The sequence below is a fragment of the Canis lupus genome, chromosome 30 (genome assembly GCF_003254725.2).
Source record: "Canis lupus dingo isolate Sandy chromosome 30, ASM325472v2, whole genome shotgun sequence".
NCBI lineage: Eukaryota > Metazoa > Chordata > Mammalia > Carnivora > Canidae > Canis > Canis lupus.
The window spans coordinates 19,551,152-20,704,584 of NC_064272.1; the positions used below are offsets into that span (position 1 = coordinate 19,551,152).

At 35.7% G+C, this 1,153,433-nt stretch overlaps 1 protein-coding gene, 2 long non-coding RNA genes, 2 other non-coding genes and 1 pseudogene across 7 annotated transcripts; 3 read left to right on the forward strand and 3 right to left on the reverse strand.

Moving 5' to 3' along the window:
* Positions 1–218,840: 218,840 nt before the first annotated feature.
* On the forward strand, positions 218,841–759,658 carry UNC13C (unc-13 homolog C). The gene is made up of 32 exons (XM_049104442.1): positions 218,841–221,838; positions 331,519–331,541; positions 332,126–332,190; positions 403,503–403,581; positions 404,728–404,733; positions 405,854–405,925; positions 425,993–426,212; positions 437,085–437,312; positions 438,262–438,403; positions 472,133–472,302; positions 475,639–475,754; positions 477,595–477,758; positions 494,367–494,523; positions 506,307–506,375; positions 508,012–508,101; positions 513,322–513,450; positions 558,414–558,547; positions 577,995–578,080; positions 627,756–627,882; positions 638,079–638,175; positions 638,835–638,978; positions 646,073–646,150; positions 651,023–651,100; positions 664,116–664,204; positions 669,511–669,660; positions 673,715–673,838; positions 683,180–683,236; positions 687,369–687,449; positions 699,463–699,610; positions 752,727–752,819; positions 754,323–754,482; positions 757,831–759,658. Exons 1-32 carry the CDS (start codon positions 218,847–218,849, stop codon positions 758,114–758,116), a joined length of 6,654 nt encoding a protein of 2,217 aa, XP_048960399.1. The 5' UTR covers positions 218,841–218,846; the 3' UTR covers positions 758,117–759,658.
* On the reverse strand, positions 306,993–307,335 carry LOC112675501 (transcription elongation factor A protein-like 8; annotated as a pseudogene).
* Positions 315,067–315,178, reverse strand: LOC112676230 (U6 spliceosomal RNA). Its single transcript, XR_003146399.1, has one exon. It is a non-coding gene; the product is annotated as a U6 spliceosomal RNA (small nuclear RNA).
* Positions 464,216–464,321, forward strand: LOC112676233 (U6 spliceosomal RNA). The gene has a single exon (XR_003146401.1). It is a non-coding gene; the product is annotated as a U6 spliceosomal RNA (small nuclear RNA).
* Positions 759,659–1,025,843: 266,185 nt separating the features above from the next.
* On the forward strand, positions 1,025,844–1,116,957 carry LOC112675902 (uncharacterized). 3 transcript variants are annotated; one of them, XR_007407467.1, is made up of 5 exons: positions 1,025,844–1,027,174; positions 1,060,699–1,060,763; positions 1,067,284–1,067,448; positions 1,087,226–1,087,322; positions 1,116,680–1,116,957. It is a non-coding gene; the product is annotated as an uncharacterized LOC112675902 (long non-coding RNA). The 3 variants fall into 3 exon arrangements; XR_007407465.1 differs by lacking the exon at positions 1,025,844–1,027,174 and adding an exon at positions 1,050,049–1,050,381; XR_007407466.1 differs by lacking the exons at positions 1,025,844–1,027,174; positions 1,087,226–1,087,322 and adding an exon at positions 1,050,075–1,050,381 and having other exon boundaries at positions 1,116,680–1,116,956.
* Positions 1,116,958–1,126,127: 9,170 nt separating this feature from the next.
* Positions 1,126,128–1,128,012, reverse strand: LOC125754087 (uncharacterized). The gene is made up of 3 exons (XR_007407468.1): positions 1,127,527–1,128,012; positions 1,126,842–1,126,975; positions 1,126,128–1,126,562 (listed from the first exon to the last, which is right to left on the reverse strand). It is a non-coding gene; the product is annotated as an uncharacterized LOC125754087 (long non-coding RNA).
* Positions 1,128,013–1,153,433: the final 25,421 nt, after the last annotated feature.

Below are 1,153,433 nucleotides of genomic sequence, written 5' to 3' on the forward strand. Positions count from 1 at the left end.
ACCAGCATAAAACCCTGCTTAACTGAAAATACACTGACCTCTGGATAAAACTTTCTTTTTCACTGCAAGATCATGCCACTCCGGCTCGTCCCACTTCTACTTCCTCACTTTCTGTTTTTTCAAGCATTATGTATCCCTCCCTAGAACAGAAAGGACATTTTTTTCACCTAACTTTTTTTTCTAAAGATTTTATTTGTTTATTCCCAAGAGACAGAGAGGCAGAGATGCAGGCAGAGAGTGAAGCAGACTCCATGCAGGGAGCCAGATGTGGGACTCAATCCCGGCACTCCAGGATCACACCCTGTGCCGAAGGCAGGTGCTAAACCCCTGAGCCACCCAGGTGTCCCATTTTTCACCTAACTTTTGAAAGGCTTGCCAATTTAGGGATTAAGTCACTCTCCCGTGGGTGCCTTGGTGGCTCAGTCGGTTCAGCATCTGCCTTTGGCTCAGGTCAAGATCCTGGGGTCCTGAGATTAAGCCCAGCATCCAGTTCCCTGATCAGTGGGCTGCTTCTCCCTCTGTACCTTCCCCTACGGCTCTATTTGAGATAGATCTCAAATAAATAAAATCTTAAAAAGTTTCTAAAATAAAAAATAAAGCATTCTCCCTATTGCAGTTTGTCCCTTGTAAAATCGTTTTGGATAAAGTCTCTCCAAATTTTTATTTGATCTTGCAAAATATAATTTTAATATTGTTTATGGAAAAGGGGGTCCTGAAAGTTAAAAGTGCCTTTCCTCAGGTGTCTGTCTATAAAATGGAAAAGTTGGATTAGATAGACCAAGATCATTTTTTGGCTCCAAAACTAATGAATTCAGAAGCAGAATGCCCCCCCACCCCCCAAAAAAGAAAAAAGTAAGACCATATAGAATCAGCAGGAAGAGTAAGCTGGGAGCTGGGAGCCAAACTGAAGGCTTCAAGTATTTTCTTTGGCTGGCCTGGTATTATTGCTGTTTGCGTGTTTGTTTTTAATTGAATTTGAAGTCTGATCCTCACCACTCCCTATAGTCTTCACATTTTTATTATCCGTTTGGCCACCAAAAACATTTAAATTTGAGTCCCTAGAATATTTCTGTGCCCTCACAAAAATGAGAATTACAAAATTCCCTTTCCTCTTACCACATCAATAAGGATAGCCAGGCACCGATGTCTGTTAATCTTTATACTGTACAATTCAGGTGTTTGAATTAAAGGACAAATATTTCATTTACAGTTGAAATGTGTTTCTTTGGTGATAAGATGCTATCCAATGCAACACTCTCTCCTTTTTTAAGCACTGAAAGGTTTCTACCAGATAAAATAAATTCCCTGGTGGGTATGTGATAATTTAACTTCAAATCAGAATAGATTCTCTGACATATTGTAATATGAATATGAACAGAGAGAATATGTAAAGAAATTGGTTTGGCTAATTGAGTGAAATAATCAAAAATATCTTGTGATGGCTTTAACGCATGTCTGAAACTTCTGATACTTCTTCCTTTTGATGAATCCTAATTACTCTCCCCTTGAGTTTTGGCTGTATTTAGTGACTGGCTTCTAACAAAAAACAATGTGATAGGAATGGTGGAGAGTAAATATCAAATGTACATCATAAAATGACATAATCTTCACCTTATTCTCACTGTCCCTTGAATCACAGAAGCCATCTGACATGTTGTTAGGGTATTTAAGCAACTCTATAGAAGAGTGCTATAGTCCTATGTGATTAGGACTGAAGTCTGCAAATAGTCTGAAGAGCTGAAGCCATTTTTAGAGTTGGCATTTTTATTTATTTTTTATTTTTTAAAAGATTTTATTTAATCTGAGAGAGACACAGAGAGAGGCAGAGACATAGTTAGAGGGAGAAGCAGGCTCCCTGCAGGGAGCCTGTTGTAGGACTCCATCCCAGGACCCTGGGATCATGACCTGAGCCAAAGGCAGACACCACTTAGCCACCCAGGTACCCCTAGAGTTGGCATTTTTAGATCAGGCATTTTTAGAGTTGTGTTTTTGTTTGTTTTGGTTTTTGCATTATAATGTCTTATACATCTTTCCAAACCCTTTTGATAACCTCAACTATGTGGACATTTATCTTTCTTTTTAACTATCCAGTACTTGCCTGTTTCCTATGTTTTGGAGAATCCCACGCTTCTTAAAAGGCAGAGCCTATGTCTCTTTGAAAGAGCTATGAAACCGTGCCATTGCATACTGTTTGGTTTTCCATTATACATAGGCATGGACACATGCTGTTGGCTGGGCCAGTCAGATTCAGAGGCCCAGACAAAATGTATCCTGATGTAGGAGGTGGCAGCAATGCAGCTTCTCCAAGCAGCATTCAGTGACCAATAGTAGAGGTATCAAGATCTGTGTCCGCTGTTGGTGGCAGTGATGCCTCTCTGGGAAAGTGCTGCAGTATGATTTTGGATTTTGTCTTGACTGCATAATATCTAAACTTAGTTTTTCATTTTCTGAGAGAGATCTAATATCCTTTTACAGAATCCTTTTCTGCCTGGATTACCAATTATTATTTTTCTTGCACACAATGAAAAACCCGGACTGATGCAGGCAGATACTATCTCTATTTTATAGATGAGAATGTTGAGGACCAGAGTTGTTAAATGATATGTCACTAGATAGTTTATACAGAAGCTGTATAAATAATCAATGAAACAGAATTACTAGTATAGATTGAGTTAAGCAAACATTTAAATTTAGCATTTAAAAGATAAAGGGCTTAGATACTTAAAAAAATGATTTTCTTTAAACCAGAGGAAAAGCTGGCTTTCCACCCTGACCCAACATTATAGCATTGAACCTGTAATTGCTACAAAATGACCATGCTCTTCCAAACTTCCTTGATACTGTACAGATACTTCTTACAAATGATTTTCTCTGTCCATCTTTGCTTTCCACACATTTCAATCAATTTGCTTCTTACTTTGAAACCCAGATTTACTGATGATTCCACTTTGCAGCCTCATCTGAGCCCTTAGGAAGAGGTAATTATTCTCACCCATTTTTTCATATTCTCCCAGAGTTCTGTCTCTATCCATGATAAAATTCTTATTAAGCTTGATTACCTCTCTCAACAACCCTACCCCCTCCGAACAAAAGAAAAAGAACTACTCCAGACTCTGCCCAACTAACAAAAGGCTCCTGAAAAATAAAGGCCTTAAGACAAAAAAAATCTACTTATTGAACAGGATTCCAGTGCTTTATTGCCATCAGGAATAGGAATGGTGACAGCTAGTTAGATCACCTCATGCAGGACACTAGAGACATTTTCTCAAAATAAAATTGATTCTAGAAAAAGACCTCAAGAAAATTCATATGCAAATTTCTCAAGTAAATCATTGAGTATTCATCTATGAATGTCACTACTTGACAAATCTAACCCTTATGGAGAGTGTCACTTAGATTTTAGTATCTTTACTTTTTAATGAAAAACAGAGGATCATCAGAGTTTTATAGAAAGTCTCTAACATGAAAGAGATTAAAACATGCCAATTGTAAAAGGGGAAAAGAAGAAACACAATTAAGGGAACATAATAAAATTTCAAGTGAAATATTCTCAGGAAGAGGAGGAAGTGAATCCATTAAGAAAGACTAAGATACTATATTTATTTATTTTTAAAGATCTATTTATTTATTTTAGAGAGAGAACAGAAGTGCAGGCAGAGGGAGCAGGAGAGGGAGAGAATCCTTAAGCAGACACCCTGCTGAGTGGGGAGCCTGATGCAGGCCTCCTTTCCAGGACCCTGAGATCATGACCTGAGCTGAAATCAAGAGCCAGTCAGCCGCTCAACTGACTGAACCACGCAGGTGCCCCCTAAGATACTATATTTTAAAAAGAAACAAATAGAGAATGAGGACGTTCGTTTAAATTAAAATAACACTAAAAAGTATACATTAAACATTTTTTAATTCCAATATAGTTAGATACAGTGGTATCTAATATTAGTTTCAGATGTACAATATAGTGATTCAACAATTCTATACATTATTCAGTGCTTATCACGAGAAGTGTACTCTTAATGCCTTTCACCTATCTTACCCATACCCGCACCCACCTCCCTTCTGGCCACCTCAGTTTATCCTCTATACTTTAGAATCTGTTTCTTGGTTTGTCTCTTTTTTCCTTTGTTTGTTTTGCTTCCTAAATTCCACATATGAGTGAAGTCATATGATACTTGTCTTTCTCTGACTGACTTATTTCACTGAGCATTCATTATACTCTAGCTTTATCCATGTTGTTGCAAATGGCAAGATTTCATTGTTTTATGGCTGAGTAATGTTCCATTATATATGTATTTCTATCTATAGATATATTTATGTATGTATATCTGTATCTGTATATCTATTTCTATATATCTCTACCACATCTTCTTCATCCAATCATCTATCAATGAACACTTAGACTGCTTCCATAGTTTGGCCGTTGTAAGTAATGCTGCAATAAACGTATGTGTGCATATATCTTTTTGAATTAGTATTTTTTTTTCTCTTAGGGTAAATACCCAGTATTGGAATTATTGGATCATAGGATAGTTCTGTTTTTAATTTTTTCGGGTACCTCCATCCTGTTTTCTATAATAGCTACATCAGTTTGCATTCCCACCAACAGTGTACAAGGGTTCTTTTTCTCCATAACCTTGGCAACACTTGTTGTTTCTTGTGTTTTTTATTTTAGCCATTCTGAGGTGTGAGGTGATAGCTCATTGTGGTTTTGATTTGCATTTCCCTAGTGATAAGTGATGTTGAGCATCTTTTCATGTGTCTGTTGGCCATCTGTATGTCTTTGGAGAGATGTCTGCTCATGTCTTCTGCCCATTTTTTCTTTGGATTTTTGTTGTTGTTGTTGTTGTTGTTGAGTTGTATCAGTTCTTTATATATTTTGGATACTAACCTTTAATTGAATATGTCATTTCCAAATATCTTCTCCCATTCCATTCTCCTCTCCCCCATGATGTTTTAGATGTTTTAGGTATATGGTGTCATACTTTATATCCTTTTATTTTGTGAATCCCTTGACTGATTTTTATCTATACACTTAATTTCTTGTTTTTGTGCTTTTGATTTTTCCTACTCATACTTATGGTGTCTCTTTTCTACTCGCAGAGTCCCTTTTCACATTTCTTATAGGACTGGTTTAGGGGTGTTGAATTCCTTTAACCTTGTTTCAGGGACTATTTGTCTTCCTATTCTGAGTGATAGCCTTGTTAGTCTATTCTTGGTTGTAGAATTGGTTTGTTTGTTTGTTTTTCAGCAAATATGACTTCAAATATGTCATACCACTCCTCTGGCCTTCAAAGTTACTGCTAAAAACTCAGCTGATGGCAGTATGGGGCTTCCCTTTTATGTAACTGTTTTCCCTGTTGCTCTTAAAAAATCTCTCTTTATCACTACATTTTGCCATTTTAATTATTGTGTGGCTTGATGTGGACTTCCTTGGGTTGATTTTGTCGGGGGCTGTTTGTGCCTCCTGAATGTAGATTTCTGTTTCATTCTCCAAATTCAGGAAGCTTTCAGCTATTACTTTTTCTTTTTCTTTTTTTTTTAAAGATTTTTATTTATTTATTCATAAGAGACACACATACACACAGATACAGAGAGACACAGGCAGAGGGAGAAGCAGGCCCCATGCAGGGAGCCCGACGTGGGACTTGATCCTGGAACTCCAGGATCACGCCCTGGGCCAAAGGCAGGCTCTAAACCGCTGAGCCACCCAGGGATCCCTATTACTTTTTCAAATACATTTTCTTTCCCCCTTTCTCTCTCTTTTCCTTCTGGGAACCCTATAATGCAAATGTTATTACACTTGATGGTGTCACTGAGTTACCAAGGTCTATTTTCATTTTCATTTTTTTTTCTTCCTCTTGTTCAGCTTGATGGTTTTCCATTACTTTGTCCTCCATGTCACCTATCTGTTCTTCTGCTTCCTCTAGTCTACTATTTATTCCATTTAGTATATTTTTAATTTGAGTAATTTATCTCTGAGTTGTTCTTTTTTACATTTTCTGTCTTTTTTTGGAGGTCTCACTGAAGTCTTCCCTCTTTTCTTCAGCCCTTTATGACCATTAATTTAAATTCTGTATCAGGCATATTACACGTCTCCATTTCATTTAATTGTCTTTCTGTGATTTTGTCCTCTTATCTGATTTGGAACATATTCCTCTGTCTTCTCAATGTGTCTAACTCTCTGTGTCTGTTTCTATGTATTAGAAAAGTCAGCCGTATCTCTTGCTTTTGAAAGTGGTGGCCTTATGAAGAAGATGTGCTATAGTGCCCTGTTCATCCTGGTGCTTCAGGGGTGTCCTATATGTGTGATGTGTACAGCTTGCTGTTATGTCTGACATGTTTTTGCCTTCAATCTAGTTATCTGCAATAGCTCTCTCTATATGTTGTGATTAAAGTTTAGTGCCTATGTTGTTAGTTGGCCAGTCTGAGGATACTTTGGCCATGAGTTGAATCAGACCAGGTGTTTATCAGAGATCCAGTAGTACTGTACTACATGTTTTTCTCCCTGTGTTATCTCTTGAGAAGTTTTTGTTGGTGGGCAGGGCCTATAGTCAGGCCAGATATCTTCCCCCAGACCACTGCCTGGGCCACAGTTGGACTGGTGTGTGTGGTTATCTTCCCCTCTCCCTGGGGCAAGAGTCACTTTGGTGTGGGGCTGACTCCTTCAGGGCTTCTTGCACACTGCCAGGCTTATGACACCAATTTGAATGGGCTTTGGCCAAGGATGTATTGGAGGGGACAGGTCCACTGGACAGTGCAGGGGTAGGGCATGTGGTGTTAGTAGATTTTTGCAGGTTTATTGTGGGAGGATATCTGGAGTTGCTTTAGAACACCCCTGCTACAGGGATGGAGGGGTGAGTCTGCAGTAGAGTGGGGGGATTAGGATCTTGTTGCAGGATACCTGTAAAGTCCATGCTGATCTGCTGTGGCAGGGGACCTACAGTCCCCCTTATGGAGCCTTGCTATGTTGGAGGGGCAGAGCATGCTGTTAGCAATTTAGATGGAAAATATTGACGATGAGCTTGTCCCTGTGTCTAGGTTGGGAGGTGGAAGAGGGATATAGAATTGACCAATTCCTTTATTCCTGGAGAAGTATCCTAAAGATCCTTGCCCCTCCAAGACATGCTCTGAGATTAGTAAATAAATCTTCCTATATATCCCAGGTGTTTGTCAAACTCTTTGTCAAACTGTTATCCTGTATCTTGATAGGGCTATTTATTTTACTGTCTCTTTAAGGGCAGAGACTCAGATTCCTATCACTCTCCAGCCTCTGGACAGCTAAGCCAACTGATTTTTAAAGTTCCAGTTGTTAAGCCTTACTGATTGTAAGAACTTGCAAAATTAGGCCCCTCTGGTTTCAAAGCCAAATGCTATGGGGATTAATCTTGCCTGAGGTGCTTAGTGTGAGGTCTCTCTCCTCTCTCTGTGTCTGCAAACCTCCTATGGATAGTCCCACAGCTCCAGTTAGTTCCTGAAGGCTCACCTCTGTCCTGCTTACCCTTTTTGATGTGGCCTCTTCTCTATAGTTTGTTGTAGAGAGTCTGTTCTGCCAGTCTTCAGGTTGTTTAATGGGTTATTTGCACTGCTGTGGATGTTATCTAGTTATATCCATGGACCAAGTGAGCTTAGGATCTGTCTACTCTCCCATCTTCCTCAGAAGTCCTAAAATGTATACATTTTAATAGAAAGTTTGAAAAACAAAGTTAAGTCAGTCTTTCTGAAAGTAAATGTAAAAGATAATGAAAGTGACATTGGGAATGAAAAAACAAAGCTAGGAGTTAATTCAGAAGTTCCAACATATTACCAATCATTCTGAGAAGAAAGAACAGTGAAAAATGTAGACTGAGATTGATAGATCCAAAAAATAACCAAAGAAAATCTAACAGAAATAAAGGACATATATCTTTGATGAAAAAGCCTTCTGAATGCCCAGGAAAATAAAAATAAAATCCTGTATGCAAATATTTATTGCAGCTTTATTTATAATTAAAAATAACTCAAATGTCCTCAACTAATGAATATACAAACTCTGATATAGCCATGTATGCATACATCTAGGGAAAGATGCAATATTGTAAAAATTCTCCCAAATTATAGTTTCCATGTAATCCCAATCAAATTTGCAGAAATATTCCCATACAAAATGGCAAACTGATTCAAAAAATTATATGAAACGTCAAAGGAACTAGAATTCAACAATTTTAAAAAAGAAGAACAAATTTGGAAGACTCAGGTTCATTGATTTCAAAACTTATTATCAAACTATAGTAACACACTGTACTGTAGTGGTAGTCGTGAAAGGAAAGACAGAGACATCAGTGAAGTGAAGTACAGGGTACAGAAACAGAACTGCAGATACACAGTCAACTGATTTTTTTTTCTTTTTAAGGTACAAGGCAATTAAATAGAGAAAGGATAGTCTTTTCATCAAATGGTCCTAGAACTATTGTCATCCCTGTATTAAATGAATAAATGAATGAATGAGTGAATAGATAAATAGGTAAGTGAGTGAACTTCAACCCATGCCATGCACTTTATACAAAGATTAATTCAGAAATTAGATCTAAATCTAAAACACTAAACTATAAATCTTGAAGAAAAGGTAGGGGAGAAATTTTTGCAATCTTGGATTAGGCAAAAGTTTCTAGATATGACACCAAAAGCATGATCCATAAAAAAAAAAAAAAAAAGATGGAAAAGTTGGATATCAACTTTAAGAACTTCTGGTCTCTAATGAATACTATTAAGAGAAAATAAAAGTCACAGGTTGGGAACATTTTCAAATTATGTATCTGATGGAGTTCTTGTATCTAGAATATAAAATGAACTCTCCAAACATTAATATGTAAAGTAACAACTGAATAAAAAAAGTGCCAAAAGATCTGGCCACTTTACCAGAAGAAAAAAATTTACATGTGGAAAATGAATACATGAAACATATGCTTGACAGCAATATTATTAAAGAAATGAAAATTAAGCCACCATGGGATATCTCTAAAATCCTATTAAAATAATAAAATTAAAAAAAAAAGAAATTGACATTGCTAAATGCTGGTGAAGGTACAGAGAGTGTGAAATTCTCCTCTGTTTCTGGTGGGATTGTGAAATGGTGCAGAGCTTTGGAAAATGGTTTATCAGTGTCTTAGAAAGTTATACACTTACTTTATGATGTAGCAATCTTATTCCTTGATATTCAGCAGGGTTGAGAGTTCTGCTGCCTGTGCCCAACAGCTATGACATACATCTCCACACTGCAGTCCTAAACTTGTAGTAGCTGTACTTGGCAGTGTCCACAATATACTTTAATGCTGAAATATCTAGAGTGTATTACTGTCATTTACAAGTAAACACAGCAATGGATAATAAGAATTTAGCATTTACTATTGACTTTTCACTTGCATCCTTTTACTAGATTAAAATCCCCTAAACCTAGACTACATGAGTTGAGAACTGTGGTAACACTTGGAATGGCAAAAATGTGTAGAGACTGAAACACTGGGAAGGGAAATCTGGGACTTGGAATTTTATGCAATTCAGTTAAAACTCTTAACAATTAAGGGATTTTATACATTATCAAGTCCAATATGACATTTTAACTAGGAAAATGGAAACTTTAAAATGTTAAGGGATTCACTCAAGGTTGTGCATTTGTTATGTCAGAGCTGGACTCAAATATCAACTTTAGTTCAGTGATCATTCCACCAGCTCACATCATCTCTGCAGAGATTTAGATCATACTAGTAACTTCTTGCTCATTACTCATATCAAACACGTAATGTTTGGGGGGAAAATGTGTTAGAAAAAGAAAATTGAATAGATAGCCAGTTGTCTCTCTGTGGGGAGGCTGTATATGTGTGGGTGTGTGTGCATGTACGTGCTTTTCTGAAATGGAAATTAGATTGAAGATCCTTCAGTAACTTAAAAAAGTTACAAACCTATGAAACTAGAAGGTTGAAAAAATGATGACAGATCCTTGATTATAGTAATTCCACTGAGCAACCTTTAATATAATATTTTAGATGAAAATGTAATATTTAGACAGGTTATTTTTCTAACACTTGATCTCAAGGTCAAATATATTTCTTCTTCCTGTTTTAGAAGTGCCTACATTGAAAGCAAAATGAGAAAGGACACATAAATATATTTTTATAATAGAATTCTTGATCTTAAAAAATATATATATTGAAGCAATTTGGAGTTCTTACTACAGCAGTAATCAAATTTAGTTATTTTCCATGCTCTAAGTGCTTGATACAAAAGCAGAATAATCAACTGAGACTGTGTTATAAAATGAATGACCCAGATGCAGTTTGGATTTTGCAGTCTTCTTGTGTGTTCTGCTCAGGTGTCTATATAAATGATTGTAACATTGTGTACTTAATCATCAGCAAATGGAAGTTTCCAGAAGAAGAACTGTCCCATAGATTTTAGCACAGTCTGACATGAAGGGAAGGTTCTTTCCCAGAACCTAATTATGTTAACATCCCAGAAAGGGTCAAGGAACAGAATGATCTAGAGTTAGTATCCTGGTACTATAGATGTTATTCTGAGAAAATTTATAAGTTAGTACTGAGATCCAATTTATAAAAGCAGTACCTTATGTTTGGATAGTGCTTCTTTAAGAAAATTTCATACATATGAATGTTTATGATATGTGGATAGTGCTTAAGAAACTTTAATAATATATATTTTTAATGTACCATTTTATTATATAATAGTTTTATTTATTTTTTGTTCATCTTTAATTATTTTATATGCGTATAGTTGGCATACAATATTACATTAGTTTCAGGTGTAAAACAGTGATTCCATAGCTCTATATGTTATGCTTTGCTCATCACAAATGTAGCTACCGTTACCATACAACACTAATATAATATCATTGACTATATTACGTATGCTCTGTCTTTTATTCCCTTGACTTTTTCATTCCATAGCTGGAAGCTTGTATCTCCCATTCCCCTTCACCCATTTTACCCATCCCCTCTCCTTTCCTTCTGGCAATCATCAGGACTGATTTTTTTTTTTGCTTATTCATTTGTTTTGTTTTTTAGATTCCACAAATGAGTAAAATCATATAATATTTGTCTTCCTCAGTCTGATTTATTTTACTTAGCTCAATATCCTCTAGGTCTATGCATGTTGTCACAAATGGCAAGATCTCATCCTTTTCTAACACCATACTCACAAATAAACTCAAAATGGATTAAAGACCTACATTTGAGACCTGAAACCAGAAAAGTCCTAGAAGAGAAAAAAGGCAGTAACTTCTTTGACATTGGCTGTAGCAACATTATTCTAGATATTTCCTAAGGTAAGGGAAACAAAAGCAAAAATAATGAGTACTGTATCAGACTAAAAAGCTTTTGCACAAAAGGAAACCGTCAACAAAACAAAAAGGCAACCTACTGAACAGGAGAAGATATTTATAAATGATATATCAAATCACATGTATATTTTAACTGATAAGATATAAGGAGATGTTCAAATAACAGAAAAAGGACATGACTTAGAAATCATTTGCTTTTGGCTTTGTATTGCATTTGGAAATTCTGCATGATATCATTTTGAAGTGAATTCTAGTTATCCTAAGCAATTGTTTCCTTTAGATTATCTTTCATGTCTTGGCCCCTTTAATTGAATCCACCTCAATCCATGCAAGGTACAAATTTCCTTCATTTCTTAACTTTCCGTCCTTAGAAATAATCCAGATCACTTCTGATTTGCCTATTCTCATCTGTTGATACATTCTTTCACTTTCTGTGGTTCTTTAGTCTTCTCTACTTTCACCCATTACACTCTGTTTGGTTCTAAGTTTCTCCTTCACTCTACTGTTTACTTCCCTGTCCTCACTTTTTTCCTTTAATGGCACATACCAATCTGTGATTATACATCCATTTCCTTGTTTATTTGTTTCTCCTCTTTGGGTTATTGTAAGATCCATGATGGTAGTGATTCAATCAGTTACTTTCACTACTACACATTTAGTTACCACCAGAGTGCTTAACACATATAGGTGCTTAATAAAATCTGTTGAATAATTAAATAAATAACTAAACTTATATTATTCTAGTTAATTGCTTGTAGGGATATTAAAGTTATATTCTAACTCACATCTTACAAAATAAATTATCAATGAATTAAAATTTTAACTTTAGGGACACCTGGGTGGCTCAGCAGTTGAGGGCCTGCCTTCGGCCCAGGGTATGATCCTGGAGTCCTGGAATCGAGTCCCACATTGGCTCCCTGCCTGGAGCCTGCTTCTTCTCTCTGACTGTGTCTCTGTCTCTGTCTCTCTCAGTGTCTCTCATGAATAAATAAAATGTTTAAAAATAAATAAATGTATAATTTTAACTTAATTTAAACTGCAGAATATTCTGAGTTAGATAGTAGTAAATATTTTAAAACTTTGGTGTGGCTTTTCTTTGTGATATTTCTTCCTCTTCCACCTCTTCTACTTTTTCATCTTCCCCTCCTCCTCATACTTCTTCTCTTTCTTTTTGTTCTATTTTTAGATTGGAAACCTAAAACTTATACACATTTATTGTCTTTTAAAAATACAAAAATGCTGTCAAGAAAATGAAGGTTTATTTGTATTCCATCCAATCATTTACTTCCACACCCCATACAAACCATGATAATATATTTTTTAAGATTTTATTTATTTAATCATGAGACACAGAGAGAGAGAGAGAGGCAGAGACACAGGCAGAGGGAGAAGCAGGCTCCATGCAGGGAGCCCGACGTGGGACTCGATCCCGGGTCTCCAGGATCATGCCCTGGGCTGAAGGTGGCGCTTAACCCCTGAGCCATCAGGGCTGCCCCCCATGATAATATTTTAATTTGTTTTTCATTTGAGAAAAGCAATCTGTATATGGGCCAGAAGCTGAAATCATCTACAAAAATACTGATAAATTTTACTTTGTAGAATTTAAAATCAACTATGCATCAGACCCATTATAAGCATACTTAAAAGGCAAATGACAAACTTAGAAAAATATTTTAAAGTCATGTTAAAACCATTATGATGTGTGGTAGACTAAATATGGCAGTACACTCTGTCACTTTTACATTAAAAGAGAATTTATTTCCCACTATCTTGAATATGATTCAACTCTATGATTTCCTAACAAATAGGAGGTGACACAAGTGCCACTGTACCAATTTGGACCTAAGCCTTAAGAAGAAGGCCTGGTAGCTTCTACATTTGTGTGCCTTGGAGAGTATTGAGCTTCTATGGAAACATGTAATTACTTTGCTGGAGAGATACATGAAGAGACTACCTGGAGAAGCCATGTGGAAAGGAGAGACTCTGAGATCTGATGCTACAGTGAGAGGAAGAGAGGGCCAATTTCAGAGTCTAAATGACTTTAATTTAAGACAACATCTGATGGCATCCTTGTGAAGGATCCCAAGCAAAAGTAGTAGAATTATTCTTTGGAGCCCAGTCAACCCCAAATTCAGGGCCATAATAAAATGATTGACATTTAAGGCAGCAATCAACAACTGAAATTAAATTAAGTAGCTCTTAGTCTACGTGGGCTCCTTGGGTGGTTTCTAAAGAACAGACATTTATTTCTCACAGTTCTGGAGGCTGAGATATCCAAGATCACATGGATCAATGCCAGGTGAAGACCCACTTCCTGGTTCATAAACCCTGCCCTCTAGCTGTAACCTCCCATGGTGGAAAGTGTTAGGAAGCTCTGAGAATCCTTTCTGAGTACAAATTTCATTCATGAGCTGCACCCTTATGACCTAATCATCTCCCAAAGACCATCGATTTGGGAATTAGGTTTCAATGTATGAATCTGGGAAGGAAACAAACATTCAGTCCATAGCAGTAGCTAAAAATGCTACTGAATCAAAAACCTAAAACAAGTGGTGTTGGCCTTGAGACTGGATTAGAGGCCAAAGTTGGATTGACCTCAGTGAGACTGTAAGGGGACGCCTGGGTGGCTCGGTTGAGCGTCTGCCTTTGGCTCAGGGCATGATCCCAGTCTGGGGATCAAGTCCCACATCAGTCTCCCTGGGTGGCGCATGCTTCATCTTCTGTCTATGTTTCTGCCTGTCTCTGTGTCTCTCATGACTAAATAAAATATTTTAAAAAAGGAGACTGTAATAGTTGGTTGATCATAAACTGAACTGTATCCCCACACGTAGCCCAGTGTTCAGAAAATCATATAGTTGTAAATTAATATCTGATGAATAGACAAATGAGGTCTTATAAACAAGTAAAACAAATACCCCAATTTAAAAATGGGCAAAGTGAATAAATAGACATTTTACCTAGAGCACAGATATCAGTAGATATATGAAAACTTGCTCAATTTCATTAATATTTAAAGAAATGTTAATGGGAATAGTATCCTGGCTGGGTGTTTGTTCGCCTGTCAAATTGACCAAAAATATAATGACACTAGGAAGGCATGTGCTCTTATATTTGCTAGCATGAGTGAACATTGATAAGATATTTTTGGAGGGCAGTTAGCAATATGCATTAAATGCTTCAAAAATGCATATGTTTTTTGACCCAGTAACTTAATTGTTAGAAAAACTTCCTGAAAGACTAATTAAGAATTGTACAAAGCTTTAGAAATAAAGATGATCTCAATGCAACATTTTTATCGTAATAAAAATCTATTTATGATTATTTGACTCGAGGAGATGAATTAAATTGTGGTGTAGCAAAATGATGTTGCAAAATTATATTATTGGCTTGAAAAGATGTTCATGATATATTTCCTTTTTTAAAAATATTTATTTATTTTAGAGAGAGAGAGAGAGAGAGAAAGCACAAGAAGGAGAGGGGAGGAGCAGAGGGAAAGAGAAAATCCTCAAACAGAATCCCTTCTGAGCAAGGAGCCTGACTCAGGGCTCAATCCCAGGACCCTGAGATCATAACCTAAGCTGAAGCCAAGAGTTGGCTACTCAACTGACTAAGCCACCCAGGCATCCCTCATGATACATTTCTGAGTAAAAAAAAGCAGGTCACATGATGATGGGTTTGGTATCATCCTATTGTTTAAAAAGATTATATAATTATATAAAATTATATATAATTTTAAACTTTTTCATATATATGACAGATATCATATGTCATGTATATGACATCATGTATGTGATACATATCATGATGTAAAAAAGCCTGAGAAAGCAGCCTTCGGGAGTGTTATTAGGTAAACTGCATAGTGCAAGTGAGGCAAGAGAAGCATGCAGGTATTATTCAAGGCCTTTAATTTCTAATAGAAATTTGGTTATTTTCCCAACAACAGGATGGCACCATTGTAAGATTTTAAAGCAGAGTAAAAATAAGATCTGGTTGTAAAAATTGCTATATGGAATATTTTGGAGGTGAACAAAAGAAACAACTGTAACAGTGACTGAGAACTTGGACCCCAGAACAAGAGAATCTGGAGTTGAATTCAAGTTACCTCATTTAATAGCCATATAACCTTGGGCAGTGGCCCCAGGTTTCCTCTTCTATAAAATGATGAGGATAATAGTGCTTACCTCCCAGGAAGGTTATGAGGATTAAGTAATACTGTATAAAGTGTTCAGAGTAGGACTTAGCAACTGCTGAGCTCTATATATTATTGTATGCCCCCTCCCTTTTAAAATAAGGAGACTTGCAGTAGTTAAATAACTTGCTTAAGGCTATGCAACTGTAATTTTGCAGTAGCAGTGTAGCTTCAGTTGATGATGAGGTGGAATGATCACATGTTCCCAGGTTATAGTATGGCTCACTATATCACCAATTAGTATCCCAAAGGGAGAGGACCTCTGTCGAAGATGTGATGATAAATCATGATGGTACTTGCATATACATTCTTGATTCCAAGTACATTAAGATATATAAGACATGAGTGGAGTTCTATTTTTTTGAGATAACTGTAAATATTACATATTTTTCATCAAGGTAAAAACTAAATACAAAGACAAACTACATGTTCTATATCCTGGAAGTTTTTGCTTAATCTATCTGATTAGCACCTTCCAATGGAATATGTCTGCTCTTGAAGTGGGGAGAGAAGGGATGGATCTCAAATGGGGGAAGGAAACACGGTGATGTATACTCCTTCTGTGGGATTTAATACGTCATCTGCCTAACTGTGAAGTTTATGCTTAGTCCATTGATTCATAGGCTTTGTCGTCTTCTCCTCCTCCTCCTCCTCCTCCTCCTCCTTTCTTCTTCTTCTTCTTCTCCTTCTTCTTCTTCTTCTTCTTCTTCTTCTTCTTCTTCTTCTTTCTTCTTTCTTCTTTCTTCTTCTTCTTTGGCTTTCTCTTATGTTAAAATGCATTGCTGTTGTTGATTTAGAGCTCCCTAGATAACGTTAATGAGCATCTCAAATCTCTTTGGTAACCACAAAGTGACACTGCCCAAGATGGTTTACTAACAGGTCTGGCTGCTGACAAACCTGTCAAGTGGGAAAAGTTGGGGACCCGGACCCTTCAGGAACTTTCAGCCAGTTTATTTGTTCTGGCTCTCACTTCAACTTCTTACTTCCCTGAGGGCATACTTATTCCTAACTTTCCTCCCCTAAATTTCACTTCATCAGAAAGGGCATTACGACCTAATTTATCAAATTAACCTGTGCTGATGAGTCAGTGATGCTGATGGGCTATCCCATATTGTTGTGCATTCAAATTCAACAATCAAGAAATGTTTAGGCTCTTATTATTCGCTCAATAAATATGTAGTGAACATATGTTATATTTTAGGTGCTGGGGGGGGGGGCGGTGGAAGCAATCCATAAGACCTCAGTGCTATGTTGTAGACTTCGATACCTTTTTTTCAAATAGAGAGTGTGAACACCTAGGAAGAATTTCTCCCAAGTCAACTTGATTCTAGTGCTTCTTTCTTCTTCCTTCCCTAGTACTTGCGCGCGCGCTCTCTCTCTCTCTCTCTCTCTCTCTCTCTCTCTTTCTCTTTATTTTTATTATTATTCCCCATTATGTGTCATAGGAAAGGCCAGAGGTATTGGAAGTTTTTTTGTATCCCAGTGGATTAAGGTATTTTTAGCTGGTACACTAATTGATCACTGTGCTTACTATGTTTATCTCTCTTCCTTAGAAATATTTTAATTCTCAAAACCTTATCACGATCTTCTCAATTTTAGGCTATATTTCATTATTGATTAGTTCTTCCTTCTCTACTCATTTCCAGATAATGGCTAAACCTCACTTAAGACATTAATTTGGGTCTTTCAGGGATCTAGTGTATGTGCAAGAGTCCTAAAATGTCATTTTTAAAACCCAGAATGTATTGGTGAAATTTCAGATATCCTAACAGGTCCAAATAATGAGAAAGATTCACATTCAGAAAAGGAATCCAATTGTCTGAACCTACTGAGATCTCTCCTGGAAACAAATAAAAGTAATGGTCATAAAAGTCTAGTGAACTTAGGAAGCCTCTGCTTCTTTTGTAGGATGATAGCATAGCGAAGGGTCTGGAAAGATCATAAGGCTGCAGTAGTTCTTTGCTGGGGGCAGTGCTACCACTTAGGGGTATTTTTTATGTGATCCCCAATGCCTAGGGTTGCTTCTGGCATTTAGTTTCAGGGGCCCAGAATGCCCACAGCACATTGCTTACCACAGTAGTATAAGCAACACTATTAGTTCGTTTCTTTGCCAAGGGGACAGAAACACATGGTGGAATAGTTTCCCCACGGTCATATGCCCCAGCTAGTGCCACAGCTAGAGACAGCTTGGAACTCCACTCTAGGATTTTTCTCACTAGACCAACTTTTGTATGTAACTGCTCCTCATACAGCCAAAGGAAAATTGTCCCATTCAAAATAGTTTGTCTAAAGTGTAATATTCTCATTCTCCGCAGATGTATTCCTCACATTCTAAATCCATTGTGATGACGTTCAGTGATATCTCAAAAACTACATGAGAAAATCAGTCTCATTCTATAGCAGTAACTTTTTAAAATATATATTTTTGGGGGTGGGAGGTAAGTTATGTTGTTTATCCCCTCAAAAGTGCTTTTATTAAACTTAGTCATTTACTTTTTTCTCTACTTAACCCAGAAATATGTTGACTATTTTAGGAGATCAAACCTATCTCAAATATATATAATGTGCTGTTTTTAACCACTGAAAGGGATGAACGGGTAGTTCTCATTTAACATATGGCATTCATTGCAAGTGTAGCATGTCCCAGATGTTGTGTTAGGTTCTATGGATGCAGGAGATACACTGTGAAAAGAAAAGAAAAGCATGATTCTTCCCTCAGGCATGGGAGAAGGTGAGTCAAATATAGTAGTTACAGTGACATTATGGGGTGCTATATGAATATTGAGAAAGGGCACTTAAATTCCAGTGTTGGCGGTCAGAAAAGCCTTCTAGAGGGTTGATGTCCCAGTTGAGAATTGAGGGGTAGCAGGTGATAATCAGACAAGTGGTAGTAAGGAGGTTGGGGTAAGAAGAATAGGAAATGGAAATCTAGACAAACAATAGTATCTGAAAAGTTTGAGTTAAACAGGGAAATGTGTTGCATCTGTAGAAAAGCAAATAGCTTATGTTGGCAGAAACATAGATAAGCTTCTTTGTCAGTTGAGAAATGGAATGGAAGGGGTAAAAAGGCAAAGATGAGACTGGGCAGATAAGCCAGGCCAAGGAGTTTGGGTTCTATCTTGAGGGAAATAAGTAACCATTGAATGGTTTTAAGAAGAGAATTGGTAATTGTAAAACTAGAATTTTCAATAAATCAATAGTTTTTAAAAATCAGAGCTTCAAACGATACACCCATAAGATGCAATGTATTCTGGTTGACATTCTTGTTGAAATCATCTCTGCCACTCTCATCGATGTTGTAAATGTGTTTCTGGTTCTGGAGTGAGTTTGGCACAGATCCTATCCTTCTACTCTCAGTGGCTAGTCCCTGCTCCCAACCAGTACTCCTAATTAGTGTTCATTATTGCTGGGGAGAGATGTTGTCTTAGTAAAGAATGAGGAGATGTTAGTTCAGAGTGCACAAGGACAGTGTCAAAGAGGAAGGATTGCATTATCGTACACACAACCCAATTAAATATTAATTAAAAATGCCACTTTTCCTATCATTACCAGGATTTTGTTTTTATTTATTTATTTATTTAAACATTTATTTTTTTAAAGATTTATTTATGATAGAGAGAGAGAGAGAGAGCGAGGCAGAGACACAGGAGGAGAGAGAAGCAGGCTCCGTGCCGGGAGCCCAACGCAGAACTCGATCCCGGGACTCCAGGATCACTCCCTGGGCCAAAGGCAGGCGCCAAACTGCTGAGCCACCCAGGGATCCCCCAGGTTTTTGTTTTGCAAAGATAATCTATTAAACCAAATGGTGGGAGATATATAGCATTACTTCTATCTGAATGAATGCTGAAGATGTAATTAACAATGTTTTTAAAAATGTGTTTGACAAATTACTGAAGGATAGGTAGGCAAGAATGTGTTTCACAAATTACTAAAGGTTAGGTAGGCAAGAAGTGTCCACTGTATATACATGCAACAATCACAGAGGCATTTTGAATGCTGACCAATGAATTTTTTTACAATAGTAGCACTTTATTGACATTTTTCTACATCAAATTAAAGCACCAACTTTACTCAAATGTTTACTTTGTAAGAGTTGTCAAATTTCACATACTGATATAAAAGCAAAAATTCAGTTTGAGCCTCAATAAAATGGAAGTAAAACATTCTTCAGAAGGTTGGCTATGAAAAAAAGTAATAAACATGGTAGGAGTGAAAGAATGAAGGTTTTCCCAAGATAGAAGACCCTTGTACTCATTTAAGATCAGATGGCAAGAAGACAGGTGGCAAGAGATTAAAGATACTGGAAAAAGGAAAAGAAACACGACATTTGTTTTTTTCCTGAGACAACATGAAGGAATGAAAGAAATAAAATTGAGACATGAGGACATAGAGGCAAATGGGTGAGAAACAAAATCATTGTTTGTTTACACCTTTTCTATTTTTTTTTTAAATTTTATTTATTTATTCATGAGAGACACAGAAGAGACAGGCAGAGATGTAGGCAGAGGGGAAAAGCAGGCTCCAGGCAGGAAGCTTGATGTGGGACTCGACCCTGAGACCTCGGAATCACACTCTGAGCCAAAGGCAGGTGCTCAACCGCTGAGCCACCCAGGTGTCCCACCTTCTCTATTTTCTAAAAGAATTTTATTTTGAGGCAGCTTATAATAAAGGACAAAGGAATAATAAAGTTAACTAACAGGAAAAAAAATCCCTTGAGAACTTAGAAAGCAGGAAGCAGCAAATATGATATCATGAGGTTTATTTATTTATTTTTAAAAAGATTTTATTTATTTATTCATGAGAGACAGAGAGAGAGAGAGAGAGAGAGAGAGGCAAAGACACAGGCAGAGGGAGAAGCAAGAGAGAGAGGCAAAGACACAGGCAGAGGGAGAAGCAGGCTCCGTGCAGAGAACCCAATGCAGGACTCTATCCCGGAATGCGGGGATCACACCCTGAGCCAAAGGCAGATGCTCCACCACTGAACTACCCAGGCGTCCCTAATGAGGTTTAATATAATTTGAGTGATTGAGCGTCAGATTTGGGTCTGAAGTTTTTGGCAGTTGAAGAAAAGGGAAAAAGTGATGTTTTCAGTTATTTTGCTACATAGCAAGCCACCTCACTCTAGTGACTTACAACATTACCAGTCGTTTATGATTATCTCTTATGGTTCTGTGTAAGTTGCTTATAGTTCAACAGGGACTTTTCTGGCTCTTGGTCTCTTATGCAACTGTAGTCAGTTGCTGGAGTTTGAATCATCTGAAGACTTGCACATTCACATACCTGGTGCCTGGACTGGGAAGACTCAATCAGATGGGCTGGAATAGCTAAAGCTCCTCAGGTGTCTTCATCTCTATGTGGGTTCTCTAGTATAGCTGCTTCAGGATGCTTCCAAAGGCACAAGGTCCAAAAAGAGGCAAGCAGAAGCTCTATTCCCTTTTGACCTAGCCTTGGAAGTCACTCAGCATCACTTTCTCTGCAGGTCTTTAGAAGCAAATATCTAAAGCTGATTCACGCTCATGTAGAGGGGAATTAGACTTACCTTTGTGAAGAGAGGAAATGCCAAATAAGCATTTTTATATATGCTATATAGATATAAGCATATATACTGCTATATTTTATTATAGCATGTTGTAAAACTATCACATGATGCAACAGAATTCTCGTTGTCAAAAAGGCATTAGTGTGTCAATTGTTCTTGCCAGTTGTCAGTTTGTTGTCAGTTTGTCAGTGTGTCAGTTGTCCTTGTCAGTTGTCAGTTGTCAGTTTGTTGTCAGTTTGTCAGACATAGTAAGGGAGAAGATCACCAATGGTAAGAGTAGAGATGAACAAAGAGTAATATTAAAGAGAAAGGTGTGGGTTTGGAATTTCTCTACATAGGAAGCATGTGACCCCAGCACAGTAGAGCCTTGCTTCTCAAAGCATGATCTAGGACCTGTAGCATCTGCATACATAGAGTTTGTTAGCAATGCAGAGTCTTGGCCTCTACATCAGACCTACTGAATTGGAATTGCATCTTAACAAGACCACAGGGGATTCCTTTACAGAATAAAGTTTGAAAAGCACTGCTCAAGAAATCAAGTAGAATTGTTGAGTCATGGGGAAGAACAGGTTATTTAAAAAAAAAAAAAAAAAGAACAGGTTATTCCTGTACTCACTTAGAACAGGCTATGCATCCTTCTTTATGGGACAGTAACAGAATATGAGTGGGATAAAAATACTAAATAGAAGTCATCTGAGTTTGAGAATTCCACACATTTTTGACCATTATGTTTAGGATGGATGTTAGATATCTGGGTGGAATTGAAATGGGAATAAGATCTAAATGGATTGGCAGAGGAGAGGTTAGTTATGGAGGATAAAAGCTGAAATAAGGCTGGGGAGCAGAAATGGGGAGACAGGGCAGACAACCAGCAGAGTGGTATCAAATATTAGCAAATTTCAGTCCATCATAACTGATATTTCAGACTGTGGTTTGTATTAAGAGTGAGGAGCTTGGAAAATGTAGAGATACTTGAAAAAAAATGGCTGATACCAATTCTGGGCCAGGAAATGCATAAAATATGTCTGGAATACCTTGTCATATTGAAGGACAAGGGGGTTATTAAAGACAAGTGGGTTCATATCTAATGGACACCAGAGCCAATTTGTAGTGGTTGCACTTGCCAAAGATGGGATAATATTAGCAACAAAAAGAATAATAATGATAATGGATTTAGACGCATCAAATATATTAAAATCCATTAGTTCTTAATGATACTTGCACACAAAAACTCTCATTAGTCACCTTTGAATATGAGATGGAACCAATACTTTATTCTGAAAACTGGTAAATGAAGTGAAACAATCAAGCATTTATATCACATTTCTTGTACAAATAGTATTTAAAGGTGCCAAGTAGTTAATTAGGGAAAGACTTTCTAAAAGAATTTCTGTGAATAAATATGGAAGCAATGGCAGAATTAGAATATCACCATTGAACTCCTAATGAAATAATGGATTTAGGCCATGATCATCAGTGGCTATTAAAACTATTAGGTGACTTGCTTATAGGGAGCTTTGTAATGGTGGGGCAAGCTGATAACTGCAAACCCACTGCACAGTCTTAATGTCACAAAATGAACTAGATATTATGTGTCTCCTAATGGAACTATACAACACTCTTATAAAATAGTCATGTCATAAATCTGGGCTGAATCTGATCAAGCCTCTTGCTTCCCAGAAAATATAAGAGCCAGAAGAATGTGTGAAGAGTTCCCAGAGGGAGAGAGTCAGCAAAGTTTAGAAGGTGGGAATCTACTTTCTTCAACAAATAAATTATGAAGGAAGAAAAACAGGGAAAATTTATAGATTGAAAGATATGTAAGAGATACTTTGGGTTTCAGTTCTGACAAGCAGAGAGCTAGGAAATCATCACTCTCATGCTTACAACAAGACAAAAATGCTAAAAAAAAAAAGGCCTATTAGAGAGCTGAGTTTATAGGGCAGCTGTCACCCCCAAATCTGGAGAGACAGGTGAATACAGAGAATCTTCACTGGATCAACTTACATGGAGCCCAGACCACTGGAACCATAAAAGCACCTAAGTGGTAATTGTGATGAATTCCTGAAGGCTCATTGTGGACAAGGAAAAGAGTGAGAAATTCCCATCATCCTAGGCTTAGGGTGTCCCCAAACATTTGGGGGTTTTACTTCCAGAAATTGATCAGGTTTTCTATGTATAGATCTCAGGAAAGAAACATTTTGGGTAGGAAGAGGGAAAATTAATTTTTTGAATTATGCCTATGGGAAAAGCAACCATTTGATATACTCCCAGAGTAAACTCCATAAAAAGGGTTGCCCTCCTTAATTGAAGCAAAATAAAATACTTTATCAGGCTTTCATTTGATCCAGGGGCAAGGAAATAAGCCAACATTAGTCCCTCTAGCTTTCTTTTCTCACCTAAAAGGAGAAAAAAAAAGACTAAGAAACATTTATGAAGGCCACAGCTCAGGGACATATATTTTAAAAAGACCCCTAAAAATACTAAAAGCCTGAGATATAATAATTAGATTATAGAACACTACCCCTTCCCATACCTTACCATCATATCAACAGGGCATCATATAGTAACAGTGGATTACAAGTGGGAAACCTGGAAGATACTGAATTAATTTAAGAAATTGTACTTAAAGAATCACCTCTTCCCCCCAAAAGAGAAGAGGGTAACTTAGAAGACATTAGAAGAAACCAAAGCCTTTGTCAACTACAGCTATAACAAACTTTTAGCAGATCTCTCTACTTACATTACTCACCTTTTCTTTCATGCTGTCTTCTGCTTCCACTGGACCACATCACAGATTAATCAATGAACATAGTTATTTTAAATTCCCTATCTGATATTTCTAAAATCTGTGCTATATCAGAGCCTGGTTCTAATATTTGCTTTATTTCTTCAGACTGTTCTTTTTCTTGCCTCTTAGAATGCTTTGCAATTTCTTGTTGACAGCAGGTCATGATATGCTGAAAAATGGGAATTGAAATAAACAGGCCTGTAATGTGAGGTTTTTTGTTGATCTAGCAAGGAGTGGGACTGTGCTGAAAGTAAAAATGGAAAGGAAATGTTAGAAATCAAAAACACTGAGAGAGGGATCCCTGGGTGGCGCAGCGGTTTGACGCCTGCCTTTGGCCCAGGGCGCGATCCTGGAGACCTGGGATCGAATCCCACGTCGGGCTCCCGGTGCATGGAGCCTGCTTCTCCCTCTGCCTGTGTCTCTGCCTCTCTCTCTCTCTCTCTGTGTGTGTGTGACTGTCATAAATAAATAAAAAATTTAAAAAAAAAAGAATATAAAAACACTGAGAGAAATGAAGAACACCCTTCAAGGGCTCATCAAACTGGACATAGCCAAGGAAAAGATAAGTGAGCTTGAATGGAAATTGTTAAAATTTCCCAAATTGAAATGCAAAGAAAAGAAAAAATAATGAATAAACAAAATATCCAAGAACTATAGGACAGTTACAAGTGATATAACATATGCATAATTGGAATACTAAAAGAAGAGATAGAAGAGCAAGAAATATTTGAAGTAATAGTTAAGGTTTTTTTGTTTTGTTTGTTTTTTCGTTTTTTTGTTTTTTAAATTCATGACAGGAAAACTGCTACAAATCCAGGAAACATAGAGAAAACTAAGCAGGATACACACACACACACACACACAGGACGTATCATATCAAGTGGCATAAAATCAAAGATAAGAATATTTTGAAAGAAATCAGAGGAAAACAAAATACCTTACCACTAAATAAACAATGATCAGAATTACAGTGGTATAAACCAGAAACCATATAAGCAAAAAGAGATTGGAGTAAAATATTTAGCATGGTGAATGAATAAAAACCACCAACCTCAAATACTATATTCAACAAATTTATCCTTCAAAAGTGAAAGATAAATAAGCACTTTCTTAGAAAACTAAAAGCTAAGGAAATTTATCAACAGTACATTTATTCTGCAAAAACTGTAAAAGAAGTCCTTCAGAGGAAGGGAAAATGGTATAGGCCAGAAACTTGATTCTACATGAAGAGCCAATGGATTGGAGAAGGAATAAGCGAAAGTAAAGTAATACAATGTTTTTCTTATTCTTAATTGATCTAACAATTAATTGTTCAAAATAATAAATGTAACATTAAATGATTATGGAAAACGGATAAGTAAAATGAATGAAGCAGTATTATAAGGGATGGGAGTGAGGCCTTAGGGAAACTCTTATAAAGCTACCTGTGCAACCTGTAAAGTAGCAATAGTGTTATTTGAAAAGTAAACTTAGATGAACTGTAAATGTATATATATTGAACACTGTAGGGGGGAACCACTAAAAAAAGGTACAAAAGAAACATAATTTATTTGCTGACAGAAAATGAAATCATGTGAAATGGTCAATTAAAAACACAGAAGGGAGAAAAAGATTTTAAGAAAGGAGCAAAGAACAAATGTCACGTATAGAAATCAGTTAAAAACATGATATATATTAGTTCAACTATATATAGTCGCTTTAAATGTGAATGTTCTAAATATACCAATTAAATGATAGAGACTGTTACGGTGGATAAAAGCACAAGGCCCAACTATATGTTGTCTACAAGAAATGTATTTCAATTAAAGAGACACAGATAGATTAAAGATAAAGAATGTGAAAGGACATACCATAATAACACTAATAAGAAAAAGATGGGTAGTTATTGTTAATTTCAGACAATCCTGACTTAAGAACAAGGAAAATTACTAGGAATAAAGAGGACATTACATAATGATAAATCATTCAACTCTCTAAGAAGACATAACAATACTTGACATGTTTGCTTCTTACAACAGTGCATCAAAATATATAAGGCAAAACTGATACAATTACAAGGAAATATAGACATCTATAATTAAAGTTGGAAATTTCCACATCCTTTTTTCAGTAAGTGATAGATCCAACAGGCAGAAAATCAATAAGTATATAATTGAACAAAACAGTATAATCAAATGCATCTAATTGATATTTATAGAATATTTACTCTAATAGCATTATACATATTCTCAGGCTGATTGAGAATTCACCAAAATAGGTCATGTTCTAGACCATGAAACACACTTTAAATTTTTAAACCATAGAAATCATCCAAATTATGTTGTCAGACCAAATGGAATCAAACTGAAAATCAATGAAAGCAATACAAATATAGATTAAACAACACATTTCTAAATAAATAACACATATCAAAGAAGTGTCTTAGAGATATTAAAATATTTTAAACTAAATGAAAATAAAAAATCTTATCAAAATTTGTGGGTTACAGGAAAAATAATGCTTAGAGGGAAATTTATAGCACTGAATGCACATATTTGGGAAAATAATGTACACTAAAATCAATTTAAACTTCCACTTAGGAAAGTATAGAAAGAAGAATAATATAAGTCTAATCCAAGTAGAAGATAAGAAATAATAAAAATTAAAGATGTCAAATTGAAATTATAAACAGTGGTTTAATAAAGAAAATTCTTATAAAATAAAAGCTGATTCTTTGGAAAAAGCAATAAAATTGATAAATCTCTAGCCAAACAGAGTAACCAAGAAAAAAGAGATGATGTATATTACTAATATCAGAATGAAAGAGGGGATATAACTACTGATATCATGGATATTACATGGATAGTAAACAAATATGAAGAACTCAATGCCCACAATTTTGATAACATAGATGAAATGGACCAATTACTTGAAAGGTACTGTAGAGGAGGAAAAATAATTTACTCATTTTAGATTTTCAGCTATAACAAAACACAGATTAACAAGAGAAAAGCATTTTTTCACATGTATACCTCATATTTACAGGGGAAAAACTCAGAGATGAATAGCTTGAAGTGTTTTATATAACTCTGGCTTATATAACATTTTAACCAAAGAACGATACATCTTGAGAGGAAAAGACAAAGGAATATAGTTTTAGGCTTCCAATGGTGGCAAACTATGGGAAGGTAAATTTACAGGGGAAGCTAATGGAGTAAGGTTTTTCTTCTGACTCCTCTGGTGCCATTCTGGGCTGATCAGAGTCTAGGTTCATTTTCAAAAAAGGCATATATATATATATATATATATATATATATATATATATATTCTGCCTTTAAGGAGAAAAAAAGAGCATAGAGAGAGCTTGTCTTATGCTTCTCACTTGCCTTCAGCTCAAAATAATTTCTATGTCAAAGACGCATGTTCTGATTTTCTTGAATACAAACTACCAAAATGCATACAAGGAGAAATTGATAATCTAAATAGGCCTATATTAATGAAATTGTGTCCAGAATTTATAACCTACAAAAAGGAAAGCACCAGGCCCAGTTGGTTTCACCAGTGAATTCTACCAACTATGTAAGGGAGAAATGATACATTTTCTTTTAGAAATAAGCTGCAGAAGGAATAATTTTTGGTTTATTATATAAGGCCAGCATTATCCTAATATCAGAATTACATAATGACATTACAGAAAGAAGATTGCAGACCGATATTTCTCATAAACAAAGATGTGAAAATTCTCAACAAAATGTTAGCAAATTGGATCTAACAATGTTTAAAAAGAAATTTACACCATGATTAAGCAGGATGTATTCTAGTTATACAAGGCTAGTTCAACATTCAAATATCAATTAATGCAATCTACCATATTAGCAGGCAAAGGAAGAAAAATGTTATATCAATGATGCAGAAGAAACATTTGACAAAATCTTATACCCATTCGTGATAAAACTTCTTCAACTATGGTTGAGGGAGTTTTTTTCAACTTGGTAAAAAACATCTGAAAAACCTATGATTAACATCACACTTTATTGGTGAGAAACTGAATACTTTACCCTAAAGTTAATAATAAGGCAAGCATGTCTCTTCTCACCACTCCTGTTCAACACTGTGCTGGAAGTCATAACAAGTACAATAAAAAAAGAAAAGGAAATTACTATGCAGATTAAGAGGAAGGAATAAAACAAATTGTTTTGGTTTGCAGATGATATAATAATTGTCTGCCTAAAAAGTCATAAATCGACAAAAGAATATCCCGGAACTAACTGGTTATAGCAAGGTCATATGACATAAGGCTAATACACAAAAGTCAATTGCTTTCCTATATACCAGCAACAAATAGGTGGAATTTGAAATTAAAAATGTAATAGTGTTTCCATTAGCACCAAAATAAATAAATAAATAAATAAAATTAAGTATTTGGCATACATATAATATCCAAACGAGAAAACTACAAAACTGTTATGAAAGAAATCAAAGATCTAAATAAATGGAGAGATATTTCATGTTTATGAATAAGAAGGCTTAATATTGTTAAGATGTCAGTTCTTCTCAACTTGATCTATAGATTCAATTTCATCCCAACTAAAGTTTTAGTATGTTATTTTTTGGCCATTGGCAAACTGATTCTAAAGTTTATATTGAAAGGCAGAGACCCAGAATAGCCAATACAATACTAAAGAAGCACAAAATTGGAGAACTGACACTATCCAACTTCAAGACTTATTATAAACCTACAATAATCAAGACTATGTGTAATATTAGTGAAAATATAAACAAACAGATCAATGGATGAATATAGAGAGTGAAGAAATAGACGCACACAAGTGTCAGCTGATTTTTTACAAAGGGGCAAGAGAATTCAAGAGATAAAGAGTAATCTTTTCAACAAATGTTGCTGAGACAAGTGGATATTCACATGCAAAATAATCTAGACACCTTGCATATTTCAACAAAATGGATTATAGACCTGTATGTAAAACATAAAACTAGAAAATATCTGAAAAATCTTTCTCCTCAAAACCTATCAACCTTGCCTAATCAGGATTAAACCTTAAGGTAATTTCTTTCTTTTCTTTTTTTTTTTTTAAGATTTTTTGTTTATTTATTCATGTGAGACACAGAGACAGAGAGAGGCAGAGATATAGGCAGAAGGAGAACCAGGCTCCCTGCGGAGAGCCCGATGCAGGACTTGATCCCAGGACCCTGGGATCACACCCTGAGCAGAAGGCAGATGCTTAACCACTGAGCCACCCACACATCCTGCTTAAGATAATTTCTAATAGAGGGGCATTGTACAATATACCTGACCATTACTCTTGAAAATTGGCAGAGTTAAATAAAAAAAAAAAAAAAAAAAAAAAAAAAAAAAGGGATCCCTGGGTGGTGCAGTGGTTTGGCGCCTGCCTTTGGCCCAGGGCGCGATCCTGGAGACCCGGGATCGAATCCCACATCAGGCTCCCAGTGCATGGAGCCTGCTTCTCCCTCTGCCTGTGTCTCTGCCCCTCTCTCTTTCTCTCTCTCTCTCTCTCTGTGACTATCATAAATAAATAAAAATAAATAAAAATAAATAAAAAAATAAAAAATTAAATTGGCAGAGTTGTAAAAACCAGGGAAGGCTGAGAATGTTATAGCCAAGAAGAGCAATTTTTGTTTAGTGTTGCCTTTTATTTACATGTGTTACTTCAAATAAAACTATTTCTCCTAGTGTAACTTTCTGTGTCATCCCCATTTGGACTTCCTTGACTTCATACCCAAGCTCATACTCATACTCTGTCCCCTCCGCAGTTAATAACTGACATTCCCTAAGATCTTTGATTTTCAGGCCCTCAGGTTTTGTTTTATTTTAGGGGAGGTTTTGTTTTTGTTTTTGTTTTTGTTTTGTTTCATTTTGTTTTTACTAATTCCTCTGGTCTCTCCTGTAAATGTGAGTTTAGTGGTCAGCCAACACTTCAGGTCAATATTGGTTACAATATAGGGGACTTGTTCCCTATGTGGTTCTTCCCTTCTAAGCTCTCTTCTGTAACTTTCTGTTCGCTCTTCAGACCCTGAACTCTGGCCTCCTATCCTTCAGAACAGTGAAGCTTTGGCATTCTGCTGCAATAAATTGCTGTGTAGATTGGGAATTGTCCTCAGGCAAGAAGCTACAAATTCCCCAATGTCACTAGGTACAATTCCTGTTTTGCCAGAGTAGATTTTCTTCCAGTTTCTACCTGTTTTTGATTGTTCTCCAGTATCTCCAAATGGGTTTTCTTCTTGAATAATTTTGTTCAAATTTTGAAACTTTAATCTCTGGATCATTTGGTCTATCCAAACTACTCTACCATTATCAGATCAAAGAGCCAGTCAATGAACTCCTTTTGGAAGTTCTGTCAAGTTTACCCTACTTTAAAGTGAGAACTCTGCCCTATTTTCTTGCTCATTTTTATTTCATAAGCATTTATTTAGTGCTTACTAAGTATCAGGAACTTTTCTTTTTATTTATTTATTTATTTATTTATTTATTTATTTATTTATTTATTTATTTAAATTTATGATAGTCACAGAGAGAGAGAGAGAGAGGCAAAGACACAGGCAGAGGGAGTGCAGGCTCCATGCACCAGGAGCCCGACGTGGGATTCGATCCCGGGTCTGCAGGATCGCACCCTGGGCCAAAGGCAGGCGCCCAACCGCTGTGCCACCCAGGGATCCCTCAGGAACTTTTCTAAGTTCTTTGCAAATACTCATTTATTTCTTAAGCCCTATGGACATTGCTACTGTTATTTCCATTTGCCAACAAAAAACTTAAATAAAGAGAAATTGTTACTTGCCAGTGTTTACACAGCAAGCAAATGGGGCTAATTGCTGAAGCCAGTCCACTATTTAGCCAGAGCTCATTCTTCTCTATTAAAGAAAACCAGGGCAGCCCGGGTCGCTCAGCGGTTTAGCACCGCCTTCAGCCCAGGGTGTGATCCTGGAGACTCAGGATCGAGTCCCACGTCAGGCTCCCTGCATGGAGCCTGCTTCTCCCTCTGCCTGTGTCTCTGCCTCTCTCTCTGTGTGTCTCTCATGAATAAATAAATTTTAAAAATCTTAAAAAAAAACACCAAAGGTTGATGCAGGGATTCTGAATGCCCCTCAAATCATGCCATCACGCTGCCCTTTATAATATATGGAAGTAAATAAAATAGAAGCCTATATCAAGATATCCTGATATAGGGCTGGATCTTCCGCTAATTTTACACATGACTTTGATATATCATGTCTCTTATCTCTCAGCCCCAGTTTTCTTATCTATAAAGTGGAGTGGTAGTAAATTTAACTCTAGCAGTGTGCTCCAAAACATCAGAAGACAGTGTCATCCACCTGTATATTTCCTCTTTGTCTTCAGTAGAGGAGGGAAGTGATACCAGATAGTTGTGGTTAAAAGAACTGAAAAAAACTCCCGTGTAAAAGTTTACTTTTAATTTTTTTCTGACTATGTAATACTATTCACTACAAAAAATGTAGGACATATGGAAAAGCATAAGTAGAAAAAAACCACCTAAAATACCACTGTTGTGACCATTTTTTATTCCATTTGGCTGTCTTAACTACTGGACTCCCTTCATTGTAGAGGTAGAAGGCTGGTTTCTAAACTCTCCCTTTCACCTGAGGTGAGTACACAAGACTCAGTCTCTGCCCTAGGTGGAGGTCTGAAGACACAAAAAAAGCAGAGATAGGAAAGAATCCAGATTGGTAGGAAGGCCAGCCCCAGAGTGTTAGCTCCTCGTACTTCTGAGGCAAAAATGTCAGTGACACAAGGGACACTGATAAAGGCAGCTCCTGTCCACTTTTCAGTTTAACCAGGTACTGGAATTTATTGAATGTCTTGAATCTATACATTGATGTCTTTCAGTACATTGAAGGACTTTTCACAAAATGGCTGTGGCTATGGGGACTTCGCTGAACTGGTTTTGGGATGATTTTTAACATTGCTTCTTGCTTCTTAGTTGGCTTTTTTAGCCTTATATGCTCCCCACTCTTAAAATTCAATGAACTATGTAAAATCTTTTAAAAAGAGTAACTTTTTTTGTTTAAAATGACTAGAATTTTTTTTCTATTGCTTGTCACTATAAAACTTACCTGAAGCACCCTCTTCCAGAGACAACTCCTGTTGCTATTTGGTGAATTTTGAGGGATTTTAAGGGTTAAAATTTTTTAATTAATTAATCACAATAATTTAATATATTGAAAATCAATTGATAAGGCAACTGATATTGATAAAGCCCTCTCCTGGAAACCCCAAATTACTTTACCAAGTCAGCCAGGACCTTTGTGGAAATAGTGTCAGCCTTACAGATTATACACTGAATGACTTCACTAAGGTCTTATGACCTAGCAAATACTTTCCTAGACCTTTTCCAGACTTCTGAATCATCTGGGGGAATTTGTTAAAAAGAGAACTATCTGGTCCCCAGACACGTTTCCCAGATGTAGTTTTAAATGTTTCCCAGGTAATTATGAGATCCTGATATACAATGTGTTTGGAGGACCTTTCATCCTTTAGATATCTCCACTTAAGTGTTCTTTTCCATGGATTTTGTCCCAAACTGAGTCCATCCTCTCTACATAAATATCTGCTTTGTCTCCTGGATACTCCCCCTGCCTCCCCCCTTTTTTTGTGTGAATGAGAGCTTTTAGATCTTTAAGTCAGATACCTTGGAGTCATTTTTGCCTATTGTCTTTCCTTCACATTCTACATTTTTTGGCTACTGTATTATCTGGAATGTAGCTGGAATTTCAGCTGATTTAGAACTGGATTCTAATGTGGATAGTGGTTACAGGTAGTCTTTCCCTTATCTTCTCCATCTCTAATTATTCTAATTGCCCAATTTCGATGAGTGCTGAGAACCTGATAGATGTAAGGCATGAACTCTCTCCACATTTGGAGTTCAGGCAGAATAGTTCAGGCAGAATACCAGATAGAGAATGAGAGTGCAGGCAGGGAGAGAATACCTTCAGAAAAAAAAAAATTATTCTAAGCAGAGAAATTATCGAGGATGGGCCTTTCAACTCGACAAGAGGGACTCAAGGCTGGAGTGCAAGGTTCAGGGTGCAAGGTTCAAGATAGTGACTGCCTGTGGACTCATGCCAACCCAGCCAGAGTGGTAGCAAGTGTGCTACCTGGGGAAAAATGGATGGTATGTGTCCTGGAGACCTCTCTCACTACAGCTATAGCACATCATTGCTCAGTCTACCTTGCTTTGGACATCTTGCAATTAAATACAAGACTGGAAGGGGTTGTCAGTCGGACACTCCTTCTCAGTTCATAAGGTGTTGTGGAGCTTCTGCTATACCTTAACACTGAGTGCACAGGTGGTCAGGGAAAACTGGCATATTTCTGGATTTTAGAGCAAAAGACTCTGGTGGAACATGGCACCCTGAAATGTTTACTGTTCTCACACTCAGAAATATTTTGCAAGAATGTACAGAAAAGGGGGAAAAAGGGAAGCTCTTGAGCAAGTGAGGCTTGGAGCTAGCAAGATTGGAATATGAGTTGGTATGGCTTAATCTGCCCTCACACACATATGAGGTTTGGAGGTATCCACTTTTCATAGATGTCTCTTTGATTTGTCTCCTTCTCTGTCCCCCTCATGCCACTTCCTTCTTCATTTTTCACCTGGACTACCATGCCAACATCTTACCCTGAATCCTGCAATCTGTCTTTCTCAAGTTCCAGTCCACATGCCTGCCAGATTGATTTTCTGTGGTGGAAATTTGATTATGTCACTCTTCTACTAAAAAATCTCAATGGTACGCCATTTTTCTTTGGAAAAGCATTTTATCTGCTGTAGTGACTTAGAAGATTTTTTTTTTCCTAATTTGACTTCAGTCATCTTGCATAGATCTTTGATTCACCCTTCCCATCTTGCACCTTGTGGTCTAGTCACATTTAACTGCTGGCAATTTTATGAATGGACCATGCATTTTATTTTGTGCATTTCATTATATTCCTTATCTTTAGGTCCAAGTGCTTAGTACAATGTCTGTGCATACGATAGGTACCCAATTCACTGAAAAATGAATGAACAGTACATGTTCACATGTTTTCTGAGATTGAATCAAGAGTGAAAAATTGCAAGACTCAGACATTTCCAAAAGGTGATGAAATTCAAGGTTATAATAATACTAATAATGATAGCAATACTATTACTAACACTACTGGTAATAATGAAATTTATTGAGCACTGTATCAGGAACTCTTGCCATAAGATACCTTGTAGTATCTCTTTAACCCTCACCACAATCCTGTGAGGAAAGTACTATTATATCCATTTAACAGGAAAGAAATCTGAGGCACAGTATATTTCAGTAACTTGCTTAAATTAGCCTGACCAGCAAAAGATCAGACCAAAATTTGAACACAACCAAACCGACACCAAAGCCTGCATGTTATACTACTCTGGATTATACCCTAGGTGGAGAACTCTTGTGACATGAAAGTGAAGGTCACTGGTTTTGAGAATTTTGAAGAGTTGTAATGTCAAGGTGATAAACGGAATATTGACCTGATTTTTAAAGTGCCTTTTAATTATCTTCATTCCCTTACTAGAAGGAAAACACCATTGGACAGCAGAATCTGTCTTTCATATGTCATACCTACTGCTTAGAAAGCATATATCAATAGTGGGTATTCCATAAATATTTATGGAAAGAAGTAAGGAAGAAAGGAACTACAAAGGATCTTTCAGAATTATAAAAGAACTATTTTAGGCTTTACCCTTATTTTCTCAAATGTATTTTAAGTTCCTTAAGTATATGTGACTTTCTTTTCTTTTCTCCTTAGTTATTCTGGCGTTGTGTGTAATTGGTGTTTAATAAGTAATTATTGGTTGAAGAGTGTCAGAAAAGTTAATGAAAGACTTTGAAAATGGGTACTCATTCTAGTTGTCTCTACCTTTCAATATATTTGGTTGTTATACAACACAATGAGTTATATAAAATTAATAGTAGTACAAATGATTTTGTCCATAGAAATGAAAATTAATTGTGTCTGGTGTAATGTAATTAAGTGTCAATCCATTTTATTTTGGCATTCCTTATCTGATTATACATATATGTTCTTTGAATTCTTCTTTGAATGGATTATAAGAATTTATTGGTTTTCTCAATGATTAATGAATTAAGTAATATCTTTAACACAGAATCATTTTATATCTGTATGAGTCCTAATTATACTCTCTTTTAGCAATTATCCTTTAACAAAATAAAACACACAATTTGATTTTTTTCATTCACAACCACAGTTCTCCATAGAAATGAGCATTAACACTTTGTGGTATCTCTAGATCTAATCATTCAATTATGAGGACCCACCTTGAATAGTCCTTGAATAGTTTGTGTTTGGGATCAAGCATTGCATTTATGCCCAATTGAGGCACAACTTCCTTTTTACATTTCAACTCTTTCACAACCTTTTAATTTTTATTTATTTATTCATGAGAGACACAGAGAGAGGCAGAGACACAGGCAGAGGGAGAAGTAGGCTTCCTGCAAGGACCCGATGTGCGACTGGATGTGGGGACTCGATGTGGGACTGGATCCCAGCATCACGCCCTGAGCTGAAAGCAGACGCTCAACCACTGAGCCACCCAGACTTCCCTTTCACAACTTTTTTTAAAAAATAAATTTATTTTTTATTGGTGTTCAGTTTGCCAACATATAGAATAACACCCAGTGCTCATCCCATCAAGTGCCCCACTCAGTGACCGTCACCCAGTCATCCCCACCCCCCGCCCACCTCCTCTTCCACCACCCCTAGTTTGTTTCCTAGAGTTAGGAGTCTCTCATGTTCTGTCTCCCTTTCTGATATTTCCCACTCATTTTTTCTCCTTTCCCCTTTATTCCCTTTCACTATTTTTTGTATTCCCCAAATGAATGAGAACATATAATGTTTGTCCTTCTCCAATTGACTTATTTCACTCAGCATAATACCCTCTAGTTCCATCCACGTTGAAGCAAATGATGGGTATTTGTCGTTTCTAATGGCCGAGTAATATTCCATTGTATTCATAAACCACATCTTTATCCATTCATCTTTCGATGGACACCGAGGCTCCTTCCACAGTTTGGCTATTGTGGACATTGCTGCTACAAACATCGGGGTGCAGGTGTCCCGGCGTTTCATTGCATCTGTATCTTTGGGGTAAATCCCCAGCAGTGCAATTGCTTGGTCGTAGGGCACTTTTAAAGATGTGGGGAGACAGGTAGAAATTTACGCTACCTTGCTAAACGTCTTAAGACTCTCTGTCCACCAGATGTCGCCCTTACATCTTAGGCTCCATAGAAAACAAAAGAGCTAACTTGCCTTTTATAAGTAGGTTATTTTTTAATAGCACATATATAAACCGGTGGTATTTAATTTCTTAATATAGGGGCTGAGGCAGGCAGGATTGGAAACAAAACTCAGGTCTTTTTTTTCTTAAGAGTTTGTTTATTCATGAGAGACACAGAGAGAGAAAAAGAGAGAGAGGGGGGGGGCCGAGAGAGACACAGGCTCCATGCAGGGAGCCTGACATGCAGGGAGCCTGACATGGGACTCAATCCCCGGTCTCCAGGATCACAACCTGGGCTGAAGGCGGTGCTAAACCGCTAAGCCACCAGGACTGCCCAGGTCTTGATGTTTCTCCACTGCTTACCTGACATACAATTTTCCATATAACACTGCAAATTTTTCTCTCACTACTTAGTTACGACATACCCTTTTATAAAAGTACTCTCTTAATTAAAGTATGTTTATTAACAAAAAAGTCTAAAATGCATGGTATGCATGGTTATTTTCTAGATCATGTAAGAGTCCTCTAAATTCCTGAGTGGTATTCATTTAGACATCATCCATGTTGACAGTTTTTGAGGATTATAATGAAGACTCTTCTGGATCAAACATTAGTCAGACTCTTCTGAACCATCTTTTCAACTAGGCCTTGTCTTTGTCCCATCTAGTCCATTTATAGTAAGAATCCTACAAACTTAGTTTAGTGGCAATCCCCCACCCTTGATATCTGATCATCTTGACTTGCCTTCAGCAAGAATCCTGTTATTTGGTTTAGCAAAAATCCCCCTAACCATGATGCCTCCTCTTAGAAATTTTTTATCCACTGACACCTCATTCTGCTCCTTTGCTATAAATTTCCAGTTTTCCTTGCTATTATTTGGGGTTGAGCCCAATATCTCTCCCATTTTGTTGTAGTCTTCATACCTATTACGATAGTACTAAAATATATATTTTAACAAGACTGTTTGCTCTATAATGAGAAACTAAGATTGGCCTTCCTCAACAGCCTTTTTCCATCATTTTCCAAAATTCGTATTTCAGCATTTTAATTTTTTTACATTAATTTTCTGGTTTTTCAAGGCAAATGATACAAAAGATAAACAAATACATTTATTTATTAGTGTTCATTTATTAGGAAAAAAGAAAGGCATATGGACAGAGAACCAAAATCTCCATAGCATCTAATACATGTCAGGTACTTTACATGTGTAATTTTTATGTTAAATTCTCTTGAGTTTTTTGCAATTTGCTTGAGATGTTAAAAAACCCTGTGCTATGCACAATAAGGAGTTATTGTCTGAGGATTCTTGTTGGGGGACAGTCCTAGGTATCACTCACATTTTCTTTTCATCGCCTCTGGCACTATCGTCCTCAATTTTTTTTATGTTTTTATTTAAATTATATGTAGTTAACATGCAGTATAATATTAGTATCAAATGTATGGTTTAATGATCCAACACTTACATATAACATCCAGTGCTCCTGAATTCTTGATCTTACTTGTATTTTTCTTTCTATGATTATCCTTCTCTATGGTCTCTAAAGACCCAGTATGGAACACAAAACATTTTCTTTTATTTCCCTTCAAACGCCAGTCATAAAGAGATTCAGAAAGTTTAAGAATTTGCTTAAAATACAGTGATAGAGCAAATATATCTTCAATGTTGTCTGCCTTCAAAACCAGAGCTATCTCTATTCACTTTTCTTTCTGAAATATTTGCCAACTTGATATGGTGGGCAGGAAACTAATAACATAAAATTGAGTTGACTTATTGTGAGATAGGAAACCATATGAATATATATTACTAGACTGCACGCCCAGCATGGAGCCCCACATGGGGCTTGAACTTAAGATTTTGAGATCAAGACCTGAGTGGAGATCAAGAGTCAGACACAACCAACTGAACTACCCAAGCACCTCATATAAATTTGTATTTCAAAGGGAAACTTCTTTTGTTTAAAGCAGTGATTGCCATTTCAGTATCCATTAATTGATGTGGTTATTCTTACTATAGGTTTTGTAATAGTTAATTGTATATGAAATAATCTAACATTCAAACATGTGCAAAGTAACTCGGTAGTCCCGCAATTCCCTAAGAATCGGTCACCTTTCTACCAATGACTATACCAGAATGGGCCACTAGGTGTCATTCTGGCACAGAAATTATCTAAAAAGGCCCTCAGAAAACCTGTGAGCTCACTTTTCAAGATAGAAAGATGCTTTATTTTGACGCTTTTGTGTCCATTCAGCCCTGGATATCCATCTGCCCTAGGGAAAGATTAAAATTATTTCACTGAAGTAAAATTATTTTACTGTCAAAAGAATTGTAATAGATAGCTTTTGATATTCAAAGTAGGGTTATTCCTAATAGATTTAATAATAAAGAAAAATCTCTTTTGGAGTAGTAACAAAAAAGACAATATACTAGGGAATAAACCTAACAAGAATGTGCAAAACCCATATGAGAAAATCTTCATAGCAGTCTTGAAAGACACAATAGACTTGAGCAAATTAAAAGGCATCCTTTCTTTATGAGTAGGATGTGTCAATAACATGTAGATGTCAGTTCTCTTCAAGTTAGCACTTATATTTAATGCTATCCCAATTGAAATACCACAAGTATTTCTGGAGCAAGAGAAATTGATTCTAAGTTTCATATAAGAAAATAAGCTTGCAAGAATAGTTGTGAAAGCCTGTTTAAATAAAACGAGTCAAAAAAAGATGAGGGATCTAGCCCCATCAGATGTTAAAACATGCTATAAGGCCTCTGTAATTGAAACATCATGGTATTGGTGAATAATAGAGGCTAGTGGAGAGAATATCAAATCCATAAATATACCAAAGTATATATAGATGTATATTATATAATACACGTGGCAGCTCAAATCCCTGAGTGAAAGATGGGCTTTTAAATAAATTACAGTGTGGCAGTGTAAAAGTCATTGGGTCACCATATATCATATGAAGAATGAACTCCAAATGAATCAAAGGTATCAATGTAAAAATATCGCTTAAACTAGAAGGAAAGAATAAGTTAGAGTAAAATATAAGAAAAAAACTACCCTAAAGAATTTTACCCTGAAGTGCTTATCTATTAATATGAAATAAAATATACACATGGTTATTTGTTCCAGCATTACTTCTAAGCACAAAAGATTAGAAAGAACTTTAATGTCCATCATAAGAGAGTTACTAAAAAAGTAGGGCACATCTACACAACAGAGTTATTTGTGATGAAAAGATAAAATGAGGAAGACATCTAGAAATGGAAAATCTCTGATATGGAGTATATCCAGACATATTTTTAAGTTGGGAAAAGAAGTATAAAGAATATATATAGCATACCAACTGTTGTATAAGAAAGAAGGGGATATAAAGATAAATACACCTATTTTTTTGTAAAAAGGAGGAGGAGGAAAAGGAGGAGAAATTATACAGGAATTATAAACTAGAAACTCTTTTAAAAAATGGTTACCTAAATGGGAAGAGTGGGAACATGATGGCAATGAAACTTATCTTTGTTTCCTTTTTTTTTTTTTTTTAATTATAGTTTAGGCCTGTGACCAAATTTTTGCAAAACAATTGATCTAGACTCAAAAAATATTAACGTCATAAACGACAAAAACAGTTGGGGAACTATTCTAGCATAAAGGAAACTAAAGAACTTTTTTTTTTAAGTGCATGAATTATAAAGAAAGGCTGTGCACTTTTGATGTGTGCACTTCAATGAAACTTTCAAAGTTGTCAGTTCTTTATGATGCCTCCAGAGAATACTGTGAAAGAGCATGAGTAACCTTCCTATGTCCCACCTCATTTTGCTGATATTTTTGAGTAGTCATCAGTTCTGTATTAGCATTAGAAGACATAGAAAATAATCCTCCAGTATGAAAAGAAAAAAAGCTTGCTGTTGCTGTAAGATGTCACATGTCCTCTTTTCAAATTTGATCTCAAATCTCTGGAATTCAGTAGATTAACCTAGTTTTTAGAAGGCAGGTTGTTTCATTTAAACATAAAAATCATGTTGAAATCATTGCTTAAATTGAGAAAAGAAGAGGTCTCTGGGTTTTAGGAAACAACACATTTAGTTACTTTAATTAAAGCACCTGTGAAAATTTTTGAGTTTCCTCAAGTGAAAAAATATATTTCTGTGTAAAAGTTGGAAGTGAAAACCTATTACTGCAAAATAATTTGAGCCTATATTATTTGTTTGTTAAGCTACAGATAGTATTACCTGATATTTTTGCCTATGACTTGAGGTAAGACTAAGCTTGTAAGATGATATTTGTGAAAGAAAATTGCTATTTTAGGAGAGTATGAGAAATCAATGTATTAAGTACTGCTACACAATCCTGCATCATCATAAGATAGATCATTTTCAGTTATCTAGTCCATCAAATTAAATTTAAGAAAAATTTTGTTCTTTATTAGTCATATTAGGATCCAAAAATGAAAAGCATAAATCCATTGAAGAGTTCAAATTATATATTAATATTTATTGTGGTAAATTTCAACATGTACACAAGTAAAAGGAATGATAAGATGAATAATAATTTTAATCCCATATCTAATCTTGTTTTATTTATACTGACCTCTGTGTCCCTCCTCTGAATTATTTTGAAGCAAATCACAGGCCTCAAATCATTTTAAGATTATATTATATATATACATATATATATATATATTGCACTCAATATATATATATATATATTGCACTCAATATATATATATATCATTAGGATCTCTATAGCTATTCCTGTTATTATAAAATGGGTACATCTAAGATATTAGCATTAGTAGACCTAAAACACAGAATGATACATTGTGTTTCTATAGATTTTTATTAAACTGTACTAGTACCTTGTGGCATATGTCACATGAACTTGACAGCTTTGCATAACCTATTTTTTTTAAATGAGATCATTTTCTATAACAACAAATATAATTTGTTTTATTGTATAATAAAACATCAATTTTGGGACATCTGCAATAGTTTTATGAACAAATAGTTTACAAATGATAAATGTATGGTAATACAAAGTCATGCATGAGTAAAGGATCCGTTCAAAATACAAGATAGATGATTGAATTTTAACGCAATGAATATGAAAAGTTCAGTGACATGGCTTCATACTCCACATTGCAACTAGCCTAAAATACTGCCATCTATTGAGATTTGATACAGTGTCAAAGTATAGTAGAATATTTATAATTATCTGAAAGACAATTAAAATGCTGCTCCCTCTTCCAGCTACATATCTGTGTGAGGCCAGATTTTCTTTTTATACTTCAGCCAAAACAGCATATTAAAACAGATCAAATGCAGAAGCAGATGTGAGAATTTAATTGTCTTCTGTTAAGCCTGATATTAAAGAGTTTTCAAAATTGTAAAACAATGTCACAATGTTTTTATTTACTATTTTTTTTAAAATAAAGGTAATTAAAAAGATTTTTCAATGTTAAAATGTATTATTATTGTTACTTTAATATAAATAAGTATTTTTAAACTCAATTTATTTCCTTAATAAGGTAAATATTGATAGTTATAACTCATATCAACAAAAATTCTTTGTGGTCGGTCCTCCATTAGTTTTAGGTGTAAAGGATTCTTGAGACCAAAAAGATTTAGAATTACTTATCTAGGTTATCTCTCATTTGAGAGAATGGAAAGAAATGGATATAGGCATACTTTATTTCATTTTGCTTTGCAGATAATTGCACTTTTTACAGATGGAAGGTTTTTGGAAACTCTCCATTGAGTAAGTCTGTCGGTGCCACTTTTCCAACAGCATTTGTTCACATTGCATCTCTCGGTCACATTTTGGTAGGTCACCTAATATTTCACACTTTTTCATTATTATATTTGTTATGATAATCTGTGATCAGAAATCTATTATACTTGATTTAAAGCACAATGAGCCATGCCCATGTAAGATGGAGAACTTAATCAACAAATGTTTGTGTTCTGACTGTTCTATCAACTGGCTGTTTCCCTGTCTCTCTCCCCCTCCTCTGGCATCCTTCTTCCCTGAGACACAACAATATTGAAATTGGGCCAGTTGATAATCCTACAATGCCCTCCAAGTATTCAAGTGAAAGAAGAGCTACATGACTCTCACTTTAAATTACAGGCTAGAAATGGTGAAGCTTAGCAAGGAAGGAATGTTGAAAGTTGAGATAGGCCAAAAGTTGGTCCTTAGCATCAGTTTGGCAAGTTGTGAATGCAAAGGAAAAGTTCTTTTTTTTTTTTAAATTTTTATTTATTTATGATAGTCACAGAGAGAGAGAGAGAGAGAGAGAGAGAGAGAGGCAGAGACATAGGCAGAGGGAGAAGCAGGCTCCATGCACCGGGAGACCGACGTGGGATTCGATCCCGGGTCTCCAGGATCGCGCCCTGGTCTAAAGGCAGGCACTAAACCGCTACGCCACACAGGGATCCCAAAGGAAAAGTTTTTGAAGGAAATTACAAGTGCTACTCCAATGAACCCACAAATGATAAGCCAAACAGCTTTGTTGTTAATAGAAAGTTTTAGCCATGTGGCTAGATTAAACAAGCCACATATCCTCTTAAGCCAAAGCCTAATTCAGAGCAAAGTCCTAACTGTCCTCAATTTTATGAAAACTGAGGGAAGTGAGGTGAGAAGAAAAGTTTGAAGCTAGAAGAAATTGGTTTAGGAGTTTTAAGAAAAGAAACCCTCTCCATAATATAAACGTGCAAGAAGAAGCAGCGAGTGCTGATGTAGCAAGTTATCCAGGAGATCTAGCTAAGATAAATAATGAAGGTGGCCACACTAAACAACAGATTTTCAATGTAGCTGAAACATATTTATATTGGAAGAAGATGCCATCTGGGACTTCCGTAGCTGGAGAGAAGTCAATGCCTGGCTTTAAGGCTTCCGAGGACAGGCTGACTCTTTTGTTAGGGGCTAATGCAACTGGTGACTTTTAGTTGAATCAATGCTTATTAACCATTCTGCTAAATCTACTTTACTTGTGCTCTATGAATGGAACAACCAAACCTGGATGACAACACATGTGATTTACTAAATATTTTAAGCCCACTGTTGTCACCTACTGCACAGAAAAAATACATATATTTATTTCAAAATATTACTGCTCACTGATACTGCATCTGGTCACCCAAGAGCTCTGATGAACTGCACAATGAGATTAATATTTTCTAACATCCCTGCAGACCATGGATCATGTAAAAATTTTGACTTCGAAGCCTCATTATTTAAGGAATACATATCATAAAGCTATAGCTGCCATAGATGGCAATTCCTTTGGTGGATCTTGGCAAAGTGAACTTAAAACTTTCTAGAAAATATTCACTGTTCTAGATGTCATTAGGAACATTTATGATTCATGAGAAGAGGTAGAAATATCACATGAACAGGAGTTTGGAAGAAGTTGATTGTAACCTTTATGAATGACTTTGAAAGGGGTCAAGACTTCAGTGGAGGAAGTAATGACAGATTTGGTGGAAATAGCAAGAGAACTCAAATTACAAATGGAGCCTGAAGATGTGACCAAATTGCTGCAAGGTTATGATAAAATTTTAACGGATAAGGAGCTATTTTTTATGGCTGAACAAGAAAGTGGTTTCTTGACATGGCACTAACTCCTGGTGAAGATGTTGTGAAGATTGTTGAAAAGATAACAAAGGATTTAGAATATTACATAAACTTAGTTGATAAGGTAACATCAGGGTTTGAAGGAATTGATTCCAATTTTGAAAGAAATTCTACTGCGGGTAAAATGTTATCAAACAGCACCTTATGCTACAGAGAAATTGTTCATAAAAGGAAGAGCCAATCTACACAGTCAACTTTATTGTTGCCTTACTTTAAGAAATTGCTACAGCCATCCTGTTCTTCAGCAACTACTACCCTAATCAGTCAACAACCATCAACACGGAGGCAGGACCTTCCAGCAGCCAAACGATTACGACTTTCTAAAAGCTCATGTATTTTCAAATATGACTCTGTTCTTTTTTTTAATTTTTCTAGTTTTTATTTAAATTCAAGTTACTTAACATACAGTGTAATATTAGTTTCAGGTATATAATTTAATGATTCTTCACTTATATACAATACCCAGTGCTCATCACAACAGGTGTCCTTTTTAATACCCATCACACATTTAACCCATTCCCCCCACCCTCCTCTCCTCGGGCAATTCTCAGTTCATTTTCTGTAGTTAAGACTCTGCTTTCTGGTTTGTCTCTCTTGTTTTCCCCTTATGTTCACTTGTTTTGTTTCTTAGATTCCACATATCAGGGGAATTGTATGGTATTTGTCTTTCTCTGACTTATTTTGCTTAGCATAATACTCTCTAGCCATTTTCACGTCTTTGCAAATGACAAGATTTAATTCTTTTTTATGGCTGAGTAAAATATATATATATATATATATATATATATATATATATATATCATATCTTCTTTATCCATCTGTTGATGAACATCTGGGCTCTTTCCATAATTTGGGTATTGTTGATAATGCTGTAAACATCAGGATGTGTGTATTTCTTTGAATCAGTATTTTTGTATCCTTTGGGTAAATATCTAGTAGTGCCACTGTTGGATCATAGGGTAGTTATATTTTTTATCTTTTTGAGGAACCTCCATCCTATTTTCCAGAGTGGCTGTACCAGTTTGCACTCTTGATTTAAAATAAATCCTGTTTGGGCAGCGCCTGAGTGGCTCAGTTGGTTAAGCATCCAACTCTTGATTTTGGCTCAGGTCATGTGATCTCAGGCTTATGAGATCAAGCCCTACCTCAGGCTGTATGCTAGGTATGGAGACTGCTTAAGACTCTCTCCCTCCCTATTTATCCCCCCCGCCAAAAAAAAAAAAAAAAAATCCTGTTTCAAGTAGGAATTCAATTTGGTTGACTGCGTTTTGGGGCCAGGAGAATAAATAGAAGACCCAGATAGAACTTTAGTTTTATTTCCATCCATTCCTTGCCATAATTTATGGGCTACAGATTGAATTTGACCTGCCTTGGAATATTTTTTTTTTCATTCCTCCCATTAGGAAGATCTACTGACTCTTGTTCAAGATGGTTACTTATTAAAAAACATTCTCCTTCATAACTTGGACACAAAGAAACCTTTAAATTTTAAATTCCTACTCACAGCTTAGTGTTTTGGACTCCCTTCTCATCATAATCAGAAAAACACATAGAATGTGAAAGGAAAACAAAATGACTGAAACAGTCATCATAATCAGAAAAACACATAGAATGTGAAAGGAAAACAAAATGACTGAAACAGTCATAGATGGAATTAGAAATCATCCATTTAGGAATTAAGACATTTCTACTTGGAATTAAGACATTCCTACTTGTTACTATTAATGAACACAAAATTAATTAAAGATGCAAGAGTTTCTTGGGGGACCTGGGTGGCTCAGTGGTTGAGGGTCTACCTTTGGCTTACATTGTGATCCTAGGATCCTGGGATCGAGTCTAGCATCAAGCTCCCCATGAGGAGCTTGATTCTCCCTCTGCCTATGTTTCTGCCTCTCTATGTGTGTCTCTCAGGAATAAACAAATGAAATCTTTTTTTTTTAAAAGATGCAAGGTTCTCTTCTCAGTGAGACTCTTTGGAATTGCAGCTGCCTTATTCTGTTTGGTTAGCCTGTTGCTTACTCAGCAAATGAAACACAGAAATTACTTAATTCCTATTTGTTTTTTTTTTTTTTCTATTTGTTTAATTGTAGAATAAAATTGACTTTAAGGTGTACTTTTCCTCTAATTTAAAAGCCTTTTTATGCTATATAATTTATCTCATTATATAGCATAGATACTAACTACCAAGTTACATAATGTATAATTTTGAAAAAAATAATAAGGTCAGGATTGATGCATTGAAAATCCAAAGAGTCTCCTTGTACATAATTTACGTTTTCTAACAGTTTTTAATCCCCCCTTATTATTTGGTAAGAATAGGAGAATTTTTGTTATTAATTTTAATTAAGGGAGATGGTTAATTTAAGTGGTGAATGGGTATTGTTGGGGAAATATAAATACAATCTCCTCTAACCTAGAAATCCTCTTCACAAAGTTAGCTTAAAATGAAGACACTTTACTATTGAATAAGCATTAAAACAGTGTGGTGTGCATGTTAGTTGATCAGCTAAGAGACTGCAAAGACAGAAACCTATCCTCTACCCACTTTTATATAGTCATGCAGACGCAACCCATTATATACATGTTCTCAAGATAAACAATAACTAGTCCTCAAGTAGGGGGACTTGACAGCGCAATTTGTTATACACAGTTTCCTAACCTTACTTAGAAATTGGGGTGACCGTCTGTGCTACCTAATTAGTCTTATCCAGAGGAAAACCAAACTTTTCATGTCTTTATGACTAGAGATAGTTTTTGCAATGTGGAGCAAGTGCGCAGGGAAGTTACTCTTCCACAGAAACTGAGAAATAGTGGTGCTATCTTCCTTGATTTTTACATTTTGAACAGATGGCTCCATGTCCTGGAGAAAACATTCCTAGATCATAAAGCCAACAAAATGTTGATCTAGTCTTTAAAGGAATTTATATACGTTTCAAAGTAAATAGTACTTAAAGTTATAATTTTTCTGAAGTAAAATGCTCAAAGAAAAAGGAGTTTAGGGAAATATCTTCCTTTGTTTTCAACAGAGAATTAAGCCTTTTAGTTTTCATTTGTATTTGTCCCTATAGTACCTACTGTCTGGTTACTTCATGCCGATGTTTATGGCAGGTGAGTGGGGTGGTGAAGAGAAGGAAGTAGCACTACTCTCACTACTCTCATCTCTTTCATACCCTGTTTTGTTTGCCTTTGCTTGTTTGTCTTTTTTTCTCATGTTTCTGAATGTTAAACTTGGCACTTGTTGGCTAAGCCATGACTTGAAGTGACTACAGCTCTGCCAGTGAAAAAGATACCATTAAATTTGTTCCTCAAGATCCTGGCATGCTGACACATCTGGAAATAGCTTTCTCAACTTCCTCTTCCTTGATCTCAGGCTCAGAACCCCCCAAATTAACCTGTGGTTAATAAATGCCAGGTTAGTAAATAAAGGGATTAAATTGTCTTTTTAGCCATTATCCAAATTATTTCTCTTTTTTTCCTCCTTTTACAAAATCATTTTTGTGTTTCTTATTTAAAAATTTTTTTGCATTGCAGGTATGAGCCACTAAAATACATGGTTCAGATAATCATGTTAGTCAATGTGTCTAAAAAGCTTTCTTCTCTTCCTCTTGTGATTTGTGCTCACCTGGTTTTCCTCCTGTGTCACTAGTAACTTCTTGGTCTCCTTACAGGCTAGTCTTCCTCTCCTTGACACCCAAAGGAATGAGAGCATCTGAATAGAGTCAAACATTCTCTCTTTCTTCTTTATTATGTCATAGGTGGTTTCTTCTCGTCCCATAGATTTAATACCATCTGATATTGATGAATCTAAGTTTATATCTCCAGCTCTTATATCTCCTATTAGTTTTATATCCAGTAGCTTACTTGAATACTCAACTAAATAGCTGAAAAGCAACCCATACTTTACACATAGAAGTAGAATCTTTTTTTCTTTAAGATTTTAAAAGATTTTTATATATTCATGAGAGACACAAAGAGAGGCAGAGACATAGGCAGAGAGAGAAGCAGGCTCCCTGCAGGGAGTCATATGCAGGACTCGATCCCAGGATCCTGAGATCATGACCTGAGCTAAAGGCACACACTCAACCACTGACCTACCCATTTTGCTCCCTAGAAGTAGAATCTTGATGTCTTCCCAGTTTTACCCTTCCTCCAGTCTTAAATCAATAAATGACACCATTATTTATTCAATTGGTCAAGAAAAACACAAAACAAAGCAAACACCTAAGAGTCATTCCACTGACTTACATGGTTTATCATAAATTCAGTTAATTCTACTTCTAAAATGTATTTCAGGGCAGCCCTGGTGGCTTAGCAGTTTAGTGCCGTCGTTAGCCCAGGGCGTGATCCTGGAGACACGGGATCCAGTTCCACGTCAGGCTCCCTGCATGGAGCCTGCTTCTCCCTCTGCCTGTGTCTCTGCCTCTCTTTCTCACTGTGTCTCTCACAAATAAATCAATAAAATCGTAAATAAATAAATAAATAAATAAATAAATAATAAAGTATTTCATATCACCTTCCTCTCTGAATTCTTATGGCAATCAACCCCAGTCCACATACCATCTTTTCTCAGGAGAGAATGAAAAACTACCTTTCAATCAGTTTCTCAGCTTTCACTGTTTAACCTCTTTCCTCATATATTAACCACCATGATATTTTGAATGTGAATCTTATTACTTTGATAATTTTATCACAAACTTTTAAGAGCTTTCTATTCACTTAAATTAATTCATTTTTAAAAGTTTTTATTTAAATACAGTGTTATAATAGTTTTGTGTGTGCAATACAGTGATTTGACACTTCCATACTATACTTGCTGCTCACCACAATAAATGCACTCCTTAATCCCTATCACCTATTTAATTTACAGCCCCAATCCATTCCCCTCTGATAGCCATCAGTTTGTTCTCAGTAGTTAAGTGTCTGTTTCTTAGTTTGCCTCTCCCTTTTTTTCCCGCCTTTTCCTTTGGCATTCAGAGAAAGACAAATACCATATGATTTTACTCATGTGGAATTTAAGAAACAAAAAAAACTAAAATTCTTCAGTGGAATATTCTTACTTTTTATTCAAGTATCCCTAGGTATTTAAAAGTGGACAACTAAGAGTAAATATTGGAGAAAATTTACTTGCTTTAAAAATGTAAAAATTAGAAAAGGTTACATAATTCTAAATATATTTAACTACTCAGTTATTAAATCCAACAAGCAAAATTACTTTGTAAAATCATCCCTTGGTGAGATAACACATGGCGATTTTCTTCAACTGGATCATATTTATGTGGGTTGTAGCATTTTTTTACAACTAGAATAAGATAGGATTCAAGATTCAACATTAGTTCTATTCTTATTGTATACTTTAGGACTTTTTTGCATAGCTAAATTTTGATTGTATAGGCATTCAGATGCACCTTCATAAGTGTGATAGATAGATGTACCCCTAAGAATTATTGTATATGGCTACATTTCATTTCATGTAATTTCATTTCATGGTTAAAATTATTCATTTATAATTATGTATTTGATGGAACAAGTGCATCCCATCAACATCTGAGAGGGAGGAATCCATCCTAATTGACCAAAGGTGGTTTACTATAGTTCAGAACATGTAATTTGAGAACATTTTGTTCTACACCCAGACTTAAATGAATATTATGAGTGCAATTTAATCAACTCTCTACAAATTAACAGCAGAAAGAAGAGACAGTATTAGTCATTATTAAGTGTGTGCTTGCAAAATGTGTACTATTTACCAGAGAGTTTGTAACATTCTTGTTAATTTAAATCTAATAAATGAATCGCAAGAATATATAAAATACTGGATAAGTGGCTGAGTGACAACAAGCAGGAGGCTTTCAACCGAGTAAAGTAAGTATGGCTTTGTAGTACTCAGTGATATTTTGGCAAAAGTTAATAAGTTATATATTTTTCAACTCTGAATAAATATTAAAATAATTTTTTAAACTGCTATCTTATTTCCAATGTATGTATATTTTTCTTCATAATATGATGTTTATTGAAAGTAAACTCAAAATATCTTTGACTTTGGGGTGCCTGGGTGACTCAGTCAGTTAAGTGTTCCACTCTTGGTTTCAGCTGAGGTTATAATCTCAGGGCTATGGAATCAGCTCGTTGCTCAGCTTGGAGTCAGCTTGAGTTTCTCTCTCCCTTTGCCCCTCCCCTTCCTCTCATTCTCTCTGGCTCTCTGCCTCTCTCTCTAAAATAAATAAATACAACTTAAAAAAAAATCTTTGACCTCCTCTTTAAGATCATGCAAAACATGCAGCCGAGACACTGGATGGTAGCAGTATATAATATCACTTTGGCTGTATTACCAGACTCACCCAAAATTATGGTCTTTCTTAGACCTGGATCTAAACTGATTCTTGTGTAAAAATGGAACTTACAGTCACTGATTCTGCCTGTATATATCATATACATATTTCAGTATACTCCTTTCTCTGTGGAATTCTTTCCAAAAAGGCTTATCGTTATTGAGTTTCAATTGATATCACAATGTCTTGTTTAATTTTTCCTACTTAAAGATTGATATTTTTTCAGAAAAAATGTAACATTTAAAAATCCATACTTTTTAAATGATAAATTTTCCCTGGAAAAATATTAAAATTAAAATAGAATTGGTTAATGATTTTAAAAAGATAAAGTGGCTTAACCATTATTATTTTTTCCAAATCACATACTTCATGGGACTGTAGTTTTCTTTTTCTAGCTTAATTCTTTTGAAAATTGTGATTTAGGCTGCAGATGTAGTCACAGCAGGCTATCTTTCCAAGGTATGGGTCATTCTATCAGGACATATGCGGTTGCCTGTTCTTTAAAAACAGTCTCAGCAAGAAATAGGCAATGGAATTTTATTTATGCAAGGCAGAATTCTATAAAACAGGTTGTAATTTAAGGATATATTTTGTACATCACCTTTAATTTGGTATATTGATCTTTTAATACTATTTTATTTTTCCATATGACAAACAAGAAATATGGATAACCTTAATTTTATTTCATTGTTAAAGTAAAGCATGCTTATTGTATAAAAAGAGGGGAAACCAAAGGAATAAAATACCACATTTTTGACAATATGTATGGTAGGAACCAGCTTTTAGTGTCTAATTGGCTATCAGGTTCAAATCCAACTGTGTCACCAACTAACTATATGATGCTGGGAGTGTTACTTTACTTGTCTGTGCCTCAGTTTCTTTATTTGTAAAATAAAGATGATGTTAACAGAACTGAGCTTTAGAGTTGCCGTGAAATGAAATGAGCCATTCAGATAAACCATCTGATTCTAGTTATTCAGTATTAGATAACATCGTCCTAGACGGCCACTTTTGATGATTTGCTATTATGCTTTTTTCTCATGTCTTTTCAACATTTGTTATAATAATAATAATAATAATAAATGTATGTGTATATGTATATCCTGCTTTTCATTAGAAATTAATTTTGAATAATTTTTATAACTATAAAATTATTACACACTCTTTGTGGTAAAAAATACATATAACACATTGACTCGAATATTGTTCTGATCATGGGAGCCATTTAAAATGCTTTTTCTAAAGTATCTTAGAACGCTGATATAAACAGCCCTCCTCATCTGTGAGAAAGCATAATATAACTGAAAATTAGATGCTTGTCTCAAGGGAAATTAAACATCCTTCCCCACAATGTCTTCAGAGGGCTCTTATAATGGGGTCCTTATGCTGGCTGCCTTAGTGATAGATATGTGACTAGAGCCACTGTCTCCAAGGGAAACAGTCCCATTTACTACTCATCACCAGTTGCTATCTTGTTTCACTCAGGACAGAGTTCCCAGGTGACTCCTTCATCAGGAAAGTAGCTCTAACATTTTGGGGAACCGAAATACCAGACGATTCCTACCTTACTCAGCTCAGGTGCTATAACAAAATACCACAGGCTGGGTGGCTTAAACAACAGAAATTTACTTTTCAGATTTCTAGGGCCTGGAAGTCTAAGATCAAGATTATGACAGATTTGGTTTGTGGTAAGAATTCTCTTCTTGACTGGCAGATGGCTACCTTTTTCTTCACATGGTAAAGAAATAGAGACAGAGAAGCAGAGGGACCCAGAGAGCTATCACTTCCTCTTTTTAAAAGACTATCCTCCTATCTGATTAGGGCTCCACCATTATGATCTTGTTTAATCTTAATTGCCCCCTAAAAACCTTATCTCCAAATATAGTTATATTGGGGGTTAGGGCTTCGGTGTATGAACTTTGGGAGGACAGCAATTCAGTTCATTGTAGCTCCCATCTACTGTGCAGGTGAAGTGGAATTCAGGGAATGTCAGTCCTACACCCTGGATGAGTGCATTTTCCTTGCCCTATCATGTGACAGAAAAGGACTTTCTCTGTTTTATTTACTATCTATCATCATCATGAAAACATTTAATGAACATCTTCCTGTGTGTTAGGAAGCACACAGTGTGCTTTGTCCTGGAGCTTGAATTGTTTTTCAGAAAATCTATTGCCTCTATTTGCAAACTCATGATATGTTTGAAGACTCTTGATGACTTTTACTTCATCCATTTGGCCAAACTTACCTCTCATATATTCCAGTATGAACCACTCACTGTACTTCATTTCTTCATTCTACAAATGCTTCTGAGTATTAATCACATGCAGGGTATGTTGTAGGCATTGTGGATACAGAGGCAATGTAAACTAAGTTTCTGCTTTCAAGGATTTTAAAGCTAGTATGGGGTTCAGAAAATGAACAAACAAAATAACATGCTATCAGTTAGTAACCCTTATTGTGAAGAAATAATAATAGGCAGATAGAGAGCAATTTAGGTGAATATGTGTGCTATTTTGGATAAGGTGGTTACGGAAGTTTTCTTGGATCATGAGGTCTTTGAATAGGGACTTGAGAAATTGAGGGAAGAAGTTGTGTGACTATTTAAGGAAAGGACATTTCAGGCAGAGGGTAGAGCAAGTGCAAAGCTGTTGAAGTGGTAACATGCTTGAGGTATTTGCAAAATAGTAGCTGACCAAAGGGGATGAGTGAAGTAAACTAGGGAAAAGAAAGATTGAGAAATTTAATTGAAGAGATAGCCAAGCACCAGAGCATGCAGTATTGGGGGTAGGGCATGATAAGTCTTTTGAGTTTCAAGTAGGTAGGAAACCCTTTGAGTAGAGGAGGAAGGCTCATGACTGTTGAGAATAGGAAGTGGCAGGCAAGTGTGGAGAGAAGTGGTATTCTTGGTTTAGCAGTCGTCCAGTCTAGAAGACCTATCTCTACCACACTGGTATGCATCACTGTATTCCTGTTTCCTCATCTTTACTCTGATATCCTTATTCAGCATCATTCCACTTCTTTCCACTTACTCAGTCCTTTGTGATCCTTAGCTCATCTCATTGACTGATTTAATTCATGTTCAACATGTTTTATATTTTATTTAATTATTGCAGGTGACTTCACATCTTTCAAATACTTTAACATTCTCGGTTTCTGCCAACTAAATCCGTTCTTTTGACGATGTAAATTTGTATTATTCTATCTTACTAAAGTAATGTTTTTCTTACTTGGAGATTTCTGACTCCAAAGTCTTATCTAAATGGAATGTGCAAGGGAATCCAGAAAAATAAGCTTCTGGGCTGCCACAAAAGATACCCCAAATCCATGCCCTAAAGTCGCATGTTTTCCTCTTACAATTTCATCTCCACAAATGACCATCAGACGAGATATGTAATAAATGTCCATAGCACATGGTGACAGGAGGTTTCCCTCTTTTTCTGTTTTTAGGAATCCCACTTATTATCCCACTGAGTGTAAAGGAGAATTTGTTTTTCCTTAGCTAACAGTATAGACCATTCAGCTCCCTCAGCATGATGTAGGATAAAGTCAGACCCATGTATCTAAACCACTACATCAGTAGGAAGTAGTGTGGATACCCAAAGGAACTGAATAGGACATTTTTCCCAGAAGAAGGAAGGATGTACCTGACATTTTTTAAAGTTTAGAAATGAGGTATCCTAGGAGAGCTATAGTTTACAAATTCAAAAGCATTTCTAACTCTTCAGTGTTCTATTATTCTCCTCCACTCCCATTTCTTTCCACTATCTACCTTGCACTTTATTTAACTCATTTCCATCTCTCTACCTGGGGGAAAAGAGAATAGACTTTGCATATCAGTCTATGTAATCAGTTTGTTATTTAAGAACTAGAGAGAAATTCCTGGAAATAGTGAAAAAATAGACAAAATACTTAGAAGTGTCTCAGGAATTCCTGCTAAAACATCAGTCTTTGTAATGGCAACTGCATAATACATTAATTTCAGTTTAGCATCTATTTTTTATGTTGAATAGTTGCTATCTGAATTAATCAAGAATAATAAGCTGAGCTGGCCCTGAAAATAATGAGCAGTGTCTAAACAACTGTGGCATAGGTTTTCAATGAATGTCTCTTGAAGTGAATTCCATTTCAATACTGATCTGTCCCATTAAATGAATTATATAAATCCTGAGAAAGACAACTTACATATCCAGCTCATAATTATCACAGCTGTGAAACATAGGAAGGCCCTTGGTAGATTCCTTAAAGAGAGTGAAATGAATGTTATATTCAAGTTTCCAAGAGGCTCCTCTAAACAAAAGATTCATGGCTGCCGTACTCAGTTTTGAAGGGGATAAAACCACTTTATTGATGTTATAAAAATCTAGTAGAATCAGAAAGAAGAAAAGGGAAATCTGTATGTAGATGAGGGCAATAGTAAGTGGTAAAGAAGAATAAGATAATTTCATCAAATCGGGTACTTACATCCAGCTTCACTATCTGAGGAAGCCCCAGGGAGACAGCCAGGTTAGAATCCTCATGCAGAGGCCTGTGCATCCCCCCCCACTCAGGTGAAGCATCTAACTGACCATGCCCAAGGGCCATATTTATAGGGCAAATAACAGGATATGAAGCTAAACATTTGTTTGCTTATGTGCAGTTTGGAGCAAGCTGCATTTCTGTTATCATGTCTCATATATTCAAGCCTGGGCTAGGTGGGCTTGCCTACCCTCCCAGATTCCATTCTGGGTGGCCAGCTGAACCTGGAGCCAGAAGGGATGCAAGACAAAACTTATAGCTCTTAGCGTCCAGACAAGAAGGGCCAATTCTGACTTGGAGCCCAGCTGATGTCAACTAAACAGGCTGCCAAGGTCACTTATGCAGCACAAGTCTCACAAACAACATTCTTTTTTTTTTTTTTTTTTTTTTTTTTTTTTACAAACAACATTCTTTAACCAGCCTGTGTAGGTGCAGGTCTGGGTGGTCGGTTATGCAGGACAAATAACAGAAACCTCCATCCATACAATACAGAGGCCCCTGAGCTTAAAGAGATCTGGCTTGAAACTTGCTACTACCAGTTATCAGTTGCATGAGGCATATTTTTTCTAAGTATTTTCTTATCTATACAATGGTAATAATGATTGATACCTCTCTTAGACTTTTACAAGAGAGATCCCTGGCCTGGGCCCCACCCCAGACCTTATCTGACTATGACCCTCCACAGGTGTGAAGAGTTAACAGGGCCAAAGAGCTGTGTCTACCCAAAGGCTGCAGTGCCCCAATTCTGCCCCACGGCCCAGCTTTGAGTATTGAGGCCTCCAGAATTTCAAGCTTGTGGAGCTCAAAGCCTGCCTGAGATGACCAAGGAGGGGTTGCTTCAGAGGTGGAAGAGGTATGGATGGAGCTTGTATGTTCTACTGGGGATCCATAATGTGCATTTTAGGCATCCTGTGCAGGGTAAGTGGAGCCTGAGGCAAGAAAAGAGGAGTGTACCTGGCATGGGTACCCTAGAGTAAAAAACCCCAAGGAGTAAAGAGAGTATGAAAATGGAACCTGGAATTCTAGGTAGTTTTGAAGCATATTTTTTAAGGTAGGGGATAGACTATATTGTATTTAGCATATTGTTAGCTTGATTCATTATTATTTTTAAAGATTATTTGTAATTTGAGAATTACAGATTCACATGAAGATGTAAGAAATAATACAGAGGGATCTCTTGTATGCTTTGCCTAGTTTCCTCCAAAGGTGACATTTGGCAAAACATAGCATAATATCATAACCAAGATATTGACATTTATACAATCCAAAGATCGATTTGCCTCATTTTACTTGTACTCATTGTTATGTATGTGTGTATTAAGTTCTGTACATTCTATCACCTACATAGGTGTATTTGCTATCACAGTCAAGACACTTCTCCTATCACAAGGACTCCTTGTGGATTTATTATTTTTAAATATACAGACAGGTAGACTGTCCCATCAAATGAAGGGAAGTAGTATTAAAAGTAAATGTTTGGACTAAATTAAGAGTAAAGTAAAAGATCAGAATGGAGAATACTTTTGAAAGGAAAAATGCTTCCTGAGACAAAATGCTACTGTGAACCCTGTCATTTTTTTCTCCCACCTACATTCAGAGATGGGATTGTAGGAAGATTGTACTTGAAACTGCTGCCTCTGGGCAGCCTGGGTGGCTCAGTGGTTTAGTGCCGCCTTCAGCCCAGGGCATGATCCTGGAGACCCACGTCAGGCTCCCTGCATGAAGCCTGCTTCTCCTTTGGCCTGTGTCTCTGTCTCTGTCTCTGTCTCTCTCTCTCTCTCTCTTTCTCTCTCTGTGTCTCTCATGAATAAATAAATAAAATCTTTTAAAAAACTGCTGCCTCTGATTCTTAGGACAGGCTGTTTGTCCATTCCTTATTGCTCAACACCCCACATCTGTAAATTGTTTGCTCAACAATCTTTTTATTCTTTATTGTTCAATACTCTGCATCCATGAACACAGGAAAGCTGACACTATAACCCTCATATTTCAGCAAAGCTCTTGGGCTTCCTAGGAACTCTGATTTCCAGTTTATTTTATTATTTTTTGTATATATTTTTTTATTGGAGTTCGATATGCCAACACATAGCATAACACCCAGTGCTCATCCTGTCAAGTGTCCCCCTCTGTGCCTGTCACCCAGTCACTCCAACCCCCTGCCCACCTCCCTTTCCACCACCCCTTGTTTGTTTCCCAGAGTTCGGTATCTCTCATGTTCTGTCACCCTCACTGATATTTCCTACTCATTTCCTCTCCTTTCCTCTTTATTCCCTTTCACTATTTTTTATATTCCCCAAATGAATGAGACCATATAATGTTTGTCCTTCTCCAGTTGACCTACTTCACTCAGCATCATACCCTCCAGTTCCATCCACATTGAAGCAAATGGTGGGTATTTGTCATTTCTGATGGCTGAGTAATATTCCATTACGTACATAGACCACATCTTTTTTATCCATTCCTCTTTCAGTGGACACCGACGCTCCTTCCACAATTTGTCCATAGAGTTTTTAGAAGAGTTGAGGACCATCCTGCTAATCTTATAAGGATTTATAAACTTCTCAGGCCTACATTCTACCTGAATATAGGCTTTTAAGGCAACTCATAAAGCATAACTAATAAGGCTAACTCATGTTCTACTGGGGCTATTAAACAAGGCAGAAAGGAATTTTATTACCTGTTAATAGTGAGAGTTACTGTTGAAAAGTTTAGAAAAGGAGAAAACACTGTGAGAGGAAGAGCTAAAAGGTAAGACCCTCATGGAACATAATCAAGTGAAAAGAACTGGACTTAGATTATGTCAGGACTCAGGTTTGGAATAGTTCAACCCTTGAACTCCTTGTACCTTGTCCCAGATGTTCTGTGGTCTATCCTGAAATCCCTGTGATGGTTGGCAGGAGCTCCCCTCCACGAGATACAACTTGTTGGATAGCTGACAGGCTGGCTCATTCTTCAAGCTCTTCTTTTCCAGTCCTTTGGCTTCTAAGTCTACATTTTCAGCGTTGGTTGACTTCTAGCAGAAGCCAAGACCTAATCTGGGAATTAAGTCAGAACCCAGGGCATCCAAAAGGCAAAAATTGGCTGTGAAAATAAATTTAGTGTTTCCCTGGGGACTCCAGTATGTTAACAATGTTATAGAAAGAACCTGTTATTTATTTTGGGGTCTGAAGTTTTATACATACACACACACAAGTTTATATATATATGAAGTAAAAGAAGTTTAGGAAAGATAATTTCTTTTTTTTTTTTAGAAAGATAATTTCTGATCTTCTAGAGAAGGAGCTCAATAGATAATGTCTAAAATTATGAAATCAAGAAGTAGCAGCACTGTGAGTTATAAATAGGGCCTCCCTTATGGTATGTAGGCTTATAGGATAATACTTTCACGGTGCCTTTTTATAATATAAATAATTCAATTTAATATATGTGATAAAGTTCATGGGCCCATGTGAGATATCCAGATTTGATTAATTGCAGATGTAGAGAAAAGAAGAGGTATTTACATTTAACATTGTATTTTGTCAACTGTGACATACTTGCCTAATTTCCTATCTCCCCAAACCCCTAAGAAAAAAGATAGCAATGCTGTTACTACTCATAATCCATTATTTTTTCAGAATATGTTTGTATTGAAATAATATAGATCATGCTTTATAGTTCCCTAATTCTACTTATTTGATGCTGGTTAAACCATTACTTTCTGCGAATGCTGGTTTCCAATGACTGTGAAAAGTTGCTAGTGTGTTACATTGATAGTGATCACAAATGCAGGTCTTACCTAAAGGACACAGGAGTATGTAAATGAAAAGTAATTTTATGGTTTTGTTAAAATTACAATTCAGAATTTTATAAGGTAAATGTGTAACAACATCCTTCCAACTGTCTTCCCTGAAATGCTTTAAACTGTAATGCCTTTGTTCCTCAGATGTGACCTATTTTTATGTTGGCCACATCTCTACTTTCTATCTACCATCACAAGTAAAAGGTAAATAAGGGGAGTTTCATGGAGGAAGAAGAATAGTCCCATTCATAAAAGGACTGACTGCCTGTCTCTTGTCTATCACAGCTTATGTCTGATCCTGGGGCATGATATCTCTTCACCCATTAGAGGCAATTAGAGAAAATTGGTATGGGGGGCTATTGGAATTATGGAGCAATAGTGTCAAGGACTCTGGAGGAGATGGTGCAGCACTCCTGCAGGACTTCCTGACAGTGGACACTACCAGTGGCAAGGGGCATACAGGCTAAAGAATTCCTGCCATCACTACCAACACTACACACCCCACATTTGGATGCTATAGACCTGAGGTGGTAGGATAATCAGAAGATGGATAGGTGAGATCCCTAGAACAGGCCTATATATGTGGCTCTAGGCCAAGGGCCAACAGTGCAAAGTTGGTAGTTCAGGGTCTGAACTCATCCTGTATCTGATATAAATGAAAAGCAAGTAAGCACCATCTTGATTCATCAAATCTTATAAGATCCCAAGAAAGAAATACTTGTGTTGTCCAGCAGGAGTGATCTGATGTTAGGCTGCTGTCCTAGAAGTAGATCCATGCCTGTTCTAGTGGTGGTAGTGGTCTGAAACATGAAGTCAAATGCAAGAAGAAACAAAGAATTTAAGTATTCTTTATTTCTGATTTATACTTAGAGAAGAGCTAGGGAGGAAGAAAGGTAGAGTCAAGGGATTACTGTGAGCAGGAACAAGATGGCGGAAGAGGAGGGTCTCCAAATCACCTGTCTCCACCAAACTACCTAGAAAACCTTCAAATTATCCTGAAAATCTATGAATTCGGCCTGAGATTTAAAGAGAGACCAGCTGGAATGCAACAGTGAGAAGAGTTCGCGCTTCTATCAAGGTAGGAAGACGGGGAAAAAGAAGTAAAGAAACAAAGGCCTCCAAGGGGGAGGGGCCCCGCGAGGAGCCGGGCTGAGGCCGGGGCGAGTGTCCCCAGGACAGGAGAGCCCCGTCCCGGAGACGCAGGAGCTGCACCGACCTTCCCGGGCGGAAAGGGGCTCGCAGGGGGTTGGAGCAGGAACCAGGAGGGCGAGGATGCCCTCGGGCTCCCGGGGACACTAACAGACACCTGCCCCCCGGGAGATGAGCCGAGCTCCCTAAGGGCTGCAGCGCGCACGGCGGGACCCGGCGGGACCCGGAGCAGCTGAAGGGGCTCGGGCGGCGGCTCCGCGGAGGGGGCTGCGCGGCCCGGGAGCGCGAATCCACCAGCGCAGGCTCCGGAGCACAGGGCGCCGGGACACAGCCCAGGATCCCGCCTCCCCCGGGACAGGCAGAGGCCGGGAGGGCCCAGGACAGCGAGGACGCTCCTGCCCCAGCTGAGCACATCAGCGGCCCCGCCCCGGAGCCTCCAGGCCCTGCAGACGCAGAGCTCCGGAGTTCCTGCGGGGGCTGAATCCAAGTTTCCAGAGCTGCCCCGCCACTGGGGCTGTTCCTCCTGCGGCCTCACGGGGTAAACAACCCCCACCGAGCCCTGCACCAGGCAGGGGCACAGCAGCTCCCCCAACTGCTAACACCTGAAAATCAGCACAACAGGCCCCTCCCCCAGAACACCAGCTAGACGGACAAATTCCAGGGGAAATCAAAGGACTTAAAGTACACAGAATCAGAAGATACTCCCCGGTGGTTCTTTTTTTGTTTGTTTGTTTTTGTTTTTGTTTTGCTTTTTGATTTGTTTCCTTCCCCCACCCCCTTTTTTTTCTCCTTTCTTTTTCTTTCTCTTTTTCTTCTTCTTCTTTTTTTTTTTTTTTCGTTTTTTTTTCTTTTTCTTCCCTTTTTTTTTCTCTTTCTCTTTTCTTTCCTTCTTTCTCTCCTCTCTTTTTCTCTTTTTCCCAATACAACTTGCTTTTGGCCACTCTGCACTGAGCAAAATGACTAGAAGGAAAACCTCACCTCAAAAGAAAGAATCAGAAACAGTCCTCTCTCCCACAGAGTTACAAAATCTGGATTACAATTCAATGTCAGAAAGCCAATTCAGAAGCACTATTATACAGCTACTGGTGGCTCTAGAAAAAAGTATAAAGGACTCAAGAGACTTCATGACTGCAGAATTTAGAGCTAATCAGGCAGAAATTAAAAATCAATTGAATGAGATGCAATCCAAACTAGAAGTCCTAACGACGAGGGTTAACGAGGTGGAAGAACGAGTGAGTGACCTAGAAGACAAGTTGATAGCAAAGAGGGAAACTGAGGAAAAAAGAGACAAACAATTAAAAGACCATGAAGATAGATTAAGGGAAATAAACGACAGCCTGAGGAAGAAAAACCTACGTTTAATTGGGGTTCCCGAGGGCGCCGAAAGGGACAGAGGGCCAGAATATGTATTTGAACAAATTCTAGCTGAAAACTTTCCTAATCTGGGAAGGGAAACAGGCATTCAGATCCAGGAAATAGAGAGATCCCCCCCTAAAATCAATAAAAACCGTTCAACACCTCGACATTTAATTGTGAAGCTTGCAAATTCCAAAGATAAGGAGAAGATCCTTAAAGCAGCAAGAGACAAGAAATCCCTGACTTTTATGGGGAGGAGTATTAGGGTAACAGCAGACCTCTCCACAGAGACCTGGCAGGCCAGAAAGGGCTGGCAGGATATATTCAGGGTCCTAAATGAGAAGAACATGCAACCAAGAATACTTTATCCAGCAAGGCTCTCATTCAAAATGGAAGGAGAGATAAAGAGCTTCCAAGACAGGCAGCAACTAAAAGAATATGTGACCTCCAAACCAGCTCTGCAAGAAATTTTAAGGGGGCCTCTTAAAATTCCCCTTTAAGAAGAAGTTCAGTGGAACAGTCCACAAAAACAAAGACTGAATAGATATCATGATGACACTAAACTCATATCTCTCAATAGTAACTCTGAATGTGAACGGGCTTAATGACCCCATCAAAAGGCGCAGGGTTTCAGACTGGATAAAAAAGCAGGACCCATCTATTTGCTGTCTACAAGAGACTCATTTTAGACAGAAGGACACCTACAGCCTGAAAATAAAAGGTTGGAGAACCATTTACCATTCGAATGGTCCTCAAAAGAAAGCAGGGGTAGCCATCCTTATATCAGATAAACTAAAATTTACCCCAAAGACTGTAGTGAGAGATGAAGAGGGACACTATATCATACTTAAAGGATCTATTCAACAAGAGGACTTAACAATCCTCAATATATATGCTCCGAATGTGGGAGCTGCCAAATATATAAATCAATTATTAACCAAAGTGAAGAAATACTTAGATAATAATACACTTATACTTGGTGACTTCAATCTAGCTCTTTCTATACTCGATAGGTCTTCTAAGCAAAACATCTCCAAAGAAACGAGAGCTTTAAATGATACACTGGACCAGATGGATTTCACAGATATCTACAGAACTTTACATCCAAACTCAACTGAATACACATTCTTCTCAAGCGCACATGGAACTTTCTCCAGAATAGATCAAGGGATTACTGTATTTCAGAACAAATCTTTTACTAGTATATTACTTTTTAAGTTCTACATGTATTACTTCCAAAAATAAAAAATTAAAAAGAATATATAAAAACAAAACAAATTTGAGTTATAGTATGGAGGCTTTTTTATAACCTGCCTTTTCTGTCTAATGACATATCTCAAACATTTCCCCATATATAAAATTATAATTTTATAAATTTATAAATTTATAAATTATAAAATGTGACTTGATTAAATCATAATCTACCACACAGATGTGCCATAACTGACTTAATAGTTTTCTTACTTTGGATTTTTAAATGATTTCCAGTTTATCATTGTGGAATGGAAATCAGCAAGAATTCAGCACTTCCACATTCAGTGTCAGATGGACTTGCTAAAAATGACTTTTCATTCTGTCTATTGCTTCCAGACCTTGCTGTTTCTGGAAACTTGTTGTATCAAACCTCTCCCCTTTTTCCATTAAGTGCATAGATCTTATCATACAGCGATGTAGTTAAGAGGGTGGCTGCAGCAAGGCCAGGTGGGCCTGGGTTCAAATCATAAACCTCCCATTTTTCAGCTCTCAAAGACTCAGTTATCTTATATTTAAAATAGGATTACCATAAGGATTGCATGAAACACTATATCTAAACTTTTGGAGCTACTTAGTTGATAATAAACTTTTGGAGCTATTTATTGCAGTTGATAATAGTATCATTTATTGACTCTTCCTTGACACCTATTTATTGAGTGTTTTTAATGTGGCAGGCATTGTGATAGATGCTGAAGATGCTAAAGTTGCAAAGATGGGAGAAATAAGCAAGCCCTGGCCTGTGGCTTTACAGTGTTACATTATAGAAAATTACCAAAACATCATGTTTTAAAATTTTCAAAATTGGGGAAGCCTGGGTGGTTCAGTGGTTGAACGCCTTTGGCTCAGGGCATCATCCTGGGGTTGGGGCTCGAGTCCTGCATTAGGCTTCTTGCATGGAGCCTGCTTCTCCCTCTGCCTATGTCTCTGTCCCCTAGCCCCGCCCCCCGTGTCTCTCATGAATAACTAAATAAAATCTTTAAAAATTTTTTTCAAAATTGCAGCTATGCCAAATGCCAAGAGAGAGACCTTGTGCAACAAGTACCTGTCAGAGGAGATTTGATATAATCAGAGAAGGACCTTGTGTTCTCACAGAGGTATTACTTTGCCCTGTGATTCTGGACAAGAATAGAGGGCTGCAGGAAGATTGGCATCCATGAGAAGATAGCATTTGGTCTAAGATTTCCTTTTTTTTTTTTTTTTTATTTGGTCTTCACTCACATATGAACTGAAACTCTATGAATGTGACTTTGCAATGAAGCACTGTAGGCTGGGACCAGCAGGACATGTCATCAACTCTTTCTTGCCCTTGGTGCATGCCCTCTGGTCATCTTTCCTTTTTACAGCATCTATGCTTTCATAGTTTTTTCACATGCCTCCACAATGGACCATTGTAATGTGCTTCTTTGACAATGGTCTGTTGTCTTCCAGCTTCTTTACTGTGCCACCCTAGCAATCTTTGTATCACCAGGGCTTAGCAGGATACCTGACACACAATAGTTCCTCACAATATGCAAAGCAGGTTGATGTTAATATATTTCAGGGCAGGACAGACAATACGTGCCTAGGAAGATATAGGGAGGAAAGAAGGGACTTCTGGTGCATGATTATACTAGAGCCCTAAGACAATTAAGTGTGAAAAGGAGTGAAAGGTAAATATCAAGAGGCAGCTGCTAGAAAGGGTTCAGTGGAAAAGATGGGAAGGGAATTCCAAATAGGAAGATATGAGGTACATAGGGAAGAAAGGACAGGCTACATTGTCTACCATAGGAGTATCAACTTATGACTGTGCCAGAACCAGGGAGAGGCTGAGGAAAGGCTGTTAGGTAGATCAGTAGAAGATGGCACTGGGAAAGTAGTTGGAGCTGAGTTCTGAAATACCTTCTGTCATTAATATTAGAAACAAATTTTTACATACAGGCTGGAAAAAAGCAGAGAGCTTTAAAAAGAATTTAAGTAGTGCTAATTATCTGACAGCACAGAAAAATAACACAGAGCAAAACAAATCCTCCCCGCTGTGACTAGCATGCTTAAGGATCTTGAACTTCACACGACCCTCAGGAACTGAAACTTCCAGGATCTAATATCCTTGTTCTTGACCTTGCAATTCCAGAGTTAATATCATCTTCAGTGTATGAAGGTAAAGAGATCTTTAGACTTGAAGAATATTGCATCTTATTTTTTTTTAATTTGTGGTTAATTTTTCTATCTTTATTTTTAAAACATGTAGACAATAAGATTTTTTAACTTGATGAGTAAATTCCTCATTTTTAACATATTTCTTCAATACACCAAGAACTTAGAAAGCTTATTTGTATAAACTTTCAAATTTATGCAAGAAAGTAAGAAATCTGTTACTGGAATAAATAGGGGTTTAATATGCTTGATTCCATTGCATGGTCTGTGGTGTTATGTGAACATATTCCTGTGCCTTTAACTGTGGATCCCAAGAACTCACTTCATTACCTGTCGTCCTAATTTCTTGAAATACACATTTGTGTTTATATTGGCTGCTAACTACCTAATTCTTGTCCCTTCTCTGAGGATTCAGAATTCAAGACCTCGAACAGAACAGGTTAAACCAACCAGTAGACAGTCATAGAGATTTTGCCATCAAACATTCTAATTTGGTTCAAGTCTGCAAAAACAAACAAATGAACGAATGAACAAACTAGCGAACGAAAGAAAGAAAGAAAGAAAGAAAGAAAGAAAGAAAGAAAGAAAGAAGAAGAAGGAAGGAAGGAAGGAAAGAAAGAAAGAAAGAAAAAAAGAAAGAAAAAGAAAAAGAAAGAAAGAAAGAAAGAAAGAAAGAAAGAAAGAAAGAAAGAAAGAAAGAAAAAGAAAGAAGGAAGGAAGGAAGGAAGGAAGGAAGGAAGGAAGGAAGGAAGGAAGGAAGGAAGGACAGAAGAAAGAAAAAGAAAGAAAGAAAAGAAAGAAAAGAAAAGAAAAGAAAAAAGATTAAATCAGTCCTAAAAACAAGTCACAACTCAAATTAGGATTATTTGACAAAGGTTTATTTATGAGGGCCTAATTACAAAAGTTCAAAGGACTGAAAGTCATATAAGAATTTCTAAGAGTCAAGTAAGTCCTTTAATGCCCAGCTTTGCATATCATTGTCTATTTGGAACATAAAATGCAATGAACCACTATGCATCTATCAATTATCTTACATACAATTAGAATGAATTAAGGAACAGAAAATTAAGGAAACCTGTCATAGCAGTCAGAATGTGTTGAAACAAATCATGATTCTTTAGTTTAGAGTATTTTGCCTTAAGTGGGAGCACAGTTCTGGAGAAAAGTAGCAAGCTCTTCCTGTTTACATGCACACCTGTCTGCTGTTGCTGGAACATACCGATGACATCTTCATTCTCCCTTTCCAGCTCAGCTCTGTGTCTGCTTTATTTTTTTTTTTTTAAGATTTTATTTATTTGAGAGAAAGAGAGAGAGCACACGCGGGGGTGGGGGCACAGAGGGAGAAGCAGACTGCCCACTGAGCAGGGAGCCTGATATGGACTCCATCCCAGGACCCCGAGATCATGACCTGAGCTAAAGGCAGATGCTTACCCGACTGAGCCACCCAGGTGCCCCATGTCTGCTTTATTGATTGGCTGCCCACCAAACCAAGAGTTGATCTGCCTTATTGAAAAACCCAAGTGTTCACAATATGTTTTCATATTTACTGAGTTTACTAAGTGGTATTAACATTTTAATCTTAACCAGCACTATATAGTGCCTGCCCTGGCATTTCAAGTTAACTTCATTCTTGTTCTCAGTCCTGACACTGGGCTTTTCATCCACTAAAGTGAATGCTATAATTTTGGCTGCCTTGTTTTAAAAAGAAGTGCCATGTAGCACAGACTAGCACACAGTGAAGATTAGGAGACAGTGGGAGAGGGAGGCGACAATCTCTTCTGAAAGTTTTAATGTTTTGTTTTTGTAAAAGTAAATTTACATGTCTGGTGTTACTGGCTTTTGTTTAAAATGTGAGGTAAGGATCTGATTTCACTTTTTTTAAATGAAAATTTTCCCTAGCATCATTTATTGAATAGTCCACACTTTCCCCACTGATTTGCAATGTCACTTTATTAGAGATCACTTTTCTTTGTATGTGCTGGTGAGATTCTGAGCTCTGGATTGTGTTCTACTGGTTGTTTTATTTCTAAATCAGTGCATTCCTATCAACTCTCTAAACTAATTTGGCTTAGTAAACTTTGCTATTTTGTTAGGTGATGTTTCCTCCTTTAATCATCAGATTTTTGCAGTATTTTTGTATTCTAAAAAAATACTAAATTGGCTTATAATTTTCCCTGAAAAAATAGTTTTAGGAAGTTTTCATCGCAGTTTTACATAAATTTATAGGCCAGTTTGGAAAGATCAATATCCTTAAATATTATCTTCCTATTATAAGCATGATATATCTATTCATCAATCTCTTCTTTAATACTTAACAAAAATTTTACAATTTTTTTTATAATTTTTTTAAATTTTTATTTATTTATGATAGTCACAGAGAGAGAGAGAGAGAGAGAGGCAGAGACATAGGCAGAGGGAGAAGCAGGCTCCATGCACCGGGAGCCCGATGTGGGATTCGATCCTGGGTCTCCAGAATCGCGCCCTGGGCCAAAGGCAGGCGCCAAACTGCTGCGCCACCCAGGGATCCCAAAATTTTACAATTTTCTTCATAAAATTGTCACACATATTCATTCATTTGCTTATTTTTTTTAGAAGGCTTACTTTTCAAGTCAACAAATTTACTAGCATAAATGTGTCATTCATGATTTTAAAGATGTGTTGCTTTTTAAAAAAATCATTACTAGTGATGTTTACTGTAGGTTTTTTTAGCTATGTTTTTATCAAGTTAAGTAAAATTCCCTTTTAGACTTAATTTTTAATATGAATAGATGTTAAATGTTATTGAATTCTCTAATCTGTTGAGATGGCTATATGGTTTTCTTTATCAGGTAAAAAATTATGCTAATAATTGATTTTCTAATATTAAACTATTCTAACATTTCTAATATACATTTAAGTTAATTATTATGAACCATTTTAATATATTTATGTTTATCTTGACATTTTATTTCAGATATATGTATTATTTTGTAAGAGACATTATCCTAAACTTTTTCATTCTCATACTGTTCTTATCTGATTTTAAGTCAAGATTTTGCTATTCTCATAAAAAATTTAATAAAGATTTGCTCATTCTTTGTCCTTTGGAAAAGTTTATAAAATCATTTGAACATTCGATATAAATTACTAGTAAGTAATTTTATAGGAAATTTAAAATTTGTCTAAGTTTTCAAAATCATTGGCATAGTAATTAGAAACATCTTGTTATCTTCTAAATGTGATTATATCTCTGCTCTGATCTTTTTGGATTCCAAATATTTGATATGTGTCCACTTTTTTCATGATTTTAAAATATGTGTATGAGATATGTATATGCATGTCTATATGGGCATGTATACATGTGTACATGTATACTTGTATGGTTTCTGTGTGGTTGGATGTGTGTTCTACTGTGAACAACCTGGCTTCCAACAATACCACATTTACTTGATTCTATAATACATCTAAAGTGATATTAGAACTGCTTCACTATACTCTCTAGTGACAATTTTTATTAGTAAGAATACTTTTCTTCTTTTTTTTTTAAGATTTTATTTATTTATTCCTGAGAGACACAGAGAGGCAGAGACATAGGTAGAGGGAGAAGCAGGCTCCCTGCAGGAAGCCTGATGCTGGACTCAATTCTGGAACTCTGGGATCATGCCCTGAGCCTAATACAGAAGCTTAATTGCTGAGCCACCCAGGCATCCCAAATACTTTGGTTCTTAAAGATGGTTATGTCTGCAGGTGACTGGGTGGCTCAGTAGGTTAAGTGTCTGCCTTCTCTGCATTGGGCTTCCTGCTCAATGGGGAGTGTGTTTCTCCTTCTCCCTCTGCTCCTCCCTGCCTCTGCTCCCTCTCTCCCTCTCAAATAAATAAATGGAATCCTAAGACAAAGATGATTTTGTCTGACAAAATATAGCTTTGCCAACTTTAATACTTTTTCTGCACCCTTTCAGTGTCTTTTTTTTTTTTTTAATTTTTATTTGTTTATGATAGTCACAGAGAGAGAGAGAGGCAGAGACACAGGCAGAGGGAGAAGCAGGCTCCATGCACCGGGAGCCCGATGTGGGATTCGATCCCGGGTCTCCAGGATCACGCCCTGGGCCAAAGGCAGGCGCCAAACCGCTGCGCCACCCAGGGATCCCCCCTTTCAGTGTCTTTATGTTTTAGCTTTGACTCCCATAAACAGCTTGTGAATTGTGTTATCTACTGTGACAATCTCTGTTTTGAATCTGTTATTTTAGCTCATTTGCATTTATTAAGATTATTGTATTTGGACTTATTTCTAATATCTTATATGGTGCTTATGGTGCTTCTTATTTATTCTTTTTTTTTCCCCTATTTCTCCCTCTCCTATTTCAACTTCATTGAACTGATATTCTTTGCTCTTCTTGTTTGGAAGTTACATATATTATTTTTTGTTTTTTTTTTAGAGGTTGCTAGCCAAATTTTTATATATATATATATATATATATATATATATATATACACACTTTAATAATGTCTAATATTAATTAATAACTCTGCATGAGATCTTGAGAACACTTAACTCTAATCAGCTTCTCATTTTATTTTTTTTTAAAGATTTTATTTATTTGTTCATGAGAGACACAGAGAGAGAGAGAGGCAGAGACACAGGCAGAGGGAGAAGCAGGCTCCATGCAGGGAGCCCGACGTGGGACTCGATCCTGGGTCTCCAGGATCACACCCTGGGCTGAAGGTGGCGCTAAACCGCTGTGCCACCAGGACCTCACTCAGCTTTTCATTTTAAAGTGTTATTGCTAGCGAGTAGTTTATTTCTGTCCTGTCTTCTGTTTCTTCCCATCTATTAAGACTCATATCTCTAGTTTATGAAAATTTCAAGTATTTCCTTTGATTATTACTTGCAACCAAATGAACTTTTAAAAGATGAAAGAGCAGTCTGTCCAAGTTCACAATTGGGTGTCTCTGCTAAGGTCCCACTCCCTCAACACTAGGTAAAAACCAGTAATTTATATTATTATTTCTATTATTAGGCATACAGAATTATTTTGAATAATGAAATTATATTCAGAGGAAAAAATGCGTGTTCAATATTTTAGCTATAAGGATACCAACTATATTCATGAAAACTCTTCCTCTTATTCTAAAGTTCAGAGAATTCTCTCATTAGAATTTCAGTTCTACCAAAGAGAGATGATGTGCTGAACTAAGTAATTTATTGATAGCTTGTTGTGAAGTAATTTAGCAGTATTCTGTGGAAAGCCGTAAAGTGAGATCTGCTTTTAACCAGGTGAACTCTAGATCTACAGTCATACTGAAAAAAGCCTGGAATAGAAACTTGTTAGACTTGAACAGACATAACACAAGGTAATAGGCACCAAAGGTGGATCCTGAGGACAGGGTTCAAAATGGTGATGAGCAGCAAATGGTTAACATAACCTCATCTTCCCTGATGTCTAGGTCTTAAGCACTTGTGTGATTCTTCCATTAGCATGTATGGGTCCCTTTTGGCTATGAATCAAGGCATTGAGGAAGTGTTAGTGTGAGCCCTCAAAGCTGGGATGGGAGGGAAAGAGGAACAAATTTGAATAAGCAGGAGCTGTAATCTGTGAGCAGAGTAGTGTAGAGGGCATAGCCTGGCCCAGCAAAACATATTTCTGGATGCCAATCTTCCAGTGCAGTATTCTTAAGTGTCAGATTCAGAGGGTGAGTCCAGGCTCAAGCCATCAGAAGTGTGCAAGAAGTCCAGGAGCTCAGGTGTTGGTGAAAACAAAGTACAGATGGTCTCACAAACAATGATGGTTTGTGTTCCTTTGCCTTTTTTGACCACCTAGTGCATGCCAAGCAATTCATATATATTATCTCTAATGTTCTGAGGAATTCATATATATTATCTCTAATGTTCTGAGGAAAATTGGGATATTTCCAATACCTATTCTACATGAAGAAACTGACATTAAAAGACATTAAGAGACTTGATCATTTTACATCTATCCATCAGAAGAACTAGGATTTTTTTTTTTTTTTTTAGAACTAGAGTTTAAATACTAGTTTATTTCACTCCAGAGTCCGCTTTTCCACTACCCTCCACCATGTCTCAATGAAATGAACTCCTGTTCTTTTCACCTGGGTCTTGACAGTTCCAATCATAGATTAGACTGAAAAATACACATTTTTCTTTTTTTAAAATATATTGTGGATGGATTTTCTTTTTCTACACTCATTTCACATCCTGTTTCTCAAGACATTTTTATTATGCATAAATCTGGAGGCAATTAATAGACACCTAAAAAGTGAGGTCAAAATATAAGATAGCTTAGAACCAATGTGTGGGAAGACTACCTACTGTATTCAATTTAAAAAAAAAAAGTTAATAGCACATGTGATAAATAGGTACTTTCCACAAGATGTGCTAGGAATAGGTTTGTGATTTTGGTTTGGGGAAAATTATTTTCCTAATAAGATCCGTGGTCTTATTTAATGGAAACAAGTGCTGGAAGATTGTCACAGTTCTTATGTAGATTTGCACCACTTGCCAGAGAGAGTAAATAAGATTGTCACTGCAGCTGATTAATTTTCAGGACAAAATTTGCATCTCCTCTCTTCAGGGATATTGTTGCCATGGTGATGTTATGACATCAAGCTTTGCAAAGCTTACTTATATAGACTTTGGCCTGTGCTGCATAGGAAGAATTTCTGGACCATTCGGTGAAATTTTTTGTATATGTTAAAGATAGGGTAAGGGTAGAGAAATGTCCATTAAGATGTGGACTCAGTGACTATTGTAATACCTTTTTCTATTTTGATATCCATTGTAGTATTCTGAACATCAAATAAGTGAGAATATCAAACTATATACTTGTCTTTGCATAAACTTAAGCTTCCAGTAAGGTGTTTTCTTTTATACTCTGGAAAATGTCATCTTATTTGTAGGAGAATTGGAATCATTGTACACTGGAAAAAGTATTGAGTTTAGGGTAGGAGATGGAAATTAAAGTCTAATATTACTTTTTACATGTGACTTCTAATTTAATCCCCCTGAATTTTGTTTTGTTCATTTACAAAGTGTGAATAATTTTTGTTGTTGAAAAGATAAAAAACCACTTTCCAGGTATAAAGTATCATCATAGGTGAATTTTCTGACAACACATCACCCTGATTTACTGTTAGGAAATCTATTCTTAATGTATGATGTTCAGATGAAGCTGACAATTTCCACAGCCCTTGATGAGATTGTGACTCAGAACTGGCCAATTAATAGTACTAATATACTTGATCATAGTAAATGGCTCAGGATGGACTCATGACAGAAGCCAAGCCGTTGAAAATCCTTCTTGAAACTTCTGTTTGCTCTATCAAAAGAACTATGCTCTGTTTCAGACATAATTGCTTAGCTGGATATAAGCCTGAGTTAATAGATATCTCTGTTACCAGTTGGAGATACTCGGTCTAAAAATTAAGTTGACATAGAAAAACAGCTGAGAGAGAAGATGACGCATTTTGACCAGTTGAACCCAATAACATCTGCTCCTTAACTTAAAAAAAAATATTTTATTTATTCATTTTAGAGAGAGACAGAGAGAGTACAAACAGGGAGAGAGGCAAAGGGAGAGGGAGAAGCAGACTCCCTGCTGTGCTGGGAGCCTGACATGGGGCTTGATCTCAGCCCCTAGAGATCATGACCTTGAGCTGAAGGCAGAGGCTTAACCATCTGAGCAACTCAGGCACTCCTGCTATTTAACTTTTCAAAAATTATGTGAAGTGACTTATTGTTTAAGCCAATTTGAATTGAGTTTCTCTTGCTTGAAACTGAAGAAATTCTGAATACTAGAATCATCAATCTACTCATACATATATACAGGTTATTTTTAATTAAAAATTTTGCTAAACACCTAGAATTTTGCTCATAACTAAAATGATCAGAGATCAGCCATTTCTGACTTTGATGTCCTATCCCTTTAGATGTTTCTCAGTTGATTTTTTTTATTTTTGCTATTTTAATATTTCTAGTTTAGAGAAATGAATTGGGTCAGTTATTTGGTAAGTATGGCTTTTCTCTCTCTCTTTTTTTTTTTTTTTTTTTGCTGTGTTTTTTGGATTTCACTGATTTTTTTTTTTCAATAAGTAATGAAACAAAGAGACTATGATATTGTTCATGGAGAGACCAATGGGTGGGAAGAGGAAAACTGGTATCAGTTTTTTTTTTCCATATCCATATATGGAGAAAAAAGAGACCACAAAGGAGAATGAAAATGAAGCCAAAGCATATATTCTCAGAGTCAAGAGAGTCAATGAAAAATTTCAGGAATAAGTTAAAATTTCAGGAATAAGTTAAAAGTCATTTAAATACAACACAGGGTCTCAATAATGTGAGCTGAAAAATTTCCCTTGGGATTAGCATTTAGGAAATTATTAGTAACAAGAGCAATTCCATAAGATTTGTTGAAGACTGTATTTCAGTGAAGTGAGAAATGAGTGGATATCAAAAATTGGAAGTTGAAAGCAGAGATCACTACTGAAAAATCATGGATAGAAAGAGGAGAGAAATCTGATAGCATTAGGAGCAAAACATAGGACCAGGGAGAATTTAAAATCTTTTCAAAATGGAAGACCCTGAGCCTACTTATGCTGATAGGCTAAGAACAAACTAGTTTAAAGATGTGGTATATATAAAAAAGGAGAATTGACAAAGGTAGGCCCCTGCTGAGGGAAAAAATCAATGAACACTAGAGCATATGTATATGTGTTGGCCTAGAACAGGAAAGACATCACTTCTAAAATCAGAAGAAAGAAGGCAAAAGTGTTTGTCAATGCACACAAGTGTGTTGACTAGGAATCAAAAACTGAACGAAGTCAACACTGATAATTTAAATTTTCTTTGTGGAGTAGAAGGCAAGTTATATGTGAGACAGGAAAGTTTTGCCACTATAAAATAAAAATAGCTGGCCTTTTGTTAAAGGTGGCAAGATAGGTTTTATTCAGGCTACTGCAGTAGGGGAGAGACTTCAATGTTAACTGAACTCATCTCTGCTAATACAAAAGATGGAGGCTTTTTAAAGGCTGGAGTATCCTAAAATAAAAGTGCTGAAAGGTATAGGTTGGGGTGGGGGAGGTTGATCTGCATGATTAAGCCAGCTGTGTTTTTTCTTGATGATTGCATCTCAAAATCATGGCTCTCAAGTCTTTGGAAAGACATTCCTGGGTTATAGAAGATAATCTCAAAAGGATAGAGAAAAGATTTACAATTGCAAATTTTCTAAAGTAAATGCTTTAAGGAAAAGGAGGTCAGGAGCCCATAGTCCTGGTTTGGCTAGAATAAACAGTAAATTATTTTGGTAGCATTGGTCGTTCTTAGGCATTTTGAGGAGACTGGGGTCATCATCCTAGGAACATGGCTGAGTTAGACGTCTTGCTAGAGTTTGGCCAAGAGGAATGTTAGTCACCATATTGGTGTTTGACTTTTTCAAGATCATACTGATTTGGATCATTCAGGTGTGAATACATGTGATGAAATAGTGACTCTGAAAAATAAGGTTTAAGCAATTTCAGAGAAAGCTCTCTAAACTGATCATATAAAAATTGATGAGAGAATGTTCAGTTTAGAGCAGTGTGGAGAACTGAAACAGAAAAATAGGTTAAAAAATACACAACTACAAAACTACCATTATTAAAGAAGGGACAATGAAGCAGAGCTAGAAGACAGGCACACCCCTCCCACTTTGCCTGTAACCTTCAACAATGTCTTGTAATATAGAGTTTTTTTTTTTTAATTATCAGAGCATATTAATTCCTCATACACTTAATGTTCTGATCATTCATGAGATTTATTGAATGCTTACTATATGCCAAGGACTGGTCTGGCGATGAAAAGCTCAATATAATTGTAACTGTTTATTAATTATATTTATATTCATGCTTAATATCACTGTCAGTAAATTGTATGTGATTCAGTCCATGAAGTGATAAAGTTCTATTAATGAATCTTATAAGGGACTCTTTTTTTTGGTTTGTTTACTTGTATTTTATTTAGTGTTAAAGTAACTAATGAATCCATGATATTAGTGATAACACAAACTTAGTTTGAGGGATCCCTGGGTGGCGCAGCGGTTTGGCGCCTGCCTTTGGCCCAGGGCGCGATCCTGGAGACCCGGGATCGAATCCCACATCAGGCTCCCGGTGCATGGAGCCTGCTTCTCCCTCTGCCTATGTCTCTGCCTCTCTCTCTCTGTCTCTCTGTGACTATCATAAATAAATAAAAATTAAAAAAAAAAAAAAAAAAAAACAAACTTAGTTTGAATTTTAACAATCTTTGAACTTGAGCAAGTTAACATATTTACAAAAAGAGAGATTTAGTATTTACCTTATATAATTGTGTGGAAATTAAATGAAATAGTATTTTAGGTTGCTAAAATACTGAATAGCCAGGCATATTCATATATTAATATGTTGATATTGATAGTTACTTGCTTTAAACTGCTTTTAGGAAGTTTTAAAGAATGACCTTTTTTTTTTTTTTTTTTTTTTTTTGGTAAATGTACAGCATGTGCTGTATGGAATAGGTGGTACCAAAAAAAAAAAAAACAAAAACAAAACAAAAAGGAATACGTGGTACCTTATATTCTTTACATCCTAATCCAATTTATTTTCAGAAATAATGTTTCTAGGGATTCTAAGTTCTTTTAGGGAGAGCCTTTAGTTATGCTTGATAATATATAATAACCAGGCTATGAAAGAGAGTCAGAAATATCTCAGAACATCTTCTCAGGAGAGCAAGGCTCAGTGACTGTGAATATGTGAGCTAGCTCCAGAGAAGTCCAATCTCATAGGGTAGGCTTAACTATAGAGCTGAGGGTTGAGAATAGTAATACTGGAAAGACCTAGGCAGAGCCATGGTCCTAGCCTATGGAGACTTGAGTGCAATATTGGGCCATGATATGAGGACCAAAGTAAATGCCCAAGAAAGGTGTACTTGGACCCAAAGTCAAAAAAAAAAAAAAAAAAAAAAATGGCTGAAGAGACCTCATGCTAAAACATTTTATTTTATTTTTTTTTTATTTTATTTTTTTTGCTAAAACATTTTAATTGCTTCATTTTCTAGTCACCAAGTTCAAGATTGATCTTAGAATTTGGAGCAGAGATGGATTTGTGGGATTTTAACTTTTCAGCTGTTATCAATTTGTGTCAAGAACTATGGAACATGTCAAATGACCTTGGCTCGCAAAAAAAGAGAAAGATCATAGAGCAAGAACTAGGCAAAGGATTTCATTGGCTAATTTTCTACATTTTTCCCTGGAGGCATGAATAGAGAAATTGACTTAAAGACTGGTACCCGATAGTACAAATGGAAAAGATGAAATGGTAAGGTTAAACATGGATCATGTGGTAAGGTTAACATGTGTTGTCTTTACCTACTCAGTACCTTTCTGGTATTCCTAATCCATGTAGTTTGAGTGAATCTGAACCTCCAGTGAAAGAAGTAAAGATGTAATCAAAAGATCAAAGGTGGACCAATTGAAACACTTCATAGCCTTAAAGTGATTGATGGAGTATGGGCACATCACATTTCATCTAGGTTGTCATATTAATAGTCATAATGCTATTTATAATTTATCAGTCTTTTGGTGTCTGTAGGATCTCTAGTGATATTCTCTCATTTCATTCTTGATGGTAATTTGTGTTCTCTTTCCCAATCTCTCTCTCTGTCTCTGTTGTCCCTTTCTCTCTCCCTGCTTATCCTCTCACCTCCATTCCTTTTTTCTTTTTTTTAATATATTTTTTTAAATTTTTATTTATTTATGATAGTCACACACACAGACAGAGAGAGAGGCAGAGACATAGGCAGAGGGAGAAGCAGGCTCCATGCACTGGGAGCTCGACGTGGGATTCGATCCCGGGTCTCCAGGATCGCGCCCTGGGCCAAAGGCAGGCACCAAACCGCTGCGCCACCCAGGGATCCTCATTCCTTTTTTCTTAATCAGTCTTGTAAGAGGTTTTTAACCATCTTTTGGATTGATTTCCTCTATTATATTCCTTGTTTCTGTTTCATTGGCTCTGTTCTTATGTTTATTCTTTTCTTCTAATTGCCTTGAGTTTAATTTGTTCTTTTACTAATTTCTTCAAGTAGAAGCTTAAGTTACTATTTTCAGTCTACAGCTATGCCCCCTCATATTATCTTGGGCTTTAATTTTCATTTGTTTAAAATATTTTCTTCTGGTACTTCTTTGTGATTGAAAGTGGAAACCAAGTTACCTGTTTTCTGGGTACTTAATGGTGAAATAGAGAAAAGAATATTGTATATATCTGAGTAAATTGTTGGAAAACTCATTGGATCTAAAGGAGTCTTTTTGAGAGAGGGAAGTAAACCATAAAAAAACTCTTAAGGATAGAGAACAAACTGGTTGATGGAGGGAGGTAGGTGGGAGATGGGCTAAGTGGGTCATAGATATTAAGGAAGGCATGCATTATGATGAGAACTGGGTATTATATATAAGTGACGGATCACTAAATTCTACTTCTGAGACCAATATTACACTATATGTTAACTAGAATTTAAATTAAAAATTGAAAAAATAAATAAAGGGCAATCTTTTAATACCTGATTTGCCGTACAATCCATTGGGTTAGCATATAAGGGAAAGGTAAAAATATTTGATTAAGATGAACACATATACCTAGCACATCCAGGCTCATGAACCTTGAATTCTTGAACCTTATATGTTGTGATTTGGCTTATGCCTCCAGCTTCCTCGGACATGTGTATTTGGTAGGAGCTACTTGCCAGGAGTCGCTTCCATAGAATTTATCCCTCATCATGGTCATGCAGCAGGGGATTTTGAATTACAGCAATTTAAAGTTTTATTAAACCAAGTAATTTTGAATTTTAGATGGGAGCCTTTAAACTGAGAAACACCTTTGAGCCCTAAATGATTTACTTTGATGTTGCTTTTATAGTTACTGTCATAGGCAATGTTGTTAAGAGGAATTTGAACTAATCTGAATTGAAGCTAGAATGGAGGGTGAAACAGCTTGGTGGGAGGCTAGAGCCCAGGTTATGGATTTTTAAAAATCAGGAGCAGTGATAAGAAGGAAGGAAGAGGGAAAGGATAAGGGAGGAGGAGGTATTTGAGAAAGAAAACTCCCAAATATTGAATGTTGTGTTTCTGTGATGTAAATACCTCCAATATCTCAAATCCTTAGTAGAGATTGCTAGACACAAAAGTAAACGAATGAGTAAATTTTGAGGAAACTAAGGGAGAGTGTTGATTTCCACATCTGCATTGGCACCAAGCAGAACATAAATAGCATGCATGAGGTGGAAACTGAGCTAAAATTAGGAGTAGAAGCTTCGAGTCAGATTTGGGAATATAAAGTCCTGGGAATTTTCAGAAATCTGAAAGAAGGTATTAAACTTTTCAAACTCCATGGAAGAGCTATCTAGCAAAATATTATTGTAGACTTATAGAGCAGAATGACCCTAAGTGGCCTCTGTGTTAACCTCAGGCCCTCTGCTGCCAAACACCAGTAATACTCTGTCACTGAGCATCTATTATTAACCTACTGCTGCTGGCAATGGCAGTCTGCTGGGGGAAAACTATGCAGAGTAAACGTTCCATTTCTTTCTCAGATTTTGGCAGAGGATTAAGAGGAAAATTATGTGGAAAAATGAAACTATTTCATTAAAATGTTATATGATAAACCAGCTTTTCGAGGTGATACATTATTAGGCTGAAAGTACATGACATGAAGGTTTTCTTCAACCTATTTAAAATTGTGAATGCAAAGTTATTTTTAAAACAACTTAGTCACCCAGAATTTATTTTATTCCCAAAGGCAGTTCACAAATTAAGATTTACACTTAACATGCTGCTTTCTTAATTTGGAACATGTTAATATAAGAAAATGACACACATTATTTTGGGACTTCTAACTTAGTTCTTGCAGAAATGCTGTTTTTATGCTTTATATGAGTGTTATATATCATATTTTCTTGTTTAATGTCTTCATTTTTGATATGTACATCTGTAATATTGGTAGTTATATAGATATTAGATGAGGCAATATATTTTCTAGTATCTTATCAATCAGAACTCTTATAGCATGTTTACACAGTGAAAATTAAAGATAATAATATAAATAAAATATGTGATTTGAATCATTTACTTAAGAATATTATTAAGTTATGCTTGAATTCATCTTAGTATTTTGATATGACTGATAAAATTTTCAATGGTTAAAAAAACAACACAGTTGTATATCTTCCATTGTCTTATTTTTTTCTCATAATGAAATTTGGAAACAGTTTCAGAAAAATAATGCTTGTCTGTGGTATAATGACTGATACACTGCCTCTTAAATTGTACAAGTGTATATATGCATAGATCTGATATTCATGATTTATTTGTATCCTCAAAAGAATTGATGTATTAGTTTGAATAAGTACCCACCCGGGCTCAGTCAGAGTTTACGATTCAAACTGTAATTTTATGCTGTAGATATATTTTATTTAAGATTGAAATATTATAAGAAGTTCTTATATGCATTTAGAAATTTCTGTTGGTAATGTTTAATATTTGAAGTCTGCTAAATTTAAATATTGAAAATTATTAACTGATTTTTTCTTTTTCTTTGTATTCTATAAATGAGTATATACTACTCACAGAACAATAAAGCCAGTTACCATGCATTCACCAACACAGTTAATAAGCACAGAAAAGCAACAACAACAACAAAAGAATTTTAGTCAGTCTTTATACTATTTTAATGTTATTTTAAGAATTTGAACATTTAGAGGTGCCTGGGTGGCTCAGTCAGTTAAGTGTCTGACTCCTAATCTCAGCTCATCATGATCTCAGGGTCATGAATTAAAGCTCCAGATTGGGCTCCACACTGGGTGTGGGAACCTACCTAAAAAAAAAAAAAAAAAAAAAAAGAATATTTAAACATTTAATAAGGTTATGTCATATAAATTAATTTGTAGTTATTGATTTCATTTGCCAAATTAATTATTTTATTTTTTTCTTTTTTCAATTCAAACTTAATATCACTCTGACTGCCTCACAAAATCAAATTGCAAACACGAATAGATGTTCTGAGCTGGTTGTTTCCAGATTTTTAAATTTCACAGACTAGTGAAATTAAAAAGAAAACAAATGAAGAGATTGGCTCAAGTTTGTTAGTATTTCCTATTGCCAGTGACAGTATTAAACAAAAGAAAACAAAATTATTTATAATTACCATTATTTCATGAGAGAGAGTATATACAAACAGCCCCCCCTAAAAAGGAACAAAAAGTACAGTTATAATCCTCATACAGAAGTTGTCTTTGAGAGTAGTTCATAAAACAAATTCTGTCACATATTTATTTTTCATTTTTCATGCTATGAACTTCTAACCTCATATTCAGAAAAGTATCTAAATAGGTATCAAGGAAACATTTCTCGGCTATTACCCAAAACTGCTTTATCTCCCTGGCCAGATTCTTGGCTCCAGACTTCATTCCTGATACCTGTTTGTGTTGTTTTCTATTGCATAATGACTGACTTTTAATTTCTACTTCTGGCTTTGACGACGTATGCCTTCTGTAAATGTTTTGGGCTATGCACATTCCCTTGGTTTTATCATTCTCTGCTGCTTTGTGGTAAGAAAGCCCTGTGCTAGGCTCCTGCCCTTTGGAATTCCCATCGTAGCTGTGATAGCCTCAGCTTTGATAAAAAAGTCAGATATATTTTCCCAACCTAAATCCAATTTCAGTTCTGTTAGTTATAGCAGCACGGTGCTTCTTCTCTTCCTGGATATTAATTATTCCTTGTTGCCAAACAAGGAAAATAAGGAAACATTTAAAATAAGAACATACTTTGTTCAATTGTATAATATAGTTATCTTAAACTTTGAAAATGTATGTTTTTTTAAATAAATATTATTATTTTTCTTTTTATAGAGGGGTTGAGAGAGAAGATAGGAAGAGAGAGAGGGAGAGAGAGAGAATCTAAAGCAGGCTCCCTGTCTATGAGCTCAGTGTGGGGCTCAATCACATGAACTTGAGTGAGCTGAAACTAAGAGTCAGAGCTTAACCAACTAAGCCACCCAGGTGCCCCTATAATGTTTTTTGTTTGTTTGTTTTTAAACACAATTTACTGAGGTGAGATTCACATGACGATATGTTTTAAATGATATTTTAAAGGTTGTTTGTATGACCTGAAATTTTCAAAATGTCAAAATAAAGAAGGGCGTTTTGAGGATTATTCAGCAGGTAACTTAGAGGTCATGTTCCACCATTCCACACATAATGCAGAGTAATGATGTCCAAATTAAATGGTCATCCAACCTGTATTTGGACACTTCTAGTCAGGGAGAGGTCATTGCCATGTAAGTTAACTTTCTGTTTTTGGGCGTCATCATTGGAAATTTCTTGCTTAGAATGACCTGAAATCTGCAATTCTGAATCTGTTTTCTAATAATAGCCCTTCAGCTATTTACAGATAGTTATTATCAATTCCCTCATGGGGCTTTGCTTCTCTAGGTTAAATATTCTTAATCCTTTCAACCATTCACTTTTCATACAGTGTATTTTTTGGACCTTAATCTTTTAGACTGATTTTTTTTTAAATAAATTAACCGTTTTCAAAGTGTTTTGATTCATGTCAGCTCTTAGAGCTGGTCACCACATTCCTGAAGAAAATCTTACAAAACAGATCATGGTTGACTATTTCTTTTGGATCACTTGGATAAAAGTACCCCTATTAACACAGTATAAGACTGGGTTAGATCTTCAAAAGTGTTCACATGGATTTTGTAATAAAAAATATCCCTAGATTTAATCTTTGCTACTGAAATAAGTTCTTTCTATCCATTTTTTGTTTGAATTTCTGAACCAAAATGTAAGACTTCAGATTTGTCTTTGTTAAAATTAACATTGCGAATACATTTTAGTACTCACTGTAAGATGGAGACACTTTATTTAAGTAAATATCACATTAAATCTTATTTTTATTATTTAAAATTATGTATTTCTCCATTTCCTCCTATTTGCACATTCAGCTAAGTTTTTTAAAAAACAAATATGCGTCAGTGATAAACAACATGATGAATCTGCTCAAGGACTCTATATTTGAGACTCCTCATCAAGTTTTACTCTGTCATTAATTCACATTTATTGGATATAGTTTTCTAAAAGCCATGAATACAATTAAATATATTTATAAATATATTTTCTTGTATATTTTATTATTCAGCCCATGTTTTATTCAAGGATATAATTGGAAACTTTATTGTTTACTTTCTAAAGGATAATAGTATCTGAATAGCCATCTCAAACAGAAAAATGACTCAGTTCAATAATTTTACACATATTAGTTTCGTTTTCTAGAAGTTCATTGAACTTTTTTTTCTATTAAAGTGAAAATATAGGAGCACCTGGATGGCATAGTCAGTTAAGTGGCCAACTCTTGGTTTTGACTCAGGGCATCTCAGGGTCATGAAATGGAGCCCCACATAGGGCTCTATGCTCAGTGGGGATTCTGCTTAAGACTTTCTCCCCCTCTGGAAACCCCCTACACTTTATCTTTCTCCTTTGTAAATAAATAAATCTTTAAAAAATAAAATAAAGATACAGAGTCTTTATAAGAAATATATTTGTTAGCATTGATCCTTTAGAAAGGGGAGCCAGAGGTAGCAATTAAACTGTTGCTTCCTAAAGAGGTACAATATATGTATGGTAAGAGAGAGGAAATAAAAGAAGTGAGGCAAGGAGAGATGTGGAACAGAGTGAGTGGAACAGAGGCAGTAGGCTGCTCAGTGGGCATGTTTGCTTAACATTCAGCACTTCCCAGAAGATTTTAAGGAGGAATCCCACCGTAGATTAGTCCATGGAAGAGAGTTAAAAGGGGGAAATAGATCTTCCTCACTTTGTGCTGCCTCCTGCTTTGCATCAGTCAAGGTTCACTCACATTAACTCTCCCTAACTTACCAGCTCAGCTATCTTGTCCTGCCAGTGTTGTTCTCAGCTGGTACATCTGTGCCTGCCAGTACACATTAAATTAGATACATTAGTCTACTCAGGCCACCCACCATAGACTGGGTGGCCTAAACAACTGATTTCTCATAGTTCTGGAGGCTGGGAAGTCCAGGATTGGAGTCCAACATGGTCAGGTTCTGGTGAGAGGTCTCCTGCTGACATACAGATAGCTACTTTCTTCCTGTATCCTCACATGGCAGAGAGAGACAGACAGCTCTTTGATGTCTTTTCTTATAAGGGTACTAATCCTATCATGAAGATCCCACCCTCAGGGCTTCAATGTATGGATTTTTATGGAACACAATTCAGTCTATAGCACTTACTCCCTAAAATTAATGTCCTTCTTACACAAAAAATAAATTCACTCCATCCCAACAGCCCCAGTACTTAAAAAAAATTTTTTTTTGTTTATTTATTTGAGAGAGAGCGTACAAGCAGAGGGAGAGGAAGAGGTTGAGCAGGGAGCCCACCCCCAACATGAGGCTTGATCCCAGGACCCTGGGATCATGACCTAAGCCAAAGGCAGATGCTTAACTGACTGAGCCACCCAGGTGCCCCAGCACCAAAAAATTTAACTCATTCTACCATCAAGTCTAAAGTCTAGAGTCCAAAGTCTTATCTAAACATCCTTGAAAGCAGATATGGGTGAGATTCAAGATTCATCCTAAGAAAAAATTCTTTTCTACCTGTGAAAGTACAGGTTCCAAAATACAGTGCTTCTAAAATACAGTGGTATTCCCATTCCAAAAGGTAGAAATGGGAAGGTAGAAAGGGGTGACAAGTCACAAGCAAGTCTAAAACCTAGCAAGGCAAACAAATTATATTAGGTCTCCAGGTAGGAGAAAAATCTTCTGATTTGATGCTCTGTACTCTGCATCCACTAGAGTGGCAGCACACCCACCACACCATCACCACCATGACCCTTTGGGGCAACCCTGTCCCTTTTAGTCAATAATGGATAGGAAACAATAGAAATAAAACACATTGTATTTATGTAAATTAATATAATCTTTCTAGGGAATAACTTCATGATGCAAATCCAAAGCCATAAAATTTTGCTATCCTTTGGAACAGGGATTGCAAGTCTAGCTAATTATGATAATAATATTTCTATAGTTACACAAAATACTTCAATAACAAGAATGTTTATCACAATTTGTATATTACGTTTTAAAGATTTTATTATTTATTTATTTTTTTGAAAGAGAGAGCATGTGAGCAGGGAGGGGTGGCGAAGGGCAGGGAAAAGGAGAGAGAATCTTAAGCAGACTCCTCACTGAGTATGGAGCCTGATACAGGGCTCCATCCCATGACCATGAGATCATGACCTGAGCCGAAACCAAGAGTTGTTTGCTCAACGGACTGAGCCACCTAGGCTCACAATTTGTATATTATAATGAAACTTGTGGAAACCCCAAATGTCAACAGAGATTGATGTAGTTACTCAATAGCCCTATATGCAGACAAAGAAATGACCATTAACATCTTACTCAGACCATTTAATGTCATATAAGAAATCCAAGGTATAATAAATAGATGAAGCAGGTTACCAAATAGCATGTGGATTTTAGATGCCACAGCCATGTACCTTCACCTTCACTATTTCAGTGTATGCATGCTATACTTCCAGTTGCCAGCATCTACTTCTGTTTACCTGAGGGTTTTTTTGATTCATGTGCTTAGCAGGCTGGAAGTGCTAAAGAATACTGCTCCTGGGTGGGCACTCACCCAGTAATCGATGAGATTCATGTATGGACAAGAACAGTCTTCTGTATTGACTCCCAGAGTTCCTCATTGGCATCAGCTACAGGGATCCACGGCGATTACTTCCCAGTTAATGTACCCTCTATTGGCTGCTTTCTTTTCCCTGTCTCACTTTTCTACTCTTCTACTTGTGTTTCCTGAGGTCATTTCTCAAGTGAACTATTAGCACTTGAATCCTTGTCTCAAGGTCTTCTAGGGATATTCAACCTAAAATACCAATTCAAATAATTTCAGTGAAAAATTATGTGTGTGTGTGTGTGTGTGTGTTTGTGTGTATATCTGATTGCAAATAATATACATTGAATTAACAATATTGGTTATTACTGGGGATGGTGAGATTATAGATGGATATTTTCTTCCTTTTTATCTAGTTAAATTATCTTTAATGAACCTGGAAGAAGCAAAAAGTAATAAAAGTTATTTTAAACAGGAAAAAACAACAAATGCGTTTTCTCTCATTCACTCTTTCTTAATCCCATTCTCATTTCAGTCCCTTCAAAGGAAAGCTACTTAATATGAATTCCATTGATTTATAGTGCAAGGACTTATTGTGTAATTATATAATGGCTTTTAGTCAAAGGAATATTAAATGTAATAGGCCTCAGGCAGTTCCTGTAGCAAGTGAATTTCAATTTTAAGCTTTCAATATTCTCTCTGCCTTGGCCACATTTTTAAATATTTCAGAGCTAAGAAATTCTGTTTTCCACCAGAAGAGGATTGACCTGTATAAATGAATAGTGTTTTCAGAATTGTAGGTATAGATATGCCTGAAAAATACCCTCTTCCTCGATTGTGTTATTTTAAAATAATCCTGATTCTTTTTAGATGAAAAGGTATCAGACCTTAGAACTTCAGAAATGTCCATTTCCATAAAGCTTAAAGATCAATTGTTTGTTTATCATGCAATTCTATTTGTAGGGTTGGAGAGAAAAGTAAATTCTTTAGACAAATGAGTAGTGTAGTGAGTGATAAATGACATTGAACCAAGAGTTAAGAGACCTGCATTCATAGCCTTGGACCAGCTAGTAACCTGTTTGTTCAGCTGTGGATTTGATAAACTTTAAACAGAGAGAAAAGGATGTGCAAATTAGAGAAATGAGTTAGTGTCTGTTGGGAACAGACAAGTTACATAAGTAAAGTGATCTATTTGGGACCATTTTTTAAATGTTTGTTAAGATATGAGTACTGAGAAATATTTTTTACCCTAAGAAAAGCAGTGGTTTCAGTTGTGACTGATAAATGTAAATTCACTTGGCCTGAGTTATGGGAACTGTGATCTGTGGTTAATTGTATTACTTTGCTAGCACTGCCATAATATCATGAAGTGGGTGGCTTAAACAATAGAAACTATTTTCTTTTAATACGGCAGGTGGAAGTCCAAGATCAAGACTTCTGCAGGTGTGGTTTCTCCTGAGGCCTCTCTCCTAGTCTTGCAGATGGCCCATCTTCTCATTAGGTGCTCTCATGGCCTTTCCTTTGGGGATACACACCTGGTATCTCTTCTTGTAAGGACACGAGTCCTACTGGATTAGAACCCTTCTCTAAGAGACTCATTTTAACTTCATCATCTTTTTAAAGTCCTTATCTCCAAATAGGGCTACATTCTGAGGTACTAATGGTTGGGACTTCAACTTTTGAATTTGGGGGGATACGATTAGGTGTAAAACAGTGATGTAGGTAGGAAGATGTAAGAATGATGAAGGCTCAGATTTTGGGACCCCTGAACTCCCTAATTTAATGATATATCAAAATCTGCTTTGAATCTCCAGCTATATTTTTCTTGATATAGCTTTGAAAATCTGTTTTTAAAATATATTTCTATTTATCTCTTTTGTTTCATTTGAATTATAAATATAGAAAATTGCTCGAAGTTGAAGTTGGCTTCACTTAAAAGTAAGCTGATCATGAAACATTCATATGCAAAAAATTGATTACATATTAAGGCTAAAGAAAAATGCTAATAATTCCCTAAAGTGGAATTCCTGAAACTACAGAAATAGAACAGGAAATCAGTGACTAAAATATGACAAAAACAAAACAAACAAAGTAAAGGAAGATAGTAAAATAACCACAATGAAATTATGTTTTTTAAATATTTTGTTTATTTATTTATTTGAGAGAGAGAGGGAGCGGGAGTGGGAGAAGAGGGACAAGCAGTCTCCTGCTGAATGCAGAGCTTGATGCAGGGATCCATCCCATGACCTGAACCAAAATCAAAAATTGGGTGCTTAACTGACTGAGCCACCCTGGTGCCCTGAAATCATTTTTAAAAATGAACTCTATGGGATCCCTGGGTGGCTCAGTGGTTTGGTGCCTGCCTTTGGCACAAGGCACGATCCTGGAGTCCCGGGATCGAGTCCCACATCGGTCTCCCGGCATGGAGCCTGCTTCTCCCTCCTCCTGTATCTCTGCCTCTCTCTCTCTCTCTCTCTCTCTCTCTCTATGTTTATCATTAATTAAAAAAAATTAAAAATGAACTCTTCTAAAGACTCAGCCTAAAGAGGAAAGTAAAAAACCTATGTGGTAGACAAGGGTAGTAATAAAACTTTTCAATTATTCTTCTTCAGTTCTCTGAAATTATGATGTCATTAAATATTATAATGTTATTAAATCACAAATTAATGTTTATAAATAAATAGCAGTAAAAAATAAAACATCAGAACTTCATATTTTTTGAAAGCAAAAAAATTCCAAAATGTGTATTCTATACATTCCAATTTAGAAGTAAGGTAAGTTGCAATACTAAAGAAATAGGAATAAAGGAATTAATGACTACAAGAGCATAAATTAATGAAATAGAAAGGAAAATATTAGTCTGCAGAGCTATTTCTTTTTTCTTTTTTTCAGAGCTATTTCTTTAAAAAGATCATCTAGACAACACAAATAAATATGCAACATAAATTATGAGGAGGTACTTTCTCAACTAATGAAGACATTTAACCATTTTAAATGAATACTGACTAGACATTTATATCAAAAAATTTGAAAGTATAGATCAAATGAATAACTTTCCTGTAAAAATTAGTAATTTGGGCTCAAGAATAGTTGGAAATTCTTTTTTTTTCTTTTTTTTTTAGTTGGAAATTATAACTAAAAGAACTATGAAGAATAGTTAGAAATTATAAATCTCGCCCTCTTTACCCCCAACCCGTAGGTATTAGATCCAAATGTTTGAGCAGTAAGTCCAATCCCATTTTAAGGCACAAAAAATTGAGATAAAGTTATTGCAAAACTTAAAGATAAACAAATTAGTAATTCATATTGTGTAAATGTAATGTTAACTACTTTCAAATAAGTTGGAGGATAACATCGAAAGAGAAGTTTGCAGACTTATCCCATATGTGAACTTAGAAACAAAAATATTAAAAATAGCCATCTAATACAGCCTAGTACGCTATTAAAACAACACTGTGGCATGCTTCAGAAATACAAAGATGGCTTAGCATTTGGAAATCTATTGAAGTAGTTCACTACATCAATAATTAGGAGAGAGAGTATATAATAGATGCTAGAAAGCCTATCTGATGAAGTTTAACATCCATTTCTAAGCAACATCTTTAGTAACTTGGAAATCAAAGGGAATGTGCTTAATTTTAATGTTATTTTTTAATCAGTAGTAAAGAGTAGAAATCATACTCATTGATAAATAAGAGGATTTTCTATAAATTTACGAAAAAGACACGGATGCCCACTCATTACTGTTATTTACCATCAGACTAAAGATCAAAGGACACGAATAGACAGTTACAGAAGAAGACATGTAAATGAACAATAAACAATAAACCTGAGAAAACATGCTCATCTGTAGTAATAGTAGGAATAAAAACTAAAACTACAATAAGATATAATTTTCACTTATCAGATAAAACAGTAATAATGCTTGATTTTGATACAGTTGCTCTTATGTAAGCCTTCTTATGTTCCTTCCTTTCTTAGTGCCCCCACTTCTCTGAGGATTAACCAAGATCACTTTACAATTACTCTTTACTAATTCCCAAACCTCAAGGCATCCACTGAAAGTCAATGGTTTTCTCTTCTGGAAAAAAAAAAAAAAAAAAAAAAAAAGGGATCCCTGGGTGGCGCAGTGGTTTGGCGCCTGCCTTTGGCCCAGGGCGCGATCCTGGAGACCAGGGATCGAATCCCACATCAGGCTCCCGGTGCATGGAGCCTGCTTCTCCCTCTGCCTGTGTCTCTGCCCCCCCCCCTCTCTCTCTCTGACTATCATAAGTAAAAAAATAAAAAATAAATTAAAAAAAATTAAAAAAAAATGCAGACAGCAAAGATCTGAGTAGTTGAGGGAGGGGCGGGATGGAGTGGGGAGAGAGCTTTGGTCCTGTGGATGGTGGTGGTTTTTTTCTAAATTGTCTAAGAATAAATACACCTTGCCACTGTGAGGATTTATTTCCTCCCTGCCCATTAACATAACTTGAATCCTGCTTCCTGTAAAATAATAACCCTTATGTTATAAAGGTGGAGGCTTTTCTTCCTTGTTCAAGGTTATATTACAAACCTTTATCTCATTAATCTATCTATGAATAGAAAATGGCCAACTTGCTGCTCTCTAATCCCCAGAAATCTCCATTGACCACCTGACTGGATTTGCAATAGGCAGGGAAAGGTGGAGGACATTTCAATGCACTCTCACCTCACTAGCAATTGGAGAAAATAATATATTACATGATGGGACTGATCAACAAAAAATGCAGCCAGAGGCCATTTGGACTGGTAGTCTAAGGTTCTTAATAACAAAAGGACTAATTTAAATGAAGAAAGGAAGTATAAAGATTCATCCAAGCCTCTGAGTTATCCTTCCTGGATCTGGATACTGAATGCTGGACTTGTGTTGTTAACTGTGCTGCAGGGGTCAGAAGAAGGATGCTCAGGGAAACCGTATAGCTTGTGCATCCTGCCCCCTCAGGGTTCTTCTCTCTGCCTGATGTACAAGGTATTCTTGCTTGGGAAGGTGTTTTGTCCACAAAAAGTCATATATCTTTTGTTATTGAAACCACAGGTAGTTAGGATTGTTGATTTTTGCTTTTGGCCAAACCATAAAGAGCTAAAAATGACCCATATAGTCTGGAGGGATGAAAATAAGATAAATTCTGAGTTACAGACTCAATTCCATTATTCAGGGATGTAAAAAAAAGTGAGGTTTTCCATAGAGACTTCACTGAGAGCTAGATTTAATAACAAGCATTATCATCAGGACAGAAAGCTATCTGATAGCTCACCAAATTGGATCAGAGAGAGATCCTGGATCAGAGTTAGGGTTTGAAAAGTAGAAATCTTTATGCCAGTGGATAGTTCCTGCAGTCACAGAGGACTACCACATGGGGGCGGCAAACCTTTGTAATCATGAAGTGCCCAGCACCACTCGGAAGTTGGGAGTCTCAAGTGAGATCACATACCTCAGTCATGGGCTACCAAAAAGCAATTGTTCATACACTGGTATAAACATGCATGATTTGTGTGTGTGTGTGTGTGTGTGTGTGTGTGTGTGAGGATATTTTCTGAGTTGGAGAAAATCATTAATATTTTCCTCCATGATGTTGTGTATTGCTTTGTAAAAAGACAAATTCATAGAGACTCTGTCGTGAACTTACTCATTTTTATCTCAATATTAGAATATATTTCCCCCTCCCCTGAAAACAGTTCATTTAGCATATGTGGGAGTTCCTATAGCTTTGTTACAGATATGTTACCTGATTCTCTCAATATCCTTGTTATATGGAGATCAAATCTTTTGAGTTCTTCATTATCTTTATATAACATAGTTTTGTCCAAATCCTTTTCCTTCAGTAAAACATTGGAGATATTTTGTGTCTTAAATTCACCAAGGCTCACCCACAAGAAATTATTTTTTCCTACTTTCTTCTTCATTTTAGCAGTTATTTTCTATCTTTACAACATTGACATACACTGAATATTGTTGGCTGCTAACTGTCCCCTGATAATGCACCTCCCCTTTTTTATAGTGACATAACTCTTACATTTCAGCTGTACATGCTGTTCCTTTTCACCTTTCTTTCTTCTTTTTTTCCCATTAGCTGAAATGGGGATGTCATGGGCCTTGTGCATGAGTGCATCACCTCACTGATAGCAGAACAATGAGATGGAGGAGCCCTTGGCCATCCACGCTGTTAGGACTGTTTACACCTGAATCTAAAAAAAATGCATTCTATTGTATTTAAATCACCATGGTTTGGGAGCTTCTTTTCTAGCAAGTGTGCCTATATCCTAACTAATGCCAGCCTCTGATACATGCCAGGTGATAATGGAACACATTGTGTGCATTATCATATTTAATCTTCATAACTACTCTATAAGGCAGTTCTTATCATTATTGCCATTTTACAAATGAGTGCCTCAAGGGACAGGGACTTAGGAAGTTTGGCCAAAATCATACAGCTAATAATGTGGGAGAACTAAAGCCTCTGCTCTGAACCACCATGCCATGCAGATACTCCAGGATGACTCCATCCTTTCCCTCATTTCTCACATGTAATTAAGACTAAGGGCTGCAAATCACTCTTGATACTAGTGTTGGAATCTATTCCTTTCTTCTCAGCTCCACCATCACAAGCCATTTTGAGTCTTCCCAGGTCGTTTCCCCGTTGCCAATCATATTCTCCTTAATTCATTCTCATTTAACTTCCAAAGTCATCTGCCCCCCAAATAGAATCAACTGGTTGAATTCCTTGTCAAATCCTTTTACAAAGGCCTTCATTTATGATATGGCTTCTGAAATGTCTTTTTTTTTTTTACTACTATGTCTTTTTTAAAAATTTTATATAAATTTTAGTTAACAGTGCAATATTGGTTTCAGGAGTAGAATTTAGTGATTCATTGCTTACACACCAAATAAACATACAACACCCAGTGCTCATCATAACAAGTGCTCTCCTTAATACCCATCATCCATTGAGTCCATCCTCCACCTACCTACTTCCATCATCCCTTAGTTTGTTCTCTATCCCTAAGATTCTCTCATGGTGGTTTGTTTCCCTCTTCCCTTTCCCCTCTCCTTCCCATATGTTCATCTGTTTTGTTTCTTAAATTCTACAAACTGGTGAAATCATATGGTATTTTTTTTCCAATTGACTTACTTCACTTAGCACAATATGTTCTAGCTCTATCCATGTCATTGCAAATGGCAAGACTTCATTCTTTTTGATTAATAATCCTGGAATGTCTTTTTGACTTCCTTATTTTTGCCCCACTTCCTCTGCCATCCCCCACCCCCTCCTTTCTCTAGTACCTATTGATCTAATTGACTTTCCATGCTCATGCCATGTTCAGCCATATTTATTCTTGCCTTAGAGCTCTTGCATGTGCTTGAAATATTAATTCTTGATTCCCCCTGACTGATTCCCTCTTCTGCCTCAGGTTCAGTTTATGTCTGAATTTTAGAAAGTATTCTCTGATTCTTTGAGTCTGCACTGGCTAACCACTTCCATAACAACCTCTGGTCATTTGTATCAGATATAACGCTTTGCCTTATGTCTTTGATGCATTCCTGACAGGCCTAGGAACTCTTTGAGGGCAAATTGATTTTGTTTATTGCTATATCCAATTGAGATCACAGTACCTTACACAAAATGGGCCTTTAATAAATATATTTTGAATGATTGAATAAATGGATGAAATTGGGAGATGGCAGCATTATGTCCATGAGTCTCCCTCGATCTGAGCCTGTGGCCTTGGTTCAGGTTTGAAATTGTGAATTCTGGAAGTTGGAAACATTGATTTTGTGTGATTTCCCCTTCACCTAGCATCTTGACTAAAGCAAGCACTTAAAATGGCCTACTCCAACATCAACCTATTAGGTTGGGAGAGTGAATATTATGAAAGTAAGTGCTTATGCTTTAACTTTTCAACTTGTAATTATGCATCCCCTAACCCACCAAAAAATACATGAAGGGAAATATTCTCTGCTTTTGGTTTCTGGAGCTGGTGGTGTTGGAAATGTCCATCCAGTGGACATATGTGAAGTGGATGAAGCCAAAAGAACCCACAGAGAGCTACTATTAGGATGTGCTACAGTGATCTCTGATCTAGGCTTCAGGAAATCTGGCTCATTGTTCATGTTTCTGAACTCACAGTCAAATGTCCTAGAGAGCAGTGTGTCTTCTTTATTTCTGCATTAGCATTCATTATGTTCCACCATACTACACCATACTAGGCCTGCCTCGACCCTGAAGGCTTTGGATTGAGGAGGTGGCAAGAAGATGTTGGTAAGATGGCTGGAAGGTCAATGTTATGTCAGGGTAGAGATTTTTCAAACAAACAAGTCATTGGGGGGGGGGGGGGCTTGAGTTTTGGGAAAAAAAGGTAATGTGATTGAAATTGCACTTTGAGATGGTGGGTCTGGCAGTGGTGTGTGAGATTGAGCAAAAAGATGTGGGGTTCAAGAAATCAAGATTCCATGTGTTCCCATGAAGCCTATGGTATAGGTAGTTCTACCTCTCCAGCAGTCCTTGTGGTCTATGTCACAGTTAGGCCCTGTCCTCTATTTCCTATTGTCTTCTGTTGCAGCATTCTTTACTCAAGCACTGGCGATCTGGGGTTGTGTCTTGTATCTCTCAAATACCTGAGTATAGAATGTGTGTTCCAAAATGTCTTTGTTTTGTGCTAGTCCAACGTAATGACCTTTGATGCTAAATAATCTTTCCTGTTCAATATAAAATATCTTTCTTTTTCAAGTCTGACATATATATGATCTGAATTATTCATGATTGTGTAAGCTCATGTTGCATTTTGAAGTCTAATATGCAGAGACATTTTGACATAATGTGGTCTAAACTCACTCATTAATACATTGGAGTCTTCTCCTAATTCAGTGGAAAGTTAAAACCTATAACCTCAAGTCCCAAAACTTCTGTTGAGTCTCAGGCAGGCACGTTCTCATTTGAGTTCTTCTCAAAATCAAACCTTCCTATTTCAATACTGTAATTAAAAATGAAGGCTTGGGGGCACCTGGGTACCTCAGTGGCTTAAACATCTGTGTTTGGCTCAAGTAATGATCTCAGGGTCCTGGGATCAAGGCCCATATCCTGCTCCCTGCTCAGCGGGGAGTCTGCTTTTTCCTCTCCCTCTGCCCCTCCCCCTCACTCATGCACTCTCTCTCTCTCTCAAATAAATAAATAAAATCTTTATTTAAAAAATGGAGGTCCAAAGGACTGACTCAGTGGTATGCTGATCTTTGTTGGATGCTGGACAGGACTCATAGTATAGCTGCCCCATGTTATCTACCACACTGTAAAACTAGAATGTTATGATATTAAGAAAATGCTGTCGACATAAATTGGTTTCTTCTATAAAAAGATTCAAGTCTCATAATGTTCACACAATACCTGCTCTTGGACACCAAATAAGAAGCACAGGAACTGCTGTCAGGGCCAGGTTTTATTTTTGTTTGTTTGTTTGTTTTTCCAAATGGCTTTTATTTTTATTATTTTTATTATTTTTAAAGATTTTATTTATTCGTGAGAGGCACAGAGAGAGAGAGAGAGAGAGAAGCAGAGACACTGGCAGAGGGAGAAGCAGGCGCCATGCAGGGAGCCTGACACGGGACTCAATCCTCGGTCTCCAGGATCATGCCTTGGGCGGAAGGCAGCGCTAAACCGCTGAGCCACCGGGGTTGCCCATCAAATGGCTTTTATAACACTATCTTGGACAAGTTTCTCCAGGTTTATGTTTTTCATAAAGTATGAGCAACAAAGTTATAATTTCCTATTTACCTCTGTTCTTTTTATCCTAGAAGTATTTTTATTGTATCTTTAGACGTTTTGTAATTATAGAAACAATATGCTAATTGTAAAAAACAAAACAACAGAGGTGAATAGGATAGAGTAGGCTTCCTGTGATTCCTGTCCTGAGAGACAACCACTGCCAACTGTTTCCTTTTTTGATGTCAAATAGGATAGGCAGCTAGATAAGTGGGATTCTTTGTCCTTAGACCAGAAGAGTAAATAATGGTGTTTCTGTAAGTCCAACTATGGCATAGTTTTCAGGAATCATTGAGGCAATTTATTTAATATTTGGATTTTATCTTGCTCTAAGGTCCAACAAATTCCATGGAAGATGTTTCTTACTCCATGACTGTGGAAGGATGACTCACTGACTAGAGTTTAGATCTGTTAAACTCCTCTGTGCAATAATTTAAATCAGTGGTTGAATAAGCCTGATGGATAACTTGCTGGATCCTAGAGATTCTGGAAGTAGTTTCCGTGGATAATTTAGGAAGTAGTCAGGATACGATCCTTCTGGGATAACATAGCAACATGCCAAAAGTCCAGCTTAAAAAAGTCATTTTAAGATAATTATCCAACTTAGATGAATCATGCAAATGTTTCAGTGATCCACAGGTAGTTTGTAGCAGAGCTAGAAAGAGTCCTGTTCTCCTTTTACCTTACTCTTTCAAATATTTCCTGTGCCATCAATCTCTTCAATCCAGTGGAGTTCTGAAATCATTTAAGTAAAAAATAACTTTTGTGTAAGTGTCCTGTTGCATTGCTGAACACCTACTACTGTTTTGTTCATGGAATCAGCCAATAAATGAGCCTCTGGAGCAATTTATTTATGCAAACTGTTTGGTATCTGGAGGAGTGATATTCTTTCAAAAATTTATAATGTTATGAGCCCTTTAACTTTGATTTTAAAATAATTTTTGCTTTTGAACAATTAAATCAAATCTGGAGATGGTTCTCATTGAAAAGCATTGCCTCCAAACTCTATAAAGAAGTTATGTCTTGTACATTTTGATTGCCTTATATGTTGAAAACTAACAAAACAAAACAAAACAAAAAATCCTTCCATGATTTTAAATAGGTTTCATCTTTCTAATTTTTTAAAAAATTATTTTTTAAAATTCTAGTATGATTAACATAGTGTTAATTTCAGGTGTGCAGTATAGTGATTCAACAAATCTGTACATTACTCATTGCTCATCATGAGGAGTGTGCTCTAATCCCCTTCCCCTATTTTACCCAACCCCTATCTACCTCTCCTCTAGTAAGCATGTTTGTTCTCATACTTAAGAAAGCATTTATTGTCTCTTTTTTTCTTTGTTTGCTTGTTTTGTTTCTTAAATTCCACATATGAGTGAAATCCTATGGTATTTGTCTTTCTCTGTTATTGCACTTAGCACTGCATCCATGTTGTTGCAAATGGCAAGATTTCATTCTTTTTTTTATGACTAATATTCTTTTGTACATATCTATATCACATTTTCTTTATCCACTCATCTATAGATGGACACTTAAGTTGCTTCCATGTCTTGGCTAGTATAAATAATGCTATAATAAACATAGGGGTGCTTATAACTTTTCAAATTAGAGTTTTTGTTTTCTTTGGTAAAACTCAGTAATGGTATTACTAGGTTATAGGGTGGTTCTATTCTTAACTTTTTGAGGAACCTCCATGAGGTTTTCCACTGGCTGTATCAGTCTGCATTCCCACCAGCAGTGCACCAGGGTTCCTTTGTCTCCACATCCTTGCCAACACGTGTTGTTTCTTGTGGTTTTGATCTTAGCTATTCTGACAGGGGTGAGATGATATCTCACTGTTGTTTTGACTTTCATTTCTCTGATGAGTGATGTTGAACATCTTTTCATGGGTCTGTTGGACTTCTGTGTGTCTTCTTTGGAGAAATGACTGTTCATGTCCTCTGTCCATTATTAATTGGAGTAATTTTTATTAAAATAATGTGGGGAAATATCATATATGTTAATGGTTACTTATAGACTCCCTGAATAGATCAGGAGCTTTGCCCTTGTAGCTCTTTAAAGTATACCTGTGACTTTATTGAAGTAAATTCTGATTTTTTAAATTAAAAACATATATTCAGGTTATATAATCTAATGTATAAAGTATGACAAAAATTTTAAATTTCTTATGCTGTGTATGTAATTTTTCTTTTTCATTTGTTTTTAGACAGCACATTTTATCAAGGATGACTGGCATTTTTGCTTAAACTGTGCAGTTACTCTATAAAACTCTGTGGGTAAATAGGACAAATACTGTGCTCATTTTACAGATGGGAAGGTGACCGACCCTTCAATATGAAATTTCTAGAAAGATGTGAGGTTGGAACTAAAATTCAGCTTCCTCTGAGACAGACATTTTCCAGTATTCTCTCTGCTGTACTTTTTTTGTTTGTTTGGTTTTGCTTGTCTTTTTTTAGTTTTGGTATAGTAACTCAAGAAAATAATCAGGAGCAAAGTCAAGAACAAAAAGAGTCTACAAATGTCATAATGAGAGTTCTGGATGAATGGCATTTTTACTCAGATCTGAGAATTAGAAAGCTGGCCGAAAAATTGTATTTATAAAGATTGAATAAACTAGATGGCAAATCAATATTCCTTCAGAATAAACTTTATTGGCCAATTACTTAAATTTCAAAGAAGTTAATTAGTATTGCAGGAGCACCTTTGCAACTGTTTTCTGAAGAACTGAAGAAATAGTCTCATAATGTTGGAACTGCATGTTTGGTTTTCAGAGAACATTGTGAGCAGTACTTTAGAGTCCACCTGCAGGTCAGTATTTTGGTGACAGCATAAAAGGGCTTTAGCCTCAGGAAGCTTCCGTGAGGTCAATTAGGGGTTCTTCTGGGACCAAATCCTGATCTAGGATTAGGATAACCCACTCTGCTCCTGAAATGAGATTTCTAACAGGAATTAAACACAGCTTCTTCTTCCTCTCTTTTAAAAGCAAGCAGCTTTGTCATCCTTCTCTTACTGAAATCATCACAAAAAAGAGTTTTGGGAATTTTCCATTTATGACATTGCAGCAGACTACACAAAATCAGATGTAGGCAATTGCTCACTGTCCCCTCCCAACACCAATGCTTCTTACTCCCTTTAGAGATTACCAAGTGTGTTTTAGGATAACAATGGCTTAGCTATAATGTTCATGAATAAAACAAGGAGCCTGTGAGTGAGAGTCTGAATTTGGAAAGTAATAAAGAAACATATCAAGAGAGAAACGAGACTTGGGGCGGAATCAGAAGCAGAATATAGAAGAAGCAATCTTTCTTCTGTATAGCCGCCAGTAATGTTGGCCCTGTCAGATGCATCACAGCTTTTACGTCACACTGCCACATAGTCTGTCAAAATACAGGGAGAGCTGTATTAACTTCTCTAAGCCAGTTGGAGACATAGTGTCTGTGCATGCAAATTTACAACTAATTGGTTTTGTTTTGCTCTGTGCAGGGGAAGGAGTGATACTTATTAAGTGTCTCTGTTCTTTTAAGCCTCAAAGTAGCCAGGCCAATTGGAGAGATTTCTGCTTACCCAAGTCTCCATCATTAGGGAATGTTAGAGTTGAAAATCGCATCCAAGCCTGTGCCAGTGTACTGCATCCCTATCCCATGGCCATAGTGGTCATTTTAAATATTTGAAAATTACAAAGTTTCATCTTATACTGGGAACACAACTTCTGATTTGAAGACATTTGAAATGGAATTCATGTAAATTTTGAAGATATTTTGCTCAGCCATCCATCACTTCCAGCCACTTTAAACCAGATTAGCATGAATGAGAAATAATATAGAATGTCCTTTAGAGGATGGATAGGGGTTGCCGAATTCTTCATCCTCTTCCCTGGTCACAGTTTAATTATCCAGCAGTGGGCATCTGACTCAAGCCACCAAACTGAGCTTTTAACCAGCTGATTAGAACCTCTGTAGTCAGTTTTCCTGGTCATGGAGATTGTGAGATTTGAAAGTTGATTTTGTCCCTTGCAATCAGAGTTCTGATCAATACATTCATTTGTTTGGAGAGTATTCAGAAGGCTATGTTCTCAAAAGCCTTTCAGTAGCTTCCAATAAGTGAATTATTATTCCTACATTCATTAGATAAAATCATAAAGGGCCTTGTTAAAATACAAATATTATTGAGAAGGACTGCACATCAAGCCTCTAGCCTCTGTGATTTCTTTAACACATGCGATCTTTCTGATTATTCAGCAGCCTCCTCAAGTCTTTTTTTTTTTTTTTTTTTCCTCCTCAAGTCTTAATAGAAAAGTTAGCACAGGTCATTTTCAAAGGGAAAGAAAGACCAGAAACAAACATCATAGGAGGTAGGGAAAAGACACCTTTGGTGTGAAGATGCCCAGAATGTGCATAATGGTGGGAATTTAACCTCTGTTAAATGAGTATAAATAGTATTTAACTCTGAGAGTTATATGAAATTAATTGGAATAATGCATTTTAAGATATTGAATAAGGCGCCGACTCCTTACTTTATGTTCATCAAATGTCAGCTATTGCTATTAGAATAAAATATTAAATACTTAATTGAATATGTTTTTAATTTATGAAGTACTTAAAAATCTTCCATTATCTCATAGTTATTTTATTTTTATTATACAGTTCTCTATAAAAATAGAGTATTATATTTCAGATTTGCAAGTCTGGAAAGTATTTTTTTCTATAGTACTTTTGTTTATGATAGTTTTGTATATATATAAGGTTATCATACTATAACTTATTATTCCTGTGACCCAGAGTCATTACTTCTATCTCTGTTCATGTATTTGTGTAGAATTAATTTTATAATATATCAAACTTATTATATATATCATGAAAGGGAATTGGAATTATTCATATTGACAAGCTATGATGATTTGTATGGCCCTTTGAGAAAAGACATATCAACACTTTTTTTTTTTTCCACATTTCTACACTTTTTCAGCATTTAAGAATCTAACAGTTAGGGGATCCCTGGGTGGCGCAGCAGTTTGACGCCTGCCTTTGGCCCAGGGCTCAATCCTGGAGACGTGGGATCGAGTCCCACGTTGGGCTCCCGGTGCATGGAGCCTGCTTCTCCCTCTGCCTGTGTCTCTGCCTCTCTCTCTCTCTCTCTCTCTCTGTGTGACTATCATAAATAAATAAATAAGTAAATAAATAAATAAATAAATAAATAAATAAATAAATAAATTAAGAATCTAACAGTTAAGTGAAGCATGATTACATTTGTTAAAAATGGATTTGGTGATGGTGGGCCACTCTTTTCCTTAATTTCCTAAAATTTTGTCTAATCAATATGTCTGAGAAACAGTTTCGGTGGAGAGGTCCTGATTCCAGATTATATATTGGTTGATCTTTACAAAATTGTTAGGCATTAAATGGTTTGAACACTCTATTCTCTACTGATATTATTGTTATTAATTATTATTATTATTTTAGTAGACAACTCTGGTTCTTTTGTTTCATTACCCAGAGAATCTGGGAAGAGCTATGTATCTTTAGCATCTTAGAAAACCTATATTATAGGAAAATATGTAGTGGAGAGCCAGCAATTGACTTTCTTTTAACTTAAAGTGACATAAATTTATTATCTTACCATAAGTGGATGCCAGCCTTAGAAAAGGGTAAGGTAGCTGGTGTGGTTCTGGGTTGTAGGCTATAAATCTGGGAGACTCAAAAATGAGCAATTTGTTTCTTTTCACTTCTGACATTAAATATTGTTGCTGTTTGGTTATTTTTCCTTGGTGTCAATCATAACCTGCAAGGGCCGACAAGTAGAGCATATTTCTCAGTTTTTTGGGTGGAGTTACAAGCAGAACTCTTAAAAGATAACTGTCTTTTTTGCATGAGATTCAAGAGTTTAATTTTCTTAAACCAAAAAGAGAGAACCAAATGCCAGTTTGGCTCTATCAAATGCCCTTTCATAAGCTGTTGGTAATACAATTAAATGCATAAATGACAGAGATGATAGATACAGGTTCTGTTATTGCTATTTCATGCAGACAGAGTATGTTTCCCCAAGATTAGATTTTTATGACGATTTTTTTTAGTCATAATACAGAACTGTTATTTGTTAAAGAAGTTCTATTTGTTTTTAGCTGTTGGTGAAATCTCAAAGGAAAAATTTCCAGCTCCATTTTACTTTTAAGAAGTACATAAACCTGAAGAGTAAATTTTTTTCTTTCAAAATAGGTTTTGTTTTGACTTTAAAAGCCTCAGACTTTCACAAAGCATTGTAATGTTTGGAATAAGCATAGAAAATATTTCAGGGTATTGGTATTTTTTTTTAGGGTATTGGTATTTATCTTCTTTCATAATTCTGGGCAAAAATTCCTAGGGTAAATTAGAAGATAGACTTTTTCACTTTCTCTCTACTATTTCCAGTTTTCCAGGTTGCCTTGATGCTGAAGTTTGGGGGAAATGCTTCAGGTCCAAAGCATAGCCAAGTCTAGGTGTGCACAAGACCAGTCGATAACCTCATTATTGTTATTGTGTTTAACACAAGAGATGCACACAGTGCTTCAGGCTGGAAGAGATTGTCCAAATCAACTCTATAATCCTATCATTTTTCAAATGGGAAACTGAGGCCCATGGAGATAAAGGGACCTGTCAAGTTTCAGCTGATCAGCTAGTGTCAGTGTTTGGATCCAGGTGAACTGACACTCCGCTTAGCAATTTTTTCTCAGTAATTTCCCACGATTCTTTTAAAATTCACTCTTGATTTGCTTCTGTTCCATTCCATCCAACTGGTCCCTGATCTTGACCTGGCTGCTGTCTGAACTTCAATCCTGCTCTCTGGCTGTATTTGTCTAAGATTTCCCCACTAGGAATCTTGGCATTCTCTCAGTGTTTCGAACTTAGACTTACTCATCCAGAGGTTTTAGTTCTTCCCGCAGGCTTTGTGAAGGACTCTTCTTCACCTCTTGGCCTCGACTACCTCTGCTGCTGCTGTTCCATACCACCACAGCTTTTTCATGTCCTGCTTCCTGTCAGGCATTGTGCTTGGCAATTTATAAAACAAGTTCATGTACTTATTTTATAAAGCTCATTAAGGTGGATATTTTATCACCTTGCAGTTGAGGAACCAAAGCTCAGGAATCAAATCACATCTGCATCACCTTACAGTTGTTGTGCAGACTGAGCAGACTGAGATTAAAACCCACGAATGTCCAAATCCCATTTTCTTCCCATGACACCTCTCAGTTCCAGTCTGAAATGCTTAAAGCTCAGATCTTGAGTAACAAATTGTCGTAAACTGCCCTGCCTGGAAGACTCTGGCTCCCATTAATTTGTTCTGTGAAACATCTTTAACTATGTACTGACTCATGAACCTTCTCTGTGTGGGCTTGTCTGATGGTAAGACTCCCCAGCTTTCTGATCTTAGAGCTCTGTTTTTCCATATTCTGTCTTGTTATAGGTTCTGGATGTGGGAATGGGAACAGTTTAATGTCACTCTAATGGCTGAAAGGGTAACTTCCTGATTGAAACTCCAGCTGAAAACAGACCCTCCAAATGGCAAGATCATAGAGTACCCTGATATGTTTGATAGAACACTACTGAACATTTCCACCTGCTTCTCTTCCTCCCACTTCTGCAATTTAAGGAACACATTCACTATCATGGTCAGAAAGGGACTGTAGCAGGATCGATTCCAACAGCTGCCAAAAGACGTGAGCTGCCTTAGCAATTTATATCTAGTTTGCCCTTCCTTGTTGCAGTTCCTTAGATTTAAAGATACTTAGAAGGCCCTCATGTGATAGCCTTACATTAAGTATTTCCTGGTAGGATACCTCACTGCAGGAATGGAAAGGAGGGGGAAATATTCACTGAGTGCTTATTATGCACATAAAGATTTGTTAGAAATTTTCACATGTATTACCTCAACTGATCCCCACAATAAGTAGTACATGAGGTATGGAATTTATTCTCATTTTAGAGAGAGTTTAAATGGCTTATTTGAGATCACATGATTAGAAATGAGTACGACTGGCACTTGAATCTAGGTGAGACTGACTTTATGTATATTACCAGTCTATCCCTAAATACTCCAAAAGTCAGGTCCCCATCATCCTATCTACCATTACTCACCCTATGTGGATTAGATAGGGACCATGATCTCAGTAGTCCTAACAAGAATCTTCACTAATCTTTGAAATTTTTGTCTCCATTTACACAGAAACTAAATTACAAATCTAAAGTTTTCATTTTCCCTACACCATTCAGTGACTAGACCGTTTTTGGTGAAGAATGATATTTCTTGTTGCTATGTGCCCCTGGGAGGTATGGGAGGGTGACACTTTTTCTGCCTTGGCAAAGTTTCCCAGCACATCCTTCCACCTGGTGGCTTGATAAAAAACCAAGGTAATATCTGTTTTATCTATGTGTTGAGTCACTAATGGAGAAAAATCCACTTGACTAGAGTAGCTAATTCTTCTTTTTCTGGATTGATAGCTGCAAACCTGAACTTGGAAAGAAAGTGAATCCATTTTTAACCACTATAACATTCACTTGTGTTTTTTTTTTCTTTCTTTCTTTTTCTTTCTTCTTTCTTTCTTTCTTTCTTTCTTTCTTTCTTTCTTTCTTTTCTTTTCTTTTCTTTTCTTTCTTTTCTTTCTTTCTCCTTGTCTCTCCTGCTTTCATCTCCTCTGGCTAGCTCTTTACCCAACTCAGCAACACCTTAGGCCCACACATGGTAATATGCACTGACTCTGACTCTTCTTTTTAAAAGACATTCTTTCCTACGAAGCTGAAGATAATTTATTTTATTTTTATAATTCAGGTCACCTATCTAAACTTGAATTTCTTTTTTTCTGAAAAATGAGGGGATTAAGCTGGAAATATTTTAGGATTCAATATATTTGCCAAAATGGTTAAAATGAATGAATCTTAATGAGCATTTTAAAATTTATCCTGTATGAGGAAAGTTTTAGCAGTGGGCCTTACCAGCCACAGATGACTTCCTCTATCGAGTGCTGTGAGGCAGAGATTTGTGACTGTTTCTCTGCAGTTCTGTCGGTACAGAGCCTCCTTCTTTCCACCTCCTCCCCATGGACATCCCATTCTCTCTACAGTCGTCTTATTTGTTTCTCAGTCATTCACCAGTGCTCTCTGCCTCTGCCTTAAGGGCTTTACCAAAGGCAGGGTATTTGTCCCTAGATTTCCCTTGACACCCCAATTAAGTTTGTTCCTGTCCATACTTGTTACAAATTTCATCAGACCACATTCAGTTCAACAAATGTTTGTCCAGTGCCAATCATGTGCAAGCCTGTGATGGTTGTTTGCATTCTAGGGGTACAACCTCACCAAGGAGCAAGTTTTATAGAAAGAAGAACCTAGAGTCCCTTTTGAAATACTTGTATTTTTTTCAATATTCAAATACAAAATGATTTAAGAAATAAGCTTTTTTCTATAAGAATCTTGATAAGATAAGATATGTATGACATGTTACTTACACAGTTTAAGGTTTCCAAAAGGGAGATATAATATACTTATCTACTGGGTTCTATATCTTACACATTGTTTTCAAGAGTATCCATGTCTTACTCATGAGCATAAGAATTTTAAAAGCCTCCACTTTGTGTTTAAGGAATTTGATAAGTTATGGGAAAAATGGGATCAGATAATTCTGGTTACTTATGAATTATGAATGTATTTATCAATATATTTTATTTCCACTAAAATGAAATAGTAAAGGCAGCCTATTAAAGAAAAAGAAAGTCAATAATAGTTTATATATCTTAAATTAGTAGTAATGGATAATATACTATTCCTTGCTTAAAGAAACTCATTTTAGGATTTTACCCCTCCAAATTTTAATGAGATACTTATTAATTTATTTAGTGTTTTTGTGTATTATGTGGGCTTATCCTCCCAAATTGGTATTTGTTCCAAAAGAAATTGGATTGGAAGTGTTAACTTGTACCTTTCAGGTCTGCACAGTGATTGGAGAAACACACAGTAATTAATGAATGAGATGAAACAAATACAGCATCAGGGATTCTTCAGCATAGCTAAGGAAACATTTCTCAACCCTAATAGATTATTCCTCTTATTCTTTTTATGACCACTTTAGGCCAAAGCACATTCTAGAAGCTCCTCTTCCATAAGACCTCTCTTTTTCTACTGAAAGACCCTTAAATACAGCTTTAAAGCTTGGTGTTACTTTCCCTCTGATTTCTTTGTTAATCTTTGGAATTATTATAGCTCCTTCACCCCTCCAATTGGATGTTACTTCTTACATGAAAACATTCCTGAGCTTGGAAATTTGGAAATTTCCTTTTTTGGAATCCCACTCATTCTAACTTCTGGTACAATTACTTTGGTAGTTGTCTTATTCATCTTCATTATATTGTAAGCTTGTCAAACTCTATATTCCCTCATCTTTGTTTACCCAGCAGCATCTATCTGGGAACCTGTTGAGAGTGGCTACTCAACAAACATTGGCTGAAATGAATTATTGAGTTACTGTTTGGTACCATTGTGTAAGCAGTGGAAAGCTAATATTTATTGTTCAGAAAAGAATGACCAAAGCATGCCCTTTGTCTAATGTGTGATTGTTTCTTTTCAACTTTATACTGTATTAGATTGAACCATATTAATTTGTCATTTTGTAGTTCAAAATTGGCAAAAGTTGAAAATATTGACAATTTCATATACTTCAGTTTATATCATTAATTTATTTTCAAATGTTTCACAGGCAGTGATATAATTTTTGAGTACTTGGATAACAACCATTAATTTTTCAGATTCTAAGGAGATTTTTATAGTATAGAATCTAATTTTGTAAGGATTCAAACTATCTGAATACTCTCCATTTTTTTCCTTTAGTTTTTTTTTCCCCAAACAAGCTCAGTTTCTTTATAGTGATTAACATAATTCTCAAAATTTCAGAAGCATTTGGAATTTTAAGTAAATAGAATGGAATTTTACGTGAACTCATTGTCATTCAGTTATTTTTTCCCTTTTTTGCCTATAATAGAGATTTATTTGGAAAAAAATTATATGGGTATCAGACTTTTGTGGCTATCCAGCTCAACATACAATCTCTGTTAGCAGTCTGAAGATCCATATATCAAAAACTGAACTCATGACCTGCTCCTCCCCAAAACCTTTCTCATGTCAACTAAGAGCAACTTCATCATTCAAAATGAGCAGACCAAAAAGCATGGGATCACCACTGGGTCCTCTTGTTTTCATAATGATCAGAAACTCCCTTGTGATTCTACCTTCACTTCCACTTCTCCCCACCGTGGCTCACCCACCATTATTTCTTATCTGCTACAACTACAGTGACCTCCAAAAGCCTCTCCTTGCTTCAATCCTTTTTATGTTCTTGAAAACTAGTCAAAGTAACACTTTTAAAACATGAGTCAGATCATGTTACTCGTCTGCTGAAAACCTTACTATGGTTCTCCATTTCACTCAGAGAGAAGGCCAGAATCCTTGCAATGATCTGTGAGGCTTTACATGATCTGCCTCCTCCTCCTAAAACCACCCCCAGTCCTGCCCCATCACCTCTTTGACCTTCTTTCCTCTCTCATTCTGACTCAGCCACTTAGCCTTCTTATTTTTACTTGAACATGCCGAGCACTCTCATACTAAGAACAAAAATCCAAACAAGTGCACAGCACATAAGGAAAACATCATTTTGGCTTCTCTGATGGCCAGTGTAAGAATATATGTTTATTTTTGTCTATGCTTGAAGTGCTTCACCTGGAACATTAAGTTTCTTAATTTATGAAGTTAGTGTTCCCTAAGGACATTATGAGTAATACTCAGAAATGCATTGCTTTTAAAATTTTTATAGTAATGACCAACAATTTGTTCATAATAACTATGTTTAATTATTAGTACATCTTCCAATTAAGGTAGACAAATGCATTTCTTGATTAAAAATTTTCATTTATAGCATAAAAGATTTGGTTATGTTTATTTTTTGTTAAAAAAAACAATCTCTATTAGGCTTGAGCAAGATTTTTATACCTAAGTTAGAAATATCACTAGTGACTAAAATACTTGGTAAAAAAATTTTGAATTTATAAATAAAATTTGTCAGTAAACACATCTAATTCTATATCTTTTTAAAATATTTAGATGAGTTGGTATTTTGTAGGCTTCAAGAAACTGTGAAGATCTAATGATTTTTGAGAAAAGTGAAAATATAGGCATTAATCTTATTTAAATGTAGGCCATACATGCCAAGATTTTAAAATTACAACAACAGCAAAAAAGTTTGCATATTGATTTAAATGTATCCCGAGTAAGGTTTAAGAACCCCATTTATGAATTGTACTGAGAAAAATAATGAAATTTGATAAATCTCACACGGTACAAAGCCCTCTATCATAAGTAAATGATCAGTTTCTGGTTTTAACTTTGACATATAAAAAGCTTGGAAGTCATCAATCAATACTCACAAGAAAAAACACAGTGAAAATAAATGACTATTCTTCAATCCATCAGATAATTTAGTTTATAGGGTAAACTGCGCTTTGAAATCTGGGGAAAAAAGAAAATCACAGAAGCAATCACTTACCTGGAGCAGAAGTCACTAGAACCATAAACTTGTATCTTGCCAGTCTCTCCTGGTAATGATCCAAGAAAATCCTCTTGTTTCTGGCAGAGTGAGGGAAAAAGTAACCATTATGAAATATGCCCAGAGGTAAGAAACACTTGTGAAGGTCACAGCACAAGGACACAGGCCCATTAAAAGTCTGAGATTGAATCATAAGATTACAGAAAACCTTTCCTCTCCAACACCTTACCAATATAATAGCAGTGGATTACAGCTGAGAGCTGCAAGATGCAGATGCTGTTTAAGAAGTTCTTAGAGAAACAAAACCAACAGAAGAGACAAAAAAAAATCACCAGAGGAAACAGAGGCTTCTGACACCTGTAGCAACATTAAACACAGACCAACTCCTATCCAGATTAACTGAAACATCATTGTCTTTGTCTTCTTAGTTAGAAACTACCATAACAAAAATAATTTACACTGAGTGGTTTAAATAACAAAAGTTGATTTCCACTCACAGTTCTGAAGGCTGGGAAGTCTAAGATCAGAGTGCCAGCATGGTTCATGGGCAGTTTCTGTTAAGAGTTCTTTTCTTGGCTTGCAGAGGGCTCCCTTATTGCTATATCTTCATATGGCCTTTCTTCTGTGTGTGTGCAGAAGGTGGGGGTAGGGGGACAGAGAGAGAAGATGGGTAAGAGGGAGAGAAAGAGAGATCTCATCTTACAAAGACACCAAGCCTCATTCCTATCAGATTAAGACATTACCCTATGACCTCATTTAACATTATCTCTCTAAAGCCCCTAGTCCAAAGTAGAGTCAGATTGGAGATTAGAGTTTCAACATATAAATCGTGGGGGTCACAACTTAGTACAAAGCAATCACGATAAAGGCACTTTTATATTTTATCCTATTACCCAATGCATTATGTCTGATATTCAACAAAAAACTTCAAGGCATACTAAAAGACAGGAAACCTTACAGACTGAAAAGACAAAGCAAGTATCAAAACCAAACTCAAATTCAACACAGATTTTGGAATTATCAAATAGGAAATTTGAAATAACTATGAATAATATGTCAAAGGTTCTAATGGAAAAAATAAACAATACAGAAGAATAGGTGGGTAATGTAAGCAGAAAAGTGGGAATTCTAAGAAAGAACCAAAAGGAAATGCTAGAAATTAAGAGCTGTAAAGGAAATTCAGAATGTCTTTAATGGGTTCATCGGTAAACTAGACAAGATCAAGGAAAGAATCAGTGATCTTGAAGATATGTGAATAGAAACTGACAGAACTAAGATGAAAAGAAAAAGAAAAGCCCAGAACAGAGTATCCAAGAGCTGAGAACAAGAGTCTAAATGCAACAAAAGATGTTCCCATTGCTCTTATGGCTTAGGAAACTCCAAAGATTTTGGAAGCTGTGAGCCAGAAAACATGGACAAGGACCAAAATATACAAATCACAATATCATAAAAAATATACAGATTGAGGAGGAAGAAATAAAACTGTTTTTTTTTGACAAGATTGTTTATGAAGAACCTCACACAGTTAAAAAACCAAACCTTCCTTGAATAAGTATCACAATATCACAGGATACAAGGTTGATATACAAAAGCCAATTGTTTTTATATATGCCAGCAGTGAATAATTGCATTTTTAAGTTAAAAACATACTGTTTATATTAGCACCAAAAAAATTGACATACATAGCTATATATCTAACACAATGTGTAAAGGATCTATATGTGGAAGAAATTCAAAATTCTCATGTAAGAAATCTAAGAAGAGCCAAGTAAATGGATAGATTTTTTTATTTTCAGGTATAGGAAGACTCAATGTTGTTCAGATGTCAGTTCTTCCCAACATGATCTATAGATTCAGCACAATCCCAATCAAAATCCCACAAGCTATTTTGTGGACATTGACAAACTAATACTAAAGTTTTTATGAAAGGCGAAAAGCTCGGAATAGCCAACAGAAGACTAAGGAGAATGAAGTAGGAGGACTGATATTAACCGACTTTAAGACTTCCTATAGAGCTACAGTAATCAAGACAGTGTAGTACTGGGAAAACAATAGGCACAAAGATCAATAGAAGACAATATATGAGAAAATTTGGGTGACCTTGAGCTTGGTGCTGAGTTTTTAGATACTTCACCAAAAATACAATCCATGAAAGAGATATTAATAAGTTCTACATTACTAAAATTAAGAACTTGTGCTCTGTGAGAAGACACTATTAACAAATTGAAATAATAAGTCACAGACTAGGATAAAATATTCGTTAGACATAGATCTTATGAAGTTGTATCCAAAATATACAAAGAATTTCTAAAACTCAAAATAATAATTGAAGAAACTCCACACTTAAAGATCTAAAAAGATCTCAATAGACATCTCACCAAAGAAGATACACAGATAGTAAATAAGCATACAAAAAGACTATCAACATCATTTAGTATTTGGAATTATAAATTAAAACAACAGTGAGATGTCACTAAACACATATTAAAGTGGCTAAGTTCCCAAAACTTATGCTAGCAAGGATCGAGACAAACAGGAACTCTCATTCATTGTCAGTAGGAATACAAATTGGGGGATCCCTGGGTGGCGCAGTGGTTTGGCGCCTGCCTTTGGCCCAGGGAGCGATCCTGGAGACCCGGGATCGAATCCCACGTCAGGCTCCCGGTGCATGGAGCCTGCTTCTTCTCCCTCTGCCTATGTCTCTGCCTCTCTCTCTCTCTCTCTCTCTCTGTATGACTATCATAAATCAATTAAAAAAAATAAAAATAAAAATAAAAAAATTAAAAAAAGGAATACAAATTGGTACACCTACTTTAGAAGACAGGCAGTTTCTTACAAAGCTAAACATAGTCTTACCATATGACCCAGTAATTGTGCTTCTAGGTACTTATCCAACTGATTTGAAAACTTATAGCCACGCAAAAGCCTACAGCAAATGTTTATAGCACCTTTATTATTAAACATGAAAAAATGAAAATAATCAAGATACCCTTCAATTAAGTGAATGGATGAAGAAATTCTGTTACATCTGTGCAATAAAAATTGATAAACTATCAAGCCATGAAAAGATGTATATAAACCTATAATGCAATTCTAAGTGAAATAAGCTAATTGTAACAGATTATATATTGTAAGGTTCCAATTATACGACATTCTGAAAAGGAAAAGCTGTAGACAAAAAGATCAGTGGCTGCCAAGAGTTCAGGAAGAGAGAGAGAGAGGGAGGGATGAATAGGTGAAGTTAGATTTTTTTAAGGCATAAAACTATTCATGTGTGATGCTATAATAGTGGAGTCATGAGATCATGCATCTGTCAAAACCTATAGACCTTTATAACACAAAGAGTACACCTTAATATATAAGTAATTTATTTTTATTAAAAATCATTTAGAAAGTTATGGGATTCCAGGAAGCAATGTGGACTGTGACAAAAGAATAGAAATGTACCATAAATGTATGAAACAATCTCTCTGATGGGGATGAGAGGAAAGGTGCTGATACAAGTAAATTTGGAAGTTAGTGGAGTCTAACACCAAATACACAAAGAAAAGCACATAAGAACTGTAGTCTCATTAATAAAGGTTTTTTCCATCAAATGCAGGTTAACAAATATGATATTGCTCTACCTGTAAATTGCAATTGAATGATTATATGAATAAATGATGGGTGGGGGGAGGCAAGTTTCTCACTGTTGGGTTGACAATTTATAGATAATTAAGGAGAGGAGGCTAGAATGATCTATATGATAATGGATAAGAGTTGGAAACATAAGTAAGAATTCATGTTTAAATGGTTATGTATAGATGTATTTCTAGATCTGCATATATACATTTATCTCCTTGCCCTGTCAGCAGAGAGGGCCTGAAAACAGAAAAAAACAAACAAACAAACAAACAAAAATACAGCCTAGCACTAATGAGTGCATCTAATACCCAGTTGTGATTTCTAATACCAGCCAGGTAGGAATACTTGATATTTTCTAATACCAAAGCTCCTTAGAGAAATAGCTATTCCTAGGGGAAAAATATATTCAAGATGAGGTTGGAGCTCATCTTTGTAAGGGTGGGGAGACAAATCTCTCATGCAGAAATTTTATTAATTTATGAATACATGTCATTCTAAAGAGGCAGTGTAATTCCTTAAGAATGGCTATGTATAGTAGTCACATTCTCTCAAAGAATACAGTATCTTAAGTGAGGGAGGAGTGACTATACAGTGAAGAAAACTAAAAAACATTATTTGAGCCAGATGATCAAGGTCAGCATCACCAGTCATAAACCAGGTTGATAGGATGTACCATTGGTATGATGTGATGAAATTGACACTGTACCTCAGATTTTCCTCCCCAAACCCATAACTCTAGTCTAATCATGAGAAAAACATCAGAAAAATTGCAATATGGAAACTCTTTGTACTATCTTCTCAATTTTCTAAATCTAAAACTCTTCTAAACTGTTCTAAATCAAGTTTGCTTAAAACTTGACTACAGGGGCACCTGGGTGGCTCAGCGGGTGAGCATCTGCCTTTGGCTTAGGGCGTGATCCTGGGGCCCTGGGATTGAGTCCTGCATCAGGCTCCCCAGAGGGAGTCTGCTTCTCCCTCTGCCTATTTCTGCCTCTCTCTGTGTCTCTAATGAATAAATAAACAAAATCTCAAAAATAAAATAAAATAAAAATAAATAAAGCTTGACTACATTAAAAAATGCCCAATATTATCTATATCCTTGTAATTCTTTATTCTTTAATATGTTTATTTTCACTATTTTCTGCAGTTTTACATTAATAATGATAATGCTTCCAAATTAAGTATGTATGAATGAACCTCTTCATGAATAAAGCTTTTTCTTTTTTTAAAATTTCTTTTTCTTTCTTTCTTTCTTTCTTTCTTTCTTTCTTTCTTTCTTTCTTTGTCTTTCTTTCTTTTTCTTTCTTTCTTTCTTTCTTTCTTTCTTTCTTTCTCTCTCTCTCTCTCTCTCTCTCTCTCTCTCTCAGAGAAAGAGGAGGGAGAGGGGCAAAGGGAGAGGAGAGGAGAAAGAGAATCTTAAGCAGGGGGCATTGTGGGGCTTGAGCTCAGGATCCTGAGATGATAACCTGAGCCGAAACCAAGAGTTGGATGCTTGACAGACTCAGCCATCCAAGTGCCCCAAAGCTTTTCTCTATTATTAGGATTATTTCTTTAAAGTATTTTTTTAGAAGTGAAATGATCAAGTTAATAGGTAATGGTCTTCATCTTTTGAAAGATATGTTGTAGAAATTTTAGGCTTGATATGATACCATTTAAATCTTAAATGAAGTAATTGAATATTCATAAATTGACAAAATAAAAATATTTTCTGTAAAATGTATTTTGGAATGCTTCTATAAACATAATTAAAATATATCCCAGCCTAAATAAGCTGTATATCTAACTAGTAATACCTATAATCCCTTGTAGATGAGTTTTGTTTTCTCCAGATGTCTGTGAGATTAGAATGTGTTCAGATAGCTGAAGAATGAATACTGCTCTTTGTGTTTTTTAGGAGTTTCTTGGGAGTTACAGATGAGAAGGATTTACCCATCTCAGGATTCATTATACCATTAATATTTCCACTAGGTTTATAATGTCTACTCCTAATTCTTAAAAGGTTTGAGAAATTACTGTCTTTTGATAAGAATTAATTTGAATTGCCAATGTAATGTACTTCTGTGGAGTTCCAAGAATAGCACTTTTCCATTCATCTACAAAATATATTGGAGTATCTTATAAAGTTGTAGATTGAAGAACACATAAATCTCATCGCTCCATTTTGTGTTTAATTTTTAACTTACTTGTGATAAAAGTGAGAAATATGACAAACTTGACAAAGTGACAAACTTAAGTGACAGTCTAGATATACTAGTCAGTTGTGTTTTAGTCTTTCATTGTATTTTCTGCCCCTGGATGCCGCCGAGTAAGCATCATTAAAGTCTCCTCTCCCACCGCTGTCATATCTAAGTCAGAGTCTCCCAAAGAGCCTGAGCAGCTGTGGAGGCTCTTCATCGGAGGTTTGAGCTTCGAAAAAACCGATGAGAGTCTGGGGGAGCCATTTTGAGCAATGGGGAACGCTTATGGACTGTGTGGTAATGAGAGACCCAAACACCAAGCACTCCAGAGGCTTTGGGTTCCTCATATTCGCCACCGTGTAGGAGGTGGATGCAGCCATGAACGCAAGGCCACACAAGGTGGATGGAAGAGTTGTGGAACCAAAGAGGGCTGTCTCACGAGAAGATTCTCAAAGACCTGGTGCCCACTTAACTGTGAAAAAGATTTTTGTTGGTGGCATTAAAGAAGACACTGAAGGGATCCCTGGGTGGCGCAGCAGTTTAGCACCTGCCTTTGGCCCAGGGCGCGATCCTGGAGACCCGGGATCGAATCCCACGTCAGGCTCCCGGTGCATGGAGCCTGCTTCTTCTCCCTCTGCCTATGTCTCTGCCTCTCTCTCTCTCTCTCTCTCTCTGTATGACTATCATAAATCAATTAAAAAAAATAAAAATAAAAATAAAAAAATTAAAAAAAGGAATACAAATTGGTACACCTACTTTAGAAGACAGGCAGTTTCTTACAAAGCTAAACATAGTCTTACCATATGACCCAGTAATTGTGCTTCTAGGTACTTATCCAACTGATTTGAAAACTTATAGCCACGCAAAAGCCTACAGCAAATGTTTATAGCACCTTTATTATTAAACATGAAAAAATGAAAATAATCAAGATACCCTTCAATTAAGTGAATGGATGAAGAAATTCTGTTACATCTGTGCAATAAAAATTGATAAACTATCAAGCCATGAAAAGATGTATATAAACCTATAATGCAATTCTAAGTGAAATAAGCTAATTGTAACAGATTATATATTGTAAGGTTCCAATTATACGACATTCTGAAAAGGAAAAGCTGTAGACAAAAAGATCAGTGGCTGCCAAGAGTTCAGGAAGAGAGAGAGAGAGGGAGGGATGAATAGGTGAAGTTAGATTTTTTTAAGGCATAAAACTATTCATGTGTGATGCTATAATAGTGGAGTCATGAGATCATGCATCTGTCAAAACCTATAGACCTTTATAACACAAAGAGTACACCTTAATATATAAGTAATTTATTTTTATTAAAAATCATTTAGAAAGTTATGGGATTCCAGGAAGCAATGTGGACTGTGACAAAAGAATAGAAATGTACCATAAATGTATGAAACAATCTCTCTGATGGGGATGAGAGGAAAGGTGCTGATACAAGTAAATTTGGAAGTTAGTGGAGTCTAACACCAAATACACAAAGAAAAGCACATAAGAACTGTAGTCTCATTAATAAAGGTTTTTTCCATCAAATGCAGGTTAACAAATATGATATTGCTCTACCTGTAAATTGCAATTGAATGATTATATGAATAAATGATGGGTGGGGGGAGGCAAGTTTCTCACTGTTGGGTTGACAATTTATAGATAATTAAGGAGAGGAGGCTAGAATGATCTATATGATAATGGATAAGAGTTGGAAACATAAGTAAGAATTCATGTTTAAATGGTTATGTATAGATGTATTTCTAGATCTGCATATATACATTTATCTCCTTGCCCTGTCAGCAGAGAGGGCCTGAAAACAGAAAAAAACAAACAAACAAACAAACAAAAATACAGCCTAGCACTAATGAGTGCATCTAATACCCAGTTGTGATTTCTAATACCAGCCAGGTAGGAATACTTGATATTTTCTAATACCAAAGCTCCTTAGAGAAATAGCTATTCCTAGGGGAAAAATATATTCAAGATGAGGTTGGAGCTCATCTTTGTAAGGGTGGGGAGACAAATCTCTCATGCAGAAATTTTATTAATTTATGAATACATGTCATTCTAAAGAGGCAGTGTAATTCCTTAAGAATGGCTATGTATAGTAGTCACATTCTCTCAAAGAATACAGTATCTTAAGTGAGGGAGGAGTGACTATACAGTGAAGAAAACTAAAAAACATTATTTGAGCCAGATGATCAAGGTCAGCATCACCAGTCATAAACCAGGTTGATAGGATGTACCATTGGTATGATGTGATGAAATTGACACTGTACCTCAGATTTTCCTCCCCAAACCCATAACTCTAGTCTAATCATGAGAAAAACATCAGAAAAATTGCAATATGGAAACTCTTTGTACTATCTTCTCAATTTTCTAAATCTAAAACTCTTCTAAACTGTTCTAAATCAAGTTTGCTTAAAACTTGACTACAGGGGCACCTGGGTGGCTCAGCGGGTGAGCATCTGCCTTTGGCTTAGGGCGTGATCCTGGGGCCCTGGGATTGAGTCCTGCATCAGGCTCCCCAGAGGGAGTCTGCTTCTCCCTCTGCCTATTTCTGCCTCTCTCTGTGTCTCTAATGAATAAATAAACAAAATCTCAAAAATAAAATAAAATAAAAATAAATAAAGCTTGACTACATTAAAAAATGCCCAATATTATCTATATCCTTGTAATTCTTTATTCTTTAATATGTTTATTTTCACTATTTTCTGCAGTTTTACATTAATAATGATAATGCTTCCAAATTAAGTATGTATGAATGAACCTCTTCATGAATAAAGCTTTTTCTTTTTTTAAAATTTCTTTTTCTTTCTTTCTTTCTTTCTTTCTTTCTTTCTTTCTTTCTTTGTCTTTCTTTCTTTTTCTTTCTTTCTTTCTTTCTTTCTTTCTTTCTTTCTTTCTTTCTCTCTCTCTCTCTCTCTCTCTCTCTCTCTCTCAGAGAAAGAGGAGGGAGAGGGGCAAAGGGAGAGGAGAGGAGAAAGAGAATCTTAAGCAGGGGGCATTGTGGGGCTTGAGCTCAGGATCCTGAGATGATAACCTGAGCCGAAACCAAGAGTTGGATGCTTGACAGACTCAGCCATCCAAGTGCCCCAAAGCTTTTCTCTATTATTAGGATTATTTCTTTAAAGTATTTTTTTAGAAGTGAAATGATCAAGTTAATAGGTAATGGTCTTCATCTTTTGAAAGATATGTTGTAGAAATTTTAGGCTTGATATGATACCATTTAAATCTTAAATGAAGTAATTGAATATTCATAAATTGACAAAATAAAAATATTTTCTGTAAAATGTATTTTGGAATGCTTCTATAAACATAATTAAAATATATCCCAGCCTAAATAAGCTGTATATCTAACTAGTAATACCTATAATCCCTTGTAGATGAGTTTTGTTTTCTCCAGATGTCTGTGAGATTAGAATGTGTTCAGATAGCTGAAGAATGAATACTGCTCTTTGTGTTTTTTAGGAGTTTCTTGGGAGTTACAGATGAGAAGGATTTACCCATCTCAGGATTCATTATACCATTAATATTTCCACTAGGTTTATAATGTCTACTCCTAATTCTTAAAAGGTTTGAGAAATTACTGTCTTTTGATAAGAATTAATTTGAATTGCCAATGTAATGTACTTCTGTGGAGTTCCAAGAATAGCACTTTTCCATTCATCTACAAAATATATTGGAGTATCTTATAAAGTTGTAGATTGAAGAACACATAAATCTCATCGCTCCATTTTGTGTTTAATTTTTAACTTACTTGTGATAAAAGTGAGAAATATGACAAACTTGACAAAGTGACAAACTTAAGTGACAGTCTAGATATACTAGTCAGTTGTGTTTTAGTCTTTCATTGTATTTTCTGCCCCTGGATGCCGCCGAGTAAGCATCATTAAAGTCTCCTCTCCCACCGCTGTCATATCTAAGTCAGAGTCTCCCAAAGAGCCTGAGCAGCTGTGGAGGCTCTTCATCGGAGGTTTGAGCTTCGAAAAAACCGATGAGAGTCTGGGGGAGCCATTTTGAGCAATGGGGAACGCTTATGGACTGTGTGGTAATGAGAGACCCAAACACCAAGCACTCCAGAGGCTTTGGGTTCCTCATATTCGCCACCGTGTAGGAGGTGGATGCAGCCATGAACGCAAGGCCACACAAGGTGGATGGAAGAGTTGTGGAACCAAAGAGGGCTGTCTCACGAGAAGATTCTCAAAGACCTGGTGCCCACTTAACTGTGAAAAAGATTTTTGTTGGTGGCATTAAAGAAGACACTGAAGGGATCCCTGGGTGGCGCAGCAGTTTAGCACCTGCCTTTGGCCCAGGGCGCGATCCTGGAGACCCGGGATCGAATCCCACGTTGGGCTCCCGGTGCATGGGGCCTGCTTCTCCCTCTGCCTGTGTCTCTGCCTCTCTCTCTCTCTGTGACTATCATAAATTAAAAAAAAAAAAAAAAGACACTGAAGAACATCATCTAAGAGATTATTTTGAACAGTATGGGAAAATTGAAGTGATTGAGATCATGACTGACCGAGGGAATGGCAAAAAGAGAGGTTTTGCTTTTGTGACATTTGATGACCATGACTCTGTAGACAAGGTTGTCATTCAAAAATACCATACTGTGAATGGTCACAACTAGTAAGTAAGGAAAGCCCTACCGAAGCAAGAGATGACTAGTGCTTCATCTAGCCAAAAAGGCCGAAGTGGTTCTAGAAACTTTGGTGGTGGTCATGGAGGTGGTTTTGGTGGGAATGACAACTTTGGTCATGGAGGGAACTTCAGTGGTCGAGGTGGCTTCGGTGGCGGTCGAGGTGGTGGTGGATATAGTGGCAGTGGGGATGGCTATAACGGATTTGGTAATGATGGAAGCAACTTTTGAGGTGGCGGAAGCTATAACGATTTTGGCAATTACAACAATCAATCCTCAAATTTTGGACCCATGAAAGGAGGAAATTTTGGAGGCAGAAGCTCTGGCCCCTGTGGTGGTGGAGGCCAATACTTTGCCAAACCATGAAACCAAGGTGGCTATGGCAGTTCCAGCAGCAGCAGCAGCTATGGCAGTGGCAGAAAGTTTTAATTATTGCCAGGAAACAAAGCTTAGCAGGAGAGGAGAGCCAGAGAAGTGACAGGGAAGCTACAGGTTACAACAGATTTGTGAAATCAGCCAAACACAGTGGTGGCAGGGCCTAGCTGCTACAAAGAAAACAAGTTTTAGACAATATTCATGTGTATGGGCAAAAAAACTCAAGGACTACTCAAGGAAACTTGAGGACTGTATTTGTGACTAATTGTGTAACAGGTTATTTTAGTTTCTGTTCTGTGGAAAGTGTAAAGCATTCCAACAAAGGGTTTTAATGTAGATATTTTTTTTTGCACCCATGCTGTTGATTGCTAAATGTAATAGTCTGATCATGGTGCTGAATAAATGTGTCTTTAAAAAAAAAATCTTTCATTGTAGTTTTAACATTTACTCTTAAGTTGGTTGCTACTTTGCTCTTCTGGTTCAGGTTAGTGGAAGGTTTCTCTGATCTTTCATGGATTGTTCTTTTTCCAAAAGTATCATTTGTAAATACTTTTGTATGAATCAATATTTTACTCTTAATGCTGGATACCAGTATGAATATTGTTATTGAAATATTCAATATTATTATTGCTATAATAATACTTTGGATGCTGAAGTAGACATATATTTAGACTCTAAGCATTATGGCATACTACTAGCTAACTCAACTTCTACTCAACCCTTCTTCCTTAAATGAACCAGATTCAGGGCAACTGAATATTTTTAGCAGAAACAGTCAACTGAAAAAATATTCATGTTTCCCAGCCTCCCTAAAGATGCAAGGGGTTTCTGGTGGGGATTTCTAGGGAAGTCACTTTCCTAATGCAGACACTATTCTGTGTTCCTTCTTTCCTTGCTACCCCTGGAACATGAATGTGAGACAGCTCTTTTTGCACGAATGGCCATGAACGTAACATTAAAAATACCCAGGACCCTAGTGAAATCATTAAACTACTCCACCAGTCCTAAATTGCCTTCCTCCTGTCTTCTTACTAAATGAGAAAAATAAACTTCATTTGGGGGAGCCAAATAGTTAATTTATTTGGGACTTACTTTGTCACATACAATTACTTAAAAACTATGAAGATTACTGATGGAGTCCAGCTTCCTCATCTTGCAGAGAAAGTAACTAAGCCTAACTCTCCTCCTTTACTTTGTAACACCCTATTCCAACTTTCTTCTTCTTCATGTTGTCTAAAATCAGCTGAAATTATATATTTATTTGCTGCCTGTCTTCCATACTAGAATGTAAGTTCCATGAGGTTAAGAATTAGTTCTTTCTTGTTCATTGCTATATCCTTAGCACCTGGAACAGCATTTCAGACAGCAGAGACATTCAGTGTTCACTGAATAAGTGAATCAGTGAGACCTCAGAGGGGTTCAGTGACTAGATCAAGAAGGTGATTGAAATAGGAATTAAAATCCAATCTCCTGATAACCAGTTAAGTGATCCCTCATTATACTACTTGATGCTGTCTTAAGTCCTTGGATAGCAATGATAATTCAGTACACAAAATTAAACAGCAACACATTACAATTCTATTGAATCTACTCTTTATCTTATCAAACGTTTGTAGCATCATCTCTTCAGACTTGTCCATCATATAATGCTATTATTGCCACTTTTCCTGAATAGCCTTGACTAGAAGCTATCTCTTCAAGGGCTTTATACACAGATCCCTTCCTTGGAAAATCACAAAGCATGTTAGCATATTAAAGATCCTGATATCTATTATAATAAAAAAGTCCACTTAACTTTACCTTAACACTTTGCAAATTTATTTTCCTTTAGAATGACCTCCCTATCTTCATTTTGTGGCTAATCTCTACTAAAAGTTTTGAGGAATTAATGTTACATTTTAAAAAACTGTGGGTCTTGACCACTGTAGTTCAGGACCCCAAACAATCAAATTTTAAATTTCTCCTCTTTCTCCTTATTTTCGACATCCAATCTATTAATAAGTCCTATGAGTACTTCTTCCAAAATATATTCAAACGTGACAGCTTGAAACCACCTGCAACTGATAAATCCTGATCTAAGCCACTTTTATTTTTTTCTGGACTATTTTCTGTTGGCCTTCTTATGGATCTCTTGAGTCCATTGTCCTCTCATGTTCCATTCTTCATATAACCAAAGCAGTCTTTCCAAAGGTTAATCCTGCTGCTTAAAGCTCTTCAGTGGCTTCATAGGTCAGTGACAAAAATATTGACATCCTTATTATGGCTAGCAAGTCCCTACATAAGCTGGTTCCTACTTATCTCTGACTATACCTCCTATCCTTTTTTTTAAAAAAAAATTTATTTATTTATTCATGAGAAACACATACAGAGAGAGGCAGAAACACAGGCAAAGGGAGAAGTAGGCTGTGGGGAGCCTGATGCGGGACTTGATCCCAGGATCCTGAGATCACGCCCTGAGTCGAAGGCAGATGCTCCATCCCTGAGCCACCACCCAGGAGCCCCCACATATCCTATCGTAATGTTAATACTGGCTACTATATTTCTGCAACCTTGTGTTTGTTTGTTTGTTTTTTCTTTCTTTCTTTTCTTTTCTTTTTTTTTCTTTTTTTTTTTTTCTTTTTTGTCCCTTAAACATACCATACTCATTTCCTCATGGGATCTTTCCACTTCTTCCTCTGACTGTGATATCTTCTCATGTACAATCTTATGGTCATCACTGAAGACTCAAGTCAGTGTCACTTCTCAGAGAAGTCTCCTCTGGTCACATTAACTTCAGTAGGATCCTGTACACACAAATCACTCTATTCTGTAGCACTGCTGTGCCTACTTATAAACATGTACACTATCTGTGTATGTCTGCTGGAATATATCTTTGAGGTCAAGGAATTTGATTATTACATATCCCCAGTGCCTAACAGAGAGCCTCTCATAACAAGTGTTCTATAAGAACTTGTTGACTGTGAATAAATATGTATTGGTACAAACACCTAGTTATTATCTTTGTCTCTAATCTCTTCCTACAAAAAAACATTCCTTCCAAATTAAGTTTCTTGAAACATCGACTTGTATTCAAGAGCACAAATAGTTTCCTCAAAGATTAAAGTCCCAAATTCCTCTTCATTAATTTCAAAGTACTAATTTTCTTAACCCATTTTTCTTTCTTTTTTTTTTTAATTTTTTTTATTTATTTATGATAGTCACAGAGAGAGAGAAAGAAGCAGAGACACAGGCAGAGGGAGAAGCAGGCTCCATGCACCGGGAGCCCGACGTGGGATTCGATCCCGGGTCTCCAGGATCGCGCCCTGGGCCAAAGGCAGGCGCCAAACCGCTGCGCCACCCAGGGATCCCTCTTAACCCATTTTTCTTATGTGAAGTTTTTAATCACTCTTTCCCAAAATGAACCTCTGCTCTAACACTAATTCCCTGAGAAAGTTTCTCTCCAGTCTCTTAACTTTACTATTCCTCTCCCAATAGGGATTCTCACTCAATTTCACACAGTTCAACTTCTCTTCTTCAAACAAACATTAGTCCAGCCTATAAAAAGCTCTTCTTTTTCTGCTGTGTGTTTTGTACTGCTGTATATTTCTGCTATATTGTTTTTTATATTGTCATGAGGTTAGTATAGTATGTCCTTATCCTATTTTATTTATGTGTGGGTAATCCCCTGAAAGTAAAGACTAATATTACAATGCCCCCTTCATCTTCTAATACAGTATTCTACAGATAGTACATGTATTTGATTCCAGTTTCACTAGACATGGGTGACAAAAAAAAAAGTTATTTGCTGTAAACACTTACTGTAAAATAACTAAAATATAATAAAATAATAATATAAATATAATTTATATTTGTAAAGCAAGGATGATGAACAAAAAGCAACTGACATTTAATTTTATTGTCAGGGAAACAAGGGAATATGGCGGTGAGGATTATGGATAACTGCAGTCACATAATTCACCTGAGGAGGGCAGCCATAGCACATGTCCAGGGGCCTATTACTGTATTAAAATGGAGGCCCAGTGTTCATTGAACTTCTGTTTTACTTTTTTTCAAGAAGAACCAGAAATGCATATCTTTTATGTTAAATCATGCAATTTTTAAATGTTCAACATATCTGAGGCCCAAATCTGCAATCTTTATTTTGAACTTTTGCAACGCTGACTTAGAAAATGTCCAGTGTTGTTAATTAATTGAATTACAGGAGTGTGCATTTTATTTTATCCACTTTGTCATTTCTATTTTCACTTAGAAACTATTCTTTTTTTTTTCTCCTCTCCAACATTAATCTTAACAATTTACCCAAAGATTTAAAAGAAATATTTGGGGGTTGCCTGGGTGGCTCAGATGGTTAAGCGTCTGCCTTTCGCTCAGATCATGATCCCAAAGTCCTGGAATGGAGCCCCACCTCTGGCTCCCTGCTCATTAGGGAATCTGCTTCTCTGGCCCTTGCTCATGTGCATGTGCACATTCTCTCTCTCTCAAGTGAATAAATAAAATCTTTTTAAAAAAGAAATATTTGGTATGTGCTTTCTGTTGATGGCAGTAATATACATCTCTGTAGAAAACTTGGAAAATACTAAAAAATATTTACAAAAATGTAAGAATAATTCTATATATTGCTATCATTTTATATATTTTCTTTCTATATTTAGTCTATGATATATTTAGTTACCATAATAAAGTCATTAGATTTACTTTTCATGAAAGAAATTCTCCATGAAATTAAAAATTCTTGATAAGCATTATTTAAATGTCTACATAGATTTGGATTGCATGGACATACCATGATTAATTAATTTAATTAATAAAATTTGATTTATTTGTTTATAATTAATTAAAATTATTTAATTTACTTATAGAGCCATGTCTCTATCATTGGACAATTAGGCTCTTTCCAATTCTTTCCCCATAATGAGTAATTTTGCAGTGAACATTTTTGTACATAAACTGTCTATATTTTGAATTATTAGAAATAAAGTCAGTAGAATCAGAATCAAGTATATAAATATTTTTGAGGCCAAATAGATTTCCAAAAACACTTTGCCATACTGCCAGCAATTTGAGAGTGTATATTTTACTGTATCCAGAACATTTGGATAATCTCATTAAAAAAAAACAAACTTAAGGTAATTGATGATTCTGTCTCTACCTTCTCATTTCTTCTCTTTTGCTACTAATTTTAGCATATGACCTTTACTTCTATTTGAAAAGAAAATTGAAGATTCTTATCCCTCTACCTGTAGTTACATATTCATTCTTATTCCTTTCCACTTGCTTCAATAAAATAAATTAGGCTAATAACTTCCACTTGTGCTGTAGCACTCATGTCTTTCTATGTCCTCCAAGACCATGCATTCACAGCTATACCCCTGCCTTCAGTGTCTTCAATATTTTCCTCTCTTGGGTTCTTTCCTCATAACTTATAACAATACTTGAATTTGGTTTATTAAAAAAGCCTTTCTTCATCCTAGTTTCCTCTTCTAGTTGCACTCTTATTTCTCTTCTTTCTTTTACAACCAAGTTTCTTTACATGGTCTTAATTCCCTACCTTTAATTTCTCCACTTCTAACATTACATTTTTCTGAGCACCAATGTCCTTACTTTTCTGGAACAAGTCTTGCTCAGATCACCAGTGATCTACTATATGTAAATCCCATCTAGGTGTACTTTTCTACAGCTAAGGGACAGACCAATCAAAGGAAGTTGCAGCTGAATTTTGACCTCAACAAGATGGCCAGTTGTGGCCAAGGATTGGCAGAAATGGCAGAGAAAGAAGACTGATATGGTCAGAAAGTGCACTGAAGAAAGTAATAATGTTATCAGCTAGTGACTATGAACCACAAGGACCTAACATGAGTAGTTTGGGGCAGCAGAAACCTAATATATTAGCAGAAGGACTAATTAGGGAGAGAAGAGACCACTGTAATACCACATAGGGGAGAAGAAAATAGCTGAGATTAACAAGTTTGACTTATCCATTCATTTATTTAATTAACTCATATTAAATACTTTGTACATGCCAAACAGGGAATATAGTTTTCAAGGGGTAGGTAATTCATTGTTGATATCAGCAGAAGCAAGAAATGTGTAGTTATAGAGGCTGATGCAGAAACAGTTTGGTTACTGGTCTTCAGGGGACTTAGTCACTGCATAGTGACTGTGGCATAAATGGTTCCCAGTATCATCAGCAACAGAGAAGGTAACTGAAACTCATTTTGGAATAATATAAGGTATGGAAGAAGGAAATAATGATGTTAATGGAAATAAGGGGTCATAGGAGAGAGAGGGGGAAAATCAGAAGCAGTGGACATTTCAAAGGTGGTAGTGATAGGTTAGAATGCTGAGACATTTATTCTAATAAAACTTCCTTTGGAAAATGCCAATGGAAATTACAGCCGATCCGAAGTTTTATTCTCTTAAAAATAAAGACAAATAATGTTGAGACAATCATTTGTTTGCTTTAAAAGTATTCTCTTAATACAGGGGATAAGGTCTTCATAAAATATTCAAATAAGTAATGTTGATATATAGATACTAGTTTCCAATTTGGAGCTGTAAAGCTAATACAGACTGCATGACATCAGATCAACTCAGAATTCAAGATTTCTTTGACCCCAACAGATGTAACACATTAGAATATCCTAGTGTAAATACAGGAATCCAGACATATTGTTCTACATCACAAGATTTCTTGATGGAGCCTATCGAAATAAATCAGAAGCACATCCATCAAATGTCACTTGAAATATTTCAGAGTATAATCTCTCAAGAGAAAATAATTTCCATTCTAATTAAGTTTCCTGAATTTGAAATCCAGCCAGAGCAAGACAAATCTGATCAGAGTCTTCTTCATTAATTTAACATTTGTGTTGATATCTCCAAGTGGAACTGGATGGCCACAAGGCTGACCAGATGATTTTGCCTTCTTTCAATCCCATTGCCTCCAGCTAAATCAAGAGAGTGGCAATTCTCACCAATCTCCAAGCTATCCACAATGATCAGACTGGGTACACTGCTCTCCAGTAGCTTTTTTCTGTAGCCTGATAGTAGGCTTATGGAAGCAGGCAGTAGGCATGATCTGGTATTGGCAAACTGGAAGTTGAAGGGCTGTTTGAAGTCTAGGTCAGGCAGGAAGTCATATGTGCAGCCTAATTGGCTGTGAATGAGAAGGGATTTAGTGACTGAAGACCTCTCTGAGAGCTGCTTTGGTGATTAGGGGGTAGTGAAAAAGTTAGATGATGAAGTTTCAGTCTGAGGTAGGGAATGCTTAGTATTTAGACTTGGAAGCACCTAAGAAAGGAAAGATAATGTGAAATAGAGATGACCTTGTACAGTGACATAAAAGGTCAAAAAAACCTTTGAAACTCACTGGGTCTTTAACATGGGTATCCACATATCTAATGATTCTTAATTGATTGGCTAACTGATTGATTGGTCTGCTTGGCCAAATTCAAGCTTCAGAATTATTATTTTAAATCTTGAAGGTTCAATAAGAAGACCTTTGGGGCAAATTGAACTTTTCCTGCTGAGATGGTGGACCATGCTTTGTTCCGTTTCCAGTTTGAAATAGTGCCATATTTATCAAATAATACTTTTAGGTATCATTTGAGGAATTTGTGGGATCTTCACTTTTCTTATTTATAAATGATGAAACCTTTAATATATCCAAAAGAATTTATACAAATAAATGCACATTTTAAGGCATTTAATTTGGAATATAAATACAATGAAAAATCTTTTTTTAAAGATTTTATTTATTTATCCATGAGAGACAGAGAGAGAGAGAGAGAGAGAGAGAGAGAGAGGCAGAGACACAGGCAGAGGGAGAAGCAGGCTCCATGCAGGAGCCTGATATGGGACTTGATCCCAGAATCCCAGGATCACACCTGGGGCCAAAGGCAGGTGCTAAACCGCTGAGCCATGCAGGCATCCCTACAATGAAAAATCTAATTTTAATTTTTATCCATATGAACTATCACCTTACAATGTATAAACACAAGAATATATCTTCATGTAAATATTTTCAATAAAAATGAACAAAACCATTCTTTCACTGTTTGCTGGATTACTCTAATAACTCTAAATTATTTTTTTGCCTTCAGGTCATTAAGCATATTACCACATTAATTTCACAAAGTAACATTCTAATTTACAGAATTTAAAATGTATTCACAAAATAGGTTACTCTGAACTTTATAGGAGAATCTTAAAATCCTGAAATCTTATTCTAAAAGCAAATGTTCTTCTCACCTACCTCAAATCAGATCATTGAGAAAAGACTCTATGTTTTCTTGGTAATGGGCATAAATTTTGGAATCAGCTTATAATTGGGTTTATACCCTAGATCTACTTATTAGTTATGATACATTGGGCACATTACTTAACCTTTATGATGCCTCATTTTGATCAGGGGAAGAGTAGTTTTATAATAGTAATTCCAACCTATAAGATAAGTGTTGCTGCGAGAATTAGTGAAATCAAGAAAACATTAAAATAGCAACTTACCTAGTAAGTGTTAGATATTCTTATAAAAATATCTCAAAAGGAAATAGATATTCCCAGGACCTTAGAACTGAAGTATGCCTAGAGTGGAAGCCATAACAGAAATTATTCATATTTGTTGGACAATGAATGAATGGTACATGGAATTCCCGGCTTCAGGGTAGAGATTTAAAAAATAGAGGCATACTGCTACCCTGGACACATTAAGCAGATTGAAATTGCAAATACTCTAATAAATATAAGTATCCATTGTCCCCAGCTCTTGCTAGAGTGAAATGTCTAGAGCTTGGGAGAGCCCTAGGAGACCATTTAAAGTCTCTATAATGGAGTTCTTTGAATAGTCCTATTACCACCCCTGGTGTGTCAATCCAACAAGGACCATTTACATTGCTCTATCTAAATTTCCACAAAATTCTGATGTTCAACATTGACTTTATCAACACCTGGTTAGGGCAGCCCCGGTGGCCCAGCGGTTTAGTGCTGCCTGCAGCCCAGGGCATGATCCTGGAGACCCGGGATCGAATCCCACGTCAGGCTCTCTGCATGGAGCCTGCTTCTCCATCTGCCTGTGTCTCTGCCTCTCTCTCTCTCTCTCTCTGCATCTCTATGAATAAATAAATAAAATCTTTAAAAAAAAACACCTGATTAGCTGGAATATGATGATTCTTCTGGTAAGTATTCTCCATTCTTCTAGTAATGAAGTCTTCCCTTCTTCTTGGCATGTAGATGGACTAGTCAGTCAAGATGTCCCATTCTTCTCCCGCCAAGAGATCAATGAGGATCCCCTGGAGAAGCTTGTAGTTCTGACTTAGTTATGTATAAAAACCTAAAGCATCAATGTAGAGCCCTCTGGAATTTGGTATGGTTGGAACCTGAGTGAAATGAGTTGCTGCTGCAATTACTAGCATTATGCTGGCCAGTGCAAAGGAGAGGGATTCCTTCTCCCTGCTATCTAGCCTCACCTCATGGTTGTTCCCTAGTGTGCCAACCTCAGAGGGGAGTGGCTCCAAGGCAATGACACTAGGGACTGTGGAGAGTCCAGGCCAACTCTGCTAAAAGTTGTTCAATTCTGGGCCTGAGCCCTGGGGCCCAGGTCAGCTCAGTTCACCAATCAGTGCTCCAGAGGCACTTTTCACAAAATCACTCTACCTAATTAGGCAAGATATTTTGCAAGCTGAAAAATCTGTGGGGATATTGCTTTTTTCGAACACATTGGGGAGATAATCAGTGTGTGTGTGTGTGTGTGTGTGTGTGTGTAGTAACACCTTGCTTTCCTCCTAAGCCAAATCAACTCACCCATGACAGATGTCATAAGTTCTATCTGAAAGCTCCATCTATCTACTTCCCACAAAACAGCTACCCTTCTTTATGGAGACTTTTCTGAGTATCTTTAGCATAACACCACTTAAATTTACTTATAACTGTGAATTTAGAGGTATACCATCTTTATGTTAGAGTACTAGAGTTTATCACAGTAAGAATTTGAAACATTGAAAGTATTTAATAAACCTAATGGATCCTGACTTCAACTTATTCTGTAAAAATAATTTTGAGAACATTCTTGGTATCAGTCTCTATGCTGAAATTAGGGCCAGCAGGGTGACTGGGCAGAGTGAGTGATTAATAGAGTAGTGTTTCTACCCTAAGGAGATCAGACTCAAGCAAGGAATCCAACCCATGCATGATTAGCTATAATACAGAGGACACCCTTTAATGCTCACTTAATCCTACTGGGTTTTAAAAGAGGAATACAATAACTGTGCTGTAGAGAAGACAGTGTCTTGGGTATTATAAAGGCCTAAGGAGAAATTTGAGATGAATGCAAACTCTATCTTAAATTCTAGTAGATTAAATGAAAATTAGGGAAAAAACAACTGTATATTTATCAAACATCTGGAGAGGAAATAATTCTATATGCCAAGTTAAAAAAAAAGCAGATGATAAATAAAAACATTTACAAACGGAACTACTTAACATGATTTTTAAAATGTTCAACTGTATGAAACATTTTAAACCACCAAAGTAAAAATACAGACTACAAGACTGAGAAAATAATTTAGCAATTATGATCAACAAAGAATTAACAATTTTTATATGTAAAGTGTTTATAAACAAAAAGTCACAAAGGCTTCAAAAGACATATGGACAAAGGATTTAAGTGGATATTTAATAAATAATGGAATACAATTAATAACCAACTATTGGAAAATCATGTTCAACTTCACTAGCAATAAATGTAAAAATTAGGGATCCCTGGGTGGCGCGGTGGTTTGGCGCCTGCCTTTGGCCCAGGGCGTGATCCTGGAGACCCGGGATCGAATCCCACGTCCGGCTCCCGGTGCATGGAGCCTGCTTCTCCCTCTGCCTGTGTCTCTGCCTCTCTCTCTCTCTCTCTGTGTGACTATCATAAATAACTAAAAAAAAAAAAAAAAAAAAAATTAAATCACAAAGTTATATCACATTTTGCTGATTACAGCAAACGTTTTAAAAGAATATACATCAGTAGTGTCACACTATAGTATATTAAATATTTGTTAATGAATAAAGAGATAAGTTAGTGAATATTAGGGGGAATATAAGATACAAGTTATTTTGTACTATGATTGAATCTATCCATGTGAACAAAGGTACATATGTGAAAAAATACAGTTGGAATGCTCTTCATTGTTCTTTATCCCAGTTTTCTAAGTTGTAAAATGGAGAAAAAGGAGTGTATTACTTACAATATTCTTTCCTTCTTTATTTATTTATTTATTTATTTATTTATTTATTTATTTATTTATTATTTACTTATTTATTTTAAATTTTTATTTATTTATGATAGCCACAGAGAGAGAAAGAAAGAGGCAGAGACATAGGCAGAGGGAGAAGCAGGCTCCATGCACCAGGAGCCCGACGTGGGATTCGATCCCGGGTCTCCAGGATCGCGCCCTGGGCCAAAGGCCCGCGCCAAACTGCTGCGCCACCCAGGGATCCCTCCTTATTTATTTTCATAAGTTTTATTTCCCTCCCAAATTTCTATTATGATATGAATAATGCTTTTGAAGTGCAAGTCTGTAAAATAAGGCTTCAAAGTAAACAAAACAAAACCAAAATAGAAACACAAAAAAAACCAACTTATTTTAAATATAGATTATTGTACAAGAGGGAGCAGTATAGCAGGGTAGTCTGAGATCAGGACTAGTCACAGTTCAGGGAATGGTAATGGAAGAGCTGGCAGCTAGGGCCAGGGACCACCAAGACAGCTTAGGGCATTAGCTGTGCCTAGGTTTGGAGAGCCGATTAGGGGGAGCTAGTTCTAAGAATATGACCCAACTCAGGATTGGTGGCAAAACATTCAGGTCAGTTGAGGGTGGTACAATGTTATTTATCTGAGAAGGATGTCCTGAACAATGAGATTCCTACTTGTGATCTCAATCTACCATAGCTGCATTTTCCATGAAAAAATTTGAATCTCCAATGAAGTTTTTTTTCTGCACTTGAATCTAAAGAGTAGGCTGTCCTGGAATGGAAGCACTTGGCAGGGGTTTAAGGGGTGTGGGGTGTGTGTGGAGGGGGAAGAGCCCTGGGGAAGTCACCACAGAAAGAATAGGAAAAGTCATGGCTTGGAAGGTAAGACTGAGAAGAGCTGGGGAGTAGAGCTGCCTGCATTGTACAATACACCAAAACTATGCAGTGCTGTGAGCAGTGTGCTCCTGTTTCAGAATTACTGGAGCTGCTTTCTAAAAGTACAGTTTACTGTAGCCCCAATAGTTTATTTTTGCTTTTGTTTCCCTGGCCTGAGGAGCCATATCTAGAAAAATGTTGCTATGACTGCTGTCAGAGAAATTACTGCTTATGTTCTCTTTTTTTAAATTGAGTGTTATGGTTTTAGGTCTCATATTTAGGTCTTAATCCATTTTGAGTTTGATTCTGTGTATTGTGTAAAAGGGGCCTCGTTTTATTCTGTTGCAAGTAGCTGCCCAGTTTTCCCAGCACCATTTACCGAAGAGACTGTCTTTTCCCAATTGTATATTCTTATTTTTAAAAGATTTTATTTATTTATTCGAGAGAGAGAGAGAGAGAGAGGCAGAGACACAGGCAGAGGGAGAAGCAGGCTCCACGCAGGGAGCCCGACATGGGACTCAATCCCGGGACTCCAGGATTATGCTTTGGGCCAAAGGCAAGTGTTAATCTGCTGAGCCACCCAGGGATCCCCCCAATTTATATTCCTAGCTCCTTTATCACAGACCATTTAAGCATAGAGGAAAAAGGTACCCTTGTGCTCTGTTGGTACAGCTGGAAAACAGTATGGAGGTTCCTCAAAAAATTAAAATTGAAATGACATATGATCCAGTAATTCCACTACTGGGTATTTACTCAAAGAAAACAAACATGCTAATTAGAAATGATATATGCACTTCTTTGTTTATTGCAACATTATTTATAATAGCCAAGACATGGAAACAAACCAAGTGTCCATTTACAGATGAATGGAAAAAGAAGAGGTGGTACATATAATAAAGAAGAGGTGGTAATCTGTGTATAATAGAAGTTTGGTTCTTTTTACTTTGTTTTTTTTTTTTAATATTTTATTTACTTATTCATGAGACACAGAGAGAGAGAGAGAGGCAGAGACACAGGCAGAGAAGCAGGCTCCATGCAGGGAGACTGACGTGGGACTCGATCCAGGGTCTCCAGGATCACACCCTGGGCTGAAGGCGGTGCTAAACTGCTGAGCCACCCAGGCTGCCCGGTTTTTTGTTTTCTGTTTTTTTTTTTTTTTTTACTTTGAAGTTATACACACACACACACATACACAATATTACTCAGCCATAAAGAAAGATAAGATTTTGACATTTGTGTCAACATGGATAGACCTAGAGAATATTATGCTAAGTGAAATAAGTTAGACAAAGAAAGACAAATGCCATATGATTTCACTTATATGTAGATTCTAAAAAAAAAAAAAAGAATGAACAAACAGAATAACAGATTCAGACCTATAAATACAGAGAACAAACTGATGATTGCCAGGCATGGAGGAGAATGAGGAGGTTGGGCACAATAGGTGAAGGGGAGTGGAGATTACAGGCTTGCAGTTATAGAGTGAGTAAGTCACAGGAATAAAAGGTACAGCACAGAAAATACAGTCAGTGATATTGTGATAGTGTTGCATGGTGACAGATGGTAGCTACACTTGTGGTGAGCACAGCATAAGGTATAGAGTTGTTGAATCACGATATTGTACACCTGAAACATTTGTGTGTCAATTATACTCAAGAAACAGAAAAAAAGGAAAGAAAAGAGAATCTAAATAAGTTAAAAAAAAAAAAAAGCAGATAGGGAGTCTCATCCAGAATCATTGAATCCTAGTCCAAAGATAGGCAATTTATGCATCTTCTCAACATGATTCTCATGCACTTTAAAGTTTGAGAACCTTTCAAACATCAGCATATTTAAGAAACATCAGGAGGATTATAAAGAAACTATGCACTGCTGGATCCCATCCTAGTGATTCTTAGGCACTGTGCCTGGGGTACTGTCAAGTTATCTGGATCTGCATTTTTTTAGCAAGCATCTTGGGCCTTTGAGGCAGGTGATTCACATATTGGATTTAAGGTGACGGGCACTGAGGGGGGCACTTCATGGGATGAGCACTGGGTGTTATTCTATATTTTGGCAAATTGAGCACCAATAAAAAATAAATTTATAAAAAAGAAAGGAAACAATGTTACACAGGCTCTTTGGAAAAAGCTAAAAAATGGCAGGAAAAAAAAAAAAGAAGCACATGACCTGACTTTGATTAGATAAATATTAAGCAGAGCATCAGAATGTCATCCTAGTCTTTGTTTGATACTCTAGTCCTGGTGAATTCAATATTTACACATAATATGAAGACTTTGCAAGAAAATCTTGTCCTTTCTTATTCTCACACCATCATTACTGGTTATCATGCAGGTTGTGAGCATGCAAAGGGGGTGACTTCTGTAAGTTCACTTCTTGAATGTGAGAAGTGATTTCACCTAATTGAGCCTCCTGAAATTCTTTCACTGGTGGCTGTGGCTAATCCCTGAGGTAGATGTAGTCAGGCCCACGGCACCCAACACCCCCTTCCATCTGGCTATGCCTATAAGACTGGAGATGGGAATAAAGTGGGAAGGCACTAGGCTCCCAGAGATTTCAATAAATACAAGGGGGAAGGAAAAGAAGAAAGCAAAGAGAAAGTTGAGTTCTCTTACTGTCTCAGGAGGGAACTTGTACAAATGAGTATACCAGTTCTTAGATATAAGTGTACCTCAATTGTCATTTGTTTGAAGGCACGCTTGATGTTGATGGAGATTCAGGACAACCAGCATCCCAAGACTCTTACAAGGAAAACTAGGTTTAAAGCAGCATAACAAAGTGGTAATTCAGACTATGGTGAGAAATGTGACACACAAGGTATGGAGGCCTCTTCACTCCTTAACACACATAGAAGTTCATACACATTTTAGTTCTGTTATTCTTTAGAAGATAGGAAAGCACCCTGGGTAAGATACAAAGCAGAACCAGCTTTTTCAGCTTAGAATAATAGGATTGGGTGCTGTGTAAAGTTTTTTGGCCACTTCCCTGACTATATTGGAGAATTTTATTTTTAAATGATTTGCTAGCTACTTTCATTGATTTTGCTTGAGAAATAGTTGTGTTCTGTTTTAGTTTTTCATTTGATTACCATTTCCTTTTTGGCCCCCTGCCCATCTTAGAGGGAAGAGAAAGAATGGCGGTGTTTTTGTAAAATATGGTTTCATTTCACAGGTTTCAGGGGAGTAAGAACTTAGAGGGGGGCTTGGGTATGCTGGTAGTAGTAGGATCAAAAGAAGAGAACCCAGAAGGAGATGTGAGGCTAGGAGAAAAAGTTGGGGATACTTTGTATAAGAAAAGCTCCCCCATGGGGATCCCTGGGTGGCTCAGGGGTTTAGCGCCTGCCTTTGGTCCAAGGCCTGATTCTGGAGTCCCAGAATCCAGTCCCACATCTGGCTCCCTGCATGGGGCCTGCTTCTCCCTCTGCCTCTCTCTCTCTCTCTCTCTCTCTCTCTCTCTCGTCTATCATAAATAAATAAATAAAATCTTAAAGAAAGAAAAGAAAAGAAAAAAAAGAAAAGAAAAGAAAAGCTCCTCTTGCATCCAGCCAGAGGGAGGCTCCTGCCAGAATTCTAGTTGCTGACAAGTTGGATGGCTTTTAAATTCTGTTTTAATGAGGTCAATTGATTATCTACTTTCAATCCTAATTCATGTTTTTCTGCTTGTTTTTGCTTCAGAAAGCCCTTCAATTGCTGTTGTCACAGGTCACACGAATTAATAGCCTTTTGGGTTGAGGCTGAGGTGAAAAGAGTCTCTCAACCTTCAACCTTTCATAGCTGGTAAATGATCTTCCATCTCCCTCAGAGGAGCATTGGTCTGTGACACTGATGTTTTTGTCCCTGTTTGGTGAGTCTTTGCTGTGTCGGGTCCCTGCTGTGACAGCTGAGTCCATGCTGAGCAGATAGACTGTCCCGGTCCTCGCAGTTCTCACAGCTGCTATTACACGCCGTCTGGGGTGCTGGAGATGGCACACTCCCATTGCCTGGTGACGGCTGGACCCACAGGGACTAGCAAACTGGCTGTTTTCCAAACCCAACACTAGTAGTAAAGGAAGGATCGTCAGCTAGATGCTCCTTCCCGCAAGTGCCTGTCATCGGAGAGCCTCTGGCCCACGTACCATGGAATTTATTTGGTAGTATTAATTATGCACTTGTGAATTTGGGACATTATATAATGCTTTAGAGTACTTTTAGAAAAGATGGGGACACAAGGGATTTTCCTACGGTCACAATCACGGTACGTATGCTTCCCTGACTCTGCAGGAGGGAGAAGTGAACAATGGGATGTCTTCTCTTCTCCAAATTTAGTTTGCTTCTTATGAGATGTGGAGGTATAAGCAGCTCTATAATTCATGTGAATTTAACCATATAGAATTGAAGCAGGCATTTTCTAGCTTGACATTTTTTTTTCTTGAAGTTTTGCAAATCTCTCATTTTCATGATAGCATAGTGTAGTGGTTAAATGTGTGAGCTCTGGGTTCTGTTCCTGGCTTGGATACTCACTGGCTCTGTGACCTTGCATTGGTTATGTAAGCATTATGGTATCTCAATTCCTTTTGTTAAAAAGTGGGGGTTAATAATAATGCCTTATCTGCAGAGTTGTGAGGGTGAAATGGAGTAGAATGGTTGGCATACGCAGAGACCTGTCTGGCGCATCACAAACATACCAGCATGCCTACCAGAAGAGAGTGTTTTCCTAGGAGACTGTGCATGCCTCAGTGAACCAGTGCTGTTAGGGTACAGCCTCCCAGGTAGGATAATGAATTAACTCCCTGACTGGAATCAGAGAGGGATTCTCAAAGGATGGATCCTTGTAGCTGCTTGGGTGCTGATTTCTAAACAAAATTTAAATAAGCTCATCTACATTCCAGGCTGGCACATAGCCATCACCAATACCATCATGTGAGTGGAGGCACACTGGAATATTCCAAGAAGCTGACAGAATCTTCTGTTGGAATGGTGTTAATTTCAGATTCTAGCCAAGTAGACTTAATAGTTGTAAATCTCAGAGTTTCTGAGAGGAAGACTGGATGTCTGTGAGTACTTAGTCTACTCAAAGGCATAACCCAGTTGTCCTTTATACTGGAAAATATGCTACATATAACAAGATACAGTATTCTCAAGTATTTAAAGTTTTGGTAAAAAAGATTCTACAGCAAGCCTGAGTATTACTATATATATATATATATATATATATATATATATATATATATATATACTTTTAAATGATTATCTTGATACAAATAGTACTTTAAAAAATAAAGTTTTTCATTTTAATCTTACCACCCTTATTATATGGTTGTATATGACAGTCTTATATCACATTGCTTTTCTTTTCCATGTTCTTTTTAAATCTTTATACCTAAACATATGCTTTGTATATATTATACAGTATAATATATAATTTTGTGTTTCATTCTTATTTAGTCCTGCTGAACATTTTTTTCCTTTTGTAATAAAATCCTTAAAGTATTAATTTTAATGTATAGATAGCATTCTGCTGGATAAGTGCATCATGTTTTATTATTATCTTCTTGTTGGATATGAAGGTTATTTTTGTATTATTGTTAAGATAACCCTAGAGCATATTACTTTGTGCATAACCTCCTTCCTTTTCTTTGGGATTTTTTTTTTCTATCTATCAATTTACAAAGTAATAACAGTGCATGATTATTAGCTGGATTGTCTTATTATTTTTTTTAAGATTTTATTTATTCATGAGAGACAGAGAGAGAAAGACAGACAGAGAGAGAGAGAGAGAGATTGAGAAAGGTAGAGGCAGAGGGAGAAGTAGGCTCCCTGCTCTAATGCGAGACTTGATCCCAGAACCTCAGATCATGACCTGAGCCAAAGGCAGACACTCAGCCTCTTAGCCACCCAAGGACCCCTAGATTGTCTTATTCTCATAAACTATTAGCTTATTTGTATATAAGATTCTTTCAGAATAGACCTCAGACATTAAGTTGAAGCATGTAAATGAGAATGGTTGGAGTCTTCTCCAGGAGAGAACCATTTGTTAACTCTCAAAAAAAAAAAAAAAAAAAAAAAAAGTATTTTACATGTTCCAGGTACTCTGTTAGGCTCTGAGGATATTATGAGCAAAAAAATATGGTCTTTGTCCTCTTAGACATTGCATCTAGTGAGAGAGTCATCTTTAATTAAATAATGCAAAAATAAATCACACTTCTAACAAATAGCTGCAACAATAAAATGTGTATATGCTGTGAGGGATTTATTATGGAGAAGAACTAAGGCAAGGACTCAGGGTAATTGTCTGAAGAAGTAATATTTGAGCTTTGTTGTGAAAGATGAACAGAAACTAAATTAAGGGGCCAGGGTGTTTTCTAGGTAGTGGGAAGAACATTTGAACCAGCCCTGTGGCAGGAGGGAAAAAGATCATTGGAGATGGGAAATGCTATGCCAGGGTAGCTGGAGCACAGATACTGAGGTGTCTTCCATTTTCTGGGACAAGAAACCGCATTGCTCTAAAATATTTACTCTGAGTGAGAATGGGTGAATGGATTGATTGCTTTTATTACTTTTTTATTCCACAAACTTCTCATTGCTACTGTAAAAACTGGCTCTAATATTGGTAAAAGCCTTCAAAATTGCTTGGTGTTCTCCATATTCTTATTAAAAATAATATTTCATTTATAATATATCAGAAAAGGTTGTTATATTATTTATATAGTTTAAGAAAGGAAATTTAGATTTGTGATTTTATGTTGATAAAAAGCGTTTCATTTTTTAATGGACTTCTGAGCCAAGCCAAGCAAATATAAATATTCTGGTTGACATTAAAGTTGGCTAAATCTCTGTAGAGATAATATATTGCATGTGAAAGGAAGTCAAATTGCTTAAATATCTATTTATTATTCTCATAGCTCTCCAATCTAATAACTTCTTCAGTGGTGTATCAACTTTCTAAATGTCAGAACAAATATGGCTATTTATGACTTAATCTTTCTCTGAGCTATAAAAGACTCAAAATGCCTGCACTTTCACTCTGGCATATAGGCAGTGATGGGTGGAATTTGTAGTGCTTTGAGTCCATACAGATGGATAGATACGAATAATGGCATGCTATGGCCACCTTCTATCCTCTCGGCACTTTACCTTTTCTAAAGAATTTTAATATCCCTTATTGTATTAAAAATCCAGTTTTAGAATCAGAATGGACTTTAAGATTTTGTCTAAAGGTGATTTTAACAGAAAAGGCAACAGGCTTAGAGAACTATGTTCAAACTGAAGCTCTGTGATCTACCAGATAAGTGGCTTTGGGCAAGTCATGTAAACTCCCTGTAATGCAGTCTCCTCCTTTCTACACTGGTATTAACTAGTACCAAATATGTGAGATTGGACTGAGTAATAATTGAGGTCATAAATGAGAAAGATTCCCAGGAGATTTTTAACCTATATAAATACTTTTAGCAATACAACACTTGGTCACACCCAAACTAATATAGACAAACATACAAGTATATGGTTTCTAGCCAAGTACTACTGACTCGATTTTACAGATGATGAGATGGAATCAGATAGGGACAAGCTGCTTCTTCAAGAGACTTATCAAGAATGAAGCACAACAAAATGCAGGTCTCCTGACTCTCGGTCTATAATATTTACCTCCATTCTCCTTCACCTTTGGAATTTCTTTCCCTGCCCCATTTGGAGATTTATTCCTTTTCATATTAGGCAGAAAATAAATAACAACATCTATGGGTTTTATTAACATGACCCTCTGACCTCAAACTACTACTGTGATGTCTTACAAAAGACATCTCTGACCATAAGCTAATGGCTTACAGTGACAGAGAATGCAATATTGCAGAAAGAAACCAAGCTGGACATTGCAGTGAGTAACTGTATGATTTTTAAATAAGATGCTTAACCTTTCTATGCCTCATCAGAAAAAAAAGATATTGTACTGGGATAGAGCTATGAACTTTCTGCCCTTAATATTTGTAGAGTCTATGCATAGAAGTAATAATTAAAGTGACCATTACTTACCAGAGAAGTTATCAGCAGTGAAATGCTTGAGGTGCATTTCTGTAGTTAGTATTTACTAAGCCATTCTATACATTGTTCTAGAGGTTTCTTCTATTAAAGTATTTCAACACTAGGCTGGTGAGGACTTCCCATGAGAACTGATGTATTCACTTTGTATTTATATGTTTGTGAACCACAATAAGAATAAAATAGTGTCTTTTCTACTCCTTGATTACTGAAATACTACTTAACATACAAGAACCAGATCAAATGACAATTTTTATGATGCCTTTCCATTCACCCAAGTGGAAACATTGACACTCAAAAACACGTGGTTATACCACCCAGCAGGAAGCAGTGTGATTGTTTGTATGTCTGTCTCCTATGTGGGACTGATATATTTTCAGAATCTAGTCTAGAGCCTGGCACATAATAGATGCTTGATAATCATTTACTAGATAGAAGACTCCAGAAAAATTTAGTAAGTCTACACGTGTCTGTCACTGAGTGTACTAAACAGAACACATTTTAGATTATTCTAGGTTATCTTCATTGTGTATTTGATACTATGTGGTGTTTATGGCAAAAACAAAAATGAAGAGGGTTGTGACAATTCAAGTATACAACCCTGAAGAGTTACAGAAATTGCCCCTGTGACCCTTGATTGATACTTAGAAGTGACTGTAAAACGCTTATAGAGGTTCTACTTACAGAGCTCACATGTTGATTTGTTTTCTGGTGGAAACTATTAAAAGGTGGAACTTCAGAGAGTAGCATGTGATTGGAAAGAGATAAGCACACAGAAAACCTGGAGCATATTGAGGGAGAGTGTGGTTCTTCCTTGAAGTGGAAATACCACCCTGAAAATCTCTTGGTTTTTAAGTGCACCACAGCTGCTTCTCAGGAACACTCCAGCCATGGCTACCAGATTTGTAGAACTAATGCTAGAGTTACTTTGCAGCAGCAGACTAGCAACCAGTTGTACTTTGGGTGCTGGATGGATTATTCTATATAACAGTAAAATTTATTCAGGAGAGGTAGTATGGTGCGATTCAGTGCCAATAGACTGGATTTGTATCCAATTCTGCCATTTACCAGCTGGATGACCTTGCAGAAGCCCTGTCTTCTGTTTGAGACTCAGCTTCTCTTTGTCAAAGGTATTAATGACCCTTTTCTTTCTCTTTCATAGAATTGTTGTGAAACTCAATTTAGAAAATTAAAAAATTAGTGTTTGGAAAAATAGAAGATGTTATTATTTACCTCTTCAGTTTATATTTTACTTTCATGAATTAAGAAAATAATGACAGACTCCACTGTATTATTAGCTTGTGACTAGGGGTAAATTTTAGCTTGGGACAATTTGGGCAATTACACTGGTTTATGATCTTGTGCAAATTTAGATGACTTTGGTTTGCCATGCATACAGGTTTTTAGTCAGAAAATTAAAAAGCAAGAGATCTCCTTTCCTAATCCCAAGAAAGCCTTTGTTTCTTTTGACTAAATCATAGGCTGTTGAACACTGAATTATCTGAATATACCACAATCAAAATTTGTGCAAAATGTTTTTAAACACAAATAAACACTGTTGATTTCAAAAATTAGTGTTTCCCCTTGAAGATGGAATGTTTATAAGCTGTGTTGATGGTATACAGCTATATGTGTTTGCTGGCCTGCTTATAACTAAGAATCCCAAGGTGAGATGGGAATTAGCTATCAAGAGAAAATTGTGCTTTCACAGCTGTTCTAGACCAAATATTGAATCAGAGTATTGTTTCAGTCAGTGGTTTTTATAAAGAGAAAGTAGCACTTCGTTTCATGGAGAATGTCCCAGAACAAAGAGAATTTGTTTGCATTATTCTGCTTTTTCAATGGAGGGGATAAATGTCACTCAGTGATTCGATTGGGTATTCATGGACTTTTATAGCAATTACATTAGATTCTTATTTCAGATAGTTTCTCAAAGGGTAGAAATTTTTCTAAAAAAATAAAATAGACCATGTTGTATTATATCTATAATTTTTTGTAATGTAAAAACACTGTAGTTTATGAAGAGGAGACAAAAACAAGGTACTTTTGTTTGGGGCCTGTCAAGATTTCAAACCCCAAATGGTCTGTTTGGCAATACAGCCTCTCTTCCCCAAGGGAAAGGCTTGCTTTCTCTGTGGCAATTAGCATTTGCCACACACCTGAAATTGGAAGGCCTTCAGAGGTGAAGAAAAAAGTGTAAGAGCTTTAGTCGTGTAAGAGCTTTAGTATAAAGCCCCTTAGTCAAGCAAGACAGAAGGGTTTTTGCATTTTAAATTCTGGCTTTTCTTAAACTCTTTGGAAAGGTAGGCTAGCCTAGCCCTCTTGTTTAGATTTTAAACATACAGTTCTCCTGGTAAAATTGTAGGGCCTGGGAGTCTGGCTGCCTCATTTAATTTGTAGTGTCAGGAGAAACAATCCCCAGTGAAAATGTAAACACAAGACTATTATTTACCAGTGACACTGGCTCTGAGCCTAATCTTCAGGTGTCTCCAAAGCTATTTTTTAAAGAAAGATCTTCCTTGTTTAGATCTGATGAAAAATTTCCATGCCTGACCAGATGCTTTGTTTTTGTGACCATTCCTGTCTGGTTCTGTAATATATGAAATGACATTGCAGACGAGGCTTCCTTATCTGGTTTCAAGGACTTGGTGCCCTTGGATAAGACACATAGATTTTGCTATCATCCTCATGTGAACACGAAGGAATTTACAAGACATATTTGTGAGAAATGAATGCATTTGGCTAAGAACAACACTATTCTTGTTGATTAAAACACAATAGTTTAGTTTTCTCTTTGTGAATCTCACATTAAAACAGAGGTATTTTGTGAAGAAGGTATAGGGGATGGTATCATTAATTTCCCAGTGTAACTAGTACAAAATGATCAAGTAAAAGGTAGAATCTGATTGTAAGGGGTGGTGGCGGGGGAAACATATTTGAAATTATAAGCCCTGGATGGCTAATGGCTGCATGATCCCAGGGAACCCACATAACTCCTGAGACCTCAGTTTTATCAGCATATCAGCAGTAAAATTTGCATATATTTTGCCTTTTATTGTGTGGTTCAAAATAATATATTGTGTCCCAAAGTGCTTCATGAATATTAGAGTGGTAAGATATTACTACTACTACTACTGCTACTACTGCTACTATTAATATTGTTTAAATCAAGATTCAATTGAGTAAATTTGAAGATCTAGGTGGCTTTATTAAATAATTGGGCAGCTTTCCATCTAGCAAGTAGAGGGGAACTTGCAGGAATTGTACAAAATGGCAGGTTTTTATAAGAAGGAGGGTGAGGTAAGAACTTTATTAGCAAAAGGAAAGGATTTTTCCAGGCAAAGTTGCTTTCCAAAGGGAAAGGAAAGGATCTTATCATGCAGATTATCTCATCTTTCTTTGAGGGATGGAGAGAGCCTGTATGGCAGATGACTTCACTGGAACTATTAAAACTGCATTTCTGGGGAGATTGAAACCCCAATTAGATTACACATTAAGTCCGTTTGGGGACTTTGCCTATGTGGTTCCATTCTGGGCCTGTGGTTGTTGTCGTCGTCGTCTTCGTCTTCTTCTTCTTCTTCTTCATCGTCGCCATCATCGTCATTGTCTTCCTCTTTTTTTTTTTCTTGTCTAGATCAACCAAACTGACTCCACAAAGTCACTCTTACATATAGTAGGTGCTCACTAAACTCAATTCATGTGGATGACACTGCTTTGGGAAAGTATTCTTAGAAGCAATGAATCAATGTCTAGATTATCAATACATTGTGGGCAGGAGCCATCTATTCTATCTTAGACCTTATATTTTTTAATAAGCCTTGCACAAAGCAGGGATGCTGCATTCTTTTGTTTTTTTTTACACATTTTTTATATTTCATTTTTGTTATTGAGTTGTAATTAACATATTATGTTCTATTAATTTCAGATATACAACATACTGATTCAGCAGTTCTATATACTACTCAGTGCTCACCACAGTCAGTATAGTCATCTGTCACCATTCGTTATTAGATTATTATTGATTATATTCCCTAAGGTACACTTTTCATCTCTGACTTATTACATGGCTGGAACTTTGTATCTCTTAATACCCTTTATCTATTTCACTCATCCTCCATCCACCTTCCCTTTGGAAACCATCAGTTTGTTCTTTGTATTTATGAGTTAGTTTGTTTTGTTTATTTAGATTCAACATATAAGTGAAGTCATATGGTATTTGCCTTTCTCTATCTGACTTATGTTCCATAGTATAAGACCCTCTAAGTCCATCTATGTTGTTGTAAATGGTAAGATCTCATTTGTTTTTTATGGCTGAGTAATATTACATTGTGTGTGTGTGTGTGTGTGTGTGTGTGTGTGTGTGTATGTATCTTCTTTATTCATTCATCTATCAATGGACACAGGTTGTTTCTATATCTTGGCTATTGTAAATAATACTGCAGTAAACATAGGGGTGCACGTATCTTTTCAAATCAGGGTTCTGATTTTCTTTGAGCAAACACCTAGTAGTGGAATTACTGAATTGTATGGTATTTCTACTTCTCATTTTTTAAGTAACTTCCATACTGTTTTCCCTATATTCCCACCAACAGTGCACCATAGTTCCCTTTTCTCCACATCTTCACCAACGCTTATTATTTATTGTCTTTTTTATTTTAGCCATTATGACAGATATAAAGTGTTATCTCCCTATGGTTTGATTTGATTTCCCTGATGATTAACGATATTGAGCATCATGCATCTGTTGGCCATCTGTATGTGTTCTTTGGAAAAATGTCTATTCTAATTCTCATCTATTTTTAGTCAGAGTGTTTGTTTTTGTTTTGTTTGGTTTGGTCTTGGGTTGTGTAGGTTCTTTATATATTTTAGATATGATCCCCTTATCAGATATATCATTTGCAAATATCTTCTGCCTTCTTATTTTGATGATGGTTTCCTTTACTGGGCAAAAGATTTTCTTTTTAGTATAGTCCTAATAGTTTATTTTTGTTTCTATTTCACTTGCCTGAGGAGACATACCTAAAACATTGCTAAGGGCAATGTCTAAGAGATTACTACCTTTGTTTTCTTTGAGGAATTTTATGGTTTCAGGTCTCACATTTAGGTTTTTATCCATTTTGAGCTTATTTTTGTGTGTGGTATAGGAAAGTGGTCCAGTTTCATTCTTTTGCATGTAGCTGCCTAGTTTTCCCAGTAGTGTGGTTTTTCTTTTTAACAATACTATTGGGAGAGGAAGGAGAGAGCCTAAGAAAATAAATAGAAACATTTGTTTTATCCTATATTCTGTCATAGATATTGTGCTATTCATTACAGATATAAGAACACATGATACAGTCTTTGACCTGGAAGTATAAGCCTGGTAGGAGATGTAGGTTTGTCAAAAATATAACCGTAAGCAGTGTGGTAAATGAAATAGTTGAGAAACCTATTGTATCCCAGAATAAAATTAAAGGAAGTGAGTAGTTTGGCTTGACTGAGTGTAGAAGAACTTCCAAAGGAAAAAGACATCTAATTGTTTGATGCTTCAAGGATTGGTAAGATTTTACTCTTCTCCCATGCAGAAGAGGGCACTTCAGAAAGAAGGGCATGGAAGAATGAAATATCAAGGCAAGTGCAGGAATCTGCCAGTAACTTGCTATGCCTGGCATTCTGCCCTTCTTTGGGATAAATGGAGTGAGCTGAGGCTAGACAGGTTAGCAGGTGGCACATATGGAAGGTTACTTTCCCAGAATAAGACTTTCCTCTGGGAAAAGGTTTTAGGCAGACAAGTGGCATCCATTTATTTAGCAGATACTTACATTGAACTTTCTACAGGCACTGTTCTAAAAGCTTTATAAATGTTCATTCATTTCATCTTCCTAACAATCAGGTGAAGTAGATGTTTTTATTTCCATTTAACTCTGGGGTAAGTGAGCATAAACAGGTTAAGTAGCATTCCCAAGATGACATAGTTTGAGTGATGGAACCAAAATTCCTCCCAGCCTCTGGAGTCCACATTCTTGACCACTCCACTATTCTACCACTCTGGATTAGTTACATGTTTTAGAAAGATCACCCTGGCTACTGGGCAGGGAATGGATTGGAGAGGAAGCAGAGATATAGGTAGGGAGACCAGATGGGTACAGATGCAAAGTCCAGGCACGAAATGATGTATTAGCGAGGTATGAGGGAGGAAATGGATGGGTTCAAAGAATGTGTTTGGAAGAAGATTTGATAGTAATTAATCTGGGCTGACTTTGGAATATAAAGTAGTTAAGAATCTCAGGTTTGGGGATAGGTAGTAATTAAGTTAACAAGACGGGAAGTTTTGGATTAAGAATAATTGTTTATATGGATCTTAAAGCAGCTATGGAATATGCAGGTGGTCAAATACAGAAGGCAGATGGTTATACAGAGCTGGAATTCAAACGGAAGTTCTAAGTCTGAAATTTAGATTTGGAAGTCATCACTGGAAACTGTAGGTACATACATGATTGCCCAGGGAAATTATAAACAGATCCCTCCTGATTTGATCTGGCTTGGAGATGTAGATATTTAAGTTTGCCCTTTTTGGTATGAAGTAAGAAGAGCAAAGGGTTTGAATAGGACTCTAGGGAGAGCCAGCCATCATGATCTCTTTAAGAATGATTGAGTGAGCAAATTATATTAGTGTATTCTGCCAACTATTATTATTATTTTTTAAGGATTTTATTTATTTATTCATGAGAGACACACAGAGGGAGAGAGAGGCAGAAGCACAGGCAGAGGGAAGAAGCAAGCTCCATGCAGGGAGCCCGATGTAGGACTCGATCCCAGGTCTCCAGGATCACGCCCTGGGCTGAAGGTGGTGCTAAACTGCTGAGCCACCCAGGTGTCCCTGCCAGCTATTTAAAATAGGCTATTTGAAATGTTCAACTAGAATTTAACAACTATAGAAATAATAATTTATAAAAAAAGGAGGAATAAAACATGGGTACATGTTGGGCCAGAGGTAGTAGAATATTTGGCTATTCAAAAGGATTTTGTTTGGATTCCCTTGGGAAGACACTACTTTTAGCTTTGTTAGGAGGAAGTATCACTGTAGGCTCTCGCAGTTGGAATTTATAACATAGGGTAATTTATGGTGAACAGCTTTCCAGAGACTGGCTAGGCAACATTCCCGGAAGCACTGTTGCTTTCACAGAGTACTGGCAGGTCTAATTTACTATTTTACCCATTGTATCCTAATGTACAAAAGATAATTTATGGCAGTGGAAGAGTCAATTTCAGAGGTGGGCCGTGCCCTTTCTTGTCTCTTTGGGAAGACTTTATATTGATATTCAGCCAAAAGAAAGAGATGAAGATTACATCATGGCAGGAGTCATTGAAGAAAAAGATCATAATTAGTGTTCACTAAGATGTTTTATACAGAATTTACCTTATTGTGCCAGGTTATTTTGAAATGCTATTAAGTAAAATGATGTTGCCAGAGACTTGATGAATGTATCTACCCTAAGTAGTTTTAATACTGAAATTTAGAGTGATTAGAAAAAAATATAATATTTAGATATGTAGTTAACCATATAAAGGATCAGCTTAGACCTAAAGGATTTTTTTAGGTGCATGTAGTGGGGACAGGCTACATTAAATTTGGGCTTTGAGCTTGTGCTGACTACTTAAATATGAGCAGAATTTTATGAGTAAAACTTCTGAGTATTCGAATATTTCAAGTTTAGTGAATTTGTTTATAAGCACTTTAGGGACAGATTGTCTCCATTATAATAAAAGTCATGTTGTCTGGCACTGGACCCACTGAAAAGTTATAGAACCAGCATTTTCCAAGTGTGGCTCTTTATTCTTGAAAATGGTTTCAACACTACAGTTAAACGAAACAGAGGAGAGTTTCTATGAAAACAGGGAGAAGTGGAATGTCATTGATTTTAGTTACCTAATACTATGGAACAAGATACTCAAAGGAGGGAATTAAAACAATGGTTTCTTTAAGATTTAGCAAAATTCTCCAGTGAAACAATATGGGTACACCTGCAGTGTTTTCCCAGAGATTGGTATATTTCATTAAAGCTGTCAAATTTATAGTGAAAAGTTAATCAAAGTGTACTCTAACTACTCTTTACTCTTTTGATGTCTGTAGAGTCTATGATGATAGCCCCTGTTTTTTTTCCTAATGTTGGTAATTTATGTCTTCTCTCTTTTTTTAGTTTGTCAGTCTTACTTGAGATTTGCCAATTTTACTGATTTTTTAAAGAACAAACACTTCATCTCACTGATTTTTCTCTATTGTTTTCCTGTTTTCGATTTTATTGATTCTACTCTTCTCTTTACTATTTCCATATTTCTGCTGTGGGCTTATTCTAGGTTCATGAAGTGAGAGCGTAAATGATTGATTTGAGCCTTCTTTTTGATTATATGCATTTACTGCTTTAAATTACTTTCTCAACACTACTATAGTGTTTTTACTTAGTTCTATGTACTTTTTAAATTTCCTTTGAGATTTCTTCTGTGACCCACTAACTATTTTTCTAAATAAATGGTTTATTTATTTAGAATATGGTTTAAATTCTAAATAAATAAACATGTGGTTTAGTCTCCCAGTGTTTGGAAAATTTCCTGTTATCTTTCTGTTTTTGATTTCTAGCTGTGATTTATTGTGGATGGAAAATATATGTGTTTTCTACTGTTATTGGAGGATTGTTCTTCAAATGTCAACCAAGTTTTGTTGGTTGGTGCTATCGTTGAATTCTTCTTATCTTTGCTCTATTACCTAGTTGCTCTATTCGTTGTTGATAGAGGATTGATGAAAGTTTGCAACTAAAAATGTGAATTTGTCTACCTTTGCTTTCAATTTTATCAGTTGTGTGACATATTATGCAGATCTGTATTTGATGTAAGTACATTTAGTATTCCTGGTGGATTGACCCTTTTATCTCTCCTTGTAATCTCTCTTTCAGTGTGTGATAATTTTCATTGCTCTAAAGTCAATAGTCTTATCTGATACTAATATAGTCACTCCTGCTTTCTCTTAATGTTTAAACATTAAACTATCGTTATCCTTTTACTTTCAACATGACTATATTGTTATATTTGAAGTGAATTTCTTATAGATAGCATATAATAGGATCATGCTTTACTATACTCTGTCAATATCTGTCTTCCAATCGATATATTTAGATGATTTACATTTAATATAATTATTTGTATTTAAGTATAATAAATATAAACTGGCTTATCCTAAGATGGCTCCAGGCTTTCTAATTGTTGCTGTTGTTTCTTTAAGTCATAAAAAAATATTTATTTTATTATTTTGAAAATTTACTTCGTTTGGCTCAATTTTTAAAAAGTTTTTAGTAGAAAGCTTAACAGGTTGTAATAAAAGTTCTAATTTGGTATATTTGGATTGTGGGCAAATAAATGGAATAGCAATATTTTCTCTATTTTTGCAAATAGAGAAATATTTGCAAATGTAAATAGAAAAGTTCTTCCCTATATTTGCAAATGTAAATAGAAAAGTTGGTCCCAAACCTCCAGTGATAAGTTATGCACAGTCAATAACAATCCATATGGCCTGCTGTGGAAACTTTAATTTATGCTCTGATGAGTTTAGGATTTGAAAAAAAAAAAAAGAAAAAAAAAGCAGTAATGAAGTAGATTCAGGATTTTAAACTCTAAGCTCCATTAAAGCAGAGTTGTGTATTTTTTGTTCACCACTTTATACTTAAAGCCTAGTATAGTAGGTGCCATAGAAAACATGTGATTAATGTTTGTCAAATGAATGAATTGACAAATGAAATAGAGAACTGATTTATTAATCCTCAGCTCAAGAATAGTCCTCAATTGTTAGAATATCCTTTCTTGAGTTTTATTTTATTTTTTAAATTTTATTTAATTCTAGTATAGTTCACATACATGTTATATTAGTTTCAGGTATACAACATAGTTAGATCAATAATTTTATACATTACTCAGTGCTTACCATGATAAGTGTACTCTTAACACCCTTCACCTACTTCACCATGTCTTCACCTACCTCCCATCTGGTAACCATCAGTTTGTTTTCTATAGTTGAGTGTTTTTTTATTTGTCTCATATTTTCTTTGTTCATTTGTTTTGTTTCTTAAATTTCACATTTTTCTCCATATCCTCACCAACACTTGTTTCTTGTATTTTTTATTTTAGCAACATACTGACAGACGTGAGGTGATAGCTTATTATAGTTTTGATCTACATTTCCCTGATAATGAGTGATGTTGAACATCTTTTCATGTGTCTGTTGGCCGTCTGTATGTGTTCTTTGGAGAAATGTTTGTCCATGTCTTCAGTCCTTTTAAAAATTGGATTACTTGTTTTTAGGTGTTGAGTTGTATAAGTTCTTTATATATTTTGGATACTAACACTTTATTGGGTGTTTCATTTGCAAATGTCTTCTTCCATTCAGTAGATTGTCTTTTAGTTTTGTTGATTGTTTCCCTAACCATGCAGGTGCTTTTTATTTTGATTTAGTCCCAATAGTTTATTTTTACCTTTATTTACCTTGCCTTAGGGGACATATCTAGAAAAATGTTGCTCTATCCAATGTCAGAGAAATTACTGCCTGCACTTTCCTATGGCATGTTTATGATTTCAGGTCTCATATTTAGGTCTTTAATCCATTTTTGGAGTGGTGCATGCCCCTGTAGGGGCTGCTTGCACATTGACTGGCTTGTGGCACTGCTTGGATGGGCCCTGGCCAAGGGCATTTTGGAGAATTTGTCTACAGGAGACCTCAGGAATGAATGCACAGTGCCAGCAATGTCCTTGCTGGTCTGCTTTGAGAGGGAATCTGTAGCCATCTGAGAAAATTCCTACAGAGGCCTGGCAGGGTTGGAGGGGTTGGATCTGCAGAACGGTATGGGGGTGGGATGCACTGTTAGCAAGCTGTTGGAGGGTGTTGGTATTGAGATGGTTCCCACTCTTATCTGTGTATCTAGGCTGGGGAGCATGGGAGGGAAATGGTGCCAGCTAGGTCTTTGGTTCTTAGAGGAGTCTCCTGTAGAATCTTTCCCCTCTAGCATGCACTCTGAGACAAGTAAATAAATATCCTTCCCATATACCCCAGGCATTTTTTTTAAACTGCTATTTCTATGCTGTATCTCAGTAGGGCTATTTATTGTGCTGTCCTCTTTAAAGGATGGGACTCCACTCTCTTAGCTCTCTCAGGGCTGAGCCCACCGATTTTTAAAGTTCCAAGTGTTAAGCCTCGCTGACTTTTAGGCCTCTGGTTTTCAAAGCCAAATGTTATGTGGATTCATCTTCCCCATGTGGGTTCCCTGTGCCTGAGATGCCTGGTGGGATTTGCTGCTCTCCTCTCTCTGTACTCCTGGGTCCTTTCCCCTTATGGTTGGTCTCTTGGGTGTCTTTGGCTCTGGGTTGCATCTTTGCCTTTCCTACTCTCTTTGATGTGGCCTCTTTTCTTTTTAGCTTTGAAGAATCTGTTCTCCCAGACTCGCATCATTTTCTGATTTTTTACACCGATATGGGGTATTAGTTGTACCCAAAGGACAAAGTGAGTTTTAGGATCCTCCTTTTCTGCCATCTTCCCAGGAAATCTGGACTATCCTTTCTTTCATCTTCTCCTGTCCACACCAAATCCCCATCCTCAAAGACATAGCATAAAGTCTAAGTTTTTCACAATATTTCCTGAATCCTCTTTCCAACAGAAGTAGTCTCTCTCTTTCTTTAAATTCTACAGTACTTATAATGACACTGATCACTTTATGTCTCTTTTGAGAGATGTGTCTTAATATCTCTACAGCTCTTTATTTCCTGAAAGGGGCATCTGTGTCTCCTCAATCTTGTCACCACAGCCCTTAATATAGTGTTTTGTACTTATTAGAGGCCTTTTTTGAATGTCTACTGCAAAAGGCTGAGTACATGAGGTGGTTGTTGCTCTTGTCTGGGAGTCCTTCAATGATGATTGTGAAGGATTGGCAAGGTTAGAAGATGACCCTTCAGTCTTCACTGCAGAGAAACAGATGGGCAGAAAAAAACATCTAGAATCAAAACTCATTCATGGTGTCAAAATGGCTTTGTTTTTAGAACTGTATTATGACAAATTTTGGAAAGTAACCATATCTTTTGAATAAAAAGCTTAACTTTGTCAACAGTATTGATTTGCTATGTAATTCAGTAGTGAAAATAGGTGACTATATTCTAAAGGTAAATGAGTAAGAAGTGAAAATAACAAAAAGAGTAGACTAAGGGTATAGTTCAAAACTAAGATCTTGATTTAAAATATTCCCCATCTCAAAAACTACCCAGATAAGAACTACTTAGACTTTCTAACTTAATAATTTCTGTTGTTTACTCTTTTTAGTTTTTTTAAAGTGCCAGTTCACTGAATATTATTTTTTGAAGGTGGTTCTCATGGAGACTTAGAAGACAGAAGGAAAAAAAAGATACTGCTTTCAGACAAAAGTGCTCTATTGAGAAAGCTTTCCCACAAGAAGGAGCTTTCATAAGTGTCAAAGACCAACAGAAATTTACTTATTACATTCTAGCAGCGAAGGACCCTTGTGCTCTTACATTAAAAATAAAGGAAGGAAACTAGAAATGACTTTAGAAAGATGTGTAGGAATTAGGTGAAAAAATAGACTTTCAAGTAGAGGAAATGGGGTGAGCTAAGCCACATCGTGGATTCAGAGTATGATGTATAGAGGAGCTTAGCATGAACTAAAGACAGGGAAATAGTAAAAAATAAGACTAGACATAGCCAGAGCCTTAGATATTATGCTTAAGAGCTTGGGATTTATTCTTTATGTGGGATAAGCTGCTAAAGGTATTTCCCGTTAATCTATTCACAACTATTTATCATACTTGGTGCTATTTTAGGCATTGGGGTGATGGCATTGGGCAAGACACAGTGCCTTTCCTCAAGGGATATATGGTTGAGGGATAAAGAAAAATAGATAGAAAATTGAAATATAACAAATGCTTTATATTTGTCTGAATTAGAGAGGCTTGGCACCTTTTAAGGAGTTAGGGATATTTTAGATTGCTTACTCTTGGTGCCATTTGGAGATGGCTTTAGGTGGACAAAGTGTGAGATGCATATGTTATTTAGGTAAAATACCTACTGCTATTAGCAGATATTTAGTTATTGTCCTAGGCCATTTCCTACTTATTAGAAGGGAGATTGGCTTCTTTTTTTTTCTTTTTTTTAATGCACTTGACAGGAGTTATTTATTGAGGTACCAGGAAATCCATGTGGTTTTTGTTTTTGTTTTTTTTTTGTTTGTTTGTTTGTTTGTTTGTTTTTTTGGTTTTGTGTTGTGTTTGTTTTTTTAAGAGAGAAATAAGAAAGAAAGCTGCAGATCATTTAAAGTGATTTGTGGAGAATAATTTCTCAAAGATGTGTTTTATTATTTTCTGGAATACGTAGTCATTTTTCCCGATAGTACTCTTTATAGACCTTCATTAGTATTTACTGCAGTACTGTAATACATCTTCTCATAACATATACCAGGGTTGGAGGTTTGTGAACATTCAAGGACTCTGAATTGAGTCCTAAGCAGATCACCTGTAATGTCAAAGAGATACGTTTTTCAAAGCATCATCCCAGTACTATTTAAGGGGTATGAAAAAAAAACGCAGATTCTTGGAGCTCGCTCCAGACTTAATCAGATTTTATTAGGAGGGCTTGAGAATTTACATTTTAAATATAGTTCTCAGAAAATTCTTAGGCATAGCTGAAGTTTGAGAATCATTTAATAAAGGCAATAAAATGTTGATTATGAGCTGATATTCAAGCACTTACTCTCTTTAAGTGAAGAAGGTATATTATGATAAATTTGGGTTTACCTAAAATTATGTTTCATCTTAAAAATCTCCACTATCTATTTTTTGCCATTTTTCATATTTTTGGAACTGCTATCCTCAATATCAGAAACACATGTAGGAAAAAGATAACTGTTAATACACAGGAATTCTTTCTAAAAAAATCTGTTACACTCTTTTTTTACCTTAGTATATTATATCAGTACGTATGAGGAGGACATATTAGGCCCAGGTAGGCAACTGAAAATCATCTCTGTGGCAGATTATAAATTGAAAATATAAGATCATCTTAACTGGGTTGATGATCAGGTACTGAGAGACCATGAATTATATTTATGAATTTGTTTTCACAACAGCCATGCAAAGTAGATTTTAATTCCATTTTATAGACAGGTAATTGATACTTTGAGAGGTCAAGTGATTTTCCCAGAGAATATCTTTATTGTTGTTGTTTTTATTTCATTTTATTAAATAAGTCGAAATTTTTCCATTTTGCTTTTTTCCTTTGCCTGTTTAAAAAAGTATCACCAATGACAAAAATAGAAGCTAACAAATATTTTTGCCTCTGTAGGATTTGATGTTTAAGAGCTAATTTGATACCAGCCTTTTCTCATATAAATCTGCAGTATCCTAAAATTGTAGTAATTTCTCATCTTTGGCAATAGAAGATAATAGTTGGGAAATCAAAAGTTTCAGCTGATAGTCTAGGTTTTTATGTTTCAATCTGGATTACAGTTAACTGAGCATTGTTCTGAATGCTTCTGTAACATAGGAAACTGATGGGAGAAGGTCATATCTCATTCTATACTTGGGACCTAAGACAGCAACTGAATAGCAGCCAGTGATTATGTATTTTTCTCTTAGCTGAGAGAGCAAACTCAAGATTAGCATTAGGCTACAACACTTTGTTATGCTTAGCTGAGGCATGTTTGTATTCAAAGAGACTTCTAGAAAACCAGCAAAGGTAAGAATATTCCCTTTGTAAACATATTCTCAGAAGTTTTAGTTTTTAATGTAATGACATTTTTGATATATTGCAAAAAGAAGTATAATAATTTGATGGAAAGACCCCTGGAATTTACTCCAATCTTGAATACTCATGGTGAGAAGAATATGGGAAGATTTTTCTCTGATCTTTCCTAAACTATAAAATATGGGCAGTGGATTGGATAATTTCTAAAGTCTCTTTTGTGAAGAGAAACTCTATATAATGATGGTTTATATATGTCTGTAACAATGTAAAAATATCTTTCTTTTCTCTAAATCCCAGTTCAACTCTCTGTAACTCAATAAACTGATATTAATGGATGACTTGGCACAAGAAATGTCCTGTCAAGGTATTGACATACAAGCTGAATTGGGAGGAATGTATTCCAACTTGGCTCAGGTCAATGTTTTACTCTGATTTCACATCTGTCTTATCTATAAAAGCTGTCTATGGTATTTGACACTGTACTGTGAATAATCAAGCAATTTTTGTTGATGCCCACTAATTAGGTTGACCATTATCCAAGTTTGACAGGGAGAGACCTTGTTTAACTCTACTATAGATTCATTAAAACCTATCAATGATTGTAGTGACCCATTTTCACTTTCAAAATTATCCTGGTTTGAGTGACAAGTTATGTGGTCACCCTTTTCCTCACAACATCTTTCTAAAGTCTGTATTGGTCTCTTGTATTGGTAGCTGGCTTTAAGAGATTAAGGATTTGCTTAAACTAATAAGAAGTAGAGCCAGGTTGAGAATTCAGTTCTGTCTGATGCCAAAACTAATGTCTTTAACCACTGTCCTTCAAGGATTACTTTTCCTACCAAATGCCAGGACATATTACTTAAAACATAATGCAGAAAATGTTATTACATCCTCATTTTTCTTTCTTTAAGTGCAAATAACCTTCACTCCTGGAACATTTTTCCTTATATTAAATCCATCTTGTTGCAAGTTCAAATGATTCCTTTGGCTGGAAGAGCTCTACACCAGCTGGACATGAGGATTTTGTATTTGTTCAAGATGTATTTATCCCTTAAGTCTCAATAAATTGAAAACTTCAGCTGCAAAGAATAAAGGATAAAAATCACACATGATGATATTCTCTTTGGGTCTCATATCCACTGTAGGACCATGTGGGAGCTTCAGCAATGTTGAGGGTTGTATTGTTAGGCCAAGGTGATATTTTTTTTTTTTAATTTTTATTTATTTATGATAGCCACACACACAGAGAGAGAGAGAGAGGCAGAGACACAGGCAGAGGGAGAAGCAGGCTCCATGCACCGGGAGCCCGATGTGGGATTCGATCCCGGGTCTCCAGGATCGTGCCCTGGGCCAAAGGCAGGCGCCAAACCACTGCGCCACCCAGGGATCCCCCAAGGTGATATTTTGAAGGCAAATGATAGAGTAAACCATTCCTTGAGTAGTCATTGTCCTGAAAAGACAAGAATAACCTTTCCTAGAGTGTAAGGATTCTGACCTTGGATGCGTGGCCTATAGAAGCATGGTAGTGCCCTAAAGTTGTGCAGATTTGAAACAAAGCAGGAGCTCCGTAAGGTGATTAAGAAGTAAATTTGGTAATGGTGATTAAGATGAAGATGATGGTGTTACTTGTTAGGACATATTTTTATTTTGTTCACATAAAAAATGAAGTAAGAAAAAAAAAAGAAAAAAATGAAGTAAGTTGTATGAATTTATAACTCACTTGCCCAATGGCACACAGAAATAAATAAGCTAGATCTAGAACTCAGGACTTCTAACTAAGTCATTGTGCATTCATATTCTCTTCCCTCATCAATCTACCTCCCCACTCATCAATTTATTTTATACCGTGATTTTTTATCAAATATTTATTGAATACCAACTTAGTGCTAGGCTTATGCTAGGCTAGTGGTTCTAAATGTTGATGCCACTTTAACACTCTTTTAAAAGTACTGATTTCTGCCTGGCTGACAACTTAGAAATGCTGATTTAATTGGTGGGCTCTAACCTGGGCATTGGGATTGTTAAAAGCTTCACAGATAATTCTAATGTGTAACCAAATTGGGAATCCACTGTGAAAGGCACTTGGTTAGGAGCTAGGAATAAATGACCTGGGCAAGCTGACACTCTTTCAAAAAATGCGCATTTACAGAGAAGCCGTTAAACACAGGCACCAAGATGTTCATAATATTCAGAGCATATGTAATAAAAAGTTGTGAAATTTTACAATCTCTTAGAATGTCATTTTTGTTTTTGTTTTGAGAAGTTTGGTGAAGAACATAGCAAAATGAAAATCAGATTGCTAAAGTGCCTTGTATTTATTTGAAGTGCAAAATGTGAAATGTGTTACTCTATGTTTAAAACATTAAGTAAAATAGATATGAATAAAGCAAATTGTTACTGAATTAACACCTCATAACAGCTGCTCTCAAGGGGTAATTTAGACTTCTTTTTATATTGTGTTTCAGACTTTGATGTGATGAGAGGATTTTGAAATGCATTTTGAGAGTTCTTCTTTTCCTCAGGTTCACATGGTTAAATGATCAGAGATTACATTTTATTTCTATGTGGAAAACCTCTATTAATTTGATACAAAGAAGGCACTCTTAAATCCTGAGGGAAATGAGAAATTGATGGCTTTCCTTCTAAGAACATGATGGTAGTCAGGAGGTAGGTTGTGCATGCTCTAGGGCTTCCCCTTAGAAGGGCCTGAAAAGTCAAGGCACATTAGCAATGAATCTCTAGCTTCTGTCCAGCTCAACCCTGAGGAATCTTTAGACTCTGGCATATTTCTGGAGTAGCAATATTTTGGCATCACCCAAGAGTATCATAGGACAAGGAAAAATGAAGATTCTTCTTTTTGGACTTGGTTAAATCTTAAAAAGTTTAGTCTAAAAATGAATGCATTACAAATTGGGGGCAGTTGTTCTGGCAGGGACTGGGGGCAATGACTCAGAGTCAGAACAAATACATAGATACAATCTATGTGTCCCATAGCATTTGTAATTACACTTGCTAACACATTAGTTATTGAGTTTGCTTGTGGAATTTTAGGATTGAAAGGGATATGGGAAGATCTTAGGGTTTTCTGGTTTTTTGCCAAATTGCCTTGAAGCTGAATGATAGATTTCCCCATCACAAATCTCTCCTTGCTCTTATATCCGCTGGAAGCAGTATCAGAACAGAATCCAGAACTTCTGGTTAACTAGCCAGCATCTGCAATATGCAATTGAGTGTGAACAGACATGTGTTGTGACTCTAAGGGGACACACAATAGTTAGGAAAGTATACGTGACTCTGATCTTCAAACAGAAGCAGCAGAGGAAGGGGAAACTCTTCTTTTGCCCACCATTGTTTCTTTTCTTTCTCATTCATCATTTATTACCAATTGTTTAAAGAGCCTAAATTTCTTGTAGTGAAGGGTTGTAGGAAGAATAACTACACTGTGTCTGTCGTTTTATATATGCCATCTCATTTAACTCAAGTAACCTGTCAGAAGCTATCATCATCATTTCCTTACCCAGTCTAGGCAAGGTGTTTCTCTGCTGCATTATCATATATACTCTATGTCTAAATCTGTATTGACACAACGTTTTAATTGTCTATTTATCTCACTAGACTGTGTTTCTTGAGGGTAAATGCAGTGTTTCTCTTTGAACTATAGCTGCTTAGTATAGTAATTTCAAGTAATAGGTGTTTAGATACTTAGAAATTTATTGTAAATTAGTGACTAATATTGGCAAAGGAAGTATTAATGTAATAAATAAAGAAAACTAAAGTCCACAACATTTCAAAAGTAGTTTGCACAATGTTACACACAGGTATAAATTGACCAACCTGGTATTTTTAGATGAGGTTATGAAATCCAGAATTAGGTGTCACCATACATTTTCACAACTTGCTATTGATTGAACCTACTGGATATTGTCTTATAACTTTAATGAAGTGAAATTTATGCTTCAAGTGGAAGTTATGAGTTACATTGTTTGTTATAGAAATATAATCTTATTTTATTAATTATTTTAAAAATTTATTTTAGAGAGAGAGAAAGCGTGAGAGGGGGAGGGACAGAGGGGGAGAGAGAGAGAGAGAGAGAGAGAGAGAGAGAAGTAGACTCTCCACTGAGTGTGGAGCCCAACATGAGTTTTGATCTCAGGACTCTGAGATCATGACGTGAGCCTGAATCAAGAGTCAGCCACTTAACCAACTGAACCAGAGAGATGTCCCCAGAAATATAACTTTAAATGGCTCCTAGGACAAGTTTATGAAAGAATGGTCAGGTTTCTACTCAATGTTTTGGTTTATTTTTAAGGGATAAGGCATTCTCACTTTCTCAAACTTAAGGAAGAAAATTTATAAAAACTACAAAATGCTATGGCTAAGTTTATATTTCAAAAAATTACAATAAGTAACCTTTCTACCCTTACATGGAGTGTCAGTGTATTATCATTTTGTTACTTGAAGCCTCACATAACATATGGTGATACCAAAGTCAAGGTAAAAGGTCAATGCTATAGTCAAAAGGATCAAGAAATCAGCGTACTTTCATGTTCTACTTATAATCCTAAAATGAGCTGGCTAGGACATTTTGAAATTCAACTTCCTGGGATCCCTGGGTGGCGCAGCAGTTTAGCACCTACCTTTGGCCCAGGGCGCGATCCTGGAGACCCGGGATCGAATCCCACGTCGGGCTTCCGGTGCATGGAGCCTGCTTCTCCCTCTGCCTATGTCTCTGCCTCTCTCTCTCTCTCTCTCTCTGTGTGACTATCATAAATAAATAAAAATTAAAAAAAAAATTCAACTTCTTGATTCTACTTCTGGCATTTTGGCAAATATATACAGAGAATTAAAGCATATAGGTTCAGTCACAGAGGCAACAAAATATAGTACCATTGAATGCAAGGTAATTGGGGATCCCTGGGTGGCTCAGTGGTTTGGCTCCTGCCTTTGGCCCAGAGCGCGATCCTGGAGTCCCTGGATTGAGTCCCGCATTGGCCCCGGCATGGAGCCTGCTTCTCCCTCCTCCTGTGTCTCTGCCTCTCTCTCGATCATAAATAAATAAATAAATAAATCTTTAAAAAAATGCAAGGTAGTTTCAGGTGGATATATATTTTGAGTGTTAATTATCTAGATAATATCTTCAAGTATCTACAATATATCTCCTGTGTAGACAGAGACTCTCAACTGCTCTCCAAAGACTTATTTTTATACAATGGGATTAAAGTTATGATTTTTTTCTAAGAGTAATATATATCAAACCTAGCAAAAAAGTCATTATGGGAAAAGAGAAAGCTAGAAATAATCTTTAATACTGAACATGCTGAATTAAGGAATACAAAATTATAAGAGACAAGGTTAGTAAGATACATGATTTTTCAGTTGCTGTATTCCTGTTATTTCATTAGAACGAAAGGAACTACGAAATGAGAAAAATTGAAACTGCTCCAACTAAAATGATGTGGGTAATTAGAGCAATCTACGTTTGGCTGAAATACAATCAAAGTGACAGGGCTGCTGAAATTCCATCACCAAAACATTAAAATACAGTTAGAGTATTCTCTACAGAAATTAGGGGCAGTCATGATGTGGTGGGGTATAAGTAGATGGTGGCAGAAGCTCAAGAATACATGGAAGGTGTAGTGCATGGAGAGAGAGAGAGAGAGAGAAGTAGTTGGTACTAAAAATCCTGAGGCTTTATACATGGAGAGTCGGCTAGGTGGTAGGTGGTCTGGCACTATCACAACCACCTACCTGCCCCATCCTGCTGCCTCTTCATGCTGGTCATTTTAATCAGATTTCTTCCATTTAAGAATATTAAGGGATGGAATGTTCACACAGAAAATGCATGCTTATTGCCTACAACATGTAGGCACTAGGCTAGGTGCTCAGAATGCTCAGTGATCAAAAACAGACATACACCATCTTGCTCCAGATTCCTCTTCTTAGCTATCATCTTAGTGATCTTGTCTTAGATGGGATTTGTCTACAAGGCAAAAACTAAAGAAGGTTAGGCTTTAGCAACAGGATGTTATTGAAATGATAGGTCTTAGAATTTAAGCTGTATAATTTGGCAACTGACAAAAAGGGAAAATTTGTGGATTGGGATAAAATTGGAGGCTCAAAGGGATGGGTAGCTTACTGAGTTTGCAGATTGGTCACATTGGGAGGAGTTGAACAAGAAAACTGATTGAAGCTTTGAGCATAAAATCATTGTGGAGGAAGTATGGATGATAAAAATGTCATATGGTCCAGGGGATGGATAGTAGAAGTAGAATGGAGGAAAAGATCATCAGAGTTGGACAGGTCATAGAGTGAGCAGCAGCATTGTTGGCCGGGTTATTCATGGGACTGATAAAGTTACATTGCATAGTGTGATTGTTGCATGTGTATATGTAAAACATGGACACCCTTCACCTCTGTTTGTAAAGTAGTTCAGGAACTGCTGGGTACTACCCATAAAGCTCAAAATACTCTGATATTGCCTTCACAGGAATATTTTATCACTAAAATAAGTGCCAAAGTATATATACTATTAGTATATATATATATTCATTATGACAACACTTACTCTGAAATTCTAATGTATGCAAAGTGGGGATTTACAGAAATGAGACTGTTCTCAAAGTTGTGTTTTTTTTTTAAAGATTCTATTTATTTATTCGTGAGAGACACAGAGGGAGAGAGAGGCAGAGACACGGACAGAGAGAGAAGCAGGCTTGCTGTGGGGAGCCTATGCGGGACTCGGTCCTAGGACCCTGGGATCATGACCTGAGCCAAAGGCCAATACTCAACCACTGAACCACCCAGGTGCCCCTCAAAGTTGTGTTTTTAAAGAGAGTAGTTCTGTTCTTTATTAATACTTTATTTATTAAACTTTAAATATAATTTAAAAAATCCTCACAACACTATGAATATACTAAATGTTGTGCAGTGTAAATTTGTTATATGTATGGTACTACAATTTAAAAAATCCTTCCCACTCCAAGCAAATTTTTATTTTATAGTTCAATGATTCTGACACTTAATATAAATACCAATTCTTTTCTGTGGTTATTGTTCAACATTCAATTACAGAATATTAAATGAGTAAGGAAAAAAGAACTTGACCTTGTTTTAAATTTGGTTTAAGTCAGCACATTTATTGAGCTTCCACTGTTTCCACATGCCAGAAACAGTGCTAAGCCTTGTGTGGAAGGCAGCAGCAAACACCCAATAGTCCCTGGAGCTCATAGTCTAGTGGGAAAGAAAGAAGCGTCAATAAGCAGATCTCGCAGGAAAGAAACTACAGTCAAAGATTACAACATGGGCTCAAGCAGTTTGTGCTGGTGGGTGGAGAAGGAGGAGACTGAGGGTGATCTTGCTCTTCATTTTCAGAGCACTTACAAAGCAGTAGTCCTGGTACTGCTAAGTTAGGTTTCCCAAATAAATTAGTTGATGCATGACGATTTACTGCTGCTTAAAGAGAACTGATGTGCTGTGTATAATTTTTGTAGAAGGTTTGTCATTCAATCTCCTTTCATCATCCTAACATTAACAATGTTTAATGGATTGGGGTTAGTTTCTAGAGTCAGAACCACTTCACTATTGGACAGTTCTTACAGATATATCACAATGTCTTTTCCCCCAAAAGTTCACTCTAAATTTCAAATGCACTCAGCCTCAGGGTTCCACATGACTGCTTAATTTAGAATTTTTTGTCTCCTTGTTTTCTTCGCTGCCAAGATCAGAGTGAAATGAATGCCTGTGTTCACTGTTCTCACCTGTTCCTAAAGCTTTTGTGTGGCCTTACCTTCAGAGACTGAGCTAATAATCGGGAAATCAGAATGCTAATGCATATGCTCAACTTACTGATGAAAAAAGAGCTCTTGACTTGTTTAAAGTTGTCTGATCTTTTGATGAGTTTTAAGACTGGGTTTTTGATCCTCATCACAGGCTCCTCTTGTTGCCCCTGGCTTATATCTTCTTTCTTACCCAGTGGTTTTCATGCTGGTGGCCATCTTCATTTGACCCACCTTTATCTAGTAGCTTCCCCATAGTTTTGTAGGGTCGAGGATATGCTTTTGGATTTCAGGGCTCAAACAAAGATTTTCTAACCTAGTGTGATAAATTATCATATGTGGTGTTACTTGAGAGGGGTTTCATGGCTATGCTTTGTAGGTTAAGCCTCACAATGGAAAACTCCCTGGATAAGCATTGTCTACTCCCACCACTCACCTTTAATTTTTTTTTTTTTTTTTTTTTTTACATCTTATACTTACAGAGAACATTGAGATCACTCCTTTGCCCTGGCTAACTGCAGAAACTAAGGAGGTGAGCTATCCCTAAGTAGTATCCCTAAGTATCCATTTTCACCCATTTCATGTAGTTATTAAAGGGCCATTTGCATTTGAGTAGAATTAGATCTGGGTTGACATCTCCACTCTGCCATTTGCATTTTATTTTATTATTTTTTTAATAATAAATTTATTTTTTATTGGTGTTCAATTTGCCAACATACAGAATAATACCCAGTGCTCATCCCGTCAAGTGCCCCCCTCAGTGCCCGTCACCCATTTACCCCCACCCCCTGCCCTCCTCCTGTTCCACCACCCCTAGTTCGTTTCCCAGAGTTAGGAGTCTTCATGTTCTGTCTCCCTTTCTGATATTTCCTACCCATGTCTTCTCCCTTCCTTTCTATTCCCTTTCACTATTATTTATATTCCCCAAATGAATGAGACCATATAATGTTTGTCCTTCTCCGATTGACTTATTTCACTCAGCATAATACCCTCCAGTTCCATCCACGTTAAAGCAAATGATGGGTATTTGTCGTTTCTAATAGCTGAGTAATATTCCATTGTATACACAAACCACATCTTCTTTATCCCTTCATCTTTCGTTGGACACCGAGGCTCCTTCCACAGTTTGGCTACTGTGGACATTGCTGCTATAAACATCAGGGTGCAGGTGTCCCAGCGTTTCATTGCATCTGCATCTTTGGGGTAAATCCCCAGCAGTGCAATTGCTGGGTCATAGGGCAGGTCTATTTTTAACTCTTTGAGGAATCTCCACACAATTTTCCAGAGTGGCTGCACCAGTTCACAGTCCCACCAACAGTGTAAGAGGGTTCCCTTTTCTCCGCATCCTCTCCAACATTTGTGGTTTCCTGCCTTGTTAATTTTCCCCATTCTCACTGGTGTGAGGTGGTATCTCATTGTGGTTTTGATTTGTACTTCCCTGATGGCAAGTGATGCGGAACATTTTCTCATGTGCATGTTGGCCATGTCTATGTCTTCGTCTGTGAGATTTCTCTTCATGTCTTTTGCCCATTTCATGATTGGATTGTTTGTTTCTTTGGTGTTGAGTTTAATAAGTTCCTTATAGATCTTGGAAACTAGCCCTTTATCTGATACGTCATTTGCAAATATCTTCTCCTATTCTATAGGTTGTCTTTTAGTTTTGTTGACTGTATCCTTTGCTGTGTAAAAGCTTCTTATCTTGATGAAGTCCCAATTTTTGCTTTTGTTTCTTTTGCCTTCGTGGATGTATCTTGCAAGAAGTTACTGTGGCTGAGTTCAAAAAGGGTGTTGCCTGTGTTCTCCTCTAGGATTTTGATGGAATCTTGTCTCACATTTAGATCTTTCATCCATTTTGAGTTTATCTTTGTGTATGGTGCAAGAGAGTGGTCTAGTTTCATTCTTCTGCATGTGGATGTCCAATTTTCCCAACACCATTTATTGAAGAGACTGTCTTTCTTCCAGTGAATAGTCTTTTCTCCTTTGTTGAATATTAGTTGACCATAAAGTTGAGAGTCCACTTCTGGATTCTCTAGTCTGTTCCATTGATCTATGTGTCTGTTTTTGTGCCAGTACCACACTGTCTTGATGACCACAGCTTTGTAGTACAACCTGAAATCTGGCATTGTGATGCCCCCAGATATGGTTTTCTTTTTTAAAATTCCCCTGGCTATTCGGGGTCTTTTCTGATTCCACACAAATCTTAAAATAATTTGTTCTAACTCTCTGAAGAAAGTCCATGGTATTTTGATAAGGATTGCATTAAACGTGTAAATTGCCCTGGGTAACATTGACATTTTCACAATATTAATTCTGCCAATCCATGAGCATGGAATATTTTTCCATCTCTTTGTGTCTTCCTCAATTTCTTTCAGAAGTGTTCTATAGTTTTTAGGGTATAGATCCTTTACCTCTTTGGTTAAGTTTATTCCTAGGTATCTTATGCTTTTGGGTGCAATTGTAAATGGGATGGAGTCCTTAATTTCTCTTTCTTCAGTCTCATTGTTAGTGTATAGAAATGCCACTGATTTCTGGGCATTGATTTTGTATCCTGCCACGCTGCCAAATTGCTGTATGAGTTCTAGCAATCTTGGGGTGGAGGCTTTTGGGTTTTCTATGTAGAGTATCATGTCATCGGCGAAGAGGGAGAATTTGACTTCTTCTTTGCCAATTTGAATGCCTTTAATGTCTTTTTGTTGTCTGATTGCTGAGGCTAGGACTTCCAGTACTATGTTGAATAGCAGTGGTGAGAGTGGACATCCCTGTCTTGTTCCTGATCTTAGGGGAAAGGCTCCCAGTGCTTCTCCATTGAGAATGATATTTGCCGTGGGCTTTTCATAGATGGCTTTTAAGATGTTGAGGAATGTTCCCTCTATCCCTACACTCTGAAGAGTTTTGATCAGGAATGGATGCTATATTTTGTCAAATGCTTTCTCTGCATCTAATGAGAGGATCATATGGTTCTTGGTTTTTCTCTTGCTGATATGATGAATCACATTGATTGTTTTATGAGTGTTGAACCAGCCTTATGTCCCGGGGATAAATCCTACTTGGTCATGGTGAATAATTTTCTTAATGTACTGTTGGATCCTATTGGCTAGTATCTTGTTGAGAATTTTTGCATCCATGTTCATCAGGGATATTGGTCTGTAATTCTTCTTTTTGGTGGGGTCTTTGTCTGGTTTTGGAATTAAGGTGATGCTGGCCTCATAGAACGAATTTGGAAGTATTCCATCTCTTTCTATCTTTCCAAACAGCTTTAGTAGAATAGGTATGGTTTCTTCTTTAAACGTTTGATAGAATTCCCCAGGGAAGCCATCTGGCCCTGGACTTCTGTGTCTTGGGAGGTTTTTGATGACTGCTTCAATTTCCTCCCTGGTTATTGGCCTGTTCAGGTTTTCTATTTCTTCCTGTTCCAGTTTTGGTAGTTTGTGGCTTTCCAGGAATGTGTCCATTTCTTCTAGATTGCCTAATTTATTGGTGTATAGCTGTTCATAATATGTTTTGCCATTTGCATTTTAGCAGATAACTAACTAAATAAATAATAAATAATAAGTCTTAGATTTTTGTATTGTTTTTGTTTTTGTTTTGCCTGTATAATGAGGTAAAAACTACCTTAGAGGGTAGTTGTAAGAACTGTATAAGATTCTATGGTATGCTACCATGTGTGGAGCCTACCACATTATATCTCTTCCCTCTAAATGGTAGCTTGGGTTTTACAGGGTTACAGGAATGGCACCAGAGTGTCCATATTCTTTTGTGTTCAAAGTTTGACTATCTTAGTCCACTAGTGTACCATTTAAGAAAAGCTTTTGTACGTAAGAGGCCTGAGAGCTAAACACTGGATGTAAAAATAAACTGTGACAAAAATGAAACTCTTGAAATTACCATGAACATGTATCCATTCAGTGTGAAATAAGAATGTGGTTTGGAAATGACTCTGATTGCTAGCTCAATAGTAATTAACCACTTAACAATTCAGATCCCAAAGTAGATTAATTATAGGTAATGGACATAACTTGTCCAGTTTTATCATTTTAATAGTCAACCCTTTCATATCTATTTTAGCTAATCCTAATGGCAAATCATCTGTCCAAATTCTATGTAATATGTACTCTCACCCTTTGCGCAGCCAACTTCTCACCCTCTTTCCAACTTTGCACATCCTATTTTTCTTCCCCACACATCTGAGTTTTCGTTAGTGTTTTCAGTGTATTCTTCCCAGCTTTACTGAGATATTGCACATAACACATGTAAATTTAAGGTATACAACATGAAGATTTGATACACACTGATAATGTAAACCTTATTACCACAATAGGTTAGTTAACACCTCCATCTTCTCATATAATGACCATTTGAGTGTACGTGTGTGTATGTGGTGATAGCATTTAAGATCTACTCTCTTAACAACTTTCAATATATAATACAGCACTATTAATTATAGTCACCAGAACTTAGTTATCTTATAGTTGGAAGTTTGTACCCTTTGACCAATACCTCCACATTTTCCTCACCCCTAGCCCCCAGCAACCATCATTCTCTCTATTTCTAAGGTCAGCTTTTTAAGTTTCCACATGTAAGTGATATTTCCTAGTTTTATGGAGTATAGAACATGCAGAGAAAGCAATACAGATGTTTTAAAATCATTTAAAATCTTAAAAAAATCATTTAAAACAATTATTTAAAATCATTAAAACTTTAGTGATGGGTACATTAAAAATTACAGAAAAAAGTTCAGAAGTGTGTGTGTGTGTGTGTGTGTGTCTTTTATCTAATTGTACAGATCTTCTCCCTTTTCCTTATCCCTGAGGCTTTGTTACAGCCAGCAGTCACTAAACAATTCCCTGGAGCTCTCTGGGGTGCTCCAGACAAAGGAGCATGGCTCAGCAAAGGGATGCAGGTCCCTGCCAAGTCCTGCCCACTCACCCAACACCTGGCCATGAATCCTCTGAGGCTTTGGTTCTATTCTTTGTGCCCCAGTGGAGTCTTCTGCTCTGGCAGGTATCGCCTCTGAATCATTTGCCCTCAGTACATTGACCTGTTTGCTAAGAGTTGCTATAGTTCTATCTCTTTTGTCTGAGAAACACTGTCCTCACTTCTTCATAATGAAGGATGAATACATAAATGAACATGGGGATGCTTTTATCACTAGGGCCTCCGGGAAATAGCACACAGTTGTTAAGAACACGTTTAGAAACTGCATTTGAATCCTGATTTTGATACTGTGTGATCTCCCTAAGCCTTCATTTCCCTAATAGTAAAACAGAGAAAAAAATGAGGTTATTGGAAGTATTAAATTGGTTAATGTATGCAAGTTGCCTAACATAAGAAACCATTTTTATAATTGGGTAATGTTATAACAAAATATTATAGCACCTGTTATAACAAAACCAGTGTTTCTGAAAATCTTATCACTAGCCTATTCACTGCAAACATATGAGATAATGTTCCTTATACAAATATGCACTGTAGCAGAATAAACTGTATTTCCAATGATGTATCATCAAGAGGAGTCTACAGATTAATCTCAAAGTGTCAAGAATTTGGGGTAAGAAGGCACAAAAATTATAAACTCATCTTTTACTCTTCATTTATTCCTCTTTCTTATTTTCAATGCCTTCACTTATTTCTTCACTTTTGTTTTTATTATCACCCTTGAGGAGTAATCTTTGATTCCTGCTTGCATTTTGTCTAAATTCTGGTATCTATCTAATATCTTGCAACGCTAAGCATTTTGCTGGATTAAGAAATATTTTCCATAGTAACAACTTTAATGAAGAGATCAGACAAATGTATGGATCATTCATTATATGAGAAATGAAACAGGAAGCTCAGATTGAAAGTTACTAATTTGCTAATCCTTTTTTTAGATGTTGCTCTTTAAAAATGCTTATGGTATTTAAGCAAATATTTTAATATATTCATCATTTTATTATAAATATATGATTTAATTCAAGTGTGTGATTTGATATTTTAAATTTTATTTTACAGTGTATTTGTGTGATTACATTCTGAGCCCATCTCAATTTTTTGTAGATCACATGTCTGATGGATTCTCTTAGCTCCAGTGGAGACCTTAGCAAACTTAGTGACCATTATCTGTTACAAGAAGCAGACAAACTCATAAGATGCTGACTGCTCCATTTCTGGGTTTTAGCATTCATCAGGTAACTCTTGGAAAAAGAATACTGCATTATTAAAGAGAGGAGAGGAATGGATTGGAGCAAGGTTTTTAGTGTCTTTTTTTTTTTTTTTCTACAGACATAAAATGAAATCACAGAGGTGAGCTTCTGCTCTAATTAATTCTTCCCTTGGTTAGAATAGCAGCCTTCTCTTCTCCACTGCCCTCATCAGAACTACCTGAAGGGAATAGCTAATAAGAGTTCATCTGCCATCTTTTGTAAATGACAAAATTCTGACTGCCTAGAAATCATGGGTAGCAAGTTATCACCATCTGCAAAAAAAGTCATAATAAAGCCTTTTGTGTAGTTCTTACCACCACATGATTTTTCACAGTGGCCTCTGGAGATGAGAAGGCTGATGTTGCTGTCCTAATTCTAAGCTGACAGAAACTAAGTTATGTTTTAAAAATCTTACAGAAGGGTTCTAGTATGCCTTTGAAACAAAAATTAGGTACACCAGCAGGGGGCGAGCATTAGCCATGAGAAAGGCTCAGATGTAACCATCGATAGAGACAAACACTCCCCTATATACACTCACACACTTGTACTTGATTATTTGGGGGCTTTTAAAACCTCAAAATTCATATTATATTTCCTCTGTTATCAATGAAGACCCTCAACTGATTTCTTTATAGTGTACTAAAATTATACCCAGATTTTGCTGTAAAAATGCTTCCGGTTTTGGGGAAGACAGCCTTGCATAACAAGATGCACCCAGCTTTGAGATAAATCAAACCTGTTTATGTTTGATCCTCTGGGAGCTGTGTGACCTGAAGCAAATTCTGTGACTTCTCTGAGCTTCAGTTTCCTCATTAGAGAAATAGGATTGATAAGGGTATTTCCCCTCTTGTGCTGTTGATATACGTATATGAAATAATACATGTAAAGGATTTAACTCTATCAGCCATGTGGTAAAATCCTGGTATTATATATCATCAGCAATGAGTACAGATTCTGGGAAAGAGTAGACACACAAAAATAGGAATAATACCCATTGAGAAGCCCTGCTAAGAGTAGATTTGGAAAGGCTTATTACAGGATGAGTCAGCAGAACTGAAGGACAGACCAAATGCTCAAGAAGTGTGATATATATTTCAGTTAGCAGAGGTGAATCTACATAGGAGTATGGAGCAAATGACTAAAGTTCACGGTTCACAAACCTAAAATGACTAAGAAATTGTGAGGGGAATTGAGTGCTGCACATGGAAATGGAAATAAAACAGCCTGGATGGTTTTATATCTAGAAACATAATTTACAGTTAAGCAATTGTGTCGGGACAGAGGGATTTTCTGCATCTATTTTAGCACCCCAGCCCTTTCTGGCAGGATTCGGGGAAGAACATATCTTTTCGAGTTTGGCAAATCACAAACAGGCCCATCTGTTGTGGAAGGAAATAGTCTTTACCCATTGCTCTTTTATAGTTTGGAGTCTTGTCAGATGAAAGATGGGAGCTTGGGAACCAAAAATGGGTTACAATCACAGGAAATAAAATCAGAAAGGACCAACATGTTTATGAAGTTGAATGAGCCCTGAGAAGTCTCCCAGGAAAGACCATATCTACCTCTTCATCCTGAACTATGTATTCAGGGAACCACTAAATCAAACAGCTTGATAAAAAGAGTTTGGAAACAAATTGACAATTTTGCAGGGACGTTCATTTCCTTGCTGAAAAGAGAAATTGAAAAGAGTTAATCTGTCTTCCTAAATCCTGAACACTCTGTAGAAGTAGTATTTTAAGACTAAGAATTATATTTAGTGCAAACACTATATTTTTGCAGCTATTTTACAGAGCTATCCCAATGGTATATATGAAAAGTAGATAAAAATGACCTTTCTTCAAATAATTACTGAGTATCATTCCGTATTTCTCTACATTCTGAGACCTGTAATGTATCTCACTCAGGCAAAATAAATTCTGAAGTGATGCTTAAGTATTCTTCTGAGATATTTAAATACACATCTAAATAAAACAGGTCTGAGTACTTACCTGAGCTAGAAATTATAGATGATATATATAGGAAATGTCATTTTTTTTCTCGAACACTAATGTTTTAGAAATAACAACTCATCTAGGGTTAGCCGGTTAGCCTGTGGTGAAGACTTGACAAGCAACAAATTTACCACCCTTTGGGTCCTCAGGGGCTCTGACAGAAATCAGTATCACTGACAGGAACATAGCTTAAAACCACATTGTCAGCCACAATCATACACATGTGTTACATGCTAAGGTGATTTCTGAATTTCCATACTTTCTGTGGAGGTAGCACCTTGGAAAAAAGACTCCCCACCCCCACAGAGGATTAGGTCTTTTTTTTTTTTTTCCTTATGAAATTTATTGGTTAAAGAAAACCACTGAAGGGTTACTTGTTTTATAGAGTTTTTACCTTCCGGATTTTGTTGATCTAATCCCTGTGGGATAGTTAACACATTCTATGATTTATATATCCTATAGATCAGTACTTGAACCTATTGGCTTGATTAGGCTCAGGTTCAATCATCTTTGGTAGGATTATTTCATAAGTGGTTGCATATACCTTTCCATAAGAAGACACATGGTATCTGATTGTGTCTCTTTTGTGATGTTAACAATTGATGGTCGATACTACCAATTTTTTATACCATATCCCCATTCATTTTGATTATCTGAAGTTCTTTTATAGTGCATTTTTCAGGGTAAGATCACAAGAATAATATCTGGAGTTTTTATATGTTGAAAGCTTTATATGTGTTTATAATGTTTTATATGTTTTTATATGTTTGTACTTCAAAATACAGGATTATATTATTTTCAGGTGTATAATATAGTGATTCATCAGTTCTATACATTACTCAGTGATCATCACAATAAACATACTTTGACTTGCCTTCACCTGTTTCATTCATTCCCCCCACCCACCTCCCCTCATAACCAGTTTGTTTTCTGTACCTAAGAGTCTGTTTTTGGTTTTTGTTTTCTTTCTTTGTTCATTTGTTTCTTAAATTCAACATATGAATGAAATCATAAGGTATTTGTCTTTCTTGAATTATTGTGCTTATAGTATTATACCTTCTGGATCCATTTACATTGTTGCAAATGCAAGATTTCATCCTTTTTATAGTTCAGTAATATTCTATTCTACACATACACACACACACACACACCACTTCTTCTATCAGTAGACACCTGGGTTGCTTCCATAATTCGGCTATTATAAATAATGCTATAATACACATAGGGGTGCATATATCTTTTTGAAAGAATATTTTCATATTCTTTAGGTAAATACTTAATTGTGGAATTACTGGACCATATGATAATTATATTCTTAATTTACTGTGGAATCTCCATCCCGTTTTCCACAGTGGCTGCATCAACTTTCATTCCCACCAACAGTCACTAGAGTTCCTTTTTCTTCATATCCTCACCAACACTTGTTCCTGTTTTTTTGATTTTAGCCATTCTGACAACCTTGCTGCCATTCTCATTGTGATTTTGATTGGCATTTCCTTAATGATTAAGGCTCAGGAGCCCTTTTCATGAACCTATTGGCCATCTGTATGTCTTTTTGGAGAAATGTCTATTCATGCCTTCTGTTCATTTTTAATTGGATTATTTGTTTTTTTGTATATGTTGAGTTGTGTAAATTCTTTATATAGTTTGAATATTAACCCCTTATTTTCTCTCATTGGTAAGTTGCTTTTTGTTGAAGTTTTTGTTTTGTTTTGTTTGTTTTTTTGCTGTGCAAAAGCTTTTTATTTTGGAGTAGTCCCAATAGTTTAAATTTACTTTTGTTTCCCTTGCCCAACGAGACATATCTAGAAAAAAAATGCTTCTATGGCTAATGTCAAAAAGATTAAGATCCATGTTTTCTTCTTGGGATTTTATGATTTCAGGTCCATATTTATATCTTTAATCAATTGTTATTTTATTTTCTGTATGGTGTAAGGAAGTGGTTCTGTCTCATTCTTTTGCATGTAGCTGTTCCATTTTCCCAACATCATTTGTTGAAGAGACTGTCTTTTTTCCAATTGTGTAGACAAATTACCAAAAATTTGTCTCCTTTTTCATAGATTAACTATTTAAATGTGGGTGTATTTCTGGGCTCTCTATTCTGTTCTATTGATGTGTCTATTTTTGTGCCAGTACCCCACTGTTTTGATTACCATAGATTTGTGGTATATTTTGAAATATGGGATTATGATACCTCCAATTTTGTCTTTTTCAAGATGCTTTGGCTCTTCAGGGACTTATGTGGTGCCATACAAATTTTATAATTATTTGTTCTAGTTCTGTGAGAAATGCTTTTGGTATTTGTTTTGGGAGTGCACTAAATCTTTGGATAGTATGCTTTGGATAGTATGACATTTTAACAGTATTTTTTCTCCCAATTTGTGTGTATGGAATATTTCCATTGTTTATGTTGTCTTCAATTTCTTTTATCGAGAACTTTGTATTCATTATTCTTCAAAATGTTTTTATATGAATATCAAAATCATGGCTTTTATTTTCATTCCTTAAGTATTGTAAATTTGTTAGTCCATTACTTTCTGACAAATGTGTCAGAAATTCTAAAAACAATCTTTTTTTTTCCCCTTATAAGTAACATGGTCATTTTGTCTGGATGTGCAAATTATTTACTACGATATCTGCTGGTATTGATTTTTATGGATTAATTTTTCCAGGTATGCAATATGCCCCCACTAAACCACATATTTCAATTTTTTGTTGCTTTAAATTTGAAGAATTTTTCCTTCATTTAAATTTTTACTCTTTTTTTTCTTCAGGTACTCCTATTACATGTATATTATATTTTCTTTGCCTAGCTTTTAGTTTTAATTTATCTTGCATTATCTTTACTATTTTATACCTTTTTACTTAGAAAAAATAAAAATTGCATTTCGTTTAAAATAATTTCAGTCGTGTTTATGCACTTAATGTTGTTTCATTTCTGAAATAATTTTGCTTTATGTTGTGCCCAAGATCGCGAATCCGAGAAACCACCAAGGAGCCGACACCGATGCAATCACAGAGGGTTTATTTACAAGCTCGAGTCTCGGCCCAAGTATACCCGCCGCAGCGGAGCAGGGACTTGGACCCTGACGCTAAGAGGCTTAGCAACTTTATAGGGGCCAGTGGCCAATGGGATACGCAGAAAGTTGCACAGTCATGCTGGTCTGCTGAGCTGGATTTCCGGTTAGGGTGTGTCCTGGTCTTTGATTAGGGCGGGGCAGTGCCCTAAGTAATAAGCAGGTCAGCACGAGGCGGGTGTAGCCCAAAATAGAGTCCGTCCTGCTCTGCTTGTTCAGGGGTAGGGGCTTTGTTCAATTTCCTGGGTCCCACGCTTTATTTCTAACTTTTTCTGACTTTTAACCTTATTTATGGTTTTTCTAATTATAATTTATGCTACTCTTTCATATATTGTATCATTATCTTAAATTTTTTTAACTTCTTTGAAATGTTAGCTTACTGCTTTTTTATTTAGTGTATTTATTTATTTTTAGGTTACTTTTAAAAATCTGTTTTGTGGGGTTGTTTTCATGTCATAGTTTTACTCTCTAGAGGTATGTTCTGCTTCATATACATATTTTTAAAAAATTTTGTTTTGTAACAACTTGGGGAATTGTATTTATTTTATTCTCACTGTTTTCACAAAATTAGTTTTCAAGAACATAGATTTTTGCAATCATTGTGAGTTGAAGTATGCAATTGCTGTTCTCAAATAATTGACTGTTTTTGAGAAAGTGCCTTAAGTAAGTTCATTTTTGGGTTCTCCTCTAAACAGGGCTTTTTTTGTTTGTTTGTTTGTTTGTTTGTTTGTTTTTAATTCATGAGAGAACATAGAGGCAGAGACATAGCCAGAGGTAGAAGCTGGCTCCCTGAAGGGAGCCCTATGCAGGACTCCATCCCATGACCCCTGGATTCATGCCCAGAGCCCAAAGCACTCAACTATTGAGCCACCCAGGTGCCCTTGTTCTCAGATCTTTTGTGTGTTGCTTCCTTCTCTCTCTGCTCATACAATAGCTGATACTAGGTGCATCTTATAAGCTGTTAATATTTTGGGATGAATATATTTTGTCAACTGTTTTTCTTTGCTGGCTGTTTGTAGGATTTTGGTTTTGCTCTCCAGTTACTCTGTTTTCAGTGCTATTCTCCTGAACTAATCTCGAAGGACAGCTCATCATAAAGATTAAGGTGGAGGTAGGAGGGGAAGGAGAAACATAAATTATATTAAATTCTTTTACTTTGCCTTTCTTGAAGATAAATAATTATTTTTGGCACAAGTCAGTTTTTTGATACTGGTTTTGTGGTTTCATGTATATAGTAATATATGGGGCAATATCAATTGTGAGGAGTTATTTAAAGAAAATCTATCATAGATCAGCAGATTCTATAAAGTATTTGTTCTTAGATAGGTAACTTCATTTTTTTTCCCGTAACCTCCATATCTCAAAATATTTTACATATTTAACTTGGAGAAACTTCTGAGGATGAATAAACATACTTGGATTTTTATTTGTGCGTGCATTCTGTGAACAATGGGGAATGTATCTAATGGTAAAATGGGATTGTTTTCATGGCTTTGGAAACTTGGCTTTGGATACTAAGAGGAAAAATATCCTTACACTCTGGGCCAGGGACGAATGTGACCAATTCACTGAATATCAGAAGGTTATTTAGAGAGGAGTTAAGAGATATTATACCATATTATAAAAGTTCATTTCTCTAGGCAGCCCTGGTGGGTTCTGATTATTCCTGTGAGAACTGGTTCCTCAACTAATTTTAAAATTTAGCTCGTAGTTGCCTTTAGTGAATTAGGCAGGGGCCCCTGATATTGAAAGGCTTCTATCAATCTAAGAGTAAGACTCCAGTAAGAACTGGAAACTTGGAAGATATCAGGATAAGGAAGAACCTAAGGCATACAGTGTGAGCATGCAGAAATGCTCAGGACATTAAGTGACAAAGGAAAGAAAGTTTCAGTATAATCACTGAAACTCTGTGTGAGAAGCTTTTGGTATCAAAGCCTGTTAACTAACAATAGCTTGTGAAAGCCATTGATATCAAGAAGAAGCACCAGAAACAATGTTGGGCTAAGGAAACATCTTAAGACCCAAAGTCTCATAAGGTCCCATATTTGAGTTTCTCTATAAGAAAAGCAGAGTCAGTCTTGTTTTTGTATGTAATCTGGGATTGGAAGAAGATCTGAATTTCTTATCTTTTTGAGCTTTATAGTAAGAAGCAAAAACTGGTGGCCAATAAGTAAAGAACTCATAGATTTTTGTTTTGTTTTGTTTTGTTTTGTTTGCATTTTGTTTTTACATGAAGATTATTTTAAGAATTGCAAGAATTTACACAAAGTTCCAGATTTCTGGTTTATTTTGAAAAACAAGCAGACTTTATTGTTTGGTGCTCCTATCATTAGGCAGCTATCCCTTTTATACAGGTCTTGTACTTTGTGGTGTCCTATAGTCCCCATATGTTTGAATTTTGTCACACTTAACTGACTCAAACCAGTCAAACCAATGACATGAACTTCTTGACAGTTTTAAGTATTTGTGTTTGCAACCTGTGTCTTGAAGGAGAAAGAGAATATATATTCCAAATACTTGGATTGAGTTTGCCATCCAGAAGCTCTGGAGTTGTAGAGATCTCAGATTATTATAGTAGAAGATACAGCCAAGGCGAAATGTCTGCAAGTTGATAAAGAGGAAGTGAAGAAGAGTCAGAGCAGAACAACTGATCATTGGAAACAAGCCTAAAAGAGATGACAGTAGGGAGAGAGAGCACCTGAGAAATCTGAGGCACCTTAGCCCCTGTTTCTGCTTTTGAGGAGCTTAAGTTGGAGGCAGTTCCAGCATTCTGTTCTTTACTTCGAGCAAGAACTTGATAAACTAATTTCTGAATGTTAATATGTAGTTTTACATAATATCCCCTTCACTTAGCAGTATTTTTGAAAAATTGCAAAAACCCATAACAAAATTTATCTTCATCATTTTGAAGTATATAGTTCGGTAATGTTAAGTATATTCATATTGTTATACAACAGATATTAGAACTTTATCTCATGAAACCGAAACCCCATATCCATTGAATATCTTCTTACTTCCCTTCCTCCAGCCTCTGGCAATCACCATTCTAATATTTTACAATTTTTCAAAGTAATTTGGCTACTTTAGTTAATTCATATAAGTGGCGTTTTACAGTATTTGTCTTTTTATGACTGGCTTACCTCACTTAACATAATGTCCTCTGGTTTATCCATTTCATAGCATGTGACAGGATTTCTTCACTTTTTAAGGTTGAATGGTATTCTATTGTATGTGTATACTACATTTCCTTTATCTCTTTCCGTTGATGGGCTTTGGGGTTGCTTCTACCTCTTGGCTATTATGAAAAATACTGCAATGAACACGGGTTCACAAATATACTTTTGAGATCTTGCTTTCAATTATTTTGGATTTATATCAATTTATATCCAGAAGTGAGATTGCTGAGTTATATGGTAATTCTATTTTAATTTTTTTGAGAAAACTGCATAGTGGCTGCACCATTGTACATTCCTACCAATGGTGCAGAAGAGTTACAGTTTGTCCGTATCCCCATTAATGTTTGTTATTATTTCTTTTTGGCTAATGGCCGTCCTAATGTAAGGTGATGTTTCATTGTGGCTTTACTTTGCATCTCTCTAATGATTAGTGACACTGAGTATATTTTTATATGTTTGCCATTTGTATGTGTTTCACATATTTGCCATTTTTATACGTTGGCCATGTTTTTTTAAAGATTTTATTTATTTATTCATGAGAGAGAGAAAGAGAGAGAGATAGAGGCAGAGACACAGGCAGAGGGAGAAGCAGGCTCCATCAGGGAGCCCAACATGGGACTCGATCCTGGGTCACCAGGATCGCTCCCTGGGCTGAAGGTGGCGCTAAACCACTGAGCCACCAGGGCTACCCAATATGTTGGCCATTTGTATATCTTCTTAGAAAAGTGCCTTTTCAAGTACTTTGCCCAATTTAAATGGAGTTATTTGTTTTTCATTGCTGAGTTGTAGGAATTCTATATATATTCTGAATATTAACCCTCTATCAGATAAAGACATAGACCAATGGAATAGAATAGAGAGGTCAGAAGCAAACTCACATATATGGTCAAATGACAAGTGACAAGTGCCAACAGTGCCAGGACACAGGAGAAACAACAGTCTCTTCAACAAATGGTCTAGGAAAACTAGATAACACGTGTAAAAGAGTGAAACTGGACATTTACCATACAACATATACAAAAATTAACTAAAAATGGATTAAAGGTCTTAAACATGAAACCTAAAATTCTAAAATTCCTAGAAGAAAACATAGAGGGAAAACTTCAAAACTTTGGATTTGGCAATGCTTTCTTGAATATAACACCTAAAGCACGGGCAACAAAAAAAAAAAGACCATGAAACTACATCAGACTTAAAAACATCTGGACATCAAAATAAACAAAAGTGAAAAGGCAACATACAGAATGGTAGAAAGTATTTGCAGGTAGCTGTATTTTTAATATTGGATGATCTATTAGTGAAGAAAGGGTCTCTACTAGCTGCTGGAATTACAGGTGTTGTTAAGAGGATAATGCTTTTAAGCAGACTACCTTTCTGGAATTCTTTTAAAATGCTTATTTTGTTTCAAGGTATATACTTGGGAACTGGCAAAAAGTTCATCTGCATGAAGAAAATTTTTATTATCTCTCTTTTAATTCTTATATGATACTATCAGATACTGCTTTTGTCTACCACTTCCAGAGGTGCCGTCCATAAAAAAATGAACAATGATAATGATGATAACAGTAATGACTCTGATACTCAGTCAAGCCCTTTGTATTTTTCATGTACTTAATTTTTAAAACAAATACATGAATGGGTAGGTGGTCTTTATATCACCTCTTTTTATAGATGTCCCATAAATCAAAATTACCAACTGTACCTAAGCGCTATGATGTCAGAATTACTCTAAAAAGACTATGAGTTCATTGCTTTCATTTTCTCTTCCTCCAAGTGACATACTTGATTGATTTACAACATAGCCTTGGTTACTTACCAGAATCTTTCCTCAATAGAATATCCAGAGTAACCAGAGAGTTGCTGAAGAAGCAATTAAAAAAGGGCAAAGACATGGAAAGTGAAGAGCTCTAAAGACCAACTTGATGTAGTTCACTGTTGACCTAGAGCCAACACTTCTGTTGATAGTTACCAGAGGGTCTTTCTCCTTGGCTACAAACCAGAAAGCATGGTTTTGGTTTTGCCTTTTCCCTTCTAGGCTCTGCAGAGGGTGTAGATGTGCTTTCTGGAGAAATACAACTAGGAAACAGCAGAATATGAAATGCCATGAAAAAGAAGAATATTATATCCAGTACTATTAAATAAAGTGTTCTAAGTGAATCTTTTTTTGATACAAGAATCTTTGACTATTTCAAAGAAATATGTTGTTGAATTGCTTCATGGTTTGTATATATCCTAGACAGTTATTAATTTAGGTGGAAAAGATCATTAGTATGAATCATGGATCATTGCTTATAACCAGAAACTGGGAAATTAAAATCACTTTAATACCCAATATGGGTTTAAGACTGTTAGACAAAGGACATATCTTCATGAATTTTGAATCTGTGCAGTTTCTGGTCAATAATGATACTCATCCAGTCATCATGGATCTTCTATTGAGGTCATTTTCATTGCTCTTGGAATCATCAGCACATACTGAATAACTCCCAAAATACTGGCAAGTAATATTGTGATTCATAATTAGACTCCTTAATTTTCATGAGAAGAAAAGAAATCATTGCTGTTCTTGGAAGGAAGGGGAATCTAAAAATCATTTGGTTATCACTGTGTACATAAATATTTTATCTGAGACATTTCTTCTAATGTTGGGCAAGATAAGTTCTATTTATATATGAACTTTATTATCAAGCATATAAAAGGTCTAGTGGGCATACAATGTTTAGCAAGCAAATATAAGCCATTAAAATCATTTTTGCTTTTGTCAAACTCGGTTGAAATATGCATATGAGAATCCAGAAAAGATACAAAAGGAAAAATGGAAAATTATTGAACACATAGCACACATAAACACAGGAAACTGAGGCTCAAGGAGTTTACGTAACTGGTATATGACCATATAGAGAAAAACCAGTAAAGCTATGAATCAAAGGTAGGGTCTTTGGCATTATTTGGTATTGATATTTCAAAAAAAATTCTTAGTAAAAATAAGAATTCCACTGAAAAGTCAGCAGGATGAATGGGGGTCAGGTTAGTAATAGTAGGAAATAATGACAATAATACCTGGTAAAAAATTTGATAATTATTCATTATTACTAGATAATGGTTATTGAGTACCTAGTACATGTTCAAGAATATACTAAAATGCTTTACACAGACTTTGTCATTTGATTCACTAGCAAGAGGATAAATAAGAATTAGTTTATACTGTTTTACAGATGAAGTAACTATGGCTTAGAGCATTTACCAAAGATAGATATTTCATGCTAGGACAAAGCTTGGAAACCAGGCACCTGCTTTCCGAGGCTAGGCTTTTCAGTCCTGTGTTGTATCTTTAAATCATAGTTCCCTGAATGAAGAAAAGTTGAAAGAATAAGGGAATGGAAATCATTTTGCTTGATACTATCCAAATGTTGTGTCTTTCTAGCAATTAGAACCCCTTTAAAAAAACTCTTCATCTGATGATTTGCTTGAGTACAGTGCTGACATGAGTTTTACAGAAGCAAAGAAGAAAATAACAGAATGGAGGTTTATAGATGCTTTACAACAAACAGCATTCAACATCGCCTGATGGTTACCCAAAGTCAACCCAAGTAGACATATTCTAAAAGAGCATCTGCTTAAGTAATTTACTCTTTATTAAAATTTTTAAAAGATTACAAATTTTGACATTGATTATGATGTTTAACTAAATACCTGTCAGCTATGTGGTGGAACCAGTTTTAAAGTAAAAGTTGAATGCCTGATTTCTCATTTACTTTCCACCACTTATTAGTTCTGTATAGTCAAGTAAGTCATGCAGCCTTTTGGAGGCTCTGGTTTATCATTATAGTAGGGAGCAGTCACAAGACCATTATAATATCTTGCAGGTTTTTAAAGATAAATATCAAATGAGAAAAGATATTTAAAAACACTTTGTAAGAGGGTTAAATTTTAGACAGTATTATTGTGTTACTGGCTTACCACTGTTGGAATATGTAGTTAGGTGGTTTGTTCTGGCACACATTTGTGAGACAGCTGGTGAGAACCAAGGGTGCCATTTGGACCAAGAAAAGAAACAAAGCTAATTGGCTACACAGGACTCAACCCATGTCCTATCATTAGCTCTGTGCTCTACTAACTAAACACACTGTTTCTCAACCTACCTTTCATGAGTCTGGCTTTCAGCTGGGCATTGGTGATATAAAGATGAATGAACTATGGTCTCTGTCCTCAAGGACATCACAGTCTAGCACAGAAAGGCTTAGGTAAATGAGTAAATTAATAGTTAAAATACCTTATACTAAGCTAATACTACCATAGAGGTTTATCAAAGTGCTAAGATCACACAGAGAAGAGAATTATCAGTACTGGCTAGGAGAGTGTGACATTCTCCTCTTGTTCCTAAATTTGTTGAACCCAAAGCTTTTACATCTTTTTTTTAAAGTTTTATTTTAATTCTAGTTAGTTAACTTACAGCATTATATTAATTTTAGGTGTACAATATACTGATTCAACGATTCCATACATCACCCAATGCTCATCATGACAAGTGCACTTCTTAATCCCCATCAGCTATTTCACCCATCCTCTCATTCCCCTCCCCTCTGGTAATTATCATTTTGTTCTCTATAGTTAGGAGTCTTTTTCTTGTTTTGTCTCTCTTTTTTCTCTTTGCTCATTTGCTTGTTTCTTAAATTCCACAAGTGAAATGAAATGGTATTTGTCTTTCTCTGATAGTTGAATAATATCCCTAAAAACAAATATATCTATATCTATATCTATATCTATATCTATATCTATATCTATATTTATTTATTTATTTATTTATTTATTTATTTATAACAGCTTTATCTGTTCATTAATCACCAGATGCTTGTGCTGCTTCCATATCCTGGCTATTGTAAATAATGCTGCTATCAACATAGGGGTGCATGTATCCCTTTGAATTAGTAAACCTTTTACATTTTAAGACACTTAAGTGTACTTAAATCCACAAGCTGTAGAATAATCCATATAATTTCTCATTTGGAAATTCTAACAGTATTTTTTTTTTTTTTTACAGTGAACATTTATTATTAGCTGAATGTTTGTGCTTTAGGGTTTCTCAGGTGGTTTCATTCAGCATGTCAGCAGGGGCTGTCATCCTCTCAAAGCTTGAATGTGGGTAGAAAGTCAGCTTCTAAAATGTCTTTTTCACATGATTGTTGGAGGAAGTCTCAGTTCCTATCTGTCTAAGAAGAGGGGACCTTAGTTACTTGCTCTGTGGGCCAAAGAGAAAGCTGCAGTACCTTGTATGACCTAGTCTCCAAAGCTACACACTGTTACTTCCTTTCAAAGCTATGATTTTTACATGACTCATAATTTAATGGAAAACTTTAGAACAGAGCTTAGTGTATGCTTTACTATTATGAAATCAACATTTTGCAAATCCTTCCAGATTCCATATGATAGTTTATTCCCAAATATGTGTTCCCCAATATATTATTCAGTTACACAAAGCTAGAAACAACAACTTGCTATCTTTGATGTAATCATGTTTTTGTTTTTGATTATCTTGACAATAATTCATTTTACCAATTCATTTAAATGGATACTGGGAGCCAATGATTGTTCAGCTTTGTTTTTTTTGTTTTTTTGTTTTTTTTAAATGTGAGATCCAATGATTGGTTGCCAATTCCCTAAAATAAAGAGCAAGGTTTTCTAGACAGTTAAAAATACAATTCAATACATGTAAGGTTCAATAACTGCTTTTTCATAAATTTTTATATTGCTTAAAGCCAAATGCATAGGCAGTAACAATTATACAAGAACATTCCTTTTGCTTGATCTTTTTGGTTTAGTTAGGCTTTACTACCAATAAAAAAAGACCAGTGACCCAGACATCTTGCTCTTCTCCCACCTGAATCAATGAGACGAATAATCTGGCCCACCTTATGTCTTGGGATATGGGAGCTAAATGTACCCTAGAGGTTTATTCCCCCTTGAAATTATGCTGAAAGATTTAAAGGAGAAATTGTCTTATTGTCTTAATCAATCTGTAAGTAAGTACGTATCTCTAGTGGTATAAGTATATAAATGGAAATCACGCATTTTCTATCGTGTGTTGTTTTACGTTACTAATTTAAGAATTAGAAAAGTTCTTTGGAAAAAGGGAATGTGTCTTATTGATAAGAATGTGTAGAAATCTAACCAATTGCTGTATTCATATGGTTGTGATCATATGTTATTCAGATCAGGTACTTAGCAGGTGAAAACTACCCGTCAAGAGCCATGGAAATTTTGTTAGGGATTTTGGTGTCCCTGCAGGTCAATAAAGTCATAAAGCTCTGTCACTCTCTCCAGTAGTGACATATTTCATTAGCAGCTGGTGTCCCTCAGATACATGATTCCTGCCACTTTCATAGATGTAAATAGTTTCTATTTTGAAATATATACCCAGAATACTGATGATTATAGCTAAGCAGTGCATTTATCAGAACACACATGTTGACTTTGGAGTATTCATGAAACATTTCTTCTTAAAAAGTTTGATGATCACTACCTCTGTTATTTCCTCAGTGAGAGTATTTGAATTAGACCAATACTCACACACTTCTTTTCGTCACAGTACATACACGTTCTGAGAATCACACAGTAATAGGATCACTTTATTTGTATTTCATTCTATAGGTTTTAACATTTAAACCACTGACATTATATCCTAATTTACTGAGGACTCCTCTGTATTGCCCTGTTCTGGGTGCTGGGGGCTCTCAGCTGAGCATAGCTTCAGCACTTTGTTCTGGGCATTGCACACTAAAAAAAGAAGAACAAGCCCTGTAAATAGGTGTTCTTCCCTCTGTGTATTGAAGGGCATTCTTCAAAACAGTGTACTGGCTAGCCTGAATTTTTTCTGTATAAAAAGTCAAGTTTTGCCCTATCATCTACTTTTAGGTCTGACAGTTTTCCTATGCTACTCTTGAGTGCTTACAGCCGGGGGCAGCAGAGGTTTGTCCTGCTTACCACTCTGGTGCTGTTGAAGGCAGGGATAGCACTGCCCCAGTGTGAACCCCTGATGCAGCTCATTAGAACTTGAGCAGCTGTTCAAGTCCATTAACAGTCACTTGAGCAGCAGGTTGAGGAAACTGTGCTGCTGGGAGCTCAAGGTGGGGCTGAGAGCCGGGAATGGGTGGGTGGGGTGTGCTCAGCTATTGGCACCTGGCACATATATTGTGTTAAATTGGGGACAATTATTTTTAATCATAGAGGTGATTATTTATTGGTTGTCACATACAGTAGGTGGAATGTGTTTTGTCACAAGTTTTTACCTAAAATGCTGTATCAGGCTTAGCTGTTCACTTTGCTGTCAGCTATTATATAGTGAATGTTTAGGTAAGGTAGAGTCAATTCTAAAGTTGGTCAAGGCACATTCATCCTTTCATGTACTGAAAAATGTCACACAAATCTATGCATATGTTTCTTCTACTGTTTGATCTCAACTAATAATAGTTGATTCTTCTTCAGTCCTGGAAATATCCGTCTATTTTCTAAAAGATGAGGAAAAGTAGGTAGAAGAAAGCCAACAGACCAGATGCAGCCTAAAATCTATAAATTATTCCAGGACTTGAGCTTCTTTAAGGCTCTATTTTAAGATCCAGTACTTTTTTTGTTTGTTTCAACAGGAGGGTTAGAGGAAAGAAAATGCTTTATTGATAGAAAGTGGGAGCTGTTACTCCCTCCACCTCCTCGACTCAGCAAAACTAAAAAAGCAAGCCCATCCAACTCCTAGTCAGATCTTTAGAACATTAACATCAAATGGAAAGACATTGTTTCTAAGTGAGAAGCAAAACCTTTTTATCACAGTAAGTTTGTCACCATTTCCTACTTTGATTTGTGGATGTGTCTTTAATTTTAAATTTATTTATTTATTATTTATTTATTTTTATTTTTTTAAGAATCACCTTCAAATGGCTTTCCACACGTTAAAAAGAAGAAAACCATCCGGGATGAGATACCAGCCTCTCTTCCCTCTCTATACGGGGTCCTGTTAGCTGCCTCTCAGTGGCTATTTGGGAATTATACTGTGTGCAGTGTACTTTTCATGATTCCAAGCACAGCCAACTGCATGTAAACCAGTAATTATTAAATGATCCGTGTTATCAAAGAGGTTGCAAACAGGGCGGCTAGTAGAAGCCGTACAATGGTCTCCGAGGTCATCCCTCGGCGATAAAGAAAAAAAAAAAAAAGGCTGAGGAGCTCGGGCATCCAGGCGTTTCCGCCAGCGATGGAGCTGCGTCCCCCAGTTAGTTGTCAGTGCGGTGGTGACGCGGGCCACACCTGGCAGCGGCCACGGTGCACCTCCCGCGAGCAGGGGCGGCGGGGCCCAGCCCGGAGGCGCTGCTCGGTGCAGCAGGAGGGGCGGCCGCGCAGGGAGCAGAGCGAGGCCGGGGATCGCGGCGTCCGTGCTGCATTCCCCGAAGCCGCCGCCGCCGCCGCCGCCGTGGCCCGCGCTCTGTGAAGTTCCCTGCGCGCACTCAGCCGCGATGCTCCTCACCCTCAATTATTGATGAACCCCGGCGCTCGTCGACGCAAGGGAGACAACCCACTTTGCTTTCTTAGAGACAGTGATGAGGAATGAGCTGCCGAAGGAATTTGGCAAGGAGGGGAGCGAGAGGCAGTTTCACGCCAAGCCGCTAAGTTGTAGGGTTGCTTTGGAGGCTGCTGCCTGGGGAGCACCGTAGAACTGACAAGAACAGACCCCGTTGCAGACCAAAGGCATGCCTGGTTGCACTTGAGGCACATCCCTGGGATGCAGCCTCCTCTCCTGCTCGAACTATTTGTGGCTGAATAAAAGAAAGGAGACTGGAAACGGAATTCCAAGTGGTATTCCTGAAAGGAAAACCCATACTCTCCAAAAGGAGGGAAGAAACAGCCCAGCTGGTGTGTACATTTTTTTTTTTTTTTTTTTAAGGAGAATCCCTCAGGTATGTTCTCTTTTCCCTGTATGCGCTGCCCCATCTGCATGTGATTTCGTGTCTGTATTTTCTTGCTTCTTTTTGTTTGCACTTTGAATCACAACCATGGGGCTTCTCCCAATGTAGTAGATGGCATTTGTAAATGCTCAGCTCTTGGATGTTTATAATGTGGGTGGCTCTGTGTAGGATCATGGACTTCTCAATCACTGCTTTATTTTAAATACAGAATGATAAATGATTGCTTAGTTTCCACTCAACTTTCAGGGGAATATCGGCTTAGGGACAAACAAGGCTTGGATAAAAGGCTGGGATATTTCCTAATCCCTTGGGCTTTCCGGGGCAAAATTAGAGCCAAAACAGAAAAGTTGAGGGCTTCTAAGAAGGGGTTAAAAGCCAAAATGCCATAGACTAGCACTATGCCATTCAAGTGTTTTTCCAGCTCAGCATCAGTCTGGAGCAAATTGAGGTTTACTAGTGGTTCTGCATCTCGAGCTCTTGATCAGTCCTTCAAGATGAAGATCCTGCAGATTTGCTTTCAAGAGATGAATTGCTTCAATTGTGCACTTGGTTCTGTTTTACAATGGTTCTATGGTGCTGAAGGAGGCAGTCTAAAAAATTCCTTTTGCTCCAACAGCTCGAGTAAACCCTAACTTCTGCAATTACATCATCGATATACTTGTATAATAAAGAGAAAGACAGATATGGCAACAATAGTAATGTTGGCTGCCTTTAGTGCCTTAGGCTGAAATGACAAAGCTTACAGTCAATTTTCCTCATTAGGCTTTAAAGACAAAAAGGAAAGAGGTGGGTGGATAGCACACATAAAATGAGTTTTTGGAAATACTCTGCATTTCTTAAAAGCTAAGAATAGAAGTTTATTTTCAAATTAATAGTAAATGTGCTTTTAAAAATCTTGCTGTCTTTTACACTTCAATACATTACTTTAATAAAGTGGGTACAATTGGGAATAAATTACACATACATGTTTTTAAATTCAATGAGCTTTACTGGAGGGGAGAAATAAGAGAATGAGAAAGTTTGCTGCTTTTTTATATATATCAAAATACAGATTTTTAAAGTATAAACACAAAGAGTTAATGCCAAAGCTCTAGAACCTGACTTTAAATTATCGTTGGTACTATTTTCTTATGATTTAAAAGTCCAGATGGAGTAGAAGTAAATGAAATTTAAATTGTAATTTATTCATGCTCTAAAGTAAATCACCATCCTGCTCTTTTAAGACTAAAACCTCATTTTTACCAAACGTTAGTGACCCAGAGCACTAAATTGGGCCATACAAAAAAAAAAAAAAAAGGGTAAATCAGGTGTTTCAAAATTCCACACATTACTATGATAACAACAATATCAAATATTTTAAGTAACTATAAGCAATTCCTGGGCGAGAAGAGTAATTCAGAAGATGGGCAAAAAGTTGAGTTTGCATTTTTTAGCAGAGTGTGGAAAAAAATGGTGTATTTTTTCTATGTTGACATGTTACGTGAAAAGTGTTACAATATCTGTAGATGAAACACCATAATAAGGACACCACAGTTATTTTACTGAATCCATTAAATGATCAATTTTCAAACTGTTGAATAAACTGATGATAATTTAAAAGACTATTTGAAACTCTCATAATTGAAGTTGCCTGTTTAGACCACAATGGAATTCTGCTAAGAGTGTAACTTCAGTAGAATTGTGAACTTGGATTCGAAGGTAAAAGAGCAGATATGGGTTTATTTCCTAGCATGATTATTTGTTATCAGGCTTCCATTATAGAGATTTGGAAAGTTATTCCAGAAATTGTCATCACCATGTGCACATGTTAAATATGAGATAAACATCTTAGATAAGCCTAGAAAATTCACTTACCACGTATTTTTTTAATTAACACGGTAAACTGTTTCTCTTCCTTGGCCATATAACACTTTTCTAGCTAGTCTTTAAATATGAAGCAGTGAAGTGTATGATACACAGAACTACTTATTTAAGAACCCATGGATCATGGTAAACAGGTGACAACTGTGGTGATTCCCCTTTCAAAGACAAATTATACGATGTGTGTGTGTGAGTATGTGAGTGTGTGTGTGTATGTGTATGTAAAAGTCAGTTGAGAAAGGAATGTCCTTTGTATCTTTTCTGATTTAGGGCAAATCTGTGATTTTGAATATCAGTAAACTTTTGGTATAATACTGTCTTTTTCCCAATGCTTCATGCACTTTCAGTTCTATTGCCGTATGCAGCTAATGTAATGTTAAGTCCCTACCATAAGTTTTCTGAGACGTTATGCCACCTGTACATTGTCTTCCAGTTTTAATACCATCAGCTTTTTTTGTTCTTCATTCTTTCCATCCCACCCATAGTCTTTACTATGGAAGAACTTTCCCCAGAATTTTTGAAACACGAGAATCATGTTCTTACATGAGAAAAATACTCCTGCTTTTCACCTGGAATTTTTTGGAATTTTAAATACACGCCAAATTTGTTTCTAAAACACACTCTTACATATAAAAAGCCACTTTCTCACTGGTTTATATCTAATATCAACTTATTTGATAATACCTTTAAGATAATATCACATAAGCAATAATTGCAAAGTCAAGAAATTAAATTTGCATCATTTGTTGTAATTTTTATTATTACAAATACTTTCTGGATCTTAAGTGTCCTCTGCTTATGGCTAAGCTCCAGTTTCCTTCCAGCTTAAAAAGGGGATATTTATTAATAGCCCTCTCAATTTGTAATTTTGAGTGTGCAGAAGACCGAGTGCTCAGTTCTATGGTCTCTGTAGAGGTAATGGATGCCACAGCAGTGTTTGCACTGTTTGTAGTATTTGAAGGCATAGGTGGTCTTCTAACCTCTGTATCAATAGTCCTCCAGAGGAGAAGTAGAAATGAAGACACATTGAATCATTTCTCCTTCTCTTGTGAAAATGGCTGTGATCCAAGAGGCATAAATGTTTCCCGTCTCTTGCATATCCTCATTATGTAGTTTAGCCTCAGCATATAGAAAATACTATAATTTGATGTGGGAAATATTTTATATTATTTGTCCTGCGTTAGTGAGTTAAAGTATTTTGTGGAAATAAATAATGGTTAGCAAGATATAAACTTAAAATTATGAATAACACTCAGGGTTTGGAAAGTGTTTTAAAAAGTGATCAGAGAATATGGATTTTCCTCTAAAATATTTTCTTGTCTCCCTTAGAGTTTTACAACTTCACCTTCAGCCTGTCTCTATTCTCAACAGCCAGTCTCCCTGAGTCCATGTCCTGTGTTCAAGGTAAGATATGCTTTTTTCCCTGAGTATTCTGGTTTTTGAGAAGCTAAGTGCAATGTGTCTTCTTGAGAAACAAAAAAAAATATTTTGAACGAAAATACTTTGCTTCATGTGTTTCATAATTTGAAATAACATAACCCAGAAGTAGCTTTTCCAGGCACATTAAACCTAAGGGGAAAAAAAAAGCAAAAGAGTAGTTTTCAAATAGGGGTGATGATTTCTGTTTTATAGATGGAAGAACTGAAGACTTGGGCACAATCACTGAGGTATGTTTCTGAGCGGGGACAATGTTGAAACACTGGAGACAGAAGGGCCATGTTTTAAATCATGTCATTGTTAAGAGGCACATAGCTAAAAACATTTTTTAAAAAAACTTTAAATAATTGCTTTATTTGTGAGTACCATTTAGTAAAAATTGCCAGTCAGATAAAAATAGAGAATTAATGCATGCATTCTAACCAGAGTCCCATGCTTTTTTGTTGTCTAGTAGAAAATACTATAGTTAGTTGAATCCTGGTTCATTCTCCAACTGGCTGGATAAACTGGGGCTGTCGTTTTCTAAGCATTAATTTTCTCATCTGTGAAAAACTTTGATGCTCATGAAGACATAGTTCTTAGACTCAGAAATTCTATAAAATATACATATGCAGACTCCATGGAGTTTGACTCTATTTGAAATGTAGCTATAGAATTACTTGATTCTGGTTTGCGTATCCTGAGGCTAGCGATTTATAAATATCAATTCCTGCCTGACAAACTGAAGAAGCAGTGTTGATACTTTTAGGACTTTTACAAAATTTGTCAACTTGTTTTCCTTCTCATACAAGGCAATGATAAGTATTGGCTTGATCATATTCCATGAAACTGTATATTTTGTATACAAAATATAAAACATTTGCTGCAACTTTGATAGATGTTAAAGTGCTGTCATTTTGTTACAAGAAACAAATGGTATTCAGGTACTTAGTTGCTCACTTTATTAGCATCATTCGTAGAATAATTTTATTGAGACTTAGCTTTTAAAAATAAAGTGTATGTGCATACTCAGTCATTTGAGTGGATTTGTTCTCTCTTCTTTCAGCTGTCTTCCCCTCTGGATGGGCACACTTGTAAAAATATGCTAGAAAGGGATTTCAGGGCCGTCTCATGACTGAAGGGACAAACTTAACTAGGGAAAGTATTTCATTTTTAATTTCAAAGAAGGTTGATTGACAAGAGGCCAAATCTGGAGATTAACTTCCAATATATAAAAAATTAAAATTTAATTCTAGTTACTTCTTGGAAAATAATTGACAGGATTAGAAGATTATGCTAAATACCCAGTGAATCATCATAGTGTTAGTGGATAGTAGGTGAAGAATGGCTTTTAAAAAAAAATAGTAAAAAAATAAATAAAAAATAAAAAAAATAAAAAAAATAAAAAAAAATAGTAAATAAGACATAAATGAAGCTTGATAAATATAAAAAATTATACTAAATGCATATATCAGTTTCTGTTTTCCTCTATTTAGTTTAGCCTTGAGTAGGAGCATTCTTTTGATTCTCTGTCTACTCTTTGTCCTGGTGAACTGGATTTCTTCCGTGGCCTATAATACCTCATAAAGGGGATTTACATTATATGTTTCATCAAAGTGGAGAGATTCAACCTTCTAGTTTCTCCCAAACTGCTTCTTTTCCTGATCTCCCGTCTTCCAGGCTCAAATCTTAAGACATTTGCACTGCCTTGTTCTTCCTCATGACACATATTCAATGACTAAATCTTGTTTTCTCTTTCATACATCATTTCCAGCCATGCCTTCCTTCCTCCTCCTATTGTACCACCTTAACTCAAGTTCTTATCTCTTTATGAGTAAAATACTACTTCAAGCTTCCAATTGTTCTATCTTTATGAACCTCTCCTCTGAGCATCTGCTCTACATACTATTGCCAGATTCATTGTCCTAAAAAATGCCTTGATCATGGCACATGACATTTTCATTTCAAAAACTTTCAAGGGCACCACACTGTATATAAAATCCTAAATTACTTAGGGTGGAAAAAAAATAAAACAACTGTTTTACAACCAGGTTCCGGACTGCCTTTCCAGTTTTACTTTCTTTCAGTTACTTACCCAATCTCTGACCCAATTAAACAGATTATTCACAGTTTCCAAATGCTGAAATTTTATACAATACTGTAGTACTGAATTATTTGAAGAGTTCATTTGCTAATGTATCATAGACTTTCTTATGAGATTCCTCTTTTTGTCTTGACCTATAGTTTAAACATTTATTATTCCACATAATGTTAAAAAATGTCTTAGCAAATCTCTAAACAAGTATGTGATCTGAATAAACTTTGGCAAGTTACTCAAAATTTCTACGTCTTAACTTCTCAGTCATAAAATAATGGCACCATAATGAGCATTGCTTCAAAGAGTTTTATGAGAATTAAGCAAAATAATACAAAGTACCTAAGGAATACTCGCTATCATTAATCATAGTTATTTATGTTCCTATTCCTCACTACTTTATGTATAGAAGGTGAGTGCTCAGTAAATGTTTACTTTTATATTTAATGTGAAATCTATAATATTATTGGGTATTAGAGGAAAGACTACTAAGGAACGGAGGGAGACCAGTATACAAAGTAAGAAATAACAAAAAAGAAAAAATGTCAGAATGAAAAACATTAGATGCTACTGTGACGTAAGACAGTAATTACCTTAGCAAGAGCATTCAGAACAAATTAGAATAGCTTTGAACACCCTATTTTTAATGAAATTAAGGGCCTTGAAATTCCAATATTCTCATGTGTGTTTTTCATAGAATTATGAAGCAACAAATCTTAATGACTTTTAGTATTACTGCCGATAGGGGTTTTGTGAAGAGTACTACTGCAAAACGCTTCTGGGAACAAGCAGAGAGATTATAGTATGACCAGTGATCCCTGATTTATTCTAATTTTTCAGAGCTCTGACTTCAGGAGGCCCCCAACAGCTCTATAGCAAATGTCAGGATCTAGTGCCCATGTACCTCATGAATAGAACCACTAAAAGGTAGAAGTATAGCTTCAAGAAAGGTGGAAGATAAATAATTAATAACAGAGAAGATTCCTGCCTGCTTTTACCTAAGTCAGAACCATGTCGCTCTCATTATAGATCCATGTCAATTTGGTCTGGTGTACATCTTCCTGTTCTTTGATATTTCTAGTAACAATATTTTCCTCATTAGCTCTGGGTCTCATATCCTCCCCACCTTTGATCCAAATCTTCCCCAATAATCTAGAATGTGGTCTGTGACTCCCCTATTTTACTACTGCAGCACATCCCACTTGTGTAAAAACTTTATTAGTTTTTATCACCCTGATTTCTGCTTTGTGTTTCTAGTTTCCAAAGGATCCAGCAATAGCCACAATTATGGAATGAAATCCAGGGAATTTCCAATGGTATTTTTTAGTTTTTGAAAGGAATTCTTAGAGCATCTGTTTATTCTGACACAGGAGGAAATATGGCTAATTACAATCAGGTGCTTTCACCTGCAATATTTCATTTTGGAGGAAAATTTCCCAAAAAAGAGTGAATGAGGAGTCTGAGCAAAAACTGCCTTAATTCTTTGGATGTGCTTAAAATCTTTAAATTTCTCAGTAACAATAGTAAGGAAAGAGACTGCCTATTAGGGGCAAAGTATGGTCAACTCTAGAAACAATTGACTTGAGCCTAGCTTTGTAAGTATTCTTTGTGAGTTTCTGTGTTCCTTGTTAACTTTTTCTTAATGTACTTGACACTATAAGCCTTGATGAGTTTCTCTTAGTTGGTTCCAGTTGTCTGCACTTCAGGCCCTACCTGAAAGATGCTATTTGCTGATTGTTGTGTTTAGAATTTAGAGCTTCGTTCCACGAGAATGAAGATGTTTCTTAGTTTGTGGAAAACTGTAAAAGTTCATAAGATGTGACATAAATTTCAAATGTCAAATCAGGATTATAAAATTCTAGATAATGGTTTTAAAAAAATAACAGGAGCACCAAAAAGGTACATATCATAGTAATTATAGTTTCTGGATGTCGGGTTTTCAACTATTTTTCAGTGAATCTACATATTGTCTCCGTTTTTATTGTGAACTCAATTTCTGAGTTTGGTTATCTGAAACTTGTAAGACAATTTACTGTACTGCTTAATACTAGTTGGAAATGGACCAAAAAGTAAAGCCTTTTTCATATTTTTATGCAAAGATGTTTGTTACTACATATCTGTAAATATTAATGAATGAGAAAACCAAGCAATTTGAAAATCTTATGGAGAGATACTATGAACTTCTATTTATCATACATTAAAACATTAGTGAATAATTAACTAATTTGTGCCAGTAACTTTGAAACAAGAATAAATGCAATAGATATTTGTTGGTGGTGATATTACTTAAAGATTAAGATGTCATCTTGTGTCTACAGTACTATATAGTGATAAATATTCTTTACAGCAGCTTAGAAGATTTCCAAGGCTTCCCCTTAGCACTTTTCACATTGTAACATATTAAGTTATGTTCAGCATAATTGATCTTTATTTAATACTTTCTAATTATTTTGGAAGTAGGTATTTGGGATAACTTTTCACATTGTAACATATTATGTTCAGCATAATTGATCTTTATTTAATACTTTCTAATTATTTTGGAAGTAGGTATTTGGGATAAATAGGCATTTCATATTTAGTTAAATAACACAATGTTAATGATGAGAGGTGGCTGGGTAATTAGAATTCTATTTATTTGTTTTGAGGCATAGTAGAAATGACCTTTGGAAAGTAAGTTAATTCTTATATGGATTGATTGTTAGCATTAAGGGAAATACTCTGTACTGAGATCACAGACTGGCTCCTAACACATCATATTGTAAGACCAATTGTAAGGCAAACAATTGGTCATTAAGAGGAATAGAAAAGGAATTAATGTTATGCAAAATCCATCTCTCTTTCCAGAAGAGCAATTCAAAGCCAGAATCCTACTGATGGGAAACTTGGATATCAGCTCTATGCATGAAAGATAGTACATTGTTAATATTTCTGAATATTAGCAGGTTTATATTAATTACATTTTGTTTAGTTCACTACTGAAATTCATCTGAGGGTCCTGAGGCCTCAACAGATGGGTACATACAGTGGGGCTGAAGTGTCACAAACAATAAGAGAAAGTCAAGCTTGGATTTGAAATATGTCTGCAAAATTCATGTTTCAGAAATCCCAGCATGCCAAAATGATTGTGTTTATATTTTCTGTTCTTGCTGTATGCCTTAGGCTGCCTGAGGGACATCTCCTGTACCTTTCTGACTGAGAAGTGTATATCCTGCTTTTGAGCTGCTGCCTTTGTCCTAATTAGATGAGCTATAAAACATTTGGAGTCTAGGGGATTCCTTCTGGGTTAATTACAGAGCTGTAAGCAGCTTTTGCAGAAGAAGAAAAGCAAATTCAATTTTAGACAAGATGTGTCCGTGTGGCGTTAATGTGTGGTTGTCTGTGCAGAGGCCAAAAGGTTTGGCTTTTTGGATGCCTGTCTCCCTCACCACTTAATCTGGTCTTAACTGGTAGTGCCTGTACCTGTCTTCTTTTTTATTCTTCACTAGATTATGAGTTCTGTGAGAGCAAGATGTATGCTATTGTTCTCACTGCCAAAGTGGTAGAATGCTCACATATATTTTATTAGTTGAAGAGAAAAAACCCTGGTGAATTAAAATTATTCTGATGGTTACAATACAACAATTTCCTGTGTTTTACATTATTAATAGCAAAATATAATGCTTAAAAGAGTTTTTATTGATATTTAAAGAAGAGGGGACAATGTAGACTATGATTATTGGTAGACAGAATATTCCAGGCAGAGGGAATACTTGCGGGGCAAAAGGAATTAACAAAATTGTGAATGGAGAGCAGGAAGCTGTTTTTGTTGATATTTAAGACACTTTGGGGGACTTGGCTAGGATCTATAAAAAGAATGAGGAGGGAAGCCCTGGTGGCTTAGCGTTTTAGCACCTGCCTTTGGCCCCGGGTGTGATCCTGGGATCAAGTCCCACATCAGGCTCCCTGCATGGAGCCTGCTTCTCCCTCTGCCTGTGTCTCTGCCTCTCTCTCCTTCTGTGTCTCTCATGAATAAGTAAATAAAATCTTTAAAAAGAAAAGAATGAGGAAATGAATACAAAAGGGACTTGCCACCAAAAGGTCTTACATCTACTGGGAGAGGGAAACATGCACACAAATTATTATATAAGATGTGGATTAAGGGGGAGGGGTTGACAAAGTAGTGAACGTGAGCTAAATAGGAACTATAAATTGAAGGAATGAATTATAAAATTCCACACTGAGATAATTATGGTCTGGGGAAGTGGAAATGAAAGCACACTCTCTTTAAGTAAAGAGGTAAAGATATGTCTTGGGGGAGCAGAGAATATATAGTGAGGAGTAGGACTGTTGATAAGTCTGAATTTTACAGTGTAGGCATCAATAAGTCACTTTTTGATGGAAATAGTTGGAAAGAAAATACTGTTGTTTATTGAAATTGCTTGCTTAAGTAACTTTCTCTGTTTATATTGATCTTACAGAGAGCAATTGGGGATACCATTGCATCCCCCAAACTTGGTGTAAGTCACAATACCTAGCTGGTGCTCAATAAATATTTTTTGAGTGCATGAATAAAATATTTATAAATCCATACTGTCAGTATTTTTTTAAGTTTTTGAATTCAAATTCAAATTTATGGCTAGTTAGATTCCTCCTGAATATATCTGCCACTTTTTCATCTTCTCTGGTAACCAATTCTTTGCAGATCACTGTGGAGGTGCCAGGGCTACACAGAATTGTCTTTCAAAGGTGAGGCTTATAGCTTTATTAGGGAAAGAAGATGCAGACACATAACATGCTTGGTGTAAGTGAGAACGTTACAGAGTAAATTGAGCTGTTCCTCTAATGTCAGCATATAGTTCAATATTTTCTATGTTAAATAAATACTTCCCTTCCAAATTGTGATCAGATATTTCTCACCTGAACACTATGGCTCAATTTGCATTTGTCAATGGAGGCAAGGTTATGTAACCTCAATTACACTCTTGGAAAACTGTCAACAAATTCTGATTAATAAGTACTGCTTAATTGTTAAAAAAAAAATATTAAGCAATCTTTCTTGGTTTCTGCCTGAAATAATAGCCTGGGAGAAAATTCAGAGATAAAAATAGAAAAAAAAAAAAACAAAACAAAACAAAGAAAGAAACAAGACATTAGTTCAGACAATTCTAAAAGGCAGGACAAAGGTCTTAAATTAAAACTGCAAATCCTTATGCCATTAAATCTACAGGTTTTTTTCTTTGGCTAGTATAGGATCTTGTGTTTTGCTTACCATGCCATGTTGAACCTGTTTCTTGTACTATTATAAACACAGCCAAATACAAACCAGAGGGAAGATTATTTCTGATTATGTGTCTAGGTATTTCTTAATTTATACACCATCTGTGTTTGCAAAATATCTGCAAGCTAATATCAATGTTAAATTCTCTAGAGAACTGGCTTTTTATTTTTGTGAAATTTGCTAAATACTTTTATAAAGCAAGTGTCACCCCATTGAGCTCCCTATTTTTTGAATGTAAACATACTTATCCTGATTCATAATTGATTTTTTAAACAATAGACAATATGGTCATTCTGTCTTCCACAGTTAAAAAGACCTGTCCTCGGTGCTGACATGTAACACTGCAATAACTCTGCATCTCAATTTCAGCAGAGATCTCTGGCACTGTTGTAAAATGGAAATTAGAGGAAGAATTGGGCAGAGAAGTCTAAGATTATATTCTTGTTTCTTTTAGTGATTCTGCCTATGATTCCTAATTAGGATAATGAGGTAGGAATTATTTCAATGGGGAAGAACTCATAAAGGGAGAATAGGCCAGCTTGTCCAAAAGGTAAATAAGCCATGAAAAATATGAGTATATGAGTACTTGTTTTCTCACCTTAACCCAATTTCCCATCCTGAGGGGGGTGTGTGTGTGTGTGTGTGTGTGTGTGTGTGTAGATTCTTCTTCCTATTAAAACACACCTGTTTTGTGTCTCATCCCCTTACTTTTTTGGAACTCTTCAAATTATTCCAAACATGCAGATACTTATTCCACCTATCCACAAGGTCATCTATGAAAAAGAGAACATTAAATAAAGAAAAAAACAATTACAACACTTTCAAGAGAATACAGCAAATGATTAGGAAGATTAAATGAAGAACAATAGAGTAGGGAACTGTCTTGTTTTCCTGCTGGCCAAACAACTGGTGATGCAATTCTAGCTTCAATTTTCTTACTAATATCTATGTATAAAGGACATATTAGAGTCATGACTAAGTGTTATATGATAAAGTTTTTAAATCTTTTATTTTTTAAAAGTTTTAGTAGCAGTAGATGCAAATATTTTTCCTACTTCATACTCCCTTCCAAAAATTATAAATTTTCTTTAGTTTCCTTTTTATTGTGTAAGTAGATTTAATTTTTACTACTAGTAAAGTTTGAACCTGTAGAGAAGGAAAAAATCATTTCATGGAAAATACACTAGATATGTAAGAAGTAGGAAAATAGTTTTTGTTTATTTGGTAAGATTTCAGGGCCATGAAGTTCTTACGTCTGGAAATAAGAACAAAAATAGCTATTTTTCTCCCCCCCTCTCAGAATACTGATGCTTTAATTGGTACTCTAACATTCTTCCAAAAATCCCAGAAAAGTAAATAAGTTAGGCTTCACTGGTTATTAATATCTATAGTCATCAGGTTCTTTCCTGAAAGTTGCAGTAGATAAGGTAACACCTGAGTAAGTGGACACTTGAGGCAGAGAAAGGAATCATTAGGTGGAACAGAAATAGTGAACAGAGAGGAGGCCAGGTTGTGGGGAACAAAATTCATTTACTTCACGGACTTTGTATTTATAAGGGTTAGGTATTTCTGTGCCCCTCACCTTCAAGACTCAGAGCAAATAGCTAAGAGCACTAGTAGATGCTAGGAAACCTTCGATTTGTAGCTAGAAGTTTGAGTCTCATGACTCCTTTCACTTTCTGTGTTCATCCTCCCAACCCCACTCTCTTCTGGGAACTATCACCTTGTTTTTTGTATCTGTAAGTTTAGTTTTGTCTCTTCATTCGTTTTGGTTTTTAGATTCCATGTAAAAGTGAAATCGCGTAGTATTTGTCTAATATATTTCACTTAGCATACTACTCTCTAGGTCCATCCATGTGATTGCAAATGGCAAGATTTCATTCTTTTCTAATGGCTGAGTCATATTCCATTGTGCACACTGACATATCTTTATCCATTCATCCAATGATGAACACTTAGCTTCTTTCCACATCTTGGCTATTGTAAATAATATGATAAAGATAGGGATACATTTTTAAAAATTACTGTTTCTCTCTCTGTTTCTCTCTCTCTCTCTCTCTCTCACAAGTACTCAGAAGTGGATCTGCTAGACCATATGGTAGTTCTATTGTTAATTTTTTTATTATCACCATATTGTTTTCCATAGTGGCTATATCAGTTCACACTCCTACCAACAGTGTGCAAGGGTCCTCTTTTTCCATGTCCCCACCAACATTTGTTATTTCTTGTTTTTGTGATGATAGCCATTCTAACAAGAGTGGGGTGATATCTCATTGTAGTTTTGATTTGTATTGCCCTGATTATCAGTGATATTGAACATTTTTTCTTCTTTTTAGTTTTAAGATTTTATTTGAGAGAGAGAGAGAGAGAGAACTAGAGTAAGAGAGAGCACAAGCAGTAGGGAGGGACAGAATGGAGAGGAAGAAGCTGAATCCCCACTGACCAGGGAGGCTCATGTGGGGCTCAATCTCAGGAACCCAGGATCATGACCTGAGCCTAAGGCAGATGCATAACTGACTGAGCCACTCAGGTGAACTAATGAACATCTTTCATGTGACTATTGGCCATCGGTAGGTCTTCTTTGGAAAAAAAGCCTGTTCCTGTTATCTACTTATTTTTTAAAACTCAAATTGCTATTTTTGCTATAGAATTTAATGAGTTTTTAAATATAGTTTGAGTATTACTCTTTTGTCAGATATATGATTGGAAAATATATTCTCCCATTCAGTAGGTTATCTTTTCATTTTGTTGATGTCTTTCTTTGCTGTATAGAAGCATTTTAGTTTGATGTAGTCCCACTTCTTTATTTTTACTTTTGTTGTCAGATCCAAATATTATATTCATCAGCAAGGCCAATGTCAAGTAGCTTACGTCCCATGTTTTCTTCTAGGTGTTTTATAACTTTAGGTCTTACATTCAAATCTTTAATAATTTTGAAATAATTTTTGTGTGTGGTATAAGATAGTGGTCTAGTTTCAGTCTTTTATATGTGGCTGTTCAGTTTTCCCAACACCATTTATTGAAGAGACTGTCCTTTTCCAGTTGTATATTTTTGCCTTTTTTTGTTGTAAACTAGTTAATCATATATATGTGTGTTTATTTCTGGGCTCTCTGTTCTGATTCACTGATTTTATACATGTCTGATTTTATATTGCTGACAACTATTGCTTTTTAATATAGTTTAAATAGAGATCATGATGCAGCTTTGTATCTTTATCAAAACTGCTTTGGCTATTTGGGGTCTTTTGTGGTTCCCTACAAATTTTAGGATTGCTCTATGAAAGATACCACTGGAATTCTGATAGGGATTGCATTAAATCTGTATTTTTCTTGGATAATATAGACATTTTAGTAATATTAATTATTCAAAACCATGAAAATATAGTATCTTTCTATTTATTTGTGGCTTCTTCAATTTCTTTAATCAGTGACTTTTAGTTTTCAGGGTACAGGCCTTTGACCTCTTTGCTTAAGTTTTTTCCTAGGTAGTTTATTCTTTTTGATGTAAATATAAATGAAATTGTTTTCTTGATTTCTCTTTGTAATAGTTTGTTACTAGTACATAGTTACACAACTGTATATTGATTTTTTTACCCTGCTATTTTCCTGAATTTATTTATTCTAACAGTTTTGGGGGTGTGTGTGTATGTGTGTGTGTTGTGTGTGTGTCATCCTCAGAGTTTTCCTTACATAAAATAATGTCATTCACAAAGTTGACAATTTTATTTCTTCCTTTTCAATTTGGACTTTTTTTCCTTGCCTAATTGCTCTGGCAATGGCTTCTAATACTATGTTGAATAAAAGTGGGAAAAGTGGGAATCCTTGTCTTGTTTCTATTATTCTTGTTATTATGTTGAGGTATATGCTATCTACATTTACTTAGCTAAGAATTGTTACCATAGGGACACCTGAGTGGCTAAGCGGTTGGGCATCTCCCTTCAGCTCAGGGTGTGATCCCAGGTCTAGGGATCGAGTTCCACATCAGACTCCCTGCAAGGAGCCTGCTTCTCCCTCTGCCTATGTCTCTGCCTCTCTCTCCCTCTCTCTCTTTTTGTCTCTCATGAATAAATAAATAAAATCTTAAAAAAAGAATTGTCACCATAAATGGATGTAGAATTTTCTCAAATGTTTTTTATGCATATACTGAGATGATCATATAATTTTTATCCTTCATTTTGTTAATGTGGTATATTATGTTGATTGATTTGCAGATACTGAATCATCCTTGCATCTCTAGAATCTTACTTGGTCATAGTATATGATCCCTTTAATGTATAGTTGACTTCAATTTGCTAATATTTTGTTGAGATTTTTCATCTATGTTCATCATGGATATTGTCCTGTAATTTTTTTGAGTTTGTGATGTGCTTGTTTACTTTTGATATTAGACTAATGCTGTCTTTGTAAAATGAGTTTGAAAATGTTTTTTTCTCTTCAATTTTCTTGAATTTTGAGGAGGATAGATATTAAAGTGTTTGGTAGAATTCACCAGTAAAACCATTTTGTCTCCTTACTAGTATTGGTCTATTCAAACTTTCCATTTCTTCCTGATTGTCTTAGAATATTATATGATCGTAAGAATCTATGTATTTCTTCTAGGATGTCCAACTTTTTGGCATATAATTGTTCATAGTTTCTTAAATGATCCTTTGTATTTCTGTGGTATCAGTTGTAACTTCTCTTTCCTGATTTTATTTTTTGAGCCCTTCCTCTCTTTTTTGTTGGTGAGACTAGCCAAACATTTGTCAATTTTCCTTGTCTTTCCAAAGAACCAGCTCTTAGTTTCATTGATCTTTTCTATTGTGTTTTATTTTATTTATTTCTACTCTGGTCTTTATTATTTATTTCCTTCTACTAACTATGGGCTTTTTCTGTCCTTATTTGTATAGTCCCCTTAGGTGTAAAGTTAGGTTGTTTGAAACTTTTCTAGTATTTTTGAGGTAGGCCTATATTGTTATGACCTTCCCTCTTAGATCATTTTTTTGTTGCATTTTATAGATTTTAGTATGTTGTATATCCATTTTCATTTGTATCTAGGTATTTTTTTAAATTTCCTTTGTTTTTGTTATTGACTCAATGGGTTGTTCAATAGCATGCTGTTTAACCTCCACATATTTAGGATATTTCCAGTTTTATTCCTGTAATTGATTTCAACATGTACCTTTATGATCCAGAAAGATGCTTGATATGATTTCAGTCTTCTTAAATTTATTGAAACTTGTTTTGTATCCTAATATGTGATCTATCCTAGAGAATATTTCATGGCCACTTAAGAATATGAATTCTGTTGCTTTTGGATGAAGTCTTCTGTACATATCTATTAAGTCTATCTTATCTATCTCATCTAAAGTGTTATTTAAGGCCAATATTTCTTTTTTGAATTTTGTCTGGATGATATGTCCATTGATGTAAATGGGGTGTTAAAGACCCCTAATCTCTTTAGGTCTTGAAATTTGCTTTATATAGTTAGGTGTTTTTATGTTGGGTGCATATATATTTACAAATGTTATATCTTCTTGTTCAATTGATTTTTTAATAATTATGTAATACCCAATGTCCATCTTTGTCTCTTACTACAGTCTATATTTTGTCTAATATGAGGTATAGCTACACCAGGTTTCTTTTCATTTTTACTGGCATGAAATACCTTTTTCTATCCCTTCACTTTTAGTCTGTGTGTGTCCTTACATCTGAAATGAGTTTCTATAGGCAGCATATAAATGAGCCTTTTTAAAAATCCATGCAGCCACTCTGTCTTTTGATCAGAGAATTTAGTCCATTTACATTTAAAGTAAAAGTAGGGATCCCTGGGTGGCGCAGCGGTTTGGCGCCTGCCTTTGGCCCAGGGCGCGATCCTGGAGACCCGGGATCGAATCCCACGTCGGGCTCCTGGTGCGTGGAGCCTGCTTCTCCCTCTGCCTGTCTCTGCCACTCTCTCTCACTGTGTGCCTATCATAAATAAATAAGAAAAAATTTTAAAAAAAGTAAAAGTAATAATTGATAGGTATATACTTATTGTCATTGTGTTAATTGTTTTCTGTCTGTTTTTGTAGTGTCTCTTTGTTCCTTTTTTCTTATTCTCTTAAAGTTTGATGATTTTCTTTAGATTTAGAGTCCTTTCTCATTTTCTATTGTGAATCTACTAAAGGATTTTGCCTTGTGGTTCACATATAGCATCCTATATGTATAACAGTTGATTTCAAGTTGACTACAACTTGAGTTTGAATGCACTCTAAAACTCTCCATTTTTAATCCTTTCCCATGGCTTATGTTTTAGATGTCACATTCTATGTCTTTTATTTTATGTATCCTTTACTAATTATTGTAGCTTTAGTTAATATTATTACTTTTATCTTTTAACCTTCATATCAGCTTTATATTTTAGTATATGTGCTGCCAAGGTGACCACTCATACTAGCTTTATAAATGATTAATTCACTATCTTTACTATAAATTTATATTTACTAGTGAGATTTATTTTTTTACTTTTGTACATTTTCTTATCATTAATTAGTGCCATCACTTCAGCTTAAAGAAGTCCTCTAACACTTCTACTAAGGCTAGTTTAATGTGACAAATTCCTTTAACTTTTGTTTGTCTGGAAACTTTATTTCCCTTTTAATTCTAAATGATATCTTGCTGAGTAGAGCATTCTTAGTTGGCAGGGCGTTTTTTTTTTTTTTTTTTCCCTTCTACACTTTAAATATATTGTGCCTCTCTCTTCTAGCCTACAAAGTTTGTGCTGAAAATTCTGCTAATGGTCTTATGGGACTTTCTTTCTATATAACAAGATTTTTTTCTCTCTTATTGCTTTTAATAATCTCTTCTTGCCTTTAAGTTTTGACATGTTAATTATAATGTGTTGTGTGTCTCTGTTTTCTGTCTTACTGCAACTCTCTGGGCTTTCTGGATCTGGATGTATTTTTTCTTCCCCAGGTTAGGGAAGTTTTCAGCAAAAATTTCTTCAAGTAAGATTTCTATCCTTTTTGCTTTCTCTTCCCCTGAGAATCAAATGATGAGAATGTTAGTTCACTTGATGTTTTATAAGTTCCTTAAGCTATCTTTTTTTTTCATTATTTTTTTCTCTTTTTTGCTCTGATTATGTGTGTTCCACTGTGCCGTCTTTAAGTTGACTTATCCTTTTTTCTCCTTCATCTAATTTACTATTGAACACTTCCATTGTATTTTTCAGGACAGTCATTATTGTTTAGCTCTGTAAGTTCTGTTTGGTACTTTCTTGTATTGTGTATGTCTTTGTTGAATTTACTGTATTCATCCGTTCTCCCAAATTTAACAAGCATCTTTCATTGCCAGTACTTTGAATCCTTTATCAGGTAGATTACCTCTCTGTATTTCATTAAGATCTTTTTCTGAGGTTTTATTGTTTTTGTTTGTTTAGAACATATTCCTCTATTTCTTCAGTTTGCTAGGCTCTCTGTGTTTCTTTGTATTAGCAAAACATCTACCTTAAGAATAGTTTCTGAAATTCTGTACAATATACCTATAGTCTGAATTTCTATGCAATATGTCTTTTCGATAGAATATTTACTAGATTTATATTTAGTATATTTAATAATATATTTAAATGTATATACAGGCAGTTTAAATTCAAATAATTTTTCCCTGGTATAAGTATGTACTTTTTACATTTTGCAGATTGTCTGTATAATATAGTGATATAAGGTGAAGGCTTTTGGTATTTTATATCCTGTGTTCAAATGTAGGCACTACCACTTCCTGCAATTATGGTGTTAAGAATGGTGCTTAATTGTGCCATAGTTTTCTCCTATCTGCAATTGGGATAGTATAATACTTTTTTTTGATGACTGTTGTCATGATTAAATGAGATAATTAAAAAAAATATTCAGCATAGTGCTGGGACACAGAGCAGACAAATATTAAATGGCAAGTACTACATTATTCTGTGTTACTCATTAACTTTTGATATACTGTGCTGTTTATGATATATTGTGAAAATAAAGATCATATATTTTGTAGATGTTGAGTCACATAACCTAAAGGTCAAAACTAGGGCATTTTCAGGGACAGTATGGAAAAGTTGTGAACTGGTGTTTCACAAATATTCCCTTCAGTTGAGGGCCATTCCCAAAACTTGGCTCGGGGGACTAAGTACCTTGGTCTTGAAGGTATCCATCCTGGCATCCATTATAGTCTGCTCTGGGTATCACTCAAATCCACTGGCTTCAAATGACAGATTAACATCATTTGGAATAGTTGTCTTTTCTCTTTTTGTGGAGAAACTTAAATGAAGCTTACTGGAATAACTAGAGCACTTTTAATTGCACTACTCTCAAGACCACAACACATTATCTTCTTCTGTACCTTCCATTATATATCTCTCCTTCCCATAGCTAGCACCTCTGTTTATCTAGTCTAGATAGTTTAACTGGTGGGGTGACTGAGATTATAATCCCTAAAGGGTCTGAGTCCTTTGTCATTTTACCATGCTTATTCACTTACCATCAAATTGGGCAGGGGATTATGAGGAGTTTCCTTAGTGAGTTTTCTTGGTGCCATACATATTCTTCCTTGTCCCCATAGTGTAATTTCAGCCCTACACTCTCCTAATGATCAGAGTCAGTTCTTCCTGCCATAAATTAGAGTGACCAGTTGGCAACCATATTTTAAGACTCATGGTACTTTCACTGTGTTCTCATAGAAACAGTCTTCCTCTGGGACTAGGTGCTCTTGTAACCATAGAGAATAAAATTGTAGGGATAGGAAGTACAAATACTCCAAGTGGGATATTGAAAATTATAATAAGTAGGACCACTACTTGGTTCCCAGACACATCTATTATGTCTACTGGGGACAGAATACCATGTGATGATCATAGATTTAGTACATATACTACATTCTGAAGTATGATGTTCCATCCTATTAAGGTGTCCCATCCTATCAAGGTATCATTTCTAAGATGGCACTTCAAATATTTCTTCAAAGGCTATGTTTAAATTTTATTAGCCTATGCATAGTCATGAGCCCACTGCTGCATATCCAGTATATGAAGTAATCCTCTTGATCTAGGATGAGATTGTGTGGGTAGGAAAGGCAAATTGATATCTGGAATTGTGTTGATTTCAGTTGAAATAAAGATTCCCCTTTATAGAGTCGAAATTTAATGTAATCAATTGTTACCAAGTGGCTTATTGATCTTAAAAGGTGTATTAGGTGCTCAGCATTGTTCTCTGTTCCTGGCAGGTTGAACACTCAGCAGCAGCAGTACCTAAATCAACATAGATAATAACAACCCCTGCTGAATCCATGCATTATCTCTATTTCAGCTACAATTGGCCAAATCATTCTCTTTATGTGGTTATTTATTGCTTCTTTCATGCAGATGCACTCTGGTGGGCATCAATGTACAAAATAAGTTTTCATACTTTATGTCCTTTTCCTTAAACTATCTCCATGCTCTTTCCTGGTCCTTTTTGACTTTGATATTCCAATTTTTCTTTTTGCAGGTTCCTGAGAAATTACCCAAGTGATATTCACAATTGCTGGTGAGTCCACATATATTCTTACTGTGGGCCACTTCTCTTTCCACACAAAATGGGTGATCAGATAAATGACCTAAAATTCTGCCCATTGGGAGGATTTTCCTTCACTGCTGTCACTCAGTGCCATGACGGTGTAGCAATAGTCCATTTTCCTGGACTTCCCACATATTGAGACCCCCACATGCTGAGACAACCCATCCATACACTAAGGTCAGATTGTTTTCTTCTTCCCTTACTTGTCCTTATGAGATATCTTACAATAAGTAGAGGCATTGGTGTAATAGTAGTAGATGACAAAGATCTATACTATACTCATGAAACTTACTTGTGCCCTGTGACACTGTTCGTGCCTGATAATCCCAGGTATACCATTTCCATTTTATAGTGGATTACTACTGGGTCCATCCCATCTTATGATTTGATGAGTCCAAAAGAACTAAGCTCATGATAAGTAGTTCTGGCAGCATGGTCAGTTGATGCCACATATTCAAGTGCTCTGCATGTATTTGGGCCCAGTTGTAGATTGGAGAATAATTTTTTGCATAGTGCATAGGTCTCCATTGCAGATGGTATGAACTTTCTCCAGAATCAGGGAGTGAATATTGTGATTCTCCTATTGCGTCTGACCATAATTCCACAAAGTGACTTTTTTTTTTTAACCACAGATATCTCTGTCCATAGTGTCTGAACCATGTCAGACTTTGATATTACCAGCATATGGACTATAGGAATATGTTGCTTCCAGAACCCACCAAGGCCACTACATTTTGAGGCAATAGTTTATTTTTTATTTTGGAAAGAATGTCTGGGTATCCTCTAAACCACTTACTCTGAAAAACTGCATTGTTGTGGACTTCTGAATTATCATAGGATTAATTTTCTCTAGAGCTCATATGTCTTATTCAGGCCTTCTTGTTCACCTTCTTGCCACTTTTTGCTCTCTGATCCAATTAACAGGCTATCATCAATGTAGTGATATTCTTCTGAATACTCAGATGGTATAGGTCTCAGTGGGGGAATTAACACAATCCCTGGGCAAGACTATATATTCTTGTCTGCCCCACTTGAATGTGATCTGCTTCTGAACTATTTTCCTGATATGTATAAAGAAGAATGACCTTGCCAGTTTAATGACCATATGCCATGTATCTGATGCTGTATTAATCTGCTCCAGCAAAAATATCACATCTGTGAACCAACTGCAATTGGGCTGGCCTACCTAGTTGAGTTTATGGTAGTCAACTTTCATCTTCTAGGATCTCTTTGGCTTTTGTAGGAGCAAACCTGGTAAATGAAAGGAGATAAATATAAGTATGATGGACACCATGACTCTGCATCACTCAAATCTTTATGTGTAGTACTGATCTCTGCATTCCCCAGAGTATGATAATGTTTTTTATCAACTTTCTTGGCCTTCTCTACTATGATAGCTCTTATCCCAAAGGACCAACTAATCAATGTGGAATTTCTGCCAACTACCACATATATTCATTCCAATTATACATTTAAAGATTGAAGAAATTATTAGTGGGTGAGTTTACAGACTCAATGGATCACTGAGAATCATATCTGAACAAAGACTATATTTAGTATATATTCTCCTAATGCCCTTACTCTAAAAGAAGGATATAGTGGTGTTCAGGTCACTTAGTATCAGTGTCAACTCAGACTTATGTTTCACAGTCCTCAGAATGTCTCTTCCCTAGAATATGATTATACAGGTAGGTCCCTTTGGTGAAGGTCTATGAGAAATCTTGAGAAATAATTACCATATTTATTTGTTATGATTTAGTGAGGTCCAAACTTCATTGAGACCTGGTACCTCCTTCAGTCAATAGGTTCTGGATTGGAGTATTGGCTCAGGTTCAAAAACTGGGTAGGAGATATATCTTTTTATTGGTGAGGCCTCAATCTCCTGATTATCTAGCCAATGTTTCTTTGGCTTTTCTAAATTAAACATTATCTGTGGAAGAGTGTACATCTAATTTTACCTCTAGGAACTGCATTATACTAGTTATTTCTTCAGCTCTAAGTTGCCTCATGGTTGCCATTCCTAACATTGCAACTTATTGTGATAATTGTACCTACTATGTTTCTGATAGTTAAATGCTACCACTTAACTTTATTTGTTCTGCAATTCTATCATTGCCATTATTATTAGAGCCTAGTTCTATAAATCCCTTGCCTATAGAGTGCAGTCATCACTGAGATGTTCAGTGATGCCTCTGAGAAACTTACAGTTGAATGATGTATCCTCCCATGCAACATTTTTGGCTGATGAGTTTTCTGGCTTTATGTAGTATATCCACTCTAGAACATCCAGTTCTCTGAGACTTATTATCCCTTTCTCTACTGTTTGCCATATTATTTCTACTTAGTGCAGACTATAATTTTTTCCAAGCTTATAAGAACCACTGTAGTTCTGTGTTACACTGTCCTCTTCCCTGTGAGGTGATAAATTCAGTGTCATAGGAGAGTGCTTCCATAGCAATACATTCTTCCTTATTTAACTTTTTATACCATTCCATTGATCTAGTACTGACAGATTCTAGTTAATAAGTACTCTCTCAGTTCCTATGAGTACATATGAGGGCATAAATGTTGGTGAGGTCTCACAGTTCTTCAACATCTAGTCTCTTTCCTCTCTTAACAGATCCCACATTTACTCAGCTGAATTATGTCATGACTTTAGCCTAGTTATCGATCTGAAGGTTATGAGAGTATTTGTAGTAGGTCTTGATGGAGAGTGCAGATTTTCCTGCAAGTTAGAGACCTCTGCATTGTCTTCAAGCAATGATGGAACACAAGCTGCTAATAGGGAGTGGGCCAGTTTTGCAGTCTTGGAGAGTCCAAGAGAATATAAAGATTCAAGAGTTTCAAGTGAATTGACTCAGAAGTCCCCATCTCATGACTCACAGTCCCATTTTTTTCCTAATTAAGGCCTTGACTTGGAATAGCCAACCTGCCTAAGTTGAGAATTAAAACTTCTCTGGAACTCTGCCACTCTTATGATTTATTCCTGGGTCTGGTGTTCAGCTTTTTCTGTATCTGCTGCAAAAGGTGAGAATTTATTTATCTGATGACATGGACATCGTTGTATTTACATTTAGCCCTACATTGGTGATTAATCATGTTTAACTTTTGATTATGTTTCTTTACTGCATCCAGAGGCCCTCACATCAGCTGTCCTATTCCATTGCTTCCTCTACTTAACCTCTCAAATATCTTGAGATATTGCACGTATGAATTCATTTCCTTCTGCAGGTATCACACCGCAGTCTACCACTAGTGAATATTTTAACAATTGCACTGCTACAGTATGCCACAGGCTATCAGTTTTCCATATAGCATTAGTCATTAGATTCTCATTGCCAGTCCAACAGAGAAAAATCTGGATAAATATGTCAGTTAGAATCACTTCTTCATTGTTTCCTTGGTTCCAACTTTAGTTAATCAGATTCCCTGGGGAATAGACTATGAAAAAGATATATATGCAGAACTCTTTTTGGATTTGTAAGAATGAGAAGCTGAACTGTAATATATTTGTGACAGAGGCTGTAGCTAATTCCACAGGAAGCTCTGATGCTGGAATGGCACCTGTAGTACAGCACAGGGGCTAGGTATTTTAACACTCACATCAATTAGTCATTGATTATGGGTTGCACTAGAGGAGAGGCAATAACTCCTTGGCCATAGGCCATTCTCAGGGAGTGACTGAATCACATGCCTTTGGCAATGCACACAATACTCTTGGCAGTTGAGAGAATAAGTGATTTAGTCCTGAAGGGGGTATCTCTGTGGTATATCACAACTGTGCCATGCTTATCTTTTCATTAGTTCTGAGAGTAGATTCAGATGGGAGGCTGGAGTGCAAATATTATGATTGTGATTACATTGATTTTAATTTCAAAGGTATACAGAGGGTGTATGTTCTCTGGGATACCTTTTTATGTCCTTTCTCTGAAGGCATAGAAGTTTACTTGGAAGGCTTTCTCATTGATTATTTTTTAAATTATTTTTTATTTATATTTCTTTTTAAATTTTTTTTAAACATCTTTTTTTAAAAGATCTTATTTATCTGTTCATGAGAGACATAGAGAGAGAGGCAGAGACACAGACAGGGGGAGAAGTAGGCTCCATGCAGAGAGTGTGACACGGGACTCTATCCCAGGTCACCAGGGCAAAGGCAGCGCTAAACTGCTGAGCCACCTAGGCTACCCACATGTTTTAGTTTTAAACTGAAGAGACTTTACATGTACAATTTAGTAATCCATAATAAAAAGTATAAGACATTTTTAAAGAAATCCCTTGATATTTTGAGTTCTTTATTGGTGGCATCTATTATCTATTATTATATAGAACATGCTCTATCTAAAAATCTAAAGCATGTCTTGCTCTTAGTAATTTTTTTTTTTTTTTTTAGTAATTTTGAAATAATTTCTTTATGGCTTTTCTTAAAAGCCACCTTGTGATACAGGAAAAGGATAAAAGTGCAGGTCTGTTTAGTGAGAAACTAAATTTATTTTAGTTTAAGTGCCACACCCATTTTGCTTGCATGCTTTGAAGCATAAGTAATTGATTTTCACCTAAGAGTTAGAATCAAATGAAGTTCCATTGTGTCAAGAAAATTGCACTGCATCTAATACTCTAAAAGGGAAAGGAGCAAGGATATTAATTATGAAAGCATCTAAGTTTTGGTCTGTTGCCATGTTGTGCCATTTGTTAAAATTTAAAATTCTCACTTTTACTACAGAACAAAGTTGCATCTAGAGTTATGCACAATTGCTGAGATGAGAACGGCTAGGAAGTCTTATCAATAGTCAAGTATGAAAGTCTCTGGTGAAGATTAAGTGAATTATGTTTTTTTAATGTGTATAGTATAATAACTGGAATATATTAGGACCTATAAAAATACTTAAGTTTTTGTGAATTCTTGTTTTCTAAAAGAAGATATATTGACCTAACATGAACACTGATGAGGGCCTGACCAAGATGCTGGCCCTGGAATGTGGAAAGGAGTTATGGAGAATGACAGAAATTATAAAGTTAAGGACCATAAGATCTAGAACTGGCTAGAAGTTTGGGACAAAGAAAGAGAGGAATTAAAGGCCCTGAAGCTCTAGTCTGTATAACTAAGAGAATGTTGATTTTGTTAATTAGTACTGTATGAAAAATTTAGATAATATAGTTTATGGATAAAGATGAACTGGAAAATATTAAACCCAAGATGTTAATGGTCATTCAGACCGCACTGGCCAACACATAACTAGGAATTAATGCAAAGAGGAGAAGCTAGATGCAGATATATTAATTTGGTAGTTAGAAGAAAGAGGAATAAAAATCCGAAAAGAGAAAGAAAGGCCAGTGAAGGACTTCATTCAGGTTTCTTTGTAAAGGAGAACACTTACTGAAGCTGATATTTCATCATACCTTAGACAAAACTCATAATGGCCCCAGACCTAGGCACAGAGAACAGTCAGAAACACAGGTATTTTCTCCCTCTGTGGCCATATGTTTTCTCATTTCTGCATTCTTTCTTTCTTTCTTTTTTCGTTTTTTAAATAAGTCTTCATTGCTCATTTTTTCACAAGCTTTAGAAGTTGACTGCTCAGGTCACCACTTTAAGTCACTTCCTCGTTGAAATGACTAAAACCATCTGACAAACTTGAGGTTCCAATGCTCAATTCCCAAGAGAGGCCCTGATTGGCCTGTTTCTATCATGTGATAACTGATCAAAATAGCTATGTCCAGAGAGAGACCAGTTGGCCATGATGTCATGTAAATACATAGAATGATTTAAAGAAAGGCCAAGTGGCTAATGGCTTCAGATTCAGAAGATAGTTGTAGAAGATTTACATCTTATACAATCATTTATGCCCAATAAAAGAGAATTTTAGTAGAGTTCTGGGACTGGAACCAGATAGCCAAGAAGTTGAAGATGAATGTACTCCAGAAGTAGAGACCACAAGTCTCCTCTATTCTTTGGAAGACATTGGTGGAAGGTGCAGTAGCATGAGGAGGTAACAACATTAATTCTGATCTTTTTAAATTTGAGCCATTTTTTTCTCTATAAAATGACATATCATTTTGTTTTTTAATTTGCACTTTTATGATAATTAATGCTATTGAACAAATTCCATATGCTTATTGGCCAGTTAGAAATAAATCTGAAAGTGTCACTAATTACTAATCCGTTATACTACTTTTAAAGATGTGCTCTTGGCATTAGAATGCATTTTTGGATAGGTCAAAAGTAATAAAACCAAGCAAAATGAGCTGGCAGCACCTAATCATCTATGAAAAACATTTTGTGAACAGATTTTTATTGAGACACTTAAGGTATAGAGATCTTTAGATTTCATTAATTAGACAAGTGGACATCTAATCAATGTACCAGTTAGCGTAAGACATAGTTTTGGCTGAAATACTTAATTGTATAGAGAGTTCTTGTAGAAACACAGTAATATCTTACAAAATTGAACCTTATTCTTTCAATGGGTGATAATTATTTCATCTAGGAAAGTATTAAATTTGTATTAAGAGGAGGATAACTCTTTTCCTCTTCTACTCTACAAACATTTAGGTTAACTTCTATTCATGGTTGAGCAGATTAATAATAATAAATTATTTATTTTATTTCTAATGAAAATTAATTAACTAGCTATTAAATATCAGGCATTTGATATATTCCATTAGGGGAAACATGCAAAAATGAGGGATTATATTACCTCATGATATGTGCTTAATACATGTAATGCAATGTAGAAGAAGTGTACGTGTATTTCAGAGAATGTATCCATGATGTCCAAATAAGCCCATGACACAGCTGGAGGAACACATTAACTCCTGCCTGGGCCATCAGGGAGACCTCTACAGGGCTGTATTGCCTTACCTGGACATAGACTCCAGCTACCCAAGTAAGAAATTCAAGACACTCTACCTGTCTTCATGAGTTTTGGTTTAAATAACCTTTTGTTAGGGCAGCCCCGGTGGCCCAGCGGTTTAGCACTGCCTTCAGCTGGGGGTGTGATCCTGGAGACCCGGGATCTAGTCCCATGTTGGGATCCCTGCATTGGAGCCTGCTTCTCCCTCTGCCTGTGTCTCTGCCTCTCTCTCTCTGTATCCGTCATGAATGAATAAAATATTTTTAAAAAATAACATTTTGTTAGAATAAGGAAGGGAGTGAATAAAAAGAATATTAATAAAACCAAACAATGCCTCCCACCAAGAAATATTATAGATGTGTCATTTTTTTAAAATAAATGTGTCATTATCACATTATCCCACACATCTTGCAAACATTCCAATGAAATAGGTCATATTATTTGTGGTCCATACATGAGACACATTAAGTTTCTGTGGTCCAAATCCCGTTTTCTGAAATGTTAAAATGTATGTCTTAGAACTAATAAAGTACAATAAAACCATTGTGAGTTTCTTAGAGTATGCAACATTTTAAGAGAATTAACTTTTAGCTAGGTAGAATAGTGCAAATTTTTATCTTCCTCACAAACCTTTAGAACTAGTGTGATTCTTACTTTACCTTGAAAAAATATTGGGCCATCTGCATTAGTTAAATGAACACAGGAGAAAGGTGATGTTACTATGGAGTTTTCTTGGCTGCCCTACAGTTGGGCAAAGAGTAGAAGAGGGAAAAAATGTCTGCTCAGATGAAAATCTTATTTTTACTTATTAATAACAATAATATGTTGAATACTTCTGATATTCCAAGAGCTGCCCTGAATTTTATTTAATTCTTACAGCAACATGAGGATGAGGTACCATTATCTCATTTGTCAGATACAGAAACTGAGAAACAGAGAGGTTTCACTGAATTTATTGTGCCTGGCTGGTGTGTGGCAGAGCCATGACTCGGAGAAAGCTATCTGACCAAAGCCTCCACCCTATGCTCTTTTCCTAAAGTAGTGAATGGTGTATGTTGGAACTCAGCTGGGCACCAAGTAAAATATACCCCTTACTCACCAAGGACAGAGGTGTGCCCTGATAGAATTGATGGAACCCTGCTTGGACAATGTGATGTGATATGTTTTGGAACTATGCAGAAATTGTTGAAATTTTAGCCCTATTGCTTGAGTAACTGTTGAGTAAATGACTTAGGATCTCTGAGTCTTGTTTTTTGTTTCTGTTTTGTTTTGTTTTTTAAATGAGAGTAAAAGGGGCACCTGGGTGGCTCAGTGGTTGAGCATCTGCCTTTGGCTCAGGTCATGATCCTGGGGTTCTGGGATTTAGTCTCACATCGGGCTCCCCACGGGAAGTTTGCTTCTCCCTCTGTCTATGCTTCTACCTCTCTTTGTGTCTCTCATGAATAAATAAAACATATTTTAAAAAATGGTAATATTTTACCTTGTGAGGTTATTTTGAGGACAAAGTATTTTAGCATATTGAAGACCAAGTAGACCTTGCCAAAAACTGTTTGGAAAGCACAGGTGTGTGTGTGTGTGTGTGTGTGTGTGTGTGTGTGTGTGTGAGGTGGTTTGTCTTACAGGAATCTGGGACCCTGCCTAGGCATAGGCCCCTAGGATGATAATGTATACATTCAACCTAGTGGGACAGAGATGTGCAAAACATTAGAAGTAGTAGTAGCTTTTTTCCAGAAAGGGTATTCCTCTTCAGTGACCTTACCTTTATTCAGCTAAATCTCTAGGAAAAATTCCAACCATGTAAAAATTGCTCACAAGATTTTCTTTTAGACATCAAGGGATTTCCAGTTCCAAAAAAATTGCAGACATTACCTGCAGAAATCAAGGTAAATGTCAAATTATTTAGGATACAGTTAGATTATCATATCAGAGAACATTGGGCACAGTAGGAAGGTGCCAAACCCTTGGATGAGATTGCTTAAGGAGGCAGCATAGTGTAGGGAGAGAAAAACAAACAAAACAAAATGTAAAAAACAGTGGTGAAATCAGGGCAGGAGACCTGCATTTTTGTGTGAACTCAGGCTAGTGTTTTGACCTTTCTGGGTTTTCATTTTATGCTGTGCCCAATTTGAGGATTAGTGTGTCTGTAGCTGTATTTCCCAAGCCCTAGGGTCCTGTAGAGAGGCTATAATGGCTGTAGCTCATGTGGAAGCATCAGGTAATGTGGGATTCCAGCTGTATTCCTTTAAGTCAACCCAAGGAACTCTGCTTTATTAATTTTATCACTGAGTTTCCACATCTAACTTTGTTTGGAAAAAAAAAAAAAGGATGGATTTTAAGGATAAAACAAAAACGCATAACTTGGTGCCGGGATGATAGCATTCCAAGTTGCTCATCTATAAGCCAGGGCACCTATGCTCCACTGTCTTTGCATGTAAATGGGCAGAAGTTGCAAAGACTGAAATAGACATAGTTTTTATCCTTAAGCAGTGTAGCTGGGAATAGGGCAAGGCCATGGGCAAATAGTGAATCAGCAAAGCTTATTGTAGGTTTCTCAGTCTCTCCTTTCTGACCTGCCCTCGTATTTGTCTCCTTTGGTAGTGATTCTTTCCATACTCAAGCTTTTCTGTGTTCTCTCTCTTTGTGATCTGCCTCCTATTCTTGAGGAATATTCACATAATCCCTTTATACCAAGATACAGAATGACTGATAAGCCTTAAAACATACAGTGAATTTTGATACATAAATAACCATAAAGTGGTGAGATTTTTCATTTCAGCAAGAACCAAAATCTTAAATAAAGGGAGTAAAGCACTAATAGTAGTAGAAACTGGTATAGACTCTTCTTGAGGGACAGTTCTTCCTTAAGCATAGTACATAGAAAACCACCTTTTTCTCTAAGGTTGGTCCTTATGGGCTTAACAGTACAGCATAGTGTTTTTTAATAAGGACTCTGAAGCCAGTCAGTTTGGTTTACAATTCTAGCTATGTAACTTCCTAGCTGGGTGGCTTTGGGCTAGCTAGCTACTCAGGTTCCCAGTTTCTCAGTTTCTTCATCTGTAAAATGGGGATTAATAACAGTATCTATTGCAGAGCTAACAATCAAACATGAATGTAGTAATTTAGACAAAGCACTCAAGACAGAGTATGACATAAAATAAGCATTTAAAATGGAAAACATGTAAAAGAGCTATGTGATGAATAGAGGATAATTAAAGACTAAATATCATGGTTCAGATTATAAAAATTACGTGAAAAAGAGATGTTAAGAGAAAGTTTTGTGGAAAAGATTAGTCTTGATCTATCCTTTAAATGATTGAGATCAGTATAGCTGGACGGCATTCTAGGCAGGGTGAAGAATAAGCTTAGTGATCCATGGAACCATAAAGTGGCCTAGTGTAAAGGATATGTCGTAGTCTGTAGTAGGAGACTAAGAAGAAAAAAAAAGTATTTAGGGAAGTGTGCATGGAAATCAGTTCAGAGCATGGTTTCGATTGGTGAGGTATATTACTCTAGAGGTCAGTAAGCTATTGCAATATTACTTGTCTTAAGTAAGGAGAATGTACATTGTTATAATGAAGGAACCAAGTTTTGGTTGCAGGCAATTACTTTAGCAAGAGACTTACCATCATTAAATGTGAACTGCAGGTAATAACTTTACTAGGCTACCATGCAGATCATGTGAGTTGATACACACAAAAGTACTTTATGGATTCCAAAGCTCTTATAGAATTATCAGTACTAGAGATCATCATTTACTCCTAAAGTGGCAGTAATGGGAGTGAGTAAAAAATGTAGATGGGTTATAGTTGGATGAAGAAATTCACAAAATATCTACTTACCAAGAATAAAGAAGACACAATTCATTTGACCTTCATTCTTGGGAAATGGACTTTTCTGTTTATTTTGTAAAGGTTATTTATTAGCTTAGGATAAGCCTCTTAATCACTTTCTGGCTTGATCATTTTTGTTGAAAGAATTTTGATACATAAATAACCAGTTCACCTACTTTAGTGCATTTAGTAAGAAACATAAAATTGTTTATTGATCTGAAAATGCTTTAACTTAATTCTGGTAAGGATTTAGCAATAAATTACTGTTTAAAGGTTCATTAGCTCTTTTAGCCCAGTGGGGCACCCAGCTTTATAGTGATATTAAATAGCTCTCTTACAAAATGATTTTAACATACCTGCAAAAATTATCTTACTTCCCATTCAACCCTAATAACTGTTTCAGAGTTTATACACTTGCAGTCCAACTCTGGGGTTGGAGTCAGGTTGTGTTTCTTGTTAATTCCATGACCGGTCAAATTTCCTAAAAACTTGGAAGTGTGGGATCCCTGGGTGGTGCAGTGGTTTGGCGCCTGCCTTTGGCCCAGGGCGCGATCCTGGAGACCTGGGATCGAATCCCACGTCGGGCTCCCGGTGCATGGAGCCTGCTTCTCCCTCTGCCTGTGTCTCTGCCTCTCTCTCTCTCTCTGTGTGACTATCATAAATAATAAATAAAAATTAAAAAAAAAACCTTGAAAGTGCAGCTTTTTAATCTGGAAAATAATAGTACATATTTTACACAATTATGGGAATGAAATGAAATGAGGTAAATTTTAGAAAACTACACACATGTGGTGCTTGGCACATAGTAACAATTAAATACTATTACTAGCCTTTCCATAACAACATAGTTTAGTTTTTTAATCTTTCTCAGATCTTCTCAAACCCCTTAATTTTACCCCCAAACTTTATTACCAACATAAATGTGTGGCTATGTTATTAATACAGGCAACACAAATGATGGGTACCTGTAATATTTTGAATAGAAGTAATTGAGAATCATATGATGATATCTTGATCTCTCTCCATGTCCTTGACCCCCCTTCCTCATAAATGGAACTTCTCAACCTAAGTCTCAAAATTTGTCACATTCTGTTACCATTTTGCCCATCCAGGTTCCTCTCCCTCTTCCTCCAGGTGGATGTTTCTCCCTCTTTGGACAGAATATTAATGTTTGTGATATATGCCTTCTGCTCAGACTGCTTCTCTTTCTCTGGATTGTTTAAGGCTCAGCTACCTCAGGCTCCTTGGGTCTCTTTTGTTTATCTGTTAACTCATGGACTTATTATATGTCTATTCATGCATTTGTTTAGATACTTACTCATTCGTCCAACAAACATCATGGGTCTACTATGTAATAAGCAAAATAGATATTTAAGGTTAAAAAAAAAAAAAAACACATGGCCTTAGCTCTCCAAGAGTTCACAGCCCTATTTGAGAGATAGAGACATAGGTCGCATATTTTAAATAGTTACTGTAAGAATTACCACAACAAAGATACATTTAAGGCTTATGGGAGCATACAGGAAGAAGTGCAAACTTTGAGGAGGTCAAACAGGTTGATGTTGATCTCTGCTGGAGCTAGGATATATAGATATTCTAGAAATGTTCATGAGAGAGATATGTGGAGGTAGAGGAAAGGAGAGAGGATTGGACACAATGAACAAGATGGAAAAAGACACATTGGTGAGGCAACAGTATGGTACTCAGAAAACTTACTACCTCAGTGTGACTGGGGCAGACGTGCTTGTGGGAGTGACAAAGAATGCACCTGCTAAAACTTTCAATGTTTTTAGTAGGAGGATTTATATCTTTTACTAATTTTAGAGAGTAGTATTTGAGAAAAGGGACAAGTTAGAGTCAGGAAGACCATCTAGAGTACAGTGGTAATAGTTTGGTTGAGAAATTATGGAGTTCAGAACTAAGGTATTACTAGCTGAATGAGGTGACACATTTACATCAGTGTGGACACGTGCAAGGTAGAATGACTCCTAGGTATATGTCCTAAGGAAGTGGATAATTATGATAATAAGTGAGATTACTACTTCAAGAAAATGACTAGGTTAGATGGAGTTTAATTTTGGGCAACCAAGTGAAGATATTTAGTAAGTGGCTGAAATGGAGACCAATTCTTTTTTATTTAAAATTAGTTTAAAATAAGTATATATTTGTGAAACCATCACCACAGTCCATGCCATAAACATATCCATCATCTCCAAAGGTTTCCACCCACCTTTTTAAATTACTATTTTGTGATATGAACACTTAACATAAGATCTACCCTCTTGGCAAACATTTTAAGTATACAATACAATATAATTAACTATTGGCACTATGCTATATAGCTGATCTCTAAGATTTATTCATCCTGCATAACTGGAACTTTGCACCCGTAGGTCAATTCTTCAGTAAACATTTATTGAGAGTTTATCATGTATGCTGAGACAATATATAGCTTTTACCCTTAAAAAGAACATAGTGAGTGGAGAAAGGAACGAGATTGTAATATAGAAGAGTTCTAATTGCCTATGAACTGAGTTGTGGGAGAGGATGGCAAAGAGAGAGAAAAAAGCTTAGTTTGTATGGTTGGTGAAGTCTTCACAGGACAAATGATTCTGGAGTTTAAATACAATTGCCACAGACAGAGTGGTGAGATACAAATGATATTCTAGGTAGAGACCAGAAAAGCTACCGAGGTATGAAAGAGCATAGACCCCTTAGTGAACAGCAAGTCACTCTGTGTGGCTGGAATATAGAGCAAATGAGTTTGTAGGTTCAACAGTGGACACATGCCCTTGGGTTCATATTTTTTGAGACAGGACTTCACTTCAGTTTGAACTTTCCTGCTCAAAAATTGTCCAATAATTATTGCTTAGAACAATAGTTCTGAACAAATAATGCAGGTCAGGAAATGTAGAACAATTTCATGAAATATCAGAGGCATTGACAAAATTGTTGCTCTCATTTAAACAAGAAGTATTTGTTTTGAGGTTTGATAGACTCAGGATCTTAGAACAGGATAATCTCAGGATTAGTTTATTGTGTGAACAGTTTATTGTGTGAAAATCCTTTCCTTACTGTCACTTAACTTTCCAAAGTCTTCTCTCCAGAAGGAGAGGTTGTGTAGGGGTACAATAAATATTTTAAATTTAATTCAGGAGTCAATTTCTTGATATTTATGTTAGTAGAAAACAGGTCCTGGCTTGTAATTATAAATGAATACCAACTTGTTTTACATAAGAGGAATTAGATTCTAACAGTTTATGAAACCCAAAGACAAGGACTTCTGTCTCTTTCTCTTCTCCATCTTTATGTTTCCCCTTCTCATTTACATTGCCCTGTTTCTTGTGAAGTTTGGCTCCTGGCCAGAGCATGTTTTCTCCCAAGTCCCTGCAGAATGTGAGTGAAGTAAAGATGGCAGATTTCCAATTAGAGGGAGCTTATCAAGAGTCAGCCAGCTCCTAAAACCATATGCAGTTTCTGATGTTACTCTTTAAAGAATTGCCTAGATTATTTACCTATCTAAATATATAGCTCAATGTTAGCAAAGGCTTTCGGCTGTTACCATTATTCTGTGGTATCTTTCAACTGTAAAATAGTTAAGTTCAATTGAATTTTATTTCAATACGTACGACATACAAAGCATGGTGATGGTGAACCAGGAAAATGGATGTAAACTTTCTCTCTTCCTTTTCTGTTTTCCTCTTCTGCTATTTCATGTAATTCAAGATAGTAACCATCATATAGATTAGGTGCTGGTGTGTCACATGTGTTATAAAATATGAAATGATTGGATGAATTATATCTGACCAGTTTTTGATTATCTGTAGATATATCTTATTTGTAGCAAAATTTCCCTTTGTAATTTGGTACTCAACCTCCAGTCATAATTCTACCCTGGGGACGCGTTCCCTGTCATCTGTCACAGGGCTGTACCACTTAATTGGATGGCTCAACTCTTTCAAGTCATGTCCTCTCAAAACTTAGATATATTATCTGAATTTTCAAATATATTTTCTCTTGATATTTATTTCATTATATGAAATATTTCTCAGTTGGATGACTTTATTTATTTAAGAAATTTCCAGTCATTGAATATCTAGGAAAGTAAAACGTTATTTGAATAAGAAAAGGTCTTAAATACATGAATAATATTAATTTGATAAGTTTTAAATGCCTAGGATAGGGAGAAAATTTAATTTTAGATGCTTATGTTTGTATAAAAAATGTACTTTTAGGAAAGGAAAGAAAGTGGAAATGATAATATTGTGTAGTCAATGTAGCTTCTAAATTTGCCTATTATCTTACATAGCCTTTCCTAAATAACCATTATTACCTACTATTTCAGTTCATATATTCAGTTTAGTTGTGTCCACCCATAAATGATTTAGGAAGACAAATATAATTTAAACATAGTAATGGGTACAGATTTGCTTTATAGTTACTTTAAAAGTAACTGTACTGAAATTCAGATATTCCGCTGCCCCTTCTATAATTTGCCACACACTGTGTATCTCGAATACTTCAGAAAAATGTTAGAAATAGGATAAATCTAGAATTGATTTCTGATACTCATTTTAACCTTCCTTTCTTTTAGATACTCTGTGAAGTTATGTGGAAATGAGAGAGATTCATGGAACCTCTTCTCCAGGAGAGAATGTCTTTCATAAATGGAGCTTTGCTTCTGGTTTTCACAGGACATTGACACTGCAGCAGAGCCCCTCCTGCTATTTTCAGTAATTCACAGAACATCTGAACAGAGATGCTCGCCTTGGATTTACAGATTTTCATCCTGAAACCTTGTTTACTTCCTTCAGGCAGAAAAGTATGTACTAATTACTCTCCATGGTGGCTAATCTTTTCAAGAGCCTGATCTTACCTTACATACATAAGCTTTGCAAAGGAATGTTTACAAAGAAATTGGGAAATACAACCAAAAAAAAGGAAAATCGTCAGCAGAAAAAGGATCAAGATTTTCCTACTGCTGGCCAGACCAAAACCCCCAAATTTTCTAATACCTTAAAAAGCACTGTAAAGAAGATAGCAAAGTGTTCATCTACACGCAACTTATCCACTGAAGAGGAAGAGGCTAATAGAGAATTTTCCCTCTCACCAACATTCAGTTACCGAGTAGCTATTGCCAATGGCCTACAAAAGAATATTAATCTAACCAACAGTGATAATGAGGATCTGCCTCAAGAATTATCTTCAATTGAGAGTTCCTATACAGAATCACTCAATGAACTAAGGAGTAGTGCAGAAAACCAGGCACAATCAACACACACAATGCCAGTTAGACGCAATAGAAAGAGTTCAAGCAGCCTGGCCCCCTCTGAGGGCAGCTCTGATGGAGAACGCACTCTACATAGCTTAAAACTAGGAGCATTACGAAAACTGAGAAAATGGAAAAAGAGTCAGGAGTGTGTCTCATCAGATTCAGAGTTGAGCACAATGAAGAAAACCTGGGGAATTAGAAGTAAATCTTTGGACAGAACTGCACGAAACCCAAAGACAAATGCTCTGGAGCCAGGATTCAGTTCCTCTGGCTGCATTAGCCAAACACATGATGTCATGGAAATGATCTTTAAGGAACTTCAGGGTATAAGTCAGATTGAAACAGAACTTTGTGAACTACGAGGACATGTCAATGCTCTCAAGCATTCCATCAATGAGATCTCCAGCAGTGTGGAGGTCGTACAGAGTGAAATTGAACAGTTACGCACAGGGTTTGTCCAGTCTCGGAGGGAAACCAGAGACATCCATGATTATATTAAACATTTAGGTCATATGGGTAGCAAGGCAAGCCTGAGATTTCTAAATGTGCCTGAAGAAAGATTTGAATACGTTGAAAGTGTGGTATACCAAATTCTAATAGATAAAATGGGCTTTTTGGATGCACCAAATGCTATTAAAATTGAATTTGCTCAAAGGATAGGACACCAGAGGGACTGCCCAAATGCAAAGCCTCGACCCATACTTGTGTACTTTGAAACCCCTCAGCAACGGGACTCTGTCTTAAAAAAATCATACAAACTCAAAGGAACAGGAATTGGAATCTCAACAGATATTCTTACTCATGACATAAGAGAAAGAAAAGAGAGAGGGATACCATCCTCCCAGACATATGAAAGCATGGATATAAAGCTGTCTACTCCAGAGCCCAGAAGCAGGAAGAATAACTGGCAGTCACCGGATGACAGTGATGGAGAGCTGGAATCTGACCTCAATAGAAACAGTTATGCTGTGCTTTCCAAGTCAGAGTTTCCAACAAAAGGAAGTACTTCCAAGTCATGTTCAAAATCACACAATGCTAGAGCCAAGAATAAAACTGCTAGTAGCAGCAGAATTTCAAATAAATCTGATTATGATAAAATTTCCTCACGATTGCCAGAATCAGATAATTTGGAAAAACAAACTACAACCAATTATGCAGATGCTACACCCCTCTGGCATTCACAGAGTGATTTTTTCACTGCTAAACTTAGTCGTTCTGAATCAGATTTTTCCAAACTGTGTCAGTCTTACTCAGAGGATTTTTCAGAAAATCAGTTTTTCAGTAGAACTAATGGAAGCTCCCTCCTGTCATCTTCAGACCGGGAACTTTGGCAGAGGAAACAGGAAGGAACACCCACCTTGTATGACAGTTTGCAGGATCAACATTTGAATGAGGTTGTTCAGGGTGTCCAAGGGCAGAGTGAAATTGAGAACACAGAAACTGTGGAGAGTGGAATGAGTAATGGCATGGTGTGCGCATCTGGTGACCAAAGTCATTACAGTGATTCTCAGCTCTCTTTACATGAGGATGTTTCTCCATGGAAGGATTGGAATCAAGTAGAAGAAAAAGCTGACTTAGGTTTAGATTCATCCACCCAGGAAGCTTTTGACTATGACACAAACAGCCTATCTGATACACAACTAGACGTTTATAATAAAGACCTAGAAGACTTGGGAAAGTGCCACAGTGACCTTCAGGATGACTCTGAGAGCTATGATTTCACCCAAGATGACAACTCATCTCCATGCCCTGGGTTGGATAATGAACCACAAGGCCAGTGGGTTGGCCAATATGATTCTTATCAGGAAGCTAATTCTAATGAGCTGTACCAAAATCAAAACCAATTGCCCATAAGGTACCGAAGTCAAAGTGAATTGCAAAGTGATGACTCAGAGGATGCCCCACCCAAATCTTGGCATAGTCGATTAAGCATTGACCTTTCTGATAAGGCTTTCAGCTTCCCAAAATTTGGATCTACATTACAAAGGGCTAAATCAGCCTTGGAAGTGGTATGGAACAAAAGTACACAGAGTCTCAGTGGATATGAAGACAGTGGCTCTTCCTTAATGGGGAGATTTCGGACATTATCTCAATCAACTGCAAATGAATCAAGTACCACGCTTGACTCTGATGTCTACACAGAGCCTTTTTATTACAAAGCAGAGGATGAGGAGGACTATAGTGAACCAGTGGCTGATAATGAGACAGATTATGTTGAAGTGATGGAACAAGTCCTCGCTAAATTAGAAAACAGGACTAGTCTAACTGAAACAGATGAACAAATGCAGGTATATGATCACCCTTCATATGAAACACCCTATGAAACCCCACAAGATGAGGGTTATGATGGGCAGGGAGATGATGTGGTCAGTGAAGGGGGATTGGAACCATTAAATGAAACATCAGCTGAAATGGAAATAAAAGAAGATGAAAACCAAAACATCCCTGAACAGCCAGCGGAAATTACAAAGCCAAAGAGAATCCGTCCCTCTTTCAAAGAAGCAGCTTTAAAAGCCTATAAGCAGCAAATGGCAGAATTGGAAGAGAAGATCCTGGCTGGAGGTACTCATGTTTTCATGCTACATTTTGAGATAGTTGTGTTTTAACATTGGGTGGTGATTCTTTGGAGCATGTTCTGTGTTGACTTTTGGGAGAAAGAATGTATTTGCACAAAATTTTCATGTTTATTTTGAGAAGGGTGTTGTTTTACTCTGCTGCTCCAACAAGTTGGGCTTGATAATTTAAAATCAAAGTGTTTTCAAATAGTACATACTAAAATGAGGTGTGGATCAAGATTTCTCTGTTAGCATTGGTACTAACCCCATTTCATATTAACCAACTTTGTTGCATCCATTATGAAAAAAAAAGGTGAGTAAAGTCAAAGAGCAGCCTGGGATTGTTCCTTGGTTCTCCTAGGTTTATAGGGATGAGGAAATGTTGTAGTTAATCTTAAAGAATTAGATAGCATGGATCTCCCAGACTTACCACTTCCTTTACCATCAAATCTATAGTTTGGAGCTTGCCAGTAGGAAGAGGTGGGTCTGCACAACCAACCCTAACCAGTCCCATAAAAGAGCATTACCTCCTTCACTGCTTATTGACGCAGCTGAGGGAGTATAATAGAGCCCAAACCCTAGGCCATGTCTGAATGGTCATGAGTCACTCTTTGAGTAAGAGTCAATATTGAGTAGAGTCAGCTTCCCCTCTAAAGAGTGGAATTCTCTTCCCCCTTATGGAAATGAAAAGAGTAGTTTATTTACAATTTTATTTGATTTTCTCAGGGAACAATTTTGGATCATACACTTGTAAAAATGAGCCACTATAAATAAAAACATTTTTTTTACTTTTTATTTTTAATTGAACTTCACCCACACTTACCCCAATCCCTTACCATTTATTTTATTTGCATTCTTATCACTTTACATCCCTGGGATAGTTTGATATTATCTCAGTTGTAATGAATTATGTATTTTACAGTTTTCCTTATTTATGGCACTGTAATCTTTAAAGTATTTGCATAATATCTCATAAAGGTATATATATTTGTGTGATCAACTGGTACTTGCCATTATGAAATAATATAACAATTTCTGAAGGCAGCAGCTGATTATATCATTTTGTCCTGAACAGAATTGTGATAATACACTACTCCATACTGGTCGTTTTCTCATTGATGGGGTGGATTCTTGAATAGTCAGAAAACTTTATTGTTAAACTGTTTCAGGACCTAAGGCAGTTGGAATAACAAGATTGTCTGCTCTAAAAAAACCCAAAAAAGCAAAATAACCTCTGTCTATATAAAACAACACACCTTATGTAATTAAAGAACAACCTAAATCAAAGGGATCTTGGGTGCGTTGGCTGTGACTTTGTTATTATTTTCAGGAGGCAATTTTCAACTATATTTAAAACCGATGTGAAAGTGCAGAGTAGTCAAAATTTTATGGAAATAATAATTCATATTGGAATAATAACTATCTTATTTAAGAGTGATGTTTAATAGTTAAATATCCTTATTACTGAAACTCAGTTAATGTTTCTGGGATAAAGACCAGCAGTTTGGCATTGTATTTTTATTTGCATTTTATTTGTATTTTATTATTTTTATTTGTATTTTATTTGTATTTTATTTGCTGTGGGCAAATAAAATACAGAGGGCATAGTAAGACTAACCAGTATGTGTGCATGTGTGTCTGTTCTGATGCAATAGATGTTTCAATGCCAAGTAGTTAAAGAATCTGAAATATTAGGCAGCATTATAAAAATTACAAAAAAGTATCTTCATTAACTTTTAAAAATTTCAAATTAGTGTCTACAAAATAGATTACCATTAGTATTGACCCTTCGAGTAGTTAACAACCTTAGTAACAAACAGTGACACTTAATCTTAGAGAACAGAAATACACTTAGTTGACTACACATTACCAATTTAAGAATCCTAAAATAGGTAAAACAATGTTGTATCATGTACCTGACATACTAGCCCTGGCTAATCAGGACCTCGACCCCTTCCATCATCTTGGAACTAGGCTTGTTATCCTTGAGCCAGCTTTGAATGGAATCTGTTGGGGATCATCTATCTAAAGGAAATCAGACACACATCTTTAAGATGCTCTCTGGTTGCTTGAAAGGACCAGATTGACTACCCAGGAGGCCGCAGTAGCCTAGATTTTAAAGGCCATCTTTTCTCCCTTTGGCAGGAGCCAGGCAGTTGTCTCCCTCCTGTGCTACCAATATGCCTCAGGAGGAAGGGCAGCCAAAGAAGGGCATTTTCAGGCCCCTTCACTGCTCAGAGCATCCCAATGAGGTGCCAATTGTCATGATGGATTTTGTGCCTATGGCCATCTGCTTTCTGGGCTTTGGGCAGATGCCAATAGATTTTCCTCTCCGTGACTACCTAGTCAGCATTAGGTTGCAGTGCTGTCTTTTCTCCATTACTAATCTGGCAAGATTAGACTGTAGAGCTCTTGCTGTAAAACTCCATGGGATGCTGTTTCCCTGATAGAGCTTTATGGAATTTTAATCTCACAAATGTAAATTATTTCAACTTTTGTCTTCAGGGTCCTTGTAAAGAGGAATTTTAAAGACCCTAGTGTTTATACATATAAATATTTGATCATAATGTTCTTGAGAGCCTTCACCTTGAATAGCATGCTGGTGGGAAAGAGATTTTAGAACATGTGTAGCCAGAAACTTCAGGAGGTCATTTTCTTCCCTTGTTGCTGAACCCTGCTGAGTGGTGCCCTTTGTGTAGCTGGCCTGAACTCCACACCCTGATAGCGACTCCGATCCCCCACTTCTAGCCCTGTACCACCCGTCAACTGGAATTAACTGTTGTCTCTTCTGAATTCCCAGATACTTGCCTCTTATGGCATAATCTCAGTTTGTGCACATTTCTCATTTTCTCTTCTAAACTGTAATCTGGAGATGAGAGGTTTGTCTTTTTAATTCTTTCATTTGTACTATCCCCAGATCAGTGCTTTATACAGAATTGGCACTGAGTTAATGTGTTGAATTAAAGCCTGAATTAAGGGAAACAGGATAATAAATAAAAAAACACAACAAGCCTCAAAGTCAAATCAAAATCTAAACTGTGGCCTTAATTGCTAAGACTATGACTTTATCTTTTGAGAGTTCAGAAGTATGGTGAGAAATAAAAATCATCATTATTATTATATTAATTTTTTTAATTTGATTATAGTTGACATACATTCTTACATTGTTTTCAGGTGTACAACATAATGATTTGACAAGTCTATACATTATGCTATGCTTACCACAAGTATAAATACCATCTGTCACCATACAGTGCTATTACAGTACCGTTAACTATGTTCCCTATGCTGTGCCTTTTATTTCCATGACTTACTTATTCCATAACTGAAAGCTGATATCTCCCACTCCCCTTCACCCATTTTATCTAACTCTCTCTGCTCTTGTGAACATCAGTTTGTTCTCTGTATTTGTAGGTCTGATCTGCTTTTTGTTTGTGTATTCATTTTTTTTAGATTCCCCTTATCAGTGGAATCCTATGGTATTTGTCTTTCTCATTCTGACTTATTTCACTGATTTATTTCTTCATTCTTTTTCATTGTCACAAATGGCAAGATCTCATCATTTTTTATGGCTGTCTAGTATTTGTGTGTGTGTGTTTGTGTGTGTGCACATGCCCACAAATCCCCCACATTTTCCTTATCCATAGATTGCTTCTATATTTTGACTATTATAAATAATGTTACAATAAGCAGAGGGGTGTATTTATCTTTTTGAATTCTTATTGAGCACTACTATATACCAGATACTGTCCAAGCAGTTTATCTGTTTTTATTTTTTTCTTAAAATACCACTATGAATTTGATTCCATTATTATTCCATTTTACCAGTGAGGAAACCAAGCTGCAGAAAACTTGCATAATTTACTCCGTGTCATACAGATAGTAAGGGTTGGATTTAGAGTTAAGCAGATGGTTATTTTGGTTAGAAAAGCTATATGCTTACTCACTTCAGAGATTGTTTATTCATGTTTTAAGGTGGAAAAACATGATGAATAAGGGATAGCATTAGCCACAGGTTTATTACAACTAAAATTTTCATTAAAAAACAGTAATCATATGAAAGGCACTGAAGTTTTGATATAAAATAGTTCATTCTCAGTTTTTCTGCTTCAAGTCTCCAGTACATATTATAAATCAAGGCTTGTCGAGCTCAATAAATACAGTATAATAGCAGCTTGAAGGATGATGTATTTGAAGTCTGAGTATACTTGATCTGGAATTAAGAGGCTAACAGCAATTTGAAGTAAATTTTCTTTAGCAGAACAAATCTTGTTCTGTTTTGAAATGTCTCCCAGTCTGTGGATTCTGAAAGAGTCTATGACATCTGTAATTAGCATAATAAATGATATTTCTACCATGGTGTGCATTTTGTTTTCTGATAGTGGTAGAACTTTGTGGAAATATTTTGGCTTCAAAAATATGAAATTGAATGTAAAATATTTTCCTAATGTTGAGATTTTATTACATTAGACCAGTGGTTTCTAGTCTGGCCAATTATTAGAATAATCTGGGGACTTTTTGTAGTACTTGTTGTATCCAACAAGAATTGCTGTAAAATTATTAATTATTAGGATCTGGTCACTAAATGTGTTGATTTTGTGCTTCTGTATTGGGGCCTATGGATATTTATCCAAAACTGTAGGTGCTATTGATGGATTATGTGTACCCTTATAAATAACACCACACACACACACACAAAATAAAATAAAATCCAGAAAATTCCAAAGTGAAAAGTAAAATTAACAGCTTTCTTCAGAGAAAGATAATTTGTTCCTGACACTCTATAAACACACATACCTCCCTTTTCTTTTTAAGTTTAACTGTAAATGGTATTACATTTCATATATTCATGTTCTGCACCTTGCTTTTTTTACATGAAAATATATGTTATACAATAATATAATATGTAATAATAATATAATATGTATTTCATGAATATATATATTTGAAAGATCTTATTATGCTGTTACCTGCTATATTATTTTCAGTAACACAGAGATTTCCACTATAGTTATTGCATAATTTATTGAGTTGGTGCCCTATCATTGAACAGTGAAGTTTCTTATAAACTCACAAAAAAATGCAGACTTACTAGCTGTCTTTGAGCAAATGAGATAACATGTACAATTTGCTACATGTGAAAATTACTTGGTTAATAATGGACTTCCTCCAGCTTTGGAGAGTTAGGAACTCAGGAATTCTAGGTCAATTCATAGCACCTATTATAATTGTAAATTTATGTTTATGTATATAATTATTTGATTAATGTAGATTTCTGCTACTGCACTAGCTGGTAGAGTCAATGAGTGGATTTTTCTTTCTGTTGCTATTATAATGCTAGAACCTAGGTCAGTGGCTAAGAGTAAATAATAAATATTTGTTTACTAGATAAATATACACTAGCCTATGTTGCTGGACTACCTAGTTTCACATATGGTGGATAACTCATAAAATTCAAATACACTTCAGTGTTTTTTTTTTCAATCAAAAGGGCATTTTAAAATTATGTATATTTTAACATAATATAATAGGCAAAGCATGATTAAGAATGAAAGCATTACTTCTCCTCCTTTTGCTTAATCACATCTGTGAGAAGGCTAGCTATTCTATGATGCTATAACCTATACATCTACATAAACTTAGTTGAATTTACTCAAATTCCAGGCTTAATGTTTAAGAAGAATAAATATTACAACTAAGTTTTGGGGCTCTTCGGGCCCAAATCTATCAAGAGGTGCCTCTCAAACTTTAGGGTCCAGGTCAGGAGGGATGGGGTCTGCCTTTTTAATATTCCCCATAGGTACTTTTAGTGCAGGTGATCATCAGAACACATTTAAAGAGTGATACTAAACACTATGTAGCAAATATTTCATGTGCCCACACAAATATTTCACCTTCTCTTCTTTTCAGATTAGAAGAGATAGAATCGGCATAAGAAAGCACAGGAACAATTTTCTTTTTTCAAAAAAAGATTTTATTTATTTATTCATGAGAGACACAGAGAGAGAGGCAAGAGACACAGGCAGAGGGAGAAGCAGGCTCCATGCAGGGAGCCTGATGTGGGACTCAATCCCAGATCCTGGGATCACACCCTGAGCTGAAGGCAGACGCTCAACCACTGAGCCAGCCAGGAATCCAAGGAATAATTTTCATAACTTAAAAACAGATATAGAATGATTTCCTAGTTCTTCAGAGCAGTAGGTTATTATATTTATAAAAAGATTTTGGTACCATCTATACATTAAAGCATAGGAAAGTAATAGATATATTCCTTGAAAGGTGTGTGTAAACTGTAAGTTTTAGAAATCATCTATTTCGAAAGTTCTAGGAGATTTTGCTGTAGAAACCATTCAATGCATATTTTATCTACAGATAAATTACCATCATCCTACATGTCCCACATTGTATCTATTTTTGCAAGTTTGAGGTTTGTTTATTATTATTTTAGTAGTAATAGTAGTAGTAGTAATAGTAGTAGTAGTAGATCTTTACTCAAAGTAAGCATAGCAGTACTGATCATAGTAGAGAGCAACCCGTTTGTAAAATGTTCCATCAAAAAGTTATGCATAGCGATAAACTTTTAGTTTAGTATTTTTTGCTTTTTTAGTAATTTAGGATTACCTATAATATAAAGTGGTTGTTTTGGTTTTTGAAATAAACTATGATCTAGAAAGGAGACTTGTGAAGAGTGAAGTGGGCAAGGGCCCCTAGAAGCAGCAGAATCAGCTGGCATCTCTACTTCTTGCTAGACCTAAAGCCCAAATGCACAAGGGGAAATTCTTCTGCATCTTTCTAGAATACAGGACTGGGAACTCAAAGAACATTTGAGGAGGGAGACATAATGGTGGTGTATATAAGATTAGTTCCAAATGGAGCTGAAAGTTTTCTTTTGTTTTTCTTTTCCTTTGTTCCTTTTCTTCTGTTTGTTTTTTAGCTTTTGGTTTTATTATTATTTATTTATTTTTAAAAAGATTTTATTTATTTATACATGAGAGACACAGAGAGAGAGAGAGAGAGGCAGAGACACAGGCAGAGGGAGAAGCAGGCTCCTCACAGGGAGCCTGATGCGGGACTCGATCCCTGCACCCCAGGATCACACCCTGAGCTGAAGGCAGATGCTGAGCCGCTGAGCCACCCAGGCGTCCCTTATTTTTAGTTTCTTTTTTTTTTTTTTTGTAAATTTTTATTTATTTATGATAGTCACACACACAGAGAGAGAGAGAGAGAGGCAGAGACACAGGCAGAGGGAGAAGCAGGCTCCATGCACCGGGAGCCCGACGTGGGATCGATCCCGAGTCTCCAGGATCGCGCCCTGGGCCAAAGGCAGGCGCTAAACCGCTGCGCCACCCAGGGATCCCTTATTTTTAGTTTCTTAAGTGAAGCTGAAGGTTTCAAAGTATATTTGGTGTGAGATAGAACTAAGAGAAAATTAACCAATACATACTTAATATCTTCCTAACAAATTCAATTCTAGAAGTTTTAAGGACATACCTAATTCTCGCTACAATCTTGGGAAGATTTTATATATATTCACATGCTATTATCTATCTATCTATCTATCTATCTATCTATCTATCTATCTATCTAATCTCCACACTTTAAAAAATGAGATGACTGAAAGAGAAGCAAAACCAGGTCTAGGTCATACAGCTAATAAGAATGTTGATGGAATCCGATGTATATCTGACAGAATCAAAGTCTGATGGTATTTCTGTGACATCCCATTACATTTGTGGGAAATTCTTAGGAAAGGGCATGGCCCATGTGCTTCTTGGTCAGCCAGTTTTGTGTTTTTGTGTTAGGTGCTATAGTAGTGATATCTGTTAACACAAAATGAGTAATAATGATCTGGGGTAAGAGGTAGTATCACATTTTTAAGAAGTTTAGAAATCTAGAAGGGTGACCCTTGTCATATTAAAAGACTTTATTAGGGGTAAAGAGGTGCTAATAACTAGTTTTTGCGGAATGAAACCATTCTATAGGAGGTATGGAAGAAATACACAAGGATACACAAAGGCCATTTATTAATAGGAATAATAAAAATATGGAGTTCAAAGATTTTGTTTAATTATGATTATTAATGGCTCCCAAACTACATACCTGGAATGCTTATCTTTGTGAAGAAGCTAAAAATGGAACACATTTTTCAAGAAAATATTAACTGACAATGAAAAATGGTGATTTCCAGATTGTATTAGGAGACTGCAGTACAAATTTCTGAATTCCAGAGATTCAAGAGTGTTATGTCAAAATCTCAGCTAAATAGGTTTTTCTTTGTTTCTGCTGATGTCATTGTCCATGTTCTTCCTGCAAGTTCAAAATGAGAGAGATATTCTACAGAAATTGTTACTCAATTGTGAGCTTTCTACATGGAATGAAATAAATTCTGAGCCTGATGTAAGACACAGTAATGTATAGCCTAATCAGTTGTTATGGATTAGATTAAAATGGGAAATACCAGGACCTAGAATAGATGTACCCATTGAGGTAATTCAGGATCTGAAGCTCAGGAGCAAGTGAGGGGAGAAGTCCAATGTGGCAGAGAAAATCTGCCACCTAGAGATAATATTTTGGATAATGGGTGACTACTGAACATCATCTGGGAGTCTAACTCTGGGTGTCAGTTAAGGAGGTAGAGAACTGCTAGGAGCAAAGAGTATTGAGGACTGAGTGAGGTGGGCAGGAAGTCGCTTTTTGCTGATAGGGCCTTGGTTACTTGGTTAGGGACTAAGGACTAGGGTGTTGGGAGGGCTTTAAACATCCCAGAATGTGCACTCTTAAGAGAAAAGCAAATCCCAGAGGGACCTATATACTAGACAAGTTATTAAGAAGTGACCTACTTACCTGAACGAGGGTTCAAAGTCAGGAATGAGTCTCTAAAATAGATTACAAAATAGAAAAAGCTTTATTTTCTCTGCTGGCATCCAAAGACTGAGTCTGATTTGTAGGCAGAATGACTTGAGGCTGAGTCCCAGGTTCCTGGGATACCCTGACCCCAAATAGAACTATTCTTCATGTTTAAGTTATTAACTTAAGTTGCCTCCATAGACTCTAAGTTCAGATAGAACTACATGCATTAACAGACTTTTTTTTTAAGATTTTTATTTATTTATTCATGAGAGACACACAGAGAGAGAGAGAGAGAGAGAGAGAGAGAGAGAGAGAAGCAGAGGGAAAAGCAGGCTCCATGCAGGCAGCCTGATGTGGGCCTTGATCCCGAGACTCCAGGGTCACGCCCTGGGCCGAAGGCAGGTGCTAAACTGCTGAGCCACCCAGGGATCCCCTATTAACGGACTTCTTATGTCTTATTTCAATTTATAGCATGCTGCTGCTTCTCCTTTTTAAAGGAAAATATGTTACAGAATCTTGTCAACTACTTCATTCATCAAACTTGGTTCATGCTGGCTCTCAGCTAATCCTCGAAATAAAAGAAATCTTAAAAAAAAAAAAAGAAATCTTCAGAGGATAAAGTAGCTACCATTTAGCAGATTCAAACAACTGTGCTGTGACTCTGTAGGCAATCCCAAAGGGTCCTAAAAATATATTAAGCAATGCCATTTTATAGGAATGTATCTTTCTCTACTCCTCTAACAATCCTTACTGTCCTCAACTTACCCTCACTTTTTCCCCAGGTCAAGGATGGTTACTACTTTAAAAAGGGTAGTACTTATTTTGAAGTATGTAATTTGATGTTTTTGTGGGTATATTTTTAAAATGTAGTATCGATACACACAAGCACACAAGTAAGTTTTCTTAAGAACCCTATAAGGTAGGTAGTTTAATAATGGATAACATTTATTGAGTTCTTTGCTGTGTCCCAGACACTATTCTAGATATTTTATGCTGTAGTCATGTAACCCTCAAAATAACCATATTAGATGGGTACTATTATCTCCATTTTATAAATGAGAAGCAGACATAAGTAAGGGGAGGAAAAAAAAAAGTAGCAGAACCAGAATTTAGAATGAACTGTTTCTCTTCCAGATTCTGTGTGTTTACCTACTGCAGCCTAGTTTAGGATTTTGGAAATTAAATGTTGGTATTCAACCAAATAAGATGGAGACCTGAGGTGATAAAATGTTGATTTACCTGACAGCACTGACTTGTCAGCAGACCTGTAATTACAAACTGTTCTCTCAGATCATAGGCTAGCACCCAAGCTACCTGGATCATTCTCCCATTTAACATAATATTATTACCAGCAACATGATTATCCAAGTGTCATTTCTGTGTAACTTGTGATAAAAGGAATTGTTGACTGCATGTAACAGTGGCAACAATAAATGACATTGAAAATGATCTTATTTCTCAGAGATGTAATTTAAGCTGCTTCTCTTCTTAATGCCTTTTCGGATACTTAGTGATGTCTTGTGAAAAGTCCAGGATTTTAGCCATCTAATTCTGTTCTTTAGTGATTATAATTAAAGATACACACACTCTCGGGCAGCCCCGGTGGCTCAGCAGTTTAGCGCCACCTTTGGCCTGGTTTGTGATCCTGGAGAGCCGGGATCCAGTCCTGCATTGGGCTCCCTTCAGGGAGCGGGCTTCTCCCTCTGCTTGTATCTCTGCCTGTCTCTCTCTCTCTCTCCCCCTGTCTTTCATAATAAATAAATAAATAAATAAATAAATAAATAAACCTTTAAAAAAAAAGATACACACACTCTCATGGGCAGACACACAACACAGAAAATGTGAATTCACTGAATGCTTGGTGTGGTATTTACTTTCTGAGGGAAACCAATAGGAAATTCCCAAGTTGGTCAGCATTCCTTTTGGCTTCTCTAAACACATAAAGCAATTTTAATATTTTTAAAAGTTAGCTATCACATATATTTAATCCTTATAGAACATCAGTGAGATAGATTATAGCCAACCTCCTTAAGTCTCTAACCTCAAGGTAATTAGCAGTAGTTATATAGTTATATAGCAAGTGATGGGACCAGGTATCAACCTAGGACTTCTGTATCCTTCTTTTGTGCTCTTTGTACAACAAAACTTTCTTAGCTAATTGTGTGGGTTGTGCTTCTTTCTCCTGGATGTTAGAGCATCTGATCTATAAAAACCTCTGGGGTTATGTCAAGGTATTTCTCTGCCAGTTCTTAAAGTTGGTTATTGTCAGATTTTAGAATGCAAAAAAAATCACCTGGGAGTACTCAGTTAAAAAATGTGAATTATTTGATCCAATTTCTGTTGATTCCAATTCAGGAAGATCCTGAATTGAGAAATGCTTACTGGCTAATAGTTAACAGATCCTAAGTGCTCTCCGGCCTTCATTCTTTCTTAAGTGATTTCATTTGCTTCTTTGTACTTGAGTTCATATCTGTATGCTAATGGTCCTAAATCAGTGTCTGTGGGCTAACCCTCCAAGACTAGTCCACTATACACATTAATTCTATCATCACTTCACCTGCTAGTGAATTAATTCTTCAGTAAATATCAAATTGCCTGGCTGGGCATTGGGATAAAGTGGTGGCAAATCTTTGTCAAGTGGGTGAGGTGAATTTAAATTAAAAAAATTACAGTAATATATCATTTTGCTAAGAGAGCATATTCTAGTTTTGAGGTTAGCAAAGACTTCCTATAGTAAATGATATTTGATCTGAGAACTGAAGATTATACTGAACTAAGCTAAGAGGATAGAAAAAGAGCATTCCAGGCAGAGAAGATAGCATGGACCAGGGTCCTATGGCAGAAGACAGCTTGATATGTTTGAGGAACCTCAAGAAAGCCAGGTGTGGCTGACATACATTAAGCAAGTCAAATAATGAAGTGACACAAAACTGGTATAATAATCAGAGACCAGATTTTTCTAAATCTTGTGGATCACTTAGGCATTTTGTTGTGTTTTCTCTTAGTAACCATGGAAAGCCATGAAAGGGATTGCTAAATGAATATAGGACTTCCATTGAACAGGATCTCTCTCAAGCCTCATGCCTAGCACTGAACTCTTTTCTTCTTCTGTGTCCTAATGTTGCTTCTTCTCCTGGGTTTCCTATCTCAGTAAATGACACCATGATCCTCTTGTTTGCTCACCATGATCCTCTTGTTTGGCTCCTTCCTTGTCACTCTATAGTGGACATTTGCTTATTTTCTAACCCATAATAATCTGAATTTCATTCCTATTGGTATTCCTGAGTATGTGAGCCCTTAGAGGGAAGGAGTGCCCTTTATCTTACTGCAGAAACTGAAGGGAGCTGGAACTTCCTTCTCCCCATGCCTGGCAGTCTTGGCTTGAGCACATACATGACTGAGAACTGGCTGATGGGAAACTTCTGCCAAGGACTTTGAGTTTGAATCCATCATTTCACAAGCCCTGGCATTTTTTTTTTAAGATTTTATTTATTTATTTATTTATTTATTTAAGAGAGCATGTGTGCACGAGAGAGAGAGAGAGAGAGAGAGAGAGGGCGAGCACAAGCAAGGAGGAGGGGAAGAGGGAGAGGGAGAAGCAGACTCCCCACTGAGCAGGGAGCCCAATGTGGGACTCAATCCCAGGACTCTGGGATCATGACCTGTGCCAAAGGCAGACACCTAACCGACTAAGCCAACCAGGTGCCCCAAGCCCTGACATTTTTGCCACATGATTATCTCTCAAATACAGTTCTCTTATCTCCATTGTCTCTACCCTCGTTCTAGCAACTGCCATCTCTTGTGTGGACTATGTTAGAGCTTCCTAACTAGTCTTTCTGTCTCTTTGTCCTGTTACCCCTTGCCGTCCCTCAATCTGTCATCTCTCTGCATCCAAAGATACATATAAATCTGCAAAACTACAAAAAGAAGTAATTGTAGTTACTTTTAGGATGAAGTCCAAACAAACAGTAAACCCATTGTATTGGAGATGCCTGTTTGCTTACTGTTCTCCTCACACGAGGTTATAAGCTCACAGGAAGTAGAGGCTGTGCGGTGTACCCTGGCATTTCTTAGGATGCCTACCATGACCAGCAGTGAAAAGCAGAATATTGTGGTTAGGAGCATGATCTCTGGAGTCAGCCTGCAATTGTGCAATCTTAACCAAGTTGTTTAATTTTTCTGTGATTCACTTTACTTACTGAGAAAATGAAGAGATCATAAGAGTATCTTTGTGAGAATAAAACAAAAATAAGATGGACTTTCAGCTGAACCAATAGGTAATCAGTAGGGAGCCAATCTACCTAAGAAGCATAAAGACTTCTTTCTATGATCTTAAATAATTTCTAAGAAACATGAGCCCAAAGCCAAATGCTACAATTACCTTCCTATATATTTTTTAACTGAACTAAAATTACCATCCAGCATGCATTTTGGGAAGTGATCAATTATGTGATTATTTTTGTGGTTTGAATCCTTGAAAGACTCTGGGCACAAGCTGCTCCACACAGTATTAATAGCTAGTTATTGATGTTTTCATGAAACACAAAAACATGCAACTGCCTGAACTCCCTGGCTTGTTAACTGTTTTGCCTTAGGGCAGCTTCAACATAGAGAACTAAGTAAGTCCATCAACATTTATTGAGTGCTTAGAAGTGTGATGAGCTCAAAATTAGGACTCTGGGAGGAGAGAAAACAGGATGCAAAGACATAGATTCTTTCCTTGATGAGGTTACAGTCTTGTTTAGATCACTTAAGCATTATTTCTTGAGATAACTATTGTGAGAAGTCTTGTGGCTTATAACTAAATATTACATCATTAATTGTTCATTCACAAAACAAACAAACAAACAAAAAAAACACAACAACTGAATAGCATGTACCTGAATGTATACTGTCAGGGTCACCATAGCAGAGTCGACACAGAAAAGATAATTTATAAATAGATGACTAATGACAATTACTTTTTAGTTAGTAATTATTATTTAATTCATAGCCGTTAATTATTACTATTAATAAGCTTGAGGATAAAAAGGAGTCATAACATTCAAAATAATAACTGACATTTATCCAACCCAAAGTATGTATTAGAGGTAAACACTTTGTATATGCTTACTCAACTGAAGCACTTGAGAGGTGCAGCAGATGTCTCTGGAATTTCATGTCACCCTCCTGAGACTTCCTCTGATTTCAGCTGTGGCTGTGGTGGACCATCCTGTGGAAGCTCAGTTTCATCCTTCACTGATAACCTACCACCTCAGCAGGTGCCTTCATTCTTTCGGATTTCTGCTTTGAAATCTCCCTGACATTCAGGGATTCCCTTAGGCACCCTCAACAAGGGTGTTTGGTGGTTCTTAGGTATATGCAGCAGACTTCTGCTCTGTAGGAGACCACACCTCTGGAGGTCCCGAGTGGAGCCCCTATTGTCTGCAATAAAGCACCCTTAAGTTGGTGTTTCCTCCTCCTCTGCATCATTCTCCCTGTTCCTCATTCCTGCTTCTAGATCACCTCCCAAAGAAACTTCCTATCCTCAAAAAAAAAAAAAAAAAAGAAGAAAAGAAAGAAAAGAAAAAAGAAACTTCCTATCCTCATGTCTTTGCCCCAGCCTCTGCTGGGGAATCCAAACCAAGAAGTGAGGCTAAGGCTATATTCTCATTTTATCAATGGGACGACAAAGCCTTGGACCATTGAGCTGAGTGTCACTTACCTAGCTGACTCACCTTAAGCAGAACCAGTGTTTGAATATCTTTTCTTAATTATTACACCCCTCCTCTTGTGAACAATAAAAAGGTACTTGCAAAAAAGATAAAAATGCCTAGGTTGCAGGGACCTTTGATCTCAGGAAGTGAGGTGAATTGGGTTAGAAATTTTTGTTAGTGACAGTAGTAAGTGAGCAAAAACACTTCTGTATCATTGAAAAATATCATGGCAAAATTGTGTAGAAGTCAGTGGGGCTTCCATCATCCTCTTTCCCCCTGCCTCCCCACCTTCCCACCCCAATCTCCTGGGCTGCCGTGTGGTGTCTTCTGATGATTAAATGTCCTGTGGACACCTGCTCTCTGCTTCATCCTCTCTTGCCTTCTCAACATTCCTTTGTACAATGACTCTGATTTTTATTATTATTGATTTTTGGTTAATAAGCTGCACCTCCTGGGAGTGTTTGCATTTTTAAGCCTTTTCTCTTCTGTTACACAATGCCAAATTTGATGAAGGCATTTTGGGCCATGGCAAATAGGTTGGGTATAGTTTTTGGATAGCAGAGCTTGTCCAGATATCCTGAAATCATACCATTTTAGCAATGAAGCACACAAAAGGCTAGGCTTGAGTGGAATCATCTTTGAACAATTTGAAGGTTCTACATTTTGAGGTAGAAGGACTGATCAAAAGAAATGGAAAGAAACAGCAATCTTTCTAGCCACTTACTTGGGAGGGACACAAATGTATGCATTTGCCTGTGTGAATATGCATGTGTGCATGATGACCTAAATGCAGGTCTCTGGACACATGATGTTCATTGATGACTTCTATAGACAATGTAGAAATAAAGATCAAATATAGTAAAACTCTGATCTGGCTGCATAAAATTAACCATGATCATAGTCAAATATGTTCTCAGCCTCCTATGGTCACATTATTTTTAAAACAAATTTTTAAGCAAAACTAATATTTTGATGTCACTCATGAACTTTGTCATAAATGTTGCTTGTTACAACACTAAATTTTTACATGGGTGCTTGACACTTATGGCCTCCTGCTTGGGTAACTCATTTTCTGCTCACAACTTAAACAGATAGTGAAGTATTAATTAGAGGGATTTCCTTCTCTTATGGAAAAGACTCTATATGTCTTAAAGCCTAAGGAAGAGTTACATCAAATTTATAGTTCAGGATCTGATGATTGCTTTGTGCTTAGTATTATTGGGTTATGATGTAATCATTTATTTCTGTAGTTGGATTCTGTTGGTGGCTTTGATTACCCTGGCATTGTTCAATGTGAGTGTAAGTGATTTAGAAAGAAGTAGTTTGGGGAAAGGGAGTCATTCCCATGTCAAGGTAAATCAAATCATGTTGATAAGAAAACAGTTTGATTACAAGACTGAATAAACATGAGGAATGCTTGAACAAGCCTAGAAGAGAACTCTTCAGAGAAACTTCGTCCACCTTGTTGTCCTTCCCCATTGCATTGGGGGATGATGACTCAAGTTTGAAGTGGAAATTCCTTTCAGAGAATTGTTTGTCATATTCCCTGTGCCACAAGGTATCTGAAGTTTTGACAACTCATGCTCACTCTTTTTAAAGTCAACAGCAGAGCAGCCTGGGTGGCTCAGTGGTTTAGCGTCACCTTCGGCCCAGGGTGTGATCCTGGAGGCCCGGGATCGAGTCTGAAGTCTGGGCTCCCTGCATGGAGCCTGCTTCTCCCTCTGGCTGTGTCTCTGCCTCTCTCTTTCTGTGTCTCTCATTAATTAATAAATAAAATCTTTAAAAAAATAAAGTCAATAGCAGGAAACAAAAGAAGGCATGTGGATTTAATGTGGCATTTCTTAGACTCATGGGTTTCTAGGCTATTAGGAACCTTTTAAATCATTTAGGCTAGTTCTGTCATTTAACAGTTGAGGGAAATGAGGGTCTAGAGGTCAAGTGGGGTTTTTTGTTTGTTTTGTTTTATTTTTGTCCAAGTTCACGCAGTAGTTGCGCTCAAAAATTTATTAGAAACCGATTCTCCTAAAAAAAAAAAAAAAAAAAAAAAGAAACCAATTCTCCTGATACAGTCGATGTAAAACTGTATGCGGCATTGCAATAGAAGGATGCTGCTAATCAGATAGCTGCTTCCTTAATGATAACATAGATGCAATTAATGACTAATCGCTTCAGAGTCCACTACCTAATTTGTAGAAATACAAATAAATGCAAAATACTCAATGCACTTCTATTTACCAATATTGGAATGAAAATCTGAAAATACAAAAAAATAAAAATATAAGTAAATGTTAAAACATTTTTGAATGAAGTTAGAGAAACATTACTTTTGATACCTCTTAATTCCTAATTTTCTCTATCACGTGATAAAAATGATTCTTTCGGTTAACTTTCTAACTTTATATTGTTGTCATTGAATTTTAGGGCTGAAATGGCTGCAATGGGTCTTGTAAATTTTGAGTACATTGTTCACAAGCCCAGATGTGTGCCAACATCACTTGCATGTATTTTACATACAAAGGTTCCAGGGTCACACTCCTGAGGATTCTGAGTTAGTAGGTCTGGAGAAGGACCTGGGGATTTGTATTGCCACTAGGATTCCTTAAGTTTCTGAAGACCAGCCAGGTTGGAGAGCTAACCCAATCCCCTTGTTTCATATATGTAAAAAGCTTAAAACTCAGATATTAATATGCCTGGGTCTTTTTTGGGGGGATGGAGGGTCAGCGCATTGAGTGATGAGAGAGGGAGCACATTCTTTAGAAAGCTGATCCAAGTTTCAACTTCATGAAAGCTCTCACACTGAGCTGCTTGAGCACATATAACCTATATTTCCTTTTACTGTTTATTTTTGCAGTCTAGAAAAAGCATCTAAAAGGAATGAGCTCTTTAGTAAAATCCCTTATTATATACAATACAATGTCATCAGAGGGTCATTGAATTAGTTCCACTCTTCGGGAAGAGTGAGAGGGAGAGAGAGGCGAAGGGAGAGAGAAATTTAAATAGTGCCAATGATGCTTCTTGCCAATTCATTCAAAGAGCTTTTGACCCTGAGTGGACTTCTCTGGTTTGCTCTCTGCCCAGGAATCTGACCTCTGCCTACTGTATCCAGTCTCCTTTGCCAGCAGGCTTCTGGTTGGGTTTGCAGGAGGTCAGATGGAAGAAGGGAAAGGAGGTCAGGATATCTCTTCTCTCTTTCTGCTTCAGTGCCTTAGCTCTGGCTAGCTGTATCTCCCGTGTTCATGGCTCTGTTGGCCACCATAGCAGTTCTCCCCGAGTACTGGTCACACTTGGTCCTAAGCTAAACCCCAGACACAGTAAGCATTTCCCACAATATCTAGACTCTAAGACCTTATCATCCTCTTTTTGTTCCCTTAACCTAGCTCTCATTCTGTGATTGGTCCTTTTATTCTTCATTTGAATCACTGGCATTAATTCTGTTTCCCACAGGCACTTAGATTAATAAAAGAAGGGAAAAAAATAAAAATAAAAGAAGGGAATAGAATTGTTTAGTCATTCTAAAGTTCCTTTATAGTGCCAATATCTCCTTGAAGAAAAAAATGATTTATCTTTAAGAATACAATGATGTGAAATTCTCCTTTGCAAAACTACTTGATTTGCATTGCATATTATTATACATTTTTATCATTTTTGAATACGTATTTTTAAAATATTTTATTTATTTATTTGAGAGAGAGCATGGGAAGGAGAGGGAGAAGCAGGCTCCCTGCTGAGCAGAGATCCCTATGCAATGTGTGATGGGGGGCTTGATCCTAGGACCCTGGGATCATTACCTGAGGTAAGGCAGATGCTTAAGTGACTCAGCCACCCAGGTACTCCTTGAATACATAGTAATGCACAAATTTGTTGATGGAAAAGTATACAAACTGTACTTTGTGGACTATTTAAGATGTTTTCAAAGGTAATTTGATGACAGAGGCTTTCCTTCTTAGATCCTGATTTAAGAACTGCCTTCCATGGTTGAGTGCAACTTCACTGTCCATATCATAACAAAATTTAAAGCTGGAAGGGAGATCATAGAGCAAGAGAACCAAGGTAGAAAAAAAAATCAATTTATCTAACTCCATAAACTACACTTCTGTGTTCCAGAAGTCTGAAACAAACCCTTCAAAATACCCTAAAGGGGAGTATAAATTGGTATAACCACTTTCAAGGACAATTTGGCAATATCTACCAGAGTACCAAATAAACATATCCTTCCTTTCATTGTTTTTCCCTTTTATGAATAATGCTTTGGATATGTAAGACTTCATCTCAGCATTGTCCTATGTAATACAGCATATAACCTAGACATCCATTGTCAGATGTAACTTAGTATACAAACTAAATATTCAGTGTCATGAAACACAGTGTATAGGTTAAAACTCCATCAAAGGAGACTTGTTAAAAATGTATAATGTATTCAGACAATGGATGAGTCTCCGGACCTTGTAAAGAATGAGAAGTATCTTGATGTTTGAGGTATATTAACATGGAAAAAACTCCAAGATGCAGACAGCATGTTATGTCACCCTGCTTGTGAAATATGTCCTTTTTTTCTTTTTAAAATCATAAGCATGTATTATTTGTATAATAAAACAAACCATATGCCATGGTGATGATGATGATAACTTAGAGACACTTACTGCTAATTAACTGACTTCATAGTGACTAATTATCTCCAATTAAGAGATACCCCTTCAAATTCTACTCCCTTATTCCAAACACTTTCAATCTAAAATGCATTGCTGGGTATCTATACCTTTGTCATCTGAGAAGGGACTTAAGCTCTGACTTCATTTACAAAGAAATTCCTGTTTGGACCATCACTTGGGAATGTGGAAGCTGATTTCTGCAGGGTGATGAGAAAGTTTTTATCATCCAAAATGTCAGCATCACAAATGAGATAGGAGAGTGTTATGCCAGGAAGTGGGGAGAGTCCGGGACCACTGGACAGGATTCCAAAAGCCCGAGCAACCCATAGAGAGGTTTCACATAGAGGAAGGGTGTTAAGTCAAAGAGAGCACAGTTTATATTCTTTTTTTTTAATAATAATTATTATTTTTTTAAATTTTATTTATTTATGATAGTCACACACACAGAGAGAGAGAGAGACAGGCAGAGGGAGAAGCAGGCTCCATGCACCGGGAGCCTGACGTGGGATTCGATCCCGGGTCTCCAGGATCGCGCCCAGGGCCAAAGGCAGGCGCCAAACTGCTGCACCACCCAGGGATCCTGACAGTTTATATTCTTAGATGAAGACATCAGCTGCCAGAAAGAGATGGAATAAGATGACTATGTAGTCATAAATTCCTTTATCTTATAAAGGCAGTTTGGGTAGTAATACTTCAGCGATTTTGTAGGCTGGCCATCTGGGACTTGAGGTTGTGAAGAATTATTGCCATGCTAGGGACTTGCAAGCCAAGTTGAAAGGTTTGCCTCCAGACCACAGTCTCTTTCCTTTCCAGAACATGTCTCTACCTATCTTCAACCTTTTATTCATTCCCAAAGAAACTTCGAACAGTAAGCATTTGTCTCTAAATGCTAAGTAGAACCCTTTCAGGGGAAGGCATGGGAATGTCTTTTATAAATTGGACAACCATCTTTTAAAGTGGACACTACATTAAAAAACAGGCCAAACTAATTTCTAATGTGAGAAGTCAGGTTAGTGGTTGCTCTACCCAATAGACAATCTGCTACTATATTTCAAATGTATGTAGATGCTAACATAATTAATACATTATAAACTCATTTCAATGTGTAATTGAATTAAAAGTTGCTATTGCTACAATCAATAGATGCTAAAAAAGGGAAATAAATATTATTGACATTTTCTGATTGCTTACTCAATGGCAAGCATTGTCATTATCTTTTTAGTTGTATATTGAGATAAATATATGTGTGTATATATGTGTGTGTGTGTGTATATATATATATATTCATTTGCACAATGATCCAATGAGGAAAATACAATTATTACTTTCATTATATAACTGAGGAAGGCAGAGAATAGAGAGTTTAAACTACTTGCCTAGAGCACATTATGCAGAAACTCTGAGTGAAACACTTTGGTCTTTTTGACCACAAAACACTTTTATCCACTTCACTGCAGTGTCCAAAAGTACAACTACTATTGAAAGCGAAACCTGAAAAATTATGTGAATGCTAAAAAGAGCAACCAGTACTCAAAATAGCTGGAAAAGGTGATGTTAAACTCAAACCAGCTATTTTTCTTTCAAGAGCATCAGGCTTGGGATGCTTTTAAATGGATAGCACAGAGAGTACTAGGACAGGTCTCTGCTAAATGTTAGCTCCTTTGGTTAGCCGAGCAATATAAAATATATCACGTTTAGCCTTCACACCAGGCTCAATTTCTTAGCGGTTCTGCCTTTCATGTGGGCAGAGTGGTCTGCTTCCAGTATGTAAAGTAAGGGCAGAAGGTTCATTAGTTTAGTGATTCTCTTTACTGTACCCAGGATCCTCTGATCTGAATCATTGGAGTTTTTCCAAGTTTGTGCAGTCATAGAAATTTAGAGGTAAAAGAATTTTGAAAGTTCTTCATTTTGTTCTGGTGTAACACCTCACATTACCACTTGGAAAAGTATTTTGGGGGCGTACATCCAGCAATTTGTTTCACTTGTGGTTTTTTGTGTGTCCTGTTAATTTTTTTTCCCAAAAAACCTCATATACATTTATTATATGCAATTTGACAAATGCAAGAGCATCTATTCTTTTACCCCAAAATAGGAAATATAAGTAAGCCAGTTTTGTGTGCATGTGTATGTCTCTGTGTGTTTGAGGACAACTTTTGAGCAAGAAAATCCTATTTACATACATTGTTTTAGAATTAATATTCAATTCATTAGTTATAATAAAAAAACAGTTTTTCTTGTGCTTTTGAATTCAACCTGTGTATCTTATTCTATTTATAGATAAAGTAAAATTTTAAAAATCACTTATTAGAATCAAAGAGATTTTTGAATTAATGTTATCTTCCGTTTACAAATGAGGTTAACTATATAACTGTAAATGTTTAAAATTGCACTTATACATTAAAATAGTTAGTGCACTGGGTGTTATACTATATGCTGACAAATCGAACTCCAATAGAAAAATATACATATTAAAAGATAATTAAAAATAAATAAATAAATATAAAACAGTTTTATCTTTGAGCATTTTAATAGCCTAACATATAGAACCTTCCCAAGTGACTAAGTAGTTCTTTAATATATAATAAGTTAAACTTATAAATAAGGTGAGTATTAGTTCTCTTACACATCCCAACAATGTTTAGAAACTTAACTAAAGGGACACCTGGGTGCCTGAGTTGGTTGAGTCAGACTCTTGGTTTTGCCTCAGGTCATGATCTTGGGGTTCTGGGCTGTGAGCCCAGCATGGAGTCCACTTTTCCTTCTCCCTATTCTCTGCTCCCACTCACATTCTGCCGCTCACTCTCCTTGTCTCTGTCTCTGTCATAAATAAATAAATAAATAAATAAATAAATAAATAAATATTTAAAAAAGGAAACTTATTAAATTCTCTTTGAATAACTAAGATCACAAGTCCAAAATTAATTATGTTTAAATTTAGAATCCTAAGTCTTATATATATATAAGCTTAATAAATGCTTTTAAATGTTTCTGATAGTTTACTAAATACAGATTGTTTCCATTTTTACAAAATCATTTTCCTAAACTTAACACTTTTTTCTAATTATAGATTTATCATCTCCATGCTAAATTCTCAACATTACTGTTTAAGGCCAGTTGAGATTACAAATCAGTGGGCAGTTTGGGACCTGGATGCAATATCTCATCTCCCTGTGTTCCTTACCTACACACTGACCTGCTTGTTATAGTTGCTATAACAACAGAGACTACAGGTCCTTTAGAGGACATTGTCATCTCCTGGGGTTCAGACTATTGTTATGTAATATTCCTGTCTCCTCCTATTGAGCTCATTTATAATTCTCTTCATGGCTTGCTTAGGTTTCATACTTGCTTGATTCTCTTAACACATTTTAATGTTTTCCCTAGCTCAAAACATTTTTGCTTTGTATGCCATCGAATATTTCGCACACATATGTAATACATTTGAAATCTCATTTAACTTTATTGCTCTTTTATATTGTTGAAATTTTGTATTCTTAAAAATATTGTTCCTGTGGCAAAGCCACAATGAGACAGAATAGCATGGCATTGGATACTGTATGTCCTTCTAGTCTTCGGCTCCACAGAAATAACACTGAAGTCTAGCTAATGACAGTAAGAAAAAATAATCATCACCTAGAATCCCTCTGCACAGTCACGGCTACTGTTGACTTTGAGCTCATTGCCTTTCAGTATTTGTATGGTTTAAGTGTTTCAGGGCTCAGTTCTTAGGCTCTTTTTATGCCCCTGCTTACACTTGCCTTTTAAGCATCCCATTCAGTTCACGGATTTTAAATGCCACATATATGCTGATGACAGCCTCTTTTATGTCTCTGACTACAGAGCCCTTTCCCAAACTCTAGACTGTTATAATCCAACCTTTATTTGACTATTAGAATCAAACTAAAGTCTAGTCTAGAATCTAACTTCTTCTCACATAGCCACTGCCAGCCATCCTTACCCCCTACTGTGTGCCTCCATCATCTCTGCCCTGGGTTACTACTGTGGCCTCCAAACTGACCTCATTGCTTCTGCCTTTGACCCTCACTAGTAGCCAGGATGAGGCTATTAATCTTAGAGTATGTCAGATATCATCCTCTGCTAAAAACTCTACAATGACCCCTCAATGTATTGTGGGTCAGAGCCAATACCCTTACAGTGGCCCTATATCATCTTTTCCCATTACCTATCCAAACTCTTTCCCTGCTGCTGAGCCCCTCACTTACTCTGCTTCAGCCACACTGGATTCTTTCTCTAGTTCACCTGGGGCACTCCAGTATAGGCTTGTCTTCTCAGTCCTTAAGACAAAGTGAATGCAGTGAGGTTTTTTTTTTGTTTTGTTTGTTTTGTTTTGTTTTGTTTAGTTTTTAATGGTGCCAAGTTAACACTGTGAAAGAGAAGAAATAAGTCAGAGATGAGAAGGAAGCCAATAAAGGGTGTGCCTCTGTTGTGGTCAAGTGGATCCAGCTGTTCTGAATAACTTTAGAATCTCACTACTTCATGCATGGACTGTGAATCAGCAGCATTGGTATCACCCAGGAGTTTGTTAAAATGAAAATCTCAGACTCTACTCCAGACCTACTGGATCAGTGTCTGCATCTGGACAAGGACTCCAGGTGACAAATATGTCCTAACTGATGTCTGAGAAATGCTGCTTTAGGAACTAATGTAGAACATGCCTCAGAGTTATCCCACTGAAGGGCAGGGAATCAGGGGGTGTTTGTTTATTGGCTCCTCGGTTGTCATTGGTCGAGTCCTGATTTCAGAGCCATTAATTTCCAGACTCATGTGCTGACTGAACCTGCTACTGAGACTTTGTGCTAGTTGTGCTGTGAGCCTGAAATGCTCTTCCTTCAGGTATTCACTTGGCTAACTCTTCTACCTCCTCTAAGTTTTTGCTCATATCTTACTTTCAGTGAGGCTTTCCTCTATTAATTTTGTGACCTGCATGCACCAACCTGGAATTCCATTTTTTGTTGGTCTGTTCTCCCCTTTAAAAAATAATCCAAAAAATTCAATTGTACTTATCCTTCTAATTCACTGTATAATCCATTTACTTGCTGTATTCAATGTTTGCCTGCTCCACTAGAAAGTTAGCTTCACCACAGCAGGGAATTTTTTTTGCTGGTTTATTTGAAGAAATAAATTTCTGTATTTTTAAATATAAATAAGATAGTATTAGACATAAATTTTACATTCTGCATTTTGTTGGGCATTATATCATAAATCTCGTATTGTGAAAACTCTTAATAAATGTCATTTTTATTGGCTGTCAAATATTCCATTGCTTCTATAAATCATAATTAAACATTCTTTTTTGTTGTTTTGTTTTGTTTTTAATTTAAACATTCTTATAATAGTTGGCATTTAGGTTGTTTCCTATATTCTTTGACTAATTATATATAATGCTTTCATGAGTTTCTCTGTGTATAAGTCTGTTTCATAAGAAATACTATTTCTTTCTAATGGATTCTTAAAGATCAGAATATTGAGACAAAGGCTAAAAATAACTGTGAAGACTTTTGATAAATACATACAAAATTAACCTCTAATCAGCAATGAATGAATGTATATGAATTGCATATCGTTTCCATCAACCTGAAGCAGCATAGTATAGTGGTTAAGAGCATGTGTCTGGAGATAAACTGGCTTGGCTTGAATATCACTTGATCTTAGCCAAAAGGCTGAGAAGCGATTGAATATCAATCATAAGCTAGTTCTCTGACTTATGACAAGTTGTGCGACTTTGGACAAGTTACTTAACTTATCTGTGCCTCACTTTCTTTACTTGTTAAGTGGGAATGATAAAAACAATATTATTTACCAAATAAGGTTGTTGTGAAAGTGAAATTACTTAGTATAGGTAACACATGTGGATGAGAAGCTGATACACGTAAGGACTATGTAGTCATCACCTAGGGTTGTATTTAACCCCTTTTAAATTGGGTAAGTGAATCAACGGTACTTTGCTTTTGCTTTATTTCCATTTTGAGGTTGCATCCTGAAGAAGTTGAAAATTTCTTTTTATATTTGGCATTTATATTTTTTGAGAATTTTGTGTTTTCCTACTGTTTTCTAATGAGTTTACATAGTAAAGATATTATTCTGTTATATTTGGGGCAAATATTTTAATAACTAAATAACTAAATAAAATAAATATTTAATAACTAAATATTTTAATAACAAATATTTTAATAACTATTTTAATAACTAAACATAACTGTTTGTTTATGTTTGATACCTATAAATTATATATCTTAATATATATGGTAATATGTTAATATCTCCATATCTTCATTTTTAAGTGTAGAAGATTTTCCTCATTCAGAAATCAGAGAGATGTTTGCTTACATTTTAGATTTTATTTGTATCATTATTGGTTTATTTTTGATTCTTTTATCTTCCTAAAATGCATTTCAGTGTTTTTTAGGAACTAAATTCTCACTTGGTTTTTATTTCCAAATTAGTCTACTATTTCTGAGGAAGTTGAATAAGAGCAGAAAAGAAATTGGGCCAATTCTCTAATTCTGGCACAAGAAGCTGTGGTGACTTGAACTTTCATAGGAGAGCTCTCAACATTTTCAGAGGAGTTCCCCGCCTGCTTCTTGGAGTTACTATGCAAAATTTCCCATAACATGCTAACTAGCAGTGGGATTAACTATGCCTTTCTCATAGTTGAGAAGGTAGTGCCCAGCGAGTTTTAACTTGAGGGTATGTTCTGGAAGAGTCTATGGAACAGGCATTCTCAAATGCATATAAAACATCTGGGATCATATGAATAATTTGATGTCATCAGTCAAAGGAGGCCGTTGCTGGGCACAGTTCTGGGTAATGGACTATTTCCAACACTTCATCCCTATTGATGCTTGTCTGTTTGGGGAGTGTAGTGTTGTCACTGGTGAAAGAGATTATTGGTAAGATTTATGGAGACTTAAATGTTTCAAAAACCTAGTTCTTTACTTTTCAATTTAGCATGACAAAAGTTGGGGCTTGCCATTATAGGAAATCTCAATACTACAGAACCAGGCTTCTGAGCCCTAGATCCAAATAATTGCTAGAAAAAGTTTTCTTATTTTCCGGAACTTTCACTATTGATAGGAAAAGATTAATGAAAATACATTGGAACTTATTGATAAATAATGAATTTATCACTGAAAATTCAAGTCTGTAGGTAAAGCCTTAACCATGATTTTTACCAGTGACATATGAGGGTGCCTATTTTGTAAGAGCCTCAGCATCAGGGTGTGTTGTCAAGCATATTTTTTGCCAATCCATAGGTATGACATATTTCATGGTCATTTTAATTTGCATCTCAATGTCATTTAAATTTGTATTTCTCTTATTGTGAATAAATACAAACAGCTTTTCACATATTTAAGTGTCATCTACCTTTCTGTTTTTGTAAAGTCCCTAGTCATACTTTTTGTCTTTTTTCTTTTGCCTTCAGTCTTTAAGGGCATTCCTTATGTTGATTTTTAGTTCTTTAGCTGTGCTTTAGGTTGCAAATATTTTCTTTCAGTTTTCTAATTTTTTAAAATTTTGCTTATTGTGCTTTTGTTTACTGTCAGGATTTCACACTTCTTCAAGTTTATCAATCTTTTATTGTATCTGGATTTCAATCATGTTAGAAAAGATTTCCTCATGCCCAGATTCTAAAGGAATAGACTCATATTTTCTTCTGGTAGTTTTATGATTTCATGCATTCCATTTATATTTTGGATCCATTAGTGTTTATTCTGGTGTGTGGTATAAGGAAGTGATCCAATTTCATCATTTTTCAATGTCTATTTAGTGTCTAATTACTAATTATTTAAGAGTGTATATGTATTTTTACTTAGTGGATTAGTTTAGCATACTATACCAAACTTTTATATATATTGGGACTCCCCTGACCCCCCTACTGTTTAGTCTATGTGCTGTATCACAGTTTGTCAATCATCGAGGCTTTGGCTTATATTTTGGTCCCTGGAAAGGTTTGTTGCTGACCAGGTAGCTGTGTACTCCATGGTTTGACTTTTTCTGGCTTTCTTTTCTATTTCTACCTTTTTTTTCATAAGGACTTTAAAGCCAGCTTGTTGTCAATCAACAATATATGTCAAAAAAAAATAAAATAAAAAAAAACAATATATGTCAAGAGATGATAAATGACATGTTAATGGTGGTGTGATTACTATACAAAAAGAAAGGATGCTTTTCTGTTTGTTAAAGTCTATTTTAGATTTTTATATTTAAATAGTTACATGTTAAAAGTTCATTTTATGGGTTATTTCCTTTCTTGGATTGTAAAGATTATGTTCTACCACCACTTCCTGCCTTTTTGTTTTCTTTTCTTTCCTTTTTTTTTTCTTTTTGTTTGCTTTCACTTACCATCTAGGACAATGTCTTCAATATAATTGCTTAATCAATATTATAGTTATCCAGTGACAGAAACAGGATGCTCAGTGAAGTGGTTACTGTCTAAATAAAAGGATACAGAAAATGAAATTTTGGAACCAATTGACTCTTAAAATCTTGCATCTGGGGACTGGACTGTGTGTTAGAAATTTCTGAATGGGATGCCTGGGTGGCTCAGTGGCTAAGTGTCTGTCTTAGGCTCAGGTCCTGATCCCACGGTCCTGGGATCAAGTCCCACTTCCGGCTCCCTGCGGGGAGCCTGCTTCTCCCTCTGCCTGTGCCTCTGCCTCTCTCTGTGCGTCTCTCATGAATAAATAAATAAAATCTTTTTAAAAAGAAATTTCTGACTGATCAGTACAAAAATACAAATATGAACCCCACAGGAACATTTAGCTTGAGTATTACATCCTTTATAAAGCTTTCAGAAGCATGTGCTTTCCTGTCCACCTATGATTTTATGGCTCCCTTCTCTGCACCTCCACTTACCTTATAGATATTTCCCTGAGAGTTCCCGCCCACTCTTTTACTCTTGTCAGTCACTCTCTGAAATTGTAAGCTTCTGGATGCCAATGACCATGACTGATATGTCTCTATATTTCCTATCACAATGCTTGTCTTAGGACTGGACCTATTATATATTTAATTGTGTGATTTGGTGTAGAGTTTTGTAAATAGACTTAAACATTATTAATCTAAGAGTTTGTGTTTTAAAAGTTCTTTTACTTTTGCAGAATCAAGAAGCTTAGTCATTAAACTGGATGTTTAGCATCCACTCTTTAAAATTTAAATATGGATTCAAATTTGACAGATCCAAATTTGACAGATTTTCTTTGCTCCTTAATAACTTTCCATTGATACTCTGCCAGTTTTACAATGTTCTAAGTAAAGTATTTTCAGTCATAAAGGCATATCACAATATCAATTATTTATTTCAAATATGTATTTTCCTTTTATAGGCTGCCAACTAGATGAGTGTCCAAATGAGATTTTCATGAAGATATTTATTTTTTGGTTTTCATTTTATCTTGTTGGCTCTTAATGAATGCTAGGCATAAACTCAATTAACTTCTGCACAATTGACTTTTATTTTTCTTTAATGCTCATGATGTCTCCTGCCCAGTGATTTGGATCAACTCTTGCAACATCTGAACCAACTGTGGCCTGTACTGTTTGATCAAAATCACTGGATTGTTTTATTTATTTTCATGTTTTATAACTACAGTCTACAGATAAATGGGAATTATTTTAGGGGTACAGTTTGCTTTTGCTATGTTCTACATTACAAGAATCACTATCCCTACAAAAACAAAATGCCTTGATTAAATTCATTAAAATAGGATACCATCTCATTGATTTATTATAACAAAATATTCATGCCGTGCTTCTAAGTTGATTAAAACATATCATTGGTAGTATGTGAACAAAAGACAAATGGAAAAATTGCATTTCTGTATATTTGGGTTTCCTTGAACACTAAATTAGCTTCTTAGGAGTTCATCCTTACCAACTTGATTATTATATTTTGTCCTTTTTTGTCATTTCTCTGGTATAGTTATGCCTTACCAACTTGATTATTATATTTTGTCCTTTTTTGTCATTTCTCTGGTATAGTTATGCCAAACTAACCATTCAATTACACTTTGGTAAGTGTTTTCTTTGGGGAAATATTATTTCTTAAGATTTTATTTCTTGCATGTACATCTTTTGATATGTACTGCTACAAAACACACAAGTACTATTGTTGTAGTGATGACTGAGATTTATTTGGTGTTTTAAGCTGATCAACTGAGGTATTTTAGTCTGTAATCATGTCTAGACAAAATGCAAATGTGAGTATTTGATTTTTTTTCTTACTGTCAGTAAACATTTGGAAAGTACTAAGCATAGTTCTCTGAGTTAATTGTTTTATGGAACATCTTTGTATTAGATGGTGTTTCATTTTTCCGGATGAACTTATTCCTACATACATTTTATAGGGAAACATTGATAGAGTCAATCAAATAACAGTATGGGACAGAATTAAGGTGACACTAATAGAAATTGAAAGGATATGAAACAGAAATATTTGCTTTGCTTCCAGGAAGTACAATTTATAATTGACACCAAGGCATTTTAGGGCAACTAAATGATGGAAGAGGTGAAATCTACAAAATAATTGTAGGAGAGGTGTGGGTGCTCTCCTCGCCCCACTGGATACCTTTCATCAGCTTCTGAGGACCTCTAGATGGGATTTCTTTGGTTGAAGGAGCATATATGGTCCATCCAAGGACAAACTAGAAATGTTAGGGAGTTTGTATCTTGGGAGCAGCCCTTCACTAATGTCTAGAGGGAGTTGGCACCTATGTCCCCCCCACTTCTGTGTACTTTGGTGGGACAACTCTGAGGTGTGCTCTATACCATTGTCTGGAGTTCCCAGCAGTTTTGAAACCCAGTTCCCCCTGGGGCTAGCTCTTCTGTGTTGGCTTTTTTCCTTTCCCTTTCTCACTTTCCCAGCCCTCTGCCACTGCTTTCTAGGATTGCCCACCAAATAAACTGCTGGCACTAACAGCCTACTTCAGGGTCTGATTTTGAGAGAACTCAATCTAAAATGGTGACTGATGACTGTGTTCCCTTGGAATCCAGGTTGCTGGAAGAAAAATAATACTCTACCAAGTACACTTTGGTTGTATAAACAGAGGAAACTCTTTCTGCTCTAAGAACATTGCTTACCTTTATCCTAGACAAGAGATTTTTCCCTCACTAATTGGACCACTGCTCAATTTCCCTTAATACCAGGATCTCTCTCTAGTAAAGCTGGGTTGAAGCCCAAAGATCAGCCTAAAGGCCTCTGGGAAAGTATACAGTTCTCTACATCTATGTCCAGATCTTGCAATCCCACCTCCTTTATTAGTGGAATGATACAGTAAGCCCCTTAGACATGCATAAATGAGAAAAAAATAAGAGGAGGAAGGTAGTGAAGAAGAAAAAGAGTGAAGAAGAAAAGAGTGTATGAGTGCCCCAACATGGGGACAAGAGAATGTAAAAGAATTTCATTCCACAAAACTTTTCATGCACAGTCACCTTGTTCAGTATAAATACAGCCTAGATATGAGTCTGAAATGCCTTTGTCCCACCCAGACATACTGAGAAATTCTGGAAATCCCTAGCAATCTGTGTTTTTTGTTTTGCTTTATTTTTTGCAATCTGTGTTTTAACAAGCCCTTCAGGTGATTCTGATACACCATAAAATTTGAGGAGTACTTTTTATTAACTATGACAACTACAAATATTGGGAACTGAGACCAAGGAGGTCCTGCTGTAGTTTGGTATAAGGCTAGACATCCCAGTAGTTCTACTCCAATCCCCGTTAAAAGAGACAAGATTATAATTAGGAAAGCTCACTCATCCCAATTCAGGAAGTTAGTGAGTAGGAGAGAAGGAATACATGTGTACACACACAAAACACACACACACACACACATACACATTTATTCCTATCAGGGAAAGGTATGGAGAATTGTGGTGGAGATGGATGAAGAGGGAATGTGCAGTTTTTGGTTTTTCCTTTCCTAGAAAAGAGAGAATGATGCCTTCCTATCCCAAAATATCTCCACTGAAATTTCACCAATTAGAGTTAATAAGAAAACATTCCTGAGTGGGTTAAAGAGTATATGGGAAAATGATTAGTCATAAACTTAATGTGAATTAGCTTAATTAGCTTTCATTCTAATTTGGCTGAGATGCCTAAAGAAGATGAGAGTTTTGATTTAGGGGAAAGGTAATTTCAAAACAAGACATACATGAAGATGAGTAGGAGGTATAGTCCTTCATAAGGGGGAGGAAAGGTGATGGGGAAGGATTTAGATAGGGGCCTTGTTGATTTTGCAGAGGGCACCCAGAGGGAGGAGGAAAGTATTGAAGTATTTACTAAAGCAAATACTACCTGTTTCATAATTTCATTTCTCACTTTTTTTTTAGATTCTTCTAGGGAGGCATCAGTTTCAGTCAAGGATGGGTGCTTTATTTTTTGTTCTTTGTTTTGCTTTTTAAAAATATCCCTACTAACTTTCCCATCACTCATTTCATTTTACTGGATTCAAGAGACAAGAGTGTATGGAAGCAAATTCATATTTTTCTGGCAGGAGCATAGATGAAAAACATCAGAGGAAGCTCTCTCATGAATGAATTCCAGGTACCTAGTAAATGCTACAAGAATGACTTGATCTTTACAAAATGACCACTCTTCGTATTAAGTATATGGAAGAAATTCTATGCTTCCACTGAGTTCTACATTTTGTGGTGTGTGTGTGTGTGTGTGTGTGTGTGCAGAAAAATGCTAATGGGACCCACCATAGGTAACAGGAATACCAAGATAAAGGGCATCTTCTCTTTTCTCTGTCATCAAGGAGAAGGGGAAAGTGATAACAGACAAATAACTGTACTACAATCTGAAAATAAAGGATTTTAGGAGGAGCAACAGGCAATAGGAGTTTAATAGAAAGAATGATCATTGTTGCCTTCTGTGAATTCCTGAGATCTAATCCAGAGCCAGGTGCAAAAGGAGCTAGATGGAAAGGATGTGATAGCTTTTATGTCTAACTTCTCGCCATCTCCCTGCCTCAGTTTCCCTCCTTCCTTTAGATTCTTAAGATATATGACCTTTTGTGTCTAACTTTAGTGAAATTGCTCTCACAATAGATTCTTAGCCTACAAAGGTAAGGGACAGAGAATTATTTAGGTATACTACCTCATGGTCCTAGGGCTATTTCATAGTGACAGAGAACCATGGCTTCATGGTCTACCCATAATTTCATTTCTGTTATTTCCACCTATAAGTAGACTTACTGATTCTGCATTAATGTGGTCAATTTGTTGCTAACAAGATTTTAAAGAAAAGATCACATCCTTGAAACCTCAATAAAATGTCCATAGTTCATTTAAGGAGACAGTGGTGAGTCTTTTTCTCCTCACTTTAGAGTTCAGTGTAGGGGGCTGGCAGGTCAATGCCTCAACTTTCCATTGTGCTGTGCTTAGTTGAGATCAGTAGAGAATGGATTAGTATTGAAACTGCATAGTATCATTCAATATGCAGGTGGGAATAGTGAAACAAATTCAGTGTGGCTGATTTCCCAAGAGATGATGCTAACATGAACCAGAAGCTTATTCAGAGGAATTAAATGGAAATCTTCCAAATACATATTTACTCACATCCTTCACTTCCCTCTCTTATTTCCTGTGCTTCTTGCTCCTCTGCACTCAGTTTATCAGCAGGAATCACCACCTAAAGATCTTGTTAGGAGCAGTTAAATAGGAACAACCAGAGGTACTGTTTAATTTACCTTTAGGAAACAGGCTGTAACTGAAGTGTCCCAATCTCTTTGGATGTGCTTGCCAGAACCTTAGAGGTTTTAATTTGCTGTTTTAGACCATCACCAGGCTACAAAGCTTTCATTGAAGAAAGTCTTATCTTTAGGTCTCAAAATTGGAGAGGGGTAAGAATATTTGAGAATTGAAATATGTAAATAAATTCATTCTGCAGGGATTTCTAGCTGACTAATACTTTTATATTAGAAAACAGCTGAGGTTTAGGATGCATTCACTCCAATTTTATACTACCTTTGAAATTCTGAGCTAATATTTAGGCCTCCAAATTAGATGTGCAAACCACAGTGTCTTTCTCCACGTGCTGGACCTATTGCAGTATACATGTCAACTGACCTGGCTATACAGGAGCTCACCTTCTAGCCTGGATCAGAGACCTAAACACCGGGTACAGTCAGGAAAATCCTTAGGGGCTCTTCTCCCTGTTGGTGGCCTACCTAACAAAGAAGCCAGCTCGAAGATATGTTCTACAACTCTCACTAGTCCTCTACTGTTTCTGCCTTTGATTTTTTTCAATAGTCTTGACCTAGGTTCTCAACACCACACTCTGTTTTGCTTGTTCTGCATTACATGATTTATGCTGCCAACCCTCACTGTTCACCATTTCTTCATTGCTCCCTTTAGATCTAAGACTTTTTTTCTGTAAAGATGAGCAAAGCTAGGATGACTCAGAATATTGGTTTTGAGTGAGCCTTTTCCTCAATGTCTGGTTAATGCTGGTAAGCTGCTATAACAAACAGTGCCAAAATTTGAATGGCTTTACATAAAGGTTTTTTTCTTGTTCAAATGAGAATTTAATACAGTTTAGAAGGGTATATTCCAAGTTGGACACAGGCATCTGGCAGTATTTTAGGGTGGCTTCACCATCTTGGAGTCCTTTGCAGTTAGTGAAGTAAAATAAAGGGTTCTTAGGAGTAACTTTTAGGAGTTAGTCTGTTAATCTCAAGGCCCCAATTTAATTGCAAATGAGACTAGGAAATGTGCTCTTTCTATGTGCCTAGGAAGAGAAAATCAATCAACATCAACTACTCTCTACCACACCTGTCACTGAATGATTTATTGACTTCCAATAAGGGAAACCATATTAAGTGATTGTAATACCAGCCAAAGGGACAAAAAGCAAACACAGTTTGAAATTATTTTCCCTTGAATGATTAATTAACCATACCCACAAATTTTACTCTCTATTTGCATAAACACCCATGTAAATTTCTGAAGATCTGAATTTCCTTATCTCTAACTTTAATGCTACTTAAGTCCATCTCAAGCATATAGAAAAAAGGGCCAAAAAAAAAAACCCTTAACCCAGTCAGCAAATCCAACCCCAGAGCAGCTTTGGGAATACTTTATTCCACTTTTTAAGGTTAGTGTCAGTAAAAGATACTCACAGATCATCTAATTTAATAAGTAAGTAGTTGTAGATTTATGAACGTTTTATGTAAGACTTTTCTGTCTCCTGTCACAATGGACAACAGCCTAGTATATAATAGGTACTAGATGAAAGTTCATTTCTTTCCCTTCATCATTTAATGAATCTGAGTTAGTCTTGTAATCCTTTCCTAGCGGCATTGGGACTTATATTTATTTAGAATCAGTTTATCTTGTACCACAAATTCAAATGTTTTTTCTAGGTTTGGAAGATCCTGTTCAAATGCAATGTTATCTGCACACTTACTATGTTAAATACTCACAGAGAGGTGCTGTGAGCCAGTGATCTCATTCAGCCTCCTGACTTCAGACCCACCACAGAACTCTCAGCAGAAACAGAGGCCTACTGCACTGAGATTTGAGATTTTGAGGGGATCACTCTCTAAACCTTCATTTCCAGGAAGATGTTGACCAAATTAACAGGTTATTTTTTTCCTCTGAAAAGTGAAAACCAGAAATGAGGCCAATGGGGATATTTGAACACTGAAAATTAAGGAACGGTAAAAGAAGTCCTAGACCTGTTAGGGTCAGGACATCCAACAAGTTTTGTCCAGCATAGTATTCCAGAAGGCAGATCCTTTCCCACAGAAATATCTAAGTTTGATCTCTGGAATCTAGGCATTAATATTAAAGAGGAATATAGAACTTTGCATTCAGTTATTTTAAAGCTACAAAGAATAGATATTGCCATGCTAATTCAAGGTGTTACCATACTCATTCCATTGAATGCTTGCTTATGCTTATGTTAACAGTCTTTTTTTTTTTAGTTTCAGAGTTTTTGTTTTTTTTCAGTTTCAGAGGTGATGTCCATCATCCAATTATCCCTTTGCTTCCCTCTAGCAACCCTCAGTTTGTTTTGTAGAGTTCAGTGTCTCTTATGGTTTGCCTCCCTCTCAATTTTCATCTTATTTTATTTTTCTTTCCCTTCCTCTATGTTCATTTGTTTTGTTTCTTAAATTGTAAATATAGGTGAAATCATATGATATTTGTCTATCTCTGCCTGACTTATTTTGTTTAGCAAATGGCAAGATTTCATTCTTGTTGATGGTTAATATTCCATTTTGTGTGTGTGTATATATATATATATACATATGTGTACATATATATGTATATATATACACACACACACACACACATATGTCACATCTTCTTTATCCATTCATCTGTCGATGGATATTGGGCTCTTTCCATATTTTGGCTATTGTGGGCATTTCTGCTATAAACATTAGGGTGCAGGTGCCCCTTTGAGTCACTATGTTTGTATCCTTTGGATAAATATCTAGCAGTGCAATTGCTGGGTTGGAGGGTAGCTCTATTTTTGACTTTTTTCTTTTAAGATTTTATTTATTTGAGAGAGAGAAAGCACAAGCAGGATGGAGGTATAGAGGGAGAGGGAGGAGCAGGCTCCCCACTGAGCAGAGAGCCCAATGTGGGGCTTCATCCCAGCACCCCAGGATCATGACCTGAGTGGAAGGCAGACACTTAACTGACTGAGCCACACAGGTGTCCCTGTTTTTAAATTTTGAGGAACCTCCGTTCTGTTTTCCAGAGTGGCTACACCAGTTTGCATTCCTATCAACAGTGTAAGAAGGTTCCCCTTTCTCTGCTCTTCACCAACATCTGTTGTTTCCTGAATTATTCATTATAGCCATCCTGACTGGTGCAAAGTTGTATCTCATTGGTATTGATTTGTATTTCCCTGATGTCCAGTGATATTGAACATTTTTTTCATGTGTCTGTTGATCATTTGTATGTCTGCTTTTGGAGAAATGTCCCCTCATGTCTTCTGCCCATTGCTTGACTGGATTTTTGTTTTTTGGGTGTTGAGTTTGGTAAGTTCTTTATAGATCTTGGATACTAGCCCTTTATCTGGTTAGACATTTGCAAATATCGTCTCTCATTCGGTAGGTTGCCTTTTAATTTAGTTGACTGTTTACTTTCCAAGAGCTTTTTATCTTGATGAAGTCTCAATAGCTTATTTTTGCTTTTGTTTCTTTTGCCTTTGGAGATGTGTTTGTTTGTTTGTTTGTTTGTTTGTTTATTGTGGGGGGTATGTGGTTAGCAAGAAGTTGCTGCAGCCAGGACCATAGAGGTTGCTGCTTGCATTCTCCTCTAGCATTTTGATGGATTCCTGTCTCACATTTAGGTCTTTCATCCATTTTGAGTTTATTTTTGGGTATGGTGTAAGAAAGTGGTCCAGTTTCATTCTTCTGTATGTGGCTGTCCAGTTTTCCCAACACTATTTGTTGAAGAAACTGTCTTTTTTCCATTGGATATTCTTCCCTGCTTTGTTGAAGATGAGTTGACCACAGAGTTAAGGGTCCATTTCTGGGTTCTCTATTCTGTTCCATTGATCAATGTGTCTGTTTTTAGGCCAGTACCATACTGTCTTTATGATCACAGCTTGGCTTGAAGTCCAGAACTGTGATGCCTCCAGCTTTGGTTTTCTTTCTCAACATTACTTTGTCTATTCGGGGTCTTTTCTGGTTCCATACAATTTTGAGATTATTTATTCCAACTGTGAAAAATGCTGATGGATTTTGATAGAGATTGCATTGAGTGTGTAGATTGTATAGAAAAGACATTTTAACAATATTTGTTCTTCCAATCCATGATCATGCATGGAATGTTTTTCCATTTATTTGTATATTTGTCAATTTCTTTCTGAGTACAGATCCTTAACCTCTTTGGTTAGATTTATTCCTAGGCATCTTATGTATTTTGTGCAATTATAAATGGGATTATTTCCTTGATTTCTTTCTTCTACCTCACTGTTAGTGTTAATGAATTCTGTGCATTGATTGTATATCTTGCCATTTTGCTGAACCTGTATGAGTTCTAGCAATTTTTGGTTTGAGTCTTTGGGGTTTTCTACATAGAGTATCATATCATCTGCAAAGAGTGAAATTTTGACTTATTTGACAATTTAGATGCCTTTATTTCTTTTTGTTGTTTGATTGCTGAGGCTAGGACTTCTAGTACTGTGTTGAACAACAGTGGTGAGAGTGGACATCTCTGTTGCGTTCCTGACCTGAGGGGAAAAAGCTTTCATTTTCCCCATTGAGGATGATACTCGCTGTGTTTTTTTCATATGGGACTTTTATGATATTGAGGCATGTTCCTTCTTTCCCAAAACTGTGTAGAGTGGTTATCAAGAAAGGATGCTGTATTTTGCCAAATGCTTGCTCTACATCTATTGAGAGAATCATATGATTCTTGTCCTTTCTTAAAGATATTTTTTTAATTTTTATTTATTTATGATAGTCACAGAGAGAGAGAGAGAGAGAGAGAGGCAGAGACACAGGCAGAGGGAGAAGCAGGCTCCATGCACCGGGAGCCCGATGTGGGATTCAATCCCGGGTCTCCAGGATCGCGCCCCGGGCCAAAGGCAGGCGCCAAACCTGCTGTGCCACCCAGGGATCCCATTGTCCTTTCTTTTATTAACGTGGTATATCACATTGATTGATTTGTGGATATTGAACCACCCCTGCAGCCCAGGAATAAATCCCACTTGGTTGTGGTGGAAAATCCTTCTAATGTAGTGTTTGATCCTATTAGTTAGTATATTGGTGAGAATTTTTGTATCCATGTTCATCAGGAATATTGGCTTATAATTCTCCTATTTGGTGGGGTCTTTGGTTTGGGGATCAAAGTAATGGTGGCCTAAGAATGAGTTTGGAAGTTTTCCTTCTATTTCTGTTTTAGAAACAATTTCATAAGAATAGATATTAATTCTTTAAATGTTTTGTAGAATTCCACTGGGAGGCCATCCAGCCCTGAACTCTTATTTGTTGGGAAATTTTTGATTACTGATTCAATTTCTTTGCTGGTTATGGGTTTGTTTAGGTTTTCTATTTCTTCCTGTTTCCATTTTGGTGTTTATAAGTTTCTAGGAATGCATCCATTTCTTCTAGATTGCCTAATATGTTGGCATATAATTGTTCATAATATCCTCTTATAATTGTTTGGTGATCACAGCATACATTGGTATATCTTTGGTGTTGGTTGTGATCTCTCTTTCATTTGTAATTTTTTTTTATTTGGGTCCTTTCTCTTTTCTTTTTGATAAGTCTGGCTAGGGGTTAATCAATCTTATTAATTCTTTTTTTTAAAGATTTATTTATTTATTATTATTTATTTATTTATGATAGACACAGAGAGAGAGAGAGAGAGGCAGAGACACAGGAGGAGGGAGAAGCAGGCTCCATGCGGGGAGCCCGATGCGGGACTCGATCCTGGGACTCCAGGATCAGTGCCCTGGGCCAAAAGCAGGCACTAAACCGCTGAGTCACCCAGGGATCCCCCAATCTTATTAATTCTTTTAGATAACCAGCTTCTAGTTTTGTTGATCTGTTCTAGTGTTGTGGGTTTTTTAAAATTTCTCCTCTAATCTTTAATATTTCTCTTCTCCTGCTGTATTTAGCCTCTATTTGTGTTCTTTTTCCAGCTCCTTTAGGTATAAGGTTAGGTTGTATATTTGAGACTTTTCTTATTTCTTAGGAAAGGCCTGATTTCTATGTACTTCCCTCTTAGGATGGCCTTTGGTGCTTCTCAAAGGTTCTGAACTGTTGTGCTTTTCATTTTCATTTGCTTCCATGTATTTTTAAAGTTTATCTTTACATTCCTGGTTGACTCATTCATTCTTTAGTAGGATGCTCTTTAACCTCCATATATTTGTGTTCCTTCCAAATTTTTTCTTGTAATTCAGTTCAAGTTTTAAAGCATTATGGTCTGAAAATATGCATGGTATGATCTCAATCTTTTTGTACTGGTTGAGACCTAATTTGTGACCCAGTATATGATCTAATGTGGAGAATGTTCCTGTGCACTCGAGAAAAAGTGTGTTCTGTTGCTGTGGATGAAATGTTCTGAATATGTCTGTTAAGTCTGCCTGGTCCACTGTCATTCAAAGCTGTTGTTTCTGTGCTGACCTTCTGCTTAGGTGATCTGTCCATTGCTCTGAGTAGGGTGTTAAAATACCCTACTATTGTTGTATGATTATCAGCGTGTTTCTTTAATTTTATTATTAACTGGCTTATATATTTGGCTGCTCACAAGTTAAAGGCATAAACATTTACAACTATTAGGTCTTCTTGTTGGATAGACCCTTTTATTATGATATAGTGTCATCCTTCATCTCTTATTACAGACTTTAGTTTAAAATCTAGCTTGTCTGATATAAGGATTGCTACTCCAGCTTTCTTTTGATATCCATTTGTCATGATAAATGGTTCTCCACTTGTCACTTTCAATCTGAGTATGTCTTTGGGTCTAGAAATAGTCTCTTGCAGACAATATATTGATGGGTCTCATTTTTTTGAATTCAGTCTGATACCTATGTCTTTTGATTGGAGCATTTAGTTGATTTACATTCAGAGTAGTTATTGAAAGATATGGATTTAGTGCCATAGGTACAGGTAATAACCTGTAAAGTCACTGTTTCTGTAGATTGTCTCTGTTCCTTTCTGGTCTTTGTTACTTCTGTGCTCTTCCTACATTCAAAGGATCCCATTTAATATCTCTTACAGGGCTGGTTTAGTGTTCACAAATTCCTTTAGTTTTTGTTTGTCATGGAAACTCTATCTCTCCTACTCTGAATGACATCCATGCTGGGCGAAGTATTCTTGGTGGCATATTTTTCCCATTTAGCACATTGAATATATAATGCCAGTCCCTTCTGGCCTTCCAAGTCTCTGTGGACAGGTCTGCTGCCAGCCTTATGTTTCTTTTTCCCTTGTTGTTTAAGGTCTTGAGCTGTTTTCATGATTTTCTCTTTATCTCTGAAATTTGCAAGCTTCAGTATTATATGTGAAGGTATTGACCTATTTTTATTGATTTTGAACTGGCTTTTCTGTGCCTTCTGGACTTGAATGTCTGGTTCCTTCCCCAGATTAGGGAAGTTCTCAGCTATAATTTGCTCAAATAAACCTTCTGCCCACCCCACCTTCTCCTTCTTCTGGATCCTCTATTATCTGGATATTATTTCACTTTATAACATTTCGAAGTGTTCAAAGTGTCCCTTTGTGTTTAGTAGCTGTCTTTCTCTCTTTTTTTCAGCTTCTTTATTTTCCATCACTTTGTCTTTTCTATCACTGACTCTCTCTTCTGTCTCATTTATACTTGCTATTAAAGCCTCCATTTGTGCCTGCATCTCAGTAATAGCATTTTTAATTTTGGCCTGATTCTATTTTAGTTCTGTTATTTCTGTGGTAAGGGATTTTCTAGTGTCTTCTATGCTTTTGTGAAGCCCAGCTTGTATCTTTAAAATTGTTTTAAATGCTGGTTCTGGGATTCCTGGGTGGCTCAGCAGTTGAGCCTCTGCCTTTGGCCCAGGGCATGATCCTGGAGTCCTGGGATCGAGTCCCACATTGGGCTCCCTGCATGGAGCCTGCTTCTCCCCTTGCCTATGTCTCTGCCTCTCTGTCTCTGTCTCTCATGAATAAATAAATAAAATCTTTTGAAAAAATTAATTCTGGTTCAGATATCTTACTATATCCATATTGATTAAATCATTGGCAGTTAATATTACCTTTGTTATTTATTTTGGGGTAAAGTTCTCTGTCTCATCATTATGTCCAGAAAAGAATAGAAGAGGGAGAAAAGACAACAATAACAACAACAGAAAAAAAATATAAGAAAAAAAAAATGAGCAAGAAACAAAACAGGAAAGTAGGCCCTGGGTGTATTTGATTTGTTTGTTAAAAGAAAATAGGTCCTAAAATAGGAAAGAAGGAAATACACACACACACACACACACACACACATATACACACACACACACAAAAAAAAATAGAATAAAATAATATACCTCCTCTTCTGGAGGAGAGGCTTGTTGCACTGATTTGCTGGCACCTTTGTATTTGTGGAAATGCACCTTCCTTGCCAGGGCCCTGGGCTCAGGTTAAGTGGCTGGAATTGCACTATGGGTGCTGTTTTGCTCCATGAAGCCTTTTAGCACCGATGGGTGGGAGGAAAATGGCGGTGCCCTGCTCTCTAGCCCCAGAGAAGGGGGTGCCCCTACTCTTCAGTGAGCCCTCACAGAAAAGCAGTCAATCACTTTTGCCTCCTTGGTTTCCATCCAAACTGTGTTCACCCAGCCTGTGATGCAGCATTTTGATCTCAGGCATGCAACTGAGTTTCAAGTCCCCAAATTTTATGGACTCCTGCAGTGTGCACCCATTCTACTTCTCTCAGGGAAAGGAGGGTGTTTAACCTGCTGAGAAAGTGATCACAACATTATGCCAAAGTTCATGGTTTATGGCAACCCAGAGCTGAGAGCCCAGTCCTGGGCTCACTGATTGCCTTTGGCTTCCCCACTCTGAATGATGGGAACTCTGCTACACTTGGGCATTCCCATTCTTTCTGTGACGTCTGGGATCCTGAGACCACTCTGTCCCACCTGGGACTCTGCCCCACTTCACCACCTGAGCACCTTTAAGCCAGGGACATCCCACACTATAGCAGACTTCTAAAAATTCTGATTTTTGAGCTCCACTATTTATAATACTTTGTGGTAGTCTGCTTAAGCCAGCTCTCTCCTGACTGCCCTATCCTTCAATATATAACCCTGGATTCAAGTCTCTGCACCTCCTACCTTCCAATAAGTGGTTGTTTTTCTATTTGTAGAATTGCAGCATTTCTTTTTTCAGATCTCTGATTGATTTCACAGGTGTTCAGAATGATTTGATAACTATCCAGCTGAATTTCAGGGACCAAACTTAGGGTCTCCTTTGTCTTTTTTTTTTTTTTAAGATGTATTTATTTATTTGATTGGGAGAGAGAGTGAGATGGGGGGAGAGAGAGAGAGAATGTACACATGAGTGGGGGAGGGGCAGAGGAAGAGGAAGAGAGTGAATCTCAAGCAGACTCCCCAGCTAAACGTGAAGCCTGACTCTGGGCTCAATTCCACAACCCCATGAGATCACAGCCTGAGCTGAAATCATGAGTCAGATACTTAACTGACTGAGCCACCTAGACGCCCCTCTTTTGACAGACTTTTTAAGCTTATAGTCCTGGCTGATGCTGATATTTCTCAAGGTAAATGAGTTTCTAAGATTATTAAGACAGTAATTCTTCCCTATACCCTTGTTTAATTCAATTTGATGACTGTTCTCTTAATTGTGGCTGAGTATTCCTAAAAGTAATATTGTCTCAAGTAATTACTTTTACCTCAAGGAAAATTGGAGTGTCTTCACATAAACATTATTGAATATTTATGTCAATGCCATATTTAAAATGCCTTTCCATCATATACTTCTGAAAGAACAAGTATATCTGTTAGGTTGTCTTTAGGGCAACACACTCCACACCTAATTTTGGATTCTCTATTCTCAGATTTAATTAATGTGTTATAAAATTGTTAAATATTTGACTTTCTTCAATTGTTTAAAAAAATTGTCCTTTCTCCCAGAGTAGGAGAATTCATTATTTCGGTCAATAAGTCATGCTGTGACAAGTAATGTTTGGGCCAATGAGGACTTGTTTGAATATTATATTAGGAAATAGCCATAAACCATGTATACAAAATGAGAAAAAGAGAAACTGAACTTTTATACTTTTGACAGATATGTCTTTATGAAAGTTGATAGAAATTGCACAATGAATTCAATGTTTATATATGTCTGGAAATACTAGGGGATAATCACGCTTATCTCTGACCTTGGGTAATTCATAAGCCCTTGCACTACTGCTTTTCCTTGATGAGAATGACAATGCTTCCTACACCCAACAGGCGGAGCACTGTGAGACAATAAAATTAATACACATAAAAATACATCTGTCAAAGTACCCTGCAGTTTGACTCTTTTCTCAAATTAAGGAATTGGAGTAATGCTGCCATGTGAAATACAGGATATTCAGTTAAATTGCATGTAAAGAACATATAATCAATGCTTGCTAAATCTGCTATCCCTAGATTGAGGTTCTTGTGAAGCTGCAAAAGGCAGTCTCTGTTATTTTCCAAGAGGAAGATAAGTTTTCTATCCCTTCCTGTTACCTACGTTGGTGACTGATATTCTAGTGGGGGGCTTTGAGGAGCTCATTTGGGCAGTCTTAAGGAAAGCCTTGATAAGCCATTTTGAATGTAGCAGTGGTGCAACATGAATAATTCAATAGCCACGACTGTTTGAGAGATTTTGGCAAATGGCTCATAGATATTTTGAATTTGAAGTTCAACTAAAAATCATCTAATATGCTCTGGTTAGAGGCGAAGACTCCAGCCCAAAGTGGTGAAGTGATTGCTTCCCTTCATCTGGTAGCCAGAGGGAGGACCACAGCTAAAACTCCTTTCTCCTGACTCCCGGGCCAGTGTTTTTCCCACTCCGACATGCTGTTTCTAAGGGCTAAATTCAGACACCTATCTGTTTTTGTGAATAAAGTTTTATTTGGAACACCACCGTGACCATTTTACATATTGTTTGTGGCTTCTCTCGCTTTGCTATGGCAGAACTGAGTAGCTGTGACAGAAACTGTGTGGCCAGCAAAACTTGTTATATTTATCATCTGGCTCTTGACAAGAAGTCTGTTGAGAGTTGCTGGAGAAAGTATTGTCTTCAGCACAGGGTTTTAAAGATATAACTGGGTTTGCTCTTCTGATTATCACAGGCCAATCATACTAAGTGTATGATTTTCTTTTTAGAAATGACAAAGCATAAGCTGCACATAGCATGAGTGAATACATGAATTACTTTATCTGGAGTAGTGACTGAATTTCAGTAAGGTGCTCTAGGATTATCAGAACTGAAATGTTTTTCCCCTACAGTTTTGGTCTCGTAATTTATGGGCAAATGATTAGTGAATTAATAACATTGAGAGGTCATTGTGCACAAGGTGTTAGGTCTGTTTTAGGCATTCTAAAATAAGGCACACTACATGAGTTTTGTCTTCAAGATGACATGTAAAAAAATGTACTAGTCTTACACTATAATTCTATCACATCTTAACTAATTCCTGGAACACACTGGGATATACTGTATCTGCATGCAAAGTTGGGTGCTTACACATTGAAGTAACCTGTGTATCTGTAAGACCAGACTAGGGGACAAGAGGAAGAAGCACTAAGGAAGCTGATGTTGTCTCAGCTTTGTTCCTCTCAATATGACAGTTCATCACGGGAAAGAGCAAGTTCCCCTTCACTTGTAAGCATGTAAGCAGCTCCAGGATGACCATCAAGAAGTTAAAGAGATAAGAGCTGGAATAAGTGGCTATTAAAACCCTTTCTGTGTTGAGATTCTGTGGTTAACAGCCCATGACATTTTAGGAGTCCTGTTTATGGTCTCCTTTCTATCAGTTACTGGCAATCTTTGTTCATGCAGCCCATGTTGATAGACATTAATAACATCACAGATGTGTCTATGAATACTGAACCACAGCACATGCTTTCCTAATGAGACTATTTTACAAATTTATTACTTACTGCAAAAATAATGCTGGAGACCAAATCCTTGACTAAACTATCTGATGCATATATTGAAAATCACATGTGGCTTTATGCTTTGCCAATTTTGCCTCAAACTTTTTTTTTTGTTGTTGAAACTGTGAATATCTTCTTGTCACAGGACTTGCACTTGCAGAAGTATTTTGATTGCTTTCATAGAAAAAATGATTTTTCAGGGCAACTCAGAAAATCATCGCTGATTTGAAATCACACAGATAACACTGTGAAGTTAGATCACGTCTTGAGCTACCATGAAGGGTATCTAACCCTTGGGGATTCCACAGCAATTGTTAGACTTGATTTTCTGTTGATGATGAAGAACTATATGAGGGGTAGTCTTCAGTCTTCTGTAAGAATCTTTTCCTTTCCTTGGCCACATAAGCAAGAGAATTGATAGTAATGGACATCTGTTCCATGCTGCATACTTTATACAATATTTCATTGAACCCACAGAAGTGTCATTAACCTTCCAACTTACAAATGAGGAAATTGATTCTCAGATAAATGATGTGATAAGCTCAAGGTCATATAGCTTGAGGCAGAGATGCTGGCATTCTGGCTCAGGGTGGCTAGGTTCCAAAGCCCCTGTTAGGTAATTTTACCAGTGTCTCCCACTAGCAGTGGGAATCTAAGTATCTCAGACTTGGAGCTGTTCTGATTTAGCCTTAGCTATTTATAGCCTGTTTTAACATCAATCCAAATGTTTTAATTAAGTCCTTGCTGTGTTCAAGGCACTGTGCCAGTTGTTACAGAAATTCAGAGATATATTGCCACCCTCAAGGACCCTCAAGGATCTTATAATCTAGTTAAGAATAAAAGACATGATAATATGAAAAGATAACAAAAATGGAAGGCAACCCATGCTAACAGCTGACTAAGTGGAATGTGTAAATTTTTATAGGATTAGAGATAGATGGGTCACTTCCAGCTGCAGGTACAAGCATAAGAGAAAGGACTTGGGATTGTCAATGTAGGAAAAGGCATTACTACAGCTCATCCATCAGTTGAGGCTTGCAGCATGGAAATCACATTTAGTCTACAGATCTGTTTTGTTGGATTGCATTTTTTTTTCACTTGAGGTCAGTTCATATAAAAATCTGATTTGGGGGGTTTTCTGAAGAGATTTTTAGGAAAATCTGAGTCATGCATGTTCTCGTAGCAAAGATTGAGCCTGTATTTCCCAATTTGCTGCCCCTCTGCCCTCCCAGAAGCTATTGCTACTCTGCTTTTCCCATAGCATGTCTTATCTGGCCTGATGAGCATGTAAGTTTATAACTGCTGGTCAAGATGAGGAAACTGAGACCCAGGAAGTGTGAAATAAGTTTCCTAAGTTCTCAAGTAATTAGTAACAGGATTGATTTGCCTCAAAGACTCCTGACTATTAATCTAGTTTTCCTCTTAGGAGACCACACTATCATTTATGAGAATCAGTTCATACTTTCAGAGAGAATATGGATTTGGAAGAGGTATACTGTTCATTCTCAAACATCTGTGGACCACATATGTTTAGAAAATCAGAATATTTTAAACGTTTAGGAACAACTTCAGCTAGGTCTGAGGCTATAGCCTAAATTAAACAAAGTAATACTTCTGCCATGAAACGTATAAGTATTAACTTTAAGTGGGACAAATAAAAATTTTGCACAACTACATGTCAATTCAGGTCAGGTTTTGCTATCAAATCAGTTCAGGTCAGATTTTATTTATTTTTTTTTCTATTTCTAAACACTTAGGATTTTAGAATTACAGATATGAGCTTATGCAATAGTTGTTTTAGTACTCTTATATTTATTGTATCAGTTTTCTTGTCTATGAAATGGGGATGATAATAGTTCCTACTTTAAGATAGACTTAACATATGTAAAGAACAGTGCCTGAAACATAGTTAGATATATATAAGTAATGGTTATTACTACTATTTTTAAATCAGTATTTCTGTTTAAAACATTTTTTATCATAAATCAGACTCTTGGTTTATTTTTCTATAACCACCTGGTAAGTGTCCACTTTTAAGCACACCAAGGCACTCTGTACAGTCAATTCTGAATGGTTTACCCTGAACAGGAAGAAGCGATCCATGGACAAGATGTGGCCTTGTGCCTCTTTGTAGGTCCCATGACTTAAGTATGTTTTTTATGCTTCAAAATGGATGAAAACAAGGGCTCCTGAGTGGCTCACTTGGTTGAGCGTGAGACTCTTGGTTTCAGCTCAGGTCGGATTTCAGGGTTGTGAGATTGAGCCCCGTGTTGGGTTCTGTGCTCAGCATGGAGTTTGCTTGTGTGTCTCTCTTCCTCTCCCTTTGCTTCTTCCCGATGTACACTGTCTTTCTAAAATAAATAAAATAAATCTATATAAAAAAAAATGAATGAAAACAGGGGCTCCTGGAAGACTCAGTTGGCTAAGTGTCCAACTCTTGGTTTCAACTCTGATCATGATTTCTGAGTTATGAGACTGAGTCCTGCATTGGGCTACTTGAGATTCCCTCTCTCCCTCTCCCCCTCCCCATCCTTGCATGCTGTCTTTCTCCAAAATAAATAAATTAATAAAAAAATTAAAAATAAAATGGATGAAAATAAAAATCAAAAGAACAATATTTTGTAACATGTGAAAGTTATATAAAATTCAAATTTCAGTGTATATGTATAAGATTTAATAGAAACACAGCCAAACTCATTTATTTTCATGTTTTTTATAGCTGTTATAATGGCAGAGTTGAGTAGCTGCATCAGAGACCATATGTCCTGCAAAGCCTAAAATATTTATAATACTACAGATTACAGAACAAGTTGGCCAACCTTTGCTCTGACCTATTCCTGATCACACATTCTCCGTTGCTTGCAGTTTCTCTGGCTACTGACTTGGTTGCTCTTCTTCTATATCTTGCCCTGCTAAGCAAACCCATATCACTGTGCCTGCTTACATAAGATGACCTGGGACTTGCTTTAATTATGATTTGAGGTATCTTTCTTCCCTTTTACAGAATTTGACCCTCATCTTTCTTCCCTTATCACTTCTATCCTGAAATTTCTGTTCTGGGATAATGTAGTCTGCAATTTCAGTTGTTATTTCAAGCATGTCAAAATCCAAGCCCAGAAAAATCCTGGTAGATCCCTTTTTGAATATCTGTACTCCCCACACTAGATATTTTGCCCCCTAGTCTATGTGTAGAAAAAAAAATTGATGGTAAATGCAAATCCAGGGCAACCTGAAATCTCCATCAGAATGGTTAGAAAAACCCTGGTAACACTTGAGGCTGTACTTTACACCCATCTCTTAAATGGAGTCAATAGAGCATGAGAAAGGGAAAATTGTGCCTGCCACCCAAACAGTTTGGGTGTTTGCCATGTCACTATTACATGAGTCTTGATTTGCATAGACAACACAAAGTCTTTTTATTCTCCCTGTCTTTTGAACCAATACATTTTCTTTTTTCATACTGCAGTGATTTTAATGGAAAGTTCAGTTTGGGGGTAGGCAGTGGTAAATTGAGAAGAGATTTGAATCTAGGAACTCTTAACAAGAGAGCTTTGTCCTCATTTCTTTTGGGTAATGTGCACTTCCAAGTCTTTCAGGCTGATATGTATAAAAGAACATTCTACTACTTGTAGGTGTAATTATATAACTGAATAATGAATTTACTAACTAAACCTTAAATGCTTGCCAACAATTTAAATTGCAGTAGATCTACAGCCTTTACCTATTCACAGTTCTTTAAGAATTGGTCACTTCAAAGGATTGTCTTTTTGGGGATGTAAGTTTTTAGTATCATCTGTACTGTATAGTTGGAGTCAGGCAGACCTCTGTTCCAACATTTATTAGTGGCCAGAAACTCAATTTCCTCATCTGTCAATGCCTTAATGCCTCACAGAGTAATGAAAGGCTTATGGGTAGGCATAAACTGCTTTGCCTAGCATCTCAGATTTAGTCAGTTTTCCATAAATGATAGGTACTACTATTGAGAGTATTGAGCAACCATTGTGGACTGTCAGACCGGCCAATTGTACTATAATTTATTATTTCAAATAACTCATGGGTAATTAATCACTTAAAAGAAGCATTATTGTATATTATTGGTTGTATCATCATTCATGATTTCAGTGTGCACATATCTAAAACCATTCCCTGTATAACTACTATCTCCGGATATAATATTGTCAGATAACAATTTCCAAACATTGGAAACATAAACATGTAAATTATAATTATTTTTTAAATCTAAAAACTGAAGAGGAACTTAGAAACCGTCTAGTTAATCGTCTTCATATTATAGATGAGAGTGTTTAGTAATTCTCTCAAAGTCACACGGTTAGTTCATGGCAGAGCTTGGTTCAGAGTATAGTCTTCTAAGGTACTTCTTTGTGCTTCTTCACTCAGATTCTTGCATTTAATTTCATTTCCTTAAATGCTTCCTCCTCTTTCATTTATTATGTAGAAAAATATTTATTTATTTATTTATTTTAAAATATTTTATTTATTTATTCATGAGAGATGCAGAGAGAGAGCCAGAGACACAGGCAGAGGGAGAAGCAGGCTCCATGCAGGGAGCCCGATGTGGGACTTGGGATCACGTCCTGAGCCGAAGGCATATGCTTAACTGCTGAACCACACAGGTGTCCCAGTGTAGAAAATATTTAGATAAATTATTTTTTCAATGTTTATACCTGCCTGGAAAATGCCACATTTATTGAGTCATAGAAATATAAGTTGTTCAGTTTTCTACCAGGTGCCCAAGAGGCTGACAGAGTAAAGGGAAAGTCTCTATTTTTAATTCATAATGAGTTTGCTTCAACATCAGGAAACTATGAGTTGCAATAGTGATCATTTCCTCCCAGTTGAACACATACTAAATGCACACATAACTGTAACTTTACTGCCATGTTCTTAGGTCAAATCTATGTGAGGATATTTTAGGTCAAATCTATGTGAGGATATTTTTTGCTATGAAGTAGGGGTGTAGAGGAAAGAGATGTTTATAGCTGAAAAATATTTCTGCTTGCTTTCTACAAACATTGAACTTATGATTAGAGTGATTTACATAAGTGATTATAAAAGCTAACTTTGCATCATGATCTTTACAAATTATTTTATTTTATTTATTTATTTATTTATTTATTTTTAAATGTATGATAGTCACAGAGAGAGACAGAGAGAGGCAGAGACACAGGCAGAGGGAGAAGCAGGCTCCATGCACCGGAAGCCCGATGTGGGATTCAATCCCGGGTCTTCAGGATTGCGCCCTGGGCCAAAGGCAGGCGCTAAACCTGCTGCGCCACCCAGGGATCCCACAAATTATCTTAATATATGTTTGTAATGTGTAGAATGGACATTTTATCCCTAGATGTATGCATAAGAAAAAACATCTGAGAGATGAATGATTTATCAAGGTCACATGACCAGTCAGGGTTAAACCAGGTGTCAGATTTTGGTCTTTAGGCAGTAAGTCTAGGGTCATCCTGAAAAGACCACGAGTCTTTTTCTACCTGTATTCATGCATCTTAGCCTTGGTGATAAAGGAAAAGAAAGAACAAGAAAACTCCCCAACATGAAGAGGCTATTTCTTACTGAATACATTGCTTAGAGATATTAAATATACATTCTTAAAACATTATTAAACGTTTTCTTTCTTATGATATATTTTAATTGTATTCTTATTTGCAAATTATATTTCTTCACCAAGATTTAATCTTAAAATATCAGTTTAGTAATTGACACAAATATTACTGCCTTATTGGTTCCATTGTATCTTATTAAATTTAATAGCAATAATTACAAGTCAACTTGCTAAATAAGAAATTATTACCTGGTCTTATAATTTTATTCTTTCATCACCTTTTTTTTCTTAGTTTATATTTATTCCATTATTCTATTCCTTTTAGTTAGATGGATCTAAGTTCCTCATTTGTAGCAGAATGAGTGGGCTTTCCATCTCTCAAATATCCCTTTTACTATCACATTTTATGGATTCATGAATCGTCCTTCTAACTCAGGAACAATGAATGTGGATGGAGGCATATCCATTTTCCTTTTTTCTTAAATTAAATATTTCATTTTAACTATTGATTTCTGGCTTTATAGATTTCCAACCTCATGTCTAAATTTTTTTCCACCTAATTTCCTACTTTCAGGGGTCCTGGGTCTGAACCTGCCCCTCTACTGCCATTGTCATCTTTCAGACATGTGGTCTTGGATGTGTTATTTAACTTCTCTGAACTTTATTTTTCTTATTAGTAAAAGACCGTTAATAATATCCACTTCAAGGGACCCTGGGTGGCAGAATGGGTTGGGCATCTGACTCTTGGTTTCAGCTTAGGTCATGATCTCAGGGTCATGAGATCAAGCCCTACATGGAGCTCCCCACCCACCAGGGAGTCTGCTTCTGTCCTTCTACCTCTCCATCTTCCTCAGCCCCTCCCCCAACTTGCACACACACGGGTGTGCTCATGAGTGTGAGTGTTCTCTCTCTAAAATAAATTAATAAATCTTTTAAAAAACCTACTTCAAATATATATAATATATATTAAATATGATAGTATTCATAACAACATATACATGAGTACAGGAGTACTACAGCATATTAAGGTCATATACTAAAGAATCTATTATCTTCTTTTTTGGAAGGAATCTCCCCTCATACACATGAGATGCTAATGCCATTTAATCACTCTTTTTTTGTTACTTAAAATCAGGATCTTTAGGTTTTAATATCACATTTGCAAGAATTAAGAAAGATGATGCTTTATTTGGGATTCAAAAACAATGGTATTTTTGAATAATAACAGAACATGATTATTATTTAGGGATAATTTTGATATGTGAAAGGTATACCCTATTATAGATTAATTTATTAAAAGTTGATTTTTTATAAAGCTAAACAGTTTGCCTAAATTATTATTATAAATAGACTCTTGGGTGTCAGTTATGGAGATTTCTACTGCCCTTATTGGTGGATTAATAATTTGTATTAATTCTCTTTATGAGCACAAATAAAAAATCTGGGCAAAATTATTTAAATACATTAGAGAACCAGGTATTAGAGGTTTACAGGGCTAAGATCCCAGGGAGACAAAAATCCATAGAAATGTGCTCAAAATTTGGGGTTATTTTCTCATGGCACATTTGTTGATTTCAGAGGAATCAGCCCAAGGTGAGGTTTAACTGCACTGTTGCCAGTGGAATACAAAAATTGTAGTTTAGTGTCTTACCACTAGAGCCGCTGATATAGGTCTTCAGCCTAGTCGGTTGAGATCTCTCAGAATTTGGCTCAGGACAGACTTCCAAGGTGCTTTCAATCATCTCAATCAGTGACTTTGGATTAAGAAGATTCTGGATTGCCTGTGCCTGAATGCCTAGCAAAAACAAAAATATTCTCTAAAAGAAGATATACCATCCTTGGCCTCAAATTATTTCTACTTTTTTTTTCTAAATGCAATATTTAACACACAATAAAAAATAACCAGGCACATGAGGAAACAAGACAATATGAACCAATATGTGAAAAAAAATCAACAAAATAAAACATACTCTTTGTAATTTCAGATATTAGAGTTATTAGACATAGATATAGGAATGTTTTTATTGTCAAGAAAATAAAAGGCAAGATTGAGAACTGGAGTATAACAAAGCAACAAATAATATTGAAAAGGGACCAAGTGAAAAATCTAGAATTAAAAATACATGAAATAAGTCAGGTTTTATCTATCAAAGTTAAAAGGCTTGTACCCTATGACCTCATAATTCTGATGTTAGATGTGCCTAAGTACATTTAAGGGCTTAGACATGAATAAGAATATTCAGAACAGTATTACTTGTAATAGCTTCAAACTGGAAGCAACCCAATGTTCACCAACAGTAGAATGAATAAATTATGATATAGTCATACAGTGAAACATTGTACATTTGTGATTCTCAACAGGGTACAGTTTGGACCCCTGTTTAGCAATGTCCAGGAATATTTTTGGCTATGACAACCAAGTATGGGGGAGAATGCCACTGACACTTGGTTAATAGAGGCCAGGGATGCTGCTAAATATCCTACAATGCACAGAATAACTCCTCAGAGCAAAGAATCATCTGGCCCAAGATGCCAGTAGTGCCAAGGTTAAGAAACTTGTTTTATGGTGATAAAATGAGAGAAAAGCAACTATACAAACAACTGGGATGAAATTCATAAACATAATTTCGAGAGGAAAAAAAGGCCAATCTCAAAAGGATACATATGATTTCATTTATAGAGTTAAAAAAATAATCTAAATTATATGATTTAGGATTAACAGCTCATGTAGTAAAACAAGAAAAGTAAGTGAGTAGTATAGAAGTCTGGATGCTAGTTACCTTTCAGCTAGTAATTTAGACAGGGCACAAGATAAGTTGCAAGAGTACTGGCAATGTTGTTTCCTGACCTGTGTGAAGAGATACATTGGTATTTACACCATGACATATTTTCATTCCATATTTTATTTCATGCAGTACACTTTTCTGTCTGCATAATTAGAAATGCTTAGAAAGAAAATAAATATTATGAAATTATTTTGGAGAGCTTTGGAGAGTAGTTTAGAACTCTCTCTTTTCTTTTTTTTTTTTTTTTGTTCTTGTTTTTGTTTTTGCATCCCAAATGAAAAGTTTTTGCACAGCAAAACCATTAACAAAACAAAAAGGCAACCTACTGAATGAAAGAAGCTATTTGCAAATAATAAACCTAATAAGGGGTTAATATCCAAAATCTGTGAAGAACTTACATAACTCAGCACCAGGAAGAACAAAAATCCAATTTAAAAAATGGGCAGAGGACCTGAATAAATGTTTTTTTGTTTTTTTTTTAAAGACATATAAATGGCTAACAGACGTAAAAAGATGCTCAGCATCACTAATGATCAGGGAAATGCAAATCAAAACCACAACGAGATGTCTCATTACACTTGTGAAAATGGCTAGAATCAAAAAGAAAAGAAATAAGTGTTGGTGAAGATTTGGAGACAAAGACAACTTCATGCACTGTTCATCCAAATAAGATGTTTTGTCTTAATGGACAAAAAAATGTCCAAAAAACATTTGTTAAAGAGATTCATGTCTAAGATTCTCAGAAATGACACTTCTTATCTCCTTGAGGGTCATATAGCATAACCCAAAATTTCTCAGGAAAGTGATAAAATCAAGGTTTCTAGGCCACTCAAAATGTAAATCAGAGGGCCTGGAGATGAGTGGATTTGATACACCTCTATCAAAAGAACATAAATCTCTTCTTAGTTGTTGTATTTGTTTTGTAACCTCTCTAAAAGGAGAGTTCAAATGAGAGAAAGTGAGGTTAAAAACATACAAAAAAGGAATCACAAATCTGTTTAAATGCAGCAGTATGCTGTCATGGTAATTGTCTTCTTTGTTGTAGGTTTGAAACATTACCATTGACTTCACTTGTACCACAGGAGCTGCTAATTTTCTGCCTCGGTGCTTGTCAGTTGCTGGAAGCACTATTTCCTTTTCTCCTAGCAACGTAAATTGAACTTACCTGATTCAGACAAGTGTCCTTCACCTCCTCTGATATATTTTTCTTATTGCTCCCATTTCAAGCACTATTTTTATAAATTCTGTACCAGACAGTAGAGCAGGTTTGAAGTCTGGTTATCTCTGTGCTAAATATTGTAATGTTAATTCTAACTTCTGGAGGTGGATCATTTGTCTTAGCATGTGCTATGCTCCGGGGAAAGAGGAAGAAATCATATATTTTTTAATAGAATCAAAGAATCTTGCATTTTAGAGAACCCATGGAAATCCTCTAGTTCATCAGATATGACAGGTGGATTTCTAGCTTGTACCTGAACACTGCTGGTGTCAGGGAGCTCATTATCTTATGAAAGTCTCTCTTAGCATTTTTGCAAAGCTCTATTTACGAGATAGTTATCTTCTGTATTAAGTTGAAATATACAGCCATGAATTTTCCACTCCATTCTTATCCCCTTTCTTCTATCCTAATTATAACATTCGTGATAATTTTAATATCTATTTTTCTCAGTAATGAACATATGCTAATTAGTGTATACAGATTGTCAAAGATTCCCTCAAATCTACAGCTGTACAGGCCACAGACTTAAATTTGATGACTTAAATTCACCGCAAGTGAATTTCCTGTGCTCAACTACTTCAGTTACCACTGAGAGAGATGCCTACAGAGCAGTTGCTTTAGGCAGAGCCCTGTCTAGGCACAAGGGAGAGTCATTATAGATTAGCCCCAGCACCTAAGAAGCTGAATTGAAAAGAACTTTCTATTTCATATTCTTCAAGCTCATTTTCTCAAGGGCCCAAATCCCTCATCTGTACCCAGGGACTTTCCTGACTGGGGAAATTCTCACATAATTTCTGAATATAATCTATTCTGGAACTTGGATATTGAGAGGGAAGGAACTTAGAGATAATTTCCAATGGTATTTATAATAAAACTAGTCAAAATGTAGATGAAATGGAAAGAATGTAATTTGATTAATTTAAAATTGCATCCAATATTTAAGAATACATCTATTGTTCTAAAGACACTACTAAAATGTATATAGATGAAATTCATGTAGCTTAGGAATCCAGAATATTACATCTCATGATTTTAAAATGGTCTTAAAATGGGCTTCTACGGATTTGTCCTTAATGCATGCACACACATGCACACGTACACGCACACACACATACACACACACACACAGCATCACTTAAGAAGCAGATGTAAACTTTTTCTTTTTCTTTTTTTTAGATGTAAACTTTTTCTTGTTTTCTTTATTCAATCCCTAAAATTTTCTACTTCCTTGCCCCTAATTCTTAGGATCTAAGCCCGGGATCACCTTCCATCCCTATCCTTACCTGTTTCCCCAACCTTCAGTTTGAAGGAAGTCAGTCTTTGACTCTGGAAAAGTTAGGCAGTGAAAAAAAGGGGCATGTGATTTTGACTGCAGAGGGGGTTAGCATTCTTAGATGGCACCAGTCAAAATGTAAGTGTGGATGAGGTTCCAAACAATAAATGCTCTTAAGTGGACAGGATGCTGTGCTGATTGATTGGAATTTGATTTTTTTTCTCACAAAACACTTTTGTTGTTGTTTTGTGCTGTTGTTGATACTGTTGTTGTTTTAATCAGAGCTCAGCTACAAACAGGTTTACCTACTCCTACACTTTAGCTCATACCAGCGCTTGCTGCTTCTTTTCTCCAAAATATTCTTTTAAGGTTAAATTTGACAAAAGCGTTAGGATCATGGGTTGAGAGGAAATAAATTTCCTCAGTTTTTCTTTTACTTTTTTTTTTAGAGATTTTTTTATTTTAAAGAGAGAGAAAGAGAAGGAGAGCAAATAGGGGGAGGAGCAGAAGGAGAGGAAAGAGAGAATCCCAAGCAGACTGTGAGTGTGGAGCTTGAGGCCAGGCTTGATTCTGGGACCCATAAGCCAAAACTGAGTCAGAGGCTTAACCAGCTGAGCCACCCAGGCACCCCTCTCTTTAACTCTTTAATTTCTAAGCATACAGATAGAGTGGAGACAATGTCATGTACAGTTTGACTCAGCACTCATATTCCAAGTAATAAATGAGGATTTAAACATTTTCTGCTTTTATCATGAGCAATTTACTCACCATTCCTTCAGTGCTGGAGGGAAGAGAAGAAGGAACTAATTTCATACCAGTGAAAAGGAGAAAATTCAACATTGCCCTCACCCGGCTTTGGGGCCAGATAGCTAGAATGAAACATCACAGAAGTTCCAGAAAGCGGATGCTGGGTTTGCAGTATGCTTGCATTGTATACCACATCTTCATGCCCTCCAGCCTTCTCAGCAGCATTGTTCCACCCTTCTATGCTTCATCAAAATGCCTGCCTTTGCTATGTCCTTTCTGCTCCTGTAGGAGTGGGGCTTTCACAGGCAGTTGGACTTCTAAATGCAGTGCTTCAGTTCTGAGTGGAATGTAGGAGAGGGAACATGGAGCACAGCAAAGCCCTGACCCGTATTACTGGGAAGGGCTTTGGCCCAGACACAAACAGCCTGGGGCTCACATGTGTCTCCTTTGCTGATGTACAGGAGAGGTCTGACATTGGTTAAAGTTCTTTCTCTGAGGGTATATATCACCTGCAAATGTCAAGTGATAATTTTGTGCTAGCCAAAGGGAATCAGCTCACTGAAAATAGAACCAGTTCAGGATGGCAGGGCAAGAATACATTCTAGATGGGCCTTCTCTTGGGGCTTTGTATGCCATTATGAAAGATTTCTTTAGATACGGTTTTGAAAAAATGATTTGTCATTTGTCAGTTGTCAGTTAGGATGCTGCCATTTCTGTAGAAAAAAAAAAATGTTGTCAAAAAGGCTTATGGATGAAGGGACTAGAAGCTCTGTCTACCCAACACTAAGTGCCCTATTTAAAATAAGCAAATGCTTTTATAGAACTTTATATAATAAGCATGCTTCTAAATGCTTTTTAATTTTGATTATGATTCTCATAGCATTCTTACAAGATATTAACCCCAGTTTACCCAAGATAGACTTAGAGAAATTGTGACCATCCATGTTTAGAAAGTTGTAGAGTTGGGCGTCAGACCCATACACTCTGGCCCAAGTTCATGCTCTTAACAAATTAGTCACTATTTGGCCAGGCATCGAGAAGTTGATTCTGCACACTTCCAAATATTGAAATGTTTGAAAAATTCTGAAGGATAGGAGCTATAGCCTCCTTTTTTCCATTTGGATATTGATAGTCTACAGAGATGGTGGGTGACACAGCTTTTGAAAGCTCCCTGTGGAGAGGCTCTCAGCCTGGAAGCGTGCATCATGGGGTAAAGCCACCTGGGGCTTAGGCAGGTGCACCAACTCTGGGAAGCATTAACATGGTTCTGGCCCTCCATGATGGACAGCGTGCTATGTAACTGGCACATGTGTGTAGGGACCTGGCACATATTGGTAGGTAGACTGGTAGGTACTCAGGATTTGGAGCCTATGAGCAGCGGGTGTGAGAATGCTGCTGGTGCTTGGTTAGCCTCTATTCCATCAGCTTTAACAGTCATCCCCGAATGCCCGAAAATCACACAGCTTCCACAAAGGCCAGTAGGGCTTACCCCAGAAGCCTCGACAGCCCTTCTCACTGGGGCTTTTCTGACTTCCTCTGACTCACTCTGAACTCTTGCTTTGTGCTACTGGTTTGATCTCGCCTCTGTATTTCAGTTTGGAATGTGCACTTGTCCCTCCTGCTCTTAGAATTTCCTTCTTCCCTAAATGGCCCTCCCGTCTCTCTAGCTCTTCTTAGCTTGTACTGTCTCAGGTAAAATCTCTTCCTAGTTCTGTCCTTGTACTGCCTCAATACCATTTCTTTCTTGACTATTTTTTCCATTTATTCTTCCAGATGAATTTCAGAGTCTTTTCATAGGTTCTAAATAATCCATTCCAATTTATATTGGAGCTGCTTTAAACTTACAGGTTAATTTGGGAAGAGTTGTTATATTTGTAATGGTTAATCCTCTTATCTCTACCATTCTGCATTTTTACATTTATTTGAGGCTTATTTTCTATCACTGTATAAATCTTTGTAGCTTTTAAATGTAGTTCCTCTGTATCTATTGATATCTTTATTTCTATAGGTTTTATATTTTTATTGCTCTTATAAATGGGGAATTTTTTTCAGTATTTCTTCTGGTATCTTCAGTATTTTTTCTGGATATTACTGGTATATAGAGAATCTATCAATGTCTGCATATTTGTAATTTGCCCTCTTTCTGAAACTTTCTATTTACCTTAAATTTTTTCAGTGGGTAGACTTTTCAGGAGGCATAATTTCATTGTGTTTCTGTTGAAAAACACTTGAGATGTTCCATTTGCCCTGGTTTCTTCTACTAGCATTTTCCTCTTGAGATTATTCTTTAATTTTTAGGGTTCCCATCATTGGCAAACCTTGTTTATTATACATCCAGCTATGTTTCTTTCCTTATCTATCAGAAATTTTATATCAATATTGGCTTATATTGGATGCAAACTTACTGTGCCTCTGAGATGTAGGAATTTGGATGTGGAGCCTCTCTCTTAGAAGCTGGGAGGGGCGTTGCTGTGTCTTTTAAATTTCTTCCTATCACATTTCCATCCTTTGAGGCCTTGACTGTGATTTGCTAGCCTCACTGGCAAGACTTGAGATCCCAGAAACCTCCCCTGAGGTTGTACAGTTTAGGATGCTACCTGAACAAATGATTGAGAGATTACAGGATATGATAACATGAATTCAGGTATTTAACATCATTTATGCTTATTGTAAACCTCTATAATCTTTGAAATTAAGGACTATTACTGGGCTGATGGAGTCACAAAACACATTCATTCAAAAATATTTATAGTTCCTGCTGTAATTTTAAAAATTATAATAATGATAGTGATAAATTAGTAACATTTTATAATAGCTGTATCTGGTACTATCTAAATCTTTACATACATTCTTCCATTTGTGCTCACACCAACACTGAGGTAGTGTTATAATTCCTCTTTTAAACTGTCTTGAAGAGTTTTACTAACTTGCTTAAGGAAACACATTTAGTATTGGAGCCAAGATTTGAACCTAGAAAAATCCTTCTCTAAATTACCAAGAACATTGCTAGTTGCTGGTGATATAAAGAAGTTGAGAAATGCTGAAATTCTTCAATATATTTAGAAGTCTACTGGGGAGAAGTGCCTAGGTGGCTCAGTTGGTTAAGCATCTGACTCTTGATTTCAGCTTAGGTCATGATCTCAGGGTCATAGCATCCAGCCTTATATAGGGCTCTGAGCTCGGCAGGGAGTCTTTTTGAGATTCTCCCTCTCTCTCAGCCCCTCTCTGCTGTGCTTTCTCTCTCTAAAATAAATAAATCAATAATTTAAAAAATAAGTGTTTTGGGGAGATAAATATTTAAATAATATATAACATGTAAAATGTAAATATGCTGCAAATGGAAGTATATATAAGATGTAATGGGATTATAGAGAGGATATTTACCTATAATATCATCATGGATTTATTAGTACAGATTTTGACATTACTTCATTGGAAACCTCAATAAAAATAGCTTTTAAATTTCCAGTTACTCTAGGAGAAACAGGAAAATTTGTTCTTTGCTTAGAGTGTAAATATCTGACAATGTCTTCCTCTCTGAGAAAGATGAAATGATCTTGGAAGAACCCCCCTAGCTTCTGAGATTACAGTGTCCAGGCTCCTTTTTGCCTGTAATCATTCATGCTGCATGACAGTCAGTTCCTTAGGAGTCTGTTCTTATTGGGCATCTCTTCTTGATTACCAGTGTACTCCAAATTATATTTATGCTGCCATTATTCATCCCTAAAGCTATGTTTACAGGATGCTAAAAATTGTGACTAAAATGTTTTTTAAAAATATGTCAATCTTGGCTATTTTGACAATACCATCAAAGGCAGTTTCCAAACAAATAGTTGAGTCAGTAAAATATGACTTCTTATTGCATAGATAAAATGAGTTAATATTTCACTTTCCCCAGAGCCTTTTAGTTTTATGTTCATTTATGTAGATATGGCTAAAGGGTTATACTCGTGTTTGCTTTGTATCAGTTTTCTTACCTTTTTTTTTTTTTTTTTTTTTTTTTGCTTTTGTGTGAAGGTGTAATTTGATGATTAGCACCTAATAAAAAGCATGGGTCATAACCTTCGCCAAGCTGTATATTAGTGATGCTTTTTTAAAATAAACAGTTTAATAAGAGCATCTTTTGTTTTTAAGTGAGTTTTTATGCTGAGATATTGTTCATATCTGTAAATAATTATCAGATGCTACAGAGGTTACTGCAGTGACCTGACTTAGCTTGATCTGAGAGTCCTTGGAAATCCATACTTAATTTATTCCTGATATAATTTAGATATCTTCTGGACTCAGTGTGACTGCCTCTTGCTGTTGTTGAGTATATGCCCATATTAATAAAACCTTTTCAATTCTGATGAAGAGGAATAGTCACATTCAGCTTTATAAATACATTGTCCAAGAGTGGTTCAATAACAACTTCTGAAAATATGACATTATGAGCCATGGTTCATCCTCAGAATGCTGTTTTCTCAGTTCAACTTCTCATGGCAAAACAAAGTAAATAAATTAAAAATCTGCATAACTACTCTATGAGTTATGAGAATCTACCTCCCTGATCTCTGTGAGGACCTTAATTGACCTACAGCCCCAGCTGCTGTGCTCTGAAATTCATTCTGCATTTCTGCTGAGGCCAAGCTTCCTGTTGGCTATGCCAGCCAATGACAGGGCAGGGCAGAGATGCAAAGGCAGACCTGCATCCTGAGTGACATAGGACTCCTCTGACTGGTGACTTTGATGTAAGGACTCTCCAACATCTCTGCCGAGTTCTCAGAACTACACTGCTATCTAAGACACTTCCACCCAAACTTCCTTTTCTCTCTCCTTCATTCACGGTCAGGGTCAGTTCTGCATCTCCACCTGACAGCAATCTCAACTTCTCCTCTTTCCTTCTTTATTTTCCCTAACAAATGTTGCTCCTAATAAATCTTTATGTAGCTAATCAATCTTATCTTGACACCTGTTTCCCAGAGGACCCGATTAACATCATCACCTTGAGTGAGGGTAGCATCAAGGCTTAATTTTCAGGCTGATAGAACTCATTAGTTTGCATGTTGTATCATGCTTTGAGGTGACTGTGTAAGTATGTCCTCCAAATCCCACTCTTGACCATTCTAACCTTTCTTGCACACTAGAGGAGCATTTTCTGCTCCATATTACTAAATTAGTGTTAAGAAACCTTCCCTGCTTTTGGGGTCCCACTTTAGAATGTGGGAATAGTTGGCATCTATTCAATAGACTGATGGTACCAGTAACATCTACACGTGTAAGCTTGTAAGAATGTTGAATCTCAAATCCTACCTCAGGCCTGCTGAATCAGAATATGCATTTTAATCTGGTCCCCAGGTGATTTATACTTAGAGTAACTTTTGAGAAGCACTAGCCTAGACTCCTCAGCTGAAACAGAGGTAAGAAGTTTCCTATTTTACCATTCTGCTACAACTGCAGTTATGATTTATTCAACAAATATTTATTGACCTCTATTAGGTACCGGACATATTCAAAAGGCTTCATTAGAGTCCTGAAAGGAAGGTGAAACATGCTTATACATAAAATGCAAAGAATCAGATTAAAGTGCTAAGAGAATAATACAATTCCACACAATTTTAGAGGAGGACAGATTACATTTTGGCTGGAGATTCTGAAATTCTCCAGATTCTCAGTTGACTTGAGCCTTGAAAGATACATAGCACTTGATCACATGGAGTTGAGACATTGTGGAGAGATTAAATAAAGGCACAGAGGGGTAAATCGTAGGAAAATGCACAGAGACTAGCTGCATTTGACTGGAAGAGAGAGTATGGGAAAGCATACTGGGACCACGCTAAGGAAGATAGAGAGGAGCCTTGAATGCTGAGTTGGAGTTTATACTTCATTTAGAAATGAAGTGAAGGTGTTACTCTTGTGGTATAGAAAATTATTTTCCTTAGCTTCTACTCTCTTCAGCAGCTACTAGTGTGTTAGAGGAATAGCTTAAAGCTTTAATTCAGTTCCACACATCAAGAAATCCTCTGCAACACCATCTGAGCATCCTATAATTCAATTAAATTCGACACATCAGATCCCACAAGGTGAGGGCTCAGTCCTACAAGACTGATCCCACATCAGATACCATTTGTAATTCCCAGGTCATCGCCTGTACTTCTGACAGCCTAGCTGTATATTGAAGCTCCCACACCATTTCCTTGGGTTCAATAATTTGCTAAAACGGCTCACAGAACTTAGGGAAACATGTTTACTGGTTTATTATAAGGGATATAACGAAGAATGTGAATGAACAGCCAGATGTCCCAGAGATAATGGAACCTTCTTCTTCTGTGTCCTCATACTATTGTGGTTATAGCTCTACTCTAACATTGCATTTATTCTACAAATGTTTATGAAAGACCCAGTATACATGTAGCTGGCTAAGATAGTCACTGCCCCTTCCTTGAAGAAGATCACTTTGCATAATTGTTTTTAGTATCTCTCTTAAAATGATTTTTATGTATACTATTTGTTTTTCTTCATTTTCATTTTAACAACATAGCTTAAAGTTCTTCCTTTTACAGGAGATATAAATCTACCTTAATTTTTTTTACCAATGTGTAAGAAAATTTGTTATTTTAATGAGGAACTTGGAATAAATATAACAAAGAATATTTAAAAAAAAAAAAAACAAAGAATATTTTGAGATGCTGACAAATTACGATGTCTGGTATTTTGTGTAGCTTGATGTCTTTCATAAACTTTTTCATTTTTTCCTTCTATAACTTGTAAAGGAATCTTGGGCCTAAAGTAATGCATTGCTCTCTGGGCAGAAAATCTTGGAGGCCCAGAAATTTAAATAGCTCATTTATTCTCATTGCAGATTCTAGGAGTAGACCTATTGGCCTCAAGTCTATCCGCAGTTCATCTGGTGGTTGATCTGCCTGTCTATCCTTCTTGGTCTACTAAGGATTTGAAGTAGTTGATTGTATCTAGCAATGAGACTGATAGTCATAGATGACTGACAAACCATTTCTAGGAGGAGCTCATCAAAATAACATTAAAATCGTTGTTGGAAGAACTTGCTTGCAAAATGAGTGTTGTGAAGGGACCAACACTTATTAATATGTAGAGACAGAAATTTTAATAATAAGTGAGTCTCTCTCCTATAGAACTACATTTCATATATGCTAAATGGCTATGAAAGACTTTCTACTGTCTTGGTTTAAATTTGCACCATCTATTTTGTAACAATGTAGTTGAATGTGTTTTTACCAGTACAGAGGTCAGTAATGATGCTTGACAGATTCAGTGGTCTCAGCCAAGTGGAGTGGATAAGGAAGGTCCTTCTAGGGAGAGCTGGATCAAGTGACTCCTTCTACCTATATTTCTATCTTCTCAACTTCCTAGAACTGCAAGAAACACCAAATCCCCGGTCTTGCATATGCCTCCATGTTCTTTCCAAGGATAAAGATCTTACATGTTTATTTCACATGGGTGTCTTTCGGTGGATTATAAAGAAAAGAATGGTATGTTAGCATACAATAGGTACAGATGTCATAAAAAATTATACTTTTCCAATTCATATCACAGCAGGCAAATAATGTACACTGTTGAACCTTTCCATAGGCCCATTGTAAAAACTCACTTCATTAGGAAACATCTGTAACCAAGAAATTTGGTGTTTTATTTTTTGATAATTTGCAAGTAATTATCTTCCTAATACAGATTTCCATCTTCATCAAATGCCAGTGAATCTCTAAAGGACATTTATGACAATCCCACAGCTAACATCATACTCAGTGGTGAAAACCAGAAAACTTCCTCTCAGATCAGGAATAAAACAAGGACACCCATTCTCAATACTTATATTCAACATAGTATTAGAAATCCTGGTCAGAGCAATTGGGCAAAGAAAAGAAATAAGAGGCTACAAATCAGAAATGAACAAGTAAAATTGTGTTCATTTGCAGATGACATGATATTATATATAAAAAACCCTGAAGACTCCACCAAAAATATGTTTAAACTACTAAACAAATTCAGTAAAGTTGCAGGATGCAAAATCAACATACAAAAATGAATTTTGTCTCTATATACTAGTAACAAATTATTTAAAAATTAAGAAAAAAATCATTTTACAATAGCATTAATAAGAATAAAATAGAAATAAATTTATCCAAAAAAATGAAAGATCTATATACTGAAAACTATAAAACCTTGATGAAAAAAAATGAAGAATACACAAATAAATGAAAGTATATTCCATGTTGATGAGATAGAAGAATTCTTATTGTTAAAATGTCCAAACTACCCAAATAACTAACAGACTCAATGCAATCCCTATCAAAATTTCAATGGCATTTTTCACAGAAATAGAAAAAAATCCCTTAAATTTATATAGAACCACAGAAGATACTGAATAGCTGAAGTAATCTTGATGAGAATAATAAAGCTGGAGGCATCAGAGTTCCAGGTTTAAATTATATTACAAAGCTGTAGTGATCAAAACAGAATTGTACTGGCATATAAACAGACACATAGACCAATGCAGCAGAACAGAGGTCTCAGTATTCTTTTGCTATCCCCTGTTCCTGAACCCAAATACTAAATATTGGTGCCTTTTAGGACTCAGATGTGGGTACTCTTCTTCATTTATACTCTCTCCCTATATGATTTTATTTGATCTTATGGTTTTCTTTAAATACAGTTTTGTTTTTGTTTCTTATTGAAACCTTAATTTATACATTTAGCCAAGATCTTCACTATAACCTTCATACTTGTGTATCCAGTTGTCTAGATAGCAAATGTTTCACTGACTTCTCAAACTGAACATTCCAAAAAACTCAAAATCAAAATCTCTCTAAACTTGAAAATTCATCAGCAGTCACATTAACATTATTTCAAACTTTTTTCACTTATCACTTTCTTCCTCACTACCATCTGATCCATGCCATCATCTCTTTGTGGGGCTGTCTATCTTTTAAACTGAACTTCCTGATTTTACTTTTGTCCACCCCTCTCATCACCTGCCCCAGCCCATTTTTCTACACAGCAAGAGGAATAACCTAAAAATATATTTATAATGATGTGACATATGATGCACATAGAGTGAAATGTGTGAAAATTAAGTATATACCCAAATAATTAGCATCTAAATTAAAAATAGAACATTATTAGCACCTCAAATGCTGATATTTTTTGTTAAATTCACCTGTTTACTTTTTTGGTAATTTTTAATTCTAGGATTTCATTTGATTTGTTTTATATAGGTTTATGTTATATTATGAAATTCTTCATCTCATCATGTATTTCTTTCAACATATTTATCATGTTTTAAAAAACAGTCTGTCTTGAGAACCCCGATGTCTGGATAACCTGTTGATTTCTTCCCATTGTTTTTTGTTCTTTTTATAGTTATTTGGTCCTGTCTCCTGGAATGCTTGGTTGTTTTTGATTGAATCATTGTTACTATGTATGAAAGACTGTACAGGTTCTAGATGATCTTATCATTGTCTACCAATAATTCATTTTTCTTACAGGATACATTAAAGTAGGTTCAGGTCATTTTGCTCTATTAGAAATTGGTCTATTTTCATTTTTACTCTACTCCTAAGAATAGATTTCTTCAGGGATTTCAGTAGAAAACCTACAGCTCTTAGCAGTTGTATTCGTAACTTTGGGCTGTTATAGCAAATTACCATAGACCGGGTGATTAAACAACAAACATTTATTTTTCATGTTTCAGAAAGATGAAAATCCAAGATCAAGGCACTGGGAGATTTGGTATCTGGGAAGGGTGGCTGTTTCCTGGTTCACGGGTGGCTTTTTTTGTTTGTTTGTTTGGTTTTTGGTTTTTGTTTTTTGCTATATATCTACCTGTTGGAGAGCAGAAAGCAGGAGCAAGCTGTTTCTTGACTCTTATAAGGACATTGATGCCATACATAGGGCTTCATCTTTATGATCTCATCTAATCCTAACTGCCTTCCCAAGACTACTCCTAATATCAGCACATTGGGGAATAGGGTTTAACATAGGAACGTTGAGGAAACACACACAGCAGTGTTCCCTTCCTTTGAAGGTTCCTGGATTTTAATTTTTATCTACCCAGAACCACAGAAATAGTGAAACATCTGCTTAGCTTTTTAGTCTCTTTGCTGCTTTCTGTTTGGTTTCTTGGTGTCTCGCCCACAAATGTGCAACTTAGAAATTGACAAATACCTGTAGGGGAAATTGCATAAAGAATTTTGGGCTTCCTATAATGTTTCTCCTTCTGTCTGGAATCTTTTTCCCTTGAATCCCAATATTTTGGTCATTACCTAATGCCTTCATATAGTTCTTCTTTTTTAAAACCCAAATTTTATATTTGTTCCTGGTGGGAGGGTTAATCTAATATTAGCTACTCTGTCATAGGCAGAGATAACACTTTCCTCTGGTTTAAATGTAGAAGTCAGAGCACATCACTCATTTGCTTTAAAGTTTCCAACAACTGTCCATTGCACTTAGTATAATCAGTACAGGTCCATACCATGACATTTTTTCCAGGACTAAAATTAATTTTGAAACTAGAGAATACTTCCTTCATGTTACATGTATGGAAACTGAGGTTTGTATAGGTTAAATATGCTTGGCTGGTAGTATAGGGGAAAACTAGAAACCCAGTTTCCTGGTTCATAATTACTTACTATTTTTGCCATCCTTCTTTGCTATGTTGTTGTATTAGAATAGAGGTTTTTTCCCCCTTTGATCTGTTCTCTGAGTGAGAATCCCCATTTTTTATTATTGTAATTCATAAATATTTTTAAAGCAGAACAACATATATTTTTCCTAAATAGAGTAAAACTAAATTAACATAACTAAAATCTTATTTGTAATTCTAATATATAGACAAGTAAAGTGGAGTTAATTCAGATTGAGTGCAGGTGCCACATGGATTCCTTGCCATCTGGTCTTCCTCATTCTCTTGCCCACAAGTCCACTTCTCAGTAACTAGTGAACTAAGGAACAGAATTTGAAAAATCCTGGTAGAGTGAGTCAATTAAATTATTGAACCATCTGCCTTTGCTTAGTAATTTTGCATTACAGAATTTTTGTGCATATTTATCTCTTCTGATGCCCATTGCATTCTGGGTGAGGTGTCTAAGACATGGAATTTTAGTATGTCCCTTTAATAGGTGAGAAAATCAAGACTGAGTTCAAACAAATTTCTGTAAATTATGAAAATAAAGAAATGAATGAAGTGACATGAAAGTATTATGGCTTTGAGTACAGTATTCTTCCTTCCACATATAAGTGCAATGCATATCAGCTTTTACCAGACCCTTCCTAAATAATTACCTGGAAACTAGAGGCCAAGTCTAAGAGAGTTTATGGTACAGTATTTTTATTAAAATTCAGTTTTCCGACTTTTGAAGAAGATGTCAAAGGGTGTCCAGAAGCACCTTGAGAACGTCGTGTTTTGGCTGGAGGATTTTCAAGTTGAAAACTTCAGTATTATTGTGGAACTTGTTCTTGTACATCACTCTCATGATGCATAGTCATTACTTGCCTGCTTGCTTCCCCTTACCTCTTGAATCATATCGGGACACCTGTGAATATACTGCCATAAAGAAAGACTCTAACCTTTGGTGAGTGCAAGAGCAAAACAAATTATTTTTTAAAAATTACAATAAATGCAATTTCATTTCTTTATTATTGGAAAGAATGAAGCAACATTGTTTTTATTAAAAGAAGACATAATGTATGTGGGAAATCCTACAAAATTGATTTAAAATAATTTAACAAACTAATAAGCAAATATAGCAAGATCTCAGGATACAAGGCCAACACACAAAAATCAATTTTATTTCTGTATTCTAGAAACAAATAATTAGAAAATTAACTCTAGGGACACCTGAGTGGCTCAGTGGTTGAGTGTCTGCCTTCGGCTCAGGGCACAATCTCTGGTCTGGGGATCAAGTGCCACATCAGGCTTCCTGTGAGGAGCCTGCTTCTTGTTTGCCTGTGCCTCTGCCTCTCTCTCTGTGTGTCTCTCATGAATAAATAAATAAATAAATTTTAATTAACTAATTTATTTATTTATTCATGAGAGACAGAGAGAGAGAGAGGCAGAGACACAGGAGAAGGGAGAAGCAGGCTCCATGCCAGGAGCCTGACATGGGACTCAATCCCTGGTCTCCAGGTTCATGCCACAGGCTGAAGGCAGGCACTAAATTGCTGAGCCACCCAGGGATCCCCAATAAAATCTTTAAAAAAAGGAAAATGAACTTTAAAAACATGTATAATACTATTAAAATATAATATCTTGGAATTCATTTTTAATTTAATTTTTTAAATACAGGTACTTTTATTATATTTTGTTTTATTTTACTTTACCTATTTGAGTATAGTTGACATACAATGCTACATAAAGAACACATACAGCTCAACACCAAGAAAACAAGCCATCTGGGCAGGAAGACTGAATAGACATTTTTCCAAAAAATGCATACAGCTGGCTAACAGACACACAAAAAGATGCTCAACATCACTAGTTACCCGGGAAATGTAAATTAAAACCACGATGAGATATCCCCTTAAAATTGTCAGAATGGCTATCATAAAAAATAAAAGAGATAATAAGTGCTAATGAGGATGTGGAGAAAAAGAAACTCCTGTACACTGTTGATGGGAATGCAAATTGGTATAGCCACAATGGAATACAGTATTGAGGTTCCTCAAAAAATTAAAAATGGAAATACCAAATGATCCAATAATTCTACTCCTGAGTATTTGCCAAAAGAAAATTAAGACATTAATTTGAAAAGATAAATGTACCATGTGTTTTTTCTGCATTATTTACAATATAGAAGCAACCCAAGTATTCATTGATATATGAATGGATAAAGAATAGTGATAGAATATTACATAGTCATAAAAAGGATGAAAGCTTGCCATTGTTGGCAACATGAATGGACCTTCAGGGTATTATGCTAAGTGAAATAAGTCAGAGAAAAACAAATACATTAGATTTTACTCAGATGTGGAATCTAAAGTATAAATTAATAAATAAAAAGGAGAATCAGCTCTATAAAGAAAGAGAACAAACTGATAGTTACCAGAAAGGTGAAGGGTTGAGGGGATGGGCAAATGAGTAAAAGGGAGTGGGAAATACAGGCTTCCAGTTATGGAATGAATAAGTCATAGGAATAAAAGGTACAACATAGGGCATATAGTGAATTATATTGTAATAGTGCTAGTGTCACCATAATGGTGACCGATGGTAGCTACCCTCATGGTGAACATAGCATAGAGTTGCTGTGAGCATATAGAATTGTTGAGTTAGAAACTATGTTACATACCTGTAATATTGTGTGTCAGCTATAATAAATATGTGTTCTGTGTATATCTGATATTTTCTACTTTCTCAGCTTGGAGTATTAAATAAAAGCACATCATTTTAAATGTTTAAATTAAACACTTGATTGTCCATTCTACTCTAAAGAAAAATGTCTTTCCTTCTTTACATCTCTCTTCTCTGCTCTCTTCATGTGCTTAAAACAAGAATCACGGGAGTGTTCATTCAGTCCTGGTGATTCTTGCCTCATAGAAGGGAAATAAAGAAAATCTGGTTAGTTCTCCTAAAGAGCAGTATTCTCTGCTGCTGTTGTTGCCATAGCCCTTATGTCACTATTGGAGACAAGAGATCCCTTGGCCAGATGCAGTACTAGAATCTTGCTGGAAGATTCTTTATCTTGCTGGAAGATGGCTTCAGCAGATCAATACTCCTAGCCATGGCACCTGTTGTTCTGGAAAGAAGGCAAATCCTGTGCTCTGTGACTGAAGTTCATGGTCTGGCAGTTTCTCAGGGTACCAGTCTGAGAAAGATCTTTCCATCAGTGTTTTGTTTAGCAGTGATTATTTCATGCCCATCACAGACCTGGGGTCCAACCATGATGGCTATTTAATGACTCACTTGTACATACACTAATATAACACATTCACACAGTGACACACACATGCAATTGTACAGTCTCTCTCTCTCTCTCTCTCTCTCTCTCTCTCTCACACACACACACACACACACACACACACACACTTACCCTGACACACACTTTTCCCTAGGGATGCAGCAGGGTGACTGAGCATAACCCACTTTTATCAACTTAAAATTTAAGCCTTTCAAACCTGAAATCTTATCTTGTTGGACCCAAAGCAAACTCTATTTCCTGATCAAAGTGAATAATATTTCTTTCAAGAAAAAAACATATCTGTGCTTATTGTATAGAACATCATATAGTTTTGTATGTATTTATTATTTTATTTAAAAACAAAATAACATTTTTATAGATTAAAAATACTCAGGGGCATTAAGGGATATTGCCCAAGGGCATGCCACTTTTATAAGACAAACCTCTCCCTCTTTCTTATATATACTCCAATTTGGGGTTCTTTAATTTAAAAATATTATAAATTATTCTAATGTAAAAATTATTCATACATAAAATGTAAAAGAAGAATGTAATGAGTATCCACACACCTACGATCCAGTTTATTTTATTTTATTTTTTTTAATTTTTATTTATTTATGATAGTCACAGAGAGAGAGAGAGGCGCAGAGACACAGGCAGAGGGAGAAGCAGGCTCCATGCACCGGGAGCCCGATGTGGGATTCGATCCCGGGTCTCCAGGATCGCGCCCTGGGCCAAAGGCAGGCGCCAAACCGCTGCGCCACCCAGGGATCCCTACGATCCAGTTTAAATAATAAAATACTGCAGATAGAATTGAAGCCTGTGTGTGTCTCCATCCATCCACTTTCATCTCCCTTCCTGGTAAGCAACCATTATTCTCTATTTAATACTTATCTTTTTCTTATATTTCTTTAATTTTTACTGCTTATGTATGTATTCTACAAACATTCTTGTACATGTCTCCATAGAAGAAATCCTCTAAGGGATATATGAAAGAATGTGACTGTTCAGTCATGGAAATTCACATCTTCAATCTAACCTGATATTGTCAAATCACATCCTAAAGTTTAACCCAGTTACACTTCACTGGAAGCATATAAAACTGCATAAGTAGATGCCAACTTTTTAAATAGTTCTCTTATGCCAGTCTGATGGAATACTTAATTCACATATTTTGTCCTTTTTGTAATAGACTATTTGTTTTATCTATGAGTTGCAGAAATTTGTATTATACTTTGGATTATACTTCGGATTATAATCCTTCATCATTTAAATTAGCTAATTATATCTTTTCTTACTCTGACATTTCTTTCCACTTTTTGGGGGTGACTTTTGTTAAGTTTTGCATTTACTGTAGTATAATTTAACATTTTCTTCCTTTACGAGATGTAGTAGGGCCATATCATCCCTTAAATTTTCTTCTAAAAGTTTTAGAATTTTAATTTTTTTTTTTAGAATTTTAATTTTTATAAGTCCCTAATTTTTATAAACTTTTAAAGGAATAACATCAAATGGAAATCCAATTTTATTTTTTATATATGTATATAATTGTCTCAGCATAAGTTATTCAATCTTCCATTCTTTCCTTATTGATTTGTGATGCTATTCTGTCTTAAACCATGTATGTTTATACGGGTTCTGTTGAAGGCTCTCTCTTCTGTTCCACTGGGGTTATTTGTCTCTGAAACAAATCCACAATCTTACTTTATCTTAACTATTACATGAAGTAATATTTATTATAGTTTTTGGTTTTTGTTGGATATTTTTAACCCTTTGCTCTTATGTAAAAATGTGAGAATCTGTTCAAATTCAATGAAAAAGACTATGGATATTTTGATCATCATATTATTTCCATCACTCTGTATTGCCCTTTTTCTGCAATAAAATCCTTCATTCTTTTTATCTATTTTGTATCCAATTTAAGATAATATGATTTTGGTCTCCTTGAGGAGGTCCATTTTGGATCTAGATTTGTGTGTGCATGTGTGCACCCGTGTGTGTGTGTGTGTGTGTGTGTGTGTATGTGTGTGTGTGTGTTGGGGGCTAATATATCCAGTAAGTGATAGAGCCTCAGATATTTGCCTTAAGAAGCAGGGTGTGGGTTTCAGAATTTAGGTAACTAAAAATGACCCTCCCATCAGCACTTTAGAATTAACTAAAAAGCCAAAGACATAATTCTATTTCAGTGGCTAAATATCAGAAGGTTAAGTTACATACTAAGAACTATTATCCTCTTAGTATCATTCATACTCCATCTTTGCTGCAGTAGCACACAGTGGGATGCTATTGAAAGAACACTGACTTTATAATTACTTGCATCTTCTTCAGACACAGACTTTGCCACTTACAGGTTGATGGGGAATCACCTATTTGAGCTTTTGTTTCTTATCTGTAAATGAAGATAATACCACACAGCTTACAAGGTCTAGGTAAAAATAAATGAGATAGTAACCATGAAATGCTGTCTCCTATTTCGTAGGTGTATAATAAAACATTAATTTCCTTCCACTTTAGAAGAACTCAATTCAGGATATTGTACCCAAATCTTTGCTGAGAAACAAGAAGAAACATTATTTTCAGGTGATTTAACTACCTCAACTACCTGTTGAGGTAATGACAGTAGTGGTTCAATTAATTTTTAGTGGCTAAAGGATGATTTCTTTTACATTATGTAAAAATTTTAGGTGAAATTAAAAAGACTTTGGAATAAGAGAGTTCTCTCTTAGAATCCTGACTTCACTCTTTTACTAGGTATGTGATCTTAGGAGAACTCAGGTTTCTTATTAAAGATATTGAGAGGGATGCCTGGGTGGTTCGGCAGTTGAACATCTGCCTTTGGTTCAGGGTGTGATCCTGGAGTCCTGGGATTGAGTCCTGCATCAGGCTCCCTGCGTGGAGACTGCTTCTGCCTCTGCCTACGTTTCTCCCTCCCTCTCTCTCTCTCTCTCTCTCTGTGTCTCTCATGACTAAATAAATAAATAAAATCTTTTAAAAAAGATATTGAGATAATTTCCTTAAGGTCTTTATAAAAATTAAAGAATTTTTTTGAAAAGTACGTTCAACTCTGCACTGCATTGTCTGCTAGAGTAAGTGCTTAATAATTAGTAGCTGCTATTTTTATCATTTTATGAGACTGAGCTTTCAAATGCATTGACATGGAGGAAGAACTTCTAAATCTTCCTGCCTGCTTGAGAACAATCTCATTGAGATATGTGCCAATAAACAATAACTCATTTTTTGCTTTGTAATAAATTGAGCCCTAATACCTGAAATTTTTCATTGTACCTTCAACAGAGTCATCATTCAATAAATACACATAGGACAATGGGATAATGGAAAATAGGTATTTGTTTATCTCAATTATTGCTGTCAGAGGTATTGACAAATTATAATCTTATCAGGACACCTGAAAAGATTAGCAAATAAATCATTAATAAAACACTTTCAGCTCTGGGTTTCTAGTGGCATAGAACAAAGGAAAAGGGATCCTGGACCTCCTCAGGGTTAAATTGGAGGGAAATTTTTATGAACGAGCACCATTAAAAGAAAGTCAAGAAAGGACAGGTACACATTTTCATAATCTCTTCCACAAAGAATCAAAAGGATTTAAATTTTTTTTAAATCTGCCACAAATATTCCCTTTTGGCAAAGCACAAGAAACATGAAGAAAGCTATATCAAAGAACACCATAAGCAAATTGAACAACACAAATGAGCAATTTTTTGTAAGTTTATTGTATTATATTTTGTATTTAAGTGGAGTATGTGGTGATTGGAGGAAGACTATAAACAATATAATTGGTAGTGTTTTTTTCGCCAAAACGCAGCTTTTAGATCTTTCTTTCTTCTGTGTTAGGTATTCCAGGACCCGTAAATATTGCCAATAGCTCTTCTCCCTTGTGCTCCCCACCCCCTACCCCACGCACACGTGTGCATACACTTGTAGCCTGATGCCCTGTTGATGACTGGGGCTCCCACTCCCAATCTTCCCTGTGCCAGGCCAGATCTCAGTTTGCTCGCTCCCACTTGAGACCCTGCCTCTGCCTTCCCCTGCTCCGTCTTCTGCGCTTTAGCATCCAGGCATTGCAAGCTAGAGCTATGGCCCTCCAGCCCAAGCACCTGTGGATAACTGGGCTGATGAGGAAAGCTCTAGAAATCCGCGAGGAAGCATGAGTGGATGGAGAAACTAAAACCGTGGGAGGCCCTGAGGAGGTAGGTGAGAATGGGCTCTGAGACCTTAGGGAAGTCTTAGGGAGAGAGGAAGTGGAGGCTGGGGGTGGGGGGAGCTGAGGAGCCTAGATGAGCACAGAGGAGGTGGGGAGCTGGCTACCAGACAGGGACAGAAGGGAGTCTGTTGTCACAAGAGGTTCTCTGAGGAAGACTTGGCCACTCCCCGAGGCCAGCAGGCCACTCACTCCGCCAGCTCTGGAGGGAGCATGAAAGCCCCTTCTTTCTACCTGCGTACCCCAAATGACCCTCAAGTATCTAAGTGACTAAACTTGGTTCCCTCTGAAGGCTGGGCTCCCCAGAAGTGGTGAGGTTCAAGGGCGATGGGACTCGCCCCCCACCTGCATTTGCTGATGACTGAAATCTTAATTTAAGCAAATAAGACCTTCCACTTCCATATGCAGAAGACTGAAATTATAGCACAAGGGACAAAAGATCCCTGACCCCAAGCATATTCATAGTAACTTGTGACTGAAATAAGATCTATTCCAACACTGACAGAGGTGCAGAAAAGGGACATGTCCTCTAGTGACATGAGATGAGACACTGTGGTCCTAAAAGACCCATATCCCCAGTCTGGCCAATTTCTCCTAGGCTCTGTTTCCCCAAAATCAACCTCAGAGTCAGAGAAACAGCTGGGGCAGAGTTCCTGGTGTGAGCAATGGTGGTGGTGTTAGCTGCAGTATGGACCACTCAATGATTTCAGCTGCCTGAAATCTCACTTGAGGCTTCTGTATAGACGTATTTCACAAATCTCTGTGCTGCAAAATATTCCCAAGTATTGAGTTCCTCAGAAAATAATATTCATGGCCATGAACTCAGAAAATATGTCCCAAAAGGGACAGGCATAAAAATGAAGCCTTTAATTACATTGGTTCTGTAATTAAATATAACACTATTTTTCTGAGTCTACCGAATCTTTTCCAGAATGACCCTTTTTCCCTCTGATGCAACCTCTTCATCTTCTCGGCTTCCCCTGCCAGCTCTGTGGGGATGGCCTCATCCTGAACCCTGTTGGCCAGGTTATGGGGACTTGGAAATCTCTTCAACTGGTGGAACACAGATTTTTTTTTCCAGCCCCTTTAAAATGGTCATGTACATACATACAACCATGGTCAGAACAGTGACTCAGCCACTGAAAATATTTTTGTTCCGTGACAAATGTGTCTGAAAGCTGTCTAATTGTTCCCTCTCTTCCTAATTAGGACACTGGCATGTGCTGGAAAACAGAGTGCAATCAACCCATTCTAGAGTCCCTTATATTTATAGTGTTTTTAATTCTCTTTAATATATTTTCATGTTATTGTCTTATTTTATTCAATTCTAGTAGAGTAGCACAGGTGTCATTTTCCTTAGATAGATAAAAAGTAAAACAAAACTATATAGCAAGGGTTTATTTTTGGTCATAGAGTAAATTAGCAGACTTGAATCTAAAAGTGAGGTCAGCCTCTTTGGATGGTCCTCTGACCCAAGATAGATACAATTTCAAAACTTTGTGTCTAGACCTGCTGAACTCACCTGAATCTCACTACTTCTGACCTACAGGTGATTTTTGGAGACACTCCCTGGCCTATCAGGAGTATCAGAGAGCCAGTAGAATGGGTGCAGATAGACTAGCTGCAGTCTGTCTATCTCTGAACCTGGGGTTAATGGGCAGTAGGAACTAATCAAATTTGCACTTTCTCATATAACCATTTTGGGTTCTCAATCTGGTACTTGTAATAAACAGTATTTTCAAAATAACTTAAGTATCAGCAATGGATAAAGTTTTCTAAAGAAATGTGACAACTAATTAGAAATCTAATGTATCCAGGTGCTTTTGGCTTAGAATACCACTCTTCATAGGACGCTTGCTAAAGGTTCTTTAGCGAGGGTGGCTATGTTTTGTTTTGTCCCTCAGACCTTATTCTGTGTCTTGATCAATTATTTTCTGTCATCCTCTGTACTAGGTATGTATGTATGTATGTATGGGAAAGCAAAAAGGTTGGGTGTGTATATGTAAATTTTTATCAATATATCCAGAGTCTGGTTATTCCATTACAGAGGCTACAAAACTTACTATTTTTTTCTTCTCCACTCTATCCTGAAAGATTTTTATCTCAGATCATTGACTCTGCTGCTTATATCAAGCAGCAAGTTCAAGAAAAGAGAAGCTGTTTGTCTTTCAAGAAATGTTATAGTTTAGGTGGTAAAGATCTGGCTCCCGCAGAGCCCAGAGAAGAAGATCTAAGAAAGAAAACAGTCCTGTATTTCTGGCATTTTCTGGCTGCCCAAAGCATCCCTCTACAGCTGACATTGATAAAATTTCATCAGAGGCATTGGTCAGACTGCAGGTTTTTTTTTTTTTTTTTAAAGCTATAGGAGTCATATTAGCATTTAAGATATGTCTTTTTTTATGCAGAATATGTGGTGTATATTATCTCTGTTTTGCATGTTATATTACTATAAACTCATGCAGGCCCCAAAATAAAATTTAAAATGTAGTTTGACATTCCTGACAGACCCAAATATTTTTTAACAAAAAAGCATTTTGTAGTCGAATGCTCTACCCACGAGCTATACCCCCAGGCATCAAAAAAGCATTTTGAATAAAAAGATACTTCCCATTCTTGCATAGAGTGACTCAAAATAATAAAGATTTCATCTTCCCTCAGTTGATATATTTGAATTTTTATTTAAAATTTTTTTGATATATAATTGACATATAACACTGTGTAAGCAGTATGGCATAATAACTTGGCTTTCATATAAAGTGAAATGATTACCAAAAAATTAGTTAACATCCAGTATTTCATATATGTACCAAAAAACTCCTCAGGATTTCCTCTTAAAGATTTTCATATAAACCATACACTGGTGTTAACTATAGTCATCGTATATTACCTCCCTTGTACTTATTAAAACAAAGTTTTGACCACCTTCATCCATATGTCTTCTGTAGTGGCTGTATCAATTTATTTTCCTACCCACAGGTAATAAGGGTACATTTTCCTCCCTGTCCTCACCAGTGTTGGCTATCACTTATCTTTTTGAGAACTATTCTAACACTATGTGAGTTGATACTTCATTATGATTTTTGATTTGCATTTCCCTGGTGATTAGCGATATTGAGCACCTCTTCATGTACTTGTTAGCCATTTGTATATCTTCTTGGGAAAAATGTTTTTCCTTTTCTCTTACTAACACTAGTTATTTACTGTCTTTTTTGATAATAGCCATTGTAACAGGTTTGAGGTGATGTCTCATGTGGTTTTGATTTGCATTTTCCTGGTGATAAGTGATGTTAAGAATCATCATGTGTCTGTGGCTGTCTGTTGGTCTTTAAAGGAATGATGGGCACTTGGGTGGTTCAGTGGTTGAGCCTTTGGTTCAGGTCATGATCCTGGGGTCCTGGTACAGTCCTACATCAGGCTTCCTGCAGGAAGCCTGCTTCTCCCTCTGCCTATGTCTTTCCTCCCTCAGTATGTGTCTCATGAATAAATAAATAAAATCTTAAATGACTATTTAGGTCTTCTGCCCAATTTTAATTGGGTAGTTTGTGGGAGGTTTCGCTATCATGTTGTGTGCATTCTTTATATCACTGTATGTTCTTCTTTTGTCAAAGATTAACTGACTATATAAACATGGATTTCTTTCTGGGCTTTCTATTTTGTTCTATTGATCTATGTCTCTCTGTGTCACTACCATACTGTTTTGATTACTGTATTTTGTATTAGAGTTTGACATCTTCAGCTTTGTTCCACTTTCTAAAGATATCTTTGCCCTTCAGGGCTTGTTATGGTTTTATACAAATATTAGGATTATTCTAGTTCTTTGATAAATCCCATTGGTATTTTGATAGGAAATGTATGAATCTGTAGATTGCTTTTGGGTAGTATGGACATTTTAATGATATTGTTTGAGTCCATGAACATGGTATAACTTAGTGTTTATTTGTGTTGTTTTCAATGTCTTTCATCACTATCTCATAGTTTTCAAGCCATAGGTCTTTAACCTCTGTATTTAAGTTTATTTCTAGGTATTTTGATGCAATTGTAAATATGATTGTTCTCTTAATTTCTCTTCTACTTCATTATTGATGGAAATGTAACAGATCTCTGTGTATTAATTTTGTATCCTGGTATTTCACTGAGCTCATTTATTCTAACAGTCTTTTTGATGGAATCTCCAGGGTTTTCTGTATCTAGTGTCATGCCATCTGCAAATAGTAACAGTTATATTCCCCCCCCCCCCCAATTTGGATGCCTTTTCTTCTTCTTGTCTAATTTCTATGACTAGGACTTCTATTACTATGTTGAATAACAGTGGTAAGAGTGAACATCCTTGTCTTGTTCCTGATCTTACAGAAAAACTTTCAGCTGTTCACTGTTGGTTATGACAATAGCTATGATTTTGTCATATATGGTCTTTAATGTTTGAAGTGTGTTCCTGCTGTACCATCTTGAGAGGTTTTATCATAAATGAAGGTTAAATTTTATCAAATTCATTTTTTGCATCTGTTGACAGGGTTAATGATTTTAATCCTCCTCTTTGTTAATCCGGTATATCATATTGATTGACTTGCAGATAGTGAACCATCCTTGTATCCCTGGAATAAATCCTACTTGATTGTGGTGTATGATCTTTTTAATGTATTTTTCAATTTGGTTTGCTAATATCTTGTTCAGGATTTTTACATTGGTGTTCATCAGGGGATATTGGCCTGCAATTTTCTTTATTTTGTTTTGCTTGCTCTTTCTTTCTTCTTTCTTTCTTTCTTTCTTTCTTTCTTTCTTTCTTTCTTTCTTTCATTCATTCATTCATTTATTTGGTGTCTTTATCTACTTTTGTTACCAGGGTAATGCTGATCTCATAGAATGAGTTTAGAAGCATCACTTCCTCTTGAACTTTTTAAAATAGTTTAAGAAGCATATGCATTAAATCTTTCAAAGTTTAAAACTTACCTATGAAGCCATCTGGTCCTGGACTTTGGGGAGTTTTTGGATTGATGATTCAATTTCATTACTAATCATTCTATTCCAATTTTCTGTTGTTTATTCAGTCTTGAAAGATTGTATGTTTCTAGGAATTATTCACTTTTGGGTTGTCTCATTGGTTGACATATCATTGTAGTAATATCTTACTACCCTGTGCATTTCTGTGGTATCAGTTTTGACTTTTTTATATTTCTTATTTTATTTGGAACCTCCCTTATTTTGATGAGTTTGGGTAAAAGTTTGTTCATTTTGTTTTCAGAAAAAAAGCAGCTTTTAGTTTCAATGATCTTTTCAATTTTTGTCCTTTATTTCTGCTCTGATCTTTACTTTTTTCTACTAACTTTGGATTTTGTTACTTCTGATTTCAGTCTTCAATTTATTGAGACAGATTTTGTGGCCTAACATGTGATCTGTCCTGGAGAATGCCCGGTGTGCACTTGAAAGAATGTGTTGTGTGTTGTTCTTAGATGGAATGCTCTGTATATATTAAATCTATCTAGTCTGCTGTGTCATTTAAGGCTGCTGTTTTGTTTTTTTGTTTTGTTTTTATTTATTTATTTTTTACAGATTTTTCTGCCTGGATGATCATTACTTCCATTAATGAAAGTGGAGTGTTTAAAGTCCCCTTACTATTTTATACTGTCCATTTCTCTTTATAGCAATATTTTCTTTATGTATTTAGATGCCCCAGTGTTGTGTATATAGATAATTATCTATATGTTAAATCTTCTAGGATTGATTTATCATTAGGTAATGCCCTTTTTTGTTTCTTGGTAGTATTTGTTTTAAAGTCTATTCTGTCATGTGTATTACTGTCTCAGCTTTTTTTTGTTTGTTTCTTTTTCTATTGCTTTATCTTCTTTCTGTATGTGTCTTTATATCTGAAGTGAGTCTCTTGTAAGCAGCATATAAATGAGTCTTTTTAAAATTCAACCGCCCTATGTTTTTTGAGGGGAGCATTTAGTCCATTTCCATTTAAAGTAGTTATTAATAGATACATACTTATTGCCATTTTGTTGCGTTCTGATTGTTTTTGTAGTTATGTTTCTTTCCTGTTCTCTTCCCTTAGAATTTGGTGATTTAGTGTTCTATCTATATTCCTTTATTTATATTTTTGTGTGTGTATATCTATTACCGGTATATTTGGTTTGTGGTCATTATGAGGTTTATATATAATATCCTATATATAGCAGTCTATTTTAGGTTGATGGTTGTGTAAGTCCAAGTGCATTTTAAAAGCACCACATTTTTATTCCCCCTCCCTCCACCATGGTTTATATTTTTGATATCCTGTTTTAGATGTTATTTTGTTATTTTGTGTATCACTTAACTAATTGCCATAGGTCTAAATGATTTTTACTACTTTTGTTTTCTAACCTTCATAGTAGCTTTGTTCGTGATTGGTCTACTATATTTAACATATGCTCATCTTTACTAGTGATACTTCTTTTTTTCATAATTTTCTAATATCTAATTATGATCTTTTTTTTCCTGTTTAAAGGAGTATATTTAACATTTGTTGAGGCTGAATTGGCGTTGATGAAATTGTAGCTTTTCTTTGAGAAACTCTTTCATCCCTCCATTTAATTCTGATAACCTTGACAGATTTAGTACCTTTGGTTGACAGTTTTCTTTCTTGTGCTCTTGCTCTCTGGCACTTTGCACCTTTTCTTGAAAATAAGAAATTATTATTTCAGAGAGCAAGCAGGGGAAGGGACAGAGGTATAAGCAGGCTCCTCACTCAGTGGGGAGCATGATTTGATCCCAGGAGCCTGAGATCATGACCTGAGCTGAAGTCAGACACTTGACTAAGTCACCCAGGTGGCCCACTACTTTGCACTTTTTTTTAAGATTTTTTAAAAATTTATTTATTCACGATAGACATAGAGAGAGAGAGGCAGAGATACAGGCAGAGATACAGGCAGAGGGAGAAGTAGGCTCCATGCGGGGAGCCTGACGCAGGACTCAAACCCAGGACTCCAAGGATCGTGCCCTGGGCCAAAGGCAGGCGCCAAACTGCTGAGCCACCCAGGGATCCCCTACTTTGTACTTTTAATATATCCTACCACTCTCTTCTGGCCTGTAAACTTTCTGCTAAAATATCACCTGAGAATCTTATGGTAGTTCCCTTGTATATTATAACTAGTTTTTTTCTTGGTTGCTTTTAATATTTTCTCTTTAACTATTGGCACATTGATTATAATGTGCCTTGCTATAGGTCTCTTTTGGGTTCATCTTATTTTGGACTCTGCTTTCTAGGCTTGGGTGTCTGTTTCCTTCATCAGGTTATGGAATTTTTAAAAAGATTTTACTTATTTGAGAGCAAGAGAGTGTGAGGGAGCACAAGCAGGGGAGAGAGAGAGGGAGAAGCAAACTCCCTACTGAGCAGGGAGCCTAATGTCGGGCTCAATCCCAAGACCCTAGGATCATGACGTGAGCCAAAAGCAGATGCTTAACTGCTGATGACTGAGCCACCCAGGTGCCCTAGGTAAGGGAATTTTTCAGCTATTTTTTCAGATAGGCTTTTAACCCCTTGCTATTTTTCTTCCCTTTTTGAAACCTCTATAAATTTAATGTTATGTTATCCAGAGTTCCCTTAAAATACCCTCATAAAAGTTTTTAGCTGTTCTTATAGCTTTTAGCTTATTTGTTGATTTCTGCTGTTGCCTTGAAGATTGCCAATCTGATCTGCTATTGATTCCCTCTAGGACATTGTATAGTTATTGTATTTTATAGCCCTTACTGGTTCTTTTTTATATTTTCTGTCTTTGTTGAAGTTCTCACTATATTGGTACATTCTTGAGTTCATTGAGCATCTTTATGACCATTACTTTGAACTATTTATATGGTATGCCCATCTCCATTTCATTTTGTTCTTTTCTTAGATTTTTCTTTTATTCTTTTATTTGGGCATATTCCTCATTGTGCCTAATTCTCTTTCTGTGATTTAGGGAGATAAATTAGATGCCCCAGGCTTGAAGGACTGGCTTTATGCAGAAGGTATCCTATGGGGCCCAGTAGTACAAATCCACCTGCTTACCTGAGCCAGGACCTCAGGATTGTCCCCTGTGTGACCTGTGTACACTCTTCTATTGTGGCTGGTTCATGATTGATAGGGAATCTGGTATGCAGAGCTGTTTTCTGGCATGGCTGTCTGCAAGGTCTAGCCATAACTGTGGCCATGCTTGTGAGCAGAACTGACAACTGGCCCATCTAGCTGAGAGACCTGGCTGAAACTATGTAGGCATACTGAACAGCTTGCCATGAGATGTGGCTGTGACTTTGATAGGTGTTTTATAGTGTGGTGCTGGCTCCGCAGGATGATGGTGCTTGGGATGGGCTTTGGTGGCAGCTAAGGCTATCTACCAGGAGCACTAGAGTGGGGAGCCACTTAGGAGGGTCTCTGGTTCTGGTTGAGGATGCCTGCCAAGAGTGCTGGGGAAGGGGGCTGCTTGGAAGGGGCTTTGGTGCTGGGTAAATGGTGCTAGCACAGTAGATGGCAAGTGTCAAAAATGTTGCTCACCAGTGCTAGGCCAGCTAGATAAAAGGGGAGTGGGGCGGAAGAAGATGCCTGCCAGTGCTTCTGTCCCTGAAGATTATTCCAACATATCACTATCCTGGCATATACCCTAAAATTAGTCAATGGATCTTCTTCAGATGTATCCAAGGTACTTTTCAAAATGCTGCCTGTGTACTGGGACTCAGAGCAAGTGGAATTGTATGCACATTTCATAAGAGTGGAGTCTCCATTTCCTACTGCCTTCTAGCTCTCCTGAACAAAATCTCAACTGGTTTTCAAGATAGACTTTATAGATGTTTGCCTTACAGTGCCTCTCCAGAGGGCCTTGAAGACCAATTTAGACCTTGGGACTCTTCTTCTTCAGGGAGGCCCTCGTCCTTGTGTGTTGTCACACCAGAGGTGTGGGTCCTAGCAAAACTGTCTTTGCCTCTTCTACTCATCTCAATGTGGCTTTTTCTTTATATCCTTAATTGGTTTGAATCAATTCCTCTAGAATTTGTTCTCAGAGATGGTTCTACATGTCATTGTAGGTTATGTCCCTGTGAGCTCAGGATCCCCCCACACAATCTTGATTTTTTTTTTTTTTGTCCATTTTTAAATTGATTGCTTTTTGCTATTGAGTTGTAGGAGTTCTTTATAAAGTTTGGGTATTAACCCTTATTGTATACATTGTTTGCAAATATTTCCACATAGGTTTTCTTTTCATTTTGTTTGTAGTTTCTTTTTGATGTGCAAAAGTTTTTAGTTTGATATACTTGTACTTTTTGTTATTTTGTTACTTGTGCTCTGGGTGTCCTATCCAAAAAAAGCCTTTTAGACCAGTGTCCAGAAGATTTTTTTCTTCAGTTTTCTTTTAGTTTTATGGGTTTTGAGTTCACATTTAAGTCTTTAATCCATTTTGAGTTTATTTTTTTGTGGGTGCTTTAAGATAGTGGTCTAGTTTCATTGTTTTAGATGCAAATATCCCATTTTCCCAGCACCATTTATTGAAGAGACTCTTTTCTCCATTAAGTACTCTTGGCTTTCTTCTTATATATTGTCAACTAATATTTACCATATATGCATGGGTTTATTCCTGGGCTTTTGATTCTGTTCTATTAGTCTATTTGTCTGTTTTTATGCTACCACTATACTATTTTGATTACTCTAGCTTTATAATAGTAGCCTGAAATCATCTTTCTCAGGATTGTGTTGGTTATTTGGGGTCTTTTATGGTTACGTATGATTTTGGTTGTTTTTTATACTTCTGAAAAAAAATCTTAAAAGCAGCTAGAGCGTAAAAGACATTAGGAAACCCCAATCAAAGAAATGTTCAAGGAAGTATTTTAGGAAACAGCAAAATCATACCAGAGAGAAATAGAAATCTACACAAAAGGAATGAAGAGTGATGGAAATATTGACTACATGGGAAACATGTAAGATGTTGCCTCTGCATATAAAATCTTTAAATCTATTAGGGAAATAAAACATCTTGGTTAACCAATTTATAACTCAACAAAGTTGTACTAATTTATCATTAAAATAACATATTCAGAGAATGTATTTTATTTTTTTTCTCTGAAATGTCAGTTTTATTCCTCTGGCTAAGAGATCCAGAGATAACTTGAGGTTTACATTTTTTTTTTTTTTTTAAATAGTTCTTCCATCAAGAGTTTAGGTGCCTCCATTGCGGTAATAAGCTGATAGCAAATTATTTGACTCTTATAAAGCCTTAATTTTGTGTATGTGTGTGACACATATTCATGAAAAAATCCATATAAGTGAAAGGAACTCGCATGACACAGAAATAAGCACTTAAGTTTTTGACACATATACACATATGTGTATATGTACCCACGATTTGAGATTTAATCCTACATATGTGAGCTGATACTAAATATACTGCTTTGCAGCCTGTTATGTTTTACTTTGCAACATAGAATGAATATAATTTCATGCATATGTGTGTGAAACTTTCCAATTGAAAAACTCTCAAAGAATGTGTCAAAATACAGTATCTGATGAGATTCTGATAATGAGGAAACTCCCTAAGATATAATTTCACCAGATGATTAAAAGTAAAATGAAAGTCAAAGATAAACCAGAAAATACTAACAGAAAGAAAGCAAGAGCCAGATTTTAATATCAGACCAAGAAAAAAAAAAATTCAAAGCCTAAAGCACACAGGATAAGGATGACTGCATGAATGTCTTTGTTTCTACTGCATCATCACAAACTTATTTCTTTTTTCTCTTCACTAAGCCTTTCTAACTCCTCTCTACCTCTTATCATTTCTTCAGCTCAAATGCCTCATGAGAATGTCCTCTTATAACCCCTGATCAGATCTGGTCAGCCCTCTTAAGAATTCCTTCTGATTCTGAGCTTACACCTTCTTTGGAAGGTTGAGAATTTCTTTCTGCCTCCTGTGGTACCTCTTCCAAAGGGCAGTCTCCCTCAGCTTTGAGCATATTCTGTGGTTTTCCTTCATTTTCTTCAAAAGACTTTTGCATGTTGTGTATTTTTCTGTTATTTCGTTTGAATAAATTAATCCTGTAGCGATCCAGGGGATTTTTCCTCCCTCATCCTTCACTTGATTTATGTCATGTACAAAAGATCAAGAGTCCTGAAAGGATCTAGGGCACTTTTCTTTTTCTCCAGCACTATGGAGCTCAAGAATGTATTGTATTAATCCATGATCTAAAAGACATGTAATGGAATTAGACTAGACCTTATTTTCTCTCTTTTAATAACTTAATTTCACAGAAATCTCTCAAAAGTATCTTGGCTTTCATATACCACAATAATGGTTTATAATGCTGTCCCTTGGTTCTCAATATTAATTAGTATCTAATAGTTTTTATAGTAGATAAGCATTAAACTCAACATATTTCTCCTCTACTCACCTTTCCATTGCTGTATATTTCACATTTTAATTAAAATAGTTCTCACTTATGTTTATCATGATATGAATATAGTTTTTACTACAAACCCAAGAGAATTCTATTAAGTTTATTTACTTGAACATCTTTCATTTTACTTAGAATTATCAATTGCTTTATTCATTCATTTGCTTAAACTTTTATGTCCCAATCATTTCTTCCCTATAGGTACCATTATACCTATAAGACAACTATCAGTATTATTGGTCCTGGGCTTATTGCTCTGGAACCCTGGTCCATCACTTTTCCTAGGATTTCCATTGGCAACCATCCTAGGAATTCCCTTTACTCTCATATGCTGCCTGGATTCGATCTCTTTTAGGAATTAGTTCTTTGTAATCATGGAGATCAATAACTTCCTGAGAAGGAATCCATATGACAGTCACTTTTTAAAATTTTTTTTTGGGGGGGTGGGGGGCAGTGGGAAGGAGGGAATATATTCATATTTGGAAATGTTTTTGTCTGTAGTAACTTTTGTTTCCCCTAAAGTTCTTGAATTGATTTATTTTCCACAAATTTTGTTCCTTTCTGTGGAATTGTTTTAACTTGAGAGTGGACATGTAGGATTGGTCTCTAAATTTATCTTTTTGTTGCCCTTTTCTTCCTGTTCTGACTTCTGGGAAATTTTTCTCACCTATATTTCTCAACACATTAACTGAATAGCTTTTAAGAGGCATTGCCTACTTTTGTGGCTGTAGAAGTAGATTGAGTAAGCAGTCTGATAGTTCAATAGTTCATATTAGGATTTTATTTAACTTTGCTGTTTTTATCTCATGCTCACTATTTTCCTGGAGTTTTGGAGTCCATACCTCTCAGATTTAATCTCTCATGAGAATAAACCTTGTGTCTCCTTCCTGAAACAGTGACAGTTTAACTGTGTATGGTGGTGAATGGGACCTATTGTATTCAGATAGTAAATCATCCTCTTGCTTTCAGCTCCTTTCTCTTGGCATAGTCCTTGCTGCCCTTCCGCACTCCTGCTCCCAACACTTTTCAGTCTGGAATCTGTGAAGCATTCTTCAGAATAAGTTTACTGTCCACTTTAGGTTCTTTCATGTTGCTTCCTTGATTCTGAAGGTTTTGTTTTTATTTTTTAAATATATATATATATTTTTATTCATGAGAGACACAGAGAAAGAGGCAGAGACACAGACAGAAGGAGAAGTAGGCTCCCTGCAGGGAGCCTGGGACCCTGGGATCACACCCTGAGCCAAAGGCAGACATTCAACCACTGAGCCACCCAGGCATCCCTATTCTGAAGTTTTTATATATTTTAATCTTTTATTATCACCTATGTGACAAAAAGGAGAAGAGATACATGCTTTTGGATGATTCATTTTTAAACATAAGTTTAATGTATCGTAAAGCCCCCACATGGGTAAGGAATAGTAAGTTTTAAATTAAACACCCCCTACTACAAACAACAAAAGACACTTCTATCAGTTTGTGATGAAAATTCAAAGGGAAGAAAATCATACTATTTCAGAAATCATGGAAATCTGAACTATGGCAGTGATAGGATTAGGTAGAAGAGTGTGAATATGAGAGGGATTTAGGAGATGGTTCAACCAAATTTAGTGACAAGCTGAATTGGAGGTGAATGGAATGAATAGAATAGAAAGTTGAGGGTGACTTCAGAGCTTTGACTTCATGACCGGATAGAAGCCATTACTATCCTTTTCTCAAAGAGAATGCAGGAATAAGATTAGCAGAACAATAGTTTACTTCTATTTTAAAATTTACTGAATATGAGATGCCTGGGGCTCACCCAAGTAGCGATGATCACCAAGTAGATACTTTGTTCTTAAATGCAATAATGACAGCAAGTACTAGGTACTAGGTACTTCATGATATAGTTGTAATGAGCTATAATAATTCTATTTGTTGATATAGCAGTATTTTCAGATCCCTTGGCTCAGCAGATATAAGTAATGTAGTGAATCCATCTCAGAATCATTTGCCTTCATTTGAAATGAGAAAGAATTATAAGACCTCTGAGATTCATGTTTATAGCATTAGGAGATAATATATAGAGAGCAGAATCTGAAGCCTAGAATTTGGGTTTATCAGAGTGGATAATTTCCTTTCTTATAAAAATGAATTATTACTGGTCCTCCAATCATCTGGAAGTGAATAAATATTAAAACAAGAACTCTGAATACCCCCCTAGGACCACCTAAACTCTTCTAACCTCTAAATATATCAAGTAAAAATATTTTCAGGTTTGCTGCTGATGTGTTTAAGATTTGAAAGCTTAACAGAATGGCTTGTGATGGGCTTGCTTAGAAGAAAAGTAGCATGTAAGCATCTTGTTGCACATCCTTTTTCTCTTATTTTCTTTAGTTTCAGCAAAAAAGTCATCCTTTTATCCTTTCAAATAAAGTTATTCTTTGCTGTTTTATATGTCTTCATATATTTTTACCCAACAAATTTGTTTTTCCAGTCATTCTTTTCTTCCATTCATCCTCTGACAAGACATTTTATAGATAACCACCATATGACTCAGGGTTAGTCTGGCCAGAATATCAAATCAGCATGTGTATTGTTGGTTTGCAACCCTCTTGGGAGCTATCCCAATTTGGAATTGGCCCCTGTACTCAGGGCAGGGGAGATTAAAGATAGAGACAGGCCATTCCAGGTTGGTAGGTGAGAGTTGTCTTGTGTTTATTCAGATTTCATTAGCACATCACTATCTCAAAATTATGACCTTGGAGTAGCCTCTGGGAGCAGGAAAGGTAAGTGGAATCCACACTCTAAGGACAGGGAAGAATGTGAGGGGCCTCTAAATGCCCTTGTCCAGTTCACAGGTGAGACAGCTTTCATGTCTTTTTAATGACATTCCCCAACATGTGTTTAATGGCAATTAGAGCAGTGAAAGTTGAATCAAGGGTGATACTGACAGTAGCAGGCAAGACAGAAAAGACAGAAAAAGCGTTTTCCTTGCTTTTTTTCATCATAAATGTTACTATACTGTATAATGAAAGATACTTTAAGAATGATGTTGCAGGGATCCCTGGGTGGCGCAGCGGTTTAGCGCCTGCCTTTGGCCCAGGGTGCGATCCTGGAGACCCGGGATCGAATCCCATATTGGGCTCCTGGTGCATGGAGCCTGCTTCTCCCTCTGCCTATGTCTCCGCCTCTCTCTCTCTCTCTCTCTCTCTCAATGTGTGACTATCATAAATAAATAAAAATTTTAAAAAAAAGAATGATGTTGCATTCCTAGAAAAATGAATTCTCCGTAGCAGCTTCACAGATTAGTAGACATAGAAATCAATTGACCATGTTGAAATTAGTTTTTTAATAAACAATATCAAAGTTAGCCAATCTATTACTAAAATACTTATTTTCATTGATAGAAAATTGACTATTTTTATTTTCTTTGTTTTATATATTTCCCATATCAATTAAATGCCAACCCATGTTCTGACTTCCTGATTTTTTTTCAAATATTAATTTGTTTTAGAGGGGGGGAGAGAGAGAGAGAGAGAGAGAGAATGAATGAGTAGGACTAGGGGCAGAAGGAAAGAATCGCAGACTCCACTCTTAAGCATGGAGCCCAACGTGGGTCACCATCCCACAACCCTGAGATCATGCCTCAGCTGAAATCAAGAGTTGGACGATTAACCTATTGAGCTACCCAGGCATCCAACTTTTTTATTTTACTTTTTTTTTTGAAATAGCAGTCATTGAATAGAATAAGGCTGAAAAGGACTATCTGGTACAAGGATAGGGGGTAGGTTATAACAAAAGAGAACTTGTATTTTAAATGATAATCATTCAAATAACAATATAAACCTTTCCAAATCGGTTAAACCCAGTTTCTGACACACTTGCCATACTTTCATGTATGGCTTGATATATACAAGTATGTGCCAGGCATGGAGTTAGAATGTAGAGTTGGTTATAAAGATAATCACTGGTTCCCATTTTTGAAGGAGCTCACAATCTGCAGAGAGGTAATAAAATAAGGCAGTCTTTAAAATTTATGGTATTAATCTGACTTTGGAACCCACTGATAACTAGAAGAGAATTGGCTTTCAATGGCACTGCTCTCCTACAGAATGAGAACTCAGCTATTAGTTTAAAGGGTATTAGACTGATATACAACACTTATGGAAGTACTTTTCTCAAACTTCTATATTAAATAGCGTTATTCCCATTACTTTCAAGTGCTTTTGCCATCTACTTTTAAGGAAACGTGAGAATTGTTTAGACCATCTCTTAAGGCCTCTTTATTTTCATTCTAGAATTACATAAAAAGAGCAATGCATAATTTGAAATGAAACTTCTCATTAGAAGATTTGAATTGAATCTTGAGAGGATTGAAATTTTAATCTTTTATACTGAGATACTGAGAACTAGTATAAGCAAAAGAAAGAATGATGTTTCTGTGACTCTGTGTGCTCTACTACACTTTATAAAACAGTAAAACATACTTCAGAAAATTTTTTCAAGAGTATTTTGGTTTTGATTCTGTAAAAAGTTTTTGAAGTTTTTCTGTTAGTTCTACAAAAAAATGTTTTTAAATCTTTTAAAATCTCAATGTAGGTAAAGAAAAAAATAGTATGTAGTAGATGTGATGTCAAGTTTCAAATTTCCTCTCCCAACCCCCAAAGAGTATAGATTTTCCTCCAAAACTGGGTAAGAATTATTGATGATCAAAGGAGAGGGGCTTGTCTTTCACTTACTTGTAACTTGATGTTTCTCTCCATTTCTATTATTTTGACTAAAGACTAGGGGCAATAGATTAAAGCTGTAAAAATATATGGTTATTTGGATTTCTCTCCATGGTTTGACTCCGTGATTACAGGAGAAGAGTCTACAATTGGGAATATTACAAAGTCAAGCAACTCTGTAGACAGCAGATTCAGAAGAGGAAGCAAATTCAGAAGAGGAAGCATTCCATGTGGCTGTTTGATACTGGGGTGGTTTACTTTTATATATTTGGCTGGGAGGAAATCTGATATATGGAATGAGAGAGTCAGAACCTGGCATGGGTCCAGACTTTCAGTTCATTTCCTGTCTTTTCCACCTGTTTATGGGGCTACCCCAACCACCTTTTCTGTCTTCTGTACCCCTGCATTGACAGATGTTTCCTAGGATTAGAAATCTTTTCCGTATATTGCTGTCTCAGCCTCCAACTAAAGGTTTACAAAATTGAGAGTTAAAAATATCAACTTCTTTGCCAGGGGAGACAAAATTTTTACAAACTATATACTCTGACTAATAATTTTATAATTAATCTCCATTCAGAATTCTCCAGATCCCCTTAGCTCTGTGTATACAGACACTCCTTGGTAAGAGGTAGAACCATGAGATAATGTGGATTGTAACTCGCAGGGGTGGGGATGGAAATACTATGGGTGAGTATTCCCTCTCCTGCCAAATCTGTTCAGACAGATTGTGAAAACAGTTTCCTATCAAAGTCCCTCTACTTTATGGCTGCACCATCTTCCCTAGGCATTAGCAACGAAGAAGAGATCTATTTTAAACATCATCTCTAAGTATGGTTGCAGGTATTCTAAAGTAGAATTATTAGTAGATAATTCTGAATTTTGGAAATTCTAAGAGACAATTTTCAAAAATTCTATATCAGGATGAGTAGGAAAAAATGTCATTATTCTGTTAGGTGGAATGAGATCTGAATGCAAAATCAACTTCTGTGTTTTTAGGGTATATCCTGGGAAGTGAAATTGCTGTCCATGTTTGGAAGACTTGTAGCGAAGATATTACAGGAATAAAATAATGCATTTTGTGGTAATTGGTTTCAAAATGATTAAAAGTGGCTTTCGCTCATTAGAAAACGTGTAATATTATTTGAACATTACAGCTCTAGCCATATGACATCTTTTGTGAGAATTAATGATTATTAGTTTTTCAGACCATTAAGCAGAGCCTGGAGCAAAGATCAAAGTTGTTTTGTTGTGAATTTTCTTCCTCATGAACTTTGGTGCCTAATATAATTATCCGTTTTTGTGATTTCCTTGAAGAGAACTTATTAGTTTCATGAATGACTTCCATTAGAGGTTACCTAGCTAATGACAGGGTTGGAAAGCTTGACTTCTTCTTCCTTCTTCAACTTCATACTAGACTAAACAATTGCTTCCTCAAAGCTCACACCCCATTGCACGTTCTTTAACACATAATGCTTATTTACAGGGTTACACTAGGTTAAATGAATCCAAGAGTTGAGGAGGACTCATTCTTCTCACTGAGAGAGCAGGGAGCGATGCACGCTGCCTAATTTGAGGGAGCAAATTCTATCTTCTCCTTCTCCCTGAATTTATACCACAGTTGCTGTGTTGGTACATTAACATAATTATCACTTCATTTTGACTTGACACTTGGAAAAGCACCCTCCTTGTTTATATGTTATGATGAGCTCCCATGTACCTTCCTGAGCAGTTTCCCATTGCACCGAGAATTCTCTAAATATCAAATCAGTTAAACATAGAAGAGTTATGTGACCTTACTAGAAAATGGCTCATTATGTTCTTAAAAAAATAAAATTAATGACTAAACTTAGGGGTTTTCATCCTCCTTCTTAAGAGCACTGCTTTCAGAAACACAGCCTTCAGACCCAGTTATAAAGCAGATAAAGTCAGAACCTCTGCACTTGAATCAGAGGTAGTGGGTGCAGAGTCCTAGCTGCCAAGCCCTTCCTCACCCAGTGAAGCTCTCTTAGGAGCTCTAGGGCTTCTCAGAACACAATTTTGAAGCCCACTAGGCAACATGATCTCTAGAAGCCTTTGTGTTCTGAGATACTAGGATTCCAACAAGCCATTTTTGTTTGCATGCTATTTGCTCTATACTCTGCAGTCCCGTGTGCAACTTTTTTTTTTTTTAAAGTTTATTTATTTATTCATGAAAACACAGAGAGAGAGAGAGAGGGGCAGAGACACAGGTAGAGGGAGAAACAGGCTCCTTGCAGGAAGCTCAATGTGGGACTCGATCCCGGGACTCTGGGATCAGGCCCTGAGCCGAAGGCAGACAGACGTTCAACCGTTGAGCCACCCAGGCGTCCCTGTCCCGTGTGTAATGGATGGGATATCATGAAAGTATGATAAGATTTGGTAACCAGAGAAACCAAAGAATATCTGATGGCTCAAGGAGCCAGTCACTGGAGGCAGAGAGGAATGTTTTTTCTTAGTAAATAGATGCGAAAGGAGCTACTGCTCTTCTTTTAAAGGTTATTTTGCTCTCTGGTCTTTTCTTCCTTTCTTAGGGACAATCACTATAAAAAAAAAATCTCCTGTATATATTCTTCTAGGATATACTATAATTTTCCAGAAATAATTATCCATAAATCTAGAAATGATGCCATGCTAGATAATTCTGTCATCCTTGTGCAGGGGCCATGCTAGTTTTCTCTGTATCATTCCAACTTTAGTCTATGTGCTGCCAAAATGAGCATTCCATACTAGATAATTCTGCAACTTGCTTTTTAAACTCAATGTTATATTAAAAACTACTAGCATTGATGTCTATTTGTCTAACTAATTTATTTAAATACATTTTACCATACAAATATATCAAAATTATTCCCTATCAATAGGAAAAATATGGTAGAGTATTCCGTTACAAATAATGTTGTAGTAAACATCTTTTTATGTGTAATCTGCTATATAAGTGTAAGATTCTCTTCATTTTTTTATAATAAATTTATTTTTTATTGGTGTTCAATTTACCAACATACAGAATATCACCCAGTGCTCATCCCATCAAGTGCCCCCCTCAGTGCCCGTCACCCATTCACCCCCACCCCCCGCCCTCCTCCCCTTCTACCACCCCTAGTTCGTTTCCCAGAGTTAGGAGTCCTCATGTTCTGACTCCCTTTCTGATATTTCCCACACGTTTCTTCTCCCTTCCCTTATATTCCCTTTCACTATTATTTATATTCCCCAAATGAATGAGAACATACAATATTTGTCCTTCTCCAATTGACTTACTTCACTCAGCATAATACCCTCCAGTTCCATCCACGTTGAAGCAAATGGTGGGTATTTGTCGTTTCTAATGGCTGAGGAATATTCCATTGTATACATAGACCACATCTTCTTTATCCATTCATCTTTCGATGGACACCGAGGCTCCTTCCACAGTTTGGCTGTTGTGGACATTGCTGCTATAAACATCGGGGTGCAGGTGTCTCGGCGTTTCATTGCATCTGAAATAAGATTCTCTTCATGTTACATACCTAACAAATTTGTTGAGCAATTGGGTGAGCAAATTTCCACCTTACTAGAAACTGCAATTTCATTTTCAAAAGTGGCCCTATAAATTTTTAACAGTTCTTCATGGAGTTTCCATCCATAACAACCTGACAGTCTCAGATATTTCTTTTTTTTTTTTTTTTCCGTTTCAGTGGTTGTGAAATAAAATATCGGTGCTTAATATTAACTTTCACAATCCCCATAGTCAAACAGTTTGATCACCTTTTCCTTTGTTAATTTCCTCTTAGGAAATGCACTTAAACATGCAATTTATTTTTCTGTTTTTCTTCAAATTCTTTTTATGGAGGCTAAGCTAATCCTCTCTTGTATGTTGCAAATACATTTTCCTGCTCTCTCTCTTTACTTCTGATGTGATATATTTGTCATTCCTATTCTTGATAATTTGTGCTTTGGATCTTATGGCAATTTATACATAGAACATATATCTATATCTATGTAGATATAACATATTCTATATATATTTGAAGTTTGTCCACATTTAGGTTTTAATGTACTATGTTTAGATTTTTTTCAGGGTGGCTTTTTAAAAATTTTAATTCTTTAAATTCAATTTAATTAACATATGCTATATTACTAGTTTCAGAGGTAGGATTTAGTGATTCATTACTTTGCATATAACACCTTTTGCTCATTACTTCAAGTGCCCCCTTAATGCCCATCACCCAGTTACCACATTCCCCCCACACCGTCCTCTCCAGTAACCCTCAGTTTGTTTCCTAGAGTTGAGTCTCTTATGATTTGCCTCACTCTATTTTCCTTATTTTACCTTCTCCTCCCCTATGTTCATCTGTTTTATTTCTTAAATCCATATAAGAGTGAAATAATACAGTATTTGTCTTTCTCTAACTTATTTTGCTTAGCATAATACCCTCTTGTTCCATCCATGCCATTGCAAATGGTAGGATTTCATTCTTTTTGATGACTAAGTAGTATTCCAGTGTGGGTGTAGGTGTCTGTATAAACTTGCATCTTCTTTATCTATTTAACGGTTGATGGACATCTGAGATCTTTCCATATTTTGATACCATGTTTAAATTTTTAAGAAATAACTGTTTTCCAATGTGACTGTAGCATTTTACATTCTCAGGGTAAGCAAGTTTGAGTTGCTTCACATAGTTATCAGCACTGTTTTATGTCTTTAATTTCAACCATTCCACAGTATATATCATAGTATCTAAAGTAGTAAATTTTATTTCCCAAATGATGACATGACAAGCTTCTTTTTTGTCCTTTTTGGCCATTTATGCATTTTTCTTTTGTGAAGTGTCCAAATTTTTTTGTTCAACTTTGAGTTGGATTGTCTACTTAGTATTTTAGATGAAATTTTATAAATGTATACATAAATTTCATATTTTAATGTTTTAATTTTGTACCTATTTTATTTTTTATGGTGTCTTTAAAGAACAGAACTTTTAACTTTTGGTTAAATATAACTAATTTTAAAAAATTTTTTAACTGCTTAATTAAAAAAAATATATACATTAACAGGATATTGAAAGGATAATATAAAGATCACATATACCCTTCCCTCCATTCCCCCCAATGGTTACATGATATATAATTGGAGTACAATAAAGACTAGTAATTTGTACACAATTTGTACAATGTGTACACATAATTGTCATTTCATGTAGACTGTCTAACCATAGCTACAGTCCAAATACAGAACTATGCCATCATGCTTTGTGCTATCATTGTGTAATCATTGTGTAGTCTCTCATCTATCTCTCCCATGCTTAACCTTGCATAACCTCTGGGAGCCACTAATCTGTTTTTCATATGTATAATTTTATAACAATGGAATTGTATCTGTCATCTGGATATTGGCTATTTTTCCACTAAAAATAATGCCCTTGGGATATAAATTGCTGTGTATATCAGCTTATTTTTACTGTTGATTAGTATTCCTTGAGAGGGATATATCACAGTTTAGCTGTTCCCCTATTGAGGGACACCTTTGTTGTTTCTAGTTTGATGCTATTAAAATCTGTTAATAAAAGTCATTTGTAATTTTTTATGTGGATGTGTTATTTTTCCAGGCTGAATTGTAGATGTATATTTAATTTTATATGAAATTGTCAAACTCTTTGAGAATTATTGTATTTTACATTTGCACTAACCATGTATGAGAGCCAGTTTCTCTGAAGCCTTTCTAGCACTTAGTATTATCAATGTTTTTGCTATTTAGCTCTTCTAATAGGTACATAGAAACATTTCATTATGGCTCTAATTTGCACTTCCTGAATATCTAGTGACATTAATCATCTTTTCATGGACTTGTCATTCATATGTTCTCTTCAGTAAAATGTCTCTACATCTCTTGCCCATTTTTTGATTTTGTGTATGAATGTTGTTGCTGTTGAGTTTTGAGAGTTCTTTATATATTGTAGATACCACTCCTTCCTTCAATATGTGGTTTGCAAATATTTTCTTCCAGTGTATAGCTTTTATTTACATCCTTTTTACATGAGCTTTCAAAGAGTAGAGTTTTTTAAGACAAGATCACTGGCTTTTCATTTTTTTGTATCATGCTTTTAATGTCATGATTAATAACTCAAGTTTTATGTCTTGAAGACTTCCTGAGTTAAGATTTTTATAATTTTTATTTCATATTTAAATATAATTCATTTTAAGATAATTTTTGCATTAGAATGTGAGGTTTAGGTTGAGGGTGTGCTTCTGCTTATAAATATTCAGTTGCTTTGAGCATCATTTAAAAGTCTATCATCCACTGAGTTGCTTTTGCATCCTTATAAAAAAATGAGTTGTGTAGGTCTTTATCTGGGTTCTCTATTTTGTTGCATTTGTCGATGTTTTATTCTATCTACTGATATCACAGTCTTGGTTATTAGAACTATAAAATTATGAAAAAAAAAAAAAAAGGGATCCCTGGATGGCTCAGTGGTTTAGCACCTGCCTTTGGCCCAGGGCGCGATCCTGGAGTCTGGGGATCGAGTCCCACGTTGGGCTCCCAGCATGGAGCCTGCTTCTCCCTCCTCCTGTGTCTCTGCCTCTCCCTCTCTCTCTATCATGAATAAATAAATAAATAAAGATTTAAATATATATATATAAATTAATTAAAGATTTAAATATATATATTTAAAGATTATATATAATTTGGAGAAAATCAACATTTTGGTATCTCAAGGGTCTCAGTTCATGAACATGGCATAACTTTGCATGTATTAATATTTTCTTTGATTATTCTCATCACTGTAGGGTGCGGATTTAAGTAACCTAAAATAATTGTGAATTTGTCTACTTTTCAGTTACATTAGCTTTTGTTTCACAGGCTTTGCAGCTCTGCATTTGGTTCATACTCATTTTGAATTGTTATGTCTTCCTGGTGGATTCACCTTTATATCCTTATACAATGTGTCTCTTTATTAGTTTTCTTTTGTTCTGAAGTCCACATTATCAGTTATTTAGCTACTACTATTTTCTTTTGATTGTATAGTATCTTTTTCCATTTGTTTATTTTTAATCTGCCTATATCATTACATTTAAATTGAATTCCTCAGCATATAGGTAGGTCATGATGTTTTGTTTTTATCCATTCCATTAAGTCTTTTTATTTGATATATTTAGACCATATACATTTCATGCAATTATTGATAAGGCTTAAATCTGCCACTTTATTCTTTGTCTTCTGTTTGTATTTTCTAGTTTTTATCTTTTCTGCATTTCTATAGATTATTGTACATTGTAAGTTTTTCAATATGTCTCTTTGTATAACTTTTGTAGTGGCTACTCTAAGTATTGCATTATGTATTTTTTTATTGCCTCCTTAAAAAATGTCAAAACTAATAGTTTTTTTTTTTTTTTTTTGTAAAATCTTGAAGGTGAAAGATCTGTTACAGGTTCACTGGACTAAACTCAAGGTAACAGTACAGCTATGTATTCCCTTCTGGAGGCTTAGGGAAGAATAGGTTTTGAAGATTTTTCCAGCTTTTAGTTACACTCAGATTTTTTGGCTCATAGACATTTTCCCTGTCTTCAAAACCAGCAGCTGTGTGTTGAGCATTTTTAAAAAGATTTATTTATTACTTGAGAGGAGGGACAGAAGGAGAATCCAGTAAGACCCCCTGCTGAACACGGAGCATGACCCAGGACTCAATCCCAAGACCCTGAAATCAAAACAAGCTGAAACCAAGATTTGGATGCTCAACTGACTGAGCCACCCACGCACCACTGTGTGGTGAGCTTTTTAATATTACACTACTCTGACCTCACTTTTCTACCTTCCTCTTCCACTTTGAGGTCCTTCTGGACCCACCAGATACCCTGGATAATAAATAATCCAATATTAAGTCAGCTGATAAGGAAACTTAGTTCTATCAGCAACTTTAATTTCCTTTTCCATGTTAAATAAATTATTGAGGTTCCAAGTATATAGCATGGTTGTCTCTGGGGGCCATTAACTTGCCCACTATGCATTACATATACATAATTTGTCAAAGTTGGCTGGGGTATACATTTTACCAGTTCAAATGAAGTACAGAAACCTTATCTACCACTATATTCCTTTATTCTCTCACATTTAAAGTCAAATTGTCTTAAATATGTCCTCTCTATATATATTGAGAACCACATTACATAGTGTTAAACTTATTGTTTCAACCATCAAACATAATGTAGAGAACTCAGGAGGAAAAGGAAAGGATACTGTCTACACCCATAGTTTTGCTCTTATCATTCATTCTCTTTTCTTGATGTTTCAGGATTCCTTCTTTTTCCATTTCCTTTCTGTTTAGAAAAAAAAATTTTAGCCAATCATTTAAAGTAAGTTAACTGATTATAAAGTCTCATAGTTTTCCCTCATTTGAGTATGTCTTGATTGCCTCTTCATTCCTAAGGATGTATTTGCACTGAATATGGAATCTTGGGTTGATCATTTTCTTCTTTCAGCACTTAAAAAGTGTTACGTCATCTCTTTCTGCCTCTTTGGTTCTGATAGGAATTCCATTCTCATTCAAATTGTTTCTCCCTTATAGATAATGTGCCATTTCTCTTACTACTTCAACATTTTTTTTTCTTTTAGTTTTCAGGAGTTTATGATGTGTCTTGACATGAATTTTTCTGTTTGTCCTGTTTATGGTTTATCAGCTTATTCTTCAGATTTGTGTTTTAATTTTTGCCAAACTTGGATAATTTAGTCATTTTTTGTTGGATACACTTCCAGCTCTGTTATAGACTGAATGTGCTGTCCCCAAATTCAAATATTGAAATGCTAACTTCTAATGTGATTGAATTTGAACATGGAAACTTTGATAATTAGTTAGGTTTAGATGAGGTCATGAGGGTAGGGCCCAATGGTGGGATCAGTTTATCAGAATAGGAAGAGAGACCAGAGCTCAGTATGTCATGTGAGGACACAGTGAGAAGGTAGATCTCTGCAACCCAGGAAGAGAACCTTTACCAAGAATCAAATCTGTTAGTAACTTGATCTTGGACTTTCCACTCTCCAGGACTGTAAGAAGTAAATACCTGTTGCTTAAGCTACTCAGTCAATGATATTTTGTTAAAGCATTTTGCATAGACCGAGAATTCTATTCTTTTTTTCCTGTCTTTCTAGGACTCCAATGAGATTAATATTATATTTTTAAATATTTTTATCATAATCTCACATGTTCCTAACACTTTTTTATGGGATCTGTAGTTCAGACTATGTAATTTCTACTGTTTTATATTTCAAGTTCACTGATTTTTCTCTCTAGTGGCTGTTGAGTCCATCCACTTGGGAATATTTCAGTCACTATATTTTTTATTTCTAAAATTTCTATTTGCTTTTCCTATCTTCAGTTTGAGAGTGTCTACTCCTTGCGGGATCCCTGGGTGGCTCAGTGGTTTGGTGCCTGCCTTCGGCCCAGGGCATGATCCTGGAGTCCCGGGATGGAGTCCCGCATTGGGCTCCCTGCATGGAGCCTACTTCCTCCTCTGCCTGTGTCTCTGCCTCTCTCTCTGTGTGTCTCTCATGAATAAATAATAAAAATCTTTAGAAAAACAGAGTGTCTATTCCTTCAGTAATACTTCCTATTCATTGGTTCCAGGTGTATTTATAATTGTTGAAAAAAAAAATTTTGGCTGCTTTAAAATCCTTGTCAGATCTAACATCTGGATTATCACATTGGCATCTGTTGTCTTCCTCATTCAGTTTAAAGTCCCTGGTATGACAAATGATTTTAATATGGACATTTTGAGTATCATGTTATAAGACTGGATCTCAAGTCTTGTATTTTATTTTGTCTGACAGTGCTCCAGTGCTTGAATGAAGACTCATTTTTTTCAAGGTGGAGATGGAAATTTAGGTTTTTGTTTTTTTTTTCCCCTTGGTTTCCATAGATACCCAGGAGGAGGAATTTTGTGTTATTGCTGTAGGCATGACTGGAAGTTGAGGCTTCCCTCTGGGTCTCTGCTTATACCACCCTAGCTTAGAAGGGAACAGGTGCCTAATTGCTGCTTCCTGTGTCGCCACCAATCACATTGAGGGGGTGATTTTGTTAGAGCTGAGTAGTGATAAAAGTCCTGACTTGCCACTAGGCCTTTTCTAATACCATTCCTGTAAGAAGGGAAAGGGAATCTCATTATTACTTCTGTAGGGGAAAAGTTCAGGCTGTGTGATTTACAACTCCCTACTTGGCCTTCTCTGACAGCACTCCAGCCTATATGGGGGACTGAAGTACCTCATTACAGTCTGGCAAGGGGAAAAGTCTAGTCACTCCTTTTGACCTTCACCGCTGGGAGTAGAAAACAGTGGCCACAGGGTTTTGTGTGTTTGACTTTTGGCTAGAGTGGGTTAATTATTATCTAAGGTTTCTGTCTTAGTGGCCTGTCCCTTCTTGTTTCTCCTGCTAAAGAGTTTTCCTTGGAGCCTTTCCTTGTCTGCACCATTGAGATCTCTGGGTTGCAGTTCAGGATATTTGAGGCAAACAGAAAACCCAAAAAACTCACCACTGTATTATACTTTGAGTTCAAAGTTACTAGCCAGTATGCCATCTCTCCAACTTTCAGAACTTTATATGTGTTTATTTTATATATTATGTCCAAAGTTTTTAGGTGTATTTAATTAGAGTAATAGGGAGAGTAAATACATCCTTTTTTTTTCCCCTGGAAGCAAAAATCTGATATATTTTTACATTGATAAAGCAATATTTTATTTTGGGAATAAACCCGACTTGGATAAGTGTACTCACACTACATCAAATGCAAAAATTTTCTTTAGGAATTTGCTTATGAGCCCTCCTATATGATGCTATCTAATCTTAGTTTGTACTATCATTTTCTGATTTTAATAATAAGCTTATACTAGCCTTAGAAAATGTACCTCTTTTTGCATTCTGTGTGTTCACTTTACTTCTATAGTCAAATTTGTGTTATTGATATTATTTACTTGATAAAACTTTAAAAAATTATCTAGTGTTCTTATGATTTTCCTACTGGATAAAGTTCCTTAGTAATAGCTTTAGTTTTTTCTATTTTTGTAAAATATTATTTTTAGAAATTATATTTTTAATATTTTTGGAAAATTATCTTTAAGTATTAGCATTAATTGACATAAAGATATTTATAGCATACCTGTAACTTTTTAAAAAATTCACAGCATCTTCAGTTTTATCTTCTTTACATAATGATATTGTTCATACGTACATTCCCTCTTTTTAACCAGTCGTCATAAAGCATTATACTTCACCCTCCTCCCCTGTAGCCACCATCAGTTTGTTCTCTGCATTTATAGGTCTGATTTTGCTTTTTGTTCATTTCTTCTGTTTTTTAGATTCTATGTATGAGTGAAACCATATGGTATTGGTCTTTCTCAGTTTGAGTTATTTCACTTAGCATTATGCCCGCTAGATCCATTTATGTTGTCACAAATGGCAAGATCTCATCCTTTTTATGGCTGAGTAATATTCCATTATATATATAAAATAATATATAATATACATATTATATATATGTAATGACTGGGTATATAGTTTATTTTATAGCTGAGTAATATTCCATTATATATATAAAATAAGTTATATATATTATATATAATAAATTTAATCTTTTCCAATTTATGAATCTATGGACACTTTAGTTGCTTCCATACCTTGGCTATTTTAAGTTATGCTGTAATAAAAACAGAAGGGTGCATATATATTTTTTAAATTGGTGTTTTTCATTTTTTTGGGTAAATACCCAGAAGTAGAATTATTGAACCCACATGGTATTTCTATTTATAATTTTTTGAGGAACTTCTATACTTCTTGCCCTAATGACTGTACCAATTTACATGCCTTACCAACAGTGTAGAAGGATTCTTTTTCTTCATACCTTCACCGACATTTGTTATTTCTTATCTCTTTGGTTCTAGGATAAAAAAAAAAAAATTCTACCTTAGATCAGTGGAACAGAATAGGTTTACTTCTGGTTCTCTGTTTATACAGTCAATCTATTGCAAAGGAAGCAAGAATACACAATGGGAAAAAGTCTCTTCAACAAATGGTGTTGGGAAAACTGGACAGCTGCATACAAATGAATGAAACTGGACCACTTTCTTATACCACACACAAAATGAACTCAAGATGGACTAAAGACCAAAATGTGAGACCTGAAACCATAAAACTCCTAGAAGGAAACACAGGCAGTAATTCTTTTATATCAGCCATAGCAGCATTTTTCTAGAGATGTCTTAAGACAAGGAAAACAAAAGCAAAAATAAACTGTTGGAACTACATCAAAATAAAAAGCTTTTGCACAGAAAAGGAAACCATCAATAAAAAAGGCAACCTAAATGGGAGAAAATATTTGCAAATAATATACCAAATAAGGGGTTCATATCCAGACTATATAAATAACTCCTACAACTCAATACTGAAAAAGTCCCAAATAATCTGATTAAAAAATGAGCATAGGACCTGAGTAGATATTTCTCCAAAAAAGACCTAGATGACCAAGAGACACATGAAGAGCTGCTCACCATCACTCATCACCAGAGAAATGCAAATTAAAACCACAATTAGATATCACCTAACATTTCTCAAACTTATTTTTTCAGAAAATAATTTTACATAATTATTTTGCATCTTTACTATCCTGATTTTTACTATTAATTTATTCTATGATTCTTGAGTTGAATTGTGATATAGAGGAGCCAGAGAGCAGAATCTTTGTGTATCATCTTATTCTGCCTTATTGTCCAGAGGACTGGCCTAGATTTTTAAAAACAAAATAAAATTCATGTTACATGTCAGTCTTGTTTGAAAATAGTCTGTGGTTCTACACTATAATTAGAGTATAATTTAAATTCCTTAATGGAATCTATCAAGATTTTTATGCAATAAACTCTATTCATCTATATTTTATTTCATATAATTCTTTAGTGTCACGCTCTCATGTTTCAGTTCCTAATACTCTATACTGTTTCAAGCTTCGGTGCCTTTGCAAATTTTTTTCCTCTAAGAATGGCTCATTGAACTGACAAATGCCCATTCATAAATCATTGCCCCCATGAATTGTTTACAAACCCAGTGTCCTCTCTGGCTGCAGAGTTAAGAGATCTTTTCTCTATGCTCCCATATCAACTTGTTCATATCTTTCATATATCTTTATTGTATAGTCATTGTTTTGCAATTTTCCATGTTACCTCTCCCAGCCCATAATTGAACAAAAAAGTATGAGATATGGGCATTAATATCTCACTCAGCACCCAACTCCTTATGTCCAGAATTCCAACAGAAATGTGAGCCAGCCTGGCAAGATCTATTGAATACTGAGAGCCTCACGAGAAAGTTGACAAGATTGAATAAAACAACAGGTAAAATACTATGCAAAATACCTAACATGTAGTAGGTACTCTGTAAAGGTCAATGGCAATTCAAAAACCCTCTGATTATAATACAGGCTTTTCTCTAGTTTGTTTTCAGCTCCCATCTCATGACTTTCAGGCATAGTACACATGCCTTAAAAGTCAAATGTATTTTGATATGCTGGAAAATAAAGCAAACCTATTTCCTAAGTGTATAGTGAACAATATTATCACTAGTGGGAGATTTATATTATCCTACTAGAGAGCAAAGAAAGGCATTAGAGCAATGAAGTTTAAGGAAATTCCTAAGCTAGATTGGCCTCCAGATATCAAATTCTTTATAAACTTTGAGAACTCTTCCATCTAAATTGTCTTTGAAAACTGTTATAGCAAGGTTAAAATACCAAGAGAGGAAACACAATACAACAATCTTTACTTTTATCTTAGATTATGAGATAATTATATCTCAAATTTCAGTGGTAGGTATTAAAATTTTGGGTGGTAACTAGTGAGTAAATAATTCTCATTACACTGAAAATTACATCTGGAGGAACACAATTACAGAATTCAGAGCTAGAAACTTTAGATATATGCTGGCCAAACCCTCTTACTTCACTTACATAGGAGGAAAAACTGAGTGCTCAGGAGGTCATGTGTTGCTGTAAGTCACATTCAGAATTCCTTCCTGAGGATGTTCACATGAGTAACATTGATTTTAATACTCAAGATACACACTTATTAAGCGTATAAGAATATATATATCTTTTCAGGTCCCTAAGCAGCATGGTTGAATAGAATGATATTCACCTAGTAAATATTTTATAAGTTAAAAAATTTTTAAACACTTTATGGAATTTTGAGACATTAAAAAAATGTACAAAACCTTCACTTTAATCCTATTTATAGAGGAGGTTTCACTATAAAGTAGATGGATGCATTGTGATCTTATATTAAGGACATTAAGTCACTGAACTGCAAAATGACCTTGCACAATGATAGGACTTTTGAGACAAGGGGCATTGGGAACAGCCTTATAAGGAGCATCCAGCATGTAATTACAGAGGTTTGTTTGTTTGTAATTATAGAGGCTTAATCAGAATTTGACTAAGCAAAAAGAACTACTTGTAGAACAACAGGCAATTTGTCAGGGAACAAAGCCATTGTGAATGTGTGTGTGTATATGTACTGGTTATCAGTATATGATAAGTTTATGATGTATATTAAACCTATATTTGTAAATATATGAGTATTTTTTACATTTTTGTATAATATTTAAGTGTGTTTATATTAATGGTCACAAATTATTGAATCAAGGTCATATAATATAATTTTCAACATATATTTCTATACTTGATCATATATGTTTTTCCAGGGGTTTTGTGTGTATGTGTGTGAATAATGAAAGTGCAGATCTTTACACGTTATTTTTTTCATGACTTATATTAGTTTGCTAGATCTGATATAACAAAGTACCATAAACCAAGTGAGTTAGGGCAATAGAAACCTTGTCAGTTCTGGAAGCTAGATGGTCTGAGATCAAGGTAGGCTGAGAGGGCAATGCTCCCCTCTGAAATTTCTAGGGGAAAGATCTGTTCAGGCCTCTCTCCTAGCATCTGGTAGATATCCTTGGCTGTGGCAGTGGAGCTGCAGTCTTCAGATGGCATTTTTCTTGTGTAGTACATCTGTTTTCAAAGGTCTCCTTTTTATAGACAGTCATACTGGACTGGGAACCACCCTACTCCAGTATGACCTTATCTAAACTGCAATGACTCTATTTCCAAAGAAGGCTATATTCTGAGATTAGGACCTCAGCATGTGAATTTTGGGGAATATAATTCAATCTGTAACAAAAAAATATTCTGAGCATCAACTTCAAAAGAATATTTCTCATCAAAACAGTATGCTAGACATCATTAAAAAATTTTCTAAAAATTTAATTAGTTTTCACTGCCATCAATCATGCATCAGAGTGTCAGATTAATGACACCCTCAACAGTATTTGGTATTATTTTAATATTATTAAAATGTGATTATCCTGATTTTTACTAATTTTGTAATCTGATGAGGCATAGTTTTAATAAATAGTATCATTTTTTCATGCTTATTTACCATTGTTGCACTCTATTTGTGAGTTACCTAGTCACATTCTTGACCAATTTTGGGGAGGTATTAGGGTCATTTTTTTTTTTTTTGAGACCTGTAAGAGTTCTTTACATACTGAACATATTAATGTGCTTTTAGCAAATACGTTTCATTTTCTTTTTGTTTTTATATACAAATTACTACATGGGTATAACAAACTTAATAAACTTTACCTCTATCTATAAATGTATCCTCTTATTCCATAGAGTTAATAAATATTCCTTCATATTTTTACTTGTTTTTCTTTACATTTGATTATTTAGTATATCTGCAAAGTTATGGGCTATGTGTGAGATGAGGATGTAAATAAATATTACAGATACTTGAATTTTGTTCTAAGCATAATTTATAGACCAGTATGTCTCTTTGTATTTGATAATAATCCATCCTTCCTTATTTGTTAAATTCTTAAGTACAAGGGTTTGTTACTTGGCTAATTTTGTTGAATTTATCTTTCGATCTATTTTGCCAGGACAATAATGTTCATTAGTATAGATTTTTAATATTCTTACAAGCTTCCCTCATAATTCTCCTTTTAAAAGGTCTTAGATCTTTTGACTTATTAATCCAGTTATACTTGAAGTGTTCTTTATCCTGCAACAACTTGCCATTAGGATTTTAACTATTAAATCTATAAATATGTTATAAAATAATTTTCCCTGGGATGCCTGGGTGGCTCAGCAGTTGAGCATCTGCCTTTGGCTCAGGGCATGATCCTGGAGTTCTGGGATTGAGTCCCATATCGGGCTTCCTGCATGGAGCCTGCTTCTCTCTGCCTGTGTCTCTGCCTCTTTCTTTATCTCTCGCTAATAAATAAATAAAATCTTTATAAAAAATAAAATAAGTAAAATAATTTTCCCTGTACAAGAAGATGAAATAAATTTCATTTGGATTTTTAGATACTTCCATAAAGTGTTGTAGCTTATTTAAAACTGTTCACTCAATGTTCAGCAAAAATGTATTGTTCGTCTGCTATATTTCAGAAATGTAGTAGAACTTAGAAAAAGGAGATTGAAGATAGATAAAATCAAGGAGCTTTTATCTGGACTGCAGATGAAGAAACTGACAAAAGATGAGGATTAACTGGGAGGAATGTAGTGTGCAGGGCTCATGCATGCAAGCCATGAATCCCTGAGAGATTACAGGTTTCCAGGAGAGGGGGTTATGCTTTGAGTGAAAATTTGGATTTTGGAGTCTGATAGATAGCTAGATGAAGAAGGGGAACACTTGTTTTAAGGGAATGGAACTGAAAATTCAAAGGCACCCAGATTTCAAGGAGTACACCACGAAGATGAAATGGCAAGAACTGAATTGTGATCAAAGTGTAGAATGTGAATGAAGACTCATGAGCCTGCAGTAGATATAGATCTGTTTGTTCTCTTGTGGGCACTGGGAAGCATTAATGTATTTTATCCAGGGAAGGGGAGTGGTGTGATTTTACCTGTGTTTAGAAAGGTTTACAGGGGGACAGTATAGCAGGTAGACAAGAAAGGAGTAGGAGTGAACAAAAATATTTGTTGATAATTAATAAAAATATTTATTCAGTTAAGGAATGAATGAAACATTGAATAATGAATGAAAAAGTTGAAATGTATTAGATTTAGCAGCTGAAAAGTTGTTGACTTTAAGATTACCTTTACTCAGTGGAATGGTTGATATAGAATCTAATTATTAATAGTGTCAAAGTAATGCATATTTGAAATCCAATTCATGCCAGTGTTTTTCAAGCTGGTTATTGTGATTTTGTAGAAAATTATTGTTTTTTGTTTAGTTTATAAATTGCATTATATCCTCACTTCTACCTATTTTATTAACCTTAATAGTTTTGCAGGTGATTTGTCTTTTGAGTATAAAATTATAATGCCTGAAAAGAACAGCTTTGGGTCCTGTTTTCTAAAATTTATATTGTTTATTTTTGCTTCATTTGGTCTGCCTTAATCTATTGATCACAATTTCAGGAAATACATTAAAATGTTGGTTGTAAACATTTTTGTTTTGCTTTGAGTAGTAATGGGAATGCCCTAGTATTTCACACTGAAATTTATGTTTCTGGAGGTAACATTTTTTTTAAGATATTAAAATCAAGATTCATTCCAGCTAATTTAAATATGTTTAAAAATTATTTAGGGGGTTTTGAAATTTTATCAAATACTTTTTGGTACCTATTAAAATGTAGGTGCATATTGTCTGACCAATTGGTATCTCAAATTATTCTATGATTTTAAATTATGCTTGTGACAATCTTGATGGATATGATATATTCTTAATTAATGCTGAATTTTCTATGTTGCATACAGTACCTTAAAATTTTTATGACCAAAACAAGATTGTTTTTTATTACTTAAAATTTTATTCTGTTTTCTATTACTCTGTAATTTTGTTCAAAGTCTTAACTCTGAGATACCGTGAAGTATCTAAAATTTGCCAAAAATAGTTACAGTAATTAATCAAGCCATACTTAATGAGTCAAAAAACCAATACATTTCACATTTTTATCAATAAAGGTTGCCATTGAGCCTACAGACCTAGATAAATCTTTATATTGCTTGGGCTCATCCATAAAAATAAAAGGTTTTGAGAATGAACCCCAAGGTCATTTTAACTCTAGCTGTCTGACAACTTGAATTCATAGAGTAGTCCTTCCAGCTTTATACTAATAGGCAAAATGGAATTAATAAGTTTAAAAGCAATACTACTATGTAAGGTAGAAATGGACCATGCCATGAGGACCCTGGCAGATTCAGACCTGGGTTAAAAAAAAAAAATCCATTGTTCATCATTGTTTATCTTGATTCAAGAGCAGTTGAAACTGAGATGTTTACCCTGTGATGTATCTTAAATTGCACTGGAGAACTGCGGACCAGTAACTTGCTTTCTGTTTTGTTCAACTTACCTGAAATATGGGATGTAAAAAGCAACAGATGGAGGATGAGGGGCCCTGGAATTTCCCATTTCTGCCAAGCTTTGTGATCTAAGTCATTTAACTTCTTTCAGGCATCAGATATTTTGTTTTTGTTTTTTGTTTTTTATTTGTAAAGCAGAATATATTTGATTAATCTTTTAGCTCATGAGTTCTATGACAAGCCATAAATAAATAATCCCTTAATAAAACATGCTAAATGTATATAGTCACCTGAGGTTTACTTTGACACGTATCCATCTCAGTTGATTTTTTGAAGAGTGTTTAGAGGCCAATAAGCAAAGTATTCATGACCTTTTTGTAGAGTTGGGTCTAGACTTCAGACTCCAGAAAATTTAGTGTTTGCCCCATGTGCTTACTAAGTGCCAGAGCCCCAGCTGGGTCTTAGGACTTCTGATTCTTCAACTGTGTTCTTTTCTTTATATGACACATTATCTTTCATTAAGCTCTTTAATCACCCTTTGATACTTTTCAAGCATTTCACTATATTTTCCAGCTCTTTAAATTATGAGGACCAACTATCCCCCTTCCCTTGGGGTTCAGCCTTGAAATTCTGTTTATTGATGATTTTTAACAATGAAAATAGTAACACTTTGTGTATATGTTTAAATGATTTCTTAAAGTACTCCATCTAACATTTATTCCTTCTTTTCCTGATTCTCTTTCAGATAGCAGTTCTGTGGATGAAAAGGTTTTAAATCATACTTTTTCTTTTCTCCTGAGGGATCTTGTCTCTTGTACATGTTTGTTTGTGACATATTAGACCTGTTTGGGTTCCTCTGTTTTAGTTGTGAAATGTGCATGTTATCCCAGCTTTCCATTCTTTGGTTGTCCTTTAAGTGTGCCCCCAATATGTTGCATTTATGAAGAGGTTATACTTTGCCAGCTGCGCTTCCTTTAGCTTACTCTTGCCTACGTAGGGGTCGGCTACGGTCAAACTCAGCATCTGTTCTTAAGTCTGGCTAATCATGATCTCCCTGACTGATTCATGATGTTCACTGCACATAGCAAGTTTTAAGGGCAAATAGTATTGGGAATGATATATTTTCCTGGACTGTGCCAGTGCTTTTGTTTAAATGCTGACGGCTAATTTCAAAACCTCCACTCACAAAAACATATAGTAGCTTTGACTTGGAGCTGACCCTGCTTAGCATCTGTCATCCTGGGTGTTACATGTCTAGTGCAGTTGACTTGTGTCCCAAATTCACGTGTATGTAGCTATAGTATGCTAAAAGCCTGTTGTTTTTCTTGTTTTTTTCTTGTTTTTCACTTCAGGCTCGAATAGTAAGTGGCAGTGATTTGGATGCTTCCAAATTCTCTGGACTCCAGACGATTGGTGGGTGAGTACATTCATAATCTTTTTAATTCATTCCATTCATCAATGGTATTTGGCTGTGCTCTCACCATACACATTTTGAATGCAGGATGCTGCATGATATAATTAACTAGGCTTACTGTTGCTTTTTTTTTTTTTTTTAGAAAAAGTAGCTTTTATAGTTTTTTATAAATGTAATGTATAATTGCATGTGCATGTATATAATTATGCTTACATGTATTTGTATACAAAAAAGTCAAAATCACCTAAATGAATCAGTTAAGATTGTCATTCTGTATACAAATACACATAATTTTTCATAAATGAGTTCACATTAATACAATTAATACTATCTTTTGATCTGCTAATTTGCAGTTGATAAAATGTACATGAATGTTTTTCTATCTTCCTAAGTCACTGAATGTAAACTTCATTACTTTGTATTGCTATTTAATGGTTAGATGAAAGTATTTAAAATTTAATCACAAAATAATGTATGAATCATATCTTGCCTGTAAAATACTCAAAACGCAAAGGATCTCACTTAATGCCTATAATTACATGTTGGTATGAGTTTGGCATGTATGCTCATAGGCCTTTCTGTGTCACTTGCATACATGTCTATGTTCCCATAGAATAAGTAGTTGTATTGTCTATCTTTACCATAAACTGGGCCATTCTACATACAAATAAATAAGCACTAATTTAGTAATGACATTGTAGTAAGTATTATCACAGTTATTTCTTATATAATGACTGATCCGATCCTTAAAATGGCCCTCTGATGTAAGTACTAACTTGACCTTCATTTTACAAATTAAGGAAATGTTATATGAAACAGTTTTAAAAAAACCTTTCCCTTCATACAGCTAGTAAGTGGCAAAATCAGTATCCAAACTCAGCTAGTCTGGTTCTAGAATCTGTGACCTTTCTCAATAGGCTATCCTGCCTCTGCAACTTGTGTTTTTTTTTTGTTTTTTTTTTTTTTGTTTTTTTTCTCTTTGCCATTTAGCAACATGCCCTAGAAAACTTTCCACTTCATTTTTTCTAAGTGAAGTAAATATTTTAAACATTTATAGAAAATTTATTTATCTTCTGTTAATGGATTTTCAAGAATATTTCTAGGTACCAGTATTACAAATGGTACTATAGCAAACATAATAGATTTTTAAAGTGAAATTGTCAACCAGAGCTTATGCACAGTATAGACATACACAAAGATAGATAAGTTTTCTAAGTGTTGACATTTGAACACTTGTATACAATATAAATAGAAGCAACATTTAGATAATGTATTAGGTATTATTTAGACAAAGAAATAGTTTTACAGTTATGTTTTATAATACTCTCACTATTTGAAAATCTTGTGTTAAATACATCCACATGTTACTTTAAATTAAACATATAAATTTTCAAATTTTAAGTATGGGCCTCCTGGAAAATAATATACACCATTTTTGGTTTGATATTTTTCAAATAAAAGCTTGATTTTTGTCAAATAACTCATATCTTCATTACTTTTATATCTGTAAACTCTTCAATGTTCTTAAAATACGTGAAGAACTACTCACATCCCTACTATAATGTGAACTTAGAAAATAATTAGATTGGATTCCAATTTTATTATGAAAATATGTGTGTCATGATCTTGGATTTATCTCAGTTTATAATCTGAGAGTTCCTGCAACTCCTCCCCATGGCATCCAATACTTAATAACAACTTGTTTTCCTATTCAAAGCAGCATAGTTAATCTACAACCATGTATTAAGTGCAAGCTGTGTAAAATGGTTAGATAGATTATCCTTGCATTTTGAACAAATCCCTTCCATTTCACTTTTCCAGAAACTTCTTTTCAAAGAGACTTTTGCATTATGATGGTATGGGAAAGGGGTGATAATTTTCAATCAAGAGAATATGCCATTATCTGAATGCTTATTTCCTCTTGAAGAAACAGAAGGGTACATTTAAATATAGCCTTCAGTTACAACCTCTTTAGCAAGATTTACTTATTTTACTTTTCTGTAAATATTTTACATTTCCAATAACATTTTACTTTTTCTATAAGTATTTTAAAACATATTGTTATAGAATGAAACATTACTATAAATCTAAATATTTTAACTTCTCTTGTCCTGGAAAACAGATTGGAGCAGATTTTCAGAATGGAGTCACCACTTCATGACAGTTCTCCATCCCTGACTTCTCTATCTTCAACATTTCTAGCTAGTTTAGAGCCAAACCATATCAATCCTTCCCTCCCCCTTCTTAAGTGTCAATGAAGGAATAATCTATACACACTGAGACCAGATAATATAGTTAACAGTGCTCCTGTGATTTCTACTCCTCTCTCTGTAGAGTCTCTTGTAAGTGTTGCTAGAAAACACATAGCAAACTTATTTTTCTCATCTCTCAAAAAAATTCAGGCAGACTCTGAAAAGAAAATGGGAGAGAGAAAAGATCAGAACAAAGGAAGGGAGAAAGCTAGAAAAAATATATACTTCAGTGATAGTATTTAACATTTTATTTCTCCCAGTTGTTTTACAAGAATTTGGTCACTATTTTCATATTTGTAAGCTAAGAGTCCTACCAGAAGCACACACCAAGATATTAGAAGTATAAGAGCTTTTTCAGAGGAGATATCTCTGAGATAAATGGAGAGAGAGCACAAGTAGATGAGAGAAGCCTTAGGACCATGACATGGGTCTGACATCTGTAGGAGGAGAGAGATAAGGAAGGAGAACTAGGCATTAAAAGCCTTACACTGACCAATGAGGCTACAAGGAAGTGCCAGACCAATGGGAAACCCTTGGCTTACTGTTAGAAGAGTCCCACATTGTGCAAATGTGACCATCTGTATTACTTCTGCCATGCTGAGTTATTGGTTTGGGTCATCTTGATGAGTGTGGCATTGGGGTGAATACTGCAGTGGATTCTGTGAAAATGTGGTGGTTGAAGATTGTCATCCAACTATACCTTTCGCAGAAAGGTTTAATTTAAAGATTTTTTATTTCTTCATGAGAGACACAGAGAGAGGCAGAGACATAGATAGAGGGAAAAACAGGCTCCCTGTGAGGACCCTGATGTGGGAATCAATCCAGGTTCCCGGGATTACGCCCTGAGCAGAAGGCAGATGCTCAACCACTGCACACCCAGGTGTCCCCCTCAGAGGGGTTTTAAATGACACATGCCCATAGCTACCTAACTTCTGATAAGTGAATTTGGTGAAACTACTTTAATAAATGATAGTGAATGAAGTCATGCCAGTACTTTCTACAAATATGAATCACTTTTTAAAATCAGAATGACCTTCCCTTGGTTCGATTGCATATAACTTAAGTTCCCCCTTGACTAAACATCTAGTTAGTTCCTTTGGTTGCATGATGAGAAGCATTTCGAGGCTTTTGTATATTCTTTCTAGTCTTAAGGTGTACTAGCTTTGTCTGCACTAGAATTCAGGGAAGTCCACAAAACAGTGGTGAGAATAAGGAGAAAGATAGTTTGGGAGAGGAGATTCTTATTTTCTCTAGTTCTCTAAATTCTCTACATGATAGCTCTCCTGGAAATAAGTTCCTTAAGCTTATGTGAAGGAAGGTTTATTCTCTGTCATGGTTCTGAATGAGGCTGCCACTGCTTTCTTAATCCCAGGAATCTGGTGGTGACTTGGCAACCACTACCAGGATTATTGAACCTTGGCAGGAAATAGGTGCTATTGAGAGAGGTGAGAAAAAGAGATTGTTGAGCAGGACACTGAGAGACAGCCAAATAGAAAAAGAGAAGCTTCCATTTTGACCTAACTCTTAAATAGGTACAATTACAGAAAAAAGAAGAAAAAAAGTGTATGTGTATGTGTGTGTATATGTATATGTGTGTATACATGTACATATATAAAAATTTTTGCTGAAATTTTCAAGGAAGTTCAATTATTGACATAAATGAATAATGTGGTGAATATGAGCAAGCAGTTGTCAGCTAGAGTTTTAAATAATTCCTTTGCTTTTAAATTTACCTTGATTAAAATAGTGATTTTTTTTGTTGTTACTGTTATAAAACCTGACATGAGTTAGGTTGCACGATATGTGGATATAGGTGGTTTAATATACTTCTGATATTTGTCAGGCTTCTAACATTGCTTTTGTACTTCTCTCTAAAGTTGAAAAGGTTGTATACTATCCGGATGCCCTATTTTCCACTCCCGGCCTTGACATTCATATTTGGCCAATGCCTAAAATCATTTAAGTTGGTAGCTAAGGTTGTTCTTACTCTTCAGAAGCTCTTAACTCCTCTTTTCTCATTCTCCTTCTCTTGGGTAGCTGAGAATTTTTTGCTTAATTTTTCCTACCTAGCCTATAAATGAAATTCTCTCTTATCCCCTCATTTAACTTCCTTACTTTTAAGGAAAGCCCCAGGAATTCTCTTACCTAGACGATGGCTGTTTCCACTTCTACAATCCCTTCCTTGGGTCAGTGGTTCGTGCTACACAAATACACCTGTATGCTCTGAACCAAGTGTGCCAAGTATTAAGAAAATGACAGACCCCATGTAAGTGTGTTTCAGTAACAATGGGAGGCTACTCTTTGAAGAGAAATGGAAGCCTTTGTCTTTTACTTTTCAGTTAGCTGTTTTTTTGTAAGAGTTCCTTTCCTTTCAGTGGATTTTGTATAGAAGGAGTTCTTATAGATTTAAGTAAAAATGAATTTGGATTAGAACTTATTAATTATTATAAGAGCTAGCAGATGCGGACAGCTCTGCATTCCTAATTCATTATTGGATAGCAATTCAAATCACCATTCCCATAATTTTTCAACTTATTTTTACTTATATTGCCATTAATCTAGTTTTAATCCTCAATCCCTTTTACCTAGGTGAATGCAAACTGATCTTCCTTCATTAATTCTTCCACATTAAGTTCAATCTATACACTGTCAAAGATTAATCTCCTCAAAGCACAGTCATTTCTACTTAAATGTGTTTAATGGTTCCTCAGTTCTGCAGTATAAAGTATGGATCTTTCTGTATGGCTTTGAATATATTGATTTCTATTTCTCTATATAATAAGGAATTATTATCTCCCCTTTCTGTTCACATTTGTGTCATTCTTATGGTACATATGAGTTTAAATTGCATAAATTAACAAAATTTTAATCTTCCAACTTGATTTTAAACTCTTTAAAGGCTTAGGGTTGGTCTTTTTCACTTAGATTTTCTTCCACAAAGTATATAATAGTGCCTTGCCCATATGAGGACCTCACTTCTAAATTAATCTTGTCTTGGATTTGGCAGTCTCTTAGATGAGTTACTTTCTTAAAAGATTATTTCTTTTCTTTTTATTTTTTTTAAAGATTATTTCTTAAAAGATTCAGATCTGCTACATTTTAGGAAAAATGATAATCCTGAAGCTATCATGGATTCATGGTAAGTCCTACATGAGAAGTACGGAGAGTACTAAAAACAGCTGGTCCTACCCCTCCCCCCAAACTCTGTGTTACTAAATCCCTACAGAAAAAAGAAAAACACAAAAACAAAAACAAAACAAGGGACTTTTCTCAAACTAGATTTAACCCCAGTTAATCAGAAAGCTACTTTGCTTTTCATCTTGAATCCCCGTTTCTCTATTTGGGAGAAGCTTGTGAAGGTTGGGTTGAACGAATCCATAAAAATACTACTCTAATTATGCTTAGATATAAAATTTGCCCCTTTATTCTCCCATCTGAAAACCTTAGCACTTTAGAACACCCTAGATATAAAATCACACTGGATTAAAGATTTCCTTTAATAAGTTCCATTACTCCAAGAAGGAGACCATTTGTAATTAATAATTGAATGACCCTTTTTACCTTGCTCTTTATAAAAGTAATAAAGTGAGTTGTCTTGCTTAATCCATTAAAGGTTGAATGAAACCTGGCATCTCTTAGCTAATGTCAGATGCAGTCATGCTCCAGGGAGTTAAATGAGCCAGAAAAGAATCTCACGCAAAGCTAGGGGAAGTCTCAACCCTACCATGGACTCTTGATATTACCAGGCCCACTAGGCCCCAGCATTCTGCCTGCAGTCATCCTACTGGGCAGACACATTATATCCTTTATACCAAGGTTTGGCCTAAACAAAGAACCTCTTAATTGGGAAAGCTGACAACAATAAGGCAACCAACTTTCTAAAACCCATGTATTAAGAGCTGGTTACTAAGCTTCCATTAGCTTCCTTGCCCTCTTCTCCCCTTAACTACCTGGCCAAAAAAAAAAGCTTATCTAATTTTGGCTTACTACAGGCAATCAGTTCTCTAGTTCAGGGTCAGCTAAATGCTTCCCAAGGCTCTCTTAGAAATTACCCAGGAACAACTTAGTATCTTTTTTATTTAGAAAATCATGGAGTGATTAGAGTATATCATGACACTAGTCACAAAGGCCTGCTGTAAGCCTGAACTCCTTCAATGTGTGGACCCTACAAGACCACAGCCATGACCCTGTGGGAACCATGGAAAACACATTTTGGCATGGGATCTATGGAAGTAAGATTGAAGTTACTGCCATCTAAGTCAGCTTTATAAACTTCATAGTGTTTGTGGAGTGGATTATAAACCATTTTCTATAGGCATATTGTTTTCCTACACAGACATGGCAAAGTACTTACAGTACTCAATCAAAGGATTAAGAAAATGAAGCTATTAAGCTCAGGCAAGTAATAGCTTACAGTTGACAAAGTTAGAGATTGACACATTATCATCATCTCATATTCAGGCCTGAGTTTGTAGACTAAAAACACAGAAAGAACCTGTAAGTATTACCCACAGTCAATCCAGGGATATTCTAGAAGATCCCCAGTTCCAATCCCCAATGATAGTGTTGAACAGTCTGTCCACCTTTATACATCTACAAGAAACCTGATTTATACCATTATAGAAGCCTTATTCTGTGCTTAGATGGCTGGCCATAGAAAATCCATTTTTATTTTTGTTACTTAATACTTAAGGATTAAAAAATATATTCAGTAACATCCTGGAATGCAGTCAAGGGCAACTCCAAATTTTACTCATTGTATAAAGGCCTCTCTTTTATTCTTAGAGATAGATTTGTGTTTTAGATTCAGAGAATGTATACAACCCCTCTTATGTATCAACCCAAGATACGAATAATGTTTTCATTTCAGGTAAGGAAACCACAGCCACTATCAACTCTGAAAATTTTCCTTTAGCTATTTCCTTGCACTGGAGCTTTCCATAATTGTGCACTGCATTTGTTGGTTCCTCAGAAAAGGCTGGCTTTTCCATGACTAGCAGTTGAAAAATACACCTAACACCTGCCTTTCTTTAGTTTCTAAGATCACTAACTCTACTTCATAGTACCTGAGACATACTTTAAAGGAATCCCAAATCATACATTTTCCAAAGATTAGTATTTGTTAATGTCACCTTAGTTTTAGTGATAGAGGTTGTGTCCTATATCCAGCCCCCGAGGCCACATGTTTTCTCAGTTGGAAAAGTAAGGCAACCAACATAAGTTTAAGCGTGGTACTACTTCTACCTTCTCACCTTTGTGACCCTTACTCAAGTTTTTTTTTCACCATTCTGGGATCTATCTCAAAAAGAAAACATCTCTCAAGCTAGTGCTTGTAATAATATCTCTGTATTCTGAACATCATGGGAGGACCCATCTATTTAATCAAGCAGCTGCTGAGGACAATCTGATCTCAGAAAAATAAATTTCCTAGTTATGAAATTTGAGAACATATTTGTTAAGGGGGGAAAAAGGCTTTGTAGAAGTACATTTTTCTAAAGCCTTCTCTGTGTTCAATTTGCTTATTGAACATTTGCATGTTACTTATTTCCTGTTCTTTCAAACAGATCTTTAATTATGATGTCTAAGTCTCTGTCTTGGCTTAAATTTATTAATCAGTGTATCTTTAGGGATATACCATACAGAACCAAGTTTAATCCTCTAATGCTTTCCAGATAGTTTGTCTTTGAGGAGTAGCAAATTAAAATCACTGATAGATCCTTTACAAAGAGAATATTCAAGTAGTCAGTCTTAAAATAGTGCCAGGTCAGTAACTATGGGAAATATTTGTTACACTGAGCAGAATAATCACTTGTGTTAGAAAGGTTAGATTACTTATGTACTCACCAGTTTTAGTAAAAAAAAAAAAAAAATGCTGTAAATAATCCTGTTAGATAAAGATGGCAATTTTATAATGAATATCATCATTCCTAAGCCTGCTAATTCTTTCCACAATGTAATTAATATGGCTATTGAGTATATTGAACATACATAAAACACCTTAAGAAAAGAGGAGCACTGACTGTATTGCTTTTCCAAGGAAAGCATATTTTGAGTGTGTTTTTAAGTATTTTATAAATGAATACCATATTCCATAAAGATAGATGTTTCCTATCATAGGCAGACTATATAGTACAATAGAACAATAATCACTGCCAGCAAAATTGGTATTTTTCCATAACCTTATAATTACTGAAAATAACAGGTTTTAGAGGTGCCTGAGGGGCTCAGTTAGTTAAGCATCCAATTCTTGATTGATTTCTGCTCAGGACATGATCTCAGGGTGGTGAGATCAAGCCATGTGTGGGGCTCCAGCTGGGTGTGGAGCCTGCCTAAGATTTTCTCTCCCCCTTCCACTGCCCTTCAGGTTTGTTTAATCTGCAGTTCTTTATTAAATACAAAATAGCCTGCTGCCAGAACCATGCCACAATTCTCCGTTATTGACTTTTAGACTTCCTTAGCATTTAGAAACAGTGTAGGGTATAGAGTAAAAAGAAACATTTCAATATCATTTTAAAAATGGGATACGTTCTCATTTCCCAAATTTCCCATCAAATTCATAATTATTATAAATACATAATAACTAATACCTTTTGAAATGTTATATAACAGGCCCACATCTAAGTATTATTTGTGCATTACCTCCTTTAATCCTCATCACGATGTTTTGAGGTAAATGTCATTCCATTTTTCAGGTAACGTAAGTGAGGTGTTTTTTTTTTTTGATATAAAATCTTAATATGATTAGAGAAATCCCAACATTATTCATTATATAAGTAACAGCACTACTGTAGGATACAGTACACTAAAGGAAAAGAAACAATGTGAACTTGGAATAAATTATTTCATGTAAGCTAACTCCTTCAAAATGAAGGTGGAAGCAGAATGGGGGGTAGTGGAGAGGACAGAGGGAACCAAACAGGAGGAAGAATGGGGGGTGGGGAGGGATGTCAGATAGGATGTAAAAAATTATTCCTAGCATAAAAAATACAGAACTAGGATGCAGATCTGGGGACTGCTGTTTCAACTATTTTCCAGTACTAAGAGGCTCGAGACCGCTCTGGAGAGAGAAGAATGGCAGGTCTACTTTAGGACCAACTTCCTAAACCATTATTGTTTCCAGGTTAATTTAGAAAGCATATATTTTACCTTAGAATCTGTGACTTGGTTATTTGCCTTTTGCTTTAAAACGTTAGGGGTAAAATAATGAAAAAACTACAAAATCATACAATAACTAATGTAATAACAGAAAAATATATAGTGGCATTAAATATGGCCAAACAGTGGCATTAAATATGGCCAAACAGTGACTGTCAGAGCTGAGATGTGAACTGGGTCTACTTGACTTCAGAGCTTGCTGCTTCACTGTTAGATCAAATTAATAAATTTGCAAATAAATTATACTTATTTCTGCTTTAGTTTTTTTTTAAATTAAATATTCTATTTTCAACTAAATGTCTCATTATGTATTGGTCTCATAAGATTTCTAAGTAGACATATCAATTAAATATTGTAGATCTATTTCTACCTAGATCCCAGAAAGGCATTTGCTAAGGATTTTCAGAATAACCCCTCAACAATGACCCAGATGAATTAATAATGAATTGAATGATTAGACCCAAAGTATGATAATTAATGAATAATTTCGTATCCAGGTAGGCTCTTATGGAATGCTTCAGGAATCACCTGCAGACAGACTACTTTCAATTGAGATGGAAATATGAAGGATTTGATTATACACTTTGGAGGTAATATAAAACTAGTGTTTTAGATGATGTAATTAATATCCAAAAGATCTTAACATAATACAACAATCTGAATATAACAAGAAGTATAAATAGTGTACCAGTCAGGTTATGCTAGGTTAAAATATAGTAACATTTACCAAATCTCTGCATATTAATCAAATAAAGGTTTGTCACTCCTGCTACAATCTTAATGCATATAAATACACAGGAGAAGGATGCACTTTCCTCTTCATGGTCTCTTGGGGTACCAGACTGGCAGAGGTTTGTTTCAATACATGCTTTCATGAGTGTGCTGCAGAGGAACTAGAATATGGCAAGCGGGGCTCAAATTCTAAAAACTTAACTTATAGATGTGATCTACCTCCCTTCTGCCTATATTGCAGTGGACAAAGCAAATAACAGGGCAGTAACTAGGTTTGAAGGGAAGATTGAAGTGCAATTCCACCATTTCTGGAATGCTTTCTGTCTGAGAGCAGAAAAGAACTGGAATGTTCTTTTAGTCTGTAGAAGAAAGGAAAATATGTAACGTCAACACATGAAAAGATTTAAATATCCATTGTGTCTGGTGACGGATCAAGTAAGATTGTGTTCATAGTGCAGTGGTCTGGCAAGGAAAACAGCCTTAGAGTGCACAAAGTGCCACATCCAGAGTAGAGGCAAGATCTGCTGTTTATAGAGCCTGCTACTTCTCAGGACCTCTCTACTTGATTCAGGACACAACAGAGGAACAGATGCAGACAAAAGAGAAAGCTTGCAGATCAAACAAGCAGACTGAAAAGAGATCTTAAATCATACCATAGGAGAAACCACCAGAGAATCAGGGATGCCACATCTGGAGGAGAGAAGGTTCATGTGAGAGCGTGTTAGAGGTCTTCAAATATTGAGGAGTGTAGGTGTGGAAAAGGGATTAAATTGTCTTGAGCTTCCCACAGGGCAAAATATAGCAGACAGACTTCTGCTCAGTATGAGGAGAAATTTCCAAAGTGAGAGCTGCCTTTGTGAAAACTAAGTTCCTCATTTCTAGAGCTATTTAAATAGCTTCTGTGATTACTTGTTAGAAACGTTGTAAAGGGAAATTTAAATATCAGATGCCTGATTTTTTAAAGCTTCTTCCAATCTCAAGATTCTATTATATCTTATACTAATATTATATCCCAACATGATCCCTGTATCAGATGAATGTTGCTATGTAACAAATCACCCCTAAAACTCAGTGGCTTAAAACAATGAATCCCTGGATTTTCTCTGCATTCACTTAAACAAGTGTGGTCAGCTGGATAGGGGCTGCCTCTCATATGTCTGTGAGTATCTGGCTATTGTCTGGGCAATAGAAGGGATTGGACTATCTGCTACTCATTGTCCTGCTGACAAGACCAAGTTTGTTTATATGAGTGGCAAGATTCTAGGGAAACAAGTGGAAGAACACAAGGCCACTTGAAGCCAAAGCTGGAACTGACAACCATCCATTTATCTACATTTTATTGTCCAAAGCAAGTGACAAATCCATATTCAAGGAACATGGACATGGACCCTGACTCTTCAAGGGAAGAGTGAAGAACCAAGGCCATGTTTTTTATGATCAACTGTAAGCATATGTACCTATAATTAAATGTTTTTCAAAATTACTTATTTCTCATAATTTGAAGAATATAGAATGTTAGTTCATATATTTACCTCCACTTATGACATCCTCTGTATGTGGAATGATAGAAAAATAGCAATTGCTGTGAAAGCATCAGAATCTCATTTTGGGCATTTACCCAATTATCTCATCTACAGTACAGGGGTGAATTACTTTCTCTCAGATAAAGTTCTCCAAAAATTTAAGAAAGGAAGATATTCCTGATTTGGAGTTTTCAAGGCAGATTTTATGGAGAAGATAACATTGAATTCAAATTTGAAGTTAAATTGTTATAGGTGCATATGGAAAAGAAAAGGCAGAGCAGTATAAAAATTTGAATAGTTTCACAGGCAAGAAAATACATTGGAGAATAATGTGTCAGAGTATATCAAGGAGTGCAATAGAAGGTATAGTTGGACAAGTTGAAACTTTGAATTTCTGACTAAAGGTATTAAACATACTAATCTTTTGAATGTTGTATCTATAATTTTGAATACCTGCATCTTGTGAAAATGAATCAGGTGTTCTGGAAACATAGTGCCTGAAAAATAACAATTAGATAATGACAACAAGAAAAGAAGCTGTGAATTTCTATTCAAAAGATAGTATACTTTTCATTAATTAGAGCAGAGTTATCTGCCAAAAGTATAAAAAACTTAATTTTTAGATAGACATTAGTCTCCATAAGCAAGTGCACTCAGGCATAGCAGACATCTCTTTTGCTCTGAGTACTTCTACATAACTCTGTCAACCATAATAAACATCACTGTAACTCTAGCTCATTATATTGGTGTTCAGGCTCTAAGGTTGCAGGTAGGAAAGGCCAAAGCATGAGATTGGTAGAAGCCATCACTAGACAGATGACACCATCTGCCAGATAAGGTTTACTTATAAATATCCCTTCAGGAAACTGTACTCCAAGTGATTGTTCCAGACTCAGAGTGGCAACTACAGAAACTCAGCTTTTTGAAGATTTCCCAAGTTTAATAAGAAGGTGCATCTATTTTTTATCAAGTCTGGGAAGTACCAAAGCTCTAGAGTGAATGAAACCATGGGTTGGCATACCACAGAGTACCCTGAGTCTGAGCTGAGACTCAGATTTGTCCAATGTGATGAGATCTGTAAAAACTCTTCCCAGTGTATATATTTGTCTCCAGTTTATGCAGAATCTGAAGAGAGTACGTGGACAGTATCACAGTTGGGGTTTAGATTAAGACCTATTTTGTGAAAGACTGGGTTAGCAGTCATGAAATTGATGGACCACAGAATTCAGGAAGAACATGGAGTTTCTGTGAGAAGTCTTATGACAGGGAGAAGAGAACCTGACATGACAATTCAGACTCAGTAAGATCTTGAACATCCGGGGAAAGGAATTCTGGCGTGTGTGTGTGTGTGTGTGTGTGTGTGTGTGTGTATTTGTATCATGTCGTATAAGTAACTTTTAAGGAGAAACAAACTATGATATTGAGCTGTTTCTTTGGGAAGCAGTTCTGAAATCCCTCCTTGCCAATTGGGTGCAAACAACTCAAAGGGTACCAATTAGATACAAATCACTAAGTAAGGGCAGATAACATCTTCACTTCTTCCACTTGGTTATTGGGACCTAATGAAGGGAATATTCTAGATAATCTCTGAAAAAACGACTTTCCTCTTCCTTGGGATATTATTTCATTAGCATAATTTATCCTTTTTAAGTAAAACACCAGTGTGAGAGAATCAGGAGCCAGGGGAGGCATTTAAATAGCAAGTTAAAAATAAATATATTTTTGTACAATGTTACATATAAGTGGAAGTTATATATGATATATACCAGAAACCAGACAATTGAAAGCCTTTTGGAGTATTGACAGAAGGAAAGCATAGGGGACTACTTTATCAGTATAATTGATGTCTTTAGCTTTAGGCATCTTCAACTTGGAGAAAATATAGAATGGATGGTCAAACAGAAATGCTGGGTGGACCACTAGAAGTGAGGGGCTAGACCTTGGATGACAGTTTAACACTGGCCCAGATTTTTGAGATTTAACTCCATGCAAGTGCTAGCTAGATAGAAATGGCACAGGAAGGGAGACTATAGAAACCTAGGTTAAATGTTAAGAAAAAAAGGATGTTGATAAGCCCTCATAACAAAGCATACACCTTCTTTCTTCCCTATATCAAGTAGCACAAACTTAAGGTAACTGCTTGTGTCTTAAAAACTGTGGCAAGCTATTGATCGATCACTCTAGTATATCCTTAAATTATTAACACTTGTGTTCCAAGACTAACTTAAAGATCTGGAGTCATTCATTCTCTTTTTTGCTTTAGAAATGGAATTCTTGAGCTTTGAATCTGGCGTATGATTCTGATGTCTAAAATTAAATCCTAGCTAAATAGCTATTCAGCAGTATAACCACATGCAAGTTGCCAAATTTCTATAAAACCATTTTTCACCAGTATCAGGGAAAAAGTCCAATTTCTGCCTCATTCTGTTGTATTAAATGAATCAACATAGACATTTCACACAATGTATAGTTCAGTGTTTGTTACAAGCTGGTCACTAATTATTCCCTGTTTTCAAACGTGTTTTCATATTTATATCTCTGATAGTTTTTTAATAGTTTAGATTTTAAAGACCAAGCTATATTTCCACGAGAATTTAAGTGCTCACATCAGTGAAAACCCTTTGTAATGTGAAAAATACCCAGATCGGCACATTCAAATGGGACTAGGGTGCATCTGTCTAAGATAAGCTAAGAAAAGCCAATGTGGGTAACAGGACAACCCCACAACTAAAAGAACTCAGCTGGTCCACACTCAATGGCTTGTTATAAATAGCTCTTTGGTTTATATTTAATCTCTGTGTCATTCTATAAATTGAATAATAAACAAGAGTAAATAATCTGGCCAATTTGGGCACAGGATGGAAATCTAGGCTAGCATTAGTCATAAAGCCATAATTTGCTACCTGGCACATGTGCCTGGTTGAATGGTGGTACAAGGCTTTCTGAGGTCAATGGTTTTGTCAAGGGAAACTGCAACTGGGAGATTTAATTATTTATGAATATTTCAGTGAACTGGGAGAATTAATAACACTACCACAGTTTCTCTTACAGTGGTACTAAACATCTCAATATTTTTAGAAATTCAGAGTTTTCTTTGTTTTGGTATTTTTATGTTTTGTTTTATATTTGATACAGTAGGCTTTTTGTAAATTAGCAAGCAAATTGCTTTTTCTAAGCAACTCCATGTCCCTGCCATAGATGGATTTGTGATTTTGCTAAAGCACAGATTTTATGTTGTTGGTCATCTAAAATTCTCATTTCCATTCTGCTTTGCCCTCTAGTTATTAGGAAATTACATATGATAGAATCATTTTGTATAAGTAAATCTCTATGTGTGAGTGTGTATATGAGAGAGAATGGAAGTATCTACTGCTCGAGAGGTTTTGTTTTGTTTTGTTTTGTTTTCTCATTTAGCAGATTACAACCTATAATTCTAAAAGGGCTAAGGTGATCTCAGACAAGTGGCTTGAATATAATCCTTGTTAATTTCATTAGGAAGATAAAGACACATCCATTTTTCTGTTGGTTCATTCTGGGCCTCATCCCCTCTAGTGGCATAATTTAGGGACCCAACACCCTTGATTTATGCCATTATGTAATAATGGGTGAACTAACCAAAAGACATTTAGAGAGATCACCTGGGCCAGCCTTTGTGATCAGAGAGAGATATTTGAACTGTTGTGTCTCCATGCTAATAGATAGCCTAGCAAGAATATTTCAAGACCTCTCTCCCTTTAAAACATTCTGATATTTTACCACCTTCACTATCTGATTAAGGGTCTTTTTTGTCAAAACCAGAGTCCTTTTAAATCAGTTTTCTCATGTCCTTTAAACTTTTTATTTTATTTTTAAAATATTTTATTTGAGGTAGACTGAGAGAGCAGGGGGAAGAAGCAGGGGGAGAAGGAGAAGCAGACTCCCCACTGAGCAGGGATCCTGATGCAAGACTCAGTCCCTAACTCCAGGATCATGACCTGAACTAAAGGCAGACACCCCTCCTCTGACCTTTTAGACCACTTCCAGAATACTGATATTTTCTGGGTTATTAGTGAGCAAGTTCTCTTGGGAGTCTCTGGACTCAAGAATCTTTCATCATGCCTTTCCATTGCATCTAAAGCAAAGCAGTTAATATTCTGTTTAACATGTTTTTTAGTTTCCACTTGATTTATCAGCTCTCTAATCTTGTATAGAGCTGTGTTTTAAAAATTCTCAGTTTAAAATAATCCCTAAATAATCCTTTTTCAAATCCTACCAGCTAAAGTATAAAGAGAAAATCTAGAGAAAACATATGTTGAACAATCCAAATCATTGAGTTTAGTTTTAACTTTCCAAACAATGTTCCCTAATCAGGTGAGAGACGAGACCTTTTGATAAAGTAAAATTATGCCATATTTTGGGATTTTCTTGTTTTTCTCTGTCTCCCTATATAAATATATATTATGATATATAATAAAATAACAGCCCTGCAAATATCTCCACATCTTAATCCCTAAAATCTGTGAATATATTACTTCATTTGGGCAAAAGGAATACAGTGGTTGTGATTAAATCAGGATCTTGAAGTGGGGAGATTATTCTGAGTTATCTATAATTATGTAATTATAAGAGTTTTTATAAGAGAAGCAGGAGGGTTAGAGAAAGAGATGCGACAATGGACAGGAAACAAAGGTCTGAGTGATGCAGTGATAGGACCAGAAACCAAGGAATGCAGGTAGCTTCAGCCCCAGAGGCTGGAAAAGGCAAGGAAATGGATTTTCCCCTAAAGTCACCAGTAGGAACATAGCCTGCTGAAACCTTTATTTTATGACTTCTTACCAGAATGTTAAGATAATAAACTTGTGTTACTTTAAGCCACTAAATTCGTGGTACTTCGTTATAGCAGCCAATAGGAAACTAACTCTCTCTCTCTCTCTGTATGTGTATGTGTATATATATATATATGTGTATGTGTGTGTGTGTGTGTGTGTGTGTGTATATATATATATGTGTGTGTGTGTGTGTGTGTATATATATATATATATATATATATATATATATATATAAAATAAACTAATGGGTCTAAATCACCTTTAAACCTTGCTACCAGAGCACTTTGCATCTTCTGGAACACTTACTGGTCTTTTCCGTTGGTCATTTACTCTGTGGCCTTGAACTATGCCTCAATTTCCTTATCTGTAAGGTGGTCATTAAGAATTGAGACAATGAGATAAAAAATAGCAATATCTGGCGCATAGTGCTTATTGCAGTTTAGTTTTTAACACTCTTCCAGAAATATTCTTTTTTTTTTTTTAAGATTTTATTTATTTATTCATGAGAGACAGAGAGAGGCAGAGACACAGACAGAGGGAGAAGCAGGCTCCATGCAGGGAGCCTGACATGGGACTCCATCCCGGATCTCCCGGATCAGGCCCTGGGCTGAAGGTGGCGCTAAACCGCTGAGCCACCTGGGCTGCCCCTTCCAGAAATATTCTAAATACATGCATGTAATTATTGTTATACATTTAAGTGCAAATAGTTTTTAAATATTACACTAGACACGATCACATTCTTGTTGAAAACCCTAAATAGGGAAGCATCTGTATTTTTAACTTCTAGCTTTCATATGTCCTATAACAAAAGTCTATCACTGCCCCTATTAACATTAGATGGAGAGAATTTTTTTCAGTCATTTTGTTCTTGGACAGCTCAGGCTGTGGCTTGCTTTCTGTGCTTGTTCATTTTTGAGGTAGTTTATGAATTCTATAACCCCAACATGTCTGTTAAATAGAAGCGTGAGTGCCAAAACATGAAGAACTTCAGGAAGTAGAGTTCTAGGATTAAACTGAAAATGAAAGAGAAAATTATACAAAATATTGAAATATTATATGAAATAAAATGGCAAGCCAAATACTTGAAGGATGTGGATAAGTCTTGCAACACATAGCAGTGCGTATGCAATCAACATTGATTGAGAATCAATAAAAATGATTAGTGAAATGGAAAAATATTAAAAGATGTGGCTGGAATGTTTATGTCAATTTGGTCACCCATTAACCGAATGTTAATTTAGAAGAAGTTGAAGCATAGTAGAGTCCTGCTGACGAAACAGATGTTGGCCATAGGTTGGATAGGCTAATGGCCCATCCACAGAGGCACAACATCAAAATGAAAGATGATAAGGAAGCTGTTGCAGGTAACTTAGCTATTGAAGTAGAACTTGTCAGAGATCATCCAAGGAGGTGGGCATTTGCTTAAAACTTTTAAACATAGATGAAAACTGTCTCTTTTAAAAAGCCTGAGAAAATGTTTAGAAGACTATGTCTGGTTAAACAGCTTTTTCACCCTGCTTATTTTTAAATTCCAGTCTAGTTAGCATGCAGTGTTATATTAGTTTCAAATGTACAACATAATGATTCTGCAGTTGTGTACATTGCTCAGTGATCATCAAGGTAAGTGGATTCTTAACCTCCTTCATCTATTTCACCCATCCCCATCCACCTCCCTTTGGCAACCACCAGTTTGTTCTGTAGTTAAGAGTCTTGTGTGTTTTTGTTTTTGTTTTGGGGTGGGGTTTTTTTTTTTTTTTGGTCTTTTTTCTTTGTATGTTTTGCTTCTTAAATTCCACATTTGAGTGAAACTATATGGTATTTATCTTTCTCTGACTGAACTTATTGCACTTAGCATTAAATAGTTTTAATGAATTAATTCTCAAGCCGTTTTGGTGAAAATACATGTCATGAGCATAAGCTTAAATTTCTCTTAGTCATTTTTCATTTATATTACTGGAATTACAAATAACTTTTCAGAACCCAACTTCTTCCTAAGTATGGGATTTTCTCTGTGTAGAAAAGCTATTGATTTTTTAGCATTTTGCCTATTACTGGCCATCTTACCGAGCTCTCTTGTCAATTTTGATAGTTGCTCAATTGACTACTTCTCTTTCCAGAGTCATTCTCTGTAAATAATGGCATCCCATTCCACTTAGTATTAAAGTGCAATATGCTGAACGGTGACTGTAAGCCCCAGGGTGCCTCCTCATTCTGTCTGCTGCCCCTCTTTTCTTCTGTCACTCCACTGCCCACCATTCTGGCCTGTTTTATTTCCTTGAATGTGATGATTCTATTTCCAAGGGTTGGGGCTTTAAGCTTGCTGTTCTCATTACCTTAAGTGCTCTCTGACATTTCCTATACCTCTCTTCACCACCTCCTGTCCATATCTTAGATCTCTGCTTCTGGTACCATTCTTCCAAAAAGCATTCCCCTGCCCTATAGTTTATATTAGGTCACCCTGTTCTCTCTCATAGTGGCAGTGCTTTTCCTTCAAGGAATATTTCACAGTTTATGAATCTCTATCTTTTATGTGATGTGTTTGATGTCTATCTCCTCTCCCACAAGGTTGTAAGCCTCATATCAGCAAGGAAGGTTTTTTGTTTTGTTTTGTGTTTTGCCAGTCACTATACTCCTACACCAGGCAGGGTACATGTTATATGTTAGAAGCTCTATAGATACTGTTTAAAAATTGGATGCTATCAAAATGGGTTCCTGTTTCAGATAAGGCCTTGCTCTCACCTATCTGTTTAGAAAGAAAGAAGAAAAGCTTGTCACTAACATAATATGCATGTCTGATAGTGACTTAATAGATTTATACTTGAGAAGCAGTTGTATTTGAGAAGTATACAACATGTTAATGGAGAGTTTTTCTAACGATAGAATTCTCAGACATAAAGCTATGGGTGCTAAAAGAAGAAAAATAGGAAAAACAAAATCATTTAGCTCATAGCCACACACACAAGTGACTGTTCCAAGTTCACATTTGGCAAAAGGTAAGATCTCCTGATATATAAACAGTAGAGAGGGAGTAGAAATATATGAAAGAATATGATCTATATACTTTGGGGTATTAAAAATGCTGTTGACATCATATGTGGTACTGAGAGATTGTTTTTAGAATAAATACATGGGTAAGGGTTTTTTAAATTGCCTTTTACCTTACAATGTCATATTTTTCTGAGAAAGAGCCATTTTATTTGAAGTTACAGAATTTTATGTGTTCTAACATACATCCTGTACATTAAGTTCTTTGGACTTTAGAGGTGATGCTTGGAAGTCTCAGTACTCTGCTAGAGGGATCTCTGCAAACAGTACTCCACAGGTGAGCCTTTTTTGCTAGGCATTTTTTTTTTCTTTTTGACAACAAGACACTTCAGGAATCCCCCTTCTTTCCCTTCTTTCACAGATATCTAATGAGTAAACAAGCCTAAGGATCTAAGCCACTATTTTAATCAGGGTCTGAGAAGGAAGCAGACAATATTGCAAAACAGGATAGTTGAAGAGATTTGTTTATAGAAGAGACTGCTTAGAAAGTGTGGATAGAGGAATACCACAAGGATGAGCATATACATTATATATGATAGTACAAACCCATTTGAAGTGTACAACTCAAAGAATTCTGTCAAATGGACACATACTTGTGTAACCAATTCAAAAATGTAGAATATCTCCATCATTGCAAAACATTATCTCCTGTCCTGTTATAATTGATCCCTAACCCTAAGCTGTGGGCAATCACTGAGCAACTTTTACTATGGATGAATTGTACCTGATATATATATATATATATATATATATATATATATATATATATATATATAGAGAGAGAGAGAGAGAGAGAGAGAGAGAGAGAGAGAGAGAGAAGTCAAAGTACTCTAGCTTCTTTGGACTCTAGCTTCTTTGGCTCGTGATAATGTTGTTGACTCTATCAGCAGTTATTTCTTTTTATTGCTGAGTAGTATTTTTTTAAGCTATTCTAGGTCCTTTGAATTTCCATTTCTACAAATCCTACTTAAAAATGTCTGCTGGAATTAAGCAGCATTTAAATCCTACTTAAAATGTCTGCTTCTTAAGATATTGAATCTCTTGATCAGTTGCTGGTTGGTTGTCAGCTTAAAAATAATGGGGGATCCCTGGGTGGCTCAGTGGTTTAGCACCTACCTTCAGCCCAGGGCATGATCCCAGGGTCCCAGGATCGAGCCCCATGTTGGGCTCCCTGCATGGAGCCTGCTTCTCCTTCTGCCTGTGTCTCTGCCTCTCTCTCTCTGTCTCTGTCTCTCTCTGTCTCTCTCCCTGTGTCTCTCATGGATAAGTAAATAAAATCTTAAAAAAAAAAAATAATGAGCGTTCTCATCAAAGGACATGAAATATCTCTCCATTTAGGCTTTCTTAATTTCTCTTTGTATTTATTTATTATTTGTAATTTGTAGTGTATGGGTTGTGCAAGTATTTGTTAAACTCATTTCTAAGCATTTGATGGTTTTGAATGCTATTATAAATTGTACTTTAGAAAATTTTACTTTCTAAATTTTTGTTTCTCAGAATTAAGAGATTGAATTTATTTTTGAAATACTGATTTTATATTCTGTGACCTTGTCAGCATCATTAGTTTTTATATCTATAGCTTGCTTAGGATTTTCTATGTATACAACCTTGCTGTTTATATAAATAGTTTTATGCTTCCTTTCCATATAAGGCTGTTGCATAGAGGATAAGGAAATACTATTTCTATTTTTGTGACCTTATTTTGGATATCTGGGTTATTATATTTAAAAATAATAAGAAAATAAATTATTGCAACATGAAATACAATTACATCTTCTCCAGGAATATGGGCGATTCTACTACTAGAATCACCTAGTAGTGGCTTATTTATCTAATCAACTCTCATTTATTTGCATATAGATTATTCATAGAAAAGTCTTTTAATTTTTAATCAGATCCCTTCTATTTTAATTCATATCAAAATTCAGCAAATGGTTTGGTTCATGTGTGCTATAACCATATTCTCTAATGTATAATGACAAGAAATAAAACTAAAACACTGAGATTAAAACCAACTTGCACTTATAACAAACCAACTTCTTAAATAAACTATAATTCCACCTTAGTCTCAAATTCTTAAAGCAAAGTGAAGCCTGAACCATACATTAATTCCATAATTATTTTTGGACCTTGGTCTCAAGGAGCAAATAGACTAATAGAGGAGATGGACTCACAAACAACTAATGAAAGTAGCTTTAATAAAAGAGCAGACCTAAGAAGGGGCAGGAGGGAGGGCTATATTCCAAAAGTGGTAATAAAGATGTGCTCTTGTGAGCTGGGTCTAGAGGAATGAATGGGGATTTCCACAGACTAGAGGAAAATTTTTCAATGCCAGAAACATAGGATTTTTAAAGAGAGAAGGTATAAACAGACACAGTGAATCTGGGAAACTACAGGAATTTCAGCATGGAGATAATAAAGTGAATATGTGCATGCACAAATACAAGGTGGGGGTGTAGGTGAGTCTACATTGTGAATGGTGTACCATGCTTAGGAGCATGGGTTTTATACAGAAAGCTTTTTAAAACTCATGTTTTAGAATTTACACAGATTGAATTGTTTCTAAGCATGAAGAGAGGGAAAGCAGTTAGAATGCTGTTGTAAAATGGGTAAGGGAAAAACCAAAATGAGGGTCTAAAAAAAAAAGTAGCAGTGAGAATAGAGAAGAGGATAAATTCTCTACTTATTTAGAGAGAGCATGGGGCAAAGCTAGGTTTAAATTCCATGTGGCAATAGATGAAGAAAGGAAGAGAACAATTAACATATATTTAGAAGGGTTTCAGCAACTACTGTCAAAATCATATACCCTAGAACTCCCATGCCTTACTCAAGGACAGTGGATCAAAATCGTGATTTAAATACAGAGATCTTTATAATAGCAGAAAAGATAGCTAGGTCTCTGCAGGTTTCTGTGTATACCACATCCTACAGTGCCTATAGGATGTCACTAATTCATCAGTTCTATGAGATAAATATTATCACCCACATTTTAAAAGGAGTTTCTCAGAGAGATTAGTTATCTACCCAAAATCACTCACCCAGTAGACAACAGAACCCAAATGGGAACCCAGCTCTGTTGAAATTCATGTAATTCACAGGACTCAAAAAGAGATTAAGTGGTATGAGAATTGAGTGCAGGACGGAAATAACAACTGTGTTGGATTTATAATGTTAGAAATAAAATGATGCCTTGATATCATTTGATTTTTGGTTTTGTCCTCTGATATTTTCCGTGAGTATAATCCATCACCCCAAACTTGATCTAGAATCTTGTTATGAAGTCAATAATATAAACCTTTATTCCTAAAGGCTATATAGGTTTATAAGGTGGCCACATGTAAGACTTATGAGGGATATTATTAACTAGTATGATTTGAACATTATTAATAGTATACCCCATTCACTTTCAGAAGAATTTCCAATTTGGGTGTTATATTTTATAGTTACCCTAAAAAGTTTATTTTTAAGACTTAGAAATTTGGCTGTCCATCATTATTTAATAATGTGACTTGTAAGAGGTTTAACACAGATTTCCTCAAGGTGGTTTGAATTTTAAGTAAAGTCAGGCTATTTCCCCAAATTTAAGATTTAATGTAATTTTCCATAATCTTATATCTCATAGCTAATAAACTTCCTGCTGTGGTACAACTAAATTATTGAATGAATGCAAAATTGATAAATCTCTTTAGACTTCAGGGTGCAATTTAAATTGCATTTACTTTTAATAACTTAATTCCAACAAGTGTTCATTTAGGAGTTTGGCTCCGTATGGGGCTCCTACTGCTGTAATTTTGAGGGATTTCAATTATGCAGAATTGTTCTTGTCACTTTGTAAGTTTGTAAAGGTAAGGCAAGCTTATTCAGGGAAGCTTAATTCCTATGATAACTGGGCCATGCTATACAAATTTATCAGAAACTGATTTATTCTGGAAAATTGGAATATATACTTATAATTAAACTACTTAGGTCATTTACTTTCTCACATCGTGAGATATAAAATAGTCAAAAGATGGAATAGAAAACAAAATGAGTAAAATGAGGTGGCTGGTCTGGATTTTATTGTTAAATACAGTAGTCATTAGCCACAAATGAGTATCAAACATTTGAAATATTAGTCCAAATAGAGATGTGCTAGAAGTATAAAATATATTCAATTTCAAATAATTGGTATGATAAAAATGCAAAATCTTATTAATATCTATATTATGTGTTAAATATAATACATTGTGTTAATTAAATACATTTTTACTTTATTAATACAGCTTTTACATTGTACTCCTGTTGAACAATGCTAAGGTCTAAAGATAAGGTCATTAGCTTTTGTGAAAGCTTGGTTAATTATCTCTGCCACATGAGGGGTAGAGGTGAGATTTTAATGATTTCTGGGGATAAAGGAATGTTGTGATCTTTCCTTGCCAAACATCCCTCTTTATTCCCCTCTCTATTTACAATATTAAAGCAATTATAGGAATTAAGTTCTATTGTAGAAAGAACTGCCTGGTACCCAGTAACCCCCAATGCAGACCTTTCAGTGAAAAAGCTCAATTAGGGAACATTGCTGAGGCCTTGCTGTTAAAATGAGGCAACATAACAACAGTGATAATTAACATTTATAGTATAGGAGGACTATCCTAAGAGTTTGAATAGATCAAATCATTTTTTTAATCCTCACAGTAACCCTACAAGAGAACAATGAGCATCTCCATTTTACAGTGGTATAAAATGAGGCACAGGGAGGTTAAATAAATTGCCCAAGCTTATCAAATAGTTTCAGAGTTAAAGATATGAATCCACAATGTCTGACTCCCAAATCTGGTCTCTTAACCTCCATACTGTATTTTGTCCCAAGGCCAAATGTGAAATTTTAGGGCTATACTGAGGCCAGACTTCAAAGAGTCCATGAGAAAAACAGGAGGAATTGTGCCACTTGTTCCAGAAAGCTGGACCTAGCTGAATTAATCCAGCAAGCTATATGAAAGAAAATTGGGAATTTATTAGAACATGGATTCTTGGCTTTTAGTACATTTTGACTATGCCCATTGGTACACATAAATGTTTTAAATTTTAACCAGTCTAAGCAGGTTAGTAGCATCTCTTCCTAAAGTGAAATGGTGGACATGGCCTTGGGGGAGGGGGAGTGTATAACAGAAGAAATATCCTGATGTTTTAAAGGGGGAAAACAGTCTCCTTTCCTTACATTCTTCCACTCCTTTTTCTCTCAATCCAGTGGGCTGAAGTCTAAGTTTACAGTTACTAAGGGTGTCCAACTCTCACATTTAGAAGACTACTTTCCCAATATATACTCTAGCTCTACTACATCCTAATAAACCAGTGTGATTCATTATACTGAGTTAACTTCACGGCCATTTTGTACTGTAGACCAACAATTCATTCATATCAATAATTCTCAACTATGTTATCTGACTATATTATTAATCAGAGTATAACACAGAAAAGACTGAATGATAACCTGACTACAAATCCTAAAAGTGCAGCAATATAAAAATATCCCACATTTGACTAGTATAAACTCTTATTATTAAATTCTATCAGAGAGTAAAATAAAAACTAATTTTCTTCATAGAAACTGAATTCTCCAAATTATTAAAATTTAAAATTCTTTGATTTTCTTTTTTATATTTTTCACTGGTCACATGATATGCAGTCTGAGAGGCTTTAATACAATCTTGATTCCTTGCTTCAGGATCAGTAGTCCAGGATATTGTTCATGGGAATAGGTGAGCTACTTTTAGCATCTCTAGAATGCAGTTAACCCAGGGCTCTATCCTTCCAGAGTCCCACTTGTTCAAAGCACTAATGAGTCAACCGGACATAAAGCCTGTCCTTTATGGACACCACCAGCTCCAAACGCACACAATTCAGAACCCATTATTTTCTCTGAAGTAACAGCACTTCTTAACCAAATGTATATTCCTCTGTTGTTGTCGTTGTTGTTGTTGTTGTTGTTGTTTTCTAGTTAAGCAGTTTGGGTATATACACAGAAAAAGCAGATGATAATAGTCCCAGTGGTCTTGATTTTGGTTTCACTAATAACAATCATCCAAGGTTCACACACTCTGAATTTAAATTCATTCAGAAGAAATCTCACATGAGATTAAATTTTCCAAATATTTAAAAATCCTTTTGCCAAGATCAAGCCTATTGACACCACATTCTTCTACGTATACTTTTCAAGTTGTGAATCTAGTGAGAAGCAGGCTTATCTGTGCCTTTATCTTCACTTACCTCCTTAACACTCCGGGATTTGGCTGACTTTCATTATTCTAATGGGGCCAAAATATTTCCTTTCTACAACTTGGTTTTTTGGGGGTTTTTTTGTTTGTTTGTTTTTTGTTTTTTTGTTTGTTTTTGTTTTTTGTTTTTTGTTTTTTGTTTTTGTTTTTTTTGGTTTTTGGGGTTTGTTTCGCAGCAGAAATTATCTTACCTTGGAAAAGCATGCTATTGATCATCCCTAAACGAGAAATCAAACTAAAGGAGGAAAAAAACTTCAAAACAAGCACAAAAGTAATAGAATCTCTAATCAGTCTAACATCAATAGCTACATCATATTTACCCTACTCGTGCTCATAAGATAACCAAAGATTTGTAGTTTTGAAATGAGTTTCCTTTGGTGAGTCTCTTCTATGCATCTATTAGCAGCTGTTGTCTTAAGTAGCTTAACTTAGAGCCTGATTGTCTCAATAAGACTTAGCTCCAAATGCTGGCTTATCATGTGAACTATCAAAACTCCTCCTTTTTTATTTTGTTTTAAAATTATTTTCGATGGCAAATGATCAATAATCTTTTTAGGGGGGAGGAGGGGAGAATCTCATGGTGTTCAGATCTCACAACCCTGAGATCATGACCTGAGCCAAAATCAAGAGTTGGAGACTTAAACGACTGAGCCAACCAGGTGCCCCAGTGACGAGTAATCTTTGAAGTTCCTAAACCTCATCTCTCCATCAGCTTCTTTATGAGGAATTCCAAGTTTTCAATACAAACAAAATAGTACTTAGTATCTAATTAGTGTTTGATACCTTAATGTAGGATTCTCCTGAAAATCTGATACAAAGCCTGTAGCTTAGGACAGAGACCTAAGTGCATCTCATCTTCCTTGTAAAGTCTGAGTAAAAATATCAAAATCCTACTATTACTGGCTTCAGACAGGTTGGGCATTTAACTGAAGAGGAGATGATAGCACCAGCTGGGTAGGACTTGAGTTTACCAAACCATCCACTTTCTTGAAGTAGAAGTTTAGGGGGAGAGCCGAGAACAGAGGCAGAGGGAGAAGAGAAGGAAAAATAAGATCATTACCTAAGTGTATAACCACTACATGGAAGCCATATTTTAGTGTGAAATGATACTAGTCTGTTATAAATAGTGCCAACCTGACATCTGGAATTTGACCAATTAGAATAAGATTCTATCCTCTTGTGAAAAACTGAGGATAGAGTTGAACAGAGAAAAGGTTAGAAGAAAATAGGCAGCTCGTTCTCCCAAACCCTGCTGTGGTCCAAGTACTGTTACCATTTCACAAAATGTACAGAAGCTGAGAGTATGGGACACCTGGGTGGCTCAGCAGTTGAGCGTCTGCCTTCAGCTCAGGATGTGATCCCGGAGTTCTGGGATTGAGTCCCATATCAGGCTCCTCACAGGGAGCCTGCTTCTCCCTTTGCCTATGTCTCTGCCTCTTTGTGTGTATCATGAATAAATAAATAAAATCTTTTTTTTTTTTTAAGAAGCTGAGAGCAAGGATTTAGAAAATGCTATTACTCCAACAATCAAATCCATCATCAGCAGACTCATCTGATTAAATAGGGGTAGAAATTGTGTGGTGTGAACTGCATAGTGGTCTATCATGGATAGAAATTTTAAAGGTGAAATCCTGCCCTTCATCATAGTTTGTTTGAAAAGCACTACTACGGAACATATTTTTAGTGCCTAAAACATGTTTGCCATGTAAGGGATTTCTCTTCCCCCACTCCTTAGACAAAATATCTGCCCTTTAGATTCAGTGTAGATGTCCATTCAGTACTTAGATTTTGTTTAATATCCTTTGTATTTCAACCCCATAGAATCATAGGTCAATCCTGTCATAAATCAATCCTAGATCATCCTGAAAAGAATCGGAAAGGACAGGCAATCCAGCTTCTTTTTCAGCCACAATCTTTGAAGTTGTAGATTTTTTTCCTCTTAACTTTTCTGATCGTTCTTTCCAATGATGTATAAGAAAGCGTTCTCCACTTTTTAGTAGATTTCTAAATCACAGAGTGGAACAGTGCCTTCTGGAAGATAAGAGCCAATTCCAGTGAAGGCATTTGGGTTATTATCTTTCATTAAAGAAACTATATGCCATTTCACTTGGGTTGTCTGTTCTGGCTTTCTGCCTCAATCTTTGTAAGTTTTGAGATCTGGCTTACCTTGGCCTTATAACCTACAATTACCTTTTTATAGAACTTCTATTTAGCTTTTATAATAATGTTTCTATAAATATTGCATATCAAAAAATGCAGTCGGATCAATTGTTGAGAGACTTAAGCCCTTTAAAAAGTTCTTAGGGAGAAAATTAAAATAATAATAATTTATATCCATAATAAGACCAGAGAATTTAAAAAGTTAAGCCTATAGATCTTTCATAAATTTAACATTTAATGATAGATTTAATTTAAATAGATTTAATATTTAATATTCAAATAGGACCTTAAAAGCACAAATATAATATGGGTTTAATATTTCAGGACTAAGATATCAGATCTAAAATTAAATTTTTGATTTACCACACAGTCATGATTTCCACCTTGTTCTATGAAGCAAAAAGAGGGACAGGTGTATAGGAGATGTTTTACAGTGCTATAAAAGAAGCATAGATGCTACCAATAACAAAATCAAGTAAAGGTGAAGAAAGGTTAATATTCTCTATCAAGTGAACACCAGTAGCGTTGAGACTGATATTACCTAACTCTGTTTAGGCAGTTAAATTAGGTAGGTGATTGAGTTGCCTAACAATTCATGTCCCAGATAATCAAAGGCATTTGGAAGGGTGATCTTAAAAAGTATATCTAGAAATAGGGACACATATTTTAGGAATGCACTACTCACTCATCTAAGGGTTAACACAAAAAATTGCTTCTATAAAGTTACTATTCTGTAAAATCCTGCCACTACAAGCCTAACCACCAACGGTAATAAAAAATTGATAGTTATGGTAATAGTTATCAGAGGCACTGCAGGTAGAGACTGAGATAATGACACCAGTCGTTTGGGTTCTTTAATATGTGAACAGGCTCTTTATAATTCAGGGTTTCATAAGTGCATGCTCTCTGCCACATACACAAATGGACCATGATGACTTCCCATACTCTGGGAAAGGACTATATGCTGCAACTTCTATTAATATAAACAGATATGTAGTAAACACATACAGATAAAACTAGATTTAAGTTATGGCATGGGCCAACAATCTGTCCTTACTAAAAGGCCAAAGACAGACCACCCACAAATTCAGAGGAAAAGCAGAATAAAACAAGCAGACCCTTATTTTCCCCACTTTTGTTCCTGTATGTACTATCCTCTATAAATTTGTTTCCTGATGATTTAACTTAGAAATAAGTTTTTATCTAGGCATCATGTGGAATGATATATTATTAAATAAATCTTGGGAATAGTGTTGCCCACCCCATACCACACAGTCTCCTGAGTTATGGGGTATTTTATTGGCCAGAGGTCCTGGGTAGAGTTTACTTAGAGGGTCTTATACTTCTATTTCTTCGGCTTCTTGATAGATAGGTGGCAAAAGTGGAGGTTTCTCCTTTAGGAAAGCTTAAAGACCATTTACATATCTCTATCTCGTGAGCCTGTGAAAATATAAATGCAGTCTTCCTTTGAAAACACTTCCCTTTTATCTTGCAAAATTCAGACATGCAGAAGCATTTTTTTTATAGTCAGGATAAATTAATATTTAAGCTTTTATATTATAGAGTTGATTGTATGACAGATTATGCAAACAACATCCATTTTTTAAGAATCTCTCATAGGAAATTCAATTACTGTATTTTCATCCTCTTCTTGAGTTAGTAAAGTATAATAGCCGTGTTAGTTCATTCCCAAGAAAATAATTTATTATAACAGATAAAATCCCATTTCATTCATTATATGTAGGTAGGATTATTTTTTTTTTTTTTGTAGGTAGGATTATTAAACATTCTCTTCTTTTTTTGCCATTTTTTAAAATAGTTGGTGGCCTGTGAACCTGTTGAGATTTATAATGCTGAAATTTTTGCTTATGCCATTATTCTTTTTGCAGACTATTTTGGCAAAGTACATATACTTTACTTTTCTTCATCTTTCCTGTTAATTTCTGCCATATATTGTTTTTAAAGAGTTCATTCTTATTTGAGAGAGATCATGAGCAGGGGGAAGGGCAATTAGAAAAGCAGACTCCCCACTGAGCAGGGAAGTTCACTTAGAGGGTCACTTTGAGTGAACTCCCAGGACCCAGGATCATGACCTGAGCCAAAGGCAGATGCTTAACCAACTGAGCCACCCAGGTGCCCTCTACCATATATATATTTTAAGATTTATTTTACAGAGAGGGAGAGAGAGTGTGTGAGGGGAAAGGTCAGAGGGACAGGGAGAAAAGAATTCTAAGCTGACTCCATGCTGAGTGAGGAGCCCTATGCAGGGCTAGATCTCACAACTCTGAGATCATGACTTGAGCCAAAATCAAGAGTCAGACACTCAGGATCCCTGGGTGGCGCAGCGGTTTAGCACCTGCCTTTGGCCCAGGGTGTGATCCTGGAGACCCGGGATCGAATCTCACATCGGGCTCCAGGTGCATGGAGCCTGCTTCTCCCTCTGCCTATGTCTCTGCCTCTCTCTCTCTGTGACTATCATAAATAAATTAATTAATTAAAAAAAAAATAAAAAGAGTCAGACACTCAACCAACTGAGCCATCCAGGTACCCCTACCACTATTTTTTGTTTTCTTTAAGCAGAAAAAATATACTGATTTTCAGCTATGGCAAGCCAATTAATGTGGTCATCAGACATGGTTTTCAAGCTATAGAATACTGTATTAAATAGCTCATTGGAAATAAATTGAATTTCTAAAGCCATTTAAAACGTCTATTTTGTTCAAAGTGGAATTTAGAAACCTCTTTGGGGAGACAGAGGCTCCTTTCTCACCATAGCTTTTCTCTCCCCAAGTCAGGATAGGTTTGATAAGCATCTAAAGCAACTCAGAAATAGATTAGGGTGCTGGATTTAAGGTATCCCCAAATTTCAAAACAAAAGGTATCTGCAAATACAGAGGAGACTAACTCTTTAGAGACTTAAATCACCTGTGTTTAATAAGTAGTTCCTAAAAAGAGAGATCTGTGGAAACAAAGAGGATTACATAAACAAAAAATCCAAGAGAGATGGACAAGCCTTTCTAAGGTGCAAAGTTGAACACCTGTTGTTTTCTTTCCTGAGAGTAATTACCAGTTCTCAGTATGAGTTAAGGATCAGGCTGTGCTCACATAAAGAAAGTAAAATTAGCAAATTCTACATAGAACTTGAACAACATGTTAGAAATTCTAGAGACCCTAAAATTCTACCTGTTTTTCCTATGGCCTATTTGCTGAATTTAGGGCCACATTGAAGGCAAGAGGTTTTATAGAGGTGTCTAACATTTTCCCATAGTTTCACAAAATTGCGGAAACAAAGTTCCACTTGAAGACTAGGTCTGACTCCAACATACAGTTTGTCTTCTTAAGATGTTTATCAAATTTGAAGGCAACAATGGAGTGGAAGGCCAAACAGCAAAACTCAAAACCTACAAAGGCTGACTGAATCTATCTTAGTGTTTTAAGGATAAGATTGTAGAAACCTGTTTATCTCTTGGGCAATACCCTGGGAAAATGAAAGAATCAGAAATAAACAAATTCTTGTTAAAAAAAACAACCTCGGGCAGCCTGGGTGGCTCAGCACCGCCATGGTTTAGCACCGCCTTCAGCCCAGAGCCTGATCCTGAAGACCCGGGATCGAGTCCCACGTCAGGCTCCCTGCATGAAGCCTGCTTCTCCCTCTGCCTGTGTCTCTGCCTCTCTCTCTCTCTCTCTCTCTCTCTCTCTCTCTCTGTATCTCATGAATAAATAAATAAAATCTTAAAAAAAAAGAAACACCAACCTAGCCAATAACCCACCTCAATCCATGATTGAGTGGAAGCAATTAACCACCCTTCCAACCCTCTCTCACTTACAGAAGAAAAAGGGAACTCTATCCACGACAAAATATACACATGCACACCCACCCCAACCAGAGCCTTTATGCTTCCTTTATATGTAATATACACATAAAATAAAAAATTATTAGACATGTGAATAGGCAGGAAAATGTAACAAATAACAAAAATTAAGCAGACCAATAAACAATACAATATCATATTGAGGAAATACAGACTTTCAAATAACTACTTTCAATTTATTAAAGAATAAAAAATATATATAAAAGAATAGAAGAAAAGGTACATAAACATGTGACTAGATGGTAAATTTCACTAGAAAATTGAAATATGTAAAAATGAAACCAGTTGACATCTTAGGAGATACACAGAATAATAAATCATCAGATGGGTTTATAAATGGAGAGGCATGGAGAAGATGCTATTATAAGGGTGGTCAAAGATAAGCTGATTGAAAAGATCTAAATGAAACTGAGGGGAAAAAAATAAAACCATAAGAAAAATGTAAGCTACAGTGAGAAGCTTTATTTGCAATTGGAATCTCAGAAGAAGAGAGATGTTCAATCTGTGGAAAATCAATATTGAAAAAAGAAAATAACCACAGTATTTCCAAAAAATGATAAATGGCATCTAATCACAAAATCCAAAAGCACCAAAGTAGGTAGTTAAATAGAGAATCTCACCGAAGTACATTGTAGTCCAATTGTTCAATACCAAAGAAAAGAATAATTCTTTAAAGCAGTCAGATACATTATTTTAAAAGAGAAGCAATAAGATTTAAAGTTGATTTTTCAACAGAAACCATGGACACTAGAAGAAATTAAAATGACATCTTTAAGTGCAACATTTGATGTGTTTTAAATGTCAACCTAGAATTGTATTCTGTAGAACTATATAAGCAAGAAAAATATCCTTTAACAAAAACTAAAAGAATTAAGCATACTTTTATTTCAACAAATACAAAGTATAAAGAACTTTAGAAAGAAAGAAAAATAATTCCAAATCAAAGCATGGACACTTAGAAAAGACTAGAGAGCACCAGAAAGTGAAAATATGTACAAAAACATAAAAGGTAAATAAAATACCATGTTTGGTCTACAACATATGTAATAATAAGTGCCACATATACTGTGTAAATAAGGTTAAAATATTTTTTCCTTATAGTTCAAAACATAAAATTACTAATTGTTAGTAAGTTATAATTGTTGTAAGTTGACTTTATTAAAGATACAATATTAAGATATAGAATAACCACTAAAATAATATACAACACATAGAAGCTAATAAGGAGAAAAACAGAGTAACAAACACTTCATCCAAAAGAAGGTAAAAAAGGTAGACTAAAGGAACAAAAGAGAGATGACAGTGAGTACCACATATTAATACATCTTATAAAAATATCAACGTGAAGTTTATTTTATAAATACACTTAAATGAAAAAAAGTAAGTTTTATTTAAAGAAAAATAATAAAAGTGGTACAGGGGTGCTTTGGGTGGCTCTGTCAGTTAAGTGTCTGACTTCGGCTGAGGTCATGACCTTGGGGTCCTGGGATCCACCCCTGTGATGGGCTCCCCACTCAACAGGGAGTCTGCTTGTCCTTCTGCCCCTACCCTCACTTGTGTTTTTTCTCTCTCCTCCTCTCTCACTCTCAAATAAATAAATAAAATCTTTAAAAAAAAAAAGTGGTACTGATTGTATGTAGATGTTAGAAATCTGGAAAATATCAGCATTAAATATTATAGAGAGCTAAGGAGGCTACTTTCTGAATTTAGGCAAACTGGATCCAGTACTAACTATGCTATTTACTATTTGTATAGCCAGTAGATAGCAAGTTGTCTTAACATAACTTTTAAATACTTTTCTTTAATATTTATGGTTTTTAAGTCATCTTTTTCCTGAGGAAATGTGTACTACTATTTTACTTACCTACATATTTACATAAGAAATGACAAGGGGTTACTGAGGGCCAATGGATATGCTAAAAATTAGAAATATATCTACATAGAGGATTTATGCAATTGAGGGAATAAGTTATTGAAATGACATTCTGGAGAATATGAACCACGACTTGAAATTCAGTCATTCGCGCAATGAATATTTATTGAGCACCTGATGTATACTAGTTTTTGTCACAGGCACAAGACATAATGAGATGGTAAAACATTTTAGTCTTTTTCTGGTGGAAAACCATCACTCCAGACAGTGATAAGTATGGGAAAACAAATGTCCCACATTGAGGAGGGACACAAAGAGAAGAAATGATTTTGTTAGAGCAACACATGGAAGTTGTCACAAAGGACTAGGCACATTAGCTGTTTTTTAAATTAACTGAGTTCAGTTGATGAAGGGATATTTAACCAGTCTTGGAAAAAAATTGCAAGTAGGCTTTTAACTTTAAAAAAGTATAAACATTCTCTTAAAATATATGATATTTTTTCTGCATTATAGTCTATGAAATACAGACCAGGCTTTTCCATCACAAAGTGTGATATTTGATTTATTTGGTTTCTTTTGTCTTGTTTCTTAAGTAAAAGATGCTAATAAGAAAGTTAACAAGAAAGCAAGTCAAGGTGTTTTCCTATGGGGACTTTTTAAACATTTCTCTATTTGATTCAGTATGCATTTGCTTTGTGGCTTAAATTTCTTTCATTGGAAGTAGATGGAGAAAATAAATTCTGTTATATACTTGACACTTGAAAAATTATGTCTTAAGCTGCAGAATAATTGTGTGGGATCAGTCAAGTAGAGCAATACTAAAATATTCTCTCCTCAATTATGCGCTGTATTTTAGGATTCTAAAAACAAATTTATCTCCTAACTTTATATTATACAATATAACTTTTCTCAAGGCAAATAACTTATGATTCTTATAACTGAGAACAAATTCACACCCACTGTGGGGAAAAAATTTATTTTAAATTAGTAGTAAGGATGGATCAATACTATCTCAATGTAAGAACAACTTACTACCTTCGGGCTTTTGGAGAAAATATTATGTGGTTGAGAAAAGAGTGTGTCTTTGACTTAAAAATTACTTAATGTGCATTGTACTTACTAAACTATTGTAATATATAGCACATACACAAATAGCTGACATAGTATTTATGTATTTAAGATATATACATAAAAGAATATATAACCTTGTGAGGATAGTTTTCAGATTAAAACAAAATTCTAATTATCTTTTGGATCTGTTTCTCTCCATTACCACTCCTCTACTCTACCTAGACTTCAATCAGTGTCTTCTATGTGGCATCCCTGAGTCCATTCTTGCCTCACACTCAGATGGTTCCCTTACCATGGCTAGAGTGGACTTTTCAAAATGCCATTGTGAACAGGTCATTCTCCTCTTTAAAATTCCTTACTGACTTTCCATTGCCCTTAAAGATCAAAACCATCTATAAAATGGCCTTACACTTTACCAAAATTCTATAGTCCTGCTCTTTGCATTCCAGTCACACTGAATTTTCAGTTTCTAAAATATGTCTAGCCCCCTCTACCATGGTATTTTGTGTCTGATGCCCCCTTTGGGAAGAATAGCCTGTTTTTCTCTCTGCACAGTTAATTCCTATTCATCCCTCAAATCCCAGTCAGCATGTCCTCAAGGAGAGCCTTTCTGGCATCTGTGATAAGATTTTCTTCAATAATAATTTCTAACAGCACCATGTATGTCTCTTTTACATCACTTAGCCAGCTGTATTTGTCCCTTTATCAGCATAATGATTTGATAAATCTCTCTCCACTACATAGTGACGGCCACAAAGATGCAGACTTTGTGTTTCTATCTTCCACTAGTTCCCCAAGATCTGGTCAGAGTTCCTGATACATAGTAGGACTCAATAAACAACTGATTAATGTTCTTAAATTATTTAAACCAAGTAGAAAGTCATTATGATGGAAGTCCATTCCAGTGGTATAAAAAGACATACACTGATCTTATTTTGGATAAAATTGAAATTTAATTTTCCAGTGGTGATGTATAGAAAAGCAAAATACTTATGGAGCTTTTATCTCATTCATGTACTGGAAAAGGGAAAATAGGAATTCTGTAAGAAGGGATTTTATTTATCATTGTCAAAAGCTATGCAAATTTAATAGAAGAATTGAATAAAATGATCTTATGATGATGATGGAATACAGTCAACTACATTTATTTGGAATTCATTCTGTGAGTGGAATCTACTAAACTGTTCTCAAGAATTTGTTCACTTCTCACAAGTGCAACTGTGAATGAATCAGGTTGCCTTCCTCCATAGCTTATGCTCTTAATGATACTACTGCTTTCCTGTAGCAATTTTATGTATATGATATTATCCATCTTTTGTTAAGCATCTCTTATGTCTCAGGCACTCTGCTGAGGGCTTTGTGTACATGATCTTACTTGAACCTCATTGCCAGATAGGTATGAATTATCATCCCTATTTATTAGATGTCCTCTTTGTGTAGTTATATGTATTGGAAATTTTAAAATTGACTATCCTAAATTAGGGAAATTACTAATGCTAAACTATCACTGCCTTTTCCAAATAGGAGCCTTTATCAGGAAGAATTGAAAGTTCACTCTTCCATTGTTAGAGTTTACAAATTTTCCAGCAGCAGACATAAACTTACATAATACTATTTTGATAAAACTGTATTAAAGATCAGGAGTGTTGTTGATTTGTAACTTGGTTTGGGCTAAATGATATTCCCCCAAAATCAGTCATTCCTAGAAAATTTAGAGATTTCTCTACCAAAATATTTGTATATCAGGGGTATTCCATTGACTAGTATGAATACTGGTCATCTACTCTTTATATATTAAAAGCTCATTTTCCTTTGCCTGCAGATCAGGGTGTAGAATCAGGATAGAATGTATAAAAGTGACTCAGGAAAATTTCTTTTCTCCTAACCCAGAAAATAAACATTCCCTCAGCACACAAGGCAGAAAGAAGTTGGAAGATGTGGGTGTTCAGCTTGCCTGTTCATATTCTGTTTAGAATTTCTTTTTTTGTAAAGTGAGCTCTCTGATGTTACCATTTTAAAAAATTCAATTTATTTTAATAGCAATTTCAAGAAAAACAGTGCCATCATAGCACCAGTAGCCTACTGAATCTTTTATAACTATTAGGAAAATGAGCTCCATAAGTAGTGACTACTTCAATAGAAGTTATTAGGAAATTTTAAGAGTATCTTAGGGTGTGTGGAGCTGTGTCAACAGAGGCAGAATGAAGAAGACAATTGAAGCAATATTCTAGATAATTTGAGCAAATAGAAGCAAGATAATTAAGAAAAAATTGAATTATTGAACTCAGAGGGCTTCTTGGTGACAAGTCAATATTGCAGCAAAGGTTATAAGACCATGTGCAAATGGAGTTTTGAATGCCATCCATGGCTGCCTTGTAACATCATTATTATTTTTTGATGCCACTGGATACCCATTTCAGTAAAGAAAAATCCTACTTAGAAAAGAAATGGTACTACAAAGAAAGAATTGGCTTAGATAATTTGGGAAAAAATCATAAATGTGTTGTGACATTTCAGATAACTATTTTTTGTTCTCATTGTTAAGTTTTTGCATTTGCAAGAAGGTTTTAAGGGACAGAACTGATACCAAAATTCTATGAAAATGTCCAGTGTTTCCTCCTTAAAGTTGTAGAGTAATGTATAAGGCCAATAAGGCTAAGGTTCCCAGTATTCAGGCCCCTGCAGTTGGCTAAAACAACTACCTTTATGAATATATATTTATATAAATAGAAATACATTAACCAACCATATGCATTAATATTATTACGCTCTGCAATAGACTGAATATTTGTGTCCTCCCACTCCTCCAAATTTGTATGTTGAAACCTTATCCCCATTGTGAGGGTATGTGAAAGTGGTGATTTAGAGAGAGGATTAGATCCTGAGGGCAGAGCCCTCCTAATGCCATTAGTGCCCTTATTGAGCCCAAAGAGAACTCCCACCATGTGGGATAACAGCAACAACTTGACTGTGTATGAACTCAGAATCTGCTAGTGCCTTGATCTTGGACTTAACCAACCTCCAGAACTATGAGAAAGAAATTTCTGTTGTCTGTAAGCCACTCAGCAGCCCAACCTCACTAAAATACCTCCATTGCAATGATAAACTTCTGCATAACAACTAAGTCCCCAAGCCAAGTTTCCAACTTAAAACCTACCAACTTGAAAGCTTTTGCTTTAAAAAAAGAAAAAGTCTACTTAAAAAATAGTCAATACACATACACAAAAATTCAAATGGCAGCGAAAGTACATAGCAATAAGGACATCTCTTAAACCCCTACTCCTGGCCACCTGTTCCTTTTCCTTGGAGACAGCCACAGTTACTCATTTACTTATGTATCCTTCTAGTGATCATCTTCTTTTATGTATACCATTATGTGTGTGAAACTTATGGTAAAATACCATATAAGATATCCTGCACATTTTTTAACTTTAAATATCATAGAGGTTCTTCCATACTAATAGATATAGGGCTGCCTTAAATTTTCTAGAAGCCATGTAGTAGTCCATTCTATGATGTATATTATCCGTGAAGGATGTTTAGGCTGTTTCCAGTTTTTATTACTTAAAATGCTGCAAAGATTTATTTTAATATATGCCATTGAGTAATTCTGCTTTTGGTGTATCTTTATGCATGTAATAGTGTTAAATTCTGCTTTTTGACTTAGTGTTATACTATCAAAACCATTTATATTTATTGATTTTTAGCTGGCCTAGTTTCATCTTTTATCATTTTATGTTTTCTCTCTTTGTAACCTATGATTTCTTTCTTTTGGCAGTCTGTTTATATATTTCTTTAGTAATCTGTTAATTTTACATTTTGGGGGTATAATGATATATAATGTTACATTGGTTTCAGGCATGCAACTTAGTGATTTGACAAGTTTATAAGTTCTGTGATGTTCACAAGTATAACTACCATCTGTCTCATTACATCATTATTACAATATCATTGACTGTATTCCTTATGTTCTTTTTATTCCTCTGATCTACTTATTATATAAGTGGAGGCCTGTATCTACCACTCTCCTTCACACATTGGTTTGCTGTTTGTATTTATAGTTCTGATTCTACTTTTTCTCTATACATTTTTTAAAGCTTCAATTTAAGAATGGAATCATATGGTGTTTGTCTTTCTCAGTCTGACTTATTTCATTTGGCATTATACCTTCTAAGTTCATCCATGTTGTCTCAAGTGGCACAATGTCAGCCTTTTTAAGGCTGTGTAATAGTCCATCATGTATATACACCACATTTTCGCTATCCATCTATTGGTGGACACTTGGGCTGGTTCCATGTCTTGGCAATTATAAATAATGCTGCAGTAAACATAGGAGTGCATATATCTTTTCAAGTTAGTGTTTTTGTTTTCTCTGGGTAAAGACTCAGTAGTAGAATTACTGGATCATATGGTGTTTCTACTTTTAACTTTTTGAGGAACCACCATACTGTTTTCCACAGTGGCTGTACCAGTTTACATTCCTACCAACAGTGCCCAAGGGTTCCTTTTTCTCCACATCCTTGCTAAGACTTGTTGTTTCTTGTAAGTTTATCTTTTTAATCTGTAATTGGTCCTCTAGTTTTTGAAATACCATTATCTATGTATTTCTTATGATAAACAATGATAGAGTAGCTTAAATCCCATTAGTTTAAATGTAATTTTATTATTTATTTCTTAAAATATACTTCTGAACTTGTACTTTAAATGTTAGCCTTGCCCAAGATTATAAAAATAAAGAGTTCAGCTAACTTAAACCACTTCTCTCCTTCTGTTTCCCTTCCCCTTGCAACTTTTGTCAGTTATATCCTTCTGTATCATCAGGGATTATATTTACATTCTCTTTTGCAATTTCAATGCTTATTCCTATTGTAGTTGACTTTGTGTAACAGTTAAAATGACCCCGTGCTCCTTCCTATTCCTTTTGCCATCATTTCTCCATTCACTTCTTGGTTCATTAAGATTCATCTCCTACTATTTCCATGAAGAGCTCGTAATTTAACTGTTTTCTCTGAATTCTCAACATTTAAAGACAATTGGCTTGTTGCCTTCATAACTGAACAATAATTTAACTGGTTTATTAATCAGAACTAGGTGTAGGAAACAAAAATCACCAGGAGTATTGTAAATATTCTTCAGAAATGTCTTGCAAACAATTCAGAATTCATTCAACAGTAGAGTTATCACCTCTGAGGCAACCACTGCAAATGCTGAATTTGATCCATAAACCTATTGCTGTCACTGAGGGTTTAGGAAGCCAGAATTAAGAAGTTGCCAGTGTTGGGGCTCAGTCAGTTAAGCACTGGACCCTTGGTTTCAGTTCAGGGTGGCGAGATCCAGTTGCACGTTGGGCTCAGTGCTGGGCGGGCAGTATGCTTGAAGATTCTCTCCCTCTTCTTCTGCCCCTCCCCCCCCAAGCACTTCTTTCTCTCTCTCTCTGTCTCTCTCTCTCTCTCTCTCTTTCTCCCCGCCCCAGTAAATAAATCTTGAAAAAAAGTTTCCATTGCTGTTTAATATTATCACACCTCCCTTTGAAACTGGAAACCTGAAGAATGAAAAATGTAATGTTGCACAGAAAAAGCTGTAGCCATGCTTGATGAAAAGAGATAGGGAATAAACCCTGCCATACTTATGCCTTCTAAATCTCACTTGAGTGAATATCATTGATGGATCCTAATTTAATGTCCATCTCTGCTTGTGAATCTGGGAAATGGAGATTTACTTCACTCATTGACAATCCTGGAATTACATACTAAACAGAAGATGGTATGAAGATCAAATTAACCAACAATATCAAACAGTTCCCAATATCAGGGTGATAAAACATTTTGGGGTCATATTTTCTTTTCTTGAGAAACTTATAGACAATTATATGTTCTGAATGCTGCTGTGAAGGAATCTAGGGATAACTACTTTTCCCCCTTTATCTGTATGTTAGTATCTTTGCCTATTTACTCCAAGAATTCTTCAGAGTTCAGTAATTTAAAAAAATATTTATGTTATTTAAATAATATTCCGAGGTTTTTGAAATTAGGAACATAATGCACTTTCAATGTATTTTGAAGCTTCACTTATTTCTGAAATATTTTAATCTATTTTAAAATATATAATGTTGTTATTTAATCCTTTACCTTTGGAGCATTGACTATGCATGGATAGGATCTCTCCTTATTGTTCCTCCTATCTATCTTTTTATAGACTTTTAAAAAGATTTTTATTTATTTATTTGAGAAAGAAGAGAGAGCAGGAGGAGAGAGAACCTGAAGCAGACTTCACTGAGCACCAAGTCCAGCACAGGGCTCAGTCCCATGACCTTGAGATCATGACATGAGCCAAAATCAAGAGTTGGATGCTTCACTGATGGAACCACCCAGATGTCCCTCTTTCTATTATTTTTTTAATTTTATTTATTTATTCATGAGAGACACACACACACAGAGGGGCAGAGGCATAGGTAGAGGGAGAAGCAGGCTCCCCACGGGGAACCCGATGCATCACCCTGGGATCACGCCCTGAGCCGAAGGCAGACTCAACCACTGAGCCACCGAGCATCCCTCTATTATTTTTTATACTGAATTTATTTCCTACATAATTTGGTCACTCTCAATCTTATCCTCTTTGTCTCTTTTCAGGAGTGTCTGTTCTCATTTTAATCTAGTCCTTGATTAGGTGACTAATGTTTTTACTTCCACTTTTTAGTACTGTCTTCTAATGATTTGTCTCTAGCTGCTATACCTGTATGTTCTTTGAACTTTTGTATGTTTCCTGTGAAATCTCATTTTACAGAAGCAATTGTTTCATTATATTTCTTAAATTATCTCTTACATGCAGTTCTTATTTCTTCAGGGGAAATCTTGTATACCTTGGTAGCATTCTTTCCTGGCATATTGTTTTCCTGTTCCTTTTCCTGTTCCTTTTTACTATATTTATATAGTATCTTTGTGTCAATCCTCTGTTTTCTCTTACTGTTGTTATTGTTATTCAGTTATTTTTAAAAAGATCTGAGTTCTTCTTGAATCTTTTACCAGTAGAGATGCGTCTCACAGGGAAATGGATTCTACATGATTTAAAGTGGCACCTGGTAACACAGAACTGGGTATGCATGATTTCTTTTAGCTTTGACCTCACTCCCAACAACTGAGGCTAAAAGCTCCCTGACTACTCACACTGTAGCCTTCTTCACTTTATTTCTCATTATTACATCTGGATAATTCCTCTTTTTGACTTTACCACCATATAGCATGCAGGATGTATCTTTTTTTCACCATTACAGTGGATTATTTGCTTTCTTATTTGGAGTGGGATGTCTGTTTTTGCTTATTGTGTTCTGAGAGCTTTAGCCATAGAACTACTCTTTTAGCTCCTTTCTGTACGTTACTTGACCTTCACTGCATTTGGCAGATCTTTCTCATATACTGTGATCTGGATTACAAATATCTTCTGGTTTTATCTAAGATCAAATTTGCTTCTCCTTCTTTCTCTCATTAATTTCAGAGGAAAGGGGGAAAGAGGCAGTGCTATTTCCTTATTTCTTTATCCACTTTCAAGATAGAAACCCGTGCAACTCAAAGCTCATATTTTCAATTCCTTTGCTGCACTACATGCTCCACAACTATTTTTCTAAATACTCTATCATCTTACATTCTTTCTAAATACTCTATCATCTTACATTCATGATCATTAAAATTGGGGATCCAGGTATTTACACATTGTTTTCTTCTCCTTTATAAAGTACTAAATGAGGTGACATTTAATATATGGCAAGTGAGAAAGAAGTTAAGGTTTGGGGCTTTTAGGCTTTTTAGAATCTTCACATGCCTCTTTGGGAATCAGAAATTCGGCTTCAGTATGCATGGTCCCTAATGACTACATGATTTGCTATCATGATAACCTACACTTCATGACTCTATTCTCTATAAAGTCAAGTATATAAGGCACACATTTCCTACCATTACCCAGTACATGTAGACAACTACTCATAGAGGAAATCACCCTTTGTTTCAAAGCTTACCCTTTTTATTTTTATTTTTTCCTGTAGCCCATCACTTCTCACTATCCCTCTTCCTTTTCCCCAATTACTACTTATATATTTTTAAGATTTTATTTATTTATTCATGAGAAACACATAGACATAGGAAGAGGGATAAGCAGGCTCCATTCAGGGAGCCTGATGTAGGACTCAATCCCAGGACCCTGGGGTCACAACCTAAGCCAAAGGCAGATGCTCAACTATTCAGCCACCAAGGTGCCCCTTCCCCATCTGCTTCTATCCCAGAAGCTTCCATCTATGTTGAGGTAACTTTTTAATGTTTTCTCCCATATCAAATACCAAAATATACCTGTACTCACATCTTCTGACCTTTAAATCTACACTGCCATTTTTATTTTACTGTTTACAAATAAACAGTTAAAAGCTAGGCAACCTAGTGGTGTCTATCTTTATTTCCATTTTGGTGATAAGGGAACTGAAGTAGGAAGAGGTAAAGTGACCTAGCCTTAACTCAATATAAGGCTTTATCTCTTTTTAAAAAATATTTTATTGATTCATTTATTTTAGAGAGATTGAGAGAGAGCGTGCATGAGTGGGAGGAGGGGCAGAGAGAAAGGAAGAGGCAGAGAATCTTAAGCAGACTTCATGCTGAGCATGGAGCCCAACATTGGCCTTGGTTTCATGACCCTGAAATTATGATCTAAGCAGAAACCAAGAGTTGGATGCTTCACCAACTGAACCACCCAGGGGTCGCTCAATATAAGGCTTCATCCTAAGGAAAGTTCATTCTAAGGAAAGAAAATCTTTCCATGAAGATTACTCTATTACCTGTATAATATCATTTCCTAAATGTGCATATCTGACTTGATTTTTCCTTTCCACTTAGGTCTCTTTTATGTTTAGTGAATTAAAAATGAAGATTTTTTTAAAAGAAGATTTTACTTATTTAGAGAGCACACAAGCAGAAAAGTGGAAGAGGGAAAAGGAGAGAGAATCTCAAGCAGACTCTGTGCTGAACGCAGAGCCTGATATGGGGCTAAGTCTCATGACTTTGAGATAATGCCCCAAGCCAAAATCAATAGTCAGGTGCTTAACTGACTGAGCCACCCTGGTGTCCCCCAAATGAATTTTATTATACAAATGAAAGTTAAATATTTAAAAATATATTATTTTTTCTTCTTTATTTCATACAAAAATAGTTTTTAGTTTTTCTCTAAAAGTTACTATCCTGCTTACTTGTTTCCTAAGTCTTAAAACTCTGATAATACTGTTAAACTCTTCCATCTTTGCTACATGACAGTATAAATTCTCTGAATGGTCTATCTTCGTTTAAATCCAGTTTAATAATGTAATTCACCATAGACTTCTGCTAGGCTTCATATTTTGTATTTACTAAGTCTAAACATATTTTTATACAAGGGTTATGTATATGTGAACAATGTATTATATCAGTTCCTTGCTCAGAAGTTACAGTTATTCTCTACTAAACGTAGGAGAATATTTCATTCATTCATTCATCCAAAAACAGTTATTTACCTCCTACAATGCTTCATGCATGGTTTTAGGCTCTGATGTAGCTGTCACAAGACAAAATCTCATGTTCATGGAACTTTAATGTACAGGGAGAATTAAATACATAAATCAGGAACTAACAGATGATGCTATATGCCACGGAGGAAATAAAACAAGATAACATGCTAGAGAGTGCCAGGGTAACCTGTTGCATTGTTTTTCAATATAACCTGTGAATTAATACCTGGATAATGAGATTTAGAGCCTTAAAGGCCCTAGCAAAGAGAACAGAGGTGAGATGAGACTAGGCAAATAGGGGAATAGAACAAGAAATAATGGGGTCCAAATATAGTAAATCAAGAGAAAGAATGTTTGAAGATGAGTTTGGAAAGGCAGACTAGATCACTGAGGGTTAGACTAGAACATACACAGTATGGGCTTTATTCTAAGTTTAATGCAAAGCCTTAAGGAGATTTTAATTAGGGAATCTGATACGAGTAGTGATCACTGTGGCAGCTCTGTGTAGAACAGTTAAGAGATTGTACAATAACCCACACTAGAGGGAAAGATGGTTTAAAGTAATGATAGATGTAACTGATCATATTTTGAAGATTCTTTAAGTTTATCCATCAAGTCCTGCTTCATGAAGCTCACTTCATGTTTTCCCTGACATGCCCTTAGTTTTCATCCTTATGCAGAGGGATGGTTTATATCTTATGATAATGACATCATCTTCCACTGGTTGAGTATTTTTTTTTATTTCAAAATTCTTTGGCATTTTTCGTGGCAAGAATAATATTGATCCATAATTTTTAAAAGATTTTATTTATTTATTCATGAGAGACACAAAGAGAAAGAGGCACAGGCAGAGAGAGAAGCAGGTTCCTTGCAGGGAGCCTGGTGCAGGACTCTATCCCAGATCCTGGAATCATGTCCTGAGAAAGGTAGAAGCTCAACCATTGAGCCACCCAGGAGTCCCATATTCACCCATAATTTAATCATAACCTTTTTAGTGTTGAAAGATAGAAACTTTAAAATTGAAACTTTTAGATTATCATTTATAATGAAGAATGAGGCTTTAATGTACTTTTCTATGTTGACTGCCATGTAGAATTTTGTAATTTTGCGCAGTTCTATGGATTAAAATGAAAGAATGAAAAACTCCTTTGAATTCAAATAGTTTGAAAGCTTGTTTGTGAAAATACAATGTAAAGTCTGGGTAAAATGCCATGAGGTACATTTACCACTGTATTGGGAGGGAATCAGGTATAAGGTGTGGAACAGGATACTGCCTAGGAACAGAAGCCATCCACACACTCCCACATTTTGGAGAAAGGACATTCCTGCTTAGTAAACCTCAAATTAGCCCCATTGGCATGCTTGTCTACACACACAGCTGAGGCCTCTGAGTCGGTTTCTGTTCATGAGATTAGGTAGAAAAAAAAAGTAACTTCAGAAACTGGACACATTTATTGAGACAAAGGATAAAAGAAGAAACTATCATACAAAATCTTCAGTGAAAGACAAACAGGAAATGATGATAGAATTCATAGTTTAATGTTCCTCTACATGTAATCTGCTATCCTTAAGCCAAAGATTGTGATTCACTGCTGGCATTCCATGTAGAGAATATTGAGTTCAGTTAGTATATCAGGATTTTTGTGTGTGTTTATGATTTTTTGATTCTTCCCTCAAAATCTCTGATAGTGAACATATAAAGAAAGTAGAATTTCAATCTTAATTATTCTCCTATTGTTAACTACTCCATAAACAACTCTGCTGGAAAAAAGAAAAAGCCTGTGCCCCTAGTAGGAGGCAAGTTTATATTCTACATTACTATTTAAATATAAGTCTAGCTGGCAGACAAAATGTAGGTGCAAAGAATAGTCATTTGATAATTTTTACAGTGCAAACAAATACTACCATTCCAGGCTACCATTCCACTGTAGCTTTGATACTGACCCAGTGCATAATAAATGACAATGATTTTGAAGAGAGCCACGGGCATACTAATTCATTTGCTGAATATTATTGAGTAGCCAACTTTCACTTTTTTCTTTTTTAAAAAGATTTTATTTATTTATTAGAGAGCACATGAGGGGGAGGGGCAAAAGGAGAAACAGAAGCAGAATCCCCTCTGACCAGGGAGCCCAACATGGGGCTCAGTCCCAGGACCCTGGGATCATGACCTGAGTGAAGGCAGACACTTAACCAACTGAGCCACCCGGGCACCCCCAACTTTGCACTTTTTGATCAAAGAATATTGGAAGGAGGATAGAAGTAGCCCCTGTGTACCACAGATAGACCAATAGAAAGAGCATTAATATGACAAAGATTCACAAGTACAAAGTTTGTCAACTTTACATAATCTAAGCTCCTCTGATTATTCAAAATCTTCTACTCCTTGCTCTTCAGTCTCCATACTCTTAGAAAATCAATTTATCATTCTATTTGTATTTTCTTTTCAGGGATGTTTATCAATATTGTTTTAAGTGACAAAGTATGAGAAGGTTTCAGGAAAGTAAAGCCAAAGGATGTAGTGCTGATGACCATAGAGAGTTTCTACTTGCTGCAGTTGGCTAAAATTGCCCACATTAGCCTGTTGCTCTATAATAAACTGAAGTTGACTATTTTTTCTTATAAAGGAGATATCATTTTTGCTATATTAAAATATAGTCAATGACATCCTCTAAGACCCATTTCATATCACTTTCTGAAATTTTCCCCTTACTCTTTTCTCCCAAACACATTCTAGAACATTGTCCAGAATTCCCATCCCATAAAAACTCTCATCTTAACATACAGGGTTTTTTTCTCAATTATAAAAGATATATAGTGGGGGAAAGATGATCTCTTTAATAAATAGTTCTGGAAAACCTGGACAGCCACCTACAAAAGAATGAAACTGGACCGCCATCTTATACTATACACACAAATAAGTTTAATGGATTCAGGACCTAAATGTGAGACCTAAAACCATAAAAATCCTGAAGAGAACATAGGCAGTAATTTATTTGACATCAGCCATAGCACTGTTTTTCTAGATATATCTCCTAAGACAAGAAAAACAAAAGCAAAAACAAACTGTTAGGACTAATATCCAAATAAAAAGCTTTTGCTCAGCAAAGGAAACCATCAACAAAACACAAAGGCAACCTACTGGATAGAAGGAGATACTTGTAAATGATATACCTGATAAGGGGTTAATATCCATAATATATAGAACTCTTACAATTCAACAAAAAAATCAATTAAAAAATGAACAAACAAAAGTTGTAGAAGGGGATGTGGGTGGGGGGAGAGGGTAACTAGATGACAGGCATTAAGAAGGGCACATGATGAGATGAACACTGGGTGTTATACTATATGCTGGCAAATTGAATTTAAATAAAATAAAAATACATAAATAAAAATTGGCAGAGGACCCGAATAGGTATTTTTCCAAAGAACGCATACAGATGGCCATCAGATACATTAAAAGATGCTCAACATTCAGGGAAATGCAAATCAAAGCCACAATGAGCTATCACCTCACACCTATTAGAATGGCTAGAATCAAAAGACAAGAAATAGCAAGGGTTGGCAAGGATGTAGAGAAAAAGGAATCCTCGTGCACTATTGATGGGAATATAAATTTGTATAGCCACTGAGGAAAACAGTATGAATGTTCCTCAAAAACTTACAAATAAAAATGCCGGGATCCCTGGGTGGCGCAGCGGTTTGGCGCCTGCCTTTGGCCCAGGGCGTGATCCTGGAGACCCGGGATCGAATCCCACATCAGGCTCCCGGTGCATGGAGCCTGCTTCTCCCTCTGCCTGTGTCTCTGCCCCTCTCTCTCTCTCTGTGACTATCATAAATAAATAAAAATTAAAAAAAAAAATAAAAATAAAAATGCCATATGATCCAGTAATTCCACAGCTGGGTATATTTACCCAAGGAAAACAAAAACAGTAATTTAAAAACATACATATACAGCCCTATGTTTATTGCAGCATTATTTACAATATCTAAGATGTGGAAGTAGACCATGTGTCCATCAATAGATAAATGGATAAAAAAGTTGTGGTACATACACACACACACACACACACACACACAATGGGATACTATTCAGCCATAAAAAAAATGAGATCTTGCCATTTACAACAACATGGATGGCCCTAGAGGGTATTACACTAAGTGCAATAAGTCAGGAGCTGAATTAATTTAAAATAAGCTATAGAGTTTGCATACCACTGCTTCATCTTATTTTGTCTAATTACTAATGACACCTTGTAGATACATATGCTCTCCTTCTTTCGTAAGTACTACATGGTCATACCCATCTTCTTTGTTTCATCCCAAATTCACCAATTCTATGAATATGTTCCTATAGTCATTCAAGCAAATTATATTTGAAGGTTAGAAAGCTCTCCTGTAAATAAGATAGGGTTTTTCTTTCTCTTCACTAAAGGTATAATACATACTCATTTCCTAAATAAAAGATAAAAGTCAACCTCTTAAATATATGGCTGTGCTTACAAGAAAGCAAGGAAAATCCTCATAATGACCTGATAGTGCAAATCCAGACAGATAAGCAATAATAAAGTATCACCTATCCTGGAGGCATCTGCTAATCTCAGAAGACTAGATTTTTAAATTTAGCCATATGCAGGCAACAAGAAAACAGGACCAAGGACCTCGAAAAACGAATTTTTGTAGTAGAGCTTCCTACAAAAAGCAGACCTTAGGAAGGTCCCACCCTGTATTCATTTTTACAGATAATAAAAAAAGAGGAAAAACTCTCCCTTATTTATGGAGCTAGAATAACCTTGATAAGCAATTCAGACCAGTCAAATAAGCAAGAAAGTTACAGGCCATGTTCACTTACGTGTGTAGATTGAAATCACTAGAGGCAATATTTAATAGCATCCAGTAATGTATAAAAGGATGACATATCATGGCTGAGTTAGGTTTATCCCAGGAATGAAAGTATGATTTAACAGTAGGTAATCTATTTTATCTGAGCTGATTAAAAGAGAAAAATTACATGACCATTTCAACAGATGGTGAAAAATCATTCAGTAAGATTCAAAACACATTAGTGGTTTTTGAAAAAAAAAAAATCTTAGTGCATTAGAAAAAGAAATGTCCTAACCTAAGGAATTTATATAACAACGTCATGCCTAATAGTAAAAAAATTTCACTTTAAGACCAGGAATGAGAAAACATCTATTTTACTATCTCTATTCAGAACTGTTTTAGGGTTTCTAAACAGCACCATAAGAAAAGCAAAAGAAATAAAAGCTGTAACGTTTGAACATAGAAAACAAAACTTTCATTATTTGCAGATTATACTCTCTCTCTCTCTCTCCCCCCCCTTTTAAAACTAAAATTTCAAACAGATTATTAGCTTTAATAAGCCAGTTTAGAAAGAATACCAGAAAATCTTGATAAACAAAATTGCATTTCTCTATTTACCACGTTAATAAGAGTGCAAGGACTATAGGAACACTCTAGTGGGTAGGTGTGCCATTTTTGGAGAAATACAAAACTTAATTGAGAACATTTCAAAATGTATAAATAAATGGAGAGATATGCAACATTTATGGACAGGATTCCTCAATGTAAAGATAATGAACTCTCAGTAAACTGATCTATAGGTTCAATATAATTAAAATCTCAATAGGTTTTTAAATTTAATTGAAAAGACCTAAAACTTTTATGGAAGACAAAGGAAAAAATAGCTAACACAATTTTTTAAGGAAATGAACAAGGAAGAGGCACTTACCTTCCAGATAAATAACTTATTTTTAAATTCTTGCACTGTTGGGGATTTACCCCAAAGATACAGATGCAATGAAACGCTGCGACACCTGCACCCCAATGTTTCTAGCAGCAATGTCCACAATAGCCAAACTGTGAAAGGAGCCTTGGTGTGCATCGAAAGATGAATGGATAAAGGAGATGTGGTCTATGTATACAATGGAATATTACTCAGCCATTAGAAATGACAAATACCCACCATTTGCTTCAACGTGGATGGAACTGGAGGGTATTATGCTGAGTTAAGTAAGTCAATCGGAGAAGGACAAACATTATATGTTCTCATTCATTTGGGGAATATAAATAATAGTGAAAGGGAATATAAGGGAAGGGAGAAGAAATGTGTGGGAAATATTAGAAAGGGAGACAGAACATAAAGACTCCTAACTCTGGGAAACGAACTAGGGGTGGTGGAAGGGGAGGAGGGTGGGGGTTGGGGGTGACTGGGTGCCGGGCACTGAGGGGGGCACTTGACGGGATGAGCACTGGGTGTTATTCTGTATGTTGGTAAATTGAACACCAATAAAAAATAAATTTATTAAAAAAATTCTAGTAATTAAAACAGTAGTGTTGAGGAAAGCAAAGGAATTTCTAAAACCTCAGAATAATTGCTCTGGAAGAAGAGAATACAACTTAGGAGAGTTGAATAATACTGGAAATATTTATTTGAACTGAGTAGTAAATCTAAGAATGTTTATATCACATATATGTCACATTATTACACAAATAAGTTATTTCATCTTAAAACAAGTAACATATAAAATTTTATTTCTTTTAAAGATTTTATTTATTTGACAGCGAGCATAAGCAGGGGGAGCAGCAGGCAGAGGGAGAGGGAGAAGCAGGCTCTCTGCTGAGCAAGGAGTCTTATGTGGGGCTCCATCCCAGCGCCCTGGGATCATGGCCTGAGCCAAAGGCAGATGCTTAACACACTGAGCCACCCAGGAGCCCCTGAAATAATTTTAATCCTAAAATAGGCCTTATTTTTTTAATATTTTCTCTGAATTCTTCAATCTTAGAAATGGTAGATATTAGAAGTGATAGTTCCTAAATCTGATTCATCAGAGTATTGAAGGACTTTTTACAACATAGATGTCATTGTTCTCTGTAGATGTCTCTCTCTCTCTCTCTCTCCCCCCCCCTCCCCTCTCCCCTCTCCCCTCTCCCCACTTTTGTTACAAAGGCATTTAGTTTATTCTCATCAGTATCCATAGATCTCTTAATCAGAGAGATTAAGAGAAACCTAAACCTTGGGTCAGGAGAATATGGTAAAAGCAGTGATGATTGGTAGTGGAATACTCTTAAACATCTACTTCCATTTTTTTAATTCTGTAGATTATGATGATGATCAACCACTGAATGGAACTATGTTTTTTAATTTATCCTCTCCCACCAAAGTAATATTTTTTCTACACTATCGTACTAGACAGTCAAAATGTCTCCGCTTGTTTATTTCTGTTGGTAAGGAAATCTTTAAGCAATTCTTCCAAGAACATTTTCCATTTTCCCTGTGGATCAGGATAGAGGGCCAGGAGGATCCTGCAGACATGTGATTCTTTCTCACTGGTTAGGGAACCCCAAACAAAGGGTGCTAGCAGTTTTATTGACCTTGAGGTATGTTTAGGTGAGGAGGCAAGAGAGACACATTAGGAGTGGAAAAGCACTGAATACTGGGTCAGAATGGGGAAGAGTGTCTTCTGGGTTTGTCTTTCCAACCCCCATTCTCCTGAGAGTGTGTTGTGGGGTACAGCAACACAGGGAGACAGTATATGGTGGAATCATCAAAATTGGATCACCAGTGAGATGACAAAGAATTAAGTCACTTGAAATTACAGCTGTGCATCTGAGAATTTATGACTGATGAAGGATTAAACTATGCATATCTAAGGAAAGTTCTAGCAAAACTATTAATTTCTTATTTGATGAATCATGGTAAAATTTTTTATGGTATAATTTTAGATCAAGTATTTACTCTCATCTAAGATAACAAAATATAAAACAAGGATATTAAAGTATTAATGCATAACAAATCAGATTTGTAGTAAATGATCAATTTTTAAGGGCACCAATTTTCCTGACGTTCTACTCTTTACCAAAATTTTAAAAATCACCTTTCTAAAAATATTTATAGATGGTTTTTCTGTTTTTGGTTTGGTGGGGTTTTTTGTTTTGTTTCGTTTTATATATTTTGTTTGTTTTTTAAAGATTTTATTTATTCATGAGAGAGAGAGAGAGGCAGAGACACAAGCAGAGGAGGAGCAGGCTCCATGAAGGGAGCCTGATGTGGGACTCGATTCCAGGACTCCAGGATTATGCTCTAGGCCAAAGGCAAGCACTAAACTGCTGAGCCACCCAGGGATCCCTGTTTGCTTTTTATCCTGTAATAGTATCTCTCCTTCTCATTGCACTATTCATTTACCACCCACTTGCCGTGCCTAAATCAATCTTCATAAGATTCCTACGCCTCATTCTCAACTTAAGTGTCTATTTACATGAATAGAAGTTTCCATAATAGCAAAAGGATTTTTTTCATTGGAAAAAAATATTCTGAACTCAGTTCTACTTTTTTAAGCAGTTCAGAGCAACCTAACATTCCCTTTTTTCCACCCAAGTTTTTATTTAAATTCTAGTTAACATATATGGTAAAATTGGTTTCATATGTAGAATATAGTAAGTCATCACTTTTGTATACCACCCAGTGCTCATCAAAACAGGTGTCTTCCCTAATGCCCACCACCCATTTTTAGTCCATTCCCTGCCTACCTCCCTCCACCAGCATCCCTTTAAAAAATATATATATTTACTTGACAGAGAGAGCACATGCAGAGGGAGTGGGAGCAGGAGAGGCAGAAAGACTCCTCACTGAGCAGGGAGCCCAATGTGAGGATGGATCTCAGGGCCCAGGGTCATGACCTTAGCCAAAGGCAGACGCTTAACCAACTGAGCCACCCAAGTGCCCCTCTATCAGTATTCTTCACAGAAAATGGTTCACAAATTAGATTATTGTCTCTGGTTAGAGACAGCTATTAAAGTATGGGGCATGAATCAATGTCCACAATATTTAAGGACTCTCTCACTTTGCTTCTACTTCCTAAGGTAAATCAGATCATCCTCACAGTTGGACAGTAAATGAGGAGCAGGTGAAGGAAATGTTGTCAGGATGCTGTCTAGATCAGACAGTAAATTGTGTTAAAGGTATTTGTGGCACTTTTTAGCAAGTGTAATGTAAAAATGGGAACCTCGTGGCGCTTCTAATAGATGAAGTGATTATAAGTAGTCAACTCTTACTGTGGTCAAATGATCACAATATGGAAAATTACAACAAAGTGAAATTGCAAAGCAAGAGCTCTTGGCTTATGAAATTGCTCTGGCAACACAGTTCATGAGTGTCAGAAGTCTATAATGTGGTGACCTCCAGTTATGTTTATAACTCGCAACATATAAAGCATTATGCTGGTATTGTTAAAATATAACCCACTTCCAGTGGGAAATAAAACTTAAGGTCTCTGAAGTAGCAAGAATAATGCGGGCCTTCAATAGAAGTTTTGACTAAAATTCTGCATTGCACAGTATTAGAGGAAGCATTCTTACACAGGGCAGTGACCCAATTTATGATAGCAGTGACTTTGGTAGTGGTGATGATGGTGATGATAATGATTAGAGAAGAAGGACAGGATTGGAGCAGGAGAGAGAAGAATTAGGGGAGGGAGAGAGGGAAAGAAATTATCGAAATAGAGATATGCCCTCTGGAATTGTAGAATTATCCAAATATGTGAGGGAATGGGATAACCCATATAAATTAATTACCTAGATAACTGAAGTGCCCATTAAAGATGCCTAAATAATTTATTACAATAATTTTGATGTTTCTTTCTAAAATGTAATACATACATTTCTCCCTTCTTAAAACATTCAGAACCTATTTGTCTTTTCTTAAAATGGCTCTGGTTTTTATAATGAATATTGATCACTGATGTGGTAGGTAGGAAGATTGGATTTGAAACCAAACTTCCTGGGTTTTAACTCAGCTATGTAATTATTAGTAGTATGATTTTGAAGGAAGATACTTAATATCCCTGTATTTCAGTATGCTGACTTCTAAAATAAATATTTTCATCTCACAGATTTATTGTATAGATTGAATGAGTTAATGTGTGGAAAGTACTGTAACAGTGTCTGGCAATAGTGAGAGCTCAAAAGATAACATTGAACAGTTAATTGCTGTTTACTAATTTATTCCCATAATATATATTGAGCGATTATGTGCCAAGCATCATTCAAACCACATGGAAACAAAAGAAAGATTTGTTCTCTTTGTGAAGTTTGAATTCTGGTAGGGATGACAGGTAATAATAAACACAACTAAGATATACAATGCATAAGATGGTCATAAGAATTCTAGAAATAGAAAAAAAGTAGAGCAGGATGAAGGAGATTGAAAGTGCTGAAGTGGGGGATGAGTTTTCGAGGGGCAATAGGGACAGGACACAGGTTATAGTCTGCATAGAGCAGTAGAGTGGGTAAGGTTAAGTAAGTCTTATTGAGAAGAAGAGATTTGTTGTTTTTTAAAGATTTTACTCATTTATTTATGAGAGACACAGAGAGAGGGAGAAGCAGGCTCCCTGTGGGGAGCCTGGTATGGAATTCAGTCCCAGGACCTTGGGATCATGACCCGAGCTGACGGCACTTAACCACTGAGCCACCCAGGTGCCCTGAGAAGAAGAGATTTAAACAATAATCTATATATAATAGTTCTAAACTATAATATCTTTGAGTTCATGTATATATTTTTTCATGGAAAAAATAAAATCACATCTTGATTCTTGTGTATTATTTTAGCCCCAATATATTTGTGCTTACCAGTGTTTGTCTACATGGTCACACCAAAATGGAGCAAGAACTCTTGCTTTGTGTGTTTCAAAGTCTCCAAGAGAGAGTCTTTATGCAAGGTGAATCCATGGTTAGCTATGCAAGTTCTTGGACTTTGAACACCTTGTCCTTGTCTTCCTCATGGCTCAGGGGTCCCATGCTAAAAGCGAATGCCCTTGGGATACTGAACATTGGTCTTAAGCCTTTGTCTTCAACACCTCTGCCTTGTCCTATTCCATTCTGAATGTTAGACCTATGGAGAAATAAGTGCCTGAGAAGGAAGAGCTTCAGGGTTGAATTGGAGGTACAGTGGGGTAAATGTCCCAGAAACCCAAAGAAGAAAAGAAGATATTTGCTAATTCTCCCATTTGTGGTTCCTTACTTACTTTAGTTGAAATCTGATAGGACATTATAAACAATTGGGAGCCCCAGCTCTACACTCCAATTATAAACTATCCTAAATGCTCCAGAGAGAGTATAGAGTCTGGCACATGTTAATCAATGTGCTTGTTTTATTAAAAGTATGTATAAGACATCGTGTTTCCAAACTACTTGACTAATATTTGAAGCAATTTCCTGCTACTTAGGAGCTGTATTAATTTTGAATAAATTATTTATCTTCTCTGAACCCCAATTTTCTCTTCTATAAAATAGAAATAGTAATTTCTACTTGACAAGTTACTGTATTATAAAGAATACTTATAAAGAGCCTAGTGTACTACCTGACATATAATTGATATTCAACAAATTGATGGAATGTTTAATATCATTTATTTTATTAAGCAAGAAAAACTTACAAAACTGTATTTCTTTTCTGTCTAGCAAAATATGTTAATTTTTCTAATCAGTGATTTATTGAAAGTCATTTCTATCTTGGTTCTTTAAATTAGTTATTTTGTCACTAATTGGATGATTAATGCTCTTATCTAACAACATGATCATGATTAAGTGTCGTGTGGCATAAGATACGTATTCTTTTTATAATGAAATGCAATGCTATACCATAAATTTCTTCATGATGAGAAATTCAAACATTTATATTACAAATATTTGCCCTTTTAAACTACTCGATATAGTTTTATATATTTTGGTTATATTAAATTCAGTGCTTTACACTGAATTACATGTGTTCATACATCATCACATATCTCAACAAAGTTTACATGCATCTTTAAGGCAAAGAATAAACTTATCATGTGTCCTCCATGTTAGAAACTGTAAGTGTCTAATACTTTACCCTACTTACTAGCTGACAAAATAGGTTACCACATTTTCATAGATGCTGGCAGAAGACAGGAGACCACTAGGTCAGAAACAGGTCGTTATTATTCAAGACACAGGTAGTATGAGCTTTGTGTCTGCATCAGTTTCTATTGCCTGTTAGGCCCCAAGGGAACACTGTGGAGATGGACGTAGGTAGATGCAAGGTACACAGTGGATTTGCATCCATTTTTGAGCTCAGGAAACCCCAATGTTTTGAAAGCAAACCAAGTCAAATTTTGCCCCAGAGGGAGACATTACATTTATTTTACTGAAGAATCATCTCTCAACACTGCACAGCAGTTAGTAGTCTAGATATATGTTAAGGAGCTCAATAAATGTTAAGGTGAATTAAGTTGACCAGAGAATCATGAAGTCATTGCTGCAAATTACATGACTATTTATGTTTATTCTTTACTGACTTACTGTTCAATTGAATTTCTAAGGAAGATATTAAGAACTCAATCGTTTGTACAAAGATGATATAGATAGATACTAAGGATCCATACCAACCAAAAATAGAGATGAATGGGAACAAAGGAGTTCAGTTAGTGAAGTGACAAAGTATAGGAGCCTCTTACTGGGAATATTAGCAAGAGTAGTGATTAGTGATAGGCCGGTAAATGTTTTACAGCTGGCTCTCCATTAAAAATAACAACAAAAAACAAAAACCCCAAAACTAATTTATACTGTTTGCCTATTTTCCTGGTCTAAGTTATTCTGTCATGGCCAATTTCAAGCTATCAATGTGACATCTCTGAATGTGGAATTCAGAAAAGATGTGCACAGTCTGCTCCTCAGAATCATGAGACTAGCTCCAGTGCACCACTGTTTACATTGGACAAAATGGCAGTAATAGTACCAGTAATAAATGCCCATTCTGCCAACTCCCACTCTTTGTCAGTTTTCTCTCTCAATTTACAAGGGATTATAGTGCAATGCTAGTGGGACTTCTGGGATATACCATATTGCCATATTTAGTCTTAGTTGCCTTTACTAGAAAAAATAAAAGGGGATGAGTTTGCATGGCAGATCCTTCACCTATAAACAAGCAGGACTCAGGTATGGTTGCAACCTTAGCTCCCATCCTCTGCAACATTATTATCAGTAACAAAATCCTACTCTTCCCTCATACATTACCCCTAGGTTATAAAGTTAAGAGCCAGTCAATTACTTTTCACTGGCTTACTCTTATGACCCATTTATTTTATATGGCGTCCTACATATCATTGGCCCAAATGCTTTAGCTTGCATAGGGAGGCAAAATAACCAACTTATGATAATAGGAACTAATATAGTCTGTGACTAGCTCTTGCTAACTGGTAAAAGGTTGCTACCTTTGTTCTGTTATTGTATTGCTTCATTTTACAAACAAACTTGACATGTATTCTCTTTCTCTCATTTCCCATGGTGAAATAAAGACAATAAGGTAGGTAAGTAGCTAAGATCTCACTGTGCCAAACATCAGAGGAGAGATCTACGTGATAGGCAAATGTCAGGCAGGCATGCACCCAAAGGAAAAATTCAGGTAGATCTTTGTGTCATTTTTGTATTAATGACCATATCAGAAACATACCCATTTTCAAGTAACTATACTTATACACCACTGGCCAGATGATTCTTGTGCAAATCCAGAGAATCATGCAGTCACTGAAAGCCAGCTCTATATCAACATGCCTTGAGAGATTGCTGACTTTTCATATAAGATGCTCCTCATAGCAGTCGAGCGGAATAAACAAGGTCTTTCCTCTCTCTACTTCCCAGTCACAGCCAGATCCCCAAAATCTGCATAGTTTGGTTCCTTCCTTCGCCCTTCCATTCTAATTAGAATTATGTTTGTTTGTTTTAAATACCGTGTTTCTAGAAAACTAGTTTGACAGTCTGCTAGCAGAGTTGATTGCACATTAAGCTAAACATAGATGGATTTGTCTTTGTCTAAACAACTGTAATTATCTTTTGGTTGTGTGTGTGTATTTTTAAAGCTTCATTTCAACTACAGTAACTGTACCTGAAATTGCAAGGCATTTCCATTAGTAACAAACAATACTTATTCTCTGTTTAACCTCTGATTGTATTGAGGAGGCAAAATGTTCCTATATTAATAGTAAGAACAACATTTTGGATTACATAAATGATCTGTTCTTCAATTTTCAGAAAAGCGTACCTGTTAGCGTAATCATCTTTGTTTCAAATCCTGAGACAGATGAAAAGTCTAGAACAATTTTAAAATTTCTAATTACTCAAGATTCTAAATGCATGTGTATATTTGCTCCTGCAAGGAGTGCCTAAAAAATAACTGAAAGGAGTTCTTCCAATCATTAATTTTCCTTTTATTTACTAAGTAATATGTTTACCAATACTAATAAGTGTCAAGTCCTACACTAAACACTAGAGATTAAAAATAAATTGTATAGGGAGACCTGGATGGCTCAGTGGTTTAACCCCTGCCTTCGGCTGAGGGCATGATCCTGGAGTCCCGGGATAGAGTCTCTCGTCAGGCTCCCTGCATGTAGCCTGCTTCTCCCTCTGCCTGTGTCTCTGCCTTTCTCTCTCTGTTTCTTTCATGAATAAATAAAATTAAAAAGAATAAATTATATATAGTTCCTACTTCGAGGATTCTATAATCTAGGGGAAAGTCCAATATAGGCAAATAATTATAACACAGTGCTTAATGTGCATTATAAATAGAATAAATTGAGTATGATGGTAGCATGGTCAAATTGGTCCCAGGCTATTCTAAAAGTTAAAGATCATGCAGTTGAGTTAAAAACTTTGTTAGCTTCTGATCATTTGCACAACACTGGGCAGTCACTCCTCTGAATATCTTCATGGGTTGCAGAGAAATGATTTGCAGCAGATGCCCAGATAAGGGAAGCCACTTGTTAACTTGCTCAGCATAACCAGTAGTTGTGCTTAAAGCTTTCAGAGGTATGAAAACATTCTCTAGTTCAATGGCACCAGAAGTCAGCCTGCCATAGGACTTGAGTTCCTATAGCCAGGGAGTCAGAGCACATATGGAACTGCTGAGGGAGAGAAGGAATGGACTGGGAATCAGTGGTTAAGAAAAATTTCCTTAAAAAAAATATAGTCAGCATTACAATATTATTATATTCTATCACTGCATGTTTAATTCAGTTGAAATCCCTTCAACACCTACCCCCTTGGTTGGCGATTCATCAAAAACAGTGGTATATGTATTTATTGTTTTTCAAAAATTAGATTTTAATTCTGCCTTAATTCTGTAAATTCCTTAAAATAACAGGAAAACCATGGAATAATATAATATACAACCAGGGCTTGACTCAGTGGTTTTGTTTTTGTTGTTGTTGTTGGTTTTCCGGTTTTTTTTTTTTTTTTTTTTTTTTTTTTTGACTCTGGTTTTGTCTGTGAGTGGGATACTTTCTGAGATGCACAGAGCATGAGTTTTTTTGTTTTTTTGTTTTTTGTTTTTTTTCTATCCTTCATTCTTTATCCTTTGAGGTGAGTTGGGTTTCAAGGCCTTTCTTGGTACTACCTATTGAAGCTAGACAATAGGGTTGAATGTTTCTCTATTCTCAGCTAAAGGCTGGGTCATGCTTTGTGTTTCTGTTAGCATTGCATAAGGAAATGGTTTAAAAGGACACAAAACATTGTCTAATAATAAGAAGGGCCTGAGTTACAAGAGGCAACCAGCAGATGACATTAGTCTCTGCTATCGGGGACTATGAATTTTCAATAGTAATAGGAGAAGGATTGTGCAAAATTTCAGGGGATTAACCATGCAGCCTATGTATAAAGAACAATGTAATTAAAAGGAATCTAGAATTTCAGCTTTGATAAACGTAGCTTCTTTGCTATTGGATATTTGATTCTATTTAATGGCATCTAAGTAAAGTATATTAAGAAGTTGATCTTTCATGACTATAGTTTAGAAACTATGTATAGATGGATGCTGAGATTTTCCAGAGAGATTTTACTAAGAAAATTAGCTTCAAAACAAGGAGTATTAATATGCACAATGTCATATTTATTACAGCTTTGGGCCACGGAAGCATGGTTTTGGAGTTTAAAAACTAACACTCTAAATTGAGACCCTTTGTAGCATGAGTTTTAATTAAATGGAAATTTTTTCCTAACAATAATAGCTGCTGAACTATTAGAAAGTTTGGGGTTGGGGGATCCCTGGGTGGCGCAGCGGTTTAGCGCCTGCCTTTGGCCCCGGGGCGTGATCCTGGAGACCCAGGATCGAATCCCACGTCGGGCTCCCGGTGCATGGAGCCTGCTTCTCCCTCTGCCTCTCTCTCTCTCTCTCTCTCTGTGACTATCATAAATAAATAAAAATTTAAAAAAAAAAAAAAAAGAAAGAAAGTTTGGGGTTGAATTTTTTACTTCCTGGTCTGTAGCCTGTCATAATATCTGAGGTTAATTTAGCTGCAGCGAATACTGTGGAAGAAGAAAGATTTTTGTTTTGTTACAGGGAATTGTAAGTCTTAAGAAAGGCTATATTGTCCACTTGATAAACAATCTGTGAAGGAAATGAGCCCTAGAAGGTACATCTGTAATTGAGTTGTTAGAAGTTAGTCCCCAACACCTACATTTGTTCCCTCAAGCCTAAACTCCAGGGGAATGTTTTAACAGCTGTATTTTACGTTTTCACTTCTGCAACTCATTGTAATAAGACCTGGGACCATTTGATTATTTTTGCTATGGAAAAAAAAAATTATTAATCACTGGAAGTACAAAATGTCACACCAGGATAGTAAACCTTTCACTTCTCATTTTTCTCTTTAAAAAGTTAAAAATGGCATGAGCTTAAAAAAATAATGCAAAGATAAATAATGAAGTAGTCAGCTCTTCTGAAAACTATGTTTCAAAGGAACAAGGGTTTGAAAGAAAGAGCCTGCTTATAGTGGTAAAGAGCATTATGGAGCATTAAGAGGTCAAATGCCTAGGAAAGAAGAAAGTAATTTAGTGGAATACAAAGGCTCTCTTTGACAACTAGGCTATTTGCTCTTTAAAATATTATAGAGGTTTGAATTGGGAATTCTACTGGAGTTCATAAAGTCAAATGAAGGGGTTGGAAAAAAAAAAGTGGTGAAACCTCAGTCAAGACCTTCATTAAGGAATCCATTAAAGAACCTAGGATAACTTCAACAGTCTTTTTATACCATCTCTGTCTCCTTTACCCGTCCTCTAATCCATCAGGAGCAGCACTGCCCTACTGGTTTTACAACATTCTTTGGTCATGTTAGCCTCATGGCCCAGGGCTACGAGCAAGGAGATGGGGAAATTGGTCATTACAGAGTCCATGAGAAGAATTCTGGGCCTAACAATAAAATTTACAACAAAATTGTGATCCAGATATAAAGAAAGGTGCAAATGAGTAGAGGAGGTGAGGATGATAGAAAAGAGAGAGGGATGAGAAAGAAAATGGACCAGGACAGCTGAGTGACTCAGTGATTGAGCATGTGCCTTCCGCTCAGGGTATGATCCTGGAGTTCCCAGATGAGTCCCAAGTCGGGCTCCCTGCAGGGAGCCTGCTTTTCCCTCTGCCTATGTCTCTGCCTCTCTCTCTTTCTCTCTGTGTTTTTCATGAATAAATAAATAAATCTTTTTAAAAAAAGAGAAAGAAAATGGACCAAACTTGATACCTCTTGGATATTAGATGCAAAGAAGGAAGGATTGCTGTGAGGGTCTGGAACCCTGAGTGTTTCTAGCTTCCTGCCAACCATCTGGGTATCCTATATAAGCATTTGTATTCTTTGATGCTTGGTTTCCACATCCCTAAGGTACAAGAGTGTGGGAATATGTCTTTTTTTTTTTTTTTTTTTTTTTTTTTTTTTAGGTTGCTTTGAGTCTTAAAATTTGGATTAGCCATTATTTAGGATTTTAAACCTCTGTGACTGGCCAAATGGTAAGAATATAAAAAAACAGTGAAATCAAAAAAAGACATCCAAAAAAATTTGCTGGGATAATAATTGTTTCTAAAATGGATGTGTTGGCTTAAAAGTGATGACAGGTTTGTGGAAATATTCAAGAACATTTAAAACCTATCTATTGATACCCACTGTGTTCCAGGCACTCAGTAGAATAAACATGATGCTTGCCTACTTCAGTGGAATCACTTTGTATACAAATTTACTGCCTGAACTAGAGAAAGAGCAGAAGAATGAAAGCAGGCTGGTGAAAGAGATAGCACTTAAAAATGATAGGGAATTCAACATGCCAATTCATTTTCTTGATATATGCCAGCATGAGCAAGATGGAAGAGATGAATATTCTGTACCCTGTTTCTCATTTTCCTCTTCTCAAATGTTAACAGTATCATCTCACTGTATGTAATTTCATATATTTGTCATACAACCGTGTCCTCTAAACTCAAGCCAGTTATTTCATCTCTGCTCAACCAAAGAATTAGTGATAACTCCAAGGCAGGAGGAAATATGGCTGCAGTGGTTTTATTGAGAGACATGTTGGTGTCGAACATCATTCCCTCCAAAGAGTCCATCAAGGGTAGTTTAGAGGACTGTATGTGATTTCCAGTAAAGACAAACATTCTACTTTATGGCCACAGTTAAGAGAATCCAGGAAGCAATGAAGATGGAGAAGTCTGGAATGATTAGTACTAAGGAGCTTTATGCTTTCAGTTTTATTTCCATTTTGAGACAAGGCTTGGAAAATTGAGAAGATAAAAGCAGTGTTTTTCAAAGATTAGAGTTTAAAAACTAAAAAGAACTTGGGGCATCTGTGAGACCCTTGTCTGACAGAAAGCTGAATAGCTGGGACCAGTAATGTAGATAAGCATGAGACGAGAAATAATCTCAGGCAACACGTATCATCATCAGAGCTGAGGTGCTAAACAGAACGGAATCAGCAGAAGAAAGAAGTCTAGACCAAAACTGAGTCCAAAGAGAAGGTTAATAGAGCTCAGAGTAAAGCATAGAGTAAAATCACAACTTTGGCTGTCTGCCCTTCTTTTTCTTTAATTCTTCAAATAGACAGCTACCTAAAATTTCATGTCTGCCAGAAACTGTGCTACTAATTTGTTCCTTAGTTTGGAAGACTATAAATAGCCCTAGGGCAGCAGTGAGGCAGGGTATATTTGATCAACTTCAATAATGCCACTGTCTACACAAGCCTATAATAAATTAATTACTACCAATAATACATAAACCATTTAAATATATTATCTCGAAGCTCCCAAAAACACTGCATGGAGGATAATTACTCCATTTTCCATATGAAATCACTGAGATTAATAAAGGTCAAAAAAATATTTACTGGTCTAGTAGTGAGGCTCTCGTGTCCTTCCTGTGACAAAGCCCCTGACTGCTAACTCACTTCACTGTGAGGTCATTGACTTTCTTCCCAGTCTTCTAGCTTTGGTCTTGCTCTTTCTACTATTTCAAAGATAAGAATCTTAATTTTTAAGCCAAGACAATGTTTTATTTAATGTCTAATCTCTGTGGTGTCAAGGCCTATTCACTTGAACCTTTAATTTTTATTTTTCCCTGCTACATGCCAGAGTTGACTCTGGGGAGGTAGGCATGAGTAAGATTTGTCATATTTTGGTAACATATATCCTAGCAGGGACAGCCATGTAAACAAATAAAGAGATACAGTTTTACAGAGGTTATGACAAAACTTAGAACAACTGTTCTCAAAAGTTTTTCTGATTTGCACCTATGTTGAGAGCAGCATTATGTACAATAGCCAAATTACAGAAGCAGCCAAAGTGTCCGTCGATAGATGAATGGATAAAGAAAATGTATATATATATATATATAAATATATATATTTATATATATACACACACACACACACACACACTAGAATATTATCTCGGCACAAAAAGAGTGAAATCTTGCCATTTGCAATAATATGAATGGAGCTAGAAAGTTACAAGAAGTAAAATAAGCCAGTCAGAGAAAGACAGATACCATATGATCTCACTCAGATGTGGAATTTAAGAAACTAAAATAAGCAAAGGAAAAATAAAAAAGACGTAAGCCAAAAAACGCAGAATCCTAAGTATAGAGAACAAATTAGTGGTTCCCAGAGGGGAGGTGGGTGAGGGATGTGTGAAATCAGTGAAAGGAATTAAAAGTACACTTACCTTGATGAGCACTGAGTAATACATGGAACTTGCATTACTGTATTGTACACATGAAACAAAACTAATATAACACTATATATTAACTACACTGGAATTAAAAAATTTTAAAAGGTTTTTTTTCTGCTCCAGTTCAACTTAAAAGTATGCTATCTCTGTTAGTAACAAATATTTCCCTTTGAATCCACCGAGCTGCTGATAAGCCCACCAAAGAGGCCAGGAGCCATGATTTCCCTCTCTCCTGCTCCACTAACTCCCCAGCTCCTCCCCCCAAGGATTCCTGATGTTGAGCTTACATAGAGGTGCAGTTATTTGAGATGGGGAGGAGGTACCTTAAAAGGCCATGAGTGTCACACTCAAATTTTACTTAAGAGAGATAACTGTGAGCCTGTGCCACTCAGCAAGGAGGCCAGTACCAGTAGAGGAAATAGCGAAGTAGAAACAGATGAGCGGGGGCGGGGGAAGAAACAGATGAGCCGAGAACCAGTGTGAGGTCCCTGGGAATCTACAAAGGCATTCAGAATGACTGGAATGAGAAAGTAGAGGGAGAAGTTAGAGGAGATAAGACCAAAGGGGCAATCAGACCTTACTAAATTGGAAAGGAATTTGTTCTATATCTTGTAAGCAATAAGAGATGTTGAATATGAAAATGATTTCTTTAGATTTGTATTTTAGAAAAAAAAAACTGTTGGCAATTAAAAAAAAAAAGGGCTGGCAAAAAAAATCTAAGAGATTAGCTAAAATAGTAAGGCCTGGAATAGAGCACTATCAATGTGGGGGTTCAGAAAGGAGATGCTGACTGAAAGTGCTATATTTTATCAATTCTACAACATATGTTTTTATGAATTATATATCAAGATGCATTTAATCAATGGTGTCTTAAAAACATTGGTAACCAAGCAGCAATTATAAGAGTTTCATTGTCTATACATTTATAAGCTTGGTTAAAATTGTCCTGGGAGAGTGTTGTAATTTTGTTGTTATTGCTGATGTTATAGGGTGGACAATTGCATTTTCTTAACATTCTAGTCCAGAAGAAAATTAGGATGATTTGAGGAAGGGTAGGAGTCCTGTTTATCAACTTTGAAGCTTTTGGTGAGGTTGAAAACTGACCAACATGAGTATCTGCAGCAGAGCTGCCTACTTCTTGGAATAAAAGAAATAATAATGAAGCACTATTTTAATGCTATATCACTGTTGCTCTTGATGGCTTAAAAGACAGTAATTTGGGCAAAGTCCAAGACATTGACAATTCTGGGTTGAAAAGTAATTCTAAGAAGCTGGACTCTAAATGAGAAACTTAAGGAATAACAATTTATTTTGTTGATATTTTTCTTTTCACATACAGAAAAATATGATTGATATGACAAATCTATGCCATAGAGGAAGTAAGTTAAAGGGAGCTTTTTGAATAAATACATAATTTAAATTCTACTTGCTAAAAAAGCAGTGTCAGAGATTAATTTGACTCCCCCCCATATAAATATATAATACTGTATCTTACAACATATTGTGTGTTAATTGTGATGAAATATAGAATAAAAAAATCTTTAGGAATTGGTGATTAATTGGATGTGGGGAGTGAATCATCCACTTAACAGACACAAATACTCATTCAGTGTTGACAATAATAAAAAGGTGAAAGAAAAAAAAAAGAGAATATCCTGAATAATATATCCTAGTAAGGAGCAGTGAGTTATTAAAGGTTATAATGATCATCAGGAAAATTGTTAAAATATGTGTAAAATATAGAACAGCAAAAAAAAAAAAAAAGGCAAAGTAAATTACTGTATGTTTACCATTAAGTAACTAAATAAATACAGAGCTGTTTTTAAGTCTGAGAGAGAAGGCAGCTGTATTACAGGAGAGGGATTTAAAATGATTCATTATTAATCTTTTACATTGCCTTAGCGTTCCATAATGCTAAAAAAGATTAATTACATAGCCTTGCTCAATAATTGTCTTTGAAACAGAAATAAACAGAAGTGCTGTGATTTGTTTCTTTAGGCTTATAGTCTTCAATTAATTTAACAACTCCTTTGCATATAAAGAGTCTACTAATTTTCTGATTTCTAATGGATATAAGCTAGTCTATGAATATTGCCAATTAACCATCAACCACCCCCTTGTGGAAACAGCACAACTTTATCCCATAATCAGAAAGTCCTACCTTTGGAAAATCTGTTTGATAGTTTCCACATGATATTCTTGGTGCCTTTTCAGTTCTTTTTCAATCAATATATATTCAGTATGTTATCAGACCAATTTTGAATTAAGATAATTATTAATATATATAAAAATCAGCTCTTACCTTTTCTACCTTAGATATCAGATTCTTTAACAATTATAGAATATATATCCCTTAGATAATTTGTATTGTTTGTTCTGTAACAAGAGGGATAACTGAATCTGAGTCAACGTATACAGCAATATACTTTCATATCTCCAATTTTGTTAAACTTGGTAAACTCTTTATTTACACAAAGAACTAAGAAAACTGTGAAAAATATTGACTATGTAATATAAAACAAATACTGAATTAGAATGCATCACAATTCATGAAATTTAATCCTTTTTTTTTTTTTTTTTTTTTTTTTAGTTTTATTGTTTGTTTAAGTAGGCTCCATGCCCAGCATGGAGCACAACATAGTACTTGAACTCAAAACCCTGAGACCAAGACCTGGGCTGAGATCAAGAGTCAGATGCTTAGGGGCATCTGGGTGTCTCAGTCCATTAAGCATCTGCCTTCAGCTCTGGTCATGATCCTGGAATCCTAAGATGATCCCCATGTCGTGTTGGGCTCCCTGTGTAACAGGGAGTCTGCTTCTCCCTCTGCTCCTCCCCCTGTTCATGTTCTCTCTATCATTCTCTTCAAATAAACGAATAACATGTTAAAAGAAAGAAAAAAAAACTAATGCTTAATGGACTGAACTACTGAGACACCCCCATTTTCTCAACTTTATATGGTGATTGACTCTCCTGATATATCCGTAGACCTGATATTTTCATTCCATTTGTAATTCCTATAGTCTAAAAGCCTCCGGAATAGTTGAAGAGGGGAACATTGGGACTATTTTGTACAATAATACAGGGTTTCTGATATGAGGATAATACTGTCTTGAAATATAGTGAAAACAGTTAAAATAGTAGTAACAACTCTAGATCAACTGGGATAGACCTTTTATATCTTCCTAAAAAAAAAAAAAAAAAGCATATGCATGTGTGCATGTATGTGTATATATACATATAAGGAATGTGAGCTTTAGGGTAACAATGTCCTTCAGTTGAACTCAAACTCTGTCATAGATTTCTAGGCCTGGATAAGCTGATGAACTTTTGTTTCATTAAAAATGAAATAAGATTAATTGTAAGCCTCAGTTCATATTAATTTTTTTTTAATTTTTATTTATTTATGATAATCAGAGAGAGAGAGAGAGAGAGGCAGAGAGAGGCAGAGACACAGGCAGAGGGAGAAGCAGGCTCCATGCACCGGGAGCCTGACGTGGGATTCGATCCCGGGTCTCCAGGATCGCGCCCTGGGCTAAAGGCAGGCGCCAAACCGCTGCGCCACCCAGGGATCCCCCTCAGTTCATATTATTGCTGTAAATATGGATGATCCAATCATGGAAGCAGTAGTAGGAAATGATAAGTCCTAGAGCTTGGGTTCAAATCCAGAGACTGCTATCTATGATTTAGACAGTAATTGTGGGAATGATCTAAACAACCCTTTCATCCATTTCCTCCTCAAATAAGTATACCTATACTTTATTGATTTTTTTGAGAATAAAATGAGAAATATATGTAAAAGTTGGCTATAAATGTTAGCATTACATCTGGCTCCTGGTAAACACCACATAAATATTAAATATTGTTACCTAGTTTGCAGTTTATGGTTAGCAACAGCTTTTAGTCACATCAGCTATTCTGAAAGGGGCTGAAATCAGACTGCTTCTTCCCTAAAATCAGATCTCACTTTCAGAGTTTGTCTGTGGTTGCCTGTCTTGATGACTCCCCCGGAGCTCTTCACCATTGAGGCTAGGTATTTTCTAGATTTTAACTGATCTCTTTGAACTTGACTTCTTGCCTAGAAAGTCAGTGATTTATTTATATATTGATACTTCTAGTCTTCACCATTTTTAAATTAATATCTCCCATATGTCTCTTGGTTAGGAACACCTTGAATAAATATTACAAAAATGTTTTACATTTGTATAGAGCTTTATAGTGTTTACCATGCACTTCTCCACTCTTGAGGTAAGGCCATTAGGCAAACCATTTCTTTCTCTCTTTTTTTTTTTTTTTCTAAGACTCAGATTTGCAATAAAAGTTTTACTATTACTTGATGCATAAGGAAATGCAGGTATATGTTTATACAAATGTCTTATAGTAATAACGTAAAGATAAAACTAAGGAAACACAACATGATTTTGAGCACTTTTAAGGCTGTAAAGATTAAGAAAACATTTTTATTGCATTTCAGTTTTACAAATTACAAAATATGGGTTTGATGAAATTAATGACAAACTCAGGACAGAGATAAATTTTGGATTTGTGTCTTCTAAGTTGGGCTCATTATTTTATAATGCTGAGGTTTGGCCTGGGTCCTTGGCTATCTCTGTTCTGATGAGACAAGCAAAGGAGTGACATATAAGACCCAAGAAAATAAGTGTGTGTGACTGATTCCTGAATTTGTGAGTATATAAGTTTGCTCAAAATTCTAGGTGCTCTTGGGAATTTGAATTTAATTCTGTGAGAAGGAAAACAAATCATTTAGTGAGGAAAAGCACACAGCCCACCTATATATTAGATTTTGTAGTTTGTAAATCACTTTCTCAATCATTATCACACTTGAATGTTTATCTTTACATAGTTATTAAAGTCACATTGTTTAGCAGTCAAGACATTTCAGAACACTAGAAGGCAGCTAGTTAGTATGACTGCCATGTAGTGTGGTAGAAAAACATTAATTACACTTTATGTCATTATTAATTCTCTTCACAGGGGGCAGAAAATAGAAACTACTTAGATTCAGAGCCTTAGATTGGAGTAAATGAAACTCAAAAGATTCTTCTAGAAATGTACTTACACAACCCTTTTCCCATGAATTTGATGTTTGGAATATGACTGAGTGAAGCATTTATTACTGAAATTGATTCTCACTCTCCTTTTTATTTTTTTAAATAAGATTTTGTTTGTTCATTTATGAGATATGGAGAAAGAGGGAGGCAGAGGGAGAAGCAGGCTCCCCACGGAGCAGGGAACCCGATGCAGGACTCAATCCGAGGACTCTGGGATCATGACCTGAGCCACAGGCAGAAACTTAACCAACGGAGCCACCCAGATACCCAATCCTCACTTTCAAACATATAAGTTACAACATTAATATTTATCAACAATCTATCCTTATTAATATTTTGTTTTTATTATTATTTCACATGAGTTGTATGAGTGAATTATTTCAAGATGATCAAGCTAGTGATTGATACAACTAGAAGTATTAGAGTTAAGACTATGGCTACTAAGAAACATCCAATAAGGAAAAATGTTCCCTTTATTAAGCTAAGTAGCAGGAGAAAAGAGGCCATCTCTGTGTCAGAGAAAAACTGGCCTGTGAGATGCTGACAACATATTCTCGGCTGTTGCAGTCTGCTGTAGCAGAGGTGCCTAGAGAACACTCAGGCCTCTCAGTTGAGTGTACCTGCTGAAAAAAGTTGACTCTAAGCTAAAGTTAAGCAGGAGTTTTGTAGGTCGAGTGAGCGTAGGAGAAGCGGTCATCAGTGACTTGAGCATCTTTTTAGTTGTATAACCAAACCTACCTTAGATGGAACAAAAATCAAATTCAATGTATTAAACTCATTTTAATATAGATGAATCTATTTTAAGATTATTTTAAATTGCAAAAATGGCAATGCTTAGTATAAAAAAACATTGACTATTACCAAATTTAGAACAGTGAGAATCTTCCCTTTTTCTTCTACCCATTATCACTCCATAAAGGTAACTCTAGTTATCAATTTAATGAATATCTTTCTAGATATTTTCTGTGCATATATAAACACATGCACATTGTATATTAAACTTACCAATATGCAAACTTGCTTTTCTCACTTAATGCATTGTGAATGTTTTTCATCTATTCACATACGTATTTAATTCATTCACTTTAATTATTATGATCTTCCCATTGGACAATATAACTCATTCAATAAACATTTAGGTTACCTAGCTTTTATTGCTATTATAAAAAGAAATATTGGGGTGCCTGGGTGGCTCAGTTAAGCATCTGCCTTCAGCTCAGGTCATGATCCCAGGGTCCTGGGTTTTAACCCCCCATGGAGCCCCCACATCCATTAGGCTCCCTGCCTAGCAGGGAGTCCTCTTCTCCCTCTTCCTCTGCCTGCCACTCCCCCTGTTTGTGCTCTCGATGTCAAATAAATTAATAAAGACTCTTAAAAATGTCATAGCGAATATCCTTGTACAAGAAATTAATCTCTTGTTGCCATTTCTCCTTAGAATAAGTTCAGGTAGGTAAAAATTCTGGTATAAGGATTACTACAAATATTTTAAATGCAGCTTTGGCTCTTTGAGATACCACTTTGGGGTTTAAATGCGAAGAGGCAACACATCCAAAAAAGAATGATATTTTTACAAATACATGTTTTTTTGTTTTGTTTCGTTTTGTTTTTACCGTTGCAGATCAAACTTCCACCATTAATGGTTTAGTTCTATTTCTTCCTGGAGATACAAAACTTCATATAACAATTCTATCTTCTCCGTGATAATGACAGGAAAACTGTGTGTCAAACCAGCCCAGGTATATTTTGAAGTTTCAGTGTATAGAACTATGTAGGAATACAAGTGATCACTTTGGTAACTAGTTTTTCGCCTCTTCACTGGGTAAGGTCCTAGAGGCTTGAATCTTTCCTATTGTGAACCAGTTGAAATGGTATACATTTAATCTTTTTCACAGCGTTTTTCCATGAGCAGGAGATTTTTTTTCTTAAAGTCTGGTTTCCATTGAAATCATTCCTGTTTTTCCTTTTAGGGCTGGACGAGGACTTTACGGAATTGACAGTATGCCAGATCTCCGCAGGAAGAAAACTTTGCCTATTGTACGAGATGTGGTAAGTCACTCCTGGTTAATTCTCTTTGATTGCATGTGTCACCTTTTTCTTCATTAGATGTCATTTTGGCCTTCATATTAAGTGCCTTGCCTGTATTTCATAGAATAAAATATATAAGAAACTGGATTATACCAAGTATTGCACTTATCATTTCTTTAAAATCTATTAGATGAATGAAATAACTGTAACCTGACAACTTTTTTTTTTTTTTAAAGTGTTCTCCCCTCTACCAAAGTCCCTGTGGGGCTTGAACTTATGACCCCAAACCAAGAGTTGCAGGCCCTACTGACCACCCAGACAGGCACCCCTTAACAGCATTTTATGTTGTTGAAATTACAAACAGTTAAAACCCCAAAAAAGTCACACATCTCACACAGCATGCCAAGTGAGCTGCTGCATTTGGGCTTTGATGTGTACAATGTTGCAAATGACCACAAGTTTAATACAGGCTTTGAGTCTTGATCTGAACTTCCTCACCTTAAAGCAGTGAATTTTCTACTTTAAAAAGCAGCACATAATATTAACCAATTATTTATTAAGATCTAATTACATTTTTTTTTATCTAATTACATTAAAAAGTGATTCAACTATCTTGTGGCTCCCAAGTTATCAAAACCTTTATGAAGCCTACACATAACTTTCAGTAACTCAAAATCTCCTATAACAAAATATGCTGGGGACCACCTACAGATAAAAAGAATTGATAGTGGTCTGCATTAGGTTATAAAAATAAATAGCCTATCAGCATGAAACAAAGTGTTTTCTATTATCTAAATTGTCTTCACATTTTTTTCTGGAGGCATATTCTTAGTAGTTTATGACATGAAAATATGTTTTATCTAAGAGAAATAGAAATTTCCCTTTCAGCAACAATGTACACAGTTTTTTATATCAGCAATTTTTAATTTTACAATGGAAACTGTCATCTGAAAACCATCATGGTGGTTTTAAATTAGGAAAGTTAAAACCTTGATTGGAAAGATCTTATACTGAAAAGCATGACATGTCTGAACAGCTCATATTTCTGCCATTGTAAAGTGACATTATTTTAAAGTGTTAGGTTTATTTTAACATCATTTTGCTCTTTTCTCACCTTTCTTATGTCTAATTATTTACATTTTGTTTCCTCTGACTTGGAATCTTCAGGCCATGGTAAGTGTAATATTTTCCATATTTCTCAGTATTTACTGCACTTACTCTTGAGATAAAAGAGGGCAAGATGGGGAAATAAAAAGAAAATAAGTATAAGGAATAAGAAATTTGGGTTCTCCAGGAATTTACAATCTAGTTCAGTTCTGAAAGATACACCAAATTATATATACAACAGATGCTGATAGACTAAAATAGAATTCAGATATAATTTTAAGGATAATAGGTGTCAGAGTTGGAAGATCATCTTGGATGAGTCCTTGGAGGTAAGCCCTCGAAAGGTTTACATAGTAGAGATGGAGATGGGTGGACATTGACTTTCTCAGAATAGTGCTGAATTTTTATCTGAGTTTATGGCTTTGTAGCTCCAAAAAGAAACATTGAAGCCTGAGTACATAATTCTACTATGACTTCCCTTTGCTCCTAATGGGATAACATATTGAGCATTCCCATATAAAACTTCTGATTTCCAAAGTTCTCTACAGCACTGCTGAGTGCATTAAAGCACATACATTTCAGGTGGGAGCAATGTAATGGTTCTATTTTATAGTAGGGAAACTAAAGGGACTTGACTTTTAATTAATCACCTAAATTATCAGTGTTGAGATTGGAAAACCAATCTGGCTATAATGGTTTTCATCTATAAAACGAATACTTAGAAAAATAACCTGGTTAGATATGAAAAAATATTCTGAGGAACTGTGAACAACTCAAAGATCATCTAACATGACTTTTGTATCAGTGACATCGCACAGACCATCTGGCTCTGTACCAGTGGCTATGTTTTATAAAGGAATGCTCATATGTTTTTCCTTGGGGAAAAGCAAAGTTATAGAAGCCTCTTGCTAGCCTAGAAACCCACGGGTGATCATTTTGCCTTGCTGAGCCTCAGTTTTGTCATCTGCAAAATGTAGGGATTGGGATACATGGGGACTTTTTTCATTTTTGATGTTCTATGATTCCACATTTTGGATGAACTAGCTGACTACTGAAAATAGCCGATCCCTATTGACTAAAGAAAAACTAATTATAGTTTGCATTCTTACATTTTCATGTGCTGCTGAGCAATATATTCATGGCAGCCACCTCACATGCCAGTAACTCCTAATTCTGTTAATTTTAGACTTTGGCTGCCCGGAAATCTGGACTCTCCGTGGCTATGGTGATTAGGACATCACTAAACAATGAGGAACTGGTAGGTGCAGAGTCAATGACTACGTATTGTTCATAGTCCAGGGGAAAATGATTCTGCTTAAGCCACTCAGTTGTAATATTGATTCCGAAGTTCCAGAAATAACTAGGAATATGGGGAAAGTATGACGTCAACAAATTTCCTCAGGGCCTTAGTTTCACTATCATACAGATTCTCCTCTGCTGATCAAATATGCATGTGCCTATCCATTTTTATAAATGCTATTCCATCCTCACACAGTTTATCTGTAATTCCCCCCCCTGAAAAAAATCTTACTACCTTTTTTTTGTATGGTTCAAGTTTTGCCTCCTTTATGAGGCTGTCCCAAACATTTTCCTCCTCTTCTGACTGAATATTTTGTTTCCTCCTCTGGGCTTTTGTAGCATTTAATCATGACCTCTATAGTGTAATATGGCAAGAATGAAGGTTGCTTGGGGTGAGTTGCATCTGTACGCTAAACTAGCATTGTTATATCTAGCAAGTTATCTAACTTCCTTGAGTCTGATTTTCCTTCATCTGTAAAGTGAGATAATAAGAAAAATTATTAAGGGAGTGGAAATGTGTTTAACACTTGGCATAGCTTAGAGTATAGTAAAAAAAAAAAAACGCAAGTTGCTGGTTTTATTATTTTTGTAAGCTATTTTATTATTTTGCATAAATCTTTCCTTTATTTTTTTGGATATTTTTTATTGGAGTTTGATTTGCCAACATATAGCATATCACCCAGTGGTCATCCCGTCAAGTGCCCTCCTCAGTGCTCGTCACCCAGTCACCCCAACCGCCCACCCACCTCCCCTTCCACTACCCCTTGTTCATTTCCCAGAGTTAGGAGTCTCTTGTGTTCTGTTACCCTCACTGATATTTCTCACTCATTTTCTCCCCTTTCCCCTTTAATCCCTTTCACTATTTTTTATATTCCCCAAATGAATGAGAACATATAATGTTTGTCCTTCTCCGATTGACTTATTTCACTCAGCATAATACCCTCCAGTTCCATCCACATTGAAGCAAATGGTGGGTATTCGTCATTTCTATGGCTGAGTAATATTCCATTGTATACACAGACCACATCTTCTTTATCCATTCATCTTTCGATGGACACTGAGGCTCCTTCCACAGTTTGGCTATTGTGGACATTGCTGCTATAAACATTGGGGTGCAGGTGTCCCGGCATTTCACTGCATCTGTATCTTTGGGGTAAACCCCCAGCAGTGCAATTGCTGGGTCGTAGGGCAGGTCTATTTTTAACTCTTTGAGGAATCTCCACTCAGTTTTCCAGAGTGGCTGCAGTTCACATTCCCACCAACAGTGCAAGAGGGTTCCCCTTTCTCCACATCCTCTCCAACATTTGTTGTCTCCTGTCTTGTTAATGTTCCCCATTCCCACTGGTGTGAGGTGGTATCTCATTGTGGTTTTGATTTGTATTTCCCTGATGGCCAGTGATGCGGAGCATTTTCTCATGTGCTTGTTGGCCATGTCTATGTCTTCTTTGGTGAAATTTCTGTTCATGTCTTTTGCCCATTTAATGATTGGATTGTTTGTTTCTTTGCTGTTGAGTTTAATAAGTTCTTTGGATACTAGCCCTTTATCTGATATGTCATTTGCAAATATCTTCTCCCATTCTATAGATTGTCTTTTAGTTTTGTTGACTGTTTCTTTTGCTGTGCAGAAGCTTTTAATCTTGATTAAGTTCCAATAGTTCATTTTTGCTTTTGTTTCCCTTGCCTTCATAGGTCTATCTTGCAAGATGTTGATGTGGCCAAGTTCAGAAATGGTGTTACCTGTCTTTTCCTCTAGGATTTTGATGGATTCTTGTCTCACATTTAGATCTTTCATCCATTTTGAGTTTATCTTTGTGTAGGGTGTAAGAGAATGGTCTAGTTTCATTCTTCTGCATGTAGATGTCCAATTTTCCCAGCACCATTTATTGAAGATACTGTCCTTTTTCCAGCAGATAGTCTTTCCTGCTTTGTCGAATATTAATCGACCATAGAGTTGAGGGCCCATTTCTGGGTTCTCTATTGTGTTCCTTTGATCTATGTGTCTGTTTTTGTGCCAGTCCCACACTGTCTTGATGACCACAGCTTTGTAGTACAACCTGAAATCTGGCATTGTGATGCCCCCAGCTCTGGTTTTCTTTTTCAATATTCCCCTGGCTATTCGGGGTCTTTTCTGATTCCACACAAATCTTAAAATGATTTGTTCCAACTCTCTGAAGAAAGTCCATGGTATTTTGATAGGGATTGCATTGAATGTGTAAATTTCCCTGGGAGCATTGACATTTTCACAATATTAATTCTTCCAATCCATAGGCATGGAATATTTTTCCATCTCTTTGTGTCTTCCTCAATTTCTTTCAGAAGTGTTCTGTAGTTTTTAGGGTGTAGATCCTTTACCTCTTTTTTTTAATTTTTATTTATTTATGATAGTCACACACACAGAGAGAGAGAGAGAGAGAGAGAGGCAGAGACACAGGCAGAGGGAGAAGCAGGCTCCATGGACCGGGAGCCCAACATGGGATTTGATCCCAGGTCTCCAGGATCGTGCCCTGGGCCAAAGGCAGGCGCCAAACCGCTGCACCACCCAAGGATCCCTCCTTTACCTCTTTGTAAACCTTTCCTTTAGATGCTAATATTCTTAAGGGTAGCACTGCATCTTTGTTGTTCCTGTGAAATACTTTGATCCCTATTGCTTAGTATGAGGTCTGGCATGAAGTAGATACTTTGTAAATTCTTGTTGAATGAAAGACCCAACATGATTAGAAAATACAAGTAGGCTGCAAATATCTAGGTCAGGGATTCTTAAATTTGGCTCATTAGAATCACCTGTGGGAGCTTTAAACCATGCAGATGCCTGGGTCTCACTCCCAGTGATTCTGATTTAATTGGCTTCAGATGTGGTCTGGGTATAAGGGGTTTTTAAAAAACTATCCGGCAATTCTGATGTGCAGTGGATGTTGTGACCGGGTAACTCCTTCCTGCCCAGCCAGTCTACTGTAGTTTGGATATAAGAAAAATTAAACATCCTCTGGTGTAAGAGAAAGCACCATATTGCTTGCTGAATCTTGAAGTATCTAGTCTTTTGTTTTTGAAGGGGTAATCAAGATTGAGGGTTTTTATCATTAAACTCATATTATTCCTTCTTTCAAAAAAATTTAAAATATGGTATTTGGTCTGAAGTACAAATTTTTATTCCTATGAAAAGTTTATAGGAAAGAGATAGAAATTAGAAGAGCTACTCCACTCTCTGAGGCCCTGAATGGGGAGCACACCCTCACTTTATGGTTAAATTAGTTATTGATTTACTTTTCATCCACTTAAAAATACATTGTATTTCTTCAGTTTCAGAAGACCTATGTAAAAGACTTTTCTGTATGTGTGTTGGGTGGATGAAAGGAGTCCATCAGCTCCCTCTCAAATTCCTAAAGCCCATTTCCCTGGGGCCCATGTCTCAAAAAGTAAATGAAATATGACTTCTACACAACAGGTGTATCAAATGTCACCCTTGACAAGCTGTCACATTAAGTCATTACATGGGCAACTAACATAAATGCTGAAGCAAATAATTTCCACTTTACCATGCTGTAAGTCTTCCTAGGCACCCTCAATGTGAAAGCATGAAATATGTGTCTTTACCTGAAGGAAAACAGCTTGGCCATGTGGAAAATATCAAACAGTAACACATCTGTTTTAATTAAAGAGATGTATGGTAAAAAGTTCAGTCAGCTCTTCCAAGGCAGGAAAGGGCTCTAAAGTCTGATGTAAGGTGACAGTGGGTTAGCCAGAACCACCCCCGTTGACACTCTGTGAGCCGTGGGTGAAGCACTGCCATGTGCCCCCATCCATCACCAATTCTATTTCACCCACAGGGAGCTATTGGGGCTGATCAGAAATCTCAGTCTAAAAAGCCCTTAAGGACCATAATTGCTGAACATTTCTATCTGGCCTAGTAACACAAGAAAGAATAATAATCTGGTGTCCATAGATCACAATAGTAGTGTGCCTGACACTATATTATCCAGTTTTGTGCTTGATTTCATAAAGTGATAGTTTCCTAGGTATAGCCCCAACAGTGGGGCAATCCAAGTAAAACCATTCAATAAGTCAAATATTAATTGAGTGTCTACTATGTGTCAGGCATTGTCTCAGATTCTGGAAATGAGACAGTGAACAACTAGCTATAAATCCCTGCCATCATGAGGCTTATAATAGAGTGAGTGGGGAGCTGAAACACTGTGTTCTGCACTCCTATTGCTACAGGTCATAATGAAGGCTTCCAACAGGTGAGAGTATTTAAATTGACAGTGCCAAATGAGGATTTTTGGAAACTCAAGTAAAGTGAGGAACCCCCAAACCTGAAAGGGATTCTAGAATGCTGTGTATCTGTCTAGTTAATTTGTATCTTACTGTGGCTGGGGGGCTGATCTAAAGGCTTACTTCCAGAAAGTGTCAATTCTCAGTCAAGCTTGCTTTATCCAGGAGAGAAGAGGCCCGCCTTCTAATACTAAAGGCCTGATGAAAGGGATTTACAATAATTATGCATGGGAATAATTTGATCAGACCCGGGCCCTGTCCCTAGCATAATACTAGAAAGGTGACATGGAAACAGGTCAGAACATCTGTCTGGTGCCTAGGGTCAGTCAGGATGCTGCTGGCTCACCATACACCTCTTAACCTTGGACTTCTCCTCAAGAACAGGAACTATTTCAAACCACGTGATGTAATTGAAGTGATATGGCCTGAATTTGAATTTCAGCTCTACCTCTTACTCCTTCCAGGACTCGATACTTTTTGCCTCCCTGAGACTTCTTCATCTCATCTGTATAAGGAAGGTAGTCGTACTTATCTCACAGTTTGTGGGAATTAAAAAGAAAATTGCCTCACCAGGCAGAGCAGGTGGCTGTCTGGGAAGTGGGGAAGAGAGCCGCAATGAGGTATCCAGAGTATATGCTGAATCCAGTGCCTCTGGGTCACCTTTGCAGCGGAGAGTCAGATTCCAGTGTGCACTGATATGGGACTCCATCTAATCACAAATTTAAATAATTTTCTCTTGTTTACAAGTATTGTTATTGGTCCTACTTCTATTTTGCTTCAAGAGCAGTCTTGTCTTCAAGAGCACAGATAGATATATGTCCAGCTCCACTATTTACTAGTTGGGGGAACTTGGACCAGTTACTGAAACTCTCTTGACCTTGATTTTCTTACATGTTTGCTAATTATATAAGATTTTGCATTGGTGGCCTATGGTTTACTGTCTTTGAGCAATCTTGGCATCAATAAACTAGCTTTGTAAAATAAGTTGGGAAGCTGTCCTTTTTATCACTTTTCTGGAATATTTTGTATAAAGTTAAAGTTGTTTCTCTGCCTTGAAGGATGGGCAAACTTGCCTCTAACCCCATCTTGTGGGAGCACCTGGGTGGCTTAGTTGGTTAAGTGTTTGCCTTCAGCTTGTATATTATCCTAGAAGTTCGAGCCCCATGTTGGGTTCCCTGCTCATTGGGGAGCCTGCTTCTCCCTTGCCCTCTGCCTGCCTCTCCCCCTGCTTGTGCTCTCTCTGTGTCAAATAAATAAAATCTTAAAAAATAAATAAAAAGAAAAAATAAAACTGTCTTGTAATTTTTTTCAGAGTAGTTGTTTGACTACCTTCAAATTTAGTGTAATAATCACATCCATGTTCTTTAAATACTTGTTCTTGAGTCAATTTTGATAATTCATATTTTTCTCCAGAACATTGTTTTTTTTCCTAAAATTTCATTAAATTGTTTATATAATTATACAGTTTATAAATTTTGCTGTTTTCGCCTGATTTGTACTTTTTCTTCTTCTTTTTTTTTAAATCAGTACTTCAAGAGATTTCTCTGGTGTTTTTGACTTCATATTGTTTGTTTTCTATTTTATTTCTTTTCTTATTTAGACTCATCTTCTGCCATCTTTGTATTCACCATGAAGCTACTTTTCTAACATTCTGAGTTGAATATTCTGAGTTTTAAAAATTTTTATTATTATTGCATACACAGAAAAGAATACTTACAACATAAGAAACTGTTATCCATAAAAGCTTTAGAAAGAGAAAAATATTTAATAAGTGACGTTATTATTTTGACTCTTCAATTTAGAGTGTTTATTCTCTCAAAGACAAACCAAATGAACTTTATTATTGTTACTACATTGTATTCAGAGGACATATATTGTATATTCAGTGATTAGCATTTAATGGACTAATTTGTGGCTTAGTTGATTATCAGTTTTGTAGATACCCCATATGAGCTTTTTTTGTTGGGTACATGTTTTGGGACTTCTGTATTCCTGATAAATTGTTTCTTTCAACTTTGCTAATAATCCTATTAATTTCTTAAATGCTTTTTACTTAAAATAGTTTCTCTATACTACTAATACTCCTCTACCAAATTGATATAATCACTATTTCCGTGATAGAACTTTCTCTAGCTCCTTCTGTAAGTCTTAATGTGTTTTATGTGTATCTCACATAGCTTTTCTTTCTTTTTTCTTTCTTTTTTTTTTTTTTTCCTCCCAGAGAGGGAAAGAAGGTGTGAAGGGCAGAGGAAGAGGGACAGAGAGAATCTCAAGCAGGCTCCACACCCAGCACAGAGCTCAACTTGGGGCTATATCTCACATAGCTGACCTGAGCATCAGCTACTTAACCAACTGAGCCATCCAGGCACCCTGTGTATATCATGTAGCTTAATTTTATTTATTTTTAAGATTTTATTTAATTATTTGTGAGAGAGATCTTGCAGGAGCAGGGGGAGAGGCAGTAGGAGAGGGAGAAGCAAGTTCCCCACTGAGCAGGGAGTCCAATGTAGGACTTTATCCCAGACCCTGGGATCATGACCTGATTGGAAGGCAGACATTTAACCAACTGAGCCACCCAGGTGCTCTCCATATAGCTTAGTTTTAAATTCAGTCTGAGAATTTGCCTTTCTACAGGTGAATTTAGTCAACTTATACTTACCATAATATATTTGAGCTTAGCTCTATTACTTTTTAAAAATATACTGTGTTTTCTTTTTACTTTCTTTTCCAAGTTTCATTTGTGAAGATTGACTTGTGTTTTCCCTCTTCTTCAACAAATGGATTAAAATGCTCTAGACCGTTTATTTTAATATAGTGGATGTTTCCTAAATGTTTAATGAAAATACGACTTCTTTTATTGAAGTATAATTAACACAGTGTTATATTAGTTTCAGGGGTATAACATTAATTTGGCAATTCTATGCATTGCTTGGGGTTTACCATGGTAAGTGTAGTCACCATCTGTTCCTATACAATGTTATTACAATATTATTGAATATATTCCCTATGCTGTATTTTTCATCTCTGATTTATTTTATAACTGAAAGTTTTTATTTCTTAATACCCTTTATCTGTTTCACTCATTTCCCCCCCACCTCCATTTAGGCAATCACCAGTTTATTGTCTTTAAGTCTTATTTGTATATTCACCTGTTTTTCATTGTTTTTATTTTTTAAAATTTTTATTTAAATTCTAGTTAACATACAGTATTATACTAGTTTCAGATGTACAATACACAGATTCAACACTCCCATACCATACCTGGTGCTTATCATGTCATGTGCCCTCCTTCATCCCCATCACCTATCCCACCCATTCTACCTACCTCCGTTCTGGTCACCATAAGATTTTTCTTTATAATTAAGGGTCTGTTTCTTGTTTGCCTCTCTCTCTTGTTCCTTTGCTTGTTTGTTTAATTTCTTAAATTGCACATATGCATGAAATCATACGCTTTTTGTCTTTCTCTGACTTAATTCACTTACCATAAGCTGTTTAAGTCCATTCTTTTATCACAAATGGCTAGATCTCATTCTTTTTTATGGACAAGTAATATTCCACTGTGCATGTGTGCCTCTGTGTGTATACCACTCCTTCTTTGTCCATTCATCTATCGATGGACACCTGTGTTGCTTTCATATCTTGACTATTATAAAGAATGCAGCAATAAATATAAGGGTACATATAAAATTTTCAAATTAATGTGTTCATTTTCGTTGGGTAAATATTCTCTAGTAGAATTACTGGATTGTATGGTTCTTCTATTTTTAATTTTTTGAGGAACCTCCATACTGTTTTCCACAGTGGTTGTAGAACTTACATTCCCACCAACCGTGCATGGTGATTCCCTTTCTCCACATCCTCACCCATACTTGTTATCTTATTTTTGATATTCATCATTCGGATTGGTGTGAAGTGATATCTCATTGTGGTTTAGATTAGTATTTACCTGATGGATAGTGTTATTGGACATCTTTTCATGTGTCTGTTGGCCATCTGTATGTTTTCTTTGGAAAAATGTCTATATAGATCCAATTATTTTTTAACTGGATTGCTTATTTTTGGTGTTGAATTATATAAGTTCTTCATCTATTTTGGACATTAATCCCATATCAGATATATCATTTGCAAATATATTCTCCCATTCAGTGAGTTGTCATTATGTTTTGTTGATAGTTTTCTTTGCTGTGCAAAACCTTTTTATTTTGGTATCGTCCCAATAATTTATTTTTGCTTTTGTTTCTTTTGCCTCAGGAGACATATCCAGAAACATGTTAAGTTCATGCCTTATCTTTTCTTTCAGGAGGCTTATGGTTTCAAGTGTGACATCTAGGTCTTTAATCATGTTTTAAAAGATTTTCTTTATTTATTCATGAGAGAGAGAGAGAGAGAGGCAGAGACACAGGCAGAGGGAGAAGCAGGCTCCATGCAGGGAGCCTGATGTGGGACTCGATCCCGGGTCTCCAGGAACATGCCCTGAGCTGAAGGCGGCGCTAAACTGCTGAGCCACCAGGGCTGCCCGGTATGTAATCATTTTGAGTTTGTGTGTTTGGTATATTAAAAAGTAGTTCACTTTTTCCATCATCATTTACTGAAGAGATTTTCTCTTCCATTGGATATTCTTACCCCTTATGTCGTATTAATTGACTATACTGGTGTGGGTTTATCTTAGGTCTCTCTATCCTGTTCTATTGATCTCTGTCTAGTGTTGTGCCATTACCATACTGTTTTGATTACTACAGTTTTGTAGTATATCTTAAAGTGTAGGCTTCTGATACCTCCAGCTTTATTCTTTCTCAAGATTGCTTTGGCTATTTGAGGTCTTTTGTAGTTCCATACAAATTTTAGGATTATTTGTTCTAGTTCTGTGAAGAATGCTATCACTATTTTGATAGGGATTACACTGAACCTGTAGTTTGCTTTGGGAAGTGTGGACATTTTAACAATATTCTTATAACATATGAGCATGGATGCACCTTTCTACTTCTGTCATCTTCAATTTCTCTGAACAACATAGTTTTTAGAATATAGTTTTTTTACTTTCTTGATTAAATTTATTCTTAGGTATTTTATTATTTTTGGTTCAATTGTAAATGAGTTGTTTTCTTAATTTCTCTTTTTAACTGCTTCATTGTCAGTGTATAGAAACACAACAAACTTGTGTTTATTAATTTTGTGTCCTATAACTTTCACCAAATTATCAGTGCTAATAGTTGTTTTGGTGGAGACATTAGGGTTTTCTATATGCAGTATCATGGTATCTATAAATAGTGACAGCCTTACTTCTTCCTTACCAATTTGGATGCTTTTTATTTTTGTGTGTGTGTCTGATTGCTGCAGCTAGAATTTCCAGTACTATGTTGAATCAAAGTGCCAAGATTGGACATCCTTGTCTTGTTCCTGCTCTTAGACGAAAAGCTTTCAGCTTTCCACCATTGAGTATGATGTTAGCTGTGAGTTTTTCATATATGGCCTTTATTATGTTGAGGTATGTTCCCTCTAAACCTACTTTGTTAAAAGGTATTTTTTTATCGTGAATGGGTTTTGTGTTTTATCAAATGCTTTTCCTACATCTATTGAGATGATTATATATATGTATATATATATGTAATTATATATAAATATATATATATATAAAATTCTCTTGTTAATGTGATGTATTACATTGATTTGTGAATATTAAACCACCCTTATGTCCCTGGAATAAGTCATATTTGGCCATTTAACCATGGAGCATGATTTTTTTTTAAATTTTCATTTATTTATGATAGTCACACAGAGAGAGAGAGAGGCAGAGACACAGGCAGAGGGAGAAGCAGGCTCCATGCACCGGGAGCCCGACGTGGGACTTGATCCCGGGTCTCCAGGATCGCGCCCTGGGCCAAAGGCAGGCGCCAAACCACTGTGCCACCCAGGGATCCCATGGAGCATGATTTTTAAAAAATGTGCTAATTTCTAAAATTTGTTGACGATATTTGCATCTGTGTTCATTGAAGATGCTGGCCTGCAATTTTCTTTTTTGTAGTATCTTTGTCTTCAGACTTTAAAGCTAGTAATTCTGTCCTAAAAAATTATCTACAAATGTTTAATGTCTCATTACTACCCTCAATCCCCATATTAAGTAAAAGGCAAGTCTAAATGTCACATCTGAGAATAGCCTGAAAACCTCAAGTTTGTAGCCCATGGAGTTTAATTGGATCCCAAAGACAACCTTTGGGTTTCCATCAAATCAGCTTTCACGTTTCTGACAGTAAGCTCCTTTCCCCCTAACACCCCTACCCCTGCCCAACTGGAGAATCTATTTCTTTTGGGCTCTTTTACATATTAAAATATTTTTTCCAACACTTCTCTAGTAGACTATATCAACTTAGTCGGCCATGTTGCCAGATCAGTTTTCCAATGTGTAAAATAAATATATCAATACTGCTAGAGTACTTTTGGGGACATCAGTGAGATAACAAATGGAAAGATGTAAGGTGATATGACTTGGTTTTGATTTGCATTTCTTTGATGATTGGTAATAGTGAATATCTTTTCATTTGCCTTTTTAGCCATACCTATGTCTTTTGTTGGAAACTGTGTATTCAGGTCTTCTGCCCATTTTTAAATCAGGTTGTTTGTTTTCTAGCTTTTGAGTTTTATGAGTTCATGATATATTTTGCATATTAGTCTCTTATCAGATATATGATTTTCAAATATATTCTTCCATTCAGCAGGTTGTATTTTCATTTTGTTGATGGTTTCCCTTACTCTGCAGCAGCTTTTTAGTTTAATGTAGTCCCACTTACTTATTTATTGCTTTTGTTGCCTCTTCTTTTTGTGTCAAATCCAGAAAAAAAAAAAAAAAAAAATCATCGCCATGACCAGTGTCAAGGAACTTACCACCTATGTTTTCTTCTAGGAGTCTGATTCACTTCTTATTATTCAAGTCTTTAATTAATTTCTTATTAATTTTTTGTGAGGTCCATTTGATTCTTTTGCATGTAGCTGTTCAGTTTCCCTAACATATTTCTTGAAAAGACACTGTCCTTTTCCCATTGTATATCTTTAATTCCTTTATCATAATTTATTAGTCATATGTGTGTGGTTTTATTTCTGAATTCTATTTTGTTATATTGATCTATGTGTCTGTTTCTTTTTTTTTTTTATTTTTTTTTTATTTTTTTTTATGTGTCTGTTTCTATGCAGTAAATACTGTTGTGATTGTTATTATTTTTTAATAAATTTTTATTTATGATAGTCACAGGGAGAGAGAGAGAGAGAGAGAGAGAGAGAGAGAGGCAGAGACACAGGCAGAGGGAGAAGCAGGCTCCACACACTGGGAGCCCGACATGGGATTCGATCCCGGGTCTCCAGGATCGCGCCCTGGGCCAAAGGCAGGCGCCAAACCACTGTGCCACCCAGGGATCTCCTGTTGTGATTATTATATCTTTGAAATAAAGTTTGAAATCAGGGAGTGTAATGCCTGCAGTTTTTGTTTTAAGATTGCATTGTCTATTTGGAATTTTGTGGTTCCATGAAAATTTTAAGATTGGTTATTGTATTTTTGTGAAAATTGCCTTTGGAATTTTCATAGGGAATGCACTGAGTCTATATGTGGTTTTGGGTAGTTTGAGCATTTTAATGATACTCTTATAACTTGTGAGCATGGCATATCTTTTATTGTGTCTTCTCTAATTTCTTTCATTAATATCTTAAACTTTTCAGTGTATAGATCTTTCATCTCATTAGTTAAATTTGTCCCTAGGTTTTTATTCTTTTTTGATGTGTGTAAATTAAATTTCTTAATTTCTCTGATAATTTGTTATTCATGTGTAGAAATGTACCACATCTTTGTGTATTGATGCTATATCATGAAAATTTACTAAGTTTATTTTATTCTGTTTTTTTTTTTTTTTTTTTTTTTTTTTTGGTGGAGTCTTTAGAGCTGTATAAACATATTTTCATTTAAAGTTTGAATTGGAGTAAAAGCGGCACATATAGTACATGACAAATCTACCCTAATTTGTTTCCAGAACATATTTTCTGTCATAACAAGTATATCCTATATTGTACTCTTCTTGAATTATTGAATCATCATCTTTATCATTTTCACTCTCTTTATTTGGACTTACTGAGTAAGTTACTTAGGTCAGTGATAATTAGTGTTGGTTAACAAACAGTATAAGTAAAAACAAAGTACTTACACTTTTCCAAAGATAGGCATATAATTTTTGGTCTCTCTTGACATTTTCAGATACAAAACTTTACCTGAATAACTTTATCTTTTACAGCCATTCTCATGTGATGATTATTCTCATGAGTAAATTGGACCTGAAACTGAGCAATTTTTTTATGATTTACTTATTTTAGACAGAGAGAGCATGAGTGGTGAGGGGAGAAGACTGGGGTGGGAAAAAGAGAGAGAGAGAGAGAAGCAGACTCCCCCACTGAACAGAGAGCCCAATCCAGGGCTCAATCTCACAAGATCATGACCTGAGCTGAAATCAAGAATCAGAATCAAATGGTAAACCGAGTTGCTCAGGTGCCCTAAAATTAAGCTGTTTTATACTTAAGAACTTATTATACCATTGTTCTGTCTTCATGTTTATAACAAATTTCAAAGGTCACATTATACCTGATCTTTGTTCTGCAAATCTTTCTGGTGCTTATGTCTACAAATTGTGTGAAATTGTACTTACAGGATAGCAAATAGATTTTTTAAAAATGTATTATTTATTTCTTTAGAGACACAGTACATGAGGATAGGGAGGGGCATAGAAAGAAGGGAGAGAGAGAATCCCAAGGAGACTCTGTGCTGAGCTAAGAGTCTGACACAGGGCTCAGTCTCACAACCCTGAGCTCATGAGCTGAACTGAAACCAAGACTCAAAGCTGAACCAACTAAGCCACCCAGGCACCCCTAGGTTTTATTTTTTTCCTAAAAAACACATATCAAGGTACATGAAAAATGCTTCAAAACAAGAAGCATATTTTTTTTGTAATTACCAAAATGTGGGGTTTTTCTTTTATTATAGGAAAGTCATAGTTTACATACTCCCATGAGGAAAACTCACAGGATGATGAGAAAAATAGAACTTCATTAGTTGTATCACTGGTTAAATAGTAGAGAAAAAAGAGAAAAGGCATGGCAAATGGAGGCAGACATGCTTTGTTCCTATAGTATTAACAGTTGATTGATTGGAATATTGATGGTCTAAAAATACTAGTCATCACCTTTGGCAGGAAGCCTGATTGCTTTATTTCTTGGGTTCATTTTAATTTTCTCTTATAGTTATGAATAGAGAAGGCATTTCATTTTTTTCTGTGTCCTAATTGTTCAAAAAGTGACATATTAGAGCATTTTACCTTAGATTCCAATTTCCTAGAGGAGGAATTTTAAACAAAATAATTGTTTAGGATATGAACATCTTCCCTTTTGTAATCTAGAAACTGTACATGGCTAAAGAGGCTTATCAGAGTCAAAGCATTCCTTACCCTCATTTCTTGTTTTTTTTAAATAAATTTATTTTTTATTGGTGTTCAATTTACCAACATATAGAATAACACCCAGTGCTCATCCCGTCAACTCCCCATCACCCAGTCACCAGTGCCCCTCACCCAGTCACCCCCACCCCCCGCCTACCTCCCCCTCAGTGGCCATCACCCAGTCACCCCCCTCAGTGACCATCACCCAGTCACCCCCACCCCCCGCCCACCTCCCCTTCCACCACCCCTAGTTCATTTCCCAGAGTTAGGAGTCTTTCATGTTCTGTCTCCCTTTCTGATATTTCCCATTCATTTTTTCTCCTTTCCCCTTTATTACCTTTCACTATTTTTTATATTCCCCAAATGAATGAGAATGTTTGTCCTTCTCTGATTGACTTACTTCACTCAGCATAATACCCTCCAGTTCCATCCACGTTGAAGCATTTGTCGTTTCTAATGGCTGAGTAATATTCCATTGTATACATAAACCACATCTTCTTTATCCATTCATCTTTCGATGGACACCGAGGCTCCTTCCACAGTTTGGCTTGTGGACATTGCTGCTATAAACATCGGGGTACAGGTGTCCCGGCGTTTCATTGCATTTGTTTCTTTGGGGTAAATCCCCAGCAGTGCAATTGCTGGGTTGTAGAGCAGATCTATTTTTAACTCTTTGAGGAACCTCCACACAGTTTTCCAGAGTGGCTGCACCAGTTACATCCCCACCAACAGTGCAGGAGGTTTCCCTTTTCTCTGAATCCTCTCCAACATTTGTGGTTTCCTGCCTTGTTAATTTTCCCCATTCTCACTGGTGTGAGATGGTATCTCATTGTGGTTTTGATTTGTATTTCCCTGATGGCCAGTGATGCGGAGCATTTTCTCATGTGCTTGTTGGCCATGTCTATGTTTTCCTCTGTGAGATTTCTGTTCATGTCTTTTGCCCATTTCATGATTGGATTGTTTGTTTCTTTGGTGTTGAGTTTAATTAGTTCTTTATAGATCTCGGAAACTAGCCCTTTATCTGATACGTCATTTGCAAATATCTTCTCCCATTCTGTAGATTGTCTTTTAGTTTTGTTGACTGTATCTTTTGCTGTGCAAAAGCTTCTTATCTTGATAAAGTCCCAATAGTTCATTTTTGCTTTTGTTTCTCTTGCCTTCATGGATGTATCTTGGAAGAAGTTACTGTGGCCAAGTTCAAAAAGGGTGTTGCCTGTGTTCTCCTCTAAGAGTTTGATGGAATCTTGACTCACATTTAGATCTTTCATCCATTTTGAGTTTATCTTTGTGTATGATGCAAGAGAGTCTTACCCTCGTTTCTACAAATAAAACAGTATCTCCACAAAATTAAAATTGCCTTTTTTCTGCAGTCACTTCACTAATATAAAACTGATGTTTATCAGTTTTATTCCTAATTGTGCTAAGTCTTACGTTCCGTCTATAAATAGAAAAAATCCTGAAAGAACACAAATCAAAACATGACTTTGAAAAATTAAACTGAGTAACTTTATAAAAAAATGTTAGTGCTTTTCCTGTTTTATAAATTATTTTTACAGTGAGCATGCATTTCATTATAATCAGAAAATACATACTAGAGAGGAAAGTGACATATAAGATTGGTTTTCTTGTTTGCTTTGTTTTGTTTTTATTTAGACTGAGGAAAAGCCAGGATTAATGTTTGCCAATGAGAATCATTTTACTTTGCAAGTCACTTCCATAAAGTGTTGAGCATGATTTAGAAAAGCTTTATGATTCTTAAAAGAGGGAAGAAAAAGATAGAACATATATACACATCTATAAATACCAGTATCATTTGTCTTCTGAGATGTATAAACAGGAAGCTCCTATACAGTGTGAAATGCAACTTTATCTATAGCTACTAAAAGGGTATTAAAAAAATAAGAATACATTTTAGAAAGTACTCTGTGTTTGTTGGGGAGATTTGGAAATTTTAGAAACCTTAAAAATAGATTATCAGTAATTCTTCCATATTGCTGAATATATTCTGTCCTTGAGTGCTAATACCAGTAGATGAGGGCTCTATTTTTTCTTGGGACCACCTTCTTGATCTGTCTGGCTTCTGGTTTACCTAGGCCAGAGATTCTCTCTGGATAACACACCCAGTCCCATCCTTTCATATCAGAAAGGATCATATTAACTGTAATGTTATCTTTCTAGTAAAAACTACTACATATATATATAAATATATATACATATATATATTCAATACATATATATATGTATATATTCAATCCAACTCCTAACTGTGAGTTAGATTCCCATTTTCCATGATTCCCATTTTCCATTTTAATGACTAATTTGGGGGTTTCTCCTTATTTTCTTCCACTTTGTTTTATTCTATGCTCCTTAACCTGTCTTTTTTGACTTATTCCACAAAACTCAACTCTTGGCCTCTCTTAAAATCTTGTTTAATCTGGTCTTGTTTTGTTGCTAAGAAAGTACCTTATTTTCTCAGGATGCAGTATTTTCCCAAGAAAATACTTTCCTAACTATTTACTTCCTGAGCTTCTAAACTGACCATCCTTGCATCTTATACTTTGCTTCAGTAAGAAAAGTTGCCATATGTCATTTATTTTTTAATGACTTACGTATGTATGTATGTATGTATGTATTTATTTGAGAGAGAGAGAGGATGTACAAGTGTGAGGAGGGGCAGAAAGAGGATCCTCAAGCAGACTCCCCACTGAGTATGGAGCCCAACCCTGGGCTCAATCTCACAATCCATAAGATCACAAACTGAGCTGAAACCAAGAGTCAGACGTTTAACTGAGCTACCCAGACATCCTTCCGTATCTCATTTTTTTTAATGTTCAGCTTTGATAGACAATGCTCATATCTCAAAAATCACAAATGAAAAAGATGTAAATTATCATTTCCCGAAGACTGTAGATATATACCCTCTAGTGAACTATCCAAGTTTTTCCCATCTTCTTTAGCTTTTAAATGTTAGATTTATTTTAATACCCCACTCAGTTGATTCTCAGTGTGCTATCTAGTAAATTTTCCATGTTTCCTCCTTTTTAAAAAAAAGTAACTTCACTCTCTTTTTATAAAATGGATCATAGCTCTTTAAACCCAACCAAACAAAACATTTCAATGAAAACTTCTTAGCTGTCTGTTCAGAACTCTTTTTTTTTCTCTAGCATGTTGAATTTTTTAGGAACTATTTCTTATATTTATTACTTCTACTATAACATAAGGATTTAGAAGCCAACTAAATATCACTTGAATTCAATAAAAAGAAAATATACACATAGGGAGTTAGAGAAAATGTATGAATTGTTTACTTAATCCTGAAATATGTGGATAAATTCATATTCAAACAACTCTTTCCCTACCCTGCTTTCTAAATTGATATATATTTTACTCTTCTTGGGTTCATTAACCAGTTCTTCTCAACTAGTGTTCTATTGGGTTAGAATACAAACAACAAATTACCTGATGTAATTACAAATATAACTAAATTCTCTACTTATTTATTTTTTGTCTAAACAAAAATGCTATATTACACACTCCCAGATACACACACACATGCCTCAGCCCAGCTAGGACAGGAAACTGTCTATGGATGGCTGACCGAAAATCTATTATGCCAAGAATTGTTGACTTAATGGTATGACTTTAATGGTATTGAAGATATCCACTCTGCTAAGCAATACAGAGGAAGGAAAGATGAATAATAAATAGTTTTAATTCTAAAAGAACTCTTAACAGTCTTTTTTTTTTTTAAGATTTATTTATTTATTCATGAGAGACAGAGAGAGAGAGAGAGAGAGAGAGAGAGGAGAGACACAGGCAGAGGGAAAAGCAGGCTCCGTGCAGGGAGCCCGATGTGGGACTCGATCCAGGGACTCCAGGATCATGCCCTGGGCTGAAAGCAGTGCTAAACCGCTAAGCCACCCGGGCTGCCCTCTTAACAGTTTTTTGCAAGATGTCTTCATTATGAAATGAAGCTAAAAGATTTACTTGGCTTTGGCTATATTTATTGGAGAGGATGGATTCAATTGTTTGTATAAACCTTAATATGGGGGTCTCCCACTTGAATAATTCCTGTATTTGATCATATTGCTGCTCTGTAGACTCACATGAAGTATTAAAAACTTTGACCAGGGGATCCCTGGGTGGCTCAGCGGTTTGGCGCCTGCCTTTGGCCCAGGGCATGATCCAGTCCCGTGTTGGGCTCCTGGCATGGAGCCTGCTTCTCCCTCTGCCTGTGTCTCTGCCTCTCTCTCTCTCTCTCTCTCTCTCTCTCTCTATGTCTATCATGAGCGAATGAATGAATGAATGAATGAATAAATAAATAAATAAATAAATAATAATAAATAAATATCTTAAAAAAAAAAACTTTGACCAGATATTCATGTAATAGCAAGGCTGTATCTTGCTGTTTAAAAGTTTAAAAAAATTGTAGTGTAGCTTAACTCCCTGCAGGGAATCTTCCAGTACCATTACCAAACATATTCTGGGAAAACATGTGGTGAGAGGAATGTACTAATAAAGGGAAATATGCTGTTACCATACTGTGGAATTGAAAAATTGTGAAAAGTTGGTCTTCAACATTGTGAAGATACTCTGAAATGAGATTTAAGATATTCAGAAATGAGATTTAAGGATTATTAATGCAAAATATAATTGTTTTATGTAAATGCTAAGCTCCTACAGGATTTGTGTAAATATTCATTAATTTTGAATATTGTATGAAATATCTGTAACTGTAATTTCAGAGTGATGGTCTTTCTTTCAAGAAATCATATGCAGGCACACCTGGGTGGCTCAGTAGTTAAGTGTTTGACTTCAGCTTAAGTCATGATCTCAGGGTCCTGGAATTAAGTCTCATGTAGGGCTTCACATTCTGTAGGGAGTCCGCTTCTTGTCCTCTCAGTCTACCCCTCCCCCAGATCATGTTCTCTCTCAAATAAATAAAATCTTTAAAAAAAGATAAAAAAGAAGTCACCTACATAGTTTGATTTGAAAAGCACAGAAAAGGACTCATCCAGACAAGTCTCTTTCCTATAAACCTACAGTGGGTTCTGGAAAATCCACTGTGAGTGCTAATACTTAGTATTTATTTACTATTTTGAAGTCTATGGAATAGGTTCATTACCATCACAATTTGACCTTCAAAATAATACTACAGGTAAGTAGGTAGGTAGGTAGGTAGACGACAGCAAAGCTTAGAGACCGGAAGTTTCTGTGGACTATAAGACGCCTCAGTGGCAGAACATTGACTCCACAAAATATGTGTTATACCCCTACTATGTGTCAGGGACAATAATAGCCACTGTGAGACACTAAAGAAGAGAAATATGGAACATTGGCCGTAAATATGGCCTGAAGAAACCCATATTAAATGTCATGTGATTGGTCCAATGCTAGGGAACTCAGGTCTTCTGGTTACTCATTCAGTGAATTTTTCTACCCGACCAGTGGCTTATCATTGAAAGTGAACTACAAAACTTCCATGAACTACAAAAATTTATCTCCCTTTAAAATATTACCATTACCTTGGCCACATTTAGCCTTTACCTACTACTAGTGATCCCTTCTGAATTAGTTGATGAGCTCCTGCCTAAAGGAAGCAATGAAAGCAGTCCTCTGCAGAAGGAATTGTAGAATGAGCATATTTTGGAGCTGGGAAGGGTTCAAGTGTCAGGGAGGGTACAGAGTTAGGAAAGAGAGGCCCTAGTAGGATACAAGAGAGGATGGGGATATTTCTGGAGGGTTAGGGTCAGCCTTGAGAATAGTTTCCATCTACTTTACAATTTTACCAAGAACCAGTTTAGACCAAGGAGATGTGTGTGTGTGTGTGTATTTCTGCATGTATGTGTGTGTATATGCATACACATTTTTTAAATTAATGTTCCCTAAACACCATTATCAAGTCATAGACTAGGTTAAGCTCTAATGACTGATAAAGCAATGAGCAAGATTTTCATGATCCTTGGCCTCATAAGAGTCTACAGTATAGGGATGTGGACATTATCAAGTAATTAGAGCTTGTTGCTACTCTGAAAGAAGGTTGCATAACAGTGGAACCCAGTCTGGTCTGGAAGGTTAGCAAGTTCTTTTGTTCAAATGAGTGAATTGGGCCCTAGAATGCTGAGAGAAGAATAAGTGAGCAGAATGACTGTGCTTACTATCATTACTTAAGTCAGTAATTAAGAGGCTCTTTCAAAATAGCATTTTCAGGGAAAAGTGATAACATAGTTTTATGCTGAAATTCTCCAAATCCACTGACTTGGCTGGCATTGTAATTTATTTCATCTTTACAGAAAATACATGTCTTCAAGAAGACCTTACAGGCACTGATCTACCCCATGTCCTCCACCACCCCCCACAATTTTGAAGTCTGGACGGCAACAACACCCACCTACTGTTATGAGTGTGAAGGGCTCCTGTGGGGCATTGCCCGGCAAGGCATGAAGTGTTTGGAGTGTGGAGTGAAGTGCCATGAAAAGTGTCAGGATCTCTTAAATGCTGACTGTTTGCAGAGTGAGTACCTGTTTGGGCTAAAGATATATAAGCAGAGCCTGCCTTATCCTACATGTTTTCGGATTAGACCTCTTCAGTTCCTTCTGGTTTTCAGTAATTCCAACCCCTCACCCCTCCTATTGCACAAAGATTCACATATCACCCATGAAGTCATCTCCTTGATGATGTGTTCCCACGGTGTGGGGCTCTGACTTAGATTCCTCAGAATAAGCAATGACATGCTCACCAAGTAGAAAGCTTGAAAGTGACTTTTGAACTGTTTGGTCACTTCTGTCTCATAATAGCCCTGTGTGGAAGTGGGAATGTGGAAAGTCATGTTCCTCAAACAAGGACTAATGCTTAAGGCACACCCTTGTGATTACAGCAATCTGAATTCCTTCCCAAGCTTATTTGGTGTCTGCCTGACAGAGTCATATTCTTGGAATTGGGACGTTTTGTGTTTGAATATCAAAGACACATCTAACTTACCAGATATGTGACCTTGGATAAGTTTTTTAACTTCTCAGGGCTTCATTTTTCTCCACCAAATGAACAGGAATAATAAAATTTACCTCAGAGGGTTATGGGGAAGACTAAATGAAATAGTCTCTGCTAAAAGTCTGGCACATAGTAGATGCTCAATGAATATTAATAGCTTCCCCATCTTTTTACTTCTGAATAGGTACATGTCACTTCGACCTTTGTGACAAGTTATCTTAAATTTTCCATTTCCAAAAAACTTCTTTATACTGCTTCTTTAGATTAGGTCCAAAAATGCCAAAAAACATCACAGTCTAAAATACATATTATTGACTTTTCACTGCTGCATTGATTTGGTTGTGGCTGTGACCCTTAAATTACTTTAAAAAAAAAAAAAAGCCAAAGAAATCTATTTAAACAGGGACTTTCATTTGCAAATCCTTCTTTTCACATGTAAACATTGTCCCTTCTGTTTATTGTTTATATGAATACAGTGAATGCATAACATCCATGGGTTGCATAAAATTGAGGAGGATCAGAGGAAAATGTCAAAATAAAGATTAAATCAGAAATGCTGTCAGCTGGTTTTGTAGTAAATCATACACGTTTTCTCTACTTTATTAATATTCTCCCTACACCATCAGATCAGAAGGAGGCTATTAATGGTAATAAATGCGTTTTTTTTTTCAAAATAGGTAGTGTCTCTTCTCTAAAAAATAAAAAATATATTCAGGAATAACTGCTTAGGAGGAAGGGGGATTGACTGAATACTACTCAGCTAATTTACATAATCTCATAATCCAATTAGATTCAGTCTATTTATTTAAAAAATGAATTGTAAACAGGTAGTGACATTTGAAAAAACAAGAAAAAATATTGCCATCTAGAAACAAATGGCTTGAATCCATTAAGGAAAAAAAATGATGTAGATTATATTTTAGAAATGAGCTGATTCTTCTCTGTGTTTTAGAGACTAAAGATGTCACACTTTCATTCAACTTTAGAAACATTTTTATAGTATCTATTTCTGTTTCTTAAGATACGTTGATGGATGTTGGTTGAATTAAGCAACTTTTTTGAGGTTTTTCATTAAAATCCACATGTAAACTGAAAGAATCAAAAATTGTTGAGAAAAATGAGGATGGGTATGAATGCCCCAGGAAGGGAATATATTCTTTAGTAATACCTCCTTATTGTTTTCCTAAAATCCACACTTGTGTTGAACAGAAAGAGGCTTTGCAAGTGTATGAATTTAACTTCACTTTCCACAATAACTATCAATAAAATTTGAAATTGTCCCTACAGAATCAATGACATTTCCTTAAGAAATTTCTCTTCCCATTGACTTCAGCAAGAAGTTTGCAATGGTGACACACCTTGTATAAAATACTTCCACATATGCCTATATTAGAAGAAAAGGAGAGCATAAAAATAGGAAATCAGAATTGGAAGGTATAGCTAATTCAGCCAGCCTCCTGTAAAAATGAGGAGGTTCTATGATTTTTTTTCTCAAAATTGTCACTCTTTGTTTGAACACCTCTAGGAAAATGAATGCAACAATTCATCATTAGAAAATGACAGTGTGTAAATTACAATTTGAACCAAGCCCTGCCTCCTGGTAACTTCTATTCTTTGAACTTCTATCCTGGGGAAAATATTAATAAATGGACTTCCTTTGTGTATTAGGTTTTACTAATACTTGTCTTTTTCAAATAATAGTCTTCAGGTTTTTAGAACCCTTATTATTTTACTAATCTTTTTCTGAAGACCTTGCTGTCTGTCATCATATAAACACATACACTCAGAATAAAAACAAAAAATATATATACTTTACATGTGGTCTGACCCTTGATCCATGCCAAAGAGAGTAGGTAAAGTTACTTAAAGTCAGTTTGAGTTTTGCATATCGCTCCTGTCAAATCTTGGGACTGTGATCTATATACACTAGTAGTCAAGTGGGATTAGATCAGGTAATTGAAAACCCTGCTCATGAATCCAGTAATCCCTCACAGGTGCAGAGATTCCTAGAAATGTCAAATAAGTTCCCCCGAACTACTGCACCTCAGGTCCTGGCGAGGCAATTTTACTTGGTGCTGGTTCCTATGCTTTGCTGCCTTCTTGGCCCAAAGCTGCAAGCCATGTGGTATGGCAGATAGAAACAGAGACCAAAGAGAAGCAGATCAATCCTTGAGAAAAAAGACCTGATTTATTCTTCCTCTCTCAGTTTCAAGCCAGTGTCAGTGGCCAGAGTCCACCTGTTGTTTCTTTAATAACTCATGAGTGGCCTGCTGTTTCAAAAAGGCATTTCATTTTTGTTTTGGAAACAACATTTGGTGGTGAAAGAATTGAACTATTGCTACTGGAGGAGCAGCTGGTGACCCTAAGTGAAGTTAATATATAACCTGTAAGGAATTTGCCATGACAATTACAGTGATAGTTTTAAACTGATAACAAAAAAATATGTATGTTGCCTGGGTTGAAGTTGTGTGCAGACTGAGACATAAGTAGAAGAGAGATCACATGTAAAGTATTTTTCTTGATTATCTTTTTGAAGTAGAAAAGAGACAACTTTAAAAATTGGAAAAATATACAAATAATCATGGTACCTAATCTATTGGCTTATACTTCCTTACACATTTCCAAGGAAAAAAATCCCAGAATTCCACTGAATACGCATTCTGCCTACTTTTAATTCTTAACTGGAAATTTTAATTACCTCCTTAAGGATAGAAAGTATTTGCCAAAAGTTCAGAAAAGTAGCATCTTGTGAGCTGTTCTCTTGATCTGTGTGTTTCCTACTGACATGTGTTCTATTAGCCATTACAAATTCACAGCATTAACAAAATTTGGCTAGAGTATTCCTATCTACAAACTACATACTGATTCTCTTACTTTTGTATTTCTGTTACCACATTTTGCAACTGTGATATCTTAAGATGGTCAGTTATTTGTGTATATTAATTAGCTACTGTGGGTAGGAGCTTTCAGAGCTCAAGAAAAAGTAACCAGTATTCCCTGGACTCAGACATATTTTCTAAAACTGAGATGAACAGATGTGAACACATATCTTGGACTCTTTGAACATTCTACTCTTTTAACAATGATTACACGAGATAATACTTCTATAATAAGTACTCAAGAAGCTTAGAAGTAGGATTCTGTATATCCACTGCTCTAGGATGGAGGTTGTCCTCTTCATTTCTCCAGAATTTAGCACACGTTGTAGCATAGTTAGTTGCTTAATAATTATTGCTTATGCAACAAACGAGGGCATGAGAATTGCAGTTAGAAATAGCATGTTATAGTTTAAAGATCATTTTTTGTGGAATCACAGACTTTTAGGGGAGCCTTTGAGATCAAGGAATTGGGGAACCCAATCTACTGATTTTACTGAGTTCACATAATCTAGTTTCTTGTCAAAAAGAATCAAGTGGATAATATAGATAGGGTTAGAACTGAGGTCTCTGAACTCCCAGTCTAGTGTTCTGTCCTAATTTATAAAGAAACATGCAAAGTTTATAAGGGAAAACATGGAAAGTTGATTAATTTTACTGTGCTTTTCCACCCTCCCATGAGTACCCCTGACTTTTAGGCAAACTATGCTGCCCAGATGTTGGCCACACATTATGATAACTCAAAGCCTGTCCTCTGTGGTCAACCCATCAAGTTTGGAGTATATCCCTATTACAACTTACCTACTGCATTGACTTTTCTTTTTTTCTTTTTTTCTTTTTTTTTTTTTTTTTATGATAGTCACAGAGAGAGAGAGAGGCAGAGACACAGGCAGAGGGAGAAGCAGGCTCCATGCACTGGGAGCCTGACATGGGACTCGATCCCGGGTCTCCAGGATCGCACCCTGGGCCAAAGGCAGGCGCTAAACTGCTGCGCCACCCAGAGATCCCCTGCATTGGCTTTTCAACAACACTAAAGAGAAAGTCATCTAATAAATTAATTTGGGTAAAAGTGGAATTAATAATTACTGTAATGCAATGATCATTTTCTTAACCTCAAGGAATAAACTAATAACAGAGCATCTTCAGGTTTGAGATAGGCTGCTATAGGGGAACGAAAATGGTGAGTATGCCTTACATGATGCGATACAGATATTCAACATAAATAAGCAATGGATATATATAGATATATATCTAGATTTCATAGTCCTCAGTTACTTGAGAAAGATCTGGTTTCTAATACTGCTGCTACTGGAATTTTTCAAAACCTGAGCATCGTTTCTACATACATGAAAAGTTAATGATAATTATTAATGCCCCTCAGTTAAAGCCACCAAAAACACATTCATAGTTTTATTTTATTTGAATTCAATTAATTAATATAAAATGTATTATTAGTTTCAGAGGTAGAGGTCAGTGATTTATCAGTTGTAAATAACACATGGCTCATTACGCCACGTGTCCTCCTTAATGTCCATCACCCAGTTACCCCATCCCCTCACCCACATACCCTTCAGCAACCTATAGTTGTTTGGAAGTGAGGACAATTTGTGTAGGTTAAAAAAATCTTATCTACCAGGAGGACATATAAGAGTGAGAGTAATATCTGTACTTAGCAAAGTAACAGTAGTCACTAATTCATTTTGTATTTTCTGGTTTGTATAGTGACCTTGTTTTCAAGTTTATTCATGTTCAAGAGGAGAACAGCATAGCCTAGCTATGAATGCCAGGCTAGCTTCTGATAACACTATGAACTAGTTGTTCAGCCAACTTCCATTCAGAGGCTACTTTAGAAAGAGAAATAGAAAGAAAACTTGTTTAAAATTCTGTTTTCTTTTTTCTCATTTTTTTAAAGACATGAAAAAAAAACTTGTGAAAAGTGGTAAGAACAAAAAATATCTTTCCTCTTTCCATCTCTCCCTTATTTTTTTTTCCTTACATAGTAAAGATGCTTTTGGAGTTGAGCACTGTGTTTTCCTTTGTTGAAATTAGTTTTTCCCCTAAGCTACATAACTTTTGACTCTTAAATAATTGGGAAATCTCAAGGAAGTTAATATCTAAATAATGCTCATTTGATGTAATAGCTTTGACATACAATTTTGAGAGTGCATTCCTGACTTTGTCTTCTTTTAATATGCAAATATTTCTGAACTTGTTCTCAAAGTTTGTATTTATCAATAATGGTGTGATTGGATATGGTAGAGGTAAGCGAGGTGGGGAAGAAAGGCTGATTTTTGTTTTTGGACCCATGCTCAACAGAAGTAAAACTACTCCATAGAAAGTGGCGGTTCCTTGAAAGGCGGGGGGAGGGGGGGAGGTGCGGGGGGGCTCTCTGCCCACATTCTCCCAGTCTGTGAGGAGTAACCTATGAGAATAGGAGATGATGCTATGCTAGGTCTGTGATCCTCCAGTTATCCTTCTATTAATAGTCAATTCTTTGTTGTATTCCCCAAATTGTGTAGAGTATGTAGCTTTGCTTGTATAAAGGAAAGGAGACAAGTGGTTTGAAGACTGGAGGAGTTGTCCATCTGCTCCTTGGAGAGATTGGAGGCATGTTAAAAGAAGAGGATTGTCTTGGCTGTAAAACAACTGAAGGAAAAATTGTAGAAAATACCAGCTCCATGCCCATCTATAAGATTTCATGAGAAAGACAGAGGCACCAAGAGCAGGCTGACCAATAAGTTTTTACAGGGAAAGGTGAAAAAGCAATAAAGTCTCTTAGACTAGAGACTCCTAGTGAGATACATGCCACAGTATCAGACCTGCATGTTTTCCATGCATATTAACCATTTACCTCCTCTGGGTTCACCAGCCTCAAATGCAGACAAAAATTTATGGATATGAAGCAAAAAATATAATAGTTTCTTCCAATTTCTTTTTTTTTTAATTTTTATTTATTTATGATAGTCACAGAGAGAGAGAGAGAGAGCAGAGACACAGGCAGAGGGAGAAGCAGGCTCCATGCACCGGGAGCCCAACGTGGGATTCGATCCTGGGTCTCCAGGATCGCGCCCTGGGCCAAAGGCAGGCGCCAAACCGCTGCGCCACCCAGGGATCCCTCTTCCAATTTCTTTGAGCTTTATTTTCTTAAATCTTCAAGTGTTTCATTGGCTCCCATCTAGCAAGTACATACAGAGCATTAAGCGCAAGGCAGACATTGAATGCGGCACTGTTCCATGGGGAGAGCTTTTAAGGAGTTGCTTTATAAGTCAAGTAATCATAAAGCTAAAATCCCAAATTCCATGTTAGTATAAAATTCTTTAATACATGCTTGTATCTTCACCTTGTGACCTCTGGACCTTATACTTGCTCAATTACTAGTATTGAAACTTTTATACGAAACTTATTTAATTCTTACAATGACTCTGTTAAGAAAGATACTATTATTTCCTTTTGTTTTTCAGACGAGAGAATTAAGGTTTACAGAGACCAAGTAGCCTAATTTCAGATGGTTAGTAAGTGGCAAGTTAGGATTCACAAAGGACTGTCTCCTTGTCATATAAGCAAAGCATCATGAGCCACTATGTTCCTTTGCCTTACTTAAGAGTTATTTTCTTGATGTATTTATTCCATTTATATTTGGACTTATGCCCTTTTTTTGTGCTGACTATAAGTGCATGAAGTATTATATAGGCCAACTAGTTTCTGCTTTCTAATGATGGACCCAGCCTTTGTTTTCTGAAAATTCCAAACCTGAAGCCAAGTTCCCAGAATATTTTGTCTTTTCATAAGATTCCACAACATGCATATCATTTTACATTGAATTTAGTTTTGTTTTATTCCAGCATCATGGCCTTAGGGTGAGAGCTTTCACAAAGTTCCTAACACATAAAATTGAATCCAGAGCCAAACTAAACACTCAAATATGGCAATCATTTTATTTTAGGTTTTTCCCAAGAAATATTTTATCTTCTCTATTTGTTGAATGCATTCTGTTTTCTAAACAGCATGCTTGACACTTGGAACACACATTTGATTAAGGTTGGCCTTCCAGGCTAGCAATGGACGTACAGGCAGCCAGGCCAGAGGTGATGGATAAATGTTTAAGAATTTTGCAAGGCAGTTACTTAGAATCAGCCATGTTAGAGGTATTTACACCATAGAAATCTGCTAATATTACAGGTCAGGTTTGATTTTGTTGTTGTTGCTGTTTCTTTGTTTTAGTAGGGGAAGGGAGAAAATATGACCACTGAGTTAGGGAAGCGTCTATTCCTGTTAAGGAAGAGATAAGATATTATGCTCAGAATGGAGGTTTAATGGGGTGAAGTAAGTGACTTGAAGAAAGTAGAAATGTTTTGGAATAGCTCTTGAGAAAAAATTGGAAAGAGGAGCGATTGGGACCAAGAGAGACTGTTGCAGCTGTTAGATGTGCACAGATAATAATCTGAAAGAAACACTAAAATTGTAAATTGCCATGAAAGGTGGTAAAATTGGGAATTTCACATGAAATATATGTGTTTTGGGTAATTATAGAGAAAGTGAGGGTTCTGATTAAGTGGCTATCCCATTAAATTATGTAGAAGGGAACCATGTTGGATAAGTTTGCCTCTGCTTAAGGATGAATTCTCTTGTACCTCTTGCAAAGAAGAATTTTGTTTTGCACAATTGTATCATTTGATCTGTCAATTAAGTATTTTTAAAAGTAACAATGATGCATTCCATTTGGATAATGTATTACATTTTACAAAGTGCTTTCATTGTACATTATCTCTTTTGATCTCATTTACTGTTGATCCCTGGTTGACATATTACTCACTGTATTTCAGTGAAACTACTAGACCTTCTGTCATACACTTTGAAGGAAGAGTCATATAAATGCAAATTTAAGTTTATCTCTGTTGACTTTGAGATAAACAGGCCAAGCTTGAAGGAAAATAATAAACCCAAAGAGTTGGAAATTCATGGCAAATTGCAGCTACCTCAAAAATGTTTTCATCAGAAAAATCAGATGAGATATGTGGGTTCAATAAACAATAGGCAGTGGAAAGTGCTCGTAGATTGGTGTCTCTGTATCTCCTACATGGAATTAAGTTAAATAATTTCCCTCAGATCAAAACATGTAAAAGTAGAATTTTTTAAATGCCTCATATCTTTTCCTAGAAATAACAGATAAAAGATTTAAACATAAACCTCTGTTAACTTGCTCTCCCCAGAATAGTGGTTTCACAGTTGATGGGTTGTCTGTTGTTCACAAATTAGTTTTCTACTCCAACATCAAGAGCATTGGTGAAGGATTTCACAGCTGATTGTCAAGCATTCCTAATTGATTCTTTTAAAAAATTCAAGAGGCGGTTGTTAAGTACAGAGATTGGATTCCTTTAGTTAAAAAAAAAAAATTCTTAACACCAAATTTAGATTAAAAATTTCTTGATATTTAAATCACACCTTTGAATTTGGTGTGATTGCTTGAAAGAACATTTTTATGTGGGTGGTGGTCATCTGGCTCCTCCTGAATCTAGAAAAATAATCCAAAATACATGTAATTTTCAAGGACTTTAACACTTTCTTCTCTAGCTTTTGGGAGCATTAATAGCAAAACAGTAATATTTACTTAGAAATTTGGGAGAGAGTTGCATTTTATGGCACTTCTCACTGACTGAATGTTCATTCTTAGGATGGCTGTCAAATACCAGACTTTTGGGGGCACTTTGAATTTTGAATCAAATTTTTCAAGTTACCACTGTTTGTTCTTTCTTTTTAATGAACATTTCAGTACTTGAAGTAAAACTCTTTGGTAGCTGGAACTATTCAATGTAGCCTAAGCTAGTTTTACTGTATAAAAATTATGCACTGTGCAGTTAAACCATTGTTGATAAATTACAGACATGCTTAATTGTTTAAGGATATGCAATTTACAAATGTGTAGCTGTTCTACGGTCTGTTTTAACAGATGACTAGGGCATTTAGAATATCCTTTCAAATTAACTCAAATGTAATGCATTCATTTTTAGTATTCTCTTAAATGTGACTTAAGGCCTCAAAGCTTTGTTCTGTTTTGTTTTTGTTAAGATAAAGACAGGGAATCTGCTCTTTTTACCATTAGTATACTCATCCCTTTAACTTCCTCTAATTGCACCTTGGTTATTATGAATGAATTTTTTTCCACTTAGGAAACAAATGCTATACTTTCAAATAAATCAAGATTTTCACTAAAGTACTACTGTTGAATTGAATATGAATTTATTATAAAGAAAGCTAACAGCTGACCTTTTGCTCTTTTTCTTAGCTTCTTTGCTTAAATTGCACTTAACATTCAAAGACTTAGATTCAGAGAACGTTACTGAGGCTTTCCTTTGTGGTAGAAATCATGCAGATAAATTATCTTTTTAATATCTGAACATTCTACCAGATATTAGAATGCCTATTTAGAAATATATTTCAAAAAATCCTAAGTTGGAATATTTACAGTCATGTGGATAAAAATTGGAACTGTTACTAGCCATGAACATGAGTTTTGTTTTTTATTCTGAAACTACATCTCATTTGTTCGGCACCAAAACCTATTTCGTATCAGCAGTGTCAGTTCTTGCAGCACTGGTACATGGGGTTTTGCTTTCTCATTTCAAACTAACTAAGAAGCCATGAGAGTTGGAATCATGGTTCAATGTCAGCTTGTTGTATAAACATTGCATAGCCCTGAAGCCACACAGAGCACTGAAAATATCTGGCTGGTAGTTACAGAAGGTGAGGGATCCAGGAATGGACTTTTAGTAATCTCTCACTGCCAAAAGGATTTGCATTATGAACAAAAATACCCAGAAAGTTGAGACCAGTCATAAAAAAAATTAATTTAATTTAAAAATCCTGGAAATCAAAAAGGATTTTGAGTAGAAAGAACTTAGCCTATTGAAAACTATGGCCATATCACAAAATGAGAGTTCAGGTCACGTGTTTAGATTAGCGGTCATCTAGCACAGTGGTTTCCAAATCCTTTTTTTAAATAGCAGAATCACTTAAATTCTAAGTAAATGTATAACAGAAAGTGTTGGTATTTATTTCACAAGAAGAATTTAAGCACTTAAATGATAAATTCCATCATTAAAAATAATTAAGCACTTTGAACACCGGTATTCGAAATACTGTTTTGGGGGGGACATTTGCCATATATATCCTATTTTTTAATTTTGTTTTGCATGTGGTATATACCATATTTGAGTGCATTCGTTTTGTTTTTGGAAATTCAAGCCACTATATTTGCACAATACTTGATTTAACCAAATAATACAACTGAAAAAACTGGGAATCATGGAAGTCCATTTACTTGCCATTAACACAAAGGCTGGTTCGGAATCTCAGCCTAGATATTTTGTCCAGCAACATTTATGTTCCATGAACAAGGTACCCTGACTCCTCAGAATGAAAGCATTTATTCATTCTCCTATTCCTTCTTTTTCTCCCTTTCTTGAGCTGTCAAAAACTAACTTTATATGCATTGATGTCACCATTGATTTTTCCATTATAGGAGCAGCAGAAAAGAGTTCTAAGCATGGTGCCGAAGACAAGACTCAGACCATTATTACAGCTATGAAAGAAAGAATGAAGATTAGGGAGAAAAACAGGCCAGAGGTATTTGAAGTAATTCAGGAAATGTTTCAGATTTCTAAAGAAGATTTTGTGCAGTACACAAAAGCGGCCAAGCAGAGTGTACTAGATGGGACATCTAAGTGGTCAGCCAAAATAACCATTACAGGTAAAAATAGTTGCCTTTAAAATTTTGATTCCACATTGAGATTTTTATGTCTTAGAAATCACTGCTAATAATAATGATTATAGGTAAAATAAGTACAATTCTTAAATCTGGTCAATATTGACAAGAAGTATAGTTGGTACTTCAAATTTCTAAAATATATACTAGATAATTGAAGTAATTTCAGTCTGTTTGTTGTTCTAATTGAAAGCTCTTCTAGAGGAAGAAGTTCTCTTTTACAATATACTCATCAATACCCTGAAGTTTACGGGAGATTAGTTTTGAGCTGCCTGCCACTGATAAATTACAAGAGTAGTCACAAATCTCTTTAGTCAGTTTTTCTTAATGAGAAAACACATCATTTTACTTAATCCTTGATCAATATTCCCCAGACATTTGATTCTTGAGTCAGGACAATTTGAGCTTAGTGATGTCTAATAATATGTACCTCTGGAATTGCTTATTACAACAGCAAGTGCACATATGTGTGTTAATGTTTACCAAGCCTCTTAACTTACTCATATGGTACTTACAAGAAAAAATAAAGATGCATTTTTTTTAACTAGGTTGAGTTGATGAACAGTAACAGCAAACTCATCAATAGAAATTTTAAATCATAGACCTCTGATTGTGTTGGATAACTTTTTTGCATATTGTATGTGCATCTTTATTTCTCTATAATGTAAACAGTAATACGTATATAAGTATGTAGCTAGTATGTGTATAGAAGTGTATGTATATAGCTACTACTTATTATAGGTGAAAGCAAATATTCAAGGAATGTTTTAATATTCAGTGTTTTCATTCTTTCATTAAATATTTTTAAGTCCTAATATTCATGACAATAAAAGCAAACCATGGGTGAAAAGTATTAGAAAATCTGTCTTTCATTATTGCTTTTTTTGTTTGAGGAAATATTTATATTAAAAATGTCTATTTTCATTTACTTCAGTGGTTTCAGCACAAGGTTTACAAGCAAAAGACAAAACAGGGTCAAGTGACCCATATGTTACTGTTCAAGTAGGAAAGAACAAAAGAAGAACTAAAACCATTTTTGGAAACTTGAACCCAGTATGGGATGAGAAGTTTTATTTGTAAGTATATAATGTGAAACTATAACAAGTATTGATATATGTGGGAATAAATTTAAGACAGGCATGCAAAATATAGAAGCAATAATTATCTCCTATTTAATACTATCTAAGCAGAAATTATGAAAAGTGAAATTAATGTTATAAAGACACTTAATATTCATATTTACTATTCTTTATCTTTGGAAGCAAGTGAATAAAAAGAATGTTTCAAACAAAAGGTGGCATGGTTGGGGTGACTTTACAGGAGAAAAAAGATTAAAAATACTATCTGTAATTTCAGTTGACCCAACATAACTTGGAATTTACTGGCTTGATTCAGTAATATCTTAACATCTGAAGATTTAGGACTAAAGACAGTAGAAAGATTTTGGGCATCACCTGGCCCATCACACCCAAACCATGATGAAATGGTTGATGATAACTTTTACAACCTCTCATTTCTTGAGAATTTATTTCTTTTTAAACCTCTTATATTTTGTACCGAACAGCAAGAAATTATTTTTCTGGCATAGGTTCTTTTCTTCCTAGAGACCTAAGAAGCCTTCCAATTAGCATTTGATAGAAATGAAAATTCCTAACCCTGAGTGCTTTCTTTTTCTTCCCTCCTTTCTATACCAATGGTGTAAACAAGGATCTTGTTAACATGCCCAAGAGAGCAAACCCAACACATAAGGCTTGTTTGGGAATGTAGGCAACAGTGAGTAAGAAATATAGAGCTTTGTATATATGGGCTGATGAAAGGAGTATTCAGAAATAGGTCTGGGAAATCAGTTGGGACCAAATAATGGGATACCATAGAATGAGTTTGGCTAGTTCCTGCCTTTACGCTGATGGAAGATACTATTTTAACATTTTTGTTTGTTTGTTTGTTAACAGAAGTCAAGAAATCAATTGATGGTCATAAATTCAAATTTCTAAAGCAGTCAAATAAATGAATCAAGAAGGTTAAGGGTAACAGAAAAGGACAGGACTATGGCAAGCTTAGAGCAAGTGACTCTTGGAAAAATAAAGCTTCCATGGCCACATAATTATGCAGATGCAATGCAGCTAGAGCTCCCAGTTTCTCAGGAGAAGATAGAAGTTTGAAAATTTAAAATCAGGCTTATTGAAGTAAAATTGACAAAATGTAAGTCAATTTTAGTTAATAGATAAAACTTAATAGATAGTATTAAGTTTTGGCCTGCAGATACCTCCATGAAGCCATCACCACTGACAATATAATGAACATATCCCTAACCTTGTATTGCGCTTAACTCTCTCCAAAATGAGACAATCACTGATTGCCTTTATGATGCTGTAGAATACTTTTCATTTTGCATTTTGAAGATTTTAATATAAATAGAGCATGCAGTATGCATTCTTCTTTTGTGTCGTTTGATTCATTCAGTGTAATTATTTTGAAATCTATCCATGTAACAGGACTTAGCATTAGATCATTTCTTTTTATTGCTAGGTAGCATTTCATTGTAATAAAATATATTTTTAAAGGTTTTATTAATTTATTCATGAGAGACACAGAGAGGCAGAGACATAGGCAGAGGGAAAAGCAGCCTCCCTGTGAGGAGCCCAATGTGGGACTTGATTCCAGGACCACAGGATTACATCCTGAGCCAAAGACAGATGCTCAAACACTGAGCCACTCAGGCATCCCTCATTGTAATAAAATATTAAAGTTTGTTTATGCATTCACCTTTTGAGGGATATTTGTTTGTTTCTAGTTTTTAACTATTAAAAAAATAAAGCTGTTTGAAAATGTGTAAACATATGTTATGAATAGATTTAATTTTTAAGATAATTTTTCTGACGCCAGTGTATAAAAGTTCCAGTCTTCTTATCCTCCTAACACTTTGTAAGTTGTCTTTTAAGTTTGTGTAATTCTTACATATGTGTAGTGTAGTGGTTTTATTTTGCATTTCTCTGATGATTAATGGTTTCAAGAATCTTTCATGCACTGTCCATGTATCTTTTTTAGTTAAGTGTTTATTTTGCCCATTTTTATTGTTTTTGTGTTTTGTATTTATATAAGTTTTTATAGTTTTATATTTTACATTCAGGTCATCTTACATTTTTGAGGTAATTTTTAATATGGTAGAAGAAGTTATAGACCTAAGTTTATTATTTTGCATACGGATATCAGTGGTTCCTGCACCATTTTTTGAAAGCACTATCCTTTCTTTACTACAAAATTGCATTTGCACCTTTAGTAAAATTGAGCTATCCATATGGATGTTGATCAGTCTATTTCTAGATTGCTCTAATTATCTATTTATCAATATGTGTGCCAATACCACACAGTCAGGATTACTGCAATTTTACATTATTATCAGTCTTAAAATTAGATTTAGTCTCTCAACTTTTTTTTTCAGTTATTTTGTCTATTTAGAACCTTTGAATTATTTCCAAATGAATTTTAGAATCTGCTATCATTTTTCACACAAAAAGAAACCTGATACAGTTTTGATTGTCCTATTGCCCTGGCTAAGATTTCTAATATGATACCAAGTAGAAGTGATAGAAGCACACATCCTTGGCCTTATTCTGTCTTAGATGGAACACATTCCTTTCTTGATTAACTATGGAATGAGCTGTAGGCTTTTGGTAGATGCCATTTATCCAGTTGAGACCGTCATCTTTTATTTCCAGTATGTGCAGTTTTGATCAGAAACAGATGTTGTAGTTTGTCTAGTGCTTTTACTGCATTTTTTAGATGATTGTATGATTCTGAATGTTATTTTTAATTACTTTGAAGATATTTCTCCATCATATCTGTGTTTACCTGTTTTTCTTGCATCGTTTCTCTCATCTGTCACTCTGTGCAGGTCTTTTTCCTTCCTAGTTGCTATTAAGACGATGTTTTCTTTATCAGTTGCACAGTACGACTATGTTGTACCATGACGAGGTTTTCTTTGTGCTTCTTGTGTGTCGGATTTATTGAATCAATTGGGTCTGTGAGTCTGCAGTTTTCTTCAAATTTGGAAACATTTTGGCTATTTCCCTAAATATTCTTTCTCCTTTTACCTTTTGGAGCTCCCACTAATACATATATTAGACCTTCTGAGTTGTTCCACAACCCACTGATGGTATGTTTATTTATTTTTATTATTATTATTATTATTTTTTAATTTTTATTTATGATAGTCACACACAGAGAGAGAGAGAGGCAGAGACACAGGCAGAGGGAGAAGCAGGCTCCATGCACTGGGAGCCCGACGTGGGACTCGATCCCAGGTCTCCAGGATCATGCCCTGGGCCAAAGGCAGGCACCAAACCGCTGCGCCACCCAGGGACCCTTTATTTTTATTATTTATCTCTCTCTTTCCTTTTTTTCTGTGTTTCACTTTGGATTATTTCTATTGGTATGTGTTTCAATCCATTTACCTTTTCCTCTGTCATGTCTAATGTGTTTTTAATCCAAGATAATGTATTTTTTATCTCAGATGTTTCAGTTTCCATCTCAGGAAATTCAAGTTAGGTCTTTGTATCTTCTGTGTCTCTACTTAACATTTTTTTTAAATTAAGACTTCATTTTCTTAGAGAAGTTTTAAGTTCACACAGAAATCGAGGGGAAGGTGTAGTGATTTCCTCAGCACTTTCCAACCTCCCACATATCCATAGCCTCCCGTTATTACTAACATCTCCCCCCACCACTATAGCGGTATGTTGTTTTTATAATTGATAAACCTACACTGACATTATCACCCAAAGACCATGTTTAATTATGGTTACTGTTGGTGGTTTATATTTTATGGGTATGGACAAATAATGATATATGTCCATCATTATGGTATCCTACAGAGTATTTTGCCTTAAAAATCATATATTACACCTATTCATTCCCGCTTCTCCCTGAATCTCTGACAACCACTGATCTTTCTATTGTCTCTGTAGTTTTGTCTTTTGAAGAACATCATACCGTTGGAATTATACAGTGTATAACCTTTTCATTTTGGCTTTTTTCCTTAGTAATATGCATTAAGTTTCTTCCTTGTCTTTTATCTGGCTTGATAGTTCATTTCTTTTTAGTACTGAATAATGTTCTGTTGTCTAGATATGTCACAGTTTATTTATCTATTGACCTACTGAAGAACATCTTAGTTGCTTCCAAGTTTTGGCAATTAAGCATAAAGCTGCTATAAACATCCATATGCAAGTTTTTGTGTGAACATAAATTTTCAATTTCTTTGGGTAAATGCCAAGAAACATAATTGCTGAATTGTATGGTAAAAGTTTATTTTGCTTTGTAAGAAACTGTCAAACTGTCTTTTAAAGCGGCTGTACCACTTTGAGTTCCCCCTAGCAATGAATGAGAATTCCTGTTGCTCTGAATCCTCTTTAGCATTTGGTATTGTCTGTGTTCTAGATTTTGACCATTCTAAGAGGTGCGTAGTGGTGTATTGTTTTAATTGGCATTTCCCTGAAGACATTTGATGTGTAGCGTCTTTTCAAATACTCAATAGCCGTCTGTATGTCTTCTTCAGTGAGGTTTTCAAGAAGAATTTTTTTAGAAGGTTTTTTTTTTCTTGTTGAGTTGCAAGTCTTTTGAATGTTTTGGATAACAGTCCTTTATTACTGTGCCTTTTGAAAATGTATTCTCCCCATCTGTGACTTGTCTTCTTATTCCCTTGACACTTTCTCTACCTTGCTTTTTGGACACATGCAAAACTTGTAACTGTTTTGATGTCCTTGACTGCCAATTCTAATATCTGGGTCACTTTTGACTGATAAGTTTTTCTCTTCGTTATGTGTCATATTTTCCTGCTGCTTCACATGCCTGGTATTTTATACTGGATGCCAGACATTGCAAATATCACCTGATTAGTTGACGGGTATTATTAGCATCCTATAAACATTATTGATCATTGCTCTGAAACATAGTTAAATTACATGGAAACAGTTTGGTTTTTGGATTTTGGATGTTGCTTTTAGGATTTGTTGAGTGGAAATGAAATAGTGCTCAGCTTCGCACTGATTCTTCCTCAACACCGAAGCAAGATCTGCTGTGTATTATTCTGCCTTCTGACTCACAAATGATACATTTTTCAGGTCTTCCAGGTAGAAGCAAGCACGATTTCTGGTCTTTGTGAGCACAGAGCACTTCTGAATCTAATCCTTTTGATGCATCTTCACCAGGTCTTGAGGCGTTTCAGTGTGTGCGCTTACCATGACTCGCTTGCTTGCTCAAGAGGAACCCTCTGCAGATTGTCAAAGTTTTCCTTCTGTTCAGTTATCTTCTTTTTGACATTATGCCTTTGGCCTTTAGCTGCCTGGGTCTTCCTGGATTTTGGCTCTGTCTTACCATCCAGAGTCCAGTGGACTCCACCTGAATTCCTTTTCCTTGGACAGTGGCCCGGAAACTACCTCAAGGCAGTTAGCTGAAGTAATCATAATGCTCACCTTGTTTTTTGTTTGTTTGTTTGTTTGTTTGTTTGTTTCCCTGGGATCAGTGTCCTTCCTTGACAGACCTCCAGTATACTAAAAGCATATACTTTGCTCACTTCGAGATTTTTCATGTGGGAGGATATTTCCAGTCCATTATTGTCTGTGGACTACAATTAGAAAGTCTGAAAAATCTGAATGTAATAAAATGAAATAAAACAATATGAGAACCATACAAGGTATGTCAAGCAACATCCAGCTTCTAGAGATGTTTGATCCATAGGTTGCCAGTTACTTGTGTTTAGATAAAACATCCATCCAAAGGGACACAGTAGCAGAAATACTTTAAAATTTTAATCCTGTAAAGGGTTCCTTTGAGAAATCAGCTGAATAATGAGAAGTGTATGTATGTGAGGAAACCACCCACGAACAAGGTAGGGGCCACCCAAAAGATCTAGGTATGACAGTACCTGGGGCTCATCTAGGTCACAAATAGTATTTATTCCCACCAAACAAGATAGAAAGCCTTATAATTATTAGGACAAGTACACAAGAGTATAGTGGAATGGATGGCTAAAATAGGGATTATCTGTATTTTGGGGCAGTTTTCATATAATTTACCATATGCCTCTGTTTTTCTTTTGACAGCAGACATTATCTACAATGGCAATGACAATATATCTATTTTTTAAGTAACACTGTTTTCAAGGAAAAAGAAATTCAAATTCAAACCCATTGTGCTCTGCTGTTCATGTAAAATATATATATATAATTTGCATAATTTTTGCACAATATTTTTTACTTACTGACAAAATATGTGTGACTGTTAAGTTACACTCAACATATTTTCTATTTATCCCCTCTAGAATACCAAAAACAAATGCCTAAATTTTAACAGTAACTCTTTTTGTTGTCAGTTTCTAGAACTCTGATTCCATTCTTAATATTGAGATTCTACATCACTGGTTCCAGAAATACTATTTTGAATCTACCTTGAATGCTTTCATTTTACCATGAAATGGCATGAGAATTGAGAATTTATCTTCTTTTATAAGGATTTTTCTTTGCAGGAGAAAATGAGTTCATGGTGAATTTATGTGCAGATTTTGAAAAATGCATACATGTCATACATGAACTCACCCGTGCCTCCCACTACCTTGACAGTTCTGCCCTGTGAGCTGGAGTGTAAAACAGTATCCTGACATTCTGAAAATAAGTTATATTATTAATAGTATAACTATAGTTTGCATTTTGGTGAATTAAATTCTGATCTTTAGTTTTTCCAATATGAAAAATTGGGATAATGATGCATACTTCACACGATTGTTATATTGAGATAATATATATAGATTTCATAGTACTTGGTAAGCATTAAAAATGGGAGAATTATTATTAGCATTAGTAACATGATGACATCCTTTGTGGTAAGATTTAGGACTTTACAGAAAACATGGTGGTGATGTTTTCATGTTAAAAAAAAGTTCTAATCTGAATAGTGAGGTCAAGAAAAGACTAATGAACAAAGATGCTCTAATAGGAAAGTATTACTGAAATAAGAATTACAGAACTGAAATTGGCACAGGATCTGAGAGATTGCGTTATTCAACTCCTTCATTTTACTGATAAAACACTTGAATCTCAGGTAGGTTGTAGGAGAGCTGAGACTATAAAGCATCCCCTATTCTGAAGCCACAAAGAAGATGCAAATAAAAATAAAGAAGGATTTTTTTTCCAACACCTAAAATATCATCTTAGAAAAAATGCTGTGACCTGAACAAAGCAGGCAGTTGCAAAGCTATAAGATGAAAATTCAAATGAAATATTTAAAAATTTTTGAAAGCCTAATAATCACCCCATTAATGGCAATTTGATATCCTCAAAAGATTAATGCTAAGTCATTTCACTTTTAATTTTACCTCTCTTAACATAAGTTAAAAAAAAAAAAAAAGAAAACCTTTGACATTTTCATCTTCAAAAGACCAAGATGTTGTGTGATTTTAAGAATGGGGCACTCTGGAGAGTGTTTGCCAAGAACAAAGATGTGACCATTTGCGCTCTGGCAGAAATATGGGTTAAGAGGGGTTGTAAACACACATAACTTTTAAAGCATCATATGTGTATTAATTAAGGTATATGAAAGTGCTTTGAAATGATAAAGTATTAAATAAATCTAAGGTACTTGTTATTTTTGATCCTAGTAAATTATATATTTGATCATTTCATAATTATGACATTTGATTTTATTTTCCTATGCTATAGTTAATGAAATGGTTATCATAAACCATTGCCTCAGGAGGAAAAGGAGTAAATTTCTTCCAGTGAGTTTTAGAGAGAAAATAGCAATATAGTCTGTCTATTTGAATGAGAAATTTTGGAGCTAGGAAGTTTACATTTATATGATGTAGATACTATTCTTTCTAGAAGACCATATAGTTGATGGTACTTTGTTTTTGCTAACTTATGAAATAAAACCTTCATGCTGATTCTCTCCTAGAGGGAATCTGGTAGGCATGCATTATTTCTTTATTTTTTTTAAGATTTACTTAAATTCCAATTAGTTAATATACAGCATAGTATTAGTTTCAGGTGTACAGCATAGTGATTCAATACTTCTATGTGATGCCTAGTATTCATCATAGCAATTGCCTTCCTTAATCCCTATCACCTGTTTTACCCATCCCCCCCATCCATCTCCCCTCTAGTAACCATCAGTTTGTTCTCTGTAGTTAAGAGTCTGTTTCTTGGTTTGCCTCTCTTGCTCTCTCCCTTTGTTCATTTGTTTCATTTCTTAAATCTCACATACGAGTGAAATCATGGTATCTGTCTTTTCTCTGACTGATTTATTTTGCTTAGTGTAATACTCTCGCTCCATCCATGTCATTGTAAATGGCAAGATTTCATTCTTTTTTGTGGCTGAGTAATATTTCAGTCTACTATGTGTATGTATATGTATACATCTTCTTTATCCATTCACTAGTCAATGGACCGTTGGGCTATTTCCATAATTCAGCGATTGTAGATAATGCTTCTAAATATCAGGGTACATGTACCCTTTTGAGTTAGTACTGTTGTATTCTTTTGGTAAATACCTAGTAGTGCTATTGCTGGATCGTAGGATAATTGTGTTTTTAACTTTTTGAGGAACCTCCATACTATTTTCCAGAATGGTTTTACTAGTTTGTATTCCCAACAGGGCAAGAGGGTGTCCCTCTGTTAATTATATTTTTAATTTGCATTAAAGAATTATTTTAATAACAAAGGCTAGTCAATGCAATACCTATAAGAGTACAGACATACTCTCATTTATTTATGGTGGTATTGAATAGCCACAGCAGTGGTGTTTAAACACCTTACTTATGTAATTGACTGGACAACCACCTCCACTTGCTTTGTGGGTATCAATTAAATTCTACCCACATTTCCTGAGGGCCCATTTTATGCAAATCCCTGTACTTACAAAGTCCATGGAAAGTACTGACTTGAAGAGCGACTTCACATTATACTAATAAGCTTTTTGGCCTACTAGTTTATAAACTTAAGTTCCATTACTTTTCTGGATTGACATGTTTTTTGACCTCCAGAAAACCTTTTAGCCTCTGTGAATCTGTCTCACAGTGGGCAGTGCAGGGAAAATAATTACTCTCCACTTTGACTCAATAAAATTTTTATTAAGTGGCAGTATACATGCAAACTCTTAACATATAAGCACCAGAAACTTGTAAAATTGTTGTTTATAGAAACATAATTGCATTGGCCCTTTCGAAGAATGTTGCCCATGTTTAATTCACAGCTAACCAAATGCATGGCACACACAGAGCCAGGCCCATGGCTCTCGACCATGCTGTGTGCTGTTCAGCCTAGGACTGAGCACGAATTAAGCATAAACTAAACTCTATAGGAGATAGCTTATTTAAATACTGTAACTAAATTCTAATATCTCCTAGTGTAGCAGATTAATATTTTAAAATGACAGCCTGAATGTAATCAAGTGATTTGATTTATTGCCTAGATTACTAGCATAGGCCTTTTCTGGGTTACATGGAAAGGAAGTATTTCCTCAGTTGTCTGAGCTAGATTACAAGGATGGTATTAGCATCAGAAAGTCATTTGTCAGGAAGATTGTTCCACAATTGTCTAGAGCAAGGAGTTTAGTCACACTTTGTGGGGTTAGAATATGTTTACTAATCATTGTCTACATTATGAATATGCCTGGCAATGGGGAGATATAATAACCAATACAGCCTTTCACTTAGTAAATGAGATTGAGCCATTATACATCCCCACACAGCAGAACCAGTAGAATAGAAGAAATTTACTTTATCACTGCTTCATCCCAGAAAAAAAAGCTGTCTTATTACAAGGAGAGGAAGGGTATATGGAAGGAGGTCTGGGCTGAATTAACTAAACTTATGGCCCCCAAAGAGAATTGATTGCCAGTAAACAAATCGTAAAATTTCAGATCAGCACATATCCTAGGAGATGGCATTGTGATGTTCCATAGGCCAAGCTACGGAAGGCCTTTTACTTAGTTTCAAAGTGAGAATTAAATAAAATTTAAATAAAACTCCCAAATTTTGAGGGAGCAGTTAGATTACAAACAGCAAACCTTTGGGGCAATGAGAACTATTCTGTAAGGATGCCACTTGGTGGGAAGAAAAAAAACAAACACATTTAAACTGGACCATGGAAAAGGGATTTTTACGTGGACACAGAAAGTCCTTGCAAGAATCCAAGAAAAAGTAAATAAGAACTCTAAAATGGCAGAAATTAGGCCCTGTCATTCCTCTCTATTTTTCTCTGACAGTTTGTTCATCTGTATCTGTTTTTCCCTTTCTCTCGTTCTTATTTCTCCTCTCCCTCTCTTTCTCCTATCATTTGATCTCTCCTGCCCTCCTTCCTAGTGCTCTTTCTTCTTCCCTCTCTCCTCCATACTCTGGTTTGATTCCTGATCATTACTAGTAACTTTGCATATCACTAGTCCCCATGTGGCCCATAATAGATAGCCTCAGTCCTGTGACCATATGTCTTTCAACTCTAGCATCACAGATTTCTGCCAGGAAGATTCTCTGAATTTTAACCTGTTCTTCCAGTTCATCCTTATAAAGTACCAGGCAGGCTGTGATAAGAACACCTTACACCTATACCCATCAGTTGTGCTTTGTGTGAGAAAAGGAGAGGAGGGAAATCCTGGTGGTCTTCTGGTGACTTATTTGACCCTATAGGTCAAAGCAGTTGTCTCTGAGTGGAATATATCTAGTCAAGGCACTAAAATGATCTGGATCTGTCCAGCATTCTCAAGACACAAATCTTAAAATTCTAAACAGCCTCTGTTTGGTTCATCCTCCCACCTCTTGGGTATACCACATGTGTGGACAACCATTTCAAAGGCAGGAAAAGGAGATCAATATGCTAGTCCTATATCTAGCCAAACTGGAATTTTACAGATCTCCAGTGACCCAGAAAAATAAAGTGTAAAATCCAATTTTCTGGCCTTTTTTTTTTTTAGTACTAGTTCTATCTTTAGAATAATAATTCATTTGGCAAATATTTATTTGTGAGACAGTCTTCTATGTGCTACAGACACTGAGGTAATTATGAAAGATGATTGCTTCCCTTTACAGAGCTGTGGGGGTTTTTGTTTTCTGATTTTTCCTAATTGTAGTAGAAATGTTGCTTGAGGCTTCTATCATCAGCTGGGGAGGGAGATCCAATCCCCAGAAATTAGGAGAGGGAGGGGCAGTTCAGCTTGGTGCTGCCATCTTGGCTGGGCTTGACAATAGGATAGCTATTTATTTCTATATAGAGGGTGTTTAAAGCATATAACATTTGCATGATGAGCAAAAGAAGTTCTAGATAGGCAAGTGCCTTATTGAAGAAATATAAATGTCTAGGAAGGAAAGTCTAAAACCCAAATAATTGCAAATATCATAATTATAGGCACTGATATTTGTGTGACTATTTATAGTACCTCAATTCCGATCACATGTATTATACTTCACAGTGCTTCACAAAGCATTGTTGCTGTCATTGACAGATGAGAAAGTTCAAGCTCAGGGAGGTCAACAGATTGTTTCTAAAGAATTCATCCAACAAATAAAGCAAAGAAGCAGGACTAATTTTTTCTATTGGCACAGTAAAGGCTCTTTCCACACAAATTCACCCACTAGTGCCACTTGTTCAAACCAACCACCCAAAGAGAACCATGGCAAAGTCAGTACAAAACAACCCCACTTGAGAAAAAGGTTAAATGGAGGCAAGAAGCTATTGAAAATAAACAACTGACCTTCAGCTTCTAGAAATGAAACATACGATATGTAAAACAAAAAGTACACTAGTTAGGAGTGACAACAGATTAGATATTGCAGAAGAAAAGATAATTAAAGATATAATATTAGAAAAATATGAAATGTAGATAATTTTTTAAAAAAGAATACAGACCACTTCAAGCATGTAATTGAAGTCTTATAAAGGAGAAAAATGAAGGATGAGTACAGAAAAAATATAAAATATTTGAGCAGATAATAGCCTTTTTTTGCAAGTTTTATCAAAATTAGAAACCCACAGACTCAAGAAGCTTTAACTTCAAGCATAAGAAAGTGGAAAAAATGACACCAAGGTACATCATCATCATGCTCAAAACCGAGGAAGAAGAGAAGGTTGTGAAAGCTTTAAGAGAAAAAGGAACAATATATACAGAGTAAAACAAGATGGCTGCAGACTTTCATAAGAAATGATATTAGCAATAATATAGTTGGACAACTTCTTTAAATTGTTGAAACAAAAACTGTCAGACTAGAATTCTATACTTAGGGGAAATACTTTCAAAATTTAAGGCAACAAAATAATTTTTAACAAATTAATTTTTAAGGCAAAAAGATGCTTTTTCATACATAAGTTGAAAGAATTCCTTTCCTTCTGAACTGCAGTATAAGAAATGTCAATGAAAGTCTCTTAAACAGAAGAAAAGTGATACCAGAGGAAAATGTAGATTTATATAAATGAATAAAAAGAAATGAAGAACATTGGCGATACTACTATCTACATTAACAAATAAAATAAACTATTATTTTGATTTATTTCAAAGATTACTCAATATTTTAAACACAATAACAACTAGTCCTTATGTAATAACTAAAAAAAAAGTAACAATTGCAGAAAGGTCTGGAGGACAGTCCTGGAAATATACTGTTGTAAGGTTCTTATACTGTGCACAAAGGAAATGATATTGTTTGTAGATTATGACAGTTTAAAGCTGTGTACTATAAAAAAGATGTGTACTATAAACACTAATCACTAAAAACAAAAATATCATAGCAACAAAATAGATAAATTTTAATTATTAAAAAATACTCAATAAATCCAAAACAGAAAAAAAGATAAAGGAGGTTTAAAAAAACAAACAGGGAAATTAAATAATAGCAAGATGATAGATTAAAACCTAAACACATCAATAATCACATTCAATGTAGAAAGTCTAATACCAGGTTTAAAAGGCAGAGATGATCATATTGAACAAAAATACAAGATCCAACAATATCCAGCCTACAAGAAATAAGAAGACACAAGTAGGTCTATTACTTATAGGTCTGCTACTTAGAACACTTCACCAAGAACAACAGGGCTCCCATTAATTAATTTGAGGTGCACACAAAACATTTGCATTGACGGCAAAATAACATATGAAAGCATATTCAGTGTCATTAATCATTTAGGAAGGCAAAACTACAATGAAACACCATTCCATAATTAGTAGGATAAGTTATTTGTCTCTTTTTTCTTCTCTGCATTTTTTTCTTGTACCAATCATTATATCTGATATACTTTGAATTATATCTCATTTTGTTATTTCAGTAGTTGCTTTAGGATAGTATTGTATATATCATAAAATTATCACAGTCAACTTATCAGTGATATTATACTTCACACATAGTATTAAAACTTCTGGTTGTCCCCTTTAGACTTTTATGCTTTTATTGCCAGGTATTGGCAAGGAACACTATGGCAGGTTAAGAATATAAGCTGGTAAAACCACTTCAGAAACCTGCTGGTCTCTTAAAAAGAAAATATGTGCCTATATGAAGATATATAACAGATTGCTTTGCAATAGATAAAGACTGAGCACCCAAATGTTCATCAGTATGTAAATAGATAGGCAGGTTCTGGCATATGGATAGTACTACTCAGTAGTAGAAAGAAATGAAATATTGGTATGTACAACATGAGTAGATCTTAAGCTAAGTGAAGGAATATATAGTTTACGTCTTAAACTAAGTGAAGCTAAGTGAAGGAAGTATATAGTTTACGTCCATTTATATAAAATTATAGAAAAAGAAAATAACAAACTAACAGTAAACTAAAAATGTAATATATCAGATCAGTGGTTGCCTGGGGAATGAGAAAGGGAAAGGATAAGAGGAAGTGATTGCAAAAAGTCCAAGTAAACTTTGGGAGGTGATTGATAGGTTAATTATATTGATTGTGGTGGTGCTTACATGGATGAATATGTGTGCTCAGACCTGGTAAATTACACATTTTAAATATATGCAGTTATTTATATGCCAGTTATACCTCAATAAACTAAGTAAAACGTCATTGAAAAAAGTTGATTTCCTCACTCTATTAACGGTACTACATTAATTATGCGTTTACACTTATAAACTCGTGATACAGAATTGCTTTTATAAGATGACGATGTTGGTGATGACAACCACAGCAGTGGTGTTGTCCATGACCTCTATCATTACCACCCCTTGTGTTCTGTCAGTATTACAATGTTCTACACATTTAATAGCATTAAAATTCTAAAGAAACTCAATGTCATAGACATTTCTAACTTCACATTTGCAGCCAAAAAAATGAGTCTCAGACTTTCCTAAAGTTATAGGTTTGGTATAAACCCTAGCCTCTGCCACATTCTTTAAGTACTTGACTCTAACTAGAGTCTGCTGGAGGGGCTCATTAGTACGTAATAGTGTTGTAAATTTTTCATTGCCTATTGATTTGTATATATAATAAGGCGTTACTCAAAAGAATGTGACATCTACCTTCACTGATGTTTTTTTGCCCCAGTAGTTACACAACATTTTAGGTGTCTTTTGTTTTATTCCATAATGATTTTCATGTCTTTTATGTACATTAGTGTTGTACTAAGTTTTGAGCTTTTTGAGGGAGAGAACCTCCTAAAATAATGTTCGGTAAAAAGTTAGCGTAGAACTATATTTAATAATTATTTTTTAAAATTTGTAAAGTTAATTTCTACCAGTGAAAATGTCTTTTATAAACTTTATTTTTCATTTCCACTATTGTTTAGCCCGGTTTCTCCCTTCTTTCTATTCCTTCAATGACATTTTTTTCTCCAAGAAATTCCAACAACAGATCTTTCTTTTCTGTGTATGCTACTAGAGCATCATTTGGTGAACTCAAACATTTATTTTTTATTAGCATCTGTAGTATCTGTTTTCCTGCCTGATGAAAGTTCTATAGATGCCTTTAGTCTTCATGATAGGCTTGTGGGTTTTTTTTTTTCAGTTATATTTCTACCTGAAAAACTTTGCTTCTTTTGATTAGAATTGGACCTGAAGGGACAAAAAGGACAAAATGTATTTTGATTTGGTTAAAGCACTAAAATAAGCAGTAAATGTAACCTCTTGAGCATTTTTATTATGATAAGATTGTGTCATCCTTTTTCACTTTGTCCACATAGTACTAAGGATAAAACTCAGGTCAAATCAATCAAATTTAGTAGATCTTGAAGATCTCTCTGGCTTCCTCAATTTCATTATTAAATTATTTGGTATTTAATTTGCCCTCCCATACCATTTGTCAGTATCTTGATTAATAATCTGGCAAGTTTTTGTGAATGCACTAGTTGTCATTGTTCTAATGTAATGGAATTTCATTCTTTTTTTTTAAGATTTTATTTATTTGAGAAAAAGAGCGAGAGAGAGAGAGCGCACGAGTGGGGGGGAGGGGCAGAGGGAGAGAGAGAAGCAGGTGCCACACTGAGCAAGGAGCCTAACCCTGGGATCATGACCTGAGCTGAAGACGGACCCTTAACTGACTGAGCCACCCAGGTGCTCCTCTAATGGAATGTCTTGTACTTGCCAAGTACAAACTAGGACACAGACAAAACTTGGTTATATAAAATTGGTTATTAGTAGGTTGAGTCATATGAAATTGCTGATATTCAACTCTGCTGACCTATAGAAATGGCAACTTCATATGATTCAATTTAAAATAATATTTTCCATTAAAATTTTACCTGAATGATCAATCTTAACTTTTTATCTGGTCGATAGTGGTTGTTTTGTACTTTTTCTGCTAATCTAAATTATGTGCACAGTTGATCAAATTGAGTTGTTTTATATTTATTACTCAGACTTTGGAAAGTTTGAAAACAGTCAGATGCTTGGCTCAATTTTTCTTCTAGCTTTTTGTAATTACATAAATTCCACTTAGTTTCAAGACACTTGAGTTTTCATTTTAGTGATAAAGGTTAGCTAGTGTAGATGCCAAAATATCGTGGATGCTGTCAGGTGTTTTGTTTGTGCAATAGCATGGTATTTTATTTTTCTTTTTGGATTTCATCTCTTGACATTTTCTGTATTATCCAGCTCAAAAGGGTTCCAGAGAGGACTGCAGTATAATCAATGTTAGTATTTATGAATTCTTAAACCTGGTTACTCCATTCCAGATAATTGATTGAAGCTTAGATTTAAGTAGAAAAGTTAATTGGAATGTAAGATTTCCTAACATCTCTTCTCTTTTTTAACAATTCCTTGGTGATCACTGCAAAAGTCTTCCATAAGCTGTGCTGTATTGCTGATATTTGGAATGAGAGGTCTGTTAGCTAGTATCATTTACCTTTATGATTGTTATTACTACCTGAGGATAGTGTTCAGATAAAGTCTGATCAGACAGTTGTTGTAACTGCAACATGTTACTGACATTTTCATCATTGCTTTAAAGTTTTTTGGGAGTACAGCAACTCTTCTCTTCTAGCAAAGAGTAAGGGAGAATCTAAGAGAAAGGCAAGTTAGGTGCCATAGAAACTATGATGACTGATTCTGTTATCTTCCCAGAGATAAATTCTGGCTATTTAGTTGAATCCTTTTTCTCTGTCCAGAAGTAGTCATAAGCTCTTAAGGGATTTCTTCAATATGCAGGAGGGAGGGGGAGATAAGGTGGGTGTAGAAAAAGACACTTTTTATTAGTTCTTTGTCTTTGTCTTTTTCTTCCTTTTCAGATGGACTAGTATGGGAAGGAGGAATGCAATGCACAAATACTGTATATACACATTTCATTTAATGTATAATATAAATATGCTCCTTAAAGTCAATATAATATAAAAAGGTAGGTTTCACCTATCTGATTAGCAAAGATTTAAAAGTGACGATACTCAGCGTTTGTGAGAGTATAGAAAGAGTTACAAGTGTAAACACATACATGCTTTCTGGAGGATATTTTAGTAATACAGGAGTGATTTATGTGTATCTATATGCAGATGTGTATGTGATTAATATACACACCTTCCAACCTAGAAAATGCACTCTTAATAATTTGTCAGACTAAACTATTTTTTACAAGTTCATGAAAATATACATACAAAGTGTTCTGTGTAGTGCAGTAACAGTAGACGAGAAACTACGTAAATGCCCATATACTATCTATAGGGGTGCATAAACTGAATAGATTAGGGCACATCCATATAATGCAGTATATCACATCACTAAAAAGAATGCAATCATGTGTGTATGTCTAGATGTACATGATATATTAAGTTTGAGAGTCAAGATGCCAAATGGTATGTATAGTATAATCCCACGTTTGTAACAATTCAAGTTAGATACACTTATATAGAGAAAATAATGTGCCAGATCTTTTAAAAGTAAACACTAATAGTAAATAATGTTTGCATTAAAATACTGACAATGACATTTAATAAGTAATATACTGAATACAAATATATAATAACATGAATTGTGTTCATTGCAGTGAAAATTGGTAAAGGGGTACTCAATCTTTTCTTAAAAGTCTGTAAAGCATCTATCTACTTATAAAGAATGACTATAGAGGGGATCCCTGGGTGGCTCAGCGGTTTAGCGCCTGCCTTTGGCCCAGGGCGCGATCCTGGAGTCCTGGGATCGAGTCCCACATCGGGCTCCTGGCATGGAGCCTGCTTCTCCCTCCTCCTGTGTCTCTGCCTCTCTCTCTCTGTCTCTCTCTCTATGTCTATCATGAATAAATGAATAAAATCTTTAAAAAAAAAAGAATGACTATAGAATATTAGTGATGATAAAAATGGTTCATATTTATAAAGCACTATTATTTTTTCCAAAGTATTTTTTCTTTTTTTTCAAAGTATTTTTATATCATAATTTTCTTTACAAATCATTCATTGTGCTACCTAGTATAAAAATGTTTATCACTTCTTTTCCTGAAGTAAGAAAGTTGGATAACACTTAGAAAAATGCTTTTAGCATAAGAGTTTTAACTCTCAAGATGCAAATGCTAGGCCTCTCAGAGAAGATCAAAGAAGTTCTGAAAGGAGTAAGAATGAGAACCACAGAAGTACTTCTAGCTAAGTATGTAGTTTTACATATGTCTCTATGGTACTTTCTAACCTAAGTTTGGCATAAGTGCTGGCCTGTTTGCTCTTCCATTTATTCCCTGACGTTTACTCTGTATCTCAGGGCATTAAACTCCAAAGGTTACATTTCCCAGATGTTCTTGCTCACTAGGTTTAGATGTGAGAAGGCTCTTGGATAAGATCAGAGGTGGGAGGACAGGAGAAGCCTACTATTTTTTTTTTTTTTTACTTCTCTCTCTGCCTTGGACAGCACCACCATTATTTGAGCCTCCTCCATGATTCAAGCTCCTTTTGGATGGGACCCCCTCTCTGTAGTCCCTGTTCCTATCTGTCCTTTCCTATTGTGTAGCAGTGGCATCCTTGTCAGTGAACCTTTCTACACAGCTGGCGGGAATGCAAAATAGTGCAGCCACTATGGAAAACAGTATGGATTTTTCTTAACAAATTGAGAATAGAACTACCATACGATCCAGCAATCCCACTTCTGGGTATTTACCTTAAAATAAAAAATTGAAATCAGAATCTCAAAGATGTTATTAGAACTCTCATGTTCATTGTAGCATTTTGGTAGTAGCCAGGCTGTGGAAAGAACCTAAATGTCCATCAATAGGTGAATGAACAAAGGTGTAATATATACATGATGGAATATCATTCAAACTTATAAAAGAAGAAAATTTTGCAATATGTACCAACATGGATGAACTTTGAGAACATTATGCAAAGTGAAATAAGTTAGTTACACAAAGACATTGTTTGATTCCACTTAAATGAGGTATCCAAAGTAGTCAAATTCATAGAATCACACCCTAGAATGGTAGTTTCCAGGAGCTAGGAAGAGGAGGACTTGGCAAATTACTAAACAAGAGGCACAAGGTTTCAATTAAGCAAGAGAAATAAATTCTAGACATCTCTTCCACAACATTACACCTATAGACAACAATAGTATATACCATATGCTTAAAAATTTGTTACGGGTGTAAAACAAATTACAGAGCTACAGTAATGAAAATAGTATGACAGTGTCATAAAGACATATAGATTAACAGAATAGAGAGCCCCCAAATAAAACCTCACCTAAAACAGTATTTTTCTTTTTTTAAATTTTTAAAGATTAATTAATTAATTAATTAATTAATTTATCTATGATAGACATAGAGAGAGAGAGGGGGGCAGAGACACAGGAGGAGGGAGAAGCAGGCTCCATGCCGGGAGCCTGATGTGGGACTCGATCCCGGGACTCCAGGATTGCGCCCCGGGCCAAAGGCAGGTACTAAACCGCTGTGTGACCCAGGGATCCCTAAAACAGGAATTTTAATAATTGAATGAAATTTTATCACATTAGCATACATCAATTAATCAATTTCCTGTTTTGATAACTAGACTAAAATTTTTACTGTTTCCTGTATCTGCAGTAACTTGTTCTTTACTGTTAAAGGCAAATGATATTTATGTTTGAGTGATAAAGCTAGCTACATTAGTTAGCTATAATTAAAAACCTACTAAATGCCCACTACCCTTCTAAATGTTACATATGTAATCATTTTTAAAAGATAATTATTGCAATTCTAACTTTATAGATTTGAAATAGAGACTAAATGTAACTGCATAACTTGCCCAAAGTCATGCTGCTAGTAAGTGGCTCAAATAAAATTTGAATCAGGCAGATATTTTCCAAGCCTGTTCTATTACTCCATCATACCTGGTACACCTTACCCTTGAAAGTAAAATGAAAAGCATAGCTTTGGGACACCTGAGTGGCTCAGTCAGTTAAGTGTCTGGCTTCAGCTTAGGTCATGATCTCAGGGTTCTGGGATTGAGCCCTGTATCTGGCTCCCTGCTCAGCTTCTCCCTCTCCTTCTGCCCCTCTCCAACCTGTTTGTGCTTTCTTTCGGTCAAACAAAAAAGTCATTTTTTAAAAAGAAAAGAAAATGGCATAACTTCAATGAATCACAGATCTTGACTCTTAATACTTAAATTTTACTTTAGAGGTCATTGGCATACAACTTTTTTATTTCATGGACAAGTTTAAGAAGAAAAAAAATGCATGTCACCACTTAAAGTCTGACTTGGGAAAATAATGTCTTTATTCAAATGTCAAATAAATGTCAAACACACCAAATAGACTATTTCTCACTTCAAACAACTGGTTCAATTTCAGTTACCTAATTATACCATTAATTGGAACATGCATTTTTGTTACTATTTAATGAACAACAAAAAGAAGAGTGTGATTACTCTTATCTATAATATTTATTATTTTTTTATTTAAGTGTAGTTGACATGCAATGTTACATTAATTTCAGGGGTACGACATAGTGATTCAACAACTCTATATGTTATGCTATGCCCACCAGAAGTGTGGCTACCATCTGTCATCATACAATGCTATTACAATAGTATTGTACTGTACCTTTTGTTCCCGTGACTTCTTCATTCCATAACTGAAGCCTTAAACTCCCACTCCTCTTCCTCATTTGCTCGTCTTCCCGCACCCCTTTCCTCTAGCAGCCATCAGATCTCCGTATTTACATATCTGATTCTTGTTTGTTTATTCATTTGTTTTTTAGATTCCACATATGAGTAAAACCATATGGTATTTGTTTTCCTCAGTCCAATTTATTTCACTTAGCATAATACCCTCTACATCCATACATGTTATCTCAAATGGCATGATCTCATCCTTTTGTAGGACTATGTAATATTCCAGTGTTTGTGTGCGTGTGTGTGTGTGTGTACGTCTATATCTTCTTTTCCATTCGTCTATCATTGAATACTTAGGTTGTTTCCATATCTTGGCTATTATAAATAATGCTTCAGTGAACACAGGGGTACATATAGTTTTTTGAATTACTGTTTGTTTTCCTTGTGTACATACCCAGTAGTGGAATTATTGTATCATATGGTATTTCTATCTCTTATTTTTTGAGGAACCTACATACTGTTTTCCACAGTAGATGTACCAGTTTACATTCCCACCAACAGTACACAGGGTTCCTTTTTCTTCCATATCCTTGCCAACGCAAAATAGAAAGCTTTTGCATAGCAAAAGAAACTATCAACAAAAGCAACCTACTGATTGGGAGAAGATATTTGCACATAATATATCTGATAAGGGCTTATATCCAATATAAAGAATTTATAAACCTCTACACCAAAAAACTCCCACATGTTAAAAAAAAAAGTAAGCAGACTACTTGAATGGACAATTTTCCAAAGATGATCTGAAAATGGCCAACAGACACACAAGAAAGGTACTCAACATCCCTAATCATCAGGGAAATATAAATCAAAACCACAATGAGATATAGCTTGAACCTGTCAGAATGGCAAATCAAAAAGATAAGAAATAAGTATCGGTAAGAACATAGAGAGAAGAATGATGTGATATTTCCTTTATTTTTTTAATAAGCAATATTGAATATCTACTTGCTATAGGTACTAGGGATTGAAAAATGAAAAACAATAAAAACAAAACCAACTCCCAGGGAAGTTTCATTCAGAGGTGATATTTTATCTGGGTCTTGAAAGGCAGGTAAATGTTCATTTGGTGGAGGAGTAGGGAAAAGAAATCCTTGTCCTAAGAAACACAATGAAGAATGTGTCAGAGTTGAAAAAATATATGGTCAAATAAATGGTGAATAGAAACCACACACATCTTGCATACATGCTCTTACACACCTTATGCATATCTCCTGTTTTTGAGAGAGCCATTTGATCCTCCAGTTTTCTACCTGCTATTTTTATTTGAAATATATCTGAGATATAACACCATATGAGTTTAAGGTGTACAAAACCTCAATTTGATACCTTTATATATTGTAATATTACTATTGTGCCTCTATCATATCACGTAATTATTTCTTTTTTTGTGGTGGGAATAATTAAGATCTAGTCTCTCAGCATATTAGATGATTATTATAATCTTATCTATATTCACCATGCTGTGCATTAGCTCTGCAGGCCTTATATATCTACTAAGTGCAAGTGTTTGCCCTTAAACAAAACCTGTCCTGTTCTCTCAGCTCTAGCTTCTGATAGTCACCATTTTACTCTCTTTTTACTAGTTTGGTTTTGTAGACTCCACATATAAGTGATACTGTATAGATCTCCTAATCTCTGTCTTTGGAAGTGGTCTCTCATTTCACAGTAAAATGGACACTGACGTATTTGTCGAAAGGTTTTTTACCTTTATTATTTTAACATCATTAATTTTGATTAATGCTAATTTTAATACTATTTAATAATTCTTAAGATGGCTATTAAAATAATTCTGCACATTACTTTCTGTGAAGAAAATACTAGATATAAAGATAAAATATAAGACTTTGAGGTATTCATAATCTAATTGGGGGGCTTGAAGGCAGGGCAGGCAAACATGTCTGTCTTACAAGGAATTGCTTTGCCCTTTGGTTCTCTGATCTGTTACAGTACAAAGTCTTCTTTCAGCCAGCCCTTAAATGCCAGTGCCTGAATTCCTCCTCACCTCCTGTCCTTTTTCAAAAGTGCCACTAAGAATATAATTGATACCTTGTTCTTGTTTTTACCATCTTCTTTGTCATTAATTTATAATTGCCCAATTACTATAAAGGAAAACCTCGAGAAAACCTAATAGTGAAATACTGGGGACTGTGTTTTTTTTTTTTTTTTATCCTGATACCCAAAACTAAATTGTCCTTAAAAATACAGGTGGGAATAGTTGCTGTGCACTGTCCCTGGGTTTTGAACTTAGAGTTTGTTCATCTGCTGTAATAGAATTCAAAGGTGAATAGGGGGATCCCTGGGTGGCGCAGCGGTTTAGCGCCTGCCTTTGGCCCAGGGCGCGATCCTGGAGATCCGGGATCGAATCCCACGTCAGGCTCCGGTGCATGGAGCCTGCTTCTCCCTCTGCCTGTGTCTCTGCCTCTCTCTCTCTCTCACTGTGTGCCTATCATAAATAAATAAAAAAAAAAATTAAAAAAAAAAAAAAAAAAAAAGGTGAATAGGGTTGGGATCTTAATTCAGGAACAAATGAAACATCAATATGGCAAAGGAAGTAGGTTACATAATTCATAATAAATCACTAAAAGGAAATGTGAACACTGAGTGTCTCGCAGTATTTCCATTTGATGGGTCAGAGTTTAAGGAATTAAGCTGTAACTAGAGAATTTAATTACTGTTTAAAAAGCTGCTGCTACTGCTTTGCCTGAGGATGGTTCTTACCGGTGTCTGGCTGCTGATTTTCTTAGTCAATATTCTGACTTGAAGCCTGAGTTGAAATGGGATTATTTACAATTACCTCAAATACACGTTTGAGGTTGTAACATAAACATGAAGAATAAAATAGCAAATCTTTACTAATTCTGTCACCTACATTTCAGTATATATCCTTATAGCTTGTTTCAATGCGTGCATACACACACACACGCGCGCGCATTTATTCATGTGTTTTTAATCACTCAATGTTAACCAAACCCAGTATGATACTATTTAAAATTTGGAATTCTCATTTGTTTCACTTAAAATGTGTGGCTACAATTTTATATAATTTTAATAGACATTTTTTGGTAAAGATTTTATTGATTCATTCATAGAGAGAGGCAGAGGCATAGACGGAGGGAGAAGCAGGCTCCCTGAAGGAGCCTGATGCGAGACTTGATCCCAGAGCCCCAGGATCACTACCTGAGCCAAAGGCAGACACCACCTAGGTGCTTAGATGTGATTTTTAATATAACATCACTTCCTTTTGGCTTTAATTCCTGACAGAGTTGCCCCGTAAGATGTATTTTACTTCATAAGATCTCAGTATAGGTGCAGTTTTCATTCTTCAACAACTGTTAATATGCTACATTAGTAATGACTTCCCATCAGAGTATGATTACTTGGGTAAGGGCTTCTTTCTCTCCATCGCATTCTGGCTTTATGGACTTTATGAATTTATGGGCATCTTTCAATGTAAAGCAATTTTTCTCAGAATGGGTTGAACTCTGATAACTTGGGTAAGGTGTGGGTTTTATTTTGTTTTGTTTTCTTGTTTTGTGTTTTTGCTTTAATCATTGGAGATAGTAAATTGTAAATCCAAAAATATTTGCGTTGAGACCATTTGCAAAGTTGGAATAAATAATTATAAAGAAATTAGTCATTTGGATGGCTGCCAAAAAGAAATTGGCCAAATAGTAATTGGTTCTATAGAGATTACAGTTCCTATGAATTAAAGACAAAACACAGACACGCACAAAAATCCTGAGTCCTTTAGGGAAGGCAAATGTTCTCCTTTAATTTGGGAAGAAATAAGATATTTTATTTCTTCTCTTATTTCTATGGAAACAAAACCTATCTTTAACAGTAAAAAAACATAAAATTAGACACATGAACCACTCTCTAAGAGGGGAATTATTTTTACGTACAGGAAAACTAGAATGCAAATGGTTCTAACAATATTTATTTATCAAGAGTTCATGCAGTAAAATATCTTATTCTCTACTGTTAAAAAAAAAAAAGAAGCCGGGTTCACAAACTGGTAAACTAACCCAGAAGTCTTGGTTAGCTAACTTAACCAAGTTGAATATGATCTAGGAGAGGAAGATTTAATGGGACTATGTTTTTTCTATTGTACATGACAGATTTTTTTCTTATATATGAGGATATTTCTCTTGCTGTCAAATTTTGTTTCCTATGTGAACCTATCATTTCCCACCTGAAATGCAAAACTTTGTTTTTTAATAAAACTCAGGGTTTATGAAACATGTTAAATAGTTAAGTGACATAAAACGCAGGAAGTATAAAAAGAGTAATAGCTCATAAATTAAACATTTTAAATTATTTTATATACAATCAAGCAAAATGAATTTCATAGTTTATTATTTTCCTACTTGGTTTTATTAGAATTTCATTCACTTTCACATTAAGACGTATTTCTTTATTAATAAAAAGCAGTTTACTTCTTCAACAAGAATTCCAGGTATAAGAATTCCGGTATAAGCTAGTACAGTAACTGAATTATTCCATCAAAGAACAGAGCTTTTCTGTTCTAATTTTCCTGTTTTAATGTCTTTAGTGAAAGCTGTCTTCTATCCTTATTGCAGAGAGATAAAAGAGGAAAACATAAGAGATAAGACTAGAAGACTTTGGCTTATATATTTTATCAGCAGAATTATGTCAAGTGGTCATGTTCAGTTACACGGAAGGCTGAAATACTGCCTAAAAGTAGAAAAGGAAAAGGAGAGGTTGAAAGATTGTTGAGGGAATACATTTACAGTGTCTGCTACCTTCCACCTCATTGACTATTCAACATTTTATACAACCTTCCTATCTCTATATTTAATTTAAATAAAATTAATTCATCCTCTCTGGTCCCAGGTAGGCCATTCCAAAACTTTTTCCAGTTACTGCATTTAGCAGTAACTAATCATTTTAGTCCATGATTTTTGGATAGTCTCTCCATCAGCTCCAGGTTTGGTTCTTTGTGATCTTGGGACTCTAAATTAAAGACAGGTTGTCATCTTCCCAAATTCCCAATGTATTATTATGACGAGTGAAGAAGATAGGGTAACAGCAATTTAAAAGCCTCATTCAGTAATCAGGTAAGTGGGAAAGACATGACCATTATTGGTACATTAGTAAATATAGACTCCAACTAGACAGGTATACTCAGGACTTTCTGATCCTAGCAGCAGGAGTCACAGTGACTTGGCTAATCAATCTGCAGGCCCTTGTACTTTCCAGATGAATTTCTTCTCTCCATTTTCCTCCAGGTACTGGGTTCAATGTCTGGGGAGACCTTCCTTGCCCAATTTGTCAGTGCCCTCACTCTAAGCAGATTCTCTGGAAAGTGAAAGCAAATGAAAGAGGGCTCTAAAAATAATTAAAAGGTACTCACTTTGCAGGACCTATAGTAAAATCAGAACAATACAGAGAATATTAGCATGACGCCTGCATGAGAATGACCTACAAATTAGTGAAGCATTCCTTATAAGATGATGATGACAAGAAGAAGCATTAAGAATAAGACATTTAGGGGTGCCTGGGTGGCTCAGCTGGTAAGCATCAACTCTTGATTTCAGCTCATCATAATCTCAAGGTTGCAAGATTGAGGCCTGCATCGGGCACACATGCTGGGCCTGGAGTCAGCTTGGGATTCTCTCTCTCTTCCCTCTGCCGACCACCTACCTCTTAGGTAGGGGGAGGGAGCATTAGTACAGCTGTGGCAAGCCTGAGGTACATTTGACAATACTGTTCCCTGGAAAATTTACCAAGATTCCAGGAATTGGGCTTTAAGACAATTTTATGAATAACCATATAAGCCTGAAAACTTTCTCTACTGCTGGATCCTCGGTTCTTATTTCTTTCTTTTGACCTGATGGTTGCTGCCTCAGCTTCTGCAAAATAGTAAGCATGCTAATAGGCTAGAATGAATGCCACACCCCCCGATCTCATCTTTGCCATTGAAATGCCTTCATTGTCACTCAGAGACTTCCTGAAGGAAAGTGTTTGAAAAACCCAGGGACAACAATTACCTTTTTGAAGTTGCCCTTAGAAATCCTTGCTTGTTACATGTATATTACACTTTTGTATACAGAGGCAGCTGGCTTTTCTCAACCTTGCAGGGTTCCAAATAATCATATCCTCAGTCAATTTATATCACAGGACACAAGCAGAGTGAGCTTCTTTGGGCATAGCTGTGCTCCCTTGCATGTCTGCTTACAGACTGTCTGGATTTAGTTTGAGTGCATCTCCACTGCAGTGCATTTTTGAAAGCAGCAAAACATAATAAACACATGGAAACATTCTAAATTTTATTCCAGTCATTCACATAATAAAGCTTTGCTTGGCAAGTGCTCAGAGTTCCAAGGTATAGCAAGCAACAGTGTGACCAACTGTTCTGCTATCGCACTTAGAAATGAACTGGCTTTCTAGCCTGAGGTCATTAAATCTTGGCTTTCTGCCCCCATCATGTCCTCCATAGTCAGTTCCACATAAGCCCTGCTATCGAAGCTCCTTTGTTGCTTCAAAGTTATGACATTTGTTAAAATCCTTAGTTCCAAATGAACTAGAGTTCACTCTAATTAGTTGGTACAGAAAAAGATTATTTCATACACTGTTAGTTGCTTAAGACTTTTTGGAGAGGTCAGAGTGCCTGCCCTTGAAGCCTCTGTAGAGAAACAATGTCCAATTATATCACAGGGTTTCTTTAGAGCAAACAACATTGCCATCATTAATCAATACTTTTGCTACTCAAGACTAAATAGCAGACACTCTGCATCAAAATACTAAAGGCTCCTCCACCACTGTTGCCAAAAGAGCAAATTCTCAGAATAGAACTGCTGCTTCACTTTGTTGAATTTTGAGTTCAGATCTTGCTTGAATGCAAGTCAAATCTCTGGGCCGTCACTACAAAGGAATAGGGGAATGTGAGCTATCTAGCTTCAGTCTTGAAAAGATGAGGAACATAAGGAGGAATATAGTCAAAATGGAAGGAGGTGTTCATAGATGCTGAGCATCCATATGTGATGATTCTTCACCACACTGTCTTGAACTAATTTTCTGGTTTTATATGCATTGCAAAATCCTCATGTCATTTCCAGTATTTGCAATACTAGTCCCATTACTGTCTTTACTCTGCAAAGATAAAAATATGTTTCTGACAGCTTAAACCTGATACATAATAGCAAACATTGTCTATTTTTAAATATTCCTTACAAAAAGCTCTTTGGGAAAGATAAAGTAAGAACTGGCATATCTTTATGAGAAAAAAAAGAACCGATGTTAGTAATGTAAGATGTTAATAATAGAGGAATCTGGCTGGGGGACCTATAGGGACTCTTATGTCTTTACAATGTCTCTCTAACTCTATACTATCTAACTCTATAATTATTCTAAATTTAAAAATTTATTTAAGAAATGAAAAAATAGAATCAATGAGAAATAGAGATATTCAAATTCCTTTCAGTAAAATCACAAGAACATTATTGATTATATTTGTTCTAAATCCATTAATATCACATACACTTAATTTTGACATTAAAAAAGGAAGAGTATGCTTGGTTGAATTATAGAACCTCACAAAGTCTTGATCTTGTCTATATGTTAATGGGTGCTCAAAAAATAACTGCTAAGTGGGTGAATTAGTAGATAGGTATATGGGTGAAGAAATGAACTCTTGATGGCATAACCAAAAATATAAACCAAATTAATTAAAAAAATAATGGAAATGTGAGCAGGTATTTGGAAGGTTTACTTCCATCTGGTACAAAGGAGTCATTTCTAATAGGAATTTGAAAAGAGTTATTACAGTATTGTCTCACTCTCCATTTGACATATGTATATACATACACATAGAAACACAATGTGTATGTGAACATATACATTTATGAATTACAAGGAAAGGTTATACATGTATCCATATATTATATATACAAACACATATATATGTTATTACTGTCTTGTGTGGATTATTATTTGTGTGTATGTGTGTGTGTATGTATATATGTGTGTGTATATATATACACACATAAGTTCCACCTTAAATTTATAACAAAAACTAGGGCCTCAAATATTCCTAAAAACTAGACAGGATGTTTTGATTTTATTAAATAATAGATTCTAGAAATATTTACCAATCTTTATTATCTAGAGTTTGCTATTTATTGCACCTGTTATTTGCAAGTAAAAATTACATCACATATCTGTCTCCTAGGACCTACATGAACTCTGGTGATTTATCAAAAGGTGACAAAAAAAGGATTAATTTCTGATTTTGTGTTATTTTGCATTTTAAGTTTATGGCAATGCTAACTATTTTTATTGATATTCTAAGTTTTTCAATTTTCTAAGAATAATGCAAATGGGCTGGGAGATGGTTTTTTGTTTCAATGCTGATTTCTTTTTTTTTTTTTTTGATTTCTTTTTTTCTTTTTGACAGCAAATAAATTAAAATCTAAGCAATTTTAAATAAAATTTTGGGTTAAATACCAAGCATCTCTCTACCTCAATATCCTCACTACTTTAATTTCAGGTGTGTTTTCTTTGGAATTCTGAGTTAGATAGGAGACAGTTGTGCTGTCATTTATTCTAATTGCTCTCCTTGGCTGAAAGTGGTTTTGTTTGCTGTGATGGACACAGTGTCATAGATTATTTTTCCTTCCCCACTATTTCTACCACATTTTAATAATAAAATAGCTATCAATTGAAAGAAAATTGGAGAAAATTGGAGAATTTATTTGATATACATGATATTTCTAAGAATGATAACATTATTTTTCCTTCAAATATAATAAAGAGAATTTTATTTTGGCAAAACTTTGCAGATTTTTAAATAAATATTTTTTGAATACTAGATGCATGCCAGAAATTGCGTTAAGAATAGAGATATTAACAAACTTAGATCTTCACTTCAAGAATAACTTATGTAATGAGGACATTATATTAATGACTACTATAGATCAAATGCTTAAGTGTGTGTCACTGTACTAACTGCTGTAAGATATTATTTCACTAAATTTCTATAAATATCTTCTAAGACAGGTAACATTAACCCCATTTTATAGATAAAGAAGCCAAGATTCAAAGAGGCTAAGTCAGGTAGAAGTAGTTAGTAGTTCTCAACCCTATTAGACCTAATGACCCCCTTTATATAAAGTAATTCATGATAACTTTTTTATGCTGAAACAATATGTAATTTCATCTATTAATATGATTTCAAAATAATCAGCACAATGTTCCAACTATAACATAAAGAAAAATGGGATGTTTTATTATTTTATTATTATTTTTAAAAGATTTTATTTATTTTTTTCATGAGAGACACAGAGAGAGAGAGGCAGAGACACAGGCAGAGGGAGAAGCAGGCTCCATGCAGGGATCCTGACGTGGGACTCCATCCCATGTCTCCAGGCTCATGCCCTGGGCTGAAGGCGGCGCTAAACCACTGAGCCACCCAGGCGTCCCTGACATATATTTTAACATAAAAGAGTAAACAACTACCCTGGGATACATAATTTAGTAGTTACATGCTTTCATCTATTGGTAGAATTAACATATATGTGATTCTCAACTGCAAACTGATACGAATACTTAGATTCAAATACTTGGAGTGATTATTTTGACATTGGTAGTATAATCTCTCAAAGTGAAAAACAGCTCTTAGTAAAGTTCTGAACAGCAACAACAACCAAAGTTTCCTTTGATTAGTTATTTAGATATTAGCTATTTTCTAAGAAACTTCAATATCTTAAAATACGCAAAAGAGTTAATGTTTTTATGTAAAAAAAAAAAGTCTCAAACTGAATTTTCAATGCATTTTGCATTGTTATTAATGCCTTCGCATCATTTCAAATCAGGTAGGCTGTCTAGTAGATGGTAGGTGTCCAAATCCCTGGCCTACCTCACCTAATGTCACTAGTGCCTCTAAATGTTTATAAGAACAAAAAATAAAAGTAATTTTTTAAAAATCCCACAAATTGCCAAAGCACTCTATGTAGAAAGCTCTTGCATTGCATAGAAATAGTGGGGCTTTAATTTTCACATTGTCATGTCATATTGCAAACCTTATTCTTAAATGTGCTGTATTATTCTTGTCTTATAGGTTAATGGGAGAGAGAGAACTCTGTCAATAGTTCTTAAGTATTTTTTATGCCATGAATTCATTTGGCAATCTGGTGAGAACCATGGACACTTTTCAAAATCATATATTTGTAAATGCCTAAAATAAAATATGTAGAATTGACAGTAAAATCAATTATTTTGAAGAATATTTTTAGTACAGTGATAGTTACAAATATTACAACTTTCATAACAATGATAATAATACATATAAATATCTTAGTATTAGTGGTGACAAAATCTTCCAGGTACTCATAATACAGCAGGTTGTTTATTGTTTATATTCATAATTGAAGGAAAATTAAAATGAAGTTATTTTATTATTTTTTCCTTTTTTCAAGTTTTTACTTAAATTCCAGTTAACATACAATGTAATACTAGTTTCAGGTGTAGAATTTAGTGATTCATCAGTTGCATATAACACCCAGTGCTCATCCCAACAAGTACCTTCCCTTAATGCCCATCTCCCATTTAGCCCATCTGCCCCACTTCCTTCCAACAACCCTCAGGTGGTTTTCTGTAGTTCAGAGTCTCTTATAGTTTGCCTCCTTCTGTGTTTTTATCTTATTACATTTTTCCTTCCTTTCCCCTACATTCATCTGTTTTGTTTCTTAAATTCCACATGTGAGTAAAACCGTATGGTATCTTTCTTTCTGACTTAATTCACTTAGCAAGATATCCTCTAGTTCCATCCACATCATCACAAATGGCAAGATTTCATTCTTTTTGATAGATGAATAATATTCCATTGTGTGTGTATATATATATATATATATATATATACACACACACACACACTATGTATATAGTATCAGTATATATAAGTATCATTATATATATATATATATACTCACACACCACATATATATATACGTACACACTCTATATATATATATAGTATTAGTATATATCAGTATCATTATATATATATACTCACCACATTTTTTTTTCACATTTCTTTATCCATGTATCTCATGATAGACATCTGGGCTTTTTCCATATTTTGGCTATTGTGGACATTGCTGCTATAAACACTGAGGTGTGTGCACCCCTTCAAATCACTGTGTTTGTATCCTTTGGATAAATAGCTAGTAGTGCATTTTCTGGGTTGAAGGGTATCTCTCTTTTTAACTTTTTGAGGAACCTCCATACTCTTTCCCAGAGTAAACTGCACCAGTTTAATTTCCCACTAGCAGTGTAAGAGGATTCCCATTTCTCCGCATCCTTGCCAACATCTGTTGTTTCTTCTGTAGTTCATTTTAGACTTTTTTGACTGGTGTGAGATGGTATCTCATTGTGGTTTTAATTTGTATTTCCCTGATGCCAAGTGATATTGAGCATTTTTTCATGTGTCTGTTGGCCATTTGTATGTCATCTTTGAAGAAGCTTCTGTTCATGTCTTCTGCCCATTTCTTAACTGGACTATTTTGGAGGGAGGGGATTACATTTAAGTTCTTTATAGATTTTGGATACTAGCCCTTTATATGATATGTCATTTTCGAATATCTTCTCCCATTCCATAGATTGCCTATTAGTTTTGTTGATTGTTTCCTTTGCTGTGCAAAAGCTTTTTATCCTAATGAAGTCCCAGTAGTTCATTTTTGCTTTTGTTTCCCTTGCCTCTGGAGACATGTCTAGTGAGAAGTTGCTGTAGGTGAGGTTAAAGGGGTTGTTCCTTGTTCTCTTCTAGGATTTTGATGGATTCCCGTTTCACATTTAGGTCTTTCATCCATTTTGAATTTTTTTGGCATGTATGTATGGTGTAAGAAAGAGGTCCAGTTTCATTCTTCTGCATATGCAATTGCTGGATCATAGGGTAGTTCTATTTTTAACTTTTGGAGGAACCTCCACACTGTTTCCCAGAGTGGCTGCATGAGTTTGCATTCCTGCTAGTAGTGTAAGAGGGTTCCCCTCTCTCTGCATCCTCACCAACATCTGTTGTTAATTTTAGCCATTTGAACTGGTGTAAGGTGATATATCATCGTAGTTTTTATTTTTATTTCCTTAATTATAAGTGATGTCGAACATCTTTTTTTGTGTGCGTCTGTTAGCTATCTTTATGGCTTCTTTGGAAAAATGTTCATGTCTTCTGCCCATTTAACTGGATTATTTGGTTTTGGGGTATTGGGTTTTACAAGTTCTTTATATATTTTGGATGTTCTGAATTCATCCACTGACCCCATGTTGAAGATCCTTATACTAGAGTGAATGAATGTTCAGAGCAAATTAGAGCTCATCATTGATCTTCCTAACTGTCTCAATAGCTACAAAAAAAAAAAAAAAAGTTAGAACAGGCGATGACCCGATGCTTAAAGAATGATTGATTAGCATGCAGAGAAGCATGGAGCAGAATGTATACAAAAGCCACAGGGTCGGGAAACACCATAATAGGTGTGGGCAATGCTAACATAGTATGTGTGGCTTCAACAAGAGTAGGTGGAGAAAACTTGAAAATGAAAAATAAATTAATGCGTGCAGTTTATTCTTAAAAACAGAAGGATTTTGTTCGGGCAGCCTGTGTGGCTCAGCGGTTTAGCACCACCTTCCTCCCAGGGTGTAATCCTGGAGACCTGGGATCAAGTCCCATGTCGGATCCCCTGCATGGAGCCTGCTTTTCCCTCTCCCTGTGTTTCTGCCCCCACCACCCTGTCTCTCATGAATAAATAAAATCTTTTTTTTAAAAAAGGATTTTGTTCTAATTCTAATTGATTTAACAGTATCTTACATACTTACTGAGATTTTTAGTTTATTAAGTACTAGCACATAACTGCATTATCTTTTACACTCTGTGACATCCATAGCAATAAAATTAGCTTTATGTTTATGGTGCAGTATTTTCTGAGCATGGCTACGTTGCTCTAGATAACCATTGCAAATAGGAAATATATCAAAGAGAAAATACACTAAAGATTTTTGACCCATATTTGATTATATACAGTTCAGTAAAAGGAAATATGAAGGAATAGGGTGTGGTTATCCCTTATTAACATTGCTTAACTAACACAACATTTTTCAATATCCCTGACACCTGTAACATCCTATAGATAGAAAGGATCAGTGGGAACTCTCATTGATTAGATAGTATACTATGCCTTTCTGGGTTAGACAGATTTAGAATAAGTTGCTAACACCAAATGCCATTTAGAGCAGTTACCAATGGTTGTTAACTTATCCACATTTACTTTCAGTGAATGCCACAACTCCACAGATCGTATCAAAGTTAGAGTGTGGGATGAAGATGATGACATTAAATCCAGAGTCAAGCAACATTTCAAAAAGGAGTCAGATGATTTTTTGGGACAAACGATTGTAGAAGTGAGGACCCTGAGTGGAGAGATGGATGTCTGGTACAACCTAGGTGACTATTTTTAAATTTACTTGAAAAATAGTTAAATAAAATTTCAGAATATCTGTGGCCTTTGTTGTATTACCATATAAGTCAAAATAATGTCTTTCTACAACATTCTGCTGAAATAGTTATTCAAACTCAGTATTATTGAAAGATGTTGGTAAATTTGAGATGAAAAGAGAAAGCCTTTCAAAAATCAACTGGGTGTCTTTTAGGAGAAAAATACCCCATTCTTTGTATAGTTTCAAAAACTTTGCCAAATGTATAGGAAAAAAATAACATATGACTTTATGCTCTTTGACATATTTCCTTTTGGTCCATTAATGAAATTTTAGCAATAAAGGAAAAGTTTATTTTGAATATCTTTTGAATGATGATATAAAAGTAGGATTTAGGTGCCAAAGCCATATATATGTGGACTTACGTTTATTCTGGTGATAAAGATATTGAGAATATCTTTAGTTGGCATGACTTTTTAAATGAAATTTTATTATGAAATCAAGAATTAAATAAGTTTTATTCTGACTTTTACAGTAATTGAAAAATAATCTAGAATCTTCAGTGCTGATTTAATAATAGTAAATATATATGGATCAGTTCAGTTTCTTTTTCTTTTTTTTCAGCTCAGTTTCTATAGACATGACCCAAAACATCTTCTTAAAAATGTATTTGCGAGTAGTTGATATACAATGTTCCTTTAGTTTCAGGTGTACAACGTAGTGATCAAATCTCTATGTTAAGCTATGGTCACACAGGTATAACTACCATCCATCACCATGCAACACTATTACAATATTTTTTACTATATTCCCTATGCTGTACTTTTTATTCCCGTGACTTATTCCATAACTGAAAGCCTGTTTCTCACACTCCCCTTCACCTATTTTGCCCATTCCTCCAACCCCATTCACTCATATGTGGAATCTAAAATACAAAACAAATAAGTAAACAAAAACCAGAATCAGATCTATAAATACAGAGAGCAAACTGATAATTGCCAAATTCTTTTAGTCATGTCATCTGAAATGTTTTAATTAAATTCTAAGGGCCAATTGTAAATCATGAAAGTGTTTACCCAGTCCCAGGATTACGAAGAGTTTCCATTTTAGGATATCAATATAATGTAGCAAATTAAAAAATGCTTTTGGCTTTTTGAAAACCCACATACTTCAAATAATGTATTTGACAAAGTAAACGGATAAAGTCACAGAATTAATGAAACTCTAAATTATACAGTAATTTGAACAAAGGAAAGATATATAATTTACTTAGAAACAAATGATTCAAACTACACTGAGAACCCAATATCAAAATATATTTTAAAGAAATTTTCCTTAAAGAAAATTGGGGCCTCTACATTATTGATGCAATTTTTAGTTCAGTTATAGTGATCATTCTCCTGTATCTTGTTTATACTATGAGACAACTTTCTATATGAAAACAGAGATGTTAGGTAAGAGTAAATTTCAGACCATTAGCTCTGTGCAATATCATAAATTGTGTTTAAAGTGGGTTACTTACAGACTTTTTTTTGTAGTAGTAGTATGTTAGCATGTCCTTGAATCAAGGCAGTTAGAATTCAAAACAGAAATTCCTTAAAACATTCTTTTGACAAAAGAACAATTCTTTTGATGTTCTTTGCTTCCTGACAAATGTTTTTTGATGTGAGTATATTCAGTTTGCCAAGAAGATTGAATGAGCTATTAGTAAAATCAGTACAAATCAGCTATTCAGCTCTTATGCTGAAATGATCCTTCCATTATGGGGAGGAAAATATGATGCAACAGGACGGGGAAATATTTCCCTGCTCACCAACAGTTTTTATGTTTGCACTCTCTTTGCTGATATTGGGAGTTTTAGGGGAAAGAAGAGAGAAGGAGGGAGACTGGGAAGGACCAGTTTTAGATTTGCATAAAATCCCTCAGTAGGTTAAACCCATATAGATACCATATTTGTACTCTTTTTATAGTGTTTTGTCCTTCATCACATAGAATTCATTCCACCATACAGAGGAGGACTTGGCCAAAAGCTCTGGTCATCTAAGTGAGGCCTGTGTCCCATAGATCTATGGGGATGATGATAGTTAAAATCAAAGAACCAGTAATGCTCCCTGGGACTTTGGACAGAGATCTGTGACAAGAAGATCCCAGGACTTGCTTTTTTTTTTTTTTTTTTCTGGCCCCAGCAGAGAACTTTAATATTTTTTGGGAATCAACTATCTCCCAGCCAATAGGAGAAACTCTCAGGATCCTGGCACTCCTCAGGGGATAATCTTAGAACATAATGACTATCAAATATTAACATGAAGAATCAGCAGACATTCCACAAGAAGAAAGCAGACTTCATGATTTAACTGCATCTTTTATGACTATAAATACAGTTATACTTAGAAGAGGGTCAATAAGTTTTTACCACCTTCTCTGTCACTCTACCTCCTTGTGTTTTTTTTTTTTTTTTTTTTTTTTTTTTTTATTTATTTATGATAGTCACAGAGAGAGAGAGAGAGGCAGAGACACAGGCAGAGGGAGAAGCAGGCTCCATGCACCGGGAGCCCGACGTGGGATTCGATCCCGGGTCTCCAGGATCGCGCCCTGGGCCAAAGGCAGGCGCCAAACCGCTGCGCCACCCAGGGATCCCCTTCCTTGTGTTTTATTTGTGAAATGGGTCAGGTTGCTTCTTTATTTCATCTATGAAGCAGATATCAAATGTGAGTCCCCTATGTACATTCAAATTCTAGGGACTTAGTGATTATGCTTTTTTTTCTTTTAAAACTACTTATTAGTTCATACTGAACACACATATACATTATTTGATTGAATTGACTACATATTGATTTTGTCCAAATATACAGTTAATTCAACACATTAGTAAACCCAGGCCATAGACTGTAGGTCTTTAAGAATCACTGGTAAAGAAAACTATGAACAATTTTTGTTGTTATCATTGTTAGAGCTTTGACTCCTCTTTTCAAGCATAGAAAGAGAAGTGAAAGCTTTTAGATAAAATAGTTTTCTGGGTAATTGTATTTTTAAGTTATCTTTCTTTTAATTGCCTGAGCAATTTCATTGATAAACTGATCAAGTACACAGAAATTTGTATCAGAATGGCAAGGTCTCCTGATGAAGCTTTTTCATTTGAAGTATCTGTAATGCAATTTGAGGATTAGTGACATAATAGGCACATTATTTTAAATTGTGTTTACCAGGGTCTTAATGGCTAGTTAATAATCAAACCTGATCTAGAAAAGTGGCTTTTAGCAATGTAAGCCTTTTTTAAAGCTTTTGAGAAATTCTATAAGAAATATGGTATTTTCAAAAATGACCAATTACTTTTTTGTTTTATCAGAGAAACGGACAGATAAGTCAGCTGTGTCTGGAGCCATTAGATTGAAAATCAATGTGGAAATAAAAGGAGAGGAGAAGGTTGCCCCATATCATATACAATATACATGTTTACATGAGGTAAGTGAATTGAATTGTATTAATAATAAAATCTAGAAAAGAAATAGGTCTTTATGGATCATACAACAAGCTTTTGGTTTAGAAGTATAATTGAATTAGGTTTGTAGAGTTGTTCCTAGAGTTCTGATCCTGTAATATAGCATGTGATATCATACAGCCTATGTATTACTCTCTGAAGAGTGAGCAGATGTCTTCTACTGAGAGTCAGAACAGACACGTGAGGCAGGTATTAACAAAAATGGCAATAAGATGATGATGAATAAGTAGACTGAGGAGGAAGAAAAACATCAAAGGCATTTGTTAAAAAAATAAGCCATGACAAATATTTTGGAAGCATTAAACATATAGTATGTTAGTAATGCAGGAACGTATCCAAATATTATTTTTGAGAACAGTGAGTTAGTGTTCAGATTTTATTGAAGATATAGTTGGGAGTATTAGAAATACAAAAATGTTGATATTGCATCAATGTTTTTTGGTAGCCAGTGTAAAAGCAATGATTGCTTTTTTTTTCTTTTTCTAGAGTAACAAAGAGCTTCATACATACTGAACCATCCTCCATTTTAATTACTGATTCCACAAACATGTTGGGAATGGAGAGTATCAAAATGTCCTTACTACCAAGGATAGTAGAGAATGTATTCACCCCAAAAGTAGGGCTTGGTTGGCTTAGTGTTTGAGACTACCCAATTTGAATCCAAAGGGCAGATTCACCTCAGTGTAGATATACTGAGAAATATAATCTTGGGTTTCTATTGAATGCTTTGCATCTCAGAGCTTAGAGTTGTCCACAAAGCCTTTCTCTTTGATACAAATGACACTTGTCGCATGTATCAGAAAATATGAAGTAAAGCTGAAGAATGTACCTTTCCCCATGTTCAGAGAGGTAAAGAAGAAAGTATCTTCCCAAAATAGAAAAAGATAACAGAGAATATTTGCTCTTTGCATGCAATTTTCCCTAAATGTATCTATGAAAATGTATATGTGGAATTATTTGCACTTCCATTTTACTAAAGGGGGAAAGGGGAACAGTATTTAAATCATATATACATTGCACATAATTAGATATAGGACCTAGACTTAATTTCCTGACTCCAATTTAGCCAGTGATATTATTCCTTTAGAAAAGGTCGTTCAGTTTTCAAATCAGTGAACTCCCTGAGCTGGCGAGATGGAGAGCCAACTCTGGTCTTTCAGTTTGGGCAGAAAATATTTGGGATCAGAGGAACAGCATTATTCTTTGCTTTTTAGAATCCTTTTCTGCTAGTCCAAGAACCAAAAAGAATAAAACCTGAGAAAGGACCCAGGCTGCATCCATGTAGCAGTTCCCAAACTTGTTATTTCCCAATACTTCCCAATATTCCTAAACAAGAAATTGTATGTAGTGATTTTTATTTCATTACAAACTTCTCATTCACTTGTAATCTCAATTCATTGTCCCGACTTCTACCATTTCACAGTCAAAGCCCTTTACACACTAAAATTCTGTATTAACATAGCTAAAAACACATTACTCATCCAGGGCCCTATAATTTTCTCTGAGCCCATGAGTGCAAAAATGTTCTAGCATGTAGAAATGCAAAAACTTCCTACTACAATGAATTGATAAATATGAAACATTTGAATCATTGATTCTTTGTATGCCTAGGCAGAAATAAAACCAATTTGCATAAATATGAGGTGAGTTAGAATAAAAACCCAATATATTCCTATTGCTTCTATATGCTGATGAAACATTAGATGCAATCACAATGCAAATATAAATTACCGAGAGTTACATTTACATATTTCTGGCCTATTCTGAGGAATTACTGAACAATTGAAAACCACTTACTTTTAGAATCTGTTCCATTACTTGACTGAAGTGAAGTCTAATGGTGGAGTGAAAATCCCAGAGGTCAAAGGGGAGGAAGCCTGGAAAGTTTTCTTTGATGATGCTTCCCAAGAAATAGTTGATGAATTTGCCATGCGTTACGGGATTGAATCCATTTATCAAGCTATGACGTAAGTACTCTAGAACATGTACATATTCAAAAATCTCTGTTGAAATCTAAAGAAAATGTAAGAAAAGCATTCATCTCCATTCTTCTAATTCAAATGAAATTTTAATTATAAAGTCAGTTACATATGAATGAACCTATTTATTCTGGCTACTCTCTCACACAGCTCTAAAGTGTTAAGGATTTGACAATTCACTACTACCATCTTCCCCAACCTTACTTTGTTCTTAGAGTGTTCTCTATTGGGAAACAGTGTTAGCAATACCTTGGAACTTAAAATTGCAAAATCTCTATCCTACCTACCCCAAACCTACTGAGTCAGAAATTCTCAAAGTGGGTCCCAGTGATCTGTGTTTTAATCAGTCCTCCCGATGGGTCTCATAAACTCTAAAGTTTGAGAACCAATGCCCTACTTGATATCTGAGAAAACTAAAACCTGATGATTGAAGTGCACTGCCCAACTTCACAGTCTGTTAATGTCAGAGATATATCCAAAGCTATTACAGTGTCTTGACCCAAACCATAGGATATATTCTTCCTTTCTATATTTCTATCAGTGCTGCTAATTCAGCAAAACTAAGATTTATTGAGAACATACATTCTGCAGTAAATGTAGTTCTTTTTTTTTTTTAAGATTTTATTTATTTATTCATGAGAGACACACAGAGAGAGGCAGAGGCACAGGCAGAGGGAGAAGCAGGCTCCATGCAGGGAGCCTGCCATGGGACTCGATCCTAGGTCTCCGGGATCATGCCCTGGGCCGAAGGCGTAGACGCTCAACTGCTGAGCCACCCAGGTGCCCCAGTAAATGTGGTTCTATAGAAGTGACTATACAGACCTTTACTGAGGAGTTTCAGTAAGGGTTTAGAATTGGAGAATTGGGTTGTACCTTGCCCACAGTATACTGTTTGAAACCTAGTCTAAGTGTATAAATGCATACTGTTCAGTTATATACCATATATAATATGTAAACTACTTATGTATATATATTAGAAAACTGTACTTTCATATTAATGATCGGATCATATTTTCATGTCAATCAAAGATGCAGACCCAGATCATGAGTCATTTGCAACCATCTGAATGATGGATGTGGATTGGACCAAAATCAATGCTCTTCTTCCAAGTTTACTGTTCTTAGCATTTAATCACTAGTTATAATTCTAGAGCAGAATATGTAAGACTACATTTAGATTTTTTTATGAATTGTATGCTTTTTTGGTTGACAGTGTCCTAAATCTAAATAATAAAGACTTAGAGATTATAGAGGTAAAAAGAAAGTTAGAGGTCATGTAGTTGAACCTCTCTCCAAATCAGAAACCCTATTGCTGCATCCATTACTGTGGTCATCATCCCTCTGCTTATTTGCATGCAGCAACAGCATATTGCTTTTCAGGCAACCTATTTTGTAATTGGACAGCCATAATGGAGTCTGTGACTTTGTCATCTCCCCTGTCCCATGTCAATGGCTATAATTCAGACTACCTAGTATCAGATTTGAGCACAGTAAAAATGCAACTATGATTAACAGTCTAAAATAAATGAACTATTCTGTGAGAAGGAAGCTATGTTAAAAACGACAACAACCAAACAACAGCAACAAGAAGACTGCTTCTGGAAATAGTGCCAATAAAAGAAATGATCAAGTTAAATTTATCCCAAAATATCTCTATGAGCTGATGTCACATTACTTCTTTGCCATGCTTCCTATATTCTGAGAAGCATAATCATGTTAATATAGAAAAAGGATTAACTGTATGACAGTTTAAAAGAGAAGAATCATCCTTCATTCATTTATCACTTGTATTTTTCTCTTGCCTTTAACCTAAGTAAACAGTAACAATAAAATACTTTTGGATACTTCCTTGGTATCAAGTGACCTGCATGTGAACTCATAATTACAAAGGGCCTTACAATAAGTATTTTTAGCTTTGTGGGGCCTATAGTCTCTGACACAACTGCTCATCCTGCACTCCAAGTGCAAAAACAGCCATAGGTATTAAGTAAACAAATGGGCATGGCTATATACTGACAAAAACAAAAGCAAAAACAAAAGCAACACACATACAAAAACAATAGGCTGGGCTTGGCTAAGGCCTTAGATGGCTAACTTTTGGTCTAAAGAATGAGAGCAAGGCAGATAGGCATAAGAGGGGAAAATGTCTTCTATCTTGGTGATAAATTGAGAAATGCACTTTGATGATGACAAAATGCAGTAGATTATGTAGTTGACCCATTGAGGGTCTACTTCTAGATTATAGTTTTTTGTTGTTGTTGTTTTTTTTTTTTTTTTTTTTTTTTTACGTACTGTAAACGTATTTCTTCTCTTATGATTTTCTCAGATTTTCTCTAGCTTATTCTAAGGGCACATATACATCAAACACACAAAATGTGTGTTTATGACTATTGATATGACTGGTAAATAAGGCTCCCAGTCAATTGTAGGCTTGTGGTTAAGTTTTTTAGAGTCAAAAGTTATATGTGGATTTTTGACTTCTGTGCAGGAGTCAGTGACTCTAAGCCCTGTATTGTTCAAGGACCAACTATATCATATCTACTTCTGGTTATCATATCTACTTCTGGTTATTTGATTTTATATTGATATTTTTATTTGTTAAATATTTCTTTCAGCTTTTGAGTACTGACCGAGATGGCCTTAACATTTCCCTCAACTTGATAAAACTTTACAGACTCTTTCTTGCCTCTAGGCCCCTAACCTCCCTCTCACCTTGACCCTTACAGAATCCAGAAGGGTTAAACCCAGAGGTCCCTGACCTCCCTTTTCTTATAGCATTTACTTTAGAAAACTTGTAATGGTAAATTCTTTGAATTATAAATTTTTCAAAAGCCTCTTGTCAGTTTTACAACCCAGGAGTAGCTTTCTCAAGGACCTGGGAGGCATCTCTCTCAAATACAATAATCAAGGAGGAGTATAGGCCCCTGGTCCCAGTCTCTGTAGGTGGGGCGGGGTAGGGGTTAGGAGCCTAACTTGGACAGGTGCCTTTCTCCAAGTTGTAATACTATTTCAGGGTATGAGTACAAGAGAAAATGTATCTTTTCTTTGGTTAACGTCAATTAGCAAACACAGGTAACTAGGATTCTCCCAACTCCAGTTCTTAAAACCTCCACTTCATCCCCCTTCCAATTCAGCACTTAAAAATATCCCCATCTGTCATTTCAGTGGAGTTGAGTTTGGACTGAATTCTGATTTCTCTTCCCTATTGCACACCCTTGAATAAAATTTTTCTGGCCTATTTCATGATGTCCAGTGCAATTTTGTTTTGATAGTACGAGTTTTAGCATCTCACCAGAATAAAAAATATTTCTGTTGTTTGACAGTTGGATAACTCCTAAAAAAAATTTGACTACAAACATAAATATGATCTCTTCATTTATTATTATTATTTTTTTAAAATTTTTATTTATTTATGATAGTCACAGAGAGAGAAAGAGAGAGAGGCAGAGACATAGGCAGAGGGAGAAGCAGGCTCCATGCACCGGGAGCCTGATGTGGGATTCGATCCCAGGTCTCCAGGATCACGCCCTGGGCCAAAGGCAGGAGCCAAACCGCTGCGCCACCCAGGGATCCCTCTTCATTTATTATTAATTGATGATCATTAGTTATTGAAACAGTTTTTATAGAAAACTATGCGCATACTCATTTTATATCAAAATGCAAATATTATAATTACACCTGTAATCTAGTTTGAGAGAGATAATAGACTGGTGTTACTTAGAGAGGTGCTTGAATTCAGTTCAAAGATTTCAAATTGCTATCTTGAATACAATAGCTATATGTTTATTACTGCCTTATAAAAAATTCTAGGTGCATGATAGAAACTCTATACATATTTTTAATTGAGTGAATCAGAAGTAGAAGCTCTTTATTCTCAACTTCTCCTGGCACATTTCTTCATGTCAGAAGTTCGCAATTGCCAGGGCTCCTGGGTGGCTGTCAGTGAAATGTCCTACTCTTGGTTTTAGCTCAGGTCATAGTCTCTGGGTCTTAATCCAGCCCAGCATAGGACTCCACATTCAGCGGAGAGTCTGCTTGGGATTCTCTCTCTCCTTCTCCCACCCCTCATTCACACACATTCTCTCCCTCAATCTCTCTCTCCCTCAAATAAATAAATCTTAAAAAAAAAAAGTTCACAATTGCCAAAAGCATAAAAAATGGAACTTGAAAGATTAAGCTGGTGTAGGTATCTATTTTACCTTGTAAGTGTTTTAAAGCATACCATATTGATTATTTATAATAATTTGGAGAAATTTCAGAGTACTGACATTCTTCTGTTAGGTGTTGAAATATAACTTTCAGAGATTTTTTTTCTACCATACTTTCCAATTGATCGTCCTGTAATTGAATTATAATATGACTCCTATTGCTGACCAATGAATAACATAATTTTTAAAAAAGAGTTTATGAATAACCAACTATATCTTCAAATTTTAGTTGGTTGCCTGTTGAATCAGTAGTATTTACCTGTTATCTTGAAACTTTGCTTCAGGGGATGGAGAAAACTAACCAAGCAATAACAACAAAACCTAGAACTACACATGTCAAACTTACCTCAGAAGTATTTCCCTTAATTTTAAAAACACAAGGATTAGGGAACTAAGCTTCAAAGAAGAAACAGATATCCTGTCTACCTAGTAAGGACATTTGCAAATTTGGGAAAGGACAAAACTGCTTAATTTCTGTGGGCTTTCCTAGATACGATTTGATCAAAAAAAAAAAATCAAAGCTCAGTTTCTTTTGATATTTAAAGACTCCTTTTGCTTAGCCAAATCCCCAGGTAACCTTATAATCTTCCTGTTTTTAGTAGAGATTGCCTGGTTTCTTTTAAGCATACTCCCATTTCTTTGAAGATGGATTTGGAGCAGATGGATTTGGGAACTGTGTATTAAGCCAGAGAGTCTGGATGTACATTATTAAATTTTCTTCTTGTGTATTTCTCATCATAAGAAGGAGGCTGAATCTATTCTGCTGGTAAATAATCTGAACATTAATACTGAACTTCCCAGTCCTCTAAGGTACCTCCTGCTTATTACAAGTGCTCTCTCCTTTTTACCACAAAACATTTTCTGTGAGGGTACAATTTATTAGCCCTATTTGTTGCATTAAAAAATGTACTTTTTGTTTGGGAACATTCATGAGAAAGGCGATCACAGTTTTCCTATTTGGACAAGCGATTGATCAAGGACCAGGAGGATTTGTTCCCACATGGTAAATTCAACCATCCATCTAAAAAAAAAAAAAAAAAAAGGTAATTTTCTGATATACTGACAGTAGTAATGAAAGTGTTTCCTTTCCAAAGAAGTTCATCATTTTATATATTTTGCATCATGATGCTGAGCATAGAGTCTGTTGTTAAGTTTTTTTAGTAACTAGATGGAAATGAGACCGCCAAGGCAAGCGAGGGTCCAAGAACAGATTTTATTGCAGGCACCCTCGGGCGAGGTTCCACGACTCACGGGGGAAAGAGAGTGAGTCGAGGAAGTCGCGCCAAGACAAGGTGGTAGGGGGTTTACATAACGTTGTAAGGCAGAACGGTTTCCTATTGGTTGGCTCATATGCAAAGGAAGGATTGCAATCCAACCAGTCAGAGTGACCCTCACTATGCAAAGGAAGGATTGCAATTCGACCAAAGGTGACTTCCTCCTCTGGGGTTTGAAGGGCATTGGGTTCGGTTGGGGAAGTCCAAAGGAGAAGTGTAAGGGTCTGCTCAAGCTGTCAGCAGGTCATTGGTCCATTGGCGTCCCAAGTGGAGGTGGTGACAGGAACCTCAGCCATTTTGGCGTATCCACCATCTTGAGGAGTTTCCCTTCCCGCCTGGCCCCAACATCTATGTTCATCATAAGAATTTTGGGAGTCCTTCTATGCAAAAATATACACTCTTAAAAATGTTCTGACATACCTACCATTCACCCCTAAACACGTGCAGGGAATTCCATGTCAGCATCAGGGATTAAATTGTCCTTTGGAGGTAATTTCTGTCAAACAAATATATTTTAACTGGGTGTTTAATGAGTCTTTCATTTATTATAAAATGAAACCCCAGGAGTCTTACCAAGTCTAAGATTTTGTTAGACTATGGTCATGCATCCGTAATACCAAATGAGAAAAGCATTAAGTCAGTACTTTTCACCTTGGTGTCCTTAACAACCTTTACTTTGGTACTGGCGCTCTCAATTGAATTTATATTTGAACTAGAACTATGGGGATACAGTTTATTTTAAAGGCACTAGTCTATGCTTGAATCATGATCCTGCTTTCTGAGGAGAGTGCTGCTTAATTGATGAATGAATCACTCATTCCTGCAAGAAATATTTATTGAGGACCTCCCATGTGCCAAGGAGTTTTCTAGGCACTAAGGGATACATTACCAAAGAAGAAGGCAAGATCTGGTGTTTCAGGGAGTCCCTATTCCAGAAGATACAATTCATTTATTTGATAGACATTCTGAGTATTTAAGTATGAGGACTTATACAGGGCTTTGGGATACAGCAGTAGAAGATACCTCTTGCTTCAGTGAGCTAATCGAGATCACAGAGGAAGAAGAAATAACAAAAAGACAGCATAATCGAGATATACATGGGTACTGTAAGAGCACAGACATAAAGCGACCAAACCCAGACATAGATGAGGAGAGGTGTCAGAGAAAGCTAATGGTCAGCCTAAGGGTCCCAGCCTTACCTGTTCTTCAACTTCCACCATTCCTCCAAACCTTGTGCGTTTCATTACTTTCCTGTCTCCCACCGCTGCCTTCACATTCAAAGCCTCTACAGCTGAGTTCAAGTAATCCATAGCATCCGTGAAAAATTATGATGCTTTTTGCCAAAAGTGGATCCTTAAATGTTTGACCCTTTTAGGTGACAAGCATGTGTGCCATCACTGAAATGCATGCTACTTTGAATTCTAGGGAGCAAACGTAATAAATGCTATTTTAGTGTATTTCTACCATTTGGAATACGGATAATCTTTCCTTTCATCTTGTATGGTTTCTCTGCCATCTCCAAAGGTTCTAAAAACTATTGTCATCTTTATGGTACTTCTTTCCAATCATTTATTTTTATTAAGAAAAAAAATGATCTTGAAATCTTTTAAATCAAAGGCATTTTAATCCCTTGAAAACCACAAGATGATGTGATTCCAGAGTGTCACTGAAAAGGCAGATGAGTTAGGTGATTGTCCTTCCCCTCCCCCTCCACATTGATGTCTACAAAACAATAGCAAGTAAGCTGAATCCAGATGTATTATTTGAAATACATGTGACTCCCCAACATTTTGCCAATAATCTTTGAGAATTAATGGTTGATAATATTGTAGCAATTGCTTTAGCTGAAAACATGCCAGTAACTGTGTCATTATTGGCAATTTAAGCATCATCATTTTTAAGTCTGTTACTCTAACTTTTCCCACAAAGCTGAAATTCCATTTGTTAAATTGGTTTGACACTAACCCCATTTTCTTCAAAAAGTAGTCAGGTGATTTAAACATTATTAATCCATTGTTTTCAATTGTGTCTGTGTGGGAAATGTTAGCAGTTTCAGAGATTACAATAGCACTTTTCGACCTATTTTATTTGAAGGTGTACTTTTTGAAGGAATTGTTTGCAACAAAGATCTATTCAGTCACTTTAAATTGCTAAATGTACTTTAAATCCTGTTTTCCCTCTCCCTCCTAGAACAATATAAGTAGCACTGAAACTACAGCCTTTAAAAGGAATTGATTTTCAAGGAGATGGTTAGAAGCAAGAAACTTTGTCTTGGCAATTACCACACATAAAGTGAGAGGGAGGTGCTTTGCAAATTGAAGAATGTGTAGAAACCTGTTAGCTAAAAACTCCCAAAGAGCAAAGGATGCCTGCAGATGACTCCCTGTTCCCTGCTTTCTGGACATCCCTATTAACCAGGGGCTCCAGTAGAATCAAATGTTGATGGTGAGAGGAAGTAATGTTTATGGCTGGACACAACCTGTTATCTGTATTCAGAAACGCGTAGCACATTAAAGCTTGGAAGGGTTAGATCTCTTCACTTCAAAGATGGAGAAACTGAATCTAAGAGTGATAAAATTACTTTTCTAAGATCACAGAACAGGATTAGAGTGAATTATGCCTATGCCATGGCACCTGTAACTCTAAATTAGCCACCCAGAATTCTCCATCTACCCCACATACCTAAAAAAAATTTGTTTACCATATTTTCAAGGCTTCCAAGAAATATAGCCACTAATCCTGATTAAAACTTCTCCTTCTTTGAAATTTCTCTTTTTTTCCCTTTTCCTCTTTCCATCATCTAAGAAATGTGTACATTAATGCATACTATTATCTTGATTATACTGACTGCCTAATCATTTATCATTTAGGTTAAAAGTTAACGTGAAATGGCAAGTTCAAAGTAGACTATTGTTTGGTACCAGAGGTACCATGTGTACCTCTTGTGTACCATGATCCTAGTCACAGTTTCTAGAAAAGGACAGGTAGGGACTCCTGGATGACTCAGTTGGTTTAGTTGATTAGTTGGTTTAGTTGATTTCTGCTCAGGTCATGATCTCAGAGTTGTAATACTGAGGCCCACTTCTGCTTCTGTGCTGGGTGTGGAGTCCACTTAAGATATTCATTATCTCTCTCCCTCCTTCTCTCCCCTTCTCTCCCCTTCTTCCTCCCTCCCTCCCCCCTTCCACTCTCCTCCCTTCTTAAAAGAAAAAAAAAGAAAAAGAAAAAAGAAGACCGGTATTTTTACCAATCAGGGAAGAGGTTAAATTCATAAGAGTGACCTGGAAATTCTGAATTTCAGTGTTTTATTTTTAAAATTAATATCAAATGCTTAAACTTTTTTCCCCAAATGCCTAAACTTTTAATTTTATTATTACAACTCCTGATTAATTCCCCAGTCACTAATTTTAAGAAGATCATTTTAATGTAAGTTCTAAGAGGGCGCATCATTGTATCTTAAATTTTTAGACATATTGAGACATGTTCAATTAATTCTGGTCAATTAAGGAAATCATTTTTATGACTTGAATCTATATACCTTTTTCAAAGGTATAGGTAACAAACAATGAAACTTTTATTGCTTACAATTTTAATTATTTCCTAAGAAAAATGCCATTGTAAGGCTAATTTGATATCACAACTGATATAAAGGCCTAATGGAATGAAAAGTATCATTAAGTGACCTGCCAGGTTTTTCTCATTGTCCTTCTTTGGTTTCCACAACTTCACTATTCTCATCCCTGTTTTGCCTTAGAAATTATAAGTGAAAAATCATTCCATTAATACCGTCAAAATTAAGTCTCAATATATTTTTGTTAAGTGAATTCAAAGTGGTATATATTTTATATTAATTGTATAGTAAATTTTTTGCAACTTTGCATTAACCAGAAACTGGTAAGGTCTATGATAAACTTTGAAAGTAAAAACATTTTGTGGGTGATTCATTATTGACTTCTTTTATAAAAATCTTGTTTAATGATGTTTTAAAGAATAATATAGTTTATATACTTTTACATTATGTAGTACTTTAAAGTTACTTCTTTAGAAAAAAAAACATGAAGAAATTTTGTCTTTAGTCAAAGAGAAATTTTAAAGGATGTTAGATTACTTTGTTTCATGCTGAATGTTACAAAGAGACTTGTAAAATCAACAATAGGGCGAAAGTTGAATCAACATTTAAAATCTGTTTTATATAGATTTTTCTATATTAGGATAGATTAGGATAATAAAGCATGCTAATGGTAAATTATTTTAAAAATACAAAATGTATTTTCTAAATAACAAAAATCTCTAGCCCTACATGGAGATAACTTTGTGACCTTTTTAGTTAATAAGTATTTCCTGCCAGATTTTTGGTTGTTTCTGCTTTATACCTACATGTGCATGTGTGTGCATGCAAGTGTGTATGTTAAAATAATATGTAAAGATGTTTACATCTTAATTGTTTGGCAACTTACAGGGTTCCTTTGAATCAGTATTTGTTGACCACCTGGGTTAATTATCAGCATTCACCTGAAGACCTTAATCTGAAATCTGAGCCTCTAAAAGTGTTCCACTCTTTCCCATGACTTTATTTAAATACAGCTTTCCTTTAGATTGGAGAAAGATACTTAACCTGCTTCTATTGATGGGTTTTCCAAATATAAGAGCTGGATTCCGCCTCCTCCCCTCCCCCGCCCATCTAATCTAAACTAGCTGTGAATTCTTATCTTGCTGGATATCCCCAGGATATACTGTTGCCAGTGTTCTTTCTGCCCTTTTTTTTCTAACTAGCTTCAAATCCCATTGCCTATTCCATTGCTGTCTTACAATCTTGAGAGTTATATACCCTTTAATAGATAGTGAGTTGGTGCGGGAAATAAGAGACAGCTCTTTACTGTCTTGAGAAGCCATTAGTGTGGATTAGGAAAGTGGCTGACAGCCTTACTGGCCAGCAGCCTAGGTCCCAATCTCAGATATAGCGTAAAAAGTGTGATGTTGCTAGAAATATCTCCCCATTTCCTCTCTAGTCAGGTTAATATTTTAGGAGCTAAAACACTAGTCAGCCACTGAACATCTCTCAATCTAGCAGGCTGCCCTAAAATTAGGCAAAGTCCTCCTGGATACTGGGAAATCTTTGACTAGTACTCTAATTTCAAATGCTTTTATGACTTGACATTCTTTTTTGTTTTTCCTGGATATGTCCAGGAAGTTTTGAGTGGAAGTTTTGAGTGAGTGAATCATATGTAGCTACCTACCTTTAATAATACCCAAGAAATCAGGGCAGCCCGGGTGGCTCTGCGGTTTAGCACCGCCTTCAGCCCAGGGCCTGATCCTGGAGACCAGAGATCGAGTCCCACTTCAGGCTCCCTGCATGGAGCCTGTTTCTCCTTCTGCCTGTGTCTCTGCTTCAATCTCTCTCATGAATAAATAAATAAAATATTTAAAAATAATATTAATACCCAAGAAATCATCTCAATTAAATTTAAATCAGAAAGCAAAATATTGTCTATCCTCTAAGATGAATATATGCCTAATGCTCTAGAAAATTTAAAATATACAGCGGTTATAAGCAGAATGTTATTAACCTTCAAAGTTATTGTTATCATTACTATTAACTGCTATGCACTTCAACAAATGTTTATAAAGCAACTATATGTTTTGATAAACTGCCACACTCAAGGTATCCAACCACATGCCCTGTATACTCTAACTCAACATAAATACCGTTGGCTCACATTGTTTTGTTTTCATTAATAAACATTGGTCAACTCCTGTGTGGAAGAAAATACTATGCTACTGGAAGGCTGAATAAGATAATAACCAAGCATGAACTAAACACATGCTGAAGGAAGCAGATGCATGTATAAGTAATACACAACACTGTAGAGAAGAGGAGGATAAGTTAAGTGAAATATAGAGAGATGGTTTTGAACGTAAATTGCCTGAACTCCAATCCTGAATCACCTTACTTGCTCTGTGACTTTAAGAAAGAAAAACTATTAGGGGGTGCCTGGGTGGCTCAGTCATTTGAGTGTCTGACTCTTGATTTTGGCTCAGGTCATGATCTCAGGGTCATAAGATCGAGCTCCATGTCCTGCTCTGTGCTCAGCGAGGAGTCTGCTAGGGATTCTCTCTCTCCCTCTTCCACTGTCCTTGTGTCCCTGCATTTCTTCTCTCTCAATCTCTTTCTCTCCCTAATAGAAATAAATCTTCTATTTATTCCTTTTAAGGAAAAAAAAATAGAAAAGAAAAAATGTTTAATTACAGCAAGCAGGGAGGGAGTCAGACTTCAAAGCACTAACAAAACAAAGCAAAAACATAACATACCTAAGATGACCTAGTTTCCATGGAATTCTTGTGCTGTTCTTGGTGGGACACTAAACTGGTGTTCATATTTTAAGAGGTCATAATAAATTTTCAGATATAACATGAGTAAAATCAAGTTCAAGATTGTTTTGTTAGAAACTTTAGGTTTCAGAAAAATATTTGAGGTTTTTTTTTTTAATCTTGGAGCTCAAAAACAGTGTGATTCTGTGAGTTTTAGATTATCTCAAGATGCGTGTGAGTTTTAGACTATCTCAAGATTATTTTCTCCTTCTGACTGTGGTGTGTGAAGTGCTTAGTCATTTTGGAAGCAAGGCAGAAGTGTCATTTTTTGCTCCTATATCTTCCCAAATTGTTTTTTCCTGCTTCCAATACCTACTCATTTCAACTTATCTTTATACCACTTCAGAGTCATCTTCCCAAATTTTTCTGATAATGTCAGTCCCCTCTGCAAGAATCTCCACAACTTCATATAGTCCATGTGAGAATGTGGAAACTCCTTAGCTTGTGACCAACAGAATCTGGCCTTGACCAGCACTTTACCTGGGTGGCCCCCAGCACCTCCTCACTTTTCATCCTGTTTCCTCTTCATGCAAACTCCTGTCATTCCACTAACATCTTGTGAAGGTCACAGTGATGTGTGTTTGTCAAGTCTAACAGTTTGTTTTCTGTCCTCCTAAGATTTTCTCACTGCACCCAACAACATCAATCACCCTTTATGTACAAATCTCCCATTCTCATGGTTTCTCTGATTCCAGTAGCCTGCCTTTCCTTTTACCCATCTGGCTTTTTTTTTTTTTTTTTTTTCCATTTGGCCTCAGTCATAGAATTCACTCTTTTTTTTTTTTCTTTCACTAGTCCCTTGCATATTGGTGTTTCCAGGTTCCACACCCTGGCATTTCTCTTTTCTGGCTACATAATCTTCCTGGACGATGTTATCCTTCCTCCTGGTTTTGACTGACTCTGACATGTTGGTGACCCCCACATCTAAGTGTCCAGTTCAGATATCCAGTAACCTGGCAGACATTCCTATGTAAAAGCTCTGCAAGCTACCTTGGGTTCAACCCAACCGAACACATGATCCCTACCTCATAATTTCTTTCTCCTTTTTAGGTCCTAGCTCATTTGGCAAAGGTACCAGTTACCCAAACTGAAACCTTGGAACTTAACCATTTCTCTTCCCGACTTCTCATTCCTCACCAGTCACCAAGTCCTGGCAGTTTCTCTTCTCTCAGTGTTTTCAAATTCATTCCCTCCTCCATATTTCTGTAGTCACTGCCCTAGTTCAGACACCCACCATCTCTTCCCTAGATAGCCTCCTAACTGGACTCTCCAGTCTCACCTTCTTTCAAACCATCCTTCTAAAGTCTGCTCCCCACCAAGTTAATCTATTTAAAATTCAACTCTGTTGATGGTACTTTCTATCCATATAAACAGCTAGAGTTCCTTGAAGATATATATATTTTTTTCCTACATTGACTCTTAAGATTTTGGGTTTTGTTTGAAAATAATCTGATCTACAATATAGGTCCAATTTGCCTAACATATTTCATGAGACTCTCCTACACACTCTCTAACCCTGTCTTTGGTCTGACCAAGCATAGAATATTCTCTGGGAAATCTGGGCTCTACCAACCTAAAATTGCTAGGGTTCACTGTACACAATATTTTATTTTCCACATTGTGCCTTGGTTTTTATTATTCTATTCCCCAGAATACATCTTTTACCTATTGGTGACAATAAGCCCTGTGCTTGGTTTGGCTATTTCTGAGTCATGCATCAACCCTTAACACAGCCCTGCTTTGAGATCCATCAGGGCACAATATGCACACTCTAACTTACTCTTCCTTGGCACTCTGTTTGGCTTTTCTTTCTCATAACTTTTGTATAACTGTATTACATTTCTTCTGTGACTGATTCTCCCATTAGTCTGTAAATAGATTCATTACTAAACACCTAATGCCTAACATAGTATCTCACATTTAGACATGTTAAATAAATATTTATTGAACCAAAATCTAGCGACACTAAACTCTTGACTCTTCCATGGCCATTACATGAACTCTAATCCTCAAGACCTTGACTCAGACATTTCCCTCTGATTTCTCCTCTGTGGGCTTATTATTAGCAGATTCAAATCAGCCTTTGAACCTGTGTCCTCCAGACCTCCTAACTTCCTCTAGCCAATGGACACCTTTGTAATAGCACTTTCTCTTACATGGGAAAATTAGTGTTTAATGTGTGTCCTCTTAGAGTATGCATATTTTATACCAGGAACATTAAATCAAGTCTAGATTCCTGCCATGAAAAATAGTTCCAGAGAGATAGCAAAAATGTAGTTATTGCAAGGAGAGTACTCTAGCCAGATGTGTTTAATATAAAAATGGATGAAAAGTTTAAAAAAAAAAAAAAGACACTACAGTGAATTCTAATTCTGTTTCTAATCAGTTCTAATAAGAGAAAGTATTATAATCTTACCATTTAGCTATAAATTGAAATTGTTTTCTGAAGAAAACTTTAAAGTATAAAAACCAGGGGTGCCTAGGTGGCTCAGTCAGTTAAGCATCTGCCTTTGGCTCAAGTCCAGATCCCAGTGTCCTGGGATGGAGCACCATGTCAGGTTCCCTGCTTAAGAGGGAGCCTGCTTCTCCCTCTCCCACTGCCTACAGCTCTGCTTGCTTGTACTCTTTCTCTCCTTCTCTCTGTAAAATAAATAAGACCTTTAAATAAAAAATAAAGCATACAACCCAGTTTATTTTACTGTTTTTCTAATTTTATGAATATGTATTAACATTAATGATAAGTACATAGCAAGGATTGCATTAAACTAGGTAACTCAAATTATGTCTCTCATTCTGGTTTTAAAACATTGCTTTGGGGCCCCCAAAGCCACAATTTCATAGGGCATTTTCATCATTAAAACATTAGCTTGCCAACTCAAAGTGTAAAAGAGGCAAAACTTGCTTGTTTATATCCCCAGCCTTCCCACACTACGTTCATTTTCTCCTCAGATGGCCTATAAGCGGTGAACAGTGTTCAATAATTGCATCATCTTCATTATAAAACTTTCAGTTTCACCTACAGACTTTACATGATAAGCCCCTTCAGAATCTGTATTATGTTTCTCCATGATTTCTACTCAAAGTCCCTGCTAAACTGTTACCGCCCTTGTTGGGCACCAAAAATCAGAAGATGGCAGCTACTAAATTTACTATGTAACTTGGGGGCACTAGGGAGACATGGATCATTTTTTAAAAACCAAGAGCAAGATTAGTCATCCTGTTGACCTCCAGTATCCCTTTAAATATATAATGCATGCTCAGGATAATAAACTTCTGGTCTTTGGGTTTCTTACCACTTTATTTTGACAACTAATGTTTCTATATCCCTTGTTCCCCCTAGGTATGTATATTTTCCTTGTGCCATCCCCTGAACCATTGCATTTAGGTATTGCGTATTCCATAACTCTTAACCTCTAACACGGATCTAACAAATTTCATTATTTGTGAATTGCAAAAAAAAAAAAAAAGAAAAAAAGAAATCTAGTGTTAGTTTTTAAATTTCTATATCTTTATATTATTTGTGATATTCTTAATAGATATTATAATTAATTTAGTGTATAATGAAGTCAAAATAGATATCATTTACCTAAAAGAAGCAATCAGTTATAATGTCTTTCTAGGGTTAAATAGCAAAACCTCATGTAAACTCCCATGGCATGCTTTGTTATTCGTAATCCTCAGAGATCCATGTTTAAAAGTTTAACCTACTTTTATCAGCGAGTATCCTGACAAGCTACATGAATGGCCTGGCTGAGTTCTAAGACAAGCCACCATTTCCAGGACCATAATCCATTTCTTTTGAGGTGTCATTCAGGGCATTTATTTATGTTTGTACAATCTGTGTTTGAGTTCAAGAATACAGAATTCAGATATGCCTAAGTGGAGGATAAATTACTGATGTTTAAGAGCAAAATAGGATCAGATTACATACTGAAAATGTCTTTCCTCCCTGAGTATTTTATCTTTTCACTTTTATCGTAAGCTGTGCTTTCAATTTTCAAGTCTTTTGTTATAGTTCAAATGAAACAGGTTTTCTTGAGAGAAGTAACAGAACTTGAACGCTGGATGCTTCTGATGTCTGTGAATGATACTATTATTCAGGGTTTAAAAGAAATGGTCTTTAAGCATAAAGCTGGCATAATTCAATCTGTCCTCACTATTCATCTGTTTGCTTTTATTAAATCCTGATTGTAGCAAAATGCTAGGAAAACAAAATTGCTTACGGAAACTATTTTTATGACAAACGTCCAGAAACTGGACTCCAGTCAGATGTTAAGTTCACTTGTTCAGTACATGTACAATGAAAGGAGAGCCTCCTGCTGCATCAGTGTGATAGGAATGCAAGAATGAAAGGGCATTCTGGTTGAAATATGGCATTTCAGGAACTGACTAAGTGACAGCCTGGTTACTGGAGAAGGGGGGACTCCTGTGTAATTGCTTTCCAACAGTGCTGGATTCCACTGGAAATTGCACTTAAGGTGTGTACACACAACACTCCCCTGGTTGAAAGGAGTTATGTGCTCATCCCTGTGACAAATCACAGGTTGTAATTAAACCACTTCACCTTTGTGAATGAGAAATTTTTAAAAGCTGAGATTGCTTTCTTTTCACTTAGTAGAGATTGTGGGAGTTTTCTCTATTTTTTATAGATGTAGTTGGGAATTAATTGCTGACATTAGAAGGTATGTTGTTATATGAATTAATTGGTTTATGTTTTGAAAGTGCTTTATGGTTTTGTCTTATAGGCACTTTTCATGTCTGTCTTCTAAATACATGTGCCCTGGTGTCCCTGCTGTCATGAGCACCTTGTTGGCGAATATAAATGCTTTCTATGCTCACACAACAGTTTCAACGAATGTACAGGTTTCTGCCTCAGATCGATTTGCCGCTACCAACTTTGGTGTAAGTATTTTCGGACTTTCAAATTTCTACTAGCTTATGGAGGTTAGACTTTGGATTCTAGGTATTCTTGGAATTTTATCTGCAGGAGGCACATCTTGAGGAATATCTTTTAGTATAATGGGCAAAAGCTCAAAGTTCATTGGAAACATATCCTGTAAAATAACTTCGACAATCAATAGACATCTTCATTGAATTAAATCTCCCTATCTGGAATAACCTCTTCCAATGAGGAAATACATAAATATTGTGAAAGAGTACTGGGATTTCATAGGACTTTATGTATGCAGATTTAGGATTTGCCATTTCAGATGCTATTCACTGATAAAAGGGGGTTTGGTAGTTCTCTGGAGTCTATTAGACTCCATTTCTACCTACTATTGGCTTTTACTGGTATTGATAGATACCAGCATATCTTCTAAGTGAAACATAGTAGGTGTATAAACAGTCTAAGAACTATTTGTACCTAATTAAGAACATCCACCTGAAATATTCAAATGCATCAAGGATGTGTTGAAAAGTAGAAATGCATGTATCCCAAGGAAATTCAAGTATTTAGCTGATGTACCTGTCAATGTAGCTCATTCTCTGTAAGCCTCATTAAATTGAAATTGCCAAGACCAGAAATAGGATAGAAATTAATAGTAACTGGCTGGTAAAATGGTGAAGATCTAAGTTAAGACAAAATTAGTGAAGATGGAGAAGGAAGGACAAACTGTAGAGCTTTTCATGGCATAGATTCAACAATACGTAGTGTTTTTGAGGATGTGGACAGTTGAGGAAAAAGAAAGCTGTCTGGATAGATTCCCAAGATTTTGACTAGGGCACCTGGTAGGCAGTAGCTCTGTTTAATAATCCTATGAGACAGGTATTTTTATTCTCGTGTGTGTGTGTATATACATGAAACTAAGATCCATTGTAGGAAAATAATTTCATGACAACATAGTTATTTTCCACTGTACTTCCAAATTCGTTCCCTGAATAGATTTTTGTTATTGATTATGTTGTTAGAAATTAAATTTTGGGTTATGTGTCATAGAATAGAAACAAAAGAGACTTGGCAAAAAAAGTATGTGAAGCCAGGAGACAGGGGAAATATGCTGTTGTGTATCCTCTTTCTCTCTCCTTTTCATCTAAAAGAAAATGCACGTGAGGCATGTGAATTGAGTTGGAATGAATCAAAGGAAAAAGTAATTGTTATTTAATGACAAATAGAATTAAGTACTAGTACAAGAAAACACTATCTGGGTTAGGAGTCATGGGATTTGGGTTTGTATTCAAATTTAGCAAGGCAGTCCTGTCATTCGAGCCTCGGTTCTCAATCTGTTCAATGAAGATAACAACTACCTGTCTAATGTGTTTCTCAAACTGAAGATGAAAAGCAAATGAGGTAAAATGTATGTAAGCCAATTTGTAAAAGTTGAAAATGCTCCACAAATATCAGATTTGAGGATTTCATCTCTCCTGCCCTACCTCCAGTACAAATAGCGTACCACAGATACTTCTCTTAGACACATTGAGTCTTATAAGAGCCAGGACCAAAGAACATTCCCTGGCCAGCTCAACAAAATACTACTATAACCAATAACAGACCATCAGAACAGTTTTGTTTTAAAAACCTCATCGTGATAACATGATTGTCTTGAGATTTTACCTATAACATACAGCACTCAGTGCTATGAAATTGTTTTGCTTTTAATATTTGCCTGGGCATCTTGTAGAGAATGATCCAACCTTATGGAACACTGAGCTTCATAGCTCTGAAAAAGAATATGTGTCTATATGATTAATATCCATCATAAAAGCTACCTGGAAGAAAATGAGATAGAACTTCATGCTGGCCCAAAGAAAGAAACCAAATTGATTACACTACTTTGCAGGGACAACATGATTATAAAAAAGTTTATTTTGTAAATCAAATAACTTACTGTAGAAGATAGCCAAAACAAGAATTTTTTTCCTCAAACTACAATTTGATAAATTGATGATTTAGTATATAAATGTGACTGTATTATTCTTTACCTACTGAAAGTAATGTTCTTTGCTCAGTCAGATATATCTAAGTATAATGTCTCCCATCTCCAATTTAGGGCCTAGGGTTCTTAGTTACCTGAAATCTGAATTTGACCTGTTGCTTCTGACTCCAGAATGCCATTATATTGGCCCTTCTTTATCCTTCTCAAGGATGTAACCCAGACATTTTGAGTATCCAACTTTTCTTACGAGGATTGTAAACAAACACATATTTTAGAAAAGAAAACCATCACTCTTACAGTTCAGACATTTTTGTGTACAATTGTAATTTCTACTCATGATTTAAATGTAAAAAGGCTTCAAAAATGATGTGAGAAGGACAGAATACTTGTTGCGAAGAAGCATAACAAACCTTGCAGAGGAAAATGGTTAGAGAAATTGGATGAAAATGATAATAGTGTTGTATTATGAAAGACAAAGGAAAGCTATTTCAAAAAAAAGGAATCTATATGACACTGTCAGCTGTTGCAAAAAGTTCAAGTAAGATGGGGAAATACTTATCGGGAAATTGGAGGTAATTATTTAGTGAAGCAGTTGACATAGACACCTAATTTCATTGGGTCCTTTAGTGAATGCCATAGATGAATAGTTGTGTAAATTAGGTTCATTTATTCACTAAAATATAATGCAATCACTAAAAATCATGTTTTTAAAGAAAAGTTTATAAAGTTGAGCACTGTCCATGATATAATTATAAGTGAAAAAAAATACAAAATTCTATAAGCAATCTAATTCCAACATTAAAAACAACACATACAACTGGTTTAGAAATAAGACTTGGAGGGAATGTGCCAAGATGCCAATGATACAGCCACCTGGTGGGATGACAGCTCATATTTTGTTGTTTTGCTTTGTATTCATCTTTATACTGAAATTATAAAACTTTCCTATATTAATTTTGTAATAAACATGTGAATCAAAGGGTGAATATGGCTGAGGAAACAGACTATTCTTTTAAGGAACTTGAATGAAATGGGAAAGATTGGTCAAGGGAAGATTTTGCCATGAAAATATTTTTACTGGCTGGTTGGGTAGGAACTTTTTTTAATTTAATAAGGTAAATTGAAACATGTTTATAGATTATCAGGAAAGGGATTAGTTGTGAGAGTAAAGTTACAGATTTATCAGATGGAGAGTAGGTGATACAGTGAAATCCCAGAAGAGAAGGAAGAAAAAATAGTCAAGAGATAAAAGGCGGGACATTCTTCAGAATAAGAAAGGACAAATTCCCTTCTGAAATTTCAGGAATAGTGTAAGTGTCCTTGTGGAGAATGCTGACCTTTTGATATAGGAGTGAAAAGCTGGGGGATCACACCTCGTTTCTCTAATCTTCTCTGTGGTTGTCTACAAGGATAGTAAATGCTCATCTACAAGACAGGTGCTGTGATACAGATGCAGGAGGTGAAGGAGGTTGTGAAAGGTTTAGATAAGTTACCAAAGGGAATAGGAAGAGAAATACTTCAGGGTCATGTCAGAGGATTCCTAATAAAGCTGAAGGTCTCCTCTGATGTTGAGAAGCATAAATTTACTCTCATGACAATGCTCGTGGGTCTGAGCTTTTCTCAGAATTTTTTTTAGCATTCTGATGCTCATGTAACAGATATTGGCAGATGACTGGATTGACTCTAGGTTGAAATTTCATAGAAAAAAAGGAATGAAAGGGTGAATGAATTCGTATATAGACGAGGCTGGCGAGAGAGAATAGTTGAAGTGATTGACCATGGGGTCTAGGTTTGAGAAGTTGCACCAGGGGAGACAGACAAAGGATTTGGGTAGGAACATTATACATTTCAGTTAGAATTTCAAAGGGGAAGTCTTGGGTCCAAGATGTAGCTCTGAAAGTAGATTGTTGAAAATTGAGTATAAAACAGTTATAGTTTACTTAAACCTACTCACAGGCAGTGACTGCTGAATTTTCAAGAATATTCAAGTTAGTTGTTGAACATAGCCATCCTTGAAGCCAGAAGAAGTATTGAGAATACTAATATCATGGAAACTGGCAAATGCTAAAAATCAAGGCATTTTTCTTTTGAAGACATGACTTAGCATACCATTGAGTGTAAAGGTTGTTTGGAGTCAAGAAGATTAAAGAACTTTTTTTGAAAAAAAAAAAAAATCCCCTTGGGTATGGAAAACACCATGAGTAGATCAAGGGTTGGAAAGGAAGGAAACTCCATGAATTGGGACTCAATATCTTAACTTTAAAGAAAAGTCTTTAGAAAATTTATCTAGTGAATTATATTAGAACATAAATATACAAATTATTAGTAAATAAATTATTAGTAAAATTCATATTTATCTAGTTCATTTTTTTATAACATGTATACCCTCTTTGCCTCAGCCAGTGTTGGGCAAAAATAAATAAGCTAATATTTCATTGCCATTATATATGTAATATATATATATATATATATATATATATATTTGTCCACTTGTTCATTCAATATGGATTCATGCAATTCCTCATGTAAGGCACCATGGCAGATAGCGGAGGGATTGAAAGATATGTGTTGACCTCTACTCTATGAAATTTATGTTCTTTTTTATATAAAAAGATTTTCTTTATTTATTCATGAGAGAGGCAGAGACATAGGCAGAGGGAGAAGCAGGTTCCCTGCGGAAGCCCAATGCAGGACTCGATCCCATGACCCCAGGATCACAACCTAAGCCAATGGTAGATGGTCAATCACTGAGCCACCTAGGTGCCCCTGAAATTTATGTTCTGATGGGATGATCAAATAACCATATGTAACAATAACCAAAACTCACAATATGATTAGTGTCAAAGGAGGTTATACTTATAAATTTGCTTTGAGATTGAAAAGGAGCAAGAGATTGATTCTTTTCAGGGATTCATGAAAGTTTGACAAAGGAAATAGGGCTTTAAGGGATGAGTAGTATTTTCCAAGGTCTAGGAAATAGTATGGAAACTACCTTAGATCTGGAAAAACATTTGAGTAAAGTCAAAATAAGATACAAAGTAAGTCCAAAGTGTGTGGAAGGTAGCCTGCCTACTGAGTAGGGCAAATAAAATAAAAGATGTTAGTATAAGAAGAATCTGTGCTCTATTGGATTGATACTGGATTGTTAAGGGCCTTTAAACCCTACTAAGATGTTTGGACATCATTCATGAAGTGTAGGGTATAATCTGATAGAATCTTTGATTTAGAAAGAAAACTCGGTATAGGAAATGTTGCAGAGAGAAAAGAGAGAATATGTATCAGACACAGTTCAGTTGTAATAGAAACCATCCTAGAAACTTTAAGGAGAAAAGGATTCAGCACAGGGGATTAGGTACTTATAATATCACTTGAAGGACTGGAGGAAGATTCTCATGTAATAATTCTCAAAATATCACAGTGAAACTGATTTGAACCTAAAGCTTACTTACAGTCAGGAAGGTGAGGAATCAGAAGTCCGCTTCAACTGCTAATGCAGCTATCTTTTTGAAATCACAAAACTGATGACCAGAGAACGGGAAATGAATGTTTCCAGGACTTGACTTAGCAGCAGGAGGAAACGGAGAAGCAAAAAGTGGGCCTCAATCTCTTTTCTGCTTTCCAAATGTAGCAGCATACATGCATCTAAGAGGCAGAAACTAAGGTAACTGCATAAACCTATCTGCAAAGGAGTTTGGCAAATATGGTGCTTAGTTTTCCAGTCTCAGACTATAGGTAGCCACACTGAAGAAAGGAGGAGTTAGTAAACCAGTTCTGTTTTGAGCACAGGTGGTCTAGATGGAAATTAGTGATAGGGTTGATATGCTAGTCTTGACAGGGCAAAGTGGGACAGGGGCTTAGAGAAAATGAAGTTGATGTGGCAAAGGAGAAAATGGATGTGGGAAACATTTTAGAAGAGATTGTTTCTTTTATGACTTGACAAATGATTAGTTCTGGGAAGAGATAGATCTAGGTTTTATGCTTCCTAGACCTTATATAATTCAATGAGACTTTTTTTTTTTAAAGATATTATTTATTTGGGCAGCCCTGGTGGCGCAGTGGTTTGGCGCCGCCTGCAGCCTGGGGTGTGATCCTGGAGACCCGGGATCGAGTCCCGCATCGGGCTCCCTGTATGGAGCCTGCTTCTCCCTCTGCCTGTGTCTGCCTCTCTCTCTCTCTGTGTCTATGAATAAATAAATAAAATCTTAAAAAAAAAAGATTTTTGTTTTTAATTTAACAGGGGGGGAAAAAAGCACAAACGAGGGAGTAGGAGAAAGGGAAACAGACTCCCCACTGAACAGGGTGCGATGAGGGGCTTGACTTGAAGCTTGGGGCTTGATCCCAGGACCCTGGGATTATGACCTGAGCTGAAGACAGATGCTTAACCAACTGAGCCATTCAGGGGCCCCTGATGAGACTTTTATTAAGAAGAATGCAAATTATCAATAAAAAAGTAATATTAATTTTTAAATTATTTTTTAAAGATTTTATTTATTTATTCATGAGAGACAGAGACAGAGAAAGAGGGACCGAGACACAGGCAGAGGGAGAAGCAGGCTCCATGCAGGAAGCCTGATGTGGGACTTGATCCCGGGTCTCCAGGATCACGCCCTGGGCTGAAGGTGGCGCTAAACCTCTGAGCCACCCGGGTTGCCCATAATATTCATTTCTAATAAAAAATGAATCCCAGTGAATTATAAATTACTATGACACCAAAAACATTACAAATTTCACAAAAACAATATAATATTTTCATTAATTAGCTTTCTGATACATCTCTTTAAAAGTTTTTCTAGAGTTTTTGACTGCAGGTTCATTGATCATTTCTTCATATAGTGAAAATCCTGAAATATATTTTTTTATTGAAGAAAGGTAATCCAGTCTTTAGAAGAGTTGATCATACTTTTTTTTAGTTGATCAAACTTTTTAATTTGATATTTTAGAGAAGTTTCCATTAACTTCACAATTCATTGACAATGCCACACATTTTAATGATTTCCATCAAGTTTCAGAAAACATTTATTATGTTTCTTTCATATGCGATGTCGAAACAAAAATTGTACCCAGGAGAGTTAAACAGGCAATGAAAACTTAATTTGAGGGTGCACCTGGGTGGTTCAGTGGTTGCCAAAGCATTTGTGTTTGGCTCAGGTCCTGATCCCAGAGTTCTGGGATTGGGTCTCTGCATAGGGCTCCCCATAGGAAGCCAGCTTCTCTCTTTGCCTGTGTTTCTGCCTCTGTCTCTTATGAAGAAATAAAATCTTACAAAAAAAGAAAAAGAAAGAAAGAAAGGAAAGAAAGAGAGAGAGAGAGAGAGAGAACTTAATTTGAGGCTATTGCCAGAGCGGGAGAGGCTAGGGTTCACCCTGAGCTCAGCTATACTAAGACAAATGTTGAGTTTTTAAGGGCTGGAATAAGCTGGAAAAAAAAAAAAAAAAAAAAAAGCTGGGCAGCCCGGGTGGCTTAGCGGTTTAGCGCCGCCTTCAGCCCAGGGCCTGATCCTGGAGACTCAGGATCCAGTCCCAAGTCCCAAGTCCCACGTCGTCGGGTTCCCTGCATGGAGCCTGCTTCTCCCTCTGCCTGTGTCTCTGCCTCTCTCTCTCTCTCTCTGTGTCTCTCATGAATAAATAAATAAAATCTTTTTTTTTTTTTAAAGCTGAGGATATTAAGGGGAAGGTTAAGTGGCATGTGACCAGCATTAACTTTTCGATGGGTATGCAAATATCTTTTTCTGTGATGAGGCTGTCTGTGTTTACTACTTGACACATACCAAAATTAGTCTCCTACATTCCCCACAGAGGCTGGGACAAGCCTGTCCCTTTGATAGCTCCCAAATACTTAAGGAAGACATTCCTGGGTTGTAAAGCAACCTGGCAAGAGGCTTTTTAAAAGATTTACATTTCAAAAAAAGATTTACATTTCAAAGGGACAGAGAAAGAATTTACAGTTTTTTAGAGAGAATGCTCTAAAAATTAAAAAAAAAAAAAAAAAGATTCGGGTCTAGAGTCAGGGAGAAACCTGTTTAAAGTTTAGTCAAACTGAGAGAAATATTGAGGCTCTCTTGGTCACTGGACAGTATCATCTCAGGGCTTTTCTAGCTTGCCTATGAAGTGACTCCTTAAATACTCCTTTAATTGATCACATTTATTAGTTTGTCACTGATACCATCATTGTAGTGAATTTTATTATTTTATGATACCTGCTGATATCAGTATTAATCTCAACTCCACAAGAAATGTAAACATATTTTCAATATGTTCCCATGATTAAATTTTCAAAAAAATATCGAGGTAGGTTATGTATTATTTCTATTTGAAATGCTCTGTTCTTTTTAATGAATTGCTACTTTTGATGATACTATCTGGAAAAGTTCTTACAATTAGGTAGTCCAAGTCAGAATATTTTCAATCCTATTTTTACAAAGTTTACGAAAACCTGAGATCATGCGAACACATAGCTAGGGCTCCTCCTAGGGAAGCTGAAGCATCATCATCAGCTTCGAATTAAATCACTCCCTGCTTCTGGAGTTGAGATACTGAGAAACAAAGAAATGGAAGAGAGAAGTCAAGGGTGATGCACGGTTTTTACGTCCCTTCCTTATAAGAGCTTTCCCTTCTACAGTTCCCAGGATCCCGGGGCAATATGTTGACATTTCTTGTTGATTTGAATCCACTTGTGGAGTAGCAACTGCCTACCTCTACTCAAAATCTCCCCTGTGCCCTTGGGCCAAAACCAACCCACTAGTTGGTTTTGTATGGGTCCAGGACGTGAGAATGGTTTCCACATTTTAAATGATTAAAAAATATCAAAAGAAGACTATGATTTTACGACACATGAAAATTACAAGAATTTCAAATTTCACTGTTCAGTGGGCACCTGGGTGGCCCAGTTGGTTAAGTGCCTGCCTTGGGCTGAGGTCATGATCCTAGGACCTGACATGAGTCCCTAGAGCTCTCTGCTCAGAGGGGATCCTCCTTCTCCCTCTCCCTTTGCCCTTCCTCCTTCTTATGCACACATGCTCTCTCTCTCAGATAAATAAAATCTTTAAAAAATTCCCTTGTCCAGTAAACACAATTTTATTGGGGAATAGCCATTCCCATTTGTATATATATGGTCTATGGGAGCTACTGTGTTTCAGTGGTGGAGTTTAATGGTTGTGACAGGACAGGTGACAGGCTGAAAATATTTACTATCTGGCTCTTTACAGTTTTCTGACCCCTGGTCTAGAGTTATTCTTATCAACTAATTAAACCTAAGTTTTTGATAACTGATAGCAGTTGGTATTATGATTGATGTGGCCTGCTACCAAATACTAGGTATGTGTAGACCTTACCTGACATGGAGAGCTGAGTGACATAGTGGTTTCAGATGTTGTGGACACACCCCCTCAGGAGAATCATTTTTTAATCACCCACTCTTTTGTTATTCTTCAAATCACACCATGCAAGAAATAGGCCTCCTCAGCTCTGGCAAAGGCAATCTCACTCTAGTTAAATAGAAATACGATAAATAAAATTAAATTTCAAGCTGTCCTGCTGTTTAAAGAATCTCTATGAAAATTCAATCAGTAGCACACTTTTAATTTCACATCATCTGATAGTGTCTGGGATTTAGCGACAACAAGCCTGGTGGTATTCTCCACAGTGTTCTGTGTTCCTTGAATGTAAATTTTCCAGCTGGGTGCTGAAGACTTCGGTGGGAAGCCCACATGTGTGATCCCTATCAGTCAGAATTCTGTTTGGCTGCATGAAACAAACTAAACAAACTTAAGTAAATCATATTTTTTTCCCCATGTAACTCAAGTCCAAAGGTAATAAGGAATTCAGAGCTAGTGTAGCTGCTAAGGATTGTAATTTTTTGAAAGGGGTAGGCAGACAATGCTAAAGGGAGGGGGGATGGCTCCCAACTCCCTGCTCCACTGGGTATAATTGCTTGTTTCGCTTTTCATCTGGGAGTCACAGGACTGTTTTACCTTCTTTTGTCTGATCTGAATTTCAGGTGGGAGAAAGGAGAAAAACACAGAGCAGATGGAGAGAAAGCCTGACAAAGAATTATATAGCAAACACGTTAATACAATGGTGTTTGCCAAAGTCTCTTTTAGAATCTTTTCAAATAATAATTCATTCATAATATGTTCTCTGAGTCCATCCCCTTTATAAACTCTGTATATCTCACTAGCCTAAATCATACTGCATGGCCATTCCTAGAGAAAAAAGGTTTGGGAAGGTAGGTATTTCATAATGGACACATTTGTCTCCTAAGGTTCTATTAATAAGGAAGAATGGGAAAATGGATATCAAGTAGAGAACCAGAACAGTCAGTCCCAGTATATAAGAAGGCCAGTGATTTAGGCATTAGCATGGATGACTAGGGTCATGGCAGCTGTCTTGATGATTTGTACCAATCACAGAGGTCAGATGAAGCATCCCAAGACATGAACATGTTAACTTTTACAATCATTGAATGATTAACTGTACCATGGCCTACACTGATGATGGTAGTGGCTCTTAAATTTTTCTGCTTCGATTGAGAGCTACTGATCCAGGTGGTTGCAGGATGGGCGTTAATAAAAGGACAGAATAGTTCACCTTCTTCCCCTAGGAAAGAACGGTGAAGTGTGGGAAAGAAAAAAATCTAAGACCTTCAACTCATCTGTATTTTTCAATAGCTTTACTGGAGAGTCTTCTCTGCCTAGCAAGACGGCAAGCATGTTGAAGGCAAGGTACATTTCTTGGGCTCTGTCATTGCCCCTGCAGGGCTTTAACACAAAGGTAATATCAAGCTTTATTGTATGACATATAAACCTGAAAAAGGCAGTTTATTCAGAAAATTGGAGTTTCAACTTAGGAACAATTCATCAACTCCTGTTAATATTCAGCTCACTTCATCAAAATAAGTGACTTCAAGGGATGAGTTATAACCCCATAAATCCACCTTGTTCATGAAAGTATTAGGAAAAGGTTACTTTGGCCAATATCTTCCAAAGTGCACTTTGTTATTTACAGAATAGTAATGCAGGCAGAGAGACCTTACTGTTACTTACTTCCACTTCCCTATCTTTTTTTTCATTTTTGATTAGACTCCAAATGGAGGATTGTCTACCTATAAAGTTTGTGTGACTTGGATGTTTTCATCTTATCTAATTTATTTACTTTATTAATCAACACAACTTCATCCTTATAAGCAAACATCTTATGAAGAGGTCACCCAACACTGATACAACCTCAGAGGAAAGCATCAATTTTTTTTGGTTTGATATTTTATACTTTTTTTAAAAACACTGAATCATGAACAACATTAAAGGTGATCGATATTTTCAGAGTATGAAGTTTGTACTTGTTACCAAAAGGAAAATGCTTTTTGAAATTGTTCTTGATGAGAACAATAGCAATTCCCACTTGCTTAGGTAGAAGAAATTTAAAAAACAATACTTTATTTCTGGGGAGGTACTGTGGTGTGGGGATAGTAAGAGGGGTAGGCCACGTTTTTTCTTGCTGACTCATATTGTTGTGAATTAGTACAGTGGAAATTCAGTTTTCTGGACTCTTTCTGCACTCCACAACTTTCTGGATATTTTCTTATTTGTCACAGAGAGGCCCTGTGGCTTATTGTGAAAAGCCTGGATTTGATGTCCAAGAGATCTGCATTTAAATCATTGTTATGTCACGTACTAGCTCTATCATCTTAGATAATCATTGACATCTTTGAACCTTCTTTCTATAAAATGAGGACAATAACTCAAAGATTTGTTGTGAGGATACATTTAGAATGGCCATTTATTTCCATTGTTCTACTTTGTGCTTGTTTATACAGAGGGAAAAATTCATAAAACTACTGGACCAGTTGCATAACTCTTTAAGGATTGACCTGTCAAAGTATAGGGTATGTACAAAATTATCTGCCTGAAGGTAAAATATCATGTTTGTCTGAGATGCTTTCCTGTCATATTGTAGAAAATCATCCTCTGTATAATGGAAAAGTAAAAATATTGATCTTGGGAACTAAGGTTCTGTCACACTGGAAAAAGTCCCCTAAGTAAGCAAGCTGATGCCCCTTGTTCAGGGACCTTGCCCCAAATAAGCCTACAATAGTAACATATGTCTCTGTGTGTATATGTGTGTGTGTGTGTGTGTGTGTGTGTGTGTGTGTAGCTTTAATTTTATAATTATAATGACTATCAGATTGAGTCACAATGAACTAATCCATGAAGTAGACATGTGACAGAGTCCTCATTCTGAAAGCTCACCCCTTGATACTGAGACATCCTACTGATATTTCCCTAGCTTTTAAGATACCTACTTGGACTCACTGCTTAATTCACTCTTTCTAGATCAGTACAATGTGATCTTTTGTAGCTGTCCAAACTTGTTGTCAACTCTTCTGTACTTCACCTCCAGGTGAAATACACACACACACAAATATATCCATATATACTGTGTTTGTAAATACACATATGATTTTAGTTACAAAAAATCTTAGTTACAAACCATTTAAAGTTTTATTTACAAAAGAATCTGTAGCAATAACTGTTGCATTCTTTAGCAATTTTTTCTAAACATCATTCCATATCTGCACATATGTATATCTTCTGCATTCATGTTTTAGTTCATTTTGATGGATATCTGAATTTCATATTTCTGTAAATTATGATACCACGTTTTGTCAAATTCACCCTTCCTGTTGGAACTGGGGCCAACACTGGTAGAAGGTAACTGCTACACAGGCAATGAGAAAGGTATATGAGATCCAAAAGGGCCTGGAAGCCACCTCATTTATCATCATTTGGATACCTTAACTCTATGTGAGTTCATGAATATCTAAAAGTTACCTATGGTTTTTCTGATTGCTCTTTAAAAAGTCAATTTGAAAACACGTAAAAATGAGAAATTTCTCAATGTTAAAATTATTCCTTAGATCAAACATTTTCATAATTATATCTTCCCTTTACTTCAAAATTCTGAACATTTTTATTTTTATATCACATTTCCACCAAATCTCACCAACAGACTTTTTTTGAAATCCATAGTACTTCCAGGAGAAACTCTGCAGTGTAGTCTTATTTTTCTTTAAACTTTTAAAAGTTTCGTTGTAACTAGAAGTAAATGTAGCACATGTAAAAGTTCCCAAAGTTTTACTTTTGGAAAAAATTACCCATCTTGAGAAAATTATAAAAAAAATATTTCCAAATACATGTTGTCCCCTCCACTTTTAGCTGCAAAACTACAATATGAACAAAGTTGAATAATAACTATGCATGAATGATATTATTTTGTATATTTTTATTGCACTGTGGAAATAAATAGAAAGATATGGCTTTCTAAGACTAAAGATAATTTTCCAATTGTTTACTTTTTATAATGTTTTATGATAAAATATTTTAAGAATGCTATAGGGATATTTTTGTAATTTTACATAGTTCACTTCCCATTTTCTTTCCCAGATGGTTAGTCTTAGTTTATTTTCCCATTACAAGTTTAAGGCTGATAATTTACCCATTTTCTATTTCTTAATTAACCAGGAAAACTTTCCTGCCAGCAATACTGAAAGACTGCAAGACCTGAAATCAACTGTTGACCTGCTAACAAGTATCACCTTTTTTAGGATGAAGGTACCTCATTTTATTTGTCGCTATCCTGGTGTGTCATAACACACTCATTCCCCATTAAAGTCATCTCTTGATCACTACCATTCAACCCTAGCAATTATGCTGTGATTCCTTTTGCAGTGCTAAATCATGTGTGAAAAGGGATTATCCTAAACACCTAAAATATTCTGATATGTTTGGCTCAAATGTAGTTTTAAATTAAATCCATCTTACATAAACATAGCACTTACTAAAATAAAAAAGTCCCTAAGAATGCTAAATGGAAATGAGTTTACTTCTTATTTTAGTTTAACTCAGATGTCTTGCTGACTTTTTCATCCCAAGAGAGTAGCTGGTTCTTTTAAGTTTGCCCCAGTTGTGGCAACTCTCATTTTCAGCCCTGGAACTGTCTTTATAGGAATAGATTAGATTGCTTAAACTATAAGTATAACTAACTATTCTCTACCAAACTGTGCAGGCACTTCTTTTTAGATAGATCTACTCTGCTGCAACAGCAAGCTCTCTGCAATCATAATTTGGCTAGCGGGACAATTCATGTAAAGTGTCTCCTAAAACTACCTGTCAGACTATGGGCTAAAAACATTTTGCTCTTTGAAAGAAAGTTTTATGATGTTTATTCAGAAAATTTCTGTACAGAAAAAAAATAAAATTTTCAGTTGCCCATGGTTGTTTTCCCTAGAAGCACTAAAAATGGTACTATATGAGAGAGAGAGAGAAAGAGAGAGACAGAGAGAAAACAAAACCATACTGTATCAGCAATCATTTGGATTTTTTAAAGTTCAAATAAAATTCATTTGGCTTCAAATCACAGCCACATTGAGTGACTGGGATAAATGGAATTTATGTCCATTCTGGTATCTTGGCAGCAGCTGTTGGAACAGTGTGCAGAGAATGATTGTTAGCCTCCAACCAGGCTCAGAGGGAAAGGTTACTTTATTGACAGGTGATACCCGCCATCCACACTGAAGTGGGGAAATGGAAGTGAGGGTAAGGGGTGCCTTTATAAGTGCCACATATCTGCCATTCCTCAGTCATCAGTCTTGTAGTGTTAAGAAACAAAGTCTCAAACTTCTAGCACATCCTCCACCCTCCTCACTACCAGCTGAGTACTTTGCTTCCTATTGCACTGAAAAAACAAAAACCAAAAACCAAAACCAAAAACACAAAACAAAACAGGAGCAAGGTCTGGAGAGCTTCCTCAAGCTCAGACCACATGCTCCTGCTACCCACCCCACGTATCTACTTACCTGCATCTGTGTCCATATACTCTTCCTTGTTTTTTAGTACTATTGATTAGCTGTCTGTTCTCCTAGAAAAGGCCACCAATTCCACCTGTGCAATTGATTTCATCCCCTCCTAAGTACTAAAACTCTGTTGCATCAGTCCTCCCCACTCTCTTCAATGATGGACTCTACTTCCTTCTCCAAGGAACTCCAAGGAACTCCTTCTCCGCTACTATACCCTAATTCCTCTTTTCCTTTTTTTTTTCCTTTTTTTTTTTTTTGACATTTTGTTTATTTATTTATTTGTGAGAGAGAGAGAGAGAGAACACAAGCAGGGAGGAGGGACAAAGGAAGAAGGAGAAGCCAAACTCCCCACTTAGCAGAACGCCCAATCTGAGTCTCAATCCCAGGACTCTGGGATCATGACCTTGGCCAAAGGCAGACACTTTGCCAACTGAACCACCCAAGTGCCCCCTCTTTTCCTTTAATACCAAAGCCCTTCAAAATCATCCTCTTCATGTTTTCTTCCCAATTTCTATTCTCTCAGTATCTTTTGAACAAGTTTCTCCTCCCATTTTTTTTTTCTTTTCCCATTACAGACAGTAAAATCTGTTCCTTTGTTGTACAGATCTGTTAGTTTTGGTAAATGTGTAGTTGTGTAACCACCACTACAGCCAGCTGATAAAACAGTGCCATAGTTCTCCAGAATTCCCTATTGCTGCCCCTTTACACTCAAATCTTTGCCCACAGTGTTTGGTGACCACTGATCTGTTGTTGTCTCCCTATAGTTTTGCCTTTTCCTTTTTTTAAAAAAATATTTTATTTAAATTCAGTTGCCAACATAGAGTATAACACCCCATGCTCATCTCATCAAGTTAGTTTTGCCTTTTCCAGAATATCATGTAAATGAAATAATATGCTTTATAGCATGACACATGGGCTATTCATCCATCTTGTTGAGTGTATCAACTGTTTATTCTTTTTTGTTGCTGGGTAATAATTCTCGGTTATGTATACACAACAGGTATTTGAATTGTCCCTTAGCTGGGGTTATAAACAATACTGTTACAAATATTTACATACATATTATTAGTGTAAACATAAGCTTTTACTTGCCTTGAAGGGAAGTTCCTGGATCATTTGATAAATGTATGATTAACTTTACAAGTAATGGCAAATTATTTTTTCAAAGCAGTTGTACAGTTTTGTATTCCTAGCAGCAATGCACAAGAGTTCCAATTGCTCTACATCATCTGGTGAAACCCTTGATATTTTCTGTGGTTGAAATTATTATTACTATTTTTTAGCCATTCTAATAGTGAAGTATCCTATTATGGTCTTAATTTTATTTCTCAATTAATAGTGATCATCCTTTTTTAAAAAAGATTTTATTTATTCATTCATGAGAGACAGAGAGAGAGACGCAGAGACATAAGCAGAGGGAGAAGCAGGTTCCCCATAGAGAGCCCAATACGGGACTCGATTCCAAAATCCCAGGATCGCGCCCTGGGCAAGACAGACACTTAACTGTTGAACCACCCAGGCGTCCCATGATCATCCTTTCTTGGGCTGATTTGCCATCTGAATTTCTTTAATGAATAATCTGTTGGAATGTTTTGCTCATTTTTATGTGTTTTGGATTTTTTTTGTTTGTTTGTTTTTGTTTGTTTTTGTTTTTGAGTATTAAGAGTTCTTTGGGGCACCCAGCTGATTCAGTTGGAAGGGCATGTGACTCCATCTTGGTGCCATGAATTCAAGCCCCACGTTTTACAGATTACTAAAAATAATGTTTTAAGACTTTAGAAATAGACTGTAAAAATAACTATTCTTTAAGCTAATCATTTCTACATCTATATCTCTATATATAGTCTGGATACAAGATTTTCATCAGATACTTTATTTGTTAGCATTTTCTCCCTATCTGCTTTGTCTTTTAATTTTCAAATAGTACATTTGTATAGCAAAGGTGCATAATTTTGATGTTTACTTTGTCAGTTTTTTTATTTGTAGATGGTGCTTCTGGCTAAATGAAGGTCACAAAGAGATTTTCCTGTGCTTCTTCTAAAAGTTTTATTTTATCTTATATGTTTAGTCCTGTGTTTTGAGAGGTTTTGTTGGTTTTTTTTGTTTTGTTTTCTAGTGTGGTATGAGGTATGGGTCAAAGATAGCTTTTTTCCTTTGATTATCCTTTATTCATTGAATTAACTTTGCATCATTATTAAAAATAAATCACTTGTCCATATTGTTTGAGTCTATTTCTGGACTGCATACTGTTCAGTTGTCTATACTTTCACCATTAACATACTCCCTTGATTACTATAGCCTTATAGCAAATCTTTTTTTTAAGGATTTTTATTAAGACTTTATTTATTCATGATAGACAGAGAGAGAGAGACAGAGGCAGAGACACAGACAGAGAGAAGCAGGCTTCATGCAGGGAGCCCGACGTGGGTCTCGATCCCAGGTCTCCAGGATCAAGCCCTGGGCTGAAGGCGGCGCTAAACCGCTGAGCCACCCGGGCTGCCCCCTTATAGCAAATATTAAAATTAGATCTTAAAATCTTAAAATCAGATAGAGCAGATCTTAAGAACATCCTTCTTTTTCAGAATTATTTAGGTGTTATTAGTTCTTGCTGGGATGTTGATTGGGATTGGATTAAATCTAAAGATTCATCTGGAGAGAACTGAAATTTTAACAATATTAATCTTCAAAATCACCTGGAATGTTGAACTCACTCCAGTCAAACTTTTACTCCATCATTTTTCCAAGAATGATCTTATCAAAATCGCCAATGACCATTGTTTGTGAATTCTAGTGGTCACCTATCAATCCTTATCCTATAATGTTCAGTATCAATATATTTCATCAATCAGGAGACCCTTTCTTCTCTGGATTTCCCAGACACCGTTGTTTAGTTTTTCCTTCTTTAAGCTAATCATTTCTACATTTTTATCTCTAGCCCCGGACATCTGCATGAGTCTAGACTCATATCCAAATGTCTACTTGAAATCTACTTCTATGCATAGCCACCTGATCAATCTTAACCGACCTGAAACTGAGTTTACCAGTTTCCTGTGCACAGCTTTGCTCATTTCAATTGACCTACCTCCACTGTACCAGTTACTTAGGCTGACACCATGGGGTCCTAACCGATCTCTTTTTTTCACATCATCCAATCTGTTAGCAGATTCTGTTCGCTCTTCCTTCTCAAATTAGACATAATATGATTTATTTTAACAGCCCCTAGCTTACTTAACAACATAGAGCAAGCACTATATTGACTGAATTATTGTGCTATTCTCATCACTGGTCTTTCTACTTTTTTCATAGCCCACCTTAAGTAGCTGAAGGGAACCTTTCAAAAGATAGTTCAGTTAGGTCACTTTGCTCTTCTGCTGAGACAGTCCAGTTCCTTCCCACCTTAATCAAAGCTAAGGTTTGTAAAATAGTCTAGATATAGATAGTTTCCCTGGTTCCATCCTCTTACTTCTCTGAATTCACCTACTATTGTATTCTCTGTGTTCATTTTATTCCACTGAAACACTTTCCATCCCTTCTTCTCTGCTTTACTTTTCTTTTTAATGTGCATCATCAATATAATATATTTTACTGATTTATTTTGTTATATACTAGAATTTAGGTCCATGAGGAAAGGGATTTTTTTATTTCTTTTATTCATTGCAATTGCAATATAATAATGGTCAGACATACAGTAGATGATAAATAATTGTTGAATTATTAAATAGTATGAGTGGATGAATAATGTTGTAATTGGTCACTCTCAGTGTTTCCATTTGAATATTTACAACTATGATGATTTTCACTGAGTTGTCATATCAAGAAGATAAAGTAAGTATTTATACACTTAAAACATTGCTAAGACCACAATTTCACTGAACATAGAAAAATCAACCAAAAACATTTATTGAGGTTGTTTAAGTTATTTATACTGGATTGCAATCTTCTCTTTTTGAATTTAAGAAAATAATTTGTTTGTCAGGTTCTGGAGCTGCAAAGCCCCCCAAAGGCCAGCATGGTGGTGAAGGACTGTGTTAGAGCGTGCCTGGATTCTACATACAAGTATATTTTTGACAATTGTCATGAACTCTATTCCCAGCTGATAGATCCGGTAAGAAAAGATACATTCTCCTTTCTGTTTCTAATGCCTGTTTCTTTAAGTTTAGAATGACACTAAATGGTAAAATACGTCCAATGAATTTCACATTAAATGTGGGATTTGAGAATTACCAATATCTTTTCTTCACATATGAACATAACTTTCATTTACATGAAACAATTCAGTCCTTAAAATAACTTTGTGTGGTAAAGGTAGATACTGTTGTGTTTTTTTTCTTTTGGGTTTTTTTGTTTTGTTTTGTTTTGTTTTGTTACATTTTTCAGATGAGTGAGTTTCAGAACAATAAGTGATTTGCTAAAAGTCTCAAAGTGATCAACTGGCAGACTTGGGACTGTTCAGAATTTAGGATTCCAACTTGACTCTTATGTTCTTCCTCTAACTCATAACTGCCTCCCTTCTCGTTTTGTCTCATAAACATGATAGATGGGGGAATATTTGTGTAACAGGATGGTAAAATCATTATATGTAAAAATTTATTAAGGAATATTTCAAAAATGCAGGAGAAAATACAGAAAACAAACCAAATATACATGCAATTACCACCCATATCACCCAATGTTAGCATTTAGTAATATTTGTTCTGTTATTTACTGTCTAAAGGCATTAAATGTTACAAAGTGGCATTTCCTTTTGTGCTTTTTCCAAATGCAATTTTCCTCCTTCCTCTTCCCTCAAAGATAAACACTGAGAGCGGTCCATTTGAACATATTTTCACATATGCTCAATAAACACTACAGTTTTATTTTCCGTGAATTTCCTATTAAACCTCTGCTGATTTTTCTATGGGCTTGTCTTTTATTTATTAATTTGTAAACAAACTCTAAACTATGTTCTGGACACTAATCCTTTTCGGTTATGTGATTTCGTAAACATTATTTCCCTCTTTATGTGTAATATGTCTTTTTATTGCATTGAAGTTTTATAATATATGCTATGATTTATGCATTGCCATCATTCCTGTAAAACTGGTGTTTGGGGATGGCTCTTTAATATGTATCTATTGCCTATCCACTTTCCTGAAGAAAACAGTCACTCTACTTGATGCTGAAAACTACACAATTGCCTCTGGAATTTCTTGGTTACTTGAGTGGGGCAGATTCTAGATAGTATATATTAGATGAAAGCAACTTGGATTCTTTAAAGTTAGGTTTCAAGCTGGGCTTCCTACAGTAGTAAAACTTTCTGACTTCCTTAGCCTAGTAGGAGAAAAAAAATCAAAGCTGGAGTTTATCATTGTATAAAAAATAATGTATAACCACATAATTGCTTATAACGTTAGCTTATTATTCCTGCTAGATGTGCTCATGTTTAGAAACTTAGTTCTCTTGGATTCCCAATGATTAAATTGTCTCTCAACTTTGCTCTTCTATTGGGTGGCTTTCTAATTGCTTCCTATTGTCTTTTCTCTATCTTTCTCTTGTAAGGCTCTTCAACTCTTTTACATTTCAACATCATTGTCTTTATTTTAGCCTAAAGGTAAAATTGAAACTTGCAGTTATACTAGATATGTTATCCACACATAACTTCATAATCAATCTTACCAAACCTTACCAGCCCCAGTTTCTTACTCCTTGTAACTCCAAACCCACTGTCCCTCTCATGAACCCTAAATTCTGTTATTTTCATGAATTGGTCATCTTCTTTTTATATTCATGTATTTATTTGTCCTGTTCTATATGCCTAAAATCTTCCTCTCCCATTCTCTGCCTTCATCAAAATTCAGCTTAAATATGACCTACGGTTCTACTAATTCACACCCAGTGAATGAACCAAATCACCAGAATGGCATACCTTATTTAACTACTACTAATAATTGATAAATAACATAAACAGTTTTATTTTTACAAGAGACATAGAAATATGGGCAGGTCCCAGAAAGGAAGCATGCCCTTAACAAAAAGTAAATGAAGTGTCACATCAAAATGAATCTAGCATAGCTTAATATTTCCTGATTTGGCTTTAAAAAGAAAGATATTTATATAGTTTGCCAACCAGTTGGTTTTATTTTTACATAGAGAGATCTATACAGATTATATAAGAAATCTTGTCAACATGGGAAAATGGAATATTTGGAGGTAAGCTTTCCATCTAAGAAAAAAACTTTTCCGTAAACATTGTTATTCTTTGAAGTTCTAAAGGAAGCACCTATTGGATCTGACTAATTTAGAACACTAATATTCTAAAGCCCTTCTGAACCCATCTCACAAGTTTTAATGGTAAAGGTACATCTCCCATCAGTGGACTGCAGTGCTCTCCTCCTGGGAGTTCAAGACCTTTTACCTCATACCACATGTCTAAATCGTCCTCAAGTTCTGATAACTTTATCTTCAAACCTTATCTTCACAATATATCAGGATTCTAACCACTTTTTAGCAGCCCCATGCTTCCATCCTGAGCTGAGCCCCCACCATTGCTCATTTGGGTTACTATATAATTTCTTTGTAGAGATAATGCTTACACCCTACCATCCAAGTCTAGTCTCAGTAGAGCAGCAAGAAGAATCCTTTTTTTAAAAAATAAGTCAGTTCATGTCCCTCTATTGCATAGAATGTTCTAAGTCCCTTCTTTTCAGTCAAAATCAAGTCCTCACAGCTGCCTCTAAGATGCAAAATTGGCCCATATTACACCTTCCACTCCACTTACTCTTACTTTGTCCTTTGCACATTTCATTGTGTAAATGAAAAGCCAAATAAGAATTTACCCACAGGAACAATGTGAATGCCTGGATCATAGTACGTGCTCAAAAAAGAATGTGTTGAGTGAATTGAATACATGAATAACAATAATTTTTCTCAAACAGTACAATAATAATTTATAGGTATTTTTGGCCTCTTACAAGAAAGAGAAAGGAGTGCTCTATTCTGTAGTAGACACTCAAGTGATTGCCTAAAGCCTCTTGGAGTTGTGCTGGTTCATGCCACAGGGCCCGGGATGGTGAGATATGAGAGAAATTGATGAATGCCATATCCTATCCCTGTGCTTGAAAACATCCCACAATATCCTCCAGCTCTCTCTCCTTTGCCACAGTAATCTGAAAGTACACACATTTTAGATGGTATAGCTACCAGGTAGGGGAGGGCTATCCAGCCAGCTTTACTTTGGATATTTAAGAAATAATCCATTACTGCATTAACTCATTGAGATTTGAAGATTATTTGTTACCAAAGCATAACTTAGCTTTTTTTGACTAATAGACTTTTGAATCAGTTTCCAACCTGCCACCTAAACTATCTATTTAAAATATATCCATGTTTTTGTTACTGTCCTATCTATGAATCTATAATCTCCATTCACTTATGGGATTAAATCCAAACGGTTTGCCATTTATCCAAAGGCCCTCCAGGATCTGAGCTCTGTCTTTCCTTAATTCAACCTCATTTCACCTCATGTTTTTTTATTCAACTCGCTAAACTCCTGATGACTTAGTCTGTTCTCTTTACCTACCTAGAGTTGTTTAACCTCCCCAAAACCCCTTCATGGCTAACTCTAGCTTGTTTGGCTGAAAGTTTTTAGAGCCTCTCCTAGGTAAATTACATGTTCCTGCTCTCTGCTTTCATCATATCCTGGCACGTTCGCATCAGTGCACTTATCAGGCTGAATTTAGTATGCACAAAATAATGTAATACCTGTTTGGCCTGTCTTCCCCACTAGGCTATGAATTTCATCTTTGTAGCTCCAGTATTCAAGGCTGTGCCTGACAAAGAGTAGGGTTGATAATTAATAAAAAAAAAAAAACTTTATAAAAACAGCGTTATGTTAGTTAGCTATTTATAGACTCTTTTGGTGATTCCGCTTCAAAAACTATGGTCAAGAACATGGTCTCTGATGTCAGAACTATTGAGTTAAAATCCTAGCTTTCTTAATTATTATTTTTTTGTAGCCTTAGATGCACCACTGACCCTCTTCGTGCCTTAGTTTCTCCATCAAGACATATTTTTAATATTCATACTACTTTTATCTGAGTTCTCTTTAGAAGAAATAATGCCTAAAACCAAAAAAAAAGAAAAAAAAAACAAGAATTTCAGGGTTGTTAGACATAGTATAATCCTGATTATTTAAATGTGGAAGCACACTTTCTTTCTCTAAAGAGGTTTTGGATAACCAGATGAAAATAATGCTTGGAATAAAAATGGAAAATAGATTTAAGGGAAAAGTCAAAGCAGCTACAGTTAGAAGAACAAGATAGAAGTGCGCTCTCCAGAGGCTGGTTGCACACTCAAGGAATAGGCTTCACCTTGGCTGAATCACTGAGTTTTGTTGTCATTCAGCTTAGCCTAAGAACTCAAATATGGCATTGTAGACATAGATGGTTTATCTCTTATATAAAGACACATGAGATAATCTATAAATTCGCCCAGTGTTCTAGATATATTTCTTTGAGTTTAAGAATCTTCTCATAAGTTTTTTATTAGCTTTTTGAGTAGTTTTCTAAATTAGCTGTTTGTATCTTGTGCCTATTTTTTAAATAGAATTTTTGTGTTTTTCTGGTTAATATTCTGGAGTTTCTTAGTCCTTTGTCAGCTTTTGACATTGCAAAGATTTTTTCCATAATCTGTGATCTTTATCTTTGTCACAGTGTACACTTACAAGAAAGTCTCAATTTTAATATACTTAAGTGGATATTTTTCTATTTAAATTTGAAAGTTGGAGTTTTAAAATGTTCTACCCATCCCACAAATATAGGACCTCCTTATATGGACTTTAATAAATGGGTGTTTTCTTGCTTGGTGATATGATTATTAAAATCATTGAGTTAATTTTCCCTGCTGTTGTTTCATGATCCTAAGGCAGCCTTCAGATTACAGATTGTCTTGTATATAGATGTTCTTCCAGGAAAGGATAAGCCAAGAATTCTCAAGTCTGAAAAAAACATTGTGAAATCTGTTTGAAATGTTTGTATTTTATTGAAAAAAAAAAAAAACCCTATCATTTTTCCCCCTGAAGTGAGCTTAGACTTACATTAGTGCCTAATATATAATAGTACTGAATGAATAGCTACCTACCTAGCTAGCTACCTACCTTCCACTTACTACCTACTTTCCTATTTTTGAAAAAAATCACATAGAGATGGTCTCCAGCTTATGATGGTTCAACTTACGATTTCTTGACTTTACAATGATGTGAAAGTGACAGGCATTCAGTAGAAACTGTACTTGAAATTTTGAATTTTGATCTTTTCCTGAACTAGCAATATGTGGTATGATCCTCTCTCATGATGCTGGGCAGTGGCAGTGAGCCACAGCAATTTCACCCACACGATCACAAGGGTAAACAGCTGATTGAATCATTCTGTACCCATACAACCATTCTATTTTTCACTTTCAGTACATTATTCCATAAATTTCATGAGACATTGAATACTTTATTATAAAATCTTCATGTTAGATGCTTTTGCCTAATTGTATGCTAATGTGAGTGTTCTGAGTATATTTAAGGTAGGCTATGCTAAGCTGAGACATATGGTTGGTTAGGTGTGTTAAATGATTTTTTACTTATATATTCAGTTTATGATGAGTTTATTGGGACATAATCCCATCATAAATGTATGAAAAAATGTATATATGATTCGAGTTCCTTTGTTTCTCTCCCAAATCAAAGTACCCTGCCTCTTGCTTCTGAGGCATCTCTGTTATAAATTTGACACTAGCTTTCTGATACATTTTTGTGTACAATTAATATATATGTCTATTACCCATTTTGTAGTACCATCAGTCTCTCATATGGTACAATCCTATGGTTAAATGTGCTAACTCCAGAACTAGACCGCCTAAATGTTATTTGTTAAGAATTCTGCAATTTTTAAAGCTCAATATTACTTTCTGAGAACTGTCTATGCTGATACATTTAGAAACAGTTTCTTATTTTTTTACAGCTACCTAGCATATAAATGTACAATGTACATATCAATTTTAGTGTTTCACTCTTATAAACAATAGTGCAATGACTATTTCTGTGATGAAAATTACATTTGTAACTTGCAGTCTGTGGTCTTAAAGAACAGGAACATGCTCTTCTTTTTTTTTTTTTAAGATTTTATTTATTTATTCATGAGAGAGACAGAGAGATAGAGAGGCAAAGACACAGGCAGAGGGAGAAGCAGGCTCCACGCAGGGAGCCCATCGTGGGGCTCGATCCTGGATCTCCATGATCACGCCCTGGGCTGAAGGCGGCACTAAACCACTGAGCCACCCGGGCTGCCCAAGGAACATGCCCTTCTTTACTTGTCCAGTTTTACTAAGAAAATGTAAACTTCATTGTAAGACATCTGGCACTATGTGGTCAAAAGCAGTCTCTTTTTTCATGTATTAAAATGTCCTTTTATTTGTCTGATTTCCAGTGTACACATTGAGTTTATGGAGAACAAAAAAATCTGTCTTATTTAGTATTGAATCTACAGCACATAACACTATGTGTTACACAGAGTAGCAGAAATCAACAAAAACTTGTTTATTTGATAGACCATGTATACAAAAACGACTGTTTGTATGTATGCAGCATGTAATAAGTATCCTGCTATTTATTTAAAAGTTGTGACCAAGATATCTTCTGAAAACTCCTTGGGACAGAGAATACCCTCCAAGAATACTTTAAACTGGGAACTTACATGAACTTAAAGGTATCAAATTTCAAAAAGTCTAGCCTTGAGCTCTAAGTATATACTTTTCCAATTAGTTTCACCAAAGAAGTTGCTTTAGTTATGTTTTTTTAGTTTTGTTGTGTTGCTTTTGTTTTAGCCCTAACCAATTCTAAATAACTCAGTAATAAAAGGCAAGTTAAAAATAAAATATAACTTTGAAAATTTCAAATAGAAAAATTCTAATTCTTTAACTTTTAATTTGAGATATTACTTAAATAGCGATTATTAAGGAGCTGGCTAGAAAATATCCCTGGCTTTTCTTAAGTTTTATTGTTGTTTTGTTTTGTTTCAAAGTGATGGACTTTTCTTATGCTATCAGTAGCATTAGTTTAGGGAATGCTGTTCATTCTGCACATTAAGTGCCTTTTCACTACCTTATGTAATTATTGTATTAGCACTAGGTCTAACTGGCTACACATTTAAAATCTAATTTTCTTTTAAAGTTTGTTGTAAAACATGTAGGAGAAAAGTTATGAATATGAAATTTATTCTTAAATGCCAACTTCATTAGTAATATACAAATTCTTATAAAAAATAATTGCTCAAAATGAATTATTGACATATTTGATGTATTGATTAGGAAGAAACATGAAAATTCAAAGCCTAAAACATTATTAGACCGTTGTTCTCATTAATATGTATTTCAGTTTTTCTAACAAAGTAAAATAAATTAAGTCACAAATGAAAACTTAATGAATTCTAAATAATAGAATATGTTGTGACAATGAAACCAGTATAATCTTGATTCTAAAAAAATGGATTATGACAATGCATGCAAGGGAAGTGATAAATCCATTGTATTTAATAAATACTGATGAAAAGTTTTCAAAATAAAATATCAAGTGGCATATTTAAAATACAAGCAGACCAAGAAATTTGATCCCAGACATGAAAGGATGGTTCAACATTAAAAAAAAAAAAACTATCAATATAATTCACTATAGCACTTAACTAAAAGAAAAATATTATATATTTATTCAAAATAAGCAGAAAAAGCATATGTTGAAATTTGATGCCTCCTTCTTATTTAAAAAATGCTCAGAAAACTAGGATGGAACAGAATTTTTTTATTTGGTTAAAGTTACATTAAAAAAAATACCTATAGCTAACGTTAAAAGTTAAACAAATGAAGTTTAGGTGCATATATTTCAGAAATATGGATAATTATCCTATTAATACTGCTATATATCATAATATTTGAAGAAATAAGAGAATAAGTATTAGGAAAAGAAAAAACTGTTACAATTTATGGATGATATGACTATATATGTAGAAAACTAACAGTCTCCCTGAGCTATTAGTTCACATAAGAAGAAATCTCATTAAACAAATACAAAAACACAGAAAAATGTTTACACCAGAAATTGTACACATACTGTTAGGGAAAGGAACAGTGGTTAGTATAGAGTGTTAAGAAAATCATATGAAGACTCATATGAAGATAGGGGAAAATAGAACTGGATTCTCATAAAACACTATATACAATGTGTACTCCAAAGGATGAAAGAGATGAGTGTAAATGTAAAAATAGTGATAGTATAGGAAAATACCTTTCTAGTGCAGGATAAGAAAGATTTCTTAAAACTCCAAAACACAAACTGTATGTATGTATGTATAATTAACATGCAGTCTTATATCAGTTTAAGGTGTACAACATTATATTCAACTCTGTATATTACTCAGTCCTCAGAACAATAAGTATAGTCACCATCTGCCACCATTAAATGTTATTACAATATTATTATCACCGCTGGCAACCACCATTTTGTTCTTTGCATTGGAGTCTTTCTGTTTGCTTTATTTTGTTTAGATTTGACATATAAATAAAATTATATGGTATTTTTCTTATTCTGTCTTATGTACTTAGCATAATGTCTTCTAGGAACATACATGCTGTCAAAAATGGCAAGACCTCATTCAGTTTTTTATGACGACTATTCCACCAAATATATGTACTACACATTTTTTGTACTATACATTCTATATCAATTCTTTTATCACTGGACACTTGAATTACTTTCATATCTTACATAATGTAAATAATTCTATAATAAACATTCTTCAATAAACATTGAAAATATATCTTTTCAAAGTTCTATTTTCATTTTTCAGGGTATAAATATGCTGTAGTGGAATTACTGATCATATGGCATATCTATTTTTAATTTTTTGTGGAATCTCCATACTGTTTTCCACAGTGGTTGTACTTGTATTCCTGCAAAGGCAAACCAAATTCTCAGGGATTCCCTTCCTCCACTTCCTTGCCAACACTTGTTTCTTGTCTTTTTGATGTTAACCATGTCACTGGTGAGAAGTGATATCTCATTGTGCTTTTGATTTGCATTTCCCTGATGATCAGTGATGTCATGTGTCTGTTAGCCATTGTGTATCTTCTTTGGAAAAATGACTACTCAGCACCTCTGCCCATTTTTTAATTGGATTTTTTGTTCTTTTGGTGTTAGGTTTACATGTTCTTCATACATTTTGGATAGTAACCCCTTATCAGAAAAATCAATTGCAAATATCTTCTCCCATTCAGTATGTTGACTTTTTGTTCTGTAGATGATTTCCTTCATTGTGCAAAAGCTTATTATTTTGGTGTAACCTAAATAGTTCATTGCTTTTGTGTCCCTTGCCTCAGGAGACATATCCATAAATACGTTGCTAAAGCTGATGTTCTCAAGATTACTCCCTCTGTTTTCTTTGAAGTGTTTTATGATTTCAAGTCTCACATTTAGGTATTTAATCTTGAATTTGTTTTTGTGAACAGTGGAAGAAAGTGGTCCAGTTTCATTTTTTTGTATGTAACTGTCCATTTTTTCCATCACTATTTACTGAGAGACTCTCTTTTCCCCATTGTGTATTCTTGTCTCCTTTTTCATAAATTAATTGACTGTGTAGGTGTGGATCTAATTTGGGGCTCTCTATCCAATTCTATTGATCTATGTATCTTTTGTTTGTGCCAGGGCTACATTATTTTGATTACTGTAACTTTATGTATAACCTGAACTCTGGAATTTTGATATTTCCAGATTTATTCTTCTTTCTCAAGATGCTTTCCTGTTTCAGGTCTTCTGTGGTTCTACACAAATTTTAGTATTATTTGTTCCAGTTCTGTGAAAAATGCTGTTGGTATTTAGATAGGGATTGCATTTAATTTAAAGATTGATTTGAGTAGGGGCATTTTAACAATATTAATTCTTCCAGTCCATGAACATGGAATATCTTTAAATTTGTGCCATCTTCAATTTCTTTCACTCATGTCTTATATTTTATAGAGTACAGGTCTTTCACCTTCATGGTTAAATTTATCCCTAACTGTTTTATTTGGGGGGGGGGCAGTTGTAAATGAGATTATTTTCTTAATTTCTATCTCTGCTACTTAATAATTAGTATATAGAAATGCAGATTTCTGTATATTAACTTTATATTCTAAAACTCTCCTGAATTCATTGACCATTTCTAATAGTTTTGTTTTGGTGTAGTCTTTAGGGCTTTCTATATATAGTATCATGTCATCTGAAAATAATGAAAATTTTATCTTCACTGCCAATTTTGATGCCTTTTATTTCTTTTTCTTATCTGATTGCTGCAGCTAGGACTTCCTGTACTGTGTTGAATAAAAGTGGTAAGAGTGGACACGCTTGTCTTATTACTGATTTTAGAGGAAAAGCTTTCTTTTCTTTCTTTCTTTTTCTTTTTTTTTTTTTTTTGCTATTGAGTATGATACCAGCTGCGGGTTTTTCATATATGGCCTTTATTTTCTTGATATATGTTACTTCTAAATCTACTTTGTTGAGTTTTTTCATGAATGAATGTTGTATCTTGTCAAATGCTTTTTCTGCATCTATTGAGATGACTGGGTTCTTTTTTCAGTTCCTCTTGTTAATGTGATGTGTCACATTGATTTGCAAATACTGAACCATTTTTACATCTCAGGAATAAATCTCACTTGATTGTGGTGAATGATTTTTTAAAATATATTGTTGGATTCAGTTTGCTAATATGTTGTTGGGAATTTTTGCATCTAAGTTCATCAGAGAAGTTGGACTGTAGTTTCTTTTTTTTCTTTTTTTGTAATGTCTTTGGTTTTTGTGTCAGGGTAATACTGGCCTGATGTGATTTGGATATTTCTTCCTCTACCCTTTTTTGGAATAAGAAATTATTAAGAAGAATAGTTTGAGAAAAAGTAATATTGACTCTTCTTTAAATGTTTGATGTAAATCTCCTGTGAAGCCATGTGATCTTGAACTTCAGCTTTGGGGATTGATTGAATTTCACTGCTGTTCTGTTCAAAATTTCTATTTCTTCCTGATTCAGTTTTTGGAAGTTATATGTTTCTAGAAATTTACATTTTCATATGTCTGTTAACCATCTTTATGCTTCTTTGGAGGAATGTCTGTTCTTCTACCCTTTTTAATTGGAGTGTGTGTGTGTGTGTAGTTGTATTAATTCTTTATATGCTTTGGATAATAGCCCCTAATCAGACATGTCATCTACAAATATCTTCTCCCATTTAGTATGTTGTCTTTTAGTGTTATTGATAATTTCCTTTGCTGTGCAGAAGCCTTTTGTTTTGATATAGTCCCAAAAGCTTATTTTTTGCTTTTATTTCCTTTGCCTCAGAGTCCTATCTAGAAAAATGTTGCTACTGCTGATGTCAGAGATATTAGTGTGTTCTCTTCTAGGAATTTTAGTTTCAGGTCTCACATTTAGGTCTTTAATCCACTTGGAGTTTATTTTTGTGTATAAGAGAGTGGCTCAGGATCATTCTTTTGCATGTAGCTGTCCAGTTTTCTCAACACCATTTGTTGAAGAGACTGTCCTTTTAGCATTGGATATTCTTTCCTGCTTTATCAAAGATTACTGACCATAAAGCCACAGGTTTTTTTCAGGCTTTCAATCATGTCCTATTGATCTATTTATTTTTGTGTCAGTACCACATTGTTCCAATTACTACAGCTTTGTAATAAAACTTGAAATTGGGAATTGTGACCTCCAGCTTTGTTTTTCTATTTCAAGATTGTTTTAACTATTCAAAGTCATTTGTCATTCTATACAAATTTGGGGATTATTTGTCCTGCTTCTGTGAAAAATGCTTTTGGTATTTTGATAGGGATTAAATCTGTAGTTTGCTCTAGGTAGTATGGACATTTTAAGAGTATTTGTTCTTCCAATACATGAGCATAGACTATCTTTCCATTTATTTGTATCATCTTCAATTTCTTTCATCACTGTTGTATAGTATTCAGAGTAGAGGTCTTTTACCTCCTTAGTATATTCCTTGGTATTTTATTATTTTTGGTGTAATTGCAAATGGTATTTCTTAATTTCTATTTCTGTTGTTTCATCATTAGTGTGTAGAAATGCAATGGACTTCTGTACATTGATTTTGTATTCTGTGACCTTAATGAAATAATTTATCAGTTCTAGTACTTTTTGGTGGAGTCTTTAGGATTTTCAATATACAGTATCATGTAATCTTCAATTAGTGAAAGTTTCACTTCTTCTTTACTAATTTAGATATATTTTATTCCTTTCTCTTGTCTAATTGCTGTGCTAGGACTTCCAGTACTATGTTGATTAAGAGTTGTGAGAGTGGACACCTCGTTCCTGATTTAGTGGGAAAGCTTTCAGTTTTCACCATTAGGTATGATGTTAGCTGTGGATTTTTCATATATGGTCTTTATTATTATATTGTAGTATATTCCCTCTGAAATTTCTTTTTTATTTAGGACAGTCACAGAGAGAGAGAGAGAGAGAGAGAGAGAGAGAATGGCAGAGACATAGGCAGAGGGAGAAGCAGGCTCCATGCACTGGGAGCCCGATGTGGGATTCGATCCTGGGTCTCCAGGATCGCGCCCTGGGCCAAAGGCAGGCGCTAAACCGCTGCGCCACCCAGGGATCCCTAAAAATGTTTTGTTAAGGTTTTTTTTTTTTTTATCATGAATGGATGCTATATTTTGTCACCTGCTTTTTCTGTATCTACCGAAATGACCATATGGTTCTTATCCTTTCTCTTGTTGATGTATCAGATTGATTGATTTACAAATATTGAACCAATTTTGCATCCTGGGAATAAATTCCATTTGATTGTGGTGAATGGGTTTTCTAATGTGTTGTTGGATTCAGTTTGGTAATATCTTGTTGAAGATTTCTGCATCTATGTTCATCAGATATCTTGGCTCATAGTTCTCTTTTTTATAGTGTCTTTATCTGGTTTTGGTATCAGGGTAATGTAGGGCTCATAGAATGAACTTGGAAGCTTTTCTTCCTCTTCTCTTTTTGGAATAATTTCAGAAGAATCAGTATTAACTGTTCTGTAAATGTTTGGTAGAATTCTCCTGTGAAGCCATCTTGTCGTGAACTTTTATTTCTTGGGAGTTTTTTGATGACGGACTCAATCTCATTGCTGGCAATTTTGTGTGTTCAAATTTTCTATTTCTCCCTGATTTGGTAGATATATGTTTCTGGGAATTTGGCCATTTCTTCTAGTTTGGCCTATTTGTTGGCATGTCAAGTTTTACAGTATTCTCTTATATTCCTTTGCATTTCTGTGGTCTTGGTTGTTATTTCTCCTCTTTCATTTCCGATTTTGTTTATTTGAATGCTCCCTCTTTTTTTAAATTCTAGCTAAAGATTTATCAATTTTGTTGATCTTTTCTAAAAAGTTACTCCTGGTTTCATTAATTTGCTCTAATGTTTTTTAGTGTTTATTTCATTTATTTCTGCTCTAATCTTTATTATTTCCATCCTTCTACTGGTTTGGATTTTGTTTGTCCTTTTTCTAGCTCCTTTAGGTGTAAGGTTAGGTTGTTTGAGATTTTTATTGTTTCTTGGGACAGGCTTGCATTGCTATAAAGAACCACTTTTGCTTTGTCCTAAAAATTTGGAACAATGTATTTCCATTTTCTTTTGTCTCTATGTGTTTTTATATTTCCTCCATTTTCTTGGTTTGCCCATTGTTGTTTATTAGCATGTTGCTTAGCCTCCATGTGTCAGTGTTTTTCCCAGCTTTTTCTTAAAATTTGTTTCTAGTTTCATACTGTTGTAGTCAGAAAATATACTTGACATGATGTCAGTCTTATTAACCTTACTGAGACTTTTTTTGTGGATTTAAAATGATCTATAGTGGAGAATATTTCATGTGCACTTCAAAAGAATGTGTATTACTCTATTTTTGAAGAATGATCAGTATATATCTGTCCTATCCTGTCTAATATGTCACTCGAATCCACTGTTTCCTTGTTGATTTTCTGTCTGGATGATCCGTTGATGTAAAATGGGTATTAGTTGTTGTTTTCAGTTTCTCCCTTTAGTAGTGCCTTGTTTTAGGTGCTTTAATGTTGGGGACATAGATATTTACAATTGTTATATCCTCTTGTTGGATTGATCCCTTTATCATTTTGTCATGCCCTCCTTTGTCTCTTGGTATAGTCATCATTTTAAAGTCTGTTTTGTCTGATACAGGTTTACAAACCCAAGCTTCTTTCTTTCTTTCTTTCTTTCTTTCTTTCTTTCTTTCTTTCTTTCTTTCTTTCTTTCTTTCTTTTTTTTTTTTTTCTCAACTTCCATGTTTAGGGTATATCTTTTCTCAAAATCCCTTCACTTTCAGTCTGTATGTGCCTTGGGTCTGAAGTGAGTGTCTTGTAGGCAGAATATAAATAGGTCTTGGTTTTTTATCCTTTCTGGATAAAGGGTCTTTGATTGAATTGTTTTGATTGAAGTATTTAGTTAATTTATATTTAAAGCAATTATTAATAGATATATACATATTGACATTTTGTCACTTGTTTTCTGGGTTTTTGTTCCTTTCTTTTTCTCTTACTCTCCTCCATTATGATTTAATGCCTTTTTAAGTAATATGCATGGATTTCTTTCTCTTTATTCTTTGTATCTATCATAGGTTTTTGATTTGTGGTTACAGTTAGGTTCCTATATAGCATCTTATATGTATAGCAGTCTCTATTAAATTGATGGTTGCTTAAATTCTAAAACATTCTAAAAGTACTATATTTTTATTACCCCCTCCACGTTTTATGTGTGTGATATCATATTTTACCTATTTTAATTTTGTTTATTTTTTGACTAATTTTTGCTGATATAATTGATTTTCCTGGTTTTGTGTATTAACCTCTATACTGGCTTTATTTTAATTTTTTAAGATTTATTAATTTATTTAAGAGACTGAGTGGGGAGAGGGGGGCTAAAGTAGATGGAGAGAGACTCTTAAACAAACTCTCTGCTGAGCACAGAGTCTGACGCTAGGCTTGATCTCAAAACCCTGAGCTGAAATCAAGAGTTGGATGTTAACCAACTGAGCCACCCAGGTACCCTATACTGGCTTTATAAGTGATTGATCTACTTACTACCTTTACTATAGGTTTGCTTTTACCTGTGTTTTTTTTTTTTTTTCATAATTTTATTTCTAGTTGTGGCCTTTTGTACCTCTTAAATAATTTCCTTTACATTTCTTATAAGGCTAGTTTAGCAGTGAAGAACTCCTTTAATTTTTATTTTTCCTGTTCTGAGTAATAAACTTACTGAGTATTCTAGATTGTAGATTTTTTTTCCTTTCAGCACTTTGAAAATATAATGCTACTCTCTTTGTGCCTGTAGAATTTATTCTGAAAAATCAGCTGATCACTTTATGGGCTATTTCCCTTGGTGTTACTGTTTTTTACTTGCTGCTTTTAAAATTCTATCTTTGTCATTACACTTTGCTACTTCAGTTCTTATGTGTCTGAGCATGGATCTCCTTGGGTTAATCTTATTAGAATCTCTCTGTGCTTCCTAGATGTAGATATCTGTTTTCTTTCTCTGAATAGGGAAGTTTTCAGCTATTATTTCTTCAAATTTGCACCCTTCTTCTCTTTTTCTTCTAGGATCCCTATAATACAATGTTATTACACTTGATAATGTCTGAGTCCCTTAGCCTAATCTTATTTCTTTTTTTAACCTATCCTTATTTCTTATAATTTTTTCCACTCACTGTTCAGCTTGATTGCTTTCCATTGTTCTGTCTTCCAGATTACTGATTCTTTCTTCTGTATCTTCTAATCTGTTGATTTCCTCTAGTGTATGTTTTATTTTAGCTATTGAATTCTTCAGCTCCAGTTGTTTATTTTCTATCTTTTCTTTGAAGTTTTCAAAGAGTTCATTGTTTTCTTAAGTTGAGTAAGTATCTTTATGACCATTACTCTGAATTCATTTCAGGCATACTGCTTATTTCTGTTTCATTTAGCACTTTTACTATGATTTTGTCTTGTTTCATTCAGGACATACTCCTCTGTCTCTTCTTTTGTCTAACTGTGTTTCTATGTATTAGGTATGACAGCTACATCCCCAGTCTTGAAATAGTGCCGTTGAATAGAAGAGGTTCTGTGGTGCCCTTTAGCAGAATCCCCCAATTTTTAAAGATTCTTTAGTTAACTTCATGCTGGTTTTCAAAGGTAAATGTTTTGGGACTCATCTTCCCAGTGTGGGTCCCCAGTGCCAGGAGTGCTTATATGTGGCCTGATTCCCTCACTTCTCCTTGCTGATGTTGTTTCTCTCATTTGTGATTAGTCATGCTGAGGGTTTGGTTCCCAATTAAGTCTCTGCCTCTTCCCTTTCAGTGTGGCTTTCTCACTATTAGTAGTTATAGGACATCTGTTCTGTCTTAGGACATTTTCAGAGTTAGTGACATAAATATAACTGTTACCTTAGTGTGTTCATGGGTCAAAGTGAGCTTAGGATACTCTTATTCTATCATCGTCCCTGAGCCCTTCCTGTGTTCTAAATATTTTTTTCTTTTTGAGAAGTATCTAGATAAAATGTGGAAGAGCTATATAGTATGTAAGAAATTTGTTTAAAGGCTATTCTCGCAGAATAGTATATATTATTTTTTATGGCTTAGACTCCTCTTTCCTAACTTCCCAGGATTTATAGAAGTCTTTATATTTTAGAGAAAGTTAGGAAGATGTTAGTGACATTACTGAATCATTAGTAAAATATTAAAAACAAGATCATTGAGGAGACAATATAGTGGAACAAATTGTAAACCATTAGAGTAGAAATCTTGTCTCTCTTGCTCACCAATGAATTCTTCATATATGGTATAGCATTCATACACAATAGGCATTCCAAGAATATTGGGTATAATAGCAATGATTTTTGTTCATAATACATGAATATTAATATTATATGGCTTTTGTTTCAATTTGTGATTTTACTACTTAGCAAAGAAATTACTCATTAGCCTCACATTTTCATCTCTAAAACAAATGTGATATTTTTCCTTTCTAGTCCAGAAACTAACAAATTTTGATTAATATATATTTATGAATGAATGAGTGACTTTTGAGTCCTTAAAATAAAAAAAAGATATATTTAAAAGGACCTCAACAAATTAGGAAAAGAAAGAAAAAATTCATTCACAAAAATAGAGTAGTTAAAATTTGTTGAATTCTTATCATGTACTGAATATGGATACTGTTAGAGTAAGAAAAGGAACAGTAAGCAAGACAGACACAGCTATCATCCTCGTGGGACTCACAGTGTAGCCCCAGAGACAAACATTAAAAAAATAATCACAGATATAACTGAAATAGTGTTAAGTGCTAGGAAGGAAAAGGTGCTATTAGAATAAAGAGGAAGGACCATCTTAATCTTTGATGTAGGGAAGAATAGAACATAGAATAATAGGATTTCTGTTTGAAATCCATTGTGGAAATCCTTTCTGATGGTATTAATTCTGAAAGTATGTTTTCAGAAAGACCAGGGAAATGTTACAAAACAAACAACAAACAAACCAATAAATGAAACATTCTCTTACCAGTATTTAGAACTGTGGTATGGTAGGCAGTACCTGGAATACTAAAAGAAGTTTTGGTTTTTTGAAGAAAAGAGGTAAAGTAAATCTACCTCAGTTGTGCTTCAGTTACCTGCCTCTATGTAACTGTCTTAACTAGATCACGAGTTACTCAGATTTTGCCTAAACTAATAATTGGTTCTCTGGCCTCATTTTACTCAGCCTCTCAGTAGGATTTGTAACTGTTGACCACTTCTTCTTCCCTGAAATAACTTTATTTTCTAAGCATTTGCCATCTTTATCTGGTGTTCTCCAACCTTACTGACTGCTCACTTTTGGACTTTTCTAGCAATCTGTCTCCCCTACCAGACCTTTAAATGTTGGAATATCCAGGGCTCTGTTCTTGGTTGTTCCCCTAACTACACTTAGTGATTTAGTCTAGTGCTTCAAACAAGGTAGTCTCATAAAAATCCTGGGAAGACATCAACCTATTGGAAAATGGGTAGGGGTGGTATCTGGGGCAGGATATAGGAGCGAGATCCTCTTTTTTTTTTTTTTTTTTTCCATTTCTGGGAACAGCCCTCACAAATTTAGAAGAAGATTAAGTAGTCCTGCCTGTTTCTTTTTTTTTTTTTTTTTTTTTAAATTTTTTTATTTATTTATGATAGTCACAGAGAGAGAGAGAGGCAGAGACACAGGCAGAGGGAGAAGCAGGCTCCATGCACTGGGAGCCCGACGTGGGAATCGATCCCGGGTCTCCAGGATCGCGCCCTGGGCCAAAGGCAGGCGCCAAACCGCTGCGCCACCCAGGGATCCCGTCCTGCCTGTTTCATGTCAATAAATATGTTCCATTTTGTCAAGCAGGGGACCTTTATCTTAAGAAAAGATAAAGTTTTGAAGTCAGATGCATCTGGATTCAAATAGACTCTCTTCCCACTGCACCCACCCACCAGCACCACCAGTTAACTAGAAAGATATTAAATCATGGACAAATAATTAATTTCTCTAACCCTCGGTTTCTTAATTTGGTAAAAGGGATAACTAGAATTACCTTGTAAGATTGCAGTGCAAATTAGATTAATTCATATTTGTGAAACAGCCTACTTTCAGATATTCAGAAGGTCCTCCTTTTCTTTAACATTTGGCTTGTTTTGTGCTAAATTCACTGGTGGGGCAGCAGTTTGTGCTACAGGACCATGAAGTAAAACAAATTCTTTTTTGTTAATTGCCTCTTATAGTAATTCTATTAGCCCAATAAGGAAGAAAGGGATTATAATACACGAGATACACAGTTTTTTGGACCCATTAGGCTTACCCTGAAATGTATATACTGTTTCTCTCTGCTCACAAAGCATCTTTCAGGTATTTGAAAGCACTGAAATATGCTCTGTAATTAAATGTGGTGTTGGAACCCCATCTAAATTGCAAGCTGGAAATGTACTTCACTATCCTTTCCTTCTTTGGGTGGTGTTAGCTGCTGATGTAGGTTTCTATCAGAGCTGGTTATAGGATGAAAACTGTTCGAGTTAAAGAAGCATTCTCAACTCAAGGAAAATCCCAATGCTGCTGTTACTCACAGAAAACAACTAAAAGATCAATAACCAAATATTCTGTATAATATACAACTTAGAATAAAAAATATATGGGAATTGTTGACTCCAGTATCAAAGGAGGCAACAGTTGAATATATCTTAGGGGCACCTGGGTGGCTCAGTCAGTCAAGTGTCTGATTCTTGGTTTCAGTTCAGATCATGATCTCAGGGTCATGGGATTGAGCCCCATGTGGCACTCCAAGCTCAACAGGGAATCTGATTGAGATTCTCTCTCTCCCTCTTCTTCTGCCTTTCCCCCACCTCTCTCTTTCTCTCTAAAGATAAACAAATAAATCATTACGAAATTATTTTCACCATTATTCAACCAAGGAAACATGTTTGATTATTTCTAAATTGATGTTGATTTCTGATTTCATTTTGCTTTTCATCCAAATTGTATGTATTTTTATTCATACATTGACTACATACACTCATTGACTATATAACTGAAAAGGTGTTTTTTTTAAAAAAAGTATATAAAAAAATAATTATCTGCTTACCCTGTCCCTAAGTATCCTATTCACCGCTTACCCTCCCTAGAAGTAAACAATTTGTCATTTTCTTATATATCGTTTCAAGGATATTATATTCACATAGCATATATGCCTTCCAGATAAACATATAGTTATTGATGTATATATACGGATACACACATGCACATACATATGCATCATCCACTTTTTTACACAAATAGTAGCATGCTGTACTCTTCTGTACTTTGTTTCACTGAACAATATTATTTATCTTTGAGATGGCTTTATATCAATCCATTAAATATTCACATTTTTTTATTTGCACAGAATTCCATTAAATGGATATTTCATAATTTATGTAGTCTGTCCCACTGGTTGAAATCTGTCCCACTGGTTATATTATTATAAACAATACTGGAAAAGAACCTTAGATATAAGGTAATTATGTCTTTGTAATTTGTAAAAGTACATCCATTGGATAAAAAAGTTCAAGAGGTATAATTGATAGAACAAAAGACATATAGATTTGTAATTTTAATAGACAAGGGAAGATTATTGTCCAAAGAGGTTCTATTAATTTTCAGTTTCTCTAGCAATATATAAATGTGCCTTTTCCCTACATCTCAATAATATACTGTTCTACTAAAGTTGTTTTCATCATTTTTTCCCTTGATTTGATAAACAAAAAATAATCACTAAGGAGTTTCCATTTAAATTTGTCTTATACTGATGAATTTAAACACTTTCCATATGTTAAAGAAACCAATTCATGGCCTGATCATTTTGTTAATTTTTTTATTGGTCTGTGGAATTTTGATCTGTAGGATATCATTCTGTATTAAGGAAATTGGACCTTTGTCTTGATAAAGGTTACAAACATAATTTTTGTCCTATCAACTTCTTTGATTTTATTTATAGCAGTTTTTTCTCTGTGTGTATTTTTTTAATTACATTGTCAGTTGTTTCAGTTTATAGCTTCTAGAGTTTGTGTCATACTGAGAAATACCTTCCTTACTTTGGGATTATTTTAAAAATCTGATCTTGTCTTTTTATCTATAATTTTTATGTTTTTTTTATGTTTAAACGTGTGCCTCATTGGGAATTTGTTTTGATGTAAGGTGTCATGGAAGCATTGCTTTAAAGTAATGTTTTACAGCAACTTGGAAATAAAAAGTATAAATTATAGTACAGAATCAAATCAACCAATAGTGTTTTACTTCATATTCCATTTCTTTCTAAAATACAGCCTGGAGTACTATAAAAAACAAAAGCAAAAACAAAACACCTTGTTTTCTTAGAGCATCTAATAGGCTTTCTGTTGTTTTTGTGAAATAGTAAATGTGAATAGAGCTGTTAAACTCAGCCTTAGAAATAATTTTTTTTTTTACTTCCATGCTAACCTCATTACCTGATATTCTTAAAAAAAAAAAAAAGGCAACGAAAAAGCCCAACCCCCAAGCCCTAATATTTACCATTTTTTAATTACTACATAATTCCTTAAAGCTTTTTGTACACTACTAAATATTTTAAAAGACAAAGCAGAAATTAAAATAGGTTTCCTCAAGTCCATATTTTTTTAAAAAAATTGAAGCCTACGAAGTAGGCTTTAAACAAAGTAATGTTTAAAAATAAATTAGCAGATGTAAACTTTTTTTTAATGATTTTATTTATTTGAGAGAGAGAGAGCATGAGCCAGAGGAGGGGCAGGGGGAAGGGGAAGAGACAGAAGCAGAAGCTGACTCCCCGCTGAGCAGGCGGCCCAAGGCTGGGCTCCATCTCAGGACCCTGGGAGCCTAACCTCAGCTAAAGGCAGATGCTTAACAGGCTGAGCCACCAGGCACCCCTGCAGTTGTAAACTCTTTAGGAGAAAATGACTTAGGGAGTAAATGAGAAATCTGGGTGTGGGGGGTGGGGGTGGAGGTAGGGTTGGGGAGGGAATACAAACAAACTGAAACAAATGCTTTAATGCTTTCAGTAAACTATTCTGTGGTTTTTCCATATAAATTGTCCTTGTTCTTGGAAACACATTTTTTAAAAAACACATTTTGCCCTTTCTTAAAAACACATTTTGTCTTTTAAAAATAATTTTAGTCTTCTCAGTTATTATTAGAAGCCATCTGGGCTTGTCTATGCTAGTTATGGTTTTGTTCAAAGATATCTGACTCTTAGTTTTAAAAAAATCAAGGGTATTCTGTATTTAATCAATGTGCAATCTAGATTATTCTTATAATCTACTTAAATGTTGAAGATTTTACCATGTGAAAAAATAGTGGTAATAGTGGTAGATGTGGAAATACTAGAAAATCTGGTGAATGTGGAGCTGGGGAAGCCCCAAAGATAATTTTTTTTCTTACCTCACCATTATCTCTATATGTAAGGTAGTTTAAGTCCTCTAAATCTGCCAATCCATGCAATAAAAACTTGTGTATAAGGCATTAGGATGTGCCAAGATAAATATCTCAAAGCCTTGCTTTCAAAGTTTATCTTCTTCTTTCTTTCTCTTATTTATTTGAGAGAGAGAGAGAGAGAGAGAATGAATGAGCGCGTGCACCTGCACACAGGGATGTGCATATGCCAGGGTTGGGGGAGCAGGGGGTTGAAGGATGGAAAGAATCTTAAACTCCATGCTCAGCATGGAGCTGACATGGAGCTCGATCTCACAACCCTGAATTATGACCTGAGCTGAAAGCAAGAGTCAGACATTTAACCTATGGAGCCACCCAGGTGTCTTTCAAAGTTTATTTTCTACTACACAGTTAACAGAGTCATAGACTTGTAGCAACAACATCACCTGGGAACTTAGAAATGTACATCAGAGCCCTCCCATACCCACATGCACAAAGGAGCTACTCGATCAGAAATTCTGAGGGTGGGTGAAGCAATCTGTATTTTAATCGTCAGGTGATTCTGATACATACTCTGGTTTGAGAAATTCACTGATCTACCTCAAAACTCAAAGTAAAGTGTAATTACCATATGCATGGAAAGGACTGTAAGAAAGAAAAGATGAGATGTTTTATGAACACATAGGAGGCTCCAAAAATGCCCTGCTGGGAGTAAGAAGGTATCAAGGGAGACTTTGAGGAAGGAGCAACTTTAAAGAACCCATATAAAGAATAAGAAAGAATGTAAAGAATAAGAAAGAATATAAAGAATAAATAAGAGCTAAGCAAGCTGGGTGTATTAGGAAAAAGAAGAATGGGGTATGGTGAGGGACAGAAGACAAGAGAGATCATTAGAAAATTCAGGAGGACCCCACATATAGTAAACCTTAAAGGCTTAGGGGTTGTTTGATCCCTCCCAGACCGAAGGCTTGACCAACCGTGACCAGCTACAGTGCCAAACTGGTTGAGAGGCTTAATCACAAATCTTTTAAGACTAATAATAGTGAAAGTAGAACTGCTGAAATCAGATAAGACTGAAGGGAAAAGCAGATGCCTTGTAAGCTAAGGAGTTTAGATTTATTCTGAAGGAAATGTAGTGCTTCTACAGATATTAATTAGAAACATGGCATGATCAGATTTGTGTTTTATAAAGATGGGTCTGGCTGCAGAATAGAGAATTAATTGGAGGGGTGACACTGGAAGCAAGGAGAGCAGCTAGTAGGCTATTTCGGTAATCTAGCTAAGTTAATTTCCTAATAGAATCAGACTTGTTCTTGCTAAAATAACTTATTTTCAAAAATATACCCTAGATCTTCAGTGTATGTCGATTAAGAATAATGCGGATGGAAAGATTAAAATCTTATCTTTTAAATAAAGGCTTCCAACTTGGGGATCCTGGATAAATATAGGTGTTTATAAAAAGTAAGGGGAAATGAAGTGCATTTTCAGTGTAGTAAGAAGTCCAATAGGAATCATACATTTGTATAAAGGCAAATTAAAAATTTATATTTCTTCCCTTTTGGCTGTAGTTACGTCAACTCAGTATATTCTGGTCCCTAAATGCTGATTAGAAACTCCAGCTTGATCTCACATATCACTGGAGAACAAAAACATGAGAAAAAGCTTTTTGCTTAACTGATAGGGTATGAAAGAAGAAGTGATAAGATTCATGGGAGAAAACTAAATACATGTATCTTGATATTTAAAGATTATAAACCATGACATTATGCATTTGGTATAGCTGGACTCAAGTGAGTTAGGTGACTCCTCAAGTGTTAGACAGAAAACTGACCTGAAATGAAAAGAAATTAAAATTAAGTTGCATGAAAATGCTTCAGTATTTGAGATAAAAATCACCTTTTATTTGTAAGTAATTACACTCAGAGACACTATGAGAGGGAAAGGCATCAGCTTCCATGAAAGCCCTGTGGTCTTGGTATTTGAGTAAGGCCTGAATGCAGTGTTCATGTCACTCAAGCATGGGGAGCCTGCTGAGTTTTAATGCCATTTTGTTTGCATTCAGATTCCATTCCTCTCATCTTCTGAGTGGCAGGTGCTTTTGTAATCTGATTGAGCTGATGACAGTTTGTACTTTTAGTGCTGGACAGTATGAATTCAATTTAGTCACTTCTTTTATGGGAGCAAACTGATACGAAACTAAATAAAAAGTCTAAAACTTTTATGGAAAATAGATGTATCAGATCCAAGGTTCACCTCAAGGCATTAGAAATGTAATGCAGTACTGATTGTACTTACTGTGTTCCTCATTAAATGACTCAATGGACCTTATTTAATGTAATTTGTGTCTAGAAAGTGCTGGTAACACACTTATCTAGTGATTGATTCTCACTGGTCCGCAGCTGTGTGCACTAAGAAACCATAAATGAGTTTAATAGTAGCAAACCAGAACTGCTTTTGGTTGGATGCAAGAACAGTCTAACCACAATGCAGACTACTACAGTTCCACGCACTGTCGCTGACACCAGCACCATCTCTGGAGCAGTAGTTCTGATTGAATTGCAAAGAATCTAGCCACTTGAGATGGTGCAGCCCCTTCATTTGAAATTTGACTATTTCCTTTTTTTTATTTTTTATTTTTTTTTGCCCAGCAGAGGAGATCCCATCCAGAGAGTTAAACTCTTCCCCGTGAGAGTTGCAGAACCAGCTCCCAGCCCTGGGCTTTTTTAATGACCCACCCAGTCCTTCCCTAGCCCGCTCTGCTCCTGACTTCACTGAACGCAGTGACCTGACTGAGCTCCTTCCCTCTGCACCCTTCTTCCTCCTTTGGTTGGTTCCCCTCCAGAAGTTAAGCTTACTGTGCCCACCAGAAGTCTCTGCCTCATTTTCATAATATCTTTGGGGAAGGGCAGTTCTCTGGGCACTGCTCATAGGCCCTGCACTATTGAAGTAGTTTTTCTTTTTATTTGCTCAAATTTCTTTCTTTCTTTCTTTCTCTTCTTTCTTTCTTTCTTTCTTTCTTTCTTTCTTTCTTTCTTTCTTTCTTTCTTTCTTCTTCTCTTCTTTCTCTCTCTCTCTTTTTTCTTTTTCTTTCTTTCTTTCTTTCTTTCTTTCTTTCTTTCTTTCTTTCATCTCTTTTTTATTTTATTATTTTTTTATTGGAGTTTAATTTGCCAACATATAGCATAATACCCAGTGCTCATCCCATCAAGTGCCCCCCTCAGTGCCCGTTACCCAGTCACCCCATCAGTCTGCCCACCTCTCTCTATTTCTTTCTTCTTTCTTTCTTTCTTTCTTTCTTTCTTTCTTTCTTTCTTTCTTTCTTTCTTTCTTTCTTTCTTTTCTTCTTTCTTTCTTTCTTCTTTCCTTTCTTTCTTTCTTTATTTCTTTCTTCCTTCTTTCTTTTCTTTCTTTCTTATTTATTTTATTTTATTTTATTATTTTATTATTATTTTATTTATCTCACAGAGAGAGAGCACATGCAGGGGGAGTGGCAGGCAGAGGGAGAAGGAGAAGCAAGCTCCTGCTGAGCAGGGAGACCAATGCAGATCTCCATCCCAGGACTCTGGGATCATGATCTGAGCTGAAGGCAGACACCTAATGACTGAGCCACCCTGGCTCCTCAAATTTGTTTCTCACATTTGCAAGATATCCTTTGCATTACATAGGAGTTTGAGATAACCTGCAAGTCCATATTGATTTAGGATTTTGCATGTGTTAGCTGTAAGTAGTGGGAGACTCAGGCTTTATGATAGAAGAGTATCTTTCTGGTCGGTACTCAGGTCACAAATTTCTGAGGTTTCCATCTGTCTTCTTGCTCACACTTGACTCCCAGATGCTGTCCCATTGATGCGAACACTACAAAATATTCTTTAGAACTTCTTCAGTTACACTGTTTTCTGAAGGCTTAGTACTTGGACTACTCATCTTATTCAGGTGTAAAAATATCATATATTTTTATAAAGAAAAAAAATGAACCAGTTTCAGTTCTGCATTTGGAAGACATTTAGAATTGTGTTAACTTTTCTCACCTTTAAAGCACTGTATGTCAAAGTGTTCCAGGAGGATTTAACTAGTTGTTCCATTTTATTTTCTATTTTTATTAATGGCTCCCTTTGAGATCAAACATTTCTCCCTCATATACAAAGACCTCACTTTTAATTTAGAAGCATCTTTTAATTATGATTTATTCTGTTATTGAGAATTAGTTATTAATATTTTGTCTACATATAATTTTGTTGATGCATTTTCTACCTGCTATACAGCAGATTTTGTTCCATAACATGGCAAAATGTTAGAAAGAGGCTGACAGCTTAGGGTACTTATATTTAGCCCTTCCAGATTTCCCTTATGGCTTTACAGATGTGGATTTTAATCCTGCTTTGTATTTTCTCTGAGATTTATTCCCTAGCTGCAAGTTAGATCCCTGGGATAAAAAGCATTCTGGTCTAAAAACATTTCATTATATTTTACTTATGTGCACATGGACATGCACACAAACACACACATATCCTTCTCTACATGGTACCTGTCGTGTTTTTGTTGTTCTTTTTGATAGCTTGGCTCTACATGGTTTGTGTGCTAGAATTATAAATTTATCTGTTAATTGGTATGAAAATGATTAACTGTTTGACCCAGGATACTGGCAGTAATTCTAATTCTATTTTGCTGGAAGAAACAAGTTCGACACATTGTTCAGAAGAGGAAGTCTCTCGGTGATGACTCTGTTAAACATCATCTCAAAAACGGATGGTATTTTATTGTGGCATAGTGCCTGAGCACTCACAAATATTTTACAGAAAATCCATAGAAGATATTTTTCTTCATTTGTCTGAAAAATGGCTACTCTGTCTTTAAGACGTATTTGGACAGCCCTCTATTATATGGGTAAAATACATTCAGCTATCCTAGGGCTGCAAGGCACTGAAGTTAACCATAAAACAGAATAGGACTCCATTCCCTAAGACTCACTTAGACCAAGAATTACTGCATTCTAACACTGCTGTTATCTCATAGGAAAACGGTATGTCATTGAACCTCAGCTGCTAAAAATGACCTTAGAATTCATGGAATTTAATTATGCATGAGATCAACTATAAGTAACATAAAAATCACTTATTAACTACAGCTATTGATAGTGAATATTTATATTAAAATTATTTCTTAGAGGTTATCAGAACAGAAATTACCAACAAGACATAAGAAAGCATACCAACTCCCTAACACCTTACATTCAAAGCAAACCAAACAGATCCTCTCATACTGGTTCACATTTTCTTCCTGCTTGCCTTTTTAAAAATACAGCTTTCCTGCTACTATCTTCACATTTTCCAGCTCTACCTTCCCCCCCCCCCCAGTCTGAATTCCTACTTGAGAATTTGTTCTACTTCATATTCTTCTTCTTCTTTTTTTTTTTTTTTTTGCAAGTCTTAACTCACCTATTATACCATAGCACCTTTGAAGGAAGGATTTGCATCTGATGATTCATCTCTGAGAATCCTTTCCTTTCTCTTCCTCTGCCTACGCACACACAGCACAGTGCTCTATAGTTGTTATCTGCTCACTAAATACTGGTAGAATGAATGAATTCAAAATAAATATTTAAAAGTTTCTCAAGGGAAAATGCAAATTACCCAACAAATTATAGCTATTGTGGCCAGAGCCATTGAAGAACCAAAATTTAATTTTATTTAAATTGAAATAGCCATATTTGACTAGCGGCTTCCGTGTTGAAAGAACAGCTCTGAAACTGAGAGCAACTGTTGAAATCCACACTGTTTACAACACTTCATTTGGGCCAGGACCTGGCTGTACTAGGATGAGATCCCCTGGATTGTGCAAGTGTAGGGCTGACTCTTCATTTCGTACTCAAGGCTTTTCTCACCTTTGTGCCAGACATGCATTTCCGGGGCTATTAACAAGAGTTTCTTACCATTGACACATTGCCTTATATTGTTGAATCTCCATTAAGCCACAGATGGCACTAGGGCATCATTACTTGAAACTCTGATTGCTTGAAACTCATTATTTGAGAAGAATACCATGTATAAAATGGTTATTGTTCACTGATCTAAGAAATGTCCTTTACTGTTCTAGGAATCAAGACGTGTTTGCTTTTACTTTACTCCTGTCCCTTGGTAGCTTCTTCACTATCAGATCCTCCTTATATAATCAAATCAAATGTAGTCTCTTCTGTGAACTGATACTTGGTGCTTTGTGTATTTACTTCTCCTGATAAAATTACATTTGAACAGTGGGTAAGCCATGTTACCTGAACAAGTTATTTAACTTTCCTAAGCCTCAATTCCTCTTCCAACACCTCCCCTCAAAACATAATAATGCTAGCAACTAATTCAGATTATTTTCTTTAAAACTCTTTAATGAGTGCTTGCTGTATACATGGTATTTGCATTCAATGCAGATCATTCTTACAGCAGGGGAGATTTGGCTTTTTTTTATACAAAATAGCTCTATGTCAGTAATTACACAAGCAGTTGTGATAAGTGTCTGTCATGATTACAAAGTTCCTGTTTTAGAATCTGAAACAGGGCAGGCTGGGTGGTTCAGCGGTTTAGTGCCACCTTCAACCCAGGACCTGATCCTGGAGACCTGGGATCGAGTCCCATGTCCGGCTCCCTTCATGGAGCCTGCTTCTCCCTCTGCTTGTGTCTCTGCCTCTCTCTCTCTCTGTGTCTCTCATGAATAAATGAATAAAATCTTAAAAAAAAAAGAATCTGAAACAACAGGCATTTGATAAACAGTACTTTTTAATATTATTCTTTCTATTATTATTAAGCCTGAGAGTCCAGAGAGTGTTTTAGTATAATATTACTGTGCTAAACAACTATAGATTTATTTCACTGTAGTTTGTTAATTAAAAGCAAACAAACAAAAACAAAACCAGAATCCTCCATTTACCATTAGAATCATCTCTTTCATGGAGCTCTTGGGTGACTCAGTGGTTGAGCATCTGGCTTTGGCTCAGGGCATGATACTGGGGTCCTGGGATCGAGTCCTGCATCAAGCTCACTGCAGGGAGCCTACTTCTCCTTCTGACTATATCTCTGTGACTCTCATGAATACATAAGTAAAATATTAAAAAGAATCATCTCCTTCATGAAACATGATTTGCTCAAATATACTTTACAAGGCCCGATCAGAGCTACAAATGAAGAAAAAACGAGTTTTGTCTAATCACCGCAAGTGATAAAGTTGCACACCATTGTGTTTTTACATCCACAAGTAAATTACATAAATAGACTGTGTGGGTTAAAGGATTGGTAACCAAAGAAAAGTTAAATTTTGAATGTTGGTGTCCACCAGCTGAATGGTAGGGTATTGCCTTTTTATTTCATTTTAATGTTGGTAGTTGCAAACTGCAATAATTTGAGGTGAGGTTAATTTGGAGATTTTTCTCCCTTGACAGAAATAATGACTTTGCTGAACCCTTTCTTTTCTTTACTTGCTTATTGCAATCCTGCATAACAGCCACATTTACAACTAAATTGGTAATTGACTATTTGGATCACTGTTCCCTATGCAACACTAAATCCGTAAGTAATGATTCAGGCATTAATAAGAAGCCATATAATTTAAAAATGCACCACCAATTTTATGTTTACCCAATGAATTGATAAATCCAGAAGGAAATACTAGATGGGTGCTATCAGCTGTAAAATTAAAGATAGGATATGAAAAAAGTATAGTATCCTTTTGGTTATTTGCAGATGAATTATCTAGTTTGAAAGATTCTTAGATTTCCCTATTCTATTTTTTGCTAATGAAAATTTCACTGATTTATTATTTCACTAATGCGTGGATAAACAATGAAGAAAAGTGACCCTCAGATCAGTCAACTTGGATGCCTAAAAGGGGAGATAAAGGGGAGAATCAAAGGGATATGGGAGGGATCCCTGGGTGGCGCAGCAGTTTGGCGCCTGCCTTTGGCCCAGGGCGCGATCCTGGAGACCCGGGATCGAATCCCACGTCGGGCTCCCGGTGCATGGAGCCTGCTTCTCCCTCTGCCTGTGTCTCTGCCTCTCTCTCTCTCTCTCTGTGACTATCATAAATAAATAAAAATTTTTTAAAAAAAGGGATATGGGAATCTTGGGTTGGAAGCTTTTGGGTTTTCTATGTAGAGTATCATGTCATCGGCGAAGAGGGAGAATTTGACTTCTTCTTTGCCAATTTGAATGCCTTTAATGTCTTTTTGTTGTCTGATTGCTGAGGCTAGGACTTCCAGTACTATGTTGAATAGCAGTGGTGAGAGTGGACATCCCTGTCTTGTTCCTGATCTTAGGGGAAAGGCTCCCAGTGCTTCCCCATTGAGAATGATATTTGCTGTGGGCTTTTTGTAGATGGCTTTTAAGATGTTGAGGAATGTTCCCTCTATCCCTATACTCTGAAGAGTTTTGATCAGGAATGGATGCTGTATTATGTCAAATGCTTTCTCTGCATCTAATGAGAGGATCATATGGTTCTTGGTTTTTCTCTTGCTGAATCACATTGACGGGCACTGAGGGGGGCACTTGACGGGATGAGGACTGGGTGTTATTCTGTATGTTGGCAAATTGAACATTTCACCAATAAAAAATAAATTTATTATAAAAAAAGGGATATGGGAGCTGTCTGTTCTTTCCCTCTTAACATAACGCTGTTTTATAAAGAAAAATGAGAGTTGGAATCTCTGGTTAGTCAGAGATCCTCAGTGTTGACTGCATACTCTCCCTGTGGTTTTCAGGATGATAAGAAATAATAGACAACATTTGTTACTTATGGACTCATTGATTTTACCGAATATCATTGTTGAGTCTTTCTATGCCATTATCGTTGGTGTGTTCTGGCACTGCTGTAGAGCTAACACTTGGCATTTCTATAAACTTAATATTTATTTAGTGCTTTCATTAACTACTCTCATCTCCTTCTATGCACAAATGGGGGAAAAAAACAGTAGGAGATGGAAGTCAACTGATATCCAGTCTTTTTACTGACCCCATTTAGTATGGCCATTAAACATTGAGAAATAATCAACTTTAGACAAGCAACACCCTAATGATTGTCTGTTTTTGCTAAGTATGACATAAATTTTGGAAACTTGAATTACCCTCAAGCAATTTAATACATGACATATAATCAATAAATTCCTTATAAGGAAATGTAGGCATTTAGGCTTACAGATAAAGTTTGCTTACTTGCACTAAGCCTAGAGAAAAAATAGCATTTAAAATCTTTAAGGCTCCTTTCAATTCTACCACTCTGATTATGAGCAGTCTGGCAGTTACATTATATCATGACAGTATCTGCAGGTACCTCAGTGCTAATTCTCAAATTACCTGAACCTGCATCTTGACTTTCAGTCTACTTTCGACAAAACAGGAATTTGGTGTTCATTCTAATATCTAAACTGACATCTTGTCATCTTTTAATTTATAGATTTCAGTTTACAAGGCAGCACTCCAAAGACTACTTACAGCTTCCTAGCTTTTGGTGCCTAGTAAGAGTTTTTCACCTTAGTAGTTGGCTAAGGTATAAACACCTAAATTTCTCATAAGTAGCATAAGAAATCTAAAAATTTTTTGAAACCCACTGATAGAAGTTTAAAAAAACAAATACCAGTCTTCATTTAAATGTGAATCTTCACTAATCAGTAACCTTTTAATTTGGAAGGATTATCAAGCAGGAAATGTATATAATAGATGCTTAGGTCAAGTGAAATATATGCACTACTCATCAGTCTTGTCATCAACATGGCACCTTTTTAAGTTCTAAGTTGAATAAATATATCCAACTCATCTCAAAACTTTTTGATGCTCTGAAGCTTATTAGTAGTTCTTAGGTAGCTAGTCTGTTATGGATAAGACATCTTATAGAAAGTTTTAATGTGATGTTATTAAATTATAGGCCTTACATTTTTGTTTGATGCCCCTAATCTTATTTCCATGGGCGATTATTGGATTCTCAGGATTAACTTGTGGTTTTGCTACAGCTATATTTAAAAGAAGAGTCCTTAATAATGGTAATGTGTCATATTAGTGGGTTTTATCTTACTTACACTTGTTCTCTAGTAATAATAACCTCCTTTCTTTTAGAGCCCAGATTACTTTTTATTTTTTTAGAGGTTTCTTTTCTTTTCTTTTCTTTTCTTTTCTTTTCTTTTTTTTTGAGAGAGAGAGAGAGGATGAGTGGGGAAGGGGGTAGAGAGAGAGGAAAGCAGACTCCCTGCTGAGTAGGGAGCCCTATAATTCAGGGCCAATCCCAGGACCCTGAGATCATGACTTGAGCTGAGGGCAGATGCTTAACCAACTGAGCCACCTAGGCAACCCCAGATTACTTTTAAAATTCTAATTTTGAAGGGTGCCTGGGTAGCTCAGTGGTTGAGCATCTGCCTTTGGCTCAGGTCATGATCCCAGGGTCCTTGAATCGAGTCCCATATCGGGCTTCCCACAGGGAGAAGCAGCGGCCTGCTTCTTCCTCTGCCTATGTCTCTGTCTCTCTCTCTCTCTCTCTCTCTCTCTGTTTCTCATGAATAAATAAATAAAATCTTAAAAAAAATAAATTCTTGTTTTGAAAAATGTCCTAAGGAAAATCTTAAAAAAATAAATTCTTGTTTTGAAAAATGTCCTAAGGAAAAAGTGTAAACACTTATGCTTTAAAAAATAATACTGAAATGAACACTTAAGTACTAATAACCAAGATTTAGAAAGGCAACATCTGGTTCCTCAGAAATAACCAGTTTAATGAACCTTATGCTAGTGATCCTTTTGCTTTTCATTATAGTTTTACCATGTATAAACATTTATTTAAATTACTTACTATTTAATTTTATTTGTTTTTAAATTGATATAAGTGGAATCATACTGAATGTGTTCTTCTGTGTCATGATCTTTTTGTCCTAAGCATTATGTGTTTGAGATTCATATGTGGTGCTATATGTAATAGTTTGTTTTAGGTTGAGTCCTCTGGACACAAGATTTTGAGGTGGAGAATTACAAGCCCAAGTTTCACTTTAGAGTGTTTTAAAGCAGTGCTGTCCAATAGAACTTAATGTAAATAAAGTGGAGAGTTGGGTTATTTTCAGTTTGGGGAAGTGTGAATATTGTAAACAATATTTCTGTATGCATTTCTGTATATGTCTCCTGGTGAATGAATGGAACAGTGTCTCCAGGATATATCCAATAAGCAGAATTACTGGGAGTTAGAAAATGTGTATAGCTGACTTCACAAAATAATGTCAATCCATGTTCTAAAATGCTTATATAGTTTACAGATTACAACTCTTCTTCAATATCTCAGTTGTGTCAACTGAGAGGCTTACTCAGAATATTCAACCATTCATTGGACAAACTTGGGCTTTTTAATATCATCCTCTTTCTCACTCCGGGTAAAGTGTTAAAATAACTTTTACCCTGCAGCGGTTAGCAGGATTCTAAAACAGCTCTCAGTGAGTCATGCTTCTATATAATGCTTTTCCCTAAAGTGTGGGGAGAACCTCTGACTTACTTCTAGTAAACAGAATATGACAAAACAAAACCAAAAACAAACCAAAAACAAACGTTTAAACCCATGATTAGATTAGATTACATGGTAAAGACAAAGGACTTTTACAGATTAATTAAGGTCCCTAATCAGTTTGACTATGAATTAATGAAAAGAGAGATTAAACTGAGTAGTATTGACTTAATCCGGTGACTGTTTAAGAGGAAACTTGAACCTTTATTGAGGTCAGAGATACTGTCCTATTTGTCTTGAAATAATCAAGTTTCTCTGGATTCTATAGGCACAAATAAATTAATTCTTCCAACAATCACATAGACTTGCCATCCCTGGCTAGCACCTTGATTACAGCCTGGTGGGACATGGAGCAGAGTGCCCAATAATGCCAAGCCTGGATGCCGGACCCATAGAAGCTGTGAGACAATAAATGTCTATATAAAACTACTAAAAATGTGGTAATTTTCAGAAAGCAACAGAAAATAAATACACCTGCTTAGCAGCAAAGTTTCTGTTTATTTCTATTACAGCATCTTATTTCCTCCATCTATTTCATTTTCTTGGGTCTTTTCCTATTTGGAGTGAGAGACTTTATTATTTCTATATTTAGGAGAATTTTTAATCCATTGAAAAAAGAGACACTGAGGTCAACTGGGTGGCTCAGTGGTTAAGCATCTGCCTACTTGGGATGACTTATCTCTGCTCCATATAGCATTAACCAAAGTGGCTCAGGGTTGAGGTGCCCACTTCCAAGATGGCTCACACACATGACTAGAAAGTTGGTAACAATTGTCATCTGAAAGCTTAATTGAAGGTGATATCTTCGAAGCTGAGTTTAGGTCCATGTGGGCCTCTCCAAGGATTCATTATATTTGTCTCAAGTGCAAATTGTACTCACTCCCAACACCTTACAAAATTCTTGTCCTATTACAGTTTCAGGCTCATACTTGAGGTTCAGGATCACTCTAAATCATGTCCAGATGGAGATGAAGCTCCATGGGTCCCATTTCTGAAATATGATTCCTCTTGATCTAAATATCTGGAAACTACAGAGTCAAATTGTTAGCTCCTCCCACATAACCAATATATAGTGGTGAGATAGAAATATTATAATTGAAACAGATGATTCTATTCAAAAATAGGAGACACACGATAGTCACTTGTCCATAAAAATTCTAAAATCTAGCTGGGAACATGTTGTCAGTTCTTAATTGCAGCTGAGTCCTGCTCTCTAGGAATTATTTTCTGTGACTCATGGCTCCATTTGCTGGGCTTTTAGCCTTGCCCTTAGGTCATTTACCCTGTTCCATAAGAAACAGCTCCTTGTTACAACTGAGTAGCCTTCTAGTCGGCTTCCTGCCCATAGAAGTTTGGAGAGTCAAGGTCATCTTTTCATTTTATACTGACTTAATTCCTTTCTGTCCAAACTGATATAATTTATTTTGAGTATCTGCAGGCATTCCGTTAGACAAAAACAGTACTCATGTTTCTTACTGAGACAGACTTCTTTACCGTGGATGGAAAATCATAGGATATAGGACAATGCACTTAAGGTTCTTAGAAGTCTATCTAGTTGAAAGGTACTGCAAGGCAGAAGAAACTATGAGATTATTAAGAGCTTTCTTTTTTTTTTTTTCTAGCAGAAAAATTCAAAGAGGAACTTCTTAAGATTCTTAGGAACTCTATTAGGTATATTTTAAATATTCAGAAAGCTCATAAAGAAAACCTGCTCTGGACCTAGAGATCTTGCGTGATCTTAGAGTCATACCAGTAAAGCACTCTGGATTTGATAAGTTCCCTGAAGCGATTTCCCACATTTAAAGCCTTACCTCCTGAAAAAACTAAGGATGAGAAAGCTTTACTTTTGAACCCAGGAAGTCCTAGTTTCTCTATATTTCCTATAAATTTTGCTCGGAAAATGTGTGTGTGTGTGTGTGTTTTTAGCTCCCTTCTCTCTCCACCTATATCTTATTCTATCCACATGGCTATAAGAAATTACTTGCCATTTCATTATGCTGCTAAATCCACCAGCTCACATTATATTTTCTACTTTCTGTATTTATTGTAGGTGACAATGTTGACAAATTTTCCCCACTAAATATCAAGAGTCATCTTTTACCTGACCTAAAATAATGATTTCTTCACTTGTTCACTATCCTTCAAGTTCTCACTGACAAATCCTCTGATTTCATTAATTACCTTCTTGAAACCCTTCTAGCTTTTGCCTGCCACCAGTCAGTCCCATATCATTGCTGCATGTTTTAAGTTTGTATTACATGAATGCCCCACTTCCAGTAACAAATTCTGTTCTAATTGTCTATTGTTGAATTTTAACCTACCTCAAAACTTAATGGTTTAAGATAGAAACGATAGCTTACTTTGCTCACATATATGCAATTTGAGCAGGGTTGAGTGGTGAAGTCTCATTTCTGCTCTATGTGGCTTCAGCTGATGTGGTTTGACCAGAGTTGGAAGGTCTGCTTCTGACATGATTACTCACATGGCTAGCATGTTGTGTTGGCTGTCAGCTGGAACCTTTACCAGATCCTTTGGTTGGTTTTTTTCCCATATGGACCTCTCCACAAGGCTACTTGGGCATTTTCAGTTTAGTGGTTGGATTTTAAGAGCAGATGGTCCAAGAGACAGGAATTGGAAATTGCCAATTTCTTAACTCCTCAGCCTGAAAACTGACGTAGGTCACTTCTGTCATATTCTGTTGGTCAGAGTCACCCATATTCAAGGGAAGGAAATATAAACACACCTTTTAATGGAAAGATTATCAAAGAATTTAAAGTCATACTTAATTTTCCACAGTAATGTAGCTGTTTACTCAAGGAAAAGGAAAACGGATTTGGGAAACAGCTATCCAGTTTCTGACATATTTATTCCAGCCATTTAAAATAGTATCTATATAGCACCTGGTTGTCTTTGTTGGTTAAGCATCCAGTTCTTGATTTCGACTCAGATCATGATCTGAGGGTGGTGAGATTGAGCTCCATATCTGACTCCATGCTGAGTGTGGAGCCTGCTTAAGATTCATTCATTCTCTCTCCCTCTCTCCCTCTCCCCTCCACTCTTTGCACTCTAAAAATTTATAAAAGGGATGCTTGGGTAGCTCAGTCAGTTAAGCATCTAATTTAGGTCATCATCTCAGGGTTTGGGGATGGAGCCCTGTCTCAAGCTCCATGCTCAGCAGGGAATCCCTTTGAGAATTCTTCCCCCCCCCCCCCCCGGCCCACCCCCAACTCAGGCTTGCAGACACATATGCAGTCTCTCAAATCTTTAAAAAAATAATTAAAAATTAAAAAAATTAAAATTAAACAGTACCCATATGTTCAGGAGTTATGAAGTTATAGTTACACAAGATGAATTAAGTTCTAGATACCTGCTGTACAACACAGTGCCTATAGTTAACAATACAGTGTCATTTAAAAATGTATTAAGAGGGTAGATTTCATGGTAAGTGTCTTATAAGTAGGACAAGGGGAGAAAGCAAAGAGACAAATTTGGAGGGTGATGGATAGGTTTATTACCTTGTTTATCCAAGGTATATATCCAAACTTAACAAACTGTATACATTAAGTATATGCAATTTTTATTTATTAATTTATACTTCAATAAAACTAAAAATGGTAACCATGTATTTTTAAATTAAGATCATATCAAGTGCTTAAAACTTATGGGTCATGTTTTCTTCTCTATAAATTTAGTTGCAGGCATATAATCATAGAAAATATATTAAAGAGAAACTCAACATGTGGTCAATTTTTAGGTACAGTGTAGACAAGGGATTTCCTATTTGCCTCTTAACATCTGGGAGTTTATAACATTTGGAGAGATGGGCAGCCTGGGTGGCTCAGTGGTTTAGCGCAGCCTTCAGCCCAAAGCCTGATCCTGGAGACCTGGGATCCAGTCCCATGTCAGGCTCCCTGCGTGGAGCCTGCTTCTCCCTCTGCCTATGTCTCTGCCTCTCTCTCTATCTCTAATAAATAATAAAATAAAATCTTAAAAAAAATAACATTTGGAGAGATCTGATACTTAGAAAATTTTTCCTTATACTGTACTAAAGTCTTCTGTATTGAAAATTTTACTCATAGGTACTAGTTTCTTCTTGACCACAAGACAAATTTATCTTTTAATCTCTTCTTATAACAAAGCCCATCATGTATTTGAAGTCAGCGATCATGGTACTCCTGAGTTTGATTTAAGCACTGCTAAATTTTTTTTAAGGTGTAGTATCTTAAATGGAAAATAAATGCCAGTTACACGGTAACCTACTAAATTTTTCATTTTTGTTCTAAGTTTAATTTATATAAAGAGAAAAGGGCAAAATTATTAGTTTAGTCACTGAAATAGTTTTATATTTAAGAAACTTTCTTAAATATAAACTTTCTTTTTTTTTTTTTTTTTTTTTTTTTTTTTTTTTTTTTTTTTTTTTTTTTTTTATAAACTTTCTTAAATATAACTCTCTTGGGATTCTTTTTTTTTTTTTTAAGATTTTATTTACTTATTCATGAGACACAGAGAGAAAGGGAGAGAGAGAGAGAGAGAGAGAGAGAGAGAGAGGCAAAAACACAGGCAGAAGGAGAAGCAGGCTCCATGCAGGGAGCTTGATGTGGGACTCAATCCCAGGACTCCAGAATCATGCCCTGGGCCAAAGGCAGGTGTTAAACTGCTGAGCCACCCAGGGATCCCTCTCTTGGGATTCTAATAAGAATTTTATCAATTGGTAGACCATATGCCATATGCCATAAATTTAATTAAAGGCAAGTATTCAATAAGAGGACAGAAACAAATATCCTCTAATTGAAGATATTGTACTTATATACTTGCTAGAATTATCAGAAACAGAGGATTTGGCATATATAATCCTATTTCAGTATTAGAAATCTGAAGTTGAAAAAAATCATTTTCCAAATTGTGCAAGTTAATGTTAAGCTGAGAACAAAATGAAGATTTCTGATTCTGTGTTCAATGATTACTTATTCGATTACACCATGCTGTTAAGTAATTTGTATATTTAAATCTACATTCAGAATTATCACAATTTATAGTTATGTATAGATCATTTAACCATGTACAGTCTATTCAGATTCAAGGAACCATTTAGTACTGTGAAAAGCCACTAAGAATGTCCAAACAGTTTGAAATGTCATTTTGGCAATCTAAGTATCAAGATATCTAGGAGTAACTGAAGCTGAAAGGACCCAGTAAAGATTCTTTAAATATTTTTGCTGTAGCAGAAATGAATTATTCTAATATATGCAATTTTTTCTCTCTAACTATATTAGCATATTTTTAATTTTCCATAATTACTCTTATTTAATAATTATTCTTATTTACTTTATTACTCTTATTTTAATAATTATTTATTTATTACTGGTTTAATTTTTATTTGCAATTAGCAATATATATTATTTGAATAGAACAGTAATTTCCTAATGACTGTTAATTTAAAAAATAATGTTTTACAAAGAGATCTAACATAGGAGTTTATTAACACTTGGAAGAGGCATCACATAAATATCCAGAAAAACATTCCATCTCCTCTTAAAATTAAGGAACTGTGTGTAGTTGAAAATTTCTCAGATGAAGGTGAAACAGAAGTCTTTTTAAATTATGACAAAACACAAAATCTAGCAAATCCATGGCTGATATTGGTATCTAGGAAGAACTATATCACTCTTCTTCCTTTAAAAAATGTCTATTTTTACCTGACTTAATTATGAGTCAGGACTCATGTTCTGACTCTTCCTATGAATATGAGGATTTCAGGAGAGCAGAGCTGTATGTGTAAGTCCAGATTTCTAAGTCGTATCTCCATTTACCCTGATTTCGTAGGTCTGCAACAGAGGCTCTCAAGTGAAATGTATTTCTCATAAGCAACCTGGGTAATTCTGATGTGCGTGATATATGGGCCAGACTTAGGAAAGCATTGGTCAGTGGCTGCTTTGAGTATAGTTCCAAATTTCACTCCTTAATGTGTAACTTTTAGATTCTCAGTGTTGCCATTCACATTGCCTGGAGGCACTTTTGCTATGGATTTAAAAAGTCAATTGTATAACATATCACGGAATCAATATATGAACTCTGCCCCAGCTGTCCCAGAAAGACAAAGATGGCACAGCTTTATTTGCATTGAAAGATTAGAATTTTATGATACATGGTATGGCCAGAATACTAAGGGTTATTCATCAAATGTGTGATCAAAATCCAGTTCATTCATTCCTGACCCCCCTGAATCTCTCCCATTTATATCCAAAGTTAAGTGACTAACTATATGCCAGTAAAATTCAGTGGGACAAGAAGGCATCTCTGACAGTGGCATCAAGAATCATAGTGGAAAAAACTTTTTTTAAAAAGACTTTATTTATTCATTCATGAGAGAGAGAGGCAGAGAGGCAGAGAGGCAGGCAGAGAGGCAGGCAGAGGGAGAAGCAGGCTCCATGCAGGGAGCCCAACATGGGACTCGATCCTGGGTCTCCAGGATCCCACCCTGGGCTGAAGGCAGCGCCAAACCACTGAGTCACCAGGGCTGCCTGAGAAAACTTTTAAAGCAGATAGATCAAAGGTGTTGAACTTGTAAAACAATCTAAGTAAATGATGAACTGAACTTTGCCAGAGGCAAAAAAGAGCAATAGTAATGGGAAGTGTTGATACCACCTTCAAAAGGATGCCCCATTTATATATAAGGAAACTTAGATCATCAATTAAAATTATTAATGTTTCCACTTAGCAGTGGCTCTCAAACTTTTTAATTAAAGTAAATGTCATAAGCCCTATTAATTAGTAGCTTAATTTGTTTCTTTATGACTTAGGAAACAAAATCCAGCTCTAACTTGAATAATTTTTAACTTGAGGAGAAGGGAGGTAGAGCAAAAGAGGTTCTCTTGAGAGCATGAAATTTTCAAGGTCTGGGTGTTCTGACTTTTAGGACCTTATGTGACTTTGGATGGGCCACTTTAAACCATAGCAGCCATAGTTTTCTCATCAGTAGAACGCATAAATTACAGTAATTGTCCGTAGCCTTTTCAGCACTGTAATGGGATCAGGGAAGAAAGTAAAGATGTATAATGACTTGAGGGGTGGAGTATCTATGTGCTCTTGGCAAAAGTTGAAAGAAGTGAAACAAAAAAGATTTGCATTTACTTATGCCTTTCTGTTTTTCTTCTTCCTTCCTCTGGACCAAACTAAATATTTGTTCCAGCACTTCAACCACTCCTGTCAAACATTTAAATCTCTTTAGCTTTTACTGTACTTTAGTAGCAAATCCAACACCATTTCCTTCACTTCTAAATCCACTCCTGGAGAAAACTCATTATCCAGAGTAGTGACCACTGTAAGCTCAGGGGCCTACTCTCAACAAAGCTTCCAAGCTCTCTGGTCATGTCAATGTGGGTCCAGTTTAGGCTGTCTGTCATTCTTTGTGGGATTTGCTTCAAATCTTTACTACTTACTCCTCTCTCAGGATAGAAACTCGTAGCTATTCTTTTTCACCATCAGCAAGACATCTCCAAGACTCCATTGCGTGACTCAGAAGAACCCATGTTCTTCATTTATTTGAGACCAATTCTCCCATGTGCACTCTGGATCCATTCTCTCCCATTTCAACTGTCTCCCCCATTTATGTCTCTGTTTCATAAAATTGTATTATTTTCTTTATTCATATTTTCCCCAATGTCTTGCCTCTGGCCATATATTCTCCCTCTCTTTGAGTAATCTTATTTACTCCATAATTTCAACTACCACTTATATCCTGGAATTCTTCTAGTTACATCAGCAGTCCAGAATGTTGCTTTGAACTCCAGACTTATCTATGTAATTACCTTCTGGATTGTTCCACTTGATTTCTCTCTCTCTCTTCTTTCTTACCACTTAGGCAATGAGTTCTATCACTTCACTTATTAACCATTGCATAAGTATTTTCATGAGCCTATCAATTTTCCTTATTAACTATTTCATTAGTTTAACTTCAATTAAACTTCCTGCTACTGCCAAATCATTTAAAACAAAAATGTAATTAAGTGGTCTCATGTTTGAAATCCTCTAATGGTCCTCATCAAATATAGTTTAGATGTTAATTCCTTGATGAGATACACAATTTAATAAAGGATTTGACTCCTGCATCTATCTCTGTAGCCTTTTGTTTTCCAAAGCAAGTTCAGAGGAAGATTATTTTGTGGAAAGTTGTGCATGATGGGATACAGGGAATAGGAAGGGAATGGAGGGCTTTGTCAAGTCCAAATACATTTGAGAAACCACTGCTCCTTTTTTTACTCTCAGAGTAGTGGTTTTCAAACTAGTCCCTGAGCTAGTAGCACCAACATTATTAGGTCCTTCATTATATATGCCAATTTTCAGGCCTCACTCTAGACCTGGTCAATCAGGCCCTCTGATAGGGACTGCCAGTGTGCTATCCAGCAAGCCTTCCTAACAATGCTGCTAAACACTAAAATTTGAGAACCACCATCTTAGAGAATCACAGTGCGCATTAGTATATTACTCCAGGAATCTAGAAATAACCTGTTTAACTTTGTTTTAAGCAAACATTCTCTCAATTTGTTTGAGCATGGACTGTGTGTGTGTATGTGTGTGTGTGTGTAAATAATACTAATATCCACTAGAACCAATCATAGAGAAATACACATTGTCAAAAGTTTGTAGGCTCACAATGCTAGTAGTAATTCCCCGGTTATGTATCTGTTGTGTACTTTTGCATTTCAGTATCCCCTTGCTTTACTAAATTCCTTCTTCCAACCTTTCTCTGGCCAACTCTTTAGAGGAAATGTTTCAAAATTATGTACTTATTAAACAAATACATGGAATGCTGCACATTTTATAACAGACTTAGAAATGTTGCTTAAGTCCCATGTTAACATGAAGATGGCATCTGTTATTTTGATACTTATTTTTTCATGTAATGGTTTTCTCTTTATGGAATATCTTCATATTTTCTCATTTGATATTATAAAGGTGTAGTGCATATCTGCTCAGCTTGTCTGTAAAAACTTTTCTGTATTGAAATATCCTTTATAAACATGACCATTGAAAACTTTCTCTGGCTGATCCTACAGCCCGGCAACTTTTACGCATTCAAAAATTCTCTCCTGTTACACTCTCACAGCTTTTCTAGTCCCTTTCTTCAATAATGTATTAAGGAAATAGTGTTTCGTCACTGTAATTCTAATGACCATAATGAAAATCGATCTGCTAAGTTATAGTTTTATAAACTGAATTCCCATTTGTTCATTGTCATTAATCATGATGTATTAAACTTATAGAGTATAAGCATAAATTATAAGGTATATTTTTATTATGATAAATATTAATTTGTAAGGGTTTCAGTAAATATTAGTGTACTTATGACTAGCTTCCTATATTTCTACTACCATTATCTTAATTTTTCTGACCATAAGATCAAATGCCCTAAGACTTCAAAGATATTAATAAAGTGTTGCTTACAAAAATATTAATCTTTAAGAAATCTGGTATGTGTTTAAATATTCATGATTGTATCCCATCCTTTTAAGTATGCAAGCTATTGAAGTGCACTATTAAATTAGGGAAAACTCGATTTATTATGATGTCATGTGGTATGTAAAAACTTAATGATTCAACATCCAGTTTGGTTTATTCTGGGGCAACATACAGAACTTGATGAAAAATGGTACCATCTACAATCCTCCAATGCCATAAAAAAGAGTAATGAAAGTAGAATTTGTGACAACTAAGGGATTTTGGAATTAATACGTATTCAATTACTTTGTTCTCTCCTTCTTTCCATATTACTTTTTGCAGATGACAATAAGTGACTCTGATGCTAGACATGTCATCTAGAATCATTTGCTTTCATTTAATCTCATTACTTGAAATAAGTTAGACACATAATTTGGCTGTATATATGTCATGATGGTTAATGACAGTTTTAATCAAGTTCAGATACATTTGAGAAACAAATGCTGTGGCCATCAGAACTAATTTTATTTACAACCTTTATAATATACCAGGTTTTCCTGATTTCTAAATACATCATAGAGGAAGGAATCTATTGAACTTAAGATAATAAGTAAATAATCACATTATTGTGGCAATAATAAAATCTTGTTCACCAAAGAAAGATAAATTTAAACTGAAAATGTAACTTGAAAGTAGGCAAAGCTGGATACTTGTAAGCCTGTATTGCTGCCTAATTTTCTTCTTGAAGATCTTCTGATGTGCCTTGATATACCTTAGGAATAAAAAGAGGAAACCTACCAAGAAGTTTCAAGTGGTTCTTCAGGACCACATATACAAGGTTCCTAAGAACCTCTGGAGAGTGGTAATCTGAAATAATTTGTGCCAGCCACTATTTTTGGACTAATTTAGCTCTCCAACACTTAATATCTATTGTATTTTGAACATAAAGGTAAATTAGCACTTGGAAGCACCCTAGGAAAATACATGTCCCTAAAGGTATGTTATAGTCTGTGTATGAAGGTTTCTAATAGTAAGTGGATTCAATATAAGGCTATGTTTTAACTGTAACGCGGTGACGACTCACTCAGATCAGGTTACATGTCTTAGCATTAGAAGATATGTATGCAACCATTCTGCAGAGGGTGGCTGGTCTTTGGAGGAGACATCATTGGAAATGGCAATAATTTGGGCCAAATAAAATCTAATCCACCTTTTCTACCAGAAAACCCATGAATTTCCTGAGCCACAAACTGAAGTTTTCAGATATCCTGGACCTATAAGCTTATAAATCATTTGGCAAAAATAATGATGGGAGCCATATGCTTCCTACCTATTTGTATACTTGAATGAAAATTGTTTCTGCCTTTATCTTTTTTTGCCTAATTGTTTATAAAGTAAATGTAAAGGAAGTGCTCTAAGAAGAATACCCACCAAACAAAAGAATTGTATGTATTGAGTATGATGTTGATCTGTGAAACATACAAGATCCTTATTGTACTCTGTTCATCTCAATGTAAACTTAGATTATCCTGGACTATACTCTCAGAGTGAAAGCTGGAGAATTCATGAAACATAATAATCAAGGATTCAAATATGATTTAAATACACATACACACACAAGAAAGATAGGTAACTTTTAGTTAACTAGATGCATTTGTGGTCTAGGCCATTCTTGGAACATTTATATACTGTAGAATTTAGCGATAGACTTTGTAACCAGGCAGTCTTGAGTTCTGCCCACTTACCATAAATGTGACTGTGGACAAAATATTTAGGCAAGATAAATTATAAACACGCACACACTCATTAGGCAGGCTAAATTATAAACACATACACGCACACACACACACATCTTGTACACACAGAATTCAACCTCCCTCCAAAGGGATAATTTCTACAATAATTCCTAAGATCATCAACTGCAATTAAGAAAGAGCAACTTCCAACTCAAAATCAAAGGATGTAGAAATGAAAGCCGGGCTTGGCCATTGTGACTTTATATTATGGAATGTCATTCAATGAAGAAAGGAAACCTGAATTTAATAGCGTTGGCTCACATGATGTAAGAATGTTTCCATAACCATTTTTCTTTGATCCTTCCATTTCACAGTGACAAACTAAAGTCATACCATTTAATCTTTTCTTTTACATGTTGTGTGACCTTGTGAGCAGAGTAAGAAACATGACATTCCTCGAGACGATCAGGGACCAACCACCAAGAATTTGGATTTTTGGCCCCAACTTATTACACTGATGGTCACTATTATTGATGAGGATAAAACTGCCTACACACCTGTCCTGAATCAGTAAGTACACTGTCTTGGAAATGAATGGATTTTATTCCATTAAAGTTATGAAAACATAAAGTATTTGAAGCATGATTTATCCTCTCATGGTTTATACTTTCATTGGAAAAGTTTGTTTTCCAAAATTAAGTTATGTAAAGCAGCATTTTTCTACTTTCATCAGTAAATATCAATTTAATGGTGTTATGATTTTTTAGTTTAAGCCCCATTGAGTGAGATTGTTTGGGTATAGAGACAAATATTTCCCCAAATTTATTTTTATTTGATGTAGAGTTTCTTCTTTGGTTCCTTTCATAACTATCTCCTGTCTCAAAAAAAAAAAAAAAAAAAAAAAAAAAAACACTCTAAAAAACTATCCCATTGCATTTCCCCTAAAACTAAGAAGAATGTTGAAAGGTTAGTATTGAACATATTTCTTTGTGACTTTGTAATAATAAAGATTTGTCAAGAGAAAACCTGCTTTCAAAATAGTTCTATACCATGTATTTATTACGATATTTAATGGAATGAATCAATTTCTCAAATAACAATGTAACCCTGTGCCTCCATGCATATAATTTACAATTTATGAGCAGATAGACAAGTGGATGAATTAAAATTCATAGCTATTCTAGAATAACAGATTATAGAAGAGTCTAAAATTATTAATCTATTAAAATGCCACTTGCTAGGAGACCTTGGGCACATTATCTAATTACCCTGGGTCTCGGTTTCCTCCTAGATTTCTAGATAATATCCAAGACCCAGTCCAACTTTAGTGTTGCATGTTTAGGATTTATTTTATGCCCACATGTTGAGGGCTCTACAGCAAACACAAAATAACATCTGAATCTGCCAACCAGGCGCTTGCAATGTGATTAATAGAGCATCCTGACATATTGGTAATACCTGAAATACTCTGGGCAACAGGGATAGCAGATAGCAGATAGCAGACAAACCATGTAGTAAAGTGTGAAGTAGACTCAGACTTACTATAGAAAACTGATTTTATTAATTCTCTATAATGGTCAAGACAGGGTCAAATAGCTTACTTCGAATCCAATTGTAATTTCAATTACAGAAGGAATAAATTTAAGATCCCCAAATTTTCATCCTTGCCTTGCTTCTTAACCATTGATTTTCACCTGCCTCCAGTTCCTAATTGTGGAGAAATTGGTCCTCTTTGGTATGCAACCATGATAGCATCATTAGGTTTATGTTTATACTTTCTTCTCCCTTTCCCTGTTATACTCACCCAATATGCCTGAAGACCAGTGTCTCCTGATGACCATCTATGGAGACTGTGCTGTTTTATTTTTCTTCTGATAGCTTAGGATCATATCTTCTCTTTTACTTTTTTACTATTTTTAAAGGTTTTAAGTATGTATGTAGAGAAAGTGAGAGAAAGCACAAGCAGGGGAAGGGGCAGTGGAAAGGGGAGTGAGAATCTCAGGGAGACTTCTCCCTGAGCTTTGAGCCCCATGTCAGGCTCAGTCCTATGACCCTGAGATCATGACCTGGGCTGAAATCAAGACTCAGATGCTTAACTGACTGAGCCACCCAGCTGCCTTTCTCTTTTAATATATGCAAATTCACTGTTCATTCTGGTCAGCTTTATGGAACATATATGTTTTCTCTATTTTTTTTAAATATTTTATTTATTTATTCATGAGAAACACAGAAAGAGTGGCAGAGACACAGGCAGAGGAGGAAACTGGCTTCCTTTGGGAGCGTGATGCAGGACTTGATCCCAGACCCCAGGGTCATTCCCTGAGCCAAAGGCAGACACTCAACCATTGAACGACCTAGGTGTCCCCCTTCATTTTTTTAAAGATTTTATTTATTAGAAAGATAGAGAGATAGTGAGCAGAGGTCGGGGAGAGGAAGAAGCAGGCTCCCTGCTCAGCAGGAAGGGCTTGATCCCAGGACTCTGGGATCATGACCTGAGCTGAAGGCAGACTCTCAACCAACTGAGCCACCCAGGGGCCCCTCTTTCATTCTTTGAACCTTCTTTAAGACAGAAGAGATTCCCTAAAGATAAGGAGATCCATACTTACTTTGTGCCCTTGAGCTGGGTTAGGCCATTTGGTAAATGACTATTGAATGAAAACAAACATCTTAAAAAAGCTAATTAAAAGTTATATGACAAGATTTTATTTTAATCAAAGAAATTCTTTACATTTACCAAATATCAGAAATCCAGGTATAACTAGTAAAAGATACATCATAAAATCATGGAATCAATTAAAGTTTACCAGAATTATTTTTAGTCATATTCTTTGAAACATATACAAAGATTTTATTTGACTTTTTGGAAATACATTAAAAGAAATGGAGAAAATACATTTAGTTATGGCAGAAATAAAATTTAAGGGATCCCTGGGTGGCGCAGCAGTTTGGCGCCTGCCTTTGGCCCAGGGCGCGATCCTGGAGACTCGGGATCGAATCCCACGTCGGGCTCCCGGTGCGTGGAGCCCGCTTCTCCCTCTGCCTGTGTCTCTGCCTCTCTCTCTCCCTCTGTGACTATCATGAATAAATAAATAAAATCTTTAAAAAAAAAAAAAAAAAAGAAATAAAATTTAAATTATGAACTAAATTAAGTCTACTAAGTATAAAAAAGAACAGTGAGGGATCCCTAGGTGGCGCAGCGGTTTGGCGCCTGCCTTCGGCCTAGGGCGCGATCCTGGAGACCCGGGATCGAATCCCACGTCGGGCTCCCGGTGCATGGAGCCTGCTTCTCCCTCTGCCTGTGTCTCTGCCTCTCTCTCTCTCTCTCTCTGTGACTATCATAAATAAATAAAAATTAAAAAAAAAAAAAAAGAACAGTGAGACAAGGAAAAGAATATGTTTGTTTTGTTTTTTATTTTTGTTTTTAATGCCAGAGTTTAGAGTCTTTTTTTTTTAAATATATATATGAAAACCAAACCCTAAAAAAGTCTTGAATGCCTTCCCTGTATTTGGAATCTATGTTTTATGATTGTATTTGCTCAGATTTTGAGGATGTTTTAAAGACTTATTCAAATTTTATGACAATTTATAATAATTATAGAAGGAAGAATTAAGAAGAGGGTTTTGTTATACTAATATATATCCAGGCATATATATTGGTTGAATGAATGAAGAAATTAAAGTAAACCTGTATATGTAATTGACATTTGTTCTTTCTATTCCGACTTCATTTTAAATTGGTGCCCTAGATTATTTAAGCAATATTTATTCATATATTAAAAATTTTACAAAGTAGCTTTCTAGATGCTAATAGAAAATTCACTATTTTATTGAAATTGAAAACCATTAATTAAAGTATTTTCAGATCTTTAGGTGTGGTTCTCTCTCCTTTCTTAACATTTATTGTAGTATAATTGAATACAATAAAACTACAAATTTGAATTATACAATTTGATTAGTTTTGACATACGTATCTAGCTGCAAAACCCTCACCACAATCAAGATAATGAAGTTATTTATCACCCTAGTAAGTTTCCATGTGCCTTTTGTAACCTACCGCAGGCAACCATTGCTCTGCCTTCTTGATACTGTGAATTAGTTTAGAAATTTTACCCCTTTGTAAAAGAGTCATATGTACATTTTTTTTTTGTCAGACTTCTTTCACTCATTACCACTATTCTGAGATTCAAACAGGTTGTTGTGCATAGCAATACTTTGTCTCTTTTTATTTCTGAGTAATATTCCACTGTAAGATATACCCCAAAGTGTCCATCCATTTGTCTTTTAGGATTAGGGTTAGGGTCACAATTTGTTATTGTTTTTCTAAATTAGGTTTTTTGTGAATATTTGTTTATAAGTTTCTGCATAGACATATTCTTTCCTTTGGGTCATGTGGTAGGTACATGATTAGTATTTCTTAAAATTGCCAAACTACTTTCCGAAGTGGTTGTGCATTGCCAAAACTTAGTATGGTTAGAATTTTAATTTTAGCCATTCAAATAGGTATGAATAGTGGCATCTCAGTGTGGTTTTAATTTGCATTTTCCTAAATGCTGATATCAACCATCATTTCATGTGCTTAATTACAATCTATGTATCTTTGATGAAGTATCACAGATACTCTTTAAAATCTTTCTGCCATTTCCAAGTTGGGATGTTTATCTTTTTATTAGTGAGCTATAATGGCTCTTTATATATACTAAATAATTGTCCATTGTCAGATATAAATGTTGCAATATTTTCTCCTAGGTTGTGACTCTCCATTTTTTACTAGTATCTTTTGAAGAACTTTTTAAAAAAAATTGATGGAGTAGTCTAATTCTTTGATTTATAATTTGAGCTTTTTGTATCCTATTTAAGAAATCTTTTTAACAATCATGTCAACTTTTAATAACTTTTTTCTTCTAGATGTCCTATATGGAGGTCTAAGATTCATTTCAAGTTATTCTTTGTGTGTAGTATGATATAGAGTTTAAGATTCTTTTTTTTTAAGATTTTATTTATTTATTCATGAGAGACACAGAGAGAGGCAGAGACACAGGCAGAGGGAGAAAGGCTTCATGCAGGGAGGGACTAGATCCCGGGACTCCAGGATCACGCCTTGAGCCAAAGACAGATGCTTAACTGCTGAGCCACCCTGGCATCCCTAGAGTTTAAGATTCTTTGGGATTTTCTTTTGTGTGCTTATCTTTCCAGCTCCACTTGTTAGAAAAATTATTCTTTCTCCATTGAATTAATTTGGGAACTTTGTCAAAAAATCAATTAACTATACTTATTAGAGTCTAGTTCTGTACTCTGTTTCATTGCTTTATTGATCTGTATATCTCTCAGTTTAGGGATGATGAACTTTTTCAGCTTTTGTTTATCTGGAAAACTCTATCTCTTTCAATTCTGAAGGACAGTTTTGCCAACTAGAGTACTCTTGGTTGGCAGTTACATTTTTTTTTCCTTTCAGCATTTTGGATATATCATCTCACTCCCTTCTAGGCCACAGAGTTTCCTCTGAAAATCCACAATAGTCTTATGGGGGTACCCCTGTGTGTAACAAGTTATTTTCTCTTCTGTCTGTTAAGATTCTCTTTAATTTTTTCTCTTTCTTGAAGTTCTCACTTTGTTCATGTGTTGATCTCTTGACCTCAGTGAGCATCTTTACAACCATTATTTCGAATTCTCTGTTGGGTAAATCTCTTACCTCCATTTCATTAAAATCAGTTCCTGGTGATTTAACTTATTTTTTGTGTGCTTGTTTATTACATATTCCCCTGTTTCTTCATTTTCCTTTGCTCTCTGTGTTGGTTTCTCCACATTTGATAAAACAGCCACCTTTCTCAGTCTTGACAGACTGGTTTCATCAGTCATGCCAGCTTGAGCTCCAGGTTGTCTTTCAAACATTTATGATTGTCCAAGCCACCAGCTTTGTCTTTGTGTCTCCCGTAGTTGTAGTTGAGAGTTTGTTAAGATTTGGCAATATCCCAAAAGAAGGGTGGGGATAGCAGTCAGCACCTAGATACAGGCTAATGAGAAGCCAGTCCCTTAGGCAACCACTGAGAAAATATGCAGTTAAGCCCCTTCCAGGGAGAAACTGAAAAATGGACGTTTTTGCCCATTTCCTCTGCACTGAGCCCTGGTGTATAGCCATGGATTTGGGGGAGGCAGGGGGAGTTCCTGCACCTGTTGAAAAGCTGGTGCTTTATTTGTTATAGTCTTGTGGGACTCATGAATGCAAAACCCATTGGCTATCAGATGTAGATTATCTGGGGACCCATCCCTGGGTAACAGCCATAAATTGGGATACCAAATATGCAGTAAAATCCTTTCAGGGAAATACTGGCAATTTGTTTTTGTTTTTGAAGCAATCCAGAGGGAGAACATGGGAGAAGTGCCCACCAGTTCCACCAAGCTTTGAGAAAGATCTCAGCCAGCTCCTGGATGCATGCTAAATTAACAGCCAGACCCTCAGGCTCATAAAGTATACAGTCAAGCCCTTTCCAGAAGACTGAGAGATGGGCATTTTTGCCTTTTCTTTTGGGCTGAGCCTTGAAAGGATAGCCATAGGGAGTGCTCACAAGACCTTTAACAACTGCTTCTTTATTTGCTATAATCCTGTGAGTCTTGAGGATTCAAGCCCCCAATTGGCTTTCAGAGCTAGGTGTTTTGAGGACTCCTCCCTCAGGTGGGAGTCTTAAAAGTTGGAGAACTAGGTGTACAGTCCAAACTCTTTGCTCCTCAGAGAGAAGATGGCAGTTGGGGGTTTCCTCTTGATTGTATGGTGTTGTGTCATGAGTGGAGTTTATGACAAGACCATGTCGCAGTCTTTCCTACCCATTTTGATATGGCTCTTTTCTCATTCACCGGATGTGTAGGAGTCACTAAGATACTTTCCAGGTTTCTCTCAGAGGAAATTGCTCCATGTGTAGTTGTACACTCAGTCATCCATGGGTAAAGGGAAGTTCAGGATCTTCCTCTGTTGCCATCTTGGCCCTCTCAAACATACTTGTTCTCAACTGAGCATCGGAGTTTGTGTTTTTCAGAGAATTTTTACATTTAATCTAAGCAGTCAAATTTGCAATCGTATATTGCTCATGACATTTCCTTATTATCTTTTTAATGTCTACAAAACCAAAAGTCATTTCCCCCCTCATTCTTAATATTGCTATTTTGTATCTTTTCTCTTTTTTACTGGCTAGACAGTTATGAATTTTAATTAGTCTCTGAAAAAAAGATTTTGGTTTTATTAAATTCCTATATTGTTTTTAGTTTCAAAGTAAATTTGTTTCTTTATTATATTCTTTCTTTTGTGAGGGAGATAACTGGTAAGTAGCTACAGCAGTGAACCAGTGAAGAGATATGAGGGCCCTGTATAAAATGATGGAAAGGTAGGATCAGATTTGAGAAATATTAAGGAAATTAGGTATCTTTTGGACTAATTGCATTGAGTGGAGTGTTAAGAAAGAATGCAGAGCCTATGAAGATGATGTATTTATGGGGCACCATTAATTGAGTTAATAAATTCAGATGAAAGTATCTATTTAAGGAAGTACATAGTGAATTATATTTGGGTATGTGGAGATTTGGCTATCTGTCATTTCCATGAATTAAAAGAATTAGGCAGCTGTGTACTTAGATGTGAAAATCCTTTAGATTGTCATCCAGTAAATGTACAATGTGGGGGGGATTTACTATATGTATTGAAAAGTAAGGAATATTATTTATTTTTAATTATTCATAAAATTTTACTCCCAATTTATTTAAAGTATTGTGACTTTACACGTCATTTTGTTTTTATAATGCTCCCCAAAATATAAGCCAAAATATGTTTCCTCTATTCTGTGATCCTATGTGTTTTTATTTTCTTTTCTGTGATTTTTTTAGCTTCCTTCAAAAGCATACATATATTGAAGGTTGAGGTTTTTTTCTATATTAAGAGTATATATCAGGACCTAATGTGTTGAGTAGAAAATGGACTGGTTTACAAAGATCTATTTGATATGCAAGGATAAAGGATGCTGCTTTTATTTTCCCAAGGCTGTGGGATGAACTAGAACATTATTTGCGAATTATTATTATTTTTAAAATTTTTATTTATTTATGATAGAGAGAGAGAGAGAGAGAGACATAGGCAGAGGGAGAAGCAGGCTCCATGCACCGGGAGCCCGACGTAGGATTCGATCCCAGGTCTCCAGGATCGCACCCTGGGCCAAAGGCAGGCGCCAAACCGCTGCGCCACCCAGGGATCCCTATTTTCAAATTATTTTAAAAATTGAATATTTGCTGTAATATATTTATCATAAATATTTATTTTTAAGCTACTTTAAACAAGGACTTGCATCTTGTTCTTTCTGTTTTGGAGTTAATGCTGTTCAAAATATTAAAGCTGTTGATTTATTTGTTTGCACTGTGGCTTCCATTTGCAGTAACATGGATGAACCTTGTGGGTATTAGGTTAAGTGAAAAAAGGCAGACTATGAAAAGCAAATACCATTGATTCCACTCATAAGTAGAATCTTAAAAAGAAAGAATAAACAAAAAGCAGAATCAGACTTATAAATACAAAGGAAAAAAACTGATTTTGCTAGAGAGGAGGAGGATAAGGGAAATAGGCAAAATGGCTGAAGAGAGTGAGAATTACAAGCTTCTAGTATCAGAATGAATAAGTCGTGAGAATGAAAGGCACAGCACAGAGAATATAGTCAATATTTTAATAGCATTGTGTGGTGACAGATGGTAGCTACACTTGTGGTGAACGTAGCGTAACATATAGAGATATTGAATCACTGTGTTGTACATCTGAAACTAATGTGTCAACTATATTCAAAAAAATTTTAATAATAAGTTTAAAAGGTCTTCCAAAAATGTTCATCATTCTAAAAAGTAGAGAGGCTATATAATGCAGCCTTATATCCATCACTCACTTTGAAAAATTACTAAGATTTTGTCATATTTTCTTCATATATACCTTGAGCTTTTTTTTGTTTGCTTAGTTATTGTCCACATCAAGATCTCAGATATTACATTATTTCATCTCTACATACTGCAGTATTCATCTCTACAATTGATGGCTATTTTCTTGCATATCACAATGTCATTATCACAACCAGAAACATTACCAGTGTTGTCATGGCATTGTGTACTCTGTTCCACAATTAAATACTATTTTTTTAAGTGCCTTCTTACATTTGTTTTAATCAGGTCCAAATAAGGCTCACAGACTATATTTGGTAATTATGTAGCATAACTCTTTTATTCTAGTTCAGCTCTCTTTTCTTTTATCCATGCCACTGACTTTTTTTTTTTTAAAGATTTTTTATTTATTTATTAGAGACACAGAAAGAGAGAGAGGCAGAGACACAGGCTGAGGGAGAAGCAGTCTCCATGCAGGGAGCCTAATGCGGGACTCGATCCCAGGACTCCAGGATCACGCCTTGGGCTGAAGGCTGCGCTAAACTGCTTGAGCCACCCAGGCATCCTGTCACTGACTTCTTATAGAAGCCATGTTCATTGTCCTTTAGAATGGTGCACTTTCTGAATTTTTTTGCCTCTTTGTTATATTTAACTTGTTCCTCAATTTATGATACTCCCCATATTTGAACATGAGCTCCAAAAGCTCTTTCAGGTTCCTTTTATTTATCTTTTTCAAGATATCAAATAGGTGGCTCTGTGTACTTCATGCTCCATGAAGTCAAGGATCACATTAAGTCTGGTTGTTGCCTCTGTGGTGATGTGATGCTAAGATTAGGCAGTGCTGGCAACCTCATCCCTCCACTCCAAAGTTCTGTATTCATTTCTCCTCTAATACTTTTATGTATTTATAATAATTTCAAAATCAGTAATTCCATTAAGGACTACAAAATTGTGGTTTTATATTACTCCTTCAATATTTATTAGTTAGATTTTTTCTGTAAAGAAGAACTTCCCTTTATCAACTAGGGCTACTTACTCGATTATCCTGAAATAGAATAAGGACAGAAAACATAGGGTATTTTTTAATTTTTTTCTTTTAGCTTGAAGATTTTTATTCCATTTTTTATTTCTTGTTCTATTTACTTTTATTACTTTTCATTAACATTCTCATTTACATTTAACAAATACATATTAAATACTCAATATATGTCAGGCACTAGGCAGAGTTGGAGCCCTGAAGGTTTAATTGGAAAAGAGATATGTGCAAAATTAAACACTGGTCTTCATTGGTTAATCATTGTGCCTGCCACATCACAAGTCATTCTGGAATTAAATTCTTCCCTGCATAGCCCCTTGTTGAGATAACCTAATGAGAAAAACTTGGTTTGTTTTCTGGAGCTAGGCTAAGAAATTCAGAGAATGAGACAGTTGACAAGGAGAATAGACATTGAAAGGTTACAGTTTGGGGAATAAGTGTAGTAAGTGATCTAAAATTAGGAATAAATCTAAATGACATATAAACAGACGACAGGAGATAAACAACATGTAAGGGGAATAAGGCAATTGTCAGTGAAAGAGGAAAAAGGATACTTGGAAAGAAAAGCAGCAATTATAAGAGTAACAGAGTCATGGTATTCGTGGATTTCTTGAGTGAGGATCTCATCTTTGGTCATGTACTGCACTCCTCTGACTGCCTTCAACTCTGAAGGAGATACTTGTCCATGGTTCTATGAGGACTGACTCTACTAGTCATTGTTCTATCTGTTAAACTGAGTTCACCTTTCCTTGGGTTTCAATAAATATGGCAATGCAGTTTATCTTATTTCTCTTTTATGCAAATTATGATTACAAAAATTACCTGTTAATTATTTCCAGTTAACTTGAGTCTCTGATTCTTATAACCAAAGTAGCATAACATGGAATGACACATGTATTCCACTGTAGGCACAGTTAGGTTGCTGCTGAAGTGTAAAGCAGTGCTTCAATTTGAATTGTCAGAAAATGAGCGAACAATTTAGTTCCTATAAGGAATTTATTTCCTATAAGGAATCAGCTCTGCAAAGCTGGGGTTTACAGTGTGGAGAATAGATATAAGAAAATCCAAAAATCTGAGCTAAAAGTATCTGACTAAAGGTACAAAAGAAGCTATTTTGAAAGTTTTTATTCATGCTAATTACAGTCAGTTTGAATTTTAAAACAGATCAGGTGTTGCTCTGCAAATTCCCCAAACCATATATTATCTGAGAAGATTAAGAATAGTTTTCTAAAAGTAAAATGGTTTTCTAAGTAAAAATGCTTACTACGAGTTGTACTAATTCAATCACTTGTGAAGATTTCAATTTTCTATCACTCTGCATGCACATCATAAAGAAAAGGTTCATCTTGGATTTCAAAGGTTTATTATGCTTACCAGATAATTTAGTTTCTATATGTTCTAAATATTACCATTATCATGTAGGGAACTACAGGGAATTAAATGGAGCCAGGTGCTATAATAAGCATTTTTACAGTTTAACGATTGAGTTAATCCTAAACTAATTTCCAATGATATCAGTACTATTATCATCCCCAAATTGTGGATGATAGAAACTAAAGCCCCACAGAGGCTAAGTAACTTTCTAGATCACACAACTAGTAAGTGGCAGAACCAGAATCTCAATGACTCTTTGAATTAACAACAGGATTAATTGTAAAGTAAAAATCCCATGAGGAAAATGATGGGTATTAATCCCTCAGTTCAACCCAAACATTTCTGATGTTTTCATGATTAATCTAGATCTGGGCACAATAAACCTGTATCAATAATGACTCACAAAAACTTTGAAGTGCAACATATGCCACATGGCACCAATTGCAGTTGTACATAAACCAATAAAAAAGTATACACAATGTGTTATTTATCAGAGGAAAATGTTAATAAATAGTGTGTACTTACTAGCACCCTAAGGAGAAACTATGAAATTTTCCCCCCTCAATTCACTGCTTAAAAGAACTTTGCTTCCTGAACAATTGAGATAGATAAAAATGATCAATTTTTCACTGTGGATTAGGTGCCAGAAATGTTAGAACTGAGGTCCACATTTAATACCTATAGAACCTAACAGCATACATTTCTATGTCTAATCTCATTTTATTTTTATAGCTTCATTTTTCCTTTCTCTACTTTCAAGGCAAATCACACTTTACTAATCTTGTAAACTGTCTTAATATTTTTGAATGAGATAAATACATGATAAGTAAACAAAAAAGGACTGTGTTTTAAGTATTCAGAGAAAAAGATGGCTTGAGTGGTTTAGTGGTCTAATATTTTTTGAGACAGAGGAGCCATGAGAAATTAGAAAAGTTTTGTTGTCTTTCAGTCTGATTTACACATTTCAAAATTTGGGAGGTGAAACTTAAAACATAGGGCCATTATCAGGATTTGAGGAGATACTGTATACAAAGTGGTTAGCCTGGAGCCTGGCATTGCGTAGATGCTCCATAGATGTGAATCTCTGTTCTACTGCCTCAAGCTTCCTGCCCTACAATGCAAATATGTGGAGTTGCTCTTCTCCAGGTCTCTAACCTGGAGGTACCAGGGGAGCTTGAGGAACAATTATCTGGACTCAGTAAATTCCATTTATTACTCCCCACCACCCCACACATATACACACACACATAGCCCAAGGTTGTAGGTCATTTCTGGCCATTTTCACCACCTCTCTGCTGAGAGGTGGCATTTTCATTGCTTTACAAAATGTTAATAGTTAACCTAGATCTAACTTTACTTTTCATATTTAAATGAAATATGTATTTAAAGATCTTAGTTCATTAAAATAATGCCTTAGGTTGTAAATGTAAATAAAGAGAAAAAAGATAAAAGGGTAATTGGGTTTTAACAGTGTTGGTGATCTATTTGGTTTTGGTACAGGAGAATTTAAGTACAAAAGGAAAAACTTTCCTTTCCTTCCTGTCACCCAAGGAAATGTTCAATTAGATGAGTTTGCTCTCTGAATACTTAAGCTGACTTTGATCCTTAACTGCAATATTCTGATATGTTTTAGATTCCCTTTAATACAACTTTAACTTGTAAGGCTAGTTGATAATTTACTGGTAAAGTCCTGCTCAATTAAGTTCATTCCTCTTGGCTGTTCCTTCTCTTCATAATGATGGCCATTAATTGCACTAATGTATGCCAAGTATTCTTAAATGGAGAACATATTAACAAAAGCTGATTTTTTTAAATAATGTGAAAAGAGCGCAGCAAAGTAAATGTCTCATGAATTCTGACAGTGATAATGAAGTTTCAGTTGCATGTATGACATGCAGTAACAGAACCATTGCTTACTCATTTGTAACAAAGAATACTTTTCTTCAAAGACAACCTTTGCATATCAAAATAAGAATTCGCATTTAATGGAGTCTAATCTTGTCTGTTGTGACTAATGAATCGGTATTATCAAATTTGGCAGTAGTAGATTGTTTTTCTTATTTCACTAAGAGATTTGCAGATAATAAATTGGGTTATTAAATTACATCTCATGGGATTCAAGATTTAAAACATTTATGTTTTTTATTAATTGCTACAAATTAAAAACAGGAGACATTCTAATAATGTTGGAATAGATCAGCTGTTTCATTAAGCCTCCTTTTAGAAATGATAGACTAAGTTAAGTTATAACTGCTTTGAAAATGAAGATGTGGAGCTATATATTAGAGAATTTAATTTGTGTACAGCAAAACCTCACAAATTCAGATCAGTATGAGGAGAGCCAACTATATTTTTAAAATATGAATAATGAAATATGAAAGGGTAATATGTCATATGTGTGTTTGTTTTAACTTTTAAGTATATATAATACTTGGGAAGTTAGGGAATGGTTGTGGAAGTCAAAACCTCTTCCAAACTACTTGTTTCAGAGTTTGGAATTTGTGATTAGCATATAAATCATTAGAGTCTACTGGTGATTTCTGAAGTTTGTGAAACCAGTTTACTCCTGTGAGTACTAAGAATTTCCCTCCGCAATCAAGTTTATTGCTGTTAATCTTATTAGCAACTTGTTTTTTTTCTGGAGACTAAAAACTAGCAAATTCAAATGTAAACTTCCATTTGGTTTCTTTTTTTTTTTTCCATTTGGTTTCTATGATAATTTTGTTCACATTAGAAATCAACGGAACTTAAATAGTGTTTTCATCTGTTTCATTTATAGTTAAAATTTTATTATCAGCAAACCTTTATTGAGTGCTCACCATATGCCAGTGGCCATACAGAGTATTTTTTTTTTAAAGATTTGTTTATTTATGATAGAGAGAGAGAGAGAGGCGCAGAGACACAGGAGGAGGGAGAGGCAGGCTCCATGCTGGGAGCCTGATGTGTGGGACTCGATCCTGGGACTCTAGGATCATGCCCTGGGCAAAGGCAGATGCTCAACTGCTGAGCCACTCAGGCTTCCCTAGGACACATTTCTTAATCTCTAATGTTCTTGAATCTAAAATGAATATCATCAGAGTTACCTTTATATCTCTTCTAAGTATAAAAAAAGAAAGAAAGAAGAGAAACATCATTAAATATTTTCTGCTTTATTGGAGAGATCATGAACTCTGGGAAAATAGCTCAGTGCTGAAATTCTGAGCACCAATCACTTACTTGTCAAATGAGAATATTAATAATCAAATACAGATTTGTGAGAAATAAAAATTTTAAAAATATATACTTGGTAGAATTCCTATTGATTTTATTTCAAAAGAGAAGTGATTTTAAAAATTTTGTGGTAAAAAATATATGTGTATATATATATATATAATTCTGTGGTTATAAAAAATATCTTATTCAGCTTCACAGAGCCATAAGGCAGAAAATAAAAGTTCTTATGTTTATGCATCATTTTTGTAAAGAAAATAAAAAAATATAAGAACCCACCTCACTTAAGCCTTATACATTTTCAGTAGTTGGGTATATTTTTTTCTAGCTCATGTTGTCTGTACATATAAGCATTAAGATTGATTTAATGTTTATTAAGCACATATTAAATATATATAAATTATATTTGTTTTGCAATATATTGATCGTATTATGTATACTTACTTGTAATTTGCTTTGTTATGTAACACTGCCTGATAGGCATCTTTTTGTGTCAATACAAGTAAATCTATCCTGTTCTTTTTGATAGTTGCATATTATTCTGTGATTTCATATAACATCAGGATGATGTAGCCCAGAGAGGGGACTCCTGGGATACAGGACAGAAGGGAATGGGAGTAACAAGGTATTGGAATTGCATGAGCATTGGAAGCCCATAGAGTGTCATTAGAAGACCTTTAAAAAACAGGCTCGAAGTCCTAATTTTTTTTTTACCATATATTTTTTTAATTTGTATTTATTTATGATAGTCACAGAGAGAGAGAGAGAAAGAGAGAGAGGTAGAGACATAGGCAGAGAAGGAGCAGGCTCCATGCACCGGGAGCCCGACGTGGGATTTGATCCCGGGTCTCCAGGATCACGCCCCGGGCCAAAGGCAGGTGCTAAACCGCTGCGCCACCCAGGGATCCCTTTTTTTTTTTTTACCATATTTTAATGTTTTCTAATCTCAAATTTTTTCAGTTAAAAATGTTCACTATTTTATGAAAATTTCATTATTATAAAGGTTTAAATATCTCTTTTCCTATGTTTTTTAAGCTTTTGTGTTCCTCTTTTTAAAGCAACCATTCATTCCATTAGCCATTTTTTCTAATATTCATCTTTTTCCTGTTGATTTGTAACAGTTTCTTTTATATTAATACAATCCCTTTGCTTTTTATATATATTGTATATGTTTTCCTAGTGTGTTGTTTTTATTTTAAATGGTGGCTTGGTTTGGTTTAGGTTTTGCCATGTTGAAGATTTAATACTAGTGATAAGATCCTTTAACCCACAGTTTTTCAGGAATGAAAATTACACTTGACATTGATGGATTATGCAACTGAGAAAGTCTTGAGATAAACAGCTAATTTTTAGATTTCTTGTTTTGAAGTAATCTCATTAAAGCATCCATATTAAAGGAAAAAATATTTTAGGATACGTTTGGAGTCTTTTTTTTTCTGGTAATTACAACCATTAACTGGGTTACAGAGCTTATCTCTTCCATCAATTGATATTTTTTTTATCTCAGTGAATTTCTTATGATATACACATGTGTTTACTAGGAAAGCATGTTGGATATGTGATGACCCTCTCCCTCAGAAGCATTAACTAGTTTAGAAATTGATGAAATAAAAACCACATAGTTATATAACTAATCAGCATTAAGATATAAAATATGTTTATTACCCCAAAAGTTTCTTCATACTCCTTTATAATCAACTGTTCTTCACACAAGCCACTGGCAACTGCTGATATATTTTCTGCTGCTTTTTGTCTTTTCAATGTATTGGAATCATGGTACGTAGGCTTTCAAATCCAATTTCTTTCATTCAGCATTATTCATTGAGTACTCATCTGCATTGTTACATGTATTGATATTTTATCCCTTTTTATTGCTTGTTAAATTACATTCTGTGAATCTATGAATCTACTCCTGCTGATTTATCCATTCATCAGTTGAAGGACATTGATGTTTGCAGTTTTTGGTGATTAAGAATTAAGCAACATGTACAATTTTTGCTATAAATATAGTTTCATTTCTCTTGGATAAATACCTAGGGGGGACTGCTGGTTAAATGTAAGTTTAACTTTATAAGAAATTGCCAAATTGCTTTCCAGTCTGATTCTAACATTTTCTCAGCCAAAAATGTATGAGCACTCTAGCTCTCTGCAACCTTGCTAGCCCTTGGTATTGTCAGGATTTGTTTTGTTTCATTTTGTTTTTAAGCTGTTCTAGTAGACGTATAGTGGTATCACATTATAGTTTTAATTTGAAAGTACCTAATGGTAATGTTGAACACATTTTCACATGCTTATTTTTCATCTAATTATCTTCCTTGCTGAAGTGTCATTCAGATTCTTTGCCCGCTTTTGAATTTGGTAATTTTTTTTGTTATAGAGATTAGGGAATAATTTATATATCCTCGGTAAAATTCCTTTATCAGATATGTGTTTTGCAAGCTGTTTGCTCCTATACCATTGCTTATGTTATCATTTTCTCAACAGTACTTTTGAAAAACAGATTTTAATTTTCATAAGGTCCAGTTTATCAGTATTTTATAATTTGAACTTTTTTGCATCACATCTAAGCAACCATTGCCTAATACAAAATCATAAAGATTTGCTACCATGTTTTGTTTTAGAAGGTTTTATAGTTTAAGGTTTTATATTTAGGTATGTAATCCATTTTGAGTTAATTTTTATATTTTGTAAAGTATGGGTCAATGTCTATTTTTTTGCGTATGATTACCAAATTAGTCTAGGATAATTTGTTGAAAGCTACCATTTCCCCCATTAAATCAGTGGGACATCTTACTGAAAATTAACTAACCTTGAATTTGAAGATGCATCATCTTAATTACTATATCTTATAGTAAGCTATGAACACAGGTGATGTAATGCTTTAGCTTTTTTTTTCTTTTAACAACACTTTTCTTCATCTTTTGCTTTACCATGTAAATTTTAGAATCACTTTGTCAGGTTCCACCAAAAAAGAATCCTACTGAAATTCTGATTGAGATTCATTGAATCTTTAAATCAACTAGGGAAAATTTGACATACTAAGAATACTGAGTATATCCATTCACAAGTACAATATATTTTTTTTTCATTTATTTAGGGTTTTTTTTGGTATCTCTCAGTACTTTGTAGTTTGCTTCATATAAATCTTGTACATATTTTCTCAGATTTATACCTAAGTATTTTATAGCTTCTGGTGCTATTATGAATGATACTATTATTTAAATTTCAAACTCCAATGGTTCATTGCTAGTGTATAGAAATACAATTATTTTGTATATTGACTTCATATTCCATGACCCTGCTGGACCAAGTTAGTGGCTTAATTTTTAGTTTTTAGGTTTTTTTTTTTTCCCTGAGGATTCCCTACATAAATAATTGTCTGCAAATAGAATTTTATTCCTTCTTTTGCTATCTATATGCCCCGTCTTATTTGTTTTTCTTGTCTTTTCTTAATCTCTAGGAATGCCAGTATAATGTCTAATAGGAGTAGTGATATAAATATAACTACTATGATCCCGGACTTAGTATGAGACCATTAAGTATAATGTTAGTTGTAGGTTTTTGTACATTCTCTTTGTAAGGTTGACTACCCTCTAACTTCTAGTTTTCAGAGTTTTTATTTGTTTGTTTATCATGAATGAATGTTAAGCTTTGTCAGATACTTATTCTGTGCCTACTGAGATGACAACAAGTTTTTCTCTTTTTGTCCATTAATACAATAAATTACACTGCTTCATTTTTGAATGTTGAACCAACATTGCATTTTTGGGATAACTCTCTCTTGATCATGATGTATAATCCTTTTTATATATTGTAGGATCTTATTTGCCATTTTTATTGAGGAATTTTTCAACTATTTTTATGAGAGATATTATTCAGTTTTCTTTTTACATAATGTCTGTGTTTTTCTAATATCAGATCATTATAAAGTGACTTAATATGTTCTTTATTCCTGATTTAAAAATTAAAATAACCAATTTCCTCCTTTTATGAGCTTAAAGCCCTCTCGTTATGTTCTATCACTTATAATTTTGTTGCTACATAATTGTTACATAAAAATTAATATGCTACATATTGTGTGATATTAGTGGCTATCCACAATGAAAACTGTTGAAATAAATTGCTTGCCTAAGGTTATTTTTATATCCATAGAGTAAACTTTAATATTGAAAACTAATTTGCATATATTCGGGTTATATTAATTTTCCCATCATAGAAAGTATTCTGAGTTTAAATACTTGATAAATGTACAGATTCTGCATTTAAGCTTTGAAATATCAATTGACATTATTAGACAAATTGATGGCAGTTGGTAAGGGATATCTGATGAAACACTTGCTTTCAGTGAAAAGTTGGGCTAGAATAGTTTTTTTCTGTGTCAGTGTTTTGTTTTTCTTACTTGAGGTCATATTGAGGTCCTGTTAATTAGGCAACACTTCCTACTGCATTCAGAATTGTATTACTCTTTTTTTGATTTAAACTCAAAAATATAAAAGAATGTGAGAGCTATTTTTGTTTCTTAACATATTTTAGTATATATTATTTTTTGTATATATGTATATATTAAATATTTGTTAGAACAGAAAATGCTTTCAGTCTTAACATAAAGTTAAGACAACCCTCTGCCATCAAAATGCTTCAGTTGTTCTTTCTGAGGATTTAGATTCCTTAAAAATGTGGAACTGGTACAGTTCTGAAAGTCCTAAATTTATTGTGTGTAAAAGTAAGGCTGATTCATGTTTTTCAAAATGTATCACCGGAGTGATAGATAACCTGTAGCAATGTTTTTGGTTATTGGCATGTGGTATTTTCAGTATAATGAAAAGACTTAGTCATTGTATCCATTGGGTTTATATTACTAGGAGACTTATCCTAAGACTGAAAACACATACAAACAGAATGCATATTTAGTAGCAGTAGGAATCTTAATCCTAAAGTTTATTTGATCTAAAACACAGACATGCTCGGGATTTCTCGAGTCTTGATTAATGGGTCCTCAGTGGGCCATTTTACCAGGGCAGTGAGGAGCCTTCTCAAAAAGTTTATTTTAAGCAAATAAAGAATGGAAGCACTCAAGTGTGCTTTAAGGAAAATGGCTAACAGATGAATGTAAGGTGTTGTTTTGGGTATTACCTGGTGTCTGGTACTCAGAGTATTATGCTCTATCTTCAAAATTGAGATATATGAAAATAGAGTGCTTGGTAAAACTAAAGGGACTCTTTAGAACAAATGCATAGCCTAAGACATCCATCAGAAGCCCCAGGTATCACTACTTCAGATTCATGTTAGGGTATCTATTTTCCCAGCACCAAATAACTGTGTTTATTTCCACACTCTGGTACGTAGCTTTTCCTCTACCTGTGAAAGTCTATGAAGAAAAATCTAATAAATAAAAGTATGAACTATATAACAATTACTGTGGCATATATGTCAAGCGACATATTTCATTTTTTAGGCACATTTCTCATTTTGATGTACTAATATATATGTTTGTTTTAGATTTCCTCAAGAACTGAACATGGGAAAAATAAGTGCTGAAATTATGTGGACCCTTTTTGCTCAAGATATGAAATATGCACTGGAAGGTAATTATAAATATCCATATGTCTTAGAACACGTGTTTTAGGTAAATTGTGATTTTTTTGTTCTTGATTTTAAATGTAAAGAATTGATGCATTAAAATGCTGTGATTAATTCTAAAATTTATTTCCACATTGTAGGCAAATAGACGTCTCTGAGTATATAAAAGCCCTAAAAAACATACATGTTTAATCAAATCATCTAAGTTGCACGATCATAAGTATTTCACTCATAGTATAATACTCAGATGTATGCGTACCATATGGCAGTTCATTTACCAAAGCAAGCCATATTGAAGCGTGAGTAACTAATATTAGTCCAGAAATTTGTCTACATAGAGTTGAAAATTGTATCCATGGCTATGAAAGTTAAAATCTGACCAAAGTTTTCAAAAAGACAATGGCAAGGCTCTTTGCCAGAAACTTTGTTCTCAATAAGTCCAAATCTCATCAGGGAAATAGAGATCTTAAAATAGAACTCTAGGGGCACCTGGGTTGCTCAGTAGATTAATTTTATAACTCTTTTGGTTTGGGCTCAGGTCATGATCTCAGGGTGGTGAGATCCAGCCCCCTATCCAGAGTGGTCAGCTGTGCACTCCGCATGGGGTCTGCATGGGATTCTTTCCCCATTCCTCTCACTCCCTTTGGGCTCCTCTCCCTGCTCACATGCATGCATGCATGTGAGTGCACACATTCTCTCTCTCTCTCCAAATAAATAAATAAATAAATATATACACATATGCATATATACATATGTATATATATTTAAGATATATATCTTAAATAAATAATCTTTAAAAAATAAAATAGAATTCTAAGTTAAAATATTTTGTCAAATATCCTTTGAGCTCTCACATTGTTTAGCGTTAGAGAAGCAGAAGCCAGCCTAGGTTTCCTGTCCTCTAGCAACTTACAGTCTAGAGGAAAACTTTCTTTCCATTTGTTCAACAATATATATTGAGCCCCTAAATGCTAAATATCCATCCTTGTACTCAGGGTGGAGGATAGAGCAGTGAACAAGATGTCCATGGTCCCTGCCCTCAACAAAATTATGGAGGGAAGCCACAGTTGATATGAGGTGATTGAGGTTAATGATAATAGAATGTCTGGAGGAAAAGCATCTAACTCAGATTTGGGACAGGAGGACAATGCAGACTTTCTAGAGGAACTTCCTCTGAAAAAGTGTTATTATTCTGACAAAGATCTGAAGTACAAGTAGGAGTTAGTTCTGGGAAGAGATGAGCAAGAAGCATCTTTGTGCTGTCCTGGCAGAGGACAGAGCATTGGCGATTAGAGTGAGCACAAGGTACATTTGAGAAAAGTGCAGGCAGTCCTGTGAGCAAGAGGTAGCAAGAAGAGAGGCTGGAGAAATTGTCAGGGACCAGCATGCAGGACCTGGTGGGCCATGGTGAGGAGTTTGACTCTCTGCTAAGAAAACAAGAAACAGGGATGCCTGGGTGGCTCAGTGGTTGAGAGCTTGCCTTTGGCCCAGGGCGTGATCCTGGAGACCCAGGATCGAGTCCCACATCGGGGTCCTTGCATGGAGCCTGCTTCTCTCTCTGCATGTGTCTCTGCCTCTCTCCCTCTCTGTGTCTCTCCTGAATAAATAAATAAAATCTTAAAAAAAAAAAAAAAGAAAACAAGAAACAGTAAAGGGATTTCAGAGGTACATATCTTGTTCAGATTTGCAACTTAGAATAAGCATTTTGACTGTAATATGAAAATAGATTAATAGGTAAGACTGGTTCAGAGTTCGTGCTCATTGTATCACTGTTTTGTTTGTTTGTTTTACCGTTGCTAAAATGTAAACATCATGTATCAACCCCATTCTCTTTGGTTTTTTTTTTTTTTGCCTCCCACCAACCACATCCTTTCACACCACTCTGCTTCAGTTCTCTCTCTGAAATCTAGGAGACTCTTAAGTCAAATGGCAAGCACCAGTACACTAGGCCAATACGTTTCTTCAACTAGCATGTGCTCCCTTGGTTCTATTCCTTACACTCCCCCATCCTTCTCAAATGTCTTTCTGGCATCTCAAACTTTATAAAATCGACAAAGAATTCTTAATTTCCCCTGTCAAAACCCACTTCTTCCTCCTGCACATATTGCAGTACTGACGTGACCATTTATTCAGTTGCTCAAGTCAAACATGTATGGTTTTTGTGGATTCCTTTCTTTTCCACATCACATTTCTAAGTTCTTTGGGCTTTCCCACCAGCTGCCTTATTTCCTTGACTTCTCTTCCCAGCAGTCTTCAGCAGTAGCCATGTGGGGCTCAGTTTAGTGTCATTTCTTCTCAGGATCCAAAGTCACTGCCAGGAAAAACCTTATTACTTTAATCGGTTGTATAGCAAGCAATTACTATCTTTTATTTGTGTCTGTGAGTGTACATTTTATTGCTTCTGAACAGTCTGTCTTCTTCACCACAACGTAATTTTTTTGCCTATAGTGATACCTACAAAATAGGAAAGTAGTACAGTAACTCCTTGTTAAATAAAGACTTTACTGGGGAATCCTAGCTCATTGGAGTAGGAAGCAGAGGAGGAGAGACTTCCACTTGTGATCTTTTACTGTGTGATGTTGAGAACATTCCAAGAAGTCAGCAACTTTGTGTGTCATCACTCTGACCTGTAACGTGAAACATTCACATTGGATCAGAGGGGTGGGCAATGGACAGGGAGACTCCTGCCCACATTTTGGAAGAATCTGATTATTTTAAACCATTCCAAGGTGGCACTACTTTCCAGTACACATTTTATTTAGGCAAGTCCTCTCTTTGCTCATGTAGAAACATTTGTGTAACTAATGGATGTTTTATCTTACATTTATGTTACATTTACTTTTAAAAATAAGTAGTTACTTTAGAAAATTAAACATAGTATTTCTGTTAAGGAATTTAACCTCAAAAATTCAATATTTGTTCAAAACATCAAGGAAAATAGGAATGCTACAGATAAAGTGTCTATAACTTTGATTAGATGCTTACTGATTATAGATTAAAAATTTTGTATAAGCAGAGTATCCCAAAATGCTGAGATTGTATCATCAAAAATCAGATCCAAGATCAAGAGTTAATAATCTTGCAATTACCTTAGCTTTTTTTTGAGACAAGAGTCTCCTTTATAAATTTTATTTTTTAAATAGCAGTTTAATTAATTAATTAATTAATTTTAAATAGCAGTTTTAGTAATAAGTAATTCATATACCATACAGTTCAACCAACTTAAAGTGTACAACTCAATAGTTATTACATTTGCACATTCACACAGATTTTCAAGAAGGCATGATAAATATAGAAAGGGAGTAACATGGATTGCAGTTTATGATTTACGCATCTACTTCTTACACCAGAAGAGAAGACTTTTGAGTTCAAAGATTGTTTTCCTTCATCTTTGTACTTATTGAACCGTAATAGAAACTCACTATGTGTTTGTTTACTTGAAGTGAATTGCAAATGGGACAATCCTATAGATGGCACCTTGGAGACAAGGATAGAATACCTGCCATGTTCAAACTAAACATTTGTGGAATTGCAAGTTGGGAAGCAACAAGATATCTGAGTCTGGGAAACCTAACTTCAGAAAGCTTTATCATGCTCTGCAACCTTGGGCAATTATGCTCCTTCAAACCTTGATTTTCTTTTCTATGAAAAAGGCCATAGGAGTCCCCAGGTTGGTGAGAGGATTGCACAATATGTTAAATGTACTTTTCAAACAAAAGCACTATGCTAATGGGATGAGACTATCACTGTTTTTATATAAAGAGGAAAAGATCTGTCAAATTCTCAAAGCAGTCTCCTTCAGGGGTCATTTAAGGTTTAAACCCCTAGGAGAGTATTCATGTGAATCTACTCACTTTCTCTCCCTTCTTTCTTTTCAGTATTTCAGTCTAATAGGTGGCCTCAAGAAAGGTACTCTACCCTTTTAAAAAATGTGGCATGAATAATAATTACTAGAGAAAATGAGGACTAAGAATGCCTCATAGGTAGAGAGCATATACTTAAAACACTTATCTGGAAGGCTCTTTTGCACATTGATAGTAATGTCTGACTCTTCCTATTTGCCTTCTAGAACATTGTTAATATTGACTATGGAGTAATGCTTTGGACTGTTGATCTAGAAAGATTCTGTTATTACATAATTTGGGCTACATAGTTCGTCTTGTGACTAAAGTAACAGCCCAACTTGTGAAAGGCTGTGATGAAGTCAGGTCAGCAGAGAGGAGCCAGTTAGAACTTCAGGACTTGTAGCTCTTTGGAGCTTTTTGCTCTACTTCATGAACTTCATGAACTGCTATAAAAGAAGTAATCTAATTTAAAATGAAACAGCTTTTCCCAAACTTTACTCAATCTGTATGCGCCAACTTATTTTGTTAACATTTGACATTGGCCACCTTACAAGTGTGATAGTAATTCATTTGATCACATGGTGATAACTTACTGAATAAAACCAGCATAAATTTTACAAATTAAAAGAAGATGTACTTTATGTGGAAAAGGGAGCACAGGAAGGGAGAAAAATGTGAAACAAAGTTGGTTTATGGAATTTTTTCTAAATAATTATTCTAAAAACTCTTGTAGTCTTTACTCTGGCAGGTACAAATGTAGGCTTTGCAGTAATTTAGACCAAGGTCTGAGTTCAGTCTTTGCTACTTTCCATTAACTTCTTGGCTCTTATTTTGTACAATTTATTAAACTCAACAAGCCTTACTTTCCACATGTATTAACAAGGGACAAAAATACCTACCTTATAAATTATTGTAAGGAGAAATAATAAGACAGAGAGAGATGGGTGTGAACGGGGATGATATCCTAGCACATAATAAATACTCAACAAATATTAGCCATTATGACAGATTTGAAGATTATAATTTAGTAAACAAGAACTTGGAAATGATTTATAATACCACCAAAATGTCTAGATGCCTATAAGTGACTAAAATGTTTAATTGGTTATTCCAGTTGACTGCAGACATTGAGCTTGTCATCTTGATATCCACAGAATTTGGTTGCCTGCCAATTCTCAAATCAGGACAGTCCTGTTCAGGGCACTTGATTGTGTAACATATGTCTGTGTCTTCAAAGTCTTCATTATGAGCAAACCCTGCTAGGCCTCAAGATAGCAGCCAGATGGTAGACTGGGTCCACAAGAATTCAGGTGGTTTCTAATTAATAGTTCTGTAAGAGTGTTTGGGATTCTTTTAAACACTGATTCTTAAATTGGGATTTGTGGCTGATCTTCAAGTCCTATCCTGAAATGGCATCCACATTGAGGAAGGGGTGGGATGGGAGACAGGTGTCTAAGGCATTTGTCACATTCTTAAATGAATCTTTGAATAGAAAAACAGTCAGTGAAAATCAATTGGTGAAAAATTAGTTTTACTTTAATCACTTAGACCAAGATAAAATTAATTACAATATGTAACACACAATTGTCTTTCACCTAGCATTAGTAAAGTCTCCCATATCAGTGCTCCTCAAGCTTTAGTTTCCCCACTTGTCTCCTGGTAATCTTGCTAAAACATGGATTGAATAGATTTTGGGGGGAGATAGTATACTTTTAATTTTTAAGAAAATCCGAGATGATACCAGGCAGCTGGTTGGTGCACCACCTACTGAGTATAGCAAGGCTTCAATGCTGTTGTTGAAGTAACATGATATTCTGAACAGTTTGCCTTTTTATGACTGATCTTTGTTGTCTGCTATTTAGTTATCATGTTGGACCTCACCAATAGAAGAAAATTCTCAGACTGCTTTTGTAGTTTTTCAACATACCATCATCCTAGTAAACACATCTATGGCCATTAATTTTTCTTCACACTTTCCCTGTGCTATCTAATCTTAACTTATAATTCAAATATTTTTATATTAAATATCTTTGAGTGTTCTTCACTCTCTTCATATTTATTGTTTAGGTCTTCTCTCAAAGAAGTATGATCTCTCTCTATTGCTCGTCACCCAAATGCAGGTGTCAGGCCACCCTGATGTTTAAGAACATTGTTCTTGAAGTTGTAACCACAAAGAAAATGAGAACACGAGGGCGTGATTACCTCTTCACCCATCTTATTGACTACCTTGCCTACACCAACAGAATTGACTTATTGCCCCATCAATTTCTCTAGCGTCATTTAAAGTATTCTCATACTTAATGTCTTTCTGATCTATCTCATACTTGGTCTAGCTCAAATTATTTCACACTTGTCATCTTTCTGGTCTACTGGTCAGCAAATTGCTGATTTTCAAGTCTGCCCTCACAAATCACTAGTTGTAAATTGATTTCAGTCCTCATTTTTTAGTAAACAAGAGTAGTTTTTTACTAATTTCTACAATGAACAAAAACTCCCATGAGTAACAGGAATGTTGGTGTTTCTTAACAAGAAGGGATGGCAGGTGGCTTTCCCTCACCCTAATATGAATTACCAGTATTCCAGAAACAGACAACTTTTCAGTGATTCAAAGAAGTAGTACAGTATATATTTGTGAAAGTATTAGCTTTTAATGGATAATGTCTTGTACCTGAAAATAAAATTTCTATCCTGTATTTCATATGACTAATAAGTTATTTTCCTATTCTAAAAGCTGTTAAGATTTAGGTACTCTGACAATGACTACTGGAATACCACAGAGACAGTTAAACAGTGCTTGAGGACACTTTTACTTTCCTTATATTATAAAATAGCATAGTAATCATTCTAGGTACCTAAACTAAATATTGGGAAGTCATGGTCGACTTCTTTCTTTCCTCAGCATCCAATTAGCAAATATATAGTATAAGCTCTCTATCTAAATTCTCCTCCATAATTTTCTGTTTCTTACTATTGTCCTTGTTTGGACATACATCTTTCCTGCTACCTTCATCGATAGGGTTCTTCCTTTGTATATGTTTCCTTGACCACTGGATAAAATCCAAATTTCTTAGCATAGCCTGGACTGGTACCTTACTCTCCTTTCTGTATCTAATTTTAGTCCTAGTGTTTAGTACCTTCCCCATACATAGACTATATGCTCTAGCTTATTCCAACTATTTGACATTTCTCTGAAATCTCTTATAAGTTTCTGTCTCAGGGCAATGTGCATAATGCCCCCGTCACTGCTCAAGCTTTTCTCTACTTGCTATCCCTAGCAAAGACTCATGTATTCTTCAAAGTTTAATTCAAAGTTCTTACATTAAGTTTTTCCTGAGATTCTCGGAGAGAAATAAGTACTTCGTCCCTATTCTCCCATAATACTTTCTATTATAACATTTGTTCTTCTGTTACACTTCACAAATCTATCATTCACTATACCTTGAACTCTTACTCAACTTTGTTCAAATCTCTCAGCTCTTCCCTTTCTTTGACACTTAATACAAATGCTCTGAACCAATGAATGCATATATAAATATATACCTATGTTTACATACAGGCAAAAGAATAGCTATGTTTCATTCCCATTTTTTAGTATGTGTGCTGCTGAAGCGAGCACAATATATGTTTAATTCCCAAATGTTCATTTCCAGCCACAATTCAGTATAATCACACAAATCTGATGCAATCACTTACACAAAGGAGAACATTTCCCAAAAATTATTTTCACCACATGTTGTGGTTTTAGCAGTTCTACGAAGTATTTAATAATTATAAATGTGAAAAAAGCCCTAAATACTTCATTTACCTACAGAAATTCAGTATATGTATGTGTGTGTATTGCCCATGCATGTGTTTGAATGTTAAGGGAAGATTGTATGTTTGCAATGACATTCAAGCTATACTTCCATGATAAATTGTAAAATATTTCTTGCAGTCATACTCTGTTTATTAGCCCCACCTTCATTTTTGTGACATCTTCCTAATTTTGGAATTCCAAATCTAGATTAACAGACAACAAATGAAAAAACTACAACAAATGATCACTAATTCTTGATGTTCATTACTGCAAAGACACAGTTCTATTCATTTAAATTTTCAGTGGCAGTTCACATGACTCACCCCAAAACAGAGATTGGATTTTTGGATTAATATATCAGTTTAGATGGAGCAGTTTGAGATATCATGTGTTATATTTGCCCTTCAATTCCCCTAAATAAAGGCAAGAACAAAATACATTATATTTTATGTTTTTCTCCACTCCCCCAAATAAGGGCAAGAACAAAGTGTATTTATTGATATTTAAGTTCTGGATTCACTAGGGAAGTTGTTCTCAAAATATGGGGCCCAGCAGTCTGTTTTTTAAATAAGACCTCTAGGTGATTCTGATGCATGCTACAGTTTGAGACTATCATTTTTTTTTATTTATGAGAAAGAAGAATAGGAGAAAAATTAAAATAATAGTAAAAAGGAGAAGAGAATTAAAAAAAAAATAATTCTCAAGGAAGTGGAAGGAGAAAGTCCAAGTCAAATTCATTAGCTAAAACTCAATAGGAGAAAAGTGACATGGAAGATATGGATAATTTAGCCAAGAAGGCATAGCAAAATGAACCTCTATTATAAACAAATGAAAAACTTGCTTATTTTGTTTAATCTCCTATCCAAAAGAAAAATAGAAACATATTACATTCATGGCAAGCCTTTCTTCTTTCTTCTCTTTCTTTCTTTCTTTCTTTCTTTCTTTCTTTCTTTCTTTCTTTCTTTCTTTCTTTCTTCTTTCTTTCTTCTTTCTTTCTTTCTTTCTTTCTTTCTTTCTTTCTTTCTTTCTTTCTTTCTTTCTTTCACTTGGAGTCATATTCCAATAAGAGCAAATAAATTTCCTCTAATATTTACATCTTTATTACTTTGCATAGAACAAAACTCAGTGCATTTTGAAATAGTTCATGCTTTCAGGAAACACATTACAATTAAAAGTTGAGAGGAGTGGGAATGGGAAATAAATCCTTCTTACAAGGTAAGCTGGGAGTAGCCACGTGGGCACAAATATAAAAGGAAATAAAATGGAAACTGGAAATGTTCTTATAATCCCTTTGCTTTTACCTTCTAAATGTAGTATTTCTCAGACATTTTGGAATTATCCCCTATCAATGTTCAAATGACCTAAACTGGGAAGCAAGGAGCCCCTTTCACACCTACAGTAAATGCATTTCAGTTTCCTCTTCTCTGGTTAGCACCCTCTCCCCCAACGATTAAGTTGTAACTACGTGTTTTGTATTTCTGGAGAAGACCGAGAGTGTAAACTGTATGTGTAATTAATCTAGAACATGCTGACTGAAATATTTAGCTTCAAAATAACAAGAAAGAAAAATAGGCATTCAGGAGTGTTTGTAATGCTATTATTCATCTTAATCTTTAACCGTCTACTAACTTGCCTTATAATCTCTTTCAGTAAAAGGTAATTAAAATATGTTGACCTGAGTAATATACTGAGTTCCTTTGATAGAAATGAGTATTAGAGTAAAACCTAATTAAATGGTCCACCACTTTCTCTGGGTTCCTAATTCTCCAACTCAAAAAGTAATCACATAGCAAAAACAGGTCTAAAGTAACTTAGACTGTGGTGTGGCCTCACCACAGTGGATTCATTTGCCAAATGCACCCCACGTGTGCTCTGAAATTAAGTTCAGTAGCTGTTAAGTCTGTCTTTTAACTTTAGTAAAATCCTGGGTAAATGGAAATGATTCCCCAAAAGCCCAGTGACTGTTTTTTATTTTTTAGAATGAACAGATGGAACATCACCAGTTCAGGTATTTTAAATTGTTACATAGCCATATGTAAGTAGCAATAAGGATCTCTCTCTACCCAGATGCAGGCTCCAATAAGAAAATTCTAGTAGTATTTCACTTAATCCTGTTATTTACTTGGTATTGAAATAAAGAACAGTCATCCACACTAACAATTCAGGGGTTCAAAGGGCAACCTGAGCTTTATCACATTTTTCTTACCGTAGTATTTGAATTTAAATTTTTTGCTGACTCAATTCAGGGTCTTGTCATGAGCATAGCTGCCCTCTAGCTGTTCAGATTGGTACAAGTTGACTCTTCTGATTTATTTCTTTTTTTAACTTCTGAATGTAAGTCCTCAGAAAAAATATAAGGCAAAACACTGGGTTCTCTTTCCCTCATAGAGCACTACTACTTCACTAGCTAATCATTTATTTATATATTAGATGAGTATAAAGAATAAAATGATCAGATCACCTGCAATAGCACCAAAATAGCAAAAGGGAAACTTTCAGGCAGTTATCTAAAAAATATAAAGCTTAGGATTAGTACATCAGTTATCTATTGCTGTGTAACAAATTGTCTTAAAACTGTGTATTAAGCCCCAAAGTGTTTTAATATATATCCATGATTGAATACCACTACTCTTAATGTTAATTAAATTTTGATGGCCTTTGAGAATCTGATGAAATAGGCAGGCTCTATTAGCAAAAGATTCATGTAGCATATACCTACAAAATGTGCATATTTCCTTCCAGGAAAGAGTATATAAGTATATAAGTACCCCATTCGCAGACTTCCTCTGGCAACCTATGAACCTTTGCTTTGCTAGAGTACTGGTTTTCCTTGGATCAGCATCACTACCATTACCTGGGAGGGAAGTTGTTAGAAATGCAAACTCTCATGTCCCACCTAGACCTACTAAGTCAGAAACTCTAAGAAGAGGGTTCAGCAATCCCAGCTTTAACAAGACCTCAAAATGAAACCAATATGTGCTAAAGTTTGAGAACCACTGCTCTAGAAGGCTGGTGTCTAGAAGCATTTGATCAACTAGTGACTGACCCAGGTTCACGGTTCTGGATAGATATCTCACTGTTCTTGTTTCATCATCATTTGAGTAGAAATTCTCTTTTGTTAAAACTTAATTCTTTGGGGAAAAAATGATCACTAAAATAAACCTGATCACTGGTATTCATTCAGGTATTCATTAAACCAAAATATATGCCATTTATTCAATAGATATACACTGAATGCTTGCTCTGTGTCAGGCATGCAAGGCTTGATATAACACACAAAATATGCAAGAGTCCTGACCACTGCCTCAAGGAACTTTTTTTTTAGGAATTTTTTACAGTAAGGAAATAATTACCCAAATAAATATATAATTAGAAAATTTAACCAGTGCTGTGAATGAAACATGTGCCTATGAGACATCTTGAATATACAGGTTAAAAATAAATGTCTAGGACTAAAACCTTGCTAATCAAATCCTATTCCTATCCTGTCCTTTCCCATTTCAGCAGAGGATGCCACCATCGTGTAGTGTTTGGACATCATCTTGGATTCCTTTCTCTTATTCTACCACCATCTCCAAACATACAAAATACACAAATTTGTAAATAAATGATAGCTGTTCTAGTTCCAAAACCTCTCTACCTCTCTACCTTTCTCCATCTCTACTACCTCCAACTAGTTGTAGCCACACACACACTTTTGCTTTGATAGCTGTAATAGCTCCCTAAATGGTTTACACACTTTCATTATGCTCATAGCTTCCAGACTGACCTGCACAAACTTAAAGATTTTGTTTTTAGGGACACCTGGGTGGCTCAGTGGTTGAGCATCTGCCTTTGGCTCAGGGTGTGATCCCGGAGTCCTGGGATAGAGTCCCATCTCGAGCTTCCTGCATGGAGCCTGCTTCTCCCTCTGCCTGTATCTCTGCCTTTCTCTCTCCTTCTCTCTGTGCCTCTCATGAATAAGTAGATAAAATCTTTTAAGAAAGAGATTGTATTTTTATTTATTTATTCGTGAGAGACACAGAATGAGAGGCCAGACATAGGCAGAGGGAGAAGCAGGCTCCCTGTGGGGAGCCTAATGGGACTATCCCAGGACTCTGGGGTCACACCCTGAGCCAAAGGCAGATGCTCAACCACTGAGCCACCCAGGTATCCCACAAACTTAAATTAGATCAAGGCATTCTCTGGCATATAAAAGCTTCCCAAATCTGCCCCTTTCAATAGACCAAAATCCATTTTTTTAATCATGGTTTCTAATGCACTATGTAATCTACCCATCCCTTCAACTTCATTTATTTACATTCTTCTCACTTATCTCTAGCCACACTGTCTTCATACCTAGACCTCAACTGGGCCACATTTTTTTAAACATCAGAACATTCATGCTTGTTCTTCCACCTATAAAGCTCTTTCCTACTCTCTATATGACAGGGTCTTTCCCATCATACAGATCTTACTTCCCATATCATCTCTTTTCATAACCAGTCCTGACCATCCTGTCTCTCACTACATTTCTACAAATCATCCCTATTTCCCCTGCAACACCTACTGTATCTAAATTTAGCCTAGTTATTTATTCATATGTTTACTAATTTTTTCTCTTTGTCCTATAGCACTGTTTGTAAGTGTTTGGGTCATAGTCCAAAGTAAAAACTACATTTTTGCAGTGACACAGTATACATACACACATACACACACACACACACACACACACACACATACAGATACACAAAAGTTTCATGAAATGTGGATTCTTAACAGGAATAGAGGTGAAAAACTCTAAAAATTTCTTATTCTATTTTTTCAATTCCATATATATTATATATAATTATATATAATATTTTATATATTTCATTCAAAAATATAAGTGTATAGAATGTTTATATATAAGCATTTATTTGAATTCTAGTTATAATTCTCTAAATTGATTTCATTACCTACTGATGATTTGGGGCCAGCAGTTTAAAAACACTGCTCTTAAAATAAGCCCGAAGGAGTCAGAAATTTTAATCCCATTTACACTTGTATCCTCATTACTAGGCCATGGTGGATAATCAAATAATAATAATCTTTCAATCATTTAATAATACTTTGTGCAGTAAGTCTTAGGTCCCACAAAAGAATGTCAGATATATTTTCTAATTCGTGAATTTTCATTTGCCAATAGAGCATATATGAAATCTCACCTATACTGTTAGGGAATTTGACACAACTTGGGGCTGACCTTCGTGTACTGAGTTCTCTTAAATATCTATAATGAGAATGATTTATTTAGGCATCAACTTTTTTTCCCCTTAAGACTATTTAAGATATTCCTAGCCAGGGATCCCTGGGTGGCGCAGCGGTTTGGCGCCTGCCTTTGGCCCAGGGCACGATCCTGGAGACCCGGGATCGAATCCCACGTCGGGCTCCCGGTGCATGGAGCCTGCTTCTCCCTCTGCCTGTGTCTCTGCCTCTCTCTCTCTCTCTGTGTGTGACTATCATAAATAAGTAAAAAATTAAAAAAAAAGATATTCCTAGCCAATTATGACACCTCTTGGGCAAAATATTTGAATGGAGCACTTGAATGTGGAAGTCTGTAGTAGGTCATAATTACCAGGAGGAAAATGTAGTAAGAATACAATCAAGAAAATAGAGTTGGCATTTGCAGAAAACAAAGCAATACTTTTGTATATGTCAGTATCATAAATGGTAAATTATTTACTTATATGAAAAATCTATATTTAGCTCTTTAATTTTTGTCTTCCTACTATAAACCTTTTAGCCATATCTCATCTGCAGGAGGTGAAAAAAAGAAAAGCAAAGAAGTGATAAAATCTTGATTAGATTTTCCTTCCTTATTAGTAGCATTTGAGAATAAAAAGCTTAGAGAAATAAAAGTAATTGTTAAAAACTACTTTAGAAAAACCCAATTCTGGGGCATCTGGGTGGCTCAGTCAGTTGTGTCTGACTTCAGCTCAGGTCATGATCTCAGGGTCCTGGGATCAAGCCCTGCATTGGGCTCTCTGTTCAGTGGGGAGTCTGCTTCTCCCTGTCCCTCTCTCTCACATAAATAAATAAAATCTTTAAAAAAAAAAAAAAAGAAAGGAAAAAGAAAAGCTCAACTCAAACAGGCAATATAAATACTTAAATATCATGCTCTTAGATGCTGATTTCTGACTTGCTGCCCCTGGTAGGTATTAAAGTAGACAAAATGTTTTAAGAGTGAATGAACATTATTTAAACTGCTTGACTGGGATCCCTGGGTGGCGCAGTGGTTTAGCGCCTGCCTTTGGCCCAGGGCGCGATCCTGGAGATCCAGGATCGAATCCCACGTCAGGCTCCCAGTGCATGGAGCCTGCTTCTCCCTCTGTCTGTGTCTCTGCCTCTCTCTCTCTCACTGTGTGCCTACCATAAATAAATAAAAAAAAAAAATTTAAACTGCTTGACTTTAACTGTAGAACTTATAAATTTAACCTTATAATTAAATCAATATAAATCAATCACAAGTGCAGCCATGCAGGCACATATACAGAGGGAACCAAAAAATGTAAATATCTGTAACTTTTTGGTAATATTTTGGCCAGGAATCTGTCTTGTTTGGAGATTGCAATACTCAGTAAGTGAAAACGTTTTGGCAGGAAAGAAAATCTGCAAAGTAGATGATAATTGGTATAAAATCAGGTTTCTAAAAACTTTCCTATTAAGGAGCCCTAAAAACTCTGCTTTGCCATGTTTTTATTTGTAGATCTTCTAGAGAAATCTCTGAAGACATGATCTCCTGTGGATTCTTTTTGGGTGATGGCCAATCATATAGACTATAAGTAATATGTATAGATGTGACCTGGTTTTAACTCGAGGAGAAAGGGAAGGGCTCTGGCTAAAACCCCTTTATTCTTTTTTTTTTTTTTATGGTTTAAGGTTTGTTTGTTTGTTTTTGGAGAGAGAAAAAGAGAGTCCATGCAAGTGGGAGGAAGGGCAGAGGGAGAGGGAGTCAAATTCTCAAGCAGACTCCCCAGAGTGTGGACCCCTACACAAGGCTCCATCCCATCACCCATGAGATCATGACCTGAGCTGAAACCAAAAGTTGGACATTCAACTGATTTGAGCCACCCAGGCACCCCAAGCCCCCTTTTTTTAAACCAGAGCTTTGGAAGCATGTCACACAACCTGTGCATATATTTTACTGTATTAAGAGACTACCTGTGAGTGGCTTGATGATGGTGTAAGCTCAGACTCATTTCAGTCCCATAACAATATTCAAGATAGCAAAAAGAGATGAATTAAGAGGCAATAAGAGGGCATTTTTAGAAGCTTAGTTGGAAAGGAAGACAGAGATTATACCTGATGACAGTCTGATGCTGGAGAAACAGAGCTGGTTAGAGCATGGGGGCAATTTGGAGAGAGAACAGAAATATCTAATGAGGAAAGTATACATTCTGCTGTGCTTTATAGTAATCCTCTCCTCCATCTTCCCAAAAGACTTCAATGTGTTGTAAGCTACTTACCATCAGAAGGGTTCTTTAGGAATTCTCTAAAATGCTAATCCTCACTTCAAAGTAGTTCCAATAGAGCTGAGTCTGACAAGCTACACATGCCATGTGCTACAGGAAAACACAGCCTTTTATCTCCCAGCAGGAACCACTTTATCATATAACAGAGTGTGAATGGCATTCTTTTATTATACATTAACATAATATATTATTTATTTCAAATTATAATACAATACTTTAAATAAGTTTATTTTTTTATGAAAACCGTAAATTATCTCTAAGCTTCAGTACCATCACTACAATGAACAAAAACTTCATTGAGGCACATCTGACAACTCACTGTGTAGATGGCAATGTGCCACAACACCAAGGCCAAAATTCACTGCTCTGGCTTAGAGGAATATGAAGGCAGAAAGTTAAAAGAAAAAAAAAAAAAAAAGCTGGGCACAAGGTAATAGGGTGGAGGTATGTGTAAAGATTCTACAGATGCAGAGAGGTAACCAGTCGTAAGTAGTTTGTAAGCAGGAAACTCCCAGTATAGGAGAATCACAATTCAAGCATAAAGCCTAAGTCAAATCCCGGGCTCCATGTAAGAAAAACTTACAGGTACCAGTAGGCGTGAGAAATAGTATTAACAGACCCAAATGCAAACAAGGACTCCAATACTTGGTTATTCTTTTCTCAATGATTGTAGTCTCTCTTACTGATACTATTTAGAAAAGTTTCTGCATCTCTTGAGAAGTTAATGTAGATCAATTGCCTTCACATTTGCTCTATGGGATACTAGGTTGAAACTTCAGAGACTACTTTGTGGTCTGTGTTAATAAAGGCAGTTGTGTAGGTCAGAAGTCTAATGTGAATGTCTAGGCACAATTATGGTATTGGCAAGACTGCCTTTTTTTCTGGAGGCTCTAGGGGAAAATCCATTTCTGTGACTTTTAGAAGCTTCCTGATTTTAGAAGCTTCCCACATTTCTTGGCTTATGGCCACCTTCCATCTTGAAAGTCAGCAATATGTATTCAAGTCTGTCTCACACCCAATCACTCTGACACTGACTCTTCTCCTTCCTTTTCCACATTTAAGTACCCTGGCAATTACATTAGGCCTATCTTTAAGTCCAAGATAATTTCCTTGCCTTAAGGTCAGCTTATTAAGAGACTTAATTCTAACTACAAACTCATTTTTGTTTGCCATATAACAGAACATATAGGTTCTGAGGATTAGGATATGAATATTTTTCCCATTTGAGGAGAGTATGGAATTATTTTGCTGAACACAGTAATCTGGGCATGGCTCAATTGGGTCCTCTGACTTTGGAGTCTCTTACAAGGCTGATATCCAGGTATCATTCAAGACTGTGGTCACATCTGAAGGTTCTACTCTGCTTCCACACTCTTTCATGTAGTAGTTGGCAGAATTTAGTTTTTCAGAAGTTATTACACTGATGGCCTAACTACTTTCTTGGCAGTTGGCCAGTGACCATTTTTAGTTCCTGGCCAGGTGGGCCTCTCCAACACGACCTCTTTCTTCATCAAAGTGTGGAAGCCAAGAAAGCCATAAAGAGAGGTTGTTACGGATTGAAATTCATAATCTCTTATAACCCAATCACAAAAGTGATATATCTCATAACTTTCATTGTAGTCTACTTACAAAGTAAATAAATCACTAGCTTTAGTCTAGAGTCAAAGAGAAGGGATTACCCAATTGTGTGAATATCAGAATGTGGGGATGTCTTGGGGTTGTTTTAGAGGATGTCTTCCACTTAATAGCAAAGAACACTAGCTTTACTCAGATGGAGTATAAAAACTGTCACCACTACTTACTATCCTTATGACATTGAACAGTTGTCATGTCAACTCTGTTCATCAACTTACTTAACTAAGAAATTATATCATTGTGAAGATTGAATGGATGTTATAAGCAAAGTGGTTAGACAGTTGCTTGGCACTTAGGAATAACTACTTGATGAATATTAGCTTTGGTGATGATTAGTCTTCATTTAAACAGAGGGTTCAATGTGAAACATGAGTTGTTTAGATATATTATAAAGCCTTATGTAAATTAAGAATCTATATATTTCTTTAATGACCTAAAAACTCATTTTTTCTCCTAGTAAAATCTAGAGAAAATATGGAATATAAGATTTTATTTAACACCAGAGGATATTACAGAATAATTTATTCTTTCTCCGTTGAAATAGTATTATTTTTTTATTGAAAAAAGTAATTATAGGGGATCCCTGGGTGGCTCAGTGGTTTGGCGCAGCCTTTGGCCCAGGGCGTGATCCTGGAGACCCGGGATCAAGTCCCATGTTAGGCTCCCTGCATGGAGCCTGCTTCTCCCTCTGCCTGTCTCTCTCTCTCTCTTTCTCTCTCTCTCTCTCTGTGTCTCTGTCATGAATAAATAAATAAAATCTTTAAAAAAAAAGAAAAAAGTAATTATAGAAATTTGGAAGATATAAAGAAACACAGAAAAAAAAATTAAAGTCACTCAGTCCTATTATTCAGAAATTCTATGTATAAACATGTAAATAGAGTACATATATACACATTTATGTATAGTTTCACAAATTTGTCATATGAAAACTTTCTTTAATTTTTATATTACAACTAACCAAAATACTTTTGTTAAAGATTTCATTTATTTATTCATGAGAGACACAGAGAAAGAGACAGAGACATAGGCAGAAGGAGAAGCAGGCTCCATGCAGGAAGCCTGGCATGGGACTCGATCCCAGGTCTCCAGGATCGCACCCTGGGCTGAAGGCAGTGCTAAACCACTGAGCCACCTGGGCTGCCCTCAAAATTCTTTTTATGTGAAAATATCCTATTACTTTATTTTTTAGGTGTTTTGTTTTGTTTTTGTTTTTGTTTTTACAATGTCATCCCTGATCTTGGTTATTTGCAGGATATATCTGCAAATATCATTAGAAAGTGTACATGGTTATATATTTTAAGCCCTTGCATGTCTGAAGATATCTCCATGTTGAACTTCAATGACAACTTCACCCAGTATGTAATTCTTGGGTCATACTTTGTTTTCTTTCAGAACTCTATAGACATTTCTCTATTAGCTCATGGTGTTCAGGGTTATCGTAAAGGAATGTAAGACCAGAATAGTTTTTTTTTTTCTTTGCAAACAATCTGTTGTGTTTTGTTTTAGCCTAGATGCTTATGATTTTAAACATTTATTTCCAAGTTTGAAAATATGTTGAAGGGTTGCTTTCATTGTTAATTTTGCCTGGTATTCAACAAGATCTTAAATTTCTTTACTTAGTTATTTCTTCAATTCTGAAAACATCGTTCTATTGTCTCTTTGCTTTGAATTGACAAAAATCAAATCACATCACTCTTAAGACTCATAACCCTCCTCACACTCAGAATGAAATCTCAAGCCCTTACCCTGGACATAAGGCTCTACACAGTTGCTGGTAGCTTCTCTCTGAACTCATCTCTGTCCACCCTCAGCTGGTTCCTTCTCCTCAGCCATTCTGACCCCCTCGCCCTTCCCAATTATATCAAATAGATCTCTCCCTCAGGTTCTCTGCATGTACTATTCCTTCTGCCTGCAGTGCTTTTATCCTCAATATCCACTTCAGGTATCTGAAAAGGAAGTCCTTGCCACTTATAAAACAGGAAAACAGAACCACTTCCAATATATCACATAAACATGATTGTTTGTTTATTGCCCATTTCCCCTGTGGAATATAAGCTTCATGAGACCAGGGACTCCTCTGTTTTTTTTGCTGCTATAAATCTAGCATCTACAAAATTACCTTGGCACATGGATGCTAAGTACTTAACAAATGTATGTTTTATGAATTATTCCTCAATTTAGTTTCTTGGCATTCTGTCTATGCCAGATCTAAAGTGGACAGAAGCAAGCATATTTGCAGGATCCTCAGGCAGTGTATTCTTTTAGCCCTGTGTGTGGTTCCCAAAAGATTGATGGAGCCCAAGTACACCCTTACTACTCCATAGGTCTCTTGCCTCTTGTCCCACCTCTTCTGGGTTGTGTGGTTAATCAATCAAGTATTGATGGGTTGCTACCTCTCTGTTAACAATTGTTACCTCATATGCCTCCTTCCTTTCACTTAGTCCCATATTTCTCAAGTCTTGTATAATTTCTTAAAATTTCTGGCATATGAATACTATCATTCCCTGAAGTCTATCATTCCCTGGAGTCCCTGAAAGTTTTCAAAAGCAATGAAATGAAATAAGGGTCAAAATGCTTTAGTATATTTATAGTGTTGTACAACCATCCTCATGATTTAGAACATTTTCATAATTGCAAAAAAGAAAGCTCATGCTCTTGGCAGTGATTCACCTTCCCCAACCCACTTTGGATTGTACACATTGAATAGATGAACTCTGTGCAGTGTGAATTGTATCTCAATGAAGTTGCACTAAAAAGTGATTTTTAAAAATATTTTAATTAAATTCAGTTTGCCAACATATAGTATAACACCCAGTGCTCATCCCATCAAGTGCCCTCCTTAGTGCCTATCACCCAATTACCCCAGCCCCTTACCCTTCTCCCCTTCTGCAACCCTTTGTTTGTTTCCCAGAGTTAGGAGTCTCTCATGATTTGTCTTCCACTCTAATTAAAAAGTGATTTATAAACGAGAGTATTATGTAAATGTTTTTAATTCTGATGATGAGAAAAAGCATAGGAAAGTCTCTGAGGGTAACTGGTTAAAGCCTTATTCCTTTATAAGCTTCTTATATGTTCCATCCTTTCCCTTTAAAAAAAGGCAATGGTTTATAGCTTTAACACATTGTCCATTATTTCTCTCAAATCATAACACTTCTTTCTTATGCATCATAATAGGTGGTTCCATGTAAGCAAATATGGAAACATAGAATTATATTTAGGCTTAACACATTAATTATACTTAGTAATTTCTCCATTATTTCTTTCTCAAATTCATTCACATAGACATATAAATTTCCTTTACTAATAGATATATTATTTATAAATATTTATTCACTTTCAATTTCATTAGTTTTTTCCTGAGTTGAATTTTACTCAAGTTCATTAATTTCAGATTTTATCATATACTAAATATTATACTTCAGGAAAATTGATATTGAAACTTTGAAGTCAATGTACTGACAGTGTTGCCATTTTGCTATTCTTGTAATTTATTTCTATTTGACTAAGGAGAAATAGGTCATGTGACTTTAAAAGTAAGGATCAGGGATGCCTGGGTGGCTCAGTGGTTGAGCATCTGCCATCAGCTCAGGGCATGATCCCAGGGTGCTGGGATCGAGTCCTGTATTGGGTTCCCTGTGGGGAGCCTGCTTCTCCCTCTGCCTGTGTGTCTACCTCTCTGTGTCTCTCATGAATAAATAAATAAAATCTTTAAAAAATAAATAAAAGTTAAGGATCAGAAAATGAAAAGTAATAAAGTTCTGTATTAAATGTATGAGATTTGATTTAGATAGTAAAAATGAAATTTTAATGGCATTTTTTATAGTTAAAGGCGTATGATATACTGAGACGTATACTTGTGTAATGAAATACTTTATTATAATAAGGCTATTTGGGAGTATGAATCTATGAACAAATGTGTAATTGACTACCACTTTTTAGAGATACTTCATATTCAGGCATATCTTTAACCATAAAACAATCTCTAACAGCATATTGAAATATTTGATAAGGGAAAGTCTCAGATTTCATACTCACTTTTCTTGTAAACAAGGAAAAATAAACTACCTGTTTACCCTCCTAAATTATGATGTATCAACTCTTACTCCACTTAGGGTGAGAAAGCATTATTACATGCAGTTTTAGAATCTTCAAATTATGGTAATGTCATATATTTTGGTTGCTACTTGATAACCAGATCCAACTGGCATCAGCTACTATATGTGTTAAAATATAAAGCAGTCCTAAAATCATATTACTAGTCTTTAAATGCTTCTTTCTTATTGAATACTGCTTTTCACATATACGTTTCAACATTTTAAAATGTGCTACTTGCTCATACTCATTAGAGTATTATACTTCTCAATATTCTATAAGGTAAATCAGTATTAAATATTAATAGAAATTAAGATCAACAGAGGTTAAATGACTTATCAACTTGTCAAATCATATTTTCTATGCCATAGCTTTTAAAAGAGTTCTCTTGCTTAAATTTATGCTAATTGAATAAGATTGTTTGCATGGGAATTTGAATCACACTTTCTTTCCACTAATGGATGAGAGACCTCATGAGATCAATAACTACACTAAATACTATCTCAGGAAATTTGAAGAAGCAGAATGAGCCTGCTGGGTAATGGAGGTCTTTCATTCATTTATTCCCATGAGATGTTCTGGAATTTGGCAACTATGTTCAATAGCTGATGTAACCAACGGAACAGTTGGTATGTGGGTTTGGGCAGATTTTGCCTAATTTGTGAACTGTCTTCCCCTGGGAAATTTCAGAGATCATGAACCATGTTGCAAATTATCTTCAGAGAAAACCTGGGCAGAAGATGATAACACCCAAAGCAGTAACATTAACATTTTTGTTTCCCATTGCTGTTGCACACAAAGTAATTTGTTAACTCACTGCTCAGGAAGGTACATTCAGAATAATTATTGCTAATGGAGTACTGGATTTGAGGATTTATTTTGGTGAATGTTTGTTTTTGCTAAATTACATATTCAAGAAAAGTAATGTATAAAGCTGACTACATTCAGCTTTGCACAATGAGAATTTCCTGGGATAATTAAAATTTTTTAATCTGAAATCTCCTTAAATGTTGTGTCTTCATATTGAGGAACGTATCCAATACTTTTCCTTTTCTTTATAGCAGTCTCAGAACTTATTCCCTTTTTCTATAACATCTATTTCAAATGTGTAATAGAGAATCGAATATGCAATGTCACATCTTGTCGGCACATGCCACTATTTTAAAATGTATATCCATCTGGCTTTATTTATTTTAAACTTTAAAGTTTGGCAAAATGAATTTTGATTGTTTCACCATTCTTGTAAGGTTCACATTCTGTAAAACACATCTTCTTAAAACATGTGCTGTAATCTTATGTAATATGAATTGATTGCAACTAAGCAAGTGCTTTCTGAAGACTGTTGGCTTTATGCAAATAACTTTCTTAGCATTTTATGGAATTCAGAATATCCTATAGTTGTGTTGACTATTTCCTCTAACAAAAATAACAAGACACATGGTCTGACAACTAAGAGAGTATTTTCATATAATGTAGAACAACATATTTGGACTGAAACAATCTCAGAGAACCCAGACTATATAATCTCCATAGCTATAATACTGGAAGTATCAAGTGGTCATTCTGTAAGGTCATTTTTAAAAGTCTACTATAAAAATATTCTTAAGATGTGACCTGCCATTTGTATTTAAGTGCATTCTATAGTCCACAAAAAAATGTTACCCATTTATTCTACCACTTTATAAGCTAATATTTCAATGTCTATCCTATATCAGGCACTGCATTAAGTATTTGAGACCAAAAAGAAAGTCTGTGCCCTGCCCTTATGGAGGTCATAATCTTGTTAAGAAGGTAGATATTTATCAAATATTCATGCTTATTTAAGTAAAAGTAACTGTAGTATTGATACTGGAGAGCTTGGCTCTTATCTCACGGAGTCAAAGAATGAATCTCTTGGACAACACAGAGTGAGCAAAGCAATAGAATTTTATTAAGCAGAGATACAGAGAAAGCTCTCAAAAGTGAGAGGGGTTCCTACAGGGTTGCCACTGAGGGCTTTTATGGTCTGTCTTTTATAGGAGACTGGGGTGGGGGGGACTTGGTAAATTTCTTGTCAATATCAGGGTAGATTTGTAAATATCACATCTATATTTAGAACAAACATGCTGGACTTGTAACTATCATAATAACAAAGAAGATGTTCTTGTAAATATCATGGGCCCAAATAAGGTATTCCATTCTCTCTGGTTAATACCTCCTTCAAAATATTTCTCTACATCTGGGATTTCTGTGAGCCGAGTCAGGTAGCCCATGGCCTTGAGTTCTTGTGCTATCTTGGTTAGAGCAGGGACTATTGATAACACCTTAATTTCATATTTCTGTGATTACATAGTAGCCATTAAAGGAGGATACTCCCTAACATTTTGGAGCTAGGGAGCCAGGTTCATTTTTTCTATTTTTTTTTACTGTCTTATCTCTGTTTTCTTGGGATGGGTAAGAGCCTGACTCTGGGTCCTTTACCTTATCTGGCTAGCCCTGTCTGCCCCTACTCGTTCCTACAACAATATCTTCTCTAAAGGATGAGTATATTGTACTATAAGAACATTTGAGGGCAGCAGGGGTGGCTCAGCGGTTTAGTGCAGCCTTCAGCCCAGGGCGTGATCCTGGAGTCCCAAGATCGAGTCCCACATCAGGCTCCCTGCATGGAGCCTGCTTCTCCCTCTGCCTGTGTCTCTGCCTCTCTCTCTCTGTCTCTCATGAATAAATAAATAAAATCTAAAAAACAAAACATTTGAAAGGAGCATTTTATTTTGTGAGGTAATTTGGAAATTTGTTCCCCTAAGGAAGTGGTTTACACACTGAGATCTCAAGAACAAACAGGAGTTAACCAGTTGAAAAGGGATGGGAAGAGTGTGGTAATGAAAAAAATTTGAGCCAGTAAATATATAGCAAAATATTTCCTTTAAAATACTGCTTATAAATACTACCACTGACCCTGTAAGTTGATAGCTTCTGAAATTTAAAATTTACATTTCTCTGTTGATAGCAATGGGAGTACTTGGTTTATGCGCATATACATTCACCAATTTGTCATGTCTGGTAACAAATCTGCTTTTTCCCATTGTAAAATTAGCCTCCCTTTGGGTAATTGCTCTCATTGGTTACCACTTAGCCTCAGATATTTGTGTGTGTGTGTGCTGGCAAGTCCCCAAAAAGTTCCAAAAGAGGAAATGTATGTCCATCTTTAGCTATTTGATTATGTGTATGGTATTTTAGTCACGAAATAATTTCCAGCTGGCAAGCCTGGCATACATATTCAACAGCAAGCATCTAAATATTGTTGTTGCATCTATTACATAAGCTGCAAAGAAACTCAACAGATGCTCCAAAATTTATAAAACTTGTAATTCTCAAAACATTTGGTGTTTCTATCATAAAGTCTGAGTCTTATTTATGACTGATCTGATTGTTCACATAACAACCCTTCCTTCCCCCAAATCTATATAGTTTATTTTCTGGACTCTCATGTGTTCTCTTTCTTTAGAATTAGGCCATCTTCCCAGAAGTCAGGCCAAGGGAGAAGTTGAATGATAGGGAAGCTTTTATAAAGAGAACCACGCCAATTAGAATTTAAGACATATCAGAGGGAGGTTGGTTAGTGCAATTCTGCTTTCCTGCAAACAAGAGCAATGGTAACAAGGAACATCAGATAATTGTTCAAGGTCACACAGGTGGTGAGAACACAGCTGAAGGATAGGAGCCCCTTCTCTAGCCTCTGTCTCATATAGTTTGTATTATACATTTTATAGGCTAATGTTTCAAATCAACTTTTGAGACTCATGAAATTAAAAATAGTTTTTGACTAAGCTACTTATAGGCAGCTCAAGGAATTGCTACAGTTTTGGCTATATGATGAAAGTGATTACTTCTGTGTCCTTACATTCCTTATATTTGTTGACTAAAATTCATAAATTTATCTAGTTAGCTGGGTGTGTGTGTTCATAAATGGAAATATGGTAGACTAAATTTTAAGCAATCACCAGTTTAGTCCCTTAACAAAATATTTGATGGGGTTTACTCTTAAAGAAGGCCTATAGACATTCCTAGGGGAAAACAAAAACAAAAAGAAAGACCCTTCATTATTGGCTCAACCCAAGTCAGTTTTTCAGGTCAAATCACCTGGCCAGCAGTTAGATGAGTTAAATTCTAAGCTGTACAGAGTTTATGACTAAATCTTTACAAATTCAAAATGATTCCCCAAGTGTATCTCCTAAGGGTCATGGTTCTTCTACTGAAAGATGGATGAAAGGGGATGGCAATAAAAAGGATGCTCGTTTGTTTGTTTCTCTTTTAGTAGAAAATGCCATATCTACAAAATAATTGTATTTTAAACATCTTGTTCTCTTATTTCTGTAGCTTTGTGTAAAAATGTAAGTTTAATGTGGCTTACCTCTCTACTCTAGTCAACATAAGGAGTCCTCTTTCTAAGTTCCTGGTTTCATATGACTAGAATCTTCTCAACTCTAAAATGATATATAGAAAATATTTTAATGCTTATGTCCTTGCCTTAAAGACACAAAATCTCTGATTTGCTACCTAGGTACAATCTCTCAATCTATCTTTTCAACTGCCTTGATCTATATATCTGTGAGTTGCAATTAGACTCTCTTGAAGATGGGTGGTAAGGAATATCTTTAAAATCCCAAAAGCACATCAAGAATTTATCCTTTTTTCTAAGGCTGTTTTTCCTGCATTCCCTATTCTTGACAGGATTGCTTTGAGCCCAGTAACACGAGTAATAGTTCAGGTCAGACTAGGTTCTTCATCTCCCTTACTTCACACTTGGGTAGTCAAAGCTTTGTCAGCTTTCATTATAAGTATCTCCTTTCCCCCTTTCTACACACACACCCTTATGACTACCCTAGTTCTTGATAACATCATTTTCCCCACCGATTGCTTCCAAGGTACTAGGTTCTCAAATTGCCTCTCTCCTGTTACATGAGATCTTTCTAATTTTAAACATGATATATATAAACTATATATATATACACATGTATATACACATATATATATAAAAACTATATATATATATTTATAGTTAATAGGTTTGAGTATAGTTAACACAGGATGTTATATTAGTTTTAGGTGACAACATAGATTCAACAAGTTAATGCATTATGCTCTGCTCACCACAAGTACAGCTACCATCTGTCCCATTACATCACTATTACAATATAATTGACTATATGTCTTTTATTCCCATGACATTCATTCCAAAACTGGAAGACTGGATCTCCCGCTCCCCTTTACCCATTTTTGCCTAAACCCCTATCTCCCTTCTCTCTGGCAACCATTAGTTTGTTCTCTGGATTTTTAGGCCTGATTCTGCTTTTTGTCTGTTTATTCATTTGTTGTTGCTGTTTAGATTCTACTTTGGAATGAAATCATGTGACATTTGTCTTGTTCTGTCTTATTTCACTTAGCACAATACCCTCTATTATTCATATTGTCTCAAATGATATGATCTCATCCTTTTATATGACTGTGTAAGATTCCCTTATATAGGTGTGCATGTGTGTGTATACACACACCACATCTTCCTTATCCATTCATCTTTTGATAGGCATTTGAGTTGCTTCCATAATGTAGCTATTGTCAATAATGCTGCAGTAAATATAGGGGTTCATATATTTTTTTCAAATTAGTGCTTTCACTTTTTAAAAATATTTTTATTTAAATTCTAGTTAGTTAACTTATAGTGTAATACTGGTTTTAGGAGAATTTAGTGATTCATCACTTACATATAACACCCAGTGCTCAAAAGGAATGCCCTCCTTAATATCCATCACCCATTTAGCCAATACCCCTCCCACCTCCCCTCCAGCCACCCTCAGTTTGTTCTCTATGATTGAGTCCCTTATGGTTTGCTTCCCTCTCTTTTTTTCCTTCCCTTGTGTCCATCTGTTTTGTTCCTTAAATTCCACATGTGAATGAAATCATATGGTATTTTTCTTTCTCTCACTTATTTTGCTTAACAAATTACACTCTAGCCGCATCCACATTATTGGAAATGATAAGATTTCATTCTTTTTAATGGCTGAGTAATATTCCAGTGTGTTGTGTGTGTACGTATACACACATACAAACATGACATCTTCTTTATTTATTCATCAGTCATTGGACATTTGGGCTCTGTACATAATTTGGCCATTGTTGATAATGTTGCTATAAACATCACGGGGCATGTGTCCCTTCAAATTAGTATTTTTGTATCCTTTGGGTAACTACCTAAGAGTGCAATTGCTGGGTCATAGGGTAGTTCTATTTTTATCATTTTGAGGAATTTGTTTCCCGGAGGGGCTGCACCAGTTTGTATTCCCACTAACCAACATCTGTTGTTTTCTGTGTTGTTAATTTTAGCCATTCTAACAGGTATGAGGGGGTATTTCATTGTGATTTTAATTTATAGTTCCCTGATGATAAGTGATGTTGAGCATCTTTTCATGTGTCTGTTGGCCATCTGTATGTCTTCTTTAGAAAAATGCGTATTTAGGTTGTCCATTTTTTATTGATATTGTGTGTGTGTGTGTTAAGTTATATAAATTTTTCGTATATTTTGGATATTAAACCCTTATCAGGTATATCATTTGCAAATGTCTTCTATTAAGTAGATTGCCTTTTTGTTTTGTTGATTGTTACTTTTGCTATACAAAAGCTTTTTATTTTGGTGTGGTCCTAATTACTTTTCCCTTACATTTAAGTCTTTAGTCTATTTTGATTTATTTTTGTGTAAGTTATGAGTAAGTTGTCCAGTTTCATTATTTTGCATGTAGCTGTCTAGTTTTCCCAACACATTTATTGAAGAGACTGTCTTTTTCTGATTCCTGCTTCCTTTGCCATAGATTGATTATATAAGAGTGGGTTTATTTACAAACTATTTTGTTACATTGATGTCTGTGTCTATTTTTGTGCCAGTATCATAGTGGTTTGATTAATACAGCTTTGTAGTATATTTTAAAATCTGGGATTGTGATACCTCCAGTTTGCTCTTCTTAATTCTCAAGATAGCTTTTTCTATTCGAGGTTTTTTGTGGTTTCTTAAAAATTTTAGGATTATTTTTTCTAGTTCTGTGAAAAATGCTGTTGGTGTTTTAATAAGAATTACGCTAATGTGTATATTGCTTTGGGTAGTATAGATATCATAATGATATGAACTATTACTGTCCATAAACATGGTGTATCTTTCCATTTATTTGTTTTGTCTTTAATTTCTTTCTTCAATGTTTTATACTTTTCAGAGTATAGGTGTTTCATTTCCTTGGTTAAATTTATTCCTAGGTATCTTATTCTTTTTTGGTACAATTATAAATGGCATTCTTTTATTAAATTCTCTTTCTGTTACTTTGTTATCAGTGTATAGAAATGCAACAAACTCCTCTATATTTATTTTGTGTCCTGAAATTTAGTGAAATCATTTATTAGTTATGATAGTTTCTTGTGGGGCACCTGGGTGGCTTAGTAGTTGAGAGTCTGCCTTTGACTCAGGTCATGGTCTCTGGGTCCTAGGATCAATTCCCACATCAGGCTCTCCACAGGGAGCCTACCTCTCCCTATGCTTATGTCTCTGCCTCTCTCCCTGTGAGTCTCTTATGATTAAATAAATAAAATCTTTTTAAAAATCTTTTTGTGGAGGCTTTAGGGGTGTTTATAATATCATGTTATCTGCAAATAGTGACAGTTATACTTCTTCCTCACCAATTTAGATGCCTTTTATTTCTTACTCTTGTCTGATTGCAACAGCTAGATCTCCCAGTACTATGTTGAATAAAAGTAGTGAGAGTAGACATTCTTGTTTTGTTCCTGATCTAAGAAAATCCTTTAGTTTTTCACCACTGAGTATGATATATAAGCTGTGGGTTTTAATGTGTGGTCTTTTTGATGTTGATGTATGTTCCTTCAAAACAAATTTTGTTGAAATTTATTAATATAAAAAGATGTATATTGTAAAATGTATTTTCTGGATCCATTGAGATGATCATATGGTTTTTACCCATTTTGTTAATATGATGTATCACATGGATTAATTTGTGAGTATTGAACCATCCTTGTACCCCTAGAATAAGTCTTACCTGATCATGGTTAAAAATCCTTTTAACATATTGTTGGATTCAGTTTACTAATATTTTGTTAAGGATTTTTACATCTACCTTTATCTAAGATATTGGAACATAGTTCTTTTTATATAGTATCTTTATCTGGTTTGGTATCAGGGTAATGGTGGCCTCATAGGATAAATTTGGAAATTTATTTTTCTATTTTTGGGATAGTTTATGATGAAGAGGTATTCACTCTTCTTAAATGCTTGGTAGAATTCACCTGTGAAGCCACCTGGTCCTGGACTTTTGTTTGTTGGAAATTTTTATTACTGGTTGAATTTTGTTACTAGTAATTAGTCTATTCATATTGCCTATTATAATTTGATTCAGTTGGCAGTTTTTCTAGGAATTTATCCATTTTTTCTAGTTCTTTCAACATGTTGGCATGTAATTTTTCATAATATTCTCATAATTCTTTGTTATTCACATGGTGTCAGTTGTTATTTCTTCTCTTCTGTTTCTGATTTTATTTATTTGAAGCTTTTCTCTTTTTTTCTGGTGAGCCTAGCTAGAGTTTGATTAATTTTATCTTTTTAAAGAACCAGTTCTTGATTTCATCAATCATTTCTATTGTTTTTCAGTTTCTATTTTATTTATTTCCACTCTCATGTTTATTTTTATAAGATTTTATTTATTCATGAGAGAGGCAGAGACACAAGCAAAGGGAAAAGCAGGCTCCATGCAGGGAGCCCAATGTGGGACTCAAGCGTGTGACTCCAGGATCACGCCCTGGGCTGAAGGCAGGCACTAAACCACTGAGCCACCCAGGTGTCCCAGCTCTCATGTTTATTATCTCCTTCCTTTTACTAGCTTTCTGCTTTGCTTGTTCTTCTTTTTTCTAGTTCCTTTTGGTGTAAGGTTAGGTAGTTTATATGCAATTTTTGTTGTTTCTTGAGGTAGGCTTGTATTGCTATAAACTTCTCTCTTGGAACACTTTTGCTGTGTCCCATAGATTTTGATCTGTTGTGTTTTAATTTTTATTTGTCTCCATATGTTTTTAAATTTCCTCCTTGAGGGATCCCTGGGTGGTGCAGCGGTTTAGCGCCTGCCTTTGGCCCGGGGCATGATCCTGGAGACCCGGGATCGAATCCCATGTTGGGCTCCCGGTGCATGGAGCCTTCTTCTCCCTCTGCCTGTGTCTCTGCTTCTCTCTCTCTCTGTGTGTGACTATCATAAATAAATAAAAAAATTAAAAAAAAATTTCCTCCTTGATTTCTCTGTTGACCCACTGGTCTACAATTCCATATTTTACAGCTACATATGCATATAAGATTTCATACAATTACAATAACAGCATAGGGCAGCCCCGGTGGCACAGCAGTTTAGCGCCGCCTGCAGCCCAGGGCGTGATCCTAGAGACCCTGGATGGAGTCCTATGTCAGGCTCTCTGCATGGAGCCTGCTTCTCCCTCTGCCTGTCTCTCTGCCTCTCTCTCTCTCTCTCTCTGCATTTTTATGAATAAATAAATAAAATCTTTAAAAAAAACAATACAGCATAGATACAGTTCTGTATTTTTCATATTTTTTTATTTTGGCATATTCATACAGAATTTCAGCATTGTTTTAATAATCACATAATAATCTACCAAATCCACTAGCCTCAGCTTTTAAACCAACCCTCTCTTTTGGGACAATCAGTTCTTAGCATTCTTCAAAGTATTATGAATAATGCTGCAATGGAAATATTCTTGTATTATGCCTTTTCCTTATTTTGTTTATGTCCTTGTGGCACATTAGCAGTAGAATTACTGAGTCAAAGCTGATTATGTCTCTAAATTTTATTGCCAAATTATGTCAAAAAATTTTTAATAGTGGACACTGTCACCAGTGGTGGGTGGATGTTCTTGTTTCAGTATATCTTTGACACCATAGAATGTTGTGATGGTTTTAAGTTTGTTATTATACTAGTTGTAAAATTGTGCCTCATTGTCAGTTTACACTTTCAATTTTTTTCATAACTAAGGAGTTGAACTTTTAAAAATATGTTCATTGACTAATTTTACTCATGTATATTTGATTCTTGTCCTTTCCCTTTAAATCTTGGTCTTTTATTCAATGAATCCTGTTTGAATTTTTATATCTAAATGGCTTCTTTATAAAATATAACTGTTAATTTTAAAACAATAATGCATATTTTTTCTTAAGGTGTTTTCCATATAAGTTACATTATTTTGTTGTAAGAGTTTATTATATAATCTTTCTAATTTCTTTTCACTTTGGTGTTATCTAGCAAAATATTTAGCTGATCTTTAATTTGATTTTTTAATTCCTTAATCTCTTTGCTCTTTATTTTAGTAGCAAAAATCCATTTAAAACTAGGAAAATGTCGTATGTTTCTTTATGATTATGGGAATAATTCAGTTGGACAGAGAAAAAAAATGATAAAGCAGAATAAATAAAGCACAGTTGCAACAGCCAAGTCTTTGAGTGGGAGAAATTAAGTACGATTCAGTTCTCTGTGGACTGGTTAGCTCAAATAGTAGTATGGGTAATTTAGACAAGAGGCAAAGTATAAGGCTTTAGAAAAGGCAGTTTGCTAAAGGTAGCAGGGGAAATATGGAATCTAAGTGATCAATTGAGAGTGAGGAGAGGAAAGAGGTTCTTGGATTTGTGTGAAAAGAGAAGAACACTAGTATGAAATAATATCAGAGCATAGGAGACAAAGCACTTAGTAAAATGTAGAGATCACTGTCAGTACTAAGGGCCCTTCTGAACTTTGTTGCAGTCTCTTAAGATAACAATAAACAGCACAGTTGCATTTTTTCCTGTCATACTGGATCACTAGGATAATGGCACAAATAGATAGGTAATTGGATTTATCCCAGTTAGGCCTTTACCAGGTGAGTATGACACAGACAAGGAGAGGCCAAGTAGTTGAGGGTATATGTAAAAGAGACCATCAACTCTCTGTTAGATAAGGACATAGTAAAGTTATGAAGGTGGTCATTTATAGAGAAAATGTGGGGCTTAGTGTATGCAAGAGGGAGTGAGATGAGGTAGTAGTGAAAGAGTAGGAGGATTTTGTAAGAGGAGAGTGCTTGAAATTGAGATTTCGGAGGGAATGTCATTGCTGGTAATGACATGACCTAGGGTAAGACCATGGAAAGCATGGATGTGATTTAGGGTTGGCGAGTCCATTGAAGAAGTGTAGCTTAGAGGCTCATAACCAGGGCACTAAATAGGGCATCTAAATAGTTATTGAGATCATGAAAAATGAGCACAGGGGTGATGATAAGGGGAGAGAAGTAGTGGGCTAAGGAATGTAGGTCCAATATTGGTAGTAATTTTCAATACCTTCATATCATTAAAGATTCCCATTAATGAGATTTAAAAGTGTTTTGTTCCCCATATCTTGTCAATACCAGTTTTGCAATATCCTTAACCCTTATCACTCTCCTAGGTGAAAAAGAATTCTCAAAGTTGGATTGTCATTGACTAATGATGAGTACAACTGATCATAGTTTTCCATATAGTCAGCTTGCATTGCCTTTTCCATTCGTGACCTTTTCCCATTTTTCTGAGCTATTTTTTTTGTTAGCTATTCAAAATAGATCTTCCTATAATAGAGAAACTCCCTCTGAGCTATCAACTGCCTTGCAAGTGTTTTCCAATTATTTTTATATTGATATTTTAGTGAAGTATTAATAATTTTCCATTCTCAAAAACAAATGTAATTATAATTAATGTATATATTTACTAATTAACTGATTGTAGGTAAAGCATCAAGTTGAGGTACTCCTTTATTTGGATTTCATAATTATTGTTTTTTCTTCTAGAGGAAGAAAACTCATATGAGTGAAACATAGTTTTGAAATATCTATAGTGACTGTATTCAGCACAGGGGAATGGACGTACCTTATCAAAATTTTATTTGACTAGCTTAGGTTCTCAATAGCAAACATACAAATCTTATAAGGTAGTACTGCTTCAGATAAATTTGTTGGCTTTTTCAGTATAAAATAAAGGTAAATCAATGTAATGCTAAGAGTTATACAATTTTATTGACTATTTTCCTGACTGATGAAAAGATATTAAAGACTCACAAATGGAGCTCTTTTTAAAAATAAATAACTTCAGAGGTATCCACACATTGATTTTCTCTATATTTTAGAACATTTGCAATAATGTGCTTTACTAAAATTTTCATTTATTGTCTGGCTTCAAGGATAATGGAAACTGACTTGCTATACAGAATTTTTCTTTGTGTTAAATTGGTAATACATATCTGATAGCAGCATTCAGTATCATGTAATTTCAATATACATTGATGCTGTTACCTGCTTTTGTGATTTGTCTGTGAAGTACTTCAACTCGATAGAAGCAATACATGAAATAAAAGGAGACAACTAAGGAGATAATAAAGACAATAGGGGGACACCTGGGTGACTCAGTGGTTGAGTGTCTGCCTTGGGCTCAGGGCATGATCCCAGAATTCCCCTGGGATCCATCAGGCTCTCCTTGAGTAGCCTACTTCTCCCTCTACTTTTGTCTCTGCCCCTATCTCTGTTTCTCTCATGAATAAATAAATAAAATCTTAAGAAAAAAGACAAAAGGGTAAATTCTTAGATTTACCCGAAATGTAAGGATACAACTTAGTACCCTTGTTCTTAGTACAACTCTCAAAGGAGTTGTACTATTTTGTGACTGTATTTATCATTGAATTATCCTATTTATGCTGTCATCAAGTATACATCAGAAGATAATTTGTTCTATGTTATGGCATACATACTTTATTTAGCCAATCCTTTGGCCCTTGATTGATTCATTTATTCAAAACTCTTTGAGCTCCTACTCTTTGCAAACACTGATTTACACATGTTGACATGTTCAATATAGGGCTCTCAGCATTATAGCTTGTTTAGGGTAAGAGTTAATAAAAAAAACACAAGGAGCCATTAACATGACTCCCCAGATGAGTAAGAAGTCAGTACGGAATAGTGCTAGCAGGTGATAACTTCAAATATGTGCAATTGGCATCCTGAAAAAGAGACAATAAAACAAAGAAATAGAATTTATATTGAAAGCTATAATAAAAGAAGATTTTATGGAAAGAAAAGGACTTCAGGGTATGTATTGAGAAGGCCCACCTGATACTAGAAAAATCAACCTGGAGCTGTCAACTCTGAAACAGATCCTGGTAAAATTATTAGATTTTAAAGATAAAAAAAGTATCCAGAGGGATCTAGGCACAAAGAACAAATGAAAAGGGAAAAAATTGGTTATCACAAGATGCCTCAAGGAATATATAAATATGGCAACATTAATAAAGCAGTATTTTGAAGAATCTCAAGAGAAGGAACTATAAACCAAGTATTTTATATCCATGAGCTCTTTATGAGTAATTTACTAGTAAAGGAGCTTTATCCATCAAGAGATAACAGAAAAAAACTCTAAAGAATTTATGGTGAGCACTTAATGATTAAAATGTAGAGCTAAGATTAAAAGTTGACCAAGAGAGAACCAAGGGAAAGACAAAATATAAATGTTACATGTTATGACAAAGAATAATATACAAATGATATACACATGATCACATATTAGACCACATAAAAGCATTAGAAATTCCATATGGTAGAAATATGAAAAAACACTCTGATCAAACTCAATTAACAGTGAAGAAAGAAGAAATGAAGAAAAAAAAAAAAAAAGAAGAAATGAAGAAATTAATAATGAAATAAGATCCCAACTTAAAGAAATATCTATTCTTGGATGAAAGAAGAAATAAAAACTCAAATTACAGAATTTAGAAAAAAACAATGATAATAAAAATACAACATGGATTTACAGGCTATATTTTCTGCACTGATCAGAGGAAAATACATTGTTCCAAACACTTAGATCAATAAAAATATAAAATGGAAAATAAAGGAGTTGTATTCTCAACTTTAACATCTAGAAGAAAAACCGCAAAGTAAACCAAAAGAGTAATAAGTATGAAGATAATAAAGATAAAAACAAATAAATGAGGTAGAAAATGAAAAGACAATAAATAAAAATTCTAGGTTTTGAAATATTAGAATAGCTTCCAGCTAAATTAATAAAAAGAGGATAAAGCATAATTATATCAAATAAGAAATTATAAGTGAAAAATAGCCACTGAAAATTTCTTGAAAAAGAAATTTTAAAAATTCAGAAGAGACTACTGTGCAAAAACTATATACAAGTAAATTTGAAAAATTAAATGAAATTGATAATTTCCTAGAGCAGTGCACTATGTCAGGTTTCTCTGTTTATTCTGTGCAAACAGATCTATTTAAGCTTTTCCTTTTTTTAAGGGTCAGATTCTACATATTGATGATGAAGCATTAAATTAAATACTAGCAGACAAATTCCAAAGCCATATTGCAAAAGTAATTCATCATGGTCAGATAGAATTTAGTACAACAGTGAAAGGCACACGATCTGAATGTTCGAAGCTATCAAATTTTGTATGTTGAAACCTCATGCCTAACATGATGGTGTTTGAGGTGGGGCTTTGGGTTGGTAATTAGGTCATGAGGGTGGAGTTCTAGTGATTGTGATTATGACCCTTATAATAAAAAGGGGAAAAAAATAAAAACCACTAAGAAACCGCCTTGTTCCTTCAATCCTTCAAAAGGATACAAAAAAAATCAGCGGTCTGCAAACCAGAAAGGCCTTCACCAGAGCATGACCATGTTGGTGTCTTGATTTTGGATTTCCCAGCCTCCAGAACTGTGAGAAATGTTGTTGTTTATATAATATCTATATGATCACTCTGAACAGACCAAGACAAAGGCTAATTAATATTAGGAAACCTATTAATATCATATAACATATTAATAGATACAGAAGGAAAAAGCATAGCATATGATAATCTCCACAGATACTAAAAAAGAACATGACAAAAATATATATATTGTTGAAAAAATAGTCAAGAAAATAGAATTTTATGGACTTTTTAAAACATATTTCATAAAAAACCCATATGTATGTTTATGTGTGAATATATTAAATATATGGAATATATGATATAAATGTGAATTAGAGACATAATGAAATTTTGGCAAAATGAGTAAAGAATATATAAAAGTCCACTGTACTATTTGTGCAACTTTTCTGTTAATTTTTGTATTATTTTTTAAGGATTTTAATTATTTGAAAGAAAGAAAGTGAGAACGAGCAGTGGGGTGGGGCAGAGGAAAAGGGCTCAATGCCAGGATCAGAAGGTCATTACTGAGCTGAAAGCAGGCATCCAACCAACTGAGCTACCCAGGTGCCCTGTAATTTTTGTGTACATCAAAGTAAAATATTACAAATTTCATTATTTCTGAGTAATGGAGATAAAGAATGTACTGAACAGCGTCATTTCCTGCCACCATCATATCTAGTTCATGCTTTTAATCCTTTTTAACCAAGTTAACAGTCTTTCAACCAAGTTAACCAAGTTCTAACTTCTAACCAAGTCTAACCAAGTTAACAGTCTTCTCTCATGGTCATGTTTCTTACAACCACAATAACTATTACTGCAATCTTGGAGTCCTGAGTGTCCATTATGATGGGTCATGCGAGAACTCTTTACTAGTATTTTTAACTTTCAGGTGGTAATTCTGTTAATGTTAAGTTCTAAAGAGGGGAAATATGCCAAGGTATTTGTGTCTTTCACACTAGTCTAGTGTGACATCATGCAATTGACATCATGCAATTTCGTTTTCATAAATCTTCAAGTACATGAAGTACTTTAAATCATGAACCATTTTCTAAAGGATGGAGTTTATTTTTACTAAGTAAACATTTTATTGAACTATAGGATACATAAAGTACATAAAACATAAGTCTTCAGCTGGATAAATTTTCACATGCTGAATTTACCTGTTGACCTCGGAAGCCCCTGTTGTCTCCTTTCCACTCAATACCTAATCCCTCTAATAAAGTTACTCATTACTTTGACTTCTAAAACCATATAATAGTTCTGCTTGTTTTAGAACTTTATTTAGATCGAATCATTGGGCATATTCTGTTTTGTGTGCTAAGCATTCTTTTTGGGAGGAGATTTTACACATAAAAATGTTTGATGCATGCTTTTGCATCCAATTATAGTTCATTCCTGTTATTCTGTTCCAATGAACAAATAAGCAACTATTTATGCATTTTACTGTTGACATATATTTGCATAGCTTCTTATTTTAGGCTATTAAGAATTATGCTACTATGAGTGTTTTTTCAGTGAACGTATATACATATATGTGTCATGGATCTACCCAAGGAGTGAACTTACTAGGTGTGTATATGGTCAGTTTAGTAGATACTGCAAAACAGTTTTCGAAAGTGATTATGCTAGTTACCTCTCCCACTAACAGTGTATAAAAGGTTTCATTTATTCCACATCTTCACCAACTTGGAATTGTCTTTTTCTTTCTAGCCATTTTAGTAGGTATGTAATAGTGGTTAATTAAAATTATGGTTTAATTTCTGCTTTCCTGATAAATAATAAAGTGAACTGTCTTCTCATAGGCTTATTGGGCATTTAGATATTTTTTATGAACTATCTTTTCGATATTTTGCCCCATGTTTTCATTGAGTTGCCTGACATTTTCTTAATATTTAAATTTTTTATATATTATAGATATTACTCTTGTTGCATATTTGTATTGCAAATATTTTCTCTTAGTCTATGGCTTTCTTACTCTTAATATCTTTAGATAAATAGAAATTCTTAATTGTAACCACAATTTATGATAACTTCCTTTCTTGTTAGTGCTGTTTTTGTCCTATTAAGTAATCTTTGTCTACCCAAGATTGTGAAAAATAATCCCCCATGTTTTCTTCTCAAAGAAAATTGTTTTACCTTTACATTTTAGATCTACAGTCCATTTGAAACTCATTTTATGTGTGTGCACCAAACCACCCTTAAGTTGTGACATAATGGAAAGAGCTTAGACTCTGAAGTCAGATCTAAAAAATAATAACAGTAATATATAAAGTGCATGCCCAATAATAGACAAAGCATAGTTTCTTGGAATTATTTTAAATGATGATGCAAATATAGTTTTATTGGCATGGAAAATGTTGAGTGAAAGGAATGGGTTATATAACAAAGTGTTTACACAAATTGTATACATAATTCATAAAGCATCATCTTGGAGGGTATACAGTCATAGTTTAATAGCAAACCTGTGAATCATGGTATTTCTGATACTCTTCATTTCTTCTTTGAATTTTCCTGTACTGTTTGAATTATTTTTAAATGAACATGTATCTTTATTTCCAAAATAAACATGAAAAATTATTCTTATTAAAATACAAAAAAATACAATACAATACAAATAAGTATTTAGAGGAAGAGAATCATCCAGAGATAACCACAATAATCTTTTAGATCTGTCCATTCTACCTTTTCCTTGGCATAGGTAGGTGGTGGCTCTTTCTTTTTAGGCTTCTGAGGCCTATATACGTCTAACCTGACAGAGAGGCTTTGACATAGGAACTCCTGTGTCCAGTAGATAGATATATTTCTATATATAATTAAAAATAAGGATTCATGATAAAATGTATGGTTTTTAAGCTTTATCCCCATGTTGTTAGGAAAGAAGGAACCAATTATTCCGCATCATTGTGTGTTTATTAGTGGTACCAGATGGCTTAGGCTGTATGTGCTTTGCCTCCCTGTCAAAAATAAGACTGAATATATAATTCTTTAATACTTGGCAGGTTTTTCTCTCATGACTCTGTAGATGTTTTGTTATCACATAGCTTCTGCTGAATGGAAGAGACACAGCCAGCCTGTTGTAACTGTATATGTTTGTTTTTCTCTTTAGAAACCTGTAAGATTTTTTTCTTTATTTTGTCCTTCAGCCATTTTGGCAAATGTGTCTATTCACTAATATTCATTAATATCTAGATTATGAGGATCTTTTCACTAGTGGAGAATTCCTTAACTTCATACTTACTTTCCTCTCTCCCTTTCACATTGCAAAATAATTTTCTTTAATTTTCCCTTTTATTATTCTGTTCAACTTGTTTACTTTTTTATATTATGTTGGGTCTCTAGAATTAGAAGTCTCTCTGATTTCCATTTCAATCATTCATTCTCTAATTTTCTGCTCTAAGAATCATCCTGCATTCTGGAAGATTTTATTAAGCTATTCCTCAAATTACCCATTTGTTTTCCTACATTTTCTATTTTGCTCTTACTATTTCTAGTTGTATTTTTAAATCAGGTGTTTGTTTTTGAAAATGTAAGATTTATATGGTTAAAATAATCCATATAAAAGAATATTCTGTGAAAAGTTCCCTTTCATACCAGACCAGTCTTCTTCCCCAAAGATGATTAAAATTTTCATTTTCTTGTGTATTTCTAGAAATATTCTAAGCCTACACATGTATATATATATATACATATCTTATTCTTTTTTCACTCAATTGGTAATATATATCCATACTTTCCCACACCTTACTATTTTATTTAGCAATACAATTTGGGGCTCATACTATGTAAACATATTTAGATTTAGTTCATTTTTTGCTATAATTTTATTGTTTTCAGTGGAATGAATATATAAAACATATTTCTTCCTATATCAATAAATATTTTAACTATTTTTAATGTTTTGCTAAGAGAAATACCTGCAAACCCATACTTTTTTGTTTGCATGTACACATATATTTGTAAGTAGAATTCTAAAAAATGGAATTGCCAGAAAAGCCCATGTATTTAAAATTTCAACATGTATTGCCAATTTTGCCCCAAAGGCAAAACTTCATATATTTTGTATATTGTGTTTATATATATATATATATATATATATATAAATTTATATGTTTTGTATTTTTTGCAAACTGCTTGATAAATATAATCTCATTAAATTTTTATTTAAGTATGAATGAAATTATGCATTTTCTACATTTGAAGAGTAATGTCTTTTTTGAGAATTATCAAATAAATTAATTTGTTTAAAGATTTTATTTATTAATTCATGAGAGCCACACAGAGAGAGAGAGAGAGAGAGAGAGAGAGGCAGAGACACAGGCAGAGGGAGAAGCAGGCTCCATGCAGGGAGCTCGATGCAGGACTCGATCCCGGGTCTCCAGGATCACACCCTGGGCTTAAGGCAGTGCTAAACTGCTGAGCCACCTGGGCTGCCCATCAAATAAATTATTAATAAAGTTTTAAAAAGTCACCACCAATAATAAAATGAAAACTAATCAAATATTTAGAACATTTTAACCACTTTTATCTAAAATAAAACTTAACTGAAGCTGTTTGTTCTCCTGTGTTCATGAGGTATAAATTAGCTATATATTCTTTATAAATAATAAAGAGATCATGGTAACTCAGAAAGGTGAGGGGAAAAAATAGCTTAGTTGAAATCTATGAAAAAGAAAATCCCTACTCTTTAGTTTTGCATATTGATAGAAACTGATAGAAATCAATTTTATCCTAAAAAAGAATCCCAACTACAAGTTATAAGTAATGATAAAATGTACAGGAACTCTAAAAAATAAAATACATGAATATCCAAGTCTTTTAATAAAAAGCAATGATAATTCATTAAATTTCTGAGAATTACATGAAACTGATTATTTGTGAGTGGCTTATAGGAGCTATGTACGTGGGAGGAAAATCGTTTATATTTCATGGATAATTCCTAATTTAAAAATTTATTGACATAAATAGAGCCTTTTATTTTAATACAGATAATTGGACCTTTTAAGACACATCACTAACTCTTCCCCCCATGAGAAGCTATAAAGTGGCAAACTTATAGACCAAGTCCAATGTTGAGCAGGTTCTCTAACAGTCTGATTCATGAATTATTCTATTCTCGGAAAGACTGAGGAGAAAATGAGGGAATAGACAAAGCAAAAGAACCAGATACAATCTTCACATTATTTTATCCATCAGTGTGTCCATCTATCCATCCATCCATCCATCCATCCATCCATCCATCCATCCATAGTTCTAAGCACACAAGGTAGTACAGGGAAATCAAAATTTTTAACAAGTTGGCATATCTGTTCCTGGAGAGTTTATCTAGGAAGGGAAGAGGTCACAGGCATGGTTATGTGATGTTAAAACAGACAACCAGGATCCCTGGGTGGCTCAGCGGTTTGGCATGTGCCTTTGGCCCAGGGTGTGATCCTGGAGTCCCGGGATTGAGTCCTACATCGGGCTCCCTGAATGCAGCCTGCTTCTCTCTCTGCCTGTGTCTCTGTCTCTCTCTCTCTCATAAATAAAATTTTGTTTAAAAAAAGGAAAGACAGACAACCAAGATTAGACCCCATGCCTCACCACTTCCACCAGAATCATCACTGTTACCACCCACTCATTGCTTGTTCGACTTCAGTAGCCTCCTCTATACCCTCCTGCTGTCTCTAGACAGCCACCAAAATGTATTTTACAAATGCAAATTAGACCAGAATCCTCCAGTGTTATTGCATAACTCTTAGGAGAAGAGGTCCTTATTATAGGCTACAAGATCCTGACTTGGCCTTGGCTTTTCTCTGAAATCAGCTCTCACCATTCTCACTCACTCACTCTGCTTTAGCCACACTAGCCTTCTTGCATCTCTTTGAGCTTGTCAACCACACTCTTTTGTTTGAAAGCCCCTTCAGTTATGTGAACTGTTCTTCCAAGAGATAGATTCCTGGTTTGATCTCTGACTTCGTTCAGTTCTGCTGTCATGTCACATTACTAGAGATCGTCCCTGAGCACCTTATTGAAAGAGGCACTCAGCTCATGTGCTCCCTTGCCTTGAATTATTTTTTTCCAGAACACTCTACTTCATATTATATTGGATGTTTTTTCATTGTCTTTCTCTCCTCTCTATATTATAAATTCCAAGATGGCAGAAATACTCTGTTTTCTTCTTTGCTGTACTCTCAGTATATAGAATAGTACCTGTTTCATAGTAGATAATAGATATATGTTGCATAAATAAATGAAATCCACATTTCAGATCTCAGCTTTCTCATGAAAACACTCTATACTAAATCTCTTGCTGGGGCTCTGATTAAAAATACAATATAAATCTGGTTTGGGTTTCTTTTTTTATCACTTTGCTCCATGACTTGTCAACTCCAGTAGCTTTTTGAAGTACGAAAAATTTTATTGTTTTGTTCCAGCCTTTTGGTGATCTCTGATTTTGATTACCTTTTCTCATCTCATCCCATTTTTCCCCTTACAACCATTCATCTCTAGATTCCTACCATCAGATTATGTAGTCTTGCCTTCATACTGCTTCCTGATTTTCCAAGGTCATGAAATTATATGTTCTTCCTTCTGGGTGTTATGGAAGCATAGCTTCACATTCTGAGTTGGATGTAAAACACTTCACAGATGTAGAAATTGATATTACAGATGGGGATGATACAGGAGGAAATGTTGATGCTGTGGTATTTAAATTCGGCAAAGAAAATTTTAAAGTAAAAAAAAAGATAATCAAATTGCACAGCTCATTTGTGAATGAATTTTTTATCCTGAAGTAGAGAAAGTTCAAGTTTGGATGACATTGACAGGGTTTCAGGAAGTTTGGGTTTCACTAGAAAAAACTAGTCTTATTTTAGGTTTGTGGGTTGATCTATGTCTAAATTCTAAGACAATGTGTCAGATAGTGTGTCTATGAAGTATGTCTGATTCTATATCATTCCTGATTTAATGAACCCAGAGAGCCTAGATTCATTCTGGGATTCTGCTGAGAGATTGGTTACATTTATGAATAGAACTGTCAGCTACTCCTCTCAAGGGTAAAACTGCTCCTAGTATTAGTTGTGGTGGCCATGGAGTAAGATAACATTTTACTAGTTTTTGTTGGATTTTCTTTTTCCTTTCCTAGTGTTTTGCTAAGGCTAAGTTATCAGATACGTGTCATGAAAGAAACTGACATTTTTTCTTACCCTACAAAAATTAATATTTGTTTGTATATAGTCTTTGAATCTAAGAAAGTTGATTATAATAATTTACTATTATGCATAATCTTTTCTCTTGTTGGCTTATTTTCATCCCTGGGCTTCCAGGGTCCAAATCACATTGGTCCAAATTACTTTTTGCCAACATATTATATATTTTCTTTCATTTTTATTTTATTATTCCAAACTTTTTAATACCATAGCTTGCTCTGATAGCCAGAATTTTAGATAATTTCTCCCTCCAAAGATGTGCTGATATTACATGGCCTTTATAGAGCTGCATAAACTCTAAAGATAACCATAAATTCATATTAAGCCATGTACTTAGAAGTAAAAAAGTATAACTTATAGTTTTCCATTTTATTTTTATTTTTTTAAGATATGCTTTTTTTTTTTTTTAGATTTTTATTTATTTACTCATGAGAGACACACACACAGAGAGGCAGAGGCACAGGCAGAGGGAGAAGCAGGCTCCATGCAGGAAGCCTGACGTGGGACTCGATCCCGGGTCTCCAGGATCAGGCCCTGGGCTGAAGGCAGCACTAAACCACTGAGCCACCCGGGCTGCCCATAGTTTTCCATTTTAAATACATGTTTCTATGTCTATGATATATAAAAGTTTGATACATACTTTATCATGTATGTTTATACATGTTTATGTATATGTTTATATATGTTTATACATGGTTTAGAACCAAAGGTTCTGAATGATGTAGTTTTAGATTTGTCAGCACACAATATCTCACAAAACATCATGTCATTGGGCCCCTAATAACTGGTTTATTATTTGATATTCCTTCCAGAGTTTCCGTATCATCACCTCTTAAGGTAGAGTGTCAAATATTCAGAGGGATGTTTAGGATAGGTCTAAAATACTGTATTGCTACCAACTACAGGACAAAACAGCATTTATGCAATAAAACCATGTATACATAAAAACCCATGCATAAACACTTTCAGGAAAAGAATATATTCTTTTCACATAAATGCTAGTAAATACCACCTAAAGAAAAACAGGCATATACTTTCAATTTGCCAAGATTTTTTTTTTTTAAGTAGGCTCCATGCCCAGCGTGGAGCCCAGTGCAGGGCTTAAAGTCATGACCCTGGGATCAACACTTTAGCTGAGATCATGAGGTCAGACACTTAACTGGCTGAGCCACCCAGGCACCCTGCCAAGCTCCTTCTTTGTACACTTTTAGCAAAGCATTTTTATACTCGTAGTAAAATATTCATATTTATCATTGAAATTCAAATATTAAATATTATACAAAATTATTGTACTGCAGTTTGGAAAACTAATTAAATGTTTTCTTTGTAAATGTAATGAGCTAGTTAAATCTTTGTTGCCAAAATTAAAATGTAGGAGGATTGATGGCTAAATAAATTCTAAGTCATTTACATTCTATGAGATAAATGCAACTTTGTCACCATGGTCTACCACTAAGCAGAGGATAATTTAATAGAATTAAAGATAATTTGAAGAATATTTTTGAATTTGATATAATCTTTTAACATTGATATTTGGTAGGTGGTAGTTAAGATGGTAATTGTAGTTTATTTGAGATGTCTCCTTATAATATATAATCACACATTATGGGAGGAATATATAAAGACACAAAAACAGGCATATGGATTTTGGGACAATAACAGCTCACTTTTTATAGAATCATTTAAGTGGTAATAATAACTACTCAAAATATAGCTGAGAGCCCACAAGTATGAAATAAGACTGGCAGAAAAGTAAAAAGTGGTATTAATCTATCTGCAAAGGCTTTGTATTTTACTCCTATGATTTTTCCTCTCTCAGAGTCTATTTATCATTTTCTGAACATAACAAGTTTGATTAACTGATTTGCTATGTGATGGTGAATCAAGTCACAGTGGGATCTGCAAGAGGTAGTATTGCTGGCATAGTCCACAAAGCAAGGGGGATGCCTGAATACACATACCTGTGTATACAAAGATATGTATATACATACATAAAAGAAACAGGAACTTAGAAAGCAGAGTGGTATGGAGCTTAATTAGCAGGTGTGTCTCAATCTTTGAAAACCTTTCAGTGATGCAAGAGAAAACAATCCCATGTAGCATAATTCTATAATATACAATTTAACAAAGTATCAATTTATTCATTTCTTACTTGTATAAATCAAAGTGGGTGTTTCTGACTGGGCAATCCTCTTCTGAGAATTGGCTCAGGGACCCAGGTCTCTATCCACTAGTAGGTCTGTGATTCCCTAGAGTCTTAAAATTCTGACTAAATCTTCTGCATCTGGCCAGCAAACATGGGAATAGAGGGTTATTTCACATTAAGTGTTTCAGAGAGAGACTGAAAATGGCATACATTGCTTTGGTCTGAAATTTAGTTGTAGGGCAGGCCTATTACAAGAAAAGTTGGAAAATGTGGTCTAGTTGTGTGCCTAGGAGAGAAAGGACATTGGTAACCAGTTAATTCCACCACAAATACTGAGGTTTATGATGATTACAAGTCACTGCTAAAAAAAAAGTTTAAATTATAATTAATACTTGCAACTTAAAAAGAGACATCACAGATGGGCCTTATACAGGAGCATACTCCTTCCAATTCTGTTTGTATTTTCCTCAAGATCAAACCTATGTCACCAACTATAATTCAATAAACTGAAAACCTCTTGTTGTATCAGCTGAAGTGCATAATGCATGTAAAGATGGCAGTTATTCTTATTGAACTGGCAAAATATGAAAACAGATGGTACTGGTCTCCTGTTTCTGTCCACAGACAGCAGTATATATCAGTTGATAGTGCATGAGAAATATAGGACTTCAAGGGATGGAAACAAATTCATATGGGTGTGAAAGCAATTCTATAAGGATGGAACTAATAGTAATCTTCTAAGTTTATTTTCTGCAAAAGAGGCTGATAAAATCCTAATATGCAATCTATCCTATCAGATACATTCTTAGGAACTAGAACGGATGGTCTCTGAACTAGAGCAATACCAGATTTCATTTTACAAAAGGGTAATTGGTATTCTTTCTGTCTCCTTTCCCAGACTGATCCAACATGGAGATACTTGGAAAGTGGGGAAGAAGGGAGAGTAGCATGGGCACTGTGTAGCTACAGAAAATTAGACATATAGAGGTGATTCTTCCCTGGAACTGTGGGAACAACAGGAATGAGAGGAACATAGAAATGCAGGGAGCTTGCAGAGTCCAGGAAAATGAATTTGGCATGATCTGTGTGTTCTGAGCAGAACATCCAAATAGGGAGGGAAGAAAGACTTTTGTAATCATGAAGAGGGAAGTGTACATGGATTATGCAAATAAGCTGAAGGTTTTACCTGAAGAACTGACTGGGACACTGCTCACAGCTGGCTTTTGCCTGCTTTGCAAAGTATAGAGATGACTTCATCATAAGGAGCAAAGATGGGTAAATGTTTTATTTTTATGGTATGACATAAATTCAAGGTTCACTCTAGCTCACAACTAAAACATGTAAAAACGTGAGTAGAGAGAAGGAAAAACAAAACCAAAGTCTTATTTGGAGACACACAATTTCATAAAAGAGACACACATATATTACATAGTATTTCTTTAAAGTAAAAATAAAAAACCTTTTATATGATATGTGTCTTTTGACTCAAATTCCTCTTTGGGCACTGAGCCACTACTCACAAATCATTTCTCTGTTGCTCACCTAAGGCACAAAGTTGGGGCTACATTCATCTCCTCCAGGAAATACCATCCTCCTGTGCATATCAAATCGTGCCATTGGCCGTGTTGTATTAAATGTACTATCATATGTCACCCTTCCTACGCTCTGTGTACTTCATCTTTATATCCACAGTGACTCCCACATGACCTAGCACAAGATAAATGTTCAGTGAACATTTTTGGTGTGAGCTGGAAACTGGGTTATCCTTAATGTGCAAACACTCTTGGAAGAGGTAACATATCACCTCAGACTCACCCCCAACATTTGCAAAGTCAAGAGCACAAATGGAGGACCACATACTATAGACCTAAATATTTATAATTTCTAAATCAAGCTAACAAACTGTTACATAAAACGTAGTTCTATCTTTCTACCTTAACAAATAAATGTGCTTTTATATTGATGAGATTTTAAAAATGTGCAATAGTTCTTTTTTAATATGCTGAAAGCTGGCAAAATATCAAAGATAATACAATTTAATTACCAATATGTATATTTAGGTGTCCTGGGTGGCAGTGTTTAGGTTTTCAAAGTAAAGATATGCATGTCATAAATTATTATATTTTTCTTTCTGACAATGCATATTTTTCTTTATTTCAGTGTGGTTACAAACTATGCAGTTATAATAAAATATTTTAAATGTTTTGCATTCTATTTACAATCATGCCATATAATACAACCTTCCCCAAGTTACATGATGTCTGTTCTCTTTTTTTTCCTGGTTTAAAAATTTTAAGTGTACCTTGTCATTGAACTTTTTTCTATTGCTTTTAAGCATTATTTTTTCTCTTCTGAGGTCCACTTATAGTTTACACACCTTCTTAATCCTTAAAGGATTGAAAATTAAAATGTTATTCAAAATTGACATGATTTGAATAAAGATGTAATTTAAACTATAAATACAAAAAATTAAATTGATTTGTGTCTTTTTTATATAGTTCACATATAGTTTACAGAAAGTTATTTTCTTCTAAGATATTTAAAAATATTTGTTAAAATGGGGACAAATTCAACTAGCCTCTCAGATTTTTATATAAATCATTTAAATAAAGCTACAGTTTAATGAGTTAGAATTCATAAATTGAAATTTCAAAAATAAAACTAATAAAATAATAACTAATAAAACTAATCCTAGAATTCAGTAGGTATCTAGTTGGCAAGGAATATTAGGCTTCATGTATATTACATCTAGAACTATACTTATATAAACTTTGAGAGCAATATGAATCACTTAGTATTCAAAATATTCCCCAACCAGCAAGTGCACCTGCCTTGCATGCTGCATTGATTCATGAGTGCCTTCCAAAGCATAAATTGAAACCAAATAAGATGGGTGCTTATTAAAACTTGAAAATAATACTTTTATGCAATAAATTATTGCATTTATGCCATCTAGAAAAAGAACCTGGTGAGTTAGTTTGCCCTTTCTCTTAGTTAAATGCTTCCATAGCTCAAATTTCTTCCCATACTCCAAAGCAGTATCTATTTCTGTTGTTAGCAACAGCAGTCTGCAAACCTAAGTAGCATTTAGACACAGTCACCTTTTGTTTTTAGGATACAGAATGAAAGATGGTCCAGAGTGTTTCTGTGGGGCTTACAGGGTGTTAATCATAAGAGCAGGTGGCGTTAGTCACAAGAGCAGATGTTTAGGGTTCTGATTTACTCTGCCAGCACCAAGAGTGAGATCCCAAGTGACAGAGGAATCTACAATCTATTTAATTTTTGAGTTTGAATTTGTGATGAGTCGAGCCCTCTTAGTGTATAGGTCCTAGGGCAAGGGTCTTTTCCTTCTGGGTTTCTGGGTAGTATTGAATTACTTTCCATATTTATCAAATAAATGTCTCCTCTTAAGGTGTGGAGGGATACTAGACATCTAAGGAGAGGGGTAGGGGAAAACTAACATTAAAAGAGAGGATGAAAGCAATGAATTTGGAGGGAGTTGAAGCAAAACATCACCTAGTTCATGATTTTGTTTGGGAGTTTGGTCTAGAAGTACTAGTTTATTCTTGTTTCTGTGTATATAAGTGTCTTTCTCTCTCTGCTCTACAAATTGTGTTGAATTAATCATTGTTTAGATACTTTGAAAATGTTTGATTTGGGGTTGCGTTCCCTCTTGTGTTTATCATTGGGATTTAAGTCCCTGTATAGTCAGGTTTTGGAAAGCAAAGATGCCCTCAATTTGTTTTTAACAATTTAATTGCTTCAGTGAGTATTTTCAGCCTGGAATATAAAATAGAGGATATTTCTACTATAAATCAAAGCCCTTGGCTTTGATCTTTAAAAAAGATCCACAGGCCTCAACCAGAACTTCTTAGAGGACACTTCAACATAAATATAGTCTGGGATATTTGCGGTTTGGTTCTGTCTGTGCTTATGGCATAGAATTGACAAAGATGTTAATATTGGGGACGGTGGAGGAGCAGAGATAAATATGTTCAGTAATATTATTACTTGCCTCTGTTCCCAGTTACTATATATCCAGATTAAAGGGGGGGGGAAGAAACAATTTTAAGCCACACTTTCTAAGAGAGAGGAAAAAATGTCACATATTAGGAAATCCTACTAAAGAAGTGTCTCAAAAGCCATAGGGTGCAAAATAATTTTAGCTGTACTTAAAAGGGGAAGAAGAAATCACCTGGCTTAGAATTCAGATATATCTCCTTTCCTTTTCAACTCTTAACTCTTTAAGTGTCAAATATCCAGGCCAGAAATATGACCTACTATTTCATATTTCTGATATTTATCAAGGATTATTTCCTCTAGTTTGATTCATGTTTTATCCATTCTTATAGGTGTAATTCTTTCTTGAACTTCGTTAGCAATAGGCTAAAAGTAGCCAAAATATAAAGGTTTGAAAATAAATAGAAAATTTTCAGCATATTATCACTCTTTACATGAGAATTCTCACCCTTTTCAGTAAGGCACATTAGAACGTTCAAGTTACTGCCCATTACTGCTTGATCTGTTCTACACAGGACCTATGATACTTTCTGGATTGGATTTTGTAAAATTTCAGGTCTGCCTTTAACAATTCACTTTGCTTTTACCTGGAACACACCATTCTCTTCCTTTTTAAAATACGACTGATAAAAGTAGATTGGGATACAGCAGCATTGTTGGCAAACCAAACTTTATTAAATGTTTGATTTTATCTGTTATAGAACATGAGAAGCAGCGGTTATGCAAGAGTACCGATTATATGAATTTGCATTTCAAAGTGAAATGGTTTTATAATGAATATGTGCGAGAACTTCCTGCCTTCAAGGATGCTGTTCCTGAATACTCCCTGTAAGTAGTGATTTTCACCCCCAAGTTTTCAGTTCAGAGTCCTGTAAAAATTATACCTGAATTATGCAGCCTTAAAATCTCTTCTCCTAGTCTTTGCTTGAATGCAGACATTTCTATTATAAAATTAATATTATAATACTTGCATTTCCTTGGGACTATATTTAATTGAACTGTGTTACATTTTCAACTGTTCTTACTTAGATATTCAACTCAAAGAATAAAGAATACAAAACAGGATATGGTTCACATAATGAATTTATCTTCTGTGAAAATGCTTGAACTCAGATTTTCTTGAGAAAATGAGAATATTTATATACTGAGCTTTATAATCAGATTTTCCCTTTAATCCAAACAAAAAATATCTTAGAAATTCATATTTCTAGGGACGCCTGGGTGGCTTAGCGGTTAAGCGTCTGTCAGGGCGTGATCCTGGAGTCCCAGGATTGAGTCCCACTTCGGGCTCCCTACATGGAGCCTGCTTCTCCCTCTGCCTGTGTCTCTGCCCCCCTCTCTCTGCGTCTCTAATGAATAAATAAATAAAATATTAAAAAAAAAGAAATTCATATTTCTAAAATAGAAGTCATCATTAAACAGGTAACATTTTCATAAACATGTCTGTGTCAAATACATTTCTAAGCACGCAGACTTGTAATACTCTGCATCTGACATTTATTAGAATTCTATTTAATTCTGTTGAGGAGGGTCTTCCATATGCCAGGCATTGTTACAAATGCTATAGGACAGTAGAGAATAAGATAAAGACCTCACCCTTAAAGAAGCTTATACTTGATGAGATACTGATAAGTACAAAAATGATGATAAAGCAAGGCAAAATTAAATAAGTCCCAATCCAGGAAGCAAAAGCAAAGTGCAGTGGGTTTTCATAGAAGAGAGATATTCATTACCCCTATTTGGGGACTCTACATAATCTTATGGATGGAGTAGCATTGATGTAGACTTTGAAAATTTGGTCAGTTTATGGCAAGAAAAGCATTTAGATTGAGAGGAAAGTTATGGGCATTATTACGGAAGTAGGAATATATGGACTATGGTCCATGGGAAATGTCATTATAGTGGGGTATAGGGTATGTTTACAAAATGAGCAAGTAGGAAAAGTAGTTTTGAACTAGATTATTATAAATAAATGCTATGAGGCTTGCCCAAACTTCATGAGGCATTGTAGGCATTGGAAGAGGCAGAGAATGGGCAACAGAAAAGAGATGTAGAAGACAGTAATATTATGGTGACATTAGAACTTCCCTTTAATATGACTCTTCCTGTAGAAGTTTACAAGATGCAGTGGGATACTGCAACCAGTTAAAAGTCTCTACATGTCAGAGAGTGACGGTAGTCAGAATGTTAAGGCTGAGTATATGTGGGAGAGAAATTTCAAAGATAAAATTCACATAATTTTTTAACTGATACATATAGGATAAAATAAAGAGGAAAGAATTAATGATGAGGCATATGTGCCTGAGAAGCTTGTAATATTGACTTGGAATAGGGAAGGGAAAAAAAGATGCTATTAGCTAGACTTCTGCTTTGACTCTAGACTAACTACTCTAACTAAAATCAGACTGACATGCCCACCAAACACCAATAGGAAACCTGAATAAAATTAAACAACATCAGAGAGCAATAAAGGCAAGCAAGAATTGATGAACTATGGTCCCTGAGAAAAGAGAACTGCATTGAGGTGAATCCTGTACTTGCTGTATTTTTTTTTCTTCATCCTCCCTGCTCCCATGCATTTGTTAATTTGCAATGCAGGTCATTGTGACCAGAGAACAGTAGCTTAGTTTATAGCAATCTCCATGGAGTAGAGAAATAAACGTTGCTATTTCAGTACTATAAAGGCTGCTTGGACTTGTATTACCAAAGTCCTAGAGAAATGGGAACCACAGAAAAGTAAGCACAGCACCTTGCTTTCAGTTTTCTCCCTGAGGTATGTTCTGATTCCTCATCTGCGCATTTATGAGACTGAGGAAGAAGCAGGCAAGTATAGAAAGCAGGTACTAAGAGATCAAAACTTAAGTAAACATTTCAACAGACTTCCAATGCTTGGGAGACAAGAATTTTGAGGTGAAGTCTTCCTAAGGAACAAGATTTCCCAGACTTTCAGGTGAGATCCTTTAGGGCTCTGCCCTAGAAATAAGAGCTAGAAATAGCCCAGACTAAAACTTAGCCTTGTCTACATTATGATTATCACCCTGTAAAAAAGGAAAAATGTGGATTTTTTCTAGAGAAAATGATTAAATGTTTCATATTTTTTCATAGGACATGTATGATATTCAACAAAAAAAATTAAAGACTGCCAGGCAACAGGACCAAATGACTAAAATCCAAGAGAAAAAATAGATATTAGACTTATTAGACATAGACTTTGATCTAAACTTTAAAATGTAAGAGAATTTCCACAGAAAAATAGGATGTATAAGGAAAAATAAAATAAAACTATAGAACTGAAAAAGGATATAATTAGGAATATAATAAATCACCTTAATGACAGATTATACATAGCAGAAGAGGGGATGAAAGAAATGGAAGCAAATTTAGAGAATATATCCACATAAAAACAGAGGGAGAAACTAAAAAAAATGCAAAATATAGAAGAGAGAATCAAACAAGGGATATATGGGACAAACTGTAAAGGTCTAGCATGCAAAGAATTAAGTCCCAGAAAAGGAGAAGAGAGAAGGAATAGTACCAGAGCAATGTTTGATAAGATACTACATGTGGATTTTGCAAAATGATTGGAAAACATGAAGCCCACAGATCAAGAATTTCTATAAACCCTGCAGGCTATTGAAATGTGAGGAAAACTATCTGTCATTACATCATAAAAGATTGCTTAAAACCAGAAAAGAATATAAAAAATCTTTCCATTTATTGGAGTCAAGGAAGATAAGACACTTTACTCTCCAAGGAGCTGCAATAATCCTCTTGGATGATTGTTCAATTGGAGTGACTGACACCAGATACACCGCCATGACATCTTTTAAGTACTGAAAGAAAACACCTAACAACTTAGAATTCTAGAAGCATCAAAAACATCCTTTTAAAACAAGGTGAAATAAGTATATTTATATAACTGATAAGCTGAAAAAAAATTTCAGTAGACCTTCACCAAAAATATATAAGCCATGCTGCAGCTAGAAGGAAAATGACTGAAGATAAAAATTCAGTAATGTAGTAAATAATACAATGCATTAGAAAAAGCAAACAAAGACGGATAATTAAAAATGCATTAACTATTTAGAATAAAAAATCTGTAGAAGAAAGTAATACATAGAATTAAAATATAAGACAACAGTAGCATAAAAACATATATATAATTTATAGAGTTATATAATTATAACTCTATAATTCTACTTGGAGATTATACTTTTTTTCAGCAACTGAAGAATCAGACAAAATCAATAAAAATACAGAAGTTTCAACAACATGAATAACACACTTAAAGATATTTATCTATCTGTATCTGGTCACCCAGAGGTTCCATAATTTTTTGTGGGAATTGTTTATACACACACACATACCTGTCTACAATTTATGACCAACAATGATAAAACACACATTGTTATCATGTACACATTGTACATATACCAAAATAGACTACTTGCTGAACCATAAAACAGGTCTAATGGATTTTAAAAGATTGAAATATATACTATATGTTCTTAGACCACTGTGGAATTAAGCTAGAAACCAACTCCAGAAGATAAGTAGAAAATGAGCAGATAGGCAAATTAAACAGAATGTTCTAATTCCTAAGTAAAAAAGAAATCAGTGTAAATTACAAAATATTTTGAACTAAGTGATAATATAGCATATTGAAACTTGTGGATTGCAGCTAAATTACCTTTTACATGTAGCTGTATAGTTCTCCTAACACCATTTATTTGAGAGGCTGTCTTTTCTCCATTGTATACTTTTGCCTCCTTTGTCATGGATCAAGTTAATGTATAAACATGGGTTTATTTCTAGACTCTCTACTCTGTTCTGTTGATCTGTGTGTTTTGTGTGTGTTTGTGTGTGTGCATGCCAAAACCACATTGTTTTGATTTCTATAGCTTTGTAGGATAGTTATAAATTGAAAAGAGTGATACCTAAAGCTTTGTTCTTATTTCTTCAGATGCTTCAGCCATTTGGGCTCTTTTGTGATTCCATAGAATTTTCAGGATTATTTGCTCTAGTCTTTAAAAAATAACATTGGAATTTTGATAGATATTTCACTGAATCTGTAGATTGCTTTGGGTAATATAGACATTTTAACCACCTCAATCTTCAAATCCACAAACATGGTATATAGGTATATATTTCCACTTATTTGTATCACCTTCAGTTTCTTTGATCATTGTATTATTTTCAGAGTACAGTTCTTTTGCCTTCTTGGCTAAATTTATTCCTAGGTATTTTTTGATGCAATTGCAATAAAAAAAAAACTTCGTTATGTCATAGAAGATTGCTTAAAACCAGAAAACAATATAAAAAATCTTTCCACTTATTGGAGCCAAGGAAGGTAAGACCCTTTATTCTCCAAGGAGCTCCAATAATACTCTTGGATGATTGTTCAGTCGGAGTGACGGACACCAGATACACCACAATGACATCTTTTAAGTGCTGAAAGAAACACCGACAACTTAGAATTCTATAAGCGTAGAATTCTAGTTTCCCCTTAGTTTATTACAGTGGTTTCTCTTTCTGATAGTTCATTTTTAGTGTGTAAAAGGGATACTTGATATGGTTTTAGTCTTCTTCAATTTACTAAGACTTGTTCTGTGGCCTAACATGTGCTCTACCCTGAAAAATATTTATATGTGCTTTAAAAGAATGTGTATTCTTCTGCTTTTGGATGGAGTGTTGTGTATATTAATTCCTTTGTTCTATGATGCTGTTCAAGGCCTGTGTTTACTGATTTTCTCTCTAGATGATCATTCCATTGATGTAAGTGAAGTGTTAAAGGTCCCTACTATTATTGTATTACCATGAATTTCTCCTTTGTCTATTAAAATTTGCTTTATGTATTTCGGTGCTTCTGTGTTGGGTACATAGCTATTTACAAGTATTATATCCCCTTGTTGGATTGAATCCTTTATCATAATGTAATGCCCTTTCTATCTTGTTACAGCCTTTCTTTTAAAGCTGATTTTGTCTAAGTATTGCTACTACAACTTTATTTTTGTTTCTCTTTGCAAGGAATAGATTTTTCTTCAGTTTCAGTTTATTTGTATCTCTAGATCTGAAGTGTATCTATCATAGGCAGCATGTGTGTGTGTGTGTGTATATATATATACACACACACACACACACACACGACCTGTTCTTGATTTTGTTTTTTTATCCATTTAACCACCCTCTTGCCTTTTGACTGGAGCATTAAGTCCATTTACATTTAAGGTAACCATTGATAGATATGTACTTCTTGCCATTTTATGGTTGTTTTCTTTTCAACCATTTTATTTTTGTTTTTGTAGTTTTTCTCTGTTTCTTACACAATTCTCGGGTGATTTGGTGACATTCCTTAGAGTTATGTTTGTATTTCTTTCTCTTTAATTTAGATATTTGGCCTGTGGTTACCACAAAGTTCATATACAATATCCTATGTATATAGCAATCTATTTTTTTATAGCAATCTATTTTAAGTTGATAGTTGCTTAGGTTCAAGCATGTTCTAAAAGAACTATATTTTTACTCTTCCCTTAATTTTTTGTTTTTGACATCATACTTTACATGTCATTGTTTTGTGTAACCTTTGACTAATTATTGTAGGTCTAAATGATTTCACTATTGTCTTTTAACCTTCATTCTACCTATGTAGACGATTGAAGCCACACCTTTTACCACTACCAGTGAGATCTTTTTTCTTTTATTATTTTCTTGTTTGTTACTTATAGCTTTTTTATGTTTAAAGAAGTTCCTTTAACATTTCTTGTAAAGCCAGTTTGTTGTCAGTGAACTCCTTTCACTTTTGCTTGTTTGGGAAATCCTTATGCTTCATTCAGTTCTGAGTGATAATCTTGCCATGTATAGTATTCTTGGTTGTAATTGTTTTTCCCTTCAGCACTAGAATATATTGTGCCACTATTTCTGGCATGTGGGTTTTCTGCTGAAAAATCAGCTGATAGTCTTGTTGGGTTTTGCTTGTACTTAAGTAGTTGTTTTTTCTTTCTGCTTTAAGAATTGCTATCTTTAACTCTGGACACTTGAAATATAATGTTTGTTGGTGTGGCTCTCTTTGGATTCACCTTTTTAAAAAAATATTTTATTTATTTATTCATGAGAGACACAGGCAGAGGGAGAAACAGGCTCCATGCAGGGATCCCAATGCAGGACTTAATCCTGGGACTCCAGAATCATACCCTGGGCCGAAGGCAGGCACTAAACTGCTGAACCACCCAGGGATTTCCTGTACTCATCTTTTTGGAGATTCTGTGTGATTCCTGGACTTGGAGGTCTGTTTCCTTTACCAGGTTAGGGATATTTTTAGCCATTATTTTTTCAAATAGGTTTTCTGACCCTTCTATCTTTTCTCCTTCTGTGACCATTATAATGTGGATGTTAGTATGCTTGAGGTCCTAGGGGGTCCCTTAAACTATCCTTATTTATTTATTTATTTATTTATTTATTTATTTATTTATTGGAGATTGATTGATTGATTTTAGAAAGAGAGAGCACATGCAAGGGGAGGGTAGAGGGATAGATAGAACCTCAAGCAGACTCTGTGCTGACTGAGCACAGAATGTGATGCAAGACTTGATCTCACAATCCTGAGATCATGAACTGAGCCAAAACCAATAGTCAGACACTCAACTGACTAAGCAAACCCTGGCACCCCCACTGTCCTCATTTTTTAATTTCTTTCTCTTTTTGATGTTTGGTTTGGATGATTTCCACCACCATGTCTTCCAGATCACTGATCCATTCTTCTATATCATCTAATGTTCTGTTGATTTTCTGTAGTCCAGTTTTTTTTTTTTAAGATTTTATTTATTTATTCATGAGAGACAGTGACAGAGAGAGAGAATGGCAGAGGCAGAGGCAAAGAGAAGCAGGCTCCCCATTGAGCAGGGAGCCCAACACAGGATATGATCCCAGTACTCTGAGATCATGACTTGAGCCCAAAGCAGATGCTTAGCTGATTAGTCACCCAGGGACCCCACAGTTTTCATTTTAGTTATTGTAGTCTTCAATTCTGATTGATTCTTTGGAATATTTTCTTTCATTGTTGAAGTTCTCAAAGTATTCATCCATTCTTCACCTGAGTTCAGTAGGCACCTTTATGCCCATTTCTTTGAACTGTTTATCTGGTAAGTCACTTATTTTCATTTCATCTAGTTCTTTTTGGGGGGTTTTGTCTTCTGTATTTATGTGATATTTTTTGACATATTCTTGTCTCCTCCTTTTGTCTCTTTGTGTTTGGTTTTATGTATTAAATAGATCAGCTAATTCTCCTGGTCTTGAAGGAGTTTTATGCAGAAAGTATGCTGTGGGGCCTGGTCATCTGCCAGGTGCCCCAAGGGTTTCCTCTGCGTGGGCTGTATGCACCCTCCTGTTGTGGCTAGAGGTTGTTGTTGTAGTTTTTATTGTGTTTTTTGGTACACAATTGCTTGTGTAGGGGGCTGTCCCTTGGCAAGCTGTCTGCTAGGCCCCACTACAACTGCTATGGGCATGCTGGTGAGTGGGGTTGACTCTGCCCTGTGTGGCCAAGGGACCTGGATTTGACTGCTTCAGGGGTGCTGGTGTGCAGAGTTGGCCCTTGCATGGTTACAAGGCCCAAGGGAGGTCAGGTCTCTGGTTGGATAACTGTAAGGCCTGTTTGTCTGTGAGTTCTGGCTGCAACTGTCACAGGGACTCTATTGGACAGGCATATCCCTAGTCCTCAGAAGCATTGCTTGCAGGAGCCCCACTGCTGGTCACCATGTATGGTGGAGCAGGAGATCGATCAGGAAGGGGCCCCACTACTGGCTGAGATCTCCAGCCTTGCGTGGCAGTGTGGGAAGCTACTTGAGAGGAGGGTCAGGGCAGGGGATTGGTTGGGAGAGTCTGCAGGGAAATGCCAGAGTGGGGCAATTGGTGCTAGTATAGTAAATGGAGAGAGTCAGAAAGGGTGCCCAACTAAATAAAAGGGAAGTAAAAAGAACATGGTTTCTACCAGGCTTCTTTTCCCAGAGAATGTTCCAACAGATCCCTGCCCTTGTATCACATGCTGTAAAATTAGTCAATGGATCTCCTTCACAGGTAACTCAGATGCATTTCAAACTGCTGCCTCCATGCTGGGATGCAAAATGAGTGAGATTGAGTGCATGTCCTTTAAGAGTGGAGTTTCCATTTTCTGTTGCACTCTGGCTCTCCTGGTTATAAGCCCTGTCGGTTTCCAAAGACAGATGCTGTGGGCAATCATCTTCCTGGTGCAGGTTCTCTGAGCTATGGAGCCCAATGTGGGTCTCAGACCCCTTATTACCCAGGAAAGGCCTCTACGCTGGTGGGTCATTGCAGTGGAGGGTACTGGTCCTGACGAGACCACCTCTCCACCTATCTTAACTGTCTGCATGTGGCTTTATCTTTATATCTTTAGTTGTATAAGATCTGTTCTGTTAGTCTTCACTTCATTCTCTGAGATAATTCTGTATATAATTGTATATTTTGGTATGTCTATGAGAGGACAAAAGCTCAAGATCTTCCTACTCTGCCATCTTGGTCTCCTCTCTAAACATTATGTTTATAGAGTGATTCAGTAGGTTAAGTGTCTGCCTTCAGCTCAGGTCATGAGCCCATGGTCCTGGGATCAAGCCCTGCATCAAGAAGCTCCTGCTCTCCCTCTGCTTGCTTCTCCCCCTGCTTATGCTCTCTCTTTCTGTCAAATAAATAAATACAATCTTTGGGGGGAAAAAGAAGCTATAGGACAACTAATAGAATTTAAAAAGTAAATATAGGGGCTCCTGGGTGGCTCAGTTGGTTAGGTGCCTGACTTTTGATTTTGTCTCAGGACATGATCTCAGGGTCATGAGATGGAGCCCTGGGTTGGGCTCCAAGCTAGGGGTGGAGCCTGCTTAATATTCTCTCTTTGCCCCTCCCTTTCTCACATGCTTTCTCTCTCTCTTTCTCACAAAAAAATGAATATGATAAGTCTGTATAAAAATTAAATGTCTATGTAGTAGCCACAACCAATTACAAAATTATACACAAACCTTAGCATTTAAATAGAATTAAACTATGAGAAACAAATGGTGATGAAAGATGTGCAAGCCCTCTACTCAGGCAACTATAAAATGTTACTAAGAGAAATTTACGATGAATTAAAATAAAATAGACAGTGTTCCTAAAAAGATGCATTATTGAAAAGATAGTAATTCTCCTCCCGTTGACCTATAGATTTAATGCAATCTCAAAAATTCCAGCAGATATTTTTGTTCAAATTGACAAATTCACTCAAAAAAATTTAAATAGAAATGCAAAGGGCTAAGAATAGCAAAGGTAATCTTGAATCTTGAAGTGGAGAAAAAAAAAAAAACCCTGGAGAGCTGCATTATTAGTTATCAGGACTCGTTTAAAAGATACAGCTATTAAAAGAATGTGTTGTTAGTGCATGACAAACAGACCAATAGGACAAAGTAGTCTGGAGACAAATCCATATATACCATTGCTTGATTTGTACCAAAGATGCCAATTGGAGGCTGTGGGGGAAAGGATGCTCTTCTGAATAAATGGTGCTATACAGTTGTACCTCCACATGGAAAAAAGAACTTTGAAACTTAGACCATTCTCAAAACCCAATTGCAGATGGATTGTAGATCGTAACAAGCCAGAGGTAAGCACCCAGGATCATTTACAGGAGATGATCAGTATGGATGGAAGCCCAGCAATAAAGTACTAAAAAGTGAGAGAATGGCATGATAGGGAGCAGCACACAAGATCTATATTTTATAGGATTTTGAATTGCTGTGGGGATTGGGTACTAAGCATATTTAAAATAGCATGGGAGGCGCCAAAAAAGAGATGGACACTGAAAGTAAATAATCAGGGATGTATTTGATGAAGTAAAGCTAAAGGTCTCTGAGGAAGCAGAACTGCCCAAAAGGGAATGAAAAGAGATTTCTGGTCCTGAATTCTCTCATATAAGAAAAGAGCAACATTCACTGCTAATTATATGCAAATTATATCCTTTATAGTATGTAACATTATTAATTTTTTAGGTGGTTTGAGCCTTTTGTCATGCAGTGGCTGGATGAAAATGAAGATGTATCAATGGAGTTCCTTCATGGAGCACTGGGAAGAGACAAAAAAGATGGAGTGAGTTTAAATTACTTTAAGACTGCTTATTGTCAAGATTCAGTCATGCTACTCACTTTTAAGATAATGGGAATTGTTAGGCTCATTATTATTAATTAAGGTTTATTTTAATCCTCTAATGACCAAAATAAATGTAAAACACAACTTTACAGGACTGATAGGAACTCAAGGGAATTGTTTAAATTAGCAACAAAAAAATCAATCACCTTCTTGCTCTAAGATTCCTTCACCTCTTGAACTGATCAGAGTCTAAAAGTTCGGTAGACTTCTGCAAAACTCCCTTGTCCTGAAATCTTTCCAGGATTTCGAGATTGGGAGCAGACCCCATCCAGATCCCTCTAGAACAACTTAAACATGTTGAGCCACAATATCTTTCTAAACCATCCTCATATCTGTGGGAAATGGGAAATAAAAAGAACCAGACCCTGAAGGTAGCAATGGAGAAACCAATTAATAGCAGCCTGCCCCATGATATTAGTTCTAATACATTTTCCAGAAAAGGATATGAATGATTTTGAGATGGGTAAGCATTTTATTAAATGAGAAGGCACACATGAAATAAGGGTACATGTTAGAGATCGAGTGATTTATGTGAAATGACTCTTTCTCCACACTCCCTCTAATGTGCTTTTGGATGGTTTTGCCTTCTCTCCCCTCAGTTCCAGCAGACATCTGATCATGCCCTCTTCTCTTGTTCTGTGGTTGATGTCTTTGCTCAGCTTAACCAGAGCTTTGAGATTATTAAGAAACTAGAATGCCCTAATCCTGAAGCATTATCTCACTTAATGAGAAGATTTGCAAAGGTAAGTTAAAGGAAACAAATCCTTTCTTGTCTGGGATTGTGGCATGTTGTTATTTTCTTTCACAGAGCCTAACTAATGTTGTTTGTAGTTTTCTCTGACACCAGTACCCCAATTTCATTTAAAATTCTTGTACCAATAGGTTTGGTTTCCAGGTTTGTCATCTTTCTTTCTGCCCTTCTTGTTTCTTAAAATGGATTTATCATTCTTTAAAAACCTATCTGTTATTCACATTGGTGACTCAGTCGTTTGTAACTGAAGAGACTAACTACTACGGGTGGCAAAATTATTTATTTCAGATGAAAATAAGCCTTGGCATTTCCTATTTAAATTGCAGGTATTCTTAACACACAGTATACTACAATGAAAAGTATATTAGAATTGGAGTAATGAAAACAGAGTTCTGATTTCAAATCAGCCAATAACGATAGTATGAGTCTGAGCAGTTCATTTCATTTTTATGAAATGTAGTTTTCTTAGTTGACAGATTGATTTTGATCAACCAGATTACATTCTTAAGATCTCTTCCCCCTCTAAAAGTCTAAAAAGGCTTTCAAAGTACTTACTGCTTTGCCAAAAGTTTCAAGGGAAATACAAGAATTAAAAGACGTAGTCCCTGCCCTTCAAATCTTAAAATAAAAAACCTCCTATAATAATCAAGGCCGCAGCACATGAACTAGTTAGAAAAGAGCATGAAGAAGGATACAATTTGGACTCAAGCATAGTGGGATCTACAGTTAAGTTGGGCACGAGGAAAACCAATGAGGGCTGAAATAGACAAAGATTTCACAAGAAAAGCAGACCTCAGTCAGCCTAAAAAGCCGTAGTTTAAAAAGTATCCTAAGCCTTGGGGGTAGCAGGAATAAAAGGAGAGGTAAAACAGAGCTTGACATGTGAAGAGTAAGGCGAAGCAATATTTTGGAGAAAAATAAAACAAAACCCAACCAAAAACAAAAATGTGCAGTGGGAAAGTAAAGATAGGTCTAGATCTTGCAGAGCCCTGCTGTCTGGAGTATGAAGTTTAGACTTAATCTTCTGAACAACCTAAGTAACACTGGACATCTTCTGAACAACCTAAGTAACACTGAAATGGATTGTTTAAACAATCCATTTAAACAGGGTAGTGGCATGACAAACGCAGTAATGTAGGGGAAGTGACTGGCATGGTCCTCTGTCTGACTGCCCTATGATTGAGTATGGCTCGATGGTTTGGATGATGGTGGAGGTCTCCACTGTTCATCCAACAGATACTTACTCATTACCTCACTCACACACTTTACTAGCCACTTTGAGAGATGTAGCCATGAATAGGCATTTTCTCTGACCTCATAAAAGCTTATAATGGGAGTGCCAAATCTATGACAAAGTCCAATGCTATAAATGTCATCTCAGAAGTGAAAAGATACACAATACATATAACCTTTAACATGTTAAAAAATAAGGAAATGCCAAAACTCAGTTAAGTTGTATATTAATTTTCTAGGGCTGCCATAATTAAATATTACCAGAAAATGGTGGCTTAAAAAGTAGAAATATATTTTTTCACAGTTCTGGAGGCTAGATGTCTGAGATCAAGATATTGGCAGATTTAATTTCTCCTGAGGCTTCTCCCCTTGGCTTAAGGATGGCAGCCTTCGAACTGGGTTTTTACACGGTTCTTCCTCTGTGTATATGCTCCCCTGGTGTTTCTGTGCATGCCCAAATTGGCTTTTCTTATAAAGTCAGTTTACTCAGGGAGGCACTTCAAGGGGATCTGGGATCATTCCAGGGAGGAAGCCCTGAGCTGTTACAAGCTGTTACTGTTTTGTTCAAGTCTTGATATACCAAGGTTGCGAATAGGGCTGGGAGGTGCCTGGCTGGAGTTTAGTCAAGGAGAGAGTCTTTGTCACCCTCTATCATTCTGTGACTCGAATTCTAGACTGAGAGATCCTAAAGAAGAGAGAGCATAGGATTAGTAGAGAGCTGATGGAACTACAGTTGGAAAGTTAGGTCCTCTATGAAGAACAGGCAAAGTGGCCAGACATCTTTAACAGAAAATTAGGAGCCATAATTTAAAAAAAAACAATAAAAAGGCTGAAAAAAAATGAGGAGCCAATGAAGCTTTAAGGTACATAAAGTGTCGGCCTAAACCATATTCTTAGTTTACTATCAAATTTTTTGAACTCTAGTCTTTACATGTTAATTAGGAAAACAAAAGTAACCTCCCACTTTTAAAGTTAATAGCTAAAAATCATTGATTTTGATAATCTCCAGAGGGAACTTTCTTGGTAGCAGCTGATTTCAACTTCCCAATGTGGTGAATCCTGCAAGTAAGCTCTGCAGGAGAATTATTCTAAAAAATTCTCTTTTCTTGACAAGCAGCTGTGTTTTGGGTGACGGCCAAGAGAACAATGAAATGGGGTCATTAGGGATACTGTTGAAGAAAGTGTGTCACATGCTATTCTTGGAACTCTGTGGAACTCATGGAAGCAGGGTCATAGGAGAAATCAGTAATCTCAGAGTTAATATATTTAGTAACATACTATTTTAATTGTGAACGATATTAGAAAGGTAACTAGAATTCACCCTCAGGGTAGTCAGGTAGCAGGTTATGTAAGGTGGAGGCAGGGAAGCACCGAGAAAGCAGGAAAGCTGCCCTGGGCTGGAGGTGCTGGGCTCCAGGTCACCCTCCCCTCCTTGGCAGTATGGACCTTGCTGTAGCTGTGAAGCTGGACCCTGCCATGTTTAGACTGCCGGAAGTGTAAGCAAGTGGGCTGGAGGAAATTATAAACAGGTGGGAGGATGCAATAAGGCTTATGTCAGAATCACACTCAGGAAAGCACATTCCTTGAAGTGTGGAGAAAAGAACTAGGCTCCACATGTCATTAAGGGAATGTAAGCTTTTATTGGCACACACACACAAAAATGTTAAATACCTAAAATATTTTTAATCCATGTAAATTCAATACTACCCAATTATTATCACAAGGAAATAATGTAAGGAAAAAACGTGTTTTCTGGGGAAGCAGAAACTGGCAATTTACAATGAAAGACAAATTCTATTTTGTCAGGATGGTTTTTAAAAATCATAAAAATAAATATAGGACTTTGTGGTTAATATCATTAGCCATTTCACAGTAACTTCAGACTATTAGAATTTGTTTTGTTTCATCAGATGTGACCATTAGTCTTAAAAACCCTATCCTTCTTGGGATTGGGATCCTTATAACAGAGTATTGAAATCATATTCTTTTCCTGGGACTTATATTGATTTATATTGATTTGTCTCTCAGAGAAAAGACATAATTAATGATATCTGCAAACATTTGGGAAGAGTTAGCATTCTAAAGTGGGACTTAAAGGGATGATTTGTTTTTACTAAAGCGTATATAAGGCTGAATATATCAAACAAATCTTCACATTTCATAGCTGTGAGAGGTGAGGAGTGCACATGGGTAGTGAATATTTCTATGGCTATACTGCTGCTTTTGTTAAGTATGAGTAGTTTAAATAAAAAAGTGATATAAAGTAGTGATACCTTCATTAATTATTAAAAACAAACCAACAATATTAATGGAGTCCTGGCTATGAATCTGTTTTTTGTTTTGTTTTGTTTTGTTTTGTTTATTAAGTGTCCAGGGACTGGAGATACTATGGTGAATGAGATACACATATTTCTTGTTCTTTGAGAACATAATCCTAATTTGCAAAAGCATAGATGCTTAATTGAACATTGCTATGTGCTAATCACTTTACATATATTGTCTTACTTATTCTTCACTACAATCCCATAACATAAATACTGTTATTTTTCCTAATTATTCAAATGATGAAACAATCTTAGAAAGTTTCAATAACTCAAAGAAAGCACTCAAATAACTCAAATGAAATGCTTTTAATCACTAAGTTATACTCCCTTCCCAGTCTGGTGTCCTCACAAATCACTTAGTAAGTCGAAGAGCAGAATCTCAACATTTATTTTTACTCTTTGAGCCAAGCCTAGGCAACTAAGGGGGATTCTATCTTCTGCGTGGGTTAAAATACAGTGCTAGAAAGCTCCTAAGTGACATTTCTAATGTCACTTAACAGATACTACATTTCTTATCCTCCATGTATTCACTAATACTAAATATTTCAATGAATAGCATGGGGCTGAAAAGATGGATTTTTGAACTGGGGTTCTTATCTTACTGATTGCAAGAGTCATACCCTAGAGGGACCTAGTATTGACAGGATATTTAATCCACATCCAATAGCGTGGCATTAGCTCAGGAGATCATACTGACTGATTGATAGCTATCGCACTCAGTAACAAGAGTAGCCACACACCTCATGAGAGTAGACTGAGGATGGGAGATATTTTGGTCATCCTGCTTGATCTTTTAAATGCAGAGAATCCTTGGTTTCAAGGCCATAATCCTGTTTGAATTTTATTTAAAATGGAGCTCTTTGAATGGTAGTTCCTTTGCTGCATCCATAAATGAATCATCAGTACCTCATGACTCTCTCTTCATAAAACTCTACTTTGTTATAGAACATGATGCAAACAGCTTCTGTCAGGCTCTGGCCTCTCTCTGTGTGCTGTCCCCACTTCTTAAGCCCAAGAGTCCCACAGACATACGTTAGCTAGGTCCACACACTCAGGAAATTCTATCTTCCAGGCTTTGCTAGCTAATTCTTCCATCAACAAGTTCTCTCTGAAGAGTTAACCTCCCCCCTGCTGTGTATTAGTTAGGACTGTGGTTTTCAAACTTTAGCTTGCATCAGAATCATCTTGAAGCTTTCACCAAAATTGCTGTCAGCAGACCTGGGTTAGGACCAGAGAATTTGAACTTCCAAGAAGTTCCTAGGTGATGTACTAGGGGCTATCATGTGTACTAGGTAATGCTTATGATGCAGTTGGAGATGTGTCTTAGGCAGGTATGTCTCAAGTAACTGCTTGCTAGTATTAAAGAACTAATGTCCAATAGGGTTTGACTTTGTTGAATAAATTAAAGTGAAATTGAGTTGCCCTTAAAGTGTAAGTGCACACTTTCATTCAGGTATACTTTGTACATTAGTAGAGACATGGGTGGTCTTAGAGCCATTGTATCCACAAAACTTACGAGCACAAGGCCTTAAACCATATCCTACATGACTGAGCTCTTAACCTTACCCACAACTCATAACCACTTCCTAACCATTGGCATTTGTAGGTTAGTGGATGTGAGATCCTAAAATGTGTTAATTGTTCTCCAGCAGAAATTCAACAGACTAGGGTTTTCCTGTGAAATACAATCAACTCTTGGGCCTTGGGGCATACCTTGAGAATAATCAGAAGTGAATGTCTGGATTCCCCTCCCCAGACTTTATCTGAGGCAAGTTATAATCTCTTAGTTATAACAAGCTCCTAAATCAGACTTTGCTTTGTTTTTGTTTTTATAACAAAGTGAAATGATTCTTTGAGTTTACACTGTAAACTGAAAGTCGTGCTCATATGTACAAGTGAATTGGTACTTTTTAGGTAAGTCCCTAAGTAATTTCCAGCATTATATCTGAAGCCAAATTTGAACAGCTGCATTTGGAAGATATTTCAGTCTGATCAGCCATCTGTTTTCTAGATTTACTGGTCTTCTGCTTGATAAGATTTGGATTTTCCAAGGCCAACTTTCTATTTAAACCGATGCATATTACCACCATACTTTGTACTTCCACAAAATATCAGTTTTCTTTCTGCATTTTATCCCTACTTTCAGGTTTTCCCTTTGATCTTAAATGTCTTTGAAACAAGTTCATAGTTAGATTTGGTGAATTCAGGTTTGTTGGTTAAGAAGCTAAAGGAGAGATGTTTAGAGTGTCTCCTCAGTTGATCTGAGCCACAAAGAAAATTCAGATGAATATGTTATACAAAAAAGGGATACGAATTTTTTGTCCTAGCTTTTCTGTGAAAAGAGATAGTCTTTATCTACAGCTATTGTTGTTTTCTGTCTTCTGAGAAAATCATATCTGCATTTGGCTTATGATAATTCAAGCTATGTAAGTAAAAGTAGTAGGATAAAAATTCATCAACATATCTTTAAGTAGTTGAAATTAAATTTAATAAAATGTATTTGTTTTTCCTAATTTTACATAATTAATGGAAGCAGAAGGCATCCTTTAGCTCAGAAATAGTAAATGGAGAAGGAAAAATATAGAATTAGGATGAAGAGGACAGAACAAAGGCAAAAATTAGGAAAAATATTTTTAGATAATAATGCACCAGTAACTAATTTAGTAAATTAAAGGTAAATGTATTGAGACAGTATGATACAACAAAAGTCTTAGGGATGGTCTTTGATATTAATAAGGTTCCTTATCATAGAAAATTACTGAAAATATTTCTTACTAAGGAATATATACAGGAATGCTCTGACACTACTTATAATTCTACAAGGTATTTAGAAACACTGTAAATAGTTGAGAAATGGGATCCCTGGGTGGCTCAGTGGTTTAGCGCCTGCCTTTGGCCCAGGGCATGATCCTGGAAACCCAGGATTGAGTCCTGTGTCAGGCTCCCTGCATGGAGCCTGCTTCCCCCTCTGCCTGTGTCTCTGCCTCTCCCTCTCTCTCTCTCTCTCTCTTTCTCTCATGAATAAATAAATAAAATCTAAAAAAAAAAAAGAGAAAGTTGAGAAAGTTACCACCACATATATATGTGTGGTGAGGATGAGAGGAGAGTAGGAACTAGAAACCGTGAAATAGGAGTCAAAGCATAAGATTAGTTGTCTGGGGGGCAGGGGGAGCATTAGTATCATTAAGTAGTAAGTATGTAAGCATAGAGGAGGTTGCCACAAAATCACATATCTTCTGAGTGTTTGGTAAAGTTTGAAATAAAAAAAAGTTGTATGATGGGGCAGATATGTTCAAAGGGAATTAATTCATGTGGAATATCTCACATGTACTCAGAAATATTACAAATTGTCATCTAAACATAATAGTTTGAGATCCTTCTTTTGGCAAGGGTACAGATTTAATCACTGCATCTGGCCCCCTTTTAGCTGAATAAAACATGAAAAGTTTTCCCGGATTAGCATTAAACTGGCTAGTGTGTGTAAAACTGGATACATTTAACTGGATACATTTCACATTTTTTCCTCTAGACTATCAATAAAGTACTGCTTCAGTATGCTGCGATTGTATCGAGTGACTTCAGTTCATATTGTGATAAAGAAAATGTGGTAAGTAAAACTGTCTCTGCTTTCAAGTATTCTTCAGCTGAGATCCACTTTTTTAAATGAATAAGTAAGTAAGAGAATTGTTTTTCTTTCTGTTTTCAAGGAAAATAGGGAATAGGTATTTAAAGAAATTATTTGAATACTTCTCTAGGTATCCTGACCTAGTTACAATATAGAATTCAGAGGAAGGTTGAGAGCATTTCAGCCAACTTGTGGTTTTCCATGATGATAAGAAACAAGACTCACATAAACAATTAACAACCCACATAATCATAAGACATTGAAGCTGAGATCTAGGAATTAAAGCTTGTTTATGTTAACACCAATAGCATAGTTTGGACACTGGTACAAAGTGAGCACAATTTATCCTTCAGTTTTCAAATAAATTAAAATAGTTAATGCAAGAAAAAGTGCTGGTTTCAACTTTAATTCATTAACTTAGCCTTTTACCTTTTGGATGATTAAGAAAATCTTTATAAAATTCAAGCCAGCATTGGAACTTAAGGCACAAAGAGAAATAAGATATACTGATTATACTCCAAATCACTTTAGTTTTAGTCTCTGGTGGAAGGTGAGATCTTTCCTATTTACCAAATGTATTATTAGGAGAAATACATTGGTAACATTAAGGAATTTTTTTAAAACGCTGAAAAAATATATTACAGAAATTAGTACTAGATTGTTAAAGAGGATAATCAGTTTTCTCCTCTTAAAAAATTAGTTCCCACGATCAGGCAAGTCTAAAAGAGAACTCTCACTGAAACCTCATTGACCTCTTGCTAACAGCTCATTAATATAAGTCAGACTTAATGGTTCTCAAGGGTCTCAGAAGATGCTTCTTTCCCTTCAATTAATATGCTGCCTAGAAATTTTATTACAACTCCCAGGTATCTCAGCAGTGATTTTTAACTGCTGCTGATTATACTCTAATAGGCAAGATAGAATACTTATTTACTGAAAGCATGTATTTTCAATTAAATTTATAATACATTTGCAAAGTATTATGTTGAAAATCAAAACAGCACCAGATAATTTCAGGAAAAATTCTGACCACACTAGGATAGCCAACGTGAAAAAATTGTAAAGGCAGCTATGAATTACCAAGGATAATTCTTGTCATTCAGAAAAGAAAATCAGCCTTAAAAAGACCCCCGCAGACTTTCACTGATATGTTATACATTACATTAACTATACATTAGCATTTTACAGTTTATTTTTATTTTTTAAAACATTAAAAAATGTTTTAAAAATGTTTTTAAAAATATAAGTTAACATTCTACATTTTATTTTTAAAACATTGGAGAAAAATTGTAAATCAATGCTCATAATTAATAAACAATATATTATTCTTTGTATTTTGTTTGTGTGTTTTATACTTTTCCAAATAAAGAAAGAAAACACCCTTGCAAATATTACAGCTCAGGAACTTCTCCTCAGTAGTTTTCTTTCCTAGTTCTTAATATCTTAATGAGTCGTAGACTCTCACTCAAATGCCAAGCATTGTTTCAGCTTTTCCATGAGAGAATAACAATTAACAGCTTAGTTTATGCTTTTAGCTGAGATAAACTGAAGAGATTGTTTTGTACATTTATTTAACTACTATTGATTTCTTTCAGTATCAAGAACATTAAAAGTTTTTTTCTCAGTATATCTATGGCCAATATACTTATTACATATGCAAATTGATCTATAAACCTTTAGAGAGAGACATCCTGTAAGAGATAAACATAACTTTGCTTTCCTAGGGGTCAGAATTACAGATGACAGTTAAAATATCTGTGAAAGAATGATTATTATTTTCTGTGATGTTTCACATAGAAAATGGATCACAAGTTTTTTAATCCCTTTTTCCCATACTCCAAAATATAGCAAAGAAACATATATAAATCAGAATTACTTGATTTTGAATACTTAAAAAAATATTTTTCAACTCAGAAACTGACTTTGTCATGGAGAAATAACCCTAGTCCCAACAGAACTAATTTTCATATTCATTATAGTTTCAGTTCCTAACTTTTTTCCAGATTTAGATCAGATGAAATGTATCATGATATTTTTAGGGAAAAAGCCAAATTATATACAAATAAAAAGATGACAACTTCCACATAGGTTATTTTATCTACCAAAACTCATCAACAAATGATACTTCTAGGGGATCCCTGGGTGGCTCAGCAGTTTAGCGCCTGCATTCGGCCCAGGGTGTGATCCTGGAGTCCCGGGATGGAGTCCCACATTGGCTCCCTGCATGGAGCCTGCTTCTCCCTCTGCCTGTGTCTCTTCTCTCTCTCTCTCTCTCTCTGTGTCTCTCATGAATAAGTAAATAAAATCTTAAAAAAAAATTCTCACAATCCTCCCACGTGAGTACCATTAAAAAAAATACTTCTAAATTAAGTTAATGTTCTCTTTACTGTGTGTGCTATTTGTTTTGTTTTCAATGACTATAGAAGTGCTTAAAATAAAAGCCATTTCCAGATTAGGTTTAAGGTAGATTCATGTAATTCAGTCTTCAGTAGTAGTTTGATAAATTGATATTTCAACATTTCAAAGGCAGAGAAAACTTAATGAAAGAAGAGAGTCTTGTGTTTATTTTTACCTCTCTCTGGATAACTGAATCTCTCTCTCTCTCTTTTTTTTTTTTTTAAATATGTAGCCTTACCTGGAGTCCATAGCAATCCATGCCAAGTGAGCTCATAGTTCATTTTGTTTCTTAGTTCTTATTTTCCATTGGAAATAGTCATATTAAAAGGGCTTGGAAGTTGGTGTTTATACAGTTGGTACTATAGTACTGTTACATGTGCCAAAAAAGATAAACTTAATATCCAATAATAATAGAAGAGTCTACCTAGCTAACTTAGAGCCAGGGTTACAGAGTGATACCACCTTTTACCCATGACTCGTCCTGCCTCTCATTAAGAGTCATGGTCTTCCTTTGACCTTCATTTTCTCTCTGGTAAGTTGTCAAATTCAAGCTAAATCATCCCCATCTCTGATGGAAAAAAGAAAAGAAGAAGAAGAAAGAAAAGAAAAAAGAAAAGAAAAATGAAAAGAAAAGAAAAGAAAAGAAAGAGCAACCAAGTGAGAGAAAGGGAGCAAGATAGGAAGGAAGGAAGCAAGAGGAGGAAGGGAGGGAGGAAGGAAAGAAGAAAAACCCCAATGACCCAGCCCCTAGTGAGGGTTCAGTTTGTTGCCTTTGGGTCAAGATGCTAAATGCCTAGAGAGTCTTGACCATATGTACCTTGGAAAGGATAAGCCCTGATCAAGGGGCTCTCAGTCACAGCTGGGGATCACAGTCATTAGTGGAATATTGGGTTCAGCTACCTGAACAATATCTATGGCAGATGTATCTCAGGTATCTGTGTTAGAGAAATAAAATATTTATGCGACCAGAATCAAAGAAATGGAATCCAAGTTTAAAATTGTATTCATAAATCGAACTTAGGATGTGGTCACTTTAAGAATCAAGTAGGAAGTTTTTCAAAGGTCAGTAATGTGGTTAAAGTAATAATAAAATCTTTCCACTGATGAGTGCTAACACCTCTCTGATGCCTTGTAAACCCTCTCTATGCCTCTCTAATTCATTATTGGCTCATCTCCCAGAAACTTGGAAGATATATCCATTTTCCTTTCACTATTTTCCTCCTCCAAATCAACTGGCTTTTTGGAATCAGAATACAACAAATATTATTCTGTAACTATTCTCAATTCTATTTTCCAATTATAAATTACTATTATTCTAAGTCCACATCTAGTCCTGTCACAGAGCTTTCCATCTCTATGCTATTGTTCTATTTCTGCCTCCTTGGAAACACTGAGTCAAAAAACATTTTTAAACATGTATTCTGTGGAAGGCTCTGTGCAGTACTCTTGGGAGTAAGACAAAGCAGAAGACATAGCACATATGGTGTATTTAAGGTCAGTGGGTGAGATAGTGAAAAGCAATATAAATGTAAAGCTAAATAAATGTCAAGTGAGTACAGAAGAATATAGACCAGGAAAGAGAAAGCTCAAACCTGGAATGATGGATATGATTCAGATAGGCAAAGAGGTTCAAGTGAAGAGGCCACACGCCAAGCCAAGTCAGCATCAAGAAAGCCCAGGTGTTTTGGAGAGAATAAGCTGCTTAAAGGGGAAAGTTACTTATAGTGCAGTAGACAGAGTAGACAGAGATGGGAAGGGAAAACTAGTTTGGAGCCAGATAATTAAACATCTTGAATACCAGTGTGCAAACTTTATCTATAGCCAAAGAGAATACATTAAAGGTGTCTTCCCCCTGCCTTGTATTTTTATTTTTATTTTTTAAAAGACTTTATTTATTTAAGAAAAAGTGTGTGTGCACAAGCAGGGGTGGGGATAGAGGGAGAGGGAGAAGCACACTCCCCCAATGAGCAAGGAGCCCCATGAGGGACTTAATGCCAGGACCCTGAGATCATGACCTGAGGCAAAGGCAGATGCTCAACCAGTGAGCCACCCAGGTATCCCCCACCCCCTTAGTATTTTTAAAATTCAGATGGTGTTTTGGTTTTTTAAATGGTGAAATAGTGGAAAAGTTAAACCATTATCTTTTTCTTAAAGTGTATCTTTAAAAACAGAATTTGGCTCAATGTTAAGAATAAAAGAAATATTAGTAGTAAGTCCCAATGATTTATTGTCTGGGTTTATTATTAAATTGCATTCCCCAAAGTGGTAATATTTCCCTCTTCCGTTCTTAACTCTTAGAAAGTATAATGAAAATAACAGAATTATTTTGTTTGCCAAATATAATAGGACTTCAGTGATAGTTGTATACTTACCACATTTAAGGTATACTCATTCAATAATTTAATGTATGAAGGATTCTCACACCACCTTTTTTGTTGTTGTTTGCTTAATTTAAAGCCCTGTATATTGATGAACAATATTCAGCAATTGCGGGTCCAACTGGAAAAAATGTTTGAATCCATGGGAGGAAAAGAGGTGAGTATATTTTTATGCCTGCATTTGCAAAATGTCTACTTAGAGATTATTAGCAGCATATCTTTTTGCTATGGAAAGTGTCATAATTAAGTTTTTTACATGGGTTAACTAAAGAACAGAAAGTGATATTATTCTAAAATACCATTAACAACTAAGGTGATCATTAACCACAACAAAATACTGATAGTAAATGCATCAGAAGTGTGAATGTGAGGAGGGAGATGGTCAGTAGCCTTTTGTAGTGTGTATCATCATATATACACAAATATATATATGCTAATGATCTATAAAGTTCTACAAACTACAGATTTTTTTTCACCATATTACACAGTGTCAAGTTGATATCAACATTTTTGTTCTGAAATGTGCTTTGTGGCACTAGCAGTTTTTGAGGTATCAGTGGTTTATTATTCACATCTGAAACTCTGTCAAAATGTGTTGCGTGCTGTGTCTGTAATGTGTTGTGTCTTTGTCCAACATCTTTGACTTGCAATTCCCCGAGAAGAAGAAGGAAGGAGAAAGATTCTTTTATGAGGTTTGTGTTAGTAAGCATTTTATCCTTTACCTGGCTGTTTCCTCCAAACCTAAAGACCATTGCACTTCTTATTTATTCTCATTTGCTTGTTTGAATCAGGCAAACAGTGAAATATTAGCTGTGCACCTGCCTCCTGCTCTTGCCACAGTATTTCACAAACCAACATGAGCATCCAGGGACCTGGGGACTGGAGTCAGTGCCAGAGGGAACGTCACATGGCTGGCACCCTCCCACCCCCATCCTTCCCTAAAACAACCCCAAGGGCAGCAGGGATGTAGAAATATTTCTGTTAAAGATTTTAGTTACAGTGTTCCTTACTGTGGTAAGTGTATGAGATGTATGTAAAGCCAGGTCGGATTTCAAAGCAAAGATCCCTTTTATTTGTAAATTTACAAGGCTGCAAAATTTTTTTTTTTTTTAATACCTGACTTCTTCACATGGGATGTTGCTTTGCTGTTAACTCCAAGGAGACATTCATACGTTTCCCTTCCTACAATGTCTTTTTTGCTCTTAGAGCCTCAGTCTTTTGAAAACGAAACCTATTTAGTATCCTACAAACGGGAAACACTAGGATAGGTGTTGAAGGTGCAACACTTCAAAACGAACTTTCATGAGCTGTGCTTCCACTGCAGTATCAGTTTATTTTGTCTAAAATAAGGCTCCATTCCCTATGGTGTGTCAGTGGTTTTTGCACAGTATAAGGGCATAAATCTCCTTTCGAATTCTTTTGCTGAATTAGGGGAGCACTGGCAATTGGGGATCATGTTGGAGAGTCCCTTTTTAATTTTAGTGATGTTTTATATTCAGACTTTAAGTGCACTTACTGTTTGAAGAGCCATGAAGATATCATAATTTCTTGTGGGAGATTTTGCCTCCTTTTGCTGAATTTTAAAGACCACAAATCATGTAAGGATAAAGTTATATTTTAAATGCCATATTTTCAGAAATTTATCCTAATGCTACTTCTGTTTCCTTACTATTCCATGGTTAGACTCTAATGTGAGTAATATGTTGCTGAGCTGAATATCAATAAGACAAATCTGACCTTCATTAAAGGAACCTGTGTGTGCCAAGCCACTCAACTAACCAAAAATGTTGTGGGGCATCTTGTTACCCAATAGGAATGGATTCTTTACCTTGCATAAAATTGTCAGTTTGAAATGTGTGGAATTCACATTATAATTTAGTTACAGTTCAATAGCTAAATCATAGAACTTCTTTCTGGAGAAAGTAATGAAGAAATACTGACATGGATGCCTTCTCCCCTTATGATTCTTGCAGGATCAGTTGCTAAATTCCTTCTACATAATTTAAAGGGAAAACTCAATTCAATCAATGCAATGAATGTCCAGTTTCTAACAATGTAATTTGTTAGGGGACAGCATGGACCCTAGCTCCTTTCTTTCCCTGCTTTTGAATCTTCTACATCCCTTCCCTCTTTATCATCTTTTGATATTCTGTTTCCTTTCTATGCACAGTTTCTTTTATCTGATTATTTTCTACTTTTGCCTCATCATGTGTTATCAGAAAAGTGTTTGGCAGGCCCAGTCAGCCCTGGCATGGGGATTGATGAAACAGCAGGAGGAAGCAAGACCTGAACCCAAGTCTGGGTGTCTCAGTCAGCCTCCATAGAGAAAGAACTGTGATTAATAGAGATTTATGTTAGAGTTGCTACATTCACCTTCCTCCAGGCCCCAGAATCTCAAAATAATAGGCTGAGCCTTTCCAATCCAGTTATGTATGTATGACACTATCTATGTGAGTTCCCTAACTTGAGGCTTTTATAAAGATGAAAAAGCATTTTATTGAGAATGACAGAATTTACCCTTTGACATGAGAAGTTTATAGGGACTTAATGCAGGCATGTGCGATGGTCTTTAAAGGGAGTGTAGAAGAACCAGTTCTTCTCTCCCAATGGAACAGGCTATAAAACCTTGACTGGTATTGTTGAGGAAAGCTTCCCAGTCTAGTTCTTCAGTTTCTTATATTTTTGTCCCCTATCACCTGTGCTAGGATATGCACTTCTTGCTACAAAAATTTAATTAGCAAATGATTAATTGCTTGAGTACTTGCTCCAAATAGTTTTTGATGCTATGTATTTATCAGTTGGCTCCTAACAGCAGCATGGCTTGCCTCTCATACTGTCTGCAGAGTGCTGACCACTTGCAGGCCGGTTGCATGATGCTGTAGCTCTCTGCTGCTTGAACCCACCACTGTTGGGCCAGCTGTTCTCTCCTTATAGGATCAGCCTCTTTTCCCTCTGGAAACAGAAATAATTTTTAAAGCCTTTTCTTTAGGTGGAAAAAAAAAAAAACAACCTACTCTCTTTCTGGAGTCCAAGTTAGCCTAACACTTTGACAGTCCAGGGATGATGCTGTTTGCCCTCAATGGCTTCAATAAAAAACAGTGTTTGAGCAGACACTGTTACTAACTGCATGCACAATATCCTGGAAACCATCTGGGCACTTCTTCTTCTTCTTTTTCTTAATCTAGCACCTATTTAGAAAGAAAAGGGAAGATCAAATCACTAAGTATCTTCTCCTATATTGTGACTTTCCAACATAATTCGTTGCATAAAAATTAAGAGCATGTTTTGGCATAACAACACTCTGATTACTATAAAGAATATAAAAAATATAATAAGTCACACAAGCCATGAAGCAAACATAACCTTAGAAATTAAGGCCAGAGTCTGTGTTGGAAAAAAAGCATCTCATGTGATTTTTCATGTGCATATTGTTTTGGGATACACTAAAATAGATAAAGTAGCCAATCCACAGTATGGGTTGACTTGTGCTAGAAGTTAAAATATGTGCACCTCTATCCCCATACTGCATTACTGTTCCCCTTATGACAAAGTAGCAACAAGGTGATTGTCAGGATGCCAGGTAATAATTTTCATCATTAGTGAATGATCATTTTATCATCCTAAAACAGCTCAAATACCTCAAAAGTGAAACAGATATACTTTGGCTTACATTATTTCAATAGTTTGTTAAATTCAGTATAACTTAGTATGATTCAGTGTAAAACATTGCAAACAAATATATACACTGTATTCATTTTTTCATAAAAATGTATTACTACAGCCTATGAAAAGGACTCAGTTGCATTTCCTTGATCTGCAATCTAATTTATACAAGTACATGAAAAAGAAAATCAGATAATCCAAAATTTAATTTCATTTCAGGAAGTCATGAGATACTGGTTATGAAGCTCTGGAGAGTTTGTAGTAATTTATTTAAAAGAATTCTGACTGTGCTGTGTAAGCAGAAGAGGCATTACTCCTTCATAATATTGCATTGGTACAAACATCCTGAATAGTAGAATCCATAATTATCAATAACTCTGCTAACTTACTGACAGTACTCCAGATGCTAAAAGTTAACCATCATTAAGACATTGAGGGGAAATGGAGGCATTTGTTTGCTTAGCTAAATTCTCATATTCTGCTGGCCACAAAGCAAACTAATTAGATATAATGGTAATATTATTTTTATTGGTACATCTCAAAAAGAATTGAATCTTGACTGATTTCATTGTCGTAAACTTTCCTGAACAGGGCTGACCAAGAATTCTGGAAAATAACCTCATCTATCCTAAATATGTGTATATTTTAATGAGTAGAAGAGCATTGTCTATATCCTCTTTTCATTTTTTAATGTTGAATTTGAAGAGTTAGAAACTGCATCTGACCCAAAAGTGTACACATGTAACTGATTGAAATTCACTGTAAAACCTTTTAGCTGTAAGGACTTAGTCTTCAGCTAAGCAAATCCTTACCAGAGAGAACAGAAGTTGACCCCTATTATATTTTACTTAGCATTATCCTTTTAACTTTATACTTGCTGGCAACAGGGGATTGAAGAACACTTGTTTAAAGGAAATAATACTTTATGCTAGTAGTTCTCGAACTTCGGTATGCATCAGAACTACCTGGGTAGCTGATTAAAACACACATTGCTGAATTCCATCCCTAGACTTTTTGGTCTTGGGAAGGGCCTGATGATTTGCATTCTGAACAAATTCCCAGCTGATACTGATCAACTGCTCAAGAGACCACATTCTGAGGGTTACCCCTCTTTGCTTTTAGGACAGCAACTAGGTAATTAGGATATGTCTCAGAATGCCCCTTTGTCTTATCTGTGCAACACGTTTAACCAATCTGCTTGATATGTTTTAATCTGGAGAACACAAAGGATTCAATGTGTTTTAATGGACTTTGAGACAGCATGCTGTAGTACAGGCAAATGTACTATTGTATTACGGAATGTAGTAATCCAGAAATATAGGTGACCAATTTCTAGTGATAAATATTTTTTTAACATTCTAGACTTTATGCTTGTGTTTTATGTATAATTTTATCAAAAGGTTGTGGTGGTGTATGGAAGCTGAGCTTTATGTTCAGGTTTCTGATCTGTCTTCACCTTTTCTTTTTAATGTACATAGAGATATAACTCACAAGTTAATACATTAATGAGAATCAATCTCTTTTTCAGCAATCACAAAGTATAAAATATTAGATGTCTTAGATAATAAAATAGACAATTTAAACTAGTTATATCTTCCTTTTAGTTCTAAAATTGTTTCTGAAGGCAATTTGCAGTTTTTTTCTATTTAATAGAAGAGTCTATTGTTGCCAGTTATATTTACTGGATCTGTAGAGCAGCAGGCATTGAGTTAGGAGGTTTATTAATGGAGTCAGAACAATTAAAGTAATAAGGTTTGGGAATGGAACCCCCCCAACACTTTCTAAATTTGAAAATATCTCTTAAATGAAAGTTGTAATTGTTATGTCTCACCCTGCAACAATTGAAAACATAAACTGAAACCTCTAGCTTTTTAATGTGTAAATAGAGCTTAAAGGTGGGATGTCATTTGGATGAATTCAGTAGAAGCAAGCAGCTATTTTTAGATATGGCAGTAGATAACAAGGAGAACTGAATGTTTGAGGCAGTGGCCTTTCATTTTGGCAGCATGCAGCTCTTGCAGGGTTTCTTTTTCCTCTGAGCCATCTCTACAATTATAGTTAACAAATCGGACTTAGTATAAAATCGAAAGAATAATGAAGCCCAGTCGGGAAAATTGCATTGAGGTAATTTAATAAATATGATTATGAATTTAGCGCTAACACCACAGAAAGCTCAGCTAAGTGCTAAGCTTGTGAAATTAAGAAAAGGTGCTAGCTAGGAGGCTGAGAAGTTTCTGAGCGGGTGACCCAGGTCAGGATGAAATAAAGACTCAAGCAGGTGCTGCTGGTCAACTACATTGCCTGGAGCATTCCCAGGAGATCACAGGGTCACTCTTGTGCCATCAAGTCTCTTTTGAAACTAACCTTTCTCTGAACCTTACAAAAACTTGAGAGAATACAAGCCACAGCCAGGAGGGAGGAAAAAAAGAATTTAACTACCATTTTCCATAATAGATCTATTTTACTGTTTTGTGATCCTCCTCGATTGTTTATGCCTGCCTTCACAAACCATAAATCAATGTAACCAGGCAAACTTCTCTAATCCAGCCTGACTCCTTCTTCTACTTGATTGAGGAGCCTGCAGGCATCTCATGCAAATGGCTCACTGATAAATTATGTCCCCATGGATTAATGTTCAACAGGTACTTAGTTCAGCTTATTGAACAGACTATATTCACATCACCCAGCAGTAGATGGATGCAGTAGTGTGAACAGCAGAGTTGGAAAGACAGACTGAGACAGGGCATAAAGGCAATTTTTACAGAATAAATTCTGAATTAAATTATGTGCCTTGTTTCTTCTCCTTAATCCTACTCTGTTAGTTTCATGGTTAGTCAGTCAACAGATGGAGCTAAATAAGCCCAAATTTCCTTCTCAGTCAAGATATTGAACTTATTTTTTAATGAAGATTTTCAGATGAGACTTTCCTTAAAAAAATAACTTCTTAGCTGCTTCTCCATCCTCATGTGTCCCCCAGATATGTCAGGGAGCATGGCACATGGTCTAGGCCTTGGTTTTCCCACTTTTAAGAAAGAGGAAATGGTACTGTATGATTTCTGAAGTTCATTCTAATTCCAAAACTCTGGTTATAAGGACAACAACCTTGTTAGCAATCCAGAGAGTAAAGGTCTAGTCTATGTGTTGTAGGTGAGAAGGAAAAAAACCTGTTTAAAGTAAGAGGAAAGATGTCATGTCACTCATATAAGGTTTGAAGGTATAATTTTTTTAAAAGTACAGAGAAGAAAAGCCCTTTCCCCCCCTTTCAGTTGTCTAGGCTGAAGAACGGAACTTAACATATCTCAAAGGCATTTTAGTTGATTTGAAGCACAATGACAGTTGGATTTACTGCATACTCTCCTTAATTAGGATGAGAGACAGCTGCTGATGTTCAGCTTTTGAAGCCAGAAGTTAGAAGCATGAATTTATATAACTGATACTTGAGCATAACAGTTCATGCAAATCCGAACGGCATAAAGAAAGTGTCATAGTCTGTCTCTTAAAATGGTTTTGTGAATTGTTAGGGAAGGTCTCTTCAAGAGGACTAAAACAGGAAACAAATGACAGGGTAGCATTGGTGGAGCTAGGACGGATTTTTATTTTTGTAATGCAGAAGACCTATATGTTTTTAAATTTCAGACAACATATCACAGTACCCATGTTGGATGCCATAGCTGCACAAAGTGAATTAGGGCATTTCAAGGAGAGCAATTTCCTACTGGATTCACTAGGGAATGTTCAGTGATTTCTCAATCATATATTTTAAGTTGAGCTAGCCATTTTAGGATGGATAAATTTTGGTTAAATAGAAGGTTGGAGAGAAGTGATATTTAAAAAACAAAACAAACAAACAAAAGAATAGCCCAGATAAGCTTACCATAAATTACTTGAAGCATTTCCCTTGTTGAAAACCAACTAGCAGGGTCAGTAAGTTTAGCCTTTATTAAAACAACTTTAGGAATGGCAGGAGAATAAAATAGAAGAGGGAATAAGAACACAACTTTGAGATGCTTGCATTATAGTCTAAATGAAAATAATTCTGCATCCGAAATTGAAGAGGATAGGACAGATGGAGAAAATATTTCAGAGATATTATCAATCATATTTGGTATCCAAGTAAATGGATAGAATCCAAGGTAGAAGGCAAAGAGGAGTCAAAGATGATTTTCATATTTCTGCCTTAAGCAACTGTATGCTAGCAATCAAGTCAGGGATATAAAGATGAGCAGGTAATAAGTTCACTTTTTGATATGTTGACATTTAGATCATCCAAGTAGAAAAGGCCAATAGGCACATTATGAGAATATAAATATAGGCATATTATGAGAATATAGACATGATGCTCAGGCATCTTGTTAAAGCTATAGATATTGATTCAGGGGGTCATTAGTGTAGGGGTGGGAGTTAAAGACATAGGCATGGATGTGATTGCTCAAGAAGATAGGATAGAGTGAAAAAAAGATGAGGAAGAGAAAAATGGACATCAATTAAGATCTAAGGAGTATACAGAGGAAGGGAAGTCAGCAAATGAGACAGATGATAGGCAGAAAAATAGGAGAGCTAGGAGAAGGTAGTCTCTGGAGAAAGCAACAGTGAATGCAGGATGAGTATGTTGAATAAAGTTATTGGAGATCACATTTAAGAAATCACTGCTGATCTATATGTGAACATTTCCGTGGAGTACCCAGAGCAGCAACTATACTAGAGGTGATGCATATTTAAGAAATGAGGTAATAATTCTTACTTTTATGTTGTAAATAGTTTGATGGTCAAGAAAAGAAAAAAATATTAGCATGATGGTGATGAGAAGATAGTACCAAATACTTGGACTTTTTTTCTTCCATTTGTTCCATTTTTTTAAACAAAATGTTGTTTGAGCACATATATAGGATGGGGTAAAGAAGATAATGATGGAGAGACAGAAGACAGAAAGGGATATTTGATGGAACAAAATCTAAAAGAAGCAACCAAGTTGAACAATGCTTTTCTTAGAAATGAGACTTTCTTTTTTCATAGAAAGAGTTATGAAATTTACATTTATTAGAGGATTTTTTCTGCAAAAATCTTCAAGGTATGAAATCCACCAGTCTAACAATCAAATATTGGACCCTGTGTAGATGAGGACCACAGAATAATCATCCTCCCCAATTGGCACTTACTCAGCTAAGCAAATAATGGAACTTTAATACTGATGAGCTGAACAGGAGGAAAAATAGCCTAGTAGACTGAAAAGAACAGAAAAGAAATTAGATAGTAATAAACAATGGAGAAAAAGAATAAAACACAAAATTTCTTCCCATGAAGCCTTTATTTTTCAAGAGTAGGTATTGAGCTCTTGAAAGGGTTTAAATGCCACCTTCAACTGACTCTATCTCCAGCAAGTGCCTGATAGTTGGGTTAACAATTGCCATTTTAAAAGGGTGAAATAACATGTACTCCCTTCACATCCCTTAGGGAAAGAATCTATTGCTGGTGAAAAATGAAAAAACAAACAAAACATACAGAGTGGGTATGGTAACCATATTTTTGGAACCAAACGAATATCAGGGCATAATCTGACATGGTCTGACAATGAGATAAAAATTTGAAATCATGACTAAGTTTGTAACTCCAGAATATATGGTTGCTAAGGAATGAGAGATTTCAAATGCAGAAGTATTCTATTAATAGTCAATGCAAATTATCACTCCAAGGAGAAGGAGGACTCTGCATATCAGGATTTCCTTTGAGGGAAAATTTTCATGCTTCTTTCTGCCCTCACCTCCTGCCTCAAATACTTAGTAAATGCCTAGGCATGCGGCAGTAGACACCCAGAATGGACAGCTAGGTAAGATAGATTTCAGTGGAACAGACAGATTAAAAGGAGAACAATTTAAAGAGAGAGTTTTATAGACCCTTGCAGTAAATAGCACAATTAGTACAAGCTCCTAACTGTGTGGGGCCAGAAACATGGGGAGGGGGGAGAATTGAGGTGATAAGTAAATTGTCTTTTAAAGGAAAAGTAGAAGTGGGCCTTAAGGAAGAAGAACTTAAAAGATAACTTGCATGCTAGCTATCTCTTCCAGACAGGTTATTTATATTATCACAGCTCAGTGGTGTAAAATATCACAGTGGTGTAAAAAGTCCAGATGGTACCTATGTATGACTATGGTTCATTCTGATCATTAGAACCACACTTTGCCAGCCTTGATTTTGGAATTCTAAAACCTTTCATGGAGTGTGGGTAAGATCAGTTTTGAAAGCTTTACCATAAATTCAGAATTTGACTCTGTATTCTTAAATTTTTCTCTATCTATGGAGCCATTTATTGTTTATTTTTTGCCAGCCAAGTTGCTTAGGTACACATGATAATTCAGTTTCCAATTAGAATAAATTTATTAACTGTGACTTTTGAATGCTTCATTTCTTTCTTTTTTTGTTTTTAATAATAACAATACAAAAATGCAAGTTATTTTTGATATTTGATGTCATATCGATGTTAGAACAGGCTAAATTTTAAATCTTGGGGGGAAAAATTCACAACTGATATATTTCCTTAAGGCCCACTTCTACTTTTCCTTTAAAAGACAATTTTCCTGTCATCTATTACCTTTTCAAAGTAGCCAATAATTTTTAAGATGTACTATTGGTAATTTAAGCAATAAAGGCTGAAAGCCCAAGTTGTTATTCCATATAAACTTGAGGAAGTTTGTGGTAGTAAAGAAAATTTCTTCAATATGGGCACATAAAAAAATGCAGAACTCAAGAAATGGTTAATTTTCTGCCTAAAGGGATTGTCTTAAAGCTGGATGAATATGATATTTATGATAATTATTATTAAAAAGACTGGTAATTGAGCCTCATAATTACTGTTTCTGTTTTAATGGCATGATTTGGATCAGATAAACATCAAGTACTTAAACTAAACCTTTTCTTCTTTTGCCTGGTTACATGACAGAGGCATTTGTCTGCACCCACTTAGAAATTTAAGCTTCCGTCAGGAAATGAAAACTGTCATCCAATATTTAAATTGCTATAGATTTGACAGTTTCATTTATTCAAGCAACAGCCAATTATTTGATAAGAAATTTCCATTCACAAAATACCAAAGGTGGACTAAAATAATTTTTGAGAAAATAGCATAATTTTATCCAACTGACCTATCTAACCACTGTATATGACTTTAAAGTCATTATCTTAGCAGGTGAAAAAAACTTCAATATGTATAACAAACTAATATGAAGACAAAAATACACATTTTAAATAAGAAGCAACCCCATTTCCTGAAGAAAATTCTCCTCTCACTGCCATTTCCTGGGAAGTGGCAGGTGTGTAGGTAGGGAACTACCACCTATCACCCCAAGTGGCTTATCAAAGAGTGGGGAGCCTGAAGAAAACCAGAGAGGGGCTTCTTTATCATTGCCATTCCCCAGCCATCTTATCCAAATGAAATCAGGTTAAAATTGGTATTAGGTCGATGGCAAAAATATAATAGAAAAATTCAGCCTGCATGGTTCCCTAAGATTTGGACAGGCAATTCACAAATATTTTCTTGGTTAAAGTTTGAGGAGTTGTGGTTTATTAGGATATTTGCACTTTAATGCCTATTAGTGTCTTTTTAAAAAAATAAGTAATTGTCTTTCTGAATCATTGCTTTATAATCAGCTATAGTTTAATGGAACTCTCAGAAAGCATGAGACTCAAGGATATTCCATTTTTCCAACTCCTAGAGAAATTTATATTTGCTATACTAGCTCATGTGTCTGTGGGTAAGAGCCATGAGCCTGTCTGTTGATAGGGACAGAAAAAAGATAAAGTCTGGAAGAATTACATTGGCTCTATAGAAGGGCAGCAAAAACTAATGCTGAAACCACCAGAATTTGAGTCAAAGTTAACATCAAGGATTGATCTAATATCAATAGTCAGATATACCAAATGAAATTTATTTCCATTCAAGTACTTTTAGTCATGTTAATACAAGCCAGAGCTACCCAGCATGTTGAGATATATATATATTTCTCTCTAACAATTTCTTAGTACTGGAAAATGCTCTTGAAACATTATAGTACTTAATGGCGAGGACTCCTGACTCCCAGGAGTTTAAATTGATATTGATATTGGATCCTGTATTTTCTGGTGTCTTTCTTGGGTTCTCCTTTTTACACTAAGTTCTCCTTTAATTTGTTTTACTCCCAAAAGTTACTTTTATCCTATTCCTGCTTTTCAATAGTAGATCAGCTTGTGTAAGAATTATAGATACTAATGGCAGGAAACTAATTTCTAAAGATTCAAAGGAAGGTTGACTTAAATTTCAGAGAATATTCTAGATTACATGAATTCCTATCAACTTGAGGCAGTATATCTATTACAAGTCATTCTTTTCTGAAAATTGGCTTGCAAAAAACATAATGAACAGAGTAAGTTTCAAAAATGCTAATAAAGCTTGTGTTGACCCTGAACTTTAATTACAGAAAATATTGTGTCATATAATAGGTTGATGTATTTGTTTATGTTTATGTATAGTATAGATTTTATGGTAATAGTTAACATTTTCAGAAATACAACCAAATAAAAAGAATAGTTGACTTTTAAAGTTTGCATTGGAGGCAGCCTGGGTGGCTCAGTGGTTTAGCACCACCTTCAGCCCAGGGAGTGATCCTGGAGACCCAGAATCGAGTCCTGCGTTGGGCTTCCTGCATGGGGCCTGCTTCTCCCTCTGCCTGTGTCTCTCTGCTTCTCTCTCTATATATATATCTCTCATGAATAAATAAATAAAATATTTAATAAATAAATAAAGCTTGCATTGGAAAAGCAAACTTTGAATATAAGTTATCTTAATTTAATTATTTTTCTTTTGACCCAAATTTGGTCAGTAGCTTAACTTCAATTTATAAATATTTGAATACTTAAAGAAAAATGAAAATAAGATCATAAACATTGGATCTTGAACTCTGAGCTGCAAAATGGCATCTAGGAAGAAAAGTCAGGCCTATCACCTCATAGAAACATTGGAGTGCTTGGATAAATTATTTTCCCTATTCTTTTAATTCCACAATTAGAAAAAGATAAAAATACCTTCAAATAGGCTACAATGCATTACTCAAAATTAATTTATCTTACTGATTTGAATTTTCAATAGGCTTGTTTATTTACAGGGATATTAAAGATTGAAATTTTGAAGCAACATACATATTCAACTAATGTATAACATGATATATTTTTGAGGTTATAAAGTTACCATGTTCTGGAGATTATCTTGTCATGCCTTGAATCCCATTGCTGTAACCAACAAAGGCTTTGCTACCTAGCTCTTATTTCTATGCATGCCATGCATTTCAATCAATTTTTTCATATATATTTAGAATTTCCTAGATTTTGCACTTGAAGTCAGAGGTTATAAAAAAGGAAAAGAAAGAGGATGTGTGTGTTGTGTTGTTTGAAGTTTGCCTTATAACAAGCAAATTGCCTGTAAGAGAAACAAAAACATGCTTTCTCAGAACTCCAAAGTAATATTGTTTATGGTCTCTCTGCAGCTAGACCCTGAAGCTAGTACTATTCTAAAAGAACTTCAAGTTAAACTCAATGGGGTTCTGGATGAGCTCAGCATCACTTATGGTGAAAGGTAAGTGGCCTAAGTAGTTATTATCAAACTGTGTTAGGTTTCAGCTACTAGTAATCATACTTCCAAGCTGTTTCTCTCCTCTTACTGGCTAAATCCATTTAACTTCAAGAATCAATTCAAGCATTATCTCCTCTCAACAGTTATTCAGGACTCAACAATTGAACAGTGGTGTCTTGCTACATGTTTCCCAGAACCTTGTATAATCCTTCTTTGGGTAGCATGTTAAACAGTATGCTTTCAGTTCTGGTTTACTTGCCTATCTCCAGTAAGCCATGCATTCCTGGTAGAAACCACATATCTCATCCCTACTTGAAATTCTGGTGTTTAGAGCTCAGCAATTTGCTGTTGAAAGAATGGAGGGTGGGAGAAAGGCAAGGAGAAAATCTTTACATACAAAAGAAGACTGAGGTGCATGTATGCCATTTATATCAATGTAGTTGCACTTTCAAATAACTGAATCCAACCCCATAACCTAATTAAGTCAGGATTCTAGATTTTAGGGTTTAGAATTTTTAATTACCCCATGAAATAGTAATGGCAAATTTTTCCCCCTATTTAAAAAAAATAAATTAACTCTATTTGTCTATAGTGTGGCTCTAAAGAAAGAACAATTCATCCTAGATAAACTTCACTTTGGTCCTATAGGAAAAGGTCATTATATCCTTATCAAATGTTAAAATAGAAAATCAAACACATCTTTGAAGAGGTTCATTAACTTCATACAGAATTTGCTTTAAATATTGGTTCAATAAATGTTGATTTATTGTGTTCAGTTCTCAAATGACCCTATAAAAATCACTCTATTGGCTAATATCTTGTTTAGAATTTCTGCTTCCATGTTCATCAGGGATATTGGTCTATAATTCTCCTTTTTGGTAGGGTCTTTGTCTGGTTTTGGAATTAAGGTGATGCTGGCCTCATAGAATGAGTTTGGAAGTATTCCATCCCTTTCTATCTTTTGGAACAGCTTTAGTAGAATAGGTATTGTTTCTTCTTTAAATGTTTGATAGAGTTCCCCTTGGAAACCATCTGGCCCTGGACTCTTGTGTTTTGATAAAAATCACTCTAATGGTGAAGACTAGGTATCCCTTTGGACCCCACTCATCGCTTACTTTTGGATTTTGGAAAGATACATAATAAACATTCATTGATTAAATATGATAATTTTATATCAGACTGAAAAGAAAAAGACACTAAAAGGGTCATATATTTTTTTCAAATATAGCAATGATGCAAAGTAAAGTCCCATATTGCCCTTCTCTTTATTTTCATGATTATGTTCATTGTCTTTATACAGCCCATATTCACAGCTCAGGTGCTGATCAAGAGATAGCCTTGCTGTATTGAGCGCAGGGTGATTGCTCTGCCTTCTGTTTTGTGTTGTTAGCTGACCTGGATGATTCTGCTTATTTGGCCTAGATGTTAGTAAGCAACTTGGGGATTCTGTTTACCTGGAGTTGGAGATGTAGACAATGTCCCAGAGACGTCAGGCCTCATCGGCTCTGACTTGAGTGACACTTAGTTGATGGGGACCTTCAGTCAGCCATATTAGGCTTAATGCAGGCTTCATTGTAGTTGTGAATTAATATGTGGTTAGCAAAGACCATTGCCTTCAGCTGGGAAGGAAAAAGAATATTTAGCAAAATCAGGTAAAATAAAATGGTGTCAGGGAGAGCAAGGGGTGTTCAGGGCCTTATAGGAAATAAGATGAGTAAACAGGTTAGAAATCAGAATAGGAAGATAAAAAGTACATTAAAATTACTTTCTGTACTACAGCCAATTCATCCTTATGAATAAATACTTTTTAAATTTTGTTTTGTTCTGTTTTGTTTGATGGAGGGGGTAGAATTCAGTTTATGAAGACTATAATATAAATTATAATTTTAAAAATGTGAGCAAACTTTAGTTATGAAATAAAGAGTGATGTTCTTAGAAGGGCACTGGAAGTATTTTGTTCATATGAAGCCAGCTATTTTAACCTAGATATTGAAACTCCTGGTTATCTGGTACCATTTCTTCTTAATTTTTTTTAAATATAGGGAAGAATTCACTATTTTGTGCACTTAGGGCTAGGATTATTAGAATAAACAACTCACATGTCATGCTTTTCTTATAAAAAGAATGATTATTATATATCTGTTGGTTTGAATTTATTTCTCACATGGTCAACCAGATCATATACACTGGTGGGTGGGGAGCCTATAATGATCAGGGTGACCATGCTGTGAAGTCAAACTGGATCATTTTAATCTGAATGTACCCTCTTTAAGAGTCTTAATTAGCAGTTTAGAGGTTTAAAATTAAGTGTGTAATTAATTGTCCCAAATCTATTTTATCTGGTGTTATTAAAACCCACAATTAAATAATTCTAGTATATGGAGCTGGTAGGATGATTATACATCACAGTAAAGGCGGCTCAGAGCCAAATCACACATCTGAAGTCCCGGTTCATAGGTTCTTGACATGCTCGCAGGGAACCCACTCATGACCGAAACAAAGTGATATCATTTCAGTGATAGCTCAAAGATGTTCTTACATGTTTCAAAACTTGTTCTGCTTAGATTTCTCCTTACATTTTGGACTTTGGCTCTTGGTTTACTGCATTCCTTTTAATGATGCCTTTGGTACCAGTGACTAGCTGGATTGAGTAAAGAATTCAGGAACATTTCCTGGGAATTCTCCTGTTAGTATTTGGCTTCATGAGTACTCACAAAATCCATCATTATTAACTGGTGCCTTGTTTTTTCACGCTGATTACTATAGACTTCTCTAACCAAAAAATGGATAGAGAAAAAACATTTGGGGCAAATTTACCAAAAAAAAATCAATAGAAAAAAAATCAATAGAAACAAAAAATTTTAGGTGAAATGCAGGTGTTGGTTCACCCTGGATCAATGCTAAGATAAAATGTCATTATCTCTGACACATTGCTAACCCTTCCTCCACATGCTTGATCTCACACACCTGGCTTCTGGTGGGAGTTCACCACATGGATCTATTGTGGGAGAACTCACTTAAACATTGTAACCTGACTATCATACCTCTTTGCTCCATCTATCTCCACCTTGGTACACTGATTTGAGAACCATGCAAAAGTAAGTAGCTATTTCAAAGGTAGTTATTACTATAGTCAGCAGGATCAGTCAGCCAGTGGTAATCAACTAGTTCAAACTTTCCAACATTATTTACCTTTCTTTTCTATTGCCCCAAGTATACCACCTCTACCCTCACTAAATACACACACCACCATCTTCATCACTTAACTTTCTCACCTTCTCCACCATGTACACCACTACCTTCCTCCATAACCACTACCTGACAAAAGTCCAAAGACAGGTCTAGCCAGATAAAAGCCATTTGTTCACACATCTGAATTCCTTTGGACTTGAGTCTGAAAGAGACACATAGTATTTTCAATATTTGTAGAATGCATGCATGCATTGATTACATACTCTTATTCTTTCTATGTAATTAATAATGGAAGCATTATATAGTAAAAATTTCTAAACTTCTCTATAAAATTTTAGGACTTGGTACAGTTGGATACCTTTCAAATAATATGGACCCTATAACCTTTGTGTGTGGAGGAAGAAGAGGAAAGGGACAGACTTGATTGCAATACTTTTAAGATGGTCTCTTTCCTTCTAATCATCACCATACCGGTGACAGGACCATTTTCCAAGATTTCATTTAATCCCATTCTCCTAAATGTTTTCATCTTGCCTGCTTCTATATCTGTTATAATTACTCTTCTTGTTGGAAATGTGAAAATGACAGACAAAATAGAAGAATGGTGGTGATGATGAGTCTCCGTTACTTAAATGTCTTATTTTGTGCCATTTACTTTAATAAGGGATATAAAGAATGAAAAATAATGCTAAAGATTACTCTTCACAGACTTCTTTAAGTTCTTAGAGTGGTGAGGTAATAGAAGTGGGTGTAAGGAGGAGGGTCCTTGATACAGTCAACAAATTTTTTTTTTGAGCCATCTTTTTCTGCTCTGGTTCCATGGTGTGGGTATATAACACCAAAAAAAAAAAAAAAAAAAAAAAAAAGGTCCCTGCCCTCATGAAGCTTAAATTCTATTTGGAGCAACAGGGAATAAACAAATAAAAAGTATGTAGTGTATGAAATAATAGTAATAATATACATATGTAAAATATTATTGTAATTAAGAAAAAAAGAACTGCAAGGTAATGGAGAATGATAGAAATGTCATTTCAGGTTAGTGTTCAAAAAGACTTCTCAAAGGACCTCACATTTGGCATATTCCTGAAATAAGTTAGGTCAAGAGACCCATGAGAAATTTCATGGGGGAGGGAACATAGCAGTAGCCATGAGAGAAGAGTGTCCTCAGAGACTTCTAAAAACACTAAGGTTTAGGATACTTAATAAATAATTGTTAATGAATATTGGGTAGGAGAGAAATTCATTTGACTTCTAAGTGGAAAAGTTTCATAGGAATAGAGAGAAAAAAAAAAGGAATGGAGAACACATTAGAAATCAGGTCAAAAAAAAAAAAAAAAAAGAAATCAGGTCTGCTGATGTGTATTGGAATTACCAGTATACTGATCATGTAAAAGCCATGAAATGAGATACAATTGCCAAAAAAAAAAAAAAAAAGCTATATTTGATGGAGAAATGGAGTAATCCAAGGATCAAGCATAGATGATTACAATGTAGGATTGCCAGATATGATATAGGATATACACAATTAAATTTGGATTTCAGATAAACAATGGGTGTATTTAGTATACATATGTCTGAAATACTGCATGGAGCATACTTGTACTAAAAAATGATTCACTCTCTGAAATTGAAATTACCTGGGTATCCTGTCTTTTTATTTGCTAAGTCTGGCCACCCTACTCCAATTGTTAGAGGTAAGGTAATTGAGAAAGGAGCATAGGCATTGAGGTTAGGGGAAAGCCAAGAGGGTGTGGAGTCCGAGATGCCAAGTGACGAAGGTGTACCCACATGTCAAGAGTCCTTCAAGTACAGTCATTACTCCAAACAATGCTCAGAAGAACTCTCAGCTATTACTGTGAGATATGGGGCCAAATGAACCCCCACTCAAATTAATTTAACCTGAAGAGTGTTACTTTTATCTGCTTTATGTAAATGGGTCCCAAATAAGCTTTCATTGCAACAAAATTTTTTGCAGCTGAACAAGAAGTTTGAAGACTAATGAGCAAGGGAATTCACACCATTTGAAACAGATCAGACTCCTCAGAGTTGAATTAAACAGACACAGACAAAGGAGTCATAAAGGCTTTTATTTCAGAATTAATATTCCTTATTTTTAGTTTCCAGCTTATCATTGAAGAGTGTATAAAACAGATGAGTTTTGAACTAAACCAAATGAGAACAAATGGAAATATTGCATCTAATAAAAACAGTGCAGCAATGGATGCAGAGATTGTACTAAGACCTCTCATGGACTTCTTGGACAAAACGTAAGTTTTCCACTTGGTTTTCTCTTTAACCATTGCCCTAAATTTGATTGATATGGGTTTAAGGGAAAAAATTGTTTTCCTCTACATAGGACAGCTTTAAAAAAGGCTTCTATGGAAGTACATTAATTTCACTAAAAAGGAAAAGACTTTCAGTTCATTACCAGATGTAAACAAAAGCAGGGATGGCTTTATGCAGGAAAGAAAAAATGGAGAAGAAATAAATCTTCGTAACTAAGGAGTTTGGTGTTCTGAGGGGAAAGAGCATTAAGATTTTATGCTCCTCAGATCAGACATTGTTTTGCCTCCTCTTGTATACCTAAAAAGCCTGGGTTGAGTCTAGAATGTCTGATTTCATGTCAGAAACCTGAAGAAGAGAATAACACAAATATGACTGGAATTAATTCAGCTCAGAGGCAAGTAGACTGCTGCCTGACCCAACCTTCAATAATTTATTGAGCACCTAACTTTATCAAACTTTATTCTAGGCACTAGGTAGTGATGAAAAAGAGTCAAAATCCCTGACTCCATGGAAATGATGGTCTCATTTTGATGGGAGTTGAAGTCTTTGTGACTAAGACAGTGTTCTTAACTAAAAAGTCTTATTTTTAAAAACATTTATTTATTTATTTTAAGATTTTATTTATTTATTCATAGAGACACACACAGAGAGGAGAGAGAGAGAGAGAGAGAGAGAGAGAGAGAGAGAGAGGCAGAGACACAGGCAGAGGGAGAAGCAGGCTCCATGCAGGGAGCCTGATGTGGGACTCCATCCCCGGGCTTCAGGACCATGCCCTGGACTGAAGGTGGCGCTAAACCGCTGAGCCACCCGGGCTGCCCAGAGGTCTTGGTTTTTAATGCTCCTGCTAAATCCCTACTCTTACTAGTTCTAGTTTTATAAGTTTGGAGTAGAGTCAAAGCAACTATATTTTAAAATGTGTCTACATTTATCTAAAACAACCAGAGACATGATGTCTTAAATAGTGATATTTAACATCAAACTGAAGGTAGAAAAGTAAAAAATATTTCTGAATGCCTATCAAGGGACCAGTGTTATGCCTGGTCGTTTGCATATGTTTACCCCATTTCATATTGCTGCAGCAAATTAATTAATACCAAAGAGACCAAGATAAATAAGGCCACAATACCTTTCTTTAAAGAAAGAATTAGTAGGGAGGAACTCCTTCTATATAACTTATATTTTAATTCCATTTCCCTTTCCTTAAAATCTTATCACATAAGCAAGACTAATGTCCTTATCACTTTAATATTTGATAGACAAATTAAATCTTATTTTCTGTTCTTTATGAGGAAATATCTAGGAGATAGTTTAGCAGGAGGGAGGTAGGCAAGTGATGTAGAAGAAAGAAGAAAGGGAAGAAAGACAGAAAGCCTTCTTCATTTCTTTAGTTTCTTAATGTAGACTTTTACATTCTAATTTCCTACACAATCCCTTGATGTTTTATCATATAGATGGCTCTTTTCCGTGGCCAATATGGAATCAATCACATAAACACACCACCATTCTGTCATGAGTGTGGTAGTTAATGGAGAGCAGGACAAAGCAGTCTTAATTCTCTTAAACCTCCTACTGGAATGCCTTCTGGCTTTAGACCTCTAACCAGCAGTTTGAAGATATGTCATTTATCATTAGCAAAACTTTTAATATATATATATACTGTATAAAGTATATAAAAGTGTATAAATATATATATATATATACTGTAACCAAATGTTGTAGAATATACAGAAAGTTCTAAGTTATCCTAATACTGTTAACTACTAGCTGACAGAACTTGAATCCATTTCACCATCTGCAAAATGGGGCCAATACATAAAGTTGGTGGAATGTACTTTTCAGCACACTTCAATTATTTTATTGTCTTGATTTTATACTTAGAATTATACATCATTATATCATCTTCTATATATTTTTTTCTAATTCCTACTAGAAAAGGACAGTATATAAGGATACAAACAAAAACCAGAAGCTTTAAAAATTTGTGAAAGTTTAAAATTTTTGGAAAGAGATAAGAGGTATATGAAGAGTTGCAGAAATTCTCAGAGCTAATAAAAAATGTGTAACCATAAAGCCATTTGTTTGGGGAGATTTTTAAAAGTCAGGTATTCTGTTCTCAGGGAGCCAACAGGTTAGACAGGAAAAATAAGGTACACAAACACAAAGGGTATAAATTAATAATTCCTTATTCAGACCATCAGTAGAAATTCCATTTGGGTTAGATCTTTCAAGATGGATAGGACTTAGAGGTATGGAAGTGAAGGATAGGCATTCAAGGGAGGGAGAACAGCTGATATAGTTTACATGAAAATGTGACCAACTGTAAGACAGTAAATGTCTATTGCCAACTTGTATACACGGCATTTTAAAAATTGTCTGGTTAATTGGTCTGTGGTCAACCAATCTAGATAATTCAGTTTCCAAAATATAGGCTTTTCAGCTTGCATTCATTATAAAGTTGGTTAACTGACTAAATTAAGGAAGCAGTTGCTAGATCTCCTGTTTGTTCATTTAAAATGAACAATAGAGGGTTGGAAGTCTTCAAGGTAGCTATGAGGAAATCCCCTTAGAAGTAGTGTTATGTTATAAATGTATAGACTCTCTAAATAAAACATCTTATTTCTTTATGTTTCATTTTCTTCACCAAGACCTCACCACTCTAAAAAACGAAGTGTAAACTCTCTTCCCAGCTGGCAGAAATCCCATGCAGAGCTGCAAACATCAAGAATTTTATACCTATTCATTAGTTTCCAGTCTAAGTAGAGTTAGTTGGCATGCCAAGTATGTGGGCTAACCATATATACAAGGTCAATTCTTAAACCCAAACCTTTTGAAAATGGAAATAACACATCTGTTATAAAACTGGCATATTTGTTTTGTCTCAAAGTATCCTATGAATGTCTCCAAGGTTAGGTACTGTCATTCTGCCATGACCATCTGCTGGTTTCTTCCCTGTGTCTGTATCATGAATGCTACCCTCCAACAATGGTTTCCAAAAGAGTAGGGCTACAGATTCCATAGCTGTGCACAGAGGCTCCAATTTTCCTCTTCATGCAAAGGTTTTCTAATGTATTTTCATATATTAGGTATCTGCATATAGTAGTGTTAGGAGAAATAATTCTACATAAATGTGCATTTGGGAAATCTGCAGACAAGGTTTTCAAACTAAGGTGATTTAAATAATAGATGTTATCATCATTCTGTCCATGAGAAGAATTTGTAAGAAATACAAATCTAAACCTATTAACGTTGGTAAATTTGGGATCTTCCAAAACTGAACTTAGAGAAACAAAACAGATTGGTAGTTGCCAGAGGTGGGGGAGGAGGGATAATGGGTAAAAGTGGTCAAAAGATACAAACTTCCAGTTATAAGTAAGTCTTATGAATGTAATGTACAGTACAATGACAATAGGTAACAATATTTTATTCTACATTTAAAAATTGCAGAGGTTATAATAGATCTTACAAAAAATGTTAACTCTCTGAGGTAATGGATGTTAACTAACATTGTGGCAATTTTGCAATGTATATACATATCAAATCATTATGGTATACACCGTAAACTTACACAATGTCATACGTTTATTGCATCTCAGTAAAACTGAAAAATAAATAAAGTTGGTAAATATTGGTTTTTGAGTAAAATTATAGGTGTCTTTGTTATGTTGGAGCAGTACCAGGTAGCAATAATAGTTTGTTTCTTTGGTATTTGGCCTGCGTCATGAACGTGAGGCATGTTGTAAAAATAAGAATGTGGATGAAAATCATGGACTTTGGGGGACTTGATGTTAACTTAGGCAACAATTTAAGGGAAAAGATATCCTGATTTCATTTTCTACCAAGTATATATTATCTAATATATATGTTGAAATACATTTTTGATATTTTTTCAGTAAATAAAATTTAGCACTTGAAAATTATAAAGGCCTATTCATATGTTTAAATCTCAGTGTTAAAAACATGAATTTCTGATGAATAAAATAATTTGATACTTTGAAATGAGACTTACAAGTGATTATATGTTTTGTTTTATTTCAGATTAAGTCTTTCAGCAAAAATCTGTGAGAAAACAGTTCTGAAGCGAGTTTTGAAGGAGTTATGGAAGCTAGTTCTTAACAAAATAGAAAAACAAATTGTTCTCCCTCCTCTGACAGATCAAACAGTAAGTATTTGAAACCATGATTTGATTATACTTTTTGTTTTATGATTTAAGTATAGTTGACATACAACATTAAATTAGTTTCAGTTGAACAACAGTGATTTGACATTGTTACCATACAAGGTTATTAAAATATTATTAATTGTATTCCCTATGCTATACTTATCATCTCCATGACTTATTTCATTACGGGAAGTTTGTACCTCTTAACCACCTTCACCTATTTTGCCCTTCTCCCACCCACCTCCCTTTTGGCAAACACCACTTTGTTTTCTGTATTTATGAGTCTGTTTGTTTTTCTGTTTATTTGATTTGGATTTAGATTCCACCTATGAGTGAAATCTCCTAGTATTTGTCCTTCTCTGACTTAATACCCACAAGATCTATCCGTGTTGTCACAGATGGCAAGATCTCATTCTTTTTATGACTGAATAATATTACATTGTGTGTACACACACACACACACACACTACATCTTTCTGATCCATTCATCTATTGGTGGACACTTGGGCTGCTTCCATATCTTGGCTATTATAAATAATGCTGCAATAAACATAGAGGTGCATTTATCTTTTTGACTTAGTGCTTTCATATTCTTTGGGTAAATACTCAGCAGTAAAATTACTGAATCAAATGATATATCTATTTTTAATTTTTTGAAGAACATCCATACTGTTTTCCATAGTGGTCCCACCAATTTACATTCCCAACAAGGAAAATCAAGTGCATAAGGGTTCCCTTTTCTCCACATTCTCACCAATATTTGTTACTTCTTGTATTTTTTATTCTAGCCATTGTGACTAGAGTGAGGTGATATTTCATCCTGGTTTTAATTTGCATTTTCCTGATGATTAGTGATGTTGAGCATCTTTTCATCTGTCTGTTGGTTGTCTGTCTTCTTTGGAAAAATGTCTATTCAGGTCTTTTGACCACTTTTTAATCAGATTATGCAGGGTTATTTTGTTGTTGTTGTTTTGAGGATTTTTGGTATTAAACTGTGTAAGTTCTTCATGTATTTTAGATATTAACTTCTTATCAGATATATTTGCAAATAGCTTCTCCCATTCATTAGGTTGCCTTTGCATTTTGTTGATTTGTATTGCTGTGGAAAAGCTTTTTATTATAGTATAGTCCCAGTAGTTTATATTTGTTTTGTTTACCTTGCCTAAAGAGACAGATCTTTAAAAAATAAAATAATATAAAATAGACAGATCCATAAATATGTTGCTAAGGCCGTTGCCCAAAAGATTACTTCCTGTTGTCTTCTAGGGACTTTATGGATTAAGGTCTCACACTTAGGATTTAATCCATTTTGAGTTTACTTTTTTCAAAGATTTCATTATTTATTTGAGAGAGAGTGTGTGTGCATACAAGTTAGGGGAGGGGCAAAGAGAGAGAGACAAGAAGACTCATCATTGAGCAGGGAGCCTAACATGGGGCTCCATCCCAGGACCCTGGAATCATGACCTGAGCTGAAGGCAGATACTTAATCCACTGAGCCACCCAGGTACCCCATTTTGAGTTTATTTTTGTTTATGGTGTAAGACAGTGGTCCATTTTCATTCTTTTGCTTGTGGCTATCTAGTGTTCCTATCTTTTCTTGCAAAGCAAGGTCTTCCAAAACTGTGTTGAATAAAAGTGGTGAAAGTAGACATTCTTCTCTTGTTCCGGATTGTAAAGGAAAAGCTTTTATTTTTTCCCCATTGAGTGTGGTATTAGCTGTGGGTTTTTCATATATGGCCTTTATTATGTTGTATTTTGTCAAATGCATTTTCTGCAGCTATTGAGATGATCACATGGTTTCTATCCTTCCCCCTTATAATGTGATGTATCAGTCAATTGATTTGCAAATAATGAAAACTTCCTTGCATCCCTGGAATAAATTCTACTTGATTGTGGAGATTTTTTTTAAAGATTTATTTATTTATTTGAGAAGGAGAGGGAAAGAATCTCAAGCAGACTCCCCACTGAGCATGGAGCCCAGTGTGGGCCTCAATCTCATGACCCTGAGATTATGATCTGAACTAAAACTAAGAGTCATACGTTTAACCAGCTAACTATGTGATTTTTTGATTTTTCAAATATATGGTTGAATTCAGTTTGCTAATGTTTAGCTGAGGATTTTTATGTCCATATTCATCAGGGATATTTGGTCCTTTTTTTTTTTTTTTTTGAGTGTCTTTATCTGGTTTTAGTATCAGGGTAATGCTGGCCTCTTAGAATGAATTTGAAAGTTTTCTTTCCTCTTTTATTTTTTGGAATAGTTTGAGAAGAATAGATATTACCTCTTCTTTATTTTTTGTTAGTATTTTTTATTTATTTATTTGAGAGAGAGCATGAGCAGGGGGGAGGAGCAGAGGAAGAGGAAGAAACAGACTGCTCCCCGCTGAGCAGGGAGCCTGATGTGGGGCTCAATCTCAGGACCCCAAGATCATGACCTGAGCCGAAGGCAGACGCTTAACCAAATGAGCCACCCAGGCACTCTAACTCTAATTTAAATGTTTGTTGAATTCCTTTGTGAAGATATCCAATTCTGGACTTTCAATTGTTGGGAGTTTTCTTGATACTGATTCAATTTCATTACTAGTCTGTTCATTACTTGGTCTATTCAAATTTTCTTTTTTTTTTTTTTAAGATTTTATTTATTTATTCATAAGAGACACAGAGAGAAGCAGAGACATAGGCAGAGGGAGAAGCAGGCTCCATGCAGGGAGCCTGACGTGGGACTTGATCCCGGGTCTCCAGGATCATGCCCTGGACTGAAGGCAGTTCTAAACCGCTGAGCCACCCAGGCTGCCCAAGTCTATTCAAATTTTCTATTTCCTCCTGATTCAGTTTTAGAAAATTGAATGTTTCTAAGAATTTATCCATTTTTTTCTAGGTTGTTCAATTTGTGGGCAAATAATGTTTCACAGTATTCTCATAATCCTTTGTATTTCTGTAGTGTCTGTTATTTTTCTTTCTTCACTTCTGATTTTGAGTCCTTTTTCTTGATGAGTCTGGCTAAAGGTTTATCAATTTTGCTTATCTTTTTAAGGAACTAGTTTTTGGTTTTAATGATTGTTTCTATTTTTTAGATTCTATTTCATTTATTTCTACTCTGATATTTATTATTTCATTCCTACTAACTTTTGGCTTTGTTCTTTTTCTAGTTCCTTCAAGTGTAATAGTATATCATTTATTTGAGATTATCCTTGTTTCTTGATGTAGGTTTGTATTGCTATAAACCTAGAACTGCTTTTGTTGTGTTCCAAAGATTTTGGACTGTTGTATTTCCCTTTTCATTTGTTTCCATGTATTTTTAAACCTCTTCTTTGATTTCTCTGTTGGCACATTGTTGTTAATTAGCATGCTTTTAGCTTTCATGGGATTTTTTTCATTTTTGTCCATAGTAATTAATTTCTAGTTTCATACTACTGTAGTTTGAAAAGTTGCTTAATAATGATATCAGTCTTCTTAAATTTATCGAGACTGGGTTTGTGGCCTACCATGTGATCTATCTGTCCTGGAGAATATTCCATATGTACTTGGAAAAATATATATATATATTCTGCTGTTTTGAAATGGAATGTTCTATATATATCAGTTAAATATATATGGTCTAATGGGTTCTTCAAAGCCACTGTATCCTTTGATTTGCTGGCTGGATAATTTATCTATTTATGTAAGTGGGCTATGCAAATTCCCTATTATTATTGCATTACTGTTAATTTCTTTATGTCTGTTAATGTTTGCTTTATATGTTTACATGCTCCTATGTTGGATGCATGGATATATACAAGTGTTATACCTTCTTGTTGGATTGATCTTTTTGTCTTTATGTAATGCCTTCCTTTCACTCTTGCTGCAATCTTTGTTTAAGACTCCATTCCATCTGATAAAAGTATTGCTACTCGAAATTGTTGCTTCTGTTTGCATGGAATATCTTTTTTTTTTTTTTTCATCCTTTCTCTTTCAAGCTTTATGTGTCTTTAGGTCTGGAGTGAGTCTCTGCAGTGAGTCTCTTGAGATATCTTGTATATTTGATTGGAGTATTGAGTCCATTTACTTCTAAAGTAAAGTAATTATTGAGAGGTATATCCTTTTGTCATTTGGCTGTTTTCTGGTTGTCTTTGTAGTTCTTCTTTGTTCCTTTCTTCTTTTGCTCTCTTGTGGTTCAATGGCTTTCTTTAGTGTAATGCTTGAATTTCCTTTTATTATTTGTATATCTTATACGTTTTAATTTGTGGTTATCATTGGGTTCATATATAACATCCTATATATATATAGCAATTGTTAAGTTGGTGGTCACTCAAATTTGAACACATTCTAAAAGCATTAAATTTTAATTCCACCTCCACATTTTTGTTTATGATGTCATATTTTAAACCTTTTTATTTTGTGTATCCCTTGACCAATTTTGGTAGATATGACTGATTTTGCTATATTTGTGTTTTAACCCCCATACTGGTTTTATAGGTGATTAATCTACTACCTTTACTATAGTTTTGCTATTACCTGTGAATTTTTTTCCTTTCATAATTTTCTTCTAGGTATGCCTTCCACTTACATAATTTAACATGTCTTCAACATTTCAATATTTCTTGTAAGGCTGGTTTTGTGGTGATAAACTCCTTTAACTTTTGTTTGCTGGGGAAACTCTCTCTCTTTCATTCCAAATGATAACTTATCAGATAGAATATTTTTCTTTTTTTTTAATTTTTATTTATTTATGATAGTCACAGAGAGAGAGAGAGAGAGGGAGAGACATAGGCAGAAGGAGAGCAGGCTCCATGCACCGGGAGCCCGATGTGGGATTCGATCCCGGGTCTCCAGGATCGCGCCCTGGGCCAAAGGCAGGCGCCAAACCGCTGCGCCACCCAGGGATCCCAATAGAATATTTTTCATTGTAGGTTTTTTTCTTTCAGCCTACAGTTGCCATGGAAAAATCAGCTGATATCCTTATAGTGTTTCCCTTGTATGTAACTGTTCTCTTTCCTCATGATGCCTTTTAAGATTCTCTCTTGGGACTCCTGGGTGGCTCAGTGGTTGAGCATCTGCCTTTGGCATAGAGTATGATCCCACAGTCCCGGGATGAAATCCCACTTGGGCTTCCTGCCTGGAGCCTGCTTCACTCTCTGCCTGTGTCTCTGCCTCTCTCTGTGTGTCCCTCATGAATAAATAAATAAAATATTAAGGGATCCTTGGGTGGCGCAGCAGTTTGGCGCCTGCCTTTGGCCCAGGGCACGATCCTGGAGACCCCGGATCAAATCCCATGTCAGGCTCCCGGTGCATGGAGCCTGCTTCTCCCTCTGTCTATGTCTCTGCCTCTCTCTCTCTCTCTGTGACTATCATAAATAAATTAAAAAAATAAAAAAATAGGATTCTCTCTTTACATTTTGCCATTTTAATTATGTGTCATTGTGTGAACTTCCTTGGTTTCATCTTGTTAGGTAGGGCCTTCTGTGTTTCCTAGACCTGGATGTCTGTTTTCTTCCCCAAATTAGGAAATTTTTCAACCCCTTTACCTCTCTTTTCTCTTTCTGGCATGCCTAAAATTCAAATGTTATTACTCTTGATGATGTTATTGTCCGGTATTACTTTATGCTGTTCAGCCTGGATGCTTTCCGTGACACCATCTACCAGATTGCTAATCCATTCTTCTGATGTATTTTTCATTTCAGTTATTGTATTCTTCAGCTCTGACTGGTTCTTTCTTATATTTTCTATTTCGTTTTTGAAGTCCTCATTGAGTTCAGTTACTCGTTTCTCAAATCTGGTGAGAATCTTTATGACCATTAGTTTGAACATTTTTTAGGCATATGAATAATTAGTTTAGAGCTTTTTCTGTGATGTTCTCTTATTCTTTCATTTGGGACATATGTTTTTGTCTCCTCATTCTGTCTAACTCTGTGCTTGTTTTTATGTAGTAACTAGGTCAACTCTACTTCCTGGTCTTGACAGTAGTGCCTTTGTATAGAAGAATTTCCACGGTACCCTGTAGCACAGTCTCTTCTGATCACCAGAACCAGACGCTTCAGGGTTGTTCCCTATGTGGGCAGTATGTGCCCTTCTGTTGTGGCTGAGCTGTGACTGCCATGAGCTCAACTGTTTGGTGTGGCCAACACTCAGCCTAGCTGTCTACAGTTGGATTCAGCTGCTTGCACATCAGAGGGCAGCTGTTGCTCCCTGTGCAGCCATTTAGAGGCCTAGTTGCAGGAAATATGAGCATGCTGATATGTGGGGTAATCTCCTATTCTGAGGGCAAGAGTCAACCTAGAGAGGCACTGGGCCAGGGCATGCATTGCTGGCAGTGTAGATAGAGAATGTTAGTATTGACTCTCACAAGTGTCGGCTATTCAGTCTGGGGAGGGCAAGAAAAATTGCACCTGACAGCACTTTTGTTTCCAGAGAACTCTCCTGCAGATTGCTGACCTTCTGGCACTCTAAAATTAGCCAATCAATCTTCACATAAAACCCTGGGCACTTTTCAAACTACTGCTTCTGTGGTTCTGGCCAAGTTATTTGGCTTGCTGCTCTGTAAGAGCAAGGGCTTGGTTTCCTATCACTCTCCAGCTTGCCTAGGGTTAACCTTTGCTAATTTTCAAAGCCAGATATTATGGGAACTTCTCTTCCCAATGTGGGTATCAAGGGCCAGGAGTGCCCAGTGTAGGGTCCAATCCCCTCACTTCTCTGGTCTGTGATGTCCCTCCTATTTGTAGTGAGTCACACCAGGTGTTTGGTTCCTAGTTGTTTCTCTACCCTTCTATTCTTTTTGATATGTACTTCTCTCCATAAAACGGAAGATCTGTCCTGCCAGTCTTCAGGTTGTTTACAAAGTTAGTTATGTAGATGTAGTTGTTTCCTTGGTGTGTCCATGGAATGAGGTGATCTTAGGATCCTCATGTTTCATCTTGTCCCTCTCTCCCTTGATTATACTTTCAGTAACCCATCTAATTATACTTCGTTTAAGTGAGTGACTCTCATCCAGCCAAATTAATGATTAAATCAATTTTGAGAAAAAGTCTTTGGTAAACACTATCTAAATAATCATTCAAATGACATTTTTCTATACAAATGAGTTTTGAATAATGTCAACAGTCAAAATTCACACTTCCTTAACATTCAGAACTTCATTTTTTGAAAAAAGTATGAAAGTTTTCAACTTACAGCATTATCTGCTCTATACACATAATTTTTAAATTTATTTTTACTGTGAAACCCCAGAGAAATAAATTTAGGGTAAAATACCATCACTGTGGTTTTTTTTTTTTTTTTCCTAAAACATTACAGCTCAAGAAGATAAATCCAAAACTATTTGGAATATTTTTCTCCTTCCCATTTTACTTTCTTTTTTTTTTTTTCTTTTTTTCCATTTTACTTTCATCTATTACCTTCCCACTTGGAGTTAAGAGAGGAGACACCTTAACGTCACGTCCTTTGAATCCACTGAATCATACACAGTGAAATAAAAAAGAACCAGAATGATCACTGGGCAGCAGAGTTAGAGAATGGTCAAGTCCTATGTCTCAGGTCATATCCTGAGACAAAATAATAGAAAAAAAAAATAGATAACCTTAGCATGCACCTATTATGAAGCAACTTTTTTTTTCTGTGCTTAAGGAAGGCAAGTTGATGCAAATAATGAATAATTATGAACTAACCTGTTTTGACACCATTAATCATGTATACTCAATCTATATGTACCCAATGAAATTATATAGAAAATGTATTCTTATAAAGTATTCCAAGATGCTATGATTCATATCTTTTGATTTCCTGCCAGCAACTGATAAAATTCTTTATAACCTCTATATATGGAAAGCCAAATTATATATAAAAACATGCATGCATACTTTATTCTGCTACAATACATATGCATTTCTATAACACTGTTAGCTATCATGTAATTGGTAAACAGGGGAATGATGCCAGTAAAATCTGGAAGTTGAGTTGGTTTATGTATAAATTTTCCTAGGTGGGAGGCTCTGAAATGTAATATAAGACTATAAAAGAAAGAGCACTCAGTTACTACTACATAGGGGTGAAAGGCACACTTGTACATAGTTTTTCTATCCAAAGAGATGAAGCTTGTATGGCACTCACACAGGACAGGCTACTCACCTCCCTGGGCTGAGCATTCCCCTTACTGTATGGGAATTGCCACAACCCATATTTGTATTCTGTTGTTTTGTTGTTGTTTGTTTGGATTGTTTATTATTTTGCATTTTTAATACCCCTTGTGGCACCAACTGGCCTCCCTGAGTTCCTTGTGTGCTATACAAGCTGTCTCCCAAAGTAGCACTTACTGTGTTTGATCATTGGTTATAAAATTGCATGAGCTTTGACTGTGCTGCCCACTGCTATTTTCCCCATGAGCCCTATTATTTCTAGAGCACAATTTTGGAGATTGAGGTTTTCAAAAATACATACATCATGCTATAGCAGAAACTATTTGTAACATTTCATTTTTTCTATAAGGTCTTCCCTAGGAAAGCTTACTATAACATCAATTTTTCTCTAGCATTGAGTTCTTAAAGTATGAAGCAATATCTGTCATTCATACATTTATTCACTCACTATGTGTTCTTTGAGATTCTGGTATGTGGTGGGCACCACAGTGGGGATAAAAATAAGAGCAAATTAGACGCTGTTTTCATAAACTTTGTAGTCCTTCATTTCCCAATAAATTCATAGCATCCACTAAAAAATGAAGATTATTATTCCAGGATAGTTGATTTTCCCTCCTGAGAAAATATTCTAGGGTACTAATGAACTTAGTACCAAAGTTAGTTCTTTCCTGCCATTTTACCAATAGACATACCTCTAGTTTTTCATTCTAGTAGTGCTTTGGATGGTTTATTCCTCTGTTTTTCAAACTTTTCCCAGGACCTTGGAGTTCTAGAAAGAGCATCTAGCTGAGGGAAGAGTTAAGAGGGCAGACTCTGATAGACTGGGAAGCATCTGAGGAATAGCAGCTTCACCTGCCTCAGCTCTGTTTCTTGAAAGTTTGCATAGATTTATTTGGGGGCCAAGTGGAGTGAGGGAACTGCCCTTACTAAAAATAAATAATAAATATTAAGGATCATTGATTTAATCCATATGCTACATTAAAGTGGTTACATTAGTAGTAACCCATGCATTAACTCAGACTTAAAACTTTCTGGAGTGGGATGCCTATGAGGACAATTGCCAGCAGTACTAGGTATCTTTGACCTAATCTGTAAAACAGACTAATTAAGTGTGTATGGCATAAAAGTCACAAATATAAGAAGGGAAGTAAAGCAAATTTTCTATTGACTACGTTTCTACTGTTACTGAAATTCTAAGGACTGACTATTCTCTCTTCTTTTCTGTGTCTCTAGGGACCTCAGATGATTTTCATAGCAGCTAAAGATCTTGGACAATTATCCAAATTGAAGGTAATAAGAATAAAGAGAGTATTTACTGTCTGTGAAATGTAATGAGCTAACTACAGCTCTACAAGAAACCATCCTTTTACAAGTGATGGTAGCTATTGAGGCAGGATCAAGAAATATCTCACAATCTGCTTTAAGGATGTATCGGGTCAGGCAGGGTCTCAATTTTCTAATATTTTCCAATTGGGAGGGAAACTGTAAAATTTTTATTTGTGTTACAGCTTTCAGGATTACTGCTTTGGGGTAAATTAGATAACATTTTCTTTCAAATATTAAACACACTTTGTATGGATAAAGGCAAAATGGAGTGCTTCATAGAAATCTAGTAAAGTCTAGAGAAATCTTAAAGGCAAGCAAGCTAGTATGGAAAAATGAAACTCATCAAAGCAGACCTTGAGCTTGTCAATATATTCAAGCATATATAAATGAGGATTTCCTGACTAAATAACCCTACCCTTTATTATTGCAGTTGTGCAGGGAACCTCATTTTCTGTCCTTCTAGAATAGGTTAAAGTACATATTGTGCTGCTTTGACTTTTTCACTTTGAATAATGCCCTTCACATTCTTCCATTCTGTTGCATATGGGTGGATTTCCTTCTGCTTAAGAGCCAAATAAGATTACCACATTTTCTTCTCCCATTCATTCATCAATGGATAACTTACAGGCCAACATTATGCCTATAGTAGAAATATGTGTTGTTTTAGTTCCATTTCTATCTTTTAGGATATAATGTGTATCATGGGGATGAGTTCCAGACACAAACCCTGTGGTTCAAATTCTACCTCATTTGCTTCCAACTGTGTGTCGTTGGCCAAAGTATTTAAACTTTTTAATTTTCAGATTTGGCACTTGCAAAGTACAGAAAATTTTAACACTTGGCTTATAGGATTGTTGTGAGGATAAATGAGATAATGCATACATTATCTTTGCATGATGATTGCGAAGAGTATGTCACCTCCCACTCACAGAAGCTGGCAGCTCAGAGTTAGGTATCACTGGGATTGTTTTGTGTGTATAATACAGGGGAAGAATAATCTATTTGGCTGCATAATTACTTACTGAGATAAAACAGGTGTCATATATTATCCCCTTGCTCAGAAAAAAAAATTTAAAAGCCAATAATCCATTTAAAAGATATCACCTAAAATTGCTTCTCACAGGTATTATGTTAATAGTTTGGAGGAAAGGTAAAAGGTAGATGTTACTTCCACACTATTGTTTTGGATCTTAGATCTTAATCCCTTCCTTTACTCCCTCTTATTATTTTCCTGGGAATTCTACTATGGAGTTATCGAGGGTTGAAATTTCTCATACAAAACCATGAAGGTGAAAGCATAGTATCTCATTACAAAGAAATGGCCCTGGTCATGCTTCTAGTATCTGTGTGATATTAGGAAACACACTCCACCTCCCATAGCTTCAGTTTCCTGAGTTGGAAGTTATATCAGCCAGACTGTTTTCAGTTCCAAGTGATGGAAAGCATAACATAAGCAAGGAAGGAATTTATTGCTACATGAAATTTTATTGTCCTAGATGACTCTGCTTTCTGTCACTACTTGATTAGGAACCCAAAGGAATGTAATGGAACCCAACTCTGTTCCTTCCTTGTTTGATGTACGGCTATAACAAGCCTACCTTCCTATTTGTAAGATGGTCGTCTCTGTTCTATATCTAATATCCTTTGAACTTGAAATATTGTAGAAAAGAATACCCAACTTGATGTGAGAAATTCCAGCAAATCCCACCAGCACATCTTGGGCTCTGATAATGTTATCACCCCTCCAAAGCTAACTGCTGACAGAGGCTTAACTCATATATCAACCTCTGATCTGGGAATGCTCTGCCTAAAACTTATGAATTCTGAGTGGGATAGAGAGAGCTCCCGAGGGGACATATGTATATATGCGAGGTGGGAAAAATCAGAGTTCACATGAAACATAACACCGTAGGTCCCTTTGCAATTTCCAAACTTCTCCAAGACTGTAAAAAACTAAAAACAAATTATTAATAAAATGTCCTAAAAGGATTATTATTACTCGAATTACAGAACAATAAGGCCTCTACAATATTATGCAAAATTAAAACTCTGGCCATAATAAAGAACTTCAAATTTTACAAAACTGTTATATTTTACTAAAATGTCACTTTTATTTTTATTTTTATTTTATTAAACACTGGGTCTTTGCAATTTTTATATATTAGCATGAAAGCAGATTTGGATATATTCAGAAATCTTATATGGAAATACTAACAAATTATTTCAGATAACGCAGAGTCAGACAATGAGGGAAATTATTTCTCTGCATTTGGTTACAAGTTAGGATTAATCCATTAAAGAAATATTTATTCAGCTATATGACATTACTTCATGCTCTGGAACTTCATAATGTAGATATATTATGTATGCCCAACTTATTACTATTTAATGGGATCAGATTTATTTGGCATATTTTTTGAAAAAATAAATTTTCATGGACAGGTGATGCAATATCAAAACCAATTAGTGTTAGTATAAGTGACTGCAAGTTTACTGCAAGCAAGCAGTGACTCATTGTCAGTCTTTTTCAGAGACTTCATTCTTTGAAAGAGCTATTTTTAAATCTCAAAAAATTATCTCTTGCAAAAATTATATTTTTCTATGACATAGAAAGGGTTGAAGCCAGAGAAATGTGTACTTACTTACCCTAAAACATTTCCACCTATAATTTAGTAAACATTTCCCATTACTGTTTGTTTGAGTTTCAATGGGTAGTTAATATTCTTATTTTTTTAAATGTTAAATGGACATGCTTGTGTTGAAAAACTCTGTATCAGACAAAGATGTAGTGACATACGGGAGTATATATCATGGATCCATGGAGCATTGTATACCATTTTTTCAAAAATATTCAAAGAAGTATGATTTCATTCAAATGTATTGAATGCTACAACATAATGCTAAAAGAAACATAATTCATTTACCAAAAATATACTGAAGGCCTAGGTTATAATTGCCAAGATAGGTAACTGGAAGACTGGAAACACGAGTAAGACTTAGATGGAGATTATCTTCAGGAAATCATGGCATCTACCAAATAAGAATAAGAAAGGGCTATAACAGGCAAGCCACTGGAGATTGCACAGTTTGTGCACTGCACAAAAAGTGCCTGGCTAAGGGAGCAAATGACCACTGAAATAGAGCCCATGTGCCACCTGCCAAGCCATATGAATTGATGCAGAGCTGTGCCCTGTAGAAAAAGAGGCACCTATTATTACCAAGGAAAGGCACTGATTGATCCATTAGTCAAGCCTTGGGTTCTCAGAGCTCTGTCCATCCACATGGGTTTTCCTCTAATTCACATAATGGACCTATAGTAGTCAGCTTCAGTTAAGCTTCAGAACATAAGTCTTTCTTTTACTGAACAACATATCACAATTACCTAGGACAGCTCAGGCATGTAATAAGCACTCAATAAATATCTGTTGAATGTTGGCATAGTGGCAGCACTGGGAAACTGTCAACTTTGGAGGGTAGGGAGGTCAGGAATTTTTTTTAAATTTCTCTTGGATTTCTTTTTGCTTTATGGTTGTCTTCAACCATTTTCCTAAAGAAGTTTTGAATGAGGGACTGAGACAGTCCATAGTGAACAATGAGGAAAATCTGTAAATATGGAAATTGGCTTTAAAATATTGAAAAATTTTAAAATATTGAAAATCTGCAGAGCCAAAACGAGTGAACTCCTGGGGACTTTTCTTCATAAGAACTAAACATTAAGGAGATCCAAGAAAGAAAATAAACTGGGGTCATTGGAATAGACTTTATCAACAGTAATTGAAAGGGACTAAAATTCACCTCCTAAATCCTTGTCATGATTGATCTTCCTCACTGTGACAGAACATAAGGTGAAAAAGCTTTGACACATATTTCAAGGTTTCTCTCTTTTTTTTCCTAACGTAAACTTGTAAGTGAAAAGTAAAGCCACATGTGAATCAAAGTTCAGCATTTCTTCTTTTTGGAAAAGGGGATATTTATTAAATATATGACAAAATAATCTCAAGTGTGTCCATGTGGGGATTATGCAGATTCTGTTTGAAAATAATTGTTAAATGAATGAAGTGGTTAATTTATAAGTAACTGTTAATATGTTCTCTAGGAGCACATGATTCGGGACGATGCCAAGAGTCTAACACCAAGACAGTGTGCTGTAATGGAGGTGGTCCTGGCTACCATCAAGGTAAGTTACAGTACTGATATGCATCCAGAGTCCTCTGTGTACCCTCAGAGAAAAGGTGCCCCATAGATACAGAGGAAAGTTGTATGGGCATATTCCCAGAGTGTGTCAGATTGAGCCTGCACTATCTCCCATATTATCCATGCTAGTTCTGTCCTTATACTTGATTCCTTTGTCTGTCTCTAAAAAATGTGTGTGAAACCTATGTTGTAACATGTGTTTTCAAAGAAAGACATGTACCTTCCCTCCACCCAAAGTCCAATTAAATAGATGCTTCAAGGAGGTTTGGGGTTAACAATTTCTTTTTATGTTTTCTATGCTTGTTGAAATGGCTTTTAAAAGATCAATCTTCTCCTCTCTCTTAGTAAATGCAATAATTTAATTTTCTGCTGAAAACCCAAAGGCATTGTGTTGTGCGCATCATTTTTTCATAGCCAAAGGTTGACCACAAGTTATTGTGGTGTGGGCTAAATATGGACAGACCTAAAATGTAACTTAGAAGTTGTTTCCATATAATTCCTACATGTATTTCATTTTATATTTCATTTCATATACATGCTTTTTGTATTTTTATGTGAAAGCTTATTAAAGAGTGAAAGTTAATTTATCATCTAAATTTAAACCATGTCCATTGCCTGCACACTTCACTGGACGAAGCCTCTCTTACCTAGCGTGCATGAACAGTATAGCAAAAAACTGCTAGCTGCCACGAGCCATTTTCAGAGCACAGAATTGTCTTACAGGATAGAAACAGACACTACAATGGTATTCATTAAAATAGACTTTTAAAACAACTGGGCACCTTCGCAAAATTGTTACCTCAGAGCTTTTGTTTTATACTTTCAGCATTTAATCAGAGGCCATCTTTTCTTGCTTCAGTGTCTGAGACTGCAAAATGAAAGTTGTGAGGTGGGAATTTTGTGACACCTGGTGAAAACTAGAGAGTGTGGATTTAGTCAGTGAGACTATAGCAATGGAGCTTCTAAAGCTGCAGCTAGAGTGTTATCTGCAAGTTTGGAAATTTTGCATAATCATATTGAGGGAAGAAAGGAGAAAACATAAAAAACAAAACAAAACAAACAAACAAAAAAACAGGGCAGCCGGGATGGCTCAGCGGTTTAGCACTGCCTCCGGCCCAGGGCCTGATCCTGGAGTCCTGGGATCGAGTCCCATGTCAGGCTCCCTGCATGGAGCCTGCTTCTCCCTCTCTCTCTGTGTATGTTTCTCATGAATAAATAAATAATTTTTTTTAAAGAAAAGATTGACTTTTGGAGTTCCAGCAGAACAAATGGCTATAAATGAGGAAATGCTAGTATAAAAAATAAGAACTTTGGAGTGTACCATAGAGAGGAAAAAAAAAAAAAGTAAGATTTTTAGAATCTGAATGCAGCCCTTCATGGATTTTATTAAGTTGATGCATGACTTTAAGAGAGGAAGGAAAATGTATTCTGTGAAAAGAGAATGGCATTCAGACCTGGATCCTGTCCCCAACACCAACATTTCTCATCTTCTTGGTTGGGACACATGATCACCATCTAGTTAGCCCAATGTCTGGGACATTTCTGATCTCCAACCAAATTCCCCTCTTTTACATCTTGACAGTTCAACTAACCTGTCTTCCTATACAGGTCATCTGGAATGATCTTTTAATTCAGTCTCAGACACTTCTACTAACTGGTACCTAAGATCCAGTAAATGGGTCCATTTCATTATCTTGTTCCTCCAGGATTCGGGTCTGACCCTGTTAGTAATTGGCAGAGGTCCTCCTGAACCTCAGAGTCTAAGGTCAGGTCTCCACATGCTGTGCCTGTTATGAGACTTTTTATCCCTGTGGTCTGCCAAACTGCCAAGACATGCATCTGGGTGTTCATTTTTGTGGCTCTGTCATCAGTTTGCCAAACCTGGGACTTACTTTACCTTATCTGATTCTGAGATTTGCCCCAACTGATTGTCCTACCAAGCACTAATTCTGATGTTGACTACAAAGGAAGTCAGGAAACAGAGGAATACTATTTAAAAGAATTGTAGCCCCAACAGCTACAAGGTCTGCTTGGAATCCAGCAGAGGGAACCCTGTAATGCAGGCAGAGCTCTCATGAGAAAGATGTTCTTATGCAGAAGTGCCAGATGCTACCCAGGCTCACTCACAAAGGCTGCCAAAGACAGGATCCTGGTTCCTCTTTAACTCAGTTGAGGCAAATAGGATGGAAGTAAAAAGTGGAGGAGAATGCTATAGAGTTTATAGACTGAAATAGTGCTTTACATTCTTTCAAATATCATCTATGTATGTACATTGCCTCACCTGATGCTTATAAACATCTGGCTATTATTAGGTACGTCAAGAGTGATCATTCACATTTCACAACAGAGGCTGACAGGTTTAAATTACTGTCAAAGGCTAGAGAGTTGCTAGTAATTGTCAGAGCTGAGAAAGGACTCTAAAATCACTGTCCCTACTTTTATGTCACATTATTTCACTAATTGTTAAAGTGTTGGTAAAATGCAGCAGGCCAAAATGGACAATATTTCTTCAGAGGGATTAGTTATTTCTAGATTAAAATACCAGATTTCAATTATTTAGATAATTTTCTAAAGATGATTTAAAATCGGGATGCCTGGGTGGCTCAGTGGTTAAGCATCTGCCTTTGGCTCGGGGTATGATCCTGGAGTCCTGGAATCAAGCCCCGCATCAGGCTCCCTGCATGGAGCCTGCTTCTCCCTCTGCCTATGTCTCTGCCTCTCTTTCTCTGTGTGTCTCTCATGAATAAATAAATAAAATCTTTTTTAAAAAAGATGATTTAAAAACATCCAACCCCTACACAAGTATTGATGAAAATAGTAACTCTCTTAAATACTAAAATTTTAATTGGACTGGACTATTTTGTCATATCAGTCCCATGTGGTTTCAAGTGTAAGTTAAAAGGGTAGACTATGGCACAAGTGTTAGAAATTATAGTGATCTGCTACAACTAGCATGAGTGGCTTTTGACACATTTCATTCATTTATCTGCCAACAAGCAACCATATCAATAGTATTTGAAAATGAAAATATAACAGTGACAGCTTTGAGGCAGATAGCCAAAAATTTAATCAGTATGTGTCAGTTAATAGGCCAGTAGGGAAACCCTAGTTCTTGTTCAGCTTTTGAGTCTCAGACCCATGTCCCAGGAAGAAGTTGGACTGCTATGGGTTCCCTGAAATGTGAGTTTCTTTCAGAGAAAAACAGGAGACCTTTCTCCAACAACAGGTACTCTTGACCTGAGCATGAATCACAACTTAAGGAAATTCTTAAGTCTTGAGTAGTCCTCAGGTTATTTTCTAATGAAGCTTGAAAATTGAAAAACCTAGGAAAAAAGCTTGCTGATATTATTTTCGCCCAGCCTTCCAAATTGCCCTGGAATACTTGTTTGGACCCAAACATGATATTCTACAATGTTTGTTGCAAATGTCTGACATCGTATAGGGACAATATAGAGATTTCCCTAAAAACAATAACCATGTGAATTAGGGACCTTCTAGAAATCAGAATTGCTTTGTATAAAGAAGATAATTTGGACTATGAATGTATATCTATTCAAATATAGCTTTGGAGTTTACTTATTGCTTATTTAATCTTAAACAACACCATTTCTGATCATTTGGATTCCAGAAAAATAACAAGATATGTGATGTTATGCCTCTAAGGCTCTTACCCTGACTGAGGTCCTACCCTATCCTGCTATCCATTATTCATGAAGCAATTTTGGTGGCTGCTTCTTAGCATCTTTTTTTTTATTATTATAAGTATAGTTTTTGCATTATTTAAAATTCAGCTGCTTATGAGAAGAGCAAAATAACTTACCTAGTTTGGAATATTGCATTTTGAAAATAATTACTTGAGAGCTTACTTATATGTAGAAAATAGAGTGAGCAATGAAGAGGTGGCTGAAGAGAAGAGCAATCTTGCTCTAGAAGTATGAACTTAGACCTCTACAACTGATAAAATAAGAGGTGTGGACAAAGTCCTGGGGAGTGCAGAGAGGGTGATTATATATATATTCTCTGTGTCTAGGGGAAAGCTTCCTGGAGAGGAGAGTTTTGGGGTTTAGAGGCTGACATGGGGGAAAGCATGGAAGAAAGTCATTTTAAGGCCATAGAGAAAAGTCTGAGTGAAATGCGAGAAGGGGTGGGTCAGTCTGAAAACTTCAAGTAGTGTACTGCAGGAGGAACAGATCATGACTGGTTGAGTATTGTAAGGAACAAAAGAGAAACATTGTGTTGGAGCCAAAATGCTGACACTTACTTACACTGAGGTCAAAGGGAGAGAGAGAGAATAGCATATCTTTATCTGATATGTGTAAAAAGAGGACTTCAGTTGTGGTAGAAAATAATTTATAAAAATTTTATCAAATAATTCCTTTAAAAAAAAGTAGTAAACCTTAGTTGTTAAAGGCAAATTATATCTAAGTTTGCAAAGTGAATTGTCTGCATGGATTTTTCCAAAAATATGATAAAGATATTGGAAGGAAAAAAAATGTGATGATGGGAAATTGCTACCAAAATAGTACATGAAACCAAGAAGAAAATTCTTCCTGCAAACTTGTAAAGAAACATTAGCATGTTCCCATCAGTCAGTAAAAATAGATTGCAAAAGTTCTTCAAATATATGACAAATTTAAAGAATTAGAGGAATTTAGAATTTTTATTGGGATTATAAAAAGAATGGCTTGCTAAGCATGCAGACAATATTTATCCTGATTTTTAATTTGGCAGTACTATTTTTTTTCTCACAAATCACAACCAGGTCTGAAGTGCTTTAATTTTTGTAGTTTTATGAAGAATATAATAAACAGAACAAAATCTCTGGTTGTTCTTCAAGATAAAGAAAATGATACTTATACATAGATCTTTCAGCCTCCATTCAGATGTAATAATAGCTTCCCTCACCATCCACCCTTACGTTACTAAATCTGGTGTATCATTATATTAGGGTGTAAGCCTCTGCAAATATCAGAATATATATTTAAATTCAGATGTAAACAAAATATTTGGAACCACATGGGGAATTATACCACTGGCAATGATTACAGTATCAGGATAGTAAGTGATTAAGAGAGAAAGAAACTAGAATGTGTAAATCACTGTCCACTCCTATGGGAATAATAGGGCTTAAGGAATTAACGTCTGAAAATTAAATGTAAAACAATTAAAGCAGCTCCTGTCATACAGAAAGCTCTTAATAAATGTAATTATCAAATCACCTGAAAACTAGTTTATTTTTGAATGAGCTTCTTTCTACTCTTAAACCCACGATCCCACATATTCTAGTGCAGTCAGGTTTTCCCCCAACTCCTTCCCTAATCTCTTGATTCTCTCTCAGTGAAGCTAATGATTAAATCTGACTCTGCTCCAAGCAATAGTCAAAGTCCTTATGGCTTTGCCCTCTGGCCTTCTGGTTTTCTGTGCTCAGCATTCTTTCTCTATAAGGACACAAATGCCATAGGATTCTTGACTGCTCCTTGAGACTCTCCTCTGGGAAGCAGTGCTGTTTTGTTTTTGTTTTTCCAAGGAGTTTCTAGTGCAGATTAAAATATGAAAAAGACACATTAAAATTAAATAATTATATATGTTAACTTACAAAAAAAAACAGTGTAAGATATGTAACGGGCTACAGATGCCAATTAAGGGGCACAAATAAAAAGTGGTAAAGATTCAGAAGAGGGAACAATCAGTGTGAGTTTGAGGAATCAGGGAAAGCTAGAAGAATGTTCTTGAAGGACGGATGGGAATTCACAGGATGGATAGGAAAGACAATAGTTTTTCTTGAAGGAAGATTCAGTACTTGAACATAATCAAGGGAAAAGAACTTAAGAACTTCATGGAAAGGCACAAGACCAGAGGGCTGGGAGTCAATGATGAAACTATTCCCTGATGGTCTGGGTTTAACTGGAGGTTTGGACAATGAAGCCATGTAAAATGAAGCTTCAGAAAGTGTTTGAATTGAAAATATGGAGATCCTTTTGCAACCTCAGTGTATTCTATAACAGAAGAACCATTGATGATTTTGTAAATATGTGGCATACTAAAACTGCCATGTTAGCCATGGAAATCTTACAGAAATGTGCAAAATGTATGGAATAGTTCAAGATTTAGTCACAGAGATCAGTTACAGTAGTTCAATGCATAGTATGATGAGGGCTATCATTAGGATGGTAGCTTTAGGAATAGAAGGAAAGCTGGATATTAATGACACAAGAAGGGGAGCCTCACTGGAATTAGCAACCCAAAGTGGGGCACGGGTGAGGTGACTCTGAGTTTTCAACCGAGAGGTTGGAAAAGCATGGTTTCACTGAGAAAAACAGCAACTCAAGCAGGAGGGCTGTTTTTCACTGCCACAATGAAGTTAGATATGGTGGCAGGAGCATAGAAATAAATAGCTAGTAAATTGCTGGAGACAAGGACTGTGCTTAGGAAACAAAGCAGGGCTCAAGTCTGGGCGGTTATTCTGCCAATTAAGCATATCTTCTCACAAGGAGAATCCCACAGTTCACAAAGCTCTTCCAGATTGAATAATTCATCTCATGATTACAATACCAGAGTCAGGCAGGGTGGATGTTTCTGCTCCTGTTCTGCAAATGAATGGATCTATACTCTCTGAAGTTTCATAATCTATGCACAGATCACATTGCATAGAGGAAAGAGAATGAATAAAGTAAAAAGGAGAGAGTTGAAGGGGGGCAAAAGATTCCAAAATATCATAATTCGAAACATAAGCCAACCACTCCCTTTTCCTGCTCATATAGAAGGACATCATCTACAATGTTGTTGGCCTATAGTCTACTTAATGATGGCCAGTTATGGGACCTTACTATCTCACAAGTAGCAGCTTCAATTTTTAAGATGTACTTATTATTGGAAAAGTTGTCTATCTTTATATCAAACTAGTATCTGTTTCCCTGGTACTTTTAGTTCTGCATTGGTTCTTCTGTCCTTTGAAAATATAATTCTACTTCCTTTTCCACATGATAGCCTTTCATACATTGAAGAAAGCTATCATGCCTCCCCAATTTATCCATGGCCTTTTATTGAATGACATGCCTTCTAGACCTTACAAAATCCTAGCCCTCTACCTTTGGATGCCCTTTACTTTTTCATATTACTTATAAACGACGAAGCCTAGGATTAAATTTGTAATGACCATAATATTTCGCCTATGTTCTAATTGTCAGAGAATGTTGTTGCTCTATCACACTCTTCATCTTGATCTGTCTACGTATATTGATACATGATCAGAATTCAGTATCTTTGGTAGCTGCCCAGTCATGTTATTAAATCATGTTAAATCTGAGAATAAAATGAAGCTTTATGGATTTTAAATTTTTTACTGATATTAAGCCAGTAACACATTCTGTACTTTGCAGTAAACTTTTTATCATAAATATAGGTCTTTTCCCTTTTTTTTTTTTTTTTTGTCATCCCATCCTGTAAATGTGGACCTGTGATTTCAGGCTGCCCAGATCTTTTCTGAAGCCACATTCTGGCATTCAAAGTAATAACATCAAGCTTTGGCTCAACTCTACATTTTAAAAACATGCTTTCTGCCTTTGTCCAAGACATGGTGAACATATCAGCCTGGACAGGGCTCAAGGTAGAGAGAATAACATCCAGTTCACCTCCTTATCCTTCACGGCTGTGAACCGCCAATTTGTCTGCAGTTCTCATAAAAACCCCTTTCTTGAAAGAAAATGGCTAGTCCTAACTTATTTTGCTAATTGCTGTCTGCTAATTTGTATTAATCTAAGTAAACATCAGAATAAATTAAACTGGAGCTTCTCTGCTATCAGCAGCGGAACAACATGAAACTGATTCTCAATTTGTTGTTGTTGTTGTTGTTGTTTAGAACCAATGGGGAAAAACACTTTTTATATTCATGAGGGAATCTAGAAGGCTATAAAATCCCATATATACAAATTCTTCTCTAGCGTATAATCCCCCTGACTGAATGCTTACTATAATCAAGAGAAATCAACTAGGCTATACTGAGCTGTGGATAGTGGGGTTTGTTTAATAGCTAAGACATTCTCTCCTACACACTAGCTTCCTGTTTATATCCTTCAAACCTAAGCCTCAGCAAAATACAAATTCTACTCTTGTGTTTCTTTTAGGGTCTCTTGTAGAGTCAAAACTGAATGTGAAATCTCCGAATGCCAAGATCTATGCAGTAATTGCAGCCCCCTTTCTTATTATCTGTGCCAGTGAAATAAATAGACCCATGTTCCAAGAGTGGTCACCCAGGTTCTGAACACTGTGTGAAAAGGGTTCCATTAAATAACATTTTCATCAAGTTTGCATTTGCATGCATAGAAGTTTCCTCTGCTCTGTTATAGGCCTGTGTTATTTATCTGTGCTTAGTGAATGGAAGCTAGTTCTTTCTTAGGATCTTGCAACTTATTTTCTCTCTGAAAATTGCTAACTTCTGTCCAGGGTTTGTCTTGCAACGTCTCCTAGTATACAATGCACTCAAAAGACAAAAAGCATCATTTCCTTACACATCTTCTGTTCACTTATGATCCTGCTAGAGCCTTTAGAAGAATGACTCATAATAACCGATGGCTACAAAGGAGAAAGTCAAGTCAGTTCAGTATCATAAACAAAAACTCCTCTAGGGGGCCTTTAGGCTTTTCCCAGGAACAGACTCATTCATTGTTTATTTTTTCACCTCATGTTAGTTCTCCATGTCCCAGAGGCCTACAAAATAATACTCTTGAGAGTAAAAACATGTCCGTCTATACAATTATGAGGGTTCAAGAATAAATACACCATCTAGGCCTTCAGAGCCTGATTCTAATTCTCTTCTTCCATGAAGCCTTCTAGAGCCTTAGAAATATCTCCATTCTTAATCAAGTCTAGTCACCTTATTCCCTCCTAGGGTTTCCTAAATCATATCTCATGGAACACTTCAGTCCCCTGAGTGTAATAGATGTCATATGTGATAGGTGTCCTGAAGCCAAATAATTTTATCTTTTAAGCCAAATAATTTTTTTAAAAAGTATGTTAATGAAAGGTGAAGCTGACTTCTTTCCCAGTCAGTGGGTCCCAGTGCCTTTCACATGTTAATGAACCTTGTGAATCTTTAGAGGTACAAAGTCATCTCAACTTCTCCAGACCCTCTACTTCCTAGAGGCAATTTCTAGTTCCCAGACTCCATAAGTTTAGTGATGAGAACAGAGTTACGTAGCAAACAGTGTATTTTAAACTATACCAAGGCACTGTATTATGAGAACTACGACTTCAATTCTTCTTGAGTTGAGACTCCCACAGTTTCCCGTGGTTACATAAATGGGGCTGTCCTCTTTCTCTGTACCACAGATGATCTAGCGGCTGATGAATTTAAAAATGGCAGTGCTAAAAAACGGATAAACGCCAAAGATGACACCTTGTTGGAAGCCTTTACTGACTCCTTTCCCACTAGAAATGTTTGCCGCCCCCATTATCTGTATTTTCAAACTGTTTTTCTGATACCTGCAACATTATTGGAATCATTCATTGACATTTTGGTTACATATCCTACTAGATTATAATTCTTTGAGAACAACCTCTGCACCTCTTTGGCTTCATGTCTTTGGCATTCAGCACAAGGTCTGGTTTACAATGCAGATTTAATAAATATTTGTTAAGGGACAGGGGCAGAGTTAACAGGCAGGAAGGCAGACCCCACCACTGATGCTGTTAGTGTAAGCCCATAGTTCTATCCTCACAAACTGCCCAGTAAAATCTGTGCCCATCCACGTGGATGTGGTCACCATGGTGCTTTATATACACCATTAAAGAACAGTTTTTAAAACAGAGTCGAATTGTGACATTCACACAGTTATAAAACTTGTCAAAAATGTTATTTAACTCATCAATGAATGAGGATACCACGAAGGTATTACAACTAGCTTATAGGAGAACTCCAAGAACCACAGAGAAGGATAAGCAATAGGAAAACTGAAATCAACTTACAAATAGAAGCAAAAAGAATCTACCCACAAAAAGATAATGAGTTGCATCCCACCAAAAATAGTTTGCATTTCTGTGGACAAGAGTCATTTACATGATTATCCACTTTCTATCATTTATAGTTTTAAAATAGCTCAAAGACAATTTAAAACAAAGATAACCCAGGCAGACACACTAGACATAACACCTACTCATGTTTTTTGTCCCTTTCAAAATCTGTTGCAGTTTTTCCTAACAACTCTCCATAGTCCTGAAAGATAGCAAAACGTTTTTCTTGTATTTCTTTTTATCATAATCTTCTAGCACTTTTGCTCAGGTTTGACAAGAATGAGGCTTGTCTGAAAATGTTGAGAAGCAAAATGTGTTCCCACACATGCCCAGGGATCGTGCCTATTTCTGATTCAGTTTACCCCCCTGCTACACTATACAGTGAGGGTGAGTTATTTCATCTTATGGCTCCTTGGTTCATTACATAAACAGACCTCTAGGGAGCCCTCTTCCTTCCCTCGTAGGGGTGAACTTTTCTCTCTCAGTACATCCATTTCATATGCTTCATAGTTTCACCTTAAATATCTTATCATGTTTCCTGAAGTCAGGAGCTATCACATTTTTGGATCCATCAAGGCACCTGAAACAATTCTGGACTCACCATCGTAAATAACTACTTTCTGCATATGAAAGTATTTTAACATTTTTTTGGAAGATCAAGGTATAGGGACAATTTTAAGTATTATATCTCATCATCTCTTAAAAAGGAACAGACTTTTGCCATTTTTCTATGCCTCCTTATCATAAACAGATTGCTTTCGGCACAGCATGTGTTCAAAATGTACCTAGCTGGAATCAGTTAAGGCACTTTTAAGGGTGTTTCTTCAGATTCTATCCCCATTGCCTACTTTCTCTGGCTTATGCCCTGAATCTTCTCTACTTCACACTCTGAAAGTGCATCAGCTACCTAGAAATGCCCAGAATATTTTTCTGCATCTCCCCTTGAATTAGGGAGAAAACTGAAATATTTATGAGTTTTCAATTCATTGAATTGTTTTACCTCAAAACTTTTAATGAGTGTGATAAAGAGATGACACATAGCCAGTCAGGAGAGTGCATCAGAATCATTAGTTGAGCTTTCTCAAAATATGTCATTCTGTGAGAATCCTAGACCACAGGTTGCAGTGAGCGTATAGTTTAGTACTGTCAGTACCAGGAGAGAGGGAGAACCATTTGTCTAACCTTAAAAGTACACTGTAAATATGTGATCATCTATAAATAATTGGGAAAAAGTATCTTTTGTTCTGTTACCTATTTGTATATATTTTGCCTTCCAAGTGATGTCTGTACATAATACAGCATGAAAAGTGCTAACAACCCTCAATGACTGTATTTATTACTAAAGAGCATGTATCTTCCTTAGTAGCTTAGCTATAGATATTGTAATATTTTGATTGCATTTATCAGATACAAGGTTCATGGGATGTTGCATTTTCAAAGACCACTCTGCATCCTTGGTTTGGGCTATATCTGCACTATTGTGTGTTTAAAGTGGGGAACATGGAACAGTGGGCACCTGGCCTAGTATCTGGACAATACGTGACCAGGTACTACCTTCCTTGTGAAATTTTGACAGCCCTGGATATATATATATATTTTTTTTTATGTTCTGGAAATAAGCCAATAACCAATTGTTGACAATTGTTACCTAAACCTGTCATTCTGTAAGCCTTCCGACCCCTGCATCTTCGTGATCCCATATGCTTATGAGAGGAAAAAACTTAAGCTTTAGGGAGCTGGGGTCTGTGATGTAAAGCATCAATTCAGAGATAGTGGAGGGACCTGAATTATAGGTTTATGACTTAGTAATAGGAAACTGTAGGACTATCCCTTTTCACTATTTCACATTGATCATATTGTATTATCCCATTTAAGCATCACTATTACAGCAATAAAATCCTTCCTTCAGTACTTCTTTATGAATCCTTCTGCTTACATTATTATTATTATTATTATTATTATTATTATTTATTATTTTTTTTTTTTAGCAATACTTTCATGCCGGAGGAAATGGCCTGAAAAAGAATTTCTTGGAGAAAAGCCCAGATCTTCAGTCTCTGAGATATGCTCTTGGTCTTTATACCCAAACTACTGATGCCTTGATAAAGAAATTCATAGACACTCAGACCTCACAGAGTAAGTAACACATTGGATGTGAGAATAGAGTAAGCTTCACACAACTAAAATTTGATGTAAGATTATTAAAAATATTATTAATAATTTTTACAAAAAATTAAGTCATAAATAAGAATTGATTATGAGCAATAGAAAATTATCAAAGTGTTTAGCCCTCATGAATTACAATTTTATAAATAACTTCTATAACATTAAGATATGCTTAATACTCAAGCTGTATAGAGTGGTTGACTCTTGGTGATTCTAACTTCAAAAACCTAGTCTTGAATGTCCACAGTTGTGATAGTCTCTCTTCAATTCAGTAGATGGATGTAGTGTTTGCTGCTCTTGGTAATTTCCAAAGTATGATGATAATTCCCCAAATCTTGACTTTAAATATAAAATCTCCTGCTTTGGTATTTCCAGAAGGGAAATCTCATTTTACATGAAAGAAATTATAACTTTTACTTTGAAATGGACCAAAAGACAAGCATTTTATTGGAAACTCTGATCTGTTCCATGTGGCAAACTTCCCATCTCATATGCTTTTAGGATATTACTGGTAAGCAGCCTGTCTTTCAAGTTGCTTTGTGATTTATCATATTTTGGTAATTATATGCATTTAAGATCCAGCATTTCTGAAAGATTATTGAAAATGTCAGTATGAGTCACAAAGAGCCAAATGCAAGCTCAAACTCTAGAACATAATAAATTGTGCCACAGAAATAATAAAAATGAATATGAGAATACTGTCTTCATTCATGAGGAATCCTCAGAAAAGAAAGCATACAGATTTTTTTTGTTCCTGGGATACAAATGCTCCAGACTTGTCTGTGTTTCTTCATGGATATTTGAACTTTTCTAACTACATCAAAGGTAGGTGCTTTGCCTTAATACCAAGGTATGTACTAGGTAGGTCCTTCACCTGTCTTTAACACTGTGGTCTCTGAGAGTTCCCAAGTAAATGCTACAAATATTCCTTTCAATGTGCTGTGCTAACCCAGGTTACATCTTGGGATAATTCGAGAAAGGAAAAAAAGAGTTGAGCTCATGAGGGGTTGTCAAGAGATACAGAAATATTCAAAACATTACTTACTTGAATCCATCATCCCTCAAGATGTTCCAGACTTTAAAATATGAATATAATTCAAATACATCATATAGAGTTGCAGTTCTATTCCCAGAAATTTGAGTGTATGAAACCTTTGGTTTACTTTTATAGGTATACATGAATGTGTGTATACATACTCATATGCACACAGCCCATCTTCTAGCATAGATGTCACAGCGCACAAAATATGTATGTTATCAATCTTGGTGTGAGCATAAATGGGAAAACAGTTGGTATTTACTAAAGTAGAGGATTTGCCTTCCCCATGACCTAGCAATTCAACTCCTAGGTGCAAATCCAAAAGAAACGTGTGTGCATGTGTACCAGAAGACACATATAACAAAAGTCACAGGAAAAAAAAATGTCCATTAACAGCTGAACAGTAAAATAAATTGTGGCATATTCATATAATGAAATCCTATTTACCTATAAACCTACACAGCTACAGTTACACACAACATGGATGAATCAGAACAAACAAAATGTTCAATAAAAGCAACCAGATACTACAGAATATATATTGAATGATTAAATTTGTAAAAATTCCAAAAGCTAAACTGTAGTGTTTAGGGATACACAGTAAAACACCACCACACAGCAAGGAAAGGATTTCTGTGAAGTAAAGAGAGCAGCTCTCTCTGGGGAGTAGGAACTAAGGACTTCTGAGGGGCTGGCAGTTGGCTGTATCTTGACCTGGTGGTGGTTACCCAGATGTTCTCTATATGATATCTGACCAACATTTCACTTTTTATGTGCTTAAAAACTGTTACAGGAATAAAAGGGTTTTTTAAAAAAATTACATCAAAATCAAAAACAAAATTGTATATCTTAATTCAACTTTATCTTTTTTAAAAAAGATTTATTTATTTATTCCTGAGAGACACAGAGAGAAGCTGAGACATAAACAAAGGGAGAAGTAGGCTCCCCTCAGGAGCCCATGGTGAGACTTGATCCCGGATCCCAGGATCATGCCCTGAGCTGAAGACAGATGTTCAACTGCTGAGCCACCCAGTCATCCCTTAATTCAATTTTGTCTTAAATAGATTTTATAAGTATAGTATAATCTACTGTGTCTTGCTCACTTCTTTCCTTCCTATCTCTTTTTTCCTTTTATCCTTTCTCTCCCATTTTCACCTTCATTTCCTTCTTCTTTGTCTTGGAATAAATTTAGATGTCATCTTTCTCTAGTAATAAAAAAGAAGAAAAAACTGCTAGAGATTGAGTCCCATTAGAAATTTATGAACCACAGAGTTCAAATGAGAACTATCAATTTGGAAAAACACTGTCTTCTCTTTCTATTCCAAAGATTGGAAAATAAGCCGATCCAAAATGGATATAGAACTATTAAGTCCTCAAGTGAAACTGATAGTTCATTTTATAAGAATAGCATGTTTATTATTCTAGCAATGAACTACAGTAGTGAAGCACCAGCTTATTCTGTATTCACTTTATAAATATTTCCTGAATATCACCTCTGAATGAAGTTTCATGCATTGAAGCATATATTCAAAACTGAACATGATGTTATATATACCAGTTGCTCTAACATGGCAATTTTCCAGCAGGGTAGTTTGGCTCCCTAAGGACATTTGACAATATCTGGAGAGTTTTGGTTGTCTTGCTGGTATCTAGTGAGTGGAGGCCAGGGAAGTTGCTAAATATGGTGCACAGAAAAGCTTTCTACAACAAAAATTCATCTATCTCACAATGGCAGTAATATTGAGGCTGAAAAGTGAGAAATATTGTAATGTAGGTCATGTCAGAAGGGGGAAGAAGGAGCACCTGGGTGACCCAGTGGTTAAGTGTCTGCGTTTGACTCGGGTAATGATCCCAGGGTCCTGGGATTGAGCCCCACATTAGGCTCTCTGCTTAGCAGGGAGCCTGCTTCTCCTTCCCCCTCTGCCTGCTATTCCCTCAGTTTGTGCGCTCTCTCTCTCTCTCTCTCTTTCTCTCTCTCTCTCTGTCAAACAAATGAAATATTTTAAAAAATAAGAGGGAAAAATTTTAACATGAGAAGACAGGAAAGGCAGAAAGGCCAGTGAGTAAACTGAGTCATGAGGTGGTAGAAAGAGGAAGGTATTCTGGATATAAAAACTGTCCAGCAAAATATCTACCTGTGCTGTTAATTTAAAAATCCCACTATGTTGGGATGCCCAGGTGGCTCAGTGGTTTAGTGCCTGCCTTCAGCCCAGGGCCTGATCCTGGAGTCCTGGGATCCAGTCCCACGTCGGGGTCCCTTAATGGAGCGTGCTTCTCCCTCTGCCTGTCTCTGCCTCTCTTTCTCTCTCTCTGTGGTCTCTCAGGAATAAATAAAATCTTTAAAAAAATTTTTAAATAAAAAAATAAAAATGTCAAGAACACCCATGGTTCATTTTTATTAGTAAAAAAAAATATTTTGCTTTTATTTATTTTTTTTAATTTTTTATTTATTTATGATAGTCACACACACAGAGAGAGAGAGAGGCAGAGACACAGGCAGAGGGAGAAGCAGGCTCCATGCACCGGGAGCCTGACATGGGATTCGATCCCGGGTCTCCAGGATCGCGCCCTGGGCCAAAGGCAGGCGCCAAACCGCTGGGCCACCCAGGGATTCCCAATATTTTGCTTTTAAAACAAAATTCATATCACTACCAATTTTTGATCAATATATATAGTTGAAAATGCCTTAGATTTCTCTGTACCATTAACATATACAGAAATATTGTAATAGGTTTGTGTAATAATCAGAACAGAACAGAATTTCTAATAATATTAGAAACTATTTTAATATTTGTAATAGTACCTATTCTTCCTCTTACAGTTGATACAGTGGTTTAGATTGGGTAGTTAGCTTAAAAAATTCTATTTTTGCTGCTGTTGTTTTTTAGGGATATATTACTTACAGTTTTAGAAGCTGGTACAAAATTCTCTCCTTGCATCTTGATTACAGTAGTAAGAAAAACTTTTCTAAGAACTATTTCATTATATCAAGGGCTCTTTGAATATTTCATGCAGTACCAGACAGTGAAAAATGTATAAAAGTTTAACATATTAAGCAGAATTTTTTTCAATGGATAATACAATTTGGAATGAGGCACAGCATGATTAATTGCTGAGCTACTCTGTGTCATATTCTGTTTCCTTATCTAAGCTTTTATAAGAGCTTGAGAAACCTGAATCTCAAAAACTTTACAGACAAAAGGATATTTATGTCTAAGTTACAACTGGCTCATAAAGAAAAAATTAAATCTAATGACTATGTGAATTAAAATATATGAAATATTTTATTCTATGATCTGTCCTATTAACATTTTATAAGCAACATGTTTGAGACCCTGCTTATTTAAAAAATCAGATCCTTTTGATCATTTTAATGACCTGCTTCCTGCAAAAGTAGAGTATAATGTATTTAAATCTGAAATGGAAATCAGATCGCTACTGATTCACATTTGGAATCTGTGAATATGCTTCAATATATACATTATGTATAAGGCATTAATTATCTCTAATTAGGTTTTACAGACTATGGAAGTTATGTCCATAAGTAGAAAAGAAACTCTTCTGAAATGGCTCATTGTAGAAAGGATCTTATCAGAAATGTAGAACTTAACATTAATAATATTTACTTCACAAAATAAGTGGTTTCAGAATAAAGAAATGACTTACTGGGGGCAGCCTGGGTGGCTTAGCAGTTTAGTGCCACCTTTGGCCCAGGGCCTGATCCTGGGGACCCAGGATCGAGTCCCATGTCGGGCTCCCTGCATGGAGCCTGCCTCTCCCTCTGCCTGCCTCTCTCTCTCTCTCTCTCTCTCTCTCTCTCTGTCTCTCGTGAATAAATAAAATCTTTAACAACAAGAAAAAAGAAAAAAAAAAAAGAAATGACTTACTGGATGTCACCTGTGGGTGAAAACACCAAGAGATAGCCTCAGCTTACATGGGGAAGTAACATTAAAATCCACTTGGCCATCTTCAATTTAATACTGCTTGGAAAGCACAGTCAGAGATGGTTTCTCATTTTAGCTGACAAGCCTTTCAGAGGTAGCCAGAGATCTGGAATCCCATCTAAAAGATTTATGCAACTGTTTTATCCCAGAGACAGTGGAATTCAACTAGCTAGTGCTGCCTTCCAAGAGGAGATGTTAGCATGTTTTAGTAGTGCAGGGGAAAAAATGAGAATGTATGACACTTGGCTCTTCAGATGTTATAGTTGGTCTGATAACATTCAAAGCTGGATGAGGCTCTTCAGCCCAGCTGTACACAAATAACTTTAATAGGAATGGTGATGTGATATGGTTCTGAGTATGCTGAATCCTTTCCCAAAGTAGAAATGGCAAATGTCAGGTAAGGTCACTATAATGCTGAGCAATATTATGTAGCCAGTAAGTTGTCTACCACTATATAGTTATTTCCAAGAATTCTCTGAAGCCAGTAACATTTAAGAAATAGGGTCACAAGTAAGGACACATGGGTGGCTCAGTGGTTGAGCATCTGCCTTCAGCTCAGGGTGTGATCCTGGGGTCCTGGGATCTAGTCCCACATTAGGCTCCCTATGGGGAGACTGCTTCTCCCTCTGCCTATGTCTCTGCCTCTCTCTGTGTCTCTCATGAATAAATAAATAAAATCTTCAAAAGAAAAAGAAATGGAGTCACAAGTAGATTAAAAAACTTGAAGTCCTGTAGATAAGAGGCAGAAATGATGCGCTTCCCACTATCTCATACTTAATCAGAAAAGAAATCAGAATATATATTACTTTCTAGAGTCCATGCTTTCTTCTCTCTAGTTTTAAATAACTGAGTTTACTTCAGGCTTCTTCCTTTTAATTTAAGTATGACTAAATCTCCCTTCTCTACAGGAAATAATATTTTTTTCATATCCACAACCAACTGTTGCCAAACTTCTAACTTCTTCCTTTGCTTGCCAGTTTGTCCTCATTCTGGTTGCAATTACCGGGCATGCTCAATGTCCAGAACCCCTTTTATTTATTTTATTTTATTTTTTTAAATATTTATTTATTTATTCATAGAGACATAGCGAGAGCGAGAGAGAGGCAGAGACACAGGCAGAGGGAGAAGCAGGCCCCATGCAGGGAACCCCATGCTGGACTCGATCCCGGGTCTTCAGGATCATACCCCGGGCTGCAGGCGGCGCTAAACCACAGTGCCACCAGGGCTGCCCCAGAACCCCTTTTAAATATTAATTGGAAGTAATTACATTGGAAAAATTCAAGTTGAATATAAGAAAATGCATACAGCTTTCAGAAATCCCTTTCCAATATAGCCTGATTTCATTCCTCTAGAATTTACTGTGTCTGGGTGTAGGATATTGTGGCTTTGAATTAACTTCCCTATTCTAATCTTCAATGCCCTTGTTCCCCATCCATAAGAAATATCATTTTTAACACTCCCTAGCACACTGAGTCATATCATGATTGCTAGTTTATATTTCTATCCCAGTGTAAGCTGTAGGAGGACAGAGACCTTGCTTACTCATCCTTAAAAATCTATGTGCTTAAACAATGCTAGATACAAAATAGATGCTCAGTGAATTTCAGAACATTGAATGGTAGAAAATTAAATGCAGGAAATTAAAAAATATGTAATATGATATAGTCCTCATATACAAACCTTTCAACAAACTTTTACTAAAAGAATGTTCACAGCCCTGTGCTAGACATTGCAGAGTACCCAAAGTTTGTGTGCAGGTATGTGTGTCCCCACTTAGGAAAAAAGCTTACAGTTTTATGGCTGATACTGTTCAATAGTTTTCATACAAAGTAAAAGGTACTAAGTGTCCCTAGAGATATACAAAGTGAGGTGTAAAGTTAGATGGAGAGAATAGAATTACTAATTTTCATTAAAGTATTGAAATCATGTTTTATTTAATCCATTTCATAAAACTCAAAAGCAACCAGGAAAAAAATATCAAAATATGACTGCTTTTAGTTTAGGCCAGTAACAGATTCACATATGCTTTCATATATTGATTCATTTTTAGGAGGATTTACATCTCACCCTTTGTGCTAGATGCTCAATGAACTGCAATGAGAGGCTGAGCTAAATGTTTTCCATTTGCCCCTCCAAATATACCCTATTCTTCCCAGAAGGCTGGGTTCTACAGGTTACAGCTATGAACTTTCTTACTCCTTGTTTCCCATTGGGTCAGCCAATAGGGAGCTCCTCTAAAGCTCCATAGGAGAAAGAGTTAAGCCAAATATTCATTCTCCAGGCTCCCTTTGGGCATGGTCTGTTCAGGCTGTGTTCTTTCAAAGTAACTTTCCTTAGAGAATTCTGTTCTAGATCCCAGTAGCTACTTCTGTCCCTCATATTTTATGGACTATTGGTGTTAAAAGCTCCACTACTCTTGTCTTCTCTAAATTCCCACCTAAACCTTCATAAACACTTTCTTAAACTATCCAAAATTACTGTTTGCTATTGATGCTTTGGCTGATACAAAGGCAAAATTTCATGGCTTTGCTAGGTTTTTCTTTTATGGTGACTCTCCTTTGGGTCATCAAAGATTAATACATTAAAATAATTCTCTTTAGAGACAAAATATCACATTTCGATGACTGAGCTGTCTAGAATGAAAAAAAAATAGCATATTAGTTTTTCATCCCCAGGAATATTTCCATTACACTCTGGCCAGGGCATCAGAGTCCCAGATCTCTATTTCTCAAAATGCAATTTATCTTGCCCAGCATCTCAACTTTTCTGGAAACCTGATGTCAAATTGAGACAAGTGGGAGTCATTGGTAAAATAATTTGCAAAATTAGAGAGCTCTCACAGTTCAGAATAAGCAGGTATTTGTTGTAAGTCTTGCAATGGGGAAATTGTTATTCTTAGTGCACTAATAATTTATGTATTTGTACATCAGAACAGATGAACTTTCATTGTTTCTTCATTTGTTTTTTTTTAACATGAATAGTTGAAAGATATTGTCCTCATAATACTCATATAAAATCAACAACTGTGTTTGTGTGGTCCATCTTTTCATTTCTGTTAGGTGAGAACCAGATCTCATTCCAAGGCCATGAAGAATATCAGTAGTATTAGAACCTTGTTTTCTAACATTAAGTGTTCTCTGTTACTTGCCTTTCAAAGGCCTATATTTTTTAAAATGAATCTGGTAGTAATGTATATTTTTCTAAAATTAAACAATTAACCTTTTTTTTGTTTTGCTATGTGAAGCAAAACACTTGACATTTGGCATTACATTCAAAAATTTAAATAATAAGTACTCACACTTGGAGTTTACTACAGATTTTAGGCATCTTCAAATACCTTTTTCTCACTTGTGTCTCAGAACAATGCTGCAAAGCCAAACAGAGATCTTCAAATTATTGGTCTGATATTCCACAGTGCCTCTGGGTATTCTTTTGAGACATTCATTTTGCCCAAGAGCAATAGATGATGCCACTGAGATGATTTGAGCAAGGGGGCAATGTGAAAAGTACAATGTTTTTCTGACATCTCAGAAAAAAGACTAAAGGGAGATAAGAAGGAAGCAGACAGACAATTTGGAAGCTGGGCTGAACAGTGATGGAGAGATACAAGTAGATTCACAATGTAGTTCAGCAGTACAATGGGCATGGGCTAGTGAAAGAAACCTTGTTAAATTAGTAAAGATTTAGGATAATAAATTTCTTTTTTAAGATTCCAAAATAAAGCAGCATTTACTTCTGTGTGGTAAAATTATGGTGGACTTTTTTCCTACCTGCTTATAATTTTCTGCACTTTTAAATTGTCCAAAAATGTCCCAGTATTTCTTTTTGAATCATATGAAGAACTACTAAAACTCAACACCAAAAACTAATAATCCTATTAAAAAATAGAAGACATGAATAGACATTTTCCTAAAGAAGACATACAGATGGCTAACAGACACATGAAAAGATGCTCAACATCACTCATCATCAGGGAAATGCAAATCAAACTGCAATAAGATACCACCTCACACCTGTCAGAATGGCTAAAATCAACGTAAGAACCAACAGGTGTTGTCAAGGATGTGGATAAAGGGGAACCCTCTTGCACCCATTGGTGGGAATGCAAATGATGTAGCCACTCTGAAAAACAGTATGGAGTTTCCTCAAAAAAATTAAAAATAGAACTACCCTTTGATCTAGCACTCACACTACTAGGTATTTACCCAAAGAAAGCAAAAAGTACTAATTCAGAGGGATACATGCACTCCAGTGTTTATAGCTGTGTTATCTACAGTAGCCAAATTATGGCAACAGTCAAGTGCCCATCAACTGATGAACATATAGAAGATGTGGTATATACTATATATATATATATATATATATATATACACACACACAATATATATATATACATACACACACACACACACACACACACACACACACACACAATGGAATGTTAGGCACCAAAAAGAATTAGATCTTTCCATTTGCAATCACATGGATGGAGCTAGAGAGGATTATGCTATAGGAAATGTCAGTCAGAGAAAGACAATTATCATATGATTTCATTCATAAGTGGAATTTAAGAGACCAAACAAAGGGAAGAAATAGGCAAACCACAAAACAGACATTTAACTCTAGAGAATAAGCTGATGTTTACCCTAGGGGTGGTGGGTGCAGGGATGAGTAAAATAGGTGATGAGGATTAAGGAGTGCACTTGTGATGAGGTCCAGGTGTTGTATGGAAGTGTTAAATCACCATATTGTACACCTGAAACTAATATTACACTGTGTTAACTGGAATTTAAATAAAAACTTAAAAGAAATATGAAGAACTATGTAAAGTAAATTAGTTTAATTGAATTCCAAAGCATAATTAACCCAAGGTGGTAGATTTTGAAGTCTATCAGGGCCTTGGATTGAAATCTGTGTGCTAAAATAAACAGCCCATTTAAACTTCCTCCTCAGGTTTCAAAAGATCTCAAAATAGCTCTGGGGATAGGATAATTAGAGTGGGAACTATACACACACACACACACACACACATACACACACAAGCACCTTACATTTACATACATATAAATGTTATATGTGTATATGCAATTGAATAATTTATAAAACTTATTTAATGAAGAAATTTATCAGAGTAATTGTGTAATGCATTGATTAAAATCAAGCAAATGCTAAGCCAATGATAAAACAGGTATTTTTTTCCTTTTTTTAATAAAACGGGTATTTTCAAAATAATCTAACACTTTATTATAGGTAACTATGATATTTTTCAATGTATTTTGTTATTGCTATTATTTTTGTTTAAGGTCTGATTGGAAAGTAAAACAGAAGTTAGAATTAGTTGGGAAGTTTATGGAAATGCTGACAAACTAAGATGTCAGAAAAACATTTTACAAATCACCGAGTCAAAAAAACAAAATGCAATACAATATCTCTGTACCAAGCCATAACGTCTGTTTTTTATTTACTGATAACAGGTTTTGTGACCAATGGGATCAGTGGCATTAATAGAAAAACCACAGACTATTGCCTCACAAGCTCCATATGCCCTTTATAACTAACTTCTGAGAAAAGATGTGGGATATTATCTTCTTCAGTTACCCCTTGGTACTAGAAATTAAGCCTGTTATTAAGTATTTGGTTTAGCTTAGAAAAAGAAATATGAACTGTGTTATATGGCATGGAAATAGTGACTAAATTCTAAAGGTTGGAGGTCAAGCTTGTATGAACCTCTGGCATATAGTGCTCTCATTCATGGAGAAAAGCGGACAAAGAACTGAGAGGTTGATTAAGACAGGAGTAACCATGCAGTCACAGCCCAAGCATCTCCTTTGCCTCTGCTTGGCTACATGACCTTAGGATCAATCACTTAATCTAAGTCTGTTTTCCCATCTGGAAAATGGCTAGCATAGTAATTCCTAAGTCCATTGGGTTGCTGGGAGGATCACAGATGGAAATACATATGAAACAGTGCACAGCAAACTCTCAACGAATGTCAATTCTTACTGCATCATCATCATTATTAGATGTTCTGTCTAGAAAGTACTGCTTTCTTCTCCAGACATGAACAAGAACTCTTTAAATGCAGCAATGTAAAGAAACCAATAAACACATTTCCCTGTGAACTGCAGCTTTGCATTACCAAGAGGCTCACAGAGGGTTAGAAAAACCTATGGACACAGACACCTGAAGGAAACACACCTGCAGTTCCTATGAACTTCTCCATATATGCCATGATTGCCGAATAATAATACATCTCACTCTTGCCATGGCAAAGCACTATGCTGCATGTGAGACATGGGAAAAAGTATCTATCCTGAGGAAAGCTTACAGTGAAGCTATAACAACTACATAAAGGGAAAAATAATCATACAAGTTAGTTTATGCTAAATATCCGGTAGATCTAAAGGCAAAGTACTAGGGGCTTTTAGAGGAGGGAGAAATTACTGTGGGCAGGAGAGCTGAGAGGCTTCAGAGAAGAAGCATGGCCCAAAATATAAGTATTTTTTTCTATAAGTATGGGCTTTTAAGGATGTCTAAATTTTGAGTATAGGAAGGAGAGGAAAGCATGTCAGCAAGGCACGCAAGCCAGGTTGGCAAGGAGACCCATCAGGAGGACTGCAGAAATGCTTCTCAAAGTATAGTTCCTGAAGCAGCAGCATCAGGATCTCCTGCTGTGTCCGTAAGCTCAGACCAGTGTAACAGAATACCATGGACTAGGTGGCATAAACAACAGCAATTTATTTTCATACAGTTCTGGAGGCTGAAGGCATTGACTGTTTCAGTTTCTGGTGACAGCCTTCTTACCTGCCTTACAAATGGCTGCCATCTCATGGTGTCCTCCCCTGGTAGAGAGGAAGTCTCTGGTGCCTGTTCTTAAAAGGACATGTCCAAAAAAACAAACAAACAAACAAAAAAGGACATGTCGTATCAGGTCAGGACCCCACTCATTTGACTTTAATTACTTCCTCAGAGGCCCTGTCTCCAAACAGAGTCACACTGGAAATTAGGGCTTCAATAAATGAAAATTGAGAGGGAGAGGCATAAGCAGTTTATCCATTATACTTGAGAATTTATTCATAATGCAAAATTTTAGGCCTCATCCCAAGACCTACTAAGTTAGAAACTCCAGGAGTAGGATCCAAAAATCTGTGTTTTAACCAGCCCTCTAGGTGACATTAAGAACTACCAGAGTAGGGATCCCTGGGTGGCGCAGCGGTTTAGCTCCTGCCTTTGGCCCAGGGCGCGATCCTGGAGACCCGGGATCGAATCCCACATCGGGCTCCCGGTGCATGGAGCCTGCTTCTCCCTCTGCCTGTGTCTCTGCCTCTCTTTCTCTCTCTCTCTCTGTATGACTATCATAAATAAATAAAAAATTAAAAAAAAAAAAAGAACTACCAGAGTAAAGAGTCTGTAGGGAGGAGTAAATGAAGGAGAGATGAAAGAAGTTGGCTGTGATCAGAACTTGGAGAGCTTTGAATGTCAGGCCCAGGAGTGTGGAGATTGATCTGCAGGCAATGGGAGGTACAAAAGGAGTGGAAGTCAAACAGGTTAATTTAAAATGCTCCTGCTATGCTAATTTTGCATAGGAAGGAAGGAAGGAAGGAAGGAAGGAAGGAAGGAAGGAAGGAAGGAAGGAAGGAAGGAAGTCTTTAGAAAAACAGTTTTGCATTTTAAATACTTACAATCTAAATATAGCAATAGCAGAAATAGATGAAGGATGAATATGAGAAGTATCGTGAAGGAAGAATCTGTAGGTTATTATAAGATAAAGCAAGCAAAGGACAAAGAGTGGTAAACTTAGGTAATGCAGATCTGAGCCACCTACCAGTGACCAAAATGTGGAAGTGTAGATGGATAGCTATTTTGAGACATATGATAAATGCATTTGTATTTATTTCTATAAGTATTTTTTTCTATAAGTATTAATAATAGAACATAAGGTGGCTATATTCACTGGGAATATGGAAAATATCTTCCATGGGAAGATGGAAAATATGAAGAGATCAGTCAGTTCTGAAACTACATTCAGGAGGTAATTATTGAATCTAGGAAAGTGGGTGCAAGCTCTGAGAAAAGACATGCAGTAAAGGAGAATGAGCAAAGTCACAATATAAGCCACCATTCAAAAGAAGGAATGTCCTGGAAATACAGGGTGAATACCAGAGCAGGGTAAATATCAATACCATTTAAACACGGTCTACTAAATCCCCAAAAGGTCTCTGAGTCTGAGCACTTCCAAAGGGATATATTTGTACCTTATTGTGAGTCCTCTGGGTAAACATTATGTTCGTGAATGGGGCCAACTAGAAAAATGTGAATTATGTCTGTCACCACTTTTAGCCTGACCCATTGTTAAATAGATAATGGCCATCAGCACCATCTGAAGTACCTAAGATGGTAGCTATTTATATGTAATTAAGAAACATGTCCCTTCATGAAAGATCTTCATGCTAAAAACTGTAAGACACTAATAAAAGAAATTGAAGATGACACACATAAATGGAAGGATATCTCATGTTCATGGATTGGAAGAATCGATATTGTTAAAATGCCAATACTACCAAAAGCCATCTTAAAATTCAATGCAATCTCTATCAAGATACCAGTAGCATTTTTATAAAGTAGAAAAAACAGTCCTAAAATTTATATGGAACCCCAAGAGACTCTGAATAGTCAAAGAAATCCTGGGCAAGAACAAAACAGAAGGCTTTGCACTCCCTGATTTCAAGCTTATACTATAAAACTATACTAACTGAAACAGTGCTGGCATAGAAACAGACATATAGACCAATGCAACAGAATCAAGAGCCCAGAAATGAATCCAAGTGTACAATGCCAATTAATGTTTGACAAGAAAGCCAAAAAAAATCAATGGAGAAAAGACAGTCTCTTCAATAAACGAGGCTAGGATAATTGGATATTCACCTGTAAAAAAATGAAAGTGGAGCCCCTTCTTACACAACTCAAAAATTAATTCAAAATCTATTTAAGACTTAACTGTAAAACCTGAAACCATGAAACACTTAGAAGAAAACATAGGAATAAAACTTGATGTGGACATTGAAAATAATTATGATACCTAAAGCACAAGCAACAAAATAAAAATAAGTGGGACTACATCAAATTAGCTTCTGTACAGCAAAAGAAACCATCAATGAAATGAAATGACAACTTATGGAATGGGCAAAAAGTATTTGCAAACCATGTATCTGATAAGAGGTTAATATCCAAAATATATAAAGAACTCACACAAACAGCAAAATAAAACAAAAATAAATAAAAACTAGACAAAGGACTTGAACAAACATATTTCCAAAGACAATAAGGCCAACAGATACATGAAAAAGATGCTCGACATCGTTAGGGAAAGGCAAATTCAAGTACAATGAATACTAGAATGGCCATCATCAAGAAGACAAAAGGTAACAAATGTTGGTGTAGATGTGGAGAAAAGAGAACCTTTGTGTACTCTTTGTGGGAATGTAAAGTGCTACAGCCACTATGGAAAACAGGAGGATACTCAAAAAATTAAAAATAGAAAAACCATGTGATCCAGCGATCTCACTTCTGGGAATATATCCAAAGAAAACAAAAGTTGAAGTTGAAAAGATATATATACACCCCCAGGTTCATAGCAGCATTATTAACAATAGGCAAGCCATGGAAACAACCTAAGTGTCTATCCATGGATGAATGGGTAAAGAATTTATGAACGCAATGGAATGTTATTCAGCCATAAAAAAGATGAGGAAATACTCAGATTTGCAACAACATGGATAGATCTTGAAGGCATTATGCTGTGTCAAAGAAGTCAGGGAAAGACAAATACTGTATGATCTACTTATATGGGGAATTTAGGATGACCAAAACTCATGGAAAAAGAGATCAGACTTGTGGTTATCAGAGGCTGGTAGGGTCAAAGGCACAAATTTCCAGTTATAAGTACTAGGGATGTAAAGCACATGATGACTATAGCTAACACTGCTGTAGAATATTTAAGAAAGGTGTTAAGAGAGTAGATCCTAAGAGTTCTCATCACAAAAAAAATGTGTTGTTTTTTTTTTTTTTTCATTTTTTTCTACTTCACATTGTATCTATCTGAGGTTATGGCTGTTAGCTAAACCTATTGCAGTATCTTTTCACAATATATATAAATCAAGCCATCATGCTGTACACCTTAAACTTACAGTGTTCTATGTTAAGTATCTCTCAATAAAAGGAAGGGGAGAAATGTGTCACCTCATTTAGGGTTTCTATAACCACAAACTTGTAGTTCCTAAACTTTAATGCATATCAGAATCACCTGTGGAGGGAAGCCCAACTAGATCAGCATTTTAGCTCTGCCTTCAGCCCAGGGCGTGACCCTGGAGACGCAGGATTGAGTCCCACGTCGGGCTCCCTGCGTGGAGCCTGCTTCTTCCTCTGCCTAGGTCTCTGCCTCTCTCTTTGTCTCTCTCTCTCTTTCTCTTTGTGTTTTCATGAATAAATAAATTTTTAAAAATCTAAAAAAAAAAAAAAAATCACCTGTGGACTCCATTGAGCATAGCTGATTCATTAGGGCTGGGGTGTATGGAGTCAGAATTTACATTTATGGCAAATTCCTGGGAGTTACCAGTGCTGCTGGTCCAGGAACCCCACTTGGTGAACCACAATTAAGCCATACACAGGGATACTCCCTATAATTATAGCTCCCTATAAGAGCTACCTATAGCTAATTCATGGTGTTGACTATAAACTATAATTGCAGGCATTGTGTGTGTGTGTGTGGGGGGGGGTAATGTATTTCTAGGCTGAAACCTCTAGATAAAATGAATACTTGAGAAGCATTCGATCAGAGTACAAAGTCAATAAAAATGTTCTCTTCCAAATGAGAGTATGTTTTTACAGCCTTCTAGGAAGATCTTCATGTAGGCTGCACCAAAACCAAACAAAACTGAAAGCTAAAATGAAGGAAGCCCTTTATGAAACAAAAACAAATCCACTTTCACACTTGCCAAAGTTAATGTTTGGGTCTATGTATTTTCCTCAGGTTTTTCCCTGGATTTTAGCTTCCGGTTAAAAGGACATTTGCCTTTTTAACATACAAAAGACCTAAATATTCGATTCCTGCCTGCTATTCCAAACAAAGGGAGTATCTTTTATTACTTTTGGTTTAGTTTTTGTTCACAAATAATGTTATGTAAGTGATTTAAAGACAGTTTCTGTGGGAAGGCTTAGCTGTTTACATGTATGTTTACAATGTAAAATTTTATGATTTTGAACACATTAGATTCATTTTAGCTCTAAACTGCATTGCTGTTTTGTAGTTTGCAGTTATGCCTCGTTTCATTTTATTTTCCACTTGAAGTCATTTCATTCCCTTGGTTTACAAACACCTTAAAATCTCTTTAACTGAAAAGGCAAGGTAACTTAATAGAGCATCCCCCTCAGTAATAACAACCCCCAAGGTAGAACCAAATTAAACAGAGCAAAACTATAAGTAACATGTCCTACATCATTAAAAAAAGGAAAGAAAGTGCTGTTGTGGAAAGGCAGCAAAGACACTGTCAAGAAATTCAAGAGAAGGGAAGAATAGTGAAATGCCCAGGGAATGGAAAAGGAAGTCATTTTTTCTTTTCTTTTGGAGTAAGACAATTTGGAAATTAGCAGGTGAGTGTTACAGCTATTTAAATGGTAAGGTTAGTGAATTCTAGGCAAACATGGTCTAAATGTCTGTCCATTATATAAAGCACACCCATGTATTCCACTTGATCTTGATCTATAGGAGGAACATGAGATTATGCCCATTTTCAGATGGAAAGAGGCTTCAGGATAACATTGGTGACTTACAAGAGTTACATCAATAAGGTTGCAACTGGGCTCAAATCTAAATTCTTCCAAATACAAACACAGGACATTTTCCACTAACCAATACTCAGAGAAGGCTAATTTTCCAAACACTTTGAGTGATTCTATGGACATGTGAATTGGAATAAAACCAATTTTGGTCTACAGTCATTATTCTTTGTCATCAGCCTGCCACTGGTTATCTGGTATGAGTAGCAGAATTAAGATATAATAAAGTCTAATAGAACCTCTTATTCTTTGTGTGGATATGATAGTAACAGAGATAGGAAACTAAGGATGTTAATTCAACAGATGTTTATATCTTTCTTCGTATTTGCCCTGGCATTGGGGAATGTTTGAGAAATATAGCTGAAAACAGCATTTTCTCCCGATCTTTGGAAAGAGAGGAACTGCAAAAGTGGATGTGTAAAAGTAGAAATATATATATATATATAAGTTAGAGATAAAACTAGGTTGTACAGACTATTCAAGACATCAATCAGTACTAATTTACCAGCACCCAGTCATTCATTCCTTAATTCACTTATTTGTTCACTCAAAACTTTGTCATTCATAGATTCATTTTACACACTAGCATGGCTAGAAGTTACCCAGATAATGTGTTTCCTTCCAGAAATCATTTACTACCATTATAGGTTTTATAAGACTACTGATTGGGACTCAAACTTATATTTCAATTTCAGACTGTTGTGTCATGTGGATTTGACATAAATATCTATGAAGTGACGTGGCAGGTTGTCAGATGGCAGATGTCTCCTACCCGATACAATTCAAAATCCCATGAAACATTTATAGAGCCTGATGCTTCCTTCAGGCTCAGAGTCTGCTATGGGAAACAGAATTCTACATCCCTTCCTAATTCTTAAAAATAAATAAATAATTAAAACCACCACACAAGTAATACAACTTACTCAAAATGGTATAAAAGGCAATCTAGACAGAGTATGGATTTACAATATTTTTAAAGATTATGTAGTTTTACAACTTACACATTTAAGTAGTAATTGACAACTAAAGAGTTTGGCATTATTCCTCAAGGCCTCTATACCACCCCTTTTCTCAATCTATAGGCACTGATATTAGGGTAAGGTTCACCCTTAGAAGTAATAATACCTGGACCCTGCCCTCAGACAACCAAGCTTGGAAGGAGGGTATGTAAAGGCAAGATGATACTAAGCCTCCTCCATAAAGTTTCCCATTTCCTACTTCTCTACCTGCACAACACCTGTATATGCAATTGAAGACATCTTTTTACTTTAGTCAGGTAAAAGAATAGACAACTTCATGTAAAATATTAATATATTTAATAATAAAATCTTAAAAGGAGAGTCCAATTGGACATATTTTCATGACGGAGTTACCATTTTTCTTTAAGGAAATAAAAAGAGATGATTCATTGTTAATTTGTTATACTAAGTTTCAGAAGACAATAAAATTGGTCCTGGTACTGACTGTGGGTGACACACTTTAGTCTCAGGAAAATAGATTGTGTACCAATTCCTGGATCAGGCAGGATCAAAGGGTAGAAAGTGGAGATCCCTAGGTATGATGGTTTATCCAATAGCCCTGGAATCCAAAGAATTATCTGCTCTTTAAATACAAAGGAAATCCTAATCCATTTTAAATTTATTTTTTTCAAATAAATTGAATTTTCATTTATAAATATGGTCATATTATTGATTTCTTCAGGTCTTGACTGCTACTTATTAAATATGTAACATTAGGTAAGCTATTTGCTTCTCTATACCTCAATTCTTTCATCTGTAAAATGAAGATAAATAGTACTCCCAAATGTGCATGGGGAGAAGATTAAATAAATATATGTAAAACTCTTAAAACAATGCCTAGTAACCTAGTAAGTACTTTGTAACCAGATTCTTAAATATGAAATTAGTGATATTTTATTGTTTTTGTTTAAAAAAAGGTAATATAACCACTCTTCACCTCTTATTCTGCTATGAAAACTATGTGGAAATGCATTTCCAATCATTCAAGCTAAGAGTGGTTTTAGTGATGTAGGCATATAACATTTTTCTCCAGCAATAATTTAAAATTCTTGACAGTTTCTATTTGATTCATTCTTTGGCTCATTTGAACAGACTCACTTTTTGAATGACTTGATATTGTACAGGAATGTAGCCAAATAATTGAAAAATTATCTCTTACTCATTTTATTAATCACTCGATCTCTTGAAAAATAAAGCTAAATGAAGTAGCTGATTTCCTCACAGTATAATAAATGTTAAGTGTGAAAATGACTAAAAACTTTCAATGAAAATAATTCCTTCACTAGCAGTTATAACTGTCTGTTTAGGTTTTGGGTTGAATGTTTTGACTGAATTAACAAGTAATTTTGGTCAAACATCCAACATGACTTAAGTCTAGCTGAATTGGACTGGAGTTGAGCTGCTTAGTCTAAAAGTTAAAATATGTATAAGTTCTATTTTTACATATTATATTTACCAAAAAGTTATGTTTTTAATGGCATATGAGATATGAGATACTGGCTGGAGGAGAAAACCTCCTCCACCTTCAGGACCCAGGTTCCTCTGTTAGAAAGATACACAGTGCCTCCAGGCCACAGTTGCTGCTGGGTAAGGCTTTCCACACTAACAGGGTTTGTTTTAGCCCAGGGCTTGGAGTCCTCTGACCCCAAGATGAATCTGGGGGAAGATGTATGGAAGGAGAGGGAGAATTATTAAGCCTAGAGAATCATCTCGTCACTGGGGCATTGTAGAAGGAGGCCAGCGAGTACCAGTTGTATGAAATGTAATAATTACAACGAAAAATTGGACTTTGATCTTCTCAGAACTGATAACTTATTGCCTAACACATAACTCAAAATATTATTTGATTAAATAAATTAGTGTATCAGTATTAAGACATTATATCAGAGATATCACAGGGGGTATGAACATTAAAGATATCAAGGAATGGTTTAGTAAAGTTTTCTTAAAAGACTTCAATTTATGCTGATTTAGCCCAAAAACTGTAAAAATTGAGTCCATTTCTGTTGATTTGATATAAATTTTACTATATTTCCTCATTTTTCCTCTCTACTTTTAGAAAGATTTGGCTGCTCCCATGTCAGACACTATTTTTTATTTTTTTAAAGATTTTATTTATTTATTCATGAGAGACACACAGAGAGAGAGAGAGGCAGAGACACAGGCAGAGGGAGAAGCAGGCTCCATGCAGGGAGCCTGATGTGGGACTCGATCCTGAGACTCCAAGATCACACCCCAGGCGAAAGGCAGGTGCTAAACTGCTGAGCCACCCAGGGATCCCCGGACACTACTTTAAACATCAAAATTCAGCTCCTAAAGTTTATGTCAAAACATTCATACAGCATTTGTCATGAAACAAGCACCCAGTAAATGTTTTTAGTGAGGCCAGCCTTTGAGAGGATGCCCATATGTATGTCCACATATATGCATAAGTTATTAGGCTGTTATGCTAAATAGAATGGCAGAGTCATTCTACTTAAGAGCTACCAGGGGGATGCCTGGGTGGCTCAGTGGTTGAGCGCCTGCCTTCAGGTCAGGGCGTGATCCTGGAGTCCCTGGATCAAGTCCCACATCAGCCTTCCTGCATGGAGCCTGCTTCTCCCTCTGCCTATGTCTCTGCCTCTCTCTCTGTCTCTCTCATGAATAAATAAATAAAATCTTGAAAAAAAAAAAAAAGAGCTACCAGGTAAAGAAGAGCTCATTGTTTCCCAGTTGTTCTTGTGGGTGATATAGAGAATATAAGGGGGAAAGTACAGAACTACAATATAGGCTCTGTGGTCAAACTCATTTAGGGGCAGCTTAAAATTGGAAGTTACAGTTTCTCCTAATTTTTAATTTTCTAATGTGCCCTGTTAGGAGGACATGGTATAAGATATTTCCACATATATTTATGGAAATCTCATATTTGAAAGACCCTTTTGGTGTAGGTGATTCCATAATGCCATGTATAAGTATTGATTAGTCTAAAACATATGCATGTACTCATGAGCTTGAAGTAGGAGTTGGTTTCCTTCAAAAGTGACAGTAGGGGCATTTGCCTATTTGTTCACTTCTGTACCCCTGGTGCCTGGTGCTCAATAAATATTTAATGCATTAAAATAATCAGCAATTGTGATATTGCCAAAACAAAAACCAAAAAACCCCAAATAGTCTGTTCTACTGTTCTTCTCACCTTCCCACTTCTTCCTAATTAATCCCCTCATAATAATGATCAGACCTTACATAAAAGCAGATTTTATTTATTTTTTAAAGCAGATTTTAGAGTTTATCAAATATATCTGTATTCTTGATCCTATTTATCATGACAGAAACACAGGTAGAGAAATATTATCATTTTCATCTTATTAGAAAGGTTAGACTCACTCAAAGTCCCATCATTACTAACTATGACACAAATCCCTCTTTAAAGATTCCACGTCCAGGACTTTCTCTCCTAAACATGATCATTTATGCCAGCCTCAGAGATACAATCAAGAAAAGATAAAGCCCAAGAAGTTTCCTGTGCATTTGACTTCTTTTGCTCTGACTTGATATCTTTTATAAATCTGTGATGTAATTTATATTTCCTCAGTATCTCCTTGCAAACATTGTTACTATTCTTATTTATAATAGTATAAAACATGAGAATCTTTCCTCTAATTCTGCTAATGGTCCAAATTTTGAAAAATAAGATTCTCCAATGATATTTGACCTCTGTGGATCCAGGATCCTGGAAGAACCTCAAGAGAGCAATTGTTCCTACAGTAGTCAAATGTTTAAACCATCTAAAAACATGGTTGTCTACACTGCTTTTTTAAAATCTCCTTTAGGTAGTCAGTGTTTAATCACTTATACAGTAAGGACTTCCTCCCCACATCTAGTCAAGTTCTCTAGGCATGTGTTAACTCTATTTCATTTATGTTTCTACCTTCTGTGGAAATGAAGCACGTCTTATATTTTCTTCCTGTTACCTAAGTACTAAAGAAAAATACTGTTTTCCTCTCACTCTTCTTTCTTTCCTGCCTCTCCCCAACCATTGCAAGTAAACCTGGAGAGAAGAATAATTATCTACACTATTTAAAAATTAGAGACCTTGAAAAGATTAACTTTCTCTCCTGCTTTTAATATGATTATTTTTGTTTTTAAAAAGAGATTGCAAAAAAAAAAAAAAGAGAGATTGCATAGGTGTAACTCAGCAAGCACATGATCATTTATTAACTCCTCCTTCTACTAAGTGCTTTAGCCACAAAGAACAATCGGTACCATTCCTACTCCAAAGTAGTCCTGATCTAAGTCGCCAGAGCATAACAGGTAAGTATGGGACTATAAAAGTGTCATTTCAAAGCAGCACATATTAGTGTGGGAACATAGCAAGTTTTGGACTGTTCCTTGATCTGGTTAGAGTGAAATCTTTATGAATCCCCAAAGAATATAGTTGTTATCCATGCAATACTATGCAATAAAGCAAAGTCTAGGGAGGGATTTCATAGAAGACTATAATATAGAGAAGAAAAAGGGATCTTCTGTGGACCTAAAATGGTATCACCAAAGGCAAAGGGGGTAGAAACAAGCAGGCTATGTTCAGGACAAGAGGCAGTAGGCCAGATAGGCTGAGATAGAAGCTCTACTTTGAGAATAAGATGAGCTGAGGTAGATGAGGCTAGATCATAGGAGGCCTTTTAGATTTCTTTGTCCATATAGTACTTTCACATTGCTGAATGAATAGTAATTGTAACCTCTGAATACTCACTACAATTCACTTTTTTGGTGCCTAATTTTTTTTCACATGTTTATTGATAAATAACATTTCTGAGTTATGGAACATCCTTCTCACCTAATTGGGTTTTTATTTTCTTATTATACAAAAGAAGTATTTGTTTTTCTAAAAAAATATTATTTTAAACTTTAAGATATTCCATAGTTAGATCATTATTCATTCTTGGGACTAATGCAAGCTAAGTGTTTAATGAACCAAGTACTGCACTAGATGTTGGTGACACAGCATGAATTCTTCAGCCCCTACTCTCAGGTAATCTACAGTCTAATGGGTTAGGTTAGATTAGAATGAACTACTGCTTTCTTCCCAGCAATTGATTCTTCAGTTCCAAAAAACACTTGGCATGTCATGCAAGGGATAGGAGTAAAATCAGTCAAATAAGTAACAAACATATTTTGATTATTTCAATGTGAAGAACCCTGCTAGATGCTACAGGGAAGCTAAAGAGCAGTGTAACAGGGTTTCTAACATCAAGGAGAAGAAAAACTCCTGGGGGAATTGACCACAAACAAAATTGCTGGACAGTCCACAAGAGGCCTATCAGAGCATTACAGGACAGAAAGAAAAGACAAATAGTAGGCAGAGTGGTGTTGCAACTGTCTGATTGATACCAGTGTCTTCTACAGGCAGCTCATAAAAACTAACTTTGACTTTCACTGACTTGGTCAACAGGAAAATGTATTTAAGTTTTAATAATCACAGAGAGAATGAGACTTCCCATTTCATTCTGGGAGCATGGTTGGACAACCAAAACATTTATCTCACTTCCCTCCTACCTCCACACCCTAAAGGAGTTTTGTCAGTGCTGCTGAATTTAACAATAGGCAGAAGGAAATAAAATCATCCAGGTATCAGCCTTAGGCCTCCACCATTCATCAAAGACCCTGATCTCCTTCTAAATAGAGAAGTGGGAGTAGAAAAAGGCAAGGAAAGACTAAGGCTGAGAATGACCTGGTCTTTAAAAATTATTGCATTGATTTCTAGTCCTCCCTCCCACTGCCCCTTCTGAGAAAAACAAGAGGACTGACTTGCACCCTTTCCCCATCTCTGTCCTCCTATGACCAAATAGCCGCCATCTCCACCCCCTTGTATTTCTGCCCTCTTCACTAGCATCTTTTTTTTTTTTTTTTTTTTTTTTTATCATCTTCCTTCACTGGTTCACTCTGGCTTACCCTCAATAGGAAACCCTTTTTCCATCAATTAACAGCTATTGAGAAGAGATCAGCTTCTTACTCCCTCAGAGGAACAAGAAAGCATACAAAGGAAGCAATTCTATAAATGGTTTCCATGGAGTTTTGCAACCTGAAGGTATAGGCGATAATTTTATTTTTGAAACACCTTATTATTTAATTATCATAATAGCTCTTTAACACACTACTCAGAGTAATAAACACAATTGTTTCTAGTTTCCATGCAAATAGATTAATTTCACTGGACTGAAAGGGAGAAGGTTAAAATGCAGGTTAAGAGTAGGAAGGGAATGCTACTACCCCTAGCCAACCTCATAGAAATGAGACAGCATCATTCTAACGTCAAGTAGGTAGAGTATTTTAATATTTTTATTTTTAGAATTATTATCAATGGATTTTACAGTTTTTAAGTATTTTTTTGTTTACCTTTTTACTATAAAAGAGATACAGAGAACTGCATTAAATAATGGAAGGACAGTATCAAGGTCAACAAAGAGAATTTGCCAGCCACTGCAGAGGCTTCTCCATGTGCCCTATCCCAACTATACCCCCATCCTCCTTCCAAAGGTAACCACTGTCCTTATTTTTATAATCGCTCCTTTGCATGTCTTTATAGTTTTATACCCAAGACTACCTTTAGACAGAGTTTCATCTTGTCGTTCTTTTTAAGATGATGGCTTTTAAGTCCCTTTAATTTATAAGTTCCTCTTCGATCTCTTTCGTGTCTTTACAATTTATCATTTGAAGAACATGGGTTGCCTGATTGTAGAATCTTCCAGTCTGAATTTTCCTGATTGAGGATGCAGACTGTGATTCAGCATATCCTTCTATGTTCCTGCAAATTGGCCACTGGGTCCAGAGGCTTGTCTGGACTTGAGTTCCATTTCTTAGGTCAAAGGACCAGTGAATTAGGGTGGAGAGTGCATAGGGGTAGGTTGCTCCTGACCTTTGGTCCTTACTCTGTTCCTCATGCACTCACCTGTTCTTGGATTGAGAAATCCCCTTCAAATTCAAGCTGCTATCTCAAGTTGGCCCTGAGGACTTCCCATAAGGACCTGTTGGCTGTGTTGGGGTTCTCTGGTTCTTAAGTCTGTCAGATGTTCCCACACTTCTTCAGTTACACAGAGGCTTCATGGCTGTTTGTGATGCCTCCTGCATCCATCCTTACATTTCAGGGTTCATAGGGCTACCTTGGCATCTGTTTCATGGCAACTGTTTTTCTTAGGTTTTTGGTTTCAGCTCTTAGGTCTTTTGTGGATTTAGGAAGTCCCCAAAACTAGGCTGCCACTTTCTCAACCACCTTCTCTGAATTCTCTTTTTGTTTTATCATAGTGACTATATTTTTGAAGGAATAGATTCTTGAATTTTTAATGAGAAAAATAGTTCATATTCAGAGAGTCACTTTGCTGGCAACTTTGAAAGAACATGCCTATTCTATATATTGAGAGATGCTTTTCTGGTTGTTTATCATTCCACAGTTAAATTGTTGCCAATAGCATTGTTCTCTTTCTTAGCTATATACAGAAAGTCACATATTCCAGTCCAGATCTATGGTCAATGCCACTCCAAACTCCTTCATACATGGATGGTAAAGATACAAAGAAATTTTCTGTTTAAACAGACCTTGTTGAAACTTCACTCCTGAATATGACTTTTTTCTACCTGACTTCCTGAACATAGCATTTCCATTGTCTTTATTACCAAATTTAAGTGCTTATCCCCCACTTATTCTAAACTTTGATCTCCTCTTGCCACAGAGCTTCATACCCAGGTTTCTAGACCTTTGATCTACTTCTGATGACTTAATCCTCAGCTTATTGATCTGAGACCTGGAGCCTTGCCCATCTCTTTATGAAGTTGGCTTTTTCTTAATCCTGTACTGGACTGGCTGGCCCCCATTGTCTTTAATGTCCTGGCATTGTATATGCCATATTGTATATTATAGTGTTGTCTGATTTTTTTCTAAAAACATTATATAACACCCTCATGCATCACCAGACATCTCTAAAGGTATAAATCTTAAAGAAATGCATAGTTTCCCATCATATAGATGGGCTACACTGTATTTAACCATGTGTCTAAAACTTGTAGTAGGATATTTTCAAATTTTTTCCAATAAATTGAATTAAAAGTTTGAAATTGCATTAATTCTTAAACCAGAAAAAAAGTCATGGTGGTAGCACCTCCAAGTTTTTTAGGTGCAGATTTGCTGGCAGACACTTTATTTTGAAGGGGCTAGTAGAAAAAAAAAAATGAAGGGGCTAGTAGAAGTCTTTGGAATCACTACTATCTCTATCCTTTAGGGATTCCCCTGACTCTCCAATTCCCTGGAAGAAGCTCTAATTCTAAATCTTGATTCCAGAAAATAAAAAGCCACTCCTGTGAGAGCAGACTTCTTTCTGATCTTTCATCTCAAAAATCCCTCCTTATTTCTGGACATTCAACATGTCCTAACAGTGCCAGCACAGGCAGTCTCATGGCAGCAGTGTCTTGGAGGACATTGAGTTGCTGCATACAGACATTATTGTTTTTGAGAGGTCATTGAAAAAGAATGCCATTATAATAAAATAATAAATATCAAACAAAATAGAGACTTTACCATGCCTTAAGAAAAAGTAAAGGCTAAAGCCTAATAAATGATCCAAACCTAAGACCTACTTAAATCTGAAACAGCTTTCTTCTCTATGTTGATGACTAATGTCTTCATCTCCAAAAGATGCTGCATCAGTAGGGAAACTTGTCAGGGTTTTTCTTCCCAGCCGGGGTGAGGACTCACTGCCTGAGACACAGACCACAGCACCTGCTGGGTAGTGAAGCTGGAAGGAGAGGCCATCAGTGGGAAACTCACAGAGACCCAAGGAAGGGTCAAACGATCCATATCCAGTGCTTGTCAGCAAGGCATCATCTTCCATGCTTAGTCTGGATCAGATCGCTGAGATCTAATAGGGCTGTTATTAGGAAAAGGGCAGCTAAATGGTGCAGAATAAGATCACTGAAATTGGACTTTGATGTTCACCTTCTGAACCAGGTACTACATGAAGCTTTCCCTTTTGAGACAGTTCACCCCTACTCTAAGTGTCCCCTTGTGTGCTTCCCCAAGTTCCCTATCTTTCTTAATGTGCACAAATCTCACTAGCTTGTGATTAACTACTTTTCCTCTCCTTGAGCCTGTGAGCTCCTACAAAGGTTTGTGTTTCTCACTTGGGAGCAACTATATCTATAGTTCCCAAACTTGGCAGAACCAAAACCACCTACAGAACTTTTACAAAAAACATAAATGCTGGAGCTGCACCCCAGAGATTCTATTGTCTTGGAATAGAGTCTATATATTTTTAAAAGTTCTCAGATGTTTCTAACGTACAGCACAATGGGTGGGAATCATGAACTAACTACTTTTAGTGCCTGACATATATGTTTCATGAATGCCTGAATGAGTAAATGAATGACTCAATGCTAGTTTCAATCAAATAAAATGCAGCTAGAACAGGGTAGGAATTGGCCAGACCCATGTAACTCCAAGACTTAAATACTGTGCAAATAAAATACTTTACATGCTCCTCTTTCTCCTGATTAAGGGGCAAAATTCAAGAGTATTTCTGCTGTGTGTAAACATTATTCATGGACACTGGCTCATTATTGCCTGAAACTGCTGGTAACAAGTTTTTGACAATAAGGGGCATAAACCAGACCTGGTTGCCATACCTTAAGCTAAGAGTGGACTCTCTTCTTTGGGAAGCAAAGTGTATCTGCCTGTAAGACCACTGCATGTTTGTTGCAGGGCTACCTGTTTCTCCTGTTGTGAAAACATTTTATTTTACTATAAAATATGAGCACATTTATTAAGCAAATATATTCCATTGTTATTTGGCATTATAACAGAAAGTGTGGTCTTCCCAGACCACAGATTTCATTTCTCTGATTCTCTCTCTTTCACACCATGTGGTTGAATAATCTTCCTTTCAGCACAAATCCAAGCAAGGACCTAAGGCTTACAATTTTATTCAGAATGAGAATATGATATGACAAACCTTATAAAGTTTTGCAAGTGTTCACGAGATATTATAATTTGAAAGAGTTTGTTTACAAATTTAAGAATGCATGTATTCCATGTTCTGTCAATAGAGCATGTCAAAGGTTGTATGTCACTCAAATATTACAATAGGAATTACCATGGGATATACTGTAGGAATCTTATGAACCATTTGTAGTTTCCTCATGGGAACCTAGGGAGTCAAACTTTGTCATTTTGTCAGCTTTAATTTTTTTTTTTAACAAGGCAAACTTTAACTACTCAAATGCCTCTAGACCTAGAGTTCTGAATGTGTATACTTTTGAAGAGACTGTACTTTAGAGAAAATGTTAGCCACTAGCATTTACTGAGAATTTATTATGTGCTAGGCACTCCACAAAATGTTTTACATTTTTCAATCTTTACAATAACACTATGAAATAAATGCTAATATTATCCCATTTTTTTTCAGATGAGGAACCAAGAATAGAGAGGTTAAAGATCTGCTCAAAATCACACCCTAAGTTAGGAGCTGGCTTGTTCTGGCATCTAATTCCAGAGCTTGTACTTTCTCTGTGTTCCATTACTGAGCCCCTACCAAGTTCATGGCATTGGGAGAGGCACAGGAGTTATACAGAGGAATGAATTTAAGTATCTTTTCCTTAGGAAGTTTATAGTTTACTGAATTGGAAATACAAGCAGTTTGTAGTTTGTATTCAAGTAGCTATAAACAAAGTAAAAAAATATTAAGAGCTTTAAAAGAATTGCAAATGAAGTATCAGAAAAGAAACTTTCTTGGTAGAGGGATCAGGGAGGGCTTCATGTGGAAGATGGCATTTGACGTCAGCTTCAGATCCTAGATGGATGGATGCATGGATGGATTGATTTTTAGGGCAGTGGTGTCCAGTTTTATGGCAAATTCTACATTATGAAGGCAACTAGTAATTGGCTCTGAAGGAAGTCTAATCCTAAATATTTTTTTAAATTTTTATTTATTTATGATAGTCACAGAGAGAGAGAGAGAGAGAGAGAGAGAGAGGCAGAGACATAGGCAGAGGGAGAAGCAGGCTCCATGCACCGAGAGCCCAATGTGGGATTCGATCCCGGGTCTCCAGGATCGCGCCCTGGGCCAAAGGCAGGCGCTAAACCGCTGCGCCACCCAGGGATCCCTAATCCTAAATATTTTAAACAAAAGTGGGAATTAATTATAAGAATGCTAGCAAGTCTCAAGTTAGAACCAAGCCACAGGGCACAGGGAGGTACTGGGCCATGGAAATGACTAGAAGCCAGTACTTAAACTCCTTCAGAACAGTTTCTTCTCTGTGTTTCTCCATACATGCTTGCCCTTTATCAGAGTCAGATTTAATATTTTATTTAGAAATAAAAATAAGCTTTAATGTTGTACCCAACCTGGGAGTTCCTCAGCATTGTTGGAACTTACAGTTTTCAGAGTGATATACTTGTACGAATACAGTTTAGGGTATCTCTAAAGCTCTTTGTTCCTGATACCTTCAGACAAAAAGTTGATTTTGTATTTTTATGTATCTTTCCTTCAAAACTTAAAATCCCCTTAAAAATATGCATTCTTTCTTCATTCTTTAGAGAAAAAAAAATCTCTTCACTTGTCAGATGAAATTCAAGGTTTTGGAAGAAAATAACATTACCAAAGAATTCTGCTTAAATCTAAGGCTTAATAGGGATGCCTGGGTGGCTCAATGGTTCAGAGTCTGCCTTTGGTTTAGGTCATGATCCCGGGGTCCTGGGATCGAGTCCCACATTGGGCTAACCACGGGAAGCCTGCCTCTTCCTCAGCCTATGTCTCTGCCTCTCTCGGATTCTTTATAAAAAAAAAAAAAAAGTTCTGGGGTGCCTGGGTGGCTCAGCCAGTTAAGTGCCTGCCTTCAGCTCAGGTCATGATCCCAGGATCCTGTGATTGAACTCCATACGTATTGGGCTCCTTGCTCAGCAGAGAGTCTGCTTCTCCCTCTCCTCTGCCTCCTGCTACCCTGCTTGTGCAAAATGAGGTAACACTGACTAAACTCACTGTCTAACATATTAGGTGCTTATAAATGTTAATTTTTTATGTTCTTTCATTTTAATTTGGGTTAAATGATCTGTTTACTTTTTGTTTTAAAAACTCATTTAGAGCAAAAATTGAGTCGCAAATATCTGGAATACATTGATTTGATTTTAGCTTTAGATTTAAGCAGAATTATTAAGTCTTAGATTTAAAAAAAATCGGATCATGACCTGAGCCAAAGGCAGATGCTCAACCATTAAGCCACCCAGGGATTCCCAGGACTTTGCTTTTTAAAAAGATTTTATGTATTAGAAAACATGAGTGGGCGGTGGCGGGGGTGGGGTGCGGTGGAGGGTAGAGGGAGAGGGAGAAGCAAGCTCCCTGCTGAGCAGGGAGCCCAACATGGGACTCCATCCCAGGACCCTAGGATCAGAACCTGAGCCAAAGGCAGATGCTTAACCACCTGAACCACCCAGGTGCCCTTCAAATATAGTTATTTAAGTATATATTTTATTCCAGTTATCTGAAGGTGGAGAATGCAATGGTTCATTCCATGGACTATTCCCCCCCATGACACCTAGTAGGGTAGGAGGTTTTAATAAATTAATTACCAAATGAAGAAATTATTTTTAAAATCCGTATTGTAACTCAGCTTTTACACATTCCAGATTTCCAAGTTCAAAGTCATATTCAGTACTGTGTAATGATGAATAAGCAAAAAAAAAAAAAAAAAAGAAAAGCCTAGAAGAAAAGGAATCACAGTGAGTGGGGGGATTCTTCAATTAAATTCCTTATGTTCACTGTATCTGTTGAGAAGTGGAACCCTAAGTATTCTCTTACTTCTATTTTGACAAATGCTATTTATTTCTGTCCTTTAAAGTTCCTTCTATCTTGTTTGTTATGTTATCCTTGCTGCATTACATTAGATTAGACCAGTTCCTGATGGAAAGGTCAGAGTCATGCATTACCAAGTCCTGTTGCCTTTTCTGCAAAGGAGTTAATTTGTGTACACCCGCCTCCTGCAGAGTAGCTGCTCCAATGTGGTAGTGAAGTCTAATTCTGCTCTTTCAACACTAAACTCTAGTTCTTCAGTTTTTTGGCCTGCAGTATAGTCTTTATTAAATGAACCCTCAGCCTGTGACCTATTATTGGTAACCTATGGTCATTTGTTGGATATTTCTATTATCCCTTACAAAACTGATTTTTAATGGCTTTTACTGCTGCTTGAGAATATTCTGCTGGGTGAGCATTCTTGACTGATTACCCAAAGGAAGTGAGCTCTGTGTTCTGCTGTCATCCAGGTATCTATTACTGGATCACTGCAAACACGGGTCCATCTACTCATCAATGCATATTACTAATTTTCCTCTCAACGCCATTCAATTACTTGCTCACAGCTGCATTCAGCAATTTGTTCAAGATATCTGCTTGGCAGGAGTGGATAACATCCTGGTCAATATGACAGCCACATCAGTAAAGCGTGTACTCTCATTGTTAAGGACAGCACAGGACTCTAAGTCAGTGAACCAAACTCATCATCTACATTTTCCTACTCTACATTTCTGGTTCTTTTTATATATGGAAACATTTTAATTAACAAGTGATAGATGCTTACTAAAATAAAATCAGATAATTTGAAAGTGCATGATTGAAGAGCTAATACACTTCACTAATTCCATCCCTGTTATGGACACTTTTATGTTCATTCACCAGATATTTGATCATGCACATATAAAACTTATATTCTTCTTTCTTCCTCCCATGTAATTGGATAGCATGCATACTTTTAGGCTATTTGATTTTTCATACATATATTTTCATAATTTATACAGATTTCTTTCACTCTTTTAGTGTGGATTCCTATTTCATAATATAAAATATATGATGATTATACTCCTCATTTTACTACTTATGCATCTAATTTTTTGACCATTGTAAAAATGTTGCCATTAACATCTTTAGTCATACGTGTCTTTGAATATTTATGCAAGTATTTATGTTTGACAGATTCATAGAAGAATAGAAATTGAAGATTTCTTCAATAGAAAAAAAAAGAAATTGCTAGGTCAAAGGAGATGACCGGCATAATATTTTAAGAAACAACCACAGTAATTGGAAAGACTTTCTATATGCAGGTGATAATGCATTTAATCTTTGTAACATTTGAATGAGGCAAGTACAGATATTATTTCTGTTTTATGAATGAAGTAATTGAAGCACAGAGAGACTAAGTAACTTGCCCAAGGTCACCCAGCTTATATGTGGTGGAGTCTGCCTTCAAGTCCATGCAGCATGGCCCAGAGACTGAGCTCCTATCTTCTATGCACACTGCCTCGTAACAGAATCACATCATCAAAACTTACCAATTAACATTTTTTGCCTTCAAAAATCCTACCTGCTTTGTCAATAGCAGATATTTAATCAAACATTTTAGACAATTATTTTTTAAATTTAATATTGAAGCTACTTTAATATTGGTGCAAGACACAATAAATTTTGATTGGCAGGAGAAAATATAGGAATACATCATTATCAGTTGCCAAAATGGGTGATATGAATAAGAGTGCAGAAGTGGCCCAAATGACAATAAATAACATAGACTGGAGTGACTGGGCAAGCCATGGAGGGATGGCAGAGCTTAGAGGGGACAGGATGTGAATATATGGAATAAAGGCTTGTGAAAAGGGATATTGCTAATTGTAGTAAGAGATAAATTTGATTATAATTAATGGAGATAGGACTTCTAAAGCCAAAGGTTACTTAAGGAATTTGGAATTTCCTGTAAAAGCAAAAGGAGCCTTGGTTTTCAGAGGAGAAGTGTAACAGGATGGAATTTGTATCCTGGGAAGCTTAGTCCTGCTAAGTTATACAAAATGCAATAGAATTACATGAAAGCAAGGTGACTTGGAAGGTGACATAGCTATCTAGATGTGGTGAGAAGGGCCTAAACTAACAGAGTAGCATGTTGAAGCAGAGATTGAATCGAATAAACTATGTAAAGAATAACAGACAAGATTTAAGGATGCCTGGGTGGCTTAGCAGTTGAGCGTGTGCCTTTGGCTCAAGTCGTAATCCTGGGGTCCTCGGATTGAGTCCTGAATCAGGCTTCCTGCAGGGAGCCTGTGTCTCCCTCTGCCTGTGTCTCTGCCTCTCTCTGTCTCTCTCATAAATAAATAAATAAAATCTTAAAAAAATAAAAAAAGACATGATTTAGTTATTAGGATCAGCAAATAAAGCGTGTGGGTAAGTCCTATGGAGTTTTCAATGATTTGAGCTTAGATGGCAGGAAGAATGGTGTTATTAAGGTTGGAAATGGAGGGATGCCTGGGTGGCTCAGTTAAGCATCAGCCTTCAGCTCAGATTGTAATTTCAGGGTCCTGGGATCAAGACCTGTGTTGGGCTCCCGGCTCAGCAGGAAGTCTGCTTCTCCCTCTCCCTCTGCACTTCATCCCTGCTTGTAATCTCTCTCATTCTGCAATCTCTCTCTCAAATAAATAAATAAAATCTTAAACAAAGTTAGAAATGAAGAGTTGTCAACTGGAGGAGGTGTGGGAACACCATAAGTTAATTTTGGGACTTGATGAGGTTAAGTGAAGGAGAAAACATCAAGCAGGAGATCCATTAGACAATTGGGAAAAGGAGTTCAGCTGAAAGATCAGACTTGGAAATTAATGTGATGAAAATTAGAGTAGAAACTAGATAGCTAAGTATTAGGATGAGAGGAGAGAGCCAAGGGATGATATGGAGAGCGACACACAACAAAGAGCTGAAAGAAAAAGGAGGCTACAAAGATGACTGAGACAGAGTAAGCCAGAGAAGTAAGTAGTGAACCAAGAAAGTAGACAGCAAAGAAGGCCAAGGGGGAAAGGACTGTAAGAGGGCAGCCAACCATATCAAGGCCAAAGACAGCAAAGAGCAAAGGACTGGGAAAAATACATGTCTGGTTAATAAAGACATCATTGAAACTCTCAAAATTTCTGTGGAATTATGCTGCAAGCTGAGATGATAGCAAACTAAGAGAAATAAGTGAGCAAATATAGATAAGACAGCCAAGAAATTTGAGAATCAAATATGAGAAATAAGATAGCATCTAAAGAACTCAGAAGGCCAGTATAAAGGCTGGTTGAGTTTTTAAAATATACTTATAGGAATCCTGAAAGATTCAGTTATTTATAATCTCTGTCAAACTCTTCTGTAAATATATGGATGTATTATTTCAAACCTCTATAATAGGGAATTTAAGATTCCTATTTATTGGCAAGCTTTGTGTTTTAACCAATATTAAGTCAAAATCCCTTGATAGGAGTTTTAAAGCCTTGTTTTAACTAGTTTTATTTTATTTGGATTATAAAGGTAACATATGCATATTAGAAAACAATAGAAAATATAGATCAGCATAAAAAAAGGAAAGGTTACTTAGAAACTATTAAACTTTTGATATTCATCTTATATTTCTTAGAAATACTTCAGAAGCTTTATATACATTTCTGTATCCTTTCCATATAATATTTCAAACTAAATATTTTACATTGTATTATCGGCTTTTTATCAATGTCATACTCCTAGCCAATCACATAGAGATTTCATAATTTGCTTTTTCCCCAATTACAAAATACTTAAATTTATTTCTCAATTTTCAATTAATATTTTAAACATTTAACATACTCATGTAAAGTTTTTTGCATATTTAGACTTACATTTTGGATAGAATTCCATTATGAAAATACTAAGCCCAAAGCTGTGAATATCTAGAAAGCATGTAATACCCAAGTATTTTTCCAATGATAGTTTGTTCTAACTTCCATTTCCATCAAAAGCAATTAGAATTTTAGATTTTTCACTACATCTCTAGCACTAGGTTGTTGTATTTAACATATTTGCTAATTCAATAGCTAATACTAGATATTTCAGTGCTCATTAACTTGATTATTAAAAAGTTAAATATTTTCAAGGTGCTTGGGTGGCACCATATCCGTTGATATCTGATTTTGGCTCAGGTCATGATTTCAGGGTCCTGGGACTGCATCTCCTACTGGGCTCCACACTCAGCAGGGAATCTGCTTCTCCTTCTCCCTCTGCCCCTCTCCCGACTCCTGCTATTTCTCTAATAAATAAAATATATATTTTTTAAAAAGTCAAACATTTTCATTATTAACTAGTTGAATTTCTCTTTGTGAATTGTCTGGTTATGACCTATATTCAGTTATTTCTTGGCATCTTAGAGTTATTTATTTATTTACTGGCATCTCATAGTTTATGAATTTGTATGATTGCTTTATAAATTAAGGAGAATAACTCTCTGTAACATTGTTGCAACCTTTTCTCAGTTGATTACTTGCCTATGATGTCTTTTGACCTACAAATTATTTTTCATGTGTTTTCACTTGTGATTTTAAGTCCAAGGAGTCTTTCCCCAAGCAAATATCAACTAAAAACTTGTCTATGTTATATTCTTCTTTTAGTTTGATTTTTCAATTTTGACTTTTTTAATATATTAGAACTTGTCTTTGGTGTATGATATATCAGTATGATATCATACTGATGTATGTTTAATATATCATAAATTGTCTTTGGTGTATGACATATCAGTATGATATCATACTGAGGTATGATATACAGTGATGATGTAAATTAAAATTCTTCCCCCAGTAGTAGCCAATTTTTCACCAATTATTGAGTCTCTTCCCCTTTCCCACTAATGGTCCCTTTGCCATCAATATCTTAATTATACTGGAATTTTGTTTCTGGACCTCTTATCCTATTCTGTTTGACCATTTACAGTCCAGAATTAGACCAATTTAATTACTGTTGCTTAATAAGATGTTTTAATATTTTATAAGAAAAAATTTTCATCTTTCTTTTTTAATATGTTATTTCACTTAATAAGTTGTGGTAAGATCTTAATTCCCTTTAATAAGTTCTGCTTTTAATAAGTCCCTAGTTTCTGTTAGAAACGCATTTTTTAATGGGCTTTGGATCCTGTAAAAAATGTATTTTAAAAGCCTTTGGGATTCTGATTAGAATTGAAGTAAATCGGGATCCCTGGGTGGCGCAGCGGTTTGGCGCCTGCCTTTGGCCCAGGGCGCAATCCTGGAGACCTGGGATCGAATCCCACGTCGGGCTCCCGGTGCATGGAGCCTGCTTCTCTCTCTGCCTGTGTCTCTGCCTCTCTCTCTCTCTGTGTGACTATCATAAGTAAATAAAAATTAAAAAAAAAAAAAAAAAGAATTGAAGTAAATCTATAAGTAAATATTCAAATAAGTGATGTTCTGAATGTATTTTATCTTAACGTTAGAGATATATTTTTCTTTTATTTATAATTATCCTTTTATGCTTGAATCAAATTTCATGGTTTTATCGCATTTTAATTAGGTTTATTTCAGGGAATATATGTTACACACACACAACGTATACATACATCTATTTTGCTGCTTTGATATATTGTCATCCAAAATCATGTAACTATTTTTTTTATGATTTTTATCTCTCATCAAGGTAATTCAAGAAACTCTCTTAAAGCAAATACTTTTTTAATTATGTTAGTTTTTTTTACAAGCATAGTGCTGCAAAAAATAAAATTGTTGCCATTTCTAAGAGCCAAACTCTACTTTAAATTTTTAAATCATCACCTTCATATAAATTTTCAGACCACTGATTTTATACTGTCCCTATTTATTTATTTATTTAAAGATTTTATTTATTTATTCATGAGAGACAGAGAGAGGCAGAGAGAGAAGCAGGCTCCATGCAGAGAGCCCAATGTGGGACTCGATTCCAGGTCTCCAGGACCACACCCCGGGCCAAAGGCGGTGCTAAACAACTGAGCCACTTGGGCTGCCCAACCCAATTTTTAAAAAAGGCTTCTAATAATTAACATGTGGGTACAGTATTGGTTATTGTTTTAAAAGAAATATACTTTAACACATTCAGAAACCAATGCCTAAAACCTGAATTATTTAAGTTTCTATCATGAATGGGCACTAAAATTTATCAAAGGTTTTTATTTAGAATTTATGAGTTAATTTTTTAGTTATGATTAAAATGAACTGTATTTGGTGAAAGGGTTGCATTTTATCAATATCAATATCGCATTTAGCTTTTATCATTATATGTACAAACTAGTTTGGTGGGGTTCTCTTTACATACCTTCCTCTATATTTTAAGATTTTATTTATTTATTTGTTAGAGAACAGAGAGGCAGAGACATAGGCAGAGGGAGAAGCAGGCTCCTCACAGAGAGCCCTATGTGGGACTCAATCCTGGGACCGTGGGATCACCACCTGAGATGAAGGCAGATGTGCAACCACTGAGCTACCCAGGTGTCCCTCTTTATATACTTTCCATGTTAAGTTTTTGTCTCAAGGTTATAGACACATAAAATTAATTAGGGAGATTATGTTCTTCTCTACTCAAAAACAGAATTGAAAAAGAAAAGAAAAACCTTACAAGCAGACATTATTTACATAGAAGGCATAAGCAAATCTGTAAACTACTAGAATAAGTAGTTTTAACAGGATAGCTCCTTACAAAATAAACATACAACTGCAATAGTATTTCTTTGCACAATGAATAGCCAATTAGACAATGAAAAAGAAAAAATCATTTAAAATGACAAAAACAAAATACCTACAAGTAAATTTAGCAAAATATGTATTAAACCTCGAAGGAAAAGTTGAAATTTTGTTCAAAGTAAAACATAAATGAATAAGTGAATAAACGGAGAAGTACCATGCTCATGGACTGCTCAACATCATCATCAAGGTCCCAATAAATCTATAAGTTCAATGCTGATCAAAATCTCAACAGGAGACAAAAAAATGGCTATTGAAGCTATTGATATTTTGTTGCTTCATTTGCTACAGTAAAATATTGGCAACAACCTAAATAATCATTAATGGGGAGTACATGAATGAATAATGATCTATTCATAAAATGATACAGAGATTATAAATGAATGAACTATAGCAACATTTATTAAACCTCTAAATTGAGTGAAGTAAAGCAAGGTATAAAATTATACTCAGAGTACTTTATAAGTATCTTTAAATGTATTAAATAATACATATAAGATTTATAAATGCATATTTATGGATTGATCAATACAAGTATAAAACATTTAAGGAATAAGCTCTAAGTCCATGATAATGGAGAATGAGGACAGGGAGAAGTATTCTTGGGATCTCAACTGTTTTTATAATACTTTATCTCTTATTTAAAAGCTGCAAAGTCAAAAGAGAGATGTAAATCATGATAAAACTCCAAGGTTTTATATATATATATATATATATATATATATATATATATATATATATATAAAATCATTTATAATTATTCCTTAGAACCTCAAACTTGCACTTTAAGCATTATTCTTAACCTTTTTAAAATTTTTGTAAATATGTATATTTGGCAAAAATTTATTGAGTACCTCCCATGTATTGGGCATTATGTTAGGCACTAAATATCTGTGACCAGGACAAAAATCATTTCCTCACAGAGTTTATATTTTGGTGGGCAAGACAAACTAGAAGCACATAAATAATGTAATGCAACATTAAAGGAGTGCTGTAACAAAGTGAGGGGAGGTAAAAAGTCTATCACAATTTCCTAGTGTTCTAGCTGTTTTACCAATGAAAGCAGTTCCCCAGAGAGACTTGATGGGGAGTGGTTGTTAACTAATTAGCATGTTGCTCTGTTTATTTCTTATATTTAATAATTTTCATGTTTTTCCTTTTATGAATCCTCACCCAGGTGAACTTCAGACCTAGTTTTGTAGACTTTCTCTATAATTTTAAGTGTTTCTTCCCAGGACTTGTCTCTTTTTAAAAATTTTTTAAGATTTTATTTATTTGTTCATGAGAAACACAGAGAGGCAGAGACAGGCAGAGGGAGAAGCAGTCTTTCCACGGGGAGCCTGATGCAGGACTCCATTCCAGGACCCAGGGATCATAACCTGAACCAAAGGCAGACTCTCAACCACTGAGACACCCAGGTGCCCCCACCCCAGGATTTTTCTTTTTATTCTTCTTTCATTATTGCTTGTGTCTTGTCATTTTAACACAATATTAAATAGAACTTGCCAATTCGACAAACCCAAACTCGCAAAATCTTTATAATTAAGAAACTTCCATGAGCATCTTTAAGCTCCAAACTACAAAGCATATTTTGCACTCCATCTATTCACAGAATTGTTTTTAACTATTCAAAATCATGATTTTCCTGCAAAGATGGCAACTGGTCTCTGTAGCTATTATATTACAAGAAAGTACTTCTCTATATTAGAAGCCAGGCATAGATCAATACCCATTTAGTTTGAAAAGGAAAATCTCCAGTGAGTGTGTCCATAATTTCATTTCACCACTGATTCACTTACCCAATATTCCAACATTAGAACCAAGAGAACAAAGCTTTCAAAGTTACATTCCCATTACATAGTTCATCCCTTCTTAATACCTGCCTTCCTGTTCAATCCATACAGCATCCAAATTCCTACTCTTCTACCTCTTTATGGAGCTTCTTCATTGTGTCAGGCACAGAGGCAGGCACTGTGAATATAAAACTAAGAAGACTATGCCTGCCCTCATAAACTCAAATCTAATTAATAAGGGATATGTATCCATTTGATACTCACCTGGCAGTTACAATAAAATACATTGTCATATTTAAATGGCACCAGTGCTCATTGCCATGCTTTATACAACACAACTTCTTTAGTCTCCTCTGGGGGTAAAAAAAAAAAAAAAAATATATATATATATATATATATATATAATATAAACATATATGTATAATATAAACATTAAAAATTTTTTTTAGCTCTTGAATTTTTGGAAATTACTTTGTTTCTTTCATGGATGAGAAATAACTTGGCTGCATTTAAAATTCTAAGATCATAGAATCTCTCCCTCATAACTTTGTAGGCATTGTTCCATTTCCTTCTGAATTTTATTTTGTGAGAAAATTATAGACCAGCTGAAATTGTATTTTGCTTTTCTTTTTGGATATATTCCTTCTTCCTTTACTTCCTCCTTTCTTACCCTCTTTACTCCCCTCTTCCTTTCTTCTCTTCTTCACCTAAATATATGTATATATTTTATTATTTATATAAAATATTTATATATGTTATTATATATAAGGATAATTTTGTGCCTTATTAATTTTTCCAAAACAAACTAAATTATTTAAAAATTCAGAATTCATAGCTCAAAATATTTGCTTATAGTGTACATTTATTATGGCTCCATTTTTTATTCTGATTTCTTCAGGAACATCGTTTCTAGGAATAGGCTTTCTCCCTTGAATCCTTGAGATATTGTTATTCTTTTCTTGTGCTGTAGATTTTGTTTTTCAGAAGCCCTGTATTTACTCATCCTCAAGGAAGATGATCTATTCAGACAATACTTTGAGGTAAATTGGTAAGATAAACAGTTACTTCTCAACAGTCTTTGGTGACTGATAGATCCAATCATTTGAAGTGAGGGGTGCATAGCCCCAAGCCTGACTTTGCTCATCTGAACTAGCTAGGCTCCTACTACTATGTTTACTGACTTCAGTGACAAGAAGAAAAAACGTGTTCTGAAACTCTCCTCCCTCAAAATGCATCATTCCCTAGTCTCTTCCTATCAATAATGAGTTAACTGGTGTGAATACATGCTGCCATGTGGAAATTATCCATCTCCTCCTTTTCCCTCATAGGCACTCTTGTTTGTTAGTAATTGTAGTGCATGAATAGACTTTGGAAGAGAGATTTTTGACAGGTCACGTGAAACAGCTAATGACTGACTTCATTAGAAATAGGTCTCAGATACTAGTAAGTGTTTAAAGTCAGCGTTGAAGTTGAAAATTTTCTGATTTTTTTAAGTACTGAATTTCCAGGTAAGAAAAAACAGCAGTGACTGACCATATTCACATCCTACCAACCTCAGTTTTTTTTTTTTTTTTTTTTTGATGGTCTGTCCCATCAGGTGGATTTTAAAAGCCTTTTCAGAGGCAAGATAGCTTGTCAGTTGAAAGAGACCATAACTGAAAATAAGGAAACCTACCAATGATATTAATTTGTTTAAGACATTTAGCTTCCAATAAGAGATTGGTCAAATAGTTTCCAAGGCCCTGTTTAGTTCTAAAATACTTTCATTCTGAAAACTATATTTTTCAATCCTAAACTACTTCAAATTAAGATAACTAAACTTTCCAGTACAATTCTAAAAGGATATCCAATTAGCACAGTGACTTAATTCAAAGATTTGACACATCTTAAATCTTATTAATCACTAATTTCGCAGCAACACTATGAAGGATGTTTCATGGCATGCTATAGCCATGAAAACTCAGTGATGTAAAATAGCAATCTATTTCAGTCCATAAAGTGGTGTGTGTGTTTGTGTGTGTTTAATAGGATACTACTCAGCCATCAAAAAGAATGAAATCTTGCCATTTGCAATAACATGGACAGAACCAATGCTAAGCAAAATAAGTCAGAAAAAGACAAATATCATATGATTTCATTCATATGCGGAATTAAAGAAACAAAAATGATGAACATAGGGGAAGAGAAGGAAACATAAAATAAAAACAGAGAGGGAGGCAAACCATAAGAGACTCTTAACTATAGAGAACAAACTGAGGATTGCTGGAGGGGAGGGGAGGTGAGGAATCCAGTAAATGTGTGATGGGCATTAAGGAAGGCACTTGTTGGGATGAGCACTGAGTATTACATGTAAGTGATGAATCACTGTATTCTACTCCTGAAACTAATGCTATCCTATATGTTAACTAACATGAATTATGAAAAATTTGCAAGAAATAAAAGATATTTCAATCAGTAGTAAGTTTAGGACTAAAGCACAGAGATCTAAGAAACCATATTTTTCCAGGAGGCAAAATTAATTTAAACATATATTTGAGTGATAACTGTGGTGTTTATGTTTAATATAAAAAGTTGCAAATGCGGGGATCCCTGGGTGGCTCAATGGTTTGGCGCCTGCCTTTGGCCCAGGGCGCCGTCCTGGAGTCCCAGGATCAAGTCCTGCATGGGGATCCCAGCGTGGAGCCTGCTTCTCCCTCTGCCTGTGTCTCTGCCTCGCTCTCTTTCTCTCTCTTTCTATCATGAATAAATATGTCTTTTTAAAAAAGTTGCAAATGCAAGCTAAGTGTTATCACATAAAAACATAATCTTAAGGTATCCAGATGCTCTCTATGTAGTACGATGTTTATCTTTGATTTCAGATCTTTTTTCCATTTTAGTTCAGCAAGATTTTAAATGCCAAAAAAGAAAATAAAACACCAAGATGGAGTTTGCTTTTTCCTCTTTGATGTGAAAGTGGGAGCTGGGAGAAAAGCTATTTAATTAGCATCACTGCATGGTATATACTGTATCTTCTATACCAGAGATCCAAGATCAGGCCCCAGCTTTTCCCTTTAGTGACTTGGACAGGTAACATTTAGGCCCCAGTCTCACCATCTGCAAAATGTACACATTCCTTTTTCTAATATCAAAGCAAGATCTCATAATTAAAGCACTTAGCACAATGCCTGCCACACATAAGTGGTCAAAAATTGTAACCATTCATGACTACCGTGAGTTCCTTCAAATATGTATTAAATAGTTGGAGATAATGAGCAAAGAACAGGTGAGAATCAGGAGGAAAGCACAAGAAGGTCTATAAGAGGAGGAAAAGAGTTCAAGTCAATAAGACACTTCCTGGTTTATTCTACCTACAATCTTTGATGATGTCTAACAACTTAGAGAACTTAATGGAGGTAGGTTACTCCCACTTGGAGTTGTAGATCTTCCAGCTATGATTTTCAACTGTGACATTGCCAGAATGGTTGTCTCGCATGAAGCCATGCCTACTTTTAGAGGGTCCCAGCAAAGATCCATGGAACCAGATTCAAATCCCCTTGTCAGAGGCTTAAGCAGTCTGGCTAAAATGTAGGAGTTACTGGAGAAGTTGTAATAGTTTTCATCTGATATTTTACAGAATGCTTATTGAGGTCTTAAGGGTAATTACCAACTTGAAACATTACATGAATAATCATTACTAAATGTTTATAATATTATTCCCTCACAGAGTGTGCTAAAATTATGGAGGATGAGAAACTAACTCTATTAGTGTGCTTATATAATGGTATATCATAATCTGATAGTAATCAGGATCTATTATCCTCAAAAGCTGCTCTTCTAAAAAGGACTTAAAATAAAGCAATCAGTTCTTTCATCCTGCACCATTTGCCAATGTTTATTCACATAAGCAGTTCTCATTCCTGAAGGAGAAAGTTTGGTAAGCCTCGGCTACTAACGTTGGTGACAAAAGACACATTTCAGAGGCCCAGGTGTTGATTTGAGACACAACTATCTAATTCCAATGGATTTTGAATAAAAAAGATTATATAACAGGCATAGCCTCTGATTAAATTTTCATTCCGTTTTACAAAAATTGATAAATGCATTAAAAAGCACCATATTAGGTGATTTTCATATTCTGTTCCATGGGAAGTGGAATCTCTTATATGTTGCCTTTCTCTTTTGGGAAATAACTGCCTGATCGATATATATTTTCTTCAAATGCTTTTGTTCAATTCCTTTTTTTTTTTTAATTTTTTTTTTTTTTTTTTTTTTTTACCCTGGGATAGGCAATGAACAGATTCCACCATGTACAAAGGCTGGTAATCCGATTCAAAGCTATAGCCAACCAAACCTGCTAGATGGGAGGAAAAATATCTAACACAGTATAACACACATGTATCTAACTCACATCTGACTTAAGTAAGCAGCTTCCATAGTTTCAGCACCTGCAAAAGTAGTAAATGAATCAACTCAGATATATGTACCCAGTGCTCACTTTGCACAGTAATGCAGAGTAAAAATAACCAAGCAAACCACAATTGTACAAAGGCAATTTTGCTAAGTAATAGGAAAAAAAGTAGGATTTTTTTCTCTTGGAAACATTGTCAAAAGAAACAAGGCCTTTTATTGTCAGTTATAAATCTATAGGCAAATAAATAGAACATTTAATACATTGTAATTGGAAATACTAAAAACATTGAAAATTAAAGTGTTTAATTTCTTTTTAAAATCGTATCAAGAGTAGTTTGAATAGTACTTGCCTTTTTCTTATCATGTAACTATAAAGGGCAAACATCTTTTGTATGCCTTGATGGAATGTCATCCTCCTTCCAAAGTTTGGGTCAATTACTGGCATTTTCTCCTTTCTCCTTTCAATATCATAACATATCTCAAGGTTTCTTAAATGTGAAGATTTTCCTCCAATGTCACCTCTGCTAGGACATCTTCATCTTCTTCTTCATCTATTGCCAATCAGTTCACTTCTATGGAGGTCCCCAGCTATTCTTTAGTCTCTCCATTTGTAGGAGTGTCAAATTCCCAAGCTCAGTAATCATGTCAATTAACTCATTTACATTCCATGCAAATTCCACTCTAATCTTATCACTTGTTTCTTTGCTGCACTTGCATTTTTGCTGGTCAGTTCCTTCTTTTGATCATCCATGTTTGAAAATGTTACATCGGTTTATCAATGGGAAACAAGGCATCAACACAACTACACACTTCACTGTGTGTAAACCGAACAGATGGATACCAACAGACTTTGAAAGAAGCAATGTAGTTGATCACTAATGATATATCTGTTACTACAAGTAGTGATTTGTGGACTAAAAATCTAGTAGCAAAGTTTGTACTTTGTGGAACCATACACATAGTACACCATTGTAACTGAAATCTAAACCTGTCTGTTGGGACACAGGCGTTACTTAACTAAACTGTGGAAGATGAAATCTGGGCATATCACACCATGTAAAGTAAGGACTGCTTGCACATTGAACCAATGAATTGGTCATTTAGTATCTATCAAAGAATATGTGTATTATATAATTGGATATAAAATTATGAATTATTAATGTTTCTCGTCATTATAAAATGTAGTTAGGAAGAAAAAAATCTCCGTAATTAACTATGATACCAGCCATAACGTGGCTACCACGGAGTGGTGTAAACACTTACCATGCTAGCAGGACCTGGAGTTGGCAATTGCAAATAGCATGACTATTAAAGCAATAATGGCTATGATAAATGCTTTTAAACTACTCCCTAATTCTACTTGTTTAGGGTTGTAACACATTAAGAAGTCAGTTCTCAAGGCTATGCTTGAGTTGATTGAGCAGTAAATTTCACATTTTGTGTTAGGGAAATGTGTATCTTTAGAGTCTAGTAAATGTATCCACTCAGGCAATTTCACAAAAGTGTTCAAGCACTGCTGAGTACATAAGTATAATTTTTAATGTTTTTCTTTTCCCATTGCAACTGTCTGTATCTCTTTAGGAAACACACATACTCCTACATACACAGACAGCAGGTACATGTAGAAGACTGCAAAAAAGCAATTTGTAAAAGGGGAAAACATGTATCTGTGCATTTAAACAATAGCTTTTAAATGGTTTTAGGCAAGTCTCTTAAGCTGTTATTTGTTTTAAAAGAGTGTAAAATTTTTCCTCCAATGTAAGGGCAGCAAACAAATCCACAGTTTCCTAACTAGAGTTTTATATTTTCTACCATAAAAATCTCTCAAATTCTGTAACAACACAATTAAAAACTTTAACCTGGTGATTAGAAACGCAAATGAAGAAGTGACATCTCCAAGTGAGTGTCCTGATGGAAGGCTCTTCTCAGTTATAAACACATCAAATCAATTACTTGCCTGGCCATCATTTCATGATGTTTACTCTGGGCAGAACCCAGCCACTGCTATATCACTGCTCCTAGAATACATATAGGACAATCCAGACAAGTTTTAACCACAAACCCAAGCACTGAACAAGCTCTGATCCTTAGTAAAATAACAATGACAAATATGCAACCTGGATGCATTTTCACTTCACTTAGAGGCCTTTTCCCATCAACTGTGATTTCAACAAAAACAAAACAATACTGTTAATCAAGAAGACTCATTTTACCAGATACTTGATTAATAAAAGATTTTACATTATAAAGGAGGAGTTTTCTCTATTAGACATTTGAGGGCTCTAAAAATCTGCCATCTCTATTCTACACAACCCAGAAAGTCTTAGTGAAGAAAGTAGAATTCCAAGGTTTTGAGCAGAACATCCATCATTCTGAAGTTATCTTCTTACAGTCTTTGATCTAGATAACCATAATGTCCATAGTATTTTTCATAATTTTTATATGTGGGCATTATGCATGAATCTTCAAGGAATTTAATAACTTTTAAATATTCCCTTATTAAGAATTGAATTATTATCATAATAAACTTGGAACCATTTCCTAGCAGTCATTAAATGCAAGACTCAAAATACTCTGCATATTTTTAAATTATCTCTTTTTACCCTCACCACAGTGCTGCCAAGTAGGTGGTTTTATCCCTACTTTAAAAATAAGAAAGGATGCCTGGATGGCTCAGCGGTTAAGCATCTGATTTAGGCTCAGGGTGTGATCCTGGAGTTCCGAGATCGAGTCCCACATCAGGCTCCCTGCATGGAGCCTTCTCCTCTCTCTGCCTGTGTCTCTGCCTCTCTCTCTCTCTCTCTCTCTCTCTCTGTGTGTGTGTGTGTGTCTCTCATGAATAAATAAATAAAATCTTTAAAGAAAATAAAACAAATAAAAATAAGAATATGAATATTCATAGAGTTTTAATTATGTTAGTGAGTAACTGAGAACATCTTCATAATCAAAGCAGAATGAGTCCATTGTCCAGGATTTTCAGTATTTGACAAAATCAAGAATATAGTTGCAGATTATTTATAGGATAAAAAATGTAAGTATTTTTATAGTAGAGGTATCTGGACAGGGCTTCATAGGTTAACCAAGAAAAGATGTTCCCAAAACGTGGTTTGTCTTGGAAAACATGAAGAAAGTTTTTAAGAATTAGGCTAATGAAAACATCATGGACCAACAACACACATGAAGTAAAAGGTCTTCGGAAGCATTCTAGGAAAGTGCTGGATTTTAGGACTTCATTCATGGTACAGTGAGAGGCAAGTGTTCCCAGAAGAGAATGGAGTGATGAGAATGATCCATCTTTTACACAAATGAGAGGAATTATTTAGAAATAAATCTGACTCTGCCATTCATAGCCAAAAACTTAAGAAACTACTAAGAAACTCTGGGATAATGTCTAAACACTTCTAAATAGCATTTAAGATGCCAAGATTTTCTTAATGGTTTCCTCTTGCTACTCTCTCATCTGTGCTCCATCCATAGGGAACTACTTCCAGTTTCCAGGATGTACCATTCTGTCTGATGAATGTACACTCACACTATTTCCTTGACCTCCTTTGTCTCAAAGATGAACTCCAACTCAGCCTTGAAGAGTCCCCTTAAGGATTTTCTTTTCTGTGAAATCCATAACAATTGCTAAGAATTCATATCTATATTTTAAGCCCTGCTCCTCCCCCGAGACTGTCTCATTGTTCCACAAAACAGTGTATTGGGAAAATACTAGAAGCATTTTCATTAAACTTTTGAGCAAATCAGAAACATGAATTCTGTTAACTGAAGTCCTAGCAGGTACATTTCCCAGATGGCACACTTCAAATTAAGATTATTTGGAAAGGATTTAATAAAGAAACTATGTGGAAAGTATGGACAGGGAATATAAGGAAACTAGAAGGAATAGTGAACTATTGACCTGTTGACCATAACAAGGGAGGAAGAAGCAACTAGAACCTGGAAAAATACTGTCACTAGTGAGAGCTGCTTGAAGGAAATTATGATGTTTGGTTGCAAGATTTGGTCAGCACAAGGTAAGCCCATAGGAAGAAGACTAAAGAAAGAAATACCTGACCTGATGCTCTTCCTTCCTTCTAATCTCTTGCCAGGGCTTCCCTTTGGCTAGACCCAAATAGACACTAGTGTATACAAGACAACACTAAAATTATAGATAGCCTCTGGGGACAGAAGGCAGAGTGGAGAAGAAAATGAACTTAGCCAAATGGAGGATAACAAGCACATCTACTTTAAATACTGTCATGTAATGTAGAAGTACAAGTCAATAAAATTAGCCAAGGCAAACGAGAAGTATAAAAACTGTAAAGGAAAAGTGAAATGTTTAATTAATTAAAGATGATTATGTATGTGCAACACTCAGAAGAATTAGGTGCAAATCTTTCATTAAAAAATTCAGTTGGTGGGGGCTCCTGGGTGGCTCAGACAGTTAAGCATCAGATTCTCGATTTCAGCTCAGGTCATGATCTCAGGGTCGTGGGAAAAGCCTCATGTTGGCGGGGCTTGGGCATGGAGCCTGCTTAAGATCCTCTCTCTCCTTCTCCAGTTACTCCTCCACCCTCCTTTCTTTCTCTTGCTCTCTCTCAAAAAATCCAACTGGATGGATAAAAATATTCATACACAATCATCACTCCCCTTCCTATTATCAATATAATGGAAGAAGTGGTCCCGTTTAAAATACGATAAAATACCTGGGATAAGCTTTTAAAAATATGCCACATTCTGGAACACCTGCGTGATGCAGTCAATTAAGCAATTGACTCATCATCATGAGATCAAGCCCCACATTGGGCTCTGTGCCCAGGAAGAACTCCACTTGAGACACTCTCTCTCTCTCTCTCTGTCTCTCTCTCTTTCACTCTCTCTCTTTCTCCCACTCATGTTCTCTTTCTCTCTAAAATAAATAAATAGGGACGCTTGAGTAGCTCAGCGGTTGAGAGTCTGCCTTTGGCTCAGGGCATGATCCTGGAGGCCCAGGATCCAGTCCTACATTGGGCTCCCTGCATGGAGCCTACTTCCCCCTCTGCCTGTGTCTCTGCCTCTCTCTCTCTCTCTCTCTCTCTCTCTCTGTCTCTCTCTCTCTCTGTGTCTCATGAATAAATAAATAAAATCTTAATAAAATAAATAAAATTTAAAATAAATATTTTAAAGGTCTTTAAAAATATGTCATTCACATAAAGAAAAATATAAAACATAATTGAAGTATATAAAAGACAACTTGTATAATAGGAAGACATATTATATTCTTGAATAGGAAGACTTTGTACCAATTTAGTGATGACATAAAACTATCCTATTTTCCAAAAAAAAAAGTTCTCGCCTTTGCTTGTGACCACACTTTGTGTTGCACAGATGCCTCCGTTACTGATTTCACAGTCCACATCTGTACTGTATTAGTTACTTGCACCATTAGAAAGTTATTCAGATTTTTAAGACCTGTTGTTGCTCACATTAATCATTTATTAGATTCAAAGCTCTCCTTATTTCCCCAGAAGGTGAAAATGGTGATGCTAGCAGTAGGAAGGATAGGAGAAGGAAGGTGTGGGCTTTTCTTGCCTTATCTTTCTTCTCCTGGTGGTAGTTTTTATGTTATGGAGGAGAAAGCAAAGAGAAGGAAAAGACTATTTCAGCTTCAGTGGTGATCATTTGTAGTCATTGTTTATTTAAGGGATCATTGTTAATGGTTAATGCTATAGGCTGTTCCAGTTCGTTCTCTTTGGGGAAGCAGATGCTTGCTAGACATGACTGGCTGGTGTGAGACTTATTTCCAAATAGTCACTCAAGGCATTAATGGATTCTTCCAAAGCTTCAGACTTGCCCTCTTATTCCTGATGCACCTCACCTGTTTCATCACTCCACATTCCTCTGAGGTGCCTGCACCTTTGCCCCATCTATGACAATTCCTGACAAGGCCAAAGCCCACAACCACATCTTCCCTTTCTTGTCCCCAACTCTGGCACTTCAAAACCATTCAGAAACCATTTCTCATCTTCAAGCAGCCATGGATTTAAGGAGGTAGTCCTGGCATACTCTGTGGCTGGTTGTCCCCTAATTGGCTCAGGTCTTATTGTCTGCTAAGTAAACAACTAATTCAAACCTGAAATTACCATCTTGCTGGTATTTCTAAGGATTAGGAGTATATCTCTTGGATTTTTCTTCCCTTTACCTCAGGTTTAAGAAAAAAGAAAAGAAAAGAGAAAAAGCATTTCCTATCCTCCCTTCACTTTCTATCTTTCAAACCTTTTATCATCAAATGACTGGGATTGGGCAGGGGGGTCCTTGTGGTGAACTGGCTCTTAGCAGGTCTTGCTGAGAGGTTCTGACCCAGATCAGTGATTTCCTGAAGGTAGAAATTGGGAACCTTTTATTTTCAGCTTTGGCCATTAGTCATTTAGTCATTCAAAAAAATAAGATTTTTGTTAGTCTCATATATTGCATATAAATTGTTAAGATCTCTGTGGGAAAGCTCACGGAAGAACAAATAGTGTTAAAATATGCATACTACACAAAGTAATCTATAGATTTAATGCAATGTCTATCAAAATACTAATAGCATTTATCACAGAACTAGAACAAATAAACCTAAAATTTCTATGGAACCACAAAAGACCCTGAATAGCCAAAGCAATCTTGAAAAGGAAGAACAAAACTGGAAGTATCACAATCCCAGATTTCAAGATATGACTACAAAGCCAGCATAATCAAAACAGGATGGTACTGGCATAATAATAGACAAACAGATCAATGGAACAGAATAGAAAACCCAGACATAGGGAAGAATATTCCATTGGGAAAAGTCTCTTCAACAAATAATGTTGGGAAAACTGGACAGCTACATAGAAAAGAATGAAACTGGACCACTTTATTACACCATACACAGAAATGAACTCAAAATGTATTAAAGACCTAAATATGAGGCCTGAAATCATAAAAATCCTAGAAAATATTACAGGCAGTAATTTTTCTGACATGACCATAGCATTTTTTTCCAAATATGTCTCCTGATGCTAGGGAAACAAGAAAAAATAAACTATTGGGACTACATCATAATAAAAAATTCTTCACAGTGAATGAAACAATCAACAAAATGCAAAGGCACCCTACTTAATGGGAGAAGATATTTATAAATGACATATCTTATAAAGGGTTAGTATCCAAAATATGTAAAGAATTTACACAAGTCAACACTAAAAAACCAAAAAAAATAAAAACAAATAATCCAATTTAAAAATGGCCAGAAGATATGAGCAGACATTTCTCAAAAAAATACATACAGATGGGCAATAGACACATGGAAAGATGCTCAACATCACTCATCATCAGGGAAATATACATCAAAACCACAATGAGATATTACTTCACACCTGTCAGAGTGGCTAAAATTAAAAACACAAGAAGCAACAAGTGTTAGCAAATATGTGAAGAAAAAGGAGCCTGTGCACTGTTGGTAGGGATTCAAACTGATTCAGCCAACCTGGAAAGCAATATTGAGGTTTCTAAAAAAAGTTAAAAATAGAACTACTCTTAAAAAAAAAAAAATAGAACTACCCTATGTTACAGTAATTGCATTACTGGGTATTTACCAAAAAAATGCGAGCACAGTAATTCAAAGAGATCATTCACCCTGATGTTCATAGCAGCATTATTTACAATAGCCAAGTTATGGAAGAAGCCCAAGCGTCTATCAACTGATGAATGGATAAAGAAGATATAGTATGTATATACAAGGAATATTGCTTAGCCACAAAAAAGAATGAGATCTTGCCATTTGCAACAACTTGGATGGATCTAGAGGGTATAATGGTAAATGGGATAAGTCAATCAGAGAAAGACAAACACTATATGGTTTTACTCATATGTAGAATTTATGAAATAGAACAAATGAACAAAGAAAAAAAGAAACAAACTGAAAAATGAACTTTTAACTACAGGAGAACAGAGTGATGGCTACCAGAGGGGATGAGGGGAGTTGGGTGAAATAGGTGAAGGGGATTAAAAGTACACTTATGATGTAGTGTAGTGTAGTGAGCAGTGTAGTAGTATTGATGAAGCACTATATTGTATACTTGAAACTAATATAATCCTATATGTTAATTAAACTGGAATTTTAAAAACTTTTAAATAAAAGAAGTAAGAATCATCTTTTAAAAATCTCTATGGGACAAAATTAAAATTCCACCTACATTTCATAAGTAAATTTTACTTCCTGAAATTATACTATAAACTTGTAAATATGAGTAATAAGCACTCATTATAGTTTGTTCATAATAGCAAAAGTTTGAAAACCAAAATATGGTTAAATAAATTATGGTATATTCATATAATGGAATAAATGCCAAACATTATTTTAACTCGTTTTAAATATTTTAATGTTTTAACTATTTATAAACATCTCGGGCAGCCCCAGTGGCGCAGCGGTTTAGTGCTGCCTGCAGCCTGGGGTGTGATCCTGGAGGCCTGGGATCGAGTCCCACGTCGGGCTTCCTGTATGGAGCCTGCTTCTCCTCTGCCTGTGTCTCTGCCTCTCTCTCTCTCTCTGTCTCTATGAATAAATAAAATATTTTTTTAAAACCTCAGTGATTCATTTCATGCAAGTATTTATTGAACATTTGTTTGTAGTTAGTGCTGTGATAGACCAGGCTATCTTAAAGAAAAAGGGATAGCTTTATACAGAGTGAAATGGAATGATTATTATAATATAGTTTTGGGTGAAAAGATAAAAGGTAAAGGATAGTTAGAACATATGCTCCTATTTGTAGAAAAAAATATGAATGTTGATAGATGTTAATACATGTGTATATATTAAGAGATTGGTGTTATTATTCCTATGTTTCAAATAAGAAAATAAACTTGAAAATATGACAAGATCTAATCAGAGAATGGTGTAACTATGATTTGAATTTAAATGTATTTAACCCCAAACCACAGGCACTTTCCAAAACAGTATGTTAACCCTTGACTAAACTTTACCAGGGGAGAGTTGACTATGCCTTTTTATGACATCAGTAGACCTTGTAAATATACATTATAGAACTTATCACACTGTATTTCAGCAATTCATAGGCTGGTCTCTCTTGGCCTACTGTGGGCTTCATGAAAGGAGATATTCTACAGAACCATCTCTGTGGCCCCAGTGCTTTGATATAGTGCATTTAGAAAAACTCTTTTATGAATGAAAGGCAATAGCACACCTTTGCACATAAGCAATTAATAGAACTTAATTAAGCACCTAGTAAGGCAACTGCAAGTTCTTTTCACCATACTACTACTAACAGGGTGTCTTATGAGCCCTGGGACCATACGAAATTTTCGTTCAGTGGACTAAATGATTATACCAAGGCCTAAAACCTGCGTAGCAAATTTAAGTTAGTGAACATTTATCAATACCTATTATATGCTATTGATGAAAAGAACCATTCACTTCCATGAACTCACCTTAAAGTCCCTTATGCAGAAAATGTACATGTCTATTATTAAAGCAGCCTGAAAGTTTGAGCCAGTAAATGTCTGCTTATTTGCAGGTCGCCCCTCCAAAGATTCAGTGGGTCAGATCTCCGTTCATGTGGACATCACTGCTATCCCAGGAACTGGAGAGCATAAAGTCACTGTAAAAGGTATATATCAAGTCCAGATAGATCAAACGGCCTCCTAGACTTTAAGCCTGAGCAATAATATAAAAAAGTAATTGTTTCTTAGATCTGTTTTGTTAAATGTTTAATTATTTTAGAATATGCTCATATTTTTTTCATGAAACCAGAACTTTTTATCTAAAACTGAAAAAAAAAATCAATGGCACAGATATTTAACCTATATTATCTGAAATATCCAATTGGTTTAAATACATTGGTGATTACATTTCAAAACAATATAGTTTGAACATTTTCTCTCATTGATGCTAGGATATACATTGAACGTTAGTGCTATGGTTGGCTCCGTTACTTCTCAAATTTTGTATGTTAAGTCAGTATGTTCTTACTATTCACATTATCTACCTACCTACATATTTACTTCCTTTCTATGTGATTTTCAACAACTGGCTTGATTTTTTTGTTTGTTTGTTTTTAATGACTAGTTCAATCTATTGGTTTTAGATTACAAAAAAACCCTCTCAATGCTGCGGGCATTTTGAAGGTGAAATTTAATGGTTAAGTTCTATATTAACTATTTTAATTATATTTTTAACATTATCAAAGGATGAGAAAAAGTGTACATATGAGCATGTGCATTTATGGGGATCCCTGGGTGGCTCAGTGGTTTAGTGCCTGCCTTCGGCCCAGGGCATGATCCGGGAGGCCAGGGATCAAGTCCTGTGTTGGGCTCCCTGCATGGGGTCTGCTTCTCCCTCTGCCTCTCTCTCTCTCTCTCTCAGTCTCTCTCTCTCTCATCAATGAGAGAAATGAAATAAAATGAATGAAATAAAATCTTTTAAAAAAAGAATGTACATTTAAAAATTCTTTATGATGCCTGAAATTAGGAAACAGCCATAATATTTAACATGAAGTGACTAGTTAAATATAGGATAGAATATCTGTAAAGTAGAATATTTGCAATTGGAAAATATATAATGAAGTAGAAAGATAACCATGATGGACTTCAAAAACATAACTGTTTATCATAACTATGATATATTGATCGCCATTCTATATATAAAGTAATTAAATATTGAAAGTATACATACCAGAATATTGTCATTTCCCCTGATAAAATTATAGATTTTATCTTAATCTATTTTCTGTATATTTTCTAGGTATTTCATGATGAATATATCTTCATTTTTTATATGAAAATATCACATTTTTACTTAAACAAGGATAACTTTTTATCAGTAACAAATGTCATTTCAGTTACAGCTAACTCACCACATCAATGTCACACAGCTTAGAACTGAAAGCCTATTCAAGTATGCATTCCAAGGCGTAAACTGTTTTTTTCTTCAAGGATATTCTTTTTTTAATCAATGGAGTTAGGATGCTATCTGGGGCAAATTATGGCTTCATAAATCATTTTTAAAAAATTAACTCTAAAAATATAATTAACTCTAAGGACCAAAGGGAAGGCTATGATTTCACATATTTGTTTGCTAACTCTCTGTATTCCTTTCCGTCTCTGGTTTTTAGTGATTGCTATCAATGACCTACACTGGCAGACCACTGCAATGTTCCGGCCGTTTGTGGAAGTTTGTATACTGGGACCCAACCTTGGAGACAAGAAGAGAAAACAAGGCACAAAGACAAAAAGCAACACATGGTCACCAAAGTACAATGAAACATTCCAGTTGTAAGTCATGACCCGATTCACCTACTCAACCAGGTCATAGCTACTGTACAGCTTAAATTTACTGAGGGGTTCACGGTAGGAATGGCACTGGGCTTTGCTAAGGAAAGCAAAACCTATAGATTGAAGTATTCCTGTTCATCCCTGATCCCAGGCAAATTAAGACAGCTATGTTTTTAGTTCCTTTCCATTGTTCAAGAGCTGTTCAGTGCCTACCATACATCAGACATCATTATTTGGTACATATAACAGAAGGTCTCTGCTCTCACAGAAGTTACTTTCTAGAAATGAGGAACATCAAAATCGCAAACAAAAATTTATCATAGGATAGTACTATACAGAGAATTAAAATAGGCTGATGGAATAGATTATTTGATTGGCTGCTTAGACTGGGTGCTCAGAAAAGCCTCTCTGAGCATGTGACTTTTAAATTGAAATCTAAAGAGGAAAGAAAAAAAGAACCAGTAATGCATGGAAAACAGTTGAGAGCATCTCAGACCAAGAAAAATGGCTAATGCAGAGACTAAGGCAGGAGCATACTTGGCGTATTTAAGAAATATTATGTAGTGGACAAGAGAGTGAGATGAAATGAATTGAAGAAGTAGCCAGAGTATGGATACAAAGTAGAGGTGCACAGAATTTTGCAGTCAGGGTCAAGGAGACAAGGTTACATTCGAAGTTCAATAGAAGGCCTTGAAGAATTTTCAGATAAGAACATGAATGATCTAATGTATATCCTTAAATGATTATTCTATTTGCTGTATAAAAAATTATAGGAAAACAAGAGCCAACATGTAAAGATAAGTTAGAAGTCTATTGCAGTGGCCAGGCAAGAGATAATACTGACTCACAGAGGATTGTAGGGAAATAGAAATAAATACTAAAGATGGAAAGAAGTGGAAAGGATTCTAGATATGTACTGGAAGTAGATTCTATAGAACTTGCAATCAATGACTGTAGCACATGAAAGAAAGAATATTTAAGTTAGGCATCTAGAAAACACTTAATTTAGGATATTTCAGGACAGATTTACTTACAAAGGAATTTACTAGGATGTGAGACTTGAAGGACTATATGCAATAGTGATGTAAACTGGAGCTGGTAGTGGTTAGGCTATTACCCCTACTGTGCATGTAGGAGAAGAAAATGAGTTACTAAAATTGAGGGGAAAAAACTTCATGTGTCATCAGTCACCTCAAAAAGAGCAGTGGCCTTCCATGGAGGGAAACATTATTATAAGGGCAGCATCACACACAAGAAGCCAGAGAAATAGACTCTGACCTCATTCTCATCATTACTTCTGACTTTCTGAAAGTGCTCCCTGTTGACCAAAACCAACTGGAAGACACGGTATGAAGAATTTAATTGATTACAGTCCTTCCAGGTCCATATTCTATTGCAAAGTATGAGGAGAATGATGAAAAGTATATCCATTTGAGGCAAATGGAAGTTGTCTGGCACTGATGAAATCAAAGATGGCCTCTAGGTTTCTGGCATAAGCAATTGGGTATATAGTGATTTCCTGAGGTTGGGGGAATTGGGACAAAAGAGGAGATCAAAGATTGTTCTAAATCTATTGATTTGGAAATGTCTAAGTTACATTCCAGAAGGGATATCAAATATAGAGTTAGATCTAACTTGAGAATTATCTGCATATAGATGTAATTGCATAAATCTAGATGAGCTGAATTGGGGGTAGAGAAGAAAAGACGACCCAGGATCAAGCCTTTGGGGTTTAGACATGCACACACACTTAGCTTACCAAAACAGTTTTCTCACTGGTTTGGTTCTTTGCTTGTTGGTTTTGCATTCTTATTTTCCCAGAGACTTTTCAGCACACTAAGTTCTGAATACTAAACTCTGTTACCACTCATTAAAACTTAACCATCCTACCAAATCTCTTAAAATGGCTGTAATAGATTAACATATTCATAATCCATGCTAATAAACCAGCTCACAAGATTCCATGTATCTGTCCTCTAAATTACACACAAAAAAAATTGATCCAGTTAAAATGTCTTCTAAAAGTTTCTAGGAATTACTTGAATCATGCAAAATTCAGATATAATACTGTGAGGTACAAAGACCAAGCATGATTCTGGGAAAAGGAAGCATTTTGATGCATTTTATTTTTTTAAGATTTTTTAATTTATTTATTCATGAGAGACAGACTGAGAGAGAGAGAGAGAGAGGCAGGCAGAGGAAGAAGCAGGCTCCATGCAGGGAGCCCGACGTGGGACTCGATCCCAGGACTCCAGGATCATGCCCTGGGCTGAAGGCAGGCGCTAAACCACTGAGCCACCCAGGGATCCCCTTGATGCATTTTAATTCACAAGATCTGGCTCCTATTATATTTTGCTGTTCTGTTCTTACCCATCATGCTTCCATCTTCTTTCACATTATCTCAGGTTGTCTCTAAAATAAGTAAGTACACACTTCAGTTATCAGTGTTGCCCAGAAACAAAATGTGACTGCAAAATGTTTGATCTAAAAATGTCACTTAGAAAAGGAAGGGATTTTGAAGCTTGTACTGCTGAGGAACAGATGTGCATTCATTAGAAAGTCAAGGATATCTGAGGATGAAGTAAAATAAGGGGCAGGAGAGGATTATTCTCAGTGTTGACCTCTCAGCCTTCTTCATTATACTCAGTTCTGCACTGCCAGGTTGTTGTTAGTAGAGGCCATCCTCAGCCCCACACTTGACAGGTGTCTAACTGTTGCCATCAGAAAGAATCGGCATTGAAGCACCACACTCTACTGGAACTGATTCACTCTGGGGATTTGTATCTAATTTGGCATTTTTGAATAGTCTTGTTGTCTGTGTTAGCTTGATAGTCTGTAGTGTGTATTCCCTCGAGAAAAAGGCTCCTAGATTTAATAGCATATCCAAGAGTCTGAGATAAAGAAAAGAGTATGTAATAATTGATGTTGAAATGGCATAGAAATTCTTGCAAGAACTACCCCTTGCCTTGGCCTAGCCCCCACAATTCCTGCCAAACCCATCTCACCCCTATATCAGTGGGAAGACCACACCTCCAAGAAGTGTAACATATTTTAATTAAAGTTTCTATTAGTATGCTTAATATCAAGACAGTAAAGCATATTCAGATTGATTTCCTATTTCTTTCTAGGCAAAGACATTTTTAAATTAGATTGCTAAGTAATATCTATATAAAAACAACTTAAATAAAATGTGAATGATATTTGCATCAGAGCTAAAATACATCATACTCCATTTTGCCAAATAACATTCTGAGTAATGTAGAAACATTTTAACAGTATTTTAGAACCATATTGATCCCTAGGTGAAGTAAAAGTTTTGCTCAAAATTCTTATTTTTAATCCACACAGCATTCTGGGTAATGAAAACCGGCCAGGGGCCTATGAACTTCATCTCTCAGTTAAAGATTACTGCTTTGCCAGAGAAGATAGAATTATCGGAATGACAGTAATTCAACTACAGAACATAGCAGACAAGGGAAGCTATGGAGCATGGTATCCCCTTCTGAAAAATGTCTCTATGGATGAAACTGGCTTGACGATCCTTAGAATACTCTCTCAGAGGACCGGCGATGACGTGGCTAAAGAATTCGTAAGACTGAAATCTGAGACGAGATCTGCCGAAGAGAGCGCTTGAAACAAATACTGCAAGATATCATCTTTGACAATTCATAAATTCCGACTACTGCATGCGTGTGCAAATACATGGGAATGTTTAGTTCACCACGTGTCAGTGTTTGCCAGTAATCCAGTACAATGTCGACAAAGTATGTGGAAAACCTCCTGAACTTTTATACCAGTTCTGGTCTTTGGGAAATAAATGTTCCATGAAGTGCCAAAATTATGATGTAAAGTGAAATATCCAGAGTATCTTTTAAAATGTTTCATTTCATTACCAACTTCTCATCCTTTAAACATACTAAAATATACAATTCTTTTGGTTTATCCATTGTCTTTGTTAAATTAGCTTATATTGCTCATAGATCAGAAAGCATTTGTTACCAATTCTGTTTTATTTAGACTTACCTCATTGTAGATGTCATACAAATAACCTTTTCTATCATAACTAGAAATACAGTCACTTCTAGAAAGTGTTTGTAATTTTATAGTTGCAGATCTATTGTGATGATTTTTGCATACAAATTAAAATAGAAAAGGTGGGAAATATTTTATGCCGACCAGTTTCCAACCTTTCTGAAATATCACTGTGAAGAAATGCTATTAAAGCAAACTTATACAAAGCAATGCTAAATAGAGTTTGTTAACAATGTTTGATATATTGACAAAACTTTGTTCTTTAAAACTGCCAAGGTCACATCACATTTGTAAAAAAAAAAAGATAAGTTGATACATTTACCATCTAGCATTATGTCTTACCTTTACCAAATTTCATTCTTTAGAAAGTCATAGGATTAAGGGTTTAGAGACGCAGTGGAAGGTTTGTTTCTTCAAATTACCTATAATAAGTAACTCTACTGTTAGGGTTTTCCCTCTGACAGTTATGACTATCTCCTTATTTACTTAGCACTTCAATCAGTTAAATGTTTTTTTTTTTTCTTTTTAAAAATATTCAATGATTTACACTGAATGCAGCATTACTATATATTGCACTGGAGCAAAAAGACATGTCTTCATCTATTTAGTGAAAAATGTAAAATAAGATCTGAAGAAACTGCTTATTATTTTGTAATTTATATTATTTATAAGCCCCAAATGCATCAGATACAATAGAAAAACAAGTTAATACAGCTTGGTACATTAAAATATAACTAGATTGGATTTTGAATATGAAGTAGTTTATGAATATTTGCATTTTCTGTATTTTTATGGTTTGATTTTTTAGAGTCTGTAATCTAAATACTTGGCTGTAGAGCAGTACCTTGTAATTGTAACTTATGGTCATAACTGTTAGTGGACAACGTACACATACAGAAACAAGAACCTGTCGCAATGATTATGTTTTGTGAACAAGCTGGTCTGCTATGTTAAGGACAGATATGACTAGTATCATGACTCTCAGAATCATTTTGCTACTGGGTGTGAAAACAGACCAGTGAGATCCACAAATTCATGTTAAATTGTTAGGCAATTGCTTTGTTAATGACTTCTCCAAACGCATAGTACAATGCTATCCTCTGGCATATGCATTAATAAATGGATGTATATTGAACCCATGCAACACTGTTGTATTTTCTGCCTTTTTAATTTATACAGCCGAATTCATTACTTAGGAATAAAAACCCCAGACTCTTTTTTACTGGACAGAACACTTTTTACATTATTTGGTTCTAATGTCTCATTAAAACTGGAGAAGATTTTTTCAGGCATTGTGTTCATGGAAACAGCTACCCATTACAAGATAATGACATTGAACATAAGGAAGAACTTCCATATCCACCTCTATGTCCCTGAATACTGTTCAGCCCCAAGAGGGAAATACAACATTTAACAGATAAACAGGCAATAGTCTTTAATTCTAGATTCATCTTATAATTGAATCAGAACACTGACTTAGGCTCTATAGGAGCACATTGTCATCAAGCATGCTACAGTTGAAGAACTGGCAGTTTGGGTTCACATTGATCACTTCAAAAAATTATGAGCTAAGCGTTTTTTTTCCAGCATTTACTTAGATCTATTCTCCCTTTTTTTTTTTAATACCATAGTATACAACATATATCAAATGCTAATAGTGGCATTGTGAATCGAGTCTATTAATATTGAAAAATACAGGTAATAACTTAGAAATAGTTCTAAATTCTGCAGGCTTTGTTGTTTCTCCCAAAACACAAGTCTTTCTGTTATCTCCAAAACAGAGCCTATTATGTTTATATACCCAAATTAGTAATCACGCAGTTCACAGCTACCACTGTCAACTGTAGGATCCATTAAAATGTATGGTAACTTAGCTTATTCTAGATAAGATGCACAAAGACAAAGCTCTGTTATTCATCTACAGATAAACCTCACATAAGAAGTTCTTAAAAAAAAAACACACACACACATGAAAATCAAATTTGGTTAAAATGAAGTACTTAAAACCATAGCAGAGCACTTACTATTTAAAGGTACTCTGATGAATGATCATTTATGTAATCAGATGTCCCCATCACAACCTGTTCCAATTCATCTATTTCTAGGATAATTTATATATTGAATTTCCCTTAAATGAGGCACATTTATAAATGACAATTCTGGCTTAATGTTTTTCATTTGGCTTTTTTAAAAAAATGCTTGAAGTAAGCTTTACTTTCTCCTTTTAATTTCTCTAACTATATAAAGATGACTGCACTACCTTTTTCATGAAATAATAGAATAACTTCAATCTTTACATTTGAATAATAAAAAATAATCATTTATAAGGAGTCAGAAACTATCTGTGTAGGGATAGCCGATTCCCACATACCCCTGCAGAATTCTTGGACACAGGGAGGAGACTGCCTTCCCTGGCATTACCTGTGCTTACATTCAATCCAGCCCTTTGAAACAGCTGGCCCTTGCTCCCTGACTTCCATCCCTCCAAGGATTGGTGATCTCTCTGGTTGAGGCTTCTGTATTTTTTTTTATCAAAAACTAAGATATATGGCTACAGGAGAATAAATTTCAATTTGTGAATATCACATTAGATATATTTTAAATTGTCCTTTTTTCCCACATCATTATAACTTTGAAATCAGGATATATTTTATAAACTTTGGCACATTATAGTTTGATGTTTCTCTCCTTAATAGTATATTAAAAATAGTTCATATTGCAATGAATCACTTCTTAGTATATTTACAAAGACTTATAAATGTAGAAAACATAATGGTTAGCTATCTATTTAACACATTATATATCTTAAATTACATATACTCTGTGGGTATACATTTGTGTTTTGACAGATTCATAGAATCGTGTTTGTTGAATATTTTTACATGTATATTCAGGAGCTATATTGATACCTGGTTCTCTTTTCCTGTATTTCTTATGTCTTATTTTGGTATCAGGATATTTATGGCCTCCTAAAATGTACTGGGACTTGTTCCCTACATTTCTACTTTCTGGGAGAGATTATTTAGAAGTTATTTAAATGCCCCCTTAAAATTTGGTACAATTCAACTCTGAAAACATGTGGACCTAGATTTCTTCTTCGTTGAGAGGTTTGAAACACCAAATTCAACTACCTTAATAAACATAAAACTATTAAAGGTATCTATTTCTCCTTCAGTGAGTTTAAATTTGTGTCTTTTAAGGAATGGCTCCCTTTCATTGCCTTGATCAAATTTATGAACATTAAGTTTCTGTAGTATTCCTTAATTATCCTTTAATACCTGTAGGATCTGTGCTGATTTTCCCTCTTAATTTTATATTGATATTTTATATTTTGCTTCTATTTATTGGTCAATCTAGCTAAGGACTTAACCTAGTTCATTCATCTTTTAAAACAACTAGCTTTGATTTCATTGATTTTTTTAAAATTTTTCTGCTTTGAATTTCAATGTCTTCTGTATTATTTTCTTATCTCTGCTGATGAGGTCTTTTCTACTTCTAATTTACTAAATTGGGAGCTTAGATTGATTTGATACCCTTTGTCTTTTAAAATTTAGGCATTAATGCCACAAATTTTCTTTTAAGCAAGGCTTTAGCTTTATTTCCCAAATTTGGTATGTTGTATTTTATTTTTATTAAGTTAAAAATATTTTCTAATTTCCCCATAGCATCTTCTTTGATGCATGAGTTACATATTAAATGTCTTATTATATGTCCAAATACTTGGGAAATTTTTCAAGTATTCTTCTGTTACTCATTCTAGTTTGATTCCATTATAGTAAAAAATATATGCTTTTATGATTTAACTTTTTACAGTTTAGTATGATTTATTTTATGACCCAAGATATGCATGGTGAGTGTTCTATATGCACAGGGAAAGAGTGTATTTTGCTGCTGTTGGTAAGAAGTTCTACAAACAAGTCAAATTTGTTGGTAGTGTTCTTCAAATCTTCAATATTTTACTGATTCTTCGCCTCTTTGTTCTATCAATTACTGTGAGAAAGATGAAATCTTCAAATATAATTGAGTCTATTTATCTTTTCATTTCTGTTTTGCTCTGTATATTTTGAAATTCTGTTGTTAGGTATATACACATTGAGGAATGTGAGGTTATCTTGGTGAATTAACTGTTACCACTATATGATGGTGTCACTCTTTTTTCCTGGTTATTTCCCATAATCTAAATCTATAATAACTTATATTAGCATAGCTTTCTTTTAATTAGTGTTTAAGTGGTATGCTTTTTTCCCTTTGTTTTTCTTTTAAACAATCTCACAATCTTTAAAGTATGACACTTGTAGATAGCACATATCTGCATCATTTTTTAATCCAGTTTGACAATCTCTACTTAATTATTGTACTTACCATTTTACAAAGGTAATTAATTGGATTTTTTTTATGGCCAAAAACCTGAACTGAGAAAGCTAAAAGGAAAAGACTCATGATGCATTGGTCTTTTGCTTCCTTTACAGAAAGGCAGTTAGGCTACAAGTTTGAAAGATTATATATATTCAAGCTGTAAACGCATCTTACTGTTACATCTGGAAAAAAGATATGATAGATCATAACCTTTAAGAACTGAGAGGAATAGTGTAGATCATTTTATCAAAATTCTTCATTTAGAGTAAGCAACTGAGAATATGAGAGATGTAATGACTAGCCTAATATCAGCCTAATATCCTAGTCTAAGAGAAACCTGAAACACAGAAGAGCTAATTTTCCTAAAGCTATTTTCCCTATCCCACTCCAGTACACTGTCTGAGGCACTTCTTATGACTGAGATTAGTCCTCAAGTGGTGGCCTTCATAAAGCAAAAGAATTAACTTGGTCCAAATTATGTTTATAGATCAAGGTGGTATCTAAATTAATTACATATTCTTTTACCTATGATATTAGATTTTTGAGTAGTCTATCTTTAAAATGGAGCATTATAGAATCATACGGTATTTCTAGATTTAATTTTTTGAGGAACCTCCTGGATTTTTTTTTGAAGATTTATTTATTTTATTAGAGAGAGTGAGCCAAGTGTGTGAGCATGCACAGGAGGAGGGGCAGAAGGAAAGGGAAGAGAGAAGCAGACTCCCCCCTGAGCTTGGAGCACTACATGGGGCTCATCTCATGACCATAAGATCATGACCTGAGCCAAAATTAAGATTTAGGTCCTTAAACAACTGAGCCACCCAGGTGCCTCCTGTTATTCACAGTGGCTGCACCAACTTACATTCCCTTCAACAGTGCACAGGGCTACTTTTTCTTCACATTATCATGAGCACTTGTCCTTTCTTGTTTTTTTATGTTAGCCATTCTGACAGGTGTCAGGTGATACCTATTGTTATTTTGATTTGTATTTTCCTAATGATTAGTGATGTTGAGCACTTTTTCATGTGTCTATTTGCCGTCTATATGCCTTCTTTGGAAAAATATCTCTTAAGATCTCATCCCTATTTTTAATTGGATTGTTTCTTTGATGAGTTGTATAAGATCTTTATGTATATTAATTCCTTATTATATATATATCATTTGCAAATATCTTCTTCCATTCAGAAGATTGTTTTTTCATTTTGTTGATGATTTCCTTTACTGTATAAAAGCTATTTATTTTGGTGTAGTCACAACAGTTTAGTTTTATTTTTGTTTCCCTTGCCTCTTGAGCCATGTCTAGAAAAAATGTTGCTACGGCCAATGTCAGAGAAATTGTTACATATGTTCTAATAGTTTTATGGTTTAAGGTCTCACATTTAGCTCTTTAATCCATTTTGGGTTTATTTTTATGTATGGTACAAGAAAGTGGTCCTGTTTCATTCTTTTTCCATGTAGCTATACAGTTTTCCCAGCACCATTTGAAGAGACTGTCTTGTCACAGATTAACTGTCCATATAAGCATGGGTTTATTTCTGCGCCCTCTATTTTTTTCCAATGATCTATTTGTCTATTTTTGTGCCAGTACCATATTGTTTACTACAGCTTTGTAGTATATCTTGAAATCTGGAATTGTGATACCTCTGTCTTTGTTCTTCTATTGAGTATTTAGCCAAAGAAAATGAAAACACTAATTTGAAAAGATACATGCACCCCTATGTTTATTGCAGCATTATATACAATAGCCAAGATATTGAAGCAGCCCAACTATCCATCGATAGATGAGTGGATAAAGATGTGGTATACATGCGCACACATACAGACACACACACACACAAATATTACTTATCCATAAAAACATATTTCTTGCCATTTGCAACAACATGTATAGACCTAGAGTGTAGTATGCTAATTAAAATACATCAGATAGATGAAATCATATGTCTTTTCCTTCTCAGTGTGTGGAATCCAAAAAAAATCCCAAAACAAACAAAAAGTAGAATCAGAGAACAAACATGGTTGTCAGAGGGAAGTGGGGGTGAGGAAACGGGGTAAATGAGTGAAGGGGAGTTGGAGACACAGACTTCCAGTTATGGAATGAATAAGTCATGGGAATAAAAGGTACAGCACAGAGAATATAGGCAGTGGTATTAGAATCGCTTTGTGTAAAGAAAAAAAAAAAAGAATCGCTTTGTGTGGTGACAGATGGCAGCTACACTTGTGATGGGTATAGCATAACATATAGAATCATTATGTTGTATACTTGAAACTAATATAACACTGTGTATTAACTATACTCTAAAAAAAATTGGCATTGTAGGAAGAAAATAAAATATGCATAAGATGCAAAAAACAGCATACATTGTAATGATGATGGCAACAAAGAGAGGTAAATAATGAGAGAAAATACTGCATTTGGAGTAGGATAATCCTCTGTTTGTAGAGAGCTGTCTTGTGCATTGTAGGATGTTTAGCAGCATCCATAGCCTCTACCCTAGGTCAATATAATTATGATCTTCACCTTAGAAACTGGCAAGAACCACCCAGCACTCTGAAGGCTAGTTTAATACTGTTAAACCAGGTATAAACAGGTTAGCTTCATGACAAATCTCTCTTCTGTCCCCCACCCTTCTAAACTCCCAGGGCTTAAAAATTGCAACCTAAACAAACTGGTTCCCGCCAGTGTTACTTCTGAGAGTTCAGAGATAAACCTCTCACAACCAAAAGTTTCTTGTTGGGGCACTGCCCTGTAGAACTTGGTAACAGTGACTCTTTAGTGCCAAAGATTGTCCTGGGGCTCATCTCTCCCTTCTTTAACACACAGGGAGGCACTGAGTATGTTTTGTTAGAGTTTATCTTCTACAATAATTTGCAGGAAAAAATATTCCATTTAAAGTTCTAGTGATTATAGTTTTTTTCCCCAAATAGTCAAGAAATTTGACACATTTATTTCTTGGGGATTTTGTTTTGTCTGTTGATTGGTTTGGTTTATTTTTCAGTCTACTGATCTTTCTTAGACTGCCATTTTTTGTTTTGTTTTGTTTGTTTTCCTGGAGCGATGAGCCCTGTTATTTAAAATATGAAAATTTTCAAGGTCAAAATAATTTTATGCTATCATTATAATCCTGTTTAATCAAATACTTGAATTTGCTATGTCAACATTTCTCCCACAAGTGGTTCATTATGTTATTCAACTCTTCTTTGTGGTTTATTGGCCTCAATACCTGATAACTAATCACTGCCATTAGTTGAGTGATAGAATATGCCAGCCACTATTCTAAACACTTTAAATGCATCAACTTATTTAACCTTCACAATATCATTATGAGATTGGTATTATAATGACCATTGTAAAATTAAGAAAATTGTGGCTTAGAAAGACTAAGTAAATTGTCCTATGTCATGAAAGAATGTTTTCAGGAAATCAAGATTTAAACTCAATCCAATCCCAATTTAAATTAAAGGCAAAAGAAAATCTCTAAGAACAAAGAGGAACAATGATATAAGTACCATGAACATTCACCTAACAGTACAGATATATATCAAAATATATTTAAGCAACAACCTACAAACCAAGAAAAAAACCAGAAAATACAGTTTGAAAATTTAATGGTACCATCCCAGAAATTCATAAACCCTCCAAAATAGTCTTAGATATCAATGATATCAACAATGTAATTAGTGAGTCCATGCTATTAAATACATATAGAGAATTCTATATCATACAAGTGGGAAATATAAATTGCTCTTCAGCAGAAGCAGAACATTTGGGAAAATAGCTAATAGGCTACAAAGGCAAACTCAATACATTCTAAAGGATCAATAATACATGGACTGTGTTCATTAACCATAAAATAAAGCTATAAATTAATAACAAAAAGAGAGCTACAAATTATATATTTGAAAACTAGTGTATTATCAAATAACCTGATTATGGAAGAAAGAAGAACAAGGAATATTTGAAGCTGAATTATCATAAAAACATATGTCAGAGTGTGTGTGAAAGCAATATGTAAGAGTAATTCTATAGCCCTAAATGCATTTATTTTAAAAACAAGAAATGATATTACTTGTTGGATTTAAGTATCCAACCCAAGAAGTTGAAATATAAGTAGGAGAGTAGTCCAAAGATGCAACAAAGAACAAAGTACTAAAATTAAGGTTTAAAAAATTAGAGACCTCAGAGGTTTCCTGCAAAAGAAAATCCCTATAGTTTAACAAAATCAAAACCTAGGATGCCTGAGTGGCTCACTGGTTGAGCATCTGCCTTTAGCTCAGGGCATGATCCAGGAGTCCTGGGATTGAGTCCCTCATCTGGATCCTTGTGGGAGCCTGCTTCTCCCTCTGCCTATGTCTCTGTCTCTCTCTGTGTGTCTCTCATGAATAAATAAATAAAATCTTAAAAAAATCAAAACCTAGTTCCCGGAGACGATTTATATGATAGATAAATCTTTGACCAGACTAACCAAGAAAAACAAGAGAGGAGATATTGCTGGGTGAAATATAGAATGAAAAGAGGAACTATGGACACAATAGAAATATGGTAATAATAAAGGGAATAATAAAAATAATCTAATGGATAAATGAAATGGATAAATTCCTAGAAAAAATATAAAATGCTAAAACTGGCTGAAACATATATAAAACCTCAAACTCTTAAGCATTTAAAAATTTTGAAAAATTTATCAAATTTACCTCCTAAAAATTCCAGTGAGTGGTAAACTGGTATAGGCACTTGAAAAAGTAAGTGGTCCACTCCATGGGCTTTATATCCCAAAGAAGCTCTCACACAGGTCTAAATATATAAGACTAATTATATGAACATGCCACACAGGGATAGAGTGTAAAACACATTATGTTTTTTTTTTAAGTATGAAACAAAATCTAGAACTTGTTATTTATATTAATAAAGAAACCTCATGCGGTTAATTAAAAATACATATTTTAAAATGGCACATGTGAAAAAAACAAAAAAAATATCTTGAGATGGTTGCAATTCAGAGGATTAGGGTCCATTATGGCAATGGAGACTAGAGATTAAGTAAACTTTAAAAATCTTTTAGAAAGTATTTGGGAAAAACTTTAAAGATTCTTCTTTCTAACCATATATTTCTATTTGAATCACCATACATACTCTAGATATCAGATTTCCACTAAAAGGAAAATCGCATTATACTAGTGTTTCAATTTTAGGATTACTGTTCCTGAAAAAAAATTTTAATTTTGGTATAATGCTATTACTCTTATATCTGAAAATAGTTTTGTTCTCAAATATTAATCAATTCTAAGCAACATAAATGCTAATGACTTCCTTTACTACATTGTCATTATTTTGGAAAATTTTCAAATGTCACAAAAGTCTATTACCGGAGTTCATAACTTATTCACCTATTCCCACTGTTTCTCTCTCATGGACCCCTCCTTACAATGTGGAAAAGTCTAGGCACACAATTAAATCATTGCTATTGTTGCAGTTCTTATTGTCACCACAGCTAGCATGTCAGAGATCAGTATTATTACTTATATATTACTTTTAAATTTATTTTTAATTAAATGTCACTAAAGAAATTGGGTATTTTTTATTGTTGTTGTTTATGAAATGGTAATACATTTAGTTTGGGAGGCTAAACTATTGTTGTTCTGATCTCTATTTCATTTATTTCCACTCTACTCTTTAGTACTTTCCTTGTGCTAATTTTGGGTTTAGCCAAAGCAGCTATGAAAAGGAACAAAACTAAAATCACCACATTTCATAATTTCAAACCCCACTACCAGAGGATAGCAATTAAAACAGTATGATAGTGTATAAAAATCATCATATAAATCAATGGAACAGAATAGAGAGTTAAAGCCCTGCATATGTGGTCAATTAATAATTGATGACAAAAAAGTCAAGAACAGTCAATATAGAAAAAAGAGTCTCTTCAACAAATGGTTGCTGAAAAAAACCTGAAGAAACACATACAGAAAAATGACATTGGACCTTTATCTTACACTGATTGCAAAAATTAACTTAAAATGGATCAAAGACCAGACATAAACCTGGGATCATAAAATTCCCAGAAGAAAATGTAGGAAGAAGCTCCTTGAAATTGATCTTAACATTGATTTTTTTGGATAGGACACCATAACACAAATCAACAAAATTAAAAATCAACAAAAAGGACTGTATCTAATGTAAAACCTTCTGCACTGCAAAAGAAATACTCAAAAAAAAAAAAAAAAAAAAAGAAAAGCCAACATACTGAATGGGAGAAAGTATTTGCAAAAAATACATAAGATAAGGGGTTAACAACCAAAATATATAAAGTACTCATACAACTCAATAAAAAAATTCCAATTTAAAAATATGCAGAGAAATTAAATAGATATTTTTCTAAATGAGATATCCAAATGGCCAACAGATACATAAAAGTGTTCAGTATTACCATCATCAGTGAAATGTAAATCAAAACCACAATGACATAACCACCTCACACTACTTAGAATAGCTATCCTCAAAAAGACAAGAGATAACAAGTGTTGGCAAGGATGTGGAGAAAAGGGAATCTTTGTGAATTATTGTTGTGAATGTAATTAGTACATCCACTATGGAAAACAATGTGCAAGTACTTCAAAAGTTAAAAAGAGAACTACCATATGACCCAGCAATTCCACTTTTGGGTATATACTCAAGGGATGTGAAAATAAGATGTTGAAGAAAGATACGCACTCCCATGTTTACTATAGCATTATTCACAATAACCCAGATAAGTAAACAGCTTAAATTCCCAATGACAGTTGAACAGATACAGCAGATATGTGTGCACGTGTGCGTATGCAGTGTGTGTGTGTATAAAACACACATACATACACACATACACACACACACACACAATGGAGTATTATTCAGCCATGAGCAAGACGGAATCCCTGCCATTTGCAATAACATGGATGGACCTTGTGGAAATTATGCTAGGTGAGATAAGTCAGAGAAAAACAAATACTATATGATATCACTTATATTTGATGTAGAATCTAAAAAATGCTAAAGTCATAAAAATAGAGAAAAATGGTGGTTAATAGGAGCTGGTGAATGGGGAAATAAGAGAAATATTGTTTAAGGGTACAAACTTACTAGTAGGTAAGTATATTCTGGAGATTTAATGCACAGTATATTGATTATAGACAACAATATTGTATTATAAACACCAAACTTATTGAGAGACTAGATCTAATTCTCACCACAAAAAAGAAATGATAATTATGTGATAGAAGTACTAACTGATGCTATAATGACAATCATAATGCAATATATGGATGTCTCAAATCAACATGTTATACACCTTAAACTTACGCAATGTTATCTGTCAAATATATCTCAATTAAAAATATTATATGAGTAAATCCAAGACACAAGAATAAAGACTGAAACCAAACACGGTTGAAATTTAAAAAGATATTGACACACCAAATAGAATGGAAAATAATAACCAGCTTAATAATGTCCTTAACTAGAAATAATTGATAAGTCACTCTTAAAAATCTGTAAATATTATAAATAGTGCACATATTTTCTCAAGCCTATAGAGAACATTTAAAAATATTAATCAAATAATCTGCCACGAGGAGAATATTATTAACTAGGTAGGAAGGGAGGAGAAAGGAAGGAAGGAAGGAAGGAAGGAAGGAAGGAAGGAAGGAAGGAAGGAAGGAAGGAAGGAAGGAAGGAAGGAAGAAAGAAAGAAAGAAAGAAGAAAGAAAGAAAGAAAGAAAGAAAGAAAGAAAGAAAGAAAGGAAAGAAAGAAAGAAAGAAAGAAAGAAAGAAAGAAAGAAAGAAAGAAGAAAGAAAGAAAGAAAGAAAGAAAGAAAGAAAGAAAGAAAGAAAGAAAGAAAGAAAGACAGGCTCACACTAAAAGGTAGTAAAATATTTAATAAAGTTAACTCATCTTCAGCAAAGTTAAAGATGAAAATCTAGGCAAAATTGAGAATTAAAAAGGTACTTTTTTTAAAAAAGGAAAACATTACAAAGACAAAATTTTAAGAAATGTATAACCCCATGCTAATAAAATTAGTGTGAATAAAATGTCCACTTCTGTGGCAAACTTTCATTTACTAAATATATTAGTCGGTAAATAATGCTTCAGTAGCAAATAATTTGTTTCAGTAGCAAATCATCTCAGTGGTTCAAAAGGATAAAGATTGGGCAGCCCCAGGGGGCTCAGTGGTTTAGTGCCACCATTAGCCCAGGGCATGATCCTGTAGATCCTGGATCGAGTCCCACGTCAGCCTCCCTGCGTGGAGCCTGCTTCTCTCTCTCTCTCTCTCTCTCTCTCTCGAATAAATTTTTAAAAATCTTAAAAAAAAAAAAAAAAAGATAAAGATTTCTTACTCACGGCAAACCCAATGTGGGTAGGTTGGTTGACTCCAGTGTAGGTTTTCTTCGACTGTGACTTTGACATTCTTCCTCTACTTCAGTCATCTAGACAAAAGAGAAGATAACCATGAAAATCAGTTGATAGCCATGAAATCAGAAGATAACCATGAAAATCATATGGACCATTTTAAAGCAGTCATGGACGTTACATACATCGTTTCCACATACACATTCCACTGGCCTCACTGCAAGGGAGGATGAACAAGGGAGGCTCAGGCATGCTGTGTTGCCTAAAAGAAACCCAGCATTACTGAGCATGTAGCCAATTTCTGCCAAATCAATATTGACTTAAAATGAATCGAGAAAGATGGTTGAGCTGCAACTATGAATGACATTGATATTATTATAAAAGAATCTTGTCCCCAAAAGTTCTGAAGGAATTTGGTTTTATTGATGAGTTCACTGAAATGTTCAAGAAGCAGTTCATCTCTGTACCCTACAAAATATTACAAAGTTTTTATAAAGGAAACTACTGAGAAAAAAATTTTTGGAAACTATTCAATTTAGTTTATGAAGCTCACTGATTTCCACTGTGATCAACATATTGTCTCATCTATCTCATCTGCAAAGTAGGGATAATAATATTCCCAATGGTAAAGTTATTGAGAAGACTAAATGAATTATGTAAAATGGCACAGAGTAAAAAAAAATATGTTCCTATTATTATGATATAAGTAAATAATACATCAATCTCCATCTTAGGTAAAATTTCAAGTGTAAGTAAAATTATTGCAAGCTGAAGTATATAGCATTTTAAGAAAATTATCAGAATAAATTTATTCTAGGACTGCAAATATCTAACATTAGGAAATCCATAAATTAGATGTTTCACTGATACACAAAATTAAAATCATCTCATTAGATGCTACAAACTGAAATTTGACAAATATGCTAGATAAAACTTTAAAGACAATAAGGAGTAAATCAAGAGCTCCCATCACAAGAAACTATACCCTTTTTTTTAAGATTTTATTTATTTATTCATGACAGACATAGAGAGAGAGAGAGAGAGAGAGAGAGAGGCAGAGACACAGGCAGAGGGAGAAGCAGGCTCCATGCAGGGAGCCTGATGTGGGACTCGATCCCAGGTCTCCAGGATCACACTCTGGGCTGAAGGCAGCACTAAATCGCTGGGCTACTGGGGCTGCCCGAAAGTACCATTTTAAAATGAGAGAAAAGACAAAATTTCTTTGCAGCACTATTTAACATTTTTTTAATTTTAAAAGAATTTAATAATGCATGAATCAAAGAAGAAAAGCAAGCTCTCTACTTCACTCATAAAAATTATTGAAAGAGCAGATTTACAAATAATGATTTTGTTGTTTTATATGCCACCAAAATTGATGACTAGAAGTATTATATGAAAACATGGGCCAATTTCCGGTCTCCTGGGTGGCTCAGTGGTTGAGCACCTGCCTTAGGCTCGGGGCATGATCCCGCATCAGGCTCCTTGCAGGGAGCCTGCTTCTCCCTCTTGCTCTCTCTCTCTCTCTTTCTCTCCCTCTCTCTCTCCCTCTCTATGTCTGTGTGTGTCTCTCATGAATAAATAAATAAAACCTATTAAAAAAGGAGACAATTTGAAGAATCTAATAGGAAAGCAAGATATAAAATTATATTTCAAAGAGCTATAGAAAAGGAATACTCATACATTTAAAAGAATTTCTTTCTAGAACCATAATTTTGAAATCCAAGTAGTTTTTCAATATTTATAACAAAAACTGAACTACTTTTCAAATACCCACAGAGCTAATCACTTTGGAATTAATAGCAATAGCTAACATCGTATCACATTTACAAAACATCTTTTTCACTTACAGTATACTGCTTATTCCGCAGAGGGGTTTTTTCCCCCAAGTTATTTAAATTCTAGTTAGTTAACACACACTATATATATTAGTTTTAGCTGTAGAATTTAGTGATTAATCACTTATTCCTCACAGAGTGGTTTTTAAAGGTAACAAAGCCCATTAGCAGCAATGCTCGGGATTAGACCCCCATCTCCATATGTTTGTCACAGAAAGATCTAGTTGCCTGCCCATATTCCTTCTCCCCTTTTTCCTCACTAAGATAGGGGAAGAAAAGACATTATTTCAAAGTGGCCTATCAAAACAGGATATTTCTCAGTTTCTCTTGTAGCTGCAGGTAGGTAAACGATGCCCTTCTATTCTGCTTTGTATCTGCTTCAGAATACTGATTTAATGGTTAAAGATGTAGCAGCCATCCTGGAGCACAAGGCAACCTTTAGGTCCCAATTCATGTTCTAAGCCTGGAAATCTGATGACTGTGGAGACACTACACTGATGCCCAGAGAGCAATCTTAGACTCCACTGACATGAAGAAAAATAGTCCATTAGATGTTTAAGTCACTGTTTAGATAGAGTAGGACCTAATTCTAACTGATACATGCTATTTCCTCTATACCACAGGGGAGACAATAAAATTTCTGTATAGGACAAAAATATTTTAAAATATTTAAAGCAACCTTAATCACCTTAGTCCTATACCTAACCTTCAGTGTTTGAAGAAGAGTTTTATCTCTTAAAAATACCTATGGGAAAAAAATTAAACTGTATCTGATCATAAGCTTATGAGACATTCTTCTTTTGGCACCATCACTTTAAGTGAGAAACTATATAAAATAAAGAAGAAAATTTCCAGTGGTGCACATTTATCATACTCATACCTTCAATTACTGCTTAGCCCCAAGTCACCAAATACATTTTATCAGCATAGACCATGCCTGTGGACCATGATCATCTCACCCAAATGCTTACTGATATGTCAACACACATGTCTGAAGTAGTAAACTCAATATTGCCAAAGCTAATTTCAAAAGCTTCCTTTCAAACCTGGCTGCCTTAACTCTTTCCTATAACAGTGATCATCTTCTGTGGAGTTACACCAGCCATAATTTAGGGGTCAACTTAAAGGGATCTAACTTCCCACACTAAATTCATGACTGAGTATTTTCTGTTTAAGTTCCTAAATAGCTCTCAAATTGGCGTACCTTTTCTTTTTCTTCACTGCACTGAGGTCTACACATCTGTCATAGCTCTTATATTCTATTACCACAGCCTCCAAATCGTTCTACCTGAATCCATTTTGGCCTCTCCTTTAATCTGTTTGGATCCAGAGTAACTTTTTAAAAATTGACCTCATCATGCCAGTCCTTTGCTTAAAACAATATAATGGTTTCCCATTGTCTTATGATAAAGATCAAAATCAATTACAATCTAAAAGAATCTATTTTTCCTCTAGTACTTCTTCAACAATATATTCGATGCTCCAGGTTCTCTGAACTTCTTTCATTTTATTTATAATTTAAATATAGTTGACATACAATATATTAGTTTCAGATGTGCAACCTACTGATTTGACAGTTCTATACATTACTCAGTGCTCACCATAATAAGTGTAGCCACCATCTGTCAGTATGTATTATAATACTATTCACTAAGTTCCCTATGCTGTATTTTTCAACCCCACATCTTCTTTTATAACTGTAAGGTTGTACATCCTAAACCCCTTTACCTATTTCCCCATTCTCCTGCCCAGCTCCCCTCTGACAATCACCAGTTTGTCCTCTGTATTTATGAGTCTGTTGGTTTTTTGTTTGCTCATTTGATTTTAAGATTCCACAGATAGGTGACATTAAATTATATTTGTCTTTCTCTAACTTATGTCACTTAGCATGATATTCTCTAGGTCCATCATTATTGTCCCAAATGGCAACATCTCATCTTTTTTATGGCTGAGTAATATCCCATTGTGTGTATTTATATATAACTTCTTTATCCATTCATCTATCAATAATACTTAGGTTGCCCCCATTTCTTGGCTATTATAAATAATACTAATAAACATAGAGGTGGATATCAAATTAGTGTTTTCATTTCCCTTGGGCAAATACCCATAAATGGAATTACTGGACCATATGGTACTTTCTTTTAAATTTTTTGGAGAACTTCCATACTGTTTTCCATAGTGGCTGCACCAATCTGTATTCCCACCAACAGTGCACAAAGGATGATTTTCTCTACATCCTCACTACCACGTGGTATTTCTTGTTTCTTAATACTAGGCATGTGATATCTCATTGTGGTTTTGATTTGCATTTCCCTGGTGATTAGTGATGTTGAGCATCTTTTCAAGTGTCTGTTGGCCATCTGTATGTTTTTGGAAAAATGTCTATTCAGGTTCTGTGCCCTTTTTAAAATCAGATTATGTGGGCTTTTTGGTGTTGAGTTATAGGAGTTCCTTATATATTTTGGATATTAATCATTATCAGATATATTACTTGGGAATTCATTCAGTAGGTTTTTCATTTATCAATGAGATAAAAGACCTACACTCTGAAAACTATAACACAATGATGTAAGAAATTGAAGATGACACAAACAAATGGAAAGACATAAGATACTCATGGATTGGAAGAATATTGTAAAATACTCATACTGCCCAAAGCAGTCTACAAATTCAAAGCAGTCTCTATCAAAGTACCAATAGTATTTTTCACACAACTCAAACAAAACATTCTAAAATTTATATGGAATCACAAAAGATCACAAATAACCAACACAAACTTTAGAAAAAGGAACAAAGCTGGAGCTATCACAATCCCAGATTTCAAGATACACTAAAAACTATAGTACTCAAAACAGTATGGTAGTGGCACAAAAATAGACACATAGATCATTAAAATAGAATTGAGAGACCAGAAATAAACTCATGATTATATAGCCCACTAGTTTATGACAAAAGAGGCAAAAATATACAATGAGGAAAAAACAGTCTCTCCAATAAATGGTGTTAGGTAAACTGGACAGCTACATGCAAAAGAATAAAACTGGGCCACTTTCTTAGACTATACACAAAAACAAACTCAAGATGGATTAAAGACCTAAATGTAATACCTGAAACTACACAACTTTTAAAAGAAAACAAAAGCAGTAATCTCTTGGACGTCAACCTTAGCAACATTTTTCTGAATATTTCTCTCCAGGTAAGGACAACAAAAATAAAAACAAACAATTGGGACTACATCAACTAAAAAGTTTTCACACAGCAAAAGAAACTATCAACAAAAAAAGGGGGGGGGAACCTACTAAATGAGAGAAAATATTTGCAAATGATATATCCAATAAGAGGTTAAAACCTGACCTTCTTTATTCACTGAATATACCCTCTGTGTTCCCCCTCTCGGCTCTTCCCTTTGTCTGGGATTTCTTTCCTTGCCACTCTTTTTACTCCACATTTCTTCCCTATTTCTTCCCTATTTTTTTGTTCAGCCTTGAGATCTTTTCTAATATTCTTTACCAAAGAACTCATCTGATAAAATAGTTTCCTTATATCTCATTGTATCATTTTTTAAAAATTTCTGGTTATCTGATAATTTTATGGTATCTCATTATGTCATATAATTTTCTCCACAGCAATAAATGGCAGTTATTATTTGTGTGATTATTTGGTTAATATTTCTGCCCTCAAAATACACATTAGATGCTATGAAAACATGAATTATATTTGTTATACTCACCATTGCATTCTTATGCAGTACTTGATACTGAATAGGTGTTGATAAAGATGCATATGTGGAGGAAGATATAGATAGTAAATACTCTAAAATATTAGTTATGAGTGATAGGGTTATGATACTTTCCATATTTTACTCTTCTGTGTTTCTCATTTCCTAAAACTAGTATTAATAATTTTTAAAGGTACTTTTTAAAAAATCTTAAAAAACAGATAAATTATTCTGCCAAGTAGGTAATAATTCTTAATTAAACCAATAACATTCTTTTTCCTTGGTAGTGGTGGTTTTCGTGAAGACTAAAGTTTTCATGGAATAAATGACCAGAATAGTCCACAAAAATTTATTTTCCCAGGTTAAAAATCATCTGTTAGCCTAGTCTTGAGATGGAAATAGAGAACCCTAAGTTTCCTTAAGCAAGTCATCAGTATCTACGCATGTCCCATAAATTCATCTTCATCCAACATCACCATTAAAAAAAAAAAGAAAAAAGAAAAAGGACTCAGAAATAAGAGGACCATAACAATGCTTTAATACGGTAATAGTGAGATTTCAAGACCTTGTCTGATTATACAGTTCAATGCCCCCTTACTTAACCCTGTCTCAATGCTTATTTTACATGAAACTTTCTTTTAAAGTCAAACAGCCTTGTCTTTTTTAATGTATGGGGCTCCTGTGCTAAGATTTTGTTGCTGATTTTGACCTTTGCTTTTCTATTCTGATCCTTTGTCTTACTCTCTGCACTGTGGTCTTGCCATAAAAAGCACCTATCCTAGATACTCAGGAAATGCTTTTTAAACACTTATTAGCACAATATTCCATCATTCACTTAAGAGGAATAAAAAAAAATCCTAGAAAAGTGCTTAATTTTCCTCTGTGTCCATAATCGCTGTGAGGATTTTCACCATTTGTGATTCTTATTAAACATGATGAGAGTTACAGGAAATGTTATAATGCCCAATAATTACATAAATCCTGGTGAAGAAAACTAATTGATTCAAAAACCCTCTACCTTTTTGAATCTTGTATGTGTTGTTTTAATTGTTTGTTGTTTTAATTGTTTAATTGTTGTGTTTAACACACAATCTTTTGTTTCTAAAATTAGATAAAGTCCTACCACTTGTTGGTATTTTAAAAACTGGACAAAACATCTCAAATTACATACTTTGTCAGAAGGGATAAAGATTTATGTTAGGCTGGTCTTTTTGTTGTCACTGTTTTGTGTTTGATTTTAGTGATTTTGAGGTGCTAGATACTAAATTAGTTGTGTCCTGAAACATAAATCTATATAAATACTTCTCTTTGCTTTTGCAGGGTCCATTACTCCTTAATGGTTTGGGATTCCCTCCTATTGACAAAATCTAAGAGGAACAGGGAAGAACTTTGGCAAAATGCAGATTCCTCCCAGATCCTCCCTCAGCATTATCTGTATAACCTTGAATAACTGTTTTACCTCTGAATTTCAACTTCCACTTTTGTAAACAGAGAATAATTGCCTCATGAGTTTGTTTTGAGAATTGATTAGAAAAAAATACACATCATGCCCCAGCACAAAATAGGCACTCAATAAATAATAGCTTCCTTCCCCATTTTTCAGAAACTACATTACACTCTCTGAATAGCATTTAAATAAAGAATTTTATGAGGTGTTTAACCAGAGATTTCAACAAGTTTCTGGTTTTTGTTTTATGAAAAACTGTTTGGGCTCATCATCTAATAAATTTTTCATTGAATAAATACAAACATACCTTTATTTTCATGTTGGAAATATGAGGTCTTTTTTGTTGATTTTTTAATGGCTCCTAGTGCTGATCAATGTGTGGCTCTGGTGTATTTTCCACGTATCATTATTACTTAGAGGAGAAGTTACACTGAAATTTGACACTATGCAAGGAAGAGAATATAAAGTTGTAAGATAGGTGTCTTTTATCAAAGATTACTTTTTCTGGATTCTGATTGCTTAGTGAAGACACTTTATTTAGAAGACAGAATCACTTATATTTCTCACTAAACAGCTAACTTCCTATCAGCATTTATACCTCTCTGATGGGTGAGGAATTCCACATATCCTCACCAAGTAAACACACTGCCTCCTTTGAAACATATACAACCTGGGTGATTTAAGAGATTTACAGCAAGCGCTCTTTAAACCTTTCCTCCCACTTCAAGAAAGTCCTCCATCACTATTAATGAACCTAATGACGCTTCAGATTCACCAATTCCTCCAATTTCCTGGAGGGCATAGTCACACTAAGTGTTTCAAGGAGCTCTTCTCCTTCAGGCAGTTTCTGGCACTGTCAGCTGTCACCTGAAGCCACAACTCACATATTTTTTAATAAAAGAAAAAGAAAGCTTTCAGGGAGCAAAATGCCTTTCAAATGCTCTGATGATAATGTAAACATCTCTCTGAACTGATAAAACAAAATGTCCAAGTAGGGATTGACGTCAAGCATTATCCTCTGCCTAGAACACCCTTGCCTTCATCCTTTCTCATCCAGCTAGCTCCTCTGTCTAGCCTTCCCTTAAGTCCAGAAGTCACATTTTAATGAGAATGTATCTCTCTTTGCACCCCCTTTCCTGAAACACAGATGCTCCCTTCCTATCCTATGCACCTGTTTACTTATCTCTTTCCACAATAAAACCTTTACTTCTGCATCCTGAAAGCTTGAGAGCCTGAAGCTTCTTAAATGTATGAGCAAACAATTTATGCAACAAACCAGAAACCTGCTCACCTATATCTACATAGAGGACAGAACTCAGTCCCAGAGATTCACACTTGCCCTTGTCTATAGCATCCAGAAGTGACCTGACAAATGTCCTCTCCCTGAGAAATGTCCTAAGACTATTTGGCAGCCAGTTACACAAAACTCTAATATGAGTCATATGTTTCAAGTTTTATCTCTTTATTACATCCACGATTCTTTAGCCAAGTCTAGTTCATTCTAATCCCTCGCTGCCAATTTAGTAACATTTTGATTCCAAGTGTGTGACCTATAGTCCTTGAGGATGATTTCTCTCACCAGAGTGAGAAGTCTGAGAGCTAAGGAGACCTTTGGCATCTGAAGTCCAGTTGGAGTGAGGGAGTAAGTGGGAGATAAAGAAAACCAACATACCTGCCTACCTACCTTCCTTCCTTCCTTCCCTCTCCCCCCACTTCACCTCATCCTTCCCTCCTCGCCCCCCTTCCTTTCTCCTTCCCCCTTCCCTCCCTCTGCACTCCACTTCCATTCTTCCTTCTCTTCTTTCTTCCTTCTCTCGCTCCCTTCCTTCCTTCTTAGCTAGCTGCAAGTAGGCTGTCCAGTATGTGGTCTGTATTGGGTATAATAACGCATACTCCATGGACTAGCCACTTCCCCAATAACACCTTATTTATCATATTGATGTTTAATCTCCAAATCACAATAACTATCTTATTGATGAGCAAATCTATCTAATAAATACAATGGGGTACATGGTACATATTATGACTTTGGTAATATATGAACTATTGTTTTCTCTTTTTATTAATAGCTTTGAAGTTTGCCTTGTCTTTTCAAGTCACATTCTCATTACTTTTAGCTTAGAATATGATAATAGTACTACAATGGTCTCCACAGATTATGATTTCCATTCCATCCTGAGAGACCACCTATAACCCCATGTCAAAATTCTTTGTTCGCAATTCAGTCATGGTAAAAATCTGGCACTACCTTGGTCAAAAGTTCATTTTTTTAAACACATTTATTGTTTGCTTTAACCAGGCTGATCTCATTGTTCTCCCACTATCTGTAAGTCATGATGCATTGCCCTCCTTCTGAGCCTTTGTTCAAAGTGCTATCTCGGCTGGTAGCATCATCTGTCTTTATTTATTTGGATCAAGTTTCCACCCACTTGGCTTAACCTGATCCAGCCATGTTCAGTCTAAGTGTACTGATTCCATAGTGGTAGTAACCAGGATGAAGTTAGAACATTCAGAGAAGCTGCAACAGAGCTTAGAAAATGTTCTCTATGCACAAAGGACATTGGTAGGTTTGCCTGTCATGAGTTTGTAAACTCATTTTGGCATTCCAAGAGAGAAGTCAAACTTACTCCCTCACACAACAGTTTCAATCTATATACTGCATTCTCATCTAACAGGCACAATTCCTGCCAAAGGGCAAAATTCTCAATGTCTAAAACAAATGCAGAACAAATATTATGAATCTAGATAACCTGATAGGAATGGGTTTGAGAGGAGCCAATGTCGTTAGGACAGGTGGATACTACAAACGTATGAGGCAGCCCTGCTTCTGTGAACTGGCAGCTGCCAACTGTGGAGTCAGAATAAACGCAGGGGAGCCCACCTTTCCCTTGAAAGTGTGTCCAGGAAACCACATTCAGCTGATTAATGTAATGTTCTCCACCCAATAAATAATACATTATTTGGCAGTGAGTTTCATTTATAAATCTAATAGGAGTCAGAAATCTGGAGGATTTTATTTCTTTATTATGTCCATGACATTTTTGTTCTGGCCATGCTTCTTAGAAGCTATAAACCTTGGGTGAGATATTTACTTTCTCCCTGAATCAATTTTACTTTCACCTCTGAATTGAAACATGTGATAATGGGACACAGTCCCCTCAGGGGCAAAAATGTTATTCCTTCTCTTAGATTGTTACATCAACCAGTATCAACTCTACGAAATCATATCCGATCACAAATCATGATGGAAGCTCTCTACACGTCATACCTTTCCAAAGACTACCTCCATCACCTGGAATGAATGACAAAGTTAACTAGTCTGCCTAGTAAAGATGTTTCATAGTATTCTACTTTCACTCACTATAAAGACATGATCTTTTTTTTTTTTTTTTTAATTTTTTTTTTCTTAATTTTTATTTATTTATGATAGTCACACACAGAGAGAGAGAGAGAGGCAGAGACACAGGCAGAGGGAGAAGCAGGCTCCATGCACCGGGAACCCGATGTGGGATTCGATCCCTGGTCTCCGGGATCGCGCCCTGGGCCAAAGGCAGGCGCCAAACCGCTGCGCCACCCAGGGATCCCTAAAGACATGATCTTAACATTACATTCATGTATAAAATAGGTGACTTTAGTCTTATTTTTTGAGACATAGCTAACAGTTTTAAAGTATTATTTTTTATTTTTATGGTAAACCATGCTAACCACCTGACCTCCCCACAAAGACAAAACAAAACAAAAAACAAATTTAAAAACTGCATGATGAATTTTTTTACTCTTACCAGTGCACTTGCTGGTATACTGAAATTCTGTTTTTCTTGTCTCCAAAGCTCTTAAGCCTACATTTTTTCTATTTTGAAAACTTACAACTCCAATAATCTTCCAGCAACATCTTGAATGACTATTCTACTTTGAGAGTATGAAGTTAAATGCCCAATTATAAGAGTTAATCCTAATGAGAAATGGAAGTTCTGGATCATAACCTAGGAAAGCCAAAATTTTGCAAGGTTTTGTCTACATCTTAAACCAATGCATTTCCATGACAAACAGTGGTAAGGGAAGTCCTGACAGCCTGGACCAACATAATGTAAGTTAGAAACCATTTTATCTGCAAGAATCAGTCCTAAATTTTGACTAGTGAATTCTAAAAAGTAAATGCATTTCCCATCATCTTCAGAAATATCCCTCTGCCTCTAGAAACAGATATTCAGAGTCCAATTCATGATAGAAAGCAACCTTAGTATAGTCCTCTATAACACATTTTTCACCTTTTCACACAGCTACTGAAATAAGTTAATGTTCCTATCTTGATGGATTATTTGCTACAGAAAGGGCACAATGTAGATTGATCTACATAAAGCATATCATGTTTGTGGCATTGAACTGTTCATTTTCCTTCTTTTATTATAATTGTTGTTTTAAATAACACCCACCAACCATTGAATTGTAGCTGACATTTTGTGTCATGGTGCTAAAAATTCAAGGGAAATAAGAGATCATCTTTACTGAGTGCATACAGTATACAAAGTGTTAGATGCATTATTGTATTGAAATTGAAAAGCAAATCTATAATCAGTATTAGTTATGTTTTATAGATAATTCATTCTTTCACTTATCAGATACTGGTGTGTTTTTGATGTGAGAGGCATCATTCTAGACTCTACATCAGTGAACTAGACAGATAAGAACCACTCACCTGGGCAAGTGTTACATTTTTAGGTTTATTTTATTTTACTTTAGTGGTCTCTACACCCAACTTGGGGCTCAAACTCATGACCCAGAGATCAAGAGTGGCATGCTCTTCCAACTGAGACAGTCAGGTGCACTGGATTTTACACTCTAGTGTGGCATAATGCAAATATTGAAACTCAGAAGTGCCATGCAACCCAGGATAATTAAGATTTTAACAGTGTTTTTTTGTTTGTTTGTTTGTTTGTTTGTTTGTTTTTTAACCATGGGTCAATGAAGTGCTTGGGTAGCTCAGTCAATTAAACCTTCAACACTTGATTTCTGCTCAGGTCATGATCTCAGGTCATGACACTGAGCCCTGTGGAGGGATCCATGCTGGATGGAGCCTGCTTAAGATTCTCTTTCTGCCCCACCTCAAAAAAAAAAAAAAAAAAAGTGTGGGTCCATTAATATCTGTTTTAATGTCCCAGAGTATGATTGCTTAAAGGTGGAAAATACTGGATTCATTTCTAAATCTTGAGAGGTGGGTAGGTCCCAGGAATTTGCATTTTTAAAAAAGAACCTTTGTTTCCTTATCCACAGAGATGTTTCAAAGCCATGAGCAAATAATGGAAGGCATTTAGAGTCATGCTTATGTCCATCTAGATTTCTATCTCAAAGCAACAAAAAGCATAAGTATATAAAATACATGTAGAAAGATGTTTAGAGCAGCATAGTTTGTGACAGAAAAGACCAAAACAAATCAAATGCTCATTAATGAGCAAATGGTTGAATAAATTGTGGTTCATGCATACTGTAAAATACTCTGTAGCCACGAGAAGCAATTTCACACACACACACACACCACACATTAGGAAGATGTTCACTTTTTACTGTTAAATTAAAAAGTTGCTGAATACTACATAAAGTATGATTACCTATTAACCTACTATGTAGACAAATTATATATATGTGTATGTTTCTATAGACATAGGAAAGAATATATAGTGAACCATTAATGGTGTTTACATCATCAAGGAAAACAGAAAGGGCAAAATTATCATTTTTTATTTGCATACTTTATTTCTTAATTGTAATAAGCACACACCATTTTAATTTATTTTTTAAGATTTTATTTATTTGTTCATGAGAGGCATAGAGAGAGAGAGAGAAATAGACACAGGCAGAGGGAGAAGCAGGCTCCATGCCGGGAGCCTGACGCAGGACTCCATCCCGGGTCTCCAGGATCACGCCCTGGGCCGAAGGCAGGCGCTAAACCACTGAGCCACCCAGGGATCCCACACACACCATTTTTATAGTAAAAACAGATAAAGAATAGTTCTGCAAAGAAAAATATTTAAAATATGGATGCAAAAACAATTACGTCGCAGTAAAATCCTCCTTTTAGTAGGAGGGCAAATTTTGATTGACATAGATAGATACCAAAAAAAAGTCTTGAATCATAGGTGAGAAGCACAAATGTATCCAAAAGATTTCAGGCATCAGGAACATATGAGCAAAGAAGACTAAATAACTGGTCTGTAAGACTCATAGAAATCTTATAAAGGAACTCCACCTAGTTATTTAAAGTTATTTGTATCTCTTCGCATCATGAAAATATGCCCTGCTTTTTTTTACTGTTCCAAACTCCCTTAAAAAAAAAAAAAAACCTATAAATTGTAAAGTAAACTTTGTTAATCAGCAAAATCCATCATGACTGCAAAAACTTTATTTTCTTGGAAGGGTAAAGTGTTTCTCAGTTTAAAAGAAAAATCTATGTTTTGCCATAGTGTGGTTTGTTCCCTAGACATATTAAGGGTACAGTATGATGAGTTTCAACAAATGTATACAGTCAATGTGACAAGACCACAAAAAAAAGATATAAAACCCTACCATCAACCCAAAAAGTTACCTTTTACTCATCTCTCTTGTCAATCCTGCCATTCCTGCCTCTGGTCTCAAGTCCATTTATATCCTCTATATTTTTAAAAGATTTTTATTTATTTATTCATGAGAGACAGAGAGAGAGAGAGAGAGAGGCAGAGACACGGGCAGAGGGAGAAGCAGGCTCCACGCAGGGAGCCTGACGTGGGACTGCATCCTAGGTCTCCAGGATCACACCCCCCAGCTGCAGGTGTGCTAAACTGCTGAACTACCCAGCCTGCCCTATATCCTCTATTTACCTATCAATTAGATTTGCCTTTGTTAGAATTTTATAGAGCTGGAATATATAGTATGCAACTTGACTGTAACTTATTGACTGTATTCATTCAACTCAGTATTTTTTGACATTAACCCACATTTTTGAATATATCCATACTTTGCTCATTTTCATTGAGTAGTTATTCCACCAAATGGAACTTATGTGTCCTTTTACTTGCTGATAACACTTAAATTGCCTCCAGTTTTTGACTACCGTAAGTCATGATGCCATGAATAAGAAGGTCCACATTTTGAATAGTTGCATATTTCCTCTCTCTTGAATAAATCCCTAAAAATGGAATTACTAGAGTTTATGGTGAATGTACATTTATTTAATTGTACTAAAAATTTCCAGAATCTTTTCCAAACTTGTTGCTTTGTCATTTGTCACATGTTTATTTGACACTTTCAAAAATAGGACACCTGGGTGGCTCAGTGGTTGAGTGTCTGCCTTTGGCTCAAGCCATGATTCTGGGGTCCTGGGACTGAGTCTCACATCAGGCTCCCTGCAGGGAATTTGTCTCTCCCTCTACCTATGTCTCTGCCTCTCTCTGTGTGTCTCTCATGAATAAATAAAATCTTAAAAGATAAAAATTAAAAAAATAAAAACAGTATATGAGCATTCCAGTTGTTCCATATCCCTTCCAAAACTTATTAGTATCAGTATTTCTAGTTTTACCCCTTCTAAAGTGTGTGTAGTCATAGGATATTGAAGACTTAATTTGTTTTTCCTAATAGTAAGTGATAGTGAGCATACTTACATGTGTGTATTAGCCATTTGTATATCCCAACATGTGAAAGATCTTTTCAAATATGTTGCCCTTTTTTAACTGGTTGTCTTATTAATGGGGTATACACACACACACATACTCAATTTCATCCTAGTGTTCTCTGTTATGCCTATCCATTTTCTCAGTTATTTTTTGAGGAGCAAAAGTTTTATTCAGACTAGTCCAATTATCACCTTTTTCTTTCATAATTCATGTTTTGCATCCTGAAAGATCTTTTATGCCAAGGTTAAAAAGATTCTATTACTTTTATCCTACGCTTTCTTTGACAAGTTTTATCATTTTAACTTTTATATTTAAGCCTTTGATACATTTTGAATTATTTTTGGTGTATAGATTAAGAATTGAGATACTTTTGAAACGTGTATCTGTTTCTGGACTTTCTATTATGTTTCTGATAAAGTAGTCAGTTAGCCAGACACAAGCAGGGAACAGGTGTTTTCCAACTGTTAAGGGTAGAAACCAAGTTTCAAATAGCCAGGAAAAACCCTGGAGAACCCTGGAGAACAAGTTCTCCCCTAAGACTTCTGCCCTAAGGTAAGCTATAGCTTCATTATAATATAATTACATTGTGGTTTTGAACCCCCTTGCCTGGGATAGCTGCCAGGCCAGTTCTGATAAGGACCAAAAACCACCTCCCACCCTGTAGGGGGAGATCCTTAGATAATGGGAGGCACCCCCATTCAGAGACCCCTATGGCTCTGACCCACAACCCTTGCAAGCAGTAAAGGGAAATAGGATCCTGACCTCCCGTGCTGTTTGCCACCTCTGGACTTTGATCTCCCACCTTAAGACTGTACTTTGACTTTAACTGCTGTTAAACTTTTGTTTACTTAAGAAGTTGTCTCTGACATCTTTCTCTACCTAACTCAAAACCAGAGGTAGAGGTAGGGGGAAGGAGAGGAATGGGACATGCTGATGTTTCTATTTTGTTTTGTTTATTCTTATGCTAAATTTACACTATCTTGATTAATATGACTATATAAATCCTTAAAATCAAGTATATGTCTTCCAACTTTGTTTTTCTCTTTAGAGATGATTTAGAATATTCTAATTCCCTTGTATTTTCTCTTTATATTTTCATGTAAGTTTCAGGAGCAGCTCAATTTCTACAAAAAAAAGACTACAAGTTTTCTAACTGGCATCGTGAATCTGGAAAGTATTAAAGGAGGAGAACTAACATCTCAAGAGCACTGAATCTTCTGATTTATGAACATTTATGTAAGTCGTTAATTTCAACAATGTTTGTAGCTTTCAGGATATAAGTCAAACACATATTTTGTTAAATGCATCCCTAATTATTTCTTGTTTTTTGTTGACACTTTAAATGGTAATTTTTTAAAATTTTATTTTCTAATTGTTCTTTGCTAAAATATAGAAATACAATTTTTATATAGTAACTTGCATCCTACATTAAACTTACATCATGAATTTTATCTTTTGTTTTCATTTTAATTCAGTTCAAAATATTTTCAATTTACCTCATGTTTTCTTTCTTGCCCTGATGGGTTATTCAGAAATACATTAATTTTCAAATATGTATTATCTTTCTCAAGTCTATGTTTGCACACTGCCCAGTACTTGAGGGCTCAATTCTCTCAGGCTGCAAGCCAATATTTAGGGATATATAGAGGCTGAGGTCCCTAAATTCCATTTCTAACAGCATTTACTGAAAGCTGCTAGAATTCTAGGGTTTCACCAAGCCACTCTTTCTTCCATCCTCAACTGCTTTAGAAAAAATGTCACAGCAGGAAACAGCTCGCTCAAAAGGGAGGATTGCAGAGTTGAATAAAGAGACTATTCACACAGGTAGACACAGGATAGGGAAACCACAAAAGATGAGGAAACATCTTGAGGCAAACAAGAGCAGAAAGAAACAAAGGGAATGGTTACTTGGAATGGAAAGTAAAAGAAAGGGCCATCTGACAGGAACTTCAGTGTCAAGCAGAGAGATACAGGAAGAGCTCCAAAAAATAAACACTCCAACTTCTTTTTCTTCCCATCCTCCAATCTCCTTTTGATTCCTCCCATTGGCCATTCAACCCAAAAGCTGAAAGGCAAAAGAGCCTGATTTAGATAATACTTGGAGGTCAACCTTCTAGCACACAGAGCAAGATAGGGCTGGAGAGTAAAACCTGAGGCAGAGTGAGAATATTCCGGAATGACAGCACACTGTGAATTCCCATACAGCAAGTTCCAGTTCTTTTTTTTTTTTCCTTTTTTTTTTTAAGTTCCAGTTCTTAACAGTGAAGTCACCAGCTTTGAAAGGACAAAATAAGATCACTTCCACAGATATGTCTTCTCTATGACAGAACCCACAAACAAAAGATACTGTTTCCCCAAACACTAAAAACATCTATTTCTCCTGCCCAGCTTTGTTCTCAGAGCCCTGTTGAACCTGGCTGATTGACACACAGATCTGAAATGTAATCCTAAATGCCATTTACTCTTCTTTTCAAAGCTGCCTAGCTCTGGTCTGTAGAGCTATTAACTCACTCCGGTTTCACTAAAGAAACAAATAAATGCCAGAAGATAGCCAAACTTCTAAAAAACAGTTTCATAACTATATACAAGTGTTTTTCAGGATATCAGGAAACCATGATTGAACAGGTCAGTGGACATCTGGCCTTGAGGATAGCTTTCTGTATGCTCCAAATGGAGAGTTTTCAGGCAGCTGCTAGCACATACTCAGGAAATACTGGTCTGTGGTCATAGCACCCCCTTAGGATCATCTTATCATTGACTACTCTAGTATTATGTCGAATCCATCTGTCTACTGACAATTAAATTCCTGTCTGGGAGCCACTGAGCAATTGTGCAATGAGAAGAGGTATACTTGTAACTACCGTAAATCAAGTTTTTTCCAGTAATTGGTGTTGATCAACCATGACTTTTCTTTAAGATAGATGGGTATTAATTGACTACCAGGAGTCAATCTAGCTATATCTTGAGGCAGTCTCTTTTCAAATATTTCATTATTCCTATTGACTTCAGCAATTTTTGAAAAAAAAAAATAAGTATTGGGGATTTGCAAGGTATTTTCTTTCTAGCTATCAACATCATTTACTGGGATGGAAGACTGTGTGATTATTTTACAGGCTACTATAAACACAGAGGCTGGGAAATCTTTTAGAAGACTGAGATATTTTCTCACCCTAGCAATAATTGCTCCTGTTTGAGGACCACCTACCATATGCCAGAAACTATGCTCAGTTTTTAGGCACTTTATATTATGAATGCTGATGACAAAGGCATGAAATAAACAGCATTATCATCTTTCATCAGATGGGATTAAGATGCAGGTCAGCCTGATTCTGACACCCATATTCCTATCTGCCCTGATATTGGTTTACCTAGCAAAACATCTGAGAAAGTACCAATCTCTTAGCCCCACGAGACTGGATTAGCTGTGCATAATCCAGCTAATTATGGATTATGTAGGTTGTAACACACCAGCCATATATTAGGTATGGTTATTCTCTTCTTACGGCAAAGCCTTAATTAATTTTCCTGATTCTCAGGACTCACTAAGAGTGGTGAACTCACAGTAAGAACTGAATTTTTTAAATCTGTCTTTGAGGGATTCCTTGTGTTTTCTTTGGTCATTTTGGGAACATCATCATCATGAATGTCCCCAACAGCTGTCAGCCACTTAGCTAGGAGGAAACAGGACCGAGGGTTGCTCAAGGTGCAGAGAGATGATACTATATCATTTTTCTCTCAATGCATTTCCTTTCAGTAAGAAATACTAAAGTACAAGGAAAGTCAGTTTCTAGGTGACTGACTAAACCTTTGTAGAACAAGCATGAAGTTCAGAATGAAGTTAAATTGAAATGCTAATTTAAGAGCTGGACTATTTACAACGAGAGTAAGAAACTCTACTTGTATCAGACACTGTTAACTAGATCCTCAAGGATCTCAGGACTTAATGTGTGAGCAAACTAAAAAAATAGTCATTGACAACAATGGTCTTGTAAATTTACAGACTATGTGCTGGTATAATTCTCCATGCCTCAAAGAATGCAGTACTGAATCAATTCCTGAATATAATTTTAAAATTAATAAAAAAGTCACTCTATACTTTGTATATCATTTTAATGATAATCAATCATCCTTTAATGATAAAGAATCATCCTAGAAGCCAGTAGCTTTCCAGAAATCTCTAAGTTAGAATGCTCTGGAGTTCATGTCAGATCCAGTATTTACTGGATCAAGAGATAGCAGGGAGAAGAGAATGACAAATCCATAATTTCAGTTAAAATGCACAAAAAACACACAGAAAGATAGACTAATTTCCACTATTTCAGAAACTCCTTTAGGAAAGCATCATCCATATCAGGGCTAGTTTCCTGGCCACTGACAAACTTGAATAAGTTAGAATCCCCCCAAACAACGTTCTATGGCTAGCTTTTAGACACCACTAAAACTGCCAGTAATAGTAAAAAATCTCTTTCAAGACAAACATTACAGAAATACACTTAGATGGGCTGGGCCAGAACATTCCACAGTGCTGTCTAAGAAACAGAAATGAAAAGAGGCCCAGGATCCAGGGTAGAGATCAATAGTGCCAGGTCACCAGGACTGGACCATTACAGTGCTTAAAATATCTTCACCATATTCCGACATTAACATTTAATGTAACATATGGGTAAATATATTACTTTTTAAAGTCTGGACTGGGAGGGCAGACTGCTCAGCTCTTCTCCCAGACTATCAGTGACAACAAAGAGAACTTAACCTTTTTCAGTCCATTTCACTCAGATTTTGTCCCTCATCCTAAACAAATAAGTAAACCTGCAAATAGCAGAGCTAGAATTCACATACCAGTCTGACTCCAAAATCTAAGTTATTAAGTATCATGCTCTGCTGCTTCTACTGAGTTTATTGGAAAAACATGTGTTTGGTATAAATTTGAGTTTTCATCCCTGTTCTTATTCATAATTCCCCTAAAAAAGACAATTTGTGGACATGAATGGGAATTTAATATTTCAATGTATTTGGGAGCCATTCCTGCAAATAAACAGAAGCATTTTGAGTCATTTAAAAAACATAAGGAATGATACAAACCTGTTCATCAACTCTTAGTCACACAACGGTAAGGGTTGTTAATTGTTGACAAAAAGCAGTAGTTACTTTCAGTACAAAATAAAATAGAAAAATCTCGAGGAGTCTGGTAGAGGGAAACAGTGTGTCACTTAGTTATCCCAAGGTCACTTAAATATTCAATTACAGAATTGGAATTCAAATATAGGTTTGTCTTATTTTCAAGTCTGTTCTAAAATTCTGAATAAGCCATTAATTTAACTTGTTTCTATAACAGCTTAACTGACATGTCAGTATATCATTACAAATTGTTAATGCCTAATTTATATTCTAAAGAATTATAAAAACTCAATTTTATCTAAAATGTATATGTATATTACATAGCAGAATAAAGGAATATTAGATCTACAAGTCACATCCTCAGAAGATAGAGAAGTATCAACAATTTAAAATTTCAAGGGCCTCTTATTGCAATGTCCAAATCTTAATTGTGAATGCAAGTGTTATAATAACATTGAGTACAATCAAACAGAAAAACTTTGAGTATGACCCTTAGCGTATTCTATACTCAGTATGTAATTTTATATTCTCAAAGCATTATAGAGTTGACAGGGCATAGATTTGCTGACAGCTTTTCAATAGCACCTGTTAATTGATATAGAACATTCAATCCAACCTTTCCTAGGCCTATGACAGCCTTTTGTGCACAGAAGTGTGGCAAGAACAATGTCCTATACAACATGTAAAATCGAAGTTGGGATTTTTTTTAAGATTTTTATTATTTACTTGAGTGAGTGAGAGAGAGAGAGAGAGAGAGAAGAGAGAGAGAGAGAGAGAGAGAGTGCACAAGCTCGAGGGAGGGCAGGCAGAGAGGGAGAAAGAAGCAGACTCCCCACTGAATAGAGACCCCACACACATGGGGCTCCGTCCCAGGACCCCGAGACCATGACCTAGGGAGAAGGCAGATGCTTAACCAAACTGAGCCACCCAGGCTCCCGCTAAGTTCGGATTTTTGACACTTGACATAAATGCATAGTAGTCACTCTGTGATCTATTTAGTTAAGCTATAAATCATGTACTATCAAAGAAGATAAAGCTCTAAAGAAAAATAGGCATCAGGATCTTCTTCTCCTGCTTTTTTGCTATATGGGTTAAAATGGAAATGGGAGACAAATCCACTTGAGAAACAAGAAATACTACATTATTTTACTTATAAGATCATCATGCAATTTCTCCTTTCTAAGATAGATTCTCACTGCATAGTGAGGGTCATGTAGAAACAAACAAATAAGCAATATACTTTAATTTTTCTTGTGTTATTGTACCCCTAAATCCTAAGAGCAGCTGGTTAATTGGAAGAATGATTCTAATACATGGAGAACCCAAGCCTGTTATCTACAGATGAAGTTGGGAATCAGAGATGAAGTGCTATACCACTGATGACAGAAACAGGACTGAGATCTTTACCTTTGAATTCTGAATCAAATTTACAAATTGTATCTTTCCAAAAGAAGGCCTTTTAATATTTAGAGAAATTAATTTTTTAGCTGAAATTATTTTTTAAACATTTTATTGATTTATTCATGAGAGATACAGAGAGAGGCAGAGAAACAGGAAACAGGCTGAGAGCCTGATGCCTGACTACTCAATCTAGGAACCCCCAGGATCATGCCCTGAGCTGAAGGCAGACACTCAACCTGAGCCACCCAGGCATCCCTGTAGCTGAAATTATTAATTGAAGAAATACTTATGAAGCATTTAGAATGTGTGAGGCAAGATCCTAAATACTGGGAAAATTGGTGTTAATAAGACACACAATCCCTGCCCTCATGGCTCTCTGACTCTAACGAAAAGACAATTTAAAATAATGTTTTAAAGTTTTTATTTATTTATTTATTTATTTATTTATTTATTTATTTATTTGAGGGAGAGAGAGAGAGAGACAAAGACAGTGAGAGAGAGCAGGAGCAGGGGTGGAGAGAGGGAGAAGCAGGCTCCCCTTTGAGCCAGGAGCCTGACTCAGGGCTCAATCCCAGGACCCTAGGATCATTACCTGAGCTGTTGGCACACACTTAACCAAATGAGCCACCCAGGCACCCCTAAAATAATTTAATTAAAAAATAAATCTCCAAAAAATATACATAACCCTAAAATATAAGAAGTACTACAAAGAAAAACAATAGGACTTAATGCAAATGAATAGCAAGGCAGAGTTCTAGATATTATTTAGATAAAGTGATCAGAGAAAAAAAATCTCTGTAATTATGACATTTAAATAGAAATGCAAGGAATATATAGTCTTCTTAGTACATCTGCTCTAACTATTTTTCTCTAGTGCAAAAAGTCAGTAGTAGAGTGTGAGGGGAAAGTCCATTTTGCCAGAGTTTGTGGGAAAATATAGGAGCCTTATTACATAGGGCTATGTAGGATGTAACAGAGAAACTATATTTGCGGGCACCTGGGTGGGTCAATTGGTTAAGTGTCTGCCTTCAGCTCAGATCATGATCACAGAGTCCTAGGATTGAGCCCCACATCAAGTTCCCTGATCAGTGGGGAGTCTGCTTTTCTCCTTCCCCTTCTACCCCCCTCAGTCTCAAATAAATAAATAAATCTTTTTTTTAAAGTTCATTTAAATATAGAAATTAGATTTTATTCTAAGTATAATGATAAGTCATCTAAGAGGAATAACATGAACAGGAAAATTATTTAAAATATATTAATAAATTCAATAAGCTTTTTCATAAGATCAATACAGGAATGTATTTCTAGACAGCAACAAAGAACAATTAGGGAAAAAAAAAAAGATGATTTTGCAGGGGAAGATACTGAGTTTCAATTCTGGAAATAACAGGCTCAGTTAGTAGACCAAAAACCTTGCTGGAAACAATTAGAAACCTGGGGATATGTATTACAAGAATGATGTTTAACAGCAGTAGAAAGCTTCCAAGTTAGGGGGGATCCCTTGGTGGCTCAGCGGTTTAGCGCCTGCCTTTGGCCCAGGGCACGATCCTGGAGTCCTGGGATTGAGTACCACGTCGGGCTCCCGGCGTGGAGCCTGCTTCTCCCTCCTGTGTCTCTGCTTCTCTCTCTCTCTCTCATAAATAAATAAATCTTTAAAAAAATAAATAAAAATTAAAAAAAAAGAAAGAAAAGAAAAGAAAAGAAAAGAAAAGAAAAGAAAAGAAAAGAAAAGAAAGAAAAGAAAAGAAAAGCTTCTAAATTAGGGAGGAATCATGAGGCCAAGACCTGAAAGAGTACATGATCAGGGCAGTGAGCCAGCATTTGCAGCAATTTTTCTTCTCAAGGCCATTATTGATTTGAGAAACATCAGCTAAGGTACAGAGCTTACAGATTTCCTGGACTGTGTGGATAAAGACTGAAAATCATGGTTGGATAAGGGTAAGCTCCAGCAAGTTCCCCAAGGCTACATTTAGTGTAAAGAGGGTAAACCACCCCCATACCAGAATCATTCTATTCCCTGATTGGATTATGATAATCTCTAGCTGGCTCCAAGGAAGAAGAGTGACTCCAGATTATAAAAAGATTAACCAGGGCTTCAAATTACTTTGATAATTTTTCCTAAACAATGTTTAGCACACAATAAGAAATAACTAAGCCTATGCAATACATGGGGTAATCTAAAACAAAACAAAAACAGTAAATTGACTAAAAGGGAAATTAAGGGAATGGTATTATTAAAATTCAAATTTTAAAATAACAAGCAATATTATTATCAAGGAATTCTATGACCAAATTGAGATTCTTCTTAACAGAAATGCAAACTCTTAAAAAGAAACTAAATACAAATCTGGAAATGAAAGATACATGAATAAAAGAAAAAGAACTGAATGAATTCGATATTTATAGAGAGATAAATGTTGAATGAAATACAAAACTGAAGATCATTCAAGAGGAGATAGAATGAGAAATATAGAAAATAAGATGCTATATATTAAATGTTTTTAAAATACCCAATTCTATCATTTTAAATTGGAATCACAGAAGGAACTGAAGAAAATATTATTTGGAGAAATATTGCCTATGAATTTTTCAAATTTATGAATGGCACCAAGCCACAGATTCAAGATGTATTGTGAATCTCAGTAAGGATAAAGACAAAGAAATTCATCTCTTGGTAAACCTCCAGAAAATCAAGGACAAAGTTTTTTTTTTTTTTTAAATAGACTCCAGGCACCCCAAGATTTCTTAAAGGCAGTAAGATAAAAGAGAGAATCCTCAAAATGGAAGGAAGAAATGAAGGAAGGAATGAAAAAAAATGTAGATGTGACTTACTAACTTTTGATAGAAACAATGGAATCCAGAAAGCATTCTATTGATTTAAAAAGAAAATGTTGAGGGGCAGCTGGGTGGCTCAGTTGGTTACTTGTCTGACTTTGGCTCAGGGTCATGATCCCAGGGTCCTGCGATTGAGCCCAGAGTCAGGCTCCCTGCTCCATGGGGAGTGTGCTTCTCCCTCTCCCTCTGCTTGTGTGGGTGCTCTCCCTCTCTCTCTCTCAATCTCTGTCAAATAAATAAATAAATAAATCTTAAAAAAAAGGTAATGTTGAAAAAAGCCTGACAAACTAGACTTCTATACTGATTAAAAATTTCATTCAACAATGAAGGGAGAATTAAAGACATTTCCCCAAAAATAAGAGTATGTCACCAGCAGATGTGAATTAAAAGGAGTGACAGTATAAAGAAAATCACATTAAATCAAAGGCCACAGATACAGGATAGAAAAATAATGAAGAGAATAAGTACTGATTGCAAAAATTGATATTAATGTCCAGTATGAATCATATTTAATGAAAATTAAAATGAAGAACATTGATATATAACGTGAGGTATAAACTAAGTACTCTAAATTGTTTGCATTGTCCACAGAAAAAGTTTTCATCTATGTTAGATTTTAATGAAATAATGATGTAAGGTAATCACTCAAAGAATAGAAAACAGATAATTATTTAGCTATAAGAGAAAGGGAAATACATTTTTGTAAAAGAATATGAAAGAAGACAAAAAAGTAAAGGAACGTTATATAATCATTATTATATTAAGTGTAAATGAAGTAAATGTTCCAATGAAATTTTTTCTAAAACTTCTCTCCAGGTTCTAATTGTTGCCTGAGGCTGAGGATGAAAGAAAGGGACACAGAGGTACATTTTGGGTGTGATGGAATTTGTTCTGTATCTTGGTTCCGATGATGGTTATACAGATGTATACATTTGTCAAAACTTTTTTAAATGTATACTTAAAATGCACACTATTGTTACAATAATATGTTTATATTTTAAAAAATTAAAAAGATAGTGATGCCAGCTTGAATGGATTTCCATTGGCCAAATATGCAAAAATTTGAGCACTAAAATGATTAATAATAATTAATAGTGGATTACAACATACTGTTAAAATGGAAATATCTAAGTTCATACTGTATAAATAAATGAATAAATAAGCAGAATGAAGGAGATCTCTTCTTTCAGGCAAAATATTAACTAAAGTGAAGAAGGAATAATACAAATAGAAAGTCACTATTCAGAACCAATACAGTGGTCACTAATTCAGTCAGGAATCATCTATAAATGCTATGGCTAGTGGGTGTGGCTGTTTGATACGGAACCAGATACTGATGCAGTCCCAGAGTATTTACCACCAAATATGGGTCAATTACAAAAGCAGGACAGTGACATTATTGTGAAGCTCCCTGGCAGAGACCAATATGCCAGGTGATCAAGGTTAACTCTACAGTGTTGAGACAAAAGTCTCTGAACCTGATATATTTGAAAAGAGCTCAGCATGATTTTTATCATAGTTCTGCTAATAACACATGACCTGAGAATGGTCATGCAGAAACCTACCTTCCTTCTTTGAGTGACATCTTAACAGACTGAGAGACCAGTGTTCTGTAAAATTCTCAAGTTATGAAAAACAAACAGCAAAGAACTGTTCAAAGGAAATTGAAGTAAACTAAAATCTGAGCAGGATACTGGATTAAATCAAGGATCACACAAAAAAGCAAATACTGTTGGGACAGTTGGTGTGATTTAAATGGGGTCTGTGAGTTAGATGCTGCCCATGCATTAATGATGATTTCCTATTTGAGTAATTGTATCGTGCTTATGAGAAAGAATAGGGGAAACAGAAAATGGAATATTCCAGGGTGATGAGGCAATATGTTTACAATTTGCTTTTAAGTGGGTCAGAAAATAACCGATTATGAGCATAAAATATTGTATGCATGTACAGATATATACTGTATGGAGAGCAATAGAGAGAAAGGGATTATAAATGATGAAGCGTAAGTGGTAAAATATTAACAATGAGGCCATCTGTGTGAAGGGAATATGGGAGTATAGAGTTTCTCTCTCTCTCTCTCTCTCTCTCTTTTTTTTTTTTACCATTATTGCAACTATAAGTTTGAAGATATTTCAAGATAAATTCTGAAATATGTAATGACGATTATCTCTATATATTAATGGAGTGATCTTCATGATATATTTAAGTGAAAATGTGTAGGTATAGTGTGCCTTATTTTTAGGAAAAAATATTAATATTATTTTTTTGCAGTTATTATATGTACAATTTGAAATAAGGGAAATAATTATGCTAGTGAAGATACATATTTTTTAAATTAAGTAAAAACCTGTATTTTTAATCCTGAATTATTATATCAACATTAACTCACAATTTATTTTAAAAAAAAACAGATTTTCTAGTACTGCCCCCTGAACTGGCCTAGATATAATGACAACCCAGGAGCAATGGACATCAGGATTGCCCAGATTATAGTCTCTAAAAAACAATCCACCAGAACCAAAGATCCTTGGAAAAACCACTAATTCCAGATCTTGGGCATGGAACATACAAAGTAAATGTGGTACATATTTTTATGCAAGAAAGAAAGAAAAATATCACAGAGTACTTATTGGGCTAGTGTCAAAAGGACACCAAAGAAATCTTGAAAAAAACACAGTGACTAAAAGAAAAACTAAGCATCAGAAAGAATAAGGACTATAATTGATTGAAACATCAAATATATTTGCTAAAATCCATGATTTTATGATGATACTTTATAAAACACAACTATTAGTTCCCCTTGGAGATTTCCAAGATGTCAGCAAGTTCTGAAAGCTGGAAAGTTCAAGGACAAAATTAAACATTGATTCTGCCTTTCTGTATGAACTATATTTTAGGTTAAACAAATACTTCTTACATCACTACACTGTTTAACCTGTGTAACTTTCTTCCTCTCTTCCTTGTTCTCCATCTATAAATAAGGACAGTGATGCCATCTCATAGAGTTATTAAGAACATTAATTAACACGTAATATATGCAAAGCATTAGTCCAGAGGATTATCTTCTCTGCGAAGAGATTTTTATACTCCTTAAAAACAATTAACCTTTTATGAACCTCTTTTGTATTTGCTAGTTCATTAGTTTAAACTTTATTGGCTCAAAGGCCTACTATAAATCAAGGACTGTGTTAGCGTTGCAATATGAAGATCAAGACATGCTCCCTGACCTCAGATAACTTTTAATCTAGTGAAACAACTACCAAGAAGATAATCAAGACCGAACAGACATTTTCTGCCTGGTTTAGATTTCAGGAGCCTGCAGGTGGTTCTTTACCATGCTTATTATACTATAAAAATAAAATAGGAGGACAGCAAAAATCTCAGTACTAAATTACCAAAAAGATAATGACAGAAGAACTATATTGACAACAAAACTACAGAGGTAATAGATTTAATATAAGTCAGATTCCTGGGTAACAATGGTAGGTGGGTATGCCTGTATTTCCATTTTAGCTGGCTGGACAACACCAGGCACCATTAAGCTATTCAGGTCACGTTAACCACATAGGACAATGGGGCAAAGAGTGAAAACTAATGAAGACAAATAGCATTTGAAATGGCAAAATCTAATTCCAGGTAAGCTGCCCTAGAGATGACAGCTGAAATTCACTCATACCCCAATACTACACCCAACAACGACTCATTATATGCATGAAATGAGATGAGAATCAATGACCCAGAGTGTGTGCATGCCTATTGGGAATCTTCCACAAGCAGGTGACAAGCTGCATGCAAAAATCTATTCCACCCTGGGTAGAAAGATTTCTATTGTTTAAAAAAGAAAAGAAAAGAAAACCACACACACACACACACACACACACACACAGATTAGGGTAGCAGCCACTTGAAATATTGTGTAATGGTGGTAGGAAATGATTTAATGTTTCAGTGTTACCTATTATAACCAGTTGTGGGTTCATTTTTTTTATTTTTAATTACATAACTTTTCTGCAAGTACTACCAATAAACACTGGAAAGAAAGCAAAATAAAAGAAAGCAAAAACAGTGAATGCATGAACTTGCAGAAAAACCTTTAAAGATGCCAAAATTGGTTCATTAAATTATTAACTTTTGTAGTGTTTGTGCCCAGAAAATTCGAGGCCACATCTATGGTGACAAAATTGATTTCTTTGGGCAAAATTGATTTAAAAATAATTTCTCAGACCAGTGCTTCCCCATAATAGAGAAAGACACATCACAAGACACAGAAGAAATGGGAATGTTCATACAGAACTACATTACTGGAGGCAATTGACCAGGTAGCAGTGTTGTCCGCATCCTGCCCAGTTGACCCAAGAACTACAGAAGTAAAAATCTAGATGCCCCTTAATAGATTCACTATACACCTTTTGCCTTGTGCCTAGGGTTTTCAAACAGTACTGCAGACAGCCTTATGGGTTCTGAGATGAGGACAGAGGGATCTATTTACGTAGTCCTCCACATTCTTTTTTTTTTTTTTTCTTTTTAAGATTTTGTTTATTCATGAGAGAGACACAAAGAGAGAGGCAGAGAGACAGGCAGAGAAACAAGCAGAGGGAGAAGCAGGCTCCATGCAGGGAGCCCAATGCAGGACTTGATCCCAGACCCCAGGATCACACCCTGAGCCAAAGACAGACGCCACTCAGGCGTCCCAGTCCTCCACATTCTAACCCCAGAACATCTCCCCTTTTTCCTGCTTTGTTAAAGAAATTTTTTCCACAGGGAAAAAATAAGTTATTTGGAAAATTACTTGTTTGGTTCTAGAGCCACTGACATTGAATTGAAAAATACAAGTGAGCTTGGAGAGTAGACAGCTTATTATAGCAATGTTTCTTAATCCTGTCTGTATATCAAAATCGCCAGCAGAGGTTTTAAAAAACACAGAGCCCTGGGCCTTACATCAGTGATTCTAAATCATTCATGGTGTGTCTCAGGCATTTAAAATTGTTTAAAACCTCCCCCCCAGTAGTTCTTGCATTTAGCCAAATTTGAGAAACATTGAATTAGACAGACATACTGGCCAGTCAGAAAAGGTCCTATATTAAGATAAGATTCAGTTGAAACCCAGATATGCTTGTCAGATGCAAGAACTTTGTGGGGGCTCTAATTTTCTTATTCATAAGACAACAGCAGTCACACTTGCAGGTTTTGATGTTTTTTCCAAACCAAGTTCTACCTGGAAAAAAGCCAAAATCAGTCAGTGATAACAAAATCTGGAGGCAAGAGTAGGAGAAAAGAGCCTTACCTTTTCTTTTTCTTTCTTAAGAAGACAGAAAAACTGAGTGCAAAAAGAAAAAAAATATTGTTGAGAATTGGGTGTTCTGAGACTTCTTATCTGTTCCTTCTTCCCATTCCCTCAGACATTCATTAGTGAAAGTCAAGGAATCAGGGTCAGTCAAAAATGGAAACTAATAGAAAAGACAGTACAAAGCTGGAGACCTTAAAAAAGAGAGAGAGAAAATGAAAGTCAAGAGAGGCATGGGAGAGAAAATCTACAACAAAGATGTAGCTTGCCAGATTTGTTTCCTAGAAACCTAGAATTTCTGGCAAAAAAAAAAAAAATTATAATTATAATTATACAAGTAACAGAAAGAAAATCTAAAATTTCTGTAAGAGGAGAAAAACTAGCTGCGATACTAGGTACAAAGGATACATACTTACAGCAATTTTTCAGTTGGAAAGCATCTGAAGCATGCATTGGCTGAAATCATAATACTGACCATTTAATGAACATTCTCTGTGGACCAAGATGTTGTATTAGATGTTTTACATACATTATCTGCATTATGTGTATGTGTTTATCAATGTCCTTTACATATACTATCTTGAGTTTTATTATTTCAGTATCCTGCAAAGTTTTGTTTGCATTATACAAAATAAGAAATTGAAGGCTGAGGAAACTATATATCAAGGCCTCATAATCAGAACACAAAATGGAAGTGAGTCGAATTGCATTCTGTCTGCCTCAAACATCTGATGTCTTTACAACACATAAGAATGTTTAGGAATTGGAGCTTTTGTCAAAATTTTTGGGTCAGTGGTAAATACCCTATCATTTTGGGAACTGTAGCAATAGGAAGAAAAAGCCCAAAGAGGTATTTTTATTCTTTTTGAAATAAAAATTTTATTGTAAAAGCAATAAAAAAAATTATGTAAGAAAAATGCGAGTAAAAGCTGTCAGGTTTGGATCTAGGAAAACAAATATGGAATAATATTGTGGCAGTAAAAGAAGTGATAAGCCCATGTCAGTTTTTTTTCACTTAGGGTCAGAAAAAGATAAGAGAAGCCACATTTTGTGAATCAAGAAATTAATTGAGGATACTATGTAAAATAAAAACATCACTGATTTTTTAAAACAAGCTCACTACTATTCTCATTGTAGAGAAAAAAGCAGGGATAAAATTGTGTAATTTGTATTTTAGAAAAGTACTAGCCTGTTCAAGTTGCCGAAGAACATGCAATGGAAAAGTTGGGAGGAAGATACACATGTTCAGAGCTATGAACACAGGATGGAAAAGAACAAACAGAGCAAGTGAAATTTGCTCCAATAAGTTCAGGACAATCTTCTGTGAGAAAGGAAAATCTCAAGAGGACACTTCAGAAAGAGATGAGAGAAATTAAAAATGGTGACTGGTTTATGGCATTGGATTGGGGAGAAGAAGGAAGACAGGTAATTTCAGTAGGAAAATGAAGATTACCTGGTGCAGAAAGGGAGAAAATTAGTTTCAGAAGAAAAGAGGGACCGATAATTCCTTTAGAAAAAAATTGAATAATTGACAATACAAAGGAACTTGCTGAGAGCAATGGAAATGCTTTCCTTTTATCATGAATGTTGTGGTGGCTATATAACTACATATACGCGGTTATAACTATATATATAGTTATATATAGTTATATTTATAATGTTATAGTTATATAGTTATATATAGCATATATGTGGTTGGCTCAGGTCATGATTCTGGGGTCCTCGGATCAAGTCCTGCATCAGGCTTCCACAGAGAGCCTGCTTCTCCCTCTGCCTAAGTCTCTGCCTCTGTGTGTCTCTCACGAATAAATAAAATCTTAAAAAAAACCTATCTACTTACAATTAGAGAATTTTAATATATGTAAATTATACATCTAGAAAGTAGACTGTGAAATCAATTAGGGATGAAAGTGGATGAGGATGCCTGAGTGGCTCAGTGGTTGAGCATCTGCCTTTGGCTCAGGGCATGATCCTGAGGTCCAGGGTTCAAGTCCTGCATCAGGTTCCCCATAGGGAGCTTGCTTCTCCCTCTGCCTATGTCTCTGCCTCTCTCCGTGTGTCTCTCATAAATAAATCAAATATTTTTTTAAAAAAAAGGAATGAAAGTGGATGGAAAGTATTCAGAGAAAAATCCTCAAAACATGAGAAAAACAGACCATTGCATCTGTGCTGCAAGATTCATAAGGACAACATCCAGGATAAAACCAAGAAACAGATGAGGTAGCACTGGTGGAATGAGAAGGGGAGATTCTTCAAGGATAGAAAACCTTGAAGGACTAAAATCCTTACAAAGGGGGAAAACAGGCAGAGTGATTTTTCTCTTTTCTACCAAAAAGTCTTATTATGCTAATACATGGGCCCTGCCACATATCAACTAGCAAACGCAGCAGGCCATTTGGGGTACTTCACACTAGTGCCCACAGAAAGACTATGGTGAAGCTTGATTTTTCACTTACTATCAATGGTCAGTGAATAAACAACAAACAAAGGACACAAAGTTAGAAGGTTATTATTTGTCTAATTCTTCCAGAAAAGAAAAAAAAATGAATTGAAAATATAATATATTCCTACCTAGTACAAGATATCTTGCAGTTGGACCAGGAGAGAGTTCAAAAAAAGGAGAAAAGACCAAAGTAACCATGTGGGAATCCAAATATGACAAATATTTATATAAATTCAAAGAAATGGAACATATTTACTCAAAAACAAAGTGATCCAGTAATTCTGAGCATATGAAAATAAGCATGGGCAGGGGAAAAATGGATTAGAAAAATACTAATTTTTCTAAACATGTAGTGACAATGATTCCTTTTTTTTTCCTTTTCACTGAAAGTAGAGAAATTTTGCAGAGAGATATACTCCACATCTGAAGTAAAATTTAAAACATGAAGAGTTAAAACCTAAGAAAAACTAAATTAAAGGAGAAAACTCAGACGCTTTATGGAAGTAAATATTTACACATCTCCACCCATTTAACAGATCACACACATACAGAATTTAAAAAATGGGAAACTAGAGAAGATAGGTTAGAACATTCTTAATGAACAGAGTCATGGCATGTAAAAGAATGCAGTTGGACAAAAATACATGCTGTACTTAGCAAAACTTTACAATGACAAAGAAAAGTGGTAGCTGCTATGAAGGAACAGAAAATAGCTGATCGTTTGATCTTTAGGGAGAAAAAATCATAGAATACCAATGAGGGAAGTGAAAGGACATATTTAAAAGTTGTCAATCTAATAGATGATTTCCTATTGAGGATTTTGCAAAATAATCTTCACCTAAAAGGCTGTGGATGTTTTGATATGATAGCATCTCTATGTATCCCTAACTTGAATATTGGGGGGAAAAAACCTAAAGTGAGAGTAAAAAGGTTGTTCCAGTATTCCATTGAATTCCATTGAAATTCATGGAATTTCAAGATCATTTCATGGGAAATATCGAGCAAAATTAAGAACAGTATAAATATGCATAATAAATGGGGATATCCAGGTACAGCCAATCCAGTCCTAGCTCCTGTAGTGGACGTTTCTCTGGAAATAACCAAAATATATAAAATATCTGTCAGAGAAATTGACAAAAAAAGAAATGTAAGGATAAAACTCAAAACTACAAAAATGGGTGAAAGGTAAATACAATTGAATTGAAGAAGCAAAATAAGTAAAGCCCCAAAATATTATTTATTGTCTTTTGTGGCAGGAAAGAAATGGAATTAAGGGAAGTATATTCATGGGTAATTTACTAGCTGATGGAAAATGACCATATTAACCTGGCAAACTTTTATTCCTCTATACCAGTTTTCGACAGTGCCTGCCAATAGAGTCCCTAATAACCCTATGGAAAAACAAGGTCCACCTGACCAGAGGTTCTCATGTATCTGTAAGTAGAGAAAAAGACAAGCTGAGCAAAATCCGTGCAGAGGAGTTCAATGTTTTTGTATGAAAAAAAAAGCAGAGGATGATATCAGTTGTAGATCTCGCTCCAGATTCTACTAGCCGGTTTTGAAAGACTAGAAGAACTATTTTTCACACAAGGGGAAACACCCAACCTAAGAATATAACACACAAAAAGTGAAAAAGACATGGTTGAGGACACAACCTGAGGATTTAGAGAGATAGCAAAGACTATATAAAGAAATCTTGGAGGAGTGCCCTTACCGAGATGGTAACAGCAGTCATTCTTGATTTCAATTCTCTTCAAAGGAGGAACAACTAACTACTGCTCATGAGTAAGATCCCACTGACAGAACCAGAGAATATGAGTGTGATGCTGAAGTGCCCCTGCACCTCAAAGACCAAGACAGACTGCAGTAGGAGGGTAATTGTAACAGCCACACACAATGACTGCTTCGTCCCTCACCCATGCCAGTGCCGAGAGACCTGGGCCTCTGGTTCCTCCACTGACAAGAGAGAACCTAGGAGAAACAAGCAGTTCCTCCTCCCAGCACTGTGTGTCACTTTGAAGTAACCTCCGGTTGGATTGCACCCCACAGGGACTTCACAGGAATCTGTAGGGCCCAGCCACTGGGAATCTGTGATGGAGAAGGGAGGAGGGGCTTACACAGCATACCTGGGTGTTGGCAGACTGAATTCACACCTGCAGTGCCCAGGTAGAAATCCCAACCAGCAGTTTGGCTCATCTGCAGAACCAAGTTAGGGATGTACTCTGACCAGGAAACTTGGCAGGTTGTAGATCTGTCTGATTTGGATTCCTAAATGAAGAATTGTGCTGGTCCTGGAGCCTGGCTAGCCCACACCCAGCTGAGGAGCTGAGCCACCCTGGAGAGTATCTTCTGGTCATATCTGACTAGTGGACTGGCAAAAACACTTGGAAGCTGTGCGGCCCACTGGAATGAGGGCCAGGAGAAGGGCAGGCAGAGATGAGAGTTTGCAGACTAAAGTCAGAGACCTGTTTGGCCACAGAACTTGGGGTGTTGGTCAGTTTGAAATAAAACAACAGAACTTACTGGCTTTGTATGCTCCTCCCACTGTGCCCAGGCAGAGAAACTAATTCATAGCCCCACTTATTGGTGAATACAGCCTCTAGTTGGCCAGAGGATTCAACTAGATCACATGGAAAGCTACACAGCCCATCTAACAGACTTACTTACAGTGGCAATTAAACAGAGAACACAACCTGTGATTTCCCCCATCTGCACAGCAAAGCTGATGGCCTTGCCTGATCAAGGAATTCAGGGCACATATTTGCCTGATTTGGGTTCCCAAACAAAAATCTGTATAGGGTTCTGTCCTACTGCCTTGCCAGGGTAGGTAAGCTAATTCATAGCCCCATCTGCTACTGAATATGGTACCTAGTCCTGACCATCTAGAGAATCCAGGTATTTGTGAAGTCATCCTATGGCCTCACTTGGGTAGGGGATCAAACCAGCAGTTATATTCACATCTTAGCTATTGGAACAACCACCTATCCCCAACCTCAGAGCTTGAACAGTTAGCTCACTCCAAAATAGACCACAGTAGTAGGCAACATCTGCCCAAGACCATTACCAGAAGACGTAGCCAGAAACTCAAACTGAGCTGATTGGTGAAGATTTTTCTCTGCCAAAGGAAACCTGTTTAGTCTAGGGGAGAAGTTCTATTAGCTAAATATGCAGATATTAACATAAGGAATAAAAGATTAAAAAATATGACACTACCAAAGGAAACTAATAAAGCTCCAATAACTGACCCTAAAGATATGTCCATGCATGTGCTATCAAAGAATTCAGAACAATTGACTTAAAGAAGTTTAGTGAAATACAAGAAAGAACAGATAATTATTTTTTAAAGATTTTATTTATTCATTCATGAGAGACACACAGAGAAAGGTAGAGACACAGGTAGAGGGAGAAGCAGGCTCCATGCAAGGAGCCTCAATCCCAGAACCCCAGGATCATGACCTGAGCTGAAGGCAGATGCTCAACCACTAAGCCACCCAGATGCCCCAAGAACAGACAATTAAACAAAATTAGGAAAAGTCCAACAAGGAGATAGCAACCAGCAAAAAATATATGCATAGGTAAATACTCAAATGAATAAATGAAACAAATCCTAGAGATGAAAAATATAATAACTGAACTGAAGAATTCAATAGAGTTCAAAAGTAGACAAGAAGTCTCAAACAATAACCTTACACCCAAAGGAACAGAAAAAGAAAGCCCAAAGTAAGTAGAAGGAAGGCAATAGAAAGCAGAAATAAATGAAATGGAGACTAAATAAATAGAACTGATCAGTGAAGCCAAGAATAGCTATTTATTTGAAAAAAAAAAGACAAAATTGATAAACCTTTAAGATGGATTAATCAAAACGAGAGGGGGAGAGAGAGAGAGAGAGAGAGAGAGAGGACTCAAAATCAGAAATGAAAGAGGATAAATAACAACTGACACCACAGAAACACAAAGGATTGTAAAAGAATACTATGAAAAGTTATATGCCAATAAGTTGGACAACCAAGAAAAAATGGATTACTTCTAGAAACATATAACCTTCCAAGACTGAATCAAAAAGAAATAGAACATTTGTACAGACCAATTACTAGCAATGAAATGAAACCAATGATTGAAAATTTTATTACAAACAAAAGTCCAGGACGACATGGCTTCACAGGTGAATGCTGCCAAACATTTAAAGAAAAGTTAATTTCTATTCTCCCTAAACTACTCCAAAGAGTAAAAGAGGAAGGAAACCTTCAGCAAATTCATTCTATGAAGCCCGCATTACCCTGATATGAAAATCAGATAAGGACACTACAAGAAAGAAAGAAAGAAAGAAAGAAAGAAAGAAAGAAAGAAAGAAAGGAAGGAAGGAAGGAAGGAAGGAAGGAAGGAAGGAAGGAAGGAAGGAAGGAAGGAAGGAAGGAAGGAAGGAAGGAAGAAAACCAAAGGCCAATATCTGATGAATAGAGATACAAAAGTCCTCAACAAAACAACAAACCAAATCCAACAATACATTAAAAAAATTATTCATTATGATCAAGTGGGATTTGTTCCTAAGATGCAAGAATGGCTCAATATTTGAAAATCAATCAATATGAAAAATCACTTCAACAAGAATAAAAATCATATTTTTTAATAGATGCAGAAAAAGCGTTTGACAAAGTACAACAACCATTCATAAAAGAAATCCTCAACAAAGTAGATTTAAAGGGAACATGCCTCAACATAATAAAGGCTATATGTGAAAACCCACAACTAAGGGTATATACAAAAAATCCATATCCTAAATAAGGAAAAGTTGAGAGATTTTTTTCTATGGTTAGGGATGTTCACTTTAACACTGTTACCCTTAATGTAGTACTGGAGTTCCTAGCCACAGCAATGGGACAACAAAAAGAATAAAAGGCATCCAAATCAGCAAGGAAGAAGTCAAGTTTCCACTATTTGCCAATGATAAGATATTATATGTAGAAAACCCTAAAGACTCCATCAAAAACTACTAGAACTCATAAAAAAGTTCAGTAAAGTTGCAGGATGCAAAATCAATGTATAGAAAACTGTTGCATTTCTGTATACTAACAATGAAGCAGAAGAGATTAAGAAAACAGTCCAAAAACAATAAGATACCTAAAAATAAATCTAACCAAAGAGGTAAAAGGCCTCTACTCTGAAAACTGTAAAATGTTACTAAAAGAAATTAAAGATGACACAAAGATATGGAAAGACACTTCATGCTCATGGATTTGAAGAACAAATCTTGTGAAAATGTCTATACTTTTATATTTAATGCAATCCCTATCCAAATACTAAGAGTATTTCTCACAGAACTAGAACAAGCAATCCTAATATTTCTATGGAACCACAAAAGACCCCAAACAGGCATAGGAAACCTTTAAAAAGAAAAAGCAAAGCAGGAGGCATCACAATTCTAGACTTCAAGTTATATTACAAAGCAGTAGTCATCAAAACAGCATGGTACTGGCACAAAAATAGACACACAGATCAACGGAACAAAATAGAAAACTCCTAAGCGAACCCACAACTATATACTCAATCATTGACAAAGCAGGAAAGAATATCCAATGGGAAAAAGTCTCTTTAACAAATAATTTTGGGAAAACTGGACAGCAGCATGCAAAAGAATGAAACTGGATGACTTTCTTACACCATACATAAAAATAAACTCAAAACCTGAAACCATAAAAATCCTAGAAGAGACCACAGGCAGTAATTTCTCTGACATCAAAAATAGCAACATTTTTCTAGATAGGTCTCCTAAGGTAAGGGAAACAAAAGCAAAAATAAACTAGTGGGACTACATCAAAACAAAAAAGCTTCTGCACAGTGAAAACCAAAAGGTAACCTATGGAATGGGAGAAGATATTTGCAAATGACCTGTTTAATAAAGAGTTAGTATCAAAAATATAAAAGAACTTAGAGGGACACCTGGGTGGCTCAGCGGTTTAGCGCTGCCTTCATCTCAGGGTGTGATCCTGGAGTCCTGGGATCGAGTCTCACATCGGGCTCCCTGCATGGAACCCACTTCTCCCTCTGCCTACGTCTCTGCCTCTCTCTCTCATGAATAAATAAATAAAATCTTTTTAAAAAAAAGGACTTAGAAAATTCAACACACCCAAAACAAATAATTCAAATAAAAAATAGTTGGAGGACCTGAATAGACATTTTCCCAAAGAAGACATACAGATGGCTAACAGACACATGAAAGGATGCTCAACATCACTGATCATCAGGGAAATTCAAATTAAAATTATAATGAGATATCATCTCATATCTGTCAAAATGGCTAAAATCAATAACACAAAGGCTAACAGACATTGGCAAGAATGTGGAGAAAGGGAAACCCTCTTGTACTATTGGTGGGAATACAAACTAGTGCAGCCAGTGTGGAAAACAGCATGGAGTTTTCTCAGAAAGTTAAAAATAGAACACCTTACAATCCAGCAATCATGCTACAGGGTATTTACCCAAAGAATATAAAAATACTAATTACATCCTGATGTTTATAGCAGCATTATCTTCAATAGCCAAATTATGGAAATAACCCAAGTGTTCATCAACTGATGAATGGATAAAGAACAATGGATTATTATTCAGTCATTAAAAAAAGAATGAAATCTTGCCATTTACAACCACATGAATGGAGCTAGAGAGTATTATGCTAAGGGAAATTAGTCTGTAGGAGAAAGATAAATACCAGATGATTTCACTCATTGTAGAATTTAAGAAACTAAACAAATGAGAAAAAGGACCCCCCCCCCCAAAAAAAAGAGGAAGGGGAAACCAAGAAACAGACTCTTAACTATAGATAACAAATTGATGGCTATCAGAATGGAGGTGGGTGGGGGGGACAAGTTAAATAGGTGATAAGGATTAAGGAGGGCACTTGGAATGAGCACCAAGTGTTGTATGGAAGTGTTGAATCACTATATTATACACCAGAAACTAATATTACACTGTATGTTATCCAACCAGAATTTAGGCAAAAACCAAAAAAAATATATATATATATTGTTATGAATACACTTAACCAAGGAGTTGAAAGTTCTCTACTGGGTAAACTGCAAGAGATTGATGAAAGAAATAAAAACAAATACATAAATAGGAAGGTATCTGTGTTCATTTCTTTGGAAGAATATTGTTAAAATGTCAATACTACCAAAAGTCATCTATAGATTCAATGTGATTCCTATAAAGGTTTCAGTGGCATTTTTGCAGTAGAAAACACACTCATAAAATTTATATGGAACAACAAAAGACCCCAAGTAGCCAAAGAAATCCTGAGAAAAAAGGAAAAAGGTAGGAGGCATTATATTTCCTGATTTTGAGCTACTATAAAGCTGTAATAATCAAAACAGTATGGTATTGGCAAAACAAACAAACAGATGGATGAATGGAACAGAATCAAGAGCCCAGAAATAAACATGAGCATATATAGTCAACTAATATTTTACAAGGGAGTCAAAAATACACAATGGAGAAAATACAGTCTTCAGTAGATGGTGCTGGTATCATTAGATATTTTATGCAGAAGAACAAATTTGGACTCTTGTCTTATAAGGCTCACAGAACTTAAAATAAATTGAAAATTTAAATGTAAGACCTGAAACCACAGAAGTCTTAGAAGAAAACATAGGAATAAAATACTTGACATGGGTCTTAGTCATTTTTCTTCTATGTGACACCTAAAGCACAAGCAAAAAATAAGAAATAAACAAGTGGGACTTTGGCACCTGGCTGGCTCAGTCGGTTGAGCATCTGCCTTCAGCTTGAGTCATAATCTCAGGGATCAAGTCCTACATAGGCTCCCTTCTCAATGAAGAGTCTGCTTCTCCCTCCCCCTCTTTGTGTGTTCTCTCTCTCTCTTTCTCACTCTCTCCCTCTCTTAAATACATAAATTGTTAAAAAAAAAAAAAAAAGTAGGACTACATCCAACCTAAAAGCTTCTGTACAGCAAAAGAAACAATCAACAAAGTAAAATGCCAACCTGTGGAATGGAAAAAATGTTTGTAAATTATGTATCTGATAAGGGGTTAATATCTAAAATACATAAAGAACTCATACAACTTAATAACTAAAAACCTCCAAATAATCTACCTAAAAACTGGGCAGATAAATGAATAGACATTTTTCCAAAGAAGATACATAAAAGCCAACAGATCCATGAAAAGGTATTCAACATCACTAGTCATTAGGAAAATGCAAATTAAAACTAGGGGTGCCTGGGTGGCTCAGGTGGTTAGGTGTCTGCCTTCAGCTCAATTCATGATTCATGGTCCTGGGATCAAGCCACACATAGGGTTCCTTGCTCAGCTGGGAGCCTGCTTCTCCCTCTTCCTCTACCTGCTGTGTGCTCTTGTGAATGCACTTTCTTTCTGTCTCTATGTGTGTCAAATAGATAAAATGAAAATAAATATAGATAAAATAAAAATAAATAAAACTGCAATGAGGTGTTACCTCATTCCTTTGGAATGCCAATAATTAAAAAGACAAAAAATAAAAAATGATGGGATGGATGTAGAGAAAAGGAAACTTTTGTGCACTGTTGGTGGGATTGTAAATTAGTACAGCCACTATGAAAAACAGTATGAAGTATCCTCAAGATATTTATTTAAAATAAAGTAGCATATGATCAGGAATTCTACTTCTGGGAATATATCCAAAGCAAACAAAAATATTAAAAGCAACAAAATTCTAACAAAAAGATCTGCAGCATCACATTCATAGAAACATTGTTTCCAATAGCCAAGGCATGGAAACAACTTCCTTGTCCATTAATGGATGTGGAAGTTCTGACACACACACATCGGAATAGAATTCAGACATAAAAAATGAGGAAATCTGCCATTTGCAAAAATACAGGCAGACCCTGAAGGCATTATAGTAAGTGAAAAAAGTCAGACTGAGAAAGACAAATGCTGTATGATACCACTTATGTGTGGAATCTAAAAAACAAAAACAAAAACCAACTCATAGAAAACGATCAGACTTGTGATTACCAGAGGCTATTGGTGGAAGGAAGGAAAATGGAAGAAGATGGTAAAAGATACAAACTTCCTGTTTTAAGATAAGTAAATACTAGGGATGCCGTGCACAACAACAAGATAACTATAGTTAATGCTTCTGATAAGAAAAAAAATGTAAAAAAAGATGTCCTTCTAAGTTTATATGAATAATGCCTAGGATAGATGATTTTTTTTTTTAGGATAGCTGATGTTTATACAAAGGTAAATCTGTTCTTTTTTAAAATGCACTTTCCTCTACTACCCAAATTTATTTTTTAAATTGTATTTATTTATTTGACAGAGAGAGAGAGCGCACAAGCAGGCAGAGTGCACCCAGAGGCAGAGGCAGAGGAAGAGGCAGGCTTCCTGCTGAGCAGGGAGCTCAATGTGAGGCTCCATCTTAGGCCCCTGGGATCATGACCTGAGTCAAAGAAGACACTTAACTGAACCACCCAGGTGCCCCCACTATTACCTGATTTAATAGTGAAAATAAATGAACATTTAATAGTGAAAATAAATGTACATAATCTGCTTTCCTAAAAAAATATCCTCAGACTGAAATATGCATTGTTGTTTGAGGAAATGTGATATCCAACATATTATGAAGAGGTAATATCTAAAATTACAAATAATTAAATGTACATTTCTGTGACATTAGATGCTTTCTTCTTTTTTTTAAGATTTTATTTATTCATGAGAGACACAGAGAAAACGAGAGGCACAGATAACAGGCAGAGGGAGAAGCAGGCTTCATGCAGGAGCCTGATGTGGGAGTCAATCCCGAGTGTCCAGAATCAGCCTTGGGCGGAAGGCAGACGCTAAACCACTGAACCACCCAGGGAAACCCAGATGCTTTCTTTATGTCTATTATTACTTCACTATTGTTAAGATACGGAAGTTAATTTCTAAAATGATGCCCTTTAAAAAAAAAAAAACTCCAAATTAAAGTTCTATAGAAAAGTTGACAGTATATCTTGAGTTCTCATCACAAGGAGAAAATTTTTTTACATTTCTTCTTTTATTTTTTTAAATATTTTATTTATTCATGAGAGACAGAGAGAGAGGCAGAGACACAGGCAGAGGGAGAAGCAGGCTCCACGCAGGGAGCCTCACGTGGGACTCGATTCCCCGGTCTCCAGGATCAGGCCCTTGGCTGAAGGCGGTGCTAAACCGCTGAGCCACCTGGGCTGCCCCATTCTTTTATTTTTATTACCATTTATATGGTAACGGATGTCAGCTGAACATATTATGGTAATCATTTGATAAGATATGTAAATCAAACCATTATCTGTATGTCTTAAGTTTATACTGTATATATTGTTTCTCATAAAACTGGGGAAAAAAATCTCACAAGAGGTTTTCACCACTCCTAAAATAAACATTGATTTCTTTGACTTGGCCATAGAAATATGTTTCTAATTACGTCTTCTCTGGCAAAGGAGACAAAAACGAAATTAAACTATTGGGACTACATAAAAATAAAAACCTTTTGCACAGTGAAAGAAACTGTCAACAAAAGACAACCTACTGGATAGTAGAATGTATTTGTAAATGATATACCCAATAAAGAGTTAATATCCAAAATATATTAAACATAAATTTATAACTCAACTACAAAATGGGCAGAGGACCTGAATGAATAGAGATTTTTTCCAAAAGACATACAGATGGCCAATAGATGAGAAGATGATCAACATTACCAGTTATCAGGGAAATACAAATCAAAACCACAATGAGTTATCATCTACACTGGTCAGAAAGGCTAACATCTAAAACACAAGAGATAACAAGCATCAGTGAAGATGTGGAGATAAAGGAACCCTTGGGTGTTGTTGGCAAGAATGCAAGCTTGTCCAATCACTGTGGAAAACAGTATGGAAGTTCCTCAAAACACTAGAGTATAATTATCATATGGTCTAGTGATTCCTCCTACTGGGTATTTACTCAAAGAATATGAAAACTCTAATTCCAAAAGATATATGTACTCTTGTGTTTATTGCAGCATTATTTACAATAGCTGAGGTATGGAAGCACCCAAGTGTCCATCTGTAGCTGAATGGATAAGGAAGACGTGGTGTGTGTGTGTGTGTGTATACATATATATATATGTATACACACACACACACACACACACAATGGAATATTATAATGCCAGTGAAATAATTGAAAGACAAATGCCTTATGATTTCATTAGTAGGTGGAATTTAAGAAACAAAACAAATGAAACAAAAAAGGCAACAAATGATAAAACAGACTGAAATACAGAGAATAAACTGGTGGTTGCTGGAGGGGTGGCAGGTGGAGGGATGGGTGAAATATATGCATGGGATTAAAAGTGTACTTATCTTGATGAGCACTGAGAAATTTACACAATTATTACAGTGTTCTTAGGAGCTAAAGGAAATTTAAAAGATAGTTCAGAGCAGATAGGTCACATGGAGTATATTGCTTTGAAAATTCTAGCTAAAACAAGAACAAAGCTCTGAGGTTTCAAGATGAGAAGAGAGAACATCTAGAAGAGAACAGAGTGGAGGAGATGGAATACCTAAGCACTAAGGCTCTAAAGACATCAGACTTAAAGATAAATCTGCTGACACTACAAGAGAGAAAAAAAAATACCCAACTCTAAATAATGATAAAAAGCATATGGGAGATTCTAACTTAAGTTTAGTTGATATTTAAAATATCACAATAATTAAAATCCCATGAGAGAGAATTGTCAGAATGTATCACTCTTAACACTCAAAGGAATTAGACATATATATAATGTGTATGTGTAGAGGCCTCGTATAACATTCAGGATCATAAGTCAATAGGCAAACACGTGGGGTCAGGTATCAGAATATCTAGCCTACAAAACTTTGTTCGGTTCACTGCTGTACCTTTAGAGTCTAGATAAATACCTCAGTCTGAATAAGTATTTAATGAAGGAGTAAATGAACTTACTTTTCCTAGTGACAGTGTTAGTAATAAAAGATGTCATGTTCTTTAACAACAAAAAATCACCAGGTTGACAAGTTAGCAATAGGAATGCAAAATAATAGAAATATAAAAGAAATCACTAGAGAAGAAACCATGAAGCTAAGAAACATTACCCCAAAGAAACTAACATAACTGAAGGAAAAAAATCAGCATTTTGAGAGCACTGACTTTATCAGAATCCAAAAGGCAATGTTTATGAGAACTTTGAGACAAGAGAATTATAAGGAACATACGCATGTGTAGTACTATGAAATAACTTTATTGATTATTCAGTGTACCACCTCTTGAAACACTGGATTCTCTGGAATGATCAGAGAAGTTTGTCCAGCAAATGATAAGCTGGTGAGATGTTGTGGCAAGACTACAAGAAGTAGTTTTGAAAGATAATGGGTTGTTAGGTAGCTCTATGTTGCCTTCCAATCCTTATTCTAAGGTTCTATTCTTAAATGTAAGTATACTCTTTTTTTATTAAAACAGAAAAAAAAAGATATGAAAGAATAAATTTGAGACCTCTCTGCATTGCGCTGAGTTGATTTCTACTGAAAAGAAGGTTGATGTTTACTTGTTTTAATGCTAAGACTTTTTTTTAATCTTTATTTTTTTTAAAGATATCATTTATTTATTCATGAGAGACACAGAGAGAGAGGCAGAGACACAGGCAGAGGGAGAAGCAGGCTCCATGCAAGGAGCCTGATGTGAGATTCAAACCTGGAAATCCAGGATCACGCCCTGAGCCAAAGGCAGGCACTCCCCTGTTGAGCCACCCAGGGATCCCTAATGCTAAGACTTTTTAAAGAGGATGAAAGAAGAGTACATAGGGTGACTACATATGAATAAACAATGTTGAATCCATTGTTTTTAGAAAGGGCAGTAAATTTGAATATTCAAGTTGCCTTTACTCACGTATCAGTTGTAAGTATGAGTTACACATATATTTTGGTTAGCTGTTTTTATCCCAAATTCCTATTCCTGTAGGAATGTGTTTATATGGACTAGGGCATAGCAGTTAAAAAGCCTGTTAGCTATTGATCCCTTATTTTTGTTTCAATTCCTAATTAACATTAGCTTTCTTGGGGGCAGTATGAAAGACATTTGTTATCTGCAAAGCAGAGCAAAGGAACACTTGAAGAAAAGTAGTAATTAAGGGAGTTAGGACATCAAAACAGAAACTCTACCACTGAAATTTTTCCTAGAATTCTAGTTGGAACCAGCCCATAGATGAATATTGATATTAGGACCAGTTTGGAAGACAATATTCCTAGATTCCTAAATTCCACATAGTCTTTGCAATTTAGGTTATTCACATTCACAATTCCAGAACAGTGTATCATTATCCCATTCTGTTTTATTTCTCTTTTTTGTCTTTCATTTATTGTAGGTAGGATAGATTCAACTATGGAGAGAGTACCTAATGATAGGAACTAACATTTCTTAAATATCCATTACTTGTCAGTCTTTGGGATAGAGTCATGCATATATAGAATTTTTTTAAAGATTTTATTTATTTATTCATGGGAGATACAGAGAGAGAGGCAGAGACAGGCAGAGGGAGAAGCAGGCTCTCTGCGGGGAGCAGATGTGGGACTTGTTCCCAGAACCTCAGAATCAGGATCTGAGCCAAAGGCAGATGCTCAACCACTGAGCCACCCAGGTGCCCCAATACAATTTTTTTTAAACCCTGCCTGACAAACCCTACATAACCTGGATCCTACCTCTCTATCCTACTATCCCATTCCACTTGCCTTCTCTCCCACTTTGTTTCTGTCTGTGGCTTTCCTTTTGCTCAAAAAACTAAGCCCATTCCACTTTAGAGCCTCATACTTGCTGCTTCCTGTGCCTAGAATGCTCTTCTCTTATGACCTTCATAAGGCTTATTTTTTTTAATGCTATTCAGTTTCAAGTCAAAAGTCACCTACTCTTTTATACTGACTGCTCAGTGCAATAAAAGCTCTCATTTGACCCATTAATCTCTATTCTTGTCCTGCTTTACTTTTCTTCAAGGCACTTATTACTACCTGAACTTATTTTTTTTCTTACAAAATGATGCCATTTCTCTTACAAAGTAATTATCACTCAAAGTGGTTGTTTCCCAATGCCACCTGACAGTGACAAAACTATGGTTTCCACCTAGTATTGTCTGGCTACAAGTGCTTTTTTTAAAAAGATTTTATTTACTTATTCATGAGAGACACAGAGAGAGAGAGGCAGAGACAGGTAGAGAGAGAAGTATGTGGGACTGATGTGGGACTCAGTCCCGGGACTCAAGGATCACGCCCTGGGCCAAAGGCAGGCACTAAACCGGTGAGCCATCCAGGCATCCCCCAAGTGCAAGCTTTTAAATTCACCATAATAGGGATCCCTGGGTGGCACAGCGGTTTGGGGCCTGCCTTTGGCCCAGGGCGTGATCCTGGAGACCCGGGATTGAGTCCCACGTCGGGCTCCCAGTGCATGGAGCCTGCTTCTCCCTCTGCCTGTGTCCCTGCCTCTCTCTCTCTCTCTCTGTGTGACTATCATAAAAAAATAAAAATAAATTCACCATAATACCCAGTCACATTATATCTTCTGGCTCATTCTTTTCTAAGTAACATGAGAATGTGCATAAGGGCTCAAAGTACCCAAATTGAGACTACTCATTCAGCTTTTATTGTATAAATACCTAAAACCAGGAATAAGGAAAATTGAATAGCTATACTTTCTTCTTTTTAACGTGAATGGACCAGAGGTTTCTAATAGAAAACTGCAAGAGACAAGATTCTTTCCCTAATAACAAAAATCTGAAAAATCTCCAAAATCATAAATTTTCTTGAGCTTGTCACAGAGCTGAGGTTTCAGAACTATCCATTGAAATGAATTTCAGGGCAGCCTGGGTGGCTCAGCGGTTTAGCACCGCCTTCAGCCCAGGGCGTGATCCTGGGGATCCTGGATCGGGCTCCCTGCATGGAGCCTGCTTCTCCTTCTGCCTGTGTCTCTGCCTCTTTCTCTTTGTGCTCCCTGCATGGAGCCTGCTTCTCCCTCTGCCTGTGTCTCTGCCTCTTTCTCTTTGTGTGTCTCTCATGAATAAATAAAATCTTTTTTTAAAAAAATGAAATGAGTTCCAAAAAGAGAGATTATACACCTGAACTATTTAACTTTTCATAAAACATAGTCGAGAAAGAGGATCAGCAAGATAACTTCAGGTGACTTTTTATCAAAACGAGTTTGAACTGCACAGGTCCACTCATACATGGATATTTTTTAAACAATATATTGGCAATTTTGGGGGGAAATTTTCAACAATTTGAAAAAATCTGTGGATAAACCACATAGCCTCTCAACGCTAGAAAATTTTAAAAGTATTCTTATAAGAATACAGTATATAATACATATGACAAAGATAGATGTTAATCAGCTTTATGTTTTGGTAAGGCATCCAGTCAACAGTAGGCCACTAGTAGTTAAGTCCTGGGGTAGTCTAAAGTTATACATGGAGTTTTAACTGTGGGGATGTCAGTGCCCTTAACCCCTACATTGTTCGAGTCAACTGTAATTAATTCTTCAAGGCTACTTATTAGTGTGACAGTTCGTGATCCCTGGGAATGCAGACACAACGGAAGCCTGTATTCACTCACAAGCTCTTTTCTCTAAGTCTCCATCAAGTACTCACAAAAAAAAAAAAAAAAAAAAAAATGGGATCAGAGCAGGAGATCCAAATGGGTCCCCTCAGTAGCATAAAGGGATAAGTGTGCCCATTCTCTGAAACATTCTCCTGTGAAACAAAAGCCTTAAGCCACAGGAGATGATTAGGAAATCATACTGTCCTTAACAGAGAGAGAGAGAGAGAGAGAGAGAGAGAGAGAGAGAGAATAATGGCAAAGGTTGTTCACTACTGAGGGAGAAGCAGAATATAGGGAAAGATATCCATTAGGGCCCAGATATGGAAAGAGCAGGAACATTGAGAAAAACTATAGGGTCCCCCAAGGCCAAGTGCAGGTAGCAGTAGCCCACTGTTAGAAGACTGTGGCTCATTAAATCCAAGTACAACAACAAAATTCAAACCCAACTCATCAACAGACTGGATATACTTAACTCCCTACACCAATAATCTAATGGAAGAAGTGGGCCAATTTTCAGTCATAAACGCTACTTACCTCAGTCTACCATTCTTTTACACTATGCTTGGCATTCATTTGAAAAGTATGAGACCCACAAAAGGCTAAAATAAGAACAACCCAATGACCACTGAAAAAGTATTCAATGGAACTAGATCCAGAGAGGACTCAGAAGTTGGAAATTTCAGATAAAAAAGTTAAAAATATCTATGATGAATATGTTAAACTAATTAGAAAGGGTGGGCAGTATACATGAGCAAATGGGAAATCTCATCAAAGAGAATAAGCCTATGGAAAAAAAAAACAGTAAAATAAAATGCTGAAATGTGAATAGACTTTAATTTTACCAACCTGTTCCTCATTCTTTTTATGAAGCAGGAATCTGTTTAAATTTTGTCATATTTATGTATTTTAAGATTATTCTACTTAATTGCCAATATGATACGAACTAGAGGAGGGTTTGCTTGACTTTAATTTTACTAACCTGTTTCTCATGCTTTTCATAAAATGTCAATAGATTCTACAAGTATAGTATGTATTACTTTTCAATTTTCCTTCACAAACAAAATGATAATGCTATGTATGCATGCTTCAGTTTTTACCTATCTTTAAATATACACAATAAATGTCATGTCCTCAATTTAGACTTAACAAACTTTTAAAAACCATTGCATTCACGTCTGATATTGCTGTTTATCTCAGCCACCATCAGAAGTCCAGGATCCTCCAACTCCTCCATCATGTGGATTCTAATCCTGTCCATATTTTACATATTTTGGAAAGACTCGCATACCCTCCATACTCCTTCCTGAGACCGAAACAGATCAAGTTTTGGCTCAGCTACTTACTCTTTATGTGGATTTGAATGAGGTAATGTGCCTTTATGGACTTAATTTTTTTAATGAAAAATGTAATTACCAGTTCACAAGTCGTTAAAGTTATAAATACTATATGACATGTACATAGAAGACCCAACAAATGGTGGCTATCATCACTATAATTAAGCACTTATGTTCATAGTTCTCATATACCTGAAGGTGGGAAATTACTTGATCTGGTGTCTGTAGGGCAGGTTTGTCATGAAAATCAGAACCAAATGCTTCTTGATCCATGTCAGCATAATCAGAAAAGTCATATCAGGCTTCTGGACCCAAGTTTCCTCAAATATAAAATAACCAAGTCAGATAACCTCCAAGGTCTCTTGATATCCTAAAATTGTATGATTCTTAGACAAGTCCTAAAATTGTGATTTTTAGATAAGGCTAAGGAGGTTATTTTGCTTTGTCAATCAAACAAATTATTATCTCTATTATGATTTAATATATAGTATGATCAGGAGTTAGGCTAAAATCTGCTGTGAATCTGTAAATGAGTAAGTGATACAGTTATGGAAACACATGGGATTCAGTTGTACTCATTGTATCTAATAGCAGGCAACTATATTTTCTTCTGTCTTTTTTGCTTAAATTTCTATTTCTGTGTATTTTTTTTTTGTTATGTGAATTTGTATTTTTTTCTTTATAAAAGCACATAAAGGGGCATCTGGGTGACCCTGCAGTTGAGAATCAGCCCTTGGCTTGGGTCTGATCCCAGGGTCCTGGGATCAAGTCCTGTATCAGGCTCCCCAAAGGGAGCCTGCTTCTCCCTCTGCCTCTGTCTCTGCCTCTCTCTGTAGTCATTAGAGAATGAATAAATAAAATCATTTTAAATAAGTATTTAAATAACTGTAGTCATTGAGCAATCATCACCTAACAGACCTCTGAATCTCCACTAATGTTTTTCAGCCATAAAACTATTTTCTAGATTAAACCAAATAATCCTGTAGCATCTGGCTTTATTCTTAAATTACATGTGGCAAGATTAATGAAACTGAAGCAAATCACACATTGGATTAACATGAAACATTTGATGTTGCCATCAAAAAGGTTTGCTGATTATTATAAATTTGCAAATTACTCTAAGCAAGATATTCCAGAGGGTTGGTGTCAGAACATTCAGGTTTTTTATAGTTGCATCATTATGGCTACCGAAGCTATCCAAGAACTCTCAACTAATATCTCTTTGGATTTCATGATAATTGAAGAAAAGGTAACACAGGAAAAGTCGAAAATTATTTTTGCCATAAAGACTTTCTTTTCTCTAAGATAATAAACATCAAAATATTTGAAAATAATTGGATTTTAGGATAAAATTTTTATATTCAAATGTCATATAAGAACAGTTTCATAAAGGAAAATAATTTGATATTAAAACAGTAAAACTTCCTCCTACTCAAAAAAAGTTCTAAGCCTCAGTAATTTTTAAAATACAGCAAACTGTTTTGTAATGTAGAAAAGAAGGTCAAGGAATATTTATTTGAAAGTCAAATAACTTGAAAGTGAGAAGAGAATTCATTGTTTTTCAAAATAAAGTATTTTAGGCCATTTTCCTCTTAGTTTAAGGGACCTAATAGACAATGCAGTAGCTTCCAATTTATACCAGGATAATATAATCAATATGCTGAATAATTTCATAGATGCAATTAGAAATCACATAAATTAAAAGAGGTCATGTTTTTCACAGACTACAAAATTTTAGAATGTAGTTGTAAGAGGACCACCTCAACGTTTTGCTCATTTATGCATTTACTGATTTGTCTTGTGTCAGGACCCATCTAGTCCCCTTAAACAGGGAGTTCTGAGACACCAATTCTTGTTTGCACTTTTTGATTCCCTAAGAGCCTAACTATATGTTTTCTACTTATGAGAGTAGGAATCAAACAATTTAATAATAGGTTAGCATATTATTATATTTTAAGCAATTATGTTTTGTAAACCATGAGAGGAAAACAGTTGATCCAGGGATTCTTGAATAGTTCTATGTTCTACATTATGGTTCTACAGTTAACAGAATTAACTTCCCTAAATTAAGAGAAAAGTTATAAGTAATGGTCCACGATCTAGAATTTCTGAGAATAGAAATGAGATAGTTGATAATCTTTTGAAAGTGAGTTCAATATTTCAAAAAAAGCCTAACAGAAAGAGTGTCAAATTATAATATGTACTTGGTAGATGAAAAAACTTCTTAGCATAGATTCCTATTATGAGAAACACTAAAATCTATCATCTAAAGTTAAAAACAAATATTCTGAGACATCTAGAAAATATCTAGACAGGGAAATTAAGGTCAAGGAAATACATGATTTTTTCCGTTCCATATCCTTCTCCTTTTTCATTTTTTCTGTAGCCTTTTACTTCCCTCCTTTCTATTTTCCTTCCTCCTATTCTCCTTTATTTTTTTGCTTTCTCTCTAGCTCTACTAGCTAAAAATCAACCATCCATTTTGGATCACTGACAGACCCTGCATGAAAACTGTACCCTTGAATCTCTTACTACAAGCAAACTAATAGCCAATTACTCTGCTTCTAATAGCCCACAGGAATACATAGCAGACTCAAAGCAAAGAATGATGCTTTCACTTATAAGTTCACTTTTCTATCAGAGATTTTATAGTCTAAACAAACAAGTGACTCTTCAAAAAAAAAAATCATATCTCTATTGGCTTGATCCATTTCTACACAGCCTAATAGCCTGAGTGAAAGTCTTTCACTTAGACTATGCAAGAATGCAGCCCTACATTTATCTAAAAGCAACTAGATTAACCCAATAGGCTAATAGGAAACAAAGGAATAACAACAAGAAAAAGCTCAGAGTTCCTCAATTACTATGTTCTTTTATGATTAGCTTCTGGTCCTGTCCATGGTTAAGTTCAGGTCATGGGTATCACCACATGGTCCTATTATGCATCCACATTTCACTTCACTTACCGCTCATTAAATAAAATATACCAGTCATGACATGATGCTATGACATCCCCAAAGAAACTACGTAGTATTTACCAGTCAGAGTAAATCTAGGAAGTGATTAATGATACTGTGGCAAAATCCAGCTGTTCCAATGAGTATATTGCTCAATTCCTTCAGATTATTCTCAAAGAAACTTAGGTCTGCTCAGAAAATGGGTCAGACCTCTTCTCCTGGGCTTGAAGAGGATACCCTAATACTTTGCTATGCGATTGGTTCCCCCCCCCCAAAAAAAATAGTTCGAAGGTTTCACAATCTGTTGAGTGAATATTCAATGCACATGTAAAAACCAATACATCGAAAGACAGTGGTCTTATTTTGGGTAATTCTGAGACATTTTGGAAATTCACTGTTTAAACTGCCTAGTCTTATTAAGTGAAGTTACCTTAATTTTTAGGTAGTAAGTGACAGACATTTTTTGCAAGCTAGGCAGTCATCTTGTCCAAATTCTCATTTTCTTTTGACTATGTTTTTCTGTGCTGCTTCATGAATGACTAAGTTACTTGCTCACCCAATCCAAGTAGAACTTATTACATCACAATTTTTGGGTTGTTTTTTTGGTTTTTTGTTTTGTTTTGTTTTGTTTTGAAATAGGATTTCATTGTTCAAATTCAATTTATGTGATGTCAGCAGATAGTTCTAATAGGTAAATACAAGCCAGTAATCTATATAAATTAGAAAGCTTTCCCACGCATTCTAATTTCAGAAAACAAATTATCAGCATGAATCCTGAGTACTCTGTATTTTTCCCTCTTATTAACTTTGCCCTTGGCTCTCTCATATATTCTCATTTTGACCAGTAATGTTTTGTCACTTTGTTGCTCACAAAGCACATTTATCTTATCCTGTTCTTCTTACAAAACTGCCTATGTCTACTCAAAGCAATAAATGTGAAAATGTGAACGGTAACAAAAAGTACATCATCTTTGCTATCAATAATTTATGGAAATGTTTAAATCCATGATTTTTCAAACCTCCCAACTCTAATGTGCCATCCAGCACTTAGCATAGAGTCTTGCTCATCTTGCTCTTCTATTTCTACATGGTACAAGATGAATAGTCTACCTTCTTTCACTGTCTTATTAGTCATCACAGAGGTTTGTGCTTTCACCTATATAGTCCTAGCACATATTCAGGCCATTGATATAAAGTGCCTAAGCAAGTATGGAATAGTTGGAAACAAATACTTCTAGAGTTCATATACATAAAGGACCAAGGACCCTCATGGGGAAAAAAAAAACAAATCAATCCTAAGAAAGGAAAGCTAATGTACACACATTTAATCAAGTACAATGAACTAGATTGAGGAAATTCTGATTACCCTACTATTTGAACATGATCTTCCAAAAACCAAATACAATGATGCAATTAAACATGTTTTGGTTTCTAGACTCCTGAAGCTTATGTGGTAGGTGGTTACTTAGAACTAAAGGGTAAACAAACAATTATACACCAATCAATTATAATTTTGCCAGGTTTTACAACTAGAAGCATGATATCCTTAAAACCTGCTATTTCTTTTCATAAGATTAATTTATTTCCTCAATAAATATTGTGTGAGCACCTATTTAAGTTCAGTTTCTGTGTTGTTATAGTCCTCAAGCAAAGAAAAATACAAAATTGCTTCACATGAAAACATGACCACCTTCTCTTCCTTTATCTTTTGATGTCTCAGTGATGATACCAGTATGTAGAAACAGCTCCAACAGCAGTGCCATTTGCAGTGAGAATATGCAGCTTCAGTGTCCTCATTTAGATACCAGCTCTCTGGACACTGAGCCAAGACAACCTTGGCTGACAGATAACAGAATCAACTACTTTAGGCTTTGATAAAGTACTTTGGAAGGGCATCAGTGTCATGGAGGAATAGTCACTGTGAAATCTAAGAAACCAGGAATTAAGGAAAATGGCTATGGTTAGGAAGTAGACATAAAGCTTTACTTTCTAGGGGGCTACCTTTTTTTTTTTTTTTTTTTTTTTTTTTTAAGAGAAGACTCAATCTTATACTAAGTATGTGGGCCCAAACAGAAAGTATACAGTTTTATATACGGATTCATTTTTATATCCTGTCTGGTCTGACAGAGGCAACATAAAATATAGAAAACATCCACACATGGATTATAAAAGCATAGTTAGTAAAATAAGGTTGATTTTGTTTAGGGAATAATTCCTATGCACGGAAGCAAATATGCCTTCTCGTAATGTAAAGATCTACAATAACATCACAGCCAAAATGACAGATCTTGGAACAAGGACTTTCCTACAAATTACTCACTCTCCTCCTCTTAAAGGATACTCTTAACTGGCAAGAAATATATAGTTATTTGTCTCCTGAGAGCTCTGTGCTTGAGAAATATGTAGGTACGTTATAAAACTGTATGATCTTATATGTGGATATTTGAAAAAAAAAAATGAACTCACAGAAAGCAGAAATTAGATAGATGGTTACCTAGGCAGGAGGTGGGGATGGGTAAGTGATTGAAGGTGGTCCAAAGATATCAACTTCTAGCTATAAGATAAATAAATTTGGGGGAGGAACATCAGCATAGTGACTTGTTAACAATACTATATCATATGTTTGAAAGTTGCTAAGAGAATAGATTCTGAAAGTTCTCAAGAGAAACACTTTAACCCTATGAGATGATAGTTAACATTGCAATAATTTCACAAGGTACAAATATAACATGTGTGTACAACCTAAACTTATACAATGCTATGTCAATTTTACCTCAGTAAAACTGGGGGAAAAGAGAAGTTAATTACCAAAATAAACAAATAAAATGAGGACCAAACCAACAGCTTTAGGAACCTCAAGATTCAGAACCAGACTCACTGGAGTTCAATGCATTTGCTGCTGGTCTTTCCCACCAAGAAGTTGTCAAGACCTGGCAAGTACAAAATTGGGTTATCTCATACACTAGCAGATGGAAAAGATACGCTGGAGCATAAGAAAATATTAGAGTTTTATTTTTTACAGTTACAGTTATACTTGTATAAAAATAAACATAAATTTCATTTAATATATGAACCAATACTCACATCTGTATGTCAGCATATTTCCAGCATTGTGGCACCCTGAAGTGGAAGAGGAATTTCCTCCACACGGAATAGACGAGAGTGCACCTTACTCATGTGCTTACTTTCAATATGTTGTAACATATTCTGTTATATGTAAAGTTGGTCAAATGGACCTTCTGTGTATATTGTTTTTATTTGTTCAAACTAACTCTGACAAAAAGAAAAGTAACTTTAAAAAACTTTTGGAAAAATAATCATTTGAGCAAGACACAAAAGCAGAATCAACACTTTTCACATTCTAAATATGAGATCTTTGTCAGCTTTGAGATTAAAAATATTAAATCACATCCTTCCAAAAGTATGCTCCAGAAACTTGGACTCATCAAGATTCTAAATATATATCTAAGTCTACATCCACCATTGTTACCAGAGAACTTTATCTTAAGTATACATTGAGATCATACCTAATGATGGATGAAGTCAACATTACACTGGAAAATACATTTGACTCTGGATACAAATATATATGTTACAGCAAGTCATGTGGTTCTTAATCCAAGGTATGACAAATTCCATGAAATGTAACAATAAGATTTCAAAAGCCTCTTTTGAAATTTATTATTTCATATTATAAGTTTAAAAAAAATGAAGGGGACATGGCTTTGGAGCAGCACTTGATCTACCTGAAGCAATATAAGTGTCCAAAATGATATACTGAATACAATATAGTAACTAAAATGCATTTCTACCAGCTAATGCTTTCAGAGAATGCAACGATACATCATTGAAATTTTGAAAAAACAACCATTAGAGTAGATTACCTATTATAGGAGGTTTGTTACACAGTTGGATGAAAGAACAGATGATTCAGATGATTCTAACACTCAGCATATGATATTTGCTGGGTTTCATTTCAATAATGCATCAGGAACTATTTATTTCATGAGACACTAAATGAAAGGATACACACATTATCTAATAGTATCTATATTCTTTTAAAATAAATACAAATCTCTAAGGGAGAAACACAGAGTAGAATTTCTTGTTTGTTTGTTTGTTTGTTTGTTTGCAGAAGTAGAATTTCTGATGGAGTTGTACTTTGACCAGAATCTTTAAATAATATATATAGATAATTCAGATTCATCCCATTATTCATCTGTTCATTTATTCCAAGGCAATATTATGTTCTTTTACTGCATATGCAAGCAATTACACCAAAAAGGTAAGAGCCAAAAAATGTACAAAGCACTAAAGGATGTCATGATGTTACTGTGTAAGAATTAGAATTTTAAAATATAGTTGAATCTTTAAAATATCTCATGAGATGAAGAGAATGCATTTAAGTTTTATATACACGGAATTTTGCCCATGAAAAAGCACTTAGATCTATAAAACTTAGAAATGAGTTATCCATTCATCTCTCAAAGAGAACTAGTAGTCCTTAACCCTCTTTATGATCAATTTTCCCAAGCCGACTTTTTAAAGTACATACACATTTAATTTATTCCTTCAAGATAAATATATTTAATGAGAGAAGTAGTACCTTTTATTTTTATTTTTTAAAGAAGGTCATATTTCAGCAAGAATATTTTAGGAAATGATGTTTGGAAAATTTCCTAGGATCCTGTCATTTTGATACCAAGCATAATCTAAGTATATGAACTATTTTGAAATTTGCTGTATCACTTTAAAAATTCAGAAATGGAATACTCTAACCTGATTTCAAATCTTTCAGAAAGCTTTAGTGAATTCCAGGCTAGCTTGTTAAAAAATATAAAAAGGAAGCACCTTCTGATTATTTTGTGATAGTAACTGATTGGCAGAGAAGATGGAAACTTTATACATAAGTTGAAAATATTTGCATAATATATAATTCAAAGTTGAAATATGGAGGTTCGTGGTTAAAAGGTCTCTCCTACCAGTGTACAATGAGAATTTCGAAGACTATTGGTCTGTAGAAACAAATGGTTTATTATCTCTTTCTCAGGAGATCACCTGTCATTGCATTTAGTTTGGTTTCCTACTCTATTTCATTAAATGCTACTAGTATTTATTTTATCTAAGTAGTATTAAAGATATAACAAACATCTGACCTCATTTTCACCATACTAATGATAGTAGTACTAATTATATAACAAACATCTGTACCTCATTTTCCATATGATGGAAAAGAATGATTTCCATCATACCTAAATTTCATAATTCTTCCAAGAATCAAATAATATTATGAAAAAAAATAATATTATGGATATGAAATGCCTGTGTACATGGTAAAGTGTGATACAAATATGAAATATTCATAGATTGCCCTTATCTATTTATCTTAAATTGGATTGTGTTTCCGAATACCATGAGGTTCCCTGAGATTTCACATCCTTATTTTTTTTCTTAATAGTTGGCAAACAAGTATTTACTCCTAGGAAGTAGACTCTTACTTATTTCCCTTGATCACAAATGTTAGTACAAGTAGGTATGGATGCTAGAAGTTTTTAGATCCTCAGAAAATTAGGAATCCTGCTGACTAATGACAAGAAAGGAAGAAGCACCCTCATCACTACACATTTTCCATTCTGACATTACTTTCTCCTGATCTCCTTTCAAAATCCTCACCAGAGTAATGCAAGTAATATTGCTTCTCCAATAGGATTTAACAAGGCAAATACTCAATTTGCACTCAAATATAAACCTGAATGTGCTTGGATAAATTTATCTAACAAATAATCAAACATAATGAGTATAAATCCCAAATCCATGATGGCATAGGGAAAAATAAACAAGATTTGTCATAATATCCTTTCACATCCACTCATCACAACTGGATGACTGCATGACTGTTGGCAAATTATCTAACAATACTACAATGCCCAGTATTTGGCAAATACTTTAAAAATATGCTATGTGTTAGTGTTATTACTGCAACAGTGATTAAAAAAAAACTCTCAACTTCAGTTTTACCACATTGACAAAAAGGAAAGAGAATAATACCTGCTACATCCAGTTCCCAGAACTTTTCCAAGAATCAAATAAAATTGTGCATATGAAATTTCCTCAAGGAACTGTAGTATGTTTAGACTACATAAAACTAAACATGGGTAGCCCAGTGGCTCAGCAGTTTAGCTCTGCCTTCAGCCCAGGGCATGATCCTGGAGACCCAGGATCGAGTCCCACACCCTGCATGGAGCCTGCTTCTCCCTTTGCCTGTGTCTCTGCCCCTGCCCCCTCTCTGTCTTTCATGAATAAATAAATAAAATCTTTTAAAAAAAACCTAAACATCACTGTTTTTTTTTTTTTTGCATTATAAGCTAAATGGAACAATTATAATTTTAGTAACTTGGCTACAAGGAACTTTATACAAGTTAATATATTTACATATCCATTAACCATATACAGTCTCAAAATATTGGATGAGATAAGTAGGAGAATCCTTGAGAGTTTTTATTCCCAAGTGTATCGATGGATAAACTGAAGCTGTGAGCTGATGACAGATCCACAAAGAAAAGCCAGTTTTCTGATCCTAGTGCAAAGTGTCCCCCCCCACCACCACCACACTAACTTCCACAAAGTTTCTACAGCTACTTCTCTGCAGATTTATAACAACCTATTAAGACTCTGTAAGTGTGCATAATTCAAGAAATACATTTGCTTAATTCTCTACCCATAATTACAGTAGATGAAACTTCTTCCCCTGGCTCATTTAAGTTATGATTCATGAGGCCTGTTGTAGGCTGACCATTTAGGTAGAAAATGTTTTAAGGCACGTCATTAGCAATAAGAAATTCCCATCAATAGTGAAGCCATAGAAAAATTTCAAGTGACTAGGGAATATGTATAATTTATGTACCATTTGTTACATAATATAATGAATTCATGTATATGTTTTATTCACTTTGAAATGTAAAACATATGGCTCCATTTGCTCATATCTGCTCATTCTTTTCTCATCTGTAAGTTGAATGGATCAAATAAAATTATGTCTAGTATCATTTTTTCCCAAATCATCCATAAATAAAATTGAAAGTATTTTTATGTAGTCAATCTTAATAAATTTAAAAATCAAAATGTATTATTTCTGATACTATGTGATTCTTATCAATAATTAAGAAAATACAGAGAAAAATAAATCCTGTTATAGTCCTACACACAGAGAAATAAAAGCTATTAAAATTTGTTGTAACATAGGGGAAGGGAAGGAAAAAATAAGATGAAAACTGAAAAGGAGGCAAACAATAAGAGACACTGAACTCTAGGAAACAAACATTGCTGAAGGGAGGGTGGGGGGAAGGGATAATTGGGTTATGGGCATTAAAGAGGGCACTTGATATAATGAGCACTGGGTATTATATGCATCTGATGAATCACTAAATTCTACCTCTGAAACTAATTTTTAAAAGTAATACTTTACATTATTTCATTTTTCATTCTAATTCAAAGTATTAATAAAAGAATGTTGAAAGCTTTATTAACAATTTTTATAAGTTTTGAAGAGAAAACAAAGATTCAAGCACAAAGCAAAAATTTTATAACACTAAAAATAACACTATTTTGAGCTGTCCTAAAAAAATAAAGGGGGGTTATCTGTGACACTAATACTCTCATTTGACATAAGTATAAGGATGTAGCTGGCCCTCAAAAAGACTAAATCAGCACTTATAAACTATTAGGATCTCAGGTGATCTTCAACTTCCATCTTTTGTCTCTGCATAGCTGTTTCATTACTCTTACATCAGCTTTTTCTCTTTATAGGTTCATTAAATAGTGTAAGGTGATTCCATAACAACAACAAAATTTTCATATAACATATATTTAAGACATCAAATCTTGGTCCAAGGCCTGAATCTTAGTTCTGGTTCTAAATGCAGAAAGAAGCACTCTGTATCAGTCAGTGTCCCAACAGAAAACAGAAGGCTTACCTAGCTGTTATTTTTCAGCAGAATTTAATTAAGGGCATATTCATAGTGGTGGAGAAAAAAAATAAAGAACCAATAAAGGAGAAGGCACCCAAGATCTGGCAACAGAGGGAGATATTTATCACACCTAGAGTTGAGAGGCCAGAGAGAGGGAGTTTTGGGGGGTAGGATTTTCCAAAAAGAGCCATAGTTAAAGATAGACACAACCACTGTAATTACCATAGTGATGAGGAAGAAAGAGAGTAAGGAACTTGGCTACAAGGAACTTTATACAAGTTAATATATTTACATATCCATTAACCATGTACAGTCTCAAAATATAGGGGGGGAGAAATATTCAGGCTACTGTCCTCCATACTCCAAACCCAACTGGAAGCCAAAAACCAAGGAGCCAGTAATATAGTCTGGAGGGGCTGGCCACATGGGCTAGAGCAGGGCAGAGGAGGATGAAGAAGGAAAGAATTGTGGGGTATGGAGAATAGGAGTTGGGGGAAAGGCGAAGAAAAAAGCCTAGTTAGTATACACTCCAAGTGATCCACCTGGCTTGGATTCCTTACTTTCTCATTAAATCAGTTATCACCAATAGGTTAAATCATTAAAGAGTGACTTAAGAGTATCTTTATAACATCCTGCACTTATTCTTTGTATGTATATAGTTCTTACCATCATTACTTTTTAAAGTCTCCATCTCACTATGCAAGTTCCCTTAGGGCAATCACCATATTCTTTCTTTTCATTACGGTATCTCCCTTGAGTTTAGTATCAACCTCCAGTGAGCATTCAACAAATATTTGGAAATGAATGAAAATTTTTAGCAAAATTGTTCTTTTGTGTAACAGGCTCAGAATTCAATTCATTCAATTATTTTTTGTAACTTTACAATTTTATATTTGGAAAAAATTTAAAAATACAGAAAAGTTACAATAATAAGACAATAATTCCTGTATACCATTTACACAGATTCACCTAATGATAACATTTGCTTCATTTACTTTATTATTTGTGCATTTGTGCTCTGGGTATATCTATTTTTTACTAAGCCATTTGAAATTAAGTTACATATATTGTGATGCTTTGCCTCTAAATAAATAAACATGCGTTTCTTAAGAATAGGGATTTTAAATGACCACAGCACAGTTCAGTTAGTTTAATGTTCTTAGAATAATTTATCATTCAGATTCCAATTTTGTCCTTTGACACGTTATCCCCCTCCAGTAAAGAATGCAGTCTAGGGTCAGGCATTGCATTCAATTTTCATGCTTCAGTCTCTATTAGTTTGAAACATTTCCACAGCCACTACTATTTGTATGAAGGTTATGAAGAGGTAAAACTAATCTATGATGGTAGAAATAAGCTTTCAGAGATTTTTTCCCCACATATTACTATTTCCCTATTCTTTTCTCTTTCTGATATTTTAATTTCACATATTCACTTTTAACTATATTATGTATGTCTCATTTTTTTTTTATTTTTCATGGCCAGATAAAAACATTTATACTTTTTCTTTTGATTTAACTTCTATTTTACTAATTCTCTCTTCAGTTGCATCTAATCTACAGTTAAAACAATTAAGTTATTACTTTCAGTTATATTTTCAGTTCTAGAATTTTTATTTGTTCCTTATCATCTTTGATTTATACAAAATTTCCACCTAAACTCTTCATTTAATCTTCTAGTTTCTTGAACATATTAATCAAAATAATCAAGCTTCTGTCAAAAACTTCATTATCTAGAGTCTGTTTGAATTACCAATTTTGACTTACAGATTTCAATATCTTGTCATTGTCTTATGTGATATTTTTTAACTTGTTTTATTTATTTGAGAGAGAATGAGTGTGAGAGAGAGCGAGAGAGCTGGGGGAGAGAGGCAGGAGAGGAGACTCCCTGCTGATAATGGAGCTAGACCTGGGGCTCCAACGCAGAACCCTGGGATCATGACTAGAGCCAAAGACAGACATTTAACCAACTGAGCCACCCAGGCACCCATTATTTGATTATTCTTTATTGAGTTCTGTACATTGTAATGAAGTGGTAGAGATACCTAAAACTCTATGTTATGTTATTTTCTTCCAGAGAGAATTTACTTTTTTTAGAGATCCCATAATTGCAAATAATGTTACTTCAATTGGGAATTGAAAATATTTGAATGTGGGCTACAATCCCACATTTGAATGGCTACAATCCCATGAAAGGTGAACTATTACTAGTTTACCATTAACTATATTTATTATATAGCATTTCAAATTTTCAGAAGTCTGAGATATTTGCCAAAGACCAATCTTTTTCAAACCCTAAACTCTAATTTCTGCTTTGCTTTGGGCCTATCTTTACCATGTTTTTTATTGTCATCTGATTTTTTCTCAGTAAAATAATAAATCACTTCTGCTGCCTATTAGAACCACATTTATCAAAAAACCTCTATGTCTGTCAATGTCCTATCTCCACTCCCTAAAGCATGGTAATTGAGTAATTCTTTTTTTTATAAAAAAAAAATTAATTTTTTGTTTGAGAGAGAGAGCACACAAGCACGAGGGGAGGAGCAGATGGAGAGAGAGAAACTCAAGCAGTCTCTGCACTCAGGACCTGAGTCAAACCAAGAGTCAGATGCTTAATTGACTGTGCCAACCAGGTGCCCTGGAAATCGAATAATCAAATATTTCTTATTCTATTTACTTTGCATGTTGCAGAATAAAGGCAAATTATCAATCTACTATTCGTAACATAAGAGATGTAAGAGATAGTATTTAGAAACTTTATTACTACAATGTAATAGGTGAGAATAAGGACCAGTTAGTGATATGTAATTTTTCTTTTCAATATTTTAACTGATAAAGTGCAGTTTCATAAATGAAAGGTTTTTTTTGTTTTTGTTTTTGTTTTTGTTTTTCTAATTTTCCCTTGAACAGAAAAAACAATCATCAGGGACACAGAAAAGTTTTGCTTAATTTTCTCTTGCTGTTATTTTTTCCACACTCAATTGAACTAAAAATTCTTAAAATTGGGAAGGATATGTTATTATTATTGCTTTAATCATCATCATAATTACATTCTTCATCATCATCAATTCAGAGAATTTTAAATACACAACACAATCTGGCCATTAGATTATATAAGCAAAATCCATTTTTAGAAAAATTACACACAAAACAAAAACTAATTGCAGCTTACATGATTCATTTAACTTAGCACCCACCTCACTGTCTTCAGTGCTAATATGAAGTTAATTCATGGCATTCAATTTATTCACTGAATAGTTATTAGGTACCTACTATGTGCCACAGGCAATTCTGTGTACTGAGTGTATAGTGGGGAACCCAAAGTTGCAGCCTTTATGGAATCCACATTCTTGGTAAGAGAGCCAGACAATGAATAAGTACAAAGGTAAATACAGAGTATATTTTATCAGATAATAAAATGACAAAGGCATTGGAGAAAAATAAGGTAAAAGGGATTCAGAGGAATGAGTAAGGAGGGAGTTTGTCTTGTTATCAGAATGAAAAAGTGACATTTGAAAAAAAACTTGAAAGGATTAAGAGAGCTCTGCAGATATCTGGAGGAAGACCATTCAAAGCAGAGAAAAGGCAAGTGCCAAGATTCCTGAGATAGAAGCATGCCTGTATTATCAGGGAACAGCATAGAAGCCAGGATATATATGATCGAAATAAGGTTAGAATAGAAAAAGAATGCAGCCATAATGTTTAGGACCTTGGGGATTATTATAAAGACCTGGAGTTTGAAGTATGGGAGCCAGAGAGGAATTTTAAGCAGAGAAGTGATATGATCTGACTTACGCTGTTAAAGGACTACTCAGATTTACATGTCAAAACTAAATAGCAGGGTGGGAGCAGAGGGAGAAGGAAACCAAAAGACCAGTTATGAGGCTACTGCAATAGTCCAGCTACAAAAATAGGATGGTTCCTGAATTGGGGTGTTGGTCTAATAATGGTAAGATTTGGTCAGGTTCAAAATGTTTTTTTTTTTTTTTTTTTTGAAAATACACGAAGAGCTTTTGCTGACAAATGGAACATGGGATGATGGATGACTTCGCAGTTTTTGCCTTAGGCAAGTGGAAAGATGAAAATATCATCAACTAAAATGTGAAAAACAGGGCAGAATAAAATTTTGTATGGTGTGGCTGAGTTTGTATTAACAAATGATATGATAAATTTTAATAGCTATTAGCACATCTGCTGAGAGATGTTGAAGATATAAAGTAGATGAATCTGTATTCTGGGAAAAGGGAGAGAGATAAATCTATAACTCATCAGCTGACTGGTAGTAATTAAAATCTTTATACTAGATCAGTGCACCTAGTTAGTGAGCATGAAAACACAAGAGACTGCACCCTGGAATAGTTCAATATTCCAAGGGCTTATAAATGAGAGAAAAGCTAACTGAAAATTAACTGCCAGTGACATAGGAAAACCAGAGGTTGGTCTCCAGAAAGACAAGAGATAGATTTTTAAAATAAAATGAAGCAGTTAAGTGATTAAATCATGCTGATAAATTAGTTAAGACAAGGGCTAGAAATTGACCATTGGGTTTAACAACATAGTAATACCTTAAGACTTTCATAGAGTGGTAGAGATAAGGCCCAATTAAAGTGAATTCAAGCAAGAATGGAAACAAAAAGACTACACATACTGAGACATCAAGTATAGGCAATACTATTGAATTTTGCTAAAAGAAGCTCAGAGAAATAGGAGAAGAACTGAGGAGGAAAGTAAAGTTGAGAAAATTTTAAGTTTAATTGAGAATTACTGCTTATCTGAACAAATCAGTGAAGGGGGAAATGGATGATGCATGACAGAGAGGCAGGTCAATGACTGGAGTCATGTCCTCGGAAGGAGATGGAATCCAGTGTAAAAGCAAAGGGGTTGGCCTTCAAAAGAGGCACAGACGTTTCACTAGTAACAAGAACAAAAGCAATATATGTGGACCTAGAAGCAGTCAACATTGTTTCAGTTATGTGGAATAGAAAGAGAACTGAACTTAGCCAGGCTTGAGAATATTCTGGAAACATAATTTAGGAAGAAAGAGGCCATGAAGATTCGTACTAGGAGTTATGATAATGATAGATTATGAACATATGTGAAAGTCAAAGATATGAGGACAAAACGTATTGTATATCTGAGTTGAAATCACTATCTGAAAACACATCAGGATCCTGTAGTAAGTATTTCTCCAAGTGTAGTCCCTGGACCTGTGAGTTTGTGAGAAATACTAATTTTAGGACCCCATCCCAAACCTACGGAGTCAGAAACTCTGGGGTTAGCATCCAGCAATCTGTCTTAACAAGCCTTCTAGGTGATTCTGTTGTAGGCTCGTATCTGAGAACCCCTGATCTAAAATAAGTAGGGATAGGGTATCAGATTACTGAGAGCATGTAAGGAACAGGATAACTACCTATCATTCCAGATTCTTTAAATTCTGACTCATATGACAATGTGTGTGTGTGTGTGTGTGTGTGTGTGTGTGTGTGTATGTTTAGGTATTTGAGAATCTGGTGAGTACGAGTATGCGGGTGTAGGGATTTAGTACTAGCTACAGCTCGCTCCCTCATTCTAAGTACTTTCAGAATTACTAACTTCAGGATTTACTGAAGACTGCTGTGAAAGTCCAACAATTTTGAAACATTCATTTTACAATCTGGCCATTGTAAGAATTTATTTAGATATTTGCACAACTGTCATCCTTATGTTCTAGCCTAATAAATACATAAAGAAACAACAACTCTTACTATCTGGAACATTAAAGTTTTCATTTGCATGACAAAATATGTAACTTATAGGTGTCTTGCACATTATGAGGCTCTCAATTTTACTAGAAACCAGACTTTGCTGAATGTGACAGTATCATCGTGGGGCTGTAAGACAAGAAAACTGACATGACATTAATCTCTGACTCTATATAGGGAGCATCTTGTTATAAAAGACGTTCTTATTGCCACAGAGCTATTGCTAGGGGCAGTTAAATCTCTGACACAGCCAGTTAATCTCGTCTTTTTCAGTGAGTATTTTTTAATATTATATGAGTAACTGAATTTCATGAAAAACAGATTTTCCAAAAATTATAAGCTGAATTTCTTTCACCTATCTCCACACTTTGCAATATAAATAGAGACCATTATAAAACCACTCATTGGTCCAATACTTTTCCTCTAGCCCTAAGGGAATAATGAAAAACTAAATTTACTAGGAAAGTTGTTGTTTGAGGAAAAGTTTTTGCATCCTTTACTCATTTTGTGAGGCAGGGATGGTGAAAGCTGATGGCAGTGAAAAGCAATTAACCTCTTATATTTCTCTGCTTCTGCTAACTTTTTTTCCAGCCACTTTACAACTGCCATATCATATGTATTATCATCACATGATTTGGAAAATTTAGAGAGGTATAGTATCTCCATTTTATAGAGGAAGAAACTAAGGACCCTAAAAGTTTAACAAATAGGCATGGATAATGCTATATGTTGGGTTTAAAACTTCGATTATAACTCAGTCTATTGATTGTTACCTCTCTGACATTGCTCCAATTCTCACCCAAGCTTCTGAGTGTGTCTAGATATAGTACAGTGCCATTCTACTCAACAAACAGGTGATGATCTAGACCAAAATTCTCAAATAGTTCAGGGACAACTCTAAGATGTTATTAGTTTTTCACTTGCATTCATTCATTTGTGCACAGTGAGGTTCTCCAGAGCTCCATGATATATGGTGTGGCAACAGACTGAATACAGAAGCAGATAGGGAAATCCAGCTTTCTTCTATTAGGCTGTCATTAAAGAGATCTGTAAAACTTTAAAAAATAAAATAAAATAGCCTATCTCTTCACCAAAATAGTTGTTTCTGAAATTTTCAGGAAATTATGTTGATATATAATGTCATCATTGTTTCAAAATGAATAAATATCTCTAAAACCTCTTAGTATAATTTCTAATACAATAAATATAATCTACATTTTAAAAAGTTGTAAGAAAAGTGGTCTAAGATGGTGATGCAGAAAGACCCTGAATTCAGGATGCCTGGGTAGCTCAGTGGTTAAGCGTCTGCCTTTGGCTCATGTTGTGATCCCAGGTTCTGGGGATCCTGCATCAGGCTCCCTGCAGGGAGACTGCTTCTCTCTCTCTGCCTATGTCTCTGCCTCTTTCTCTGTGTCTCTCATGAATAAATATTTTTTTAAAAAAGACCCTGAATTCAACCCCTGCCATGGGCACACTAAACTTATACCCACAAATAGAGCAATTCCTTCTGAAGAAGAGCTGAAGTCTGACTGAACAGCTTCTGTACAACAAATGCTACAGCAACCACAGAGAGAAGGGAAGCAGAGATGGAGACATGGTGATAGTAGGAACCTCAAACTTAAATTTGTGATTTGAAGTAGGGAGGGCTATTACTATGGGGCCCTTGCACAGGCTCACTCACCACAGACCACAGGGGGGAAAAACAGCAATTTTAAGGGCAATTAGACTATATCTGAAGGAAATCTGCTTACTAAACCTAGCGAATCCCCCAAACATTCAGGGAACTGCTAGAATGCTTTTCAGGGTTGGAGGCACTAGTGATTGTAATTTTTTTTATGTTGCATCTCCACATTGATGTGTGGACAGAAGTAGGGTCCAGGTACTCCAGCTAACATCCTCGGAATGTCCAGTGCACCCTGGGCCCCTATCCCATGCCAGCTCTAGCTGCTCCTGCAAGGCACCCCTAGCAAAATGTGCTCTAAGATTCTCTGGGCCAGGCCTACACCAATTCCAGCCATGCCATCAATGTAGCCCCAGTGCACCATGATCCAGGATACCCCTACCTATGCACACTCTAGTTTCAGCCATGGTGGTTCCAACGGTTCCAACACAGCACAGCCAGGGACTACCTGCTGCAGCCAACCTTCCAAACTTGCCATGTAGATTCACTTTACACAGTAGATTCTCCCACAAAGGGCCCCTTTTTCAAGACTGGGTGAGACAGCTGTTCTGCCTCCTTCATAAAAACAAATACAGAGAGTCAAACAAAATGAAGAGACAAAGGAATAACATTCAAAGGAAAAAATCTAAAACCCCACGGGGAAAAAATCCCTAATGTAACAAATAAATAATATACCAGATAAAAAGATCAAAGTAACAGTCATTAAAAATACTCACTAAACTTGGGAGAAGAATGGAATAACAGTGAAAACTTCAAAAAAGACTTAGAAAATATAAGCAAAAAAAAAAAAAAAAAAAAAAAGATAATAACCAAAATGAAAAAAATACACTAGAGGGAATAAGCAGCAAAATAAATTATATAGAACAAGTCAGCAACCTGGAAGGTAAAACAGTGGAAAATACCAAATCCAAACAACAAAAAGAAAAAAGACCTTTAAAAAAAAATGAGGACAGGGCAGCCCTGATGGCTCAGCGGTTTGGCGCTGCCTTCAGTCCAGGGTGTGATCCCGGAGACCCCAGATTGAGTCCCACATCGGGCTCCCTGCGTGGAGCCTGCTTCTCCCTCTGCCTGTGTCTCTGCCCACCACCCCCTCTCATTCTCTCTCTCTCTCTCTCTATGAATAAATAAATAAAATCTTTTAAAAAAATGAGGACAATGTAAGAGGCTTCTGGAACAATATCAAGCATACTAACATTCTAATAATATATGTCCCAAACAAGACATACACAAAATGATCCACACCAAGACATATGATTAAAATGGCAAAAGTTAAAGATAAAAAGCAAATATTGAAGGCAGCAAGAGAAAAACAGTCACACAAAAGAAAAACTCCATACAATCATCAGCATATTTTTCAGGAGAAACTTTACAGGTCAGAAGTGAGTGGAAAATATATTTAAAATGTTGGAAAGAGCCAGCCTGGGTGGCTCAGTGGTTTAATGCCAACTTCAGTCCAGGTCGTGATCCTGGAGACCCAGGATCGAGTCCCACATCAGGCTCCCTGCATGGAGCCTGCTTCTCCCTCTGTCTGTGTCTCTGCCTCTCTCTCTCATGAATAAATAAATAAAATCTTAAAAAAGAATATTCTTAAAATAGCCAAACTTCTTAAAGCAATCTATAGATTGAACAAAATCCCCATCAAAAAAGCAATACATTTTCATAGAACAAAAAATCCTAAAAGTTGTATTGAACTATAAAAGATACTGAATAGTCAAAGCAATTATAAGAAAGAACAAAGCTAGAGGTACCATGCTCTGATTTCAAACTATACTACAAAGCTAAAGTAATTAAAACTGTATTGTATTGGCACAGAGACATATATGTAAATCACTGGAATAGAATAGGGAGCCCAGGGGTACCTGGGTAGCTCAGTGGTTGAGTGTCTGCCTTCAGCTCAGGTTGTGATCCCAGGGTCCTTGGATCGAATACCACATTGGGTTCCCTGCTTCTCCCTCTGCCTATGTCTCTGCCTCTCTCTCTCTGTGTCTCTCATGAAAAATAAATAAAATATTTTTTAAAAAAAGAATAGGGAGCCCAAATATAAACCCACACATAAACAGTCAATTCACCTATGGCAAAGGAGGTAAGACTATACAAATGGGAAAAAGTTTCTTCAATAGTAAGAACAGGGAAAACTGGACAGTGACATGCAAAAGAATGAAACAGGACAACTATCTTATACCACACACAAAAATAAACGTAAGCCCTCAAATCATAAAACTTCTCAAAGAAAACATAAGGTCATAAATTCTTTGACATCAATCTTAGTAATCTGTCTTTGGACCAGTCTTCTCAGGCAAGGACAAAAAAGGCTAAAATAACAAATGAGATCACATAAAAAGCTTTTGCATTGCAAAAGAAGCTATAACAAGACAAAAGGCAGCCTAACTAGATAGAAGATACTTGTAAATCATACACGTAATGAGAGGTTAATATACAAAACATGAAAAACTTTCACATCTTAATATCAATGAAACATTTCAATAAATTAATAAAAAATGGGTAGAAGACATGAATAGATTTTTCCAAATACATACATCTGTACATTAAAAGATACTGAGGGGATCCCTGGGTGGCGCAGCGGTTTAGCGCCTGCCTTTGGCCCAGGGTGCAATCCTGGAGACCCGGGATCGAGTCCCACATCGGGCTCCTGGTGCATGGAGCCTGCTTCTCCCTCTGCCTGTGTCTCTGCCTCTCTCCTCTCTCTCTCTCTGTGTGTGACTATCATAAATAAATAAAAATTAAAAAAAAAAGATACTGAGCATCACTGGTCATCAGAGAAATGCAAAATCACAGTGAGTTATCACCTCACACCTGTCAGATTGGCTATCACCAAAATGACAATCAATAAGATGTGTTGGTGAGGATGTGAAGAAAAGAGAACCCTTGTACACTGTGAGAATGAAAATGGCTGTAGGCACTGTGAAAAACAGAATGGAGTTTCCTCCCAAAATAAAAAAAATAGAACTACTATACCATCCAGCAGTTCTGCTGCTTTTGGGTATATATCTGCAGAAAATGAAAAAAAAAAAACAGTTTGAAAAAATATATACATACCTATGTTCATTGCAGCGTTATTTACAATAGCCAAGATGCAAGTAACTCAAGTGTCCAACAGGTGAACAAATAAAGAATAGGTGGTATATATATATACAAGGAAAATTACTCAGCTAAAAATTATAACATGGATGGACCTAAAGGGCATTATGCTAATTGAAATAAGTCAGAGAAAGACAAATACTGTATCATTTCACTTGTATGTGGAATCTAAAAAAAAAAACAAAAAACAAAAAAAACCAAAATAAATGAATAATCAAGACAAAGCAGACACAGACTCATAAGTACAGGAAACAAATTGTTGGTTCCCAGAGTGGGGAGGAATTGGGAGATGGCAGAAATAGGTGAAGGGGGTTAGGAGGTACAAACATCCAGTTATAAGATAAACGAGTCATGGGGATGTAATGTACAGCAGGGGAAATACAGTCAATAATATTGTAATAACTTTGACAGGTTGTAACTAAACTTATTATCAGGATTATTTCATAATATATAAAATCATTCTAATCAAATCATTAGGATGTACACTTGAAACTAAGAGGATACTTTTGTCAATTATACTTCAATAAAACATTCATAAAATAAAAATTTATTTGGGGTCCTCGATTAATTTTAAGAGTACAAAGGAGGCCTGAAACAAAATTTTGAGAACTGCAAGGCTAAAGCAAATAAACTTCCATGTATTAATCATGTTCTTTATTTACTCATATTCATTCTGTCTTCATTCTTCATTCGTTCTTGTATTCTATATTCAATAATTGTTTGAGACCTATGTTGTGCAATACCAGATACACAGTGATGAACAGAATAAATCATTATTTCCAGTGGGTGTATAAAACATCAGTACATAATACATGTTTATTACAAACTTTGATACATTTTTTAAAGAAAAAGAACAGGGTGCTATGAGCTAGAATAAAGGAGTGAGGGAAGTACAGATTAGAAAGGATAAAGAGAAATCATCATAAAATAAATGAAAGAAAAGAGACCTGACAGAGGAAACACATTTTTAAGATCTTCAGTAACTTAAGTGTAAACAGGTGGCTGGAGTATAACAAGCCAAGGAGAGGCTAGAAAAGAAGCCATTGGAAAATGGGGCAGAGGGAATATCTTACAGATATTGTATGTCATAACAAAAACTTTTTATTTTATTCTGTAAGTAATAGGAGATTCTTTAAATGTCAAACAATGAAGTGGCACAATCTGTGTTCAAATGGCAATACTAATTAAAATGTAAACATATTGGATGGGAAGAAGGATATTTATCAAAGTTAACCAATAGAAATAGAATTGGAGAAATTAGGAAATCTAGTGGAAAATTGAACAGTAGTCCTACTATTATCTACAGGGGATATAATTCCAAGATCCCCAGTGATTGCCTGAAATCATGGATCATACAAAACCGTATATATCCCATGTTGCTCTATACATACATACCTATGATAAAATTTAATTTATAAGTTAGGCACATTATGAGATTGGCAATAATAATAACATAGACCAATTGCTATAATAACAATAGTATTAATAACATAGATCAATTATTCTAATATATACTGTAATAAAAGTTATATGAAAATTCTCTCTCTCCCTCCCTCAAAATATCCTTTTATACTGTATGTAATTACCATTCTTCTTGTGATGATGTGAAATGATAAAATGCCCAAATGATCAGATGAAATGAGGTGAATGACACAAACATTGTGACATAGCATTGGGTTGTCAACCTTCTGAGGATGCATCAAAAGGACAATCATCTGCTTCTAGACTGTAGTTGACCATGCATAACTGAAACTACAGAAATCAAAACCAAAAAAGGTAAGGGGATACTATTATGCAATACCAAAACCGTACAGAGAAACAAATTATTTGTGGCCTCTATAAATTGGCCTTGTATGAGAACAAATTTAACACTTATCACTTAGGCTACTCTCTCTGCCTTTCATCCAGGAAAATTGTACCTGCTTATACATTTATATTTATATATTTAAAAGTTCACTTCAACTTCCATGTGAGAAGAGAATGGGGCTCAGGGACCAAAGATGGACAGATTCATTGAGAGGATATTATAATTTTCAAAGAGAAAGATGGTGGTAAGCTGGATAAAATGGCGATGGTGAAAATGGGAGGAATGTGTAACTGAAATAAGAAGTAGATTAAAAAAATAAAAAAAGAAGTAGATAAAAAAATTAATGGATTTTTTTGGGTGTAACCCATTGTGAAGGGTGAATAAGGGTAGAAATAAAAAAAATTACTCCTGGAATTCTGGTTTGTGCAGCTGAGAAAATGTTGATTTCATTCACTGAGATGAGAAAAACAAGGAAAACATGCTGAATAGTAGAGAAGAAAATTAAGACTTTGGGATATCTCAGGTTTAACTTGCTTATAAGACATCTCAGGGGCAAATGTCATTCAGGCAGTTGGGTAAAAATGTATGGATCATATAGGCAAGGTTTAGAGTGAAATACATGATATATTGTAACACTTATCTTTTTTTTTTTTTCTAAGTAGTTTCCATGTCTCGCATGGAGCCCAACTTGGGGCTTGAACTCATGACTCTGAGACCGTGAGTCAGATGTTTAACTGACTGAGACACTCAAGCACCCCTACAATACTTACAATTGTAATATCTTGGAGTTTTATAGCCTCCAAAGACCTAACCATGAATTTTCCTGCTCTTGCCAGATATGGCCCCTATCCAGCAGTAATGGCTTCTCAACTAGCTAGTTTCCCCATCATTTACACAAGCTGCACCTCACTTGGTATTCAACCTAAGAGGTTTTACTTCTCTGACAGCCTGCAGAATTATTCAAATAAATCAATCACATCAACCTATGGGAAGCCTGCGGTACCCTCTCACAGCCCCTGCTAGTTTACTCCATTCTCTTCTGCAACACCCATGTGGCCTTGCATGATCTCCAGTGCCTTTATTCATCAAAGTATAAATATACTTGACTAATTAACAGTTGCCAACCTCTTCCGTCCAGTGTTTAAAGCTACTGAGATAGATAAAGTCATGCAGGCAGAAAGTTTAAAGATGACAGAGTGCATAGCAATAAGTACAGTGATGATCCAGCAAGAAAAGCAGAGAAGTAGGTTGAGAGATAAGATGGAAACCAGTAAAACGCAGAGTCCTGAAAGCCAAGGAAAGAATATTTCTAGAAGAGAACAAAAAATCACTTTTAAGCCTAGCATAAATTTTAGAAGATAAAAATACATTAATGGATATACAATATAAAAAGAAGCAAACTTCACAAGAACACCAAGTGTTAGTGCACTGAGTGGAAAAAAAAAAGTGTAGGGATTCTGTGTGTGATTAAAGTTAAGTTGATATCTACTTAAAATAGATGGTTGTAACTGCAAGTTATTTTATGCAAACCTCAAGCTAACTGCAGAAAAAAACAACCTGTAATAAATACAGAAAAGAATCAAAGCAAGTCACTAAGAAATTCTAAAATAATGAAGACAGCAATAGAGGAAGAGAGAAAAGTACAGCACAACAGACCAAATGATTAATAAAATGGCAATAGTAAGTCCTCACCTATCAATAATTATTTTAAGTATAAATGGATTAAGTGTCCCAATCAAAATGCATAGAGTGACTGAATTTTAGTTTTAAATTAAATGAGTTTAGAAACTCATTTTATTTTTAAGAACACATAGACAGAAAGCAAAGGAATGAAAAAGATATTCCATGTAAATAGTAACAAAAAGAAGCCTGGCATGGCTATAATTCTACAAGACAAAATATACTTAATGTCAAAAACTATCTCTAGGGACCAAAATAGGTCAATATATAATGATAAAAGGCCCAATTCAACAGGGAGATATAATTAATAACTATATATGCATCTAATATCACAGCACCTGAACGTATAAAATAATAATTCAAAATAATCTGAAAGGAGAAACTGACAATACAACAATAGGAAAGGACTTCAATACCAACTCTCAATAATGGATACAAATTTAGACAGAAAATCATAAAGAAAGAGCTGACTTGAACAACACTGTAGATCAAATGGATCTCAACAGACATAGGCAGAACTTTCCATCCAATGGAATATACATTCTTCTCAAGAGCTCAAGAAACACCTCCAAAACAGATGACATGATAATTCATTACAAGTCATAACAAATTTAAGAATATCAAAATTATTGTAAGCATCTTTTCCAGCCATAATGGAATGAATCAAAGTATCAGTAACACTAAGAAAATGGGAAAATTCACATATATGTGGGAACTAAACAACACTAGAACCATTGGATAAAAGAAATCAAAATGAACTTTTAAAAGTATCTTGAGACAAGCAAAAATGAAATCACGACATAAAACTTGAAATGTAGTAAAGAGTACTGAGAGAATTTTATAGTGATAAATGCCTATATTAAAAATGAAGAAAGAACCCAAATAACAATGTCACTAAACTGTATCAAAGAATGAGGAAAAGAACACACTAAACTCAGAGTTAGCAGAAGGAAAGAAATAATAAAGTTTAGAGCAGAAGTAAATCAAATAGAGACAAGAAAAACTATAGAGAAACATCAATAACACTGAGAGTTGGTTTTGTGAAAAGATAAACAAGACTAACAAATCTTTAGCTAGTCTAAGGAAAAAAAGTCTCAAACAATATCATAAATGAAATAGAAGACACTATAACAGCTGTCTCATAAATATATTATGAAAAACTATGTGCCAATAAATTAAGTAACTAGAAAAAAATGGGCAAATTCCTAAAAAGATACAACCTACCAAAACTGAATCAAGAGGAAATAGAAAGCCTGAACAAACTAATAACAAACAGGGATATATTGACTCAGTAATCAAAAACCTTTCAAGGAAAACAAACTCAGGGCCTGGTGGCTCCATGGGTAAATTCTACCAAACATTCAAAGAAGAATAGTTATTCTTTTAAGCACTTACAAAAAAAAATTTATCCCAGGGATTTATTCTAGGGATGGAAGTGAGATTTATTCTATGGGTGGAAGAATGATTCAACATACAAAAATCAATGTGATACATCAAATGAACAAAATGAAAGAAATCACCTAATTATCTCAATAGATGCTAAAAGAGCATTTGACAAATTTCACCATCATTCATTATAAAACCTATAAACAAAATAGGTGCAGAAGAAATTTAACAAAATGAAGGCACTTATGGAAAGCCCACAGCCAACATCATAATCAATAGGAAACAACTGCAAGCTTTCCCTTTAGTACAACTCTTGCCACTGTAAGTAGCATTATGTAGTACTATGTATACTATTAGTACCAGAGCAATTAGAAAAAAAGAAAGGACATCCAGATAAGAAAGAAGTAAAATTATGTTTTTGCATACAACCTGACCATATATGTAGAAAACCCTAACGACTCAACTAAAAAACAAAACAAAACAAAACAAAAACAAAACAAAACAAAAAAACCTTTTAGAATAGCCTAATTCAGTAAAATTGAAGGATGCAAAAGGAACATCCAAAAGCTAATCACATTTCTATATACAACCAACAAACTATCCAAAAAGAAAACTAAGAAAATAATTTCATTAATGATAGCAAAAAACAATAAAATATCTAGGTATAAACTTAACCAAAGAGATAAAAGACTTGTACTTCAACAGTTATAAACATTTGATGAAGGGAATTAAAGGAGGCACAGATATATGGAATATATTCATAAACAGGAAGAATATTAAAATGTCCATTCTATGCAAAGTTATCTACGGACTCAATGCAATTCATATCAAAACTCCAATGGCATTATTTACAGAAATGGTAAAAGTAATGCTAAAATTCATATGCAACTACATGGACCCCAAAAAGCCAAGGTCATCTTAAGAAAGAACAAAACTAGGGGCATCATACTTCCTGATTACAAAGGTACTGCAATCAAAACGGTATGATAGTAGCATAAATACAGATATATAGACGAAAGAACAGAAATAAAGAGCCCAGAAATAAACTCAGGTATAAAGAGGCAACTGATCTTTGACAAGGTGCAATACAAAATGAGGAAAGGATAGTATCTTCAATATACGGTGCTGGAAAACTGGATATTTACATGACAAATGAAATTGGATTCTTATCAAAATCAAAAATTGGCTCCTTATGCAAAAATTAATGGAAAATGGATCAAAAATTTAAATATAAGACCTAAATTGGAAAACTACAAAAGATAAAACATAGGGAAGAAGCACCTTGACATAAGTCTAGGCAACATTTGTTTTTGGCAAAGCACTGTTAATGTGCATTGTTTTTTTTATTAAAGTATAGCTAACATAATATTATATTACTTTCAAGTGTGTAACATACTGATCCAATGATTCTTATACATTACCTAGTACTTACTACATACATTAAGTAGAGTCACCACCTGTCACCATGTTATTACAATATATTGACTATATTCCCTGTGCTGTACTTTTCAACCCCATGACTTATTTATTTTACAACTGAAATTGTACTTTTTAATCCCCTTCACCTATCTTACTTATCTCTCAAACCACCCCCTCTCTCTGGCAACAACCAATTTCTTCTCTGTATTTAAGAGCCAGATTTTATTTATTTGCTTTGTTTTTTAGATTCCTCACATAAGTAAAATCATATGGTATTTATCTTTCTCCAACTTATTTCACTTAACATAATACCCTTTGTCCACCTATTGTCACAAATGTCAAGATATCATTCTTTTTCATGGCTGAGTATATTTCCACATTGTGTGAGCATGTGTGTATGTATGTGTACACATCTTCTTTATCTGGAGTTATTACCTCATACTGGTCAGAATGGCTAATATCAAAAAGACAAGAAATAACCAGTGTTGGTGAGGATATGGAGGGAAAACAACCCTCATGCACTGCTGGTGGGAATGTACGTTAGTATAACCACTTTGACAAATAGTACGGAGGTTCCTCAAAAAAATAAAAATCAAAGTACCATATGGCCTAGTAATTCCACTACTGAGGATTTACCACCCCCAAAACCCACAAAAACACTAATTCAAAAAAATACAAGCACCCCTATGTTTATTGCAGCATTAGTGACAGTAGCCAAGATATGGAAGCAACCCAAGGTGTCCATCAATATATGAGCAATAATTTTTTGAACATATCAAGAACATAAACAGAAAAAACAAAAATAGGCCAGTGAGATTTCAACAAACTAAGAATCTCCTGCACAACAACAGCAAAACAATCAACAAAACAAAAAGGTCATCTATGTGAGGCACCTGGATGGCTCAGTCAGTTAAGCATCCAACTTTTGATTTCACCTCAGGTCATGATCTCAGGGCTGTGAGATGCAGCCTTGCATTGGGCTCTGCACTGAGCAGGGAGGCTGCTTCTCTCCTTTTCCCTCTCCTCTCTCTCTCTTTCTCAAATAAATAAATCTTTTTTTAAAAGGTAATCTACCCAATGGGCAGAATCTTTTATCTGTTAAGAGGTTAATATCCAAAATACATAAGGAATTCATAAATCTCAATAGCAAAAAAGAAAATTTTTCATTCAAAAATAGGTGAAGAACCTGAATAGACGTTTCTTAAACAAAGACCTATAAATGGCTAACAAGCACATGAAAAAGTGCTCAACATCACTAATCATTAGGGAAATGAAAATGAAAATCAAAGAAGTTATCACCTAGTGCCTATTAATATGGCTATTATCAAAAAGCAAAAAGTAAGTATTGGCAAGGATGTAAAGGGAACCTCTGTGCAGTGTTGGTGGGCTATAAATTTGTATAGCCATTGTGAAAAACAATATGGAAGTCCCTCTGCAAATTAAAAACAGAACTACTATATAATCTAGAAATGCCACTTCTGGGTATATGTCAAAATGAAATGAAATCACCATCTCAAAGAAATATCTGCACCTCCATGTTCATTGCAGCATTTTTCACAATAGCCAAGATATAGAAACAATTTAAATGCCCATCAATGGATAAATGAATAAAGAAGATGTGACCCATGTGTACACATACACACACACAGGAATATTATTCAGCCTTCACAAAGAAATAAATCCTACCACACAAATGAACTTGGAGGACATTATGCAAATGAAATAAGCTAGACACAAAAAAGATAATGCAGTATGATTTTACTCACATATAGAATCTAAAATAGTCAAATCATCATAGAAGCAGAGGGTAGAACAGTGATTGCTAGGGGCTGAGGTAGAGATAATTGGAAGCTGTTGGGAAAAGCACACGAAGTTTTGGCTTTCCAAACAGAATCAGGGCAGCCGGGTGGCTCAGCGGTTTAGCACCTGCCTTCAGCCCAGGGCGTGATCCTGGAGACTCGGGATCGAGTCCCGCGTCGAGCTCCCTGCATGGAGCCTGCTTCTCCCTCTGCCTGTGCCTGTGCCTCTTTTCTCTCTCTCTCTGTGTCTCTCATGAATGAATAAATAAAATCTTAAAAAAAAAACAGAATCAATTCTGACGGTCTAAAGTACAGTAAAGGGACTATAATTAACAATACCATACTATATATTTGGAATTTGCTAAGAGGATAGATGTTAAATATTCTCATGAGACCTTAAAAAGTAACTATGTGAGGGGATGTATATGTTAATCAGCATGATTATGGCGATGATTTCATAATGTATATGTACATTAAAAACATCTTTGCTCATTTTAAGTATATCAGTTTTGTAAAAAAAGTCATATTTGGCATATTACTTGGCTATATTTGGCAATATGGAAGTCATTGGTGAATAAGAAATCTGGAATAAAAGAGCTTATTTGAATTCCAGTAGGAATAACCCAATAAGAAAAAATGTTGATAATTCCAGAGAAAGAAAGGATAGAAAAGAGAGGTCCTTAAAAGGCAAGGTAGAGTAGAGCACAACTGTAGAGAATGGTCTTTGAAAAGAAGAACTCACCATCCTTGTGATTGTAAGAAATAAAAAAGTGAGCATAAATCCTGATATTTTCAAGATTTGGTATTAGAAGAAAAGGTTCTTTTCTGATGCTTCTATTTTCCCATTGAAGTACAGGCAAGTACAACTGAGAATAGGAGTTTGAGGAGAGAAATAGTAAAAGGAGTTAATGTGGAGAAGAGAGAGAGCCCACTTGAAAATCATGGTAAAATTTGATAGTTTGTGATTTTCAATTAAATCAGTTCTTAACTGTATGTAAATCAGAAACATGACAATAATGGCTACAATTTTATAAACTTATTTCACATGCATCATCTTTTTAATTTAAACCTTACAACAACCTTATGATGTTGAGATAATTTCCCCCACTTATATTAAAGAAATTGAAGCTCAGAAAGCTGCTGTAATTCATCAGTCTAGTAAGCGACAAGGTGCTGAAATAAATTTAATTTTATTCAATCTAAGTTAAATCCAATGTACTGTTATCCATGTTTCTAAAATATGAGTAATGCTGACACACTTTACAGGAAGCAATTCTCATGGACTCCTAGCATTAACTGCAATTATTTTTTATTTTATTTAAATATGTACAAATGTAAAAATGAGAATAAACTCTATATTTATGGCTCTTATACAACTAAAAACCATACAAAATTTACAAATTTGCAACAAAACTATAAGACCAAGAAAATTCCAAATGCCAACATTATTTTAAAATGATATTTGTTAAAAATGGATTCATTTATAATAGATTAAAAAGAAAAATATTTTTGTGTAATATGTTTCACTTGTTAATCTTTATTTTTAACATAAACTATCATTTGAGTTGCCATCATTTTTTCTAATAATGGACTTATTTCTAACTGCTAATCATTATTTTTACAGGGCACTTAAAATACAATACTGAACAATATTAAGGAAAGTATCTTCATTGTGCATTTACTACACTTACAGCTAATGCACATTCTAAGATGATACTTATAAAGGTGATATATTTTTATAGTTTTTAGACATGATTCTGATTAGCTGTACCTAGATACAGCTTCATGAACTATCCAGTTCAAATTACACAGTTATTCCAACTACTGTGCTATGAAGTCACTTGGTCTACTCTTCACTTCAGAAGATTTATAAACTAAAATACTAATAAATGCAGGCATTAAAATTGTGTGAAAATATCTTTTATAAGGTAGTTATTCAAATTATCTAAAAGTTGTGGTATTAACCCATTTCTCTCATCCCAGCTCAACTCTATAATCCTCCCCCTACCAACACAGTCACTACACCTTTTTGAAGTAGGTGGTCAGCTCTGTGCTTGTTACTGTTAAAAAAAAAAAAAAAAAAAAAGCAACTAACATTCGACTGAAAGAATACAGAGTTCCTGTAGACTAACAGCAACTTATTAAATCTAATTTTTTTATCCATCATTCCACTACCACAGAAAGAAAGAGCAAATTACCCACAAACCACGTCAAGTATAAGCTGGAGAGACAAAGCATACAATACAACCCAATATACACATAAGTAAGGCAAATATATGAAAGTAGAAGAGACAACTTTGACTCCCCACACAGGAGTAGACAGTCAGGTAGAGACTGTACAGAATGGAGGATAGATAGTAAGGGCCAAACAGTGGGAGAATACAGATAAAAATAATGCCTGGGGAGTCACAGTGAATGGAGAAAATCATTGATAGCAAGTCTGAGTCTGTGGATCAGAGCATTAGTTCCTAGGAAATCAAAAGGACAGTGATTCAAACTGTGGGACTGAAGGTAGAAATCTTAGTGAGAAATGTTTAAGGCTTATAAAGAAGAAATAAGCAGTGGAAATATGGGACATACAGGAATAAAAGACAATCACAAAATCAGAAGATACATCACCTCCTTTTTACTCCCCCCACCAAAACAAAATCTACTAAAAATCATTCAGCCTTAACAGAAGAGGATGCTCTTAACTAAGACATGAAGGAAACCTCCAAAATTTCAGAGTAATAGAATCATCTGTTACTGCCAATCCAGGAAAATTCAGACATTTAAAATAAATGACATTATGGTAGATGCCATCTTACAAAGCTATTATAAAAAAATTACAATAAGAACATTTTAGCTGATAAAATCTCCCCTCAAATAAGTAAATACAAAAGAAAGAAAGGCTGAAATACAATCTCTCAAGCTGAATTAAATATTTTTAGACAAGAATTTCTGGACATTAAAAAGAGGTCAATATCAAATATTTAAATCTCTGAATGTAAAAGGACAAGAAAAGCTATAAAATGAGAATTAACTCAGAAAAGAAATTGAAAGCACAAAACATATCAAAAATGACTAAATTTATTTATTTTTTTGAATTTTTTAAATTATTTATTTATTTATGATAGTCACAGAGAGAGAGAGAGAGAGAGAGAGGCAGAGACACAGGCAGAGGGAGAAGCAGGTTCCATGCACCGGGAGCCCGATGTGGGATTCGATGCCGGGTCTCCAGGATCGTGCCCTGGGCCAAAGACAGGCGCTAAACTGCTGAGCCACCCAGGGATCCCAAAAATGACTAAATTTAAATAATTTTCTCAACAGAGTAAGTATAACTTAAAATACAATAAAGGAGAATTGTAGAGATAAAAATATCCAAGAGAATTAAAATAAGATAAAGTGGTAAAAAAAAAGACTATAGAAATGTTGCTATAGATTAGCAAAGCTCCAACAAATTACTGGAGTTCTTGAAGGCAAAAAAAAAAAAAAAGAAAGAAAGAAAAAAGAAACAGAATACTTAAAAACATAATCCAAGAACTTTGCAGATATATTAGAAAATCCAAATCTACATATTAAAAGCATCTTTAAAACTGAATTTTGCCCAACTTTATTAAGATATAATTGAAAAATAACATTCTGTAAGTTTAAGGTGTACAAGGTGTTAATTTGATACACTTCTATATTGCAATATGATTGCCACCACAATGTTAGCTAACACTCCTATCAATGTCACGTAATTATCATTTCTTTTTTGTGGTAAAAACATTTAAGATCCTCTATCTTAGCAGCCTTCAACTATATAATATAGCATTGTTATCTATAATCACAATTATGTGCTTAGATCCTCAGAACATATTCATCTTCTAACTGGTAGTATATATGTTTTGATCTACATCTCCTCATTTCCCTCACCCACCAGTCAGGTAACCACCATTCTACTTAGTTTCTAGTTTGTTTCTGAGTTCAGCTTTTTTAGATTCCACATATAATTGATATCATACAATGTTTGTCTTTCTGTGTCTGACCTGCTTCACTTATTATTTTCTAGTACCATCCGTGTCATTGCAAATGGCAGGATTTCCTTCTTTCTACTGGCTGAAAAACATTCTATTGTATGTATATAGAATGCATCATCTTTATCCATTTATTCATCCATTGAAAGACACTTAGATTGTTGCCATGCCTTAACTATTGTGAATAATGCATAGAGTACAGATATCTATTTAAGATTCTATTTTAATCTCATCGGATATATACACAAAAGTGAGATGGATTGCTAAGTCATATGTTTCTTTTTAATCTTTTGAGGAACCTCCATACTGTCTTCCATATTGGTTTCATCAATTTACACTCCCACCAAAAGTGCAGAATGATTCCCTTTTCTCCACATCCACACCAAAAACTTGTTCTCTCTTGTCGTTTTGAAGATAGCCATTCTAACAGTTGTGAGGTGTTATCTCATCGTGGTTTTGATTTGCATTTCTCAGATGATTAATGATCTCAAACACTGTTTAACATACTTGTTGGCCATTTGGGTATCTTCCTTGGAAAAATGTCTATGCAGGTCCTCTGCCCTTCTTTTAATCAAATTGTTTGTTACGATTTGTATGGGGTCTTAATATATTTTGTATATTAATCCCTTATCCAATAAATGGTTTGCAAGTATTCTTTCTCATTTGGTAGGCTTTTTACTTTTTTGGTTTCTTTTGCTGTGCAGAAGCTTTTTAGTTTGATGTTGTCCCACTTATTTCTGTCTTTGTTGCTTATGCTTTGGGGATCATCCAAAAATTTGTTGCCAAGACTTATATCAAGGAGACTTTTCCCTATGCTTTCCTCTAAGAGTTTTACAGTTTCAAGTCTTACATTTAAGCCTTTAATTCATTTCTATTAATTTTTGTAAGCAGTGTAAGGTAAGGGACTGAATTTAATTCTGCATGTGGATATACAGTTTTCCAATTATCATTGGTTGAAGAGACTAACTTTACCTCATTTTGAGTATTCTTGGAACCCTTGTCAAATATGATGGTTATTTCTGGGCTCTCAGTTCTGTTCCATTGGCCAACGTGTGTATTTTTATCCCAGTGCCATACCATTTTTTTAAGCTTTTATTTAAATTCAATTTAATTAACAAATAATGTATTATTAGTTTCAGAGGTAGAATTTAGTGGTTCACCAGTTGCGTATAACAACCAGGGCTCATTACATCACAAGCCCTCTGAAATGTTCATCATCCAGTTATCCTTCCCCACCTCCCCTCCAGCAACCCTCAGTTTGTTTCCTATAGTTAAGAGTCTCTTATGGCTGTTTTGATTACTATAGCTTTGTAATAAGGCTTGAACTCAAGTATGATGCTTTCTGCCCTGTTTTTTTCAGGACTGCTTTAGATATTTGGAGTCTTATGATTCCATACTAATTTTAGGCTTATTTTTCCCTATTTCTGTGAAAAATGACATTGGAATTTTGATGGTGATTGTATTCAATCTGTACATTGCTTTAGGTATTATGAACATCTTAATATTTGTTCTCCTGAACCATAAACGTGGGATTTTTCTTCATTTGCTTATGTCTCCCTCCATTTTTTTTAAGATTTGTTTATTTATTCATGAGAGACAGACAGAGAGAGAGAGAAGCAGAGACATAAGCAGAAGGAGACACAGGCTCCATGCAGGGAGCCTGATGTGGGACTCAATCCTGGATCCCGGGATCATGACCTCAGCTGAAGGTAGGTGCCCAACAGCTGAGCCACCCAGGAGTCCCACCCCTCCATTTTTAAAAACCAGAGTCTTGTAGTTGTAGTATAGGATTTTACCTCATTGGTTAAATTTATTTCTAAGTATTTTATTATTTTTAATGCTGTCACAAATAGGGTTGTTTTGTCTATTTATTTTACAAATATTTTGTTGTTACCATATAAAAATGAAACTGACTTTGAATTCTATTAATTTATATCCTTCAACTTTACTAAATTAATTGATTAGATTCAATAGATTTTTTTGTCTTGTCTTTAAAGTTTTCTACACATCACATAATTTGCAAATACAGATAATTTTACTTTTCCTTTCTGATTTGGATACATTTATTGCTTATTTCTTGGGTGATTGCTCTAGCTAGAATTTCATTATATTGAAAAATAGTGGTGAGAATGAGCAATCTGTCTTGTTCCTGGTGATAGAGGAAAAGCTTTAAACCTTTCACCATTGAATATAATGTCAGCTGTAGGCTGACAGTCATATACGACCTGTATTATGGTGAGGTCCATTCCCTCTATACTAAGTTTGTTGAGAGTTCTAATCGTGAAAGTACGTCATATTTTGTCAAATGCTTTTGTAAATTTTTAATATGATCACATGATTTTTAGCTTTTGTTCTTTTAATGTGATATATCACATTGAGTTTTATGTATTGAAACACAACTGCATCCCAGTGATAAATCCTACTTGATCATGATGTATGATTTTTTTAATATGCTGTTGAATTTGGTTTACTATGCTTTGGCTAGAACCAAATTTTTTATTTAAAGTTTACATAAAGCTTCATTTAAATAAGTATAGCCTGATACCTATCCTAAAAGAATGTACCAAAAAAATACAGATTCACCACAAGAATATCCTTTCAAAACTCCTATATGAAGCATTAACAAATGGAATCCAGCAACAAATTTTAAAAGAATGAACATTCTATTAATGTCAGTGTTTTTTTAACAAAAAAATAATGCATTACTATAATTCATCATATTGAATTCTAAGGTGAAAAATCCTATTATGTCCATAGATGCTGAAAAGCCTTTAGCAAAGTCAACACCTTTGTGAACTTAAAGTAAGAATTGGTAAATACTTCCTTTTTTTTTTTTTTTTTGGTAAATACTTCCTTAACATGATAAAATAAACATATCTCAATTCCAAGCCAGAATCATACTTCATAAGGAAATGTCAGAGGCATTTTAGTTATGGTCAGAAACAAGGCAAAAATGCAACCAAACAAAAAATACAAGTAGAAATGTAAGAATAGGAAATGGAGAAATAAACTATATCCATCTGCATGTTATATAATAGTATTTCAGTTCAACAGAGCAAATGTATATCCAAAAAATACAGAGTTAAAAATTCAGAATAGGATATAAAACTAAGATATAAAAGTTAATAATCTATATATACCTACAATAACCAGCTAGAAGAAATGAAAGAAAAAAATCCACTTACAATGCATCAAAAATGATTATAATACTTAAGAACAAACCTAAGAAGAAATATGCAAACCTATGGTGAAGAAAACTTCCAAACCTTTATGAATTTCTTGTTCTTTAAAAGGATTGCTGAATACCACAGCAAAGCATTTTTATGGCATTTCTGCTTAAGCTAGTATATAAATGTAAGGCAATCCCCCCCCCAAAAAAAAAACCTGTTTTTATTTAGAATCAGATAAGTTAATTCCAAAGTTATAAGGATAAACACGTAATAATAGGTAGGAAAACACTTAAGGAAAAGGACCAACTGTGGAGACTGGTCATGCAAGATATTAAACAAGCAGAAACCCTCTATAATTAACACAGATGAATGGATAAGGAAAATGAGTGTATACATACATTAGAATATTACACATCCATAAAGATGCAATTGTACCATTTCAGACATGGATGGACCTAGAGGGTATTATGCTAAGTGAAATAAGTCAGACTGATAAAGACAAATGCCATATGATTCCACTCATAAGTGGAATCTACCAAAAAAACAAAAAACAAAAACAAAAACAAAAAAAAACAAGGCAGAATCAGACCTATAAATACAGGGAACAAAGTGATGGTTGCCAGAGGGAAGGGATGTGACTAGTGGGCAAAATCGATGAAGGAGAGAGGCAGATACAGGCTTCTAGGTACAGGATGAGTAAGTCGTAGGAATAAAAGGCACAACACAAGGAATATAGTCAATGATATTATAATGTGATATAATGGGACAGAAGGTAGCTACAGTTGTGGTGAATGCTGCATAATGTATAAACTTGTCAAAATTAGTAAGTTGTACACTGAAACTATTATAGCTTGTGTGTCAACTATACTCTAAAAAAATGTGAGATTTACATATGGAAAGAATAAAGAAACAAAATAGTTCTATTCACATATGGTTAATATATAAGAAAATCTAGTAGATTACAAGAAGTAATATATAAGAAAATCTAGTAGATTACAAGAAGTACTTTCACAAATCATCAAGGAAAAGTTAGTTTTGGGGTTAACTGGATAACCATTTCCAAAACGATAAAATTGGATCCATACCCCATACCATAAACAAGAGTCAACTCCAAATAGGTCATAGACCTAAAGGTAAAAAATTTGAAATCTTAAAAGTAGAAGAAAATGTAGTTGGTTTCTTTATATCTTTAGATACAAAGAATCCAGCTGCAATAAGAAATAAATATTGATAAATATAACCTACTTAATGGGTCAAATATTGGAAATTATATATATAAAAAGGGATTAATACCCAAAATAAATATTTTTAAAACTCCTACAACTCAAAAAAATCTAAAAAATTTGAGGATCTGAGCAAACATTTTTCCAAAGAAGACCAACAGATGGCCAACAGGTACATGAAAAGTAGCTGAACATCACTAAACTAATCATCAGGGAAATGCAAATCAAAGCCACAATGATACATTTCTTCATATTTGTTAGAATGGCTATTATCAAAAACAGAAGAGGTGTTAGTGAGGATGTGTAGAGATACATATGTGTAATGCTATTATGCATGGAAAAGGAAAATAAAAATTAAAATGTGTGCATGTATGCATGCATTCATACACATTTGCATGCACTTTAGCTATTTTTGCAAATAAAAGAAACAGGAATGATAAACCAAACATAATGAAAATGATTACTTGTGAGATGAGAAAATGAAAGAGAAATAAGTGAAAGGGATAGTGCTAAGAATAAGACTTCTCTGTGTCTCATTGTTTGATTTTGAGCTATGTAAATAGTTTCCATTTATGAAAGTAAAATTAAGGGATGTCTGGGTGACTCAGTGGTTAAGCTTTTGCTGGCTGGCTCAGGGCGTGATCCCAGGGACCCTGGGATTGAATCCTACATAGGCTGCCTGCAGGGAGACTGCTTCTTTTATTAAATTTTTTTTTTTTTTTTTTAATGATAGTCACAGAGAGAGAGAGAGAGAGAGGCAGAGATACAGGCAGAGGAAGAAGCAGGCTCCATGCACCGGAAGCCCGATGTGGGATTCGATCCCGGGTCTCCAGGATCGCGCCCTGGGCCAAAGGCAGGCACCAAACCGCTGCGCCACCCAGGGATCCCAGGGAGACTGCTTCTATCCCTGCCTGTGTCTCTGCCTCTCTATATATATCTTTCATGAATAAATAAATAAAATATTTTAAAAATAAATAAATAAAAGTAAAATTAAGTTTGAAAAGAAGACAAACACTAAAATTAAACAGAAACAACAAGGACAAACATTATATGTTCTCATTCATTTGGGGAATATAAATAATAGTGAAAGGGAATATAAGGGAAGGGAGAAGAAATGTGTGGGAAATATCAGAAAAGAAGACAGAACATAAAGACTCCTAACTCTGGGAAACGAACTAGGGGTGGTGGAAGGGGAGGAGGGTGGGGGGTGGGAGTGGATGGGTGATGGGCACTGAAGGGGGCACTTGACGGAATGAGCACTGGGTGTTATTCTGTATGTTGGTAAATTGAACACCAATAAAAATAAATTTATTATATTAAAAAAAACAGAAACAACAGTAACTTTACCCTAGCTATCCATTAATTTGACAACCACACAAAAATAATTCAAATAACAGTACTCTGATGGGAAACCTTAAGTAAGGTATCTTGTAATAGCTATAAAGAAATATTGAAATTTATTTTGTAGTTTTGTTGTTACTGGAGATAGTAATTCTGAAACTAGTTCGTATATACTTTAGGATACAGCAAATGATGTTGTTGAGAATCAAAATTTTTAATATGGAAAAACAACAACTTTGGAATGAGGGAAGATGAGAAATCTCACACACACACACACACACACACACACACACACACACACACACACACACAAACTTCCTAGCTCTGTTACCTGGAAGTACACAAAGGCAAGGGCACATTTGGAGAAATAAGCACATGTAGTTCCTAGAGCTAGAGTTCTAAGTACCAATATCACTAAAATGAGAGTGGGTTCCTTGGAGAAATGTTCTTCCCAGGTCTGAGTAGCAAAAGGACAAAGAAGCACCCCACAAAGAAGGAGGTGGTCCAAGAGTAAAGGAGCTGTTGCTTCTATTGGACAAATTGGGAAAATGTAAGCATCAAAAAGAATCGCCATCATAATGAATTATATTACATTAAAGAAAGAATCCATGAGTCTATAATAACATGCACACACACATACACACACACGGAGGGAATGGAAAGCTCTTTAAAATCTGAAACAAAGTTCATCAAATTATTGCCCATAGTCCAAATCCTGTTGCATCTTTTTTTTCCACACTCCTTGAGCTAAGGATATTTTTTACATTTTTGGAGAAAAGAATAAACTATGCAACAGAGACCATATGTGACCCTCAGAGCCTATTATATTTACTCTCCGGCTCTTTACAGAAAAAAAATTGTGACTAACTTTCCCCCAAAACAACAGTGATTGCGATTATTTTCTAGAAACTTCGTAAAAAGTGCCACATTTGGCAGTACAAATGAGTTTGAGTGTAATAGCCCAGAGATTTCTATATAGTTGAATGTCTAAAATGGTAAAATATGCCACTGTGGTGGTTACAGTGGCTTATGTTTTCATAGTAATTCAAATGAACTCCTATTTTTGATAGTAAATGTCATTTAATAGTGTACTTGCCATTTGAGCCTCCCTGCAAAATCAGTGCAGAGGAGAAAACAATTTTTAATGTAATCTTGATTTTACCTCATATACTGTACATTCCAAAAACTCTAAACTTTTTAAAGATTATAGATACACTACCAAACATATCACCTTGAAATTGTATAAGGTTGAACTTCATACAAATGAATAAATATAATCTCATAAAAATACAAAAAAAAATGTGGCTAGCACATCTAGAAAAATGATTAAATAATTACCATTTTCAACCACCAATGTAATGCAAGATTCTTGCAAAAACTTAAACCAAAATCCATAAGCTAAAAGGTTGCTGAAAAAAGAAAAGATATTCATAAACTTTCCAGTTATTATTCACCAGATTTTTATTAATTACAAAGGTGGAAAGCTATGTTTAAAATAAAAACATCACATGTAGCTTCACCAATATTGGGACAAACTAACATCATGAACTTCCTGATGTAATGCAATGGGAAATATGTAATATCTGGCTCAGGCATTTTAACCATAATCAAATCCAAAGGAAACAATCAGACAAATCCAGTTTGAGGAACGCTCCACAAGACAATTGGTTTGAACTCTTCAAAAATGTCACTGTTTTAGAAGACAAAAATAGAGAGAGAGAGGGAGAGAGAGAAGGCATGGCATGAGCTATATTTTAAAGATATTATAAATGTAGTAAGAAAATCCAATGTAGGATTTCTGATATATATGAGGACAATTGGAGTCACTTAAATTTAGACTATATGTTATTAAATATTAATTATCAATGGCAAATGCCTTTTCTGTGATTATTGTTATAGCATATAGGAGAATGTCCTTGTTCTTAGGAAAAACACCTCAAATCTTTGGAGCATAGTGTTCTCATGTTTGCAGCTTACTTTCAAATAAAGCAACCCACTGAAGTGTGTGTGTGTGTATGTTCGTGTATGTGTATAGGGAAGGAGAAAGAGATAGAAACACCAGAAAATGTTAATAATAGTGAACATAGGCATGAGGAGCTATGTATCCTTATCATACTACCTTTTCAACTTTTCTGTGGATTCAAAGTTTTATTAAAAGTTGGGAAATTTTAAAAGACATTTGGTTTTTTTTTTTTTTTTTAGAGTAAACATGTCTTCAAATCTATCTGCTGCAATTTTCTTCATACAGTTCCTTAAGTCTTTCATATCATCTGGTTGTCTTATGACTAAAATAAACCCAGACACACATACACAATAAGCTATCTATGTAAACACAAAATACAATTTTTCCATTCAACAGAAGAGACCCTGCCATCACTTAACTTACGGTGATTTTCTTCTAAATTGTTATTCTCCTAATGTAATGTAACCAATTATTGCCTGTGTCAGCATCTACTAACAGGGAGGGAAACAAAAAGAATTTATGGCCAATTACACTACGGAAAGTTTTTGTACTCCTAATAATAATAATACATCAAACATTAATAAGATATAGAAGGTATTTTTTCATGATTTGCAAGACAGGAAATCACATTATCTCCTTCTATTACATGATTAAATATCACAGGAAACATACATTCAGGTTTATAGTTCTAATAGACAAGTATAGAAGGTATATAAACAACCCTGTGATCCTTCATCATTACAATCAACCTAAGCTGATAAGGAGAAAAAAAAATGACACATATAGAAAGATGCGCTCACCTAACTGGCACAAGGCCCACATTATAGTGTCAGCTCTGCTTTTAAATAGCTCTATATTTTTTAGCAAATCACTTCTGCAAGTTTTAGTTTTACCATAAAATGAGGCACCTGAATGGAATTAAGATTATTGGAACTATACAAGCAAGAGCTATTTATTCTTTCAGGACTTGGAGGGAAAAAGAGGCAATTTAAAATAATCATAGGAAATAAAAACTCAATCTGAAATATATATTATTCATTAGAACCCAAAGGAACAGAGAGGGGAGGAGGCCAGGATACATGTGAAACTGATGAGCCTGAAGAAAGTCAGTCACTCCCTTCTAGACAATGGGACTTCACTCTGTGGAGTAGTTCACTTAGCCAGAAGGCCAGCCTGTAGAAGGGAGGTGGCCAGAAGAAGGGTGGTAATTAGATTGGGACAGCAAGGCAGCCACTGACTGCTTATTGTCTGATATGACCTTTCTACCCAGGGCCAAAACAATTATTATATATTTCATGCGGTTAAATTTTTTATTATGAGATCTAGAAAAAACATTTTACAATCAGGTAGAAAGAGAGATTATAAAATCCCTCACAAAGGGAAGATGAGTAAACTCTAAAGAATTCAAGTCAGAAATATCCAAACACTGTGAAATTGGAGTTTTAAGGAAACTGTTCCTAAACTTCTCAGGACATGGATGCTCCCAGCTGAGGTACTGATTAATTCTAATACGGTAAGACCACGAGAGTAAGTAGAATGCTTGAAAAATGGATTATCTGATTAACTGCAAGTTAATTTGGAAAACTGTCAGTCTTTTACCACTGCACTATTCAAAGTAGTTTGTTTGTTTGTTTTTTTAAGTTACATTGGCAAATTTTCTTTCCTAAATAGAACAGTCTCTGAACATTACTGGATCTTGCTTGGATGATTGTAGGTCCTGTGGTACCTCTAAGTCATTATTTTAAACACCATTACCAGCCTAGGATTGAGGGATGTGCTCACATTGGACTGAAACAATGTAGGATTCATACATCTGTGGAAGATGCTTTTTTGGAGGAAAATAAATAAATATAAACCATTTCTTACTCTTTGCCTCCACTTCATGAAGTCTGTGTGTGGCAAAAAAAAAAAAAATAATTGAGGAATTGGGGTTTCTGATTAGTTCAGGTTCATGTGTTTATTTAATCACACTCTTACTGGATTTTCCTTTAAATCAAAGTGAATCAAATTAAGATCCACATCCCTTGTAGTAAGACTTCAGTCTTTCAACAAGTGATTAGAGAAATGTATCTTTGCCCATACACTTTCAAGGAAGTTCCTGAAGCTTATAACTGACAGGTTATTTTTTAAAGTACAAGAATTTGGAAACAAATTCAACTCACGTTCTAACTTGAGTTAGACATAGTTGGCAGACATAGTGTTTTAAATTCTAATTCTCCTACAGGGCAAATCTAGATTGAAGTTTAGGACTAATAAAGTATATTATTTGCACTGGGAAATTTTATTCATCAACAGAGTTTTGATACACAATGGCAGGTTCTGATTAAGATATTTATGCTCTAAGGAGCTATTTCCAGCATTCGTCCATTGGATTATTTGTACACAGAGCAGCGTCCACCATGTTTGAAAGACAGTGACATCAATTCCAGTAATGAAAAAAAAAAAACTTTAAACATAGAAACATTAACAGAATGAGGATAAATTGTTTCTGAATTAGTATCTAACTTTGAGTCTTTTACAGAGAGAAGGTGCCTACTTACACCAATTCTTTGTTAAAAAAAATTAAAAAACAGCATATAAAAATGGGTAACTGCAAAAAGCAGACCCCATGTCTCTGAGATGCATTATAGAAATACTGCCCATGGGGATTTGGGACCAGCATTCTTAAAGCAGAAAAGTGGTTTAAAATTCTTAAGGTTATTCCTTGATGCAATTAACAAAAGAAGTTTAAGCCTTTAGCTTTCTTAAAAAACAATTCCACATGTTCAAGCCTGACTTGTTGGTACTATGGCAGGAATGGAGACATGCATGAACCAAATTGCATATAATCTCATTCAACAAGAAATACCTAGCTACTGCCACTGCCAAATGACGTGCCAAAGACCAATAATGAGCCTTGCTGCAGCACTATCCCATGGAGACTCAATGGTTACTTGATGGTCACCTAGCTAAAAAGGAATCTTTCTGCCCCCAGAAGGCACTGTAATTAGTTTTGACAAGAAGTAGTACATGTTCTAGATAAAACTTCATAAGCACCACTACTACCAAAGGGCTTACAGGACATTTGATCTACTGGCAGGCACCCCACACACGCTAAGCTCAGACCAAGAAACTCACTTTACACTGAAGGAAATAAGGCATACATGGCCACTGGTCCTTACTTCACTACCCAGAAGCTGTTGGGTTAATAGCAGGGCAAAGCTTTGTGACAAAGCTGTAGGTGCTGCTGAGGCCTCAGATGAGAGGCAGTATCCTACCAGCATGGGGCACCATCCTACAGAACACTAAATCAGTGATTGTAAGATGTATTATCCTCCAAAGAAAGAACATATGTGTTTCAGAACAAGGCACAGAAACAATCCTCTTCACCATCACCATTGGTGACCCACTTGGGTAACATGTGCTTTTCATTCCCAAAATTCTGGGCTTTGCAGATTTAGAGAGAACATTTCCACCAGAAGATATAGCAAAAGTCCCATTAGGCATTCAATATGGCTGTTACCTGGTGTCCAGGGCTTGAAAGAAAGAAAGAAAGAAAGAAAGAAAGAAAGAAAGAAAGAAAGAAAGAAAGAAAAGAACAATGAACAGAAGGATCACCATCCTGATAAAGTTAGTTGACCTCATCATCAGAAGGAGGTTGAGCTGCTGGAAGTGAGGAACATGTTTAGCACTCAAGTGACTGCCTGAACTTAATATTCTCTCCACCCCGAAATTTTTTTTCACCCCACAATTTTGATAAGAAATCCATAATTGGCACAGCCAGTCTGAGCAAGGTATGGTAGACAGGGACTGGAGCCCTCAATAACAAAGGTCTGGATCACCTACAAGAAAGCCTCCTCAAGCAGCAGAAGAACTAACACAGGGTAATGGATGTAAATGGATCATAAAGGAATCTAACCTCAAGCCTAGCTATAGCAGCAGGGGATGCCATTTCCCCCACTGACCTTTCTCTTATAAGTTTTCCCCCAGAACAAGGCCCAACAGAGTCCTGAAGGAACTCATGGAATTAATGTATCACCATACAATTCTTTGCCTATCAATTATTCTGATATCTGTTGCCATCATCATTCCTAGTTCATAAAGGGAACCTATGGCATCCTATATTCACATGATTTATTGAAACAGTTATTAGTGAGGAGCCAAGCAAAACCCTTGGAATTAGATTTTTAATAAAACTCAAACTTTCAGTCCTTATAAGAAGGTCATGAGGAACCAGGAGCTCATGAGAATATAGAAAGACTATACATCTAAAGACTGAACTCTCTGAATTAATAGCAGAGACAAGAGCCATGGCAAATTACTCCAACCCTGATAGTATCCTTCACTGGCCTGGTGCTAAATGGGGACTAGAATTGGAGGAGAGTTATCAACTGCCATAGAAAGTATATTAACAAATCTATAGGTAGTCTTCATATCTGCATTTTTAAAAGTACTCTTTGGGATCTAGGCTGGAGAGACATCCATAGCCTTGAGTTTATCATTTATACCAAATACTAAGAGGTTAATCAAGTGTCTTAATACTACAAAAAAAAAAAAAAAAAGAAAGAAAAAGAAAAAAAAAGTCCCTTTAGGACTAAAGAACCTATTTTCCTAGCTGAGTAAGGCCACAATTTAGTAGAGCTTCCCACCTCCACCTTCCCTAGTGAGTCTCTACCCAAGGACTGATTTTAACAGGGGCACAAAGCCCAGCCTCACTCCCCAAAATGGAATAACTCTGAAAGGGCTAAACCAGCTTCACAGCTGAGTCCTTGCCTTAAAAGCATAACAGCCCAATTTCTTCCTATGCCCTAATCATGCTTCCTTTCCTTCTCGCTACAGGTATTGATCCCAAGACTACTTCCCAACAAACTTCCTGCACACTGATTTCCATCTGAGAATCTTTGTCCTTGGGTAAACAGGCTGCAAAAATAACTTTGCCCTAGGGAAACTAGGTAAACTTGTGTACCCCCACCAGACTAAATTAAGACAGTTAATCTCACCATTTTACTAGGCCATGTGTATTTTTCTGTATCCTTGCAATATTTTTTTCTTTCTTTTATTAAGGTCTTTCAAAAATCAAAGCAGAATTTCCTCTCAGATGTATTAATTTTCTAACAAAAGCTGCATTATCCAAGATTATTTTTTAAATATTCCTTGATTCCACCAACAGAGGAATATATTTAAGATATATAAAGAAAGGGGATGAACAGGACAAAAGAATCTGATTATGACATAGAATATTTGGGTCTTTGTGGCAGAGAAATTCCTGGCAAATTTATTGTGCATGATTGGCACATAACCTTAAACTGATCAAATATATCAGAAACCAAGTGACTTTCATATTAGCAGATTGTAATACTATTTGCTAGCCCTACTCTTGTGCTTTTCCCTCCCTGTCTTTGCTCATTTCTCCATCTCTGAAATGTGTTTCAAGCCTGAAATCCCAGTAACTGTGCTCTTCTACTTGTCATTGTTTATCTCTGAAACCTGTTTATCACCTGGGACTTGCCAGACTCCTTCTATTAGTTATGTACTGACAGGAAGCGTCCCCTGCCTAGACCTGTACTATTCAGCAGTGTCCAGTGTCTACCTTAGACACCTTGTCCTGGCCAAATATATTTCTTAATTACAACACATAGGAATCACAACTTACTCCTGGGTTAGGTCCTAACATCAATCTATAAAGCAAAACTATATCATCAATATTACCCTTTAAAATCCAATAAGAGGGATTCCTGGGTGGCGCAGCGGTTTGGCGCCTGCCTTTGGCCCAGGGCGCGATCCTGGAGACCCGGGATCGAATCCCACATCGGGCTCCCAGTGTATGGAGCCTGCTTCTCCCTCTGCCTATGTCTCTGCCCCTCTCTCTCTCTCTCTCTCTCTGTGACTTTCATTAAAAAATAAATAAATAAGTAAATAAATAAATAAATAAATAAAAAATAAATAAAATCCAATAAGAATAAAAAAATACATAATAAATGCATCATTGCTGTTTTTTAATTCTAGCATTTGAGCCAATCACACTGAAGTGTTTGGCTTTCTTTTAAAAGGAGACATTGCCCCTTTAAAATAATACCATATTTAAAGACTAAAGTTCCAATCAATTTAGAAAATGCTAACATCATAACAGGAATAGACACTTGAGACCCACTGAAGGAAAGGCCATTCCTGCTCTTGGAGAAAAATCACTGGTGTATTGACTTGCAAAATGTAAATGCTTATTTTTCCTTGCTCTTTGTTGTTGGTTTGTTTGTTTCTATCACTATATATACTTCTAATTGTTGTAAATTAAATGTGTGCATACAATATGACTCAATGGATTTGGCAAGGACAGGATCACCATGAAATCAACTCACCCTAGCAGCTATCCAGCCCTCACCCATGTACTATGTTGCTGAAACTCCATCTCTGGCTTTGTTTCACATGACTGTTTCAACTCTTCCAGATTATTTTAATTTACCAACACCCACCCAATAATTTCCACACATGTATGCAATTTCAATCTAACTTTGGTCCATGGCTGGTGTTCCATTTTGCTATTCTACATAAACATGGATCTCCAAAGGAGCCTCAGACCCATTTAACTACTGGATTATTACACGGAAGAGAAAAATGAACACTGAATTCACAAATGTGTTAGCTTTTTACAGATCAGACCAACCATAGTAGTGAAGTCTCACCATCTATGTCGGTTCATTAAAGTTAAAACCAAATCTGTCCCTGGGGGCAGACTCTAAACATGAAAGAAATTAACACAGTGGCATTAATGCAATCACAATGTCAATAATTTATAACATGAGGAAAAGAATTGGCAAACTACACTTTAACTAGGTGGATTCCTCTAACATTACTTATGTGATATTTAAAATTTTTTTCACGGGATCCCTGGGTGGCGCAGCGGTTTGGCGCCTGCCTTTGGCCTAGGGCGCGATCCTGGAGACCCGGGATCGAATCCCACGTCGGGCTCCCGGTGCATGGAGCCTGCTTCTCCCTCTGCCTGTGTCTCTGCCTCTCTCTCTCTCTCTCTGTGACTATCATGAATAAATAAAATCTTTAAAAAAAAAATAAATAAAATAAAATAAAATTTTTTTCACTAATCAATCTGGGAAAGATGGTTTTAATAAACTGTAATAAAATACATAATAGCACCATCCTTTCTTCTCAAGCAATATTTTTTCCCTATCCTGTTGGACATTAGTAGAAATATCTCTGGGGGGTGAGGGGGGGCTGTATTTATGCCCTCCAAATTTAGCAAGCTGTATAATTGTAAATCATAATGTCTCAATGTTACCAAATGAAAGAACAAATTACACAGTAAACAAGTGGGTATCTGAAAACATTACTGGGTATTTATGAATTTCACATATGCTTCAAAGTTGCAATAAATAGTGAGGTAGAGAGTAGTTTATTAATTCAAAGTATGTTCAATTCAGGAGCACTGTTGGATAATTTCAGGGGGTATATAGTTCTAAAGATGCAAAATCATGTTACATTTGTGGAAAATTAAAAGTAAAGGCCCTAATAGCATTCAAGATTTAAAAGGAAGGTTTGTTGTTTTGTTTTGTTTTGTTTTGTTTTCTATCATTTGTTTTATGGTAGGCCTCAATTCAGTTTTGTCTTTTTTTTTTTTTAAGCAACAGTTATAATGATAAATCTAGCTTTAAAAGGCATAAGACAGATTCAATCCTTTGGCATTTGAAGTCATCCTGATTCTCTAACAAATTGGATATTTGAGGAGGAATGCTTCTAAGTTTTATAGACCACCAGGCTGCTCTGTTATAAAAACAAAAACAAACCACTAAACTTACACTGTTATTGCCCATTGCGGTGTACTCCCTCATGTGATAGTCTATCTGATCACTTGAAGTCAATCAAGATAGACATTATCCCAATTTTATAGTTGAGGAAATAAATGCTAGGGAGGCTTGGACTTGCTGTTGCTGGAAAGCCTCCAATGTTATCTTCAGTTTTTATAACATCACACTTTTGCAACAGTTGGAATGAAGAGAGCATGTTCTGTTAATGTTTGCATCCCTGGGGCACAGAGTAGACAGCCAGCAATTTTAGGTACATTTGATAAATGAATGATGGGTGACATGGCCCAGTGCCAAATTGCTGGGCTGTATGGGTATGGGATGACATGGCTACTCTTCGACAGGGAGTAGATGTTTTCAGCTCAATTCAGTGGCACTTGAGCTCCCAAGCTCTGATCAACTTTAAATGAGCCCTAAAACATGAACATCTAAGGGACCCAGTTGTAAGCCTTTTAAAAAATGTCTGTCCAATTCTACTGAGAAACCTATAGGGAATGTATCCTAGAAGTCCAGGCAAAATTCAGAGGAAAAAATACCCTATAATTTGGGTGGACATAATTACCAAGTCAAAAAATAATCTGCCTATGAACCAACCACTTCAGTCTCTAGCATTTCTAAAACTAAGCCACTGGGTGTCAGCTATATGCAAAACCAATTTTTGAAGAGTGAAATTTTTAAAAAATCAGCCACTAAACAACCCAAACCTGGAACTGAATTGAAGCTTAACCCATTCAGATGTGTTGTTTTGTTCATAAGTAACTGCAGAAATATTTAGGAATTAGGAGGATTTCTAGGTTCGCATAAGGTGCATTCAATAATATGGGTCTCATTAAAATGCTTCTGATTTTTTTCTCCACATATATTCAGTAAAATGTATTATGATGCAAATACTCGATAATTCAGCAGAAATACTTTTCTCCAGTTACAGTGAATTTAAGCGATATTTAAATGCCATCTAAAACAGAGTGGGCTGACTGCCAATTGCCTGCCTCGTGACATGCATCACAACTTCTGATCACATAGATCAGAAGGATGTGTAATTTTTCCTGCTCACTTCTATAACATGCATTCTAGTTACTTCTGTGAACCAGGAACAAGTAGAGAGGTGTAATGTGCTAAAAACTCTCAGAAAAACAAAGCACAGCTAAGGCAGATGGCCAGAAGAGTTGAAGCTACAAAATTGCCTGCTTGCTGTCAGAGGCTAGGAGCTTTTTCTTTCTCATCAGTATCAGCCTGTTTTCCTGACAGGTGGAGGAGGGCATTTGGGGGTAAATCACACACAGGTTAGTATAGAAGGAATGAGCTATCACTCCAGAAAAGTTTTCCAATTGGTATGAAATTAAAAAGTAAGAAGATCCATCAAGGCAAAGACCACATATGCAGTAATGATAATAAATGCCTATCAATGTCCTCATCATCACCTACTCAACTTGTCACTATGTACAAACAACAGGTTCAAGTACTTTGGACTCACCCTCACAAGATCTCTGAGCCAGGTACTCTTACGAAGTTAATTTCACAGATGAGAAAATCAGGACCTGAAGAAGTTTTAAATAAGTGGTCCAAGGTTACTACGCTAGTAACATCAGAGATTCCTCTTATTCCTTAGCCCCGGTCTCCCCAAATAAGCAGAGTAGAAATGAGAATTGCTTTTAAATGAGTACATGAGTAACATTTGGATAAGGGGATAAAATGATATAAGAATAAGAAAAAAAGAACATATTAAGGAGAAAACAAGTCAGATGTGTAGTATAATTAGGAGACCAATAAGGTTAGTGGAGCGTTAAGTATTAAGGAATGCTGGGAGGGAGGCAAACTGAACATTTACTGGAGACAAATTAGTCAAAAGTATTTGAATACTAGGCTAAACCTGGGACAATTTGAATCCATTGACCATTTTTGATCAAGGAGTCCATGCTTCATTAGATAATCCTGTGCTTATTTTTGGAAAAATAATCATGCAGACTCACGGATGTATCTTGCAAGAAGTTGCTGTGGCCGAGTTCAAAAAGGGTGTTGCCTGTGTTCTCCTCTAGGATTTTGATGGAATCTTGTCTCACATTTAGATCTTTCATCCATTTTGAGTGTATCTTTGTGTATGGTGTAAGAGAATAGTCTAGTTTCATTCTTCTGCATGTGGATGTCCAATTTTCCCAGCACCATTTATTGAAGAGACTGTCTTTCTTCCAGTGGATAGTCTTTCCTGCTTTGTCAAATATTAGCTGGCCATAATGTTGAGGGTCCATTTCTGGATTCTCTGTTGAGGGTCCATTTCTGGATTCTCTATTCTGTTCCATTGATCTGTATGTCTGTTTTTGTGCCAGTACCACACCGTCTTGATGACCAGTTTTGTAGTACAACCTGAAATCTGGCATTGTGATGCCCCCAGCTATGGTTTTCTTTTTTAATATTCCCCTGGCTATTCAGGGTCTTTTCTGATTCCACACAAATCTTAAGATGATTTGTTCCAACTCTCTGAAGAAAGTCCATGGTATTTTGATTAAATGTGTAAATTGCCCTGGGTAACATTGACATTTTCACAATATTAATTCTTCCAATCCATGAGCATGGAATATTTTTCCATCTCTTGTGTCTTCCTCAATTTCTTTTCAGTTCTGTAGTTTTTAGGGTATAGATCCTTTACCTCTTTAGTTAGGTTTATTCCTAGGTATCTTATGCTTTTGGTTGCAATTGTAAATGGGATTGACTCCTTAATTTCTCTTTCTTCAGTCTCATTGTTAGGACTCACAGAAATTTAGACCTAAAATGAATCTTAGAGATCATTTGGTTAAATATCTTTAATTTAGGGATTAGGCACTGAGAGGTGGGCTGAGGATCCCTGCTATCTGTTCCAGAATTAATTTAAAAATAAAGATAAGTGAACACCTTCTATGTAGCTGAGCAAAGAAATAAGCAATAGCTACATTTTGAACATTATCCTTTTAATCACTGTTGAGACATTTTGTTCCCTGGGAATCTGTGATCTTCTAAAATAAGTCCCTACTTTTTTGGTAGGAAATTTATAAATATCTACATTGAGTGAGGAGCAATTATTTTAACTGATAACAGCCAGAGAGAACATGAAAGTCATGCTCCCCTCCATCCCCCCCCCACCACACCCCATGAGACAGTCCAGTGCCCCAAGAAGCCCAGAAGGCCACTTTTCCACTTCTGCTTGCTGACATTCTATGGCTTTCTGGCTAATATCACAAAGCTTTCTGGACAAGGAGCACAGAGAATACAGACAGGAACATGACCTGAGTCACCTAACACAGGGAATTACTTCCCTGCACAGCTCTTCTCTGACACCGTATTTTCTTAGTCATCACTTACATCCTATCACCATCCCCTTTCTAGCTTCTGACCACTGACTTCTGGAATTTCCAGTGACATGATACTGCAATAGGTACTTACACTTACAGAGGCTGCCAAAAACAGTCTCTGAGAATAGAATTTTGGTTTCATGTTTGGTATTTAGGCTGGGAAGGCAAATTCATCCTTGAAGGCCCTGCTAAATCCTCCCATCTTCCAGGAAGACTTATCCTCCTTCAGACTCCTTCAAACACAGAAATTTTATTTCTAAAAAAGGCCCCAAATAGGAAAACCATGATTGACAAGTTCAAGTTTTCCTACACAGTAGTTCAGAAAAGGATAAATGAGAAAAATGGCATTGAATACATGCATCACACATGTAAGACCAACAGATAATAAAGATATATAAATAAGAACTCTGAAGGCTATCTAATTTCAAAACAAGATAGATGGATTTTATGTTTCACCTTAAGACCTTTAAGAAATATTGTAAAAAATGTTAATATCTCCTAAAGTATGTTCTTCTGACTAATTTTGGTTCTTTTGAAAGCATTTGAAACAGTTACTTACTGGTTTTTAGTGAATACTGTATTGCATTTTTGAAAGCTTCTAGAAGTACATTCTCAAAGTCCTCCTCCCCAAAAATATATGTAACTATGTGTGATGGATGTTTAAGGCTAGACTTAGTATGATGATCATTTCATGATATACACAAATGTCAAATCATTATTTGGTAGACTTGTGACTAATGTTGTATCTCCATTATTTTTAAAATAAACAAGTAGTCTTTTGCATGAGCATTTCTCTTGTTTTGTTTCACCGAAAGAAATGTTATTGTTGTCACTATTTGATTTCTTCATCAGTTAACTCTGTGCCTTAGATTATGTTTAGCTGATTTGTATTTATATATGGAATGGGTAGACATTTCCCAGTGGACCACCCCACAGTGAGCATCCAAGGCCAAAGAATGATTGTTATATATGTGTTCACATGCACTCAGTTAAACACAGCTTATGTAAAACAGAGATGTTTATTTTTAAAAAAGATTAGAAAAGAGTTATTACAGCCAACTCCACCTCTAACTCTCTTGTCATTTACCCCCACCTTCCTTCTAGTTCAAGTCTATCAGTGTTGAACATGTAGTGTCTCATGGTTTACCATTTCTTCATATAAACTAATTTCTTCTTCTTTTTAAGAAAGATTTTATTTATTTGAGAGAGAGCAACAGGGAAAGAGAGAACAAGTCGAGGTAGGGAGGGACAAAGAGAGAGAGAAGCAGACTCTCTGCTGAGCAAGGAGCCAAACGTGGGGTTCCCTCCCAGGACCCAGGACCTTGGGATCATGACCTGAGCCTAAGGCAGGTAGGCTTTTCTTTAAGTCTTCATCTTAGAATCACTCTTTCTCCACAAGTAAAATTTATCACAGCATTATGCAAGGGCTATTTTGACTTAGTGACTTTTTTGCATATGGTTTCTTATTTCTTACAAAAACTATTTTAAAAAGAACTTAAAGTCTCATAATTCAAACATGCAACAATATGTTTACAATCTGATTGATTCCACTCTTGGAAATTTATCCCCAAAACCAAAAGATATGTGGCATTTTTAGGCCTTAAGTATTAATAATAGCAACTTTTAAAAGGAACACAATGTCCAGTAATTGACTGGTTAACTAAGTTATAATATAGCTGTATGATATAGTAATACATGCAATGTTCATTACAATGTCAAAGATCAAAGACAAAAAGCTATGTACATTATGATGTAAACTTGATATGTTTATATGTGGACATATACAAACAGCTAAAATGTGTATCACTAAATGATGGGCTTATACATGCTTTTTATCTTTACTCTTTATGTGAGATATACATACATGTTGTTTATACACATTTATACATATACTTATGTAGATACATATACAAGTGCATATGTGTATACACACATACACATATATATATAATTTGTACCAGAGTACTCATCAAAATTTTACTTTAAAGCAAGATAAAGGGGCAGCCCAGGGGGCTCAGCAGTTTAGCGCCTCCTTCAGCCCAGGGTGTGATCCTGGAGACCCAGGATCGAGTCCCATGTCGGGCTCCCTGCATGGAGGCTGCTTCTCCCTCTGCCTGTGTCTCTGCCTGTCTCTCTCTCTCTCTCTGTGTGTGTGTCTCTCACGAATAAATAAATAAAATCTTTTTTTTTTAAAATAAAATCTTAAAAAAAAATAAAGCAAGGAAAATAGAACTTACGTTACTATTTATGTATAACCCAGCAATTCTACTTCTAGATATGTGTCTAAGGGAAATAAAAACATAGATCCACACAAAAACTTATTCACAAATAGTTGCAGCAGTATTGTTCATAATGGCCAAAAGGGGGAAATAAGCCACATGTCCATCTGACAAATTAACAAACAAAATGTGACATCTATATAATGGAATATTTTCTGGCCATAAAAAGGAATGGAGTGCTGACACATACCACAGCATAGATAGACCCTGAAAACATTAGCCAAACAAAAGGAGCCACCAATCAGAAACACCATGTATTATTCTATTTATATTAAATATCAAGAATATAGTCATATATAGACAAAAACTATATTAGCGGCTACGTAGGGCTGGGAGTGATAGAGACTGAAGGGTAGCAATAGATATGTGTTCTTTTTGAGGTGACAAAAATTAAAATTGATGTAGTGACAGATGCCTATATCCATGAATGTACTAAAACTCATTGCATTGTATATTTTAAATGGGTGGATTATATGATATGTGAATTAGCTCTCAAAACAGTTTTTAAAAAATAGCACTTGCACTACTAACAGTTTTGTTTCCTTTGATAACAACTTTTGTCTACTTTCAGAAGAGTATTTCAGAGAAAAAAAAATCACAAAAACTAGGAACTTAATTGGCACAAAACAAGTATGCACCCCTTGATTTGTAAAAACTATGGAATCCCAAATCTCAATGCAGAGGCTACAAGCTGATGTATTATGTACTCTGTGTGTGAATATATTTATTTTAGCAGCACTTGCCTGGGGAAATCTAGATCCCCTTTTCCCCTAACAAATATGTATTTAGTCTGAGCTGTTGGTATTCCACAGGTCGGGTGTGAGTTTCCAAGAAGAAATGGATGTTACATTGTCAAATATCCGACATTATGAAATGAGTAAATCTTCCTCAGACAAAAGGAGAGGAGACTTGCTTCACTCTCTAGCATCTAGGAAATATGCTTCTGGGTATCCATGGTATTAGGTAGTAGATATTATTCATTGATGAAGCTGAGGTGTTCCTGACCACTAGGCAGGAACTCTGGGGTTGGGTTTGTATCTGAGCACAAAGAGAAGCTAGTGCTAACAGCAGTGAAATACAGTCCCCCTACTTTGCTCTAGGTATCAACAACCATTCACTAAAATTTTATGACATACCACAGCCTCAGCCGACATAGGATTTGGAGAAATTAAAGGACCCGTGTCCATCTTGTGAGTGAATTGATAAAGAATAATATAACCCAGAAAAGCCCTTGGAGATGGTAAAAGGTGACCAGAAAATCCCAGGGATTTGAAACAAAAAAATGGCACAAAACTATAAAATAATTTCCAAATATAACCAAAGAGTAGATTCACAGTACGTATGTTTTGGGAATTCCCAGAGATTTCTTGGACAGAGGAATGGACTTCCGCCTGTGACCCAAAGGAAAAGGTCTGAAATCACCATGACATAGGTATTTAAAAAGAAGTGTTCAAATATTAAAGTTATATAACACAAAAACAAATTTCCTACACAGAAATATTAATTAGAATTATATATGAACTGTAAAGATTTTCTCTTTTCTTATTCATAGTTTATGCTTTCTAAGTTTTTCAGTATGAATTTTTATAAAAGTATAAATTGCTCTCATAATTATAAGTTATTTTTTAAAATTTTCTATATTTAAAGTACACAGCATGGTATTTTGATGTACATATACATAGTAAAATGATTACTATAATCAAGATAATTAAACTTTTCATCTCGGACAATTACCAGTCTTAGGGAGCTGAGTGTGATAAGGGGCCTCCGAAATCTACTTTCTTAGCAAACTTCCAATAAGCAATACATTCTTATTAACTATAGTCACCATGTCATACATTAAATTTCTAGACTTATTAATTCTACCTAACTGCAAACTTCATACCCTTTAAACATCTCCCCATTCCACTTACCTCCTCTTCCCTGGCAACCACCATTGTACTTTCTGCTTTTATGTATTTAACTTTTTGAGATTTTGCAAGTAAAATTATGCAGTATTTTTATTTCTATGCCTCGATTATTTCCCTTAACACAAGATCTCCAATTTCATTCATATTGTTGCAAATGACAAAATCTTCATTTTCAAGGGTGAAAAATTTTCCACTATGTGTGTATGTAGTATGTTTGTGTGTCTGTATGCACACATATTTCTTTATTCACTCAATCCATCAATAGACTAAATTGTTTTCCCATCTTGGGTATTGTGAATAATACTGTAGTAAATATAGAAGTACAAATACCTATTTGGGGCACTGATTTTATTTTCTTTTGGTATATACCCAGAAGAGAGACTGCTGGATTATATGGTAGTTCTGTTTTTAATTTTTTGAGAAACCTACACACTGTTTTCCATAATGTCTGTACCAGTTTACATTCCTACCAACAGGGCATAAAGTTGTTCCCTTTCTCCACATCCTGAGCAATACTTTTATCTTTTTTATAATAACAATCCTGACAAGTATAATGGTACACTTAAAAATCTGGGACACCTGGGCGGCTCGGAGGTTGAGTCTCTGCCTTTGACTCAGGGTGTGATAGAGTCCCGCATTGGGCTCCCTGCATGGAGCCTGCTTCTCCCTCTGTCTCTGCCTCTCTCTGTGTCTCTCATGAATAAATGAATAAAATATTTTTTTAAAAATCATATACTTTTGTAACATATAACTGTAGATATTAAATTTAAATATATAATTAGCCCCAAGGTCAGAGAATAAATAAAATAACCCACTTAAATTTTGGTAAAGTTTAACATTTAGAAGATTCATGTTTATATTGAGAATAAACCTGTCCTAGGTCTAAATCTATAATCTGTAGTTTTTCCCAAACTAGTCAATAAGCCCTACTGCATTTGAAAACAAAAATATCCTTCCTGAACCACTCTACTTCAAACGAATACTTCATTTTTTTCAGATACTCCTCAGATGATATGGGTTAGAGTTCCTTCATTCAGAAGTGATACTAAAATCATTTAACATGGTATGGCACGGATACTGGCCAATCAAAACCAGAAGCCTATTAATCAGAAAACATGCAGATCTATCAGAACACATGCCAAGCAATCAGAATGGACAGAGGTGAGTGCTATAACAGGGTCCTGGAAGCCCCCCTCCTCTGCCAGGCATAATATCATCAATTGTTAAATCCAGGAGATTCACAGAAGGGGCAGAAGGCTTGAGGTAGCAACTAATAACCAATGTGTATGAAAGTATCTGAGTTCTTCAACTTGGATAACCACAACAACGCACAGTGGCTCATTATCAATACTGCCATCATCTCACTTCCTTCTGATGTTTTCTAGGGTCTTCTAGGTTCATTTCAAATATTGTAACAACAAATAAACAATAAATATTTTAACAAAGTTATGATTAAAGTGATAGCTAGCTTTGAAGAAAGGAAAAAGGTGTGGCGAAAGTGGCCATTAAGGATGATGTCATTGAGAAATATGCTGACTCAATTTTACAACTGGAAAATTTCAGACTTTGGAGACTTCCAGTGTCTCTAAAGGTGGGAGGTGGGAGAGGCATCACTGTGAAAATGAGTAATTATTTGGCAGTCTGTACAAGAGCAATTGGACTCCATGTTACCTTCCCTGACCCTATGCAACCAAACGATTTATTATTTGTTTAGTCTCTCCCAGAAGAGGACTTATTTGCTCTCTGGAGAAATAGACTCCAAGTATCTTAGAATCTGGGATCAGTGAAGCACAGTAAATATCGGGATGAGGTACCATACCAGAAACAGGAAGATCTAGTTAAAGTACTAGATCTAAAGCTTCCACACATTCCCAAATTCTGAAATACTCAGTGATAAGCCTTTGGAAGGTTAGTCTCTAAAGAAAATGTTGGTGGGAAAATAAAATGTTACAAACTACTTTGTGAAATCATTTGACAATTTCCTTTAAAAATCAAATATACATATATTGGATCCAGCCATTCTGTTCCTGGGTCCCAAAAGAAAAGCAGCACATGTTCATAAAAAGACTTTTTGTGAATGTTCATAGCAACTTTATCTGTAGTAGCCAAAAACTGGTAACAACCTGAATGTCCCTCAAGAAGTAACAGAGCAACTGTAGCATATCTATACAATGGACTCAGTAACAGTAAGAAATGAACTATTGGTACATGCAACATAGATGAGTATCAATAATTATGCTGGGTTGGAAAAAGTCTACACAAAAAGGGAGTACATTGAGAATAAACCTGGGCAGGGAACAATGGAGAATCCCAGCTAAGGATTACAGAGGGCCATGAATAAACTTTGGAAGGTGATAGATATGTTCACGATCTTTGATACACAGACATCACAAATGTGTATGTATCTAAAACATTAAATTGTGCATTTTAAACACACACATTTATCATACATTTTAAGTACACACAGTATTATATCAGCTATAACTCAAAAAATATAGCTAAAATAAATAAGAGTGAAAAGACAAGGGTCCTCCTAGACCTTTGCATCTTTAAAATTTGGATAATTCTTTTTAATCATCATAGACTTAAATTGTCCTCTTTAAATTATTTGTGAATGAGATGATGATATTGAGGTCATTGGCATTGTTATATTTAAATTTAATTATTACAGAAATCATTTTTAGAGATATTACTAAACTTTGAAACATCAAAATATAAAATTTGAAAGTACAGAAATGAGTTTTGCCTCTATTATTTAGATAATTATAGAGCATGATAATGGTTATGTCCTAAAGTATTTACCCTCATTTAAATGTTTTGATTCTTTTTATGAAGAGGGAAATCTAAATTTGATGTATTTGTTTTGTGTCTGATTTAAAGTAAACACAGGTGTATAGTATTTGATATATCAGTTAATCATTTCTGCTGGAGGATGCAAAGGTAATTTTTATACATTCATTTGGAGAAGGTTGAAAACATCCCTGTGGATGCAGCATAATTCAGCTCTTTTACTACTTTATCAATTTCATTTTGAATAATTTATCATTGTTTGAATTGTACATCATCTTTACCATATGCCTAGTATGCTTCTATTCTTTTTTATATGCTCTCTAGAGTCATAATTTAACCTAGAGTTTAGTGCTAGTTGTATATTACAAAAGGCTATTGAAACACTGATGCCCAGACCTAATTTGCAGAGATTCTGATGTAATTGTTTCAGGCAAGACCCTGGTATAAAGATTTTTAAAAAGACTGCAGGTGATTCTCATGTGCAGCCAAGACCTACTGACTTAACACCCTTATATGCCAGTGTTTCTTAAACTTGTTTGAATATAACAACATTCCAACGAGGTATTTTTTTTTTCTTTAAAGACACTGCAGAAGTACTCTCTAGCCAGTGCTAGAACAAGACTAGCCACAAGCAGGAAGAAAAATTTTTGCAAAACACATCTGATAAAGTATTGTTATCCAAAATATACAAAGAACTCTTAAAACTCAACAATAAGAAAATCAACCCAGTTAAAAAAAAAAGGCCAAAGACCTTAACAGATGCCTCACCAAAGGTATATAAATGGTAAATAAGTATATGAAAAGATGTTCCACATCAATATCTTTGGGGAAGTATAGATGCAAACAAGCAGATACAACTACACACCAATTAGAATGGCCAACATCTAGAACATTATCAACACCAAACGTCTGGGGATATGAAGCAATCGGAACTCTCATTGCTAGTGCGAATGCAAAATTGGCACAGCTACGTAGGAAAACATTTTGGTCATTTCTTAGAAAACAACATACACTTAGCATAGGATCCAATAGTCACATTCCTTTGTATTTACCCAAAGGAGTTTAAAACTTATATCCACACAAAAATCTGCAAACAGTTGTTTAGAGAAGCTTTATTCATAATTGTTGAAACTTGGAAACAATCAAGATGTCCTTCAGTAAATAAATGAATAAACTGGTATATCAAGATGATGGAATCTTACCAGTGCTGAAAATAAATGAATTATTAAGCCATAAAAAGACATGGAAGAACCTTGAAAGCCTATGACTAAGTGAAAGATGTCAATCTGAAAAGGCTACATACTGTGTGATTCCACTCATAGGACAGTCCAGAAAAGGAAGAACTATGGAAACAGTAAAAAGTGCCATGGTTGCCAAGAGTTATGGGAGAGGGAGAGATGAACTGGAAGAGCACAAAGGATTTTTAAAGGGCACTGAAATTAGTCTGTATGTTATAGCAATAGATACGTGTCACTATACATTTTTTTCTAAACCCATAGAATGCAGTATTCCAGGAGTGAACTGTAATGTCAACTGTGGGCTTTGTGTGACAATGAAATATTAATGTAGGTTCCTCAGTTGTAACAAATTCACTACAGTGGAGACTTGATAATGAGGAAGGCTGTGTGTGTGTGCTGGGGCAGGGGGCATATGGGAAATCCCTATGCCTTCCACTCAGTTTGCTATGAATCCAAAACTGCTCTAAAAAAATAAAGTTTATTTTTTAAAAAATCTTAATTCCTGAATTCCAAAGTCTCAAGGCAGACTTCCAGGACTAAGAGCTCCAGGGAAAGAAGAAGGATCAAGAGGCCCAGTGTTGTGCCCAAGATTGCAATCTGAGAAACCACCAAGGAGCCAACACCGATGCAAGCGCACGAGGGTTTATTAGCAAGCCCGAGCTTGGGTCCAAGTATACCCGACACAGCAAAGCAGGGACTTGGACCCTGAGGTGGGTTACAGCTGGGTGTTTTTGTAGGCTGGTCTAGGGGATTTTCAGAAGGGGTGGAGGAATTTCTCAAGTTCTGTTTACATTTTGATATGGGGCTTTCAAGGGCATTGAGGTCTGCTCTCATTCTAATATGGGACTTTCTACCATGGGCTGGGCTCTGTTGTCTTTCTGATATGGGATTCCCTGCCGAGGACATTCTGCAGTTTTTCCTGTAAAATTCAGCTCTTATTCACAGGGGCCTAAGATGGCTGTACTTGTGCTAATGCTAAACTTTAAGTGGGATGGCCTTAATTTTTCTCGGCCTCCACACCCAGAATGAGAAACATGATTTTACTCTAATACTCCAGGGGACATAATAAGAGGTCTCAGAAAAAAAGTAAATAAACATGCATTGGGGACTTGAATCTCCTAACTCATCATCCCCACCTCAAATGCATCACTTAGTTTGTAATTTTACTGGCTAAATGTCTTCAAAATACCTCTACTTATTTCCATCACTCCTCATTGTCTCTTCAGTCAAAGCTCCTCATACAAGGGTCAATGCTACTGTGACAGCCTCCCATGGGAGTTTTATCTTCCAGTCTTGACTCACTCTAAAACTAGAACCAAAGTTATTGTTTGGAACATCAATCTTATCATATCACTTGGGTCTTACAATATTTCCCACAGCTTCTAGGACAAATACAAACATTTGACACAGCCTCAAACCCTTTGTCGTCTGACTTCTGCTTTCTTTTCCAGCCTTGCCCTAGGCTTACCCTCCTCCTTCACCTCTGGCCTTAAATAGCTTCCTTTCAAGTCTTTCCATCCTGGGTTAAATCCCCTCTTGCCACAGGCCATTTACAGAGGCTGAGCCCTCTGCCTGGAATGCTCTTCTACTCTGACTGTATCTAGTTAATTCCTATGCATTTGTCAGACTCCTGGCAACAGTCAAGTCCCAGCATTTCTCTAAACCAAAGCCAATCTCTCAACTTCAAGCTTTCTTAGTCCCATCCACAGCTACTTCCTAGAACTTACCATGATTGTAACATCACATTTCTGTGTTGATGTCATTGTTGTTTTCCTCCCTCCCCAACACTCTTGACAATGAACACAACGGGGGCAAGACATTACTTTTGCTCTCTGAGACCAGACTGCCTGGGTTCAAACTTAAATGATTTTGTGACTTTAGGCAAGTTATTTGTCCTTTCATGCCTCTGTTTACTCCTCTGTAAAATAAGGTCCATACTAGTACCTACCTCACTGGGTTGGTTTGATTATTAAATTTATACTCAGAATGTCAGAATGCTAGAATAGGGTGTTTTTTGTTTTTTGGGTTTTTGTGTGTGCTGTTGTTGTTGTTGTTGTTTTTGCATTATTACTACACACATCTCTTGGCACCACACCTAGTTGTGGTGGACAGAACAGTGGCCCCGAATCTCAGGCACCTGTGAATATATTACTTCACAGAAGGTAGAAAAGGCAGAAGGAGCTTCTGACAATTAAGTTCCAGACTTGCAGATGGGAAGATTATTTTGTACCTGTCCAGGTGGGCCCAATCTAACCACATGACTCATCAAAAACAGGAATAAACCAGTGAAGTCATGGAGGAAGGAGGAGAGATTCCTTGTGTGAGAGACACTCAACCTGCCATTCCTGCCTTTGAAGATGGAAGAAGGGGGCCATCCGCCTAGGAATACAGGTGCTTCTAGAAGCTGGGGACAGCCTCCAGATGATACCCAGCAAAGAAATGGTAACTGAGTCCTACAACTGCAAATAAATGAATTCTGAAAACAACCTAAATAAATCAGCAGAGAATGGAGTCTCTCCTAGAACTTGCAGAGAGGAACAAAACTTACCGACATCTTGATTTTAGCCCATGAGACTGTTCTAGGCTTCTGAACTACTAAGCCATAAGATAATGTTTCTTCTGTTTGAAGCCACTAAGTTTGCAGTAATTTGTAATGACAGCATTTGGAAACTAACACACAGGCACACAGTAGATAGTAATAATATTAAGATTTTTGAAAATCCCTAATTGTGCTGAAATATTGGAAATGTAAAATATTTTACGTATTATTTCATTTAATTCTCACCGATACTTTGTGAATTGATGTTAAGGTACCCATTTTTAAAAGAGATTTAGTTATTTAAGAGAGAGCATGTGTGCGAGGAGGGGAAAGAGAGATAATCTCCAGCAGATTCCCCACTGAGTGAGGAGCCCAATGTGGGGCTTAATCCTAGCACTCTAAGATCATGACCTCAGGTGAAACCAAGAGTTGGATGCCCAGCTGAATGAGCCACCCAGGTGCCCCAGCTTCTCTATTTTTGGGAAGACATAAATAAGGCTAAAAGTATTTTATCAAAAGTCACCCAGCTTTTCGTCCTGAAATTTCTGTCTCCAAAGCTGAAATTTTCTTCTACCACACTGCATATCTACTCACCAAAAATATCAATTCATATACTGTTTTTGAGTTTGTAAATCACTTTGTATTTACATTATCTCCTCAGTCTGTCTCCTTGTTAATCTAAAATCATTGAGCTCTGCAGAATGAAGGAAAATGTATTTTATAAAATATGTGCTACATGGGTACCGGGGCTGCTCAGTCCATTGTCCCAGCTCAGCTCAGGACATGATCCCAAGACCCTGGGACTAAGCCCTGCATCATGCTCTCTGCTCAGCAAGGAGTCTGCTTCCCCTTCTCTCTCAAACAAAATCTTCAAAAAAATGAAATATGTACTACAAAGCTAAAAATAGCTTATGTAACAGCAACAACTAAAATTCACTAAACACTTACTATATGCCTGGTATCATTCTAAACACCCTATATATGTAACTCATTTAGCCCCAATACCAGTTTGACAGCAATTACTGCAATTTACTCTCCACTGTGATTTTTTTTTTTTTTTTTTTTTTTGCTTAAGAGCAGTTGCTTTTTGCAGATTTGTAGTCATGTTAAGCTAAGCCTTTGATATCATTATGGCAGAATTAGTCAAGTATTTGTATTGTTATCAAGCTTTTCAGATCAGCAATGTAACATACCTAATACAAAGTTAGCAGACTTTTTCAATTTTATCTTGTCTCTTTTCCTTTATGAGAATTGTGACTTTTTAAAAACACAACTTATATTTGAATAATAAAGTGAGATATGTTTAAGTGGTAACAGATGTCTTTAGAAGAGATATGTTGTCCAGATGTAAGGCTCCCTGGAAAGACATTAAAATTGTAAATGTTTAATCACAACTTAAGGTGTTAATTGACACAGCAAAGAATTCTTCCAAGCAAAAATGTTTTTGTTACTTTGCACTTGCATATTAAAATAGCAAGTAGCAGAGAAAATGAACACATAATTTTTTATTGGTATGCATTTAAGCGATATAAAATTATACAAGCTCTTTTAATATTCTCATACTGCTATCCTTTGATTTTGTTATTTTTAACGTATTACCTATGAACTTAGGAGCATTTTTACCATTAAATTTTAAATGAATTATTTCCATATGTGTACATATAATCACCCTAAAAATCTGCACATCTTATTTAGAGTGAAGACAAGAGTTATCAACATTGACTATCAAAAAAAATGTGCTTTACTTGAAATATTTTCTGCCAATAGTCTTTATCCCAATTATTTGACATTCAGTAACACTCAATTCCTCCTCTTTTTCACAAACCTTTTTTGTTCCTGGCTTCCTTTACCTAACTGGACTATTCTTTTCTGTACTTGACAAATCAGAACTCGGTGTTCTTAATCCAACTTGAATGCTGTGTTGTCGGGGGAAATGTCCAGGTACTTACCACATTTATCTGTTTATTTTTCTCTGCCAAGTAAGCAGCTAGAAGTCAGGGACCAAGAATCAGTCACTTCTGAATCCCCAGAATCTGCAGTTCTTGTGTATACACAGTATATACTTAACACAAACATTGGTCAAGTAAGTGCTTTGTGGAAGAATTAAAGTGCATAAATGTATTTATTGATTCATACTTTCATTCTTTCAATAGAAATGTACCAAGTGCTTCTCAGATGCCAAGCAATTCATGGTTTACTAAAGATACCATGAAGATAATGGTAAGGCCTTGATCTTAGGAGGTGGTTGGTCTTGGGAAACCCTATGAAATCATCACGCAGTATGACAGGTTCCTTAATGGAGGTTTACTGTTGTTTACTGGGAAAAGGAGTTTATTTAAATAAAACTGACTCTTTCCTATTAAATAACCTGGGGGAGGGTGCTTGTCCCCCCAATCTCAGGTCTTTATCTGTAATGTGTCAAAAATAAAACTACACACACACACAGTTTTATGTATTTCTCATTATATGTATGTGTGTGTAAATATAGTACTAAAAACAAAACTTAACATGCTTTAGAGATTCCATGAAGCATAAAAGATGACATTATAAGATGAACAAGAGCATCCATCCATCTCTACCATTGCTCACATCCAGCAGTAATCATGGACATCATTACAAGTGGTGTTACTGGCTGAATTTTTGAGACCTCATTAGTAGTATAAATACTTTTTATCATAAATTAGTACTATGCATTTGTTAAAGAAAATTAGGGCAATTTGTAGTGCAACTCTAATGTTTTGATATCAAAAAGATTAACCCAACTAAAAGTTGCTCTTTTGAAAAAGTAAAAGTGACAAACCTTTAGCTAGACTAACCAAGGAAAAAAAGAGTAGACCCTAATCAACAAAATTATAAATGAAAAAAGAAACATTACAAGTGGTACCACAGAAATACAAAGATTAAGAGACTACCTGAACAACTACATGCCAACAAACTAGATAACTAGAAGAAATGGAAAAATTCTTAGAGACATGCAAACTACCAAGACAATCAGGAAGAAATGGAAAATCTGAACAGACCAATCATTAATAATTAGATTGAATTGGTAATCAGAAATTTCTCAACAAAGACAGCCCAGGAACAGATGGCTTCATGAGTGCATTTTATCAAAAAAATTAATGCCAATCCTTTTCAAAGTCTTCCAAAAGATCAAAGAGGAAGGAACACTCTCAAAATGAGTGTTTTACTCATTTTACAGGCAACTGTAATCTTGATACCAAAGCCAGAGAAGTACACTATCAGAAAAGAAAAACTACAGGTTAATATCCTTGATGAATACAGATGCCAAAATTCTCAATAAAATACCAGCAAATCAAATTCAACAGCCCATCAAAGGGATTGTTTTTCTTGACCAAGTAGGATTTCTCCCTGGAGTATAATTGATGGTTCAATATTCACAAACCAATCAGCGTGATGCATCACATTAAAAGAATAGAAGGAAAAAAAAATCATGATCTCAACAGATGCAGGAAGGCATTTGACATATTTCAACATTTTTTATTATTAAAAACTCTTAACAAATTAGATATAGAAGGAATGTACCTAAGTATAATAAAAGCCATATACTAAAGCCCACAGGTAACATCAAACTCAGTGGTCAAAGTTTGAAGATATTTTCTCTAAAATCAGGAAAAAGACAAGGGTGCCACTCACCACACCTTTTCAAGAAAAAAGTTATACCTCATTTTATTGGGCTTACTTTATTGCACTTTGCCAATGTTGCCTTTTTATGAATTGAAAGTTTGTGGTAAGTCTATGTCAAGCAACTATATAAAAGCCATTTTTCCAACAGCATTTGCTCACATTCTGTCACTGTGACATTTTGATAATTCTTGCAGTGTTTCAAACTTTTTCATTATTATTATATTTGCTATGGTGATCTGTGATCAATGACTACAATCTGCTGAAAAAAAAATCAAATGATGGTGAACATTTTTTAGCAATTAAGTTTAGTAAATATGTACACTGTAATTTTATTTTATTTTTTTAAAGATTTTATTTTTATTTGTTCGTGAGAGACACACACAGAGAGAGAGGCAGAGACACAGGCAGAGAGAGAAGCAGGCTCCATTCAGGGATCCTGATGCAGGACTTGATCCTAGGTCCCCAGGATCAGGGCCTGGGCTGAAGGTGGTGTTAAACCGCTAAGCCACCCAGGCTGCCCTCTACACTGTAATTTTAGATTTAATGCTATTATTGGACATCTAATAAGCTACAGTACTGTGCACTGTGAAACAGAGAGAAAATCACTGCATTCACTTTATTGCAACACTTACTTTATTGTAGTGGTCTGGAATTAGACACACAATATCTCTGAAGTATGCCTGTAACGGAAGTCCTTGACATAGCCATCAGGCAAGAAAAAGAAATAAAAGGTGTCAGAATTGGAAAGGAACAAGTAAAATTATCTCTAGTTGAGGATGACATGATTTTATATATAGACAATCCTAAAGATGTCCCCAAAATGTGTTAAATCTAAACAAAGAATTCAGTAAAGTTCTATGATTGAAAATTTACATACAAAAGTCAGTCATGTTTCCATCCACTAACCATGAGTTATCTGAAAAAAGAAATAAGAAAAACAATCCCATCTACAACTGAATCAAAGATAATACTTAAGAATAAATTTTACCAACAAGGTCAAAGGTCTCTACACTGAAAATTACAAGACACTGATGAAAGAAATTGAAGAGACACAACTAAAGTGTTCATGAACCAAAAAATTAATATTGTTAAAATGCCAATAGCATGAGAAGACAATGAAATCCCTATCAAAATTCCAAAACATTGTCTACAGAAAAAAAATCCTAAAATGTATATGGAACCACCTAAAACCCCAATAGCCAAAGCAATCTTGAAGAGCAGGAGGCATCACAATTCCTGATCTCCATCTGTATTATAAGTTATAGTAATCAAAATGGTATGATATTGTTATAAAACAGACCAATGGAATATGATTGAAAGCCCAGAAATAAACCAAAGTATATATGTCAAGCTAATGTTTGATGAGTGTACCAATAATACTCAATGGAGAAAAAATAGTCTCTTCAATAAATGGTGTTGGAAAATTAGATATTCACAAGTAAAAATTACTAAAATCAACTTAAAATAGATTAAGGTTTTAAATGTAATACCTAACACCATAAAACTCCTAGGGGAAAAAAAAATTCCTTGATATGGATCTCAACAATGATTTCTTGGGTATGACACCTAAAGCACAAACAACAAATCAAAAATAAATAAGTGGGACTACAAACTAAAAGCTTTCTGCCCAGAAAAAGATAGTCAACAAAATATTTTTTAAAAACCTAGAAAATGAGGGATCCCTGGGTGGCGCAGCGGTTTGGCGCCTGCCTTTGGCCAGGGGCACGATCCTGGAGACCTGGGATCGAATCCCACATCGGGCTCCCGGTGCATGGAGCCTGCTTCTCCCTCTGCCTGCGTCTCTGTGCCTCTCTCTCTCTCTCTCTCTCTCTGACCATCATAAATAAATAAAAATAAAAAAATAAAAATAAATAAAAAATAAAAACCTAGAAAATGAGAAAAAAATTTGTAAGCTATATATCTGATAAATATAAAATATAAAAAATATATAAGGAATTCACACAACTCAATAGCAAAAACAATAATAACATTAATATTTTTCCAAGGAAGATACGTGAATGGCCAAAAAGTACCTAAAAAGACCTTTCACATCACCAATCATTAGGTAAATGAATATCAAGAAAACATTATTATCTCACACCTATAACCATCAAAATACAAGAGATAATAAATGATAGATAAGACATGGAGAGAAGGGAACCCTTGTGCACTGTTGTTGGGAATGTAAGTTAGTACAGCCACTGGGGAAAACATTATGGAGGATCCTCAAAAAATTAAAAATAGAACTACAATATGAGCCAGTAATTCTACTTCTGTATATATCTGAACCTAAAGTTCTTATCATAAAGAAATAATATACATAAAGAAGAAAATATATATGTATATTTTCAATGTATTTTTTCATTCTATATATATACATATATATATACACATACATTCTATATATTTCATTTTATATATATATACACACACACACACACACCCATAATTTTTCTCATATACATGCAAGGATGGATGTTAACTAATCATGATAATCATTTCTCAGTGTATGTGAGACAAATCACTATACTGTACAACACAGTATTGTTTGTCAATTATACTTCAGTAAAACTGGGAGTAAAAAAAAAACTGGGGGTAAAAAGAATGCCTTTTATCCTTTTATCCTTTTTTTTTTTTTAAAAAAGATTTATTTATTTACTCATAAGAGACACAGAGAGAGAGAGAGAGAGAGAGGCAGAAACACAGGCAGAGGGAGAAGCAGGCTCCATGCAGGGAGCCCGACGTGGGACTCCTCCAGGATTAGGCCCTCGGCTGAAGGCGGCGCTAAACCGCTGAGCCACCCAGGCTGCCCATTATCCTTGATTATTGAAATTTCACAAATAAGAGCAATCATGGGCTAGGAATTTGCTGGACCTTTGCAATGTGAAAATTCCATCCTTTTGTTCTGGAAAATATCTACCATTATTTCTTTGATATTTTCATTCTCAACATTTTCTCTGACCTTCCTTTCTGAATCTCTTATCAGGTGAATGTCTGACTGCCTAAATTCGTTAAAATATTTCCTATTTTTTACCTATTAACCACATCACTTTACATCCAACTAGTCAGTAGATACACTATTTTCCCACATGTCCCCACTGAATTTCTATATTTTAGAGTTTATATTTTTAATTTTCAAGAGCCCTGTCTGGTCCTCTAACTATTCCTTCTATATAGAATAGTACTTATATCTCATTGAAGATAAGATGCTCCTTCAGTGCATATTTAATTATATGATTTAATTATATGATTCAACGTTTTTTGCCTGAGCTTTTCTTTTTTCCTACATTTTTTTCCCTCCACTACTGTTTACTTGATGTGATTTCTTACTTTCAGATTAAAGGCTTGTCTAATATGCCATGGACTAAAAAGCTGATTGGGAAATCTACAATGGGGTGGGTAGAACTTTTAGACTAGTCTTAAATATGCGATAAGGGTAATTCTCACTGGGAATATATACACAAACATCAATTTGTGTATTTGCTTTAGAAAAGGATCTCCAGAAAAGAATCCATCCAGTCCTCTGTAAGAGGAGGGGATGAAGAGAGAAGAGAGTCAATTAAAATATATAAAAGCCACTACATCCAAGGAACCAATCAAAAGAGCCACAGCTGGAAGGGCTGGAGCAGCTTCTGCTGCTGTGCAAGCTGTTCTCCCTTTAGTTGTCAAGAACAGGAGAGGAGCCACATCAGCAAGATGGGGGAAGATCATACCAGTGTCTCTTAGCCATTAGTCATGTAAACAAACATGACTGCTGGAATTCTGGAGATGGGTAGAAGATATGGCCCCAGGGTTTCCCAGTCAGTATGCAGACCCAATCCTATTTTCAGCATGTCATCTAGCTGCCTCTCCTCTGCCCCCAGTATTTCAAGGCTTTGCTGCTCAGAAAATAAATCTCCATCCAGTCTCCCATGGGAGTTGGAGGAGGGAATAGGTAAAACTATGTGGGTTGGAGGGTAGGGTTTTAACCTCCTATTGCCTTATATAGATTTTCTTATGATCCCAATAACTTGTCTCCACATTCCTGAATGTAAACGATCTTACTTCTGGTTAGCATGTTCATGGCTGTCAACCCTACAGGAATTTATAATTGACTTTCCTCATCTCTGTCTTCACTTACTATGATGCAAGCTTATAGGTATCAGCTTCTTTTCGTCAGGTATTTTTGCTCCTGTTTCTTATTCTGCTTATTCTTTGAAATGATTTTTAAGAAAATAGAGGGGCAGAAACTACTTTACTTCACTCTTGAAACCAGTACCCCTGTCTGAGTACCCTAAATAGACCCTGTCATAGAACTTTCCTCTCTTTACCTGGCACTAGAGTTTATGCCTATATGTTGTTTCTTTTACTAGACCTCATGTTTCTAAGAAGAGGCTATCTGAATCTCCTTCGGCACATAACACAGTGACATATACCAGGTCCTCAGTGTTTGTGAACTACATGCATATCATTAGATAATCAAAAGAGGTTTTTTCCCCCTAATTTACTTTTTTTCTGTAAATTGTTTTTCTGTAAGGTATACAGGCTTAACTGTTTCCAATTTTTCTGGGATTTAAAAAGTATTTGACTAACATTTGCTTGATTCTAGCAGGAGAATACAAAAAGAAAAGAGACACAAGACTGAGCAAAAGCACCATCAGTGCCCTCAAGGAAATAATGATCCTTAAGGAGTTTTAAGGCTCACAATTATAGAACTAGAGAAGACCAGAAAACAGTATTAGTGAAACACTACATATTTTTCTTTTTTTTCCATATTTTTCAATAATATAACTGCAAAGATACAGTGGTCAGAACCTAGAATTTTCTAACAGATTCATAATTTCAGTTGTCTGCCTCTTTATCATAGACCCATCTCCTTTGCCAACTAATTCAAACATTTCCCAAAACTGGCCGTCCACTTAGAATTTTTCAATAATGATGTTTAGGAGTTAAGTTTTCTGAAGAAACCAGAATACATTTTCACTCTTCACTCCTTGGAATAATCATCATCTGTTTGACATCTTCATTAGATCGCATTATTTATGACTTTATAAATGCTTCCTCCTATTCCAAATTGTTCTGAATTACCATCATTAATACATCAATAAATCATGTCTATAACTCAAAAATTCTCCACAGGTATTTATTAATGGCAGGTGATTTGCTAAAGAGCCAAAAATTCAGAAATTCATGGAAGATTTAATTGTTTTCCTAAAGCTTTGAGAAAGTTACTATGTTGGTTTTAAGATTCCTTTCAGATTCAGTTTCTTGTGATTAGGCAGACATATAGACACATACACATGCATTACATATATGTGGTGTGTACATTACATGTACAAACTACATGTGACATGTGTACTGTGTGCTACATGTGTGCATTGTATATGTGAATGATGGCCATTCAACTACTTTTGAATTACTTTTATTCCTTGTAATAATTTCAGTTTATCAATTTTGAATGAACTATCAATTTTGAATGTGTCTGATATTTAAATAAATGATCTCCTTTTATTGAAAAGAGTGGTAGGTAATTTATAGAGAAATGACAGATGGACATAGACAAATTTATTAAATCTTACTGTGTAAGATCTTAGCCTCTGGAAGCAGATAGACTTGAAGTTGAATCTCAGCACTATTACTTGCTAAGTATGTAATGTTTGAAAAATCAATTTTTGGTTCTAGGCTTTAATATTACCATCTGTAAATTGAGCATGATAACATTTGCCACCAAAAGATGCTGTATTAAATGATATAATGCATATTAAGTACATAATTCTGGCACATAGTAAGTGCTCAGTAAATGTTAACTCCTTAATCAAAACTATCAAATGTTCCAAAATCCAGATCTTCATGCAAGTTTTAGATGCTCAAGGCATAGATCCCTTTTTTCCTCTATTTATCACTGATCTAAAAGGCTGAAAATGTGTCAAATATTTTTATCAGATATAAAGTGGTCTGAACTATATGTAGCATAATCTCCAATTACTCTCCCAGTAACTCTAAATTCTACCAGTCTTCCCCAAATATGTCATTATATGCTGTGCTTTCAGCTCTTTTTAAATGTTCTGACACAAATTTACTTCCCCTCTTTCTTCTCACCTGTAGAAATACAAATCTTTCAAGAGATATCTCAGATACTTCCTCCTTGGTTAACCCTCTCTATCACCTAAAAAGCAGAATATATCACTCCCTCTCTGATTCCACCAAAGCTCTTGTAAATGCCTTTAACTGCTGTATATTTCAGAGTTATTTGTTCACATATTAGTCTCTCTGGCTGGTCCATGAGTTTGCTGAAGGTAGGTACAAAGTCTTAGTTATCTCTACACTGCTGATACATGGCCTGACATCAAACAAGAAAGGAGGAAATTCTGAATAACTGAACAAAATATAATATATTATAAAATGACTCCATTTCATAGATGAAAATGGTGTTAGGGAAGCTATCTTACAATGTGATATCACTAGACAGATATACCACTTAAGAATAGGTTCAATTTATGCAATAGAAACCCCCCCAAAAAAGTGGCTTAAAATATCTGGAGTTGCTTCTCTTATGATCCAAGTCCACATTTAGGCACTCTAGTGCCAGTGTGGCAGTCATTGTCATCAAAAGTTAGGTTCCTTTAAACTCTGAGGGAAAAAAAAAAACAAAAATGCTGAGCTACACCATCTCTTGTATTCTTGATTTAGAATGGAAGCTAGTGTCCCAGTCATCACTTCGTCATTCTATCATATTACAGCAGAGGAAGAGAAAAAGATGAAGGGCATACCACTCTCAAGACAACATCTTAGAAATACTACATAGCACTTTGGCTTATTAGTTAGAACTTAGTCACATGACCACACATTCTGAAGTGTTGATCAATAGTAATCAGGCATTTCCTGTCTCGGTTCTGATACATACACATACACACTATATATATATATATATATATATATATATATATATATCAGTGAATGCATATTAGGAGCATTCAGCAGTCTCTATCCCAACAAGTAATCAGAGAACAACTCAACTACTTCTCTGCATGTTAGTTTATTATAGCATGAAGAGGTTGGACCAGGAGATCTCTAAGATCCTTTGTAATTCTTTCTTATTTGTCTATTTCTGTGAAAAAAAAATTAGAGCCACAGATAGTAGACATCAAGTGTAATACTTTTGGTCTGTGGCTTGGTGATTATTTTAATCCCCCAAATCTGTATCTAAAACAGTTCCAGTGCCAAAAAGAACAAGAAAACATGAACAACAGTGGGAATAAACCTGTCTTGGATGAAAAAAATATATATTTGAAGAAAAACACTTAGGGGCCTCTGGGTGTCTCGGTTGGTTAAGCACCTGCTTTCAGCTCAGGTCATGATCCCAGGGTCCTGGGATTGAGCACTATGTTTGCCTCCTGCTCAGTGGGGAATCTGCTTCTCCCTCCTCCTCTGCCCCTTCCTCCAAGCTTATGCTCTCTCTTTCTCTCTCAAATAAATAAATACAATTTAAAAAAAAAAAGAAAAACCTTTAAAGACATTTTTGTAATAGTAAAGACATGCCTAAGCCTGTGTCAGCAATGGGTATTTTGCGGATTAGCCCCCTCATTATCTCCCATCACCCCAAGACCCTCAAATTAAATGCATCATTGATAAGGACCATTGAGGTTTCCTCAATCCTGTACTGAGCATGAATAAAAATAATTATAGGTATTTATTTTTATTTATCTGTATCATTAAAAGCAGTCTGCTTGCAAAACAATCATAGGTTTAGGAAAAGTTCCCAACCTTCCTGAGACTCCACCACTGCCACTGCTACCACTCTAGATGGCCAAAGCCCTACCCCCATAGAAATTCTGCAAGCAGAATAGTTTTAAACTTGAGGAGTAGGAAACTCATTGGTATTGCCAAAGCTCAAGTCATTATAAAACAAAGAATTTTTGTAGCTGTCATGAACTTTCAGCCACTTGCTGCTGCCAATCCAACATTAAAAAGACTCTTCATATCTCCAAATTTAAACACTGGTCAAAATATCAATCTGAGGTGTCTCTGTGAAATCACAAGCACATACCAGTGAATGCTCTGAGCTTGTAGCTCATCTCTTAATGCCAATTTACTGCTAAAAAAAAAAAGTGAACCCATGTGAGACCATTATTTTTGTCGTTTTATCTACTTAAATGTTATCTCCATTTCAGAACAATCCAATTAGATTTCAAGTTTTGTCACATGAACACTCATCAGAAAGTTTTGAGCTCCTTTCATAACTACTATGCCTCTCACACTGCTGTCCTTATAAATTATTGATAATATAGAATTGTTTCTTTTTCCATTATTCAGCTTTAACTGGTTATAAGAAATTTAAGTGTTATTCATTGATAAAAATTTTTCTGTGTCAGCACTCAGATTGAAGACAAGACATTCCTCCAGTACAGTCAACCCCTTATAAATCTACTAGTTTAATCTCATGCCATGTCCCTAGAATCTATAAAACCATTACTATTAATATGTCTGTAAGGAGAAGAGAGGTCATAAAGTGACCTATTCCACTTCTCAGAAAGGATTTCAGCCTGAAATGGGCTAAAATAGCCCAAGGACCTGGTGTTTTATTTTGCCAGCAGCTAAACCAGCAAAAAAAATTGGGACAGTTTTGAGTTTGGGTCTAATACTAATGAAAAATAAATAGATTATACTTGTGTACGAATTGCCAAATGGAACCAACTGTACCTATTGTCCCTTGGAGGATGATACCAATGCATTTTGCTGCCATACTGGGAACAAATAGCTCACTCCATCTTCAACTAGTATGCTTTCTTTTCTAGTGAGGAAAGTTTAATCACTATAACTTGTATTACCCCCAGATTCTCATAAACCTCCTTTCAGACTACAATCTTGTCCCAAATACTGCATTCTTCATAGAAAATCATTCACAAGATTCCTATAATGTTTAATTATATCCAAAATTTTCATTCATTATGCCCATTTTTTTGTACTTTGAGATTTGTATTTAGCACCTACATAATAGATTGTGTTAAATATACTTTAAATGCATGCTAAGCCCCTCAAAAAGAAAAATCTCCAAAAGACAAAAACAAAGAAAAATACCTGTCAGAGATGTACTCCTTACTCACACCTGTCATAATGGCTGAAATTAACAATACAGGAAACAGGTGTTGGCAAGGATGTAGAGTAAGGGGAGCCCTCTTGCATTGTTGTTGGAAAGCAAAGTGGTGCAGCAACTCTGGAAATAAGTATGGAGGTTCATCAAAAGGTTAAAAATAGAACTACCCCACAACCCAGCAATTGTACTACTAGGTATTTACCCTAAGATTACAAAAATACTGATTTGGAGGTATACATGCTCCCTGATATTTATAGCAGCATTATCAACAATAGCCAAATTATGGAAATTGCCTAAGTGTCTATCAAATGATGAATGGAGGGAATCCCTGGTTGGCTCAGCGGTTTAGCACCTGCCTTCCGCCCAGGGCGTGATCCCAGAGGCCAGGGATTGAGTCCCACACCTCAGGCTTCAGCATGGAGCCTGCTTCTCCCTCTGCCTGTGTCTCTGCTCCACCGCCCCCACCCCCCGTTTCCCTCTCCCTCTCTCGAATAAATAAATAAAATCTTTAAAAAATGATGAAAGGATAAGATGCGGTGTGTGTGTGTGTGTGTATATATATATATATATATATATATATATATATGAAATGGAATATTACTCAGCCGTAACAAGGAATGAAATCCTACTACTTGCAATGATGTGGATTGAGCTACAGAGTATAATGCTAAGCAAACTAAGTCAGAGAAAGACAAATACCATATGATTTCACTTATATGTGGAATTTAAGAAACAAAACACATTAACATAGAGGCAAACCATAAAACAGACTCTTAACCATAGAGAACAAACTGAAGGTTGTTGGAAGGGAAGTGGGAAGGGGGATGGCTTACATGGATAATGGACATTAAGGAGCCTTGTGATGAGCAGTAAGTGATGCAATCAGTACAAGTGATGTAAGTGATCAGTCACTGAATTCTATACTTGAAACTAATTACACTGTATGTTAACTAACTGGAATTTAAATAAAAACTTGCAAAAGGGGGAAAAAAGGTAGAGAACAGGAACATAGGCATGGGTTTGTCAAAGTGTAGTACATGTAGGGGAAAGGTGCTTAAATCTGGCCCACACTTAGAGTCAAGACCCTTAAAGGGACAACATCATCAAGGAAGGCTAGAACAAAATCCACCTGCCTACAGTAATTGGAAACATGTTGTTCTCTGCTAACATTTTTTTGTGTAAAGTAACAGCAATAAATGTGGTATCTTCTGGAGCTCTTGGGTGGCTCAGTGGCCAACACTTGGTTTCATCTCCAGTCATGATCTCAATGTCCTGAGATCAAGCCCTGCATAGGGCTCCAAGTGGGGAGTCTGCTTCCTCTCTCTCTCTCTCTCTCTGCCTCACCTGCTCCTTCCCCTACTTGCTCTCTAAATCTTTTTTTTTAAAGTGGTATCCTCTGACAATTTGTAAACATAGACCTCCCTTCACATTGATATGCAATCCAAATATACAACATCTACACAGTAGGGAGAAGTTTTACTCAAAAAATTAAAGTGGTCCAAAGAATGTCTTAGAAGGTGTCAGAGGAAAAAAATCACATAACCTACAAGGAACTAAAATTAGATTGACTGCAAACTTCACAAAACTGAGCAAAAATTGTACTACACAAAATTAAATAAAGGAAGACATTATCCAAAACAAGTGAAATAGATAACAGATCATTATTAGAATGCACTCCACACTCAACTCTGTTAAAATAAAATGTGGGAGTTTTTGGAACTGGGATGGTAGGATTATTGACCATCTGTGTTTGCTAACTGGCTTTACACCAAAGGAAAATAAACTTTATATGTTATCTTTATTATAGGAGGCAATTTTGTAGCTTGGAGAAAGGTACTCTTGAAATCAGGTTCCTACCCTCCCAGAGGACAGCTTTCTTTTTCTTTTTCTTTTTCTTTTTCTTTTTCTTTTCTTTTCTTTCTTTTTTTTTTTTTTTTGTTTATTTGTAGCTGACACATGATAGTACATTAGTTTCAGGTATACAACATAGGGATTCAACTTCTCTATACATTATGCTATGCTCACAAGGGTAGCTACCATCTGTCACAATACAATACTATTGTAATATCATTCACTATCTTCCCTATGCTGTCCCTTTTATTCTCATAACTTATAACTTATTCATCCCATAACTGGAAGCCTGTATTTATTTCCCACTCCCCTACATCCCTTCCTTCTGGGAAACATTAGTTTGTTCTCTGTATTTATAGGTCTGATTTTGCTTTTCTTTATTCACTCATTTCTTTTTGTTTGTTTGATTCCACATATGACTGAGATCAGGGTATTTATTTATCTTTCTCAGTCTAGCTTATTTCACTTAGCATTATACTCTTACTCTCTAGGTGCAGTTATGTTGTTATAAATGGCAAGATCTCATCCTTTTTATGGCTGTGTAATATTCCACTACATCTTTCTTAGCCATTCATCTATTGATGGTTAAATTGCTTCCATATCTTGGTGATTACATTTCAAAGGAATGGCTCCCAGGTACTTGAGAAAGATACCCTAATCTGTAAAACTGGCATATGTCTTTTAAAAGATTTGCATCTCAAAAAGACAGAGAAAGAATTTACAATTACGGTTGACCCTTGAACAATATGAGTTTGAACTGCATGGGTCCTCTTACATGCAGATTTTTTTCAATCAATATATTGGAAAAATTTTTGGAGATTTCAGACAATTTGAAAAAAAATCATATAAACAGCGTAACCCTGAAATATCCAAAAATTTTTAAAAAGTTAGATATGCCACAAATGCATAAAATATATGTAGTCTATTTTATTATTAACTATCATAAATATATATAAATCTATTACACAAAGTTAAAATTTATCAAAACTATTTTTTGAAACCATACATGCCACTATTTGCAGTCAACAGAAATGTAAACAAATGTAAAGATGCAGTATTAAATTAAAACTGCATAAAATTAATTGTACCATTGAACAATAGGGTTTGAACTGCTTGGGTCCACTTATATGCAGACTTTTTATAGTACTGTAAATGTATTTCTCTTATGATTTAATAAACTTTTCTCTGTTACTTTATTATAAGAATACAGTATATACTACATATGACATACAAAATACATGTGAATTGACTGTGTTAGCAGTAAGGCTTCTAGTCAACAGGTTAATAGCAATTAAGTTTACTGTGATGAGACTCAAAAGTTAAATGCAGATTTTCAAGTGCATGGGAATTGGTGCCCCAACCCCCATGTTGTTCACGGGTCAACTGTATAAGTCTTCTAAAACAAATGCTATAAGGAAAAATTGGTAAAAACCTAGAGTTGGGAAAAATACTGAGTGAAGTTTAGTAAAATTGAAGCCATCTAAGCCAAGGATTATAGGTAAAACTGATAAATCCACCTTCATTGTGTGAGATTTAACATCTCTCCATAACTGATAGAGCAAAGAGGCAAATATTAAAAATAAGTAATCTAAGTAAGAGAGTTAGGATTGTGATTTATTAGAAATAAGCACATCAATTAGAGAAGGCACATTCTTTATAAAGACACATACGATAATTATAGATATAGATTACGTTGTAGACCATAAAGCAAGAAATTTCAAAGTCAATATTACACAAAATGCTTTCACAAAGCAATTATATTAGAAAACCAAAATATTTATTGTTTTGGATAACAATACTTTTGAGAATCTATTACTTCTCAATCTCTCTTGTTTGTCAAGCACCTTCTTGTGAAGAGAGGGAGAGGGAAGATTTGATAATGATGCTGAGATTTCTATTAAATAACTGGATAAATGGGAACCAATTATCCAAGATTCCTTTACTCATTTAAGAAGTTTTATTTTAGGGGTACTGGGTGGCTTAGTTAAACATCTGCCTTCAGCCGAGGTTATGATCTCAGGGTCCTGGGGTCGAGGCCCACATTGAGCTCCCTGCTCAGAAGGGAGTCTGCTTCTCCTTCTGTCCCTCTCTCAGCTTATGCTCTCTCTCAAATAAGTAAATAAAATATTTCTTTTAAAGTTTTATTTTAGTCCTCTATTGCTCCTGGTGTATAACATTCAGAATCTTTCTACTCTAAACTGTTATTTTAGCAATGTCTATCTAACTGAACCCTTGAAATACAACTAATCCCTGTCCTACACTACAATAAAAGTTGATTCTTAATGAAGGCATCTATCTCCTGTCCCATACCCACACCCTCAGGTCACCATCAGAAATAAGTATAATTATTTCCTTCACCAAGGAGTGCCCATCAGGGGGACCTGGGAGGCTCAGGGGTTGAGAGTCTATCTTTGGCTCAGGTCATGATCCCGGGGTCCTGGGATCAAGTCCCTCATCAGGCTCTCGGCAGGGAACTTGATTCTTTCTCTGCCTATGTCTCTGCCTCTTTCTGTGTCTCTCATGAATTAAATAAATAAAATCTTTTTTTTAAAGGAGTGCCAATCAGATTCTTCAATTTTCACAAAAATATTTGACATCAGAATCATCTGGATTTTGCTTCAATTACCAGTACACAATGTCTATATGTATTAGAAGCTTTTCTCTTATACTAATTATCTTTAAATTACTGTCAAATGCACATATCCTTCCCCTTATCCTCCTGGGTCACAGCTAACTATATTTCTGAACCTCCCTTCAAGTCACCAGTAGCCAGATGACTAAGTGCTACCCAATGAAATGCATTCAAATGTGATAAAAACTTGATGTGGCCCATAACTTTGCTACAAATTTTCCTTCTCTTTCCACCCTCTGGGTAAATGGAAACAAGTTCAAAGATCAGGAGAAAGCAGAGCCACATTTCTTCCTAATATTACTACCAAATACATTGCCTACTATGCTGCTCAATGTGTACTACATGCCAATTTAGAATTTAGGAGCAGACAAAATCATGTCTCATCTAAAGAATTAGTATACTTCCATCAATCAGACCAACTCTCATGCTTACCTCTCTTTATTTTATTGCCAAGAAATTCAGAGATAAATGCAAGACTGATTTTTCATTGTTACTTAACCATTTAACATTATTTTAAGCTGTACTAATAGGCTTTTTAAGAATCTGCTTCAATTTCTTTTGGAATTGGATTAAAATAGAGTATTATGAGTGACATGAATACTATTCAGTTTATGCCTTTGTTTACGTAGTTCCCCACAACTGAAATGTCCTTTTCCCTGTCTTTGTTGAATTCTACTCAATCTTCTGGAGTCAACAAATACCACTTCTTTTATAAAGCTATCCCCCATGACTCAGGCTTGCTTTGTCCTCCCCTTCCTTTCTGATCTCTTAATTCATTTTCTGTCTGTAAAAATGTGTTACTGACTATACAAATGTTCCCCTACAGCCCCATTTAAGATAAAAATAATCATAATCTCACCTTGCACAATAGAACTGTGCTTCTAGCATTCCATAAAAAATAAATAATCCTATGGGCACATTACACCATTTTTTTCCACCATGCATCTATAGCCCACAAAAGGAACCACAAGTTCTTGCCACACAGTTTAGTCAGCTGACAGACCATTTTCATTCCAACTGTTACATTCTAATTCTCATATTCAAAAGAAAAACTTCAGGGATCCCTGGCTGGCTCAGCGGTTTGGCCCAGGGCACGATCCTGGAGTCCCGGGATCGAGTCCCACGTCGGGCTCCAGGCATGGAGCCTGCTTCTCCCTCCTCCTATGTCTCTCTGTCTCTCTCTGTCTCTGTCTCTGTCATAAATAAATAAATAAATCTTTAAAAAAAAAACAACAAAAAAAGAAAAACTTCTAGAGATCTGGTGCCAAGTACTATGCCATTGTTAGGTCTTTCCAAATCCTAGGTAAAATGCTGGGCTTAAAGTATGTTCTGAAATAGCTGACAGTAATTCACAGATTGAGACATAAACTGGCCTAGATAGAATAACTCAGGAGTGGCTAAAACCAAAGCCCCAGAAATTTAATTCCTATCCAGCAGTCACTGTGCCTCAAGCCTTAAAACTGTAAAATCCTGGCTCAACTTCCTCTGTTTCATCTCAGAAGCTCTTCATCGCAGAAAGCAAGGCATAGTAAAGGAGAATGAGTTCTGGAGCCCTGGCAGAAAAATGTTTGCATTTTGGCTCTATTCAGCTCTCTGATGTGGGTTATGTTCCCTAATCTTATGTAACCTTAGCTTTCTCTTCTCTAAGATGGGAATGATAATTACTAGCCTAAAAAAGTTGTATGAGGAGCAAATAAGATATTTCCTGCAAAGCATACTGTACAATGCCTTGCACTAAGAGTCATTCAATATTTTCACTTGTCCCTTCTATAGAAATCTACTTCCCATTATCTTCACTCCCTGCTTTGCCCTTCTGTTCCCATGTTTATACACATTCAAAAGCAGTTTCAACATTTTGGGGCTACCTGTCCTATCATTATCCACTTGCAGTTAGAATCTCATAGACTATGAACCCTTACAAATTTGAAAACTTTACAACATATCAAATCAAATTTTATCCCAGATTTTTAAGTGTTATGAAAATAAGGAAATGACAAGAAATCTTTCCTTGAATGTAACCAATATAGGTCTGCATCTATGCTTGTCTCAACATAACTAACTGGACAATAGGTAAAAAGTCAAGAGCCCTTTGAAAGACCTCAAAGCTCTCCAGCTCAGTGAAAATTTCTTACCTTCATTCTGAAACCTACAGCAAAACCAAAAGGAGAGGGAAAATAGCCATGGAAATAAATCTTATAAAACCATTATTAAGGGTGTTACAACTCATCATTTGTCATCTGTTGAACTAGCCACCTTTGGCATAGGATCACTAATTCCTTGCACTCTCTCCCAGATGGTCTTTTGAAGTCTCTTACCTCTTAAAACTAATATGTATCTTGAATATTTGTATGCAACGATACTGATTTTCACTGTGCCTATTGTTTACTGTTCTCAAATTCAAAACTTTATACATACATTTTCAAATATGTAATTATTTTATGTTTTAAATTATTTTAAATGCTGTCAGTCTGTATGAAATACTTCTGTGTTAAGTGGGTTAGATACAGACTCCTAAAGAGCTGATATAAGTTAAAAGCCAAAGTTTATTTGCACTTTTTTTTAAAGATTTTATTTATTTATTCATGAGAGACACAGAAAAAGAGAGAGAGAGAGGCAGAGACACAGGCAGAAGGAGAACCAGGCTCCATGCAGGGAGCCTGACATGGGACTCGATCCTTGGTCTCCAGGATCACACCCTGGGCTGAAGGCTGAGCCACCTGGGCTGCCCTATTTGCACTTTTAAAGTTGGAAGTACTACTTCAAAATATAGATTTATAATTCTTGGAACATTATTGATAGAATGGTAAAAAGTTTATGGAAAGAATATGTCTTCAAAGTATCTTTCTTTTTCTTAAAGATTTTATATATTTTTTCATGAGAGACACAAAGAGAGAGAGACAGATACATAGGCAGAGGGAGAAGCAGACTCCCTGCGGGAGCCTGACATGGACTGGATCCCAGGATCCTGGGATCATGCCCTGAGCTGCAGGCAGACGGTCAACCACTGAGCCACCCACATGCCCCTCAAGGTATCTTTCTAAGATTCATGTTTCAAATCCATTTTTTTAATGAACTATACTGAGTCTTCACACATGTAATTTTACTGAGTCAAAAGAAATATACACAGTTTAAGTACAATTTCCAGTCCCAAGTAGGACTTGGCAGTTGAGACAGTATTATTAATGAAATATAAGGCCAGAGTGGGCTACCTAAGTACAGAAGGCCTCAAAATCAGTCTTTTCATATCCATTTAGTCAGGAGAGATTTTGGCTTCCAGGCAGAAAAACAAAAAAGGTAAGGATGTTAGTTACAATGAGGATTAGAGCAAAAATTATGACAAATATAAGTGGAGAACAGAAGGTTATGGGGTTGAGTGCTTAAAAATCTCTAGCCTGTTTTAAGTTACTTTGTCCTCAGGCCGCTCCCATATCCTTACCTCTTTAAACTTACTGTCAAGGTGGTGGAGGGGGGGCATTTCTCTAAGGCTCTGTTTAGTAGTTTCCTCTCTGTAGCCTATTTGCCTATTACTTTTCTCCCTTCACAAGTAGGCAGGCAATGTTTGCCAACAAAATGGTTCTTGTGTTTCTCCTGTCAGATTTGGCCAGTAGGGTAAAAGGTCTAACCCATACTCAGATCCAAACTTGCTACCAAAGGATCAACCTGCTGGCTGAATATGAAGAATCTTGAGAGAATAATTAATATACTGAGGAAGAGAATATATGGGAACTCTCAAATACTTCTTTGGTCAATTTTACTCTGATTTCAAAACTGCTCTTAAAGTCCATTAAAAAAAATTAATAGGACTCAAAAGTAGCAGCAACTCTGAAAGTACTAACAAGTAAGAAGAATCTCACTTGTTCAGACCTGAGTGAATAAATAAGTTTTTGGTAGCTGTGGTCATGAGTAGTGCCTAACTGGTTATAACAACAAGAGTCCTATGTATCTTCTACAATCTAAAACCAAATATGACATAATAAATACAATATATTTTCTCCTATCCCTAGTGACTCATCATTTGCAATATTTCCACCTACTCCTTAGTTTCCACTTAATATATGGAGGCAAGAAAATGTGGTGATTCTAAATAGCCAATGGATCAAAAATGAATTAAAAAAGGAAGTCAGGAAATATCTTGATATAAACAAAAATGGAAACATAGCATACTCAAATTTTTATGGGATACAGCAAAAGTAATTCTATAGTTAGGTTTATAACATCTATATTAAGAAAAGAGCAAGATATCAAATAAACAACTTAACTTTACACCTCAGGGAACTAGAAAAGACAAAAAAATTAAACCCAAAGTTAGAAAGAAGGAAATGAATATCAGAGCAGAAATAAATGAAATAGAGATGAAATATATAACAGATCGATGAAACTAAGAGCTGTATTTTGAGTAGTTACACAAAAATGATGTTTTTAGTGAAACAAAATTAACAAAATGTTCGACATTAGATATAAAAGACATTACAAATAGTAAGATATACCAAGGATCATAAGAAACTAATACAAATTATTAATGCCAAAAAATTGGACAACCTGGAAGAAATGAATAAGTTCCTAGAAACAGTCATGACAGATGGCTTCACTACTGAATTTTACCAAATATTTAAATAACAATGAACACCAATCCTACTCAAACATTTGAAAAAAAAAAAAAACAAAAAACAAAACTGAAATGCATGGAGTGCTTTCCAATTTGACAATGTCAGCATTATACTGATACCAAAGCCAGAATAGAACACTAGACAAAATGAAAATTATAGGCCAATATCCTTGATGAATACCCATACAGAAGTCTCAATAAAACATTAGCAAACTGTATTCAACAACACATTAAAAGGATCATACTATCCTCAACATACACAAAATCAGTGTGACACACCAGATATTTCAACATACACAAAATCAGGGTGATGATATACCACATTACAAAATGAAAGATAAAAATCATATAATTGGGCACCTGGGTGGCTCAGTTGGTTAAGTATCTACCTTCAGTCAGGTCATGATTCTAGGGTCCTGGGACTGAACCCCACATCAGTCTTGCTCAGTGGGGAGCCTGCTTTTCCCCCTCCCTCTGCCTGCTGCTCCCCCTGCTTGTGCTCTGTCAAATAAATAAATAAATAAAATCTTAAAAAAAAAAGCCATATGATCATTTCAATAGATGCATAAAAAGCACTTGACAAAACTCAACATCCTTTTGTGGTAAAAACTCCTAACAAGTTAGGTATAGATGGAACGTACTTCAACATACTAAAGTCCATATATGACAAGTCTGCATTTAACAGCATACTCAACAGTGGAAAAGCTGAAGGCTTTTATCCTAAGAATGGGGGGGGGGGGCAGCAGCGAGGGGGGGCAGAATGCCCACTCTCACCATTTTTATTCAATATACTGCTATAAATCCTAACCAGAGGAATCAAGCAAAAAAAGAAATAAAGTTCACCCAAATTGGAAAGGAATAAGTAAAACTGTCTCTAATTGCAGATAGCATGAACTTATAAATGTGTATCAATAGATAAATGGATAAAGATATGGCATACAACACATAAGCACACACACACACACACACACAATGGACTACACATTCATAAAAAAAAAAAAAAGATGAGATCTTGTCTTTTGTGACATCATAGATGGACCTAGAGGGTATTATGCTAAATGATATAAAGTCAGACTGAGAAAGATAAATACCATATGATTTCACTCAATATGTGAAATCTAAATAAATTAAAATAAAATAAAATAAAATGAATAAGAATAAACAAGCAGAATCAGACCTATAAATACGGAGAATAAACTGATAGTTGACAGAGGGAAGGGGCATTGGAAATAGGTGAAGTGAGTGAAAGGGAGTGGGAGATACAGACTTCCAGTTATGAATAAATAAGTCATAATAATAAATGGTACAGCATAAGGAATATAGTCGATGATACTGTAATAGCACTGTATAGTGACAGGTGGTAGCCAGATTTATGGTGAGCACAGCATAGTGGAATCACTATGTTGTACACCTGAAAATAAGGTAACATTGTGAATCAACTATACTCAAAAAATTTAAAAACTCTCAAGACTCTATCAAATAATTAATACATGAGATCAGTAAAGGTGCAGAATACAAAGTCAAACTACAAAAATAAATTATCTCTATATACCAGTAACAAATTATTAGAAAAAAAATAAGAAAAAGATTCCACTTACAATAGCATCAAAAAGAATAAAATACCTCGGAATAAATTTAACCAAAGAGATAAAAGGTCTGTATGCTGAAAACTACATGACATTAATGAGAGAATTTGAAGATAAAAATATATGGAAAAATATTCTGTGTTTATGTGTTGGAAGAATCAAGATTGTTAAGAAGGCCATATTCTCCGAAGCATTCTACTTAGTGCAATTTCTATAAAAACTCCAATGGTATTTTTTACAGATATAAAAGAAATAATCTAGCATTTGTATGAAACCACAAGAGATCCCGAAAAGTCAAAGCAATCTTAAAAAAGATCAAAAGGTAAAGGCACCACTCCCTCATTTCAAACTATATTACTAAGCTATAGTTATTAAAACAGCATGGGTGTTGGCATTAAAAAAAAAAGACACATAAATCAATGGAGACGAGAGAATCTAGAAATAAACCCAAGCATATGTAGTCAATTACTTTTCAACCAAGTCACCCAAACTATACAGTTGGGATAGGATAGTCTCTTCAATAACTGGTACAGGAAGAAAAGGATATACACATGCAGAGGAATAAAACTGGACCATTATCTTACACCACACAAAAATAAACGTGAAGACCTTTATCTTTAAGACCTGAAACCAAAAAGTCCTATAAGAAAACTTTGGGGATAAGCTCCTTGACACCAGTCTCAGTGATTTTTTGTGTTTGAAACTAAAACCAAAAACAGTAAAAGCCAAAATAAATAGGTGGTACTATATTAAACTGAAAAGCTTCCACACAGGAGAGGAAACCATCAACAACACTAAAAAAAAAAAAAAAAAACACCTACTGATTGGCAGAAGATATTTGCAAATTACATATCTGATAAAGGGTGAGTACACAAATGTGTAAAGGACATTTACACAACCCCACACCAAAATCATCACCATCATCATCCAATTAACATACAAGCAGAGGACATGAAGAGACATTTCTCCAAAAAAGACATGGATCACCAAGAGACACATGAAAAAATGCTCAACATAACTGATCATTAGGGAAATGCAATTCAAAACTACAAAGAGTTACCACCTCACACCTGTTAGATTAACTAAGATCAAAATATAAGAAACAGGGATCCCTGGGTGGCGCAGCGGTTTGGCGCCTGCCTTTGGCCCAGGGCGCGATCCTGGAGACCCGGGATCGAATCCCACATCGGGCTCCCGGTGCATGGAGCCTGCTTCTCCCTCTGCCTATGTCTCTGCCTCTCTCTCTCTCTCTCTCTCTCTCTCTCTGTGACTATCATAAATAAATAAAAATTAAAAAAAAATAAATAAATAAAAATTTAAAAAAAAAAAAAAAAAAAAAAATATAAGAAACAACAGGTGTTAGTGAGCATGTGATAAAAAAAAAAAAAAAACCCTAGTGCACTGCTAATGGGAATGCAAATTCATGCAGCCACTGTGGAAGACAGTGTGGAGGTGCCTAAAAAAATTAAAAATAAAATTACCACATAAACCCAGTAATTCCACTACTGGACATTTACCCAGAGAATATGAAAACACTAATTCAAAAAGATACATTCATCACTATGTTTATTGTAGCATTACTTACAATAGTCAAATTATGGAAGCAACTCAAGTGTCCATCAATGGATGAGTGGATAAAGCAGCAGTGGTATACACACACACCACTTTTTATATTTATATATTACTATAAATATCAATATATTAATTGTTATATAAGCATATAATTATATAATAATATATTAATACATAATTATTATACTTAATATATTAATATAATTATATATTTATATTTATATAAATACATATTTATATAAATACATACACACAATGGAATATTAGCCATAATGAAAAATGAAATCTTGCCAGTTGCAACAACCTGGATGGATCTAGAGGGTATAATGCTAAGTAAAGAAGTCAGGGGAAGACAAATACCATATTATTTCACTCACATGTAGAATTTTAAAAATAAAACAAAGAAAAAAGAGAAACCAAAAAATAAGTCCTCTGTAGAGAACAAATTGTTACAGGATGGGGTGGAATGGGTGGAAATATGTAAAGAAGATTAAGAGTACACTCATGATGAGCACTGAGAAATGTAGAGAATTGTTAAATCGCTACCTGAAACTAATGTTTTTGTGGTTTTTTAATAATAAATTTATTTTTTATTGGTGTTCAATTTACCAACATACAGAATAACACCCAGTGCTCATCCCATCAAGTGCCCCCCTCAGTGCCTGTCATCCCTTCACCCCCACCCCCTGCCCTTCTCCCCTTCACCACCCCTAGTTCGTTTCCCAGAGTTAGGAGTCTTTATGTTCTGTCTACCCTTTCTGATATTTCCCACACATTTCTTCTCCCTTCCCTTATATTCCCTTTCACTATTATTTATATTCCCCAAATGAATGAGACCATATAATGTTTGTCCTTCTCCGATTGACTTACTTCACTCAGCATAATACCCTCCAGTTCCATCCAGGTTGAAGCAAATGGTGATGCTATATGTTCATTGTACTGGAATTCACACACACACACACACACACACACACACACACAGAAATTTCTAAAACTCAATGGCAAAGTAAACCTAAAAGCCCAGTTCTAAATTGGGTAAAGCACCTTAAGAAGACCTACAAATTTCTCAAAAGAAGACCTACAACTGACCAAAATATATATATGAAAAGATACTCAAAATCATTGACCATCAGACAAATGCCAATCAAAACCACAATAAAATAAAATCATACTTGTTAGGATGTCTGGTATAAAAAAGACAAGAAATAACATACTAGGCGAGGATGAAGAGAAAATGGAACCCGTACAAGTGTACAAACTGTTGGTGGGAATGGAAACTGATATAGACACAATGAAATATAATATGAAGAATTCTCAAGAAATTCAAAATGGAAGTACCATCTGGTTCAGCAATCCACTTCTAGGAATACATATAAAGGAAACTAAACCACTACCTTGACATTTCTGTATTCTCATCTTCATTTCAGTATTTTCCATGATAGCCAAGATACAAGAAAAAGTATCCATAGATGGATGAATGGACCAAGAAAACGTGGTTTATACATACTTGCGTATGTGTATGTACACAATAAAATGTTAGCCTCAAAAAAGAAGGAAATCCTTCCATTTGCAGTAACATGGATGAAACTGGTAGGCAATATGCTAAATGAAATAAGCCAGATAGGAAAAGAAATACTCTATTTTTCGCACACACAAAAGTAACTATGTGAAGTGATGTATGTGCTAATTAACTGGATGGTGGAAATCCTTTCACTATATATATATATATATATATATATATATATATATATATCTCAAATCATGTTATACATTTTAAATATAATTTTGTAAATTCTATCACAATTAATCTGGAGCGAAATCATGTGGGGTAAACTGGGGGAGATTCTATTCCATCTTTGTTAAAATAAATACTCTTACCCAATTCAGAATATCTAGGAGTGACTGACCTAAGATCCCTTCTTTTATACACTGTAGAAACCAGAGTATTTCCCCATCCAGATCCATTAACCATAAAGATTGAGCAGTGCTTGTAAATATAATGTCTGTTACTAGACATAGGTCAGTGAACAAGTTATGGTCTATATGCCCCAAAAGCTCACCCACCACCTACCAGGAGAAACAGAAGACATTCACAAATAACCATAGTACAAGACGAAAAATGACATGTACTGATGAAAAGGGGGAAAACATAATATAGGTGTCTTGAGAAGGAGGGGAAATTTTTGCTAAAGACCAAGAACTACTTCATGGATACAATGAACTTAAGAAAATACTTAAATATCAGGGTATTGTTGACAATTATGTCTGTCTTCAATTTCCCACACTGAGAAAGAATCCTATATCCCTGCTCTTTTGAATTCAGAAAGATCTGTGTGACTTGCTTTGCCACAGATTGAATTGGAAGTGCTACTTGCCTTGAATATTTCCCTTTGGTGCTTGGGACACCTACAGATGTCCGAATAGAGGCTATTATATCAGCCATCACATTTTAGGATGATGTCCACTGAGGCTTCTCTTTCCCTTCTGGCTATTCCCTAAGCTACTGCCAAGGCCATCAAGCCAGAAGAGAGAATTTTCCAAGACCACAGCTCAAGCAAAGTGAATTTTCCCCTCATTTTCACTCTCCTTACTAACAGCCCATGTTTACTACCCTCATTTTGCCAACATTTTCTCCCTGTCAGGACTGGGCTTGCCAAGTTCAGTCTTATGCAGACCCTACTCCCAACCTGCAGCCAAGGAGGCTCCCTGCTCACTGAATAAGAACGATGTAGAACTAGCAGAGAAATAACCTTTCTTGTCATAAACCACTGAGATTTGGAGACTACTGATGACTGCAGCATAATTTATTCTATTCTAGCTGATGCAGCAGGATTTGAATATGCAGCAGGAAAGAGATTACAAATAAATGGGGAGAATTCTGAAACTCTGCAAACATTTATGAAAAAGACCAATAGTTCAAAACTTATCACTTAAGGTATATAAAGTGAAGCCTGCTGTGTTTGAAACTAAACTTGAAGAAAATTTGCAAGTTCTTATACCCGGCGATATTTATTCCTAGCTCAAGTAATTTTTTTTCCTCAAATTTTCTTTGATTTCTCTACCTGCTTTTATTTAATCTAACACAAAAAAATTGACTCAATATTATTCCCTCATCTCCAGGTGACATTTAAAGATTGAATTAAATCCAGCAAACTGTGATTTATGTGGCTCTGATAAACCATGACATTTCCCAAATGAGTCTATAAAAAATGCATAGATGATAGATCTAATGTGCTAGGGGTATGATGATGATTTCTGCACTAAAGAAATACATAAATTCTTACTTTTAAATTGTCATTATATACCTATGTCTTCTTGATTTAGAGAGTAAAATGAATATATTATAAGAGAAGTGCTGCTGTTTGAAATTTACAAACTTTTCTCTGATCTGGTAAGAAATCTTTGGACAGGTAACGAGGCTCTTATAGCCATTTTCTCATCTTGTAATGGAAATACATGAAATTTACCATTATTTTACACTACTTTTATTGTAATGGAATTGCCACATATAGCCTAAAGCTATCATTCTCCTTTACTTTATAATAGATAAAATATATCTTTCATTCATATAGACTGTTACTAGTCACAAAGGGCTTTCACGTATATAAGCTCATTTAATTCTATTAACAATTCAGAATAGCATCATTATACTATGAAGATAATTTGTTAATAGCATCATTAACAAATGAGGATAGTGAGTTTCAAAGAAGTTGAGATTTTACTATGAATTGTATTCATCACAAATTTAAGTCAAAGAATTATACAAAATGGAGCAAAAACTTAAACCCCAAAATTCTGGCTCCAAGTTTTCCAGTGGGCTTCGTACCTTTTATACTGCACCTTGAACCCTCTTTCACCATGGATATCTTATTAAATGGTGCCTTGCTCTCCAGCCATGTTTTCTGCTTGTGCATCAGCCTATACTGACTCCTTTGGTCTTGCTCCCAGTTGCAGAGACTTCACTGTGCTTCAGATCTGTGTTTTAATATCTCAGAAGTTCTCGTTGGCTCCTGAACTCGTTTTTCATGAGGCAATGTCAAACCTGGCTTTTCCTCCCCTCACTCATGGCCTTGGCTTCTCAGGTAACCCCAAGCCCCAAATGCTACTCTTTGCCAAGAATTCAGCATCCTTCTTCTTTTACCATTTTATATATTCTTTTCATGCTTATATGTGTATTGCTGGCTCTTACACAAAACTGTTCTATCATACATTTTTAATATTTCATCATGTTCTATGAAATAATTCACACTTTAAATCCCAACCAGGACTCATATATATAGATACATATCTAGATGATAGATAGATAGATAGATAGATAGATAGATAGATTGATTGATTGATTCATATTTTTCCCATCTAAATGCATTGAAATTTCTATCTTTTCTTTCTAGGTCATACACACATACTGGTCACGGTAACACAGCTGCAGCCAACAACCACCTGTACTATAGGCAAGTCCCCAGCTCAACAGCAGATGTTAATACAAGGCAACAACTATAAACACCCCCTAGAGTTAAAAAATAAAGCACAATTCAGGAACAACTTGCATAAGGGGACATCAACACACTATGCCTAACAAATACAATTCTTGACAAGATACATCCCAGGCAGAACAGAAGGCAAAAGATTTGCTACAATTTATGTGGTAAATTGAAAGAAGCACACAGCAATGTAGCAATTCAATTTTTGCTAGTCAAGTTATAGTAGTCACTATCCCTGGCCCTCATCTAGGATTTAATAAGAAAATGATTTTTAAATGGTCACAATGTTCTATAAATCTGGTGGGAAAATTCAGACTGAGATGATCTGGCAAAAATGAACCTAAAGCTTTCCCAACTTGTAAAATATTACAAGAGCCAGTGCCTTTTGCTCTATTAGAGAACTTTTTGTTGTTGTTGTTCAAATATATAATCCTAAAATGACCAAGATCATGACTTCACTTCTCTCATTCTCCATAGGGTCAAGCACAATGCCAGACGCTTAGATCATGGCATGGTCAAAGACTCTTGGACTGGAAATCAAACTATAGACTATCTGCTCCAACCCTTCCCCAGACTGTTTTTAATTTTTTAATTTTTTTTTTAATTTTCCCAATCTCCACGAGTACAGAAGACGGTGTTGAAAAAGAGAATATCTTTGTTGGAGCCAGCAGGTTAACCTGGGGAATTGCTCATTGCAACAAAAAATGGGAAAAACGAAGGTGAAACAAACTGAAAGGAAAATTAGACCTGTTATTCCTATGGGCCACTGGCTTTTTTTTTTTTTTTAATCAAATCATGACAAGCCTCTTGACATTGATTCTCCCAATATCAGAAACATTTACTGTGATGAATTCAGCAGCCTACCTAACAGTGAAAGCCTGGTTGGTTTCATGAATGTCCATTAGACAATATATACCACTTTTGAGCCAAGAGCTAGTGACAGCAGATCATGTGATTTTTTTTACTAATTTCTATTACATTCCTCATCTTTAGGAAGAAGAAAAAGCTTCCTGACACAATCACCCATATGGATAGCTGTACTCTCCTCACAAACTTTTCATGAAGTTATTAATCCCAGCTCTCAATTATCTTTAGAAACTATAAAACAAATGTTAAGAAGTCAGAACATTTTCCATTGATCATATATGAGATCCTACCAGCACCTACCCACAATGTCTGTTCTTCCTCCATATTCCTGCTTCTTCCCAAGCCACTGCCATCCTCTGTTACTAAGGTGTAAAGCCTTTACGTTATTACTGAATTTTCATTTTCCTAGCCCCCAAAATGTAGTCAATTGACCGCATCTTAGTTGCAATTCCAAAATGTTTTTCATATTCACTCTGCCCTCCCCACTTCTGCTATCACTCTTCTATGTATCCCATAATTTATCTTGCCTAGATCATTGAAATAAAGTCTTATTTTTTCTCCCTACTTAATCTCTCTTTCTTCAATCCAACTTTTTTGGAATAATCTTCTCCAAGTACATGTCACAGCTCTGCTCAAAGCTTAGAAATCTTTTTTACTGCAAAATAAAGTCCAATTTCCCATAGCCTAGCATTAGAGTGCCATTGGCCTATATTTCAAAATTACGCTGTCCATAAAATACTATTTGTGGACTTAATTAACTGATAGCTAATTTTGTCACCTTGGCTGGGTCACTGTGTCCACATATTTGGTCAAACATTATTCTAGATGTTTCAGTGAAGATATTTTTTACATGACATTAACATTCAAGTCAATAGACTTTGAGTCAAGTAGATATTCTTATTTTTCTTAAGAGATTTATTTATTTGAGAGAAAGAGAGCACAAGCAGGAGAGGCAGAGAGAGGGAAAGAAAATGTCAAGCAGACCCCATGCTCAGCACAGAGCCCAACGCACGGCTGAAGCTCACGACCATGAGATCATGACCTGTGTGGAAACTAAGAATCAGATGTTTAACTGAATGAGCCATCCAGGCTCCCCAAGTAATTATTTTTTATAATGTGGATGGTCTCATTCAATCAGTTGAAGGCCTTAGGAGAATAAAGACTGACCTCCCCAGAGTAAGAGAAATTCTGCCAGCAGACTGCCTTTGAACCTCAGCTGCAATATTAGTTCCTGCCTAGGTCCCCAGCCTGCCAGCTTATCCTGTATATTTTGTTTTTTTTTTGTTTTTGTTTTTTTTTTTTAAAGTGATCTTTAACAGCAATTTTTTTTTAATTTATTTATGATAGTCACACAGAAAGAGAGAGAGAGAGAGGCAGAGACATAGGCAGAGGGAGAAGCAGGCTCCATGCACCTGGGAGCCCGACGTGGGATTCGATCCCGAGTCTCCAGGATCGCGCCCTGGGCCAAAGGCAGGCGCAAACTTCTGCGCCACCCAGGGATCCCTTATCCTGTATATTTTGAACTTGGCAGCCCCACAACTGTGCAAGCCAATTCCTTAAAAATCTCTTTCTCTGAATCCGCTACTACCACCCCCTAACACATTGGTTCTACTTTATTTAGGTAACTGTTTGGTTATAAATGATGAGACCACCACCTATAAGCATAGTTCATCTGTGAAAGGTTTGGACAGTGAGTTAAGTTGCTCTACATGTTAATTTGAAATGTGGAGTTGTGCTTTGTTATCTAAATGAGGGACTTAAGAACCTTTAGATCTGTTTGTCTAAATGAACATAGCAATGGCAGATCTAGGATTAGAACATGACTCCTATGCCATGCTGAATTCAGAAATCTGAGGATCAGACTAAACATGGAAAAGGAGGTAAAATATCAATGAAAAACAAAGAGTAGAGATCAAAAATAAAGCTCAACCAAGCAGAGTCTTGGAGAAGAGAATTATCTGCTAAGTGAAGAAGTTCACTCTAGAATAGAAGAGGAATTCACCTCTGAAATAAGAGAGAAAGAACTCAGAGGTGGAAAGGAAAGCAGCATGCTGAAACATTTTGAGGTAGAGAGAAGGGAAATTGAAGTATCATATTAAATTGCTTCATCTTCTCAGGAGAGTGGAAGTCTTAGAATGAGGAAGAAGTAGTCTTCAGATTCAGAACCTCAGTGTAAAACCTGGCTTTACCACTTGCTATTTGTGCAACCGAGAAAACTTTCTTCACTGTACTGAAGCAAAATATGGCATGTAGAAATAAATAAATGAAGGTTTGTTACCATTGGTGGTGGTGTGATGAAGCTCTAGTCTGAAAGACTGATTTAACAAAGCATTTATGTAATGCTTTCTATGCATCAAGCACTATTCAACAAGCTTTACAAATATTATCCTACTGAATCATAGCAACTCTATCAAGTAGATATGATTATTATATTCCATTTTACTAATGAGTTAATTGGGGCCAGAGAGGTTACGAATTGTTCTGAAGGTAATAGGTTGTATATTAATTAAGTAAAGAGGTTTTTCACTAGACATGCTGGAAGCCAACTATCTGTATCCTCAACTAGAGACTTACCAGATTTAGGCAGTTAATTGTACACTCACTGGTAAGCAAATTGGGGCCAGAGAGGTCAAATATCTCTCTTAATAAAAAATAACAAAATTAAAGATATTAAATAAATTATAATATTGTCTCTAAAATGCTCTCTAGAAGTCCAAATACATGGAAGGATTTCATATTTTCAACATTCTGTGAAGAGAAATCATCTTATACTAGTAATTCTATTGTTTAATTTTTAGCAGTTATGTAAGTTTACAGAAATTTATAGTATGTAAAAATAGAGGTCCTCTGTTTTTGCTTACCTGTAAGACAATGAAATTTATATTTTAGGATAAAGTATATGCTCAAAATATCTTCCAAGTGTGACACCAGTGTTTTGGTTTACCTATATATAGAGAGAGGGATACAAACAGGGATCTAAAAATGTTTTAGAATTTGAGATTTACACTTGCAATGATTATAAATACTGATTTTTTTACTCCACTTTAAGTGATATAAGTACTTCCACATACGCATATTCTACTATCATTCATCCCATGATGAGAGCAGTCATGTGACATAGTAGGAAGAATAGAGCTTTGTAATCAGGGAGATTGGGTTTTAATATTTCCTCTTACTGGTGCTATCTGCTTATAATGTTGAGAAACTAAGTACTTCGTTGCTAAATTTTCTGAACTCTAAGAATGAGAAAAGGCAACTACATCAGATTCTGTATAATTATAACATTGTGTAAAAATTTCCAGCACCATGCCTGGCTTGTTTTAGGAAAAAGAGTAAACCACAATCTACTGGGAGCTGAGTTTTCCTGGTCAACTCTACTTTGTGTCTAGAATTTTAAAACATCAACTGACTCAATAAAATGCCCAAGAGAATACACAGTGATAATAAAGACATTCACATTGTTCTTGTCTTGTGATGGAAATATTGGATCCGAAAATTTTACTACTCATGAAAAAGTGTCCATTTCACACTGACTTTATGTATCATGGCTTGACATCTTTAAATATCTCTACTTCAGACTGAAACTAAAATTCAGTTTTGTTCAGAATAATAGCTGGAGAAAATAGTGGAGTAGAAGGATTCTGAGTTCACGTCATCCCACAGACACACTGATACAACAACTACTACATCTATTCAACCAACTCTGAAAACAACCTGAAGACTGGCAGAACAGATCTTCCATAGTTAGTTGTAGAAAAAAGGCCAAATTAAAAAGTGTAGGAGAGGTAGAGATCCTGTTGCAAAATAATGCCCCAGCATGACTCACCACAAACAAGAAGGACATCACAAGTACAAAGGAATGAGGGAACCAGACCCCACATTAGGTGACCCCAGCCCTGGGAATCCATACAGGGAAGAAGAGTTCCCATAATGTTTGGCTTTGAATTGCCCTACGACACAGCAATTGCACTGCTGGGTATTTACCCCAAAGATACTGATGCAGTGAAACGCTGGAACACCTGCACCCCAATGTTTATAGCAGCAATGTCCACAATAGCCAAACTGTGGAAAGAGCCTCAGTGTCCATCAAAAGATGAATGGATAAAGAAGATGTGGTCTATGTATACAATGGAATATTACTCAGCCATTAGAAATGACAAATACCCACCATTTGCTTCCACGTGGATGGAACTGGAGGGTGTTATGCTGAGTGAAGTCAGTCAGTCGGGAAAGGACAAACATTATATGGTCTCATTCATTTGGGGAATATAAAAAAAATAGTGAAAGGGAATAAAGGGGAAAGGAGAGAAAATGAGTGAAAAGATCAGTGAGGATGACAGAACATGAGAGACTCCTAACTCTGGGAAACGAACAAGGGGTGGTGGAAGGGGAGGTGGGCAGGGGGTGGGGGTGACTGGGTGATGGGCACTGAGGGGGGCACTTGATGGGATGAGCACTGGGTGTTATTTTATATATTGGCAAATTGAACACCAATAAAAATAAATTTATTTTAAAAAAAACGAACAAGGGGTAGTGGAAAGGGAGGTAGGCGAGGGGTTGGGGTGACTCGGTGACAGGAACTGAGGGAGGCACTTGATGGGATTAGCACTGAGTGGTATGCTATATGTTGGCAAATTGAACTTCAATAAAAAAATAAAAAAGAAAAAATATTAAAAAAATAAAAAGAAAAAAAGAAAAAAAAATTAGTGGGACTTAACTCTGGGAGGTTTGAACTCTAGGAGAGCTTCAGGGCAATAGGAAACCAAGCCTCCACGTTTAAAGTTCCATCAAGCTCATTTACTCAGTCCAAGGCACAGCATACAAGCAGCAGTTTAAAAAGCACCTGGGGTATAAATTAAGGCGATGTATTGACTAATCTTAGAACATGTGCTGGCAGACCAAGGATGTACAGGATGTCTCCAGAAACAAAAGTGCTGAATGGTGTCATTTTTGTCTGCCCTTCCCCAACCCAGATAAAGGGACACTTGCAGGAGCCATTTATAACACCCTCTGTCAACCTTGGCAGCACCACACACTCAACCCTAGTATTCCCTTGCAAACTCAACCACATCCCAACTGCCTTAATAGGCATCCTTTCAGAGTGGCTTCCACCTGCCCACAACCCTTATGCAACCCTGGTTGATATTGACAGTACTCCAAAGTTACTCCTGTCCTGGGGAGGTGGATGGAGTTACCTCACAAACCACACATCCACATTTCCTGCAGTTGGACCTCTTAGGGATACAGGCCTACCTAAAGAAACAAGAAAAATCATAAACAATTTAATTTTATATCTAAAACAGTAAAAAACGAACAAACAATACCCAAAATAATAATTAGAGAAGAAATAAAAAGTAGAAAAGATCAATGAGACCAAGAGCTGATTATGTGAAAAGATCAAGAAAACTGATGAACTTTTAAGCCAGACTCATGAAGGAAAAAAAAAAAAAAAAAAAGAATTCAAATAAATAAAATCATAAATGAAAGAGGAGAAATAACAAGCAACACCACAAAAATATGGAGGATTATAAGAGAATACTGTAGAAAATTATAATGCCAATATATTGGATAAATGGATAAACCCTAGAAGCATAAAATCTTCTAAAATTAAATCAGGAAGAAATAAAAATCTGAAAAGAATGATCACTAATAACAAAATTGAATCCATAATTAAAAACAAAAAAACTCCCAACAAACAAAAGTCCAGGACCAGATGGCTTCATAGATAAATTCTAACAAATGCTTAAGGTATTAAAACCTATTATTCTAGAAAGAGAGAAAGAAAGAGAAAGAAAAAGGGGAGGGAAGGGAAGAAAAGAGGAAAGGAAGGGAAGGGAAGGAAAGGAAAGGATCCAAATTCATTCTAGTAAGCCAGCATTACCCTAATGCCAAAATCAGATAAAGACACTATAAGAAAATTACAGGCCAGTATGTCTGATGGACATAAACACAAAAATCCTCCAGAAAATATAAGCAAATTAAACACAATGTTAAAATGATCATTCACCATGATCAAGGGGAATTTATTCCAGGTATGTAGGGTGATTCAGTATTTGAAAATCAATATGACATATCACATTAGTGAGAAAAAGGATAAAAACCATATGATCATCTCAATATGTGAAGAAAAGACATTTGGCAGAGTAAAACAACCATTCATAATAAAACTCTCAAAAGAAAGGTTTTGAGGAAACATACTTCAACAGAATAAAGGCTGTATATGAAAAACCCACAGCTAACATCATAATCAATGATAACAAACTTGAGAACTTTCCCCCTAAAATCAGGAACAAGACAAGGATGTACACTTGTACCACTTTTATTCAGCATAGTGCTGGAAGTCCTGGCCAGAGCAATCAGACAACAACAACAACAAAATGAAAGGCATTCAAATCAGCAAGAAGACCTAAAACTTTCACTATTTGCAGATGACATGATATTTTATAAAAGAATCCCTAAAGATTTCACCAGAACTGATGAATAAATCCAATAAGATTCTAGGATGTAAATACCCAGAAATCTGTTGCATTTCTACACAAAATCATAAAGTAGCAGAAAGAAGAATTAAGAAAACCATCCCATTTACTCTTGCACCAAAAGTGAAATACCTAGCAATGAAGTTAACCAAAGAGGTGAAAGACTTATACTCTGAAAACTATAAAACACTGATTAAATAAATTGAAACTGAAGTTAACACAAATATAAATATTCCATGCTCAGGAATTGGGATAACCAATATTGTTAAAATGTCCATTCTATCCAAAACAATCTACACATTTAAAGTGATCCCTATCAAAACACGATGTTTTTCATAGAACTAGAATAATCCCAGAATTTATATAGAATCATCAAAGACTCTAAATACCCAAAGCAATCTTGAAAAAGAAAAGTAAACCTAGAGGCATCATAATCTCTGATTTTAAGATAAACTACAAAGCTGTAGTAATCAAAATAGTATGGTAGTGACACAAAAATACACATAGATCAATGAAACAGAATTGATAATCTCAGAAATAAACTCATGATTATATGATCAATTAATGCTCAACAATGGAGGTAAGAATATGCAATGAGGAAAAGACAGTCTCTTCAACAAATAGTGTTGGGAAAACTGGACAGCTATATGAGAAGGAATGAACCTGTACCATTTTCTTACACCATACACAAAAATAAATTAAATGGATTAAAGACCTAAATGTGAGACTTAAAACCATAAAAATCCTATAAAAGAATACAAGCAGTAATTTATCTGGCATCAGCCATAGCAACATTCTTCTTGTTGTCTCCTAAAGCAAAGGATGCAAAAGTAAAAATAAACTATTGGGACTACATCAAAATAAAAAGCTTCTGCACAGCAAAGAAAACAATCATCAATCAAAAAGACAACCTAGTGAATAGGAGAAGATACTTGCAAATGACATATCTGCTAAAAGGTTAGTAGCTAAAATATATAAATAACTTACAAAACCCAACACCAAAAAAACAAAAAACAAAAAACAAAAACAAGTCACACCAAATAACTCAATTAAAAAAATGGGCCAAGAATTTGAATAGAGATTTCTCCAAAGAAATACAGATGACCAAGAAAAACATGAAAAGATGTTCAATATCACTTATCATCAGGGAAATATAAATCAAAACCACAATGAGGGATCCTTGGGTGGCGCAGCGGTTTGGCGCCTGTCTTTGGCCCAGGCCGCGATCCTGGAGACCCGGGATCGAATCCCACATCGGGCTTCCGGTGCATGGAGCCTGCTTCTCCCTCTGCCTGTGTCTCTGCCTCTCTCTCTTTCTCTCTCTGTGACTATCATAAATAAATAAAAATTTAAAAAAAAAAAACAAAACAAAACCACAATGAGATATCACCTAATACCTGTCAGAATGGCTAAAATAAAAAATACAGGAAACAAAATGTTTTGGCAAGGATGCCAAGGAAAAAAGAACCCTGGTGTACTGCTAGTGGGCATGCAAACTGATGCAGCCACTATGGAAAACAGCATGGGGTTTCTCAAAAAATTAAAAATAGAGGGCACCTAGTAGCTTAGTTGGTTAAGCAGCCAACTCTGTTTTGCCTCAGGTTGTGAGATCAAGTGCCTTCTAAGGCTCTGAGCTTATTGTGGAGTCTGCTTGAGATTTTCGCTCTCCCTTTTCCCTTCCCACTCTTATGCATGTGTACACACACTCTCTCTCTGAAATAAATAAATCTTAAAAAAAAACCCACTAAAGATAGAATTACTCTATGATCCAGTAATTCCAGTACTAGGTATTTACCCAAAGAATACAAAAACACTAATTACTAATTCAAAAAGATATATGCACCCCTCTGTTTACTGCAGCATTACTTAAAATAGTCAAATTATGGAAGCAACCCAAGTGTCCATTGATGGATGAATGAATAAAGAAATGATACACACACAAAGACACTAGAATATCAGTCAGCCATGAGAAAGAATGAAACCTTGCCATTTGCAGCCATATGGCTGGATCTAGAAGATATAATGCTAAGTGAAATACAAATACTATATGGATTTCAAATACTAAGAGAAAGACAAATACTATATGATTTCATTCATATGTGGAATTTAGCAAAACAAATGAACAAGATAAAAGAGACAAAAAATAGACTAAGTACAAAGAATAAACTGGTGGTTGCCAGCAGGGAGGCAGGTAGGGGGATGGGTAAAATAGATGAAGGGGATTAAGAATATACTTATCTTGATGAGTACTGAGAAATGTATAGAATTGTTTAATCACCACATTGGACACCTGAATCTAATATAACGTTGTATGTTAACTACATTGTAATTAAAAATTTTTAAAGATTTTTAAAAAATAAAAAAAGCAAAAATACAAAAAAAAAAAAAAAAGATATGCCATCCTCATGGATTGGAATATTATTAAAATGGCCATACTACCAAAAGCAATGTACAGATTCAATGTAATCCCTACCAAAATACCAACAGTATTTTTCACAGAACAAGTATAAATCAGCCTAAAATTTATATAGAACCACAGAAGACCTTGAATAACCAAAATAATTTGGCTATTTGGTTTTTTGCTACCCACAAAAAAAATGAAACTAAACCAGTTTCTTACACCAAACTCCTGAAACAAGTCATAGGCAGTAGTCTCCCTGTCATTGATCTTAGTGACATCTTGTGGATCTGACTCTAAAAGCATGGGAAGCAAAAGCAAAAATACACAAATATGATTACAGCAAACTAAAAAGCTTCTGCAAAGAAAACTGTAATCAAAATGAAAAAGGATTCTACTAAACAAGATATTTGCAAATCATAGATCTATAAGGGTTAGTATCCAAAATATAGAAAGAAAAAAATATAAATAACCCATACAATTCAACAACAAAATTACAAATAATCTAATTAAAAATGGGCAGAGAATCTGAACAGACATTTCTCCAAAGAAGACATACAGACGGAAATAGGCACATGAAAAGATGGTCATCATCACTAATTCTTAGGGAAATGCAAATCAGAACCACAATGAGATATCATATAAAACTTATTAGAATGGCTATTATCAAAAAGACAAGAAAAAAAAAAAACAAGAAATAAGAAGCACTGTAGAGGATGGAGAAAGGGAACCCTCGCACACTATTAGCAAGATCATCAGTGGGTGCAGCCACTATGGAAAACAATATGGAGGCTTCTCAAAAAATTAAAAATAGAACTACCTTATGACCCCGCTATTCTATTTCTGGGTATTTATCTGAAGAGTACAAAAATTAAGTAAAAAAAAAAAAGTATAATTTGAAAATATATATGCAGCCCTATGTTCATTGTAGCATTATTTACAACAGCCAAGATATGGAAATAACCTAATCACCCATCAATAGATAAAATGTGGTATAATTTATCTAATGGAATCCTTGTCAGTCAATAAAAAAAGAAGTCTTGCCATTGAGATAGCATAGATAGAGCTTGAAGGTATTATGCTAAGTGAAATACATCAAATGAAGAGAGACAAATACTGTATATCAATTGTATGGAATCTAAGAACATAAAACAAACCAAAAATAAAACTATAAATACAGAGAACATACTACTGGTTACCAGAAGGAAAAGGGGTTAGAAGACGAGTAAAATGGGGTTAACTTTATGGTGATGGATGATAGCTAGAGTAGTGACAGGGATAGCTTTCTAGTGTATACAGTTGTTAAATTACAAATGGGTGCACCTGAAACATAATTTTTAAAAGGAGTTTCTACATATTTTGTTATCTCAAACATCAAAAATACTTTGGTGTCTGTGGCCAGGGTGGGACCTGTATCAACAACTGCCACAAAATAAATTCCTTGAACAATTAAAAGAGACTATATTTTAAAGGCACCTAAGTTGCATATTATGTGCAGCAATACTATATGAGTTTATAAGTATATTAATGAATCAAAAAAATTCTAACAAGAAAGAGCAAAAGGAATTTAATTTCATTTTAGCCATTATCACTAAATTAAGACATGTAAAGCAACATTTCTTTTAGTTTGCTATTTTAATTGTTTTAATTTAGTAAACTCATAAAACCAGAATGATAAGGATTTTTGTAAGTTTGTTCATTTGGATCTGACCTTTTTTTCCCCCTAATCCCTGTAGTCTTTTTAACCAGCTTTGCTCCTACCTGAAGAGTTTTCAATACAACCCACAGGGGCAGGACCATGTTGGACTTAAAAAGATGCTGAGGCCAAAGTTTCTGACTTGTAACTAATGTGATGCAGTTTTTAATCTTAAGGGAAAAAATTTAAATTCTTTTTAATTCTATAGAGAAAAGATATTCACCAGGGTCACCCAATAACATTTTACATGCCACTCTTCTTGAAGAATAAAGTTTAAAAAAACTATACTAGAATTCCTTTCTATTTATGGTTGTCCACAATTTCAAATCCAGGGGTTTTTTGTTTGTTTGTTTTTGTTTTTGTGTTGTTGTTTTGTTTTTGTTTTTGTTTTTACCAACAAAGTGGCTCTGGCTTGATAAAAGGAAACCTATACATGTAGTCTTATGATCTAAGCTCAAAACTTAAGTCTACTTTTTTAGCTGTATGTATCCAGGGCACATTCTCCAAGCTTTCTCCAACTTTTTTTTTCCTTTAGTAGAGTTTTCTTTGTATCAAATATAAAACATTAAAACGTGACAATTATATAATTAACATATAAAAATATGGCTAGAGATGTTAAATAAGTGAGATGTGTGCTCTCCCATTCTCCCCACCCCCCAATATCTGAACAGACTGAAGAGATAATGAAAAAAAACGAGTCTAGGAAAATTCAAGATGAAATAAAGTGTAATCATAGATAAAGGAGGCTACTTTCTTTTCCTTCCTTCCTCTCATATTTAAATCACAAGCTTGAAGACAGAAAGTGTTTAAGAGGTTAGGAAATGTGAAGAGCTTAGAAGAGATGGCTTTTATTCACTTCCCTTCCCACTCTTGAGCCTCTCACTACCTATCTCCCTCCACTTTCTGCCCCCTACACCTAGGCTTCCTCTACATCCCTTCTTTTCCTTCCCTCCCTTTCTCTTTGGACAGAGATGGTCTTCTGTTTCAAACCATTTATCTCTGGAGAGTTAAGAAGATTCAGGGTTGGGATCAGAAGAAGGAAAAGAAGGAGCTTGCTTATTGGAGCCTTCTCCAGGCTGCAGGGAGAGGTAGATTTCGGAATCCGTGAGGGCTCAATTGTACTTCAAACAGAACAGAATTTAACACAGTGAAATTCAATCACTGATAAATTTTATAAATGCTGGAGAAACATAAGTTAGGGAAGTAAGTTCACTCTTCCCAGAAATTGGGAAACTGTGAGAAGCTTCAGCTAAAGCACAACTATCCACAACCCCCAAACTAGAGGTATATTGCAAGTCATGGAGCCGAAGGAAGCCATTTCTACCACCACTACAGGTACCCTCTTGGTCTGCATCCACCACAGCCAGAGAAGTAATGTCTACTTCCTGTCTTCCAAACCTCACACCAGTCTCTCTTTTTACCAGCCTGGCAAATATAGTTCTCAGGCTTGCCACACTGTGATAGAAGAGAGACTATGAAAGGAAGAGCATGATATTAAGGGCCAAGAAACAATAGCTGACATAATCCCACATTAAGCCACATTTCACTATCTTTCTGGTTATTTGTTTTTCTTTTTTTCTTTTCAGCTTACCTAAAAAGATAATGAAGTCAGAAAATCAATGCAAAAACATCTACAGCTTGGCTAGAGTGTCTCTCCATATCATGTATCTCAGGAACCTGCACATAGCAGAGAAAATACAGGAAGACCTAAACCGTGCTACACACCATTGTTAAGAATTTAACATCACGTAGCAGTTTAGTCCCATTCCTGTGTGGCTAATAAGAAAGCTCATTGTAAATGTCATCGCTCTTGAGGAAACAAAGGGGTATACTCCACTTTGTCTTAATTAGCTTTGAATCCCTAACGCCTATCATAGTTCTTGTAACCTAGTAATTGTACAATGTTTCCTGATTAAGCCTCAGGACTATGGTCCACTGGAGCTTTTGAAGTAACACTTAGCCCTGAATATAGTGCCTAGCATTTAATGAAGCAGCCTATCACCACATAGCCTTTAAGTTACATTACCTTGCTCATCTGTCTATTCCACTATTCAGTGCCAGAGTGATCTTTTTGCAATATTAGATCATCTCTCTCTCTCTCTGCTAACAGCTCTCAAGTGACTCCCCATCTCTCTCAGAGCAAAGTTCTAAGTCTTTACAATAGTTCCCCTGTTACCTCTGACACATCTATTTTTCCCAGATGCTCACAACCCTCTAACCATATTGGCTGCTTGCTGTTCTTTTTTTAAAGATGTGTTTGTTTGTTTGTTTGTTTGTTTGTTTGAGTGAGTGAGAGAGAAAGCCCACATGCATTAAAGTGTGCACATGGGTAGCAGGAAAGTGCAGGAAGAGAGGGAGAAGCAGACTCCCTGACACTGGGCTCAATCCCAGGACCCCAGGATCATGACGTGAACTGAAAGCAGACACCCAGCAGACTGAGCCACCCAGGGACCCCTCCTGCTGGTCTTTGTAACATGATGGCTTTTTGGATCTATCAACTTGATGAGACTATAGCCCCCAGTTATTCAAACAAACACTCATCTAGGCACTGTTGTAAAGGGATTTCATAGACACAGTTAAAATTTCCAGTTGTTTGATCTTAAAAAGATTATCCTTGATAATCTGGTTAGCATGATTTCATCAGAAGGATTTAAAAGCAGGGCTATGGCTTTCCTGAATGAAAATTTCCACTTGTGCACAATAGCTTTGGCCCAATGACCATAGTTTGAATATCTGCTCTACAGTTTTGTACTCGCTTAAGCCAACCCCCATGATCACATCACCCAATTCCTTATAATAAATATGTGGGCATGTATGTGTGTTTGCATGCCTCTTACCGGTTCTGCTTCTCTAGTTGAACCCTCACTGATACAGATACCAACCACTTTCTCACCTCAAAAGCCATTAATACTTCCCTCTGTCTGAAACCCTCTTCCCCTAGATGGACCCAGGACTGCTTACTCTCTTACTTTCTTCCAATCTTTCCTCAAGTAGTATTTTCTCAGAGAGACTCTCTCAGGCCACTAAAACTGTAACACCTGCACCTTGATACTCCCTATCCCCATTCCCAGCTTAATTTTTCTCCATAGAATCATGTGACATAGTCTCTTTTTTTTTTTTTACTTTTTATCTTCCTCTAGTAGAATCAAAGCTCCACAGAGATAGAATTTTGTCTTATTTTCACTGCTATCCCCAATACCTGAACATAGTAGATGCTCAGCAAATATACTAAATAAATAGTGAATGAGCTTACCACTATATATTTATTACTCCAGGTAATAGAAATGATCTTTTGTCCTCATTTTCCAATTAGCTCTATAATTCCTATGGTAAGACTTAAGTCCAGCCCCAAACTCTAACCTATGTGGTTGGGCTCTCTCACCTCTGCCACTTGTCAATGCCCTATCCAAGGGACATATCCTATCCCAAATACAGTTTTGGATCCTTTCACCAGTGGATAGATTTTTCCACAAAAATGTCACCACATACTTCCACCACTTCTGAGTTCATTTACCTATTGGACCTTCCTCATGACAATGTTTGCCCAAGCAACGACTAAATTTTCTGATCAATGGATTGTCGTGGGCTACAAAGATGCTCTAATAGAGACAGATACTTTTATCTTCCCTATGCTATGCTAGTTATTACTTCTTTCTCACGGATGTCTGAGAAGTCAACATGCTTTAGTTTTAGTACATTATGAAATGTCTGATATTTTTAGGATTTTATGATGGCCGAATATATCTAGGAATAGGGACTTTTACCTATATGATACAGTTTAATTCACTTTTAAAAAACTAGATACAGGGATCCCTGGGTGGCGCTGCGGTTTAGCGCCTGCCTTTGGCCCAGGGCACGATCCTGGAGACTCGGGATCGAATCCCACATCGGGCTCCCTGCATGGAGCCTGCTTCTCCCTCTGCCTGTGTCTCTGCCTCTCTCTCTCTCTCTCTGTGTGACTTTCATGAATAAATAAAAATTTATTTTAAAAAAAAAAAAACTAGATACAGGGATCCCTGGGTGGCGCAGCGGTTTAGCACCTGCCTTTGGCCCAGGGCACGATCCTGGAGACTCGGGATCGAATCCCACGTCGGGCTCCCTCTGCATGGAGCCTGCTTCTCCCTCTGCCTGTGTCTCTGCCTCTCTCTCTCTCACTGTGTGCCTATCATAAATAAATAAAATAAATAAATAAATAAAATAAAATAAAATAAAATAAAATAAAATAAAATAAAATAAAAAACTAGATACAGACTAGTTTTGTTCCCACACATACTGACAGAGCACGGAAAATACTATTTGCTTTATATCCTGTGGTTATGTAGCTTTTAGTAGAGTCTGAGAGCCAATTCAACATTGACACCTGACATTTTAAGTCAAACTTCTCCTAGAAAACCTAGAAATGATTTATCCTCTTTACTGATTAATATACAAACAAAAACAACCAGTTGAAAATTAATACCTAAAAGAAAGGACCTCACAGCACGAGTATTTAAAGTAATATCAAATTCTTATGCATCTCTCTAGAATTCTTTTATTCAACAATTGTTTAAAAATAGGTCAAATCGAGATTCACTGATTCAACTTATTAAATACAAAGACATTTAATTATTTCTTAGAGACAGGTGGATGATATAGTTGATAACTCTCTTTATGTCCTCTTCCCTCATATTCTATTTTTATATGTGCTAATAGAAATTCACAGGAATTTTACATATCTGAAACCGGGTTGAACTATGCGTATTTGTTTCTAATTCACTGTTATAATGGTGAATATAGTCATATTGACAAATACGTATAAGGGAAGACAGTGTCTTAAACATATCCCAGAGCAAAAGAACCATAATGAAATATATCAGTGAATTTTATTTTATCAAAATAGAAAACTTCAAAATCTACTACAAAGTTTTTAAAAATGAGAAGCTGGAAGAAGACATTTGCAATATAGATAACGTACAAACTATTTCAATGAGTTTTTAAAAGCCTTCAACTTAAAAGACAAAGATAATAACCAAATATTTAAAATGGGCAAAGATAAAAACAGGAAACCCATAGAAGAACCCAAATGACTATTAAACATCAGTTTGGCAAAAATTACAAAGACTGGTAATACTGAGTTGTGGCAAAAATTCAAAGAAATACAGATTATCTTTTTTTGTTAAAGGAGTATAAATGAAGACAATTTGTCAGTATCTATTAGTATTCTAAATGTACCTTTGTTTTGACCCAGAAATTCTAATTTTTTATCTATACATTTGGACATGTTTGCCAAGAAACCTCATTACAGTATTATTTGTAATGACTAAGGAAAAAAATATCTATCAAAAGGGAATGGTTAAATAAACTATCATTCACACACCCTATACACTCAGTATTCTCCAATAAAAAGATCTAGAATCTTTTAATTAAAAAAAAACAAAATCAAATTGCAGAAAAATTGATATGTTGTGATTCCATTTGTACTTAAATACACAAGACAGTATTTGTTTTTCTATGTTTTAAATATAGAAAAGACACAGAGATTGAGGGGATGGAGTGGTCAAAAGGAATGCTCATTTTATCTATTCTAAGTGAAATGTGCATAGTGACATAAAAATCATGCATCACTTTTCTAATTAAAAACTTTCTACAAGTCATTAAAAAATAATATAAAAAATCACAGACATAAACTATTCTCACACTAACCAGTTAGAAAAATGTGTTTGATTCTCATATTTCATTCTCTCAGTGCCCAGTCATCTCCCAATTAACAGTCCAGCTTATGGGTAACTTCATTCACAAAGCCTTTTCTGGCTGACCCCTAATCAGAGATATTTGGTTCTCAAATCCATTTTCATTCCTCTAATGTATTATTTACCCATTGAATTATATAAAAATTGACTTATTTCTTCATCTTTCCCAAAACAATGAGCCTTCCAAGGGCAAGAATTTTTTTTTTAATTTTAAGATATATTTATTTATTCCGAGAGAATGTACACACCTGCAAGCTAGAGGATTGGCAGAAGGAGAGGGGGAATACCAAGCTGAGCAAGGAACCCAATGCAGGGTTTGACCTATGACCTGAGCCAAAATTAAGAGTCAGATGCTTAACTGACTCAGCCATCCAGGCCCCTCCAAAGGCAAGATATCTTAAACCATCATCTCTAATATGAGGTCTGATCCATAAATAAAATAAATGAAGTCAGTATTTAGATCTTTATTTCACTGAAATTTAAGTAGAAGCCACCCTCATCATCATCCTTTCATACTCCTAACAAGACTTTTGACTCAAATCTTCTCTTCCTATTTCTCAAATTCACTCACCTTTTAAGCTTTAATACCCCCAGACCTAAGTAGGTCTTATTTCCTATTCTTTGCTTTCTACTTCATTGCATCGTATCTTCTTTATCTTGCTGGAGCCAAACAGAGTATTATTCGATAAGGTAGAAAGAGAGTGAGGAGGTAAAGACAACAAATAAGTCCTATGAATATTTGAATCTCCCAAATCTGTTATAGTGTCTATCACATGGTAAGTGCTTAGTGAAAGAATGAATGATAAATGACAATAGTGAACCTAAAGTAATTACAGACCTAAAGTCACTACAGTTACCACATTCCCAAAAAAGTCCTCCCTGACCCTAAGCTCACACCAACAGTCTAAAACTTTGCTTTCTGTAATGAGCTGACAGTTCCTCTTCCTGTTTAATATGTCACAACTTACATGGACTAAAATAAATGTACATTATAGAGAAACCACCCAGACTCTCACTGAAAAACTTACTTTCACTTTATGTACAATATAAGCAGTACCACATAGTAATAAAAAGTGAGTCTCAAAAAAAAAAAAAAAAAGTGAGTCTCAGAGTCAGACATTTGACTGAATCTTGGCTTCTCCACTTACTAATTGTGTCAGCTTCTTTGAAGGGAACTATCTGCTCACTATGCCTTCTTTTTATCATTTGGGAAAAAATGAGAATTAAGAGCATTTATCTCCAGAATTGTGCAATAGTACAGCCAAAATGACTACCATAGAACCTGACACCTGTTTGAGACACTATTGTTCTCATTCTTTCTGGATTTTCTGCCTCACAGCAGAACATTAGAAGAAAAGGAGGATAAATATGTAAGAAATCAAAGACTAAGGATAAAGTTTCCAGAATTGATAACATCTGTTTATCTATGGGCCTTTTGTGTAGATCGATGATGTAAATCAATACCCCCTTGAAGTGTTGAGAGAATTACAACTAGGTCAAATACTACTGATCACTTTAATGTCCAGGATAAAATAACCAGGATTCTGTTTACAGTATTTTAAAAAGCAGGAAAATATATGTGATAGGTTTTTTAAATATGTATTTGAGTGACTATTATAATAATTCCTCTTAGGAAGAGACTTCTACACATGAAGACATTAGTATTATTGGATGAGAGTCTACTGTAATGATATTTTAACCCCACAATCCTTCATATTAAACTAAGCTGAAGTTTTATTGTAATTCCTATAGGATATTTAAATTTAAGTTCCACCTCTGTTTTGATTTTCCATTTACATACCTTTTTCATAGCTTTAAGATATAATTGATATACAATAAAAAACTACTTATTTAATGCAAATAATTTGATGAGTTTAACATATGTTTATACTTATGACACTATCACTATAATCTAATGAATATTTCCATCACCTCAAAAAAAAAAAAAAAAAAAAGCAAAGACTATCTCCAAATAAGGTCACATTCTTGTGTACTGGGTGTTAGGACCCCAAAATATGAATTGGTTGGGGGCAAGGAGACACAATTCAACCCATAATACAGGTGAAAACCACCTTAAAGGGAGACCAGCAACCCAGGGGTTTAAAACATACACTTAAGAAAGGATGGGAATGACATCTTTCTATTTAAGACACAGAATTAATGTGAAAGGGCTGGTTCAGACAAAAACATTCATGAGCATAATACAGAAAAACACAGATTGAGCTCAAAAATAGATATTCCTTCAACAGAACTAGTAACTACCTTGAGGAGGAAAAATTATGTTTTGGTCCTTTGCATCTTTCGTGTCTCTGAAAAGGCATAGTGCAATATTCATAATGTAATAATGCTTTGCTTGAAGGAAGTGCTTCTAATTGAAACCTTTAGGGAAAGAAAATATGGAATAGATTCTTACCTTCCTTATTTTTTAAGAAGTACTTAATAAGGATTCTAAAGTTTAGTCTATTGAGGAAAAGAGTTTGTTCTTAATTGAACTGTTATTGTGGGTCACTCATCTATCATTCACTTGCCATTGGTCACTAACAGACTAGGCAAGATCTCCAAGAGTCACACTTAAAAACAATCTGATGTTTTTCAATATTCCAATCACTGTTTCTAAGAGCTAATATTAAGAAATCATGTACATTAAGCAATTTATGTGTACTAAGCATTCTATAAGTAAAGCAAGGCCATTTGTAGCCTCTTCTACCTTAAGCCAATCTTCAGCCTATGCTTTAGGTTCAATTTTCCTTTGTTTCTGAGGGTATGTTCACTATTGATTTTCTTTTGTTAAACCTCCAGGTTTAGAGGTAGTATTCATGATTCCCAATTGATGGCACATTTTCATCACTGACCTATGCATAATCTCCATTTATTTGTCTCCTCTCATCACATTACCATTTTCCATCCTTCGCCCCATGAGCAACGATTGCATTTTATTTTAACATTACTCTTCATATGTTCTGTTAGTCAAAGTTCTTCTGGAAAACAGGAGAGAGATTTTAGAGGTCTGGGTCATGCAATTGTGGAGGCTCACAAGGCTGAGATCAGTAAGCAGGCCGGCAGCCTGGTAATTCAGGTAAGAGCTGATGTAGTTTCGAGTATAAAATCTATAGACGAAACTTAGGCTTTCATGTTTCAGTTCTGAGGAAGAATTGGCTTTTTTCTTCAGGAAATCTATCTTTGCTCTTAAGTCCAACTAATTGGATGAGGCCACCCAACATCATGCAGGATAACCTGCTTTACCTCCCCATTAACAGATTTTAAGTAGTAGTCACTTCCACAAATACCTCCACAAAAACATCCAGACTAGTGTTTTGACCTAACAACTGGATACCATAGCCAAGTTAGCACAAAGTTAACCATGACATATAGGTTCCACAAAAAGACTGTCACTGTTGTCATATATTTTTTTTAATTTATGTGAATATTTTGTTAACCCTTCATATTCAGAGTGTAGTCCATCAGCAGGCACATCAGCATCACCTATGATTTATTTAATTTTTTTATAAATATTTTATTTATTTATTCATGAGAGACAGAGACATAGACATGGGGAGAAGTAGGCTTCCTGTGGAGAGCCTGATGTGGGACTCCATCCCAGGACCCTGGGATCATGACCTGAGCCAAAGGCAGACACTCAGCCATTGTGCCACCCAGGTGCCGCACTTGTGAATTATATATAAACATACGATCTCATGTCCATCCCAGACCTACTGAATCAGAAATATAAACAGTAAATTAACAGTAAAACTGCATTCTAATAGGAGACATCACCTTTATTTCCCACCTACCTCACAGAAATATTGAGAAGACAATAAAAAGACTATATGCAAAAGAATATGTATTCTATGATTCCATTTATAGGAACTTCAGAAAGAGTCAAAAATCAATGTGTAATATTTAAGGTGGTACCTATCTGTCATGCTAATGAGTAATGGAATTAGAAAGTGATCAGAAACAATTACATTGAAGGTTTGGGGCAGAGGGAGCTGATACTCTAGACCCAAGCAGTGATAATATCAGTATTTTTATTAATACATTAGACTGGACATTTAAGTTTTGTGCACTTTTCAGTATATGTTTTATTTTACAATGAGAGTTTAAAGGACTGAATGGAATAGTATGTACAATGCCAAAACATTCAGTAAATGCTACACCCACAAATCTCCCAAATATACTCTGCCTGGGTTAGAGTGGTTGAGCTTTAAGAATTTTTCTTGATTATGTTTAAATGTTAACATCCAAGTTTTATATTAATAAGTGTAGAAAACTTCAATTGGTAAACAGAGCAGCTTAAGTAATATTTTAATATAAAAAAAGGCAAGCCTGGGAAAAAGAGGTAAAGGACTAAATTTCTCTCAACAAGAGCACAATTCAGAAGGGTGAGCTGGCAGCTTAGGAAGTCAGAAGGTTTCAAGGAAAAAATAAAACGTCTACAAGAGGATTGATATCCCCAGGACCTGGGATGGGCAAAAGATCCCTTCCTACTAGTGGAAAGATGAATTAAGGTTTCAGACAGTGTCTAATATTCAATTTTAATTTGTTGTCTGTTAACCAGACAAGCTTGTTATCTGATTATGTATTAACCAATGTTGTGCATTAGCCAGTGATCCCACCAACCAACATTTCATTAAAATTTAGCCAGATATGATAGCTTATGATAATTGGTACCATAAGGAAATGAAGGAATAAACACAATGCTTAACATGACAAAAAAAAAAAAAAAAAACAGAAAAAGGATAGTAGTTATAGAAGAAACAGAGATCAAGAATTCCCTGGATGGAGCAGATCAGAGAAAAAGATGACAGGGGCGGGGGTTGGCGAGGGGGGGGGAACACCCTGAAGCTCCTTGAGTCTCTTGGGCCGAAATCTGGATTTCCCACAAAATGTGGGATGGGGGCTGGGGTTACTCTAGTCAAATATTTTAAGAAACAGTAATCGTAGCAGTCTGAGGACTTGAAGGTACCAGGAAATGGGCACTCTGTCACCCCTGCCTTATTAGTATTTGGCATGAGAATATAAAGTTTTTACCAAAAGCCTTACACAGGCTTCAATTAAGCATATAAATGAAGGTCATTTCAAAAAAAGACTGTGGGATTCTGAAATTAGGAGCTCTTAACACAATGACTCAAAATTAAAGATCTCCATAGTGTACTATAGTTACTCAATAGTTCTATGTATTCCCAAGGAAATATTTAGAAATTCCCAATGAAATTTCCACTCTATCTTGACAGTTCACTCATAATAATCCATATTTGATGTTGTGGAAAAGTAAATAACTCAAATTTTAATTTAAAGAATATACAAATTATCTTGGTCCCAAAGAAAAAATATCTAAAAAGCAATTTAGTGGTCTTTAAAATCCCAGGTTAAGGGCTTTCTGTTTAAGTAAGAAAACAAAGAACAAAACTGTATGTCTAGTTAAATACAAAATTGAGAAATGTCATCCATGATGCCCATCCACAATACTCATATGTGGAATTTAAGAAACCAGACAAAGAAAAAAGAGACAATCCAAAAACAACAACTTACATGGAACAAACTCGTCATTGCTGAAAGGAAGATGGGGGTAGGGGTTTGGGTGAAATAGTTCAAGGATATTCAGAGTACACTTATCATATTGAACATTAACTAAATGTGTAGAATTGTTGAATTATTATATTTTGCACTGAAACTAATCTAACACCATGTATTAATTTACTTGAATTTAAAAATTAATTGGAGGGGTGCCTGGGTGGCTCAGTCAGTTAAGTGTCTGCCTTTGGTTAGGGTCAAGATCTCAGGGTCCTGACATGGAGCCCTGCATCAGGATCCCTGCTCCAGAAGGAGTCTGTTGCTCCCTCTGCCCCTCCTTCCCTACTCATGTGCTCTCTCTCAAATAAATAAAATCTTTAAAAAAATAAAATAAAAATTAATTGGAAGATATTTTCATAGAGAAAAAAAGTCAACAAAGATAGCAACTGAATTAAAAGTATTGAAATAATTACCTCCTTAAAATAGTTCAACATATTCATAACAGCTGTGGAACAAACGATAAAGGGAAGAGCAAGAAAAAAAAATATCACATGCCAAGGCCAAAATAAGGTGGGAGAGAAAACTAAAACCATTATGGAGAGATGAACATCACATTAGAAAAAACATATGGCAGAAAAATATTAAAGACAGGATAAGAGAAATGAGAAAAATAGGTAAAATGGAATGGCAATTCAAAATAAAGAAAATAAGAAATGTAAATACAAAGTAGTTTCAATACCTAAATTTTTTCCCTAAGATAATTGTAATGACAGTTCAGGAAAAATGCACACACAAATAGGTGTAGATATATAAGCAACTGTGTATTTCAGATTGTGATGAAGCAGCACTTTTTAAAATCGCAAACTATTTTGGTTGGTACTTTTATTTAAAATAACAACAATGTCATTACCATGACAAAAGGCTGTAAAAATACCTAATTGCTTACTCTTGTCCTCTGTATCTCATGGACAAACAATTCATGAAACAGCACGAGTCTACAAACCACTCTTTGATGATCTGATTTACATATAGCTGACGAAATGCCCAGAATGCAGCACAAAGACTGAAAACATGAAGAATAACAAAACAAAGAACAAAAAAACAAAAACAAAAACAACCTTAAGAAATAATGGTGGACAGAATACAGACAGACTACTACTACGTTTGTGAAAGAGAATCCAGTATATATGGGGATTATGTGAAGAAATAGTCCCTGAAAAAAATTTCAGCATTTGGGGACACATATGAATCTTCTGATAAAAATCACAAATCTGGGATCCCTGGGTGGCGCAGCGTTGTGGCGCCTGCCTTTGGCCCGGGGCGCGATCCTGGAGACCCGGGATCGAGTCCCACGTCAGGCTCCCGGTGCATGGAGCCTGCTTCTCCCTCTGCCTGTGTCTCTGCCTCTCTCTCTCTCTCTCTCTATCTGTGACTATCATAAATAAATAAAATAAATAAATAAATAAATAAATAAATAAATAAATAATTACAAATCTAAAGCCAAATGAAAAACAAGAAATGTATACTTAGGTATATCAGAGTGAAAAATCAGAGCACCAAAGACAAAAGAGAATATCATAAAAGCAAGCAGATATAAGGATAACTGACCTATGAAAGATCCATAATTATACTGATAAAAATATAAAATACTGTAGAGTGCCTTTAAAAAAGAAAGTGGTATCTTCAAAGGCATTGAAAGAAAAATACAATTAACTGCAAATTCTATAACTACCTTAAGTAGTAACATTATCAAAATTAAGATTTTTCAGACAAAAGCTAAGAGTTTAACATATTATTACTAAAGGCATTACTAAATATGTGTTTTTAAAAACACAAATTATTCAACACCAAAGAACTGAAATGAAAAAGAATAGTGAACAAAAATGTTCTAAATTTGTCAGTAAATGTAAACATCAACTGTATGCAAAAATAATAGTAAAAATGGGAAATAAAAGGAAAACAAGCTACAATTTAAATATTAGCCAAAATCATGCCAATCTTTTCTCTTTGACAGTTTAAAGTTTGCAGTTCTATTTTGTACATGTGCAAACAGATGAAATGTTTTATTTAGATTATTTCTAACAACCATTGGAAACTAATCAATAAGTAATGCAGAGGGTAGAGAGCAACACAGGTCATTCCAATAATAATCTATACTATTCATGGATATGTTCTAGAAAATGACATCAATTTCAGTTATTTAAGGCAATTGCAAATGAACAACAGTAAACACATACTGTAATTTGTAAGCATAAGTACTAGAGGTATATGCATTGGCTTTCTTGCTTTAGGTTGTTAAATTTTTTTTTTTTTTAGCTTTTTATTTTGAAATTATTTCAAACTTGGAAAGTTTCAAAATGCAAAGCATTTCCATTTACCTTTCACCAGCATTCTCCATTGTTAACACTTTACTACTTTTATATCTTTCCCTCTGAACACTTTTTTCTGAACTAAGAGTAAATGACAGATATGAAGCCCTTTGTTCATACAATTACAGTGTGCATTTCTTAAGTATGAAGATATTATCTTACCTAATTCCTGTGTGATTACTAAAATGAAGAATCTACATTATATAAAAAAAGGATCTACATTATAACTTTATATAATCTTGCCATCTTTATTCAAATTTTGATGATAGTCACAGTAACATTCTTTTAAGTCACTTAATGGAAAAGAAAAAACCTGGTGCAAGATCACACATAGCATTTAGTTGATATGTCTCTTTGGTGTCTTTAATCTTGAATAGTTTGTCTTTTGCATTCATGATCTTGATATCCCTAAAAATAACTTTTGAAAATAAAGGACACTGATGTTTGTAGGCCAATTAGTTTAGAGAATGTCCTTCAGTTTAGATTTGTTTGATGTTTGCTGGTGATTATATTCAGGTTATGCATGTTTTGTTACAACTGAGGTTACACTGTGTCTCTCTCAATGCCTATCAGGAGCTACATAATATCAATTTGTCCCATTCCTGCTCATAATAATTTTGGTCATTTGATTACAGTTTTATCTGCCAGGTTTCACCTTTGCAAAGTTACCATTTTTCCCTTTGTAATATTATAGAGGTGTAATTTGTGAAAATCACTTTTAACATCACTTGATTTTTCTTGATTCAATTAATCCCTGGTAATAATAACCTGTATTAAGATTTTGCTGAAAGGAAAAATTTCTCCCTCATTTCCTTTTTTTTTTGTTGTTGTTGTTGTTTTCATTTCATCAATGTTGCCTCACATATTTTTATTTTACCTAATAGGATATGGTCCATTACAAATTATGAATTATTTTGACGCCTGAGTTAATTCTCCTTAATTCATTTAGCAACTCCTTGCTTTTGCTGGAGATGTTTTAGGCTTGTTTTGCCTCAGTCCTGAAATCAGCTATGTCTGCAAGGAGAAATGATTCTTTTTACTGGAGAATGATATTTAGAAACCAAGACCTGTTGATAATGTGTTCACTGCCACTGATGTGTCCTTGCTTCTAGGACATCTCAACAAGAAGAGTTAGGCAATAAATATACACATACATACACATACATGAACAAATACAAAAGCTCATGCTACAAATTCATACTGAAAGCTCTACTTCTAATACATCAACTATTTATCCAAATCCTCCTTTCTGAATTTATAACTTCCTTCCTCCAAAATGAGAAATCTGGTGCATAGTAACAAATATACTTAACTCATTTGCTCATTCTTAAAATGCAGAGGAAGTAGTTTTAGAATCTAATCTGTATGACTGAAAAAATAAAATTACTACACAGAGTTCAGTCTGTGAGTATCATTTCTTTTGTCATTAGCCTGAGAATATGCAGTCAAAAGACTGTTCAAACTTAGTCTTTCAGTTACTCATTTGGAGTATAATTAGGGGTGACCATTTTTATTTATAACCATTAAGAAAAATCCTTCCCATATCCTTATAGAAGTCTTATTTTGTTGCTTTTTTTTTTTTGTCTGTAAGACATTAACATGTTCTAATCTAATGCACATGTTCTTCTTTCTTTAAAATCCTCCTCCATTATTGCCTAACTTTGTTTCTTCTGAGAAGTCTAACTCAAGTATAATTCTCTTGGCCTTGTAAGTTACTTGATTAACATGATTTCAAAGTTAAAAATTATACAAAAAGATATTCTAAAAGAAGTAATGCCCCCTTTCCCTCTTTTCCATGCCATCCCATTCATCCACTGCAGGCAACCAACTTTATTAATTTTTATTTTTTCCTTCCTTAGACTCTTTGTTGCAAAAAAATAAGTAGATAAGACTTTCAGGGAAGATGCTGGAATAGGAGGACTCAAGATTCACCTCATCCCACAGATATAACTAGATAACACTCACAGTATAAATGACCCAGAAAATAACCCAAATACTGGCAGAATAAACTCCACAACTAAATGTGAAGAAGAATTCACATCTATGTGTAGATGAAAACTAAAGGGACTCATGAGACTGTCCCTGGGAGGGAGGGACACCTCACGCATGCAGAAGGGAGAGCAACAGAACCCCCAGAGACCCTACACAGGGAAGACAAATCCCCATAATATTTTGCTTTGAGAACCAGAGGAGCCAAATTCTGTGAGTTCTTAAACCAGCAGTACTCAAAATCTATAATTAAAAAAAAAAAATCAGTGGACTCTGCTCTAGGAGCACCTAGAGGGAAGAAGAAATGGAGTTCCTACCCTTAAAGAGAGCACAACATCCCCTGGAAATACAGTGTAGAAGTGGGACTTTAAGAGGTTCCTGGGGCACTGCAGGAAGGGAGGTTATTTACTAATACCATAGTTTGCTCCAGAAGGTACAGCAATCACTGGAAATTCCACCAGGAACAAAAAAGCTGGCAGATGACATCTCCCTACCCCAGACCCAGCATAAACACATGGCCACCTGCAGGACTCACTTTCTAACACCACTACCCAGCAGCACCATGCCCTGCATGCACTTATACAGACCTATACCTCTGGATATTACCTCAGTTCAGGTACTGCAGGCCTCCTCTACAGAGAAGGCGGGTGGGGTTACACAAATCTTGCTAGCACCACTGCCCTGCTGTGATGTGCTTGCAGGGATCCACAGCTCCCCAGCGAGGCCCACCTCAGCCCTGGTGCTGCAGGGTTCCTCCCACAAAGGACCAGGAGTGCAAAAAGCTTGCTAACACTTCCCTACTTCCCCCACCCATTGCTGTGCTTCTGTGCTGAGGGCTACCTCAGTCCTAGTGCTGCAGAGCCCCTCCTGAAGAGGACTAGCTGCTGGCAAAGTATGCTAGCACTGCTCCTATACTGTACCACCCCTGCCACTCTGTTTCATTGAATCTCCCCTCTCCAATACGCACTTGGCCAGCATCCATAAAGAGTGGTACTTCAGGCCTAGCAGCATACAAAGAATCCCTACGGTGGCCTGCACCACTCCAAAGTGACTCCTGCCCTGGAGAGAGGGAAAGATAAACCATATATACCAGTCAGAAGGAGACCTAGCAGTGGGCTGTAGGCAAATCACTGCTCTGCCTACCAATCAAATCTTCTCAGGGTCAACTCAGGGAAAGTGCCCTTCAGTTTGATACTATGGCATCTCTGACAAGTACATGGTAGGACTCGACTCAAGCCCAAGGCATCCCTAGACTAGCCAACTAGAAGCACAGGGATCAAACACTGCCACAACACACAAAAGTCATTGTAGATGACTTAAGGAAAAAAGCAGCTCAATCACAACATCAGGGCACTTGAATCACATGTAGGAGAAACTCCAGAAGCACTGGATTATGGTAAACAGGGGATGCTGCACTGCAGGGCACTTCAAAACCTCTTCTTCACAAGGCCTCTACTTTTGAGTGTAGGATCTGTAGCTATCTTTCCTAACATGTAGAAACAGACACAGCAAGTTAGACAAAAATGAGAAGACAGAGGAATACACCCCAAATGAAAGGGCAGGACAAAAATCACAAGAGACCTAAGAGAAATGGAGGTAATATGCCAGATAGAGAATTTAATGATCATAAAGATACTCACTGGACTAGAGAAAGTGGAAGACATCAGTGAGACCCTTAATGAGATTTTAAAAAAAAATCAGATAAACAACACAATAAATTAAATTTGAAAGTACACTAGATGGAATAAATAGAAGACTAGATGAAGTAAAATAATGAATAAGTGACCTGGAGTACAGAATAATGGAAAGTAATCAAGCTGAGCAGGTGAGAAAAATAATCACGCAAAATGAGAATAGACTTAGGGAACTCAGGGACACCACCAAGCATATTAACATTCACAGTACAGGGATCCTGGAAGAAGAGAGTGAAAAGGGGGCAGAAAATTTATTTGAAGAAATAATAGCTGAAAACTTCCCCATTATGGGGAAGGATACAGAAATCCAGATCCAGGAGTCACAGAGATCTCACAACAAAATCACACAAGGAGGACCACGCCAAGACACATAGTAATTAGATGGCAAAAAGTACTAATAAAGAGAATTTTAAAAGTAACAAGAGAAAAGAAAAGTTCATACAATGGAAACCCCATAAGGCTAACAGTGGATTTTCTAGCAGAAATTTCAAAGGCCAGAAGAGAGTGTTATGATATATTCAAATCTGCAGCCCAAAATATTCTATCCAGCAAGACTATCATTCAGAATAGGGGATAAAGAGTTTCCAAGAAAAACAAAAGCTAAAGGTATTCATGATCACTAAACCAGTCCTCCAAGAAATGTTCAAGAGGACTCTAAATGGAAAGGAAAGACCATGAATAAGCAAGAATAAGGAAAGTAGGAAGCATGAAAGCAGTAAAAATAAGTATATTTGTAAAAATCAGTCAAGAGATTGGTAAAGAAAAAGATGAAAGTGTGGGATCATATATACAAATAAAACCAGGCGAGGAGTAAAGAATGGGTTCACTCAGGTGGCCACCAACTTAATATAAACTGCTATATATAGATGATCTTATATACAAGCTGAATAGTAACCACAAATCAAAAACCAGTAACAGATATGCAAAAAATAAATAAATAAAATAAAGAGAGAGAGCAAGGAGTCCAAGTATATCATTAAAGAAAGCCAACTAATCATGAGAGAAGAGAGCAAGAAAGAAATGGAAACTACAAAAAATACCATAGAGTAACAAAATGGCAATAAATACATATCAATAATTACTTTCAATGTAAATGGACTACGTGCTTCAATCAAAAGTCACTGTGTCACAAAATGGATAAAAACAAGACCCTTGTATATATGCTGTCTACAAAGGATTCATTTCAGACATAAAGACACCTACATATTAAAGTGAAGGGATAGAGAAGAGTCTATCATGTGAATGCATGTGAAAAGTAAACAGAGGTAGCAATGCTTGTATCAGACAAACATTAAAACAAAAATCTTAACAAAAGACAAAGGAGGACACTATATAATCATTCAAGGGATGAATCCAATAAGAAGATATAACAATAGTAAATATTTATGCACCAAAATGGAAACACCTAAATATTGCAAGCAGTTAATAATAAACTTAAAAGAAATAATTGACAGTAACACAAAAATAGGGGACTGTAACACCTCACTGACATCAATATACAGATCATCAAAATAGAAAATCAACAAGAAAACAGTGGCTTTGAGGGAAACATTGGACCACATGGATTTAACATATATATTCAGAACATTCTATCCTAAAACAGCAGAATACACATTCTTTTTAAGCATATATGGAACCTTCTCCAGAATAGATCACATATGAAGTCACCAAACAAGTCTCAACAACTTCAAAAAGATTGAAGTCACACCACACATCTTTTTGGACAACACTCGTATGAAATTGGAAATTAACCACAAGAAAAAATCTGCAGAGTGCAAACCCATGGAGGTTAAATAACATACTATTCGACTATGAATTGTTAAACCAAAAAATCAAAGAGGAAATGAATGACAAATGTAAAAGAAAATACAATGGTCTAGAAACTCTGGGATGCAGCAAGAGCAGTTTGAAGAGGAGCATTTATAACAATACACAAAAAAGCACAAAAAATCTCAAATGACCTAAATTTACATCTAAAGCATCTAGGAAAAGAACAAAACCCAAAACCTGTAGAAGAAAATAAGATTAGAACAGAAACTTAGAAAATTTAAAAAAGAAAAAGGAAAATTGACCAGCTCAAAGAAACCAGGATCTGGTTCTTTGAAAAGATCAACGAAGTTAATAAACATATATCCAGACACATCAAGAAAGAGAATTAAAATACAATCAAAAATGAAAGAAGAGAAATAACCTCTAACAGCACGGAAATACAAAGGATTATGAGTAGATTATTAAAAATTATATGCGAATATATTGAACAACCAAGAAGAAATGGAAAATTCCTAGAAACATATAACCTCCCAAAATTGAATCAGGAATAAAAAATTTGAACAGACTGATTTCTAACAATGAAATTAAATAATTAAATCAGTAATTAAAAAAAAAAAAAAAACCTTCCAAGAAATAAAAGTCCAGGACCAGATGATTTACAGGTGAATCAGTAGTAACTCTTCTTTAAATATTTGGTAGAATTCTTCTCAAACTAGTCAAAAAAATAGAAATGGAAGGAAAACTTCCAATTCATTGTACGAGGTATGCATTACCTTGATACCAAAACCAGATAAAGATACTACAAAAATAAAAAAAAGAAAGAAAGAAAGAAAGAAAGAAAGAAAGAAAGAAAGAAAGAAAAGAAAAGAAAAGAAAAGAAAAGAAAAGAAAAGAAAAGAAAAGAAAGAAAGAAAAGAAAAGAAAAGAAATCTAAAGGTCAATATCTCTGATCAAAACAGATGCAAAAGTCTTCAACAAAATGTTAGCAAACCAAAACCAACAATACATGTAAAATATCACAATGATCAAGTGGCATTTATTCCTGGGATACAAGACTGGCTCAATATTCACAAATCAATAAATCAAACAGTAATACATCATTGCAGTAAGAGAAAGGATAAAAACCATATGATCATTTCAATAGATGCAGAAAAAGCATTTGACAAAATACAAAACACATTTCATATATTCACATATATGAAAAACCCACAGCAGACATCATACTCAATGGTGAAAAACTGATAGCTTTCCCCCTAAGGTCAGGAGCAAGAGAAGGAGGTCCATTCTCATCACTTTTATTCACATTAGTACTGGTAGTTCTAGTTACAGTAATCAGACAACAAAAAGGAATAAAAGGCATCGAGATTGAAGGCATCCAGATTACTAATGAAGCAGTGTCAAACTTTCACTATTTGAAGATGACGTGATACCCTAGGTAGAAAAACCAAAGATCACCAAAAAAAACTACTAGAATTGACCAATGAATTCAGTAAGGTTGCAGGATACAAAATTAATGTACAGAAATCCATTGCATTCCTATATACTGATAATGAATCCACAAAAAGAAGTTAAGCAAACCCACTTATAATTGCACAAATAATAAAATATGTAAGAATAAGCTTACCCAAGGAGATGAAAGACCTATAATGTAGTAACTATAAAAACTGATGAAAGAAAACAAAGATGACACAAATGGAAATACATTCTACGCTCATGGATTAGAATAGTTATTGTTAAATTGTCCATACTACCCAAAGCAATCTACAGATGTAATGCAATCCCTATCAAAATGCCAACAGCATTTTTGACAGAACTAGAACAATCTGAAAATTTGAATGAAACTACAAAAGATCTTAAATAGCCAAAACAATCTTGAAAAGTAAAAACAAAACTAGAAGTATAACAATTCCTGATTTCAAGTTATAACACAAAGTTTTAGTAATCACAACAGTTTAATACTAGCACCAAATTGACACGTAGATTAATGGAACAAAATAAAAGCCTAGAAACAAACCCAGGATTATGTGGTCAATTAATCTTCAAAAAAGAGGCAAACATAAACAAGGGGAAAAAAGACAAACTTTTCAACAAATGGTGCTGGGAAAACTGGACATCTATGTGAAAAAGATGAACTTAGATCACTTTCTTAAACCTTACACAAAAATAAACTCAAAATAGATTAAAGAACTAAAAGTGAGACCTGAAACCATGAAAACTCCAGAAGAGAGCACAGGCAGTAATGTCTCTGACATCAGCTATAGCAACATTTTTCTAGATATTTCTCTTGAGGCAAGGGAAATACAAGCAAAAATAAACTATTCAGACTACATCAATATAAAAAGTTTCTGCACAGCACCATAAATAATCAACAAAACTGAAAACTGACCTGCTGAATGAGAGAAGGTATTTGTGAATGGCCTAAAAGAGTTAGTATCCAAAATATATAAAGAGCTTATACAACTCAACACCAAGAAAACAAATTATCAAATTAAAAATAGACAGAAGGGGGTGGCCCGGATGGCTCAGTGATTTAGCGCCGCCTTCAGCCCAGGGTGTGATCCTGGAGTCCTGGGATCTAGTCCCACATCAGGCTCCCTGCATTGAACCTGCTTCTTCCTCTGCCTGTGTCTCTGCCTCTCTCTCTGTGTGTGTGTCTCTCTCATTAATAAATAAATACAATATTAGAAAATAAAAATAAAAATAGGCAGAAGATATAGACATTTCTCCAAAGACATACAGACATGCAAAAAGATGTTCATCACTCAAAATCGGAGAAATGCACAGCTATTAAAATGGCTAGAATAAAAAACACAAGAAAAAAAGTATTAGCAAAGATGTAGAGAAAAAGAAACCCTCATGCACTATTTAGTGTAAATGCAAACTGGTGCAGCCACTATGGAAAACAGTGAACTACCTTACAATTCAGTAATCACACTACACATAGAGTACAAAAACACTAATTTAGAAGGATACACACACCTTATTTATTGCAGCACTTTTTACAACAGTCAAGTTATGGAAGAAGCCCACGTGCTGTTGATAGATTGATAAAGTGGCATATGCCACATATATGATGGAATATAATTTGGTTATAAAGAAGAATGAAATCTTGCCATTTACAACAACCTAGAGAGTAAAATGCTAAGCAAAGTAAGTCAGAGAAAGACAAATACCATATGATTTCACTCATATGTAGAATTTAAGAAACAAAACAAATGAACAAAGAGGGTAAAGGAGAGAGAGAGAGATAGAGAGAAACCAGGAAACAGACTCTTAACTATAGAGAACAAACTAATGGTTTCCAGAGGAGAGATGGGTAGGGGATGAGTAAAAAAGGTGATGAGAATTAGAGTACATTTATCATGAGCACTGAGTAATATATTGAATTGATGAATCACTACATTGTGCACCTGAAACTAATAAAACATTATCTGTTAACCATACTGGAATTAAAATTTAAAAAGTCTATGCATACATACTCTCCATTTTCTCTTCTGTCTTAGACAAAAGTCAGCATTTTAGATGTACTTTTTTCATTCTGTTTCACCTAACAACACATCTTGGAAATCATTCTAAGTTTATGGGAATTTTTCTCATTCTGTTCACACTCCTGTGATACTGTGGTTTGTTAATGTACTATAGATTATTAAACCATTCTCCTCTTTGTAGATATTTACATTGTTCCTAATATTTTTCAATTACACATAATGTTGCAATTAACACTTGTGCAGATGTGTCATGCATTTACTACTGTGGGACTATCTTTGGATAGTTTAATGCAAGCAGGATTGCTTTAATCAAATGACACATACATAGCTTTCTTAAATATTGTCAAATTGTGCCTCATAAGAGTATAAATTTTTATTTCCATCAGCAATGTATCAGTGGGCTTGTTTTTCTAGTTGCTTTCTAGTCTTGATACTTGTAAAATCGATTTAACACTTCTTTTTCTTGTCTCTTGAAAATGCTGCTCCATTATCCCCTTGCTTCATTTATTGCTTCTGAGAAGTTTAATGTAAGTTTATCATTTTCCCAGGAGACCTTAAGCATATATCTCAGTCGTTAAAGTCTAACGAGTTTACTAGCATAGGCCTTAGAATTGATTATTCATGATGAATTTTCCAAGGTTACATTGTAGAGCCTTTCTATAGGTAGAGAAGGTTCTTTGATTTATACTTTTATTTCATTGTTTTATTTTACTGTTTCTTGGATTCCAATTATACATATGTTAGAACTCTTTTGCCTTGCTACCATTTCCAGCACTTTCTGATATATTTCATTTCTTTACTTCACTTATATTCTGTTGGCTTTTTTGGCTGGCTTTATTAAATTTAAATTTTCATTTATATCAGTTCTTAGGCACTTATAATTTAGCCATTTACAATGTTTTCATTATTTTATTTATTGAGTATAATTCTTATACCTTAATTACTACCTATTTCTGTTCTTAATCTTTGAATTTCTGAAGATGTATTATTTCACATGTCCATTTGGGATATTTAATTCACTTTGGTATATTATACTTGAGTTTCATGATTGGTTTTGTGAGAAATTTATCATCAGCCCACAAGTTTTGATTCTCTGCTTGTGTCTCTGCATTACATGAACAAATCTAGCATTGGAGGTGATTTACAAAGTGCCTTAGTTCAAGAATGCCTTCCTCCACTTTTTCAACATGTGGCTATTTTGAGAGATCAGGGACAAAGATTTTTTGTCCTTTCATTTTTTAGTTTTGTAAGTATTCTAAAATTTCCCTCTATTGCTTTTTTGTTTTTGCTTTTAACACTCAGTTTCCAAAGGGTGACTTATCCATTTTTAATTTTCCTCTTTCCTAAAGAATTTCCCTTTCTAAGACTTCTTCCTAAAGCCCTGCATATAGTTTTAAGTTTTAGAGTACATTTATCATGAGCACTGAGTAATATATTGAATTGATAAATCACTACATTGTGCACCTGAAACTAACAAAGTTTTAAGTCCCTTATTTATGTTAGTGCCCTAAACTCTCAGGACTGTTTCATGCCCTCTGAAGTTTTAATGCCCTCTGTATTCCAGGTATTCTGAAGGAATGAGATTTCTGTGATTTTTACTTTATCTTTGTATTGATCCATATAACTATGGAAAGTTGGGGAGAGGTATATGTAGTGAAATTCAGATTTCAACAGCTGCCATTACCTTGGCTACCCCTGCAATGACTTTTGAAAAGTGTGACCAGAAATTTTTATAATAATATACTACTTACAGTATCTGCTTTTATAAGATTTTACAATACATATAAACTTAGAGGTTGAAGGAAAGCCTATAGAAATCCCATCATCTAGAATTTTCTGTTGTTTTCACTTATTTAAACAATAGTAGGTATAAAAGAAAAAAAAAACTACCTCTGGTATTAGCATACAGAGGTCAACATTTTTCATGTTAGGATTTTACATATTTTTTAAAGATTTTATTTATTTATTCATGAGAGAGAGACAGAGAGAGAGAATGCATGCTGGTGAAAGCTTTTCTCGGGTCTTATCTGAAAGTCTTAATTTTTTTCACCTTCATTTAAAAATAACAGTTTTTTATTGAATATGGAAATTTAAGTATATGGTTGCTGTTTCTCCCTTAGCACCTTAAAAATATTTCATTATTTTCTTGCTGGAAGGGCTTTTTTTTTGAAATGTGATATTGTTTATTATTCATTAGGTATTCCACCCTATGTTGCTTTTATAGTTTTCTCTTTATCATTGATTTTCATCAATTTGATTATTATATGCTTTAGTGGTGGTTCTTGTGAATCCTGAGTTTTATTGAGCTTCCCGAATCTGTGAGTTTATAGTTCTCATTAAATTTAGAAAAATTTGACCATTATTAAATTGTTTCCCCTCCTTCCTTCTGGGGCTCCAGTTACATACATATTACTTTGCTTAATATGTTCTCACAGGTCATTGAGTCTCCATTATTTTTTCAGTCTTATTTTTCTCTGTGACTCCTTTTGGGTAATTTCTATTACTATATTTTCAAGTTTATGGATATTTTCTTCTGTAATCTTCAATATTTTATCTAAATCTAATAAAATTTTTCATGTATTGTAATTTTCATTTCTAGTTCATTTTGGGGGGGGTTGCATATCTTCCATTTCTTATCATATTTGTTTTCTACTAAATCCATTCTCATCATTTAGTCACATATTCTCATGGTACTTTATACTTTGTATAATATCCAGCACTATTTAAATTACTGTACTTAAAAATCTTTATTGATAGATTGTTAGGGTCATGGGGACTGTGACCAATACTTGGTCTTGTTCATTCAGATACTCTTAGAATTTAGCAGCCTCAAGAAGAGTTTAAATTCAGTAAATATTCATTGAATGAAAGAATCAGTGAATGAATGATTTTAAAGACATCTTATTTTCTATTCCTCAAGTCCTATGCCCAACATCACATGGAAACTTTATGTCATAAAGCTGCCAGAAGACCCAAGAAATAAAGTCCAAGGATGAATAAATGATTCATGGGAAGATATTTGATGCTCATGGATTGGAAGAACAAATATTGTGAAAATGTCTATGCTACACAGAGCAATTTACATATTCAAACAATCCGTATCAAAATACCATGGACTTTCTTCACAGAGCCAGCACAAATAATCCTAAGATTTGTATGGAACCAAAAAAGACCCTGAATAGGCAGAGGAATGTTGAAAAAGAAAACCAAATATGGGGGCATCACAATGCCTGACTTCAAGCTGCATTACAAAGCTGTGATCATCAAGACAGCATGGTACTGGCAAAAAACACAGATAGATCAATGGAACAGAATAAAGAACCCAGAAATGGACCCTCAGCTCTATAGTCAACTCATCTTCAACAAAGTGGGAAAGAATATCCAATGGAAAAAAAGACAGCCACTTCAATAAAATGGTATTGGAAAATTGGACAGCCCCATACAGAAGAATAAAACTGGATCATTGTCTTACACCATAAACAAAGATAAACCCAAAACTGGTTGAAAGATCTAAATGTGAAACAAGAAAACATCAAAATATTAGGGCAGCAACCTTTTTGACCTCAGCCACAGCAACTTTTTACAAGATACACCTATAAAGGCAAGGGAAACAAGAGTAATAATGAACTATTGGGACTTCAAGATAAAGAGCTTCTGCACAACAAAGGGAAAAAAAATCAACCAAACTAAAACTAAAAGGTAATCCACAGTATGGGGAGAAGATATTTGCAAATGACATATCAGATAAAAGTCTAGTATCCAAAATATATAAAGAACTTATCAAACTCAATACCCAAAAAACAAACAATCTAGTCAAGAAATGGGCAGAAGACATGAACAGACATTTCTCCAATGAAGACCTCCACATGGCCAATAAGCACATGAAAAATCTCCACATCACTTGTTATTAGGGAAATATAAATCAAAACCACAAAGAGATACCACTTTACTCCAGTGAGAATGGCTAAAATTAACAAGAGAGGAAACAACAAATGTTGGAGAGGATGTGGAGAAAGGGGAGCCCTCTTTACACTCTTGGTGGGAATACAAGCTGATGTAATCACTCTGGAAAATAGTATGTAGGTTCCTCAAGAAGTTAAAAATAGAGCTACCCTATTACCCAGCAATTAGACTGCTGGGTATTTACCCCAAAGATACAGACATAGTGAAATGCCACCTGCACCCCAATGTTCATAGCAGCCATGTCCACAATAGTCAAACTGTGGAAGGAGCCATGATATCCTTCAACAAATGGATAAACAAGATGTGGTATATATATATATATATATATATATATATATATATATATATATATATACACACACACACACACACACACAATGGAATATTACTCAGCCATCAGAAAAGATGGATACCCACCATTTGCTTCAATGTGAAAGGAACCAGAGGGCCTTATGCTGAGTGAAAGAAATCAGTCAGAAAAAGACAAACATCATATGGTTTCAGTCATATGTGGAATATAAGAAATAGTGAAAGGGATTATAAGGGAAAGGAGGGAAACCAAGTGGGAAAAATTGGAGAGGGAGATAAACCATGAGGGACTCCTAACTCTGGGAAATAAACAACAGTTTGTGGAAGGGGAGGTAGTGGGGGGGATGGGGCACCAAGGAGGAGATGAGCACTGGGTGTTATACTATATGTTGGCAAATTGAATTTAAATTAAAAAAACTCCCCAAGTGCTTGTCCTCATTACTAACATCGAACTTTTTTAATTATCACTTAAGGTCACACAACTTGATAAAAGATGCTAGTAGAAAGTATTATGGCAGCTGGACAAAGGACAGTTGAATTAGTAGAAAAACAGCAAAATGCCAAACTATAGCTCTTTCTCAGGCAAGGTCCACTGAAGGGGACAATCTGACAAGCTAGTTTTTCTACCACAATACTTGCACAGAAAATTCTCAAGTTGCCATTATTTCATTTGCACCTGCTTTGCCCCAGAGGCAACCATCTTGGTGAGGCTGATGATGGTATGCTGGCTGAGAGTACAGGCACTACAACCAGAGAACCCTAGATGTGAATTTTGGCTCTGTAACTTAGGAATGTGCAACTTTGTCCCAGGCATTCAAATTCTGAGCCTGTTTACTCATCCACAAAATGGAGGACATTAATACTAACGTTAGCTGTTCTTGCCAAGTTTAAATAAGATACTGAGTATAAAGAGCTTGGCATTAGTCAGCTCTGAATTTACATTTGTAGTTACATCTTTCCTGCTGCATTCTTACTTGATAGATGGATTAAAGAAGTGTTGAGAACAACACTCATTCAGAACCTACAGTGAATCAGGTATCCTTTTAGATCCTGTGTCCTTTATTTAATACTAGGAGAAAGCCTGTGCTATATTCCCTGTAAATCACATTTTGTAGTAGAGAGATTTGAGGCTAATGAGGTAATTTACCCAAACTGACATCCCTGTGAGATTAGATATTAACTCAACTTCAGAAGAGAAAACTAAGGCTGAGAGAAGTGAAACGCATTCATATATTTCTATACTCATTCAACAAAGATATCTTGAATATACATTTGTGCCAGGTGTTCTTGAATTCCAAAGCTTTTCTTATCCCACTATTATCTGTTTGTTTCCTTAAGCTAGGAGATAAGTCTGACATCTTTCCAAGATCAGTGGGTGGCTGGAAAGGTGCTATATTTGCATGAGACATTCTCTACAAAGTCTTTGGGTCTGAAGGAAGAAGGGTTCAAACAGAACTCCTTTGGAGACATTTTAGAAAGGAAAATGTTGTTTGTTTTCAAGTCTAGCCCAGGTTGGATCGCCAGGGAGAGATCACCTGTGAAAATGAAGGCACTTGAGTTCCCAGCTGACAAAGCACAACTCAGGATTATGGAGGTGGACTTACTTTTATACATATGTGTGGAGTATGGGGAAATGTAGATGAAAAGAGAGTACATACTTTATAGCTACTTGAACAGAATATCATTCTTCTGGAGGATGTTGCCAACATTGGTACTATATTATACATCATGAGTTTGTGGTCAGTGAGCTTCAAGGGGAGAGGTGTAGGAACCTAGTGAGATTGGAAGAACTCTTGTTTGCCAAGCTATGAGGAGCCAGCTCCAGATAAAATGACTAAGTGTGTGAGATGGTAGCTTGGCTGGTGTAGAGGCCATTGTGGTTGATGCCCTGATAGCATTTCTACTCCTTGCTAATGAGATTCGGAAAATGGTTCTCAGCTCTAATGGAAGGCTTGATTGACATAAAAGAATTTTCATTCCTTTTGTCAATGACTGGTTCAGAAAATGACATATAACTTAATGAGATGCAAGAAACCTATGCTAGGGCTTCAGGGAAAGTTTTCTTCTTCAGAGGGCCTCATGAGAAATTGGTCTTTCTTTCCCTCATAAATAAATAAGGAAGCTATAGCCTCAACCTGCTACTAATTTACAACTACAAGAAGAACCAAATTAAGATGAAGCTGTGCATAGCAGTGGAGAAATAGAAAGCACATAGGTCTTGGATAATGTGGATAAAATGGTAGATCAACCTGCCTTGAACTTGTTCTACTTCTGTGGTGATTTTTTTTTTTTATTGTAGAAGCTAATGTTGAGTTTTTATTTCAGCCAAAGGCATCCTGATTTGGATAAAAAAAATCTGACAAATATTTTCCAATTTTGTTTTTGCCTTTTAGATATTAGCCTGTGCCAACACATAGACATAGGAGTAGAAAAACTAAAATATTTTACTGAATTAGAGGAGTTGAGCTTCGAACAGATTAAAGAGATAAGATGGAAGTATAAAACAAAATTTATGCTTGGAATTAAGACTGGATACTGAGGGGATGATGATCAAATTATTTACTTGGTAAATTTTGAGATTTTATTATTCACTGAAAATGAGGGATGGGGTTCAGAGGACTCTAGAAGGATGGTAAATGTTTTAACAGCTGCTATTTAGGAAAGGAAAGAAATCAATGATCAGTACTGAGAAGCAATGAGGACCCAGCTGAGGTTGGAAATTATAAATTTATAATGGAGATAATCAGTTTATTTATGAAGCTCCGTCCAGCACAGCTCTATAGACATGAAATAGAAGGAGAGTAAAAGTACAGTGGGGATACTACAAACTGGAGTTTGAAAGAGCAGATGTAGTTCAAGGACTAGGACCAAGAGAACTGAAAGTTCCAAAAATAGAGTATTATCTTTAAGTAACTGATATCTTCAGAATTTAACTTTCAAATAAGTTTTGAAAAGTAGAATATCGTTTGATAGTTAGAATGATACTGCGAGGCAGGTTATTAATCCTAATTTATTGATGAGGACTTGGAGATCAAATTCACTCATTTACCTTACTTATTTTCTAAACTCCTCAAAAAATGTTAGGTGTATGCCAGATATGGTTTTAGGTACCAAAAATTCAGAAATGCAGGGTATGGGGGGTCCTAAGTGGCTCAGTCAAACACTTGACTTGATTTCAGCTTGGGTGGTGATCTCTTGATCCTAACACTGAGACCTGCTCAGCGGGGAATCGGCTTGAGGTGGTCTCTTTGCCCCTCCCCCATTCACATACTCTCTATCTCAAATAAATAATCTTTAAAAAAAAGAAAGAAATGCAGGTTTTAGAACCTGCCATAAATGTGTTCACTCTTTGGGCAGCCCCTGTGGCTTAGTGGTTTAGCCCGCCTTTAGCCCCGGGTGTGATCCTGGAGACCCAGGATCAAGTCCCACATTGGCCTCCCTACATGAAGCCTGCTTCTCCCTCTGCCTGTGTCTCTGCCCCTTTGTGTGTGTCTCTCATGAATAAATAAATAAAATCTTTTTTTTTTAAAGTGCACTCTTTGTTGGTAATATAGACAATGTGGTTAAAAAGAAAAAAGGTCATACAGTACAGAAGAAGCCATAACTGGATTTATGGAAACATAATGAAGGTCCCCCTCACCTAGGCTATGGAGTTAAAGAAGTTTCCCTGGGCAGGGTAACATGTGAGTGAGGTTTGAATGAAGAGTATACACTAACTACATAAAAGAAGTATGGGAGTAAAGGGATTTTGTAGAAGGAGCTGCAAGTATACAAGTATGTACTGGAAAGAGAGAAGGATGTATTCTCAGAACCATAGTGGTTCTGTGTAACTGGAAGGCAACAGTGCAGGAGGAGACAGTGTGGGAAGAATTTGGGAATTGATAATTATTTATACATTCTCTTAATTGTACCGCACTTGATACCTTAAAGGAATCCTCACACTGTGGTTCACCCTGAAAGACATTAAACTGGTATAACTAGAAATGGAGGAAAGGAACAACTTTTGTAAAGAATGATATTCCAGATAAAGACCTATTATTGTTATTAACCTATCTGATCCTTCAGGACCTTCGGTCTTGTAAGGTCATCTTGATACTTATAGGTACTGTTTTCAAATTAGCCTATTGACTATAATACCTCAGCAACCTTGTGTTCTTCAGCACCTTTGCATCTCCTACTTTCAAATCCACTTGAGAGGATTTCAGTATTGTCTGATTTGGAACATAAGAGTGCCACTATCTGTGTCAGGGTGCCTTCTCATGATATCCTCAGAGCCACTGTATTCTGTAGATAGAGGGAGATGGGGTCTCCACGAAATAGCTATGTTCTTTGATCTTATTTCGTCATCTGGTCCCAGAGCAATAACGTAGCTAATGCCAGGGATTTAGATAGTTTCTCAGTCTCTAGCCCTAAGCCCTCTTCTCCTTGATATTGCAAACTATTTTCAAGGGCTCCATGGAGTGCATCTCCCTTTTCTGGCCTACTCTAATTTTCTGAATTAACAACCCCAAAACAAAGAGCCTCTAAGCATAACATTATATGAAAAGAGATCCCAGAGGAGTCTCCAAGTCTCCGTTAATTTTACAGAAAATCAGCTCCACTGAGACACCCTGGCCCCACTGAGTTTGGCTCACTGAAACCCCCAGTACATTTTATTTTTCTTTTTCATCTCCAACCACTATGCCTACATGTTTCCACCTATCCATACTCTTCCACTTCTGTTTTATCCTGTAGAATATACTTTGATACTGAAACCTATTTCCCCTTAAGGGGAGTACATGCCTTCTCCAGTATAGATTCCCAGGGAGAGGAGGAGTGTTGTTAGTAGTAGTCTCATCCAAAACCTCTTGGATTACTCTGTAAAGATCTTTACGATCTTCTTGGTATCTTTTGTCCCTTGGTAAAAGCTGCTAAGAAGCTGTAGCTGGTTCTCTAGTATGCCCCTGTTTCTTTATCCTGCATATGTTGCTTTATTATGTTCAGAATGCCCAACTCATTTGTAGTCCACAGTTCATATAGTTCATAGTGTAAGGAACTCTAAGAGAAGCACCCTATTCACCCTTCTTCTATATCCTTCCTCAGTTGATACATGACTGGTCCCAGAAGGTTCCTTGGGGCCCAGAACCAGGACTCCTGAACTCCATACGAGTGTATTTACAATACATGAAAATCAGGTGAGGTGAATAAATTTGGATCCATATGGTCACACTCTAAGATACTTATAAATTCATTACATAAATGAAAAAACAGGAACAGACTTTTCCAAGTTCATATAGCGAGTTAGCAATGGAGCCAAGTTGAATCTTATTCACAGCAGTTCCCTCTGACTTAATGAAAATTTGGGAACTCTGACTTTAATACCCTAAGGCCCGTGCTACCCAAATATGTTGAGACAGATACATGATATGTAACCACCTTTTTGGGAGGAGGGCTCTTTCCTGAAATCTGGAGCTATTTCTATGAATTTGTTGAAAGAAAAATTAATTTATCCCCAAGCCTCAAAAAAAAAAAAATGCCACTGGAGAAAAACCTTAATGAAAATCCATCACCTTGGCAGGAAGATATTTTATTTCTGAGAGCTCCCCTATCTGTGTTGAAAAGCTTTGAGGCTAGAGACAATGTGAATATCTAAAGTTTATCATCTCCATTTTACCAAAGCTGAGGAATTTTCTGAGTAGGTCTGGGTTTGTCTTCTATGACAGGCTGATTGACATACCTACTTATAAATATGAATTTTTATAGTTTTTCATTTTTGAAGAAAATTAGATCTGTTCCTCATGATATGGGAATGTGTGAATATATCCATCAGCACCCCCCACCCATGTAGTTACAAAATCCAACCAGTAAACATATCCTGCAAATTTAATACCTTCTAATGGGAAGGAGAATCTTTGACTTTATGCAAGCACTGTGTTATAATCCAAGTGACCCCTTCCCTAAGCCACTACCTAGGTATGTACCTTGGTCAGACTTGAGGCTCTCAAGGCTTCTAATTGTCATTTTTAAAAACTAGGTAATCTCTGAGGTCCCTTGCAGCTGTAGGACATTAAGTCTCTTGCCTTTCTGTGATATCATCTGACCATAAACTGAGAAAAGAAGGCCTGTCTTGTCTAGTTAGGGACTGCATAGTTGCTATAAAGAAAGATAAGGCAATGGAAACAAAAAACAAAAATCAACTTCTAGGACTACACAAAAATAAAAAGTTTTGCACAGTGAAGGAAACCAACACAATGAAAAGGCAACTTACTGAATGGGTAAATATATTTGTAAACAATATATCTGATAAGGGATTAATATCCAAAATATATAAACTTACACAACACAATAACAGTCTGATTTTAAAAACTGGACAGAAGACCTAAATAGACTCTTATCCAAAGAAGACAGATGGCCAACAAACGCAAAGATGTGTGTCATAATCATAAGAAAAATGCAGATCAAAAACACAATGAGAATAGCGCTTTATACCTATCAGAATGGCTAGACTAAAAAAGACAATGTGTTGGCAAGGATGTAGAGAAGCAAGAACATTGGGCACTGTTGGTGGAAATATAAATTGGTCCAACCACTATAGAAAATATATGGAGGATCCTCAAAACTAAAACAAAAAACAACTACCAGATGATCCAATAATTACACTATAGGGTCTTTATTGTATCAGAAAACACTAATTTGAAAAGATTCATGCACCCCTATATTTATTGCAGCATTATTTTAAAAAGCAAAGATACAAAAGCAACCCAAGTGTCCATTAACATGAGTGGATAAAGATGTGCGGTGTGTGTATATACTCAGACACGTACATAAACATATCAGCCATAAAAAAATGAGATCTTGGACTTTACGACAACATGGTTGGAACTAGAGGGTATATACTAAGTGAAATAAGTAAGAGAAAGACAAATTCCATATGCTTTCAGTCATATGTGGAATTTAAGAAAGAAGATAAAAACAGACAATCCCCTAGACTCCTAAGTACAGAAACTAACAGGTGGTTGCCAGAGGGGACAGGGCGGGGAGAGGGGTTAGGTAAAATAAAGGGGATTAATAAAAAATAAAAATAAAAAAATAAAAAAAAATAAAGGGGATTAAGAGATCCAATCTTCCAGGTAGAAAATAATTCATGGAGATAAAATGTATAGCATAGGGAATATAGTGAATAAGATTGTAAAAAGGCTGTTTGGTGACAAGTGATTACTATACTTATCATGGTGAGCATTGAATAACGTATAGAATTATTGAATCATTACATTGTACACCTGGAACTAATATAACAATTACACTTCAGTAAAAATAATAAATGACATAAGTGATGTGAAAGGTCTTTGAAAACTAAAAATCATAAAACGAATGATAGGCATTATTATTTTTTAAGTACCAGGCTATTCATTTTTTTCCCCCCCGTAAGTAGTAGCTAGCTACTTAAGTAACAGATTTCTTCTAAGAATTTATGTGAGATGTGATTTTTTTTTCTGTTTTGGAAGGATAAGGATTAGAAGGGACTGTATTCTACATAAAGTCTATAAAACTATGTATTTTTATTTACAAAATGATTCACGGTACTGAATGTACAGAAATAAGTTCCATACCCATGGGGTCAAGTCAGTACATTCTGTGAGGCAGGACTCAGCTGGTACAACTGTGGTCTCTTTAAACCAAATATATCCTGAGCTTCCAAAATGAACAAACAATTGTGTAGGGAGATGCCCAGAGTATGTGTAAGAAGACAAAGGTTAATAAAATCTATAGTGGAAGGAACCATACAGATCATCTGATCAAAGAATCATAAAATCTAATGTTTTTAGTGTTGAGTGTTAGGTCAGTGAATGAAGTGACAGTGAGTGACTGTGTGGTGCACTAATGGGGACAGCTGCAATTCATCTCCAATGATTGACACCTTGTTGGGAATGTGGGACCAGTGTTAATGATAATTGAATAAAAGCTGAAAATAGAGATTTTTTTTTTTTAGGGTCAACTTTTTTAAAAGTTGTAGACTGTGCTTTGGATGAGAGTCTTAAGTGTATGGGTTACTGATTTGAGGTCTCTGATCTAGACCAAATCCTAGCACTAAAAAACCTTTTTCATTCTGTTACCCATCAAATATATATTAAGTACTTAAGCGTTTAGAAACTTTCCTAGCTCTGGGGATTCAAAGTCATACAAGTGAGGGTAATCATATAGTACTGTAATACAGGTATGTCCAAGGGAAAATGAGAGAAGACTTATGGATATAATCCATTATAGTGGATATTCTTTATTTTCTTACCAGTTTGTTTTTGTTTTTATTGTTACCATTTTAAGTAAGCTCCATACCCAACAGGAAGGTTGAATTCAAGACCCTGAGATCAAGTGTTGCATGCTCAACCACTGACCCAGCCCTTTCTGACCAGTTTTTTAGTGTACCTTTGCTAATATCTATGCCAGTGATAAAAATTACAAGTCTACTTTAGAGACATTCCTAAGTTTCATCAGACATAATTATTTGTAAAAGAAAAATAACTTTCTTTCTGCTTGGGGAGGGGGGACAAGGTTTTATCTAATGGAAAATAATGTAGGAAAACAACTCTGGAGTACCAGTTATAAACTGAGATGGTCCTGAGTTACATAGGAATAATTGTGTCTGATATTGCCTCAAGAGATATAAAATAGATAATTTTTCTCCCTTTTTTGGCTGAGAGAGGGGAAATTGTGCTTCTCAACTTTTGTGGGGAGAATGGGAATAGAGTACAGTGCTCTACCCCTTAGGCTTTTTATTCCTTATTGCTTTGGTCCACAGTGGTACTATTCTAAGAAAATCCAGATAGAATCAGGCTATTTTCTTCTTTAATTGAAAGATACTTGACCTAGAACACTATATAAATTCGAGGTGTAAAATATGTTAATTTGATACATTTATATATTATAACATCATTGACATTGTTATAATAATTAGCACTTCTCTCTTGTCACATAAATTTCTTTTTCGTGGCTGGAATAATTAAGAACCAGTCTCTTAGCAAGTTTGATTACAATACAATATTTTGTGTAATCCCTATACTGTACATTAGATTTTCAAGTCCTTTTCTTGAATTGACGTTAGCTTGTGGGGGCTGGGGAAATGGCCAACCAAGAAACAGCATGACACAGAATAAAGCAGGGAACATTTTCCTAGTTTATTCTAAGAATTTGCAACTTAAAGAATTATGATGCTGGGGACATGGAGTAGATAGCAACTTTGCAAATGTTGGCATTCTCTGAGGGTAGGGATTGTCAGAAGCCTGAGGTATTGTCACAAAGCTTACTGAACTAAGACACCTGTGGAAGACCAGGAAAGAAAAATGGTGATAGCTGCCTTTGGGTAACCAGTTGTTAGACCAGCTTGTACATATCAAACACCCCCAAACACTTCCAGAAATACTAGGAGCCATCAAGGGAGAAATTTTTAGATCACAAACATTCTCCATAAAGAAATGAGGACAAGAGTAGGAAATTGGGCTTGTAGGGTTGTTTTCTTTTTAAAAATTTTTATTGGGTAATAACAAAGTAGTTTTAGGTATGTAACACAGTGATACAATATTTGCATACACCGCAAAATGACTACCACAGTAAGTCTGGTTACCGTGGGTCACCATATGAGGTTATTTTTTTACTCAGGATGAACACTTTAATATTTACTCAGAGCAACTTTCAAATATGCAATATATTATTGACTATAGTCAACATATGTTGCACAAAGCATAATCATGACTTATTTTATAATTGAAAGTCCATACCTCTTGACTTCCTTCACCCATTTTGCCCAACCCCCAACCCACCACCCCTTTGGTAAACAATCTGTTCTCTGAATTTATAAGTTTGGGTTTTGGTGTGTGTGTGTTTTGTTAATACTCCACACATAAGTGAAATCATACAGTATTAGTCTTTGTCTCTGACTTTACTTAGCTTAATACCCCAAGGCTGATCCATGTTGTCACAAAAGGCAAGATTCCCTTCTTTTTTGATTTATATTCCACTGTGTATATATATACACATATTACATATATATACATATATATATTGTATATATATATTACACATATACACACACACCATATTTTCTTTATTCATTTATCCATTGATGGACACTTAAGATATTTCCATACCTTGGCTATTTTAAATAATGATGTAATGAACATAGGGGTGTTACTTAGGATATTTTGTTCCATACAAATTTTAAGAATTTTTCTATTTTTATGAAAAATGCCATGGGAATTTTGATAGGGATTGGATTGAATCCATAGATTTCTTTGGGTATTAGAGAAATGTAAATAATTACAATTCTTCCAATCCATGAACATTGAAAATCTTTCCATTTATTTGTGGCTTCTTCAATTTCTTTAACCACTCAACAGTGGTTACTATATGTTGGCAAATCAAACTCCAATAAAAAAAGTATACAAAAAAATTTATTTATTTATACATTTTTTAAATTTATTTTTTTAATTTTTTATTTATTTATGATAGTCACACACACAGAGAGAGAGGCAGAGACATAGGCAGAGGGAGAAGCAGGCTCCATGCCGGGAGCCTGACGTGGGATTCGATCCTGGGTCTCCAGGATCACGCCCTGGTCCAAAGGCAGGCGCTAAACCGCTGCGCCACCCAGGGATCCCCATTTTTTAAATTTAAATTCAATTTGCCAACATATAGCATAACACCCAGTGCTCATCCATCAAGAGCCCTCCTCATTGCCTATCACCCAGTTACCCTATCCCCCAACACACCTCCCCTTCTGTAACCCTTTGTTTCCCAGAGTTAGGAGTCTCTCATGTTTTGTCACCCTCTCTAATTTTTCCCCACTCAGTTCCCCTCCTTACCCTTATGGTCCCTTTTCACTATTTCTTATATTCCACATATCAGTGAAACCATATGATGATTGTCCTTCTCTGATTGACTTATTTCACTCAGCATAATATTTTTTTAAATCTAATTGCAGTGGTTAGGGTTTTGAATACTATCTTGAATAAATGTGGTGAAATGGGTATCTTTGTTTTTTGTCCTGACTTAGCTTTCATATTTCAGTATGATGTTAGCTGTGGGATATTCATAGATGGGCTTTATTATGTTGAGGCATTTCTAGAGTATATTTTCCTTTTGTTCACAGCATTGCTGTATCAGTACACAAAGTTTTTCTATTTATTATAAAAAACTACATAATTTCCAGATAGTATACTTTTCTCATTCTAGGTTCAAAAAGCAGAAACTATTCTATACAGTTGTGAGAGGTTGCCTTGACCCATCATTTAGAAAATCAGACTATCTGAATTGCACAGATACATTAAGGTGCTGCATTCTTAGGTAAGATTTCTGTGTATTTTCCAGAATCTCTAGGGAAATTGTCTTTGGACAGTATACATTTGATAGTGCTGTGTTGGCACAAACCTGATATCACAAGTTTCTGTGGAGTTAATCCAGGATTTTGTAGTTAGGGTTGACATAGTAACTGCTGACGGGGACTGCTTGACAAGTATTTATGAAACTACTGAATTCTAGAATACTTACCTGGTAAGAAGAAAAGTTATTTGAAAAGTTATTTGGGGCTGGTGTACACTTATTTTCCCTTGGGAAAATAGTGAAGTAGGCAGAGACATATTTGGCCTATCTTCAAATACCCTAGAAGACAGTGCATTAACTTTGACCCTTGCTTACATTGCAATCTGTTGTTCCTATCTCATATTTTCTTATTTGTATGCTGCTTTGTTTTCACTCTACTGATCCCCATTAAGAACACAAGTGTCATAAAAGTGGACCTGGACCTTCATTGTTTTGCTTACCACTGTATTCCCGTCATTTGATGACCCCTGGCAAATAGTAGGTACTCAAAAATATTTGTTAGAGAAATCAAAGCTTCTGATACCTTTTGGAAATATTTTAATTTAAAAACTTAATAAATAAAATTTCATGTTAACTTGGTTTTCTTTCTGTAAAAGAACTTTATTTTGAACTGATTTCAGTAAAGTTGAAAAATTCTATAGTGTTCTATCCAACTCTAGCTCATCTTCTCCTATTTTAACATCTTACACAATATCATGCAGTTATTGAAACCAGCAACCCTGATGGAATACTGATAGCAGTAGTAGTAGGCAAAACTAACTACCCTCCCTATTTCATTTCAATCTCATAAGTTTTATGTCCTGTTTTGTCCAGGAATCAATCTTGAATTTCACATTACTTTTACTTATCAGATCTCCATAGTTTACATCCTGGGACAGTTCCTCAGGACTCTGTCTTTCATAACCTTGAAATATTTGAGGAGTTCTGGTAAGTTATTTTAAAGAAAACTCCTCAGTTGGATTGTCTAACATCTTAGGTTAAATATCTTTGTAAAAATACCATGGAAGTGATATGGTTTTCTCTTCATTTTAGGGGCTACATAATGTTGAGTTTGATCGCTTGGCTAAGGAGGGGTCTGCTAGTTTTCTTCACTGTAAACTTATTGTTTCTTTTCCTGTGTAAATATGATCTATGATAAGTATTTAATAAGTATCATATAAGTTTGGGTTCTTTCAGAGTATGCAAATTTATTCTTTCTCATACTTTTGCACACTAATTATTACTATAGTGTTTGCCTAGTGGTGATTTTTCTATTTCTCATTCCTTCTATAGTTATTGATCAGAACCCTTTTGTAAGAAACCACTGTATTTTATCCCTTTATCTTTTTCAATAACATAAATCAATATGGATACATGCACATTTATTATATTCTATGGGTTATAATCCAATATTGTCATTATTTGACTGTAATTGCCAGATATTGCCACTAGAAATCTCTCCATGTTGGCCTCTCTTTCCTATCAATGTGGTGCAACAGTTTTTGCGCACTTCCTTATTTTCTGGCACCATATGACAGTTCAGGCTAATTTTATATTTTCTCAGCCTCAGATCTGGAATCAATCATTTTCCCAAGGATCTCAGTTTTTATAAGGATCTTGTTTTTACAGGAAAATGGTATTTAGAACCCAAGATCATGGCTATAGATTTACTTATTGTTCTTGGAGTGTCACCGTTTTTAGTCTGTTTTAGCAGCATACAAGAAATATCTGTGAACAAAGACATGCACACACATATTGATATTTATTTCTATATCCATAAGAAGCTTGCTGATGCTTTTTATTGGAATGGTATTAAATTTTTAAATTGGAGAGAACCAATATCCTCAATGTTGTAATCAATTCTAATAGGTTAGTTTCTTTCAATTTGTTCAACTTTCTGGGTGTGTATTTAGTAGGTGTTTAATAATTATCCTTATGTAGATTTTATATATTTACTAAGCACATAATTTATGTCCTTATTGTAAAGTTTTCTCTACCATTATATCTTCTAACTTTACTATCCATTTATATGAGGCTAAGATGTGCTTTTTCTTCTGGAGGTGATTTTAGATTGCCCAGAGGTCCCTTTCCTAGCCTGCTTTTTTCTGCATTTCCAGCAGTACTTGTAACCTGCTCGTGCTTGCCATAAAGTCTCAGTGTGAGGCAATAGTAGGGCAGGAACAGTAGAAATTGCATACTGGCTTTGGCGATTTTTCTTTTCTTTTTTTTTGGGGGGGGGTGTCCCTTTGAAGTATCAGTGTCATCTGTCTTTAAGCTGTGTGTGGCCTTTAATTTTTTGTATTTTTAAAAAGAAATACTGAGAAAATAGGTAGCTAGGTGGTTGTCATTATCTTCAAGTATCTGAAAGTCTTAGGTTAAATTTTTGATTATTGAAAAGTTTTGAAACAAAATTTTCAGTGAAAATTGATGACAAAGAGAAAGTAAAGTCCATTTCCTCAATACAAGGTACTTGCTACCTTGATGGTAAGGCATCTAATTTGTTACCATCCCCTCAGCCTGCATTGTTCTTTCCAACCCTGCCTTCTGCTAGGGGGTGGGATACAGAGAGGAAGACCTACATGGAAACATGAGGACAGTAGAATATAGCTCCTAGCCTAATAGAGCCCATCCAAGCAGTCTGCCATGCCAATGCGCAGTACTGCTTCTATGTATCGCTATCGAAGAAAAACATGGCTGAAGCTTTACCTATTAACCTTTCAACCTTGCCAACACAGATTTATTTTACTTTTTAAAAATTTCTTTGAAATTCAGATATTAAGTCTTTCCAGTGATTTATCTGGTAGATAATTATGGATCAGAACATTGCTAGTTTGATCATGAAACTGACATGTATATGTAAAATCACCCCTTCCCCCCCAACAGTGGTTTGGAATGTTAGAGTTTCAAAGGGGAAGGAGTAGGCACTATTCCTACTTTCATGATATATCATGTCTATGGAGATATCTCATGGATTATGATGAAATTGTGTAAAATCCCATCCCATCCACCTGGTCTCATAGCTTGATGTCTTGTGGAGTGAGAGATCAGGAAAATCCCATAATTTCTCAGGTTAGAGAGTTGTTCCTGAACTACAGTTCTCTTTGCTTCTTGGCTCACACATTGCTGAGGCTTTTAGGCATCTCATGTGGATGTTTAACTTCCAATAATACCTCTAATTCTTTATACATCTCAATTTTTTCTTTCTCATTGTTTTCATCTTTCCACAACATATTCATATTTTCAACTTTCTGACTTAATTTCCATTTTTCTTTCATTTTGTCAACCTTTCTTCTCTACATTTGAAGATGGAGTCCGGTTTTCTATCACTTCTAGTACCTTTGGTTTTATCTAAGGATTTCCTCTTTTTTATTCTTATTTATTTCCCCATAAGCTATCTAAGGTTGATACACCTTGCTACACTTTCCACAATGAGCATTAATGTTTTTCCAAAGTCCAGTTCACATGAGGAATGAATGTTTTTCAATTAACATGCTCCCTACGAAATATTCACCTTAGTGTGAATGTGCTGAGGTGACATATACCTCTTAACCATATCTGCTTTTATTATTAAGTGCCACTGCTTTAACTGAGTGACTTTGTCTAAGATTCTTAACTTTCTCTAAAATTTGTACAACCACAATAGATTTATTTTGTTCCCTAAATGTTTTCCTTGCTTGAAGATACCTCAGTGTTTAGGCATGGGCAGTCATCCCAGTTTGTAAACTATCATTATCAAGAGTATATTAAAAACATGAAGTTTTAATTATAAGAACAAAGATATTATTTTCAGTATTTTGGAGACCTGGGATGCGTGGGTGGCTCAGTGATTGAGTGTCTGCCTTTGGCTCAGGGTATGATCTTGGGGTCCTGGGATCGAGTCCCACATAGGGCTTCCTGCACATGTCTCTCTCTCTATCTGTGTGTGTGTGTGTGTGTGTGTGTGTGTGTGTGTGTCTCATGAAAAAAAAAAATCTTAAAAATTTTTGGAGGCCTCTATCATTTTGAGAGTATGTATATAATCAGCAAACATCCAAGGGACTCTACTTGACAATAATTATGACTCAAAAGAATTGATTTACTCATGCAAAGTCAAATAAATACAAACCATTCTATACAAATTATCTAAGAAAGTAGTTTTGTCAGAGACTGAGACTTACATCCTTAGATCATGTTCTAGGAAAACTATTACGTATTGCTTAAAGGTGTGCATGCAATTCTTCACTAGAAAGATTTGAAGTATATAAGGCATCAAGAGATTTAAATTAATATATTGGAGGCCTAGTCTATAGAGCATAAATTTCTGGCTCGTATGGGAACAGTTTGAGTGATTGTGAAAGATTAAATAGCTTTCAGTGTATGATTAATTCTATCCCTCTGTGTAAATAAAGATAATAGAAATATTTCATATAATAAATGTGAGGTGAAAGGAACTTTTTACTCCTCATCAACAAACAAAATAATGTTATGTCAACAGTAATGAAAATACATATCTTGAGTTCTCTCTGGTATAAGAATACTTCAAATATTTTATACCAAATACAACTTTATAATGTGCTATAAAAGGAAAAATGGCAGGTTGTCTTTTTTTCCCTTTGAGAATTTGAAGGTTTATGGTTCCAGCTCATTAATCAAAATTAAGTGAGAAAAAAAATACTGATAGAATTTTACAGTAAAACTGTCAATAAAACCATAATGTGCATCAGCAAGCAAACAATAATTTGGCAATGTTGCTGTACTATTTAGATGAGGAATGAAAAAAAAAGCAGAAACACATAAAAGAATAAACCAAAAATGCAGACTTATGAAAGGTCTTTACTGTTATTACTACAATATATAAATATACGTATAGTAGAAAAAGCTATACTGGTCACAGCTCTTATATTAATTTGGATAAATCATAAACTTTCTGGCTCTGAGTTACCTCACTGAAGTAAAGTCTGAACTAATTCAGAAAATCCAAAATGCAGTCCACAGATATGTGCTAATTGATGATGAAATCTTTATTGGATAGAAGGTGAAAAATTAAGGACACTGAAAAAAGTCCTTCTAAGGACTGTTCTTCAATTTGATATTTTATCTTGCTCTTTTGGGATTAAAAATGTGAGAATAGTTAGTGCTTACTTCAAAATCCTAAATGGGCAGCCCGGGTGGCTCAGTGGTTTAGTGCGGGCTTTCAGCCCAGGGTGTGATCCTGGAGTCCCACATCGGGCTCTCTGCATGGAACCTGCTTCTCCCTCTGCCTGTGTCTCTGCCTCTCTCACTCTGTGTCTCTCATGAATAAATAATTTTTAAAAATAAATAAAGTAAAAATTATAGTATATTGTAGAGTTTATGAAACATGTAGAAGTAAGATTTATGACAATAGTATAAAAGGTAAGATGGAGGAAACAAAAATGTATTTTTGCCAGGTTGTGACACATGAAGTGATAGAATATTATTTTAATATTTTTGAGGATGCACTATGAAAAGGCTACAATGGGCTATGATAAACCAACAACTAAAAACAAATATAAGACAAAGAGACACTGTTAATCCAATAGTGGAGGTAAAAAAAAAAAAATCTGAAAAATGCCTAGCATAAAGAAGACAAGAGGGAAAGGAAGACAAATGAGACAAGCAAAAATAAATAAATAGCATGTACAGTAGACTTAAGCCTAACCACATAGTTAAGCATTTATTAACCATAAATAATCTGAACACTCCATTTAAAAGGCAGAGAACATCAGAGTTGATTTTTTAAAAAGCAAGGCCCAATTATAAATGGTAAACAAGAAACTCACCTTAAATAGGACATAGAAAGTTTAAAAGTAAAAGGATGAAAAAAAATAGGTTTTATGCAAAAATTAGTCATTGAAAAGCTGGAGTGGCTGTCAGAAAAAGTAGACTTTAAGAAACATGGTGATGGATAAAGTAGGACATTTCATCAAAAAGCTTAATAATCCTAAAACATGCACTCACTAAAAGAATTTCAAAATAAATGAATCAAAACTGACAGAACTTCAAGGAGAAAGAGGCCATCTATAATTAGAGTTGTAGATTCAACAATCCTCTTAGTAATCAGTAGGACAATTGGACAGAAAGTCAGCATAGAAGAATAAAATATGAACAGTATAATGAACCATGACCTAAATGATGACTATAGGACACTCTTCCAAAAAAAAAAAAAAAAAGGAATATACACAAAACATACACAAGAATATAAAATATTCTGGAACATGAAACAAGTTTCAAGAAATTTAAAAAGAATAGAATTGTATGGAGTTTATAACACTGAATTAGAAATCATTATAAGTATCTGGGAAATTAAGAAATACTTATAAATTAAGTTTTAAATAACTTGTGAGTTAGGGTATAATTTAAAAGAGAAATAGAAAAAGTTTGAACTGAGTCAAAATGAAAATACAACATATCAAATTTATGGGGAGCAGCTACATCGGTGTTTACGAGGAAATTATGGCTTTAAATACTTAGGAAAAGTGTAAAATCTAAACCACAAGCTCTCATCTTAATAACATAGAGAAACAAGAAATTGTATTCCAAATAAGTAGAATAAGTGAAATAGAGTGCAGAAATCAATAAACTAGAAAACAGAAAAAATATATAAATTAACTCAAATTCTGGGCTTCAGGAAAGATTAAACAAAGTGATAAATCTTTAGCCAATATGAGAGAATGAGAGAACAAATTACAAATATCACTAATTAAAGAGAGATCGTTACAGATCATCCAGATATTAAAAAGATATTAGGAGAATAACATTTTAAAATATCATGCAAATAAATTCAGCAATTTAGAGAAAATGAAAATTTTTTGAAAGACATAAATTAGTAAAACTGACCCAGACATAGAAAACTTTAATTTCTAATTAAAAACCTTCCTCTTACCCCTCAAAAAAAATAGACAAAAACTAAAACAAAAACAAAAGTTTAACACCAGATCCGGTAGCTTCACTGGTAAATTCTACTGGAAAGAGTCTTAAAAAATAAAGGGAATGAAGGAATACTGCTCCCCCACCCACTCACAATTCATTTTATGTGACCAGCATCACTCTAATATTAGCCAAAGACATTACAAAGAAAAAAATATTGACATCTCTCATGATAGAGATGAAAAATCCCTTAACAAATTAGCAAATAGAATTAATATGTTAAAAGATAGTAAATCATGACCTAGTAGGGATTATTAGATATGGCAGATTGGTTTAACATTTAAAAATCTATTAATGTAATTTACCATCTTAGTTATTTCAGTGGAGAGAAAAAAAAATCTCAATCACTGTAAAAAAAAGTTTTATAAAATTTAATACTCATTCATGATAGAAAAAATATTTTCAACAAACTAGGAATAGATAATATCCAAAGACTGTTAAAATGTCCATACTACCCAAAGCATCTACAGATTCATTGCATTCCCTATCAAAATACTAGCATCATTTTCCACAAAACCAGATAGCCAAAACTATCTTGAGAAAGAAAAACAAAGCTTGAGGAATCACAATCCCAGATTTCAAGATATATTACAAAGCGTAGTATCACTACTACACACACTGTTGTGTGTAGTAATCACAACAATGTGGTACTGGCACAAAAATAGACACACAGATCAATAGAATGGAATAGAGAGCCTAGAAAAAAACACCCATACTTATATAGGAAATTAATCTTCAACAAAAGAGGCAAGAATATGCAACGGGAAAAAGACAGTCCCTTCAATAAATGGTCCTGGAAAAACTAGACAGCTACATGTGAAAGAATGAAACTGGGCCAGTTTCTGACACCATACACAAAAAAATGAATTCAAAATGGTGTAAGGACCTAAATGTGAGACCTGAAACCATATAAATCCCAGAAGAGAACATAGGCAATAATTTTTCAGACATCAGCCATGGCAATATTTTTCTAGATTTGTCTCCAAAAGTGAGGGAAACAGAAGCAAAAATAAACTATTGGAAATACATCAAAATACAGAGCTTTTGCACAACAAAGGAAACCATCAACAAAACAAAAAGTCAATCTACTGACTGAGAGAAGCTATTTGTAAATGATACATCAGATAAAGGGTTAATATCCAAAATATGTAAAGCACACTCCCCCCCACAAAAATACTCCCTTTTACAATTGAATCAAGAATGTCTACTTTCACTATTTCTATTTAACATTGTATTGGAGATCTACCCAGTGTAATAAAGCATGAAGTAAGTAGGTAAATAAAGTCAATCAATAAGTCAGATTGGAAAGGAAAAAAATGTGTTTTGTCAGGTGACATGGTCATATACATAGAAAACCCTAAAAAAAAAACAAACTGTGCAAAAATATCTCTAGAATTTAAGAGTTTAGTAAAAATGAATTCAAAGTCAATAATCAAAAATCTTGTCTGTTTCCATATGGTAGCAATGAATAGTCAGGAATAATTTTTTAAATACCTTCTATAATACTATCAACAAAGCATGAAACAATTAGGGATACATAACAAAATATATGCAAGACTTCTCCAATCAAAACTACAAAATATTGTTGAAAGTTAATGAATACCTACATAAGTCAGGAGATATACCATGGTTTTTAATTAGATGACTCAATGTTATCAAGATACTGATTATAAAAACCTTTAAGAAAAAAAGGAAGCTGGAGTTCTATACTGACTTCAAAACTTACTACACAGCTATAGCAATCAAGTCAATATTGGATTGTTCCAATAAACACTTAGATCAATGAAACAAAATAAAGAGTCCAGAAAGAGGGACACCTGGGTGGCTCAGCAGTTGAGCATCTGCCTTTGGCTCAGGGTGTGATTCCAGGTCCAGGGATCAGTCCCACATCAGGCTTGCTGAGAGGAGCCTGCTTCTCCCTGTGCCTGTGTCTCTGCCTCTCTCTCTCTCTCTGTCTCACAAATAAGTAAACAAAATTTTAAAAAAAGAGTCCAGAAAGAGAATCACACATATATATAGTCAATCAGTTTTTGACAAAGGAATCTGTAGCACTTTGGAGAAGGTAGTTTTTTTTTAATGAATGATGCCATGACAACTAAAAAAGTGGGAGGCAACAGGGAGGGGAGAGAAAATCAAACAAAACAACTCTCAACTCCTACCTTATACTATTTTTAAAATGGAATCAACTATCTCAAAATGGATCACAACCTAAACAGACATGAAACTATAAAACTTCTAGAAGAAAACATAGAAAGATGTTCTTATGGAGAGAAGGCAAAAATATCACACAAGACATAAAGTCATGAAAAATAAGTAAAAAATTAATTTGATAATTAAAATTTTTTGTCCTTTGAAAGACATAATTAGGAAAATGGAAAGACATGCCAGGAACTTTGAGAAAACATTTGCAATAGTTAGCTGATCTAGAGCTCATATCCAGAATAAAGACCCTTTACATGCCATGCCATCAAATGAGTTGTAATTATTATTATTATTATTGTATTATTATTATTAAGCAGATGAAAGATGCTTCAGTATCATTGGTCACAGGGAAATGTAAGTTGAAATCATGATGAGGTACTACTACTTATCTTCTGGAATGGCTACTATACAATTGACTACAAGTTGTAGGAATTCTAATACATTGTTGGCAAAAATGTACAATTGTACAACCAGGTTGTAAAATACCCAACAATTTCTTAGAAAGTGAAACATACCCTTAACATATAACCCAGGAATTTCACTGCTGGGTACTTATCCAAGAGAAGTGAAACCTTTGTCCAAAGACTTGTATATGTATGTCCATGGCAGCTTTATTCTTTTTAATATTTTATTTATTCATGACACACACACACACAGGGAGAGAGAGAGGCAGAGACATAGGCAGAGGGAGAAGCAGGCTCCATGCTGGGATCCCAATGTGGGACTCGATTCCGGGTCTCCAGGCTCACGCCCTGGACTAAAGGTGGCGCTAAACCGCTGAGCCACCCAGGCTGCCCCAGCTTTATTCTTAATATAGCCTCACACTTGAATAATCAAGATAATTTCCAAATGATAATAGGATGAAAGCAAAGGAAATAGATACGATAGGAGCCAAATGATTTCCCATGCTAGGGGAGAAGTATATGGAGATGGATGATGGCAATAGTTGTACAAAAATATGATTAAACCTAGTGTCACTGAGCTATGTACCTCCAAGTGGTTAAAATGGTCAATTTTATGTTATGCTTATTTTACCACAATTGGTTTGCACTTCACCAAAAACAACGGATGACCTGGAAGCATCAAGAAAGGGAAAAGGCAATATTCTTGAGGAAACAATAGTTTTAGGAATTAATATTTTATAGACCTAACCAAAACCATCTTGACCATGTGAAGTTTCTGCCCATTTTTCCTCTTCTATTTTAACCTGATCATTAAGTAATAATGTAATTGCTTATAATTTCAATCAAGGAAAATTCAGATTAGCATCCCTGAAGGATTATATAGGATGTTCATTCTGTTCCAGTACTTTCCAGAACAGGTCTCTAAGATGTGCCTTACTCTGGGGATGAATGAAATAGATGCTGTAAAATCCTCTTAAGGTCAATGGGTTCTGCCTTAATCACTACTCGGAAAAGATCCTCCCCTGACTGATCCTCAAATATTCTTTCCCTGGGCTTTAGGTCACTCTTCAATGACTTAAAACTGTCACATTGCTCTGTCCTGAGGCCTCTGTGGCTTCCATACCCTGACAGCCTTCCTCTATCTCATGGGTCCATGTTTTTCTCCTTCATATCTAAAACATTCACTAACCAATTTCTTGGTGTCTCATTCTTAGGTGACATTCTGATGATGTTTCTGTTCCAATTATCTTCAGAATAATTTTAACTTTATTTCACCAGCAGTCAAGTATCTTCATTAGTGAACTACACTGGCGTCTTTCTCTGTACCAATCATGGTTTCATAAAAAAACAAAAGCAAAACAAAACAAAGTCTCCTTGATGAAGCATTTTTATTTTTCCTGTAAATTAGGATAATAATGGTATCTGTATCTACCTCAGAGTTGTTAAGAAGTTTAAGTTAGATAATGTGAGTAAAGCACTTAGAACTCTACCTGGCTCATGGTAAACTCTATATACATGTTAATCATTGTTACTACTTTGGCTCCCTTTAACATGATGAGAAAGAGCAACACTTCTCTCACCATTGTTCAATCTGTGTCTATTCTATTATTTTGACTGATCTTCTCAGTTGCTTCCTATCCTAGGGACCTCTATGGTCCAGTTGACTATCCAAGGTTAACACCACCATAAAAAGTAACCTGAAAAACAGGCTTATTTCCTTACAGCAGCATTATTGGCTCTTCTAAGAATATCTTTAAGTCTTTGCCTTACTACTGCCTATCAGCAGGACCCTGAGCAAATTATTCAGTTACTCAAAAAGCTTCAGATTCTGTATCTAACAAGTGAAAATCAACATGATAAGCTTTGGATTAGGAATTTTCATTAGGTTAAAAATATGGGACACAAGGAGCAAAGGGAAAGAAAAAAATGATACATATGAGGTGTCACAGCTGAATAAATATACATCACTATTCATCTGTTGAAGAGCCATGCTCTGCATCTATTGGCCTTACTGTAACACAACTTTTCTAAATGATCCCCAACTATGAGCTAGACTTTTCAGTAACATGAAAAAAAAAAAAAAAAAAACAACCCTCAGATGAGTGACACAATGGAAGTATTCCAAAGAGAATGAGTGTTCACTTAAAGACAGAGAACTGACTCAATAGATCTCTTTTAATCCTGAGTGACTAAAATTTAATCTAACTCATTCATGGAAGACTGGAACTAGACAGATCAAAACATGCTTCAAGATCTCTATTATAAGAGGTTGATAATTTGATATATCAGATAACATAAGGAATTTTTTGTTTAGAATGTGGCATAACCCAGTAGACCTACATCTGTCTCTACTCTGAACATTTTGTGTGAGCTGGAGAGACTAAGCAGAGAACATGACCCTGTCAGTATCTCCTTTTACTTCATAAGAGGAATAAGTTAAGAAAACTAAAGATAATCCATTTCAAGTCCTGCATTATGAAGTAAATCAAGAGGTTCAGGCTTAGAGGCAGACCAGTGTACAACTTTTCCTAATTAAGGATTCTCTACTACATCTCTTTCCCAAAATTCTCATGGCAAGATTTAGCATAACTAAATTCTTTACTAAAATTGCACTTGTGAAAAATAAATTGTGCTTGTAAAAGAACTTCAGTGAGGTCCTTTTATATGAACCCCTCCCTTACCTTTTTCTTAGGCAATTCATGATATATTCAACACCAGAAAGTCATGTGAGCACATAATCATGTTTTAGAAGTTGTAGAAGTCTATTTTAGGGAAGCTGAGTTATTTTGTTATTTTTTTTAATTAAAGAATTCCATGTAATCACTCTATGAACTGTATTTAAGTATGTTCTTACAACCTTCTATGTGAGAGATATTTAGCATGCACTGTTGTTAAGTTCCCTGGAACTATAAAGATAGATATGGGGCATCCTCCCTCTCTACAAAGTATGCTTTTTAAGATGAGAAATCATGCAGGATTATTTTACATGAGAAATAGAACAAAATATCTATTACTTCCTTCATTAGGCAGAAGCTTATTCCTAACATAACATAGCTCTCTTTCTTTAAAAAAAAAAAAAAATCCCTTATCTTTACTAAAGTTAAGCAAAGTCCATTATTTAAACCAAAGCAGATGAAGCCTGCTGATTGATGTACCAATAAGTCAAGAGTTGCTAGGCTAGCTCTTCTTAGAGGAGGACATCTAAGTACCCAAATCATAAATTGGGCATGGACATTAGGCTCTTAGGGAAAATGAATCCTCTGGTTTCTTTTTTTTTTTTTTTTTTCTTTACTGGAGCCAAAAATTTCTACCCCAGAGCAGTTGTTTATACATATCTAAAAAGGGGATGCTCTGTAATCATGCCAAGAAAGCCTCAGCTGCTCTAACAGGTGGCCTGAGACAAATCCAGGTCATGTCCCGCACAGGTGGCTCCTGCCATTCTGTCCAGAGATTTTTCTTTAGGTTCAATATATAAACACTGAAAATTGTACATAATTTATAATTTAAGGAAAATTACTATAACCAAACATGATTCAGGACATTAAATAAAGAGTGACCAAGAGGTTTTACAAGTCAACTGTTCTGTGGATTATGAAGTGAAGGCCCATAAAAGAAGCTGAAGCTATTTTCCTAAGATACCTCAAGGAAGAAGAAGAATGTCCTTAAACAAAAGGAGAGGAGAGATTATAAAGCAAAGTCAATTCATGTCCTTTCTGTATTTCGTGGACTTTACACAATAAAATTGGTCTGGAGCTAGGGTTAGCCCATCTGTGTAAATGAATTAATTTCAAAAGAGAAAATATACACCCACCCACAGAAACTGACCATCTTCTCATGTTCTTACATTTCTTCACCATTTGAGTTTGTGTGAAGACAATATTTTTGGAAAAGACATAGCCCAAATGCATTAGTCATGATATCACAAACTCTAAGATGAAGAATATTCAAAAGCTCAAGAATTAACCAATAGAGGTAAGAGGTTCAGCTAGCTTTACATATCAGCCTCTGAATTACATAATCGACCTCATTAGAATTCTAATTAAATTCTATGCCTAGAAATCTCGAAATAGGTGATGCATTGGGAAGCACGACTTAAGTCATTCCAAGTTTACACACTACAAAGTTAGACAATTATACCATCCTTATTCTAGGTTTTTACAGTAGGAAGAATCAACATGAATGGTAACATGTATTATTTTAATAAAGGGCTTTCTTTAAGAATACATTTATTTTCCAGGTTGAATGTTAGATCAAACTATGTTAGGAATTTTTCTTAACAATATCCACAGATAGAACTATCTCCAAATACAGTATTATCTACTTTGAAGCTTAGAAACATGCTTTTTTAGAAACATACAGGTGATTCTAATATAGGCAGTTGAAGGCCACACTTTGAGAAACACTGTTCTATGTATTCCTTGTGTCATATCAGTCATCTCTAACTGGATCAGATCTACCAGTATCTTCTACATAGCACCATTAAAGTTTTCACAGTTCCCAGAAAGCAGTTTCTTGCTAATACATTTTGGCCAGAAAATGTCACAAGTTATACCAGAGAAGTGAATGGTATTTGACCACAAGGACTAAAAACAATTTGAGAACTAAAAGATTTAAGAGGTTTGCTTAATATTATCTATCCTACTGAATATGTGATTGAAACATATCAAATAGGAACAGTTAAAGGAAGGCTGGCAATGGCCTTCAACTTCATTGATGTACTGCTGACAGTGTGAAAGTCTTCACTCTTCATTACTTCAAGTTACTGCTTTTAAATATTCAAGAGGTTAGTGGATAGGTTAAATGATCCTCACTACCCAAACAGCCTACCTCTTCCTAATTTCCCTGTTTCTACTAGCTGACTTCCTTCATGCTCTGCAGCATCTGCTCAATGGCTCTCCAACTGTTACACACTAACCAAAATTCATGGACCGAATCACTTTTTCTGTTAGTCAACACTCCTACACCCTTAGTCTAGTCTTTACTCTCTACCCTACACAATTTCCCTGATGCTCAAGGCTACTGCCCACCCAACACCCTATGTTACCAACTCTGAGCATTTCTAAATCCTGCTCTATTTCTCTGCCAATGTGATTAACTCAATTCCTTTCAACCAATTTCTGCTATTACTACCCACATAGTCCAGCATCCTTAGGCCAACAACATCCTTAGGCCTATTAAAATAGTGACCCCGAGGAGAGAACCCATCAAGTTAGCCTTCTAATGGGGGCAGGAAGAACAAGGTTGTTAAATAGATTTGAGTACAGAGATACAGTTAAGGAGTTCAAGTTGATGTTAAGAGAAGGAATTCAGGACAATTGGCTACTCTGGGTTGGCAAATACAAGCCTGCTCATCATTAACTCATAGGTGTAAAAAGAAGTCCATCAGTGGGCAAGCCTGGGTGAATGGTTTTAAATGCAAAGATAAATTCATTTGATAAAATGTTTTATTAATCTGCTTCATTAACCCTATGAAAATCAGCATTGACAAAGAATGCTTTGGGCCAAAAAAATAGATATATTTTTTGACTCTATGTATGTAAAGAAATTCAGATTGCCTGAAAATTTCCTGGCACTAATCAAGTCAGCCTAATAGAGAACAATGTGTCACAAAAGGTCATCTGGTTATAATTAGTGAACTTCTCTCCAAATTCCTTTTATTATCTTCCTCTCATGTTCCAGAGGATTTTTTAAAATCAAACATACTGACTTTATTACATATTAGCCTTGGGATCTTTGAAAAATTGAAAATAGCTCTCAGTTATTAATTACTATTGTTGGAAACTCCATATTTTCTACCACTGCTCTAACCTGCCCCTTTCCTTTAGTTAAAATGTTATCTGAACATCAGCCACACAAAAAACTTTTTTTTTTTTTTTTTTTTTTTTAAACAAAAAGACATTGAGGTTAGGGGTACCTGGGTGGTTCAGTCAGTTAAGCCTCCGACTCTTGGTTTCCATTCAGGTCATGATCTCAAGGGGTTGTGAGATCAAGCCCAAGTTGGATTCTGTCCTCAGCAAGGAGAGTCTGCTTGAAGATTCTCTCCCTCTGCTCCTTCCCTACCCTGTGCTCTTTCTCACTCAGACTCAAATAAGTAAGCCTTTAAAAAAAAGAAAAAAAAGAATGAGGTGAAGTCAAGGTGGCCCAACCTGTTGTTTAAGCCATTGACTAATATAACAAATCAAGACCAAGAGGTTGAATATAACTGGTCTATTCCTTAAATAAATAGTTCTTATATGCTTGAAAGTGCATGTCAGTCATTGCCCTTCTGTTCCTCTGGCTAGTCCAGCAACTCACTTAAAATAGACCCCATTTGTTGCATGGATTCAAATGTCCATTTGTCAAATCACATTTCCCAAAACCCATCTACATACAACAAAAAGTTCATAGAAAGAACTGAATTGGCATTAAATAAGTACCTGTTCCCTCTTCCAACACTGAAAGTTTCCATGCAGAATGTATTACTGTTTCCTCAAATTTTTCCATCAGCTTGTTCTAATTTAAGGTTGGTATTTCTTCTCAATTGCTAGTTACACAAATTGAATAAGTGATCACTGAGTAGTAATCTGAATTCTCTTAGCAGAGGACAGAAAGATTCAAACTTTACATATTCAAGTCCAAGAGGTTTTTTTTTGTTTTGTTTTGTTTTTTTACTTTCATCAACTCATTTATTTTTTTTTAATTTATTTTTTATTGGTGTTCAATTTACTAACATACAGAATAACCCCCCAGTGCCCGTCACCCATTCACTCCCACCCCCCGCCCTCCTCCCCTTCTACCACCCCTAGTTCGTTTCCCAGAGTTAGCGTCCCTCCCGAAGCTGCGCGCTCGGTCGAAGAGGACGACCATCCCCGATAGAGGAGGACCGTTCTTCGGTCAAGGGTATACGAGTAGCTGCGCTCCCCTGCTAGAACCTCCAAACAAGCTCTCAAGTCCAAGAGGTTTTAAAATATTGCTTATTAGACTCAAAGAACTTGTAAAACCAACATCCACCCTCCTCAGTACTCCAGTGTGGCCCCCAGTAGGCTCCCAGTACTTCACACTTTCAAATTGTTTCTTTCAACTGCCTACTTTCTCCATAGTAACTTACTAAATTATCAGCTATCATAGATTTTCATTAACCACCACTTTTAACTCATCAACAACTTTACACATAATGCATTGAAAGGTTTTCTAATCCCTTTTCACAATGCATAACTTTTTTTTTAAAGAGCTGCATAATCAACAGTGATAATCACTTAACCACTACTATAGGGAATAAAATATACTCATGTGTCTGAAGAATTCAACTCCCTTCTCCACAAAAATCATGTTTGGATCAGGAAAACATATACTAGAGTCAATTTATGTACCTTTAATTATTTGATAAAAAGGTCCAACTTTTCTGTAAAAGTGCCTTCTCCTAAATTCATCCATGATTTTCTCTCTGCTAGGCCTAGATTACAAGGAGTAGGAAATCAATTTCTAGCCTCTGTCACAGAAAGCCCATTTATAAAACTTGTGTTTCAGAGGAGGCCTTTTGGGATATTAGTGCCTAATTTCTAAAATCTGCTGCAAGTATTTGAGGAACTGATATGATTTGTGAATTAAGGGAGGAGTAGCTTTTTAAACCTTTCTCTAACCAGACATATACATATTTTAAACTGTAGATTTTTTCAAATAAATGTCACTTTGTGTATAGTGTATTTCAGTCCCAGAACAATTGCAGAACAAATGCTCAAAGTTTTAAATCCACAAAACTAAGCTTGCTAATGACACTCCAAAGACACTTAATGGAAAAACAGCATTTCAACTTCATCATGCAAATACTTTAAGTGCTTCACAGAGAATTCATGAGAGTCAAACAAATCCATGATATTTGTCTTGTGCAGTAGAAAAACCTTTGGTCAAAAAAAAAAAAGAAGAAGAAAAGAAAACACTTTGATCTTATATGTGAAAATTCTATAAGGAATAGGATTTAGTTATCATACCTCTAAAACAAGAATGTTTGGGTAATTCATATGGCCTCTCAAATATTCTTTGGTTCTCTGTTTAGCACTATTCTTTATCCCTGATTTTTTAAGTTGTTGAAAACTAGAAATAAATCCAATTATGTTAGACAAAAAATAAAGATCAGTTTTCAATTTTTCCTTCTAATTTCATTAGAAAAGGTCTTTGAATTATATATGAGAAAAAAATAACAGTAATACCTATTTTGTCCTCTTTGGTTTATATTAAATAGACCTAAATTTATGATTTTGTTGGAGTTGCAAAGTGGAGGAAGGGTTGAAAGATGGTGAGAAAGGGAAGAAAAACAAATTCCTGCTGGGTTTGGGAATAGTTTTGATTTTAATAAATTTACAAAACTTACAGCAGTTGATTCGTGGATCATTTGCTAAATAACTGAGTTAATAAATTGTGCCTATATTTACACACAATCAGGTAAGCTTCCTACGTTAACGAAATCAATCTTGTGACTCAGAAATATAAGAAATTGAGCTTAAAAGTTTATATTAAAAAAGACACACATACACACTTTAAAAAAATTCTCTGTATGGAACATTTCAATTATAAGGTGAACTTCGCTGGCAAATTACTATGCACAGTAGCTTGTCAAAACAGCGAACTATAAAAAAATTCCTAATAAAATAATGCAGAAAAACACATTACATCAAAGTGCCAAACAAGATTCTCATGGATTTCTGACTAACTGTTTAGTATTGTATCAGGCTTTATGCTTACTTAAGCATTTGCACCAAATAAATAGAACGTAGAAGTGACACCAATTACCAATACTTGAATACACAAAGGAGCAAGTTTTGAAATTTCACTCTCAAAAGCATCAGAATAGAAGTAGATGTGACAAATGCATAGCCCAAGTTTCATATCCAAAAACTAGTATCAAGGAGACACAGAAAACGATGTGTCCCATCAGCCCTGAGTTCTCTTAAGTCCACTGGCTAATTGTTTTGAGTTTTGAGTTCTTTACCTTTCCTGACTTCCTGAAGGCTCAGCACACCTAAGGAATATGAAAGTGTTGATCTGAAGCCCATCAAATACAGAGCAGCTGCCAATGGGAACCTGCCCTCAGCTACATAACTTAAGCAGAAGTGCAGGAACAGACTGGTGCTGATCCAAACCCCAGACTCTGGCCAGAGAGTGAGCAGCTTTAGACATCCACAGACAGTGTGTTCCTGAGCCCACAGCCTCCCATTTGCCAGATGCCCTCCAGAATCAGTTGGGTCTCAGCCAGGGGACATTCTACAAAGAGCCAGACATTTATGTTTCTTCCCAGGGACTGAAACCACATCAGGGAGAAAAGAGACAACCAACTCATCAAGGCCCTCTCTGCCTTCTTGCTCAAAGTTCTTTCAACACTGATCTCATATTCATATAGTCAGGTTATAAAAATGTTAGTATCAGTGAAATAGGCGTTTTCATACATTGCTGTTGAGAGAATAATTTGGCCCAACCTTTCAAGAGGATGAAAGAGATACATGCGCTTTGACAGTCCTTTCACATGAAGGCATTCATCGTAAGGCAATCAGAGATTTGATCAAAGCCCTGTGTAATAGTATTAATTGGATTATCATTTATGAAAGCAAAGATTTATAAACAATAGTGAATTTATTAAGTTGTACTATACCAACAAAATTAAATATTACTCACCACAAAAAAGTATATATACTTCTGAACAATAGTTAATATCCTAGTGAAATTTTCATGATAATTCAAGTGGAAAAAAGCCAGCATGTAAAATTTCAACATACTCTACAATCATAATTAAGAAGTACATATATAAAATGTGTGTATAAGGAAAAGATTAGAATAACATACAATATTTTTATTGTCTACTTCTGTGTAATGAGATTTCAGTGATTTTAATTTTTTTCAGTATTTTCCAGAGTACTTTAAATGAACATGAGTAATGGCTAGCACATTTTATACTTATTATTTGAAAATTTTTCTCCTTTTTTAAAGATTTTATTTATTTATTCATAGAGACACAGAGAGAAAGAGAGAGAGAGAGGCAAAGACACAGGCAGAGGGAGAAACAGGCTCCACGCAGGGAGCCTGGCATGGGACTCGATCCCGGGACTCCAGGATCACGCCCTGAGCTGAAGGCAGCGCTAAACTGCTAAGCCACTGGGGCTGCCCTGAAAATTTTTCAAAGAAAAAAAGAGAATTCTCAGAAAAATCAAAGCCCAAAATTTTATGCTTTCTCTATAAGATTTTATACTAAGATCCTAGATGGAGTGTCCTCCTCAACTTGAAGGAGCTGTGGGGGCAAAGGAAAGGTAATTCTTCAATCACTATCCAAATCAAGGCTTCAACAACTCTGTGCAGCTGCTAGGTCTGTGTGCAGGGGCTCCTCACAGGGGGTCAATGCATCAGCTCTCTGCTGTCAGCACAAAGGATTAATGAAATCCACTAATTCTCCAGGAGACTTCTGCTAAAGTTCCAGCATTAGTCACTGCTATGCAATTATCTTTTGTTAGAATAATTCACAATTGTACATAGCAGAAGGGTTCAATGGTGATGAAGCACAAACCTCCATTCACATAAACAATAAAGTATAGAGAACAGTATTTGTCTATCACAAGATACATTTCTGGTTCTAAACAATTATTGGTAAATTAAAATTACTTTGTAGTTATGTAGTTAGATTTCTGTGTTCTTTGCCCAATCCAGGGCCATAGAAAATAGAAAGCTAAGAAATCTTTTGAGATACAATTTGTTTTGAGCCAGGAAGTCTGCAGGAAGCCTAGATTGATCCTAAAGACCATAACATGACCATGAAATCAAATCCTAGAAAAGCCTGCCTCTTAGGTGCTCCTGAAAATAGCACTTCCTGAGCTGATGTCCCTTGATTCCTAGCGTTCAGCATGACCCTAGCAATTCTAGGTACAAAATGCAGTTAAAGATGATGGACCTGATAAATCTGGAAATCTTCCAGATACTCAAAAAAATTGAAGATACACCTCTTCTTTTTCACCAGCCACACTGTGAAAGTGTTGTGTTGTAACTTTTATTGGTTCCTAGGACTGACCTTAAAATGATTGCTCCACAAAATAGAGTCACTTAGGCTAAGAGACACATCAGCCTCTGTAACAGATGTTTGAACAGTTGTGTCCTAAGAATACCTGTCAAGGAAGAGATGTTTTACATGCCATACCCAATGTACTGGATATTACTAAAAATAACAAATGTTCCACCTGATGCTATTTAAGTTTAGACACAAGTCTACAGAGTCAGATAAGGGCTGACCTCCAACCTCCTAATGGACAATAAAACATATTGAGATGGATTTCTGTGAATTATCTTATGGTATTTCCCACCTTGTTGCAAGGTTTCAATCTGACTGGCATCTACTCCTGGAGGATCTTTTCAGGTCTAGAGCTAAACCGTTCTACTATTACTTAACATCTGACCTCTGATCGATCCAGGTAAATGACAGCAGCTGGTCTCCTGGACTGCTGGACCATGACACATTACCACACACATTATTACCCCGCTTCTTTTTCTAATAACGAATTTCTCTGTGTGAGAGTCTGTATGTATGTGTGGCATGAAGCACTAGAGTTCAAAACACAAGTAATTATAATTGGCTTATTTGCTGTGCAGAGAATATTCTCCTTTGAATCATCACTTCCATAAATAAATCAAAGATAGCACCACCCATTAGAGGGTGGCCATGGCACAATGTGGTAATTGAGAAAACAGGAATGCTGGTTTATCCAAGAGCTGGATTCCAGACAATCATGGTCTTCTCACCCTCTCCCCTGCCCTTAAAGTGTATGTCCTGCCTACTCTTCGCACTGTAGGAGCTATTTCAAGATGTAGTCTTGACAGAGTCAGGTATTGTTCAGACCATCTGGACTATATGTAACTGAACCTAATTAAGGGCTCTATATAAACTTTTAAGATTCTGGCAGGTGGAAAGATCTATTCATCTTGCAGCTATCCAAGACAAATGTTTTTGTTTTTGTTTTGTTTTTAAGATTTTATTTATTTATTCATGAGAGATACAGAGAGAGAGGCAGAGACACAGAGAGAAGCAGGCTCTATGCAGGGAGCCTGACGTGGGATTCAATCCCAGGTCTCCAGGATCACCCTGGACCAAAGGCAGGCGCCAAACCACTGAGCCACCCAGGCGTCCCCAAGACAAACCACTTCAGGAGGTTCCCTTACTGATTAAACCTGCCACTTACCAATCTAGAGTGGTCTGCCTCTTTTCTTGGCCTTCCACTGCTCTCTGTGTAAGGGGGCCAGCTTGCAAACCAACACACACCAGACTTTCTCACACTTCCAGATACCCATACCTGCCGTAACCTGTTGGTTATAAGCTTTAGAGAGGTCTGTCTTAAATCAATCTAATCTTTGGGCATGGCTTCAGGGTTCTTAACACTAAAAGCTCTAGGAAACGTCATCATGAGACTAAATATAGTTATAGTCCCTGTACTAAAATATGTACTAAAGGGCACACATTTCTCTGACCACAAAAGTGTCAGAGAGCTGGACACATCATTTGGAGCTAGTCACTGATCAAGGCCAATCCTACACAAAATTCCACAAATGTAAATATTTACATTAGCTCCTTTTCACTTTTCCTTTCCTTTCCTTTCTATTTTATACTTTCTCTGCCTTTCCCCTCCAGAGCCAAGCTTGGTTCAACATTCCCACAGAAATTCTCCCTGAAGCAGGATTTCTCAAAAGTCCCCTTTGCCAGGGAATTTCTTGGCCAAGTGATTTGGCAAAACAACAACAACAACAACAACAGCAACAAAAACCACATCATTTGGATACTGGCCATAACAATATATTTATGGATATGTTCCTCAAACATGGGAAACCAAAGCAAAAAATTAATATTGGGACTACATCAAAATGAAAGGCTTTTTGTTCAGCAAAGGAAATCATCAATAAAATGAAAAGACAACCTCCTGAATACAAGAAGATATATGCAAGTGATTTATCCCATAAGGGGCTAATATCCAAGATATATAAAGAACTTATACAACTCAACATAAAAAAATCCAATTAAAAATGAGCAGGACATAAGTAGACATTTTTCCAAAGAACACAAATATGGCCAACCAACATATGAAAAAAAAAAATACTCAACATCACTCACATCAGGGAAATGCAAGGCAGAACCACAATGAGATATCACTCACACCTATCAGAATGGCTAAAATCTGAGACTCCAGAAACAACTAGTGTCAACAAGGATATGGAGAAAAAAGAACCCTTATTGGTGAGAATGCAAATTGGTATCACCACTGTGGAAGGCAGTATATGGGTTCTTCAAAAAATTAAAAATAGAACTACCCTATGATCCAGTAATCACGCTACAGGATTTTTACTCAAAGAATACAAAAAAAAAAAAAAAAAAACACTAAATTGAAGAGATACATGACCCCTGTGTTTATTGTAACATTTACATTAGCCTAAATGTGGAAGTAGCCCAAGTGCCCATTGGTAGATGAAGGCATAAATCAGATGTGATTTTTATGTATGTGTGTGTGTATGTATACATATATAATGGAATATTATTCAGCCATAAAAATAATGAAACCTTGCCATTAGCAACAACATGGATAAATCTAGAGAGTATAATGCTAAGTAAAATAAGCTAGTCCAAGAAAGACAAATACCATATGATTTCACTTATATGTGGAATTTAAGAAATAAAGGAAAAAGACAAACCAAAAACAGACTATTAACTATAAAGAATAAACTGATGATTACCAGAGGGGAAGTGTATGTTGGGGGGGGTATGGGATAAGTGAGGGGGATTAAGAGTACACTTCTCTTGATAAGCACTGAGTAATGTATGGAAATGTTGAATCACTATACTGTACACCCAAAACTATTGTAACCCTATGTTAACTACACTGAAATTAAAACTAAAATTAAAAAGTGTAACATAGATTTTTATTTAATGAGGGAGCTGGTTAAAAAAGAAATAATGAGGGAGCTGGTAAGATGTAACAAATTCAAAGGAAATTCCAAAAAGGAAACACATATAGAAAATAAGGAACTCTGAAATAAACTGGCAAATATAAAGTGGGCTATCCATAAGGCAATAAATAACTGCATTTCACCAGGATGCAATCTGCAATTCTATGGGCAAAAATTATTTGATTATTACAGTTTGCTACAATTTGAGTTGTAAAATAAGTCAAAACAACAAAACACAACAATAACCCAGATGAATGAGCTAGGCAAGACACCCACTAATCTTTCTTCGCACATTTCAACATCTTTCACGGTTTTTCCTGACAGGTTTTTTCCTTTTCAATCCAGAACTTCTAGAGACCAAAAAGGAAACATAAAGGCCATGGGAAAGAATTAAATCAGGACTCTGATGATTTTCAAATCTTACTATCTGAGCAGCTAGCTTCTATACTTTCTGAATGGCTTACTTACACAAAGCAGATGGGATTGCCATCCTGCCTTCTTAAATATACCACATAGCATCAACTTGCACTCCAATCTTTTGTCTGGGCTATAGTTTTGCTTATTTCCCCTAAATGACTATTTTCTCAAGTCCTCTGAGAAAGTAGGGTAACTTCAGATATTTGAGATTAACATCTTCCTGTGTTCCAAATTTGCAATATTGTATCAGATTTCCCTCAAGTGTTTCTGGTAATTTGGAGATTACTATTACATGTGGCCACAGGGACTTTTAATAGAAGCATTGAATGGGGGGAAAATTTATTTTAGGATTATGGACATCTGCTGAAGCAGAAGAAGTTCTAACATGGTGCTGGAAGAAGTTCTTGCTATGCAATACATTTGAAAACAAGGGGGGATTTTGTAAAGTAACTGTGACTTCCTTTGCAAGATCTGAGAGTCCCAAAGAAACCACATATGCTGTATTGCCTACTGCTCAGCTGAAGCAGAAACCCCATATGCATAGTTCATGATGTTTCAAGCTGTTATTAAGTGCTGAAGTTGACTAATGATGGTTTCCTTTTGTTGCCAATGATAATAATGCCTCGTACTCACCAAACGAACCCCAACCACTAAACTCCTTTATAGGACTGGCTGCAGCTTCTGCTTCATTACCAGTTAATATGAGAAAAATTCTTAAGTTGAGATATATTGTTCTTTCTTAACATAAAGGCCTGCCAAACAACTGATTTTGTTTCATTCTCAGAACTTCAAAGTTGTTAGGCCATGTTCCCTTTTAGACAGTAACACCAATGTCTCTGCTTGAAATTATACTGTCCCTTCTAGGTACACCCACCAGAATGTAACCCCTATAAAGGCAGGAAGTGGGCCCACCTTATTCCTCTATTGGACTCCCTGGCTTAGCATAGTATCTTGGATATAGTAATCATACAACTATTTGTATAGTGGATTCCTGAATTGACAATATATGTACATACCATAAGGAAGAGTCAAACTTCAAATTTAAGACTGGGGCTGCTTAAGAACCCCTAATCCCTATGTAACCAAGAGCTACCAAAGTTTGTTGAGCCCTTGTAGAGAATGAAAAGATTCAAGGAAGAAGCCAGAAATATCAAAGAACAAAGAACAGAGAGTGAAGGCAAACATTCTATAAAGTAGAGTGCCAACAGCTTTATAACTATCATTTAACATTTGTAAGGCTTTTTATTTTGTAACTCTCAGCAAATCAGTATTATAATCAAGTGAAACATCAAGAGGACAAAAATCCTATCCTCCCCTGACTCTAATCCACATTCTGAGGTAACCAACAGTAACAATCTAAAGTGTGTCCTTCCACACTTTCTCCTAGCTCTAAGTATTTACATGCTGTTAAGATTAGATGTCTTAGCTTAAAAAAAACAAAAACAAAAACAAAAAAAAACAGAATTACATTCCCCATATTATTCAATACCTTGTATTTTCCTGTTAGTAGTTTCTCCTGAGTATTTCTAGTCACACCAGACTCATTTTTCTAACTTACTTATGATTACACCCATACAATAAAAAAATTTTTTCAGGAATTTAGCATAATATGCTTTAAAATATTAACTGCTAAGCGAGATAAGCCAGTTACAGAAGAACAAATATTACATGATGTCACTGACCTCCATTACCTAAACTACTCAAACTTATCAAAAAAGTAGAATGGTAGTTACCAGGGAGTGGAGGGAGGGAGAAATGGGGAGCTACTAAACAATGGGTATAAAGTTTCAGTTTTATAAGATGAGCAAGTTCTATAAGCTACAGATTGGAATGTTCTCATGACCCGTTCCTTATACTACAGACACCAGTCACAAGTCCAGGTTGTTCCCTGACTGACTTCTATAAATCAGAGATTACTATCCCCTCCCCCCTTTCAGTTCATTTTCTAGAGCAGCACACAGAACCCAACATTTTACTTACCAGATCACTACTTTATTATAAAAGGATCTAACTTACCAACAGCTAGATGGAAGAGATACATAGGTCAAGATATGTAGGAAGGGGTGCTGAACTTCCAAGCCTCTAGAAGTATACCACCCTTAAACCAACCCGGAAGCTCTCCAAATTCTGTCCTTTGGGGATTTTATGGAGGCTTCATTACATTGCCATGCTTGATTAAATCATTGGCCATTGGAGATTAATGCAACCTTCAGCCCCTCTCTCGTCCCCTCTTCCTAGAAGTCAAAGGGTGAGAATGACAGTTCCAACTCCCCAGTCACAAGATTGGTTCCCCTGGCAACCTGCCCCAATCCTTAGGTTTTGATCAAAAGACACTCCACTGACATAGCAGAAAATACCTTTATCACTCTTAGAAAGTTCCAAGTCTTTTAGAAGCTCTGTGCCAAAAACAGAGTTGCTGGTCTCATTAATTTAGGCCAAGACCAAATATAGTTGACACTTGAACAACACAGGTTTGAACTGTGCAGGCCCAGTTATATGCAAATTTTTGATAAAATACGTTTTCTTTTCCTTGTGCTCTCCTTAACATCTTTTCTCCAGCTCACTTTACCGTAAAAATATAGTATATATTACACATAACATACAAAATATGTGTTAATCAACTGTTTACATTATCAGTAAGCCTTCTGGACAATAGTAGGCTATACGTTTTTGGGGAGTCCAAAGCTGTACTCAGATTTGCAACTGCATGGCAAATGATGTTAGTACCACTAACCCCTGCATTTATTCAAGTTCAATGGTATATATTTATTGTAAGTCACAATTTCATATTACCATAATTTTTTTAAAGATTTATTTTATTTATTTTATTTATTTATTCATGAGCGACAGAGAGACAGACAGACAGACAGACAGACACAAGCAGAGGGAGAAGCAGGCTCCATGCAGGGAGCCTGATGTGGGACTCCATCCTGGGACTCCAGAATCATGCCCTGGGCTGAAGGCAGATGCTCAACCTCTGAGCCACCCAGGCGTCCCATATTACCATAATTTTAAGAAATTTAATACCATAGTATAAGTCACTGCCTCTAGTATGGCTTTTTTTCTTTAGCATAATGTCTCTAATGTTCATCTATCTTGTTGCATGAACTTATACTCTTATTGAATAGTGTATTTCATTGTGTGAATTACAGTAATGTGATCACTCACTAATTGGTCATTTTTGTCATTCCCAGTTTGGGGTAATAGCCCCAGGAAAGCTGCCATTAGTAGTTCCTAACATGTATTAGCATGGGTATACATTTGCAAATCTCTTGGGTAAATACCTAAGAGTGGAATAGTAATTTTGACTGAAGTTACTGAGAATATTCTTATGCAATTCTTTGTGTGCGCATTTATTTTCAAACCTTTTGGGAGTGAAATCACAGGGGGGCCACTAGATTAAAGTACGTTTCACTTTGCAAACAGCTACCACATTTTTCTAGAGTAGCTGTACTATCTCGCTTTCCCACTAGCAATCTGAGAATTTCAGTTGTTCTGTATCCTAGTAGCCAACACTAAGAACTGTCACTTTTTTAGTTCTTCTAAGTGAACCAGAGGATGGATTTCCTGGAGGACACACCTTAACTTGTTTAGATGATCTTTGAAAAGAAACCTAGTTTTATAACTACTCCTGTGAGAATTATTTCAGGTGCCATGCAACAAAGCCCATTAGCTGCCATGGGACCACCTGTCCAGTTACAGAAGGGGAATCACAGACTTCATTAGAAGCATTGTCAAAGTCCACCTGTGTTGCAAAACTTCCTAATTTTGTAGGAATAGTAGTTCCTCAACATGAAAACTGGTGAGTGTGAAGAGAAATAAGGCAGGGTAGAAATTTACAAGAACACTCTCTCCAACCCTAGGCTCCTATATGTCTTCTTATCTCAACCCTTAGGACCTTCAGTGTGATGGTCTCAGACCATCCTGCCTTTGAGCTAAGAGGCCTAACGGGCTCACAGCACCAAATGTTCTTCCCAAAACTTGTGTGCCAAGTATTGGCATTTACCCCCCTCCCTAAAAGAAGCTTGTGTATCTGGAAAGTACTTTGATGACTCAGAGATCACACCATGTTCCAGAGGCAGGGGTGGGATTGGAGTTACATCCGATCACCAGCTCAAACTTGGCTGAATTGCATTGACAGATCAAAGAGCTCTCTACCTCAAGGACACAGTAAAAAGTTCACGTGACACCTAAATCTTGACACAAAGTGTAAGCATCAAAGTCATTCCCAAAATGACGACTTCTTGCTGTTTATTCTGTAGCTTTAGACATTAAATATATTAAAAAAAATATTTTGTCTCCTGTGTTTCTTTCATCTTAGAAAGAAAACACTGTCAACTCGTGTAGAATTAATCGTATTCCTTCCAGATCAATCACCCTCTCCCTTTCCAATCTGTAGCTTTAGAGGTAACCACTCTTCTCAGAATTTCAAGTTTATCATGTAGCAAAAAAAATAAAGAAATGCATGACAGTATCTTCATCCCTAGGCAACTTAAGCTGTTATGTTTTAAAATTTTGTATTCATATGATTCTGTATGTATGCTTCTCCAATTTCATTTCTCTGTTCAAATATGTGTTTGTGACTTTTATGCTATTCTATAGTATTCTATTTTATAGTCATACATAACTTTGTATCCATTCTCCCACCGACAATTAGGTTATCTCCAGGGTTTTTTTTATTAATATAAATGTAGCTGCTCTATGTATCTATAATTCTATGTATCTCCTTGTCACATAAAGCAGAGTTTTCTCAGTTATACATGTAGAAATGGGGTTGCTAAATGAGAGGAAAGACACAGTGTCACTTTTCTTAAGAATGCCAAACTGAACCCCAAGAAGACTATGCAAATTTACATTTATACCAGGATTGCACAAGAGCTCCTATTGCTCTCCATTCTCACTTATGGACATTCTGGTGGCTGTGAAATGACTTGCATATGTGTAGTTTTTAATTTTGTATTTTCCTGATTAGAAGTATCAAAGCAAAAGTTGCACAGACAAACTTAGAAAGCTAAGGAGACTTCATGCAAGGATAGAGACCAAAATGCCATCTGAACTTCAATCTGCTGAAATAAAACACAGGAGAATTTTTCAATGCTGGCATGAGTACTAGTGGAAGAGTACTGAGGACCTTAGGAGGTCGATCAATGGGATGTGTCCAGCACATCCTGTTATTCCTCAGTTTGCAAATGTTTCTCTCTGTGACTAGGCCACCTGTGCTTCCCCTCCTATAGAGAGGGGAGTGGGGGCAGGTGCTGTCTCCCTTGATGATTCAATTTCCAAGGGATAGTTCCCAGGGCCTTGAGTTTTTAGTTTATTAAACAGACACATAAGGTTTTTAAAACAACTTACATCTGAAAGGTACATAAGAAAACTTAATTGTAAATTCTTCCTAAGTAAATGCTCTAAGAAAAGGGATATCAGGGCCTAGAGTCAGGAAGAAGATGGTCTAAAGTTTATTCAAGCTGTGGACAATATCAGAGCCACCTTGGTCAGAGGTTATCAGCCATTCACTTTTCTGCTCGAGGATTGCCTATTCTGATCTTTTGTTCACTTTTCTATTTAGCTGTTAGACTTAATGATTTCTAGGAGATTTTTATATACTCTGGATACTCCTCTTTTATAAATTATATGCATCACCTATCTCATAGTTCGTAGTTTATCTTTTGATTTCCTTCACAGTATCTTTTGGTAAACAGCAGTTTTCAGTTTTAATGTAAAGTTATCTAATATTTTCCCCTCTGAATTGCATTTTTTAAACTTAAGAAATCCTTCCTCTAAAGTCATCAAGTGGTTTGTTTTCATCTAAATTCTGCTTTCCAAATTTGGTTTGGAAAGGCAAAATAAAATGGAGTCACTAATGTCAAAGGGTTTTAAAAGAGTCAGAAGGCCATTAAGGAAAATAGGCCTTATCCACATCCTCATAGGATAGAACCATCCATCAGCTTTTGAAATGAGCCAAACTACAAAATCATCCAAGAACTGGGCACAAACCCTTAGCAATCAATTAAGTTTAGCCAAAATTAGTTTTCTTCCACCAACACCAATAAAAAAATTCCTTGTAAACAAGTGACTCCTTTGGTGTCCAAAAAAACCCTGACTCTTATTCCCTAGCAGAATACTATTTGGGTGCTACTCAAATCAGTATATCCCAAACTGCAATTCTTTGATCCCAAATAAATTCTTTCACTTAATTATTCCCTCTTGACAATTTTAGATTGATATGATCATTTGTTGATTCTTATGTCTGGTATGTAGCCTTTGGAATATCATTTGTTATATATCAAACTTTCATATGTATGCCAGTCAGTTCACTGATTTACTCAATCCCATTGATCTATTTTTCTCTGCCTATACAAATATCACATGGTCTTATGAAGTTGCAGTAGATAAATCTTGGTATCTAGCAGGCCAAGTCTCCCACCTATTTTTCTTCAAAGTGTTTTTGCCTTCAATTGCTTTAAAAACTTTGTTCCCTGTGTTTGAAATATCCCAAGGAAAAAATATATTAAGATTTTTTCACCACATAGGGGAATGTTATTCTATGAGAAATTATTATAGTAGACAATAATGTACTAAAGTGTAAAGACGCAAATGGAGGTGGAGGAGTTCACTAAAAGGAAAAAAAAATACTCAGAATACCCATGGTCTATTTCCCATGCATAATTACTTTGCTAGTCTGGCTCTGCAGAATATAGTATATCCCCATCTTTCAATTTCCTAGGAACATTAGAAGAATAATTCTTTTCTAAACTTATGCACATATCTGGAAAGATTCTCTCAGAAAATAAAAACTTTGCTCAATACATATAAATGCAACTCAGCAACTATGAAAAACATTAGGGCTCTAGATGGTATTTTAGGGCATGACTGCTTCCTTAGAAATATACCTTCCTGAGCATCGTAATTTTCACATTTTTTGAACACCAATCCTTTCAAATGGCTATTTTGTTGCCCAATATATAATAACTACTACAATATCTTTCAGCCTTACTAATCTTCTATTGCTACCAATTGGCTGATATAAAAAAGATACAGCAGGTTTTTTTCGTAATTGCCACATTCTTTGTACCATCAGCTTCTGAAAGTTTAATCTTTTGGCATGCAGCAGTCTGACAGCAGAAACTAATGAATAAATAATAACTATTTTAAAATCTTCATTCCTTTTCTTAAAAAAGGCAAATTCAGCTGCTGTTCAGTTATAAACTTTCTTTGAATGACTATATAATCTCAGTATAAATATCAGATCACTGTAAGGTTGTTTTGACAGACCTTTAAATTTTATACATTAATATCCCTTCCCCTGCCTTTGATTCTACTTCCCTAAACACATTATGTATTTTTTTAAATAAAACCATATAAACTGTGCATTACACTTCTAAAGCAGCATGTATGAGTTCCAATGAAGTTGTCCAAATACCACTTTTAGCATGGTGTAATTTCAAGGCCATAACTAACCTCTTTTTCTATTCCGCTTTTTCCCCTTCCTCTCTGGGGAACAGACAGGACAACATAAAGCTCCCTCTAAGAAAAAGATAATAAAATCAACTTTTGCTAGCACAAAATGTAATTTTCCACTATAGTATTGTAAATGGAGAGGATTCCTTCAATCCTCAGAGGTGGGTCCTTTAGTGCTGAGAATCTCTCTGCGCCACTTTTGGTCCAGTCTTTGGAGTTTTCTTTTTTCTTTTTTTTTTTATTTTTATTTTTATTTTTATTTTTTTTTAATTTATTTTTTTATTGGTGTTCAATTTACTAATATACAGAATAACACCCCAGTTTTCATTACAAAACTCAAAACCTCAGGGCCACTGGGTGGCTCCGTGGTTGAGCGTCTGCCATTGGCTCAGATCATGATCCCAGGATCCTGGGATGGAGTCCTGCATCAGGCTCCCCACAGGGAGCCTGCTTTTCCCTCTGCCTATGTCTCTGCCTCTCTCTGTGTGTCTGTTATGAATAAATAAATGAAATCTTTTTTTTTAAAAGCTCAAAACCTCTGATTATATCACCTCTAATGTTCTACTATTTGTTTGCCTCGCAATTAATTACCAGTTTTCCTCTTTAATAAGAATAGGACACCTTCTTTGTGTCCTATACCCCTCAATTCCAATTCTAGGGATATAGGATAAAGAAATAACATCAGAGGGATTAAAAGCAGGGATTTAAGCCAAATACTTCAGTTCACATCTTAATTCTGCCATTTTCAAGCTGTTTGACTTTGTGTTAAGTCACATAAGCCATTGTCCATTTCCTCGTCTGTAAATGAGGATAACAATAACAAGTCCCTCGAATTGTTGTAGGAATTAATAAATTAGTGTATGTAAAACACTTAGATACTGGCATACAGTGATCATTATGTTGGATTTGCTGTTAAATAAGGATAAACCTGCTCTTCATAGCATTGTTTCTGATAGAAAAAGTCTTTAAAGAAACAATTTAGATGTCTATTGCTTATCACTTAGAGGACTGCTAAGAAGCTATTAAAAGTGACGGTGCAGAGTTTTAAGGAAGGCTGGAAGCATGCCTAGGCTAAAAAGGAAAATAGGCTCTTTCAAAGAAAGTATACTGACCAGCAAGGCAAAATAAGACTTTCAGCATGGGTGGTCACACTCCAGAGTATAATTTTCCTGATTTTGGCATTGGAGTACAAGTGTTAGAAATTCAGACGTTTAGAGACAAAGTCCTCTTCCACACACATTTCCTAACAAAATTATTGAGGATGTATTCCAGCAAACAGTAAAAATTTTAGAAAGAAAAAAAAATGTGGGGCACCTGGGTAGCTCAGTGGTTAAGCATCTGCCTTTGGCTCAGGTTGTGATCCTGTGTCCTGGGATTGAGTCCCACATTATGGTCACTGCAGGGAGCCTGCTTCTCCCTCTGCCTATGTCCCTGCCTGTGTCTCTCATGAATAGATAAAAATCTTTTAAAAGAAAAAAAAAATGTGATTCAAAAAGCCGTGGGCTTAATCAAAAGGAGAGGAAAATTGGGAATGCCACAGCCCCATGAAAAATTCAATTGCCAACCAAGGCATTTAGACCCAACTGATCTAAATTAGAGCAAGAAGTCAACACTGTCCTAGAAAGAAGTCTTCGGGAAAAATAGCTTTAAGACCTCAAAAATTCGGGATGCCTGGGTGGCTCAGTGGTTGAGCGCCTGCCTTTGGCCCAGGGCGTGATCCTGGAGTCCCAAGATCGAGTCTCACATTCAGGCTCCCTGCATGAAGCCTGCTTCTCTCTCTCTCTCTGCCTATGTGTCTTTTGTGAGTAAATAAATAAAATCTTAAAAAAAAAAAAAAAAACACTCAAAAATTTAGTGATGAGCTTTCAACAACCACAAAAACTAACATTACAAACTCCAGGGGAAAAAACGTAGAATAAGAAGATTATGGTCAAAATATGAAGCAAACTGAAATGTAAACATGATTTTTGAACCAAGTGAAAGCCTGTCAGACAAGACAAATTTTCAGCCTTTATGGTTAGGGCATTCTTTCACAGAATGTTAGCCACACGGGAGCCTACATTTCCAGAAGGATCACATCACACTTTAGTTCTAGAGAGAATATACAAAATTATCATATTTATTGACTTTCATGTTTTAGAATAGACCTATGGATAAAAATTTCATTATAGTTTGAATTACAAAATCATACCCCTTAGCAAAACCTCTTACTACAATAACAATATAAATGTATGATGACTATGAATGATTGATGCCCCTGGAGTTGTCTGAAAAACCATCAACTATGGCCTTAGATAAAGTAACATCTTTTTTTTTTTTTAATTTTTTTTTATTTATTTATGATAGTCACAGAGAGAGAGAGAGAGAGAGAGAGGCAGAGACACAGGCAGAGGGAGAAGCAGGCTCCATGCACCGGGAGCCCGACGTGGGATTCGATCCCGGGTCTCCAGGATCGCGCCCTGGGCCAAAGGCAAGCGCCAAACCGCTGCGCCACCCAGGGATCCTGATAAAGTAACATCTTTAGAGAAAAGTGAAAAGTAAGATTATTAGGAAATATATGCATCTCTAGCAAAGAGTCAAGATATGTAAGGTTAATGGACCCATAAGATATATTTAAGCTTACTGTTTAAAATTAGAGTTATTTAAATTAGAAATAAAGATAGAGTTATTAAAATTATTAACCAAATAGAAGCAGCTCATATATTTTATATATAAGTATACACATCCTTTACTACAACTTATAAATTAAAGGATAGGTGGGTATTAGTATATTTAAGCTGAGTATCTTTCATACTATAGGAATTCACAGATAAGTCAATGATTGTGTTACATTATTTCATGTTATAAAAATAGCTATCAAATAAAAATGATCAAAAAATGTATATAGAAAGAATGAAAGGATAGCATTGGACAGAAAGCTTTGTTTCATACCATTCAATATCATTCAACATACATTTGCGTTACTTTTATGATCATTTTAAATGGTGATGCATATTAATTAACAAATGTACAGTGAATATACAATGTTATAAAAGCTACACCAAACATTTATTTTGCTTATGTCTGAGCTGGAACTTCTATTTTGGCTCTTGCCTATTTCTAACTTTCCCAAACGGTCTTGTAAAATAGGTCATTTTTAAAATAGATAAATATGAAGTTGCGATTATCAAAAGTTAAGTAACATGCTGAAATTCCTGTTTTAAGAAATGCATAAACTCTCCCACTCCTTCCCTCGGCCTATGCTATCTCTCCCTGCATTTGTGGCCAATGGAACTTTATCAACAATGTGAACTAAACCAATGCCCTGTGACCATTTTACTAGTACAGACTCCAGCACATGTACCTACTAAGTGATGGCAGGGGAAGGCCAAAGGAGGTCACTGTTAAAGTATCTACACATACACAGTGTATCACTTCTTAGGTAAGACTACATATTGCCAAGGAAACATATTCCTCTTACGTGAAAACAGTACTCTGAAGAAAAGGTGTAAGTTGTTGTGTTAGTTCTTGAAGCAAAAATGCAGAAATCACCCAACTTTCAACATCACATGCACACACTGGACATCTACAATTGATGTTTTCCAAAGGACTCCATGGTATTTTCACATTGGAAGCACCAGATAGTTGATTAACTAGAAAACAATTAACAGATCTATGAAAGAATGAAAAACCAGGTGTTTCTCATGTTTGTGCCACTGGTTTCCCACTATGGCCATAAAACTCATTCAGCAGCAATCCTCTTTCAACAATGAAAAGGAAAGAGAAAAATCTGGGAAAATCTGAGTTTTAGTCCAGCTCTATCACTGTTATGACAGAGTTTGGTTAGGATGGAGTTTTTCCATTTAGTCCCGTTCTCTCATTTTGCAAACATGAAAATACAGGTCTTAGGAACACAAATGACTTGCCCAACATCACACCATTGTAAAGCAGTAGATCTAGGTCTCAAAACCAAGTCTCTCTGAAATACAGACTTCCTTATATTAATACCTAAAAACTAGATATAGAGTGGAGAGATGAAGTGATTGTTTTCTGTTCCATTATTCAAGTTTTTGTTTTGTGAGTGTACTATTCTTATAAAGAGGGCAATACCTAAGAAGACAGAACGCCAGACTCCTTGAACTATCCTAAACTTTGAGTGGATTCAACCATGCTGGGTGATAGCAGAGAGTAGGGTAAAGAAAGCATTTAGTTTCATGTTGTGTGTGTATAAAACCTCTTGCCAAATTTCAAGTATACACTGTAATATTGTTACCTAGAGTCACCATGCTATACAGTAAGTCCCTAAAATTTACTTACTTTGCTTAACTCAAACTTCGTATTGCTTGACCAACATCTCCATTTCCCCTTCTGCGCGCCCCCCCCCCCACCAGCCCCTAATCACCACTCTACTCACTTCTATGAATTTGACTAATTGGTTCCATATGTAAGTGATAGCCTACAATATTTTTCTATGTTTGGCTAACTTCATTTAGCAGAAGACTAATACTCCAGGTTCCTCCCTGTTGCTACAAATGGCAGGATTTTGATACATTAATTAGGTTGTTGAGTGATTATTTCACAATAATATACATAAATCATCAAGTTGTACACCTTGGGTATACACACTTAAATCCATGGTCTTTTTGTATAGCTGCTCTTGAAATCTATGATGAGAGCTTTAAAGTGGTGGAAGGAAATAATAAAGTGGGGGCTGGGGAGGAAGCATTGGCTTCTTCTGCTAATTTCCCAAGACAATTACACAGGACTCAAGTCCTTCCCTTTCCCAGCCCTTCCTTCCATGAAATGGTGTGAACAAAATGCCAGGTGAGGTGATGTGGAATCTAACAACTGCACTGTTTACACTGCCTGCAGCCACCACAGCTGGGAGGAATCAAGTTTGCAAAACCCAAGAAATGTTTGAGTTTGCTGGCTCTGATCCCATTCTTGTCCATTGCATAACTTCCTCCCAAAAGGAACTAGTTTTTTTTTTTTTGTAATAATGTTTATTTCATAGTCCTATGATTTGTCATATCATAAAATCACTAACAAAAAGAGAGGGCATCATAACTGAGGCCATTGGAAGTATTGCCCACCCAGTTCAGCCAGGGGAAGCCTCGGCTCCACTTGACCAGATCCAACTGTTATCAAAGTTTACATCTATGGACTACTCCTTGTCTTACCTAAGTCTTGAAATGTTTTTCTGGTAGAAAAGACTTCCTGAATCCATTGATTCGGTACATTTTATTTCCTTCCCTCAATCTTTTGATTCCTGAGGACAATACTAAAGCCTCCACTTCATTCAATCACTACTGGGTTGGGCTAGCTGTATTTGGGCTTCTCCCAGATTATGTTCCAGAATAGTTTCTCCAGGCATTACTACCACATCACCACTACACTTGGCATCACACACTTTAATATTTGCCTCTATAGTGGGTAAAAAGTGGCACTTCATTGTTTTCAGTTGCACATCCTACTAATGACGGAGTCTTCACTTTGATCACTTTATAAACCCAAATCTTTATTTCTATCCTACAATACATTCTTCCATCTGAGCAGCACTACTCAGCACTCATAAACCAGACTTTCTGCCTCCATGCTCAGTGTTCTATATCAAGTAATTAGTTGTAGAATGATAGAATAACTAAACAGATTTTCTTCTTACTTATACTAGTCCGTTTCCATATACACATAAACCTATGTTGCTATGTCAATGTGTTCTCACAGACCTGTGAGATCCACCTAAATCCACCACTCAGACAGACCTTAATCAGCATTGTTTTGATATCTTTGGGATATACATCAGGGTCTGTAAAGATTCTGACTTCATTAGAAACAGGCAGCCTTAATATCATTGCTTCATAAGATGTTTTAGGTCTTAACAACTTATGCCAGAGATGTTCCTTTAGTCCCTAAATGCCAAGATTCATTTCCTTTTAAAACCATTTCTGGGCAGCCCAGGTGGCTCAGCTGTTTAGCACTGCCTTCAGCCCAGAGCCTGATCCTGGAGACCCAGGATCAAGTCTCACGTCAGGCTCCCTGCATGGAGCCTGTGTCTCTGCACCTCTCTCTGTGTGTCTCTCATGAATAAATAAAATCTTTAAAAAAATTTTTTTCTTAGATTTCTGAAATGATCATTTCAGGCGAGTCAGTACCTAATCCTTTGTTCCTTACTCTTTGTGTATTTTCTCTCTCAATTATCACTCACCTTACTTCAAAAGTTCCCTAATATCATGTGTACATTCCTCATCAGACCTTCCTTAAATGCTTTTGTAAAAGCAAGTTTTCATGGGTCAGTTTGAAACAGTCCATATGAAAATTTATGATGTACCTTCTGTAACTTGCTAAAGGATAGTTTTTTCCCAAAATTCGAGAACAGAAGCTTCTGATTCTGATGGCTCCATGTGCTTTCCCAAAGGCATGTTGGACCCAGTCATAGTTGGATACAGTAAGAGTTCTACTCCTTCATTTAAAAGAACATGACGACAGACATTGAGGCCCAGAAACATTACACAGCTCACGCAAGCTCTCAGAACACAAAACTTTCAGTTAGAACCATAGCATCCCAACTACTATCCTGCTTGACATTCTTTATTATTGTGCAAAAGGAAAGATTTTATATTCTTATAAAAAGTTACTACTTAAGAAGGCCTACTCATCTCCAAGCCAGTTGCTCCCTGGCAACCTGAAGCTTTACAGGAGCTGCTGCCAAACCCCAATTTATGTTGAATCCTTCAGAAGTCCTGCAGCTCTAAGGTCTTTAACCTATGGTCAGGCTGACCTAGAAGACCTTTAACTAGCATAGGGAGGCTACTGCAGGGCCATAGGAGGCTACTAACTTTCAAATTGAATAATATCTTAAAACAGAAACATTTATGAAGCTTCCCCAAACAAATCTGAAATCTGATATGTGAACCCTGGTTATGAAATGGTCACCCTGAAATATGGGCTTTATCAGAGAAGGCAAATGTTTAAATTCCTGAAGGAAGATTACCATAGATAGGTAAAGATTAACACCAAAACTCACAAGAGCAGTGCTGAACTCAAAGCCAAAGAAAAGTCTTCTGTAGGAAGTAACCTAAGACTGTACATATAGGGTCAAAGCTTTGTCCTTATGGAAAATTTTGCCTTTGTAGCACCCAAAAGGCATATTTGAAGCACTGTCTCCAAACAAAATTCTGTGGTTTCAAAAGCTTTACTAAAGATTGGCTCGAAAAATGAGAAAATTACCTTAAACATTAGGACTTGTGTCAGAGGGCTACAAGACACAAATTGGGTGAAGATTAATCATTAACTATCCCAGGATAAACCCCTGGCTATTGGCCCATTAGAGAAACTTAAGAAACCTGTCACTCTGAAAGCTGCTTGAACAAGGCAGGCATGAACAGCAGTGCTCTAAGTACAACCAGCAGGACAAACATCACCCTATTTGATGAAAGGGAGATTGAGCAAGAGACCACTTCTATCAAGATGTTGATTGGAACCATTTATATATTTCTCTTGAGCTAGAATAAGCACAATGTTTCCATGTAAAGGAAAGCCTGTGGTATATTTCAAAGTCCAATGCTACCTCTAAAATCTGAATTTCAACAAGATTTCTGTTGATGTCAGTGTGGGAAAATAGCATAGTTTATCAACTCAACAAGATTAAGAGCCAAATGACTAGAAGAACTTTGATTCTACAAAGAAACTCCTAGAGCCACTTATGAGTGTGCTCTGGATCCATCACTAGTGAATATTTTTTTTAAAAAATTTATATCTATATCTATATCTATATCTATATCTATATATATATATAGCTTCAGAGCTCTGTCATAGCAACACAAGGTAAAAAGCCTGAACAAAGTAGAGAGACTAGATAAAAAACCTTGACCTTTGCCTTCTCTCACTGTAGGTGTGGTGACCATCAGGCTAATGCCTAGTGACACTGGAAAACAGATTTTGATTGCTCCAAGTTGTTACAGAAACTTAAGACATCAGATAGTTGCCTAATAGTTGCAATGGAGAAAAGATTAAAGCACTCTCAGAAAAGATATTTCTTGCTGTTTTCAGGTCTTCTAGTGAGAAGGAGGGATCATGTTTATCTTAGCCTGGCACTTTGTTACTTCCTCAGATTTCAGTTCATTTTAGGAAAAAAGTTATTTTTGAAGTTCTATTAGTAAGGTGTATAGTGATTCTCAGAAAGTACAATATTATCCAAAGGAAATTAACAATTAGAACAAATCAAACACTAATAATGGACTTGAAAGAAAACTGACGCTTTTCTCACACCGACTTGGAGTTGCCAGAGTTTATTCATTATTAAAACGCTCAGGAATCACAGACCTTTATGAAAGCTACAGAAGAGGTCAAAGAGTCTAGTTCCAGAGCTTGGTCCAGCTGCTTTGCCAAAATCCCAAAAGACCCAGAGATAAGTTTTAAACTAATTAAAAGTCATGAAAATAAACATTTAGAGAGGGTGCATCATGGACAGATGATGAAAGGTCCTTTTGGAGATCAGGAGTAAAAATGCTTATTTTACAAAGTCAAAGCTCACCAACTGAAAGGTTTTGAGGAATGGGGGTGGGGGTGCATTTGTTCTGAACTGCTACCAGTAATGAAGACCCATTTTCTATGGTCTGTTTCTCAAATTAAACCATGCAATGATGGTGGCTGTCTGGTGGCCGTTCAGTTTCATCCCACTTCTAGTCTCTAGTATCTGCCAGGCCCCTGCTGCTTGAGATTTAAGTGACATGTAACATTCTATTTAAGTAACTATTACACAATGTAATGGTTTTGACTGATTATGAGATCAAAATGGATTAACATTCATAACCTCAGTTCATTTTTGTAATGAGAACTTTCAGTATCTACTCTTAAATACACAACACAATATTGTTAGCTACAGCTACCATGCTGTATATTACATCCCAAGGACTTTTTAGTATCTGGAAATTCATACTTTTGTATTCATACTTTTTGACCACCTTCACTCATTTTACTCACCCCACCAACCCCTGCCTCTGGCAGCCACCAATCTGTTCTGCATATCTAGGAGTTCCTCCCCCGCCCCCACCGCCCCACCCCCACCCACCCCTGTTTTCACCAGATTCCATAGGTAAGATAATACAGTATTTGTCTTTCTTTGCCTAACTTATTTCTCTTAACATGGATGGACCTTGAGGATATATGCTATCAGAAATGGCAAGATTTCCTTTTTTTTTTTAAACACATATCATATGTTTTTCATGTTTTTTATTTTTATTTTATTGTTTTTTTAAGATTTTATTTATTTATTCATGATATATATAGAGAGAAGCAGAGACACAGACAGAGGGAGAAGCAGGCCCCATGCTGGGAGCCTGATGCAGGACTTGATCCCAGGACTCCAGGATCACACCTCAGGCCAAATGCAGGCGTTGAACCACTGATCCACCCAGGGATCCCCAGATTTCCTTTTCTATGGCTAAATATTATTCCTTTGTATATACACTACATTCATCTTTCCCATTCATCCATCAGTGGACATTTACATTATCTCCATATTTTGGCTTTTGTAAATAATGCTTCAAAGAATCCAAGGTGCACATATTTGAGATAATGATCTCATTTTGTTCAAATACATACCTATGAGTAGGATTTCTGGGTCATAGGGTAGTGCTATTTTTAATCTCTAAGAAACCTCCATTCTGTTTTCTATAGCAGCTGCATCAATTCACATTCCCAACCACCAGTGCACAAGGGTTCCCTTTTCTCTTCATCCTTGCCAACAGTTCTCTCCTCTTGTTGATAACCATCCTAACAGATATAAAGTACTATCTTTGGTTTTCATTTCATTTCCCTGATTAGTGATGAATACTTTTTCACATACTTGTTAGCTGTTTGAATGTCTTATTGGAAAACACGTTCATTTGGGTCCTCTGCCCATTTTTAAATCAGTTGGGTTTTTCTATTGAGTTGTAGGAGTTCTTTATATAGTTTATATACTAACCCCTTATCAGATATATCATTTGCAAGTATTTTCTCCCTTTCTGTAGGTTGCCTTTGCATTTTGTCAGTGATTTCCTTTGCTATGCAAAAGCTTTTTAAATTAATGTAGTACCACTTGTTATATTTTCCTTTTGCTTTTGGTGTCAAAACCAAGAAGTCATTACCAAAACCATTATCAAAGTGCTTGCTTCCCTATGGTCTCTTCTAGGAGTTTTCTGGTTGTAGGTCTTATGTTCAAATTGTTAATCCATTTTTAGTTGATTTTTATGCATAGTGTAATTTTAATTTTTTAAAAAATTCCCTCCATTCCCCCCCACCCCTTTTTTTCATCTGGCTGTCCAGTTTTCCCAACATGACTTATTAGAGAGACCATCTTTTCCCCACTGAGTATTCTTAGCTCTCTTATCTGGTTTGTCATAAATTAATCATATATGCAGAGGTTTATTATTGGGCTTTTGGTACTATTCCATTGATCTAAGTGCTTTTACACCAATACCATACTGTTTTCGTTAGTTTTGTAATGTAGCTTGCTATCAGGAAGTAGGATACATCTAGATTTGTCCTTTTAAAGATTGCCTTGGCTGTGTGTGTGTGTGTGTGTGTGTGTGTGTGTGGTTTCATGCAAATTTTACATTTTATTACCTTTAAAAAATAAAATTAAGTTTTAATAGGGATTGCATTGAATTTGTAAAATGTCCGTATGACCCAAAGTGCCTTAAAAATATTAATTCTTCCAGTTCATGAGCATTATTTATATTTTCTTAAATTTCCCTCATCGGTGCCTTCTAGTTTTCAGTGTAAAAGTCTCTTGTGTCTGATGTATAGAATTTGTCAGATGACATACAGGACTAAATACTGAACTAAAATGGTATGGATCGGTTTTAGAGAAGACATTCTATGATGCCCATTTTAAAAATGAAAAAAGAGGATTGGACAGGCCAGCAGATTATGTCGATACTAAGAAAAATATAAAATATTTCATGTGAAATATTTAGATGGTTAATTGGTCTTAAATCACATAAAATAGCCAATAAAAACCAGTTTGACCATATACAATGATGTCCAATTGTGAATTTTGAATTTGACTCTAGGTATGAAACTAAGAGCTAAAATAATCATATAATTAAACTAGTGATAAAATGGCTGTTATACAGTGTTGGGCAGCCCAGGTGGCTCAGTGGCTTAGCACCACCTTTAACCCAGGCCTTGATCCTGGAGACTTGGGATCGAGTCCCACATCAGGCTCCCTGCATGGAGCCTGCTTCTCCCTCTGCCTGTGTCTGTCTGTCTGTCTGTCTGTCTCTCTCTCTCTCTCTCTCATGAATAAATAAAATCTTTAAAAAAAAATAGCTGTTATACAGTGTTAATAGCTGTTAAATGTTAGGAACCCTAAAAGGTAGGAACCACTTATAAAATAGTTAAACATGTGATTCTACAAGATTTTAACCCATTTGAATGGTTACAACTGTCTAATATATCAAGGAAAGCTACAAAATTAACCTTTGTTTAATGTACACAAAATTGGAGTACCTGGGTTGCTCAGTCGGTTAAGTATTCAACTCTCGATTTCAACTCAGTGTTGTGAGATCAAGCCCCACATATCTGTACCAGGTGTGGTGTCTGCTTAGGATTCGCTCTCCTTTTGCCTCTCCCTCTCCCTCTGCCCCTCCCCCATCCCTAAATAAAGTACACAAGTCAATTTAAACAGTGTTTGACTTTTTAAAATTAAGATACAATCCCACACCGATTGTTAAAATTTTTCCTCCATCAGCCAAAATATATTTGAATTCTAATTTCTTCAGAAGTGACACCTGAAGATCAATTTTAGTTTAATTGAATGTTTTTAATATTTATCTCAAGATAAGGGATTCATCTTCCTTGTACTTTTTATAACATTTATGGTCTTCCCATGATTTACTGTGTAGATTATACAGCAAAAACCTTAGTAGTTATTCTATGCTAAGTTTTGGAACCTTTCTCCTATAGAGCTTATAGTTAAGAAAACAGTGATAGAAACTAACCAAAATAAAACCATCCAGCTCTGAAACCCAATCATGTAGCAATTTATCATGTTTATTAATTATAATTACATAATTCTAGGTGATTATGTGAACAAACACCCCTACCGCCCATCAAAATTGTTCTTGGTCCCACCTTCCTTATTGTAATAGAAGATGCATAAAGCTAAGAACTTGGGCTTGATTCTCTTTGTTAACTGAATTATTTTTTCATCATACTTACCTAGGAAGTCATGGTTTACTAATGCCTGATACATTCTGAAATAATTTCCATCTTGCCAAATTACCAATGCCCTTATAACCTCAGTTTAAACTATCCAGATGCAAATAAGGCAGATGGTAACAAACTCTGGCAATCCATGTTTTAATGATGTTAGCATCCAGAAGCCTAGTTCTATTCATTCCCTGCACCTGTAAGTTCAATGAGGCCAGGACAGGAGTTGAAGGGGTCTTCTTATTCCCATCTTCTCAATGCCTCATACATTCCTTGACACACAGTAGGTTACCAACATAATATACTTCTTCCATATACAATTAAACAATACAACTGGAAAGGATTCCTCAAGTCTAGAGTCTTCTCACGGTTCTGTGCATCTAATCTTGATCAATTTCTCCAGGTATTATTTAGACCCTAAAATTTGACTCTTAAAATTCAAGTTTATAAAAAAATAAATTCTCAACTTTCAATTTTTCAAGACACATTTACCAATCAATTATTACAATCCTTATAGACACTAGCTATATTTAAACTTTGTGTGGCATATGCCAGGTATATGAATCATTCAACAAGCAAACGCAAATTAAAATCAGAATGAGACATCACTTTACACATGCTAGGATATTATCAAAAAACACAAGATAAGCGTTGGCAAGGATATTAAGAAATTGGAATCTTTATGCACTGTTGGTATGAATAAGTAAAAAAATTGTGTGGCTGCTATAGAAAGCAGAATGTTTCCTCAGAAACTAAAAAATACAATTACTGGGGCACCTGGGTGGCTCAGTGGTTGAGTGTCTGCCTTGGGCTCAGGTTGTGATCCCGAAGTCCTGGGATGGAGTCTCTCATCAGGCTCCCTACTGGAAGCCTGCTTCTCCCTCTGTCTATGTCTCTGCCTCTCTGTCTCTCATGAGTAAATAAGTAAAATCTTTAAAAAGAAAGAATTACCATGTGATCCCAGCAATTCCACTTCTGCATATATATCCAAAAGAATTGAAATCAGGATCTCAAAGTAATGTTAGCACTCTCATGGTCATTACAGCACTATTAACAGTTAAGATGTGGACACAACCTACATGTCCACTAAGGGATGAATGGATAAAGAAAAGGTGATATATGCATACAACGGAATACTATTCAGCCTTCTAAAGAGGGAAATTGTGTCATGTGAAAAGGATGAACCTAAAAGGCATTATGTTAAGTCAAAATAGTCACAAAAGGATAAATACACGTTACAATTTCACTTTTACCATCTAGAATAGCTAAACTTACAGAAATAGTAGAACAGTGATTGCCAGGGATTGTGAGCTTGGATAAGTAAGGAGTTGCTACTCAATGGGTATCAAGTTTGTTATACAAGATGATTAAGTTCTAGGGATCCCTGGGTGGCGCAGCGGTTTAGCGCCTGCCTTTGGCCCGGGGCGCGATCCTGGAGACCCGGGATCGAATCCCACGTCGGGCTCCCGGTGCATGGAGCCTGCTTCTCCCTCTGCCTATGTCTCTGCCTCTCTCTCTCTCTCTCTCTCTCTCTCTCTCTCTGTGACTATCAAATAAATAATAAAAAAAAACAACAACAAGATGATTAGGTTCTAGAGATCTAATGTACAACACTGTGCCTATAGTTAATACTGTATTGTGCACTTAGGAATTGTCAGGAAGATAGATCTCCTATTATGTCTTCTTATTTCTTAGGGGCCTTATGTGGGCTGCAACGACAACTAACAAGTTCTGATCACTGGGCAGAACATATTCCTTTCTGGGTATGTTCATCAACAAACAGACAGGTAATTTAGTATTTGCTTGGGAAAGACCCCAACAGAGCAAAATTCACTAGGTATGACTAAAATGTGCTTCCTTCCATCAAGCAGGGTTAGCCTAGTGAATCACGCTTTTCCTCTCTGTAGAGATATAATGCTAAACTAGCAAAATATTTTCATATTCTAGTGAAGGACTCTCTAAGTACTGTGGAGGAGACACGGACAAGTACATTTCCCCTGCTGTTATGGGTTAGATTGTGTTCTCTAAGAAGATAGGGCAAAGTCCTAGTCCCCAGCACCTCAGAATGTAACCTTATATAGCAATAGGGTCTTTACAGAAACCAAGTTAAAATGATGTGATTAGGTTGGAACCTAATCCAGTATAACTGTGTCCTTTTTAAGGAGTGCAAATTTGAGCACAGATCAGATACACAGTGGAAAAGAGTTACAAAGGCACCAGGACAAGATGAACTCAGGACAGGAGTGATGCATCTGCAAGCCGAGGGACAGTAATTTCCCTCTTTAGAAGGCTGAATAGTATTCCGTTGTATGCATATATCACCTTTTCTTTATCCATTCATCCCTTAGTGGACATGTAGGTTGTGTCCACATCTTGACTGTTAATAGTACTGACATACACGGGAAGTTGGACAAAACAAGGAACAATTCACCACTGGAGCCTTCTGAGGGAACATGGTCTTGCTGACAACTTGATTTCAAACTTCCAGCTTTTAGATTCATAAAAAAAGTAAACTTTTTTCCAAGCCACCCAGTATTTGGCACTTTAAGGTAGCCCTAGGAATCAGATACATCTGCAATTACCACTTCACAACCTGTTTTACTATTCTTTCATCATAGAATATGATCGTTTTATGACTTATTGATTATACACTTATAAATTTGTTCTAATGACAGGTAGGAAAGCATAGTTGTCTGATCTTTATTATACCTCCCTCCAAACAGATTTTTTGATAGCCATATCCCTCATTCTCATCCTTTCAAGTATTCCTTCTAATGTTTTTGGAGCATCTTTGCACAAGCACAGGTGATTTTTCTTAGACGTACTTATTATTGTTTGGAACAAAATCAAAATGAGATGTATATTTAACCACATGAGGTAGATTAGGTGAAAGGGTTTTTCTCAAGCCCCTTTTACTTTCTACTACCAAAATATTTCCTCAGCCCTCTACTAGTGATATTTAATTCCTTTTTTAAAGTCCAAGCAGCTTTGGATATCTAATAAGAAAGTTCAGAACCAAGAGGATTTTTCCCAAAGCCAACATTAGAGGGTTCAACTCAGGGACTACTTCAAAGGAGATAATTATTTTGGTCTCTTAATTTCTACTCTGGAATAAGTCATCATTTATAGTGGAGACATCTAGTTTTAAGATTTGTTTTCTCATGTGATGCACTAAAAGTTTAGCATTTCCCCCCATTTTCTACTAGGAATCACTACAATAGCAAGTGTGCATCATTTCTAAACAGAAAGTCATTTAAACATTTGGTAGAACACATCTTTTGTTCATTTATAGGAACAAATATATATTTTGTTTGTTTAAAGCATTGTCATCCATGCTTCAGTAACAATAGTTCCAGTTTTTCAAAGAGAAGGAAGAATTATCAGTGGTTAATTCTCAAAGACTCAGCCCACCACTAAGAACGTGTAGGGGCTCCTGGAGCATCTGAACCAATTTCATGTCCTATATACTTTAAATATCGCACTGAACACCTAGCACTGTTCATACCAATTTGCTTGTGACACATTTATATTGAGAGGAAGGTTTTATTCTTTTCAATAGCTCCAGTACCTGACACACAAGGATCATCTGTTAATGGAGTGACTGAACAAATTTTCTAATAAACCCACCTGTAAACCATAAAGAATTCTAAGCAGGTTTCCAGTGGATAAGGACCTTTACTCATGGCTTATGGGTGGTATTTTCTTTGACATCAGAGGAATGCTGAAGTCTTGTTTTCTTCCTACTGAATTTTTAAAAATTAATTTCAGGTATACAACTAAGTGATTCAACACTTCCATACAACACCCAATGCTCACCTCAACAAGTGCACTCCTTAATCCCCATCACCTATTTAACCCATCCTCCATTCACCTCCCGTCTGGAAACTATCAGTTTATTCTCTATAGTTAGGAGTCCATTTCTCAGTTGCCCCCCACCTTTTTTCCCTAAGTCTTTTTTTTTTTTTCTTGGACTTTTTCTTCTCACTTTTGGCCTATGCCTTTTTACTACTGGCACATCAAGTTAAACTGGATCCTGGAAGGCCAATCCTGTCCCTTTTCTTCTGAGCGAACATTTCCTGCTTCTAATATTGTTCACTACAAAGTTTTATATTCATCCTTTTCCTAAAATCTTGGGTGGCAGTATAATTTCTTTTTAAGATTTTATTTATATATTCATGAGAGACACGGAGAGGGAGGCAGAGACACAGGCCGAGGGAGAAGCAGGCTCCATGCAGGGAGCCCAAGGTAGGACTCGATCCCAGAACCCCAGGATCAGGACCTGAGCTGAAGGCAGACGCTCAACCACTGAGCCACCCAGGTGCCCTGGGTGACAGTATAAGTTACACCAACAAGTATTAAACATCTGATAGGAGGATACTTTGTAAGCACTGCCAACCCTTTAAGAGGAGATCACTAAAAAAAAAAAAAAAGAAAAGAAAAAAAAAATAAGAGGAGATCACTGCACTCAGGTGCTTGCAATTCAGTTAATGTTGAAAACCTAAGAGACAGTAAGATTGTGATCAAACACTAACATCATCTCACTCTGGAACAGGATCTTTGTCTCACAGAAGCTGCCTTCCTCCTCCCTTCTTCCTTGCAGTCCTTTAAACCAATTAAGAACTTCCTATAGGAAGCATTCCCGGTGTGCAGGCTCATCTGTCACACATAGCACAGACGATAGCACCTAGGAGACTCCTCCGGAGGTAATTTAATTGAGTGCAGAAGGCTAAAGCTTTGTACAAGGAATCCGAATTAGAATCCTGGTTCTGCCTGCACAGTCTGCCACTTTGACAAGTCATTTCTCAGCCTCAGCTTCCTAATCTGTGAAATTGGGAAGATAATGTTTATTGTGTGAAATTATGATGAGACAAGTAAACCAACATTTTAATGGAACCAGCACAATGATTTTTATAATTATTCACTTTCTCTTCCTCTGTGAGGTCTTTACTCCATGATGTGTTTACTCACATCACTAGAGAATCTGCACCTTAGTAATATGTGCATTACGTGTTTTGGTTCTGTTCTTCTCCACTAGGTGCTATATCCTTTAAGAAAGGCAAATGAAGTCAATCTCTGAAGTGCATATGGCCAGCTCCATCCACACACACACCTATCTCCCTCATAAAAAGTTAGAAAGGATGAAAGGTTTCTTCTGGTGTTGCTACTGATAAACCTGTAACTTTAGAGAAAAAAGTTCATATGCATCACCATAAAGCTGAAAAACTCAGCCCCCACTGTGTCTTTACTTCTAGTAAACAACATTTTCCTCTGCTAAAGAACTATTTTCATCCCATTTTTCATTTGTATTGCTAAGCAACACCCTATACCCCCAGTTTTATTTCTGGTTTTGCATTTATTGTCACAGACACCTACAAAGTTACAGCCCACATGCTGGAATATTTTTAGGTTTAATTTGTGAACAGTCATATGTACTATCAAGTACCTCAAGTCACAATAATGATGCTTTGTACTTGTACAGAAATTATATTAACTGGCAAACATTATGAACTTTCTCACCAAATTTTTTATTCCTGAACTCCAAGAGACTTCCTCTGGTCGTCTCCCTATGAAAGGAATTGGCTTACCTACAACCACACATCGTAGGAAGAAAGGACTCAAAGATATATTCTATGTTTTCTGGCCCTCATACAACATTGACTCATTTGATATGTGATGGGCCTCAGTTTACTTGTCTGTAAAATGTAGAGATTTGGCTTGATTATTTATGAATCTACAATTTACATGGTGTCTAATTTCTCATATCCCACAGAAATTTTCTTGCCTCCTTGTGACTCAGTTTTCTTCTAATTTTGAAAATGGAAACAAATAGAATTTTGACCTATGTTTTATCAAAACTGAAAAACATAACAATAAAGCCAGGGAGTTGACAGTATTTAGAAGAATCATTACAGGAGGATCCCTGGGTGGCTCAGTGGTTTGGCGCCTGCCTTCTACCCGGGGCGTGATCCTGGAGTCCCAGGATCGAGTCCCACGTCGGACTTCCTGCATGGAGCCTGCTTCTCCTCTGTCTCTCTGTCTCTGTCTCTCTCTCTCTCTCTCTCTGTGTCTCTCATGAATAAATAAAATCTTAAAAAAAAAAAAAAAGAATCATTGCAAAAGGAGTAGAGAGTTAAAAGGTATTCTTGATTCAAGGTGTTTATTTTGCCCTTCATCTACATCTTCCTTGGTATCTTAGGATCCATAAATATACCTAGGCATTTAGAAGATGCTGCATACCAAGAAGCAATAGGTACAATATCAGGGGCTCAGAACATTATAGGATTTTAAAGTCAAAAAGACCTTATAGACCAAGAAGTCATGAGTAATAACCAAAGAAATAATTTAATGAGACAGAAGTTGGTGTTTCAGGAGATGGCCAAGGGTGAGGAGTATGGCCTAGAGGCCACACCAGCAAACTACTTCCAAAGAGGCCAGAGAAACTATGAAGGAAGGTTCTGATGAGAGCCAGTAAAAGGAACTAGAAATAATAGCATGAGGCTGAGATATCCAGGCAACTATAAGCTTTCCTAGTTCATATATAGGTTTGTTTTTTAACTTGTCTTGTTCAAAAAAAAAAAAATTCAAACAGTTTACCATGAATCCTACAATAGAGTAAGCTTAAATTTTAAAAAGAAAATGAAGGGACACCTGGGTGGCTCAGTGGTTGAGCATCTGCCTTTGGCTCAGGGTATGATCTCAGGATCCAGGATCAAGTCCCACATCAGGCTCTTTGCAGGGAGCCTGCTTCCCCCTCTGCCTGTGTCTCTGCCCCTGTGTGTGTGTGTGTGTGTGTGTGTGTGTGTGTGTGTGTGTCTCATGAATAAATAAATAAAATATTGTTTTAAAAAAAAGTTAAGAAAATCAAGGCAAAGGAAATGTAAAGAAAGGAGGCACTGTTTTAACTTTAAGTCTCTAGCACTGCATAGAAACATGGATTAATACACTCTAAACAAGTGAACTTCATTATTGTGACAGGAAATACAGTACTTAGCTAGGCACTACACTAAGTTATAGTTACTATTTATGTTATTGATGTTACTTACTAGCCCAATGTTAGTTTTCTTCCTTAACTGAGGAGGCCAAACCTGTCCCAATGAAAACTCTTCCCTATCTATCCATTCCTTCCCTTCCCATTTCCTTTTTGTTGAAAAATTCTCTAATTTTATGACAGAAGTGAGAATGTAATGAACCTTCAGAGCCTTCAAGTCAGAATCTACATTGTTGGCAGTATAACTAGGTCTTAGCAAAACTGTGAAGTTAGCCACATTTCTCATCCTTTTTCCTGTCTTCCCTTTTCTTTCCTCTTTCTCTCCCAGTGTTGTGTAGCCCTCATCTATGTTTCTCTTAAACTTCATTCAACACCACTATAAAATATGTCCTATACCCTGAAACAGAAGTACCTCTGACTAGCGAAATACTAAAGGCCCACAAGGACTATATTTTCAAGTAGAACAAAACTTTAAAATAAAGGCATTAAGCTCTTAAAGTGGAAATCCAATTGTCCATGGGTGAAGGGGTACAGAAAATTTTGTTTTTGTTTTTCAGTGAAAGATATGGAGAAGAAATTGTAATTCATCTCTTACTGATAATTGCATAAAGGCAGAGTACTAATTAAGGGTTATCCCAAATGTAGCTGGGACCCCTGACTAATGGCATATTGTCAATTCAAAAACAAAACAAAACAAAACAAAACACCTGATTCTCTCATTTTCAAAAAATGAAGTCTTCATTTGTGGTAGAAGGGTTAATTACCTTCTTAATATATAGCAAAAGCCTTTAAAAGGTAGTCCATGTTGGCCATTTCTTACCTCCCCCAAAATTATCTAACTCAATACCCCTCAAAAAGCAATCCTGAAATATGGATTTTCTTGCCCCTTCTACTCTCTGAAACTCTTAATTTACTGAGGGTTTCTAGCTCTTTCCATTCATTAGCATGAAAGGCCTGTGGCTTGGCAGTTAGTCAAACTTGCTGTAAAGGGATGGCGAAGATAACTTCTGCAAATGGCAGCATAGGAAGATCCTAATCCCATCTGCTCCCAGGCACACCAAATCTGCATCTACCTATGGATCATTTACCCTATGAAAGTTAGACTGCTTCTCCACAACCAATGATAAAAATACCCCATCAAGATAGGCAGGAGAGGCAGAGATACAGTCTTTACCAAAACCCTGCTCTTGGAGTGACAATACACAATAGGAAGGGATTTCACTAGTCTGGTGCTCCTCCCAGAGGAGAAAGGGGGTGGTGCACCCATCAAGCACCCACCACCTGGGATCTACGTCAACCCCAAAAACATCTGGCTTAGAAAAACCAATAGGGCTATGTCCAAGGGACCCTGAATATTAAAGGAAATTGAGATTCCCCTTTAATTTTTTTAAAGGTTTTTTTATTTGAGAGAGAGAGTATGTAGGAGCAGGAGAGAGGAGGAATGGCTGAGGAGAAAATCCCAAATACTACCCTCCCCAAATGTGCAGCCTGATACAGGGCTCAGTCTTATCATCCATGAGATCATGACCCAAGAACCAGCCACCCAATAGACTGAGGAACCCAGGTGTCCCTGAGATTCCCCTTTTAGAAGGCTTGTAGTCTCAGTCATCCTGAGACCCTGAAAAAGAAAAAAAAAAAACACACAAGTTTGACACTCTTCAAAGAGGGAAGTGTTGGCACATACCAATTTATTTTACATTCTCCACCTACACTGCTAGCCCAGGTGGGTAAGTTGAGATGCTATATCCTCCCCACTGTCTTGCCAAGGCAAGCAGAGGTGAGCAGTTATAACACTATCTCATTGCCTTATTCAAGTCAGAGAATAATTGTAGCACTTTCCTGCTACCAGGCTAGGATAAGCTAGCACAAATGGTCCCAACATACTCCCAACTCCCAATCTAAAGTCAGTGCATACACACACAAAGAGGCATGCTCCCATTGCATTACCAAAGCCCACAAGTATGTACTGTTCAGACATATTTTCACTGCCTTTCTGAAACCACTGAGCATGTCCCACCCTCTACACTCACAAACTGCCTAGCTAAGGCATCAGGCACACATAATCCACACAAGGAATGCCCCTTGATCATCTGGCCCTGGTAGGAGGTAGGGGCCTGGAATTCCTAAAAATTCCATGGAAAGGCAACAGTCAGATTCTTGGCAGGCCACCATTCCACCATATTGCACAGATAACAATCTTAGACACAACCCCAGCCTTCCTATGAAAAAGGCCTATTTACTTGGCCTGGAGCATCAGCCTGAGGACAGGCTTCAGGTTTCTTACATATCTAAAGGTTAAGCAAACAAACCCAGGGAACATAAGGAGATGCCATCCTTGCATACCTCCATGGCCTCAATATAGCTTGACAATACCTCCCAGAAATGAAGTCTTAAGCATTGATCTGGAGCCCTGATTTTTTGCAACTGTTGCCTAGGTGATACCTCTAGATCTCCTAGTCCAGAGGCCAGCAGGGATTATAGTTGTGACCACACAGAAATGTATGTATGTATTTGCCTACTTTAAAGAATGGTGCTTGAGGATCTGGCCTCCAATTAGCCTAAAACTAGTGAGCAATGAGATTCCTCCCATTGGAAGCAGAATGCTGATAGGTCTTGGCACTCCCTCAACAATAGGGACATATAAAGAATAAATCAATACTGCATTTAGACAATCACAATGGTTTTAGAGATAACCAAGACCCAGGACAAGAATGAACAAGAAGTTATATCACCTACAGAAGATTGCTTGTTCAAAGCAGAGACATAACTGCTTCACCTAATACATACAAAGTCAAGCAAAACTGAAGCAACAAATATTCTCCAAATGACAGAACATGACAAAAGCCCAGAAAAAGATCTTAATGGTACAGAGATAAATAAAAGAACTAAACTAATAAGGAATAAAAGAATTAAACTAATGTCCACAAAGATGAACAAAGAAATCAGAAGAATGGAAGAACACATTGAAAGCTTGAAAAAGGGCAGAAAATTTAAGTAGCAAATAGGAGTCAGAGTTGAATAACTAAGGGGGAAGAAAAGGTGGAAAAAAAAAAAAATCAAAGGGGCTTAACAGCAGATTGCATAAAAAAAAAAAAAAAAAAAAAAAAGTACTGATCAGTAAGCTGGAAGACAAAGCAATGAAACCCAGAGCAGCAAAAACAATTTTTATGAAGAAGGTAACTTGAGGGACCTATGAGACAACATCAACCAGACTAACACTCATAGGGATTCCAAAGAAGGAGAGAAGGAAAGGGACAGAAAATTCATTTGAATAAATACTGGCTAAAAAATTCCCTAACATAGGGAAGGAAACAGACATCCAGGTCCAAAAAGCCCAGACAATTCCCAAAAGATGAACCAAAAGAGAACCACACCAAAACACATTGGAATTCAAATGTCCAAAGTTAAAATGTCAAAAGTTAAAGATGAGAATCTTAAAAGTACCAAAAGCAAAATAATTTGTTACATACATAAAACTATCAGATTTTTCAGCAGTAACTTTGCAGTCCAGAAGAGAGTGGTATTATATACTCAAAGTGCTGAAGGGAAAAAACTTCCAATCAAGAATACTTTACCCATCAAGGTTGTTATTCAGAATTGAAAAAAAGTTTTCCAAACATGCAAAAGCTATAGGAGTTCATCACCACTAAACAAGTCTTACCAGAAAAGCTAAAGGTACTTCTTCAAATGAGAATTCTTCTCTTCCCATTTGAAGAGAAGTACTAATTAATGACAAATTACATAGTATAAATCTCTCACTGAAAAAGTTAAGTCTATAGTAAAAATAGTGGAATAATCACTTAAAGCTACTATGAAAATTAAAAGACAAAAATAGTAAAACTAAAACTACATTATTAAAAATACATAAAATAGGGGATCCCTGGGTGGCGCAGCGGTTTAGCGCCTGCCTTTGGCCCAGGGCGCGATCCTGGAGACCCGGGATCGAATCCCACGTCGGGCTCCCGGTGCATGGAGCCTGCTTCTCCCTCTGCCTATGTCTCTGCCTCTCTCTCTCTCTCTCTCTGTGTGACTATCATAAATAAATGGAAAAAAAAATTTAAAAAATACATAAAATAGATGTAAAATGTGACAAAGACAAAATGAATTACAATAGCACTATATGGTAACAAATGGTAATTTTACTTGTGATTAGCATAACATAATATGTAGACTTGTTTAATCACTGTTGTACACCTGAAACTAAATGTAACACTGTATGTCATCTATACTTCAAAAAAACAAAGATAAAACAAAAAAATACATCATAAGGGGAATTAAAGTGTGTAATTTTCTTATGTATTCAAATAAAGTTGCTATCAACCTAAAAGAAACTTATATACGCAGGACGATAAATGTGAATGTCACAGTAGCATTAAAGCAAAAACTTATGACTAGATGTCTTATTTCCCTGTGCATTTACTATAACTCTAAAGAAAAATCAAACCACCAGTGAAGAGAGGGAAAAAAAAGTAGAGAAACTAAAAAATAGCCACACACACACAAAATTTTGGTCAATGGTAATTAGTACATATCAATAATGACTTTAAATATAAATGGACTGTATCTACTAATCAACAGACAACTGAATGGATTTTAAAAAGAGCACATTTATATGCAGCCTACAGAGCTTCACTTCAGAAGCACACACAGACACACAGATGGCAAAATGAAGGGATGGAATATTATATTGCAAACAATTTGAAATCAAGAGAAATTTGGGGTAGCTACACTATCACACGAAGCAGACAAAAATGAAAACTAATAAAAGACAAAAGGGACACTATAAAATGATAAAAGGTATTAATAAAATGTACATATATAAATACATAGGCATCCAACATAAGAGCACGAAGATATATAAAGCAAGCATTAATGGATCTAAAGGGAGAAATTAGCAGTATAATAGTGGGGGAATTTAACACAATCCACTTTAACACTTTACTCAAATACAACATATGAAAGATCTATGGGATGCAGCAAAGGCTATTCTAAGAGGAAGCTCCTAGCAATACAGGCCTACCCCAGAAAACAAGAGGAATCTCAAACAACGTAACTTTACACCTAAAACAACTATAAGAAGAATAAAGCCTAAGTTAATAGAAGGAAATAAGGGTCAAAGAAGTCAATGACAGAATAAAACACAATAGAAAATATCAATGAATCTCAGAACAGGTTTTTGAGAAGACATGAACAGAAATTTCACCAAAGAAGACATACACATGGCCAATAAGCACATGAGAAAATGCTCTGCATCACTTGCCATCAGGGAAATACAAATCAAAACCACAATGAGATACCACCTCACACCAGTGAGAATGGGGAAAATTAACAAGACAGAAAACAACAAATGTTGGAGAGGATGTAGAGAAAGGGGCACCCTCTTGCACTGTTGGTGGGAATGTGAACTGGTACAGCCACTCTGGAAAACAGTATGGAGGTTGCTCAAAGAGTTAAAAGTAGAACTACCCTATGACCCAGCAATTGCACTGCTGGGGATTTACCCCAAAAATACAGATGTAGTGTAACACCGGGACACCTGCACCTCAATGTTTATAGAAGCAACGTCCACAATAGCCAAACTGTGGAAGGAGCCTTGGTGTCCATCAAAAGATGAATGGATAAAGAAGATGTGGTTTATGTATACAATGGAATATTACTCAGCCTTCAGAAAGGATGAATACCCACCATTTGCTTTGATGTGGATGGAACTGGAGGGTATTATGCTAAGTGAAGTAAGTCAATTGGAGAAAGACAATCATCATATGGCTTCACTCATACGTGGAATATAAGAAATAGTGAAAGAGATAATAAGGGAAAGGAGGGAAAATGGGGAAAAATTAGAGGGTGACAAAAAATGAGAGACACCAAACTCTGGGAAATGAACAATGGGTAGTGGAAGGGGAGGTGGGAAGGGGGATGGGGTGACTGGGTGATGGGCACTGAGGAGGGCACTTGATGGGATGAGCACTGGGTGTTATATGTTGGCAAATCGAACTCCAATAAAAATAATAAATTTAAAAATTAAAATAAAATAAAATAGGCAAGATATGGAAACATCCAGAGTGTCTGTTGATGAATGAATGGATCAAGATTTGGTATATATACACAATGGAATACTAATCAACCATAAAAAAGGGAAATCTTGCCATCTGGAACAATATGGATGGACCTTGATAGTATTATGGTGAGTGAAATAAGTTAAAGACCAGTACTGCATGATTTTTTTTTTATATGTGGAATCTAAAATACTATACAGAAACAAAACAAAATCCAGACTTTATATAGAGAACAGATTGTTATAACCACTTCACAGGATACACGAATGTTGAATCACTATGTTGTACACTTGAATTCAATTAAACCTCAAAAACAGATTTTAGGGGCACCTGGGTGGCTCAGTCTGGTAAGCATCTGCCTTTGACTCAGGTCATGGTCCTGGGGCCCTGGGATCAAGCCTCACATCAGACTCCCTGATCAGCGGGGAGCCTGCTTCTCCCTCTCCCCCTGCTTGTTTTCTCTGTCTCTGTCAAATAAAATCTTAAAAAGAAAAAAATTTAATGGGTGGCAAGGAAGGAAAAGAATATCTATCCTTGCTCTACAGATAATATTACATGGTCTCATTCATTTGGGGAATATAAAAAATAGTGAAAGGGATTACAGGGGAAAGAGGAAATGAGTGGGAAATATCAGTGAGGGTGACAGAACACAAGAGACTCCTAACTCTGGAAAATGAACAAGGGGTAGTGGAAAGGGAGGTGGGTAGGGGGATGGGGTGACTGTGTGACAGGCACTGAAGGATGAGCACTGGGTATTATGCTATATGTTGGCAAACTGAACTCCAATTAAAAAATATACAAAAAAAACCCAAAACAAAACAAATAAAGGTAATATTAATATTGCCACTGATGAGGAGGGACTTAGGACAAGATTTTTCAGTATCAGAACCATTGAAGACATTCTACTCACAAGACAAAAAAGTGTCAATATTACTATGGCCTCCATTTCATGAGCAAATGTAAAGTAATGGCAAACAGAAGGTAAAAGCAGGCATGCTCTTTTGTGAAGAGCATGTATAGCCATACTTGAACCCATTTTTGCTGGTATTGTACAGCCCAAAATTCCCTACTTTATTTTGTCAACCAAAAGGTCAACACTGGGCTGTTATGTAATAGAAGATTGTGTCTGCATATTCTGGCAACACTTATTCCAGATTGTATTTCCAACGATAATTTTGACAGCAATGCTGTCATCTTGTGATATAAATTTTGTCTGGCATCTTCCTCTTCCAAATGCATTCTATAGTTTTTCATGTGTTCTTTACCCCCACTGTCATCATGGATGAGATCCCTCAGCCCAATTCTTGTGTCAGGTGTGGAAATACAGATCTTGCCTTTATTTCTTAGACAAGAACGTCTTCCAAAGTTACTTCCTACTGATAAGGGCAAGAACTTTTGTCTCTGAGTATATTAGACCATTTTACATTATTATAATACATACCTACAGCTCAATTAATCTAGATGTACATGCCTGAAAATTTTACCCTCAAAATGTAGTTAGTTGTTATGCCATTTAGCCATAAGTATTCATAATTTTTACTTTTTTCTCCATGTTTCTTTTAGTTTCTCACATTATCTTTTTGGTGCCTATGGGCCACACACACACACACACACACACACACACACACACATCTTTATTACAGGGAAAAAAAAAACAAAACTCCTTGCTAACTTAAACCAAATGTGCTACAGCAAAGAAGTACATTAATTAAGAAAAATTCAATAAGCACTAACATTGAAACTAGAGAATCTCCAAGACATAGATAAATACCTGCATAGTTCAGTAGCTATTTCTAACCATAATGTCAAAATCATCCAGGATTGGTTTTCATTTCCAGTTACGACAGAGAAGGATAAGAAAGAACCTCATTCGTGGGATAACAAGATAAACCCAGATTCAATTAAATTTTATTTTTTCTTTAGGGCTACAATGAGCAGAAGGAAAAAAAAAAAAAAAACTGATGAACTGAATTCCAGAGTGAAAATATACTGTTGTGAGCTGAGAGCTGTAGCAGCTTGTATAAGAAAGCATTTGGTCTAGATAGGAACAATGAGAAACCAGGCTGCTGCAGCCTAACAGACTGTAGAGATGAACACAACATTCAATGGCAGTATGAATCTGAATCTCAAAGAGCCCAAAATATAAGGAAAAAAAAAAATTGACCCAATGATTCTCCACCCCAGAAGCAGCAGTAGATGAAGAGCTATGAAGCAGAGAGAAACCTTAATCTTACACATTCTCATAGAGCTTTTATCCTAGGATCCTGCCAGATTTGAATATAAGGTAGACCAACAATAGCTGGTGTTACACCCCAATCCCTTCCCAGATGAACCACTGGCCAGATCAAAGAGGCAGCAGTGTTGCAGGAGATTGGGGTTTTGACTGAACAGAGATGAATCAATTTAGTTCAAGCTGCTACTCTCCCAGTTCAACTAGATCATAGGAAGAATCAAAATGGTTAGCCCTTTATTCTAACTATTTCATGGAACAAAAGCCATCACTCTAGAGACGAAACCCAATAATTCAGTCTCCTTGTATTACACATAATATCTAGGATATAAGAAGTTCAGACATAGAAAAAGACAAATGTGACCCATAATCAAAGAAAATATAGTGATCTAAGTCATTGAAATTAGCAGCAAAGGACTCTAAAATCAACTGATATATGAATATATGTATTATTAAAAAATTTATAGGAAAAGATTATGTGAAAGGATATTTCAGAAGGGAAAGGTAAACTAAAGATAGAAATTCTAGAGCTGAAAAAATAGCTGAAATAAAACAATCATTGGATGGCTTAGCAAATTGAACACTGCATGTAAAAAATCGCTTAAAGGCCAGAAATTACTCCTAATCCAGTAGGCATACACCCTTTTGTGAAAGGGCTTTGCCTCTCCTCTCATACAGAGATAGAGAAAATTGCTATATCCCTTGAATATAAGTTTGCTTAACAACTTGTTTTGACTAAGAAAATGCAGCAGTGGTTTTATTAGTCTTTCTTCTAAACTAGGCCATAATCTGAGACTAGACCTAAAGAGAAACACTTCACATACTGTCTCGAGAGTGTCATGCCATGAAGAAGCCTGGGATGATTTACCATGTGGACAGAGAGGTACAACCATTTGGGATCTCCCAGCTGTTTAGTTTCTAGCCAACCTACCTGTTAAATTTAGCTACATATGTGAACTTAGATGCATCTTGCAGAAGATTGCATAGTCAACTCATATTTGTGACATATAACTTGTTACTGTTTTAAGCAACTATTTTTTGTAGTGGTTTATAACTATAGATAATTTATAGACTGCAGAAGAAAGAATCAGTCAATTGACTACAGGTCATTACAAGTTACCAAAAATAAAGCAGTGATAAAAACTGGTAGAGAATAAGTCCAAGTGATAAATTGGTAAAGAATTCCAAGAAAACCACATTTGGGAACATTATAGTCAAATTGTTAAAACAAACAAACCTACCACAAAACACAAAATAACTCGAGTAACCATGGGGGCAGAGGCAGGTGGGAGACACATTACAAAGAGAGATACTATACTGAGAACAAAATTTAATTTTTCATCAGATACAACGAAGGCAAGAAAGGAATGAAAAGAGCAAACAGGAAAACATTTAAGGAATTAAAAATATGTGTATATACATATACATGTGAATATGTGTATATGCTGGGTTGATACAGTAAAATTCACTCACACATACTTTTTATGTATAGAGTTTGATGACTAAGAAGCATATAGACTTTTATAACCAATTCCCTCATTCTTTTCTGTAGTCGTTTGCTTCTCCAACCCAAGTCCAGCACTGATCTCATTTCTGTCCCCATAGTTTGGCTTTTCCAGAATGTCACATAAATGGAATCTTATAATATGTCATCTTTTGTGTTTAGGTTTCTTTTAGCATATTTCATGCAATATCCATGCTTCTTCTACATGTAACACTAATTTAATCTCTTTATTGTTAAATAGTATTTCATCATATGGATGAACCACAATTGTTTATTCATTTACTAACTAAAAAGAATGTGAGTTGCTTTTAGTTTTCGGCAGCTGTGTATTAGGCCGCTATCTTTCTGTCAATATCACATTATCTTTATATCTGCCAAAATAAACAGCATATTGTGATTATAACACATGTAGAGTAGAATATTTGACAATAGTACTAAGAATGGGAAGCTGGGATAAGTAGAATTAAACTTTTACAAAGTTCTCACATTGTAATCTATTTTAAGGTAGACTATATGTTAACAAATTACATTGTATTCTTTAGAGTCATCCTCAGAGACATAGCCTTGAGGAAAAAAAATATAGAACACTAAAACAAACAGCAAAAACTCAAAACTGCCCAGGAGACAGAAGAATGATCTCTAACCTGTTCTAGACCTGAGTTTCCAATTTCCTACTGTGTATCAAAGGCTTTTCTACACATGCAGATTATTCTTCACCAAATATTTACTGAATATCTACCATATTCTAGACATTGTGATAAGCACAATGTATAAAAAAGTGATGAATAGTCATGGACTTCAAACATGGAGTTCAAACATGAAAATTATATGTACTTGTGGATGTGTTCCAATTCTGAGATATACAATTAAAAAAATCGAACAGAGTGCTGGGAGATCTAATGAAGAACTAAGGTAGTGAGTGTCCACTGACAATCCCAGGGTTCAGATCACCAACATTGCCAGATCTCTTCTCCTTCCAGGCCTATGAGAAAATGATACTTCCCTGGTCCCTTAAAGTTGCCTATGCCAGAGCCTTCACCAATGAAATGTAGGCAGAAATGATGTATCATTTCCAGGCAGATGCATTTAAGAACAGGATCACAATCCTCCCCATGCTTCTCCTCTACCTCAGTTACAGATCTCAGGTTCAAATTAGTATACTACTCAATAATCCAGTCTCTTTCAAACTGAAAGAGTGACTAAGAGTTGACTAAGAGTTTCCTTGGCAACTCACATTAGAAATGAAGTTGTTAAAAAAAAAGTTTCTCATATCTTAGGGTCGTTATTTTTTTTTTAAGATTTTATTTATTTATTATGAAGAGAGGCAGAGACACAGACAAAGGGAGAAGGCTCCATGCAGGGAGCCTGACATGGGACTCAATCCCAGGACTCCAGGATCCCACCCTGGGCTGAAGGCAGTGCTAAACCACTGAGCCATCAGGGCTGCCCATCTTATGGTTGTTAAAAAGAACATAGTCTAATCTGACTCTTACAGGGAGTATAGAAAGACTTAAACCAAGACCCAAAAGATAAATAGGACACAGCAGGAGTGGAGGTGTGGGGGAGTATTCTAGGAAAAGGAATACCAAGTCCAAAAGCTTTTAAGTAGTAAAGATATTGATTCATTTGAGAAATGGGAAGAACACCAGGGAGGTATGACATAGTGAGCAATGTAAGAAGGGAAGTTCTGAGGGATGAGGGTGGAGAACTCTTTTGGGGCCAGATTATTCAAGATCTTAAGAGACTGTCTTTTCTAAATACAGTAGAGGGTACTTGAGATTTTTATTTAGTGTAGACATATTTACATTTTAATTGTATTCCTCTGGACATTGTGGGGAGAATGGATTGGGATTGGTGAACAAAAAGTCAAAGCAACAAGACCCTCTCGAACCACCTTTGTAGTCAGCAGGACAAGTCCTGACCTGCAGGAGGTAATCACAGTGGAAATAAATAATAGGGTAGATTTTGAAGTTGAATTAGCAAATGTGATAATGGTTAGAAGGCAAAGATGAATAGTGATGGAGGGTCAGTAAATAATGACTGCCATATGACAGGCTTCTGTAGGAGGAAAAGATGATAGGTTGGTAGGAAAGATGATCAACCAGGTAAAAGTGCTGGGGTAAAGAGTGCTCTCTCTGGAACATGTTTGATTTAGGAGAACTATGGGATACCCAAGATGACGTTGTAACAGAATGTTAGATATAGGAGTCTAAAGCTAAGCAAGATTACATGGTATAAAAATAAATTTAGAAGTTACTGGTATTTTAAGCCAAGAAAAATCAACGGTTTTTAAAAGACAAAGTGAAAGGAGAAAAAAAAAAAAAAAAACCAACAATGCTGATGAATACCAACATCTAGAGGTTTTTAGTGGAAAGGAGCTGGCATAAAAAGGTAAGTTAGGGATCCCTGGGTGGCGCAGCGGTTTGGCGCCTGCCTTTGGCCCAGGGCGCGATCCTGGAGACCTGGGATCGAATCCCACAGTCGGGCTCCTGGTGCATGGAGCCTGCTTGTGTCTCTGCCTCTCTCTCTCTCTCTCTCTCTCTCTCTCTCTCTCTCTCTCTCTCTCTGTGTGTGTGTGTGACTATCATAAATAAATAAAAATAAAAAAAAAAGGTAAGTTAGGTACGTAGAAAATCAGGAAAAAGTATTAAACTTCAAGAGACCAACGTTTAAGAAAAAGATGAGAAGTTTCAAGGTTATCTAAGGACTCAAAATTCTTCATGAAATATTACAAATAAGTAAGTTTCTTACAAAAAAACAAAAAAAGTTTCTGACATTACCAAGAGTAGTTAGGTAGTGTTAGTAAAATCCAGACGAGACGGACTTGAAAAATGACTGAAAATTTAAAAATAAGAATGGCAATATTGACAACTCTATTAGAGAGGCTAAGTTATAAAGCATAGAACCATAAGCCAGTTTGCTTGGTGGGAGTTGATATGGCTTCAAGGAATGGTTTTTATTGAACTGTTTTTTAATGGCAGATGCATAAGCATATTCAAATGCTAAGTATTCTGAACAAACCCATTTTCCTCCTTCCCCTTTCCAGCCCAAACCAAATTCCCACATAATTACACATCTAATCAAATTCTATTGGTTCCATCCCTAAAATGTTTCTTGAATCCAATCTCTCATTTCCATTCCTGCTGTCTTTGAATTAAAGTTTTCATGTCTCTCAACAGAGCTTTTATTATAAAATTTACCCAGGGTTAACTAAATGCAAGGTTGAGACTACAGTACTCCAGACTGACCACTTAGCCCATGACTCCTGACTTCCAACTGCCACAAATTCAGGAATAACTATAAGGGTAGATGGATGAGTCCCCACAAAAAGATCCTCACTTCTGACACCAACTACAGGTTTGGGAGTTTCCTATAGCCTTCCTCAGTTCGATAATTTGTCAGAAAATTCCCAGAATTCACTGAAACCTATTTTACTCATCATTACATTTCTACAGGCAAAGGAAAACAGGAACCAGCCAAAGGAAGAGAGGCATAGGGCAGAGTCTAGGAGGATTCCAAGCATGGAGCTTTAATTGTCCTTGGAATGCAACATCCTCACAGCATCAGTGTGTGGTAATACACATCAAGTATGGTCAACCCAGGAAGCTCACTTCAACTTCAGTGTTGAGAGTTTGTATTAGGGCTTTATTACATAAGTGTGATTGTCTAGATAATTGGACTTAATCTCCAGCCTCTAAGATTGGCCTTGGATTCCAACTCCAGCTCTATTCTACACAGTCTATCCTACTAGGTGTTCCCTCTAAGGATCACATTTTTCCTATCTTCATGCTTCTCTACATGCTGGGCTCTCTTCCTGTTCTGCCTTCTCCACTTAGCAACTCATACTCTGTCTAATACTTATTCATCCTTTGAAATTCTTAGTGCCTCCTCTGGAAAACCCTTCCAGCTTCCATTAGTTCTAACTTCCTTCTCTACATCTTCCCACACAACTGTATTCATACTCCTTTCAACAACATTAATGGGTTCCTAACACCAGATCTTCAGAACCAAAATGGTATCTATATGACCAAGTTCTAACACAAGACCTAGCATACATTAGGAGTTTAATGTTTAAGTGTATGAATGGGTACCTGAGTGAATACATGATCTAAGTCTAGACCTTTATGAATGGCATTCAAAACTCTTCAAACTTGGCCTCCAAGTTATACTTTTAGCATCTTCTGCTATCTTACAAATGTACCCTGTGCTATACCCAAATGCATGCCCACCCAGTACACTGTATCACCATGACTCTATGAATTATTCTAGTCCTAGCATGAATGCTCTTCTTTCAGCACCCCCATTCCCATTGTTTTCTTCTAAAAGCTTTGTTTTCTAAGGCTCAACCCAAATATAATCCCTATGTTTATGTGTCCATAGATCTGCCATTCCTCCGATCTTTACCTCATAAAGTCTGCATAAATTGATTTGATTCTGAAATATAAATGCAACCCATAAATACAAAAATTAGGCTATGCTAAATGAGTTAGTCATGAAGTAATTTCATGGGTTTTTCACTTGCCCAGAACCTCCTAGAGAGAACCTTTAGGTCACAGTTTAAAACAGAATAGCTCATCATTTCTTCCACTAAGCATGGCAGTAAAAGAAAGGTCTGATTATAAAAGCTCATCAATAGTTCTCACTTAAGTCATCGGAGAAAAGAAAATTGTAGTCTGATTCAGAGTTAGCCATGGGATGGACTAGGGGCTCCAATATTTATGGAGTGTTTGACATGTACAAACAACTCTGGGACCCAGATTCTCTATCTGGAAGAAAACATCTACCTCATAGAGTCAGTGTGAAGATCAAGTCCATGGACTAGGTAAGTACTCGATGATAGGAAGATAGAGAACTAGAAAGGAACACTTATATCCCTACAAGGCAAACCCAAATTTCTTAACTCCATAACAAATATTTATCCAAAAAGTCAACCTTCCTGCCCTTCATTAAAGAAATTTCCATGTATATTCTCCCTTGACCTAGTGATATTTTAACATCTGCTCAGGTCACAGATTTTCAGATCTTTCATTTTCTGCCAAAATGAGAAATGCCTCCAATGACATAGCCATTGTTCTTACATTTTAATTTTGTTAGTATTAGCCTAATGAGACCAACAGTTTCTATTGTCAACACTGTTTTTCTCCAATAGAAATAAGAGCCACAACAAGTTTTGTTTTTTTTTTCCCCCCAATAATACCACAATCTTCTCTTTCACTCTTCCCACAACTGAGAGGTCTGTTGGAGCTATCTGGAAGACCAACCAGTCTAACTTCACCCCATAAAGTAGAAAGGTGAAGAATAAGAGGACTTATGCCTCCAAGGTGAAATGCCCTTGATCATTCATAGACTGATTGAGAGAGACATCTAGAGTCAACAGAAGCCATACCCATCTTCTAAATAAACCAAGACTAACAGAAAGCAACAACCACAGCACTGGTCACTTGGTCAGTTATCCTCATTCTGCTTATTTCAGAACCTTTTTACATTAACTAGCCACATGCTATTCTCATATCCACCATGAGGAAGAGGCAGGGCAAATAGTCTTATTTTACATATGAGGAAAGTGAAGCACAAGGAAGGCATGTGGCTTATCTGAATATCACGGATGGTTGTTATCAAATCCAAGATCGTAGCTGAGGTCCCTGACTTCCAGACTTAGATTACTCCCAGAAATTAAGTTCATAACATTTTTGTATCACTCTACTTTATCTTCATATTTGGTTAAAAAAAAAAACAAAAAAAAACACAGCATCCTACCCACACATTAGTAGGTCAGAGAGTTAAGATTTGAATTTCATTTAGGCCTATCAGTCAAGTTAATCAGGCTCCAACTAGGTGTCTGTTCTTCTCAGAGTTGGACATTTTTTTACCCAACCTCTGCTGTTGTCACCAGCAATAGTTTCCTCTCAGAACTATTCCCAAGTTTCTATTATTCTATTATTTTGATGTTTTATATATTAAAGTAGTGAATTTTTAAAAATACAAGCATACAAAGATATTCAGATATGACCAATAAATTGATTAGCATGTGACCTTCAGAAGTTTTGTTAAGGGTATCCTTATTTTTAAACTTTACATTATTTTTCTTCAAATTGTTTTTGAAATTTTGTTGCAGGAGAATAAGAACTTTGTACATACATTTGAGATGAGGGGAAAGTGGGTAGGACAGCACTCAAACTGGATTCTATGAGGACAAGCATCCCAGGGTAATCTTAGCAGCTCAGGTCTTAATTTCTCCAAAGAGAAATTGCCAGTGGCCAACATTTATAATTTTAAAATTAGTATGTTAAAACTTTTCATTTTAGTTTGTAATCAGGGAACTGCAAATCAAAATCACAATGAGAGAATGCCTTATACCTTTTACAATGATTGCTATTTTTAAGACAAGTTTTGGTAAGAATACAAAGACATTGGAACCCTTGTATACTGTTAATAAGAGTGTAAAATGACATAGTCCCTACGGAAAACAGTATGAAAGCTCCTAAGAATGAAAATTGAGTTACTAAAAAAAAAAAAAAGAAAATTGAGTTACTATATAACCCAGTAATCCCATTGCTGATGGGATGTATATAACCAGAAGAACTTAAAGCAGGACTTGAAGAGATAACTGCACCATACATTCATTATAGATTATTCACAATAGTAAACACATGGAAATAACCCAAATGTCCATCAACAGGTAGATAAAATGTGGTATGTACACATAATAGATCACTCAGTCTTAAAAATAAACTTCAAAAAAGAAGGAAGAAATACTGCCCTATGTGACCACATGGATGAACCTGGAGGACATTGTGCTAAATGAAACAAGCTAGTTACTAAGCACAAATATTACATGATTTACATGAGTAAATTTGTCCAACTCGAATAGTAGAATGGTGGTTTCCAAGGGCTAAAGGAAAAGCAGAATGGGTAATTACTGTTTAATAGGTATACAATTTCAGTTATGTTAATTTCTAAAGATCCTCTGTACAAGAGCATGCCCATAGTCAGCATTATCCCATGCACTTAATTAGTAGAGGGTAGATTTCACATTATGAATTCTTATCACAGTAAGAAAATTTTTTCATAAAGGAAAACAGCCCTCTAAGCTGGGTTCCAAGAGGACATTGAAGCTGGCCCCATGGTAGACTTTAGCAGCTCAAAGTTCAAAGCACTTTATAGATTGGGGAAGAGGAAAACACTCCCTTCTCATGTACAATATACAGTGAGGCCCCAGGGTAAGCCAGACCATGTTGGAACTCCTAAGGTTGGGAAGTTTGGGGCACATCAGAAGAGGTCCCTAGGATCAAGAACATCAGCAATGTCCTATGAGACTAGAAAGCACCTCACTGCAAGCCCTCTGCATAGCTGTGAGGGTAGGAGAAATTAGTAAGGGGAAGATGAACTCAGAGCTTGAACTGAGTAAAAATTGAGAGCACTGTTTGTGAGCATATGCTATGTCCTTGAGGACTACCAGAAATACTGGAGTTTTTAAGAGCTAAGGTGCTAAAATATATAGTAGGTAGCTGAACCACTAGTTTAGGCAAAGGTGACATTTCCTGTCCAAAGATTGGTAGGATTTAGAGGGGGAGGAAATCACAACAGAATACTATATTTTAATAAAGAAAATTAAAATTAGATTCTTAGCAAGTATATCCTAGGAATATTCATGTATTAGACAAAGCAAGATTAATAAACAGCTTTCTATGTCCTTGAAGCAGCCTGAAATGATTTTGCAAAACAAGTGATTTTTTTTAAGCAATTACTTTAAAAATGCTGTCTTTCAGTATTGAACATTGTTACTGAAGAAAATGTGATCAATATGATTGTGGAATTTTAATAGAGCAGTACCTTGTGTTCCTTATTTTTTTCCAAAAAAAATATCTTATGAAATAAAGTATCCTCCCTCTCAGCTCCTTCTACTGGCATAAAAATTCAGTTAGACAACTGTTTTTAAAAGCTATACTCTTGGAGTGAATGAGTAGCTTAGTTGGTTAAGTAGCCAACTCTTGTTTTTGAGTCAGGTCATGATCTCAGGGTCCTAGGATCTAGATCCACATCAGGCTCCATGCTCAGTGGTGATCTGCTTCAGGATTCTCTCTCCCACTGCTCTTCCTCACTCGCTAATGTGCTCTAAAATAGATAAATCTTTAAAACAGTAGATCAATAAATAATAAATGCAATAAATAAATGCTATTACCTTAATGGGAATATGTATATCTATAAATGATTATTCGCATTTATTTATAATGAAAACATTCACTACATCAGGTCTATTTGTGATAAGCAGAAGAACAGCATAAGGATGCAATTCCAGTTCTTAACATTTGGCATAGTGGTCATAAAAAGCTTATACTGATTAAGTTGTAGATGGCATTATGTTCCCACTCACAAAAAGTTATAAAGGGATGTTGAAGTTCTAACTCCTGGTGCCTTTGAATATGACCTTATTTGGATAGGGTCATTGTAGATATAATTATTTTAAGATGAGGTTGTACTGGAGCAGTATGGGTCTGTCATCTAGTATGACTGGTATCCTCATAAGATTATGGTCATGTAAAGACAGACACACAGGGCAAATTCCATGTGATAATAAAGGCAGATATTGGAGTTCTACACCTAACAAACCAAGGAATGCCAACAGTTGTCCACAAACTACCAGAAGCCAGGAAAAGTCAAGGTTTCATAGACACATGGCCCTGTATGTAAATTCTGGACTTGTGGACTCCACAACTGTATGACAGTGACTTTGTTGTGTTAGGTTACAGTTTGTGGCATCTTGGTAGGCAACCCTAAGAAGCTTGTACAGGTGATAATTAGGCCACCAGTTATAATATCTATGTTCACCGAGCCCCTTGCACCATCCTCTTCTATCTCCACCCCTAAAGTTCTTAAGAAACCACCTGACAAACATAGCATTCTCAACTCTTCAATTCTTCCCAGTCATGAGAAACCCATGCCCCTTGCCCTATAACTCTGCAGGTGCTTTCCATTTGAGTACAAGAAAATGCTTCCTCACCCCCATTGATGGGCTTGGCTATAAATTCATTCAGAATAAAGGGCGTCTGGGTGGCTCAGTCAGTTGAGTGACTGACTCTTGGTACTGGCTCATGTCATGATCTGAGTCCTGAGATCAAGCCCCATGTCAAGCTCCATGCTCAGCACAGGGTCCTGCTTGATATTCTGGGGTACCTGGTTGGCAACATAGACCGAGCATCTGACTCTTGGTTTTTGGCTCAAATTCTGATCTCATGGTCATGGGATTGAGCTCCAAGTTGGGCTTAGCATAGAGTCCACTTAAGAGTCTCTCTCCTGCTCCCCCTCCTGCTTGTACACTCTGAAATTGAATTAAAAAAAATAAGACACTTTTTAGACTAGCCAAGTAAGGATAGAAGGGACAGTGTGACAGTTTCAAGCCGAGGCCTTAAGGAGGATTGGCAAGTCTCCTGCAAGCTTCTTGAAGTGTGTATGATGTACTATGAGAAAAAGGTCTCATATACTGATCCAAAAACAGAAAGATAAGCATGAAATATCTGAATCCATATTGTCCCTATCAAGGGCAGTCAATTCAAGCCAAGCCCAAGAAAGATATAATAGACCTACAAACTTTTAAGTGAGAAATCTTCATTTGGGTAAGCCACTGTGTTTGGAGGGTTATTAGACATTATTATAAATAGCCAATTGGAACATTACCAATCAGTTTTTTATTCTTTGTTTGGGCTTTTGCTCTATATTGCTATATGGTTTCCCAAACTCTAAGCTGAAATCTTCAAGAATTCCTATGTATTATTTCCCCCTAAATCCTAAAAGAAACCCTGCCTTGAATAACCTTAGTGAAGGGTACCCTCTACTAAAAAGAATAAACATAGCTGGACTTAAGGATAGGTCATTTTAATCATTCCTCAAGGAAAATCTCCCCTTCAAATAGAACAGATACACTGTAATTATACACAGTAAGCATTATATAATGCTTGTCATAGGGAGGAGCACTAGGAGATGCTCAAGAAGAAAATGGTGAAATGTAAACACTATCTAGATCTTCTCTCTCTCTCTCTCTCTCTCTCTCTCTCTGGCAGAAAATGGATTTTTGTTTCTCATTTCATCTGTTGTCTTTGCTAGTACCCTATAATACTTCAAGCCAGTGGGAAAAACCACATGATAATGGAAGTTAGGAGCAAGAATTGTCCATCAAGCTATTCACCACATATTAACCCAGAAAGAAGATACCATGGTATGGTAACTTCTGATTCATAGAGCAAGTTCTAAATGGTTATCTCACAGCCATCTCTGGTACAGAGACCTGCAGAATGCCTTTTTGATAATCTCACTAACAGAGAAAGTCAGCTAAGGTGACTTGGAAAAAAGTGCCAAATTTGGCAGGTCAATGAGGAAGGCTCCAGGATGAAGTTCATTTCTCAGAAGTCCATCCAGTTAAATTTAACTTCTGTGGGACATTATGTACAAGTTCTTCATAGGAATATTCCAAGTAGGAATCACCTACAGTTCTTGATTTTAAGAACTTTCTTTCCTTCCTCATGAATGAATTGGTAGACAGCTTATTTCCCCTAAATAATTGTTAGCACAGTTACTCTAAGCTGGAGGGTGGGAAAACATCAAGTGTCACAGGACAAGAACGTTCTGGAAATGAAATAACACAGGACTTCCACAGGAGAGTCTACATCTGTGCTAAGAGTAAGGGGGTGAGGTGGGTTCATCAGAATGGCCAGCAGTAGCCAATTAAATAGTCACAGGCTGGAAGAAAACGTGGTGCTAGTCCTACTGAGTCGAGCTGAAAAAATGCATTCCTCCCTCATGCTGAATGGGAATGTTCATTCCATTTGTTCACCTTATAGTATGTGATTGCTTTCACATATATGCAAATACACTACATCATCTGGCCCTCACAAAAACTTTTTGAGGTAGGAATGAGTACAGTATTTGTTAGCAAAGGCTGCTACAACAAATTACCACAGACTGAGAGGCTTAAAAACAAATTTACTCTCACATATCTGGAGGCTATAAATATGAGATCAAAGTGTTGGCAGGGCCATGCTCTCTCTAAAGCCTCTAGGAGAGGCTCTTTCCTTGTCTCATCTAGCTTCTGGTAGCCAGATGTCATTTGGCTTATGGCTGTAGCTTTCCAACCTTTGCCTCAGTCGTCATAGTACTCTGTTCTCCCCATGTGTCTGTCTTCACAGAGCATTTTCTTCTTATAAGAATAACAGTTATGTTGGATTAGAGCTCCCTGTAAAGACCTTAACTTATTTTTATCTGCAAAGACCTCATCTCCAAACAAGGTCATTTTCATAGCTACCAGAGGTTAGAATTTCAACTTAGAGGGTGAACTTAATTCAACACAATCTGGAAGAGCAGATTCCCTGAGGGACTTCTCCAGGAACAAAGGAGCAAGTAGATGCTCTTTCCCTCCCCCACTCCCCAGCATAAACATATAGCCACCTGCAGGAACCGGAGCCACACTGGACATTCACTAACTTCTTTACACCAAGCCCTGTACTTCCTTTCACCCTTCACCCACGCACCCACCCTGGGGTCTTGACAGAGCTGCCTTTTCCAGTCATGCTTGCCTCAGTCCCTACACTACAGGTTTCCTCCCCCAGAAGATCTGCATAAACTTTACCAATACCACATCTCCCAATCATGTGCTTTATGAGGCCTTGGTCATGGCAGTAGTGGCACGCCCTCTCTAAGGGGGGACCTGCACACACCTTGTTAAAACTGCATGCTTCACCCCAATTGGCCCAGTCCTGGTAGCAGCATATTTCCTCTCACAGGCACACAAACTTTGTGGACACTGCACAGCCAGCCCCCTCCAATCTGCTCTTAGCTGGAGCCCATTCAAACTGGGGCCACAAGCCTGGCAGTACGCAAGCAGCCCTAACAGTGACAGGGGCAAGCACCACTCCAAAGTCCCTTCTGGTCTGGGGTGAGGGGAATCTAATTACACACACCAAACAGAGGTCCCAACAGTGTGCTGCAGGCAGAGAAGAGGTCCAACTGCAGGCCTCACTCACCAACAAAAGCTTCTCAAGGGATGACACAGGGAAAGCACCCTACAGTTTGGTGCTACTGCATCTCTGGCAAGTGCATGGTCTGACTAAACTCAAGGCCAAAGTGGCCCCAGTCTGGTCCACTAACACAGGAATCAAACATTGCCCAAAATACACCAGGAGCCATAGCATATGATTGAATTGAAGGAGAAATAAGCCAAGACACAACAGCAGGTTACAGGAGATATGCTTGAAAGGCCAGTTCTGGTGAACAGTGGACACTGCTCTGCAGGACCTCTTCTTCATAGGATCATTGCTTTCAGGACCAGAAGGTATAGCAGAGTTTCCTAACACATAGAAACAGGCACAGACAAATGAGGACACAGTATGTCCCAAATGAAAGAACAGGACAAAACCATAGCAAAAGACCTAAGCAAAACGAGACAAGAAATATGCCTGAGAGAGAATTTAAAATAATGGTCTGAAACATACTAGACTGAGGAGTGAGGGACATCAGTGAGATCCTAAACAAAGAGATAAAAACCAATGAGAGATGAACACAGTAAGTGAAATTTAAAAGACACTAGATCAAATAGGCTAAAGGAAGCAGAGAAAGCAATGAGACAAGTAACAAAATGGCCATAAACATACCTATCAATAATTACTTTGAACATAAATGCACTAAGTACTCTAATCAAAGACATAGGATAATGAATTAAAAAAAAAAAAAAAAGACCCATCTATATGCTGCCTCATATACAAGAGACTCATTTCAGACCTAAAAAAACCTGCAGGTTGAAAGTGATGGAATGAACAAACATTTATCATGCAAATGGGTGTCAAAAGAAAGCCAGGACAGCAGTACCTTTATTGGATAAAATATATTTTAAGGCAAGGATTATAACAAGAGACAAAGGAGGACACTGTATAATAAAAGGGACAATACAACAAGAAGATATAACAATTGTGAATATTTATGCACACTATATAGAAGTACCTAAGTACATAAAGCAATAACTAACAAAGGAAGTAATCAGTAGTGATACACTAATAGTAGCAGACCTTAACACCCCATTTACATCAATGGACAGCTCATACAAACAGAAAAATCAACAAGGAAACTGGCTTTGGATGCACTAGAACAGATTGATTTCACAGATATATTCAGAACATTCATCCTAAAACAGAATACACATGCTTTTCAAGTACACATGGAACATTCTATAGATTAGGTCACATATTAAGCCACAAGTCTCAACAAATTCAAAAAGATTGAAGTCATTACATACAGCTTTTCTGACCACAACACAATAAAACTAGCAATCAACCACAAGACAAAAATCTAGGAAGACCACAAATACATGGCAGTTAAATAACAGGCTATTCAATTAGGACTGGGTCAAAACCAAAACCAAAAAGAAAAAAAAAAAAAGAATCACATGAAAAGAAATGAAAATGAAAATGAAAAAAATGGTCCAGTATCTTTGGGATACAGCAAAAGCTGTTTTAAGTTTATAGCAATACTTGCTTCTTGAAGTAGCAAGAAGAAAAATTTTAAATAAATAATCTAACCTTACACCTAAAGGAGCTAGAAAAAGAACAAAACCAAAATCAGCAGAAGGAAGGAAATAATAATGATTAGAGAAGAAAAAAAATGATACAGAAACTAATTAATAGACCATTGAAATCAGGAGCTGGGTCTTTGGAAAGATAAACAAAATTGATAAACCTTTAGCCAGACTCAAAAAGAAGGAAAGGGGGGGGGCGCTTCAATCAATCATAAACCAAAGAGGAGAAATAACAACCAACGCCCTAGCAATACAAATAATTTTATGAGTATTAAGAAAAACTATATGCCAACAAATTAGACAACCTAGCTGGGAAAATTGGACATCCACATGCAGAAGAATGAAACTAGACCACTCTCTTTCACCATACACAAAGATAAACTCAAAATGGATGAAAGATCTTAATGTGAGACAAGATTCCATCAAAATCCTGGAGAAGAACACAGGCAACACCCTTTTTGAACTCGGCCACAGTAACTTCTTACAAGATACATCCATGAAGGCAAAAGAAACAAAAGTAAAAATGAACTATTGGGACTTCATCAAGATAAGAAGCTTCTGCACAGCAAAGGATATAGTCAACAAAACTAAAAGACAACCTATAGAATAGGAGAAGATATTTGCAAATGACGTATCAGACAAAGGGCTAGTTTCCAAGATCTATAAAGAACTTATTAAGCTCAACACCAGAGAAACAAACAACCCAATCATGAAATGGGCAAAAGACATGAAGAGAAATCTCACAGAGGAAGACATAGACATGGCCAACATGCACATGAGAAAATGCTCTGCATCACTTGCCATCAGGGAAATACAAATCAAAACCACAATGAGATACCACCTCACACCAGTGAGAATGGGGAAAATTAACAAGGCAGGAAACCACAAATGTTGGAGAGGATGCGGAGAAAAGGGAACCCTCTTACACTGCTGGTGGGAATGTGAACTGGTGCAGCCACACTAGAAAACTGTGTGGAGGTTCCTCAAAGAGTTAAAAATAGACCTGCCCTACGACCCAGCAATTGCACTGCTGGGGATTTACCCCAAAGATACAGATGCTGTGAAACGCCGGGACACCTGCACCCCTATGTTTATAGCAGCAATGGCCACAATAGCCAAACTGTGGAAGGAGCCTCGGTGTCTATCGAAAGATGAATGGATAAAGAAGATGTGGTTTATGTATACAATGGAATATTACTCAGCCATTAGAAATGACAAATACCCACCATTTGCTTTAACGTGGATGGAACTGGAGGGTATTATGCTGAGTGAAATAAGTCAATTGGAGAAGGACAAACATTATATGGTCTCATTCATTTGGGGAATATAAATAATAGTGAAAGGGAATATAAGGGAAGGGAGAAGAAATGTGTGGGAAATATCAGAAAGGGAGACAAAACAAAGACTCCTAACTCTGGGAAATGAACTAGGGGTGGTGGAAGGGGAGGAGGGCGGGGGGTGGGGGTGAATGGGTGACGGGCACTGAGGGGGGCACTTGACGGGATGAGCACTGGGTGTTATTCTGTATGTTGATAAATTGAACACCAATAAGAAATAAATTTATTGCTTCTAAAAAAAATAAAAAGAAATAGACAACTGCCCCAATTGTCAAAACTTTCAAAAACCATAAAGTAGATAGTTCAATAGTAATTAGCCAAACAAACAAGGAGAATGACTTTGTGAAGCCAACCATAAGCAAGCCACTTTTACATTCCAGAACTCTAGATGGCTTCTGGACCTATATACACCAAATCCCTCTTAAAGATGTAAGGACCATGAGCACCAGTGGCTCAGTCAGTTAATAATCATCAACTCTTGGTTTTGGCTCAGAGCATGATCTCAGGGCCCTGGGATCAAGTCTTGCATTGGGCTCCCTGCTCAGCAGTGGTCTTGCGTCTCCCTCTCCTTCTGTTGCTCCCCCTGGCTTGTTTCTCTCACTCACTCTCTGTCAAAAGTTTTTAAAAAAGTGATATAAAGACTGGAACAAGCTTACACAGTTGAAAGAATTATCTAATTTGATTATGTCAAAACTATAATGCCTTTAACTGACTTCACAATACCACAGTTTTTTTCTATGTGTATACTCATATGTACAAACAAATCTAAAGTATTATGGTAGGATTATAATTTTAAAAGACTAGAATTAGTCTAAAAAAAACTAGTTTGATATACTGCATTCAATTATATGGATACATCATTGTTTATATGTACCAAATGGAATATCTTCAGAGTTAAAAAAATAAAGACACTTTTGTGTACTCTTACGGAAAACTATCCAAGTTTAAAAAGTCAAAATACAAACAGTGTGCTCCCAACTTAGCCTATTTTTTTCATCCTGTGTGAAATTTGACCTTAGCCCATTGAGAAATAATCATCTCTATCTCAGTCTACAGTGAGATCCTTCAGGTAGAAAAGTCCATCCATCCATTGGTCCTGACAGAAGCCCCTGGACAGGAAAAAAGAAAAAAACAAAACAGATAACTGGACCTATGAATGTAAATAGAGGTCTAGCAGAGTGGATCAGACAGGGACAAGACCTGCATCCAAGGAAATAGTTCCAGGTCCAGTGTGAGGCTATATCTATCCACCCCTCAATCGCTTTCTCCTCTAACCAACCTTCAACTAAACCTCACTAACTCTTAACTACAAGAGAATGAGGGATAAGACACAATCATGTCACCAGGGTCCAGCTGCTCTACTATCTGTAACATTTCAGAATGAGCTGGTGCTGGAGTGGAGCAGAGACTTCCTGCTGGACAGACTAGGGGATTAATATCAAGATGTTTATACAAGCCAGAGAGGCCAAGAGCCTGGTCAGTCAAGGGCCAAAACATAAAAAGCAAAAAGCAACAGGCACCAGAGCAAAGGAAACATAAGCCAGAAGGCAACACTTCTGATCATTATAGAGAAGTCATTCTGTGCACATCTGGAAGATTAGAATGGACTTGTCAAGTGGGAGATTGTTCAGAACACTAAAACTGGTCATATTACTATAAATGTATTCATCCTGTCAATTAATGAGATGCAAGATAAGTAACTTATCTTCTAGTTATGCTTTCTATCTTCCATTTGCCCTTCTAAATCTACTCTATTTCTTTTTATTTTGCTCTATGCTAACGAAGCCAGCTTATGTGGATTTAATCATCTCCTTTTCCTTCAGGGTTCTGGTCGGGTTTGGTCCTAAAGAGCCCAACAAGAAACCAGAGAAATAAAACAGAGTGAGGTCAGCATATTTATTTCCCTAGGTCCCTCCTATGCAGTGTCATTTCAGGCCAAGGACACCCCTCCAACCAACATCACAGTTCCTGTCAAGGGAGCTCTTGACAGGATTCTCTTTCCAGGCTCTTGGCAAGGTTTCCTCACCTCCACCTTCAAGCTCAGAGCCAGTAACTTCCAGTTGCCACTCACCTCATGTTTGGCACCATTCTTTGTGGTATCTCAACAGTCTGCCCACAACTTTTTAAATAATCTATGTTTTAAATTCTCCTCAAATCACCTACTATTGCTGAAAACTTGACTGGTAGTTTCAGGAAACAAAACCTGTTCTTCCGGGTTTTTGAAATGATTTTATCACAAGTGATATAAAATTTTATTGGAAAAAAAACTAGTCAGTATTAGAGACAGTGATAGTATTTCATAGCCATCCATTCATTCAGTCTAAGTAGTTGGTAATATCTTAATATGTACTAGTTACTGTTATAAATGTTAAGGATCTATCACTAAAGTATGTATCTTAATGTTCCTTATCTTCATTACAGAATCAAACAAATTGATATGAGCAATGTTAGGTAGTATAAGTGCTGGAAATTTAAGGTATAGTAACAGGACAGTAGAAAAGTCGTAGACTACTTAGGTACAGTTGTCCTAGAAACCTTTCTGCAAGCAGCATTTGAATGCAGACATAAGTAAAGTGGGGAAGTAAGTATTTATGAAGGAAGAGTGCTTAAGGAAGAAGGAATAGGAGTGGCCCTGAGCCTGAGGGATAATGTTATCTTACTGTTATTTCTAAGAGATCACTCTATAAAAGAGTAGCAATTTCCAGTCAGAGCAGTCAGGCAGGAAAAAGAGATTAAAGTCAGCCAAATCAAAAAGGAAGAAATTCAATGGTCTATTTGCAGAGGAAATGGTCTTACATATTTTAGAAAATCCTCAAGATTCCACCAAAAAATTGCTAGAATTAATAAATTCTGCAATGTTAAAAAAATCAACATGCAAAAAATAGTTGCATTTTTGTACAATAATGAAAAATCTGAAAACAACCTATCACAATAGCACTAAACAGTAAAATGCTTAGAAATAAGTTCAACAAAGGCGGTGAAATATCTCCATGTTAAAAACTATACTTCACTGGAAGAAATTTAAGATGCAAATAAATGGAAAGATATCCCTTGTTTATAGGTTTGGAAGGATGAATGACATCAAAATGTCCATATTACTCAAAGTTGCCTACAGATTCAATGCAATATACATCAAAAGGCCAATGCATTTTCCCCCCAAAAAAAGAACAGATCTTTAAGTTTGTCTAGAGCCATAGAAGTCTCCAGATAACCAAAGCAATTCTGTTCAAGAAGAGCAAAGCCAAAACCATCACACCTACTGATTTCTAACTATGCTGCAAACCCAGAGTAATCAAAACTGTATGGTAGTGGCATAAAAATAGACAAAGATAAACAGATTAAAAACTCCAAAAATAAACCCACAGTGGTTTATGGGTCAATGTATGGTCAATTAATTTACAGCAAATGAGCCAATGATATACAATGGAAAGAGAACAGTCTCTTCAATAAATGGTGTTGGGGGAAATGGACTGTCATACCAAAGAATGAAATTGGACCATTATCTTACACCATGCACAAAAGAAACAACTCAGAATGAATTGAGGATTTCAACTTAAGATCTGAAACTATAATACTTCTATACGAAAATATAGGGATAAAGCTCCTTGACACTGGTTGCAGCAGTGATGTCCTAGATATGATAGCAAAAGCACAAGCATCAAAAAGCAAAAGTGGGACTACATCAAACTAAAAAAAAAAAAAAAAAAGGCTTCTGCACAGGAAAAGAGACAATCAAAATGAAAAGCAACATACAGAATGAGAAAATATTGGCTAATCATGTACTGATAAGAGATTTATATTCAAGATATACAAGAACTCCTACAACTCTAACAACAAAAATCCATTGTAAAGATGGGCAGAACTGAATAGACTTTTCCAAGGATGATGGACAACAGATGACCTTTTAATGTCACTGTTGGCCATCAACATACTAGTCAAAGAAATGCAAATCAAAAAACACAATGATACCTCATTGTGATACCTCATATCCATTAGAATGGCTATCATCAAAGAGATACCAAATGCTAGCAAGGATGTAGAAAAAAGGAAACCTTTGTGCATTGTTGGTGGGAGTGTAAACTGGTGCAGCCACAATGGAAAATGGTATAGAGAATCCTCGATAAATTCAAAATAGAACTACTGTATGACCCAGCAATCCCCACTGCTGTGTATATCCAAAGGAAATTAAATCAGGTTCTTTTAGAGGTATCTACACTCCCACGTTTATTGCAGCGCTACTCACAATAGCCAAGATGTGGTATTAACTAAAAGACGGGCACTGGGGGTTATTCTGTATGTTAGTAAATTGAACACCAATAAAAAATTTAAAAAAATAAAAATAAAAATAAAAAAAAATAAAACTCCAGATTTATTATCCAAAACAGAAAAAAAAAAAAAAAAGGTCCATCAACAGATGAATGGATGAAGATGCAATGCATACTCCCCCAACACACACACACACACACACACACACACACACACACACACGCTGGGGTATTATTCAGCCATGACAAAGAAGGAAATCCCAGCCTTTCTGACAACAAATGAACCTCTTAAGAGCATTAGGATAAGTGATATAAAAGACAAAAGATGAATACTTTATAAATTTACTTATATGAAATTGAAAAAAGCTGATCTCAGAGAAACAGAATGGTAGATACCAGAAGTTTAGGGGTGGGAAAAATGGGCAACTATCCGTCAAAGGACAGAAACTTCCAGTTGTAAAATTAACAAAGTTTGAGGAATCTAATGTCTAGTATGGAGGCTATACTCAATACTGTATTATATATTTAAATATTGCTTAGAGAGTGGATCTTGAATGTTATTACCACAAAAAAAAAAAAAAAAAAAGATGGTGATTACATGACAGGACTGAGTTGGCTTGAACTGTGGTGTTAATCATTTTGCAACATATATCAAGTAAACATGTAGTACACCTTAAACTTATATAGTGTTAAAGGGCAACTTTATTTTTATAGAACTAGGGGGGGAAATGGACATATGACAAACATTTTGCTGAAGAGGATATATGGATGTCAATTAAGCTCAGCATCACTAGTCCTAGGGAAATGGAAATTAAGACTGTTGTGAGACATTACTGATTAGAAGAGCTAATTTTAAAAAAATGACAATATCAAATGCCAGGGAGGAGGTTAAAAAACTGGATTAGTCATAAATGGATGTTAAGAATATAAAAGGACTATCTACTTTGGTAAGAATTTGGACGTTCTCTAGATCTGATGGAATAGTTTTATGTAATTTACACATGTGATAAAGTGACCCCAAACTGTAAACATGTTGGAACAATGTCCAATTTTTTTAAAGATTTTATTTATTTATTCATGAGAGACACACAGAGAGGCAGAGACACAGGCAGAGGAAGCAGCAAGCTCCCTGCAGGGAACCTGATGTGGGACGTGATCCCAGGACCCCGGGGTCATGACTTGAGCCAAGGGCAAATGCTCAACCACTGAGCCATTCAGGTGCCCCACAATGAAAGTGGTAGAGAGAAGGGATGAAAAAGATAAATACATAGATGAGTGAAGACCTGAAGCAGGTGAGAAGGAATGGGATCCATTGCACAAGTTGGAGTGTTGGCCTTAGATGTCTACACTGGATAGAAGCAGAGTATAAGGGTATAAATGCATATATGTTGATTTTGTGTTTGGGAAGATATGATATTTTATTCTGATAGTTCTATTTTCACAGTGCAACTAGGTCATTAGCTGAGAGTGGAGAGAAGGAAGGGGTATTGCAGACTGAAAAAGGTAGGAGATAGGTTTCTGAAGATAGAAAAAGGGTGAAGTCACAAAGAAAATGAAATAGGATTGTTTGGCAGCACTAAAAGCCTATTCACATATTTAACAAACAGAGGAATTTAATATGAAATTAGTCAACATGTTTATAGGTTATCCCAACTTTCTTCATGTACTCGTGTTAAAATGTGAAATTTGAGGTAAAGAGGGTCTCAGGAGTACAGATACCAAACAATGAAGGTAATAATGGAGGTAATAATGATGAAATCTTAACTTGGAAAAAGGGAAACCAGTCCCTTTGAGGACTTTATGAACAGTTAAAAGGTCAACTGAAGAATGTTCTGAGTAGTGAAGTTATTGGAGAGTTCATTGTAGAGAGTAAGTTAGATAAATAGGAGGTAATGGTCAGTGTAGAAGGCTCTAAACTGGTAGGACAATGAAAGGAGTGGTTGAGGTAGGATGGAAAACAGAAGTAATAAAGAGGAGTTCAGAGAACTGAAAAGCCAGGATGTTGGATGGATCATCCTTATGGATACTGAAATTTTCAGAAACCCTAGTAGTAGTAGTAGTAGTAGTAGTAGTAGTAGTAGTAGTAGTAGTAGTAGTAAAGAAAAGACAGTAGATCAGGTGATAATCTCATCAAAATATAAAAGAAAATTACAGTCCTAGGTTATTACATGAAGTTGGAATAGTCACTAAGATACTTCAAAAGGCCTGAGAAGAGGCAGGGGAGAAATGAACCATCATCAGAAAGCAGTATTAATGAACAGGTAAAATACCCATTCCACATCCAAGACTAGGAATACATGGGGATGATGGGAAATTAAAGGAACCTTACTGACAACAATGTAGAAGTGATTACCATACAATGCTTATATCAACCTCAGAGTAGCATAAGTTTATTTAACCATTCGACAGGGATTCCAAGCAGGGTGTTTAGTTGATAGAGGAAGGTATTAGATGAACATATTATAAGTTAAAGTGTCATAGAATTAAAAGCACAGAATCAATGGGGGGAAGGGAAGGACACAGTATCTGAAAAGGTGTTTACCTCACAAATAAGCTTATTCATCTGTCATTTCTTCTTCATGACTAGGATAGTCCAGTTTATATTCACTTACGCTCAGCTTCACAGCAAGAACAAAGTTTCTCATTTACCTCATTAGATATTTCAACTAAAGCCTCTGATTCTGTCTTCTGCTCAATCCAATCACTTGATCTTAATTATAAAGTGCATTGTTTCTGCACATACATAACAGACTTACCATCTGAGTACCTGCCACCTTCTTGCATTTTAGGTTACTGTACATATTCCAAAATGGAAGCAGGAGAAGCTTCAGGGATCGCAGTAATAGAAACCACAGGCTGCAATTAGTAAAGTTTTAACATAGTTCATGCTCTTAAAAGCTTAAGATCCTGAGCCACAGAAATAGCTTAATTAGTCTCTCAGCTTTCCTCCAAGGTAGGAGGGATACTATCAAGTATTCCTCAATTAAGAGCTGAGGTTCAGAGAAGTCGTGACCCATCTCCTCCCAACTGCATGGTTGCTTTAAGGCAGCAACTGAAGAATCAGCCAGCTAATCTCACCTAACTCTGCTACAAGGACAGTCTGCAGGAAAACTTCCATAAGCTCTGTTCTTTGCCATTAACAGGCTCTATGCCATAAGCTGTTTACCAGTATTAAGTTTAATCATGCAGATTGATCCTATATCATATACCCTTAAAAATAAAAAAGATTATCAGGTACAAGGGTGGTAAGAGACCATCCACATAGGTATTGAAGTTTTGACAATGATATCACAAAAACATCAATAACTAATGTTTGTTGAAAACTAATACTGGACACTTCTGTAAATGCTTTACCTGTATTGACTCTTCTAAATCCTACAATCTTGAGATAGGTATTATCCCCACCTTACATATTAGAAAATTAAGATACAGGGATTTAAGTAATTTGCCCAAGATTTACAGCCAGTTTAGTGGCAGAGTCAGGATTTGAACCTAGTCATTTGGACTCTAGATCCTGCAATTTTAGCCAAGACCTATATTACAGAAAACATACACATACCAGTCTCACCAACTGTATTTGCTTGCAGAAATACTTTCCATAGCTTTCAGGAAGTGTGGGACCACTTTTCAGAGTAAAGACCCTCTGCTCCAAGAGTAGATAATATTCTTGCTTCATTTCACTATATGAGTACTATATGACCTGGAAACAGCTGCAACTCAGAGTAAGTTTGTGCTTGGCAGAAAATTATCTTCTAGTACAGTGGTTCTGAAAGTTTAATGGTCATATTATTCACTTGTCCAGCTTATTAAAAATGCATTTTTATGGAACCAAGCCCCTAGGGTCTCATTCACTAGATCTGGGATTGGGTCCAATAATCCATGCTGTTAACAAGCCTTACCATAACCACCACCACCACCAGCAGTCAAGCTAATAGAAGTGGCTCCCAGACCACATTCTGTCAAGTATTGCTCTCAGAAAAAGACCATTCTAATTATGAGGGAAAGAAGGGTCACATGAGACACTGAAGTTTGGTTCTTCCATAAAACAAGTCAAAACCAAGAACTTTGAGGGCTTTTAAAAGTCAAAGCAACTTAAACCATTGCTACTAAAATGGTAGTAAAGTCAATTTGAGCATGTATCTAGGAATTAGAGAAATGGGTAATAAAACCTCAGATTTCCTCCTTTACTACCTGTGTACCTGGAGAAACTGGGCCTCCATTTTCTCATTTGTAAACCAGGAGTGATAGGTTAGCTTGCAACATATACACAATAATTTATATTTATTCCCACCATATTTCAGAAAGTGAGCACATATCTTTTCTTCCTGCCTGGGATATGTAGACAACGTTGAAGGTGGGGCAGTTATCTTGCCCTAATGAAGGAAAATGATAGAAGGATCTTGGGTCTAATAGCATCATGGAATGCCATGCCAGCTTGGGACTGCCCATCTGTGAAAGTTTTACCAAGTATATAAAACTCCAAATTTAAGCCACAGTTTCTCAGGTTTCTGATACTCCCCACTGAATGTAAGCACTTTGTGATACAGTGGTATTAGTGTGATTTTATTTGTTCTTTATGCTTTACATTTTTCCAAATTTATAAAGAATCCCTGTGTGAAAAGCCCATAACTTGTTTCCACCCCTCAATTTGTATTACCAATTCATAATACTACAAGACCTTGCCTATGGGTTTCTAAAAGTAATTTTTCCTTTGTAAAGTCATAGACAATGGCAATTTTTAATGATATTAAAGAAAATATGTTTCATATTTTTTCTTAGTGCAGTAGACCAGTAGGTTTACTTCATTCCCATATGCAATTCTATTAGTAAGCTATCAAACAAGGGATTTTTGAGCACTACAGGAAACAGTCATTACTATAAAGCAGTGTAAATTCATTAAGAAGTCCTGCCAAATAAATGGCTTTAGTTAAAAAAAAAAAAACATAGGTTTGTGACATTGATGGATTATATATAGATTACAAACATTCCTGAATAAGATGGAGAAATATAGATTTGTAGAAAATGTAGCTAGAAATGTTTCTAATTGTACTATGCCCAAAGAAGACCAGTTAATGAAAGATATTAAGAAAACACAATAGTATCGGTATTTTATCAACATCCTGGAAAAAATACATAAAAGGTTTATCAATTTTGTAAATAAGCTAGGAGGAATAATTATGTGAAAAAAATCAAAATCAAAATCTAATAATCTCACAAAGATAGTTAATGGAGATGAAGAGCTTTCCTTTACAACCAAGAGAATAAAACATCCAAGAGTCTTTCATGAAACCATGCATGCTAGTAGTTGATGAAAAAAAAAAAAAAAGACAAACTTCTAATAACTGTGTTGAAAGACTAAATAGGTAACAAACCCAGACTAAAATTAACAAAGTCATAATTTTCTGATGAAGCTATATGGTCTTGGTGAATGCCTTTAATCAAAAGTTAATATATTTATAAGCAGATAAGCCACAGCTGGAGCACTGTGTATGGTTTTATGTGCTAGATCTGTGGTTTATATCATCTAAATGCTACCTGGAAACTCAAGCCCTGACAAGACTCTCAAATCAATAGTCTCTACTAGGTAGTTTCCCTTTTACTCTCCCTAGATAGGTAATGTACTACTTAGTGCTGTGGATTTGACTGCAGAGAAAAAGATACCCAAGTTGGAAAGGCTGTAGGAGATAGCAGCAATAAGTACTGCTTACAAATAAGGATATCAGGTATTTCTTCCTTCCCTAATTAGATAAGGAGAAAGAACTATCCCAGAGCAGAAACAAGAAAGAAGGGCAGGATGCTTATGCCGTAAGCCTGCCTACGTGGGTTTGTCATGGCTTTTTTGTTCTCACATCTATGTCACTCCTTTCTCCTGCCTCAGTTCCCTTTCCATTTGCTTTCCAGGTATCAGCAGTTAATGGGGAGGCACTGATGAAAGACTAGAGGAAGTAAAGAGCTAAAGCTAGAGTATTTCTGCTTCTTCCAATTCAGGCAATACCTTCAGCAATGATTCTGGCTCCTTGGGTTTAGCAGCTACCTGATAGGCCTTCTGTCTGCAATTCCATGAAGGCTGCTTTCTCCATGGTTCAAGGCATTACCAGCCTCCTCGTTCTGGTAGCACTATACTTTCTTTCCTGCTTCCCTTTAGCCCAAGTTGGCCTTAAGTTCCTATGTGATCCCCTAGTTGCTCCTTTAGTTCTTTCATCAGCTATGTGAACAATTCCCTGTATTAAATTGCTTCCATTGAGTTAGGTTATGTGGATTATTTTTCCTTGATAGAATCAGACTGTCTCAGTCAGGGTCCATCAGAGTCATTTAGTCAAGTGAGTGATCGAAGGAGAGTAAATTTTTTTGAGACTCTCCAAATTTGAAAATCAGAATGGAGTATAGTTGTGCCTCACTTATGGCTGGGAATTTGAGAGCTACTGCCTCAGAGAGAAAAATAAAATGTGGATGTGTTGAAGGCAATAGAATTAGCAACAGGTTACATCCGAGCCAAAGGAGGCTCGTTATCCCTCCAAGATTTCTGTGGCTGCCAGTGGTATCAAAGAAATGCAAGGGCTCCCAATGGCTACATTGTCACCCATATTTAGTTTTAGACCTTCTACAATGTGACTTCTGCTCCTCTCTAAAACCAGTTCTACAGAGGTTACGGCAATTTTTTTTTTAAGATTTTATTTATATATTCATGAGAGTCAGAGAGAGAAGCAGGCTCCATGCTGGGAGCCTGATGTGGGACTCTATCCCAGGAGTCCAGGATCACACCCTGGGCCAAAGGCAGGTGCCAAACCGCTGAGCCACCCAGAAATCCCCGGCAATTTATTTTTAACTCTTTTCCAGTGTTCATTCTATTTGATGCCTTATCAAGGTTTGGCTGGGTAACTACCCTCTCAACCTTCAACTCTAGGTGGTCTCACCCTTCCTTGCTTGCTTGCTTCCTTCCTTGAGAAGTGGGATTTACTTAGATCAATGGAGGTTGTATATTTTGCTCCAATCCCAACTCAACTGCAATGGTGTTTATCTCTTTGGTTTTAAGGACTTCTGTTTTAAATATTTAGGGTTATTGAGTTCCCTTAAGTTTAAAATTTGTAAACATCTTATATACCCTTACAACTGCTTTTTGTCTGATGTGTAGCTACCACAGCTTTATTTTTGTTTAGTATATATCTGGCATATTATAGCCTTTCTGGATAGGACAGTGATTGATTTTCATCTATTCTAATAGTCTCCAGTGATTTTACTGTGTTTATTGAAAGTGCTTAAGTATTTGGTTTTATTCATGCCATTTTGCTTTGTTTACTATTTTAGTGGAGATTTTTTCTAGTTCCTTTTCTCCTTCTGTAAAGGTGTTTTCAGCTATATGATCTATAATCCCATAGAATTAACAGTAAAAGCAAAAACAGGCAAGGATGGAGAGCCCAAAAAAAGGATTAGCTTCCACTAAGGGACTGATTCTATCCTGTAAGATCCTCACAGGATACAGTTATCCCCTGGAACAGTTATCTTTTGGTTAACTTCCAGGGAAGTTAACAGCTGGAAGCTCAGCCACAATTCAAGCCCCTTGCCATAGGAACTTGATCATTGTCACCTGCACAAATTTGTTCCCAAATTCAAGCCAGCTTCTCTCTATTATCTAAAATATCACAAACCTTATCAAACTAGTGTCTCTCATATCTCTGTAATCAAGATATTTTCTTATTACTTGGGCCATGTTCACCTGATTCAAAGAAATACAATGCCCAGTTAAATAAATATGCATTTCAGGTAAGTATGAGTATGTACTATTTGAAATTGGCAACATACCTATCTACTGAAAAAAACTCACCTATGGGGGGGGGGGGGAGATGTAAGTGATTGTGGAGTTAAAAAAAAAAAAAAATCAAACAAAATTACCCTTATGTATTACTTAACCACATGAACTCTCCTTTTCTGTTACAATATATTTCACTTTTAACTAACACTATCAAACTTCATTGCCTCTAAGATAAAGCTCCAATCCCTACCATGCTGTATACAGCCTGATTTGCCCCCAGTTCATTCCCCAATATAATTTCTCATCTAATCACATCCCCTTCATACTATATGTGGCCTCCCTCATAGATTCGCTATATGCTGCCCTTATGCTCCCATGCCCAACTCTAACTTGGAGGTGCCTTGGGCTAACTCCTACCTGCCTGATTTAGCCTTACTGCCAATTCTCTTCCTTATCCATAAATGACTCTCACTCAATGCTACCAAAATTTTTATCACCCAAAAGTCTGTTCAGAGTCGGAACATCATGGTCAGATTCTGCAAGTTTGCACAATATGTTATTCCTGAATTTTCAGCCAAGAGCCATAAATTATATTTAAGTCCTATTAAGTCCTATTACTGGAAGAAATACAATTCCCTGAGGGGAAAAAAAAGTATACCTTCCTCTTTAAATTTCTTAGCCACATTGAATATTTTTCACTACTGGCCTCATGTACAAGATTGTTAACTTTGGACTATCATAAACTTACTATTTCCTTCCTTATGTGGCTTTGCACTTGGAGGATCAAATTTCCTGCAATATTAAGGTCTTGGGTGATAGTAAAAGCAGTAAAAGAATATGGTGAAATTAAGTTCTCATTTCTCTTCCCAGATTGCATTGAAAAAAAGATTGCCAGCCTCTTCATCACAAAGCATTAGGTTTGCGGCCAAGATGGACAGAGTAGCAGAAAACCAGAGTAGCATAACGCTGTCCTGAAGTAAGAAATAAAGGAGAAGAAGAGATAGTCCAGCCAAGCTTAAGCAATCATTTATCACTCACTACTTCTCTGAAACCTCAAGATTCCTATTTTATATCCCCATCCCCTTATATCCTGAGTTTAACATCTCTAGGAGTTAGAAGGTAAAAACCTAACCAGACTTTTGCCCAGAGGGGTGTTAACAGTGGTTTTTGATGCTTGGGATGCTAGGAAAACTCGATTTCACATGCAGTAGGAGGTTGAACCTCTATCTTATACCATGTACAAAATCCAGTTCAAAATGGATTAAAGATTCAGGTATTTTTTTTAAGATTTTATTTATTCATGAGAGACACGGAAAGAAAGGCAGAGACACAGGCAGAGGGAGGAGAAGCAGGCTCCATGCAAGGAGCCCAATGTGGGACTCCATCCTGGGAATCTGGGATCATGCCCTGAGCCAAAGGCAGACGCTCAACCGCTGAGCCACCCAGGCATTCCAGATTTAGATATTATATTTAAATCTGCAAAGCCCCTAGAAGAAAACATAGGGGGAAAGCTTCATGACATTCACCAAATAGCAATTGTTTGATAGGACACCAGAAACACAAATAAAAAAAGGCAGATGTGGGGTTATAAACCTAAAATCTTCTGCACAGCAAAACAAACCATCAACAGATTAAAAGGCAACCTATGAAAGAAAATTATAAGTCATGTATCTGCTAAAGGGCTAATATTCAAAATAATAAGCAACTCTTACAACTCCTTAGCAAGACAAAGAACAAATAACTTCATCAAATCATTAAAATGAATTTTTAAACATTTGCAATAAGTATGGCAAAACTGAAGACTTAGGGATTTGGAAGTTCAGACTGAACTCAGGACACAAGAAAAAATGAGAAAGCTTTCAAAAGATCAAGTATATGGAAGATAGCCAGTTGTTGGCACTTATTCTAATAGAAAAATCTTAATAGAGGTAAAACTATTTTGCTAAAATTCATTCATATATGAATTTAAAAAATACTAGCAACCCAGAAATAGAGAAGAATCTCCCAAGCCTATGATTTTTCCATCCAAAAAGTCAGAAAATCTTGAGAAAAAGGAGATATAACTCTTAGATTGGGAATATCCATTAAGATTGAATTCAAAACTCTGGCTGGGCATGCACACATACCCCATATGCACATGAGCACACACCCTAATAGCAGTTCTCTAAACCTGAAATCTAGAAAACATGAAAATGTTACTATTTTTAATAACAAAAACAATCAAGTATCTAAGGTTTAGCTTAAAGAGTATCATGTAGAGCAAACTTTTTAATCTAATAAAGAAGAGGACTATACATGAATATTTCCATAATCACAGGTGATAGTAATCATTATGAAATACTATTTCATCCCACAGGTAATCAAATTGAATGTAACTCCAATCCAAACTCCAGTTGGACTCAAGGAATTCATTTATTCTAAGTGGTCTCTGAAACTAAAGGTGCATGAATAACAGCTTTGAAAAGAAAATGTTATGTTACACTACAGACATGAAGATATACTATAAACACTGAAAAACTAGTATGGTACTTGTATTAGAACAAACTAATGATCTAATGAGATAGAGAGCTGCCAGATTCATTTACTTGAAGGAACTTAGTATGTAATAAGAAATCACCCCACAAATCAATGGTGAAAGAATGATTTAGACGGATCCTGAAAAACTGGTTCATATAGAGAAAAACTAAGATAAATTCTTATTTAACTGTAAACAAGTGGGATCCAAATGGAATGAAGACCTCAACAGGAAAAGTAAACCAAAGTCAATAAAAGAAAATATGGAATCACATCCTCAAGGCAGAGAGGAATTTCTTAGAATAACAGAAACATATCACATGGATAAATACTGAATTTTTACCCAGATTAAGAATTTCTATATGGGGTGATTGTGTGATGGGTACTGAGGGGGTGGGGGGGGAGGCACTTGATGGGATAAGCACTGGGTGTTATGCTATATGTTGGCAAACTGAACTCCAATTAAAAAAATATACAAAAAAAAAAGAATTTCTATATAAGGTCAAGATGGAAAGAGTTAAACAGATCATAAATTTAAAAACTACATAAGTGCAAACTTAACAAGAGTCTGATATGTTTTAAAATTAAGGCATTCCTATGAATCGCTAAGATTAAAAACTCCAGTGAGGGCAAAGGATAAGAGCAATTTACAGAAAAGGGAACCTGAAAAAGCTAACAAATATATCAATGTATGGTCACACCTAATACTAATCAGAAAAATAGAAATGAAAATAGTGCAGTATCATTTTATGCCTAATAAACCAGGGGGAAATGGTAGATAATGCCAAATGTTCCTGGTGCATGTACAGCTTGCTCTCCAGTATTTCTGTACCAGTGTGGCAGCATTAGATGAATTATTTACTTTCAACTCAAAATTCTATACCTGAGCATACATCACAAAGGAATTCTTCACAGGCCCATTAGGGGACATGTATTAAGAAGTTTATCACAGGGGATCCCTGGGTGGCTCAGAGGTTTAGTGCCTGCCTTCCACCCAGGGTGTGATCCTGTAGTCCGGGATTGAGTCCCACATCAGGTTCCCCGCATGGAGCCAGCTTCTCCTCTGCCTGTGTCTCTGCCTCTCTCTCTCTCTGTCTCTCATGAATAAATAAAATCAAATCTTAAAAAAAAAAAAAAAAGGAAAAAGAAAAGTTTATCACAGTTCTATTTGTGGTAAGATGGAGCTGAAAGCCATCCAGTTACCTCCCTACTTCCACTCCTGAAAAATGGATACATAATATGTGATACACCACAGTGCTATGAACTAGTTAGACTAGATGTACCCACAAATACAGAGATGGATCCCTAAAAATCAATGTCGAGTAATACTATAAACTTACAAAATACTACAAGCTCATTTATAGAAGTTTAAAATATATAAAGTCTGGAATTTGCTTCAAAATAATCTGGCTAGGGTGGGAATGAATGAAGAGTAGGAAGAGTTATCTGCCCATAAATTTATTACTCAAGCTGGAAAGGAGTATGGAGAGTTAATTGTAATTAATTTTGTATTATTTTTTGAAGTGCTTGTATACAGGGACGCCTGGGTGGCTCAGTGGTTGAGCATCTGCCTTCGGCTCAGGTCATGATCCTGGGGTCCGGGGATCCAGTCCCACATTGGTTCCCAGGCAGTGAGCCTGCTTCTCCCTCTGCTATGTCTCTGCTGGTCTCTCCCCCTCCCTCATAAAATCTTTAAAAATGCTTGTATACAAAACACAAATTTTACAAAAAAAAAAAAAAAAAGAAAAGAAAAAGAAAAAAAGACAAGAAATAAAATATATATAAAATGCATCTGAATGGTTACCTGAGGAAGTGGAAGAGCAGGAAAGAGATGTGAAAAGAAAAATAAGAGGCTTATGTAGGCCAATGATAATACAGTATACTTCTTGTTGACTAGTGTATTACCATTTTTCACTTTAGAAAAGTTTCTAGGTCTATGGTATTAAAAGGCAGTTGTTTTATGTTCCATTAATTGGTAGTCATTGCTTTCATTTTACAAAGCAAGCTAAGATGAAACTTAATTTTCCTCAACTCAAAAATTAATTCAGTACCATGACTTTCCCTATAACGAGGCTATTTCCCAAGTGCCTTCTTTAGCACATATTTCACTACTGATTTACTATTACTGCTTAATGTTTATTTATAAGCAATTGATTTATTCTTTTCTCCCACCATAATTTTTAACCTATTAAATATTTGCCCTCTCTTCCTATGTACCTCATCATTTGCATATTTTAAAACCACCATAGCCTCCTTGAACCATACTAAAACAAAGGAGTAGAAAGAATGATTTGTTACAATGAAATGTTGACTATTTTTATTACCCCTTTTTCTAATAGGTCTTTTAGTCTCCAGATTGTATATGCATCACTCAGAGAAATAAACTGAACAATACATATTATCAGGCTCCATTGAATGCAAAACCCATCTGAATATGATATATCACAAGACTGGTTCCCACTATCTGCAAATGGAAAAAAATAGATACAGTCTAAACACAGCAATTGATCTTTAAGCAAATGTTAAAGTAAAAGCATGGGTTGCAAAAGAGGAAAGGTAGAGAGAATGTAGTATAATAAATGGTTCAAGCTAGGCATTCTCAAATGTTAGCCAGGCATCAAAATCACCTGGAGAGGGTGCTCAATCAGATTGCTGGGGCCCCACCTCCAGAATTCCTGCCTAGGTAAGAACCCCAAAAACACAGTGCTAACAAGTGTTGGTTTTACCAGGTGTTGGTGATGGTGATCCAAGGCTAAGATTCTTACTTTACCCTGCCCATGTCCAGGGCCCAAACTCTTGACCAATAGACCATACTGCCTAGTCTACTAAGATGAAGTTTTGCTTAAGGCATTTTTCTACACCACCATGTAAATGTTTAATTTATATGTATATGTAGTAGAGTCTTGAAGAGGATTCACCAATATTCCACTTAAATTAGACTTCCAGAAGCTTCAAACTGTCCAAATATTGTGCCAAACACTTTTAATTTACTGTTTCAAAATGTTTATTAGGGACTAACCATATGACTCGGCACTGTGTGAATTACTGGCACAGCATATGAAGGAAACAATCTCCACCTTCCTGGAGCTTGCACTAAACTACTAAAATCAAAGTTACAACAGGGGCTCCACTAGTCCATATGGTGTCTTCCCATAAATTAAAAAAAAAAAAAAAGTTTCCTATGCAGCAAGTGTAGCACTAGCTACATTTTAATAATTCCTTCACCTGATATTCCTGTTTGAACAAAGACAGGCAGACAGTCACCCTGATATTCCTGTTTAAACAAAGCTCTTAGGCTTAAATTTTATACCTATTTAATATGAAATTCTCAAGCTCAATTACAGGGTTTCAAATTCCATAGCATATTTCAAGGTTTTAGAGGCCTTTGTAAGGTTGGGGTGTGGATAGTAATATCAGGTACAAAGAATGGATAACACTACTCCCTTGTTCATGGGATACATTTATTGTTGTTCCTTGCCAGACTCTTGGGGGCTTTTTCCTCCCTTTGACATTCCTGGGTGGGCTCAAACCAACAAGACTCTTGTTTTACATTTCTTCTCTTCATCACTAGTTTTTCTCCTTTCCCCTCCCCTACAGAAAGCATAGTATGTTTAACACTGATTATATATATTCAAATGTATGCATGTATGTAGAAATATACAAAGCTACATATAATCCTTTAGATATAATGTATTTTGAAGTTGATCTGTTTCTCAACTGCCAAAAATTATATTATGGTGTAGACTTTGCTGTTTATGTTTCTCATTCAACAAGAGGTTTTTAAGTCCTAACCAAGCAGATGGATGTATAGCTCACTTTTTACTTCTAACTGCTGTACAGTATTCCATGGAGTACAGTATTTTACTCCTAACTGCAGTACAGTATTCCATCTACCCTATTTCATTTTCCAACTCCCCAAGTGATAGATACTTAGGTTACCACCAATGCCCAATTACCTCCAGCAATGTTATAATGTAAATCCTGATACCCACCTTCTACCAGGCTATTTCAGGATGGAATAATAACTACAAAATGAGAAGTAATGGTTGGAAGTTAGTGGAGAAGTAACACAAGACTTAATTTTTCAATGATGTTAGAGATGTGTTGCCAGAGTTGACTTTTTATGTAAGCAAACAACAAAAATGACTCAAGACACTAACAAGAATTGCTTCCACACCAATGTCTTCCTTTAACCATCCAGACTGAACTACCCATAGACTGAAAAGAAACTCAAAATATCAGAGAAAATTAGTTTGCAAATTTAGAAAAGTGGTCAATAGCTGGACAAGCAGACTTTCAGTAGTTGTAGTTTTCCATGGTTCTCAGCACTGCCTATACCTCAGAATCACATACTGAAAAAAATTCAACATTAGAGCTCTAAGCCAGGCTATTTAGATTCCCTAGAACTGACCCAAAATTGCATGTTTAAAAATTTCCCACATAACCCAAATATGCAGTTAGGATTGAGTAAAATCACTGAGCTGACCACTTTAAGTTATAAATACTCACTTTAGATTATCAATCATGATTTCAACAGCAAGAGAAAACATTGCCTCAAGTTGGCATAAATAATAAAGGAATTTATTAACTTACACAGTCAGAAATCCATAACACAGGCAGACTTCTATAAAGGTACACCCATGGTGCAGCCATACATCTCCAAAATTCTGCCAAACTGCTCTCACTGATGTCTTCCACCTTAGTCTGGTAACAAGGCAGTTTGCATCCATTTCAATACTATACATCCCAACACATCCAATAGCTGCTCCTTAAGAGCAATGAGCCTTTCCCAGAAGCCCCAATATATACCCAAAGGTAATTGGCCAGAATTTAGTTCCAACCTAACAATAGTAACTTAATTAACAAGACTAGATGAAGCTGATGGTTCTTAAATTTGGAGGTTGCATTAAAATCACCTGTATAGCTAATTAAACTACAGATCACTGAGTCCCACCCCCAGTTTCTTATTAAGTACTTTTAGGCTAGAGCCCAAGTGTTTTCATACTCATTTGCCAAGTTATGATGATTTTGATGCACTTTGAGAACCACTGCCTAGAGCAGCTTTCTCTAAAACATATGGTTTTGTATTAGTAAACATCTATGATTATTTAAATATGTCCACAAATTATAAAACTCCCTTCAATACGTGGACTCTAACTCCCCTTTTCTATGACCTAGACTTAATGGCTTACTTCTAAAAAGTAGCATAAAGTGAAAGTGATGGTCTATGACGTAAATAGTAGGTCATAAGACAATTTTCAGCTTCCATCTTGGTCTATCTTGCTCTGGAATCATTCACTCTGAAGGAAACAAATGGCCATGTCATTAGGACACTCTAAAGAATCCCACATGGTAAAGATCTGAGGTCTCCAGCCAACAGTCATGTGAGTGAGCCCTTTTGCCCATGGATCTTCCAGCTCCAAACAAGTCATCAAATGACCACAACCCTTGCTATTATCCTGACTGCAAACTCATGAGAGATCCTAAGCCAGAACCTCCCATATCAGCTGCTCCTAAATTCCTGACCCACAGAAACTATAAGATTATAAATGTTGTTGTAATCCACTAAATTTTGAGGATATTTTGTTATGCAAAAATAGATAATACAATAAGTAGGCAAATTGGAAAGAGGAAAAAGAAAAAACATCTTGAGCAACCGAACTGTCTTGTTTAACTCGCTTCAGTTAATGAAGGTTTAGTGTAAAAACAAACATACCAATAAGCTCAGGAAATCTAAACTTAATTTTAAGGCACAACAAGAACTTAAAGGTCTTTCTATATCCAAGGAAACTCTACAAATCTCACATCTGGAGCTTAGAGATCTTTATTATAGTGAAGTTCTATTTTACATCTTTGTTGTTGTTAATCTCATAATCTCCACTTCCCTCATTCTAATTTGTGCCTCCCTCACAGTTTCTTAGACTCTTATTGCTACTTAGAGTGTTGTCTCTGGAACAGCATTATTAGTTTTCACCTGGAAGTTTCTTAGAAACTTTCGGCCCCATCTCAGGCCTACTACATCAGAATCAGCATTTAAGTTTGAGAAATAATGCTGATAGCATGACCATTAGACTTAAACTCCTACCTCTCACTGCAGTGGTTCCCAAATTTTGATGCACCTTGTAATAACCTGATATCTTTTAAAAATACTAATGCCTGGCTGCCACCCTAGGCATTCTGATTGGATGTATATAAGGCAAGGCAGGTCACTGGAGTTTTTAAAGCCTCCAGGTAATTCTAATGCCTAATAAAATCTGGGAACTACTAGCTTAAAACTTTCTTTTGTTGGTATTTTCCAATTAAATTTTAAAGCGATGTAGTACCTGGGTACTCAGTGTTTGAGTGACTGAGTGGCTCAAGGGTTGAGCTTCTGCCTTCAGCTCAGTGTGTGATCCCAGGGTCCTGGGATGAAGTCCCGCATCTGGCTCCCCACAGGAAGCCTGCTTCTCCCTCTGCCTATGTATCTGCCTCTCTGTGTGTCTCTCATGAATAAATAAATAAAATCTTTTTAAAAATTCAAAAATGAGAGCACTTGATTAACCCATATTTTTGTTTTGTTGATTTTTTTTAAATTTAAATTTTAGGTAGTTAACATACAGTGCAATATTGGTTTCTGAAGTAGAATTCAGTGATTCATTACTTACATACAACACCCAGTGCTCCTCATAACCAGCACACTCCTTAATACCCAATACTCATCTAGCCCATCCTCCACTCATCTCCCTCCATCAACCCTCAGTTTTTTCTCTGTTGTCTCTTATAGCTTATTTCCCTCTCTCCATTTTTTCTTCCCCCCCTTCCCATATGTTCATCTGTTTTCTTTCTTAAATTCCACAGATGAGTGAGGTCATATGGCATTTGTCTTTCTCTTATTTCACCTAGCATAATACACTCTAGCTCCATCTATGTCATTGCAAATGGCAAGATTTCATTCTTTCTGATGGCTGAGTAATATTCCATTTTAGATATAGTGTGTGTGTGTGTGTGTGTGTGTGTGTGTGTGTGTATGATTTCTTCTTTATCCATTCATCAATTGATGGACATTTAGGCTCTCTCCATAGTTTCGCTATTGTTGATAATGCTGCTGTAAACACTGAGGTGAAGGTGTCCCTTCAAATAACTATGTTTGTATCCTTTGGGTAAATACCTGGTAGTGCAATTGCTGGATTATAGGGTAGTTCTATTTTCACTCCTTGAGGAACCTCCATACCATTTTCCAGAATAGCTGTACTAGTTTGCATTACCCCCAACAGTGCAAAAGGGTTTTCCTTCCTCTGCATCTTTCCTACTACCTATTTCTTTTGTTCTTTTGTTGGTGATTTTAGCCATCCTTACAGGTATGAGATGGTATCTCATTGTGGTTTTATGTTTCCCTGATGATGAATAATGTTGAGCATCATTTCATGTGACTTTTAGCCCATCTGTATGTCTTTTTTGAAAAAGTTTCTCTTCATGTCTTCTGCCCGTTTCTTAACTGGGTTATATGGTTTTTGGATGTTGAGTTTGATAAGTTCTTTGTAGATTTTGGATACTAACCTTTTATCAGATGTCATTTGCAAATACCTTCTCCCAGTTGATAGACTGCCTTTTAGTTTTGTTGATTGTTTCCTTTGCTGTACAGAAGGCTTTTATCTTGATGAAGTTCCAGTAAGTCATTTTTGCTTTTGTTTTCCTTGTCTGTGGTGATGTGTCTAGTAAGAAGTTGCTGTGGCTGAGGTCAAAGAGGCTCTGCTTGTGTTCTCCTCTAGGATCTTGATAGTTTTCTATCTCACATTAAGGTCTTTCATCCATTTTGAACTTATTTTGTGTATGGTGTAAGAATGTGGTCCACTTTCATTCTTCTGTGTTGCTGTCCAGTTTTATACAACTATATGATGGGAGTTTAACCATCCTATAAATTGACTAATTTTAACCCAACCAATTGTGGGGGAAAGAGTGAATATTGCAGGATCATATGATCCTAAAATAACCACTGCTGCTCACAAAGACTGTAGGGAACGCAGTTTCCTTTAGTGCAGTGCTTCTTAATCTTGGCTGCACATTAGAATAACCTAAAGAGCTGGAAACTCTGTGTCTACAAAACAATTCATTCAGAATCTCTGGGTGAGAACCAGGAAACGATGATGTTAATCTGCCCAGATGATTCCAATTTGCAACCAACACTGAAAAATACTTCTGAAATAAACAGTGGGAATAGCAGTGGGCATGTCTGTATAAACAGTATGCCAGAATAAATACAAATCACAATTATGCTGGCTTTAAAATCATAGCTATTTAATTTATTTATGGTCTAAACCTAAAATCAGTGGAGTGAATGGTAACATCATGTAAGGGAAAGAACATAGTTGACTAACTCTCTGGTTCAGTGTGTTTGGGCAAGTCTTTAGTTTGATCAACTTCAGTCTCCTCATTTCTAAAATGGAGATAAAACCAAACCAACTAACTCAAAGTGTTTTAAGAATAGTAAATATCATAATATACATAAAACACCATAGACATTGTAGGTCATCAACTTTATATGCTTCCTCTTCCATGAATTAAGGTATATTTTCTTTTAAAAGGTATGATTCTGGGAAGGATTGGATGTAAACCTCACACCTATCCCATTGAGTAGGAGAGTACTATTGTTATTACAGTTTGACAAGTGAGAAAATTTAAGCTAAAAAATGTTAAGTAATGAGTAATAAAACTGAGATAGAAAAAACACAGGTTATCTATTCCAAAGCCCAAATTCTTAAACAGCCCACTACCAGCTCTCTAAAATAGCTACCTTCTTCCTTATCATCTTTGATAGAAATATTGGTGTGCATACAGGGTGGAAATGAAGTATTGAGAAGGAAGAATATAGTGTCTGTAATGATGTGGTGTGGTACATGTGCTACCAGTATCCTGATAATTGTCCTTCTCATTTTCTCCCCTCAGGCCAAGTTGTCAACTGCAGAGCTCTCAGTCCTGTCCTAGAAGGGTCACAATGCAATTCTTCAAAGGTGATACTGTCAGTATACTTCTGAAAAATCACCAGAATGTGCTTATTTTTTTTCATACACAATTCTTGCCTACATAACCATAACAGAGTCTGTACTTTCATAGACTAAGAAATGTAAGATATACAAACTTATAAATCACCATGTCCAATTAACCCTCTACTCTCCCTGTCTTTCAATTTGATCCAAGTTATCTATCCTTCAAAAGGCAATTACAATAGTCACCTGATTTTTTGAGTGTATGCCTTTTCTTGTTTATACTGCTATCTTACTATAGTTCATTCATTCATTAGCCAACATGCTTTTCAGTTTAACTAAATTTCATTTGTACTTCTTTGCATCCTTTCAACATGCTCATCCCTATATAACCTTTCAGTTTAAGACATGTGCAGAAAAGATATCTATCCAAACTTAGGTACAGATTTAAACATCAGAACTGGAGCAAACCCAAATCCTAAATTTAAGTTAAAGTTTGTCTTCTGCATACTTCACTTACTCTTTTTAGTTTCTAGGACCTCTCACTACTCAGGCCTTTTTACATTCTCTTTCTCTAACAAATGTAACCATCCCATAATAAAGTCTCTTGGTTTTCTACTAAATAACAATAATCTCCTCTCTTCTCTAGTTATCATTTTATTACTCTCAACTGGACCATTACCACTGGCATACAAGCATATTCAAATATTTCACATCTTTTAAAAAAATCTTCCTTGAGAAGTCCCTGAGTGGCACAGTCAGTTAAGCATCAGACTCTTGGTTTCAGCTCAGGTCATGATCTCAGAGTCACAAGATCGAGCCCCACATGGGGCTCTGAGCTCAGCATGGACTCTGCTGAGATTCTCTCTCTCTCTCTCTCTCTCTCTCCATCTCTCCTAAACAAATGAATCTTTTAAAAAAATATTCCTTGAGCCCATAGTTTGAAGAGGTCATTGAAAGGATATGACAGCTGATTGACCCCAAGCAGGACTGAGGCAATCAGAGACTCCTTGCTCACTTCCTTGTCCTTGGAATATGCATTTCACTTGCTTTCCCTGCACTAGAGGCTGACTATGGACACAGCCTTTAGAGAATAAAGTGTTATTGAGATCATCTGGATATATTATGTGACTGAACCCGGTTAAGGCTTCCACATAAACTTTAAGATTCTGGCAGGAGGGTGCAGGGATCTATTCATCTTGCAGCTCCCCAAAACAAGGCTTATAAACAAATTCCCTTGCTTATTAAAACCTGCCACCTACTGATCTGGAGTGTTCTGCCATTCCATGTAAGAGGGACAGTGTGCAAACCAATACCCATATTAACTTACAGCTACTATCTCATTTTTGACCCCCTTTACAATAAAATTAATCTAGAGTTGTCCATAGTTATTCGTACTTTCTCACTATCTACTCTCTCTGAAACCACTCCTAACAAATTTGCATCCCCATCATTCCACTGAAAGAACTCTTGTCAAAATTATCGCCTATACTGCTTTTGCCAAATTCCATGGGCAATTCTCTGCTTTCATCTTCCTCAGTCTCTCAGCAGCATTCTGCAATGTTATTATCTCTTTCCTGAAACTCATTCTTACCTTGGCTTCTGTGACACCAGATTCCATGTTTTCTTCTATCGGTTTTTCTTTCATAGTCTCCTTTCTTGAGTCTTGTTCCTCTGCTGAAAGACATTATTATGCAGTTACACAACTTGGAATACTATTATCATGACTCTGAATACCATCTCAGTGCTAAGCATTCCCAAATTTACATCTCCAATGCTGAACTTTCTGCAAGTTCATACCTGCTTATCTACTTGCAAATACGCAAGCTGTTCGTTCACTTAATGTGTCCTGTATGTTTAATAGACATCTCAAATTTAACATGTCCAACACAGAAATTGATTTTCAATCCCCAAACCTACTCCTCTGCAAACTTCCCTACCTCACCTGTTCTTGACTCCTTAACTCTTGGTCTTTTTTTTTTAACTTAAAATCAGTTAATTAACATATAGTATGTTATCAGTTTCAGGTGTAGAGTTTAGTGATTTATCAGTTGCATATAACTCCCAGGGCTCATTACCTCAAGTGCTCTCCTAATGCCTGTCACCCAGTTACCCCATCCCCCTACCGACCTCCTCTCCAGCAAGCCTGTTTCCTATAGTTAAGAATCTCTTATGGTTTGTCTCCCTCTCTGATTTCATCTTATTTTATTTTTCCTTCCCTCCCCCATGTTTATCTGTTTTGTTTCTTAAATTCCACATGAATGAAATCATATGATGTTTGTCTATCTCTGACTGATAAGAATCAGTCAGATATTTATCACTTAGTATATAATACCTTCTAGTTCCATCATTGCAAATGGCAGGATTTCATTCTTGTTGATGGCTGAGTAATATTCCATTATAAACATATGCCACATCTTCTTTATTCATTCATCTGTTGATAGACACTTAGGCTCTTTCCATAGTTTTGGCTATTGTGGACATTACTGCTCTAAACATTAGGGTGCAGGTGCCATTTGAATCACTATGTTTGTATTCTTTGGATAAATACCTAGTTAGTGTCATTGCTAGGTTATAGGGTAGTTCTATTTTTAACTTTTTGAGGAACCTCCATACTGTTTTCTAGAGTGACTGTACTAGCTTGCATTCCCACCAGCAGTGTAAGGGGGTTCCCCTTTCTCTGCATCCTCACCAACATTGTTGCTTCCCTAATAGTTAATGTTAGCTATTCTGAGAGATGTGAGTTGATATTTCATTATGGTTTTGATTTGTAATTCCTGATGTGAGTGATGACGTGAGTGATGTTGAGCATTTTTTTCTTTTTTCTTTTATTTTTTTGAGCATTTTTTCATGTGTCTGTTGGTCATTTGTATGTCCTGTTTGAAAAATGTCTGTTCATGTCTTCTGCCCATGTCTTGAATGGATTATTTGGCTTTTGGGTATTGAGTTTAATAAGTTCTTTATAGACTTTTGGATACTAGCCCTTATCTAATATGACACTTGCAAATATTTTCTCCCATTCTGTTGGCTTTTAGTTTTGCCAACTGTTTCCTTTGCTGTACAAAAGCTTTTTATCTTGATAAAGTCCCAATTGTTTGTTTTTGCTTTTATTTCCCTGGCCTTTGAAGACATGTCTAGCAAGAAGTTGATGTGGCTGAGGTTAAAGATTCTTGTCTCATATTTAGGTCTTTCATGCAGTTGGGTCCTTTATTTTTTATCTATGATTTGTTTCCTTCATTCCCTTCAGCTCTCTACTCTATCTCCATGTGCCATTTATCAGTCCATCAATGAATACTTTGGGTTCTGCCTCCAAAACACATTCTGAATCCAGCTACTTCTCACTATATCCACTCCTACACTTTAGTTCAAGCCACTTCTCACTATATCCAGCCACTTCTCACTATATCCATTCCTACCACTTTAGTTCAAGTTTTGTTAGTTTTCTCTAAATTCCTAAATTGTCTATGTTCATTCTTGCTTTCCTTTACAATCTATTCTCCATTTAGAAATATATCAAAGAATATGTCTCCCCTGACTAAAATTTCCAGTGGTGTTTAAGATGGCTAGAATAATATCTAACTCTTTACTTTGGTCTACATTTCTGATGGTCTGAACCTATGTTTTCCTCCTAAGCATATATTCTTTCCTCAAATGATTAGTCTAAAACAGTTGTTCTCAAACTTGAATGATTCTAGGACTGAGACAGGAAATATGCAAGATGAGCCTGGAGCATCTTGTAACATCATAAAGTAAGGAAGTGCTAACACATACTTACTGATGTAAATACATCAAAGGAGCACAGGAGCTACCTGAAAGAGCTTCTGGTGGCCAAAGTTGTAATAATTTGAGCAATGAAATAAAGTAGTATTGGATTATAACTCAAAGTATAAAATCTATAAATGAATGGGTAGGTAACAAATGGAGAGAGGAGACAAATCTCTCATGCAGAAGAATTCCAAATAAATTATGTAGATATTCCACCCAAAAGAGAAATCTGAGAACCACTACTTCAGCCCAGACGATCAAGATCAGCATCAATAGTCATAAATCATATGGATAGTATGTACTCTTGGGGAAAATGACATTTTACTTCTGTAGCCTTCTTCCCAGAAACCCAAAAGCCTAGTCTAATCACAAGAAAAACATAATACAAATTCCAGTCAAAAAGCATGCTACGTATGCCTGACCAGTACTCTTCAAAACTGTCAGCAAAAACAAGAAAATCTGAGAAACTATCATATCCAAGAGGAACCTATATCAACTAACTGTAATATGGCTAAAGGCTAAAAATAACAATTGAGTGTACCTAAGAATCACTTGGAAAGCTTGTGAAAACATTGATGACTGGATGACATGTCCAGAATTTCTGATTCCTTAAGTCTTGTATTTCTTCTTCTTTTTTTAAAATTATAGTTGACACACAACATTACTTCAATTTCAGGTGTACAATGTAGTGATTTGATAAGTCCGTATGTTATGCTATGCTCACCACAAGTATAACTACCATCTGTCACCATACAAATGCTATTATGATACCTTTGACTGTCTTCCTCATGCTGTGCCTTTTATCCCTATGACTTATTCATTTCATAACTGGAAACCTGTATCTCCCACTCTCCTTCACCCATTTTGCCCATAATGCTCCCTCTGGCAACCATCAATTTGTTCTATACATTTGTAACAGTGTTTCTTCTTTTTGTTTGTTTATTCATTTGTCGTTGTTTTTTGGTTTTTGGTTTTTTTTGGTAGAGTCCACACATATTCGCCTGCATGTATTGTGCTTGAATATAGTATCTAAACCAACTGCAACGACTTGAGTCATAGTTCTCAGTTTCTCACACTTAAGATCATCCTGGGTCACTACCTCTCAGATCCCATCCCTTCCACCTCCCACTCTTCCCCTCATTTATTAGTTCTAGCTGCAGTGGCCTTCAATTTCTTGAACCTACGAAGCTCATTCTATATGAGGATCTGTCATTGAGTCCCTTTATACCTGGATGATCTGCCCCCAGACCTTCCCATAGTGGATCCTTCTTGTCACTGGAATTTAGCTCAAATGTCACTTTTTCATAGATATCTTTCTAGATCACACAATTGAAGTGGTGACTTTCACCCTACCTCCAATACTTTTTATCCTATTACCTCATTTTGGTTTTCTCAAAGCATTTAGAGTATCCTAAATTATATCATAGAATTTGTACATTTACTTCCTTGTTCATTTTCAGTCTCATCACTCCCTTCTCTTTCTACAATGTAATATCCATGAGATTTGTGACCATCTCTGTCTTGCTTATTTCCATATTTCCAGTAACTGGAAGAGGTCCTAGGAATGGAATGAGTGATTAACAAATATTTGTTTGATGAACATATTAACTAAAGAAGGGTAACATGTTGATTTTTTTTAAAATTGGACTTTTTCCAAATGTGAGAATTTTATTTTTTTAATTTTTTAAAGATTTTATGCATTTATTTAAGAAAGAGAGAGAGTGCAAAAGAGAAAAAGATCACGAGCAGGGTGGATGGGCAGAGGAGGAAGCAGACTCCCTGCTGAGCAGGGAGTCTGATGCAGGACTCCATCCCAGGACCCTAGGGATCATGACCTGAGCTGAAGGCAGACATTTAACTGACTGAGACACCCAGGTGCCCCCAAATGTGAAAGTTTTAGAAAGATTGTTGAAAGAAGATATTTAAAGGTAGATCTTAAAGATTCCCTTCAAAAAGAAATCACTCCATGTAGAGAACCAGGTATTGGATCTACACATAGTGCACCCAAATTATCAATAAGAGATCAAACACAGCTGTCACCAAAACTTCTGGTGTATAAAGACAATTGCCAATAGATCTATACACCAAACTACAATAATGTCAGCAAAAGGAACGGTGTCAACTTTCCAAAGTAAAGAACCACCAAAGGCAGAAAAAAATACCCTGCCTCTGGTCCAGAAAGCTCCTGTAATTAACAAGGTAAAAAAATATTTCTTATGTTTGTTTTTTTCAAGAGCAGTGTTTCTTAATTACCAGCTATCTTTTAAAAATACTAATGTCTGGCTCTCCCCCTGCTCAGACATTCTGATTGGATGTATATGAGGCAAGACAAACCATTGGAAGTTTTGTTTGTTTTGTTTTGTTTTGTTTTGTTTTGTTTTACCATTGGAAGTTTTAAAAGGGAACCAGCTTACAACTTTTTTTCTTGGTATTCTCCTATTAAATTTCAAAAAGCAGAGCATTTTATTAATCTGTCTTATCTTTTTGTCTTGTTTTGTTTTGTTGGGGTTTTTATTTTAAATTTCAAGTAGTTAACATACAGTGAAATATTGGTTTCTGAAGTAGAATTCAGTGAATCATTACTTACATACAACACCCAATGCTCATTATAACAAGCATCCTCCTTAATATCCATACCCATCTAACCCATCCTCCACCTACTCACATAACCTGGCCCAGCAAGGTTAAGTCCGTTTCCTAGGAGAGGGGATCAAAGATATGCTGAAAAGGAACATGGGCTGGCCAGAAGAGTTGAAAAGTGTGTTTCTCACTTGTTTTTCAGAAAGAAAAACTCCAAAGGGTACCCTCAGGAGCATCTGAAGCACAGTGGTAGGATAATTTATTATTCCAACAAGTAAAAGTTTTCTGTTGTCTGGATTGATTGCCTACTCTGTACCCACTAACAGAAAGCACCCTCTCTGCCTTCTTCTGGGACATCAGCATACAGGTCAGACAAATTTATTTTCCCCATATTCTGTTTTTATCTTGCTTTTGCAATTGGAAAACTCTCTTTACTAAAGCCATGCTTGCCTGATGGACAGGCAGAAGCAGCTTATGGGGTAGGATTTGTAGTTGAGAGTTAAATACCTTTAACTCCCAAAATATTTCCCTAGATACTACCCATAATTGAACTTCACCTAAAAAGGGACAAAATTCTTCAAAAGTGAAGAATCTTTATTTTATATGGTTTCATGGTATTTATATCCTATAACTTTGTTTAGGTGTTGTGGGGAACCAGCTCCAGAGCTTATCTGAGAAATGAGTGTCATAGTCCTAGGCGCACTGGGGATATGTGAGGTCCTGAGTCAGGCCACTGATTCTTCTCCACATTGTTCTCCAAATTCAGATCCTCTGCCCCCACCTTGAGTTAATAGCCTATTTTTTTTTTTAACCCGTTGAAGTAAACATGTTTATTCTGCTTCCCAAAGTTAATCATTCCTATAGCTAATCTGCTAGCTCTCTCTTTAAAAAAAAAAAAAAAAAAAAAAAAAAAAAAAGATTTTAGTTATTTATTCATGAGGGACACAGAGAAAGAGGCAGAGACATAGGCAGAGGAAGAATCAGAGTCCCCGTGGGGAGCCTCATATGGGACTCTATCCCAGGACCCTGGGATCAGGCCCTGAGCCAAAGGCAGGCACTCAACCAGCCACCCAGGCATCCCTGCTATCTTTCTTAATAAAAGCTGAAAGAGACAAAGCCTCAGGGTCCATGTCTGAGTCCACGCCAAATCCGAGTCTCACTCCTCCTACCTCCCATATTAAAATTCAGTAAGATTCCATGTGTTTCTTCATATCATCACCCTCTACTATCCTCACTCCATGGCAAAGTGTGTTGTTGAATTTGAACTATTTTAGCAATTGTTTTAATAAAGAAGCAGGCTAAGTTCCTGGCAGAGCATATCCATCACTGGAAGATACATACCTACTCAGGCAATCTACCATATGCATATGACGAGTTTAAACCTAACAAATTTACTAAGGCCTTAACCTCATTGAGTACCCAAAGGAAGACTTTGCTTTTGTTTTTTTCTACAAATTACTTTTTAAACTCAGGGGATATTTTCCCATTACTCTTTCACACTTACCATCAAAATAAACCACAATATATATTCAAAGGCTGAGAATCTAGAGACTTCAAAGCATGGGATTATCAGACATTATTCTGTTCAGAATTATGAATGTGGTAGATAAGAACTCCACTCAATACTATTGCTGCATGTATTACTTATATAGGTATTGATAAACAAAATAACCAATTATAAAAGGCCTTCTAAACTAGCTTCAGTTTGAGGCACCTGAGTAGCTCAGTTGGTTAAGCATCCTACTCTTGGTTTCAGCTCAGATCATGATGTCAGGGCCATGAGATCGAGTCCCATGCTCAATGTGGAATCTGCTTGAGATTCTTTCCCTCTCCTTCCCTTTCTTTCTCTCCCCCTGGTCTCATCATGTGTTCTCTCTCTCTCTCTCTCTAATAAATAAAACCTTTAAACTAGTTTTGGTTTATGAATCACTCTGCCCTGAATATACTTCCATTTTTATTTGCTTCTTGTTCCTATAAACATACCTACTTTACTCTCGTTTGATCTTTGTCTCTGATTTGTCAATTTCGGTCTGCTTGTCCTGTTTTCACACTTCTAGATTTAAGTATCCTGTTTCCTTATCTGCCTGATTACTCTATTTTGGCTTAAGAAGATAAAAAAATATTTTCAAATATTAGTCTTATATTAATTTATAATTAAGGGATCCCTGGGTGGCGCAGCGGTTTGGCGCCTGCCTTTGGCCCAGGGCGCGATCCTGGAGACTCCGAATTGAATCCCACATCGGGCTCCCGGTGCATGGAGCCTGCTTCTCCCTCTGCCTATGTCTCTGCCTCTCTCTCTCTCTCTCTCTCTCTCTCTCTCTGACTATCATAAATAAATAAAAAATTTAAAAAATATATTAAAAAAAATTTATAATTAGGACTAACAGACCCTGCCTTCACTATTTTATTTATAGTTACCAACCACCTATGCATCAAACCTTATGATATATACCATAGAGAAAAATAAAAATAAAGACAGTTTCTGCCCATTATAAAAGTTGCAGCACAGCAAAAAGTTATTAAAACAAGTAGTCAATGAGGTAGAAAGTGGTAAGTCTACCCCACAAATTTCACCAAGATACAGCTGGAATACAGCAGAGGAAATAGAAACCACATTTAAGAAAAAAACAGCCGATTAGGAGAAATACGTAATAAATTTAATTATTAAGAAAGTATATACGTATAAGAAAATATATAAATTTGGGAGCAGAAGGAAGCTGCAGAGTATTTGATTTTAGGAAAAATGAGGCTGGAGGAAGAAGGAAATAATTCTATAAGTATACAACACACCACATCCTGGATTGATAAAATATGTGAATGAACTTTGATATAGATTATAAACTTTATAAGCACAAGTTATACAAGTGATATAGGAGATCAATAATCAAGACACCTCACTTGCTCAAATCCTATCTTAGAAATTCTGGACTTTGCTTCTGAAATGTGTTTCTCTCTGAAAGTGTAGAAAGTAACTTGTAAAACTGCTTCTCTAACAGGAAATAAAGACTTGGTTAAAAAGAAATGTTAAACCCTTGAGAGAAAGTAACCACATAACCTTGGATTTTGCAACAGCTGGCAAAAGGGGAAGTTGGCCCAGTCAAGAATATATACTACTTGGGAAGCCAGATTCCAAGACATTCAAAATAAAAGTAAAATTTATTCTATACTCTGATCTTCAGAAAAGAAAGAAACTCACAAAGTTGGAAGATTTTTTAAATAATTTTTATTATTTAGCATCAAATCCTGATCTAAAGAATATAAAATTTTTCAAATATGTGATATATGAGATTTTTTTCAAAATGAGAATAGGAGAAAGAAGATTAAGTAAGGAGGGACTAGTGTAGATGCCCTGGAGGTTCTCTGGTGAGCCCCAAATCTCTAAAATTGTAGAAAAATTGGAAATAAGATGCATCATTGGGTATGGATATAAATGTTAGAATTACTTTAAAAATGCTGTGATGTTGGCTAAAATCTGTAGTAAGCTGAGGCTTGAAGAAAGACTGAGACATAGAGAAGAAGAATAAACATGGAAAGGATGGAAAGAAGCTACATAATGAAATGTCTTTAATATCAAAGAGAAGAAATCACTAAATAATACCTGTAACTCACAGGCTTGGGATCAGGAATGGAAAGAATAGTCAATTGGACTTCAGTGAAATCAGTTCCTTACTGCTTCTATACCACCCTTAATTCCTAGAGTTTCCATTTCCTTCCTAGGCAAATATATTTCTTTACTGCAAGGGAATCCTATTTGGATCTATATAAGAGTGAGCCACATGCTTAGTCTACCTCCTTCCTCCCAAGAACCCCCCTACCCATTTTCTAGGTAGATTTTTTTTTCTTGTAAGTCTACTTTTTTATTTTTTTTACACTTTTTATTTAAATTAAATTTGCCAACATATAGTATAACACCCGGTGCTCAACCCCTCCTCAGTGCCTATCACCAAGTTACCCCATCCCTCCACCCACCTCTCCTTCTGCAACCCTTTGTTTGTTTCCCAGTGCTAGGAGTGTCTCATGGTTTATCTCCCTCTCTAATTTTTCCCACTCGGTTTCCCTCCTTTCCCTTAAAATCCCTTTTGCTATTTCTTACATCCCACGTATGAGTGAAACCATGTGATGATTGTCCTTCTCCAATTGACTTATTTCATTCAGCATAATACCCTCCAGTTCCATCCACATTGAAGCAAATTGTGGGTATTCATCTCTTCTGATGACTGAGTAATATTCCATTGTATATATATACCACATCTTTATCCATTCATCTGTCGAAAGACATCTTGGCTCCTTCCACAGTTTGACTATTGTGGACATGGCTGCTATGAACATTGGGGTGCAGGTGTCCTGGCATTTCACATATCAATATCTTTGGGGTAAATACTCAGCAGTGCAATTGCTGGGTCATAGGGTAGCTCTATTTTTAACTCTTTGAGGAACCTCCACACTGTTTTCCACAGTGGCTGCACCAGTTCACATTCCCACCAACAGTGCAAGAGGGTCCCCCTTTCTCCACATCCTCTCCAACATTTGTTTCCTGTCTTGTTAATTTTCCCCATTCTCACTGGTGTGAGGTGGTATCTCATTGTGGTTTTGATTTGTATTTCCCTGATGGCAAGTAATGCAGAGCATTTTCTCATGTGCTCATTGGCCAAGTGTATGTCTTCTTTGGAGAAATTTCTGTTCATGCCTTCTGCCCATTTCACGATTGTATGTTTGTTTCTTGGATGTTGAGTTTGATAAGTTCTTTATAGATCTTGGAAACTAGCCCTTTATCTGATATGTCATTTGCAAATATCTTCTCCCATTCTGTAGGTTGTCTTTTACTTTTGTTGACTGTTTTTTTGCTGTGCAGAAGCTTTTTATCTGGATGAAGTTCCAATAGTTCATTGTTGCTTTTGTTTCCCTTGCCTTCATAGATGTATCTTGCAAGAAGTTACTGTGGCCTGTGTTCTCCTCTAGGATTTTGATGGATTCTTGTCTCACATTTAGATCTTTCAACCATTTTGATTTTATCTTGGTGTATGGTATAAGAGAATTGTCCAGTTCCATTCTTCTGCATGTGGCTGTCCAATTTTCCCAACATCATTTATTGAAGAGACTGTCCCTTTTCCAGTGGATATTATTTCCTGCTTTGTCAAATATTAGTTGACTATAGAGTTGAGTAGGTGGATTGGAAGAATAAATATTCTAGGTAGATTTTATTCTTTTATCACTTTAACTCTTATAGCTCTGTTCAGCCTTCTTGGAGTCCTCTTACTCTAGAGTGTTTAGGTGAGTAAAGACAAATACAAATTAAAAATAAGTCGATTCTCCCAATTGAAAATAGGGGGAAGAGATTTTCCTCTCCTCCTTTTTCCTTGAGCATTTACCTTAAAAAACAGAATTGTATTTCCTCAGCTCTTTGAAGTGTATACAAATCCTTTTGAAGCCCAAATAAACCTTTGTCAGCTGGTCTTTTGTCTATCTTATGACCCAGAATGGCTTTCTCAAGTACCTGGGAACTATCTTTTTGAAATCCCAACAACAGAGAGCATAATGTTTCTTTCTAATGGAGAATAGGGGCCAAATTTCAGTGGGCATTTTACTCAAATTTGTAAAATTGCCTCCTGTTATAAAAAGAAGAGAAGTTTCTTTTTCCTTTGGATCAAAGCAATTTAGCTAACACAGATGGTCACCCCAATTACCAGGTAAAGTTAGGATGAATTATGTGTAACAAATGGAGTTGTCAAGTCCTCTTATTTAAGAATCAGTTATTATTTATCTTGAAAACATATATGTAATTGGTTGTAGGTGATTGATTCTATAAGGGGGTGTGATTCTTTTCTGCCTACAATTTCTTAGCAGATTGCCTGTCATGTGCAGGACATTCTGGTTTAATGCTTATTCATTAGTAAATTTGTTTTCTTTCTCTACTACCCTTGTGAAGAGGATTTCTGGGTTAAGAGAGATTTTGTTTTTAATTATATTTGTTCAACAGATAGCAACTATTCTTTTCCTGATGGCTAATTGGAAATTAATCTACAGGGATACCTGGGTAGCTCTGTTGGTTGAGTACCTGACTCCTGATCTTAGCTCAGGTCATGATCTCAGGGTCCTGGGATTGAGCCCCACATAGACTCTGTATTCGATGGAGAGTTTGCTTGAAGATTCTCTCTCTCTCTCTCTCTCTCTCATAAGTAAATAAATCTTTTTAAGACAGAAATAAGAAAATTAATATACAGGGGTGCCTGGGTGGCTCAGTCAGTTAAGCATCTGCCTTTAGTTCAAGTTATGATTCCATGGGTCTTGGGATAGAGCCCCATATTGGGCTCCTTGCTCAGTGGATTGTCTTCTTGTCCCTCTCCCTATGCCCTCAGCAACCGCCCTCAACTTGTGTGCTCTCCCTCTCTCTCTCAAATAAATAATAAATAAAATATTTTTTAAAAAATTAATATACAAACATACTTTGTGGCAGAATGCAAAAGACATCCTGAAAAGATGTATGCCTATAGAAAAAGAGGTAAACTTACAATATAGTTAGTTTGAGGGTATTTTATCCGATATTATTTTTTTTCAGTTTACTTAATCGTTTTTTTTTTTATTGGAGCTCAATTTGCCAACATATAGCATAACACCCAGTGCTCATCCCATCAAGTGCCCCCCTCTTTATCCAATATTAGCAGCTGACATCTTCAATGCTGTATTTACTATTGTTGAACTAAAGTTTTTTAGACTAGCTTTTTTTCCCCCTCTGATTCTAAGTAAATACAGGTCAGACTTGACCTTACGTTGAGTTTTCTGTCCTGAAAACAAGATTACGATCCATAATATCAGCCAGTGAGAACTGTCCTGGAAGGTAAACATTTGTAAGATCTCTTGATGCATCATTCCAGACAACAAAATTTTCTCCACCTCTGTTAGGACCTTCTCAGGGTGATTGAGGTTCTTTCACAGTCCTAACAGAACCATAATCAACATCAGGATAGATTCTAGCATAAAATACGTCAAGACCCTGAGGGCCTTCTACCAGGCTTCAGCATGACTGTGTCAGAACATCTTGTCTTTTTAAGTTCACCCCTGCAATGGAGCATTAGGGAAGAGAAGCAGCTGTAAGGACTTCAGTAAAGAATTACAACCAAACAGCTCTTCCACGGATGCTAAAAGTCAGGGGGCTGAAAAACTCTTTGATATTCTCATCTTTCAAGGTTGCTTTGAAATAAAGTGCCCAGGAAATATTTCAGAGATTAGGACAATATAAAAGTCTTTCTTTTGCCCTGACAGCCCATTAAAAAGAGCTCAGAGTCCTATTTATTACTCCAAAATTACTCCATATACTATTTGTGGATTTTGCTAAGAAAGGTCCAAGACAATCCTCTAAATGCTGGCATAGTCCTGAGAAGCAGAAAATAAAGACTACCTAAAGTGAGCAAAATGAGAAAGCATCCACACAACAGAAATAACACCAAAGGTGTTAATGATAAGATCTCATTATCACTGAGAGGCTGACAACTTAAAAGTCCCAATAACAAGAGGAAGAGCAAAGGAAGCAGGAGAGAGCCCCTACCTCCTCACATGGAGATCAAGCAGGTAAGAAATTGTCCAAAAGAAAAAAGCATTATCAAGAATGAGTTCAAACAATGAGTTGTGAAAAGAGGTCAGCAAACCACAGATACAAAGACATAGTGAAGGGATGCTAGGAGCACCTTATAAGACTCACAAGAAAATAAAGTAGATGCACACTGACCAAGTCTGGCCTAGCCTGGACTGACCCATGCTCCTCATCAGCTCTCTGTTTGAGAAGGTTATGTTGGTAACAGTTAAATTCACTTTGTATATCATATCCAAAGTACATTATATTCGTTGAAACACTTAACTATTTAAATTTATTAGTCACATACCTCCCCAGAGAGGTATGATTGTTTATGTGGCTAATGGAAACCCAGAGCTGTGGTCTCAGCAGCTCACACTAGTATAGCTAGAGGCATCACAGGCAACCAGAATGCCTATCACTGGAAGTCCCTGAATGCAAAGAACTTCTTTGTTATCCCAGATAAATGGAATCCCAGATTATTTCCAACCTTACCTCAATCTTTCCCTCCCTCTGATATAAAAGTCAGCAAATTATGGTGGCATGTGAGCTAAATCCAGCCAGCTGACTGATTTTTGCAATCAAAATTTTATAATAACACAGCCACATCCATTTGTTAACATATTATCTGTGCCTGTTCTTTCACTACAATGGCAAAATTAAGTAGCTGCAACTATCAGTACACCTTCTCCATTATTTGAATCTCTTCTCTTCCTTGTCTTCCCTTCTTCTCATTTTAGAACTACTATCCAGCCATAGTCTTAACTCCAGAATGTGTCTGGCTCTCCATCTAATCAGTCCACAACCCAGCTGCCATTAGTGGTTCATTCTAGTTTTCCTTCAGAGTGTGGAGAATTTTTATTATTGTTGTTTTCACCTCACTGTATTTATTAAATTAAATACATTGCTCTGGATAATAAGTTAAAAAATACAGAGAAAACTCTTTTTATATAAGGAGTTAAAAACTTACCCCTTCCCACCATTCTAGCTCTTGAAATAATCAGTGTTAATATTTCAGTCCTTCCATACTTTTCTCTTTAAAATAAAACCTATTATACAATAAGGTTGGGAGGATAAAATACTTAATATTTAATATGCAGAGCAAACTCACTTTACTCAAGAAATATTTTTGAATACTTTTATGTTTCAAGCACTGTGCTAAGTGCTGAAAAATCAACTTAAAACTCTCTAGGGCAGGTGCCTGAATATCAAGCAATATCAACTGTTTCTTTTCATAGAGTAGTTTAAAAGCCCCATCATGCTTAATAAAGTTATGACAATTTGATTGCATGTACAAACTAGCTAAGCCAAGGATGGGTGACATTAGATACAAAGAAGCCTGATAAATAGTTGGGGGCAACCCATTCTCCAAATCTAGTAGGAAAATTAATTGAAAAGTCAGAATATAAAATTAAAGAATTGGGAGTTATTTTCTTATATTCTTTGATAGTCACTAGTGATTTTTAGCAATGGGTCTGGTTCTCTTCCTTCCAGCTTAGTAGGATCATAATCTTCCACATTCTTGAAGTTAGGTAGCATTGAGGCATTTTCATTGGAAATAGGAAGTTGGAAAGAGAAAAATTCAGTTAGCAGACCTACACTGGAATCAAGGCAGAAGGGCTTTTATTAAGGCAGAAAAAGGAGTGCTATAGTTGGGCATGTGGCCACTAGAAATCTTAAAATAATATAACTCAGTTCTGATAGGATGAGACATTGAGTGAGAGCAAAAGTCCAGTTTCTGGACTGTGTAATTGGGTGGAAGTGGATGATACCATTCACTGAGAGGAAATATTAGGGCATAGTTGAGCAGAAAGAAGACCCTGGTGAGTTTAATTTGAGACAAAATGTATTTAAGGAGCCATATAAAGATGTATAGGTATTGGTTACACAGATATGGGATGATGGAAAAACATCTAGTGAAAATATAGATTTGTAGTTCTTAGAAAACAAATAATAATTAAAGTCATAGGCTTGAAATAGTTCTTCCAAATAGACTTTAGAACAGCACTGTCCAATATAAATTTCTGTGATGATAGAAATGTTCTCTCTCTTCACAGCCCAATACAGTAGCCATCAGACATATGTGGCTTGAAATGTGGCTGCTGCAACTGAGGAACTGAATTTTTAATTTTGTTAGTTTTGATTTATTTAAATTTAAATGGCCATAGGTAGCTGTGTCCCCTTTGGACAACAAACCTATCAAATAAAAAGAGTAATAATGCAAGATCAGAGTCTCAAAAAACATTAAAAAGTATATTCCATATCAGTATACATATATGCACTCTATATATGTCTGTGTGTTAAAATGGAATAGTCTTAACTTTTGCTTCTAGCCAAGATGTAGTAACAGAAGCCATATATATCTTTCCAATTGAAACAACTAAAAAAGGCAAATCCATAAAACAATAGTTTTCAAAACTTTAGACATCAGACAACGAAAGGACAATAATCCCTGAAAAATGAAACAGGCAAGGTGAGCTTTATGCTTGCCCTGACTTAATGCTTGAATAAAGTCTCCAGGCTGTGATAAAAAAAAAAAGAGGGAACATAGGCAGGTTCTGGCTGACTTTCTTAATGAGACAGAGTTGGGAAGCCAAGGCACCTAAAATTCACAAACCAGGACACCAGAGATGATAGAACTGTTCAGAGAAACAGAAACAAAGGCAGAGACAGAGAGTAAGGCTACTCTGGAGATCTGCAGTGTCCCTTTTGAGTTTTAAGTAATCAGCACATGCATATGAAGAAACTATAGCTAAGGCCAGGATAAAAAAACTCAAAGAGGGCCAGAGAGAACAATCCTTTGGTCTCAGAGCCAGAAATAGTTCCTGTTCCCACTAGCTAGAATGGGAAACCTCATTCTGGATACCCAAGGCACCAGATAGAGTGTTTGAGAAAGTCTGGCCTCAGTAGTTGGGGAAAAAAAGTAGCCCGAGACTAATACCTCTTAATCATGGGAAATCCTGCCTCCCAGGGACATGTGGCAATATCTGAGGACATTGTTTGATCATCACATTGGAGAGATGTTACCTGTATAGAAAGACCAATGATACTGCTACACATATTACAATGCACAGAACAGCCCTCCAAATCAAAGAATTATCCACCCAAAATGTCAATAGTGACAAGATTAAGAAACTCTGCACTAGACTAAATGCTGCTCTCATCTTTACATAACAAAACTTAAAAGCAAGACCTTAAAGGATCAACTGTTTCTAAATAATTTAACTGCATTTTACAACAAAGCTCAAGAATATTTATAGGAATACACAAATATCTAGTGTCACAATTTAAAATTCACAATGTCTGATACCCAATCAAAGATTATCAGGAATGCAAGCAAACAGGAAAGTGGAATCCATAACAAAACAAATCAACTGAAACCAATGGAGAAATGACATAGGTAATAAATTAGATAAGGATATTAAAAGTTATTATAACTGAGTTCCATGTGTTCAAGAAGCTAGAAGAAAGATTAAATGTGGTAAGTGAAGACATGGAATATATAAAAATGACTCAAATAGAATTTCTAGAGATAAGAACTATAATGTCCAAGATAAAAAATACACTACATAGGATTAACACCAGATGAGCTATTGCAAAAGAAAATAGTAAACTTGAAGATATAGCAGTAAAAAATCCAAAATGAAATACAAAAAAGACAACAAAGGAGAAAAAGTCAACAAAGCAGGGGGTGGAGTTAGACAGAGGAGTAGAGGACCCTAAGTTTGTCTCCTCCCTTGAATATAACTAGATAGTTTTCAAATAATTCTGAACATCTAAGAAATCAATCAGAGTCTGAGAAAACAAATGTTGAAAGTCTACAAGTAGAAAAGAAACCACCATTTGGAAGGTAGAAGATGCAGACTTGAATCTGATGTGATATAGCTGAGCATATGGCAGAGGGGAGGAAACCTGCTTAAGGAGGCTACTGCAAAGTATTATAGGCAGAGGAGTACAAAATAGGAACCTTTAGAAGTCTGCTCTAATGGGGGATGTCCCAGATTTAAAAACGTTCAGGTGGTGAAGCAGGGTGGAATCCCAGAAGTGACAGTATAGCCTCAGGATCCCCAGGATCACAAGAAGAATGAGGAAACAAGAGTGATTGCTTTTCTGTGTGGACTCACTGAAGAGTGGGGAAGGGGAGAATTTTCAGCTCCAAGGCTAGAGAGCAAGGTGCAGCTACATTCTTCCTACTCATCTGTGCTGAAGGCCTTCAGGAAGTAAAACAGCTCCACATAGTGGAATCCAGAGCTGCTTATACTGAGCACTGCTGTGCACACTGGAGATGCATTTGCACTAGGGTAAGTCCACCTGAAAATCAGTGCACCAGCACCCCCGCCCCCAGAAGACCAGAACAAACAACCCACTCACATCAGGTGTACTGATCATAGAGGGCTGCAAAGCTTCAGATCTTAGGGATAACAATATATAGGTTTCTTTGTATTTTTATTCTTTTGTCTTTTAGTATTATTTTTCAGTTATCATCTCTTTTCAATTCTTTTTTTATTCTTTTAAATTTTTATTTATATATATATGTTCTTATACTTTTTACTTTTTATTTCCTTTCATTGTATTTTATGCTATATATATAGCATATATATATATATATACACACACACACACACATATATTAGTTTTTCTTTCTTTCTTATTTTGGGATATAGTTTCCTTTAACAGGCAAACCAAAACATGCCCAAGATCTAGTTTTGGTTTGGTTTGGCTTGGGGTTTTTTTTTGTTTTCTATTTTTTTCTGTTGTTGATATTGTTATTATTGTTTTTTCTCTTTCCTTCTTCTTTTCTGGACAAAATGACAAGATGGAGAAACTCACCCCAAAAGAAATAACAGGATGTAGTACTCACAGCCAGTGAGTTTAATCAATATGTATATAATCAATATGTATATAAGTAAGATGTGTGAACTAGAATTTAAAATAATGATTATAAAGATACTAGCTGGGCTTGAAAAAAGCATAGAAAATACCAGAGAATCACTTACTGAAGAGATAAAATGACTAAAATCTAGTCAGGCTAAAATTAAAAATGCTATTACTGAGATGTAGTCCCAAATGGAGTCTTTAAAAATTAGAACAAATGAGGCAGAAGAGGGAGCCAGTAATACAGAAAGATAAAATGGTAGAAAATAGAAGGCTGAAAAGAAGAGAAAAAGAAAACTACTAGATGACAAGGGGAGACTTAGAGAACTCAGCAATTCCATAAAGCAAATTAATACCCAGATAGTAAGGATCCCAGAAGATGAAGAGCAATAGTGAAGGGCAGAAAGTTTATTTGAACAAATTAAAGCTGAAAATCTCCCTAATCTGGGGAAGGAAATAGGTATTCAAGTCCAGAAGGCACAGAGAATCCTCCTCAAAATCAATAAAAATAGGTCTACACCTCTACATATGATAATGAAGCTTCCAAATTTCAAACAGAAAGAGAAAGTCCTGAAAGCAACTTGGGACCAGAGGTCCTACCTATAAGAGTAGAAACATAAGGCTGGCAGCAGACCTGTCTACAGATATCTGGAAGGCTAGAAAGGACTGGCATGATATATTCAGTGTGCTAAATGGGAAAAATATATAGCCAAGAATACTTTATCCAGCAAGACTGTCATTCATAACAGAAGGAGAGATCAAGAGTTTCTAGGACAAACAAAAACTAAAGGAATCTGTTAACACTAAACCAGCCCTGCAAGAAGTATTAAAGAGGATCCTTTGAATGGAGAGAGAGCCCAAAAGTAACAAAAACCAGAAAGGAATAGAGACAATCTACAGCAAAAACAAATTTACAGGTAATATAATGGCACCAAATCCATATCTTTCAATAATTAGTATGAATGTAAATGGACTAAATGCTCTAATCAAAAAACATAGGATATCATAATGGATAAAAACCAAAACCCATCATTATGCTGCTTATAAGAGACTCCATTTAAACCCAAAGACACCTCCAGATTGAAAATGAGGGGGTAGAAAAACCACTTACAATGCCAATGGACATCGAAAGAAAGCTGAAGTAGCAATCCTTACATCAGACAAACTAGATTTTAAACCAAAGACTGTAAAAAGAGATGAAGGAGGATATCATAATAAAAGGGTTTAACCAACAAGAAAATCTAACAATTATAAATATCTATGCCCCTAACATGGGATCAGCCAAATATATAAACCAACTATTAACAAAATTAAAGAAACTCATTGATAATATAATAATAGTAGGAGATCTTAATACCCCACACACAGCAAGGGACAGATCATTTAAGCAGAAGATCAACAAGGAAACAAGGGTGTTGAATGGCACACCAGGCCAGATGGACTTAACAGATATATACAGAACACTTCATCCTAAAGCAGCAGAACACACATTCTTTTCGAGTGCACATGGAACTTTCTCCAGAATAGATCATGTATTGGATCACATTCAAGTCTCAACCAGCACAAAAAGATTGAGATCATACCATATATATTTTCAGACCACAATGCTATGAAACTTGAATTCAACCACAAGAAAAAAAACTTGGAAGGCCCACAAATAAATGGAGGTTAAAGAACATCCTACTAAAGAATGAATAGGTCAACTAGGAAATTAAAAAGAATTTTTAAAATTCATGGAAGCAAATGAAAATGAAAACACAACAGTTCAAAACCTTTGGGCTGCAGCAAAGATGGCCCTAAGAGGAAAGTATAGCAATACAGGCCTTTCTCAAGAAACAAGAAAAGTTCAAATACACAACCTAACCTTATACCTAATGGAACTGAAAAAAAGCCTAAAACCAGCAGGTGAAGAGAAATAATAAAGATTAGAGCAGAAATCAATGACATAGAAATAAAAAATATGGTACACAGATCAATAAAAATAGGAGATAGTTCTTTAAAAGAATTAATAAGATTGATAAACCCCTAACAGGTCTTGTCAAAAAGAAGAGAGAAAGGACCCAAATAAATAAAATCATGAATGAAAGAGGAGAGATCACAACAAACACCAAGAAATACAAATAATTATAAGGCTATATGATAAACAACAATATGCCAGCAAATTAGGCAACCTGAAAGAAATGGATAAATTCCTAGAAACATATAAACAAACAAAACAGAAAGAGGAAGAAATAGAAAACCTGAACAGACCATAACCAGCAAAAAAAAAATTGAATCAGTAATAAAAAATCTCTTAACAAGTAAGAGTCCAGGGCCAGATGGCTTCCCACGGCAATTCTACCAAACATTTAAAGAAGAATTAATACCTTTTCTTTTGAAACTGTTCAAAAAAAAAAATAGAAATGGAAGGAAAAGTTCCAAACTCATTCTATGAGGCCAGCATGACCTTGATCCCAAAACCAGACAAAGGGCACCAAAAAGGAGAATTACAGACCAATATCCCTAATGAACAGGGATGCAAAAATTCTCAGCAAAATACTAGCTAACAGGATCCAACTGTACATTAAAAGGATTATTCACCATGACCAAGTGAGATTTATTCCTGGGCTGCAGGGGTGGTTGGTTCAACATCTGCAAATCAATGGATGTGATACACCACATTAATAAAAGAAAAGACAAGAACCATATCATCCTCTCAATAGATGTAGAAAAGCATTTGAAAAAATACTCATCCTTTCTTGATAAAAACCCTGTGCCATATAGGTATAGAAGGAACATACTTCAATATCATAAAAGCTATATATGAAAGACCCACAGTAAATACCGACCTCAATGGGGAAACCTGAGAGCTTTTCCCCTAAGGTCAGGAACACAACAGGGATATCCACTCTGACCACTGTTGTTCAACATAGTACTGGAAGTTCTAGCCTCAGCAATCAAGCAACAAAAAGAAATAAGAGGTAGCCAAAATGGCAAAGAAGTCAAACTTACACTCTTTGCAGATGACATAATACTCTATGTAGAAAACCAAAAGAAGTCAAACTTACACTCTTTGCAGATGACATAATAATCTATGTAGAAAACCGAAAGGTTCGGCCTCAAAATTGCTAGAACTGTTACAGAAATTCAGCAAAGTCACAGGGTATAAAATTAATGCACAGAAGTCAGTTGCATTTCTATACACTAACAATGAGGCAGAAGCAAGAGAAATTAAGGAATCAACCCCATTTACAATTGTACCAAAAACCATATGATACCAAAAAACCAAAAATCTGTACTTTGAAAACTAAAGAATACTTACGCAAGAAATTGAGAAAGACACAAAAAAATAGAAAAACATTCCATACTCATGGATTAGAAGAACAAATATTGTGAAAAATGTCTATGCTACCCAGAGCAATCTACACATTCAATGAAATCTCTATCAAAATACCATCAACTTTTTTCACCATGCTGGAACAAACAGTCCTAAAATTTGTATGGAACCAGAAAAGACCCCAAATAGCCAAAGTAATGATGAAAAAGAAAACCAAAGCTGGAAGCACCACAATTCCAGACCTCAAGCTGTATTACAAAGCTGTAATAATCAAGACAGTATGGTACTGGCACAAAAACACACAGATCAATGGAACAGAATAGAGAACCTAGAAATGGACCCTCAACTCTATGGCCAATTAATATTTGACAAAACAGGAAAGAATATCCAATGGAAAAAGACAGTTTCTTCAACAAATGGTGTTGGGGAAACTGGACAGCCTCATGCAGAAGAATTAAACTGGATGACTTTGTTACACCATACACAATAGTAGATTAAAAATGGATGGAAGACCTAGTAAAGAATCCATCAAAATCCTAGCGGAGAACACAGGCAGCAACCTCTATGACCTCAGCCACAGCAACTTCTTGCTAGACACATCTTCAAAGGCAAGAGAAACTAAAGCAAAAATAAACTATTTGGACTTTATCTGTATGAAAAGCTTTTGCACAGCAAAGGAAACGGTCAAAAAAAACTAAAGGAAAATCTAGAGAATGGTCAAGAAGATATTGGCAAATGACTCATCAGATAAAAGGCTGATCCAAACCTATAAAGAATTTATCAAATTCAACACTCAAAAAACAAATAATCCAATCAAGAAATGGGCAGAAGACATGAACAGACATTTCTCAAAGAAGACATACAAATGGCCAACAGATACTTGAAAAAATACTTAGCATCAATTAGCATCAGGGATATACAAATCAAAACCACAATGAGATATCACCTCACACCAGTCAGAATGGCTATAATGAATAATTCAGGAAACAACAGATGTTGATGAGGGTGTGAAGAAAGGGGAACCTTCCTACACTTCTGGTAGGAATACAAAGTGGTGCAGCCACTCTGGGAAACAGTACAGAGTTTCCTCAAAAAGTAAAACTATGACCTAGCAATTGCACTACTAGGTATTTATCCAAAGATTTGAAGGGACACATGCACCCCAATGTTTATAGCAGCAATGTCCACAATAGTCAAGATACAGAAAAAGCCGAGTTGTCCATCAACAGATGAATGGATAAAGATATTGTATATATACTATATATATATATATATATATATATATATATATATATATACTCAGCCATCAAAAAGAATGAAATCTTGCAATTTGCAATGACATGGATGGAACTAGAGTGTATTATACTAAGCGAAATAACTCAATCAGAAAAAGACAAATATTTCACTCATATGTGAAATTTAAGAAACAAAACAGATAAACGTAGGGGGAGGGAAGAAAAAATAAAATAAGAGGAAAACAGAGGAGGCAAACCAAAAGAGACTCTTAACTATAGAAAATAAACCGAGGGTTGCTGGAGCGGAGGTGGGTGGGGGATGGGGGAATTGTTTGATGGACTTTAAGGAGGGCACTTGATGTAGTGAGCACTGGGTTAATATGCAACTGATGAATTACTAAGTTCTATTTCTGAAACTAATACAGTATATGTTAAGTAAATTGAATTTAAATAAAAATTAGAAAGAATAAACAACAACAGAGCATCAGTGAGCTGTGGAACTCAAGCGGCCTAATATAAATGTAATTGGGAGTCCCTGAAGGATAGAAGAAAGGAAATAGACGGGAAAAATATTTGAAGAAATAAAGGTCAAAAACTTTCCATGTTTGATGAAAAGCTATAAACCAGGGATCCCTGGGTGGCGCAGCGGTTTGGCGCCTGCCTTTGGCCCAGGGCGCGATCCTGGGGACCTGGGATCGAGTCCCGCATCGGGCTCCCGGTGCATGGAGCCTGCTTCTCCCTCTGCCTGTGTCTCTGGCTCTCTCTCTCTTTCTCTCTGTATGACTATCATAAATAAAAATAAATAAATAAATAAAAAATAAAAAATAAAAATAAAAAAATAAAAAAATAAAAATAAAGCTATAAACCAATAGATCCAAGATATTTAATAAATCTCGACATGAAGAAATGCAATCATTGTTGTCTAAATTTTAATAGAAGCTCTAAGACTGTGGATGCCAGCTTCACTTACCAACCTATATGTCATGAGTTGAATTATGCCCCCCCCCAAAATATACTGAAGTCCTAACACTCAGTACCTATGAATATAAACTTATTTGGAAATAAAGTCTTTCAGATATATTTAGGTCATGATGAAGTCATACTCAGGACAGGCTCTAATTCAATATAACTGATGTCCTTATAAAAATAGAAACATAGAGACCCACAGAAAGAATGCCAAATGATGACAGAGGCAGAGATTGGAATGATGCATCTAAAAGCCAAGAAACTCCAAGCTTTGCTGGCAACACCAGGAACAGAGAAAGTCAAGGGACAGACTCTCCCCTACAGCCTTCAAAGAGGGTATAGACCTGCTAACACCTTGATTTTGGAATTCTGACTTCCAAAACTGTGAGAGAATAAGTTTCTGGTGGTTTAAGCCACCCAGATTATAGTAATTTTTCATGGCATCCCTAGGAAACTTATATACCATCTATGCAGAACCTGTATAGAATCAGCTAAAACTCAGCCCAACTCACTCCTGCTGCCTTGAGGGCATAAAAATGATGAAATTGAAAAGTGCAGAATTTTACTATTGCGTTCTGAATCTCACCCCTACCTTCCTTCACTTGATTTCTGATAAATAATTAATGCAGTGAGACTGCTTTCATGTCCTAGATGATCTATAATCTCTCTCATGTGACCTGCACAACCAGCCCAAAACCCACAATGCTAGACTACTAGGGCATTGGATCAAAATGACAAGGAACTAAAATTTCTAGGAAGACTTTCACTTTATTCTAGGTTCCTAAAAACATTGCCTTCAAGCACAGAAGGACTTGGCTGATGAAACTCCTAGGAGAAGTGTCAGTCACTCATGGAAAACAAAATTGTGCGTCAGGCAACACTGCTGTAACCAGATGCAGCGCTTAATTTTTTTTTTATATTTATTTATGATAGTCACAGAGAGAGAGAGAGAGGCAGAGACACAGGCAGAGGGAGAAGCAGGCTCCATGCACCGGGAGCCTGATGTGGGATTCGATCCCAGGTCTCCAGGATCACGCCCTGGGCCAAAGGCAGGCGCCAAACCGCTGCGCCACCCAGGGATCCCAGATGCAGCGTTTAGAGAATCACAGGAGAGCAGACCCAATTGGCCCCTGGCTGCCCCCTTAATACATGGTAATTCACACCAAGCTGTGCTGGAGTGTTTTAAAGCACAAAGACCCTTTAATTCTGAAAGGGAATTCAGTCAGATTCAGCAGTATGATGACAAAGACTTGGAGAACAGAGCATAAGCAGGAGCAAATACAGAAAGGTGGAGGGAGAGTGGCCAGGGAGGGAGGCGAATGAGGGAGTCCTACCCATTCCTGACAGCAACTTGGTTGCTTTAATTAGCTGCTCTTGCTCATGGATCTTTTGTTCCACACACATGCTCAGTGAGGCATCGGATCTCTCAGCTTCTATGTATGCGTGTTCTACGTGTTTGTGGGGTATGTGGTGGTGATGTATGGTACCTATTTGTGTAGGTGGTATTGTGTGCGGTGTATGCATGTGGGGGAGGGTGTTGTAGATGTATGTTGTGGTGGGGTCTGCTTGGGCAAGGAGAAGGGGGAAATGTGACTGAATGCCTGGCTCCAGGCTTCCCTAGGCTCAGGTGCAGCAAAACAAGCCTGGTATGTAGCTGCCGCATAAGCAATGACTTGGACTTGATCCACAGTCTGGACTATTTTTAGCAATGACACGCCATGACTTTGCACTCTTCCCTGATATAATTGATGGCGGCAGGATCCCATTGGGAACAACAACTACAGCTAAAGACTCTTTGCTTTCCATCTAATAGTCCTTTTAAATGAACCATGAAACATTTTTAGACTTCCAAGACATTTCAAACATGCATATTTTCCGAAATTGTGTGTTTGAAAGGATAAGTGATTCAGTATATCAACACTAACTCAGTATGGGAACTTTTAACCAGTTCCTCCAATCACTTTAAAATCTGCAGAATAAGTAAACAAATGCTAACCCAGTGTAAAATCATGATTAGTCTTTGTCAGAGTCAATAAGGAAATGAAAATGGTGCCATAATTAGTATTAATTTATTAGCCTCTGGGCCCATTGTAAAGCTACTAGACAAGTAGCTATTAGATAAAACAAATAAATAATATTAGTATATCCCCTTTTTTTTAAGATTTTATTTATTTATTTATGACAGACACAGAGAGAGAGGCAGAGACACAAGCAGAGGGAGAAGCAGACTCCATGTGGGGAGCCCGAGTGGGACTCGATCCCGGGTCTTCAGGATCACAACCGTACGTTGAAGGCAGGCGCTAAACCGCTGAGCCACCCAGGGATCCCAGTATATCCTTTTATAAAGGAACACAATATTGAAAATATTATAGGAATTCATGTCAAAATTACTAATAGATAACAGTTGCCCTAGCTACTTTGTCTATTTCCTCTTCAGAAATGTGAAAGGATTACAGGTAAGTTCAGGAATTCCTAGAATACCACATCAGGTGAAAAAGCAAGCCGGCACTTCAATTCCATGAACAATTAGAAAATACCTAAGAGAATTACAGATTAATCATGAAAACTAAAAGAGACCTAGAGCTCAAAGCTTTCTTTTTTTTTTTTTTTTTTTTTTTTTAAGATTTATTTGTCAATTAGAGAGAGAGTTTTAAGCAGACTCCATACTGAGCACGGAGCCCGATATGGGGCTCAATCTCAGGCCCCTGCAATCACAACCTGTGTGGAAACCAAGAGTCAGATGCTTAGCCAACTGTACCACCCAGCAGAAATAAAACTTTGATTTTAAAAGCAAGGAAACAAATTGCCTGGAAGACTAAATGACTTGCCCAAAACTCAAGATCACATCCTATGTAAGAAGCCTCTCTAGAATTAATTCAAATCTTCTGAATTCTGCCCAAAGTTCTTTATATCTCTTAGACTATCTTGGTACTCTTTATGCCTGACCCTACAGAATCTTCAGACTTTAGAAAATGCTTTGCCAGTAGAAATGGATGATGACCACTCCATGTTCCTATCAGTCCTCCTTGCTTGAACCCTCCCACTCAAGGCCTAACTGATGAATTGGCCTGCCCTGAAAGCTCTAGCAAAAAGAGGAAATTGACTCTGGGTGAAGAAAACTTAAGTATATAAATGAGAGCTAAGGGGAAAATTAATTTAATTTCATTTTTATTTTAAACATTTATTGATCTAGGCACTACGAATACAGAGTTGAATGGTACACAGTACCTTTTTTTAAACATCTTAATTGATAGTTGCATGTAGTAGATGCTACACCAGGATAGGTAATAAGTCCTAATCTGAGAAGCTCTTCTTACATAGAAGCTGATCTTCAAATAAGAGGTAAATGTAATCAAAGGACACAATTAACAGAGTGAAAGGCAACCTACAGAATGGGAGAAAATATTTGAATTATATACCTGAGAAAAGATTAATATTCACAACATCTAAAGAACTCTTACAGGGATACCCTGGTGACTCAATCAGTTAAGCATCTGACTCTTGATTTTGGCTTAGGTCATGATATCCAGGCTGTGAGATCAGCCCTGCATCAGGTTCTGCTCTCAGAGGGGAGCCTTCTTGAGATTTTCTCTCTCTTTCTCTCTTTCTACCCTTCCCCTCCCAATCTTTTTCTCTCTAATAAATAAATAAATCTCTCAAAAACCTACAACTTAGCAATAACAAATAAACCTATTAAAAATGTTAAGGACTTACACAGACATTTTTCCAAAGATGATATACAAATGGCCAACAAACATATGAAAAGATGCCCAATATCACTAATCATTAGAGCAATACAAATCAAAACCACAATCATATATCACCTCACATCCATTAGGAGGCTACTACTGAAAAAAAATAATAAATGTTGGTGAGGATGTGGAGAAATTGGAGCCCTTGTACAGTTTGTGGGAGTATAAAATGATGCAGCTACTGTGGACAGCAGTGTGGAATCTCCCCAGAAAATTAAAAATAGAGTTACTATATGATCCAACAATTCCACTTCTGGGTATTTACCCAGAAGAGTTGAAAGCAGAATCTCAAAAAAATATTTGTACACCCATATTCATAGTCCCATTATTCACAATAACCAAGAGATGGAAGCAACCCAAGGGTCCATTGACAAATAAATCAATAAATAAAATGTTGCATATACATACAATGAAATATCATTCAGCCTTAAAAAGGAAGCAAATCTTGTCACATGCTACAACATGGCTGAACCTTGAAGACGAATGTTAAGTGAAGTCAGTCACAAAAAGACAAATACTGTATGAGTCCACTTATATGTAGTATCTAAGGTAGCCATATTCATACAAACAGAAGGTCCAAGGCTGAGGAGAGGGAAAATTGGGGAGTTGTTTAATGGGCATAGTTTTAGTTTTTCAAGATAGGAACATTCTGGAGATCAGTTGCACAACAATGTGAATAAATAAAACACCATTGAACTATACACTTAAAAATGGTTAAGATGGCATATTTTATATATATTTTTATCACTATTCTTTTAAAAAAAGGCATATGTAAATCTCTCAAAAGTAACAGTCTCTCCATATTTTATCCATCTTTTATTTTTTTTTAATTTTTATTTATTTATGACAGTCACAGAGAGAGAGAGGCAGAGACACAGGCAGAGAGAGAAGCAGGCTCCATGCACCGGGAGCCCGACGTGGGATTCGATCCCAGGTCTCCAGGATCGCGCCCTGGGCCAAAGACAGGCGTTAAAGCACTGCGCCACCCAGGGATCCCTTTATCCATCTTTTATTACAAAACAAAGCAGGCTGCTCTCAAGAAGGAAGTTGCTAATCTGACCTCATATTGCTAGGAAATGAGCATTAGGAAAGGACCTAGTCCCTCACGAGGTTAGGAAATCAGGAAGGTTTCTCATATGTGGGCCAGGAAAGGCAATGAGTGCCTTATGTGGGGGGAAATTAATACTACTGGTGAACAGAAGCCAATCAGATCAGCTGAGTCCAGGCCAGGAGAGAGGTGCATAGTGTGCCAGCAATAGCAAATTAGAAGAATGCTCAAGAGGAAAATCTTTCCTCATCAATATCCACAGATTAAAAGGAACATTGGATAATTGCTGCCATATGACTGTGGGATCCTATAATTTGTCTATTAGAAGAGACATCATTTTTTCTTTTAACACTTTGTTTTAACCTTTGTTCTTTTAACACTTCCTTCTGAAGTACTGTGGTTTACAAGTAATAGAACAAACGTGAGCTCTGGGCAACAGTGAATGAAGGAGAAAGAACATTGTCTTTAGAGTCTGAGTCCAGTTGTACCACCTCCCAGACAAATAATTCAAGCAAGTGACTTAAGCTTTCTGAGACTCAGTATACACATCAGTAAAATGGGAAGAATCATAACAATTCAAAGGGCTATCTCAAAGATGAGAAGAAAAAATATGGATAAAACTCCTAGCACAGAAGCTGCACACTTTGGAAAATGATGCTCTAGATAAACTAGGCCTAGAAACATTAAATAGCTCTATGCCACATGATCACATCCCAGTATCATCTTTCCAGTATATGTATGAAAGCATATCTGTGTTGTTCAGCATCATCCTAATCTCTTCCATCCACCTTATAGGAACTCTCTGCCCTTCCCATTAATCAGTCAATGACTGATTCTCCTAAAAATAAGAGAAGGAAGGTAAAAGACAGTGAGAAGGGCACAACCACCAGGACCAGCACCATCACATCCATATTTTAATAGAAAACATTTATGTAATAGGCAACTTAAATTTTATTATGTCCCTGATCAAAAACATTTTGTGGTTTCTGATATGCATGCTCAAGTGTGTAGGGGAACAGTAGATTTATGGATAAACAGAAAAAATAAATGTGTTTAGATATGTAATTATATAACCCAGTTGCTGGTTATAAAATTGTTTCAATTTTCTCTATGGTTGAAATTTTTATAATAAAATGTTGAAGGAAATAATTATCCATGGTATTTTAACATAGCAGTTTAAGCACAGAAGATACTCAATACATGTTTGCTGTATAAAGCCATAAGTGACAAATGATAATTTCCAGGAATGGAAATAGCACAAATCTCAACAGGATTTTTTTTTTCAAAAAAATTTTTTTAAAGATTTCATTTATTCGTGAGAGACAGAGAGAGAGGGAGAGAGAGAGAGAGAGAGAATGGCAGAGACACAGGCAGAGGGAGAATCAGGCTCGATGCAGGGAGCCTGATGTGGGACTCGATCCTGGGTCTCCAGGATCACGCCCTGGGCTGAAGGCAACGCTAAACTGCTGAGCCACCCGGGCTGCCCTCAATAGAATTTAAATAAAATACAATACCTGAGAAAAATGGTCTTTTCCTCAGATGCAATGGATGTATAATACAATACTTGAGGAAAATGACCCCAAATTTTTCCAAATGTTGTCAATATTCATTATGAATGAATTTGCCTATTATCTGTTTTCTGGAAAGCCATTTTATAAACACACAAAAGTCCACTAGGAAGTTACAACAGAGCTCTTACACGTTTATGCCAAGTCTAATCTCATTCTCTGAGCAGTAGTTGATTAACCAGGATACAAGAATACACTCAATATAAATTCTAGTCTCAACTCTGCTAACAATTTCTATAAGATTATCATCAAGTTACTTATCACAACCTACACTGAGTCCCACAATCACCAAACAGGAGTTATGCCAAACATACCAGAGAGTGGTAGAGCCAAAGTCAACAGCCCTACCTCACAGGCATTGCCTCTGAGGTCTCTTGCTTAATATGGTCCCTGGGGCCCCTGTAAGACATTACCCATATATTTACCCAGTAAGACATAAGTGTGGAGATGACCATCATAACTCTAAACATTGTATAGTGCTTTAGAGTCCACAAAGTATTTTTCATGTACCTTATCTTTAAAGCAGATAACATTGATCTTAAGTAATGCTGTCTCCCTTTTACACATGAGTAAAGTGAGAATCGGCAAAATAAAATTTCTTCAAGGTTGGTATTGAAGTCAAGGATCGAACACAGGTTTTCTGGCTCTGAATCTTGCTCTGATTTCATTTCATTCTCATCCATATCACCCCTTAAGCCACAGGCCCTCCCATTAGATGTGGTTCTCATTTTAAACTGAAGTGACCTCCCCGGTTTACAAACTTAGGGCCTCTCATGATTTCTGTACCACATTCCTGACTGCCATTTTTACCCCCTAGCAAACGAAGGGTGAATGCCACTGAATCAAGAAACTTTTCTTCCCTTTGCTGAGGATGTCTTATCATTCATTTTCTGCATATGTCCAACTCAGCACAGAAAGAGCTTTAAGAACCAGTTGTAATGTAAACAGATTTGACTGCGTTCTAAGACTTCCCTCTAGTTTCAAAAAAATGCAGCTAGGTATATCCACTATGCAAGAAAGTATTTGGCAACAGCTAAGATGGATCTTGAACACACATCCTTATAAAATATCAAAGTATAGAACTTTCCAAAGTCCTCTCTACCTAAGTGCAAAGTGATGTCCACAAATTTCCAATAAATAAAAACATAGCACTTCTGAAGATATAAGCAATATGTTAAATAGGAAAGATGAGCCATAGGAATTGCTAAATACATTGAAATGAAAGGGAAGGAGATCAGGAGGGTGGAAGTGAGAAGGAAGTATGTGTCTAGTGTTGTGCATGTTTTATCTCATTAATCCTCATAATTTCCTAACCAAGTAGTTATTATTATTCCAATTTACAATTGAAGAAATTGAGGCACAGAGTCATTAGAGTACTTGCCTAGGGACAACCATTAAATGAGTTGGGATTCAACCCCAGATCTGTCTGAATCCAATTATCATTCTTCCACTGAGGACTAGGAGAGGAAGAAAGAGATGTCAGGAGACATACAGGCCCCCCTTTATTAGAAAAAGCTCAAACCAGTGATAGCTCTGAAACCCACACTAGTCTATTTAACAGTTCTTCTCCTAGCTTCTTTAAAGATTTTATTTATTTATTTGAGAGAAAGAGAGAGAGAGCAGGCATGCATGAACAGGGGGAAGGATGGAGGGAGAGGAAATTTCAGGCAGACTCTGCACTGAGTGTGCAGCCTGATGTGGGACTCAATCCCAGGACCCTGAGATCATGACCCAAGCTGAAATTAGGAGCCTTATGCTTACCCAACTGAGCCACTCAGCATTGCCACCCTCCAGCTTCTGAAACACCATCACACTCCCTGATAAAGTGGTCCAGTATCTCCCCAGCTGAGGTCACTTGAGTCCACTCTAGCATTAGTAATGGAATTCAGTGGCAAATCCTCAGTGTTATCTCCCAATCACATGCCTCATTTCCCATCAAGGAGTAGGTCATCTTACCTGCCTTCATCACGGCATGTCAGGAAGAAACATGGAAGGCATTTAAGTCAGACTCTGCAGATTGTTCTGTAAGCCAGAATCACAATGTTCACTTTACCTAGGAGTGGAAATCCCAGGAAAACTTCTGTGTGCTACTGAAATTTATACTAGTCAGATTTGCTCCAGTGAAAGAGAAGTTGGCCAAACTGCCAGAATTGCCAAACTCTGGGTCATCCAAGAGACTTATAATGAGCTGGGGCTGGACAAAATGTAATTGGTCTCTAACCAGGATTTTTCACCTAGAGGACACCAAGCATTATTTGCATCCATTTACACTTTAGGTTTCTTGGTAATTTTTTAAAAAAAAATCTACTGCTGGAAAAGAAAAATTGTTTAAAGCAATCTATTTATTCTAAGTCTTTCATCTTAACCATGGACACTGGTGCTTCCACACAGGAAAGATTTGCTCAAGGTCACCCTAAGGACCAGGATGGGCAGGGTTACACCACTTTAACAAGAGCTTCAAAAATCCCAGTGGCTTACTTAGCTCAGCAAAGGTGTATTTCTTTCTCACACTACACATATGTCTTTCTGACACATCTCTTTATAATCCTTCAGAGACTCAGACTGACAGAGGCTCCATCTTAGTATATGCTTATATGATTTTTTAAAAAAGATTTATTTATTTATTTATGATAGACAGAGAGAGAGAGAGAGGCAGAGACACAGGCAGAGGGAGAAGCAGGCTCCATACCGGGAGCCCGAACGTGGGACTCGATCCCTGGACCCCAGGATCGTGCCCCGGGCCAAAGGCAGGCGCTAAACTGCTGAGCCACCCAGGGATCCCCCAGTGTATGCTTATATGATTAACAAAACAAGATAAGGAAAGATGTCATCAGCCACTAGCAAGTTGATGCTTCTACACACAAATGATGTATGTCTCTTCTACTCACATTTCATTGCCCAAGGAAGTCACAGGCCACATCTGATTTTAAGAGGGAGAAGGATGGAGGGAGAGGAAATCTCAGGCAGACTCTGCACTGAGTGTGGAGCCTGATGTGGGGCTCAATCCCTCTCTAAGAGGATAGAGAAATGCTTTCCTGGATCCCAGCCAAAAGGAAGAGAGCAGCAATGTTTGTGAACAGCATTAAGGACAACCAGAGTCACCATGGCTAGTTAAGTACTGAGTCAAAACTACAGCACTGTTTATGAGTTTTTCCACTTCCCTATCCTTCAAGGCCTAGATAAAGTTCTACCTTTTACACAAAGATATCTCCTACTATGCTGGCCCACTTTGCTCTCTCCCTTTACTCTGCTATTATGATTCTTTAAACTCTATCTGGATACATTGGTGACTGTCTTCCACCAAAACCCAATATCTTCCCTCATTTAAGATTAGGGAATATTTATGGGGTAAACATATTTGTGCCCTGAACGCACATATACATGTAATTTTTAAGAAATCTCTCCATTGATGCTGGATCCTACAGTCTCCAAAAATGATGCTAGAAAGAGAAAGGTCCTTCTCTCTAGACTCACTAGAATACAAATCAGGGAGAATTTAAGTTATGAAGACATAATCCCAACCTTAAGAGGGGACAGTACAAATAGAGCCATGAAACACATTTTGATTCCATGAAGCAATGTTTTGGTAGACTGGATATTACTTACTGTGCTTTGCTTTGTTTTGTTCTATAATCAGCATTCCTTCCCATTCCATTCCTATGATCTCCCCTGATATCATAGGGGCTGGTACCTAGAACTACTATGTGCAGATTTCCTTGCCTGCAGAGGGATGGATATGATTTACATTGTGCCAGGGAGATGCTTTCACATAAGAATTGAAAGGAGTAAAGGAGGCAGTAGCCATTTCCTTCTTCCTCCAGCACTAACATCAAATACATAGGCTTTGCACAAGCAAGTTTTTCAACAGCCTCTGCCTTCCCCTGCTATCCATTCATCTCAGGATGTTAAGAAGCAGTAAAGCCAGCAGCAATTTCCTGCAGCTTTCTGCCTCTAAGGTGACAGCACTCTGATTCTGGACCATAGGAGTATGGCAAAATTAACACTTATGGCTGATCCTCTGAATTTCACTCCTCCAGGCTTCCCATATGAATACTTGCATAAAATTATATAAATTCCTGTTTTCCTAGATGAACTCCAACTGAAACAAAAATTTATCTTTTTTAATCATTTAATTCTGATTATAAAGTAATACATGAATTGTAAGAAATAAATTTAAAGCAACAATGATTCTCCACTCAGATAACACCCCACAGACGTATTAATACATTTTTATTCTATTCTTTTTCCTGTACAACACTGTTTTGGTCCTAATTAATGCAGATTTCAATATACATATGATTCCAACATCCCAGCCTTTCATTCCTAGAACTCCTCTCCACAAATGACCTTGTCCTTCACTTTACCTCAGCCACTCACTCCTTTGACTATGTCTATAATGGCCTTGTCTTTACCAATAATTGCACCTCTATTAATCAACTTTCATGCATCTTACTCCCTGACCACCATATACCTTTTTGGCTCACACACTCTGGTACCCAGACTTTATCAACCTAGGACCTCTGATAAGATCCCCCAATTAATTGGTCCTGCCAACTTATTCTCCCTGACCCACTGATAGCTTCTCTTCCTCTTTACCTAGCATATTTCATGGTAAATAATTATAATAAATTCACTCCCTTGTATGCCCTCATCTGCCTGACCTCTCTCTTACTTCATTACATTGGGTGTGCCAAAATCACAACACTCATTAAATCCAACTTGCTGCCTATGCTATGCCTTTGCCCTGTGCAGCTGAATATGACTGAAGAAAAACTTACAATCTATAACTGGTTTCACTTCAAATCCATAAGAATGAACCTCAAGTAGGCTCTTAATGTTGTCCAACAGTCATACTTTATTTTCTTGGTCACTCTTCCATAAACCTAGGTTATTATTTCATATATCCTCCTCTCTTCTCAGCCTCTAAACTCTATACCCCTAATCATCATTCTCAACCAATGACCTTGATTCCTTCTTGAGGATTAAGAAAATCCTCAGTATTTTATCTACCCATCTACAGTATCTGTACTCATACATAGTGTATGTAAGGCATAGTGCCTTCCTGAAGTTCCAAAGTTCAACTATTTATAATCCTATCTTAAAAGCCTATGTTCCCATTTATCCACTAGATGCTATCCCCTCAAGCCCAGTCATGGATATCATTCTAGCAATTCTCAACATTCTCTCACATTGATTTTCCCACTTCGGTAGATCTTTTCTATCAGAGATGTGTTTCATTTCTCCCATATTTAAAAATAAAACCATCTTTTAAACCTATTTCCCTTGACATCTATTTGATTATCTTCCCTCCTTTGTAGCAAAACTTCCTAAAAGCGTTGTCTAGGTTTGCTTTCACAGATTCCTCTTCCTATTTTCAGTTAAACCTACTCAAATAGGATGTTTTCTTATGTAACCCCAATGAAACTTGTCTGGTTAAGATTACAAATGACCTCCATGATCCTCATTCCAATGCAATCTCAGTCTTCTTCACTATGACACTTTCAAAACACCACACTTTCTAGACTTCTTCCTGCCTCATAAGTGCCTCCTCTGTTTCCTTGTAGGTTCCTCCTCTTATCTCAGTCCTGTCACTTTTGTAGTGACACAGAACTCTTCCTTAGCTATCCATGCTCTTTGGGGACTTCTTTATTCAGTCTGATGGGTTTAAATACCATCTGTCTCCTAACTTCTTTCAACTTAACATGCTATCCTACACATCTCTTCAGAATACCAGACTCACACACCTAAATGCCTACTCAACGTGTCCATTTGATGTCTACTTGATATCTTAAACTCAAAAAGTTCAAAATTCAATTCCTATTGTCCCTCCAGAAACCAACTTCACTGGTAGTCTTCACCGTTTTAAACAATGACAGCGCTAATCTAGCTGCTCAGGCCAAAAATGTTGGCATTATACTTGATTTCTTTCTTTCTTTCTCTCATACCCTACATCCAAAACTATCTTCAACAGTTGTAAACACCTCAAAATATGTCCATAATCCATCCACTTCTTATTATCTCCATTGCTACCTCCTAGTCCAAGTCATCCTCAACTTTTACCTGGATTGCTATGAAACCTAATTGGTCTCCCTGCTTCCACCCTTGGCTCCCTAACATCTACTCTTAAAGCAACAACCAAACTGATCCCTTTTAAACCTAAATCAGATAATCTCAGTCCTCTGCTCAAAATTCTCCATCCCACTCAGACTAAACCCAAAGTTTTATAAAACTTCACATTTTCTTGGCTTCCTTGTTCATCTCTAACCTTATATCCTACTGCTTGTCTCTTCACTCACTCTGTTCTAGCTAGTGTGGTTCCTTACTATTGCTAAAATGGGCTCCTTCCTTGAAGCCTTTGTGCTGACTATTCCCTCTGCTTGAAGGACTTTCCTGAAAATACCCATATGGCTACTTCCCTGACCTCTCATGAATGGTGCCCTTCAATGAGGTCTCCCTTAACCAACCATATTTAAAATTACAATCCTCCCTCCCCTTGCTACCCTAACCCCTGTTGGCTCTGCTTTCAATCTACATCCAGAATCTGGTTAATTTCCCCCTTTTCAATCTCCTATTTCACGCCTTTTTTCCCTTACCCTTTCCTCATAATACTTATCATCTTCTTTTTTAAAATAGATTTTATTTATTTATTTATTCATGAGAGACACACAGAGAGAGAGGCAGAGACACAGGCAGAGGGAGAAGCAGGCTCCATGCAGGGAACCCGACATGGGACTCGATCCTGGGTCTCCAGGATCACACCCTGGGCTGAAGGCAGTGCCAAACCACTGAGCCATTCAGGCTGCCCTACTTATCATCTTCTAACTTATTATGTACTTTATTTATTGCTTACATTTATTATTTATAACCTTAATTCTTGTACTAGAATACATGCATAATAAGACCAGGAATGTTTTGTTCACTAATATATTTCAAGTGCCTAAAATACTAGCTGGTACATATTAGATGTTTAACAAATATTTGTTGAACAACTTCATATATGTTTTAACACATGTACTTTTTTAAGAGACAGGGAAATGTCATGAAGCATGAGCATTAAGAGAATAAATATCCAATGTCATACTCTACCATCATGTCTCTCCCTCTTCAGGACACCCACTTCTCTACCTTTCAAAAGAAGGATGTGCAGACAGTATTGGTGCCCCAGCTATTTGCCCTTCATACTTGCCATTCAGTGCACACTTAGAGTTTCCTGCTGCAAGCACCTCCAACTCTCTACCTGAAGGCTTTCCCTGACCACAGAGGTGTACTCTGCCACACGCAGAGTAGGGAGGAAGTGCCAAGGAGTTATCACCTGAAGTGACTTTGACCAATATCACATGGTGGTTGATAGATAAACAAACCAGTTTCTTTTCTCCTCAGGTAGGGCAGTTTTGAGGTTTGTTCTACACTGCTTTCCCAGTTGCCCACCATGGTGATCTATACATTAATGTACTCTGTATTGGCTGTCTTCCTCTTCCTGTATCATTCCCCCACTCCCCTACTGGTACTCCCTGGGATCACCCCCTGAAGAAACAACTTGGCATTCAAACCCTTGTAACAGAGTATGCTTTTTTAACCCAAGCCAAGACAAGGCATTTGGATCAATGTTTGTCAAATTTCATGTTACACAATCCCTTGTTTCCCCAGAGGTTCTCACTCTCATAAAGTGATAGAGAACAAACAGTAGAAATGCAAAAGCATCTCAAAATCCATCCAATGTGGTTTTATTTTTATCTGTTTTATCTATATTGTAGTTCCTCATAAGGTCTCTAAAAAATAAGATACAATACGGCTTTCCCTGCAAAATGCAAAACTTTTTGAAACCATAAAACTAAATGATCCCTGTTCATTTTAAGACCCGTCTTATTTCTAATATTTTATGCTTCTATCAATACTTCTGTGAGTTCACACCCATAAAAGTTTTCCATATTCAGCTTCTGCTATGAAATCATTACAAGCTTTTCGTGGAGGTACCAGAAACTTAAATTTGGAAGGTTTCCCAGAAAATTAGGAATGTATCCATCTGGGCTCATTGCAGTAGCTCATACCTGGCTGGATGTCACTGTTTAGAGATAATCCCCTTCCTCCTGGAAAATAGAGTGCCCTCATACCCACAAGACCTGTTTCTCTCCTATTAACTCTTGCCTATCAAAAATATCAAAAGTAATAATAACCTGGCTAAGGGATGAATCACTTGAGGGGAAATTATTTTCCTGGTTTTTTCCCGGTTAGAATCAAGCCAAGTGTTTGACATTTTTCTTGGGAGCTAAGCCACTGGTGACTTTCCAGTAGGGAGTTGGCATTTCCAACAGGCTCCTATTATGCAAGTGAGGATTGTTTGTTTATAATAAATTAGATCATGTTTAACTTGGCTGCAGGGCATGCCAATATGGACAAAATATGTTAATAATTGCGCTCCTTGCTTCCCAACACTCACAGCCTTGCTGCTATTTGCTTGAATCCCATAGCACTAATCTAATTAAGCCTGTTTCCCTGATTATAACAGTCACTATAAGAATCCCAAGACTCTAAGATAACTCCTCATTTCTACATTCTAATCCTCAAAAGGTTGTACATACCTCCGATCTCTTCCTCCTTACCACCCCTCCCCAACTCCTGAAACCAGTCTGGTATGCTCTCTGGAATTCAGTCAGTCATCAGAAAAATCCTTCTATCTTCTACTTCTATCTTTACCTCTCTGAGAGTTCCCTTAATATATTGTTCTAACTAAATCTCCCATAAGGTTACTACTTCCCTGAGTCTCCTACAATGGAGCTTATTTTTCCTCTACAGCCATTAAACCACTGGACTTAGTGGTGTGGTATGTATCAGCCTGTGTCTTCATTACCATTTTAATTCTCCCTCCCCTTTCCCTAAAATCCTCTAGCTCTGAATCTCAGGTTATCATATTATATCCACTCCTACCCCTCATTATTACTGTCATCCAGCAACCCCTAGACCAACCTCACCTCATTCCTCACTAATTTTAGCTCTTGGTTCACTATTATCCTAATACTACTCCTATTTTAATTTTTGACAATTTCAACACAAATATAAATGATCCTTCCAATACCCTGGCCTCTACATTCCTTACCTCCTCTTTTACATCATCTTAACCTTTCCCTATCTCAACTATTGATTCCCATGGTCATATACTAGACTTTCTCATTTCTGATTACTAGAATACACAGACTCCAACTTTCCTTTCAATCCTCCTGATATCATTATCCCTCTGTGCTCTGCCTTCCCACCTAATAAGATGTACTAAAATATTCCTATCTAAAGCTTTTCCCTCCAATTTCACACTAAATCCCACCCCTTTCACCATTCAAAGACATCTTCAGAAAATTTCCCCTTGTCATTTTTTTTCATCTCTGCTGAACCTTTCCAAAGGAACACAAAAATGCCATTATTTTTTCCATGTAAAAATAAATAAACAAAACCTTCTATACTGACTCACTTGCCCCAGAAGTTATTGCCCAGTTCCTTTATATCATTTGCAGCAAAACTCCTCAGAAAGGTATTCTATAATTTGGGTTTCTAATTCTTCTTTTTCCATTCTTTTTTAAATTCACTTCAATTAGCTCTTCTTTGTCTATATTACTCCACCAGAACTGCTTGCTCTTGAGTGGGTCACTAAAACTTCCATGTTGCTAAATCTAATAGTCAATTTTTAGACCTCATCTTACTTGACTTATCAGCATTTGACACAATCCATAACTCTTCCTTGATACTTTCTTCACATGATTTCCAAGCTATCATAATCTCTTGATTTTCCTCCTACCTCACTGCTCCCTCTTTCTCAGTCTCCTTTCCTTGTTACTTCTTTTCCTTCTGACTCTTAATATTGAAGGACCTCAGATACATGGTTTGAAATTGTTTTCTCCCATTCCATGGTTGTTTTTTAAACTCTACTGATTGTTTCTTTTGCTGTGCAGAAGCTTTTTAGTTTGACAAAGTCCCACTAGTTTATTTTTGCTTTTGATTTCGTATCCGTGAAACTATTGCCAAGACTAGTGTCAAGAAACTTTTTCCTTTATTTTCTTCTAGAAAATTTACAGTGTCACATCTCACATTTAAGTCTTTGATCCATTTTGAGTTGAATTCTGTACATGGTACAAGATGAGCATCTAATTTAATTCTTTTGCATGTGAATATCCAGTTTTCCCAACATCATTTGTAGAAGGGACTATTCATTCCCCATTGTGTATTCTTGGTACCTTTGCCAAATGTCAATTGACTGCATATGCATGAATTTGTTTATGGGCTTTCTGTTCTATTTCATTGATCTATATGTCTATATTTATGCCAGTACCATGCTGTTTTGATTATTGTAGCTTTGTTATTCTCCAAACATATAAGGAATTCAACTTATTAGCAAAACAATGACAGCAACAAAAACCTAATAATCTGATTTTTAATTGGGTTAAAGATTTGAAGAGACATTTTTCCAAAGAAGACATGGATAAATGGCCAAAAGGTATTTGAAAAAATGTTCACCTCACTAATTACCAGGGAAATGCAAATCTAAACCACAATGAGATATCATTTCACCCATAATATGATAGATATTATTAAAAAAAAAAACAGAGGACAAGTGTTGGTAAGGATGTGATGAAACTGAAATCTTGGAAATCTTCCACATTGTTGGTGGGAATGCAAAATGGTGTATTCCCTGTGGAAAACAATATGGAACTCCCCCCAAATTAAAAATGGAACTACCATATGATCCAGTAATTCCACTCTAGATATTTATCTGGAAGAACTTAAATCATAATCTGAAAGAGATATTAGCACTCTCTTGTTTGTTGCAGCACTATTCATAATAGTCAAAATGTGGAAACAATCTAAATGTTCATCGATAGATGAATGAATAGAAAAAATATATAAACAAAAAATATATACAATAGAATACTATTAAGCTTTTGAAAAGAAGGAAATCCTGCAATATACAGCAATACGGATGAACATGGAAGACATTAAGTTAAGTGAAATCAAGACAGATACTATATGATTCCAATTATATAAGGTATTTTGAATGGTCAAAATCATAGAAGCAGAAAGAAAAATACTGGTTGCTAAAAGGTTGGAGGGAGGAGGGGAAGATGGGGAGTTCCTAATCAATGGGTTTAGAGCTTTAGTAATGCAAGATGAATAAGCTCTAGTGATCTGCCATATAACATTGTGGCTATACTTGACATTTTATTGTACACTTAAAAACCTCATAGAAGAATAGATCTTGTATTAAGTGTTCTTACTTCAATATAATAAAAATAAAAATAATTTTAAAATATAGCTAATTAACTCTTGGTTGAAGTCTCTACTCCATCTTTACTCACTCCTTTGGTGATAATAAGTGTTCTATGGTTTTTAGATACTATCTTTATGCTAATGACATTCAAACAGATATCTGTAATCCAAATTTTTTTCCCTGAACTCCAGTCTTCAACTGCTTATTTGACATTTCCACTTATATGTCTCCCATACTTTTCTATGGCTGTAGAATAAATTACAAAGAACAGTTCCTTAAGACAATAGTCATTTATTATTCCAGTTTCCGTAGGCTAGAAGTCTGGGTGAACTGAATTGGTTCTCTGATTGAGATCTGATAAGGCCAAAATCAAAGTGTTGGCTAGAATGAGTTCTCATTCGGAGGTCCTGGAAAAATTGGCTTCCATCTTCCTTCCAAGTTGTTGACAGAATTCAGTTCCTTACAGCTATAGGACAGATGTCCCTGTTTTCTTGCTGTCTGTTAGCTAGGGACTACTCACTCTTAGCTTCTAGAGGGCACCCACATTCCTCATCACATGGCTCCTTCCATCTTAAAGCCACCACCAGTGGATAGAAATCTTCTTATGCTTCAAAAATGGCTTTCCCTTCTGCTATCTTATTCTACCACTAGCCAGAGAAAAACTATGATTTTAAACAGCTGATGTTGTAGTCGCCTTACCTTAAGATTAACTGATAAGCAACTTTAATCACATTTGCAAAGTCCCCTTGCCGTGTAACATAGCATTCACAGGCAAGATATCACCTCATATTTATTGTCCCAGGAATTAGGATAGGAAGTCTGGGTAAGAGGAACATTATTAGAATTCTGCCAACTACAATATCTAATGGACATCTCAAACTCAGAATGTCCAAAACTGAGCCTCTGCTATTTGACCATTAAAATCTGCTTCATCTTTAACTTTCTCCATCTCAGTTGCTCAGTTTAAATACCACGAAGTCATTCTTGGCTCCTCACTTTCTCTCACATGACATATCTAATCTATCAGCAAGTCCTATTGACTCTACCTTTAAAATATACACAAAATATGACCACTTCTCACTCCTTTCACTGCCAATGCCCTTCAAACCATCTTCTCTTTCCTGAATTATTCAACAAAACCTCACTAGAATCCCCACCTCTTCCCCACCTATGTACAACACAGCAGCTGGAGGGAAAATTTTTGAAAACTAAATCAAATCATGTTCCTCCTCATATTAGTTAGATTAAAAGCCAAAATCCTTATAATCTTTATAAGACTCTCCATGATCTATACCATCTCTTTTTACCTCTTTGACCTAACCCCTTATTCTCCTTTTCATTGATTCTGTTCTAGCTGCTCTGTTCTCTTTATTCTACCTCAAACAGACCAGACAAGGCTCACCACCATGGTCTTTGCATTGACTCTTCCTGTCACCTAAAATTTTTTTTTGTCATATATACAAATAACTAACTTGATACCTTCAAGTCTATGATGTCACTGTCTCAATGAAATTTACTCTGACTATCCTATTTAAAACTGTAATTTGCACCCTACATTTTAATCCCCCTTTCTCTGTTCTGGTATTTCTCTGTTCAATAGCACTTACCATCTTATAACATATTATATAATTTTCTTTTTATTATATTATATAACATATTATATAGTTTCCTTTTTATTGACTGTCTCCTCACCTCCTCTCCATGGAACTTAAAACTGTTAATTTTAACTTAAACTCGATGTAAAATGTTAATTTTAAGAAGGGTAAGATCTTTGACGGTTTTGTTCACTGTTGTATCCCAAATACCTATATAAATAGTACCTGGTCAATTAACAATAATTGAATGAGTAAATGTATTTATCATATATGAGATAGAGAGATTTATTCATTCCTGGGGGGTAAGGTGAGGTGAGATTAGAAATCATGGCCCACAAAGAGAGCTTTAAGATTATATCACATGGCTATTCTTTGGGTCTCATTCATGCCCCAAATTGAACAAAATTAATAATAAAAATAATTATAACTCCTAGCAGGCTTTCTTCAAATAATCATCTCACTGTTGAACCATTCTAATGCGCCAAAGGATCAAAAGTCTCATGGCCAAATCATTCTCTATGTTATTCCCATAGCAATTTTCTGAATAATATGATCAAAGCTATGTTAAATTTAATAAGGACCAAGATATAGAAGCAGAACATTGATTATATAGTCCAAACTCTTCCCTGGCTACCTGGGTATCTTCTGAGAACTCTATGTGCTCCAAACTTAGAATGTCCCTATCTTGGATATTCATGGCCAATCCTTCTTTGTCTACTTCTTTCAAATCCTAGGCACTAAAGATACCTTTATTCTGTTATTTTTAGTCTGTAATACTATTCATCCTTCCTTTGGATAACAAAAAAATATCTAACATTTATTGAATCTTTACTAGCTGTCATATATTTTGCTAAGTACTTTATGTCACAAAAACACATTATCTGAGGATAATGATAGAAATAGATAAAGAACCTCAAGCATGCAAGTTTAAAGAATTTTCTAAAATTCCACAGCAAGTGTTGTTGAGCCAAGATTCAAATCCAAGCAACTCTATTTCACTCTCACAGTTCCACTTATACTATCTATATAATAGTAACAGATAAAAAACCTCAAGCATGCAAATTTAAAGAATCTTCCAAAGTCCCACAGCAAGTGTTGTTGAGCCAAGATTCAAATCCAAGCAACTCTACTTCACCCTCACAGTCCACTTACTAACTTTGTCCTGCCATTTCTCTGTCTCATTCCCAGAAAAGTACGTGGTGACTATCACCTTCCTTAAGGCCAGCTGGCAACTTTGCATAGAAACACATTTCATACCATCCTGAAATTGAGCTTCTGGCAGGGAGTAGAATGAAATGATAGAAACCTAGAACACTCTTTTTCTACAGACAATTCAGGAATCTCCATTATAGGGAATCAATTAAAGTAATAATAGCTTGTATGTATATATCCATTCATATATGCTATCTAATTTAAATGCACTTATTCATTCAAGAAATATATACCAAGTATATTGCATATGCTAAGCACTGTTCTAGACATTGATAACAGTTTCATCAGCTAGGATATCAGGTATTTTCATTCCTATTTCACAAATGAATTAACCAAGGCTCAGAAAAAAGTCACATGATTGCCCAATATCACACCAAGTTATTTGATGGCAAAGCAAGGACTAACCAAGGACTCTTAACTAATAGCTAAAGGTCTTTATTATCCAAACTTTCTGCAAACTAGACATATTTTTCCCTGAAACTATTCAAAGTAAGTTTCTTTATTTGAAAAAGACTACCCAGTTCCTGGAGTCTGATACAGTTTTCCATTATCTATAGTTCTAATATTTTTTAAAAAATAAATTCAGAAAAAGAAAGAATAATTAGATGACTCAGTTACATTTTATTTCACAAACACTTGCAATATGCCAGGCACTGTTCTAACTCATTTATAAATATTAAATCACCAAATTACTAAAGAATCATTTCAAACACACCATCCTCCTCAAAAACCTGCAATACTTCCAAGCATCTATCAAATTGGAAACTCCTTATCAAAGGTCTCATACACAACAATGCACCAGAAACTTTTCTCCAAGTATGAAATTGAATATAAGTAAAAGTTTCAACATCTCCACCAGTTTTTTTAAGCCAGCTTTTCCTCTCTGCTATAGACAAATAGACACTTTTACTCTTCTTTACCCAGTTTCTTCCTGTAATCTCAATACTTTTATATATCTAGCATTTCCTCAAACCCTTTGGAATAAGTAAATTTCAAAGATCCTTCTGATAAAAAGATCTTAACATAGTTGAGAAATGGGGGCACTTCGAGGTCATCTAGTCCAATTCTCTTGGTAAGGAAGGTAAGGAAGTAGGACCTAGGAAATTAAGAAACTTTTTCACTAATTAATAGCAGAGCTGGTTTTGGACAGATGTCTAATCCTGGGCCATTTTCACAAAGGGAAAAATGAGCACATCCTGATGAACAAATAGGAAATCTAAGTAGAGCTGCATCTGCACGGTGTAATTTTTAATTTGGTCAAAATGGATTTATTGTCAAGTAAAATCATTTTTTCTTTAAGACAATTTGTATTTTTCATTATTTTTAAGAATTTCTACACTATACTGTGTAATAGTATTGATTTATGCTCTGTATTTCATATTGATCCAAAAGGACACTGTCAAGGTCTGCCTTAATCTATAATTAAAGAAGTCTCGAAAGCCATTCCCTGAGAACTTAATTCCCATCACCTTACACACTGCTCTTTAACAATCGAATACTTAGCAACAGTTTAAAGATGTATTTTTACCCTTTCCACTCTTTCTGCTAAAAGAGAAAAATCATGTTTAAAATAAATGTCTAGTCATTTGAAATAACATTTCACATTCATCTGCCCTCAGGTTTTGCTTAAGAATGCTACTCATTGACAGGGAGAAAGCAAGTTCATTGTAAATCTTTTTTCCTATTCTCTCTTCTACTAGATAAGTGCTTTCTGCGTGTTTTTTTTTTTTTTTATAAAAGCCCATTTAAATTCAGCATTTGTGTCCCTTCCTGACACAAAGAGCAGCAGTCATTATAAGAAACATACAATCTAACACTCAAGGAAATTCTGTGAAAGGAGCAGCACTCCCACATCTCTGATCTATGAGCCCACTTTTGGATACACAAGATCCAACCCCACTTGAAATTCCACTGGGTGATGGGCAATAAGGAGGGCACTTGATGGGATAAGCACTGGGTGTTATAGTATATGTTGGCAAATTGAATTTAAATTAAAAAATTAAAGAAAAAAGAACGCAGTGCTCTCTTTGATGGCATGGCTGCTTTCATGCTACAATAGCAGAAGTGAGGAGCAGAAACAGAGAATTTATAGCCTCACAAAGCCAAAAATACTAACCAGCCCTTTTGGAAAACATATGCAGACTCCTACCCTAAAAGATTAGACAGGGCAGTCCTAGGGCTTTAGGTTGCTCTTAGAGATATAAAAATAGCTTATTTCTCATCACTAAATTCAATAAAGCATGCTATAAATTTGTCAAAAAGAAAGAATGAAAGAAAGAAATTCCAATGGCTACTACATGGCTGCCCAAACACCTTAAGGCTGTTCCCTTTGCTCTCTTTGAATATTCCCCTTCTTAAATCCTCTTCCTTCTTACATTCTTTCTCATATATTCCCGTACCTCCATCTCTGCCTCTCGCTCACCTTCTCACCTTCTCCCTTTCATTCCCCTCCCTTGTCTGATTTTCTCATCATTTCCTTCTTAAAATCATAGCAACACAGTGTTGGAACCTAACAAGTTCTATCTGACTTTCAAAACCCCTCTATTATATTATGTCCAAATGAGTATCTGATGGTTAGAAATCCCTTCCCTTTTTCCGGCCAACTCAAGTCTACCTCAATCTTTCACCTAGAGACCAGAGTGTTCAGCCTCTGGATTCACAATTAGGAAGGGTAAATCTCTCTTTACATTACCACCAGACAACAGTCACCTTTCCAGTGATAAACCCAGTTTATTTTTTTGAATCATATCTTTATGGGAGATGACACTCCTCCAACACAATAGGAATGTTATTCCAGTGCAAGAGATTTATCACAAGTCAAAAGAGAGAAGGAAGGTGAGTCAGAGGCAGACAAAGAACTTGAAGAAGGCCTTTGCAAGAAATATCTAACCTCATTACCACAGAAGGAGGCCAAAGGAAGATTGGGAGATTGTTTTTATTCATCCTGGTCCTAAAGTTATTCTTTAGAATAAAACAGAAATGGTGGCAGCAAAGAGACAAAAAAGAATTCTCAGGTCATATGCAGTAAGTTCCACAGTAAGCATGTGTTAAAAGCAGAGAGAATGAGATGACTTGTGTTCAAAACACTCCTATACTTACTGGCCCTAGCCAGGTTCACTTTTCTTGTCTGCAAAACTGTGTTTAAAAAGAGAGAGAGAGAGAGAGAGAGAGAGAGTTGTAAGGATAAAATAAGAGAATGTCCGAAAAGCACAGAGGAGGTAACTGAAAGATGGGATTCCCCTTCCCCTCAGATCTAAGGTGGTGTTCCTTCCTCAAGACCTCAGTGAAGTGCAACCATGTGTTTCAGCATACACTGTAATGGAAATATTTTTAAAGTAGCCAAACTTCATAAGATATCAAAAAAGATCACAGCAAGAGAAAATATGAAACACATCACACATATTTCTTCACTTTTCTAAATGTAATATTTAGAAATTAAGAAAGTTAAACTCCACAAATCATTCTGAATCTTGACCTTGGGTCAAAGATTTTGCTAATTGCTTTTCATTAGCTTCTAGCATTATTGGCTACAGGCTTGCCCTTGTTTCTTTACAAGCTCAAATTTCATGCTTCCAAGATGACCAATGGAAAGGCATTCACTTGCCCTCTGAGTGCTACTTTCAACTAAAAATTTAGTAAAAACAATAGCTAATAGCATTAAATGCCCACTATATCAATGTACTGTGCAAGTACTTTACATAAGTTATCGCATGCAATCTTCATTGCCACACCATAAGTTATATGCCATTATTATCTCCATTTTATAAATAAAGAAGCTGATGTCAGAGGCATTAAGTACCTCAAAGCAACACAGCAAGGCAAAGATAACACCAGAACTCCAAATTAGTTCAAAGGCCCCTGTTTTGGCAGCAACCTTTTTTACCTCAGCCACAGTAACTTTTGCAGACACGTCTCTAAAGGCAAGGGGAAAATAGCAAAAAAATGAACTACTGGGACTTCTTCAAGATAAAAAGCTTCTACACAGCAAAAGAAACAGTCAACAAAACTAAAAAACAATCTACAGAATGGGAGAAGATATTTGCAAATGACATATCAGATACAGGGCTAGTATTCAAGATCTATAAAGAACTTATCAAACTCAACACCCAAAACCAAACAATCCAGGCAGAAGACATGTACAGACATTTCTGCAAAGAAGGCATACAAATGGCCAATAAGCACATGAAAAATGTTCCACATCACTTGCCATCAGGGAAATACAAACCAAAACCACAATGAGATACCATTTAACACTAGAAACAGCAAATATTTGTGAGGATGTGGAAAAAGAAACTCTCTTACACTGATTGTGAGAATGCAAGCTGGTACAGCCACTCTGGAAAACATTTCGGAGGAGATGCCTCAATATGTGAGGAATACATCTACCCTATAACTCAGCAATTGCACCACTGGGTATTTACCCTGAAGATATAGGTGAAGTGAAAAGAAAGGGCACCTGCACCCTAATGTTCATAGCACCAATGTCCACAATAGCCAAACTGTGGAACGAGCCAACATGTCCTTCAAGAGATGAATGGATAAAGATGTGGTGAAAATATATATGCAATGGAATATTATTCAGCCATCAGAAGGATGGATACCTATCATTCACATTAACATGAATGGAACTGGAGGGTATTATGCTAAGTGAAATAAGTCAATCAGAAAAAAGCAATTATCATGTGGTTTCACTCATGTGCAGAATATAAGAAATAGGGCAGCAGATCATAAGGAAAGGAGAGGAAACAGTGGGGAAAAATCAGAGAGGGAAACAAACCATTAGAGACTCTTAACTCTAGGAAACAAACTGAAGATTACTGAAGGGGAATTGGGGGGGCGGATGGAGTAACTGGGTGATGGGCATTAAGGAGAGCACATGATGTGATGAGTACTGGGTGTTACATGCAACTGATGGATTTCTGAACTCTACAATCTAAAATTAATGATGTACTATATGTTGGCTAATTGAATTTAAATTAAAAAAAAAAAATAGGGCAGTCCGGGTGGCTCCACAGTTTAGCGCTGCCTTCAGCCCAGGGCTGATCCTGGAGACCCGGCATCGAATCCCACGTCGGGCTCCCTGCATGGAGCCTGCTTCTCCCTGTGCCTATGTCTCTGCCTCTCTCTCTCTGTGTCTCTCATGAATAAATAAATAAAAATCTTTTCAAAAAATAAATAAATTTAAAAAAATAAAAAACAAAGGCCTATGTTTTTAAGCAAAATATTCCACTGTCTCTATGTTTCTCTTCATTTAGTCAATAAAACTTTATTGAATGGCCCCTACATGCCAACCATTGTTTTAAGCAAATTAAAGGATATAAAGATAAATAAATCCATCTTGGATCTTCCCTTTGAAGAAGCTGAAATTTTACCAGAAAAAAATATTATAATAACAATAAAAGTGATGACAATTATAGAAAACATTTAAATAGCACTTATTATGTGCCAGGGAATATTCTAAGAACTTTATCAATATTAACTCCAACTTACTTAATTCTCCCAGGAAGCCTGTGAAATATGTACCAATTTTAAAGATAAGCAGGCTGAGGCACAGAAAAGCTAAGTAACTTTCAGAAATTGCACAGTAACATGTAGCACACTTGGGACTTGAACACAGATAGTGTTATGTCAACTCCATTGACTGTGAGCTAGGCATACATAACAATGATCCAAGGAAAACATGATGTGTGTTTAGAGAGGCACTAGTAAAATTTTGCTGCAATTAAAGAAAGGAAGAGACTACTTCTATCTGGGCAATGTAAAAATTGTCATGAAAGAAATAACTCTTGACCTGGACATTAAAGAATGAATTAGGGTCTACTCAAGGGCTGGAACAGTATCCTAGACAGAGGCATGAGCAACAGCACATAAGAGGAAAATTACAGAATGTGAAAGGGGAAAATAAAAAATCTGTTTCATTGGAACATCACTGCATCCTTGGCAATGGGAAATAGATTGAAAAAGAGAGTAAGGTTATAGCTCTTCTCTGTTTTATATTCTGAAAAAAATTAGAATATGACTTATCACTCAGACAAAGATGAATTAATTTTCCTGTTCTAATCTCTCTAAGAAAAAAGGAACATTCACTTCTCAGCTTTTTATGTCTTTATTTCTTTATCAGGAACTTAGCTTAATACATGGCAGGATAGCATATAGTTTAGGAGCATAGATTTGGGAGCCAAATAGACTAGATTCACATCTGATCTCCACCACTAACTATTATGTAACATTGTGTAAGTCTCACCTCCTCCCTGCTTTTATTATTCTATACAATGTGTATGATAAAGTATAGTTTCCAGGACTCAAGGAAAGAATATATAATACAGCACAAAGTACCTCCTTGGCACTCATTAAATATTAGATACTATTATTATTGAGTCTTTTGCTATTAATTTTGTATTAATTTTACCTTCTTCTGCTGGTTTCTCTCTCTCACTCACACACCTAACATATATCTGTATATGTCTAGATGACATCCAAAATACTTAACAACCAGTACAGCTTAGCACTAGCCAGTCAGAATATACACTGGTCACAATAAAATATATGTACACTGGCTAAATACCAACTTTGGCAATATGGAAATTTCTGAAAATAATCATGGATCTTAAAACAGACCATTTTCACAAGCAAATTAAATTAGAAATTTAGATAGATGGTAAATAAAATGAAGTTCTAGCTTATTGAACAAATGCAAACTATATGGTAACAGTGAAAGTGTGCCAGAACTAACATGATCATTCCAAAACTCATATACCAGGGTCCTTCAAATAAATAATAAATACATAGACACCTAATGAAGCAATAGTCATAACTTATTTAGTTTTAAAGAAATATCTGAAAAAGTTCCATGGCAAAGACAATTTAAAACAACAAAAAATATATACTATGGGTCTAGGTAGGTTAGAGAAAGCATTTCTTGGTGGACTAAAAACCATATTACACCAAGATATCTTAAAAATAAGTAAATAGGCACTTCTCTTGGGGGAAAAAATAATAATGACATCCTACACAAACCTTTCTTATTTAACATTATTATAAGAGATCTAAAAAGGCAATTCACAACAGTACAGCCAAATTTGCAGAAGATATTAGTTCTTCCAGGTAGTGAAATGCCAAGCCAATAGGAATAAATCATGTAAGTGAAATGAAAATTGTCAAATGAAATGCAATGTAGATCAGGATTAAATATACTTGTTAAAAGAAAATGAATTCATATATGCCTATAAAATTTTGAAATCCAAGTTGTAGTTAGATAGGAAAGAAATACAAGAATAATTACAGACTAAAAATATTACTAAGAGAGCAATTCATTACATTTGTCATGACAAAGAGAAGAAGAAAATACTGGATAATATTGGGAAAAAATCTTAAAAATAAGATAAAATTTGTTCTACTCTTATATAAAAATCTACCATCTGAGTCAAGAATACTGTGTACTGATGGGGAAAGGATTGTATCTTCAATAAATACTGTTGGGAAAACTGCATATCCACAAGCAAAAAAAAAAAAAAAAAGGAATGAAATTGGACCCTTAAATCACACCATACACAAAAATTGACTCAAAAATTGATTAATAAATGTAAGACTTGATACCAAGAAACTCATGAAAGAAAATATAAGCAGAAAGGTCCTGACATTTGCCTTAACAATAATGCTTTGGATGTGACACAAAACCACACAAAACAAAATAAGACATAAACAGATACAATTGCATGAACTAAATATTTCTGTATAACAAAAAAAAACAGTAAAGAAAATGAAAAAGCAATCAATGGAATAGGAGAAATTATTTGAAAACTGTATATCTGATAAAACTGTATATTCTGTATAACTGAAATATACAAGGAATTCATTCAACTCAATAGCAATAAACAAATAACCCAATCTTAAAATTCGATAAAGGGCTTGAATAGACATTTTTCCAAAGAAGAAATATAAATAGGCACTGAGTTACATAAAAAGCTGTTCAACATCACTAATTATTAGGGAAATGTAAATAAAACCACAATGAGATTTTACTTCACACTTTCCTAAAATGGGTATTATCAAAAAGTCAGAAGACAACAAGAATGTGGAACAAATGAATTCCTATACACTGTTGGTGAGAATGTAAATTGGTATAGCAACTATTGAAAACTGTATGGATGTTCCTTAAAAATTTTAAAAAAAAATAGAACCACCATATGATCCAGCAATCCCATATCTGAGTAATTACCTAAAATAAATAAAATCAGTATTTTTAAAGATATATTTGCACTCCCATGGTCAATGCAGCATTATTCAAGGTGGCCAAGACATGGAAACAAAATCTAAATATCTGTTGAAATGTTTCTTTTTAAATGTGGGTATGTGCTTCATAACACAACATAATATTATTAAGTCTTAAAATTGGAAGGAAATCTTTATTCCAATGATGCAAGAATATTTCAATATGCCCAAATCAATCAACATGATATACCACATCAACAAAATGAATGATAAAAATTATATGATCATATCAATAGACAGAAAAGGCATTTGACAAAATTTAATATCCATTCATAATAAAAACTACTAACAAAGTGGATTTAGAAGGAATATACCACAACATAATAAAGGTCTTATGTGAAAAACCCACAGCAAACATCATACTCACTGGGGAAAAACTAAGAGCTTTCCCTCTAAGGTGAGGAACAAAACAAGAATGTCCACCCTCATCACTTTTATTTGACATGGTAGTGAAAGTCCTAGCCACAGCAATCAGAAAACAAAAGGAATAAAGGCATCCAAATTGACAAGTAAGATATAAAACTGTCACTATTGTCAGAAGACATGATACCATAGACACCCCTAAAGACCACCAAGAAACTACAAGAACTAATAAATGAATTCAGTAAAGTTGCAGAATACGAAGTCAACATACAGAAATCTGTTGTATTTCTATATACTAATAATGAAGCGGCAGAAAAAGAAATTAAGAAACAATCCCATTTATAATTGCACCAATGGGCAGCCCCAGTGGCCTAGCGGTTTAGTGCCGCTGTCAGCCTGAGGCGTGATCCTGGGGTCCTGGGATCGAGTCCCATGTCGGGGTCCCTGCATGGGGCCTGCTTCTCCCTCTGTCTGTGTCTCTGCCTCTCTCTCTCTCTCTCTCTCTCTCTCTGTGTGTGTGTGTGTGCCTCTCATGAATAAATAAAATATTTAAAATATATACATATATATATATAATTGCACCAAAAATAATATAGCACCAGCAATAAATTTAACCAAGGTGGTGAAAGACTTGTACTCTGAAACCTATGAAACATTGATGGAAGAAACTGGAGAAGACACACATACACACACACACAAAAAAAGGAAAGATACTCCATGTTAATGAATTGGAAGAGCAAATACTGTAAAAATGTCCATACTACCCAAAGAAATCTACAGATGTAATATAATAACTATCAAAATACCAACAGCATTTTTCATAGAACTGGAACAAACAATCCTAAAATTTGTATGGAACCACAAAAAAACCTGAATAGCCAAAGCAATCTTGAAAAAAGAAAAACAAAGCTGGCTGTATCACAATTCCAGACTTCAAACTATACTACAAAGCTGTAGTAATCAAAACAGTATGGCACTGGCATGAAAATAGACACATAGGTCAATGGAACAGAATAGAAAACCCAGAAATAAACCCACGATTATATGGTCAAATAATCTTTGACAAAGGAAGAAAGAATATGCAACGGGAAAAAGGTAGTCTCTGACAAATGGTGTTGGGAAAACTGGACATGCAAAAGAGTTAAACTAGACCACTTTCTTACACTAGAACCATAAATTCAACCATAAATTCAAAGTGGATTAGACTTAAATGTGAGACCTGAAACCATAAAACTCCTAGAAGAGAGCACAGGCAGTAATATCTCTGACATTGGCCATAGCAACATTTTTCTAAATATGTGTCCAGAGGCAAGGAAAATAAAACAAAAATAAACTATTGGGACTACATCAAAATAAAATAAAAAGCTTTTGTACAGCAAAGGAGATAATCAACAAAACTAAAAGGCAACCTATGGAATGAGAGAAAATATTTGCAAATTACATATCCAATAAAAGGTTAGTATCCCTATATATGAGGAACTGATACAACTCACATGAGAAAAAAACAACAACAAATAAGCCAATTATAAATGGGCAGAAGATATGAACAGACACTTCTCCAAAGAAGACATACAGAGGGCCAACAGACACAGGAAAAGATGCTCAATATCACTCATCATCAGGGAAATGCAAATCAAAACTACAGTGAGATATGACCTTGCATCTGTCAGAATGGCTAAAATCAAAAACACAAGAAACAATAAGTGTTAGTGAAGATGTGGAGAAAGGGGAATCCTCTTGTGCTGTTGGTAGGAAAGCAAACTGTTGCAGCCAGTGTGGAAACAGTATGGAGGTTTCTTAGAAAGACAAAATATGAGAGACTAACTCTGAGAAATGAACAAGGGGAAGTGGAAGGGGAGGCAGGCAGGGGGATGGGGTGACTGGGTGACGGGCACTGAGGAGGGTACTTGAAGGGATGAGCACTGGGTGTTATACTATATGTTGGCATATCAAACTTCAATAAAAATATAATAAATAAATAAATAAATAAATAAATAAATAAATAAATCCAGTAATTGCACTATTGGGTACTTATCACAGAAATACAAAAAACACTAATTCAAAAGGAGTCATGCACCTGTAGTTTATAGCAACATTATTAATAAGAGCCAAATTATGGAAGCCACCCAAGTATCCATCAATAAATAGATGAATGGACAATGAATTGGAGTATATATACAGTGGAATATTATTCAACCATTAAAAAAGAATGAAATCTTCCTGTTTGCAACAACATGGATGGAGCTAGAGAGTATAATGCTAAGTGAAATAAGTTAGTCAGAGAAAGATAAATAGCTATGATTTCACACATATGTAGAATTTAAGGGAAAAAGTGAATAAGCAAAGGAAAAGAGAGAGAGAGATAAACCAAGAAGACTCAATGTGATTTATTACATTGACTTTCAAATATTGAACCACCCTTGCAACCCAGGAATAAATCCCACTTGATTGTGGTTAATTATTTTTTTAATTTGGTGTTGGATTCAGTTTGCTAATGTTTCATTGGGGATTTTTTATCTATGTTCCTCAGAATATTAGCCTGCAGTTCTCTTTTTTCATAGTGTCTTCCTCTCTTTCAGGAATGAAGGTATGCTGGCCTCATGGAATGAATCTGGAAGCTTCTCATCCTCTTCTATATTTTGGAATAGTGTGAGAAGAATGGGTATTAACTCTTCTTTAAATGTTTGGTAGAATTGACCTGTGAAGACATCTAGTCATTGATTTTTGTTTGTTGGGAGTTTTTGATTACTGATTAAATTTCATTACTAGTATTTTGTTCAAATTTTCTTTCTTCCTGAGTTAGTTTTGGGAGGTTATGCTTCTAGGAATTTATCCATTTCCTCTAAGTTTCCCAATTTGTTGGCATATAATTTTTTTTATAATTTTATTCTCTTATAATCCTTTGTATTTTTATGGTGTCGGTTTTTATTTCTTCTCTTTCATTTCTAATTTTATTTATTTGAGTTCTGTGTGTGTGTGTGTGTGTGTGTGTGTGTGTCCTCTTTTCTTTCTTTCTCTTTCTTTATGAGTCTGGTGAAAGGTTTATCAGTTTTGTTGATTTTTTCAAAGAACCAGCTCCTGGTTTTAGTAATCTGTTTTATTGGTTTTTAGCCTCTATTTCATTTATTTCTGCTCTAATCTTTATTATTTCCTTCCTTCTACTACTTTGGACTTTGTTCTTTTTTGTAGCTCCTTTAGGTGTAAGGTTAGATTACTTGATATTTTCTTGCTTCTTGAGGTAGGCCTACATTGCTATACTCTTCCCTCTTTGAATAGTTTTTGTTGCATCCCAAAGGTTTGGGGGCATTGTGTTTTCAATTTCATATGTCTCCACGTACTTTTTTATTTTCTTTTTGATTTCTTGGTTGACTCATACATTGTCTTGGTTTTTTTTAAAAGATTTTATTTATTTATTTGAGAGAGAGAGAGAGTGCATGAGAGAGAGAGATCACAAGCAGAGGGAAGGAGTAAAGGGAGAAGCAGGCTCCCCACTGAGCAGGGAGCTCAGATGCTAGACTGAGGATCATGACCTAAGCTGAAAGCAGAAGCTTAACCAACTGAGCCACCCCAAGGACCCTGACCCATTCATTGTTTAGTAGCATGTTATTTAAACTCCGTGTATTTATGTTCTTTCCATATTTTTTTATGATTGATTTCTACTTTCATACCATATGGCCAAAAAAGATGCATGATACGATTTCAATCTTTTTGAATTTGATGAGACTTGTTTTGTGGTCTAACATGTGACCTATTCTGGAGAACATTTCATGTGTACTTGAAAATAATGTATACTTCCCTGCTTTGGGATGGAGTATTCTGAATGTATCAGTTAAATCCATCAGATCCAATGTGTCACTCAAAGCCATTGTTTCCTGTTTATACTCTGTCTGGATGACTTATCCATTGATGTAGTTGGGATGTTGGAAGTCTACTACTATTATTGTATTACTATTGATTTCTTCCTTTATATCTGTTAATAGTTGCTTTATGTTTGTTTGGATGCTCTCACGTTGGTACATAAATACTTACAATTGTATATTCTTGTTGGATTGTTCTTTTTATAATTATATAGTGTCCCTCTTTGTCTCTTGTTACATTCTTTGTTTTAAAGTCTATTTTGTCCAATATAGTGTGGCTACCCCAGCTTTCTTTTCACTTCCATTTGCATAACAAATGGTTTTCTATCCCTTCCTCTTCAATCTGTATGTGTCTTTAAGTCCGGAATGCATCTCTTGTAGTCAGCATATAATTGGGTCTTGCTTTTTTTTTTTTTTTTCGTATTATTCATTCCATCACTGTATGTCTTTGGATTGGAGCATTTAGTGTATTTACATTATTAGTAATTATTAGTAGGTATGTACTTATTGCCATTTTGTTACTTGTTTTACAGATGTTTTTGTAGTTCTTTGTTCCTTTCTTCTCTTGCTCCCTTATGTTGTGGTTTGATGGCTTCCTTTAGGAATATGCTTGGATTCCTTTCTTTTTATTTTTGCATATCTACTACTGTTTGATTTGTGATTGCCTTTAGGTGTATAAATAAGTCTATATTAAGCTGATGGTCACTTAAGTTTGAGCCCATTCTAAAAGCACTCAATTTTTATTCTCCCCCATATTTTATACATATTATATCATATTTTACATCCTTTTATTTTGTGAATCTCTTGACTGATTTTTATAGATATAACTGATTTTACTGCTTTTGTGCTTTAACCTCCATACTGGTTTTATAAATGATTAATCTACTTTTATTATATTTGTATTATCCTGTGAAACTTTTCCTTTCCTAATTTTCTTACTCCTGATTATGGCCTTTTCTTTCCATTCAAAGAATTCTTTTTAATATTTCTTGTAAGTCTCATTTAGTGGTGCTGAACTCCTTTAAGTTTTGTTTGTCTAGGAAACTCTTTATCTCTCCTTCTATTCTGAAAGATATCCTTGCTAAATAGATTATTCATGGTTGTAGGTTTTTTTCTGTTTCAGAACTTTGAGGATATCATGCTACTTACTTTTGGCCTGCAAAGTTTCTGCTGAAAAAGCAGCTCAGAGCCTTATGGGGTTTCTCTTGTATACAACTGTTTTCTTTTTTCTTGATGATTTTAAAATTCTCTAGCACTTTTTGCCATTTTAATTATGATGTGTCTTGGTGTAGACTGCCTTGGGTTGATTTTGATGAGGGCTCTCTGTGCCTCCTGGACTGGATGCCTGTTTTCTTCCCCAGATTAGGGACATTTTCATCCTATTTCTTCAAATAAATTTTCTGCCCCCTTTTCCTCTCTTTTCTTACTGGAATCCCTTTAAGTTAATATTATTAACCTGATGACATCACTGAGTTCGCTTAATCTATTCTCATTTTTTGTTACTCTTTTCTCTTTATGCTGTTGGGTTGGTCGCTTTCCATCACCCAGTTGTCCAGGTCACTGATCCATTCTTCTGCTTCCTCTACTCAACTATTTATTCCCTCTAGTGTATTCTTAAAATAGGTTATTGAATTATTCATCTCTGATTATTTTTTACATTTTCTCTTTTTGTTGAATGGCTCACTGAGATCTTTTACTCTCTTCTCAAGTCCAGTAAGTATCTTTATGACTCTTTCTATGAATTCTCTATAGGGCATATGGCTTATCTCTGTTTCATTTTGCTGTGATTTGTCCTGTTCTTTAATGTGGGATGTGTTTCTCTGTCTCCTCATTTTGTCTAACTTTCTGTATTTGTTTATATATATATTAGAAAAGTCAACTACTTCTCAAATCTTCAATATAGTGGCCTTATGAATAAGAGGTCCTCTAGCGCCCTGTGGTACAATGTTCCCTGTTCACAAGAACCAAGTGTTTCAGGGGTGACTCTTTGTGTGTTGCATGCACTGTACTATTGTGACTGTGGTATGTTTTCTTCAGTCCTGTCAGCTGCAATGGCGTTCTTTATTGTGGGCAGAGTTTGGTCCCTGTGCTATTAGGGGCCAGTCTGGGACTGCCATAGTCTTGTAGTTGAGTCAGGCTAGCTGCCTCTCTCAGTCCATTTGCCAGGATTGAACTTCAGAGTATTCTCCCTACACTGTCACCAGAGAGGCTTTTGTTGGTGGACAGAGCCTGCAGTCAGACCACATGTCTGCTCTCAGTCCGTCTGTTTGGGTTGCAGTGACCTTGAACTACAGGGCTCTCTCCTTGTGCTGCCCTTTGAGGTTTTTATTTGTGGATAGGGCTAGCAGTCAGATCAGATATCTGCCTCTAGCCCACCATTGGGACTGCAGTTGAATTGGTGTGTGGCTATCTTCCCCTCTCCTCAGGGCAAGAGTCACTTTGCAGTGGTGCTGGTCACTGTTGGGGTTGCTTGCAGAATTAGACATATAAAGTACCTTTGGAGGGACTTCTGGTGAGCAGGGCAGGTTGGATGGGGAAAGTCCACAGCAGAATGTGGGGTCAGAGTGCACAATGTTATGAAGCTATGTTGAGAATATTTTTTTGGTTCCCACAGGTGTCCATAGGTATCTAGGTTGGGATTGTTTTGTTTTGTTTCGTTTTTTTGTTATGCTGGCTCTTTAAAGTCAGGGACTCAGTTCCTATGCCCTCCAGCTCTCCCAGAGCTGAGACTCCTGATTTCTAAAGTTCCCAGTGTTGAACTCTAACAGTTGTAAAAATTCAAGAAGTTAAGCCCCGCTGGTTTTCAAAGCCAAGTATTATGGGGACTTGTCTTCCACTGCAGGTCCCCTATGCCTGGGGTGCTTGGGGTACCCGAAGTGCCTGTGGTGAGGTCTGTTCCTCTCCCTTCTCCATGCTTGCTGTCTCCTTCCCATTTATGGTTAGTCTCACCAACTAGTTTGATTCCCAGCTTTGACTCCACCTTTCCCCCTATTTTTGACATGGCCTCCACCCTATGATTAACTATGGAGATTCTGTTCTGTCAGGCTTCAGTTAGTTTCCAGGGTTAGTTGCAGTGATGTAGCTGTTATTTAGGTGTGTTCATGGGAAGAGATGAGCTTAGGATCCTCCTACTTCACCATCTTCCCAGGCTCCCCTTGTCTCTATTCTAATCTACATTACCACCAACAGTGCATGAGGGCTACTTTTTCTCCATATCATCACCAATACTTGTTATTTCTTGTCTTTTTGATACTAGATATTCTGACTTATATAAGGTGATATCTCATTATGGTTCTGATATGCATTTCCCTGATGATTAGTGATGTTGGGCATCTTTTCATGTGTCTGTTGACCATCCATATATCTTCTTTAGAAAAATGTCTATGATGTATCTCATAAGGGAATAATACCCAAAATATGCAAAGGATTTATACAACTCAACACCAAAAAAAAAAAAAAAAAAAAAACCCAAACAATCCAATTATAGTGAATATTCTGGCATATGATTTGTAAAGGAGTCTATAAGTGAATTTCTTTTATATCTTCAATAGTGATTGCCCATTTGATTGGTGTAGAATCATATCTATAAATCTTAATTTGTACACATATTCATATATTCATTAGCTTTTGGGCTTCCTATTCTATAAATTCCCAGTTTATAACTCTATTCACTTTTCTATCAGATATACTGCCTTTTTCCTGATTATTTTCAAGAGTTTCTTGAATATTCTTACACACATGAGCAGGGTGGGAAGGGCAGAGGGAGAGACAAACAAAGGGAATCTTAGGCAGGCTTCTTGCTCAGCCTGGAGCCTGATGCAGGGCTCGATCTCATGACCCTGGGATCATGACCTGAGCCAAATTCAAGAGTCAGACATATAAACAACTGAGCCACCTAGGCACCCCTTAAATATTCTTAATATTCATTTCTTAGCAGTTTTATACATTGGAAATATCTTCTCCTGGTTTCTCCCCAACTGTTAACAGTATAAATTTTTCACCCTAAGGTTTAGGATTGAAAGTAATAAATAAAGATCCTTTCCATACCAAAGATGTTTGCCAAAATTTAATTCTATAGACTTAAATTTTTATGCTTGGCTTTTTAATTCGTTTGTAGTCCATCTTCATATATAGTAATTGCTAAGAATTCAACTTTATTTTTCTCCATATAAGGAGTAGATTTTCTCAGCAGCAGTGACCAAAAAATCCACCCTTGGTTTGTGATGTTTCTTTTATCATATATTAAGGTCACATATATATAACTCTCCATCTGCATTCTCAATTCTGTTGTTATTGGTTTACTTGTCTATTTATGTGCCACTCTTCACTGTTATTATTGCTATTAGTTTTCTGTATATCTTCATATCTTCATATCTAATAGGGAGTGTTCCTCTTCTTTGCCTACTTTGTGTTTCTATGAATTTGAATTTTATGTTTTTAGATTCTACATACAAGTGAGGTCATACAGTATTTTCCTCTCTCTTATGATTTATTTCACTTAACATAATGCCCTCAAGGTCCATCCATGTCACAAATGGCAAGATTACCTTCTTTTTTAAGGCTGAACAATATTCCATTGTATGTATATATACCATATTTTCCTTATGCATTCATCTGCCAGTGGACACTTAAGTTGTTTCCACATCTTGGTTATTGTGAATAATGCTGCAATGAACATGGGAATGCAGATATCTCTTTGGTGCAGTGATTTCATCTCCTTCAGACAAATACCCAGAAGTAGGATTGGTGGGTGGAATGGTAATTCTACTCTTAATTTTTTTAGGAACCTCCATATTTTTTCCAGAGTGGCTATACCACTTACATTCCCAGCAACAGTGCACCAGGTTCTCTTTCCTACACATCCTTGCCAGCATTTGTTTTCTCTTGTTCTTTTTTGGATAGCTATACTAACAGGTGTGAGGTGATATTTCATTATGGTTTTGATTTACATTTCCTGGATAATTACTGATGCAGAACACTTTTTCATATATTTGGCCATTTGTGTGTTTTCTTTGGAAAAAATATCTATTCAAGTCTTCTATTTTTAATTGAATTGTTTATTTGCTATTGAGCTGTATGAGATCCCTATATATTTTGGATATTAACCACTCATCAGTGAAACAGTTTTCAAATAATTTCTGCCATTCTGTAGGTTACATTTTCATTTTGTCAGTTGTTTCTTTTGACAAACAAATCTTTTTAGTTTGATGTATTTCCACTCGTTGATTTACTTATGTTGCATGTGATTCTAATGTCATACCAGAAAATCACCACCAAAATCTTCATCAAAGGATTTTTTGTGTGTTTTCTTCTAGTTTTGTGGTTGAGTCTTATGTTTAAGTTCTTAATCCATTTGTGTTTATTTTTGTAAGTGGTGTAAAATAGGAATCCAATTTCATCCTTTTGCATGTAGATATCTAGTTTTCCCAGCAACACTTATTTTAGTGACTAAAATAAGGATCCTTTTCCCAATGAGTATTCTCAGCTCCCTTGCCAAATATTAGTTAACCATATATGTTTGGGTTTCTTTCTGGGCTCTCAATTCTGTTCCATTGATCCATGTGTCTATTCTTATGTCAGTACCATATTGTTTAAATTACTATAGCTTTGTAATACAGTATGAAATTAGTAAGTATGATGCCTCCTACTTTGTTTGTTCTTAAGATTGCTTTGGCTATTCAGAATCTTTTGTGGTTCCATATGAGTCTTAGGATTGCTTTTTCTATTTCTGTAATAAGTGCCATGGAAATTGTGATAGGGATTGCATTGAATCTATAGATGGCTGTGGATAATATATACATTTTAACAATATTAACTTTTCTAAGCCATGAATATGAGATATCTATTTACTTGTGTCTTCTTCAATTTATTTCATCAATGTCTTACAGTTTCTGGTGTATAAATCTTTCACCTCCTTAGTTGAATTTATTTCTAAGTATTTTATTGTTTTTGATGCTATTATAAATGGAATTGTTTTCTTTATTTCTCTTTCAAATAGTTTATTATTAGTGAATAGAACTATAACTGGTTTTGTATGTTGAATTTTTCACCCTGAAACTTTACTGAATTTGTTTATTAGGTCTAACAGGTTTTTTGGTGGAGTCTCTAGGATTGTGTATATACAAGATCACTAACGTATATGTTAGAATAAATGTTCTGTGTTCTCCAGAGTTCTGATAAAATTTTAATATAGACTTAAACTTTTTTTATATATTTATATGTGGGAAAATGACAAATTTACAATGTTATGATATTCAACTATGAATATAATGTTTTCCCAATTATTCTGATCTTGATTCTCTTTATCAGAATTGGAATACAGGATTTGAAAAATAGCACCTAAATTACCAAAAAAAAAAAAAAATTCTTAACATATTATCCAAAGTGCTTTGTACATGTCTGAAAATTTAAAGAACTCTTTATCCCCAAGAGATAGTGGTGTCTGGAACTATTTTTTTTTTTAATTTTTATTTATGATAGTCACAGAGAGAGAGCGAGAGAGGCAGAGACATAGGCAGAGGGAGAAGCAGGCTCCATGCACCGGGAGCCCGACGTGGGATTCGATCCTGGGTCTCCAGGATCGCGCCCTGGGCCAAAGACAGGCGCCAAACCGCTGCGCCACCCAAGGATCCCGTGTCTGGAACTATTAATAAGTTAGGATGACCATCCCCTAGTCAGTTAAGCGAAACTGAGGCTATGAGAGAATACATGCTCTTTGAAGCTAATGTCACAGAGGAAAATCTTATCATCTGATATTATGCCCTCTTTTCTATTATTGTCAGACAGAATCATGGGCTTCATATATCAGGAATCTGGTCTGACTCAGGTGAATATCATGCAAGTGGGAAACTGGAGACTGTTCTAAAAACTTGTTTTTTCTAACTATATATGTGGTTCACCTGCAGAAAGCAGGTATACATAACTCTGGAAATAAATTTGCAAGAGAACCTGATTCCTACAAAGAAAGAATAAATGTCATTAACTGATTGAGAGAAGGAGAAAAGGAACATTAAAAATGGGAACCCCTCTCTGATGAAAACCTGTTTGTTCTTTGGCTAATTTTGGGAAAAAAGAACTAACTTTCTGAAATGTTCAGAATCCCAGAATTTATCCAATTTGTTATATTGGGTTGTGGGAAGAAATACATTCTTCCCTCCCTTATTCTCTCAACCCATTCCTCGTCCCAGTATCATAAGCCATGCTAGTACTTCCCTCTAAGGTTTTCTTTTTTTTTTTTTAGAAATAATTTTTTTAAAGATTTTATTTATTTATTCATGAGAGATACAGAGAGAGAGAGAGAGAGAGAGAGAGGCAAAGACCCAGGCAGAGGGAGAAGCAGGCTCCATGCAGGGAGCCTGACGTGGGACTCGATCCCAGGTCTCCAGGATCACACCCTAGGCTGTAGGCTGCACTAAACCACTGAGCCACCAGGGCTGCCCCCCTCTAAGGTTTTCTGACAGTCATTTATAGCACTGGAGGACATATCAACTGTGTCCTGCACCTACCATATTTTCATTACTTTGCTAAAGATCTTTATTCCATTTGGAAAACCCTCTACTCCACCTTCTATCAATTAGGTGAACTCCATTCATCAAGGCTGAAATAAAATATTATCTCCTCTCTATAGCTTTCTTTTATCTTTTCATCCTTATAGACAGAATAAATTGATCCTTCATTTCAGCTCCCACAATCTTTTTTATGTTTCCCTAATTATTATATATGTCTCACTTATCTCACTGAATTTTAGTTTATTATTTTAATTTGTTAATATATATAAAGTTCTTAAAATGGCGCTGGGTATGTGGTATGCATCATATAAGCATTGCCTATCATAATAGCATTATTAATATCATCATTACTCTTTGTGTATATGTCTCGTCTATCAGCACTTGGCATTTCTCAAGGGCAAGAATAATGCCTGTTTTATTTTTACTTCCCCAGTGCCTGGTATAGTATATAGCATACAGTAGAAACTCAAATTTTTATTGAATTAAGTTCCTTCAGGACAGTGGGGACTGCCATGTCTAAAACTGAAGCATGATTCTGACTTTGAACTTTCCAAGTCTATTAATCTTAAACTAAATATTTGGCTGTTCTGCACCTCAACTGCTGTAATCATTTAGGTGCTATAACCACTACTAGTGAAATCATCCAAAATAATTGAGGTACACCCAATCTATGGTACAAGGAAGACATGCCAAACACCCTATCAGAACTCCTATTCAATGAGAAAAGAAATCATTTATTTTCTATTGGTTCATTGCTAGGATGTCTGAACAATCTTTGCCACTGAATTGCAATAAAGTTTGGTGACTTTATTTCCAGTAAGTAAATAGTTGTATATTCATGATTACTTCATCTTTTCTCCCAAATCAATTGTGTTTGAGGCATGATAGGAGAAATGAATCACATGTACCAAACTAATATCCACAATTACTTTTTTTTTAATTTGGGAAGAATTTAATCTCTCCCCAGTACTCATCATGTTTATGACCTAAGATGTCAATATATCATGCTTTTTCAACTGAGTCAATTTTCTGCTGAAATGAATGTATTGCCCTTCTTTCTCAATTCAATTCTGTGGAGCTAGTCTTGATAAGTTATTCTGGGAGAAAAAAAAATATGTGTTAGACATTTCTCATCTAGACAACCAAATCATAGATACATTATAAACAAGATCCACCTTCCCAACCAAAAAATATAGTCTTAACACCCACACAAATGGCAAAGCATGCATATCTTGACACTTGTCAATGAAGTTACACATATTCATATACACCCAACACACACACACACACAAATCTGAATTACTCCCTAAGTGTGTGTGTCATGCAGGGAGAGGAGCTATGGAGGGTACAAGTCAGCAAAATCAAGTCATCTTTACCTGAATTAACCTCAGAAACACACTTTCCCATACTGCTTGTCTTTCTATTGCATGTCTAGAGACTGGCATCCCTTGGTTCCAGGCTACACATTTCCCAGCAAGCCACCTATTCACGTGGTGAATACTAGGGATGCCTAGGACACAAGGGAAGAGAGAGCCTTGATCCTTTCAGTCCTAGATCTTCTAATGCAGTGGCCATACTGTTCTCAATGAGAACTTCCTTGGCCCATGACCCTTCTAGGATTTCATCTTTCTAGAAAAGGAAGCTACTCAGGAAATTTCATCATCATTTCAATCTATACCAGCCTCTCTTATTGCCCAAGAAATTATTAAAATCTGCAAAGAAATATCCCTAACACATGGGCATTAGAAATTAGTTGGGGGCAAAAAAGCTAAAAAGCTAAAAGATATGTTGAATTGATTCTAGGATTTCTCTGGAGCAGATAGGTTTTACCAAATTTCTTGGGTTCCATCTTCACTGCATAATATCACCTTGTCCATTCAAGTTAAACTGAAGCTGCACAGATAAGAGGAAGTGAGAGAGGGAGAGGAAGAGAACTGATATACATATAAGTATAGATAGTAACAGATGCTATTTCTGAATAACTGGATTGAAGCCATTATATTAGATTTGAAGTTATGATTATGGAATGAAGTCCTAAAATTGATGTAAGATTCTACATACTGTGGTCATGGGCAGATGAACAAAAAGAAATGGACTATGAGAGATGAGGCATGAGCAGAACAGACTGGAGGTTTAGGGAACCATGTAGGGAGGTAACCATTCACTTTACTTCTGCAAAGAATCTGACAGCATTCTAGTTTCCTTATCACTGACATAAGTAGACAATGCCCTTGGAATGGACAATGGCATGTCCAGAATGGGCATTTGCAACACAGAGTGGCAAATTCTCCTCAAACAGCTTTGCATATACAGTCAGTCGAGGGTATGGAAGTAAATACTAGTGATCAGAACAATTCCATTTACAATTGCATCAAAAGTAAAATAAAATGAGTAACACTCTCTGGTCCCCTCCCTCTTCAGGGGCTTTTTACTGTAACTTTACTATCCTCAATAAACTTTGTTTTGGGGTGCCTGGGTGGCTCAGTTGGTTAAGCATCTGCCTTCAGCTCAAGTCATGATCCCAGAGTCCTGGGATTGATTCCTGCATCAGACTCCCTGCTCAGTGGGGCACCTGCTTCTCCTTCTCCTTCTCCCTCTCCCTCTGCTGCTCTCTCTGCTTGTGCTCTCTTGCTCTCTTTCTCTATCAAAGAAATAAATAAAATCTTTTTAAATATTTAAAAAAATACAAATAAAGTAAGATAAAATAAAATACTTAGGAATAATCTAACCTAGGAAACAAAAGACTTGAAGACAGAATCCTTTAAAACATTGCTGAAAAAAACTAAAGAAGTCACAAATAAATAGAAAGACATCCTAAGTTAAGGAATTGGATGACATGATATTGTTAAGATGTCCATACTACTCAAAGCAATCTACAGATTCAGTGCAATCCGTGTCAAAGTCACAATGGCATTTTTTTTGTTGCAGAAATTTAAAAAATTAAATTCATATGGAATCTCAAGAGATTCCATATAGCCAAAACAGTTTTGAAAAGAACGAAGTCATTGGCTCACATTTCCTAATTTCAAAATATATTACAAAGCTCTAGTAATCAGAACATAGTAGTGCCATAAAGACTAACAAGCTGATGGAATAGAATAGAGAGCCCCAAAATAAACCCTTGAATACATGGTCAAATGATGTGTGATGAGGATAGCAAGACCATTAAATAGAGAAAGGATAGTCTTTCACCAAATGGTGCTAGGAAAACTGGATATCCAAATATGAAAAATATGAAATTGGAAGCACATTTTAAACGAATATCACAGTTGATTCAAATAGTTTAAAGACATAAAATGAAGACTAAAACTGTAAAGCTTCTAGAAAAAAAGCCATAGGAAAACATTTCATGACAATGGACTTTGTAACAATTTTTGCATATGATACCAGAAGCACAGGCAACAAAGGCAATAATAGATAAATGTAACTATATCAAACTTTAAAACTTTGTGTTCCAAAGGACATGATAAATAGAGTGAAAAGGAAAGGTAGGAAATGAGAGAAAATATTTAAAAATCATATATCTGATAAATGGCTAATATTTAGAATAAATAAAGAACACTTAAAACTCAACAACAAAAAAACTCAACAAAAAAATCAAATAATCAAAATGGTCAAAGGACTTACATAATTCTTCAAAGATAGTATACAAATAGCCAACAAGAATATAAAAAGAAAAAAAAGAATATAAAAAGATGTTTAACATCACAAATCATTAGAGAAATGCAAATTTAAAAGCTGATGAGAAATCACCTTACATCTGTCATGTCAAGATGGCTATTATCGAAAGAAAGAGAAGCAGGGCAGGGGAGGTAGGAGAGGAAAGGGAGAGGAGAGGAAAGGAAAGGAAAGGAGAGGAAAGGAAAGGAGAGGAGAGGAGAGGAGAGGAGAGGAGAGGAGAGGAGAGGAGAGGAGAGGAGAGGAGAGGAGAGGAGAGGAGAGGAGAGGAGAGGAAAGGAAAGGAGAAAGGGAAAGGGAAAGGGAAAGGGAAAGGGAAAGGGTTAGGGAAAGGGAAAGGGAAAGGGAAAGGGAAAGGGAAAGGGAAAGGGAAAGGGAAAGGGAAAGGGAAAGGAGAGGAAAGGAAAGGAGGAGGAAAGGAAAGGAAAAATAAGTGCTGGTGAAAATGTGGGGAATTTGGAATGTTTATGATTATACTTAACATTACTGAACTTTATCCTTAAAAATGTAAAGTTAAGCTTTATGTAATGTGGTTTTTACCACAATAAAAAGAAAAAAAAAACACTAAGAGTCCCTACATTTGATGAAGCAGTTTTATCTGTATATGGCACATATCTTGGGGGTTCATAAATATGTCTGGGGAAATACTTTATGGACTAAGTTAATGCCAAGAAAGCTTTCAACAGTCATTTTGATTTAGGAATGGATATAAATACAGGTTTACATTAATTATAAATTATTGTAATTATAAAATATATTATAAATTGTGTAATATATATTATGTATATATGATATAAATATAAATCTGAGCCCATTTTGTCATCACATGATAAGATCAGGAGACATTTATGCTACACATAAATTTTGGCATCCTGTGGTAGTTTTTATTCATAATAATGACAGAAGACATCCTTTTCCACATTGTACAGGTATCTTAATAGATTTGGCCAGCTCTAAACATTGCAAATGTGTCCCCAAATATTGCTATTACCTTGGGTATTAGAGCCCTATATCACATGATGTCATTATTTGATAAATTGTCATAACTTCTCAACACTAAGGAAACAACTCATGATTTCAGAATAGACACGTAAATTATTCCTGATTGTAATTAATAATGTGATAGACTCAAAAAGGAGATAATTCATGAACTAGACTTGAAGTAGTGTCTTCGGAATTCTTTGGCACTAAAAGCAGATCTATCCTATCTTAATCCATCACAGCTGAGGGATAATATGTCATGGGATTGTTAGCAAGACCTAAATAATTCAAAAAGGCAAATCTCTTGGGATATAATGGAAGAATTAAATTGAACTTTATTTTAAAGCAAGCTATAAAATCTGCTTTCGAATCTGCCAAGGTGGATGACAAATCCATTTAAAACTTAGCAATCAATCCAGTAGCTTTTAGAGCTAACAAGTTGATATAAGTCCCACAGCCATCCACCACCACCACCACCCACCACCACCCTGACACCACCACCCTGCCAAAAAAATATCCTAATACTGTTGGGTTGAAAGATGTGTTAGAATGAGAGAATTAGACTCAGAGAGACAGAAGAGGTTGCTTATTTAATGACATGGGATATTAAGGGTGAACTAAATCCACTGGCCAGAGGTCAGTTCAGTGAGCTCATATCAGCAGCACGTTTAAAAAAGAATAATAATGTTTTAAATTTCCAGTTATCTGGTTGTTCCACTCTAGTGTGTTTCTATGGTTTGATCCTTCTGATTTCACTTAGCTCTCAGTATCTAAGATAAACTCCAATTTTTTTCCTTCCAAGTTTTTATTTAAATTCCAGTTAGTTAACATATTATAATAATTTAGTAACATAACACTTCCATTCAACACCTGGTTCTCAACACAAGTGCATCTCATCCTTAATCCCTATCACGTGTTTAATCCATCACCCCACCCCTCTGTTAACCATCAGTCTGTTGTCTGTAGATAAGAGTGTGTTTCTCCAGCCACCAGGGTGGTTCAGTCAGTTAGGTAGCCAACTCTTGACTTTAACTCAGGTGGTAATCTCAGGGTTGTAAGATCAAGGCCCCTGTCTCTCTCTCTCTCTCATAAATAAATAAATAAATAAATAAATAAATAAATCTCTTTAAAAAAAAGAGAGAGAGACTGTTTCTTGGTTTTCTTCTCTTTTTCCCCCATATTCATTTGTTGTCAGATAAACACTTCTGATTGTGAACTTCCTTGCTTACTACTGACACTCTGAGAAATAGATTTTATTAAATAAGAATTTATAATCCTTCTATAAAAAATGCTGAGCTATCCATGTGCAGAGTATCTGTTCCTAAGATACCAATAGGTACACTAGTGGTTCTAATATAGGATAAAAGTAGTTGGAAATAAAGTGAAAAGAAAGAATGGGGCAGAAGAGAAAGATAGATAAGATGATGAGATGAGATGAGATGAGATGAGATGAGATGAGATGAGATGAGATAAGGGGTTTTATTTAGTCATGCTGGAAGTTAGAGTGTAAAATAACCTTTACAAATGGAGATAATATCTCTAGAAACTAGAGATATACAAATAGAAATTGAGAAAGAAGTTGGAACCAAAAGTCTTGATTTGGAAATCCTTAGCATAAGGGCTCATTGAAGCCCTCGGAATGGATAAGATTTCCTTTCCAAAGGTGAGAGAATAGAAAAAAAAAAAAAAAGAATCAAAGGGTATCAATTGTGCTTTGAGGAATGCAGAAATAGAGGCGAAGGAAAGGGGTAGGGTGATGTCGTTGAAACTGATGAAGTAGACAGTGTTTCTCATGACTTGAGAAGGGTCTACATCCACTTGCAAAGTTTTAAGGGCCAAGGAATCATCATATATTGGCACCATCCCTCCGGAAGATTCAGGAATGGAGTCCCAGGATATCCAAGGTCAGAAATTAATAAAGTATGAGAAAAAATATCTTTATCCAAGACAAGAACCAAACTGGATCAGAAAAAACAATGTTAAAAATAGGAAAAGGGAATGTTCTCCTTGGGAAAGGAGAGCACATCTGAGTCTAAATCAAGTCACAGGGTAGGGTCAAATGAGAAGTAAAAAACATGCTTAGAACAAAATTAGAAATGCTGGGCAGATTGAGGTTATGATTTCACTGGAACCAAACATTATTTGGAGGGCTTCAGTGATGCTCCATGTTTCAGGACTACCAGTCCTTTGTGTGAACACAGTTCTGAGGGCTTCACAGTACACCATAAACAGTAGTTAAGAGCACTTAACTATTCAGCTCAAGCCCTGGACCTGTCACTTACATCCCTGTGGCTTTGGAATAATAACATATTTCCTCTGAGACTCAGTTTCCTGATCTATAGGATGAGGATGATTATATGTATGCATCATAGAAGTATAATAAGAATTTAATAAGATAATATATAGGAAGCACTTAGCAGTTTCTAGGAAATTAGTGAATGCTCCATCAAGCTATAAAACAGCCTAAGCCTTTCTTATTATATTTCTCCACACTGAGGACCAAAATCCTCTTAAGTCAGTTTGGAAGAAGCTATTGTAAATAAAGCTCTGTAATGTGCTGAGCCATAACTTTCATTTCCAATACTCATGAAGTAGGACACATATAATACTGAATCCTCAGTTGGGGAAGACAACATATTTTGCCATGGTATACCTATCTTTTGTTCTGGCAGGCCAATCCTTTATAATAGGAAATGTAGTGATAAATAGAGCACTAAATAAACTTATAAATTTTCATAATGATGTCATTACTACCCTCCAGAAAGCTTGGGAGCCAGTATGAAAATCAAATCTGCCATGGCTAATCATAAATTCCCAGGAGAAAAAAATAAGTACCTCTGGGTCCCTGGATGTTTATTTGGATACCATTTGCTTATATATCAATTTTTCCAAAGGATATGAGGAAAAATAACCTTTACAAATGAAAAACCTGAGGCTTCAATGAAATACATTATCTTCCCAAAGACACACAGGATAGTGGGTATTTATAATGCTTTCTAGAGACCCAGAACATTTTGAACACCTTGCTATCTTTGGAAAATCTTCTAAGACAAATCTCATATCAAGGTAAAATCTTAAAAAAATCACTACCCCAAACTTCTTAGAAGATAACACATGGACATGTGTTCTGGATCCCATGTGAGACTAAGATTCAGAAATGAGAAACTTAATAATGTTTAATGTGGGAGAAATCCATATTGTTTTTCTGCAGGTGACAGAAAAGATGTCCAGATTTAGCATTGGGAATAATAACAAAGCCAAGTTACTTGTGCCTGTCATGGGAGCTGAGGATACTGCCAGTGGTGCTACTGAGGTATGGTTTTGGACATGATTCCTGAGAATTTACCTTCAGTCCTGTTTCTCCTGTCAGGCCAATGATTCTATAAGCTTCCCAATAACCTTTTAACACATTTTTTTCATTTTTTAAAATTTAAATATAGTTGATACACAATGTTATATTAGTTTCACGTATGCAACAACTACACATTATACTATGCTCACCACAATGTAGCTACTATCTATTACCATGCAATTCTACCATAATGCCATAATTCTACTATATTCCTTCTGAATCTTTTATTCCCATGACTTTTTCATTTCATAACTGGAGGCCTACATATCCCACTTTCCTTCACCCATTTTGCTCATTCCCCACTTTCCTCCCCTCTAGTAACCATCAGTTTGTTCTCTGTATTTATGGGTTTGATTTTGCTTTTTGTTTGTTTGTTTACTTTGTCTTATAGATTCTGCCTGTAGGTAAAATCTTATAGTATTTGTCTTTCTCTGTCTGACTTATTCCACTGGGACAACAATCTCTTTTTCTGCTTAGTCAGCCATAGCCAGCTTCTGGTGCATGCTTCTAAAAAACCTGATTGAGTCCATATTTGGACCTATAAAAGTTATGTTATTTTCAACATAGGATGTAACCTCAGTGATAACTCTCAGTTCACCAGAATATACTATTCCCCTACAATTCCAAATAAAATAAGAATTTATTATAATCACTTTGTGTTGTAAAGGCTATCCTAGGTTGTGAATGAATTGTGCCAAAGTAGCTAACCAGTTTTGCCCAAAAAGCAGCCAAATCACCAAGAAAAAAAATCAAAGTAGATTCATTTGTTCCACAATATTTTTTTCCTGATTGATTTTTTTCTTTTTTCAACTAACTGTAGCACTAATATTATAGCCTTCTTTAAAATATTTATTTATTTATTTATTTATTTAAGAGGAAGACAGTGAGCATGAGTGGGAGGGAGAAGCAGAGGAAGAGAGAGAGAGAGAGACAAGCAGACTCTCCACTAAACAGAGAGCCCAATTTGGGGCTCAATCCCAGAGCCTCAGGATCATGACCTAAGCTGAAGGCAGATGCTTAACCAACTGAGCAATCCATGTGCCCAAAACAACATAACTTAAAAATTATTTCCCAATATGTTAAAATAGATAGAGTTATGGACAATAACCTTTTTCTTGAGAAAAGGAAATTGAACACATACTTTCCTTCTGGATCTCTAGGAAAAATAAACAGCATCTAAATGATACTATTTGAAAATACTGAGAAATTTCACTCTAGGCACTCTATTACTATCTCCTTTTTTAAAAAATATGTATTATTACTATCTCCTTAAACTCCCCAGAACTTTTCTCCTAAGGAAAAAAAAAACCACATGATAGTTTTTAAGACTGTTCAGAAATTTTGTAACATAACATCATCATGGGAAGGATGACCAGGACACTTTGTCTGGATGCCCCAACCCTAGCTATTCTCTTCACCATAGTGGATCCATTCCCTCAGTTTAGCATTATCTTGGTGTCATCTTCCAACATTTCCTGGACCTTAAATGGCTATATTTCTTTGCCTCCCAGGCCAGGGCCTCCAGATTTACCAACACCCAACTTGTCTTGGACCCCACACCAATGCCATTCTCTGCACACAAGGCCACTCTGAGAATGACCTTTTTCTCTTACCATAAGAGGTCTTAAGACTTCCCAGAAAACCTCAGTGTCTTTCAAACATTTTTTATTTTTCTTTAGACATCATCTAAAATTCAAAACAGATCAAGTACCAACATGGAACAAAGTACTGTTTTATCTTCAAACTACATACTATTCCCACTTATATACATATACCCCACTAAGGATCATTAGGCAACCAAAGAAGAATGGGGACACCTGGTCCTAGGTTCAATACTCCTCTAACTGGATGGTAACTTAGGGGAAGTCTCTTTACTTCTCTGGACTCTGTTTACTCAGTTGCAAAATAATGACATTAAACTATGGTCTAAAGTTTTGTTTCTATAGTATATAATTTACTATAAGATGATGCAGTTTGTTCATATTTACCTCAATCTCAATCCAAGATAAATGATGATATTCATTTCAGAAAAAGTATAGGTATCAATTCTACATATTCACAGGTAAGCAGTTTAAGGTAATCTTGATTTCTAGGATTTCATCCCATAATCCTATAGCGTGAAGAAGCAAAAACTGAAGGCTACCATTTTTGGATTCCAGACTTCCTGATCTTTGCCAATGCCTTGGTCACAAACAGGCATAACTAGATATCTGCCCTAAGTTTTCCAGAGGCAAAACAAACTATTTCACAATTATTCCAAGTGAAACTTCTCTGTGAACACATATGGGATTATAGACAGCACAGAAAATAATGACATTCACTCCTCACATTGATCCAGCTGCTGGAGCAGAAGGAATCAATATGCATTACTACAATGATTTCCTGAATTTTCCATTCAAAGAAATCAGTTTCCTTTTTTTTAAGATTTTTTATTTATTTATTCATGAAAGAGAGAGAGAGAGAGAGGCAGAGACACAGGCAGAGGGAGAAGCAGGCTCCATGCAGGGAGCCTGACATGGGACTCAATCCCGGGTCTCCAGGATCAGCCCTGGGCTGAAGGCGGCGCTAAACCACTGAGCCACCCAGGATGCCCAGGAAATCAGTTTCTTTTAAGGCTGAGGAACCACATATCTACCACTCTTCAAAAGAAGTTTGAGGACTGAGGAGAATATTTAAGCCCCCCAAAAAGTCAATGTTGTGGAAACTAGATGGTAAAAAAAAGTCTTAAAAGTAAGGCCACCAAATTATTTGAAAGTTTCAAGTGCCTATTTTTTCTACCATGGCACACTCCTTAAGTGAAAGCAGTGATCTCTAGATAGAACAGCATCACAGCATTGTATGGTCTCTCAAATAGGAACTGCTTGTTCTCCCACACTGCTACCAAGTGAGAATATAAAATAAGCATCGCTCTTATCTCCACTGTTACTTCCAGAAATTTCCTCTTCCATCTTTATGCAAAAGTCCCTCAAGTCATCCATTTTTCCCCTCATGAACACTGCTGTGCTAGCTATCCACCACTCTTCTGATTCCAGCCTCACCTTCACTGAGAATTTTGACATCTGATTAGTTTTCCTCTCCACTCTTAACATCACCACCATTTGGTAAATTCCGATATGGGTATGGACAACATACACAGGCTGTGGTCACACAGTTCCTTGAATTCCTTAGTACCAGTGACCTTTGCTTTACTTTCACCACAGAACCCAAATCCATTGCCAACATTAGATCTTCCTGGTCAACATGTAGAATTGTTCTACCTCTGATATCAGGCTCTATTATTCCATTTTCTGACCAAAACCTGTACTCTACTACACATCTCTTACCACCATATTTCCCATCACATCTATTTTTCAACTTTACCTCTATCTCTAATATCCTGATTTTGCCCCCAAAATTACCAACTCATAGATTCATAGCCAATCTGTTACTTATTGTGCCATTTTAAGGTTTATTATCCTGGATCCCTGTAAGCACAGTCAATCCTGAGAGTCACACAATTGGCATGCTTATAGTCTTAACTTGCTGCCTTATTATACCCTGGATCAATCTGATCATCTGCTTTTGCTCTCAATTATTCAGGAGCTTGATTCTGAAACACAAAATTGAGACCTTAGCTTTCAACTGTAACAACCAAATGTATTATTTAAAAAACCATGAAATTTTGAGATGCACTGGATCTTAGCAATAAAATAATTCAAGTCCCCCCTCAATTTACATGAGGAAAAATAACTTGCAAAGGTCACAAAGCTCATTAAGTAATAATGTTGGAATCAGATCCCAGGGCTCTTGGCCTCCTGACTCTAAGCTTAATGTTCTTTCCCTTATGCTACATCACTTCCTTTGGCCAGTCACTCACTGACAATTGTCAAACATAAATAACACTTATTCTCTGAGTTGGGGAATTTTATACCAAATAAGCATCCCTTAAGACATCAGAATATATTCTCTGTGTTTTGTTTAAATTAATCATTCCCTTGTCCCACTGGGGAAATAAACCTTAAATACTAACAATACTGTAATTATAAATAATCTATAATTAGTCTTCCAGAGACCAATTTTTTCCATTACAGAAACACACACACACACACACACACACACACACACACACACATCAAATAGCCAAGGGATACAGTCACTATAGTTTCTATACCTACTCCAACTCCTTTATTACACATAGATGGTAAAACTGAGGCTTAAAGTCTGCCTAAGTTTACAAATCTAGTTAGAGGCTGATCTGGGAAACCTCTCCACTATTCATGCTGCCTCCTACAGTTAGGTATTACCAATTTCCTTAGAACCACAAATGATTTTTTAATACTTTTTTATTTTTTAGAGACACTAATAAAATCGCATTATAGGATTTCTATGCAACAAAGCTATTTCTGTGAAGCAGAGAATAGTTCAAAATGATACCATTTTGTCCTTCAAAGTTACACACAACCTTAAGAGTACATGAAATTCTGAAGATGAATGTTCTTTTCTGGTGTCTTTCCACATGCCAATTACTCTGCATGTTGTTCCCTTTGAAATCATTTAACCAGATCAATCCATATGCAGCTCTTGGGTTTTTCACATGAAAATTCCTTGCTCTTTGCTATCCTCTTCTTCTTCTGAAATATGAATATCACTTTTATCATAAGGCTTGTACCCAAATGATGGGATCATATTCTAGGGGCCTTGTACCCAAATGATAGTTTAAGGAGATGCTCAAGACACAGAATTAATCCTCATCTTGGCTAAATTTGGAAATGTCCTATGCATGTTTCCTATTCAAGAGATAAGATTTCCATACTTCATTCACTGAGTACACACTCAGTGAGTCCCTCCTGGAGGCCTTGTATGAAATAAAGTGCTGGGGGCAGAGAGTTGAGCAAAGCAGAGGTCATGTCATTAAAGAACTCACAGTCTACCAAAGAAACAGATGAACACAAACAATGCAATAGAATTTGATAAGTGCTGTGATAGAGATGAATTCAGGGTATGTGGAAACTCACACAGGAGCATGTAACTATGCTTGGAAAGCAGACAAGCTTCCAAATGAGTATGAGACATGAGGTGGATCCTGAGGGATAAAATAAGAATTCTCTAAAAAGAAAGAAAGGAAAGAAAGGAAAGAAAGGAAAGAAAGGAAAGAAAGGAAGAAAGAAAGAAAGAAAGAAAGAAAGAAAGAAAGAAAGAAGGAAAGAAAGAAAGAAAGAAAGAAAGAAAGAAAGAAAGAAAGAAAGAAAGAAAGAAAGAAAGAAACCAGATGAAAAAGGAAATTCCAGACAGAGGGAACAGCATACACAAGGGCCTGAAATAGAAGAGAATATAAAATATTTAGGAAACTGAAATCAGTGAAACATGAGGTGAAAGGTGGGCAGTATCTTTATCATAAAGGGCCTTTCAGAATACAGGGTTTTGTTTTGTTTTTTTACCTCTTTGGTTAGGTTTATTCCTAGGTATCTTATGAGTTTAAGTACAATTGTAAATGGAATTGATCTCCTGATTCCTCTTTCTGCATCTTTATTATTGCTGTATAGAAATGAAACAGATATCTGTATATTGATTTACTTACTGTGACTCTGCTGAATTCCTATGTCAGGTCTAGCAATTTTTGGTGGAGTCTTTCAGGTTTTCTACTACAATATCATGTTGTCGGCAAATAGTGAAAGTTTAACTTCTTCCTTGATGACTCCATTGACTTTTACTTCTTTATGTTGTCTGATTGATGAGGCTAGGACTTCCAGTACTATGTTAAATAACAGTGGTAAGAGTGGACAATCCTGTCTTGTTCCTAACCATACAGGAAAAGCTCTCATCATCATCAATGAAGATGATATTAGCTGTAGGTCTTTTGTATATGGCCTTTATGATATTTGAGGTATATTTCCTCTATCTCTACTTTGTTGTAGATTTTTTTATCAAAAATAGATGTTGTGTTTTGTCAAATGCTTTTTCTGCATCTAAGAGGATTATATGATTCTTATCCTTTCTTTTATTAATGTGGTGTAGCACATTAATTGATTTGCAAATATTGAATGACCATTGCAGCCCAGGATAAATCCCACTTGATCATGGTGAATAATTCTTTTAATGTACTGTTGGATTCAATTTGCTAGTATTTTGTTGAGAATTTTTGCATCCATGTTCATCAGGGATATTGGCCTGTAATCTTCCTTTTTAGTGGGGTCTTTGTCTGTGGTTTTAGAATCAAGGCAATGATGGCCTCATAGGATGTGTTTGAAAGTTTTCCTTCTTTTTTTTTTTTATATATTTTTTTAAGTTTTTTTTATTTATTTATGATAGTCACACAGAGAGAGAGAGAGGCAGAGACACAGGCGGAGGGAGAAGCGGGCTCCATGCACCGGGAGCCCGATGTGGGATTCGATCCCGGGTCTCCGGGATCGCGCCCTGGGCCAAATGCAGGCGCCAAACCGCTGCGCCACCCAGGAATCCCCGAAAGTTTTCCTTCTATTTCTAGTTCTTAGAACAGTTTGAGAAGAGTAGGTATTAACTCTTCTTTAAATGTTTGGTAGAATTCCCCTGGGAAGCCATCTGGGCCTGGACTCTTGTTTGTTGGGAGATTTTTTATTACTGATTCAATTTCTTTGCTGGTTATGGGTCTGTTCAGTTTTGATAGTTTATATGTTTCTAGGAATTTATACATTTATTCCACATTGCCCAAATTGTTAGCATATAATTTTTCATAATGTCTTGTAATTGTATTTCTGTATTGTTGATTATGATCTCTCTATCATTTATGATTTTATTTATTTGGTTCCTTTCTCTTTTCTTTTTGATAAGTCTAGCTAGAAGTTTGTCATTTTTTTTAATTCTTTCAAAGAATGAGCTATTAGTTTCATTGATCTGTTCTACTAGTTTTTGTTTCTTCATTTCTAATTTATTTCTTCTCTAGCCTTTATTATTTTCCTTCTGCTAGCTTTATTTTTTCTGAATTCATAATGTCCCTGTTCTATTCTTTTTTTAAATAAATTAATTTTTATTGGTGTTCAATTTACCAACATACAGAATAACACCCAGTGCTCATCCCGTCAAGTGTCCCCCTCAGTGCCCATCACCCACTCACCCCCCCCTCCCCTTCCACCTCCCCTAGTTCGTTTCCCAGAGTTAGGAGTCTTTATGTTCTGTCTCCCTTTCTGATATTTCCCACACACCTTCTGCTAGCTTTAGGCTTTATTTGCTGTTCCTTTTCTAGCTCCTTTAGGTATAAGGTTAGGTTGTGTACTTGAGACTTTTCTTGCTTCTTTAGGTAGGTATGTATTGCGATATACTACCCTCATATGACCATTTTTGCTGCATCCCAAAGGCTTCAGACTATCATATTTTCATTTTCATTTGTTTTCATGTAATTTTTTATTTCTTTAATTTACTAGTTAACCCTACATTCTTTAATAAGACATTTTTTAGCTTCCATGTATTTCTGGTCTTTCCAAATTTTTTCTTGTGATTGACTTCTACTTTCATAGCATTGTAGTTGGAAAATACACATGGTATGATCTCAATCTTTTTGTGCTTGTTGAGGCCTGATTTGTGACCACGTATGTGATCTATTCTAAGAATGTTCCAATGCACTAGAAAAGAATGTATATTCTACTGCTTTAGGATGAAATGTTCTGAATGTATCTGTTAAGTCCATCTGGTCCAGTGTCTCATTCAAAGCCATTGTTTCCCTGTTGATTTTCTGCTTAGATGATCTACCCATTGCTGTAAGTGGGGTTTAAAGTCCCCTGCTATTATTTTATTTATTACCGATTTATTATTTATTTCCTTTTATTTGTTACTGATTGATTTGTATACTTGGATGCTCCCAAGCTGGGGGCATAATATTTACGTTTGTTAGATCTTCTTGTTGGGTAGACCCCTTTATTATGACAGAGGGCCCTTATTCATCTATTTTTACAGTCTTTGGTTTAAAATCAAGTTTGTTTGATATAAGTGTGGCTACTCTGGCTTTCTTTTGGCATTCATTAGCATAATAAATGGTTCTTCATCCCTTCACTTTCAGTCTGCAGGTGTCTTTAGGTCTAAAATGAGTTTCTTGTAGGTAGCATATATGGGTCTTGGTTTTTCATCCACTCTGATATCTTATGTCTTTAGATTGGCACATTTAGTACATTTACATTCAGAGTGATTATTGACAGATATAAATTTAGTGCCATTGTATTACCTGTAAAGTAACATATGAGATCATTTCTGGAGATTTTCTCTGTTCCTTGCTAGTCTTTGTTCCTTTTGTTCTTTCCTCCCGACTCAAAGAACCCCCTTTAATATTTCACACAGGGCTTGTTTAGTAGTTACAAACTCTTTTATTTTTGTTTGTCTTGGAAATTATTTATCTCTCCTTTGATTCTGAATGACAGCCTTGCTGGATAAAGTATTCTTGGCTGCATATTTCTCCCATTCAGCATGCTGAATATATCATGCCACTTTTTTCTGGCCTGCCAAATTTCTGTGGATAGATCTGCTGCTTTGTCTTCCCTTTTTTCCCCTGCTGCTTTCAGGAGTCTTTCCTTATCTCTGTATTTTGCACATTTTACTACAATATATCTTGGCATTGGCCTACTTTTGTTGATTTTGATGGGAGTTCTCTGCACCTCTTAGATTTGGATGTCTGTTTCCTTCCCCATATTAGGGTAGGGAAGTTTTCAGCTATAATTTGCTGAAATAAAACTTCTGCTCCTTTTTCTGTCTCTTTTTCTCCTTGGACTTCTATTTTTTTTTTTTTTTAAGATTTTAAAAATCTTAAATCATGTGTGTCTCTCATGAGAAAGGCAGAGACATAGGCAGAAGTAGAAGCAGGCTCCCTGCAGGGAGCCTGATGTGGGACTTGATCCCAGGACCTGAGCTAAAGGCAGACACTCAACGACTGAACCACTCAGGCATCCCTCTCCTGGGACTTCTATGGTACAAATGTTATTGTGCTTTATGGAGTCACTGAGTTTCCTGAATCTACATCCTTGATCCAATATTTTTCTTTTCTACTTCATTATTTTCCATAATTTTATTTTTATATCACTTATTCATTCCTCTGCTCTTTTCATCCTTATGGTCATTACATCCAGTCAGTTCTGCATCATAGTTATAGCATTTTTTATTTTGGCCTGACTAGTTTTTAGGTCTTTTATCTCTGTAGTAAGGGACTCCTTGGTGCCTTCAATGCTTTTCTCAAGCCCAGTTAGTATCCTTATGATTGTTGTTTTAAATTCTAGTTCAGGTATATTACTTATATCTGTTTTGACTAGATCCCTGATAATGACCTACTTTCATTCTTTCTTTTGGGGTGAATTTCTGCACTTTGGCATTCTGTCTAGGTCTCTGTCTTCTATATGTTAGGAAAGGCTGTTATGTTTTCTGCTCCTGAGAGTAATGATACATTAAGAGGAGGTCATATACTTTCCAGGGCATGATGCTTCAGGAAGTATTTCTAGTGTGTGCTGTGTAAACTCTGCTCTTTCCTTCAGGTCAGTCCTCTGCATGGTTTCTCCTTGCCTGCAGTGGGGAGTCTTTGGACCTTGTCCAGTGTGTGGCCAGTTTTAGCTGGATGTGTTTTGGTTTCTTTGTTAAAAGAGGCTAGATCCTATTTCCCATAGAGCTGAAGCTTTGCAGCACTGTATGGTCAGTAGACTTGGTCCATGTGGGGGGTTTGTGCTGGTCTTCTGGGGGAGGGGCCCACTGCTGCTCTCTCAGGCACACTTGCCTAGTAAAAATACACTTGTAAACACAGGGGGTGGGGCTTGGTGTAAACAATTCAAGCCTCTACTGTAGATACTGTGCTGCTCACTGAGGTCCATTTGTGCTGATGAGTGGGGTGGGGGGAGTCAACCACCCACTCTCTGGGAGTTTGAACCTGCCACTGTTCAGGGAGCCCTCACAGAAGAGCAAACAATCTCCCCTCATGTGCCCCCAGAATCCCTCAGATCCCTGCCTTCACCTTTGTTGTCCAAGCCATCCACCTACTCTGCAGGGCAGTGCTCCTGTGTTTAACCTCAGACACGCTGGCTGGGTTTCAAAACTCCAAATTTTAGGGATCCTACGTGGCAAGGACCCATGCTGATCTTCTGGGGGAGGGTCTTATCACACCGTGGCTGGTGCCAGTTTGTCCCAGAAGAGCCATAGCACAAACATGCAGGGGCTTGGAGTTTATGGTAAAATGCAGTAAAAAGCTGTTGTCCAAGGTTAGCTCCCCTCAGCAGGTGCCTCTGCTCCTATGCTAATGAATGAGGCAGCCCAATGGTGCCCACTGGCTCTTTTGTCCTCTCGAGAGACAGTGCAACCTTTCCTAAATGCACTCCAAGAAGGGGAACTGTCTCCCTCAATATGACCTAAGGGATCCTTAGACTTCACGGTCTGCTCCAGGCCTCTGCCCTCTTTCTCTACAGGAGCACTTCTATGCCTACCAAGCTCTACCCTGGCAATGACACAAGTTTCTATAACTTCAGATTTTGAGTGCTGCTATTTATAAAAACTTGTGATAATCAGTCTCTCTTGTTTTCCCTGTCAATTGTTTTGGGGAAGTGTTTTTCTTGTGCAATCCCACACACTGTGTGCACTCTGTCACTCTCTCCCTGATCAAGGCTCACTCCCCTCCACAGCACCAGTGATTCTCTTCTCCCCCAGATCACATCTATGCACCTCCTACCTTCCATGATGTGGCCTCTTTACTCTCTCTGGTTGTGCAGTTTGTTCTTTCAGTCTTCAGATTGATTTCCTGAATGTTCAGAATGATTTGATATTTATCTAACTATGTTTGAGGGACTAGGCAAGCATAGTACTTCTAGGCAAGCATACTACTCTGCTATCTTAACTCCTCCTCCAACCCCATACTCCTTCACAGTTAATTCTAAAACCCCTCCTCCTATCTCTAGGCAACCACTAATCAACTTTCTATCTCTACAGATTTGCCTATTTTTTGATATTCATACAAATAAAATCATATAATATGTGGTCCCCTGTTCACTTAACATTATTTTCCGAGTTTACCCATGTTGTAGCATGCATTTGCATTTCATTTCTTTCTACCTACCAAATAATTTTCCATTATGTGGATACACTACATTTTATTTATCCATTCATCATTGATGGACATTTGGGTTATTTCCACTTTGGGACTATTATGAAAGATATATTTATGAACATCTATACACAACTTTTTATGTAGACACAATTTTTCGTTTCTCTTGAGTATATACCTAAAAGTGAAATTGCTGGATCACATGATAACTTAATGTTTAGCCTTTTCAGGAACTGCCACACTGTTTTCCAAAGTGAATGCTCCATCTTAAAATTGTACCAGCAGTATATGAGGAGGCTTTTGATTTCTCCAAACTCAGTAACACTTGTTATAACCTGTCTTTTTTATTCTAGCCCTTGGAGTGGATATGACATATCTACTTTTGGTTTTATATTGCACTTCAATGATGGTTATAATGCTGACCACCTATCTTTTCATGTGCTTAGTAGCCATTCATACATCCTCCTCAATTTCATGCGCTATAGCCCCAACTCATAGTAAATAGATTATATTAAAGTGTATCCATACCCCTCATGGAAAAGAGTATATATGTAACTTTAGATTCTTGTGCTGTGTTGCTATTGACTAACTGACAAAATTTTATATTTTGCAAACATTTAATTAAATATATATTGATTTCAATTTTGTGATTTTATTTTCTTATTTTGAAATCAATAGAACATGTTTCGGCTATAACATTGCTAGGTCACATCTATGATTCTTAATGGTCATTTCTATTCAGTAGTAAAACAGGCTATTAGCAATTTGAATAAAATAATTAGGAAAGAAAAGCACTACCATATCGCCTGGAGGGATTCTGACAACACAGGAGGATAATCCAGTATGAAACAGACTACTACTTTAGCTTTACTTTTTCCAGTTGTTTCTAGTTCTCTAAGAAAGAGAGATTGAAAATTAATATCAGAACTCACTATGTATCTATTTTGAATATCTGTACATGTTGTAACTTTTACATTTTCATTTAATAATACTAATTTTTTAAAAATTATTTTGTTATGTTCCTAACACCCCTATTTAAAAATTCCCTTCCAAGGGATGCCTGGGTGGCTCAGTCAATTAAGCCTCCAACTCTTGGTTTTCCCTCAGGTCATGATCTCAGGATCATGAGATTGAGCACCATGTTGAGCTCTGTGCTCAGCAGAGTCTGCTGGAGATTCTCTCCTTCTCCCTTTCCTTCCCCTCTACTTCTCTCTCTCTCTCTCTCTCTCTCTCTCATAAATCCCACCCCCAGTACAGTGCCATATGGACAGGAGGGAATGCCCAACTCCCAGTTTGTCCCTGAGGAGCAGAGGATTTGGACCACAAAACTGGTTCCTCAATTTTTAAGGCTTCCACCCAAGCGATGGGGCTCTCAAATCACCTGGTTCTGAAAGCCCAAGGGGTTTGCATTCATGAGCCCCACAGGACTATAGCAAACAAAGAAGCAGCTGTTAACAGGTGCATAAGCACTTACCTTGCCTATCACCTCAGGGCTTAGCAAGAAGAAGCAGGCAAAAATCCCATCTCCTAGTCTTTCCCTAGAAGGAGTAGGAGTATAAACTTGACAAGCTCCTGCATACTTTACAAGCTGATGTTAGGAGGGTCCATCTTCTAATTAGCACACATCTAGGTGCTGGCTGTGATCCTCCCCAAGGCTCAGAGATGCTGGTAAGCACTTCCCCTGTTTTCTTTCTCCAATTCACTCCAACAATAAAATCAAATCACCAGCATCTCCTTGGGAAGAACCTGTCTACACATTTAGTATTCCAACTTTTACAACTGCCATTCAAGGGATAGGCAGGCCCCCAACTCACATAACTCTGATATCTAATGAGGCTTGCATTCATGAGTCTCCCAAGACTATAGCAAACAGAGAAGCAGTTTGTAATAGGCACAAAAGCACTCTCTACAGCTATATATATATATATATATATATATATATATATATAGCCTCAATGCAGAGGAAGCAGGTAAGAACACCCATCTCCCAAGTTCTCCCTGGGATTGAATACTTTCCCAGATGTTGCCTCAGAGTCCAACTCCTACTCAGCCTGCATTTAGATGCTGACTACAATCCTCCCCACTTTCAGACATTAATGGGTCTTGGCACACACTCAACTACTGGGAACCATTTAAAACAAAGACAGTCGCCATTGACAAGGAACTTGGGCCAGGCTGATGAACAGAATTCATCTCCTACGTAAGACAAGTCTGACAAGGGGATCCCTGGGTGGCTCAGCGGTTTGGAGCCTGCCTTCAGTCCAGGGCGTGATCCTGGAGTCCCGGGATCAAATCCCACATCAGGTTCCCTGCATGGAGCCTGCTTCTCCCTCTGCCTGTGTCTCTGCCTCTCTCTCTCTCTTTCATGAATGAATAAATAAAAAAAAAAAATCTAAAAAAAAAAAAAAAAGGACGAGTCTGACAAGACTTGAAAAGTTGGCTGGTTTATCTCATGTGCAGAAACCAACACAGAAAGTCATAGAAATAGAGTGAACTCTCCCTGGTGCACTGGAAGCTCCAAAAAGAACTAGAAGTACTTTTGGAGCTCAGAAAGACTAAGTTGAGGAATTTCTATTTCAGGACTAAAAACAGTCTTCTGACAGTAGTATCCCATCACTGAGCTCTTCTGTCTACTATTTAAACAAGTTTTGCTTTTAATTTTAAAAAGTGACACCATATACATAGGGAAACAAGTGAAATAAGTTCCAATGTACACAGTAAGAATCTCTTTTCTGGTCTAAATCCTCCTAATTCCATTCCTTAGAAAACCACTGTTAGCAGTTTCTTGCGTATCCTTTTTCTTGTGCCCAAGATTACGTATCCGAGAAACCACCAAGGAGCTGACACTGATGCAAGTATACGAGGGTTTATTTACAAGCTCGAGCTTGGGTCCAAGTATACTCCACACAGCAGAGCAGGGGCTTGGACCCTGAAGTGGGTTACAGCTGGGTTTTTTATGAGCTGGTCTAGGGGATTTTCAGAAGGGGTGGAGGAATTTTTTCCATTCCAATATGGGGGACAGGGTGAGGGAGTTTCTTAAGATCTGATATAGGATTCTCTGCCGAGGGCATTCTGAGCTCTGCTGTCTTTCTGATATGGGATTCCCTGTCAAGGACATTCTGCAGTTTTTCCTGCAAAGTTCAGCTCTTATTCACAGGGGCCTAAAATGGCTGTACTTGTGCTAATGCTAAACTTGAGGTGGAATGGCCTTAATTTTCTCTGCCTCCACACTTTCAAAAAGTCTATTTACAGGCATCATACATATTGCTCTAAATCTGTTTTTTAGTAATAGAGATATTTCTATCTTGGTATAAATGTATTTACATCTTTCTACTTAATAGTGATATAATATTCTATAGTATAAATCAACCATAATTTACTTAATTATGGTCCAGTTGATAGATATATTTTGGTATTTCTATCAGAAGCAAAGCTATAGAAATATCTTGGTACTTAATGTCTTTGACCAATTATTTTCGGATAAATTTCTCAATGTGGAACTACCAGATCAAGGGGTATTAGTGTGTTTTCAGTTTTATTAAATAGTATCCAATTGCTCCCTAAAATAGTTGCACCCATTTTTCTCTCATCCACAATATTTGAAATTGATAGTTTCTTTGTTCTTTAACATTAGATATTATCAAATGTGTAAATGTTGGCAATCAAGTAGGTATCTCCTTGTTTTGATTTCCATGTCTTCATAAGTAATGCTGAATATATTTTTACATTTGTATAATCCATTCATATTTCTCCCTATATGAACTGCCAATTCCTATCCTTTGTCCGTATTTCCACTGAGTTATTAGTTTTTTCCATTATTAAATCTCGAATGCTGCGTTGGTTTGAAATAACTCAGAAAGAATATCTTTTCTTCCTCAAGAAATATAGGAATCACTTGAGAGTTTAAGTTTTTCCCTGTAAATTTATCAAACCTAGATTTTTTAAGTCACATATTCTGTTATTACCACTGCCAGAAAGACCAGAGTATAGACCAAAGTATAGAAAAACTTTCACTCTCTACCAAGTAAATGTTTACTATTGAAGTAGATCCCTTAAATTTTCAATACAATTTTAGTTTCCATTTTCTATTATTTTGGCAAGAATCTCCTCCTCTTTTGAGTCTTCTGTAATTGATCTCCTTTTTTTATCTGATCATTCAGTCAAATACATTCTTGACCATCAAGGATTTCTTAGCCTAAGGTGAATACTCCACAAATATTTAGGGTGTTGTTCAACCAAAGAATGGATAATGCAAGCCCTCCTTAAGAATGCATTTTCATTCATATGTCTGCTACTCAGCAAAAGACCTTCCAAGGAAAGCAAGCAATGGTTCTCCATTTCCTGATAATAAAATCATGAATCCATCCCTATTTAATCCTCATTGTATAATATATGGATGCTTCAGTAGCATCCATGACATTTTGTTGCTTTTTGTTTACATGATATTGACATATCTCTATATCCTACTGGACTGGAAACCCCTTGAAAACCCAAGCTGAGAGGAATCCCTGGGTGGCTCAGCAGTTTAGCACCTGCCTTTGGCCCAGGGCATGATCCTGGAGTCCTGGGATCGAGTCCCACATCAGGCTCCCTGCATGGAGCCTGCTTCTCCCTCTGCCTGTGTCTCTGCCTCTGTGTGTGTGTGTGTGTGTGTGTTTCATGAATAAATAAATAAAATCTTAAAAAAAAAACAAGCTTTATCTAATTATTATCTATACTTACTGCCCAAGCACAGACCTTAACAGATAGTAAGGCCTCAATAAATATACTGAATGAACAAAGAAATGAATTTGTATTAGTCACTTACTACAAGTTAACATAAAATCTGAAGTAACGCTTTCCCACTCACACTTCATTTCAGGAGCATTTCCCTCAGACTACTTTGCTGAAAAGCAGGAAGATAATCAGATTTTTCTGAGGATAATTAGGAAATGCTTTTGGAGCCTAATCAGCTATTGTCAAATCTCCCTCAGTGATTGCTATAAATGAAATTATAGAAAACCCTGACTTGATATATTTTATAAAGTAATTTAAAATATTTAATAGGGTACTGAACTCTTTTCAAAGGGAGAGTACTCTTTCCCTGATTAGATGATATGTTGTTTTTCTTTAGCCCAAACAAGGTAACTGATTATATGAAAAATAAATACATAACTAAAAGTGAAGGTTGTTAGTAATTCAGATTCCTCAGAAGCCAGGCTGCCTTGGGCACATCTGTGCTAGGGTTTTTGTCTTCTTCCATCCTGAGATGGTGGTATTTTTGCTTTCTTAGGATAAAGCAGTCTGTAGCCCAAAAGGCATCAGTATGCAATCCAACTATTGGGAAAGAAGCCACCCAAGGATACAGGCACAGCCTTCATTCGCAGCTTGAATTGTTTCTTAATGGAATTCTACAATGCCAAAAAAAAAAAAGAACTTTCTGCTGAATTCTAAACTAAAGCTTGTCACAACACACTGATTAGACTGACAGCTTACCTTGAGATACTGGGAGAAATATACTTGAGTAGGGGCTAAGAGACTGGAGGGGAACCAGCCTATACCTGACTATACATTGAAAAGAAGAAGTAGCCTGGAGTTATAGTTTAAAGCTGGAGAGGAACGTCTCAATACTAAGGAACCTGGACCAGGTGAGGAAACTGAAGCCCAGAGAGGTGTCAGCTTTTCATAGTAGAAGTATGAATGGGACTTAAGTAAATGGATATGGTAAGTGTTGATTCCTCTTTTCAAAATTTTGGTGGTGAAAGGAAAGAGAGCAATAGGAACTCTTTAAATATTCCTGATGTAACATGGCATAAAAGTCTCACCAGTGGAGAAACCATGAAGAATTTGGAATTATTTTAAGGGTCACAGCTCATGACACTGACAGATGAAAGGGTGATGATAATGAATTGCAGAAAGTCAACTGTTTTGAATGCCAGAAAGATAACATTTGTGTTGCACATTCTGTAGACGTACAAATTCATCTGACCTCTGTCTTCTGGGATCTAAGATAATTAGCTCCTATAGATTCTGTAGGGAACAGAATAGAAGAGACCCAAAGATGTTTATGTCCTAATCCCCCAAAGCTACAAATATATTACCTACATGGCAAAGGAGCTTTGCAAATGTGCTTAAATTAAGAGCCTTAGGAGAGGGAGAGTATTCTGGATTATCCAGATATTGTTGTGGAAGGTGATTGAGAGGATATGATCTCTAGTTCACCTGGACCCTGGCAGTTGGAAGCTTCTCATCTCTTCCTCTGTCCTTGGAACATACATTTTACTTGCCTTCCCCACTCCTGGTAATAAATACCTAATACTGTGATTACTGGATCTTAGAGTAGTTCTAATTTTAATTTTTGAGGAACCTCCAAACTGCTTTCCACAGTGGCTACAAAAGTTTGCATTCCCACAAACTTAGCCATTCTGGCAGGTTTGAAGTGATATATATCATTGTAGTTTTGATTTGCATTTCCCTGATGATGAGTGCTATTGAGCATTTTTTCATGTCCGTTGGCTATCTATATATGTCTTCTTCAGAGAAATGTCTGCAGATATTTGCTGTCCATTTTTCAATTGGATTATTTGATTTTTTTGGAGTTGAGTTTTGTAATTTCTTTATGTATTTTAGATACTAACCCTTTATTGGATATGTCATTTGCAAATATCTTCTCCAATTCCATAGATTGTCTTTTAGTTTTGTTGATTATTTCCTTTGCTGTGCAGAAGCTTTTTATTTTGATATAGTCTTAAGGGTTTATTTTTGCTTTTGTTTTCCTAGCTTCAGGAGACATATCTAGAAAAATATTTCTATGGCTGATGTCAGAGACATTATTGCCTGTGCTATCTTCTATGATTTTAATGGTTTCAGGTCTCACATTTAGGTCTTTTTTTTTTTAAGATTTTATTTATTTATTCATGAGAGACACAGAGAGAGTGATAGAGAAGCAGAGGGAGAAGCAGGCTCCATGCATGGAGCCCGATGTGGGATCTGATCCCAGGACTCCAGGATCATGCCCTGGGCCGAAGGCAGGCACTAAACCCCTGAGCCACCTAAGGATACCCACATTTAGGTCTTTAACCCATTTTAAGCTCAGTTTTGTGTATGATGTAAGAGAGTAGTTCAATTTCATTCTTTTGCATGTTGCAGTTTTCCCAACATCATTTGTTGAAGAGACTTTTTCCCATTGCATATTCTTGCCTCTTTTGTCAAAGATTAATTGCCTATATAATTGTGGGTTTGTTCCTGGGCTTTCTATCCTGTTCTCTTGATCTGTGTTTCTATTTTTGTGCCAGTATTATACTGTTTTGATTACTATAGCTTTGTAGTATAACTTGAAATCCTCGTCTGTGGATGGAGGCCCTGCAGCTCCAGGACTAAGGTGGCCCATCAGGAGGGGTGGATCCCTGGAAGCAGAGGGTAGGCATAGTGAAGTGATGTGGTGTTAGCAAGCTTTTAGTGCCTTTATCCTCTGCAGGACTGGCCATGAAGCTCTGGGACTGAGGTGGACTGTGGGGAGGGGTGAATTGGTAGAAGCACAGGGTAGGGGGGTGGGACAACAGTCTAGCAACTTAGGTAGCAAGTCCTGCAGGTGGCCATGTGTTTACACTGGGTGGAGGAGGAAGAAAATGGCCCCTGTCAGTTCCTTTGTTCCTGGAGTAATTCCTTAGCAATTTCTGTCCCTCTGGGACAGTTCTGAGATAAGTAAATAACTCTCCCTCTAGTAGGACCCAGATAACTTTCAAAGTGCTGCCTCTATGCTGTATCTCCATGGGCTGTTTGTTGTGTTGTCTCTTTAAGGGCAAGGACTCAGTTTCCTCTACCTCACCACCTCTCTCAGAACTGAGCCTGCTGATTTTTTTTTTTTTTTAATTTCAGGTATTAACTACTGCTAGTTGTAAGAACTCACAAAGTTTTGCCCCTCTGTTTGTCACAGCAAATCTGAATGGAGATTCATCTTCCTGGTAGGAGGCTTCCTGGTGTGGAGTCTGTTTCTCTTCCCTCTCTGTTCCCACATCTCTCCTTCCTAAGGACAATCCCCCAAAGTTCATTTAGTTTGAAACCAAATTCCACTTTTCCTAAATTCTTTGATGAGGCCTCTTCTCTACATTTATTTGTGGAGTTTATTCTGCCATTTTTTAGGTCATTTCCTAGATATTTATACTAATGTGAATGTTATCTAGTTGTACATGTGGGATGGGGTAAGCCTAGAGTCCTCCTACTCTGCCATCTTCCCCAGAAGTCCTAAATTCTGTTGCCTGCACTTTTAGTATCATATCCAAGAAATCATCGCCAAATCCAATGTCATGAAGATTTTCCTTTATGATTTCTTCTTGAAATTTTATAGTTTTGGCTCTTATGTTTAGGCATTTGACCCATTTTGAGTTACTTTTGAAATATTATGTAAGGTAAGATCCAACTTCATTTTTTAGTATGTGACTATCCAGTGTTCCCAACATCGTGTATTGAATTTTACATTATCTCTTAAATGGTATGTTACCTATTTAATCTGTGTGACATTTATATGCATTAAAATATATGAACCAGTAAGGATAATAATGATGTCACCTATAAGACAAATGAGTTCCTTTTGAGGAGAAAGGCTGTGGCCAGGCTGTGAAGCAGAAGTACTAAGCATGAAATAGAACCACAAAATAAATCACCAGTTTTTACATAAAAGCACCTTAGAAAGTATTACCAGTGACAAAGCAGCCTCTAATTATATCATATATTATCTCTATATGTTAAAGGTACTATATATTTAATCTAAGAAATCTCAACCTGCCAGCCAAATACAGTCAAGAAAAGATACATTTTAATATCTAATTACCATTCAGGATCCTAATGATTTTTTAATCCACTGAAACATGTCAGATTAATGCTATTATAATTTGGCTTTGGTGATAATACTAGGTGATTCATTCCTAGTGAGTCATTATAATCTGGTAATTAAAAGGATAGTTA

Bases quoted from the DNA above. Each gene is read 5' to 3' on its own strand.
- UNC13C (XM_049104442.1), top strand. From the start codon at position 218,847: ATGGTGGCTAATCTTTTCAAGAGCCTGATCTTACCTTACATACATAAG. The intron at 627,883-638,078 runs GTAAGTAGTGAT...TTAATTTTTTAG, and splicing joins GCTGTTCCTGAATACTCCCT to GTGGTTTGAGCCTTTTGTCA. The intron at 673,839-683,179 runs GTAAGTATTTGA...CTGTGTCTCTAG, and splicing joins CTCCTCTGACAGATCAAACA to GGACCTCAGATGATTTTCAT.